Source organism: Loxodonta africana, chromosome 15 (assembly GCF_030014295.1).
Source record: "Loxodonta africana isolate mLoxAfr1 chromosome 15, mLoxAfr1.hap2, whole genome shotgun sequence".
NCBI lineage: Eukaryota > Metazoa > Chordata > Mammalia > Proboscidea > Elephantidae > Loxodonta > Loxodonta africana.
In genome coordinates this window covers 51,709,684-52,863,116 of record NC_087356.1, presented here as the reverse complement: position 1 = coordinate 52,863,116, position 1,153,433 = coordinate 51,709,684, and the positions used below count along the sequence as shown (strand labels likewise).

At 42.0% G+C, this 1,153,433-nt stretch overlaps 1 protein-coding gene across 4 annotated transcripts; it reads left to right on the top strand.

Moving 5' to 3' along the window:
• The first annotated feature begins 605,703 nt into the window (after positions 1-605,703).
• NTM (neurotrimin) lies at positions 605,704-1,152,026 on the top strand. Of its 4 annotated transcripts, XM_023557045.2 has the most exons (9): positions 605,704-606,064; positions 911,905-912,137; positions 995,198-995,323; positions 1,131,379-1,131,513; positions 1,134,013-1,134,133; positions 1,138,676-1,138,827; positions 1,141,952-1,141,987; positions 1,146,528-1,146,560; positions 1,151,926-1,152,026. In XM_023557045.2, exons 1-9 carry the CDS (start codon positions 605,898-605,900, stop codon positions 1,152,024-1,152,026), a joined length of 1,104 nt encoding a protein of 367 aa, XP_023412813.1. In that variant the 5' UTR covers positions 605,704-605,897. The 4 variants fall into 4 exon arrangements, with proteins under 4 accessions (XP_023412813.1, XP_064124919.1, XP_023412814.1 ...); XM_064268849.1 differs by lacking the exon at positions 1,141,952-1,141,987; XM_023557046.2 differs by lacking the exon at positions 1,146,528-1,146,560.
• Positions 1,152,027-1,153,433: the final 1,407 nt, after the last annotated feature.

Here is a 1,153,433-nt window from a genome sequence, read left to right as displayed (position 1 = left end):
TTGACTGCAGCCTAATGAGAAATCTTGATCCAGAGGCACTCAGCTAAGTCTCTTTCTGATTCCTGACCCACAAGATTCTACAGGAAAATACTAAATGACACAGGAAGCATCAAAAGGCAATGGAAGGAATGAATACACAGAGTCTCTGTACCAAAAAGAATTTATTGACATTCAGTCATTTCAGGAGGTAGCATATGGTCAAGTACCGATAGTACTGAAGAGGTCCAAGCTGGACAGAAGGCATTGGTGGAAGAAAAAACGTCTCCAGGAATTGACGGAATACTAATTGAGATGTTTCAAAAAAACGGATAGGGTGCTGGAAGTGCTCACTCATCTATGCCAAGAAATTTTGAAGACTCCTACCTAGCCAACCAACTGGAAGAGATCCATGTTTGTGCCCATTCCAAGGAAAGGTGACCCAACAGAATGTGGAATTATCAAACAATATCATTAACATTACACGCAAGCAAAACTTTGCTGAAGATCATTCAGAAGCAGTTGCAGCAGTACATCGACAGGGAACTGCCAGAAATTAAAGCTGGATTCAGAAGAAAACATGACACAAGGAATATCATTGCTGGTGTCAGATGGATCTTGGCTGAAAGCAGAGAATACCAGGAAAATGTCTACCTGTGTTTTCTTGAGTATACAAAGGCATTTGACTGTGTGGATCATAACAAATTATGGGCAACATTGCGAAGAATAGGAATTCCAGAATATTTAATTATGCTCATGAGAAACCTGTGCTTAGACCAAGAAGCTGTCATTTGTACAGAATGAGGGGATACTATATGGTTTAAAGTCAGGAAAATTGTGTGTCAGGGCTGTATCTTTTCACCATATTTATTCAATCTGTATGCTGAGCAAATAATTCAAGAACCTGGACTATATGAAGAACAGAGCATCAGAATTGGAGGAAGACTCATTAACAACCTGCTATGCATATGACACAACCTTGCTTGCTGAAATGGAGAGAGCTTGAAGCACTTACTGATGAAGATCCAAGCCCACAGCCTTCAGTATGAATTACGCCTTAACATAAAGAAAACAAAGATCCTCACAACTGGACCAACAGGCAACATCATGATAAATGGAGAAAAGATTGAATTGTCAAGGATTTCATTTTACTTGGATCCACAATCAATGCCCATGGAAGCAGCAGTCAAAAATCAAAAGATGTATTGCATTGGGCAAATCTGCTGTAAGAGACCTCTTTAAAGTGTTAAAAAGCATAAATGTCACTTTGAGGACTCAGGTGTGCCTGACCCAAGCCATGGTGTTTTCAGCCGCCTCCTACACACATGAAAGCTGGACAATGAATAAGGAAGAATGAAGAATAATTAATGAAACTGAATTATAGTGTTGACAAAGAATATTGAGTATGCCATGGACTTCTAGAAGAATGAACAAATCTGTCTTGGAAGAAGAACAGCTAGAATGCTCTTTATAAGCAAAGATGTTGAGACTTCATCTCACATACTTTAGACATGTTATTAGGAGGGACCAGTCCCTGGAGAAGGACATCATGCTTGGTAGAGTAGAGGGTCAGCAAAAAAGAGAAAGACTCTCAATGAGATGGATTGATACGGTGGCTGCAACAATGTGCTCAAGTATAACAATGGTTGTGAGGATGGCGCAGGACCAGGTAGTGTTCTGTTCCATTGTACGTAGGGTCACTATGAGTTGGAACCAACTCAATGGCACCTAACAACAACAAATATATATGTATCGAGAGAGAGAGAGAGGGAGATTTATCTCTAGGAAATGGCTAACATAGTTGTAGAGGCTGGCAAGTCCCAAGTCCTTGGGTCAGGTATAAGGCTGGAGGCATTTCCAGACTCATGTAGGTGCGGGGGCTGATGAATGCAAGATTATCAGGTCAGACAGCAGGCTTCTGGCTTACAGACTTGAGCCAAGACCAGCAGGCAATATGGGTGGCTGTTGACTCAAGTCCGAAGAACCAGAGATCAGATGATGATGACCCAGATGCAGGACCCATGGCAAGCAAAAGTCAGCAAACTTTCCCAGAATATCCATATATATTGGGTGCAGGCCACACCCCTGAGGGATCTCTCCTTATTACTGATTGGCCAATCACATTGGATCACATAGAGGTGATTACATTATATCCCCAAATAGCTGATAACTATGTTATTACATATCTGCCAAACCACTGACAATCATGGCCCTAGCTGACACACAACCATAACCATCACAATACACATAATGAGAAAGAAGAGTAAATACATGGCCCTAGAAAACTGGAGTCATAGCATAAAGTGGTCAGCTTCAAGCTCCAAAATAAAAATTAATTATTAATACATACTATTTATATTATGACTTATAGCCTAATTGCAGCTATAATATAAATAGGTCAGAATAAAAATAGTATATATATATTACGGAAGCATAGAAACAGCAGTCAAGAAATCAAACAATGTATTGCATCAGGCAAATTTGCTGCAAAAAACCTCTTTAACATGTTACAAAGCAACGATGTCACTTTGATGACTAAGGCACACCTGACCCAAGCCATGGTATTTTCAAGGGCCTCATATGCATGTGAAAGCTGGACAGTGATGAAGGAAGACTGAAGAAGAAATGTTGAAATTATGATGTTGACAAAGAATAAAGAATATATATGGACTGCCAGAAGAATTAACAAATCTGTCTTGGAAGAAATACAGCTAGAAGGCTCCTTAGAAATAAGAATGGTAAGACTTCGTCTCACTTACTTTGGACATGTTATTAGGAGGGACCAATCCCTAGAGACGGACATCATACTTAGTAAAGTAGAGGGCCAGCAAAAAAGAGGAAGGCTTTCAATGAGATGATTTGACACAGTGGCTGCAATAACGGGTAAAACAATGATTGTGAGGATGGCACAGGACAGGGCAATATTTTGTTCTGTTATGCGATAGTGTAGTAATGAGTCAGAACTGACTTGACAGCATCTAACAACAACATAGCCCTGTTTTCATACAGAATGTCTTGAATTAGTTATAATATTTAACTTTCCTCCAAAATTATTCAAATAAAATTTATGCATCTAGAAACTGCAATGTTTTTATTCTGTAGCATGTTTACCTTGGCATATTGCCTTGTGTCCCTAAGTGTATTTATACAGCAGTTTGAGAGTCCCAGCAATAAACTATTAGCACTCACTGAAACATTAGCACAACCAGGTTTTGAGATAAGCTCAACTCTCAGTGGTCACCTTGGGAAGCTGAAAGCACCATCTGAGTAAATCAATGAGAGAAATAAAATTTACATTTAGTTGAGGAGATGAGATGGGGAAGTAGAGAGAGAAAGATCTCAAGCCTAGGGCTTCATTGCCCAGATTGGGTTGTCCCCTGTCTTAGGTATCTAGTGTGGCTATATAGAAATACCACAAGCGGATAGCTTTAACAAACGGAAATTTATTCTTTCATAGTCTAGGAGCCTAGAAGTCTGAATTCAGAGCGCCACCTCCAGGGGAAGGCTTTCCTTCTCTGTCAGCTCTGGGGGAAGATCTTTGTCCTCAATCTTCCCCTGGTCTAGCAGCTTCACAGCGCAGGGACCCCCGGTCCAAAGGAAGCGCTCCAATCCCGGGACTCCTTTCTTGGTAGCATGAGGTCCCTCTTGTCTCTGCTGGCTTCTCTCTTTTAATATCTCAAAAGAGATTGACTCAAAATACAACCTAATCCTATAGATTTCATCCTGCCTCATTAACATAACTGCTTCTAGTCCTGCCTCATTAACATCATAGAGGTTAGCATTTACAACACAGAATAAATATATCAGATCACAAAATTGTGGACAACTGCATAATACTGGGAATCACGACCTAGCCAAGTCGACACATTTTTGGGGAGCACAGTTCAATCCGTAACAGCCTCTTTGATATACTGTAGGTAGGACTCTGGCCTTTCAGAGAATGATGGTGGAGCAAATCTTTGAGGTAACTTATGGCATATGGCAATCCAGCCCCCAGAGTGTGGGAGTAGAAAAGAGCCACGTAGAAGTGGGTTGAGAGGTACAATAGTGTAAGGGACAAGAACACACTTCACTTCTCCATTTTTCCAAATGATGGACCTCATGAACATTGACAGTTCCTGAAAGATGAGACTTATATATACCTCCAACCACCTTTGCCTTTTGGGAATACCATATAAACTATGAACTCAATTTTTCTTTTTTTTCCTTTTAAATCAGAGTCATCTTAGTTTCTTAGGACTGCTATAAAAGAAATACCACAAGCGGGTGGCTTCAATGACCATAAACTTTTTTTTCTCACAGTTTAAGAGGCTAGAAATCTGAAATTAGGGCACCAGCTCTAGGAGAAGTTTTCTTTGTCTGTCACCTATGGGGGAAAGTCTTTGTCTCTTTTCATCTTCTGTCCCTTGGTTCCTTGGCTGTCTTGATGTGATATGTAACTTACTCTCCATTTGTGCTTCCTTCTGTTTGCCTGCTCTACTCTTTGTATACCTCAAAGGTGATTGGCGTAAGACACACCCTACACTGGTAGGGTTCATTAACATAAAAAAGAGTCCTATTCCCACATGTGATTACATCCACAGTTATAGGAGTTTAGAATTTACAACACATATTTTGGGGGGACATAATTCATTCCTTAACAAGGATCAGCAAATAAGTCCCATATGCCAAATTCAGCCCACCACCTCTCTTAGTAAATAATTTTTTTTCTTAAATGCAGCCATACTTATTCACTGACTTATTGTCTATGGCAGCTTTCATCCTACAATGATAAAATTGAATAGTTGTGACAAAACTGTATGGTCCATAAAGCCTAAATGTTTACTTTCTGGTGATTTATAGAAAAACTTTGTTGACTCCTATTCTAGATTGTCCTATCTCTTGAGGTATAGCTTTCAAATAATTTCATCAGATCATCCCTGCTCATTTGTAACAATAATTCTGAGTTTATAAATGTCCAATTTAAGATTACACTTCTCAGCCTTCCCCTCAGGCCTAAGGGACAAAGGGCTATCTTACACATGAGAGATTTTCTAGCCCTCACCTGAATCCGCTCAATTTGGTAGTATAAGTCTATTAAAATTATTGTTGTTAAGTGCCAACTTATAGTGACCCTGTGCACAACAGCATGAAACACTGCCTGGTCCCACACCATCCTCACAATTGTTGTTATGCTTGAGCCCATTGTTACAGCCACTGTGTTAGCCCATCTCGATGAAGGTCTTCTTTTTCTCTGACCCTTTACTTTACCAAGCATGATGTCTTTCTCCAGGGACTGATTGCTCCTGAAAAGATGTCCAAAATATGTGAGATGTCTCCCCATAAATACCAGCTTGTCTTCTGACAGAAATTCCTTAGGTCCAGGTCAGCCTTACGTTAGCTTCCCCAATTCTCCAGCTTGCAGAGTTTCTACTAGAAAACAGTCTTTGCATTGTCTCTTTTTTTCTCTTCTAGAACTTCCAAGGATGTTCAAGGTCTGTTCTTTCCCTCTTCTTGGGTCCTCAGTAGAAATAGTGAACAGGACTAGTTAGCGCCTTTTAAAAAAGTGGTCATTCTTCATATAAAAGGATTTATTCCACCAACCACTCTAGGCCTGCACTCACAGTCCTCTCCTTTGCCTTTGAAATCCAGAGCCCTGGACTGGACACACTGCTCTTTACTGCAGCTTCTTGGCTGAAACGGGGGTGGAGCCACTGAGTGAGTGCTTACAGCTTCCCCCATTGCACTTGGATCCACAGGCCCACTCCAGAGACTTCCTGAGTCATTAATGCTTTTCTGATTCAGGGTGTGGAATCAAGTCAAACCTAAGTACGTGTGCACATGGCCGTTGCTGACAACATATGATTTGCATGTGGTCAATACAGTTTGTAAGATCCAGATGACTTCCAAGCACTGCTCAGCACACTCTGGGGCCTCCATCTCTATTGCTATTAGAATGTTCCCAGGAAAGGTGTCATAATTTGAATAGAGCCCAGTTGTTGCAGGAACCTAAGCTGAAAGCTGGCTGTGGGACTTCAGAGCCCACACTGTAATTATATTCAAAGGCACATGGCAAATTCAGACTGAAGTATGGCTGATATTAAAAATCACTAAGTCTCATCCACTGCATGGAATCAGCAATAGGGGTGCAGAAGATAGTGTTCTGGTTTTAGACAATTGATTTGTTTATAGCAGAGCCCCCAGGAAGGGGCACTGACCATCTTGACATGTCAATTATACTGGAGTCAAAGCAGATCATCAGTACCTGCAAGGATAGATACCAAGTCCACTCCTGCAACCTAGGCCATCGTGGTGAGGTTAGGAGGAGGTACAGATTGCTCGGTTTGTGGATTCACAAGGCTCTAATTAGGCACCTTCTAAAAAAAAAAAAAATTTTTTTTTTTTTTTTTTTAACAACTCCACAGCAGAGCAATTTTTTTAAGACCCCACCTACTCCTAAAGCAGTTTCTGACAGAGTCTCAATTAGGGTAGCAGGAAACAGAGGAAAGGAAGGCTGTAAGATTTACTGAGCACGTAGGCATGGGAGAAACTGTTCTAGACTTTTAATGGCTCGTATGTACAGCTAGTACCTATTGACCCCCTACTATGTGGCTGATGTATGCCGGGCTCTTTGCATCATTAGCTATGTAACAAGAGGGTGAGTATGGTTTACGTGAATTGCTTCTGTGCACCAGTAGTGGGGACCACGCTCCCCTTCCCACAGATTGCTGTGTACAGGGAAAGTGTCAAGTGGCAGGACCTTTAGCTTCCATAGGAGGCAGTGGCATGAATTTTGGCAGTAAAGAAACTATGTGAGGGAGAGTACTTGCCACAAGTGTGGAACTTCTGAGTGAAAATGATAGCTAATGAGGATTTTTAAGGAAGTTTTGCTATGTGATACATGGTATAAACCCCAGCTTTCCCTTTAGATATGCACACATTCTAAATTGTGTTTCATTTGAATGAAATATATCGAACCTGGCTGCAAAGGGACCCAACATCGTGCAGGTTACATGAACCTTCATTTATTGAACACCTACTATGTCCAAACACTGTCCTCTATACTTTATATGTGTTGTCTCATTTGGTCTTCAAAACACAACTCTGCAGCAGGTAATATTTTATTGATAAAGGCATAGATTTAGACACGTTAGGCAAATTGTCCTAAATCACACGGACAATAAGAAGCAGAGGGGAGTCCCCACACCAGGTCGGCCTCACCCCAACCAAAAGCAACAGGAACCACACCTAAATGGGGCTGGCAGAAAGAAAATGAATTTAACTGTTAAAAACAAACCAAATGGGTTGCCCTCGAGGTGATTCTGACTCATGACGACCCGATGTGTGTCAAGAGTAGAACTGCTTGCTCCATAGGGTTTTCAATGGCTGATTTTCAGAAGTAAATCACCAGGCCTTTCTTACGATGCACCTCTGGATGGACTCAAATGGCCAAGTGTTTGCTTAGCAGCTAGCATGTTAACTGTTTTGCACCACCTAGGGACTCCATTTAACAGTTAGCCTAAATAAAAATTATGTCAGGAAGGGAAAACAGTAATGAAATATATATACAAATGTATAATGTACATCAAAGCCAAAAATAATTATTTTTGCTTTAACTATTCTGACACTTTATATGCTCCATGCCAAGGCTTCCTTCCGTTGGCATGGCTGACTGAGCTGTTTGGGTTTGTAGGTGGCGGCATATTCTCATTCAGAGAGTGTTTCCGGGTTTTGATGAATTGTATTTGGGGATATTGCAGCTTGGCATTGGGATGGCCAAGAAGCCTGATTGGGCAGCCCCTAATGTCCTTCTTAGACCCTAAAGGCAAAGGTTAGGGGGCGATTAGCTTTTCTTTTGTCTTTTCCTAGAAGAATGCTTCAGTTTATCATTCAGTCTTCTCAGTGCTCAAATGCTTATGTTGAAATAAAGAGACATCCCTTCCCTGTGCTTCTTACTTGGGCACTGATGGATTTTGGTTGTCTCTCCTGAGGCTCCCAAATCCCCACTCTCATTCTCTCATTTCAATTAGAGCGCTCTCTGTGGTGGTGCAGGCTGGGGCTGGAGAATCAATTCCTGATCCCCACATTAAAAAAAAAATATATTGGCGCTGATTTATTTCTTTCCTGAGCTCTGACATCAGCAGCTCTGGGGGAGGGAGGAAGGGGACACTGAGCAATCTTTCAGAAGAATAAATATGGTTTGTTTGTATTTATATTTGCTTCCACATTACGTCCTGATTGCACCTTGTGCCTTGACACCATGGTTATTATTAGTTTCCCTGTCTGCTCTTCGATTCTTGCTGCCACAAAGATGAGATGATGGATAATGCTGGGTTTGGCAGTTGGATGAGTTGGGGGAAGGAAAAGAGAAAGAAAGAAAAGGAGAGACACAGGCTTCATTATGGAGTTTTGAATCTCAGTTTGGGCTTCCACGGCAGAGGAAACTGTACTTGGGCAATGCGGATGTGGAGAACTCCTGTCAGGCCCTCTGCAGGCTTGTCCTGGTTCCTTTCTTTGCCCCATGGGACTGGTTATTAACACGTTCGACTGTTAACTGAAAGGTTGGTGTTCAAATCCACCCAGAGGATCCTTAAAAGACGGGCCTGACAATCTACTTCAGAAAGGTCAACCATTGAGGCATAGGTCAGCCTATGGAGCTCAGTTCTATTCTGACACACATGGGGTCGCCATGAGTTGGAGTTGATGGCAATTGGTTTGGTTATTTATTTTTCTTGTATTTCTGTGTCTTGGGTAGGCTAACCCTAGGAAGCACCTAAGCAAGGACCTAGGAAGCTGTCCCATGGTGATTCCTCTGACCCACCTTTCCACCCTGCTCCACGATCCCCTCGCTAGCCGGATACCCACATCCAGACTCCATCCTGTCAGTTGGTAAAATCAGGTCACTCCTGCTTGCAGCATCTCAGTGATTTGTGGTTATGGATGGGGACTTGTTAATCCCTGCTGAGCTCCAAATCTTACAGCTGAAAGAGCTGGCTATTAATGGGGACTCAGCCTTGTGAGTGCTGATGGGATGGCCAGTAACTGCAGCATCAATTCTTCTTCAGACTGGTGACCTGGCTTTCCTCCCAGAAGTCCTTCTTCCCACCAGTAACTCTGCTACAGCCTGGTCCCCTCTTGGTTCACATCTCTACCTCACAGCACAGCTTGCAGCCTGAGGTGAGGAGGGATTGCAAGAAGAAAGTGTGTCTACAGTATATAATACACCTGTACTGTGGCCCTTCCTGGACCTCCAGGTATGACATGTCACCAATGAACTGGTGGAGCCTGAATGCACTGAGGGAAGCGAAAAAAAAAAAAAAAAAAAACCTGTTGCCATCCAGTCAATTCCAACTCATATCAAACCTACAGGACAGAGTAGAACTACCCCGTAGAGTTTCCAAGGCTGCAAATCTTTATGGAAGCAGACTGCCACATTTTTCTCCTGTGCAGTGGCTAGTAGCTTCGAACCACAAACGTTTTGGTTAGCAGCCAAGCACTTAACAACTGTCCCACCAGGGCTCCTTCAGAGGGAAGCAAGACTGTAATCTTGGGGCACCAGCGAGACCCACAGGTCCTGACAAAAGCCCTCATTCACAAGAAAGCTAGCAAAGGCTGCCACAGTTCCCATTTCTTCTTCCCAGCATAGATGTCTGTCAATACCAGCCATGCGGAAGCCGCTATCCTCACCTGAGGTCTCCCCCAGGGTGCAGCCATGAGACTGGTGGGAGCAGACTGCACAGTTCAGCTCTTCATTCGGGGCTGAGGCTTCCGGTGAAGAACACACATGGCAGGGCCACTGCATTCTAACGGCCTTCGATCTCAGCTGGATAGGGGCACCACAGTGCTGGAGGCATAGTGGCCCAGACCTTCTGCTTGGAGAAGGTGCTTGTCATCCTCCACAGGCCCTCGAGGGACGGCAGCAAGGGCCCACAGTATATGTGTACAAAGCGCAGAGTAACAAATGACGTCATGAGCAGAAGCTTTCGGAAAACAAAGACCCGTGAGCTCACGGGGAAGGGGAGGGAGGGAGAGCCTTTGAGGACTGGGAGCTATAAATCGGCACTATCAGATTAGGTGTTTACATTAATTTTTTTCTCATCAGCACAGAGGCTGTTGCTGGTAATGGAGCTGCGGTGCAGTAACTCATGCATGAGATTAGCAATGGAGGGAGGACGGCAAAGGGCTTCTGGCTGCCAGGGCAGAGGGGACCTGCTAGGGACCAGGTGTGGCTGCTCACTGTGTAGGCCTCAGCAGGTCCCAGAGAGGAGGCTGGGCTTACCTGGAGAATTTCTGGACAGGGAAAGGGCCCTAGAGGCAATTACAGCCCAGCTTCCTAACTTTACAAATGGGTTCAGAGGCCCACACTGATGAAGGAACTTGCGTAAGGGCTCACAGCAAGCTGGTGACAAGCCTGGGCCAGCATTTAGAACAGCCAGCACCCCTTTTCTTCTTCTTCCTCTGGGTGGTCTTGCCTACAGAGGGGTTACCAGTGCAGGGAAGGAGAGCATGCCACGTGTGTGCGGCCGGATGCAGTCCCAGCACCGACCGGGCTTTTGCCACTCATCTTTGCCAACCAAATCCCCTTCCTTTCCGACTTTGTGGGAATTTCTTCAAGCCAGCCCTTGAAGGCGCACACCTGTGTGGCCAGAGGTGGTGGGACTGCAGGTGTGCCACCTGGTCAGAGTCCCCCGTAGGTGGGGTGTCCTGGGCAGCACCACTTCTCTCATGCATGTGCACTGAGTGTGTAAAAGCCCCACTTGGCAATGGGGCCCCAATGCAGCTCTTTGTGGTGCCACATGGGACTGCGCAGGCCCAGGGAACACTTTAGCTGCCTGTTCCCTCCACTCATCTAGTTCAAGCCACTGTCCCTGGTTTCACTCTAACTAGCATTGGATTTGGAGACAGAGAATACAAGGTGCCCTGGCATGCGTGGGTTAAGATGCTGGCCACCTAATGGGGCACACGATGTCTGTTTCTGGGGCACACGATGTCTGTTTCCAGGCCACAGCTGAGGCTGACCTGGCTATCACAGCATCTCCCTGTCCTTTCCTGCAGGCCCCAGGACAGGCCGCTTTCCTTTGTCTTTTAAAGTCACCTCCGTTTCCTTTGTCCCTCATACACTTCTGACTCAGATACTACGGTCTCACATGCAGCAGTCTCCCCAAACTCCCATTCTTTGTTGACTCCCCTCAGTCCTCAGGTCCTCAGATTCCTTTTGCTTCTTCCAGACGTGGAGGCCACACCTGGCGATGGAACAATGGCTTCCATCCATACCCTTTTGGCCAGAACTACATCCCCAGGATGTAACCTGGTGTCTTACACCTCTTTCTGGTGTCTTCTGCCTGGAAACCTCCTCCTTTTTTCATTTGACAAATTTCTACTCTGTAAGCATCCAAGTCAGAGCAAAACTCTACGAAGCCCTCCTTGGGTCTTTATCCCAGGCTAGCTGGCCCACCCACAGGTTCTGTAACACCCTGTGCTGATCACAGCCGGGGCAGAAGCTGTGGCTGATGCTCCTTGGCCACCCTCCTCATTAGACCACCAGCTTCCCAAGGCCTGGGATCTGCCTGCTTTCTCAGTATCTTCAGTTCTGAACACCACACTTCATGGAGTAGGTTCATGGCTTTGAAGGAGATGAGAGCCTAGAATCACTTGGAGACCTGTGCCTGGCCCTGCCACCAAGCATTTAAATCAGAATCTCTGAGTGTGGGTTCCAGGTGTTTGGTTTTTGTTGTTGTTGTTGAAAGTATACACAGCAAAACATATGCCAACTCAACAATTTCTCCATGTACAATTCAGTGACATTGATTTCATTCTTCAAGCTGTACAACCATTCTCACTCTCCTTTTCTGAATTGTTCCTCCCCAATTCACATGAACTCACTACCCACTAAGCTTCCTATCTGACCTTTCAAGTTGGTATTGTCAGTTTGATTCCCATATAGATAGTTCTTCAAAAGACTACGATGCTCAGCACAAACATTCTTTACAGATAAGCTAACCTATGGTTTGGTTTAAAGAAGACTTCAGGGGAAATTTTTTGGCTTAAGATTAAAATTTATCTCAGGACAATAGTTTCAGGGTTCGTCCAGCCTCAATGGCTTCAGAAATTCTGGATTTTGAAATCGTATTCTGCATTTTTACCCCTTTTGATCAGGGTACTGCTATAGACTCTTTGACCAAAATGCTCAGTAATGGTAACCAGGAACCATTCAATTCTGCTTTGATGGCAAAGGAGGCAGTTGTTCATGGAGGGAATTAGACACACATTCCATTTCTTCCTCCTGTTTCTGACTCTCCTGCTTTCTCTGCTGCTCCAGGTAAACAGAGACCAGTAGTTGTGCCTTGGGTGGCCACTTGCAAGCTCTTAAGACCCATGGCACTATGCAATGATCTAGGAGGTAGAAAAGAAGCACTAAAAACTATATTAGGCCAATTACCTAGGATGTCCAATGAAACCAAGATCCTAAACCAAGAAACCAAACCCCACGAGGCATCTGGTTGAACATAGGCAGGCTCAGCAGCTGCTCTTTTTTTTTTTGTTTTGGTAAAAATATATCTCACACATTTGTCAATTCAACTTTTTACAGTGTACAATTTATTGACATCAGTTACATTAAACGGCTGTGCAGCCACTACCCTCAATCAATGTGAATTTTTCATCACTGTAAACAGAAACTCGGTGCTCCGTAAGCAAAAATTCCTCCTTCTCCCCTCCCTTTCACCCCCGGTAATCACTAATAAACTTTCGTCTCTATCCATTTTCCTGTTCTTGGCTTTTTATATAAGTAAGGTCATACTATATTTGTCCTTTTGTGATTGACTTATTTCATCCAGCATAATGTCTTCAAGGCTCATCCATGTTGTAACTTGTATCGGGACTTCATTTCTCTTTCTAGCTGAGTAGTATCCCATTGTATGTATGTACCATATCTTGTTTATCCATTGGTGCATGTATAGATTGTTTCTACCTTTTGGAAATTAGATTCTGTGCCCTCCTGAAACTCCCTAGGATGGGCTGTACCCATGTCACATGGCCTTTGTACTTAAAACTGGTTCTCTCTTGTCTTTTTTTTTTTTCCCTCTTAACCATTCAAACATGTTATGGGTATTATAAACTTAACAAAGTCCCTCCTTTCTCTTTCCAGAATTGGGAGGAGGAAGTAGTATCTATTCAGAATAAGGAAAATATCAAATTCATAAACATTGTATTAAAAACACTTACTGAGTGCCAGCTCTATGGCACCGTGGTTCTGTAGGAAACATAAAAAGTATAAGGCATGTAGTATACAGTCTAGGTGGGGAAACAGAGCAGACACACAGATAGGATTTTATAAATGAGTATTTTCTCTAGATATTTTTATGGAGCCTATTACTTGGTACAGGTAATTAGAGAAGAAAACTGCATATATCAGGGGCTAATTGTGCAGTGAAGAAAAAAATGTAAAAAGAGCAAGAGGGGAAGAAATCACTGTGTCTGGTGTTTTTAGAGAAGGCTTCACAGAGGAGAGAGAACCTGGGTTCAGGCTGGAAGCATGGGGTGCACCAGGTGTGGGCAGAGAGAAGCCAGGCCATAGTAGAGGGGGTACATGCCCAAAGATGCAGAAGTTGGCGTGTGCATCTGAACATCTTTGAAGAGATGGGTCTGGCTAGAACAGAAATCTTTTGCGGGGAAGAACAGGAAATATACTTGCCTAGGGAGAGTGGGCTCCAAAGAATGGGCAGAAAGATATGATTTGAAAGTGGGGGCTATGAGGAGCAATTGTTGGTGTGGGCTCTGTTGAGCACTAGGGTCAACATATGCCTTTGGAAAGTAATTCTGGCTACGCTGTGCATGAAAGATTGGTGTGGGGAGAAACGGCAGGCACGGAGGTCCGTAAGGGGCTGTCTGAGTGCTGAGAGCTTGAAGTCATTATCTCCAGATCGTGGGGGAATGGTGTGGAACGTGGGCTTGCTGCTCTGGTCACTGTGATCGCACGAGAGCCCTGGCACCTCCAGGTTTGCTACCTGCAAGGCCAAACCCCACCACACACACAGACCACTACCACTCCCCCATCTGGGCTTTGGGGTGCCTCCCCATGTCCTGGGCCCTTAATATCATGAGAGGTAATTTTGAGCCCTTGAATTTGGACCTGGAATAGAGCCTTATTTAGAAGGAGTGGGCGGGCATGGTGGGGCTGATGCTATTTTATCACTTTTAGAGTCCTCAGTCTATATGGAGTTTCCTGAGCTTAATGGGCTGAGAAATGGACACTCACTCAGTGGCCGGACTTCCAGTTTGTGCTTCACTGTGCAGACACTCTATAGCCTGGCCAGGTGCAGGCCCCATGTCTTCATAGGTGTGTCTATACACACACAGCCCTAGCACGGACATGCCTATTCCTCACCCTATGGTCCATTGGTGGTCTCAGGCAGGGGCGTCCATGGAAGTCTTCCTCCTCTGAAGACTGGGAGAAGGCCTGTCTCTTTTCTGGAGCCCAGAAGCCATGGCAGAGGCTACCTGTTATTTCTCGTGGTGTGTTAAATTAAAATGGGTTTGCTCAGAGCTTTCTGGACCAGCAGGGTATGTGCTTTTATCTATTTTTATTCTTCTTCACCTATAGAAAGTGCCTAATAATTTTGTTTTTGAAATCATGTAAAGAAAAGTAATGCAATGTAAAAGTATCTGCAACATGTTTTTGTTAGTTGTCATCAAGCTGGCTCCGACTTACACAACCTCACTCACAGCAGAAGGAAACGTTGTCTGGTCCTGTGCCATTTTCATGAGTCTTACTATGCTCCAGTCCACTGCTGCAGTCACTTTTATTTAGAGTGCCTGTCAACTTAGCACTATATCAGACAATAGTCTGTTGTGATCCATAGGGATTTCATTGGCTAATGTTCAGAAGTAGATTGCTTGGCCTTTCTTCCTTGTCTGACTTAGCCTGGAAGCTCCACTGAAACCTGTCCACCACGGGTGATCCTGCTAGTATTTGAAATACCAGTGGCAGAACATCCAGCATCACATCAACACACAAGCCACAATAGTACAACACTGACAGACACGTGGGGCATCTGCGCCATAGTAGGTTCTGTTCTTACCGTGGTCATTCATGTCAATCCATATGATGACATAACACCTGAAGGGCTTCTTAACTTCCCCAAGGCCCCACAGCCAGTTATGGTCCCTGGTAGAACCCAGCTTTCCTGAGCTTGTGGGGAGCTTTTCTGGAGAGTCCCCATACCCTTCTCCTTCAGTACCAAACAATGCTTAGAAACAGGCCAGCCAGTTCTCTATGATACCCTTGGGTGGTTTTTATCACTCCGATGACTTTATCCAGTAACGCTTCAGGGAAAAAAAAATAGTATTTCTACAAATAACCACCTGAATTAGTTATCTAGTGCTGCTATAACAGAAATACCACAAGTGAATGGCTGTAACAAAAAGGAATTTATTTTCTCACAGTTTAGAAGGCTAGAAGTCCAAATTTGGGGTGCCAGCTCTCAGGGAAGGCTTTCTCTCTCTGTCAGCTCTGGGAAAGGTCCTTGTCTTTTCTGAGTTTCTGTTTCCTGGTTCCCTGGAGGTCTCCATGTGGCTTGGTATCTGTCTTCCCCCATTTCTGCTTGCTTAATCTACTTCTTTAAATCTCATAAGAGATTAACTCAAGACACACCCCACACTAATCCTGCCTCATTGAAATAATAAAGACAATCCATTCCCAAACGGGATTATAGCCACAGTCATAGAGGTTAGGATTTACAACACATATTTTGGGGGATGCAATTCAGTATAACCTCACCTGTGTGGCCCACCTACCCTTTGGGACTGTGAATTGTCAATGTCCTTGGTGACGCAAGCTCCCAGCCTTCGGCTTCTTTTGGTTCTGGGACCTGCTCCTGGTAAGACCACCTTTCCACTGGCTCCAGCTCAGTGACACTGCTGGAAACAGTGTCTTGTCTCCAAAAGGAGACATATTTTGGGGACATAGAAGCTTCCTGAGCCTCTGAGTCTCTCTTCATCCCCATAGTCCCCTCTCAGATCAGGTACAGAAACCAGATCATCCACTCTTACCTGCTGTGTGCAGGGAAGGAACCGGGGTTCATGACAGGAGGCACTCCCACACAGGTGCCCAGGCAAAGCAGACTGATATGGGGAAGCTGGGAATTATGAAAGGGAAACAGTCCTTCCTGTAGAAAGCTCGGCCTCTGCATGTTGCTCCCAATATGGCTTTCAAAAAGAGGAGACCTCTTGTGATTATAATTAATAATCTGAAATACTTCTCATTTTTAGAAGCTTTAGGAACAGTAACTAATTGGTGCTAATAACCCCACTACAAATCAGGGTGCAGTATTATTTCTCACATGAAGAGCAGAGACTTCTATTCTCTAGTGGTAGAGAAAAAGGGGAAAGCAAAAAAAAAGGGGGAGGTGAGGACAGGGAGAAAGAAGGAAAATATTAGTTTTATTCAAAATATAAACAAAATCAAAAGAGCTTATCTAATAATTAGCAAGCCCAGAGCCTTATAGAATATCCACCTTCTTGGTGTGTTGGTATATTGTATATTGGTATAGAACGTGTACTGTAAAGTGAAATGGGTTGTCTAAAGTTTCATAATCCCGGCTTCCATGTTCATATGTAAAACACAAACCTTTTGTCATCTCTAAACTTTGCCCAGCATTGGCTTCAAAATCTCCCTGAAGAAGGGGCATGATGTCCACAGTCCCCAGGTACTGAATCAGGACAGTCCCTCCCACACGGGAGTGGGCAGGGTGTAGGAGGGCTGTCAGGGCCTCTGGTGAGAGGTGTGGGCTCCAGGTAGAGATGAGATCAGCAGACCTGAGTGGCAGTAGTGGGGCTGGAAGTGATAGTCAGGCTAAGCCTGCCTCCTTCCGTCATTTCCAATTCTGAGATGACTTTGGTGGGCTCCTTATAATTTCTATCTGCCAATCATCTCCCTATCATATACCACTCCCAATCTCCAACTAAACGTTTATTTTCTTCTACTTTTTGTGCCCAGACACTAAGCCCCTCAGCTCCCCTGTGAGAGGACTATTCCCTTTTTCTCTCTTACAAATACCTCTCCTTCCTCCTTGTAGCTTCTCTGCAAGGCAGTGTGTGGTTCTAGCAGTGTCCCTAAGGTATATCCCTTCTTTGGGTCTAGACCAAAGTCCCTGACAAGGTGCTGTTTCTACTTCTTGCCAGAGTCAGAGCCACGGCTGGGGCTTGTTGACAAGGCAGGGAAGGTAGAAATGTATAGAGCTCATATCCATTCCAGAGAGCACACAAGTTGCAGATACTATAAATTTTAGGACATTGTCTCAGTGGGCCATGTGTATGGGTGGAGTAGTGGGAGGAGGCCTGGGAGCAGGGCATAGTAGCTGAAGACTTGGAAATTAATGGTGTCCACAGTGAGCTTTCCGCATCCTGATTTGGTATTAAGCTGGGGCCACAGAAAGAAGAAAAATCACCTGTATATAGATCTTGTATTTGGCATAGTTTAAATAATTTTAAATGAAACTGTCAGCCTTAAGCTCTGAAATATCCCTCCAGCAAAAGATAAACACAGAGAAGACAGGGAGGGGGAAGACATCACCATCTTTAATATTTTTAATCAGCCTGTCTTAGAAAAACAGGAAACGTTATTGCAGATACTCTTGCAGACTATAAATTTTCTGATTTTGTGTGTGTGCTGTTTGATGCAATCATGATGGTTCCCTTTCAGAGGGCAGCAAGACGTCAGCCCTCTGTGTGGCAGTTGCTGGCCTGGGAGAAGATCAGGTGCTGGCAATGGGTGGCTCAGGCATCACTCTGAAAACTGCAAACATACTGCAGCAGCTGCCACCAGCCCCTGGCTGGATAGGGTTTGATCACAGAATGGGGGGCAGTGAGGTGCTGCAAATAGGCAGAGTTGGAGGTAGCTCACCTGAGAAAAGGTACAAATTCAAAAGGCCCTGTGGGCCCCTAAACATTCCTGATACCAGACTGCTATTGAAATGTCACTCTCAGGTCCCTGTCACTGAGCAAACCTCTGCCTGAACATGCTACAACCTCAGTGAGAGCCTTAACAAGTAGTAATAGAATATTACACCAGGTTAGGTTCTGTGATTATGTAGAAGGAATGGTTCCATGGGAAGAAACTGGTCCCTGAGGTTGGGAAAGAAGCTGAGAAGAAGGATGAGGCAAGGTCTCAAAAAGCTTGGAGGGGAAGGTGAAGCTCTAGTGCTCAGAGTCAAACACAGTTTTGAGCAAGTTCAGGCTCAAATGGAGGATTGATCCCATGCTGGATGGAGGAGCTATAGTAGACTCCAGACTTAGTTGGGAGTCCCTGGATGGTACAAATGGTTAAACAATTGGCTGCTGACCAAAAGATCAGAGATTTAAGTCCACCCAGGGTCACCTTGGAAAGAAGGCCTGGCAACCTACTTCCAAAAAATCAACCACTGAAAACCCTATGAAGCCCAGTTCTACTCTTACACACATGGGATCACCATGAGTTGGAGTTGAAGCCACAACAGCTAACAACTTACTAGGCCAGGTCCTTGAAGCAAAGCAGCTCCTTGCTGGTAGGCGTGCCTGGCTGGGTGGAGGCATTGGTGAGAGAGGCCCTCTGAGCAAGGCATCAGACATGCCTCCATTTGCCACATCTTCTCTGTGCTGGGAGCTGAGCTGGGACTTCCCTTCCTCCTCATTCCTCACACTAAAGTCAGGAGCCCCAGTATAGCTTCCAAGATGGACAGGCCCAACAGCAAGGCTTGGCTCCGTGCCTACAGGAGTGTGCTGCAGGGCAAGTAGCATGAAAAGTGGGAAGTTACACTTAACTCCAAGGGAAATGGGACTGCAATTCAGGAGATGAGAGAAGAAAAGGGGAACTCAAGAGCAAACCTTATATCCTGTATCACATTAACTTGGATCAAAGAACTCATCTCTGACTATAAAGGAAAATCCCATCTATTTACAGGGACTTATGAGTGACTGCATTGTGAGATGGGGCTACAGAAAATGAGCTTTGCATGTTTCTTTGAGGTCTTTGATTCTCCATTATGTTTGTTACATGGGCATCTGCTCTAGCTAAACTGGATTATTAGCTGTGCCTTGGATCCCTGTGCTCTCCTCTCTCTATGTTTAAGTTCAGGTTCTTCTAACACTTGAAATGCCTTCTTCTCAATTCATTCACTACAGCGTACCAAGCACTAGGTCAGAGGATGTAGAAAACACAGATGTCGTATAAAATACTTCAATCAGTTGTATAAACCACTTTGATGAGTACAGCATTCATTTTGAGGAAACAGACATGTACAGATATTACGAATCAATAATTCAGTGAAAATTTACTGAACATCCTATCTGTACTAGGAGCTGTTCTAAGTTTCATGAGTCAGCCCTTACCCACCTTCCTTCCCACTCATTCTCTCCCTACCCAGTTGGACTGATTCACCTCCACCTTTTTATGCACATTAGACTCATTATGATTATTAGCTTGTTCCCATCTACATTGTGAGCAACTTAAGGGTAGGAGCTGTGCTTTACTGGCATCCATATCTTACTTCTTGTACCTAGCAAAGACTCTACCCTCAAGGAACCATGTGAGAAAAGAAGACAAAACAAACATATAACTATGATGAAAGACAATACAGAAGGCTAAGTTGGATAGAGAATATGAGGTGTAATTTTTTAGATAGGGTGGTCGGATAGCTTCTCAGATAAGGAAGCAATTGAGCAGAGATCTAAGAAAAGGGAGGGAATGAGTTCTGCATAGTTTGGGAGGAAACATATTCCATGCAATAGGGCCTTGCTTGTGCAAAGGCCCTGTGGTGAGCTGAAGAGGAATGAGGAAAGGGAAGGTGGTGGTAGATCAAGGCAGATGAAGGAGGGGGTGTATCATGCAGGTCACTCAGGCTCAGGCCATAGGGACGTATTTGGCACTTACTCTGAGTGAGATGAGAAGCTGCTGGAGGTTAGTGAGCAGAGGAAATGGATAGGAAACAGGCAGAAAAGGTGAGAAGTGGAAAGATTTTGCAATTTCAAAGGAGGTCAAATGGAATTTTCTGACTTGGATATAGGGTTTGAAAGAATGGAGCCAAAGCTGACTTTATGTTTTTGACCAGAGTTTTGAGAAGAATTTAAGTTCCTTTTGCTGAAATGAAGATGATTGAGGGAGGTGGAATGAGAAACAAGAGTTGTCTTCAGGCATGTTAAGTTTGAGACGCCTGTTAGCAAAGTTGAGATAGTAAGTAGGTATTTGTATATGAGTCTGGAGTTCAGGGAGAGGTCTGGCCTGGAAATTTTGAAATCATCTGGGGTGGAGTTTATTTGTTTGAGATTATATCATCTAGGGGATGGGTGAGGATAGAAAAGAGAGGAGTTTTGAGTACTGAATCCTGAATTGCCCCAATATTAGGCTGAGGAGGATAGCCAGTGAGGTGGAGGATAAAGAAGAGAGAGTAGAATCTTGGCAGTCAGGTGTGTATGAAGGTGAGTGTGATCGATTCTATAAATGTTCCAGCAGGTTGAGTAAGACAAGCAGTGGGAAGAGACTACTGGATTTGGCTATGTCAAGGTCTCTGATGATCTGACAAGAGCTTTCTGATAGAGTTGTGGACACGTGCACGTGGGCATGCTTAGAAGCAAACACCACAATAGAAGTGTTTATAAGGCGAGGCATACTACACAAAAAGGGAGAGAGACCTCAACCATCCCAACCTCTACCTACCCAAATCCCACCTGTCTTTCAAGGCCCATCATAAAAACCACCTGTTCTATGAGCTAGCCCTCACTTACCTTCAGACCCATTCTCCTCCTGCCCGATTGGACTGATTTGCTTTCTCCTTTTGACACACTATAGACTCAGTATGATTCTTAGCCTGTTATGTGTGTCTACAGTTGTTTACTCCTATCTACGTTGCAAGGAACTTAAGGATAGGGACGGTGCTTTACTCACATCTGCATCTTACCTATAAGCACCTAGCACATTGCCTTTAACAGAGCAGTCACTCCAGAAAATGCTTGCTAAATTGAATTTTGAGGGTTGTTACCAACCTCAGGCCACCCATTCTCAGGTCTGTCTAAACTGGATTGTCAAATCCCTCTAGCAGTGCTTCTCAGACCTAAGCATGCATCAAAATCACCTGGAGGGCTTGTTAAAGCACAGTTCGCTGGGCCACATCTCTGGAGTTTCTGATTTATTTAGTATGTTTGGAGTGGCCCAGGAATTTACATTTCTAACAAGCTACCAATTGAGACTGGTGCTGTTATTTCAAGAATCACACTTTGAAAGCCACTGTGTCAGAGCTGAAATGTGATTTCTTTCAACCAGACCCATTACTTGGCTTCCCTGGAGGAGCTGACTCCTGTTTCTTTGTGCATAGAGGCATCTGGTCTGGCTGCATGGGAGGCATGAATGCCATCTCTCCCTGCTGTTCATATGCCAACATGGCGCCGTACATGCAACTCCTTTACGGAACAAGGCAGACATGTGCACTGCTGTCAGAGCAGACCCAACAGCAGCCACTCTGAACCCACTGGGACCCAGGTCTCTGGCATCTTGCACTCCCCAGCAAGGGTGTCCAAGCAACAGCTGCAAATTCCCTTGCTCATACTCTTTTCTACAGCTTCATTACCCAGCTCCTGGAAGGGCTTAACGGCTCTAGAAGGTGTGTTTAAACTGTCCTGTAGATTGTTCATATGCATGTCCTTGAAGGCCTGAGTTCTGTCTACAAGGTTGTTGAGAGTAAGAAATGAGCCATATTTTTTCTGCATTTTCAGAGTTTTAACAGTTACACAGTTCTCGCTTTTAAGAAGAAAGGCTATTTAAAAAATAGTAATAGGATGGTTTATGAGCACTTAGGAAGGAAAATGGCACTCACTAGAGCACGTGTTGGTTCACTAAAAAGTCCTGATTAGTCTAACCTCATTTCCTTTTCATACCTATTTAACAACCAAACCAAATCAAACCAGTTGCCATCAAGTCAATTCTGCCTTACTTGTGGGGAAATTTGAGTGATATCACCTTTTTAAATTTAAGCACGTTTAGCAGGAGTCTTCATGATATTCCTGTGGACAAGATAGAGATGTGGGGACTGGGTGGTGGGTGGACTTGTAACTAGTTGAATGGCTCTCTCCATAACTTCTGGGTAATGGATGGGTGTCAACCCAGAGGAAGGTCTTAGTCTTCGACCCTGTCCTGCTTAACATTTTTATCAGCATGAGCTAAAGATACAGATGGCACACTTATCACACATTCACCTGACTCAAAGGTAGGATGGATAGTTAATAGTCAGCATGACAGAAATGAGTTTCCAAAGACCCTAACAAGCTCAGAAAGTGGATGGACCAGGTTTAAAAAAATAAAAAAATGAAACAACTGTCTTAAAGTGGCAAAAGGAAACGAGACTCAGTAGAAGAACTTAACACACTGTTTGGGAATTTTTGTACAGTGTAACTTCCCCTAAAGTTGGCATGTAAAACCTGTTGCCATCGAGTCAATTCCGACTCATAGTAACCCTATGGAACAAAGCAGAACTGCCCCATATGGTTTCCAAAGAGTGCCTGGTGGATTCGAACCACCGACATTTTGGTTAGCAGCCATAGCTCTTAACCACTACGCCACCAGGGTTTCCAAGGTGATATATGGGTGAACAGTATCCAGAATAAAGTATGTTTAGCACATTATAAGCAGTTAGAGGTTCATAGGCAAACAGAATCACCTTCTGAGTGGTTGAGATAATACATGGACTGGATAACATGTCTTCTGATGAGTAACAGAAGGATCTGAGGGAATTTAGATTTCACCCTCCACAGCAGAGGACTGAGGGAAGACATGGTGCCCTCAAATATTTTGAAATCTTTCATATGAATTCTACTTATTTATTTTATAACATTCTATTTTTGTTCCTGGTGATGAGGATATACACAGCAGAACATACACCAATTCAACAATTTGTACACCTACAATTCAGTGACATTGATTACATTCTCGAAGTTGTGCAACCATTCTCACCACCTTTTGCCAAGTTGTTCCTCCCCCATTAACATAAACTCACTGCCACCTAAGCTTCATATCTAATATTTCTAGTTGCTGTTGTCACTTTGATCCTACATGGATAGTTCTTCTTATTGGGTCTCTAGGAGTCAGAATGGACTTGACAGCAGTGGGTTCGGTTTTTTGGTTTGAATAGTTCTTAAAAGGCCATAATGTTCAAAGCAGACATTTTTTACAAGTTAAGCTGAGCTATGTTTTGGTTTTAAGGAGGCTTCAGCGGATACTTTTGGTTTAAGGTTTAAAGATTATCTCAGGGCAACAGTTTCAGAGGTTCATCCAACTTCCATAGCTCCAGAAAGTCTAGATTCCATGAGAATTTTAAATTCTGTTCTGCATTTTCCACCTTTTGATCAGGAATCTTCTATTGAATCTTTGATAAAAAATCAATGTTCAGTAATGGTAGCCAGGTACCATCCAGTTCTGATTTCACGGCAAAGGGGGCAGTTGTTCATGAGGGCAATTAGTCACACATCCCATTCCCTCCTCTTATTCCTGACTCCCTTTCTTCTTCTGTTGCTCTAGTAGAATAGAGAACAATTGTGGTATCTCGAATGGCTGTTTGCAAGCTTTTAAGATCCCAGCACTAGGCAACAAACTAGGAGGTGGAACAGAAACACTAAACACGTTATCAGGCCCATTAACTGGGATATGCCATGAAACCATGACCCTAAACCTCCAAACCAAGAAAGCAAATCCCATGAGGTGTTTGCTTGTACATAAGCAACTTCAGCAGCTACTCTTTTTTGTTGTTGTTGTTGTTAATCATTGTAAATATATCTATCATACAACTTTTACCAATTCAACTTTTTACAGGTGTATAGCTTATTGACAAAAATTATATTATTCAGCTGTTGATCAGTGTGATTTTTCCATCACTATAAACCAAAACTCATAAGCAATAACCTCCCTTTTTCCCCTGTCTCGTGCCCCGGTAACCACTAAGAAACTTTGTTCTGTATACATTTTCCTGATCTTGATTTTTTTTAATCAGAAATTCCACTCAGGTATATACCCAAAACACTTGAAAGCAGAGACTCAGACACATGTACACCAACGTTCATTGTAGCCCTAAACAATCTAAAAGCCCATTAATAGATAATTGTATTTAAAAAATGTAGTACATACATATAATGGAATACTACTCAGCCAGTAAAAAAAAAAAAATCAGCCAGTAAGAGACATAAAATCTTGATACATGCTACAGTATGGATGGAGCTTTAAAGACATTATGCTGAGTGAAATCAGTCAAGTACTAAAGGACAAATATTGTATGAATTTCACTTATTTTTAATGGCCCAAGAGGCCAAAAGTAAGATCAATGGATGAAGTAGGTTACAGATTTCCACTTAATATAAAGATACAATGTCTAGTGTTTAGAATTTTCTATAGGTGAAATAATGATGATAATGGTGGTTAAGTTAACAAAACTGTTAAAACTCATGCAGTTGTTATTCTAAATATAGTGTTTGATTCACCATACCGTCAGGGTAGTGAATTTGATATCACTGGGAAAATTTCACCATTGGTGGTGTAATGATACTGCAGAGGAGATTCAGGTATTAGAAAGGAAGTGGAACAAGATGACTTTAGGTTCTGCAAATTCTTTGACTCTATACTTTTAAAACTTGTGCACAGAAAGAACCTTAGTAAAAAAGAAATATATATGTATACATATAAATATACACACACATACATATAAAAAATTTATATATATATACATAAATATATATTCTAAACTTTCTAGATCATTTCCTTTGGATGTTTTCAAATATTAGGAAAATTATGCAAATGATGGTATTTGCTGCAAAATCTCTCGTTGCCACATCTCTGAGTGTGGATTTCCTATGAGTCTATGAGTGTGTCTGAAGGTTTGTCTTATTCTTGTTTAGAGCCAAGCTTCTGCCAATATGACTTAGGTTGGCCATGCAGTACAGTTCCAACCGCCTTACTCTGATAAAGTAGTATGTCTACCACTCAGTCAGCACGTCGGGAGCTATTTAGATATATGAAGCTTGTTGTTGTGAAGTGCCATCAAGTTGATTTTGACTTCTAGCCACCCCAGTTTTCTAGGCTTACTGGAGCAGGTTGCCAAGTGTTTCTCCCATGGAGCCACTGGGTGGATTTGAACTGCCGATCTTTTGGTTAGCAGCTGAGCACTTAAATGTTGTGCCCTCAGGGCTCCTACATAAAGCTTAGAAGAGCATTTCCTTTGTCCTTGTATATTCAATCCCAGTAGTTCTTGGCACCTACCTGTTTTCAACAGTTTTTGGTTGATGGAAAGAAAACTAAAGAACAATTAAAGAAAAATCTCAAAAAAAGTCAGAGATCAAAAGACAGGATGAAGTTACAGCAATTCCACTCCTTGGTATCTACCCATGAGAAATTAAAACATACATTTACATAAAAACCTACACATGGATATTTATAGCAGCTTGACTTATAATTTCTAAAAACTGAAAACAACCCAAATGTCCTTCAACTAGTGAATGGATAAAAAAAAAAAAAAATACTGTTGTACATTCATACATGGAATAATATTCAGCAATTAAAAAAGAACAAATTAATGGAAGACACGACACCATGGATGGATCTCAAATGCTTTGTGTTAAGTCAACCCAAAAGGTTAAAAAATGTATGATTCCATTTATTAACATTCTAGAAAAGACAAAGCTATAATGACACCAAACAGATCAGGGGCTAAGAGTGGGAGAGAGATGTTGGCTACAAAGGGACATGAGGGAACTTGTTAGGTGAAGGAAATGTTCTCTATCTTGATTATGGAGGTGGGCACACGACCATATGTTTGTTAAGACTCAGAACTATACACTAAAAAAAAAAAATACTAGAAGAGGTGAATTTTACTACGTGTAAACTACTTTAAAACAAAAACAACATTCAAACTGCAGAGGCCAGAGCCAGCTGGGTCAGCCTCTGGAGAAGATAGGAAAAAAATGGGCTTTGAAGATTGGTGAATTAGGTTAAGCTGAGAAGAGGGATGAGAAATTCTCATCTAAATGCTGCTTCTCTTCACTCTGAGTTCCCTCTTCCATGGTACAGAGTTGTTCCTGTTTTGGTTTAGGGACCTTTTTCCATTTTAATGATTTCCTTTTGTCATTCATCAAGAGGCCAACACCAAGCAGATCCTGTCCCCTTTCCAGCTTTTGACAGCAACTTTCACAAAGGGCCTTCCAGCCAGACCAGTCAGTTCCCCAAATTAGGCAGGCCAGGAGATTTTAGCAAACACATGACGATGTACAAAGTTAACAAAGGGCTACTTATCTACTCATGAAAAAAGGCGTGTGTAAAAGGCTCTAGCTATTTTGAAAGGTCCGGTACTCTTCCTTCTCTTCTTCATCTAATGTGGTAGAGAGATCTCCAGCCCAGGACTTTAAAGAGCTGTGTTCTAGACTCAGGTTTGAGTCTTGAAGTCAGGGACTTGACCTCTCTGGACCTGAGCTTTCTCGTCTGGCAAAAGATGATACAAAGAGTACACTATGCTGAAGGCCCTTTCCCAGCACTGACATCCTATGCTGTTGTCCTCTCCATCCCCTGGAGATAAGCAGCTGGAGATGGTTTGATCTGAGTACAAGCCCTACTCTTGGTGCACAGAGCTTCTCTGTCTTTCTAACAGTGCCACCAGGAGCCCACACCAGGAGGAAACCCTTCTCCATAAGGTCGTAAGCCACAGCAGAGAGGGACTGATGAGGGGAGAACCCTGGCTCTGCCCCTCAAAGTGTGACCTTGGGCAAAACGCTTAACCTCAATTTTCACAGATTAAGCATGCATCTAGTAATCTAAATCTTGTGAGTGGTTGCTGAGGACTAAACAGAAGAGATTTGTTGTCTACTAGCCTGGCACGTAATAAGTACTCAGTAAATGGCAGCTGCAAATGTTTATTATTATTGTTGTTATGATTACGATTAAAGGTTATATATTCAGCATCTGAAAAGCCGACCAATGCACAGATGTGCAGATTATCTTCTGTTTTTACAAATCTGGTCCATGCACAGTCTCCTCTTTGATCCCTTCTTCGTTGCTAAAATTGCCCGCATGAACTCTGTGTTGGGGGCATCACCCAATTCCCAGCCTCAGTCCAAAACCAACGCGCTCTGGGAATCCTGGTGGCCATAGGCTGCATCCTAGTTGGGCAATGGCTTCTGAGTACCATGCAGGCCAGGAAAGAGGAAGGATCTGGGAAGGAGGTGGCCGTGGCAGCTTCTGGCTCCTAGGGATTGATTTATCACAGGGTTTCTGCTGAAGGCGTGAGAAACCTGGCTGGCAATAGAGCAGCAGGAGTGTAATTGAAGTAACTGCTCTTGTTTTCTAGATGCTGTTTACCTAGTGCTTGGCTTTCTAAGCCAAGGGTGCAATTTCCCCCTTACCCTCTTTAGGACCAAGTGTTTTCTCCCTCATGTGATTGTTGATGAAAACATGCTGAATGTGTGTGGACAGAGAAGAGGCAAGCGGGGTGCTGCTGCCAGGATCCGGCCTCTTGATCCTTAATTACACTATCAGGGCAAAGAAGTAAATCCTTGGAGGCCAGCACCATACAGAAGCCTTCTGAGAACAGGGAGTTACAAACACATCACAGAGCCCTGAAACTTGAGGATACCAAAGAACTATTTGTCAGAGAGGGCAGCCATCTCTTTCCAAAGTCTGCAGTCACCGGCAGGGAGGTGGAAGGGATGTAGGAAGATGAAAGGAGCCACATAACAAATTCATTATTGAATCCGATCTCTCTGGCAGCCATCTCTAATCTAAGTGGTGTATTTCACATGTTATAAATTAACAGGGCCCTACAACAGGCTTTGCCTTTCTGACAGAGTTCTCTCTCTCTGTTTCCTTCTCCCTTCTGGGCTACATCCTCCTCTTTTTCTCTCTCTTTTTACCTTACTCCATATTCCTCTATTCTTAATTTGGAAAAGTCCCATGGGCTCTGGTACTGTGACACCCCAAACAAGCACACAAATCAGAGATGTGCTTTGACCGAATCCTGGGAACCGGCTGTGTCTTCTGAGGCACTGAGATGTCCTTCTGCCAGGTAAGGACCACATTTTGTAGAAGACTTGGCAGAATTTCATCTGTCAATGTCTAGTCAGTGCAACAATGGGTCAAAGGCACAATAAGTAATGTTTAAAAATTGGTCAAATAATTTGCTTGTTTTTCCTAAAAATCTCAAGTCCCTGAACATATTAGAGTGGGTTGATACCTCTCTTGGATGATGCCTTATGTTTTCTTTTTTACCTGGTGTTTATAAAACTTTGATTTAGGGGTGAGGGCATTAAAATCTAGGGGAGAAGTAAACATACACACATACATAGCACTCTGGGTCTAGTTTCCCATTTTTCCCCAAGGGTGGATGAACACCCAGAATGGATGACGCCAGTGTGATTTATATTTGGCTTTGCTGTGTTAGGGAGTTGGTGAAGAGGAGCATCACTTTCATAACTTGCTTTGTATTGCTTGATGGACACCAGCTGAGGGTGAGGCAAAGCTGCCCAGGAACAACTACAAATAGGTGACCACACGATGGGTGACTGCTGGGTCATCACCTCCCTGGTTTGTTGTTCCCCTACGTAGTTGCTGCTACAACCATGGCCCTTTCTTTCCCTTCCTTCCAGATAGGAAGAGGGAATGTAAACTCTGAATCAGGCTATGTCTGAGACAAACCCAGCAGTCTATCCAGGAGGTGGTAGGAGGAGGGAGCTGGGACAGAAGTGACTGATCAGAAGAGATGTGGCCAGTTGCCAGCTTCCCACATCGTGTTTTCCGCACAATTGAAGTCCTCTTCATGTGTGGGACTTTTTGTCCCCAGTCCCTGAGGTCTGACCTCGTGGGATCTGTATTCTGATCTGAGGTTTCTTGGGTGCTTCGATCTCACAGAGCAGAGCACATACTCTGAAAGTCAATAGAGTATTGGATTCCACAGTGAACACCATCTTTTCTTTTTTCAGAATTCTGGGCTGAACTATCATTAGCACAGACAAACAGGACTAGCAACTCCCATCTGAATGCACCACAGCAGTTCATGAACATGTTTCTGCAGGTCTGTGTGAGAGAAATCGTACCTTGGCTGGTAGGAAAATTGTGTCATTGTCCCCTGTTTATTCCTGGGGACACAGAGCCCCTCTCTGCCCTCTAAAGCCATGAGGGGATCCTGATAGTTGCTAATAACCATCAAATAGCTGGTGACTACCAGGGAGCATGGCCCTCTGAGCTACCCTTCTGGGTAGGGTTGTCACCCAGCATGGGCTTTAAGCAGAGCAGGATGTGTGTCTATCAGAATCTAATGAGCTTTTGCACAAAGCCGTCAGCCTTTAGCACACTCAGCAGAGAGATGAGCAACATGGGAGCTGGTACATGATCTATTCCCTCAAATATTACTGCTATTCCAGACGTCCGCTCAGAGTGGTTCCCTTTCCCGATAGCAATGGATTCTGCCCATGGAAGCAGGACAGGGGAGAAACCAAGGGAAAAGGCAGAGAGGGCAAGAGCAGAAAAGGGGAGTGGAAAGACAGAGAAGGGAAAGCAAACAGAGAGGTGTGCAGAAAGATTCCACGCTAACGGTACCACTTGCAGGTTTTTTTTAGAGCTTTCTAAGGGCCAGGCCTTGTGCAAACCATATCTCGTTTAATCCTTACAGCAATCTTGTTGCCACAGGTACTATTATTATTTCTATTCTACAATTGAGGGGTTTCATGGTGGTGCAAGTCGTTAATGGGCTCGACTACTAACAGAGGTTGGAGATTTGAGTCTAACCAGAGGTGCCTCAGAAAAAAAAGCCTACTTCCAAAAACTCAGCCGTTGAAAACCCCACCAAGCACTGTTCCATTCTGACACCCGTGGGGTCACCATGAGTCAGAGTCAACTTGACGGCAACTGGTTGTAACTGAGGAAGCTCAGACTCTAAAAGTTTAAATAGCTTGCCCAAGGACACATAAAAAAATAAACACTCTGGCTTGCATAAGGCTTAAGAAATCGGTTGTGGGGGTTTTGGAAAAGTAACCACTGGGTACTAATCTCAGTTTTTAGGAAGTACCTCCCCCCTGGGGTCATGAGGGCCATGTTGGCCCTTCTTTAGTTTCTCTGCCTGATGAGAACCATCACGCTCGTCTCTCTCTTTAGAAAGTTGTCAGCACAATTAGGTAATGTTTGTAATGTGCTTTCAGCAGGAAAGTGCCACTTACATTCACAGCATTTCTAACCTCTCGGTGACTATTTCTACAAATTCCCTCTTTCAAGGTTGAGTATCTCATGGCTCCAAATCGCTGCAGCTGATGATGGAGCAATACAATCAAATGTATAACTAATATACTTAGGAAAGAGACAGATTATCTGAAAGCAAAATAACAAAGCTGTGATTTTTTTCTCTCCTTTTAATTTATTTTCTTGGTGTCAGGGATTTGCAGGCTTATTCCTCCCAATGCAATGCTCTTATAACTTCTTGTACAAGAGAAATGAAATCATCAGCCTGCTCTCCAACTCGTAGTGTGTGCACACAGGGTCTCAATCGAATCCTTAGGTTCCTGGTCTTAGAAGGACTTTGAGGAATTGCCTCAGCAGATTATGAATGATGGATCATATATTTATGTTACCTATTTTATTGCCATTGAGTCTATTTGGACATATAGCAACCCTGTGTGTCAAAGTACAACTGTACCATAGCGTATTCGAAGCTGTAATCTTTATGGAAGCAGAATGCCACAACTTTCTCCTACAGAGTGGCTGGTGGGTTCCAGCTGCTGACATTTTGGTGCCACCAGGGCTCTCTCTCTCTATATATATATGAGTATGGCTGCTAACCAAAAGGTTGGCAGTTTGAATCCACCAGGCACTCCTTGGAAACCCTATGGGGCAGTTCTACTCTGTCCCATAAGGTCACTATATATATATATATATATATATATGATACACACACACGTATATACACACACATATATACATGTACATATAAGACTGATATATATGTGTATATATATGGAACCCTGGTGGCCTAGTGGTTAAGTGCTACGGCTGCTAATCAAAGGGTTGGCAGTTCAAATCCTCCAGGCACTCCTTGAAAACTCTATGGGGCAGTTCTACTTTGTTCTGTAGGGTTGCTATGAGTCAGAATCGACTCGACGACACTGGGTTTGGTATATATATATATATATATATATATATATATATATATATATATACATATATGTTGGATTATTGGTAAAGAAAATTGGGGCAATGGTGGTTGAGTGGTAGAATTCTCACCTTCCATGCAAGAGACCCAGGTTCGAGTCTCCTCCAATGCACCTCACATGCAATCAACACCCATCTTTCAGTAAAGACTTGTATGTTTCCATGACGCTGAACAGGATTCAGCGGGGCTTCCAGACTAATATGGACTAGGAAGAAAGACCTGGTGATCTATTTCCAAAATCAGCTGATAACATCCCTATGGGTCACAACAGTACAATCTCATTGTGCGTGGGGTACTCCATGAGTTGGGGCTGACTTGAGGAGAGCTAACAACAGCAACAACAAAGAAAATTTAGAGAAGTGAGAGGGTAAAGGAGGGTACAAGAGAAGGTAAGAACAGGGACTGGGAACAAATAGATAGGACAGAGGAACAGAGAGAAGATGGAGAGAGGTCCCAGGAGGCTGTGGATTATAACTCGGGAGTGCCCACCATCATGAGACGCCTGCCCAACGTCACAGGGTCAGATGGAAGTTTTCCCTCGCCCTGTCAGAAGGCAGGAGCATCAGTACCCCAGCTCCCAACAGGAGTGGTCAAACCTCATCAGCCAAAGCACACTACCTCCAACAGCTGGTTTTGCACAAACAGAAAATTGGAATGTGCTTCTGAACTCTACCATAGGGTCAAATTTAGAACTGGCGTCATGAAGCTTCCACCCGGACATTTTGCAATGTCTTGGAATCGACTTGATGACAGTGGGTTTTGGTTTTCCTCAAAACAGAAGCCTGCTCCAGCTAAAAGTTACTAATTTGCATGAACCTGACATACCTGAGTGTTGGACTAAATTAGTGTTTTTCAAACTGCATGTTGCAACCCTTTAGGGGTCATTCTAAACCAAACAAAACCTGTTGCTGTTGAGTTGGTTCCATCACATAGCAACTCTATAGGACAGAGTAGAACTGCCTCATAGGGTTTCCAAGTAGTGACTGGTGGATTCAAACTGCCAACCTTTTTGTTAGCAGCCGTAACTCTCAACCACTACACCACCAGGGCTCCGAGAGGTCATTAAAACCACAAAAACCGTAACCATTGCTATCAAGTATGATTCCGACTCCCTATGGCACAGAGTAGAACTGCCTCATGGGCTTCCCAAGGAGCAGCTGGTGGATTCAAACTGCCAACCTTTTGGTTAGCAGCAGAACTCTTAACCACTATGCCACCAGGGTTTCCAAGGGGTCATTAGGAGTCAAATAATTTTGTGGGCTATACTTGTGTTTTGGTTTTTTTTTTAATGAAATAGAATGGAATTTTCAAAACTCATGACATGTAGTAGAGCTCCTGGGTAGTGCAAATGGTTAAGTGTTCAGCTACTAACCAAAAGATTAGAGGTTTAAGTCCAGCCAGAGGTACCTTGGAAGAAAGGCCTGGTGATCCATTTCTGAAAAATCAGCCATTGAAACCCTATGGAGCACAGCTCTGCCCTGACATACGTGGGGTTGCCACCAGTCAGAGTCAACTCAATAGCAACTATTTTTTTTTTTTTTGGTATGTTTTTTAATGACATATAAAAAGGATATTTTATGGACATTTTATTTCAATGGTGTGTGTGTGTGTGAATGCAATGCTGTGATGTAAAATGACTTTCTTACTGTGAGCCACAGTTATAAAAGCTGAAAACATGGGACCAAATGACCTCAAAGGCCCCCAGAGAATCTGTGACCGATGACTCTGAGCTGCTCCATGACTACTCAGAAGCTACAAAAGATGGTCCAATAAGTCTTCTGATGACAAACCCCCAGGTTCCTCTTATCTGTGGGATTAGATCTTAGAGAAAATCCTGGCATATTGTCAACATGCAAAGTTCACAAAGCCCTCTCCAGTGGCCCCTTTTCACAGTGCAGGGTGAGCTGTGGGAAAGGCTGAGGGAGGGCAGGTCTAGTCAGATCTGACCAGGAGGGGTGTTGGACAGCGGTTTCAAGGTGCAACAGTCACTACTGGCTGGCGTACCTCCTGGCCACCTGCTTCAGTCACATCTGATTGACTAGCTGGCTCAGGAACCTCTTGAGCAGTAACAGCACATATGACGAAGCCGGTGCCGTGTGATGAGGTGATTGACATTCCCCAGATCTGACTGGAGCGCAGCCCCACTTGCAGATAACGTTAATGGTTGAGGAATGAAAACGCTGCTAAGCGCCTAATGAATACAACACGTGCCCCATGTTCGCACATGCCAGCTGCAGCTCTGAGAACCAGGAAGCAGCAACGGATTTTAAATTATTTATCAGGTCCCTTACCTCCAACCCCAAAGAGAACTTGCTTATGCATTTATTTATTTCATGGACAGATACGTAGAGTAATTGCTTGGCTTTTTGTGATTTTTTCCCCCCTATGGATTTTCTTTTCCTGATTCAACAGCGGAGAGAAAAAAAAAGAGAGAAAATATCATGTCAATGTCATTTGAATCATAATAGCTACAAATTCACTCCCCTGAATAAATAGAGAAGCTTATTTATCAAACACAGACAAGATGTCTGTCGAGTTGTTAACAGAGGGAGAGACATTTTGAGTAGGCAGAAGCAATTGCAAAAGTTTGCGTATCTTCAGAGCTGCCTTGGGAGGATCAAGCCGCTCCTTCCCGGGCCTGGAACCTAGAAAATCCTGCATATATTTTGGCAGCTGACTGGCCAGCCGAGCATGCTTGTGGAGATTGAGGGGCAGGTATCTCAGGAGCCCATTCCTCAGCCTGAGGCGTGAGCAGCAGCGTTTCACCATTCAGCTCCTTTCCCACTTTAGACAGAAGGGATGGGTGACATGCCACAGTGAGAGCAGACAGGCTAGATTGTCCTTACTACCATTTGTTTGTGGCTCTAGCTTTGTGTTTGTTTGATTTTTAAAGACGGCCACTTGAATTTGTAATGTAACATCAAAAATAAGACCCATCTGTTTTTTGTTGTTTTCTTTTGTCTTGAGGTGTGTGTGTGTGGTAAATATATAGAGAGATAACAAAACATTTGCTGGATTCAACAATTCTTACATATAAAATTCAGTGACATTGATTACACTCGTCATGTTGTACAACTCTCACCACTATTATCTTCCCAATTCTTCCACCTCTGTTAACAGAAACTCAGTGTCTCTACAGCAGTGACATCTCCTTTCCACTCCCCTCCCACCCCGATAGACATTAATAAGCCTTGGCCTCTATACATTTGCCTGTTTCATAAGTGGGGTTATATAATATTTGACCTTTTGTGACTGAGTTATTTCACTCCGGATAATGTCTTCAAGTTTCATCCACATTTTAGCATGCATCAGGACTTCTTTTCTCTTTATAACTAACATTCCATTGTACACATATACCACATTTTTTTTACCAATTCATCTTTTTTTATTATAATATTTTATTGTGTTTTTGGAGAAAATTTACACAGAAAAGTAGGTTTCCCTTTAACAGTTTCTATATATATTGCTCAATAACATTGGTTACATTTTTCACAATGTGTCAACATTCTCCTGATTTCTATTCTGGTTATTTTGTTTTCATTAATCTAGCTTTCCTGCACTCCTTACCGTCTCATCTTTGCTTTATGATAAATGTTGAGCATTTGATCATATATACATACCTTTTTTTTTTTTTTTTGAGGGAGCACAGTGCCCCTGGGTGATATTTATTTTATGTGCCAATTTAAGTGAAAGGTGACCTCCAGGTGTGGTTTCAGTACATAGTTTACAGGGTATCTGATGGCGATAGTCTTGGGGGTTCTTCTAGTTTCTATCAGTCCAGTAAGTCTGGCCTTTTTTGAGAATTTGAGGTTCTACATTTTGCTCCCATTCTATCCAGGACCTTCTATTGTGTCCCTGTTCAGAAATATTGGTAGCGATAGCTGGGTACAATCTAGTTCTGGTCTCAGGATAGATGAGGCCATGGTGTGTCTTGGCAATTAGTCCTATAGGCTAGCTTCTTCTTTGAGTCTTTGGTTTCTCTATTCATCTCTTGATGGACATTTAACTTGTTCCCACCTTTTGGCTCTGCTATTAGTGCTTCAGTGAACATTGGTATACAGGTTTCTCTTTGCATTCCTGCTTCCCATTCTCTCTACATATACTTAGGATTGGGATTGATGGGCCATATGGCAGTTCTATGTTTAACTGAGGAACTGCCAAACTGTTTTTTATAGCGGCTGTACCATTTTATATTCCTATCAGCAATGGATGAGGTTTCCAGTTCACATTCTCACCAGCACCTGTTGTTTTCCATCTTTTTGATCTTAGCCATTCTAGTCGGGGTGAAGTGGTATCTCATTGTGGTTGTGATTAGCTCTAGCTTTATAATCCAAATTTATTCCTCACTTGTGTCCTGGAAGGGCTGATGGATGCACTCTTTGCAAACACGTCTCTGGCTCATCAGTTCCCTGTCTCCCTGGCTCCTCCTTACAGTGCTCACTTTGTACGATGCCGCTTCTGCTGCTGTATCCCCACCCTGCAGACCCTCTGGAAGAAGCAGTGTGATGGAACGGCTAATATCTATGAACAGTTATCTCCAGGGCCTGTGCTAAATGCTTTACATATATTGTCTCACACTATGAAGAAGGTATTTTTATGATAATTTTATAGGTGAGGAAACCAAAACCAAAATTGTCATAAAATAGGCTAATGACTTGCCCAAGTCCATTCCAACTGCCATGCATACAACCAGGACTTAGACCATGGTCTTAACCACCACCATACCCTGCTGTCTCATAGCTGGGTTTATCTCACAGACTGAGTTGTTGGGGTATGTTCCCCCACACAACTCAGTTTCTAAGCTTGGTTTCTAAGCAGCAGTTCAGTGTCATTGTGGAGGAGGTGGACCCAGAACTAGACTGCCTGAGTTTAAGACCTGGCAGTGCCACAATGCATGGAGTCCCTGTGTGGTACAAATGATTAAACACACTCGGCTGCTAACTGAAAAGTGGAGGTTCAGGTCCACCCAGAGGCACTTTGGAAGAAAGGCTTGGCAATTCTGAAAAATCAGCCATTGAAAACTCTGTGGAGCACTGGAGTATAGTACTCTGACACATGCTTAGAATTAACTTGACAACAATTGTTTTTTTTACTGCTACAATGTAACCTTGAAGACATGAAGTGGCCTCTTAGTTTCCTTACCTGTGAAAGGTAGGTGGTTATAGTAATTTTGATGATTAAAGGACTTAATGAATGTAGAATATTTAGAGCCATGTAAGCACTCAATATTAACTAACCTTATTTAGCTTTTGTCTAGGTGGCTGTATTTATAACGTGAGGAGACTAGACGCAATGATATTGAAGGTCTTCTTTGGTTTAAAAATTCTGTGAGTCTGGTCTATGTTTGTATTGCGTGAAGGCTCTGTAGCTATTTATGGTGTCAGGCCAATGAGAACAAAATTAGAGGGTGAAGCTGGAATGACAATAAGCAATATGAATAGCTAGCACATGTCTATCTCTTTTATATTCACAGAGCTTTTCATGCCTACATCTCACATGAACCTGTATTATCCCGTATGGGTACGGCAAGGATGAGTTTCTTCATTTTAAAGAGAAAAATTAAAGCTTTGAGTTGCTCGGTGGCTAGCCCAGGGTTAGAAAGTGGGGAAGGCAGAACTCCAGCCCACTGTCCTGCTTCCAAACAGTTCTCAGTTGTCTACCAGGCAAAGGGGTTTCAGACTCTGAGTGGGAATCCAAGCAAGGAGGCGCCTTAGAAAATGAGCTTTTGTCTGACTGTATTAGGCATTTTTTCCTCCAAAATAAAAGACTGGGCAAAGCTTCCTGGCTGTATTTCACCAGTGCATCTTTCACTAAACTTCAAAATTAACCACTTTTCCTTTTTCTGACTACAGAACAATTTAATCTCTTCTAGACCCTCACACTGCCACACACTGAAACTATTTTGAAGGCAGACAGTTTCCTGAGAAAGAAAGAAAGCAAAATAACCTAAAGCAACAAGAAGTCTTGAAAAGTTCAAGGCCTGGCCAGTGAGATCCAGTAAAAGTGGCCCGTCCTTTCTGCACTGCAGTTGGTAGGTCAGAACTTCACCTGGGCACACTCTCTTGGCTTTCAGTGGACAGGTCAGACCATGAAAGGAACACTGGTCTGCAATTCACATGCAGAAAGGTTATCAAAGGGCCTGAGGAAGGTTATTAAAGTTACCAAAGGACCTGTGAGCTTAAAAGGGAAAATGGCCAATGTTTTGGGAGCTTCTGTCAGATAAGAAGCAGTGAGGCAATGCCTGTTAACGTTTGCATTTCCGAACTCCCCCCATGCTTTGTTATCTAGACTGTTTAACCCCTCTGGGAGAAATACTGTGCTCTGTGAAGAGAAATCCTACCTCACTCAGGAAAGCATAAGCTCAGAGTGGACAGGAAAACCCATCATACAATCTTACCTCCTGTGCAGCCCAGCACCATACTAAGGACATTAGATGCTCAGAGAACTTCTCAAAAGTCAGACTGTATTTAAAAAATTGAATCCTACAAAGACATTCGTAAGAGGGTGTGGCCACTACTTTTATCAGCAGTGCTGGGAGGCCAGTCTTGGCCGAGATAACCCAACAAGAGTGGCGAGTACACAAGACAAATCTATTTATGGTTTTGAAACGTGTTGCATAGTTTTATTTGTACCTATTTGCTTTTCCAAAGAAGTTTCGCTCAGTTAATTCATTCACTTAGCAAGGCACTGTACCAGGCAATTCAGGGCTGATTAAGACAGCTGTAGTCTTTGCTCATGCAGAACGCATCATGTATGGGGCAAAGGTAGCTATTCAGCCATAATTACATGAATTGTTTAATTGCAGTAGGTGCATTTGCTGCCGAGAATTACTGGATATATTAAGAATATATAAGAGGGAGCCCTAATCAAATATGCTGGAGTGGGGACGATGTGGTTAGGGAAGGAATCTGAGGACAGGATATTTATATTAAAACTAAAGCAATGAACAGGTGAATTCATGGATAATGGGGGAGAGATGCCAAAGTTAAAACGAGTTTGCATTTCTTGAGGACTTACTAAGGGATCGTGGGCACAGATGACATAAAAGTGTGCTGTAAATTCACTCTGTCCTAGGGAACAAATATTCAGTGTTTTCATCCCTTCCTGTTCCAGTGTCTTCATCACAGCTGTCTTTGTTTATATATTAAGGGTGAGAGAAGTGCTCTTGAAGATTCTACCTTCAGAACTCAGATTGCCGGGATTTACACAGATTGCCTGGTGCCCGTCTTCCCACACTATATACTAGATGGGGTCAGCCTGAGAATAAATTCCTCTCACCAAAGATTCACAAAGGGGAGTATCAAATTTGCTCATTAGGCGACGCCAGTGGGAACATGGATGTACTGCCCAGTGTGGCTAAGGCCTGAACATCTCTCTTCTTGCTTCCCAGCCAAAACGCTGTACATTATAAATAACACTAAGCTGCCCTGTCAGAGACTATAATTGAGTCTCTCCTTTCTGCTGACATCAACAAATTCCCTTGAGTAAGTTACTGTGTGGGACTTAATTTGGTAACACACAGGGGAAGCCATTGTACTTTGTTTAGTGGTTTTGGGTATGTCTCCTTCTGGGGTCTGTGTGCACTCCCAGAAGGGCTCTTGGGTATCACCCTTGTTTCAGGACATAAAGTTGTTAGGGAAAGATGGGGACAAAGGGAAATGGCCAGATGTTTAAAACATAAAGGCAACATGGCTAGAAATGTTGTTGGGCAATTTTAAGGCTGTAAAAACTCATTTTTCGGACAAATACTATCATGGTGAGCACATGATATGTTGCATTTGTTAAAACCCATATGACTGTACAACACGAGGGATGAATTTTAATGTAAACTATGGACTTTAGTTCCACCACTCATCTGTCATTTTGTCATACTGCTGGTGGCTTGAGTGTTGCTGGGATGCTGGAAACTATACCACCAGTATTTCAAATGCCAGCAGGATCACCCATGGCGGACAGGTTTCAGTGGAGCTTCCAGACTAAGACAAAAAAAAAAAAAAGACAGACTAGGAAAAAGGACCTGACAGTCTACTTCTGAAAAACACTGACCAGTGAAAACATTATGAATAGCAGCAGGACATTGTCTGATATAATGCTGGGAGATGAGCCTCTCAGGTTGGAAGACACTCAAAAGACGACTGGGGAAGAGCTGCTTCCTCAAAGTAGAGTCGACCTTAATTATGTGGATGGTGTCAAGCTTTCAGGACCTTCATTTACTGATGTGACATGACTCAAAATGAGAAAAAATAGCTGCAAACATCCATTAATAATCACAATGTGGAGTGTATGAGGTATGAATCTAGGAAAACTGGAAGTCATCAAAAATGAAATATTGATGTCCTAGACTTGATGGCACTGGGTTCTGGGTAGGTAGTAGTGAGCTGAATTGGACTGATATTAGCCATTTTGAATTGGACAATCATGTGGTCTACTATGCTGGAACGACAAATTGAAGAGGAATGATGTCATGTTCATGATAAAAGATCATTTCAACATCCATTCTGAAGTACGACATTGTCAGTGATAGGATGATATCCATACACCTATAAGGAAGAGCAGTTAATATGACTGTTATTCAAATTTAGGCACCAACCACTAATGCCAAAGATGAAGAAATTGAAGACTTTTACCAACTTCTGCAGTCTGAAATTGATCAAGCATTCAATCAAGGTACATCAATAATTACTGATGATTGGAATGTGAAAGGTGGAAACAAAGAAGAAGGATGGGTAGTTGGAAAATGTGGCCTCAGGGATAGAAAAGTAAATGGAAGAAATAATGAAGTTAAAGAGCTGAATAGAAAATTTTGAAGGGCAGCTCAAGAAGACAAAGTATTAAAATGAAATGTGTAAATCCCTGCAGATAGAAAAGCAAAAGGAAAGAACACACTTGGCATTTCTCAAGCTGAAAAACTGAAGAAAAATTTCAAGCCTTGAGAGGTGGTATAGAAGGATTATATGGGCAAAATATTGAAAGACACAGGAAGCATCAAAAGAAGATGGAAGGAATACACAGAGTCACTGTTGCAAAAAGAATTGGTTGATGTTCAACCATTTCAGAAGGTAGCATATGATCAAGAACCGATGGTATTGAAGGAAGAAGTTCAAGCTGCACTGAAGGCATTGGCAAGAAACAAGCCTCCAGGAATTGACAGAAACCCAACTGAGAAGTTTCAACAAATGGAGGTGCTCACTCATCTATGCCAAGAAATTTGGAAGACAGCTACCTGGCCTGCTGACTGGAAGAAATCCATATTTATGCCCATTCAAAGAAAAACCATCCAACAGAACCCAGAAATTATCAAACAATATCATTAATATCACCTGCAAGTATAATTTTACTGAAGATAAGTCAAAAGCAGTTGCAGCAGTACATCAACAGGGAAATGCCAGAAATTGAAGTCAGATTCAGAAGAGGATGTGGAATGAAGGATATCAAAGCTGATGTCAGATGGATCTTGGATGAAAGCAAAGAATACCAGAAGGATGTTTACCTGTGTTTTATTGACTATGTGAGGGCAGTTGACTGTGTATCATAACAAATTATGGATAACATTGCAAAGAATGGGAATTCCAGAACACTTAATTGTGCTCATTCGGAACCTGTACATAGACCAAGAGGCAGTTGTTCCAACAGAACAAGGTGTACTGTGTGGTTTAAAATCAGGAAGGGTGTGTGTCAAGGTTGTATCCTTTCACCATAGTTATTCAATCTGTATGTTGAGCAAATAATCTGAGAAGCTGGACTATATGGACAGGGCACTCTTTCATGTGTTGTACACAGGGTCGCTATGAGTCAGAACCGATTCGATGGCACATAACGAGCAACATGAATGTTAGTCAATGATAATGTATCAATATTGGTGCATTAATTGCATCAAATCTACCACATGAAGGAAAGATGTTAACATTAGAAACAGTGTACAGGGCAAAAAAAGGGCATTTGGGTGGGAACTCTCCATACTTTCAAGACAATTTATTCATAAATCTAAATCTACTCTAAAAAATAAAGCCTAAAAAAAAAAAAAGGAAGAAATTTCTTGAATTGAAGCAGTTGTCCTACTTTACAGTTTAGTAACTTGTCCTGATATCTTATATCTATGGATTGTATGTGTGTTGGTGTAGAAGGAGGGAAAGAGCATTGACGAGTGCACATAAAGCACAAAATAAAAAAAAAGAGAGCAAATGCTAAATGCCATGAGAAAGGTGCAGTCATTTACGCAAACAACTTCAGCATCACTTTCTCCCTCCAGGAAGAAGGAAATGGGGGAGAGTTAACTTTTGTTTTGTTTTTAGTGATGTGTATCTGATATGCATAATTTCACTCCTTACAATAGTCCTCTGAGGTAATTTAACATACCTCTTTGATAGAGGAAGAAGTTGATGCTGAAAAAAACATAGTAAGTGGTAGATATGCAGTTCAGACCCATGTCTCTCTGACTTCAAATCCTGTATTAATTCCACTACATCTGAGGTATTCAGCCACTGTTAAATCCTTTCTTAAAGCTGCTTCTAGAACACAGTAATTAATCTGCAAAATATGAATTAATTTTCCACTATATGAATAGAATATATTTTGGTCCTGTAGGGAATATGAACAATTGTGACGATAACAACATCAACAACAATAGGTAACATTTACATGGCGTTTGCTATTTTCTAAGCTTCATTCAGAACATTTTTCAAATATTAACTTATTTAATGAGACACCTACATGTAGACAATCAGCTTTGAGACACTCAACCTTTGTGCCCATGGACAGTGAGACTTTCTCCCCTGAGTTTTTTTGGCCAGGGTGCCAAGTGGCAGGTGAGAGAGAGGAGCAGGCTGTTATCCATTGCAGCTGTCACTACTGAGGTAGAGATAGGCAGGGGCAACTTGGGCGGTGACACAGTAGCTCCACCTCATGAAACAAAAATTCCATGCAATTACTACTGCTTGGAGACTTGTTTCTAATGGAACCCGTGAGCAGAATGTATGGAGCCCTCCATGCGAAAGGGAGGGCTGTGCATCAGCGGGAAAAGACTCTTCACCAGACATTCAGATTTTTTTCTTTTCTCTACTAGGGGCTCAATTTTCCTCTGCAGCACGTGGGGATGGCACAGCTAAAGATGTCCTTTATCTTTTCAGCACAGAAGGTGCAATGGTAAAGGTTTAAATCATATCGAAGAAGAGAGTAGACATTACTTAGAATTTCCTAGCTGCAAGGTTTTTGAGAAACTTGGAAGGACAAGTAAGTTAGGCAAGGGAAAATAGAAGCTAACATTATTGAGTGGGCACTCTTATGTACCGTGGCAGTGTGATGAAGTGGGTTCAGTTCCCTCTCCTGTCCTCTTCCCTGGTTATTCTAAACCTCAACCTTTCTCCAGCCTAACCATCATAGATAGCTACAACAGGCTCCTTCCTTCTCTTCTCAGAAGATGCTAAAGACTGATTGCTCCCCTTGTATAGTTGATTCACACCTCCACCTCCATTTTCTCTGGAACTTTGGGATCATCCATTCCTTCCCTCTTTCTTCAACCACTTCTTTCCTTTTGACTACTATCTCTCAATCTATGAACATGAGCAAGTTTTTGTTAAAAAATAAGAATAAAAATAAACCTTAAAGATATGTTCCCCTCTAACAATAGTCATATCTGTCTCTTTCCATTAGCACCGAGACTTCTTAATAGAGTAATCCACATCAACTGTCCTCACCTTGTTACCTCATATTCACGCCTCAATCAACTGTTCTCTGGCCTCCTACATAAAATAAATAATGAAGCATTTTCTCTGAACATATTCAGGTCTCACATCTTTGTAAGGAGATGACAGACACAACTGACCACCTCCTTCATTCCTGAAACTTTTCTTCCTCATTTCTATGCCACCTTCCTTTGTTTTCCAATGGTCCTCTTAAATGGTTGGTTTCCTTGGGTTTCAACCTTTAGGTCAGATCTTACCCTATATGTTCTCCTTGTCAATTTCCCATAAGCTCATTGTAAATTCCACTTGTATGCTAGTAATCCCTAAATCTCTGTCTCTAGCCCATGAGTTTTATACCTGCATCTCTAGCTGTCTGCTAGGCAGTCACCTGATATCTTTCAGATACCATATACTTCACTGCTTCATGTCCAACTTTGAATTCTGTATCCTTATCTTCTTCCCTGCTCTTTCTTCTGAATTGTCTTTCTTAATTTGTAGCATATCCGTCTGCTGAGTTACCCAGGCAGGAACCTGGACTCTTCAATATTCATTTTTTTTCTCCAGAGATTTGTTTATAACCAGTAATCAATCCTGACATTTTTACTTCAAATATATTCCTCTTTTATTACCCCTCATACCACTATTAAATTTAACTTCTCTTTATATCCTTCTTTGACTATTGCAGGAGTCCCTGGGTGGTGTCAATGGTTAAACTCTGGGCTATTAACTGAAAGGTTGGCAGTTCAAATCCACTCTAATGCACCTCAGAAGAAATGCTTAGTGACCTGCTTTTGAAAGGTCACAGCCATGAAAACCCTGTGGAGGGCAGTTCTACTCTCACACATATGAGATTGCTATGATTTGGAATTGACCCAATGGCAATAGGTTTTGTTTTGGGTTGTACTGTTTCAATAACCTCCTCACTGTTCTCCTGATTTTCACCCTTCCAGTCCTTTACTCACCAAAAACATCCTTCATACTGCTTCCAGAGCAGTGTTCCAAAACGCCAGGCTGGCTGTGTGAGTAGCCATAGCCAACTGGAGAAAGTCTAAACTTTTTAATAAGATAAAAAGGTTTTCTTTGTGTGACCCCAGCTCATTTCTCTAGCTTCATAGCTCACCTCTACTCTTTATGCTATAGCAATATCATGCTACTTGCAATTATTATGGTTAAATGTCTTCTAACCCTTTGCTCATGATATCCTTTCTGCCTAGAACATCCATCTCTCCTCTCCTCTCCACCATCTCTTTGCCTAGTTACATTAGCCCAGGAGTCTTCTCTCTCAGTGGCTGAGCACAGTGTTTCACAGACATAAGGAAAGAACTTTGGCAAGCCAAACCTAAACTTACAAGTAAGACAGAGTGAGTGCCCATCCACGTGATTCAAATGGCGACAATTAGTGTTCATAACTAGTAATCTTTCCTTGATAAAATCAATTATTAAGTCATATCTTTGATTTTATACTCTTTTGGTTTTTGAAGAGTCCTCTATAAATATCTTAGAGATAAGGTAAATCCCTTAATGTGATCAGTTTCCACATATGACAAGGGGCCATGACAGTTAGCTGAGAGAGAAAAGAGTATTGCTATACAGGGAGGTGAGAAAATGCCAAATACAAAGTCTACATCACGGCTCTAACCTGGATGAATCTTGTGGATGACCCCTGGTAAGTTAGGATTCAAGTTAATGACCAGGTCCTAGAAAAGGAGGAAAGATAAAAAGATTTTCTGAATAATATAGAATTGTCACTCATGTAACACTATGTCTGTTTCCTTAAAGATAAAAATAAACTGTTAGAGATAGGTTATTTGTTTAATGGGAGCTTCTGAGCTTTAGAAATAAATGATAAAGATAATGGACTCAGTACCTATGGGTTGTTGGAGATAGACTGAGGAAGAAATGGTGTTCTCATCAAAAGACCAAAAAGCAATATATGAGAAGGAGGAGTATTAGATGTTCAAAAATATGTGTAGAACATCTAATAACAAAACATTGTGCTATATAACTCCAATTATAAAAATGATCAGTAAGAACATAATGATTGCCCTGTAAAGCTGGGACGTGCTCCTGACATGTGGCAGGTACTCAGTATTTGCTGGAGAAAGGAGGAAATATGGGAAGCAGAAAGGGAGGGAGGGAAGGAGAAAGAAAGTCAGAGAGGAAGAAAACATGCCGTCTTGTTAGTGCCCTGTTGTTAGGTGCCTACGAGTTGGTTCTGACTCATAGGTACCCTATGTACAGCAAAAGAAAATACTGCCTGACTCTGTGCCACAATCATTGCTGTGTTTGAGCTCATTGTTGCAGCTACTGTGTCAATCCATCTCCTTGAGGGTCTTTGTCTTTTTCACTGACCCTTTACTTTACCAAGCATGATGTCTTTCTCCAGGGACTGGTCCCTCCTGATAACATGTCCGAACTATATGAGACAAAGTCTTGCCATCCTTGCCTCTAAGGAGCATTCTGTCTCTACTTTTTCCAAGACAGATTTGTTCATTCATTTGGCAGTCCATGGTATATTCAATATTCTTCCCCAACACCATAATTCAAAGGTGTCAGTTCTTTTTCCATCTTCCTTTTTCATTGCCCAGCTTTGCATGCATATGGGGCAATTGAAAATGCTATTGTTTTGGTCAGGTGTACCTTAGTCCTCAAGGCGATATTTTTGCTTTTTAACACTTTAAAGAGGTCTTTTGCACCAAATTTTCCCAATGCAATATGTCATTTGATTTCTTGACTACTGCTTCCATGTGCATTGATTGCGAATCCAAGTAAAATGAAACCCTTTACAACTTCAATCTTTTCTCTGTTTATCATGATGTTGCTTATTGGTCTAGTTTTGAGGATTTTCATTTTCTTTATGTAGAGGTGCAATCTACACTGAAGGCTGTAGTCTTTGATCTTCTTCAGTAAGTGGTTCAAGTCCTCTTTGCTTTCAGCAAGCAAGGTTGTGTCATCTGCATATCACAGGTTTTTAATGAGTCTTCCTCGAATTCTTATGCCATGTTTTTCTTCACATAGTCCAGCTTCTTGGTTTATTTGCTCAGCATACAGACTGATTAAGTATGATGAAAGTCACAACCTTGACACACACCGTTCCTGATTTTAAACTAAAAAAAAAAAAAAAAATTTTTTTTTTAGTATCCCCTTGTTCTGTTTAAACAACTGCCTCTTCGTCTATGTACAGGTTCCAAGTAAATACAGTTAAGGATTCTGGAATTCCCATTCTTTGCAATGTTATCCATAATTTGTTATCATCCACACAGTCGAATGCCTTTGCATAGTCAATAAAACACAGGTAAATGTCTTTCTGGTATTCTCTACTTTCAGCCAAGATCCATCTGACATCAGCAATGATATCCTTCATTCCACGTCCTCTTCTGAATCTGACTTCAAGTTCTGGCATTTGCCTTTTGATGTACTGCTGCAATCACTTTTGAATTATCTTCAGCAAAATTTTACTTACATGTGGTATTAATGATATTATTCAATAACTTTCACATTCCATTGGATGACCTTTCTTTGGAATGGGCCTAAATATGGATCTCGTTTCTTGGCATAGATGAGTGAGCACCTCCGTTTGCTGAAAATTCTCAGTTGGTTTTCTGTCACTTCCTGGACACTTGTTTTTTGCCAGTGTCTTCAGTGCAGCTTGGAATTCCTTCTTCAATACCATCGGTTCTTGATCATGTGCTACCTCCTGAAGCAGTTGAACATCCACCGATTCTTTCTGGAACAGTGACTCTGTGTATTCCTTCTATCTTCTTTTGATGCTTCCTGTGTCATTCAATATTTTGCCCACAGAATCCTTTAGTATTGCAACTTGAGGCTTGACTTTTTTCTTTAGTTCTTTCAGCTAGAAGAATGCTAAATGTATTCTTCACTTTTGATTTTCTAACTGCAGGCCTTCACACATTTTATTATAATACTTTAATTTGTCTTCTCGAGTTTTCCTTTGAAATCTTCTGATCAGCTCTTTTATTTCCTCATTTCTTCTATTCATTTTAGTTACTCTGCATTCAAGAGCAAGTTTTAGAGTCTCTTCTGAAATTCATTTTTGTCTTTTCTTTCTTTCCTGTCCTTGATGTCGTCCTACAACTTGTCTGGCCTTCAGTCATTTTCAGTGTGTCAATCTATTCTTGACATGGTCTCCAAATTCAGGTGGTTTATAGTTAAGGCCATACTTTGGCTCTTGTGGACTTGTTTTAATTTTCTTCAGCTTCAACTTGAATTTGCATAAGGGCAATTAATCATCTGTTCCACATTCAGACCCTGGCCTTGTTCTGACTGATAATATAAAACTTCTCCGTAGTCTCTTTCCACAGATGTAGTTGATATGTAGTTGATTCCTGTGTATTCTATCTGGTGAAGTCCACGTATATGTTGATAAAGAAAGGTATTTGGAATAAATAGGTGGTTGGTTTTGCAAAATTCTATCATGTGATCTCTAGCTTCATTTCTATCACTGAGGCCATAATTTCCAACTACTGATCCTTTTCTTTGTTTCCAATTTTCACATTTCAATCACCAGTAATTATCAATGTACCTTGATTGAATGCTTGATCAATTTCAGACTGCAGAAATTGGTAAAAATCTTTAATTTCCTCATCTTTGGAATTAGTGGTTGGTGTGTAAATTTGAGTAATAGTCATATTAACTGCCCTTCCTTGCAGGTGTATGGATATTATTCTGTCACTGACAGCATTGTACTGCAGGATAGATTTTGAGCTGTTCTTTCTTATGAAGAATGTGGCTTCATTCCTCTTCAATTTGTCATTTCTGGCATAGCAGAGCATATGATTGTCTGATTCAGAATGACCAATACCACTCCATTTCAGCTCACTAATACCTGGGATATCGATTTTTACTCGTTCCATTTCATTTTTGATGACTTCCAGTTTTCCTAGATTGGTGCTTTGTACACTCCACATTCCAATTATTAATGGATGTTTGTGGTTGTTTCTTCTGGTTTTAAATCATGCCACATCAGCAATTGAAGGTCCTGAAAACTTGGCTCCATCTACCTCATTAAGATCATCTCTACTTTGAGGAGGCAGCTCTTCCCCAGTCCTATTTTGAGTGCTTTCCAGCCTGAGGAGTTCATCTTCCAGCACTATATTAGGAAAGTTCCACTGCTATTCCTACGGTTTTCACTGCCCTTTTTTTTTCAGAAGTAGACAGATCCTTCTTTCTAGTCTGTCTTCGTCTGGAAGCTCTCCTGAAACCTGTTCACCATAGGTGACCCTGCTTGTATTTGAAACACCAGTGTTATTGCTTCCAGCATCAGAACAATAAGCAAGCCACTACAGTAACACAAACTGGACCGATGAGTAGTGGCTCTAGGGTAGCTTACATTGACTGTATCTATATCAACAGTTTAATATTTAGCTTTTTACCCCATGGTATGTTCTTGCCCGTGGTATGTCCTTCTGGTAAAGTCATACTGACGCCATCTCACATTAAGGTTAGGGAGCGCTCTAGCTATATACCCATTCAGAATGAATTAGATAAGTTATTGAAACCACATAGAAAGCTAATGACAGAGTTAGGATTTCAAAACCAAGTACCAATTGAACCCCAGCTGACCATGAACCTGGGCCCTGTAGCCATCCTGACAATTAGAGAACAACTCACTGCTTGTCTAGACCTCTTGGTAGACCAGGTGTCTGGTACTTACCCAAAATGGAAAAGAAGGTGTTGTAGAGCCAAAGCTGTCACAGGTCCTGACTTTCTTTTCTAGTCAATTGCATTGTTTAAAGGCTTGAGAGCAGGGGAGGAGGGCAGGCTTATATTTTGTGGTCAAAAGGGTTTATGTGTGTTCTGGGGCAGTTTTGTAAGATGGCTGTCCCAATAAAGGATTTATCAGAACAATAAAAAAGAGAGGAAAGAGCCTAAAGACTCTCTCGTGAACATAGCTTGCTTATATTATGAGAGTCCAAGGCGTAACACTTTGGACAAAAGCTGCAGTTTGCCCATGCCTGCCCCACCCCACCCCTTCTCCTACACAGCCCAGTACATAGGCAGAATAACTCTCTAATCTTCATTTCAGGATCTCATTACTATATAAACTTGAAATTTCTCTTTGCTGGCTGACACCCCACCCTAATTCTCTTATTCCAGATGAGTTTTCCATTCATTAGAAATGATTTTCCTATTTGGGCTACTTTTTTTGTTTGTTTGTTTAGGTACTTGTTGTGACTGCCCTACATCCTGAGAAGGGCTTTCTTTAACACAGTGCTAATAAGTTTTGATCAATGCAGTGTTTTCGGTCTCAGTGAGGATGTGCTTGACCTAGACTGTGGGAAGGCCTTACAGCTGCTTAAATATGATGTGCATGGAGGCTAAGGCTGATCTCCAGATGACCTATTTGATAATAATGCCATGCACTTGTACTGATACAGTCACAATGGACAATCTCAAAGAATCCTAGTCATAGCGTATTTATGAATTGTGACGTGTGAATTATCTTCATCTTAGAGATGAGAAACTGAAGTTCATGAAGTAGGAATGGGATGGGAGCAGTGAGGTAACTAATCCAAATTCTACAGCTAACAAGGAACACAGCAGAGACCCCCATCCCAGATCTCCTGATTCCAAGCCTTGCCCATTCCTCTTCTACCTGACTTCTGTCTTTGCCTCGATCTTGCCATTTTTCATGGCCAGAGGATCTAATCTGAACCAGAACCTCTGCCAATGAATGCTGCTGACCACTAGGGTAGAAGGTAAGAAAGAGCAAACAGCTTCTTGTGAATCTGGATCAATTCTGTTTTTGGCCTTCTATGGAACTCTTCCTACTTCTCCTCCTACCTCACTGGCTGGAGCCCCTGTCTCTTTCATGGACTGTTCTTCTACCCACCTGAGGCTGCTGGCATCTGGTAAATCCATATTTGTCCTTCTGGTCTTCTTACCCTATGTACCCTCCCAGAATAACATCTTACAACCTCTCTAACTTCAGCAAAATGCTACTTGCTGATAAGTCCCAAATTGCTATTTCCAGGACAGACCTATTTCCTGATAGCCAAACTCATATCACCAATTGACTCCTAGATATCTCCTCTTGGACATATCAAAAGCCCCTCAAATGCAAAGTGATAAAAGTTACACATAACTTCTCTATTCCCTACTCTTCTTCCTATTTCTTCCTCCAAATGCAGACCAACTTTGTAACCCACGGGTCATCCTAGATTCCTCCTTCATCCATACCCATGACTTTCCACTCACTGGTGACCAAGTACTGATGTTTTGTTTCTTTAAGATCAATTGAATTCGTTCTCCATTCTCATTGCCATTCCCTTGGGTTAGAGACACCTAATTTCTGGCTTGCACTGCTGCAGAAGACTTTAAAATGTTCTGTCTGCTCCCAGCCTGTCCCCTTTTTAGCTATACTTTCACTGCCTTCAGAGTAATTCTTCATAAAAAACTGATCTGATCCCATCACTCCTTTTTTAAAATGTCTACAAATGCCTCCCCAAATATTTCAGGGTAAGTTATTAAAAAATTTGGCATGCTATAAAAAACAGAAACCAAACCCATTGTTGTCAAGTCAATTCTGACTCATAGAGATCCTGTAGGACAGAATAGAACTGTCCACAGTGTTTCCAAGGAGCACCTGGTAGATTCAAACTGCTGACAGTTTGGTTAGCAGCCATAGCTCTTAACCACTATACCACCAGGGCCTTTATGATCCAGGTTCATTATTTAAGTTTGATATGTTGCCACATCCTATTCTTCAACCTTATTTGCAATTTCCATGAAATGAGGAGTAATTTTACTTTTGCATTCAAAATTTTGCATATAATGCCCACTGCCTAGATTACTTTGTCCTTCACTTTGTTGCCTAGCTATTTCACAATTGGGAATTACCTCCTAAAGGGCACACATCAGTAATTAACTCCTATAGAGAGCATTTCCTGACTCTGAATATAAGGTTTAAGTACCACTCCTTAGTGATACCACAGGTATTCTGTATTTCTATCACAGTAATTAGCACATGGCAGTGTGAATCTATGTTTGCTGTGTTTATCTGTCTCCTCCACTAGACTTCAAGCCTCTTGTTTTCTATACCTTGTATCACCAGTGTCTAGCAAAGTGTCTGACCGTAGTGGGTTTTTAACAACATATCTCCTGAATGAATGAAGGTGTGCTGATAACTGGGCTGAGACCAGAGCATGCTGTCCTGGGTGCGCTTGTAATTATGCCATCCTGACCACAGCACCTATGATGATTAAAAACGATGTTTTTATTTTGCTTTCTTCATCACACAGCACTTCAGCTGGAAAGAGCCTCACAGCTCTGATGTTTCTACCCAGAAGTAGTTACATTTTAAAAATGGCTAGTTCTAGCCAACGAAAGTTTTTTTTTTTTTTAATTGGAATTAGGTATATCTATCTTTCAAAGGGTTTTTTTTTTTATCTTGTTAAAGCTGCAAAGTGCTTTTCCATGTAACCCACCACCCAAATTTCAACTTATTTAGGCAGTTATTGAGTGTCTACTGTGCTCCAAGCATATGATAGGCAGAAGGAATAAAAGATGCAGAACTGACAGCTCCAGGGCTGTGAGTTCACTGAAAGCATTCACTTAACTGAGAGCAGCCAACGGTGTACAAGTATCCTGTACACTATCTTGCAAAGCCAGGAGATTAATAAAGGTTTTATTTGTTTGTTTGTTTTACTAATCGTTCTGAAGATGATCAAATAATTCATTTATTTATAGTTCATTTAGCCATCATACTTGCTTTAAGCACTTGCTATATTTTTTCTTTTTTTTATATGCCTTGGACATAGAGATTAATTAGAGACAGTTTCTTTCCCATAGAGGAGCATTTTAGAACTTAGTGGAGAAGATAAATGCACCAACAGGCAATTATAGTGCAGTAGTAAAAAATGTTCTAATAGAAGTCTACGCAGGGGCAGGATTTCCAGACAGAAGGAAGAAAGGACTATTACAGGCAGAGAGAACAGCAGGTGCGAATGTGAGAAGGGGAAAGAGAGCATGAGAGGTTCCGGGAACTGTTAGATCTTCAGCGCAGAGCACCACAAGGAGAGAGTGGGCAGGTTATTTGGGGATCCTGGGGAAGAATGTTAGAAATGAGGCTGGAGAGGCAAACTAAGGTTTGACTAAGGCAAAACTAAGAGAAATGAGGCTGTGACCAACTGAAGGTTTGAACTCCTTACTGTACACCCTAGGGAGTACCATATGGCTCTTAAGAGGTAGAAAAAGTGGAACCAATTATATGAAAAGGGGTGGTTCTGGAAACTAGCAGAGCAAATAGAGAGCTACTGAATTAATGCAAGAAAAAGACGATGAGGAGATGACCGAGGCTGTGCCAGCAGGTATGAAGGGAACAGGAGTGTTTAAAAGGTAACTGGGAGGCAGTCGTGAAGATCTTGATAAATGATTGCTTATAGGAAAAGAGCAGGACGGGGACAAGGGTGGGGTGTGAGGAACTCCCCTCAGCACAAAATTCGAAGTGGTACCAAAGCTCAGTAATCAAGATAAATAATACTTTAATGCAATATCTAAAATGAAAATAAAAATCTATGAAAAAAAACTACACGTGATTAATAAAATATCAAAAATTTATTAAAGACAGGATCAGTATTACTGTTTTTTTTTCTTTTGACCCTGGCTCTGACACTGCTCAGCATGCAATGTACTGATCCTAGCTTTATTTAAAATTTTGATATTTTGTTCATTTTTTTTGCATTGATTTTGATTTTTTTTTTTTAAAATTGCAGTAAGGTATATATATATATACACACATTCTAATAACTGGTAATTTTTTGTACTCCCTTAAATTTTGCACCAAGTTGAATGCCTTGCTTGCCTCACCCAAGAGCTGGCCCTGGCAGGGGCAGGGGTAGGAGAGAAGGGAACTGGGCAGGACTGACTGCCAGTGTTATTTCAAGCAGGATGCATGCATTAATGTGCCCCCACAGTGGCTTCCTAAACCACCCCGTTGAAGGACAGGTGTGTCTGCTTCTAAGAGTGACTTGTACCGTGGACGGCTCTCCTTTACCCACCAAGGGCTGCCATCTTATGCTAGGAGATTTCATCAGATGCAGACATCGTGTAGCACCCAACTACTGACCTCCATCTGAACAAGTGAAGTTTGGTTCACCCATGGTTAAACTCACAAGCAGCTTGTGTCCATCTTGTCTAAATGCCACAAATGCTTTGGAATAAGCATGGAAATTGGTTTCTAAACTCCAGCAGTTCCTAAAATAGGGGTGGTTTAAAATAAGGCAATACAATAAAAAGAATTCCTATAGAGTAGATTATGGGAAATAGCAGTGAGCCTCCAAAATGGAAAACCTCAGGAAGAAGTCATAACGGGCATCCAGCCACTCCTGAGTATGATCGGCATGGGAGGGGAGTGGGGTTTGCTGGGAGAGTAGTCAGCTCTGACTCCATGTCCTCAGTGAGGTAAAGCTCATTTCTTTTCATCCCCTGAAGCTTCTTTTCACTTTATATATTGTCTTGATAAAGATGTAATGTGTTATGTCAGTGAAAGATTTGGACTAAAAAACACTGTGGCCTTTGGAAATCTAGGAAGGGAATTGGGTACAATTTTCCAAATTAATTGCCATGCACAGATAGAGGACTTTGGGGATACTGGAGCAGAAGGGCGAGGGTATTGGGAAGTGTACTTCTAATCATAAGGCTGCATGTAAGGCAAGACGTGGAAAAAATGATAGAATAGGTAAGAATGGGTATCCACAAAGATAATTTGATCATGAGAGAGGGTGGGTGAAATTTTGAGTTGAGCATGTCTGATAGCCTCAAATTCCTTAGAGAAGTTGGAGAAAAAGTTGTCTCCTGAGAATATGGGGTTGGAGTGACTATTTAGCAGAATAGTGTAGGTTTAAAGAACTGGAGATAGAGTTGGTCAAAGATAACTAATGGATTTGGAATCATACTCATAGGCCTTTTGAAACCATGGGTGTGTGTGACCCAAGCCTGCATGGTTGTGTGACATTTACCTCCAGCTGACCCAGAATTCTGGGTCAAGGCTTGGAAAAAGTGGGTCATCGAGCTGACCTCAGGTTAGGAATATGTAAGTCACAGGAAGGATTGAGGGAGCTGGGTGGTGTAGAAGAAGAGGAAAAACTTTAGAAGTGGTGAGTGTTGGGGGCACTGAATGATGAGAGACATGAACACGTCCATGAGTCTCCAGTTTCAAAGTCTTCATGATACTAGAAATGTCTGACAGAGCAACATGATTGCAGAAGAATTATCCCTGGGTCAGCATAGGAAGCCACACAAGCTGTACTTTCTAGCAATTGGGGTTCTGCAATCATTATGAACTCTACTTCTTTAACAGGACTTTCTCTTCTCCTGAAATGCATCCATGTCTTAGGTAATCTGCTCTAGAATGCCATTTAGGAAAAGGGGTGGTAAAAAATTATTATTTTGTCCCTAAGTAGGAAGGGCCAAGTCCTTCCTAATCCCCTGATTTATGGTGATATTACTAAAACATGGCAGTAGATGATGAAAGCAACATCCTCAGGTTGAGAATGAAGACTGCTGTCACTGACACTTCTTACAGCCATTCTGAATACAGCCATCAGGGCAGGAGGGCGTTTAAAAAGGCAATATGTGATTAACTTAGGTGGAATTGGGCCAAGGAACCCAAGGTTAATGGCCCTGGGAATAAGAGCATTAATGGCCACTAATGGTCAAGCCCCCTTTCATGTCCTACTCATTAGAGCTACCTTTCATAGTCTATGAGATCATAGCCTTTGGCCCTAGGACCAAGGGTAATGGAGACTCACCACTCCCCCAGACAACGTGCTATGCATTCTGACAGCTTCTGTCAAGCTCTTGATTTCCTCCTCATAATATTCAGGTATAATATGTAGCAGATCTCAACACATACCAGCCATCTGCTGAGTACGGCTGATGATGGCTAAGACATATACATGATGCATATTCATGGGGAAAAATTGTTTTAAGATTTTCATCCAACAGACTGACAAAAACGTGACATCCTCCTGCTCTCACCTGTTTGTTGCTGATATTCCTTTTTCTACTCCCTCCCTGGGTGAGCTGGAATACAACCTTTAACCATCCTAGTATGTACCCTTGTTCAGCTCTATCCGATCTCTTTTAACTTTCTTGTTAGCTGTTAGTTCCCACGGAGTCTGCTCCTACTCATAGTGACCCCCTGCACAACAGAAGGAAACACTGCCTGGTCCTGGCCCATCTTTAAAATCTTGAGTATTCTCAAGTCCGTTATTGCAGCCACTGTTTATTTTGATTCCCTTCCATGCTTGCGAGCTCATATTCTAGGATTATATCGGAAAATAGTCTGTTGTGATCCATAGTTTTCATTGGCTAATTTTCATAAGTAGATCACCAGCCCTTTCTTCCTAGTTTGTCTTAGTTTGGAAACTGCTGAAACCTGTCCACTATGGATGACCCTGATGGTATTTGAAATACCGATGGCATAGCTTCCAGCATCATGGCAACACGTAAAACACCGCAGTATGACAAACTGACAGATTAATGGTGGCTAATATTCTTAGAGATCTAAACACTGGTAATTAGTTTTAATTATGTCTGGTTGTTGGAACATTTTCCTTTGTATATAAGACCCCACTGGACTCAGTCATGTGGGGTCCTGGTGTTATTCAAGTTCAATGTTTTCCTGGAAGGTGAGAGATTAAGTGTTGAGAGGGGTTCAAACAGAGACTGTGATTTTGACTCATCCTTCTCCTGACCTTAGTGTCTGAAACAAATTCTGTGGTGCTACCTCTCCCAACGAATTTTTAAAACCAAGTGTGTTAAAAATTATTAGATACCAAGGAGATACTTGCTATCAGCAATAACGTATAGTTACAGAAGGCTTCGTGACTCACGCATAAGTTTCACACACACTCATATTTATCCTCACTTAGGCTCTCAAGAGTAGATATGACATTTCAGTTCCATCAGTGTGAAAAGTGAGGTCCAGGGCCACTGTTGTTCTTGTTAGTTGCCATTGAGTCATTTCTGACAAGGGCCAGTTTAAGACATGCAAGGGCCCTAGACACTGATAATCTGTCGTGCCCCTTTCATGTTGAAGGGAATGTGTGAGTTGTATATGATATGTATGTGCCTGTGTGTCTCACCTATCTGTGATGTAACTACTTTTTAAATGTGGCTATATTATTAGCAATTGAATGCAAAAATGGCGTATGCTATTTTAGAAGAATGAGATGGATTGGATTATAAATTTTTAACTACGTTTTTTATTATACATCACATTTTCTACAAAGAGAATATCCCACATATTCTGCAGCAAAGAAATTGAGCCAGCGGACTTAGTTGTTTCAACATCAATGTAAAATTCTGTTGATCTCCCACAACAAAAAATTGACTTTCTCTCGTTTTGCCTTGGACAACTCATATCCCTGCCCTGCTGATGCCCTACACATGAGCTTACCTTGCTTATTGCAGAGTAGAACTGCTCCACAGAATTTTCAAGGCTATGACCTTTCAGAAGCAGATCACCAGGCCTGTCTTCTGAGACAACTCTGGTGGGTTGGAACTACCAATTTTCTTGCTGGTAGTTGAGTGCTTAATCATCCCATGGCTACAAAGTTACTAAGAAGCAGCTCAACTCAAGGTAGAAGCTTGATTTTTTTATCAGAGGGAAGAGGAAGAAAGGAGGGGAAGATTGAAAGAGGATTCCCAATGTGCGCTGTTACTGTGAGCCCTTCCCCAAGGAGAGAGGGACGGACCAGCAGAGAGTCAGGGCTGCACCTCTCCAGCTGCACTTCACTCTGTATAATAGCTCAGACGGCTGGTGGTCTCCTCCACTTAGCCAGCCCTTTTCTTTGGACCCAACAAAAGGGTGCTGGAGGAAGCAGAGCCAGCCTTCTGCCCTTGGCAATTAAGGACTGGATGCAGGCAGGACAAGGATAAGCTGTCAGCATGGTGCTGCCAGCCTTGGCATTTCCTCCATGAACCTTCAAGATAATCCAAGCCATTCAATCATCCCAAATTATACGCAGTGACTGAGTTTTCTATGTGAACATCTCACTGTCTGAACACAAGCATCTCAATAACCACAGTGCCCTAATTTCCTTCATCAAGACAACAAAACTAAAGGTAATGAGCAGGAGGCGAGTCTGAGCCCCAGGGGGCACACTCTCTGGGGGGTTCTCCTAGGCTTAAACACATCTAAAGCAGATCCAAAAGAAAGCAGTGATTACAGGCTAATTTTCTGCCTGTATTATGGTAAATATCCCATCGTTTACACAAATGGCAGTTGCTTTCTGCCACAAATTCTTTTACTGAGTTTCTCTTATTGGTAAATTTTGTATTTAAAAAAATATATATACAATGAAGGCTACAGGGAAGTTTTTCAATTTAAAGTTGAGGCTTTTCAGAATACAGGTAAGAGATACAAGGCTGGCATATACCCAGGAGTTGATTTTTCCTTTACAAATGCAAATGTTAGAGAAGGAAGAACTGGGCTGTCCATGACCTTCGCTAGTTAAGGGTCTGAGGGGTCCAGCCCTTTAGCTAAAAGAGGTCATAGGTCTGCGCAGTGAAAACACACTTGGGTCTCTGCTCTACCAAACAGGTCACAGTGAGCAGAGGTTGTGTTGCAGGTGAGCATAGGTGAGGAAACCAAAAGGTCATTGCCATCCAGTTGATTTCGACTCATAGCGACCCTACAGGACAGACTAGAACTGTCCCATAGGATTTCCAAGGAGTGACTGGTGGATTCGAACTGCTGACCTCTTGGTAAGAAGCCGAGCTCTTAACCATTATGGGGGGCATCCCCCTAGTGAGGTGGACATGGAGGCCCTTCTCTTCCCCCGCCCCCGGTCCTGTTAGCAATGAGAGCTAACTGGACACTTCATTGATATTCTCTTACTTTTCTAGTCTGGGTTTCCTGTCCTAAAGAACGTTTATATGATTTTCATTCATTCAGCCATCATTTATTCTATTAACATTTACTAAGCATCTTTTAAATTGCTGACATTGAACCACTCACAGAGAATTCAAAGATAATCATGAAAGTGAAGCTGGAAGCATGAAAGTCAAACAGAAACGGAGCACAACCATCGCAATCAGAGAGATCTGAATGGAAAAATTCACGGCAACCACTTCTTACCTTGAATAAATAACTTATTTTACACTTGAAAAATGGAATGGAGGAGGACTAATGATACCTACCTCAGAGAGTTGTTGGAAGGATTAAAAATGTCTGTAAAGCAAATAGCTTAGAGCTTGTTGCCAAATCAGTGCTCAATAGGTGTGAGTTGATTTCACCCTTCTGAATTCTCGTTTGGAACTTGAAACTTTTTTTTTTTTTTTTAATTTTCAAGACCACATCTAGCTTACTATTGCTGGGGCATCAGGCCTCCCAGCCCAACAGCAACAGACAGCTACTTGTCTCTATTTAGGTCCAAACCTATGATCCTCTAGACACAAGAAGGCAAGGAGGAAGGATAAGGGCTGACATATCTGAGCAGGGCAGGGGAAATTTGAGGTCAGTTCTGAGGGAAGGAGGCAGGGACTATGCCAGATACCATACCATGTGTTTTATATGTTATTTTACAGGCATGAGTGTAGGATGGAAATTCCCACCCATCCAGTCTCAAAAATTCCAGGGAAATAGTCCCAGTGGGAGTTGGAAAGACAAATAAGAAATCCTGAGGCGTGTCCATTTCTGAGGATATGTGGCAGGATTATTAATTCCTAAAAGAAATGAAGATTTGTTTTGCAGGTGAGAGTATGCTGTAAATTAGCAATTAGACAAATTTTGTCTAACATCCCCTGCAGACCAGGTTTACCTACCAGGGGAGAGGAGCTTACCATCTAAACATTCCCAGTGGGAGCCAGGGACTTCATTTAAAGGTGTCTCCATGTGTCATTTGCCATTGCTGGGGTAGGTAGTCTACTTTTTGGGGCCATGCTAATCCTCAGCTCCTACAGTGTACATATTGTTATGGCTATGGAACTTTGTAAATGACAGGTAACATCCAATGTCGGTTGCAACCTCCAAAGGACATCAATGCCAGGGAGAGAAGGAAGGTGTTGACCTCTCTCTGTCCCTCAGAGTGCCTAGGCACGGATTGTAATCCAAACTTTGCTGTGATGAGCTATGTGACCTTGAGCAATTACTTTATTTCTTTGAGCATGTCGTATCATCTATTAAATGAGGATTGTGATATCTGACACAGTGGTTGTAAGGCTTAATTTGGATAAAACAATTGAAACCCCAAACAGAGCAACTGCTATTTACTAGCAACTCAGTTAATATTAGTTACCTGACACAGAAAACAGAATGAAAGACATTTGACAAAGATTTAGTGTTTGATAATGATAATAGAAGTATTAGTGTGGATATTAGAAAAGAACACAAGCATTGTCTCCAAACTTGGCAGTGAGTTGGGGGCTAGAAGCAGAAATGGAATGGACTTGGCTTTGCTGATTCATGCACTCAAGAGGACCTTACAGCCTCAATTCCAGGAAGAAGAGCCATCAGGTTGCACAGGGAAATCAAGTATGCTACTTGGTTACTCTGCTCAGCCTTCGTCTCAGGCTTCCAGGGCCAACCATCAATTCATCTCCTTTCTCAACAGAGGGATGCTGTTAAAGTTGGTGTCTCTCAGCTCCCTGACTTGCCATAAGCCAGAGGAGACTGCAGCTAACCAGCTCTACCTCAGCTTAATACTCTGGGTCTTGGTAGAAATGGTTTTCCCAGATCCAGTTTCTTTGACCTAGGACTGGCAGGTACTTAAAACAACTGAACGCTACACCACCTCTGCTTTCAGATCAAAATGGAATTTGGAGGCAGTTTCCTAAGCCATCGGATTCTCTCGTGGAGAAGCTGAGCAACCTAATCACCCATGGAAGACTGTACCCTCTCCTCTTCCTTTTTCTTTCTTTCTTCTTTTTTTTTTTGTATAACTTTTATTGTGCTTTAAGTGAAAGTTTACAAATCAAGTCAGTCTCTCACACAAAAACCCATATACACCTTACTGCTCACTCCCAATTACTCTCCCCCTAGTAAGACAGCCCACTCTATCCATCCACTCTCTCTTTTTATGTCCATTTCGCCAGCTTCTAACTCCCTCCACCCTCTCATCTCCCCTCCAGGCAGGAGACGCCAACATAGTCTCAAGTGTCCACCAGATCCAAGAAGCTCACTCCTCACCAGCATCCCTCTCCAACCCATTGTCCAGTCCAATCCACGTCTGAAGAGTTGGCTTCAGGAATGGTTCCTGTCCTGGGCCAACAGAAGGTCTGGGGACCATGACCACCGGGATCTTTCCAGTCTCAGTCAGACCATTAAGTCTGGTCTTATGAGGATTTGGGGTCTGCATCCCACTGCTCTCCTGCTCCCTCAGGGCTTCTTTGTTGTGTTCCCTGTCAGGGCAGTCATTGGTTGTAGCTGGGCACCATCTAGTTCTTCTGGCCTCAGGATGATGTAGTCTCTGGTTTATATGTCCCTGTCTGTCTCTTGGGCTCGTAATCGCCTTGTGTCCTTGGTGTTCTTCATTCTCCCTCGATCCAGGTAGGTAGAGAACAATTGATGCATCTTAGATGGCTGCTTGCTAGCGTTTAAGAGCCCAGATGCCACTCTCCAAAGTGGAATGCAGAATGTTTTCTTAATAGATTTTATTATGCCAATTGACTTAGATGTCCCCTGAAACCATGGTCCCCAGACCCCTGCCCCTGCTACGCTGGCCTTCAAAGCATTCAGTTTATCCCGGAAACTTCTTTGCTTTTGGTTTAGTCCAATTGTGCTGACCTCCCCATATTATGTGCTGTCTTTCCCTTCACCTAAAGTACTCCTTTTTCTTTTTATCCACATTCCTCTCCAACTTCTCTTTCTTCCTTGTTCTCTCAATTCCGTTTCATTTATCCTTGCACAAAATTGCTGAGTCAAAGTTTCCCTTTCCTACCGCCCCTCTCAGAAAGCAGACAAATAGCAAGATGCCTTTACTGGATGGGCCATAAATAATGCAAAATGCACAGAAGCAGCTGGAGAGGCCCTCTGGTTACAAAGAGAAGATCTTTCGATAACATATTATCCTATTCACTCTTTTTAATGCTACCCGTTCTTCATTCAGCCGAGGCGCACACCTACTTGCTCATCAGTGTGAAAGCCCAACAAAGGACATGGTGTTTGTCCTGCTGTCTGATGCCATCACCACCCACCAAGGGGCCTGTTTGACATCCTCCCCTGATTGCCTGTGCTGCCATTTCCTGGGTCACTGGGAACCTGTCATAAGGTAGCCATACTTAGCTCAGCTCAAGGCCCGTTCCATGTGATGACCTTGATTTCTTGATGTTTGCTGAACACTGGAAAGGATGAAAGACTCTAACTCAAGCCCCTGATATATTTAAATATAATGACAAATAAGTTCCTATACTGGACGCAGGGTTTGGTGAATACTGTACATCCCAAGCATAACCCTGTAATGTAGGTTATTATTTTCATTTTCAGTTGAGGAAATTGAGATTCAGGTAAACTAATTGATTACCCCAACACCACTGAGCTAATTAATTATAGACCCATTTCAAATTCAGTATCTGTCATGTTCCATATTGATTCTTTTTTTTTACTTCTGGAGATTTAACTTGTATTTTTAGGATTCAGGATTTGCAGACTGGCACAGGGAGTATGGAACCCAGATGGCATAGTGATTAACAGCTCGGCTGCTAACCATAAAGGTCAGCAGTTCAAATCCACCAGCAGCTCCTTGGAAAATTTATGGGACAGTTCTACTCTGTCCTATAGGGTCACTATGAGTTGGAATTGACTAGATGGCAACACTTTTTTTTTTTTTTTTTGGTTTATATAGGAATATAGAATTCAGGGTAACAGTAGAAAACAGAACTTCACGCAGTTCAAATGAAGATATGGTAACAGAGAGACAATTTGCAGAGGTGTGGGCAGGATAAAGGGAATTCAAAAGGCATGTTGAGGCAACCAGTGATTCACCACAAAGGGTAGCTGTTACCACCTCTAGGCCTAAACAGGAATGGGGATAAAATAGTGTCATTTGAACCAAGTGAGAGCTAGAGCCAGAGAGGAGGGCCTGCCTGACAAGGTCTGTTCTTAGAAGGACTTAGCCACTGTCTGGATGGCAGTCTTGAAGCATAGAGGGGTCAGTCGAAAAGACCACTTACTCTGCTAGACATTTGCCAAACCTCACTGGGACCAGCTAGCAAGGGGGAAGGAGGTGTAGTCTATAAGGGTCAGCATTCCTTGGCATAGAACAGAGCAAAGACAGGGAGAATGATCAGTTGGGGGGCCGGGGGGACATTGAAGAGTAATCAGCATATGGAACAAGCAGTTGACTCTTAGTCATACGGCCAGCATGGGAGAGAGTTGCTTCTTCTGCCCCAGGATCTATGGGAGTGAGTCACTTCTTCTGCCCTAGGATCTTTGCCCAGAGATGGTGTCTTAGGCTGGGTTTTCCAGTGGAGCAAAACCAGTGAAGCATATATAAATATATATATACAGAGAGAGAGATTTGTTTCAAAGAAATGGCTCACACAGCTGTGGAGGCTGGCAAGTCTCAAATCTGTGGGTCACATGTCAGGCTGGACGCTTCTCCTGACATGTGGTTACAGGGGCTGACGAACCCAAATTTGGCAAGTCAGATGGAAGGCTGCTGGCTCATGGGGATGCGAGAGCTGGTGAATCCCTAAATCTGCAGGTCGTACAGTAGGCTGCTGGCTCACGTCCCAAGAACCAGAGGTCAGAGGATGACGAGTCATATGCAGGATCCAGAGAGGGTGAGCTTTGCCAGAACATCTGTGTATGTTGGATGCAAGCCGCAACCTCAAGGAAGCTCCCTTTCAACTGATTGGCTGCTCACATCAGGTCACAAAACAGAGGATGATTATATAATATCTGCCAAACAACTGAGAATCATGGCCTAGTCAAGTTGACACATAACTTTAACCTTCACAGATAGATATTCCACTAAGCTAATAACATTTAAGCTTCAGAGTCTATTTTCATTATGTCTTGCTGACAACTGACCAACCAAAACCTTGGTGACTTAAAACAAAAATGATATATTTCATAATTCTGTGGGCTGTCTGGGTGCTGTTCTGCTTTTCACCATGTTGGCTGGAGTCACTCATGCAGCCATACTCAGCTGTGAGGTGAGCTAGGTGTGGCTCCCCTGACGTGTCTGAAGCCCTCCATTCTCCACCGTGTGGCCTCTCATCTCTCTATGGCCTCTCATCACTCAGAAGTTCAGCCTGCACTTCCTCACGTGGTAGCAGCTGACCTCCCAGAGGACAAAAGCAAAAGTTGTCAGGCAGGCCTTACAAGACCAATGTCAAGAATTGTCACAACATCACTTCTCCTCATTCTCCTGGGCAAGGAAAAGCATAGGCTAGTCCAGATCCAAAGGGGAGGATTATGGACTCCACTTGATGATGGGAAGAGCTGCATGCACATACAGGGATGCTCCCATGGTTGGGGGCCATCTCCCCAGGCAATCCACCACACCACAGTCTGCCTTCTCACTACAACAATTCACAACCCTATCATGTGGAAAACGTATTCCCTACAACCATGACACCTTAAGTTTTCATCCCATATGGCATCAGGATCAAGTCTAGTGTCATGATGTATATTGGGTAGAGATGTAGATGAGACTCCCTGGATTGGGCATCTCTTGAGCTAGAGCACTGCAAACTAAAAATACAATTTAAATCCCATCATATTAATCATATAATTGGGATATAGTGGTAAATATAGGAAAAGAATAATTTTAATAAGCACTCCTATAAAAACAGAGTGGAGAGGGAAACATATAGCAGTCACGGGTTTTGGTTTTTGATTGGTCCATACCAGTTCTGAAATCCAGTAGGGCACATGCTGTCCATTCATCCTTCCCTGGGGGCAAGGCATTTTCTTTGATTACAGCCAAGTTCTGCCTTTGACAGGGTTCTCAAGTCCGTTGTTAACCTCAATTTTCGGTTCCACGTTCTGGACTCATGGCTTTGTTCTCTGAGTCATTCTTCTTTATTCATAAAAAAATGGCCAATGTTTGCAGACAACTAACTTTCTTAGGCTGCTTTCCGCCCGTAGAAATGTGAGGTCCCTCCCACCCACTGCCGTCAGTCCCTAAGGCCTCTTTTTTATCTTGAACTTCCCCTAATCCTTTATCCAACATGACAGTTTTCTTATCGGGACAATTCTCTTAAAAATACTGTGTATTACCTGTCTGTCAGTCTTATGGGGTTTGCACCATACTCCATATTGCATCATAACTCTCTCTTCCTTGGGTTGGTGAAACTGCTGTGAGACAATACCCTGTAAACCTTAGGAGTTCTTTTGTTTAGCTGAGAAGGTCTATGAGACAGTTCCTTAAATTTCTTAGTAGTCTCAACAAAGGATCTTCCACCATCCAACATAATGTTGATTTGATCTTTTCTCTAAGGCCCATACTCTAGAATTTTTTCCCAACTGGAGGAACTGTCCTCGGATACTTACATTTACTCTAAATTCTGCTTGAAAACTCACCAGGTCTTCTTTGGCTATCCTTTTTTTGAAATACCTTAACATATACTTCTGAAGAAAGTCACTTGACATTTTCAGTATTTCAGCTGGAAATCTCCTTAGCCAAGTCCATAAGGTTCTCACTATCTCATTTTTATTCCAGCCCCTACTAACGCTCCCCACTTAGCCCTTCTATTCTGTTATGGATTCAATTGTGCCCTCCCAAAATGTGTGTCGACTTGGCTAGTCCATAATTCCCAGTATTGTGTGATTATTTTGTCAACTGATGTGGTTTTCCCGTGTTGTAAATCCTGCCTCTATGATGTTGATGAGCCATGATTAGAGGCAGCTATGATAATGAGGCAGGAATCAATCTACAAGATTAGGTTTTGTCTTAAGTCAATTTCTTTTGAGAAATAAAAGACAGAAGTGAGCAGGGAGACATAGGGACCACATACCACCAAGAAACCAGAGCCAGGTGAATAACCAGTCCTTTGGACTCAGGGTCCCTGCACTGAGAAGCTCCTCTCTCAGGGAAGATTGATGACAAGGACTTTCCCCAGAGCTAACACAGAGAGAAAGCCTTCCCCTAGAGCTGCACCCTGAATTCGGACTTCTAGCCTCCTAGACTGTGAGAGAATAACTTTCTCTTTGTTAAAGCCATCCGCTTGCAGTATTTCTTTTATAACAACACTAGATAGCTAAGACATAGCCCTTGTCTGCCACGTGATCACAAAGCCAGTATGGCCGTATCGTATTCCTGAATGCAGTTTAGCCGTCCATTGCTGTTTTGATAATCTATATATTTTTAATTTTTTTTTTATTGTACTTTTGTTGTTGTTGTTAGGTGCCATTGAGTCAGTTCCAACTCTTAGTGACCCTATGTACAACAGAACAAAATACTGCCTGGCCTTGTGCCATCCTCACAATCCTTGTTATGCTTGAGCCCATTGTTGCCGCCACTGTGTCTGTCTATTACATTGAGGGTTTTCCTCTTTTTCACTGACCCTCTACTTTACCAAGCATGATGCCCTTCTCCAGGGACTGATGCCTCCTAATAACATGTCCAAAGTATGTGAGACATAGTTTTGCTGTCCTTGTTTCTAATGGGCATCCTGGTCTTACTTCTCCCAAGGCAGATTTGTTCGTTCTTTTGACAGTCCGTGGTATATACAATATTCTTCGCCAACACCACAATTCAAAGACATCAATTCTTCTTCAGTCTTCCTTACTCATCATCCAGCTTTCCCATGCATATAAGGCAATTAAAAACACTGTAGCTTGGGTCAGGTACACCTTAGGCTTCAGGGTGACATCTTTGCTTTTCAACACTCAAAAGAAGTGTTTTGCAGCAGATTTGCCCAATGCAATGTGGCTTTTGATTTCTTGACTGTGCTTCCATGGGCATTTATTGTGGATCCAAGTAAAATGAAATCCTTACAACTTCAATCTTATCTCCATTTATCATGGTATTGCTTATTGGTCCAGTTGTGAGGATATTTGTTTTCTTTATGTTGAGATGTAATCCATACTGAAGTCTGTGGTCTTTGATTTTCACCACTAAGTGCTTCAAGTCCTCTTCACTTTCAGCAAGCAAGGTTGTGTCATCTTCATAACGCAGGTTGTTAATGAGACTTCCTCCAATCCTGATGCCCCGTTCTTCTTCATATAGTCCAGCTTCTTGGATTATTTGTTCAGCAAACAGATTGAAAAGTATGTTAAAAGTACGCAACCCTGACATACACCTTTCCTAATTTTAAACCATGCAGTATCCCCTTGTTCTGTTCTGTCTCTTGATCTATGAACAGGTTCCTCATGAACACAATTAGGTGTTCTGGAACATTCTTAGAAATGTAATCCATAATTTGTTATGATACACACAGTCAAATGCCTTTGCATAATCAATAAAACACAGATAAACATCTTTCTGGTATTCTCTGCTTTCAGCCAGGATCCATCTGGCTTCAGCAATAATTTCCCTTGTTCCACATCCTCTTCTGAATCTGGCTTGAATTTCTGGCAGTTCCCTGTCCATACACTGCTGCAGTCTCTTTGAATGATTTTCAGCAAAATTTTACTTGCATGTGATATTAATGATATTCTTCAATAATTTCCACATTTAGTTGGCTCACCTTTCTTGGAAATAGGCATAAATCTGGATTTCTTCCAGTCAATTGGCCAGGTAGCTGTCTTCTGAATTTCTTGGCATAGATGAGTGAGCATTTCCAGTGCTGCATCTTTTTGTTGAAACATCTCAATTGCTGTTCTGTCCCTTCCTGGAGCCTTGTTTTTCACTGATGTCTTCAGTGCAGCTTGGACCTTTTCCTTCAGTACCATTGGTTCCTGGTCATATGCTATCTCCTGAAATGGCTGAACTTTGGCCAATTTTTTTTATTATAGTGACTTTGTGTATTCCTTCCATCTTCTTTTGATGCACCCTGTGTAGTTTAATATTTTTCCCATAGAATCTTTCAATATTGCAACTCGAGGCTTGAATTTTTCTTCAGTTCTTCCAGTTTGAGAAATGCCAAACATGTTCTTCCCTTTTGGTTTTCTATCACCAGGTCTTTGCACATGTTATTATAATAATTTACTTTGTCTTCTAGAGCTGCTCTTTGAAATCTTCTGTCCAGTTCTTCTACTTCATCATTCAACTCAGCGTTCAACAGCAAGCTTCAAAGTCTCTTCTGACATTCAGTTTGGTCTTTCTTTCTTTCCTGTCTTTTAATAACCTCTTTCTTTCTTCATATATGACATCCTTGATGTCATTCCACAACTTGTCTGGTCTTCACTCAGTGTATAATGCATCAAATCTATTCTTGATATGGTCTCTAAATTCAGGTGGTATATGCTTGAGGTCATACTTAGGCTCTCAAGGACTTGTTCTAATTTTCTTCAGTTGCAACTTGAACTTGCATGTGATCAATTGATGATCTGTTCTCTATTAGCACCCCGGCCTTGTTCTGACTGATGATATTGAGCTTTTCCATCATCTCCTTCCACAGATGTAGTCAATTTTATTCCTGTGTATTCCATCTGGCAAGGTCCACTTGTGTAGTGGTCATTTATGTTGGTGAAAAAGGTATTTGCTGTGAAGAAGTCGTTGGTCTTGCAAAATTCTATCATGGTATCTCTGGCATTATTTCTATCACTTTAGAGGAAGGGTTATAGAACAAACTAGCTTCTCATTAAGCAATTAGTACACGTATTGTTTCGTGACCTTGGTTGCCAGCACCACAACAGATCAACATTGCCAGCTTTCCTGTCCCCTCCTGCCTTCTCGCCCTTGCCTCTGGGCTGGTGTGCCCCTTTAGTCTCATTTTTTTTATGGGCCTGTGTAATCTTTGGCTGAAGGGTGAACATCAGGAATGACTTCATTACTGAGCTAAAAGGGTGTCGGGGAGCCACACTCTCAGAGTTTCTCCAGTCTCTGTCAGACTAGTAAGCCTGGTCATTTTCTGTGAGTTAGAATTTTGTTCTATATTTTTCTCCATCTCTGTCCATGACCCTTTATTGTAATCCCTGTCAGAGCAGTTGGTGGTGGTAGCCAAGTACCATCTAGTAGTGTTGGGCTCAGTTTGGTGGAGGTTGTAGTACTTGTGATCCATTAGTCATTTGGACTAATCTTTCCCTTGGGTCTTTCGTTTTCTTCATTCTCCCTTGCTTCAAATGTGGTGACACCAGTGGAGTTTCTTAGATGGCCACTGACAAGCTTTTAAGACCCCAGGTGCTACACTCCAAGGTAGAACACAGAACATTTTCTTTATAAGCTATGTCATGGTAATTGAGCTAGATGTTCCCTGAGACCATGGTTCCTACAGCCCAGCAATTCTGTCCCTCAGGGAGTTTGGATGACCTTGCCTTGGACAAGTTGTGCTGGCTTCCCCAGTATTGTGTTTCAGTTATCTATTGCTTAGTTGCTCAAACAACAGCAACTATTTATCTGCCCATAATTTTGCATTTTGGGCAGGGCTTGGCAGTGATGACTCAACTCTGCTCCACATGGTAATGGTTAGAATCATTCATGGCTGAATTCAGCTGAGAGCACCTTTGGAATTGGAATATCTAAAAATGTCTCCCACTATTATGTTTTTGGATGGTTTGTTCCGCAGTTTTAGGAAATAGAAACAGAGCCCCTCATTGCACCTTCTCCTACCAAGGAGGAGGCACTGGAAGATGCACAAGAAAATACTCACTGGTGGGAATGTAAAATGGTACAACCACTGTGGAAATTGATTTGGCACTTGCTTAAAAAGCTAGAAATAGAAGTACCGTATGATCCAGCAATCCCACTCTTTGGAATATATCCTAGGGAAATAAGAGCTATAAGAGGAATAGATACATGCATACCCATGTTCATTGTATCACTGTTCACAATAGCAAAAAGAAGGAAACTACCCAGATGCCCATCAACGGACAAATGGATAAACAAATTATGGTATATTTACACAATGGAATACTATTCAAAGATAAAGAACAATAATGAATCCCTGAAACATCTCATAACATGGATGAATCTGGAAGGCATTAAAAAAAAAAAAAAAACTGTTGCCGTGAAGTTGATTCTGACTCATAAGACACTATGGTGAGTGAAATTCATCAGGCGCAAAAGGACAAATATTGCAGGAGACCACTATTATAAGACCTTGAGAAAAGGTTTAAACACAAAAGAAAACATTCTTTGATGGTCAGGAGGGTGGGGAGGGAGAGGAGAATTCACTTACTAGATAGTAACCAGAACCAAACCAAACCCAGTGCCATCGAGTCAATTCCTACTCATAGTGACCCTACACGACAGAGTAGAACTGCCACATAGAGTTTCCAAGGAGCGCCTGGTGGATTCGAGCTGCCGACACTTTGGTTAGCAGCCGTAGCACTTAACCACTACGCCACCAGGGTTTTCTACTAGATAGTAGATAAGAATTATCTTAGGTGAACGGAAGGACAACACACAATACAGGGGAAGTCAGCACAACTGGACTAAACCAGAAGCTAAGAAGTTTTCTGAACACAACCAAACAACTTCAAAGGACAGTGTAGTAGCAGTGGGGGTCTGAGGACCATGGTTTCGGGGGGCATCTAGGTCAATTGGCATAAAAATTTTTATTAAGAAAATGTTCTGCATCCCACTTTGGTGAGTGGCGTCTGGGGTCTTAAAAGCTAGCAAGTGACCATCTAAGATGCATCAATTCGTCCAACTCACCTGGAGCAAAGGAGAATGAAGAACACCAAAGACACAAGGAAAATATTAGCCCAAGAGACAAAAGGGGACACATAAACCAGAGACTCCATCAGCCTGTGACCAGAAGAACTAGATGGTGCCTGGCTACGCTACCAACAATGACTGCCCTGACAGGAAACACAACAGAGAGTCCCTGACAAAGCAGGAGAAAAGTGGTGTGCAGAACTCAAATTCTAGTAAAAAAAAAAAAAAAAAAGACCAGACTTAATGGTCTGAGACAGGAGGAACCCCAGAAGTCATGGCTCCCGGACTCTCTGTTAACCCAGAACTAAAACCATTCCTGAAGCCAACTATTCAGACAAAGAATAGACTGGACTATACGACATAAAATGATATTCGTGAAGCATGTGCTTCTTAGTTCAAGTATATACATGAGACTAAATCGTCAACTCCTGTCCAGAGGAGAGATGAGAAGGCAGAAACGGATAGCAGCCAACTGAATGGACACAGAAAATCTGGGGTGGAAAGGAAGAACGTGTCTTCACATTATAGGTATAGTAACAAGGGTCATACAACAATGTGTGTATAAATTTTTGTACGAGAAACTAACTTGGTCATATATCTTTTGTAAACTATAGAAGAGTAATATTAACTGCAGTCAGTCAATATTGTTATTACTTTTAACCTGATATAATGTTCATCAAACTGCTCCAGGTTAGGTGACACTTCAATGGTCACAGGCGTTTTGGGGGATCCAGGAAAGAGGAATTTGAGTTAGGGATGCATTTAGTCTGGGTTTAGTCAGATGTCGTTTATGTGCTTCACACTCATTCCCATGTACATTGAGTTGCTGCTAGCTGTTCCCCTGTAGAGATGGCGTCCAGGAAGGCTCCCTCTGCCTCCTGTGCAGACACCCACAGTGTTACCCAGAAGTCCTGCGGCAGTATGAATGTGTCCTATGGTTCCCAGGATTGGAAATATGTGGGTAGTAGAGGAAAAACAAGGTTTGAAGTGAAAGGAGCCAGAATCTAGTCTGCAGCATATTCTTTTAAATAGCACAACACAGAAATGAAAGAAACTCAATAGATATTTTTCCAGATTTGACCAAAGTCCTAAGTATTTTCATATGAGTATTTCTATATTCTACAATGATTTGGGAAGCTAAAAGAAACTATTCTGAGCTATTAATTTTAAAAAATTAATCAACCATGCTAAAGAACATACTGGGTTATCTTTGTATTCTTTCTTTAGAAAATGTTATTTAAAAATTATTATGTGGAGGAAAAAGTGCAGGAGAATTCCAAATTCTCATGAAATCCAGACTTTCTGAGCCATTGAGGCTGGATAAGCCCCTGAACCTGTTGTCCTGAGATAGTCTTTAAACCTTAAACCAAAAATATCTCCTAAAGTCTTCTTTAAACCAAACAATAAGTTAGCTGATTTAGTAAGGAATGTCTTGAATGTTGTGCTCTTTTGAAGAATTACCTACATGAGATCATATTGCCAACAGCAACTTGAAAGGTCAGAGAGGAAAAAGAAGGAGAGAGTGGTCGCACAACTTGAAGAGTGTAATAGAGTCACTGAATTGTACATGTTTTAATTGTTGAATCAGCACCTACTCTGTATATTTTCAAGAATAATAATTCTTTTAAGTGAACAAGTAATAAAAAAATATATAGCTAAAAATGTAAGAAAAAATATTACAAAGGTGTATTAGGGAGATATCTAATCACAGTATGTTATTATGCCAGAGTTTCTGATGTTGGTGAGTATTTTTCAGCTTTTAAAACAATGTAACTTGTAATTTATTTTCTCACTTTTAATAAATAGTTACATCCATACCAAATTTTGTATTTGTAACTGTACATTCTTTTTCTTAATAAGTACCTCAAAATTGTATGAGATTCAGGCCCCACAAAATCTGGACTCTGTTCTTACCTATTCCAGAAATTTTGCTCTCAAAGGCAAAGCAAGTCTCTTAACTAATAAAATCTGAAGTCGGTGCTCTTTCCCAGCATGAAGGATTTATACTCAGTGTAAAATGACCTATCTGGGTTATATTCTGGGGAGGTTAGAAAATCAGAGAACACCACAGCAAATAAAACAAGATGAGGGATGAAAAAAAAAAAAAGAAAGAAAGAAAGCACATAGCCTTACCAAGTGGCTGTGGAGTCAGATAGGACAGTATCTTTTGGCAATGGGACACTCAGATCTGGACAAGATCTGGTGGCACAAGGGTAGTAATAGTAATGCTAGTGGTAACACCAGCAACAATAGCTTATTTCACGTATAGAAGTACTATATCAGGCACTATTTTAAGCACTCTGTGTGTTAACTCCTTTGATCTTCCTAACAACCTTATGAGATAGTTTCCACTGTCATGTCCATTTTGCAGATAAGGTGGGCAAGCAGAGAGAAATATCGGAGCCTGCCCTAGGGCACACTGCCCATCACAGGTGAGGCTGGAGTTCCCAGTCCATCTGGCTCTACAGGCTCCTTTCTCAACAGCTCCCAACACTGCCTTGCATTTGTATAGTACCGTGCAGTTTATAAAGCAGTTTTACATACAGGATCTCACTTGCAATCCTAATAGCCAGAGAAGTCGGCAGGGAAGTTGCTGTTACTCTCATTTTATGGGTGATTAATTGAAATTTAAAATTGCAAAGCAACTTATTCATGATCACACAGCTAGTAAGTGGTGGTGTTGGAACTGAAAGCCAACTCATGTGCTTCACATTATATCACACTGCCTATTAATAAATTTTATCTACAGTACTTTTCAGTTTCTAAAATATCTTTATGTACGATGCTAATTCAATGCCTTCTACAGCTTTATAAGAAAGGTATTATTATTATCCCAGTGCTCCTGAAGAGAAATACAAGACTCAGAGGGATGATACAGAGACTGTTCTTGAGCTCTGATTTTTGTATCCCCGATTCAACTCCCCCTGCACCATGCTGCCTCCTTTACGTACAGTATTCCCCAGTCTGCTTGCAGAATCCTGAACACAATTTCTCCTTTCAAATGCTAGGGGAACAGAAGATGGAACCAAGAGCCCAGGACTTGGAAATGCAAGGTGCACTCAGGAAATATTCATTGGATTGATGTAGCTGGAGCATAGGGTGGATGGATATCAAATTGAAAAAATAAATTGCAGCCAGAGGATGGGGGCTTTGAGTCCCACAGCGTGATGCTACTGTGCAGGAAGTGGGTTATTCCATGCACACAGAGCCTCTGCTAGACATTTTCTGGGCGACCAAGATGATGGAGTAAATGCGGGCCTTTATCCTCAAACAGTTTGGCATCTGGTCTTGAAGTTATTGTCAGTTGTCGTCAAGTTGGCTGTGTCTCATGATGACATCATGCACAACAGAGGAAACATTGCACAGTCCTGTGCCAGCTTCATGATCACTGGTGTGCTCAAGTCTATTGTTGCAGTCACTGTGTAATTTGAGTGTCTTTCAACCTATGGGGCACGTCAGACAATATTCTATGGTGATCCATAGGGTTTTCATTGGCTAATTTTTAGAAATAGATAGCCAGGTCTTTCTTCCTTGTCTGTCTTAGTTTAGAATCTCTGCTGAAACCTACCTACCATGCGTCACTCTGCTGGTATTTGAAATACCAGTGGCGTAGCTTCCAGCATCACCCACCACAGCATGACAAACTGACAGATAGGTAGTAGGATCTGGGAGTGGCAAACATATATAAGAGAAGCAGAAAAAAAAAAGAATAACTTAGAATATTTATGAAAGAATGGGTAATTAACTTAAAAGAAATAAAATTAATATAGTGTCACTGTGTCTTAGGATCACAGAACTGTAAGTAAAGGCACTCTAGTAATCATAGACTGAAAACAGCCCAGGTATCCACGGAACAAAAAAGCCCATCTTATTAAATGTTTTCTCTTTAAAGGTGATCTCGATGGTGTCCCAAATTGTGGTTTCTTCGGTGGCCATTTAGAAGTCGGAGAATTTCCTTTCCTCTTGCAGTTTGTTAGATGAATATTCCTTAATCTCCTTAATGGCAGTGATGACAATAATAACAAAGATAATAATAGCTGCCTTCTTTTTCACTGCTTATTTTATCCGTCAATTCACATACGTTACATCTGAGTCCAAGCCATTGTGCAAGTTAGATATTAAAACCTGTTGCCGTCGAGTCAATTCCAACTCATAGCGACCCCATAGGACAGAGTAGAACTGTCCCATAGAGTTTTCCAGTGAATGCCTGGTGGATTCCAACTGCCAACCTTTTGGTTAACAGCCACAGCACTTAACAACTATGTCACCAGGGTTTCCAAGTTAGATGTTAGCACACCCATTTTACAGATAGGGAATGAGTCCCAGAAATATTAAGTGACTTTTCAAGAGGTGAAACCTTGGATGTTAGAGCTCACTAAGAGGTGCCTTTAATGGAAGGCCTGGGGATCTACTCCTGAAAAATCAGTCATTGAAAACCCTATGGAGCACAGTTCTACTCTGACACACAAGAGGTCACCATGAGTTGGAACTAACTACAAATGAGTTGGTTTGGCTTAATGAACACAGTGAAGCTAGCCAAACAAATACCAGTGCATGTTTGAGGGACCAATGTTATCCATTTGCCCAGCACAGAGGAATTAGCTGAGACACAGTACTTTCGGTGCTAAAATGGGACAGTTTCAGGCAAACTGGGATGCTCTTTGCATGTAGAAAGACTCAGGTAGCAGAGTCTGGCAAAATATTTTTGAATGAATGAATCATGCATAAAAACATGAGAATAGTCTACTACCAGTTAACCTCCCTCGTAATATTTGCAAACCCAAATCTGACCTGAGTCAGCCGAAGCCTGTAGGGTTCTGTCCACAGTAAATATTCATTCTGGAGTTTGTGTTGATGACAAGGATGTCATCAAAATTCAGGTAAAGATAGGCTGAGAAATCTCTTCCTCTCTCCCTCCCAAGCCTGTGTGTTTCATTAAAATATGTACAACAACATTTTTTCTCATATTATTGTATTACACCATCCTTAATTGCATAATTCAACATTTTCAAGGGTATTTGGAGGAAATTTGAATGGTTCATTGACTGGTATTTGAAGGAAGTCGAGAATTAAATTAAAAAACATGAGGGAAATTAGCAGTAAAAGAGACTGACTGAAGGGCTGACACAGGCCTACTGAGCCGCTCATCCCTGGCTGCCTTACCACAACCCCATCCAGGGGTGTCATGACCCTTTGGCCCAAGTGGCCCTTGGTCCCAGCCAAGTTAGCAGGGGGCAGCCAGAGCAGCCAGCCACTGAAAGCAGTTTGCTGTTGGTAGCTTTCCTCCCCACCCGGCCTCCCCTGTTATTGTTTGCGATTTTTGACATACATTTTGCAGATCACATATTTTCAAGGCTCTGTTGAATGCAGACCTGCTTGGGCTGATTGCAATCACACTGATTGGGAGGATCGGTCTTGGCCTGAGAAGGCTCTGCAGCTCCCCTGCACTGCCTGTAAGGCCCACTGCTCTCTGGCTCCCTGCCCTACAAACTTTCCTTTCCCCACATGTTTCCCTTGAACTACCTCCCACCTGACCACGTGCGGTGGCATGATAGATAAAAAAAAGGTGGTAATATATTTCCCTCCTCCCCTCTGCTCAGGTGCTGAGATCAGGAATTGTAGCCTAGGAGAGAAGCCAGAAGGAGCTGGCAGGGAAACGAGGGTGGGCAGGGGGCAGGGTGGTCCTGGATCAGCCTCCAGAATTGTGGCAAACGTCCAAGCCTCAAAGCTTCTGGCCCAGCAAGGCTCCAGATTAAAGCCAGCTTCAGATTCTTTCTTGCAGACCCCCTGCACATCAGCGGAACTCTCAGCAAGGGATGTGGAAAGTGATACATTAGACTTCTCTCGTGGGATGGTTGTGCTGGAAAACGGAATGCTTGAGGGAGGGAGGGGTGTCGATTTATCAAAAAGGATGCACGGCATTTGAAAAGTGGTTGCAAGGAATCTGAATTTCTTCCAAATGCAGGGAGAGACAACGTGAGATGTTTGGCTGAGTTCAAAGCTGAGCTCATTAGGATTGAGGGGAAGTTGACATCTGTGGAAGCAAGAGAACGGTCTTTGACCACATGTTCAGAGGAAGCAAGTTCCTCCCTCCCCTAGCTCGGCCCACGGTAGAGCTAGGAATAGAAGGCATCATGGGGCCCTTTCTTTTATGGGATTTAGGAATTCTTGACTGAGATGACCCATGCGGTGGTTTTTATATCACTCAACCCAAAATGAATCTTTCAAGGTCGTTCTGACAGCCAGCTTGGCTTCAGCTTAAAAGAAGAGACCCCTGGGGAATCTGCAGTGGCCTTCCTGTCATATCCTCATCATTTCTGTGTACCCCGTCTTGCTCACCGGCAGACACCATGTGCAGCTGGAAAAGGGCCCACATGAGGACAGCACCTGAGTCTCTGGCTGCAGACAGAACAGGTAGCAAAGCCTGGGCAGGCAGGGATCAGCCTGGCTGAGTTTGTCAGAGGTGATGGCACCCGGTCACAGATATCCCCAGCCTCTTCACTGTTTACCTGGAGGAGCTGCAGGAAGTTCCTGAGAGGCACATGCCCAGCAGTTACAGAAGAGCAAAGCCCCCTCCCTGAGGGGATCATTTAGATCCACCATCTTCATCAGATTATTTGGAAGCATTTCCCTTGTTCCAGTTCAATAAAACTGTTAATGCTTGACATGAATACCAAATTGGAGAGTTGCTGCTAGCATCTGGTCATCCAACCTGGCAGACAAGCACCCCCTCCCCCGACCCTGCAAGCTAAAGCCAGGGGATATTAACATCATTCTCATGGGCGAAGCTAATGACAGCAGCCTTGGAAAGGGCCCGAGGGCTTCTGTGAGCCCTTAACTAAAAGCACAGCACCCACAGAAGCCAGTCCAGCACTCCACACCTTCACCCCCTCCCCTTCTCTCCCAAATGGAGATGGAATTAGCTGTGACTGAATTCTCTCCCTCAGGTGATCAATAGCTCAGAGATGGGGCTTTGCTTCAGATGGAGGCTGCTTAGGTGGTGGAAGAGAAACCTGGCTCTACATATAATGCTCTGGTTGGGGGAGCCTCCTATGTCTACCTTCCCTCCACACTGGAACCACACTCCATGGGGCACCCAGAGATTGCTGCTGCCAACAGGGTTTTCCTGATAGCCCACCCCACTCTGACCTAGACAGGCTCCCTGTGTGGGTACATGCTGGACAATCACATTAAAAGGTGCAGGTAGAGTCAGACAGACCTACAGTCAAACCCTGGCTTGGGCCACGTGCTGGTCATGTGACCTCAGACAGAACTGAGTTTCAGTTTCCTCATTCCAGTAAATGGAGTTAATGATTGTCTGTCTGTGTTCAACACTGTTTTAGTTATCTAGTGCTGCTATAACAGAAATACCACAAACAGATGGCTTTAACAAAGAGAATTTATTTTCTCACAGTGAGGTAGGCTAGAAGTCCAAATTCAGGGTGTGAGCTCCAGGGGAAGGCTTTCTCTCTCTGTCAGCCTTCTCATCAATCTTCCCCTGATAGAGGAACTTCTCAGGCTCAGGGACCCTGGGTCCAAAGGACCCGCTCTGCTCCTAGCCCTGCTTTCTTGGTTGTATGAGGTCTGCAACTCTCTGGTTGGTTCCCTTTCCTTTTAACTCTTGAGAGATAAAAGGTGGTGCAGGCCACACTCCAGGGAAACTCTCTTTACATTGGATCAAGGATGTGGCCTGAGTAAGCGTGGTGTTATAATCCCACACTAGCCCTTTTAACATAAAATTACAATCACAAAATGGAGACAACTACTCAATACTGGGAAACATGGCCTAACCAAATTGATACACATGTCTTTGGGGGGACAAAATTCAATCCGTGGCACACACACACGCACAACTATGTGCCTCGAACTTCCAAGCAGCGATAAAGCTTCTGGGAAAGAGTACATCACCCAGTGGAATCAACCACTCCATAAGTGCTACATTCATTCAGCATGACTGAGCTGGACACACAAGACAGAAACACAGTGTTGGCAAAATGAAAGCTTTTATTATTATCTAGAAAAAGCACATGGTAAATGATAGGCACAGATGACTTATGGTGAAATGGTCCTGCCCTCCCTACACATAGCTCACTTTGTAGGAGAGGAAACTGCTTATGTCTCAAAGGGGGAACCCCAGCTTACCCTTCCCCCAAATTATCCATGTCTTTTTTTTTTTTTTTATATACTTATGTCACTTAGCAGGTGCCTCTGGTTCTGGTCAGATGCTGTGTTCATGTCCTCCAGTTCCCTGTGCTGCCCCGGGGGCCGTACAGCTCCTCCTCAGGCCTCTGCTGGTGGTATCTGTACAAGACCAGCCTCCTCTTAACTCTCAGGAACTGGCCCCCTGTCAGCCTTAAAGTGGCAGCTCTCGGCACAGCCAGAGTCTGCCATGGGAGAAGGTAGGCCAGCACCGTCCTGCACTACAGCTTGCTCAAGTTTTTGTCACCACCAAAGGCAGACCAGTGAGGCCCCACCACCACTTGTTCTGTGGGCCAGCCTTGTCCACCACTGCCACCACTCTGCCTGCTCTCTTGGCCACTGGGTCTCACTGGGCCTCTCTGGGCCTGGGGATTCTGGCTCTCTTCGCTTCTGTAGAGAGCTCCTTGCACAGAATCTTTGGAGCCTCGGCAAGCAATCCCTGCATGGGCGTGCCTAGCTGTTGACTACTTCCTGTCCATGGGTGCCCAGCTTTTCTCCATGGGCTGACCAACCCATCATCTAAGTCTTCAGTGTTACCAGTTCAGTGTTATAGTCATTGACCTATATTACAGCTCTTTAATTTGGGCCCAGGAGGTTTTCAGCACAGGGACCCCATATCCAAAGGATGAGCTCCACTCCAGGCTTTTGTTGGTCATGAGGCCTTCCCACAAAAAAACAAACAAACAAAACCTCTGTGAGGTTGGCCACTAATATAGGCAATCCCAAGGTATGGTCCTTCCAGCGGGACGACAAACCAAGCAATCGCCTAGATGGACTGCAACCCACTCAGTCCTATTGGGTGGATTACAAACCGCTTTTGCTGCTAGTGGAAACCCTGGTGGTAGTTAAGAGCTATAGTTGCTAACCAAAAGGTTGGCAGTTCGAATCTACCAGGTGCTCCTTGGAAACCCTATGGGACAGTTCTACTCTCTCCTATAGGGTTGCTATGAGTTGGAATCTACTCAATGGCAACAGGTGTTTTTTTTTTCTTTTTTCCTTTTTTTGCTGCTGGTAAATTGATCAGTCCCTGCAAGCTGTTTATGAGAATAGTAAATAGACCAATCACGTGCGAGATGACAGCCTGAACAATCATTTTGTAAGAATTACAAACCCCAGGGCTAGAAAGGCCATATATAAGAGAAACCCATTGCATTAGAAGGATACTATCCACCCCTAAATTTGTTGAGAAGATTGATATGGATGTTTGGAACGTAACTATTATTTATCAAATTCTTGCTAAGCTTCTAAAATAACATTACCTGTTTTGTACCTTTGTTTTATTAACTTTGTTGTTAATTTTATTATGATTATTATAAGGTCCTCCTGAGTCCTGGACAAAGCTCTGACTTCTGTCGTGGGGCCATGACCTTTTCCCTCCTTTTCCTTCAAAAAAACACAGCCATTTATTACCCATTACATCTGCTCTTTCCTTGTGGTCTTGTTTCATTGAAAATGCTAATTCTCTCAGCCTGCCTCTCCAACTTACATTTGCATATGCATGAGTGCTCATCCCTATTCTGGAGAGGTGGCTTCTGGGCTGAGTGGCCTGAAAGGGGGCTCTGTTGGAAAGATGAGCAGAGCTGGGAGCTGCCTGAGCTGCCTGGAGGGTGGTCAGGGGAAGAGTTAGCCACCTTCTTAGCTCCTCGGGGGACCTCCTTTATCCTTCTTGCTCTCCCCTGGAGGCACCTGCTGGTAAGCAGGAGGCAGCTGGCTCATGTCACTGGGACTTCTTCCAGCACTATCTTGCCAGTGTCGATCCAGGCAGATCTGACCTGTGAACTCTGGGGTGGCATAAGCTGTCGCTGGCCCTCCTGACCCTGGGCTCATGGCCACTTGGCCAAGTAACCCCAGGCCATTCCATTCCAGCACTTTTGATGCACACTCCAGAGTCCAGTCAAGCTTAAAAATAAAGCGCAGTGATCACTCCAAATCATGTAGCCCTGGAAGACAGTGTGGCCACTAAGCTGGTGTCCATGATTGGATGGGAAGATGTCTGGGAGCATGGACTGGAGGATTCTACATGCTCTTTTTGGAATGAGTGAGGACTAGACAAATAAAACAGACCTGTGGTCCCATAGACGTGGGTTCAGGTACAATCTTTGTTACCTAATAGCCGAGGAACCTAGGTACTTATCTACTCTGAGCCTCAGCTTCCTAATTTTTAAAATGAGTCAGATGACAACTACTTCATAGTAACCTTATAGGACAGAGTAGAACTGCCTCATAGGGTTTCCAAGGATTGCCTGGTGGATTAGAACTGCTGACCTCTTGGTTAGCAGCCATAGCTTTAACTACTATGTCACCAGAGTTTCCTCACAGAAAAAGAATGGTGTTGAAATAAAGTGCCTTGCTGTCTTTCACTGTTCTCCAAGCCACCAAAATCCAAGGATCCCTCAGCTACTAACTGAATGGTCAATAGTTGGAACCCACCAGCCACTCTGCAGAGAAAAGACCTGGCAGTCTGCTCCCATAAAGATTTATAGCCTAAGAAACCCTACAGGGTGGTTCTATTCTGTCCTATCAGATCTCTGTGAGTTGAAATCGACACTGTGGCACACAACAATAACACATCAGATCCATTAAGTTCCCATCATTTCTGTTGTCTCTACCCAGTCCAAGCCGCTCTAGTCCCTCATCTGAGCCACTTCCATAGCCTCCTGAACATCTTCTTGCATTTGACTTTTGCTCCGCTCCAGTCTGTTCTCCATATCACAGCTGGAGTGTCTTCTTACGACTTCCAGTTGGATCATATCATTCTCCTGCTTGAAACTCTAAAATGGCTCCTGCTTCTTGTGGAGAAAAAAAAAAAGTTACAAATCCCAAACTTGCCCTCTACACCCTCTCCAGTCTTCTCTTACACGCACCCCCTCCTCTGCTCACAAATCTCTAGCCACAGTGGTTGTCTCTAATTTTTTTTTTTTAATATGCTAAGTCCCTTCTGCATTAGGGGGAAAAAGTCCCTTGGGTCTTCAAACTAGGTGAGGTTCCCTGCACCTGTGTTGATACACTCTGAGAATACGTTGTGCTTTTGAGATACACTTGATGTCAGCGAGGCACACATTTGTGAATACACACATTTGTTTGTCTTTTATTATTTTGTGAATTATTTGCCACTCTTCCAGAAGACACCACTGATAAACCAGGTGAAAACACTGTGTGATGTGTGTTCTGGCACAAAACAAGGGGCAGAAGAAGGCTGAGGGCCACTGGAAATGCAGCAAGAACCTCCCTCCACTCCCAACCCTGCCTGGGGGTGCCAGCCTGGGTCTCGGGCAGAGTGTTCATCCTGGGATTTGGTCCCTCCCAGCACAGGGCTTACTGCTGGGAGTTCAGGACATCACAATTCTGGCAGCAGTTCTGCTCACTCGTTAGTGCAGTGCAGATGGGAAAGCGAAGAGACTCTCATGAAGCCACGAACTATGGAGAAGCATGTGGAAAGAGGGCGCCATATTTCCTCTGCCTCTCTTTGGCCAACTTGTACATTTTGCTGGCATAGGATAGCAGGAGCCTGCACAGAAAAGGGTGCTTGCCTCTTCTTTAGATCTTCACCCCCTAAGGAATCATTAGAATCTATGATTTATTCATTCCATGGATGTTTACAGAGCAAACATTCCCTATGAAGCTCTGTTCCACGTGCTTTGTATTTATTTATCATCTCCTTTAAGCCTCACAACAGAACTACATGGTAGGTTTTATTATTATTATTCCCATTTTACAGATGAGGAAACAAAGTTGCAGAGAGATAAAGTAATGTGCCTATCATCCTATAGTTAGTGAGTGGTGGAGCTAGAAGTCAAGCTCAGACAGTCTGACTTCCATGCCTACCTTCATAATCACATAACCACAGTCCGACTAGACAAGCAAAGTCCCTGCCTTCATGGAGTCTACATTCTGGTGAGCATGATAGACAGTAAACAAGTAACTAATGACAAGAAACAGATCTGTTTTTCCACATACAGTGAGTGCTGTGAAGGGTGAAAGGGAGAATGAGGGATACAGAGTAACTTGAGGGTGTGGGGGTTGTTGAGAGAGTGGTCAACAAGGGCCTCTCTGAGATGTGACTTGTAGAATGGGACCTGGATGGTGAAAGGGAGCTAGCTGTGTAAACATACAGAGGAAGGATGTCCCAGGCCAAGGAAGAGATGGGTGGACTTTTCACGTCTGAGGACAGCTATGATGGCTGAACTGCAGGAACGGAGGGGGAACATGGCAGTGGTGGTGTGCAGGCAGGACAGCAGGGTCACCACAGAGAAGACGTAGTAGAACATGGTGATGGTTTGGATTCTATCCCAAGTATACAGGGAGGACACAAGAATGTTTGCAAGAGAAGGATGTTATGATCCAATTTATATTTTAAAAAGGTCATTCTGGCTGCTTTTTTCAGATTGAAAGTAAGGGGACCAATGCCCAGGTTTTTACCAGTCTGGGTGAACGATGATAGAAACTACAGATGCTGCAGTGGAGGTGAAGCAAAAGAGATTGATGCAGAACAAGCTTTAGAGGTCAATTCTTGATCACATTTGCCATAGACTTGGATATGTGGCAGGATCAGAGAAAGCGAGATCACCAGAGTTTTTACCTGAGCAAAGGGTTGGATGGGGACAACTTTATTAAAACAGAGAAGACCAGAGGAGGAACAAATCTGCGTGTATGTGCATCATGGGTGAAGTCGAAATCAAGAGTTCTGTTTTAAACATGTTAAGTTTGAAACACCCATTAGATTTTCGGTGGGTGCTTTAAGGAGGTAATTGACAAAAAGAGAAAAAAAAATTTTTTAATGAGGGAAAAAAAGGAGGTAATTAGATATCTGAGTTTGGAGTTCAAGGGAGGGGTGGAAGCTAGAGTTATCAGCATATAGGTGACACCTAAAGCCATGAGTCATTAGATGAGAGCACACAGAGAGAGATGTGGACAGAGAAGAGGGAAGAGACTGAGGATGATTCCTGGGCACTGCAGGACATTGAGGTCAGGAAGAAGATAGAAACCAGCAAATGAAGCTGTGGAAGGGGGAAAAGGGAGGGAGCCAGGAAAGCATGCTGTCACAGAGGCAAGGGAAGAAAGGCATTGCAGGAGGAGTGAGTGGTCAGGGGCGCCAAACGTTCCCTCGAATCTTTGGACTCTGGTCACTGGCACTACTTCACTCCACTTGCCCTGCTTTATTTTTTCTCACTGTCTCTCATCACCTTACCACACACTTTATGTATTTGTTTGTTTATTTGTTTAAGTTATTGTCCATCTTCCCTACCAAAGTATAACTTCATAAGTCCAAGGATTTCTGTCTGTGTTATTTATTTAGAGATGGATCTCTGGCACCCAGGGCAGGGCCTGGCAGATCATAGATGCTTACTAAAATTCTTGTTGAATGGATTTGATGTATGACTGAGAGATTGGATAAGATGAGGACTGAGAATTGATCACTGGCATTGGCAAGATAAAAGTCATCAATATTCACGACCAAAGATGTTGCGATTCTGTTCAAGAGAAAATGGGAGAGGAGGAAGAATAGACAGAAAGCAGGGACCTTTCTTGGGAAAGCTGGATGTGCTGGAGAGAAGAGAGAGACGTGGAGTCATGGGAGAGTGTTGGTTAGTTGATATTTCTTTGATTTCAGATGGGAGCCAATAAAGAGCATTCACATGTGGAGCCTATGTTCTAATAGGAGTTATCTAGCAAAGGTGGAACATTTGAGGATGAAGAAAAAAAAAAAAAGATGAATAAAGACAAGAACAGAGTTCTGAGCAGAGGAAGCTAGGGAAATATATGTGAATTCCTGAGCATATACAAACGGTTGTCTCCAAGTAGAAGCAGGGATGGCTCATTCAGGGGAATAGCAGGGAAGGCAAATCCATGGGCAGAAAAGATACACGTGAGTTGATTTGGGGAAGAAGGGTTAAGTGTTATAGTTTTCTTCTCATGGTGTCAGATAATCATGATGTAAGGAGTGAAGTCATCACCAGGGGAGTAGGAGAGGAAGTTTTGGAGACTTAAGCACAAAACAGAAGATGTAAGATGGTCCTCTCCGGAAGGAAGGAGAGCATACTTACTTGGAAAATATGCTAGCATCATTAGCCAGCTTCAGACCCACTTGATATTTGAGGTCATAATTTTAAATCTAGGCTGGGGGCATGGTTCTGCATTTTTCTTTACCCCATTTAGCTGCCCTGTTAGAAGTGAAGTTAACTGGCTTAGGGATCAACTCAGGTGCTATCAACTATCCCTACACTGACCTCAGAAGTCATGTTAGGGGCTTGACACCAGGCAGGACTGAGTAGAAAGGCTGGAGCCACTTCTTTAATAGGGAATTGAACTTGAGCAAAGGTGCTAGCCTGGCTCACTTTGGGGCATTCTCCCCCAGGACTGCTCAAACCAAGACCACTGGGTCCTGCCAGCTCCCATCAGATTTTTGCTTCTGATCCCACTCACTTTAAACACCGTGCTTGTTTCTTCAGCACCACCACCAGACTCATGCCTAACTCCCTGAGTGCCCTGGTCCTTGCCTTTCCTTTGCTGTGTCTCCCATGGGCTGGTCTGGCTGCCTGGGTCCACTTCTGACTTCAGACTTGGGCTCCCCTTGGGCTCAGGTTCCCAAGGGCAAGCACAACTCACCTCTTTTTCAGACAAGGACAAAGCACCAAATCACTACATTTCTATACAGGGTATGCCCTCAGCTTTGGTGGCTCTCAGCTGCCCCCACCTCCTGTAGAAAAGATGGGGCTTTAGCCACCCAGCTCAGCTCTAGTTAGCCCTTGGAACATGGCAAGAATGGATTTCCCAAATCATATTTCTTGGCAGAGAACTGGGAGGGATTTAAAATAACTGAGTCCCACCACACTACCCATTTCAGCTCCAAATGGTGTTTGGAGGCTACTCCCACAGCACTGGACTCTCCGGCTCACAGGTGGGGCTGCCAAGATGCGTGGTGCTTCTCAGTCTGTCTCTGGACTTGCCTACCTCCACCTAGAATGAATGCTTTTCCAAACTCTCCCTGGTCTACATTCTCCATGGCCATCTGGGTGTTGGTACACCCCCACACCTCTGTCAGCTGTCAGCCTCCCTGTATATCTGTCTGTTTATTTATCTATAAATTTTCTGCCATTGTGCATGCTGTCAGTCACATACCCCTTGTTCCTTTCTTCCTGCACATATGCTGCCGCACTCTGCTCCAGCCTCGCTGCAGACCTTTCTGTTCTTTAGCAGTTATTGCTCATGTCTCAGAATCAACACATACTTTTTGGAAGAAATCTACCCTGTCCTCAGTAATTTCATGTCTGGTCAGACAACGAATGTGTTGACATGAATGAAGGATTCCACTCTACACCATGGAGGGGTGAAAGAGCTCTGGTCTTCCTACCACCTACCACCTCCTAGACCTTAGGGAAGTCACTTAATTTCTATGAGCCTCATTCCCCACATTCGAGAACTAGAGATAATATTACTTATCACAAAGAAGTAGTTTGAGGTATAGACGACAAAATTCACCTTATATTTAGCTTAGTTCATGACACATAGTAAGTCTTCAAAAATACTCTTGAATCTATGGTATATAGCCCAAATCTCAAATATGTAATATGAACAGCTACCACTCATTGAAGGCTTGTTCTCACCGTGTTGAGGACTTTATGTGCTTCATTGCCATTACTTTTGACCAAACCACAAAGACCTCAAAGTGTAGTACCCAAAACTAGCATTGGTAGCAACTGGAAATTGTTAAAAATGCAGATTCTTAGAATCCATCCCCGAACTTTTTGAATCTGAATTGGCAATTTAATAAGATCCCTACGATACTGAGAAATTACAAAGTACCATGATTTATCCCTACTTTACAGAGGTAAAACTGAGATCTAAACTGGGTAGATGAGTTGTCCTAGGTCTCTCAGCTAGCACATGGAAAATAGTGATTTCTAAACCCAGCCTTTCTGATCTCATTTCTTAGCCACCATGGTGTGGTGTGTCCATGAGAATGTACACAGGAACATACAACTCATGCTTGTGTGGATGGAAAGCAGATAGACAGCCACTTAGCAAATTCAGAGCCCCTGATGCCCAGAGTTCAGAAGACCAAACCAATGATCCTTCCTCACTGGAAGGAAGCACTGGATTGGAATAAGAAGGCTTTAACAAGCTGTGTGATCTTGAGCATGTTACTTCACCTCTCTGAGCCTCTGTTTTTTTTTCATTTATATGATTGGACTAGATACTATAACCATGTACCTCTGTTACTATTATTTTGCTTTGATGAGATTCTATTTTGATGATCTTTGTGTATGAGAAGTTTGTCAGTACTTCAGTCTGATGTCAGTTATCATGTGAGCAATGGAGGCAGGGCAAGGGAATGAGAAAAAGTAAGTAAGAGATTAAAGAGTATGGTCGAATTCTGATGTCCAACCTAGCTTTCCCGAAAATGACTCATTCTCAAACGCAGACCAATCAGATGGACCTGTCTCAACTATTGCTTGTGATTATTCTGGACCTTGTTTGTGGGGCTAGAGGCCCTTTCATACATCATTCCAAGGACTCTTCTCATGGGGTTTATGGACCAGGGACATCTGGTGTCTGAGGCTTTATGACTGTTGGTGTGATCAAACAAACGGGAAGGGCCTATAACACTCCACATGCTGGTGCCCAAATATCTTTAATTCCTACTGAAGGGTCGGGGTTATTTCTCCATCGGGAGTGCTAATGGGATTCTAATACCCTGGCAAATGGGATTTTTTACAACTGCCATTCTGCTGTTACTGAGATGGCGCGTCGCTGGGACAGCCCTATAAATCCTGCCAACTCACTGTGAAAAGGAGGAGGAGGAGAACGGACCACAGGAGACAGGGCTCACTCAGAGGCTGGCGGTGGTGGGCTCCATGTGTGGGGGTGCACTGCATCTGGTTCTTGGAATGAGTTACTAACTCAATTCTGCAGGGTCTGAAGATAGTTGGCCCTGGGAGCCAACTCAGCCAGGAAACTATGGCAGGGCCTAAAGAAACCGGGTGAAATTTGAAGGAAATGAGACAATGAACCTGCAGGAAATATGTCTTCCTCTTCTCCTCTTTCCCTTCGTATTTCGTTTCCGTGGGCATGTGGATAGAGAACCGGTGGATATTTGCAAAAGCTGATCACTCTGTCCTCTTGAGCCAGTGGAACAGGACCCAGAGAAAGGATACTATGGAGAAAAATGTTCAATTGAGTCCATCTTGAACTTGGGGTGAAAATGAGTACCCTAGAGTAAAATCATTGTTAAAAAAAAAAAAAAGATATTTAGATAGATAGGTACTTAACAATAAGATTAATTGAGCCTGAGTTCTTCATGAAGCTAGGTCCCTTATGTCAGAAAAGTGGTTTCATTTAATCACCAGAATAGATCAGAAATACAGGCGGAGCAGATTATATTCTCTACATTTTGAAGACGAAAAAATAATACTCAAAACCTAAAGTAACTTGTTTTAGGACATATCAGTTTTAAGTTGTAGAGTTAGGACTCAAACTCCAGCTTTGTGATATTAAAGCTAAAATCTCTCTCTTCTACTCCAGTGACACCTCTCACAGCTAGTGCCCCCAAATCCATGTGGAACCCTCTAGGTGGTTACTAGGCGGACTTTCTTTTCCTCTTCAAAGTCAGGCTGTCTCAGAAGGAGAGCTTCACTAAGGAACGATCTTAAACTGGGAATTTTAGGTTGCTTTTTTTTTAATGAGTTGGAGGTTTGCCTAAGACCACCTAATATCTGGCTACTGTGCGTGGCCAGACCCAAGTACTCCATCTTGATCTCTGCTTTACTCAGTCCCTACAGCACACCTGTGAATTCTCTCTTGTTTTACATTTCTTTTCCTGTCTTTGGTTGTGTGAGGTCTTCCTCCCCCGACACTGACAGATCATTGTACATTGTACAGTGAGCATGCCTACCAAAATGAATGCTTCTCTGAGGAAAGGCTTCAGCAAACATTGAGTAAATAATGTTTACATAGCTAGACTTCTATGGAAGATATTAAGAAATAGCAGACCCCGTTCTGGTTTTCGAGGAACTTAAACATATCCTGGGGAGACAGGATACATCCATAAGTTAAAATCAAAGTAATTTGCTCCAGTTTTTATAGCACTTTATAATATGCAACACTTTGAAAAGCAGTCATCATTCCATCCTCCCATTAGCCATGCGAAGAAATTGAGATTCTAATTCCTTCTTTAGAGATGAGGAAATGGAAGCTCACACAGGTAAAATCAGAAATTCTCAAATTTCTGAAGCTAAAAGCTATTTATGTAAAGCTCCAAATGAGGCCTATTGCTTCAAGTAAGAGTGTGCTGGTAGAATGAGATTCTACCAACTTGCCCTGCCCAGGTACACAGACCACAGGGCACCAAAGGAAGAAGACAATCATTGAGCAGGGATGATTGGGAAAGGGCTTGTGAAGGAGGTGTGAGTGGCGAGGCTGTGTCTTCTACTTCTAGAATTTCTTCTCAGTGGCTCTGTGGCTGAGTGTACAGCAGTGCCTGTGGAGTGAAGGACTCTGGGCCTGGAAGAAAATGGCCATTATGGGGATCTAAGTTCACAAGTTGCATGAAGGAATCCAGATTTTTCTACACAGTGGATATTCTGTGCAATTCCAGTTCTGTCCTTAGTGCTCTCCGCAGCCCAACCCCAATCCCACACTCCTCCTCTCTGGTGGCAGGCCAGCCCCAGCCAGCCGAGCTTCCTGTTCTCTACCTCGCCCACAGGCTCTGCATTTCTTTCAGCACCAGCTGCATCAGCAGGGCCAATTAGTGAGGCTTTTTTCAGGTCAAGGCCAAGCCTATTCCTGGCACAGCAAGTGTATCTGTCTCTGTTGTTCTCCAGGTACAGATGGTGACTAAATGGGTTTGCTTATCATAGGGAATGTTCCTGCTTCTATTGGTTAACTCTCCTTTCCCATCCCTGGTCATTCAAAGAACGGATTTGGTGCCAGACAGACCGTGGTTCAAACATCCTCCAACTCACTAGTTATAAGGTTGTGGACATGTTATCAACATCTTATGTAATAAAAAAAAAAAACAAAAACTTTTTTTTCTTATGTAATAACTTCACCCTTAATTAGAAAAAAAAAAAAACCTGAATGACAATTTCTACTAGTCATGTTGCTGTGATTATTGCTTGATTATTATTGCTTTTATTATCACTAGACCCTTTATAAAAGTCCTAGGGGCCTTTGTAACTGACAGCACTGTTGGTCCACAGCTGGAGCTTTGCCTTCACCCTGTGCTCTCTTCCTCTCAGGGCTATCCACCTTTGCAGTCAGCTCTGTGCCACACCTGGATTCCACCAGGTCCTCTGGGGTGGCCAGCACAGTGCTCTGCCTTCTGCCCAGCCTTGGCTGAGAAGGCTCCATAGCGACCTCCTGGCAGAATGTTGTTCTCTTCCTGGCAGTTCACTTCGTGGCTCTGGAAGGAGCCGGGCCATCTGTGTGGAAGATAATGGGCATATGTGTCCTAAGCTTATTCTGCCCCCAACTTACTCTGTGATTGGGGAAGTCACTTACCTCCTACAACCTCCATGTCATCAGGGTGAAAATGGTTTTGAAGATAATAAGACAACTTGAGAGATGTTGGTAGAATCAAGGGCAAGAATGCTGAGGAAAATGTGAGCTGCATAAGCTGCACCTGCCTGTGCTCCAGGCCACGTGGTCATCTGAGCACTGTTTCTCTGAGACCTACGGCACACACAGATGCACCGAGGGGACTGACTGGGCACTGAAGCCAGGTGGCTCATTCCTGAGACCTGTAGCACATGCAGATGCAACCAAGGGGACTGACTGGGCACTGAAGCCAGGTGGTTCATGGACATGATTCTCAGGAACAGCAGCAGCAGTTCAGGAGGAGCCAAGGCAGCCCCTCAGGGCCTGAGCCAGGCAGACAGTAGCAGCAGGTGAGGCCGGGAAGGTGGCCAGTCGGCAGAGCACAGAGCTCCCCTGCTGTAATTGAATAAAAGTGAGATGGGCAGCCTGCTGCCAGCAAACCCCAGCGCTGGCCTTTCTCAGGCCAGGGCTCCCGTGAGAGTCATGCTGTGATCTCTAACACACCCCTTCAGTTCTATTCCTGCTCAGGGATATCTGAATACAGTAATGCCAATGGCATCCACTTCCGTCTGAAACCTAAGGTCTGATGGAGGCTAGACTTCAGGCCTGCACTTAAAATAAAACAGAAAACAGCAGAAGAAAACTCCTGAGTTATACATATTACATGACCATGTCCAATCTCTGCTGAGGATTGATTTTTCTGTGTCCCGATTGCAGGAAGCCAGGAAGATGGGATGATTGTCCTGGGCAATCACTGGCTCTAGCACCTGGCAGCTGCTCCCCCACCTCCTCTCTCTTGTAAATAGGGAGCTTCCAGTTTCATTCTGTCCCTGAGAAACCTCAGCTCCTGCAACACAAATGGAGGCATTTATGAAATTCCATTGTAACTGGAAGCACTAGCAAAGCCAATCTCTGTATCAGAGGGTGACCTCCCAAACCAGGAAGGCAGAAGTGTCTGACACACACTTGGGATGTCAGTAATGGCTCCCACCATAGACAGCCCAGGTTTTCAGTCCAAGGGAAGCCAAAGCCACCTGCTGTCCAAACAGATTGCCACCAGTACAGAAAGGGAAGAGGAGCAGAGCAAAGAAGCTGAGTACGCACCGTGAATCCCAGACCTCACAGCCCACTCTCTAGCTAGGGAGGAGCTGAGCAGCCACAAGCCCAGGGATGCTAGTGGTCTAATTGTGCCACTTCTCATTCCTTCTGGTGCTGGGCGGTGCACACTGAGGCACGCACTGAACTGACTATGGAAATATTAAGCGTTTGGTCATTTATCGCCTTTGTTCCTTTTCTGAACACATTTAAAACCTCTATCCGTGCCCTGTTGTTGGCTAAGATTGTGAGGTCTCCTAGTCAGTCTCACTCACTGTGCATCACCCTCAGCACCACTCGTGCAGGCAGGGGCTTTGATAACAACAAAGCCCTGTGGAGAGGGCTCAGTGCTCCGGGGGCCCTGAGGATCATACCTGGATTGGGAGCTCCAGGCCAACTCATCTGGTTACGTTCCTCACAGATCCCCATTAGGCACTGAAGAAGCCTGTGTACAGTGGCCAGGCCTTCGCTTCCTCCCTCCCTGTCGGCCTTAGCTCCTCCCCACTAGACTTCTCCCATGCCCATGCAGGTGTGGCCTGTGCTCTGTGTTCCTGAGCTAACTACAGCAGAGGAGAGTGGCTATCCCACAGGCACAGCGTTCTGTGACCTCCCAGACACAGCATGTGCTGGATGAGCTATGAGGATGCTAGCTTTTTTTGTCTCTTTCTTATGGTCCTCTTAGCTGCCTACCAAGTCAGGTACCAGAACTCTGAGAAAGGAGAACCCTGATCACCTCCTGAGGGGTCAGCTCATCCTCTGCGTTTTCTTCCTATGTTGGCCCAGGTTTGCCACCTGAAAAGGTTTCCCTTTCCGAGTCTTGAGAAATTGCCCAGCTTGGCTGCATTTCTCACCATTGAGATCTGGAGCCTTGTTCTGACTCCAGGCTAGCAGTAGATCCTGATATCCTGTCCAGTTTTTTTCCAGCCCCTTTTATTACATGAGGTGCATTCAATTCCTGGTTCTTGTCTGTGGTGGGATGATTTCTACCTAGAATGCTGCATCGTCCTCACATCCTCAGGAAAGGCCCCATCACTCCTCACTCCTGGGACATCACAAAGTGCATGGTGTAAGCGTACAACTAGGGTCCCTTCCACCCCTGAAGGATGGAACCCAATGTTCGTCGTCACTGGGTCAGCACTTTACAGCAGTAGCCCCTCCTTTCTAGGGGAGAAAGCTTCATCTCTCATTGTTGTCACCTGGAAGCCATTTGTTCCAAATGTGGTGGAGGGGACACTGTGCTGAGCCCTACGGAGAAGCAGGTAGACACCCTGCTTCCACTCCCAGGCTTCCCACAGGAGATAGCAGAGAGGCAGACCGACGATGGGGAACACAAGCTAGCCACACCAGAAAAACCGATGGAGACCAGAAAAAACCTTCGAACGTTTCCTCTGCACACAGGGTCAGCTCTTCTGTAAGCTTGTGAAGAGAAGGGAAGTTTTAGCAATTTTAAGTTGGTGGGAGATGAGATTCAGGAATGATATCCCTAAGTCGTCCTTCCAGGGTCAGACGTGCTGAAGATAGAGTGAAAGGCCCGATATGAAAGTGTTTTGAGCTGTTTTAAGCTCAGAGGGGCTGTAGGGATCTAAGGCATTATGATTATCTTTTAGCAGTGTGATAATATTGATTACATGGGGGCTTGGGGAAGTGCCTCTGGCTGCCTCGGAAGAGTCCCTGGAAGCTGACGGTATTTGTAAGTATTGTTTGTGTAAAGGCCCTTGGCAAGCTGAGACTCGGGAGCAGATTTATAAAGGCCAGAGGTTAAGTTTTATCTTAATTATGTGTTGGGAAGTGGCTTTCAGCCAAGTCAGCTCAGGGGAAGAGAATCCAGCATGCTGTTCCCTGCAGGACCATCACTGCCTCCTAGGCACCGCCATGGCTTTATATCATCTCGCTGGGGTCCAGCCTCGGGTGTTGGTGCTCCCAGACCCAGCCTCTGGCTTCACCAGGAAAATTAGTAATAATATGTCAGCTGATAGTATCACTGATGTCTCAGAGAGGACAGCATAGCGCTTTTGATTTATTTTTCTAAGGCGGGCTTCTGCTGCAGGCAGTAAAGTAGACAGAGCACAGGTTTCAGTCAGGAGAAATAGGGTTCGAAGCCCTAACCTGGTGTTTACTGGCTGTGTTGTCTTTGGTTAAGTCCCTTGAGTGTTCTCAGCCTCGGGTGCCTTTAAATGCACACTGCGTTAATACCTACCTCACCATGTTGTTAGAATCAGATGGCAAGAAACAGATAAAGCATTCAGCTGACTGACCGGCACATAATAACTCTAAAGTAATGTGAGCTATTACCAATACCAGTATTATTGCCAATCTCTGAAAGCCTCAGAATCGCCTCCAGGGACTTTAAAATGCAGATACGAGGCCCATCCCCAAGCTTAATGACCCAAAATATCCAGGAACATAGGACTTAGACATCTATGTTTTTCTTATAGTGTCACTTCTGATTTTGATTTTTACGCTAAACCCAGGATTAGATCACTGGCCTAGCTCACGGTTTGGGTGAGGATAATTTAGACGATGTCAGTCAAGTCGCTAGTGCAGTTCCAGACCCACTGAAGGGTCTCACCATCTGCTCACACCCATCATCCGAAGTGGACAAAGTCCATGGCGTCAGAGCATACTGCAGGTAACAAGGCTTCTGCCCCTGTTGTCTGGCACTTTCTTCCTCCATTTGAGCTTCTGATCACCTGGTGGAGGAATCTGGTGCTCTACAGTCTCCTGTACAGTGATCATGGGCCCTTAAATGATGGGGCCAACTACAGGCAAAATTGCAGAGCTGGGTAATGTCACCTGCAGAGAACAGGTAACAAATGAGATAGGAGGTCCACCTGGGTTCGGGATGAGACTTGTGAGACCAGTTTCTGCTGGTGTAAGGGACATTATTGAGGAATGTTTAATTCTGGCTGTGGAAGCCAAGCCTCGTTCAAAACAATAATTCACAGACAATGAATTTACAGAGTCGTGGTCATGAAATCAGAGATTCCCTCTGGCTCATCTGCCAGTTTGGCTGGATCAGGCGTTTAAGCACAGAAATGAGAAACGTTTCAGGGTGGGTGATAGCACACACATTTAGCTCCTGGTGCCTGCCCAGGTCATTCCCAGTTGTTTTTGTCGAGTTACCATGCATCTCCATGGAAGGGCACTACAAATTAGTCCATCCTCTACCTGTTTTTAGGCAGAAAAATACTCACGAAGAGGAAACTTTTGTATGTGGACCTAAACAGAACTTGGTTTAAAAATATGGAAAACTTGCTACACTTTGTAACTTCTCCAATGAGCTAAATAGAACTTATCCATCCCATTGATAAACATGTGTATTTGTTTGTTTTTCCTCTAAAAATAAATACACTAGATATAGAGAAGGCACCGCTTGATTGAATAGATTTCCTTTAATCAATGTTTTATTTCTGGAGTGCACTTTTAATTTCTCAAAGTGCTTTTACATATATTATCTCATCTGACTCACACAACAGCCTGTGTAGCAGAGAAGTGGGTGTTATTTTTTCCATATAACAGATGAAGAAACTGAGACACGAGCTGCTGAGGTACATAGCAAAATTCCTAGGACTAGAACCTGAGTCTTCTGGATCTCAAACCTCTGCCCTTTCTACAGGAAGACCTCGTCCCTTTTGAAGTTATGCCCTGCATTATGAGAAAATGTGTATTGTATTAATTTGAGATTGGGGGATGGAGGACTTGAAAACTGGTTTAAAGGAACTTCTCGGGTGGCTGCTGAGGGAGAGGGTTTGTCTCTCCCTGCCTATCTTCTTTCATGTGAAGGTCTATCTTTTTGCCTCGTCTTGGGCCCTTTTAAGTGGTTTCTGCAGAAGTAGAGCCATTTTAGATCGCATTTCAGGGTTGGCTGCTGGAGCAGGAAAAGTGACTACAGCAGATCGGGTAGCTGTCATCCTGACACGGGGCTGCAGGCGCGAGAAAGGGTTGCCATGGGAAGTGGCTGCATGTTTGCATCAGGGGATAAGGAGGCTGGTTAGGAAGTCCTTTCTGCTATTGGCACAGATGGGGGTCTTTTGGGTGGTGATCAGAAATTCTGACTTCTCATGGCCTGTCCTATGACCAACGTCTGAGCTGCCGATTGGGTCTAAGTCAACAGGTACCTCAATCATGCATTCCAAGCGGATGTTTAGCACTGTCTGCAGCCAGGCCACATGTGAATGGTTGTGGTCATGTGTAGCACACCCAAGCTCTGGCTGTCTGCCTCCCAGGCCAAACACAGGTTGCAGGGTCTCTGTCCTGGGTACCACAGACACAGAAACACACTTCCCTTTTAATGTCATTTTTATGCTCCCTCTGACACACAACCTGAGTATCAACATTGAGCGCACACTAAAGGTTTACTCACAAGAGTGGTTATTATGAGGCAAAATAAGACGCAAGCTGGCAAGCATTCATAGAGAGCTTTGATTGAGTCCTGCTTCCTGTGCTTACCTGTTAAATCCTGTATCTTAGACATGTACTTTCTACACCCTTCCTAGTCAGCTGCCCAACATCAGTCTTTTTTTTTTTTATGTTTTACTTGACTAGAGTGAAGCCATAAATACACGTCATTATAATACTTTACTTTGTCTTCTCGAGCCATCCTTTGAAATCTTCTGTTCAGTTCTTTTACTTCATCATTTCTTCCTTTTGCTTTAGCTGCTTGACGTTTGTGAGCAAGTTTCAGAGTATCTTCTGACATCCATCTCGCTCTTTCTTTACTGTCTTTTCAACGACCTCTTGCTTTCTTCATGTATGATGTCCTTGACAGATAGAAAACCAAAAGGGAAGAACATGTTCAGTGTTTCTCAAGCTGAAAGAACTGAAGAAAAAATTCAAGCCTCAAGTTGTAATAGTGAAGGATTCTATAGGGAAAATATTAAATGATGCAGGAAGCATCAAAAGAAGATGGAAGGAATACACAGGGTCATTATACCAAAAAGATTTAGTCAGCTTTCAAACATTTGAAGAGGTAGCATATGATCAGGAATTGATGGTGCTGAAGGAAGAGGTCCAAGCTGCACTGAAGGCATCGGCAAGAAACAAGGATCCAGGGATTGGTGGAATATCAACTGAGATGTTTCAACAAATGGATGCAGCGCTGGAGGTGCTCACTCGTCTCTGACAAGAAATGTGGAAGACAGCTTCCTGGCCAACTGACTGGAAGAGATCCATATCTATGCCTATTCCTGAGAAAGGTGACCCAACTGAATGCAGAAATTATAGAACAATATCATTAATATCACATGTAAGCAAAAATTTTCTGAAAATCATTCAAAAATGGCTGCAGCAGTGTATCAACAGAGAAGTTCCAGAAATTCAGGCTGGATTCAGAAGAGAACATGGAACCAGGGATATCATTGCTGAAGTCAGATGGATCCTGGCTGAAAGCAGAGAATATAAGAAGGATGTTTACCTGTATTTGATTGATTATGCAAAGGCATTTGACTGTGTGGATCATAACAAATTATAGATAACATTGCAAGGAATGGGAATTACAGAACACTTAATTGTGCTCATCAGGAAACTGTATACAGATCAAGCAACAGTTATTCGGACAGAACAAGGGGATACTGAGTGGTTTAAATTCAGGAAAGGTGTACGTCCGGGTTGTATCCTTTCACCATACCTATTCAGTCTGTAAACTGAGCAAATAATCTGAGAAGCTGGACTATATGAAGAAGAACAGGGCATCAGGATTGGAGGAAGACTCATTAACAACCTGCGTTATACAGATGACACAACCTTGCTTGCTGAAAGTGCAAAGGACTTGAAGCACTTACTAATGAAGATCAAGGACCACAGCCTTCAGTATGGATTACACCTCAACATAAAGAAAACAAAAATCCTCACAACTGAACCAGTGACCAACATCATAATAAATGGAGAAAAGATTGAAGTTGTCAAGGATTTCATTTTACTTGGATCCACAATCAGCAGCCATGGAAGCAGCAGTCAAAAAATCAAAAGATGCATTGCACTGGGCAAATCTGCTGCAAAGGACCTCTTTAAAGTGTTGAAAAGCGAAGATGTTACCTTGAAGACTAAGGTGTGCTTGACCCAAGCCGTGGTATTTTTAATTGTATCGTATGCATGTGAAAGCTGGACAATGAATAAGGAAGACCGAAGAAGAATTGACACCTTTGAATTGTGTTGGTGAAGAATATTGAATATACCGTGGACTGCCAAAAGAACAAACAAATCTGTCTTGGAAGAAGTATAACCAGAATGCTCCTTAGAAGCAAGGATGGTGAGACTGCGTCTTACATACTTTGGACATGTCCGGTGGGATCAGTCCCTGGAGAAGGACATCACACTTGGCAAAGTACAGGGTCAGCAGAAAAGAGGAAGAACTTCAACGAGATGGATTGACACAGTGGCTGCAACAGTGAGCTCAAGCATAAGAAAGATTGTAAAAATAGCGCAACACCGGGGCAGTGTTTCGTTCTGTTGTGCATAGGGTCGCTATGAGTCAGAACCAACCCCACGGCACCCAACAACAACAACAACAGAGTGAAGCCCAGCATTAAGTTCTTCTTCATTTCTGCTCTGGCTGGGCACGGTAGTGGTCCTGCAGAGTCCTTGAAGTGACTTTATCACATTCCTTTATAGGGATTTGCTTACCTGAGACCTTGAATCTAACTAGCCTGTTGTCTGGCAAAGGTCACCCCCTCTTTTTAGCTTCTCTTACTTTCTCATTGCTCACTGCTTCCCACCCCAGCCTCTGCTTCCCTCCTAGGTCAGATTGCCATCCGTACCACTCAATATCCTGGATAATGGCTTAGCCATTTGAATTAGCAGTCACACAAACATGCTCATTTACATGGAGTACACAGAAGGTGACATTTTGTCTCTAACAATAGGTTATAATTATCATGCTTCTCATTTCCATTCCATTGTACAGCTTCTTAAATTGTTTTCACGTGCACTGTCCCATTTAAGTCTACTTACAGTTCTCTAAGGTAGGCATATAGTCAGTCATTTCTTCACTCACCAGAAATTTATTAAAGGTCTGGGGAAATGACAGTGACCCATAGAGGTGAGGTTCGCGCCCTTATGGAGCTTACAGTCTATCGCAGAGCTGAGTTGAGGTCCAGGCAAGCTGAAGGACTGGAATCATGGAGGAGTCAGTGCACGACCAAGAACTAGCCGCCAGACTTTGGGCATCTAGTCTTGCGCTGCTTCTTCTCCTCCTCCTCATGGTTTCTCTGAGGATACAAGAATTCCATATCTCACATATACGCTTGTTTCAGAAATCCATTTTTAATTTGAGTGCTTGGAATTCAGGACACACTTTCCCACAGAAATCATGTTATAAATGGTTACTATGTTACAAGACCATCCAATAAAAGCCCAGTTAACCCATTTAACCCATCATGTAGCTGAAGCATGCTATTAATACGACAATTCTTTCCATGGCTGTACAGCTTGGGAGGCATTTCATTGGGCTCATTCAAAATCGATGCCTTGTGAATAAAATGAACTTTTGGCCTCTAGATTTCCTTGGTTACTCATTGTAGGCATTATACCAGCTCGAACTAACAGGCCTGCTTTTCTCCGTTTGTTTTCCTCATATTTTATGCTCTCTCTGTGTTTGTATGACTTGCAAGAAGCTAATGTGCATAAGCACCAGGCTTAGTTTGTGTGGATTGCGGACTATTAAATGAGGAAGCGATTGTCTGGCTTAAGGACAAATATATGGCTGTTTCCATAGATACCTGATCATAATAACTAATTAGACCAACGTGTTTTCCACAGACGATTTCAGGGGCATCGCAGATGTAATATACTCTAAATGTCCAACATCGCAGGTACATTTTTCTTTTTAATTCTCTTTAGTAGCATCAGTAAATGACCTGTGATGTCTTTAATAGAGACTAAATGAATAGAAATCAGGAGTTTTGGTTTTTGATATGCTGAAGTAGCATTTAGTAAATATTATGCTTCACCTGCATTTCTGAATAATAATCAGACAGGCTCCTTCCAGGGTTGCTCCACAGGAAAAATTCCTGAGTTCAAAATTGAGGCATAAGGCACACATCTCTCCTTCCTTCCCTCTGTCTCCTTCTCCCATCTGAGACTCCACCAAGACCTGGAAGCTGCTTAGTTGGGAGACATGGAGTTAGCCATGACTCTCCTCCTCCTACAGGTCTTCATAGGAGATAGCATCTTTTGGTGCTAGTTGTTGAACTGCTTCTGCATTAGTAAATAAAATGTGACGAAGAGAGTCTTTAACCTCTTTCCCTATTCATGATTGCATTATCACAAAATAATAGCACATCATATTTCTAAACGATCCTAGAATTCCCCTAGAGCTGGTAAAGTGGGGTCTGCCAATAATAATCAAAGTTAATATTTATTGCCTTCACGTGTTTGTCAGTTTCTTGTACTGTGCGGGCTTGTGTGTTGCTGTGATGCTGGAAGCTATGCCACCGGTGTTCAGACACCAGCAGGGTCACCCATGGAGGACAGGTTTCAGCTGAGCTTCCAGACTAAGACAGACTAGGAAGAAGGACCCGGCAGTCTACTTCTGAAAAGCATTAGCCAGTGAAAACCTTATGAATAGCAGCAGAACATTGTCTGATATAGTGCTGGAAGATGAGCCCCCCAGGTTGGAAGGCACTCAAAAGATGACTGGGGAAGAGCTGCCTCTGCAAAGCAGAGTCGACCTTAATGACGTGGGTGGAGTAAAGCTTTCGGGACCTTATTTACTGATGTGGCAGGGCTCAAAATGAGAAGAAACAGCTGTAATCATCCATTAATAATCGGAACCTGGAATGCATGAAATATGAATCTAGGAAAATTGGAAGTCATCAAAAATGAAGTGGAATGCATAAACATTGATATCCTAGGCATTAATGAGCTGAAATGGACTGGTATTGGCCATTTTGAATCGGACAATCATGTAGTCTACTATGTAAGACCAATGACTTCTTCATTGCAAATACCTTCTTTCACCAACATAAACAGCAACTATACACATGGACCCCACCAGATGGAACACACAGAAGTCAAACTGACTACATCTGTGGAAAGAGACAATGGAAAAGCTCAATATCATCAGTCAGAACAAGGCCAGGGGCCGGCTGTGGAACAGACCGTCATCAATTGCTCATATGCAAGTTCAAGCTGAAACTGAAGAAAATGAGAGCAAGTCTACGAGAGCCAAAATATGACCTTGAGTATAGCCCACCTGAGTTTAGAGACCATTTCAAGAATAGATTTGATGCACTGAACACTAGTGACCGAAGACCACACTAGATGTGGAATGACATCAAGGACATCATCCATGAAGAAAGCAAGAGGTCACTGAAAAGACAGGAAAGAAAGAAAAGACCAAGATGGATGTCACAGGAGACTCTGAAACTTGCTCTTGAGCGTTGAGCAGCTAAAGCAAAAGGAAGAATTGATGAAGTAAAAGAACTGAACAGAAGATTTCAAAGGGCATCTCGAGAAGACAAAGTAAGGTATTATAATGACACATGCAAAGAGATGGAGATGGAAGGCCAAAAGGGAAGAATACACTCGGCGTTTCTCAAGCTGAAAGAACTGAAGAAAAAATTCAAGCCTCGAGTTGCAATAGTGAAGGATTCCATGGGGAAAATATTAAATGACACATCAAGCATCGAAAGAAGATGGAAGGAATACACAGTCATTATACCAAAAAGAATTACTTGATGTTCAACCATTTCAAGAGGCGGCATATGATCAGGAACCAATGGTACTGAAGGAAGCGGTCTAAGCTGCTCTGAAGGCATTGGTGAAAAACAAGGCTCCAGGAATTGATGGAATATCGATTGAGATGTTTCAACAAATAGATGCAGCACTGGAGGTGCTCACTCGTCTATGCCAAGAAATATGGAAGACAGCTTCCTGGCCAACTGACTGGAAGAGATCCATATTTATGCCTATTCCCAAGAAAGGTGATCCATCCGAATGTGGAAATTATAGAACAATATCATTAATATCACATGCAAGCAAAATTTTGCTGAAGATCATTCAAAAACGGCTGCAGCAGTATATCGACAGGGAGCTGCCAGAAGTTCAGGCCGGGTTCAGAAGAGGATGTGGAACCAGCAGAGAATACCAGAAGGATGTTTACCTGTGTTTTATTGACTATGCAAAGGCATTCGACTATGTGGATCATAACAAACTATGGATAACATTGCAAAGAATGGGAATTCCAGAACACTCAATTCTGCTCATGAGGAACCTTTACATAGATCAAGAGGTGGTTGTTCGGACAGAACAAGGGGATGCTGATTGGTTTAAAGTTAGGAAAGGTGTGCGTCAGGGTTGTTTTCTTTCATCATACCTATTTAATCTGTTTGCTGAGCAAATAATATGAGAAGCTGGAGTATAAGAAGAGGACCGGGGCATCAGGATTGGAGGAAGACTCATTAACAACCTGCATTATGCAGATGACGTAACCTTGATTGCTGCAAGTGAAGAGGACTTGAAGCACTTACTAATGAAGATCAAAGACCACAGCCTTCAGTATGATTGCACCTCAAGATAAAGAAAACAAAAACCCTCACAACTGGACCAATGAGCAACATCATGATAAACGGAGAAAAGATTGAAGTTGTCAAGGATTTCATTTTACTTGAATCCACAATCAACAACCACGGAAGCAGCAGTCAAGAAATCAAAAGACTCATCGCATTGGATAAATCTGCTGTAAAGGACCTCTTCAAAGTGTTGAAGAGTGAAAATATCACCCTGAAGACTACGGTGCGCCTGACCTAAGCCATGGTTTTTTCAATCACGTCATAAGCATGTGAAAGCTGGACAATGAATAAGGAAGACTGAAGAAGAGTTGACGCCTTTGAATTGTGGTGTTGGTGAAGAATATTGAATATACCATGGACTGCCAAAAGAACAAACAAATCTGTCTTGGAAGAAGTGCAGCCAGAATGCTCCTTAGAGGCAAGGATGGTGAGACCGCGTCTTACATACTTTGGACATGTTGTCCGGAGGGATCAGTCCCTGGAGAAGGACATCATGCTTGGCAGAGTACAGGGTCAGCGGAAAAGAGGAAGACCCTCAACGAGATGGATTGACACAGTGGCTGCAACAATGAGCTCAAGCATAACGATTGTAAGGATGGCGCAGGACCAGGCAGTGTTTCGTTCTGTTGTGCATAGGGACGCTATGAGTCGGAGCCGACTCAACGGCACCTAACAACAACAACAATATTTATTGGGAGTCCCTAGATGGTGCAAATAGTTAATCACTTGATTGCTAACCATAGTGCTGGCTGTTTGAACCACCCAGAGGCACCTCAGAAAACAGGTCTTTCTGTCTGCTTCTGAAAGATCACAGCCTTGAAAACCCTATGGAGCACAGCTCTACTCTGCACATATGGGGTCACCATGAGTCAGAATCGACTCGAGGGCAACTAACAACAAAACAACACTTACTGAGCATTTATCATGTGCAGTCATTGGGCCAGAGGCTTTGTAAAGATTATTTTGAGTCCTCTCTGCAATCGGATTTATCACAATTTTACGACAAACACTCTGAGCTTGAAAAGTTTAGGTGATTTCCCTATGACCATAAAGCTTATAAATCACAGAGCTGGGATTACAGACCAGGTCTCTTGGGCTCCACTAGACCAAGAAGGATAAAGGACTCTAGAAAACCAATGTGTGTTTTCTTTAACATTTGTCTACCATCCTTGGTGGCGTGTGAGGCAGCAATGCAGTTTGATTTATGAATGCCCTCAGATAGTGACTCTTAGAAACTCAGGGAGAAGGAAGAGCTTTCTAAAAATTCTTCCAAATATCATGGATCTACCGCAGCTAGGTTTCCTTCTGTGCCATTCCTTGTGTCTTATGACAGCTGCCAGTCATCGTGGCCTTGCCATGGTCCTTACTTTACCTTAATGACTTAATGCTGTCAAAGCCCTTCACAGGGAGAAACACTTCTCTGCCTACTGTAAGTCAGCACCCCCTCCTATCTTGCTTCTAATACAATAGTAGGTCAAACTTCCCTTGGAATCATAAGCAGATCAAAAATTTAAATTGATGTGATGTATATGAAAGGATGGAAGGAAACCCTGGTGGCGCAGTGGTTAAGAGCTTGGCCGCTAACCAGAAGATCGGCCGTTCAGATCTACCAGGCACTCCTTGGAAACCATATGGGGCAGTTCTGCTCTGTCCTAGAGGGTCATTATGAGTTGGAATTGACTCAGCAGCACTTTTTTTTTTTTTAATATGAAAGAATAGGCTAGAAGATATATAAAAGGTCAACAATGCAGAGTGACTCAGGGTACCTGGATTTAAGAAATGAGCAATTTCGCAGCTGATAATCAAACTCACATGTGTGTCATCCAGGATTCCCTCTACTCTCAGGCTCTGAGTCTGTAGGCAGATTTTTGCAGAAGTCTGGTTTTCCATGGGACCATTGGAGGAGAGAAGATTTAGGGGAAATAGAATCAAGCCCTGTGCAACTTTCATTGGCCTATGAGTCAGGTGACCGAAAACATTACTAACAGTATTTGCAGGAGAGAAGAGAAAAGCTTCCTTGTTGATATGCACAGGGTTTCATTTTCAGCTAATGTAAGTCTAGAAATGAAACAAATTGATCTGTTGAAATCTTTACTGATGTGCATTTCGTAACAACTACTGTGCAATTCGCAGTTGAATTGTTAAGCTACCAGGGCTGCACGTTTCGGTAAAACAGAGACATCTAACTTGGAAAGCTTTCTCCGGGGAAACAGACCTATTTGAGCTAAATCAAAACAAGATTAAAGAGTGATTAAAGTGCTGCGAATAAGACCTGTGCGGAAAGGTTGGAGAAACCAGGGTTATTTAACCTGGGATAAAAAAGCTGCACAGAGATTTCAGAAAAACTTCAAGTGTCCAAAACGTTCTCCAGCCAGTGCTTTCTATGTCTCCACAGAGCACAGGGCAGGAAGAAAGATCCTAAGCTATATTATCAGTCAGTGGTTCGCAAACCCCAGCTGCACTGTACAAACACTTAGAAACCACTTAATATATACTGATGCCTGAGTCCTACCCCAGACTAATCAAAATCAGAATATTTGGAGGTGAGGCCCAAGCTTCAGTATTTTTAAAAACTCTACTGGTGATTCAAATATTTAGCCAGGGTTGAGAACTACTTGGGTCGAATACAGGGATAGATTGCCTGATGACATGGGTCACAAAAATAGTCTCATGAAAGTATCCACAGATTAAAAAATTTGAGCTAGGTCAGCTATGGCTGTACTGGATGACTTAGCATCTTTATTTCTGGCTTGGCCATTCTTGGAGCCCCGGAGGCCCCAAGTTACAGAGGGTTTCTCAGTATTTGGTGAATGAATATGAACGAATGAATGCCAAGAGAGCTCAAAGGAGGGAAGCTGATAGTTTGTGATGCTGTATGGAGAAGTGAGATTTGGGAATGACTTCCCAAAGAAAGTGATGCCCAACTAAGAAAATGACACTAGATTTTCTGATTCAAAAATACCTGCTACCATTAATGTAATCCACCACATAAATAAAACAAAAGACAAAAACCACATGATCTTATCAATTGATGCAGAAAAGGCATTTGACAAAGTCCAACACCCATTTATGATAAAAACTCTCACCAAAATAGGAATTGAAGGAAAATTCCTCAACATAATAAAGGGCATCTATGCAAAGGCAACAGCCAACATCACTCTAAATGGAGAGAACCTGAAAGCATTTCCCTTGAGAACGGGAACCAGACAAGGATGCCCTTTATCACCACTCTTATTCAACATTGTGCTAGAAGTCCTAGCCAGGGCAATTAGGCTAGACAAAGAAATAAAGGGCATCTGGATTGGCAAGGAGGAAGTAAAATTATCTCTATTTGCAGATGACATGATCTTATACACAGAAAACCCTCAGGAATCCTCCAGAAAACTACTGAAACTAATAGAAGAGTTTGGCAGAGTCTCAGGTTATAAGATAAACATACAAAAATCACTTGGATTCCTCTACATCAACAAAAAGAACATCGAAGATGAAATAACCAAATCAATACCATTCACAGTAGCCCCTAAGAAGATAAAATACTTAGGAATAAATCTTACCAAGGATGTAAAAGACCTATACAAAGAAAACTGCAAAGCTCTACTACAAGAAATTCAAAAGGACATACTTAAGTGGAAAAACATACCTTGCTCATGGATAGGAAGACTTAACATAGTAAAAATGTCTATTCTACCAAAAGCTATCTATACATACAATGCACTTCCGATCCAAATTCCGATGTCATTTTTTAAGGTTATAGAGAAACAAATCACCAACTTCATATGGAAGGGAAAGAAGCCTCGGATAAGCAAAGCATTACTGAAAAAGAAGAAGAAAGTGGGAGGCCTCACTCTACCTGATTTCAGAACCTATTACACAGCTACAGTAGTCAAAACAGCCTGGTATTGGTACAACAACAGGCACATAGACCAGTGGAACAGAATTGAGAAGCCAGATATAAATCCATCCACATATGAGCAGCTGATATTTGACAAAGGCCCAGTGTCAGTTAATTGGGGAAAAGATAGTCTTTTTAACAAATGGTGCTGTCATAACTGGATATCCATTTGCAAAAAAATGAAACAGGACCCATACCTCACACCAAGCACAAAAACTAACTCCAAGTGGATCAAAGACCTAAACATAAAGACTAAAACGATAAAGATCATGGAAGAAAAAATAGGGACAACGTTAGGAGCCCTAATACAAGGCATAAACAGAATACAAAACATTACCAAAAATGATGAAGAGAAACCAGATAACTGGGAGCTCCTAAAAATCAAACACCTATGCTCATCTAAAGACTTCACCAAAAGAGTAAAAAGACCACCTACAGACTGGGAAAGAATTTTCAGCTATGACATCTCCGACCAGCACCTGATCTCTAAAATCTAAATAATTCTGTCAAAACTCAACCACAAAAAGACAAACAACCCAATCAAGAAGTGGGCAAAGGATATGAACACACATTTCACTAAAGAAGATATTCAGGCAGCTAACAGATACATGACTCTCTCGATCATTAGCCATTAGAGAAATGCAAATTAAAACTACGATGAGATTCCATCTCACTCCAACAAGTCTGGCATTAATCCAAAAAACACAAAATAATAAATGTTGGAGAGGCTGTGGAGAGATTGGAACTCTTAAACACTGCTGGTGGGAATGTCAAATGATACAACCACTTTGGAAATCTATCTGGCGTTATCTTAAACAGTTAGAAATAGAACTACCATACAACCCAGAAATCCCACTCCTCGGAATATACCCTAGAGAAACAAGAACCTTCACACAAACAGATATATGCACACCCATGTTTATTGCAGCTCTGTTTACAATAGCAAAAAGCTGGAAGCAACCAAGGTGTCCATCAATGGATGAATGGGCAAATAAATTGTGGTATATTCACACAATGGAATACTACGCATTGATAAAGAACAGTGACGAATCTGTGAAACATTTCATAACATGGAGGAACCTGGAAGGCATTATGCTGAGCGAAATCAGTCAGAGGCAAAAGGACAAATATTGTATAAGACCACTATTATAAGATCTTGAGAAATAGTATAAACTGAGAAGAACACATACTTTTGTGGTTACGAGGGGGGGAGGGAAGGAGGGAGGGAGAGGGTTTTTTACTGATTAATTAGTAGATAAGAACTGCTTTAGGTGAAGGGAAGGACAACACTCAATACATGGAAGGTCAGCTCAATTGGACTGGACCAAAAGCAAAGAAGTTTCGGGGATAAAATGAATGCTTCAAAGGTCAGCGGAGCAAGGGCAGGGGTTTGGGAACCATGGTTTAAGGGGACTTCTAAGTCAATTGGCAAAATAATTCTATCATGAAAACATTCTGCATCCCACTTTGAAATGTGGCATCTGGGGTCTTAAATGCTAACAAGCGGCCATCTAAGATGCATCAATTGGTCTCAACCCACCTGGAGCAAAGGAGAATGAAGAACACCAAGGTCACACAACAACTAAGAGCCCAAGAGACAGAAAGGGCCACATGAACCAGAGACCTACATCATCCTGAGACCAGAAGAACTAGTTGGTGCCCGGCCACAATCGATGACTGCCCTGACAGGGAGCACAATAGAGAACCCCTGAGGGAGCAGGAGATCAGTGGGATGCAGACCCCAAATTCTCATAAAAAGACCATACTTAATGGTCTGACTGAGACTAGAGGAATCCCAGCGGTCATGGTCCCCAAACCTTCTGTTGGCACAGGACAGGAACCATCCCCGAAGACAACTCATCAGACATGAAAGGGACTGGACAGTGGGTAGGAGAGAGATGCTGACAAAGAGTGAGCTAATTATATCAGGTGGACACTTGAGACTGTGTTGGCATCTCCTGTCTGGAGCGGGGATGGGAGGATAGAGAGAGTTGGAAGCTGGCAAAATTGTCACGAAAGGAGAGACTGGAAGGGCTGACTCATTAGGGGGAGAGCAAGTGGGAGTAAGGAGTAAGATGTATATAAACTTATATGTGACAGACTGACTTGATTTCTAAACGTTCACTTGAAGCTCAATAAAAGTTAATAAAAAAAAAAAAACCTGCTAAACGTCAAGACTGTAATATCAAAGTGTGGTAGAGACAGAAGTCAGAATTCAAAGTTCAGCAAGGAAGTGGGTAGTATAGACGTAGAGATGGTATATATTGATCCCTCATTTGTGAAGTGTTGAAGTAAAATAAGGAAGAGACCATATGCCGCACCTAGAGGTGAAAGGGTTCTCTGTGCAAGTTTGAGGATGGAAAAGAAGGATCTGGTGGGGAGGGGAAGGGTAGCAACGCTGAAGGAGAAGGCTCCAGAGGAGCTAAGACTGAGGACATGCAGAGGACTTCCCAGAGTAATCCAGGCAGTGTGCCTCTGTTCTAGTTAGCTATTGGTATGGAACAACTACTCTGAAAGCTTCCTAATTTATGGATTAGGGATTTGGGCAGAACTCACTCAGTGATTCTCCTGCTTCATCCAAAGCCAAATCTGTTGCCATCGAGTCAATTCCAACTCATAGCAACCGTACAGTACAGAGTAGAACTGCCCCATGTGGTCTCCAAGGAGCGGCTGGTGGATTTGAATTGCCGACCTTTGCGCTAGCAGAATTCCAGGTGGTAGCAACTAAGGTCACTCAGTGATACTCACTTGGTGATTGGGTTAGTCTGGAGGGTCCATGACAGTTTCACTCATGCGCCTATTGCTTTGGCGTAGACGATTGGAAACATGTGCTTTCTGCATTTAGGCTCAGGACCTTGCTACATGGCCATTCCAGTAGAGGTATTGGGCTCCCAGAGACTGAGGTGGAAGCTGTCACCCTCATAAAGGCTGGGCCTGGCACAGGTATGGTATTACTTTTGCTGTAATCTATTGGTCTAGCAGGTCACTGAGGCCAGCCGAGACTGAAAGGAAGGGCACGTGGATCTCACCTCTCATTGGCAGGAGTATAAATAATTTGTGGCCATATTTAATTCACCATAGTTGCTGTCTGGAAAGGATTGATAGACATAGAAAGAATATTTCTGAAGTAGAAAATTGTGAAAATTAAGTAGCATACACATGGACCGGCTTGTCCACTTCAGTAGAACAGGAATTAAGGCAAAAGTGCATCTATGCAGCTCTGGTCTTAGACTAACCTGGTTTCTAACCCTAGCCATTTATTAATCAATTAGTCTTGGTCAGCCTCCTCATCTGTAAAATTTGGTGAGCTTTTCACAGTGCATCTGAACTTGGGTTCTTCAGGAAGCAAGATCTGAGAGAGTTTAGCCTGAGAGTCATTTACTGGGGAGAGCAGTGGAGGTCAGCACCACTGGAGAGGAGGGAAGGGAGAGAGCTAGGCAGATGGATAACCTGAGCTGTGATGCAGGCCTGAGGACAGACTCAGCCAAGCCACTGGAGCTCTGATATGGGAAGAGATCTTCAGAGCAGCCCCAGGCAGGCTGAGATTCCAGGCATCTGTACTCAGTCACTGGATGTAGCCCCTCAGGTAGGGACACGGCCCTGGGTAAGGTGGCTGTCTAGCTGTGGACATCCTGGAAGGGCTGACAGCTGAAGACTGTCTGCCCACAGCATTCCTGGCAGCAGCACAGTGTCCAGCACAGACCTGAGTAAGACTTACAGGGCCCCACATGGCATCTAGTACTTGGAAAGCTCTATCTGAAAGCCTGCTCCCGTTTGTCAGTGGTGGGGTGACAAAAGGATTGCAGGCTAGATGAAGGAGAGGATTGCTGACTGGCAATGTGAAAAAGGACCAGAAGACAGCTAGTGAGGCTGTGTAGGAGGCTGGACTGGCATCCAGCAGAGACTGGGTGGGTGAGGAATCAGAGAGCCAGAAGGCACAGAGCTAATGGAGTGGGCACATCAGGAAAATTGCTGAGACTTCTGCAGAATATGTCAATAAGGGAGCCCTCCCTTCACTCTGTGCGTGAACAAAAGGCCATCAGAACACGCTTCTCTTCTTTCCCGTGATTATCCAAGGCCACTCAGACATGAGGTAATGGAGGGATAATGGGCTCTGGGTTCAGATCCCCGCTCTGCTATTTACCAGATTGTGAACTTTTGCAAGCTAATTAATCTCTCTGATCCCCAGAGTCCTCATTTTAAATGGAGATCATCATAACAAAGCTCCTGGGTTGTTTAGAGGATAAAAGGTAATGTACATATAAATTGCCTGGATTCCATGTCTGTGACCAACAAGTAGACTTCTTTACCATAGATGGGGTCTCTTCTGAGTGGCCTCCATTCTCTACCCAGAAATTATCTAGGATGAATCCCAGAGTGCTTCGGTTCTACCTAAACACTTACTCAGCTTCCATTTGCGTGGGCACCGTACTGTGCACTTGCTCATGAGTACCTTCACCTGCTGGCCACCACAGGGCCCTCAGGCAAGCACAGCTACTCCTTCACAGATTAGGCAACTGATGCTCAGAGAAGCAAAATTAATATAAGTTTCCTAGGGATGGATATCATGTTTCACCCATTGCTCCATAATAAAAATAAAATCTAGCATTTATTAAGCACTTACTATGTGTCTGAGATTGTGCAATGCCCTTTACATGTATTAATTTAGGAGCTGCTCCCAACTGTACTAGGAGGAAGGTATGTTATTACCCCATTTATAATTGAGGAAATGGAAGCTGAAAGGTGTTCAGGGGCTACCCAGCAGATTAAGTGACACAGTTAGAATTTGAAACTTAGTCTTTTGACTCCAAGTCCACAGTCTATTCTACCATATTGTAATTACCCTGCCCTAAGCTGAGGGACAGATGAAGTATGTCTCTGTACCGAGCCTTTGGCAGGCATCCAGGACAGTGGACTGGCAAGTGCAGGTCCAAGCAGTGCTCACTGCGACAGGTCAGGTTTGTGTTTCAGGAAGGCTATGCTTATGGGCTGAGCACACATCTCCACCATCAGCTGGAATTGTCAGCTTTCTTCAGAATAATTAACAGAAGGTAAAGGAGAAGGAAAAAAACTGAGGAAATAATCTTGGTACATTTTAATCCGAGCTGTTTTGAAAAGTGTGATAAGGTGGGCTGTAGAAATGTCAGCTTCTCCTTATCTCTAATTGACTGAAGTAGAGGCGCTCTAATCCTTGTGTGCACAGGAGCCTGGAATGGAAAGATGAGGCCAATTGATTCCTCCTTTTTTAATTAACAGACTAGCTGCTTAAAAACAATAGTACATCAGGGGCAGCTTGGGAGCAGGAGGGGCCATGAAGGGAGGGTTGTCTCCACAGCAGTGACATTTAGAGCAATATTGACAAGCATCAGTATTTGATCTGAATTAGGGGCTGGATCCAGGCTGAGTGGTGTGTGTCGTGCGTGGACATGGTCACAGAAGACTGCTGCCGTGGTGACAATAGAATTTACATTTCTCTGCATGCTTTAGTGGAGAAGACCCTTCAATTTACTAGGTACAAGGGGGAGGGGACACTCAAGGTGGGCCTTTGTGCAAATGTGTCCTCACGCTACTCTACTCTCCAAGCCAGTGTTTGTCGGGGGCTGTTACTCAAGTTGGTGGTTTCTGTCTTATCTAGACCCAAGTCATGACAATTCAGGTTGATTATAAGCTAGAAGTCCTATCCCTATGAATGAGTAGAATCTGGAGTAAATTTTCCACATGATGGCTGACGTGCCTGTGTGTAAGCCCCCTGGGCGCCTACAGCTTACCACCTGTTCTCATCCTGTGATCTTTGTTCTCATTCCTGCAAAGTCTCCTTATTCTGAGTTCCAGTCTGTTTGGCGTGTTCCCTAATTTTCTACAAAATAACTTCTATTCTTCCAACCCTGGGAGACAGGATTTGTATTCTTTACCCACCTTTCCTTATTTCATCTTTTTTTTTTTTTTTTTTATCATACCAGCTTGGAGAAATCTTTCTGTGGCTACAATTTTTCTTCTGCATTCGGTAAGCATCTCCACTGTCCAGACATTTCCATTGCCATGCCCATTAAATCCCCCAAATAAATTTTTTGGAATACCATTGCCAGTCTTGGTAAGAACTAAGATTTGCTTTATCTTCTGGGTATTTAAATTTGAACTTGGCTTCTGAAGGAAGCCAGTTGGGGAAAGAAGAGGAAGCTTCATTGTTAAATTACCTTCTTAAGACACATCCTTGAAAAAGCCATGTTATCTTATTTTTCCCCTGGCTATTTTCAAGATTCCAGCATCCTAGGGTTCTTTAAGTCCAAGTGACCATAGGTCATTGTGTGGTGTGTATCAGCATGAGGAATCTCAAAAATGTGGATATTGATCCAGTCCCCACCTTCCCACTTCTCCATTCTTGTTGTCAGCTACACCCCCAGCACTCTTTCTGACCCTAGCCACCTGGAGAACTCACAAGTTAAAAGGACATCATCCATCAGATTGCCAAGTGGACAGATGTTAGCAGTAAGTTTGGGGAGTCCACACATCTCTCTTCTGACCTAGTGTCTACCTGTTTAGGGCTGGTTTCCCACTAACCCTTCAGGATGCCAGTCACAATCTTGGGAGTCCACACTGTACTCTTACTTTCTGACATGTTGGATCCTACTGCCCCTTTAATATTTGATAATTTGCCGGGATAACTCACAGAATTCACAGAGTGTATAACATACTTATGACTACAGATTTATTACAGCCAAAAAGGATACAAATAAAGAGACACATAGTGTAAGTTCTGGGAAGTTTCCCATTGTGCCACTTCCATGTCCCAAGGGATATACTACCCTCCCAAGAGCAAATGCACTCATCAACCAGGAAGCTCTCTGAGCCTCCATGTTCAGGGCTTTTGTTGACCCATCCTGCAAAAAAAAAAAAAAAAAAAGCATGATAGGCTAAATCATGCCTCCTGAGGCTAGTTGCTATTAGCCTCCAGGTGAATCTTTTCTGATCTGGCTGGACACCACTTGCCAGCACAGATGCTTAGGTGTGGCCTGGAAGTTCCAGACAAAGGTACCCGAATTACTCCAAGTGTTATTTCTTTGGAGCTAATGACAAAGACTACCTTACACAGGGTAAAAGTAGGTCCTTTATCCCACAGTCAAGATACTTGTATCCTTATTGGAGCACATACTAGAGGATAGTAGACTTAAGTAGTGTTCCTACCACATTACTAGGTAGGAGACAGGTGGGTGAACTGGATATGCCCTCTGAATGCTTTCCTTTCCAGGATTTAAATATCTGAATCTTGCATAAATTTGGGAAGCAACAAATGGCTGTTGATAGCATTCTGCCCACTCTACCATATAAAATTTTCACTTCTCTCTCTTAATGTTCGTTCCCTTTTTTTTATTTTTATTTTGCTTTTTTAAAATTCCCCCCAAAGCTCTGCTATCATGGAGACACACTGATCTGGGAATATGTCTTTCTTTTCCATTAAAATTGGTATAAGTTTCTTAAGGATGGAAATCATGTTTAATTTATTGCAGCAGTGTCATATAATAATGAAAGCTGACATTTATGAAGTACTTACTATGAAGGCCTGGAAACCCTGGTGGCATAGTGGTTAAGAGCTACGGCTGCTAACCTAAAGGTCGGCAGTTCGAATCCACCAGGTGCTCCTTAGAAACCCTATGGGGCAGTTCTACTCTGTCTTATTGGGTCGCTGTGAGTCAGAATAGACTCAAAGGTAATGGGTTTGGTTTTTATGGACCCCTGGTGGTGTAGTGGTTAAGAACTCATATGCTATCAAAAGATCACCAGGTCAAATTCACCAGCCTCTCCTTGGAAACCCTACTGGGCAGTTCTACTCTGTCCTATAGGGTCACTATGAGTTAATATTGACTTGACAGCAGTAGGTATGTGTCTGAGATTGTGCTGTGCCCTTTACATGTATTACTTTAGTCACTGTTCACAGTGGCACCATGAGGAAGGCACTGTTATTAACCACATTTGTAACTGAGGAAACAGAAGCTGAGGGGTGTGAAGGACCGTGCACAGGCTTGCACGGTTAGCTATGTGCCAGAGACACTTAATCAATATGTAATACAGTCTTCCTGTATCTAGCCCAGTGCCCGGCCCATAGTAGGTTCTCATTTAGTATTTGTTGAATGAATGATGAGCTAAGATATGGATTCTGTTCCCAATTCTGCCACTAACTTGAACAATTTTCTCTGAATAACAGAGCTTTATTCTCCTTATCCACACCCTCCGCAGGTCCCAGTACATAGCAACTGTGAGTAAATATTTAATAAACAAATGCTAAATGAGTGGATGGTGAATGAATAGCTGATCCCAGAAGTCTTTTCTAGGTCTAACAGTCTGAGTGCAGCTTAAGTTGATTTCTCTCTTCCCTGACCTCCCGTAGCACACTCTGTATAGATATTTGATTATATTCTATCTTTTGTTGCATCTAACTGTTGAGTGTGTCAATTTTGTATTCCCCAATAGATTACATTTTATTTCCCTTGTATTCCCCATAGTGCCTAGCCCAGTGCCCAGAATATAATGAATGCTCATTAAATAAAGATTGCAATCGAATTGAGTATTGCTTTAGCACACTTCAAGCCAGAAGGAACACAGAAATAGCAGCAACCTCCTGGACTGTTGTTTTAGTCTTCAGAAAAACTGCCATGTGGTTTCTGTTAAAGGGATAATTTTTGACAGTTCAGGCTTCTATTTAGGCACAATCTGACATTCTGCAGTAGTATGCTCTGCCATCCACCTACAAGTGCTGGTCTCCAGATAGGAAGGGTGCTCAGGTAACAGTTAGTAAATAGAGAGGGCAATGGGCTGAGAGGAAAATCAAAAAAGAAAAACCAAAACACTGCCATTGAGTCTACCCAACCCATAGCAAAGTAGAACTGCCCCCATAGGGTTCCCAACGCTGTAAACCTTTATGGAATCAAACTGCCACATCTTTCTCCCGTGGAGCAGCTGGTGGGTTCGAACCGCCAACCTTTCAGTTAGCAGCCAAGCACTTTAAGACTGAGAGGAAGACCAAGATAATTGGTAAAAGCCTCTAAGAGAATTAACATGTCCTTAGATAGTTGCAAACACACACACACCCCTCAACGATTTCTCATTCTCAAGCTACTTTTAACCTTGGGGGCAAAATTAGACTCTCAATCTTGCTTCTTCCTTAGAATAGGAACTAGAAAAGATGCTCAGATGGTGAAAAGGATAAGGAAATACAGATAGGCACATGAATGCCCAAGGAATTAAAAAACAGCCTCCATAATCAGTTTCAAGTGTAGCCAGGAAAATTGTGCCCGTCTTTGGCACTTTAGGGCCTAGGACTTAATGAGCATCTAGTGAAATTAAGGCTGATAGATGCATGTGTTGGTGTCATGGCCCAGATGTTTACCCAAAGGGCGTAGGTTCCATGTTGTTTTTGTTGTTAGGTGCTGTCCAGTTGGTTCTGACTCATAGTGACCTTATGCACAACAGAATGAAGCACAGCCCAGTACTATGCCATACTAACAGTTGTTTCTATGTTTGAGCCAACTGTTGTAGCTGGTGCATCAATCCACCTCATCAAGTGTTTTCCTCTCTTTGGCTGAACTTGTACCTTACCAGGGACTGGTCCCTCCTGAGAACATGTCTTAAGTACATGAGAAAAAGTCTCACCATCCTAGCTTCCAAGCAGCACTCTGGCTGTACTTCTTCCTAGACAGATTTGTTTGTTCTTTTGGTAGGTAGTTCATGGTACATTCAATATTCTTCACCAACACCATAATTCAAAGGCATCAATTCTTCTTTGGTCTTCCATATTCATTGTCCAGCTTTTACATACATATGAGGCAATAGAAACTATCATGGCTTGGGTCACACACACCTTAGTCCTCAAAGTGACATCTTTGCTTTTCAACACTTTAAAGAGGTCTTGTGTGCAGTAGGCTTGTCCAACGCAATACATCAGTTGATTTCTTGACTGTTGCTTCTGTGAATGTTGATTGCGGTAAAAAGAAATCCTTGACAACGTCAATCTTTTCTCCATTTGTCATGATGTTGCTTATTGGTTCAGTTGTAAGGATTTTTGTTTTCTTTATGTTGAGGTGCAATCCATACTGAAAGCTGTAGTTTTTGATCTTCATCAGTAAGTGCTTCAAGTTCTCTTCACTTTCAGCAACCAAGGTTGTGTCATCTGCATATTGCAGGTTGTTAATGAGGCTTCCCCCAATCCTGATGCCTGGTTCTTCTTCATATAGTCCAGTTTTTCAGATTATTTGCCCAGCATACAGATGGAATAAGTATGGTGAGCAGGAAGAATGTTAAGCTAGGCCGCACATTGTTTCTGTGTGGCACAGGGTACAACTTGATACACATAAAGAAACAAAGAAATTGTATGCATTCACTAGGGCCTGCAAGAACTTTGCCTCCTGAGTATCTAAGACAGAGTGATCACAGCAGTAATTGTTCTTCTCAAACAGTGATCAGTTTAATAGTGTAGTTAATATACGTGCAGCTTAATCCTTTCAAATGTGCTGCCAAAAATACTAGTTCTCAGAAGAATGCCACTGTATTTGATAGGGTTATGTTGAAACAAAAAAACCTCCAAATTTCAGTTTTTTTTTTTTTCTCCACCAATGTAACTATTCCAATGCTGGTGTTCCTGATCAGCAGGTGGTTTTCCTCCACACAGTGATTCAGGGACTCGGGCTTTTTCCAGCTGTGGCTCTTCCACCCCTACAGCCTCCTGACAGTTGGAGAGAAAGAATGCAGAAAAGTCACCGTTGCCTTAGTCTGCAAATGATACACATCGTTTCCTATTTTGTACTTGGCCAGCAAGTGAGGTGCCATACTGTCCTAATCTGTTGGTGTCTGGTCACGGGACCCCACCTGAGTGTAAGAGGTGCTGGAAACATACTCCCTGGCTGAGTAGCTGCTTCCCAGAGACAACTCTACTCTATAGAAGGAGGAACACACATTTCTGTAGGACAGACCGCCCTCTCTGCCACAGCCACCCACACCCCAAAAAGTTGAGAATCACTGGGAAATGGAGTTTTGTTGTTATGGCACATAAAAAAAAAAAAAAAAAAAAAAAGATAAGTAAGTATGGTGAAAGGATACAACCCTGACAAACACCTTTTCTTATTTTAAGCCACACAGTATCCCCTTATTCTGTCCGAATGACTGCCCCTTGCTCTATGTACAGGTTCAGAGTAAGCACAATTAAAATACATTCTAGGTGGGTTTGAGATATACCTAGGCTACTGTGAAAGATGCTTTATATCCTGTTTTAATCTTTTTTTTTTTTTTTTGTCCCTTACAAGAGGTGTAAGGTATGAGAATTTAAGGGCAGAAAAAAAAGAGAAAAGAAAAAAATATATTTACTGTGGAAGTCATCCAGTAAGATTTAGTGCCTTTCACAAAGGAACTTACTAGTTATTTAAATGGTGGACTTGAAAGCTTACAAAAGAGAAAAGAGGGTGGGAAAATAGGAGGAAAGGAAAAAGCACTTTCCCCACCATAGGGAGAGTTGGGACTAGGAATGAAAGCCCTAGGATTCACCAAGAATGGAAGCTTAAAGGAGTACAACTGTGTGCCAAGGCACCAGAGGTCCTGCCAACCTCAGCTCACGTGGGGCATGTGCCCTTTGATGCAGCCAAGGAAAAGGATTTGAGCAGGCAAATGGTGACCTTAGAACAGCTGTGCTCAAAGACTATACTGGAGAGGAGTACCCTTATCCACACCTTTACCCTAACTCTCTCCTCTCCTAATTACTAAATGAAGCAAAAGAAATAGCAGTTATTAGACTAGAAAAAACCAAGATTGTGTTGTTAATGGAATAACTTATGCAGAAAAAACATGGAGTCAATTAACAAAGAAATCTGATTTATTCCTTGCCGGGGTGGGAGAAGAGGGAGAAAAGAATAGGAGACAGAGGGGACCAGTGAGCAAAGTTGCAGTGAGAGGCCTCTGCAATGGAGAGCACAGCCTGGACTGGAAACTCACTGTGAGCAAGGAGTGTCCACATATTATCTTATTTAATCCTCATAGTCACCATTTGATGTAAACCTGCTATTCCCATATCACAGCTGGGGAATCTGAGGTTTCAGCATGGCTAAGAATCAGACCAGGACTCCACAACCAGACCAGAACCAGGACTCAAACATGCATATGTCAGACGCCACAGTAATGCTTATTGAATTTGAACCTAGGAAGGGAAGGAAAGGCTGTATTTTATCTTCACTGATGTTTCTCTGAGCAGTTAAGAATGTGCTTGTTCCCCCATCTAGCAAAGACTAGTCATACAATTCTAAAGAAAACCAAACACCTCTAAGACCCGCCAGTATAATTAAATATTTATTGAATCTCTACTATGAGTTGGGAATGCGATTATGTGTTGGGAGTCCAAAACTACTGTCCCTAACATAGGAAACTCCCAGTCCGCCTGGAAGAATCATTGTAAAACAATATTGCCATCGAGTTGATTGGCTACCTCATGTATGTCAGAGTAGAATTGTGCTCCACAGGGTTTTCAATGTGATTTTTGGAAGTAGATCACTTCCTTGTGAGTCATCTCTGGGTACACTCGACCTCCAACCTTTCAGTTGGCAGCTGAACAGAACACATTAACCATTTGTAACAACAAGGGACTCCATGTTTTAATGAGGTGGGTATAAAACACTTTAAGAAAACACGTAGGGAAACATAAAGTGCTGATTGGAGGAGTATTGACGACAGCTTCTCCAATAAGTTAATATTTTTGAGGGAATGTGGGCAAATGCATTCCAGACTGAAGGAACAGTGTGAACAATGGCAGAGAGCACGAAGGAACCATTACATTTGAGGTGTAGGGGGGCCATCCAGGGTATCCAGTGGGAAACGTGCAGAGATTATATTCAGCCTTCAAGATCTGCTGTCCTAATACTTGAGTTTTGAGTACCTGGGCCTAAAAAAATTGGAACTAAATGTTAATAATAAAGTTGAAGGCTTATTTGTTTTTAAGCTTAGTAAAACGCGTCTCTGCCTTGCTAAGGCATGAGACTGGACAATATTTAAATAATCTTGCTGTTACATACTTTCTTATATTTCTTGAGTAAGTGATAAGTCCACAGTCCTCTCATAGCCAGGGGTTATGAAACTCATAGCAGACCTGGGAATGTCAATCTAAATAAAACCCAGGAAAACCCCACAAAATCATTCTGAGAACATAAAGCATACTTCATGGAAGCCATTGGATTAGAACACATCACCCTTACCTGACTCATTAATACCTGTATGTCCAGGTAAGCTTCAAGCTTGATTCACACCCTGCCTTTTGAGGAACTGTGAAGGGGTGGTCCAGCCAGGCTTTGGCAAACACCTTTCTCTGTGCCTGTAATACCAGCACGGGGAACAATGGAAGAATGGTGGGGATGGTGTCTCTTACCATGGAAAAGGGGACTTTGGCCAAGCAGGGCCTGGGCCCATCAGTTTACGGGTGCTCTTCTTGGCCCTGACCTGCTCCTGGGTAGTCAGGCAAATCAGAGTGGCTTCAGATCCTAGCTCTGCTGTGTCACATGTGTGAATATGGAGTTTCCTGGAAGCTTAGGCTGCCCGTCTGTAAAATGGGGGAAGGAGTTATGGCTACGGGATTGGGCTGTGATCCCTCCAGAACAGTGAGTATTCTGCACACAGAGTAAGTCTGATGGGAGACGCAGTTTGAAGGATACTACAAAAGGAAAACAAAACAAAACCCAGAACAAGAGACAGACTGCACCAGCAAAGCAGGTAGACATGGACATGCAAATTATAAATTATGTCCAGCACCAAAAGCAAATGTCGCCTGAAAGTCAGAAGTTTCATTTTCTGTGTTTTCCTACGGATCTGAAGGCCCTTCTCTATGGTACAGACCCCCTCCCTGCTCCCAGAAGCATTCCCCCACAGATTCTGCTTTTCCCCTGGGCCTTTGCATTACTGGGGAGTCCTGCTCCATAAACACTAATCCCTGTGGCTCCTCTCAGAGGGAGGTGTAGCTGCATTCATGAGTTCAAAATTAAATCCCTCATCTCCTCCAATCCAAGTGAACAGTCGGTGGCGGTTACTGATAGCACTGGAAGAAGTGGCCATTATATTAGGTAATAAGTGATCAGTTTATGACATTCCTGAGACCCTCTGAAACTGCCATTGCCAAGCTTCTACCACCAGCCTACAATCGGCGGAGTGAATGAGTCTGCTAGAGTTTGAAACATGGGTAAAGCAGAACCTAATATGCATGTGTAATTCATATGAACCATGAGACATCAAACCAGAGACAGTGCTCCAGGGACAGCGAGTGATACACACACATGCACACACATGCCCATATGCACATGTGAACAGACACATGCACGCACATATGCTTTAGGATCAAATTTTAATTACTAGCTTGTGGCCTTAGGTGAGCTGTAGGGCATCCCTGAATCTCGGTCCCCTCCTCTGTAAAATGAGATAAAATCTTGTCAAAGCTCCCCTGTCATATACGGTGACATATGAGAATGCCTCTGGTGCATCATAAGTGCTCAACAAATTTTAGTTCTCTAGTTCCTTATCTAACATAAAATAAAATTACATGCTTATCTCTTTGCCCAAATGAAAAGCTTTCAAGATGACACTTTTTGGGGTGAGGAAAAGAATAGGAAAAAGAAAAGAGAAACTTTTGCAAAGATGGCACTGGTGTCCTTCAGTGGCTGCTCTGTGGCCTTGGCAGAGGGATGTGCTGGCCTGAGCCAGGGGCCCGGGGCACCAGGAGCACAAGGTGCTCAGGAAGAGCTGAGCACCAGGTGGTGGTGTGCCCCTGCCCTTTCTGTGCAGCGGAGCAGCACAAATCCCTGTACTTTCCAAGAAAAAACTGCTTCAGTGGTGCTGAATAGAAAAGAAAAAAATAACACCTCTCCTACCAAGCAGTTTTGCTCTGGAGCCCCCACTAAATGTGTTTTAACATTCACATCGGGTCTGCCTCTCAGGGTCCTGATGCTGCTCACGGAGTAAAGGCAGACGAGGCTCATCTGTCTGCCTACCCTGTGGTGAAGGGTGGTCCAGGTGACAGCTGTTGGCTCTCTGGGACAGCAGAGGCATGATGGCCCAAGGCAGAAGGAGGATTTATGAATCAATGCATTGATTGAGTGTCCTACTGTGAGCCAGCACTCTGCTAGGCACGGGGGCAGTAGAAACCAAGGCACACTCTTATCTCTGTTATCTTCAATTCCAGTCAAGGGAGAAAACACTCAAGCATGTGAGAAGTTAAGTGGCAACATGAGAAATAAATAACTAACCAATTCAATAATATAGGAGATGCCACACAACACTCCAGCCCATGATTAATTGCCAAATGCATGGCACCAATGTTAAATGCTAGAGGAAGAACTCAGTCACTGGGTACTTATTGGCTGCCTCCTGCAGGCCCAGGACCATGAAACAAACATGGTATTTCTAAAGACCCCTAACCTCACCTCCTCTTCCTGTGCTACCTGTAAGTTCTTGGCAGACCACTGAGTGCTATGCAAACAGCATAAAGTTCTTACCGGAACCCCCGTATCCGCCTTCCCAGGGGCATAACCTTGATGGTCAAGCAGCCAAAGGGAAGAAGGGCAGAAATGCAATTACTCCACCAGGAGGTTAGTGGGCATATCCCCTGGTGTGCATGGTCCTAAAGCAGTTACCGTACAGCCTTGAAACTCTTTATGCATGTGTCTCCCTCACTAGATTACACTCAATTCAAAGACAGGGCCCTGTTTTGTATGCTTTTGTATCTTCTCCTTTGCCACTGCTTCGTTTGGTGACTGACACACAGAAGCCATTTTCAAAACATGGGTTGAATGAATGCTTATAGAATGCTGACGACTTAATTTATTGTCACTGCCTAGCATATCTCATGTCTCTGGAAGGACTCTTGAGAGTGGACAACATTTTACTGCAAAGAATGAGGCTTTGCTGTGGAGCATGCTGGTTCCTGTTAAGGGTGGAGTGAAGGAGATGGGCAGTGACCCAAGGGATGAAGGTGCAGCACAGTCTGGTACCCCTGAACTTCTCCACACTCACTATGAGAGTATGATGGTAAATCAGATGGACAGACCCAGAGCGAGCAGGTGAAGTGATGACACGTGAGTAGACAGGGCTGAACATTAGGAAGTATTTGTTGAGTACCTGCTAGGTTTCTCAGCCTCATCCTGGTTATCGCACTCCATGTACCCAGAGAGTACGGAGCCCAGAGAGCAATAACCACTTCATTCAAATTTGTTAAATAAACAGCTTAGTGAATGAAACAGAAGATAAGTCTATTTTAATTTTTTTGACATTTTATATGAGTTATTAAACATGCAGAAAGATGAATAATTCTACAGCTAACACCCTTAAGCCCACCACTAAACCCTGCAATTAATATTTTACTCCATTTCTTCATCAGAAATGTATCCATCTATCTATAGCTCTGACACTTTTGATTGTATAAAGGATATATTCTATTTAAGGGGACAAGATGTCTCACTATTCCACAGGATAGTGCTCAATAGCGAGGTGCAGACCCAGGTGTGGTTGGACTGAGAAGGTAGTTAGCCAGGAGGAATAGTCATAGACTGTTGCATGGAGGGAAGCAGGGCTTCAGCTGGCCCAGAGGAGTGTATGAGGTTTGGACAATAGTGGAAAGAAGGGTGGATTTAGGGGACAGAAATCTCTCTAAGGCTCTGAGGGTGGTGGTCCCAGGAAAGGTGAGTGGTGGTGTTCTGAGCAATGCCGCCCCACCTTCCCTCCCTGCCTAGTGGTGCTGTGGTGTACATGGTTCCAGCACTACTCCCATCACCCTGCCATTATCAGGGTTAATCTCTCAAGCTCAGGTGAAGACCTACAGTGTCCTCAGACCCTGAGGGAGTGATCATCTTCCTTGCTGAGTGAGATTGGCCAAGAGACATGAGCCTTTTTCATTCAAATTAAAAAAAAAAAAAAAAGAGTTGCATATATATGGGGTGCTGGGAGCAAAGAAACTGCTAGGAAGAAGATGGGGGAATTTGAGACTGAGCACTCCTTGGAAACTCTATGGGGCAGTTCTACTCTATCCTATAGGGTCGCCATGAGTCGGAATCAACTTGACGACAGTGGGTTTGGTTTTTTTTTTTCCTTTGGTTTGTCATCTAAGACTAGGGAGCTTGTCCACCAGAAGGGAAAGTGACAGACACCTGAGCCAGGGAACTCTGGCCACCATGTTCAAGGGGAGCAAGTGGGGCAGACAGCACACAGCTTGGAGGCAGCTGTCGGCTCAATGCCCGTGTTTCCACTCCAGCTACCATCCTGGGAAAAGGCTTCTGAAGATCCATTTTAAAAGACTCTTGTTACTTACGATTCTTCCTGGAACATTTGCTGGTATTGGGAGTCAGATGCACTCCTGGCTTGTGCTTAAAAGGCGAACAAGAGAAAGTGCTGAACAATTACCGAGTATGTCTGCACAATTTTGAAACCCAGTTACTTGTCCCTTGGCAGCAAAGCATTTGGCTGCCTGCAGCTGGAAACGTCTGCCTGGCCTTTGTTTTCTCTCTCTCCTCAGCTTTCTCCCAGAATGGCCTCCCCTTTCACCTGCACTGTCTCTCTCTCCTTCCAATCACTTTACTTGAAGCATGAATCCCATCTGTGTGGGCTCGCCAGCCAAGGAGCACCACGCTTGGCTCTGCAATGGTCTCCCAGTGTCGCAGTGGAAAGCCTGGTGTCCCCAGAACAAAGGCTGCCCATCCTGCGCACAGTTGGGCCATGCTCAGGCCAGGAGGGATTCATACGAGGGCAGAAGCTGGATAAGCCTGTTCATTTTGCGACGCAGCCTATGTACTTTGTCAGCAAGTTGAAGAACACTCACTATTTTCTCTGGCTTTTAGGATTTCCATATTTATTGCTTGTTTGTTCCCACAAGGGAGAAGGGAAGGGATAAAAACAACCTCATTTTCCATTTGAAATTTTAAACATGAACATGTGAGCTTCGGCCTCCCTCCCCATGTCCCTCTGCAGACCCAGCAATGCATAGAATCATAGGATGTTAGAACTGGAAGCACTTGATAAACCTAAGCAGTATTGGCTCATTTTACACACTGCACACAAGGAAACTACAGGCAGGGAATAAAGGCTCGCAATCAGTTCATTCTGGTTTGAACCCTTGCTGAGAATCTGCATTTCTAACAAGTTCTCAGGCCATGCCAAGGCTGCTGGTTGGGGACCAATTCTGAGAACCACAAGTAGAGCAGTGGTTCTCAAACTGTATGATACATAAGAATCACCTGGGGATATTGTTAAAAACATAGATTCTGATTCAGATATCCAAGGTAATATAAGTTCTCAGCAGCAGTTCGAATAAGAACAAACCAGTTTGAAGGCTGGGAGAGCGGGACTTGGTCAACTCGGGTAACTAGTTAGTGGCAGCCCTGAGAAAAGAATTTTTGACTGGAGGATCTTACCCCATATGGTAGATGTCACCTTGGAAAACAGGACATGGTATTTTCAATGTCCTCATATGTTCGTGAAAGCTGGACAATGAGTAAGAAAGACTGAAGAAGAATTGATGCCTTTGAATTATGGTGTTGGTGAAGAATATTAAATATATCATGGACTGCCAGAAGAATGAAAAATCTGTCTTGGAAGTACAGCCAGAATACTCCTAAGAAGCAAAGATGGCGAGACTTCATCTCACATACTTTGACATGTTATCAGGAGGGACCAGTCTCTGGAGAAGAACATCATGCTTGGTAAAGTAGAGGGTCAGTGAAAAAGATGAAGACTCTCAATGAGATGGATTGACACAGTGGCTGCAATAATGGGCTCAAAAGTAGCAATGATTGTGAGGATGGTGCAGGACCAGGCAGTATTTTGTTCTGTTGTACATAGGTTCGTTGAGTCGAATCAAGGGCACCTAACAACAACAACCCCATATGGCCTCTGTTCTGTCCAAGTCAAGCAATGCATATTGAGGTCCTACTGTGTGTAAGATACCGTGAAAGAGGCTATCTTGGGCATGACCTGCTTAAATTTTCACAATGACCCTCTGGGATAGGTATTTATCTCCATCTTTGAAGAAGAGGAAGTCAAGGTTCAGCTTAGTACCCAGATCGTAGAACCAGTGAAGCAGAGCCAGGGCTGCAACTAGGCTTAACTAGAGACTGTCACTGCCCTCGAGGAGCATACCATCTAGCAGAGGTGATGCTACAGAACAAGTAGGTGAGATGCAATAAAGAATGATGTATTTTGGAAGCTAAAGCTCTAAGTGCCTCCCACACAGTAAGAGAGAGGGAGGGGCTATCTGATCAGAGGGCTGGGGGAAGCTTTGTGGAGGAAGTGACAGTGGAGTTACCGTCTGAGAGAATTTCAGCTGTCAGTAAGGCTGGTAAGGTATTTCAAACAGAAGGAAGAGCATAAGCAAAGGTGGACAGGTGGCTCAGCGAAGCACATTTAGGCAGATGTGGATGGGCCCTGAGAATATGTGCTGGAGTAGTGAAAAGCAAGGCTTGACTGCAGGTTCTGTCATCCATGGACAGCTATCATTTGAGGGCCAGTGTGTCGCCCAGTGCTCTTCCAGGCCTGTGGTTTGGCAGTCAATAAGAGAGAACGGTAAGGACATGAGGCACACATACACACACACCTTATAAGGTGACGGAGAGTGCCTGGGTCCACTGGAGATGGACACCTGAATGGCAAGCAGACACTAGCCATGACAAAATTAGGATGTGGGGGGACATTTGAGCAAAGGACATACCAAGTGTAAAGGTTCTGAGGCAAGAACAAGTGTGGCACTTTTGAGAAAGAGGAGAAAGATCCGTGTGATGTGAATATCAGTGAAGGAACATTGGTGGGGGCTACTGGTGGAAGATGGTTTAGGCAGCTGAGCAGGGGCCAGGTCATGTAAAGTCTTGTAGCCTGCAGTAGGGAGGTTGCATTTTATTCTAAGTTCTGTGAAAATAAAGTCTAACCCCTTCCCTATGTCATCTAGCCTCTGCTTCTGACCTGGGCAGTATCTCAGTTTGCCCAAGGCTGTCCCAGTTCCATCCTGGAGAGCCCCTTGTGCAGGAATACCATCTGTCCCCAGGCCTCACAGTCTTGTTCTTGATTACTACAGTCTGGTCACAGTGGTTTGGGGTCATGTTGTGGAACCCCTGGAAAATCTCTGGCTGATTCTGTAGAAAATAGATGACAGTTCAAAATTCCTGAGAAGTGGACTAACAAAGTTATTTAAGCATGTTTAAGATACTGATAACCTCTAGGATCGTTTACATAAAGATGCCTTTCTGATAACTTTTGGGGCTTCATTCGGATGTGGAATGGGTAACAGGCCAATAACTATAGTTTCTTTGGGTTTTTAAAAAAGAAGGTCATCTCCATCCAGATGTTACTGTGAACACACTCTCTTGAACAATCGACTGGACTATTTATTCCTCATTCTTCAAGACTTGGAGGTATGAACTCAGAATATCTCTACAGTAAGCAGAGCGTAAGGGAGCAGACTTTCACATGAGGAGTCGGTTCAGAGTCTCACAGGATTATTGAAGGCTAGACATGAAGGAAACGCGGGAGCTCTGTGCTTCTGTCCTCTGGAGCTGCATTTTTTAGCTTTTGTCAGTGAGGTGTGACATGTAAATAGGGCCTTGCCCCTTTAAGAACCTTTACCAAGGTAGTGGAATCTGTGATCTCACAATCACATAAATCACTGCCAGCCTCCTTCAGTCAATTCATATTTCTGCAGTTCGTTAGTGGCTCGGGAGGAAATTGCATTTATTATAATTGCCTCTAATTGCACCAGATTAGTGATTACGATTATTGATGGCAGCTGATTATTCATTAGGCATCAAATCAATTCCCATGCTTCCTAATTATGTGAAACAGTAACTCTGATGAAGAGAGGTCTAAAGAAGCCCACGTCCACCTCTTCCTTGTGTGGCAGGCAGCCTCTCAGTGCTGCCTCTAAACAAGCACCTGGAAACAATTTAGGACTTAAAGTTACAAAGAAATGTCCTTTTCCTTCCTTATGCAATGCCTAACCCAAATCCGACACTGACTGATAAAACTATGGAATCTGTTAAACATCACCAAAGGCTATTTGGAGGTCCCTGAATGTTCCAGAATCGCTAGCTCTTTCAAGGTTCCCTTCTTGGTTGCATAATGGATACTTCAGAGTTTCCTGGACCAACTCTTCTTAAACATATATCACTGGAATGAGTTAGAATCAACCTGACGGCAGTAGGTTTGGTTTGGGGTGGGGGGTTGGAATGCGGAAAGAGACTAGATTTTAGAGCCATACAGACTAGACTTTAAATTCTGGCTGAACACTTGTGAGTTGTGTAAAGCCAGGCAAGGCAATGACCCTCTCTGAGCTGTAGAATCATCTTCAGATTGTGAGCTACCCAGGCAATGAGATATTTTCAATCTTATTCACCATACTACTTTATAGTTTAAAACAGTGCTTACAGAGAGTCAGGGCTCAATATACTTCTGACAAATGAATGGATGAGAATAACAATACCTAACTGAAAGGATTGTTGTGGGTATTGAATTAGGAACCATATTTAAAAGACCTGACACCTGGTAAGAAATAGGTGTGTAAATGTCATTTCTTTTCTCCTGTACTTCCTCCATACTTTAACGTCAAAATTATCTTCAAAAAGACTTCTTACCTTTTTGTACATTGGCTTCATATCATATTTCAATGTCTCGTTCATGTATGTTCTTGTTGGTGAATCCCAGTGTATATATAATAGAAAAGCAACTCTGGAGGACCCTTGCATAGGGATTTTTGTTCTCTGTCTCATTCATTGCTACCTACAGTGTGCCAGGCTCTGAGTCTATCTCCTTTCTTTGTTTGCATTCAAGGAATGTGCACGGTCTAATAGTCCTATCAAGGATGGAGAAACAAAGCTCAGCTTGGAGAGTCAAGAAGGCTCATAGAGGTGGCCTCAGAGATGGGCCTTGAAGCTAAGTGACTAGATTTCCAGAATAACAAATAACATCTCCAAAGAAAGGGTGGCAAAGAAAGAGCACATCCTTAGGGCTGCACTATGCCCTTCCAAGTGTTTGGTACATGACAGCAACAATAGGTGCTGTTTGCCAGATGTCCTGATTTTATAGATAAAAACCTCTCCGACTAAGGGGGCTTTCTTTCTCTTAGTGACCAACATCTCAGAAACGTGGAGTTGTCTTAGGAAAAGACCTTATGGTGCCTTGGTGATACACAATCCTAACCCATCCTTTTCCGAAATTTCCAGCTCACCAAAATCTACCCCATATGTCAGTGCCACCATTTCTCATTCTCCCTACTTTTCACAGTACTCCTTCCACTCATGGTTCAGGTCAGGAAACAGAAATGTCCACAGGCATCAAAGGCATTCAGAGAATCCCATGACCTGCACAGATGCACAACCCTCTGAAATCCAAATAGGCTGTGGTGAAGATGCGTGCAGCCTGGCTCCCTCAGGTCTCTGTCGTAGGAGCCAGTTCTATGCTTCCAGGTTGCTCAAGCTTGAGCCCTGCAGAGTGTCTGGCCTGTGCACTGATTCTGCGGGTGGGAGAGCCAACAATGATTCTAGAAACCATCCAACTATGGAGCCCAGAGTCTGCAATGGAGAACACATCCCTGGTGCCCTCTCTTTTGGTGGCTTACCCCAGCTGCCAGTTACACTGCCTCTTTCAGGGAAGCTGAAGGTGAACATGTAAGAGGAAATTAACCCTCCTCTCCAGCTAATATGTTCCTCTACTGCCACCGTCCTCTAAATTCCCTGCATAGTGGCGTCTCCCCTTTGAAGCCTGACATTTTTGGAGGAGGAAATATGTAAGCATAGCATTGCTTCCAGAGAAACAAGAGAATACTTTTACATGATGGGTCAGAACCCTGGACAGTGCTTCCCCTGTCGGGAAACTCACACTCCCACCCCTCTTTCCATGACACACTAGAGGGCACAGTCTCTCCGAAAGGACAACAGATACTTGCCACCTGGATTGTAAAAGAAGTTGTGCTCAGTGGTTCTCTGACTGGGAAGAAAGCTGCTGTAACTGGAGCCAGAAGGGAACCCTGTCTGGTGATCGAGCACCTGGGGATTTTCTTAAAGACTGCAGCAGCCCTCTGCTTCCCCTTGCTCTTGACAGAGCTGCCTTCAACTCAGAACAGCCAGAGAAGCACAGGTCCAGCCCCACTCCACCCGGTGTTCGGCAGCCAGTGCCTGCACCTCACATCAGCTGGGTAACAGTCGGTAAATGAGTCCCAGTCTAGCCGCTTAGCAGGGCAGTTGAGCAGCCGGAGCCTTCATCCTTATGGCAGGCACATTAATGCCAAGTTTGTTCATTCTAATTAATAACAGTCAGTAAACACCAAAGAGCGCTAATGATGATTGCAGGCCGTAGCTCCTGTGTGTTAGCAAACACGCTAGGCAGGTGGCCTCTCCTCCCTCTGAGGAGTGAGGCTGGGCCTGCCTCTCACAGAAACGCCTTCCCTCCTCAAGGCCACCGCCCACACTGGGTGACCTTGGTTACTTCTCTGCCCGGCTCCTGGCAATTAAGAAAAGGACAAGATTCATGCTAGCTAGTCACCTGGAAAGGATCTAGGGCCTAAGGGCTTGAATGCAGGGCCTGGGGCTCTTTTGGGTTCAAGACGTCCCTGCTTTGCACTTGGGGTTGAACAAATTTTATTTATTTATTTATTTTAATTTTCCTTTATGTAAAAATATTTTTCCCAATTAAAATAGTACAGAAGATGTAAGGAAAAAGAAAGATTCTCCTTTAATCCTACCCTAAAAGTAAGATGAAGTCACCAGTCTGTTGTCCACATGTCTAGGCTAATCCCATTGCCTCCCCTTTGCCCTGACTCTGCTTTGATTTGATTCTCTTCTAGCCTGGGTGCACACAATGGTTTTATTCTAGTACTAAGTCATCCCTGTTGTTAATGCTTTACTCTTTCTTGTTCGGCAAACCTTGGAATTTTTTCCTTTGTAATTATAAGGGTTGTGGCAATTAAATATAATTGCATCCATATACTGTCATTCAGCTATGAATCTAAATTTGGAGAATGCCTTACTTCTCCAAATAGTTTCTGACTCACTGGCCCTGTGATGGGGGTCACAAGATGTGTCTGATATATCCCCTTGGGGATGCCATTTACTCTGCCTGTGGGCTCTCCAAACGAGTCCTAGAGCTGAGTTTTAAACATGGATCTCTGGCCAACTGACACGATGACTATATGACAATGGGCAGAGGCAATTCGAGGAATGCAGGGGCCGCTGTGGTTGGTGTCTGAACCTTATCCATAGCTAGCTCCTCTGCTAGAGAACTCACAGACCCCTTTTTCTCTGCCTTTATTCTTGCCTATCTCATCCTCTTTCTGGTAGAAATTGGTTCATCTGGCTACAAGGATAGCATTTCTTCTGTCACCACCACTGGGATTCAGACCATGCATTCTTCGCTGATGGGCTGCTCAGCCTATCTCATCCAGAATGTGTCCTCTGAGAGTTTAAGAATGAAGGCTATTTAAATAACTATGAAAAGTGATTACATAGCCTTTCTGAGGATGCTTATAAATGGATCCAAGTAAATAACAGAGTGTCTCTAGAATGGTTCATCTTACTGTCTTTTTAAACTTACAGCTCCCCGCCCCGTTTCCCTTTTCTTTTTAAAAACTTTTTTGTTTGCCTCCCTTTCTGTGCCTGTCATTCCTCTACTTTTTCTCTACTTGACTACTTTTTTTCTCTTTCCTCTTTCTCATTCATTCACCTTTCCTTTTGATTACAGTAAGGAATTGAAGGGCATTTCTAAATGTGGTTTTATGCATTTAACGTTCATTCATCCATCTATTCATTCATTCATTTCACCAACATTCACTGAACTCATACTCTGCATCAATCTCTTGCTAGGGACTCAAATAGAGGGGTGAACAAGACAATCCTTGCTCTCAAGGAAGACTGAATCAGAAGTGGAGAAAAACATGACATCAAAAAGCTACAAAGTGCAGACAGGGTATGGTGGGAGTTTAAAGAAGGCGATGAGCAGCTCTGTGGAACATATCAGGGAAAGCATCATAAAGAAAGTGCTATTTGGGCTAAATATTAAACTGTGTTAAAGGTGTCTGTAAAACACAGAGTGAGAGACAGGGCATGGGGCAGAAGGGAAGGGGGATGGAGTTTTAGGCAGAAGAAGCTGCCTGGGCAAGAGCTCAGAGATATCTGAAAGTAATCTAACCGGCTGGGAGGGTGGCAGTCAGAAGGGATCTTGGGAATGGCTGTTGGATTTTATCATGGGGAACCTAGCAGACAGCTGGAGAATGCAAACAGTATTTAAACAGGGTGGTCTGCTTACAGAATGTGAAGGGGGTATTTACATTCTACCTAACACTCTTCTGTAGTATTTGAATTTTCATGCCACGATCATGTATATTTTTATAAAAAAGAAATACAATAATTCATAGCATCATGCACCATGTTAAGAAGTCAGGTCTTTTGAGAGCAGAGAGACAGTCAGGTTTACACACAGGACAATGGCATAGTTAGAGATGTGTGACTAAGACTCTACGCTTCCCATCCTTTCATTTTAAAATAGGTTGAGTATAAGCTCTTTAAGAGTTTTTTAGCAACCTAGAACAAGTTAGTTTTTACTTGTAGATAGCCCTTGGTCAATGTCAGTGTTCTATTGGTCAACGACCCTTGATAGATGCAGGGTACCCACCATTCAACAATTCCTCTCCATACCCCAATCATCACCCCATTTCCATTATCCCTTTCTAGATACCTGCCTTTCTCTTCACATATTGGCCCAGCAGGGCTTTCAGGCAAGGCTGAAAAACTATCAGTCCCGGACCAAACTATACTCCATCATGTGTTTAGGCTCTAGAGGGCAGCCAGTGGACACCTCCCTCTACTGGCCAATGCATACAGCACCCTCCCCCACTGGGGATAGAAATGGAGCCACCACATAAACCAGGGGTGATGCACACCAGATCTTTCTGTGAGGCTGCCCAGGAAGCTAAGAGGAATGTGGGCGTAAATTACCCTTGAGCTTACGAGAAAAGAGGGAGGTACACAAGAACCCCCCCCCTTTCTTTTCCCTGCTGCTCCAGACCTGACTTGCCTCTCCTTGTAAACTCATCTGTCCAGGACTCAAGAGCCTCCATGATATGTTCCTCCCCACCTGCCACCACGACTGCTAGTTGCCATGGAGTTGACACCAACTCATGGCGACCCTATGGGTGTCAGAGTAGAACTGCATTTCATAGGGTTTTCAATAGCTGATTTTTTGGAAGTAGGTTGCCAGGTCTTTCTTCTGAGGTACCTGTGGATGGACTTGACCCTTCAACTTTTCAGTTAGCAACCAGGTGTGTTAACCCCTTGTACCACCTAACTGGCTTTATTCCCCAGACAGGACAGCTTTTTTCCCCTCCCATAAACTTACCAGCCCTGTCTCTGGGCCTTGTGCCAAGCTACTGCCTTCCCTATAAACATCTTCGCTTTGTCTTCCAGTTCTATAAGGTCTACTCAAACCCTCCTCCTCCAAGAAACCTTCCCAAAGACTTCACTTCTTATTTATCTCCTTGTTCCATTGACTCCAATGCCCTACCACACCATTTCACACTTAGTGCAGATCAGTTCTGGACTGGTTGCTCTTGTATTCTGCCTATTAATTGTATTGCTCTTTTTGAATAGCCTTAAAGGTGAGAACTAGGAATTACAAATCTTTGGTTTCTTCCCAAGCTCATAGAACAGTGGTAGGCAATAGGTGGCTGATTAGCCAGATGCCCAGGAGGGGTCAGAATAAGATCACCTACTTGTTTTCAAGATCACACCAGGTAGAGCTTGAACTTTGGAGACAGGCAAAAAAAAAAAACATTGCAACCAAGTCAATTCCAACTCATAGCGACCCTATAGAACAGAGTGAAACTGTCCCATAGGGTTTCCAAGGCTGTAAATCTATGGAAACAGACTGCCACGTCCTTTTCCTGTGGAGCCACTGGTGGGCTCAGACTGATGATGACCTTTCAGTTAGTAGCCAAGCGCTTAACCATTGTGCTACCAGGGCTTCTTTGGAGAGATACACAGGGCTTCAAACTCAGCATCTACTACATCCTAGTTAAGTGACCTTGGGCAAGTTTCTGAATTTAAATGAGCTTCGCTTTCCCCCAACTGCAAAGCAGGGATAATAATACTTCTCTGGGAATTTTAGTGACTTCAATTAGGTGAGTAATGCAACTAACCCAGGGCTTGGATTTTAGGAAACAGGTAATACAGCTTAGCTCCAACATCTTCAGCCTTCGCAAGAATTCCTTCCTTTGGCCACAAGCATGTTTTGTCTCTGTCATCACCCCCTTCTGCATTTTCCTAAGTCATCCCACCTGGGGAAGACATCGACCCCAGGCAGTACATCTAGGTGACGCCTCAGGGAGTCAGTCAGGAGATGACAGAAAAGAAAGAAAAACGTATATATATACACACACACACATATATATATCATCTTCATTTATATTCATAGTGCTTTTTTTCCCCAAAGATTGCGTGCTATATAAATATAAAGTTATAATAATTATGAAAACATTCAGATTAAATGTGATACTGGCAAGGCTTCATGAGACACAAAAGTTTGCTGATTCCCACTGGGATGGATATAGCAAAGTCGCTTTCCCCATTCAACTACTTCATTCTGATCCAGTGGGAACGCCTGGGGAGGTGAGAAGATGAGAAGCCAACACCATGTTGTGTTATTTATTTATGTGATATCTATCAAATACACCCACTGCCTCCAGGCCTTAGTATATCTAAATCCAGCAGTTAACATCCACATCAAATGAAAAGAAACAAGCTGCCAGCAAGCTTCCATTATAGAGCAATAATTTAGGGAATTTGGGAGTCCAGAAAGGGTGGCAATAAGAGAGATGCGGTAGTGAAGACTTTCCATAGCCAGTGACCTGATTGCCCTCCGTATGGGGGATCCAAGAAGGCAGAATGCTTGGCTTATGCATCTTTGTTCCATCTGTGGTGCTTGTGCATACATGGTGGTTAAAATATTGAACGAATGAACGTATGAGTGAAGGGACCAGAGGCAGAAAAGTGGTCCTGAGATCTCGTCTCCATCACTGACTACTCTTTCTGGTGCCCAAGAAATGATACCAAGAAAACAGGTAATAGTTCAGAGGAAGGTTGGGGAAGGAAGTTATACCCATTTCCAGGATAGCCTCAAAGTTCAAGCAAATTTAATTAGGATAGAACCTATACTTATCTGTGATAATGTCTCTGAGAACCCCACCCAGCATATTGCAATCAGGGGAATCAGGGTACACATATTTGGTGTCATACCCTGAGTAAAAGAAACTCCAGGGAAAAGAGATTTTCTACCTTTTTTTGGACAGGAGAGAGAGCCAAAGTACTTTTGACTGCCTACAAGATGTCGAAAGTCACTAAACTAAATAATTTCGTGTATATTATCCCACAATGAGCCCTGGGAGTAGTAATTACATCCCTAATTCCTCAGGCGTGGGGGGAGGGGACAACCAAACAAACTTGAGCTGCAAGGAAGGTAGGTACTCCACCCCAGGTCAGAAAGGACTGTGTGTTCTAGTCCCCAAACTTTCTTCACCCCACATGCTTATGTGCCTTGTGCACCAAGAAAGGATTTTCAGTCAAAGAGACTGTGGGAAGCTATTCAAAGCTATTTCATGCAGCTTTTTTAAAATCTTCATTGTTGAAGACTCTGGAAAAAATAAAATATTAACACAAGAAAAGTAAATCTGCCCCAAAGACAATTAACATCTGCTGGCACTACCAATGACGTTGTTTACATATTTCAGATGAGAACACACAGTTTAAGGTCATCTTTCTTACATGCATCTACGCACTAGCATTGTGTTAACTGTGTGCTAGTGCACACTTCCTGCCATACGCTGCCGACTTAGGAGCACACACACAGTGCTTGTATCTGTCCTGGGGTATGTGGCCCTGGATCTGAGGAATCAGTGGATCCAGAATGGCAAATGGAGTAGGAACGAGAACGAAACAATAACAAGAACAATAGATAACTGCATTAAATATTTACTATGTGCCAAGCACTGTTCTGAGAACATTATAATAAATGTATTAATTAATACTCCAAAAAAAAAAAAAGTACACTGTTTGCCTCTTTTCAGATGAGGGAATGGAAGCTAAGAAATGTTAAGTAGCTTACTTAAAATTACACAGCCCACAGTGGCAGAGCCAGGTTCAGACCCAGGCCATGTGACTCTAGAATCCTTGCTTCTAACTCACACTCTTCTACGTAGAGAAGATGTGGGGGGTGCAGGGTGACCTTTAGAGAGCACAGTGACAGCTTTAGAAAGAAGATAATGGCTCACAGGGGGAATACTTCCCAGGTACCCAGAAAGTCAGTTAATCTTTTCTTAGAACTATGCAAACAACAGACAACAATCTTTGAGGTTGGAAGGAAGACATCTAGGCAGACTATGGTAGCACTTCTCAAAGCATGGAAAGCTTGTGCAGTGATCCTCCAACCAAAGCCAAAAAAACCTCCAATGCAATGATCAAAAAGTTTGGAAACCTGCCACCAACTATTATCCCTCTCTTGGAAATTCAATTCAGGGTGTGCAGAAAGGGTCTAAGAAGTCATGTTGTTGAGAAATCAGTTTAATTTTGTTAAGACTAATGGAAAAAAACATGAACCAATTTCTCCATCATTTTATCTTTGCTTGTTAATGTCCTTGGAGGTGCTCAAGAATCCTCTATACATGAGTGCTTTGTTGGTAAGTTGCTCACTTTCGTGGCCTCTTCACTGCCTGTTTTGCCCTTAAGAAAACTGGATGATTAGAGAGAGAGAGAGATGCCAAAATCTACGGCCACAGTCTTAGCAAACACCAAGTCCTCAGGTAAAGTTAGAAAGCCGGGGAGCTAAAGCCAGCCAACTGATGAGCCATAGCAAATATGCAATTAATTTGTTAAGATTAAATTCTCACCTCCTGCCCCTCCTCCCATAATAAGATTACCATGCATGGCTATAGGTGAGCGAGGGGCTGGGCCTCTTTGGCCAACCATAGCAGCTCCACAGCAGGCGAAAGTGAAACATCCTGTTGGCTGAAAATGCTGTGAACAGGAATTGCCCCTTGATTCACATGTTCTGATCAAAATCTAAACTTTTGGATAATCCAGTAGACTCCAGTGAGCAAAAGACTTGAGCAAACATTTTACAAAAGAGGACCTGAAAGTCCAACTCAACAGAGGCTAGTGAACACTCAGCAGAATGAGGAAGAAGAGCCAGAAGGAAGATGGGAAGGAGGGAGGGAGAGGGAGAAAGAGAAAAAGGGAAAAGGAAGTAGAGGAAGGAGAGAAGAAAGCAACCTGCCAGCACTGAGTGAGGATGTAGAGTAATGGTAGGTGTCACACGACAGGGAGTGTAAATTGGTGCAGTCACTTTGGAAAATGGTTCGCTATTACAGTACCTACCAAAGTTTAAAATACGCATAGTTTAAAATATGCATACCATATGACAAATTCCATCCTGATTATAGGGAATGAGTGCACTTGTGCCCCAACCCGGGAACATGTGCAGGAATGTTTGTGACAATATTGTTTAAAATAGCCTCAAAACGGAAACAATGCAAACATCCATCTCAATAGAATGAAAACATACATTATCATGTATTCATTCCATTGAATGTCAAACAGCTTTGAAAATTCGTAAGTCCCAACTATGCACAAGGATAACTCACATGAATCACACTGAGCTAAAGTAGCCAGCCAGCAGGGAACACATGCTGTGTGGCATTCCACAGCAGGTACAATTAAATACTTATGTTTAGGGATGCATCCATAGGGGGCAAAATTAAAACTAAAACAAACAAACAAAAATAAGGAAATGGTTATCATAAAAGTTAGTATACTCAATGCCATAGAGTCCATTCCAACCCATAGCAACTCTGTAGGACAGAGTAGAACTGCCCCATAGGGTTTCCAAGGCTTTATAGAACAGACTGCCACACCTTTCTCCTGTGGAACACCTGGTGAATTCTAACCACCAACCTTTTGGTTAACAGCCAAGCACTTAACCACTGCAACACCAGGACTCATTAAAAGTTATGACAGGCAGGAGAAAAAGTGAGTTTACAATAATTTGTCAAGCTGCACACCTATGATTTATGTACTTTTAAAACATATTTTATATTCTATAATTTTTTTAAAGGCTTAAAAATTCTGAAACTGAACCCAGAACAATTTCACTCTCCTGAGTTAGAGATGTGTGCTTACAGTTACCTACCAGTAGCTTCACCTCATGTCCCACAACTCTTTAAACTCCAAATACAGTCACTTAGCTCGTCATTCCCTGCCTTTAAGTCTGGTCCTTCTGTGTTTCCTAATTTTGTGAAGCATCAACCCATTCTAGGAATCTGGGACTCATCCTGCCTCCCCTTTCTCTCATGTCCAGTTGGCTCCTAAACCCAGTTATTTCTACCTCCTAATCTTTTTTTTTTTTAATTTCCTCCCTTCTTGCCCACTACCACAATCTTAGTTAGAATTGCATTGTCTCTAACCTATACCATGATAGCACTTTCAACTTGTTTTCTTTTTTCTATTCTTAACTTCATATACAACATTTTACCTCCCAGTTCCCAAAGGGCCTTCCTCAAATGCTGATGTTATCAGGTTACATTGTAATTTAAGATCTTCACCATTTCTCCATCACCTGGTAGAAGCTCTTCATCTGGTGCACAAGGTCATCTATAGCCTGGCGCCTGCATGTATCTTCACTCTCATTCCCAGCGAACTTGACCACTTGGCTATTTCAAGCCCCCTTAACTCATGTACCTATTATACCCTCCACTGCAAACACCTTCATTCCCATTCTTTGCCTGATCAATCCCCACTGATGCATCAGTTTGTTAACCCCCAAATCAAATGGTACTTCCTCTGGGAATGCTTTTCTTCCTGCCTTTATGTCCTGAAGAGGGTGATTCTTCCCTCCCTTTTACTCATTCAATAGGTTGGATTTACTTTAATTTGTTACTTAGCACGCTCTTTGGCCGTTGTGTGTTTACATATCTCTCTCCCTTTCAGGATGATGGAATTCCCTTCATGACTTGGTCATATTTACACCCATGGTTCCTAGATCAATGCTTGGCATAGTGTATGCTCTCAGTAAAAGTCACCGAGTGAATGAATGAACAAATAAATTACTGAAGTGATGACAGTGTGATGGTTTGAGGTTTGAGGCATACTGTGAAGAAGCTGTTACTCTAGTATTTAGTAGCATATCTGTTCTTGACCAAAAACACAAGATTTAGCCACATTTGATTTTTGGCTGGTAAATCAAGATCTTTAGGGATAAAACAACTTATAAACAAACATTGTTACACATGGAGTCGCCATGAGTCAAACTGACTCAACTGGTTAACTGGTTACTGCTACAATTTTCTTTATATATGAAAGTCACTCAAGTCACCTTCAAATGTGTGCACCTCCCCCCACACGCACACAAAGGTAGGAAGAACTCATGAGTACAAAGGGAGATAGGATACCACTTCTTAACACTCCAGTCTACTAATTTCTCCTGGATTTTCCACTGTTTTGGACAGCTGTCTCAGATCATTCATAAACAAGGTGCAAAATAATCCCTAGGGTTTAAGTTATACATGGGCACTACTTCATTATACACCAAGAGCAATTATGTTCCAACAAAGTTTTTTTTTACATTCCTCGGCCTTCCCTTCCACCCCTATTTCTAGAATACCAACTTTGTTTCCATTTGCTTTGCTTTGTCTTTGAATGGCACCACTGCCCAGCAGGCACCCTGATTGAGTAGCGGAGTCTGGGAAAGCGTGCTGGCCTCCTCAGCTACTTTTCCTAATTAAACTATTCAAGTTGTCTTGGGTGACCAGCTTAGCTAGACACAGAACCTGGGTCTTTTAAAGGAGCCATACATTTTCTAAATCATGATTATGTGTTAAATACTCTTAATCCCTTGCATTTTGTGAATATAAAATAAATATAAACATTGTTCCCAATCTGTGTCCACAGCCAGTTTATATCTCCCACCATTTTGTTTGGTTCTTTTTGGTTCAGTCCTTAGGGGGAAGAAGGGATAAATTGAGCATGATTCCATTAGAAAAAGAGGTCATTGTTCCTTATGATGACATCTACATTGGAGACAGCCTTCTAAAGATGAATGTCTTTGAAGCCCGTTAGTAGTTCCCCGAGTCTTTTCTTGGTGATGGAATGAATTGTAGAACAGAGTCTTCCAGCACAGGAGAATTAACTAATAGTCTGACTTACCCACCAAACTTCAGCCTGTCTCCAGCCTGTGGCACACTCAGTAACCAGGAGATTAGAAGTGAGTGGAGTGCAGAGCCGTCCAGGAGCATTTTTTTGGCTCTTTCCTCACTTTTATCAGTTGGTCCCAGCTCAATTGTCAGCTCTGGTTTTCAGATGGTGTCCAGGGAAAGGAATGTTTCTAGCTTTTGCCCAGGCAGGAAAGGTACATCTCTCTGCCTTGTCTTCCTGATATCAGTGTTGTCCTCTAGGAGGTTAACAACCCCATGGGGCACGGCGCACATTTCCACAGATAGCATTTCTTTCCCAGAGCAGCCAGTCACCTTAGGGAACTGACTGCATAGAAAAGTGTTTAAATGCTGAGAAGTGACAATGTAAATCTGCCGCCCCGCAGTGGCAAATAGGGAAATATTAAATTATAGCAGAGGTGCTGCCTTTGTTGATGATTGGTGCCTCCAGCCCAGTGGACAAGCCTCCAGAGGAAAGTAGTCATCTCTAAGGGAACAGAGATGGAGGACAGTATCTTCCTCTGCCAGAGAACAGTGGTTTAGCATCTCATGGATAGAAGTTTGTGTTCTGAGAGCTATCATGGTGAAGAGCATGTCCTCAGAGCTAAAGGCTATAGGGCAAACAGAGATGGAAGGTTGGAGACACAAGTGCTGAGAGTTCAACCCTGGATGCCTCTAATGTCAACCTTTTATCCAATCTCCAACACACCCTCCCATGTGAACAAGTTTAGTCATTAAAGCAAAAAAGTCACCCCCACCTCTACGTAGGATGAAGCAGGTAGACAGAATCTCCAGTCTCCATAAATCTTCAATCTTTGTAAATTTGGAAAAACAACCACTTATATTTAGATTACATTAAAAAACAGAATATTATAATTTAGTGCTTGAAATTACACTCTTACTACAAGTGGTTAAGTCAGGGTACCTGTATTTAAAAGCCCAGTTCTGCCACTTGCAAGTTGTGAATACTTGGGCAAAGCACTTAAACTCTCTGTAGCTCTGAAAAAAGGTGTAAAAATAGCACCCACCTTGTAGGGAATTTTGAAAATTAAATGCGGGAAAAATGTGTGTGTGTGTGGGTGTTAGAAGACCATGTTGTAAATGTTAACTACTATTATTTTATAAAAAATTGATCTGCCATTAAAGGCAGGGCAGCTCATTCCAGTATTTTGGAGCAAACATTTGAATGAATCTTATCTCTACAGCTAAACCACTTGTTTTGGGGAGGAAGGAAGAGTTTACGCTTAAAGAAGAGTAACTGAAGCTGTCTTTGTGCTTTTTTTTTCTTTGTGCTTTAGTCATGCGCTGCAACCAATGAATTGTTCTGTGAATCCGGTAACTTGGCTCAGAGGTATGAAAAAGGACAGTAAGATTCAGAGAGCAGTGGGCATTACCTTCACTTTGTGATTGACTCCCTGACTCTATAAAAGCCACTTTGTCATCCCTTTGTGCTTGATGCTCCTCCTGTGATGGGAGAGGTGAAGGCAAGGGTCCTTTTTAACAGACACAAATGAGATTTGGCTCCTTCCATCCTGACTGAATTAGTGTCAAGGTCTTCTAAACTTTAAATGCCTGTGGAGTCCTCTTCCTTCAGGAAGTCTTCCTGATATGTGCCCAGGGTCCTTGACATAAAACCAATAATAAAATTATCTTCTTATCTGGAAAACATATTTTTAAAATTAACTTGATCATGTTTTATAGGAGTCTTGGCTTTTGACTATAATAGTTCTCTGAGTATAGAGGACTGAACTGTTGATTGAATTAGATGCTTCTGGGAGCATTTTGATGTTGGGACTAGCCAGGGGAGGTCTTTCAAACCTGTGTCTCTGAGAAAATGTTAAATGTCAGCTTAAGACTGGAATATCAAAGAATTAAACTCCAGAGCCCAACACATAACTCACTTTGCAGCATTCAGCCTGGCTTTCTAGGGTGGTGCCACTGCCACTACCTAGAGATTCCACTTCAATGCCACCGGAAATAACAAAGTCACCCCCAAGTCAAACCCTGTCCTCTGTGCCCTCAACTAAGATGTGCTGTTTAGTCCTAATGTACACAAACAGGAAGCATCCTAAAGAACGTGCTGAGTCTTTTATACACTGAGATTTTACCCTCTAGGCCCAACCACTTGAAAAACAGAAACCATCCTATGAATTGGGAGGCTGAAGATTCACACAGGACTGGACTGAAATCACAGTTATCTTCTTTCTTCTGGTGGTCTCTGCACCTGCTGCCCAGGCGATAGCACAGAGATCCCTATGGCCCTCCTCATGCTGACCCTTCAAGCCCCTGACTCTTTCCACAGCCCTCTGCACATTTTGCATACCAATTTTGGAGGCTTAAGACCCTCAAGGAGATGGATTGACACAGTGGCTGCAACAATGGGCTCAAGTATAACAACTTTGTGAGGGTGGTACAGGACCAGACAGTGTCTCGTTCTGTTGTACCTGGGGTCACTATGAGTCGGAACAAATTTGACAGCACTTAACAACAATAACAAGACACAGGCACTTGGAAATATTCATAACAGCCCAACAACCCTGGATTAATCAGAGATTGTCACAATCAAAGGGCAGAGAGATCTGTTCCCTAATCCTGGGGGTTTTGTATATAAATGTTACTGATTTTATTATTCTAAAAGCTCAGCTGCCTCTTTTCCCTAGAGCCACACGTCTGAGTTTGTTCTCAAGTTGTCATTTTTTGTGTATGTGTCCATCCTATCATTAAATGGGTGACAAGGTGGTCATGTGCTTTTTTTAGAATATCATTTGCTAATGGGTTGGCAATATCCTAATAATCCAAAGAGCTCATTCCTTGGGCTGAAGATCAGGATGTTGGAAAATCAGCCAAGCACTATCAGGGTAGCTGGCCACAATTTTCATGTCTTTAGATGGACAGTGGTGCACATACTCTCTCAGTGTGAGGAGAGGGTGGTCCCTCCCCTCTGCAGAGCTCTGAGCTTGGCCCTGCATACACTGAATGGAACAAAACTGGCAGGAGTCAGAATTCAGGCTTCTGATGCACTATTCTGCTTGTATGTGACTCATGCTGATCTCAGCAAAGGAACAAAATAAAGAAGAACAAAATCGAAAGGATGGATCGGCAAATGTGGAAAAATCTTGATACTTGTTAAATCCAAATGGATATTCTTCTGTGTATGTTTGGACATTGTCATAATAAAAAGATAAAAAAATAACTGAAGGATTAATTATGAAATACCTATTAGGGCATGTAATAAAGGAGCAAGAATGATGGTTTTGTTTCCTTTTTTTTTAACTTAACCAGCACTTTTTTATGGCTGACTTGGACTTCTCTTGATAACCCAGCCTCCACTTGGGGGCATTTTCAGCCATATCCCCAGAGCTTAGTCTAAAACTTTTCTCCTTGTTCTCTTAAATGATACATGTGGCTATTAAAAACCATATTCCTCAAGTTACACCAAAATAGCCTATCAACTGCCTATCAACAATTCTGCTGATCTCTGAGTAGCTCCAGGGATGGGCTTTTTCTTTTCTTGGAGGACAACAGTTGTAGCTCCTTTGGCTTGTTTCCTGCCTGTAGAATTCCAAGAGGCAGACAGCGTCCTTTCCTTTCTTTCTTTCTCTGTTCCCTTCAGTCTAAGCTGATGGGTTTTCTGCTGTGGTAGTTGGTTAGATTCATCAGTCACAGGCTTAATCTTTTTAACAAAAGGCTCTGTAACCACATCCTTGGTGAACATTTTAGGACACATGTTCTTAGTTTTTACAACAGAATTTTTGCAAATCTTTAAGTTCTGTTTTCATTTTGCACAGCTCATTTTTAAGTCTATTTCTTTCCTCTCACATTTTACTATAAGCAGAAGGAGAAACCATATGGCCCCTTTCTTGTTTAGAAATCTCATCAGCCAGATATCCGAGTTCATCATTTACAAGATCTACCTTCCACCAAATATTTGAACTTAACTCAGACAAGCCCTTTGCTGCTGCATAAAAAGTATTGCTCTTTCTCCACTGTCCAATCGCGTGTTCATCATTTTCTTCTAAAGCCTCATCAGAAGCACATTCAACGTCCGTATTTCTAGCAATATTTTGTTGCTGACACCATATGTATTCTCTAAGATGATAGAGGCTTTCTTTGTAGCTCTTCTCACTTCCTTCTGTGCCCTCACCAGAGCTGCCTTTGACATCCATAATTCTACCAACACTCTCATCAGGCAATCCAGAATTTTACTATTAGGCACCATAAAACTCTTTCAGCCACTACCAATTACCCAATTCCAAAACCACTTCCACATGGTAGGTATTTTTTAGAGCAGCACCCCCACTTCTCTGAATAAAATTCTGTCTTAGTTATCTAGTGCTTCTATAACAGAAATTCCACATATGGGTGAATTTAACAAACAAATTTATTTTCTCACAGTTTAAGAAAGTCTTAATTCAAGGTGCCAGCTCTAGGGGAAGGCTCTCTTTCTCTGTGGGTTCTGGAAGAAGGCTCTTGTTTCTTTGGGCTTCTGCCTCTGAGTGATCTTCATATGACTTGGCATATGGTTTCCACCATCTCTGCTTCCCTAGCTTGCTTGTTTTATCTCTTTTATATCTCCAAAGACATTGATTTAAAACACCCTGCGCTAATCCTATCTCATCAACATAAAAAAGAACCCGTTCCCAAATGGGATTATAATCACAGGTATAGAGGTTAGATTTATAACATACATTTTGGGGGGACACAAATCAGTTCATAACAGGGAACAAGGGAATAATTCATTCATTCATTTGAAAGACATGACCTGAAAGTGGTACTCTCGCTTTCACGCTCATCCCATTGGTTAGAAGAAAGTCACATGGCCACACCTTTACTGCAAAGGTGGCTGGAGGATGCTTCTTTATCTATTACAAGAGAGAGGGAAGACTGGATATTGGCAAAGGCTAGCATTTTCTGCCACAGCCAGCTAGTGGCAGACCAGGACTTAAATTCAGATATTCTGACTCTGCATATTGAAGGCATGACTCTGCTGTCACAAAACAGCAAGGTAAAAATATATACTTATTTTTCCACAAAAATGAATTAGCCCAATTGTTATACCGTGTGTCTTTAACCTCAGACAAATCCTGTTATTCAGCTGGTCTTTGCAACTCATAGAAATGATTTTACCTATTCTCATCACACTCTTTGCTTGGCCTTTTCTTTCATGGGAGGCTAAGGAATTATTCAGTTTTCTACAATGAAAATCCCAGTTTTTCTCTACTTAGAAATTACAGAGATAGCTGGGACCAATCAACATATGTCCCCACAGTTGTAAGCACGGCCCAAAAAATTTTGATTCAAAAATCCATTATAGAGGGTCAGGACAAGAATATATGTTCCAACATGCCATAAATTTTCTAGTAATCATGTACTATTTTTTAAAAAATCAATACCGTAGAGTCAGATTGTGGTATAACACCCAAGGAAGAGAACCTTTCGTGGAATTTATTTTCCATTAAATCTTTGTCTAGTGCCCTATATTCCAGAAGAATTTGTCTCCCACATTCTTTATCCTTTTTACTGGCTCCTCCCCTCCCCCTTTCCTCAAGTCACATCTTTTGAATATGAAAAAGCAATACTCAATGCTTAATGTATTCTCTCTGAAAAACCTTTAAGGCCATCTTCATAAACAAAACAAATTCTTATTTAATAAACAATCACTGTCTCATTAAATGTAAATTAGGTCTTTATCCTTAGCTGTATTTGTTGAATCTATTACTTACTGTGTTTACCAATTTTGTTTCCTTTGGCTCAAAAGGCTTCTGTAAACCACTCAAAAATATGAAGTTGAAAGGAAGGCATTTTCTTTATGTTTAAGCACCTGCATTAGCAGCTTTGAGCAGCCCTCTCCTGAAAGCCGGCTCTGTCTTCCCTGTGCCCCGTATGCTGACACTTCCAATCACCTGAAAATAACTCAGCAAGATTCCTGGTTGCATGCAATCCAACCTGGGGTCTTTGTCACTCACTAAATTCAACATTCACCTTCCTAGCGCTGTGCTGAAGAAGTCAGAGGACTTGCTGCATGTAGGAAGTGTTAATCTTTGAAAAGAATAAGCACAGTCAGTCCTTTGCTCAGTGGAAAATGACTTCTTTGTAGTAGTGACAACATTTGGCACTTCGCTTCACTCAGTTTAAACATGTCCAAGTTTCCTGGCATACAGGGCACAGTGTATGGCCCATCTGTTCCAGCAGGCTTTCCCTGATTAGATAGGATGCTTGGCAAACAGAGTCCCAGATAATAGATATTTGAATATTTTTGTAATTTCTGTGCTTGTGCCTAACAGCTTAGCAGTTGGCCCTATGTTTAAAGAAAATGGATAATAATCATGACTAATGTGGCAATTTCCATTCAAAATTTCAAATGGTGCTTAATTAAATCTTTCAATAGCATTTGGAAGCAAAGGTTCACCTGCCCATGCTACACATGAAGAAGAAAGAGTGAGAGGATGCTGGATGAACTTTCCAGGGGCCTCGCTGTGGCCAGTCCAAACCAAGCACAAGAGCCACCACCAATCATTTAATTACAGACCCTAGGGTAGCCCCTACAACCCAACCCTTTACACTGAGATGATGTGTTGCAGTCTGGCTATGAAACCATACCACAATTGGCACAGACTTCTTACCATTCGTCTCTTATTTCAAATGTGTTTATGAGAATGAATGGGTCATTCTTTACTGACCTATCAGAGGACCTGAGGCTTAGAGTGAAACAGTTCCACAAAGGCCTTTCTCTGGACACTGTCTTGGTAAAGGGAAAGGCTTGTTGCTCTCTGGGTAATACTGATGGTCACTAGCTAACCAGCTGGGCTCACTCAGACTATGCCCTAGATCGTAGAATCCCTCATCAAAATCTTTCCCATATCTGATGCTTATTTTGACATAAAAAATCTTCAGTAAAGCTACTTTTTCTTAACTCTCCTTGGTAATATTTAATATCCTAAACCCTGCTAATAATAAAATCAAACGACCTTAGGAGAGACCTTACGAGTCATCCAGATAGATCCTCATTTAGTGATGAGAAACAAGCTTTCCCCCAAAGGTTAAAGATTTAGTTAAGTTACTCACATCTGTAGTTCTCGTCCTAGATTGGCGATTGGCCTGGGACCAAGGTCTCCTGACTTCCAGTGCAGTGACCTTCTGCTTCAGCATTGCAAATGGATTTTTCTTAGGTTGAAATCTGAATCTATTTTTATTCCTTCAGTTCCCATTGGGGGCCAGGCAGGAGGTTGAGGTGAAACAATAGAGCAGTTTGTCAGTATTCTACTTATCTTCATTATTCCTATCACGCAAAGGCTATGCTGCATTTTCCCTCACTTTCTTCTCCAGGTCAAATGCTGCCTAACTCCTTTGGCCTTCCATTACAGCCTTTCCTCTTTACCTCCGTTGGTCTCGTTTTCCCAACCTGTACAATCAGGCAAATAAGATTTACCTTTTACCCTCTAAAAAAAAAAAAAAAAACTAGGAATGCTTAAAGATTGATAACATGTCAGGAAAAAGGCTGGATTTATTAGGATTTTGCTAAATCCTCTTGGAACACAGGATGGTTCCCTAAGAAAAGAAATTCGGAAATGACATTCCCTTGTGTTATTTTTTAAATTGATTTTTCTCCCTCTTACTGTTTTTTTTTTTTTTGGTCTGGCTCTATTACACATTATATTCTTGTATGAAGGTCCCAGTTGTCCCAGGGAGCAGGCTACGCACTGGAGCAGGACAGAGCAGAGGGCCATGCAGTGAGGCAGGCCTGGGAGTAGCAGCTCTGTCACACTGCCTTATGATGGATGAGGGCAGAGTCTATTTCACAGCCGTGCTGGGGAGGTGAAGTGTAAAGAAAGATGCTCCCAGAGTCTCTGGGTGATTCATCTTGCAGCAGAGAAACCCTCAGAAGCTGCAGAGTTTTGAGGTAAAGAGAAAAAGAATTGGAGAATCAAATTCATTATGTGAAGTATAATCTCACTAAGAAATATCAAAATATGTAAGCATCATCCAAGATGCAGGAAGGGGGAGAGTGGGAGATTGGATGAAGGTGTTTGTCAGCTGCCAGACCAGGCATGGAGTCAGAACTGGGCTCCATGGCTCTCGCTGCGAACAGCCCTTCCCATCCAACTATAAAGGAGGCAGCAGAGCAGGGGGGCTTTCACAGGGAAGATGGTCAGGAGATGCAGCGGGCAACAGAGACCTCTTGGGCAACCTTCCCCCACATCACCCTCCCTTTCCTGTGAATTTTATATCTGTTAAATGCTTTTTAAAATTACATTTAATGATGTTTTTTAAATTGTTTAATGAGGTTGCTGTTATTATTTGTCATCGACTCCTGTTGACCCCATGTGTGCAGACTGGAACTGCTCCACAGGGTTTTCAAGACTGTGACCTTTTTGAAGCAGATCACCAGGCCTGTCTCCCGAGGAGCCTCTGGGTGGGTTTGAATCTCTAGCCTTTAGACTAGTAGTGGAGGGCTTAACAGACTGTACTACCCAGGAGGTATTTCTTAATTTTGGACTCCTCAGAAACCATCGTATAGTTTAAAAAAAAAAAATAGTAATTCCATGAAAAGTTTACATAGTGCTTTATCTCTGGAACAGTTTGTAATGATGGGTTCCCTAACCACTCCCTATTCATTTTTAAATTTCAGCCTAGCTCCATTTAGTCACAAGCAGCACAAATCTTTTCATGAAACCACTAGCTTGGGGAGCCTTCCCCTGTCACTTTTAGCATGCTTGACGGACTGAAATTCTCTGAGGCCTGGATATGCAACAAGCACCAGTCAAACAGTGCCCCAACCGTGTCACATCTTCCAACAGCCCCGCCAGCACCCAGAGGGGGAAGATGCAGAAAGCATCCTCAGTTTTGGGCTTGGGGCAGCTTCTGTAATCACATTCCCTTCCTTTCTTCTCATTCCCAGAGAGACCTGGGGCAAATCACTTTCACCGGCTTGAGACTCAGTTTCCACATCTGGAAAGCTGAGATAATAGCTACCTGGTGGTGGGACCCACAAGGCTTAATTAATTAATGTTTAGCAAAGTTTTCGAGACCTTTGCTTTTAAAGAATCTGCATGAGTGAAAATTATTATTATTATATCACTGGAGCCTTAACTTCAATTTCTGCTTCTGAAGCTAATGATTATTTCTTTTCTGGAGGGGGAAAAATATATATATGTATATATATATTAATCTTTAGATCCCAGTAACATATCAGCTAGTGGGGAAAAAATTGACAATTTATTGAGGACAGCACTGTCCAAATGGAAGTCCCAGAAGCCCTCTCAGGGGGAGATTGCAAGAAACCTTCCTAGTTTACTGACTTCACTGAAGTCTGTCTCTCTCCACATCCCGTTTTCCTCTCCTGTTCTTCACTCTCTCCATGGGGTGCTAGGTATTAACCTGAGTGGGCTATGTGAGAGCTGGCTGAATGGGCTTTTATTTTCCAGGGAATGGGAGCGGAGTCCACTCCCTCCCCTGGGGGGTCACTCTGCAGTACTGAGCTCACCCACTGCTGTTTTAAAGCAGCCACCCCTCCATCTCTGGACATTTCTTTTGGTTTAGCATCCAAGCCAAATGCTTAGTATTTTTAAGAAACAAGACTTAATACAATATCCACGGGTTGATTTCAAATGTTTGGGCACCTTCTCTATTAAAGGCATCAAACTAATTTATGGTATCAAATGAACCAGCTCCCCCAAGACAACAACCTGTGCTTGCCATGGGGATAAAAACACTGCAAGGCATTGGCTGTCGTTTTCTCCTTTTCCTTTTCCTGTCCGTGGGGCCTAATGAATTGCCGGGCTCCCCAGCCAGCTTCCCACTTGTCCCTAAAGCAAACTCTCAGTCCTGTTCCTTTAGTATTTTATTATTGTTATTATCTATTTACTTATTTTTTAGTAACCTGTGAGTGCTTATCAAAGTGCAGAACCGAGGAACAACTACGTTCCTGCTCTCAGGTCTTTGCCCTAGACCTTTCACCTTAGACTGCCAAGAAGTAAAATCAATTTTTGTTTCTCTAGGAACACTATAATTGGATATTAGCTTCTGAACCAGAAGAGGTTATTTTGTGCAGGGTTTATCTGTCAATAGTTTATGCTCTTTTTTCTGAATGTGCTTCTGGAATTGGCTAGTGACTGTGGATTCCATCTCACTGGAGAGGGAACTGGCTAATAAAGAGATAGCCTTTTCTCTCCCTCTTTCTTTCATCCCTGTTCAGCTAGTATCTCTGTATTCCTCACAGGTTTGGAGCTCATTTCCCTTTGAGCCTTTCCTTAGATATTCCTTCCTTCAAGAATGAGATCACCTCACAGAGTCACATCACACGCAAACACACATACACAAACATATGCACACATACACGCACATGTTTCTCTGTAACCTGAATCCTCAAATTTCAGTAGGGTCACTCCATGAATGTATCACTCCAGCCCACGATTGCTTTTGCTTTGCTGGAGTTCAAGTCCCTGTAACTTGTGCCATCACAGTAGGGGACACTCAAAGGCATATGCCAACTGCTGTGCTTCTTTGGTCTGACAAGTATGGGGGTTCTCTCCCTTACGAGAAGGCCAGCTTGTTGAGAGCTACAACAATTCTGAGTGACTAGACATTTAATAGGTGCATGGTGGCTGTTTTGATTATTTCCATCTCTGTCTCCTCTGAGCAAGAGCCCCACACCAACTTCACTAATACTGATTTCTCTTGTCTCATCTGTAATTGTTTCCTGCCTCAAAATGCACCTCAGCTTCAACGAGGTTCTAGTAGCTTCATAAGCATGTCGTCTGTCCTGCTTCTGTGCCGTTGTTCGTGCTTGACCTTCTGCCTGGTGTGGCACTGACTCTACATGTAAAAATCCAACAATATTGAAGGCCAGCATGAGCTTCTTCTTGGTAAGTTTCTAGCCCCATGCCCTACCTCCCAACTCCCTTCCCAGGTAGGTAGAATAGATCACACCCTCCTTCGTGCCTCCGCTCTACCTGTGCATAACACAGTTGCTAGCATTCTCCATGCTGGGTTGAACATTTTTGTCTAGGAGTATCTTCAGAACAGTGTCTGGCACTGAATTGGTACTCCATAAATATTTGATGAATAAACGAGTAAGCAAATATCTACCTCTATATTCCCCATTTTTAGAGCAAAACATAAACATACATTTGACTGGTTTTTCAGAGGTACTAGTAAAATGTCTCCCACACATATCTGTCAGTTTGTTGTACTGTGGGGACTCGCGTGTTGCTGTGATGCTGGAAGCTATGCCACTAGTATTCAGATACCAGCAGGGTCACCCATGGAGAACAGATTTCACCTGAGCTTCCAGGCTAAAACAGACTAGGAGGAAGGACCTGGAAGTCTACTTCTAAAAAGCATTAGCCAGTGAAAACCTTATGAATAGCAGTAGAACATTGTCTGATATAGTGCTGGAAGATGAGCCCCCCAGGTTGGAAGGCACTCAAAAGACGACTGGGTAAGAGCTGCCTCCACAAAGTAGAGTTGACCTTAATGATGTGGATGGCATAAAGCTTTTGGGACCTTCATTTACTGGTCTGGCATGACTCTAAATGAGAAGAAAGAGCTGCAAACAACTATTAATAATCGGAACCTGGAATGTAGGAAGTATGAATCTAGGAAAATTGAAAATCATCAAAAATGGAATGGAATGCATAAACATTGATATCTTAGGCATTAGTGAGCTGAAATGGACTGGTATCGGCCATTTTTAATTGGACAATCATATAGTCTACTATGCTGGGAATGACAACTTGAAGAGGAATGGTGTTGCATTCATTGTCAAAAAGAACACTTCAAGATCTATCCCGAAGTACAACACTGTCAGTGATAGGATAATATCCATAGGCCTACAAGGAAGACCGGTTAATATGACTATTATTCAAATTTACGCACCAACCACTAAGGTCAAAGATGAAGAAATTGAGGATTTTTATCAGCTGCTGAAGTCTGACATTGACTGAACATGCAATCAGGATGCATTGATAATTACCGGCGATTGGAATGCAAAAGTTGGAAACAAAGAAGAAGAATCAGTAGTTGGAAAATATGGCCTTGGTGATAGAAACAATGCTGGAGATCGAATGATAGAATTTTGCAAGACCAACGACTTCTTCATTGCAAATACCTTCTTTCACCAACATAAACGGGAACCATACACATGGACCTTACCAGATGGAACACACAGAAATCAAATTGATTATATCTGTGGAAGGAGATGATGGAAAAGCTCAATATTATCAGTCAGAACAAGGCCAGGGGCTGACTGTGGAACAGACCATCAATTGTTCATATGCAAGTTCAAGCTGAAACTGAAGAAAATCAGAGCAAGTCCACGAGAGCCAAAATATGACCTTGAGTATATCCCACCTGAATTTAGAGACCATCTCAAGAATAGATTTGATGGATTGAACACTAGTGACCGAAGACCAGGCAAGTTGTGGAATGACAACAAGGACATCATACATGAAGAAAGCAAGAGGTCATTGAAAAGGCAGGAAAGAAAAAAAAGACCAAGATGGATGTCAGAGGAGACTCTGAAACTTGCTTTTGAGCATCGAGCAGCTAAAGCAAAAGGAAGAATTGAAGTAAAAGAACTGAACGGAAGATTTCAAAGGGTGGCTCTAGAAGACAAAGTATTATAATGACATGTGCAAAGAGCTGGGGATAGAAAACCAAAATGGAAGAACATGCTCAGCATTTCTCAAGTGGAAAGAACTGAAGAAAAATTTCAAGCCTCGAGTTGCAATAGTGAAGAATCCTATGGGAAAAATATTAAATGACGCAGGAAGCATCAAAAGAAGATGGGAGGAATACACAGAATAATTATACCCAAAAGAATTTGTTGATGTTCAACCATTTCAAGAGGTAGCATATGATCAGGAACCGATGGTACTGAAGGAAGAAGCCCAAGCTGCACTGAAGACATTGGTGAAAAACAAGACTCCTGGAATTGACGGAATATCAACTGAGGTGTTTCAACAAACAGATGCAGCGTTGGAGGTGCTCACTCGTCTATACCAAGAAATATGGGAGACAGCTTTCTGGCCAACTGACTAGAAGGGATCCATACTTATGCCTATTCCCAAAAAAGGTGATCCAACCAAATGCAGAAATTACAGAACAATATCATTAGTATCACATGCAAGCAAAATTTTGCTGAAGATCATTCAAAAGTGGCTGCAGCAGTATATCGACAGTGAACTGCCAGAAATTCAGGCTGGTTTCAGAAGAGGACGTGGAACCAGGGATATCATTGCTGATGTCAGATGGATCCTGGCTGAAAGCAGAGAATACCAGAAGGATGTTTACCTGTGTTTTATTGACTATGCAAGGACATTCGACTGTGTGGATCATAACAAATTATGGATAACATTGCAAAGAATGGGAATTCCAAAACACTTAATTGTGCTCATGAGAAACCTGTACATAGATCAAGAGGCAGTTGTTCAGACAGAACAAGGGGATACTGATTGGTTTAAAGTTAGGAAAAGTGTACATCATGGTTGTATCCTTTCACCATACCTATTCAATCTGTATGTTGAGCAAATAATATGAGAAGCTGGACTATACAAAGAAGAACAGGGCATCAGGTTTGGAGGAAGAGTCATTAATAATCTGCATCACGCAGCTGATACAACCTTGCTTGCTGAAAGTGCAAAGGACTTGAAGCACTCGCTAATGAAGATCAAAGACCACAGCCTTCAGTATGGATTGCACCTCAACATAAAGAAAACAAAAATTCTCACAACTGAAACAATAAGCAATGTCATGATAAATGGAGAAAAGATTGAAGTTGTCAAGGATTTCATTTTACTTGGATCCATATTCAACGGCCATGGAAGCAGCAGTCAAGAAATCAAAGGATGCATTGCACTGGGTAAATCTGCTGCAAAGGACCTGTTTAAAGTGTTGAAAAGCAAAGATGTCACTTTGAAGTCTAAGGTGCACCTGACCCAAGCCGTGGTATTTTCAATCACATCATATGCATGTGAAAGCTGGACAATGAATAAGGAAGACCGAAGAAGAATTGACAGCTTTGAACTGTGGTGTTCGTGAAGAATATTGAATATACCACGGACTGCCAAAAGAACAAACAAACCTGTCTTGGAAGAAGTACAACCAGAATGCTCCTTAGAAGCAAGGATGGCAAGACTGCCTCTTACATACTTTGGACATGTTGTCAGGAGGGATCAGTCCCTGGAGAAGGACATCATGCTTGGCAAAGTACAGGGTCAACAGAAAAGAGGGAGTCCCTCAAAGAGGCGGATTGACACAGTAGCTGCAACAGTGAGCTCAAGCATAAGAAAGGTTGTAAGGATAGTGCAGCACTGGGGCAGTGTCTCGTTCTGTTGTGTATGGGGTCGCTATGAGCTGGAGCTGACTCAACAGCACCTAGCAACGACAACAACAGTAAAATGTCTGAGAACTCTTTGAAGGGTCCAGAGTCCCTGTGAGAAGTCTGCTACATGACTTCTGATAAACATGCATCCGATACATCTTACTGAAACCTAGAGTCACCCTGACCGCAGCCAAACTATTCATATGTTCTAGCGACTGCTCTATTGACCGACATTCTCAAGGAAGGAGCTTGATTCTTAGCCAACCAGTATATATACTCAGGATGTCTTAACTTTGTTCTCTTTTGTGTCCTACCAGCCCCAAGCTAGGGAACCCTGCATTTGTGAGGTGGATGAGTAATCTCTGTGGACACACAAAGACAGAAGTGGTTAGGAATGAAAATATGATGTTGATGTAAGATGATATTATTAGAGACCTGTTAAATCGGTTCCTGGCACGTGCTTTTAATGTCTCTCTCTTCACCAAAGCTGCTCCCCACCACACCTCATCTTGTGTAGTCAATATAGCCCTGATAAGACCTGTCACTGTGCTGATGGTGCTGAAAGGAATTGAACATTTAGGGGACTCCTTCAGTGCCACACTAATTGAGCTCACATGATGCTGCTAAATTTGCAGACACATTTGTCTGTTCTTGAAAGCTAGTAACAATTCCTTGCGGGATGGATTGCAAATTTCTTAACAGCAAGGAGATAAAATACACATCAGGGATTCCGTTATTGTACCTTTATGCTATTTTCTTACCGAGGGCTTCTTCTTGTGACTCTCTGTGGTGTGTCAGTGGTTTGTGTGTATGTGACTGTGTGTGTATATATGAGACATGTATGTGATGTGTACATGTGTGCCGCATGTATCTGTGTGTATGTGTATGTGTGGGTCTGTGTGTGTGTATGTATGGTGTGTGTGTGTGGTATGTGTGCACATATGAGTGTATGTGCCTGCATGTGTGTGGTCTGTGTATATACACATGGGTACATGGGTGCCTTGTGCACCTGCATGTACGTGCGTGTGTGTAGTGTGTGTGTAATCTGGCTGTGTGCGTGAGAGTATAGTGCATATATATGCATGTGTGTATGTGTGTGCATGCACATATATGTGGTGCACGCATGTGTGCACTTATGTGCGTGGTCTGTGTGTGTTGGATGATACAAGGAAGTGCAGTGGAAGAGCCAAACTGGTATTCAGCGCATCATGGATGCAGTGAGTCTTGAGCTTTCCAAGGCTGACCTCTTTTCCCAGCCATTCTGTTAATTGAGCCAACAGTGCCAACTCCTGAAATGCAAGAATGATCCTGTCAGCAAGGGAAGATTCCTTGTACCTCTTAGGCAAATGCACAACTTTGAACCGATTAATAAAACTCTTAAAAGGGTAATATTGTTGGGCAAAGTGTTAAGGTTTCCTGCTCTTGCTTGGGCTGTTATTTTTATTAAGCTGTAAGCTGTGTTCTGAAAAAGAGAGAGGGAAAAGAGGAAGCAAGAAAGAGAGAGGCTTTTATAGCTTGCAGCCTCCTGTTTGCAGATCATTTTTCAAAGACGCTCAGTAGAATATCAATTGCCCGTGATTAGAAGTCCTGCCAGGTACTACCTTGAACGGAAGAGGCTTTAGAAGTGAGAGGAGTTTCTCAGAGAAGCTGCACATTTTAGATTTGGAAAAATGACTCAGCTGAAATTCTAGTCTCACAATGTGCAGGGCTGGGTGTGAGGCTTGAGAGACGGTGCAGGCTGGGGGTACAGGCAAGGCTCAGAAGGAATGCCTTGGTGCTCCACTCCTGTTCTATCTTGGCGGAGCAGTGGAGAGGTGGCCTGAGGGGCCAGGTAAGGGCGAGCTGTGTGTAGGCGGCTTAGCAAACACCTGGACTCTGTCCAAAGAGGCTTGGAACACCTCTGGCCCCCAAAACCACTATTGAGAATGCTTCTGTTTAGGACCCTAAGCATTAATCCTTTCATTTCATGTGTAATAATATTTGCCCCAAACATTTTTAAATGCCTTTTTTTTTTTTTTTTACATAATAGCAATTCTAAGTGGCTATCCTGTATCAGTTCAGTTGTGTAACTGCTGAAGTGATGTATGTTTTGACTTCAAATAATTTCAGAAAGATGCTACTTGGATCCATCACATTTATCCATCAGAATGAGAAGGATGGCACCAGCCATGGCGGGGTAGATGGGAGGATGGAGCGTTAGCTGGTTCCCAGGGACCCACATTCTTGCACACATTTATAGTAACAGAAGCCCTCTTATAGCACATGGCATGTGTTTAGTAAGTACTTACTGAATGAACACATTAATAAACGTTAATAATGGTGTTGTTATTATCACTACTAATAATAAAAAAAATTTTTTTTTTATAGCACACATTTATTGAGCATTAACCATGTGTGACGAACACTGTTCTAACTGCTTTACCTGTAATAAGTCATTTAATCCTCTCAGCTGTCTTATTTCAGCTCTATTTCAACAGTGCGAAAACAGAGGCTCAACTTGCCCGAATTATTTGTAAATGCAGAAGCCTCTAGTCATGAAACAATAAGGAAGGGAAGTGAAAAAGATGCTGGTGTTTCTAGAGCACTGTGCTGGTCACGCCAGGCTCAGCCCTATGCTGTATCTCTTTACACTTTGACAATCATATTGCAAGGTGGCTGGTCGCTTCTACAGATAAACTAACTGGCTTGTGAGTGTTTCCATTTTATAGGTTAAACCACTTGCCCAAAGTCATAAGGCTAATAATATCAGAAAAGGGATGAGTCCAGATGTAGACTTAGCAGAAGGGAATGAGAAATTCTTCTCTTGTATTATGTCGTGATGATTGTCCAGCAGAGATCTTTGTGTAATTTTGATTGGTCAAATGTGACAAGAAAGTGTTGTCAAAAACTGAAATCTATCCTCAAGACAGGCTACAACCACACTTTTCTTGGGAAACTTTCAACACCACCATTTCAGACATTCAAGAGCAGTGGAAGGAGATTTCCCCTTCACGTATGGCCCTAGACTTCATAGCCCAGATCCACTCACGCCTTCTTTTCACCATACAGAGCACCCAGCGGCCATTCAAAGGCAGTTCTGTTTACTAGGATATTAGACAGTCCAGATGATGGTGGATGATAAGTATAAATACATAAGCCCACATTACTCAGGAAGGCTAAAGTGACGGATGTTTGTATATAAGGTGTGTACTCTCTCTCTTTTTAACAGCTTTATTGTGATATCATTTACATATCATTTCATTACATACACCCACTTAAAGTGTGCAATTCAGTGGTTTTATTATATTGACATAGTTTTGTAGTCATTGCTACAATAAATTTTAGAACATTTTTATTACCCCAAAATGAAACCCTGACCCCCTTACTTATCCCCAAAGGCCTCCTGGCCCTCAGGCCTAGGCAACAACTAATCAGCTTTCTATTCTAGTGATTTGCCTATTCTCGACATTGCATATAAATGCTAACATATAGTCTTTTGTCTCTGGCTTCTTTCACTTATTATGTTTTCAAGGCTCTTCCATGCTGTAGCCTGTATCAGGACTTCAGTCCTTTTTATCAGGTGCTCTCTTTTCATCACTGTCTTAATGGAAATTTCTTCTTTCTACTTAGAAATCTCTCTCACTTTTCTAGGTCCAAGAAAGATGGGCCTTCTTGACTTGGGGTTAACAATTCCTAGCCTCAGAAACAGTTTTCCTTAGAACTAGGCGAGGTTCTGACCTGGTCTGTGGTCTTGGGTGCTGGTTCAGGCCAGCTCCCTATTTTCTTTTCCTTTTCTTACTTCATTTAGTCTTCCCGGACATCACGTAGTCCGTCAGTCCATAAGACTCTTCCTTGTCCTTGCTCTCAAGACTTCTAGCGCAGTGCTCCTCTAACTGTAAAGTGCAAAGAAAAATGAGAAAGTTTGCTTAGCATGCAGATTCCTGGGCTTACGCCTCAGAGATTTTTCTTCTGAGTCAGCATTTGTGACAAGCTCCTCCAAGTAATTCTGCTGTGGGTGGTCCTATAACCTTGCTTCGAAACACTCTGACTCTCTTCTAGTCACCTTCCTCACCCAATTCTAGAAGCCATCTTTGTTTTTCAGTTCCATCTCTTATCACCAACCCCTTTTTAGGGCCAAGAGCTTCCATTTTTCACCTAGCTCACCACTGCCTCCCACCACCCAATCTTTAGCAATTCATTCCTGTGTTTGTTCACTCCTTTCTTTAGGACTTCTTGGACTTTAGGCACGCTCAGTGCAAAGGCTGCAGGGATGAATCACCCTGATTCCTGATCTCAAAGACCTTCCCTTTCAGAAAAGAGACAAGAGTGTAGCTAGCGACTACATCCATCCATTCACCAACCATTGTGTGCCTATTAAATCCCAAGTATCCTTTGAACCCTGGCGTTACAGCAGTGAAAAAAAAAATGAACACGTCAGAAAATACACAGACAAACACAAAGGTAAAGAGGACAGATTCAGTGTTAAATGCAATAGAGAAAATTAAGGATTTGGGTTAAAGAGGGACTGGGAAGAGGGTAGTCAGCGGAGGCCTCTTTGAAGAGGTGGCATGTAAACTGAGCCCAAAAGTAATAGACCCCATTTGTTGAAGGTCTGCAGGAGTAGCATTTGCACAAGAGGGACAGACCAGTGCAGGACCCTGAGGGGTGCGACAGTGCCATCAGAGAGGAGCCCTAGGTACTCAGGGTCGATGGAGGGGAAGCCACTAAACCTGCCTGGCACTTCTTCCTGAGCCCTTGCTTCCCTCTGATTATAAAAGAGGCCGTCCGTCTTTAATTACAGTGAAGTCTCTCCTCTGGTCCCGCTGACCCCCCAGCATTCCAGCCCTTGTGTACATACACCTAAAAAAAAAAAAAGACAACCTGAAGACTGCTGAGGGAAAGGCCGCCAAAATGATCAAGCAGAGGGAGGCACTGACTAAAGTTATTCAGACCCTTAAGGGTAAAAATTTGACACTGGCCAGGAAGATGATAGACATCTATTTAAGTCCGAAGAGTGAAACAAGCTAGACTTGTTCACAAATTCTCAAAAATCCTAAAACCAGGAAACAATATATGGACCTTGAAGAGATACATTTAAACCAAATTAAAGCAGTGTCTTAGTCATGAGTTTGTAGAGTCCTTTACCCACAGGAAACAGGGCCAGCTAAAATAATAATTCAAAAACGTAACCATTCATTTAGTAAACATGTTTGCTTATTATGTGCCAGGCACTACAGACTCAGAGATGAACGAGATCAACACAATCCCCAAAGGGGTGACTGAGGCAGAAGAGCAGTAGACAGCAGTCGTTATGAGCAATGGCTCTCAAACCAAACTGTGCTAAAATGCTAAATCCCAGGCCTGCTGTGGGACCTTGGGCAAGCCACTCACTGCCCTGTGCCTCAAATTATTGATGCTTGAAATGGGGATGACAATTGTCCTCATGGGGTTACTGTGATAAGTAAAGGTTTCCAACAATGCCTGGCACCCGTTAGGTGCTCCATAAATATTAACTACTAGACGACTGGGGCAGTGGTCGTTCAGTGGTAGAATTTTGGCTTTCCATGCAAGACACCAAGGTTGGATTCCTGGCCAATTCACCTCATGTGCAAGCATCACCTGTTTCTCTGTGGAGGCTTGTGTGTTGCTATGATGCAGAACCAGGTTTCCAGTACCAGGTTTCAGCAGAGCATCCAGGTTAAGCCAGGCTAGTAAGAAAGGACTGGTGATCTACTTCCAAAAATCAGCCAGCGAAGCATGGAGATGTACTTCTAAAAATCGATCGATGAAAACCCTATGAATCACAACGGTCCAGTCAATAACAGATCATGGGGATGACATAGGACCTGTCAGCATTTCATTTTGCTGTGCATGAGGTAGCCATGAGTCAAGGGTCAACTCAGTGGCAGCTAACAACGTTAGACAACTAACTAACCGTATTTGTGATAAATGCTAGGAAGAGGAAGTAGAGTGTAATAGCTTAAAAGGAGCTGTTTGCCTGGTCCAGAAGAGCTTCCCCAATAAAGTGGCAACACAGTGGCTCCAAGCTCTGTACTAGATGATTTATATATATTAATTTAAATTTTAAAAATGTCCTGCAGAGTAGGCATTATCCTTATTTTAGTTTGCCCAGGAGAAAACCAAGGGTTTTCAGAAACTGTGAGCATCTTGCTCAAGGTCATAGAGCTGAGAATGGAACCAGGACTCCCTCTAAAGCCCACGAAGCTCTAAGTACTGCACCTCACTACAGTGAAGAGCCAATTCTGGGGTGGGGGGGGGAAGGTCCATAATTCATTGCTGAGGGAAACTGAGATATTTTGGGACAGCCATGCCCTCCACACGATGTATCTTGGTATCCGAGTCAAAGGAGGATGCTGGGTTGGAGAAACCTTGATGTGTTCCAGGAAGGCAGCTCTTCCGTTCTCATTTTTATGCTCTTTATTAAAGGGCAGAGCACAGAAAAAGACAAAGGGGGTGCCTGATTCACAGCTCTGCAGCCAATCTCCCAGTGCAGGAGCCGGACTATTTAGCTGAAGCTGTGTAGGACTGTCCATTCAGAACTGGGCCACAGTATGCCTCAGTCCAGGCAGACTCCTTTTTGGTTATATGGGCTTTGGGGGGCGTAGAGTGAGAAAGAGTATATGTGAAGGGTGAAGTCTGTCTTCCTATAGAACATGCTAGTTCCAATACCAGCTGTCGTGGGTAGGACACAGCATGCTAGGCAGAAATCTCAAAAAGAAAAAATATCTGAGACCCTGATTGTTCTCATTTAAAGTAAACTTAAGCAATCCCAAAATACTTCACAAATACACATCAATATATGTGAAACACATACGTGTCACCAGCCCCATCTTGCAGGTAAATATGCAAATACCTGCCCTCAGGAGGAGTGCAGAGAGCAAGCTGGGCAGGCAGAGCTGACTCTCTCCCTTTGGGAAGGATGCTGCCAGCCAGGATGTGCGAAGGGGGCCACAGTGTAGAAAAGTCAGACCTGGCTCACAGGCGTACAGTAGGTGTGTCACAGGTGTGTCTCCTGCTTGGATCCCAGGATCTTCTAACACACAGAGCAACCGAAGATGTCTACCCCCAGTGAAAGCTCTCTTACTTTCTTCTCCAGAGTGATAAAAGCCAGACCTCAAATGTCACAAAACCCATTGCTGGTCAGCAGATTCCAACTCATATTGACCTATATGGCAGAGTAGAACTGCCCCATACGGTTTCCAAGGCTGTGATCTTTATGGAAGCAGAAGGCCACATCTTTCTCCCGGGAGCAGCTGATGAGTTTGAACTGCTGACCTTTCAGTTAGCAGCCAGCACTTGACCACTTGCACACCACCAGAGCTCCTTCAAATGTCACATCTTCCCCCTGAGCCCTTCCCCGGCCTGGGTGTTTCCCTTCCCCCGTTCCTGCCCCCTTCTCTTTGTTTCCCTTCACCCTCCTCTGTGTTTTGAGCCCGGTGTGACAGATATCAGCTGTCACTAATGCTCATGTAGAGCATGTTTCTCCTTCCCTTCGGATGAGTGTGTGCTCCATAAGAGATGGCTTGGAGACAGCTCCCTGAATAGAAATGCATAGGAGACAAAAAAGCAGAGAGCCCAGCCAGCCCCACCAAAGCCCAGGAAGTTGGGAAAGCCCACATCACCTCAGAAACGAGGCTATTAAGGTGTGACATGCCTCACTTTCAGGCAGAGGCTTTTTAAACTCCTGAGAGTCCAATCAAGAGGAGATTAAAACTTAGTGTTTCAAGATATCCAATCCTTCTGCTGATGAAGGAGAGCAGAACGACGCTTGGGGAATGAGAATCAGCCACCAGCACGGGAGCACCTGGCGGGAGGGGAGGCTCAGCCCAGGCAGTCCCAGCACCCGCTGGTTTCTTCTTTCCCCATAACCTGGAGAGCCAACGTGAGGTGAGCAGGAACCCCAGGTCCAGTACAGGTCTCAGGTGGAACTGTTTGGGGGTGCTCCCCTTCCTTGGCACCCACTCTTCCTGATTGGACCATGGAATCCTAACTGAGAATAGGCAGCAGCTGTCAGCCTGAAGATCTGCTGGAAAAGGGCTTGAGAACTACGGAGAAATTCCAAACTCCTGGCTGGAGCCTGTGCCCTATATTATCAGTCCTAGAAATAAAAATTAAATCCACAAAAGTAGCTTCAGAATAAAAAAAAAAAAAAGAAACTTAGGTTTAAATCCTGGCTTTGCTAATCTATCCCCAGTCTCAGTCTTCTCATTTGCAAAATAGCTGCCTTTCAGAATGAAAAAAAGGTTAGAAGACAATGGTGAAGGTTGAACATGATAATCGTAACTATTGTCACTGAAATGTGCATGTGAAAAATGTTGAAATAGCAAGTGTTTTGCTACACATATATTTACCAAAATGAAATAAAATGGAGAAATTGAAAAGAGGCAATTGCCCTCAATTAGGAATAAAGTGAAAATGATTTTTACCACAACAAATGGGGGTGGGGGGAGAAGCTCCCTTGGAATGTCATATAAAGTGCCTCACATTAGAAAGTCAGCATAAATTAACTTGTGTGACATTTTTAAATGGTAAGCAGATGAAGGCAAAGCCTCCTAACCAGTAAGTTAGCCCTCAATTCAATTCAATTTCAGCTGTCTCCAATTGAGTTGAAAGACCATTTCTACTCATTCCTTCTTAAAGCCTTACCTGGTAGGGGCAGATGATCCAACCAGATCAGCTATAGTGAACAATTTTCACATTCTTTCACCACATTAAAGATTCTGCTGCTAGGTATGGCTGACATCTCTCTCTCTCTCCCAGATTAATTCCTTTCCCAGGCAGGTCCCACTCTGCCAAGACCCCTTCCTCCAAAAGGAATGTATCTTAGTCAGCTAGCACTGCTATAGCAGAAATACCACAAGTGGATGGTTTAACAAAGAGAAATTAATTTCTATAGCGTCAGCTCCAGAGGAAGGCTTTCTCTCTCTGTCGATCTTCTCATCAATATCTTCCCCAGACTAGGAACTTCTTGGTGCAGGGACCCTGGGTCCAAATGGCGTACTCTGTTCCTGGGACTGCTTTCTTGGTGGTATGAGGTCCCCCTGTCTCTCTGCTTGCTTCCCTTCCCTTTTGTCTCTTGTAAGATAAAAGGTGGTGCAGGCCACACCCCAGGGAAATTATATTGGCTCAGGGATTTGACCTTAGTAAGGGTGTTTTTTTAAGGGTGTTAGGGAAACCCTGGTGACGTAGTGGTTAAGTGCTACAGCTGCTAACCAAAGAGTTGGCAGTCCAAATCTGCCAGACGCTCCTAGGAAACTCTATGGGGGCAGTTCTACCCTGTCCTATAGGGTCGCTATGAGTCGAACCGACTCAAAGGCACTGGGTTTGGTTTTTTGGTTTTTTAAGGGTGTTACAATCCCACTCTAATCCTCTTTAACATAAAATTACAATCACAAAATGAAGGACAACCACACGATACTGGGAATCATGGCCTAACTAAGTTGACTTGTACTTTGGGGGGACACAATTCAACCCATGACAGGTTCTCTTTCCGAGGACTGCCAAGGAGAAGCTAAGAGAAAAATAGAGATTATTTTAGCCAAAAGTACCTTTCCTGCTAGCATTTTCCTGCCTCCAAACCTCTCCTGAATCAGGGTAATGCCCAGTGGTATCTATTCCCAGAAAAGTTGGGAACTTTACTTAAAGGAAACAGCCTGAGGACAGGCTACTCCATCCTCTCTCCTGCCTTGGTGATGAGAACCAGCCTGCCTTCTTCCTGTGGGTTTCTTCCTAGAAGTATTTTCCACCTGGGGACTTTGGAGTCCCCACAGTTTTTTGCTCTTTACCCACTACACATGGTGTGGTTATAGGTGGGCATGGGAGACCCATGTTGGCTTATGGGATGAAGTTGTTTTTTTTGTTTTTAATTTTTTCTTCTTACTCTTTAATGTGAATTTCATTTTCCCCTCTCCTGAATCCAGTATTTTTGTGTTGTGGCTGGATTCAGATTTATAGGGGTGAGAAACCAGGAATTTACTGTATGCCTGGAAAGGGATTATGCAAAAAAGCTATGCAGTGTCAAGGGAGACAGGTCTGGCTCAGCCTTTATTTATTTATTTAGGCTTAGTCTTTTGAAATCCAAATAATCATTGAATACTAATTTTATTCTTTACAGTTGCAAGCAAATCACTCAGTAGTGACCATCAAGTTGGAAAATTCTGCCACGACACTCCCCACTCTGCTTAGTGAAATTCTGGCTAACTACAAGCCCGAGTATCAGCGCACTTTTTCTCAAAGCCACCCATGTCTACCCTCCCCTTGATTCTGTCAGCATCCCAGGGAAAAGGAGAGCTCCAGCCTCTCTATTTTGCAGAGGTGTGAACAGTGGTGATGTGACCAAGGTTACGGGATGTCCTGAGGGCTCTTCAGAAACCCAGGCAGGTAGCATCCTTACTGCAGCACACTAACATACCCAAAACCAAAAAATGAAACCCATTGCTGTTGAATTGATTTCAACTCAGGGAGCCCTCGTGGCACAGTGGTTAAGCGCTTGGCTGCTAACTTAAAAGTCAGCAGTTTGAACCCACCAGCTGCTCCATGGGAGAAAGAGGTGGCAATGTGCTTCCATAAAGGTTACAGCCTTGGAAACCCTATGGGGCAATTCTACTCCATCCTATAAGGTCACTGTGAGTCAAATGATATACCCAAGAAACGCAACATGAAATACGTGTGTGTGTGTGTCTTTATGCATATTTACATTCACTTAATGACTGTTGGGATCTACAGTCAACACAAATGCTAAAGGTTACCTGGGTGAAGAAGTGAAGGTAAAAGGAGGCCATCAAAGTAGAAGAAGACTTTGTAAAGGAAGCAGCATTATCCCTTCTAGAAAGTCTCTTTTCCCCCACCTGTGGATTAGGAGTAGCTTCCCAACCCCTCAGCAGTAGGCTCCAGTAGAGAGGAGGGAGGCTCTCTCAACTCCTTATGGCTGCCCCTGAGAGGGCCAAGGACTAGAGCTGGCCAGAGCCTCTGTGGGAACTGAGGAACAGCAGGGCTTTCATGATTGCCTGTCCCTCCACAGAGAGGTCCCTGCCAGGACAGTGGCTTGAGCGCTTTCAGGCTTGGAAGGAACCTCAGCACCTGTTTCGGTCTGTGCTTAGCGTAAGAATAAACCAGTTGCTGCGAAACCATCTCCATTTATGGTGACCCCATGTGTCCCCTCAGAGTAGAACTGTGCTCCATAGGGTTTTCGATGGCTGATTTTTCGGAAGTAGGTTGCCAGGCTTTTCTTTCAAGACATCCCTGGGTGGACTTGAACCTCCAACTTTTTGTTTGTCAGCCCACTGTGCTAACTTTTAGCACCACCCAGGGACTCCAGTGTAAGGAGTGTTTCCCAATATAGTCCCATAGAAAACTAGTCCCTTTAGATGGTCCTTTACATAAAAGTGGGGAGGGGGCTCTATAGTTTGCCAGTTTATGAATATGTCAAATACCCACCTTCTCCGAACGACTCGGAATGAACTTTAGCATGTAAAGGCCCTGAGAAGTCCTGCAGCAAGCAACCCAGTTTAACATTGTTGAATTATGGTGAGACTAACAGGGTTCATACATTAACATACACAGTTTAAACACCTTTGGTGATGAGAAGTCTACTATTGCATGAAAATTGTTTTTCCTGAAGTACTCTAACAGTATACTCCTTTAGGTTTATGTACATGTTTTATTTTCTCTTCCAATTGAAATTGGGGTTGACTGTAGATCACAGGAGCAAATCCCAGCAATTGTTAGATGTTTTATTTTCTCTTCTACTTGAAATATATCTGGGGTACAAGAACTATATACCGTGTTATATATATCATAGCACATACCATGTAGAGATGCTCAGTACTGCTCTTTCCAGTAGTACATACATGGAAATTGGAGTAATACAAAGTAGAACATTCTACCTGAACAACATATATAATGAAATATCCTTGTTCCATTGTTAGACTTGAGACAATTAATTTGGAGTCTAACTCTCAGTAACTCTCATCCTGAGCCTCCCACTTCTATTCCATTTCCTCCGATGGCTCAGCTGAATATCTTTAAGAAAATAATTTAATGGTGTCCAGAAGCAATCATGGGGGTGGGAGTGGGGCATGAGGAGGTGACAATAATAACAATGGCGGTTTAGGCTTCCCCAGTTCAGAAAGTGTTCGAGGTGTAGGCAATTTTGTGTAGAGCAAACCTTGGATCACATTCCCTCTGAGTAAGTGATATCCTCTCTGGTACCTTTACGCTCTTGCTCTCTCCTGGCTCACTGGGTTCTCTGTGGATTCTAGCTGAATTATCTCAAATGGCAGATATATTCTAAAAGGAGGAGAAGTGTAATGCATCTTACATTACTAGGGTTAAAATTTCATTTCATTCCTTGTCTGACGCTATTCAGGACTCTTATCTTCTTTTGTGCTCAATAGGCAATAGAAATTCATATACATATGCTGGCAGAAAGCCAGCCTCAGATGCGGGATCTAGAAGATGGTATGGAAGGAGGAAGTCACTGCTATTGTGCTCCTTTCTTTCCAATCAGCTCCTGCCAATTAAAGAGGGAGGGAGCCAGCCCCTGCACCATGAGTAACAGCTATACACTAAAATCACCCTGCTTCGAAGCATGCCTCTGTTCACATTGGCTGCATATTCTGCAGGTTGGCATCTCTTTCAACTCTTCTCCAGCACAGTTGGAAGAAGACTGGAGGGAACCACAGGGTGTGGTTATTAGAGGGGTCTTCTTTCATAATACCCAGGATTAGTCCATAGCTTAATGTGAAGAAGTGGAAAGTTTCTGAGGACCTTCTCGCTCCCTTTATAGTAACCTCTCCCAGACTTCTTAGGGCTGTGGCCCTGGCCTGCCTTCACCTGTCATCTGAGCTTCTTCCTCTTTTTCACCCCAAGTCCATCAAAGCTTAACTGTCTGTTTGCCCTTTCTTTCAAAGATGTATTCTCAACTAGACGCGTTAGAGAGGCTCTAATTCACACTGAATCTTCAATGCCTGGTACGGACTACTTCATTTCAACATAGCTCTAAGGAAAAACACCATCTCTAATGTAGATTTAGGTAGGACAGCTGATGGGAACAGATGTGGGTTCCGAGACCTCTCAAATGATGGTTGGTGAGCATCCACCTTCATCACGTTTAACAGTAAGATGAGCTTCGCTGTAAATAACAATGTGATCATCAAGGCAAGGTCTCTGGAGTCAGACTACCTGGATTGGAATCTTGTTGTTGGGTGCTGTCAAATCAGTTTTCGATTCATAGTGACTCTAAGCAGATTGCTTGGAAACAAGTGACACCGATTCTTTTGGGCATTTAGAAGTGTACCCTCCAATGATGGACTTCGTTAGTTTCTCTGTCCTAAAGTGATCTATCCTATCAACTCTTATAGCACTTCCATGAGGCACAGAGCAAATGTGGATAATGGTATCTCGATTTTATTAACAGAGTGTCTCAAGTACCAGTCAATATGGCACGATCAAGTACAACTCCAGACAGAAGGAGGGTCGTCTTCCTTTAAAGCAGTAGCTTTCAAATTATCCTTTGCATCTCACCTTTTCAAGACAGGCCTAAGCTAGAACATTATTATAATAGATGAAACAATGGAGCTTTTCCGAATGAAGGGGCAGGGGCTGGGGGCTGCTCCCCTTCTTCCTGGGGTCCTGTGGTAGCCTCTGAAGCACCTCTTAGGAAATCTAGGACTCCAAAGGGTACAGTTTAAAAATCAAGCCTCTAAAGGCATTCGCTTTTCTTTAGACCCTTACTGTGCACAGTACGGATTAATAGTGATTTCCTACTGTCTTAGATTTATTAAGATTAAGTCATGTCAGACCAACCTCATTTCCTACTCTGACAGTGCTTTGCAGGAAAATGCAGGAGGCATAGTGAATCAGTATTTCAGGAATGCATTGTACAAGGCCTTCTGTAATGGCTTTGTCGAAATGATGAAGAAATTTATCCTGAGTACTAGTAAGGTTAGGTTTATTAGTAAGTGGATGAACAACTATAGCCAACAGGTGCTCATTGACTAATTGATCAATGTCAGATAGCGAGCTGCCAGTTTGCACAGGGCTCTGGCTGTGTCCCGTACCATTAAACACGTACATCAGCAACTTGGATGGAGAGATAGACATGACACTTATCAAATTTGCGGATGACATGAAGTTGGGAGAAAAGCAAATTCATCAGGTGATTGAATCCAGAGAGATGTTGTCAGGCTAGAGGACTGGCCCAAATCTAAGATGATGACTTTTAACAGGAGGGGAGGGTAAGGAGAACAGTATCTTATAATTAGGCACAAAAAGGCAATTATTTAAATACAGGTTTATGTCAGTGTATGTCAGACTTCAGCAAAATCTAGCTAACTGCAGAAGGTAGGGCTCCTTGTCAGGGCCAACCAGGTAGATCAGACGGAACGTGGAGAAAGAGAAGAATGTAAATTCATTCTAGAGTGTATACAGCGGCAGGAAATGGTAACAGGTCAGAAAGGGCAACCATTCCAGTTTGGTAATGGCGACAGGGAACCAGGGGCATAAAACAACTCTCTGACTAATTGTTTCTGAATATATCCATCACAAGGCAATAGTGGATGGTCTTTAATTCTAGAACCAGACTGTGTGGGTTTCAATATTCGTTCTGCTACCTACCATCTTTGTAACCTTAGGAAAGTTACTTAACTTCTCTGTACCTGGATTTCTGCATCTGTAATATGGGGATGTAACGGTAATTACTTATCTCACAGGGTTAAGTGAGGAGTCAATTAGTTATGCCTATGAAATACTTATCATTTTACTGCCCTTTACAAGGCACTACTTGATTAAGGAAGGGAAGCTGGGGTGCATTTTTTTTTTTTGGAAGAAAGGTTGAAGAGGTCAGAGCATAGCACCCTGTGCTGGAGAGTCCAAGGCCTAGAAGCTCAGCAGGACAGTCATAGGAAGAAAGATGGGGAACCAGTAACCAGAACTTGCATAACAAGGAGTGAACTGGATTTGGAGGCAAAAATGGAATTTAAGGGATCAAAAAGATATGTAAGGTCCAAATCAAGTGAATGACTGATGAAGAACCTATCATGTTGCACTAAACCAAAAGCAAAAAACCAAACCTGTTGCTGTCGAGTCTATACCAACTCATAGTGACCCTGCAGGGCAGAGTAGAACTGCCCCATAGGGTTTCCAAGGAGTGCCTGGTGGATTTGAACCACCAACATTTTGGTTAGCAGCCATAGCACTTAATCACTATGCCACCAGGGTTTCTATCAAGTTGGGCTAGTGAACCTTAAATATCTTTTGTTTGAGGTCAGTTGATTGCATAGGAAAATGCAGAGCAGAAATTACTGTGGGGTCAACGGCCGTGCCAGGAGGAGCACTAGGATACAGAGACTGGAGGCTGGGGAAAGCCTAGCATCAGAGAAGCTGGGCTTAGTTATGGCAGGGTAGGAAAGAAAGAGAAAGAAAGATAAACTTGGTTTCACTGATGGTAAATTTCCTACAAGAGTGAAGTTCATTTTCCTCTTTTATAAAACAAAACATTCCTGAGTCTCACATTACTCTGAGCCAGTTGAACAAATACTATGTTAACGACTGTACCACATTCTAAAAAAGTTTGAAATATACGAGGCTGGCTAGGATGACAAGGGGAAAGGATCACATGATGTGTTAGCAGAGAGCTTGTAGTGGTCCTCTGAGGGAGCTAAGGCCATGTTCACATATGGACATGAGACCTCTTCACTTATCTGCAGGTCTACCTTATGAAGTATGAAGGAAGAGAGGTGAACCCTTGCTCAATGTGCTGCCAAGAAGCGGAGTATGGGAGTTCCAGGGAAAGAACGTTTAACTCTTACATTCAAATAGTCAAATGCCAAAGATGAAAGGTTCTATCTTGGGAAATGGCGCATTTCCCATTGGCTGGCAAAGGTGCCATGCAGGCTATCCCAGCATTGCTGGCAGAGTTGGGCTAGATGTTGTTGTTAGTTGCCATCAAGTCAGCTCCAACTCATGGCAACATTATGTATAACAGGACAAAATATTGCCTGGTCCTGTGCCATCCTCACAATCGTTGCTATGTTTGAGCTCATTGTTTCAGCCCTCATGTCAATTCGTCTCACTGATCTCATCCATCTCATTCATCTCCTGTCTTCGCTTACCTTCTATTTACCAAAGATGATGTCCTTTTATAGCGACTGGTCTTTCTGATGATGTGTCCAAGGTAAGTGGGCTGAAGTTTCACCGTCCTCACTTCTAAGGAGCATTCTGGCTGGACGTCCTTCAAAACCAATTTGCTTGTTCTGAAATTTCACGGTATATTTAATATTCTTTGCCAACACCACAGTTCAAATGTGCCAATTCTCCTTCAATCTTCCTTTTTCATTATCCAGCTTTCATATGCTAAATAGGGGGTCTTTAAAATCTTTTTCTAAACATGAAATTCTATATTTCTATGCAAACTGCTCCAAGACAGTAGAGTAAGCCCCAGATTTGGGCTGCAGTGCTAACACACCGATGCCATCTTTGGAATGGCTGTGTTGGGCTCCACATTGCCCAGGTGTCAGCTGCAGAAGCCTCGCTTGTAAAGTTAGCTGCAGTTCTATGCCGAGCCAGGAGGTGGAGCTGGGCTATAACTTACCTGGAGCGCCCCGTCGGGAGAGCTATGTGAACGGAGTTGAGCAGTGGAGCGATCTGTGCAGATTGGCAGCAATAAAGAAATGTGAGAGCTAATCTGTTGCCATCTGTCTTCATTTTGCTAACCCCTCGATTGGACGCCACAAGCAGCTCACTTCCTGTGTTTATAAACATCTCCAATCAGTCATTTCCCGCCCGCTGTCACATATTTGTGGCATTGATGCTGGCTGCTTTGTTACAGATTGGACTTCACGTCAGGCATAACTCTCATAGACCGTGGTTCTGAGGACTTTATAGCCACATTATGGTATATGGCTGAGTTGTGATTACACATCAGCACAGTGAGGCCACGGCTGGTGATTCGGCCACTCCCAGCCACCTGCCACCCCTGCCCTCAGAGGACAGCTATCGGTCAGGCCACAGGCACAGAAAAACAGGGATCTGAAAGAAATTAGAGGGTCAGGAGCCCTTTCATGAGGACTTGTGGTAGCCAGGACCATTCCATAGGGCTGAGAACTCACAGAACTGTGTCCTTTTGGTAGAGCATCCTGACAGATGGAGAGGGCTACTGGGAGAAAAAGAGACATGAAAAGAGAAGCCTGTAATTGAAGTGGCCTTTCTCGGTGGCCCCCAAAGCTCAAAGCTGACAATGGTGCATAGATTTTCCTTACCTTGTATTTGAAATGAGGAACGTCTAACTTAGCATTTATTCTTACTATCTGCATTATGCTTATTGTATCCGTAAGATTTCTCTTCCCATACGTTAAAAAAAAAAATCTTTCTGTCCCTCTGGGTTCTTGTAGCTGCTATGAATGGATGCCCGGTGCCAGAGCCACAGGGAAAGTAACAAATAATTCCCTCTTCTGCAAGTCACACTGGCCATCAAGTCAGAAGCAAGAGCTATCCTTGGTCAGTGCATGAACAAAATTTTGGGAAGTAGTGAAGCTTTAGAGAGTTTTGGGGCCCTGAGTTATTGCTAGAAAGGTGTCAGGTGTGGGGTAGGCTGAACTATGATCTCCTTCATATGTAAAGGAAATACGTTCTATTCTGAAAAAAGAAAAAAAAAATTTTTTTTATCTTCCCAACTGCATTTTCTTTTGACTACTCCGAGTACCATAGGAAAAGCTCTCCTCCCATTGGTGACAGGCGACACTCCTCTGTCCCATTTTCCTGAGGCTCTCCACAGATCTGCTCAGGGTCCCTTCTCCTGGCTGCTTTGAAGATCTTGTCACTCCCTTACTGTGTTTTCTGCCTCTCTTCCTTCTTATCCCCAGGTGTAGACACTGTTCTTTTCTTTGTTCCCCACAGAAGCACAACCACAAGGTGTTCATGAAGGTCAGGAGGTATCAGAGGAGAATTACTTCAGGGAACAAGAGACATTGTAGTTAGATACCAGGCATGGCTCTTCTACAGCCCACCACTTGTGCCCCTTCCCTAGTGTCCCCACCTGGCGCGTTGGTCTTTCTCAGGCCTTCACCTGGATTCAGGTCCTCTCTCTCAGGTTCTCTCCCTCTCTGAACTCCAGGACTCCACTCTGCCCCTCATCCTTACCAGCTCTTCTCAAGTGAAACAAGTGAATTAATTTAGTAATCTGTATACCCCCAGAGATGCTGCCTTGCCCACAAAGAATATAGGTTTTGACTTATTATGTAGAATGTTCCATGTTGATGATATGAACACTCCTTTCAGGCTGGGCTCTGCGAATCAAAAGCTATTAAAGTGCTTCTCACCCACCTGCCCCCATGCTCCACACCCCCAAAATCTTTACAAAGGAGGGATTCTGTGTTCCACCCCTAGGATGCAGAAAGGGCTGCTGTTGTAAAGTTATACACTTTTTGGTTCTCCTAGACTCATGAAATATGTATTAGGTGAATATCATGAATAGCCTTGAAGGGGAAAAACGTTGCTGTTATGTGCCATCAAGTTGATTCCAACCCCTAGGGACCCTATAGGACAGAGTAGAATGGCCCCATAGGGTTTCAAAGGCTGTAATTTTTAAGCAAGCAGTCAGCCATGTCTTTCCCCCATTGAGTGGCTGGTGGGTATGAACCACCAATCTTTCATTTAGATGCCGAGCGCTTAACCATTGTACCACCAGGGCTCTGGAGAGGAAAATATGGAGTAGAAATTGCACTGACTGACAATAAGCACCCGATGAGAAATGTGGGGGAAAAAAGTCCTACGCAGCCTGACTGTCAGCGGGCCCTTCCCCCTCCGGAATGCCAACTGTATGGAAATGAGGGTCTCTGGTCTTTTTTTAGAAGTAGAGCAGTAGCTGTACTTCTAAATTTAAGTAGCACGCTGCTAAAGTAACTTAGCAGTTAAACTATGCTTCGGGGTTAGACTGCCTGGGGTTTAAATCCAGGCTTCACCACTTACTGGTTTTTGTTCTTGGTACTTTGGAGAAGCCTCTCTATGCTTTCTTAGTTGAAAAAGGGAGTAATGATGTTTACCTCAGAGTTGTTGGGAGGAGTAATTAATTAATGCTTTCAAAGCACTGAGGTCAGATCCTGGCACTTATTAACACTCTCTAAATTATACATTGTTATTATTGACTCCCAACGTCACATGCTCCTTCTCAACTACTTTTCTGTTGAACAAATACCCTCAAACAAAACAACCCCCCCCCGCCAAAAAAAAACAAAACAATAAAACAAACCTACTCTGATTTACCTCCGCTTGGTGGTAATGCCTTTTTTTTTTTTTTCCACACCGAGTACCATTGAACCTCACGCTCTCAGCTCTCTTTTACCATCCAGCATATGACGTCATGACCCATATTCTTTTTAAGTGCAGTTTTAAGGAAGTCTAGTAGAAGGGATGGAAGCCCTGGTGGTGTGGTTAAGTGCTGTCTGCTAACCAAAAGGTCAGCAGTTCAAATCCACCAGGTGCTACTTGGAAACCCTATGGGGCAGTTCTGTTCTGTCTGAGATGGTCGCCCTGAGTCGGAATCGACTTGACAGCAACGGGTTTGGTCTGGCTTGGTTTTAATGGAAGGGATTTACTTTAGGAGTGCAGCTTCCAACCGCTGCTCTGCGGCTGTACCTCTTTCTGCCTTTGCTCACGGACACTCACCTCCTGCTCTCTTTAACCGCCAGGGCCTTGAACGAACCACTTTGTTCTGGTTCAAACTCCTGCTGAGAATTTGCAATTCCATCTCAGATATACTAAATCAGAATCTGCATTTTAACAAGATCCTCAGGTGATTTTTATGGATAATAAATTTTAAGAACCACTGCTCTACTAGTGGTTCTTAGAATTGGTGCTTAACCAGTAATATTAGCATTGCCTGGGAACTTGTTAGAAATGAATGGTTGGAAGCCCTGTTAATTACCCACAGTGCATGACTAACTTTTTCCACAGGGCATGGAAGCTGTGGTGAGAAGCTTTTCTGAGTCCTTGGTGCCAGTAGATCAGATTACTTTCTGTGGTTTTCCATTAGTGTTCAGATCCCCAAGATGAATACTATCCTCCATTAGTTTGAGCCCTTGAAAGCAGAGAAGACAGTCTATCTGTGCCTTGAATTTAACTCATTTCAAAGACATCTGAAACCTCTTAACTACCCTCCCCATACACAGACACACAATATACACATATTCCCCCTCATCTAATTCTTTAGCCCTTGTGAAAAATAGATATTAAAATATTAAATCTAAGATATCATCTTCATAAAATATTAAGGGAAAATGTCTGTGTTAGCAATGTACTAAGGTGAAATAATAAACAAACTGCAGTAATTGGGTATGGTTCCTCCGAAGGTCACGTGCCTCACAAAATTACCCCGGCAAATGTGCAACCCAGAAGAGTAATCAGCACCTTCCCTCAGACACAGCACCTCTGTGTTCAAAGAGCATTCTTTAAACATTGATTGGAGACTCCACCAGTAAAAAATCCTAAGAGTGGTGGATTAATATCTGCTTAACACAGATGCAGAATCAAGACAGATTGAGGCTGAGTCCTGCCTCCTGTTACGCAACAATTCTGAGACAGCGATTTTTAGCTCAAGTCTTGTGAATGGATCAGAAAAAAGTCACAAAGCAGGGCTAAGAGATCAGGGGTGATTTACCCAAAATTTCTTCAGGGTTCCTTCTACTCTTAGATTTACACAGGCCACATAGACAAAGCTCTGAGAAGTGCTTTCATCCTCCCGCCTTAAATCAGACACTCGCTTGTACCAGGACTCCCCAGCTAGAGGACGTTGTAATGGCAGTGGGGACTATTTGTTTTTTAGGACCTGTTTTAGTTACAGGTGCTTTTTTGCAAATGCTGAAACACGGAAGGGATAGGGCTTCTGTAACAGAACGCACTGAGGTGACAGCCTCTCACGGATAAGGCTGCACCGTGACTTGTATAGGCACATAGCTCAGATGTCACCTGGCTACCAACCCTCTCTGCTGAGCCCTGCCCCAGTCACTTGTGTCCACTGTCCCTGCCCCATGCTTCTCCTAAGGACCTGTGACGTGCCCATCACACAAAACCACTGGCAACCATTCCCAATAATTACTGCATAAAAAATGAGCCGACCAGCCTCTGACTTTTATGGCCGACTGCTAACCCAGCCAGCATTTTCTAATAATACTTTGCCTTTATATCCCAAGATCACATAGCAATTTATGAAGATTAATTAGAAGCGCCCCAGAACTATCATCCTTGGTGGAGGCCACAAGAGGGGAGTTAAATTAGCCTCCCCGGAGAGTGGGAGGTGACAAGTCTAAGTGAGGGCTTGTCTGGTTCAAGCCAGGGCTGTAACTGAGAGTTAACCCTGTGCCCCATTATCAGGGACATAGCACAGAAACAATCTGTCATCTGATATTCCAAAAGGATTCAGCTGGGAGGGCGTAACGAGGCTGTGTGTGTTTACTCTTTTATTTGAAAAATGATGCAAATACCCAAATTTATTACTACCCTCAGGGTCCTGGCAAGATGCCCAAAATATCTGTAATTTTGCAAGATTACCATGTGTGTCATCCCAGGCTGAGCCGTTTCCTTCTCTGCTCTTCCCCACTCCAGCCAGATCCCTGTTCCCTAGGAGGTCAAGGGGGCAACTTTAAGTATGGCTCTGTGGTGAGTGCTGGTGTGGAGTCGGCCTTCTCTCTGGGGTCTCCCACCCTCTAGTGTACCCTAGGGCCCTGTGCTGGGAGGATGGGCTTGGCAAAGAATAGGGGATAATAGCAGAGAAAGAACTCTAATAGGCCATTGAGGAAGTGCAGCTGTGAAGAGGCCAAAGGGGGGGCTGGGGGAAGCTGCAATGACGTTCGGTTTTGTACTTGCAACCAAGGCACAAATTAAGACAGAATTAGAGATTTTCTTAGGGCGACTGGACGGATGGGAGGAGGAGGAAGATGGGGAAGCGGAGTTTTTGAGGACAGCAATTTGAGAACATCTGAGACAAATCTGGAGCTGATTCTTCCTCTTTGTGGACTAGTTAGTGACTTTCTTTCTGGATTCCGGAGGGTTTCCCCTCCTCCTTTCCCTTTTTGCACCATGCACATGTAAATGTGATTGAGAATTCTTTCCTCAGATCTGCTGCCTTGGCAGACTTCCTGCCAGCTGGCCTGGCTGGGGAACCCACGCAGCAGCCGATCGCATGGCAAGTTCTCCTGAGCTTTTGTGCTGGGAAGTTGGCCTCGGGAGACACTCCTCAGACCCTTCTTCCAGTGGTAATGCCTGGAGGGCTGAGGAGACCCCTCAGGGTGGCGGGACCACTCTCTGCCCATGGGGTTGCCCACGCCACCACCGCAATTTTGTCTGACTCTGCACCCCAAGCACAATTGTTAGTTACTGTTGCCCATGGACCATTTGATGCACAACATTGATGCTAAAGTTTGAAAGGACCTGAAAGGCCACGTGATCCACACCCCCTTTCACCACCTCCAAGTAGGCCATGTCATAACAACATCAAGATTCTTTTTTTCCCATTGCCATCGGGTCATTTCCAGAGCCACAAGGGCTCCTATCAAGGTTAAAAAAAAAAAAAAGTTGCCATCAAGTCTATTCTGACTCATAGCCACCCCATAGGACAGAGTAGAACTACTCCATAGGGTTTCCAAGAAGCAGCTGGTAGATTTGAACTGCCAACCTTTTGGTTAGCAGCCAAACACTTAAACCACTTCATCACCAGGGCTCCTGTCAAGATATACCAAACCAAAACCAAACCCAGTGCTGTCGAGTGGATTCCAACTCATAGCGACGCTATAGGACAGAGTAGAACTGCCCCATAGAGTTTCCAAGGAGCGCCTGGTGGATTCGAACTGCCAACCTTTTGGTTAGCAGCCATAGCACTTAACCACTACGCCACCAGAGTTTCCTGTCAAGATATAAGAGGCGTAAAATTCTTATCCACCCTACATGATTGCAGTTTATGGCCAACCCTGTCTTTTACTTCTCAGTTTCAGCTCATTCTCCATTTTAGTTCCTTTCTTTTCCCCATCTTGGCTTAAGGCTATACTCATTTGCTAGTTGTTTTTTTTTTTTTTTTTTTTTACCATCTTTTCTTTCTCCTCACTGGCCAGGCAAATTCTCACCACTTTACCTGGACCTACCTCAAGGCTTATACCCTCCTCAAAGCTTTCTCAGGTAACTAAATAACAGGTGTTTGTAAGCTTTTGAGCTCAAGGCCTGGCACATAGTAACTCCTTTCTAAAAGGTCAATGAAATTACATACTGTCATTGTTAATGTCACATCACTGTGTGTATGTGGGTTTTAAGTTAGTCTTTTTAAACAACATTTTAGGTCTTTATCTCGGGTTCATACAGCTGCATGCCCGGAAAGTCTCTCCAAAGGTCACCTCTTATATAGGTAGTGGTGGTAGGCAGCCTCTAAGAAGGCCCCCAAGACCCTCACCTCCTTGTATTCATGCCCTGGTATAGTCCCCACCACTTGAGTATGATCTGTACTTACTGACTCAGTCAGACTATGGCAGAAGTGGTGGAATGTCACTTCCAAGATTAAGTAATAAAGAAGCTGTGACTTTCATCTTGGGCAAACTCTCTTTCTCTTAGATCGTTCAACCTGTTGTGAGGCAACCCTGTGGAAAGGCTCTCTTGGCAAGAGACCAAAACCTTCCAACAATCATGTGGGTGCCCTTGGAAGCAGATGGTACCTTTCTGGTTGAGCCTTCAAATTAGGCTACATCTCCGGCCAACAGCTTGGCTACAACCTCATGTGAGACCTTGAGCAGAAGTACCAGATTCCCGATCCACAGAATCTGCAAGATAATAAGTTTGTTGTTTTAGGCTGCTTAGTTTTGGGGTGATTTGTTACATAGCAATAGATCACTGATACAGTGGGTTCTCAGACCACTATAATACTTCATCTTCCTCTTAAGGTGCTTCAAAGAAAAAAACTGCATGTTCTCAGAAAGAAAACATACAACAAACTTCAGCGTTAAGAAACTCTTTTAATAATGTTTTTAACTCTTTGGAAGGGACAATCTAAATCTTTATCACTGACCCCATATTGGCTGTAGCTGACCTTAGAGCAACTTCAGTTATTGAAAGAAGTATCAAGCAATCTCAATATCAGATTAATACCCACTGACTTAAGGCAAAAAGTAAATGTAAATGTTCCATCAGGACACGATGGAGCAAGTGGAGTTGCTCATAAAAGAGAGGGACCCTGAAGAGTGCTAATTATCCCCAGGCATTTGTCCACGTGACATGTATTGTCTCATTTAATCCTCACAATCACAGGATTAATTACAGAGTCCATTATTATTTAAAATTTTATATTTTATTTTTATGTATCATATTACATTTATATTATAATTTAATAAGTAGTGTCTTATAATCATAAGCTCTGTTATTACTATCATTAGGATTATCATAGAATCTGTTATTATTTGCATTTGACAGATGGGGAAGCTAAGGCAAAAAGAATTTAAATACATTTCTCAATGTTATATAGCTAATAACTGTCTGACTTCAAACCCATACTCTTGAACATTCCAAGCAAATTCAAGTTATTAATGCAATCAGATCTTAGGACTCACAGATGTCTGTTGACTGAGAAAATGATGAATTATCCAAGTGTGGTGGAATGAATTTGATACTGTAGTGTATATTGTTATTTTATCCCGTATATGCAAGCATTATTTCAGAGGTCGTGATCCACAAGTGGAGTCATCTCTTAAATGCTCCCTAGCACCCAGGCCAGGCCTCTGTTCCTTCACAGCTGTGCACCAGCAAGAGTGGAAGAAGCAGGTCAGGTGGAGACCAGCTCACGGAGAAGCTGGGTAGTTTAGTTGTCAGCATTACAGAAAAGGTGGGTGAAGATCAAAAGAAGTTCAGCGTTGGTAGAATAAAAAGTGAGACAGAGAAAAAAACAGATTACCACCCTCAGGAGGACGTTGGTGAGTAAGTCACCCATAAAGGAGGATCAAGTAAGGCAAGGACTTAGAAGAACAGCTAATGATAATCCATGGAAAGCTTGCTATGTGCCCAGCACTATTCTAGATGATGTGTATGTATTATCTCCTGGGTTCCCTATACCAGCTTATGAGATGTTTACTATACCCAAATTAACCCCATTTCACAGATGAAGAAACTGAGGCTTAGAGACATTATTGCCAAACTCAAGCCACAATTAGCAAATAGAAGGACCAGGACACAAATCCAAGTCAACCTGAATCCAAAATCCTTCCTCTTAATCACTGTACTGAATATTCTTGGCAGTATGGTTTCAGGCAGTGGTAGGAGTGAGCCAAGCTTGTGAAACAAAATTGAACTGGGGAATAGGGATATTTATCTTTTGGTTTCTTTTCTAGATGTTGGGCCTGGGTAGCTCAGGAACACAAGAGTCAACTGTAGCCAGAGGGATCTGACACCTTGGCAACCTGATTCCACCTAGAACTAGAAGAGACAGTTAAAACAAATACAGAAGGTCAGGAATAAATATCCAGCCTTGGCAGGATGTTACCAAACATCCACTACTTAACACTAATGGGCAAAAGTACAGTGCTAGGTGCTGAGGGTATGTAATGAAATATGAGACAAGGCCTCTCACTTGTTTAGGAAGACAACACGTAGAAGCCCATAACTGAGGGCACTGTGCCTTCATTGCCAAATGAGGTAACGGTATTCACTGCTGGAAGGGTTCTGCGCTAGCTTATGGTGAGCTGCTGTTCTGTATTTGAGTTCTGAGCAATAGGTCTCCTGGGCTAGGGAGGGAGAAGGAGAGAGGCCTTTCTAGCAGGAGAAATGGCATCAACAAAGGTATGGGTCACCCTGCATTAAACTGCAGAGCTGGGACAGGAGGTAAAGCTGCAGAGCGTGCCAATTTTGAGCATACGAAGGGAGATGCTGCTTTTCTCCTGTAGGTTATGAGCAGCCACTGAAGGGACACGATGCAAGTGGCGTTTAAGCAAGATGACTATAGCTGAGTCACGCAGGGGACCTTGCCACAGCCGACCTGAACACACACCTGGGCTCTGTTTATAGTGGGGAGGCACGGGGCTCTAATTAGGAGGTCCCGTTTCTGATTAACATTCTGCCATGAATAATCTGTGTGAGTTTGAGTGTCTCTGGGACACGCTTTTATTATAAAGTGAGAGGACTGGAAAAATGACCTTTAAGTTTCTTCCGGCCCTAGCGTCTTGTTCCCCTTGGCTAGTGTAGTGATCAGAAGCCGCCTGCATGTCCACTCCACCCTGTGCCTGCAGACCAGCTCTTCAGGGCAGCTTCTGCAGAGGCACAGCGCCGTCATTCTCATTTTACCTGCATGTGCTGGTGGAACCGGAAGTCCTTCACTCCTCCCCAAGTCACTTTATCCCAAATCATTGCTGCTGTTTTGTGTTTAGGAAGCACCTGCCACGTAGCAGATTTTTAATACAGCAGACACATGCCAGGGAGGTGTAATCCCACTCCCTTTTTTCATCACCTTTGTGGAAAAATTCATAAACACACATCACACACATGCATGCCCACACATACACACACCACACACACACGAAAACATACATTCACACACATCCACATATATAGACACAGCACACACATATAAATATACATAAACACATATATACACATGCATATATCCACACACACATACACACATGCACAGACATACCACACACATATAAACACCCATGCACACATACACATACATGTATATATCCACACACATACACACATACACAGACACACCACACTCACATATAAACACACATGCACACATACACAAATATACATACACACACCATGCATATGCACCACACCCATGGTGCCAGGTAAATGCACTGGCATTACTGCCCTGGCCTCTCTGTTGAGGAGAGAAAAGAAAAGTGTCCAGGGGACTTATTGTCTATTATCTAGTTATCTTTAGCTCAGAGTGTAAGGCTTGATGTCAGGGGAGTCAGAGTGAGTGGTCTGATCCCTGTACAAAGCAGTGCATGTCTCACCTCTGAGAGGAGGAGAAATAGCACTCCCATATCAAAACACAACACATAAGTCAGGAGACAAACTCTTCCATACCTGTATGCCAGGGTCCTAATGCATGCAGGTATTCACGGAGGAAATAGAGCATGCTAAACTGATACTGGAAAAGATACTCCCAAGATAGTCCATCTGTGAATATAATTTCACAGCCTTTCAGACAAGAGACTGTTTGCTCCACACCCCCATACCCTGACCTTACTACCACAAAAAACCAAACAAGTTGCTGTCAAGTCGATTTTGGCACATTGCAACCCTCTAGTACAGAGTAGAACTGTCCATAGTGTTTCCGAGGAGTGGCTGGTGGATTTGAACTGCTGACCTTTTAGTTAGCAGCCGAGCTCTTAACCACTGCAACACCAGGGCTCCTTCTCACCACTGGTGGGTTAATTCTCATGAAGAGATATCAGTGCGGAGCCTTCTGTCCTTCCCTGGTTGACAACCCCCTGCATCCACTCGGCTTTCAGAGCCAGAACCGTAATGCTGGCCCTGAGGGCTGTGCCCAAAATGAATTACCAGGTCTGAATTGGAGGAGGGGGAGCAGAGGAACCTGGAGTGACCAGGAGTGGGGAGGCCCAAACCTGAGTGCTCATTAGACCTGAAAACGGCAAACAGGCTGATGTCTGAGGAGGAAGACCCAGTGTGAGGTCAGAGGATGCAGAAAGAGGACAGGAGACACAGAAACTAAAACGGGTAGAAATCAGAGTGCAAAGCAGGGCCCAAAGATCCAACACAGAAAGAACACTGTGGAACCTGGTCTCTGGCGTCAGCGGCATGCTGCATTTGATGGCCCCTTAATGCCCTGATAGCAGGTCACTAGGGGCATTTTGCAGTTATTTTAGCCATAACTCCTCTTGGAATTCTTACTCTGGGTCAGGGACTGTGCTAAGTGCTTTACGGCATTATCAAAAGAATCTACATGATCATTGCGTGGAAGTGAAGGCTATTATTCCCATTTTATAGATGGGGAAACACACCTCCTGAGAGAGGCCCAGTGATGACCTAAGGTATCTCAGTAAGTGGCAGGCCCAGGAGTTGAGCCCGGGTCTGACTCCAAAACCACTGCTTTCGACCACCAGTTTTTGCTGTCTCGCATCTGCAAAGAGATGGGAATGCAAGCTTGCAGTGGAGCTGGGCAGGTAGGGCTGTGCTCCACCTTGTGAGCAAACTCCAAGTAGGAGGGCCACAGGCAACAGGAGGTGACCAGAGCAGTAAGCAGGTGTAGCTTCAGGTCACCCTTTCCAGGTGAGTCAGCACCATTGATTCGGCCACAGCTTCCGCTTGTTTGACACATTTCTTGCCAACTCAGCTGTTAAGTCTTCACACCACCTCACCTCCTCCCACCCCAAACTCCCCTCAAGTTCCACCCAAGGGCCCCCTGTTCCTCTCTCCACGATATTGTTTGCTCATCTCAAAAGCAGAAGCCTCAGCAGAGCACTGAGGGGTCCTTAGGGGCATCAGGCACACCTCTGGGAGGCTAGATCTGCAAGAAATGCTTGTATTGGTGGCGTCAATGCTGATGAGAAGAAAGTTTTTTATCGAGCATCTACTATGCACATTTATCCTATTTAATTTAATACTTGGCAAAAAGGACCAGAGAAATAGCTTTAGCAGTGGAAGATAGACTTTCTGGGCCTTGTGTAAAATATGTGGTAAGGCATGCTCAGTATTGGCTTCCGATTCCTACGGGAGTCTTCATATGCTGTCACTAGCTGATAAACCTCTCACTCATTAGCCTCTCTGGGCCTCGATTTCCTCATCTGTAAAATGGGATTCTAACACCTATCTTCTTATATACTGTTAATCTGGGATTCACAGTGACTAGCCCACGGACTAGAAATCATAAAAGCTCAATAATTTTGTGTTTAATAAACAGGTCAATGCTTGAATGGTTTTGGTACACATCATTGAAACAATATATTTAAAATGCCTTACAGAGCCTGGCATATAGTAGGTCTCTCAGAAAAAAAAAAAAAAAAACTAGTTTCTTTTGTTCTGTAGCGGTGGGCCCAAAATTTTCTCTCTCGTATTTACCTCCATAACACATGCACACACACACACACATAAACACACACACTTACTCCTTTTTAAAAATGAACCTTTTGGTACTCTCTCCTCCTTCTTTCTCACCACCTTTTGCTCCCTCCTCTTCCAGCCCTTGATTGCCAGGTGTCCATAGCGCAGCCCCTAGGTCCTCTCTCCTCTGCCTGCCATCCCCCCACCATCCAGGGCTCAGAGCAGATGTGCAGCAGCCTGCCATCCCCCCAGATAGCTCATGTCCCTGTCCATCACCAGCCATGCCTGGCATCTGGAATTGCAATTCTCCTTGTTTACAATGCATTGTAATTGCACACACAGGCTATCCTGTCACTTGTAATTCTATCTTGTCCCGTTCTCCCTGCACACTGCCTTGCCTGGGTGTCAAGCAGTTGCCCTTGTGAGAGGTACTATTAGCAGGAAACGTGCTGCAACATCTAGCAAAGGACAAACTATAATTTATTTCTTTTTCCCCCTCTCCACTCAAGAGATGAGCTAACCAAAGAGCGGGCCTGCACTAGTGTAGCTACCTCCCACCACACCATTGCCCTTCCCCTGCTTGCTCCACTTCCTCATCTCACTGGGCATCCTGCTCCAGACTGGAGATTGCTTTAGCAAGTCTGAAGATTAGAGAGGGAGGGATTAAAAAAACTGTGCAAATATCTTCTCTCCCAACAAGTGAGGAAGCCATTTTTTTGGCTTGGCTCTGACTAGGGTTGCATGAGACAGGTTGCTGGTTAGCAAATCCTATGCACTCACTGCAGGATATTGAAATGTCATCTCGTCAGAATGTATGAACTCAAGGTAACTCAATCTGGGATCTGAAACAGGGCCTAGGAAGCATAGGGGCAGAGAGAGAAAGAACTCACGCCCCCACCCCAGGCACTGCTCCCGCAGTTTCCACACTTTACCTTACTTAACCTCTGTTATAGGGGCAGTGGTAGAATTCTGACCTTCCACCAGGGAGATCTGGATGGATTCCCAGCCATCCACCTCATGCGCAGCCACCAGCTGTTCGTCAGTGGAGGACTGTGTGTCACCACAATGCAAACAGGTTTCAGCAGAGCTTCCAGACTAATATAGTCTAGAAAGAAAGGTCTGGCAATCTGCTCCTGAAAATCAGCCAGAGAAAATTCTATGGATCATACTAGTCTCCTCTGCAACCGATCATGGGGATGGCACAAGACTGGACAGTGTTTCATTCAATTGTGTATGGGATCACCATGAGTCAGGGGTCAACTCGACAGCTGCTAACAACGAAAATAATCTCCATTATAACTCTGCAGAATTATCTTGTTTTGAAGATTAGAAAATTGAACCCAAATTCCTAGTCAAGTGTCACTTGCCTGTAGTTGTGGGAGAAGCTGGGGTCTAAAACAAACTCCTTCTAGTTCCAAAGTCCCATGTATTTTCTTGTGTTTCCTTTTGTTTTGCACTGCGCTTCATGGCCTCATGAGCAGCATGCTTATCTGTGTTTCTGGGCACACTCAATCACAGCACTTACCACACTGCTTTAGTATCATATGTTTTGCATGTCTGCTACTAGGCTGCAAGACCCATGAGGGCAGGGCCTGTATTATTTTATTTTCTTCCCTCAGCACCTAGCACAGTGCCTAATGCCTAGTGGATCTTCTATACATGTCTGTTAAGAATGAGTGCATTTAGAGGGTCAGTGTTTCTTTGGTCAGTTTCCTGGCTGGCAATTGCTAACTTTTATGCACCAGCCTTACACACTCTATTTCTGATGAACCTGTGAGAGCCATTGCCTCTAAACACTGTATAAGGTTGATCATTCTAGACAAAGGTGGAAAGCAGAAAATTCATGACAATTACATTACATAAAACCCATGCTAATAGTACAATTTACATGCTGTTTAGAATAATCTGGTACTAGGAAGGTGGAAAAAAAAAAAGGAAGGTGTGATGGTTAAGGCTGTGTGTCAGCTTGACTGGGCCATGATTATTAGTGTTTTGGCAGTTGTGTGATGTTGTGGTCACTTCCCTGTTGAGATTTCATATGGGATCACCTCCACGATGGGATCTTCTGTGAGTAGCCGATCAGTTGAAGCGGAGTTTCCTTGGACATGTAGCCTGTATCAAGTGTGGGTGGATGTTCTGGCAAGGCTCAGGAGCTTTTTCTCATTCCGGATCCTGCAGCTAGCTCCTGTTTCTCTGACATCTGATTCTTGGACTTGAACTAGCAGCTTACCTGCAGTCTTACCTGCCGATCTTGGTATTCATTAATCTTCACAGTCTGTGAGCAAGACCCCTACTCCCCAACCTGCTGATCTTGGGTTCGCCAGCCCCTTGTGGCTACATGAATCAGGAGAAGCCTCTATCCAGACGCGTGGCGTTGGGACGTTACAGCCTCTAAAACCATGTGAGCCATTTCCTTGATATAAATCTCTCTATATGCTCGACAGCACTGGGTATATATATGTACTTATACGTTTTATTGGTTTTGCTTCTCTAAAGAACCCAGCCTAAGATGTTTGGTACCAAGAGTGATTCTAGAGAAACAAAATTGCAAGGATGAATTTTCTAAATTGGTTCTCAAGTCTGGTTAGTCTTACACCTGTTGATGACTCTGCTTCCAGTAGTAAAGAGGGCACTGCTAATCCATGGCATGACGTGGAAGTTCAAATATGCAGAATAGCATCGCCAATAGATCAGGCATTGGTGAAAGGTGAGGCTCTGGGTGATTGCATGTTTGATACCTTTATACAATTTTGTCATAATGAGAACAATAGGAAGGCTAGTTGGTTGGTCCTACTGTTGCTAAACAAACTGGTGAAAGACAGAGACGAGCTCAGGGATTCAGAGTCAAAGCTCAAGCATTACATAAACAACCTCAAAGTTTCCACTTGTGCCTTGAAAGAAAGCCTTATGTCTTGTAGTAACAAAGCTGATATTGCCAAAAACCAAATCCAGAGTCTTATTGTAACAGTGGCTAAATTGCAATGCAAACTCAACTGCCAAACTCAAGAGGTGTCTGAAGTTAAAGTGAGGGCATCGATTGGGAAGAAATGGGATCCTGAAACCTGGGATGAGGTTACATGGGCAGATAATCAGGAAGCTGGAGAAACTGAGGCCCTAAATTCCGTTGAATCACTCCTTCCAACAGAACCATTAGCCCCTCAACTGCCATCTAATGAGACTAACCTAGGTGCATCTAAAGCACCTTTGCCTGAGTCATTACCTGGGATATCGCCTGAGGCAGATGTTTTAGAAGACAATGCTGAATGTTCTCAAAAGTTTTCCCCACTGATTTTGGCTTCTAGACCTATAACTAAACTTAACATCCGATGACCCCCAAAAGGTGAAGCACAAAGTATAACCCAAGAGGAGGTACACTACACTCCGAAAGAGCTGCTTAACTTTTCTAATATGTACAAACAGAAACCTGGGGAATACGTGTAGGAATGGCTATTAAGGATGTGGGATAATGATGCAAGGAACATGAAGATGGATCAATCTGAGTTTATTGATATGGGCTCAATAAGCACAGATTCTTTATTCAATGTTTCAGCTTGGGGAGTTAGGAAAGGATTTAATAGTTTATTTGGTTGGGTTGCTGAAGCATGGATTATGTTTTTATTAAACCCTTTGCACTTGAGCCAGTTCCGACTCATAGCCACCCTATATGACAGAGTAGAACCTCCCCATAGGGTTTCCAAGGAGTGCCTGGGAGATTCAAACTGACAACCTTTTGGTTAGCAGCTGAGCTCTTAACCACTATACCACCAGGGTTTCTGGATTATGTGGTGGCCTACAATAAATCAAGTGGAAGTACCAGACCTGCCTTGGTATACTGTAGAAGAAGGTATCCAAAGGCTTAGGGAAATTTGCATGCTAGACCGGATTTATCAGGTTAGACCCACAGACGCACACATGGAGTGTTCAGAGAACACACATCTTTTTTCTTTTTATTGTCTTTTAGATGAAGGTTAACAGAACAAAGTAGCTTCTTGTTAAACAGTACACATACTGTTTTATGACATTGATTAACAAACCCAAAAGATGTCAACATCTCCCTTCTCAACCTTGGGTTCCCTATTACCAGCTTTCCTGTCCCCTCCTACCTTCTAATCCTTGTGCCTGGGCTGGTATGTCCCTTTAGCCTCGTTTTGTTTTATGGGTCTGTCTAATCTTTGGATGAGGGGTGAACCTCAGTAGTGACTTCATTACTGAACTAAAAGAGTGTCCAGGGGCTATATTCTTGGGGTTTCTCCAGTCTCTGTCAGGCCAATAAGTCTGATCTTTTTTTGTGAGTTAGAATTTTGTTCTACATTTTTCTCCAGCTCTGTTGGGATCTTCTGTTGTGATCCCGGCAGAGGACACACCTTTTACCACAGCAGTGAGAAACAAACTTGTGAAAGGAGCCCCAGGATCCTTGAAGACTGCTGTGATTGCCATTTCATGTAAGTCAGATTTGACAGTGGGAATTGCCTAACTGAATTAAGACACCTAACTACAATGGGACTGATTAGAGACCTGTGGTGGTAGGGGTCAAGTGGTAGCACTAAACTGACAAAGACAAGGTAGGTGCGGTTATCATGATAGACAGAAGAGTTAAAGCAGTAATCAGAATAGTTTGACTCATATGGACTTATGGCATTGGCTACTTAGTCATGGTGTCCCTTGTAGTGAAATAGATAGGAAATCTACTGAATATTTACTTGATCTGTACAAGCAGAAGAATTCTAGGTCAAGTGAATGGCAGTCTAACTCAACTTGCCAGAATGGAGAGTAATGGCCTCTCGATCAATTCCTAGATGTGAGCAAGTTTACAGACCCACAATCCCTTGATCGAAAGGGAGGCTGGGTCCCCTTGAGGAATGACTGCAATACACTACCAAAAAATTATACTGTTAATCTTTCTCTCAGCTTTCCCCAAAGGGATCTACAGCCTTTTACGAGAGTGGCTGTTCACTGGGGAAAAGGAAATAATCAGACTTTTTTGGGATAACTGCACACTTGCCCTGAACTGACACTAATTCCGGGAGACCCAAAACATCACTGTGGCCCACCTGTCAGAGTGGGGGCATATGGAGGTCAGGTTATTAGTGGAGTCTTAACTCATGCCCACCTCACAGTAGGTCCAGTGGGTCCTTGAACCCATCCTGTAGTGATCACCCAACGTTGGATCCCTGAAAAATGGAGTAAAGGCTGTTATGGTAGGAAAACCCAAGTGGAAGCCATTAGAACTGCCCCTACCTAGGAATATAGTAAACCAAATGCAATACCACACTCCTAAAGGGATTGCAGAGATTACTGCCACCATCAAGGACTTGAAGGATGCAGGGGTGATGATTTCCATAACATCCCCATTCCACTCTCCTATTTGGGCTGTACAAAAAAAAAAGATGGATCTTGGAGAATTACAGTGGATTATTGAAAACTTAACCAGGTGGTGACTCCAATTGCAGCTGCTGTTTCAGGTGTAGTTTCATAGCTTTAGCAAATTAATACATCTCCTGGTACCTGGTATGCAGCTACTGATCTGGCTAATGCCTTTTTCTCCATACCTGTTCCAAGGGACCATCAGAAGAAGCTTGCCTTTAGCTGGCAAGGCCAGCAATACATGTTCAGTTGCTTACTTCAGAGCTACATCAACTCTCCAGCCCTATATCATAATTTAGTCTGCAGGGGTCTTGATCGCCTTTCCCTTCCACAAGATGTCACACTGGTCTACTACATCGATGATATTATGCTGATTGGACCTAATAAGGAAAAAGTGTCAATGACTCTGCGCTTACTGGTAAAATATTTATGTGCTAGAAGGTGGGAAATTAATCCCACAAAAATCCAGATACCTTCTGCCTCAGTGAAATTTCTTGGGGTCCAGTGGTATGGGGCATGCTGACATATTCCTTGTAATGTGAAGAAAAAGTTATTGCACCTGGCTTCTCCCACAAATAAAAGGAGGGACGATGCCTAGTGGACCTCTTTGGATTTTGGAGGCAGCGTATTCCTCATTTGGGCGTGTTATTCCAAGCTTTTTATCATGTGCCTCGAAAAGCTTCTAGTTTTAAATGGGGCCCATAAGAAGAGAAGGCTCTGCAACAGGTTCAGGCTGCTGTACAAGCCGCTCTGCCACTTGGGCCATATAACCTAGCTGATCCAGTGGTGCTTGACCTGTCCATGGCAGATAGACATGCTGTTTGGAGTCTTTGGCGGGGCCCTATTGGTGAATCATATCACAGGCCCTGAGGATTTTAGAGCATTGTCCTGTTATCGTCTGCAGAAAATTACACTGCTTTTGAGAAACAGCTTTTGGCTTGTTATGGGGCCTTAGTAGAGACTGAACGCTTAACTATGGGACACAAATTCACCATGTGGCCTGAGCTGCCCATCATGAACTGGGTGTTGTCTGACCCACAGAATCATAAATTTGGACGTGCACAGCAGCACTACATCATTAAATGGAAGTGGTATATATGAAATTGTGCCCGAGCAAAAGTAAGTTGCATGAGGAAGTAAGTTACATGAGGAAGCGGCCCAAATGCCCATGGTCTCCACTCTTGTCATATTACCTTCCATCTCCCAGTCTGCACCTATGGCCTCACGGGGAGTTCCTTGGGATCATTTGACTGAAGAAGAGAAAACTTGTGCTGGTTTCCAGATGGTTCTGTGTGATATGCAGGTGTCACTCCAAAGTGGACAGTGACAGCACTACAGTCCCTTTCTGGGAACTCCCTGAAGGACAGTGGTGAAGAGAAATTCTCTCAATGGGCAGAAGAACTTCAAGCAGCACATCTGGTTGTTCACTTTGCTTGGAAGGAGAAATGGCCAGATGTGCAGTTGTATGCTGATTGATGGACTGTAGCCAATGGGTTGCCTGGATGGTCAGGGACCTGGAAGGAACGTGATAGGAAAATTAAAGACAAGGATTTGTGGGGAGGTAGTATGTGGATGAAACCCTCATGGCGTAGTGGTTAAGTGCTATGGCTGCGAACCAAAGGGTCAGCAGTTCAAATCTGCCAGGTGCTCCTCAGAAACTCTATGGGGCAGTTCTACTCTGCCCTATAGGGTCACTATGAGTCAGAATCAACTCAACGGCACTGAGGTTTGGGAGTATGTGGGTAGACCTTTCTTAATGGGACAAAGAAGTGAAGATATTTGTGGCTCATGTGAATGCTCACCAAAGGGTGACCTCAGCAGAGGAGAATTTTAACAATCAAGTATATAGGATGATACATTCTGTGGAAACCAGTCATTCTCTTTCCCCAGCTACTCCCATCATTGCTCAATGAGCTCATGAACAAAGTGGCCATAGTGGCAAGGATGGAGGTTATGCATGGCCCAGCAACAGGGACTTCCACTTCTAATCTGCCAGCAACAGAGACCAACACAGAGCCCCTGATATGGTACCATCCCTCGAGGTGATCAGCCAGCAACCTGGTGGTGGGTTGATGACATTGGACTGCTTCCATCATGGAAAAGGCAGTATTTTGTCCTTAACAGAATAGACACATACTTATGGATGTGGATTTGCCTTCCATGCATTCAACGCTTCTGCCAAAACTACCATCTGTGGACTTACAGATTTCCTTTTCCACCATCATGTTATCTCACACAGCACTGCCTTGGATCAAGGGACTCACTTCACAGCAAATGAAGTGCAACAGTGGGCCCATGCTCCTGCAATTCACTGGGCTTACCATGCTCCCCATCATCCTGAAGCAGCTGGCTTGATAGAATGATGGAATGACCTTCTAAAGACACAATTACAGTGCCAGCTGGGTGACAATACCTTACAGGGTTGGGGCAGTGTTCTCCAGATGGCTGATTATAATCTCAACCAGCATCAAATATATGGTGCAGTATCTCCTATAGCCAGAATTCATGGGTCCAGGAATCAAGGGGTAGAAATGGGAGTGGCACGACTCACTATTACCCCTAGTGACCCACTCACAAGATCTTTGCTTCCTGTCCCCATGACCTTATGCTCTGCGAGTCTAGAGGTCTTAGTTCCAAAGGGAGGGATGCTCCCACCTGGAGACACATTGCTGATTCCATTGAACTGGAAGCTAAGAATGCCACCTGGCCACTTTGGGCTCCTTAGTCCTCTGGATCAACAGGCAAAAAGGGGGTTACTGTACTGGCTGGTGTAGTTGATCCTAATTACCAAGAGGAAATTGGATTGGTATTACATAATGGAGGTAAAGAATAGTATGTCTGGAATGCACAAGATCCCTTAAGATGTCTCTGTGATTAAAGTCAGTGGAGAGCTACAGCAACTCAATTCCAACAAGACTACTAAAGGCTCTGATCCTTCAGAAGTGAAGGTTTGGGTCACCCCACCAGAAAAAGAACCATGACCAGCTGAGGTGCTTGCTGAGGGCAAAGAGAATACAGAATGGGTCGGGGAAGAAGGTAATTCTAAATACCAGTTAAGGCCACATGATCAGTTGCAGAAATGAGTATTATAATTGTTATAACTATTTCTGCTTTGTGCATGTGCATCAAATATTTTTGTTTTCTTCACTTATAAAATATAAGCTATAAACAGGGCTAATGCGTTTTCAGTTGTATGTGTGTTAGTTGTATGATGTTAGGCGCAAGTATGGCTTTATGATTATCTTTATTCAGAGATTATGTGTGATCCAATTAAGAATTAGGAGATGTGTACAGGTGCCAAGCTGACAAGGGGTGGACTGTGATGGTTAAGATTGTGTGTCAGTTTGGTTGGGCCATGATTCTCTGTATTTTAGTGTGATGTCATGGTCATTTCCCATTGAGATTTGATATGTGATCACTCCCATGATGGAATCTTCAGTAAGTAACCAATCAGTTGAAGGGGAATTCTTCAGACATCTGCTTAGGGTGTGGGTGGATGTTCTGGCAGGTCTTGAGGGCTTTTGCTCTTTCTGGATCCTGAAGCTGGCTACTGTTCCTCTGACCTCTGGTTCTGGAACTTCAGCTAGCAGCTTACTTGAGGTCTTGCCTGCTGATCTTGAGTTAAGTCGACTTTCATAGCCTATGAGCAAGAGCCCTGTTCCCTGACCTGCTGATTTTGGGTTCACCAGCCCCTGTGGCTACATGAATCAGGAAGAGCCTCTATCCTGACCCATGGACTTGGGACGTTACAGCCTCTAGAACTGCATGAGCCATTTCCTTGATATAAATCTCTCTCTATATATATTTATATGTTTTGCTTGTTTTGCTCCTCTAGAGAACCCAGGCTAAAATAGAAGGATTTTAGAGAGAAATTATGGTATGTTTTGTAGGTTTTTGCAATCTACATAAAGATTGTCCTGTCCTAAGTATTAATAGTATTTATGTTAGCAAGGGGAAATTATAACAGGTTGTCCTTTTAGCTCTTTTCGTCCAAAATCTTATGGAATGCTCTTATTTTATATCTATAACAAAAAGAAATTTTATTAATTAAAAGTAAGTTTTTAGAATCTTCTTCCTGGGGAGGAAATTGCAGCATCATGCAGGAGAATAGAGGAAGGAGTGAAGGAGTCCCAGCTCACTGGTCTGCATTAAGGCCCAGAGAAGTCACTACAAAGGATGAGAGGAGCTAGATACATTCCGTGTCCCAGGCTGTCATGTCTCCCTTCTTCCTGTCCCGGTGCTCTCTTCCTGCTCTGCCGCTCACTAGCTGTGTGTCCTTGGGCCACTTACACACCTTCTCTGTGCCTGTTTACTTATTTATAAAACTGGGGTGATGGTGCCTTTGACTTACAGAGTTTCATCGATCTGAAATCATAAATTGCATACAGAATGCTTTCCAAACCCCCAGTGCCATTGAGTCGATTCCGACTCATAGTGACCCTATAGGACAGAGTAGAACCGCCTGGTGGATTCGAACTGCCGACCTTTTTGTTAGCAGCCATAGCACTTAACCACTACACCACCAAGGTTTCTGCAGAATGCTTAGCCAGTGCCTAATATACAGTAGTAAGCTTTCAATTAAAAAAAAAAAAAAATTTTTTTTTTTTTTATACTGTTGCTGTTTTTCCCACTTTTGGAGTAAGAGCGATGACTTGAAGGAGATGGGGTGACTGCAACTGAATCACAGCTTGAGGCTTGCCTGCCCTTTGTAGGGCTTTATGTGGGACAGAGAGGGGATCACACAGACCAGCGACAGCCCGGGTGTATCCCACTAGCTAATTACCTGGTTCTATCTGCTACTTCCCTGCGCATGTGATGTGGCTCCACCAGCTGAAGGCAAAGAGAAAGCTTTGATGAGATCCAATTAAGAATACAGATTCCACATTCAAAAAGGCCAAGCAGTTCATAAGGAAGGGGGAAAAAACCTGAAATAGGCTAAGTAGTTTGCTTATGTCTCCTCAGAAGCTAAATTGTTAAGAAAGATGTCTCATTTCGCAGGACTGACCCTGGGGGTGTTTGCCTCTCTTCAGCTGGGATGCTATTATTATTTTGCAAATGACATCTCCATCACACATGGCTGTGTCCCCCTCATTCTAAAACATACATAAATAAATGATATTTAGGGAGTTGCTGACTGCAGAGGATACAAACTGAGATGAAAGAAGGGAGGCGGGTGTTCCCATAACAACCCCTTCATGAGCCCTTGTGGATGAGGAACCATGGTGAGCTGTTCAAGGACAGAGATTTTTGGTGGACAGAGAAGCCTATCAAACCTCCTTACCACCTGTTGAAACTAGTAGGGGTTTGTCTGGACCAAGGGGTTCAGGGGAAGGCAAGGGCAGCTAAGAAAGACCTCGAAAGCAAATGCTAAATACCTCAGAACAAATTCAGAGGCAAAGCTAGGCAGTGGTTCATCAGTTCTGAACAAAAACAGCAGATAGAGGGAGGAGTTCTGTCTGTCCTACAGAAGCAGAACCAGTAGGACATAACTACTGAGACCTTGCCTAGATTGGTCTCTGTGCCACAATTGATGTGGCAGAGCAGGAGAAAGCACTGACTTTGGCCTTGGGCTCTTGTCTCTTCTCCAGCACTCTCACATTCTGTGATTTGGGAATTCGTTTCCCCGGAGCCTCAGTTTCCTTATTTGTAAGACAAGATAACTACCTTCTGATCGTAACTGCCTTATAAAGCGTAACAGGAAGACTCTCCTCCATACTCAAAGTGTCTGGACGCTGACTCCTCGTTTTCACTGATAACAAGAAATCTTGACTTACACACCTTGAAGTATACTCAGTTAAGCCGAAAGTCTGTCTTCCTTCTCCAGTCAAATTCAAGATTATTATTTGAGAGTCCAGAGGTCAGGAAACATGTTGTATAAAGAACCAGATATTAAATTTTTAGGCTTTCTGGGCCACAAAGTTTCTGCTGCAAACTGCCATGGTAGTGAAGAAGCAGCCATAGTCAAAGGGTATTTACCATTGTCTGCGTTCCACATGTAGTCCATTCATGTGTTCCTCCTCTGCCTACCTTCTTGTGTCCTTATCCTTCCCCTGCACCCTGCTGGCCAGGGAGTGAAGGAAGGCATCCACTTTGGGCTTTGGTGACTTCTATGTTAACAGGAAGGAGTCCTGGTGGCACAGTGGTTAAACACTTGGCTGCTAACAAAAAGGTTGGCAGTTCAAATCCACCAGTGCCTCCGCAGGAGAAAAGACCTGGCAATCTGCTTCAGTAAAGATTACAGCCTAAGAAGCCATTTAAGGCAGTTTTACTCTGTCCTACAGGATCACCATGAGTTGGAATAGACCCAATGGCACACAACAACATGGGAACAGGAAGGATAGAAGAAACCATGGAGGCCCTTTCCCACCACTCCTCATGGGTTTTCTACCTGCATCCCTGTGGTGCAGCCCTTGTCCTCCATCACAGTGCCTCTTAAGGATAAAAAATTGTTTCCTGCTGGCCCAGCTAATTTGAGACGCAGTTTGGGCACTCACGAAATTTAGGAGCCCCTTTAATGTTGTTTTTCGGTAAATGCCACGTGAGAGGTTCCAGTTGATTATTGCATGCTCTCTCTCTCTTTTCCTCTCTTTCTGCCTCCACATCCACTGCTTTTCCTTTATGGGATGGTGATAAAGGATTTCCACTCAGCAAACTCTAGCTGGAAAACAAAATCCCTGTTCCCAGCTCCTCTTTTCAGGGCTACTCCTCCATTCCCCAGGGATGTACTATTATTCCATCTGGACAGATCCAGCTCCAACCCTTTGCTTCCCTGGAGGCAAACCAGTTCTCTCCTTTGCTTCCGTGTGAATTTAACTTACCTGATGCTTGTCCCTGTTTAGGAATGGGTCTTTGGATTTAATCATCCAGCCTCCTTGTTTTTGCCCTTAGGGATCTCCATGATAATAATAATCCCATTTTTCATTTTGCCACCAGACTGAGGGGGATGGGGTAATGAAACAAGCAGAGCCAACATTTTCTTAAAATAGTTTATTTCCTAGGGTTGGCAATGGGATTGAATGACTATGCATAAATCTCCTGGCAAAAAGTAACACTTCAGCATTGGTAGACTTGTATTATTAGCTGTAGGGAAAATTTGTTCAAAAGAATTGAAAGGAGTCATTCATCCAGGGTGAAGAAAAATTTCCACCTCCCAGCAGGAAAGTCCAAAGAATGACAACCCATAGAACTCTAAATCTTGCCAACCTTCATGGCTCGGGGCTCAGTCATAAGAAGCGTGTGTTTCCATTTCTTTTGTTGTGATGGAGTTCTGCTCCCCCAGGCTCCACTGATGGGAACTTGTCAGGGTGGCTCAGGGTTTGAGCTCAGACTCTGCCCTCTGCAGGCTAAAGGACTCTTAGTGCAGAAAGCAAGAGAAAGAAAACCAAGCACATAAGGGACAAACCACTGACCAGCTTATTGGAGGCAAGATGATTACCTTAACAACAATTTTTGGCAGGGCATTTCCCAGGGGCATAGTATGGGTCAGATTTCCAGATTTCTTAGTTTTTCCTGGCTGTTGTGCCAGATAGTAACACTCTAGTAAATGCCGAGTCCCATAGTGGAGGGTTTGGAAAGGATAAACAACAGTAACAACAAAAACTAACAACAACACAGAAAATCCCTTCCATCACACGCTTCTCTTTCTACACGATTCCGTTTATGAGGATTGTGTTCATCAGGGTTATGCCACAATAATAAATAAAAGATCTCAGTGGCTCAATAGGGAAAAGTTTTGTTTCTTGTTCATGGTACACATACAATGTAGGTCATTCAGTGTGTGCGTGTATATGTGTGGGACCCAGGCTGACAGAGACTCCACCATTTTGAAGCTGTGTACCCTGTGACCCAGGGCCTCCTCTGTCATTGTAGCAGGACAGCTGGAGGGTCTCACATCTGATTTAAATGCTTCCACCCACTCATGTTCTGTGTCATGTCTACCCCAGTCCTCCGACCCAAATTAGTCACGTGGCCCCACCAAAATTCAACGGAGCTGGAAATGTGTGGGAGCGCTTGGGTATTCAGTGAGCAGAAAATGGCTTTGACACCTAGGTCTTTAATATGTTTCAGACATTGTCAAAAGCCTCGTTAGAGAGGAGCATTTGGTTGACCATACTATTTATTCATTCAAAATAAGTTTTGAATACCTGTTGTAGCTGTTGTTGAGTCAGCCCCATCTCACGGTGATCCCAACTGCAACAGAACAAAATGTCGCCCTGTCCTGTGTCACGCTCACAATCTCCAGCATGTTTGAGTCCCTCATTGAGGCTGTGGTGCCAATTCATCTCCCCAAGGGTCTCTCTCGCCCTTGTTGGTCCTCTAGTTGGCCAAACATGATGTCCTCCTTTAGTTTTCGATGCCTGTTGATGATGTGTCCAAAGAAAGCATGTCAAAAAATATTCTATCATGATCCATAAGGTTTTTATCATCTAACTTTCAGAAGCTCCACTGAAACCTGTCCACCCTGCTGGTATTTGAAATACTGGTGGCATAGCTTCCAGCATCACGGCAACACACAAGTCACGACAGTATGACAAACTGACAGACTAACTGTGCTAAATGGAGTTATAATGGGGATCAGGAGACATGCTGTGCCCCCCTAAATGGCTCCCAACAATTAAATAGTACAGTGTGATAAACACGGTGATGAGAAGGTATAAGGCACTGTGGATTTACCTGGTAGGAGGATTCATGTGCTCAGGGAGCGTCAGCAAAGGTTTCTCAAAGCAGGTAAGGCTAAAGTTTAGACATGAAGAATGAGTTGGTATTATTTAGGCCAAAAAAAAAAAAAAGAGAGAGAGATTTGAGGAAGAGTAAAAATAACTGAGGTTTCTAGGAATCAGATCACATATCTGTAACAGAGAATGCAACCCAGAAGTACCATCTCCCTGTTCAGAGTTAAACCCCAGGTGGTCTCTCTCCTGGAATAGGGACAGGTCAGGAGTAGAGAACATAGCCTGATTGCTATAAACAGGACTGTCTTAGGCTGATGGTCTTCCTCGCCTTCTCCCACACGGTGCACAAATACCTCCCTGAGCCAGTCCACTTGTGGGCCACACTTGAACTTACATGGAGGAGCCAGCTCGATCTGTATCACTTATAGATATGAAATTATTAATGACCCAGGATGTAACTAGACATGTCTGGCCCCCTCCTCCAAGCAGCCTTCTCTGGGGCTTGGGATAGAGGTTGTGGGGAGACACCTTGCTGTTTAGTAAATAATAGAAGAGATTCATAGAGAGCCTGGGAAGCACATTCCTCATACAGAAATGTTACGGAATAACACAGGATGAATAATAGAAAAGGTTATTGAAAAATTCATAATTTCCAAGTGCCAGTGAAGGGCAGCTCCTGTGCAGTGTATTTGCCTGTAGAAAAGTGATTAAAATATATATTATTGTCCTGTCTATAGGAAAATGTATTATTAAGTGGATACTAGCGTGACATTTGAAAAATCCATTTCATTCCATTTAGCAGCAAAGGGGTTTTGGCAGCTGCTTTGTGTAGCAGGTTTCACAAGCATTTGAATAGCCATTTAAAAAACAAAAAGGGATTTTAATTATGGCCCTCTGCCTCCCAGCCATACTATCGCTTTTGCATTTACAGTTCTTTTGCCAAAATAAATAAGAAAGAAATAAACTTATAACAGGAAATGTAGACATTTATTATTTCACTTGCCAAGAAAACACCCTGACCACTTATGGGTACTTATGGGGTGAAAGAGGAGAGGGTGGGAAATGGACTCACTGGTCCAGACACAACAAAAAACAAAGCTTCACTGTCCAGGCCCATGCTCCCTGCCAAACTTCAAGTGTAACTACTCTTCACAGCAACACATTCACAGAATTTGTCCATTGAAGGCAGGAGGGACTGTTGAGAGGTAATTATAAATGGTTTGTATTTATGAACAATGAATTGGGTCAAGATCTGGGATCAACTGATTTTTTTTCTTCTTATTATTGGCCTGATCTACCTCCTTATCTGGAAGACCATCATGCCCAGTTAAATTCATATCTGGGTTCTAAATCGATTCAGGTTTGGGGCTTGGGATGGAGCACCTTTCTGCTTTTCTCTCGGGAATTTCTGCTATAAGTCATAAAAGAGTCAGGGGATAGGATAGAAGAATGGATTGAATCCCACCAACCTGGAGTTCTGATTCAGTTTGGACAAATCCTGGGATCCAGCAGCTTTTCAGTGAGCAGATGGACGGCGGTGGCTCTGAGGTCATCCCACAGTTGGAGAAAGGTCATGTAGCTATGAGTAGTCTTGGTCCTGCTCTCTGACCAACTAACTTTAACACAGCCTTTCTGGGTCTCAGTTTTAATGACCAAAAAGGGAGTAATTTGCATCAGATCATGGTTTTTATTTAAAACCTTCATTATAGTTAAATCATTTGTTCTGAAATCTCACTTAGAAGCCCCCAGAGCCCCACTGCCATTGAGGTGATTCCGATTCATAGCGACCCTATAGGACAGAGTAGAACTGCCCCCACAGAGTTTCCAAGGAGCACCTGGTAGATTCGAACTGCCATCCCTTTGGTTAGCAGCTGTAGCGTTTAACCACTACGATGAAATTATTGCTCTCGTTGAAGAAGAATCAGGAAATCAAATTGCCTCCCACCTCAAACCAATGCCCCTCTCCATTTTTGAGGCAACTCCAGGAGTCTGGAATGGAGGGGTAGCCCTGATTTCACAGAGATTCCTGGAGCAGAGCCTGGAAACCAATACACTGAGTGACTTATAATGTCTCTTCCAGTCATAAGGTCATGATACTGAATTGTAGCCTGTATATTTTTTATAGGAGTAGTTGGTATGAGAGGGTGGCTTCTTCTCCTCTCATTTTCCACTTCTATTTAGTTATAGAATATTTACATATTCATCTATTTATTCAGCAAACATCCCTTGAGCATTGCCCATATGTTGCACGTATGACGGTGGGCTAAGAACATGAGTAAGACATGATCTTTGGTGTAATGGAGCAACAGACATCTAAACAACTTGCTATAGGAAATAAGAGCTATGTTGGAGGTGAAAGAATTTTCTGCTAGTAAAATCTGAGAATATGATTTAAAAGTAAATAAACTGAACATCTTGATTGCTCATTCTTTAAATGCTTTCATTAATTAAAGTGCCTCTCTTATCCTTTCAGCCCCCTGTATGTATTTCGGGCTGATTGATATTCAGTCAGGCTGCCCTGGGTATGGCTATCCCAGTTGTTGACATATTGAATCATTTCTATGTGGCTTAGTGAATACACACTTCCTGAGTTCCCTGGGTGACCTCCACTGCACTGGTACCCTGCACCCACCCATCTGAAGTTCTCCTTGATCCATCTACTCCTCTAAGCAGTGGAGAGTAGAGGAGCTTTTCCAGGACCCTGCAGTGCTATGGACAACACCTAGTCTGAGTGGTTAGTTGTCCTAGAGTCACCTCTGACTCACGGCAACCCCATGTACAACAGAATGAATCATTGTCTGGTCCTGTGCTATCTTCACAATTGTTAATATACTTGAGTCCATTGTAGCTACTGTGTATTTTGAGTGCCTTCCAACCTAGGGTCCTCATATTCCAACACCGTATTGAACAATATTCTTTGTGATATATAGGGTTTTCATTGGCTAAATTTCAAAAGTAAGTTGTCAGGCCTTTCTTCCTAGTGCCTTACCAGTTATTAAATATGTTGAATATTACCCCTTCCAATTTTGTCAGTCTATATCAAAGTTTCCTTAGCATCTAAATTCCACTTACTATTCACTCTCCATAGAGTCCATAATGTTTTTCTGGCTTGAAAATCAGGTAATGAATATAACATCCTTCTTTGGTGTTTTAATATTGCTTTGGATTCTCTATTGTCTCCCTAGGTTGTCTCACTTACATAGTGTCTATATGCTAATGACCACCAAATATTTTATCTCCAGACCAAACATCTCTGAGTTCCAGACTTACACATTCAACGGTCTACTTGACATCTCCATGTGGGCATCTTACCAAAAGCTCAAACTCAACACTCTCAAAGTCAAACTCAGTTTTTATAACATCCAGTTGTTCCTATCTCAGTAAATGGCACCACCAACCACTCAAGTGCTCATATCAATCACCCAGGAGTCAGCCTGGTTTCTTCCTTGTCTTTACCATAATATACAATCCAACCAGCAATTTTGCCCATTCTTCCTCAAAATATATCTTGTAACCATCTTTTCCTCTCCATCTCTGCTCTCTCAACCTTAGTTCAAGGCACAACCACTAACCAACAGCTGGGCTCCTAGTGTCTACTCTTGATCCTACGCAATTAATATTTCACACAGCAGCAAGTGAAGTAAAGTCACTCCCTTTCTTAAACTCTTCCTTCTTTCTGCATTGCCGTGAAATCCAAACTTCATTTCTAGACCGTAAGGCCCTGCAGAATATGTCCTGTGTCTACTTCTCCTGACTAATTTCATGCCATTTCTTTGTCCCTTGGATGCTAAATCACACTGGTTTCTCTCTGTTCCTCAAATACGCCAAGCTCTTTCTCACTTAAGTCTTGGTTCTCACTCCCTCTCTGTCTAGACCAGTGCTTCTCAAGACATAATATGTATATAAATAGTTGAAGAACTTGTGAATATGCATAATCTGATTCTGTAGAACTAGGGTGGGGCCCACATTTTTCATTTCCAGTGAAGTTCCAGGTGATGCTGACCTTTGTGTTCCATGGACTACAGTTTGAGTAGAATGGATTTGAACTACTCCTGTCCCAATTTATTGCTTGACTAGCTCACCCTCAATTTTTAACGTTTTTACTGATATATAAGTCACATGCTATACATTTCACCAATTTAATTCTTACAACCAATTTTTTTTAGTATATTGACAGAGTTAAGCAACTATCACCATGGTCAGTTATAAAACATTTCATTTTACCCTACAGAAACCGGGTACCCATTCGCAATCATTTCCCATTTCTTCTTGACGTGCCTCCCCCAGCTCTAGGCAACCACTAGTCTACTTTCTGTCCCTAGAAATTTGCCTATTCTAGGACATTGCGTATAAATGGAATCATACATTCTTTGGTCTTTTGTGACTGACTTCTTTCATTTAGCATAATGTTTTCAAAGTTCATCTATATTGTAGCTCTTATCAGCATTTTATTCCTTTGTATGGCCAAAAAATATTTAATCGTATAAATACCCTAACTTTTGTTTATCCATTCATCAGTTGATGGCAATTTGAGTAGTTTTTGCTTTTTGGCTATTATATGAATATTTATGTACAAGTTTTTGAGGGAGCAAATGTTTTCATTTCTCTTCGGTATGTAAGTAGAAGTAGAATTACTGGGTCATATGGTAACTACAAACACCATATAGTAACTAACTGCGTGGTTTAAAATCAGGAAGGGTGCGTGTCAAGGTTGTATCCTTTCACCATATTTATTCCATCTGTATGCTGAGCAAATAATCTGAGAAACTGGCCTACGTGAAGAAGAATGTGGCATCAGGATTGGAGGAAGACTCATTAACAACCTGCGATACTTAGATGACACAATCTTGCTTGCTGAAAGTGAAGAGGACTCGAAGCAGTTACTGATGAATGTCAAAAGCCTTCAGTATGGATTACGCCTCAAAGTAAAGGAAACAAAAATCTTCACAACTAGACTGATAAACAACATCATGATAAACAGAGAAAAGATTGAAATTGTCAAGGATTCCATTTTACTTGGATACACAATCAACACCCTTGGAAGCAACAGTCAAGAAATCAAAAGACTCATTGCATTGGGCAAATCTGTTTCAAAGGACCTCTTTAAAGTGTTGAAAAGCAGCGATGTCACCTTGAAGACTAAGGTGTACTCGACCCAAACTATTGTATTTTCAATCGCATCATATGCATGTGAAAGCTGGACAATGAATAAGGAAGACTAAAAAAGAATTGATACCTTTGAATTATGGTGTTGGCGAAGAATACTGAATATACCATGGACTGCCAAAAGAATGAATAAATCTGTCTTGGAAGAAGTACAACCAGAATGCTTCTTGGGAGCAAGGATGGCGAGACTGCATCTTACATGCTTTGGACATGTTGTCAGGAGGGGTCAGTCCCTGGAGAAGGACATCATGCTTGGTAAAGTACAGGGTCAGCAGAAAAGAGGAAGTTCCTGAATGAGAGGGATTGACACAGTGGCTGCAACAATGGGCTCAAGCATAATGACAATTGTAAGAATGGCGCAGGACTGGGCAGTTTCCTTCTGTGGTATGTAGGGTCGCTATGGGTTGGAACTGACTCTACAGAACCTAATAACAACAACAACAACAACAAGTGTTCTTAATATATTCTGGATATCAGTTCCTTATCATATATATTATTTGCAAATATTTAATCCCATTTTTTGGGTTGTCTTTTCACTTTATTGATGGTGTCCTGTGAAGAACAAAAGTTTTCAATTTTTATAAAGTTCAATTTAGCTATTATTTCTTATGCCATTTATGATTTTGAGACATACCTAAGAAGCCATTTCTTAACTCAAGGTCAAAAGATTTACCCTTATGTTTTTTCCTAAGAGGTTTGTAGTTTTAGTTCTTGCATTTAGGTCTATGATCAATTTTGAGTTAATATTTGTAGACGGTATGAGATAGAAACTCAGTGTTACCCATTTACATGAGAATATCCAGTTGTTCTAGCACTAATTTGTTAAAAAGTTATCCTTCCCCCCACTGAATTGCCTTGATATCCTTACTGAAAATCAATTGACCATCAAAGTGAAGGTTTATTTCTGGACTTTTAATTCTATTTTATTCTTCTCTGTGTTTATCCTTATGCCAGTATCATACTGTGTTGATTACTCTAGCTTTACACTAAATTTTGAAATTGGGAAGGTAAGCCTTCCGAATTTGTTCGTCTTTTTTCAAGATTGTCTTAGATATGCTGGATCTCTTGCATTTACATAGATTTTAGTATCAGTTTGTCAATTTCTGAAAAAAAAAAAACTTAGCAACTGGAATATTGTTAGGGTTTGTTTTGAGTCTGTAGATGAATTTTTTTTTTAGGGGGGTATTAATATTTTAACAATATTAGGTTTTCCAATCCATGAACATTGGGCATCACTCCTTTACGTAGACCTTCTTTAATTACTTTCAACAATGTTTTGTAGTTTCAAAGTACAAATGTTGCACTTTTGGTAAAATTATTCCTATTTTACTCTTTTTAATCTATTGTAATTGAAATTATTTTCTTAATTTCATTTTCAGAGTGTTCATTGCTGGTATATAGAGGTATAACTGATTTTTGTATATTTATCTTGTTCCCTGAAACTTTTCTGTAACTCATTTATCTCTGATGTTTTCTTAGTGGATTCCTTAGGATTTTTTTTATATATGCGATCATATCATCTGCAAAGATAGTTCTACTATTTTTTTATATATGCAATCTAAGTATTTTTTTAGTTTTCTTGTCTATCTGCTCTGACTAGAATTTTCAGTACAATGTTGAATACAAGTGGCAAGAGTGAACATCCTTCTCTTGTTCTTGATCTTAGGGAGAAAGCATTCATCCTTTCATCATTCAGTACGATGTTAGCTATGGGTGTTTTGTGAAGGACCTTTACGAGACTGAGAAAAAGTTCCCTTCTATTCCAAATGTGTTGAGTGTGTTTGTCATGAAAGAATATCTTCTTCAATTTTAAATCAGGTTAAATGCTCCTCCTTAGAGAGGACTTTTTGGGCTATCTCATAGAAGTCAGCTTCCCCCACCTCACTTTATTAGTCATTGTTCAGTCCCATATTCTGTATTGTGTATTACTTATTACAAATTATAAGTACTTTTCCACCTCCCATCTTATTTCCTTTTTCTCGCTCTAGCTCTACCACACCACATCAACATCGTCTCATTCCCTGCTATATTTTCTGTATCTACCGCAGTTGCTAGCAGATAGTTGCTGATCAGTCAACAAATATTCAACAATTAAATGATTAAATTTAACTTAAAATAATTAAAAGAGTGAACAACTTAATGTCCTTTATAGATAGATGGCTGAGTGCTCACCATTTATATAAAAGCAGAACAGACTGATGGACAGTGATTGGACTTTAGCCAGCAAAGACAGTAATGGTTTAGTAGAAAATTTTCTGTACTGTAAGATTTCAAACAGTGGCCAAGACAAAATAATAATAATAAAATGATATAAAATAAACAAAGCAAAAGAGAACATGGGTACTGAAGGTTAGAAGAGTTCCTATCGGAATGGGGCAACACTCTCCTACCTACCCTGAGAATAGATGGTAGTTTGAGTTGTCTTTTCCACAGGAACAAAGGGCAAATAGTAGCTATTAAACTCTTCCATGTGGTCTAGCCCCCTAGGGGCTCAGCTAGCCTGCCTGGGGGCATTTATCTAATCCCAGACTGCTGCCTGTCATGAGGAGACGCCTTAGTTTAGGAGACCTTTTGGTGGCTGGCTAAATAAAGCTCTAAATACACCTTTATCATCAGTTTCATCTCATTCCTTCTTACCACCCTGGAGTTAAATTTGTCCACTTTTTAGTCTCTTCCTCGTGAGCCCCCATCATGGTCATCTAAATTAAAATCTGTTATCCTTTTCTGGGTAATCCCCTTTGATGCCCGGAGTACAGCAGGATCTGTCTTGCTCAAACCTACATGTAAGCGCTGACAGCTTTTGAGCAGCTAAAATGGTTTTGCATCACTCGCAGCCAGCCCAGAGCTTGCAAAAAAAGACACACTCACGGGTAGGTGGGAGTTTTATGAAATTGCAGGTGGAATTGCCTCTGAGGATGGCTCAGGAGGCCCGAAGCTGCTAGCAATTCTTCAGAGAACAGAGAAATAGGATCCATACTTCCCAGTTAATGAGCCCTAGTGGAGCAGTGGTTAAGCACTAGCTGCTAACCGAAAGAACAGTTGGCAGTTCGAAACTTCCAGTGGCTGTCTGGGAGAAAAAACCTGGCAACCTGCTCCCATAAAGATTACAGCCTTGGAAACCCTACAGGGCAGTTTTACTCTGCCCTACAGGGCGGATATGAATTGGAATTGACTTGACAGCACACAACAACAACCTCCCAGTTGTCCTCACTGCAGTTTAGGTAGGTAGTTTTTCATAGAAATCTTGTCCTAGTAGGCTGTCCTGGTTACTTCAATGGCCTAATTACAAATTTGAAATTTTGGATGAGCAAGTGGCGACTTCTATTGGGGCAATTATTCCCTGACATGAAATGACCAATAATTATAACTTTGTTGTTTTCCGTTTCTTTCTTCCTTCACTAATGAGTATTCTTTCCAGGGGGAGGAGAGAAGGGCAGTAAGGTAAGGTGAAAACAGCATAGGTTTGGGGTTAGCAGACCTTTGTCTAAATTCTTCTTCTAATGATGACTGACTTCAAAATGCTGAGCTAGATGTATGAGCCTTCAAACTCAACCTCCTTGTCTCTAAGACGTAACTCTAACACTCATGCAGCATTTACTACAGAGAAAATGATCAACGATGTTTGTACTAATTTGTTTACTGCCTCTCTCCTGCTGGATTTTAAGCTCCATGAAGGCAAGGAATGAGTTTTATCTGTTTGATGTATTGCCAAAGCCTAGTACACATCACTAATAAGCTTATTTGGATGAGTGAACGAGAGGAATTAGTGGGTAAGTTATCAATGCTCAGGGTGACATAGAGTAGGTAAAGAATAATTATTCTTTTCTCTGGTCTGAATGCTTCTCAGATTCTTTCCACAGATGGGCAGATTAGAAAATCACAATTAAGGAAGAAAGTTCATTCTTTTTGAGATTTCCTCTATATGACAGTTTCACACCATTTTTCATAAGTGATCAGCTCTGGCAGCCTAACACTTCCTGACCTGGGAGCCTGTGCCTTGATCAGATACTCAGGAAGTTGTCGCTCTGGTCCCCAGGTCTTCCTCCTTGGAACATCTCCAGTAACTTTGGGTATACCACCCCTCTTCTCTTTTCATCTTGTCAGCTGTCTCTCCTCTCTGCCCCTCTCCTCTCCTCTCTCCTTCCCTCCTCTCCACTCCTTTTCTCTTCTCTGCTCTGCTCTTCTCTCTTTTCCTCTCCTCTCCACTTCTCTTTTTTCTTCTCCTTTCTCTCCTGTTTTTCTCTCTCCATTCCTCTCTCCCTCTTTTTTTCTTTCTCTCGCTCATCAAATACACCTTGTTTGTGAAGCCTTCTCTGATACCACCTGATATGGTCATTTCATTCGTTAGATGAGACAACATCTTCAAAGATGTTGTGATTCAGTTGGTGGTGAAATCATGCTTAGATATCAAATTCCTAATCCTGATCATTTTTTCATCTCTCATATATGCATTACCTATAGTAGCTGGAAATATTAAAGTAATAATTTAGAACTTTAAAAAAAATCAAAAGAAATGGTTTATCAAAATGAATCTAGGTACACATAGAATATTTAAAACTTCTGAGAAAAGTAGGGTGCTGCAGGCAGGGTGAGCATAGGAACCAGGACTCAACCTGTTCAGCTTGCCCCTGAACCTTAGGATTCTTAGTGTGTATTAGTTTTCTCTTACTGCTGTAACAAATTACCACATAGTGGCTTAAAACAACACAAACTTGTTGTCTTACATTTCTGTAGGTTAGAAATCCAACCTGAGTCTCACTGGTTAAAATCAAGGAGTCAGCAGAGCTATATTCATTTTTAGAGACTCTAGGGGAGAATTTGTTTCCTTGCCTTTTCCAGTTCTAGAGTCTGCCCACATTCCTTGCCTTCTTCTATCTTCAAAGTCCACAAGATTGTATCTTTCTGGCTGTTTTCCACAGTCACATCTCTGGCCATGTCTAGGAAAGGAGGAAAGGTTTCCCTTCTTAAGGACCCATTTGATTAGATTGAGTTTACCTGGAAAATCCAGGATCATCTCCCCATCTGAAGATTCTTAACTTAATCACATGTGCAAAGTTCTTTTTGCTATGAAAGTTAACATGTTCATAGGTTCTGGGGGTATCTTCAGGGGACCATTATTCTGCCTTCCACATAGAGTTTCTGGAAGACAATTTGAAACCCTTCATGTAGCCCAACTCCCTTTTCTTCTGAATGGACAACACTAGTATAAAATCCTACCAGAGAACCTATTCAATTATCCCAATTAATTCTTTAAACAGTAAATTTGTCTACATTTTCTAGTAAAACCAAAGTCCTTTCTTATATTTAATCTATCTCATACTTTAAGCTAAGGTCTTCCTTTTTGAAGAGAGGTTGCAAGCTAATCATCCATTCTCCAATCACTGACTCCTCCATCCCTGTGTTTGGCCCTACTATTCATTCTAAGGGCCGAATCACAGATGGTAAGGCTCAAAGACTCCTCCCTGGGAGACTGATATATGCAGAGATTTGGGGTCCTATTGGGCTCCGGCCTATAAGCCCTGGATTTGGTAAGAGGTGGCTTAGGCAACTGCCTGGGTTATATTGTCTATTTCATGTTGGGACTGCCTTTCTGACTTTGATTTTTGTCAGGTACAGGTAGAGCTTAGGCTTGGGTTGCTTGGAATGGCAAGTTATTTCATTATTATTATACCTCACTTAATAATGGGGCCCTGGTGGTGCAGTGGTTAAGAGCTTAGGCTGATAACCAAAAGGTTGGAAGTTTGAATCCACCAACTGCTCCTTGGAAACCCTGTGGGGCAGTTCTACTCTGTCCTATAAGGTCACTATGAGTCAGAATTGACTCAACAGCAACATGTTTGGTTTGGTTTGGTTTTGGCTTAATAATAGGACTTTAAGGTATAGTCAAAACCCGATTATCAAAGTTATTTAAGTCCAGATAAGATAATGTGTGAGTAAATATTCTGCAAGGAAGCACCTTATGCACACTGGGTAATGAAATATATGACTTAACAGGCCTTCTCTGTTTCACGTTAGTTTCTCTCACATCTGCTTTCATGCTGCTTGGTTTCCTGACTGTGACTCGTTAGGCATTGAATTAATCTTAAGACTGAAGATCTCTTGATAGGGACAAGACACTGGGAAAAGCAGACTGAGGTTTGCATTTGAGCTGGATGTGTTCCTTGGTGTTGGTTGTATGAATAACAATGCCAAGCTCTGAGTCTGGGACTTCATAGATCCTTATTTGTCGATTGAGTAAATAACTTCTTTTTATTCACTCCTTCCTAACAGCCAAGCATGTGTCTGTCTTCACCTCTTCTACCTTGTCCAAGTTTAATTCATATAAATGCTAATTATGATGATGGTTTAAGGTCAATATTCTTTCTCAGGAAGAAGACACTATAGATAGGCTTTCCTCTTCCAGAGGACAGAGATCTCAAACTGCTCATCCTTCTCTTGCTTCCATCTCTCCATCTAGTGATGGAGGTGGGAATTTTTTGTTTGTTTGTTTGCGTCATTTGTGCAGCTTTGGCATGATCGCCGTAGCAGCATCTGGTGGAAAACAAAAATGTACAAGCACAAATTACTCCAGCTTCCCGCAGTGGGTAGCGCTAAATAGGATACTTGCCAATGATACCAAAAATAATCGTTAAATTGTCAAACAATGAACTGGGTAAACTGAGAGAGAAAATAAAGCTAGTGCAAACAAACAAACCCAGGAATCAGCAACCATAGAGTGAATGTACAGTTTCTTCTGGTTCAGCCAGGTGACTGTCATGCCTACTCCCTGATGCAGAGTCGATACTCAGTGTTCAAACCATGATGGAACTCAGCTCTTTCCCAATACAGTTTTTGGATCAGGAGAAGAGGAAGAAAGGAACTCAGTAAAAATCTTTCTCCTATTTTTTTTTTTTAATTGGGATTTTGCTCCACAAAGTTCATTAGTAAACGAGTACTGAATTCTTCTCACAGGTAGAACAGTGTCCACCCAGCAGAAAAAGAAGACCTTTGAGAAGACAATTTAAGAAGATCTGCATCCAGGGCATGAAGAGCTTTGTTTCTATAGGGCAAATGAGTAGAGTGAGCAATAACTGGGATAGGAGTTTAAGAAAGGAAGAGTTCAGGGAGAGCTTGAGTTCTCAAAGAGAATGTAGGAGAGCTTGAATGGATGAAATTTGAGCTGGCAGGGACAAGGTCATACCAGGAAGGGAAAATGGCATGAATAGAGGCATGGAGTGAGGATGCTCAGGCTGAAGGATAGTTAAAAGTAGTAGAAATATACTTTGGATTGCTTTTGTTGAGTATCTTCAATGCCAAGGGGTTTGGATCAAATCCTGACTACAGTGGAGAAAGACTAGAAGACTTTTGGAGCAGAAGAATGAAATTTCAAAAGTTGCGTTAAAAAAAAAAGGATCTGGTCAAATACTTGGCACACTGATATAAATCATACTTTGAGAGGTGAGAGAGACCTAAATTAGGTGCTTAGAAGAATGGAAAAGAACAGCAGTCGCTAAATGTGTATAGGTACAAAGGGAATCAAGGTATGCAAAGGAGCTTTGGGTTTTTTGTTTTTTTTTTTTTTGCCTTGGCACCTGGAGGAGGAGGAGAGACATGGAGAGGAATATGTTACGTAGAAAATATTAAGTACAGGATATCCTAGTATTGCTAGGTGGAGAAACTCAAGTGGAACTTGAACTTCAAATAACACCTTGGATCTGTTTGAAACTAAATCCTGGTTCCTGCACATATGATAGCATTTTATAGTCATATGCTACGTTCTATGCATGTACATGAACTTGGTAATTGCAGGATAAATCCTCTGGCTTTTTGCCTCTCCAGCTCCTCTTTGATGAATCATATTGCTTTGTGACTGATGGAACAATAGGTCAAAGGAGAATCCACTTATGTGAGGAAAGAGGAGAAGAACAAGGAGAAAGACAAAGGTTTCTAATTCAAATGGAGCTGGAGACCTAAGGAAACTCTCTGGTTCCACTGGTAGCTGCAAGTAACTGGAGCTAGAAGCAGAATGGGAATGAGAGGGAAAGTAGAGGAGCAAGGAAAGGAGACCTTGTGCTGAAGCCCAACTGCAATTGGCCAATGGAACACCATTTGTCAGAACCAAGAAAACACACTAAAACATGTGAATTTAGGTGAGAAAAATAGGCCTCTCCCACATGAAGCTACAATTTTCCACGTGTGAATCTGTGTGTGTGAACACGTGTTTCCGAAGATAGTTCAAAAGTAGATTAAAAGGATGAATGGCCAGTTGTGGTAGCCAACATTTAAGATGTCCCCCATGATCCTCACCTCGTGGCAGCCACATTTTTATAGACACTTTCACAGTGAATCAGGGCTGGTTCTGTGTGACTAATAGAAAGTGGTGGAAGTGACACTATGTGACTTGAGAGGCTAGGCCACAGAAGACATTGTGATTGTCACCTTGATTTCTTGGATCACTTGCTTGAGGGGAAGCCAGCCACCACACTCTAAGGACACGTAAGCAGCTCTGTGGAAAGGCCCACGTGGAGAGGAACTAAGTTCCCCATCAACAGCCAGCACCTACTTGCCAACCACATGAGTGAGCTCCTTAGAAATGGATCCTCCAGCCCTGTGCAGCCGTCGATGAGGGAGCCCAAGCCACTCCTAACTGTACCCTCACAAGAGACCCTGAGCCAGAACTGCCCAGGCAAGCTGCTCCTGAATTCCTGACCCTCAGAAACTGTGAGAGATAATAAAACGTTTTAGTAATTGTAAGATTTGGGTTGGTTTATTACGCAGTAATAGGTAACTAATACACTTGTTTTTATTGGGTGCTGTTGAATCAATTCTGACTCGTAGTGACCCCATGTTGACAGAGCAGAACTGTCCCATAGGGTTTTCTTGGCTGCAATCTTTATGGGAGCACATTGCCAGGTCTTTTGTCCACAGAGCTCATGGATGGGTTCAAACTGCCAACTTTTTGGTTAGCAGCTAAGTGCTTAGGGTTACATGAAATGTTCTAGAACTGTTAAGAATGGCTGGTCTCAATTTCTAACATGAACAATATCTGGTTGCTGTAATGCGTCACCTACCTACTGATATCACTGCATAGAAGGCTTTCAGTTCAAAGTCTATTCCAAAGTGTGCAAAGTCTCGTGGAGGAAAATGGAGCTAAGGAAAAGAAATGGATACGGACTAGGTGTTGAATGTGTGTTTATTGAGTTAAATGGAACTACAGTTGCACACAGTTACAGGTAAAGCGCCTTGCATTTTCACCCCCTACGTTTAGCAGACACTTTTTTTTGCCTTACTGGGTTAGTAAGGTAAAAACACAACAGTGTCCTATGCACGATGCTTCTGTGGTTAGGATTAATGCAGCAGAATGCAGGTTAACCCAGAATCACCAGTAGGGAGGCGTGCAGTTGGGTGCCAGTAACAGGAACAAACAGCTTCTCTCTAGCTCAGGCCCCTGCATAGAACAGCAGGAGCTCAGCCCTGAAGCCTGCCCACCTGTGCTCATCATTACCCCTCCCTTGGCTTCTGCTGCAGGAGCCTGGTTTTGTGACACCCCAGTTCAGCCTGGTGTCACTGTTTCCTGCGCAGTCCTGCCAACTGTGCTCTCTGTGGGTGTCTGTTCTCAGATCCTATCTCCCTCACAGGACTTCTTCCCCCATCTGGCCCCCATCTTGAAGAGAGTCTGATTGGGAGCTTTCACCTGGGGACCAGCCATAGACCCCAGTCCTGGGCTTTCTTCTTGTTGACACTCAAGGTCACTTCTCTAAGCAGACCCCCAGTTGCCTCACCTCAACCACCCCTCTGACATGTAGGCACAAACCAGATTTCTTTGTTTGCCCAAAGCCTGGGTCCTCATGTTGAGGTCTCTGAAATAATATTTTCAATTATAACAGAGCTCCCCCAGTCCTTTGTGAAGACTACATTTTTCTTCCAACAGAAATGATTAGAATTTCTGTGTCCCCCCTCCCCTCCAGGCTGACCTGGACCTCTGGGGTAAGCTGTCCCCTGCTTTCCAATATTGCTCCTCAAATGCTAAACTGACAATGAAATCCACGATAGAATTAAACTACTGGACTACTTCATTCAAATCTAGTGCAAGTTAAAAACTTACCATAACTTAAGATAGTCTAATCTTAAACTGTTAATGAGTACAGCTACAACTGAGTATGTATCATGTTCTAGGCACTGGGTCAAGAAGTTGACAGACATGATCACATTTAGGCCTCACCTCACTCCTAGGCACAGAAGAAGATATTGAGACTAAAAGACGTTAAGTAATTGGCCAAATCCACACAGCCACATATCATCAGAAGATATGAGGCCCTCTTATTTCAGGAATCACCCCACTCTGAAGCCCTTGGGCAGTTTCGTATTGTAAAGCTGGAAGGAACTGGAGAGAGTGTCAAGTACCAGCCTTGAGGTCACAGCTGAGGAAGCAGGGGAGCCCTGGTCTCGGCCCCCTGCTGCTGCTCTCTCCTACCCTCACTGTCTCCCTTTGTCTGTGAAATCCCATTCTTCCATGCACAAGGCATTGTGCCTTTCTGTCCTGGCTTTGCAGACTGCAGAACATCTCGAATGTCAGTGCAGTAAAGGGACTTGGAGCAGCCTCTTAGCACCTGCATGACCAGCGAGGTGGAGACTCTCACTGTTTGCAATACGTCTGAGATTCTGGGGTGACGGTCTGCAGCCAGTCTGGAGCTGGAGAGCTGACTTGGAAGACCTGCTTTCCTACTTGCAAGTTCCCTTCTCCTTGTGATACAGCCAGAGAACGAGCATCTGAGGGGCCAAGAGTGCAGTGGGTAGGGTTCTAGCTGCAGAGCTGTCCCTGGTGTAATGGAACTAGAGGAAGCAGGTCCTGGGAAAGGCCGGATGTGGAGGCTGTGTGGAGTTCAGGGTCGTTGCTGTCAGCAGTCCGTGGAAGCCCACCCCAGTTCCAGTTCTGTTATTAACAATTATAGATAAACAAACACAAAGATCCAAACAATCCCATTGCCATCTAGTTGATTCCAATTCATAGAACAGAATAGAACTGCCCCATAGGGTTTCCAAGGCTGCAATTAATTATGGAAGCACCTGCCACATCTTTCTCCTGTGAGAGGCTGGTGGTTTTGAACTGCCAACCTTCTGGTTAGCAGCTGAGCACTTAACCACTGTACCACCAGTATGCCAGAAAATAAACAAGTTCCCCCAAATGGGTCAGTTGTTTTCCTTTCACTCACTTATTCTTCCCAAGGGGGTAAAAACTGCTGATGGTTCCATAAGAGGCAAGAGAGCTGCACATGGTGAGAGGAGGGCCGGGGGCAGAGCAAACTGCTCCCTTGTGCCTCAGGAAGAGACCCCCCCAGACAGCCCCTGGGGCAGTAGCCAGGAGGTGGCAGGAATGAGCCCTGGGGCCAGAGCTGGACTTCAGCCTTGTGTGTTGTTTGTCCCAGTTTTCTGGGGCTAGCTCCAGGACTTTTTCACTGAGATCATCACTACTTTGTTGGTTCTTGTTTAAAGGTTCCCTGGGTTACGCTATCTGCAATCACTTATCCCAGGTCACAGAGCACATAAAGCTGCTGCAGCCACATATTGTCCACCAAGATTATGAAACTAAAAACCATGCCTGGATTTAAAATGTGCCCAGCAGAGGGTGAGACACTGACTACGCCTCACCACCCCATGGCCAGACCACCGGCCTGTGCACCTTCCCCCGTCAGCTTCTTGTCTGGCTGTAACACCATGCCCTCTGTCCTGTCCTCACCTCACAGGACTTAGCCTCAGTATGTGGTGGAAGAAGGAGGTGTTGCAGCCAGATTGAGTTGTTTTGTTTTGTTTTGTTTTTGCCTTGAACCTGCTTCTGTATGCTAAAGTGGTTTGATAAGCAGATGCATTTCTAATCAAAGCAAAAATCTGACTTCCCTGAAGCAGTACACATAATGGTTAAACACTTAGACTGAGGATGTGGAATCTGAAAGACCTGGGTTCAAATCCTGACTCTTTTCCTAACTTGCTCTGGCAACTGGATCAAACTTCCAAGCCTCTTGCAGCCCCAGGTTCCTCCTCAGTTATACGAGTATAATAATAGATTCTGCTTCACGGAGTTAGGCCATGAAGGAAAGGGACGCTTAAAGTTTAGCTCCCTGCCTAACAGTACATTCTTAAAAAGCAGTAGCCTTATCTGCAGAGGCATTTCTGAAGAAAGGCTTGGCAATCTACTTTCAAATCTCAGCCATTGAGAAGCCTATGGAGCACAGTTCTAATCTGACACACATTGGGTCACCATGAGTTGAAATCCACAGCAAATTGTTGGTTCTATGTGCATTATGGAATGCTCAGACCATGCCTGGGATAGTGGTGGCTCAGTGCAGAATTCTAATCCTTTATGTGGGAGACTCGGGTAAGATTTCCATCCAATGCACCTCAATAGCAGCCACCGCCCCATCTATAAGTGAAGGTTTGTAGGTTGCTATGATTCTGAACAAGTTTTAGCAGAGCTTCCAGGCTAGGACCAACTAGGAGAAAAGGCCTGGTGATCTATTATGGAAAATCAACCAGTGAAAACCCTATGGACCCCAACAGTCTAGGTCTTAGGCTGGGTTCTCTAGAGAAGCAAAACCAGTAAATCATATAAATATATATACAGAGAGATTTATATCAAGGAAATGGCTCATGCAATTGTAAAGCCTGGAATGTCCCAAGTCTGTGGAGCAGGTTAGAGGCTCCTCCTAATTCATGTAGCTGCAGGAGCTGGCGAACCCAAGATTGGCAGGTTGTAGAGCAGGACTCTTGCTCACAGGCTATGAAGATGACAAACCCCAAGATCGGCAGATAAACTGATAGCTCAAGTCCCAAAAACCAGAGGTCAGATGAACAGGAGGCAGCCGCAGGATCCAGAGCGAGCAAAAGAGCCAGAACCTCTGCTTATATTCAGATGGAGGCCACACCCCCAAGGAAACGCCCTTTCAACTGATCGACTACTCACAGCAGATTCCATCATGGGAGTGATCGCATATAAACACTGAGAATCATGGCCCAGCCAAGCTGACAGTCTTAACCATCACAGTCCAGTTCACAACTGATTGTGGACATGACACAGGAACTATTATACATGGGGTCACATGAGTTGAGAGCCGACTTGAGGGCAGGTAACAACAGCCATGCCTACTGTTAGCTCACAACTCCTGGAGAGCTGGGGTTTTCCCTATGCTCTTTGTAAACCCTCTGGCACCTGGCCCTTTGCTGAGGATGTATATTACCACGGGCTCATTGAGTAACTGCTGAATCACAAATGGGCCAGGCTAATGTGGTAGAAGGTCAGCTTCCTTGTGGCAGTGCCCAGGGGGCAGCCCAGAGTACACCCAGTGCCTGGCCTGCAGGCACAAAGGCAGAGGGCATCACAGCACACCCCATTTAGGTCCACCGGGTGGAATAGAGAGTGTGGCACCTGGGTGAGTATAAGCAGCAAAGTGACTTTTTCATCATTCTGTTGCTTGGCCTTCAATAGAACCCTTGCCATAGCCAGCCAGCGCTCTTTGCTGATCTCTCACATATTCTCTGTCACCTGCACTTACAGAACCTGTGTCTTCCGGGGGTAGTGATTCATTGACAATAATGGTTACAGGCCCTGCTCAGGAGAAAGAGGCAACAAATGGGTGGCTGCAGTGGCTGTGAGTGTGGGGCAGCTCGGACACCCACCCAAATGCTTGGTCTTAGCCTGACTACTCCACCTGAGCCTTGCTCATGGCCCAGCTCCTACCTTGCCCAAAGCAACATCTGGGCCAACTGCTCTGTGCAGATTCCAATCTGCAAGGACAAAGCCAAGGAAAGACTGTTCCTCAAAACCACAGAACAGGACATGACTGTAGACAGAGGGCAGGGGAGAGCCAGGCAGCTACAATACAGAGAAGGAAGCTATTTGACAATGAGCTGAAAATTGCTGCTGTCAATTCTCCCCGACACCCTGAGGTCTACTCACCGGCTCAAGGAAATCTGTCACTAGCTTGGGAAAATGTCTGCAAGGAACTGGTAATAGTTTAGTAATGGCCTGGTGACTCGGAATGAGGCAGGAGGTTGCAGCCATGCCAGGAGAGATGGCTTCTGTTTTCAACCTGAGATGATAAGATATGGAAACAGTCTTGTACCCCAGTTCCACGACTCTGATGGCTGAGCACATCCGCTCAGAAGAGCCACGGGGACTGAGAGACTGTATAGGACTGAAACATCCAGAGCAAAACAGTTTTAAATTTGGGAATGGACAGTGGTGAATTTGCACAACATGATGAACATAATTAATGTCACTGAATTGTACATGTAGAAAAGTCAAAAAGGCAAATGTTTTGAGATATGTATAAATATATGTATATACGTGCATATATATAAGCCCATTGTCATGAAGTTGATTCCAACTCACTGTGACCCCATAGGATGGAGTAGAATTACCCCATAAGGTTTTCAAGGAGCAGCTGGTGGATTTGAACTGCTGACTTTTTGATTAGCAGCCAAGATCTTAGCAACTGTGCCGCCAGGGCTCCTGCGGTATATATATATAAATATATACCACAATAAAAAAGAAACATATTAAAAAAAAAATACTCAGGTTGTGAAGGGGTACATGTTGTGTGTGTGTGTGTGCGCACACTATTTGGTTTTGTTTTCCTACAGCTGTTTTAACGAACGTGTCTTCCCTTCTAGAGTCCCTTTTACTCTCCCCAGCATATCTCTGCTTTATGGCAAATGGGATTTGATTCTGAAGCAAATTGACCTTGAAATAAGTTTCAGGATCTGAGTTCTTACAAGCCAGATGCTGGATTTGGAATGCAGACTGCTCATTCAGCAGATACAGGCTCCATCTCAAGAATCCAGAGTGGGAGCACCAGGTTTTGTCAGCTTAACAGGCAAAGTCAGGGCAGTGCGCATGGGTGCTGCTGGGGGCCAGGGTGGGAATATCTTGGTATGTGGCAGACAGGGGTGTGTCCTTGGTTCTCCTTCGTGGCTGCAGGCGTGTGTATTTATATGTAATTGAGGTCCTGCTTGTATTTGGGTGTTGTACAATGAGTGGTGGGGTAGAGGCTGCAAAAACCTAGGGTTCCATGGCTGCAAGACTGTGAGGATTTGTAAAGCTCACAGATCTGGCATGGCACAGGGACATTGAACGTGTTTGTGGGAGAAATGAGTATGTGTGTACGTGCATGCGTGCACACACAGAAGCTGAAGTTTGTACACGCCTATGTTGTAAGGTTATCTTAGTTCCCATTTTGCTGAGCTCTTGACTCACCCAACATGTCCTAACATGGTTTTTGTATCATTAGGTTATCGAGATTGCATTTTTGAGATTGTGATTTAGGGAGTTTTGTAACAGAGACAACTGATATTTTTTGAACAACTACTGTGTGCCTGGCAATGGGGCAGCTATCTCCAAAGCAAAAGTATGAGCAGAACAAAGTTACACATCACTGCGTGTACTTGGCAGAGGGCGGTGTGTTCTCAGGGCCTGTGAGTGTGACACAGCACAGGTGCCAGGTTTAACTTAAAGGCGGTCTTAGTGGCTTTCATGTGTCCAAGTGCTGCCCAGTTCATGTCCTCACTCAACTGGCAATATAAGGGCCCATGTCAACAGGGCTAATATGTTCTCCACCCCTTTCAGCTTCAACAGCACAAAATATTGTTGAAAGGGAGCTCTTTCCCCTGGGGTTTTTGTTATTGTTGATGTGGAAATAATGAAACAGATCACTACAGAGACAACCAGATGCCTTTTATAGATCCCAGGGGTGAAGCTAGACCAGAAGGCAGCTAGGCAGAGAGGGAGGGACATGAGCCATCTACTGTGTCATTCCGACTTTGAGATGGGGAGTGACGGAGCCATCTCAGAAGAACAAGAGTCAGAGCCAGGGCTGCTCTGATGTGGCTGAGACCAGAGCCTTTGGGATGAGAGCTGAGCAGAAGCAGGTAGGGAGTTAGTGCCGTAATAGCAATCCCAGAAAGGCTTCAGGCTGCTCATTTGCATGCTGCTCATTCCTCTTCCTGTGAGAGAGACCTTTGGGAGTGATTTTTATAGAAGGAGCAGTTAGGTATAACTCTGGTTACAGCAGAAATTCAGCAGATCCAAGACCTCAAAAGGCCCCCAGAGGTTACTTAGCACAGCCCCTTCCCCCAAGCAGGTCTGTGCCTACCAACGATTTCAGAACAATGGTGTTTTATTTTAAATATTTCTCAAGAAGTATATTTCATAAACTCCCTAATGCACTGGTACCAAAACAAAGCCTAGTAGAAAAAGAACCAGTTTTTTTTTTTTTTTTCTGAAATATGGCCAAGATGTATACAGATGTTACAATAGTCAGTTAGTCAGCAATTGTGCCAATATACCTCCTCTCTGTGCCCTCTGGTGACAAGTTTTCCAAATTAAATTAGCTCAGTATTACTCAGAGATCCTGCTTCACTCTGATCCATTCTGATGGGAGAAATCTTTTTTTCTCAAAGAAGGGACTGGGCAGAAGTTGTGGCTCCTGATAACATTGGATAGTACACCCTGCTTTGGCCTCCCTTAACCACAGATAAGACAGGGAAGTTGAAATTTAATTGCTAACTGCCAACACTCCATAGTTAGCTAGCATTTTAGCAAGTTCAGGGATAAGTGAATATTAAAATAAAATATTCAGGAGTCAGGTACGGAAACGGAAGGCTTTAGAATATGTTCCATGTACTAGGGACACAAAGGGATTGATTCTACAGAGCTAGAACCAATGCGCTGTATATAAGTGTATATATACGCACTACCAATATAAGACCATATTCCTAAAGAGGTGAGAGTGAAGAAATAGAAGTAATAATTATCTGGACAAAAGAGTGATAAAAAACCTATAACTTTTGCCATCGACTCAATTCCAACTCCTAGTGACCCTATAGGACAGTGTAGAACTGCCCCATATGGTTTTCTAGGAGAGGCTGGTGGATTCGAACTGCTGACATTTTGGTTAGCAGCCAAGCTCTTAATACACTGTGCCACCAGTCTTCCAAGAATAAAAATATGCTGAGAATGTAGAGTCAATGCTTGGCTAAAGCAGTATGCACACAAAGAAAGGAATATGTTAAGAGTTTTGCCGATGGCAAGTATAGCTGGGCTTCTGAGATGCATTAGTGTCCGTGTTGAATGAGCTCAAAAGAGAATGCTCAGACATACCCCTCTGGTGACAGGGAAAGAAACATTTGTCAGTAGTTGGTAACATCCCCATGAGGACAGTGGAGGTAGCTCAATGGAGAACTGACATGGTTATTTAGGAAGTCGGCTTTCTTCCCAGACCATGGAGTAAGATGGGAGGCTGCCAAGACTCACCAACCCCACGCTGCTCCTCCTCTACTTTGATGTTACAACATTTAACACAGGCAGAAGAAACCTGAAACATCGTGTCTCTAGTAACATTAAATTCTGGGCCCCAGAACCTGAGACTGTGGGAGTAATGTTTTCACCGGTTCTAGCAGTACAAGGTCAGGAACAAAAAAGAGAAAGCAGAACATGAAAAGTGGACAGATGGTATGTATTTAGTGGTATAGCACAGGATTTTATCTGTGAAACCATGGCTATTAGCCTGAAATTGTGGGCACTTGGCTGGTACAAACGGTTAAGGGCTCAGCTACTAACTGCAAGGTTGACGGTTGGAACACACCCAGTTGTGCCTCAGAGGACAGGCCTGATGACCTGCTTCCAAAAGGTCACAACCATGAAATCTTTATGCATCGTTATTTATTCTGACACACATGAGGTTGCCATGAGCCAGAATCAATTTGATGCCAAGTGGTTGGCAATAGACAGAATATATCCATCAAGAAAGAAAGAAAGAAGGAACATGTTTGGCCAGACGGAGAGAGGGTCACAAAGCAAAATTTGAGGGAGAGGGAGAAAAAAATGTCCAGATAAAGCAATTACATTAGATTTATGGAAGAAAGCAGTTATGATGTAGAAAGGAATGTGGTAGATGAGGTATCTGGGAAAACAGCAGGTGAGAGAAAAGGAGAAATATGTTAACCTCTGATATCTGTGTATCAGAGCACTGTACACAGGTAGCACATAAAGGTGATACAAGGCTTAATCACAAGGAGGTAAATTCTATGCCTCTAAATTTGGCCCCATTGGGACTAGTTGAAATGAAGTTTTCTTTATATACTTTTTCTCTGATTGTTTAGCCTCTTCCACTGTACCAAGGATCACCTCACTACCACTGCTTTCCAAGAGCCACCTTAAAAAATCCCTAACTGGCTCCCTGTTTCTGCTTTTACTCCCCTCCACCCCGTTTCTATTCCCTACTCATCAGGGGGAAAAAAAAAAAAAAACCCACTGACCCTTTTTTATTTAAAAAATATATATATCTTGTGGTAAGTATATACATAAAATAAAATATTTACCATATCAACGCATTTACATATATAATTCAATGCTGTTAGTTACATTTACTATGGCGCAACCGTATCGATCTTTTTTAAAATGTAAATCAGCTGGTCATCCTCATGGTTTTGTGTCTCGAGCGGAATATAATCCCCGACCATGGCCACCCGACCATGGCCACAAATCTGGTCATGGCCTGGTCCTGCCTTTCCTCATGTCCTACCACCCACCTCCTTGCTCACTCAGCCCTAGCTACACTGGACTTCCGGCTGTTTCTCAAACCCACCAAACATGCTTCTAGGGCCTTAGGGCCTTAACACTTGCTGTTCTTCTGCCGGATATTCAGTGGGTTGCTCACTAACTTAGTTCAAGTCTGTGCTCATAGCCTGTCTCCTAAAGTAGGGCCTCCAGGCCACTCCAGGCCACTCTACCTGTCTTCATAACATATATATATCTGACTTTGGATTACATATTTGTTTATTGCATATTATCTAAGACAAAGATGTGACTTCCGTGACAGCAGAAATTGTGTCTGTTTGATCCAGTAACCTCTTCAGTGCCTGGAAGAGTGCTTGGCACATAGTAGACATTTGATAGCTATGTATGAAGTGAATGAATGATTGAATAAATGATCCGCAAATAGAAATTAAGTTAACCTGTGTGACACCAATCACTAATAGTAATTGAGTGCTGACAAAACACAAAGCTCCCTAATGTACATGGTGCAAGAACACAGCCAACATAAGTGCTGTAACTTAGGAGCATACAAGGGAGCTCAGAGATGACTGAGCCTACTCTCTATTAAGATGCTAACGCCCAAAATGCGGAATGGCATATCACTGTTTACATACCCAGTAGTGGTTGTCTAGACAACAGTATTTACTGGCCAGAGTTGTGTTTGTTTATCCCACACAGCAAGCTCTTCATCCTCTAAACAATATGATTCTAATGGGGAAGACCAGACACGTTCACTTGACAATAACTTAGGGACACCTGCAAAGCATAACATCTATTTGTGGTCACATATTAAATGAAATATAATTATTTATAATAGACATGGAGTGATGGTCAGGAGATGAAGAGTGGGACAGGGACATTCTTGTGGAAGGGAGGGAGCTCCGTGTGTGTGTCTAAGAGAGGATTATGGGGAACTAAAGAAATAAATACTCAGGACAGTGTGGTTTCTGTGCCTACACACAGACCCAAATATCAAGTGGCACCTCTATTAAAAAGGGATCTACAAGAAAGGGCTGGGAGAACTCTTTCTATGTGGGATTTTGTGAGACATGTGACATGTATTTGGAAGCCTAAATAGCAAAGAACAGTGCCCTTTCAATTCTTTCTGGAAGCTTGGGAAACAGCACCTTGGTCACGGAAGCTGCGTTCCTGGGAGGGCATCAGTCGCTGTGACAGAGTCACTGTGAAGGTACCACCTTCAAGTCATTTGCAGCAGTTGGCGTTGGCAAAGTCATATTACCAGAGGGTAGAGTCGGAATCCACTCAACAGCAACTAACAACATCAACAAAGGATAGGAGAAGGTGTTCCTGGGGGGTGTGGATGCTTAAACACTAAACTACTAACTGAAAGGTTGGCGACTCGAATCCACCCAGAGGCACCTTGGAACAAAGACCTGGCAATCTACCTCCAAAAGATTACACTCTTGAAAACTCTATGGGGCATAGTTCTACTTTGACACACAAGGGGTCACCATGAATCCAAACTGATTTAATAGCAACTTTTTTTTTTGTCCTTTAAGTGAAAGTTTACAGCTCGAGTTAGTTTCTTGTATAAAAATTTATACACATTGTTATGTGACCCTAGTTGCTATCCCTATAATATGTCTGCACACTCCTCCTTTCCACCCCGGATTTCCCATGTCCATTCAATCAGCTCCTATCCCTTTCTGCCTTCTCATCTTGCCTCTGGACAGGAGCTGCCCATTTAGCTTCATGTATCTACTTGAACTAAGAAGCACCCTCTTCATGAGTATCATTTTATGTCTTTTAGTCCTGTCTAATCTTCGTTTGAAGAGTTGGCTTCGGGAATGGTTTTAGTTCTGGGTTAACAGAGAGTCCAAAGCCATGTCTTCTGGAGTTTCCCCAGTCTCAATCAGACCATGAAGTCTGGTCTTTTTACTAGAATTTGAGTTCTGCACCCCACTTATCTCCTGCACGGTCGGGGGCTCTCTGTTGTGTTTCCTGTCAGGGTGTTCATCGGTGGTAGCCAGGCACCATCCAGTTCTTCTGGTCTCAGGCTGATGGAGTGTCTGGTTTATGTGGCCCTTTCTGTCTCTTGGGCCCATATTTCCTTTGTGTCTTTGCTTTTCCTCATTCTCCTTTGCTCCAGGTGGGTTGGGACCGATTGATGCATCTTAGATGGCTGCTTGCTAGCTTTTAAGACCCCAGATGCCACTCACCAAAGTGGGATGCAGAACATTATCTTAATAAAATTTGTTATGCCAATTGACCTAGATGGGCCCTGAAACCATGGTCCTCAGACCCCTGCCCCTACTACTCTGTCCTTCAAAGTGTTTGGTTGTATTCAGGAAAGTTATCAGCTTTTGGTTGCATCTAAGTTAGTTTAGGTAGGTAGTATGTTTCTAGAAATTTGCCAATTTCTCTAGGTTTTCAAAATTGTTAGAGTACAGTTTTTCATAGTATTCTGTTATGATTCTTTTAATTTCAGTTGGGTCTGCTGTAATACACCCATCTCATTTCTTATTTGGGTTATTTTCTTCCTCTTCTGTTTTTCTTTTGTCAGTTTGGCTACTGGTTTATCAATTTTGTTGATCTTTTCAAAGAACCAGCTCTTGGTCTGGTTAACTCTTTCAATTGTTTTTCTATTCACTATTTCATTTAATTCTGCTCTAATATTTATTACTTGCTTTCTTCTGGTGCCCAAGGGCTTCTTTTGCTGCTCTGTATTTGTTCAAGTTGTATGGTTAATGTTTTAATTTTGGCCTGCCCTTCTTTTTAGATGTGTGCATTTATTGCTATAAGTTGACCTCTGGGTGCTGCTTTTGCTGTGTCCCAAAGGTTCTGATAGGATGTGTTGTCATTATCATTTGATTCTCTGAATTTCTTTATTTCATCCTAAATTCTTCTATGACCCAGTAGTTTTTGAGCAAGGTGTTGTTCTTTTTTCCCTTGCTTTTTCTGTTTTTGATTTCTACTTTTAAGGCTTTGTGGTCAGAAAAGATGCTTTGTAATATTTTGAAACTTTGGATTCTGTTAAGGCTTGCTTTACGGCCTAATATATGGTCTATTCTGGAGAATGTTCCATGTGCATTGGAATAGAAAATACACTAGGCTGCTTTTGGGTGGAGTGTTCTGTGTATGTCTATGAGATCAAGTTGGTTGATTGTGGCAGTTAGATCTTCTGTGTCTTTATTGAGCTTCTTTCTGGATGATCTGTCCTTCACCAAAAATGGTGTGTTGAAGCCTCCTACTATTATCGTGGTGCTGTCTATCTCTCTTTTCAATGCTGTTAGAGCTTGTTTTATGTATTTGGGAGCCCTGTCATTGGGTGTATAAATATTTATTATGGTTATATCCTCCTGGTGTTATCGATCCTTTAATCATTATATAGTGTTCTTCCATATCCTTTGTGGTGGATTTTAAAGTCAATTTTTTCAGAGATTAATATTGCCACCCCTGTTCTTTTTTGATTGTTGTTTGCTTGATATATTTTTTCAGTCCTTTGTGTTTTAGTTTGTTTGTATATTTAAGTCTAAGTTGTGTCTCTTGTAGGCAGTATATAGATGGATTTTTTTTTTTTTAATCCATTCTGCCACTCTCTGTCTCTTTATTGGTGCATTTAGTCCATTTGCATTCAGCACAATCATTGATAGTTATGAGTTTAGTGCTGTCATTTTGATGTTTTTTTTCTGTGTGTGTTGTTGACAGTTTCTTTGTTCCACTTAATTTTCTGTGCTGAGTCATTTTTCTTTATGTATTTTTATCTTTTTTGTTGATTTTGTATTTGCTGAGTCTTTATGTTTTTCTTTTTTTTTAATATGTAGAATTGTTAGTTTCCTATGTGTTTACCTTAATATTTATCCCTGTTTTTCTACATTTAAACCAATCTTTTATTTCTTTATATTGCCTTGACTTCCTCTCCATATGAAAGATCTATGACTACATTTTTTAGTCCCTCTTTCTTTGTTTTAATGTTGTCATCTTTTACATATTGATGTCTCTGTTTCCCTATTTTCAACATTTTAGCTTTGATTTATTTTTGTGACTTCCCTAACTGGGTTGATATCTGGTTGCTCTGCCTGTGTTCTAGTCTTGAGTTGTTATGTGATGTTATTGATTTTCAACAAGAAGGCTCTCTTTAGTATTTCTTATAATTTTGGTATGATTTTTGCAAATTTGCTAAACTCCTGTTTATCTGGAAATACACTAATTTCACCTTCATATTTGAGAGACAGTTTTGCTAGATATATAATTCTTGGCTGCCAATTTTTTTTTTTTCCTTCAAGGCTTTTTGTATGTATCCCATTGCCTTCTTGCCTGCATGGTTTCTGCTGAGTAGTCCAAGCTTAGCCTTTTTTTTTTTTTTTTTAATTTTTGTTGTGCTTTAAGTGAAAGTTTACAAATCAAGTCAGTCTCTCACATAAAAACCTTCCTACATACTCCCAGTTGCTCTCCCCCTAATGAGACAGCCCACTCCCTTCCTCCACTCTCTCTTTTCATGTCCATTTCATCAGCTTCTAACCCCCTCTACCCTGTCATCTCCCCTCCAGGCAGGAGATGCCAACATAGTTTCAAGTGTCTGCCTGATCCAAGAAGCTTACTCCTCACCAGCATCCCTCTCCAACCAATTGTCCAGTCCAATCCCTGTCTGAAGAGTTGTCTTCAGGAATGGTTCCTGTCCTGGGCCAACAGAAGGTCTGGGGGCCATGACCACCGGGGTCCATCTAGTCTCAGTCAGACCATTAATTCTGGTCTTTTTATGAGAATCTGGGGTCTGCATCCTACTGCTCTCCTGCTCCCTCAGGGCTTCTCTATTGTGTTCCCTGTCAGGGCAGTCATCGGTTGTAGCCAGGCACCATCTAGCTCTTCTGGTCTCAGAATTATGTAGTCTCTGGTTTATGTGGCCCTTTCTGTCTCGGGCTCATAATTACCTTGTGTCCTTGGTGTTCTTCATTCTCCTTTGATCCAGGTAGACTGAGACCAATTGATGCATCTTAGATGGCTACTTGCTAGCCTTTAAGACCCTGGAGGCCACTCTCGAAAGTGGGATGCAGAATGTTTTCTTAAAAAATTTTATTATGCCTATTGACTTTTTTTTTTTTTAATTGACTTAGATGTCCCCTGAAACCATGATCTCCAAAACCCCACCCCTGCTACTCTGGTCTTCAAAGCATTGAGTTTATTCTGGAAACTCCTTTGCCTTTGGTTTAGTCCAGTTGTGCTGACCTCACCTATATTGTGTGTTGTCTTTTCTGTCACCTAAAATAGTTCTTATTTACTATCCAATTAGCGTATACCCCTCTCCTTCCCTCCCTGCTCTTGTGACCATCAAAGAATATTTTCTTCTCTGTTTAAACTATTTCTTGAGTTCTTATAATAGTGGTCTTATACAATATTTGTCCTTTCGCAACTGACTAATTTCACTCAGCATAATGCCTTGCAGAACCCTACATGTTATGAAACATTTCACAGATTCCTCACTGTTCTTTATCAATGCGTAGTATTCTATTGTATGAATATACCAGAATTTATGCATTCATCCATTGTTGGGCACCTTGCTTGCTTCCATCTTTTTGCTATTGTAAACAGTGCTGCAATGAACATGGGTGTGCATATATCTGTTCATGTAAAGCAAGCTTAGTCTTGTTGACTCTCCTTTGTAGGTGACTTTTCATTTATCCCTAGCCACTCTTAAAATTATCTCTTTATCTTTGGTTTTGGCAAGTTTGATTAGAACATGTCTTGGTCCAATGGAACAGAATTGAGAATCCAGACATAAATCCATCCACGTATAAGCAGCTGATATTTGACAAAGGCCCAAAGTCTGTTAAATGAGGAAAAGACAATCTCTTTAACAAATGGTGCTGGTATAACTGCATATCCATCTGCAAAAAAAAAAAAAAAAACAAGACCCATACCTCACATCGTGCACAAAAACCAACTCAAAATAGATCAAAGACCTAAATATAAAATCTAAAACATTAAAGATCATGGAAGAAAAAGTAGGGACAATACTAGGAGCCCTACTACATGGCATAAACAGTATATAAAACATTACTAACATTGTGCAAATACCAGAAGAGAAATTAGATAACTGGGAGCTCCTAAAAATCAAACACCTATGCTTATCTAAAGGCTTCACCAAAAGAATAAAAAGATTACCTACAGATTGGGAAAAAATTTTTAGCTATGACATTTCCAGTCAGTGTCTGATCTCTAAAATCTACATGATACTGCAAAAACTCAACGACAAAAAGAAAAATAGCCCAATTAAAAAATTGGCAAAGGATATAAACAGACACTTCACCAAAGAAGACATTCAAGGGCTAATAGATACATGCGGAAATGCTCATGATTATTAGTCATGACAGAAATGCAAATCAAAACTACAATGAGATACCATCTCACCCCAAGAAGTCTAGCATTGATCCACAAAATAATAAATGTTGGAGAGGTTGTGGAGAGACTGGAACACTTATACACTACTGGTGGGAATGTGAAATGGTACAGCCAGTTTGGAAATCAATTTGGCACTTCCTTAAAAAGCTAGAAATGGAGCTACCATATGATCCAGCAATTCCACTTCTTGGAATATACCCTAAAGAAATAAAAGCCTTAACATGAGCATATATATGCATACCCATGTTCATTGCAGCACTGTTTACAATAGTAAAAAGTTGGAAGCAACCAAGGTGCCCATCAATGGATGAATGGATAAATAAATTATGATATATTCACACAAAGGAATACTACACAATGATTAAGAACAATGATGAATCTGTGAAACATTTCATAACATGGAGGAATCTGGAAGTAATTACCCCAAGTGAAATTAGTCAATTGCAAAAGGACAAATATTGTATGAGACCACTATTTTAAGAACTCCAGATAAAGCTTAAACACAAAAGGAAATATTCTTTGTTGGTTACAAGGGTGGGGAGGGAGGGAGAGGGATATTCAACTAAATTTTTTTTAGGTGAAGGGAAGGGCAACACGTAACACAGGGATAGTCAGGACAACTGGCCTAAACCAAAAGCAATTTCCTCAATACATACAAAAGCTTCAAAGGCCAGTAGCAGTGACCGTCTGGGGACTGTAGTTTCAGGGAACACCTAGGTCAATTGGCATAACAAAATGTGTTAAGAAAACGGTCTGCGTTCCACCTTAGTAAGGGGCATCTGGGGTCTTAAACGCTAGCAAGTGGCCCTCTAAGATGCATCAATTGGTCTCAACCCACCAGGAGCAAAGGAGAATGAAGAACACCAAAGGCACAAGGTAAATATGAGCCCAAGGGACAGAAAGGACCACATAAACCAGAGACTCCATCAGCCTGAGATCTGAAGAACTAGATGGTGCCCAACTACCACTTGTCACTGCCCTGACAGGGAACACAACAGATAATCCCTGATGGAACAGGAGAACAGTGGATGATGATCCTACATTCTCATAAAAAGACCAGGCTTAATGGTCTGACTGAGACTGGAGGGACCCTGAGGGTCAAGGTCCCCGAGCCCTTTGATAGCCCAATATTGGAACCATTTCCAAAACCAACTATACAGATAGGAATTGGTCTAGACTATAAGGCAGAAAATAATGCTGGTGAGGAGTGAACTTCGTGGCTCAAGTAGACACATGAGACTATGTGGGCGACTCCTGCCTGGTGGGGAGATAAGAAGGAAAAGGGGGACAGGAGCGGGTTGAATGGACAAGAGGAATACAGGGTGGAGAGGAAGAATGTGCTGTGTCATTAAGGGGAGAGCAGCTGGGAGTGCACAGTGGGGTGTGTATGGCTTTTTGTATGAGAGATTGACTTGATATGTAAACTTTCACCTAAAGCACAATAAAAAAAAAAAAGAAGAAGAATATGCCTTGGTGACTTTCTTTTAGGATCCACTTTGTGTGGTGTTCTTTGAGACTCTTGGATAGATATCTTCTCATCTTTCATGGTATCAGGGAAGTTTTCTGCCAAGAAATCTTCAACAATTCTCTCTGTATTTTCTGTTATCCCTCCTCTCCCCACCCTCATCTGGAACTCCAGTCACTTGTAGGTTATTACTCTTGATAGAATCCCAAATAATTCTAAGCACTTCTTCATTTTTCTTTTAATTCTTTTATCTGATTTTTCCTCAAATAAGTTGGTGTCAAGTGCTTTACCTTCAATCTCATTAATTCTGATTTCCATTGCCTCAGTTGTTCCTATGGCTTTCTACTGAGTTTTCTAATTCTGAAATTTTATCATTGATTTTTTGAAATTCTGTTTGCTGTCTCTCTATGGATTCTTGCAACCTGTTAAATTTGGTCATTATGCTCTTGTATAACCTTCTTAAGTTCCTCTATTGCTTTGTGTGTTCCTTGGCTTGTTCTGTGTTTTGCCTTATCTCCTTCCTGATCTCTTAAAAGAACTCTGTGTATTAATCTTTTGAATTCTACCTCCAGTAATTCCAAGGAGTTGTCTTCCTCTGGAAGTTTCCTTGAGTCTTTGTTTTGGGAGCTTGCTGAAGCCATCCATCATCATCTGCCTCTTTATGTGTTTTGATACTGACTGTTGTCTCTGAGCCATCAATTAACTATTATATTTATTTTATGTTTGTTTACTGTGTCCTAGTTTCTTGTTTTGATATGCCCCAATATCCTGTGAGCTAGTTTGATTATTGGTGCTTTTGAAGATCTCATGTCCTGTCACCAGGTAGTTAGAGCTGTTACTCTATATGTGAGCCCAAGAGTACGTTTTCTTTTCTTGTATGGATTCCATTCAGGTGTCTAGGTAGTCGGTCACCAAGTGTGTGGTGAAGGCTCTTACCTACAGTCCTAGATGGGCAGGAATTATTGGGGTAGGCACAGGTATCTGGATGAAGTAGGGAGTCATGCACTTCTGAGCAAGGCAGGGGGCAGAGGGCTGCCCCTAGTTTCTGGCAGAAAAGTGTGTACCTGTTCCCTAGAGCGTGTAGGTGGGTGGGTTTTGCAGCTGGACTATGGGCACCCAATGCTGTTGACTGGAAGGACTGGGAGGCACCACTTATTCTTGGAACCCTGTTGTGAATGGCTAGGTGGCATGGGTGGAGCTATCAGTCCTCTGGCCCCTGATGTGGGTAGATGAGGGCTCTGCTTAATGGGCAGAGCAGTGTCAAATGTCATGAACCTCCTACTCCACCTTATAGCTGATACAGTTGAAAAAAGCTTCAGGTATATACTCTGTTATACTGTGGTAACAAGGGCATACACTGTTGAAATGGGTCCACACAGGTCTACTCAGGTGTTAAAGGCCTTCAGAGTCGATGGACACCTTACACCTGAGTTCCCATCTTAAGGGAGCTGGTATTTTCTCCTGTTTATTATTTTTTTCCCTCTCCAAAGCCAGGAGAATGGCTCAGGACACACAATGGGTCCTATTTCTGGCCCAGGGGATGTGGCAATCACTGAAGCTGGCCTGGGACCTGGTGCAGAGTGGGGAAGGGGCAGGTAAATGGGGAAAAAGTTCTTCCCAAATAGGGTGTTTTTTTGATCCACATGGTAGATTAGACACATGTAGTTAGTCATCTTTTGCCAATTGAGCACCACTTCTCCCTGGTTCTGGAAGCTTGAACAGACTCTCCACCCCTTGGTCTCTCCAGATGTGGAAAACTTGTCCCAAACACCACTGCTTGCCTCACTGTGCACACCAGCCAATCCAGCCTGAAGGGTGCCGGTTTCCACTGGGTCAGGTCTGGCAGCTTCTGGCTGCTTCTGAACTGTCCCTCCCTTCCCCTGACACTCAGTTTGATTCCTCAACTTTGGATTTGATGTTCAGGGCTCCTAGATTGTCATATATAATTGATTTACTTGTTTTTTCAGGTCTGTTGTAAGAGGGACCACAGGAAGCATCTGACTACTCTGCCATTTTGGCCCTGCCTTCTCAGTGGCAACTTTTTAAAAATATTTTTTAAGGATAGAGATGACCATTTGCAGAGATTGAAATGAGTAAATCCCTCACTCATTTGTCAGTTTGTTGTACTGTAGTGGCTTGTAAGTTGCTGTTATGCTGGAAGCTATACCACCAGTATTTCAAATACTAGCAGGGCAACCCATCATAGACAGGTTTCAGCATAGCTCCCAGAGCAAGACAAACTAGGAGGAAGAGCCTGGCAGTCTACTTCTGAAAAATTGGCTGGTGAAAACCTTATGAATAGCAGCAGAATGTTTTCTGATACAGCTTGGACCAAGCAGTGTCTCGTTCTGTTGTATGTAAGGTAGCTATGAGCCAGAGCCAGCTCGATGGCACCTAACAATAATAACAACAAACCAGTAAATGAGGAAGATGTGGACACAGATTAAGTCCCTGTAATTGTGTAAAGGGAGTTAAAAGTCAGCAAATTTTACCTATTAAAAATAATTTGACCATGTGTTCCCACAGGCTGGCAAGAGCAAAGGAAAGATGAATAGAGATAAAATAGGTGAAAGTGTGCATCATCACAAATAAATCAGCATCAAAACTGTGATTCAGACTGCAAAGCTTTTCCCTGCTCTAGCGTTGACTTTGTTGCACAGGGACATCATTCATTTGTATGCTTTATCTAGGCTCCTATTCAAAAACGGTTGTGGAAAGAATGAGCAAATAATTTATTTCTTGTTTGAAAAGTTAATTCATTTATATTAATATTTAGTTTCTTCCTGTAAGTTGACCAGGTTATTAAATTAACCATTATTTGGTAGCCAAAACAGTACTGTGCAGACAGAATACAAATTGATTGTGTCTATTCTGCGGCAATACAGTTAAGGAAAAACCCAAGTCCAAAGAGGAAAAAATAAGCATCGAGTCAGCTTCCATTCTTCCTCTGGGCCCCTATTCTCCATCATGCTCAGTAGCAGACAGGATGAGAAGGCAGGCAGGTGCCCTGACTTTCTCCTCCCCTGGACCCATGCCTCAATAACTCAACAGCACTTGTCTGTAGCAGGACCTTGAGCTAATCAGCCAAGAAGTCAAACAGGTGTTCTGTGGGCATCAGTCATTCAGTATTCATCTATGAAAATAATATTTTGTGTTTGTCACTAAGGCATGTTGTTGCTAGGTGCTGTTGTGTTGGTTTCGATTCATAGAGGCCCTGTGAACAATAGAACTAAACACTGCCTTGTTCTGTGCCATCCTTGCTTCTAAGGAGCATTCTGACTGTACTTCTTCCAAGACAGGTTTGTTCCTTCTTCTGGCAATCCATGGTGTATTAAATATTCTTCACCAACACCATAATTCAAAGGCATCAGTTTTTCTTCGACCTTCCTTATTCATTGTCTAGATTTTGCTTGCATATGAGGTGATTGAAAACACCATAGCTTGGTAGGCACACCTTAGTCCTCAAAGTGACATCTTTGCTTTTCAAAACTTTAAGAGGTCTTTTGCAGCAGATTCACCCAATGTAATTCATCATTTGATTTCTTGACTGCTGCTTCTGTGGGCATTTATTGTGGATCCAAGTAAAATGAAATCCTTTACAACTTCAATCTTATCTCCATTTACCATAATGTTGCTTATGGGTCCAATTGTGAAGATTTTTGTTTTCTTTATGTTGAGGTGCAGTCAATACTGAAGGGTGCAGTCTTTGATCTTCATCATTAAGACAGAGTTTGCCTTTTGTCCCTGTGCTCTTGTTGGTACATTGGCCTTCAACTGGGATTTTCCAGAATAAAGAAGAAAAAAATAAAAATGAAAGATAAAAAAAGGAAGGGATGGAATGGCTTAGAAGGAACAAGTTATATACCTCCAAGAAAACTCTCAGAATATGATTAGGTGGGGCACACATATGAGCAGGCATTACTCCACGCCAGCCTTTTGCTTTGAAGTTCCTTCAAGATGAGCTCACTTTCTAATAGAGAGACTCCGTTAAGTGGTGGTGTGGTCCTCGTGGATGGAGTCTGGATCACAATCACAAGATCCATATAACTCCCAACCTTACCATTTGATAGTTGGGTGACCTTGGGCTAGTCACTTTACCATCATCTGTCTATATGGATAACATTACTACCTCCCAGGACTGTTTTGAGGATCAAATGGAAGTACATGTGAAGAGACTTTGCACCCAGTAAAGCCGTTTGCAAATACTGGGTGTCATTAACCTAAGATTCTTTGGTTCTTTTCTAACTGAAAGCCCTTGGTGAGACTCCAGGACAGACTCCATGCTGTACACCAAATTTCATTTTATACCAAATCATGCTAGAGAGTCCAAAGTCTTCCATTTTAAAGCCTCATCTTCTGCTGCTTGCATATTTAAATGAAAATTCATTTGGAGAGTTGTATGTTTGGAACAAGACAGCAGTGACTAAATAAACAAATAATCAGCAAAGGATTAGGCCTGATACAAAGGAGGACACAGAGCACCTGCTGTCACAACAGCCTGGGAGGGACAGGGCTGGCAGTCTTCCTGCTCTGGAGTATCCCCCGGGGCCAGGACTCTCTGCTCCCTTGGAAGCATACTGCACAATTAGGCACCTAATGTGTATGGGGGAGTGGGGAGGAGTTAGTGGCGTGTGTTTGCTTTTTAACTTATCCTTTTCTTAATCCTGATTTTCCTCCGCTCTCAGCCAAGGAGAAGCCTCATGACAGCCTTATACTTGGGTAGGACAAAATGTAGGGCATACTTGGAAGCTCAGATTTTGAGTCCCTGCATCAGTTCTTAACGAGAAAAGGCAGCTACTTTGACGAAGGTAGCTAATGACACTTCTGATTCTTTCCATGAAAGGAGCTAGTGGGCCATGGCAGGGACATTTGCCCACCATCTTTTCTTGGGGCATCTTGTCCTCTGCAGAAAGGCCCTGTCCTCTCATTTGTGCTTGAAGAAGGAGGTGGATGGCCGGGCTCAGTTCAGTGTTCCTGGCCCTGCCCCACCTCATGGGGTAATGCTCTGGCGTGTATGATAGTGAGGTCTAGCCTAGAATGCTATGCATCTGTATCCCACCCATTTTTTAAGGACACATTCTCCAAGGCAGCATGGTGTTGTGGGTAGTAGATGAGTTCTGGACTTTGATGCCAGGGTTCTGATCCGACCTCTCCCCATGACCCACTGTGTGATCTGGGCCATGCTACTTCAGTATTCTTATCTACAAAATGGACATACCACCATTAACCTCACAGAGAAGTTGTGAGCATTATATGTGTTAATGCCAATAAAGAAGATAGTACCTGTCACCTAGAAAGCTATTACCACCACCCTCGATGGACTTTTCTCTGAAATGTCATGGTCCTGCTGCAGCATCTTACACAATTTACAAGCACCTTGTATTATTTGCTATTTCATTAGTGCACGCCTTTGAGGGCAGGACTCATGCCCATTCGTGCCTTTTATCACTTGTAGTACTTAGCATCTGCTGAGCACAGGATATTTAATAAATAACTGACTTGTTAGCACTCTATTTTGCTTCATGAGCAGTAGAATGGTGAAGTCAGAAGTAACCCATGTCCCACGTGATGTGCAAGCCACTCTGTTTTTGGCTACGCTTCAGTCTGCTGAGTACATTCACTCACTCCTTAGTGACTACGTATCAGGTGCCTGCCTGCTGCCTTGCAGACCTGGGGCACAGGTGGTGGAGAGCATGGCCAGCAGAGTTTCTCCTCCACAGAGTGGGATGGGCTTTCATCAAAAATCTACTTTAAGTATTATTGGTCCCTCAAAAAAGAAATCATAAGTGATTCAAAGTTCTTAGAAATCACCATAACCGGAAAATCTTGTTGGTATGTAAACAATAGCCTACAAATTACTATGTTTAACTTTTATTGAGCCATGTCATTGAACTGGAAACAGAGCTACAAAATTAGATGTTCCTCACTACCTATTGAGCTTATTTGTCTCTTATGAAGAAAGCAATGATGTGGAGAAACCACCTCATTAAAAAAAATAATAATAATGCTTGTGCTTTTTTAAAGTGTGTTAAATGATTCTATTTGTCGGCAACATGCATGTCGCTTTAGAGGTACATGACTACATCAGAGGCTCGGATGTAAATGCTTTCAGGAAGCTGCTGTTTATTATTTAATAAACTTAAGTTTTTTCCTTTAAATTCTAAATCAAAGGCGTGGTTCAAGTAAAGGAAGCGCTAGTGTAGCCAACTGTTCTGAACTATCTGGGAAGGAGGGAATTACCAGGACTTAGGACTTCCGGTGCTAAAACCGGAAAAGCCCTGGCAAAGCCAGAAGGTTGGCCACCCTAATAACTTTCTCTCCTGACTGACCACACGGAACTTCCTAGAACTTTCTTATTCCAGTCCTATAACAGGTAAGGGAAAGAATAAGAATTTTCAAGATTCAGAGGTGATTAAAATGCACCGCGTCCTTTCTTGGGATTAATAGGGAGTAGCCCTATGAAGACTTTTCCTAGAGAAATAAAAAAGAATGAATGAGAGAAAGGAAAGGATGATGGAAGAAAGGGAAGAAAGGAGTAGGAGAGGAAAGAAAGAAAAAATGCTTCAAATACCTTTTCTGTTTTTTGGAAACATTTATTTGGGTAAAACATAAATATAGCCAAGTACACAGAACACCAGCTCAATGAATTGTCATGAACAAACACACCCAGATAGTCAGCCCTCAGATTAAGAGACAGAACACAGCACACCAGAAACCTCGAAACTCTTACAGTCACAAACCCTTTTCCCACAAATAGACCTCCACCTTAGACTTCCACCACCTTGAACAAGGGTCCTGTTTTTCAACTTACATGAAGGGGATAATGCAGAGTGTTCTCCTCTGTGGCTGGCTGTTTCGGTGTGACATTTTGTCTGTGAGAGTCGGTCACATTATTGCCTGTTTTGGGTGGTATTCTCAACACCATATAGTATTGTACAAATACGCTACACATCATTTTTTTTTTTCTTTATCTACTGTACTTTTGAAGGGCGTTTGGGTAGTTCCTACTGCTTAGCTACTACACAGAGCGCTGCCATGAACATTCTCGTACAAGCCTTTTGGTGACTATATGCCCTTGTTTTAACTGGGATATACACGCCCACACACACCTTAAGAATCCAAGAGTTTTTACAAACATGAGGATTATTCCAACAAAGTTTCATGAAAGTTCAAACACATGTAGAGAATATACCTATTAAATAGGAGTGAGAAAAATACCTAATTATTATACTAAAGAATTTATATTTCTTCAAATATCTTTGTAGTAATCAGTAATTACTGCAGTACTAATAATAATAATACAAATGCATGTTAATTATCAATGATAGTCAATACAATGTTTTTTTTGTTTTTGGCAAATAGTTCTATTTTATCCCCAAAATGTGTGAAATACGTATTAGCAATCGAATCATACCTGTGGGAAATTGGCCGTTCCTCTGAATAAAGGCAGTTTACCTTTTTTTTTTTACCTTAGTTGCAAGTAAAGAACCCCTCCGCAGGAACAGAACAGCTCCTAAACCATTAGTCCTCAGCTTCACACCTAGAAAGCGACAACCAGCAGTACTAACGTAAAGCAGAGGGAGATGACAGGTGTGAAGAGGGAGACGATGTTATACTCACTCTAATAATTTGGATAGAATCAAAGAATTAGCAAAGGGGCCAGGACTTCAAGACAATCTATATTATTCTCAACCTATGACCTGGAAAGAGCCCTCTTACATGCCCCAGTCACCTTAAGGAAGCAATTTTCATTCTTTGCTTCTTAGTTTGCTTAGAAAGCAATAAATGATAGATAGATAAATGGCTCAGCCCTCTGTCCCCACACTGCTTCCTCCACCTACCTCAAACCATAGCAACATGTAAACCATGTGAATTGCAGCTGCTCTGGTAAACCCACCATCCTCTAGTCAATTCTGACTCAGGGAGACCCTACGGGACAGAAGAACTGCCCCCTCTGGTCTCCAAGGCTGTAAATCTTTAAGGAAGCAGACTGCCACATCTTTCCCCTGCGGAGCACCTGATGGGTTTGAACTGCTGACCTTTCAGTTAGCAGCCAAGTGCTTTAACCACTTTGCCACCAGGGTTCCTTGCTTCGGTAAAAGCACCCAGGAATCCCTACTTACTTTGCCCCCATTCACCCAGAGAAAAGATAATGAGATGCAAGGCTCTGGTGTGTGTCACAAGCTGGTTGGTTCCAGCAGGCCAGTGGAGAGGCTCAGAGGCTGGATGGGAGATTAATTAATGCTAAAAGACACAGTTTGATGTGGCAATGAAACTCGTATTATAATAATCTCTAATTATCATGTACCACGAGAACCATGACTCTCCCAGGTGTTTCCTCGTGATTGGAAGTTGCTATTTGTACATGAAATAAAGCAGGCAGTCTTTTTATGTGTGGGGGAGGGGGAGGCGGGGCATGGAAGAAAGATGTAAGTGGGAGTGGGAATAGAAATGTCCCTGCCCTACGGCACAGGAAGGGAACACCTGCAGTACCTCCCTGAGGAAAGGGTAAAACTGGAGCACAGTGAAGCTAGCATCACTTTGCAGCAAGTGCACCTGAGGCCAGATGGAGGAACATGTGATGGCGGAGCCAGACGGAACCAGAATCCTAGACCATGTCACCTTTATGACTAGTGGGGAAGAACGTGCCCTTGTGGAAGGCATATTTCAGCCTTATCTTTCCATGTGCCACCAGGAGTCCTTTTTCTAACAGGGATTTCCCTCTGAGAAACAAATATAGGTTCTAATGATTTAGTGCTTGGGCAAAAGGAGTATAGCTCCCACGGGAGAAAAAAAGCCTGTTATTCCCACACACACAGTCCACAGCCTAAGTTCCCAGAACCCCACACATCTATGACAATACCTGTTTGTAAAGGAAATGTCCACTATCCAAGGTTGAGAAACTTCACATTCTGCTCTAGATTACCTGGAATGCTTGGCAGACCCGTCAGCCAGGTGAGGGAACCCACTGAAAGAAAGTGCAGGAAGGAAGGGAGGAGACAAAAGTCTCCCACACTTGACACACTCTGGAATCAGCAGGGAATTATGAGAAAAGCACCAAAGTTATTCATAGATTCTCCTCAGTGACCCCCTCCATGTCCACTTCAGTACAAACTCTAGCGGCAATAGATAAGGCAATTAATCTATAAGGACAGAATGTTACGTGGAGGTCAGCCAAATATGAACTGTGTAAATTTGGGGAAGTTAACTAACATCTCAAAATCTGCTTTTTCATCTGCCAAATGCCAAATAGCTATCAATAGTTTACAAATACTATTTTAATGTGATACTGTATTTGGCAAAGTGTTTGTCATGTAATAAGTGCTTAATAAACATGATTGTTACCAAGAATATTCTAAACATTGTCAGATCCTTTGCTCAAGCACATGTTGTTGTTGTTAGGTGCCCTTGAGTTGGTTCTGACCAATAATGACCAACAGAAAAAAACCCTGCCAGGTCCTGCACCATCTTCATGATTGTTGTTTTGCTTGAGCCCATTGTTGCAGCCACTATGTCAATCCATCTCACTGAGGATATACCTCTTTTTCTGACCCACTGCTTTACCAAGCATGATGACCTTCTGTAGGGACTGGTTCCTCCTGATAATGTGTCCAAAGTATGTGAGACAAAGTCTCACCACCCTTGTTTCTAAAGAGCATTCTAGCTGTACTTCTTCCAAGACAGATTTGTTCATTCTTTTGGCAGTTCATGGAATATTCAATATTCTTCACCAATACTATAATTCAAAGGCATTAATTCTGCTTTGGTCTTCCTTATTCGTTGCCCAGTTTTCCCACGCATGTGAGGCAATCGAACACACCATGGCTTTAGTCAGGCATACCTTACTCCTCAAAGTGCAAAAGAGGTCTTTTGCAGCACATTTCCCCATAGGCAATGTCTCCTTTGATTTCTTGACTGTTGCTTTCTTGCGTGTTGATTGTGGATCCAAATAAAATGAAATCCTTGACAACTTCAATCTTTCTCCATTTATCATAACATTGCTTATGGGTCCAGTTGTGAGGATTTTTGTTTTCTTCGTTGAGGTGTAATCCATGCTGAATGAAGGTTGTGGTCTCTGATCTTCACCAGTAAGTGGTTCAAGTCCTCTTCACTTTCAGTAAGCAAGGTTGTGCTTATCACAGTTTGTTAATGAATCTTCCCCCAGTCCTGATGCTGTGTTCTTCTTCACATAGCCCAGATTCTCTGATTGTTTGCTCAGAGTACAGATTGAATAAGTAGGGTGAAAGGATACAACCTTGACACTCATCTTTCCTGACTTTAAACCACACAGTATCCCCTTGCTCTGTTTGAACTGCCTCTTGATCAATGTACAGTTTCCTCATGCAGAATTAAGTGTTCTGGAATTCCCATTCTTCGAAGTGTTATCCATAATTTGTTATGATCCACACAGATGCATATCTCTGTATAGTCAATGAAACACAGGTAAACATCTTCCTGGTATTCTCTGCTTTCGGCCAAGATTCATCTAACATGAATCTTCATTCTACATCCTGTTCTGAATCTGGCTTGAATTTCTGGAAGTGCCCTGTCGATGTACTGCTGCAACCACTTTTGAATGATCTTCAGCAAAATTTTTCTTGGGTGTGATATGATATTGTTCGATAATTTCTGCATTCTGTTAGATAACCTTTTTGGAATAGGCATAAATATGGATTCCTTCCAGTCAGTTGGCCAGGTAGCTGTCTTCCATATTTCTTGGCATAGAAGAGTAAGTACTTCCAGTGCTGCATCTCTTTAGAAATATCTCAGTTGGTATCCCATCAGTTCCTAAGAGCCTTGTTTTTCTCCAATGTCTTCAGTGCAGCTTGGACTTCTTCCTTCAGTACCATTGATTCTTGATCATATGCTGCCTCATGAAATGATTGAACATCGACCAAGTCTTTTTGAAACTGTGTATATTCCTTCCATCTTCTTTTGATGCTTCTGAGTATTTTGCCCATAGGATCCTTCACTATTGCAACTCGAGGCTTGAATTTTTTTCTTCAGCTCTTTCAGTTTGAGAAATGCAAAGTGTGTTCTTCCCTTTTGGTTTTCTAACTTGAGGTCTTTTCACATGTCATTATAATACTTGGCTTTGTCTTCTCCAGTTGCCCTTTGAAATCTTCTGTTCAACTCTTTTACTTCATTATTTCTTCCTTTCCCTTTAGAAACTCAATATTCAAGAGCAAGTTTCAGAGTCTCTTCTGACATCCATTTTGGTCTTTTCTTTCTATCCTATCGTTTTAATGACCTCTTACTTTCTTCATCTATGATGTCCTTAACGTCATTCCATAACTCATCTGGTCTTTGTTCATTAGCATTCAATGTGTCAAGTCTATTCTTTAGATAGTCTCTAAATTTAGGTGGAATATATTCAAGGTCGTACTTTATCTCTCGTGGGCTTATTCTAGTTTTCTTCATCTTCAACTCGAACTTGCATATGAGCAATAGATGGTCTGTTCCACATTCGGTCCCTGGCCTTGTTCTGACTGATGATACTGAGCTTTTCCATTGTCTCTTTTCATAGATGTAGTCAATTTCATTCCTGTGTATTCCATCTGGTGAGGTTCACATGTATAGTCACTGTATGCTGTTTAAAAAAGATATTTGCAATGAAGAAGTCATTAGTCTTGCAAAATTCTATCATGTGATCTCTGGCATCATTTCTATCACCAAGGCTGTGTTTTCCATTGCTGATCCTTTTTCTTTGTTTCTAACTTTCATGCTCCCATCACCAGTAATTATCAGTGCATCCTGATGACATGTTTGATCAATTTCAGACTGCAGAAGTTAGTAAAAATCTTCATTTTCTTCATCTTTGACCTTAGTGGTTGGTGTGTAAATTTGAATAATAGTCATATTAACTGGTCTTCCTTGTAGGCATATGGATATTTTCCTATCACTGATAGCATTGTACTTCAGGATAGATCTTGAAATGTTCCTTTCGACAATGAATGCAATGCCATCCCTCTTCAATTTGTCATTCCCATCATAGTCCAATTCAAAATGCCCCGTACCAGTCCATTTCAGCTCAATAATGCCTAAGATATTGGTATTTATACATGTTATTTCATTTTAGATGATTTCTAATTTTCCTAGATTCATCCTTCGTACATTCCACATTCTTTGTACATCCATTATTATTGAATGTTTGCAGCTGTTCCTTCTATTTTGAGTCATGCCACATCAGCGAATGAAGGTCTCAGAAGCTTGACTCCAACCATGTCATTAAGGTCAAGTCTACTTTGAGGAGGCAGCTGTCTCCCAGTTGTCTTTTGAGTGCCTTCTAACCTGAGGGGCTCATCTTCCGGCACTGTTTCAATGTTCCACTGCTATTCATAAGGTTTTCACTGGCTAATTCTTTTCAGAAGTAGACCCCCAGGTCCTTCATCCTAGTCTGTCTTAGTTTGGAAGCTCAGCTGAAAACCATCCGCAGTGGGTGACCCTGCTGGTATTTGAATACCAGTAGCATGGGTTCCAGCATCACAGCAACACAAAAGCCCCCACCATATGACAAACAGACAGATGTGAGGAGGGATCAAGCAAATGGAAATCTGAAAAGTTTTTTTAGGTAGAATCATGAATATGAGTGTGTTTGTGCTTGTGCGTGTGCTAATGTGTCAGGACATTGCTAGCTGCTCCTCAGTTTTATTTTTGTAGCCAAGATGCAGAAACTCAAATCATATGCATCCCCATACTAATGGTCTTCTTCTCTAAGAAAATGACTGTCTTTGTCTGAATCCTATTACATGGTAGGAGTGGTGGTGGTCCATCCAGACTGAGTGATGCCTAAGTTTAAGACTGGTGAAGGGTCTTTCTCATTTGAAATGGCTTTAAAACTCAAATAATGGACTGAAGTGCTGTCAAAACAAAAATTTAAAAAATCAGGTGGGGCGGAATCCCCAGGAATTGCTATACCCCTGAGGCAGAAGAGGGATCCAGCTGGGGTGAGAGCCAGCTTGGGTAGGGTGCCCAGGAGCCAAGGGTGTAAAACAAAGGCAAACAGATTTAGAAAAGATGGGCACAGGTCCCACTCAGTGGCAGCTGGCTTACTCATTTTGGGGATCACCTGGTGCATGGAGTTGGGGGGAAGGTGCGGTGTGCATACTAAGTTTAAAGGAGCCTCTGGAGGCAGATTCTGTATCCCTGTGCTGCTTAGTGCTCTGGCAGGCACCGAGGACTAGGTACAGAGAAATCTTGGACACTGCCCTTGTGAAACTTTCACTGAAGATTTGTGGAATTTTTCTATCAGTCCTTTAAATGAAAATGACAGAGGTCTTTCCAGGGACTTAATAACAGATTCAATGAAGAGTAAAGCCACATGGCTGAAAATACATTAAAGAATTTTTTTTTTTTTTTTTAATCTGTAGAACCAGTACAGAATGCTTAAGTCATTCCGTACAAGGCTGTCTTAGTCTGATAATGTCCAGTTGTGACTGAATGGAGCCAGGCTTCGGCTTAAGCCAAAAAACGGTATATCACTTCCTACCCATCACCATTCCAATTTGCATGGCTGTCCAACATCTGAAATGGTTTTATACTTGGAAAATTTTCTATCCTTACCTGAGGGACAGCTCATCTCTGAGGAGCTAGCTCTGTGAACAGGCGGCTGTATGGTGAGCAAAAGTGCCAACGTGGATATCCATACATTGAGTAATTGGCTGGCTGGGAGCATGGGATACTCTGTTGACTCATGCTCACACTTATCTGCTTAAAATTGCTTCTGCTGATGGAAGCCCCAGGAAGAAAGCAGCTTGCATATAAGAAACGCCCTGTAGGATACATGGATACATGCACACAATTTCAAAATGGGAATATTTACATTTGGATGTTTCTGCTGAACAGAGGACAAAACTTCATTTGTTTTTCATTACACCCACAATTTGTGTGCAAGAATAAAGGATACAAATTTGCATTTTGCTAAAGGAGGTGTATCAATTAAAAAAAAATCAATTAGGATTGGGTTAAATCTGAAATAAAATGGCTTAAATAATATAGACAGCCATTTTTTGGAAGTAGGTTTTTTTTATTGTACTTTAGATGAAGGTTTACAGAACAAACTAGCTTTCCATTAAAGAGCTAGTATACATTTTTGCTTATGACATTGGTTAACAACCCCACAGCATGTCAACACTCTCCTTCTCTACCTTGGCTTCCCTATTACCAGCTTTCCTCTCCCCTCTTGCCTTCTAGTACTTGCCCCGGGCTGTCGTGCCCCTTTAGCTTTGGTTTGTTTTATGGGCCTGTCTAATCTTTGGCTGAAGGGTGAACTTCAGGAGTGACTTCATTACTGAGCTAAAAGGTTGTCCAGGGGCCATACTTTAGGGGTTCCTCCAGTCTGTCAGATCAGTTAATCTGGTCCTTTTTTTTTTTTTTTGAGTTAGAATTTTGTTCTACATTTTTCTCCAGCTCTGCCTGGGACCTTCTATTGTGATCCCTGTCAAAGTAGTCAGTGGTGGTAGCCACACCTAGTTGTACTGGACTCAGTCAGGTGGAGACTGTGGTAATTGTGGTCCATTAGTCCTTTGGACTAATCTTTCCCTTGTGTCTTTAGTTTTCTTCATTCTCTCATGCTGCCAAAAGGGTGACACCAGTGGAATATCTTTTACCTCCCTTTCCTCCATTTTGATTGCATCATGTGTTCTTATACGTTTGAAGATACATCCAGTACCTTTAAGACAGAGGGCAGTGGCAGTTCACTGGTAGGATTCTCGTCTTCAAAGCAGAAGACTGGGTTCAATTCTCTCCCACTGCACCTCATGTGCAGTCAGTGTCTGTCAGTGGAGGCTTACGTGTTGCTATGATGCTGAACAGCTTTCAGTGCAACTTTCAGATGAAGACAAATTAGGAAGAAAGGCCTGCTGATCTACTTCCAAAAATCAACCAGTAAAAACCCTACAGATCACAATAGTCTGATCCACAACCAATCATGGGGATGGTGCAGGACTAGGCAGTATTTTGTTCCATTGCGTGTGGGGTTGCCATGTGCCAGAGGCTGACTCTACAGCAGCCAATGACAAGCCTCTAAGACAAATTAGCTACCATAATATTTTGGAGTTACATATTATTTCTCTGAAACCTTGGTAGACATTGCTTTATTGTCTTGTTATACTGAATTTTACCATATAAAAGCAGGAGATTAGTTTGTATTTATTTATTTTTTCTGGTGCCTTTTTTTTTTTTTTAATCCAAGATGCCAGAAGAAGTCTTCTTTTGTCCCAATGTTAATATGATTTAACAAGGTTATGTTTCATTATCAAAAATTCTGAAAGAATTTTTATGGAACATGGAGATTCAGTTGTTCCTTAATTTTGAGAGTGTTCTCCTGTATTATGCATTTGATTACTTTTTTAAAGGATTTATTAAGTACTTTGTTTCAAGGATACCAACTTTCTTATATTGGATTCTGTTTGTCCTCCATATTTAGTATGCTTTCCTTAGTTGCTTTAATCACTTTGTCCCTTTCCCTCGGCACTTATGGAGTTTATTTCAAGTCTTCATTTATGTCGGTAATTGAATTTTCCATCATGGCCCCTTTTTTATTTCTGGTTCCTAGTTTTTTGGGGTTAGTTTTGTTTTGTTTTGTTCCTTGGTAAAAATATACACAACAGATCATGCACTCATTCAATAATTTCTATATGTACATTCAATGACATTGGTTACATGCTTCATGTTGTGTTATCATTCTCGCTGTCTCTTCCTACATTGTTTCACCACCATTGACTTAGACTCACTAGCCCATAAGCTACTCATCTATGCTTTAGAGTTACTGTGTCAGTTTGACCTGATATAGATAATTCTTTAAAAAAATGCAATGTTCAAAGTGAACATTCTTCAGTAATTCAGCTAAACTGTTGTTTAGTTCGAAGATGACTTCAGGGGATAGTTTCTGCTCAAGGTTCAAAATTTTGTTCAGGGCAGTCTGACACAGACTAGAGAAACCCTGAGAGTATGCCCCCTGGACACCTTTACAGCTCAGTAATGAAGTCACTCCTGAGGTTTACCCTTCAGTCAAAGATTAGACAGGCTCATAAAACAAAATGAGACCAAATGGGCACACCAACCCAGCAGCAAGGACAAGAAGGCAGGAGGGGACAGGAAAGCTGGTAATGGGGAACACAAGGTTGAGAAAGGGAGAGTGTTTACATATCGAGTTGGGTTGGCAACCAATGTCACAAAACAGTATGTGTACTAATTTTTTTTAATGAGAAATTAGTTTGTTCTGTAAACCTTCACCTAAAGTACAATAAAAAATAAAAAAAAAAAAAGAAAAAAATTCAGGGTAACAGATTCAAGGGTTTCTCAAGCCTCAGTGAATCCAGAAAGTCTTGTTTCTGTAAGAAATTTTAAATGCTGTCCCACATTTCCCCCTTTTTGATAAGAATTCATCTATTGAGTCCTTGTTTGGTTCCCAGTTTATTAGTCCTGAAATGATCCTGAGTTTGTGTCTTAGATCTGTGTCTCACTTTTTTATCTCAGTCTGTCGATTTGCAAGCTTTCCTTTCAGCTCTTGTTTTATGTTGTATTCATGCATTTATCAAGTCGTTGTACAGCACAAAGCACTCATGGAAAATGTTTTTATACATTTCAAGGTAGGTTTTCTTCCAGTGTTCTTCATTTGACATTTACAAGCACAGTTCTTTAATTTATTTCTAATTTGTTCTTTTTCAATTTTTCTGGAATAAGTGTGCAGAGCTGCCGCAGCACTTCCTTTAATCTGGGTCATGCTTGGATATCTCAATTAAGAGCAACTACTTGTTTTGATGTATTTATTTCCTACCCGCTGCATCCAACACCTGTTTAGAGAGCCAGGTGTTTGTCATTTTATTCACTTTTCCATAGCCTGAGGAATCAGAAAGGGGGAGAATTCACCTGAGCCCATTTGAAGTATTTCTTAATAATTGGGCTCTGATTTATACTCTCAGGTCTTGTTAAATGCATATTCCCCAAAGGGATACCTTGAACTTCAGACCATTTCTCCATTTCATGTTGGAACACTGAAGGCTTCACTTCAGTCAGAAAAAAGCCGACCTTCATAGAGAAGTTGTTCATCTTCTTCTTCCTCCATTTTACCCATCTTTCCCATCACTTTAACCCCAAGTTAAACTTAGTATCTAATGAATTAAATGAAAAGTGAAACTTTACAATAGTGATTATTATGGTTTGACTTAATCTCTGAAACTTAGAATTTTCTGTAAATTTATCAAGATTGTTTTACCTCCTAAACTTTTCAAGAAAGAGTTTGAGTTTGCTGCATACCCTTCCCAGCATTTCACCTAGGTGTTTCTGTCTGTCATTCTCTTTCTGTCTCTCTCTCAAATGTGCTTGTGTGCATACACACACATAGTCTCTCTCTCTCTCTCTCAGTCACAGCCATGCTGTTTAGAAGAGCAAACAGCTGGACATAAAACCTGCTTTGGTCTTCCTAATGAATCAGAACTCCTGCCATGGAGAGCAATTTCAGACTTGTGTAGGGAGGGGTTTCATTCCTCATGTTATGGTGTGCTCAGCCAAAGCATATGAAGGGCAGAGGGAAGAAATGAGACAGCCCAAAGTCATGAATATCCAAAGCAGCTCGACTCTATCTCTTCCAGGCTGTGTTGAACCAAAACCTCCTTGCGAGCTATTTTGAGTTGCAGATTTCTTTGCAAATGAGCTTAGAGCACAATGAGTAAAGGGGATGGTTGGTAAATTCTATTTCACTTCACCAGTGAGCTGAAAAAGCATTGGATAATATGTTATGAGTTGTAGATCTGTTTGATTGCATTGTTGGAAAGTGGGAATTGTTTTGCAACATAGATTCTTAATCACTGAGGCATCTATGATTGAATGCGTCGAAAATTGGTTGAAATTGAAAGTTAACTATACTGCAGACAGCTTATTCTGGTGTATAATTGAAAATAAATTCTAATAAGTCTTCTCGAAAGAGCTGCTCAGAGGAAGTTTCAAAACCCCTGGGGAAAAAAAAAAAAGCTTTTTCAAAGAGACTTCTCCTCTGCATAATGTAATTACGAAAATAAAGCTCTCTTCTAAGCCTGAGCTAGTTTTTCTGTGATTTGAATGCATTGACCAAAAACGTGCAGTTTACTGAGCGTTTGTAAACTTATTTTGTAATGTGCTTCTGAAGCTTTTATGTTGGAGATCTCTTATCATTTCTCTGTGAAGTCTCTTTAGGATCATTTTATGTAAGGGCAACCAGCAGAGAAAAAAGGGTGTGATTATTTTAATCAAACAGCCTTAGGTTTGAATCATGGCAGTCTTTACTAACTTTGTGAACTTGGCAATTAATTTTATTCTAAGTTTGGCTTCCATATTTGAAAATGAGTTTAATAATATAGTCTGATTTTGCCTGCTTTGTACAGTTGTAAATATTTAAAATACTGCACGTGCTTGCACCATACCTTGTGTGTAGCTGGCATTCAACACCACGTAGAATCTACAAATGTGTATACGTACACATCCACTCAGATATCATTCACACGTTTACATTCTTGCTCAAATATCCATTTACTCAGTTCTGCATAACCATGGGCAACAATTGAGTAGGAAAATCAGGAGAAGACACCTAGCCCCACATAGAAAGTTCAGTTTAACACCTGGTCCTGGATTCAAAAGACTAAGGTTCCCATCCTGGCTCAGATGTTAACTAGACCAACATGAAACCGTTAAACCTTCTAAGCCTCAGTTTTTACTGCCTGAGGCTTTACATATTTTGTCAGGTTGTGGTGAGTGCTAAATAAAATAATGCACAGTGCCTGCCACACATTAAGGTCTTTTTGAAGGTGTAGTCATAGTAACAACTGCAGAAGCAGCAGCCGTATTTCCACACTGTTTTTTTCAGGTTACTGTGGAAAAAGAATGGGCTGCAGAATCAGACTGGCCTGGGCTCTTCCTCGGCACTTTCACTTTCTGGCTGTGTAACCTTGAACCAGTTACTACCCATCTTCTGTGAGGCCATGTTCCCACATGTGAAGCAGATTTTACCCCTCCCTCACTGTGGAAGGAAGGCGTTTCACTGAGATAGCACATGTGGTAGGCACTAGCTCATATTAGCGGTCTCCTAACCCCTCTTTAACTGTTCTTGGTTTAGTTTCAGTCAAAGTTGAAATTTGATTTATTTTTTCATAGTGACTTCTGCTGCAATGTGGCTAGACAGATTTTTATCTTTGGGATCAGGCAAAACCCAGATTGGCTGTCAAAGCTGGCTCCCTTCAGGTCCAAAGAAACTTCCATTTTTTTTGCTCTCAGCTTCTGAACGAAACGTCCTCTTCCTTGTTCAGGTCAGCCAAGGCCAATGTGAACTCACAGATGTCGGCTGTCTCCTGCTAAGCCTCCATAATGCAGTGCTCACTTTCCTTCCAACAGTCAGCGCTGTGCAGTTTGTACCGCATGACCGGGACATCAGTCCTACCAGCTCTGGATGTGGCTTCTAAGCTTGTTTGTGTGTTTCTCTATGAAGGCAAGTCACTTGCCAAAAAAAAAAAAAAAAAGCCAAATAACAGAAGGAGAGATATCCAGATGCTGGAAAAGTCATGTTAAGTTCTCACAGGACTATGTGTCTGAGTTCTGTACACTCTTGTGGCCCTCTACATACAATCACACCACTTCTTCTCCCCTGGCTCCCACACTGGATCCTTTGGCCCTTTCTAGTGGCCCATTAGGCAAGACTGAAATGCTGTCTAGGTCACCCTGCTTTGTTCAGGACGACTGCTTTTCCAACTAGGAAATGAGGACTACCCCAAACCAAAGACCCTCTTACTGCCATTGAGGGTAAGGCTACCTTGCTGCCAATCCTATCCTCTGCTATCTTTTCCACCACCTACTGTCCTTCCCAGTTCCTGTGCCCAGGAAAAAATAATTTAAAAAAATATATATTTTCCTTTAAGTAGATATTTTGAGAAATATTTTACCCACCAAAAGCTAAGCTAGCTCAGCAGCCTAGGGGTACACAAGAGAATGGTCCTTGCAGAGATGGTGTAAGGATTAGGCATAATTAGGTCAAGCGCTTGGGACAAATACATACTCAAAATGGTAGGATTTTATATTTTCTTCCCAAACTCTGATCCCAGGCTCTTCCTGGGTCTCAGCTTCCTTGTGGACTGATAACCACCTGGTAAAAACCACCCTCCATAGCCCCCTGTCCTCGATACCTGTGGCCAATGAGGCCACACAGCTGCACCAGGCACAGCAGCACAAGCCTCAGAGGTGTGACAGGAGCTCCTTGTAGTCTAACAACCCCTGGTTCTCATGGTGGGTCACCTCTTCTGATAGGAAGAGCATGGAGGTACCTGTTCATGCTGATTGTCAGTTCTGGAAAAGTATACCCTATTGATGTGGACATGAACGTTACCCTCATGTAAGAGTTAAACAGGACAGTCTGCAGACATTGTTCTTTAAATTTAAGTTTAAAAGGTGTATGAAAACTTTATTCAAAAGAAAGCCTTAAAATATGACTGATAAGTAAGTCAGATAAAGAAGGCATTATTCTGGAATTGTTCTGTCTAAAGTGGAGTAGTGAGGCTTCAAACATACCTGTTATAACATCTCATTCCTGTCCTTGGTTTGGAAGCCACTGATACGGATAACATTCTGGAGGCATAGATTTTAGACCCAGGATTTGGCACCTAATAAATGGGTCATGTTGAAAGATATTTTGGTCTCAGTTTTATTATCTCTGGAATGGAAACAGCATAATTCTCCCTGCAAGCCATATAAAATATTTAAAGTGAAAATTTATAATAATAACAATAATAACTTAAACTCATGAAGTGCTTGCAGGCACTCTCTAAAAACCTTTTCAGGAATTAACTCATTCAATCGTCACAGAAACCTTATTATCATGCCATTTCCACAGATGAGAATACGGAGGCACAGAGAGATTGACCGACTTGCCTGAGGTCACACAGCTAGTGAGGGTTAAGGCAGGCTGTCTGTCTCCTGAGCCACACTGGTACTACTATTCCCCATTCTGCCTCTAATAAGTGCAAGAAGGCAGTAGTCACAGCTGTAGGTGGAGAAACACTTGAGAATGCTGAGATGACTGTAGCATAGAAGTCCTACAGTCACATCATCGGGAATGAAAAGTGATATTGGTACTTTCTTTTTTTTAATTCCTTCCTGGTTTGGGACTTTCCTAAGAAGGTGCTGACTGGATCTTTTTCTCTTTGCTGATAGCATTTATTTTCCAAACAAAATTTCTATTTACCAGGTGAGGATTTGATAGATGAAGTGAAAATGCTGTAAAGAAGTCTTAGAAGTCTAAAGAACAAAAGTCATATGCTATCTGTCCTTTCGCCCCCTGCCCACCCCCCCTCCACGTCTGCTTCCTACCAGCAGAAAGAATACACAGCCCTAGTGGAGTTGGGAGCTACAAGACCTAACTATTTTCTGTTGTACTAAGAGGAGGAAGAGTTTCTTTATGAAGCACCAAAGTTGCCCTTGCCCCTCCTGCAAACACATCTTCTGATGGCTTCAACAAAGACAAGTTTATCCTCTTACAGTCCAGGAGACTAGAAGTCTGAATTCAGGGTGCTGGCTCCAGGGGAAGGTTTTCTCTCTGTCAGCTCTGAAGGGAGGTCCTTGTGATGCATCAGTCTTCCTTTGGTCTAGGAGCAACTCAGCACAGGAACCTCAGATCCAAAGGACGGACTCTGCTCCTGGCACTGCTTTCTTGGTGGTATGAGGTCCCCAGGTCTCTCTGCTCACTTCTCTCTTTTATATCTCAAAAGAGATTGGCTTAAGACACTACCTAATCCTGTAAACCTCATCAATATAACTGCTGCTAATCTATCTTATTACATCATAGTGGTAGGATTTGCAACACATACGGAAATCACATCAGAAGATAAAATGGTAGACAATCACACAAGGGAATCATGACCTAGCCAAGGTGACAGGTATCTTCTGGGGACACAATTCAATCCATGCCATGGACCAATAAAAAACACTGTGATAAATGGTAAAGAAATTGAAGTTGTCAAGGATTTTATTCTTTTTGGATCAACAATAAATGCCTATGGGAAGCAATAGTTAAGAAATCAAAGAATGAAAAGATAAGCCACAGACTGGGAGAAAATATTTGCAAAACACATATCTGATAAAGGGCTCTATCTGAAATACCAAAATACACAAGGAGCTCTTAAAACTCAACAATAAGAAAATCATCAACCCAATTACAGAAGGACAAAAGATCTGAAGAGATGCCTTACCAAAAAAAGATACACAGATGGCAAATAAGCTTAAGAAAAAAAAATGCTCAGTATCATATGTCAACAGGGAATTGTAAAGTAAAAGTAAAACAACAATGAGATACCACTATACACCTATTAGAATGGCTAAAATTAAAAACACTGACAACATCAAAGGCTGGTGAGGGTGCAGAGTTACAGGAATTCTCATTCAGTACTGGAGGGAATGAAAATTAGACAGCACTTTGGAAGACAATCTGGCCATTTCTTATAAGCCAGCCGTAGGCTTACTACACGATCCAGCAATCAGACGTCTAGGTATTTACCCAAATAAGTTTAAAATGTATTGCCGCAAAAAAAAAAAAAAAAAAATGCACACCAATATTTATAGCATTTTTATTTACAGCTGCCAAAACTGGAAGCAACCAAGATGCCTTTCCATAGGTGAATAAATAAACAAATTGGGGTACATGATTACAATGGAGGATTATTCAGCAATAAAAAGAAATGAGCTATCAAGTCACCAAAGAGACATAAAAGGAACATTAAATACATGTTGCTAAGTGAAAGAAATCAGTCTAAAAAAAAAAAAAACATACTATATGAGTCCAACTATTTGACAAGCTGCAAAGGACAAAAGTGTAAAAAGATCAGTGGTTGCCAGGGGTTCTGGGGAAGGTGGAGAGGGGCAAATAGGTGAAGCACAGGACATTTTTAGGGCAGTGAGACTGTCCTGTAAGGATGCTGTCACGGTGGACATGTGATGTTACACGTTAGCCAAAGCCCCTAAGACTGCATAACACAAAGGGTGAACTCTAACGTAAACTGTGGACTTCAGTTACAGTCATGTATCGATCTCCATATTGGTTTATCAAATATAACAAATGTACCACATGAATGCAAGATGTTCATAATAGGGGAGACTGTGCAGAGGAGAGGGATTATATGAGAACTCTGTACTTTCTGTACAGTCTCTGTAAATCTAAACTGCTCTTGAAAATAAAGTCTTTTTTTTTTAAGAAAAAGAAATCAAAGAATGTATTGCTTTGGGCAAATCTTCTGCAAAAGGCCTTTTCAAAGTTCTAAAAAGCAAAAATGTCACTTTGAGGACTAAGATGAGCCTGACCCAAGCCTTGGTGTTTTCATATGTATGTGAAAGCTGAACAACGAATAAGGAAAACCAAAAAAAGAATTGATGCCTTTGAATTATGGTACTGGCGAAGAATATTAGATATACCATGGACTGCCAGAAGAATGAACAAATCTGTCTTGGATGAAGTACAGCCAGAATGCTCCTTAGAGCAAGGATGGCAAGACTTTGTCTCATGTACTTTGGACATATTATCAGGAGGGACCAGTCCCTGGAGAAGGACATCATGCTTGGTAAAAAGTCAGCGAAAAAGAGGAAGACCCTCAACGGATGTGTTGACACAGTGGCTGCAACAATGAGCTCAAGCATAACAACGATTCTGAGGATGGTACAGGATTGAGCAATATTTTGTTCGTTCTGTCATTGTGAGTCACAGCCAATTTGATCGACCCCAACAACCACAACACTGCTCTAGAAAAGACCTCTCATTGCTAAATGTGGTGAAATGTGAGACCGCGAGTCTAGAAGCCAAGTTTCGTGATGCTGGGTGCTGTGACTCTTCAACCACAACCCATGCTCTCTGTGGACATTACCTGTGAAGGCTTTTAAAACCTGTAGGCATCCTTGCCCCACTCACCCCAAAATTACCAAATCAGTATCTCTAGGAAGGGCCTACACATCAGGCTTTCTAAAAACCCTAATAGGTGAATCTGATGTGAGGCCTAGTTTGAGAATGACTATATCTGACACGTGGTTTCACCTTATTGGTAACCAAAGGCCGCTCATGTCTACCTCCTCTTTACCTGCCAGGGAATGGCGTTAAATGTCAGACAGGCACTCCAGAGACGTGGGAGCACAACATAAAGAACTCTTCTGTTGACTGGTGATGGCAACTAGTTGCATTCTCCTGGCCCTATATAAGCACTACCTGTCCGTTGCTAGTACAAATGTGAGGAGGTCATGGGAGTGACGGTGATCAAGATACCTGAACTGGGTCTACACAGAAAGAGTGCAGTTAGGACCCTCTACTTCCCCTTGCTGCTTGCGTCCCAGTGGAGGACAATTGGTGAACCTCCACACTATGGCTACTTACTAATCTCTCAGGTCACACTTGCATCTCTACCCAGATCTACATTGTTGCTGTTATTATGTTTTCCTAATTCACCGGACAGAGGAGTTCTGTGAAATGATAGCATAACCTCGAGTAGGATTCAGGCATAGTATTTGATATTCCATCATTCTGGCCTTGGGTAAGTCCCTAACTTCACTGTAGCCTAGGTTCTTCCTTTTTTTTTCAATAAATATTGCACAGTTAAAATAGATTGATGGTTTTCAAAATATATTTCTCAGTGGAACACTTTAAATAAAACAGATCAAAGGAGAGCTTCTCTGGTTGCTCACCACCTGCCAGTTTTTCATACTGTGATGGCTTGTATGTTGCTGTAATGCTGGAAGCTATGCCACCAGTATTTCACATACCAGCAGGGTCACCCATGGTGGACAGGTTTCAACAGAGCTTCCAGACTAAGACAGACTAGGAAGAAAGGCCTAGTGATCTGCTTATGAAAATTAGCCAATGAAAACCATATGGATCACAACATAAAGGAAAGACCAATTGCCAGAGAAGGACATTATGTCTGGTGAAGTAGAAGGTCAGCTAAAATGAGGGAAAGTCCACAAGATGATTGGCACTACAGCTACAACAATGGACTCAAACATACCGACAGTCATGAAGATGGTGCAGACCAGACCAGAAGATTTTTTTGTTCCTGTTACGCATAAGGTCAACGTGAGTTAGAGCCAACTCAAGAAGAACTAACAACAAAACATCTCTGGTTGCAGCCAGGCATTTGTTGGTGGGAGCAGAGTTCAGCCTTTTTAAAAGCTTCCTGGAGATGCCCCAACCCTCTGGTCTGGTGAGCTCAGCAGAGGAGAGAAGATCTGGGTCTCAAGGGGCAAGGAGGTCTGAGGGCCTTGAGAAGTCACCAGCCTACCTTCTCCCGTGAGGAAGACATGGGTTGCAATCCCCTTCTTTTTTTGAGGGTTTGCAGGAGTGTGTAGAGATGAGAGCTGGTAGTGGCTCTGAGTTGTGAACCAAACTTGTAAATTATGGGACTAGATAATTCCTGAAATTGCTTAAAGCTACAATATTACAGAATTTAAGACTTTCAATCCTTAAAATATCTCTGAAATGGAGAGCAAAAAGAGATGCCCACCATAACTCTGGTAATTTTTAAATCAGGGTCATTTCCAGGCATGGACGGCAGCTGCATTGGAACAACTGATCAGGCTGAAAGGACAATGAGGAGCTGGCAAGCTGGAGCCTCAGAAACGTGAAGGTCTGGGAAGAGAACACCCGCCTGAAAACCCATAAAGAACCAGCCTGTAAGGAGCCCTCTACAGATTAGGAAGTCAGTGCAGTTTGGGGTTGAATTCATATTCCATTCTGAAAACTGGAAAAAGAGACAGATATTTGCTTGTCAAAAGAATAACATTTGGGGGAAGTGGGAGAACTGACTTTGAAACAGATGAAACAATATAAAACTCCAATAAACTCAGGTATCACTCTGGAATTAATGGAGGACAAATAGGATCTGCTGTTAACTTAAATACCCATCTGCTCACATCCCCAGGGCCCATAAATTTGTGGGCTAATTAGTTGTTCCCTTCCTGAGAGCTGCAGGGGGCTAACCATGCTCCCTGGAGTTTTGTTACCTGCACAACCAGCTACCCCTGCCCATCCTCACACCTGAGCCATGGTCGGGGGGGGGGGTGGTGTTGAGGGGACTCTTTCTGGTCCCCAGTGTGGTTAGGGAGACCATGACACCCATCCATGTCCTCATGTGGACCTTCCTGAAGGACGAGATTGAGAAATTGCCAAGCCATGTACAATTTTATCTACTATTTTTTCCATCACTACAACAAACATTGCTTTTTCTTATCTACCCAATTATCGTCCTGCTCCCTCCCTCGGTCCCGCTCTGCAGCCTGGCTTGACTTCTCTAAAAGCAATTCAGTCTCCACCAGAAACCGGCAGGCTCTTCAGCATAATCGCTGCTGAATTAAGTCAGGCGGCAGCTCTGTTTCCAAGAATTCGTTCCAGAGGGCTTAATTTTACTCCTGCTCCAAATTAATAGTTTACATTTTACACTAGAAAGAAACAAAAAGGACCAAAGGGGAACCCAGGAAGAGGGGAACGAGAAGATGGTTGAGGGAAAAAGAGAGATCATATTTCAGCTCCCATTACAGAAATAGTCAAGCCTCTGTCAGTATTTTCAGCAAGTAACACTCAATCTGCGACATTCACTTTAGCAAAACAAAGCATGGATCAAGGTAATTAAATGGCACGGCTGAGTGAATTAAAGAATGATTCTATCAGTGGGAGACACCTGCTGATATGACACTTTCCATAAGTCAGCTTGATCCTGGCCATGCTGGCCCTGGGCAAGGAGGCTGTGGGAAGCCTGTTTATTGCACACGCATGTGATCTACATGTGTGCGTGTGTGAGCAGGCACATGACGAAGCTCTGCACACTTTCCCTGCACACTCAAGACCCAGGAGACTAAAGATGGCTACTGCGGTTAGTTGCCGTCGAGTTGGCTCTGACTCATGGCAACCTCATGTACAACAGAACAATACTCTGTTGTGAACCACAGGGTTTTCGTTGGCTAATTGTCAGAAGCAGCTTGCCAGGCCTTTCTTCCTTGTCTGACTTAGTCTGGGAGATGATGATAATGACTATAAATCTCCTTCCTTAAGAGTTGGCCAACTACTGTCCTCTGCCCTGGACCACGCACTCCCTAAGGGCTCTCCGCTCAGCTCTCACTATTGCCCGTTGCACAGAAGCTTATGGAGATGGAGACTTACACATTCCCCCTACGATGGCTGGGAGCCCACTTTCCTACCCAGCAAGTGCTATCTATGGCCGTGCAAAAAATAGTTACTGAGTACTTACCATGTGCCAGGCACTGCCTATGTGCTATGGATATAACAACAACAGAACTCAGCAATGAGTGCTGCCTTCCTCAAGCCTACAGATCATAGGGCCCAGAACATGGGTCAGGTCTAGAGTTCACTAGTACAAACTCTGAGTGTGTCGGGGAGTGCCAGAAAAGGAAACTGAGGGCTCTTCAAACCTGAGACTGGAGTTGTGTCCTGAAGGTATATGCTGCCTAAATATAGATTCAGATTTGGGATCTTGCCACATGCACAGATATTCTGAACTTCCTTTATCATCTTCCATTATAAGATTATCACTGTGAATCTCCCATGCAAAGATGAATCTCCAGTGCAGAGTGGTAGCTGGAGACACCATGCAGTGGCCAAGGAGCTGGATATGCAGGAGTTGGGGACGTCTCCCTGAGAGAAACCTTCCTTTGCCCTTAGCCTTCTTTCATTTCTGACTCCCTGCTGATATCAGTGCTGTCATGGGGTGTGGTGAGCAGAGAGAGGTTAGGAACGCTCAGAGGGACCAGTTAGGCTGAGTACTTACCCACTCACCCAGCCACGTGGAACACGTGAATATGTGTGCTATATGTGATGGATCTGGTAACACCTGAACTTCTGGTTCCAGCATGTTAGGAAACGTCTTCTTAGGGCTTGTGACTCAGGCTGCACCAGAGGTGTTTCCTGTCCTCTTTCATTTGCATCCCTGATTATCAGTCAGAGATGTTCTTCTCAGTCCCAGTCCCATGTCCAACAAATAGACGCCAGCAGAAGGTGGCTACTGCTACGTAGCCGGCACTTGTCGAGGGACTGTCCAGATACATTAGTTGCCAAAGAGGTTAATTGTGCTAAATACTATACAAGACCATTGTGCTGAGTACAACAGGGATTGAGAAATACTTCCACACATGGGTTTTTTTTTTTTTCATTTTTTCCATATGCATCTTTTATGAACAGGCTTTACATGGAAAAAAACTCTAAAAGTCCAACTTTCTTCCCTATACCTTAACTGATTTCCTTTCTCTTCTACAAGTGTCAATTTGAAAAGAAGATGTCCAGAACTTCTGTTTCTCTGAATCAAATATTTCTTATAATGGCCAATTTGGGTGCAGATTTTAGATGAGGCTCCATATTTTATAATTGTGGTTTACCTGTTTGCAGCATGTTGTTGTCGTTGTTAGGTGCCACAGGGTCAGTTCTGACTCATGGTGACCCTAAGTACAACAGAGCAAAACACTGCCCAGTCCTGCGCCATCCTCACAATCCTTGCTATGTTTGAGCCCGTCGTTGTTGCATCCTCTGTGTCAATCCATCTCATTGAGGGTCTTCCTCTTTTTCGCTGACCCTCTACCAAGCATGATGTCCTTCTCCAGGGACTGATTCCTCCTGACAACATGTCCAAAGTAAGTGAGATAAAGTCTAGCCATCCTCACTTCTAAGGAGCATTCTGGCTGTACTTGTTCCAAGACACATTTGTTCGTTCTTCTGGCAGTTCACGGTATATTCAACATTCTTTGCCAACACCATAATTCAAAGGTGCCAATTCTTCTTTTGGTCTTCCTTATTCATCGTCCAGCTTTTGCATGCATATGAAGCAACCAAAAATACCATGACTTGGGTCAGGCCCACCTTAGTCTTTAAAGTAACATCTTTGCTTTTTAACACTTTAAAGAAGTCTTTTGCAGCAGATTTGCCCAATGCAATATGTCATTTTGGAGCGTACTTTAGCATAGATGATACTGAAATACTTTTTGTACTGTCTCACACTTAGAATTCCGTTGCCAAAGTCTGCAGTTTTGCCAGGAGCTTCTGGGGTAGATGTGATAACCATCAGACAGTTCTTGACACCTCCAAACAGAAATGTATGGAGGGAAATTGAGAAGAAATGAACTCTAGAGGGAGTTTCAATCTCAGCTTTTTCAACCTTTGGAGTTTTGTTTCAATTTCAGCCTACTATTCTCAGACATATTTCCTGTTTTTTGTATTGATTTTTAAATTATAGAAGAAATACAAAGATGTACTCACTGTTTCTGGGCCACGTTCACACAATATTTCGTGCAGTAAGAAATATGTACAGTCCTAAGTTCATAGTTATATGGGGACAGAAAGAAAGAAATGGGACATGAACCAGTGTGCTGCCTTGTAGGGCTCCCAGGTGGTAGGTTGTAAGTAGAGTCTGGCCTCAGGACACAAGTAGTACCACCTGATAGCTATGGGTTAACTTGTCTCAAATCCCACACATGTATCAGTGGGATTACATCTGCCACAAACCTTCCTTTACTAAAGGTCAAATGGATCATGGAAAGGCATCCAGAAATATCAGGACAAGTTCTTGAGACTCAAGCCGTTGATCCTGGGAAAATATGACCCTGAGCAAAGAAAAAAATCCAGAGCTTACTTCAGACTTGAGAGTCTCACCATTAAGGATTTTCTTCAGTGTGTGGATGGACCTTAACAGGCTATTAAAATAGGCTAGGGATGGCCCAGGGTGTCTGTAGCCTGTGAGAATGGCATCAAAGAGGGCAGCCACCACACTGTGAGCTACCGTGTAGAATAGTATATTCAAGAGACTTTTTTGGGAACACTTTAGCTTCCAGTACAAGGAAGAGTGAGCTCTGAAAGCAGCTTGAGTGAAGAGCAGTGCAACATGTAGCGTGTCACACAGCACGCCAGCTGTTGTTCATATGTTATCTCGTCTGATTCTTGCTAAATTGCTGAATGCTGTAAATCATGTCTACTTAATAAATGAGAAAATTAAGCCTTACTAGAGTTCAACAATTTGTTCAAAGTCATACAGTTTGTACATGGCGACCTGGGATACAAACTTTATCTCTGATTTTCACAATGCCATGTTGGATTGAAACACTATTATCCCAAGTTCTCGAAGGGACAAAAATTTAACTTATGTGTACCTTACAAAAAAAAAAAAAAAAATATATATATATATATACATATATATATATAGTAGAAACCTACTAGAAATGATACCTTAATACTTATGTTAAACAGTTTTTCATTAACCCCCAAAGGCATGTATTGTGTCCTAAGCTGAGCGCAGCTTAGAACTTAGTTTCCTTTGGTGACATAGACACCCACCAAACCCACCTCCTTGTAGCACTGATATACTTTAATTATCTAGTCTACAAAAAAGGAGGAGGCCAAAGTGTGTATGGTGGGGCATATACCATCATTACGCTGTTGTCCTCTTATTATACTTACTGAATGACATGAGCACATAGAACCTAAAATATGTTGCACATTTCTCTTGGAAGTCTTAATGAATATTCATGAACTACTTTTTATAGTGTATCCTGAAAGGGGAACACAAAGAGTGAAAATCACCCTAGCTCACATGACTTCAATTGTAAGGCAGAAGGATCTGACAAATATTAAAGCATGAGACAAAGACAAAAGAGGGCACCATGATGACAGCCTCTCTTGCACCCTGTCATTTGGTCATGTAAATGTGCCAGGACAGGACAGGGCAAGTAGTTCTTTTTCCTAAATCTCAAGTAATAATGATAATAATTACAGCACTGTGCATGGCACCAATTAACTGTAAACAGGAAAAATTTACTTATAGGAATTGAATCTAAAATCATCCTTTTGATAACCACATGGCAGTGTAGGATGGAAGAGGCACATGGGGCTACCAGAAACACAGAGCAGTGTCTGTTTACGTATATGGGGGAGGGAGGATGGGAGTAAGTACTGACTGGGATAAGAAGAGGTCTGAGCGTACCCAAGCTCCTTTCGGTACCTGGAGAGAGCTCATAATTCATAATCTTGAAATGCACGGGCCGATAATTGCCTTAATCACTAGAGAAACATGGCTGAAATGTACTGAAATAAGCCATAAAACTCATTACAAGATAACAAGATTCTATTTATTCTCTGAGGTCATATTAGAGCTCCATAAGGTCAGGGAGTTAATCACCTCATTCAGTAGAAGCTATGTAGATAAGAAACCACAGTTTGGGTGTGTTTGTGAGTGAGTGAGTATGTGTGTGGCTTCAATCTTCCTAGATTCCAGGTCAGTAGAGATAGCCAATCAAGTGGAAGGAAAGTGGATGATAGCCCATGAATAACCAATTGCTCTGTGCTTTCCTTTTTTTTTTTTTTTAACTTTTGGAGTAAAATTTCTGAGATATCGCTATTAACTGTGTTTGCTTCGCATTCCCAAGACCATTCCCCTTACACATACACCTTATCTTGTACACAATTTAGGTAAGCTGTCAGCAACGGTACAAGGGCTGTGGCTTTAAAATGTGAAACTTCTCCCCATGGGCCTGATGAAGTGAGTCATAGACAGAGCTGGAAGAACTCTGAGACTTCACCTACTCTTACCTCCTCAGTCTTTCAGATCAGGGAAACAAGGCACAGGGGGGTTCACTGACATCCAAAGTCTCACAGGTTGTTCATGACATAGTGGTAAAGGGTGTCTCTGGGCACATCGGCTCCAACATCAACTTTAAATATTGCCATTTTTCTTCTGATCTTAGCCACCCAGGCAAGTTCAGCTCTCACGAGTTAACAGGCTCAGTACTCCAGACTGCCAAGTCTGCCCGAGACTTCAGTCACCAGCCCTAAGCTTGGGGGCTCCCAGGGTCCCTTCACTTCTGATCTGCTGGCTACAAACTCAGGGACTCCCATTACCGTATGGATTATATAATTGATAGAATGATTCATAAAATTCAGAAAATCACTGTACTTACAGTTTACTAGTAGCCATGGTGGTAGAGTGGGTAAGAGCTCGGCTACTAACCAAAAAGATTAGCAGTTCAAATCTACCAGCTGCTCCCTGGAAATCCTATGGGGCAGTTCTGCTCTGTTCTATAGGGTTGCTATGAGTTGCTAAGGTTTTTTTTTTTTTTTTTTTGGTTTATAGTAAAAAAGATACAAATGAAGAGATACACAGGCAAGCTCTGAGAGAGTGCCTGACTCGGAGCTTCCATGTCTCAAGGGATGGGTCGTTCTGTTGAGCATCAATGTCTTTCATCAATTAGGCAGCTCCATGAGCTTCAGCATCCAACATTTTTATTGGAATTTCATTACGTAGGCATGATTGGTTGAATCATTGCACTTGGTTGAACTAAACCTCCAGTTCCCTCCCCACTCCCCTGATGTTGGACTGATATCACATGGTGTGAGTTCTTCTGACATGGCCAGCCCCCACCCAACATGAGTTGTCTCATTAGCATTAAGCACTCAGGTCTGGTCTGGAGTCCTCATAGATTGCAAAGACACTTCAGTCACTCGGGAGATCCCATGGATTTAGAGGTTACATTCTAGGAACCAAGGACAAGGCTAAATTCTTGTATAAAGTAATTCTTCAAACTGTAAGTAGAACTATGATGTAGTCCAGAGTGCTATTTCACTAAGAGATTAATGCCACCTTCAAATGTTTTCAGGCATTTAGATACTATTAGTTACCAACCAATTGCATGTAAATTTATACCTGCAGATCAAGAATCTTAGTTTCTCGTTTGTTGTTTGGTTAGTTGTTTTTTGGTACATATGGTTTACCAACCTTCAGATGAAAACAGTCAAGAATGCTGCCTTTTTTTAGTTAACAGAGCAAGAAATTTTAGTTTTTGACCTGTGTAACTACCAATCATCTCCAAAGTATTTTTTCCCAAGTTTCCCTTGTGAAAACAATTTAATCTTCCCAAATATGCATATGTTGAGGATAAACTTTGATAGATATTGTGGCGTGGCTATTGCAGAATTAATCCTCATAAATATGTTTTTAATAACCAGTCGATTTTCATTTAATGGACAGTAACCACTACATAATTCTAGTCATATACATCTAGTTATTGAGAATTAACTGTTAGTTGCTATGCGCACCAGACTCAATTGGACATACTGACAGTAAATTTTAAGTGAGATTCCCTGGCAGGTGTGATGGAATAAAGTGTATTCGCTAACACCAGTGTGGGGGGATGCTTGGATACATATTCAACTTGGGATCGGTAAGCCTAAATTTCTGCTTCCTAGGCTGGGGATAAAAGAAGAGAACATAAAATCCACCAGGAAGGGAGGGGCTGAGGTGAGCACATCAGCTCTGCTCTTCTGAGCAGGGCTGTGAGATTTTGGCTGGATGCAGGCCCATACCAGCTGAAGTGATCCCAGACACACTGACCTCTGTACAGGAAGCAAAATTTTTCCCTCAGTCATGATATTATGGGGACTAGCACTGGCATTTACCACCCAAGTTATAAACCTAGGAGTTAACAATTTGTGAACTTGGGCAAATGACAATCTTCATAACATTAGTTTCCTCTTTTGTAAATAATAATATGAAAGAATATTAACCTCCTAAGATTTCTGTGAGGAATAATAACAGATATGAAAGTGCACTGTAGACTGCACAGAGCTGCCCAGTTGAATAGACATGTTATTATCGTGATACTTTGTCAGGGCTAACAGGCTTGGGGTAATACCTCGCAATCCCTAACCAATTTTCCATTGAAATTAAACGCATTTATTAGGAAGGTAGGTGTCCAGATTATACTCAAGTTCCCAGTCGCCACAAACAAGGACAAAGCAAATGGTGCTCCAGCCTTGGTTTCCTTGGCATGGGCCCAACCCTCCTGGGCTGCCAGTCACAGAGCAAAGTCCACACAGCAGACAAAGGGAAAAGAGACCCAAGGGCCACAAGCACTCTGGAGGGCTCCTCACCCTCCTTTCCAAGTGCCCACCCCACCCTTGCTCTCTTATCTTTTTGGAAGATTTTTCATCAGCAGTGTTTTCGACATGGGGGGAGCAGGTGACTCACCTGGAAAACAGCTGGGGGGAGACAGGTCCTGAGTTGGGGAGGGGGTCTCTCCTTTACTTTCAGCCAACAGGGTCTCTGTGGAGTCCGGACTCTAGAACATCTGGAGTGGGAAGGCACAGTGCTCACTAGCAAGGGCAACTCAGCCCAGCATTCCCTCCTGGGGCTGCTCAGAGGCTGAAGGCTAGAGGAAGAAGCCATACTCACTTTCTCATTAATAATCGAACAAAAAGAAGCAAAAAGGAGAAGGCACACATCATGTGTCCCCTTGTGCCTGCAGTGGGAAGGAATCTCAGAGAGGAGCAGTGGGGGTCCCAGCATCCGTGCCAGGACTTCAGCTGTAGAACAGCTTTGGTAGCACTTGCTCTGACTTGGAAAGCCACTTGGAATGCAATCTTTGCAATGGTTTTGATCTTTTACTGCCCTGCCAGACTGTTTACTGGAGCAACCTTATTACCAATGTCCTAAAAACCCCTGTAAAACCCACATATCATAGGCTATCGCATCATTACAGCCAGCAGTGTGCATGACGAGCCTCTGCAATCACTCACTGGGGGCAGGAGGAAGCAGGCCTGGCTCACAGCTCCCCACTGGGGTACATGGGGCCACAGGACTGGACCCAGGAAGATGCAGACAAAGGGGGAAGAAAGGGACTTCAGCAGCCTCTCATATTCTTTCATTTCATGGATCATTTTCTGAAGGTGTCTTCTGCTGACTTTGTTCTCCTAGTCTCACATGTCTCCCTCCACCCACAGCCCCTCTCAGCTTCAAGAAGCAGATGTAGGACATTAGAGAGGTGACTTCACAGCCTCCTTCCTCCCCTGGGGGACCCGCAGCAGCCACAGGCCCTGGGGGAGGCCGAGGCTCAGGCCTGGCTGGGCTGCAGCTGACAGGAAAAATTGCAGATGAATTTCAATTCCCCTTTGCTTTGGATGTGATCAACAATCTCAGTGGGACCTCTGTGTCTTACTCCACGAATAAGCTCAGAGGCAGGAGGGCATACAGGAACCCCCTCCTCCCCCTCCCCTACAGAACCGAGGCTGAGCTGAGGCTCAGAGCAGCCTGCTTGCCTCCCATCGTGGGCACATGCCTGCCCTGAGCAGAGCAATCTTAAAAAGAGTAGAAAAAAGGGGTTTTCAATCAACACATGGCCCCATTTCAGCTGCTCCCACAGCCTCATCTGTGGAAAGTGTGAGGTGCTTAGCAAGGTGTAGTGGTGCAAACAGTTAATGGGCTCCACAGCTAACCAAAAGTTGTAGGTTTGAGTCCACTCAGAGGTGCCTTAGAACAAAGGTCTAACAATCTACTTCCAAAAAATTAGCTACTGAAAACTCTCTAGAGCACACACAGTTCTGCTCTGACACCCGTGGGGTCACCATGAGTCAGAAGCTGCCGCACGGCCACTGGTTTTAAGGGTAGAGCCAGAAGGTCCTTTGCAGAGAGCTTGGGCACCCACAGGTGTGGGGTCCTGCATGAGCTTTCAGACTGTGAGAAGAGGTGGGGGCGCCACGGAAGCATCTCTCTTAGGGCTCTGCCACTCTCAGCTTCTTCTTAGGTTCTTCTTGGAATGCCTCATGGGATGGCCAAGATGCACTGGTGATAAAATGTAGCTGAAGGGGACTGTAAATTTAAAAATTCCATGCAAATAAAAACCCCATTTGTGTTATTACACTTCAGCCTTATCAAAAAAGTCGATGCTATGATCATAGAAATGTTCATTAAGTACTTTTTGATTAACTATACACTTCCTATCAGAAAGTAATAGGATAACCTCCTGGTTTTCCAGCCTGCAAACTAGACCATTCATGTCCTGATGAGTTTGACAGACATGTGTCAGAGATAAAGACAAACGGTTTCCTGTCCTCTGCAGGCTTACCACTTGGTGGGACCACAGGACTCAATTTTAAAGACAAATGTTAGAACCCCTGGCAGCAGGAGAGGTGGGAAGAGGGAATGCTGCCCTCCTTCCTTTTGGCTATGGAAGCCCTCTGTACAGAAAGATTCCCTCTCAGCTGCAGCCCTAGGAAGACCAAGAAAAGCCAGGTGGACCCTTCTTTCAGGCACGTCTGGTAGGGGGTGAGGGAGCCTCACAGTTCCAACTGCTCTTTCAAGGAGTTTCAGGACCATCTAACGCAGTGCTTCTCAGTGTCTGGTCCCTGGGACCAGAAGCATCAATACCATCCAGAAACTTGTCAGAACTGCAGATGGTCAGCCACACCTTAAGCCTCCTCAATCAGAAACTCTGGGCCTGGAGCCCAGCAGTGTGTGTTTTAACAAGCCCTCTGGTGGGAGTCCCTGACTAGTGCAAATGGTGGAGCACTTGGCTACTTGCTATAAAGGCTGGTGGTTTGAATTTACCCATAAGCACCTTGGAAGAAGGGCCTGGTGATCTACTTTCAAAAAATGAACATTGAAAGCCCTGTGGAGCACAGTTCTACTCTTACACACATGGGGTCGCCATGAATCAGAATCGATCCAATGGCAACTGGTTTTTTTTTTTTTTTCATTCTGGTATTTTGCATGCAGTTCTAGAACACTTATTCTGGAATCAGTTATTGCTGGAATCACTTGGAGAGTTTTTAAAAAACACTGGTGCCTGGGTCTCACGGGCTCCCAGATGTTTTGATTTAATTGGTGTGGAATACAGCCTGGTATTGAGTTTTTTGAAAGGTTCTTGGGTGATTCTAACGTAAAGCCAAAGTTGAGGACTACCAGCCTAACAGAGTGGCCTCAGACCCTAACCCTACTCTGAACTTTGGTGACTATCCTTTTTGTTTCCTGGAATTCTTATTAAATTAGGAACACTTGTCCAGTCTTAAGGACAAATTAATGCTAATTATCAGCCATTTAAACTAGCACCTTCTATCTTCCTTTCTAGAGGCACCTCTCAGAAAACCAGAACACTTGAAGCAAGGTGAGGCCAGTAACACTTACTAGGGCTTTCTTGAAACCTAGGGAAGTAGCTGGCTCTGTTGCAACTCTCCACAAAGAGAGTGGCCATAGCTGATGCAAGGAGCGGGCTCAGGCTGTGCTTCTGCTTAGTTCAGGTCCCTATCCTGACATCCCTTTCCCTTCAATCCCCCCTGAAGAATGCTGGAGAAAAAAGGGTGGGGCTGTCAGGGAGGGAAATTGAGTGCTCCCACATATTTAGCACATTGCTGTATCTGATGGTGAAAATCAATAAATGCGCTCACAGAAAAGAAAAGGAAAATCCCCTACCTAGCCAAACTCTGTGACGCAGTGAGAGGAAGTAAAAGCCTGACTCAGGGGAATTCTGGTTTCAAATAGAAGCTTCAACCAGCATACAAGCAGCTCCCTACTGAAGGGCTATGGCCCAAGCCCACTGCCCACTTGCCATCTGCCTACCCACCACTTGACTTCCTGTCTAGACCTGGAATGACCTTGTCTCTCAGTCTAGAAAAGCATGCAAGGGTAAACGAGGGAGCCTGAAGACTTGTGGTCAACCACCCCAGGCAGGCATTAGCTCTTCTTCACTTGCCAGATTCCACCCTGTGGTTTCCCTGGGCCTCCGCGTTCCCACCCACAGAGTGCTCATGTTAGATTTCTCTTTCCAGGGCAGGCAGAAGATGTGGGTAGGAACTGGGCAAACCTTTTGCATCTCCAGCAGTGTTCTGTATAAAGTAAGAAGAGACCACAAGGAAGAGTGAGGGGAAATCCATCTCACCCCCTGTGCCATTTTGCTGGCAGGAGGGTGGTTTTAAATCCATTCTATTGCCTTTCAAAACTATAAATACCATGCCTCTAAAATTCCCTGCTTTATTTCTCTGTCTAAATAGACTCAGGAGCAACGCCAGCCCCTCTCTTCTCCTCCAAACAACATAGCCGGAGATGGGGTGCTGTTCCACTGAATTAAGGGACTGGGTGCAGGTCTTAGGGGACCTTCTCCCCATGGCATGGACAGAGTTGAGTGTTGACACAGACTCTAGCAGCTGTTGAGGGCAAGGCATTCAGGACATGCAGCCTGTGGCCTACGTTGCAGAGATGCTGTTTAAGGCCATAGTGGCGTGGATGCACGCGCACTGGCTCCCCTGATGGAGGCTCAGATTCCCAGTTTGGAAGGAAGAAGAGTATGAGGCTGAGACCAGGGAAGAAGGAGGAAGGAACCCTTGCCTTTTCACCCTGTGCTTCTTTTCTTGAAGGCCTAGAGGCTCTGAGAGAGAGTACTTGAACAGGAGCTAGTCTTGAAAAAGTCAGGCCCAAGTTTGCAGTATATGTGTATTTTCAGCACAAATGAAGACACTTGGCAGCATATCCAGAGCCTTCCCTGCATCTGCTGTGCTCTGTGAGCCTCCACGTAGACCAGGCTACTCTTTCATAACTCCAAAGTCTGAGCTGATTTCCTGGCTGTGCAGCCGAGAGGATTAATTGAGTTGCCTTCTGTATTCATTGCTAAAGTGAGGACTAGAATCTGGAAAAGGAGAACCCCTTAAGCTGAAACTGATTTTGAGCCTTTGAGCTGTCACCACCTGTGGTTTTACAATGCCTCACTAAAGAGCAGGTACAAACTCACTGAAATGGATCGGGCTTGCCATGCCTTGAGTGGGGACCGAGGGGCAGGGAGTGCTGGCCTTATCTGCAGAGTCAGCTCCTACCCAGGCTCCCCACACTGCAGAGAGGCAAGCCTCAGATTTTGGGGAAAGTCCGTGGTAAATTCTGTCACAGAACTGAGCGGTGCAAGAAGGGAGGAAAAGAAGGAACATTTGCCCTTGCGCTGGATGGATGGAGGACAGATGGTAGTCGACAGATTTTTAATACAGCATTTCATCAGGGAGTGGCTCAGAAATGGTCACCCTCTTCTTTGAAGTTGTCCCTGATGATTTCCACTGCATTCCCGATTTTATTTTCTTTTATACTGTTCTGGGGGCATTGGTGGTTCAGTGGGAGAATTCTCGCCTTTCATGAAGACTGGGCTCAATTCCTGGCTAATGCACCTCAATATGCAGCCACCACCTGTCTGTCAGTGGAGGTGCATGTTGCTGTGATGCTGAACAGGTTTCATCAGAGCTTCCAGACTAAGACAGACTAGGAATAAAGGCCTGGAGATCTACTTTCGAAAATCAGCCAATGAAAATCCATTGCAATGATCTGATCCACAGTCATGGATATTGGCCTTAGCACCCAAGTGGAAGACATCCCCCTCTGTCGTCTCAGTGTGCCCCATGCCTGCCTCTGTCATGTCAGCTGTGGTGCTGTGTGGTACCTCAGCCTCTCCTCACCTGTGTCCCCTCTGGGATATAAACAGGCAGGGATCACATCCTTCATCCTTGTAGCCCCAGTACTATTGCAGTATCTGTTGTCTGTAGATCCACACTCGCTTATCTGCAAGTCCAAACCCAGAAAGATCTGAAAACATAAAGGTTTCTAATAACTCATTTTTCAGCAAAACCAGGGCCAGGTGTTGTCAAAGCTAAAAGTCTAAATGTAGTCGGAGGGTAGGAACAGCAGACTGTAACCATGGCAAAATGGAAGAGGTACTGCAAGGTGAGGCAAGCAGCAAGCTCCTGGACACAGAGGAGGAAGTCTATGCTCTCACGTGGGATGTAAGAAGGTGCTAGGGACGAGGGGGCCCTTGGGCTGGGATTAAATTGTTGGTGGGATCCCAAAGTGAGACAATGAGAGATGGACACTGGGGAGCATGTATGGTTTTCTGAGCATTCGCCCAACTTTTGATAGACATACCTGCTCTGTTTCCATGAAGTTCTCAAGCTCTCCCAGGGCTGGTACCCCAGTTTCATTTCTTCCATTCTTGTCACATGGACCAGCAAAAGACATTATGAGAGACGCTTTTGCGACTGTACACAGAAAATTGCCAACTCCTTGAATCATCCTGCTGTTGTTAGCTGCCATCAAGACACACCTGACTCATGGCGACCCCATGTACGAGGGTACAGAATACTGTTCGGTCCTGCACCATCCCCATGATTGGTTGTGGTTCAGACCGTTGTAATCCATATGGTTTTCATTGGCCAATTTTTGGAAGTAAGTAACCAGGCCTTTCTTCCTGGTCCTTCTTAATCTGAAAGTTCTGCTGAAACCTGTCCAGGGTCATAGCGACCTGCCATCTGTCTCTGATAGATGGTTGGTGGCTTTGTATAAGGTGCATTGGCCAGGAATTTAACTAGGTCTTTTGAATGGAAGGCAAAACTTCTACCATGGAACCACCATTGTTTGAATACAGTCATCCTACCTATACCTATACCTGTTGTCATCGAGTCGATTCCGACCCATAGCGACCTTATAGGACAGAATAGAACTGCCCCATAGGGTTTCCAAGGAGCACGTGGTGGATTCAAACTCTCAACTTTTTGGTTAGTAGCTGTAGCTCTTAACCACTATACCACCAGGGGCTCCAGAGTCATCATCCTAGTCCACAGGAAATAATTTTGGGACTTGCACATTAGGATCACAAATAGTTTCTTGCAACATGATAAACATGACTGATGTCACTGAATCGTACACTTGGAGAATGTTGAGATGGCAAATGATTTGTTACATACATAATTACCACCGTAAAAAAAAAAAAATAAGGAATGTAGTTTCTTGGATGATAGGGTGATTGTCCTTGCACTGTCTCTCATTTAAATAATCATAGAGGCAGACAGAGTATTGCCTCACAGATCTAACCCAGGAGGCTCTCTTTCCTTTCCCCACTGAGAGATTTTCTGTCTACTGAGAAACTCCGCAGCTGCAAAGCTGCAGAGCAGAGGCAGAAGAGGACTACAAGCTTTTAAAAGGTGTAAACACTGGGAAGGCAGAGAAAGCACTCCTGCGTAACAGAGGGAGACTTGTAGACATGGATATGAAAGATGAAAAAAGACTTATTAGATCGATTCTCTCCCATGGTTCCAGGGCAGGGCACTAATCAAGGCACACTAACCCCACTGTCATTCACTGGGAAAAACAGCGCTCACCTTTCTTCACCAGCTCCCAGGGCAGCGGAGGCTAAGTGTTCCCTCTCTTTTCCACGAGTGGGGCCCCAGGATAGCACAGCTGATAGCACCACACCTTCAAAATCATTTGACTTTTATAGTATACAAAGCGCACTTAAAATAGCATTTCATCACAACATCACAAACCCTCATGGAGCATCAGGGTGACTAGAATTCTCCCCAGCTCACAGTGCGCAGGTTGCTGGGCTTTCATGTCGAGTGATTGAAGACCTCAACTAGAGTCCGGTTCCCTGAGCCCGGGTGCCATCTTTCTCTAGGGCAGCGGGAGGAGGTTTCATTTTTAGGAGTCTTCTGGTCATTTGTTGTTAGTTGCTATCCACTGGGTTCCGACTCATGGCGACTTCATGTATAACAAAACAAAACATTGCCCAGTCCTGCGCCATCTTCATGATCATTGCTGGGGTTGAGTCCACCGTGAGCGGCCATAGCCCACGATAAAACCAGAGCGATTGCTTGTAGTTTAACATCCAAACCAAAATTAACAAAAAAACAATTATCAGTCTAAAGTGGAGAGAAGTATTCACTGAAGTGTGTTAATTTGTTGTAGGAAGAAAAGTCTCTGAATCAAATATTTTCGGAAAAGCTTACGCAGACTTCTTCATTGCAGACCTTCTCCATGTGTTTAACATACTAATGTGGCTATGGGCCTCCAAGAGAGGGAGGAGGTGCAGTGATTCCCAAAATCACCTGACCAAGATTCCATTGCTGCAGAACGTCTTGAGGGGAAAACATTTTGGGGAACACTGTGTCAGAACCAGTCAAACAGGGGCAAGTGGCTACTTATCCATTAAATACTCAGCTTTGGGCCATCCTTCATAGAGGGGCACAGAGAAGTTTGGAGGAAAAGAGACAAGAAAATAAAACCTCTAAGAAGTGGCTAAGAAGAACCACGTTTTTCAGGCACAATAATAAAAAGATACTTGCAGGACATTTAAAATGTATATTAAAATATTTAAGCATCTTAGGGGAGTTTGTACACAGTGTGGGGTGCCTGGGTGGTACAGTTAACCCACTGCCATAGAGTCGATTCCGAATCATAGTGACCCTATAGGACAGAGTAGAACTGCCCCATAGAATTTCCAAGGAGCGCATGGTGGATTTGAACTACCAACCCTTGGTTAGTAGCCGTAGCTCTTAACCACTACACCACCAGGGTTTCCAGTGGTACAGTTAACGTACTCTAAATTGGAAGGTTGGAGGTTCAAGTCAATTCATAGATGCCTCAGAAGAAAAGCCTGGTGATGTACTTCTGAAAAATCAGCCACTGAAAACTCTATGGAGTCCAGCTCTACTCTGACACACATGGGGTTGCCATGAGTCAGATGTGATTCCATGGTGACTGGTTACTGGTGTGGTGTTGTGGGGACTGTCCTTGAGAATAGAAGGTGCAGGGCCAAGATTCCCGGAGTCAGCTCTGAGTGAGCCTTTGAGACCAGGAGCCAAGCACAGTGTGGACTCAGCGTCCCAGAGTTCTTAGACAATGAGTCCTTCAAGGCTAAGATGGACGAGGCTCAACCCTGCTTTGAGGCAGGGGCCAGACAAAAATCACCTATGCCGGTCGCTTCTGGCCTGGTGTTTAGCATTTTCTGCAGAAGCAGATCAGACCGTGAGCACCAAAGTGAACAGAAGTGAGTCTGTGCGAGAAAGAGGGGGACAGAGACCTTGGGGAGTGCACCCAGATGGGGAGGGGGCAAAGGAGAAGGGCAGGGAGAGAAAGAACCGGAACCAGAGCCATTTGAAAAGGTCCCAGTGCTGCCAGATGGACAGTCACTCTGTGGGGAGCTGACCGCCTCGCTGCCTTGCAACTGGCCATCTCTGACCCTGAGGTCCTCTGCCACGTGCAGCCTCAGTGCCCAGGTCTGAGGTCTCTCTCTTCATCTCCCTGGTCCTGACCTTTCCTCAGTGAAGAGCAGGGCAGGCAATGTGGGGCGGGGGTGGGGGAAGGGGAGGCGAGCAGGGACAAAACAAAGGAAATAATGAAGGGAGGCTGGCCCTACGGATGGGCTTCTTGCAAAATCCGGAGTTTCATTAAATATAGAAAGGCAGGATGAAAAAATAATATTCACTCATTGTTACACTTTCAAAGTCAGAGGCTGGCCTTGATTTCAAAGAACCTGTGTATAATGTGATGCATGGCTTTCTTTTCTGTCTCTCTTTTTATAGGTAAGTGACATTTCATTCTGCTCATCCCCAAGGCAAAGTTGGATGTTTTTAAAGTGGAAAAAAAAAAAGAAACGGGGAAGGTGGGAAGAGGTGGAACTGGAGGGGCGACACAGGTAGGTGCCTACACAATCCGTCATTCTCTGCCAAGGCAGCTGAGGAGGGGTCGTCGTCCCCTCAGAGCTGGTGGTCAAAGCCCTGCCCCAGGATGGAGGACGAGGGTGAGGTGGGGCCTTTGCCACAGAGATGCCTTTGCTCTTTGAAAGTAGGCTTACAAAATGGATGGCTTGCACTGGTGTCAACGGGTCTTTCTGTGGTGAAGTTTCAAGTTGAAAATGATTTGGGGTTTTGTAAACTAATGCCGTGCGTATTAGCCAGTTTACTGTGGGGAATTGGGAGAGGAAGCAGGAAATACCTGTTTCCACCTGGAGTGGGGAATTGGGAGAGGAAGCAGGAAATACCTGTTTCCACCTGGAGAGGCAGAATTAAAGCTTTCTGAGGAGGGTAATTAGCCATGCAGAAGATTAGCATTCCTGCAATGATAAGGCTGCAAATGACACGGAAATTTCTGGAAAGTGAGGATGTTTGTGGGGAAAGTGATATCCTCTGGTGCCCCACAAAATTAATCATTCACTTAGTTTTGAGGTCTGTCTAACTACTACCCACTTATATCTCTATTCTCCCCTGGTCACAGAGGCTGGGGGCCAGGTGTTTTCTCAGTAGCATGAAGCAGAATGGGATTTTCTAAAGCTGGAGGCTGGTTTGTCCTTATAATTGCTTACCTCTTCTTGGTTGGTCAAGAAAGGCATTTTGAAGTTCAGTACTAGTTAGGGTTTCTATTGCTTTGTAATTCAGTTGTTCTCCCCCAGGGTTAAAGCGGAAGTGCTTTGTTTCTTTTTCCATATAAATTGCCAGTGCTGTGCTGAAATAATTGACTGATGGCTGCCCCACATGTATTTGTCATTGTCTTGGAGAGACAAATGTAAAACGTTCTATTTAACAGTCTATAAATGTAGTCTGGGAACATGAAACTTAATTCAATAAAAAAAAATTTTATTTATAATGTGCGGCCCTGTATTATGTTCAATTAAGGGAGATAAAGAGAATTGATTGGAGGAAGGGCTGATAGAAAAGGGAAAGATAGAAACAACTTTGATTTCAATATATGCCAGAGCCCTTGAAGGGAAAGATCATATACACACTTACACAGAAGAAAACAAGTCTATAGACTTTAGACATTTTAGAAAGAAGTAAAAACTCCAGAATCTGTTACTGAAGGTGTTTAACTCCTTTACGGAAGTGTGGGACGCAGAAGTTCTTTATATCTTCTTTTCCTCACTTTCAACAAAGCAGGGTTGGAGGAAAGGGGAGAGGCGGAAGCACACTCAAAGCCCAACTTTCCCCCTGAAATGTGAGTGTCACTCTATGTGCAGAATTGCGAAGCATCTCTTCACATGATATCCCAACCTCGCCGTCTTTCATTACACTGCCACTGAAGACACCGTGACTCATGTCACACCCCCACGGCTGCAGATGCCCCGAAACGCTCCTTGGTATTTGCTCTGCATGATGGGGAAATTAAGTTGCCATCTACCTGGATTTCAGCCCGAGCTGGAGCTCCGCATCACCCCTACCATTCTTTAAGGACAAAGAAAGCCTGCTGCCGAGAAGCAATCCTAAAAACTTGTCCAATAAGGCATTATAAAGGCAGGGTTCTTAGCCATAGGACTTCCTATAGCTCTTTGGTAGCAAAACGTAGGTTTCACTTTGCTACCTTCGCATCAAGTCTGAGTCTTTGACTTAGTTGAAAATCATGCTTTTCTCGAATTTGCCAGCAGAGTAAGAGCTACAATATAACTTTTTCCTTGTGGTGATGTCCCTGCCTTTTCGGTATATGGCAGAAGGTGGATGGACTTTGAAGGGGTGACACCTTGTCCCATCAGCACAGGGACAGGGAGTGTTGGGGGTCCAGGTTACTGTGATGAACGACGTCAGTGTTTTCAACTTGTGTGGAGGCACTCTGGAGTATATAAGTACATGTGCTGTATTTGAATACCCTTAATATGCAATTTTTCTCAGATGCATGGGAATAAAATGCATGGGAATAAAATGCCATTTGCACTTGACTTAGAAACAACACATTCCCCAGCACTGCTGTGCCCTTGTGGGGCAGGACGACAAAGAGGTGGTACCTGCACACACACATACACACACAACACACACAGACACTTGCACGTCCTCACACAGATGCATATTTATAGATGCATATGCACCAAACTGTGATCTTGCCTTTGGAAGGCAACAAGGAGAGGGCATATTTCAGAGTCAGAGCAGTCCTCTCAGTTTTGTTTCCTGAGATCTACGTGTTCTGTCTCTTCTCCCCCATCGCTCACCAAGTCCTTACCCAGTCACTGTGTTTAACTTCACAGCTTGGCTGCCAAGAGCACCGGGTTGTTAATTTGCTTTGAAATCCATTGATCTGAATGCCTCCTCAGCTCCAGTGGCCCAGGTTAGCCCAGTTAATCATTTTGTGTCCAGCATTGATCTTTCTCCCTCTGCTTCTCCCTGCACCCGGTCCCTGTGGCCTTCCTTGACCTCCTCTGACCATCCATACCAAGCCCAGCCAGGAAGGAGGGCCAGGTCATGGAAGGGTTTCTATGCTTCTTGGCCACTGGGATCTGTGGGCTTCAGGAAACGCAAGTGAGTGGAAGCTGGTCTGTGTGAAATGGCTTCTAGTAGCAACTGAAACAAAGGAGTGGTCTTATTCAATAGCAATTCAGCCCTCCCAGTCCTTGCAGAGCCTGCTTTAGGACTGCTGGAATCCCCACTTTGGGGGCAAGGGTCATTTTATTAAATTTTTTGAAGCTAACCTTTACTGAGTTTCAGACACCATGCTAACTGATACATAGACACAAGCACACATATTCTTATTTTATTTTCAAAACAATCCTATGATGCCGATTTTATCATCCTTTTTCTTTTTATAAACAAGGGAATTGAGCTGAAAGAGATGAGATGATTTGCCCAAAGTCACTTGACCTTGAAGCCTAAGTATGAACTTGTAGCTATCTAACTACCATATCCACAGCCTTAACTGCTTATATACTATCTAGAATTCCACATGAGCAGAGGTTGGACAAGAAAGAAAAGTCTTTAAACCAAGCTACGCCTCTTGCCTTCTATCTGTTCAGATAAAACAAACACTGGGCCATGTGAGTGCTATCTGGACAGGGTCTGGAGGAGGCAGCACAAGCGGGTGACAAAGAGCTGGACCCAGGGTTAGAGGAACTGGGTGTAGGTCCTGCATCTACCATTACTTCTCTGCGCATTCCCAGGCAATGTTTTAATTCTCTGAGCCTCTTACATTATTTTTATTAAAAAAAAAAGTCTGTTATATGTAACACTTCATAAGCTTGATACAAGGCCAAATAAGGAAATAAAATCTATGAAAGATGCTCTGACAACATGTAGTTATTACCATTACCTGAAAAATCCCTTCACCCTTGATCACCATTCTCTAGGTCTAATTCTTGATTTTTCTCACAAGGTCTAGAACTTTTGCCAAAGCTAGGAACAGCTCTGGGCAGCTTTCTGAGCCTTTCTTTACTTCCTTTCCATACCAGGGCTAGTGAAGAACAAAAATAACCTGCCAATCACTCAGAAATATGTTGGCCTCAGGAAATTAAATTTCCCCGTTTCTCCAACTGTCTACTCCCAAAAGCCAGGCTCCAAGTTAATAAGCATGCACTGTGTTTCCATGCCGGGGTCTCTTCTACTCATGGGTTACCTTGATGATTTCAGTAAAACAAAAGAAGCCCAAGTAGATATGACATGTAGCTCGTTATCCCCAAAGGTCAAAAGGCTATAGAACATAGTTAACAAGAAGACGACTACAGTTCTCTTTCATCGTTATCTTGGATTTCAACTTTTTCTTTCTGAAGCAACATTTAAAACCCACACTTTTATATCTGTTACCACCTTCTAATGGCAGACTGAAAGGAAAGAAGTTGAGCAAAGGCACTAAGATGACTCCATAATCCTTGGAGCCCTGTGCTGCTGACTTCCAATTCTGTTTAGGACCGAGAGAGAACACTGTAGCTTCTTCCCGTGGACCATGCATGGGCACACTGTACCCTGCAAGGAAAACCACTCTCTAGATGTTCTCAGTGTTTGCCAGCAGCATTTATACATCCTCCCCCTGCCCCAGGGAAATTAAGGAGGGATCACCTCCTAAGACTGACACCTGGAAACAGCTACTTTGTCTTACCTGGCTTTTGCACACCTCATCCCTGGCGGGAGTTATCTTAATCCTGACATTTGCTCAACCATTTAGAGTGAAAACATCTTTGTACTGCAGGTCAGAAATATTTTGGGTGAGCAGTGATTGCACTTATGTGAAGAGCCAAGTATAGATCGCATGGGAAGTAAAGGGCAAAGAGCTTTATCCAAACGACTCGGTCACAAAGTGAGTTCATCAAAACAGCCTGAGTGTATGGCCACATTCAGAGGCTCCTAGAGGCTGTGAAAAAAGGCAGAGCAGTGAGTCGTATCTTAGTTATGGACCTTGTGCAAGTTATCATTTTGACCCTCAGTTTCCTTGTCTGTTCAATAGGCCTGATATAGACCTCACTGGTATTTTGAGAATTAATTGAGGTAATGAATAATAAAAAAAAGTCAAACCCTTAGTGATCAATGTTTAGTTCTCCAATTCTTGCTGTTTCTCTTAGGAGTGACAGGAATAAAAATTATTAGTAAATGCTATTAACAGTAAATGTTAATTGTTGTAATTTTTATTATGCACCAGACATTGTGCTAAATATTTGCCTTAGTTACTTTTTTTTCTCTGAGGCTGGGCAAAAAAAAAAAAAACCAAACCCAGTGCCGTCGAGTCAATTCCAACTCATGGCGACCCTACAGGACAGGGTAGAACTGCCCCATAGAGTTTCCAAGGACCGCCTGGCAGATTCAAACCGCTGACCCTTTGGTTAGCAGCTATAGCACTTAACCAATACGCCACCAGGGTTTCCCAAGTCTGGGCAGTTCTGGCAACTGAAGGCAAAAGTCTGTTCTCAGAACTCCACAGCCAGGATTATTGAATTCATCAGTCTGTGGACCACAGGGTCTGCATGAAGGCCCACGAGCCCTCTCTCCCTCACGCTGCCCACCCGACCCCCGGTCAGCCCCTACCCTCACCGCCAGGAGGAGGACTGCCTTGGATCCCTATTCGTAAGTGCATCCACGCCTCCTTCCCTGGCCATGACTTGTCTTAACCGACTCCAGGGGGCTTCTCTAGTTCAACGAAACTTACAGACAAAACAACTCAGACAAACTCTAAGGATTCACTTAAAATGATCTCTCATCAGTGAGGATGAGAAATTACTGATCGTAGACATACAATCTATCTCAGACACACACAATACAGGGGGTCGGTGATGCCTGCCCACTGGCCTGGTGCTCTGACATGGAGCCCTACCTGCCACTGGAATCACCCACCCCAAAATGCAGACAAATACTTGGCACATGATATCCTGACATGAAGAACAGGCCACGGCCACCCCACAGAGGCAGACTGAAAACCGGGCTTTTCTGTGGTGCCTTCACCAGGAACCATGGTCCTCAGCCTCTCGAGCACAGACTGGGCTGAATCCAGCAGAGGTGAACAGACTCCTGGTAACAGACGCAGAAATTAAGCCCACAAAGGGTGATGGGTAAACTAGGATTCCAATGGAGTAATTACCAGGAAGAAGGCCATCCCTTTCTAGGGCTGCCCGCATCAGCCTTACTAGGAAGCTGGGTTATTGATTAGGAAGTGTCTCGGTAGATGACGACTTAGAGCATAGATTCTCCAGTATTTTCTGCCCCAACTTAACTGATAACTGAGAGATACAACCCTCACTGGTAACCAGAACTCAGTCCACTGTGCTTTCCCATAAGGGGCTCACTACTGGGGATTATAGGATCTCAGCTGGGGTGGTGGGCTTTTACAGGTCCCCGCATCATGTCACCACTTTGTCCCTCATGGTCATGGTGCTAGGAAGTGAACAGGCTTGAGAGATGACTTATTTGATTGTGTCGCCCACCTTTTTGCCCCAACTTAAAATCCCTCAATAAAAGCTTCCTTTTGCACTTAAACAGGAGGACTGAAAGTCCCAAACCAAATCCACAAGGCCCTGCAGTCTGGTCTCTGCTTCCTCTCCAGCTGGCCTCTGCACCGGGCTCTCTGTGCTCCAGGCATGTAGACCTTCTCACTCTGCTATGGTCTTTGCTCCTTCTGCCTGGAAAGCATTTCTGCTCCCTCCTCACCTGGTGACTTCCACTTCCTTTATAACCCAATTCAAGATCCTTCCTCAGGGAGACTTCCTGGTCCCCAGGCTGGGTCTCAGCCTCTGATAGACCCCCTTGCTGTCAGTGCATTTATTTCAGTTTACACTAATAGTTTATTTGTGATTTGATTCCAGCTCCCCGATAGATTGCTTTTTACAATATGCCCAGGACCTTGAGCAAGGTGGGCACTGGTCTTGGCCACGGAAGGACCCAGAAAAACAGCCCTGCCCCACAGCAGCTGACCTGTTCAGCATTATTCACCTCTGAACAGGGCTAGACCCAGGAGTACATCTCTGAACCCATTTCCCTGTGCAGCCCTTTCAGGAAACACATAGTTGTTTTTCCTCTCAGTGATTAATCACCCCAAACCTTGAGGGGTTGAATGGTTTTCTCCCTGGCCTCACATGAGAACCACCTGGACAGCTATAAAATGAAACAGCACAGGTGCCTCACAGGCCCAGAGGTTTCCATTCAAACACCTGGGGTGGGGGGGGCTGGGCATCCTTGGGGCTTGCCACTGTGCAGCCACAGTGAAGGACACCGCCTTGGAGACACCCCTCCTCCCACTGCCCATGCTTTGGCTACTTAAAAAAAAAAATTAGGCACCCTATATTTATCCCAAGTCCTAAAGAGCAGTAGCTCACTGTTCCAACTGCTTCTCCAGCATCATATGGCTCACTCCTCACAATGACAAGAGATATCTATTTCCATTCCTATTTGGTGGATGAGAAACTGCAGCCCAAAGAGGTTATGAATCTTGAACGAGGTCACATAACACCCATGTGAAGAGGCAGGATTTGAACTCGTGTCAATCTAGCTCCAGAACCTAGCCTATTAGATATGATGTCATATATATATGTATAGGATACCTGGCTGTTCCTAAGGATTCCCAGGTAGTGCTATCAATTGAGAACTCAGGGTAAAAACTTGCTTATATGTGAAAAGTCCAGTGATTCCTGGACCGTGTCCCTCACCCACCCATTCTAGCTTTGAGTGGAGGAAGGTCAGTGCGGTGTGGCCACCACTAGGATCTCTCCTGGCCTCATTTCTTGTCAAAAAGAAGGGAGGTGGCAGGCGTAATGAGGCTGAAGTGAGCACTTAGGACAACTCGTTTTCCCCCTCCTGATCCCCAATTTAGGACAAACACGGGCCCAGAAGTGAGTGAGCGAATTAAATTAACGAAGACAATTTCTCCCTGTCGTTGAACTCTGACTAATGAGTCTATTTCTGGGTAATAAGAAGGAGCAGGAAGTGACAGGGCAGCGAAATGAATTAGTGGCCCAGAACCTCGTTAGTCAGAATAATCTTTCCACAAAAGATAAATGATGCAAACATTAATTATAAAGCCAGGGTGAAAATGCATCCCATTATTTGGCATCCTGAGAAATCTATCCTGGTTATAAGCGAGGCATTTTCAAACAACAACAATAATAATAAAGGAAAAGCTCAGCAAGGACTCTAACCCCTGGGGAAACTCGCGCCACTGGTGGTGGGAGCCAATGTGGCCTGCTCTGCCTTCTGAATGCCTTGTTCTCTTGAACACCGCTGTCGCTCTGGATCCTCTGCCTGGGATGATGGCCCAGAGTCCCTGGCCCTGATCTCTGAGACCTGCAGGGTGACTCTCTCCAGCTTGGCCATTCAGAGCCTGTCCAGTCTGGCCATTCAGACCCAAGCGAGGTGAGGGGTTCAACAGGAATATTCTCCTCCATCAAAAGAGGGGGAGACCACGGTTTTTCCCAGGAACATTCCTGAAAAGAGGGTCGGAGACCAAAACCATAGAGGAAACAGAGGCTAAGAGGTGAGGCTCTGGCATCAGCTGAGTTCACCTGATAGCTATGTGTTTGGAAAAGTTAGCTACCTGTTTCTCCTGCTGAGAACTGGTGACAACAGCAAAGGTGTCTGCTGTATTAGTCTCCTGGAGCGCTGTGACAAAGTACCACAAAGTGGGTGGCTTTAACAACAGGTGTTTATTGTCTCACAGTTCTAGAGGCTGGGAGTCCAAAGCAAGGTGTTGATGCTCCCTTCATCTCTAGGGGAAGATCCTTTCTTAGCTCTCTCAACAGTGGTAGCTCCAGTCATTCTTGGACTTCCAGATGCATCTTCACATGGCTGTCTTCTCTCTGTTTGTCTCCGTGGATCTTCCCCTCTTTTGTAAGGATACCACTCAGATGGGATTAGGTTGTACCCTACTCAAGTATGACCTCATGTTAACTGATAATATCTTCAAAGATCCTATTTCCAAACAAGGTCACGTTCACAGTTACCTGGGGTAAGGACTTCAACTTTTCTCCTTAGGGGGCAAGAGGCTTATTTAAAAGCATTAAATGAGGTTATGCCTGTAAAACACATCAGCGAATACTGTCTATTATTTCTGTTGCACAATGCTAAGATCATAGAGTTGGAAGGGGTCTTGGGGGAACTGGAGGTAACCCCCTCATTCTGTGGAGGAGGAAGTGAGACAAGGGCTAGGTAAAGTAGGTAGCCAGTGCCATGCAGGTATTCAGCAGCAGAGCTGGAGCTGGGACCGGGCCTCCTGGCTCCCAGGCTCAGGGTGAGGGTCTGCCCTCCCAGGCTGTCTTTGTTGCCTTGCATTCCTGAGGAGGACCCCACCTGGAGCAAAAGCAGAGAAGGCTGAATCAGTAACAAGAAATGTGGTTGCTGAGACCATTACCCCACAGAGCAAATAAACTGGGATTAAAAACCATAAAAAGTACTTGGCAGCGTGCTGGTAAAGAACTTGTCCATGACTTCACGGTTTAGAGATTCCTCAGCTTCCAAAGACTTTAGCTCTCTCTTGCTCACAGAGGGGTCAGGAAGGTCCTTTGCTGAAGGGAGGGGAGATTGAACCGAAATGCTGAAACCTCCCAAGCCTCCTTTCAGGTGGCATGTGACTGAAGTGGAGGCCACCGGCTACTTTTGTTTTAAGGCTTTGTTGTGATCTGACTGGTAACTCCTGTAATGAAAAAAAAAAAAAAACTACAACTAATTGGGAATGAATTGTAATTGTCTTTGACTTCTCATTTGTAGGCTATTAAAGGATCTCCCTCTTAAGCTCTTGCAGCGGGTGGCATTCTAACGTAATGGAAGCACTCTCAAAGTGCTCTGCTTCCCGCTTTGACCTTCTACTCCAACCTCTTCCATTTTGCCAAAAACTGGGCTCATGTGTTTTAAGCAAGATAAACTAAATAGGGAAAAAACATAGAAAAAATCTTGCTTTTTTTTATTTTCTTTTTTGAGCTAAAGAACAATGTCTGCATTCGCTTATTATTCAGTGGCCTTTTGTTGTTTTCATATTTCTTTAGGACTTGGGTGGCATAAACAGTTAAGCACTTGGCTACTAACTAAGAGTTTGGTGGTTTGAATCCAACCAGAGGCACCTCGGAAGAAAGGCCTGGCAACCTACTTCTGAAAAATCAAGGATTGAAAACCCTATGGAGCACAGTTCTCCTCTGAAACATGTAGGTCACCATGAGTTAGAATCCACTTGAAGGCAACTGTTTTTGTTTTGTTTTTTCGGAATGGGGGGATAGCTAGGTTGATGGGGACAGGGCTTAGTATTGTGCATTGAATTGTGTCCCCCCAAAATATGTGTTGTAAATCCTAACGTCTATACCTCTGGTTATAATCCATTTAAGAATGAGCTTTCTTTGTCATGTTAGTGAGGTAGTGTAAGGCATGTCTTAAATCAATCTCTTTTGAAATATAAAACAGCAGCCCAAGCAAGGAAGCAAGCAGGCAGAGATGGGGTAGCTAGATGCCAAGCCACGTGAAGATCTTGGAGGAGCAGAAGCTATAAAGAGACAAGAACCTTCCTCCAGAGCCCACAGAGAGTGAAAGCTGGCACCCTGAATTCAGACTTCTAGCCTCCTAGCTGTGGGAAAATAAATTTCTGTTTGTTAAAACCACCCACCTGTGACTTTTCTGCAATTGCAGCCCTAGGTAACTGAGACAGTTGGTTAGCTCTCTTCTCTGTGCTCAGTCCCTTTCCCACCTGAACTTGTGCTCTAACTGGACCAGGGCAGCGGGGGAGGACATGGAGGCCAGGCCCCTGGGGCAGGAGACAAGCGGAAGGGAAGGCTCAAGAAAGAAAGATACTTTGTCATCTTCCTCACCCCCCCCTTTGGTCTCTTGCTGCTCTGGATGGTCCGCCGGGGAGGTCTGGGGTCCTTGTCCAGATGTCTCTGCGTCCTCCCTGCTTGCCGCTCCCACTTTGCTCTGCTATTTGCTTCTTCAAGTGGAGCATGGGGATGCTGGGTACCTGAGCTGTGTGGAATCAGGTAGCTCATGGGCTGGTGCAGACTTGGTGAGGTGGAGGGGGAAGAGCCTTCCCATGGAAATCACAGGCCTGAGTTGAAGCTGACTGTGACACTGACTGGCTGGCTGTGTGATGGGGAGCCCACAACTGCAGCGCCCGCCCTCCAGTCCTCGGCTCCCTCTTAGAGTGGCTGCAAGTGCTGACTACATAGACACTAAATACCTGGTGAGGTCAGTACTCAGTGAATGCCAGGGCCCTACCCCGAACCTGTGCCCCCTCCCTTGTCAGGCTTTCTTCTCTCCCAGTTATCCTTTTTCTGATATTTCTCTTCTTCTTCAGCCTTGGTCCTTCTCTCACTCCCATCCTTCTCTCTCTTTGCCCCCAACACCCTCCTTGTGCCCCTTCGTCTTCCCTGTCTCACTCTACATGGCAATGCCAGGAACTCCCCTGAGAAGGCTCAGCTCAAGAATTTGCTAGGTGGCTTTTGGCTTCTTGCCTTTCTAGGCAAGCTCGACACTCAGCAACTTTATAGCTGTCAAGAAGGAGGCATTTCCATCCCTCTCGGGCAGAGCATAATCAGCCCGGAAGGCCTGGTCCACCCCCTCTGTCCCTGGGGCTCCATCCACTCTATCCTCACCCCACTCCATGCATGCATGGTTTATTTATGGAGGGCCAGCGGCACCTGTCTCCTCCATCTGCATATTCAGGACATTAATTCACAGTTCCTGCTTGCACACTCCTTATTAATGCTGGGCTTTGCAGAGAATGACGGCTGAATAAATGCCAGCTCTAGATCTGGCCATACAGTGGGACAGGACCCAGCCAGGGTTCCTACATTCTCCTCCTGAAATCCAGGCAGGAGGCTGGGCTGGGGATATCGGGGACTTGCGCAGAGCTGAAAAATGGCTTGGAATGGCCATGACTCAGGAGTGTACGAAAGGTAGGCCTTGTGAAAATCTGCCTGTCGCTGCAGGGTGACCATGTGCTCGTCAACAAGGGTTGATCGAAGAGGTGGCATCAGAAATGGCAAAGAGAAACATGTCCCTTTAGCTCACTCCAGAATGATGACCTGCGGGCCACAGTTGAGGCAGTAATATTCCTTGGTTTGGGGGCTGATGCCCCTTTGAAGTTCAAGTCAAGGTTTGGGGTCTCCAGAATATAGTTGCTCAGCTCAAGAGCAGAGTCACCCTGACCCAGTTCAGGGCCTGAGCTCTAGGCTTAGTGATCTCTGTTCTAGGGATAAAATAAATAAATAAATAAATAATTTATGATAAAAAAAAAAGGCTATCATAAATCATGTTCCCTGGGGCTGAGGAGAAGAGGTCAGGGCCTCTCCACAGATATTTCAACTTGATGAGTCTCTATTGAGGGCCCAGCAGGTACCAGGAGTACAAAGCAATTAAGCAAGATCATGTCCCTTTCCTATTAGTAATAAGAATCTACTGGAAACAAAAAAATAAACGACTACACTGCCAAAACCCAAACCCAAATCCACTGCCGTCAAGTTGATTCCGACTCATAGTGACCTCACAGGGTTTCCAAGGCTGTAAATCTCTGCGGAAGCAGACTGCAACATCTTTCTCCTGTGGAGTGCCTGGCGGGTTGGAATATCATAATAAATATCATAACAGACGTGCTATGGAAACAAACACAAAGGACTCTTTTAACTGGGTCTTGAGGGATGCATAGAAGACAGCCAGCCAGAGAAGGAAGGGGACCCCAGGACAACTGAGCAGCCTGAGGAAGGAAAGGAAGTTACCAGAGCCATGGAGCTTGGTAAGAGTGGATAGACAGCAAGTTGTCTATGGCTGACCTGTTCATGGGGTTTATTAAGGGTTTCAAAGGTGCGTGGCACACAGCCCAAATGTGACCCACAAACATGTTTTGCTAAGTAGGTTCCAGGTTTAAAATAATGTTCTAGTACCTTTAGATGTGTGTAGTTAGATGTTCTGGGGTGTTTCCACCTCCTTTGCCTCTCCGAGGCTCCCTTACATCCCCTGCTTGGGTCCTGTAGGCACTTGAGCCTATGTGCCCTGTCTTCGGGCCACTGAAGGCTGGCAAGGTCAGGGGTCTCCTTGGTGTTTTGCTCCTTGGTCACTGATGGGGAGCAAGCAGGCAAGATGCCTGTGCAGCCATGCTCAGATACGGTCCTCCCCAAGACCCAGGACCCATGGGGTTGGAAAATCCAGTCCACCCCCAAAACAGATGACTTGTTCAGGAAGAGAAAGAAAAGAGGGGCTGGGGGGACACTAAGACAATGCAGAAGTGTGCTCAGGTGTGCCCTGGTAGGAGGAGTAGAGAACCAGCCCAGAGCTGGGGGGCTGAGCCAGGTGAGGGGGATCCTGCTCTTGAGCTGAGCAACAGTTGCTGTTAAAGAGAACTATATTCTGGAGACCTCAAGCTGTGGCTAGACCTTCAAAGGGGCCTCAGTCCCCAAGGAATAGCATTTTCTAAATTTGGGCTCCCAGGTCCGCAGCTGCTACTTTCCTTGTCTGCCCCCTACACATAGATTTAGACAGGGGAGAGGGCTGGGAGGCAAGAGGCCCAGAAACACGCTGATATATCCAGTGATGAAATGGGAGGCAGCGGTAAGACCAGAGGCGACGCCACCACCGTTCTGCATTGCCCAAGAGCTGTAGTGCTGATAACCCACGGGGACTCGCTGGGCTGCCCACCGGCTCCTGGTGTGACTCCTGCCCTGGAGGTCACAGCAATCTCTGGCCTTCTCAGGACAACATGGCAACGCTGAGGGCGCACGCGAGCCTGTCAGCCAGTGCAGGGCCGGAGCCCCTCCCGGCTCCAGGGGCGCGCTGTGAGACCCGAGCTATTCCCCTGCGTGCGTGTACGAACACGTGCCTTCTTTCCTCCTGCCCCTGCCCCTCCTGGCCTCCCACGTTTGCACAAAGCCTCCGTTCAGACAGGGCACTCAGGCACGGATACGATTCCGTTTAAGGCTACACTCATTGGCCTAATTGCCTCCCCTCCCAGGTGCTCTCCAGAATGCTCCACCATCCTTCTCCGGGGCTTCACCACCACCAGCTGTTGTAAGGTCCATCCCGACTCAAGGTGATCCTGAGTGTGTCAGAGTAGAACTGGGCTCCACAGGGTTTTCAATGACTGACTTTTTGGAAGTAGTTCGCCAGGCCTTTCTTCTTAGGTGCCTCTGGATGGACCCATTTCGGTTAGCAACTGAGTGTGTTAACTGTAGCGCCTAGGGGCTTGGTACTTAAACAACCTGTGCGTGGGGCCTCTGTAGAAGCTGGACACCCCAAACATAGCAGATCCAACCCAACATCCTCTCTGCACTTTTCCCAAGGCGGGGAGGGGGGTTGGGACATACCTCTTAATCTTGCAGACTGCCTTTTACTCCAAGACGCCAGAACAGGGGTGTGACATCCCCAGTCAGGAAGAAAGTCTTTTGTGCTGTCATCCCCCCATTTCTCAGTCCCTTGGTGTCAGACTTGATGTGCTGAGAGGCAGCACAACCATGAAGGGGGTGGGAGAATGGCATCTCAGAGAGATAATTGACTTCAGAAATGCTTTGTCTGAAATGTGGGAAGAAAACAAGCGAAAATATGTTATTTTACAACCTTGATACTCTTGACCTTATTGAAAATAAATATACAGACACTGCACGGTGATCAGGTAAGGGCTGGAGGGGGCGGCTGACATGGGGTGCTAGTGCCCTCTGGTGGCCATTAGAAATAGTGCCGCATCCACATACTGTTGCCCAGAAAGCAGGTGAATTGTAAGCGGGTTTGGCATTCCTGAATTGAAACCCTAAGTGCCTTAGAACTAATTGAAAGGGAAAGCAGGTCCTAAAATTCTCCCTCCTCTACCCAAGGCATTCTACGCTGGCATTCTAGAAGAGAAGAGACAGGTGTAATAGGAAGAAAACTAAATCCAAACGTTGGTACAGTCTTTGTGACTTGTCAGCTCCATCCTCTCTGGCTTCCGTTTCATCGTCTGCAAAATGAGACTTGAATTTGACAGTGCTTTGGTCCTTTCAGCCGAAACAGTCTGCCAAGTGTCGGCTGCCCCAGACGAACCTGCAACATCAGAGACGACGATCACTGGTGTCAGTCTGGTGGGGGACTCTGCACGAGATGCCTTCATTCCATTTAAACTCATTCAGGACTGTCACAGTCTTTCTCTAACTCGGCCGAATCTGGTGGCAGCTCAGTGTAACAGAGCCGGGTCTGTTGTTCCCGTTCAGTAATACAAGAATATCGTCACTGTTATCATGAGCCTGAGTTCCCTGTCTGGTCCTGGTGCTGCTGCCTCTCTGAAACCCTCCCCTGGCAATAGGGCCATAGGCAGCTAGCCTCACCCAGCTCCAGGGTTTGCACCCCATAAGGCTCCTGAACCAATGACACTCTGACCTCTAAACCAGGGATTACAATGTGGGGCTCAGTTGGTGGTATTTGCATCGATATGTTTTCACTTTGGTTGAGATCTCAACACAGTCCATTCACTTCCTGCCAGAACAGAAAGCTCCTCTGTATGTCTGACGTCTCCCAAAGCACCATTTTCTGTAGCAACCCCTCCTTCCCAGAAGTCTCTGGTTCTTGCAAATGTTTAGCCAGTGTGAGTGGACCTCAGCCCTCACCTGCCAGCCCTGCTCCTGTCCTGTGGACTCCGGTATTGACTTCAGTTCTTGTCTGAGACTAACAGAGTCACCTGTCTTCTCCACATAACGGGTGGGGTATGTCTGTTTAGCAAGACAGCAGTTTCAGTAAGCTACGCTGTTTATTAAGTCCACCGGACAGCAGACGACCTTGTCTGCTAGCCGCAGCTGGTTGTCTTGGCTGTACCCCAATACATCATGGCTTGTTTCCCAACACATTTTTAAATTCATATTACTGACTATGATGTGATTTCACTGATTTATAATTATAATTAATTGGTCTCTGACAGCCTTTGCTAAATGTATCATTATAGCCTTTTAGGAATTAAACATTAATAAGTAATTGAATTTGTTGACTACCTACTATGTGCCAAAACCAAACCAATTGCCATTGAGTCAACCCCATCTCGTGGGGACCCACTACGTGTCCGAGTAGAATGGTGCCCAGTGGGGTTTTCAATGACTTTTCAGGAGTAGATCACCAGGCCTTTTTCTGAGGCAGCTCTGGGTGGATTGGAACCTTTAACCTTTCAGTTAGCAGCGAGTGCAATAAACGTTTGTACCACTCTGCTCTGTGCCAAGAGGCGTTATAGACATTTCTTTTGTTCCTCATTGAAGCCTAGAGGGCAGGGATATTCTCATTTCAACATATGAGGACATGGAGGCTCAGGGAGGCTAAGCAGGTCACTCAGATTCTGACCGCCACCAAACCCTGGAGGAGATGAAATGCAAGCCAGGCCTGGCTGCAGAGCCTTTCCCATCATAACCTCCCTCCCACCTCCCCTCCCACCTCCAATGGTCCTGTCTCTGTGGAAAGTACCATGTGGGCCTCAGTTCCGTTGAAAACCCACTGGCCAGCACCCTGGCTGTGGCTTTCAGTGTTCTTCATTGTGACGTTGCTCACATTTGGGTGGGTTGTGTCTGAGTCTGAGCCCCCAGAATAGAATAGGCTTCTTAAAGCAGAAGAGGAGCCTGGACACCTGCTTGCTCTGTTTCCAGGGAGAACCATCCCAAAAGACAGAGGCTGGCCAGCCCCACCATCTGTGAGGCCTTTCAGCTGCGATATTTAGTGCTGGCTGAGAAGGGGGTGGACAGATTTGCTCCAGGGAGTTGACCACCTAGAAAATTAAACAGCTGGTTTGGGGATTTGTTTCACCCAAAAGGATGACACTTAGCAAAATTTCAAAACGAGAACTCTGAGCTTGAACCCTTGGCTCTTTCTTCTGGAGATTTTGATTTTCAACGGCAGACTAGTGGACAACTCTGAAGTCTGTTTTGGCTCTAAAGTATGTGAACCTATAGAGAGGAACTGAAAAGGGTGAGGCTTGGCAAGCACAAAGCTGTTTTCAAACATCTCAGGGCTGCTTGGCGGAGAAGGAGTGAGGCATTCTCTACATGGTCACAGAAGGCACTTCAAGACCAGGGGAAAGAGGCTACTCGGGAACAACCAATTTATAGAAAGTAAATACCATTAAATACCAGTGGCTTGAGGTACTCAGAGAAGTAAAGGGCTGCACTGGAGTTTTTCTAGCACTGAAGGTGTGTGTGGGTGTGGGTGTGTGTGTGTGTGTGAAGGCTGCTAACTGAAAGGTTGGCAGTTGGAACCCACCAGCCACTCCTTGGGAGAAAGATGTGGCAGTTTGCTTCCTTAAAGATTTTCAGCCATAGAGACCCTATGGGGCCATTCTACTCTGCCCTATTGGGTTGCTATCAGTTGGAATCGACTTGACAGCAGTGTGTTTGGTTTTGATTTTTTCATGCCAGCAGGTGGCAAGGGGCGGGGGGCAAATAGAAGGTGGAAGATTTAATTAGATGACATTTATGATTCCGTATTTTTTAGATTTCTATAATAAATTTTTTAAGATGAGTCTTTAGGCACCACGACTAGTTATTAGATAGGTATATTTGCTCAGGAAGTCTGCATGTTTTTTTTTTTTTTCTTGTTAAATCTTCAAAAAAGTAGCGAGAATAGCACACTGAATAGCTGTATACCTCTCACCTAGATTTCCCAGACGCCGCCTCGGTCACCTTCTAGGAACAAGGGTGTTCTCTTACATAACCACAATACTAGTATCTAATTCAGAAATTTAACATTGAATCCCTGTGTGATGCAAATGATTAACACACTTGGCTGCTAACCGAAAGTTTGGAGGTTCAAGTCCCCACAGAAGTGTCTTAGAAGAAAGACCTGATAAAAAATCAACCACGGAAAACTCTACCGAGCACAGTTCTACTTCGGCACACGTGGGGTTGCCATGAGGCAGAGTGGACTCCAGAGCAGTTGTGTGTTTGTTTATTTTTACTAACGCTATTATATAATATGCAATCTGTATTAAAAAATCTCCTCAATGGTCCGAATAATGTCCTTTATAGCCTTGATCTGGCCCACTTAGTAGCATTTCACTTTCCATGTCTCTTTAGACCCTGTAACCTGGACAGTTCCCTTGCCTTGGTCTTTCCTGGCTCTGGTATCGTTGAAGGCTTCAGACAGATGTTCGGTAGTGCCTGATGATTTTCAAATGTTGCTCAATCTACCAGCAGGTAGTTCCCTGTCTGACACATAATAAATAACCTCGTAAATATCAGCTGAAGGAGAGGAAAGCTGTGAGCTTCTATCTGGTGGGCCACAAGGCCTTAACCTGCCTTGCTGGCAGAGCTTCCTTCAGAGGCAGCAGGCACCGGAAGTGAGATGCCCGAGGTCTGAATTCTGTCCTGCCACCTCCTGTCTCCCTGAGTTTGAGTAAGCCTCTCGCCCCGTCATCTGTGAGTGAATCTCAGCTTGCTCATCTGCACTAGCACTGCCCACCTGCATGGCAAAGATGAGAATTAAGTAGAATGTTGGACATAAAAGTGCTAGTAAACTGTAGCAAAGTGCTAGACCAATCAACATATTGCTATTTATTATTAATATGCTAGTTAGGCAGCATGAAGCTAGAACAGCAGGGTGAGATTGATAAGTCAGTAAAAAAACTATGAATGAAAAACAAGCGGGGCTGGCTGGGCGGAATTGCTGCATATGTACCAGACAGGTTTTCAGGGTCCTCCTAACAGCATCACAAGGTGACTTCAGCCTGCTTTTCCAAAGACTCCAGCACTAGTGCTGTTGTTGTGATTTGTCATGGAGTCAGCTCCAACTCCCAGGACCTGGTCCTGAGTCATCTTCCTGATTCTTGGTATATTGGAGTCCACTGTTGTTTGGCTATTGTGTTAATCCATCTCATTGAGGGCTTCACTCATTTTGTTGACCCTCCACTTCACTAAACCTGATGTCCTTTCCCAGCAACGACATGATCCAAAGTCTCACTTCTAAGGAACATTCTGGTTGCATTTCTTCTAAGACTAATTTGTTCATTCTTTTGGCAGTCTACAGTATATTCACTTTTCTTTACCAACATCACAGTGTGAACATGCTAGTAATAGCCATGGTTTATTGAGTATGCACTGTGGGTCAGCTGCTTTGCCAAGAGAAGCTCAAATTCTCATAATAACCCTGAAAGAAGGTCTCATGATCTCTGTGGTAAGATGAGGTTTGTGAGTTTTGGAGACATCCTGTTATTTACTCAATTCAGAACCAAGAAGCACATTTCCCAGCCCCACAGAAGCCTTGGATGTGGGCAGTCATGGCAGTGTTCCCTGCTAGTCCCAGTCCATCATCAGTGGCCAGCCCAGTGGTGAGACAGAGCTTGTCAGCAGGCTCTAGTTAAAAGCAACAGAGTTCATTTCAATGTGTAAATTACCAACTCTTTAAGCAGGACCTTATTCCTTCATTGAGATGCAGATTTATGCTAATAAGCGCCAGTTGTACACATCACTTGATGACCTCTTTGGTTTTATTTATTTATTGACTTTATGAAGTGGTGTGAGTCTGGAGAACTCTCCAAGGAATTAATGAATATTGCCACTTCTGAACCCCTAGTGACAAGCTCCCTCTCTCCCTTACCCTGCCTGGGGGCCAGAGTAGTATCAGGGGAAAGAGAAAGGAAGACTGGCAGAAAACTCAGGAGCCCTGGATCATGGCACAGACTGAGGATTGGGACGCTTGCCTGTAGACTATGCCCGAGGCATTTACCAGCCACCCTATGCTGGCTTCCATAAGGCTGATGCTCCATGGATGTTTAGCGAATTGACATCACACGTTGAATTGGAGGCCATCTGCTCCTGTAAAGGTTAGTATCTAGGAAACCTTGTGGGGCAGTTCTGTGCTGTCCTATAGGGTCACTGCGAGTTGGAACCAACTTGATAACACACGGCAACAACAACAGGCAGTACAGTTGACCAACCAATTGACTGAGTGACATTTGAAGGAGTGGATGGCTCAGCGCACCCCTTAGCGCTATCACCCAGATCTGGGGCAGCATTAACCTGTGCAGAATTCTGTCTCCACCCCCATCTCATGGTTCCTGCTCCCTCTCAACACGGAGGCCAGGAAAGCAGTTTGGGTCAATGGAGCAAGGTCTTCTGGGCCTTGTTTTACCATGGCATAAAAAGAGAAGCAATCTGACAGGAGGCCCTTTCTCTCTCTCTCTATGCAGTTCTGGAGCCATATATGTGCATAAAAGGCTGGGCTGTGGATTTAGATTTTTAGACATTTTACTCCCCAGATGCCTCTTCATATCACTTTTTCCTTCTCTCTTTTTCTTGCTCTTCGTCTCTTCCCATCTCTTTGTTTGGCAAGTGACCTTCAATTTCATGTCTCATTTCTGATTTGGAGGTGGGGTTGTTGTTGGCTCTGCCTGCAGCCCATTGCTGAGCCTTTCTTTCATCTCGGACTCCTGAAGCTGGGTCATGGCAGACAGCAGTTGTGAGGCCAAGGCTTGTCCAAGGGGGGATGGGAGTGAATGCATATGAAGGTCCACCTTTGACCACCCCCGGTAAATGTTTCCCTGTCTTCTTGCACACAGCTTCATCTATCACCCTATCAAGTTACAACTATCATGTTATGCAATTGCTTTTAAAAGGAAAACATTCCATTTATGAGAACATGCTCAAGGAAAACCACATTCTCCTTGTCCACCCTCTCCAATTTTGCTCCTGCCAGCAAGTCATGACCTGGATTTGTGAGCATGTTATGCTCACAAAGGAAGTTTCCCCAATCTATTCAAGTTTTGGTAACCGTATCTGAAATCTACTACCTCAAACATCAGGATGTGCTTCCTCCAGGCTCTTCACACATCTCCTCGCCTCCTTTGTTCTTGGGTTCAGGTGGCCCCCTCATGCTCGAAGTCAAAGTAAGAAGTTTAATGCATGAAAGCAGGCTTGAGCACTGGAAGAAAGGGAGGGAGCCTGTGACAGTATAATCCCCAACTCTAGATCAAATGTAGCAAGGACTTTCATCTTTCTTGGCAATTCCACTCAATTTTAGTAGTTTCCTGGAGTACTAGGTTGCGAAAGATTCTGAAGCCAAAGTTGTGTTCAGTGAGAAAGAAGACTAGGATTGATTAATACCTGCCAAGGGCATGGACAGAGGAGTGCGGTCCTGAGTCGGATGGTGCTTCCCCCAGGAGCAGATGTCTTTATCTATGATTATCTATCCTTTCTGCTATTTGCGCCCAGCTTCTCCAGTTTCCTTCTGGGGCAACTAGTTTTTCCCAATAAGGAAATAAGAAATGGAAAAATGTTACCGCAGTGGTGTTTCAAAGTGTAGGCTCCGGTCCAGGAGCAACAACATTACCTAGAGATTTTTAGGCTCTACCCCAGATATACCTAGTCTGAAACTCTGGGGTGGGTGAAACCCCCAACTCTGTGTTTTCACAGCCGTCCAGGTGATCTTGATGCATACTAGTATTTGTGGACTACTGTGTTACAGTGGACCTTACATGGTGCAAACAGTGGACCTTACCTGGGGAAACCACCCAACGCTGCCACAGAGGAAAGTCCGAGTGATATGCTTCCATAAAGACAGTTATTGTTTTTGTTGTTAGTTGCTGTCGAGTTGATTAAATCTAATGGTGACCTCATGTGTCAGAGTAGAACCACTCCACTGGGATTTCAGTGCTGTGACCTTTTGGAGGCAGATAGTCAGTTGTCTTCTGAGGTGCCTCTGGGTGGGTTCGAACTGCCAGTCTTTCAGGCAGCAGTTGAGCACTTAACCATTTGTACCATCTAAAGCCAAGCAAACCCTACAGGGAAATTCTACTCTGTAGCATATGGGGTCGCCATGAGTTGGTATTGACTCAGTGGCAATGGGTCTGGCTTTTTTGGCTTGGCGTTACCGAAATGCAGAAATAACAGCCATGGGAGTTGAAATGAACAGTTTTTTGGCTAACTCCTTTTTTTTTTTTTTTTTTTTAACAAAGTCATGGAAAGATGAATCTACTGGTTTAGGATTCTCTGAGTGAAGTAGCTTTGGAAGGACCTAGATTTTATAGCAATACTCAGAGGCAGATTTTATCAAGCTTCTGTAAATCCCTCCTGGGTGGAGAGGGTGCAGCTTTCTGGGTGACAGCTTAATGTGAACCCAGACAGACAGAGACGTTCTGCAGAAGTGCTGACCCGCCATTCCTCTCTGGTATTTATGCTCCTGTCTCAGCCATCATATCACCTTTCCTTCTCAGTCCTCGGGTCTTACCTGCTAATGAAACTGGAATTTCATATGTCATTGAAAGGGATCTGAGAAGACACCAGATTCGGGCTGTTAGAGGGAAAGGGGAGCATCTGATGACATGAAGTTTTGTGTGCGCGCATGCGTGCGTGTGTGTGTGTGTATTTTCCCTACTCAAGCACTGTAGCTAGAGAATCAAGGTCTATCATAAATGACAAGTAAGTAAATTGAGCTCACCCATTCTTACAGTATTATGTGATACTTCTGGAAGGAGCACATCTAAGACCCAGAACCCAAGGCTGGGGACAAATCCTGAGCACAAGTTGACACCTCTTACCCTGGCCCCAAGGGCAGTGGCTGGATCATTGCTGAGGTATCAGTCAGGCCAGGACGGATACTTGGACAAAATTCTGGATTACTTCACAGGTTTCCGATCTCAAATCCTTTCTCCGCTATGGTATATATCCATGAAACCTCAGTTTTCTCACTAGAAATATGTAGGCAATGTCTGTCTCAAAGATTGTTGTGAGGACAAATTTAAGAATCTTATTCATAAACTATCTACTGAAGTTTAAGGTACTTTGAGCCATGTCCTGCCGCTAAGGGCACTGTGCAAGTTCCAAGGATCAACTCAGAAGTTTCTTCCTCTGCATACCCTTGTTTTCTGAACTCCATTGGTGGCTTGGAGCCTTAGAAGACTGCGGGTAGCTGTGCTGCATTCTCCCGTGTCTACTTCCTGCCTCCATTTTGTATTAACTCAACATGATGACTCTCTGCCTGCCATGCTCAGAACCATGCCATCTGACGGGCTTGGGCTTTCGGCAGGTCCTTAAATACCACACTGCTGGGGGAGAGGACCCAGGCCAGCCACTCACTCCTTCTGATGCTGCTGACTGGGAGATGGGGTCTTCGTTTTCTCACTCTACTCTGAGAGCGGCTCTGCTCCAACTTGCTCTCAGTGTTTACAAATGAAGGTTACCCCAGTTTATCTCAGTTCTGGTAAAATATCTGAAATCAGCTACCTCTCATATTGGGACATGCTATGTTTGGGCTCTTCACCTGCCTCCCCTTTTGGCCTTGGATCTCTTGGGGGTCCTGGGAACAAGGGTGGGGGTGGGCCTACTGTGACAAGGTGGTAGCAGCCATGATGTTTTGGGCAGAAGGTGTCTGTGCTCACAGCTCACTGTGCATTGTACCTCTCAGCCAGGCCTGTGGTGTGAAATAATAAAATTACAAAGATACCTACATACCACAAGTACTCCTTTGATAGCTTCCCTCACTCTCAAACACAGACATACACAGGGAGAACCAACCAGGCCCACAGAATTTTCTAGACAATTCTGATGATGTAAATACCATCCTACATTCATATGCACAGACCTAATTCCTCAATATAAGTGAAGCTTCTCTCTCAACTTGCAGCTTCCCTTCCTTACTGCAAAACCAAACCAGAAAGTTGGCATGTTTGATTCCTAATCAAAAGAATAATGTGAACAATGCCCTCATTAGCAGAGCATCGCTCCCTGGGATCAAGTTCTTTACCAATTTGAGGCAAGGTAGGAAAGGGATGAATGTGTAGACTACATGACTCACTTCCAGAATAGCCACCACACGAGGCATGAAGGGAGGAAGTTAGATGGGCCTCAAGCCTTTATAACACTCACCAGTCCTTCAGCCTCCCTCCCAGGAAGTATGGGTGAAAAAGGGCTAGTGGAGCACAACTTCGTATGTATGGCGTGTTTAATAGTGCTCTTTGGTAGCTGCAGAAGTCTGCCCCAAAAGTGCGAGGGGTTCACCTTATCAAAATGTTCATGGCAAACCTACCCTGGGGCTAACTGGAATGTGAGTCAACATATAATACCATTATTGCTATAGAAACAGGACTGTCAAACTCTTAAAGCAGGCAGACTGATCCCCAGGCCAGCAGATGGTGTCCACATTTTTGGAGCGTGCAGAGCGACAGCCACAGAGCAGAGAGCTGAAGGTTTTAGAGGCAGGTTCCTGAGATGGAGAACCTCTGGATTTTTCATTTTCTTAGGAACTTATGGCTTCCCAGGCTGGCTGTTCCTCTAGTTCCTCCCAACCCTGGTGCCCCCTTGATTGTAAGTAAAGTATTAACTTGGAGGGTGGGGTGCAGATCTTGGAAGAGGCATAGAGGAGAGGGTGCGTGATGGTAAGGTTCTTGTGATTGAAACAAATTCCTTCTTGGTTTGGGGTTCAACAGAACTGGGTTCTAATTATAACTCAACTGCTTTCTGACAGTGTGATAGAGCGTACAAGTTACTTTAACCCGGTTCAATTTCTTTCTTTTTTTTCCCATCAGTAAAATTGGGATAGTAGTCATCTCATGATCTTCTTGTGAAAACTGAGTGAGATAATGCCCTGGGATCACGGGCCACAGTGCCTGGTACATAAAGGAGGAGGTGGTGGTGATGGTGGTGACAATGAGTCAGCCATGTCACTGGCAGCTCCTCCCGGCTCCAATGATCTCCCCAGAGTGATCCAGGAGGGATCCCTCTGGCTTTGTGGCAGGGGATGCTCCTGGGATCATAGGTCGGTATCCCCACCCCATACACCACCTTAAGACTGTGGAAAGGGTGGCTGTCCCTATATTTCCAGAGAAAAACAGCTTGTTCTCAGTGCCGCCAGCCTGCTGTCCTCCTCCCCTGGAAATCTATTTCCTCAACAGCCTCTGAGGAACTGGTAGCATTCTTCTTCCCATGCCCTCACAATCCCCAGGTGCAGCTTGCAGGATGCTGAGAGGAACAGGAAGGATGGTGAGAAGGGCCCTGTTCCACTCAGGAGGACACTGTCATGGCCAGCCCTTGTCATCTAAGTGATGCACAGGCATACTTTATGCTGGGTGTCCACACCTGGCTTTGTTAGCATGTGGCCACAGATGGACACATTGGAGCTTGCATAGACCAGGCTGGAGGCTCTGTGGCCTTCTTGTGTATGGTCACTTTGCCTGCTTCCCGCCATGGAACCTATGGAAGCAGCCCCACAGACTTAGAGACCATGGAGGAGCTGGAGGCAGCAGTGTGGATCCCAGCCCAGGCCACATCTTGTGAGAACAGCGCATGCGGCCATCTCCCTGAGAATAGGAGTCCCCCCTGTGCAGAGAGCAATGAGATACTTGTCCTGCTCTGACCACGGTGGTGGTGAACCGGAGCAGAGAGGAGGGGGAGCAGGGTGCTGTTGGTGGAGCTGCCACTAGCCCTTTACCAGGCGACGGCACATGTATGGTCCAACTACATTTTCCACTCCCGGAGGTTTACTGGCAGGCATTTGATCCACATCAGTACTTTCTGGGGTTGTAGCAACTGTCTAAAAAACAAGGAAGTTGGGCTGTGCCATATTTGAGTGTTGAGAGCCATTCGTATGAGGGGATGCTTCCCAGAGGAGCGACTAGGTGAAACTTAAGTCTTTTGGCTTCTGTACAGCAAGATAAGGCTTGCAAGTATGCTTACTATTTCCTTTGTGTTTTGGGTAAGGTACTGTTCCCGGCGTTCAGAAATATGAGTTATTTTTGGGGTGAAAAGAGTTTGTGATGCACTTCCTGGGCCATGGGACTGATATGTACCGTGTATGTGCTGTGCTTCACGGAACATGAAACTGATATGGCCTGCCTGCCTTAGTCACCTCCCTGCTGACGTTTTTTATAAAGTTCTCGCCTCCCTTGAAAACAGTTTGTGATGCACTTTCTGGGCCATGGGACCAATATATACCTCGTTTTCGATGTACTTCATGGAACATGGGACCGATACAGCCTGCTTATAGTTGGCACCCCATTTTTTTTCAAATAATAAAAACACTACCAACAAGCAATAATTCAGCATTCATTACATTAATTAAAAAAAAAAAAAATGACATCCCCCAAAAATTCCAAAGGAAATTTTATCCTTTCAGGGGTGAGGGACAAATGAAACGTTGTGAAACGTTGACTTAGACAGATGGGAAGATGTTCTTTGTGCTGCTCTGAGCCCAGAACTAGGACCCACTTAGGTGGGAAGCTCAGCCCAACAGGGAGCTTCCTAAATGGCATTAAGGGGTTAGCTTTCCTTTGGAACCTCCCTTAGGCGTCTCATTTAATCTTTGCAACATCCCTGTGAGGAGGTATTTATGATGGCTACTTTGCAGGTGAGGAGGCAGAAGCCCAGCAGGTGAGTAACTTGGCAAGACTACCCAGCCTGGTAAGCAGCGAGGACTGACCATCCCAACCCAGCCTTCATGGCACATGGCTCCATCTAATGGGTATTGAATGGAGAGTTGGACTTACTGGAGTAGTTAAACGTGAATTTTTGCTGGTTATATCTTTTTTCATCCTCCCCTGTTCATTCTACTGCCACCATCCTGATCTCCTTGTGCTTCCTCTCATACTTCAAGCACACTCCTGCCTCAGGACCTTTGCACTTGCTGTTTTTCTGCTTGCAGTGCTCCACACCCACATATTAAGCAGCTGTTTCCTCAGTCCTCTCAGGTCTCTCGTCAAATGTCGCCTTGTCAGAGGTGCCTTCCCTATCGCCCTGTGTATTAGAAACACTGCCATGGCCTTGGTCTCCTTACCCTGGTCCACTGTTCTTCTTAGCAGCCTCAACACTGACATACTATGTATTTATTTGTTTCATGTCAATCTCCCCCACTAGAATAAAAGTTCCGTAAGATCAGGGATGTTGTTTTGTCCACTTTTCCATCCACAGTGTCTGAGACATTGTTACAATGAAGGCACTCCATAAATAAATGCTTGGAACTTTTCCAACTCTAAGGTCCTGTGATGTTTCCTGTATGAGTAGTACTGTGTTTGACATGGGTGTCTACAAAGAAGTATAAAGGAGACCCCTGTTTACCAGGGCTTTATCAGGTCAAATGAGAGGGCAGGGGTGCATACAGGGTATTAGATAATCGGGGCCAAATGGGAGCATGGGAGGAAGAGAGCTCCAGGAGGAGGTAAGGTGAGCCTGCCAGGCCAGGGGACTCACCCACTGTCCTGCCAAAAAGGTTGCATTCCCAGACCCCTCTCTGCACCACTAATGGCTCGGCTTACTCAGACACCTGAGGCAGGGGAGATGCACAGATGAGAATGGGACAATCTCCTTTGATGTTTTCAAAGGCAGAAAATCATCTCTGGCCTCTTCTGAGAACCACTTAGCTGCAGAGTGAAGGGGGAGGCGCTCCATCTCCTGGAGATGCTAATTAGAATAATTACAGCCCAGGCTCACCTGCCCTGGTACACCGACTCAAAGGGCCTGAGCCACTGGGCAGCTCTCAGGGGGCTGAAGGGGCTGTGGAGCCTGCTCTCCCCGAGGTACAGACAGTGGGACCAGGATTTGGAGAGGCAACGAACTGGCTAACCTCATGGGACATAATTGGGAGCTGAGCCAAGTGGCGCTGGTGACTCCAGGGACCCAGGGGCTCCATCTCAGCACCCTCCCCCCAACTCTGTGAAATGCCCTCCCCGCCTGCTGCTGCAAAATAACAAAGGACTTAACTAACTCATTGTTCCAGGGCAGAATAGACACTAAGGGCGTGAAATGTGACAGAACCCAAACATTGCCAGTGTACGGCAGTGTCAGCCAGGTAAACCTATGAATCGCTCATTCGCTGCTGGAGGGGAGAGGCGTCTCTCTGGAGTCCCTCCGCCACCCTTGATGGTTTAAAGGGCATGTCGTAGTTCACAAAGCAAGTGCCTTTTAACTTGGGTCTGTGGGCGAGGGCGGAGACCTGCTTGATCCTGCTCCCCAGCTCCAAGGAGGGCTACACGGAGGGCCAAGGGTGTGTCCTGCCGCTACCTGGACACTTGCAGAGTGGACAGGGCCGGATGCCCCCACACCTCCACCACGCCTTGGCCAGCCTCCCGACTGGGTCCGTGCTTTCAGTGTGACTCCAGAACTGGCGACTGGCTCGGATCACAATTCACGTGAGCTCACGGTGCCCAAGCTCCTGTAAAGGCCTGGCTGGACACCGGGGCTGGGCTGGGCCGGTGGTGGGTGGCTCCATGGACGGTGGGCACGAGGGTGAGCGGCTGATGCTGTCTCCTGAAAGAGCCAAACATCGCCCACTGTGCCTGTCTTCACAGAGACACAAGGCCACAGGAGGAGAGCGGTCGCCCTGTCCCTCCTAGCCCCTGCTGTTCACCCCACGTGGTGCCAGCCCGGCAGTCCCTCCAGCCCCCACGCGTCCCCGTGGTGTGGAATGCACTTTAGCAACGCAATCAAGTGAACGCATTTTTAAAAGAAAGTTCATTTACCAAGAAGACCTCTGGAGAAGTTGATGGAATAGTCCTCCTCTGGATGGAAATCGCTGTGTAATGGCCTCCCCGGGGCTATTATGGCACTGACATTATAGCAGGCTAATAAAGCCCAGAGGTGCGGATGTGCGCTGCCAACCGGTGCCCACATCTGGACGAGGAAGCCTCCAAGGTGCGGGTGAGGCGGCGCCTGAAGCTCCGCCGGCGGCCACGGGAGGGCACTACTGCGCTCTTTCCGCAGGCCTGGAGCCGGCCGGGAAGCAGAGGACGCTCAACAGACCCCTCTAGGCGGGAGGGGCAGGGCTCTGCACCTCTAACTGGATTTCTGTAAAACGGCTGTAAAGCACTGGAGTGCAAGTAGGGTCGGAAGAAGGGGTGTAGTTCAAATCACTAAATCAGACGCTGGCATGTTAATGATTACTTTTAAAACCTATGAAAAATGCTTTCAAATCATACCAAACTGCTTGAGGCATCGTTGCCCTTTTGGGGAGGTCTGAGAGGTGAGTTCGGGACCCCTGAACGCAAGCCAGGTAGTTCCCCTGGCTCCTCCCTTTGTCCGCCCTCCGTGGCTCACTTGGCATGGTTTGGGACTTCTTGGCCTGCCTCCCTCGTTCTCCCATGGACTGTCACAACAGGGCGGCAACTAGCTGGTTTGTCTCTGTTGCCTGGTGATGGTGGGCGGCAATCCTGTCAGTAGAACTTGACTGCTATTCCCATCTTGATGTTGCTTCCTCTGGGGGCGGGGGTGACGTATGTGCAAAAGATACCAGCTACTCCCCACGGTATGGTCACCCAGTGGTCAGTCCTGCTGTCTGACCGTGAGACACCATTCTGAATTCAGAAACTATGGCCCTGGGTCTCACAGACCAATGGAGTAATGCTCAATCACATCTGAGATGGTCTCCCCCAATCTCAAAGCTTGTGAACCCCAGAACCTCTCAGAGATGTTTCCTTAAGATTTCCAGACTGCTCATAGGCACTGCGAAACACATTTTTATTTGGTTTTCTTTTTTTTGTCCAAGAGCAGAAGAGTTTTGTAGGTACATACCCTTCCGAGTAAAGACACATGACAGCAAAGGGCTTGGAAGTTTATTAGGAAAAAAACCCATAGTCCCTGGAGGAGGAGGAAGGAAAGCCTTCTGTGCCCCGAGCTGTGCTTTTCACTTGCCGGAAGGACCCTCCCTCTGTGCTAGTGGCTCCAGGTGGTGAAGCAGGAAGAGCCAGAGGCTAGCCACAAGGTGGCAGGAGAGAGCCGTCGGCCTTCCTTCTGTCTTCTGTCTTCTTAGCTCTCTCGGAATCCACAAAAACACAGCAACACGTAAGGGGCTGGCTCAGGAAGGGCTGGGGAATGGGAGAAGGAACAGGGTGTCCAGACAGATGGAGAGTGAACTGAGGCTCCTGCCAATCCCAGTGCAGGACACTAAGGCTTTTCTTTCCCTTTCAGGGCCCTTAAGTTAAAGGCCAGCTCAGTCCCTAGGCCAGACTTAGATATTTGTCTCGGGGCATTCAGTATTCCCACCCATGTTGTTTTTAGAGAAAAGGTAAAATCCAGGCGGAGGACTGGCCTTGCCTGTGGCCCCTGGGAGGGTATGAAGTTGGGCGGACTGTGCAGGAAGGACTAGCAGCCCCCTCAGAAGGAGGACCTCAGCTCTTTGTTTCCCCTCTTCCTTCAGATAGCAGGCAGGCTCACCTGCTGGAGGCTCATGGGCTCACCTGCTGGAGGCTCAGGCCTCCTGAGCCTGCTCACCTGAAGTCCTCTGGGTGTTGACACTGGGTTCTGGACTCCAGGGCTCAGAACCTCTGCAGGGTCACTACCAGGACTGCCCGAGGAGGTGAATGGAGGCACGGGGTTGGAGGCTGCCTCCTGCCCAATGACAGATGGCCAGGGCTTGCTGGGAAATGGGCTGCCTGCAGGGGTCTTCCACATCCTGGTAGCTGGGCCTCTTGCTCCAAACAACCGAGATACCCCTCCCCCACATCCCAATACATGTCATACAATTGTCTGGGTGTCAACTGGCCACCTCCTGCTTTGACCAGAGCCAAAACAGACTGGGCATGTTCCACCCCTCCTCTAATGGTCAGTCTGGGGCAGGGGAGGACCAGGGCTAAGAGAGGAGAAGAGGAGAGAAGGGAAGGGAGAAAGGAAAATACCCACCTCAGAGACAAAATGAGAATATGGAGAGAATCTGGAGACAGTGAGACAACTCTTTACTTTTTAATATGAAGGGCAATGAGAAAATGGAAACTGCCTTTGATTGAACTCAGTCAGGGGGAAGACTGTATATAGTGGAAAAAACACACAGATCAACCCCTTGGAGCGGGGAGGGAGAGTAACAGGAGACAATCAGTAAGCCCAATGCTTTTTGTTTTCTAGAAGGGTATGCAGGTTCGGGTAGAGCCGAATAGCTAAAATATGCCGAGGAGAGACGCCTGCTCTCCAGAGTCATCCCGCCCACAAAAACAAAACACAAAAGCCCACTACCATGGAGTCCATTCCAACTCATAGACACCCTACAGGACAGAGTAGAGCTGCCCCATAGGGTTTCCAAGGCTGTAAATCTTTAGGGAACCCGACTGCCATGTCACTCTCTCACTGAGCAGTTAGTAGGTTCCAACCACTGACCTTTTAGTCAGCAGCTGAGTGATTTAACCACTGCACCACCAGGGCTCCTCTTTCCTCCCCAGATCCCCACTAAATAAGTGTTTAACTATTTGAAGAGTGTTCACTTAAGGGGCACCATGTCACTTGCCTGTTGACGGACCCACAAGTCCTAACCCAGCCGTGACTCTTTCCTCCTCCCTTGAATGCTGAGACCAGTTTTTTTTTTTTATCATTTACCTTTTATGGAACTCAGCTGAGTTCCATATGTCCCCCTCCACCAACTGGCCCAGGGGCAAAAAGAGGCTGCAGTTTGCTCTGCCTGTGCCCTCCGGCCTGTCTTCCCACTCCCTCCTCTCTGGGCCTGTGGTGGACCACCATCCAGCATCTTTAGTGGCTGCTTCTCCTGCTGCCGGATCCACAAGGTGTTTATCTCATGCTGCACTTTGGGCCCGTCTTGGCAGACTCTGGGGGTTCAGTGTCACGGAGGCGTCTGCAGGCCATTCATCTGTCCCCTCCAACCTCCATAACGCAGTCGCCAAGACCTCTCTTGAAAGCTCAGTGTTGGCCCTGGTCTACACTAGGCCTCTGTCGGCCTCATTGTTTGTAAAAGCCTTCCTCCACCCTCCCTCCTATCTCTCCTCTCTTCCTACTTCCTCATGCAATGGCCGTGCCAGTTTCGTGCCAACTCCACTAGGGGGAGCTTGTGTGCAGTTACAAAGCTGTCCAAGGTTGAAGTGGGGGAACTAGTATAGATTGAGGTTTTAGCATGTACTAGGAGTTTTTCTTATGCTATCATACTAAATTTGTTGTTGTTGTTAGATGCCGTCTAGTTGATTCCGACTTATAGTGACCCCATGCACAACAAAATGAAATACCACCGGGTCCTGTGCCATCTTTACAATCATTGTTATGCTTAAGCCCATTGTTGTACCCACTGTGTCAGTCCACCTCATTGAGGGTCTTCCTCTTTTCTGCTAACCCTTTACTTTACCAAGCATGATGTCCTTCTCCAGGGACTGATCCCTCCTGACAACATGTCCAAAGTATGTGAGATGCAATCTCACCATTCTTGCTTCTAAGGAACATTCTGGTTGTACTTCTTCCAAGATAGATTTGTTCATTCTTTTGGTGGTCCATGGTATATTCAATATTCTTCACCAACACCACAATTCGAAGTCCCCAATTCTTCTTTGGTCTTCCTAACTCATTGTCCAGCTTTCACATACATAAGATGTGATTGAAAATACCATGGCTTGGGTCAGGCGTACCTTAGTCTTCAAGGTGACATCTTTGCTTTTCAACACTTTAAAGAGGTCCTTTGCAGCAGATTTGCCCAATGCAATGCATCATTTGATTTCTTAACTGCTGCTTCCATGGCTGTTGATCGTGGATCCAAGTAAAATTAGTCACTCATAAAAACCATTGTACAAGGTAGATATTATGAACTCTTATTAAATGAAGAAATTAAAGATCAAGATTATTTAGTAATTGGACCAATTCCAAATAGCTAATAAATGATGGGACTGGAGATACTGTCAGGACATGTGTTCAAAAAAAAAAATAGGGAGAGATGGAGCCTTATCCTAAGAGAGACTGTAGGTGGAGACATGAACTGTGGCTAAGGGAGGGTCACATGTAGGCCCCTAGTTAGACACGGAGTAAAAATTGTTGATGGAAAGAGAAGAGGAAAAAGAGAAAAAAAAAAAAAAAGGGAAGAGAATCTCAGGCCTATACTTCTGCAGTTCTTTGTTAGTTGTTGTCAAGTCAGCATGGCAATCCTGTGTAAAACAGAATAAAACACTGCCTGGTCCTGTGCCATCTTCACAATCGTTGGTCTGCTCAAGTCCATTGTTGTAGCCACTGTGTATTTTGAATGTCTTTCAACCTAGGGGGCTCATCTTACAGCACTATATGGGACAATGTTCTGTTGTGATCTGTAGGGTTTTTACTGGCTTATTTTCAGAAGTAGGTTGCCAAGCCTTTCTTCCTAGTCTGTCCTAGTTTGACAGCTCTGCTGAAACCTGTCCACTATGGACAGTTCTTTATAATCTCGAAGTTTTCCTTGTCCTTCTATGCTGGACCTCCAGAGTTTTCCCCAGAGTTTACCCTGACCTACCCTGAAGCTGGGCTGTGACAGGCACCCCTCTGCCGTGTAAACCTCTAGTTGATTACACAGCACTAGATAGAAAGACAGCTGTCATTGAGTCAACTCCAACTCATGGCGACCCCATGCAAAACAGAACAAAATGTTGCCTGGTCCTGCATCACCCTCACAATTTCCAGAATGTTTGACTCTATTGTTTTGGCTGTTGTGCCAATTCATCTCACCCAGGGTTTCCCTTGTTGGCCCTTCACCAAACATGATGCCCTCCTCCAGAGATTGATCCCTCCTAATTATGTATACAAAGCAAGTAAGGGAAACAATGCTTTGTTGTTTTCAACTTCCATAAAGTTTTCATTGGCTAATTTTCAAAAGCCGATCACCAAGCATTTCTTCCTAGTTTGTCTTATTCTGGAAGTTCTGCTGAAACCTGTCCACTAAGGGTGACACCGCTAGTATTTGAAATACGGGTAGCATAGCTTCCAGAATCACAGAAATAGGCAAGCCTCCTCAGTAAGACAAACTGACAGACAGGAGATACAGACGTTATTGTTGTTAGGCTCTGAGTGACAGCCACCCTACGTACAACAGAACAAGACACTGCCCGGTCCTGCACCATCCTCACAATTGTTGTTATGCTTGAGCCCATTGTTCCAGCCACTGTGTCAATCCATCTTCTTGAGGATCTTCCTCTTTTTTGTTGACCTTTTACCTTACCAAGCATGATGACTTTCTCCAGGGACTGGTCTTTCCAGATAACACGTCCAAAGTACACGAGACGAAGACTCGCCATTCTCACTTTCAAGGAGCACACCAGCTATATTTCTTCCAAGACAGATTTGTACATTCTTCTGGCTTTCCATGGTATATCCAATATTCTCCAACACCATAATTCAAAGGCATCAACTCTTCTTCGGTCTTCTTTATTCATTGTCCAACTTTCACATGCATATGAGAGACTGAAAATACCATGGCTTGGGTCTGGCGCACCTCAGTTCTCAAGATGACATCTTTGCTTTTCAACAGTTCCAAGAGGTTTTTTTGTAGCTAGTTTGTCCAGTGCAGGAAACCCTGATCGCATAGTGGTTAAGTGCTACGGCTACTAACCAAGAGGTCAGCAGTTCCAATCTGCCAGGCACTTCTTGGGAACTCTGTCGGGCAGTTCTACTCTGTCCTATAAGGCCACTATGAGTCTGAATCAACTAGACAGCAGTGGGTTGGGTTTGGTTTGTTTTTGCCCAGTGCAATATGTCATTTGATTTCTAGACTGATGCTTCCAGGGATGTTGATTGTGGAGCCAAGTAAAATGCAATCCTTGACAACTTCAATATTTTCTCCGTTTTTCATAATGTTGCCTATGGGTCCGTTTACGAGGATTTTTGTTTTCTTTGTGTCGAGGTGTAATCCACATTGAAGGCTGTAGTCTTTGATCTTCATCAGTAAGTCCTTCAAGTTTTCCTCACTATCGGCAAGGAAGGTTGTATCGTCTGCATATAGCAGGTTGCTAATGAGTCTTCTTCCAATCCTGATGCTGCATTCTTCTTCATATAGTTCAGTTTCTTGGATTATTTGCTCAGCATACAGATTGAATAAGTATGGTGAAAGGATACAACCTGATGCACACCTTTCCTGATCTTAAACCATGCAGTATCCCCTTGTTCTGTTCAAAAGATTGTCTCTTGGTCTATGTACAGGCTCCACATGAGCACAATCAAATGTTCTGGAATTCCCACTCTTTGCAATGTTATCCTTAATTTGTTACGATCCACACAGTCGAGTGCCTTTGCATAGTCAATAAAACACAGATAAATATCTTTCTGGTATTCTCTGTTTTCATCTATGATCTGTCTGACATCAGCAATGATATTCCTCATTCCACGTTCTCTTCTGAATCCAGCTTGAATTTTTGGCAGTTCCCTGTTGATGTACAGCTGCAACCGTTTTTGAAATATCTTCAACAAAATTTTACTTAAGTGTGATAATAATGATATTGTTAGATAATTTTCACATTTTGTTGGATCACCTTTCTTTGGAATGGATATAAATATGGATCTCTTCCAGTCTGTTGGCCAGGTAGCTGTCTTCCAAATTTCTTAGCACAGACAAGTGAGCACTTCCAGTGCTGCTTCTGTTTGTTCGAACATCTCAATTGGTATGCCAACTATTCCTGGAACCTTGTTTTCCACCAATGCCTTCAGTTCAGCTTGGACTTCTTCCTTTAGTATCATCAGTTCCTGAAATGGTTGAATGTTGACCAATTCTTTTTGGCACAGTGACTGTGTATAATGTTCAACTTCTTTTGATGCTTCCTGTGTCATTCAATATTTTGCCCAAGAATCCCTAAATACTGCAACTTGAGGCTTGAATTTTTTCATCAGTTCTTCTAGCTCAAGAAATGCTGAGTGTGTTCTTTCCTTTTGTTTTCTAAATCCAGGTCTTTGCACATTTCATTATATTACTTTAGTTTGTCTTCTCAAGTCATCCTTTGAAATCTTCTTTTCAGCTCTTTTACTTTATTATTTCTTCCTTTTGCTTTAGCTACTTAGGTTCAAGAACAAGTTTCCAAGTCTCTTCTGACATCCATCCATTTTGGTCTCTTCTTTTTTTTCCTGTCTTTTTAATGACCTTTTGCTTTCTTCATGAATAATGTCCCTCATGTTATCCCACAATTTGTATGGTCTTCAGTCATTGGTGTTCAATGCATCAAATCTATTCTTGAGATTGTCTCCGAATTCAAGTGGAATATATAGAGTACTAGCTTCTCTTAAAACAAACCAAACAGCAAAAAAAAAAAAAAAAAGAAAGAAAAGAAAACAGAGAGAGCCTGCTATGGCATCTGGGTTAAGAAATGGGGACACGTGAGACTCTTCCTAAGCTGAGCTTTGATGTGGTATTAGGGCTGAAGGTATCTTCCTGAGTGTCATAAAGGAAGTCAGAAAAATGCAGAGAACTAGGCAGGAAGCAAAGATGTCACTTTGAGGATCGAGGTACGCCTGACCCAAGTCACGGTATTTTCAATCACCTCATAAACATGCAAAAGCTGGACAATGAATAAGGAAGGCTGAAGAAGAATTGATGCCTTTGAATTATGGTGTTGGTGAAAAATATGGAATACACTATGGATTACCAGAAGAAAGAACAAATCTGTCTTGGAAGTACACCCAGAATGCTCCTTAGAAGGGAGGATAGTGAGACTTCATCTTCCATGCTTTGGACATGTTATCAGGAGGGACAAGTCTTTTACATCATGCTTGGAAAAGTAGAGGATCAGCGAAAAAGAGGAAGACCCCCCAAGGTGTTAGATTGACACAGTGGCTTCAACAATGGGCTCAAATGTGGCAACAAATGTGAGGATAGTGCAGGACCGGGCAGTGTTTCGTTCTATTGCACGTAGGGTCACTATGAGTTGGAATTGACTCCATGCCCTGTAAGAACAACAGGCAGGAAACCAAAAAACCAAATCACCCAGATCTTAATCTAACTCCATCAGGGCGAAAGACACTTGAGAACCTAGTCACAGGAAAGAAGAGGTTAATGGCGAAAGTTGATTAAGGTTTAGTAGTTCCAGGAAGGAATCAAAGAACAAATGTCACTGAGCATTCTGGGTTCATTTTAGATGCTTCAGCCAAGAAATAGCATGGCAGGTCATTAAGTGAATTTAGTTGGGATTCTGAGTTTTTATACTGTGGCTAATTAATCTGTGTAAGTATTTATAATGGTAATGGCAGAGCCAAGACAAATCATTATAAGGCAAAGTCAGGCCGGCCTGGGAATGGGATGGGGGGTGGGCGCAGGGAATGGGGACTGGGCACGGGGCCTCACAGCTAGCCCAGCATGTCTTGAGAGTTAAGGGTCAGGCCGAGGTGGCCAGAGGAATGGAGGAATGGTTTCAGAGCTCAGGGTTAACAGCCCCAGCAGGGTGACAGGGAATGGGACACTGCTGGTTCAAGGAATTACTTTCCTGTCCTGAGTCCTTCTGTTTCAGTGAGGAATGGGAGGAAAATCCCCAGCTGAAAAAATGTCACCTTCACCCTGACACTGAAGCCAGAGCATTTACAAATCTGCCTGTCACGGTGACAGCCTGACAGATAGCAACCTGAGCTGGGACTGAGTTAAATCGCCACTATACGTCTTGCAAAAACTTTTGACTCTTAAGATTTCTATCACGGAGACAGGTAAAGGAACGGGGGCATGGCTTCCAAACAGGAAGGGGACTCCAGGCAGCAGCAGGTTATCTATTACCTGGGGGAAGGTGACAGGAGAAAATTATCTGGCACCAGCCACATCTGCTGCTGAGCACCGTTTATTTCACCTTCCCTAATTCACTTGGTTGGTTTGTCATTTTTCCTTTGTCTGTGTGTCATCCACCCAAAGCCAACATATATATGTCCCAGTGCTCTAGCCCCTCCCTGGGCATCGTGGCTGCGGAAACAAAGGCTCCGGTACCTTTTTAGTGAGCTGCAGTCTCTCTCTCTCCTCTTCATGGTCAATTCCTCCATAATTGATTAGGAACTAGGGGCAAGAGAGGAGGAGCGTGATTGCTTCCACTAGCCGGGGTCTGCAGGCAGAGCACATTCAGTGTTGGGCTCAGTCTCCTGGGACTGCTTCTGTCAGAAAGAGGTGGCCGGGCATTAATAAGGGACAGTAGACTTGTGTCCTGGCAAGAGAGCTGAGATAGGGGACACAAAACCTGGGTGCATGCCCTGGCTCTCGAATTATGCTTGGGTCGTTGGCCATCAATCTCTCAACTTCAGTTCTCACCTGTAATACAGATCTCAGAGCTGCTCTTCTCCACCTCCAGGGCTGTTGCAAAGATTAAGTAAGATAGTACAGGTGGAAGCTCAGTGAAGAATGTAGATGCCTGTTAAGTGAGGAAGTGAATTTAAAGCACTTAATAAGGTCTTGCACATAATAAATGCTCAATGACTGCATTATTATTAGCACACAAATGTAAGTAACTGAGATGGCTCTTTGCCCTTGCAGCATTCACAATTTTTCAGTTCCCAAGCTGACACGGTTTTTCATTCGGCATTTACTGAGCAAGTCCTATGTGTCAGGCACTGTGTTCTGTCCTAGAGCTATGGAGATTTAACACATGCAAACAAAAAATGCAGACCCTGGGTCTGGGGGCAGAGTCTGGTGGGGAGTCCAGGGTTAAGAGCAGGGGGCTTAGACATGCTTCTGACTTGGTCTGTGGGAGGAGTTGCCAGAGAAGGTCCCAGATGAGTAAGTGGCATACTTCGAGGTGGGCTTTGAAGGGGTGACCCAGGGGAGTCTGGGCGGGATTGGGGCGGGGGAGGAGGGATTCAAGGTGGTAAATGTGCCCAGTGGGCTTGGCCTCTCAGGGGCAGTAAGCACCACTGAGGAAGGTGCCCCAGGGTGGACACGGCTGGATCCCAGAAGAAGCATGCTGTTTGCCACGCCAAGGATCCTAAGCTTCCCTGGAGGACAGGGGAAGTCATCAAAGGCTTTTAAACAAAAGCCTGAGAGGATCAGATTTCCCCGAAGAGCCCTCTGGTTTGGATGGGACATAAACGGAGACGAATTGGCTAGCCTGGTAGTACAGAAATCCAGAGTCAGTGAAGGCACGGCCTGACTTGGCAAAGGTAGAAAGCAAACACGACAGTGCATCCACTGGACTCTCTCACGTTTGTGGTCGTGTTCCTCCAGTACCGATCTAGGAGGGGCCTGGGGCCCTAAGATGGGGGGAACCCCAGCAGCGGGGCAGGGGGACCGGAAGAGTGGTGAAATTGCGGGCTGCCGCCTCCAGGGGGCAGTGCAGGAAGGCTAAGACGCTGGCGGCACTCGTTCTGCTGGTTGCACCTCTGGGAGTGGGGACTGGGAAAGCAGGCCGAGTCTGCTGGAGGCACTACCGCAGAACGCATTGTCCAGAACGTTCTCAAACTCTTCCGGGGCACTGTCAGGTCAAGGATTATTAGTTCGCCAAAAAAAGGATCTCTGTGACCCCAATGACAAAAAAAAAAAAATGTGCTGGGCGCTATGCAGCATCCAGGGTGTGCGGACCACGCTCCTGGCAGGAGACGTTGGTCCTTGAGCACACTTCAGGTTTAGAGCTTGTTGCAGTATGATCGCCCACCTATCAGTGCCCCCCGAGGTGAGGCTAAAAATTGAACTGGGTTAGCCCAGGAAGGCTTCCTGAGACATTTTAAACTGTGGCTATAATAGCAACTCTTCATGTCCAAAAGTAAATACATTACATCACCACCACCAGCTGCCTTGAGTCACTCCTGACTCTTGCTGACCCAATGTGTCTCAGAGTAGAACTGCGCTCCATAGGCTGATTTTCGGAGATCATCACCAGCCTTTCTTCCGAGGCACTCCGGATGCACTGAACCACCAGCCTTTAGGTTAGTAGGCAAGTGCATTAACTCTCTGCACCACCCAGCGATTCCGCATAGTAATAGTTTACAAAAGCCATTCTGAGAGGTGAAATGATTCACCAGGAAATGGGGGACTGAGGTTTTGACTCAAGAACCCAGGTTCTTTCTACCATGTCCTACCAAATCCTCTCAATGTCCTTTGTCCTTTGGAAGCAGCTATTTTCCATGCTACTCATGGCCAGTCTGTGGACAGCGAGTGTTGTCTGGAGCCTCATCTGTACCTCCATTGTGTGGACCCTGGGGGCTGTGCAACAGGTCAAGATAAACCAAACAAAAACCAAACCCATTTCTGTGAAGCCAATTCTGACTCATAGCAACCCTATAGGACAGAGTAGGAGTGCCCCATAGGGTTTCCAAGGAGCGCCTGGTGGATTCAAACTGCCGACCGTAGCACTTAACCACTATGCGACAGGTCAAGATGGAAGACCCGAAATGCTTATGCATTTACTGCTGTGGAGGTGGTTTGAACGGACCTTTTGCAGTTAATCCTCAGAGATCCCATGCTTAGGATTATGCTCCTCATTTTAAAATGAGGAAACAAAGAACCAAATTTCCCAAAGCAACACAGCTAGTGCCCCCAGAGCCAGGACACAAACCTTGGTCTGTGTAAGCCCACAGCTGCGCTCTCCACTCTATGCTTCCCCTGGGAGTCACAAGGGCTGAAGTCTGTACTCCTGCTTGGATGAGGGGCTGATGTTCATGGAAGGAGGTTGAATTTGTGGCCTAGAACTGTGTGAGTCTAATTAACATTCCAGTAAACCAGTTCCCCAACAGAAAGTGCTGTTGATGTGATCAACCTGCGATGATGCCCTGGAAGCCCAGCCTTTATTCCAGGCCTAGGAGTGAGCTGGCCCCTGTGGGAGGTGAGGGGAGCCCAATTCTGTTTGGGAAAAAAAAGTTGTTATCCTCAGAAGGAACAAAGTTCGTCAGATTTATGAGTGTCAGGATGGTGTAGGGAGCCCGTTGTCACTGTGAAGACTGGGAGAAAGATGATACAACACAGAACCTAGCCAGGAGAGGACCATGGGGCCACTAGGCTAGAGGACTGGAACACAAGCCAGAAAAATGACATTTGTGACACAGGAGATGAAGCTGGAAACACCCCAACTGGTTTTTTGTGGGAGTTTTGGTGTTGCCCGGGGTCAATGTTGCCTGTGAAGTATGGGTCACATAAAAGCACAGCTACCTGCTAGGCTCTAAGAAGGAAAGCACACAAGTTATATGGGCTTCCACTCTGCTCCACAAGCCGGGCTCAGACCCTGTAACGCTGGGCTTCTGTTTTATTTATGGGTGCTGGATTAGTTCTTGCTTACTGCTCTTTATCTTATTGCCCTCTTTTCTTTCCTATAGAGTTAGATCCACAGCTGAGGACCCTGGCCCTGTTACCTAACTTCCCTGAGCCTCGTTCTCACATGTGATAAATGAGCACGATAATACTCCCCTCGTCCAAGTCCAACGAGAATTGGTATATGTGATTGCAATTAACTCAGGGATAGCAGATATTAAAGCTAAATAAATATTTGTTTTCTCTCTCCCCCCACCTTCCTGTTTCAAACACATGCAGTTGTGCACACACACTCAGGGCAAACCACAAACCTCGTCAATAAATCTGTGCTAAGCCACAGTTAACTTAGGAAATCAACGCGGTGCACAGGCTTTTAGAGAACTGACATTCCTCAGGGTATGGAGAACAATAATAATAAATCTTAAGGAATGTCACCTTGCCCCTGGCGCTGAAGACAAGAACCTGAAAACATTAGTGGGATAGCCTTGAGTGTGCAGAGAAAGCTCAGGGAGGGGTTTGTTCCCAGCAGGAAGGTGCTGCTTCTGTTAGAGGGAGCAAGCTGGGGGCTAGGTGGACTTGCCATTTGTTAATTTGGGCTCTGTACTCATTAATTTCTCAACCTCATGTCAGGAGAAGGATACTGAGTCAGAGGACAGCATATGTTATATGCACAGAGATCACAGTCATTGAATTTTTAGAATGAACTAAAAAATGCAGATGCATCAGTGCAGAACCACTCAAACTGCACTTCTCAGAGGCTCCTAGAGGCTGCCAGCGGGCAGCGATTTACAGAGTTCTTCTGGTCCACCCCTGCAGCCTCATCTAGAGTGCTTCATTTTTGATTGTTTTGAATATTGGCTGATTATCCTCAATGCACATGTCCTCCAGTAATTTTTGAAAATGGTTAGTCATCCATTATCTCTTCAAATTTTATTTCTCAGCTTGCTGTCTCTGGAGCTCCTGTTAGGCATGTGTTGGGTCTTCTCGCTTTTAACAGCTATGTTCATTTTTTCCATTTCTATATTTCTGGATGATTTCCCCAGATTTATCTTCCATTTTGGTAATTTTATCTTCTGTTATAATGTTTAACCCTTCATTGAGATTTCTAAGTTTCCACTGTTAAAACAAAAATCATATTAAGCCAATAATAGAAACTGATTGAAATTTATTTAATATACACTTTGCAAATCAAGGTAACATTTTGACTAGGGAGTCAAAAATGTTCCAAAGATGAAAAGAACTTCCAAAAATTTGTATGGCTCATCTTATTGACATTACCATGGAAGAGGGCTGGGGAACAGTATTTACGCAATAACAATTTATCCTAAGACACAGCTTCCAGTCCTCTTTCTTAAAACTGACTGTACATAGATAATTCTTCAGAGGAACTCAGTACCTAAGACAAAACGGTCTTCATTAAGCTGCTTACTAGGCTATTGTTGACATAAAGGTGACTGAGGAAACCAGTTTTCTCAAGGCTCAAAGCTCAAAGGGCATCTAAGGACAATGGCCTGGGTAGGTTACTCCAACCTCCATGGACCTCAGGAATCTGGATTCCTGGGGAATTAAAATTGTTTCTCACCATGAGCAGATATTTTATTTCCCAAAGCTCTATATTTTAAGGTTCCATTTTTTTTATGTCTTATAATTTCAAATCTATTTAATTTCTTCTTTTTGAATTATTAAAGCTGAATTATTCCATACTCTCTATTTGGTTATATGAGTACGTGAAGTTCTTAGGGGCTAAAAGGTCATGGTTTCTGACTTTGGCTCATGCTTTGTTGTTTCCTCATGTGTTTGGTAATTTGGGATTATGAGAGCACTTTCAGCAGAAAGATGTGGAAATCTTGTGTGGCCTGGGATGTAAGCTTGTTCCTCACAGGGCAGTCCTCTGTTTCCCTCTGTCTGGGGCCCCAGGGTCAATCAGCACAGGAAGTACAAATCTGAACCCAAATCTGCTCACAGCACAAATTCCTCAGGAAGCCATGGCAGTTCCATCCACAACCCAGGCCAGGACAGGGCTATCTCTTGCTATCCCCCATGTTAATGAGTGGATATATATACTTTTTTTTTTTTTTTTTCCCTAATACCGCATTTAGAAGCTTCCTAGGATTCCAACTTTGTATGGAAGTCTCTTGCAGTTCCGGTCCTCAATCTCTGGGTTTAGTTAAAAGCTGGCCCCTAGGTTACAATACCAGAATTTATACTCACCATCCCTAGCCTCAGGCAGCCCAAGGCCTGGCTCACACACCCACCTCTGTTTTAGTCCCTTCCTTATTTTGGATGCTCAGAGAATTCCCTTATTTTCTTGTAATCACCATCATCATCATCGTCAGAACATCATCCTCACGGCTAGAACTGGGTACGTGCAATACGTGTAAGCTCTGCTGTAATTGCCGCACATGAATGAACTCATTTAACCGTCGCGGCAACACTTTGAGGCAGATGCTATACTTATCCCCATTTGACAGATGATGAAATTGTGATTTCCTTTAAAGAATAAGTACTGTCATTGGAGGAAAAAAAATAAGGCCAAAGATCTAGTTAATAATTTCACAGAAGAAGAATCAGTTTAATAAAGTACATGGTTTTCTAAAGTTCACATAGCTAGCTCATGTCAGAGTCAGAGCCAGCAAGCCGTTTTCTTACTCTCAGCCTGCTGCCAGCTTTCCCAGCTCTATAGTGTTCTACTTACTTCTTACACCACAGTCTAGATTTGATTTGCTGAGGGGGATATGAGAAGAAAGCCACGCCCTTTTCATAAAGGGTAAACAGTGGCTTGTTGCAGATCTCAGTTCTGCTGCTGATCCTTCTAACCTACCTTGGTATGTGGAAGATACCAAAAGGGATTGTATTAGCTGAACACAAAATTATTCTAAGAGGGTGGCAGTTGTATTTTGTCTTCCAAGGAGGGTGTTTCTTACACATAAAGGTTAAGTCCCTCAGCTAATGTATAAAAACCAGTTGCTGCCCAGTCAGCTCTAACTCACAGCGAACCCATGCGTGTCAGAGTAGAACTGTGTTCCATAGGGTTTTCAATGGCAGACTTTTTGGAAATAGATCACCAGGCCTTTCTTCTGAGTGTCTTTGGGTGGACTCTAACCTCAAACCTTTTGGTTAGTAGCCAAGTGCTTTAGTCATTTGCACCGCTCAGAGACTTCAGGTTGGTGTATACTCCCTCCCTTAATATGAGTTGTTTTTGGGGGGAGAAAAATCTGGCTGCAGAAGTATGGAAGTCAATAAATAATCTCTGCATTATGCTTTCAAATTATATTGCTGTTTCTTTAGAGAATTATGGTTAAGAATTTAAAGCAGCAGAGAAACACAGGATTTACCCTTCTGCTGCCTTTTAATCTGAAGGCATTCAGGAAGCTGACTGAATATAGGAGGCAACGTAGGGCTAGCCAGAAAGGGTAGCCCTCAGAGTCCAGCTGTCTTCCCAGTCTGCTGGGTCATATAAGTCAGGAAGAGGCCTGAAACAGAGCCTTCTGAGCTGAGAAGTCTTGATTTTATATCTCTAGCCAAGATCTCTTTTCTTAGCTCCATTTTACCCAGTTGCTTACTGGGGCATACTAATCTCCTTAGCTCCTGGAGGACCTAGTTGCTCACTGGGTCATAATAATAGCAGACATTTATGTAGCACTCAGTATGTGCCAGGTACCATTTAAGCACTTCACATGCATTAACTCATTTAATTCTCACAACAACCCTCTAAAGCACCTCAAATTCAGCATGCCCAAGAGTAGTGTGCCACCTATCCCCCTAAAATCTGCACCTCATCCATCTATAAGGGTGAACTTCATTGAATGACAAGACCCTCCATCAGGTGCTCAAACATGAAACCTAGAAATTACCCTGGATCTTTTCCCTTATCACTCAATCTTCAGTCATTAATTTTGTTTTGGTTTGCTTTGAATTTTTCCTGGGAGAGACAGCATTATATAATAAATAAGGGCTTGGTCTTTGGAGTCAGACCTGTTTAAGTCCTGGTTCTTCCACTTACTAGCTGTGAATCCTTAGAGAATTTATTTAACTATGAGCCTCAGTTTCATCATCTCTAAAATGGGATGTTAACAGCATCAATTTCATAGGGTTATTGTGAGAATTAAATGTGTTAAAACGTGTAATGCACTGAAAACGGTGATTGGAACATAATAAACTCTCATTGAAGTTTCACTATGATGAACTACTGTTAAATATCTTCTAAATCTGTCCACTTTTCTCCATCATCACCACCCCCACAAGCTGCATCACTGCCTTCCACTGCTTGAATGAGCACATTGGCCTCCTTGCCGGCTTCCCTGTTTTAAGTCTTATTCCTCCTTATCAATCTATTCTTCATACTGTAGCTGAAGTAAATTTTTTTTTTAAACACAAAATTATCCTGTCTCTTCCTGCTTAAAATCCTTTAACAACTTCTCACTGCTCTTTAATTAAGTTCAACGCCCTAACATGGCTTCTGGGCATGACCCGGCCAGTGCCTACCTCCCTAATATTAACTCAGCCTTGCTCCTGGTCACTGACAAAGCATGGACTATGCTGGCTTCTTTTCAGATTGTCAAAGGCCATGTGTCCCTCCCCTCACTGAGCCTTCGCACATATACTTCAATCAGCCTGGAAGTTCCTCTTCCCCTTCTTCCACCTATCCAGTGTCTTCTCAAAGAGCACTTCCTGGGATTATGGTTCTCTGACCTACCAAGTTGAGGTGGGTTCCTGTAATATTTCATCCACACATTCCTACTTCATAACATTCATCACATTTGCTTTGTTTTGTCCACGAACCATCTCCCCATTCAATTATAAGTCTCAAGATGGTGGAAACGATGTCTTGAGCACCGTATAGTAATGGTGCTATAGCCCATATGCCAAATCCAAACAACAGTGACTGAACAAGTTGGATGCTCAATAAAATCTGGATAATGTTTTTTTTTTTTTATTGTTTAGGAATACAGAGCTATCTATCTATCATGTATCTATTCTCTCAGTTTTAGCTGAAAAATGAAAGGGCTAAGGGAAATATTTTTTCATCTGTCCCAGTTTCCAGTTGATGGACAGTATATTATACTACAAAACAGGGCAATTGGTGACAGGCGGACCTGGGATTACATCCTTTTTCACACTGTATGTGTGATTAGCAAGTTGGCTAATTTACTGAGTTCAGAAGCCTTCTTTATCTGTCAAGTTGGCTCTGACTCATAGCGACCTTACATATAACAGATGGAAATGTTGCCTGGTCCTTTATCTATAAAGTGAAGACAATCCTACCTACCCACAGGGCCATGGGGAGAATAAATAGGAAATCATATATAAAGCCCCTAGTAGAATGCCTGGCATTTGATGAACAACAATAAATGTTGTTTACTTCCCCAATCCCTGCAGTTGTGCTCCCTCATCTACTTCTAAGAAGAAAAGAGTGAGTTATCAGAGACACAGCTGGCATGGTAGATGGGAAAGAAAGGGAGCAACTTGCATTGGCATGAACTGTAGCACCCAGAACCATGGGCAAGAATAGCACCTATGACAGCCCCATCTCTCTTGCTTTTTCTTTTTTTGTTTCTTTCTTTTTCTTTAAGGAGCTGAGTGTCTAGTCAGCTAGTAAATCATATGACTATAATTTAACTCTACACCAATGTCCAGTACTCAGATTTTGGAAAAAAATTTATTCTCCAGCTCTTCCTCTTTTTACAGCAAATAAACTTTGAGCTCTTCAAGGTTGAGACCTTTTTTATTTCCCAATTTAATGGTGTGTCCAAAGGGCCCCATACTAGAGGATCAGGGTCTAATTCAATGCAGGGAAATCAAGGAAGGGGTAAGGGCAAGACAAGCTACACAATCTATGGGGCCCTTGCTCAAAATGAAGCATTTCAAAAGCTACATGCAGGGCCCCATTAAGCACAGATCACAAGCCCATGAACTATCCCTGGGTGGAGAAAACTCAGCTCTCCTTCCCACAGTCTCCCTGCTGCCTCCTTTAGGGGCTCCTGAATAGCCCAAAGACTTCTTCCTCACCGTGACTCATTCTTCTCCCCTCCACCCAACTCAAACATTAAGATTTTCCTAAGAAGCTGTGCCCCTTCCGCCTGTCCCTTATCTGACCTTCACCAGGAGTCAGTCTACTCTTTGAGCTCCTGAGTCATCAGACTTGGCTTCTCCAATGGCCTTAGTCCTTCTCTTTAAAACGCAAAGACTTGATGGTGAAGATGTTGCTTAAAAGCCTACATTTAGTGAGAAAATCAGCATTTGTTCATACTAAGGGCTTTTAACATAATTTTCCTATTTAATCTTTAAAACCATCTAACCGGTAGTCACTGATGGCTCCACTTTACAGATTATTTTGCAGATTTAGAAAAATAAAGCACCTTGTCCAAGGTCATGTGGTGAGCAAGGGAGAGTGCTGGGAGGAGGAGACCCCAGTCTGATCTCAGAGCAAGGGAGAGGTATTTACAGAGACTGAGGTATGTGCCACAGGATGGAGTGGAAAAACAAAAGCTCAAGCAAAAACGGAGAAGCAAACTGTATTTCTGACAGGAACATTGGATACTATAAGAATTTGGTTTTTCCCAAGTGCCTTTATAGTTTTAAGGCAATTTCAATTAAAACATTAATGGGTTTGTTTTGTTTTGTTGGAGCATCTGACAGGGAAGAATAATTTTAATTTTTGATCATAGACAAGAAAACCTCAAAAAAGAGAATGAATGGATGGCAGGAAGAATAGCCTGGACATATTTTAAGACATTAACATAAAGCTACAGTAATATAAACTGTGTGTTTCTGGTATAAGAATTAATAGATGGATACATGTAACAGAATAAATTGTCCAGAAATACTTTTATGAACTATAAAAATTGTGTATATGAGTAGGACATTTTTAGAAATTAATTAGAAAATAAAGTATATGCAACAAGTGATGTGGAACAATTGATTAACTAACAGTGAAAAACTTATCTAGGGAGAGCTGAACTCCAAAATCCTCTGATTACTCAGGAGAAATTAAAATACAAAACCATTAAAAGTAGACATGAACAGAAGTAAAAATGCATGGGATCTAAGATGGTGAAGGGGTGTCTATGCACAAAAACAGTGATATAAATAACTGAGGAAAGACTGATGAACTGACATTAAAATAAATCCTTATGTGTGTGAAACATCATAAAATGGAAGAATAAACCACCAATGTGGATATTTTTAACAATGAACAAATTGTTAATATCTTTAACACATGAAGAACTCTCAAGCCAATTAAAAAAAAAATGGTTATTTCAGTAGTAAAATAGGAAAAAGATACGAAGAGCTAGTTAAAAATATGTTAATGATCAAGAAACATACCTGAAACTTCAAATAATGTTTCAGCAAAGAATTCAAACTAATGTAACAGTAAATCTGCCTCTTTTCACCTTGCAAGTTGGCAAAGATTAGCAAAATGTTAATACTGCACCTTGGCAGCACCGTTACAAACTAGGTATTCTCTCATACGACTGTTGGAGATATAAACTGAAAAGCAATTCAGCTGCATCCAACAAAGCTATTAAAATACTTACACAGTTTTGCCTGCTGTTCCCATTTATAGGATTATATCCTAGGGTGGTAAACAAACAAACAAAAATACCTAAATAAAATGTTTTTGTAAAAGCCTATTCATTACAGTGTTCTATGAAACAATATAATAGCATAAATAACCCAAAATTCCAGCCCTAGGAGGAGGATTTCACACAGTAAATGTGGTGCACATTATGAAGTTACTGAAAGTTACACTTTTCATTAATTGATCAAAAACATATTGAGGGCCTTTTATGTGTCAGAAATGGTTCTAAGGCCTAAAAATGCATTAAGGAACCAACCAAACAAAATTCCTGCCCGTAAGAGTTTACGTTTTTTGTGTGGGGAAAATAGACAAAAACCATAACATAAAGAAATTATAGCAAAGCTGGAAGGTATAAACGTTAAGAAGAGAAGTAGAGAGCTGGGTAGGTGATGAGGAGTGGCAAGGCAATGAGATGATGGGATTGCAGGTTTAACTGGATTGTCAGAGTCAGCCTCTCCTGGGAGAGCCTCACCTAGAAGGGGACATTTCAGTGAATCCACGATGGAGTGAGCATTTTGGGCACGTGTGAGAAGAGAAAAAGCACTCCACAGAGGGAAAGAAGCTACAAAGACCCTGAGACAGAAGCATGCCTAGTGAGTTTAATGAACAGCAAGGAGGCCAGTGTGTCTGGTACTGAGGTAGCAAGTAGATGGGTAGAAGGAGAGAGGGAAAGAGAGATAAGGTGGAAAAGAAGTGAGGAGAGGTGCAGGCGGAAGTGCAGGATCTTGTAGGCCATTGCTGAGGTTTTCACTTTTACTCCAGGTGAATCGAAAACCCATTGACAACTTTTGAACAGACGAGTGATGTGAAATGACTTGTGCTTTAAAATGATTACTCTGGCTGCACCAGGCTGCAAGATGGCAGCAGGGGACTTGTTGGGAGACAGTTTTACAACAACCCAAGAAACAGGTGATGGTGAGAGCAGCAGAGGTGGTAAGAAGCAGCTAGTCTGAAGGCAAAGGCAACAGGATTTCCAAATGGATTTGATGTCAGCTTTAAGCAAAATATGGGCATCAAGGATGGCCTAAAGATTTAGCCCTCACACTGGAAGGATGGAGTTGCCTTTCACAAAGCTGGGGATTACTTTGTTTAGAGAAGACAGCAGTCAGTCTTGGACATGTTAACTTTGAAATGTCTGCTAGCCATTCAGGTGGAGATGGTGGCCAAAAAATGGTTATATAAGTCTGCAGTTTAGGGCAGAAGTCTTGTGGGGCAGACACATTTTGGGAATCATCAGTATATAAATAGTATTTAAAACCATAAGCCTGAATGAGATGACCAAAAGCTGTGAATATAAGAAGACAAGAAGTCATTCACGGTATGAGCCTGGGCATGGTGATATTGAGAGAGTAGAGGAAAGAAGAGCAACCAGAAAAAGAAGTGGAGAGGGAGCAGTCCTTGTGAAAGAATGGAACCAAACGAAAGTGTAGTGTCCTGAAGACTAAGGAAAGAAAGTGCCATATAGAAAGGAAAGTGTCAACAGCGTGAAATGCTGCTGCTTAGGTCAAGTATGATGAGACCTACACACTGGACATTAGATTGTCAGTGTGGAGTCATTGGTGACCTTGACAAGAACAATGCTCGTGTGGTGGGGCAAATGCCTAATTACAGTCAGCTGAAGAGAGATTGAGTGGACAGCTATTGGAGTCAGAGAGTTTGAGCTCCTATCAAAGGCTAATCCATCTACTGGACCATAGAAGCCATCCCCCTTCATTAACTCAAAGACAATTCCCAGTTCTTTCTCCTGTGTCATCAGCTTACTCCATTCTCCTGGATCACTCCCATCAGCATACAATTTTGTTCATCTGTTTTTAAAGATTACCTAATTAAATAGGAAAATGCTCACAATATCTTGTTAGATGAAGGACTCAACACCAAGTAATGTACTCAGTGTGATACCACTATCCCCTCTAGCAAAAGCCACCACAACCCTTTTACAGTCCTCACGGCTGAGGAGAGCAGGGATGGAAGGAGAGGAGGACAACTTTCTCACAGTCTCCTTTGACTCCAGTTTCTATCCATCTCCCTACTGGATTCTTGTTCTTGGTTCTGATCCTGAACATCTATCCAAACACGGAATTCAGTCTCTTTTCCTTGATTTACCACTCCAGTGGTTCTCAAAGTGTTGTCCCAAGACCAGTAACATCCACAGCAACACTCAGTCCTTACCCCAGACTCACTGAGTAGAAACTCTGAGGGTGGAGCCAGCAATCTCTGGTGTAACAAGCCCTCTGAGGCTACTCCGATGCACTATTCTAAAGCCTCAAATAATTCAAGGCTGTGGTACAGAGAAAACCTTGTGATGGAGGCATTTGTAAATTACCTAGAAGGATCACATCTCATGCTGCACTGCAAAAAACTTAAAATGATCAATATACTTATACATATCCACTTATATATACACACACGTATATATACAACTGTATATACACATATATATTTGCATGTGCATATATAAATATATAAACGTGTGTATGTGTATACGCACACCATGTGGAGAACATATATATCTGTATATATATATAAGCAATTACTCCCCTCAGGCATCTGTCATTTTGTCATACTATGGGAGCTTGTGTGTTGCTGTGATGCTGGAAGCTGTGCCACCAGTATTCAAATACCAGCAGACTTACCTATGGTGGACAGGTTTCAGCTGAGCTTCCAGAATAAGACAGAATAGGAAGAAGGACCTGGCAGTCTATTTCTGAAAAGAACTAGCCAGTGAAAACCGTACGAATAGCAGCAGAACATTGTGTGATGTAGTGCCGGAAGATAAGTCCCTCAGGTTGGAAGGCACTCAAAGTACAACTGGGGAAGAGCTGCCTCCTCAAAGTAGAGTCGACCTTAATGACGTGGAGTCAAGGTTTTGTGAACTTCATTTGCTGATGTGGCACAACTCAAAATGAAAACAGCTGCACACATCCATTAATAATCGGAACCTGGAATGTATGAAGTATGAATCTAGGAAAATTAGAAATCATCAAAAATGAAACATCAATATCCTAGGCATTAGTGAGCTGAGATGGACTGGTATTGGTCATTTTTAATCAGACAATCATATGGCCTACTTTGCTGAGAATCACAACTTGAAGAGGAATGGCATTGCATTTATCATCAAAAAGAACATTTCAAGGTCTATCCTGAAGTACAACGTTGTCAGTGATAGGATAGTATACATACACCTACAAGGAAGACCAGTTAATATAACTATTATTCAAATTTATGCACCAATCACTAAGGCCAAAGATGAAGAAAGTGAAGATTTTTACCTACTTCTCCAGTCTGAAATTGATCAAACATGCAATCAGGATGCAATGATACTTACTGGTGATTGGAATGTGAAACTTAGAAACAAAGAGGAAGGATCTGTGGTTGGAAAATATGGCCTTGGTGATAGAAACGATGCCAGAGATTGCATGATTGAATTTTGCAAGACCAGTGACTTCCTCACTGCAAGTACCTTTTTTTGCCAACATAAATGGCAACTATACCCATGTACAGAAACCCTGGTGGCATAGCGGTTAACAACTACCTTTGCTAACCAAAAGGTCGGCAGTTCAAATCCACCAGGCACTCCTTGGCAACTCTATGGGGCAGTTCCACTCTGTCCTATAGGGTCAGACACTATGAGTCGGAATCTACTCAATGGCAATGGGTTATTCGTATGTACTTTACCAGACAGAATACACAGGAATCAAATCAACTATGTCTGTGAAAAGAAACGATGCAAAAGCTCAATATCATCAGTCAGAACAAGGCCAGGGGCCAACTGTGGATCAGACCATCAATTACTCCTATGCAAGTTCAAGTTGAAACTGAAGAAAATTAGAACAAGTTCATGAGAGCCAAAGTATGACCTTGAGTATATGCCACCTAAATTTAGAGACTGTCTCAAGAATAGGTTTCACAAGTTGAATATTAATGGCCAAAGACCATAAGTGTCGTGGAAAGACATTAAGGACATCATACATGAAGAAAGCAAGAGGTCATTAAAAAGACAGTAGAGAAAGAAAAGACCTAAATGGATGTCAGAAAAGACTCTGAAACTTGCTTTCTCATGTCGAGTAGCTAAAGCAAAAGGACAAAAAAAGGATGAAGTAAAAAAGCTGAACAAAAGATTTCAAAGGGCGGCTGAGAAGACAAAGTATTATAATGACATATGCAAAGAGCTGGAGATAGAAAACCAAAAGGGAAGAACATGCTCTGCATTTCTCAAGGTGAAAGAACTAAAGAAAAAATTCAAGCCTCGAGTTGAAATACTGGAGGATTCTATGGGGAAAATATTAAATGATGCAGGAAACTTCAAAAGAAGATGGAAGGAATACACAGAGTCACTATACCAAAAAGAATGTTTAACCATTTCAGGAGGTAACATATGATCAGGAACTGATGGTACTGAAGGAAGAAGTCCAAGCTGTGCAGAAGGTATTGGCGAAAAACAAGGTGCTGGAAATTGACGGAATACCAAATAAGATGTTTCAACAAATGGATGCAGCACTGGAAGTGCTCGATCACCTATGCCAAGACATTTGGAAGACAACTACCTGGCCAAGAAATCCATATGTATGCCTAGTCCCAAGAAAGGTGATCCAACTGAATGCGGAAATTATCAAACAATATCACTAATATCACATGCAAGAAAAATTTTGCTGAAGATCCTTCAAAAGCCGCTGCAGCAGTATATCAACAGGGAACTGCCAGAAATTCAGGCCAGACTCAGAAGACGATGTGGATCCAGGGATATCATTGCTGATGTCAGATGGATCCTGGCTGAAGGCAGGGAATACCAGAAAGATATTTACCTGTGTTTTATTGGCCATGCTAAGGCATTCAACTTTGTGGATCATAACAAATTATAGATAACATTGCAGACAATGGGAATTCTGGAACACTTAATTGTGTTCACGAGTAATCTATACATGGATCAATAGGTAGTCGCTTAAAAGAACAAGGGAATACTACATGGTTTAAAGTCAGGAATGGTGCGCGTCAGGGTTTACTCATTCACCATATCTATTCAATTCGTATGCTGAGAAAATAATCCGAGAAGCTGGGCTACATGAAGAAGAACGGGGCAATAGGATTGAAGGAAGGCTCTGTAACAACCTGTGTTATGCAGATGACACAACCTTGCTTGCTGAAAGTGAAGAGGACTTGAAGCACTTACTGATGAAGATCAAAGGCCACAGCCTTCAGTATAGATTACACCTTACATAAAAAAAAAAAAAAAATCCTCACAACTGGACCAATAAGCAACGTCATGATAAATGGAGAAAAGACTGAGGTTGTCAAGAATTTCATTTTACTTGGATCCACAGTCTACACTCAGGGAAGCAGCAGTGAAGAAATCAAAAGACACATCACATTGGGCAAATCAGCTGTAAGAGATCTCTTTAAAGGGTTAAAAAGCAAAGATGTTACCTTGAGGACTAAGGTGCGCCTGACACAAACCATGGTGTTTTCAATTGCTTTATATGTGTGGTACAGCTGGACAATGAATAAGGAGACCGAAGAAGAATTGATGCCTTTGAATTGTGGTGTTGGTGAAGAATATTGAATATACTTAGAACTGCCAGAAGAACCAAAAAATGTTATCATCCTTGGAAGCAAGGATGGTGAGACTGTGGCTCAGATACTTTGTACATGTCGTCAGGAGGGTTCGGTCTCTGGTGAAGGACATCATGCTTGGTAAAGTAGAGGGTCAGCAAAAAAAAAGTAAGACCTCAAGGAGATGGATTGACATAGCGGCTGTGACAATGAGCTCAAACATAGCAACAATTGTGAGGATGGTGCAGCACAAGGCAGTACTTCATTCTGTTGTACACAGGGTCACTATGAGTCAGAACTGACTTGACCGCACCGAACAACAACAACAGCAACAAGCAGTTACTCATAGTTGATAAGATTGCTTTTGTTTTCTTCTCCTCCTCCGTCTCCTGCATCTTTTCCATCTTCTCTGTCTTTTCCTTCCTCTTCTTTTACTTCTTGCATTTTCCAAATATTCTGCAGTGGAAAATTGAGAAGAATGAATGCATAAATAAATTATAGAAGGCAGGAAGAAAGAGAACATGAAAGGGAATTAAAGAAAAGAGCACCATCCACCTTCTTAGAGGAACGTGCAATGTGGTGTGCCTGTAGCGGGTTTCCATGGAGGGGTTCGGGGAGCCCTGCTGGCCAAGGGGTGGAGGTTTAAGGCATGGCCATTGTGGCTGTCTATGTCCCCAAGCATTTCATCACATCCCTTGTAGCTGCTGGCAAGTGAGTCATTAAAACAGCGTAAGGGTAGGAATTTGGTCTTCTTTTGTGTAGAAAGCAGGGATGGCATGCTATACACTCAGTGTATAATTATAAAGAGTGCAAATTTTTGGAGCAACGAAATAGAAAATAGTTAAATACATGTTCTAAATATAAACTACACAATGCCTTACAGAGCAAGTAAAAGAGAGAGAAAAGATAGCAATCCTGCTAAGCACTAAAGGGTATTGTTGCCATTTAACTGTGATAAAGTTCAGTTTCTAAACATTTACTTTATTGTCCTCCTCCTATCTGCATGGTTCGGCCTGGTCTGTCTCAGCTTATCCTCAGCTATTAAGTGAAGTCCAAACGTTAAATGCCTCATTAACACTTCCTGCCACCAGGAGCAATTGCTTCTCAACCGATTTTCTGAACTTCGCTAAGCCCAATTCTTTCTTTTGTTTTTTTTGGAGAACTAGTCTCAGAAAAACTTTCCTCTTATGTGTGTTTTCCTTTTCTCTTTCTTCCCACTAAATTGTGTTTTATATAAGAGAGGTTCAGTGGTCGAATTCTCACCTCCCATGCAAGAGACTCAGGTTCAATTCCCAGACAATGCACCTCAAGTCCAGCCACCACCCATCTGTCAGTGGAAGCTTGTGTGTTGCTACGACGCTAAACCGATTTCAGCAGAGCGTATAGACTAAAACGGACTAGGAAGAAAGATCTACTTCTGAAGTCAGCTAGTGAAAACACTGTAGGTCACAATGGTTCAATCTCATTGCTCATGTTTCCAAATATTACTCAGGCAGCTCTCCTCCTCTTTGAGTCAGTTTAATGTACCAAGTCACAGGTTAAACAAATGCCACAATAAGGAGTAGCACAGACGTCAAACACGTATCTTCATAAACAACCCTTCTTTGCTAGTCCACACTGTCTTTCACCTGTGACGTCTAGTGCTGTCTTCCAAAGCCTTTTCTAATTCCCATGGTCAAGGCTTGACTGAGTGCTGTTTCTCCTGATTTATGCTCATAGACATTTATTAAAAACATGCTCTTTAATTTTGCAAGCTGAAGCAGTCCTAAAATCCCACTTGCTTAAAAAGTGTTTTTTTTTTTAATTCCTCATTCAAAAATTTATACACAAATTGTTGAGTGCCATTGGTTTCAATCCTCACATTGTGTCAGCATTCTCCCACTTTCCCTTTCCACCCCAGATTCCCCATGTCCATGAGTCCAGTTTTCCTGTCCCTTCCTGCCTTCTTGTCTTTGTTTTCAGGCAAGTGTTGCCCAGTTGGTCTGGTATACTTGATTGAACTAAGAAGCATGTTCCTCACATGTGTATTGTTTGTTTTATAGGCATGTCTATTCTTTGGCTGAAAGGTGGACTCTGGGATTGACTTCAGTTCTGAGCTAGGAATGTGTCCGGGGGCCATAGTCTTGGAGGTTCCTTCAGTCTGTCAGACCAGTAAGCCTGATCTTTTTTCGTGAATTTGAATTTTGTCCTACATTTTTCTCCTCTTCTGTCCGGAACCCTCTATTGTGATCCCTGTCAGAGCAGTTGGTGGTGATAACCAGGTAATACCTAGTTCTTCTGGGCTCAGCCTGGGGGAGGCTGTGGTTCGTGTGGTCCATTAATCTTTTGGACTAATATTTTTCCTTATGTCTTTGGTTTTCTTCATTTTCCTCTGCTCCAGACAAGATGGGACCAACAGATGTATCTTAGATGGCTGCCTGAAAGCTTTTAAGACCCTACATGTTACTCACCAAAGTCAGACATAGAACATCTTCTCTATGAACTATGTTATGCCAATTGATCTAGATGTCCCCTGAGACCATGATCCCCAGCCCTCAGCCCCAGTATTTGGTTTCCTCCAGGTGTTCGTATGTGTCTAGGAAGTTTCTATGACTTTGCCTAGGTCAAGTTGTGCTGATTTCCACTCTATTGTGTGTTGTCTTTCCCTTCACCCAAGTTGCCACTTGCCTACTACCTAGTTAGTGATTTCTCCTCCCCACTCTGCCCTGTCATAACCATCAAATAATTTTTTTTCCATGTAAATCTTTTCTTTGTTTTTTATAATAGTGATCTCATACAATATTTGTCCTTTTGTGATTGATTTATTTCACTCACAATACTCTCCAGATACATCCAAGTTGTAAGATATTTCAAGGGCTCATCATTGTTCTTTACAGTTGCATAGTATTCCATCCAGTTTTGCCACCACCATTTGTTAAAAAAGACTGTCTTTTTTTCATTTAATGGACTTTTGGCCTTTGTCAAAGATCAGCTGACCATAGGTGGATGGATTTACAACTGGGTTCTGAGATCAGGTAGTATGAGGCCTCCTACTTTGTTTTCTTTCTTCAATAATGCTTTGCTTACCCAGGGCCTCTTTCCTTTCCATATAAAGTTTGTGATTAGTTTTTCCATCTCTTTAAACATTGCTATTGGTACTTAGATCAGGATTGCATTATATCCGTAGATCACTTTGGGTAGAATTGACATTTTCATAATGCTGAATCTTCTAATCCATGAGTAGGGTATTTTTTTTTTCCATTTATATAGGTCTCTTTTGGTTTCTTGCAATAGTATTTTGCAGTTTTCTTTGTATAGGTCTTTAAGGTCCCTGGTTAGATTTATTCCAAAGTATTTTATCTTTTTAGGGGCTATTATAAATGTTATTATTTTCCTGATTTCCTTTTGGTAGCTCTCTATGTTGGTGTATAGGAATCCTACTGATTTTTGTCTGTTGATCTTGTATTTTGCCACTCTGCTGAATCTTTCTATTAGATCCAGTAGTCTTCTTCTGCAATCTTTGGTGTTCTCTATGTATAGTATATCATCTGCCAATAGGAATAGTTTTACTTCTTCCTTTTCAATATGGATCCCTTTTATTTCTTTTTCTTGCCTTATTGCTCTAGCTAGGACTTCCAGCACAATGTTAAATAGAAGTGATGATAAACGGAATTCTTGTCTTGTTCCTGTTCTTACGGGAAATGTTTTCAGCCTCTCTCCATTGAGAATGATGTTGGCTGTTGGTTTTGTATAAGTGCCCTTCATTATGTTGAGGAATTTCCCTTTTATTCCTATTTTTTGATGTGACCTCATCTCTGAATGTTTGGTAGAATTCTCCAGTGAAGCCAACCAGGCCAGGGCTTTTTTGTTGTTGTTTGGGGGAGTTTTTTAAATTACCTCTTCGATCTCTTGTTATGCATCTGTTCAGGTTTTCTATCTCAGTTTATGTTAGTTTAGCTAGAAGTGTATTTCTAGAATTTGCCCATTTTCTCTAGGTTCTCACATTTGTTGGAGTACAATTTTTCATAGTATTCTGTTATGATCCTTTTTACATCAGTTGGCTCTATTGTAATGTCTCATTTCTTATTTTGGTTATTTGCTTCCTCTCCTGTTTTTCTTTTGTCAGTTTTGCCAATGGTTTCAATGGTTTGTCTGTTTTATTGATCTTTTTTTTTAAAAAATCAACTTTTGGTCTTGTTGATTCTATTGATTCCCTGTTCTCTATTTCATTTATTTCTGCTCTAATCTTTATTATTTCCTTTCTTCTAGTGCCTATGGACTTCTTTCGCTTTCTTTATTTGTTTGAGTTGTAGGGCTAACATTTTGATTCTGGTCATTTTTTTTTTTTTTTTAATGATGATATGAAGTAACATCTGCTTGTACATGAAATTATTCTGGGTGCTTCAGGAAAAGTCACAACAACCAACACTTGCTCCTGGGAGCTTATGACTGACCATTAACTCAAGTTTAATTGCATGATCATACTCTGCCACAAGAAGTCTTAGAATATAATCTGCAGGGGCAGCTAAAACTTGGAGTAGGAAGAAATGGCTTCCACTACTAAAAGTAAGAAAGAGAAAATGGTTTCTGTGAGGCTGTTAGAAACCTCGGGCATATTATGTCAGAAGTAAATGCAGTTTGAGTTGGAGAATGGGTTCAACAGGGAAAAGAGGCAGTGCAAAGAGAGAGGCAAGTACACCATTCCTATTCCTATGTGCAGCACTACCGAACCAGGGAAACCATAGTTTCTCATCTAGTGAATCCAACAATACTTCCCAAAGACAAGTCAGTTTTCAGAGGTTGGGGCAAACCTAGGTCAAAGATGAGTATGGGTCAAACGCTTGAAAAGATTGTTTTAGCATTTCAGATTATTTCTTTTACCAATTTACCAAACTTTATGATAAGTTTTGTTATTAGATAGTGTTAGAACTCCAACTTTTTAAAATTTGTTTCGGCTATTCTGTATCTTTTGCTTTTACATATGAATTTTAGAATTATCTTGTCAATTTCTACTAAAAAAAAGACTGCTGAGATTTTTATTGGGATTGTATTAATGTGGGGAAATATGACACCTTATGAATATTGAGTCCTTTCTATTTATTTATAAAATATTTATTTAGGCCCTCTTTAATTTATTTTAGCAATATTTCATAATCTTCTATGTAGAAGTGTTAGATATCCTTTGTTAGATTTACCCCTAAATATTTTAATATTTGATGATTTTTAAAATGATTTTGTTTTTTAAATTCAATTTCAGATTGTTCATAGCTAGTATACAGAAATAAAATTAATTTTTGCATGTATTCTTTTTATCCTGTAATGTTGCTATGCTCACTTATTGTGTTCTAGTAGCTTCTTTATAGATTTTATCAGATACTTTATAATCTGAAATACAGGATTTTTAATCTACAAATTGATTTTCTTTTGGACCTTGCTTTTAAGATTTGTTAGGTGGGATCAGAACAATGATTAGTGTAGGTTCCAACTAATGAAGCAAGGCACTTAGGAGTTTTTTACTTGATGCCTCATGAACTGTTAGGTTTTCCAGTCTGGCTGCTAGGAACAGACAGTATTCCCAGCCCTGTGTGAATGATGGGCACTGATTCCTCCATCCCCTGGGACTACTCATTTCCCAACCTTTGGTAGTTTTGTCCCACACTTACACTAATCAGTTCCCTGCTGAATACTCAAGGGGGCCCTCCACAGATCTCTGGAGTACTCTCTCTGTACAGGCCTCTCCTCTCTGATATTCTGTCCCATGATATCTAACTGTCTTGATTTCCCTGGACTCTCAGCTCTACCATTCAGGAAGTCCTCCAGGTTTGGCCTGATTACCTCTCCCTGCATCACGCCTGGAAACTCTCAAGGCAGTTAACTGGGACAGTCCAGGGATTCAACCCATTTCTCTCCCATCTCTCAAGGACCAATGCCTTTATTGCCAGTGTCTTGAAAACCATTGTTTCATATATTTTGTCTTTTTTATTGTTGTTTTTTTTTTTTTTTTTCGTGTGAAAGGGTAATGCAGTCCTTATAATTTCATCTTAGCCAGAAGCAGAAGCTAACAGTTTGCTTTTTGAATCTAAGAGAAATAGTGCATCAGTCCTCTTTGTGCACTGGGCAATGATAGGAAGCTATTTGACTGTGCCAGCTCCATAACGTCGAGAGACCATTCAGGGAGAGGGGTGAAGATAGAGCTCCTAATAATCCACAGCAGTGAAAGCTTCAATAAAGCACACAAAGGTCAAGGGAGGTGCTCATACAGAAGTAGGAGACCTCGTTGCCTGCAAGTGTAATGTGGTGGAGGGAACAATGCCTCAGGAGGACCACATCAGAGGAGTGATGAGTTCTGGGTAGTCCTGTGGGTGCTGTAGGGACTCAACAACAAGCCGTTTCATGCCTGTGATTCTAAGCTAAACATGCTACTTGTTTGCTAAGTGTGGAGCTATTTATGGAGGCCAAGGGGACCCTGTTTATTTTAAGCATCCTGTTGTGCTCCATCAATGCTAATGAAGGTTGAGCAGCCAAACAATCACACACTATATCCACTAGGAAATTCACTCTCCAGGATCTAAGTGGAAAAGTAACAATAGCTTCAACTTTAGAAGAAACTCACAAGGGTCCAAGTCGCAGATAATTGGAAACTGCTTTGGTCTTACTGTCCCCATATGGTAGACTTCCTTTGTTTCAAGGTGCTGTTCTCACAGTGATGCTCATGCTCACCTTGCATGCATTTTTGTTAGAAGTAGCCTTAAATACCTTTGTGGGAGGACATATAGGCACACTGCTCTGGTGTTTCAGTGTTTCCTTAGAGTGAAGAGGCACCATCAGAAAGATAATTGAGGAGATCACAGTTGTCATATGCCTATATTGTGCCAGGAAGTGTGCTAGGTGCTTGACATAAGTTATTGCTCTTCAGTCTCAGAATAAGCATGTATGACAGCATGATCCCAATCTGTGGAGAAGAAAGGAGGCTCAGAGAGACCATACACCTTGTTAGATGCAGTGTGTCTACTTTCAGATTTCAGGTTCTTTCCTTATGATGTCTGAAGAATCCATACCTTTGGACAGTCATACACTTAATTTGGAGTCCCAGGGTAGCTCCACTGCTAGCCAAAAGATTGGCTGTTGAAGTCTACCCAGAGACACCTTGGAAGAAAGACTTAGAGATCTACTTCTGAAAAGTCAGCCATTGAAATCCCTGTGGAGTACAATTCTACTCTGACACACATAGAGTCACCATGAGTTGGAACTGACTCAACAGCAACTTTTGTTGTTGTGGTTTCATATTTATTATGTGAGGTAGCTCTCAGAAATGGAAAACATTTGGGCTTGGGAATCAAACACATATAGTCTGGATATTGGTTCCACCTCAAAGATTCATTTATTCAATAGGTATGTACTGTAGGTGATGAGGGAAAGAATAACACTGAAGACTTACTGGAAACCCTGGTGGTGTAGTAGTTAAAGAGTTTGGCTGCTAACGCAAAGGTCAGCAATTCAAATCCACCAGGGGCTCTTTGGAAACCCTGTGAGACAGCTCTACTCTGTCCTATAGGGTGGCTATGAGTCAGAATTGACTCAAAGGCAACGAGTTTACGGGTTAGAGTTTTACTCTAATAAAAGTAGCAACCCAGTGATGGTAGCAATGTTGAGATTCAAACCCAACTCTGCCTGATATCTACACTTGAATTCTTTCCACAATGCCATTCTGCATTTGCAATACAATTTGGCATCATGCTGACTGCCATTTGGCTAATGAACTATTTTGACCCCAAAGCCAGCATATTATAGTGGTTAAAAGTGTGGCCTGTGAAATGCACTGCCTGAATTCACAGCCTGTCTCTGCCACTTGCTATCTATGAGGTCTTTGGTAATTTACTTAACCTCTCTGCCTCAAATGCCTTATCAATAAAATGCGGGTAATAGTAAGTACCTACCTTACAGAGTTTTTTTTTTTTTTTTTTTAATAATTTTTATTGTGCTTTAAGTGAAAGTTTACAAATCAAGTCAGTCTGTCACATATAAACTTATATAAAAAAAAAAAGAAGAAAAAAACTCTTTTTTTTACACCTTACTACATACTCCCACTTACTCTCCCCCTAATGAGTCTTTTTTTTTTTTTTAATGAGTCAGTCCGCTCCCTCCTTCCAGTCTCTCCTTTCATGACCATTTTGCCAGTTTCTAACCCTCTCTTCCCTCCCATCTCCCCTCCAGACAGGAGATGCCAACACAGTCTCAAGTGTCCACCTGATACAAGTAGCTCACTATTCATCAGCATCTCTCTCCAACCCATTGTCCAGTCCCTTCCATGTCTGATGAGTTGTCTTCGGGAATAGTTCCTGTCCTAGGCCAACAGAAGATTTTGAGACCATGGCCGCCGGGATTCTTCTAGTCTCAGTTAGACCATTAAGTCTGGTCTTTTTATGAGAATTTGGGGTCTGCATCGCACTGTTCTCCTGCTCCTTCAGGGGTTCTCTGTTGTGCTCCCTGTCAGGGCAGTCATTGGTTGTGGCCAGGCACCATCTAGTTCTTCTGGTCTCAGGATGATGTAAGTCCCTAGTTCAAGTGGCCCTTTCTGTCTCTTGGGCTCATAGTTATCGTGTGACCTTGGTGTTCTTCATTCTCCTTTGATCCGGATGGGTTCTTACAGAGTTTTTATGAGGGTTGAATGAGTAAACACATTTAGACCACTTAGATGAGTATCTGTCCCATGATAAGTACTCAAATTATTAGTAGTAATATCATCTTTTTATTTCTACCTACACATAGAAATACTTCCCTATTTGGAGTTTTTTTTTTTTAGTTAATGGGTATTTTTTTTCTTTCTTATGGATAAAATCTTGCACATTAAATCGATGATTTCAAAACCAGAAAGAACAACATAAAATATCTTCTAAAATGTCGTTACCTTTCAAGTAAAACCTCCTGCCCAATTAGGGTAAGTGACTTTCTAAAATTAACTCAGCCAACTGGCAATGGTATTGCTACTGGAACCCAAGAGACCACTGGCACTCCCTTTCTTTAATACTGTGATATTGCCCTTGTCACTCTCAAATTTGACCTCAGCACAGTGTCTTTGGAGTCATGAAAACAAGGGTTAGATTCTTGACTCCTCTGAGTTCTGGATGGATGACCTTGGGCAAGTTACCTAAACCTTCTGAGCCTCAGTTTTCTCATCTATATTAAGGAGGTAATAATGCTTCCCTCGTTAGGTTTTGTTATCACAAAATGAGATAGTGTTTATAACAGATTTAGCACAGTTGTTGGCATTGTAAATGCTTAATAAATATTAAATATGTCTGATGGTTAAGAGCACTGTCTTTTGAGTCAAATATGCCTGAATTTGAATTCCACCTCAACCTACCACAGAGTTGTATGGATTTGGTCAAGTTACTTAACTTCCCTAAGCCTCATCTCAGACTCTTAACCTATTTAGTAAAGATCACATTGCCTATCTCTTAGGGTTGTTGTGAGGAGTAAAGAAAGTAATGCTTGAGAGACATCAGCACAGTGCCTGACATCTAGTCAGTATCCCATAGATAATAACATATATATACTCATTGCCATGAAGACAGAGTAGAACTGCCCCACAAGGTTTCCAAAGAAAGCTTGTGGATTTGAACTGCTAACCTTTTGGTTAGCAGCTGAACTCTTAGCCACTGTGCCACCAGGGTTCCAACAGATACAAGTTTAATTAAAATAACTATCACCGTGCCAATACCACTATGTGCTTAAAAAATGTTCTCCAAGGTTCTAGACATGCAAATCATCTCGCCACACTTAGATAAGGGCATATACTTGGCCCCCAGATAGTAATTTTTCCCACCAACTGTAATCATTGTGTTAACTGTTTGGCAAGTAAAATATCAGCTTGCCTGTTACCTGACTGCCACAAGGAAACTTGGGTGAGATTCCTTTCACGTGAACTTAGAACTCTAGGGGGAAATTCCAAGATCACTTTGCAGAGGTACAAATAATTGAATCTGTGTTTTAATTTAGAAACATGAAGAGTTTAAAATCTTCTTAACCTCCACAGAGAGAGCAGGAGGAAGATGAGGGATAATCTACTGATGAGAACAAATATGCTGATGTTGGTGTTTTATTTTCAGCTTCTTAATAGACCCACATGGTGAGGAGAACCACGGTGAGAATCACAGGGGGATGTTTGGCTCACTGGGTTCAGCTTCAAAAAACATGCAGGAGCTTCAGAGACACTAGAAAAGTGACAGGGTCATGACCATGGTGAACAGGTTCCAAGCAAGCTCATCACTGCCTCATCTTCTTGATTATGATTTGTTGGTCTGCGATACCAGCTCTTAAGAAATAATTTTTTCTTGGCAACACACAATCACAATTTCTATATTATCTCTAATATCTCATTTTTCCAGTGAGGAAATGATGACCCAGAGAGGTTAAGTGAAACATCTAAAGATAGATTAATGATAGAGGTGGGGCCAGATTCCAGCTCTTTAACCACAGTTCATATTATTGCTATCTTATAATCTCAATATTTAGTGCATTCATTACTCTTCCCTAATTTTTCAGAACAGAAACTTATCTGCTCAGAAAGGTTAAGTAATATGCCATCAGGATCACACATCTATTTAATGGCAAAACTGAGAGTGGGATTCAGTTTTCCTGATGCTCAATTTTTTGTTCTTTACACGACACAAAATGGCAATATGACAATCCTCTTTTCAGAATCTGGCCTTTGAAAGTTTGAAGCTGCCACTAGCATCATCTAGTGGTGTTTTAAGCTTTCTTGCCATGGCAACCATCAAAATATTAAGCTCCTCAAAGCAGTGTTGGAAAGGCAACTGCTGCTTGGCTATTGTCCCCGGTGATAGATGGAATAGTGCAGAGCCATGGATCGGTTACCACTGATCTCTTCCACTCGAGTGATTTAGACCAAGCAGCAGCTGGATCAGAATTCAGTTTTCTCTGTGGTGGCTTTGCTGTATAGTATCTACCCCATGATACATTCATATTAAACATATAATCAATAAAAACAACTGTAAAAGTGGTAGTTATAGAGGACCTCCCGTAGCTTTGCTTGCTTACTTCCTTTTTTCCTTCTTTTCTCTCTCCATTCCTCCTTCCTTTTTTCCTCCTTCCTTCCTTCCTTCATCTGTTCTTCCTCTCTTTCTTTCTATGTGAGGGATAACAGAGTCCTTAAATCCATGTCAAATTTCAAATTGTTTTAGCGAAGCAGATAAACTCCTGTCATCATACCCCAAGTCTCTAAGAGATCAGACCCTGGACCTAATGATCAATGTAATATAACAGATCATTTGTTTCTTGTCTTTATCTCCTGTATCTGGTATTTTCTCTTTCCCCTCGTATCTTCAGCAAGGATGTTTGTTTGTTTTGTGTGTGTACTGGCGTGTATGTGTGTGTGAGGAAAAGAGAAAGATTTGGTGAGATGTTGAGTGTATCTGCTAAGGTCACATGATATCCAAAAGGCATGTGCTGTTCATCGGCCTTGATGTGACAAAGATCAGTAGGAGCAGGTGGAGATGCCATCCAGTCGATTCCAACCCATAGCAACCTTATAGTACAGAGTAGAACTGCCTCACAGGGTTTCCAAGGAGTGGCTGGTAGATTTGAACTGCCAACCTTTTGGTTTGCAGCCATATCACTAGTGGTGGTAGTGAGCAGCGTAGAGGCCTAAGGTCCAATGCAGTTTCTCTGAACCACGTAAAGAATTCATGGTCACAAAATTATTTCCCAGTTTGACATGATTTATCAGGCTATGCATCCTTTTAAAGAGGCCATTTAGAACAAGCCAGAGGAAGGAGGGATTGTATTTTTTTACAGCAGGGATTATAAAACCAACAATGTAATTAGCACTAAGTGGGCAAGTGTGCTGGGGGCAGGTATCTGGAACACGGGCTTTGTTCTCCTGTCCAGATGTCATACCAGCTGCAGGGTGGTGAGGGAGCCTTGAACCTCACCCTCTCCACTTGTTTGATACATAGCTGGAGCTCTCTCTCTGGCTGCCCATCTGGCTTCTGGCACCAAGAAGTAAAATTATTATTATTTTTTCCAAGTGAAAGGCACTGAATCACAGCTGTTAATTACCAGATGATTATTAAAAACACATATTGCCCACTGAGGTTTGAGAAGACAGTCGCACGTGCTATCTGGCCCCTCGCTAGAGTGTTCAGCTTCAACCCATGCACACATTTCTTTAAAGAACAAACTGTGATTTTACTCTACATGCAGGCAAATGCAAATAAGGAGAGCAGGGGAGAGATTCCAGGACACTGTTTAAAGTAATAAAGGCTTTTCCCTCTCACAGTATGCTACAGAATCTCAAATTGCTTATCTTAGGCCAATGCTTGACACGGATTGCCTCCATGTGATGCTTTTCAAACACCTGCAGCATCTCCGGTGGTGCTGACTAAGGCCTGTACACTGATGATGATGCAGACAAAGAAATAAATAAAAGGCCCAGCAGAAGGGCACTCATAAATTATAGATCTCAGCTGTCACATTGGGTTGCTGGGACATGGGTAAGGGACAGATGGGGGCTGCCCGAGCAGGCACAGCCAAGGTGGGGAGGGCAGCCAGTGAGACTCGGGTGCTCTGCATTCAGGAGAGATGAATGGAAATAGTGCTGGACCAGGAAGGGACAAAGATGTTAGCGCGGAACTGTGGACTGGCGTGGGGTGGGGCAGGGGCTTTGAATGGTTCTGGGACTGGTAGTGAGTTTTCTGTGTTGAATCCCAGTCCAAAGGATACCTGGTTAGACCTTGTACTGTCTAAGTTCCAGCATGGTGCTAGGCACAGTCGTGATGGGAGGAGTTTACAACCTCATTGGCAAGGTGCAGTTCCTGAACAAGGGAAGACAGAAAATAATTGCTAAATTCACACATTCAACACAAATATTTATTGAAAACTTAACATGGCAGATCAAATAGCATATCAGTGAAGAAAATTAGAAAAAAAAAATATCTCTGCCCTCATGGAGCTGACATTCTAGTGGAGGGAGACAGACAATATAAAATTTGAGAAAGTAAATATACGTAATGTTTATACAGATAAATGCTAGGGAGAAAAACAAGGCAGACAGCAGGGACAGGCAGTCTTGGTTGGGTGGGCGTGATTGTAAATAATCTGACCTGAGGAGGCTCTACAGGGAAGAAATGTCATGAAAGAGTTGAGGGAGTGAGCCATGCAGATACCTTGGGAGAGCATCTTAGGCAGGAAGCAGCCCGGACGAAGGTATTGAGGCAGAAGCAAGCCTGGTATGTTCTAGAAACATGAGTAGAGTGAGCAGTAGGGACAGTGGTGGGTATGAGGTCACCAGGTAAAGGGAACCAGCGTATAGAGAGGATCTCAAAGGCGAGATGGGAATCCACTGAACGGCGTCAAGCTGAAGAATCATAGGATCTGACTTGCACTTCAAGACAACTTGGCCCCACATCAGTTCTCAAACTTCAGCAGACATTAGAATAGCCTGGCTGGCTTATTAAGATGCACACTGCTGATCCCCACCCCAGAGTTTCCAGGTCAGTGGGTCAGGGTAGGGCCAGAGAATTTGCGTTTCTAACAAGTTCCCAGGTGTTCTTCCTGCTGGTCTTGGGGACAGGATTTGACAGCTGTTCTAAGGGAACCAATGGGGAGAAATGAGGGATAATGCATCAAGGATGCCTTCCTGGAGGAGGTGGGTTCGTTTTAGACCCTAAAAACAGATAGGATTTGAGGCAGTAGAAGCTGGAGCCGTTGAAGAAATGAGGAATTACAGGAGCAAAGCCAGGGTGGTAGAAATTCCTGTTCTCTCCCATCCTGTTTCCTGCTGGAAAGAATGCAGGGCAGTTTGAAAAGACAGAAACCAAAAAAAAAAACCAAACCTGCTGCAGTCAAGTTGATTCCAACTCATAGCGACCCAAGAACACAATTATCTACCTAGAGATCTCTCTAGAGACCTTTTCTTTGTGTGGCAAGTTCCAGCCTCCCTGATACCACTTTTCAAGGTTTGCCTTCTTTTGTTATGTTTAAAGAAAAAGGGATGTTCTCACAGATCCAGGTCTGACCTGGTTGACCATCTCCTGGATCCTCACACTCTTGGCACTGTGGCTGCCCTCCTTTCCTGGTGTCTTCTCCTGTGCAGGACACTAGCCCTCTGGCTCTTTTGCCCAAACTACCTCTCTGCCAAGGCTGCTGTGAGTGACAGGCTTTTACTGGAGGCTACTGGGGCCTAGAAAGTGATAGCACAGCACAGAATAAAACCTAGCTGACAAGGGTGTGCCAAATTCACTGACCTCCAACATCCCCCAGCCAGACCTGACTCTGGGAGTTTGTCATTGGTCATTCTTCCCAAGACTCAGCTTTTTGCCTTGTAACTAGGTCCACTTCTTCGCAGCCAAGAACCTGCCGTACTCTCTCCTCAAACTGTCAGAAGACAAGTCCAAATCCCTCTTACATTGTTACGCAGAGCAGCTGAGCTCCTAGTTGCCCCATTACTCTTCCCCAAGTCCGTACACACTGGGGGCTTGCCTTTCACTACCCCAAAGGGCCCATCAAGACGTTTTCCTAAAGGAAAGGAGAAATCTCTTAGGAAGACACCTTCTGTGGTCCCATGGGGGCATCTTGCTTCAAAAGCAGTCAATTTGCTAGGAATACCTCCACCTTCCCCACCAATTACTCATTTGATACAGCAAGATCAAATATATCTTAACTAAGTTTAAAAAAAAAAAAGTAAACTGAGAGTAGGAAATTAAAGTAAAACCAATACACAAAATGCATGTCTTTACATCCTGACAGTTGCTAGAGGCCAGCAACAAATATGGCTTTCCCTATTCTTACAAGACAAAGGGGCAACAAACCACAGGCCTGTGTGTGAGTTGGTGCAACCGCTTACTGAAGCCAAAGGAGCAATTGCTAATTATTGAGTTAGAAGGGCTGGCTTACAGACACACCAAGGAGAGGAATTTAGACTATGTATGAAAGAAAAGAAATAGGGCACCCATTTAAGGTTCTTGTTGAAGGAAAGACAGGTTTCAAATGATATCTAAGGAAAATCGATCTGGCACAAATATACAAGATGGATTGAAGAATGGAGAACCTGTAACCAGGAAAGCTAGCCAAGGTTTTCCCATTCCCCAGCCTACCCTGCTGGCACCAATCCTTTTCAAAGCCCAGTTTAGATGCAACCACTTCCATTGTCTTTCCAACTGCCCAAAGTGGAAGGGAGCCCTCTACCCTCTGCTCTTCTGCAGAGCATAACTTGTGTCACGTCACACCATGTAGTGCAGGATTTGTGTGCATGTCATTACACTCCCTGGAGGCAAGGGCCACCTCTTATTTCACTTCACCTAATGTAGAGTGGAGGGTAGGGTAAGAATAGTGAGAGCCGCAACAGTAATAACAGCAAAAAACACTTATCCTGCACTTAGTCCCTCAGCCAGACTCCTTCTTCAGGCACAAAATAATATTAAAAAAAAAAAAAAAAAAACCTTTGCCTCTTGGTTAGCAGCTGAGCTGTTAACCACTATGCCACCAGGGCTCCACAGAGTAGTACAGGGGAGTATAATGGACAATAGGGCAGGATAATGCAGTATAGGATTGGGTAATGGCGTGTATTGATAAAAAGAATTGATTTAAGAGCCTGAATATATGGATATGAATTCTGAACTATCCTAAATTTACTAGGAGTGTGGCCTTGAGTGGTTTACAGAACTTCTTTGCCTTGGGGTTTTCAGCCTGCTCAAAGGGGTTGTTGTGGAGATTCAATGACTTAATATTTGGAAAGCACTTCAAGGAGCACTTGGAATGGGCTGAGTCCTCAATAAGTGTCAGCTGTTAATGACTTTACACACAGTGGGCATTCAATAAACATTGGCTGAGTCAACTCTGTGAGTTCAAGTCTGGGTAACTGAGATGACAGCAGGCCAGTGAAGAGTAGGGGATGTTGATAAGAATTGTTTTATGAAAACAAGTTAGATTTCTTAGTATATTAGTTTATTTTTTTTGATTGAGATCATTCAGATACCATAAAATTTACCATTTTCAAGGGTATAGTTGAGTAGTTTTTAGTATATTCACAAGTTGTGCAACCATCACTACTATCTAATTCCAAAATATTTTATCACCTCAGAAAGAAACCTCATACCCATTAGTAATCACTTCCCATATCGCACATTCCCTCAGCACCTGACAAATAATAATCTGCTGTCTCTATTGCTTTACCTATTTGAAGAGCTGCCAAATTGTTCTTCAAACTGGTTTCACCATTGCCACCAGCAATGCGAGAAGGTTCCAATTTCTTTACATCCTCATCCACACTTGCTATTGTCTGTTATTTTGATTATAGCCATACTAGTAGGTATGAAGTGGTATCTCATTGTAGTTTTGATGCTCCTTTTCTTAATGACTAATAATGTTGGACATTTTTCTAATATGCGTATTGGCTACCTGTATGTCTTTAGCATATTAATTTTTAACATAATACAGTTGAGGTGGGAATGATAGACCTAAGTATAATTGTCCAGGGGGCAACATATGATTTATATATATGTCCCTAAAGACTTGAGCATGTATGTGAGAAGATAAGACTGCAGATAGGGTGTTTGTAATAATCAACATACAGGTGCTTGCTGAAGTCAAATGAAGAGGAATAAATTCTTTAAAAAGAATGTAGGAAGGAAAGAGTAGGGAATGCCTAAGCTTGAGAAACACTCATACTTACTAAGATAATAAAAGAGGAGACGAAGGAGTGGGGGGGAAGGAGCCACAAATATCAATAATTGATATAGGACTTCTGTTTGAGAGCAAAATTCAAATTTTAAGGGATTCTTTTAGGGTCAGTTCCCTTTCCAAGCACAGTGGTTTCCTTTTGAAATATAACAGTTCCCAGGAAGCTCATTGCCAGCACCAGAATCCAATCAGTAAGATCTCACCATGTTTTGCTATAAAAATAATTCTCCTTAGTGGACTGTTTACTGCTCAATGCTTCTTACATTAGACTAACAGGCTGCCTTTTTTCTTCCTTTTTTAAAAATTTGTGAAATGCTTTATAGGTTCATAATATAGGCTTCTTCCTCCTTAAAGTTCCCAATCCAGAAAAAAAAAGATTGGAAAAGCAAAGCTGAATGACACACATCTTCCTGTTGGTTCTAAAACTTTGCACGACTCCAGTGTGTGCTCTCCCTTTCCCCTTCACACCCAATCTCCTGATCCTGATTCTGCTCTACTTAGAGGACTCAAAGTGAAGTCACAAGCATCATGGGTCTTTCTCTATTTCTCTTTATGTTCACCAGGTTTCTTTGGATCTAGGATATGTAGATCAGCTCCCATTTCTAAGTTGCTTAAAATAACTCCTTTAGTCTAGTTGAGCAGATTAACTCTTAGGTTAGATGCTGATCTTCCATTTGTGTCTGAGACCAGAGAGTTTCCTCGTGTATGACGTTATTCAATCAAGTTCAAATTCCTCTGGAAAATGCCCTTAACTCTTCCTGTTTATCCCTTTTATTTCTGTTCATTTTATGCAGCTTCAAGCACAACTAACACTCACCCAGGTCCATTAGTGGAAAATAAAGATTATGGCCAGGGCTCCCATCATCACATTTCCAGACTTCCACCTGAGCTTATACATTGTGTATGTCAACCTTTTCAGTTTTGTTCTTGGTCTAGTGGAAACAATCAGAGCAGAGCTGGCCCTGAATGTTGGCTACAAAGCTTCCTGGAAGAAATTTGTGAACAGGTAGGCAGCAGACTGGACAGACCCCCTGGTTAGGTTCACCACAACATATTTACAGGGGAAAGGGGTTGCTCAGACAAGGAGAATCCCTTCTTCCCAGAATGCTTCCCAGTCTGTGTATGCTGGCTAAGACTGGTATCTCTTCCGTGCTTTGGTGTTTCTGGCGCAGGCCCCTCCCGCAGTGCCTCTAACTGTACTGTTAATTCTATCAAAGAAACTCTCTAGAATCCATTGCCTTCTTTCCATTCCCCCTGCCATTGTCTACTGCAGGCTGTCTTCATCTCTCAGCGATTCCGTCTCCAATCCCTCACCTCTCCATTCATCTTCCCCACTGTCACCAAAGGTGTTTTTCTAAAACAGAGTTGATCATGTCGAATTGAACAATTAACTTTCTAAATGACAGATTTCAGTAAGGGAAATTTGAAAGCAAAATCACCAAGTGTCATTTTAATAAAATGTCTCCATACATTTGATTTTCATGGGTCTTTTTGTTCACAGAAAGTCTCATTATCTCAAACCTGGTGCTGTATTATTCTATGATGATCATGTTTTTAGTTTTCTGTATTCTTTGAGTGGAATCTTTCTTGGTAATGTCTATTTGTGTTGACCTTTTTTCCTGCAAGATTTCATGGCCAAGACATTTATAGACATAGTTTTGTAGATGATAGATACACTTTACATATGTACATACTTTCTCAAGTGCTTTAGTCATTTGTTCCCAGTTATATGTGTCAGTTTCTTCCTGATTGATTCTGTTGTATTTTTTTTACATTAGGATTATTACAGTGATAATTATTTATTAATTTATTGCATTAACATAATGAATATAACTATTAAACAAATATCAAAGCCTTGCTCTAATGCAAAAAAAAAAAATACATTCGTGTCAGTTAACAACTATGTTACTCTCTTGCTTAAAAGTTTTGATGTTTACCCCATCTTTATGAATTAAATCCAAATCCTTCTAATATGGCATTCAAGGTATTTTATAATCTACTACTCCAGCTTCCTCTTCCATTGTTACACAAAACAAGACCTCCTGGCATTTTTCCTGTTTAACATCATGACATTTCCCCATGCCATTAAAATTATTTAAAAACTTTTTTTAACAGCTCTATAATAATCTATCTTAAGGATGTATCTAATTTATTTAACATCCCTGTATTGTTGGTCATCAAAATAATTTCCACTTACCTGCTCTTATGAATAATGTTTCAAAGAACATCTTTGTTCATAATTTTTTATCTGCATTTGTAGATAGTTTTTTGGAGTAACTTATTGGCAATCTGAAAATATTCTTAAAATAGCAACTGATGGCAGGCCCCTGCCAGGCATAGATGTATCCGAAAACAATGGAAGCCCACAATGGGGCAGTGCAGGTAGGGGAGACGGGGAAGACAGGGCAAAACCATTAGTCAATAACTTTCCATCCACAATTCAACCACCTGATCATCTACCTCAACAGCTGAGGTTCTGGGTAAATTTAGACTTGTCATCTTAATGATCACTCTGGAAATGATCCTGGTTTTGGAGTGGTTGACAGTCCATTACTATTATAATGCAGTTGGGGTTTGATGAGGACCAATTAAAGACTGAGTGAATTGCCCTTCTTCCTCTTTGCCTTTGAAGTTATGGTCTACTTCAGTGGACCCTTCTTCCATCCTTCTTTTCTCCCTTGCATCCTCCCATCCTTTCGTCCTTCTTTCCTCCCATCTTATGTCCTCATTGTTTTTTCCTTCCTTCCTCCCTCCATCCTTCCACTCTTTCTTTCACTCTTCTTTCCATTCTTCCTTCCTTCCATCCTCCCTTCCTTTTTACCTTTCTTCCTTTCAACAAGCATATATTGGGGCCAAATATATGTTTAGTAGCATGCTAGGTAGAAGGACTAAGAAGTAAATGGGGCACAACCCCATCCTGAAGGACAAAGTGTATCATTTGTAGGGTGAAGAGTCAAGGATTTTTACTTCTTTTCTCTAATTGTACTATTTGTTTCAGTGACTCCCAACTATTCCTTGTACTTCTGTTGCCCTATTTTTTCTTCCTTTAGGGTGAAGAAATTGTTAATACCAGGTCTCTTCCCCTTTGCTTTACACTAAGATACATAAGTATACACAAGTTAATATTTCTCTAAAATGCTCTGAGCTTCTAAGATGGAAATTCCTCTTTTTATCGCCACTATTAGTATCATTATTAATAATCCAAATAACAATAGCACTATTACCAGCAGCACGATACCCCCCTGTGCCACTGTTCAAATCATTATTATTATGCCTCTTTTTATTATTTCTCCACCATCACCCAGGGGCTCTTCAGACAATTAAAATCCAATAATAAGAACAAAGAATAATTAAAATAACACCAAGAACAATAGAAATGAGATAACAAATATTGAAAAACCCAAGAAAACATAACCAAGGTTCTAACTTCACTGTGACAGGTTCTAATAAGATCAACTAGGAATATGTGACAAAATCCTTCCTGGGAACTTGAAAATTCTCTCCTTACTCAATGGCCTTTTTGCTACTGAAGTCTCCTGAGGTGCTAGATTATATAACACTTATTTAGCTGATCCTGCCAAAAATGTGCTGTAAGGAAAAAAAAAAAAAAGTTGAAGAAAACTCTTTCTTTATGAGAGCCACACTGAAAGAAATTTCCCTTTTGGTTGGATGCTGGCATTGCTCCCGGCTCTTCACAGCGGTCCAGATCCTATACGAAGCTTGGCAGAGCTGACAAACTTTACACTTAATTTCCCTCTTGTTCTATGCTCTCTTACAGGTTTGGCTCTCAGTTTCTTCATCTGAAAAATGGATATAATGTTCAGAACCAAAAAAAAAGGAAAAACCCATAGTGACCCTATAGGACAGAGTAGAACTGCCCCATAGGATTTCCAAGGAGCACCTAGTGGATTCGAACTGCCGACCTTTTGGTTAGCAGCCATAGCTCTTAACCACTATACCGCCAGGGTTTCCAAATGTTCAGGTATACTATTAATGAGGGAAACCCAGTGCCGTCGAGTTGATTCCGACTCATAGCGACCCTACAGGACAGAGTAGAACTGCCCCATAGAGTTTCCAAGGAGTGCGTGGTGGATTCGAACTGCCAACCCTTTGGTTAGCAGCTGTAGCACTTAACCACTAAGCCACCAGAGTTTCCTTAATGAGAGAAGCCAAGTAAATTGACTGTTTATTGGCACAAACAGTGAAGTGCTTAACTGCTAACGGAACAGTTCATGGCTTGAGCTCAACCTAGCATCACCTTGGAAGACAGGCCTGGTGATCTGCTTCTAAAAGTTCACCGCCTTGAAATCCCTATGGAGTGCAGTTCTACTCTGTAACACATGGGGTTACCAGGAGTTGGAATCAACTTGAAGGTGATTAATAACAACATAGGTTTAAAAAATTGGGAGATGGGGTGTCAAGTGTTTTTGTCTAAAAGACAACCAAGTAGGACACAAAGATAGAGGTAGAATAGGGTCATTTCATTTCATGCCTTGACAAGTGGTTTGGCTCTAGAGTTTTAACTTTAATCAATGCTAAATCATGGTCTATATATGTTGTTGTCGTTGGATCCCCTCTAGTCTATTCCAACCCATAGCAACCCCATGTAAAACAGAATGAAACACTGCCCAGTCTGCATCATCTTCAAAATCTTTGCTATGTTTGAGTCATTGTTGCAGCTACTGCATCAATCCATCTCATCGAGGGTCTTCCTCTTTTTAGATGACCCTCTACCTTACCAAGCATGCTATCCTTCTCTAGCGACTGGCCCCTCCTGATGACATGTCCAAAGTATGTGAGACAAAGTCTTGCCATCCTCATTTCTAAGAAGCACTCCGGCTGTATTTCTTCTCCCAAGACGAATTTGTTCATTCTTCTGGCAGTCCGTGGTATATTCAATATTCGTCCCCAACACCATAATTAAAGGCATCAATTCTTCTTCCATATTCCTTATTCATTTTCCAGCTTTCTAATGCATATGCATATGAGGCAATTGAAAATACCATGACTTGGGTCAGGCTCACCTTAGTCTTCAAGGTAACATCTTTGCTTCACAGCATATTTGCCCAATTCTATGCATTATTTGATTTCTTGACTGCTGCTTCCATGGGTGTTGATTGTGGATCCAAATAAAATGAAATCCTTGACAACTTCAATCTTTTCTCCATTTATCATGATGTTGCTTACTGGTTCAGTTGTGAGGATTTTTGTTTTCTTTATGTTGAGGTGTAATCCATACTGAAGGCTATAGTCTTTGATCTTCCTCAGTAAGTGCTTCAAGTCCTTTTCACTTCAACAAACAAAGTTGTGTCATCTGCATATCACAGGTTATTGAGTCTTCCTCCAAATCCTGATGCCACATTCTTCTTCACATAGTTTACCTTCTCAGATTATTTGCTCAGCACACAGATTGAATAAGTATGGTGAAAAGACACACCCCAGACACATATCTTTCCTGATTTTAAACCACACAGTATCTCCTTGTTCTGTTCAAAGGACTGCCTCTTTGTCTATGTACAGGTTTTACAAGAGCACAAATAATTGTTCTGGAATACCCATTCTTGGCAATGTTATCCATAATTTGTTATGATCTACACAGTCAAATGCCTTTGCATAGTCTATGAAATACAGGTAAAACATCTTTCTAGTATTCTCTGGTTTCGGTCAAGATCCATCTGACTTCAGCAATAATATCCCTCATTGTACAACTTCTTCTGAATCTGGCTTGAATTTCTGTCAGTTCCCTGTTGATGCACTATCTGTATATAGAGCACTACTTTTTCTTTGGGTGTTTCGGTTACTTGAACTCAATCAATCTTTCCATTAATGTGACAAAGATCAATGTCATTAGCCCAAACACATGTTCAATGAAAATAGCACTGGAGTGGGAGTCAGAGACCACTGCCACTCCTTACGTTTTTGTTCACGAGATATTCCTCGGTATTCTTGAGTCACCACCGTGTAAATAGTCTAAGCACACTGACCTTCCACAGGTCACCCCTCACCATGTCTCAGTTTTCTCACAGAAAAAAAAATGAAAGCAGCGGGCAAGCTTCCTTTTCAAGTTCTGGCATATTTACACTAAACCAAAAACCAAATCCATTGCCGTTGAGTCAATTCTGACTCATAGTGATCCTATAGGACAGAGTAGAACTGCCCCGTAGAGTTTCCAAGGAGTGGCTGGTAGATTCAAACTGCTGACCTTTTGGTTAGCAGCCGAGCTCTTAACCACTATGCCACCAGGGCTCCATATTTACATTATTTCTCATTATTTACATTATTTCACAGATGAGAAACTCAGACCCTAAAAAGGTGACTTGTCAATGTGTTATGTCTAGATCCCTGTATGGCTCATCCTGGAATCCAGTGTTCATTTCACATTATCAAGCTATTTCTTGTGCAAAATGTCACCAAAATAGTGACATCTTTCCTTTACAGATGCACACACACTCCTCCCTGTCTTCCACCTACCTTCTAGACCTCTTCTACTATTCACAGGTTCAAAACACCTTAGCCCATGCAGTAGTAGGTACAGCATTAGGTGACTCTGAAAGCCACATTACCTGTCTGAGATAGAAAAGCCTCTCTACTTACAAGGCACAGTGGCGCCAGTCAGGAAAGGCCAGGGTAGCTCCACCCATCCCCTTCTCTCCTTTCTCCTCCTCATATCAATCCACCCAGCATCGGCTACTTCCTGAAATGGGTTTTACTTTCTGTTCCATCTCATTTGACACTCCATCAGCTGGAGATGGCTCTGAGACAGTGTTCTGCCAGCTCCTGAGATGCATCCTAAACCTGCCAAAAGCCTTTCACTGCATGGCAAGGCAGCCGGGGACACAAAAAGGGAGAGAAAAAGAGGCAAATGATGAGCTTAACTTGATTTTGTTAAAACAATACAGAATTTTCCCTGACTTCTGTCTGCTTGGCATGAGGCGAGAGAAGGTCAGAGGGAGGGGAGGGTCAAGGAGGAGAGCACAGTCTGCCCTACATCCACCCTGGAAGGAGACTTACCTATCTTAGTGGGAAGTCCAGTGTTTACTGTAAGATGGCTACCTTTTAAGTAAGCCATTATTAGTTCAGGATTCCTATGCAGGGGGCAGTGTCATTGCAAGGGCCCCACACATGGTGACTCTCCTTAGGGGGCTTATTATCATCTCTACTCTTTATATAAATGATAGTTCTATGCATCTGTTTTGAAAGCTGCCACTTCTGGATGTCAAGTGCCAGGACAATGGTGTCAGGGAGAGGAAGGGAGCCAACACTCACTGAGCTCTGGTGTATCCAGCCTGTGTAAGGCATTCTGCATCTGATAGCTCATTTGAGAGAGGAGTATGGGTTCTGTGCAATGAGCCTTGACTACTCAGTGGAATAAGGGCTAACAAAGTAACTGTGAGGAATTTAAGCAAATTGTCAGGGGACACAGCTGGAAGGGAGGGTCCTAGCTACAGGAGCAGGAACGGTGACTCTTACCACTCTGTCTAAGTGGACCACCCCAGTCTGGATCCCAAAGGCCAGAGAGTAAGGTAAGGCGCCTTCATTCTCAAGTTCAGTTAGCATATATGTTCTGCTTCACTTCTCAGTAGCAGAGAAGCCACTTATGTTATTTGTTTTACTGTACATCTATTTTTATCTGGTATAAACTGTGTTGATTTTTCACATTTTCTTATTCGCTATTTTATTTGCCCTCCAGAACTCAAAGAAGAACATCAGCTATCACTTTCTTTCTTCCTTCCTGATCCTGGGGGAAGATTAATAGACCTGGGTTTTATGATGCCTGTGCTCTCTGCTCCCATTTGCCTTTTTCTTTCTCCTTCTATATATGACCCCTCCCCCCACCTTCTCTTGCCTCTGCAAATATTTGCCATTCGGAATCTGATACTTGATTACGGCCCTGGAGTGAGCAGGGGGATAAAGCTCCCATTCTCCTCATACTCTGACAGAAATATTTATTCCTAGTCCACAGCTGACGTTCCAGCCCTAGGTTGCCACACTTCATTTTCTCTCCCTCATCCTATTCAGTTTCAGAAGTAAAATGGTTTCTTTTTTGATATGAAAATTAATTTCAGGACAAAAAGAAATATGCCTTCACAAGGGCCAAATTTGTGTTGTCTCCCAGCATGGCTGTAATTACACTGTAAATCAAATGGACTCTCTGGTTTCTGTGGCTGTTTCCCGCTCCTCTGTCCCCAAAATGGCAAAGACAGCCAGGAGCAATTGTTTCCATCAGCCGAGCACAGGGATGGCGAGGGAGGCTTCTGGGTTAGCCATCGCTTCTGGGTCTCTCTCCTCAAATTCTTTTTTCTGGATGAACACCTACAGTTGACACAAACACAAATAGACACATAAATCAGGGTCTCCAGTCTCTGGCTGAGTTCAACCTTTTAGTCGCCTTCCCAGTGTGGGGTGAATGATGGTGGCTTTGGGGATACCACTTGTCCTCATGGCTGCACATTCATGGAACAGGGACTTCCACTCTCCTGCTTTTAAGTATGAGTAAAAACAAGGATTTGACACATTTCCTGTTACCATCCTACCTAGCAAAGTCTGTGTTCACTTGCTAAAAATGGTTACTGTGAATTAGCAACAAGGTGAAAACTTGTGAAATAGGGCAGAACCAACAAGAAATTTTCCAGAGTAATGAAAGTGAAGTGGCTTTTATGCTGTGTTCAATATTGTGAATTCTAGAAGAATTTCAGTGAAAACCGTGGGCCTCTTTCATTTCCCACCAATTCTATATTTCTCACTCATAATGTCACTGTCGTTTGCTGGTGTGATTAGACACCAGGATTTACAGCCCTCAAGTGGACTTTCACTCTTTGTCAACAAACCATGCATTAGTCTCCCAAGGAGCTTATTTTCATCTGACATCTACAAGGTGAACGTAAACTTTTTTTTTTTTAAATGCGATTAGCGCTCCTTCAATTCCCTTACAATATGTTGAATCCACATGATTTGTGTGTGGGGCAAAGAGTGACTGAACATAATTTATACATTAGAAACTGAATCTGGGTGGTGTGGACAACTCCCATCAAAGGAGTTAAAGCCCAGGAATAAGATTATATGGTCTCTTAGACAGAGCTGTGGGCCGAGGGCTATGGGTTGCTGTCCCAGCAGCTTTGCCATGGGCCCAGTGTGGTTGTTCATCTAGTTCCCAAGTGCCAAGTCCACTACCAAGTGTATAGCAGCATTATAAAGAAAATTGAGATCCAGTGCCCTGGGGACCCCCAGGAAAAACCGTATTAGCATGTAAATTCTTTCTCACACCCTCAGCCCTGGCATTTTGTTCAAAAGTACCAAGATTAATAAAGTGTTTTGACTGATATCTATTAATCAAAACAACTCACTTTGGAAAAGTGGAAAACAACTGGGCTTTGGAATCAAGTATTTTAGGGTTCAAATTCTAACTTTATCACTTATCAATATCTTCAGTAAGTTACTTGCTCTCTTGCAACTTTATTTCCCCAATCTGTAAAATGGGAGTAATAATGCCTACCATTCAGGGCAGCAGGAATAATTAGCTATTATTATTTCATCATAAAATGTCAGCATTAAAGACAGATGTTCATTTCTTGGCTGCTTTATGGTCATATGGCAAACCTCTTCTCGTCACTGAGCAATGTCAGCAGTTCACACACCTATGTCTATTCTTCTACCCTCTCTCATAATGCCTGCAGAAGGCTCTGGAAATTAGCAGAGTTCAGTGCCACGTCTTGGGACTGGTAAGGCTAGAAGGTAGCCCTCTCTTTTGCTCCTCAGTTCACAGCTAGGAAGGGCATGGGTGTGTCTTGTCAGCACTTTTCTCCTGGTGAAGTTGCAGTGTTGACCAGTGTGAGAGGAGGGATGTTAAAACGTTACAAAAAGACCCAGGTGGGGAACTGCCATTGTTAAAGGCTTCCTGAGGCTTCTCCTCACTCCTGAAATACAGAAAGAACGGTAGCAGCTGTTGAAGGTGTTATTGTTGTTGTTGTTGTTGGATGCCTCAAGTCAATTTTGACTCATAGCGATTCCATGTGACAGATTATAACTACCCCATAGGGTTTCCTTGATTGTAATCTTTATGGAAGCGGATTGGCAGTTCTTTTGCCTGAAGAGCCACTGGATGGGTTTAACCGCCTATCTTCTGGTTAGCAGCCAAGCACTTAAGCACTGCGCCATGAGGACCCTTAGGGGGGTTCAAATGAAGGGACAAACACAAATTTTGAGAAGGGAGCTCAATTCACAATCCTTTAGAGCTGGGGTTACAATTTGACATTGTTGTTTAATGAAAAACATCGGTAGCTTTGGGGGCAATCATGGATTTGAAGTCTCACCCTGACACCTTACTTGACCAAGTGGTGGGTTAGTTACTTTCATCACTCAGTCTCTGTTTTCATATTTATAAAATGGGGGTGATTCCTACCTATCAGGGCTGATTATTGAGAGCATGGCAGTGTCATTAGAAGCACAGGCTATGGAGTAAGACTGTGTTCAAATCCCAGACTCACCATTTTCCAAACTTAGGTCTTCAGGAAAGTTGTTTATATCTCTATGCCTCAATTTCCCTATCTGTGAATGGTGGATAATAACAATTGCCTGTTTCAAAGGATGTTGTGAGGATCAAATGATGTGATGTATGGAAGAAGCTTAATACATACAGTACCTGATACTTAGAGTCAACATATAGGTTTTTTTTTTCTTTAATAAATGTCTATTTTTACCACAAAAATGGGTCCTACAGTCTAATGATCTGGGACACTATTTAAACTCTGTGTATGATTTTTAATGGCTTACACTAAAATCCACAGAAAATGTTCATCTTTTTTTTTTCTTGACTCTGTAGCTTCCTTCCTTTTAATCTTTGAATCTGTCTCTCTCTCTCTCCTCCCCCACCCAACTTTCCTTCTCTCCCCCCATCTTCCTTCCCCTCTCTCTTTCTCTATCTCCCTTTCTCTCCCCCGCCCCCTTCTCTCTCTCTCTCTCTTTCTGTGTCCTCCATGCAATAAAGCAGACCTGCAGGCAGTCAATTTCGAGTCAGTGGCCTGTAAAAAGTGGTTAGAATAATAGTTTATTGACCCTGAATATGGCAGCTGGAACTGAGGGCAGGCAGAGCCCTGGCAGATGACAATGGTCACAATGCAGCTTTGATCATCTTTTTATTTATTTTATTTATTGTGCTTTAAGTGAGAGTTTACAGTTCGAGTTAGTTTCTCATACAAAAATTTATGCACACATTGTTATGTGACCCTAGTTGCTCTCCCTACAATGTGACAGTGTACTCCTTCTTTCAACCCTGTATTTCCTGTGTCCATTCAACCAGTTCCTGTCCCTTTCTGCCTTCTCATCTCACCTCCAGACAGGAGCTGCCCATTTAGTCACATGTATCTACTTGAGCTAAGAAGCACACTCTTCACAAGTATCATTTCATGTCTTATAGTCCAGTCTAATCTTTCTCTAAAGAGTTGGCTTCAGGAATGATTTTAGTTTTGGGCTAACAAAAAGTCTAGGGGCCATGTCTTCTGTGGTCCTTCCAGTCCCAGTCAGACCATTAAGTCTGGTCTTTTTACTAGAGTTTGAGTTCTGCACACCGCTTTTCTCCTGCTCCGTCAGGGACTATCTGCTATGTTCCCTGTCAGGGTGGTCATTGGTGGTAGCTGGGCACCATCCAGTTCTTCTCACCTCAGGCTGATGGAATCTTTGTCTCTTGGGCTCATATTTTCCTTGTGTATTTGAAGTTCTTCATTCTTCTTTGCTCTGAGTGAGTTGAGACCAATTGATGCATCTTAGATGGCCGCTTGCTAGCTTTTAAGATCCCAAAAGCCACTCACCAAAGTGGGATGCAGAATATTTTCTTAATAAACTTTGTCTCACCAGTTGACCTAGATGCCCCCTGAAACCATGGTCCACCAACCCTTGCTCCAGCTACTCTGTCCCTTGAAGTGTTTGGTTGTGTTCAGGAAACTTCTTAGCTTTTGGTTATTCCAGTTGTGCTGACTTCCCTGTATTGCGTGTCGTCCTTCCCTTCACCTAAAACAATTCTTGTCTACTATCTAGTTAATGAATACCCCTTTCCCTCCCTCTCCACGCTTGTAACCATCAACAAATGTTTTCTTCTGTGTTTAAACCTTTTCTTGAGTTTTTATAATAGTGGTCTCATACAATATTTGTCCTTTTGTGACTGACTCATTTCACTCAGCATAATGTCTTCCAGATTCCTCCATGTTATGTTTCTCAGATTTATCATCATTCTTTATCATTTCATAGTATTCCATTTTGTGAATATACCATAATTTGTTTATCCTTTCATCCATTGATGGGCCCCTTGGTTGTTCCCATCTTTTTGCTGTTGTGAACAGTGCTACAATGGAATGGGTATGCATGTATCTATCCATGTAAGAGCTCTTATTTCTCTAGGATATATTCCAAGGAAAGGGATTGCTAGATCGTGTGGTACTTCTATTTCTAGCTTTTCAAGGGAGTGCCAAATCGATTTCCAAAATGGATGTACCATTTTATATTCCCACCAGTAGCATATAAGTGTTCCAGTCTCTCCACAATCTAACATTTATTATTTATTTATTTTTTGGATTAATGCTAGTCACTTCCATGATCTTTCAGATACAAGGTATTTGGAGGATACCTGGCTAGAACCACCAGGCAGCCCCGTCCAGAGGTGATGGGTGAGATTTTGCTCCTATATTTTGGTGGTGGGATTCTGACTTGACTTCTTCATTACTCAGGTGATCATGAACTTTCTAGTGGAAACATAATTATGGAGTAAAAGAATATATCTTAAACTAATTTAAAATTTCAAGATTGTAAACAAGTTGTATGTTTGTGGAATTCAAAATAAAAACATAACTGAAAGATCAAGGAAGAAATTCAAAAGCAGAGCATGAATGAATGAATGATTGCCGTATATTTTACATAACCTGTGAATTAAATATAGTTAAATAAAAATGTATTTATAGTCATAGAATTCTATAAGGTTGATCCACAAACTAAAAATATGTAAATTTTGGGCTAATTATTTTGTGGCAATTAAATAAATATTTCTAAATAACAACACGTTACTTTATTCTGCAAGTCACATCTTTGCTTCATTGGTTGTGCTTGGATTTATTGATTTTTTGATCCTTTGGCTCAACTATTTTTATTGAGAAATATAGTATCAAAATGGTTTTTTTTCTTTTTAAAGGAAAGTATCAACATAGCTAAGTATCTCTAATATGCTTTATGTACAATATAACTTCTGAGTATCTGTAATCTGAGTTATTGACGATGTTCCACTGCTATTCATAAGGTTTTCAATGGCTAATGCTTTTCAGAAGTAGACCGCCGGGTCCTTCTTCCTAGTCTGTCTTAGTCTGGAAGCTCAGCTGAAACCTGTCCTCCATGGATGGCCCTGCTGGTATCTGAATACCGGTGGCACAGCTTCCAGCATCACAGCAACACAAGCCCCCACAGTACGAGGTGGATTGACACGATGGCTGCAACAATGGGCTCAAGCATAGCAACGATTTTGAGGATGGTGCAGGACCGCGCACTGTTTCGTTCTGTTGTGCATAGGGTCGCTGTGAGTTGGAACTGACTTGACGGCACCTAACAACAACAAAATCTGAGTTACAGTTTTTCTTTTGGGATATAGAACCTATATTAATTACACAGAATCTGTGATTTTAGCCAAGTTGTTTCTAACATTAAATAAAAGGCCACTTAAGTCAATTTAAAGATGTTATAAACTCTGTGTGAAACATATGCGGGGGTATAAATGGTTTCTTTTTATTTAAAACACTGAAAGTTTAGGTAAACACGCTATTCAGCTCAAAAAATAAAAATCCTCTATTAAATAATCAGTGTAAATATAATTGGTTGCTATGAGAGAAATAGAAAAAAAGGTCACATATTCAGTAGAATGAAATCTGGGTGAAGGAAGAAAACATACAAATCAAACAATATGTTGGTTTTCAGAGCAGTAATTCAGTAAGTGCCCAAATTAAATTACTGTAAACTGAAGGCATGTGTGCTGACTGTCTACTGCGAAGAGTATGGGGAGGCCTCGCTGAAGACTGACACAGAAGCTGGTAGAGTCAACTGACTTTTTCAATGGTTTTTTTCACTTACATGAACCATCTGAGGTTTTTAGCTTTGCTTAATTTTTCAATTCAACTATCACAAGGTGGGAGTTCAGAAAATCATCTTTGTTTGTTTTCCTCTTTCATAATATATGCCACTGTTTCAACAAAAGCGAGACTTCTCGGAGACCTAGCAGGTCTGGGTCAATATTTAAAAAGATTTCACAAGTTGTTTTCTCATTATTACCCTTTCTTAACTGTGCATTTCACTGATTATAGTCAGCGTTATTTTTTTTCTTCAAATTTTACAAATAATAACTCCTGATTAGGCTGCATCTATTTCTGGGATCTGTTATTATTTAAAAAATAATTTTCATAGAGATAAAGCAATAGAGAAAATAAAATTTAGAAGCTGTATAGTGAGGTTTACACTTGCAAAATTTTCTTTTAAAAAAAAATGCTGTTTTATAGAAACCACATGTGGCTAGTTTCTGCAAAAACTGTGAACAAAATAAAACCAAATAAAATATAATGCCAGAACCTTCATGGATACCTTTCCTAAAGGGATAATTTACCATACAGGTTTTAAATGAGTTCAGGATGGTGGATTTAATTACATTTAATCACCGTATACAGGGGTCCTGCCAAGTGTGTGGCAAGAGTGAAGGCACTTTAGGCAGAATGGTGACTTATCTCACTTTCCAAATAGATTTGCCACTGCTGTGTCTCTGTGCGCTGCCTCCGCATCTCAGGGAGAAGAGGCAAGAAGCAATAAGATTGGAACCTCAAGTGAAATATTGGAGCAGTTTCTCTTATTTTTCTGAAAATGTGTATAGCCTTTGCATAATACAGATAAACTCTGGAGTTTTATGAAGTATCCAGTATGTTGGGACGGAGCTATTGTTCCCACTACAATTCCTCATTACACAGAATTCTCTACCAGCTAGTCTATTTGTGTGGCCCGACTCGAGGGCACTGGGTTTTTTTTTTTTTTTTCCCCAGACTAAATACACTCTTTGTTGGTCATTTCCATTTTCTTTCTGGAATATTCTAAAATCGGCCAGTACCTAATTGGCTCTCAGGATGAAGAGACGGTAGAAAAAAAATGACTGTTTACTCTAGAAAGTCTCGATGTTCCAAAGTTAGGGCGTATTTGAAAAGCAGGCCCTGTTGTTTTTCCTGTCTTTGGAGATGCAGACTCTCTCTCTAACTTTAAGCAAGTCACTTAACCTTTCCTGGTTTCCCCATCTGTGACTCAGACATAATTATTCCTAACTTTGAGAGTCCATGGAGAGGATTAATTTGTTAATGTTTGTAATGTACTTCAAATATGTAAAGTGCTAAGTATTATTAAATTCCATGCAAATAAACTGCAATTTAGAATCTAAAGGGACAGAATAATTGACTTTTTTCTTGTGAGTTTACAATATTTTTACCAAATCTACTGAGCAGTTATTATTATTATCTGTAACAGATAACAAGGAAATCAATTCCTCCTTCCTACTCAAGTTAATAAAAAACATAAAAGAAATGACTATCATTAGAAGCTGACTACGTATCCTGAAGGAACCATCTCCCCGCTTCAAACATCACTGGCAATTCCCTTTTCAAGCAATCTGCAGAAAACCTGTCAAAGAAGGTACAAGGAAGAGAGGAGTCTATTAAGAAGTTGGCTATGGGTTAGACAATTGATGCTAAACAGAGAGAGAGAGAAGAATCTCCTAATTGTGTTGTTTTCTCGACTCTGGAACGATTTTGGTATAGAAATCTATGTGTCCTTTGCAGTTATTTAAGGAGAAATTGCCTACTTGCAAGCAAGCCCAGGGACCCAGGACCCAGGAATTAAACATGTAACATAAGTTACACCTTTAGCCTCAAAGATGTCCAAATCCTGGCTAATGCTTCCTCTGACATAATCCCAGTGCCCTGGTATGTCAACTCAAGCATGCGTGGATATCTAGATTTTGGGTAAATATTAGACAGACATAAGCTATTAACTGCATATGTGTTTACCTCCTAAGTAAATACAAACACTTTGCATATTAAAACAGAAGAGTTAGACATGTCCATGAATGACGATTCAGCAGCAGTCTTGTCTGGTATTTGTAAAGGGGCGATGTCCTTTAAACAGTCCCTGGTGCACAAAGACACACTTCCACTGAGTTTGTGCTGACTTGCTCTCTGATTGAAGGTGCTCCCAAAACCACTTTGTGGAGTTGTGGCCTTAGGTGACAATGATTATTGCTTGTATTACTGGGGCTGTATTTCCCAGAGCTATCGTACTTCAGACATGTTGTCAGGAGGGACCAGTCCCTGGAGAAGGACATCATGCTTGGTAAAGTAGAGGGTCAGTGAAAAAGAGGAAGACCCTCAACAAGATGGACTAACACAGTGACTGCAACAATGGGCTCAAACTTTAGCTATGATCGTGAGGATGGTGCAGGACTGGGCAGTGTTTCATTCTGTTGTACATAGGGTTGCGGTGAGTTGGAACCTACTGGACAGCACCCAACAACAACAGCATGCCTATAGAACCTGAAAGAATCCCTAAAGAAAGTCAAGCACATGGGCCCCTGACTGGTAATTACGAAGTTCTGTTCACAGAGACTTGGTCAGATCAGGTTAAGGGCTCAGCACCTCAGTCCCCTCATCTTTCAAGTGGGGAAAAGTGTAAAAAGCCTCCTACCTGCCCTGCAGGGTGAGGCCAAAGTGATATGCTGTTGTTGTTGTCAGGTGCTGTCAAGTTGGTTCTGGCTCATAGCGACTGTACTTACAACAGAACAAAACACTGCCTGGTTCTGCGCCTTCCTCACAATCAAAAGTGATATAGTAATTCTGAAAATGTTTGAAAGTTTAAAAGCTTTATACAAATATACAGGGGCAGTGGTGGTTCAGTGCCAGAATTCTCACCTACCATGCAGGCAACCGGTTCAATTCCTCACCAGTGTACTTCATGTGCAGCCACCACCCTTTCCTCAGTGGAGGTTTGCGTGTTGCTATTACACTGAACAGGTTTCAGCGTGGACCACAACAGTCTGATCTATAACCAGTCATGGGTGAGGTGCAGGACCGGGCAGCGTTTAGTTCCGTTGTGCATGGGGTCACCATGAGTGTGGGGCCAACTTGACAGCACTTAGCAAAAATAACAAAGTACAAATATAATTTATGACACCAAAGTCACCGTTTTGCCGCGGTCAGCGGCTTCTCCTTGTTTAATGACATCTTGGGCTCCATCTCTGCCTGTTTCCGTTGTCAGCCCAGCTAGCTCTAGAGGGACCTAACACCCACGCGGAGAGATCTTAGCACTGAAAACCCCACGTAGTGGGCAAAACAATCACCTTTGGTTGTTTTTGTTTTAAATTCAATGAAGGCATCATTTTGAGGAAATATGCTCTTTTTAAAAAAAATTTTTATTGCGCTTTAAGTGAAAGTTTACAAGTCAGTTTCTCATACAAAAATTTATATACACCTTGCTATATACTCCTAATTGCTCTCCCCCTAACGAGACAGCACACCCCTCCCCTCCACTCTCTATTTTCACATCCATTTCACCAGCTTCTGATCCCGTCTGCCCTCTCATCTCTCCTCCAGACAGGAGATGCCAACATAGTCTCATGTGTCTACTTGACCCAAGAACCTCACTCTTCACCAGTATCATTTTCTACCCCATTGTCCAGTCCAATTCCCGTCTGAAGAGTTGACTTTGCGAATGTTTCCCGTCTTGGGCTGAAAGAAGGTCTGGGGACCATGACCATCAGGGTCCTTCTAGTCTCAGTCAGACCATTAAGTCTGGTCTTTGTACCAGAATTTGGAGTCTGCATCCCACTGCTCTCCTGCTACCTTAGAGGTTCTCTGTTGTGTTCCCTGTCAGGGCACTCGTTGGTTGTAGCCAGGCACCATCTAGTTCTTCTGGTCTCAGGCTGATGCAGTCTCTGGTTTACATGGTCCTTTCTGCCTCTTGGGCTCATAACTACCTTAGGTCTTTGGTGTTCTTCATTCTCCTTTGCTCCAGGTAGGTTGAGACCCATTGATGCATCTTAGACGGCTGCTTGCTAACATTTAAGACCCCAGAAGCCACTCTACAAAGTGGGATGCAGAATGTTTTCTTAATGGATTTTATTATACCAATTGACTTAGATGTCCCCTGAAACCATGGTCCCCAAGCCCCCAGCCCTGCTACGCTGGACTTTGAAGCATTCAGTTTATTCAGGAAACTTCTTTGCTTTTAGTTTAGTCCAGTTGTACTGACTTCACCTGTATTGTGTTGTCTTTCCCTTCACCTAAAATAATTCTCTCTCACTATCTAATTAGTGAAAACCACTTTCTCTCCCTCCGTCCCTCCCCCCCTCGTAACCATCAAAGAGTATTTTCTTCTCTGTTTCAACTGTTTCTCCAGTTATTATAATAGTGCTCTTATACAATATTTGTCCTTTGGCAACTGACTAATTTCACTCAGCATAATGTTTTCCAGATTCCTCCACGTAATGAAATGTTTCACTGATTCATCATTGTTCTTTATAGAAGAGTAGTATTCCACTGTGTAAGTATACCATAATTTATCCATTCACCCATAGATGGACACCTTGGTTGTTTCCATCTTTTTGCTATTGTAAACACTGCTGCAGTGAACTTGGGTGTGCATATATCTGTTCATGTAAAGGCTCTTCATTCTCTAAGATACATGCCAAGTAGTAGAATTGCTGGATCGTATAGTAATTCTATTTCTAGTTTTTTAAGGAAGCGCCAAATCGATTTCCAAAGTGATTGTACCATTTTACATTCCCACCAGCAGTGTATAAGTGTTCAGTCTCTCCACAATCTCTGCAACATTTATTATTTTGTGTTTTTTGGGTTAATGCCAGCCTTGTTGGAGTGAGATGGAATCTTGTTGTAGTTTTGATTTGCATGTCTCTTTTTTTTTAATGGCTAATGGTGGTTGGTTTTTTTAATGGCTAACGATCATGAGCATTTCCTCATGTATCCTGAAGGTCTTCTTCAGTGAAGTGTCTGTTCATAACTTTTGCTCATTTTTTAATTGGGTTATTTGTCTTTTTGTAGTTGAGTTTTTGCAGTATCATGTGGATTTTAGAGATCAGGCGCTGATCGGAAATGTCATAGTTAAAAACTTTTTCCCAGTCTGTAGTCTTTTTACTCTTTTGGCAAAGTCTTTGGATGAGCATAGGCGTTTGATTTGTAGGAGCTCCCAGTTATCTAGTTTCTCTTCTGCATTGCTAGTGATGTTTTGTATACTGTTTATGCCATGTATTAGGGCTCCCAGCATTGTCCCTATTTTTTCTTCCATGATCTTTATCGTTGTAGATTTTATATTTAGGTCTTTGATCCATTTTGGGTTAGTTTTGTGCATGGTGTCTGGTATGGGTCTTGTTTCATTTTTGTGCAGATAGATATCTAGTTATGCCAGCACCATTTGTTAAACAGACTGTATTTTCCCCAATTAACTGATTTTGGGCCTTTGTCAAATATCAGCTGCTCATATGTGGATGGATTTATGTCTGGATTCTCAATTCTGTACCATTAGTCTATGTATCTGTTGCTGTACCAGTACCAGGCTGTTCTGACTACTGTGGCAATGTCAAACCAAAAAGCAATATAATAGGTTCTAAAATCAGGTAGTGTGAGGCCTCCCACATTGTTCTTCTTTTTCAGTAATGTTTTACTTATTCAGGGCCTCTTTCCCTTCCATATGAAGTTGGTGATTTGTTTCTCCATCTCGTTAAAGAATGTCTTTGGAATTTGGATCAGAATTGCATTGTAGCTATAGATCCCTTTTGGTAGAATAGACACTTTTGTAGTGTTGAGTTTTCCCATCCATGAGCAAGGTATGTTTTTCCACTTATGTAGGTCTCTTTTGGTTTCTTGCAGTAGTGTCTTGTAGTTTTGTTTGTATAGGTCTTTTATGTCTCTGGTAAGATTCATTCCTAAGTATTTTATCTTCTTGGGGGCTACTGTAAATGGCGTTGATTTGGTGATTTCCTCTTCAATGTTCTTTTTGTTGGTGTAGAGGAATCCAACTGATTTTTGTATGTTTGTCTTGTATCCCGATGCTCTGCTGAACTCTTCTATTAGTTTCAGTAGTTTTCTGGAGGATTCCTTAGGGCTTTCTGTGTATAAGATCATGTCCTCTGCAAATAGAGATACTTTGACTTCTTCCTTGCCAATCTGGATGCCCTTTATTTCTTTATCTAGCCTATTTGCTCTGGCTAGGTCCTCCAGCACAATGTTGAATAAGAGTGGTGATAAACGGCAACCGTGTCTGGTTCCCGATCTCAAGGGGAATGCTTTCAGGCTCTCTCCATTTAGGATGATGTTGGCTGTTGGCTTTGCCCTTTATTTTGTTGATGAACTTTCCTTTTATTCCTATTTTGCTGAGAGTATTTATCATGAATGGGTGTTGAACTTTGTCAAATGCCTTTTCTGCATCAATTGATAAAATCGTGTGGTTCTTGTCTGTTGTTTTATTTATGTGATGGATTACATTAATTGTTTTTCTAATGTTGAATCATCCCTGCAAACCTGGTATGAATCCCATTGGTCATGGTGAACTATTTTTTTGATATGTTGTTGAATTCTATTGGCTAGAATTTTGCTGAGAATTTTTGCATCTCAGTTCATGAGGGATATAAGTCTGTAATTTTCTTTTTTTGTGGAGTCTTTACCTGGTTTGGTATCAGGGATATGGTAGCTTCATAGAATGAGTTAGGGAGTATTCCACCGTTTTCTATGCTCTGAAATACCTTTAGTAGTAATGATGTTAACTCTTCTCTGAAAGTTTGGTAGAACTCTGCAGTGAAGCAGTCTAGGCCAGTTCTTTGGCGGGTGGGGGGGGGGCAGTTTTTTGACTCTGTTTTCAATCTCTTCTTTTGTTATGGGTCTATTTAGTTGTTCTACCTCTGTTTGTGTTAGTTTACGTAGGTCGTGTGTTTCTAGAAATTCATCCATTTCCTCTAGGTTTTCAAATTTGTTAGAGAAACGATTTTTGTAGTAATTTGGTATGATTCTTTTAATTTCAGTTGGGTCTATTGTAATATCCCCCATCTCATTTCTAATTTGGGTTATTTGCTTCCTCACCTGTTTTTTTTTTTTTTTCTTTTTGTCAGTTTGGCCAAGGGTTTATCAATTTTGTTAATTTTTTTCAGAGAACCAGCTTTGGGTCTTTTTAACTCTTTCAATTGTTTTTCTGTTTTCTATTTCATTTAATTCTGCTCTAATTTTTATTATTTGCTTTCTTCTGGTGCCTGAGGGTTTCTTTTGTTGCTCTCTTTCTATTTGTTCAAGTTGTAGGGATAATTTTTTCATTTTGGCCTTTTCTTCTTTTTGTTTGTGTGCATTTATTGATATAAATTGACCTCTGAGCACTGCTTTTGCTGTGTCCTAAAGGTTCTGATAGGAAGTGTTTTCATTCTCATTGGATTCTATGAATTTCTTTATTCTGTTCTTCATGTCTTCTATGACTCAGTCATTTTTGAGTAGGGTATTGTTCAGTTTCCAAGTGTTTGATTTCTTTTCCCTGGTTTTTTGGTTATTGATTGCTACTTTTATGGCCTTATGGTCAAAGAAGATGCTTTGTAATATTTCAATGTTTTGGATTCTGCTAAGGCTTGCTTTATGACCTCATATGTGGTCTATTCTAGAGAATGTTCCATGTGCACTAGAAAAGAGAGTATACATGGCTGCTGTTGGGTGGAGTGTTCTGTATATGTCTATGAGGTCAAGTTGGTTCACTGTGGCATTTAGATCTTCCATGTCTTTATTGAGCTTCTTTCTGGATGTCCTGTCCTTCACCAAAAGTGGTGTGTTTAAGTCTCCTTCTATAATTGTGAAGCTGTCTATCTCACTTTTCAATGCTGTTAGAGTTTGTTTTATGTATCTTGCAGCCCTGTCATTGGGGGTATAAATATTTAATATGGTTATATCTTCTTGGTATATTGTCTAAAGGGACATTATATAGTGTACTTCCTTATCGTTTGTGGTGGATTTAACTCTAAAGTCTATTGTCAGAAATTAATACTGCCACTCCTGCTTTTTTTTTGATTGTTGCTTGCTTGATATATTTTTTTTCCATCCTTTGAATTTTAGATTGTTTGTGTCTCTAATTCTAAGGTGTGTCTCTTGTACGCAGCATATAGTCAGATCATGTATTTTTTTTTAATCTATTCTACCACTGTCTGTCTCTTTATCGGGGCATTTAGTCCATTTACATTCAGCGTAATTATAGATAGGTATGAGTTTAGTGCTGTCATCTTAATGTCTTTTTGTGTGTGTTGTTGACAGTTTCTTTTTCCCACTTAATTTTTTGTGCTAAGTGGTTTATCTTTATATATTGTCTTTTCTTCTTATTCATTGTTGGTTTTGTTTCTGCTGAGTCTCTATTTTTTTCTTGTATTTTATTTTGATGAGTATAATAGTCTCATTTGTGGTTACCTTTATATTTACCCCTGTTTTTCTTAGTTTTAACCTAACTTTTATTTCTTTATATCACCTTGTCTTCCTCTTCATATAAAAGATCTATGACTACATTTCTTAGTCCCTCTTTATTGTTTTGATGTTGTCTTCTTTTACATAATAACATTGCTGTTTCCCTGTTGTGTTTTTTAATCTTGATTTATTTTTATGATTTCTGTGTCTGCATTGACCTCTGACTGCTCTGTCCAGTGTTCTAGTCTTGGGTTGATACCTGATATTATTGATCTTCTAACCAAAGAACTCCCTTTAGTATTCCTTGTAGCTTTGGCTTGGTTTTTACAAATTCCTTAAACTTCTGTTTATCTGGAATATCCTAATTTCACCTTCATATTTGAGAGACAGTTTTGCTGGGTATTGATTCTTGGCTGGCAATTTTTTTTTCCTTCAATGCTTTATGTAAGTCATCCCATTGCCTTCTTGCCTGCATGTCTTCTGCCAAGTAGTCCGAGCTTATTTTTATTGACTCTCTTTTGTAGGTGACTTTTTGTTTATCCCTAGCTGCTCTTAAAATTCTCTCTTTATCTTTGGTTTTGGTAAGTTTGATTATGATATGTCTTGATGACTTTCTTTTAAGACCTACCTTATGTGGAGTTTGATAAGAATCTTGGATAAGTATCTTCGCATCTTTCTTGATATCAGGGAAGTTTTCTGCCAACAAATCTTCAACAATTCTCTCTGTGTTTTCTGTTATCCCTCCCTGTTCTGGTACTCTAATCACTCGCAGGTTATTTCTCTTGATAGAGTCCCACATGATTCTTAAGTTTTCTTCATTTTTTTTAAAAATTCTTTTATCTGATTTTTCTTCAAATATATTGATGCCAAGTGCTTTATCTTCAAGCTCACCAATCTTGCCTTCCACTTGTTCGATTCTTCTCCTCTGACTTTCTATTGAGTTATCTAATTCTGTAATTTTATTGTTAATCTTCTGAATTTCTGATTGCTGTCTCTCTATGGATTCTTGCAGATTATTAAATTTTTCATTATGTTCTTGAATAACCTTTTTAATTCTTCAACTATTTTATCTATGTGTTCCTTGGCTTGTTCTGCATATATGCCTGATCTGCTTCCTAATTTCGTTCCTGATGTCTTGAAGAGTCCTGTATATTAATCTTTTGAATTCTGCATCCAGTAATTCCAGGAAGGCACCTTGATCCAGAAGATCCATTGATTTTTTGTTTTGAAAGCTTGCTGAGGTGATCATGGTCTGTTTCTTTATGTGACTTGATGTTAACTTTTGTCTTCAAGTCATCTATAAGTTATTGTATTAATTTATTTTATGTTTGCTTACTGTATCCTAGCTTCTTGCTTTGTTTTGTTTTGATATGCCCAAATGGGTTGCTTGAATGAGCTAGCTTTATTATTTTTGCCTTTGAAGCTCTGACATCCTGTCCCCAGATGGCTAGAGCTAATTAACAGGTATATCAGTCAAGGAGTCCATTCACTTTTCTTGTATGAATTCAGCTCAGGTGTCCAGGTAGCTGATCATCAAGTGTGTGGTACAGGCTCTGTCTTACAGTCTTAGAGGGGCAGAGGTGGTGGGTGTAGGTACCAGTATCTGGTTGCAGCAGGGGGTCATGCTCTACAAGGCAGGGGGCTGAGAACAATCCCCTAAATGTCTGTGAGGAAATGCATCCCTGTTTCCTAAAGTGTACAGGTGGGTGGGTTCTGCAGATGGACCATGGGCACCCAATGCTTTTGTTTGTAAGGACTAGGAGGTACCAGTTATCCTTGGACCCCTGTCACAGGTGGCTGTGTGACCTGAGTGGAGCTACCAGTCCTTATGCCCCTGATGTGTGTATGTGAGGACCCTATTTAATAGGCAAAGAGGTGTCAAATATCAATCACCCACCTCTTCACCACACGGCTGAAACAGTTGCAGCCTGCCAACAAAGGCGTATTCTCCTGAAATAGGCCCATACAGGTCCATGCAGTGGGGAAATGTGTTCAAAGTCCACGGACTGTTTATGCCTGGACAGGAGCCGCTTCTGTCCTGAGCTCCCCTGGTTAGTGGAGCTAGCAAATTATCTTTTCCCCCAATTGTGAATTTATTCCTACTCCAAGGCTGGGAGGATCGCTCTGGGCATTCAACATGGCCTATCCAAGGCCCAGGGAAATCAACAGCCACCGAAGCCAGCTAGGGGGCTGGGGGTACACTAAAATATACGCAAGTACTTAGTTTTTGCCGAGAGCGCCATTGTTCTCTGGTTCCAGAGGTATAAATAGGCTGCGGGGCTGGTGCTTCTCCCCGAGGAAACTGCGGCCGAACGCTACTGCCAGACTGCCATAGCCACTCTCAGGAATGGTGCGTGAGGGATCCTGGTGTTTCAGGTCCAGTAACTCCTCTCTGCCTCTGAAACATCTGCCCCTCTGCCTGCCACCCAGTCCATTTTCTAACTTTGCCTTTGATGTTCAGGGCTCCTAGCTTATCATAAATATAATCGTTTCACAAAGAGGAATTGCAGGAAGTGTCTGGCTATTCCGCCATCTTGGCCCCGCCCAATATGCTCATTTTTTGTTTTTTACTCCTGCACCTCTGGGTGCTGGAGACACACTACACAGCAATGGAGTGCTGTGAGTGGGAGCTGTGGAGGTCCAGCTCTCAGCCTGTATCACCATCCATCAGGGGGCAACAAAAAGGTTGTTTGATTTTCTCTCTCTTTGAGAGTCTTTGTACACTCATGTAAAGGAGCCCTAGTGGTACAGTAGTTAAGCACTCGCCTGCTAACTGAAAGGTTGATGGTTCAAACCCATCAGACATTCCACAGGAGAAAGATGTGGCCATGCTTCCCTAAAGATTACAGCCTTGGGAACCCTATAGGGCAGTTCCACTCTGTCCTATAGGGTTGCTATGAATCAGAATTGACTGGACAGCGAAAGGTTTGTGTGTGTGTGTGTGTGTGTGTGTGTGTGTGTGTGTGTGTGGCGCCCTGGTGGCACAATGATTAAGAACTACAGCTGCTAACCAAAGGTAGGCAGTTTGGATTCACCAGCCACTCTTTGGAAACTCTAGGAGGCAGTTCTACTCTGTACTACAGGGTCACTATAAGTTGGAATCCACTCAATGGCAACAGGTTTGGTTTTGGCTTTTACAGCCTCCTACTGGGTTAAGAGCTCAGCACCTAACTGAAAGGTCTGAACCAGCAGCTGGTTCAGACCCACCAGCTGCTCCACAGGAGAAAGATGTGGCAGTCTGCTTCAGTAAAGATTTCAGCCTTGGAAATCCTAATGGAACACTTCTACTCTGTCCTGTAGAGTTGCTATGAGTCAGAATTGACTCAACGGCAACAGGTTTTTTTTTTTTTTTTACTCCTGTTAAAAAGGACAAGGTAGGTAAATATGGTGGAGAACAACAACAACAACAAAAAATATTCCCTCAGAAAGTGACTTTGTAGGCTGGCAAGGTGTGATTTATTTCCCAACTGGCTCTGTCAGGGACGGACATCTTTCACAGAGCAGGCTGAGTGCATTTTTGAATGCTGGTGGGTTGTGAACAAAGACTGTTCTTTTTCAGCCCTGAAAACATGAGGCATTGCCCAACAGGGAGCTCTCCACTGACTTTCATGCAGAGGACTGAGGTAACCAAATTGGTGTGACAGGGGTTTTGCAGACAGGGAAGGAGAAAGCTGCAAAGAGAAAGAAGAGGGATATCTCACAAACGCCTTTCTTCATTGTATACCCAGGCATTATGTTTGCTTTTCTTGATCTTTATGGTCTAATTTTTCACATGAAGATAAGCATTGTTCATGTTGTCTGTCTCCTCCTGTACAATTTGGGTTGTAGGTCGTGCTCAGATGGCTAGAACTGCAGAGAAATTAATAAGCCTATGCATTTAAATAACCTTTATCATCCACAGAGCTCAGAATATTATAAATGATGTGGTGTTGCTTTTTTTTTTTTCCTGTTTCAGACACCTGACATTCTTGTAAAACTTGGAATTTCAGTATCATCCTTTGTGAGTTTAGTGTAACATCAGAAAAACAACAGTAAGGATATCAACAAATTGTTATTAAAAAGAATCAATGATAAGTTCTGGAAAAAGAACAGAAGGCAATCAGAAGACTTGAGCTTGTCTTGACTCAGCCACTTACTGACTTGCTGTAATAGATAGACTTAGCCAGGCCACTTAATCTTAGAAACTAAGTTTTATTACCTGTAAAATTCAGATTAAACTATCTGACCTATATGGTTGTGGTGAGGAAAAAAATGAGATATAACTTTCCCTATAAAGTATTATACAAAAATGAGATATTTATTATACACATTTCTTAGTAAGCCACTATATGACTTAGGAAAAAGTTTTTACAATCATATGTTGTTGCTGTTGTCAGGTGCCCTTGAGTGGGTTCCAACTCACAGCAACCTGACTATGTACCAGAGAATGGAACACTGCTCAGTCTTCCACAATTCTTACAATCATTGATATGTTTGAGCACACTGTTGCAGCCACTGAGTCAATCCATCTCATTGAGGGTCTTCTTCACTGGCCCTCTACTTCACCAGGCATGATGTCCTTCTCCAGGGACTGGTCGCTCCTGATAACATGTCTAAAGTACGTGAGACAAAGTCTCACCCTCCTTGATTCTAAGAAGCGTTTTGACTGTATTTCTTCCAAGACAGATTTATTTGTTTTTCTGACAGTCTATTCAATATTATTCGCCAACACTGTATTCAAATGCATTGATACTTTCTTGGTCTGCCTTATTCATTTTCCAGATTTCATATGCATATGAAGCAATTGAAAATACCATGGCCTGGGTCAGGTGCACCTTAGTCTTCAAGGTGATATCTTTGCTTTTTAACACTTCAAAGTGGTCTTTTGCAGCAGATTTGCCCAATGTAATGCATCTTTTGATTTCTTGACTGTTACTTCCATGGGTGTTGATTGTGGATCCAAGTAAAATGAAATCCTTGACAACTTCAATCTTTTCTCTGTTTATCATGATGTTGCTTATTGGTCCAGTTAGGAGGATTTTTGTTTTCTTTATGTTGAGGCATAATCCATACTGAAGGCTGTAGTCTTTGATCTTCATCAGTAAGTGCTTCAAGTCCTCTTCACTTTCAGCAAGCAAGGTTTTGTCATCTGCATATCAAAGGATGTTAATGAGTCTTCCTCCAAGCCTGATGCCGTGTTTTTCTTCGTATAGTTCAGCTTCTTAGATTATTTGCTCAGCAAACAGATTAAATAAGTATGGTGAAAGGACACAACCCTAGCACACACCTTTCCTGATTTTAAACCATCCTTATTCTCTCCAAATGACTGCCTCTCGGTCTATGTATGAGTTCCCCACGAGCACAATTAAGTGTTCTGAAATTCTCATTCTTCGCAATGTTATCCATAATTTGTTATGATCCACACAGCCAAATGCCTTGGAATCGTCAATAAAACACAGGTAAACATCTTTCAGAGAGCCCTGGTGGTGCAGTGGCTAAAGTACTCAGCTGCTAACGGAAGGCTCTGCAGTTCGAACTCACCAGCCACTCTCCTGGAGAAAGATGTGGCAACCTGCTTCTGTAAAGGTTACAGCCTTGGAAACTTTAAGGGACAATTCTATTCTGTCCTTCAGGGTTGCCATGAGTCTGAATTGACTTGATGGCAGTAGGTTAACATCTTTCTGGTAGTCTCTGATTTCAGCCAATATCCATCTGACATCAGCAATGATATTCATTGTTCCACATCCTTTTCTGAATTCTGCTTGAATTTCTGACAATTCCCTGCTGATGTGCTGTTGTAACAGCTTTTGAATTATCTTCAACATAATTTTACTTGCGTGTGATACAAACGATATTGTTGGACAATTTCTGGCTTCTCTTGGATTACCTATCTTTGGAATAGGCATGTATATGGATCTCTTCCAGTAGGTTGGTCGAATAGCCGTATTCCAAATTTCTTGACATAGGCTAGTGAGTGCTTGCAGCCTTGCATTCATTTGTCGAAACATTTCAATTGGTATTCTTTCAATTCCTGGGGCCTTGTCTTTTGCTAAGGCTTTCAATGCAGCTTGGATGTCTTCCTTCAGTACTGTCAGTTCTTGATCATATGCCACGTCCTGAAATGGCTGAACATGGACCAATTCTTTTTGATACAGTGACTCTGTGTATTCCCTCTATCTTCTTTTGATGCTTCCTGCATTGTTCAATATTTTGCTGAAAGAATCCTTCAACATTGCAACTCGAGGCTTGATTTTTTCTTCAGCTCTTTCAGCTTGAGAAATGCTGAGTGTGTTCTTCCCTTTTGGTTTTCTAACTCCAGGTCTTTGCATATTTCATTATAATACTTTACTTTGTCCTCTTGAGCTGCCCTTTGAAATCTTCTGTTCAGCTCTTTTACTCCATCATTGCGTCCATTTGCTCACGAGCAAGTTTCACAGTCTCTTCTGACATCTATTTGATTCTTTTTTTCTGTCTTTTTTATGACCTTTTGCTTTCATCATGTATGATGACCTTGATGTCATCCCACAACTCGTCTGGTCATTAGTGTTCAATGTGTCAAATCTATTCTTGTGATGGTCTATAAATTCAGGCGGGATATACTCAAGGTCATATTTTGGCTCTTTTGGACTTGTTTTAATTTTCTTCAACTTCAGCTTGAACTTGCATAGGAGCAACTGATGGTCTGTTCCAAAGTTGGACCCTGGCCTTGTTCTGGCTGATAACATTGAGCAGATGTAGTCAATTTGATTCCTGTGTGTTGTACCTGGTGAGGTCTATGTGTATAGTCACCATTTATGTTGTTGAAAAAGATATTTGCAATGAATAAATTATTGGTCTAGCAAAATTCTATCATGTAATCTTCCACATTGTTTCTATCACCAAGGCTATATTTTCCAAGTACTGATTCTTCTTTGTTTACAGCTTTTGCATTCCAATCACCGGTAATTATCAATACATCCTGAATGCATGTTTGATCAATTTTCAGACTGCAAACGTTGGTAAAAATCTTCAATTTCTTCATCTTTGGCATTAGTGGTTGGTGTGTAAGTTTTAATAATAATCATATTAACTGGTCTTCCTTGTAGGTGTATGGATATGATCCTGTCACTGACAGCATTGTATTTCAGGATTGATCTTGAAAGGTTCTTTTTGACAATGAATATGATGCCACTCGTCTTCAATTTGTCATCCGTGGCATAGCAGACCACATGATTGTCTGATTCAAAATGGCCAGTACCAGTCCGTTTCAGCTCACTAATGCCTGGGATATTGATCTTCAAGTGTTCCACTTCCTTTTTGACAACTTCCAATTTTTCTTGATTCATACTTCCTACATTGCATGTTCTGATTATTAATAGATGTTTGCAGCTGTTTCTTCTCATTTTGAGTCATGCCACATCAGCAAATGAAGGTCCCAAAATTTTTACTCCTTTTATATCATTAAGATTGACTCTACTTTGAGGAGGCAGCTCTTCCCCAGTAGTATTTTGAGTGCCTTCCAACCTAAGGGGCTCTTCTTTGGGCATTATATTAGACAATGTTCTGCTGTTATCCATAAGGTTTTCACTGCCTAATTTTTTCAGTAGATCTCCAGGTCCTTCTTACCAGTCTGCCTTAGTCTGGAAGCTCCTCTGAAACCTATTCACTGTGGATGACACTGCTGGTGTTAGAAAAACTGGTGGTATAGCTTCTAGCATCACAGCAACTTGCAAGCCAACCACAGTATGACAAACTGACATATATTGATATGTAAGAGGGAAACTTAGGCACAGATGGAATTTTTTTTCCTACTATAATTTATAAGCTCACCGTTCCCAAAGCAATTCATACAATTAAACTCTCCTATGAACTTTAAACTCATATGTGGAAATGCCAGCCAGATAAGTAGCGAGCACCCAACTCAGCAACAAACAATTTCCCCCACCTGGGCTCCTTCCTCTAGTAGGTGACTCAGATATCTGTGCCAGAACGGGAGTAGCATCCTGGATTCCTCTTCTTGTATCAAGCTTACCAGCCTCATCTAGGCCTTTGGATTCTGCTTCCTACTTATTTATCCTATCTGTCTTTTCCTTGCTATACAGATGACTGCTGTCTTCATGAAGCCTCTACCTTTCTCTAGTAAATACATGAGCTTCATAGCTAGATATTCAGCCTTGAGTCTTCTCCTTCCTGCACTCCTGAAATAATTGTTCCTATTTTTACCAGAATGATCTTTAGAAAATCCAATACAAAGCATGTCACTTCTAAATGCAAAGCCCTTCAATGGATCCCCATGGAATATAGAATACCCTGAAGCTCTTTATTAGAATAAAGAAGACTTTATTTTGTTTTAATCATCTACCCTCTCAAACATGGACCTACCATCCCGTCCTGCCTTTCATTTAAATTTCCAGTGATACCAGATGAATTTCCTGAAAGCTCTGTGTATTTTTTCTTGTCTGCGCCATTCTCTTTGCTGAGAGTCCCCTTCTCCGTTTCTTCCAGTGGTAAGCCCCTCATTATGCCACATCAGGACACAGCCAGTGCATCACCACTGGGCCACCCCATGGCACCTGTAGCCTCCCTTGGAGCCTCTAGCGCCACCTACTGTTTTCCTCAGAAGAATCCATTGCCCATGTTCACGGGGTTTCAGTGTTGCAGCTAGAGGAGGTTACAGTGAGACAGCCAATTTGTCTTCTTCTATAGGGAAGGTGTGTTTGTGTGGTCAAACAGCCACTCACCAGCTTTGTGAGGGGCTCAGTATGTGCCAGGCACTGTAACAGGCCTTAGGTAATGCAATGGGCAAGGGGCTCTTTTAGGTGTCCAGGGCAGGCACCACTTAGTAAATGTGGACCCAGCCTTGCCCTGTGGTCACCAGTGGCACTGACAGACTTCTGAAACTAGAGGGCCAGAGAAGTAGACAATGATTTTTACCAGCAGGGGTCACTGCAGCTGACCAGACACCCACAAACAACCAGTGCCATCAAGTCGATTCCGACTCATAAAGCAAGGCTAAAGCCGAGAGCCATTAGAAGCTCTGTCTTGAATTAATAACATTCTAAACGTTTTCTATCTATATGTGAAAATTCACATTCTTTTGCCTTTTGGGACCTGACTGCATCTATTCACTCTCCTTTAATGGCTTTGTAAACACTGTGCCTTCCCTGACCCGCTCCCTCCTCCCCCTCCGCCCATCTATTGCCTCTTACTACTTGAAGTGATTTTTATTTTGATTGTATTCATTTCCTATAAGGAGAGAGGCTGTCAGCAAGTCGTAATCGGTTCAAATGGCTTTCTGTTTTCAGAGTGTTCCCAGGAGGGGGCAATTCTTTTAATTTATTTAATCTGATGTGCTGTTTCAAGTCACTCTCCTCTGCCAAACAGACGGGAGCGGACTGCGCAGCACTCCTGGTTCTTGCCGTCCAGAGACTGGGTGCTCCACGTGCGGTGTGCAGGGCCGCCCTGGGGACCGTGAGGCCCAGGGCCAGGGAGCCTCTCCCACAGCAGGGGTCCTCTCTAGCAGGTCTGGCAGTGGCCCACCTCCCTGTTTTGCTTGGATTGAGGAAAAGAATCTAGAGTGAGGAATGCCATCAGTGCTTGGATCCACGACCATCTTAACTCCTCTGCAGATACCTTGGGAAATCAGCGTCCGCAGGGCGAGTGGGAGTTGAAGAAGGCGTAACTGATGCAGCCGTGTTTATTTCCTGATGATGTTCTTTCTGAATAAACTCAGAATCTAAAATTATAAAGTTACAAAGAGCATGGGTTCAAAGTTCACACAGGGTTAGGAGTGAAAACCAGCTCAGCCACTGCAGAAGAATGTGACCTTGGGCAGACTGACATTTGTACGCACAGTGTCCTAGCATGTAATAAAGGTATCCTCCAGCTGTGCCTGTCTGTCGTACTGTGGTGGCTTATGTGTTGCTGTGATGCTGGAAGCTATGTCCCCAGTATTTCAAATAGCAGCAGGGTCACCTATGGTGAAAGGTTTCAGTGGAGCTTCCAGACTAAGGCAGACTAGGAAGACAGGCCTGGTGATCTATTTGGAAATTAGCCCATGAAAACCTTATGGATGACCACAGACCATTGTCCTACTTGCTGTCTTTGGACATGCCATCAAGAGGGATAATCACTACAGGAGGGCATCATACTTGAAGAAGTGGGGGCCAGTGAGGGCAAGGAGACCCTCAATGAGATGGCTTGCACAATAGCCACAAGGATGGTTTGGAACATGCAGGAAATCATAAGATGATGCAGGACCCGTCAGTGTTTCGTTCTGTTGTACGTAAGGTCATCCTGAGTCAGAGTCCACCTGATGGCAGCTCTCTACCTGTATATTAAAACTCAAATCAAACCCACTGCCATTGAGTCAATTCCAACTCATAGTGACCCTATAGGGCAGAGTAGAACTGCCCCACAGAGTTTCCAAGGAGTGCCTGGTGGATTCGAACTGCACGTGTATATTAAAGAAACGATAATAATGCCTACCCCACAGGGTTGTTGTGAGGATTAAATGACATACAGCTTGCAAAGTGCTCAGGGTTGGCTCTTGTACAGAGTAAGCATCCAAACGTGGGAATTAGACTGATTATTACTGAATTTACAGAATTAATACTATAGGGAAATAATTCTTTTTCTTTTATCGGTTGAAGGAATTTTGCTAGTTAGGTGGAGGTAACACCTTTGGTCCCTTAGCCCCTAGAACACACCTCTATCCCAGTACTCATACCCCTGTGTTGCCATCTTTTACATGTGAGATCACTAGACTTTTTCATGTAAGCTCTAGAGGGCAGAGGCTGAGTCTCACATGTCTCTTTGTCTCCAGTGTTGCAGGGTCCCTGGGATAAAGTAGTGGCTCCGTGTGAGATGACAGAAAGCAGAGTAACAATATTCAGTGGTCACTTGCACTTTGGTCTGTGTACTTAGGTCCCACTGACCTTAGGTGATACAGGCCATTAGACACCAGGTTACAAGTGACAGGGAGAAAGCACCAATTGCCTTAATGTTCCTAATTCTCTCTAAATTTGCCTTTCCAAATACCTATCTTGCATTTCTTTTTGGAGAGAGACATCTGTTTCTCTTTCTCATGAAACTGGGTGCTGCTAACTTTGTCCAGGGTTGTTCTGCATGGTTTTTTTAAGATGGACGGTGTGCAACTTTATGTGGTGGCCCTAAATCTTCCTCCGTGCTGAGTCAGAGAGGAGTTCCAAGATATTACATTAAATCACATGCCACATTGCCACATACTATGTATCTTTACTTTCTTTATTTTTACCATCAGGAGAAATGTTACTCTGGCAACGAGACTATCACCTTCTTTCCTGTAACTTGCCACTCTAGCCTGCTTTATTACAGGGTTCCTTGTTCTTCCCCCACTATCCCTGTCTGTCTAATTGACAATGCCATCAACCTAACTTCTCAAGCCAGAAACCCAGTAGCAGTTGACCCTCTCTCTTCTACAGTCCTGCCATCTAAGTCATCATCAAATTCTGCTTATTTCACTTCCAAAATTCATCTTGAATTGTTTCACTTCCACTCTCCCCAGTGAAGTCCAAACTTTAGGTATCTCTCCCTTAAACTGCATCAGTAACCTCTGACTAGTACCTGACTCTCACCCTCATTCAAGTCATTCTCATCACTGGCATCTGAGTGAGCATTATAAAGCGCAAATTAGCTTATATCACACTTATTCATCTACCGGTGAATTTCCATTCCACTTAGAATCAAATACAAATGCTCTCCACAATCTGAAAAGCTTTCTGGATCTAGCCCCTGCCTACTTCTGCATTGTCATCACAAGCTTCACCCCTTTCTCAGGTTTCTCAACCACATGGTCATATTTCAGACCTGAGACAAAAGCATCTTCCATCTCAGGATCTTCCCACAAGTTTTTCCTCCGTCTGGAAGAAACAAAAAACGAAACCCATTGCCATTGATTCAATTCTGACTCATAAAGACCCTATAGGACAGAGGAGAAGCAGATTGGTATATTTTTCTTCCGTGGAGAGCTGGTGGGTTCGAACCACTGACCTTTGGGTTAGAAGCTCAGTGCTTTAAGCACTGTGTCACCAGGGATCCTTTTGGAAGACTCTCCTCTTATTCCATCCTCATTGTGTCACAGACACCTAATCACTCTTCAGGTTCTGGTTTAAATGTGCTTCTCACAGTGAGCTCATCTCTGACCTCATCTGAATTGGATGTCCTCTCTTATTCTCTTAACTTGCTTTATGTCGTTTTATTTGCAATGATGCTTAGCACCATTGGGAAACCCTGGTGGCATAGTGGTTTAGTGCTATGGCTGCTAACCAAAAAGTCAGCAGTTCAAATTTACCAGGCACTCCTTGGAAACTCTATTGGGCAGTTCTGCTCTGTCCTATAGGGTCACTGTGAGTCGGAATTGACTCGACGGCAACGGATTTTTTTTTTTTTTTTTGATAGCACCATTTGTAGGTCTATATTTGTTAAGGATTGAAACGTGTTCCCCAAAAATGTGTGTCAATTTGACTAGACCATGATTCCTGGTATTGTGTGATTGTCCACCATTTTGTCACCTCATATGATTTTCCTATGTGTTGTAAATCCTACCTCTATGATGGTAATGAGGCAGGATTAGAGGCAGGTGTTAAATTAATAAGGCAGGACTCAATCTACAAGATTAGGTTGTGTCTTCAGTCAGTGTCTTTTGATATACAAAAGAGAGCAGCAAGCAGAGAGACAGGGGACCTCCTACCAATAAGAAAGCAAAGCTAGGAGCATAGCATGTCCTTTGGACCTGGGGTCCCTGTGCTTGGAACTTGCTAGACCAGGGGAAGACTAATGACAAGGACCTTCCTCCAGAACCCACAGAGAGAGAAAGCCTTCCATTGGAGTTAGCACTCTGAATTCAAACTCCTAGCCTCCTAGACTGTGAGAGAATAAATTTCTTTATTAAAGACATCCACTTGTGGTATTTCTGTTACAGCAGCACTAGGTTACTAAAAATATCGGCCTCACACACTAGGCTATAAGCTTTATATGTGGCAGGGATTGTGTCTGTTATTTGCATTTTTTATTCAGTGCCTATAGCGTGGTACCTGGCACAAAATAAATGCTCGAAAATATTGCTTAATGAATGGTGAAGCCAACATGTATTTACTTTTTCTGACTATTTTAAAATTCAATTGACCTCAGGGAAATGCAAATCAAAACCACTATGAGGTGTCACTACATACCTATCAAAATGACTAAAATTTAAAAAGACTGAACACACGGAATGCCTGTGAAGATATGAAGCAACAGGGACTATCATACACAAATGGTAGGAAGGTAAATGCTAGAAACTCTTTGAAAAATAGTTCAGCTATTCCCTATGAAGTTAAACATACGTCTACCAAATGAACCAGCCATTTCACTCTTTGGTATTCATCCTGTTGTTGGTTGTTGTTAGGGCTAACAAGTCAGCTTCAACTCATAACAACCCTACGTACAACAGAACAAAACACTCCCAGTCCTGCGCCATCCTCACAATTATTGCTATGTTTGAATCCATTGTTGTAGCCACTGTGTCAATTCATCTCGTTGAGGGTCTTCTTCTTTTTCGCTAACCATGTGCTTTACCAAGCATGATGTCCTTCTCTAGGAACTGGTCCCTCCTAATAACATGTCCAAAGTAAGTGAGACAAAGTCTTGACATTTTTGCTTCTCGGGAGCATTCTGGCTGTACTTCTTCCAAGACAGGTTTGTTCTAAATTGGATACATTTTATGGTATATAAATTCCATCTCAATAAAATTGGTTAAGAAGAATCTTAATTGAGCATAGCAAGGCATGCCATTTTTAAAAGATCATATATAACGTTTCCACTCTTAGTCTAAATGGAATCTCAGTGACCCCAGGGAGTGGATACAGGTCATAATGGCAGAGGAGAGAGAATTAAACTTCTATCGACAGCATTTTCAGTTCGTCACAGCCAAGTAAAGCCAGAGTTTCAAGGTGCTGTGATACAGATGGACTATATTTAGGGTTATCAGATAAAATATCAGGCAGTTAAAACTGATTTTCAAAAAAACTTGTTCCTAGTGTAAGTGTATCCCATGTAATTTTGGGACATATGTATATATACATGTATTTATATATATACATACATATATGTATTTATTTTTACATATATATATTTATTTTTAAAGCACATCCCTCATGTATGTTATCATTGGTCCTATAGGCCGGTCTAATCTTTGGCCGAAGAGTGAAACTCAGGAATGACCTCAGTACTAAGTTAAAAGAGTGTCTAGGGGCCATACTCTTGGGGTTTCTCCAGTCTCTGTCAGACCAGCAAGCCTGGTCTGGGACATACTTATATTAAGAAATTATTTAAATTCGCAATTAACTGGGTGATTCCTGTTTTTACTTGCTAATCCTGGCAGCTGTTTCAGTATGCCTATATTGCTGAAAAATGTTTGAACTCGTAGGAGGATTTTATTTTGAACATCACTTTAGGATGTTCACACATGGAACGTTGGAAACAACACTATATAGTGAAAATTACATGAATTTTGGAGTGCAACAGGCCTTGATTCTAATCCCAGCTTTACCACCTAACTCATTACGAGGGTTTGAACAAATTAATTAACCTCTCTGAAAAATGAAGATAATAACATCTAACCCAAAATTGTATTTGAGGAGTAGCAATAGAATTAAGTACTTGTCATCCTTATTCTAGAGGAGTGTGTTTCTGGTCCCACCTCTGTCTTATCTTACTTTGACCAGTCAACATCAGTGTGTCAATTCTCAGGCACTATTGAACATGGTAGCCCGTGGAGGGGAGGCAAGACCTGCTCATTGTTTCAATAGATCTAATTTGCACAAGGCGATGGCTAGTTACCCCTTGCTCTAATTGGTGTTCTGTGGGGAGGCCAGTGCTGTAGCAGCAGTGCTAGGAAAGGGACTGGGATGCCATTTTCACTGTCTGCCGTTGCTACTGCCTGCTCACAGTTTGATTTTCTTCTTCAGGGAAAGGAAGGAGGCGTAAAATCGAATAAGAACAGGGAGGGGTGACCTACTCTAGAGAAACTGGAGAGGCTCTCCTCACATTACAGGATTGCTATAATCTGGGATTACTTTGATTTGAGAAAGAGAAAGGGAATAGCGAAAACTTGCCTACTCCTCTAACTCACTTCACCTGCTAACAACACAGAGCCTAGAGGGCACTGGGTGAAATTTATGGCCAGTAAATTACAAGGAAATGTTGCTTTATCTGCTGTGCAGTTGACTCCTGTGGGAGGTCACTGAAGCAGAACCAGGGGCTATGTTTAGAAGGGGGACCCAGCAATTTTATGATCCAAAAAAAAATCATGCTGGTGATGCAACCTAGAGCAGGGCCATCATGTGCCACCTCAGACCCTGAGGGACCATTGAAGGGATGACTGAAGCCCTGTGCAGTGGCAGGCTGCCTGTGGGCCCACCACTTCTTGCTTAGTGCATCCCTGGGGAAGGAGCGTTATCTCTTTCAAGGGTAGCGGGAACCTGCCATTGTCTCTTAAACTTTTATCCTTATAACAAGTTGATCCTATCTGAATATCGTTACCAATTGCTCATCAAGCAAATATGAGTGCTTACAGGAAAAGAGTTTCATTCTAATTATGCTCTATTTTTTTTCTTCCAATTGTGCTTTAGGTGAAAGTTGCAGCTTTAATTAATCTCTCATACAAAAATTTATGCAGATTGCTTTGTGACATCAGTTGCAATCCCCACAATATGACAGCAGGCTCCCCTTTCCACTCTAGTGTCCTTGGGTCCATTCAACCAATTCCTGTCTCTTCCTGCCTTCTCATCCTGCCTTTGGACAAGAGGTGCCCATTTGGTCTCATGTATTTGGTTGAACAAAGAAGCACACTCCTCATGTGTATTACTTTTTTGTTTTATAGTCCTGTCTAATCTTTGTCTGAAGAGTGGGCCTCAGGAATGGTTTCAGTTCTCAGTTAAAAGAACATCCAGGGGCCATAGTTTCAGGGGTTCCTCCAGTCTCTGTCAGACCATTAAGTCTGATCTTTTTATGTGAATTTGAGTTCTATTCCACACTTTTCTCCCACTCCATTCAGTACTCTTATGTTCCCTATCAGGGTGGCAATTGATGGTAGCCAGGTATTATCTAGTTCTTCTGGTCTCAGGCTGGTGGAGTCTCTGGTTTATGTGGTCCTTTAATCTTTTTTTTTAATCTCTTGGGCTAATATTTCCCTTGTGTCTTTTGTTTTCTTCTTTCTCCTTTGCTCCAAGTGGGATGGGACCAATTGATACATCTTGGATGCCCACTTGGCAAGTTTTAAGACCCCAGACACCACTCACTAAAGTGGGCTGCTGAACACTTTTTTAGTAAACTTTGTTATGCCAGTCGACCTAGACGTCCCCTGAAATTATGGTCTCCAGATGCCATCCCCAGCTACTCTGTCCCTCAAAGTGTTTGGATGTCTCCAGGAAACTTCTTAGCTTTTGCTTTGGTCCAGTTGTGCTGACTTTCCGTGTACTGTGTGTTGTCCTTCCTTTCACCAAAGTTGATCCTTGTCTGCTATCTAGTTAGTGAATTCCCCTTCTTCACCCTCCCCACCCTCGTATCCACCAAAGAATGCTTTTTTTCTGTATTTAAACCTTTCTTTTAATAGTAGTCTCATACAATATTTGTCCTTTTGTGACTAACTAATTTCACTCAACATAATGCCCTCTCGATCAGCCTTGCCCATTTTTTATAGTTTCTCAGAAAACCCAAAACTAGATGGAAATTGTGATAAGGAAAGAAAAAGAAGAGAAAGGAAAGGAAAAGCAAAGAGAAGAAAATAAAAGAAGACATATAATGCAATTTGTATCTTTTCAAATTTGATTTGAAGTTGGGTAGGATAAAAGTGGTTTCTGTTGACTAAACGAGGGTTGAGGGTTATGTGGTATACCAGTCATTTGACTTCTCACCTCATATCCCTTGCAAACTGTATTTCTTAGGCTTCTTTCCAAACTGACTTTTCCTAGGCTTGGACAATGGGCAGAACTGGTTAGAAATTAGAGGGAGGAGTGAATAAACCAGGGTATCTCTCTCTGTTTTGAGTGGCATCTCTGAAAATAGCTGCATCTTCTTTGGAATTTCAATTTCCACCTAAAAGTCCCACCTCAGTGGTTCCAGCTGCTATCAGGAGGCCCCTGAATCCTGCTCTGGGAACAGCACTTCTTTCTTTAACCCTTTGGTCCTAGGCACGATAGGGACTTTCTGTGGTCACTAATCTCTAACACATTCCCTGTATTCAGTTCCTCTGTTGAAGTCCCAGCTTGCATGACTCTGCCTGACTGGCTTCTGACTGCTGCTCCTGGGCTTGAGATTTTCCCCAGGATTTTTCTACTGATTACACCTCATCTTAGTGGGACTGACAAAGTAGCTATGATCTGTGTAAGGTTGCAGCAAGCTTTTATTTCTTTTTTAATTTTATTGTGTGTATTTTATTTTTAACATATGTGTGTATCATAAAATTTGCAGTTTTAATAATTGTAAGTGTACAATTCAGCATCACTAATTACATCCACAATTTTTGTGCAATTGTCATCATTATCTATTTTCAAAACCTTTTCATCATTCCAAACAGAAACTCTATACTCATGAAGCAATAATTTCCCAACCAACTGAGCAAATAATCCTAGAAGCTGGACTATATGAGAAGAATGTGGCATTAGGATTGGAGGGAGACTTATTAACAATCTGCATTATGCAGATGATACAACCTTACTTGCTGAAAGTGAAGAGGACTTGAAGCACTTACTGATGAAGATCAGAGAAAGACCACAGCCTTTAGTATGGGTTACACCTCAACATAAAGAAAACAAAAATCCTCACAGTTGGATGAATAAGCAACATCACGATAAATGGAGAAAAGATTGAAGTCAAGGATTTCATTTTACTAGGATCCACAATCAATACGCATGGGAAGCAGCAGTCAAGAAATCAAATGATGTATTGCATAGGACAAATCTGCTGTAAAAGACTTCTTTAAAGTGTTAAAAAGGAAAGATACCACTTTGAGGACTAAGGGGTGCCTGACCCAAGTCATGGTATTTTCAGTTGCTTTATATATGTGTGGGAAAGCTGGCCAATGAATAAGGAAGGCCGAAGAAGAATTGATGCCTTTGAATTATGGTGTTGGATAAGAATATTGAATGGACTGCCAGAAGAATGAACAAATCTGTCTTAGAGAAAGTACATTCAGAATGCTCCTTAGAATTAGGATGGTGAGACTTTGTCTCACTTACTTTGGACATGGTGTAAGGAGGGACCAGTCCCTGGAGAAGGATAGGATGCTTGGCAAAGTGAAGGGTCAGCGAAAAAGAGGAAGACCCTCAGTGAGATGGGTTGACACAGTGGCTGCAACAAACACCTCAAACATAGTAATGATTGTGAGGATGGGGCAGGACTGGGCAATGTTTCATTCTGTTGTACATAAGGTTGCTGTAAGTCACAACCAACTGGATGGTACCTAACAATGCCAAAAACACAGTAATTCAGAGCTTAACTCTTTGAGGAACCGTCACACTGTTTTCCAAAGCAGCTTGTATCCTCATCAGTGATGGCTTAGAGTTGCAATTTCTCCATCTCCTCACCAAGTCTTGTTGTTTTCTGTTTTTTTGAACACATCCATCCTGTTGTTGTCGTTAACTGCCTTTAAGTTAGTTCTCAAACTCATGGCAACCCCACGTTACAGGGAAGAGCTGCTCCGTAGGGTTTTCTTGGTTGTAATCTTTACAGTGGGCTCAAGCATAACAATGATTGTGAGGATGGCCCACGACGGGCAGTGTTTCGTTCTGTTGTGCGCAGGGTCACTATGAGTCGGAACTGACTCGAGGGCGCCTAACGACAACAATCTTTACAGAAGTAGTTTATCAGGACTTTCTTCCATGGAGACACTAGGTGGATTTGAAGGGCCAAACTCTGAGTAAATTGCCAACTGTTTGTGCCACCTGGGCTCCTCACAGCCTTCCTCATTATGGTTTCGATATGTATTTCCCTAAGAACTAATGACAATGGGCATGTTTTCATGAGTTTATTGGCCATCTGTATATCTTCTTCCGGTAAATTTTTATTCAAGTTCTTTGCACGATTTTTTTTTCCCTTTTTTTAAATTGAACTTAAGGTGAATGTTTACAGAACAAACTAGTTTCTCATCAAACAATTAGTACATACATTGTTGTATGACATTGGTTAACAACCCTGTGACATGTAACACTCTCCCTTCTCAACCCTGGATTCCATATTACCAACTTTCCCGTTCCCTCCTGCCTTCCAGTCCCTGCCCCAGGGCTGGTGCACCCCTTTAGTCTTGCTTTGTTCCATGGTCCTGTTCAATCTTTGGCTGAAGGGTGAACCTCAGGAATGGCTTCATTACTGAGATGAAAGGGTGTCTGGGGGCCATACTCTCAGGGTTTCTCCAGTCTCTGTCAGGCCAGCAAGTCTGTTCTTTCTTTTTGAGTTAGAATCTTGTTCTACATTTTTTCTCCAGCTCTATCCAGGGCACTCGATTGTGATCCCTGTCAGAGCAGTCGGTGGTGGTAGCCAGGCACCATCTTGTACTGGACTCAATCTGGTGGAGGCCATGGTAGATGTGGTCCATTAGTCCTTTGGATTAATCTTTCCCTTGTGTCTTTAGTTTTCTTCATTATTCCTTGCTCCCAAAGGGATGAGACCAGTGAAGTGTCCTAGATGGCCACTCACAGGCTTTTAAGACCCACGATGCTACTCACCAAAGTAGAATGTAGAACATTTTCTTTATAAACTGTTATGCCAGTTGAGCTAGATGTTCCCCCAGACAATGGTCCCCACAGCCCTCAGCCCAGCAATTCGGTCCCTCAGGGGGTTTGGAAGTGTCTATGGAGTTCCTGTGGCCTTGTCTTGTACAGGTTGCACTGGCTTCCGCAGTATTGTGTACTGTCTTACCCTTCAGCAAAGTTACCACTTATCTTTTGTCTATCAAGTGTTTTTCCACCCCACCTCTCCCCTCCCTCATAACCATCAAATATTATTTCTTTTTGTCTGTAAACCTTTTCATGAGTTTTTACAGTAGTGGTCTCATTCAATATTTGCCCTTTTGTGATTGATTTATTTCACTCAGCATAATGTCCTGTGCTGAGTTCCTTTTGTTTGTGGATTTCCTTTTCTTTTGTTTTAGTAGATTTTGCTTTTATTGAGGTTTTATGTTTTTCTTCTTTATTTTGATGAGTAGGTTTCTTAATTTTCTTTGTGGTTACCTTGAAATTTACTCTTATCTTCCTAGGTTTGAACCAGTCTCTTATTACTTGGTATCGCCTTGCCTTTCTCTCCATTAGAAATTTCTATACCTACAACGTTTATTCCCTCTTTTATTGTTCCGACATTGTTTTCATTTACAGATTAACCTCTCTGGTTCCCTGTTGCAATTGTTTTGGTTTTGGATAGTCGTTGAGAGTTCGTTTCCTATGTTGGTATCTGGCTGGTACAATCTTGCATCCTAGATTCAGGCTGTGGACTGATATTGTTTGTTCTCAGACTGAAGGACTCCCTTTAATAATTCTTGTAAGTTTGGTGGTTTTTACATAGTCCCTTAATTTCTGTTTATCTGGAAGTGTCCTCATTTCACCATCATATTTGTACGAAAGTTTTACAGGATATATTTTTCTTGGTTGGCAATTTTTTTCTTTCAAGGTTTTATATACATCATCCCATTGTCTTCTTGCCTGGATGGTTCCTGCTGAAAAATCAGAGCTTAGTCGTATGGTTTCTTCTCTGTATGTGGCTTTTTGTTTTTCTCAAGTTGTTCACAGGATTTTGTCTTTGGTTTAGTGAGTGTGATTATGATATGCCTTGGTGTTTTTCTTTTGGGGTCTATCCAATATGGGGTTCGTTGAGCTCCTTGGATGGTCAGCTTTTCATTGCTCATGACATTAGCGAAGTTTTCTGTCAGCAATTCTTCAATGATCCTCTCTGTGTTTTCCATTTTCTCTCCCTATTCTGGAACTCCAATCACTCATAAATTTTTGTTTTTTGATTGTATGCCATGTAATTCTCAGAGTTTCTTCATTCTTTTTTCTGATTTTTCCTCAAACAGAGTTGTATACAAGTGTTTGTCTTCAATTTCACTGATTCTGTCTTCTATCATTTCAAACCCACTCCTCAGCCCTTCTATGACACTATCCATTTCTGAAATCTTCTTGTTTATCTTTTGGATTTCTAATTGTTGTTTTTGTATGATTTCTAGTTGTGAATTTATTTTGGCATTTTGTTCCTGTATTACTTTCCTAAATTGTTGCATTTTTTTTTGTCTGTATTTTCCATGAATTTGTCTGCCCTTTCCAAAAATTTGTCTATTTTTTCCTCGTTTTTGTCTGCTTTTTACTTCACCTCTTGGATTGCTCTGAATATTAGAGACTTGAACTCCTTTTCAGGTAGTTCTAGTGCCTTTTCTTCTATTGGAAAGTCATCTGCTGTTTTATTTTAGATGTCTACTGGACCTATCCTGTTCTGTTTTTTTATATGTTTTGATATTGTCTGCTGTCTTTGGGACATTCAGTAGTTATTTTCTGCATTTCTTGAATGTAGATTTGTTTGTTTTGTCCTGATTTTTTGCTTTATTTGGTTACGTCTGAACATGCAGGCTGTGCGTTCTTTGTTGTTTGCTCATCTGTAGTCACGATACTTCTTACCTCCTTGTCCAATGAGCAGGGCCAGTCATTCAGCTATGGTCATTCAGCAGGGCAGGTCCAGCTGAAGGGGAGAGGCTGGGATGGGTTGTTTGTGGCACGTACTATGGCTGACAAGAAGAGCCAGGAATCAGTGCTAGGCAAGTTCCAGTGGGCCATGCCTGTGATGCTCAGGGGTGTAATGTTCAGTGCACGGTGAAGGTAGGCAGGAAAGAGGGGGAGGTTGTGATGTGTGGAGCTAATAAGGGTGTGGGAAAGAGAAGAGAGAGGAGAGAAAAAGCGGAGCCAAAACAAACAAGCAAACAAAGAGGAAAAAAAAAAGTGCTAAGGAAGATTGCCGCTGGAGTGGAGAGATGAGAGATGGAGAAATAGAGAAAAGGAAAAAGAAAGAATAAAAGTAACTAGATAAAAATTTGGAAAAGAAAAAAAAAAGAAAAGCTCCCAAGACTCCCGGAGGCCCACTGGTGGGCTTCTAAGACCAGGGAAGTGAATCCCAGGCTGCAAAGTATAGCCTGGCTAGAGAGGGTATAGATGTCACACAGCACCAGGTATCCAGGAGACAGGAAAAGAAGATAAGTGTAGAGAGACAAGAACTGAGAAATGAAGACAGACAGAAAGGGAAAAAGAGAGAGAAAAGAAAGAAAGAAAGAAGGAAAAAAAAAGAAATGTCCCCAAGGATCCCACCTATGCAGCTGCGCAGACTGGGGGAGCCTGGCTAAAAAGAGCTCCCAAGCGGCAAAAAGAAAAAGAGAACAAACAAACAAAACAGAACAGAACAAAGCAAAACAAGGAAAAAAAAGCACCAGGGATCCCACCAGTGTGGTGTCTCAGGCTGGGAGTGTGGTTCCCCAGTCAAGCGTGGCTTCATAGCCTTTCAAGAAGAAGCAAAGATGGCACATGGAGCCAGGTGTTCAAGAGAAAGGAGGGGGAGGTGGTAGGAGGCACAGAAGAAACCAAGAGAAGGAAAGAATCAACACTAGCTCAGGGGCCCAGCCATCGTGAGCACGGTGAATTCAAGCAGCCTGAGGCCAAAGCAGTTGCCTCCTTACCGAGAGACTGCAGTAGGTAGAAAGCAGAGGAGGCCGAGGGGGAGGAAGAAGGGGGGCTAGGAAAGCGCATATCGCTCATTACCGGGTGCTCTGTCTCCCGCTGGGAACTTCGTCAAGCTGTTTTCCCGAACACTCACGTCACCGATCTCCAACAGGGGTGGGGCAAATCCAAACGGCAGAGACACTGCACTTCCCGGCCAGATGAGCCATCCCAGCCAGGCAGGAAGCTGGGAGGTAGAGCAGCGGGCAGAGAATGGCGGTGGGAAAGCGTGTATCACTGGTTACTGGGTGCTCTGTCTCCTGCTGGGAGTTCCCGGAAGCTACTTTCCCGTGCGCCCTGTCTGCCAATCCCCGACTGGAGTCCAAGATGGCAGATTCATGCTGTGTTAATTGATAGGGCCATCCTCAGGTATCTCTCCTCGCTCTCCGTCTTCTGTCAGTTTCTTATTCCATTCGGTGCATGGCTGAGTTCTTTATCTCTTCATTTGACACTTCAGGTTCCAGGAGTGACATTTGTCTTTGTTTACTTAGTTTTTCAGGTCTTTGCTGTAGAGGGATGGCTTGGTGTTTCTGTTTATGGCGCCATGTTGGCTGGAAACCAAAACCAAACCAAACCCACTGCCGTCAATGGATTCTGACTCATAGCGACCCTATAGAACAGAGTAGAACTGCCCCATAAAGTTTCCAAGGAGCACCGGGCAGATTCAAACTGCTGACTTCTTGGTTAGCAGCCGTGGTAGCACTTAACCACTACACCACCAGGGTTTCTGCGCATTTTTTTTTTTTTTCGGTTGGCTTGGTTGTCTTTCTGTTGTTCAGTTAAGAGTTCTTTATATATTCTGGATATTAAATCCTTATCAAATATATGGTTCCTAAATATCTCCAATTCTGTAGATTGCCTCTTCACTTTATTGATAAGGTGCTTTGATACACAAAAGTTTTTCATTCTGATGAGGTCTAATTTATCTTGTTTTTTTTTTTTTCTTCTTTTGTTGGTTGTGCTTTTGGTATCATATCTAAGAATTCATTGCCAAAAACTAGATTCCAAAGCTTTTCCTCTATGTTTTTTCCCAAGAGTATTATTATTTTTAGTTCTTATATTAAGGCCATTTATCCATTTTGAGTTAATTTTCATATATAACGTGAGGTATTTTAACCTTTTGCAGTGGAGATTCAGTTGTTCCAGCACCTTCTGCTTTGTTTTTCATTTTCAAGATTGTTTGGGCTACCTTAATTGGAAGAAGATTTGGGTACTCTCTTCCTGATTTTCTAGAATCCATTTCCAGAGGTGTGCTAGCTCTATAGTCGATGTCTTGTGAGATAGGGGATAATCTGAAAATATTCTCTTTAACTCATGAGAAAAGGAAGTAATGCCATTATTTAATAGTCTGGACTTCCACTTGTTCGGCATGAAGTGAGATCCTTTGGTAGTTACTGTTGCCATGTTTGCTGTTTTGTTTCTCAAGAGGTGGTTATGCCTAAGGTATACAGTCAGGAAACCCACCTGAATTATACTGCTGGGAACATTAAAAAACACTCAAACAGATTTATGAAAAGTTTAGGGATAAAATCAGGGTAAAGAAGTTAATGTTTCTCAACTGGACTAGACCAAAAGCAAAGACGTTTCTGGGATAAACTGAATGCTTCAAAGGGCAGCGGAGCAAGGGCGGGGGTTTGGGGACCATGGTTTAAGGGGACTGCTAAGTCAATTGGCAAAATAATTCTATTATGAAAACATTCTGCATCCCACTTTGAAATGTGGCGTCTGGGGTCTTAAATGCTAACAAGCGGCCATCTAAGATGCATCAATTGGTCTCAACCCACCAAGAAGAACACCAAGGTCACACGATAACTAAGAGCCCAAGAGACAGAAAGGGCCACATGAACCAGAGACCTACATCATCCTGAGACCAGAAGAATTGGTTGGTGCCTGGCCACAACCGATGACTGCCCTGACAGGGAGCACAACAGAGAACCCCTGAGGGAGCGGGAGATCAGTGGGATGCAGACCCCAAATTCTCACAAAAAGACCATACTTAATGGTCTGACAGAGACTAGAGGAATCCCAGTGGTCATGGTCCCCAAACCTTCTGTAGGCCCAGGACAGGAACCATTCCCGAAGACAACTCATCAGACATGAAAGGGACTGGACAGTGGATAGGAGAGAGATGCTGAAGAAGAGTGAGCTATTTGTATCAGGTGGGCACTTGAGACTGTGTTGGCATCTCCTGTCTGGAGGGGGGATGGGAGGATAGAGAAAGTTGGAAGCTGGCAAAATTGTCACGAAAGGAGAGACTGGAAGGGCTGATTCATTAGGGGGAGAGCAAGTGGGAGTACGGAGTAAGGTGTATATAAACTTATATGTGACAGTTTACTGACTTGATTTGTAAACGTTCACTTGAAGCTCAATAAAAGTTAATAAAAAAAAATTAGAAACTTAAAAAAAAATGTGTCAACTTGGCTAGGCCATAATTCCCAGTTTTGTGTGGTTGTCTTCCATTTTGTGATCTAATGTAATTAGCCTCCATTTTGTGTTGTGTTGTATATCCTAAACTGTGATGTTATGAAGCAGGTAATGAGGCAGGATTACGGTGGAATGTATCTTAAGTTATCACCTGTACTCAAGTCACTGTCCTTAGTCTCCAGCCTTGCTTGAGTTACACCTTTTATCTTGTAAGAGATAAAAGGAGAGAGAAGTAGAGTAGAGAAGAGGGACCTCATCACCATTAAGAAAGAAGACCTGGGAATAGAGCACATCCTTTGGAACTGGGGTCCCTGTACTGAGAACCTCCTAGATCCAGGGGAAGATGTGATACCAAGACACATGGAAATCTCCAAGCAGCACTGGACTCACAGATTTGAAAGGACACAAGGACCTTCCCCCAGAGCCAAGAGAGAGAGAGAAAGCCTTCTCCCAGAGCTAGCACGCTGAATTCATACTTCTTGTCTCCTAAACTGTAAAAAAATAAAAATGTGTTTATTAAAATAAAAAAAAAAAAGAAGTTAATGTTTAGCTACTATCCAACTTGGATCAATAATCAATGTCCATAGAAGCAGCAGTCAAGAAGTCAAAAAATGTACTGCATTGGGCAAATCTGCAGCAAAAGACCACAAAGTTTTTAAAAGCAAAGATGCAGCTTTAATGACTAAGGTGTGTCTGACCCAAGTGTTTGTGTTTAAATGAGTTATATTTCAAAGAGTCCCCAGTTGGTCAATGCCTCATGTAACGAGCAAGCAGAGAAATTCAAGATTTTGAGTACAATATTGTTAAAGTTGGTAGTCAAGAGAAGCTTCATCTAAATGCATAGCTATAAGTTGTACTATTATTTTCACTTTCATCTTTGGTTCCTTAATCCAACGTGTATTTTTTTTACTATGAGCTCATGTAACAAACTGAGGATGTAGGCTTGCCATGGAGGCTTTACTTCTGGACACTGTGAAAATTGAATACTATTTACATTTGAAAAAAAAAATTGAGTCATACTTCACCTTTACAACCAAAATACTGTTTTTGAAGAAACAGCCCCAGACTATTTTTAAGGTAAAAAAGACAGAGAGAGACATTCTTTTTTGAGTAGGAAATTATCCCCAAACTTATCAATTTGTAAGACATGGTGTTTTCTGAATCATATTTTCTTAAAGTGTATACCTGTTTGAGTAAATCTTAATTGAATCAGAGACTCTTAGAAAATAAGCGGATCACCCATCTTCATTGACATGTTTTAACCTTTGTAACTCCAGGTATTTCGTTTTTGAAGAGTTTGGTCTAAGCTAATTCAAAGAGAATAGGGGCTGCACCCTTTTAGCTATTGTTCGGAATACATTCCCTGATAACCTTCACATCTTTATGATTCCACTTGGAACATGATGGCCGTAACAAGAAGGCTCATAGCTGTGTCATCCCAACTGCAGAGGGAGGGTTAGGAGCATAGAATCTTGCTATATTCTCTGTACCTCGAGTACTATTCATCGACATAGTCACAAGTCCTTGAAAAAAAAATGGCTTCAGGCTTTTTAGGGAATAAGAAAATAACAGCAACTCCATGGTTCCAAGTGAAATAATCCTGGGGATGCAAAACCAATACTGTATAAGGCAAGATTGCCTGGTATACTGGAATATGAGAGCAAAAAGAAGATAGTATTCAATTTGCACAGCTTTGCAGCTCTTAAACATGCATTGGCTGTAGACATTTTCTTTAGATCACCAAATTTTCTTTTATCACCCCTCTTTTTCTAGCTCTTATCCATTCCTTTTTTTTTCCCGCAATTAATTTGTTGAAGAACACACCTCATGTTTGAAACAACAATTCAATTTGCCTGTAGTAACAAATTCACTAACACATGAAAACAATTCATAAGGGCTTGAAAAGAAGGCTGCCCTTCCACAGGAGGCCACTTGTCTTAGAGTGTTGAAGACCTTCCTCGGGATGTTAGTGCCTGGAAACCAAAAAACCCACTGCCGTCGAGTCGATTCCGACTCATAGCGACCCTATTGGACAGAGTAGAACTGTCTGATAGAGTTTCCAAGGAGCGCCTGGCGGATTCAAACTGCTGACCTCTTGGTTAGCAGTGGTAGTACTTAACCACTACGCCACCAGGGTTTCCTTAGTGCCTGGACTTAGGGCTGATTTTCATAGCTGGTTACCAAGCTTTGTGTGAAAGGTGCTTTCTCCAAGCCCTCATTTGCCTTCCAGAAACTAAGACACAAGGAAGCAAGAATCCTCTGAAGCCTTGATCCCAAACAGATTTATCTCTCCAGGAAGGGATCCAAGTTTTATTTTATTTTTAGTGCTTTTTTAGGTATTCTCTGTAGGATGGAGAGGGCGATGTCAGAGTGTTAATGAAAAAACTAAATAACTCTCGGAACACAAGCCCATCATCTGCAAAACAGAAGCTAATTTTGAATTATTAAAGGAGGCTGGATCACAACTCACTGCTGAGAAATAGAGGGAGGGAAAATGGTGTTTGAAAGTCCAATTATTTCTGAGCCAGAGACAGCCTTATTAAGTTGGGCAGAAAATTAATTAGGCTAATTAGAAAACCTCATTGGAATTCAGCAAGGAGTTATGAGAGGAAAATGACAAGGCTGGATGTGGTGGGCCCGGGACGAGGTTCTGGGGGAGGGTGAAATGAGTTATCAGGAAGCACTCTGGGGTGACGCAGGCACATTGGAGCTGCTCGCTGGGTCACTTCAGAGGGAAGCAGCCGCGTTTTTATAGACTTTCTCTTCCCTGTTGTGAGGCTTCACTACATATTAAAAATGATACCTGGTGTATGTTATAATGAAAAAAAGAAAGAAAACTATGATTTATTCTGAGGCTTCAGTGGGATTTTACATTTATTTTGGTATTTCCGATATGCTGGTTCATCAGCATGGTGCGTTGTTAAAAAGTGCTGGGTGGGTGGTTTTTTATCGTCACGGATTTATGGACTCCTTAAAACATCTGTTCCGTTCTGATTCCCCCGCTCAGTACAAAGACGTCAGTCAGGAGCAAGCGTGGAAGGCTGCGCTATTTCAATTCACTGACGTTGGCAGCCAGCTAATAGAGATAACCCTGAGGAGGAATTCAGTGGTGTCTGGGGGCTGGGGAATGGCCAGGGGATCCCATCTTTCTGAAAAAGCTCATGGACACTGGGTCCTTGTGGCAGAATTGGTGCTGCAGGCATGAGGGACTGAAAAGTAAGGCCATGAAGGGGGCCCAGTAAGGGGACACCCTGTGGTGGAGAATGGGATGAGGAAATTAGCCCCAAGGGTGTTCCGTGCTTATGAAGAGGAATCTGCCCAACAAAACCAAAAAACCTGTTGCCATCACCTGTAAAGTATGACTACCAATACCTGCTTCATTAGATTCTGTGAGGATTAGAATGAGTTAACATAGAGAAAGCCTCTGACACCCAAACCCAAACCCACTGCTGTCCAGTGGATTCAGACCCATAATGACCCTATAGAACAGAGTAGAACTGCCCCATAGGGTTTCCAAGGAGGGGATGGTGGATTCGAACTGCCGACCTTTTGGTTAGCAGCCAAGGGCTTAACCACTGCACCACCAAGGCTTTTAAACCTGTCCCCAGTGATGGACAGTGATCTCTCCATAGCTCCAGTGCCTTGCTTCGCTAAAGTCCTATTACAATGTTCTTCTTCCCTGGGACACCCAGAAGAGGAATCACCCTAGCTTCCAGGGCATGATTCTTAGTGCTGTTGTTTTTGAGAAAAATAGGGTGCAAACTCAGACAAATTCACCATGATGGGAAGAATTTTCAAAGAATTGCTTTCCAAGTGCAGTGGGGGAGGAGGACACAGCTGATGAAAAAGAACGCTACAGGAGACTCCTGAGAGGGGCAGGAGAGGAAGAACACTGACGTTTTAGTACCTAAGCGAGGGGCCTGGTGGCGCAGTGGTTAAAGTGCTCGGCCAGAAACCAAAAGGTCTGTAATCTGAACCCACCAGCTGCTCTGCAGCAGAAAGATGTGGCAGTCTGCTTCCATAAAAAATTCACAGCCTTGGAAACCCTATGGGGCAGTTCTATTCTGTCCTCTAGGGTCATTATGAGTCAGAATCCACTGGATGGCAGTGGGTTTGGGTTTGTGTGTCAGAGGCTTTCTCTATATTAACTCCTTCTAATCCTGACAGCAATCTAATGAAGCAGGTATTGCTAGTCACACTTTACAGGTGAGGAAACTAAGATTCACAGCATTTACGTTGTATGGAATCCACACCTAGTAAGAAGGGGAAGCTGAAACTGAAACTCGGATTGGTTTGATTTCAAAGCTCCAGGACTTTCTACACCATCATAGTACCTCCAGGAGCAATGCCAAATCACCCTCAATGGTGACGGAGGATGCTTGTCATTCTTCATATAGGTCCCCCTAGCCTCCACGTAACAGTGATAGGAGACCCCGCAAGAAAGCTCCTATTGTCACAGGGCCTTGAAGAGATGCCCTGCTTATCTAGAGAAGAAACATGACCTTGTATTTGCCCTCCTCTGGGGAAAGGTAAAGGGACCTTAATCATGGGATTTAAAGATGCAATATTGGGGGATGGGCACACACCAAGGCCAAAGAGCCTGAGTCCTCAGTGTCCTTCATTATCTGGCTCTGGGACACAGGCAGATAGTTGGCATGGTCTCTCTATAAGCCAGGGGCACAGCAGAGTTGCATGTTGGGAAATTACAACCAAAGCTGATGGGGGCTGGCACTCAGCAGTCTGCTCAGATTCCCCTCTGCCCAGTAGGTGCCGTGGCTTCTTGACCCTTCCTTAGCCTGGGCCCCTCTGAGACCATCCTTCTCCAATCACTAGGTCTGCCTGTCAAGCTGAGCCAGGTAACAAGGCAGAAGTCAATTAGTTCTCCCCAATAGACCATCCCCCTGTCTATTTTCAGCCTCCCAGGTGACCCCATTATGATAATGGACCAGCCTGGCTTCCTGAGAACAGGCCTGATAGAATAGTGGGAGCTTCCTTGAAATGTGAATTAGGGAGAGGCTGGCAGGAATAGCTTGCTCCCTGCTGGTTCTGGACAGGAGCCTTCTGTTCCTCCTTGTCACCACTGAGCACTACCATGTGCTTATTCATACCACATGCTGCCGGCATCCCCAGAACATCCCACCACGCCATTCCATTCCAACAATGAGTTTGAGTTTGCTGACACCCAGGGAGACAGGTGGATCCCGAGTGCAAAATACGTTGCTATTCCTCTAACCCCCCAAGCTGGATTCAGTCTTTAGAGCAAGTGCCTATTTTTATATCCTCAGGTAAATAATGGTGTCCCTCATGCCAGACCTCAATACACACAATTTTGTATAAAATATAGGCAGCCTGACTACAATGCTTTGAGTAAAACAATTAACGAGCAGTCATCTGGATATTTGATTTCACATCAAACATCCAGTGTTTCCAAATATTGGCAATATTAGTGTTGTGATAACACATCCAAAGAGAAGCCCTGACAGGGTGATGGAGCACTTCAATAATCTCAAACGACTTTCAAAACAGTATCATTCTCGACCCCTGGCAAGCATTTCATCACACATGCATGCCCTCGGCTTTGAACCCAACCAGGTAGTTAACAAGTACTGTTATGTACTATTTAGTCAAGACAAAAGCTAAATTTTGAGCTAATTTAAGACACGGAGATTAAATATGTGTCAAATGTGATATACTGTTTAGTTAAGGGAATTATATTATCCAAGTGATTTATAGCCTTAGACAAATGATTTTGTCTTCTCAGGGTGATAAAATCCTAGTATACATCTGAATCTAGAATAGGAAACCAAAGAGCCCTTCATACTACAAACCCCAGGGCTCCCTATTCCAAGGCCCATGCTGCTTTGCTTTGTATCCATTGGCAAATCTTTTATTTATTTGTTTATTTATTTTACATTGCTTAATGGTTTCCTTTTCGCCTCCGTTCTGTAAGCTGCTTTATTTAGTGCATGTCCCTGTAGTTCTGGGATAATTTATTATTTAATTATGTAACCATTACATAATTCTTCAGCTTTAGCCTTCAATGTTTCCATTGTTGTTAATGTTACTACTATAGAGGCAGGTAAGTTTTATTTATTGTTGCCATTGCGGGGCAATAATTATGTAACTCTGCAATTCTGCAACTATTATTTCTATTTGTTTAATTACATAACTATAACTGTATTAAACCTCTAAAACATTTGGTGATAGATTTATGGGAAAGATGCTAAGAGACAGCAGTACTAATGATATACCAGAGTAATAATAAAACTAAATAATAGTATTAATATTAATATTAATGGCAATAACATGAATAGCAGCAGCATTGCTGTTTGCTTTTTCTTCGTGTTGTATTTGGTCTTCGTAATGGGTTCCTTCCCCAGTCTCAGTGGTTAATTAGCTATATAACATTTGGTGCTCAGCAGTGGACGCAGCCTCATTTCCAGACTTTACCTGGCAAGGCTGTATTTTACAGAACACCAGATGGAATTAGTCAATTTTGCCTTTTTTTTTATAAGGTTTGGAGTGGACAGGTTTCTTTCTTCCCCGTGTCACCTGGGGGCCTTCCCTAGATAAGATACCCTGTGTTGAGAGACACAGATGCTGTAAAATCCTTAGAAGCTGAGATGTGTTTGAAAGGCAGGTGTTGTGCCCTTGATTAGCCTTTAATGGTACAAAAGGCCCAGGATTTGGATTCAGACGGGTCTGGATTTGAATGCTGGCTCTGCCGTTAAGTGGGTGACCTTGAACAAATTGTGTATCTTCTGTGGGCTACAATTTCTTCATATCTGTAAATGTGATAATGTTTATATTGCAAGATTATTGTGAGAAGTAAATACAATAATGTATGCAGATGACTAGGTTCATAGTTGATGCCTATTGATAGCTATTGTTTTAGAGTTACTAGTTAAGAGAGATAAGAATCCCTGGGAGGTACAAATAGTTAATGTACTTGGCTGCTAGCCAAAAGATTAGATGTTTGAGTCCACCCAGGGGTGCCTCAGAAGAAAGACCTGGAGATTTATTTCTGCAAAATCAGCTGTTGAAAACCCTCAGGAGGGCAGTTCTAAGCTGATATACCTGAGAGCACCACAAATTGGAATCAACCTGATAAGATTAAGAGTAAGAACTTGACTTCAACTTGCTCTTTGTTACAAATCACCTTGTCCTAGGGTTGTCATAACCAAGAGCTCCCTCGAAGACCCCCAGAGTTACTCTAGCAGTTAAAATGAGGTGTTAAAAGGAATATTCACTCTGTACCAGATATGCCACATGAATTATCTGATTTAATCCTCATAAAACCCCTAAGACCCCTAAAGATAAGTGCGATTATTATCACTTAGATGAGAAAATGGGACACAGAGAGGTTAAGACACATGGCAAAGTTCCCCAGCTCCTTGGCAGCGGTACCTGGTTTTGAGCCAGCCTCTCTCCAGAGCCAGCTCTTAAACTATATTATATGTTCCCTCAAGGTCTGTGTCCCAGTGGCCATATGAAGAAGCCCTCTCTAAGGAATCAACTCCCTGCTTCTCCTCATGCCCACTTCCCATCCATTCTCCACACAGCAGCCAGTTTGAGCTTCCCAAAATGTAAATCAGGCAAAACTGTAGACAATAAAAGCTCAGGGGCTGTCAGGAGCTTAGGGAGGGTGGGAGGGAGGGATGAATAGGTGAAGCACAGGGGATATTCAGGGCAGTGACATTAGTCTGTATGATACTGTCATGGTGGACCCAGGACATTGTGCATTTGTCCAAACCCATAGGACTGTACGACACAGAGTGAACCCTGATGGAAATCCTGGACTTAGTGATAAGGTGTGAGTACTGGTTCATCAGTTGGAAAAAATGTACTGCTTCAGTAAAAGATGTTAATAACAGGAGAAACAGTGTGCAGGGTGAGGAAAGAGCACGTGGGAACCCTTGGTACTTTCTGCACAATTTTTCTGTAAAACTAAACATAGGCCTTTTATTTTTTTAATGTAAATCGCTGTTCTTTTCAAACCCTCCGGTGGCTTTCCATCACTCTTAACACCCACTCCATTGCCAGGGCTTCAGTCTAAGTACTTCTGTGACCTGACTCCTGCTGGCCTCTCCAAATGTCCCTCCTGCCACTCTCTACCTGGCAGGCCGGGTCCGAAACCTTCTGTGGCAATGCCAAGCTCATCCCACTGAGGCCTCTGCACTCCCTGTTCCCTCTGCCTGGCGTGTTCCCCCTCCACCTTTTTTTTTTTTTTTAATTCCAGAGTTCTCAGCAATGTGTAACCATCTCTTCAGAGAAATTTCCCCTGAAAGCCTCTGTAAGTGAATGCTGGCCCTGTGTCCTGTTAATCGTTAATACAAGCCTAATTTGTTCCGTTTATATCCTGTATCAGAGTCCATGGGTGGCACAGACAGTTAAGCACTTGACTACTGGTGGTTCAGATCCCCCAGAGACACCTGGGAATACAGGCCTGGTGATCTGCTTCTGAAAGGTCATGGCCATGGAAGACGCTATGGGAGCAGCTCTGTTCTGCACACACGGAGTCTCCATGTTTCAGGATCGACTCGATGACAACTAACAACAATTGTCCCTGCAGTCATTGTGTTCATCGCTCTGCTCCTTTGGTTTCTGCAGTGTGTCTCACACTATCATGTGATCTTCACGAGGAAGGCTCTGACTTGTTCCAAGTTGTATCCCAGCATGTAGCTCAGAGCCAGGACTCAAACAGGCACTCAGTAAACATGTGCTTAGTGAAAGAATAACTACCCACCCTTGTGTGGTCATAAATGCCCCTGTGCTTTAAATAGTCCACATATAACCAGAAGAAAAGGAGGCTTGCATTTTCTCTTGCGGAGTTAATGATTGAAGCCCCAGAAGTGATTCAGCACCCATGTTTAAAAGCTCAAGTCCGATTAGAGTGTGCTGGGGGCTCAGGAGCTGGGAGCAGAGCAGGACTCTAACATGGCCAGCAGGGGGAAGAGAGCATCAGACGAGAAGGCAGCTCAATCAGAAGCCCTAGGCTGTGAGGCTGAGGCAGCTCTTCCTCACCCTATGAAAGTGAAGGAAAGCAGGGTGATTGTTCTACCCTGACATTTGTGCAGGAACTCTGGGCTCAAAACAGCTACACTGCCTAGTGGTCACACAGCAGGCCGCTATTCAGCCAAGGATATCTCTTGTGTGTACAGTTATCACTGGAGAACTCAGATAGGCCAGCCCCCATTATTGCAGCTGTCCTCTAGTTATTATTATTTTATTGTAACATTCTCCTTCCTTGGGTTATATATATATATATATATATATATACGGTATATGTGTGAACTTAAAATATAACTGACAGTATTTATAGCAATGCATTCTTCTTTCTTTCCACAGACTATTTTCCTACTCAATCAGTCTCTTTTCATTTTACGCATCACATGCAGTCACTGAATAACAGGCGGCACAAATACTCACAAATATTCAGCCCTTTTTATCCTCTTTTCCAGTTGCCATTTTTCTTCTCACTTCGCCTTCATGAGGGCATTCTTCTCCCTCTCTCCCAGTGGCTTCGTTACCATAATCCTATCTTCTTTAACAGCCAGTGCCTTTATTTGTTTTTTTTTTAGTTATTTAGTACCATGGCCAAGCCAGAATCACTTACTTAAATATTTCAAGGCCTTTCTCTGTATGTGTTCTCTTTTGTGCCTAAAACTATGAGCAAGGTAATACATACCCTATAAATGTATCAATTCAAGCTCTAGAATAGTGCACCTGGCTTTGAATCTCAGCTGTACTATCTACTTATTTACTAAGTGCCTGAGGGCAAATTAGGGGAGCTCTAGTTAGCAGTTCAAATCCGCCAGGCACTCCTTGGAAACTCTATGGGGCAGTTCTACTCTTGGAAACTCTATGTCCTATAGGGTCGCTATGAGTTGGAACCAACTCGACGGCAGTGGGTTTTTGGTTTGGTTTAGTGGCCCAGTGGTTAAGTGATTAGCTACTAACCGGAAGGTCAGGGGTTTGAACCCACCAGCCACTCCATGAGAGAAAGAAGTGGCAGTCTGCTTCCGTAAAGATTTACAGCCTTGGAAATCCTCTGGGGCGGTCTACTCTGTTCTATAAGGTTGCTATGAGTCAGAATTGACTCTATGGCGGTGGATATGCAGGGCAAATTACTTCACCTTTTCAGAACTTGGTTCTTGCATCTCCAAAAAGAGTTTCATAATCTTGGCCCATGGGATTGTTGTAAGAATGAAACAAGTTAACCCACGTACAGTGGATTACATCTTAACCATGTTATTACAGGCTACAGGGGTAGCGGAAGCATTTATGGTACTGATAGCACGTGGAGAGTAAGTCATGATTCCCAGCTGGTGGGACCCAGACCTGCGTGGTGTAGGCTGGATAACTAAAATGCCTTGAACATTTATGCATTATTGTTGGAAGTGTGTAGTTGCTGTTATACTTAATAATATAAACTCATTTAAGTGCTACTGATCTCATAAGTAAAAGTAAACCTTAATATAATAGATTGAGAGTCTTGGTAGGGTCTTGCTATCTAAAAAAGTTGGTAAACGTTGGCATGAATTACCAGGTAGAGAGACTGGGCATTTTCCGTGTGCTCCCGGAAGTTTCCTATCAAAGCGACACACAATTAAGCACTGAATGCCCCTGTTTATGAAGCTGATGTGATGATCTCCAGCAGGCTCTCGCCAAAGCCTTTCCTTCAATTTAACATTCCATCCTGAGCTCTGAGCCCCAAATCCCACATACTTTCTCCCATTCTGTCAGTTCTTATTTTATTCTTCATGATTTGGTATTTTTAGTTTTTTAAGGGTAAGACATCTCCCACTGAAACTACTCTTTCAATTATGTAGCAAAGCACTCAAACCCTTTTCAAGCTTTATGCCTCTATGAAAACCCTAGCAGAGAAACTACAGTGTAAAAACAAGGTGAGGAAGAGGCAAAAAGAAAGAGGAGATAAAAGAAGAAGAAAAATAAATGTCTGTCAGTAACCAATTCTTCTCGTATCCATAAAGCTTTTGCTGTTTCCATTTTTTCTGGGAGAGCAAAGTATGTTGAGTTCATTAATTACAAACGTTTGGATAGTGCTGCCTTCTTTGAGTTCCACACAACCCTGCCTGTGGAGCAGTTATTAGCTCTCTTAGAAATGAGGGAGCAGGGAGGTTCAGAGCATAGGTGAGAACTGCCCAAGATGTCACAGCCAGTGATTCATGAACCTAGAAAGGACTTGAAAGAAGGCCTTAGCTTCCAAATACTGTGCTCTTTTCCCTTGCCATGAAGGAAGACTTGGGGAGACCATCAATCACATCTCTCCCCCTGAGAATTCTGAACCAATTGGGAAATATATATAGAAGTCAGATGAAGGTTCACAGTTGGTACCATCTGGCCCCAGGTAGACGGGCAGGACAACCACAGGCCCCTGTCTCATTGGTATGCTGTTCACTGCAGGGATGTGGGGGGAACTGTATCCTAGGACATACTTCCTGCCTGAGCTGCATGCTCGGTCCCTTTCCTTCTCTGATCAATGGGGCTTCTCCTCCTCTCAGGGACACAGTGAGTGAGGGTGAGAGGAACCAAAAGTATGGTCCAATTCAAGTTCCCCCAAGCAAAGAAAAGGACAGGTAAAGGGTTTCCTCCAAATAGCCCATGATGCTAATTTGCTTATTTGTTTTAATTAAATCCTTTATCCAAAGAAGCAGGCAAGAAGCAATCTTACTCGTAGTCACTGGATGTGCCCACACCCTCTGACAAACCAGACCAGATGGACTGTGGCGAGCAGCCCGCTCAAGGCAGGTTCCAGACCCAAGCATTGGTTTCCCTTCTCTGTATACAGAAGGGGGAGTTCAGGGTATTAGGGGCAAAGGAGCTATGTAGCTCTGACACAGCCTAACTGCAGAGAGCTGATGCGGTGACTTCTTCCTTCGTTTCTTCCAGCAGAGGCAAAAGTTCTCGAGCTCCGAATGATCCAACACAGGGCTTGCAAGGACCTAGGTGTCTGAGGGCAGTCAGCGCAGCTGTCTGTGGAGAAGTCCTCAGGCAGCCTTAAAGGAGCTGGTTGTTTACTTTCCAGGCTCCACAGCTATGATCGCTTCCAAGCCTGGGCTCCATTTGGAGTCGTGAGGTTTTTCTAGAAAGGAAGAAACCTGCTAAATTGAATCAGTAGCCTGTGGGAGGAAATAACAGCTTCTACGGGCAGAAATCCCCAAATCCTGAACTGCATGAAACTGAATTAGAGCTTCCTTAAGACTCCTATTCATTTTGTTCTTCCAGTACTTTGCCATTGATCCCTGGAGCGATCAGAGGCACTGGCCCTTCACAGCTGTCCTCTGCAGCTCTGCAGTCAGCATCATCGGCGCCAGGCCCTACTCCCTTGTTCTCCTCACTCACCATTTCTCATGTCAGGATCATGCCAGAAAGGTCCCTGAAGAAGAGATGTCTGTGGCTGTCTCTGCAAAGCCCCACGGGCTGTTTGGGGATGGCTGGGTTGTTCTTTCTCCTGCTGGTTCTGTGCACTGGCCAGTGGTTTTTTCCAGATACTTATACGAAGGCTTCACCACCCATCTGTCAGTTTGTCATACTATAATGCTAGATGTTATGCTACCAGTATTGGAAATACCTACAGGGTTAGCCATGGTGGACACATTCCAGAGGAGCTTCCAGACTAAGACAGATGAGGAAGAAAGGCCTGGAGATCTACTTCTGAAAATCAGGCAATGAAAGCCCTATGGATCACAAAAGAACACTATCTTATATAGTGCTAGAAGATGAGTCCCTAGGTGGCCTCAAGAATGGACCGAAGCATACCAAGGATTGTGAAGATGGCACAGGACCAGGCAACTTTTTGTCTATTGTACATGTGCACACCATTCATCAGAGCTGATCTGATGACAACTAACAACAACAAATATTCAGGATGATTCGATCACATTTTTTGTAGCATTGGCAACTTGCATGAAGAGGTCCTCTAAGCAGGTGCCTAGCAGAACAGAGACCCAGCCTGTCTGAGTGAGCGCTAAAAATTGTCTAACACCAGCTGTAGAGCTTGTAGAACAAGTCTGGCAATAAAAAATGTAGCCTCTTGGTGAAATCTATCTTAGAAGTTCTCAAAATCCTGCATTCATTTCACTGTACTACTTTTTATCTGTGATGCTGCTCGCGTTCATCACCGCAGTGAAATGCAGTTTGGTTTTTATGGGACCCTGTAAGCACATCGCGGGACAATAAGGCTCTGAGATGTGCTCCTCATGCCAATGACACAGCTGGAATGAAGGCTCCAGGGCTTCAGTCAGGCTTGTCCCAGGGTCTGACTAGGTCAGGGCCACAGTTTGTCTAAATATACCCATGAGGGCGTACCGAGCATGTTCAGGGCCTTTTGTCATCTTCATCACCTGATGAAACCTGGTAGCAGTTTTAAGTGATGTTATGAGGCCTCCTTTGGTCCCAAGTCCCTATTTCTTCATAATTACCTTATCCTCCGGAGTCAGAAGCTCAGTGTTGTCAAGAAGGGGAATCCCGTGTGCTGCTGAAGGCACGCAACAGATAGCCTGGGCTGAGTGTTTCTTGAGAGGGGACCACCCAGATCAGCATCTCCGTCAGCTGCTGGCACGTACACTCAGCTAAGAGCTTTTTTGTTTTGCCTCAAGTCTGGGATGCTGATATGTTTTTTCTCGCTCCACCCTTTCTCCAGGAGAAGTGGCTTAAAGCTCTGGGACTGTGCATGTACGTGTGTGTCTGTCTGCACTGCGCATGCAGACAGGCTGTGCCTCAAACTCCCAGGCAGCCATAAGACTGCTAGGAATGAGACACAGAAACCCACTGGTATCAACCATTCCGTGGGCGCTGAGTTCATCTGTGATCCAAGCGGACACACAAGACGCTTAGACAGTGTTGACAAAATGAAAGCAAGCATTAAACAATAACAACAGATTCCCAAAGGAGAAATGCTCACCCTTTCCGAGTTACCTTCTCCATTCTTATGTTGCTGGCCAGCTGGTTGTGGTCAGGTCAGATGGCGTGTTCCCCTCACCATGATGCTTGGGGTCTGCATGTTTCCTGAGGCTTCTGCTCTGCTGGCTGGAAAACCCCTTCGTGGAATCTCTGAGCCTCTGCTGCTGGGCCCTTCCAAGCCTCTGCCGCTGGCTCCTCTACCCGGACCTTTGGGCCTGTCTTACTTCCATGCTACCCAGACCGCCACTGCCAGGGGTGGAGAGGCAAGCAACCCCTGCATGGGGCACATTCAGGCCTTTCTTGCCCTGCACAAGAAAGGGTTACAACTCTTTTAGCTCTGCTGGCCAGCCTCCTGCCCACAGGTGACTGGCTCCACCTTGCCGTAGGAAGAACCTACACAGGCTTTTCCCTTAAAACTCATGCATGTAGCACATTCAGGCTTTGTCTTGCATGGTCACACACTACAACTCTTTTAGCTCTGCTGGCCAGCCTCCTGCCTGAAGACACTCAGCTCTTGCTCCATGGGCCCTGCTGGGTCACCGCTGCTGCCTCTCACTGTCTTCAGTGGTTGCTCTTTCTTCTGGGTTTAGGAGGTTCCCAGCACAGGGCCCCCAGGTCCTAGTCCAAAGGACGCTCTCCACTCCAGAATCTTCTTAATGGTAGTGAGGTCCCCCTGAACCTCTGCAGGATTAGCCCTTTTAAGCCTAGCCGGGTGGCAAAACTGACCTTGATGTTTGCATAGTCATATTAAATGTCCAATCCCTACAAGGGTTTTGCACACTTTATTTGCATAGTCCCAGCCAATCATTTTGTGGGAGTTACAAGACCATGGCTGGACAGGCCGTATAAAAGTGGTCTTTACACCGCAGACTAGGTAAGGACATATAGCCCAAGTCCTACATTTCTGAAAGAGTTGCGTTACTCCTGTTGTGGTTTTAAAAAGAATCTAAAGAAATACAAGAATTCTGTCAGTGGTAACAAAATAGTGTCTGATTACTAAGAACTTTGGAGGAGGCATGGCAGGCTGAGCTGGATCCATTGCCTTTTAAGTCCTCCAGGACATTTCATTTTTCTTTCCATTCTCTACGTTCTTTTTCCATTACCCAATCCATGTCTCATTATTTTCCCCAAGACTACCCTCAAGTTTTGCTGTGATTTGTTATTTTTCTGTTGGCATCCAATTTAAGAGGAGTTTTTGAGAATCCTCCATATTTCTGGCATCCTACTTATGGCTGGTGATAGATTTGACAAAGGCATGATCTCTGCTCTGAGGCTTATAGTATGGCTGAAGAGTCATGACAGGTATGACTACCATGCCACATGTTGACTTTTACAGGATTTTGTCGATGGAATTCTAACATGACCTCTGAGATCCCTGCCCCAGCTTCCACTCCCTGTGTTCACACCTGTAGAACCCCCTATCCTTCAGTGAGAATGGAACCAGGGAATATGGTGGAATGTCATTCCCATGGTTAGGTTACTAATCAGTTGACTTTGAGTTCTCAAAAGGGAGATTGCCGTGTGTGGGTCTGACTTAAGCGAGCAAACACTATTAACAGAAGGTGATGTGTCAGAGAGAGACTCTTCTGCTGGCCAGGAAGAAGCAAAGAGCCATGCTGTGAACTCCCTGTGGAAAGGACCACATGTCTATAACCTCAGGGCAGCTTCTAGGAGCTGAGAGTTACCCCCGACCAACAACCATCAAGAAAACAGGGACCTCAGTCCTACCCACCCACTGCCGTCGAGTCAATTCCGACACATAGCGACCCTATAGGACGCAAGGAAATGATTCTACCAGCAATCTGGAGGATCTTGGAAGCAGATACACCTTCTCCTCACTAATGGGCTATCTTGTTATCTGGCATTTTGCATTTATGACAATAATAAAAAATCTACTATCTGATCATTTTGGACATTAACACCATATGTCTGGCAGTAACAAATACTGAGGCGTGAGATGAGTATAACGCTGGCTGTGATGGTTAAGGTTATATATCAACTTGGCTGGGCCATGATTTTCAGTGGTTCGGCAACTATGCAATGATGTAATTTGGCATTTATGTAATGATGTAGTCACCCTCCATTTTTTGATCTGATGTGGTCATCCTCCATTTTCACATATGGCCAATTCTACATATTAATTTGGTCTTTGAAACGTAACCATGTCAATAAGTGAGGAGAGGGTGTATATCCTGAATTGAGCCTCTAGATGAAGACACAGCCATCCTACACCGATATTTCAGTTTTGTGAGACCCCGACTAGACCACCCAGCTAAGACATAAAGGCTCTGACCCATGGGAACTGTGAGATAACACATTTGTGCTGTTTTAAGCTGCCACATTTTTTTTTACCCCCAGTTGTCATCCAGTCAATTCCAAGTCATGGTAACCCCATGTGTGTCAGAGTAGAACGGGCCTCCATACAATTTTCAGTGGTTGATTTTTTGGAACTAGATAGCCAGGCCTTTTCTTCCAGGGTGCCTCTGTGTAGACTCAACACCTAGTACTTTAACCGTTTGCACAACCCAAGGACTCCCTTAGCTACTACATTTGTGGTAATTTGTTATGCAACCATAGTAAACTAACACATACAGTATGTAAAAAATGCTGTGGGAACAGAGAGGTGGGAAGGTCAATTCTATTTGGGAAGGTGTGGGCTTGCTACAGAGGGCAGGTGATATTTGAGGTCAGACTCAAAGGAGGAATAGGGATTTGTCAGAAAGACATGGAGAAGAGACAATTATGGCCACAATTTCAGCCCAAGATCTATCTGTAGAACGAGAGGGCACTGACACATCCAAAGGTCAGGGTGCATGAGCTTACTTTTCTTCTTTCTTAATGCAGCCATCCCACAATTATATATATGAACATTTCCTTGGATGAAGAAGGGAAGCTTCCCTCATCGTAGTCTCCCATATCATTGATGTCCCTCATACAAGCTGCTGTCCATCATTTTCTGTGTCCTTTTTCTCAGGATTGGCCTCATATTGATGTATTTTTAAATCAGAAATCCACTATTAATCCATGCAGTAAAATGTTGGACATCCTCACCTTGTGTCATGGCATTTTCTCTTCTTCCTCACTACCCATATTATTATTATTATTGTTTTTTATTGTGCTTTAGGTGAAAGTTTACAGAGCAAATTACGTTTTCAGTCAACAGTTTATATACAAATTGTTTTGTGACATTTATTGCAATCCCCACAATGTGTCAAAAAAATTCTCCCCTTCCCCACTCTGGTTTCCGTTTCTATCCACCCATTTTTCCTGCCCCCTCCTGCCTTCTCGTCATTGCTTTTGGACAGGTATTGACCGTTTGATCTTGTATACACGATTGAACTAAAAAGCACGTTCCTTGAATGTGTATTGTTTGTTTTATAGACCTGCCTAGTCTTTGGCTGAATGGTGAGCTTCAGGAATGGCTTCAATTCTGGGTTAAAATGGTGTCCAAGGGCCATATTCTCAGGGGTTCCTCCAGCTTCTGTCAGGCCAGTAAGTCTGGTCTTTTTTTTTTTTTTTCTTGAATCTGAATTTTGTTCTCTGTTTTTCTCTAGATCTGAATAGGACCCTCTATTATGATCCCTGTCAGGGCAGTGGGTGGTTGTAGCCAGGTACTGTCTAGTTCTTCAGGGCTCAGGCTGGTAGACGGTGTGGTTCATCTGCTCCATTAGTTCTTTGGGCTAACTTTTCCCTTGTGTCTTTGGTTTTCTTCATTCTCCTTTGCTCCAAACGGGATGAAACCTGTAGATTTCTCTTAGATGGCCACTCACAAGCTTTTAAGACCCCAGGTGGTACTCACCCAAGTAGAATGTAGAACATTTTCTTTATGAACTGTGTTATGCCAGTTGAGTTAGATGTTCCCCAAGACCATGGTCACTACAGCCCTCAGCCCAGTAATTCGGTCCCTCAGGGAGTTTGGATGTGTCTATGAAGCTTCCATGACCGTGCCTTGGATAAGTTGTGCTGACTTCTCCAGTTTTGTGTACTGTCTTACCCTTCACCAGAGTTACCGCTTATCTATCGTCTATCTAGTGTTTTTCCATTCCCACCCCATAACCATCAAAGATTATTTCTTTTTGTGTGTAAATCTTTTGGTGAGTTTTTATAGTAGTGGTCCATACCATATTTGTCTTTTTGAGATTGACTTATTTCATTCAGCATAATGCCCTCCAGGTTCATCTGTGTTGTGAGATGCTTCACAGATTCATCATTGTTCTTTATCATTGCGTAGCACTCCATTGTGTGTATGTATAACAGTTTGTTTACCCATTCATCCTTGATGGGCATCTAGGTTGTTTCCACGTTTTCACTATTATGAACAATGCTGCAGTGAACATAGGTGTGCTTATGTCTATTCTTGTGATGGCTTTTATTTCTCTAAGATATGTTCCTAGGAAAGGGATTGCTGAATCATATGGTATTTCTATTTCTAGCTTTCTAAGGAAGCACCATATTGTTTTCCAAAATGGTTGTACCCTTTTCCATTCCCACCAGCAGTGCATAAGAGTTCCAGTCTCCCCGCAGCCTCTCCAACATTTGTTATTTCTTGTTTTATTTATCGATTCCTGCCAGTAATGCAGGAGTGAGATGGTATCTCATTGTAGTTTTATTTGCATTTCTCTAATGGGTAGTGATAGCAAACGTTTCCTCAAGTGTCTGTTAGCCACTTGAATGTCTTCTTTGGTGAAGTGTCTGTCTGTTCATTTCCTTTGCCCATTTTTTAATTGGATTATTTGTCTTTTTGTTTTAGAGGGGTTGGATTTTCCTGTAGATTTTAGAGATTACACTTTTGTAAGATTTGTCATAGCCAAAGTTTTTTCCCAGTCTGTAAGTTTTCTTTTTACTCTTTTGGTGAAGCTTTTTGATAAGCAAAAGTATTTAATTTTTAGAAGATCCCGGTTATCTAGCTTATCTTCTGGAGTTTGTGTGTTGTTAGTTATGTTTGTATCCTGTTAATGCCTCTAGCATTGATCCTATTTTTTCTTCTATGATCTTTATAGTTTTTGGTTTTATATTTAGGCCTTTGATCCATTTCGAATTAGTTTTTGTTATGGTGTGAGGTATGGCTCCTGTTTCATTTTTTTTGTAGATGAATATCCAGTTTTGCAAGCACCATTTGTTAAAAAGATTGTCTTTTCCTCATTTGATGGACTTTGGACCCTTGAGGAATATCAGGTGACCTTAGGTGGCTGGATTTTCATCTGGGTTCTCAATTCCGTTCCACCGTATGTTGTTGTACAAGTACGAGGCTGTTTTAACTACCATAGCTGTATAGTAGTTTCTGAGGTCACGTAGTGCAAGTCCTCCTACTTTATTCTTCTTCTTCAATAGTCCCTTACTTATCCGAGGCCTCTTCTCTTTTCGTGAACAGTTAATGATTGGTTTTTCCATCTCTTTAAAGAATGCTGTTGGTATTTGGATCAGGATTGCATTGTAATTGTAGATTGCTCTAGGTAGAATTGACATTTTCACAATGTTGAGTCTACCTATCCATGGGCATGGTATGTTTTTCCATTTATGTAGATCTGTTTTGGTGTCTTGCAGTAGTGTTTTGTAGTTTTCATTGTATAGGTCTTTCACATACCTGGTTAGATATATTCCTAAGTATTTTATGTTTATAAGGGGCTATTATAAATTGTGATTATTCCTGATTTTCTTTTTGTTGTTCTCTTTATTGGTGTACAGGTATCCAACCGATTTTTGTATGTTTGCTTTGTACCCTGCTGGTCAGCTGAATCTTTTTATTAGTTCCAGTAGTTTTCTCATGGAGTCTTTTGGGTTTTCTGTGTATAGTATCATAAAAAATCATATCAGCTGCAAATAGGGACAGTTTTACTTCTTCATTACCAATATAGAGGCCCTTTATATCTTTTTCTTGCCTTATTGCTTTAGCTAGGACTTCCAGCACAATGTTAAATAGGAGTGGTGATAAAGGGCATCCTTGTCTTTTCCTGTTCTCAGGGAGAATGTTTTCAGGCTCTCTCCATTAAGAATGATGTTGGCTCTTGGTTTTGTATAGATGCCCTTTATTATGTGGAGAGATTTCCCTTCTGTATCTATTTTATAGAGAGTTTTATCAGGAATGGATGTTGAACTTTGTTGAATGCCTTTTCTGCGTCAATTGAGATGGTCGTGTGATTCTTTTATTTATGTGGTAGATTATGTTGATTGATTTTCTAAGGTTGAATCACCCTTGCATACCTGGTATGAATCCTACTTGGTCTTTTTTTTTTTTTTCATATGATGCTGAATTCTATTGGCTACAATTTTGTTGAGAATTTTTGCATCCATATTCATGAGAGACATTGGTCTATAATTTTCTCTTTTTGTGGTGTCATTGTCTTGTTTTGGTATCAGGGTTATGCTGGCTTCATAGAATCAATTCTGAATATCCCTTCCTTCTTTATGTTCTAAAATAGTTTGAGTAATACTTGTGTAAGCTCTTCTCTGAATATTTGGTAGAATTCTCCAGTGAAGCCATCTGTGCCAGGGCTTTTTTTTTGTTGGGAGTATTTTTATTGCCTTTTTAATATCTTCTCTTGTTATGGATCTGTTCAGATTTTCTACCTCAGTTTGTGTTAGCTTAGGTAGGTAGTAGGTTTCTAGAAATTTGTCCATTTCCTCTAGGTTTTCAAATTTGTTGGGGTATACTTTTTCATAGTACTCTGTTATGATCCTTTTTATTTTAGTTGGGTCTGTTTGGAGTATACTTTTTCATAGTAATTGTTATGATCCTTTTTATTTCAGCTGGGTCTGTTGTAATGTCCCACATTTCATTTCTCATTTGGGTTATTTGTGTCCTCTCCTGTTTTTTCTTTTGTCAGTTTGGCCAATGGCTTGTTGATTTTGTTAATCCTTTCAAAAAAACAACTTTTGGTTTTGTTGATTCTATCGTTTTTCTATTCTCTATTTCATTTATTTCTGCTCTGAGCTTTATTATTTCCTTTCTTCTGTTGGCTGTGGCCTTCTTTTACTGTTCTCTTTCTATTTGTTTGAGTTGTGTAGCTAATGTTCTGATTTTGTCCCTTCTTTTTGATGTGTGCATCTATTACTATAAATTGACCTCTGAGCACTGCCTTTGTGGTGTCCCAATGTTTTGGTATGATGTGTTTTCCTTCTCATTTGATTCCAGGAATTTCCTGATTCTATCTTTGATTTCTTCTATCACCCAGTGGTTTTTAAGCAAGGTGTTATTCAGTTTCCATGGGATTGATTTCTTTTCCTTGTTCTTCCTCTTGTTACTTTCTACTTTGATGGTATTGTGATCAGAGAATATACTTCATATTATCTGTGTTTTGAATTTTGTTGAGGGTTACTTTTTGGCCTAAGATGTGGTTTATTCTGGAGAACGTTCCATGTGTGTTGGAGAAGAATATGTACTTTGCAGCTGTTGGATGGAGTATTCTATCTATGGCTATGAGTTCATGTTGGCTGATTGTGTACTTTATACCTTCTGTATCTTTGTTGAATTTCTTCCTAGATGTTCTGTCCTATACCAAGAGTGGTTTGTTAAGTCTCCTACTATTACTGTGAACTGTCAATTTCTCTTTTCAGTGCAGCTAGAGTTTCTTTCATGTATTTTGGAGCCCTGTCATTGGGCATGTAGAAATTTATTGCGGTTATGTCTTCATGATGGATCCTCCCTTTAATCATTGTATAGTGCCCTTCTTTGTCTTTTATGGTGGATTTTGTTTTAAAGTCTATTTTATCTGAGATTAGTATTGCCATTCCCGCTCTTTTTTTGGTAGCTGTTTGCTTGATATATTTTTTCCGTCCTTTGATTTTTAATAAATTTAAGTCTTTTTTTTCCTAAGGTGTGTCTGTTGTAGACAGCATGTTGATGGATTGTTTTTTGTTTGTTTTTTAATCCATTCTGTCACTCTCTGTCTCTTTATGGGTCCATATAGGCCATTTATGTTCAGTGTAATTATTGATAGGTGTGAGTTTATTGCTGTCATTTTGTGGTGCTGATGTTTTCTTTGCTCCTCTTGCTCTCCTGTGCTGAATTCCTTTGTGTGTGTGGGTTTTTTTTTTTTTTTTTCATTTATTTTGTTTTTGTAGGCCTTGTGTTTGCTGAGACTTTATGCTTTTCTTCTTTACTTCAATGAGCAGGTTTGTTAACTTTCTTTGTAGTTACCTTTAAATTTACCCTTAATTGGTATCATCTCGCATTCCTCTCCATTAGAAAGTTCTTTACCTACACCATTTATTTCCTTTTTTATTGTTCTGACATTGTTGTCATTTACAGATTTACTTCTCTGGTTCCATGTTGTAGATCTTTCGGTTTTGAATAGTTCTGGAGAGTTCATTTCCTAGTTTGGTATCTGGCTGGTGAGATCTTGCATCCTAGATTCAGGCTGTCTTCTGATGTTTTTTTTTATCAAACCAAAGCACTCCCTTTAATAATTCTTGTAAGTTTGCTTTGGTTTTTACATATTCCCTTAACTTCTGTTTATCTGGAAATGTCCTAATTTCACCACCTTATTTGAGCGAGAGTTTTGCAGGATATATTATTCTTGGTTGGCAATTTTTTTTCTTTCAAGGTTTTATGTATATGTCATCCCATTGCCTTCTTGCCTGCGTGGTTTCTGCCGAATAATCAGAGTTTAGTCTTATTGCTTCCCTTCTGTATATGACTTTTCATTTTTCCTGAGCTGCTTTCACGATTCTTCCTTTGTCTTTGGATTTAGGGAGTGTGATTATGATATACCTTGGTGATTTTCTTTTGGGGCTTATTCTATATGGGGTTCATTGAGATTCTTGGATGGTCAGCTTTTCAGTGATCCTGTCTGTGTTTTCCATTTTCTCCCCCTGTCCTGGAACTCTGATCACTGGAAGATTTTTGTTTTTGATGATATCCCACATCATTCTCAGAGTTTTTTCATTTTTCTTCATGCTTTTTTTCTGATTTTTCCTCAAAGTGAAATCCAAGTATTTGTCTTCAATTTCACTGATCCTGGTTTCCATTGTTTCAAACCTGCTCCTCAGACCTTCTTTGACACTGTCCATTTCTGAAATTTTGTTGTTTTTCTTTTGGATTTCTAATCGTTGTTTTTATATGATTTCTAGTTGTAAATTTATTTTGACATTTTGTTCCTGTATTATTTTACTGAGTTCTTTAATTGTTTTATCTGTATTTTCCCTGAATTTGTCTGCCTTTTCCATGAATTTGTATTTTTTTTTCCTCATTTTTGTCTGCTTTTTGCTTCTACTCTTGGATAGCTCAGAATATTAGAGATTTAAATTCCCTATCAGGTAGCTCCAGTGTCTTTTCTTCTACTGGAAAGTCATCTAGTGTTTTATTTTGGATGCCTACTGGAACCATCCTGTCCTGTATGTGTATATATACATATATATATATAATGTATCGTTTGTTGTCTTTGGGACATTCAGTAGTTATTTTCTTCATTTATTGATTATGGATTTGTTTGTTCCATTCTGCTTTTCTGTTTTATTTGGTTATGTCTGAGCAGACAGGCTGTGTGTTCTTTACCTGCTCATCTGTAGGCATGATATTTTCATCTCCTTGTCCAATGGACAGGGTCAGTTGTTCAGCTGTGGTGCAGCAGGGCAGGTACAGCTGAAGGGGAGGGGCTTGAATGGGTTGTTTGTGGCATGTACTGGGGCCAGCAACGAGGGCTGGGGGTCAGTGCAAGGCAGGTTCTGGTAGACTGTGCCTATGCTGCTCGGGGGTGTGATGTTCAGTGCATTTGGTGCAGATAGGCAGGAGGGAGGGGAGAGGTTGTAATATATGGAGCTAAATTGGGTATGGGGAAAAAGAGAGAGAGGAGAGAGAAACAGGAGCCAAAAAAAAAAAAAAAGAAAGCTGTGGGGGAGCCTGTCATTGTAGTGGAGAGGTGAGACACTGAGAAATGAAAAAGAAAAAGAGACAAAAATAAATAAAAATTTTTTTTAAAAGGAAAGAAATGCCTCCAGGGATCCCACCAGTGATAGAGGAAGTGGCTCTCAGACCTTGAGGCATAGCCTGTCTAGAAGGGTGGAGATGGCACACACCATGAGGTATTCAGGAGTCAGGAAAAAAGGATATTAGAAAGAGATTAGAAACTGAGAAATGAAGAAAAAGAAGAAAAATAAATAAAGGAAGAAACAAATAAATAAAAGTAAAAGAAAGGAAAGCCTCTAGGATTCCACCAGAGACTAGGGAAGTGGCTCCCAGGCCACAGTCTGTCTGGAAGGGGCGGAGATGGCACACAGCACCAGGTATTCAGGAGAAAGGAAAGAAGGAAAGTCGAGAGAGACAAGAAACTGAGAAACGAAGAAAGACAAAAAGGAAAAAAAGAAAAAATAAGTAAGAGAAAGAAACAAAATGCCCCGAGAGATCCCACTGGTACAGCTGCGTAGAAAGGGAAAGTGGCTCCCAAGCCTAAAAGTACAGCCTGGCTAGAAGGGGCAGAGATGGCACACAGCACCAGGCATTCAGGAAACAGGAAAATAAGGTAAGTAGAGAGAGATGAGAAACTGAGAAAAGATGAAAATCAAAAAGGAAAAAAAGAAAGAAAAGACAAACAAACAGAAAACAAAAAACAACAGCAACAAAAAAAGCCACAGGTATCCCATCAGCATGGTGGCACAGACCGAGGAAGCAGTTCTCCAGCCAAGCAGTGCTTTACAGCCTGTAAAGAAGACACAAAGATGGCACACCAACCAGGTGTTCAAGAGAAAGGAGGGGGAGGATGTGAGAGGAAGAGAAGAAACCAAAAGAAGCCAAAAAAAAAAAAAAAAAGGCAACATTATCAACAAAGAAATGGCACTGAAGGAGCTGGCTGGTATGGGCGAGGTGAAGCCAAGTGGCACCAAGCCAGCACTTCCAGCTGAGTGACCTTGGCCCGCTGGGAAGTAGTGGAGGCCGAGCAAGGGAAAGAAGAGTGGGGAGTGGGAAAACATGTATGGTTGGTTACCAGGCACTCTGTTTCCTGCTGGGAGCTCTGTGAAGCTGCTTTCCCATACTCCCTTTCCACTGACCTCCGAAAGGAGTCCAAGATGGCAAATCCATGTGCATTAGCTGATAGGGGACCTCCGCTCATATCTGTCCTTGCTCTCTGTTCTTTGTCAGTTTTTTATTCCATTCGGTGCTTGGAGGATGAGTTCTTTATCTCTTCATTTGATGCTTAGGGTTCCAGGGCTGATGTTTGTCTCTGTTGGTTTTTCAGGTCTTTGTTGTGGAGGGATGGCATGGTGCTTCTGTCTATAGTGCCATATTGGCTCTGCCTTCTTCGTTATTGTTTTTTATTGTTGTGTAGTATTCCATTGTGTGTATGTACCATAATTTGTTTATCCATTCATCTGTTGATGGGCACTTAGTGTGTTTCCATCTTTTTGCTACTGAGAATAATACTTCAGCAAATGTGTGTGCATATGTCTAGGATATAGTCCTAGGAATGAGATTACTGGATTGTATTGTATTTCTAGCTTTTTAGGTAAGCGCTGTATTGTACTCTGTAGTGGTTGTATCATTTTACATTCCCACCAGCAGTGCATAAAATTTCCTATCTCTCCACAACCTCTCCAACATTTGTTATTTTCTTTTTTTTTGATTACTGCCAGTAATGTCAGGGTGAGATTGTATCTCAATGTAGTTTTGATTTGCATTTCTCTAACAGCTGATGATCACTACCCATATTCTTATTTGGCTAATATATTTTGATATTATGCTTTAAACTTACAACCTTAGCAACCCAAAGTCACTCATTGTCTCGTCAAATACCATGTCTTTATCCAAAAGCAGTAAGTAACTTGATTGTTTTCCAACTTCAATCTGTCCTACTTTTTCATGTAAAGTGACTAAGCAGTAGGTGATCTTCCTCCTTTCATTACATGATTTGGGTCCTCATGTATCATTCTGTCAGCTACAGCTGCTGGACTTGCAATGCAATTCCCACAAGTGGTTTAAAGCCTGAATTCAATAGTGTTAAGGACTCCAATTTCTGACATCTTCTAGTCAATTGCCTTGATATCATAGACTTCTCCTTCTTCTGTCTTTCCAAAATTGCTCTGAAACCTTCCTCCAAGCTTATAGCCCTTAATCATCAGTGAACTCTTCATAAATGTCAGTGGGAAACCCATCTGTTCTAAGAGTGTCCCTTTATCTCCATAGCCTTTATTAAACTTCCTATCCCTCAGGCACTGATTTTGGCCTCCTACAACCTCAATTTCTTCTTCAGAAGCAACATCCCAGGGAGAACACTAATGTGCTTCTTCATTTCTTCCTAGCTCCCTGTCTTTGTCTTCCCCTTTGGGGGTGTCCATTCTTATCACTCACACTAACCTCTGACTTTTCATACAAATACACACACTTTTTTAAGGAGCTGGTGAAATAACTTTCAAAAGTCATCCAGCCATAATTGTTTTTGGTAGAATAATAATTAATTTCTCTACCTTCTGCTTTCTAGAATTGTCTTGTCCACTTTGTATCATTCTGCCTAGGTCAGTATAGCATCTACTTGCCATAGGTGTATTCATGGCCTGTGGAATATATGAGGAGTTCATACTTTTGGCTCCAAATATAATTTCCCTCCTCTGCGCTCAGAAATTGTTTGGTCCTGAAGAATTGCAGCAAGAGTTTTCTGTTTTTGTTTTTCTTCTGTAACTATTAATGGACACTCCTTGGCACTGTTCTCTCTGTGGTTTCCAGGAATGCATTAATATTAAGGTAAAAATAATTTAACAGCAGCATTCAATGCAAGCGTGTCATTAATGATCCGAGTGCTATTGTGGGCTGCTCCTCTCTGAGATGTCAGTGACTTCCGAGCAGACTCAGGTTTCTGAACTACTGAGAGAACCTTGGTCCTCTGAAGACATCCTAGGATGCATCTTGAACAAGGCGGTGCCTGTGTTACCCTCCCCTTTCTCATCTTCTTCCTTCCTTGAACATCTGCATACTCACCAGGCACAGCAAATGCACTCTCTCAGTGTTTTGTTTCTCCTGGAGTTGGAAATAATCTTTCCAAAGGTGAACACATGCCCAGTTTACAGCTGCCTCATCATTGCCTAAATTCTAATGTCTCTGGGTTGTACCTCAGCACGGTGTTCCTCTGTTGGGGATGCTGCTACTCTATGATTTACAAAACACAGACAGCCATATCTTGGAAAAAAATAGGTGCCGTGCTCTACATGGGCCCCGTGTCCTGGAGATGTTAGACTTGTAGTATTGTTACTCAACTGCACCTTTGTTTATTAATTTACTTTGTAGTTTAATATCAGGTCACTTTCTATTTTGTGCAGCACCTGTTTAACATGTAAAAAGATCATGTGTTTTCTCCCGGAGTGAGGAGGAGGGGAGATTCTCTACCAGGCAAAGATGAAATGACATTTTGGTGATTTTTAAGTAGCAAGAATTGACAGAACTGAAAGTTTTGTCGTTTTAGTCATTCTTATTAATACCTCCCCTGGAACCACCTGTAGGTATTCATTTAGGGAACATCTCATCTAGATACCAGTTATGACAATTGCTTTTATCCAAGAATAGTTATTTAGTAACTCTTGTAGAATTCGATACATATTGTAGCTCTGTCTAATTTGGGCATGGTACAAAAAGAATTGCATATACTTGGTCTATTTTCTCTAAAACAAAAAAAAAACCAAACCCATTGCCGTCTATTCAATTCTGACTCATAGCAACCCTATAGGACAGAGTAGAACTGGCCCATAGGATTTCCAAGGAGCAGCTGGTATATTTGAACTGCTGACCTTTTGATTAACAGCTGAGCTCTTAACCACTGCACCACCAGGGCTCCCTATTTCTCTAAAAAAAAAAAAAATTTAGGAGCCTTTAATTCAAGATACACAGGGATACAGAGAATCAGTCAGTGTGGTGCCAATGGCCAAAAGAAGGCCTCTGTGCCAAGTAAGCACTGGTAATGTGGGGTTTATGTGGTGTCAGGGCAAGCTGTGATGAGGGTTACACAGAAGCGACTAATTGGGACACTGTATCGAGGGCACTGGGTGGGTTTTGGGATCACTTGAGGTAGAATAAGTGCTTTAACAAAAAAGAACCCACACCGATCACTGTGCTTCCAATTAGTTCTGTATGCCAGTAATTACACCAAAAGTACTTTTCTAGAATTTTGCTGGTGCCTGCTGTATTTCTCTGCATGCACAGCTGCCCCCTACCTCTCTCTCACAATATAAAGGTAGGTGCCTTGAGGCTATAGGCAGCAACAGGCTTGGGTGGAAGCCCTGCTCTTGATCTAATCCCAACTACAGAGAAGTTCTGCATTGTTTAATTGAGAAGCCTTGTTTGGCCTTTGTGGCTCAAAGGCTTTTAAAGTCTTATTTCACGTTGTTTGTTGTCTAGAAGCAGTTTCACACTTGTGTGACTCCAGATTTCTGATACCTTGATTCCATTCCTTTTTTGCCTGAAAACCTGCTAATTCTTTCTTGGACTCATCTTTCTTGAAATACCTTGCCAAACTCAGCAAGAGAAAATCAACATATGCTAGCATTTTGGCTCTTTCCACCATCTCCTTCCATACAGGGATTGGTAGGCACTTGGTCTGCCTTTCACATTAACAAGGGTGACAGTTTTACCAAATGTTTTGCTACAGTAGAGCAGGGACTTCCAGCCTGCAAGATCAGTTTCCTTACTAACTACCACAAAGCTGCTAAGCTGGTGTCAGATATTACAGACGTTTTTATGGCAGCACCCACTTCCGGGCCCTGGTTTCTGTATCAGAGTAATGCTAGTTGCTGCAACAAACAAAGCCCAACATCTTAACAAAATATGAGTTTATTTTTCCTTCATACAAATCCCAATATAGGTGTTCCTGGGTCGTGGAAGGCTAGCTCTCCTCCACATGGGGATTCAGGAACCCAGGCTCCTCTGTCTTGTGACTTTACTATATCCTAGGGCCTAGAAGTTCTAAACATCCAGCCGGCAGAGGAGGGAAGAGTGGGAGGTTTTTGTGAGCTGGTGTTGGAAGCAGTGCGTATTATTTATCGATTTCACTAAACCAAGCCAAACCAAACCCGGTGCCATCGAGTCAATTCTGACTCACAGCAACCCCATGTGTTACAGAGTAGAACTGCTCCATAAGGTTTTCAATGACCGATTTGTTGGAAGTAGATCACTAGGCCTTTCTTCTGCAGTGCTGCACCATGGGTTGAACTGCCAACATTTTGGTTAGTAGTCTAGTGCAAACCATTAGAATTCAGTTTAATAGCTGCACCTAAGTGCAAGGGCAGGGATCCCTGGGTGGCACAAACTGTTAAATGCTTGACTAGTAGCCAAAAGGTTGTCTGTTAAAACCCACCCAGAGGTACCTCAGAAGGCAGGCCTGGTGATTTGCTTCTGAATGGTCACAGCCTTGAAAACCCTGTGCAGCAGGTCTACTTTGCACACATAGGGTCACCATGAGTCGGAATAGACTCGACAGTAGCTAACACCAACAAGTATAAGGGGACTGGTAAATACGGCCTCTGTCTGGACAACCACTCCCCAGCGACCACCCTAATGAGACAGGGGATCACCAAGCTTTGGTGGCAGGAAGCTGCTTCTGTTATACATGGGAAAAAAAGTTCTGGAAGAAATTATTGAGTTCTATTGTTGAGAAGAAAGAGGTATTCGGTATTCTTTATATATATTGGAATTTAACATTCTCACCACTACTCCTTACTCCCCTGGTAGGATACACTCTTTTTGCAAGTCTGAGTTAGACAACTTGGTTTGGGTAGAGTTAATATCAGACAGAAACACAAGACTCAGTGAGGAAACTCTGTGTGTGTGCCCCATCTTAAATGAAGATCTTTTTGTGAAAAATAGGAATACGAATATAGTCATCCTTATTTTACAAGGGTTCTTTTTTTAAGTTTTGATATATGTAAGCCATTCATTTGCATACCCAGTTTTTTATCCATAAACTAGCCTTCCCTCCTGCATCCTGGCATTGGCCAGCACTGGAGCACGCAGCACCACGTCTTCTCCTTGCTGGCCTTTCTTAGGGAGAGGTTGAAGTAGATGTCTGCCTGGCAGTGTGCTGTCATCTTCTAGGTTCTTGCTTCAAAGTGTGATATTAAATAGACAAAAACAAAAACTTCATGCTTGTTTCCACAAAAATAGCTTCCAGAAGTCTTGTTAGTAATACTGTGAGTTCACCCTAATTTTCTGGCTAATTGACATGCACAGATACTACAGCTCCTACCAAGATTCTGGTTGCTTGAGGAATTTTTACATTGTATTAGGGCTTTTTTTTTTTTATTAGGGCAATGACAGAGTTTATCTACAATGTATGATTGTGGATGCTTCAACATACATTTCCATGAATAAAAATGCCAAATTTTTTACACTAATCATAAAGGGAATTGATAATTGCCTATGGGAGTCTTCACCTATGAGCAAAAATATTTAAACCAATTATGCTTGTACTGTGAGGGATGAATATATTGAGTTATGATACACAGATCATTGGTGGATTCCAGGGAAGGAAAGAAGTTATCCCAAGGGTATAAGCCTTGAGTGAACAAGTGTTAAAAAATTTGAAAACTGATAATGCTGTCATTACATCACCTGTCACAGCTCAGAAGTTTAATCCCATTCAAGGCAGGAGATGAAAAGATAAACCTGGTATGTTGAGTAACATTAAGTACCTGTCATTCAAATCCATGATCCAGATGGATTTATAGCACAGCGACAGACATCTTCCACAAGGAGCCAAACCCCGTAAAGGTGGCTGGTGACTGGCTTTCCAGAAGGTTAAACTGTAGCTAATTCAACTGGCTCCATGTTACGCTTTGCAAAATAAGATGCCAGTATTATTTCAAAGGCTGTCAACTATATTACTTAAAACCCGAACTTTAAGATTATATTTAAAGTTAATGAAGTTGAACAAGAAATTTAAGAGTGGCTGATCAGGCTTAGGATCCCTGGGTAGTACAAACAGTTAAATGTGCAACTACTAACCTAAACGTTGGCAGTACTAATCTATCCAGAGACGCCTCAGAAGAAAAGCCTCGAGATCTGGTTCTGAAAGGTCACAGGCACTGAAAACCCTGTCTTAGTCATCTACTGCTGCTATAACAGAAATACCACAAGTGGATGGATTTAACAAAGGGAAATTTATTTTCTCATAGTCTAGTAGCTAGAAGTCCAAATTCAGGGCATCAGCTCCAGGTGACGGCTTTCTCTGTTGGCTCTGGAGGAAGGTCCTTGTCATCAATCTTCCCCTGGACTAGGAGCTTCTCAGAGCAGGAACCCCAGGTCCAAAGGACACGCTGTGCTCCCAGCACTGCTTTCTTGGTGGTATGAGGTCCCCCCTCTCTGCTAGCTTCCCTTTCTTTTTTCTCTTGAGGGATAAAAGGTGGTACAGGCCATACCCCAGGAAAACTCCCTTTACCTTGGATGAGGGATGGGACCTGATAAGGGTGTTACAATCCCACCCTAATCCTCTTTAACATAAAATTACAATCACATAATGGAGGACAATCACAGGATACTGGGAATCATGGCCTAACCAAGTTAATACACACATTTTGAAAATTAAAAAAATATGTGTGTATATATATACATATTTTAAAAAAATACAAAATTGCAAAAAATACAAAAATGCAAAATACACACATTTTGCAGGGACATAATTCAATCCATGACAAACCCTATGGATCACAGTTCTACCCTGTACATGGGGTCACCATGAATTGACTGGCAAGGCAACTATTTTTATTACACTGAATTCCACAATAAAGACTCTTTCACAAATTTATGTAAAGGCTGAGAGGATTTTGTTGATCTGTTTCCAATAGAAGGAAAATCTCTTTAGTAGTAGCCAGGGATTCTGCTTTTACCATAAAGTACGAGTTCCTCAAATTTTACATCCTTCAGTCCTCTCATCTATGAAAAGAAGGATTTGACCACTTTATTTACTTTTTTGGGGGGGTGGTGTACTTTAAGAACAGAAATTTATTGTTTCACTATCTGAAGTCCAGAAGTATGAATTCGGGGCTCTCTCTGCAGTAGAGGAAAATCATTCCTTTCTCATCTTTCTCACTTCTGGTGGCCTCAAGTGTACCTTGGCATTCCTCGGCCTTTAAAGGAAGCCCCACATGGTGTCTCCCCTATGTGCGAGGCCCTGATCTGTGTTTGTTCTCCCCTTTCATAAAACACCACTCGAGAGGGTTAAGACTCGAACTTCCCCACTCTGGCATGACTTAGCTGATAATACCCTCAAACAACTGACCGCATACATTTTAACCCTTCCAAATCTACCATATCATAATGGCAGAACTCAGATCCACAGTATATGCATTTGAGTCTCATTTTATCTTTGCTTCAGTATTGGCTCCCTTCCTCATTTTCCCATGAGCCCCTCACTTTTTTCAGTTAACTATGTGGAAGGCAAAACTTTAAGATGGCTCCCACAATATTCACCCCTGTGCACATACTTGTATAATCCTCTCACTTTGAGCGAAGGCGGAATCTGGGAAGAAGATGGGATACTCGATCATAAGCTATGTTATATGGTAAATGATGATGGGATATCACTCCTGTGATTACATAGTTGTTGTTGTTAGTTGCCATGAGTCAGCTACAACTCGTGGTGACTTCGTGTACAATAGAATCAAACATTGTCCAGTCCTATACCATCTTCATGGTCATCGGTGTGTTTGATTCCGTTGTTGTAGCCATTGTGTCAATTCATCATTTTGAAATTTTCCCTCACCTTTACCAAATACGATGTCAATCTTCCTCAGTTGGTTCCTCCTGATGACATGTCCAAAATAAGCAAGTTGAAGTCTTACACAGTATTTTGTGATCCATAGGGTTTTCACTGGCTAATTTTCAGCAGTAGATTTCCAGGGCTTTCTTCCTAGTCCATCTTAGTCTGGAAGCTGTACTGAAACCTACACCTGTGGCATAGCTTCCAGCATCATAACAACATGCAAGCCACCACAGTAGGACAAATGGACAGAGGAGTGGTAGGTGATTGTTACATTATATAAATTTCCGTCATAGCAGACTGGAGAGGGACAGGATGTGTTTCTGCTGGCCTGGAAGAAAGCGGACAGCATTGTTGCAGACAACCTGTTGGGGCATGTGGCAAAGAACTGCTGGCAGCCATTAGGAGCTGAGCATTGACCCAGCTGACAGCTAGCAAGAGAGTGGGACCTTAGTCCTACAAGCACAGAAAATGCTGCCCATAACGAGGGTTTGGAGTAGAATTTCAAGCCTGAGTTGAGCTCATAGCCCTGGCTGATATCTGGATTTCAGCCTGGTGAGATCTGAACAGAGGACTCTTGGAGTCCTGATCCATTGAAACAGTGAGATATTAAAGTTGTTTTGTTTTAAGCTGCTGTCTTTGCTGTAATTTGTTACACAGCAATAAAAAGAACCAACACAACTATATTCAAAATTTCAAATTAATGTTCAGTTCATTCATCTATTTGATTTTCTGTCCATTCATTCTTAGGAAAGATATTTATTAAGTACCCACAATATGACAGGTGATGTGTTAGGTGTCAATGATGTGACACAGTCTATGCTCTTAAAGGTGTATAGACTAGTAAGAAAAACAGGTATATAAACAGAGTCTGTTGAGAAAGTATCACACATGCTCTGTGAGTAGCTCATACTTGGTACAGCAAGGGCACAAAGGAGGAAGTAAAGAAGTCTACTTATGGGTTAGAGAGATACAAGGAAAGATTCTAGTATAAAATGCAACCTGAGCTAAGTCGTGAAAGAGGAGTAGAAGTTCTACAACTGGGAAGAGAATTCTGAACAAAGAAGCTCTGTCACTAAACACAGAGGTATTTTTCCAGGAACTCTAAGAAGGTGAGAATGGTGAAAACAATAGGGGTACAATGGAGGAGGCTGATAGAAAGAAGATGGGTCTAGAGATAAATTTGGAAAGGAAGACCATACCTTACAGACTCGCTACTCAAAGTGTGGTCCAAATATAGCAGCCTGGGCATCACTGGGGAAATTGTTAGAAATGTAGAGTCTCAAGCCCCACCCCACACCTACTAAATCAGAATGTAGATTTTAACCACATCCCCAGGTAACTCACTGCTCTGTCATATTCTGGAGTGTCTTGATGCCATGCTAGTGAGCCTGGATGCTACCCTTCGGGTAAAGGGAAGCCAGTGGAACGTTTAAGTCAGTAGTAACATATTCAGGTCTGTGTTTAAGAAAAAACATTAGGAAAAATGGAAACGATTGATTAGAGGGGTACGAGACAGGAAGCAGAAAAGCCAGCTAGAAAATTATTCTAATAGCACAGTCAAGAGAACAAAGCAGGAGCAGTGGGTACAGAAAGAAGTGGAAAAATGAGATTGATTTTAAAGAGGCAGAATCTCTAGAATTTGAAAAGCAGAACAGAGGAGCTAACTGAGGGATGTTAAGTTGTTTAAAAGGGATCCAGGCTTCTGGCTGATATGGCTCTGCGGAGGAAGTGGTCATTTCCAAGTGTAGGAAATATAGGAGAAGTGATAAGTTTCATTTGGGCCAGGCTGAGTTTGAGATGCCTGTGGGACTGGGGTAAAGATACTTGTGGAAGTGGATATAGAGGTCTAAGCTCATCAATAGAAGAGCTGAGGTCACTGGTTTAGGTGTCAGAGGCTTGCAGGACGTATCTGAGGTTGTGAGAGTGGGAAAGTGAATCCTAGCTGTTAATTCCTTTTAAGGGTTCTCGGCTAATAGTCTTAAAACCAACAGCCTCATGATTTCCACCTGCACTTTATTGTTCTCCTACCCTATTAAAAGAATACTTTTGAAAACACATATGTAACATACTAAAGGCTTGAGATGTATCAAGCACATCAGGAGTCCCTTTAGACTCGGAGGTGAGAGAATTCTGACTGCTCCCAGGTGGGAGGTGAAGCCGGGATAGAGGAAAATTCACTCACCCATCATTTTCAAACAACATCCCATTCGTGCATAAATACAAGGAAAGATATAATAACCATAAGAGACCTGTAAAAAGATTTGTAGAATCTTTGTTGTACTTAGAAGATAAATACCATTACACCCAAGATGTAAGGGAGGAAACACAATTTTGAAAAAGTTATACTACAGAAAACAGGACAATTTTAGGAAGCATCTTGTATACAATTACCATAAAGGAAAAAAAAATCACTAGCTCTGTGAAAAGAGATGAAATAGAAAATTATATAACAGCAGACTGAGTTAAAAAGAGAATTCCATTATATCAAGAAATATTTAAGGAAACTAAAAATGCAAGACAAGGACTGTAAAGGAAAGAAATAACAATTTAGAAAATGTAATCGTTGATGCAGAGAACAAACTTGAGAACATATTTCAAAATTAAGAGATGAAAGAATTAAAGCAGAAAGAATAACAGTTCTAACCTAAGGGCAATGTGTGTCCTGTAAGAACAAGCCATACCAACTGGGAGCAACACACATATATCTCATTTCCTGAGATGACACAGATTTTAATTTACAGAGAGAAAACATGTAGTAAGCCCCAAGTGAAATGAATGAAAACAAGAACATAGGCGTATATGAGCCCAACTTAAATATTTTATACTATATATTAATTACTATTGCTAAATGCTTGGCAACATATCAAATGCTGAATAAAATTCTGTTGAATAAATTAATACAATATTATAAAAACCAAACATCAAAAAGTTAATAGTGAGGCTTCCACAATTTTGCTGTTGGAAACGAGAGTAACTGCTACTGAACTTCCCTCCTACTATAAAACATAAACTAGAGAATCACACGAAATATGTGAATCAATGTTTTTCAAACATTGGGCAAGTCTTTGAGGACTGTCATCCCTGAGAAAATGGAAACAGGTGAGGTGAACCCTACAATCCACTTGACCTTCTCCCTGGAAGCACTTCTGGCCCCAGCATGGGGAGAAGAAACCATCTCACATCGTCAGCCTTGCTGAACAGATTATCATCAGGGTTTACTGAGGGTGAGGAGACCTGAGAAAAGGGAGGCACATGGAGAAAGAGCTGCAGAGATGGACACAGGGGCCCTGTCGAAGAGATTGGTGAATCCTAAGGCACAGGAAGAGAGCCGTCAGGGATCCGTCACTCAAATCATTCCTAGAAATTCAAAAGGCTAGGAGAGATCAGAATTCTTACAAGGCCTCATTGGACATGTTGGGTGGAGACCAACAGAAGAATGACAATACAGAAAATAAATGAAATCGAAAGTTTATTCTGTGAAAAGATCAATAAAATTGATAAGCCCCAGGAAGACTGATCAATAAAATGCAGAGACGGCAACGTGACCAAAAGGAGAATAAAAGAACGGATTTTACTACAAATTTCAGACATTAAAAGGATAATAAGGGTGAATAATAAAAACTCTCTGCCAATAATTTGACAACTTAGATGAAATGGAAAAATTCCTTGAAAAACCAAAATTTTACAAAAATATACAGAAAATTTGAATAGTCCTAAATATATTAAATAAATTAAACTCATAGTTTAAAATATTCCTACAAAGGCTACACTGGCTAACCATATTAAATAGTTAAGAAAGAAATGATACCAAACTGACAGTAACAATTTCAGAAAATAGAGAAGAAAGAAGCACTTCTCAGTTAATTTTCTGAGGCCAGCATTACTCTGAGATCAAAACCAGAGAAATTGTTAAGGAAAAAAATTATAAGCCAAAATCCTATGTGAATATAGACACAGAAATCCTTGACAACATATGAGCAAATTGAATCCAGGAATATATGAAACAATAATTGATCACAATAATCGCAAGTGAGTTTTATCCTAGGAGTGCAAGATTGGTATAATATTGCAAAATCAATCAATGTAACTTCACATAATAACAAAGTAGAAAAAACTCTGATACAGAAAAAGCATTTGAAAAAAATCAATATCTATTCATTAAAAAAAAAAAAAAACTAGCAAACTAAATATAGAAGACAATTTCCTTAACTTAATAATGGGCATCTACAGAAAACCTACAGCTATTATCCTGCTTAGTAGCAAAGGACTGAATGTTTTCTCCCTAAGATTGAAAACGAGGAAAAAATGTCTGCTCTTACTAGTTCTATGTATCATTGAGCTATAGGTTCTAGCTAGTAGAATAATGCAAGGAAAAGAAAAAGAAATAAGATATGCTGACAGGAGAAAAAAGATGTTAGATTATCTTTATTCACAGATGACATAACTACATATGCAGAAAATCTCAAGGAATCTACAAAAAAAACTAGATTTAATAAGTGAATTGAAAGTTTCATGATATATAATCAACATACAGAAGTCAAGTATATTTCTGTACATTCCCCGTCGAAAAAACCCATTGCTGACAAATCGATTCCTACCCATAAAAAAAAAAAAACCCATAGCGACCTTATAAGACAGAGTAGAACTGCCCTGTAGGGTTTCCAAGGAGCAGTTGGTAGATTCAAACTGTTGACCTTTTGGTTAACAGCTGAGCTTTTAACCACTGTGCCACCAGGGCTCCTTTTGTACATTAGCAATGAATAATTGAAAAATTCCGTTTTAAAAGATTCCATTTACAATAGCATAAAAAAAATGAAATGTTTAGAAATTAATTTTTTAAAAATATGTATAGGAGTTTTCTTTAATTTCCCTCAACAATGTATATGTATTACAAACACTGTTGAGGGAAATTAAAGAAAATCTAAATAAGAGACAATACTCTTAAGATGTCAATGCTTAACAAATTATGCATAGATTCAACAAAAAAGCCCAGTATAGTTTTTTTTGTTTGTTTTTTTTAGTAGAAATTTATGAGCTTAGGATAGCCAAAATTAATTTCAAGATTTACTATAAATTCATAGTAATTAAGATGGTGTGGTATTGGCATAAGGATAGACATACCTCACAACGCAACAAAACAGAGTCCACGGGTAGACCAGTACACATATGTTCATGGATTTTTCAACCAAGGTGCCATGGTAATTACTGTACTTCACGCAGATAATGCATACCTTTTGAGTTAGTTTGCCGGTCAAGCTCCCCTCTACAGGGGATTTTTGTAAACTTACTTTGCTAATTTTTTACAGCAACATGTGGAAAAAGATTAGCACGGTAGAGCTTGTGAGGGTACCTTGCAGGGGGAGAGCAAACAAATGAAGGAGATGTGTGTTACATGAGTATATACAGAAAATGGGGGAAAAAAAGATTGTCTTTTCAACATAAGGTACTGAAAAACCTGAATATCCACATGGGAATATACGAACACCCATCTTTACCTCATATCATCAAAAAACTCAACCCAAAATGGATCATAGACCTAAATGTAAGAATGAAAACTCTAAGCTTCTAGAAAAAATGGAGAAAACTTTTGTGACCTTGGTGTAGGCAAATATTCCTTAGATGCAACATAAAAAACAGAAACCAAAAGAGAAAAATTAATAAGTGGAACTGCATCAAAATCGAAATGTTTTATTCTTTGGAAGGCACTATAAAGAAAATGACTAGGCAGGCCACAAAATGGAAAAGAAAAAAATCTCAGTACCTGTATCTGACAAATGACTGGTATCCAACATATTAAAATAAAACTCTTATGACTCAATAAGAGGGTGAATTTCACAATGTTTTTACAAATGGGCAAAAAGTTTACATAAATACTTCACAAAAGATAAAGGAAAATTGCAACTAATGACACAAAATGATACGTGTAAAATTTTTACATGAGGAAATTAACTTGAGCTGTAAACTTTCACCTAAAGCACAATTTAAAAAAACAAAGATAAAGGGAAGGCCAATAGGAACATGAAAAGATGCTCAACATATAGCAAGTCATCAAACAAATGAAAATTAAAACAGCAATGAGTACCACTTCCCACCTTCTAGAATGGATAAAATTAAAAACACTGACAAAAGAAAGCATTAATAAGAAGGTAGGAACCAGTGGAACTCTCGTGCATTGCTGGTAGGAATATAAAATTGTAAATCATTGTGGAAAACAATTCGGCAGTTTCTTAAAAAACTAAACATATACTCACCATATGATCTATCAATTCCTAAATATTTACCTAAGAGAAACGAAAATGCATCCACACAAATACTTGCACTTAGATGTAAATAGAAACTTAACTGATAATAACCAAAAACTCATAGTAATCCAAATGTCTATCAAAAAGTGAACGGCTAAACAATTTGTATTGTATCCATACAGTCGCATACTACTGAGTAATGAAAAGAAAATACTGATACATGAAACAGGAAGAATTAATCCCAACCATATTATGCTGAGCCAAAGAAGTCAGGTACAGGAATATATATTACATGATTCATGATTCCATTTATACGAGATTCTACAACAGGCAAAGAAAAGCTATATACAAAGAAAGAAGAGTAGAGTTGCCTGGAGTTAGGTTGGGTAGGGGTGGAGGGAGGGTTGGTGAAATACACCGGGAAGTGGCATGAGGTGCCTTCTGAGCATGTTGAAAATGTTCTATAGATTGACTGCAGTTGCGGTTACATGGGTATGTACAATTGCCAAAATTCATCAAACTGTACATCTTAAATCATTGCACTTTAACATGTGCAAAATAAAAATGAGATTGCCAGTTTTTTTATTTATGATCTTTCTGTATTTTCCAAATTCTTTCTCCAATTGCATATAGTAATATTTTCATCAAAAATGAAGTATTTAAAAATTATCCGTTTTTATTGCCTAGACATTAGGCCCCGTGGAAGCACTTTTTGCAAGCAACCTAGTCAACTTTATTTAATATAATCAGGATCTGTAAAACTTATTGTTGTTTTTGGTTGTCGTCGAGTTGATTCTGACTCATGGCAACCCCATGTGTGCAGAGTAGAGCTGCTCTGTGGGGTTTTCAAGGCTGTGACCTTTAGGAAGAAGATCTCCAGGCCTCTTTTCCAAGGAGCCTCTGGGTGGGTTCAAACTGCCAAACTTTTAGCTTGTAGTCCAGCACTTAACTACTTATGCCAGCCAAAACCACAGTTCTTTAAATCTTCCTTACTGCATATATACATTTTAAGTTTTCTTTTACCAAAGACATGCTGGAGCCATCATTTAAAACAAAACAAAACACAGCAAGAGACAGCCTTTGCGTTAAATCAAGATTTACGATTCATTTCTCCAGTCTTACTTGAACTGCCCTGTCCTCTTCTCCCTAAGCCAGGTACGGGCAGTGGGATGTGGGGGCAGGCATGCAGAGCACCCACTTGTGAGAGCACCAGCACCTTGGTGAGGCCAAAGTCAGATAAGAAGCAAAAATTGTGATGATAGGAATCTTAAGAAGTTGAATAAAGCATAAAATCAGAAAGAGAGAAAAATAGATCGGAACCAGTCTAAAACATGAGAGATGATTCTTCGAGAAACCTGGGATAGCTAATTTTATTATTGGACCCTTGGCAGCTAAAGCTAACAAAGAAATTATGTAGTATTACTTAATTATCATTTTCTACTGAAAGAAAGCATGCTGATATTCTGACAGAAAATGTGTTCCTGGAGCAGAACCCAAGACAAGATTCACTATGTGGCCAAAGAAGCTTTGGTAATGAGGTAAATGGCATGTTCAAGAGAAGTTTTAAAAAGACGTAAACCATGCTCAAAGAGTTTGGTTGTGTGCCAAAGATGGCAGAGGATGGTACTAAAATGGAAACTCAATGAAGATTGTCTCTTTTGGAGACAAGATGAAGGTGCTTTGCTCTCTGATAATTTAAATATAGTGGTAGTAGCACTAGGAGAGAATAAATGAAAGAATAGTTGACATGCCTGTTTAACAGCCTTTCTCAAATATCAGGTACATTGGGTGAGCTTTTGGGGGAGGCTGACGCTCAGATGATTTATGATTGAATTCTCTAACGTACCTGTATTGTTGGACGTTCTCTGCTTCTGAGACGGCCATATGCTTTAGATAGCAGATGGGAGGGAAGGCTTCATTCTGTGTGAAGATTTAGGAGCCAGACAGAAGGCCATTTCACTTAGCACAGGTGGGTTCAGCAGGGTTTCTTTCAGGTAGAGCCAACATTTTCTTCAGGGAAGAGCTTTCTGTCTTCTTCAGTACTTAGGCACATGTTTGGATAAGACCTCAAAGTTTTATATAACCTGGAATAAATGGCTTTAGTTTGAACATTTTTAGGAAAAGCTTTATTAGCTGACAACCTTGTCCATCAAAGGAACTTCAGTGTTAACCCTGTGGAATATCTATCTTTAAGATAAATTATATCTTGATGTCCTTTCCAAGATGAATTAGCTACAAGGTGAGCTGAAAACCTTACCTGTATGTCGAGGTTGTATCTGTTTCACCCTATTTCTGCTCATGAATATCTCACAAATGTAGTGTTTGGGTAAAAATGATGCTGAGATGCCAAGAGCCAGGATCTTCTGGAGACTATCGCTAAAGTCAAGCAGATGCTAGAAGAAGGCAGCAGTTCAATTCAGCAATATGGAATGTCCCAGCTGATTACTGAGCACCTTCCCCCCAAGACCAAGAAACTTTAATAGGTGCTGTGAGGGAATAAAAACATAAAACTCTTAACTGTAAAAATGGCATAGCGGAGGCATCTGACCTCCTCTAACTTCATAAGGCAGAAGGAGAATCAAGATCAACAGCCCAAGGCTAATTCCTATGAGGCGGAGTTTAGACATACCTCCTCTTGCCAACCCTTTTAACGAATTAATTCTGACAATGTCTGTCCGTCCCACAGCACTCTCTACTTCTCTGCTGAGTTTGATAATCCATTGCAATGGCCACACAGAATTCATAAACAGTAATCACATTTATGAGGTTTATTAGGGAAGTAACAGGTTACAATTCCAGTTCAGGAACATTCAGGGTACAGTTCTTCAATCAGGACAGCCTCTTCTCAGCAGTGTCTGCTGGCAGACCTCTCCCTGGCCCTCAGCCCTTCAGCCCCTTGGGCCCCTCAGCCCCTCGGCCTGGCCTCTACCCTGCTCAGCAAGTGTTAACAAAACTCTTTTAGCTCTGCCAGTAAGTGCCTAGAGGCACCCCGCTCTGCCAGTAAGCCTTGGCCTGAAGGTGCTCAGCTCTAGATCTGTGGGTTGGCAAACCTAGCTCCACCAAGTGCCTGGAGGCACCCTACTCCTCCAGCAAGCCTCCTGCCCAAAGGCACTCAGCTTTCTCACTCCTGCCAGTCTCTGGGTTCTGCTGCCGCCATTTCTCTGCCTATACTTCTTATTGTCTCCAGTGTTACAGCTCTCCCTCTCTGTCTCCCGTGTTACAGCTTCTTGAAATGTACAAAGACATGATAGATCTTTTGGATTTATCGTATTATTTGAATATGAAAGAACTAAAAACAATTCTATTATCAACATTTTAATGAGATATACATGCCTATATGAAACAGTCAAGTTGGTTTATTGTATTTTTATTAGGTTTGGTAATGTAATGATGGATTTATAAAGCAAACAGAGAAGCTTCCTACCTTTTTTCTATGGACTGGACTAGTTTAAATATCACAGAATTTAAAGGTTAGCTAAAACTCAACTGTGAGCCATCCTGGTCCTGATGCCTATTAAAAATGGCAGGTATTTAACTTGATTGATTCAGGGTTTCCACTTTTGAGATGAATTTTGGGTGACAAGGTTAAGACATTAGTTCTATGTTCCTTTTCATTTTCATAATGCATTCTCTTAAAATATTTAATCTGTCTAGTGTCAGTGTTTTGTTTTTTCCCTTTCCTTTTCTCATCCCTAATCTTGTCCAGATTTGATCTCTCTTTTTCTTCTTAATCAGACTCACAAATGAGCTTTTCATTTAACTTGCTTTGGAATTTTTTTTCCTACTCCTTTTTATGTGTTTTAAATTTATTCTTGATTGTATCTACATATTAATTCCTTCTCCCTAGCTTTGTTTACTAATTTTGTTGTTCTTTGTCTAATTTCTTAAGATGAGTATTTAAATCATCTGTTGTTTAATCTCCATTAATAATAAAGACCAGGCTACAATTTTTTTTTTCCTGGTGTTCAACAGACTAGATGTGAAATGTTTTCACTTTATTTGTTTGTTTAATAAGTTGCAATTCCCTTTTTGATTTGAAGGTTATCTGGGATATATTTCTCACTTTCTAAGTAAAGATTTCCTAGCATGTTTTATTAATTATTTATAAATTATGGAACTTTGATTTGAGAATTATGCATGTAAAATCTCTAATTTTTTAAATTTCTTGAAGTTTTTCTTGTGGGCTAGAACAAGATCAATTTTTTAAAATGTCCTTTGTACATATATAAATTAACATTATCTCTTTGAAGGATATTAGAGTGTTAGATTATAAATGAGGTCAGTTTTGCTGAGTATATTTTTTAATTCGTCTACCTTCTCACTTTTGTTTTTGTCTATTTAACATACCCAACTCTAACAGAGTTGTATTATTCTTTCCCATTATAACTCTATTTTATCCAGTTCTTGCATTATATATGCACTTTTTGCTTTCTGTAATTGACTACATATGTATTTATACCTTTTTATACCTATTACATTTTCACTTATAATGACTATCACTGCATGTGGGTAAAAGAGCACGCAATCTTAAATTCCATTGTTCTGATATTAATACTGTCGTGTTTTCTTCCTTTTTGCTTTCCTTTTTCTTGATTTCTCTGTCTTCCTTTTAATTTCAACCTTTTTTTAAAAAATCATCTTTAAGGAGTGTATCTTGGAAATAGAGCATGCCTGAATTTCACTTTTTAAAGCAATCTGACCAAGGTTTCTTTTAATAGAAAAATTCAATCCATTCACCATATGTATGACTGATAAATTACATTAATTTCTTCCTTATCACTTTATGATTATAATTTATCTACTCTGTGTCTTCATTTTCTTTGTCCTTATTTTTACTTTAGCTGGTTTGACTTAATCACTCCTTCCTTTGTATTTTCAGAAACTCTATTATACTTTATTATTGTTTACAGTGCTCTTCTCTGCTGACACAGACATATATTTTCTCATTATTATTTGAAAGGAATGCAAAATATAATCTCTTCACAAAGATTTAATTTCACCCACGAAAAAGCTCTATTTTCCCCTAATCACCCCCTAATTACAATTACATAAAACCTTTAAAAAATTATTCTTCCCTGTTACAGATTAAATTGTATCAAAATATGTGGTGAACACCTGCCCATCTGGCAAGGGACTATGAATGCTCCTACACCACTGAACAAACACCAGGAGGCAGACAGAGCCTGCCCAGTCCACCCTGAGCCACCTCACTAAGCCAGTGAACAGTGAAGTAGGCTTGCCCTTCCTGCTGCTGGCTTGCCCACCTGGAAAAGGTGGTGAAAGCTATAGTGCCACAGACAAGCAAGCACCAAAGCATGTCCAGAACCCCACCCTGACATATTAAAACAAAACAAAGATCAACACACACACACAAAAATGCAATCATAAAAAAGAAAATAATACCTTAATGCCTCATAGACAGCAGAAACATTACAATATAAAAAAGCAGGACAAGGTGACTCCAGCAAGTGACCAAAGAATAAGATAACCTTCTGGGAGAAAAAAAGGCAGTGGAACTACTTGATATGGAATTCAAAAGACTAATATTTAGGAAAGAGATTAGGAAAGAGATCAAAGAAAACACAGATAAAATCAAGGAAAAAATAGACAAAATCATGGAAAACACAGACAAAACCAACAAACATATCTCCAAAATCAAGGAAAACACAGACAAAGCAATAGAATTCAGGAAAATAATACAAGAACAAAATGTCAAAATAAATAAATAATTAGAAAACATACAAAAACAGTGACTAGAAATTCAAACAATAAATAATAAAATTTCAGAAATGGACAACTCAATAGAAGGTCTTACAAGAAATTTGAAACAAAGGAAGATGATCACTGAGATTGAAGACAAATCCGTGGATGTCACTTTGAAGAAACACCAGAGAGAAGAATAAAGAAAAACGAAGAAAACCTAAGAATTATATAGGAAACAATCAAGAGCAAAAATGTGCACATGATCAGAGCTCCAGAATACGGGGAGAAAATGGAAGGCACAAAGAAGATTGCTGAAGTTTTGTTGGCAGAAAACTTGCTAAATATCATGAAAGACAAAAAGCTGATTATCTAAGAAGCTCAACAAACATCATATAGGATAGACCCCACACGAAAGTCACCAAGACATCATAATCACACTTTCCAAAACAAAAAATGAAGAAGGAGTCCTGAGAGCAGCTCAAGAAAAATGGGAGTCATATACACAGGGAAAGGAATAAGACTAAACTCTGATTATTTGGTAGAAACTATGCAGCGAAGAAGTCAATGGGATGATATATAATATACGTATATGTATATATATATATATGAAAAAACTCAAAAGAAAAAACCTACCAACCAAGAATAATATATTCTGCAAAACTCTTTCTCAAATATAATGGTGAAATTAGGACATTTCCAGGTAAACAGAAATTAAGGGAATTCATAAAAACCAAACTTACAAGAAGTATTAAAGGGAGTCCTTCAGTAAGAGAACTAACATCAGACAACAACCTGAGTCTAGGACACAGGACAACATCAACCAGGTACCAACTTAGGTAAAGAACCTCAATAATAAAACTAAAAGACTTAAAATCTGTAAATGACAACAATGTCACAACAATAAAAGAGGGAATAAACAATGTATGTATAGAACTTTCAAATGGAGAGGAAGTCAAAGCGATATCAAGTAAAAAAAAGACCATTTCAAACTTAGGATGACAAGGGTAAATTTCAAGGTAACCATAAAGAAAGTTAACAAACCTACTCATAAAAATGAAAAAAAAAAAAAGAAAAGTATGAAGACTCAGTAAGCACAAAATCCATAAAAAAGAAAGAAAAGAAACAGAACTCACCACAAGAGAGTAAGAGGAATAAAGAAAAGTCAACGCCAGAAAAAAAGCACAACAATAAACTCATACCTGGCATTAATCACACTGAATGTAAAAGGCTTAAATGCATCTATAAAGAGACAAAGAGTGACAGAATGGATTAAAAAAAAAAAATGACCCATCAATATTCTGTCTACAAGAGACACACCTTAGACACAAAGACATAATATTAAAAATCAAAGGATGAGAAAAATATATCAAACAAACAGTAATCAAAAAAGAGCAAGAGTGGCAATACTAATCTCTTAAGGTAAAATCAACCATAAAGTAAAAGGATGGACACTGTATAATGATTAAAGGGACAATTCACCAAGAAGGTATAAAATAAGAAAGTATAAAAAAAAAGAAGGCATAACTTCAATAAATAACTATATACCCATTGACAAGGCCCCAAAATACGTAAAACAAATTCTCAAAACGCTGAAAAGAGAAATAGATAGTTCCATAATAATAGTAGGAGACTTCAACACACCACTCTCAGTAAAGGACAGAACATCTAGGAAAAAACCCAACAAAGATACAGAATATCTAAAGGCCATAATCAACCGACTTGATCTCATAGACATATATACAACACTTCACCCAGCAGCAAAAAAAGTATCATTGTTTTCCAATGCACATGAAACATTCTCCAGAATAGATCACATTTTAGGCCACAAAGCAACCATCAATAAAATCCAAAATGTCAAACTAACGCAAAGGATGCTCTCTGATCACAATAACATAGAAAGTAGAAATCAATAACAGGAAGAGCAAGGGAAAATAGCAAATACAGGGAAACTGAACAACACCTTCCTTTAAAAAAAACGATTGGGTAATATAAGACATCAAAGAGAGAATCAAAAAATTTCTAGAAATAAATGAGAATGAAAACACATCATACCAAAACCTTTAGGACACAGTAAAAGCAGTGCTTAGAGGGTAATTTAAAGTAATAAATGCACACATCAAAAAAAGAATGGGCCAGCATCAAAATATCAGCCCTGCAACCTGAACAAATAGAAAGAGAACAGCAAAAGAAGCCAACACCCACTAGAAGAAAGGAAATAATAAAAATTAGAGTAGAAATAAATAAAATAGGGAACAGAAAAACAATAGAAAGAATCAACAAGGCCAAAAATTGGTTCTTTGAAAAGATCAACAAATCATTGACAAAAGTGACAAGAGAATAATGAGAAAGGAAGCAAATAACTCACATAAGAAATGAGATGAAGGACATTGTAATAGACCCAACTGAAATAAAAAGAATCATAAAAAAGTACTATGAAAACTTGTACTTCAACAAATTTGAGAGCCTAGAGAAAATGGACAAATTTCTAGGAACATATTACCTATCTAAACTAACTCAAACTGAGATAGAAAATCTGAACAGACCTATAACAAGAGGAGAGATCAAACAGGAAATAAAACTCTCCCAACAAACAAAAAAACGCCCTGGCCCAGATGGCTTCACTGGAGAATTCTACCAAACATTTAGAGAAGACCTCACATCAGTACTACTCAAACTATTTCAGAGCACAGAAAAGGAAGAAATACTCTAGAATTCATCCTATGAAGCCAGCATAACTCTGATACCAAACCCAGGCAGACACCACAAAAAAATAAAATTAGAGACCAATATCTCTGATGAATATAGATGCAAAAATTCCCAACAAAATTCAGCATCATGTTAAAATAATAATACACCAGAACCAAGTGGGATTCATACCAGGAATGCAAGGATTTTTCAACATTAGAAAATCAATCAACACAATCCACCACATAAATAGAACAAAAGAAGAAAAAAAAACTTCACACGATCATCTCAGTTGACTCAGGAAAGGCATCTGATAAAGGCCAACACTTATTCCTGATAACACTCTCGAAATAGGAATAGAAGGAAAATTTCTCAGCATAATAAAGTGCATCTGTACAAAAGCAACAATCAACACCACTCCCCCTGAGAATGGAATCAAGACGAGGATGCCCTTTATCACCACTCCTATTTAACATTTTGGTGGAAGTCCTAGCTAGACCAATAAGGCAAGAAAAATAAATAAAGGGCAACCAAATTAGAAAGTAAAATTATTCCTGTTCATGTATGACATGATACTATACACCGGAAAAAAAAAATTGCAATCAAGTCGATTCCAACTGTATGTAGACAATCCCAAAAATTCCAAAAGAAAACTACTGAACTAACAGAAAGATTCAGCAGACTAGCAAAATATAAGATCAGCCTACAAAATTCAGTTGAATTCCTATACACCAACAAAGGAAACTTTGAAAAGGAAAGCAGAAAAAAAAAAACTATAATAGCCCACAAAAGGATAAAATAATTAGAAATAAACCTAACCAAGGATGTAAAAGACATATACAAAGAAAATCACAAAACGCTACTGCAAGAAACCAAAAGAGACCTACAGAAATGGGAAAACCTGCAATGCTCATGGGTAGGAAGACTCAACATTGAGAAAATGTCAATTCTACCCAAAGCAATCTACAGATATAATGCAATCCCAATCTAAATACCAACAGCATTCTTTAACCAGATGGAAAAACTAATCACCAACTTCATATGGAAAGGAAAGAAGCCCTGGATAAGCGAAGCATTATTGAAGAAAAAGAAAAAAGTAGGAGGCCTCACACTACCTGATCTCAGAACCTACTATCCAGCTACAGCAGTCAAACCAGCCTGGTACTGCTACAAAAATAGACCAATGGAACAGAATCCAGAACCCAGGAATAAATCCATCCACCCTGGTGGTACAGTGGTTAAGAGCTCAGCTGTTAACCAAAAGGTCAGCAGTTCACATCTACCAGCAGCTCCTTGGATACCCTATGGGGCAGTTCTACTATGTCCTACAGGGTCGCTATGAGTTGGAAGTGACTCAACAACAATGAGTTTGGTTTTGGAGGGGATTATGATCAGCTGATCTTTGACGAAGAACCAAAGTCCATTAAATTGGGAAACACTGTCTAACAAATGGTGCTGGCAAAACTGGATATCCATCTGTAAAAAAATGAAACAGAACCCATACCTCACACCATACACTAAAACTAATTCAAAATGAATCAAAGACCTAAATATAAAACTATAAAGATAATGGAAGAAAAAATAGTAACAATGCTAGGCGGCCTCATACCTGCCATAAAAAGAATACAAACCATAACTAACAATGCACAGACACCAGAAGATAAACTAGATAACTGGGAGCTCCTAAAAATTAAACACTTATGCTCATCAAAAAACTTCACCAAAAGAGTAAAAGATCCTACCGATTGGGAAAAAAATTTTGGCTCCGACATATCCGACAAGGGTCTAATGTCTAAAATCTATAGACTATGCCAACAACTCAACATCAAAAAGACACATAGTCCAATTAAGACATGAGCAAAGGATATGAATAGGCATTTCACCAAAGAAGACATTCAGTTGGCTAAAAGACAAATGAGAAAATGCTCTCGATCATTAGCCTTTAAAAAAAAAAATTGCCATCGAGTGGATTCCAACTCATAGCCACCCTAAAGGACAGAGTGGAACTACCCTACAGGGTTTCCAACCACCGGCTGGTGGATTCAAACTGCCGACATTTCGGTGAGCAGCTGATCTCTTAACCACTGCGCCATCAGGGCTCCATTAGCCATTAGAGAAATACAAATCAAAACTGCAATGAGATATCATCTCACCCTGGCATTACTGACACTAATTAAAAAAGAAAAAAAACAGAAAATAACAAATGTTGGAGAGATTGCAGGGAGATTGGAACTCTTATGTACTGCTGGTAGGAGTGTAAAAGGGTACAACCACTATGGACAATGATATGAAGCCTCCTTAAAAAGCTAGAAATAGAAATACCATATGATCAGCATTCTGACTTCTAGGAATATATCCTAGAGAAATAAGAGCTGTCACACGGATAGACATATGCACACTCATGTTCATTGCAACATTATTCACAACAGCAAAAAGATAGAAACAACCAAAGTGTACATCAACAGATGAATGGATAAACACATTTTGGTATATACCCCCAATGGAGTACTATGCAAAGATAAAGAACAATGATAAATCTGCGAAGCATCTCACAATATGGATGAATCTGGAGGGCATTATTCTGAGTGAAATATGTCAATCGCAAAAGGGCAAATATTACTTGCGGCCACTATTATAAAAAAGCTTAGAAAAGGTTTACACACAAAAAAAAAAATCAATCTTTGATGGTTATAAGAGGGAGAGGGATGGGAAGAAGTTATCACTAACCAGGTAGTAGACAAGTGGTAACATGAGTGAAGGGGAAAACAACACACAACATGGAGGAAGTCAGCACAACTTGCCCAAGGCAAAGTCATAGAAGCTTCATAAAAAAAGAAGCTTCATAGACACGTCCAAACACCTTGGGGAAACCAGTTACTGGAGCTGAGAGCTGGGGACCATGGTCTAGGGGGGCATCTAGATCAACTGGCATAACATAACTAATAAAGAAAACGTTGTACATCCTACTTTGGTGAATAGCACCTGGAGTCTTAAAAGCTTGGGAACAGCCATCTAAAATACATCTATTGGTCCCATCTCATCTGGAGCAAAGGAGAATGAAGATAACCAAAGACTCAAAGAAAATATTCGTCCAAAGAACTAATGGACCACTTGAACCACAGCCTCAACCAGCATGAACCTAGGCGAACTAGGTGGTGCCCAGCTACCACCACAGACTATTCTGACAGGGATCACAATAGAGGGTCCCAGACAGAGCAGAAGAAAAATGTAGAACAGTATTCAAATTCACACACAGAAAAAGACCAGACTTACTGTCCTGACGGAGACTAGAGGAACCCCGAGACTCTGGCCCCCAGACACCCTGCTAACTTGGAACTGAAGCCACTCCCAAAGTCCACCTTTCAGCCAAAAATTAGACAAGCCTATAAAATAAACAATAACATATGCTAGGAACGTGCTTCTTAGTTCAATCAAGTATGCAAGACCAAATGGGCAACACATATTTGGCAGACTAGACTAGGATAGAAGGCAAGAAGGGACAGGAAAACTGGGCTTTGTGTCAGCACTCTCTCCCTTTTCCTTTCTACCCAAGGTTACCTGTGTCTATTTGTCCACTTTCCCTGTCCCTTTCTGCCTTCTTTTTGAATACATTCCTTTCTTTTAAAGGGTGTGTTTGAACACATTCTCAGGCAATCTTTCCTTATCCATTTAGCGAGAAAGATAGGTATTCATTTCTCATGCCTGTTTCCTCTCTTCTCCTGTCCTCCACCCTGAGCCTTCTGTTCTGGCTCATCCCTTGTTTATTCCCAGTTGATCTTGAAGATTTTCTTCTGTGGGGTATATGCATGGAATAGTCTCTGAATTATTGCCTAGTCTCAGTATCTTTCTCTTGCTCTGACAGGTCAATGATACCTTGACTGAGAGTAGGATTCTAAAACTATGGTTGTTTTCCCTGAGGCATCTGTGAAAGCTATGTCATTGTCTTTGAGCTTCCCATGTTGTCCATGAGTTCAGTGCAGTCTGATTCCTGTTCCTTTGTAAACAACTTGCTCTTTCTATGGGGAAGCTTGTAAATTTACACATTTATATAGAATTGAGGAATTTTATTGCTACATTCCTAGGCATGCGTCTCTCCTCACCAATTGAGCCTAAAATAGGGTAAACCTATTTATTCTTCAAACCAAGATCTACCTTCAGCTCCCCCAAACTTCCTTTTATCATTTGTTCAGATTTTGACTCTCTCTTCTCAGTATTCTTTTCTCCATATGCAATGATTTTTTTTGAATATTAAATCTTCTATCTATCCTCATGATTCTTTATCTTTTTATTCTTATAAACTGTACTTTCAGATATATTTTTTTTCTCCTGATATTCCAGGCAACTAAACTGAGCCTCAACGATGACATTTTCTCTTTCTATTTAACTACAGAATTTTTTTGGTTGAGAAATCATGTAATTTTTTATTTCACTTCAGAAATGCTTTTTGTTCTGCTCTTGAATCTTCTTAAATATTCTCTTTTGCTTTTAAATTCACTTTGTCATCACCAGTGACTCTCTTTTACTAAGCATGTGTCCTCTGTTCTGACAGATCCCTCTTCTCTGGCTGCTGGTCTCCTTGAAAGAGTCATTATTTTTCTTTGTCAATAGATTAGGATTCAGGTCATGTTGTGAAATTCCAGATAAGTGATGAGAGGCAGAGTGCTTGGTCCTCTGGGGACCAGTGGTATACAGATAGCAAAGTTACTCCCTCCACCCACCTCCTTTTACCTAAACTCCAGGCCTCAGGGGTAAGGAGAACTCAGTCCACCTGTTAAGCTCCTTCTTCACTTCCTGGGGACCAGAGGGAACCAGGACATTCAAACCAAGCGGATGGTAAGATGCTGCCCTCCCCTCTAGGATCCCACTGGCTGCTGTAGGATAAGCTTGTCCCAAGCTCCCATGTTCTCGTCCTGGGCAAAGACTCCCTGAGGCTGATTTCTAGTCCTTGTCCAGCTCACAGAAGAGCAGTCCCTGTAGAAATTCTCTTCATAACATTCCAGGAAGAGTTGCTTGCAACAGACTGCCTTTTGTCCCCAGGCACATGGCTCAAGAGAGCTAGATTAGAGTTGGAAATGAGAAGAGAAATGTTCAGGTCTCCATCTTACCAGGTTTATTTTAATCATTCAGAAATATCTTTGGATCAATCTCTATCAACCCCAGTATACTAGAAGCAAGAACAATAACTACCACGAATTGTATAGTGCGTTATGGTTTACAAAACACATTCACATACATGCCATTTGATCCTTCAGATCACCCTGTGTTGTGGCTGTTACTGTGAGAAAATAGTTTTAAAATGATTTAGTGCAATGCCTAAAGAAAAAACAGAAACAAAATCAAGGCCTTCTCCTCTAAGTCCAACGATTCTTGTACAACTATTTTGACAAATGAGAGGAAATCAAGGCTCATTTCATCCTATCTACTTTAAACCAAATATATACTAAAGTAGAAAAACAACTCCCAATCTCAATATGAATAGAGTATTTTCAGATATTCTAGCTAAGGAAGAAAACTTTTTTTTTTTTTTTTACTCAGTACAGTGTTGTCTTTCTTAACACAAGGACAGTATCTTTTATGTTTGTTTGTTTTTTGTGTTTAAACTTCTATTAAGTATAATTTTTGCACATGTGTTTGCATACACTTGCATACATACCCACATACAGAGAAGTACATATAGCAGAAGTTCACAGCTTCATGAATTTCACAAACTGAACACATTCATGCAACTAGCACCCAGATTGAGTGATAGAATGTTACCAACATTCAAGAAGCCCACTCATTCTGTCACAGTCATTACTCACCCCTCAAAGGGTAAATATTACCCTGACTTCTAGCAGCCTAGCTTTCTTTTACAAGGTGAACCTCATTTGCCATTCTATACTCAGCTCTTAACACAGAATGTTTGCTGCGCTTGTTACATAGTTGTTGGATAAGTGAATGAATGCATGCAGTAACTAAGCCTATTGTGTCGAGTCGATTCCAGCTCATAGCAACCTTATAGGAGAGAGTAGAACTGTTCCATAGGGTTTCTAAGGACCAGCTGGTGGATTCAAACTGCCACCTTTTGGTTAGCAGCCATAGCTCTTAACCACTACACCACCAGTAGGCTATTACCAGTGCCTAATAATCATTGTTTTGGGGTATAAAGAAACCAGCTGCTTCAATATGGGGTATGACTAATTCCTTTGCCTTGGTTTTCTCTTTTAAATAAAATTCAAAAAAAAATTTTTAAGGTAACAAAATTTTAATGCAGTGGAAAGGATTTAACCATACTCAACATCCTAGCAAAAAAAAAGAACAAACAGATGGGAGGAAGGAGAGAGGAAGAAAGAGAGAGAGAAAGGAAAGAAAGAAGGGAGGGAGGAACAAAGGAACGAAGGAAGGAGAAATAAATGGAGAATGTATGTTATGGGTAATGCAGCTAGTATTTGACCTGGAGTGGGTTTGCATCCTGATTTGGGTGTCTGCTCCCCTGCCTGCTGCGCTCTCTGATCATGCTATATTCTCATGGATTTCTGACCCCCCAGCCTTTGGCCTGTTCCTGGTGGCGGTGGCTCGCCAGTCCGGAGCTATTGGCTTTAAGCTGACATCATATCAAGCCCAAGTTCCAATTCCGTGCTTTGGTTGTTTTCATCCCATGATGACCTTGCTCCATGTGACCCCCACCCCTACCTCTCAACATGAAAATTTGCTCCCACTGCATGGTCTTCTAATTGCTTTTTCCAGCATCTCTGATCACTTCATCTGGAAGGGTTGTGTTCACCATCTCTGATTGTCCAAGTCCAGCCAATCTTCCAAGACCTAGGCTGACCCACCTCCCTGTTTAAGTAGCCTTCCTAGACTATGAGGGCCCTCTTTGAGCCTCTCTTCAGGCCTCAGATAATGTTGTGTCTCAATTCTAGAACAAAGGTTAATACAGTCCAGCCCTGTGAGTCATTGTCTGCTCTTGCCTAGCACTGAGTACATACTAAGTTTTGTGAGTTTTATTGTGTAATATATTTGATATATTTGTCCAACTAGACTAAAAGCACATGAGGGTAGAACTCAGCTTTGTGTGTTTTTTATTCTGTTTCTGTCTTCGGTTCAATGGAAATGTGTATTCCAAGAGTAGAGTCTGAATATATGCTTTTGGTGGCCATGAACTCTGTTTCACTTATAAAGGCCCTTTTACCATAAGCACGTTGTAATCTTTTGGAAGATGAGTGCATGTTCTATTGCAGCAAAGAGATTTAAGAGGTCTGTCCAGGGACCTGAAAATAGAAAGAATCTTTCTTTGGAGGTCAAGTTCATTCACAATGTGGCAATAATAAAAAATAATGATGATGTTGATAATCATTGTAATAGTTATTTAAAAACCCCTTATAATATGCTAGGCATGATACCTTCTGATCGTGGTATTTTCATATTTAATCCTCAAAAAAATCCTTGTGAGAAACTATTGTGACCTTTATACACATGAGAAAACTGAATTTTAGGGAATTTATGCAATTCATTAAAGTCACACAGCCAGTGCATCTGAACACAGGACTGTGGTCCAGGGACGACTGAGCCCAAACCCCGTGCTCTTAACTCCTATGGAATGCCGCCACCACCACCATCTACATGAAGACTCTCTGGCCACCACTCCAGCCTGCACTGTGTCCTCCTGCCATCTGTGCCAATAACAGGATTCAGTGAAGACATCCATGAAAAATGAACATGGCATTGCTGCACTGTCCTCCTGAAATGCCAGGTGTCAGCCTTGCTCTTTGATTTGTTGTGGTTTTCATTTATGTTTCAAGTTAAAAACAGTAGCAGAGGAGTCGTTGGTTTGATATCTAAGAAGAAAGATTGGGCTATAAAAATGGTTTGTTTTCTGCAGTTCTGGCCAATATCTGTTCAGTAGGTAAATGCCCTTGGAATAAATTGTATTTGCTTTAGTCGGCTTGCTTAATTCTTCTTACCATCTGGCACAGAGAGTCAATATATGTATTAGTTGAATGACTAAATAAAAGGATGCCAGGTGCCATGCCATACACTATACTATGTTACCTCCTTTTTATACAGATTAGAAAAGAAAGCTGAGGAGTAGAGATGTTAGACCATTTACCAAAGCCACTATCCCTAAGTGTTTCTATCCCAGGTCAGTCCCGTTTGGAAGTCCCTACAGCGCCTTCTGCTGCTCCAGTGTAGCACAGGTTTTTGGAACTTGTAAAAATGGTGTGGGGGCAGTGTCTGACCACCTCCAACACTGCAAGGAAGAAGGGGAGCCAAGATCATCAACGCAAGGCTGACTCCCATGAAATGAAGGCCAAAGAAGCCTCCTCTCTCTGCCATGTCTACTAATTCTGACACCAATCTTCCCTCACACAGCACTATCTAATTCTCCGCTGGGTTCAGTGATTCATTGCAGTGGCCACACTGAACTCACAGATCATACTTATGATTATGGGCTTTATTAGGGAAGCAACAGTTAAAATTCGGGCTCAGGAACACTCAAGATATAGTTCTTCCATCAGGATAGCCTTTTCCCAGCTGTGCTCGCAGGCACGCCTCTCCCTGACCCTAGGCCTCTCTCCAAAAGCACTCAGCTTTCTCCCTCTGTGGGCTGGGAAGCCCATCGAGCCATCTCCTGCTGCCTGGTTTCTGCTGCTGGGTCTTTCCTGCCACTGCCTCTCACTGTCTTCAGGCTTAGAGCTTGCACTTTCTCTCTCTCTCTCTCTCTGTCTCCTGCTTCCAGGGATCCTTGGACATGCTCTCTGCTCCTGGCTGTTCTTCCTGGGTGGTGGTAGGATCCTCCTCTCTGTTCTGGAATTGACTCTCTTTTAAGACGAAACTGAACAATCCCCGTGGTGGGCCACAATTACCCTATCGCCCAGTCTACTGGGTGAGAGTTACAAGACCATGGCTAGAAAGGTCGCACACAAAGTAATCAATCACAGCACAGAACCACAAGAAGGAGGACTATTTTAGACCAGCTGAAATTCCTATATGATGCAAACTTTACCCCATCATGCTTCTACCCTCCCACTTTACTTATTTATTTCCAAAAAATAAGAATTGATGTTCTGGAAAGAGATTTTGGTGGAAGATTCCAGAAACACAGGTGGAAGTTGTTGAAGTCCCTGAACAGGTCTGAGTCAGCATCAAAATATGGGGCTGAGGTCGAGCTCAACCTTCCAGCTGCTGTGCAGGCTCTTCTTCCTGTCATTCCTGTTTCAGAGAGAGGTAGACAAATTGGAAGGTTCTTTCCATACAGCAACAAGAATGATTAGAGGGCTGGAGGGATTGACTCATGAGATAAGAGTACAAGACCTCAATATTTATCATTTGTCTGAGCTGTAACTGTGGGACAGACAGGATAACCATCTACAAATATTTACTGGGTGTAATCACCTCAAACCACTGAACTCACATGACTCTGAGGGTCGGTGAATGCTGGTTGTCAAAAGCAAAGAGGGGCTGCAAGACTGTGGAGAGTCACAGCATGCACAACCCGCCTCCCTGGCACCACCTTGAGTGATTTGGGGTGCTCTGGCAGCCCTGGTCTTGGGGAAGGAACTCCATCTTCACACACCTCTCCCTGTGGGCAGTTAATGGTATCACTAGGGCTGGTGTCACTCCCCCGCCCATGGACCTCCTCCTATACCAGACCTTACAGAATCCCTAGTAATGTTTTTTGTACTAATGTTACTCGTAAACTGTAGTTCCCATATATCACTCCTTCTTTTCCTCTAATTACCACTTTATTCTCAAAAATGTTATTGATATAGGTTCACAAATATGAATTGCCACAATACTGTAGCTAAAAACGCCAGGAAATTTGACAAAATCAGCAACTATGAAAAGACCTGCAGCAATGAAAGCAACAGTGCGTGATCGTAGCCCGTGCAGAGGAAACCATGTGATTTGAAACGTCATTATAATTGGGTAATAATGACAGCTCTGACCACAGGGCATTAGAAGGTTCAAAAAGTAAATCTGCATAGAGTTTTAGCCTTGTAGGTATGTTGACGCATGTAAGCTGGGCTTAAGAAAAATGTTTTGGTTGTTGTAATTAACTACAGGGATATCTTCATTAAAAAAAAATAAGTTTCTGCTGAAACACTGCACAGAAATTGTTTAGACAGTCTTCTTGGTGTCACTCCTCTGACAGTGTCACCTGGAGTGGTCTGCACCCCCCGCACCTCCGTGGTGACGTCACTATGGGCCGTCACTCTGACATTTTGGCCACAAGCCAATCTTTAGTACCAGAGTAAATATTTTCTATGGCCTATTGTAGAATAAGGCAACAGAGTGAAGGGCATAACCTCTTAACTCAGTGCTGTTCAGAGTTACATAACTCAGGTAACACATTCAGAATTGCCATCAGCCAAAAAAGTCACCTGAGGTTTTCATATCCTTCTGTCCCCTATAAATTAATACTGTAACACAGGTGGTCTTCTTTATTCTTCACCTGTATTGTACTCATTTATTTCTTAGGAGTTATCCCAAGGAAGACAGGATTCCACTCCTTTGTGCTTTTAACCTATTCATTCATTGCATTCCACAAGTGCCTGCATAAATAATGGCAATAGACTGACACTAAATAGGTACTTGATGACTGGTAGTTGAATAAATGAATAAGTAGTACACAGATAGTCAAAACTGCACCTTTTAGCAGTCATTTTTAAGTCACAGGACCCTAGAATGCGTGATATCTAAAACCAGAGATAAATTGTATAGAATTTAGAGAAATAAAGACTATCATATTATAGACAAAAAAAATTGAGGTACTTTTTGAAATCCCCTACCTAGATCGCACTACATTAAATAAAAAGCCCAGTTCAACAAACTAGAGTAGATAACGCACTCTACAGAGAAGAAATTAGGATCAAATAGTGACCTTTTAGTGAGTGATGTATAATTAAGGCACTGAAATTAGAGGAACCTGAATTTGCATTTCAGCTTGACTTCTTACTGGATGTGTGATCTTGGGCAGATTACTGAAGCTTTCAACGTTGCCACCATATTGGACCCTGAGGCAAAAGAAAAAAAACTATTAATGCTAACCCTATTTTTATTTAAAATGTTAGTATTTTGTTCATGGATTTTTTGCACTATTTTTCTCTCATTTAAAAATTTTTCTTAAAATATGTATCTTGATTATTGAGTTTTTTTGGTGCTCCCTTAAATTTTGCTCCCAAGGCAAGTGCTTCACTCACCTCACCCCAGTTTCAGCCTTTTCAGCGTTTCTTTTTCTTTATTTATAAAATAATAATTTCTCCCTCATAGGGATGTCGTTAGAATTTAATGAGATTGATATAATGTCCAGATGTTCATAATATATATTCAATTAATGTTAAATATTATTGTTTTTGGCTGTTAGTTTATCATCACTTATACACAGAATAATGGCATTTTAAGACTGTCCTTAGATAGTATATTTGTATAAAAAATATTTGTATAAGATCAAATAATATATTATCGGAGGAAATGACACCTAGTCACCTGTAAGCTGTTCTTTCTCTCTCCCTTTGTATTATTCTGTAGCTGACAGCAAACCTGCTCTGCCAGGAAAGGGCAAGGGCATGCCCATCCCAGTATTCCTCATGGGAATCCTGGTCCCACCGTGGCACAGGCACAGGATGCTCTTAGGAGTATAGTTCGCATTTAGGCCAGTGCACATTAGCTCAGGGTAACACAGTAAATATTCATTATATGTCTTCTATGATCTGGGCATGGCCCAAGGTGCTAAACAGACAATGATCAATGGCATGACACCACTTTGGAGGAGCAGTGACAGGGCGGAGGGTGCAGCACCATGGAGAACCCAAAGTGATAGAGCAACAGCCATGAATGTCGAGGAAACAACAATGAACAGGTTGCTCTGGCAGTACAGAGAAGAGTGCCCAGGCTAGTGTGGAGGAGTGGGCGATGGCTGAGTGGCTGCATGAAAGGTGACCAGGCTGCCCACCTGTATGGAGCGGGAAAAGGTGCTTGAGACTGAATGGGCATCATGAACAAGGCACACAGCTGCAAAGAAGCACTCAGGTGTCAAGGTGTAACGGTCAGCGACCAGTCAGGGAAACAAACCACACTGTTCACTTTATCAGAGAGCATCTATTATAGGGAACTGGGCAACAAGGTGTTAGAGGACTGAAAGCAAAAAGAAACAGTGAAGACCCCCTGGGGCTGGGGAACAAAGGGAAAAAGTCGGGGTTGGCAGAGACAGAGGGTGCACAACTTGTAGTTAGAGGCCCAGCAGCCCTGAGCAGAGGGTACTGGCTGGGTGCCCCAGAGCTCTCAGCTCACAGGAAGGGCCTTGCGGGTCAGGACTAATACCCCTGGGGAGGGACACTGTCTGATGCTGCTGGGTGCTCTCAGTGTAAACAGAGAGCTCAGTGAGGGTTGTGGAAAGAAGCTCAAAACAGAAAACAACTGCACCTAGATCTAACTGGTGTTGCCAGGGTAAGGGGCAGTGCTGGGCACTGCTGATAGGACAGCCACCTGACAGGGAGGGTCAAGGCCCTTCTCCCCTTCCTTGACTGCCATTCTTTTTCAATGCCCCCTGCTGAATCAAGCTAACAGAAAGCCAGCTGGCAAAGAAGATAGTGAGTTTTCAGAGTCCCGACCTCAGCATCAGAAACCAGACTATAGAGGGCAGGCTTGGAGCGGAGACCCAGGAGATTATAAGGGATGCACAATGGCTCTGGCATAAATGGCAGAGGTGAGGACTGGACGTGGAGCTGGGTAGGGCTTGGTAATGCATGCCCCTCTGTAACTCGGCCCAAAGGCTCTGCCTTACAGGGAGAATGCATCCCCCGACCCCCTCCTTTCCAGAGGGGGCACCATGTAACATGTCAGTGTAGGAAGCGTTGAATTCATTACTCTTGCAAATAGCTGGAAGTGATCTTTTGCTATCCACTGAAAATATTTAGCAAGTGATTAAATCGAAATATCTTTCTTCCTTTTGTTTTCCCTTAAAGCATTTCATTATTTAGTGAATAACTAAAGAAAATACTTAGCAGGCTCTAATAATGTAATTCTAATTAAATACTTTTTAACATAAAAAAAGAAAAAGTTTCTGAATAATGTGTTTAGTAAGTAATGATGTTCCTTAGTAATCTCTCTACCAAGTAAGTGACTTAAGATCATTTATTAGAAACTAAAAAAAAAAAAAAATTCTTTTTTTTAGTTAGATACTTGTTTTCCTTATTTTCAACTTGTGGTTTCCAAAGGTGAGCAAAACAACATCAACAAAACAGTGAAAAGCGTTTTATACAGATGAACAACTTCTCTGTTTTGCATCTTCATCCACACATGTTTATAGAACATCTACTCTGTGTCTGATTCTATAAGGGATAATAGATGAAACCAGCCTTAAAAAAAACCTCGTTCCTGCCCTCAAGAAACTTATCGCTGAAGTGAAGAGATGAAGTGGACGCAGAGCGTTTGTGTATGACTATGGCAACATATTTGTTTATTCCACATATACAAGACAAAAGGGACCCGTTCAAATATATGCAAAGGAACCCCAGTGACACAGTGTTTAAGCACTCGGCTGCTAACTGAAAGCTCAGTGGTTCGAACCCACCAGTTGTTCCTCGGGAGAAATATGTGGCAATATTCTCCCTTGAAGAGTATAGCCTTGGAACCCCTATGAGGCAGTTCTCCTCTGACCTACAGGGTCACTATGAGTTGGGATTGACTCGACAACAACAGGTTTGATTTTGTTAATTTCAAAGAGATGCCTGTTCCTTTATCCCACTGTGAGAATTGCTGCTTACTTTTCTGTTCTTTTGCTGATGAAGGTAAGAAGTCCTCAAATAGTGAAAAGTAGTAACACACATATGGTAACGTGCATAAATCAATAACGCATTTTGGAACAATTACTAACGCAAGTCCCAGGTGTCTTTTCTCATAGATGGATTTTATATTCACTAGAAAATAACAATCACTTTAGTATGTATCAGTAATTAAAAACTGTCCCATAATTTCCAACAGATATTAAATGATTACTGGCAATGCCACGTCATGGTCTGAGGTGCAGCAACGTGCAAGTAAATCATTCTCTCACCTTGTACCACATAATTAAAATTACAATGCCCCCAACAAATATTAAACAGTCATAAATAATTCCAGTTGTGCACGAGTAACAGCCATACAGTCAACTCTCCTGTGTTTGCAATTTACAATGACATTTTCGATTTGACTACTGATTTATGAAATTAAAAAAAAAAATCAATTTGCCCTTCTTAATGGGTTAATGCCTTTTGGGTGTACATCAGCTGTCCTACTGCCCAAGGTTGGCAGCTGGGCAGAAAAAAAAAAAAAAAAAAATTAGCCAAGCATATTGACTCAAGATCTAACCAAGAAAAGGGTGGTAGTAATGGGTGGTAGGGTAAAGTAAATGGACTGAAGATCTTCTCTAAAATGGTCCTGTGATCCTTGCCTGGATGCTGTATGTGGGTGTGCAGGTTGCAGTCAGCGGGTTCCCTTTAGCAGCTTCCTGCCATCCTCCTAGCTGCCACAGTTACCATGGATATAGCAGAGGACTGGCACAGGGGTGCAGTTTTCTTTCATCCTTCTGCTAGGGAACAACATCTAGGTACAGGGAGGAGATGCATTTAAGTCTCCCAGACTCCTCCAGGTGCTTCGTGGCACCTGTCCCTCCTGTGCCTAGTTTCAGCCTGAAGGAGGGCAGGGGCGTAGGGGGCAAGACTGAGGCATCCCAAGACTGATTAATTGATTCATGTAACACATTTAATGAGTATTTACTATGTACCCAGCACTATAGTTGGTGCTGATTTAGGGTTTACTGCCTTTTAAGAAAAGAGGCAGTAAACTTTGTTTTTTCACCTTGAAAAAGTAAGGGCTATTGATCTATATCCATAAAGCAATATGTGCTCAATGTCCATTTCTACTAAGGTATGAATATCAGATATGGTGTAGATGGACCATCTCTGACTTCAGGGATTCTGAGCTACTGTAATAGATCATTTAGGGTATCTGCAGATTGAAAATAACCATCTGTACTTGCACCTGTCTTGGGTTATTCAGGGGCTATCCTAAAGCAGATGGTAGTACCCAGTGAACTTCTAACTGCTTATTCAATGCTGTCTCCCCCACTAGACTGTTACATAAGTTTCCTGAGAGCCAAGTCTATGTCTATATTAACCAACAATGCACTTCCAGAAATTAGTGCCTTATAACTGTTTGTTGAATTGATTGTTGGTTAAAGTTGCAAAACAGGAAAAAGAGCAGAAAGCAAATTTGCCAACTTTTTGTGCCTTTATAATCAATGAAGACTATTCTTGTTGAAAGACAATATGGCTGCATACCCTGTGTCCCCTCACCCCTATCAGACTCTCATCCTGAAATCCCGTATGACTCTTAATGGAGAGTGTGGTTTGAACTGTCTTGTGCAAATGTCCAGAGTCAGGCTGGGGTGCCACACTCTGCACAGAGCTCTCAGCTGGCTCCAGGGACCACATCAGCCATGGTCTTATCTGGGCTAATGTGCACCTTCACCCCTTGCATTGAGAAGGAATATTGCAGGAAGAGATTTCATTTATTTGTCCTATAGCCTCAGGCAATGTGTGGGACAGGGGGCAGGAGTCATGAAACAATCTAGGTTGGAGAAGAGAGGCGGTAATTAATGCCCCTGAAGACAGCAGGGAGACCAAGAGGTCTTTAGCTTTGGAGTTCAGCCTGGTGCATCCTGGCTCCGTGGAGATTTGGCATCTTTCCATGAGCCATAAGTGGGAAGCCCTGGTCTGGGTCTTTGAATGCAGTGATAGCTAAACTGACCAGTATTTCCAAATACGCTGTCACCCTTCAGATGCCTCCTTGCCTGGGGTGGGTACAAGAAAGTAGCTGAGAGGAGGAAAGAAAAAGAGAAATAGTTCATCAGTATGAGTTTGGTTCAGTTGCTGAGTTGGCAAACCATGTTCAGATACTCTTAATGTAGTTTTTGATCCACAGAGAAAGCTGCTTCTGAAAGCTTTGTCTGAACAGTTAGATGGATGAAAGTGCAGGGGACAGGGAATAACACAGAAAAGTTTGAAAATTATGGTTGGAGTATATTCTGTTAAACATCCAGGCTGGCCATGTGACTATATGGAGACAGTGCCATTGACTCCCAGGCAGTAATTTGTTGTGATTCATAAGGTTTTCATTGGCTCATTTTTGGAAGTAGATCACCAGGCCCTTCTTCCTAGTCTGTCTTAGTCTGGAAGCTCCACTGAAACCTATCCACCGTGGGTGACCCTGCTGATATCTGAAATACCAGTGGCATAGTGTCCAGCATCACAGGAACAGACAAGCCACCACCATAGAATAAACTGACAGAAATGATGAATTATTTTCATCCTCTCTCAACCGTTATACTAGTTCTGTACTTCAAGCTCGGACTCCTCTATGAAGGATTATAGCTGCACTTGTACTGCTGACTTGATGAGTTGTCTTCCCCATTAGAGTTCTTAATGCCCTATAGTCACCTCTGGCAGAAGTCAAGTATAATGGAATGAATTTGGACATTGAAGTCAGATGATTTTAGTTTGCATCCCAGTCCATCTAATTAATACCATTTATGAGACCTTGGCCATTTTCCTAACGTTTCTGAAACTCATTACCTTTGTTTGAAAATGGGGAAACAATAGTCATCATCAAGGTTACTGGAGGATTTAAAGAGATGATACTCATGAAGCACCTGGGGTGGTGTTGGGCACATGCTCTACCCTCAATAAATCTCAATTCCCTACATACCTGGCAGAAGGCCAGGCAGAAGGGGCAATGCTGAAGTGGTACAAGTGACCCTGGAAGTGCTCACACTTGAAGAGCAAACACGGTTGCCAGCACGGAGGGTGTATTAGTTTGGGGCTCTTAGAACACTACTTCAAGAAGTGATTTCAGTCCCCATTGCCTCATCTGGTGGAGCTGACCTAAAGAAGTTACGTTCCCTGTTTTACTGAAGACAATGAAAACCTCTCAGCAGGCTAAGGGGTCGCAACTGCCATTTCGTCCATCATTCTGTGTTTGTGACTACAGAATATACTTTAAATTTGTGAATTTCAGCTTATATCCCTCCCTGTTCCCCAGGTTCTCAGTGGGAGTACAGAAACGTAGAACCACAGGTGTCCCCAAAGGAGGCTATATATCTTCTCTTCTCCCCACAAAAGGTTCACATGGGCTAAAGAGGTCAGAAGGGTACATTTTGCTTTGTTTAAATAACATTTGGTTTTGCTGCTTTTAATCACTAGCTCCCCTGAGCATGGAATGTTTTCCCCGGCACATACTGGCTGCATACCTAACAGATATTTTGAATACAACAGCTTGACTCCCCTGCTGCTTCGATGATAGCAATTGGCTAGGTGTGCCATCCTTTTTCTTCTCCCCCCTCTATGGTTGCAAGGAGATTTCAAGTGCAATTTGGCCTTGCACATCAAACAGCAATTTTCCTGCAGAAATCACAACCTCCAAAAATCCTACCCTAATCAAATCTATCAAGCCCAATTTAGGGGCAAGCTTGTGTCTGTTTATCAAGGAAATGGAGTTGAAATTGCCCCTTTTAATGGAATCACAGCTGCCCACCATAATCTTTCACATGAATGTTTGAATTAATGGCAGGACACGGCCCATGCTCTCCAACCTTGGAATTTGATTCCAGTTGTAGGAAATTGCTATAATTTCTGTCCTGGGATTCTCAGGGATGTTAGGGCACTTTCATCTGGGGTTAGAATTAATGTGTCAGGGGAATTAAAGAATTCAGAAGTATTTGGGGAAGATTAGCTCTTTTACACAACGCCCAGTGAGTCACCTCTGCATAAAATCAAACCCCCTGTGACCCAGGTGGACTACCTTTGGCAAATAAAACAGAGGGATGATTTTTCTGGAGTTGAGATTTTAAGCCAGAACACAGTAGATGTGAGTAGAATATATTTGTCCTTCTGAAGTACAGGACGGCTCACTTAGGTCAATTGCGTATTTGGAGTTGTCACATTGAGTGGGCAAAGAGCCAGGCTAAGATGTGTGGGTCTTCCCTGAGCCAGGGACAGGACAGCTAATGGCAGTGTCTACCTCTTCCCTCTGCTGTTCACTCCTGCAGTCACCCCAAGACAGTTTGTTTCTCCGTTGCAGCTTTGTATCCTGGGTACTCCTCATAGAGGTTGGGTTCTTTTCAGCACATGGGAGCACCCTGGTGGTTTTGCTGTAGGACAGTCATTTTGTTTCATAAAATGCCCTTTCCAAGGGACATTCCGTTCCTCTTAGAAGCATATTTGCATCTTGTTTTTTTTTATTTATATGGAAATACTTTAACCGTTTTTTTTTTCTTTTGCACATCTTTATATTTTTATCCCATGTTTTTATTTTGTTCTCACAGTGCAGAAGGGATGTGAACTACTTATAAGGCAATATTGTAACTGAGGAAACCACGGTTAAATGACAGATCCAGCTGATGGTGGCACTAGAATGAGACCCCCTTACTACAGATCCCTGTTCTTTCCATGACACTCCCTGACAACTTTATACTTTCTTCTTCTGGCCACATCTTTGCTGATGTAGGTTCAACAAGCCCAGTTCCTGTACTGCCCACACAGACCTTCCCTCTCACCCAGGGACTTTTCTCCTTATCTGAACCTTGCCCTCAAGAAATCCATCCGAGCATTACAATAAATAGATCATAGAGAAATTCTCTTCATGAAAGTTTTTCATATTTCATGTTTCAATAGAAAATAAAAGTCTCCTAAATTAGGGGATCATGGAAATTTAATAAATGTGGTGAAAAGGCCTATTTATTTTCCTTGAGAGTGGCTCATGCCTCTCAGAAAAATCTCTTATTTAGAATTAATTCAGCTTTTCTCTTGCTCCTCTCCTTCCTTCCCATCCCTACCTCTTTTCATTTTACTGAGGGCCATTTGCATAAAAACAGCATTCCAGCTACTCAGGGTTTTATCTGCTGGTATTTATTCTCCCTCTGAATTCATAATCCCCTGATATCGCCTTCATCTCTGCACCTGCCAAACGTGGCAATGACTTCAGGTAGGAGGGTGCAGCTGCTGGTACAGTGACCACCCCTCTCCGAAGAACCATGGAGGCCTCACTTTCAAAGGAGTGCCCTGGCACTGACAAAAAATGATTGCTGGGAAGCTGATGAATGGAGGTGCAGGTGAGTGAGGAATGAGCTTCCAAGCTGACTTCCTTGAGTCTCACAGCTCTGCTCCTGTTCTGTTGACCAATTTTTGGTGTGTGTTGGGAGTGCAGAAAGCAGTGGTGAATTCCCTGTGCAGAAAGAGCGCTATGCTAGCCTTCTCCCTGCACTTTGCACTGCTAATAGCCTGAGAAACTGCAAAAAGAGAGGGAGAAGCAAAACAGTGTTATTTTCCCCCACTTGATAAAATTGCTTATTGGATTATTGATTGAGGCTTCTTCATTGTGTTGTGTAATATCCTCTGCAGCTGTTGAGAATTGAGAAAGAATGCTTGTTACTGAGGAGAGAGACTGATTTGCTGAGTACATGAATGTGAGCGCTTGGGAAGATGCAGACCCAACCCCGGGTCATTCAGGACCGGCATGCATCAGTGACATCTGCAAATCACCCTACCACTATTTACCTGGCAGCCTGAGTTTCCAAACATTTCACAGAGCGGTGATGTGGCAAGCAGGAACTTTTCCATCTTTCTTTTTTTTTCCCCTGTAACAGAATCGTGAGCTTCATTGTGTAGGATCTTTTCCTTCCTTTCATTTGACAAACTATGTGAGGGAACATTTTGCACTATGTGCTTTCCACCAACTACACACTCCTCCATACTTTGTCACTTGCTTTCTCCCCATAACACTCGTTTCTTTCCCTCCTGAAGTTTATCACTGATTTATTAATTACCAAATAAATTGGCTGAATCTCATTCTCAACCTACTCTCTTCTGCAACATTTCACTCCCGGCCACCTACTGCTCCACCTTCTCTCCCTCTTAGACATTGCCCTTGCCCGCCTTTCTCCTGCCTCTCTGAGCACTTGCTCTCTCACCCTGCTTGGCTCCTTTTCCTTGATACCTCGCAAGTGAAGGTATTCTCCAGGGTTTTGTCCTTGCCTGTTTCTCTTCTTTTTATATACTCCCTTCCTCAGTATTTTCAGCACCTCCCACTGTTCAATTATCACCTCTGTAGGAATGGTGCCTGAAGGCTGTTTCCAGCCTTGGCTCCTCTTCTGAAACCTAATCCCACACCTATAATTGCCAGCACAATATCACCTGTGCTCTCTCCCTTGCCCTTCATAAAATCGGTTTCTCAGGCCTGTTGGTCTGTTGATTTTAACTTTATAATTTCCCACTCCTCACCTCCTCTTCATCCCCACCACCTCCATCCTAGGTTAGTATTTCAGTGCTTCTCACGTGAACTCTCAGAACAACCAGTTAATTTAATCTTCCTCCCTACCGCCTCTTGCCCTTCACGTCTCTGCTATATTCATCTTCCCAAAGCAGAGCTCTGACCCTGACATTCCCCAATCAGAAACAATGGCTGGTACCTCCTTTGCCTGGAAAATTAAATCCAGATTCTTTTTTTAAGCAGGGGTGAGGAGGTGAGGCCAAACTCCTAAGCAGCATACTCAGTGTTTCCTATGGCTGCTCTAGCCTGCCTCAGACCTTCACCTTCTTCCTTTTGCATGCAAACTCTCATGCCAGGCCAGGAAAGCTGTAGTTTCCTGAAAATGTCACACTTGCTGGTACCTCTGAATTTGGTCTTGCTCTTCCCTCTGCCAGACTTATAATTCTCTTTCCCACCCCATCCAGCTCAACTCAATCCCCCTTGCTGATGTGACAAACTCTTTATCATCTTTCCAGCTCAGTTAAGGATTACACCTTCTATAAGCTCTTCTCTCCTTTCACCAGAGAGCTAGCCATTCCCTTCTGTTTGCTCTTACAGAAATTGATATATCTATGGTATAATATCTGCTGCTGTAAAGCAGGGACCACCTTGATCACCTTATTCGTCTCTGTAGCCCCAGAATCTACAAACATGAGGTCAATGACCAGACCTCACATTCTAGCCAGGCAGGAACATTTGTTATCCCGTGGGCATATAGCATGGTCTCCTCTCTGTCCACTTTTGCTCTGTTTCTTCCTTCCATCTGGAATCCCTCCTTTATTATCTACTCACCGAAATTGTACCGAGTAAATACCTTCTCCCACAAGAAAAGTTCTTCGGTCTCTTCTTATCAGAGGCAATCTTTTTTTTTTTTTTTCCTTACCTTGCGTGTATGTATGTGTGTGTGTGTGAACTCCAAACACAGAAAGAAAATAATTTGTAGTTATCAGACCCATATAGAAATTTGGTCCCAGAAATAGAGTTTTGTTCCTTCATTTTTTAAAGTGAGTGTATTCTGATACTATAACTCACAAAGTTGATAATACTTGTAAAAGTTTCTGTGATATCACCTAGAACATAGTAAATTATCAATAAATGGTAATTAATGTTATTCCTTCTTTAAAGCACTTACCATTTTATAACCTTTAGCACAAGCGTTCATGTCCTTTTCTTAATGTCAGCAATAGAACCAAGCTCCCAATGGGAGAATAATACCTGATTTGCATCTCTCTTCCCAAAAGTGACTATGAGAGCCCTGGTATACTTTAGTTGCCCAAAGAATGTTTGTTGAATTAAATAGAGTAAAGTGATTTAGAAAGCTTTATATTTTAAAGTGAATATAGTTGTATTATTTGCACAAAATTAAGTATTTACAGTCATGCCTATAAAATACTGGAGACTATATCTTTAGTGAGAGATGTAACCTACATGATAACAATGAATCTGTGAGAAAATCAGATTTGACATCCATCATTTCAGCTTCGTGTTTTTAATAGAAAAGTTGCTCATCCTCTCTGTAAGGATTGCTGGCTATATCATTATACACATAAGCCTGAGAAAATGAAATGATATTGCCTTGACAGTGTTCCTTTTAAGTGGTCAATGAGATAAATTAGATTACCTGGTAAATTCCATGCAGTAATTAAGCCGTGGGTGTGTGGGTGTGTGGGTGTGTGGGTGTGTGGGTGTGTGGGTGTGGGCAAATTCTCTGAAGAATGTGCTTCTCAACCATGGAATAAATTATACAGAATTTTTTGAATGGATTAAAAACTCATACCTCAGAATCTTAAAAATATCTAGTAATCAGCAAATTTTAAAGCTCTCTAAACTTAGTTTCTTTTCTGAAAAAGAATGGAAGGTTATAATGATCATTTTGCTTACACCACAAAGTTGGTGTGAGAACCACATATAAGGTTATTGATTCCAGAGCTTATTTCTACTTCCTTGAATCCTAGTATAGTGCCTGGCATAGTAAAAGGGCTCAATAAATATTTATGTAACACATGAAGAATGTGAGGAAGATTCTTGAGGATTGTAGAGTGTCACAATAAAACTTATATGATCTGCTACTAGCTGCTCATTTTAGATGGGGTAACTGAGACCCAGAGAGGGTAAGGAACTTGCCCAGTGTCACACAGCAACCTATGGACAGAGCAAGGACCAGGTCCCAGATTTCATGCTTCCTGGTTCAGTGCTCTTCACACACTTCACACTATGATCAGCCATTTCTCAGGTGTGATACACTCTGATATTAGAAAGAACCCATTCAACTCAACTAGCACAAATTGAGTTTATACTATGTGCCAAGCATGGTGCTAAGCAGTGCAGGGATTACAAGATGAATTTCACACATGCTTTTCTTTTAAGTCCACAAAACTATATGAAAAGAAAAGCTCATAACCACTACCAAGTATTTATTAGTAGATAAATCCTATAATAGCGATATAGATGAAGTTCTACAGGCTTACAATGAAGACAACTATTAAATCAGACTCTAGACAGGGCAAGGTTGGGGCAGTGATGTGGTATTGATTAGGAAAGTGATATTTAGGTTGATCTTTCAAAGAAACACAGGCAACCATAATCACAGAAGAGAAGGGAACAAACAGCCTGGGCAAAGGAAAATCCCAGAAGCATGAAGGAAGATGAGGTCCACCCGCAACCAAAGCTGTGCCTTACAGTAATCACAGTATAAGTTATAGAATGAAGACTGGAAATGTAAGTTTGACCAGGTTATTGAGGTCATGAATACCATGCTTGCCATTGGGACTTATTTGAGCCATTTGAAGTAGGGCACTATCCTTTTTGGAAAGTCATTCTGGCTGCAGTCTGATTAGAGTAGAGAGAGTAAAGACAAGGAAATCATTTACAAGACTACTTCAAAAGCTCAGAGTTTTCCCCAAATAGGAAAAAGGATGATAAGAAGAAGATGAAAAAAACAAAAAACAAGTGTTACAGAGAAGCAACCGATAGAAGAAACATTATGGAAAAGAATTAGCAGTTTGGGCTCTAGGTTCAGACTGTCCCATTTGCGTCTTTATGCAAGTTACTTAAATTCTCAGGACCTGGTTTTTTAATCTATAAAATGGAGCTATCGTACCCACTTATAGAGTTGCAATTGTAAAGCTAAAAAGAGTGCCTAAGTCATATAAACATCTCAGTAAATATTAGTTGTTGTTGGTATAAAGATATTGTTATGTAATGCAAGCTTTGTGACAGCAGGCACTTGATTCACTCACCACTGTATTCCCAGCAGTGAGGTGTCTAACACATGTTGTTGTTGTTGTTATTGCTGTTAGGTGCCATCAAGTCGGTTCCGACTCATAGCGACCCTATGTACAACAGAGTGAAACATTGCCCAGTCCTGTGCCGTCCTCACAATCGGTGCTATGCTTAAGCCCATCGTAGCAGCCACAGTGTCAATCCATCTCGTTGAGGGTCTTCCTCCTTTTTGCTGACCCTCTACTTTACCAAGCATTATGTCCTTCTTCAAGGACTGATCCCTCCTAACATGTCTAACACATACTAGGCATTTAATAAATATTTGGTATTGCTTTTGATGTCATCGTCAATGTTTTCTGCTTTGAATCTTCTACCTTCAGATCCTTGTGATACGGTTGTAAATGAAGTCATTTACATCAGGATTATAACCGGAGTCTTCAGATTTTATACGTTCATTTAAAGATTATTAATGATTTCACAATCATTTCTAAAATTGACAGTGACTTTCAATGTATTCCACAGAGGGCCCGGGAAACAGAAAACTTAAACTGAAGATAAACACGTTGGAGACATTATCCCTTGAATTTGATTTAGAAGATTACTGAGCTAAGGTTAAACTGGAATGATTCAGAAGCCTAGGGATCTGTTTTGGTTACTCAGCTGACTCACCAGGTCACCGGAGCTAAGCCATGCTCTATGACTCACTTTTCTCAACTTTGAAATGGGATTTATGAGCTGACCTCATAAAGATTCTGTGTTTATGAGAAGTTACATGCTGATGGCTTATGGGGGGTAAAGGTAGTAAGTGGACAGGGCTCAGAGAGTACAGCTGGATTTCTATGATAATCGGGAGTTGGAAGCCCAGCTACAAGTCTTCGTGGGTTGGGGTACTCATTGCACTTCTGTGGGTCAGTATACCCATTTTTTTGTTATCAGAATTCACTTTCCTTCATTAAAATATCATTAGCGAAAAAAGTCTTCCAATCACTTTCAGCAAACATTTATAAGTGTGTTACATAGTATGCTAACCGTGGTGTAAATAAATGCAAATAAGACATGATTCCTGTGAACCTAACGAAGTCATGCTTGTAAGCAAGTAAGTCCAATAGAGAGAAAAGAATCCTCTGATAGAGATATATACGAGGTTCAAAATCAAGAATAGTCAGCTCTGTTAGGTGGAGTTGGTGCTGGTCCGGGAAGGTATAAGAGAGCAGGATTCATGAGTTTGGTGTTGATGTGTGAGTAAGATTTCATATGGGAGTAGAGAGGGCATTCCCAGCTGTGGGAAGCAGCTCATACAAAGTCTGTACTAAGTCACCAGGCTGTGGAATAGTCCATGCAGTAGAGGGATAGTAAAGATTAGGTTGAAAATGGAGGAAGGAGTCAGGTATATATGAGGATGAATGTGTACGCACACAAACACACCAGGGGGCATCATGGGACAAGAGGAAACCCTGCAGAGTGAGGGCAGAGAGAACTGGACTTGAATTCTAGCTTCTTGATCCCTTATGGTCTCAATTTTTTCATCTCTAAAATGAGATTCATTATATCTACTGAGCAGTGCCGATGTGAACAGAGCTGTGTGTCTCAGTTCTTGTGTGTTTGAAAATTAAAGACTGAGTGCACACGTATATGGTGAGTGGATACATTAGCACTAGTGCACACACACATACAATTCGAATACATGAAACGTATGCAGAGAGGGAGATAAGAGTATTGATTGACTGACAGATCGATTGGGCGATACACTCAGAGGCTAACTTCTTTAGGCCCATCCCTGACTTCTGTAACAGCTCTCATTGAAAGAATGGTGCAGCCATCTAGACACTATGCAACAATGGCACAAACTGATTAGCAAATAAGCAGCTTTTCACTCCATCCTGCCAGCTTTCTTGGGACATCTTGGGGAGCTGCTACACCTCCCCACACCCTGCCCCAGTGCCCAGCATGTCCACAGACTGCAGGAGGCTGGTTGTCATTTGCTGGTGACCATGCTTTCCTTGGCAGCCAAGTGCTTCCATCCTGTGTGGGAGGCCATTCATGTAAGCAGGGACTCATGGAGTGGGCAGGAAACTTAAGGGATGGGGCACAGGAGACATGTTTCAGAGTTACACCCAGCACATCCAGTTGTGTTCAAACATAGTTTCAGAATTTTCTAGATAAGCACCCCCCCTCCTTCCCCCAGCCTGCTGCTATCTCAGTTTCGTCACTGTGAAATCTCTTTTCCCCTTTTTGGAGAACTCTCCCTGATTCTGATCTGAGGCAGCTGTCATCTGGTGACAACCAGCAATTCCTGTTAACGTTGCCAATATAAATCCTTGCTTCCCTTGGTTCTCGTCAAAGATGTGGGCCAGGGTGCCAAGTGAGGCAGTAGCTTTCCTGACTGTGTCCCACAGGCAGGCAAGCTATTGGGCTCTAGTGGCTGTCCTTCCAAATCACCTACAAGATTTGTTTCCAAACTCCTGCCTGACATCGATGTGTGTTTTGATAGAAAGTTAATGCATACGTGAATACACAACTTTTTGATTTATCGTCTTTGTGAGCTCATCACTCTTTTCTTCAAATTAAAACTCCCTCCAGATGGGGATCTGTGACACAGATTTATTGATCTGCAATAAAACCTCACTCATAATCTCTACAGCTGCCTATTCATCTTCTCTAGAAAGAGGGTTCATTACTCTGGATGTCCCAAGAATGAAAGCAAGAAGCTAACTTTCTCCCTTTGTTCCCTGCCTGCCCCTCCTCTGCTGTCTGCTTCTCTCCTCCCTCCCTTTTCTTCTCTCAAGATGTGCTGCTTCATGAGGTCAACCAAATTCCCCCAAACAGAATTTCTCCCTTCCTTTTTATCTGTCATGTTCCCTTATATTTTCTCTTCACTCCCTGCCACTACCCCCAAAGACGCCCTAACTTTTCATGGGCACTTGCAAATGTTGTGACGTTGAATCCAGTTCCTGGCTGCATATCAATAACTAAAGACTTCACTCAGCTCCTTCCAGATGGGTCTGCACACCCTGGTTTAAACAAGCCACTATGGACTTTGGTAGATGAATAAGATCATTTTAAAAATGAGACCTGAGCAACCAGAATGATACAAAGTGGCAGGTGGGCAGGTCCTAGGTCTGCGGCTGAACAGGGTAAGTGTGGATAAAGACTGCTTACCACTCTGGGTTTTGTTGGGTTCAAAGAGTTCTTTGATTTATTGCCTAGGAGATATTCTTGGGTACGCACGCAATCGAGGCTGCCTCCACTGGTTAGCAGATGGCTTGGTCAGTGTAGCAGGAAGCAAAAGTAGCTGTTATCACAGACTCAACAGAAGGGAGGCCAAAAGGACTTTTGGAGTGATCAGATGGATTGCCTCATCAGTTCAGTGGAGTATCTCTTCATATGGCTAAAATTATCTCGGATTTCCCTGCTTTGGGGGGGAAAAAAAAGTGGATGCCATCTAGTCAAGTGGATCTCAACTGGAGTGTCATGACACATTGGTGTGTTGCAATCAGCAGTCTGGTGTGATGCAACAGCCCAGCATGTCACAAGCAATTTGTTACTTCAAACAATAAAGTACTGAAGTTTCCAAGAGAACTGTTTTAAAAAATCAATTAGAACAGTTTCAAGATTATCCTTATAATAATGTCATTTTCACTCCTATGAATTCTGATATGCTTTCTTGAGTAGGAAAGAGATGTAGTTAGAGCTAACCTACATGCATTGCATCCAGGATCTGCAGGGCATGTGGCTAGTCCCCATCGCTGGGAGTGGAGAGTCACTGTCCTGGACTGTCCCTCTACTCTAGGCAGAAGGACTGTCCTTTGAAGAACTGAAAGTGCTCATCTCAGTGTCCTCATGGTGTGATGGAGGACGCAGCTCTCACCCTCATTTTAAAGTATCCAAATCATAACCCAGATCCAAAGCAGAAATTGCCATGGTCAGGACTTGACTCAAGTGTACACATTAGCATCCATGGTGCACTTTGCACTGACCACAGCCTCCTCCAAGAAGCAGGACAAGGAGCTTGGGACAGAGGTGAGGAACAGGTGGAGGTAGAAAGAGTCAGAAATGAATCACCATTTATCACCATAATCAGGAAGCTGCCCCAAGCAGGTTTAATCACCCCGTGCAGAGAGGATGCAGAGCAAGTTTATGGTTTACAGTGAGCAGGCTGACACAGCTGATTGATGTCAAATATGTCATGATGTATATTGTAAAGCAGGGAGATTTAATGGTGTAACTCCATGGCAGGCTTAGAAGTGAGTGCCGCAGAGTGAGGAGTGATGGATGAGCTCATTTACATGTAAAATTGCCAGTGGCATTGACAGCACTGGTATGTGAGGGGAAGATAAGAGGCACATAGCAAGACCCACTCTTGTCCTAGTATTGGAATATTAAAATACAGCTGTGGCAGCATCTGGAATTGGCAAGGCCTTTAGCTCACCTGTTAGCTCTGAGATAGTCAACCACATTTTAGAAGACTGCCCCCCAACCAGGGGCCAGAAACAACCATTTTATTATGATCACTGATACTGTGGGTCAGGAGTTCAGACAGGGCACAAGAATAGCTTGTCTCTACTTGGGTTTTTACTGTATGTTATCCAAGCCCTCAGCTGAGAAGGCTCAGCAGGGGGTGACTTGACTGCTGGTTGCTAGAATCATCTGGAGGCCTCTTGATTTATACAGTGATGGATGCTGTCTATTTGCTGGCACCTTGGCTGGCCTATTGGCTAGAACTCCTACATGTATCTTTGTGGTTTCTCTGTGTGTGCTAGTTCGGGCTTCCTCACAGTGTGGTGGCCAGATTTCAAACATGAGGATCCCAAAAGAGCAAGGTAGAAGTCCAGGGAGTTTGTATGGTCCAGCTTCAGAAGTAATGTGGCATCACTTCAGCCATAGCTACAGCCTGCTCAGATTTGCGGGGAGGGGCCTATACTTACGCTGCTTGGAAGGAGTATCAAAGAGCATGTGGGAAGGAAATGTCGTGTGGTCATCTCTGGAAAACACAACCTGTCATCATTCAAAAGAGGGATTGGAGTTGGGATGATGGGTGCGAGAGGGAACACTCTGGCCAGCTTCTTGTCAAGGCTCCTGCATGGAACCTCTCATAGAAAAAAAAAAGCTAGAATAATAAGGTCTCAAGGGAAGAGAGAAACGTATGTTACAGAGCAATGAAACCCTGTCTTAGATTCCCCTTTTCCTTTTGTTCCTTCTCATCACAAACATACAGTCAGCCTTTGGGTAGGACATGGAAGTGCAGAGCAGTGGAGAAACTAAGTCACAGAAGGCAGTGCCTGGCATTGGGCCCATAGACGTAAAGAGCTCAGGACTGAGAGGCCCTGGGCATCCTTGTGTGTGCTGGACATTGTTCAGACGTGGAAAAAGGGGGCACCTTCTTCCCGTGGGCGTTTCTCCTACCCATCCATTCTCCTCTTCCCAGAGCTGGCTGCAGATGAGGAGGCAGACTGGAGAGAAGCCCCTCCCCTTTCTGGGTCTGTCGTCCTCCCTGCAGGTTGATCTCTCCAAGGTCCCTCCTCTCCCACCACAGGCTTTCTCTATCCTCTAAAACAGAAACCACAAGCCCCTCCCAGGATCTAAGTCCTTGCTCAGCTAATGCTACCTCTCCTGCAAGAAGAAGAAAGGAGGGCTACCTGTACTTTATGAGAAAACTGGTGACAAAACCAGGGGCCCCCATCAAATACTGACTCGGGCTCATGGTTACCACTGACAAGACTGGATTGGGGAGAACAAGGCTACCATTCCCCTGAGACCCCCATTAAAATGCAGTGCAGGTCCTGGTGAACCCACATCCTGACTCCAGGTGTGTAGTTCATCTGAGCCCAGATGTTGGGCTGATGCAGAAGACTGAGCATGTCCTCCACCATCACAAGGTTCTGGGGCACAAGCCTCCACCCCTCCCATGACCCGGGGACTCCTGGAAGAGGAAGGGCCACAAGTGCTGCTGAGATGGCATGAAGGGCCCAGGGCACAGAGCCTGGGCACAAAAGGAGTTGGTCAGGGCCTCTCCAGAAAATATCTGTTCCTTGTAACCCTAATCTCAGTAACCTCTTAGATTGTGTCTGATTCCTATTCATAATCTTGAAGCAGGAACTGCCAGAATCCCACACCTCTCTCGTCCCATCACAGTCAGTTCCTCTGACATCATGGGAAAGAAGGCTGCATCTCTCTTGGCAGAGCCTGGAGTCCGGGGCCTCCCCGGGACAACAATGGAATAGAGCAAGTTCCAGGGACCACTACAATGCCTGTCCCTGCCTCCCAGCCCCACCTGTCTCTGGCTTCTTTGCTGCTTCCTCTGCTGCTGGAACTCACAGGTGAGTGTGGTCCCCTCAGGCACCACTGAGCAGGGATGTTCATCTGGGTATGACCATGGTACCTTGCACCTGCTGGCAGGGGGGCAGGTGGGTTCTGTTCCAAGCCACCTCACCTTCTGTCCCCCTCCTTCATCTTAAATTACATCACAGTCTTCAGGCCTCTTTCTCCTCTTCCTTTTTAAGACATTTTCCTAAATGGTTGTTTTTATAATAAGGAACTCCCAAAGAAATCCCTCCAGAAGTCTTATTGTTTGGAGGGGTACTTTCCTGTACCATGCAGTTTCAGGTAGGATTTACTTGACAGGAGTTCCAGTCTTTCATTCAGTCCTTCCTCACTTTCCACAGAGACCCTGGATGGTGCAAACAGTAAAGTGCTTGGCTATTAACTGAAAGGTTGGTGGTGCCAGTGCACCCAGGGCACATCAGAAGAAAGACCTGGCAGTGTAATTTTGAAAGAGCACGGTCATTGAAAACCCTATGGGATACAGTTCCATTCCAAAACACATGGGGTTGCCATGAGTCAGAATCGACACAACAGCAATTGTTTTTATTTTTGTTTGTTGTTTTCTTTTTTCACTTCCCACACTCCTGATGCCCTGTGAAGGCTTCACGACCCCCCGGAGCTTGACCTACAGGACCTGGTGCCATCCTGAGGGAGGGAGTAAGGGTGCAGCATTGGACTCCTGGTGGTCCTGCTGAAGACCATAGAACCTGGAAGGCAGGACTGCCTGTATATAAATATAAATAAGTGTATATATATATATATATATATATATATATATATATATATATATATATATATATATATATATATATATAATTTTTTTTTTCCAGTTGCCGTGGAGTTGACTCCATTCATGGCAACATTACGTGTATCAGAGAAGAACTGTGCGCCATAGGGTGTCTTATTATTATTATTCTTTTTTTAAAGATGACTTCAGGGGATATTTTCAGCTCATGGTTTGAAGATTTACTCAGAGTGATAGATTTAGGGGTTCCTGCAGTTTCAGTAGATCCAGTAAGTGTGGATTCTGTAAGAATTTGAAGTTCTGTTTCACAAGTTTTCTTTTTGATCAGGATTCATCTACTGAGTCCTTGATCAAAATGTTCAGTGTGGTAGTGGGGCACCATCCAGTTCTTCTAGTCTCATGGCTAAGTAGGCACTAGTTAATAAAGTCAGTTACACCTGCAGTCCAGTTTCTTCTCCAATTCCTGAGTCTCCTCCTTCCTCTGATGATCCAGGTGAAGAGAAACCCATTGTTGATGGCTACTTGCAAGCTATTAAGACCCCAGGCACCACTCACCAAACTAGGGACTGGAACCAAACACCAAAAAACCAAACTCATCGCCATCAAGTTGACTTCGACTCATAGAGATCTTATAGGACAGAGTAGAACTGCCCCATAGGGTTTCCAAGGATTGTCTGGTGGATTTGAACTGCTGACTTTTGGGTTGGCAGCTGACTTTTAACCACTGCACCACCAGGGCTCCAGGGAGTGGACCAGTAACTCTAAAAACAATATTAGGCAAATTGACTGAGCAGTCCCACAAAGCCATGACCCTGTACATTCAAACTGACATAACTAATCCCATGAGGTGTCTGGGTATATTTAAGTAGTAATGGCAACTTTATCTTTTTTTTTTTTCGTTGCTGTTGTTGTGGTAAAGTTATATATAACACAATACTTGCCATTTCACCCTTTTTCTGGTGTAGAACTTGGTGATTTCAGTTACACTCATCAAGTTGTGCAACAATTACCCTTAACCAATGTCCATTTTCCCATCACCATAAACATAAACCCAGTACCTCCCAGGGCGTAATTCCCTGTCTCCCTTTTACCTCCCACACCAGGCAACCGCTAATACCCACTGGTCTTTTTATATTACTATTGTCCTTTTATATAAGTGAGGTCAGACAGTATTTGGCCATTTGTGATTGACTTATTTCACTTAGCATCATGTCTTCAAGGTCTATCCGTGTAGTAATGTGTATCAAGACTTCATTTCTCTCTATGGCTGAGTAATTTTACTACATTTTGTTTATCCATTCGTCTGCTAACAGGCAACTTAGGTTGTTTCTGCCTTTTTGCTGTTGTGAATAGTCCTGCAATAAACACAGGTGTGCATTTGTCTGTTTGTGTCACTACTTTCAGGTCTCTTGGGTATATACCTAGAAGTGGAATTGCTGGGTCATATAGTAGTTCTATTTTTAGTTTTTTGAGGAAATGCCATACTGTTTTCCTTGCCAATATTTTTTTATTTTCTGTTCTTTTGATTAATGCCATTTTTGTAGGGGTGAGGTGGTATCTCATGGTAGTTATATTTTGTATCTCTCTAATATCTAATAACAGTGAGCATCTTTTCATGTGTTTGTTGGACACTTGAATATCCTCTTTGGTGAAGTGTCTGTTCATGTCTTTGCCCGTTTTTTGATTTGTCTTTTTGTTAAGTCGTAGAAATTTTATATGTGTTTCAGATATTAGACCCTTATTGGATATATCATTCCCAAAGATGTTTTCTCAGTTTGTAGGTTGTCTTGTTACTCTTTTGGTAAAGCCTTTGATGAACATGAGTAATTTTTACAAGGTCTCAATTCTCTATTTAGTCTTCTGCTGCTTGTTCATCTGTTATAATGCATCACCAAAAAAAATTAGGTGCCACAGCTTTGCCCATGTATTTTCTTCCAAGAACTTCATGGTGTTAGATTTAACATTTAGGTCTTTGATCTATTGATTTTTTTTTTTTTATGGATATGAGGTATGGATCTTGCTTCATTTTTTCTGCATGTGAAAACCCAGTTTTGTCCAGAAAATTTGTTGAAGAGACTGTTCTTTCCTCATTGAAAGGACTTAGCACCCTCATCGAAAATCAGTAGACCATAGATGTATGGATTTATTTCTGGGTTCTCAGTTCTATTCCATTGGTCTATGTGTCCATCATTAAACCAGTACCAGACTGGCTGTTTTGATTACTGTAGCTATGCAATATCTTTGGAAGCCTGTAAGTATGAGGCTTCCTATTTTGTTCTTCTTCTTTAAAGCTACTGTGATTATTTGGGGCTTCTTGCCTTTCCATATCAAGTTGAGAATTAGCTTTTCCATTTCTGTAAAAAAAAAAAAAAATGCAGTTGGAATTTTGATCAGGATTGCACTGAGTCTATAAATCGCTTTGCGTAGTATTGACATCTTGACTATGTTAAGTCTTCCAATCCATGAACATAAAATGGTTTTCCATCTATTTAGGTCTTCTTTAGTCTCTTTTAGCAGTGTTTTATAATTTTAATTATATCAGTCTTTCACATCACTGCATGAATTTATTCCTAGGTATTTTATTCTCTTAGATGCTATTGTAAATGAAGTTGTTTTCTTAATCTCCTTTTCAGATTTCTCATCGATGGTGTATAGAAACCCAACTAATTTTTGTGCATTGACCTTGCGTCCTGCAACTTTGCTAAATTCCTGTATCAGCTCTAGAAGATTTTCAGTGTTTTTTTTGTTTTTTTTTTTAGGGGTTATATATATATATAGAATCATTGTCTTCTGTGACTAGAGATAGTTTTACCTCTTCCTTTCCAATTTATTTAATTTAATTTATTTATTTTGCCTTATTGTTCTGGATAGGACTTTTAATACAATGTTGAATAGAAGTGGTGAGACCAGGCATCCTTGTCTTATTCCCATTTTTTAATGAGAAAGCTCTCAATTTTTCTCCATTGAGTGTAATGTTAGCTGTTGGGTTTTTAAAAACACCCTTAATAATATTGAGGAACATTCCTTTTATTCCTATCTTGTTGAGAGTTTTTATCAAGAAAGGGTGTTGGATTTTATCAAAGGCCTTTTCTGTGTCAATTGAAATGATCATGTGGTTCTTTTCCTTTGTTTTATTACTGTGGTGTATTACATCAATTGATTTTCTAATGTTGAAACATCCTTGCATTCCTGGAATAAATTCCACTTGATCATGGTGTATAATTCTGTTAATATCTTGTTGAATTCTTTTTGCTAGCATTTTGTTTAGGATTTTAGCATCTATATTCAGAATGAATGTAAACCAAAAACCCATCACCATGGAGCTAATTCCAACTCAGAGCGACCATCTAAGACAGAGCTGAACTGCCCCATAGGGTTTCCAAGGAGTGGCTGGTAGATTCGAACCGCCAACTTTTTGGTTAGCAGTGGAGCTTTTAACCACTGTGCTACCAGGGCTCCTCATAGGGAGTAGTGGTCTATAATTTTCTTTTCTTGTGGTGCCTTTTCTGGCTTTGGTATCAGGGTAATGCTGGCTTCATAGAAAGAGTTAGAGAGTGTTCCTTCCTCCTCTACTTTTTGGAAGAGTTTCAACAGGATTGGTGTCAATTCTATGAATGTTTGGTAGAATTCTCCAGTGAAGCCATCTCGTCAAGGATTTTCTTTGTTGGAAGTTTTTGTTTTTAACTGATTCAATATCTTCACTTGTTGAGGATCTGTTGAAATTTTTTTTATGTTTATGTAGGTTATGTACTTCTAGGAACTTGTCCATTTTATCTCAGCACGTTTGTTGGAGCACAGTTGTTCATAGTGTTCTCTTATGGTCCTTTTTACTTCATTTGGATCAGTCATAGTGTCTCCGCTTTTGTTTCTTATTCTGGTCATTTGCATCTCTTCTCTTTTTTTCTTTACCAGCCTGCTAAAGTTTTATCAATTTTATTGGTCTTTTCAAAGAACAAACAACTGGTTTTATTTATTCTCTCTATTGTTTTTATATTCCTTATTTCATTTATTTCTGCTTTGATCTTTGTTATTTTCCAACTTCTAGTAGCTTCAGGTTTAGTTTCATCTTTTTCTAGTTCCTCAAGTTACAAAGTTAGACTATTTGTTTGAAATCTTTCTTCTTTTTTGATACTGGCATTTATTACTATAAATTCCCCTATGAGGATTGCCTTCACTGCATCCTATATGTTTTGGTATGGTTTTTATTTTTATTTAACTGCAGGTTTTTATTATTATTTCTGTCTTGATTTCTTCTTGACTCATTGGTTGCTTATTTTAAAACATTATTTGATTTCCATGTATTTGTGTGTTTTCTAGTTTTCCTTTTGCTATTAATTTCTAATTTCATTCCTTTGTGGTCAGGAAGTATACTTTGTATAATTCCAAACTTTTTAAATTCGTTAAGACTTGTTTTGTGGCCTAGCGTATGGTCTATCCTGGAGAGTGACCCATGCGAACAGGAGAAAAGTGGATGTTGTTCTGATCTTGGGTGCAGTGTTCTATATATGTCCATTAGTTCTAATTGCTTTATGGTGTTGTTTAAGTCTTCTATGCCCTTACTTACCTTCTTTTTAGATGCTCTTTTCAGTATTGAAAGTGGTATATTTAAGTCCCCAACTATTATTGTGGAAATGTCTATAACTCCCTTCAGATGTGTCAGTATATGTTTTATATATTTTAGGGCAATGATGTTAGATACATATATACTTATAATTGTTATATCTTTTTAATGGATTGACACTTTTATTACTATATAATTTCCTTCTTTATCTCTTATAAATTTGATTTAAAATGTTTTTTATCTGATATTATTGTAGCCACCCCTGCTGTCTTTTGGTTACTAGATGCATGGTATGTTACTTTTCATCTTTTTACCTTCAGTTCTGTTTCATCCTTGGGCCTAAGATGTGTCTCTTATAGATAGCATAACGATGGATCATGTTTTTCTTTTCTTTTTCTTTTTTTTTAATCTATTCTTCCTCTCTCTGCCTTTTGAGCGGAGATTTTAAATCATTTACATTTAAGGTAATTGCTGTAAATGAAGGGCCTATTTCTTTCATTTTTGTAATTGTGTTTTGTGCTCTTCTTTTTCCCACAATTTCTATATTTTTGTTATTTTTGCATTTGTATTTAGTTGCATTTTTATGTTGAGGCTTTTTTATTTCTTTCCTCTCCCCTTGTATGTATATTTGTAAAATATTTTCTTAGTGGTTACCACAAAAAAGTACGTTACAAAAAAAACTACATTTACAACAACTTATTTTAGCTTGATACCAACATTTGACACATCAACAAGTAACATACAACATAGACATGCTAAAGTTCTGTTCCTATTTTGTTCCTCCATGTCCCATCTCTGGAGTTGTGGCACCAATATATCATTATACATGCTGCATCCATTAGGTGAAATTCGTACTTCTGTCTTATACATTTGAAGTTATAATGCTCGTAGAACTTAATTATTAAATTTATCCACTGGAGATACAATACAACTGGCCCTTTTATTTGCCCATTCCACTACCTCCTTGGAGATCTCTCTTTTATTTTTAAAAATTTTGTTCTCCATGTGTGGCTTTGATTATCTGTCTAGTGTCCTTTCCTTTCCAACTGAAGGACTCCCTTTAGTAGTTTTTACAGAGCAGGTCTGCTGGTAATGAATTCCCACAACTTTGGTTTATCTGGGAATGTCTTGATTTCACCTTCATTTTTGCAGGGCAGGATTGCTGGGTAAAGAATTCTTGATTTACAATTCTTTTCTTTCACTATTTTATATGTGGTATTCCATTGCCTCCTGCCCTCCAGAGTTTCTGAGGAGAAATTGGTATTTAGTCTTTTTAAGGACCACTTACATATTATACTGTGCTTTTCTTTTCCTGCTTTCAGAACTCTTTCCTTGTCTTTGGTTTTCAAGAATTTGATTACAGTGTGTCTTGGTATAAACCTCTTTGAATTCATTCTGCTTGGAATCCACCTAGCTTTCTGGATTTGCATGTTCAATTCCTTATTAGTGTCTGGAAAATTTTTCTGTCATTGTATCTTGTAATATTCTTTCTATCTCTTTCTTTCTCTCCTCTACTTCTAGGACCTCCATGATCCTTATGTTGAATTTCTTGTTGGTGTCCCACAATTCCATTTGGCTTTGTTTGCTTTTTTTTTCATTCTTTTCTCTTGTTTTTCTTGAGACTTAGTAAGTTCAGTTACTATGTCCTCTAGTTCACTTATTTTGTCCTCTGTTTGCTCAAATCTGTTGTTGAATTACTCCCTTGCCTTTTCCAATTAAGCTTTTTATTCCTCATTTCCAGTATTTCTATTTGGTTCTTTTTTATTTCTTCTATCTCCTTATTAAGCTTCTCATTTTGGTTTTCAATCTCCATTTGTTGCCAGGTGGAAACCCCAGATTCTGCTTAGTGTAACTTGTCATAGCCAACAGACAAGAGACCAAGGTCCTAGAGTCAAAAGGCAGTTTTATTTCATTGCTCAAGCAAAGGAGACAGTTGGGGCTGCTGTGGCCAAGACTGCTCAGAGAGGGTGAGAGGAAATGTTACTTTAAGGGGTTTACAGGTAGGAGGTTCAAACAAGTTACAACAGCAACATTCTTAATCATACTATGCAGGTACGATGGGGTTTACACATAACTTCATGCATGGCTAGGATTTAATATAAAGTTAAAGGGCATCCCAAGCAAAGGAACCAGGATTCTAATGTAAAGTTATGGGGCCTGCCAAGCAAAGGGACCAGAATTCTAATGCAAAGCTATTGGCAAGCCAAGCAAAAGCACCAGGATTCTAATGTAAGGCAACAGGGCATGCCAAGCAAGCTGCTTGAGGCACTGGAATTTTCTGCAGCTTGGGGACCTCCGTCTTACATGTGTGTTCTTTGCATTTTTTTAACATACTAAACATTGTCTTTTAAAAGTCGTCTATTTTCCCCATTATTACACCCTCCATAGGACTAATCCCACCTTCTTCTAAATGTGCTTGTACTTAGGCCATCTTCTCCTGTGTTCTTGTATGCCTTATAATTATTTGGTTGAACCTGAGGCATTCGAGTATTTTGCTGTAGTAATGCTGGATCTCAGAATCTTCTCCTTTGTCAGGAATTTTTTTTTTCTTTATATTCTTTCTCTTCCCTAAATTCCAGTAGAGGAAGCTCTGGTCTTTAGTTCTCCAGCACTGGCTAGGCAGCCCTGGGGTTGCATGCCCCCTGCCCACTTCTGTAGTGGGGCTTCAGGCACTTCCTTTGTGATATAAGGTTCTGATCCTGCTTCACAGATTTTAGTTGTTTTGGATGGTTTTAAGTCTCTGGGGGCAGACTCAGAGAATCACCCTATTGTTTACCTCCATTAAGTTCTAATATGTGTCTATTATTTATGGAGCCTGGAGGCAATGTAAATTATCTCCCCTCCCCTTTTTTCAGTCTTGTTAGATTGGGAGGGGCCTGATTTCTCCAGGTTCTTCCATTTTTCTTGCTGCCTCCAGAAAGATATTAAAACTTTGAAGAAGCAGACTGTCAGTAAAAGTAAAATTTTTCTTCCTTTACTGCTTGGCTAGTACTAGGGATCTCGGTACTCTTTGTATTTCGTGGCATGGCTCTCCCCACCACTCATTGTGTTTGTGGCTCCTGGTTTACATAGGGGCAGGGCAGGAGAGACTCTCGTAAGCGATGGAGAAAAAGATTTTCCTGCCTGTAGTCTTGTTTTTCCTTCTGCCTTCAGCCAGGTGCTTTATTTCTTGGACTGATCATTAGATCTCTGAGTCCATCAGAGATGAGCTGTTATTGCTATTTTATTTTTTCTTAAATTGTTGTAGGGGGATGGAGATGTTCAGCTACCTATATCATCATCTCAGGGAAGAAGCCAGAAGATTTTATAAAAAGCTGCCCTACTTTCCCTGAATCCAGTGTTTGCAGTGGATGATGACGCTGGTATGACATTTAGTTGTGCAGAGATTGCTAGCGAACCAAACATGGCTTTCATCTCTCCCCAGTCTTATACCCTCAAAGTTTATGTACAGCAACAATGCGAAGGACAAGAATGACTTTAATGGTCCATTCTGCCTCCCCAAACTCTTGCCTTCTCATAGTTTCATTTGCCCTTTGCCTAGAAGAGTAGAAGAGAATTACAGAATTAGCCTCTCTCTCTCTCCTCCCCCACTCCTTTTAATTTTCTTTAATTTCTGCCCTAATAATGCTGCCATTATCATGTGTGGACTAATGTCTACTACATGTGAGAGAATGGGGAACTATTTATCCTTTTCACAAATAATGATGTTTGGATCAGCTCCAGCTAAGCATTCATGCATGAGGATAGAATCCTGGACCTAAATTGGCTGGCTGAAGAGTACTTTATATCTGTCCCTCAACATTAGAAAAACAGCATGATAGCATTAGATTCTGCCTGCCAGCCTTTATCCCCTCTCTCCTTTCCTGTACCCCTCCATCTTCTTTTTCCTCCTCAATACAACCTACTATGCACCAGGCGTTATACTAGATATGGAGACACACCAGCAAGTGAGACACTAAGATAGACCATGGGGCACAGAGAAGGTGAGAAAGCAATGATAGTACCTGATGATGTCTGCTATAAATGCCAGGGAGGATTATATGGGAATGCTCAGGAGTGTTCCCACAGGGAAAAGAGAGGGTGGGGATGGCTGTCAGATAATAGGGAGGACTCTCAGGGAAATCAGCATCTGAACTGAGGCTGAAGGAGGAGTAGAAGGTAAGAATACAAAAATTGAAGGAAAAAAAAAGAGGAGGTGAGATTATGATAAGGGAAAAAAGGTATACATGTGTATCTGTCCAAAGCAAGTGACTGGCAAACTTGAGGACCTTAAGCTAGTATGATACAAGAGAAAAGAAGAATTTGAGGAGGGACATGCAGGAGATGAAGCTGAGTCATAATCAGCATCATGAAGAGCCTTGCTGCACCTAGTTAAAAAGTGTGGACTATTGTACAGTAAAGATCTTTTGGTACGTATGATAATGCTTTAGATTTGCCCTATCTTATTTCTGGATATGTTTGTCAATTGTGTGATAAGGAAGATTATGGTGACAATAGTTAAAATGGTCATCAAAGTCATGCCACTGGGGGTGCTCTCTGCTTGTAAATAAGCACATAGTATCAAGAACTGAGAATTTATTAAACACATTAATGAATTCAGTTAATGTGTTTTATGTACTTCTTCCAATAACCAAAAGACTAATATCATGACAGCAAATTATTTTATACCTTAGTTAATAGCATCCATGCTTTATGATCTAGTTATGCTTTCATTCCTCCAAAACAATTGATTGAGAACCTGCTAAGTTCAAGGCACTATGCTAGATGCTGAGAGCACAAAGATGAAGAATATTCCTTCTCATAAGCTAATGAGGAAAACACATACACATAATTATTACCAACACATCATGAAAAAGTTTTAATAAAGGTTGGACTTGGAGTTTGGGGAGTAGAGAGATTTAGGCTTTTCCCCAGGGGAGCCTGGGATACTGAACAAAAGAAGTAATATTTAAGCATCAGCTCATCACAATTATCCTTTTATTTCTTCTAGGAATTTGGTTGAAACATCACGTACGCTGTGTTAATGCCAGTATAAAATAGGGATTAGGAAGAGAATTTCTAGAATGACAGAGACCTGGGTTCTAATTTCATCTTTTCCTCTTAATAGTTGTAAGATCTTGGATGAGTCACTTAAACCCTCTAATCTTCTGTTTCCTCATTTGTAACAGTGCCTACTTCATGGAATTCATAGAATGTTAGAAGTAAAGTGCTTAGCTTAGTGTCAAGCACACAGTAAGAGTTAAATAAATGCTAGCCATGTACGATTAATACTATTATTATTATCATTTAACACCTAATGAAGCATTGAATGAACCAAAACCTAGTGACTTGACAGAGCTAATGTACCTCCTAGAGATCTTAATTGAGCACGCTTCTAATCTCTTCAGAAAGAAGTTGGTCCCATAATAAATTACCAGTACAAACATGGGTACATACGATCCCTATTCTCTGCTTGCCGCTTGGGTTTTACTCCAATTATTTTCCCTGATGTTTCCCTTTTTGATACTCAGCTGAAAACTTCATGAATGTGCAGTTTAATTCCTCTTCCAGATCATTAGCAAAGCTGCTCTGAAAGCCTGCACCTGGCTCTTACTCCTCCAGCATCCCTCTAGGTGGCTCCCCCAGCTGGTCCTCTGCTAAGCCAGACTGCCAGTCCACACAAATATGTTCTTATTACACATAAGCTTTGTCAGTGTGGAAACAAAGATTCCAGAACCCCTTTCATGTAGATCCCAATGACAATATGTTTACACACACACACACGCACACACACGCCTTTTGTTTTTTATTAATGGTGTTATTCTGAAAGGCACTGTTAAATCTATTCCCATTCTTAATAAATTCAAGGAAAAGAAAATTTATAGAACAGAATGGGGAAGTGAGAGGCACCTCCATTTTAAACCACTCCAATTTCTTCCCACTTGTTTCCCTGCACTGTTGGTACTGCTTTTCACACAACCTCTAAAGAACCTCTTCTACATGCATTGTTGGCCCACCCAGGTATCCAGTATAGCAACCTGGACTTTAATCTTGATTTCTTTCTCTTCCTCAGCCATCACATTCAATCACCAAATAAACACTGACAACCTATCCTCCCAAACATTTCTCAAAACCAACACCATTTCTCAGCTCCATTGTCAACTTCCCATACCAACAGGCTACAGGCAATGACTTTTGATCTTCCTCCTTCATTTTTGCTCTCTTCCAGTCTTTTTACCACTCAGCAATCAGTGATATTCTTAAATGCAAATCTGATCATGTTGCTCTCTAGTTAAAATACTTCCATGCTTTTCTGTTCCCCTTAAGATCAAGCTTGAATTACTTTACTAGGCTTGGCCTTTGTGACCCTTTCATCCCCAATGCTCCCTTTATTACCTGTATCTACCTCCATCTCCCACCAGCCCACACCCCCACCTTTCTGCTTGGACTGGCTAATGACAATTTATCTGCCAGATTAGAGCTTGAATATGACTTCCTTCTGGGAAGCATTCCAGACCCAAGTATGCTTGGCTTTGGACTGCACTTACATGCTTCCCCAGCTTCCCACGTGCCTCGATCACAGCCATTACCAGGCTACACTCTTTTGTAGCTGCTCATTAGGCCAGGTTTCTCCCTTGTCAGGCTGGGCTCTAGGATAATAGGGATGATATCTCTTGATCACAGTTATCTTCTAGCACAACTTCTGGAACACAGTAAGTGCTCTGCACATACTGGTAGAATTCACCAAGAATCCTTTCAAATGGTACAAGTTACCAGTTGCTGTCAAGTCGACACCAACTCATGGCAGCCCCATGTGTGCCAGAGGAGAACTGTGCTTCATAGGGTTTTCAATGCCTGATTTTTTAGAAGCCTTTCTTCCAAGGTGACTCTGGGTAGACTTGAACTGCGAACCCTTCAGTTAACAGCCAAGCACTTAACCATTTTTACCACCCAGGGGCTCCTTTGAGTGGTAGAGAGGGGGAACAATGAAACCAATGAAAAATGAAACCAAAATTACCCTGGGATTGGGAATGAGAACCCCCTTCTGCACAAGACCTGAGGTGAGGTTACTTTCTCCCCACATCTGCCCTTCGGTCACCTGCAGCCCTTCCCTGCCTTTCTCTCAACTGTGATCCAGTCTCTCATTTCTCTCAACTTGACAGTCAGCAGAAAGGCCTAAATTGGGATATTTTTCAGAGGCAGGTTGAGTAAGCACTGACTGAGCTGACCCTGATAGAAACACTTAAGAAGCTTTGCAGGAGGATTAAGCAGCTGCCTTTAATCTTGCTTTCTTCTGGGTGGCAGGAGCAGATTCCAGCATGTGAGCTGGGCTGCCTGGAAGTCTGAGCCTCACTGAGTAGCAGACTGGTGGGGCGGGGGGGGGGGGGGGGGGGGGCTGTGCACTGGGAAGCCAGGAGCTGGAAACAGGGAAAGAGATCAGGCAAAAGTGACAATAGTTTAGATTTCAGTGTTTTTAAGAACCTAACTGAATTATTTTATCTTGTCCTTCACCTCCTTTATTTTCAATTTAGAAAGCAGAAGGGAATCAGCTGCTTTCCTGTTTCTAGGTGTGAGGTACTCTCATTAGTGGCTGGAACATTTTGCATTTGTGGATTATGTAACAACCAAGGCTGAACCCAGAGATGCATAGCCACAAGAGGATTTATTCTGGATCACTCCAAGCAAATACATAGAGGGAAACATCAGAGGCTCAGTTGTGCATCAAGAATGCATCTTATATGATGATCCCAAATCAGTCTACAGTCTCCATTAAGTGTCATGTAGCCTAGGGGTGCAGCATCTGTCCTTCGGTCTTTGTATGTCTCAAGTAGTAGACAGCCACCCCAAGATTATCTGGTATGAGTTTCTTAAAAGCCATAAAAAAGGGAGAATTGACTTTTTTTTTTTTTTACAAAATTTGGGATATATCTTTTCTTGGATACACCTTACATTAGAGGTATTGTTAATGTGCATTAAAGACAAAAGCAGTTGACTTTTAGGTAGGGGAATAAGTTTCTTAGATATTAAAGCTTGAAAAGGAGTTTGAAGATTGTCTAGCCCAACACATCATTGACAGATGAAGCTGGATCTTAGAAACTTGCCCCCAAATCATTTATCTCTATAGAGACCGGTCTGAATTAAAATGAAGTCTGGTGTACTTTTCACCATACCCCTTTAGATCTTTTAGAGGTTACAAGTTTATAGGTCGGTATTCTTGGGTGGAGCTCTGAGTAGAGCCCAAATGGGTCATAATTCATGTCAGCCTCATTTAAGTTCCAGGGCTTAGATTTGAGTTTCTAGGTCGAGGGCCTGTACTTAGCAAAGAACCAAAAACATAGTAGATACTCCATGAGTGTTAATAAAATAAATACTGAATTAATTTGGCTAGTTCCCATGCACTCCATGAGTTTTTAAGTGTGTCACCTGGAACTTCTAGATATCATACCTGATCCTTTTAATGTGTCATAGCATCTATTTTCAAATATTTCTGACATAGCTACAGGCTACATGGGCACTTTGTAATGCAGGGGTACATGGGGACACATCTCCTAATTTTACTTCAACTGAGTCTATTGTTTCCAGTTTTAAGTTCAGTATTTTAAGATGAGTCTCTCTCTAAACTGCTCAGCCTTTCTTTGGATTCAAATTTACTTTGTCTGAGTGCTCGGTATACCTGCTTGATTTTCCATGACAGACTCCAGTGCCACCTCATACTTGTATATTAATAACACGTTTGACTCATTACCAACAGACCCAAAGAAATAAGACCTCAGGATATATATACGGCATTTAAGACTAAGAATTTTTTCACATGGAACAGATGTGTGTGAAAATAAGATCACTTTTAAGGATTTAAAGAGAGTGAGAATTTAATAATGAGTCTGATTTTTTTTAAAAAAAACAAACACTTGAATCTAAAACTGCTTTGCTCAGTCTCTTGCTTTATTAGAAGCAGGATGCAGGCTTAAGCCTGGCCTCCAGATAGCTTGTCTCTCGCCTGCCACTTCTAGCAGTTCTCTGCAGAGCACCACCTCTGATTTTCTGCTGTTTTGCCATTTGTAGCTCATGCTCCAGTTTATGGTGAGGGGTATTTATCAGCATTTTTGTACACCCTTCATCTGGGTCTTTACAAAGGTTGTCCTGTCAAAGGAGTGCCCAGCCTCAGAGCTGACTGCTCCACTCGTTCTGCCTCCTGCTGTCTGCCTCCCTCTGGCCCCACTTATCTGAGGTAACTCTATGTCCAGTATGAGGGCTTGGCTGCACCGTTCCAATTAACAACAATTACCAGCTCTTGTGTGTGTTGACTTGAGAATCATTGCTGCCTCTTTATGTAATTGATTTATAGTGAATGGCTTCTGAATGTTTTCCTAACCTCACAGGGGCTGAGAAGTCAATGGGGCTGGTGCCAGCTCCTATTGTGGGGTTTGACTTGTACCACTTACAATCTTTGTAAATAAAAGTGAACCCTCTTGGCCGTGCTTCCTTTCAAACACGTTTTTCACCACCAACACTGAAAATGATAGGCTTGGGAGCAGGAGGTTTACAACGCACACACAGCACTTTCTTACTGTCACACATTAGCGGATTTTTGCCCCCAGCACCAACGCGTTGGTCATCCACCAAAGGAGTCTGAGGGGGATAATGACCTGAAATCTCCCCTCTTTGTGTCAGAACCCACCTTCTTGGTGCAGTGCATCCTTTACAATGATTTCCATTGAGTTAATTTTACATGGGTTTATTCCATCCATTCAGTAACCCTGACAGAGAGGTTCCCCTGACCCCAGGCCTACCTGCTTCCAAACCAGAATCTGTTCTACTGACTTTTGTAAATGGGTAAAACACACTAAAACAAAACAGAAAACCACCTTCATGGAGGTATGAAGACCCCTACTGGGCAACATAGACTCAAATCTCACTTGGTGTTTACTTGCCCTTGCTGAAGGAGGAGCCACAGCCCTCTTGGCTCCAAAGTCACAAATGTGCATAGTGGCCAAATCCGTGGGCTTGTGTAGCTGCGTGGGGCATTGGAGAACATCACACACACTTCACAGCAGCAGTTTGTCTCTTGGAATGTTGGTAGGAGGATGGCTATTTAACATCTGGTGAGGTGGGAACACTCAGTTTCCAAAGACAAGCCACACTCTTATTAATACATTAGAGGCACCATTCATTCATTCGATTATGCCATTCATTCATATCAATTAATCAGTAGTTCTTGGATACCTCCTACATGAGTCATTGTGTCACAGCTGGAAATACTGGGTGGGAATAACAACAGTGTCAAAGTCTGTTTCTTTAGCACTTATCTATACAGCTGTGTACCCTTATCAATTGTCTGTCTTTCTATCTAGCATCCATCTCCAGTAAAACTGGAGTTCTATGTCCTCTCCCTGCCTCTTGATAAATGCACATCTTTGATTTCCCTGCAGTGTCTAGCTCACAGAGAAGGCACTTAATAAACATTTACACCCCTGTTCTGCATGAGTTCTGGGTCGTGAAGCTTCAAGGTCACAGAGCTGTCAAACTCAAAGGAACCAAAAGATGACCTAGTTACTCTTCTTCTTTTTTAACAGATGAAGACACTGAGACTTGGAGAGTTTAGATTACTTGCTCAAAGTCACAAAGATAATCATTGGCAGAGGCGAGATCAGACCCCAAACATCCAAGTTGACTTATGAGTGCTCTTTCTATACTCTGTCTGCAAGTTCATGACAAAAGCTTGTAACTCCAACAGAAGAGGGCTCTAAGACATAATCTAGCCCAAAGGTGGCAACTTTTGCTGCACATTAGAATCACCTAGGGAGAATGTGAGACTACAAAGCCTGTTTCCCACTGGCAGAAATTTAAATTTAGTTGGTTTGGGCCATGGTGTGGGCATCTGGCTTTTAAAAAGATGCCCTAGATAATTCTGATGTGTTGATTTTTAGGAAAAACTTGAATGGGCCATTTGCCCACACATTCAACTACCATGTTCATTCATTCATTCATTCAATTATTTGTTTCTTTATATGTCCTTAAATATTAATTCAGCAAGAGAGACACTGAAAATCTCCAAAGCAGCCCATTCCACATGCTATGTCAGGCCCTCAGCACGTCACAGGCACTGCCCATAGCCCTCGCTAGTTACTAAACACCATGAGCAAGCAGTATTCGCCAGCATACCCATCCATGGAAGCTGCATCTTTCGAGTTTGACTCATTCAAGAGCCACTGCAGGGCCCAGCCACTAACCAATGGAAACGCGTCTATGATCAGGACCATGACAGAAGGGCAACAGGAGCTTGTTTTCACTTATTGGCTTTTAATTATAATTTTCCTGCCTCACTCTGCCCCCACCCCCACCAGAGCTGCAACAACCTTGCTAATGGAATTGTGTGATTTGGGTGCTGCGGTGCACGTGTGTGCCTCTCCTCCCGTCTCCAAGTCTCACCCAGATAATTGATTTCGGTCTGTTCTCTGACACTTGCCTTTGCAGCACAGGGTGTTATTAGGAGCTTTGTTCCATTTCTGAGTGACAAAGCCTTTACAAGCCAGCCAAGCAAAAGCAACTGTTGCATCTCTCACTTTCCTTATTAACTAACAGAGAATTGCAGAAAGCTTGAAACCCGCTGAGAGAAATAATAACGTAAGTGACTGATTGGGAGCAAAGTGTGTCCTTTCAAGCACAACAGCCCAGTGAGATTAACAAGATCCCCTCCTCTTATTCATCAGCCAGAACATCGGCTCATGTCTTCATCCTCCCCCTCTCTCTGTATGTCCCCCATTACGTCTCTGTCTGCTTCACAGCACTGCCCACCCCCAAAGCAACCCAAGTGGTCCAGTGAGAAGCAGCACCATCTGAGGTTCTGAGCAGCAACAGGACCCTCTACTTGGACCGTGGGCCTGCCCCATGTTTTAAATCTCTCAAACTCTGAACACCAATTCCAACAATGATCGCTTGTTGGAGCTTATTGGTTTCTGTGCTTGTTTTTACTTATTTTGCACTCAGTAACTCACCTAAATGTTGGTGGTTCAAACCCATCCAGCACTGCTGCGGAAGAATGGCCTGGCCATCTACCTCCATAAATTTCACAGCCAAGAAAACCCTATGGAGTCATTCTACTCTGTAAATACATGGGGTAACTATGAGTCAGAATCGACTTGATAGCAATGGGTTTAGCTTTTGGGTTTTTATTACGAAAGATTTTTGGCATAGAGAAAAAGAAGAAAAAAATAAAATAAAATGAACCTTAGTGTTTCTACTACCCAGCTTCACAAAGTGTGTTTTACCTCCTGTGAGCCCTTTTCGGATCTACTCACCCCCATGCGCCAGAGGGCAACACTATGTATGCATGCCTAAACAATATAAAGTGTTGTTGGCATGCTTCTAAATGTATACGAATGTTATCATAGCATGTGCATTCTTCTAAAATCTGAAAGTTTTATTTGTGGGATTTTTTCATTTGATATGGGAACTAGCATTCCTTAATTTTACTATTGAATACGTATTCCTTCATATGATAAATCACAGTGTACTTACCCATCCCTCTGTGGAGAGTGTTTGTTTGCTTCCGTGCTTTGTGTTATTTCCAACATGGCTGCCGTGCCATTTGTGATGGCATCTCCTCGTGCACATATGAAGGCCTTTCCCTGGGCACAAGTCTAGAAGTGGAATTGCCGGGTTGAAAGGATTGTGCATCTTCAACTCTAATAGGTAATGCTATCCTGTTCTCCAGAGGGATATTCTCCTGACAAAGTAAAAAGATGAAATGGAGGCACAGTTAGTCCCACAGGTTAGTACAGAGGAATGCTCTTTCCCTTTGTTTGGTCAGGAATAAAACAGAAAAAGGGAAAGAAAACAACACTTCCCTCAAGTTTCCATCCTTGGTTTCCCACCATTCAGGGTATCTTAGCTGAATAGAAGTGTCATTCATGAAACTGGAACTCGTCCCTTGCTGTTTTCCTTAGTGGCTTTGTTTTCATCCTCACGCTGTTGACAGGAGGGATCCTTGTTCTCAGGCTTATGCTTTATTGTAGACCAGGGAGGGTGATTCCCACTCTGTGAAAGCCACTTTGACAAACTCCCCAGAGCTCCAAACCAATTTGTGCTCCCTGTGTTTTTTTTTCCATGCAAGTTTCAGGTAGGCACACTGGTAAAATCCGGCCCTTGCACTAAGAGTCAGCCATGAATTAGGCTCTAACCCTCACTAGTTTTGTGACCTTGATCAAATACTTAACTTCTCAGATTCTCTTACCTCATCTGTAAAATGGAAATAGTCATGCTTCACAGAGATGTGAGGATTAGAGAAATACATAAGCAAAACAAAAAACACAATGCCAGGTACTTAGTAGCCGCCCAATAATGGTAGACAGACACGGCTTGGAAACACATGCTGTCCTATGCACATTTGTCCTAATGAACCTGCATGTCCCCCTGGAGTAAGGGGTCTTTGGGTGAATGGTGTCTCCACTTTCTCCCTTTGTCCATGGACTCCCAGTAAAGGAGTTGGGACATCTCAGAATTCTTACATCATCGGTTGATCTATGGAAGCTTAGGGAAGAGGTGGGCTTCGGAGAGCTTTCCTATGCCTACCCCATACTACCCGCAAGGAGGCTGGCAGAAACAGTTTCTGTGTAGACAAAAGCCTCGAACGCGTATGTCATGCTTCTGGCCTGACCCTTCCTTCCACCTTTGTATATGTAATTTCACTTTGAACAGATGGAGAAGCAATATCCTCCCTCTCATTAAAAACTCAGAAATTTCAAGGCAACTTCACAGACCCTTCTAAGATTCGACAGGTGGTCAGGGACTCAGAATCCACTCTGTGTGAAGGAGCTTAAAGCTATGGTACAGTTATGCCGCTTTCTTCTTCACAGTTCTCTGTGTTTGCTTTTCCTGACATTGTTTTCTCACGAAGTTGTTACCGCATCTAATTATCCCTTCTGTCTTTGTTTCTGTCTCCTGCTCCCATCCCTCCAACACTTTCCCCTCTCATCCTCTCCTCAGGTTTCCTTCCTCTCTCTAAAGGCCTCCTGGCACCTCCACAACTCACTCCCCTGCGCCCACAAGACTAACACACAGCTCTCTTGAGTGAATGATTACTGGAAGGAATAGAATTGTTAAAAAATAAAAAACAACATTTTCTGTGCACCAGTTTGTAAAATGTACAATAATAAAGCAGAAAGGCGCTAAATGAATTATGGTTTTAAAAAAAAAATTACCAACCTGTCAAATACTATTAACACTAGAATCAGTAGGAAGAAAAGAACTTATGCACAGAGGGAGGTTTTCTTTTGTAAAGCAAATTCCAGCTCCTCCTAACAGCTGGTTTCAGTGTCTTGAATGAGTAGCTGGTAAGGGAAGGGGAGTAAAAACTCCAATGAATCGTGTTTCTTAGTATCAACGCAACACTTTTCTTTTGTGTGGAGTTCTTATGTGGTCCTATATGCCTGTGAGGGGCTCGTTGCATTTTTGCTGGATTAATGATATCTTATTCCACGGGACAGGGCATGTAGGAAAGGTCAAATTATGAAGACTAAAGTGGGGGTGGAGGTGGTCTTTCAACATCCTAGGATTGATATGCTTCTCAAAAAGGCAGGTTTGGAAGGAAAGCGGTGTACACAGGGAAATACCTTGTCTCTGTGAATAGACTAAAGGGCAGTAACCAACTGGGCAGAGGGCAGAAGCTTTTTCTTTAAATGCTGAAAGGGAGGAAACGAGTGAGCTGGCCCTTTAATCCATTAGGATTTTTGTTTGCATAGAGGCACCTCAGAGTTAGAGTTAAGAATGGGGAAGAAGATTATACTACTTGGGAGGCGACATACACTAACGGTGATAATCACACAGCATCCCAGTGACCCTGGAAATTTCTCATCCACTCGTAGAGAGCTATTTTTTCCTCCAGTGCTAGTGAAAGGAAAACTTGGCTACTGGAGACAGAACAGAGTTCCAATAGGTTCTCACCCTTCAGTTCCTCACAACTTCTCTAAATTCATTTAAATCTCTTGGTTTTGTCCTTCAGAGAAAGATTCAGTGATCAAGGCATTGGTTGAATCTGAAATTAGAAGTGGGACAAACTGCCTTCTGCACATATTTAGCTCACCTGACCCATAGGAGATGCATATTACATCTTGGTTTAATGGATGAATCTGCTATGAACCATCTGGATGACATGTGACAAGATTTCTAATGAATGAGTACCCAGTTTTTGTTCTCTATATTAACTATAAAGAGCCCTGGTGGCACAATGGCTAAGTGCAGGGCTGCTAACCAAAAGGTTGGTGGTTCGAACCCACCCAGCAATACCAGGAGAAAGACTTGGCAATCTGCTCCCATAAAGATTCTAGCCTAGAAGACTCTACAGGGCAGTTCAATTCTGTTACATGGAGCTACTACGAGTAGAAATTGATTCAACAGGACCTAACGACAAAAACAAACGTTAACTATAGTCTTTAAAAGTGCTTTGGGAACCTTCGATAAAAAGGAATATGAAAATAGAAATAAATATTTTTATTATTACTTAATTGAAAAGAGCATTTTCCTATCATATTTATATATTTATAAGTTCTCTGTATCTTCCTCTAATTGACTTAATGTGCATTTCTTAAAATGAAAAAAGAAAATACTGGGGTCAGAGAAGAAATTGTGGTTATATTATTTCAGCTAGAACTAAAAAGATTTCAGTGGCTTACCCCAAATGTAAAAGGTTGTTACTTTGGTAAATTTGCATTTAAAGTGTCCCAATACCAGGATCTAAGTCAGGAAGACATGAAAGAGAGTGGAAGAGCTCCTAGTTTCTGTTTCTTCTGTGTACAATCCGAGGCCTGTGTATGATTACGGTGTTAGTTGCATTTAAGCGCTTTGTTTTCCCTTGGGTTACAAACATCTGAGGGAGGAAGGGGGAGAAAAAGACAAAGAGAATTGAAAAGAATTCTCAAAAGCGTTGTGGAACACAACAGCTGAGAAGAGAGTTATAAATGAATCTGAGAAAGAGACGTTTAATTTCCTTCCATGTAAGCTTGAGGCTGAACAGAAAAAAAAAAAAAACATTGGGCGTAACTTTACTTACTGGGAGCAGCAAATTTTAAGAAGTCCTTAGTGTAGCGGGAAATGATTCAAGCCATTTGGTAATAATTATCCCTTACCTTTGTTCAGCATATTGCAGTTCCTCATCCCTTATGATTTGTGTATAATTCAGCTCCATAAATATTTGTTGAACACCTACTATGTTCCCAACCTGGCGCTAGGCTTGGGAACATGTTGTTGTTAGTTGCCATCGAGTCAATTCTGACTCACAGCAATCCCATGTATGCAGGCTAGAATTGCCCCATAGGGTTTTCAAGGCTGTGACCTTTCAGAAGCAGATTACTAGGTCTGTCTTCAGAGGTCCCTGAAGATGGGTCCCGACCTCCAAACTTTCAGCTAGTCTTGGAGTGCTTAACTGCTTGTGCCACCCAGGGGCTCCTAGGTCTGGAAAAATAGGGCTCAATTACGGCATAACCCTACTTTCAAGGAGGTCACAGTTTGCGGGTGGACACATATGATAAGTGAATTGAAGGTTTGAAGGTACTGTAGTAAATTCTGTAATAGCGGAAAACTCAAATCACTAGAGGAACAGAGAAAAGTGAACAATGAATTATATCTGAACTTGTATTTAAATCAACCCAGAATATGTACGTGTGTAAGTATTCAGCCATTCATTCAAACAGTAATTTTTTTTTCTGCATACCTACATTGTGCCAGATATTACACCAGTCATTGATGACGAAGGTCACTGTCAAAAAAATTATATTCACGATGCACAATTATAAACTGAAACAAGTTGAACAATAAAGGAACCTTACTTAGGCTGTGATCTTCCTTGGGTTGTTGTTCTTCACCTGGTCAAGGATATGAAGAATTAAAAGGAGTTAACAAGGTAACAGGTAGGAGAAAGCATTTCAGACAGAAAGAAGAACATGTGAAAAATCCTGTCATAAGAAGCAGAAACCAAATTACAGGTGGAAAGGAAGGTCGGTGTGACTGTATCTAACAGAACAAGGAGGAGCTTGGTGTGGGATGAAGCTAGAAACTAGGATGAAGTTGACTTCTCTGACTACTAGTAAGTCATGTTTGGGATTTTACTCTTTATCTTAAGATTTTGAGCAGAGGGATGACATGATCGAATTTGCATTTGGAAGTGGTGGTTCTGCTTCTGCACTGTAGGATTCATTATAGGAAGTTTGGATATGGATAGATCCCTTAGAAGACTACCACAGTCATCTAATAGAGAAACGAAGGACTAGGGTGGACCAGGATGGAGAAGACAGAAATAGAGGAAAATTAATAGATTAGGGGGATGTTTAAAAGATAAAATCAATAGAAGCAGGTGATGGGTTAAGGTAGTAAAGAAGCGCATAGAGACAAGGATGACAACTGAATGGACAGTGCATCATTTACTAAACAGGATCGGCTTTAGCAACTATGATCTTGAATTTAGCCTTGGTCATGTAGAGTGTAATGTACCTTTAAGATATTCTAGAGTGGCTACTGAGTAGTTGTTGAGGCATTCTGGAGCTCAGAAAAGATTCCTGGGCTAGAGATATACATATATTTGAGAATAACCGTTGTATATGTTGGCTCATAAATTAAGCTAGGTATATGAACAAAATGTTTTAGGGAGAGGGTAGTATAAAGCTGAGGGGTCCTAAAAATGTGCTTTGAGAAACTCCAGCTTTTGAAGGCTGAATGGAGAAGCATAAGCCTGCAGTAGAGCCAGAAGAGGGGCGGCCAGAAAGGTAGGAGAAAAAGCAGCCAAACAAGTCAAAGGAAGAAAGTATGTCAAGAAGGGGGATGGGGGCAGTGTTGAGCAATATAAAATGTTAATTATTGAGGTAAATGAGCTTGGAAAAGAGGCGGTGTCCATGGATTCAGTAACACTGGGTTCTTGATGCTTAGTGGAATAATGCAGTCAGTACTGTAGAAGGAGGAGGGGTAGATAGAGGGAGAGTAAATAGAAATAATATATGCAATTATTTTGTTGTGATATTTTACTGTGAAAGCAAGAAGAGAAGGGGGCTATGGACAGAGATGGATATAGAGTCAAGGGAAGAATTGTAAAGATGGGAGAAATTGAGCACATTTAAATGTTAGTGTAGGAGAATAGTTACTTGCAAGCAGAGCTAAGGGAAAATCAACGCAATCAGATTGTGGAGAAGGTTGGAATGGATTGGACCCAAGTAAAATATTGAGGGACAATCTTAGATAGGAGGGGACATACTTCCTACATTGCATCAGTAGGGAGGAAAAAGACGATGGGTTTAGATACAGGTATGATCATATGCACACAGGATTGTTTTACTTTTCTAATAACTGCTGTCAATTTTCTCTAAAAAAAAAAAAAAAAAAATTCCCCTTCTCCTCTAAGGAGCAGGACTTTTTATTAATATATCTTTGATTCTATAACTTTTCAACAAATTTAGTTTTTAAACTTGGCCTAGCCCACTTTAATATTAGAACTTACTATTTTATTCAAAGTCTCCTTCCCCAACAAGAGTTTAGATTTTGGTTTGAGTAGCTTTGGGTGCAGATGGTGCATAGACATGGTCTGCTTACTGAGTCATTAAGCCCTTTCCTCTTCTTTGCATCTGCTTGGATGATATCGGAGCAAGCAAAAGAGAAGATAGAAAAAGACAGTCCCTCCCCAAAGAGAGCTGACTCTGCTCTAAGTTGTTGATCTTAACTACTGTTCTAGTTTATTATCTTTAGATTCAGAGAGGGCAGGTAGAGACCTCAATAGGTCCAAATGGAGAAGTCCAAACCCAAGCAGCTCCCCTGGAAAAGGTTAGCCCCGTAAGAGCCAAGAATCAATTGCTGACCCTTAGCTGGTGGCAACTCACCACATTATTCAGATATTCTAGACCCTTTGCCTCAACTGCTGAAGTTCCCATTAATCCCCAGTCCCATAACCTCATTTACCCCCACCCACTCCCTACTCCCCTGTGGCTGCGGACACTGTGAGATCCTTCATACGTATGTCTCTGGGACTACTGGGAACTGAAGGATACAGTCCATGTTCTCCTGTGTCTGAGTATGCAACCATCCTATTTATTATTCGTGTTTATTTCCCTAATTCAGCAGTACAAGTCAGGTCTGCAGGTCTGCAGGTCTTGCATCTCAGCAACTATTAGCCAGGCGACAATCTTGAGACTCACCTTATTACAGATAGCGATCAACTTCATGAGAAATTCACTTGGCAGCAATTGTCCTCCACTTAGAGAAGGAAATGAACCAAATGACATTGCCTGTCCCTTCCCTTCTTTCATAAATACTACTTTCCCCAAAAAGTGGCCTCATACTCCTGTCCTCCCTTCTTTATTGAGATCACAGAAGTTTTGTAGAGCAAACACCTCCCAGTCAGCCCCTCAAGGAGATAATTAGTACCACAGCAGCCATTCTGAGAATGTGGAATAGACAGTGGTTGATAAGCCTGAAAGAGTGGGAAAAGGTCCACTCAACACTTTACCCCATCTTGTTATTACCTGGGTAGTGCAGAAGGAAATCGAGGGTGAGAGAGAGTTCTGAGCAGGAATGCAAGTTGTACAGGTATCACATGAAGTTTTCCAAGAATTACTGGGGGTCTACTAGAGGTCAGTGATGATGAAGCTGTACAGGGATCAATCTGCACTACTGTGTAACATTCTCCAGCCACACATGACTACTCAGATGTAGGTATGAATAAAGCACATGTTTGGATTCCCATAGGGTTTAAGAGGAAAGATGGGTGAAGGAAACTCAGAAAGGCAAGGTAGTTTGAAATATTGGCAAGACTGTAATTGACATGAAGGACCATGGAATCCAAATGATTTAGAAGAAAAATATGGAAAGCAAGATTTTGGATTGGGAAAAAATAGAGTGATCTTTGGACTGAGATGTCAATGGATTTTAAGAAAGTTGTCAGTTGAGGTTTTTGAAAAGACAAATCGGATGGTGAAAATGTTATGTTAAGTCAATAATTTTGAAGGTAGATAAGTTAAGACCACGATTTCTATGGGAGAAGGCTCAACTGGGGAAGTAGAGGAAAGGATCACTAACAGTAGAAGGTCAAGGACTGAGAACCCAGGGTTTGGGTAAGTTATACAAGTGCCAATGTCTTTGATTAACAAGGGAAGGGACAAGGGAGGTAGTAAAAGAGCAACTAGGCAATATGGGGATGGAATTGAAAAATGACATCAGCCTCAAAGAAGCATTTTTTAACAAGGAGGTGAATGAATAATTATGTGGGAAAGGCAAGGTGATCAGGCAGGGCAACTCCACATTTCGAGTCTGAAGCAGTTGTCAGTGTGAGAGAATGTTGTGTTGTTCAGCGTTGTCAAGTCCATTTCGACTCATAGCGACTCTGTAATACAGAACAAAACACTGCTCAGTCCTATGCCACCCTCACAATCGTTGCTATGTTTGAGCCCGTTGTTGCAGCCACTATGTCAATCCATCTCTTTGAAGTTGTTCCTCTTTTTCCCTGACCCTCTACTTCAGCAAGTGTGATGTCCTTCTCCAGGGACTGGTCCCTCCTGATAACATGTCCAAAGTACTTGAGATGAAGTCTCACCATCCTTGCTTTCAAGGAGCATTCCGGCTGTACTGCCTGCAGGACAGATTTGTTTGTTCTTCTGGCAGTCCATGGTATATTCAATATTCTTTGCCAACACTATAATTCAAAGGCATCAGTTCTTCTTAGGTCTTCCTTATTTCATTGTCCAGCTTTCAAATGCATATGAGGCTATTAAAAATACCATGGCTTGGGTCAGGCACACCTTAGTCCTCAAAGTGACATCTTTGCTTTTCAACACTTCAAAGAAGTCCTTTGCAGTAGATTTGCCTAACACAATACATCATGTGATTTCTTGACAGCAGCTTCCATGGGTGTTGATTGTGGATCCAAGTAAAATGAAATCCTTGACAACTTTCATACTTTTTCCTTTGATCTTCATCAGTAAGCGCTTCAAGTCCTCTTCACTTTCAGTAAGCAAAATTGTATATGATAGAATACAGTTAAAAATTGCGATTTCTTCTAGATCATGACTAGATGTGGTAGTCTTCACAGGGAGTTCATTCATTCATGCATGCAGGCATTCATTATTTCCTTTACTCAATCGACTAATGTTTTCGAGTGCCTACTTTGTACCAGGCTCTAAATATTCACTGATGAGTGAAAGATTATATTATTGCTGATCTCATAGGTCCTCACATACTCTTTGGAAAGACAGAAGATAAAGAGCAAACAAGACTAACAAACATAAATTTTAATTACATGTTGAAAAGGTGCTATAAAGGTAAAGAATAGGATGCCATGATGGAAAATAAAGAGAGATACTTACATTGAGACTTTGGATTTATACAGCCTGACATTTTTAAGAATGAGAAGGATTCTGGCACGCAGCAAGCTGGGAGACCAAGCATTCTAGTCAATGAGGTGGGAAAAGCAATGGGGAGCCAGGGTTTCAAGCAAGATGGCATAGTCCAATGACAGGTATTTTTTAAAGATACCTATGTATTATTATGTATTATGGAGAAGGATTGCTGCTACTATTACTACGGCTGCTACTGCTACTACTACTACTGCTGTTGCTGCTACCATTACTATTGCTGCTACTACTAGCACTACTACTACAGCTACTACTACTAAGAACACTACTACCACTGCTGCTGCTACTACTACTGCTATTGCTGCTACTATTACTGCTGCTGCTACTACCACTACTACTACTAATAACACTACTACCACTGCTGCTGCTACTACTACTGCTAGTACTACTGCTGCTGCTGCTACCATTGCTATTGCTGCTACTGCTACCACTGCTACTATTGCTGCTACTATTACTGCTGCTACTACTACCACTACTACTACTAATAACACTACTACCACTGCTGCTGCTACTACTATGGCTGCTGCTGCTACTACTACTGCTGTTGCTGCTACTACTACTATTATTGCTGGTGCTACTACTATTACTACTACTACTGCTGCTGCTGCTACTACTACTACCACTGCTGCTGCTACCATTACTATTGCTCCTGCTACTACTACTGCTGCTGCTACTACTACAGCTGCTTCTACTGCTGCTACTACTACCACTATTACAACTGCTGCTACTACTACCACTACTATTACCATTGCTGCTACTACTACTGCTGCCGCTGCTACCGCCACTATCTGGTTCTAATCATTGAATGTCTTCCTCTCCACATGTTTCACAGCAACTCTGCACCAAATCAATGCATATAAATTTTACTTCTCTTTCTTTTTCCCTCTGTCCCTCTTACTACTCTTTTCTCTATTAAACTTTCAGGGTATTAGTATATCCAAAGTCAACTTTTACATTTGCAGCTCTTTAACTAATGCAATTGATCATTTAAAAAAAAAAAATTAAGGTTGGCAAAAAAGTTCATTTTAGCCTCATGACTACTACCCTGTCACAAATTTCTGTCTCTCTCTCTCTCTCTCTCACACACACACACACATATCCAGAGCTTAAGGTTATCCAATCACCTTGATCATCCCTTTACCTAAATTTAGATACTTGGGATAAGAACTCCCATGGCACTGATTCTCTATATAATCTCAAAGAAAGCCTTATTTTCCTGTTCGGGGCTCATCTTTAGTTGAAAATTGTAGCTTCCAAGATGCCAGAAGACTTTTTTTTCACGTCTACAACTATAAAAAGAAATCAATAAACAGCTAAAATTGTTATGATCTGCTATTGTTTACAAAGCACATTAACAAATTCGATGTGCTTTGAAGACCCAACAAGGCCACCAGGAAGCACTGTTGCCCCATTTTACCGATAAGCAAACTCTGCCAAGGAGATCAGGTAACAAACAGCCCAAGCCCAGGCAGCTAGAAATCAGCAGAGCAGAGCCTGAATTCAGTCTGTCAATTCACCCAGACCAGGCCCAGGCTGGACTCCATGTGGTCTGTTATAAGATAGCAGGATATGTGTTACAATGGAATTTTTCCTTTGGTGATTGTGGACTTCCTCAAGTCTCTAAAAGGTCAGGACTCTGGCGGTTTGTTATAATAGTGTTGTTGTTGTTAGATGCTATCAAGTCAGCTCCGACTCATAACGACCCTGTATACAACAGAAGGAAACACTGCATGGTCCTGTGCCATCCTCACAATCATTGTTATGCTTGAGCCCATTGTTGAAGCCACTGTGTCAATTCATCTTGTTGAGGGTCTTTCTCTTTTTCGTTGACACTCTGCTTTACGAAGCATGATGTCCTTCTGCAGGGACCGACTGGTCCTTCCTGATAACAGGTCCAAAGTATGTGAGATGAAGCCTCACCATCCTAGCTTCTAAGGAACAATCTGGCTGTACCACCTCCAAGACAGATTTTTTTCATTCTTCTGGCAGTCCATAGTATATTCAATATTCTTTGCCAACACCGTCATTCAAAGGTGTCAATTCTTCTTCAGTCTTCCATATTCATTGCCTAGCTTTCGCATGCATATGAGGTGATTAAACACCACGGCTTGAGTCAGGCACACCCTAGTCTTCAAGGTGACATCTTTGCTTTTTAACACTTTAAAGAGGTCTTTTGCAGCAGATTTGCCCAATGCAATGTGTCATTGGATTTCTTATATAACATTACATAATATTGTATAATAATAAGCTATAATAATAGCCTTTCCACTGCAAAATTTGAAAATGTGTAAACTTTTCAGGGAACCTCACTGCTTCTGCAGCAAACGAATTTCCCTGGGGAAGCCCCTCCTTGTAACTCAGAGGACCACATTCTTAGTTGTATCCATGCTGTGGTTTTTCAGTGAAAATTAGGTGGCAGATACTCTGACTATAGGACTAAGTTAAAGAGAGTGGTTTTTGCTTGATAGTTTGCAATCGACTACTAACCTAAAGATTTGCAGCTCAAATCCATCCAATTTCACCTAAAAGGAAATGCCTAGCAACCTGCTTCCTCGAAGTCTGAAACCAAGAGAACTCTATGGAGCAGTTCTGCTCTGCAACACACAGGGTCACTATCAACTCAACAGCAACTGGTTTGTTTGTTTGTTTTTTACTCTTAGGCCAACCCAGTCTTCAGATTATTTCAGGCTTTATAAGAGTTCCATAAATATTCATGAAGGCATAAAGGATCCCCAAATTAATCTATGCATTGAAAGTACAGAGCAGGAGGTCTGAAAACCCTACGCATATACGTATACTTACATATACATATATGTGTGTGTGTCGGAATCTACTCGACGGCACTAGTTTTTTTTTTTTAATATGTGTGTGTGTTATGGATTGAATTGTGTCCTCCAGTAATGTGTGTCAACTTGGCTAAGTCATGATTCTCAGTATTGTGTGGTTGTCCACTATTTTGTGATCTGATATGATTATCCCATGTGTTGTAAATCCTAACCTAAACCCTGGTTGCATACTGGTTAAGAGCTATGGCTACTAACCAAAAGGTCATCAGTTTGAATCCACCAGGTGCTCCTTGGAAACTATATGGGGCAGTTCTACTCTGTCCTATAAGGATGCTATGAGTAGGAATCAACTCGACCAATGGGTTTGATTTTTTGGTTTTATGATGTAATGAGGCAGGATTAGAGGGAGTTATGCTAGTGAGGCAGGACTCAGTCTACAGGAGGAGAGGGACCTCACCTCATACCACCAAGAAAGAAGTGTGTCCTTTGGAACCAGGACCCCTGTACTGAGAAGCTCCTAGATAGGGGGAAGATTGATGACAAGGACCTTTCCCAGAACTGACAGATAAAGCCTTCCCCTGGAGCTGGCACCCTCAATTTGGACTTCTAGTTTCCTAGACTGTAAGAGCATAAAATTTGTTTGTTAAAACCATCCACTTGTGGTATTTCCATTACAGCAGCACTATATAACTAAGACAACATGTACATGTATATGATATGTGTATATGTATACATGGAAACCCTGGTGATATAGCGGTTAAGAGCTACAACTGCTAACCAAAAGGTTGGCAGTTCCAATCTACCAGGCGCTCCATGGAAACCCTATGGGGCAGTTCTACTCTGACCTTTAGGGTCACTGTGAGTTGGAATCAACTCAATGGCAATGGATTTGGTTTGGTTTTTGGTTTTTTAATATGTATATGTATATGTATGGTACAATGGATCACTTTTATATGGACTTTCTTGCTATGGTCTTATAACTCCCACCCAAGGGATTGGATGGGACTATACAAATGAGCTAATTGTGGTCCTCCAAGGGGAATTGGTCAGTTTTGCCATCCCGCTAGGCTTAAAATGAGCCATCCCAGAGGTGGGAAGAGAGGATCTCACCACCACCAAGGAAGAAGAGCCAGGATTGGAGCACGTCTTTTGTACCTGGGATCGCTGCACTAAGAACCTCCTGGAACCAGGGGACAGAGAGAGAGAGAGAAAGCTGTAACACCGAAGACAGTGAAAAGCAGTGGCAGAGAAGTGGCAGTAACAGAACCAAGAGACTGACAGGAGATGGCTCGGCTCATGGAGTGAGAAAGCTGGGCGCCTTTGGGCAGGAGGCTTGCTAGAGGAGTAGGGTGCCCCTGGGCACTTGGTGGAGATAGGTTTGCCAAACCACGGAGCCAGAGCTGAGTGCTTGTGCGTCAAGGCTTACTTGTGGAGTGGGATGCCTCAGGATATTTATCAGCAGAGCTAGAAGAGCCTTGTAACTCTTGCATGAGCTGGGCAGAGGCTGAGGAGCCAAAATGAGGCCTGTGTGCAAGCATAGCTGAGAAGAAACCATCCTGATGGAAGCCCTGTATCCTGAGCATTTCTGAACCTGAATTGTAACCTGTTACTTTTCTAATAAGCTTCATAACTGTGAGTATGGTCTGTGTGTTCTGTGTGGCCATTGTAAAGAATTATCCAACTCAGCAGAGAAGTAGAGAGTGCTGTGGGAGGGATGGTTGGTGTCAGAATTGGTAAAAAGGTTGGAGAAAGGAGGCATGTCTTACCTCCACCTCATAGGAATCATCCTTGGGCTGTTCTTGATTCTCCCTCCCCCTTGTGAAGTTAAAGGAGGTCTGACACCACTGCCACGATATACTCAGCCAGTATTAGTCAGTTCCTCTACACAGAAGTATTCTTCTGGATACAGACGGATGAACAAAGTGAAAGGACTTTATTTCAAAATCAACTCCAACTCCCAAACTATCCATCAAAACAAACTACACACACTCAAACACAAGCACACTCAGGTCAGATTCTCGATGTTAGAGGAGGGAAAAAAGCAGAGGTCACGTGTATGTGTGTGATGCTTCCTGTTTTCGCTCATGGGTTCAGAGTCATTTTTTCACCTGTTAATGCAATGTCAGAGTCTGAGAGGCCAGATTCAGACTAAACAGCCAGGAGACTGAGCACGTGATGTTTGGCGAAGTAATCATTACAAAGAAATTTGCTTTTAGGAGAAAAAATACTGATGCCCTTTTTTTTCCCTGAGGAGGATTTGACCTATGTGGTTTGTTCTTTGATGGTAAAAAGAAATCATGATTCCATAGACGCACTACCAGTAAAAAATTTACTGAGCTTTATTTTTAATCCCAATATCCCACCCCAATCCCAATATACGGCCCGTTTTGTTGTGACAAATCACAACTGTCTATAAAAATTAATCTTTACTTTGTTCTCAGCTTGCATATGGGACATCAGAGAATAGTGGAGCCAGAATAGGATCTGGCTGGCATCAGAGCACCTGTGACTAAGTTCTAGATTCATCGGTTTTTAATTCTGTGGCCTTAGATGAGTTACTTAGGCTTTTCAGGCCTCGCTTTCATCAGTTGCAAAATCAGGAAAATTATAGTAAGTTCTTCTCAGGATCTTTTGGGATCTTTGAGGGGTTTATATGTATATATGGAAACCCTGGTGGCGAAGTGGTTAAGTGCTTTTTCCTTTAGTAATTATAGGCTAATTTGCTATTGCTCATAAAAAAGCTCATAGGGTGAACTAAATGTTTATGTGATGGCAGGGTTAGAATTATAGTTACTACCCTTAAAAATAGAGTTTTTTTTTTTTTTTCTATGAATGTGACTAGCCCAATAAGTTCACAAAGTTTATCCTATTAGCTATATTTTGTATGGGAGTTATAATACAATTTTTACCAATAGATTATACCCATTCACATGTTTTCTTTAGATATTTTTTGGATTTTTGTATTTTAGCATTGTGGCACAGTGGAAAGAATGTGGATTTAGCAGTGAGATAAGCCTCAGATTGACCCTTTACATCCACCTTTTCTAGCTAAGCCAACTTAAGTAATTCACTTTCTATTTCTCTTGTTACCGTCAACACTAACAATGACTGACACTTAATATGTTCCAGATAATGTGATAAGTGCTTTGTACATATTATCTCATCTAATCATCAGAATACTCATAGGGTTACTATGAATCAGAATTGATTCAAAAGGAATGAGTTTTCTTTTCATTTTTTTGGTTTATACTCATTGAAGTAGATACATATTTCACTCTCATTTTACAAGGAAGGAAACTAAAGCTCAGAGAGGTTATATGACTTGCCAAAGGTCATGTGGCTAGTAAGTGGCAGGGGGATGTTTTGGACCCAGTCCGATCGTAGAATCATGCTCTTAACCATAATTAAAAAAAAAAAAAAAGTTGCCGTTGAGTTGACTCCGACTCATAGTGACTCTATAGGACAGGGTGGAACTGTCCCATAGGGTTTCCAAGGAGCGGCTGGTGGATTCAAACTGCCAACTTTTAGATTAACAGCACATTCTTAACCACTGTGCCAGCAGGCCTCCCCAATAAAAAATAGGCAGCCTAAAAGCACCATGTTACACCGAAACCAAAGTTCAACAACTGCCACTGCTACAACGAGCAGTCGTCACCACCCCTGAGTGGTGGCTATGTCTAGGTGCTTAATTTGTGGCTTTAAATATATCGTTTTAAATCTTTACATTAGCTTCACAAATATATGGAAACCCTGGTGGTGTAATAGTTAAGAGCTATGGCTGCTAACCAAAAGGCAGGCAGTTCGAATCCACTAGGGGCTCCTAGGAAACTCTATAGGGTAGTTCTACTCTGTCCCATAGGGTCACCATAAGTCGAAATTGACTCGATGGCAACAGGATTTTTTACAAATATATATTATCTTACTTATTTTATGCATGAAAAAAATTGAGACTTAATAGGGTTACTGTCAAAAAACAGGTCTCACAGACAATGCCCTGGGTAAAGGATGGGTGCAAAATGAAAGAGAGTCTGAATGAAGCAAAAATCCAAAAATCGCTGGAAGAAGATGCTCACATCGACCTGAGATGTGCATTCCAGCACAATAAGAGAGTAAGTGTTCTGTTAGGCAGTGGGGATGGGAGCCACGCCTTGAACACTCATGGGTAAAGTCAGCTTTTATGATTGAGGGCATCCCCAGGTGTACACATGAGTCAGAAGGTGCGTGTCAGGACTCACTGAGACATTGACTGTGATTGTGAAGGTTTTTAAAATAGCGTTAGGTAAATGAACACACACTTGGTTCTTAGTCAATGTTAGTTTTCTCCTCCATCCCACCATCGTTTCCATTAATCCCTGTGTCCTAAAGAAGGGGGCTTAGTCTCCTTTCTCCTGAGGTGATAGTATAGCCTGGTAGTTAAAAATAAGGTGATGCAACTTTCAAGGACACAGGCTATATTATGCAAAAATATGGAACTTCCTTTTTCTTCCTATAATGACTGAGTTTCTGTTTCAATACTCCACTTTGCCCAACGACGGACAACTTCATCTAATTATTCCGCAGACTTCTTCTCAGCAGCTTATGAATTCCACTAACTGTCTTGACCACCCTGCTGTCTTCTCCCTTTGTATTTGGGATTGACTTAAGTTCCAAAAGGTTTATGCCACATCATGGCAGGGCACGGAGTGGACGCAAGGAAAGCATTTCTCTTACAGATGTTCTCTTTCCTTTATACCATTTTTTATCTTTTCTTTGTCCACTGTCCTCTGATCTCCATCAGCATCTGTTCAATGTCATTTTCTTCCTCTGCTGTTGTGCTACCTAGAGTACGGAGTCTTGGAGCTGACCATACTAATGCTCCTTTGTTGTTAGCAGCTGTCCGGTGGGTCCAGCTCGTGGCACCACAGAGTAAAACACTGCCCTGTCTTGCACTATCCCTCAGATCAGCTGCAGATCGGACTGTTGTAATCCATAGGGTTTCATTGACTGATTTTTGCAAGTAGATTGACAGGCTTTTCTTCCTAGTCTGCTGTCTCAGCCTGGAAGCTCTGCTGAAACCGTTCAGCATCATAGCAGCATGCAAGCTTCCTCTTACAAACAGGCGGTGGCTGAGCATGAGGCTGGAAATCTAACCCTCGTCTCCTGCATAGAAGGCAAAATTTGTACCACTGAACCACTAATCATTAGGGAAATGAAAGCCACAGTAAGATATTACTGCATATCCACCAGAATGGCTAAAATTAAAAAGACTGACAATACCAAGAGTTGGTGAGGATTTGGAGCAAGCGAAACTCTCATACACTGCTGTGAAAGTGTAAACTGGTACACTTTGGAAAATTGATTAGAGATATTTACTACAGAATCTCACATTACTCCTCGCAGCACAGATTTCCCTAGTATAGATATATACGTGTACCAAAAGGCATTTTGCAAAACTTTTTATAGCTGCACTATTTGTTTTAGCACTAAACTGGGAACAACACAAATATGAACAGCCAAATGGATATCTAAATCAGTACATATTCATCTGACGGGATGCTATAAAATATGAATGAATATCACAAGCATAATGTTGAACGAAAGAAGCCAGACACAGAAAAATGTATGAGTGATTCTGTTCATATAGAGTATAAAAACAGCCTATAGGCAGAAGTCAGGAGAGTGGTTACCTTTGGAGGGTAAAGACTGGGAAGGGCCCTGAGAGGCTTCTAAGTGCCAGTAATCTTCTATTTATTCAAATGGTGGTAGTGTTTCAATTGTTTTCACTGTGTAATTATGTATTAAGCTATATACTTATGATGTGTTCATTTTTTCTATATGTGTGTTATATTTCATTTCACTCCCACTAGGATGGCTAAGATTTAAAAATAATAATTAAAAAAAAAAATAAGAAACATTGGCGAGGAGGTGGGGAAATTGGAACCCTTATCTGTTGCTGGTGGGAATGCAAAATGGTACAGCCTTGTAGAAAAGGGTGTGGTCGTTCCTCAAAAAACTAAAAATAGAACTACCATATGACCCAGCAATTCTACTCCTAGGTATATACCCAAAAGACCTGAAAGCAGAGACTCAAAAAGAGACTTATACACCAATGGTCACTGGAGTACTAGTCACAATAGCCAAAATCTAGAAACAACCTAAATGGTCATCAACAGATGAATGGATAAACAAAACGTAGTACATATATAAAATAGAATACTACTCAGCCAGTAGGAAAAATGAAGTCTTGATACATGTTCCAGTACGCATGGAGCTTGCAGACATTCTGCTGAGTGAAATAAGACAATCAAAAAAGAATAAATATTACATGATGTCATTTATATTAAAAAAAAAAGAAATGACAAATGTATAGAGACCAAAGTTTATTAGTAGCTACTAGGAGTGGGTGGAGGTAGAAAAGGGAGGAGTTAATGGTGATGGAAAAATTGCACTGATTAAGGGTAAGGTTGCACAGCCAATTATTGTAATTGCTGTCAATAAGTTGTACACCTGTAAAAAAAACAAATTGGCAAAAGTTGTGTGATATATATATTTACAATGGCAACTGGAAGAAAAAAAAAAAGCTGCTGAGGGTGATTAAACAAAAAACAAACTGGTTGCCATAGAGTTGATTCTGACTCATAGTGACCCTATAGGACAGGGTAGAACTGCTTCTAAGGTTTCCAAGCAGTGCCTGGTAGATTCAAACTGCTGACCTTTTAGTTAAAGGCTGTAGCTATTTACTGCCACACCACCAGGGTTTCTGAGGGTGCTTAGGTACAAACAAAACCCTCGTAGGATATGGTTCTTTGGTTTGGAGGTTTAGGGTCGTGGTTTGTCAGGACATTCCAGTTAACTGGCATAATAACATGTTTAGTGCTTCTGTTCTGCTTCTTCGTTTGTTGCATAGTGCCTGGAGTCTTAAAAGCTTGTAAGTGGCCATTCAAATCACAACAATTTGTCTCTATTCCACTGGAGCAACAGAGGAATAAAGACAGTTGGGAATAAGAAGAGGAAATGGAATGTGTGGCTTAATTGCCTCCATGAACAACTGCCTCCTTTGCCATGAAACCAGAAGAACTGGATGGTGCCTGGCTACCGTTACTGAACATTTTGATCAAAGATTCCATAGAAGAATCCTGATCAAAAGGGGGAAAACGTAGACAAGAATTTAAAATTCTCATGGACTCTAGACTTTCCGGAGCCATGGATGGTGGATAAACCCCTGAAACTATTGCCCTGAGTTAATCTTTAAACCTTAAACCAAAAATATCTCCTGAAGTCATCTTAAAACAGAGTAATAGTTTAGCTTAACTAGTGAAAGAAGGTCTGCCTTGAGTATTATGCTGTCTTAAGAACTATCTCATATGGGATCAAATTCACAACAGCAACTTGAAAGATCAGATAGGAACTGTAGGGGGCAGAGAGCTTATGCTAATGGCGGGGGGAACTACTCAGAAAAGGAGGATGGGAATGGTTGCACAACTCAAAGAATATAATCAATGTCACTAAATTGTACGTGTAGGAACTGTTGGATTGGTGTATGTTTTGCTGTGTATATTCTCAACAACAAATAAATAAATAAAATTTAGAAAAAAAAAAAATTAGGGTATTTTCCATTTCCTGGTTCTGACCCTGTCTTTCAAGTTTTCTCATGGAATCCTGATTTTGTTAAAGTAGTTTGAGAGCTTCTCCAGGGCAGAATTCTTGCTTTTTCATATTTGTAAATCTCTTTTAAATACTTCTGGATCTAAATAGGAAATTAATTAAAATATTTATTAAGGAAATGCTCATTATTGTATTTCATTGCCCAGTGCAATTTCTGGAACACAGTGAGTTGACAATAAATGTTTGATATGTGAATGAAGGGATAACTTAATGTTTTCTAAATCCCTTTGGTAAGTTTGTTCAGAATCTATACTAGTGTGCAATTTGTGTAAGCCTGGAAATTCAAACTCATTTAAGATGGATTTCAATGAGCATATTCTCCCCGGTGGTTCCCTCCATTTTATGAGTGGCTGGACCCTTATTGAGTTTCTGGGGAAGTCAGTTACCCAATAAGAAATGCTTTGTTTACTTTAAATATGTGAAAAATGGTTTCATTCCTCAGGGGATTATTAATTACTGGTTTAGTAATTACTCTGGAACTGTTTTTTAAAAAAAAAGGAGTCTAGGCAGCTGACTAAATAAATTCTTATTTAACTGAGTAATTAGTTGGATCAAAATAATTGACTAAATTAAGAAATTCTTTAATAGATAGTATTTAGGTGTCAGTTTGATTTTGCTACTGGTGATGTGTAACAGATTCATTGTGCAATTAGTAATAAATCTGTCACTCCTGAAAAGATCCTTCTTAAATAAAGGAAGTCTCTTGTGTGTCCTCAGGAGAACCCAAGTATTTCCTACTTGTGAGCTATGAAATATTTTGCATTTTGTTTTGAAACTTTAATGACAAAATTCAAAAGGATCAGGATATGGAAGAAAGCACTTGCATGTCTGCATGGAAAATAGAAGACTGGAAGGAAAGGAATAGATGTATTTTGAGCCAGAGAGGATCCTCTTTACATGTTGACATTGAGCCCAGTGTAAGTAGGGCTCATTCCAGAAATAAGCATTTCCACACAGCCTTCTACCTAGTCCACCCCTCCTTAAAAACCAAACCAAACCAAACCCACCACCATCAAATTGATTCTGACTCATAGCAACCCTATAGGACAGAGTAGAACCGCCCCCATAGAGTTTCTATGGAACGCCTGGTGGATTCGAACTGCTGACCTTTTGGTTAGAAGCCATAGCACTCAACCACTCTGCCACCAGGGTTTCCCACCCCTCCTCCCTCGTGCTTTCTCTGACCCTACCCCGTCAATTAAGTGGTAAGTGACTCCTTAATCTGTGTTTTTCTAACATATTACATAAACCCTAAAACACTCTTCTCATTTTTCAGTAGATGTTCACTGCAGGACTGTGACCTGCTGAAGGGATTGTCTTTGAGATCCAAGAAAGCAGCCTAATAGTTGCAGAGTGAATCACCAAACCATGAATTAGTTAACATTTGGAAAATTCACATCCAAGTGGATCCTCTTCGAATGCTTTTTTTCTGTTATGCCGTTAGTATGGTTTTTCTAATTATGAAATAAATCACCCCTAAGTAATGCTAATTCTTCTACCACATTTGTCCAAGATGGCCATCGCAGAACAAGCCCAGCTAGGATGTTTAAGCTGGCCCCAGCTCCTGGATAGAAAAGTCACCGTGCACCAGGGCTATACGTAATATTATACGAGATCCATCATCATTAACACCCGTGATATAAGACTCCGTAACGGGTGGAGTAACCGCCAGGCGTATGCAGGGAGAGATGACTCTTGGTGGTAGTGCTCCTTGACATTGGAACACGTGTTCTACCTGGAGATGACTTTAACTGCCTCAGCTAGAAGGAGGTCGTGTATAATACCAGATTTTATATTAAACAAAAATAAATTTTCTCTAACGCGAGTATTCAGACAGGTTGTCCTAATATATTAACTTCTGTCTGTGTTTTGAATAGTCAATTTCACGGTGAAATGAGTTCTTAATAATATATTTACCACCTGGGAGAAATCTCCCAGCCATCTGGAAAGGAGAGGGGATTTAGTGCCTCCAAATGGAGATTGGATTTTTTTTTCCCCCACAGTTATTTATTTATTTTTACATCAGGTAGTGGGAAGGACGACCTGGTTCCCCGCGTGGCTGCTGCGATGGGCAGGCAGTAAAGGCCCAGGTTTTGAGCATGCTCAGTGACCACCCAACGCCTGTGCAGACATCCAGCCATTCAGGGCGTCAGAGATGCTGAAGGAGTACCCAATGATATATTCAGTGCTCGTGGGAAATACAAAAATAAGAAAATTCAGTCCCTGGCCTCATTCGTATTCTGTATTCTTATCAGGGGGGAGAGGGGAGCGGTAAAAAGTAGAAGGTCAGAGCAATGGCTTTGAACCGGAAAAATGCTGGACTCATATCCTGACTCCGCAAATTACTAAATCCTCTGAGCTTCATTTTCTGCATCTTTAAAATGAAAATAATTATATAACCTTTCAATGTTGTTGTGAGGGCTGGGGATGGTAAAGTGCTTAGGTCAGTGCCAGAATCAATAATCAATATGAAAGTGGTGGACATAAAAGCATGGAATAGTTAAAAGAAAGTTAAAAATATGTGGCTGTGGTGCACACTCACACTGGCACAATAGAAGATATTGGAACTGAATGGATTTTCAGAAAGGGTTTATTACATTTTGAAAAGGGTTTTCAGGAATAAAAAACAATCCACTATTCATTCATTTATTCAGCAAATCCCTGCAGAGCACTTACTATGTCCCAGCCATCTTCTAGGTGCTTGGTATGCATCTACGAACAGAACAAATATTACTGCCCACTCTGAGCTTACATTCTCAAGGGGGAGAGTGGAGAGATGAGAAACAGCAAACATAAAAGTAAATCATGTATGTTATAAGGTGATAAGTGCTAAGGAAATTAAAAAAAAAAACAGGGAAGGGGTAAGGAATTGGAAGTTTCAGGGATGGAAGCAATTTTAATAGGCTACTCAGGGTAGGCATCACTTATAAGATGGTGTTGGAATGGATACTTGAAGGAGACAAGGAAGTGAGTTGTGTGGATGTCAGGAGAAAGAATAATGCAGGTGAGCAACTGGCCAGTGTAGAAGAATACGGGCATGCTGGGCGTGTTCAAGGAGCAGCAAGGTTGTCAGTGTGGTGAGAACCAACTCAGCCAGGGGAGGTTATTTAAGGTCAGAAAGATTAACAGGAAGCTAGATAACGACAGACATACAGGTTGTTGTGGAGCCCTCGTGGCACAGTGGTTAAGAGCTGGGCTATTAAACAAAAAGTTGGCAGTTTGAATCCACCAACAGCTCCTTGGAAACCCTATGGGGCAGTTCTACTCTGTCCTATAGGGTCACTATTTGTCAGAATCTACTGGATGGCAACTGGTTTGGTTTGATGGTTCGTTGTAAGGATTTTACTCTGAAGGAAATTGATAGCCCCTAGACTCAAGGGCACTGGGTTTCTGGGTGAGTGTTTTGCACAGAAGAGCAACAGAATTTAACTTATATTTGATAATAATCATTTTTTATTTGGCTGTTATGTTAAGACTAGATTTGAAAGGGGGTATTGTTTTTGTTAGCTGCCATCAAGTTGCCCCCAACTCGTGGAAACCCCAAGCAAAATGGAATGAAATGCTGCCTGGTCCTGAACCATCCCCATGATTAGTTGTGGGTCAGAAGGTTGTAATACATAGGGTTTTCATTGGTCGATTTTCAGGAATAGACCATCAGGCCTTTCTTCCTAGTCTGCCTTAGTCTGGAAGCTCCACTGAAACTTGTTCAGCTCATAGCAACACACGAGCCTCCACTGACAGATAGATGGTGGCTGTGTATGAGGTGCATGGCCAGGAATTGGACCAGGTCTCCCTAAGAGGAAGGGGAGAATTCTACTGCTAAACATGAGATGTAAATATAGGAAGAACAGTAAGGATACTATTGTGGTAGCTCATGCAAGAGATAATGATGACCCAGGGCAGGCTGATAGCAATTTAGCCACTGAGAAGTGATCACGTTCTGGATATATTTCCAAGGTAGAGGAACATGATTTCCTGATGGACTGACTTTGAAGGAGGCGAGTATGATTGTAAGGCAGTTGGCCTTAACAACTGGAAGGATGGACTTGCCATCAATTGAGATGATGAAGGTTGTTTGGGAGGACAGGTCAGGATTTCATTCTTTAAGACATTGACTTTAATGTGTCTATTAGACATGAAAGCCTGGCGGCATAGTGGTTAAGAACTCAGCCTGCCAACCAAAAGGTCAGCAGTTCGAATCTACCAGCTGCTCGTTGGAAGCCCTATGGGGCAGTTCTACTGTCCTGAATTGACTCAATGGGAATGGATTTTTGGTTTCTTATTAGACCTAAGTGAAGCTGAAGGACAGGCAATTCCATATACACGTCTGCAGTTCAGATCTGCATGGAGGACAGAAATTTGAAAGTTGTTGGCATATAGATGTTATTTAAAGCCATGAGGTCAAATGAGATGCCTAAGGAAGTGAATGAGAATAGAGAGAAAAAAAAAGATCCAGGGATTGAGCCCTTGAACATTCCAATATTAGAGGGTAGGTGAGATAATGAGGACATAGAGAAGGAGATTGTAAAGGAATAACCAGTGAGATAAGAGAAAAAACAGAAGTGTGGTGTCATGGAAACCATCTGAAGAAGGTGTACCAAGGGAAGTGGGGTGGTTGTGTCAGATGCTGCCAACAGGTCAAGTAAGAAGAGGCCAGAGGATCGACCACTAGATTTGGAAATAGGGAGTTCAATGTCAACCCTGAGAATATTTCCAGTAGAGCAGTGAGAGCAAAGGCCTGAATGAAGAGAGTTTAAGGGAGAATATGAAGAGATGAATAGAAGACAATGACATGGACGGCTTTTTTGAGGAGACTTTTTCTGCAGAGGGGAGCAAAGAAATGACAGGAGAAGTAAGGTCAAAGAAAGGCTTTTAAAAAAATGGGTGGACAGCAGCATTTGGGGAAAAATGGCAACTAGGAGTATGATAGATGGAACGATGACTGAGTGCACTGCATGGAGTAGGATCTGGCAGTCTTTGGGGGTGTATGTGGGTACTGGCTGCCTGCAGGAAGATAGAGGGGGATGGGGATGTAGGAAAGTGCTGTTCTGAACAGCTTTAATTTTCTTAGTGAAGAGGAAGTGAGGTCCTTAGGTGAACATGAGGATGATGGAGAGAGCATTGGAGGTAGAAGCAGGTGTGACAAGTGATGGTCTTGGGAAGTTGAAGGAGAATGAGCGAACTGGAGAACATCATTGTCCAGCAATATAAGGCCCACTTGAGGCTAGTGAAGAAGAGTTTAAGGTGAGATCATTTACTTTATGGTCAAGTAAATAAAATAAATACAAGTTTTTGAGAAATTGTACAGGTCATGCATTGTCATAGGCTCTGGAGATATAAAAATGAATAATACGTAGTCCTCCTCATAAAAAGAAAAACTCACAGTCCAGCATTGAGACTGAAATATAAAACAAATAACTATACTAGTTGTAATAATGCTACAGTTGAGCTATACTTGTTGTTGTGGAGGTTACTGCCAAGCACTGTTACCAAAAACCGTGCCACAGCAAGCTGATGGTGAATTTTGTGTCAGAATCAGAACTTGGGTTTCCCTGGTGATCTTTCATTTACTCAACAAAGATTTCTTAAGCGTCCAGCCCTGTGATAGGTGTTAGTGGTGCAATAGAAAATAACTTCTGCACTCAGAGATCTCACCTTCTAATGCAGTGATCCCCAAACTTAGCTGCACATTAGAACCCCCTGAGTGCTTTTCAAAATCCAGAAAACCGACCATACCATTTAACAATAAGTCTGTATTTTTTAAATTCCCCAGGAATTTCCAATGTACTGCTAAGAAAGAAAACTACTGATCTAGTGGGAGACAGGTAAGGAAACAGAAAATGGAAATATAGGCATGATAAAGACTATCATATAGGGAAGCACAAGGTGCTAGGGCAGCCCAGTTGAGGGATAACCACCTCAGGGAGAGGGACCAGTGAAGACACCCCAGATGAAGAGTCACCTGAGCTGAGTGACGAAGGAGTGTGTCATTGTGGGAAGTGGAGTAAGGAGGGGCATTCCAGCAGGCGTGGAAAAGACCCAGCAGGATGAAAAACATGGCCTATTCAGGTGTGTGTGGTTCAATCAGGACAGAGCAGGGGGTCTGAGGTGGGGAGAAGAACTAAGCGAAGCTGAGTGACCAGTAAGGCAGGGGCCACAGTGCAAAAGGTTCAGTTCCATATTTGGTTCCCTACTGTTCTCCTATTGCTGAACCGCCATTCAAAAATTACCAGGGAAACCAGTTGATTAGACAAAACTGAGTTCATTGAACTTGCTGAGCAAGGGAGAGGGACCCCTTCACAGAGTCTCAGCAGTGTCAGAAGTTAGGAAAGAGCTGGAGTTAGTCACAGGTGTTTTAAGGCAGATGCTAGTGAGCAGGCACTGAGCAAAGAGTAGTCAGATGTTGTAAATCAAGAGAACAAAGCCCAAGAGAAGTTGCTGTTAAATCGATTTGTCTATTATTTTGCTACACAAAGGTCTAAATGAGTTGCATTCAAACAAGGTGAGCTTTGATTGTGTTGCATGTCAAGTTTGTCATAGTGTATCTGTTTTGTGAGCCACAGTGTAGTTTTACAAGCTGTAGTTTCTACTTAGTTCCTACTGGTTTACCCAGTGAAGAAAATACTGCCTGGTAAGAGAAACGCCGAGAGCCAGGGCATCCTGCCATAGGATGCACCGTCCACAGACTGTGGGCTTTCAGAGGTGGCCCGGAGATGGGCAGCATCATCTACTGAGCACGTGGAGCATCTGGGGAATGGGGCAGAGCTCAAGGAGAACTCACCTTTTTAATAACAAGAAGTACATTAACTGATTATATCTGTCGTTGAATAAGAAAATTTGCATACATTTTCATACAAACACTATGGAATTTATTAGCAACATCATAATAAGAATATTCCAAGTATAACCATTAACCCATTGCTGTGGAGTCAATTCTGACTCATAGCAACCCTATAGGACAGCGTAGAACTGCCTCATAGGTTTTCCAAGGAGCAATTGATGGATTAGAACTGCCAATCTTTTGGTTAGTAGCCAAGCTCTTAACCACTGTACCACCAGGGCTCCATTCCAAGTATATAAATAATAAATCACAAAACCGTGCACTAACTACCAAATTTTCTCACGTTTTAAATTTTTGCCTAGCCCAAGAGACGAAAGGGCCACATAAACCAGAGACTCCATCAACCCAAGACCAGAAGAGCTAGATGGTGCCCGGCTACCACCAATGACCACCCTAACAGGGAACACAACAGAGAGTTCCTGACAGAGTAGGTGCAAAGTGTGGAGCAGAACTCAAGATCACATAAAAAGACCAGACTGAGACTAGAAGCCATGGTTCCTGGACGCTCTGTTAACCCAGAACTAAAACCGTTCCTGGAGCCCACTGTTCAGACAAAGTTTAGACTGGCCTGTAAAACATATAATAATCCTCACGAAGAGTGTGCTTCTTAGTTCGAGTAGATAAAAACCCAACACGAGACCAAATGGGCAGCTCCTGTGTGGAGGCAAGATGAGAAGGCAGGAAGGGACAGGAGCTGGTTGGATGGACACGGGAAACCTGGGGTGGAAAGCGGGAGTGTGCTGTCACATTATAGGGATTGCAACTAGTGTCACATAACATTATATGTATAAATTTTTGTATGAGAGATTAACTTGAACTGTAAACTTTCACCTAAATCACAATGAAAAAGATAATTGCCAAATTTACTTTAGACATTTTTGTTAGAGAAATAAAACATTACGGACAAAACTCACTCCTTCTGTTTATTCTTCTCCAAATTCATTCTCTTCTTTCCTTTTCTTCCTTCCCATACCAAAAACAAACAAACCAACCCTTTGCCATTGAGTACATTCTGATTCATAGCAAACCTACAGAACAAAGTAGAACTGCCCCACAGGGTTTCCAAGTAGCAGCTGGTGGATTCAAATTGCTGGCCTTTTTGGTTAGCAGCCAAGCTCTTAATCGCTGTACCACTAGGGCTCCTCTTCCCCCCATTTACCCACGCATCCATTGCCATTGGGTTGATTCCAACTTATAGCGACCCTACAGAACAGAGTAGAGCTGCTCCATAGGGTTTCCAAGGAGCACCTGGTGGATTTGAACTGCCGACCTTTTGGCTAGCAGCCATAGCTCTTAACCACTACGCCACCAGGGTTTCCCTTCCCCTCCTCCATAGGTACCCATCATTATGAATTTGACAGAATTTTTTCCAAATTGAAATAAATTTGTTTGTATGTGTAAATAAATACACTATTGTCCTCCATGCATTTGAACTTTTATAAATGATTTCAATCTAGTTATATCATTGAGCTAATTGCCTTGTTTGTGCAACTTTATGGTTCTGACTTTTGATTTATTCCCATTGATATACATAAACCAAAAAAAAAAAAAAAAAAAAACACTAGCCAAAAAATCAGGTGCCCTGGAGTTGTTTTCAACTCATGGCAGCCCCATATGCTGCAAAGAAGAACTGTGCTCCATAGAGGTTTCATGGCTGTGACCTTTCTGAAACACATCTTTCTTCTGAGGCACTTCTGGGTGGTTTCAAACTACCAACCTTTGGTTCGTTGCCATGAGCTTAACCGTTTGTGCTATCCGGACACCTTTGATATACAAAACCTTAGTTTATTCCTTTTGACTGTAGTATAGTATTTCATGTTATGAATATACCCGTTTTGGCTCTCTGCTGTTGCAAGACATTTAGGTTGTTTCCAAATTTTACGAACAACATTATTATGAACATTCTTGTACATGGCTCCTCAGGCACATATAAAGAACTACTGGGCGTAGGGTAAGAGAACCTTCATGATTTCTAGCTATTGCCAAATTGCTCTATAAATTGGTTTTGCCAGTTTATAATCCCACTAGGGTGCCTGAGGGTAGGCAATTTGCAGAGTGTCAGTTGTCTCTTATTGTTGTTTTAATTTGTATTTTCCCAATTACTAGTGCGATTGAGCATCTTTTTATATACTTATTGATCATTTTGTTTTTTTCTTTGTGAATTACTCATTTTTCCTATGAAGTTGTTCCCCCTCCCTACTGTCTGGGTAGCTTTGTTGTTTTCCCCACACTCTAAATACTAACTCTTCTCCCAGTCTGCCATTTGTCTTTTCACATCATGATACCTTTTTTTTTTTTAACAAGCTTTTGGTTTTATTTTATTTTAATGACATAAAAATTATCTTTTCCTTTCTGAGTATGTGCATGTTTTTGCATAAAAACTAATATTCTACTCGAATCTCATCAAAATACTCTAAAAATGATATATTCTAAAAATGGCAATACTTTGTTTTGTATACTTAGCTGTTTCATCTGCCTGTAGTTGATTTTTATAAGTGGTGTGAGAAAAGGATCCCAGTGCCATTCACTGATTCCCCACGAATCTACAATCATTAATCCAGTTTCCATATATGTGTGGTTCTCTTTTGGGGCTTTTATCTTGTTCCACTGATCTACATGTCTATTCTTAGCTCAATCACACTCTTTTAATTACTAAAGCTGTCTGGTAAAATAAGTCATCCCTCCTTGTTTTTTGAATTTATCTTGATCCTTTGTTATTCTTTCTCATTTTTTCATCCTCCCAAAATTTATGTCAGGTACCAGGCAACATTCTCTTGGGATTTTGACTGAGACTGTATTAAATTATAGCTGCAGAATAATTTGGTGTAAATTAACATATTTATGATGTTGAATTTTTCTATCCATGAGCATGCTATATGTTTTTATTTATTTAGGTCTCATTTTGTTTGTTTGTTTTCAATAAAGTTTTATAATATTTGCTGTAAATCTCTTATACATATTTTATGTAGTTACTCTCAGAAATCCTATTTTTGTTGCTATTATAAATATAGTCATGTGCCCCATTACGTCCATTCAATGTCTGACCACATGTACATCCATGGTCTATGAGGCTATAAGGCAGTCCCCAGATTATGAATGAATTCTGTTTCTAAGTCTATCTTTAAGTCAAATTTGTGAGTTGGAACAGTTAGGTATAGTTTGTATCTAATTCCAGTTAGTCAGATGTTTCTCTTTGCGTGTATTATGTAGTGTACCTTTCTATGCACAAAAAAATAAACACTTGTAGAGAAATTAAAAAGTCTTTAACATGATAATGCAGCAGTAATATTAAAATGTTTTTATGGGTGTTGCAAAGTAGCACCCATTTGTTATTATGAACCATTGTATGTACCTCGAATTTTTAATATAATAGGCTTTACAGGGGTTGGTAAACTAACAATCGTACGTAAGTCAGATGTTCATAACCCAGGGAATGCTGGTACATAACATGGTGTTTGTACAACATCCAAATCACATAACATCCTATTCACATAACGTATCATGGATGTTAAGCAACGCATGACTGTAGTGTCTTCTTTCATGATTTTTTTTTTAATTTTTGTGAAGCTTGTATTTAAGAATTTAATTGATATTTCTGTATTGATCTTATATTCTGCAAATTTCCTAAACTTACATATTAATTCTAATTTATCATTTGATTCACTTGGATTTTCTATGTAGATAATCATATCATTAATAAAATATTACAAGGAAGTTTTTTTTTTTTACTTTTTAATCTATATTATCTTTATTCTTTTGTTTCTTCTCATTTTGACCTCCAATATGATGTTGAACAGAGGTAGTGAGAGTGAGGATCCTTGTTTTATTTCTGACTTTAAAGTGATTACTTCTAATATTTTAACTATTAAAGGTGGTGTTTGTCATACTTTTTTTCTTTTTTATTGTTGTAGAAATATAGAAGCACAATATTTTCTAACTCAACATTTTTCATATTTACAATCAGTGAATACAGTTATGTTGATCATGTTCCATCACCAATATTTGTTGCCAGATCTCCATCACCATAAACAGAAGCTCAATGCTTACTAAACAATGATTCCCTCTTCCCTCCTCTCCTGACTGATAACCACTATTAAACTCTGACCTCTATAAAAAAAAAATTCTATTTTAGGCATTTCATATTAATGAAATCCTGCAATATTTGACCTTTTGCAATTGACGTATTTTACTCGGCATAATGTTTTCAAGGGTCATACATATTGCGGCATGTATCAAGACTTCATTGCTCTTTATGTCCGAGTGATATTCCATTGTCTGTAGGTACCACAGTTTGTTTATCCATTCTTCTGTGGGTGGGCATCTGGGTTGTTTCCACCTTTTTAGCTATTGTGAATAGTGCTGCAGTGTACATTGGTGTACGTATGTCAGTTCGCTTTGCTGCTTTCAAGTATCTTGGGTATGTACCTAAAAGGGTAATTACGGTCAGCAGTTCAAATCCACCAGGCACTCCTTGGAAACGCTATGGAGCAGTCGTACTCTGTCCTATAGGGTGGCTATGAGTTGGAATTGGCTCAGCAACAGTGGGTTTTGTTTTGGTTTTATGGTAGTTTTTTTTTTATGTTTATTTATTTATTTATTTTTTTATGTTTAAATTTGTAGGAATTCCAAACTCTTTCCCACAGTGGCTGTGCCACTTTGCATTCCCACCAGCAATGGATGGTGATTCTTATTTCCCCACATCCTTGCCAACATTTATTTTCTGGTTTTGTGTTTGTTTCTTTTTCATTTTGAATTAGCCATCTTCGTGGGGTGTGAAGTGGTACCTCACGATGGTTTTGATTTGAGTCTACTAACGCCTAATGATGTTGAGCATCTTTTTGTGTTGTCACACATTTTTGTAGGTGCCTTTTCTTTCAAGTTAAGGAGCTTCCTTTGTATTCATAGTTTCATAGAAGTTTTCATTCTGAAAGTATCACAATTTATTAAATAGTTGTTCTGCATCTATTGAGCTGAAAAATAGATGTTTTTATTTTTTCCTCAAAGTTGACCAACCATTCTAGGGGTCAAGTTAATAAAACTACTAGTTACAACCAGAGTCTGGTTCAAGGAACATACTTAGGAAACAAACAAAACAAATGGAAAAAAAAAAAGGCTTGGGCGAGATGGGGTTCATATTCTAGAATAGCGGGCTAACTTAACTACGAGGGAAATCTGCTCCTTCCGAATCGGCCTTCCACGTTCTTGTTTCTCAGAGTGTAGTTCTCAGACAGCAGCATTAGCATCAGCATCACCAGTGAGACTGTTAGAAATACAGAATCTTGGGCCCATCCCCAGAGCTACTAAATTGGAATTTGGCGTTAAGCATCGCTGGATGCACGTTAGAGTTTGAGAAACACTGGTTTATGTTATCCTTGGAACACCAGAGGCAGATTCATTCGTGCAATCAATTATTTAAATACATCTAAAAAAATTTACACCAACCTGAAATTCCTGGACTGGATCCTTTTTAAAAAGAGATACCTCAAGAACACCAAAGACACAAGGTAATTATGAGCCTAAGAGACAGAAAGGACCACACAAACCAGAGACTACATCAGCCTGAGACCAGAAGAACTAGATGGTGCCCGGCCACAGCCGATGACTGCCCTGACAGGGAACACAACAGAGAACCCCTGAGAGAGCAGGACAGCAGTGGGATACAGACCCCAAATTATCGTAAAAAGACCAGGCTTAATGGTCAGACTGGGACTAGAAGGACTCCGGAGGCCATGGTCCCCAGGCCTTCTGTTAGCCCATGGCAGGAACAGTTCCCAAAGCCAACTCTTCAGACAGGGATTGGGCTAGAATATGGGATGGAAAATGATACCAGTGAAGAATGAGTTTCTTGGTTCAAGTAGACATGAGACTATGTTGGCATCTCCTGTCTGGAGGGGAGAAGAGAGGGAAGAGGGGGTCAGAAGCTGCCCAAATGGACATGAGGAGAGAGAGTGGAGGGAAGGACTGTGCTATCTCATTAGGAGGAGGGCAATTAGGAGTGTATAGCAAGGTGTACGTAAATTTTTGCATGAGAGATTGACCTGATTTGTAAACTTTCACTTAAAGCACAATAAAAATTAATTTTGAAAAAAAAGAGATACCTCTAGATTTTGAAAAATTGTACCTTCAAATTTAGTGTGATAATATTTAACTGGAGTCCCTGGGTAGCACTCAACTACTAGCCAAAATGTTGGCAGTTCAAACCCACCCAAAAAAATTCGAGTCTTATTAGCCTGCACAGCTTTATTGAGCACTCAGTGTAGTGCTTTCCACATGGCATATTGGTTATCTATTGCTGCACAACAAATTATTCCCAAACTTAGTGATTTAACAGCTACCACCACTGACTGCTCTGACAGGATCACGATAGAGGGTCCCAGACAGAGAGGGAGAAAAATGTAGAACAATATTCAAACTAGCAAAAAAAAAAAAAAAAGACCAGATTTCTGGTCTGACAAAGACTGGAGAAACCCCGAGAGTATGCTCTCCAGACACCCTTTTAACTCAGTACTAAAGTCACTCCTGAAGTTCACCCTTCTGTCAAAGATTAGACAGGTCTATAAAACAAACAATAACACATGTAGTTCAACTATGTGTGGGAGACTAAGTGGGCACACCAGCCCAGGGACAAGGACAAGAAGGCAGGAGGGGACAGGAAAACTGGATGACTGGAAATGGGGAACCTGAGATATAGAAGGGGAGAGTGTTGACACATTGCTTGATTGGCAACCAATGTCACAAAACAATCTGTGCATTAATTATTTAATGAGAAACCAATTTGCTCTGTAAACTTACTCCTAAAGCACACACACACACACACACACACACACACACAAACTTGGTGGCTTAAAACAACAGACATTTGTTATCTCTCAGGTGCTGAGGGTCAGGAATCTGGGCACAACCTAGCAGGGTTCTCAGGCTCTGGATCTCTCTTGAGGCTGACGTCAAGGGAGTACCATAGTCCTTCTAAGGCTCAACTGGGGGTGGATTCATTGCCAAGCTCACATTCATGGTTGTTGGCAGCATTCAGTTCCTCCTGTGCTGTTGGCCTGATGGACCGGATTTGTTGCTGGCTGTTGGCCAGAGGCTGCCCTCAATATCTCGCTACGTGGGCTTCTCAAATGGCAGCCCCTAACATGGAGATTAGCTGCATCAGAGAAAGCAAGCAACAGAGCAAGAGAGGGGATTTGAGCAAGATGGAAGTCATATCCTCATGCTTCCTATATCCTATTTCTTAAAAGCAATTTACTAGATCCATCCAAAACAGAAGAGGAGGGAATTGCCTAGGTTGTGAATACCCAGAGGCAGGGGTCTTTGGGAACCATCTTAGAGGCTGGCTTCCACATATGGGAGTGTCCATTGCATAATAGTCGAATATCTAGTAAGTGAACGAAGAATTTTTTCCTCTTTTATTTATTTTCTCCTTTTGTGGTAGAATTTTCTGAGTATCACAAAGATATGTTCTGCCATTGAATGGTATTTTTTTGTTAATGGGTTCTAGACTTCAGGTATAAATTTCATATGAAAATAAAAGATATCTTGGCTTTTTTTTTTTTTTTCTTAATCAAACCCAGACTCCTTTTCCTCTATACAGGCATAAATTTATTTTCTTTCTTCTTTGGATTTCAGCTAAAAATTTCAATAGCTGTAGATGTAACATGGAACCTGCAAGAAATAATAACTCTGGAGTTGGAGTTTCCTTAATCTTATTAAATAGTTCTAGTTGTCATCAAGTCAGTTCTAACTCACAGTGATCCTATGTGTGTCAGAGTAAAACTCTGCTCCATAGGTTTTTTTTTTTTTTAATTGCGCTTTAAGTGAAAGTTACAAATCAAGTCAGTCTATCTTACAAGAATTTATATATAACTTGTTATGTACTCCTAGTTTTTCTCCCCCTAATGAGACAGCACATTCCTCCTCTCCACCCTGTATTCCCTGTGTCCATTCAGCCAGCTTCTGTCTCCCTTTGCCTTCTCATCTCCCCTCCAGACAGGAGCTGCCCACATAGTCTCATGTGTCTACTTGAGCCAAGAACCTCACTCCTCACCAGTATCATTTTCTATCTTATGGTCCAGTCCAATCCTTGTCTGAAGAGTTGGCTTTGGGAATGATTCTAGTCTAACAGAAGGCCTGGGGACCATGACCTCCAGGATCCATTTAGTCTCAGTCAGACCATTAAGTCTGGTCTTTTTATGAGAATTTGAGGTCTGCATCCCACTACTCTCCTACATCATCAGGGATTCTCTGTTGTGTTCCCTGTCAGGGCAGTCATTGGTTGTAGCCGGACACCATCTAGTTCTTCTAGTCTCACGCTGATGTAGTCTCTGATTTATGGGGCCCTTTCTGGCATAGTGGTTAAGTACTACGGCTGCTAACCAAAAGGTCGGCAGTTCAAATCCTCCAGGCGCTCCTTGTAAGTTCTATGGGGCAGTTCTACTCTGTCCTGTAGGGTCGCTATGAGTCATAATCAACTCGATGGCACTGGGTTCTGGGTTGGGCTCTGTCTCTTGGGCTCATAATTACCTAGTGTCTTTGATGTTCTTCATTCTCCTTTGCTCCAGGTGGGTTGAGACCAATTGATGCATATCAGATGGCCGCTTGCTAGCTTTTAAGTCCCCAGGTGCCACTTACCAAAATGAAATACAAAATGTTTTCTTAACAGATTTTATTATGCCAATTGACCTAGATATCCCCTGAAACCATGGTTCCTAGACCCTCACCCCTACTACTCTGGCCTTCTAAGCGTTTGGTTCACTCAGGAAACCTCTTTGCTTTTGGTTTAGTCCAGTTGTGCTGTATTGTGTGTTGTCTTTCCCTTCACCTAAAATAGTTCTCATCTACTATCTAATTAGTGAAAACCACTTTCACTCCCTCCCCACCCTCGTAACTGTCAAAGAATATTTTCTTCTGTGTTTGAAGTATTTCTTGAGTTCTTATAATAGTTGTCTCACACAATATTTGTCCTTTTGCCACTAATTTCACTTAGCATAATGCCTTCCAGATTCCTTCATGTTATGAAAGGTTTCACAAATTCATCATCATTTTTTATCAACACTTAGTATCCCATTGTGTGAGTATACCATAATTTATTTATCCATTCATCCAGTGATGGGCACCTTGGTTGCTTCCATCTTTTTGCTATTGTAAACAGTGCTGAAGTGAACATGGGTGTGCATACATCTGTTGGTGTAAAGGCTCTTATTTCTCTAGGATATATTCCAAGGAGTGGGATTGCTGGATCCTATGGTACTTTTTAAGGAAGTGCTAAATTAATTTCCAAAGTGGTTGTACCATTTCACATTCCCACCAGCAGTGTATAAGTGTTCCAGTCTCTCCACAACCTCTCCAACATTTATTATTTTGTGTTTTTTGGATTAATGCCAGCCTTATTAGAGTGAGATGGTATCTCATTGTAGTTTTGATTTGCATTTCTCTAATGGCTGATGATCCTGAGCATTTCCTAAGGTATCTGTTAGCTGTCAGAATGTCTTCTTTGGTGAAGTGCTTGTTCATATCCTTTGCCCATTGTTTAATTGAGTTATTTGTCTTTTTGTAGTTGAGTTTTTGCAGTATCATGTAGATTTTGGAGATCAGACACTGATCAGAAATGCCATAGCTAAAATTTTTTTCCCAGTCTGTAGGTAATCTTTTTACTCTTTTGGTGAAGTCTTTGGATGAGCATAGGTGTTTGATTTTTAGGAGCTCCCAGTTATCCAGTTCCTCTTCTGGTGTTTGTGCATTGTTAGTAATGTTTTCTATACTGTTTATGCCATGTATTAGGGCTCCTAGCATTGTCCCTATTTTTCCTTCCATGATCTTTATTGTTTCAGATTTTATATTTAGGTCTTTGATCCATTTTGAGTTAGTTTTTGTGGCTGGTGTGAGGTATGGGTGTTGTTTCATTTTTTTGCAGATGATATCCGGTTATGCCAGCACCATTTGTTAAAGAGACTGTCTTTACCACATTAACTGACATTGGGCCTTTGTCAAATATCGACTGCTCATATGTGGATGGATTTCTGTCTGGATTCTCAATTCTGTTCTGTTAGTCTATGTGTCTGTTGTACCAGTACTAGGCTGTTTTGACTACTGTGGCAGTATGAGTTTCTAAAATCAGGTAATGTGAGGCCTCCCACTTTGTTCTTATTTTTCAGTAATGCTTTATTTATCTAAAACCTCTCTCCTTTCATATGAAGTTGGTGATTTGTTTCTCCATCTCATTAAAAAATGTCTTTGGAATTTGGATCGGAATTGCTTTGTATCTATAGATCTCTTTGGGTAGAATAAACATTTTTACAATGTTGAGTCTTCTTATCCATGAGGAAGGTATGTTTTTCCACTTACGTAGGTCCTTTTTGTTTTCTTGCAGTAGTGTCTTGTCGTTTTCTTTGTATAGGTCTTTAAGTCTCTGGTTAGATTTATTCCTAAATATTTTATCTTCCTGGGGGCTACTGTAAAACAGTATTGATTTGGTGATTTCCTCTTCGATGTTCTCTTTGTTGGTGTAGAAGAATCCAACTGATTTTTGTATGTTTATCTTGTATCCTGATACTCTGCTGAAATCTTGTATTAGTTTCAGTAGTTTTCTTGAGGATTCTTTAGCGTTTTCTGTGTATAAAATCATATCATCTGCAAACAGAGGTACTTTTACTTCTTTGTTACCAATTTGGATGCTTTTTATTTCTTTGCCTAGCCTAATTGCTCTGGCTAGGATCTCCAGCACGATGTTGAATAAGAGTGGTGATAAAGGGCGTCCTTGTCTGGTTCCCCTTCTCACAGGAAATGCTTTCAGACTCTCCGTTTAGGATGACGTTGGCTGTTGGCTTTTGATAAATGCACTTGGTAATGTTGAGGAATTTTCCTTCTATTCCTATTTTGCTGAGAGTTTTTTTTTTATCTTGAATGAGTTTTGAACTTTATCAAATGACTTTTCTGCATCAATTGATAAGGTCATGTCTTTCTTGTCTTTTGTTTTATTTATCTAATGAATTACACTGATTGTTTTTCTAATGTTGAACCATCCCTGCACACCTGGTATGAATCCCACTTGGTCGTAGTGAATTATTTTTTGGTATGTTGTTGAATTCTATCGCCTAGAATTTTGTTGCAGATTTTTGCATCTAAGTTCGTGAGGGATATAGGTCTGTAATTTTCTTTTTTTGCGGGGTCTTTACATAGTTCTGGTATCAGGGAGATGCCGGGTTCATAGAATGAGTCTGGGATCCATAGGGGTTTCAATGGCTGATTTTTTGGAAGTAGATCATCAGGACTTTCTTCATATTCACTTCTGAATGGACTTGAGCTGCTCACATTGCCATTAACAGCTGAACATATTAACCATTTGCACAGCCCACGGACTCATTAAATAGTTGACCCCTTTTCTTCTTGTCTAATGAGGTCAGTCTATTGCCATTTGGAATCCTTTTTATGTACATGAAGGTCACCTTCCTGAGGATGCGATAATATCAGTAGTATGTAGGCTTTAGCTGCCTCCAAGACTATGGGTAAGGTCATGATGAGTGTTATTACAGAGAATGCACGCATCCCATGAAACAGCCATGCTTTATAGCAGCCTCCTCTTCCATGCTTCTTAAAGAGGGCCACTTCCTTTTGAACTTTGATAATATCATTCGCGTAAATGCTCATTTTGAAACACTGCTCATAACTAACATTTAGATAGTCCTCCCATTTTAGAAAGAACTCTCCAGTCTGTCATCACCCTTACTCTCATTCTAGCTCTGGAATGAAGGCATCAGATAGGCCCCAAGTCACACATCCGGGAAGTATCAGAGCCAGTACTAGAATCCAAATCTGTGTTGTCTCTCTGCTGTCTTCTTCACAGGGCATTGTGGTGTTCCAGTGCTTTGTTTTTGTTTGTTTCATTTTGTTTACAAATTAAGGAGTATTATTTGAGCTACGAGCTTATTATGTTTCAATGTTTTCAGAAATAATTTCTTCCAAGTGGCTGACTACTCTTACGTAAACTATTTTGCTGCTTATAAAATGTTTTTCCTTCTATACAATAGGTTTATAATTATTACCCCTAATAATAATAATACATGAGGCTAAATACACTCATTATAGTTAGATCTGTAAGCTCAGGTATTTTGTTTAAACAAAGGTATATCTTAAGAAAAGTCTGTTGTTGTTAGGCGCCACTGAGTCAGTTCCAACTCACAGCAACCTTATGCACAACAGAACGAAACACTGCTGGGTCCTGCGCTATCCTCATAATCATTGCTGTGTTGAAGCCCATTGTTGAAGCCACTGTGTCAGTCCATTTCATTGATAGTCTTCATCTTTTTCACTTACCCTCTATTTTACCAAGCATGATGTCCTACTCCAGGGACTGGTCCCTACTGCTAACATGTCCAAAGTAAGTGAAACAAAGTCTCACTACCCTTGCTTCTAAGGAGCATTCTAGCTGTACTTCTTTTAAACAGATTTGTTTGTTCCTCTGGCAGTCCATATTCGTTATTCTTTACCAACACCATAATTCAAAGGCACCAGTTGGAAGGGAAATGGAGAGACAAATCCTGTCACCTGAAAAGATTATAATTTGAGCAATTGTTCCAAATATGTTCTAAATCAAGTGACTTTTTAGAGCCTATTGATAACTATGACCCACCCCTAAAAAAACTCTATAAGCAAAACATATTGCATAGAACTTCAGAGGCATTTATCCATTAGCTAAAGTTCATCTTTGGGTGGCAGTTAAGACCCTCAATCTAGAGGCAGGCGATGTGCACTCAGGATGCTAAGTGTAGGTTACAATGACTGTTAACAGTAGGCTAACCCAGGATTAGCTTCAATGGCTTGCTAACATTAGTGCAGACTTGAACACTGGGAATGATTCCATTGACAGGTGAAATGCACTTTCCCATTCACAGTTGCAGCTTTGGGTATTTGGATTAGCAATCAAACTGTTGCAATGAAGGGTTGCCCTACAATTAATAACAGACAATAAATATTCACTTGGTCCATTCATTAGGTTAAATTTTGCATTACAATAGCTGTTACAGGACATTAGTCCATTGAGACCACAGGAGAAATAAAGCTAGCACTATTTCCTTGCCTTCTCCATATCAGGTGGCTCTAGGGTTATTAACTCAGACTGCATGTTAGGAAGTCACACTTTCTCCTTGTAGATGCAAACCCCTATAGAGTATGCATCACTACTAGGGAGACATAGGCATTGGGGTGTAGGTTTCTTTTCCTGGGCATGAAAGTTTGCCTTGTCTTTTCAACTAGGAGATCGTTACTACCTATTCCCTTAAATAAAACCAAGACACAAACAAGAAAGGGATTAACTAAAATTCCTTTGGGTAGGTAGTGGCTGCTGAGGAACATGGTCTAATGAGCTGAGCAGCAACAATCAATGTTCAAACTGAGGTGGCAGACAAGGTCAGTAGGTCAGGCTGTGGCATCTGATTTGGCTGGGATCATTTCATCAATACATGACCTGGCAGGAAATTACTATAAACAAACTGCGCCTTATTTAATTCAAAGTATAGGCCGAGGGAGGGCAGTGACCCATAGGATTTGTTGATTAGAAGAATAGAAAGTAGGTTATTTTTCAGACTTCTTTCAGCAGACATACCTTTCAGCCGTGTTGTCTATGCAGAGATGTCCCCTTTGCCCACCAGCTTTGTCTGCCAATCTTTGCAGGCTGTCATCAGCATCAGAGCTGTCTTTTTACCCATAATGGCTGAGCATGTGCCCTCCTGTATGTCCACATCAAAGCCGAGGTGTCACTTGCTTTAATCCGTGGGCAACAAAATTTTGTCATGGTCGGTTGATTGCTTTGTCACATCTAAAAGAGAGCATTTCGAGTTCAGGTTGGATATAATTATTGGTGTCAAATCGATCTAAATAAATTACAAAAGGAAAGTAGAAAATATAGCAGAGAGCCCAGTGTTCAAAATTTTTGATACTGTGGAGCAATAGAGCCCTTTCATTCATAGACATGCAGAATATGAGGCAAGTTATGAGGCTTGGGGAAACCCTGGTGGCGTAGTGGTTAAGAGCTATGGGGCTAACCAAAAGGTTGGCAGTTCAAATCTACCAGGCGCCCCTTGGGAACCCTATGGGACAGTTCTACTCTATCCTTTAGGGACACTGTGAGTCTGAGTTGACTTGATGGCAACTGGTGGTGGTGGTAGCGGTAGGACAGTACAGGACCCTCACTTCACAGGTGATAAAACTAAAACTCTGAAGGATTAAAGGGGTCCCTGGCTCACAGTTCATTTTTTTTTTTTTTTTAACTCCTAACATTTCCATTCAACGTGAATGGCAATGTTAGGTAAAATAAGTAAAATGTTAGGAATAATAAGTAAAAGGATGATATTCCTCTCCAAATTCAGGAGGAAGGCTGTTTTTTTTTTTTTTTTTTTTTCTGTGAGAACCCCTAGGACTCATGCCCCAGTGCTCTATTGCTGAGTTAATGCCACACATATGTAAAATTAAAACTCCATTCAAATTCCAATTAATGTATAAGACCTCTATGCTCTGCGGAGAACATACTTTATGTCTGGAGCCTGCTGAGGTGGTTCACATGAGGCTGTCTTCTTCTGTGATGTCCTCCTTTGTCTTGTAAAGACCATACCCTCTCTGTGCTCCTGTCTTTATATGGCTCTCTAGTACAGCTCCTTCAAGGACATATTGTCATTTTTTTCCCACTAGGCAATGAGCTGCATGAGGGCAGGACCCATGCCTTTTTTTCCCACCACCATCACAGAACAGCTGTAAGTTAAAAATTAAAATTTACTGTCAAATAATAGCCCTAAAGAAGGACCATAAAGTTAATTAAAAATTTAGCAAACTAAAAGAAAAAAATAATGAAGAGGGAAAAAGAAGGAAGAAAAAGTTATTGTTTTGGTAAAGCTCTGAGGAAGGTTAGGTCACTTTTCATTTCATCTCCTAAATCAATTTGTCTGTCTGGAGCCAGGGCCTGGGATGCTCACCATGTTGGGGATGAGCTGGCTTTATTACCAGATGCTGGACTTGCTGATAGAATTGTCCTTGATATTCTGGAACAGAGAGAACAGCAGCGGCTGACAGAGAGGCAATATGAGGAGGCTCCTGCAGGGACAGAGTGTTATAACCTGCTGAGGCGGCTCCCCATGGAGAAGGAGCTGTGTGCAAATGGCAGTCAGTGTGTGCTTTGAAGCCTCTCTCCCTGGGAACTTCAAACAAGGAGAGGACAGACAGATGATCTATGGGAAATTAATACCTAACAGGTCCAAAAATCGCTCTCCCTGTCACCTTAATCTCCTGTCTCCTCACCGACAGTATTTATTTTCTGAACATACTGAGCATTTAATATAAAAGAGGCTCGCACACTCTTAATTTTTCTAAAACAAAAAACCTTATATTTCAGTAACGACAATTTTAATGATTTGTTTTTTCCCTTTATTTGGAATTGCTCCTTTCTCTAGGTTTTGGAAGGTTCCCTAGGGAGGCAGAGAAGTGAATGAATTTTAAAAAAGAGTTGGGCTGGCAGATTTCACACCCTGCTACTGCCCAGGTGGCTCAGCAGTCATCCTGAAGACACTCCTGGAATCATGTTGAGAGACAGTGCCTGCTGGGCCAGAATCAAGTCCTCTGCCCCCTACTTAGGTATAAACCCCCAGGCCCTAGGAGCTTTTGATTTGATTTAATTGTTGGGGTAGACAAACTTACCTCAAGTATATCTGGGACAGGTATATGATTTGCCTTCATCCATCCATCGACCATCATCCATCATCCATCTCTCCATCCCTCCATCCCTCCACCCATTCACCCATCCACCAAACCACCCATCCACCCATCCCTCCCTCCCTCCCTCTCTGTCTCTCTATCCACCCACCCACCCATCCACCCATCCATCCATCCATCCATCCATCCATCCATCCATCCATCCATCCATCCATCCATCCATCCATCCATTCGTCCGTCCACTCATTCATTTATTTGTACATTCAGGCAGGCAGCTAATCTACAAATATTTATGCAGCACCCACTCTCTGCCCACAACTATGCTAGATGGTGGCAATAGGAGAAGAGTGTGTGGCTCTGCCCTCAAGGAACAGATGCTCTACTAAAAAGAGACCCTTAACCAAACAATTTTTTTATGAAACCCTCTTGCCTTTGACACGCATGGGCTAAACTTTCCCTGGAGTTTCTCCTTGAGGTCCCCACCACAGTGACTTGTTTTCACTATCACTAGAATGGCCAACTCATCCCAGTTTGTTCAGTTTTAGCATGGAAAATTCATTTCAGTCTCCAGCAAACCAAGATGCTTGGTCACCCTGCTGCCACCATCTCTCATTTTTTCTAACTCAGTAGATCTTAAAGTGTGCCAAATCCCTTTCATCACCCCTTTACCCACCCCATCCATCCAGGAAGCATCAGTATCACCAGGGTACTTGTCAGAAATTCAAATTATTGGGCTCTAACCCTGAGGCGGACACCCTGGTGGTGTAGTGGCTAAGTGCTATGGCTGCTAACCAAGGGGTCAGCAATTTGAATGTGCCAGGAGCCCCTTGGAAACTCTATGGGGCAGTTCCACTCTTTCCTATAGGGTCACTATGAGTCAGAATTGACTCGACGGCACTGGATTTGTTTTTTTTTTTTTTTTTTTTTTTCACCCCTGAGGCACTGAATCAGAAACTCTAGGGGTAGGCCCCAGCAATCAATGTTTTAACAAGCACTCCCGATGATTTTCATTCACATGAAAATTTGAGAACCTCTATTTTAACTGGTTCTGACTTCTGATCCATTAGCCATTTTCTATCTTAACAGGTCTACCTGTTAGGTGAATTGACTAGCTGATTTGATAACATAAATATAACTAGGGTGCTAATGGTGATAGTATATTCACAGAATTAGTAAGAAATAATATAGAAATGCATGCATAAATAAATACATTAGATGTTTTTGTTAGGTGCCATAGAGTCAGCTCCAACTCATAGTGACCCTATATAACAGAACAGAATACTGCCTGGTCCTGCACCATCTACACAGTCGTTGCTATGTTTGAGCTCATTGTTGAAGTCACTGTGTCAGTCCATCTCATTGAGAGCCTTCTTCTTTTTTACTGACCTGCTGCTTTACCAAGCATGATGTCCTTCTCTAGAGACTGATCCCTCCTGATAACATGTTCAAAGTACATGAGACAAAGTCTCGCCATCCTCACTTCTAAGGAATATCCTGGCTGTACTTCTTCCAAGACAGATTAGTTTGTTCTTCAGGCCAAACCCACCAACTCACTGCCGTCGAGTCGATTCTGACTCATAGCGACCCTATAGAACCCTATAGGACAGTCTATGGTATATTCAATATTCTTTGCCACACCGTAATTCAAAGACATCAATTCTTCTTCAGTCTTCCTTATTCATTGTCCAGCTTTCACATGCATATGAGGTGATTAAAAATACCATTGCTTGGGTCAGGAATGCCTTAGTCCTCAAAGTGACATCTTTGCTTTTGAACACTTTAAAGAGATCTTTTGCAGCAGATTTGACCAATGTAATATATCATTTGATTTCTTGATCGCCGCTTCCATGGGTGTTGATTGTGGATCCAAGTAAAATGAAATTCTTGACAACTTTTATATTTTCCCTCTTTATCATGGTGTTGCTTATTGGTCCAGTTGTGAGAATTTTTGTTTTCAGTATGTTAATGTGTAATCCATACTGAAGGCTGTGGTCTTTGATCTTCATCAGTAAGTGCTTCAAGTCCTCTTCCCTTTCAGCAAGCAAGGTTGTGTTATCTGCATAGCACAGGGTGTTAATGAGTCTTCCTCCAATCCTGATGCCCTGCTATTCTTCATATAGTCCAGCTTCTCAAATTATTTGCTAAGCATACAGACTGGTTAAGTATGGTGAAAATATTCAACCATGACACTCACCTTTTCTGATTTTAATCCATGCCGTATCCTCTTATCGTGTTTTAATGACTGCCTCTTGGACTATGTATAGGTTCTGCATGAGCACAATTAAGTGTTCTGGAATTCCCATTATTTGCAATGTTATCTATAATTTTCTATGATCCATACATATAACTATGCCTTTGCGTAATCAATAAAATGCTGGTAAACATCTTTCTGGTATTCTGCTTTCAGCCAAGATTTATCTGACATCAACAATGATATCCCTCATTCCATGTCCTCTTCTGCATTCAGCTTGAATTTCTGGCAGTTTTCTGTGGATGCACTGCTGCAACCATTTTTTAATTATCTTCAGCAAAATTTTACTTGCAATCATACTAATGAGAGTGTTCAATAATCAAACAGGGTGGGGAAGTATTTAGGCAACAGTAGAAGTCCAAGAAACCCTACCTGGGAGCCTAGGCCTGTCCCCCCTTGGAAGGACAATGGCAGACGAGACCCAAGTATTACCAAGCCCTGATGGGCTGCCTGAGAGAGTACTTCCCTCTCTAGATTGCAAGTTTACAGAACCCTAGAATTCTGTTATATAAAGTCTTCATGGTATAGCAGAGCAAATATTTGGAGGACTGTCTATATTGCCTATACATAAAACAGATTCCAAGGTAGGAGTCAGAGAATCTGGGCTGTCATCTCAACTTGTGATTGTAAATAAGGTATTTAACCATTCTGTTCTTTACTTTTTTTTTCCTCTGTTAATATGTATAATAACTTTTGTCCTTCTTCAAAGATATTCTGAGGCAGATTCTTCTGATAACTAGGTAATCACAAACTGCTCTTTCTTTCTGAATTATTTATACACTTCTATATTTAATAAATAGCATATTTACTTTTGCTGAAATTACCTAGAAATGCTAGCAGCAAAAATTACACAATAGGAGGCCCAGGGTAGAAACATAGCTGTTTTGTTGCAGGTTAGGAAACAGATCAGATACATTGTTGTTACTCTAATTCTTATGCATATAAAGAAAGCCTTGATAATGATTAAAAAAAAAAAAAAAAAAAACCTGCCAAGTGAAGGCCTCTCAGAGTAAGATATGTTGTTTTTTAGAGTGCTTCAATGGGTAAGACAGGGAGGGTCCTAGTCCTAGGTACCTCTGAAAGACTCTCTGAACAACTGAACAACTGCGTATCAGGTGTTACAGGTGCCAAGGGCACAGTGATAAATGATTCGTTCCTTAGGGAGTTACTATTTGAGAAAGAAAGTATCATAATAAACAGCTTAACGGATAAAATAAAATTTAAAATTCTGCATGCTACAACATGGGTGAACACTCAAGGCATTGTTGTTGTTGTTAGGTGTCATCAAGTCAGTTCCAACTCATAGCGACCCTATGTACAACAGAACGAAACACTGCCCAGTCCTGTGCCATCCTCACAATCATTGTTATCCTTGAGCCCATAGTTGCAGCCACTTGTATCAATCCATCTTAATGAGTGTCTTCCTCTTTTTCAATGGTCCTCTACTTTACTAAACATTATGTCCTTCTCCAGGGACTGATCCTTCCTAATAACTTGTCCAAAGTATGTGAGACTTAGTCTAGCTAGCCTTGCTTCTAAGGAGCATTTTGGCTGTACTTCTTCCAAGACAGATTTGTTTGTTCTTCCAGAAGTCCATGGTATATTCAACATTCTTCACCAACACCATAATTCAAAGGCATCAACTCTTATTTGGTCTTCTTTATTCATTCTCCAGCTTTTGCATGCATAAGAGGCAAATGAAAACATCATGGCTTGGGTCAGGCACGCCTTAGTCTTCAAGGTGACATCTTTGCTTTTTAACACTTGAAAAGGTCTTTTGCAGCAGATTTGCCCAGTGCAATGTGTCCTTTGACTTCTTGACTGCTCCTTCCATGGGTGTTGATTGTGGATCCAAGTAAAATGAAATCCTTGACAATTTCAGTCTTTTCTCCATTTATCATGATGTTGCTTATTGGTCCGCTTGTGAGGATTTTTGTTTTCTTTATATTGAGGTGTAATCTACACTGAAAGCTATGGTCTTTGATCTTCTTCAGTAAGTGCTTCAAGTCCTCTTCACTTTCAGCAAGCAAGATTGTGTTATTTGCATATTGCAGGTTGTTAAAGAGTCTTGCTCCAAACCCGATGCCCTGGTTCTTCTTCATACAGTCTAGCTTCTTGGATTATTTGCTTAGTTTACAGATTGAATAGGTATGGTGAAAGGATACAACCCTGATGCACAATTTTCTTGACTTTAAACCACACGGTAACCCTTTGTTCTGTTTGAAAGACTGCCTCTTGATTTATGTGCAGGTTCCTCATAAGCACAATCAAATGTTCTGGAATCTTCTTTTTTTTTGCGATGTTATCTATAATTTGTTATGATGCATACAGTTGAATGCATTTATATAATCAATAAAACACAGATAAACATCTTTCTGGTATTCTCTGCTTTCAGCCAGGATCCATCTAACATCAGCAAAGATATCCCTTCCATGTCTTCTTCTGAATCTAGCATCAGTTTCTGGCAGTTCCCTGTCTATGTACTGTAGCAACCACTTTTGAATGATCTTCAGCAAAATTTTGCTTGCCTGTGATATTAATAACATCGTTCAATAATTTCTCCATTTCGTTGTATTACCTTTCTTTAGAATATGCATAAATATGGATCTCTTCTGGTCAGTTGGACAGGTAGCTGCCTTGTGATTTTCTTGACATAGATATGTGAGCACTTCCAGTGCTGCATGAATTTGTTGAAACATCTCAACTGATATTCCATCAATTCCTGGTGCCTTGTTTTTTGCCAATGCCTTCAGTGCAACTTGGACCTCTTCCTTTCCTTCAGTACCATCAGTTTCTGATCATATGCTACCACCTGAAATGAGTGAACATTGGCCAATTCTTTTCGGTATCATGACTGTGTGTATTCCTTCCATCTTCTTTTGATGCTTCCTGCTTCGCTTAATATATTCCCTGTAGAATCCTTCAGTATTGCAACTCGAGTCTTGAATTTTTTCATCAGTTCTTTCAGCTTAAGAAATTCTGAGCTTGTTCTGCCTTTTTGGTTTTCTTACTCTAGGTCTTTGTACATGTCATCATAATACTTTACTTTGTCTTCTTGAGCTGCCCTTTGAAACGTCCGGTTCAGCTCTTTTATGTCATCATTTCTTCCATTTGCTATAGCTAGTGTATATTCAAAAGCAAGTTTCAGAGTCTCTTCTGACATCCATTTTGGTCTTTTCTTTCTTTCTTTCCTGTCTTTTTAAAGACCTCTTGCTTTCTTCTAGGTCAGCAGTTCAAATCCGCCAGGCGCTCCTTGGAAACTCTATGGGGCAGTTTTACTCTGTTTTATAGGGTCGCTATGAGTCGGAATTGATTCGACGGCAGTGGCCTTGGCTTTTGCTTTCTTCATGTATGATGTCCTTGATGTCATTCCACAATTCGTCTGGTCTTTGGTCATTCATGTTCAATGCGTCAAATCTATTCTTGAGATAGTCTCCAAATTCAGGTGCTATATACTCCAAGTCGTACTTTGGCTCTCGTAGACTTGTTTTAATTTTCTTCAACTTCAATCTGAATTTGCACATGAGCAACTGATGGTCTGTTCCACAGTAGGTCCCTGGCCTTGTTTTGTCTGATGATTTTGAGCTTTTCCATTGTCTCTTCCCATAGATGTAGTCGATTTGATTCCTGTGTATTTCATCCTGGGAGGTTTACATGTATAGTCACCATTTATGGTGTGATCTCCAGCATCGTTTCTATCACCAAGGCCTATTTCCCAACTACTGATCCTTCTTCTTTGTTTCCAATTTTTTTCATTCCAGTCATCAGTAATTACCGATGCATCCTGATTACATTCAAAGACATCACGCTGACTGAAATAAGCCAATCAAAAAAAGATAAACACTGGCCTCACTTATATGAAACAAAAGAATAGGTAAATAGAGAGAAACCAATGGTTATTAGTGGTTACCTGGGATGGGAGGGGAGAGAGGGATAGATAATCATTCTCTGGGTAGTACTGAGCTTATGTCTATGGTGATGGGGGAACTGGCATTAATTAAAGGTTATGGTTATACAACTTGAAAAGTGTAAGTACTGATATTACTAAGTTGTACACAAGAAAAATAGCAAGTGTTTTGTGATACGTAATTTTACAACAGCAACCAAAAAGAGAGAGAGAGAGAGAGAGAATGCAGTGACTAAAACTACTCAGCTACAACCAAATACCTCAAGGGATTAATTCTCTTGGTTCCAAGGCTTAGGCTCATTGCTTTGTGGGAGTATCCAACAAATTAGCCTGACACTGTTTTTAGAGTTTCTATTCTGCCTAGTAGTTCAGTGAGTAATGCCTGTGGCCTTAAAAGCTTGTCAACAGGCGTCCAAGATACAACCATTGGTCTTTATTCACCTGGAGCAGTAGAGGAAGAAGGAGACTTAGGAACCAGAGAAGGAACTGAACTGCAGGTCTGATTGCCTCCATGAACTATTGCTTCCTTTGCCATCAAACCAGAAGAAATGGATGGTGCCTGGCTACCATTACTGAATGTTTTTATCAAGAACTGAATAGATGAGTCCTGATCAAAAAGGGAAAAGATATGGAACAGGATCTAAACTTCTTTTGGAATCCAGACTTAATGGACCCATCAAGACTGGAAGAACTCCCAAATCTGTTGCCTTTAGAAAATTTTTGAATCTTGAACTGAAATTATACCCTACAGTCATCTTCAAATTAAACAGCAGTTTAGCTGATTTAGTAAAGAATGTTCACCTTAAGCATTGCACTCTTTTGAAGAATTTTCTATATCAGATCAAATTGACTACAGCAACTCAAAAGCATAGATGAGAAGTTTAGAGGGTAGTGAGACTAAGTCAATGGTGAAGAAAAAATATGAAGAGAGATAGCAGAAATGATAACAGAATATGAAGAATGTAGCCAATGTCATTGAACTGTATATGTAGAAATTATTGAATGGGTGTGTATATTTTCACAAAAAAATAAAATAAACATTAAGAAACAATATTTCTGTTGGCCATGAGCTCTGGGCATGATTGCTCTAGGAGCCCAGAAAAAAGTTCTGATGGGTAATTTTAGATGGTTTGGTAAGGGAAGGCCTTTCTGAAGAGGTGACATTAGAGCTGAGATCTGAAGGAAGAGAGAAAGCTAGGACTGAAGAAAAAAAAAAAAAAACAGAAGGCGCTCTATTCCAGGCAGAGGACACATCAAGTGCTCAAGTCTTGACATCTGTGTGGGCTTGGAATACAGGAGAATCAGAGAAGAGCCAGTGTGGCTGAAGTGTCAGAAAATGGGGAGAGGGGAGAGGCTAGGTCAGGGAGATAGATGAAGAAAGATCAGCCATGGTAGGGAGACTGAATTTTTTTTTTTTTTTAAGAGCAATGGGAAGCTCTTGGAGGTTTGTTAAGAGAGGTGAACATTCAATTTATTGTTCAAATGGGGACACTTTGGAAAGTGAAAGGAGCACTATGAACAATCACACCTGGAAAATGGGAATAAACTGGGTTGTCACACTGAATTGGAGCACACATTCTCCCTAATTTTAAGCAGTAGGACAGGATTTCTGTTTTTAAAAGATTGCTCCAGCCACTGTGTAGAGAAGGCACAGGAAGTGTAGATGTGGTGTGAGTATAAACAATTGGATGCACGAGGTAAGGGAGGGTGGTCCAAGAGTAAGGACACCTTTGATCCGTGCTGGTTAGGATTGGGTATGTGGTGTTCCTGCAAGGGACTAAGCCAGCGTCACATTGCTGGGCAGGAACACCAATTATTTGGCAATTTTATAACATCAGAACCGAAAGGCCCACTTGCTGCTTAGAAAAGGTAAATTTTGAACAATTAAAATAAAGTACTTCTTTACCCAGCAGGCAGTGAGCACAGGAAACTTGTTACTCCTAGACATAGTGCAGGCTAACAATCTAAAACCAAAAACCAAACCCATTGTCCTCGAATCGATTCCGACTCATAGCAACCCTACAGGACCGAGTAGAACTGCCCCATAGAGTTTCCAAGGAGCACCTGGCAGATCTAAAGAGGTCTAAAAGAAAGTGAGTGACTTTTTCCTTGAAGTTATCTTAAAATCAAACAGTAGTTTAGCTTAACTAGTAAAAAGGTCGGCCTTGAGCATTATGCTCTTTTAAGAACTATCTATGTGAGATCAAACTGACAACAGCAAGAAGAAAGATTAGAGGAAAGATAGGAGCCTCAGGGGACAGTGAGTCTATGTCAGTGAGGGAGGAACAACTCAGAAAAAGAGGGTGAGAATGGTTGCACAACTTGAAGAATATAATCAGTTTCACTAAATTGTCCATGAAGAAACTGTTGAATTGGTGTATGATTTAGAGAAAAAAAAAATTATTGAGGACCCTCCCCCAAAAAGAAAGTGAATGGAGTGAGTTTCTAAGGGAAACCAGGTTATTTTGGTTACATCCATAATGTTTTGATACGAATTCGAAGGAAAGTAACTATGGCCTTCTGTACAACTTCAGAGGCAACTGAGGTCTGAAAACCCTTTGTATGTCATTCTAGTAGGCACTTTTTCACGTGTTAAATTCCCCCTTTACCAACCAACAAGCTCAGATCATCCTAATCCTACCCAACAACACAAAATGAAAGAGACAAGACAAAAAAAACGAACTTTTTTTTGACCCTGGCTTACCACAAACTATCATACCTTTTTCTATTTCCTGCCATACCACATTTCCTTAAGTAGCAGTACACACCTGCTGACCTTCATTTTCTTGCCTCCCATTGCTCTTCAGATTAGTCCCTTTTAACTTTCATCCTAGCAACTCTTTAAACTTTTCCCCCCGAGAATCGTTAAAATAAAAAAACCCAAATGCCACATGCTTTGGAGTCACTTTTCTGATCCCTTTTGTCCTGTTGGCAGCATTGGGAGATCCTTGAGACCCCTCCCCCTCCCAGGATCATGGTCTCCCTGGGAACTGGGACTGCACCTTATTCCTCTCTGTATTCTGGGTAGCCAGCTTAGTGCCTGGCACACACATGATAGATGCTCGTGAAAGGTTTGCTGAGCTCGTCTATTTAAAATTGTCCATGGTGTCCACTGACAGATTCCCATGGCTGACAAACTGTTGGTGTCTATTACATGTTTGTGGAATGAATGAGAGAAGGAGCTGATTGGACAGTCTGGAGTATTGATTGATCCCCTCTAAAGCACAGCCCTGGGTGCACTGTTTCTTTGTAGTAGTGGATAAAATGAGGATCCTGCATCTTGGTCCCAGCTTCCTTGTCATTCCTTCACTCCTTAGCAACCTGCCATTCTGATTTTCTCCACATCTTGCTGCCGCTGTGAAATCTCTCTGAAAGCGTAACAATGTTCTTGGGAGCTTTAAGTGCGATGACTTTTTAAAACCAAACCCAGTGCCGTCGAGTCGATTCTGACTCACAGCGACCCTATGGGACAGAGTAGAACTGCCTCTAGAGAGTTTCCAAGGAGCACGTGGCGGATTCGAACTGTCAGCCCTTGGGTTAGCAGCCGTAGCATTTAACCACTAAGCCACCACGGTTTCCAATGACTTCTTACGCCTCAAAAAATCACGTATCATCTCATTTTAAAATTAAGAGATACATTAGAGGTCATCTATTCTAACAGTCTCCAATTTTTTCAATAAGTAATGTTCATTTTTTTGTCTCTGTGACATTATTTTCAAGACTATCTCCCCAAATCTGTATTCAGCATTAGTTCCGTTTCTGCTTTTAAATAAGGCAGTTTATCTGCCAGTCAAAGCTACTGATCTATATTCATTTATAACCTGAACAAATATTTATTGAACTCCTGTGTTCCTTGTGCTCTTCTAGAAGTCATAAACGAAATGACGAACAAAAAATGAATTCCTTGTTCTCACAGATCATAATATCTAGTGTAGGAAATACCCAGTATTGCCAAGCTGAGTTTAGTAATTCCAGTCAAAGCAAAGGAAACGTTTTGTTTAATCTCTACTGTTTCTTTTAGATAAGTGTAGTCATATATATATATGTATATTTTTGAAACTTTGAAAATATCCATGATTATCTTTAGAGACTTTACTACACTGTGGGAATCTCAAAGTTTTAGGCCTAAGTTGTAAACCTAGCCTAACAGCCCATTTTACAGACAAGAAAGTTAAGGCCCAGAAAGATGCTAAAAGTTGTGCATGTAATCAATGATAAACCTGAGGCTCGAATTCAGATCTGGATTTCTAATCCTGTTCTTTTCCCATTTCTTTATCTTTTCACTTATCCATAGTCATATCTTTTTTTTATATATATAGTATTTTATTGCATTTTAGGTGAAGGCTTACACAGCAAATTAGGTTCCCATTTAACAATTTTTATACAAATTGTTCCATGACGTTGGATATAATTTTCACAATGTATCAGCATTCTCATAATTTCCATTCTGTTTGTTTTCTTTTCATTGATCAAGCTTGCTTTCCCCTCCTTGCCTTCTCTTCTTTGTTTTTTGTTAAATATTGACCATTTGATTTCATAGACTTGATTGTTTAAGGGAGCACATTACTCATGGATGTACTAAGCCAGTTTATTATTTCAGTGAAAGGCGACCTCCAGGAGTGGCTTCAGTTTCAAGTTAAAAGAGTATCTTAGGGAGATAGTCTCGGGGGTTCCTCTGGGCTCTATTGGTCCAGGAAGTTCGGCCTTTTTTAGGAACTTGAGTGCATTTTTCCCTCATTGTATCCAGGATCTCTGTTGTGCTCCTGGTCAGAATGGTTGGTATTGGTAGCTGGGCACCATCTAATTCTTCTGGTCTCAAGCTAGAAGAGGCTGTGGTTCTTATGGGCTATTAGTCCTGTGGACTAGTTTCTTCTTTGAGTCTTTGGTTTCCTTCATTCTCTTTTGTTCCAGATGAGTAGAGACAAATAGTTGTATCTTAGATGGCCTCTCTCAAGCTTTTAAGACCCTAAACACTACTTAACCAAATTAGAGTGTAGAACATTAACTTTATGATCTATCTTATGCCAATTGACTAAGCTATTCCATGAGACTGTGCTCCTAAGCCTTTCAACCCAGTAAATCAATCCCTCAAGGTGTTTGAATATGTCTAGAAAGTCTTTTTAACTCTGCCCTTTATGTGCTATATTATATATATGGATAGATATGTAGCACACACAAACATGTATATACATATGCCTACAGATACAGCTTTACATGCACATGCATGTGCTCACATATACCTTCCTATACACACATATGCATACATATCTACCTATGTAACCACACACATACTTTTTGGTTTTTCTTACTGTTGCTGCAAAATAGTATTCACTGAAGTTGTTCCTTTTTCTCATGTACTTCTTGGTGTCTTCGTTTACCTTGGTTAAGTTTTACAGACTTCGCCCATATTTGGTATTGGTAGTGTTCCATAGTATGTATATATCACAGTTTGTTTATCTATTCATCTGTTAATGTGGCCATTTATCTTTTAATTCTTCTTCGTATATAATATTAAAGTATCTAAGAAGTCCATTAGTAATGAAACCTGTTGAATTTTGTTTAAGCCATCATTTCCCAGACTTAATTTAGCCACAATCCCCTTATTTCATAAAGAATTTATAAACATCTCATGGAGCACAGGCTTTCCTCAGAACGGACTTCAGGAAACACTGGTCCCATAAGCTCAAACTTCTTCACCTGCCATTTAAATCTCTGTAACTTTTATTCCATCTTTATCTTTCTTTCATAATACCTGTCTTTCCATCCTCTGCTAAAATCAAACTACTGAGTTATTTTAGCTCCCTGCCCAGAATACCCCTTCCCTCTCACTGCTGTGTCTTTCATCAGCCCAGTACATGCTGCCCACCATTCAAGGTCCACATCCAGCTTCCTCTGATGAGTCCAGCTGGCAGTGCCATTCCTCCTGTCCTCTACCATAGGATTCACAGCCCGCAGCTCTCATTTGGCAGCGAAAATGCTTTGCTCTCTGCTGTTAGTTGTCGTTGGCTGTTCGCATGTCCTCCCCTGTAGACGGGAGCCTCATCTTATTCTTTACAACTCCAATAGGGCAAGCAGCCAGTAAAAACTGAGAAATGTGAAAACCAGTCAGGGTTTCTCCCTCTCCCTCACCCTCACTAAATGACATCTTAAATGTGTTCTATTTTTTCCATTCCCATTGCTAAAACCTTAATCCCTCCCCTTTATCTCTTGTCTAGTCTCTGTTATTGTCTCCTAACTGGTCTCCTTATCTCTGGCTCACCCACTCCAATAATTCTACATCCTCCTGAAAGATGACCTTTCAAAAATACAAATCTGACCAAGTTTTTCCAATGACATCGCATCACCTGAAAGAAAGAGCCCCAGCTCCTTCATGTAGCATGAAGGACCCACCCCCCTCGTCTGCTCCTGACCACTCTTCGATCTTTCTCTCTCTCTTTTTCTCTTCCCTCTGTCCCTTCCCCACTTTCTACCCCTCACTTTCCTCCCAAACTGAGCCCCTCAGAGATTCTGGAATCTATAAGCTGTTCTGTGATTTTTGTACTTGTCATTACATTTGCCTGGAACGCTAACGCCCACCTTTCCCACACAGCTTTCTACTTGGTGCAAGTTTTCACCTTTCTTCTTCTATCAGGCTTCTTTCTGTCAGTTACTCTGTGGAAGTTTCTGTGAACCTTTCAGGATGCATAGATCTCTTTCTCAAGCACACGTCTAGCCACACTGTTATGCAATTAATGACTTGCTTATCTGTTTCTCCCATTGGGCAGCTGGAGCTACAAGAGGACGGGACCTCTGTTTTGGTCATTGTTGTATCTCTAGTACCTCTAAAAGAACCTGGCTATGTAAGGAACTCAGTATTTGTTGAGTAAATTTTAAAAAATGCATAAAGGGTCACAATCTTGGGACAAGGAAGCTACTTTGCACTGGTGGGTTAAACTCATGTAAAATAGAACACTGAGTTAAGTAAGTCGTGTCCCGTTGAGTGGGGACATCACAGGCTCGGGTACTTTTTCCTCATCTAAACTGAAATCTTGGCTTATTGGGATTGTTTAAGTAGTCTCTGCAGGAAGTTGAGCCACAGCAGCTGGGAACCTATATTTTTGAATCCTTCCTTCTGGAATAGGGACTGAAAGAGGGAAAGAGTAGCAAACAGTCTCTGGTGGAGATTAATCCCTCCCTACAAATCCCCAATTCAGGTGAAATTGGCCAGGATTCAGACACTTCGATTTCTCTGTTCACCATGTTCCCCCACCCCAGCCTCGGTATATGGCAGTACCTCAGGTACTTTAAAAGTCAAGAGTGTATGGGATGGCAGAAAGCACGTTCATTCCTCTAATCTAATTTACTCTCAGTACAGAAAACATACAGATCAAATACCACCCAGTCAGGAGTTTACCACACTTCAGCTTCCAGAAAATGATTTCAAGTCCTCAAAGTCTGTTTTCACCTTCAACATCCACATATCCATCCATCATCCGTCAGGCAGACAAGTTAGGTGCCTGCCTGACACCACATACATTTCAGAGGATACAAGCCTTGCTCATTCCCATTGCTGTCAGTTCAATTCCTACTCATAGTGACACTGTAGAACATAGTAGAACTGCCTCATAGGGTTTCCAAGGCTGTAGTATTTAGGGGAGCAAACTACCACATCTTTCTTGTCTAGTGCTTAACCACGGTGCCACCAGGGCTCCTACTTGCTCATAGAGTTTACAGTTGACTAAGGGTATTGTGTTGTCTTTGAGAGCTCTCTATTACTTTAAAATCTTGACCAGTAGAGAAGATAAAACACTCAAAAATTAAAGTTTCAAGAAACCTCTTATTTTTTTAAAGGCATTTCCATTCTAAAAGACTGAAGATCTGGGAGAACGAGAGAGCTTCTTTGGTGTCTGACATGGCTCTCCCCAAATGTGCAAATGGGGGCTCAGGTGAATTAAGGAACATTGAAGATCAGACTGTCCCTTTTTATCCCCACCCCCTTTAACCATATTTTGTAAGTCTAAAAATATTGAGTAAGAAGGAATCGTTTTGTCTAAGTCTTCCCTCGTTCACCTCTCCAAGCCTCAACCCTGTCCCTTCCTATGATGGGCATAGGAAGTCTGAAAAACACACCTGTATGGAATCATGGTTCCGTCACTTACCAATTCTGTGACTCGGGCACATTATATAAGCTGTCTGTTACTCACTCTCCTCACCTAAAACATACGTATAATGATATTACCTACCACATCCTACTGTGAATATTGGAATTAATGTATGTAAAGTGTTTGCATAGTGCATGGTACACTGTAAGTGCTCAAAAACAGTATTGAAAAGGGTGATGATTTGTTCATGAAAGTAAAAATAGACTCTAAAAACATTTTGTATTTGCATTTCCCTCTTCCCTCCTTTTTTTGATTTTTTTCTCTTTCTGAGGCTATTAAAGTTTGTTCTCATTGGTAAGGGAGGGTGTTTTGTTTTGCTTTTCCCTCTTTTTTCTCACTTTCTACCCACTCTCCCTTTCTCTGTAGGTTTCTGGGCTGGAGTAAGCAAATATTTCTGATATTTGAATAACTCTAGGCCTCTGAGCTCAGAGAGAGCTTAGTCACTGCGGGGGGAAGATGTGTCTATATTGAGCCATGGCTCATCTCTGTAGCCTCCATTAATAACAAAAGAAAACCTGGAAGTAGCCACGAGATTCAGGATTAAGGGTAGGACAAGAACCAACTGGTGCCAGGACCTGGGGGAGGGGGTATAGGTAGCAACTGCCTAATGAGTATGGGGTATCCTTTTGGGGTGATGGAAAAGTTTTGGAACTGGATGAAACTGGTGGCTGCGTAATATTGTGACTGTACTAAATGCCATAGAAATGTTTGCTTTCATTGACGGGAGTGTGCTGTGGGTCCCTGAGACAACCCTGATGTTGGAGATTCACTAAAAAGACTCACAAGACTCATCATATAGTTATACTCATGACTAAGAGATATTACAGCACTGTGGTAAGTAGGGATAACAACCAGGTCATAGGGAAAAAGACTCAGGCAGAGTCTGGAGGCTTTCTTTATGCTCTCTCCCTCTCCTAAGTGGCCATAATCGCACACTCTTCCCCTCTCACCCACCCCCACCAATGAAAATGCAGCAACACGTGTGTGGTGTTCTGCCAGAGAAGTTCATCAGAGACTCAGTGCCCAAGGTTTTAATGAAGGGTTGGTACCATAGCACCCTCTGCCTAGCACATAGCCAAATCTCAGTCTCCCAGAAGGAAAGCAGATATTCAGCATAAACCACATTGTTTGCACATATAATATAGGCGCAGTGAGTGAGTCACCCTTATCGGTTCTTGGGTCAGTGGGAACACTGCCAAAATCCAAGTTCCAAGATGTCAACTCAGGGCCTACCTTGCACACAGGCCTCTCTAAAGACAACAGCCCTGGGCCTACCGTGTGACCTCTTTTCTGCACAGTTCACAGTACTCTTTCTCACCAGTTGACTCAGCCCTGCCTGATTTCTGAGTGGTCTGACCCAGGGCAGGGAGTTTATTGGGAGCTCTGTGAGCCATGCAATTCATCCTGCTACTGTTGATACAGAAGGAACTTCAAGGAGGACACACTCATCCCCTGTCCACTGGCTCAGCCTCAGCTTTCCTCCTAGACCCTAAACCTGGATCTCTGCCCCAAATACCAGCTGTACACCTCAACCACCGCCTCAGTGCTAGTCTGCCTTTTCCTTGGGGGAGGTGCTGATGGGGCTGCATCTTCTCCCTTATTTCCACACCCTTCACATGCATGCATTTCTTCCCGGTATCTTTCTGACTACGTACCTTGCGGGTTCCTGGGTGGCACAAACAGTTAAACGCTCCACTGCTAACCAAAAGGTTGGCAGTTAGACAGCACCTAGAGGTGCCTCAGAAGAAAGGCCTGGCAATCCAATTCTTTTTAAAAAAAACCCTATGGGGCAGTTTTGCTCTGACACGCGTGAGGTCGCCATGATTTGAAGGTGATGCAATGGAAACTTTTTTTTTTTTTTTAATGTACCTTGGGAGAAATACCTGGGAACCAGATACCATGATAACGCAATGTTAGGTGTGTTGGTGCTGGTGCCCGCTGCTGGGCCTCACCCAATGTACTGGGTCATCTCTCTGTGGTATGACTCTACCTAGGATTGAGCCAATTTGCTGTGGGCTTTTGGACCCTGTCCATTGACTCTTAACTCCTTCCCTTAGAGTGTGATCTTAGAACCCTAGATTTCCTCAGTCTCACTCCTGTGTCTTGTTACTGAGCACCGACCATGCCTTTTGGTGAAAGGAACAATGGAACCAGAAAGAAGACCCATGTCAGCCAAAGGAAGGCATCGTCTCTGCCGTGTGAGTGCCCTGTGCAGAGCTGCTGGCCGCCTAAGTAGCAACACCAAAACATTAATAAAGAGAAGGTGGTAGTGTCCTATCCCCAAGTGCTATAGATAGTCCAGACTAATGTGACCTGTAGCTGAATTTTACATTTTTGAATAGCCCTTCTAAATTAAAACTTAATCCCCCTGGCAATAAGGAGCCTGGGTTGCCCCTCCTCCTCCGCTGGCATTTAATTTCTCATACTCTTCACATCTCAGTCGGCTTTAAATCTCGTTATTTCTGTCTGTCTGTTCACCCTTCTACGTCCTCTATCTATCTTTTCCTTTCCTGATGAAAATTAAGAAAAAACAACTTGATAGATTTTCCGATAACCTTCCAGAAAGTCTCACCGGGTTACATTTTGCTTTAATAGCATTTAAGCCAATCTGCCTGATGTTGCTGTAAAGGTCAATTAAATTCACCCTAAAAATTTCACTCCTGGCTCATTATACAATTGGAAAATGAATTAGAAGCACATGCTGCCCCTGAGGTTTCTGATATTTCACTAATGAATATGTCTTAGAATGCAAACAAAGGTGTTATAGGCCACAGAGCTGCTTGCAGTGCTGCTGGCCTGGAGCAGATCACCACCGTAGGAGCAAGTGGCCTGGAAGATCACCACCGTAGGAGCAAGTGGCCTAGAAGATCACCACCGTAGGAGCAAGTGGCCTGGAAGATCACCCCCACAGGAGCTGCTGGCCTGGCAGATCACCACGACAGGAGCTGCTGGCCAGGCAGATCACTACCACAGGAGCGACTGGCCTGGAAGATCACCACCACAGGAGCAACTGGCCTGGAGTAAATCACCACCATAGGAGCAAGTGGCCTGGCAGACAATCATCACAGGAGCGACTGGCCTGGAAGATCACCACCACAGAAGCAAGTGGCCTGGCAGATCACCACCACAGGAGCTGCTGGCCTGGAGCAGACCACCACCACAGGAGCAACTAGCTGGAAGATCACCACACAGGAGCAACTGGCCTGGCAGATCACCACCACAGGAGCAAGTGGACTGGCAGATCACCATCACAGGAGCAACTGGCCTGGAGTAGATCACTGCCACAGGAGTGGCTATCCTGGAGTAGATCACTGCCATAGGAGCAACTGACCTGGAAGATCACCACCACAGGAGCAAGTGGCCTGGAAAATCACCACCACAGGAGCTGCTAGCCTGAAAGATCACCACCACAGGAACAACTGGCCTGGCAGATCACCACCACAGGGCCAAGTGGCCTGGAGTAGGTCACTGACACAGGAGCAGCCTGACACAAGTGAATGTTCATTAATCCTGTCTAACTCCATGTTAGGAGGTGTTCACACCTCTTGAATGTGCAAAGGTAATTGTCAGTTCTTACTATCCCCCTCTGGAAACCAGAGACGGTTTTTAACTCCCAGGTGACGCACCTACCTCACCTGACTCGCCGTTGGCTACTCCTTCAGTGGGCTTAAGGGCTAACATTCAAGTTAATGTCAGCCTAAATAAATGTGACTACAAGGAACTTTAAGTCGGGGCACAAGTATTCCAAAGACAGTTCTCAACTGATCTGGCATTCTCTGGCTGTGATAGCATGGAGGGGACATTCTCTGGCTGCGTGGAGGTCACATTCTCTGGCTGGGACAGCGTGGAGAGGACATGAGGCTGTCCAGAAGAAAAACAGCCATGTAGGGGAGGGTTGGTGCATTTTGTGGTCACTCTATGAAGCATAACTAGGACCAAGTTTACAAGAAACTCATAGCCACATCTGGTCCCAACTTGGAGAAATTTTTAAGTGACCTTTCACTCTGCTCTAAAAAAAAAAAAATGTTCCACAAGATAGCAGCACCCTTGTCCCCAAAAAGTTCTTAAACAGAGCAGAGTAACCAGATGGCAGCCTCCTGTCCAGAGGATTTATGTTTCAGTAGAAGGTTCATTTATTCACTCATCTATGTGTTCACTCAGCACGTTTATCAATGTGTCATAGTGCTCATCTTGGAATTAATACAAGCCTACTGTCTGAGCCATACGGCCTCCTTATTATGTATTGAGATTTTTTTATGGGGGTGAAGTTATCTGAGAAGACCCCTGGTGGCGCAACACTTAAGCACTTGGCTGCTAAATGAAAGTTTGGTGATTTGAACCCACCCAGTGGTTCCATGGGAGAAAGCCTTGGCTACCTACTCCGGTAAAGATTAAAACAGCCAAGAAAATCCTGTGGGGAGGGAAGGAAGGAAGAGAAGTAAATGCAGGAGAGAGAGATCAGTCCATCACAGAATCACCCTGAAGATAAGAAATGGAAAAACTGTATAGTTCGGAATGTTAAATATCCTTCTTGAAGTATAAGGTTCTAGCAAAGAGGAGGAGCAAGGGAGAAAAGCAATCCAATGAAAGACAAACGAAAACTGATCTGACAGCATCTAACAACAACAAGGTTCTTTTTAAAGGAAGTTTTCATATTTATGTATCTACAGTCACGCATCACTTAATGTCCACCATACATTCTGTGAAATAGGATGTCATGTGATTTGGCCATTGTGTGAACACTGTATGTATTATAGGTTACAGGCCCCTGGGTTACAAATGTCCGACTTACATACAAGCCATAGTTACGAACCAACCCTCATAAAGGGTATTATATCAAAAATTCAAGGTGTATACAATGGTTTGTAATAGCAAACGGGTGCTACTTTGCATTGCACATCAAAACATTATTATTATTATTATTGCTATATTAGTTTAAAGATGTTTTAGTGTATCTGGAAGTGTTTCTTTAGTGTTTTTATGCATAGAAAGGTATACTATATACTAAGACAAACATTTGACTAACTGACGTTAGATATGAACCATACCTAACTGCTCTGGCTTATGTACAAATACAGCTAAAAGACAGACTTAGGAATGGAGCTCATTCATAGTCTGGAGACTACCTGTACGTATGTACTGTACCATTATACGTCTGGTGGTGCAATCGCTTTGTATCCCAGAGACATGAGATACACGTGTTGTGTGCAGGAAGCTGTTGCATTCGCTACATCTAGTTACTTCCATTCTCCGATAGGAATTTCTGAACACTTTTATAACCTTACGGAACCAGGGATGTATATGTGGTCAGATGTTGTCCAAATGGATGTTATGTGGTGCACCACTGTAGTTACAGAATCTGTTCTGACAGTCAGGTTTTCACCCACATTGGAGTTCTGGAGAAGTTTCATGTTCTCTGGTCAGCAATGGCTATGACTACTCTGCCTGCGTGAAACTTCTAACTGGCATTCCATTTCAGGGACAAGATGGTGCCGTACCTCACAATCGCAGTTATTGGTTATCTTCTTAAGGTTTAAATATAAACCTAGCAGAGTTAACTAAATATATACAGGCAATCTTTCCCTCAAGCCTATCAGAGAGGAAATCTGTGACATTCGTCCTATGATACGACTCACAAGTATTCACAGAAGATTTTAGGACTTCAGAGCTGGAAGGTACATCAAGGTCACACGTCTAAGTTTTTCACTTCTCAAATAAGGAAACTGAGGAGGCAACCTTCAAGTTACTCAAGTAGTTAGTATGAGACCAAGCCATCTTCCACCCAGGGGAAAGCATTTGTTCTTTTTTCTATATCATACTGCCTTCCTCTGTGTGAAATCATGTTTCTCACACGTTTCCTTTTGTGACATCTAGAATTGTGAAAGAAGGAAACAGAGTTTCTGAAGAGCACGAGATCAGAAACCACCATGATGCAGGTCGAGGGTGGCCAACCAGGCAGTGAAGGAAGGAGCAGTGGTGATGCCCGGGGTGTTTTACGTCAGCGCTGCTGGCGCTACACTTTCACTCCTCAAAGCATGCCTCTGAGAGGATTCCATTAATGTGCTATCGATGTTTTCCTTTTCATTTCCTGGCCCCTCAATGTTCTTGTTCTTTATCCCAAACCCAGGGCTACCTGGTAGTCTGGGAGTCCTTTTTACTTCATTGTGTAGCAAGCTGTGCTTATCCAGTGTCCCCAAGAAGCACAGTGTCTCAGATCAAGGACATGATGGTTGAAGTCTGTTTAGCATCACTCGTTAGCATCACTGACACTCAGGAATGTGAAATATAAACTAATGTGAGTGTGAGCTTGACGAATTTGGGTTCCCCTGCAGGAATGGGTTTGGCAGAAAGAGGAATGAAATGCAGGGGTACCTCAATCTGGTGGTGTACCTAGAAAGTCAGAGAGGCCAGAAAATAAAGACAGGAAGGGAGAGAAGGGGGAAGAAATGAATATAGGAGAGTTAGATCATTCAGTCACAGAATTGCCCTAAAGACAAGACACGGGAAAACTGTATCGTTGCGAACGCTAAATATCCTTGTTGAAATAAGCAGTACTAGCAAACAGGAGGAACAAGGGAGAAAAGCAATCCAATGAAAGACAAAAGAAATCAATGGGGGATATTTGGTCAGAATACATTATGAAGGAAAGAAAGTCGAATCTGACTAATGCAGGGCTTCTGGTCACTTAGTTTTATCATGTGAAAGCATCATTCTAATACAGCTGGAGTGTGTAATGGGTAGAATTGACCCCAGAGATCCTCTCTTGAACTAACCAGTTTCAATTAAGACTATCACAAAAGCTAATTATCATTTTAAACTTGCCTCTCAGACTCACTCTCCCTCTTCTTCTAAGTGGATTATTTAATGGTCCCAGTGCAAGGCTTGGAAACACTGGGGGTTTCCTATTATTTCTTTGCTTCCAGCAGGGACCAGTGACTTCCAGAGATTTTAGGTTTCAAGGGAAAATAGCAGTTGCAATAGCCTCTTTTTCTTTCACAGAAATAAAGACTTTCAGTATTGGGAGAACATTAGATTTTGATTTTGATATAGTCAGACATTCTGCTGCATGAAAGAGTCTCCCGACATGTCACCTCTGACCTGAGCTACCTGGCTTTGTTTGAACACAACTGGTGACAGGGAGCTCATTACCACCCAGCCTGTTTTGGGACAGCTCTCATAGTCAGAATGCCTTTCCTAATGCTGAGCTGATGTCTGCCTCCTGCTAATTTTCATTCTTTTGTCCCTGTTCTGACTTGTGCTCACAGTTTCTGGGCTTGGGAATCCCAAGGTGGACTTACCCCAGCAGTATGTGAGCTTGGGATATAGAGAAGTGAGTCCATCACCTCACTGCTCCCTCCTACACGTGGCCCACTGGATCCGCTACCTTGAGTGCCATTCTTGTTCTGAGTTGGTGCTAGGGCTGAGGCTTTTCCTAATATCACCCAGTTTGTGCTCGATGAGCAGGGATACACACAGTACACACTTCATTTACTTCATTGTACTGTGAGGCAATACAGAAGTACCCCAGAAAGTATGTGTTCGTGTCTCCATTCACAGATAAGAACACTGAGGCTGAGAAAGATTAAGTAGCTTGCCCCAGATCACACAGCTAGCAAATGGCAAAAGCCAACATTCAAGCTGGTATCTGTTAAGACTCGAAAGCATGTCTCATAATTTTACACCAAGCGAGAATTTGGAATACACTAAATGCTTCGAAGGTTAGCGAAGCAGGGGCAGGAGTCTGGGGACCATGGTTTCAGGGGACATCTAAGTCAATTGGCATAATAAAATCTACTAAGAAAACATTCTGCATCCCACTGTGAAGAGTGGCACCTGGGGTCTTAAACGCTAACAAGCGGCCATCTAAGACGCATCAATGAGTTACAACCCACCCGGATCAAAGGAGAATGAAGGACATCAAGGACACAAGCCCAAGAAACAGAAAGGGCTACATAAACCAGAGACTACATCATCCTGAGACCAGAAGAACTAGATGGTGCCCGGTCACAGCCAATGACTGCCCTGAGAGGGAACACAACAGAGAACCCGTGAGGGAGCAGAAGAACAGTGAGATGCAGACCCCAAATTCTCATAAGACCAGACTTAATGGTCTGACTGAGACTGCAAGAACCCTGGAGATCATGGCCCCCAGACCTTCTGTTGGCCCAGGACAGGAACCATTCCCTAAGCCAACTCTTCAGACATGGATTGGACTGGACAATGGGTTGGAGAGGGATGCACTTGAGGACTGAGCTTCTTGGATCAGGTGGACACTTGAGACTATGTTGGCATCTCCTGCCTGGAGGGGAGATGAGAGGGTAGAGGGGGTTAGAAGCTGGCTAAATGGTCACGAAGAGAGAGACTGGAAGGAGGGAGCAGGGAGTTTCATTGGGGGGAGAGTAATTGGGAGTATGTAGTAAGGTGTATATAAGTTTTTATGTGAGAGACTGACTTGATTTGTAAACTTTTACTTAAAGAACATTAAAAATTATTAAAAAAAAGAATTTGGAATACATAGTTCTTCAAGTAAGAATGTGCTTGTGAGTATAATACAAATGAATATTTGAAACTGGGTGTGTTCAGAAAAAATCCGGGATATGTTATATTTATATGAACTTAGGTCCATATAAATACAACATATTTGGAACCCAGGTGGTGTAGTGTTTAAGACTTTGGCTGCTAACCACCAGGTCAGCAGTTCAAATTCACCAACCGCTCCTTGGAAACCCAGTGGGGCAGTTCTACTCTGTCCTACAAGGTTGCTATGAGTTGTGTTCAACTCCGCTGCAATGAGTTTGATTTTTTGATTTATGTGGTTGGTTAGCACCAGAGCTATCCCAAAGGTATATACTGTACTTTGCTTGCCCAGCCTAGCACTTCCCTCCTGCTCTGCCTTTGATAGCTGGTTCCCAAAACCAAAAGACAAAGAAAACAGTGCTAGCAGAGCCTTGGTGTGCTCACGTGCATAGACTTAGCTTGACCTAGTAAGGCTAGCTCCCTGCCGGCACACACTCACCGCTTCCTCTGTACCTACATAGACACGTGCACTTACACACACCCACAGACTTCTGCCTTTGTACCCTTCTTTTTCTATTCAGTCTTGTCCCAAATTTACACGGACAAAAGAAAAAAAAAAAAAGATGCAAAACTCAAGTACCTATTAGGAGTGAGACAACATCCCTCCATATCACAGTAGGTTGTGGCTGGTGCTTTGGAATTGCTGAGCCAGTCCATTGTGATGAGCAAGGTCCCTGTCTCAGTAGGGCTGCCTGAGGGACCAGTAGCCTGGCATGACCCACAGAACAGGACAGAGGCACCAAAGACCTGGAACACCAGTGCCATTGCCAGGCCCAACGTGTGTGCAGGACAGGCAGGTCGGCTACTCCTTTCAGATTTTCAAATTCAAAAGAATGAATATTCAGACTAAGAGCCCCCCTCGCACTAATTTAGTGTGTGTGTGTGTGTGTCCCCTGCAAGTCTGCATGTACTAAAAATACCTGCGCACTCCAAGAAGCCAGAGACTGCTTACAAAGGAATTTGCATTTGCAGTCAGAAACACTCTCAGATTACTTCTGGAACAACCTCCTTCACATTTTAAACAGGTTGGGGGATTTGTTGTTCAGGCTGCCACCAGGAGGCAGCTATTAAGAGATGTGGCCAGGAATGGCATTCTTCCTAAAAGACTTTTTTTTTTTAAGTGGTTATTTTCATTAATATCATGATTTTTCTGGTTTAAAAATAAAATCCATTTGAACTTGGGATTCTTCAGACAAACTTATATCTTTAGGAAAAGTAGGTTAATGGGAAATGTTTTTGAAGAAACCAGGTTGTCTCCCTCAGTTCTCAGGAATGAGAGCAGGGGAAGGGGTGCTGCTGCCAAGATGGAGAGCGGGGCTCAGGTGCGGAAAGATGGCCAGTCTCTCTCCTTCTGAGTCTCTTGGAATAGGGCAGCACGGGGCAGGATGGAATTGCAGAAGCAGTTAGCAGCCTGCAAGTAAATTAACCAGCAAATTAGCTTTTCAGATGTCCAGCAGTGCGTCCTCCCAAACACTGAACCTTCCCAGCCTGCTATTTACACTTTCCAGCAGGGGGAGGGAGAAATTGTGCTTCGACGTAGACACCAGGGCCTGCCAGAGACCGGGCTCAGGGCTCCTGAGGGCAGAGGAAGCGCTGGGAGGCCATGCTGGCTGCAGTAGAGAGGCTGCCTGCATTCACAGCAGGGAGCACCGTGGAGGTGAGCAGCCAGTGTGTGTGTGTGTGTGTGTGTGTGCGATGTGCATGCTTGTGTTTGTATATGCACATGTGTGTGAAAGCGCATGTGTGCACATGTGTGTGTTTATGTGTGTGGATGAGCGCATGGTGTGTGCACGTGTGCTACATGTGTGCATGTGTGGGGGCATGTGTCTTCTGTCAAAGTGTGCAGACGTGTGTTTACTTGTGTGCCTGCAAGTGTGTGCATGTGGGTCTTTATGCGTGTGTGTACGTGTGGGTGCACATGTGTGTGAGTGCATGTGTGCACGTGTGTTTATATGGGGGTGTGCTCGCACGTGTGTGTGCATGTGTCTGTGTGTGCCCACATGTGTGCCCATGTATGTGTCTGTGTGTGTCGCTGTGTACAAACACGTGTGTGTCCCCTTGTGTATGTGCGCACACACGTGTGCATATGAGGTGCAGGGGATGGGGTGCGGTGAGAGGGTGCTGAGGGCACAAAATGAGGACTCTGGTTTGCACATGACCACAGGAGCCCACCACCAGCAGATGGAGCTGTAGGTACAAGTTGCAAGGTGGCCTCAGACAATCTGCCAGCTGAGTTGGGTTTGCTAGGGACCTCAGAAATGCTTACCACGTTGAGTGGAGGAGACAAAGGAAGATCACACCCTATCCTTGTGGAGAGTGAGGAAACCCTGAGTGCACTGAGGAGCTCTGCTTCGTGGCTAAGAAGCCAGTGTTGTTTTGACTTGTTGATTGAAGTGCAGGTTGCAGCTAAATACTGCTTCATTTTGGTTCCATCCATGATTGCGGGGATCATGGGTCCCCCCCATGCCCCATCTAGAATTAGAACTTTATAGTTTGGATGGATCTTAAGTGTGTAAGGCAGCCCCTTCGTTTTACAGAAGAGGAAATTGGACTTATTATCTGCCACCTCCCTCTCCCGCCATCACACCATCCCTTTTTCTTTCTGGTTAAGTTTTACCAAAATATCTCTTCCATCCCTTACTCCCTCCACTCCAGTCCAGGCCTTCATTACCTCACACCTGAATTCATTTAATCGTCTCCTGACTGGTCTCTCCGCCTCCAGCCTTTTCCCACTCCAATCCGTCTGTCTTACAGACTGCCAGGAGATTAATCTTTCCCAAGCCTGGCTCTGATTATATCAGGTCTGCCCAGACACTTCAGTACTGCTCTGTTGCCAGTGTGAAATCCTGCCCCAAGACTTTAGCCTGCCTCCAATCTGGAAATTACATATACTTCCAGTCCTACTTTGTGTTACCTCTTTTTGCTCTAGCCATTTGCCAGCCAACCCAAGCTCTCTGCTTGTTTGCACATACACCCTGAGTTTTGTCCTTCTCTCTACCTTTGTTATTGGATTTTTTTTTGTTTTTTATGCTCAAGGTATCCTCTCATTTCATTTCAAAATTCCCTGGTCTTCTCAAATCTCCCTCTTTACGTGCTGTCTTCTCCATGAAGGCAACCAGAAGGCCTCAGTGAGGAATACCTGCTTCCCCAGGTGTTTGATCTGGCCCTCTCTCTGTCCACATTGCATTGTGGTTATTTGTGTACCTGTCGCATCTCTCCTACCTTGAAGATGATGCACCTCTTTGTGTGCTCACATCTACTGTACACAGAAATTCAATAAATCTTTATGGGTAAATGACAAAAAGTTGAACCTTGCAGGCTGTTTCGTTTTTTTCCTAGAGACGTTCAACTTGATGCAGTTTATGGTGGTCTTTTCACCAGCTGGAAAATGGGAGGCTAGAGGCGTCTTAATTGGAGTACTATGACTGTCCGCAATCGCGTCCTCACTCTTGGCATCAATTTCCTTCCCTCTTAATTGAGGGCATCAGTGTCAATCAGTAAGCCCGACCTTTTTAATTTTTACCCTGACACCTACTTGACAGCCAAGTTTGCATTCTGGGCCATGTCCCAACAGTCTGGCTTAAGGAGGTCGGCTAGGCTTTGGCTCATGGCACAGCTGAGCTTCCATCTTTTCTCTCCTACAATTTGTTTGAAAACTATCGTTTGAGTGAAAGGGAGCCCTTTCCAAATCTCTCACTCATTGTGCAATTCTAGGATCTTTTTTCCAACCTTTCATAGTTTGAAGGTGTTTCTTTTCTCGTTTGTGGAAGATGTGGTAGCAAAATAGGAGCTGAGAAGTTCTGCTGTCTCTGACATCTGTTAACATTTCATTGCTTCCCCAAGAAATGGGAAATGTCCTTTTCTTGCTCGTCTTTCGTCCCAAATGAAATTTAAAATTATTTCAGAAGGCTTAGTCAATGCCAGCTTTTAGCCTTCCAGAAACAATTTCTAAAAAAACGCTCTCATTTTATTTTATTCTTAGTAAGATTAGAGACTTTTAGAATCAGAAGGGATTTTAGTGACAATATGGAAGTCTTAAATATGGATTTCCAGTTGGCTCCTGCTTCCATATCCCTTCTGTCTCGTGCCCCTTGTCGTCTTCATTTGAGAAGGCAGCTGGATGGGGCTGGGCTGGGGCTGGATCTTAAGACCCTCCGGTGGTTCATCGAGCTCTCCCTTACCCTAGTGTCAGCACTGCTGACTGAGGATCACTCGCCATCCCTACACCTGAACAACTTCACTACCGCTACAGCTTTAGATCAGCCAGAGTTGACAGACTACTTCCTATGTATTGGGCAAAAGTTCTCATTTAATTTACATCACAACTCTACAAAGCAGGTACCGATTTTAAAAGATGAAAAAACTCAGGCATAGAGAGTTTTAAGTCATTGAGGTGTGGAGCGAGGATAAAAAAGAAAAAAAAAAAATAGGAGCCTGGAAATTGTGACTCTGGAGCCTTTGTTCTTAACTAGTCCCCCTTCTTGAGCTCTTGTGGAGACCAAACACTAAAAAAAAAACTAGGAAAGAGTAATCCCAGAGTGAAGTCACAGTGCAAGGTGAGTGTACCGGCGTTGGTTTTAGACAGTTATTAACTGAATCCTGACTTTACCATTTACCAGGTGTATGACCCTGAGAAGGTTATTTTAACCATTTTTGAGCCTGTCTTTATTATCAAAATGGGATAATAATGATATTTCAAAACAGTAACACTTTAACTGAAGTTCTGTGTGTCACAATGCCTAGCAATGGCGTCTGGGGAATATCAGGTGTTCTCTGAATGCCAGTTCCCTTCCTCTAAGTATAAAGTCTGCAGCCCTTGCTTTGCTTGGATCCACGATTCCTGATGGTTCTCTGGAGCTTAGCCAGGGACCTGACAGCAGGTTGTGAGCCAGGCAGGACTCTCTTCTTTAAGCAAAGCCCCTTTGTAGCTTTCAGCAGGACCTTTTGCTTGCCTCCCCTTTGGGGCCTGGGGTACGTTACCATTTCCAAGGTACAAGGCATTCTAGTTCCTTTGAACGTTCAAGGTGAGAAAGTACCGATAGACACTAACTTGCAAAATTTAGAAGCCCATTCTCAGAGAGAAAACTATTGAAATAAGACCCCTTCAGCTGAGTGTAGCATTTTTAATCAGAAATGAGCATGAGAAATGTTTTGTGTGTACTGCCCTAGTTCTTAATTAAAAAAAAAAAAAAAATTCTGGGACCCCCTGCGCCCGCCCCCCTTATCCCCTTCAGCCCTACTGAATCAGAATATTAGAGATGGGGACTCTAGTATATGTTTTAAACCTTCCGCAGTTTCAGAACCACTGTGTGAGGTGTGATACAAGGTGCTGTGTGCGTGGCTGTCTGAGGAGCCGACCTAGGCTAGATGCAGCGTCTTCAAGCTGCCGCACATAGGGAGCCAAAGCCCACGTGAAAGCACTGCTGCACATTTTATAAAACGCAGTTGAGGATATTGTCAGTTTACTATCCACTGCAGCACATGCTAGAGATACCAAGGAAGAGCTCACGTGGTCACATGAGCTGGCATGCTCCTGATTTAACCAGTGAGAATACTGAAACCCACATGGTCTCTCTCCATTTTAGCAGCTCCGAGCTAAATTTAGCATCCAACTGCACTGGTTGCCCAGGCCAGGTGGTGCCTCATACATTTCTTTCCTTATTCGTTTTAACTGGATTATGTTCCTATTTTCATTTTTAGCTATTTAGCTTTATATATATTTTAATATACCAAGCTGCCTCCAACCTTTTTTTGTAAGTAGGAGGAATATATATCACGAGTAAATACATCAGGCTACTGTGGCAATGAGTGACTTCTGAGAAAGTGGAGGTGTCACAGACAGGTGGACACAGCAGGACTGAGGGCTGTCGTATGCTTATATTTTGATGATAAAACTACAACTATTCATTATGAGATATCGTTTGTACATTCCTGCCTCTCATATGTGTATTAATCGATTTGTATAATCTTACATAGATAGTTGATCAGCATGAATAATTTGCACGTTTGGGCTTGTTTGCTTCTTACTAAGCCAAGGAGAAACATTGTGACAGTATTGCACCTTCATTCCCCCCCACCAAGAGACTCCTCCAGCCTTTGCTGTTCCTGCGGGTTGTTCTTTCCCCATGCCGCTCTGTGCGGGAATCTTCCTCCCTTTTTACTTTGTGTTTGCTGCTATTGGTCCCCAGGTCCTTCCTTTTTCTTCATGTACCTCATCTTCTTCCTCTTATTTCCCTTCAGCTTTTGTAGTTTCTCCCAATTAAGAATGAAGAGTTTCAGCCAATTTCGGTCCTAAAACTTGGAAATACTGTCAGTTCCTTCAAGGGCTTTCCAGACCCCTCATGAAGACATGCTGTAGAAACAGGCAGGACTCCTTGGCACTTTGCCAAGCTCCATTCATTCTTCCAGGTGACAGCATTGTGCTTCAGAGCACCTAGACGTCTTATTACCAAGTCTTTCTCCACTGGGTGCAATTCCATCACCGCCCAGGTGCCCTCCTGCAGGAGTAGAGTAGACTCAGGCAAATTTGGTGCCAACTATTCATAAACAGGTGAAGAGGCAGTGCTCGGGAGCTTTGGCCAGCCCTTAATTACCCTCCAGGAACACCTTCCTTTCCTTTTCCTGTGGCTCAGCAACATCCGACTTTTGGGTGGGAAGTTTCAGAAAGATTATGCACAAGGAGGAAGAGATATCGACGTGCTCAGGAATGGCCAAATTCTTCAATTTCTTAGTGTTCTATTCTGTTCCATTTGTCTTGATTCCTTGGAAGGGCCAATAGCTGCCTCCCGTATTGACTAGTTCAGCCAAGATCTATGTTGATCGATTTTCTTTTTCACAACTGCCATCCTACGTGTATTACTTATCATCTTCAGGTTCTCTTTTTCAAATTTCGGTAAGCTTGGATAAAACCCAGGTTGTGTGAGCGTGTGTACAGGTGTAGTTGGAAGGGTGGGCAGAGTGTGTATAATAAGCATGAAATGCAATTGTAATATTTTAAGGACACCTTTTTTCGTTGGTAATTTCTGTTCTTCTGCGAGTTGATAGTGTCTATATTGAAAGCTGGGGCCAATGAGATTTTATTGATGAACTATGACTATCATATTGCTAGGCATTGGGACAGATTTGGAGGGGGTGATGTGGTTATTTAAATCAGCAACGGTGTGTTTAGTACCAAGCTTTGGTCGTTGCTTCAATGTGAAAGGGAAATAGGCATAAATTCCCCTTGGCCTACCCAAGTTCCCACAGTGCAAGCTCTAGAAACACGTAGGCTGGGGGGGACATGTTGCCCATCACCTCACCTCATGCACATCATGGTGTCAGTCTGTCAGTCTCTTTGGTGGATAGTCCAGTGAGAAACAGAGGGATAGCTGCAAAACTGTGTTGCATGGGGTGTTGACTATATTTGGGTCTTTCATTCTCATTTTGTGTTTTTTTCAAGATTAATTGTTTTTATCATTATGCTTAATTTTCCCCTTTTAATCATTAAATACAAAAACAAAAATAGCAGTAGCAGCAAAATAACGTAAAAGTCTCCCTGAAAGAAATGTCTCTAAGCATCATATGAAAAAAATTTAAATCTTTACCACAAACAACTTACTTTTTCTGCATTTTTCAGACCAAGTTTATCAATTAATTATACTCAACATTTGCCTATTAGATAAATCCCCTTTCATCCATCTATGACTGCCTAAATTGCACTGTAAACTGGTGATACTTAGCTTCCACACATGTAGGGAAAAGTTAGGGTCTTTTTGGTTTGGTCAAAGTCCATCGAATGAATAGTTGGGACTTTCATTATTGCTATGATCGCCTTCAGATCCAGAGAAAGGACAATAACACCATTTGTCTGTCTCAGTTTGGATTTCCTATACCAGGTACTGGGATGCAGAAATGAGGATTTAGTTGTGAATTGTGATCTGAGAGAATTTTGATATTAACAAACTTTGCGAAGAATAAACTCTTAAAACAATGGCTAGAATCCATTTCCTGGTTCCAACTTGCATTACAGGATCCAACAGGGGGCAACTGAATAGGTAGTAAGAGCAGGGACTTGAATTAAATTAGACCCAGTGCCAAAGGCTGGGTTCTCTGCTTGTTAGCTGTTGCTTGGAAACATTACTATTCCCCCGGGACTATTTCATTACATACAATGGGATGAATGTTGTTTTTGTTGTTCAGTGCCATTGAATTGGTTCTTACTCATAGTCACCCTATGTACAACAAAACGAAATACTGCCCAGTCCTGTGCCATCTTCATAATTGTTGCTATGCTTGAGCCCATTGTTGTAGCCTCAGTGTCAATTTATCACCTTGAGGGTCTTCCTCTTTTTCACTGACTCTCTACTTTACCAATCATGATGTCCTTCTCCAGGGACCAGTCCCTCCTGATAACATGTCCAAAGTAGGTGAGACAAAGTCTTGCCATCCTCACTTCTTAGGAGTCTTCTGGCTGTACTTCTTCCAAGATAGATTTGTTTGTTATTCTAGCACTCCACGGTATATTCAATATTCTTCGTCAACACCACAATTAAGAAGTATCAATTCTTTGGTCTTTCTTATTCATCGTTCTGCTTTCACACCATATGAAATGACTTGAAAACATCATGGCTTGGGTCAGGCGCACCTCAGTTCTTAAAGTGACATCTTTGCCTTATAACACTTTAAAGAGATAGATCTATTGCAGTCAGTTTGCCAAATCCAATGCTTCCTTTGATCTCTTAACAGCTGCTTCCATGGGTGTTGATTGTAGATCCAAGTAAAATGAAATCCTTGACAACTTCAATCTTTTCTCCACTTATCATGATGTTGCTTATTGGTCCAGTTGTGAGGATTTTTGTTTTCTTTATGTTGAGGTATAATCCATACTAAAGCCTGTGATCTTTGATCTTCATCAGTAAGTGCTTCAAGTCCTCTTCACTTTCAGCAAGCAAGATTTTGTCATCTGCAAATCGAAGGTTGTTAATGAGTCTTCCTCCAATCCTGATGCCAAGTTCTTCATATAGTCCAGCTTCTCGGATTGTTTGTTCGGCACACAGATTGAATGGGTATGGTGAAAGAATACAACTCTGGCCACACTTTTCTTGACTTTAAACTATGCAGTATCCTCTTGTTCTGCTCAAACGACTGCCTTTTGGTCTAAGTACAGGTTCCTCATGAGCACAATAAAGTGTTCTGAAATTCCCTTTCTTTGCTATGTTAATTGCACATAGTCCAAAGCCTTGGCATAGTCAATAAAACACAGGTAAATGTCCTTCTGGTATTCTCTGGTTTCAACTAGGGTCAGATATCAGCAATGATATCCCTTGTTGTACCTTCTCATCTGAATTCAGCTTGAATTTCTGGCAGTTCCCTGTCAATGGACTGCTGCAACCACTTTTGAATGTTCTTCAGCAAAATTTTCATATTCCTTTGGATCACCTTTCTTTGGAATGGGCCCAAATATGGATCTCTTCCAGTCAGTTGGTCAAGTAGCTGTCTTCCAAATTTCTTGGTATAGGCTAGTGAGCATTTCCAGGGCTGCATCCATTTGTTGGAACATCTCAATTGGTATTCCATCAACTCCTGGATCCTTGTTTTTCACCAATGCCTTCAGTGCAACTTGGGCCCCTTCCTTCAGTACTATTAGTTCTTGATCACATACTACCTCCTGAAATGTTTAAACATTGACCAATTCTTTCTGGTACAGTGACTCTGTGAATTCTGTCTTCTTTTGATGCTTCTTGTGTCATTTAATATTTTCAACATAGAATCCTTCAATATCGCATCTCAAGGCTTAATGGTTTCTTCAGTTCTTTCAGCTTGAGAAATGCCAAGCATTTTCTTCTCTTTTGGTTTTCTATCTCCAGGTCTTTGCACGTTTTGTTATAATACTTTGTCTTCTCAAGCTGCCCCTTGAAATCTTCTGTTTAGCTCTTTTACTTCATCATTTCTTCCATTTACTTTAGGTACTGCATGTTCAAGAACAACTTTCAGAGTCTCTTCTGACACCCATTTTGGTCTTTTCTTTCTTTCCTATCTTTTAAATGACCTCTTGCTTTCTTCATATATGATGTCCTTGATGTCATTTCACAACTCGTCTGGTCTTCAGTCATTAGTGTTCAACGCATCAAATATATTCTTGAGATAGTTTCTAAATTCAGCTGGGATATACTCAAGGTTGTACTTTGGCTCTTGTGGACTTGTTCTAATTTTCTTCAACTTCAGTTTGAACTTGTATATGAGGAATTGATGGTGTGTTCCACAGCCAGCTCATGGTCTTGTTCTGACAGGTGATATTGAACTTTTCCATTGTCTCTTTCCACAGATGTAGTCTATTTGATTCCTGTGTATTTCATCTGGGGAGGTCTGTGTGTATAGTCGATGTTCATGTTGTTGAGAAAAGGTATTTGCAATGAAGAAGTCATTGGTCTTGCAAAATTCTGTCGTGTTTCTTTCACCAAGGCTGTATTTTCCAACTATAGATACTTCTTAATTTCCAACTTTCACATTCCAATAGCCAATAATTAACAATGCATCTTGATCACATGTTTGATCAATTTCAGACTGCAGAAGTTGGTAAAAATCGTCAATTTATCTTTGGCATTAGTGGTTGGTGCATAAATTTGAATAATAGTCATATTAACTGGTCTTCCTTGTAGGTGTATGGATATTATCCTATCACTGACAGTGTTGTACTTCAGGATAGATCTTGAAATGTTCTTTTGGATGATGAATGTGATGCTATTCCTCTTCAATTTGTCATTCCAGGCATAGTAGATAATATGATTGTCTGATTCAAAACAGCTAATATCAGTCCATTTCAGCTCACTAATGCCTAGGATATCAATGTTTATACATTCTATTCATTTTTGACCACTTATGATTTTCCTAGGTTCATACTTTGTACACGCCACATGTACAGGATGTTTACAGCTGTTTCTTCTTGTTTTAAGTCGTGCCACATTAGTAAATGAAGGTCCAGAAAGCTTGACTCCACCCACATCATTAAGGTCAACTCTACTTTGAGGAGGTAGCTCTTCCCCAGTCATCTTTTGAGTTTCTTCCAATCTGGTGGGCTCATCTTCCAGCACTATATCAGACAATGTTCCACTGCTATTCATAAGGTTTTCACTGGCTAATTTTTTCAGAAGTAGACTGCCAGGTCCTTTTTCCTAGTCTGTCTTATTCTGGAAACTCAGCTGAAACCTGTCCGCCAAGGGTGACCCTGCTGATATTTGAAATATCGGTGGCAAAGCCTGCAGTATCATAGCAACATGCAAGGCACCACAGTACGTGGCAAACTGACAGACCTGTATGGGATGAATACTTTCTCCTTTAAAAAATTTCTCTCCACTGCCCAACTTCCCCTCAGAACAGAACAACCCCAGGTTAATGGTGTTATATATTGAGCTTTCTGGAAACATTTTACGTAAAGAAAGTTTTCCTACACTAACAAAACAGAAAGCAACAGATTGATATCTCTCCTTGAGGGTAGGTCCATGCGTTGTTCACTGCTCTGTAGAGTCCAACAAGGACCTGGTATATAGGAGGTTCTCCAATGAGTAAATGAATGAATCTATAATAATACTGAAAATCTGTTGCCCTGTGTCACTCAGCCAAGCACTGTTATGATAGGCATTATAATAAGAGGTAAACTAGAAAGTAAACAGGACAAAATTAGTATGAATACCTGAGTAAATCAGAGATGTCTTTTATAGGACTATGAGATATGTCATGGATTTTAAGTTACGAGAAGGCAGGCTCGTCCTTATGTAGTTCCCTATTTACAGTGACCTGTACATAGTCTTATGCAATTAATTATTTGATGAAGCCTTTTGAAAACAATGACATAGAAAATGGTGATAAACTGTCTCGTGTGGTTTCTCATGGATATTGTCCCAGAGCTAGACGTAGCCAGCTGGCAGAGAAAGGTCTTTTACCCACCAATATCTTTGTCCTTCTATTTATTCTCTATTATTCCCTTTAGCAAAAGCCTTTCCAGGGCTATCCTCCTTGAAGGACCAAGAAGTAGCAACCCAAGGGGTAAACGATGGCAGAGGCAGCAAGGCAGCTAATAGGCCGGGGAAGAGTAGCCCTTGTACGTGAAGCAGGGTCGGGCTGAGGGAGTGACACTTGACAATTTTGTTTTGAACTCTCTGTTATTTCCAGTAAAGCAATTTCCTTGACATTTTCTTGTGGCATTTGAAGCTGGGAAAAAGTAGATTTTTCTTTTTTCCTTTATCATCTTTTTCTCCCTCTCTGAAGTGATTTATTCGGTTTTTCTCCAAAATTCAACACTCGTTAGAGCCTAGTGAATGGTAGTGGTGTAGAGGAATGTACATGTGTACTTGTCTGCATGCACGCAGACTTGTGTGTGTGTGTGTGTGCATGTATGTGTATAAATGCATGTTGAGGCAACAGCTGTGGTTGCACAAGGCTAAATATAATCACATGAAGCTTATGATAAAGATCTCAGTAAATTAACAATCTGCTGGCTGCAAATTTAGAGGCCCACTAAGGTATGCTTTCTCACTTCCATCACATTCAGACTATCTGGTTTGTGGATTACCCACACCCAGCCTTTAATCTCTAGCTTGTCCTCAGGTGCTTGGCTCTATTACTCACCCAATGTGTGCTCATGAAAAGGGCAATTAATTTTAATCCTAGCCCAAGCAAAACACAATTAGACAAATCTGCTAGAAGAATATAATATGAGGCATTCCCAAGGCAGAAGCAGGTCAAATTCTGCCATTGTGAATGCCGGGAGATGGTGCATTTCCTCTACTTAAACTAGAACCACTTTAAAGAGGTGTAACCTCTAAGTGTACGATCAGCAGGAACCAAGGAAGACATGGTTCTGTGAGACACAATTTTCTCTATCTGTAGAATGAAAATAACATCTACGTCCAATGGGTAGGATAAATTTTAATGAAATAACACATACAAACTGTATAATGCTGTATGAATCCAAATTATTGTTTTTCTTGAACTGATGCTTGTCATGTGGGACTTGTGGCTTACCGTCTTTGCTGCTCTTTGTAGTCCATGGCGGCCTCCCTTCTGTGAAGGACAGGCCCTCTAGTCTCACCACTGGGTTTCCTCACATCACTTTCTTGTCTTGTTCAGGGCTTTGAGGGGGAAGCCTAGCTTAAATTGCACTTCCAGAAGAAATCTGGCCAGAATTCCTGGCTTTCAAGAGCCTCATAGGAATGCTGTCACTTACAAAGACTGCAGCCTCAGAGTACCAGAGAGACAGAAGCCCATGTGTCCTGACCCTGACGGCCATGCCACAGATACAAAGCAATAGTAAAACACATCCATCCTGGGCAGGTTTAAATCTCTGTTGGGTCTCCATTTTTCTACCATTAAACGCTTATGTAATAAATGGAATATTTAATCAGAAACCATAAAATGTCTCATTTATTACTCATCTTGATGACAATATTTAATAACTTATGTTTATTTTTTTTGCACCTTTTTAATGCTATATTGTAGGATTTTACTTAAAGGGATCCCATCCTTTACATCAAGTTGCCTGTGGCACCAAAGAGCTATGGTATCCTTTTAAGGAGCAAAGTGGTGCTGTGAGAATTCCCCTATCCCTCCCCCAACCCAGGGGTTTGGAACTCAGGCTCCCAGGGAGGGCCATCCTCCTCTCCAGCTTGGCAGCCTTCTCACTGCACCTGTGTGGGGTATGAGGGGCCAGTGCCAGAAATTCCATACTTAGAGGTTGATCCCTTTGGTTCTTGAAGGTATTTCCTTTTCAAGTGTTGCCTATTAAAATTCTGGTGCCCTCAGAAAGAAAAGTAGTTATCAGGGAGATTAGAGATAGTATGATAGCCAACTGAATGTAACATCCTACAGGAAGGAGATATGGGGTAATAGCTGGAGGAGAGGAGACAAAAAGAGCTCAGGAGGAAGTAAACCAGAAGTGGGGAAGAAAGAAGAGTTTGTCATACTTGTCCTTTTGCTGGGTAGAATAGATTCATTAAGTTCCAGATTTTTTTCTTCTGGGTCCAGGGTCTCCTAAAAGAAACGGGAGGGAAGAGGTATACCTGACGTGAGGCTGCATCACCATTTAGCATTTCAGTGTTTATCTCCCCAAAATGAGAATCGTACCTTCCTTAACACTACGTAACCCTCCTAGTCAGGAAACCAGTATTACTGCCACAAACCATTGAATCCACAGGACCCTTTCACATCTTGCTAACTGTCCTAACAATGTCTCTTTTTCCTTTCTGGCCCAGGATCTTTGCCAGGATCACACATTAAATTCAGTTGTCCTAAGTCATGGTCTCCTTCATCTGAGTGGCTCCTCATTCTTCTCCTGTCTCTCAAGTCCTTATCAGACTTAGTGGATAGTTTTTTATGTATGTACAGGTGATCTATAGTTGACCCTGAACCTGGCTTTGACCAGTCATTCCTTATCGCAGGCTATACACTCTAGGTAGAAATAACTCAGAGACAATTCTGCACTCTTCTCATCGCATCCCATCAGGAAGCACTCTATCCACCTGTCCCCATGCTCCAGATATTAAGCCTGATTCCTTGGTGGCATCTCACACATACACACACACACACACTCGGTATGGATAACCTTTTCTGGAGGCAACATGAAAAGTCTAAATTTGAAAACATCCTAATGCCACAACAGACCACTCCCTGGTCTGACTCCTAAAGTCTGCCCCCGCTCTTAAATCCTCATCTTCAACATGTGTGCTCTTAATGTTAGGTTAATGAAGTTAGAAGCCCCTGGGCGGTGTACATGGTTAACACACTCAGCTGATAACCAAAAGGTTGGTGATTCAAGTCCACCCAGATGTACCTTAGAAGAAAGCCCTGGCAATCTACTTCTGAAAAATCAATGAAAAGTCTATGGAGCACCGTTCTACTCTGACACACATGGGATCACCATGAGTCAGAGTCAATGGCAACTGGTTTTGTTTTGTTTCTCAATGAAGTTAGTTCAACAATAAGGACAAAATAGAATGTTTGAGCAAGGTGGGAAAGGAAAATATTCTTATGTACCAGAATAGTACCATTGTAATGTCTTAGTAAGAACGTGACTCACTTCAGTAATTTTTAACGTTATTTTTTGAATATTTTTCAAAAATATTTTTCATCTTCTGAATCACAAAGAGTGAAGAATCTAGTTATTTGAAGTCTTACAGACAAATTTCCAAGAAGATCCTTGGCTGAAGCTGAAGCTCTTCTCTGTAGCCTCTTCAGTAGTTGTTCTACATTCCTTTCGTAGTTGTCCAGATTCTATGTATAGTGTTCTTTACGTTTCAGTGGACTGTGGCCTTAGCATTTTGAAAAGCTGAAAGAATATCTGTGCCACTAGGGGTGTTATCAGACTTTTGTGTTTATGTGCATAGTGTTTGTGATTTATTTATTTTTAGTTTTTGCTTGCTATTTGGTTTTGTCACCGTTAAGAATTACAGTGGAAAAGTGAGTGGAGCCATAACAGAACAGAGAAATAGAGTCTGAGGACACAGAAAGATCAATTTCCCCTTTCCTATTCTGCTTCCTTGCCCTCCTCTACCACATACCCTCCCCCCACCCAATGCAAGCACACACACACAGCCAGCGGGGACAATCTCTACGTCTTGGTCTAACCCAACAGACAAATCATAAAACTGTCAGTAAAGAGGACCAAATCTGAGATGGCCTTTGTATGTGTGTGTTTGTGTGCTTCCCCTTCTTTTTGAACCACTGCTATAGCTTTAATGGGCTTGTGTTCTTCCTAGCAGTAGTGGAGGCAGAATTCCTGACCATGCATACTTTCATGGCTAACAGACCTGGGTCTAATGCTAAATTATAGTCCAGAGAAGAAAGGACTCAGGGGGCAGATGATCACAGGCTATAAATACCTTCAAGGTAGCAATGCAAATGAGGGAAGAGAATTATTCATTTGCTCAGCAGGTGCTAGGACAAGGAGAAATAGCCTGGAGCTAAGGAAGAGAAAGTTTGGACTGGGGATTAGAAGAAAAGCTCCTCACACAGAGCGTTTCCTGCCCAGGGCTCTGGACTTTGGAGTTCAGTGCCAGGTACCACGGAAAGGAGAGTGATAATAGGTATAAGGAAGAATTTCTGCCAGATCCAAGGGTCACCCAAAGCTTTCTGGTTATTATCTGTATTCCTAGGATGAGGTACACGTGAACTCTTTTGCCTTAGGCATTTAATTTCTAACCTGGCTGTTTGAGAAACAGATTCCTCACATTCAATTCTTTGTGGTAGCTGGACAGGCCAATTCAAATCACACTTTCTTTCTCCTTTGCCCCAAAACTGTGGGCATCTATAAAACCCACTGCCGTCGAATTGATTCAGACTCATAGGGACCCCATAGGGCTCTATGGAAGCAGATGGTCACATTTTCTCCCGGGAGCCGCTGGTGGTTTCAAACTGCCACTCATTCAGTTAGTGTTACCTGGTGGAAACTCCAGGTTCTTGCTCAGCATTACTCGTATTGGCCAATAAACAAGAAACCGAGGTGGGAGACCAGGAAGGCCACTTTTATTTTCTTGTACAAGAAAAAGGAGTCAATCGGAGCTGCTGCTGCCAAGACTGCTCTCCAAGGGCAGGCAGGCAAGTTACTTTTAAGGGATTTACAAGTAGTTCATTCAAGTTACATCAGCAACATTCTTAATCATACTACGCAGGTGCAATGGGGTTTACATATAACCTGCAAGCAAAAACCAAGCCAAACCAAACCCACTGCCATCAAGTCGATTCCGACCCATAGCGAACCTATAGGACAGAGTAGAACTGCCCCCATAGAGTTTTCAAGGGGCACCTGGTAGATTTGAACTGCCACCATTTTTGGTTAGCAGCCGTAGCACTTAACCACTATGCCACCAGGATTTCCCTCCAAGCAAAAGTAGCATTTAAATGCTAAGCTGCGGGGATGAGGCCCAGCAAAGGAAACATAATTTTTAATAGAGCACTTTAGGGGCTCTGTCTCACTAGCAGTCAAATGCTTTAATCACTGCACCACTAGGGCATCTACAGTCACTCACAATAACTTGTGCCAGCCCTGATAGGTGCTACCCGTATACAAAGATGCAGGGATCCTGAAACAGATTCAGTGGGTAGGGAAGTGATATCCTAGGATGCCAAAAAGATAGGAAGAACAGAAAGACCATTCCAGAATGTTATTGCCTTAAATTATTCTTCAGTTACTTTCTGAATGTGTAACTTATCTTCTCAATAAAAGAGCCAGGAGGGTCAGAAAAAAATAAGGACTTCAATGTGAGATACTCCTGTGTTTGAATCTTAGCTCTATCGCATACTAGATGAATGACATTGACCAAGGGCTAACTTAACCTCTCTGAGCTTCAGTGTCCTCAGCTGAAAACAAGGATAACAATGCCTACCTCGCAAAGCTGCTGTGAGACTGAGGTAGGAAAACCAGCACAGGCCAGTTACATGGCAAGAGAAATTTCACAATTCCTCTCTCCCTACCCTTTCACTTGACTTTTCCACCTTCTAAGAAGCGTGTAAATTACCAGATTTGGGGATTAAATTATGCACACTCACAATTTGTGTGTGAGAGTTTATCTATGTCTACATATAGATATTAATGTATACCTTTTGAATCCTTCCTACATCCATTCTACGTGTATTCACCTAGCACAAAACTGGGCACAAGGTAAGCTCTAAAAAAGTACTTATTGCATTAAATTACATTGCACATACATGTTGAAACCTCACCAGGTATCCTTAAACTAAAGATTCTTGTTTTATTTCTTGTCATTTCTCCCAGATTCAGCCTGGAAATGGATTGGTGGTGATGGTAATGTTGTATCCCTTGTTAGGTTATAAATATATGTATGTTTACAATCCCTACCACCAAGGGTTTGAGGTGATACTATAGTAATGAAAAGTACGTGGATTTTAAGGTCAGAAACCCAGGTTTGAATCTCAACTCCATCACTTAGTGACAATAACATCTTGGGTAATTTACTTTATCCTGCTGAATTTCAGTTTGAGGATAATAAGACCTAGCTTTTAGGGTCATTGTGAGGTTTCAATTACACAAAGACATGCATGTACACACACACACACACACACACACGCATACACACAGATTCTGACGCAGAGAAGAGGCCAATAAGTAGCAGACACTGGTCCTAAAGGCACGTTGAATCACATATATAAACAGCAAGAGTGTGAGGTAGTATATTGACTCACCGACTTTGAAAAGTTGAAAAATTCATGAAGGAAGTTCAGAGGAGAGAAATGTCACCCTTAACACTGTTTTAGGGAAGATCAAAAAGACTTTAGGATTGTCATATTTTCAACACGCAATCCATTTCTTTCCCATCACTGAATACTTTCTCTGCCTAATGTTCAGCATGATGATGGGCAGATGCAGCAGATGAAAGTGAGAAACCACCCCACCTTTAAAGACTAGAGATGGGAAACGTAAATTGCTACTGGAAGTAAAGCACATATGGTACAGGGACTGACAACTACAGAGCGTGACAACTTGGTGCACTATGCCCGTCTCCGACACTTCCAGAAAACTGCTTCATACAGCTGTCTTTTCTTTGCTAACATCAGTTAATTGGAATTTTGAAATGGACTGAAATCCAGGAAAGATTCACAGAGGAAGGATAAATTCCAACAAAGTGCATGACAGAATGTCTTGCCTATAGGGAATAGGGACAAAGTAGAATACACATAATACAGAAACTTCTTCATGACACACATGGTTACTAGGGCTCGTTTTTAGTCCTAGAGTGTCTCACAGAGAGACAGGGGATTAGTCTTGACCTCGTGTAATGGGTGGGAATGAGGGGAAACATAATTCACAGTTCAGATGAAGAAGAATATAGTTGCAGAATGAAAGAGAAGATGGGGTATGTGTAGTCTCCTAATTTGTGATGGATGCTGAAGCTGGCAACTCTGGTGACAATGACTGAGTACTTGATATGAGCCAGGTGCTATTCCAAGCCCTGCATGGAAATAAACTCATTTAATCTTTACAGCAATCCTATAAACTTGATACTAACAGTGTCCCTACTTTAGAGATAAGGAAATGGAGGTATTAGAAGTTAACAATACACTCAGAATCTCAGAGCTAGTAAGTGGCAGAGCTGAGAAGTGTGACTCTGGGGCCAGAGCTCTTACTCCCTACACCATGGTGCCCATCTAGGTTTGGATATCTACAGAAAATATTATCTGCCATGAATTGTATGACCTACCACAAATAAAAGATCTTTGGGGCTAGCACAGGCAAATGTGGGGTCCATAATGAAATACCAGGGGGACTCTGAGAAGAGAGCACAGTGACAGGAAATACTGGCAAGGGTGACGTGAAGGAAGTGTTAGCAAGTAGCAGAACTCTTGAGCTGATGTAAGGATTATGCCCTTGAGAGGTGAATTAAATCCTGGAGGAACTATAGCCCCGACAGATTCCTGAAACAAAGCTCTCAGATACAGAAGAAGAAGGCTAAGGTCCTTTCTTAGAATCTAATAGTGGCTAATACTTATTGCATGCTTACTGTGTGCCAGGTGCTGTCCTAAGGCCTTGTTATGCGTTATCTCATTTAACCTTTAAAGCAAAACTCTGAAGTACTGAAAGGTTAAGAATACAAGCTCCAATTTACAGCCAGGCAACAGCTAACTTGATGTGATGCTGAGACTCACAATGTTGGGTTCTAGCTGCGTAATCCCTTGTCCCAGATGAGGACTAGTTCTCAGAAGTGGAGCAAAATTCTGGGAGGTCTCAGCCTTGAGGAGCACGCAAGTGTGCAGCCTGGGATCCATGCACAGCCTGGGAACAAGAGTGAATATGGCTCAATCCTTCATTCAAGTTGATCCTTAGCTGTGTTTCAGGTGCTGGGTATGCAACAAAAAATGGGGCAGACAGGGCTCTTGCCTTCACGGAGCTTACAGCTGGGCAGAAAAAAGTTATAAGCAAAATAGAAAGGGTAGCATGCCTGTGACCATGAGTTTAGAGTGGCAGAGCTGTTTTTTCAAACCAGCAATTCTTACACCTGTCCAGGCAGGTGGGGGCCCCCTCAGAGAGCCAGCTGATGTGCCAATTGTATCTGATGGAGCAACAATTTCATTACGAAATTAGATGAAAATCCTGTTGCACAGACTAACAGATAACATCCCACACTTTTCCTTAGGGGCCAAGCAACAGAAACAGGAAAGACAAGGAACAGATCAAGAAGCTTGCCCCCACCCCGTCCAATCGCATTTTCATACCCACCTATCATCTTCCCACAAACATCGTTAGCTCACAGAAGGGAGAGTATCTCACTGCATTATCAGCCACTAAAACAAAAAAGCTTTTTTTTGTAACAAAAAAGCTTTCGTGCCGAGAAGTCCCCTGATGGAATAATGCTCCTTGTGGGCCCAGGACCCCTTATTTCCAGGGCAGGAGTAAGCAAGCTTAAAATTTAGAGAGCTAGCACATGATGACTACTGGAGATGGGGAAGATGGGACTGAATAACATGAAGGTATGATACCATGTCCTCCACTGGAAGACACTTGGATTTGTTCTTTCCTAACCAGGCTGGGGAAGTCAGTGGATTGAGCACCTGGCTGTCTGTCTTTCCTTCATTCTCTCTGGTTTGTCCAGGAACATTTATCTTCCACGCTAGCTCTGCCAGCCAGCACACTTCCATCCACTGTGGCATGAGGGCTGGTCAGGCACAAACAGGGATCAAAGGACTCAAGACACAAGAGGCATTTCCTGCTGTTCAGTTCACCCTGCCCATCCCTGTCGTATATCTGTTCATGTTGATGGCCTCTGTCATGAATACATCCAAGCCCCACGTTCCCACCTGGCAATGGAGAGAGAGTATCCACATGGGCCAAAAGGACTGCTAGAGGTCCTGGGCTGCCTCAAATTCCCAGGATTTAGATTCTCTTTGGCCAGCCCTTCCACCCAGCTGTGAAGTGGGAGGGAAATTCCTGCCTGGGGAGAGGGCTTCACCAAGGCAACCTCTAAGCTGCCAATTTGCTGGGGTTCTGAGGTTTCAGCTAGTGGAACAGACTACACTCCAGGGCTGAGTTGAGCTATTTTTGCTCATATTTGGGCTCTATGTAGGAAAGGATCTTTTTGTCTAGGTCTTCAGCATGCCTCTGAGTTTGAAGCTGTTCGTTTTGTTTCCGCCTCTCTTGCCAACTCAGCAGGAGTTTCTCTACAGCTGCCTTTTGCTCCTGTCCCCTCTCTTTCCCAGGCACAGGGCTGCTCTGGGCATTTGGCTGAGCTCCCTGCATCTCAAAGGTGAAAGGGGCAGAAAGAGATTGAGATGTTGAGGGCTCTTTCCTGCAAAATTCTGCCATGACTGTGGCCTGATGGCAGAGCCAACCTTTGCTAATGGTGATAATGGTGATTTTCGGCAAGGAGGAAAGGTTTTACACAGGCCAATGCGCTCTGTGTTTCTACACATAACTGAGGAAGGGCTCACTGGAGCCCCTCCTGACTGTGCAGTGTCCATTTGCCTTCCTAGGAATGATACAAAGAGTCACCAGTTGTGGAGTGCCTATGATGTGTGAGGCACCTTCACGTACATTACCTCATTTAATCTTCATGTTAAACCTGTAAGCATGGCAAACTAAGGCTTGGAGAGGTTAGATCACTGGCCCAAGGTCAACTAGCTAGAATAACCCACATAAATATAACTCCAAAGTCCCTGATTTTTCCACCATGTTGCATCTGCATCCTCATATGTACCTCATGCCTATTATTAATTAATCTGTTTAGTCCACAATCCAATGTTTTTCTTCCTACCTCCCCTCTAAAACCTTTACCTTGAGACCATGTCTATCTCCACTTAGCCTTTCCCTTTATCTCCCAGAAACCTTCCACTCCAGATCCAAGGGGGCTGTCTCTGCCTTTTGCCAGCTACTAATGTTTTGCTGTGGGGTGTCACCTTTCTTCTTCATGTGAAAGACACCTCTATTGACTTGAAAAATACGCAATAGTCACCATTTATCCTTTCACACTGAATTTTCACTCTTCTCTCTGCGGTTAGCCATATGGTGGCTAAGCCTTTGGGTTGTGGGCACATTTTTCTTCACAGACCAGTAGAAGAGTTGTAAGTAACATGCGGCAACAGACAAAAATGTGGGTTGTGTGTTACTCATATGCAAGGAGAATGGGGGAGACAAGGACCCTTTTCTCCAAGTGTCAAAGGGAAAGTCATGTTGCCTCTGATGAGTCAAACTGTTGTACCTCAGCAGCAATGTGCATTAAATGAGAAGACACCAAGTCATTTGTTTACATAGGAATTGTGGTGTATCAAGACTGCATGCCAAGAGGTGGGGCCAAGATGGCAGAGTAGTCAGATGCTTCCAGTGATCCCTCTTACAACAAAAACCTGAAAAACAAGTGAAAAGATTATATGCATATATGACAAGCTAGGTGCCATGAACATCAAAGGCAAAGTTAGGAAATCAGGCTGAGTGGCAGGGGGAGGGAGAGGCGGATCAGAAGGAGTGAGGAGCTACCGGACCTGACTCGGCAGGAACTGGTGCCCCTCAGACATGATACCCTGGCGTAACCACCACAGGGCTGGCTGTAGCACTCGGGACACGGTTTCCTCAGGGAGAGGCAATGAGCCGCACAGTCTACTAACACTTCCAGAATGAGAGAAGAACAGAGCTCTCAGCAAAAGCTAAGTACTTGTGTCGAATTTACCACACCCCCAGCCCCAAAGCTGGCTTCAGTACCTGTCCATTTCCCTGGGCCTGAGATAAGTCCTGTTGCATGCTCTGAGCCATTCCCCTGGCCTTGGAGAAGGGATAAATTAACAATTAGGGGAAAAGATAATCTACCAGCTCCCCTAAGATCGGAACTCAGGCAGATGCGGCACTTGTCCAAGCACAAATGGTCCATCGACTTTGAATGCCTTTCACCCCTACATAGCCTTCTGTGGGCCCATTGCAGGAGCTTAGGCCCTCGTCAGCAGACTGCAATGGTATATACGCCTGAGATCTGACGTTTGGCACTGCTGTGCCTACTAAACAGGGTCCTCACCTACCCAAATTATGGGCCTGAGGACTGGTGGCTCTACCCACGCCACCTAGCCACCCACGACAGGGGTCCAAGGATAAGTAGTACCTCTCAGTCCTTAAACAAAAAGTACTGGGTGCCCATGGTCTGGCTGCAGAACCCACCCACCTGTGCACTCTAGGGAACAGGGACATACTTTCCTCACAGATACTTGGGGGATGGCTGCCAGCCCCATACCTTGCTCAGAGCATGACCCCCTGCTGTAACCAGATACCTGTGCCTACACTAATCACCGCTGTCCCTCTAAGACTGTAGGACAGAGCCTACACCACACACTTGGTGACTGGCAATCTGGACACCTGAGCTGATTCATACAAGAAAAGTGAATGGGCTCCTGGGTTCATATACCTGGCAACAGCTCTAGCCATCTGATGACAGGACTCTAGCCATCTGATGACAGGACGTTAGAGCTACAAAGGCACAAATAATCAAGCTACCTCTCTCAAGCAGCCTATTTGGGCATATCAAAACAAAACAAAGCAAGAAGCTAGGATACAGTAAGAAAACATAAAATAAATTGATACAATAACTTATAGATGGATCGGACACAACTGTCAATATCAAATCACATAAAGAAGCAGACCATAATCCCTTCAACAAGCTCTCAAAACAAAGTCTCAAGGAATCTTCCAGACGAAGATGTATTTCTGGAATAATCAGAGGCAGAATACAAAAGATTAATTTACAGACCATTTTGAGAGATCAGGAAGGAGATCAGGAAATACACAGAATGAGCCAAGGAACACAGAGATAAAGCAGTGGAGGAAATGAAGGTTATTCAAGAGCATAAAGAAAAATGTAATAGGCTGTAAGAATCCATAGAGAGAAAGCAATCAGAAATTCATAAAATTAACAACAAAATTTCAAAACTAGACAATAGAAAGTCAGAAGAGCAGAACTGAAGAAATGGAAGTCAGAATTAGCGAGATTGAAGAAAAACAGCACCAATATATTTGAAGAAAAATCAGATAAAAGAATTTTTTAAAATGGAGAAAGCGTAAGAGTCCTGTGGGATTCTATCAAGAGAAATAGCCTATGAGTGATTAGAGTACCAGAACAGGGAGGGACAACAGAAAATACAGACAGAATAGTTGAAGATTTATTGGCACAAAACTTCCCTAATATCATGAAAGATGAGAAGCTATCTATTCAAGATGCTCATCAAACCCCACATAAGGTAGATCCCAAAAGAAAGTCAACAAGACATATTAAAATCAAACTTGCCAAAGCCAAAGATAAAGAGAGACTTTTAAGAGCAGCTAGGGATAAAGGAAAAGTCACCCACAAAGGAGAGTCAATAAGGATAAGATCAGACTACTGGGCAGAAACCACGCAGGCAAGAAGGCAGTGGGATGACATATATAAAGCACTGAATGAAAAAAAAAAAAAATCCCCGCCAAGAATCATATAGCCAGCAAAACTGTCTCTTAAATATGAAGGCAAAATTAGGACATTTCCAGATAAATACAAGTTTAGAGAATTTGCAAAAACCAAACCAAAACTACAAAAAATACTAAAGAGACTTCTCTGGTAAGAAAATTGATAACATCAGATATCAACCCAAGATGAGAACTAGATATCGACCCAGATAGGGAAATCACAAAAATAAATCAAGATAAAAAAATGATCAAAACAGGGAAATAGTGATGTCATTATGTAAAAGATGGCAACATTAAATCAATAAAGAGGGAGTAAAAAATGTAGTCATAGGTCTTTCATATGGAGAGGAAGTCAAGATGATATAGACAGATAGATCTTTGGTTTAAACTTAGAAGAAGACTAACAATCCTGCACATCAAAATAAAATACAAGAAAAACATAAAGACTCAGCAAAAACAAAATCAATAACAATGAAAAAGAGGAAAAGACAATATATAAAGAAAAACTATTCAGCATAAAAAATTAAGTGGAAAAAAGAAACTGTCAAAAAAACACAGAAAAAGACATCAAAATGACAGCACTAAACTCATACCTGTCCATAATTACTCTGAATGTAAATAGATTAAATGCACCAATAAAGAGACAGAGATTGGCAGAATGGATTAAAAAATATATATATGCTGCCTACAAAAGATACACCTTAGACTTAAAGATATAAACAAACTAAAACTCAGGAGATGGAAAAAAAAATCAAGCAAACAACAATCAAAAAAATACTGATTTCTGACAAAACAGACTTTAAAGTAAAATCCACCACAAAGGATAAGAAAGGACACTATGTAATGATTAAAGGGACAACATACCAGAAAGATATAAGCATATTAAATATTTACGCACCCAATGACAAGGCTTCAAGATACATAAAACAAGCTCTTATAGCATTGAAAAGTGAGATAGATAGCTCCACAGTAATAGCAGGAGACTTTAACACACCGCTTTCGGTGCAGGACAGAACATCCAGAAAACAGCTCAATAAAGACACAGATCTAAATGCCGCAGTCGACTAACTTGACCTCGTAGACATATACAGAACACTTCACCCAACAAAAGCCAAATATACTTTCTTTTCAAATACACATGGAACTTTCTCTAGAATAGACCACATATTAGGTCATAAAGCAAGCCTTAACAGAATCCAAAAAATTGAAATATAACAAAGCATCTTCTCTGATCATAAAGCCATCAAAGTAAAAATCAATAACAGAAAAAGTAGGGAAAAGAAATCAAATACTTGGAAACTGAAAACACCTTGCTAAAAAACAACTGGGTTATAGAAGAAATTAAGGACGAAATAAAGAAATTCATAGAATCCAATAAGAATGAAAATACTTCCTATCAGAATGGGACACAGCCAAATCAGTGCTCAGAGGTCAATTTATATCAATAAATGCATACATCCAAAATGAAAAAAGGGCCAAAATCAAAGAATTATCTCTACGACTTGAACAAATAGAACAAAAGAAATCCTCAGGCACCAGAAGAAAGCAAATAATAAAAATCTGAGTGGCATTAAATGAAATAGAGAACAGAAAAACAATTGAAAGCGTTAACAAGACCAAAAGCTTGTTCCCTGAAAAAATTAACAAATGCTATAAACCATTGGCCAAACTGACAAAAGAAAAACAGGAGAGGAAGCAAATAACCTGAATAAAAAAAAGAGATAGGCATTATCAAAACAGACCCAACTGAAATTAAAAGAATCATATCAGATTACTATGAAAAATTGTAATCAAATAGAAGAAATGGATGAATTTCTAGAAACACAATATCTACCCAAACTAACACAAACAGAGGTAGAACAATAAATAGACCCATAACAAAAGAAGAGACTGAAAAGGTAATTAAAAATCTCCCAACAGCAACAACAACAACAAAAAATCCTTGGCCCCGACAGCTTCATTGGAAAATTCTACCAAATCTTCAGAGAAGAGATAACACCACTACTACTAAAGGTATTTCAGAGCATAGAAAAGGATAGAATACTCCCAATCTCATTCTATGAAGCCAGCATATCCCTGATACCAAAACCAGTTAAAGACATTACAAAAAAAGAAAATTACAAACCTATATCCCTCATGAACTTAGATGAAAAAACCCTCGACAAAATTCTAGCCAATAAAATTCGATAACATATCAAACAAATTACTCACCATGACCAAGTGGGATTCATACCAGGTATGCCAGGGTGGTTTAACATCAGAAAAAGAATCAATGTAATATATCACATAAACAAAATAAAAGACAAGAACCACATGATGTTATCAATTGATGCAGAAAACACATTTGACAAAGTCCAACACCCGTAATGATAAAAACTCTCAGCAAAATAGGAATAGAAGGAAAATTCCTCAACATAATAAAGAGCGTTTATACAAAGGCAACAGCCAACATCATCCTAAACGGAGAGAGTCTGAAAGCATTCCCCTTGAGAATGGGAACCAGACAGGGATGCCGTTTATCCTCACTCTTATCCAACATTGTGCTGGAGGTCTTATCCCGAGCAACTAGGCTAGAAAAAGAAAAAAAGTGCATCCAAGTTGGTAAGGAAGGAGGAGAAGTATCTCTATTTGCAGACGATTTGATTTCAAATGCAGAAAACCCTAAAGAATCCCCAAGAAAACTACTAGAACTAATAGAAGATTTCAGCAAAGTATCAGGTTACAAGATTAACACACAAAAATCAGTTGGACTCCTCTACACCCACAAACAGAACATTGAAGAGGAAATCACTAAATCAATACTATTTACAGTAACCCCCAAGAAGAATAAAATATTTATTATTAAATCTAACCAGAGATATAAAAGACCTATACAAAGAAAACTACAAGAGACTACTGCAAGAAACCAAAGGTACCTGCATAAGTGGAAAAACATACCTTGCTCAGGAATAGGAAGACTCAACATTGTGAAAATATCTATTCTACCCAAAGTGATCTCTAGATACAATGCAATACCAATCCAAATTCCAATGGCCTTTTTTAATGAGGTGGAGAAACAAATCACCAAGTTCACATGGAAGGGAAAGAAGCCCTAGATAAGTAAAGCAGAATTGAAAAAGAAGAATAAAGTGGGAGGCCTCACATTACTTGATTTTAGAACCTATTATACTGTCACAGTAGTCAAAACAGCCTGGTACTAGTACAACAACAGATACATAGACCAATGGAACAGAATTGAGAACCTAGACATAAATTCATCCACGTATGAGTGGCTGATATTTGACAAAGGCCCTAAGTCTGTTAATGGGGAAAAGACAGTCTTTTTAACAAATGGTGCTGGCATAAGTGGATATCCATCTGCAAAAAAATGAAACAAGACCCATGCCTCACACCAGGCACAAAAACTAACTCAAAATGGATCAAAGACCTAAATATAAGATCTAAAGCAATAAAGATCATGGAAGAAAAAAATAGGGACAACTCTAGGAGTCCTAATACATGGCCTAAAGAATATACGAAACATTACTAACAATGCACAAACACCAAAAGAGAAACTAGATAACTGGGAGCTCCTAAAAATCAAACACTTATGCTCATCCAAAGATTTCACCAAAACAGTAAAAAGCTTACAGGCTGGGAAAAAAATTTTAGCTACGACATTTCTGATCAGCGTCTGATCTCTAAAATCTACATGATACTGCACAAACTCAACAACAAAAAGACAAACAACCCAATTTAAAAATGAGCAAAGGATATGAACAGGGACTTCACCAAAGAAGATATTCACGCAGCTTACAGATATGTAAGGAAATGTTCATGGTCATTAGCCATTAGAGAAATGCAAATCAAAACTACAATGAGACGCCATCTCACTCCAACAAGGCTGGCATTAATCCAAAAAAACACAAAATAATAGATGTTGGAGAGGTTGTGGAGAGACTGGAACATTTATACACTACTGGTGGGAATGTAAAATGGTACAACCACTTTGGAAGCCGATTTGGCGCTTCCTTAAAAAGCTATAAATAGAGCTACCATATGATCCAGCAATCCCACTCCTTGAAATATATCTTAGAGGAGTAAGAGCCTTCACACAAACAGATATATGCACACCCATGTTCATTACATCACTGTTTACAATAGTAAAAAGATGGAAGCAACCAAGGTGCCCATCAAAGGATGAATGGATAAATAAATTATGGTATAGTCATACAATGGAATACTATGCAACAATAAAGAACAATGAGTCCATAAAACATCTCATAACATGGAAGAATCTGGACTGCATTATGCTGAGTAAAATTAGTCAGTTGCAAAAGGACAAAAATTGTATAAGACCACTATTATAAGAACTCAAGAAATACTTTAAACACAGAAGAAAATATTCTTTGATGGCTATGAGGGTGGGGAGGTAGGGAGGGAGAGGGGCATTCACTCTAATTAGATAGAGTATTAGAACTATTTTAGGTGAAGGGAAAGACAACCCACCATACAGGAGAGGTTAGCACAACTGGACTAAACCAAAAGCAATGAAGTTTCCTGAATACGACTAGACACTTTGAAGGCCAGAGTAGCAGGGGTGGGGTCTGGGGACCATGGTTTCAGGGGACATCTAGGTCAATTGGCATAATGAAATCTATTAAGAAAACATTCTGCATCCCACTTTGGTGAGTGGCATCTGGGGTATTAAACACTAGTAATCAGCAATTTAAAATGTGTCAATTGGTCTCAACCCACCTGGAGCAAAGGAAAATGAAGAACATCAAAGACACAAGGTAATTATGAGCCCAAGAGACAGAAAGGGCCACATAAACCAGAGGCTACATCAGCCTGAGACAAGAAGAACTAGATGGTGCCCAGCTACAACTGATGACTGCCCTGACAGGGAACACAACAAAGAATCCCTCATGGAGCAGGAGAACAGGGACCTCAAGTTCTTGTAAAAAAAAGACCGGACTTAATGGTCTGACTGAGACTAGAAGGGCCCTGGAGGTTATGGTCCCAAGACCTTCTCTTAGCTCAAGACAGGAACTGTTCCCAAAGCCAACTCTTCAGACAGGGATTGGACTGGAGTATAAGAAAGAAAGTGATGCTGCCGAGGAATAAGTTTCTTGGCTCAAGTAGGCACATGAGCCTACGTGGGCAGCTCTTGTCTGGAGGTGAGATGAGAAGGCAGAGGGGACAGGAGGTGTCTGAATGGACATGGGGAATACAGGGTGGAGAGGAGGAGTGTACCGTCTTGTTAGGGGGAGAGCAGCTAGGAGTACATAGCAAAGTGTATATAGATTTTTGTATGAGAGACTGACTTGATTCGTAAGCTTTCACTTAAAGCACAGTAAAAATAAAAATAAAGACTGCGTTCCAAGGTTCTGAGTCTTAAAAGCATCTCATGAAGTACAGAGATAGGCAGGCTAAAATGAGGTGCAGCCCCATGATGTCATCAGATTCAGAATCTTTTCTTCCCTCTCCATGATCTTGAGTGTCAGATTCTTGTCCTCATGGTTGAAAGATGGTTGTTTCACCTCCAGCCTCGCTTTGATTTCCAGGCAGGAAGAAGAAAAAGAAGTTAGAAGTTAAAAGCTGCTAGAATCAGGGAAGCAAAACTTTCCTAGAAATTCTAAGCAGTTTTCCACACGCAAGTCATTGACCAGAGTCTCATCATTTGGTCTCCCCTCAGCTTCAAGGGAAGCTGGAAAATGTGGTTTTTCAGTAGGGTACATTGGTTCCCTGGACAAACCCAGACACATTTTAATAAGGAAGATGGGGGGGAATATATGTTTGTTAGATGACTAGCTGTGTCTACTATATTCTGATATTGCCTACTCTGTGTACTTTTCCAGGTTGGAAAAGGAGCTATTAGGACTAAACTCTTCCATTTTATAATGCTCTTAAAGATTGGAGCCCCCATTGCCTCTCAAATTCCACATCACAATGGCTCTTACAGCACCCCTCCTTCTTGTCTCCCCCTCCCCAGATGGTTCTCCACTGCTGCTCCAGAGATCTTTTTTCTACCGTTCCAATCTTATCTTTACCCTTGGTTAAAATCTCCAGTGTGTCATCGTTTCCAACAAAATAAAACCCAAACTCTCTAGCCAGCCATGCGAGGTCCTTCATTCTAGCTTCATCTCCCACAATCCTTCAGGCACAAACAGCATCTTGTTGTATCTTAAACAAGCCATGAACTCTTAAGCTTCTTTTTGTTCTTTGTTTCCCTTCCAGGAGTGGTCTGATCAATCTTCTCCAATTGGTATCATCTCACCCACCCTAAGTGTCCTCTTGTGCTAAGTGTCCTCCAACTTCTTTGTTCCTGTTAAATGGCCTCTTCTTCAAAATGTTAGACTTCCTAGATTTCACTATCTTAGCTGCCATCATGCTCTTGGTCATTTTTGTGATGGTCTGTCTCCTCCACTGAGTACTTCTATGAGGCACTGGAATGCAGGCATGCCATGAGATTTTATACACCATTGTAACTCTTGTGTCAAATCCAGTATTTAACATATTAAATACAGCATTACATAATTACAGTGTCTAGTACTATATCAAAAAAAAAAAAAAAAAACAGCTATTTTCCTGTCAATTCTGACTCATAGGGTTATTAAAAAAAAAAAAAAACCAAAAAATCCAAAGCTGGTGCCATCGAGCCAATTAAAAAATACAGATATTGTCCTCTTTTCAAAGACAGTATGGAGAAATGGCACCCTAGTATTTGAACATGGTCATATTTTTTTTTTTTAAAAAAAACAGGTACCATTGAGTCAATTCCAACTCATGGTGACCCCATGTATGTCAAAGTAGAACTGCACTCCACAGAATTTTCAATGGCTGGTTTTTTGGAAGTAGATTGCCAGGACTTTCTTCAGAGGTGACTCTATGTGGACTCAAACCTCTAAACTTTTGGTCAGCAGCAGAGCCTGTTAACCGTTTGCACCACCCAGGGACTCCAACACAGTTCTAGGTACTTTATATGAAAGAGGTACTACTATTATCATGCCCACTTACAGATGAGAAAACCAAAGGGGAACTTGCTACACTGATACCTTTAGCAAGTGCAGGAAGGAGGAGTAGAACCCTGGCTGGCTGGCGGCAGAGCCTCTACTTTTAGTCAGTGTTCAATACTGCTTCCCGTACAATATTTTGTCAAAGCATGAATGAGAGGGCGGATGCCACCTAGCTTGATTCGTGTAGGGCACCTCACACTGCAGAGGAATGCCTCACCTTGGAACCCTCTGCCAGCCCAGCTCTCCTGGCTCAGAGAATGGCCCTGCACAGTTGGGGACGCCCTCTTTTGATCTAGCCACAGGTTCAGTTCCTTCAGGTAAAAGGTCACATCATGGAACCCTGGCATGGCTCCCTTGAAGCGCCTGCTTGCTGCCGGCCCCTCCCCTCCCTGACAGTAAAATCCACAGCCATCTTCTAGTGCTGCTAACCACAGGGGCTCAGGAGCCGTCTTGCTCCAAATCCTGCCTCCTATTTTCATATTTCCTGTGGCATTTTATAGAATAGAAGAACAATTGCTCTTTCACAGGAAGTGGAGGGGGCATGATTTTATATAATGAAACTTTAAAGTGACAAAGTTCCCAGCCTGTGGAGCATGTAGAGGGAAGGGAAAAGGGGATGAAGTGCCGAGAAGTCTGGATCTGCATCAGAACACCAAATCCCGTTCCAGTCCCCTTTTCATCTGTAACAAGGACTGAGGACATTATGTGTGCCTTCAGCTCTTCAGCTGTGCCTCTCCTGCCACCAAAGCTCCGTGGCAATCACCGAGCAGTAAATGGGTCCCTGGTCAAAGGCTGCTGGTATTCACCTGCGTCCAAAGCGAGCCTCTGCTTTTTAGGGAGCATCGAGAATTTATTTTCACCTCTGCAGTCTCCCGCACTGGGGAAGAGAAAAATAAAAATGACAGTCCATCCCTTAAAAGGAACATTCTTAACATGATGAGGGGTAGGGATCAAACACATCTGTCTGGAGCAAGCATGCTGAGTTTCCCCATAAACACAGGTTTCCATGAAAACCAAACAAAGGAATGTAAGAGAAAGGCCAGGCGGATTCCACTTCAGCTCCAGACTGAAATGAGGCTCAGGGCCTCAGTCCTTTTAAGGGCAGGGAAGGAGAGGAGCCCGGGCCTCAGGGCCCCCTGCCCACACCCGGCAGCTCCGCACACACAACCCCCTCCTCACGCGCGGGTGCACACGCTCACGCTCTCTGGCCATTTGTTCCTTTGATGTATGCTAAGTGAAACATAATTACCCACTTTGTCACATTGCATGCGACTTTGATGGCCTCGTGTGTGGGTTTTCTTTTCATACTTTCTTTTAATTTTTTAACATATTAGAAGGTCCTCAAGAGGAAACAGTATTCCTTTTGGAATTGGTGTCAGGACGTCCCTCTGGTTCCAGCCAACAGAGACAGAATCGCCAGAGCTTGGTTCCCCAGTAAGGAGTAGCTGCTTCTTCCCCAGTGCCTATTGCTTACTTGTGGTTAGGAAGGATGAGAGAAAGAAAAATAGTGTGGGGGAGGGGCAAAAAGGTCTTAGTCCTCAGGTCTTAGTAGAAGAAGATAGGGAGGGTAGGTAGGAAAACAAAGGGAGGGAATGCATCGGGTAATGCACCCTTTTTGCATGATAAATTGTTCCCCAATCCAGGGGCGGATGTGTCTGCAGGGGCCTCCGCCTCCACCTTGGAAGGATCCCCCTTAAGGAGGCACCCAAGCCGTCCCCCAGATCCTAGTACTGAAGCCTCCTTTCTCTTACTCACAGGGGCACCTCCCCCCCAGCACTTGCAAACTTCATCGCTCCTCCAGCAGCAGCGTCTCTTCACCATTGAGCTCCTCCCTGACCTAGTTCTCCATTCTAAAGGAGGCGCCTGGCTCTAAGATGGTGCGCATCCAGGCGCGTGTGCACACACACATGCACACACGCACTCACACACACCACACCATGACCCTCAGAGCCCTCACCTCTTACTGGAGACACAGATCATACACCCGGGAACATTGCTTCCTAAATGCATTTTGAGTCTAGAAACGCTGCTCCAGATCCGGCTGTGATTTTCCTTAAATATGAAGCCTGCTCATTACTGCAATTAATTGGCATTGCTGTGCTAATCCTAAGGAGGCCTGCCTCTAATAACCACCAGCAGCCTGCTGAGTGCAGGGGGAGCGGTGGTGGGAGAGGAGTCCCGCGCAGTGTTTACAGTGTAGGGTACAAGAAAATCCACACACAGTCTCATTTTTTCGTAAAGCAAGTTTTCACTGTTGGGTTTATATCAGCAATTTTCAATCCTCTTTTATTACCGATGGATTGATTTTCTGTTTTGTTTTTTAAATGTATAAAAGCATACTAATCTGAAAATTTTTCATGCCTGATCAGCCATTTTAAGAAAAAAAAATTTAAAAAAACACAAAAGGAGAAATATTATAAGCTCTCATTTTTATTAAATGACGAGAATAGGTAAATACATAGAGACGGACGATTATTAATGATTACCAGGGGTGTGGAAGGGGAGGAGGGGACTTGTTCTCTAGGCAGTAGTAATGTTTTGTTTATGGCAATAGGAAAGGTGGCACCCAACATGGGTGAAAAGTACGCAACTTGAGGAACGTAAGTTATGACTTAGCTGTACATAGGATAAAGGGATGAATTGGCAAATGTTATGTTATTCGTAATTTTGGAACAATAACCAAATGGAGGGAAAAAGGGCTACAGCTGCTGATACTGCTTCTACATGACCAAACACCTCATGGGACTAGTTTTCTTGGTTTGAAGGATTACGGTCATGGTCATGTGGGACAATCCTGTCAATTGGCATAATACCGTTTTTAGAGGTTCTGTTCTACCTCCCAGTTTGGTGAGTAGTGTCTGAGGTCTTAAAAGTTTGAGAGTGGCTGTCCAGTATACAACAATTGGTCTGTATTCACATGGAGCAGCGGAGGAAGAATGAAACCCAAGAATCAGAGAACTAACTGGGCTACAAGACTAATATCCTCCATGAACCACCACTACCTCTAATGTGAGACCAGAAAAACAGGATGGTGCCAGCTACCATTACCTAACAATTTGACTGGGGATACAATAGTTGGATCCTAAGGGAAAAGAAAAACATGAGGAATAGAACTTAAAATTGCGAAAGAACCCAGACTTACTGGACCCATTGAGGCTGAAAGAACCCCTGAGATGATCGCCCTGGGATACTCTTCAAACCTTGAAATGAAACTTCCCCCTTAAGTCATCTCAAAACAAACAAAAAACAGTTCTGTTAAAAAAAAAAAAGTCATCCTCAAACGTTGTGTTTCTCAAAAATAAAAATTATCTATATGAGACCAAATGGACAACAGTAACAGTAACTCTAAAGCGTAAATGAGAAGTTTAGGGGGTAGTGAGTCTAAATCAATGGAGGGGAAACAACTAAAGCAGAAATAACGAAAATGTTGATACAATGTGAAGAATACAGCCAATGTCACTGAACGATATGTATAGAAATTGTTAAATGGAAGCATGTTTTGGTGTGTTTATTTTCACCCAGAATAAAAGGTATACATTTTTTAATTAGAAAAAAAAATTAAAAACAACAAACTCATTGTTCATCAAGAAGCTCAACCGGGCTCTTCAGCAAAACCACTTTGGGTGCGAAAAGATGCCGTGTGTTGCTAATGCTGCCTGCCCAGACAGATGCTGAAAAAAGGTTACCTCGCAGATGAAGTTGATTTGAGAATTCCACACCAATTGCCTGTCTCTTCAGCTGCACCTCGTTTGGCCATGGGTTGGCAGGTCTCAGGGGTTTATAAGAATCATTTATTCATTTATTCTTTCATTTTGGCCTCATTCTAGACAAGTACTTTACTGAGCTAAGTATGCGAGTGAATTCCAGCTCTACTATACTTTAGCTGTATGGGCTTGTCTAAATTGTGTAAGCTCTCTTGGCCTTGTTTCCTCATCTGTGAAATGAAGACATTGACCCAGATGATTTAAATGGTCCTTTTCAGCTTTGGCTCCTGGGTGACCCAATCGGTTTGCACTTGACTACTAACATGAAGGTTGGTGTTTGAACACATCCAGGAGCACCAGAAGCAAGGCCTGGCTATCGGTTTCCATAAAGATTACAGCCATGAAAACTCTATGGGACAGTTCTACTCTGTAACACATGGGGTCGCCATGAGTCAGAATTTACTTAATGGCACTGGATTTGCTTTTTTTTTTTTTTTTTGGTTTTATAGCTTTAAAGTAAGTTTATTAAAAAGACCTTAGTAACAATAAGTTTATCTTCTTATAGGAAAGATACCATGTATCTACACACAACTATAATATAACGCAGTAGATTTTACATGATAAAAAACCCTTTGCTATCGAGTCGATCCAAACTCATTGCCACCCTACAGGACAGAGTAGAGCTGCCCCATAGAGTTTCCAAGGAGCACCTGGTAGATTCATCTGTCAACCTTTTGGGTAGCAGCCACAGCCCTTAGCCACTGCGGCACCAGGGTTTTCTTACTTGCTATAGGAGATTTTTTTTTTTTTTTTTTTTTATAGGAGATAGAAAACACTGCAGGCGCTCAGAAGAGAGAGATCAGCCCTCATGGGGATCATCAGAGGGGACTTCCTGAATGAGAGGGTCATTTGAAGTATGTCTTGAGGGGTGACTAATGTTTCAATAGGCAGAGATTGGGTGAAGGAAAGGGTGTGCCATGTGATGGTGACATCATAAGTCAGGGAGAGCATTAGGGAAGACACTGTACAAAAAAAAGAGGAATCTGAAAAGTGCTGCCTTTAATTCCAAAGAAAGAGGCCATTTCAGGAAGGAGGGGCATATCTAACAGTGCCACATGCTGCCAAGAGATCGAGGAGGCTAAAGGTCCCATCCCAGACAAATACCACTCAAGATAACTGGTCTCCTGGTCCTCCTGATGGGCCATGTAGGCCTACCAAAGGCCACCCGGGAGATTACCAAGGGCTCTTTATGTTGGGAACCGTACCCGTGTTCCTTGAGCCTGGTAGTGTCTATGAATCCTGCTGATTTTTCTGTGGACAACAAATGCTGCTTTTTCAGGAGCTCGGAAGTGACACTCTGAGAGATGAACAGCATGCCGGCTGTGCTGCTCAGGTGCTTTGACTTCCAGACTTTCTTTTTCTCTATACCACATCCTTTCACTGGACCGACTTCCTGACAATGGCTCTGGTTCTCATTTTAACTTTTCCTGAATTGTTGTCTTCCCTTTGTCCTTCATAAATTATTCCTATTATCCTGTGTAAGTACCCCTCATCTTCTCAAATGGGCCACAGCACAGGGAGTACTCCTCAAGGAGGGAGGCTAGATTCTTGGATTCATTAAACTGAGTCATGAATTTGGAGCTAGGACACTAGATATGAGGTCTGAGATCTTCCACATTCTACCTGTTGAATTTTGTAGGCTTTTGTTACAAATATGAGTCTCAGTTTACTCATCTGTTGAATGGGGGTGAGTGTTTTGCAGCATAGCATGATTGGGAGATAATTAAATTGAAAAATTTAATTTATTATACTGATCCAACATTTTGATATGTATTATGATTATTATAGATATTTGTACTGAGGGAGATAATCTTTCTGCTTTCAAAGTTTCTTAACCATTCCATAGACAGAGTTGTATATATGAATTAAAATAATGTATACCAACAATCATGAAGATGGCACAGAACTGGGCAATGTTTTGTTCTATTTGCATAAGGTCACCATGAATTAAAGATGACTCAATGGCAACTAACAACAACAACAATACATATTCCATAGCTTTTCTCAAACAATGTTTAATTTCCCTTATTGTTAGAAAGTCCTGACTGATTTCTAACTGAAGTAGACTATACACGATTTTTCAGCTGTTTTCTTCTATGCCTTCTCCACCAAATATGGAATTCCCCTGGTGCCTCTGGTACTGAGCATTTGGCTGGGTCGCTGTCACAAAGGTTTACCGTGTTCTTCCCTCTGAGCAAGTGAACTAGGTGGTGAGGGGAGTTTATAGGCCTTGTAGGGTCCTAGCTTGAGTTGTCCCCCTCTCAAGGAGCTGACTGCATTTGTGAATAGGACCAGTGGAGGGAGCATGGTCCTTGCCCTTGGACTGTCAGTAGAGCTCAGGCAAATCCAGCACTCTCAAGGAGCAGGAGCTTATTTCTCCTGACAAAAGTTCATGGTGGGACTGAGACAGCTCTTTGCAGGAGGTCCATGTCCTTAGTCCACAGGGTCAGCCCTCCAGCTTCCAGACAGGATGCTTTCTCCTGCTCCCTGCTGCTCCTTCCCTGGGAACAATTTCAGCACATCCTCTCCTCCCCTAAGGCAGAGCTCTGAGCATCATTTTTGGAGCATAGAGGTCACTTTGGATCTTTGATTATATTTTGGAGAGTTCTTCCTTGTCTGAAAGGATATGGGGTGGCGGAGGGTGGCGAGTGAGTAGGAAAGGCCAAGAACATCAGAGAAGGATAGTGTATTTGTCCCGCATGGAGGATGTGAACAGTATGGCCTAGCCTATTTGCAGGGATTCATATTAGGACTCGGGACTTTAAAAATATGCACTTGTGTATTTGTTGCTTTGGGGGCTCAATTATTAACTGAAAGCCTTAGAAATGACATCACTGACGGACTGAAATCCATTTGAAAGTGAGAATATTGGAGGAGGAGAGGGAGAGCCAGAGCCCACTTCTGCAGACGCGAGATGGCAATGACTCAGTTTCCTTCTTCATAAAGAAGATCATGATGCTGAGTTGCTCACTGGCAGGTTAGCTAACGAGTGGGAGTTGTGTTAATTAACGAAGTAAAGAATTGTGAAAGCACAAAAACTTTGGAAATACCCCAACTTCAGTTAGTATTATTCTTGGTGCATGATCCATCTTGTGTGTGCCAGTATTTATAAGCGTGAAAGAATAAGAAAATGCTGGAGAGAGAAGGCAGAAGACATCTGGGCAAGACCACCTCAAGGCTCAATAAAGAAATCTAAAACAAAGACCATCTTCATAAAGTTAACACCATTTTGCAGTTGAAACCAAAGTGTAATATTTAGGATGCTTTTGGCTGTGCTAATAATCAAGGCCCGTACTAACATTATTGTTTAACCATAAAGACATCAAAGAAGCCTGAAGGTATGGTGTCCAAAAGCTCGACAATGTCCTCAAAAACCCAGGATCTCGCCAGAGTTTGTCTCCATTATCCTCAGGATGCAGATTTTCATTTCCACGAATGGATGGTGGATCCACTTTCTAGCCATCATATCATTACCCAACTATGATGAAGGCAAACGGAGGGGCCGGGAAGAATGTGCATGCTTCTTTGTGATTGGGGAGGACTTCATGGTCCTCACACTGTAATGTGGCCATCCACAGCTGCAAGAGAGACAGGAAGTAAGCATCTGGCATTTTTGGCCTCTGTTGTGGGAGGCAGGCTCTGCCAGTAGGGAAGAGGGAGAGAAGGAAAAAAGTATGTTATATAGGTGTCAGCACTTAGCACCTTTGTAAACAATAGACTTGTAGATAAGTATCTGTGATTTGTTGGGAAATAGCTATTCTGCACACCAGGCATCACTGTGTGGCTTCTCTGTAACTGCCATCAATATGACTGCCAGATTAACAGCACGAGCCAGGCTCTGTGCTGGCCCCAGCTCTGTGTGTTCAGTACCTTCTCCCAGCCGTGGGGCATCCCCATCAGCAGACCCCTGAATACTCACATGAGGCCTACTTCGCCAGCTGGAGTCCTCTGCTCTAGCCCTTCTACACAACAAAGAGCAAGGGAGGGGAGCTTGGAGATGCTCAGCAGTTTGAATGCCTGTGAGCTTTACTAGCCGTGCAAAGCCGAGTATGGTGTAATATGGCTGCCCTGAAAACCAGTACCAGTCCCCTGCAGGGAGCCTGGAAGAAATGGAGGCAGTTCTATTGAAAAACCAAGTGGAGAGTCCAACGGGAAATTAGTCAGATGCTCAATGACACTGTCTAACCCACAGGCTTCCATCTGCTTGCACCCTCTCCTCCAAACTAAATCACAGTTGGTTTGTTCAGAAAGCAACTGGCCATCCACCTCCATTCTCCTCAAATTACAAACCAGCAGCCACCACAGAAGTTCGCTCCCCATCAGACCAGAGCAGCACATGAAAGTTGCTCATTCCCTTCCGTTTTTCCTGATGCATTTTTCATCATTAAAGGGAAAATGTCATTTTGGTGACAGATATTGGTGTGATTGGTGTCAGGAATGAATCTTCCTTTCTCTGTCAGTCAGCCGTGCTTCACACAATCCTGAGACAATGTTCTGTTAAAAGGCCACTTCCATTTCCAACTCAAGCAGTGTGCGAGAAAGGCAGGCTTCGGCTGTGATGGATGGTTCCATCAAGGTTGGAGCCATGCCAGGGAGCGCAGCTGCAGCCTGACCCTCCACCATAAGGCAGGCCTGGGACGGTTCTGGGAAATCCAGGTCATATTCCAGCTGGATTCTGTGGGACCACAGGCCTCAAAGGAGGAAACCCGCAGCCCGATTTGGTGAAAAGGTTTTAAGGGCTGGAAGATTTGCCATCACAAATGGTGTATAGGGTCATATAAACCCAAATCCATAGAGTTGAGAGCTGATTCAGAAATAAAGATTTTTGTTTTCTTTCAGCAAAAATGTAGGCCAACCTCTCTAGATCTTTTCTAGGTACAGATCTGGACTTTGCCTGAGCTAGAAGTAAAGATAATGTCTTACATTCACGTCTACAGGAAGCCTCATCTGATGTTCTAAATTAAAAGACCTTTCAGAAGTCCTTTAGAGCTCAGTTTCCACATGTGTGAAATACAGATCATAGTACCTAGCTTATTTTCCTCAATTACTGAGAGGTCAATTCAATTCAGTTAATACTTACTGCACTCACTCTGTGGGCCACATACTTTGTTAAGCCTTAGGCAATGTCCAAAAATGAACAAGACATCATACCTGCCTTCAGAGAGCTAATAGCCTAATAAGTGAGGTCAGGCAAATATTTCGTCAACTATAACACAAAAGAAGCTATATTGACAGATAATGAAGTGTGTGTGTGTAATACATACAGAGAGAGAGAGAGACCTATGGGATAGGTGGCATCCATTAAAGTAATGTTTCATGGAGGAAATGGAATTGGAATTGGTCCTTGAAGTTGGAATTGGATTCAGAAAGCTGTGAATGGAAGAAAAGAAAAGCACAAGGCAATACAGAGAGTGTGATGGGGTCATGGGATGCTGGGGGGAGGGGTGCCCCACCACAGAGACTCCAACTAGAAAATTAACTTGGGGTAGTTCTAAGGGCCTTGACTGCCAATCTTGAGAGTTTGAACTTTATGTCATAGGCAGTGAGGAGCTACTGGAATTTCCTGAACAGGTCATTGACATTATTTAAGCTATGCCTTGGTTTTTTTTTTTAATGCCTTGAGAAGACAAACCAGGCTTCTGTGTGTGGACTTGTTTATATCTGGGGTTATCTGCCTTTTCTGAATTGAATCTCACTAGAAAATATCTTGTGTTAGCCTTATTACTGTGCAAAAACAAAGTTCGAAGATAGAATCAGTTACCTATACACATAATTTAAGAAAATGATCTGTGTAATGAGCTAAGTGGAATTTAGGTAATGTCCTAACTGGCGAGTAGAAAATGATTAACAACGAAACCAGTGTAATCGAGAGTTTGGCCCCCAGACACACTTTTAGCTCAGTACTGAAGTTTTACCCTTCAGCCAAAGATTAGACAGGCCTGTAAAATAATAACACAGGTAGTTCAACCATGTATATGAGAATGAATGGTCATACCAGCCCATGGGCAAGGACAAGAAGGCAGAAGGGGGCAGGAAAGCTGGATGAATGGAAATGGGGAACCCAAGGTCAAGAAAGCGAGAGTGCTAACATGTCGAGTGGGCAACCAATATCACAAAACAATTTGCGCGTTGATTGTTGTAAGGTAAAGCTATTCAGCTATATGCATCCCCTCTTAATGGAATCAACTTTGCTCTTCCCCAAAGCATGCTGGGGATGAATTTGGATGGACTCAGGCTAAGGTATAATGCTGGGAGTGGCATGACTAGGCCAGCGGCCAAGGCCAAAGAATGCCTTAGCAACAGGAAGGAAAACATCTGGGCCTAGACGTGAAGTCCCTGGGAACACTGACTGCCAGGACATGGGAGAAAAACAATGAGCCTTGGTCCCAGCTGGAATGATATATAAGCTTGTGTCCTTTGCTAGGTGGCTGCAGTGTAAAATGCATCTCTGAGCACAACTGTTCTGCAGGAAGTGATGATGTGTAGGTACTTGCACGAAAACATAATCACCTGATTGTGACAGCCACAGGACGGACTGGTCACTCAAACACGATGAGGGACATTACCACTGGCCATGTGATTTTTCCAAAACTGAGAACAATTCTTGGTAGAGATCTGAACAAATCAAAGCATAATCTTCCAGGGATTTACTAGGTAGTTGTATTCTGGGGAATTAGTGAACATTAAAACATCACAAACAAACATTGTGTTTATATGTCAAATGGAGTATATTGTAGGCTTAGATTAAAAAAAAAAAAAAGGGTCTTGTTCACCTGAAAGTCTGGCAGGCATCTGCATCCTTGACTGAATGCCCCATGAAGGGTTGAGTGTCTCTCATTCCTGCCCCAGGCACTGAAGGGCAGTAGCACCTCCTACTTAAGGTGAAAACCAACCTCCCTGAAACTTCCCAGCCACCTTCTCCCTCCCCCAGGAGTCAGCTCTGCCACTGTTCAGAAGCACTGATACAGGCAGAGGCAGCACTGGAAGCAGAGTGGTGAGTTAAGATTTAATTAAAATGGTAGAGAAAAGAAACCAGGAGAGCCTTGGCAGTAGCAATGGAGCCTGGGAAGGAGGAAAAAAATGCGAGAGCCATGCGTACACAAGGGCGGTAAGAGGTGTAGATGTACTTGGTAAAGTTTAAAAAAAAAAAAAAAAAAGTTTAAAGCACTGTTCAAATATTGCTGCATGTGGAGCTAAATGCCATCACGCTCATTTCACAGAAAGGAAATCTGAAGCCCTGAAAATCCGCCCAGTGACTTTTCCAAAGACACAGAACAGGTCAGGAATTGCATTAGACATCGGATGCCTTAGACCTACTTTTTCAATGCAATCACTAATGCAAAGGAGCTTCCGCTCACATGGAGAATTATATGCACAGAACCTTAGTACAGCAAAAAAAAAAAATGAAGAAGAAGAAAAAAAAAAAAACAGCGTCTGGAAATAGTCAAAATTTAAATGCTCTTTTTAGCATCCCATGGTTTTATGGAATGCCTAGAAAACTTAGGATTCCAACTGGAGCCCATGACTCTAGAATCCATCCACTTCTGTGTTTGCCTATGTCTCAAAATATTCATCGGTAACATTTAAGACAAAGGAAAGAGATAATTACAAGGGGAGAGTTTTTTTCAAGACATTAAAGGTTAACAGAATTCTTGGCATTTGTGTCATGTCAATTTCCATGTAATTATGCTCAATTCCCAGAATTCGGAGTCAGTTTTGCCTGTTAATGTTTAAAGATGATATCCTTGGAAAATAATTTATAAGACAATTTCTAAATTTCTTTTTTCAGATTTAAATCGAACACCCTGATTAATAGTCTGATTGTTAGTAATGTTATTCTTGGGTGGAGAGTGAGAGGAAGCCCTAAGCTGGATGTTCAGATTAAAGTGGCTTTGCTATGAGAGTGTGGTTAGCTATCTTTGCCAAGAGTAAAATGAGGGTAGTAGGAATATTTATATAACTTGACTTATTAACCATCCCTATTTTGGTTTGATAAATAACAAGAATATGCAAAGAATACTGTAGTTCCTTAAGACCCTACAACCTCTTAGAAGAAAGAAATTCAGTGTAGACGTCTGTGTAGAGGGAGATACAAGAGACTGGCCTCATGGAAAAAATATTGAAATTCTAGATTCCAGGCATTTTTGTGTACTTATTTGTTCATTGATTTGTTCATACAGTCAACCTTCTTACATATGTTGAATATATTTTACCTTTTTCTGTGCTGAGAGAGATATTTTATGAATAGGACATTGTCCCTGCTCCTGTACGATGCTTGCTATTTTGTAATCTTGCACTTTTCCTTTGTAATATTTATTGCACTTGTGACTAGCTGATTATTTGTGCAATTATTTCCACTGTTTGTCTCTTCCAGTAGACTCTAGCCATAGGGTCTGGACTGAGGCCATGATATCACCTGCCCTAGCACGTCCTTGTTGACTAAATGTGTGAAAGGTGCTGTCATCTCAGCTTCACAATCAGACAAAAACTTTTAAAATAATTACTTCAACCCTGAGTATTGGGAAAATTTTCTAAAGTACTGCCAGTCTGAAAAATGTAGAACAAAATTCCAACTCACAAAAAAGGACCAGACTTACTGGCCTGACAGAGACTGGAGAAACCCCTAAAGTATGGCCCGCAAACACCCTTGTAGCTCAGTATTGAAGTCATTCTTGAGGTTCACTCTTCAGCCAAAGATTAGACAGGCCCATAAAACAAAACAAGACTAAAAGGGGCACACCAGCCCAGAAGCAAGGACTAGGAGGCAGGAGGGGACAGGAAAGCTGGTAATAGGGAACCCAAGGCTGAGAATGGAGAGTGTTGACATGTCATGGGGTTGGTAACCAATGGCATAAAACAAAACGTGTGTAACTGTTTTGTGAGAAACTAGTTTGTTCTGTAAACCTTCATCTAAAGTACAATAAAATAAAAATAAAAGTACTTCTGGTCTTAGGTGCCCATTTCTTTGAATCTCTGGGGGCCCTTGCATGTCATTCGGCCATGACTCTGGGGAATGAAAGTGACCAACACAGCTTCCCAAACAAAGTTCTGCTTACACACCTTCTGGTGAAGCAAATCACGTGGAGCACAAATCCAGGTATAGGGCTGGCGCAGGATCTATTGTTTTGGAATATTGCTGTCGTGATTGTCCTCCACTAGAGTAGAAAGTAAAGAATTAAATGTAAAACCAATTGCTTCCCCTTTTGCCTTGGAAAGTAGGCTGACACGTGAAAGCACTGAGGTGGAGAAAAAAGAGCATAGGACCAAGAGTTCTAAGATGAATGTTGTACCCAGTTTTTGTTGTTATTTTTGTTAGAGGTAGAGTCTTTGGAAGGTGGGAGCCTGGGAAAGTGAGGGAAGTGCCTGAGGTAAATCAAGAGATAATGCCCAGGGAAACAGTCAGTGCTAAGTGGAGAAGGCATCCCAAGCCAGTGTTAAGAATGGAAGTTAGGGGTCACATGGAGAAAATAGCTGAGGGAGTGGAGGATAGCAAAACAGTAGAGTATATCTAATTCTGTCTAAAGGTGGCCTTACCACCCTCAGAGTTCATTTTCACACAAATGACATACGTATTTTCTTGTAGCATCTTAAAAATGCTATTATCAGTTGCATACAAATATTTCAGACTGGGTTGTGATACAGAGTTCTTGGGGTAGAAAGATAAGCATGATTCTATTATCCCTAACGATGTGGACAATAGAATTACTGGCTAGATGAGAGCGCGACATTAGAAAGGTCACACCAAGTCACATGGATGCGGATGTCCTCTTTACCTGCTTTGGACGATGGCAATTTTGCATGGGAGTCATACTTCAAAGATTAGAGAGATACATCAGACACCCCTAACCTAATAAACCAGAGGGAGTCTGTCACCCGTTAATTTATCCAAATCTTCCTTTATCCTATTTAGATATTATTTTTGCCTGTGTAACCTTTTATACAGACAAGTTTGTTTTTATCCTTGCACTAGTGTCTTTTGATTTCTTTCTTTTCTAGCTGGAGTTTGGTCATCAAGCGCACGTTCACCCCATCCTCAGCCTTCGTGAACACCAAATGTCTTTACCGTCTGACTTGCTGTCATTTGGAAGCCCCTGCCAGCCAATCATGTTAATTTCAATTTTTTTTTCACAGATGTACTGTTCACTTAAATTCAGAAAATATTTCTCAAGAACCTATTATGTGCCAGGCATTGTGTTCTGCTTCAGGAATACAGCAGAGAGAGAGAGGCAGGAATTCAGCAACTCTTACAAGCGTTCTGAGTGTTAGGAGAAGTACTTGATGTAGCGCATGTTTACCCTATTCAAATAGTTAAAGAAAGGTCATCATAAGGAAGTTAGACTTAAAAAAAAAAATGAGCAGAACTTAGGCAGAAATATCTGGGGAGGATATTCTAGGCAGGAAAGAAGTATATGCAAAAGTCCTGAGTTCAGAAAGAGGAACCTTTCAGGAATAAAAATACTAACTAAAGTAAAATAAAACCCAACCTGACTAGCTGAGGGAAGAAGTGACAGGAGATAAAGCTGGAAACATACAGAGGCCACATCACGAAGGCTTCGCAAAGCACGTGAAAGATTTGGTGCTTCATTCAAACGATAGTGGGGAGTGATTAAAGATTCCATCAAGAGAGTGACCTGGTCAAATTTTTAGGATAACTTAGCTTCAATAAGAAGATTGAAATAGATTCTGGCAAGAGCAGATGGAGAACATACAAGTAAGCTAGAATTTCAGTAAAAGCCATGTAAGAATACGGATAGGTCCTAGTTGAGGCTAGGGTAAGGTAGCATGAATCTAAAAGAGACTTTGGAGGTAGAACCTAGAAGAGAGGGTGATTGATGGTATTCTAAAGAGGAGGGTGGAGGTGAAGGACAAGGAGAGAATAAAGTGACTACTGATTTTGACTTCAGCAGTTGGATGGATGATATTGCTGAATCTTTTGTGAGCTACAGTAATAAATATTATAAGCAATATTTGAAAAAAAATTATATACAGAAAATTTGAGTCAAGGTAACATTTTTCTTTCTTTTTTTGTTTGTTTCTAATTTACCCAATTTTCTTCTAATATCCCCGACTTGTCTGTCAGTTTGTCATACTGTGGGGGCTTGCGTGTTGCTGTGAGGCTGAAGCTATGTCACCGGTATTCAGATATCAGCAAGGTCACCCACGGAGGACAGGTTTCAGCTGAGCTTCCAGACTAAGACAGACGAGGAAGAAGGATCCAGCAGTCTACTTCGAAAAGAATTAGCCAGTGAAAACCTTTTGAAAAGCAGCGGAACTGTGTCTGACACGGTGCCCAAAGATAAGCCCCCCAGGTTGGAAGGCACTCAAAAGACCACTGCGGAAGAGATGCCTCCTCGAAGTAGAGCCTTCTAATATCTTTCATAAAAAGTTCAGCCCAGCATTTTTTTTTTTCTGGCAAAATTTCTGAAATATCCAGAAAATAATCTATAGAATTATACTTCGAAATGTGTTTTAAGAAACACAGCCTGGGAAACAGTGACCAGGATTAATTTTGTGGTTGTTTCCATAGATTGTAAAGAAATAATTACTAGCTACCATTTTTACCATTTGTTGAGTTCTTGCTATATGCCAGGCACTTCATTAGATACGTTGTGTCTATTATATAATTTAGTTTTCACAGCAAACATGAGGTAGATGTTACTCCTTTTATAGGAGACAGTTGAGGCTCTGAGAGGCAAGTAAATGATCTAAAGTCCCAAGGCTGGTAATTTGTGCAGCTTGGATTTAAAATCAAAGCCATCATCGCTAAACCCATGCCTGATCCATTCCACAACACTTTCTCCTATGCCACTTCTCAGAGCCCACCTTTGTATAAACAGGCTTTAGATAAATGTTCTTAAAATATGTTACATTGTATTTGTCCACTTTTTTCTTACTTATACAACTTTGTGAATCATTTCTGCAGCTCATTCCTCCCAGCTGAAGATTTAATTACTTCAGGGAAATTGCTGTCTTCTGCAAACTTGGGAAAGTTCTCAACGAATTCCCTTTAACAGATCATTCATAAAAATATTAAATTTGATTTGTCCTAGCAACTATTCCTTGGAGAATCTAATATTAATTCTTCCTATATAGAAACATGTCAATCTATCTTTGATTTGTGTCTTATCTTTAAACTAATTCTCTACCTTTGGGGGGAAAGATACTCTTCTCAACACCCCACTTTTTTTTGTAAGGCCTCATTGATCCCCATACCTTGTCAAAATTTTTGTGAAATAGTAGGTAAATTATTCTCTCTAATTATCTCTATTTAAGTTCATAGTCACAACATTTTCCACATTCTCCCTTCCCCATACTCAGTACTATCTGAGTATCGCTTCAATCCACTTTCCCAAGCCACACACACATTGCTCTAGCTTTGCCACTACCTACAGCACCACCGGTAGTGAGCTAGAGGTAGAAGCATACAGAAGACTTAGGGTGGTGAAACCTTCCCAGGAGGAAAAGCCCACATCAACTCCTATGTTAGAGGGAAGCCTAGAGCTGTCATGTTCTGCCACCTCCGTTGCTTTAGTGTGAAGTGCCCTGAGCTCCTAACAGTGATGTATAAAGATGGACAGATAATTTAAATAGTCAGAATGATGCATGAGCATACAGAAATGTGTTTTATTTCCTGAATTTCTAAGTTTCAATAAAACAAAGAATAAAGGCATGCTGAATGCAGAGTTTTTTTTTTTAAACCGAAGACACAGTAAGGATTATGTGAGATCTTTAGACTAAGTTTACAGTGATTAAGTATGGGATAAAAAAGTAAGGGATGATTTTTGCATTAGTTCAGTTAGAAGTACAAAGAAGCATGGCTTCCGTAGCAATACAAATTCAAGCCTTCCACAAGCAATCGGTTGAGGATAATGGTCAGTCTTCTTAAAAATGCGTTGGATGCTTCCCCATCTGCCCATCTTCTCCTCCATCCCTGATCACATCACCACCATTTCCCTCTTTAATCTCATCGCCTCTTCATCACCACCCCCTGTCCAAGCCCAGCAAGTCAAGAACATTTATCAATCTAATTTGGTGAACTCAGCTTTAGAAACATTTGGGAGAATTATTTTCCTCTCGTCCAGCTCCTACTTCCTTGAGGAAAGTTCAGATTCTCTTCAGCCTTGATGTGTTGGTCTAAAGCTGACTCAGCTTGAACACTAATCTGTTCGATTAGGTGTTTATCTGAAGTCTGCCTGTCTCACTAGCCAACCCATCTGCTGAGACCAGTGAGTGAGTTTGTGTGTGTGTGAGTGTATGTGTAGTGTAGAAATGTTGTAAATGTGTTATAATCATACAAAAAAAAAAAAAAATCACAGATGTTCACCCAGGACCACATGTATAATAAAAAATATATATTGATTGATTGATTGATTTCAAGGATGGCAAAGATCGGTTCTACCCAATTACACTCTTGCTGCCCTTTCCAAAGCAGTGTGACTCAGGGCTTATTTCACAGCTCATGGCCTCTATATACAACTGCTATTATAAAGTGTTCTTTCTGACACATAGAGTAATATATATTGTGTGAGTGTGTGTGTGTGTGCATGCAGAATTTCCTATGTATCCCAAATGGTTTAGCCTAAGGAACAAGGCGAAATGGAGACAAAACATGGCAGAAAGAGCCTAAAATATGAATTACAAAAGAAAAATCACCGACAGAAAGGAGAAAGAGCGAGAGTGCTAATCTCAAAAGAAAGAAGAGGGAGGAGAGGGGTAGATACGGGGAACAAAACATAATCTCCTACTGAAAAAAAGGAGGTGAAAAAATAATCTCCTAGAAAATCAAATAACACAGAGTATTAAAAAAAATAAATAAATAACCCAGTGCCATCGAGTTGATTCCGACTCATAGAGACCCTGTAGGACAGAGTAGAACTGCTCCATAGAATTTCCAAGAAGCGCTTGGTGGATTTGAACTGCCGACCCTTTGGTTAGCAGCCATAGAACTTAACCACTACGCCACCAGAGTTTCCAACACAGGGTATAACACCTACTTATGCTTGTTGACCTCTAAGATCTTTCCAACGATGAGAGGCCCATACTGGTCTATTCTAAAAGGATGGTTTAAACATCCCCTTTATGGCTGGATGCCTAGCACAGATTATGATCTAGACAGCCCTGTCCCAGCTAGGCTTTAGGAAAGATTCCCAAATGTGCAATTAATTTAGATCTAATAGGACAGTTACTGTAAGTTTAAATAAATGCCAGTTAAATATTAGCAGCATATTTATTGAAGATTAACGTCACGGGTTGCATTGGGGGATTATCTTTTCCTTAAAGAAGCCCTTTGTTAGAAGACGTTTAATCATCTTGGCTCTTCCATTGGTTTGCCTTACATCCAATACAAGCTCATTAATTACTTTGTACAACAGTTTTCTGAACTCAGAAATGTGTGCCTTGGTGAATGGAAGGAGAGGAAGGACATTACGAAGAGGGATATTCTTGTATAGGAGGAGCTGATAAGTAAATCTGAAGGGAAAATGCTTCTAAGAAGAGTGTTGAGGAGCATTGTAATTATGGACTCTTGAAGTCATCTAATCCAAACTCCTCATTTTGAAAGCAAGAAGAAGAGACCTGACCAATTCATACAGGTAGTAAGTGGCAGGTTTGGGGCTTGAAGCCAAGACTCTTGACCCCAGTCTCTCTACTAAGTGCCATCTTACTCTTGAATAGTTATTTTAACTCTTCAAATGTGATTTAGTCCTCTTGGGTGAATTAGCCACTAGATCTTCTTAATGACCCAGAGATCAGAGAGTTTTGGTTCTTTTGACAAATGAAGACACTAAACCTTAGAAAAATCAGTGACTTATCTAAGGTGACATAATGACAGGCTGAGCTGAGACTAGAACTCAGGTTTTCTAGCTTAAAAAAAATGATATTTACACAAACGTTGCCTCCAATAATAAGCACAATCAAATTCATATGTTATTGAGTGGATTGTTTTATGATTAAATTTTAGCTATTCTGATATTGCTATTGGTTTGGCAATAAGAAATAAAATCTCTAAAGAAAATGGGGAGTAAAAGGTTAAAGAGATGTATGAGTAATAGGCAATTGTTTAGGGGGAAAGGGTACAAGGGAGAGGTAAGCCAACTTCCACTGACAGTAAATTTGAGGTTTTATACGGTCCAAGTTTGGGGCTGGTAAGATGGCCATTCAGAGTGCTCTTTATATTTGAGAAGCTACTTCCTGACTTTGGTTGGGCAACATCTTGTAAACATTAGAATTGATGTCTGTATATGTATGTACTCAGGTGTCTGTATGTAACCCTTGCTCCTTTCCACAGAGTTTACAAGGCTAATCCCCAAGCACTGTTCCTGGACTGCAATGGTAGAGATTAGGAGCAGTGGAGATGGCTTGCAGATGAGGCAATCATGGGATATTACTACCACATGACTAGTCCAAGATCTAGACCTGAGTGTTTCAGGTGTTGTATACCCAAAGAAGCTATGGATTCACCCATCAGACACACAGGAACAAAGAAGGTCTGGAAGCTTCATGAAAGGAGTGTGAAAGAGTTTCTCACTTTATGTCAGGATGCATGTTCCCTATCTTTTCTTCATGTTATTTCACTGACATTCAGGTGTACAAGGAAATGTGACAGGAAGAAAGTTCCCAGACTACCCCAGAAAGAGAAAGCCATCTCCTCTTTCTCACACACAGTCTGTTCTTCCACAAGCCTCTTTGGTGTGTGCTTTTGGAGAACACTGTTTAACATTTGGGGTGGGAGCCAGAAGGTCACTGCTCCACCAGTCATGGTTTAAAGGAAAAGCTGCTTCCTCCTTCTGACCAATCTCTGCATGAAGCTTCTGTTTTGTCTCTAGGATTAACACACACTCGCTGTGTGTGCAGGGCCTGCCTCAGGAGGCTGCTCCGGGGTCACCAAATGTGTACCCTCACAGAAACCTACTCTGAATGGCAGGAACACATTGATTGTGGTGGCTTTCAGCCCCAGTGCTAGAGGACAGAGCCTGGAGCTCAGCTCTCATTGTTAGTTGCCATCACGTCGACTCTGACTCATAGCCACCTCATGTACAACGGAATGAAATGTTACCTGGTCCTGCATCATCTTCATGATCGATGGTATGCTTGAGTCCATTGTTGTGGCCACTGTATATTTTGAGTACTTTTCAACCTAGGGGGCTCATCTTCCAGCATTGTATCAGACAATGTTCTGTTGTGTTCCACAGGATTTTTTTTTGGCTAATTTTTGGAAATAGATCCCCAAACTTTTCTTCCTAGTCTGTCTTAGTTTGGACACATGACTAAAACCTGTCCAGATTTGCGTGACTGCGCTAGTATTTGAAATAATGGTGTCATAGCTTCTAGTATCATGATAACCCATAAGCCACCACAGTAGGACAAACTGACTCGCAGGGGGTAGTAGTACTCAATTTGTTCTTGTTGGGTGCTGTCAAGTTGATGCCAACTCATAGCGACTCCATGCGACAGAGTAGAACCATAGGGTTTTCTTGGCTGTTATCTTTATGGAAGCAGATCACCAAGTCTTCCTCCTGTGGAGCCACTAGGTAGGTTTGAACTGCCAACAATTTCGTTAGCATCTAGATGTCACCAGGACTTGGTAGCTCCCATGTACTTAGCCCCTGCTGTTTAACAGACCCTATACTAATTTTTTTTACATCTATTATCTCATTTAATTCTCTTAAGAACCCTTTGTGGTAGGTAGTATTATTATCCCTATTTTACAAATGAGCCTATTTCCCCAAGACCATACAGCTTGTAATGGAGAGGGTGAATAGACTTCTGGTCTGTTTCCAAAGACCATGGTCTTTCTTAATGGATAGATCTGTATTGGACGAATCTGTGAATACACAAACAAAAAATGTTGAAGGAGTTAGAAGTTTTCATTTAGACATAGAGCCTTTCAGATGTGCCCATATGAAATGTGTCCAAATGAACATAACCAGAGAGGGCTGAAGGCCGACCCTGTCATGCTCCTTCCTGCCTCAGTTGTGCAGATTCTCTTCTGTCTGCCTGCAGCTCGAGTCCACCCACATTACCTGCCCATCATCTCCTCCTCACTATCCTCAGTTTAAAGTAATTTCCTCAGGGAAATGCTTCCTGATTTGAGTAGAGCCAAATGCTGTCATATGCTTTCTTCCATTTTTTCTTCACACTCTTTATCGAAATTATACATAATATTTTGTAAGATGCTCTGCTTCATATCAGTCTCCGCTGATAGTCAGGGTGCTTTATGAGGATAAATCCCATGTTGGTTCCGTTTCTGTCTCTTTCCTTCACTGTTTTAAATTTATCACCTAGCACAGTAGCTGGGACTTCATATGCACTAAATACATGTTGGCATTCAGTATTTCCCCATATTCATAAATCCTTGAAAGTACCCTCTTCCCTCTTAATGCCTCTTAAATGAAGCTAGAAAACTCTGTTCAGTGTCTGGATCAAGCCTATGGGGACAAATTGTTTCTAAAGGGTGAGCAGACCCCAGTTTATTTTTCTCAACAGTGAGAATGTTCTCAAGGGCTGAGTTCATTATAACTCCACATTTATGGAGCCAAATACAAATTAAAGCAATGACAAGCCCGATAACACTAGACCTTAAGCAACTTGAGGGCAGGGACCATATTGTTCATCTTTGTGTCTCTAGCCACCAACATAGTTCCTGGTATACAGGAGGAGCTCAATAACCACTTGTTGAACTGTCCTGTATACATCAAATGCCAGATATGTACTCATCAGTGATGCCACCACTTCTTCTGTGGGTCAGGTGCAGTGGAAATGACACTAGAGTAGGATCCAAGACTCCTGAGTTTTAATCCTGATCCTACCCATTATTACCCGTTGCCGTCGAGTCGATTCCGACTCATAGCAACCCTGTAGGACAGAATAGAACTGCCAAAGAGGAATTGGTGGATCTGAACTGCTGACTTTTTGGTTAGCAGCCAAGCTCTTAACCACTGTGCCACTAGGGCTCCTACCAGTTGTTAGCTTTATTTAAAAAACAACCAAACAACAAAAAAAAAAACCCATTGCTGTCAAGTCAATTCTGATTCACAGCAACCCTATAGGACAGAGTAGAACAGGCCCATAGGGTATCCAAGGAGTGGCTGGTGGATTTGAACTCCCGACCATTTGGTTAGCAGCCAAGCTCTTAACCACTGTGTCACCAGGGCTTATTAGCTTCATGACTCTGTAATATATATTTCTCCCTCCTGGGACTCGATTCCACCTTTATGAAATGAGTGGGTTATAGGAAATATCTCCCAAGGTCCCTTCTGAAGGTATCATTCTGTGATTTAGGGAGTCCAGGGTTCTATTGTGACCCAAAATTTAGATAAGGAGAGATTCTCCCCTAAAGGCCTCTGGCTCTTGGGATTTGTCCCCTTTGTGTACCTGCCTTCCGTTTCACTGGCTCTTTGATGTTGGCTCATTGCTTCCGCTGCGACCTCGTTTTCTGTCTGCCTACCTTTTGTTCCACCTAGCATTTCTCTACTTTATTCGTCTCTTATAAAGTTTTGAGGATTTCAAAGTCCACAGAGATCCTAACCTTTGCCCTTTCTTCATATCTTCCTTAGTGATTCTATCCTTGACCTTTCCTCTCCCTGGAGCCCTCTTCCCCCTTCTTCCGGTTACCCTCCTGCTCTTCTCCCTGAAATCTTAACATGCTGGACTACAGCCCAGATGAAGAAAATTATTTTTTAATTCTCTATTTATATAGGAGCAAAAAATAGCATTTTTTTTTCTAGAGCCCAGCCCTACCCTATACCTCTAGAAACCCCCCCTCAAAAAAAAAAAAACATTGCCCTCGAGTGGTTTCCGATTCAAAGCAACCCCATAGGACTGAGTAGAACTGCCCCTCATGGTTTCCAAGGAGCACCTGGTGGATTTGAACTGCTGACCTTTTGGTTAGCAGCCATAGCTCTTAACTGCTACACCATCAGAGCTTGCTCTACAGGCATCTCTTTATCCAGACCAACACCCAACCCTCCTTTTCTGGTTAATCTTCCCATACCAAGTTGGTGTCATGCTTCTTTCAATGTCCTGCATTTCTTATCTTCTTGCCTTCCCTCCTATGCGGAATCTCCACCAGGAGAGGGGGGCCTTTAGCCTTTTTAGATAAGGCGAAGCAGAGCTGGCATTTCTGAAGCTAGAGCTTTTCTTCAGGTCTCATGTGTGTGGAGTATTCAGGGCTCTTTAGCTATAGACCGCAGAGAGGAAAAACAAGAACAATAATTCATCCGCTTTCCCTGGGTATCTTCCCCGTTCCTGCCCCGCAGTAGTGCCAGATCCCAGCACAGCCAGAAGTCTCACTCCATGCTCCTTTCCTCACCTGCCTGCCCACACTTCCCGTCTTCATGGTGGGTTCCCATTCCCTCTCCTTTGCAGCCCCAGGATTGTTAAAAGGACTATGATTGTTTTCTTTTGTTCAGGGAGTGTGTGTATGTGTGTGTGTGTGTGTAAGCTTGAAAGGCATTGTCCTCTAGATATTTTTATAACCTGAAGCAATTACAGCTGTCAGCACAGAGACAAGCTGTGACAAGTTGATTTATGTGTACAGTGTGTGTGTATATGCAAGAGGGGAGGGAGGAAGGAGCAGGAGATACAGGGAGAAGGTGGAGGTGGGTGCTCATTAGGAATCTGCCTTCCAGGAGGCAGAAGGGGAGCTGTTTCTATAAAGAACACAAATAATGAAATTGCTCCGACTGTCATCCCTTTTCCATTAACTCAGCTATGCTGGGAAAAGTAAAATAAACCCAGAAGTTTTTATGAAGCAAAGACAGGATATAGGATAAGCCACTCAGTGTTGGTTATATTTAGGGATTAGGGAGTGGGAAGAGAGTTGACATGATTTTGATGTTCATCTAGCTCGACTACTTCAATAGCAAGTTTGAATGGAACGGAGTGTGTCTTACTAATTGCGCGGGCATCTCTGACTTCTGACAGCTTTCTAAACTTTCATTTTTGAATATAGTTTGGGTCCCTGGGCCCACAAAGCAAGTGCAAGGTTGCAAGTGGCTATTCTTTTCCACTCTCTGAGTTCTCTGAGCTCTGCTAGGTTTTCTGCCCGTAACAGCTGCGATACTACAGTTCAGCTTTCTCTCTTCAAGGCCAGAGACAAAGATGATTTGCCTGTCTTAAACAGCAAATGCAGGCAGACTGGTATAAACCAAACATCTTAAAGAGCCCGTAAGGAAAATTAGTTCCCTGTCCAGCTGTAATAACGAAGCGGTGGCAGACAGAATGTATTAATACAGCATCTTCCATCTTCCATGGGTATCTAAGTGTTTTACCGTGAGCTAATCAGGCATGCAGGCCCCTGGGGAAGGCCTGTTGTCATTATCCACATTCCGAATGCGAAAGCTAGTGTTCCTTTGGACCTACCTGGGAATTAAATGCAGGGGCGGGAATTAGGATTATCATGGACGGAGTCATCCCTGCCATTCTCAAGACTGCAGGGAAGCAATTCCAACGCCCAGAAAGAGTCCTTCCTCCCTTCCCCATGACTAGCATGTATTTCTCCCCGGCTTTTGGGAAAGAAGAACCCCAGGTTCTGCAGGCTGGAAGTCAGCAAACATCACAAGTCTTATGCCTGCTCTCACGTAGCATCTTCACTTTGGTGAGTCATTTTATTTCCTATTCTACAATTCCCCCTTTGCAAAGAAGAGAAAACGTAGGGTCTGGTAAGAATAGAATGTTAGTAAAATAAGTTATGTCTCCTCCTTTCCTTTCAAAAATATAAGTAAAACTCTCCTGCTCCACATAGATATCATATTTTTCTTATTAAAAAGTTTGTTTCAGCCATAAGGTGACAATTGATTTTTTTTTTTTTGATACTACATATCAAATGATCCCCAGTGGCCAAAAGTAGCAGATGGGTTTCACTGAGCATTTAATATCAGGAAAAGTTACCAGAGGAGATGAGGGAAAACTAGCATACTGATTAATTAATGCAAAGTATTTTGAGATCTTCAGCGTAATGTTGCTTAGCTTCTCAGCGTTGGCCACATTGTGGTCAGCCACTAAAATCGAAAAGGAGGCCTCATCAGCCTTTGTTACCCTAGAGCTGCCTTCCATATGCTGAAGCCTACCACCCTTCTACCTCAGTAAAGTGATGATGCCATACTGTTTGTTCTGTCTCTAACATGCTGGCTACATGTATGTGATCGTCACTGCCAGCAAGCCACAAGGACTTTCATAGCACCCACCCTTATGATTTGAGTCAATCTCTGGTGCTGGATGGCACTGGAAAGAATCCTTGTCTTTAACAGTTGGGCGTGGTGGGGGAGAAGTTCCCTGGTTGAATGGCATAGAAAGTCTTAAGGGGAAGAACAAGGTCAGTGGCCTTCTCTCTAGCCCCAGGGAGAACTGGGTCAGTGCTGGAAAATCAGAGGCAGAAGTCCCTGAGAAGAGAGCCTACCATACCACCACCACTGCGCTGGCTGGGCTGCTCTGAGCTCCCCCTGCACAGGTACCAGGCCCAGGGATGGGAAGGCACTGCCTTCCTCAGGGTTCAAGTTCATGGAGAGATAACAATGCAGATACAGAGATACCGGCAGCAGCAGAGAGGGCAAGTGGCAGGGACCAGGAACAGAGGTGAATCTGGTTTACCCTGAGTTTCAAGAATTCAAGCACCCGGCTTAAAGATGAGATGAACTGCGCAAGAGTGTGAAACCCAAGAAACTTGGGAGTCCGCTGCAGAGATAATACAAGTGCTGTTCTGTCTCACTGAGCACCCTTGCAGGGCTGGCAGCTTTTCACATCTCCAAACTCAAGAATAAAGAACGGTAAGTCAGCCTCAAAATTTAACCAAAACTTGGGTGCGATTTTGCCAGTTTGACACGCTAAGAGGTTTCTGTGATTTTGCATGTTTTATATATGGGATCTCTAGAATGGTGTCCGCTCAGTCTCTGGTGTTTTAAGGAGCGTTTGTGGGGCGCTGGCAGGGGGGGTGTTGCACTCCTGAATACAATGAGAGTTTTCTAAAGCATCCTTCCCACACCTGAGTTTACTCTAAATGCTAATAAATCTATCTAATCGTTTAAAAAGTGCACGCTGCAGGGGTTTTCTCTGCCAGTTATTTGTGACTCTTATTATGATGTCTCCGGTCTATTACGAATGTGGGGGTAACTTCGTTTTAATTTGGAAGTGACAGTTCTTCCAGGGAGGGAAATAGTTAAGGCCTGGCTGTGATACGGCGCGGCGGGGGTTAAGCGGGCGCTGGGTGCGCAGCGAGCGCAGAGGTTCCGGTGCTATGTCTGCGCGGGATGCGCGCGCCCCGGGGTCCGCGTCGGAAGAGAGTGGTGGTCAGTGATGGAGCTGCTGCCATGACAACCCTGGAAGTCGGTGCCAGTGTGAGGCGGGGACGTTTCTGCGACGAAGGCGGCGCTGAGCCCCGGGGCCGCCGCTGAGCTGGGCGTCCCCGGCGCGGCCGCCCGTCGCCTCTGCGTCTGGCCCTCGGAGCCGGGAAGGAGCAGCGCAGGGGCTCGCGCGTGGTCCGCTACTGCTCGCGGCTGCTGCTCGCGACCTCTCCTTTCCCGGGACCGCGCCAAACCTCACGAAGGTCCGGCAGTCCTAGGCGGTGAAGTGTGCACGGGTGCCGAGTGCGCCCTGGTGCCTAGTGCGTCCGGGTGTCGCGTGTGCACTGGAGTCCGGGAAGTGGCCGAGGCAGCGGCGGCAGAATCTGGGGCCGAATTGCAGGCAGCCTCTGCTCGGCGTCGCCCTTTGCTCCGCGCGCTCCCCCGCGGTTCCTGCGTGGTGTACTTTCTCTGCTATTGTGACCGATTTGTTCCTGGCGGCGAGCCTGCCTTCGAAACTTACAAAGAAAGTGTTGGTTTTTCGCCCTCGTTGGAACTGAAGAATCGCAGACCACTTCGGGGCAGCTGAGTTCAACCCACCCCTCTCCTCTTCTTGGTACCAAAGTGCTTACTCCTCTCCAAAGTGCCATGTCTCAACTATAAACGGGAAGAACCAGCTCCTAAAACGTGCCCACACCTTTGCACTTGCCTTCCGCTCCCCGTGATCTGCACCTTCCCCAGCCAGAGCGGCACCAAGCGGCCCCTTTGGATGTCCTCCGTGGAAACTGGCTCGCCGAGGCTGGGGAGCTAAGCCTGGATTTTGGGGAGGAATACTCGACTTGGAGGCGTTTACGCGCTTTTCTCCTTGCTCCTCGCGGTCGCCAATAGCTCTCGGCGCAGTCCCTCTCCTTCCCACCCCACCCCACTTCCTGTGCTCGTTGGGGCGTGTGCTCTGCCGCCGCTGAGTTCTGGGAAGTTGTATCTGTCGAGGATGGGGGTCTGTGGGTACCTGTTCCTGCCCTGGAAGTGCCTGGTGGTCGTGTCTCTCAGGCTACTGTTCCTTGTACCCACAGGAGTGCCCGTGCGCAGCGGAGATGCCACCTTTCCCAAAGCTATGGACAACGTGACGGTCCGGCAAGGGGAGAGCGCCACCCTCAGGTAGGGAGCTGACATTCGTCTGTGAATTGTGGATGGTTTATGGGGGGGAGGGGAACGTGGAGAGGGACAGGGGTGCCGGCGTGTGAACTGGAGCATGCCAGGCTGGCAGAGAGTGACTTCAAGGCTCATGAATGCGCTGGTGCTTTGCCCCGGGAATGTGGCAGTCATACGGGAACTGCTCATCCCCAAAACGGGCTTTTTGGCTCAGGGGACTTGGTAAGGACGAGGGACAGCAAGGCCAGAAAGTCTGAAAGTGGAGCAGTGGCCAGCACGGTCTGTGCCAGCGAGCCTGGTGGCTGTGGAAGCTGGGCGCCTGGCTGGGGCTCCACATGGAAAGTCTCCTCCGAAGTTAATGAGCCCCAAAGGACAGGTCTGGCTTGGTCCGAGTGCCCTCAGTCTGCCCGTGCCATGGTGTGTTGCCAACCTGGGCCTCTGTGGGCCTGGCAAGCCATTGTTTTGGCCTGGATTTGGCTGTGCCTGGGCTCTCCTGGGTGGCCTGGATGCCATTAGCTGGTGGGCAGAGAGGTGCTTTCTTCTGTCTGAAATTGGATTTCTGATGCTGAAGTTATGGAGATGACACTGACTTGTCCGTGGAAAATAGCGTTCGCTTTGGTTGACCGCCCGATTCTTGCTGTCCAGCAGTGCAAAGCTCATCAACTGAAAGGAAACTAGATTTTGGTTCTGTGTTGGGTCGTGATTGGCTTCTAGGGTTAAGGCTGACAGGAACTGGGGGCGACGAGGAGAAGAGTCTTGACTGTGCTTTGTGTAAGCTACTCCACCTCTCTGATCACCCTGCCTGCTGGAAAGCTAACTCCATTTCCAGTGTCTACAAACTGCACCACTCACATAGGGACAACAGAGAAGTAGTAATTGCCATGGAAAATTTTACTCTCTGGGATTCTATAAGAGAATAAGCACGAAGTCAAGTACAAACAGATTCATGGGAATAACTATTTCCCTGCCTCTCTTTGATCGAATATTTTCTCTTAAAGTTTTTCAAATTGGGCAGTTGAACTCACCACAAGACAACATTCCCTTCCTGTTGCAGGCGTTCGGTGTTTGGGCCCCTGATAGCTGTTGTTCTCAGAGCAGATTGCTTGTGGGTGGCACACTCAGGCAGTGCCCACAGGATGGACAATGTTGAAGTGAGGGGCATTAGCAATACACAGCTGGTTTGCCAAGGCATTGCCAAGGAGGAGTGTGACTAAAAGGAGCCCTGCAACCCATGGCACCTTTTCTTAGGGGAGTTAACCCTCAAGGCCCCAGGGAATTCCCAGTTACTGATTTGTTCAGAAAACCTTCCCCTACCCTGAGCTCTTTAGAAAGTATTTTGAACAAAGGTTAAAATATACTATGACTATATATTGGCTGTGTCTGGTATAACAGATAAAGGGATTTTAGGGGAGCTCCAAATATTCAGTTATTTCAAATTACTTAAGGTTAAAAGCACAAATGAACTGCTAAACCAATGTAGTCGATGAAATCTAGTGGCTCCCTGGATGTACCTGTGTCCCTAACCCTTGGCAAGGAGGAGCCCACAAGGGATAAAATGGAGACACCTTCACAAGGAGAACCTTTTAGAAACAAATGGGATTATTTTTTCAAGGAGGAGGTAAAAGGTAGTCAGCTCTGTGGAGATTTGGAGAACAAGAAATAGCAAGGGGGCCTGACTTGCAGTCTTTTCCACATTATAGGGAAAAATGAAAGGATTGGAGAGGCTAGGGTCTGGTTTCCAGAAGGCAACCCCTAGAGCTCACAGTAATCAGGATTCTCCAGAGAGCGACTGAATTCCACCAGCAGTGAGCAGGCGACAGGCCTGGGCTATGAGCAGCTTCCCTTTAAAACCATGGAGCATGTCCTGGCTGGCTTCTCTTTATCTTTCCTCCCATAGCTCCTTCTTTCTCTTTGTGGGTGCCTTTCCTTGTTTCTTGCAACCACTAATCTCGTTTGCATTGTCGCACATGCTGTAGCCACAGTGGACGTGTTTGGGTATGGAGGAAGGGAGAGGGTGGGAGGCCTCCTCTCTAGATCCTGAAATTGGCTTTAGCCCAGCCCTGGTGTAAGAAGACCCTCCTGGAGCCCAGCCCCATGGCTGAATGTTTTCCTGACTCTCAGGAGGAAGACCCTCACAGTGGGTGGGGCCGCAAAGGCAGTGGTTAAGTAGGCTAGGATATGACCAACACCAGCCATTGGCCATGGGCTTGGTTTAGGATGTGAATCAGCACCAGGTCTATCAGGCGGCCTGCACAGAAGCCATGCGTGACCCTAGCAGCTTACGCTTGTGCTTTCTTAGGCTCAACGCCCTGGGACTAGTAAGGGGTGCATTGTTGGCATACACTTTAATGGAGTGGAAGCCTGTGGACTCTTCACCCCAAGCATTGTGTTTTGTGATCCTGTGTGTGCAGGAAAGCAAGTAACAGCTACAGCATGTTTTTTGTTTTCATAAAATTTGCTAAATTTGCTCTTAACCTGATTCTAGAGAGGAACATAATTTTGCAACCAAGGTTCTGGGTCATTTTATTTTTGCTTTTTATTGTCAGGAGAGAGGGCGTGTCTCCTTCTTTTTCTTCTTCTTTTCCTTTGCTAAGCATATGACCAAACTAGACAGAACCACACTGGTGGGTTGCCCTGGCTGAAGGGCTACCCTGTCCACATCGATGTGGTGGTGGGCTGCTTGCAGGTTTCTTCATGACCAGCAGGGGACTTTTTGCTCTAATGTCATTTTATTCTGCTTTGTTCTCACCAGTTTTATTTTTTGAGAATTTTTTACTAGTTTCCAAAGAGAAAATGCTTTAGCAGCAGATTCTAATGTGAGGAAACTTTTAAGATGTTTTATTTCATCTAATTAGTTCTAATGATTCGCACAGAGGTATCAGAAACTTCTTCCTGACATGGCATTAACAGCCTAAAGAGAATTGTAAATAAGTTGAAATCTCCCACTCTTCTTGCCCTCCTGCTGGTATTCTACGTGAATATTTTTAAAGGGTGCAGTTACATAAAACAATGTGTGGTAACAATATTAACCAAGGTTTATAAAGTGCTCACTACAGGTTATAAAACATTCTAAATATTTTATATAGTATCTAACTCTCATTCAACCTTATAACATTAACATTTAATCCTGACTTAACCCAAATAATAACCCTACGATGTAGGTGCTCTTATTATTCCATTTTACAGATGAGAAAACTGAGGCATGGTAAGTTTAAATCATTTGACCAAGATTGTACAGCAAGGACATTTTGAAGCCAGATTATGAAGCACTGGTGATAATAATAGTAACAAAACAAATAATACTGCGAGCAGTACCTCAGGAGAGAACTATCAGAAATTCAAGCCAAATTTTGAAAATGGCATAGAACGAGAGATATCATTGCTGATGTCAGATGGATCTTGGCAGAAACCACAGAATGCAAGAAAGATGTTTACCTGTGTTTTATGGGCTATGCAAAGGCATTTGACTGTGTGGATCATAACAAATTATGGATAGCATTGCAAAGAGTGGGAATTCCAGAACACTTAATTGTGCTCATAAGGAACCTGTACCCAGACCACTAGGCAGTCATTTGAACAGAACAAGGAGATACTGCATGTTTTAAAATCAGGAAAGGTGTGCATCGGGGTTGTGTCCTTTCACCATACTTATTCAATCTGTATGCTGAGCAAATAGAGAAGCTAGACTCTATGAAGAAGAGCATGGCACTAGGATTGAAGAAAGACTCATTAACAACCTGTGATATGCAGATGACACAGCCTTCTCTGCTTAAAGCGAAGAGGACTCAAAGTACTTACTGATGAAGATGAAAGCCTACAGCCTTCAATATGGGTTATACCTCAACATAAAGAAAATACAAATCCTCACAACTGGATCAGTAAGCAACATCATGATAAACAGAGAAAATATTAAAGTTGTTAAGGATTTCATTTTACTTGGATCCAGAATCAACACAAATGGAAGGAGCAGTCAAGGAATCAAATGACATATTGCATCGGACAAATCAGCTGCAAAAGACCTCTTTTAAGTGTCAGAAAGCCAAGATGTCACTTTGAGGACTAAGGTGTGCCAGACCCAAGCCTTGGTATTTTCAAACGCCTCATACGCATGTGAAAGCTGGACAGTGAATAAGGAAGACTGAAGAAGGATTGACACCTTTGAATTATGGTGTTGGCTAAGAATATTGAATATACCATGGGCTGCCAGAAAAACGAATAAATCTGTTTTAGAAGAATTATGACCAGAATGCTCCTTAAAGGAGGATGGTGAGACTTTGTCTCACATACTTTGGACATGTTATCAGGAGGGTCCAGTTCCTAGAGAAGAATATCATGCTTGGTAAAGTAGAGGGTCAGCGATAAAGAGGAATACCCTCAACAACATGGATTTGCCCAGTGGCTGCAACAATAGGCTCCAGCATAGCAATGATTGTGAGGATGGCGCAGAACCAGGCAGTGTTTCATTTGTTGTACATAGGGTCGCTATGAATTGGAACCAACTGAATGGCACCTAGCAATCACTGTATTAAGCATTTCATATGCATAGTACCATTCAATCCTCACAACAGCTGTCTAAAATAGATGCAGTTATCCCATTTTATAGATGAGGAAACTCAGGCACAGAGAAGAGAACTTACCTAAAACTACATGTAGCTAGTAGCTGAACTGGGATCCTGACTCAGGACTTCACTCCTTGTCTTTGTGAACCAAGCTTTCCTGTGACTGGTCAGGACCCACTGAATTCTATGTTCTCCTAGTTCTTTGGTGATGCCTAATGCATCCTCTACTCATTTTGGCTCAGATTCTGTCTTGCAATATTGTTTAACTCTCGTTCTTCTTTCTCCACATGAATTGGAGAGCAGCTCTGGAAAAGCAGGGATCATGCTTTATAATGCTAGGAGCACTATGTGCTCACAAATGTTTACCGAACAGATGAAATGAATGAAAACAGAACAAAACTCTTCCTCAGCCTGTCATCAAATATCTCCTCACCGCATTTCTCTATCATTTTATTTTAAAATACAACCATGGTCTGCTAACAAAGATGTATGGAATGGTTCCTTTTTGAAGGGCTCTGAACTGGGTATTGGGGTGTGAAAAGGCAGGAGGGGTGGGCTTTAGTCTCAGGGGCTTGGCTCCAACTTTAAAGGCTAGGCTTATGGACGGAAGAAAATTGATGGCACGAGGTAGGGTGTACCATTAGTAAATGCGTGGTAGCGTCTCCCTGTGTTCGGAGGAGACCACTCTGTTTCGGAGCTGAGGTGTATGCGGGGCTGGACTGAGCTGGTCTGAGGGCAGGAGGGCAGTGGTGTGGATGCTATTCATGAAGCATGAAAGCTTCTCTTGGCAATCTTGATGAATGTACTTCATGCTTTCATAGATTCTCCAAATAAGCAGCCTACTAGTAGAGTGAGTTATTTCCTTGGATTCATCTGGTAAGTGAATGTCAGAGGCTGAGCTAAACCTTCTGTCATGTGTCTAGACGGTAGGCTTTGCAATGGAACGTTGCAGTTTTTCTGGGATGAGTTAAGAATAAAAAATCTGAGAGATGTACAAGATTTGAGTTGTGTTTTAATACAGCATTTCCATGGAAAACACAGAATAATGTAGTTTTGGTATTTCAGGAAACCCAGGAAGTCAGCTTCTAGATTTAGGATGCTATGGCACGTTGTCGTCTCATGTAAAGCATTTAGCATTTCATTTTTATAAGCAGATAGATCTTCTGTTGGTCTTTGCAGGCAGCTTATGAGAACTATGCCTTAAGGGAAAAGTGATACCTTATTCAGGTTTGCACCCCACGACCCAGCACATAACTTGGCCCCTGGCATTTTGCTAATAAAGTTTGAATGACTGTTCGTTCACCCAGTTTTCTGTTTACCCACTATGCTGTAGGCACCCTGGCCATCTTCCTGCTTCCTGAACATGGAAAACCCACTCCTGCTACAGCACCTGGATTCCCATGCTTCTGGCTGTTGGGAATACCGCCACCCCACATCTTGCCACAATAGCTGCTGCTTTTCATTTCTGCCTCAGCTCAGATAAAGCCCCCTCACTGAGGCCTTTCCTGACACCCAACTCAGAATGGTCTCTTACTGCTACCACCAGTTGTACACTGGCATATGATCCTGGCTTCTTTTCTTCAGGGCAGTTGTCTCTATCTGAAATGATCCCATTCGTTTATTTGGTTTATTACAGTCTATCTTCCTCAACTAGACTGTAAGTTCTTTGAGGTTAGGCAGCTTCTTTATCTTATTCAGCACTGTACCCTGTTACTGGCATAAGGAAGACATTCAGTAAATATCTGTGCCTGTTTGAAATCACTCTCAGCCCCTTCTTGCACTTGTTCATACTTTTCCTGGGTTTTCTTGTGTTGTCCTTGCTCTGGATTTGTTGTTGGCTCACTGTCATTTCTGTTCAGGTCATGCATTGGTGTGAGGTTGTGATGGAGGTGCTGGTGGGCAGCTACAGATGTACATAAAGCATGGAGCTGATGTCTCTCTGTCCAGGACACAGATGGGATGTGTTGGGTGTCCATCATTTCTTTGCCGTACCCCAGACACATGCCACTTCCAGCCAAATCACTTCCTTCCCCAGCCCTTAAGCCTTTGAAGACTTGCTCCTCTTTGATGATGCACTCAAAGGCGTGCGGGCTCAGGGAAATTAGTGCTGAGGTAGGAGGAGTACAGAAAAGCACCTCTCTGCCCATCCTTCTTTCTCTCTGTTTGGATTTGGTTGGCAGTGGTTGTCCCGTGGTTTAGCTACTGATCCGTTGCCTATGAGTTAACTTGTTCAGAATAGCAATGCCACTTGGGAATCACGTGCTGTTCCAAATGCTCTGCCTCCCCTATGCATGCTGACCACCAGGCACTCACCTGGGGCTGGCCAAGCATCTGCCCAGTGGACCGTGGTTCAAAGGAGTGTGGACAGATGGGATGGAGGAGGCAGGCTCCTAGACACACACAGAGCTGGTGGAGGAGCCAAAAACTACAGTGGTAAAACTGAAAATCCAACCAACCATGGGACAGAGGAGTGTGCCCAGATGTCCCTGGAATTCCAAGAAGGTACAGAGGGATAGGCCCGTGCTCTACCACTCCTTACCTGCCATCATAGGCACTTTGCAGAAAAGCTTCTTTCTTCCTCCTTTAATAGCACAATGGTTTTTGAGTTTGAAAGGAGTCCAAACTAGGGAGTTCAGCCACCATGTTTCACAAAATATAAAGATGATGATAACCAGGTCTGCACAAGGATGCCTTCCAGAAGGGTTAAGGGGGGCTGACGCCCAGTACACTCCCCTCTGCAAGCTGTGAACCTTGGCTTGGGACCACATAGGTCTGGAGGAAGGAGCATCTTGTGCTCCTAGGTGCAGAAGCATCACACGGACTCTGAGTGACTCTGATACAGCTAGCTGACGTTTACTGGGAGGTAGCCACGTTCTGTCTAACTGCTGATTCTTCACCGTCATGCGGTAACATTTATTCATTGTAGGATAACCGTGCTTACCATGTGCCAGGCCCTGTGCTCAGCACCTTACCAGCAGAGTCTTAATTAATCCTCATAACTGTTCCAGGAGGTAGAGACACTTATTATGCCAATTTTACAGATCAGGACTCTGAAGCCCTAAGAGGCAGAGTGATGCTCTTTCCCATTTACACTGTCAGATCCTGGCTGGGCCTGAGGTCTAGAACCACTTTGGTCTCCTTCTAGCCTAGGTCTCGCTTTGTTTGCACCATAGTGCTTTTCTCGTGTGGAGCTTCATCATTTTCTCATTGCCCGTTTCCTCTCCTCCAGGGAACCCTGTGAATTAGGCTGTTCCTCCTCCTGGGGCAGAAGAGTTTCTTTTCTTGAGATGTTTTGGGGATGAAGTCTGGGCGTGATTAAGGCCTTCTATGGATTACAGCCTAGAAAACCCTGTGGCAGTTCTGCTGTGACACGTGGGGTCACTATGAGTTGAAATCACCTCGACAGCACCTAACGACAGCAGCATGGTCTGCGAAGAGGAGACACAGGATGACCCTGATGGCCTCTAGCAGTCCCTTCTCATCAGAGAATCCTAGCATCTCTGTTCAGAGAGAGACTTTTATTCCAGGTTCTTCTGCCAACCTTTTGCTCCACATATCACATTTGCACGTATTTCTATGGGAGGAGGTATTGAACAAATCCAGGCTGAAAGACAATTCCATGCGGATTCCAGAGCCAGTGAATCCGGAAGCCCTGGTTTTGGAGGCAGGACTGGTGGGAGGAAGGAACAAAGTCATATTTATGATTTGCCCTACAAGCTTCCTTCTTTTTTTCTACTAGAAATAGGACTTTTGGCATCTTTTCTGGGGACTCTTGAAAAAATTCTTAATTAATATTAAAGGCATGTTTGTTCTCTTGGGTTGAAAGTCTCAAATTATGGGTAAAATATAGCACTATCCTTACATTAGTTGAGGTCATTTTGCTTCCTCGGGAGCAGGTTGATGGATTCCCATTCTGTGTAATAGATTACTGACAATAAATAAATAATACCATCAATATCATCTAAATGCTATAATAATACTAATTTTAGAAAGCCAGGAATTGATTAGCTTGTGGATGTAATTTCAAATTAAGATAAACACAGAGCTCCTGGTTTTCCAACTTATGTGAGCTGAAGGAGAGGAGGAAACAGTGGGGGAGTTTAATCAGAATGCAAGTGGTAGAGACAAAGATCTCAGAAAAAAGACACTGCACTCATTTTTTAGCAGGAGTGGTATGCTACAAATACGGGAGGCAGGAGTCTACTAACCCTGGTTCAGACGCTTTCCCTCTGCCTGGTCATAGGCAAAATTTTTAATCTGTATAAAGAATACAGTTATTACCTACTTTAAAAGGTTGTTTTGGGTTAAAAACAGAAAGTGCACACAAAGCTTAATGAGTAATTATAACTCTTGTCTTTCTCTCCATACATATACTGCATATGTACACACACAGGTGTATATGTATCTGTATGATATATGCATGTATGTAAATATGTTAAACGCACATAGAGCAGTTTCTACTATAAACTGTTGTACCTTAAACACCCATGTAGCTACACTTTGATAAATATGCCATTTCTGAAGGATGTACAAGACAGAAATCCCTCTTCATCCAGGTGTAAGTCTACTTTTTTTGCGTGTTTCTCCTACACATCTATTTAGATCCTAGAAATCGTCTTGATTTAAAATCAGGATTTCTTGAGATGTTTGATTTCTGAGAAGGGATGAGAAGAAAAGTATTTCTTCATTTCATAACAAAATGGTTGCACGGCAAGGGCATGATTCTGAGGATGAATTTCGCATCAGAAAAAGCTGCATGGAAGGTTTCGTGGAGCCAGGTTGTCTGAAACAAACAGAAGGGTTAGGAGTTAAGTAGCCATTGAGGACTGGTAGACGTTTTGTCCTTGGAGAACTGATTTTTCCATGATAATTTCCACAGGAATCAGCTGTCAGAACAGTAGTTGGAATGACATCTCTTGGGGTTTTTAAGGGTCCCTTCAGCTTTAATGTCCTCTAATTGCAATTTTTCCCTTCATTTACATCTGATCATTGGCAGGCCCGCTCAGGGCTTGCATGGCAATGGCGAAAACGGAAGCCTGTCTACATCTGATCATTATTCTTCTTGGAAAGTCTGGGGCAAGACTGGGACAAGGTCAGTGTGTCTGGCATTAGAAGCGGATCCGTAAATTCACCAGTGGAGCCAAATGAGCAGTCCTCTTCACTTAAACCCCATGCCATGGGCTAAATTACTTCGCTGTTGTTAGATGCCAAAGAGCCAGTTCTGACTCATAGCGACACTATGTACAACAGAAAGAAACATGCCAGGTCCTGCGCTATCCTCACAGTCACTGTAATGCTTGAGCCCATTGTTGCAGCCACTGTGTCAATCCATCTCTTTGAGGGTATTGCTCTTTTTCACTGACTCTCTACCAAGCATGATGTCCTTCTCTAGGGACTGGTCCCAACTGATAACATGTCCAAAGTGTGTGAGATGAAGCCTCACCATCCTTACCTGTGAGGAACATTCTGGCTGTACTTCCAAGACAGATTCGTTCATTCTTCTGGCAATCCATGGTATATTCAGTATTCTTTGCCATCACCATAATTCAAAGACGCCAATTCTTTTTTGGTCTTCCTTATTCATTGTCCAGCTTTCACGTGCATAGGAGGCAATTAAAATTGGGTCAGGCACACCTTAGTCTTTAAGGTGACTTCTTTGCTTTTTAACACCTTAAATAGGTCTTTTGCAGCAGATTTGTACAGTATAATATGTCATTCGATTTCTTGACTGCTGCTTCTGTGGGCATTGATTGTGGATCCAAGTAAAAGGAAATCCTTGACAGCTTCAGTAGTTTCTTCTTTTATCATGGTGTTGCTTATTGGTCCAGTTATGAGGATTTTTGTTTTCATTATGTTGAGGTGTAATCTATACGGAAGGCTGGAGTCTTTGAACTTCCTCAGCAAGTACTTCAAGTCCTCTTCACTTTCAGCAAGCAATCATATCATCTGCATATCACAGGTTGTTGATGAGTCTTCCTCCAATCCTGATGTGTTCTTCTTCATATAGTCCAGTTTCTCGAGTTATTTGCTCAGTATACAGACTGAATAGGCATAGTGAAAGAATACAACCCTGACGCACACCTTTCCTGACTTTAAACCACTCAGTATCCTCTTGTTCTGTTTGAACAACTGCCTCTGGATCTATGTACAGATTTCACATGAGCACGGTTAAGTATTCTGGAATTCCCGTTCTTCGAAATGTTATCCATAATCTGTTATGATGCACACAGTTAAATGCTTTTTCGTAGTCAATAAAACACAGGTAAACATCTTTTTGGTATTCTCTCTTTCAGCCAAGATCCATCTGACATCAGCAGCAATATTCCTCCTTCCATGTCCTCTTCTGAATCTGGCTTGAATTTCTGGCAGTTCTCTGTGGTACAGCTGAAACTGTTTTTGAATTATCTTGTTTAAAATTTTACTTGTGCGTGATATTAATGATATTGTTTGACGGTTTCTGCATTCTGTTGGATCACCTTTCTTTGGAATGGGCACGAATATGGGTCTCTTCTAGTTGATTGGTCAGGTAGCTGTCTTCCAAATTTCTTGACGTAGATGAGTGGGCACTTCCAGTGAGCATTGTATGCCTTTGTTGAAACGTCTCAACTGGTGTTCCATCAAGTTCTGGAGACATGTTTTTCACCAATGCCTTCAGTGCAGTTGGACTTCTTCCTTTATACCGTAAGTTCTTGATCATATTCTATGTCCTGAAATAGTTGAACATTGACCAATTCTTTTTGGTACAGTAACTCTGTGATGCTTCCTGTGTCATTCAGTATTTTGCCCATAGAATTCTTTAATATTGCAACACGAGGCTTGAATTTTTTCTTCAGTTTTTTTTCAGCTTGAGAAATGCTGAACGTGTTCTTACCTTTTGGTTTACTAACTCCGGATCTTCCACCTTTCGTTATAATACTTTACTTTGTCTTCTCAAGCTGCCTTTTGAAATTTTCTGTTTAGCTCTTTTACTTCATCATTTCTTCCATTTGCTTTAGCTACTGTATGTTCAAGAGCAAGTTTTAGTCTCTTCTGACTTCCATTTTGGTCTTTTCTTTTCTTTCTTTCTTAACTTTTTAATGACCTTTTTCTTTCTTCATGTATGCTGTCCTTGATGTCATCCCACAATTCGTCTGGTCTTTGGTCATTAGTGTTCGGTGTATCAAATCTCTTCTTGAAATGGTCCCTAAATTCAGGTGGGATGTATTCAAGGTCGTACTTTGGCTCTTATGGATGTTTTTTAATTTTCTTCAGCTTCAACTTGAACTTTCATAAGAGTAAATGATGGTCTTTCCTTCAGTCGGCCCCTAGCCTCGTTCTGAGTGATAATATTGAGCTTTTCCATTATCACTTTCCACAGATGTAGTCAATTTGACTTATGTGTATTCCGTCCACCAAATATGTGTACTGTTCCCATTTATGTTGTTGAGAAAAGGTATTTGCAATGAATAAGTCGTTGGTCTTACACAATTCTACCATGTGATCTTTAGAGTCATTTCTATCACAAAGACCATATTTTCCAACTATAGACCCTTCTTTTCCAACTTTTGCATTTCAGTCACCAGTAATTGTTAATGCACCTTGATTGCATGATTGATCAATTTCAGACTGCAGAAGTTATTTGAAACTCTTCAATTTCTCCGTCTTTGGCCTTAGTGGTTAGTGCGTAAATTTGAATAATAGTCGTATTAACTGGTCTTCCTTGTAGAAGTATGAATATTATACTATCACTGACAGAATTGTACTTCAGAATAGATCTTGAAATGTTCTTTTTGACGGTGAAAGCAATGCCACTCCAGTTCAGTCTTTCATTCCTGGCATAGTAGACTGTATGTTTGTCTGATTTTCAAAATGGCCAATACCAGTCCTTTTCAGTTCACTAATGCCTAGGATATCAATCTTTATATGATCCATTTCATTTTTGATGATTTCTGATTTTCCTAGATTCATACTTGGTACATTTCACATTCCAGTTATTAATGGATGTTTGCGGCTGTTTCTTCTCATTTTGAGTCATGCCACATCAGCAAATGAAGGTCCTGAAAGCTTTACTCCACCCACGTCATTAATGTCAACTCTACTTTGTAGAGGCAGCTCTTCTCCAGTCGTCTTTTGAGTGCTTTCCAACCAGACAATGTTCTGCTGCTATTCATGAGGCTTTTACTGGCCTGTCTTTTTCAGAAGTAGACTGTTAAGTCTGTATTAGTCTGGAAGTTCTGCTAAAACCTGTCCACCAGGGGTGAAATACCGGTAGCATAGCTTCCAGCATCACAGCAACATGCAAGCCACCATAGTATGACACTGACAGACAAGTGGTGGTAAATTGGAGGTACTGAAATACAGTGGAACCTGTGAGAGCAGGAATTTGATGGACCTACCTTGTTTTTCTAGGTCTTACAAGCGTTCCTGGTTTGACAGGATGCTGTCTTGCCAATATTTTATTACTTATTTTAGTGGACAATATTTGAGTTTTCCTTCCCTGACAAGTTTCTGCCTTACGCAGTTTACAGCTTTTGTAGGTTTTACTGTATTTTATGTAGTAGTCTCGTTCTGTCACTGATCTCTTTTTCCCAAATCTTATATATTCACAAGGTTCTTATTTGTGCTTATTTGGACTTATTTGGCTAACTTGTTATCTTGTCAATGTGAGATGTTTTGACTTAGAAACCTTTTGGGGGTTAGATTTGTCATATAAAATAAACACATGAATTAACCTTACAATCTTGCTGATTGATTTGTAAAAATAATAGAATTTTTAATGAAAACAGCATCAACCAACAGACTGATTGAAAATTACAAAACTGAAATCAACTGTCATACAAAGCCTTTTTTGGCCCCATGGAGGCAAAAGAAGATGTGTTTTTGTGAAAATAATTTCTTGATTTTCTGTGGCTTTCAAACAAGCTATAATGTCACAGATGAGTGGAAAAGTATTCTTGCACTCAGAATAATCATCTTTGGACAATTTTACTCATCAGGGAAGCTCAATCCAAAACAGTCCTAACCCTTTAGAACCTATGAGTAAGAAAGAGAAGATATGCAAATTATTTTTAATTTAATGTAGTTGTGATACATGAAAATTACAAAGAGCAACACCTTGGTAATTACAAAGACAGAGTGTTCTTAAACAACAGTCACCTATAAAGGACTACTGAAATGCCTGATGAGACCACCCTATCACTCTCCATGACACCAGCCACTGCAGTCCACAGAAGAGGCATAAGGTGGGTCTGCTCCTTTCCTACTCACGACCCCACCAGCCTCACCATTACAAATGCCCATGAGGCCTACCCAGAGTGGGGGGTTCTAACTGGAACTGATATACCCTCTTTTTGCTAAGAGACCATAAAGACAGACCCTATTATAGCTAACCTCTCAGCTTAGCTCAGCCACCTCAGAAGTCAGAGATCCCAGGCTGTACATATACCATCATCTAGGTTCTTACCACCACACGGTCCTGTATATCCAATAGCCTGACCCAATCTCCAAGTGCTTCCTGATGCTCAAACCTCTCTACTCTCTCGACTGACTTCATGATCTGTCCCAAACAAAACGTGCATGTTCCAGTGTCTTCTGAGAATGCCCCTATAATTTTCCTTTTTTTCCTTAAGCTGAAACCTGGCCGTCCTGGGTCACTTTTACTCCTAGAGTGATTTCTACTGGTGACTATCTTTGTCCCGTACTTTGCTTACCACGAGGCCTGAGGATTGGTTAGATAGCCCTCTTGCTGCCCACTGTGGGCTTTTGGATCTTTCCTCTTCCATCTTCTCAAAATCGCCAGCACACTGGAGCACATGCCATGAGGCTGTGTTACCCACTGCCACTTCCTTGCTGTACGTACTCACTACCTGTCCTGACCACGCTCTGCATTTGTGGAGCTACAGGCTGTAACCTGCTGCTCATCTACAGATCTGCTTTTATTTATAACTAATACGAATTTCAGCCTGTATACCTTCAGCATCATCCTGACCACACATCACCAGCCACCACTAATTAGGCTTGCCGATCTTAGAAGCTGGCACCTCCCAGTTGCTGCAGCCAAAAACCTAATAGGTGTATCTTTTTCTTTCTCTCTTACCTGACAGCTAATCCATCAGTAAATTCTTTTTATCTTTACTTTTAAGATATATCCCGAATCAGACCACTTTTCACTGCTTTGAATGCTACCTTCCTAGGCAAAGCCAAAACAGCACAAAAAACAGAGTCCCTGGGGGGTGCCCTGGTGGTGCAGTGGTTAAGAGCAACAGCTGCTGACCAAAAGGTCAGCGCTTCAAATCCACCAGCCACTCTTTGGAAACCCTATGGGGCAATTCTACTCTGTCGTTTAGGGTCGCTAGGAGTCGGAATGGAGTCTACAGCTATGGGTTTTGATTTCTGGATGGTGCAAATGCTTGAGACATTCAACTGCTAATCATAAGATTGGAGGTTCCTGTCCACCAGATGTGGCTCAGAAGCAACACCTTACCTGGTGTTCCTGCTTCCACTCTTGCTCTCCCAGAATCTGTTCTTTACTTGGTTATCAGGGTTATTTAAAAACACAATTCAAACTCTGTTACTCTCTGTTCAGAATCCTGTAGTGGCTTGTAGTTATACTTCGAGTGAAATACAAACACTTTGGTGACGTAAAAAGGCTTTTTGCTTTTGGCGCCTTCCCACCTCTCAGACGTCTTTCCCATGGCTCCTGCCCCGCTCACATGGGTGGAGAACACTGAACTTCTTTGCTTTTCCTTGAACTCCCCAATTCCATTCTTGCCTTAAGAAATGCTTTTCCTCGTGCCAGGGCCCAGTAACATGTTCTGTGACTGGGTCCCTCATGATATTCATGTGTCTACTCAAATACCCCGTTCTCAAAGAAAGCTTCCTAGACCACGCTACTTAAACTAGCCATACACCCAGTCCCCAGCTCACTTTACCCCTTACCTAGCGTTAATGTTCTCCACAGCCCTTAACAGGTAAAAAAGCATATTATTTATTTATCTGTTACTTATTTATTGCCTCTTCTACAAAGTGTAAGATCCAGGAGGCCATTGACTTCATTGCACATTTATAGTGTCTAAATTACTGCCTGGAACGTGGGATACATTAGGGAATATTTATTGAGTGAAAAGTTTATGAATAATAGTAAGCCATTAATAGGGAAAATTATTTGCCTTTTATTAGTAAAAGGAAACTCAGCTGTATCTCTGTATTGACGTGGGTTTTGGTGCTATTAACAATAATTCACATAGGACTGGTGTGATGTAGAGTTGACTTTTGCTTCTAGGTCAATGGGTGGAATGGGACATTGAGGAGGAAATAGTTCGGGGAGGTGTGGCACACTATATAAAATCCAAACATGGAGAATTTAAAGAGGCTTTAAATATCAACTTTCACAAGGGGTTTTATAGAAAATCTAATGAAAAAAAAGGGCCCAGTGCCGACACTTGAAAATCAGGGTTAGTTTCTACCTAAAGGCTGAAAAACATGGGAATGGGGTGGGAGAGGTGGGAATTAGAAATCAGGCAGAAATGTAATACATTATTAAATATACATCATTTTATTTTAAACTTTCTGTGTCTTATATCATGGTAATTTTATGGTGAAGGCTATAGAGCAGAATGGTTAAGCATGGGGCCTTGAGCCAGGCTCCTCCGTGGGTTAAATCCTGCCCATCACCCGTTCAGGTATGGGAGCTTTGGAACGTCACATTGGCTGATCTCTCTGTGTCTTCATTTCCTCATTATGTAAGGGCACTATTTGGTAGGCGTATGGAGCCACTGGTGCCATAGGAAGCATTTAATATGTGCTTTGTAAATGTTCGCCCCGCACTACCAGGGAAGGACTGAGCATGAAATGTGTCTTCCGTGGATACAAGGCTGTGCACCTCGTGATCCTGGCCTTATGTAGAGATGCATGGGAAAGGAAACAGAGCACTGTGGGGGTAGCTGGCCCCTGTGCACGTGCTGCAGCTTCATAACATCTCTTGAAAAGTCTTGACAAGTTCACTGTTTAGGGAGTGTGAATAGTGGGCTGGGATTCAGGTGACCTGGGTTTTAGTCCTGGCTCTGTCATAACTCACCATGTGCAGTGTGATGGATCACTTTTGTATGGCCTTTCTAGCGTAGTCTTGTAACTTCCACCCAAGTGACTGGGTGGGACTGTGTAATAGGGTAATTGTGGCCCACCAAAGGGCTTGGTCCGTTTTGCCATCTTACTGGGCTTGAGGTGAGCCATTGCAGTGGTGGGAAAGAGAGGATTCCACCACCAGCAAAGAAGAACAGTCAGGAGCAGAGAGCACATCCTTTGGACCTGGTAATCGTGCACTGAGAAGCTCCTCCAGGAGACAGAGAAAGAGAGAGTTTGAGAAATGGTGGCAGAGAAACAACAGCAGGGGAAGGCATGGTGGGCTTCCCGGTCCACAGAGTGAGAAAGCTGAGTGCCTGGGGTGCCTCTGGGGACTTATCGGCAGGGCCTAAAAGAGTTTGTAACACTTGCCTGGGCAGGGCAGAGGCCCAGGGCCAGAGAGAGGTATACTTAGCAGCACGGCTGGGAAGAGGCTATCCTGATGGAAAAACTCTTTATTGTGAGTGTTCCTGAGCCTGAATTGTATGTCACTTCCCTAATAAACCCCATAATCATGAGTATGGTCTGTGAGTTCTATGTGGCCATTGCAATGAATTATGGAACCCAGCAGAGAAGTAGAGAGTGCCATGGGAGAGACGGTTGGTGTTAGAATGGGTAAAGACGGCAGAGAAAGGAGGCATGTCTGACCTTGTAGGAATCAGCCTTGGGCTGTTGATCTTGATTCTCCTTCCCCCTTGTGAAGTTAGAGGAGGTCAGGTGCCACTGCCACGCCATTTTTACACCATGGATAAGGACATTATGTTGCTGAGGAAATTAGTGTGCCTAGCCTCAGGATCCCGTGTCTGAATTGAGAGGCTGGGGCATGACTTATACTGCCTCCTTACTTCTATACTTTTGCAGAAGAGATAGCAAGCTGCTAAAAAAAATATATGTCATTTGTTTGTTCTTCTGGCACAGTGCCTTTCCAGGGCTCCCTTGAATGTAGGCGTGGCATGTGATGGAGTTCTATTCAAGGGAATGGGAGTGAAAGTTGTGTGTAGATTGGCCCCTGAAACCTTCCATGCCAAATACTTCACAGCTCTTTTCCTTCCGCCATCTGGATGTCGATGTTCAAATTACCTTGAAAGCCCGTGTCCAGTTGTGCAGACCTTCCATTAGACGAGTCTCAGAGTGACTGCAGGGGGCAGAGCTCCCGCCCACCACCGCACCCCTCGCCCTCTGACCTGAAGCCTCATGTTCTGTGAAGGAAAAATAAACTGCTGTGGGACAAGCCTCTGAGATTTTGGAGTTTGTTATAGTAGCTAGCTACCTAATTCAACATTCAACTATTGGAATTCGTATTTTCTGACTGTAACTGCATGGAATATGCAAATACGTTTTTTAATTTAAACTTAAAAAAAAATTTTTTTTTTTTTTTTTTTTAAAAACTTAAGGACTTGCTAAATTTCTTGGCCAGGCTTTTGATGAGTTTAGTGTGTATATGAAAGTGGGAACCGTGGCCTTTTCAAACTGAAGCCCAAAGTGCTTGACTTTCAATGGCTTGATTCTTTACATCTCTGAGCTGAGTAAAAGGTCTGCATCACCAGGCAAGTGTGTGAAAACAATGACAAAGAGAAGTTTCACCTTGAAGTAAATTAGCACATACGCATAATGGATATAACTCGAGGCAGCTGTAATTAGTGAAAATACTTCTTAGATGACAATTTGCTCATTAATGGCTGGAGGTTTCTTCTTTGGGGGTAACCTTTTGTGCTAGAGGTATTGTAACATTCGGTCTTTTAATTGACATACAGCAGTGAGACAGAGGGAATGATTTCTAGGCTTGATCTCAAAAATGTCTAAGACAAACAAGAGAAAACCATTGTCAGGGGTCAGATTTTTGAAGAGCAACCAAATGGACAGGAATAGAGGAGAAAAGAAGGTGTGAAAGAGGGGAGGGGGGAGAGGGACAGGAGGCCGGAGTGGGTAGGAGAGCTACAAGAAATGGAGGCCATGTAGAGAGAGATCCAGGTGGCTCAGTTCCAAGACTGCGTAGCTGGGGGCCAAGGAATCTTGTTTTCTGTTCACCATCCCCTTCAGTCTGCTGCATAGTGCTTGGCACATGATAGAGGCATAATGTATACCTGGAGAATAAATGGGTGGGCTTGAGCAATTACCCGTGTTCTATGTGCCAGGCACTGTTCTAGACACTCAGTTCTTTTCTCCCAGAGCTGTGTTTAGTGAAGGGGATGAGGATCTCAGCCTGTGTGCATTTGAAAAAAGCCATCCTCCTCCAGAGTACAGATTGCACCCACCTGTTAGGAATGGGTGCCCCTTCCTTCAGGCTGATGGAGCACCCATCACCAGGCATATGATTTGATGACCAGAGTGCAGGTGCATCGCAGTCATGTCTTCAGCCTCTTGGCCAGGTGCCCCAGAGCAGAGCATGACTGGCACAGTGATACCTGGCAGAAACCAGCTGTCTGTCGGTGAACAAGTCAGCAAACAATGTGTCACACAGTGGAAAGCTCTATCGGTGACATGGGTAGGGGGACAGGGTCACCTGGGGTGTAGGCAGGCTGGGTGTATGGTTGTGGGCAGTCGGGGACATGGACAGTGGGAGAGAGCCCCACAGGAAGGATCAGGAAGAGCACTTCAGGCAGAGGGACCAGGGAGTTGAATGACCTGGTAGAAGAAGAGCAGGACAAGGAGGAAGCAGTTTCAAAAGCAAAGAAGGGATAAGAAGTGAAAAAGAGGGGTTTAGGGCTTCCCTTCAGTTTCTGTGAGAACCGTTATAACATCAAAATTCAGGAGCAACCGATGACGATGTTATTGTTGTTAGCTGCTATTGAGTCAGCCCTCGACTTGACTCGTGGCAACCCCGTGCACGATGGAATCAAACGCAGCCTGGTGCAGCACTGTCCCCGAGATCCATGGCAGATTGGTGATCCATAGGGTTTTCATTGGCTGGTTTCTGGAAGTAGATTGCCAGGCCTTTCTTCCTAATTCATCTTAGTCTGGAAGTTCTGCTGAAACCTGTTCAGCCTCCTAGCAACACCCGAGCCTCTACCGACAGACAGTGGTGTCTGCTTCAGCTGCATTGGCTGGAATCACACCTGGGTCTCCCACATGGAAGGCGAGGAGCATAGGCTTTAGGAGATAAGAATTAAATAAAAATCCCATATAAACAAATAGCCCCAAAACCTGTCAATTTTATCTACTCCGCATAGATGCCAGGTAGTTTCCACGTAGATAGGATTGGGCTGTTACAGCCTTGTAGTTACCTGTCCCATTGCCCCCAGCTGTCTCACATAGAGCCATGTGGGCATATGGTTTCTAACTGAAATGTCCTTTCTTGGGTCCACTAGTCTTTGTCATTTTCATTTATTACATCTGGAAATTATAAACATTTAAATTCTGCGTAATATCCAATTTGACATACCTGTTGCCATTTCCAGGATATTACGTTGTGAAATTAAGTCAGTGTTTTATGACCGTGTGTGGGGATGTGTGTGTCCATATAAGCAGATGCATATTTGGAATTAATGGACTCGTCGAAATCAGAGATGGATTAGGCCTAATGAGCTGTTCAGAAGAGTTATTTAGCACATATTTCATATCTCCATTCTTATTCAAACCTACACACTGTGTATGCTATGAGGGGGAGGTTTTTACCTTTTTTTTTTTTTACTTCTTGGATCATCTGTATTCATGTCTGAAAATTTAACATTGCACCCCTAGAGCGTTTTATACCAACTCTATCAAGCACGCATCTTGATATTTTCCTGCCCCTGGGTTTACCTTTAGTATTGAGCACATTTTTGTTTTACTAGTTACCGTTCAAAAAAACCAAACCAAACCCGTTGCTGTCAAGTTGATTCAGACTCATAGTGACCCTATAGGAAAGAGTAGAATTGCCCCGTAAGGTTTCTGAGGAGCGGCTGGTAGATCCCAACTCCCAACCTTTTGGTTAGCAGTGGTGCTCTTAACCACTGCACCACCAGGGCGGTATTAATATTTAATTAATAGTTGGTGCAGGGCTTCACGGTTCCCATGATCACTCTGGAATGTGCAGTGGAGGGGCCGCCAGAGATGTAAGTCTGCCTCTCCTCAGTTTTCTTCCAGTCTCTGGGAGACGTGGGTCTGGCCTTCAGAGTGTGGTAACGGGAAAATTTGAAGAGTTAAGTCTGTCTCTTTCTCTCCATCTCTTTGTATATGTATGTATATAGAGATGTAATTGTATATATATGGAAACCCTGGTGGTATAGTGGTTAAGTGCTACAGCTGCTAACCAAAAGGTCAGCACTTCAGATCCACCAGGCTCTCCTTGGAAACTCTATGGGGCAGTCCTACTCTGTCCTATAGGGTCGCTATGAGTTAGAATCAACTCAACAGCAATGGGTTTTTTAACACGCATATTATACACAGAGAGAAAGAGAGACACTGAGACCCAAGGAGGCACAAATGGTTAAGTGCTTGGCTACTGGCTTAAAGTTTGGCAGTTTGAACCCAGCCAAAGGTGATGTGTTTCTGAGAGGCCACAGCCTTGAAAACCTTATGGAGCAGTCCTACTCTGCACACATGGGGTCTCCATAAGTCAGAATCAACTCAATGGTGACTAACAACAAGAAGAATGTGTCGTTATGGTTGTTAGGTGCCATTGAGTCAGTTCCGACTCGTAGCAACCCCATGTACAACAGAATGAATCACTGCCTGGCCCTGCACTATTCTCACAATCGTTGTTCTGCTTGAACCCATTGTTGTAGCCACTGTGTCAGGCCACATCTCCTTGAGGATATTCCTCTTTTTTGCTGATTCTCGTCTTTACTAAGTGTGATGGCTATCATGGATTGAATTGTGTCTCCTCAAAATATGTGTCAACTTGATTAGGCCGTGATTCCCAGTATTCTGTGTTTGTCCCCCATTTTGTGAATGTAATTTTATGTTGAAGAGGATCAGGGTGCGATTGTAACACCCTTAACCAGGTCATACCCCTGATCCAATGTAAAGGGAGTTTCCCTGGGGTGTAGCCTGCGCCACCTTTTATCTCTCAAGAGATAAAAAGGAAAGGGAAGTGAGCAGACAGGGGGGCCTCATGCTGGGAGCAGAACATGTCCTTTGAACCTGGGGTCCCAGTATGGAGAAACTCCTAGCCTGGGGGAGGATTGATGAGAAGGCTGACAGAAAGAGAAAGCCTTCTCCTGGAGCTGATGCCCTGAATTTGGACTTTTAGCCTACTTTACTGCGAGGAGATAGATTTATCTTTGTTAAAGCCATCCACTTGTGGTATTTCTGTTATAGCAGCACTAGATGACCAAGTCAGTGGCCTTGCCCAGGGACTAATCCCTCCTGATAACATGTCCAAAGTCTGTGAGAGAAAGTCTCACCATCTTCGCTTCTAAGGAGCACTCTGGCTGTATTTCTTCCAGGACAGATTTGTTCATTCTCCTGGCAGTCCATGGGATAGTAAGTATTCTTTTGCCAGCAGCATAATTCAAAGGCACTAATTCTTCTTTATTTTTCCTTGTACGCTATGCCTTGGGTCAGGTGCACCTTAGTCGTTAAAGTGACATCTTTGCTTTTTAAAAAAGTATGTGTTTAATTTATTTTTATTTGTTTGAATTTTTAAGGCAGATCAGTTCTGTGCCGCCCTCTCTTTTCACCTGAGGTATGTTGGAGCTGATGAGCTCCCCGCTGGACCAGAAACACTTGGTTATTGTCACTCTAGTTCATACTGTTCCTTCAAGTGTAACTTTTCAACAGACTCAAATTCTTCTACACATCATGGGTTTCCCTACTAACTAAAAGGAAGACGGAAGTGAAGGTTGGGATAGTTGATAGTACAGACATTTACCCAGAGCAAAACTGACTTTGTGAAGCTGTAAAGGAGGCATGAAATCACAGGCTTAAAGGGAGTACCAGGAGTCAGTTAATGCACAGTCGGTCTGCAACAGCCCAGTGCCTACCCTGGGAATCTTGGCCAGCTATCTCTTAGTTAGATATAAGACATAAATATAGGTCCTGAACATGTATACTCAGTTCTTGTAAATGTACATAGCCATGTCGAAAAAAAAAAAAAAAATAGATTTGGGACAAATTTGAGTTCAGATTTCAGTTCCATGATTTACTTGATGTGATAAATTATCAACCTTTTAGCCTTTATTTTCTCATTCGAAAATGGCCTAAATGATACCTTAATACTTAACCTGACAGAGTTTTTGTAAGAATGAAATCATTATAACAACAATAACAACCTCTTTAGCCCCATTTAATAGGACCTTATTTTTTTTTTTATCATTACATGATAAATGTTTTCCGTGGATCATCTCATTTAAGGTCTGGTGGAAATCCCACTAGCCATATAAGTCTCATATTTGCCTTGATTTTTCCAATCAGAACAAACCTCTCGTTCTCCATTGTCCCTGTAGTACAATATTTATAACCACTATCTATTCACTGGATAATTCAAGAAATACTTATTTAACACTTACTAAGTGCTAAGCACTGTTTTAGAGCCTGGTACTTGAGAAAACAAGGAACATACACATAATGAAATGATATAATGTCAAGTAGTGATGAGGACTTTAAGGAAGAAAGCAAGCAGTTAAGGAAACAGAAAATGAGCAGGTTGAGGCCAATTTTAGACAAAATGGTTGAGGGAGGCCTTCAAGCTAAGATCTGAGAAGCGAGGGAGTGAGCCCGGCGTATATTTGGGGGAGGACTGTTCTAGGCAGAAGCAGAGGAAGTACAAAGATTCCAAGGCAGAAGCACCCTTGGTTTGGACAGACAGGGTAATGAGGATGGAGGTGTAGCCAAGGGCCAGGACACTTGGCTGTGGTGACCACTTTGGGAGGACATCATGCTTGGTAAAGCAGAGGATCAGCGAAAAAGAGAAGACCCTCAATGAGATGGATTGACACAGTGGCTGCAACAATGGGCTTAAGTATAACAACGATTGTGAGGATGGTGCAGGACTGGGCAGTGTTTCCTTCCGTTGTACATAGGGTCACTCTGAGTCAGAACCAAGTTGACAGCACCTAACAACAGCAACATATTAGCAATGTTTAAAGTTTTCTATAATTTGTCATTTACATATCCTGACCTTGCTAAGTTTTAAGTTTCCTAAAGGCAAAGATCATATCCGATTTACATCTTTGTATGGTACTGAACAGAGGCCTCGCGTTGGCTCCATGACGCCCTCTGTGCTACCCAGTAACTCTCACTGCCTCCTTCTCATTAGCACTTATGGGGATGCATTTGCACTTATCAGCACTTAGAGAGAAGGTCTTTATGTGCATCTCTCTCTTTCTGTTGTTCTCCCATTGATTCGCAAAATGCAAAGCCTTCTAACTTCTAACTATTCCATAGCGAAGGTTTCCTGGGTGGATTGTGAAATTCCTAGTAGTAAAAATCAGCTTGGATTCTTTGGGTGAAGAAGCAGTATGCCCTTCTCTAGACTTCCGTTTTCATTTATGATCAAAGCTTAGCCATATTGACAGGCTTATATTCTTCATGATTCTTACAATGATTGAAATGCCCAGAAAGAATGATTTGTAACCAGTGGTCAACAGTGATGCCACAAACTGCTATTTTTGGTTTATTATTATTTAAATTTAAGGAAAAATATCCTACTTTTAAAAAATAATCAGATACTATTTATTTAGTTTTGTTATTATTACCTTGGTTGAGGCTGGTTGTTTGCTAACCTGCAGTGCCCACACCAGTGATATTTTTGGTCTGTGTTTTCCAATAATTGCATTGAGTTGCAGATAAAATAATAGCCATGCCACCTCCCTTTTTTGGTATTTTCTTTCATGACCTGGGTTGCAGAGGGGGTATTACCAATGGACAGCCATAAGAAGGGTCATGTGGCCATGCCCTTTTCACTTCAAATCTTTACATATAATCCATATCATAAACATATTTCAGATTTCTGTATTCATTTGTCCTTTTTATGACAAGGCTCTTTTCTACTAGAAAGTGAGAATGGGTGGGACAGGTATCAAGGAGGTTTTGGTCCAAGTAGTTGGGCCAGAACGTCTGTTATTGGTTGTCTTGCGATTGGGTCCTCCCTCTTCAGTCTTCATCTTGAACCTGCCAGCACCTCACACTGGGCCTGACTCATGACAGGCCCTCAGGAAATGACTGATGAGATCTCTGCTTGAGCAGCGCAGTATTTTACATGTGTCATTAGTTACAGCCGAGTCGGCTGACTCCTGGTGATTTCATGTATAACAGATTGCTTGGTCCTGTGCCACCTTCATGATCGTTGATGTGTTTGAGTCTGTTGTTTTGCTATGTATTATTTTATTTGTATTAATGAAATATTTTGTATGCCAGCATGTATGTAACCGATCAATGTATAAAAACATAACAATCACCTGTGTACCCACCATCCGATCTAAGAATTAGACCATCTGTATTCCTCCCAATTTTCTACCGTTTCTCCTCTGAGGAGGTGACCATTATCCTGATCATTTTGGTTTACTATTTCCTTCTTTTCTTTGGACTTTTAGCAATTATATAAGTATTCTTCAACAATATATTATCTTTGTTTTTGCCCTTCATATGAAAAGAAATTGTATTCCACAATATTATTCTGCAATTTGTTTTCGTTTAACATTGCCCACTTTCTTAATAATTTAAAATTAATGTAGTACTGAATATAAATAAAGGCAGAACTCTAAGTCATTGTAGATAATTAACTGGTCTACAGCCCATTAGTCAAAATCGGTCTGTTGCTTTGTGAATGTGGGTGTGTGCATGCGTGAGTGCCTGCTTAAAATAAATAAATAAAAGCTGGAGGGATCATATATCAGCATGCTGACATCATGCCATTTTGGGGCAGTAGAGTTACAAGCGGTTTTGATTTTATGTTTTTAATTTTTTATAATCAGAGAAGATTAATGTCATAAACACTAATAAAAGTGAAAATAAGTTACTTTCTGAGCCCATGCTACATGCGTAGGTCATCGTGCTTTCTGAACAGACATACCACATGCTGGGCATTGTGCTAAGTCCTGTCAGGCCCAGAGCAAGCTAAATCAGGCACCCTTACTGACGTCAGCAAGCCTACCATCTGGCTAGGGAGGGGACGCTTCATAGGTAGGACCTCAGAAAGAGATTTTAAAGGGATGTCACTGCTGGCCTGGAAGGTGATCCGGGAGGTGGGAGAGTGGTTGGGGAGTACAGGGGAGTCTTGTGGGTGGGAGTCCCGAGGGGGCTGAGTCTGTGAGGGCTGAAGATGCTGGGCTGACAAGGCCAGGATATGCCCCTGGCTTGGAGCAGCAAAAAGCCACTAACTGAAGTAGGGCGACTCCTAAGTGGCAGGTGGGGGTCTAAGACGTCAGAGGGAAGATCTCAGAGCCCTGGGGCCTTGGCATTCCCCTGACAGTCCTACCTCTATCCATTTAAAAGTGAGCTCAGAGCAGCTGGGGTCTGCTGGAGCGGGCACACCTGGGAAGTGCATGCTTTGGGTGGCTACATAAAATAGGCTCAGTTTTATTCAGCAGGTAGCTGTGGCACTGGAGGCCCTGTCTTCATGGAGCTTACCTTCTAGTGGAATGAGACAAACAGTAACCAAAAGCATTAAAGGTGTGGACTGTGTGAAGAGGTGGTAGTGCTGTGGGGAGTGAATAGGGCGGGGGGTCAGGAGAGGAGGACGCAGGTGCAGTTTCTAAGCAGGTATCTAGAGAAGGCCTTAACTGCTCTTTGCTTATCTGTATCTTTTAAATTGTCAACAAAACAGGCATTATTTTAACATAAGAAACACTTCAGAAGAAAACCTAAGACAGCAGTTTCAGGCAAGCCTCCATGTCCGTCTTCATTTATCACCCAAATTCTTCTTCCTGCGTCTTAGTTGTCCTGTCTTAAAGCATACAGGATGCACTTTGTCCAGCTTTAGCACAGGAAAACCTGCCCCTGTCAACTGAAGTCAAGAAGGTGCAGATTACAGAGCCTGTGTTACCAGCAGTAGGTTCCGCAAAGGACAGGCACCGGCGTGCCCCCTGCCCTCAGGAAGCTTCCTGGAGGCGTCTGAGCTCCCAGGCTGAGTGGGTGGAGGTGCAGGAGGCTGGTTGGAACACCCAGTCCTAAGGGTAATTAGCCCATAGGACTTAGGAATCAAATTGAATGGAGCAGTTTAACTGCCTGAGACACCCAAGGCCTCTTTAGAGCAATGGCTAGTCATAAGCCAGAAGTCATAAATAGAGAAACAAGCAAATAATGGGATTAATACATAGATGGGGGAGAAGAACCAGTGCCGAGAGTACCCGCTAGATCAAGAAATGTCAGCTTTTTCTCTCAGCTTTTCCTCCGCAGAGCCAACTGTCAGTAATTTAACTAACATTTTGTAAATAAATGTGACACTCGGACAGCTGTCAGCCTGCCTGCCATAAACACTGCTTTTGTCACGGGAGCTGGCAGTGTGCTCGGCTTCTCCCACGGAGCAGCCGCACTGCCAGGTGGCTCCTGGACCTGGGACTGTCAGGGACACAGGAGACCCAAGGCTGGGCCTGCCCTGCGCTGCCTGTGGCTCCAGCGCCTGCAGACCGGGAGCTTGGCAGGCGGTTCTTTTGTTACACTTAGTTTGTGGAGCAGTTTCTTGCCATTCCTGTACTGTTGTCAGGTGAACACTGAGGCCTGTCCTTTTCCAGACCTCGTCCTGTCTTGGTTAGGAGCTCCACACCCTTATCCTTTCGTTTCCCCACTGGATTTGCTCTTCCAAAGTAAGGCTTTATTTAACTAGGTCGGAGATACTAAACTTACTCTTTTCTAGCTCGAGTTGCTAGATGATATCTTCATGCTTTGTAGCCAGATTCTCCCAGTGCTTTGGTTTCTTCTTGAGTATAAAACAAATGGCTCTGGCCTGTGTGTTAATTCCCCCTGGTTTATCACTGCGTTTTATTAAGTTAGTGCTGCACTGTGCCCTGGTTCTCTGAAAGACTGCCTCTCAAGGCTCTTAACCTATACCCACGCCGAAACACAGGCGAGGGAGATCTGTCTTAATATAACAGTCATGCGGGCAATAACTTTTGGTTGTTGTAATATATGTAATCTAGCTTGGTGAGGAAAAGGGTGTACTGGGTAATTAAACAGTCAGAAATGTATTTATTAATAATAATAATTTTCGCTAACATTTACTGAACTCTTCTGTGCCAAGTACATTTTCAAAGAGCTGCGCTTAATATCTCATTTAACTCCTGTAGCTCTGTTTTCATCCCTGTTTTGCAAATGAGACCCGGAGTACAGAGACTTTGAGGAACCTGAGAACATAAGACTAGGGCATGGACTTGACCTCAGACAATTCAGTGACAGGACCAGTGCTCCTAGCAGTCAGCCGCACTTACCCATTTATACTTACCGTGAGCACTGGGCCTGGATTACCAATGTTAAAGAAGTTATAAGGAAGTAGGTTTGACCTTTTTCTGATGAACGAGACAGCTTTTTATAATTTTGTGGCAGCCCACCAAGAGCATATTTCATGGAGCATATTGTACTGTAATGTGCAGAGACTGCAGTGCACTGAAGGAGAGAATGGGCTCAGGAGTCAGCATGGGACATTTCCTTACCCCATTAATAACATTGTAATAGTGATTAATAGGCTCTGCACTGTAGGGGTGTTTCGAGATATTCAGCAGTGAGATCACTATGCATTCATTCATTTATTGAAACGTTTATTAAGAGCACAGCGTGCACCGTGGATTTCCCAGTGAATAGCACTGATGTTATAAGTTCTTGGAGATTATATTCTCGGTGACCAGACAAACAAACAGAGTATATGAAAACATATCAGCCACCCCTGAGTGCTAGGGAGGGACTTCAAGCTGTGATAGAGCTACCCGGGCGGCTGCTTTCGTGGGTTAGGAGAGGCCTCTCTGAGAGGAAGTCCTCTCTGACGTTTGAGCCAAGGTCTGAGTGGGGAGAAGGAACTGGCCATGCAGGGCCAGAGGGGAGAGCATTCTAGACCTAGGAAGCGAGCTTCATGTTTGGGGGAAGAGAAAGGAAGCCACTGTGTCGAAAACATAATGGACAGTGGGGTGAACAAAGCCAGGAGGGGCTCCATAAGCCAGGTGAGGGAGCTGGGTTTCATGTCATTGTGTGAGAGGAAGTTGTCAGAGCATTTTAAAGAGAGCGAGCACATGCCTGAGTTACTGAACGACACCAGGTGATGCTGGCGGGCCATTTGGAGGGTTGTCTGTGGCACTAACAAGTGGAAACCCTAGTAGGTGCCACAGGGAAGGTGGGGGATTTGACAGTGGCAGTGGCAGTAAGGAATGAGAGGTATTTACATAAATGGCCACCCAGACTAGCTGATGGAGTTAATGCCGGGGGTAAGGAGTGATTATAAGACTTGCAATCGGTGCTGTGTTAAAAATAACAGCCTACTGGTGATTTTGCTGGTGTATCATCCTTATTTTGGTATTTACTTAATGCATTCCTTATGCCTTGGGATGCGCCAAGGGAATCACCTGCCACATTACTATTTTGAATCAAATATGACTGGTCTAGTTTAGAAAGCATCGTTATGCACCTCTTATTTATGACAACTGATGTTAGTGTTTATTCCCTTTTTCTAGTACACCTAAGATATTGAGATTGATTTATTTGTCGTAAATAGTTTCCAAATGATTAAAATGGTTGAAATTAAAATTATAATTTTGGTGCATATGAGCCCGTTTGAGTCTACATCCGAAGCTCCCTGGTGGAGTTACTTTGGAACTGGAGGGGTGTGTGTGCTTGTGTGTGTGCCTGTGTGTATATGCCTGTATGTGCATGTGTGTGTGCCTGGATGTGTCTGTGTGTGTGTCTTTTGTGTGTGTGCCCATGTGTGTGCCTGTGTGTGCCCCTGTGTGCCTGTGTGTGTGCCTCTGTGTGCCTGTGTGTGTGTGCCTCTGTGTGCCTGTGTGTGTGCCTCTGTGTGCCTCTGTGTGTGTGCCTCTGTGTGCCTGTGTGTACCTGTTTGTGCCTGCATGTGTGCCTATATGTGCCCGTGTGTGTGTGTGCGTGCCCATGTGTGCCTGTGTGTGTGTGCCTGTGTGTACCTGTGTGTGTGTGCCTGTATATGTCTTTGTATGTGCCTGTGTGTGCCTGTATGTGTGCCTATGTGCGTATGTCTCTGTGTGCCGGTGTGTGTATGCACTGACCAGACATCATTAAGGAGAACTGGAGAAGGGTATGACAGGGAACTGGGTTGCTCTCTCTTCCTCCCCAAGGGCCAGATTCTCTTCTCTGCCCTATATTTGAGTCCCAGGGCCTGATCATTTTCTTTGGACCTGATCCTCCTTCCATTGAATAAACTGTTTTAACTGGGACTTCTTTCTCTAGTCTTCTAGCCTGGAAAGTTTTAGACCAAAATGACTGAGAAGCCTCAGTCCTGGATTCAAGCCTTCTCTCATGTAGAACAAAGAAAAAGAAAGCACAGGAAAAGACAGTGACATATTGTCACTTTTTAATAAAATACTGGTATTTATTATCACTAACACTGATCTTGTGTTCTTACGTGAAATCAGCACTAAAATGCCAGTGTTGTCATCTTGCTCAGGAATTGCAATATGAAGAGTGATAAAAAGAGAGGAATCAAGAAAATCCTAGCTATATAAAGCAGATTCTTTAGTCTCTCATTAACTCCAGGGAGCGTCCATATAAAAACAGGTGTACTGAATGATGAACCTGAGACATCAACATTTTAAAATGAATTAATTCAGCATGCTCAGTTTCCCAAGACATGGAGGTGAACCGTGTATTTTAGGCAGCTTGTTATAAAAGTTGGTTAAAATTAAAATGATAAATTTAGTGCATATTGTATTAAACCTCAGTTTATCTCAAAATCCATTTAGATGCTACATTGCATTTCGCTATATAATATGACAAAACTGAGATTTCACTGCAAAACGCATGTTTCTTTTTATCTCTCTGAGCTTTTGAGGGCCTTGTAAGAAGGTGCTCTTTACTGGGTGCCTTTTTATCAAGACTTGGACAGAAGTAAATGGTGGGTTACCAGACCCCTGGCCAAAGGGAACTGGTTCTCAGGATCAGCCTCTGCCCAGGAAAAATTACCCCACATATTGTATGTCATGAGGACCGCATAGAACTCATACTTCGTTAGTGACAAGACTCACCAGACACTGCTCCGAGTGCTCTAAGTATATTTCAGAGCAACCTTGCGGGATAAATCCTGTTATTATTCTCACTTTACACGTGAGGATACAGACGTCCAAAAAGATTAAATAACATGTCCAACGAAACAAGACCAGTAAACGATGGAGTCAAGGTTCCTAATAAGTCCAAAGAAATCCCTATCTTAGGTCCAGAGCAGAAAGTCCAACCCACCTACTATTTTTACTCTTCAGTTTCAGCTTTGAAAATATGAAGAAAAGAAACAAGAAGAAGTATGACTCCGTGTCTATCAGTGTCTCCAGCACGTCTCTTCTGTAATTCCTGCCGGAACAGAGGCTCTGCATTTTCACTCAGGAGTAGAGTCAGCAGTTTATGTGTGTTTTTAATACTCTCGTAGCAATTAATTATTCCTTTTAATAAATGCAATGAAAAAGAATCATTATTAGAATCGTGCTGTAATTGAATTAATAATTTATTCTGGCTATTAATGTTTTTTTAATATTCTGTGTATTATTTCTTGTTCTATTAGACAGATATGACCAGGAGATAAAATATGAGGCTATCTGGGTACTGTGTGTGGATCGAGCCCTCTGTGCTGCGTGGGTCGCTGACAGCTGTCTATATTGAGTGAGTGCATGTTTTAGGGAGAGGCCCTGAGATGCAGTGACACCTGCTCATCACTGTGGAAGCAATTAAGATACTTTGGATAGTTTCTTGGGCAAGGGTGAAAGAAATAGCAAAGCCAGTCATCTGTGATGGAAAATTCTTCATTCGAAAGCAACATCTGGACTATCAATTCTCTTCCCCTTTCTAGAGCTATGCAATGATCTAGGCAGGAGTAACCCGTACAGGTGCCATCAAGTTAACTTTTTTTTTTTTTTTTTCAAAAAACTTTTACTCGTGGTGAACCCATGTGTGTCAGAGTAGAACTCTGCTCCGTAGGGTTATCAATGGCAGAAGTAGATTGCCAGGCCTTTCTTCTGAAGCAGCTCTGGGTAGACTCAAACCTCCTCCAACCATTCAATTAGCACCCAAGCATGTTGACCATTTGCAACACCCAGGAACTCCAAGTGTGCACCTGATACCATGATAATCTGGGTCTGGGCCTAACTATAAAAAAAAAAAAAAAAACTATAGATATACTATAAATTCTAATTTCTTTATGTCTAGTAAAAATTCCTTGTATTACATTTTGAAAGGTGGCTTCTATGTTGGAGTTACAATAAAGGGCATGCTATATGGATTAAAACTGATTTCTCCAGGGCGTTCAGTGAAATATCTCAAAAGGCAGAAAAAGGATGGGATTCTTTTAACTTGTACATTGCCAGTCCTCTGTACTTGTCTGTTTCTTGTATAAGATCACTGAGCCAAACCTCAAAATCATGTCGTTCGGTATCTCTGGATAATAATAGGCATGCTTGCCATCAGTTTAGCTAGCACAAGTTTTTTGTTTGTTCATTCATTAATGTATCCAAGATGTATTGAGGGCTTACTAAGCTTTAGGTATTATTCTAGATGGTGGAGATACACACGTGACCAAGGTAAAGTCCAAGTCCTTACGAAGCTCACATTTTAGAGAGGAAGGCAGATGAGAAACACATAATTAAACAAAGTCGTTTTGGTAATAAGGGCTATGAAGAAAACAAGCAGGGTGGTGTGATGGGAAGTCACTGCGGCAGAGTGGTCAGCAGTGGACTCTCAAGATGGGGATAGTTTAACAGAGCCTGGAGCAGGGGGAGGAGCTGGCCCAGCAAAAAAGCCTGAAGAAAGTACAGAATTCTAATGAGGGAGGAAACAAGCACTGAGCTTGTGTGGCTGCACCAGCCTTGGACGTTTAGGAAAGACAAGGGGAGCCATTGTGGCAGGGAACAGTGAGCGAGAGTGAGCATGGAACAAGCTGATATCAGGAAGGTAGGCAGGGACCAGATCTTGTGGGTCCGGCAGGCCAGGGTGAAGAGCTCATGGTTTTTCTGAGTGTAATGGAAAGGGGGGATTAGAGGTTTTAAGCACAAGAATGACTGGATCGTGTGGACGTTTTAAAACACCATGTCTGCTCTGTATGTAATGCATAGTCATGAGGGTGGCAAGAATCAAGGCCACTTTGGAGGTTCCAGTCTGAGTGCAGATGAGAGCAACGGTGGCTTGGACGAAGTGGTGACAGGGGATATACCGGAATCAAAGACGACTTCCAGTGATTTAGTATAAGCAACTGATCCTTTTTACCAAAATGAAAAAGACTGGAGAAGAAATGGGAGGAGCGAGGGTGAGGAAGTGTGAGGACCACTCTAAATATACTCAGTTTAGGATATTTATTTAGATTCAAGGAAAATTTCCAAATGGATTTGTGAATTACAGAGCTGAAGATGAAGTTCAGAGTTGGGGATATAAATTGGGATAACTGATCATATTTGTTGCTAAATCTTGAAACTGGATAAAATCACAGAGATAAGTAGAGGGCGTGGAAGAGGACAGGCTCAGCGATTGGAACCCTGAGGCTCTGAAACGCTTCAAAGTTAGAGAGGAAGGAGGAATGAGGAATACAGAGCATCAGCAGCCAGTGAGGTAGGTGAGGAGAACGTGGTTTCGAACACTAGAAAAGAAAATATTTTAAGGTCTGAGTGACCAACTTTGTGGAATGTTGCCACTGGAAAACGACCAGAGAGAAGTGTCCATGGGATGTGACAACATGAAGTTTTGGTGACTTTAGAAGTAGGGAGTTCAGGGGAGTAGGGAAGGGAAGCAAACAAAGGTGGTGGTAGCTGGAGAGGTCAATCAGCTCAAAAGAATGTGTGCCTGCGGTTCAGATGGGTGCTAGCGAGGGCATGGTTGCATATGGATGAGAAGATTCTGGTAGAGAAGGAGACATTATCATGCAAGAGAGCAGCAATGAAAGGCAAAGCCTAAGTAGAGGACGGGCCTTTGCAAGACGCAGGGCGCACCCTTGGAGTGAGGACACTTCTCTTTCTAGCATCCTCACGGTTCTGCTCTTAGAACCCCTGATATCTTGCAAATTATTCGGTTACAATGTTTTGATTACTTTTTTTTTTTTTGGCAAATTTGCCAACGGGACATTTGAGAGCAGGAGAGATTTTAGCATATGAAGAAGTGAATTAAAAAACAATTATTGTACCTTTGATGAAGGTTTATGGAGAAAAACAATTAATACACATATTATTTTGTGACATTGGTTGCCAACCACATGACATGTCAACACTCTTCTCCCCTTCTCGACCTTGGTTCCCTATTCCAGTTTTCCTGTCCCCTCTTGCCTTCTGGCCCTTGCCCATGGGCTGCTGTGCCCATTTAGTCTTGTTTTGTTTTATGGGCCTGTCTAATCTTTGGCCAAAGGGTGAATTTCAGGAGTGACTTAAGTACTGAGTTAAAAGGAAGCCTGGGGCCCATATTCTTGGGATTTCTCAAGTCTCTATCAGACCGTTAAGTCTGGTGTTTTTTTATTGGGGGGGGGGAGGAGTTAAAATTTTGTTCTGCATTTTTCTCCAGTTCTTTTTGGGACCCTCTATTGTGATCCCTGTCAGAGCAGTCAGTGGTGGTAGCCAGGCACCATCTACTTGTGCTGGACTCAGTCGGTGGGGGCCATGGTAGTTGTGGCTCATTAGTTTTCTGGACTAATCTTTCCCTTGTGTCTTCGGTTTTCTTCATTCTCACTTGCTCCGGATGGGTTGAGACCATTGGAGTATCTTAGGTGGCTGCTTGTAAGCTTTTAAGACCCTGGACACTATTCGCTAAAGTAGAATGTAGAACATCATTTTCTTTCTTTTTTTTTTTTTTAATTGTACTTTAGATGAAGGTTTACAGAACAAACTAGATTCTCATTAAACATTTAGTACACATATTGCACATATTGTTTTATGATGTTAACAACCCCCAGACCTGGCAACACTCTCCCTTCTCAAACTTGGGGTCCCTATTACCAGCTGTCCTATCCCCTCCTGCCTTCTAGTCCTTGCCCCTGGGCTGGTGTGCTCCTTTAGTCTCGTTTTGTTTTATAGATCTGTCTAATCTTTGGGTAATAATCTTTGGGTAAAGGGTGAACCTCAGGAGTGATTTCAGTAGTGAGCTAAAAGGGTGTTTGGGGGCCATACTCTTGGGGTTTCTCCAGTCTCTGTCAGGCCAATAATTCCAGTCTTTTTTTGTGAATTAAAATTCTGTTCTGGGCTTTTCTCAGGCTCTGTCCAGAACCCTGTACTGAGGGCCATTAGTCCTTTGGACTACTCTTGCCTTTGTGTCTTTAGTTTTCTTCATTCTCCCTTGCTCCCGAAGGGGTGAGACCAGTGGAGTATCTTAGATGGCCGCTCACAGGCTTTTAAGACCCCAGACGCTTCTCACCAAAGTAGAATGTAAAACATTTTCTTTATAAATTATGTTACGCCAGTTGAGCTAGATGTTCCCCGAGACCATGGTCCCCACAGCCCTCAGCCCAGTAATTCGGTCCCTCAGGAAGTTTGGATGTGTCTATGGAGCTTCCACGACCTTGCCTTGGACAAGTTGTGCTGGCTTCCCCAGTACTGTGTACTGTCGTAGCCTTCACCAAAGTTACCCCTTGTCTACTGTCTATTTAGTGTTTTTCCATAACCACACCTCCCCTCCTTCATAAGCATTAAATTGTTTATTTTTGTGTGTAAAACTTTTTATGAGTTTTTACAGTAATGGTCTTATACAATATTTGTCCTTTTGTGATTGACTTATTTCACTCAGCATAACACTCTCAAGATTCATCCATGTTGTGAGATGCTTTGAAGGTTCATCATTCTTTACCGTTTTGTAGTACTCCATTGTGTGTATGTACCATAGTTTGTTTATCCATTCATCTGTTGATGGGCATCTAGGTTGTTTTCATCTTTTTGCTATTGTGAACAGTGCTGCAGTGGTGTGCAAATGTCTCTCCGTGTGACAGCTTTTATTTCTCTAAGATATATTCTTAGGAGTGGGATTGCTGGATCATATGGTATTTGTATTTCTAGCTTTCTAAGGAAGTGCCATATCGTTTTCCAAAACGGGTGTAGCATTTTGCATTTTCACCCACAGTGCCTAAGAGTTTCAGTCTCCCTGCAGCCTCTCCAACATTTGTTATTATTATTATTATTGATTTGTGTCATAATGCCTGGGTGAGATGGTATCTCATTGTGGTCTGGCTTGCATTTCTCTAATGGCTAGTGATTGCAAATATTTCCTGTTGTGTCTGTTAGCTGTTTGAACGTCTTCTTTGGTGAAGTGTCTATTCATTTCTTTTGCCCATTTTTTAATTTGATTATTTGTCTTTTTGTTGTAGAGGTGTTGGATTTTCATGTAGATTTTAGAGATTAGACCTTTGCCTGATTTGTAATAGCCAAACATTTTTTCCCAGTCTGTAGGTTCTCTTTTCACTCTTTTGGTGAACTCTTTTGCTGAGTATAAGTTTTTAATTTTTAGAAGATCCCAGTTATCTAGCTTATCTTCTGGAGTTTGTGTGTTGTTAGTTGTGGTTTGTATTCTATTAATGTTGTGTATTAGCGTATCTAGCATTGATCCTGCTTTTTTTCTTCTATGATCTTTATGGTTTTTCATTTTATAATTAGGTCTTCGATCTATTTTGAATTAGTTTTTGTGTATGGTTTGACGTATGGGTCCTGTTTCATTTTTTTGCAGATAGACAACCAGTTTTGTTAGCACCATTTGTTAAAAAGACTGTCTTTTCCCCATTTGATGGACTTTGGGCCCTTGTTGAAGATCAAGTGATCATAGGTGGATGGATTTACCTCTGGGTTCTCAATTCTGTTCCATTGCTCAGTGTGTCTTTTGTTGTACTAGGCTGTTTTGACTACCATACCTGTATAGTAGGTTCTGAAGTTTTGTAGTGTGAGTTCTCCTCCTTTATTCTTCTTCAATAGTGCTTTACTTATCTGGGACCTCTTCCCTTTCCATATAAAGTTAATGATTAGTTTTTTCATCTCTTTAAAGAGTGTTGTTGGTATTTGGATCGGGATTGCATTGTATTTGTAGATTGCTTTGGGTAAAATTGTAATTTTCACAATGTTGAGTTTACTTATCTATGAGCATGGTATGTTTATCCATTTATGTTTGTCTCTGTTTCTTGCAGGAGTGTTTTGTAGTTTTGTTTGTACAGTTCTTTTAAATTCCTGGTTAGATTTATTCCTAAGTACTTAATTTTTTTAGGGGCTATTATAAATGGTATTGTTTTCCTGATTTCCTTTTCATCCTTTTTTTTGTTGGTGTATAGGAATCCAACTGATTTTTGTATGTTTCTCTTGTGTCCTGCTACTCTGCTGAATCTTTCTATTAGTTCCAGTAGTTCTCTCATGGAATCTTTTGGTTTTTCTATGTATAGTATCATATCATCGTCAGTTAGGGACAGTTTTACTTCTTTGTTACCAATTTGGATGCCCTTTATTTCTCCTTCTTTCCTTAATACACCGGCTAGGACTTCGAACACAATGTTAAATAAGAGTGGTGGTAAATGGCATCCTTGTTTTGTTCCTATTCTCAAAGGGAATGTTTTCAGTCCATCTCCATTAAGAATGATGTTGGCTGTTGGTTTTGTATAGATGCTTTTTATTATGTTGAGGGATTTCCCTCTATACCTATTTTATTGAGAGTTTTTATCAGGAATCGGTGTTAGACTTTGTCAAATGCCTTTTCTGTGTCAGTTGAGAAGATCACGTGAATATTTATGTGGTGAATTACATTGATTGATTTTCTAGTGTTGAACCATTCTTGCATACCTCGTGTATGAGTCCTGCTTGGTCATGGTGTAGTATTTTTTTGAAGTGATGGTGAATTCTATTGGCTAAATTTTATTGAGAATTTTTGCATCTGTATTCATGAGAGATATTGGTCTGTAATGTTCTTTTTTTGTGGTGTCTTTGCCTGGTTTTGGTATCAGGGCTATGCTGGTTTCATAGAATGTATTTGAAAGTACCCCTTACTTTCTATATCCTGAAATAGTTTGAGGATTACTGGTATAAGCTTTTCTCTGCATGTTTGGTAGGATTCTCCAATGATGCCATGTGGGCCAGGGCTTTTTTTTTTTTTTTTAATTACCTTTTCAATCCCTTCTGTTGTCCTGGATCTGTTCAGATTTTCAACATCATTTAGTGTTAGTTTGGGTAGGTAGTATGTATCTAAAAATTTGTCCATTTCCTCTAGGTTTTCACATTTGTTGGAGTACAGTTTTTCATAATACTCTGTTATGATCCTTTTTATTTAGTTGGGTCTGTTGTAATGTCCCCCATTTTATGTCTTATTTGGATTTTTTGCATCCTCTTCTGTTTCTCTTTTGTCTGTTTGGCCAGTGGATTGTCAATTTCGTTGATCCTTTCAAAGAACCAACTTTTGGTTTTTTGATTCTGTTGTTTTTCTGTTGTCTATGTCATTTATATCTTTTCTGATCTTTATTATTTCCTTTCTTCTGGTGACTCTGGGCTTCTTTTCCTATTCTCTCTTTGTTTGAGTTGTGTAGCTAATGTTTTGATTTTGTCCCTTTCTTCTTTTTTGATGTGTGCATCTATTGCTGTAAATTGTCCTCCGAGCACTGCCTTTGCTGTGTTCCAAAGGTTTTGGTAGGATGTATTTTCATTCTTGTTTGATTCTAGGAATTTTTTTTAAATTACATATCTGATTTCTTTTATTACTCAGAGGTTTTTGAGCAGGGTGTTATTCAGTTTCCATGTAACTGAATGTTTTTTCCTTGCTCTTCCTGTTGTTAATTTCTACTTTGACGGTGTTGTGATCAGAGAAGGTACTTTGTATTATTCAGTGTTTTGGATTTTGCTGAGGATTGCTTTGTGGCCTAAGATGTGGTCTGTTCTGGAGAATGTTCCATGTGAGTTGGAAAAGAATGTGTACTTTGCAGCTATTGGGCAGAGTGTTCTATATACGACTATGAGTTCAAGTGGACTGATTCAGTCCTTTAGATCTTCTGTATCTTTGTTGAGTTTCTTTCTAGATGTTCATTCTATTCTTTACCGAGTGGTGTGTTGAAGTTGCTGACTATTATTGTGAAACTGTCAATTTCTCTTTTCAGTGCTATTAGAGTTTGTTTTATATATTTTGGAGCCTTGTCATTGGGTGTGTGGATATTATGATTTATGTTTTCATGATGGATCAATCATCCCCTTAATCATTATATAATGCCCTTCTTTGTCTTTTATGGTGGATTTTGTTTTAAAGTCTTTTATCTGAGAGAAGTATTGCTACTCCAACTCTTTTTTGATAGTTGTTTGCTTAATGTTTTTTTTCCATCCTTTGATTTTTAATAAATTTATGTCTGTGCTTCTAAGGCATGTCTCTCGTAGACAGCATATTGATGGACCATGTTCTCTTATCCATCCTGTTACTCTCTGTCTCTTTACGGGTGCATTTAGGCCATTTACGTTTAGAGTAATTATGGTTAGGTATGAGTTTATTGCTGTCATTTTCTAGTGCTTTTTTCTGTTTTGTGGTGCTGATGTTTTCTTTGTTCCTCTTACCTCATGTGGTGAATTCCTTTTGTTGTGGATTTTTTTTTATTTCTTTTGTTTTTACTGAGATTTTATGTTTTTCTTCATTTTGATCAGTAAGTTTGTTAACTTCTTTGTGGTTACCTTGAAATTTACCCATATCTTCCTAGGTTTGAACCAGTCTGTTACTACTTAGTAATGCCTTGTCTTCCTCTCCATTACACAATTTATACTCTCTTTTGTTGTTCTGACATAGTCATTTACAGATCAGCCTCTCTGGTTCCTTGTTGTAAATCTTTTGGTTTTGAATAGTCCTTGAGAGTTCATTTCCTAGGTTAGTGGCTGGCTGGTGCGATCTTGTGTCCTAAATTCAGGCTGTCATCTGATGTTGTTTGTTCTTAAACCAAAGGACTTCCTTTAATAATTCCTGTACGTTTGGTTTAGTTTTTACATATTCCTTTAATTTCTGTTTTTTTGGAAATGTCCTAATTTCACCATCATATTTCAACGAGAGTTTTGCAGAATATACTATTCTTTGTTGGCAATTTTTTTCTTTCAAGGTTTTGTATATGTTGCCCCATTGCCTTCTTGCCTGCATGGTTTCTGCTGAATAGTAGAGCGTAGACTTATTTTTTCTCCTCAGTATATGGCTTTTCATTTTTCTTGAGCTGCTCTCAGGATTCTTTCTTTGTCTTTGGTTTTAGCGAGTGTGATTATGATATGCCTTGGTGATTTTCTTTTGGGGTCTATCCTATATGGGGTTTGTTGAGCTTCTTGGTTGGTCACCTTTTCATCTTTCTTGATCTTAGGGAAGTTTGCTGTCAGCAGTTCTTAAGTGATCCTTTCTATGTTTTCTGTTTTCTTCCTGTGTTCTGGAACTCTGATCACTCAAAAATTTTTTGCTTTTGACTGTATCCCACATCATTCTCAGAATTTCTTCATTTTTCTGATTTTTCCTCAAAGTGGTATCCAAGTATTTTCTTCAATTTTGCTGATCCTGTCTTCCATTGTTTCAAACTGGCTTCTCAGACCTTCTGTGATAGTGTCCATTTCTGAAATCTTTTTGTTTAACTTTTGGATTTCTAATTGTTGTTTTTGTATGATTTCTGGTTGTGAATTTATTTTGACATTTTGTTTGTGTATTATTTTCCTGAATTCTTCCATTGTTTTGTCTGTATTTTCCATGAATTTGTGTATTTTTTCCTCACTTCTCTGTTTTTTGCTTCAACTCTTGGAAAGCTCTGAATATTAGAGATTCGAATTCCTTATCAGGTAGTTCCAGTGCCTGTTCTTCTACTGGGAAATATCTGGCGTTTTATTTTGGATGCCTACTGGAACCATGTTGTCCTGTTTTTGTTTTGTTTTTTTTTAATATGTTTTGATATTGTGTTCCATCTTTGGGATATTTAGTAGTTATTTTCTTCATTTATTGATTGTAGATTTGTTTGTTTTACCCTGATTTTTTTTGTTTTATTTGGTTACATTTGAGCAGGTGAGCTGCACATTCTTTGTTTTTTGCTTGTCTGTGGACACGATACTTTTCACCTCCTTGTCCAATGGTCAGGGTCAGTCTCTCAGCTGTGGTGCAGCAGGGCAGGTCCAGTGGAAGGAGAAGGGCTGAGATGGATTGTTGTGGCACGTCCTGGGGCCAAAAGGGGTCAGTGCAGGGCCAGTTCCAATAGGCTGTTCCTTTTTTTTTTTATGCTGCTTGGGGATGCGATGTCCAGTACCTAGTCCAGATAGGCTGCAGGGAGGAGGGAGGTTGCGATGTGTGGAGATAGGTTGGGTATAGGAAAGAAGAGAGAGAGAAGAGAGAAACAAGAGGGAAAAAAAGTGCCGAAGGAGCCTACCATTGGAGTGGAGAGATGAGAAACTGACGAAATGAAGAAAAACAAAAAAGAAAGAAGAAAAAGAGAAAAAATAAGTAAAAGAAAAAAAAAGAAATACCCCCAGGGATCTCAGAGGCAAATGGGGAAGTGGCTACAAGGCCTCTGGGCACAGCTCATAGAGAAAGGGCAGAGATGGCTCACAGCACCATGCATTCAGGAGACAGGAAAAGAAGGAAAGTAGAGAGAGAAAAGAAACCAAAAAATGAAGGAAAATAAAAAGGAAAAAAATAAAAAAGAAATGTCCCTACAGATCCCACTGGTGACTGGGGAGGTGGCTCCCAGGCCTCAGGGCATAGCCTGTCTACAAGGGCAGAGGTGGCACACAGCACCAGGCATTCAGGAGACAGGAAAAGAAGGAAAGTAGAGAGAGATGAGAAACTGAGAAATGAAGAAAAAGGAAAAGAAAAAATCCCCCAGGGATCCCATTGGTGTGGCTGTACAGTCCAGGAAAGTGGCTCCCAAGCTGTGCAGTACAGCCTAGCTCGAAGGGGCAGAGATGGCACACAGCACCAGGTATTCATGAGACAGGAAAAGAAAGTAAGTAGAGAGAGACAAGAAACTGAAAAATGAAAAAAGACAAAAAGGAAAAAAAAAAATGCCCCCACAGATCTCACCAGTGTGGCTATGTGGAATGGGGAAGCAGTTCCCCAGCCAAGCAGTGCTTCACAGCCTGTCAAGAGGAAGCAAAGATGGCACATGGAGCCAGGTGTTTGAGAGAAGCAGGGGGAGGAGGTGAGAGACAGGGAAGAAACCAAAAGAAGCTGATAAAAGCAACACCATCAACAAAGAAATGGCAGTGAAGGAGCCAGTTGGTGCAGGCCGGGTGAACCCAAGCAGCATGGAGCCAATGTCTCCTGGCCGAGGAACCTCAGCTGCTGGGAAGTAGCAGAGTACAAGCAAGGGGAAGAAGGGTGAGGGGTGGGAAAGCGTGTATTGTTGGTTACCGGGTGCTCTGCCTCCTGCCAGGAGCTTTGTGAAACTCTTGTCCGCTTATCTCCAGCAGGAGTCTAGGATGGTGAATCTATGCTGTGTTAGCTGATAGGGGAACTCTGCTCATATCTCTGCTTGCTCTGTTTTCTGTCAGTTTCTTATTCCATTTGGCGCTTGGTTGAGTTATCTCTTTATTTGATGCTTAGGGTTCCAGGAATGACATTTGTTTCTGTTTTACTTAGTTTTTCAGGCGTTTGCTGTGGAGGGACAGTGTGGTGCTTCTGTCTGTAGCAGCTTGTTGGTTCTACCCCTGAACATCATTTTCTTTATAAACTATGTTATGCCATTTGAGCTGGATATTCCCTGAGACCATGGTCCCCGCAACCCTCAGCCCAGTAATTTATTCTCTCAGGGAGTTTGGATGTGTCTATGGAGCTTCCATAACCTTGCCTTGGACAAGTTGTGCTGGCTTCCCCAGTGTTGTGTACCGTCTTACCCTTCACCAAAGTTATCACTTATCTATTGTGAAGAAGTGAGTTTTTAAGATACGTTTTTTATTCTCTTAAATGATAAGATTTCATGTGAATGTCGGTGGAAAATTAGGAGAATAGTTGAGGTAGATGCCAGACCAAAGGGGGAGGGATCTGATTCAATGACAGTAGATGTGTGAGAATAATATAAGGCTTGATTTGGGGAGACCTCAACATGGACCAAAACATTACCCATAAGACTTTTATCTGTATATTCCCTCTTTTCCTAAGTAGTTTTGTTCTACAGATCTGAGCCAAATCAGAAGAAAAAGTATATAAAAGAAATATATCTTAATCTTTGCAGAGAATGTCTCCCTTTAGAGAACATTCCTCATTATTTTTTGTCTCACATTGTTGGTTTTTCTATCCTAATATGGATGGAAAATTCTGGAGGCCTGGCTTATCTCTACATATCCCCAACATGAGAGCCTTTTGAGACACTATCCCTGATTGCAGTTTCTTATATTCACTCTTGACCTCATACCAAGTGCCATGTACAACTCCTGTGCAATTCTGCTAATACATAGTACAATATAATAGCAACAAAATATTGTCAGCTGCTTCCATGTGTCTGATTGTCATGGACCGGGAGTAGGGAGTATTTGTTGGAGATCAAACAAGTAAAGACATTAATTGGCGTAAATTGGTGGACAGATATTTTAAAGGTTACCAGAGGGATCTGTATTTACTTGGTTATCCTGAGTGTTTTACAAATAATACCAAATATACAGACAAGCCAATTTATGTGCACAATATACGTATGAATGCCTGTCATTCTGTTAGAAGGTAACACCTTATAGATGTAGCCCAGTTAACTTGAGCTGTTACAAATGATTGTCCCAAAACTTTCAGGAATGTTCCCTTATTATTATTATTCTAAATAACTCTAGATGTTATTCAGAGTTAGAATGTTTTCTTTCTGATTCCAGGTAAATTTAGTGGAGTATTTGAGTATAGAACCCAGGTATGGGATGTGTTACCCTTTGTACCCAGCAGTGTTAACTGTAGAAGAGGAATTGATGGTTGAATTTTGCATGTTATTCTAATGTTGCTGCACCTCCGAAGCATGATAACTATTTAAATAAATTGACCAACCTTGCCTTGATGATATAATTGGCTTATGAATTGACACAATCAGAGCTTTGTTTCAAAATGCCATTTCTGAGTATGGGTAAGAGCTCCTAAAGTATTTTATCAAAGTGCATCCATTCCACAAAATACATGAAAGGTTTCTTAATTGATTCATTGACCAAAGAAGAAGTTCACATGACTTGGAGCATCCAGGGGAAGAAGGAGGACACTATGGAGAATAAAAAGCTGATAGGCATATCTTACAGTTTCTTACGTATCATGCCTGTATTTATAAAATTAAAAAAAGAAAGAAAACATGGGCAATGGCTTATAAATTGCCTCGATGCCACTCACTAGCTGGCATTTTTGTGTTTTGTAATGTGGGCCTTTGTTTATCTTCTAAAAGCAGCAGAGAAGAAATTCTGCTCACATTTGTCTCAGCTTTTGAAGAATAAGCAGGGTGGACCCCTGTGGAGACATTGGAAGCCATTTCAGGTTTGTCCTGAGAGGTTTCTCTCAGTGGAAATTAGAAGGCTGGCGTGGCAATTACCATTCTCGGTTCCCTGGGGACCCCCAGCTCTAGTCACGTTCCCCTTTTGGGGGAGTCAGAATAGCATGAGTAAAAGATCTGTGGACAGAAATTCAAATCCTGTATCCAGTGCTCCATAGCTGTGCATGACCTTGGGCAAGTTACTTTATTACTTTGCTTCTGTTTTCTTATCTCCAATTATTTTTATAAGAGAAGATTAGGAGATAATGTGTACAGTGGAGTTCCTGGGTGTCACAAACAGTTAAGTGCTGGACTACTATTTGAAAGGTTGGCGATTTGAACTCACCCGGAGGCACCTGGGAAGACAGGCCTGGTGATCTGCTTCTGAAAGGTCACAGCCTTGAAAACTCTATGGAGGAGTTTTACTCTGCACGCGTGGGGTCGCCGTGAATCAGAACGGACTTGACAACAGCTTACAACACTGTGTGTACAGTACAGGGCTCATCACATTGGTTCTGAGTGAATCGTATCTCCTCACCTAGCACTGCTGCTGTTCCGTTTCACAAAGGCCTGGGTTGTCCTCTCCCCCTACCTCAGTCTGTTTTACCTCAGGGAAAAGAGGTGGGAGATGATGGTTGAGGCTCTCTCGTGGGACAGGTACTGGGCTGCATACTGACATGTGTGACCTTACGACTGAAGATCACTGGTCCAAACAGCTGGGCCTGGATTTGACCCAAGTCTGTCTGACTTCTCAGTCCCTGCTCTTTTTCACTAAACCATTCCAGGTCCCAAACCATCGTAGGATCCTGTGGGCAGATTTGCTCAGATTTGTCTTAGCTCTTGAAGTATGAGAGGGCTTTAGCGCTATGGAGATGTTGGGAGGGTATTCCAGGTCAACAGTAGCATAAATTTGGCATTCACCTGTGGATATCTGTAACATTATTGGGGAGTGGAGTCATCAGGTGTAGAAGGCATGGTCTAATGCCTTTGACCATGAACATGGTCTAATGACCTTATTTTTATATAGTGCTTTCCAAGTTACACAGCATTTCCACATACTCTCTTTATCTCTCTCCCCCACTTAAGACTGTAAGCTTCAGGTCAGCAGAGACAATGCCTTTTTCCTATCTCCAGGGCATAGTATGGTCCCTGGCCCACAACATTATGCGGAAAATGTAGGTTCAATGAATGATTTAATTTAATGCTTAGAACAACCCTGTAGGGAGTCTGGAGGATTGGGACTAAGCTTGTAAAGCACCTAATACAGCTCAGTAAATCTAGCTATCATTGCAGCCCTTGAATATTGCAACTCTAGGCTTGAATCTTTTCTTGAGTTCTTTCAGCTTAAGAAATGCCCAACAGATTCTTCCCTTTCATTTTTCTAACTCCAGGTATTTGCACAGTTCATTTTAATACTCTGCTTTGTCTGCCCTTTGAAATCTTATTCAGCTCTTTTACTTTGTCATTTCCTCCTTTTCCTTTAGCTGCTGTATGTTCACGAGCAAGTTTCAGTGTCTCCTCTGGCATCCATTTTGGTCTTTTCTTTCTTTTCTGTTTTTTTTTAATGACCTTTTCCTTTCTTCTGTTATGATGTCCTACAACTTGTATGGTCTTCGGTCATTAATATTCAGTGCATCAAATCTATTTTTGAGATGGTCTCTAAATTCAAGTGGGATATACTCAAGGTCAGATTTTGGCTCTTATGGAATTGTTTAAATTTTCTTCAGCTTCATCTTGAACTTGCACATGAGCAATTGATGGTCTGTTCCACAGTCAGCCCCTAGCCTTGTTCTGACTGATGATATTGAGCTTCTCCATTGTCACTTTTCACAAATATAGTTGATTTGATTCCTGTGAATTCCATCTGGCAAGGTTCATGTGTATAGTTGCTGTTTATGTTGGTGAAGAAAGGTATTTGCAATGAAGAAGTCATTGGTCTTGAAAAATTCTAGCATGCGACCTCCATTGTTATTTCTGTCACCAAAGCCATATATTCCAACTATTGATCCTTCTTCTTTTTCCAGCTTTCACATTCCAATTACCAGTAGTTATCAATGCATCTTGATTCCATATTTGATCAATTTCAGACTGCAGAAGATGATAAAAATCTTCTATTTCTTCATCTTTGCATTAGTGGTTGGTACATGAATTTGAATAATAGCCGTATTAACTGGTCTTCATTGTATGCATATAGATATTATCCTATCACTGATAACGTTGTACTTCAGGATAGAACTTGAAAAGTGAATATGACACCATTTCTCTTAAATTTGTCATTCCCGGCATAGTAGACAATATGATTTTCTGATTCCAAATGGCCAGTATCAGTTCATTTCAGCTTACTCATGCCTAGGATATCGATGTTTATGCATCCCATTTCATTTTTGACCACTTCCAATTTTCCTAGATTCATACTTTGTACATTGCAGGTAGTAATTTTTAATGGATGCTTGCAGCTGTTTCTTCTCAGTTTGACGCATGCCACATCACCAAATGAAGGTCCCAAAAGCTTTACTCCATCCACATCAGACTCTACTTTGAGGGGAAACCCTGGTGGCATAGTGGTTAAGAGTTTGCTGCTAGCCAGAAGTTCGGCAGTTTGAATCCACCGGGCACGCCTTGGAAATCCTGTGGGGCAGTTCTACTCTGTCCTGTAGGGTTGCTATGAGTCGGAATCAACTCAATGGCAACCATTCGCATTTGTTTTTTTTTTTGTTTGTTTGTTTTTCTGCTTTGAGGAAGCAGCTCTTCTCCCATCGTCTTTTGAGTGCGTTCCAACATCAGGGGCTTATCTCCTGGCACTATACCACACAGCGTTCCATGCTATTCATAAGGTTTTCACTGGCCAATTTTTTCAGAAGTGGACTGTCAGGTCCTTCTTCCAAGTCTGTCTTAGTCTGGAAGCTCTGCTGAAACCTGTGCACTGTGGGTGACCCTGCTAAAGGATTCTATGGGCAAAATACTGCACAACACAGAGAGCATCAAAAGAAGATTGAAAGGAATACACAGAGTCACTGTACCAAAAGGAATTGGTCGACCTTTAGTCATTTCAGAACATAGCATATGATCAAGAACCGATGGTACTGAAGGAAGAAGTCCAAGCTGTACTGAAGGCACTGGGGAAAAGCAACCCTCCAGAAATTGATGGAATATCCAACTGAAATGTTCCAACAAATGAATCTCAGCACTGGAGGTGCTCACTCATCTATGCCAGGAAATTTGAAAGACAGCTACCTGGCCAGCTGACTGGAAGAGATCCATATTTGAGCCTATTCCAAAGAAAGGTGATCCAAAAGAATATGGAAATTGTCAAACAATATCATTATATCACACACAAGTAAAATTTTGTTGAAGATAATTAAAAAATGGTTGCAGCAGTACATCAACAGGGAACTGCCAGAAATTCAAGTTGGATTCAGAAGAGGATGTGGAGTGAGGGCTATCATTGCTGATGTCAAATGGAGCTTGGCTGAAAGCAGAGAATACCAGAATGATGTTTACCTGTGTTTTATTGACTTTACAAAGCCATTCAGATGTGTGTATCATAACGAATTATGGATAGCATTTCAAAGAATGGGAATTCCAGGACACTTAATTATGCTCATGCAGAAACTGTACACAGACCTCTTGGTAGTCATTTGAACAGAACAAGGGTATATTGTGTGGTTTAAAATCAGGAAAGGTGTGCATCAGGGCTGTATCCTTTCACCATACTTATTCAGTCTGTATGCTGAGCAAATAATCCCAGAAGCTGGACTGTATAAAGAAGAAGCTGGCATCAGGACTGGAGGAAGACTCTTTAACACCTGAAATATGCAGATGATACAACCTTGCTTGCTGAAAGGGAAGAGGACTTGAAGCACTTACTGATTAAGATCAAAGACTACAACCTTTAGTATGGATTACACCTCAACATAAGGAAAACAAAAATCCTCACAACTGGACGAATAAGCAACTTCATGATAAATGGAAAAAATATTGAAGCCATCAGGAATTTCATCTTACTTAGATCCACAACCAACACCCATAGAAGCAGCAGTCAAGAAATCAAAGGATGTACTGCATTGGGCAAATCTATTGCAAAAGACCTCTTTAAAATCCTAAAAAACAAAGATGTCACCTTGAGGACTAAGGTGCACCTCACCCAAGCTATGGTGTTTTCAGTTTCCTCATATGCATGTGAAAGCTGGACAATGAATAAGGGAGACCAAAGAAGAATTGATGCCTTTGAATTATGGTGTTGGCTAAGAATATTGGATATACCATGAACTGCTAGAAGAATGAACAAATCTGCTTGTAAGAAGTACAGTCAGAATGGTCCTTAGAAATGAGGATGGTGAAACTTTGTCTCACGTACTTTGGACAGACATGTTATCAGGAGGGACTAGTCCTTGGAGAAGGACATCGTGCTTGGTAAAGTGGAGGGTCAGTGAAAAAGAGGAAGACCCTCAATGAGATAGATTGACACAGTGACTGCATTAGTGGGCACAAACATAGTAATGATTATGAGGATGGTGGAGGATGGGGCTGTGTTTCATTCTGTTGTATATAGGGCTGCTATGAGTTGGAACTAACAACAACAACAACAACATTGCTATTATTCGGGAACAAATATCATTCACTTGGGGGATTAAAACCAGAACCACACTAAATGATGGATTGGAGCCATCAACCTGATTCTTCTGTTTCCAAATGTAATCCTCTTTCTACTTTTCTCTTCATTGCCTTTTAATCTAGGTGAAGTATAGATCTGTGGAGATGGGCGGGTGCAGGCTGCATAGTAATCGGCGTTAAAGAGTACATTTACAGTTAGTGTGCAGCGTGCCATTTCATATAGCTGACTTGTCCCTCCTCCACATGCTTCCTCTTTTTCCTTTCTTCCCCTCCCTTCCTCAGGCTTTTATTGATTATCTCTTTAATGTGAGGGTTTTATTAGGTATGGGGATTTTAAAAAAATGAATAAAGTAAAGAAAGCTGCAATCTCATGGGGAAGATAGACACTTAAACAACTAACAGTATTGCAAATGGAAATTGGAAGAGCAGAAGCGGGTGCAAATATTCTGCATAAACAGAGGAATGAGTAGGGTAATTATTGCTAGCTGCTGTAATCAACAACCCCCATAGTCTAGCAAGGGAACACAAATTAATTCCTTGCCTATCCAATGTCCACTGCAGGTAGCATGGCTCTCCTCTTTCAGGTGGTGATGTAGGGTTATGGGTTCTCCTAATTTTATGGCTTATTTATTTTGGAGTCCTTGCTTCCATTGTGGAGGACAGGACTGAGAGGGTAGAGGGTCTTGTGGTACCTTTTAGGGCCAGGCCTGGGAGTGAAGTATAGAACTGTCACATGGCCCACCTAGACGCAAGGCAGCTGGGAAAGGAACCCTTGCTCTGACCCAGGAGGCACATGATATTGGGCTTGGTGGATACATGGCATTGTTTCTGCTCAGGGAACAGTTTTCTCTATTAGAAGCACAAATGGGAGTCTGGGAATCCAGAGAGACTATGCAGAGGGGTCACATTTGTCTTATCTCTTACAGAATGAGTAGGGTGTAGCTCTGTGGAGATGTTGGAAGTCATTCCAGGCAGAGACCAACGTGAACTAGGTATCCAACTGCAGAAGTCGATAACATTGTTGCGGGGGTGGAGCCATCAGGTATAAAAGGCATTTTAAGGGCATTTGGCTGTCACTACATCCTCCTGTCGTCTTCTCTCCTTCTCTTCCAGGATCCCACCTGGAGAGGGATATTAATCATTTCGGTTACCCAGCACCCAAATTCCCTTCCTATTAGAGGAAATTCCGTGTTGTGTGAGCCTCGAGTGGGGGAGAAGGCCGTCTCCACTGTGGAGGAACTTTATGTCCTTGCTTTCTTCATTCCTTGGTGGCTGGGGTGTGGGCACATGCTCCAGGTGCAACAAACAGAAGCTACACCAAGACTAACTCTGGGTGGGCCACACAAAGACAGAGGGGTGGCTGGAGTTCAGTCCCTGAGTCAGCTCTAATGTCCTGCGGGACTGTGGGGGTGAGGGTGGTCATCTGTGCTTCAACAAACCCATGAGGTGATTCTGATGCTGCCAAGGTTTGAGAATCACTGCTGGGACCCGTTTCTCCTTCCTTATCACACCCTCAGCATTTCTGATTCTGTGGGTCTAGGGTGGGACCTGGGAATTTGCATTGCTAACAAGCTGCCAGGTGGTGCCGATGCTCCTGGTCCAGGAACCACTGTGGGAAGAAGCACCTCAAAAAGGTAAAGGAGAGATGAGAGGGAGGAAGGGCCCACATGGACAGGTGTGCACAGCCCACATGACAGAGAGCAGCCAAGGGAACGGCACCTGCAGGACTGACTGCCCTGGTTTGCGCCCTGTGCCCTTCAATGCACTGGAGTCTCACCTTCCCATCACTTCTCCTCAGATCAGCCCAATTTACATGGGTAAATAGTTTTAGAAATGCATCTTTCTTTTTAGGTGCCAGCTCTGTCATTAGAGATGCCTGTCAAATTAGACCACAATAAGCCAATGCAGGCAGTCCAAGCTGTAGCGTCACTATCTGATCTTTCCCCCACACATCCGTGGTGATGGCCGGGAGCTGCTCGCTCGGAGCCTAGTGACAGCCCAATTCTGACTCACGTTTTCCTGAAAGAAAACAAAAACAAAAACAAAAAATTACCCTTGAGACTGATACTCCTTAAAGAAGATTCTTTCTTAGAGAAAACTTTATAAAAGCCACATTTGGGCATTATTTATGTGTGAACATTGCATTCTTCCTGCTCATACACTTTTCTAAAGCACATATATATATTTTTTTCCTTTTCTGTGTGAGTTTAGCAAAGGGTTGGTAATTGTAAAATGTTGGTGACACTGATATGCCTTTGGTAACAGATGAATGCCACTGGTTGGTGTGAAGACAGTTTAGTTGGAAAATATGAAGTGCCATATATCCAGAATTACTAAGCACAGAGTAAAATCCTCCATTTGTTTAAAAAAAAAAAAAGGTTCACCAGAGGCTGACTTGCAGTAGTTGGGTTCTGCACTGTGTTCCTTAGTCCTCTGCTCATATTGCACTGGACCCAGGAGGCAGGGGCTGCTGGGTAAAAGTGAGTTCTCAGTGAATGGATTCAGAGGCCCGTTATTGCAGGAGAGGAGCCCAGTCAGGTCTCTCGTCCCTGCACAAGACATAGCCGACATACCAGGTAGTTTACCCATCTACAGCCTGGTCCTACTTTTGTTTCCATACGAGGAACAATGGTATCAGCCTGTCATCTCAGCGTTTTGCTCTTGAAGTAAACCTCTGCCCACCACTCCGGGATCCAATAGCTCACTCCTCACCAGCTCAGAAGGTCCCGGTGGAATGGCATCCCCCCACTCCGGAACTGCAGCGCACACTCCATCTCCTGCTTGAAACGAGAATGCCTGTGGAGTTTAGGAGTTGAAAAAGGCTTCAGGGATAGGTATTTGTCATCTCATGAATTATTTATTTAAGCAAATATATGTAGAGCATTGATGAGTTGGAGTGTATGCCTGATCACACTGGAAGGGGTGTTATGGCAGTGTCCTGTCACAGCCTCACTGTCTTGACGTTTGTAGTGTGCAGAGCCGTCGCACAGCTTCTGGGAGGGCGTGGGATTAGTTCACCGTGCGGTCACTGGCTCTCTTAACGCAAGCCTGCATCCATGTGTTTTATCATCTTCCCTGTCGTGAGAGAACGAAGCCCAGCCTGGATCTCTGTGGGCTTCTTGCTTGGTTTTAAACTAAACACAGTCCCATTGGTGTGTCGTCTGATTTCATTGCTTTTGCTTCATTTTCCCTTTTCACTAAGCACAGCTCCAGGGAACCAGCAGCATGTGCTTTGAAGGTTGATAGCATTTTTCTTATAGGGAGACTTACCGAACAGTATACATCAAGTCAAGTTTTTAAACTTTTGTGTGAAACAGCCTCTCTTTTCCCTCTCCCCTTAGCTTCTTGCAATACACACACACAGACACACACAGCCAGGTCTGTTGGAACCCTTCACGATGCATTCTGGTGTTTAATTTGAAGTAGCATAAGTGAGATGCCTGGAGGTCTCAGGCCTCCCCGCCATGGGCAAACCCAGTCCTGGGATACTTAGAGCCCTTCTGCACCACTAGGTGTGGCTGCAAAGCTCCTTGACACCCCGGGTGATTTCAGCTCCTCCACTGAAGTTAAAAACTGAAGTAAGGGAATCTAATAATGTGCCCCTAAAACATAGATAAGACCCTAGGTGGTGCAGATGGTTAATGTGCTCAGCTGCTAACTGAGAGATTGGAGGTTCGAGTCCATCCCAAGGTGCCTCAGAGGAAAAGCCTGGTGATCCACTTCTGAGAAATTAGCCTTTCAAATCCTATGGGGCACAGTTCTACTGTGACACACATGGGGCCGCCCGCAGTCGGAGTTGACTCCATGCAATGTTTTTTTTTTTTAAATTATGTACGAGGTTACCCTTCTCTGAAAACAGTAAAAGGTCAAATATGAAATCTAAAAGGTTAAGCAGGTGTTCAAGTTTTTACCTAAATATTCAGTATTTCAAAAACCGATTAAGAAATTAACCTGAAACCAGCCGGTATTTGTCAAAAATAAAGGACAACCTGCATACATTATTAGTTAACTTCCCCTGTGGGTTAGTCTGACTGACGTGCCTGTACCCGTGCTGGTACCCTCCCCACGAAGTCCCACAGGGAGGGTAACTGTAATTGCTCAGTATAGTGCGCCCGTCCTGAGGCCTCTGGGAGACAGAGTATTAAAATGAATAGACTGTGTCTGGCAGACCTCTTCCCGACAGTGATAAGCAATCTTGCCTATTAAGTGTCTCCCAGCGCAGGCAGACACTTCATTCTGCGCACGGTCACCAGCAGGGTGTGAGATGATGGATGGGGTATATATGTACTTTGTATACAGCTAACGAACTAGGGATGGTTACCTGAAAGGAAGACTGATAGAACCCAGATGTCTAGAGCCAGACTCAGAGCAGAAGGAGAATGAGAAAACGATTCTTGGACAGGGGCAGAGGGAGAGATAAATCAGGCCGAGAAACACTATAAGTAGGCTGGGGAGCCAGGGCCTGCGGCCTTGTGAGGAACTCGGGGAGACAGCAAGGAGGAAATGGACCGGTGATGGATGCCTTGGCTCCTCCCGTCCTTCCCCAGCCTGGGTTGGCCAACCATGTGTGCCCTTTTAGAAAAAAGATCTTCTTTCTAAATCCTAGAAACAGTCACCTGAAAAGACCTTAAAAATTGTACCAGTGCCCTTATTTTAGAGAGGAGAGGCAGCTAGGTAAAATAACTTGCCTCAAATGGCAAAGTGGCAGATTTCCTGATCTTTAATATAAAAAGAAAAGCTTTGTTATTGTTATTAAAAAGAAAGAAAACATGACCATTGTAAAAGCTAACTATGATAGTATTTTAAGAAGTAGAACGGGGAAGTTTCCCTGAAGAGGACTTTCTCTCCGATCTCCAGAGGCGTCTGTGTTTGAGCGTGAGATCTTACGTTAGTGTCTAACCACAGGCAACGCACAGACGTGGATCACACACAGATGAAAGGTGATGTACGTGCCAGTCTGTTGCTCCTTTTGGACACCTTACTGGTGCCACACTTCCATATCAGTATGTGTAGATTAACCTTGTTTCTTTTACCTAGATGAATGGTACTCTTTGCTACAAGATTTCCTAAAAAAAAAAAAAAGTATTTAAAAAAAAAAAACTAGCTCCTGGTAAATTTACATGTAAGTTACTGGAAGTTCTGCTCTGTTAATCAAAGTGACTGTGGACATCTTGGTAGGTACACCAGGTATCTCTGTCAGATAAATTCCCAGATGTACTATTGGTACAATACACAGTATATACCTTAAAAGTTTGGGGAAGATTGTAAGATTGCCTGACAAAAAGGATATTGGAATGTGAAATCTCCCTGACTATGTAGAGAAGCTCCCAGAAAATCTGGCTAATAGTGGGTGTTTTAAAATTTTTGATATTTGCTAAACTAGTACGTGAGAAAGAATTGAATTTATATTACCTTAATTCAGAAGTTGAGCATCTTTTCATGTATTTACTGGGTGTTTCTATTTCTTTTTCTTTATACTGCTTGTTTATATTCTTTGCCTTTTTTAAAGAAATTTCTTATTGATTTTTCAAGAGTACACTATATCTTAAGGCAATTTGACCATTGCCGTGCATGTTATAAATTCCTTTCTGATTTGTCCTTTGTAATCTTATTTTGTTTATGATATATATTTTCCTATATAAAATGCTTAACTTTTGTGTAGTCAGATAATTGCCTTCATAGCTTCTGAGCTCAGGCTTACAAAGATCTATCCCAACACAAAATTTTGAACAATGTGACTTCTTTTCCTAATGTTTTCTTATAATCTAATTTTTATGTTTAAATTGTAGATCCATCCAAAATGCATGTTCTCCGGCTTTTTTCCTCTGTATGGCTAGGCTCATAGTCCCACATTGTTTATTAAGTAGTCTACCTATTCCCGCTGATTGGAAATGCCGTCTTTAGTATATAAAAATGGTTCTCTGTATTTGGATCAAATTCTGGACTCTCTTTAACTCCACTGATTGATTTTCCAGACTGTTACTGGGCCAACTGTGTGCTTTTTAAGTACTGTGGTTTTGTAAGCTGTTTTAATACTTGTCGAGGATGTTGGCCCACAGGAATCATTTTTCTCAGTTTCCCTAATTGTCCCCTGAGGGGGTCTGTTGCTGGGGGTCAGGGCAGAAGGGAAGAGGTGAGGACCCGCATGGTACCTGCCTCTGTGTAGTCCTGCTGGCCAGCCAGGTCACTGTGGCTCCCTTGTACCAGCAGGAGCTGGTCTGACACAGGAAGCATTGGCCTGGTCTCTTCCTCGGTGCCTTCACTCAGCCTGGGAACCTGGCTCCCCAGTGGCTGACGGTGGACATTTGGTGGTGAACTCCAAGGGCTTGCCTGGACTTCCCTGACAACATGGCCCTCTTGTTATGGAAAGCTGGGGCTACCCAAAGGACAGAACTCTTGGTTGTGGCTTCTCTTCTGCCTCTGAACTCCATGCAGAGCTGGCCAGAAACCAGCTTCCTGCTTTCCATTATGGTGGTCTTGATTCTTTTTTTTTTTTTTTTTTTAATACAGTGCCCTCCCCCATCTGGCACTGACAAACTGGATTAACGTTTATATCTGCGTTTATTTCCCGCCCTCACTATAAGTACACAGCTTGGGGTAGCTTTGGGGGCCATGGAAGAAGCTCTCCTTGCCTGTCGAGTTGGTGCATACCGACCACTCCCAGGCTATAATCTTCCTCGACTATGTCTCCAGGGAATGTGCAGCGCCCAGAGAGGGCTGGCACTCAAAAACACCTGCTGGTAGAAGGAAGAAAGGAATAAAGGAAGGGAGAGAGAGAGGGAAGAGGCAGGATACAAGTATATCCCTCGTGTTTTGGAGTGACTATGAAACATAAGGGAGCCAGGATCTGTTCTTGGCATTGGTTGTATGATCCTATTTTAGTTTGTTAGCATTCCGGGGCCTTATAGGGGCCCACACATTGGTATCAGTCATTTTTACCTATATGGGGGATAGTTAATTTACTGGCTAATAACAATGACATCATTCAGGTGTGAATGTAAGTTATGGCTGTACCACCTCCTGGTTTTTCAATTGTTTTAGTTTACTCCTTTAAGCCTCAGTTTTTTCTCTTTAGGGTACTTACCGGTTACTGTTCAGTCAGTTCTGACTCATGGCAACCCCATGTCTTACAGAGCAGAACTGCTCCATAGGGTTTTCTTGGCTGTGATCTTTATGGAAACAAATTGCCAAGCCTTTCTTCCACAGTGTCTCTAGGTAGATTCAAATCTGCAAACCATCCTTAGGGTAGTAGTGAGATCAAATGAACTCATGCATTGGAAACACTTGATACAAAGCCTGCTACAAGTAAGCACTCCATACATGTTAACCTGTTAACCTGCTGCTGTGGAGTCAATTCTGACTCATAGCGACCCTCTAGGACAGAGTAGAATCGCCTGCATAGGGTTTCCAAGGAGTAGCTGGTGGATTCGAACTGCCAACCTTTTGGTTAGCAACCATAGCTCTTAACCACTATGCCACCAGGGTTTCCCCATACACGTTAGCTCCTAATGATATTATTTCTGTTGTTATTACTATTTTATTAATATTAAGTGGTAAGATGATAAATGTAATTATGTTTATTGCCATAATGCCATAGGTGCTACACAGACCAAGATATCATAAAACTTAGGCTAAATGGTTATTATATCCAAAGGGATGTCTTGGGGGAGCTTGCAAAACTTAGCTGTTTTCATTTATCAAAACATTACTGTTTCCCTGATGATAGAATTTTATAGACAAAGGAGGAAGTGTAACTCAGAAAATTAACTTACTTTGTGTCCACAGAGAATGATTGCTTGAGCTAAAATTAGTGCTTCCAGCTCAACGCTTTAGCCTCAGGGTTTTGTACTTGCTGTTCCCTCTGCCTGGAAGGATCTTCTAGATATCCCAATGGCTCTTTCTCTTACCTCTTTCAAGATAGCTGCATATCAGAGAGGCTTGTACTTACCACTAATATAAAATAGCAGTGACTGCTCCCTACCCCACTCTGGGCAGTCCCTTTACCTTGTTTTATTTATCTCCACAGCACTTGTGCCCGCCAGCCTGTTTGCCCACTTAGAACCTAAGCTACAGGATCTAGAGAAAGGTGCTCTCCTAGCCTCAGACTCCTGGACTTAGTCCCTTTGTCTTTAATTATTTACTAAGACAGAAGGCAGTCTCAGTCCAAGGTTTAGGTTCTGCATGGAAAGAAACTCCAGAGTGACTGGAGATCAGCTTTGTCACCCTTGGTAATTCAGGGTCTTCTGTCTGGTCTCCCTGAGTACTGGTCCTATACCCTGATCAGTGACCCTCATTCCCATGTCCTGAGGTCTGTCCTCTTGTGTCATGACGAATGTCCCGTATGGGGCCAAAGCCACTTGCAAACCCATTTTTACTTGAAGATGGCTGGACCCAGCAGGACTAGCCCAGTTACCCTTGAAGATTGCATTTGAACATCTTGGGAGAACATGACGCTCTGTTTTGATGGAGAATGGACACATTCTATTCCTTCTGATGCCCCATGACCCTATCCTTCATCCTCCTGAGACTCTTATAGCTACCCAGGCTTCTCTTTCCAGCACTTTGCATACATTTACTATTTGTCGTTGCTGTTTCTGTTTGCCTCACTAGAATGTAAACTTTGATAAAGTTCCCTGTTTGTTATGTTCGTAGTCAGAGAATATTTATTAGGCATTTACAGATTGACTTTGTTTCCCCTCCCCGTCCACACTGCAGTCCGTAGGAGGCTTAAGGAGGAGACACCCACTCCTTTCTAAACCTGCCTTCAGTACCTTTTCCCTAGGGTGCTCCCATTGGCTCTTTCTCCCTCTAGATTCTTAGCCGACAGCTGGGCTCCCAGAAGGCTGTTCCTAAAGCATAGCCTGAGCACCTTCCCCCATTGTCCACAACCTGAGACTACCTAATAGCACCCTGATCTGAGCACCTTCCCCACTGTGCACAACCTGTGCCTACCAGATAGCACCCAGATTTCCTTGTCTGGCGTTCTGTGCATCAACACACTGGCCTCAGCTTTTCTTCCACCTGTACTCTCATGTCTCTGCACTCTTCAGCCAAACCAGACAGCTCACCTTTGCCAGGTATACCCTGTATTTTCTCTCAGATGCTTTGTTCACACGGTTCCCTCAGTCTGGAAAGCTTTGTCACCCTTGGTAATTCAGGGTCTTGTGTCTGGTCGCCCTGAGTACTGGTCCTATACCCTGAACAGTGACCCCCATTCCCATGTCCTGAGGCCTATCCTCTTGTGTCATGAAGAATGTCCTGTATGGAGCCAAAGCCACTTGCAAACCCATTTTTACTTGAAGATGGCTGGACCCAGCGGGACTAGCCCAGTTACCCTTGAAGATTGCATTTGAACATCTTGGGAGAACAGGACGCTCTGTTTTGATGGAGAATGGACACATTCTATTCCTTCTGATGCCCCATGACCCTATCCTTCATCCTGCTGAGACCCTTACAGCTACTCAGGCTTCTCTTTCCAGCACTTTGCATACATTTACCTTCATCCCACCCAGTTCTTTGCTTGTCCAGCTCCTACCTAGTTTAAGAACTCAGAACATGGTCAAATCCTGATTCTACTAGGTTTACTAACAAGGCTTACTTGGCCAAGAAATAAAACTTCTCTGAGTCTCTGTTAAATAGTTTGTAAGGTGGGGGAAATAACGATACCTACTTCATGGGGATATTGTGAGAATGAAACTTGATACTGTATATAGGATGCTTGGTGGCATAGAGTAAGCACTTCATAAATATAATCTATTATTTATCTACAAAGTCCAACTCAAAAATTCGTCCTCGATGACCCTTCTCTAATCTTCCCAGACATGGTCTTTCTTCTTCCTTACGTTTCTCTTGGAACTCTGACAAAGTTGACCATGTGTGAAAACTCCTGCATACAGGTTCTATCTTGCCTACTGGACGGGAAGCACCTTGCTGTCAGGAATATGTCTTGGTGTTCTCCATACCGTCCTGAGCATTGCAGCTGTTCCCTAGTTATTTTTACCAATTTATTTTAATGGACTGAGTCACCTTGCTGCCGCCCTGACTGCGTTCTATCACACTGTCCTGCGAGGCAGGTAAGGATACTCTGATTTTCACTTTGGTGGCCCAGTAGCTAGGTCTAACTTGGAGCTTTTCATATGACACCAGGAAAATCACTAGTGCTGAGAGAAATAAGATCAGAGGGTGAATAAAAAAGCATTTAATGAGGTTTTGAGTGTAACAGTATGTCTCACTCATCTTTTTTCCTTAGCCTTTGAAATAGACAATGGCCTGTAGCCTTCTCGGCAGATGGACCATGTTTGTGCCTCAGCCACTTAACAGCCATTAACCTAATTCCATACACTGTAGCCAAATTAAATACTAAGTAAGGGCCTATGAAAAGCTGGTTTGGAGACAATGTTACTGCCTTTCACTTGATAGCCTTCACTGAAGCAGATGTTCCCTCTCCACCCTATTAACCTGGTCCTGTGAATAAGGAGCCTTCCCCTCAGAACAGTAATAGAACCTGAATAAGAATTATGGGGTTTCTCAAGATTGTGGGAGGCGGCGGGGGGTGGGGAGCTCCTCTCTTGCTAGGACAGTCCAGATTCCACCCACCACTCCTACCCTGTATGCCACCAAGCAGGAAGACAAGGGCTTCAACCCAAAGTCACAGCAATGCAATTTTGGCTTTGATTGGTCAAAAATTGCTACTTATGTTAGTAGATAGTATATGACCCACAAAAGTCCACAAAGAAGTAACACCCAGGTATTATTCTGAACCAGTCTGATAATAATCCTTTATAATTCCTTTCTTGTATCTTTGTCCTCTTACCTTTGTTACAAATTTCATCATGTTAAATATTGGTCCCCAAAGTATAGGCAAGAAAGGCAACTTAGAGTTTCATTGTTACTTGTTGCTGTTTGGTTTTCAGATTTAAGGTCCCTGACCCTTGTAACACACACCAACCTCTTTGGGATTAATTTTATCAATTTTGCAAAACCAGTGGGTGGCTACACATCTTGGCCCTTGGACAGAAAATATCCATCCGCTCAAGTTCCTCCAGCTGCTAGTAGGGAAGAAGTGTGGGGCAGAGAAGCAGGGTACTGGTTGTTTTTCAGGCATCAGGAAAAGGCTGGGTGGTCTGTTGTCATGGCAACATGCTTCTGATGTTGAAATAAGCATGGCAAATGAGGTGCTAAGTCTTCCAAAAATAGAGGCATACTACATCCCTTTAAAAAAAAAATGTTGTAAGATATTTTCACAATGTAAAAAACAAGATTAATGTTCCTGGTCACCAACTTGGTACCCAAGATGCGGTACCCAAGGCATTTAGAATGGCAGAAGCCAAGTTTGTGTGGGATTTTGTGGTGTGTATGTGTGTGGGAAACCCTGGTGGCGTTGTAGTTAAGTGCTATGGCTGCTAACCAGCGGGTCAGCAGTTTGAATCTGCCAGGCACTCCTTGGAAACTCTATGGGGCAGTTCTATTCTGTCCTATAGGGTCGCTATGAGTCGGAATCGACTCGACAGCACTGGGTTTGGTTTTTTGGTTACGTGTGTGTGTGCGCGTGCACACATGCACATACTTAGTTGAGAACGTATTTTGCAGATCACTTGGACCTTTGGAACACAGAAATAATGTGTAATGTAGTATTACAACTAGGTTAAATTCTTTGGGAAAATAGGTGGTGCAGTGATTAAGTGATATGGCTGCTGACCAAAAGGTCGGCAGTTAGACCTACCAGCCACTCCTTGGAAACCCTATGGGGCAGTTCTCCTCTGTCCTCTAGGATCGATATGGGTCGGAATGGACTTGACAGCAAAGGGTTAACTACCAAATCCAAAGAAAGGAGCTTTCACCTGGCAAGTGATTTCATTGAACTGGTGGCTTTATGAGGTTTTATTTCCATGGTCCACCTGCCCTGGGCAGCATTAAACCTGGTTGAGGCTTAGCAATGGACACAGTGCAAAGTGGCCACAGGCACCCAGCTTCTGCAGAGCACCAATTCGGTCTCTAATGAAAAAGGAGGAGGAAAGAGTAGGTAAGATTGAGAATTGTTAGTAAGCTAAAAAGGATTTATAAACCAAGACAAGAAAAAATAAGTGAAATATCACACTTGAGAAAAAAAGGGAAGAAATGAATTGTGTGCCATGAAGTGAATGTAGACTTGATATGAGTCTGATTAACCAAGTCACTCCTCAGAAATGGAGATGCTCCCCCATTCCTTACCTGCCCTAGTAGCTGCTGTTTCTGGTAATGTGAGTCTGTCCACAAGGTGGGGATGGTCAGTTCCTTTCATTTGGTGGTTGTCATTAAGTAAGGCAAAGCACCAGACCCAGGGCTAGATGCCAACAGAGCTGTGATTTGGGGGAAGGTTGCTTTTTCCCTAAAATAACCATCCTGATGGAACCAGATATCAGCTGTTTGGGACTAGACACACAGCCCTGCAAACAGCACAGGGGCTGCACTCACCGAGCAGGCAGGGGGCCTCCATAGATGTGCAGGAGGGCTGAGGTACTGGCCAGCCTGCAGTCCTCTGCCCATGCCCTGGGAAGCAGGAGGCCACTGCTGCCACGTAGGTTCCTGCATGTCAACAACACCAGGGTTGCAAGCTAGGACTCCCCTGGACATGTACACGGCCCCGACTCTCTGAGGGGAAGTGACGGACTGTCTTTCTCATGTGCCCCATTGTGTCCCCAGGAGGCCAGCCAGCAGGATTGCATAGATTCTTCATTTCTCATCAGCACCACCAGGGCAGCTACATGCCAGATTGAAGTCATTTCTCTCCTTAGGGCCAGACACAAAGCGTGCGCTCAATATATTTTTGTAGAATAACTTGAGTTATTGCATATATAAACATTGTACATGAAGTATATATGTTGTTTTTGGTAGCTGGTGTAGAGTCAGCTCAGACTTACGGCAACCTTACGTATAACAGAACAAAGTGTTGCCTGGTCCTGTGACATCTTCATGATCGTAGTATATTTGAGTCCATTGTTGTGGCCATCGTGTCAGTCCATTTTGTGGAGAGTATCCCTGACCTTCACTGGTCCTCTACTTTACCAAACATAAAGTCCTTATCCAGTGATTAGGCCCTCCTGATGCTGTTTCCAAAGTAAGTGAGTTGAAGTCTCAAACAATATTCTGTGACCCATAGGGTTTTCAGTGGCTACGTTTTGGAACCAGATGGCCAGGTCTTTCCTCCTAGTCTATTAGTGTTAGATATTTGTTGTAGGAAGTTTCAGGAGACACAAAAAAGCAAAAGTAATACAGTTAAAAAAAATCTGTAATTCATTATCCACAGTTCATCATTGTTAGCATAGTGATATATATGCTTTTGGTCTTTATGCAGTTACATATTTAATTGCATTTTTCATTTACAAAAATGAATCTAAATATCATAAACCTTTTCTTACCTACTTCTCTAACTTAACTGTATATCCAGAATATCTTTCTACATCATTAAATGTTTTCCATGTTATATTAAAGGGCTACAAATAATCTATTTTATAAATGGTTTATATATTTTAGTTAATAATCCTCTATGATGGGACAGCCCCTGGGTGGTACAGACGATTAAAGCATTCAGCTACTAACTGAAAGGTTGATAGTTTGAACCCATCCAGAAGTGCCTCAGAAGAAAGGCCTGGTGATCTACTTGTGAAAAATCAGCCACTGCAAATCCTTTGGAGCACAGTTCTCTGACCCACCGGTGGTTGCCATGAGATGGAGTTGACGCCAAGGCAGCTGGTTTGGTTTATGGCCGGACAGCTGGCTGTTTCCAGTGGTTTTGCTGTTGTAAATAACCTTTAAGTGAACATACTTGGTGCCAATTTTTTATTCATAATCACATTATTGCCTTAGGATACATTCTTGAAAGTGGATTGTATCAGAGAATATGCAAAAATCCAGTGCTCCTTGAAACCTGCTGTCAAGCTGCCCTCAGATCTGCACCTCTGTCCACTCCCAGTAGGCCCCCTCCTCAGTGTTGACAAGGATCACCTGGTTTAGCTTTGCTAATATAAGTGAAAATACCATGTCATTGTTTTAAATTGTGCTTCTTTGAATAGTAATGAGTTTGAATGTTTCCCCCACATGGTAACTGGCTATTTGATCTTTCTTCTCAGTTGCCTGCTGGCACAAAATTTAAGAGCTACGGCTTCTAAGCAAAAGTTTGGCAGTTCGAATCCAGCAGCTGCTCCTTGGAAACCCTATGAGGCAGCTCTACTCAGTCCTATTAGGTTGCTATGAGTCGGAATTGCCAGCAATGTTTTTTTTTTCCTCAATTGCCTACAACTGTGATGCCAGCTGGGCTCTTGGAAGGGGAAGTGTGCCATCTTTTGGACTTTCTCTTCCCTTGGGGAAGAATGAAAAGTCTTAGGAAATCCACTGATTTCCACACTGGGCAAGAAATCCATACCGGCTATGTCCCGTCAAGAAAAACTGTAGGAAATGCTGTCTCCCCCTACTTCCCACTAGCCCTTGTTCCACTGGCATCTCTGATGTCAAAACATCCCTCTCCAAAATATAACATCTATGCCTGGCTTTTTAAAATAGCAGTAGCAAATGATGAGAGGGGCCCTCTGTGACGGCGAAGAATCCTGGGACAAGGCAGCCCTTGAAGTCTATTCTTAAGATAGCCCTGTCTTTGTCTTGCTGAATTATTTACAAAACCTGTGAAGCCAGGTCTGAATGGATGTACTTCCTTTTCTGAATATGCTCAAGAACACCCAGGGCCAGGCGGGAAGCCAGTGTCTCTAGGACGTCCGATAACTGGTGTCAGGGAGTCTACCATTGATTTTCTTTAGAACAAACCTGTCTACAAATGCCGCAGACCTACATTAGCCAGTACTATAGAGACCTGGGCAGAGCCAGACAAAGAGAATGGGGGATTCCCTGCGCTGATTTCACCTCTGCTCTGGGTTGTTGCTTTTAACTTCCGTATCTAAATGGCAATAAGAGGAACTGGGGAAGACAGAGGGATGTCCCTACCACTAAGTCTGAATAATGATCTCTAGCATTTAAAAGTTCTAGTTATAAAAGATACAACTGGAGCCATCCACATTAAGACATTTGGGAGTGGGGGAATAAGGAAACAGATAAGAGACGTGATGTTTAGATTGACTTGTTCTCAGTAGAGATGATTTCTGCATGCTTTTTTAGACAATGTATGATACATTGGTCTTCCTGCCAGAATTTTAACTTGTGTAAAGCTGGGATGCCCTTGTTGTTATTAGGTGCCATTGAGTCAGTTCCAACTCGTAGTGACACAGAATGAAGCACTGCCCGGTCTTGCACCAGCGTCACAACTATTGCTATGTTTGAACTCATTGTTGCAGGCACTGTGGCAATCCATCTCCTTGAGGGTCTCTCTCTTTTTTGCTGACCCTCTATCTTACCAAGCATGATATCCTTCTGTAGGAACTGATCCCTCTAGATTACGTATCCAAAGTACATGAGATGAAGTCTCGCCATCCTTACTTCTAAGGAACATTCTGGCTGTACTTCTTCCAAGACAGATTTGTTTGTTCTTCTGGCAGTCCATGGTATATTCAGTGTTCTTCACCAACACCATGATTCAGAGGCTTCAATTCTTTATTCTACCTTATTCATTGTCCCCCTTTCGCATGCATATGAGGCAATTGAAATCAGGTGCGCCTTAGTCCTCAAAGGAATAGCTTTGCTTTTTAAGATTTTTGAAGAGGTCTTTTGCAGCAGATTTGCTCAATGGTGTTTGATGTTTTGACTGCTGCTTCCATTGGCGTTGATTGTGGATCCAAGTAAAATGAAATACTTGACAGCTTCAATACTTTCTCCATTTATCATGATGTTGCTGCTCAGTCCAGTTGTGAGGATTTTTACTTCCTTGATGTTGAGGTGTAATCCGTACTGAAGGCTGTAGTCTTTGATCTTCATCAGTAAGTGCTTAAAGTCCTCTTTACTTCCAGCAAGCAAGGTTGTGCCATCTGCATATTGTGGGTTATTAATGAGTTTTCCTCAAATCCTGATGCTACGGTCTTCTTCATATAGTCCAGCTTTTCAGAATATTTGCTCATCATACAGATGGAATAAGTACGATGAAAAGATACAACTCAGATACGCACCTTTTCTGATTTTAAGCCATGCTGTTAGGAATGAGGAAACCTTGGAGTAGTCTTCTTGCTTTCAGGCTGCTTCTGCTGACTGTAGATTGATCTTCTGGAAGGATTGGGCCACAATTCATAAGCACTCCTCACAAGTCCTTCCTTTTAGTTCAGGGATGGTGTTCTCTCCTTCAAAATCATTAGCTTCCTTTCTATTCCCTTAAAATTTATGTTCCTCTCCTAACTAAGGATCTCACCATTAATTGATGGACTGGGGTGAATGATTGGCCTTTCCTTCCTTCTGAAGGTCAGCTACCACCTCTGTAGGATGGCTTCAACCAAAAGCCATGCTAGACAGACCCGAATTGTCCAATTACTCAAGTGTACAGAGAACTGCAAGAGACATTGAATTCAAGGCTCTGCCACTGACCAGCCCTGAATAGTATATCAGATTCTTTATCTGTACAAAAGGATGACTGCACACTCATTTTTTTCCAAATGTCTATTTGTTGCCATCTATCTTGCGTCTATCTTGTGTCCGAAAACCCTGGTGGCATAGTGGTTAAATGCTATGGCTGCTAACCAAAAGGTAAGCATTCGAATCCACCAGGCGCTCTTTGGAAACTCAAAGGGGCAGTTCTACTCTGTCCTCTAGGGTCGCCATGAGTTGGAAATCGACTTGACAGCAATGGGTATCTTGTCTCGTGTATGTTATCTCACTTAATCCTATTACTCATCTGTTAAGCAGGGACCGAGGTCATAGAGCTGGGGAGTGGCCATGCCAGGGTTTAAAAAGCAGTTTTTATTTCATTGCAAATCTTGTTTCTTTCCAAAGTATTATAGTTGACTTATTTTGCAGGGTTGTTTCGAACATCAGGTGATTATAATATATATGAAACACAAAAGAAAAAAGTACAACCAATGTTTGGTCATGTTATTATTTATACTGTATTCTAGCCACCTGCCTTTTCATAGGATCCTCTGAAGGCAAGCTTTCAGAAGCCATGGCTTTGAAGGGGCTTAGCACAACTTGGAGAAATAAATAGGAGGGAACTTATATTCCCTACCTTCATCCCAGAACCCAGCTCCTCATGTAGCTGCACTCCAAAAGGGTCCATTTGTCAAATTGAAGATTAAGCTACAGCTCCGCTCTGGATTCTCCTACCCTGGGCTGCAGAGGGCAGGGCCTTGGTTGATCAGGCTCAGCTTCCACTTTCACTCATGTTCACTTGAATTAAAATCATTCTGAAATATCCCCTATAACACCACAAGTCTTATGTATTCTTAAAGCCTGTAGCCCAGTTCTTCCCATGGTTTATTATTTTTATTTGTTTCCACGAACAGTAAATTTACAAATCAAGGTAATAAACCTGAGTGTTTTAGTTGTCACCTCACTACTCTTAAATATCCACTATTTCTATTTACACCTCCTTTCCTCACCATGGAACATTTTGGAGTAAGGAAGTTTAATTTATCATCTTATCCTGATTTTTAATCCCAAATTGGAAGGTGTGGTATTTGAATCTTAATATAGACTTTCAAGAATTCTTCCATGGGGTGGAGAGATGGGTGGATGGAGATATATATGAGAAACTTCAGCTGTGGCTTCATGTAGAATGCTTATAGATCCTGGAAATTTTGCTCTAGGAATAGAAGCAGAAGAAGCCACAGGCTTCATGGTTGATTGCTTTTCTGATTGGTACCATAAAAAAAAAAATGCATTAGAGAAAGAATGTTTGATTTAAAGAGTGCCTGGATGCCGACACCACCTCTATTTGTTTTCCTTCCTTTAGCAGAAACCTTGTAAAATTTTTATGAAGCATTAATGGATCTGAGATTTTCCCAAGCAAATTTTATGAGGTGAGCTTAATGCCACACACCCAACCCAATTTAGTAGTCTTTAGAGACACAGAACATAAAAAGCATCCAGAAAGTGCCCTGGGTACCTCAATGCCTTAGAAAGAGTGGCATGGGAAAGGGAAATGGAGCTTTTATATGAAATTGTAGGCTCTAGTGGGTGGTGAAAGGAATAGCCATGGAGTGGATGGAGTGATAAGATACACTATCACAGAGAGACCACACTGGTAAGTCAGACCTGCAGGTATTAAACCTGAATTCATAATTTAGCACTGACTTCAGGAACTCCTCTAATATAGCACCGACTTAATGAGAAAATAACACTTATGAAAAACAAAAACGTATTTGTATCAACCACTCCTGTAACGTCAACCTGAAATAAGTGACTTTGATCTAAGAGAAGCATGCGTGCATACATACACACACACACACACACCCCACAAACTCCCCCTCACCCTGTTTATTCACATCACTAGCCAGATGACTTCATCCATCCTATAGAATGATGGAGCCACAACTATGGAAAGGGGTGAGGAGGAAACGAGGATGCTGACAGGTGTTTTGCAGGGGAGGTGCAGCATTTGGGGCCACCCCCTACTGTTTCTGTAAGCCTCTTGATAAGGTTAAGGGGGAGTCCCTGGGTGGTACAAATCTCTAAAGTGCTCAACTGCTAACTGAAAAGGTTGGTGGTTGAGTCCACTCAGAGGCATCTTGGAAGAAAAGCCTGGAGAGGTACTTTAAAAAAATTAGCCATTGAAAACTCTGTGGAGCAGTTCTACCCTGACACACATGGGATCTCCACGAGTCAGAGCTGACTTGACTGGAGCTGGTTTTACGGTTAAGGGGTATGCAATCAAATTGGTGTCAGAGCTGCCTGGAGGGGGATGGTAGACCTGGCCTTCAGTTAAATGTAAGGGGCTTGTAACAGTTTGGGAGAGCTTCACCAGGTCATTCCCTTCGAGAGGAAAGCACCTGAGGTTGTTCTGAAAGACAAAAGATCATTAATACCACTTCCTTCCTGTACCTTCCTGGGTGTGAGGTGTTCTGTTTCTCAAGTGATCGAGTTTTCTCTCTCTCCATCTCCACAAAATGGGGGTGTCATATTCAGGTAGCTATAACTTCACCTTTTCCTACCATCCTCTACTCAAAGCTAGACCCTTCATCCAAATGGTCAAGGGTTTTTTTTATAAAACTTACAGCAATATATTATGTCCCCACTTTGTCCTGGTATGGGCTACTGAAGGGAGGTTTGGAAAACAGTGTACTCAGCTAAGTGGCCATTATCCTTGAGACCTCGGACATTGTTAGCCCAACAGGAGGATCCAGGTAGCTAATCCAGAACTAAATTTGATCCTCTAGGCTCTGATTGGCTGGACTGCACCCTGGCTTTGCTGTTAGGGGAAAGGAAGAAGTATCATGCCTAGGAATGGTGAGGGTGAAATCCTTGATTTTCAAAATATGTTTTCATAATGCCCCATTACTTTTGTCCCAGGATGTAACTGAAAGGAGACAGTTTCTTTCTTGAGATAGCCACATTGAGGGGCCAAACTGCCATATGAGGTGTGTGGACTAGGATGAGGTGAAGGAGGTAGAGTCAGAAATACTTCCGATTCAATTTTTAAGCTGTTCCAACACTCAAGAATACCAGATGTCTTTTGGATGGCAGGAAGTATGAAGGTCCATCAAATGCTTTGCCTTCCAGCCATTTGTTAAGTAGCTTTTGTGATAGAAGATGTACAATTGCTGACCTGAAAATGGTCCAGAAAACTAAACACATGACCCAGATTAGTTTCAAGAGCCAGAGAAGGGTGGCTAGAATAGGCTGAACACATTGTCACAGCAGCAGTGTAACCCGAAGACATGTCCACAACAGTGAGGCTCCTCTGATAGCTCTGATGGGGGAGTCAAGAGCAGATATAGTCAATCTACCAGGATCAGGTGAGGACAGTGCCCCATGTAATGTGGTTTCCCCTACCGCGGGACAGAGAGGAGTCACCAGTCTGGAATGCCGTGGTAACTGCTGCGTTAGAAACATAGGATCCTTTACTTTGTGTCCATCTATGATGTTACCACACCCAGTATGATGATGGGCCCAGGCAGCAATGGTAGCAATAAGGCACCTTGGAATCAAAGCAGCTTGATTCCAGTTGGTCTCATGAGAGAACAGTTCCTTGATGGAGGCATTTATATGTGTGACTCTGGTCTCTTGATTAACAGCTGTGATTTGTTTCCGTTGTTCCTGGCCCCAAAGAGGTTGCTTTTAATCTTCCAGTCTGTAATTTTCCAAGTGGCAGAATAAAAGGATAAGTTGTTGGCAGTAGCCAAGAATAGTAAAAAAGATTCGTCAAGGGGAATGAGTATTCAACAGGCAACAGCCTTGAGAACGGCCTTAAGTTCTGCCCATGGAGCGGAATAACCACATCCATTTTCGGTTCTGTCCTGCTGGCGCTGAGGGTGAACAGTTGCCGATGGCCAGTGGACACCGCCAGCTTGGCTAGAACGTCAGTGAGCCAGGTCCAGGCATCCAGCAGAGCTCTGTGAGTCGAGGCCCCGTGATTCAGGTCCTAGAGCAGGGGATAAAGTGTCCTCCTGAGAGATAGTTGACACTCTTTCATGTAAAGCCACTGAGGCTGGGTGGCTGCATTCTTGAATATGCCATTTCCATTTGACAAGACTTGTTGGGCCCTTCCCACCTTGATTGCCACTGAGTCCTAACTGAAAATGGGAATATCAGGCTGGAGAGTCATAAGGGTCAGGTGTTCAGTTTTGACAAGCGCCCAGTAGCAAGCTAATAGCTGCTTTTCACAAAGAGGTATCTGGTAGCCATGTAGGGGAGGCAGTGAACCCCAAACCACCAGGGGCACACCTGGGTGAAGGTTGCCCCTCACCACCAGAGGCTCCAATCAGCAGAACCATCAGTCATAGAGACCTGTAGCTCATAGCAGTAGTTAACTGTGGGGCCTCAAAGGTAGACAGTGTGATGCCTGTTGCTGGACAGCTTCCAACACAGCCTCTTGGTTTGGGCCTCACCCAAAGGATGATGACTGGAGGGTTAGCAGATATAGAAGATCAAGTCGAATGCCCAAGGGAGGCCCATTCTCTCTCCATCACCAGAGTAGTCTAGTGAGGTACTGGACCTTCGTTTTTAGGTGGTGGGTGGCTGAAGAGATAGCAGTTTTTCCCTGATTGTCATAAAAGCGGAAACCCTGGTGGCATAGTGGTTAAATGCTACGGCTGCTAACCAAGAGGTCTGCAGTTTGAATCCGCCAGGCATTCCTTGGAGACTCTATCGGGCAGTTCTACTGTGTCTTATAGGGTTGCTATAAGTCAGAATCGACTCAATGGCAGTGGTTTTGGTTTGGTTGTGTCATAAAAGCAAAGCAAAACAAACAAAAACCAAACCCACTGTTGTTGAGTTGATTCTGACTCATAATGACCCTATAGGACAGAGTAGAACTTCCCCATAGGGTTTCCAAGGAGTGGCTGATAGGTTTGAACTACTGACCTTTTGGTTAGCTGCTGAACTCTTAACCACTGTGCCACCAGGGCTCCATTTGAGCATCATGGATATTGAATATTTTCAGTCTGTCTACATAGTCAAAAGAAACTACTCTGCAAGAAGGCCCTTGAATTTTATAGTCATTTATCAGCTAGCCATACCTGCTGTCTGAGATGTGATAGCGCTGTATTTGGGGTCATTGAGATTTCTGAGGCTTCTGACTTGCAAACTAAAAAGACACTGAAAACTTTGGACAACAGAGGCATTAGTGCCAAATGCTGGCCCACCCTTCATGAAATGGAGGGAATTTGTCCAACCAGCACTTCTCTGTCTATGGTTCTCTTTAATCAGGAGGATCCCCTCTGGCACTTTGGAGATGAGACGTACAAGCATAAGGATCAACTCCCACCATTGATATACAAACAACAACAATACACTGACTTGGCCCACAGGGTACAACCCACAAAGTCAAATTAACTTTCCTTCCCCACTGTGAACCCCACCTAAATTCTATTAGCTGAATCTGTGTGACCCTCTACCATGGGACCAGGTGGGATGGTGAATTAGGGCCCTGGATTCCACAGATCTGTAATATTCTGAGCCCTTGCCCCCCTCAAGTTTGCCTTGGATGAGTGTATACGGCCTTCAGTCCCCTTTGGGCACAGTGAGACCTCAGTCCCACAGCCCTAATCATCTTTCTCCTTAAAGCCCTGATTTCCGGTAGAGGGACAGGGGAGAATCAAGAGTGTGGAGGTGGAGAGCCTCTCTAAAGCAATAATAAAGCAGATTTGCTTCCTGTTTCAGGTGACCCTGGGGCTGCTAGTGACTCAGCCAAACAGATGCCTAATATTTTCAATTCTCTCAGAGTTCTGTGACCTCATTGCCAATTACTATTTATTTCAGCTCTAAGGATTTCTGGATTCAGCGGCTACAGCTATGTCATCTTTCGGCTAGGCTGTGAGGTTTGTTGCCCCATTGTTGTGATAACATCCCTTCTTCCTCTCACCTGGAGTGTGAGCAACACCCAATCCTTTGCGGGAGGGGACTTGTTTTGATCCTCACCACTTAGCCTCTAAACATTCATGAACAACTATCCCCACCACCACCACCACCGCCGCCACTGCCGCTGCCGCTTGGGTGATAGCATTAACAACAGGGTCCCAAGTTGTTTCATGTCCCCTAAAACAGCCTGTGAGGCCCACATGCTTTCATTTCCAGAAAGCTATCAGTATCCCATTCTCATCACCAACACCTGTCAAGAACTGTGTAGGGTCTGAGGTTTATCTTACGTTCAAGCTAACAAGTGAGCCTGCCACAGTTTCGTGGGTACTGGCAGAAGACATGAGACTCTTGGGTCAGAGACAAAGGAGTTTATGACTCAGGCACAGCAGGCAGCAAGAGCTTCTGTTCACCTTCACCCCACTCCCCCTGCTCCCCAGGTCACAGGTGTGAGGCTTAGCAGGCCAGGCCCTTGCTGCACTCTCAGTGGGTCTGCACCGCACTTGAGGAGCCCCAAGGCCAGGGAACCTGCAACTTTTATAACAGTGCAAGTTAACCCACCTGATACTTGCCTGTGAGGGGGATGTTATCTTTATTATACTGGGCAGTACAGAAAACCTGGCCTCTGCTCTGGAGGGAGATGCTACCTCTATCCCCCAAGGAGTTCGCTGTATAAACTTCTTTGAAAATCTAGCCATTTCCTCTGTTTGCAAGATGTGCAGAAATGTTAAGAGATCCATGGAGAATTGTCACTGATACCTGGAGGAAAGGATTCTAGCTAGAGGCACTGGACAGGTGACTGTTAGAGGTCTAGTCTCGTCTTGACAGCCTCCCTTGATTCCACCGTTATTTGCTGATTGTCTGGAGTGTGTCAGACACTGGGATAGACGAGGGAAATATAACAAATAACATAGTAATGGCCTCTTTCCTGACAGAGCTTGTATGAACAAAACAGTAATGACAGCTAGACCAGTGCAGTGCTTACTGACTACTAGGCCTTATCTAAGCGATTTACATGTGCCTACTTGTTTAATCAGCACAATAACACATTGAGGTAGGTGCTTGTTAGCATCCCTGTATTTGCAGATCAGAAAACTGAGGCACTGAGAGGGAGGCTGATGGAGTATATAGATTTGTGCTTCTAACCACTGTGTCTTATACCACTTCTGGTGAAATTGCCACACAGCATCATGAATTTTGTAATGTTATAATGCAAAAGGAACTGGAGTCATCTAGGGGTTGCTTCTAAGCCAGATTTAAGGGTTTCCCAGAGGAGGGCATCTAAGAACATTCCTGGAGGAAGAGTGGCGTTATCCAGTTGAACGTGAGGGAGGGATTTTCTGATGGGAACTGCATGTGCGAAGGCCTGGAGGAGAGAGTGCTGATGGCTCAAGAAAATAATGTCTACTCCGTGGGTCATTGACTCTAGGTCCCATGATTCTTTGGATTGAGGAAGTTGGTGAGATTTCCCCAGATGCCTAATTCACAGCTCTGTGCTTTCTGTGTATTTTTAACTAAAATACTCCATATTTTTATTGTTAAGATGGCTCAGGGGCCTCTAAAATGTCAGACCAGCAAAGTAACTCAGAGCTAGATAAGGGGCACAGCAGAGATGACAAGCAAACCTGAGCATTATGAGAGTTTATTTTGGTTTATATGGGACTTACAGACCCCATGTGCCTAATGTTTAACAAATAGGGAAATTAAGGCCAACCACATGTGGGCTTATAGGAAAGAAGAAAAAGGTTCAAAGCCTAGAAGACCGTTTGGGTGTTAATAGCTCCTTCGATGGCCTTTCTTCATTGTGGGGTTCCCTTAGGTATCACTTTCCCCATGCTTTATGGCTGGACCGTACCACTATCACCCTCCACCCCCAGCAGCACTGGTGGGGTTCCCTGGCTTGTGAGCACTAGTCTAGTTATCTGATCTTCCCCAACCCTGACCTTCCATGTGATCACCCCATTCTTTCCTACTCAGTGTCAGAGATTGAGTACAGCCTGGGATCTGACAGCTCTGAATAATGGATGGCCCCTCATACTGAAGCTGAGTTTAGGATTTGTGGTTCAGCAGGATGCTTTACTCTTGTTGACCTTAACCTTCAGAGGCGTTCAGGCATTACAGAGAGATCAATAAAACTTCCCCTGGCCAGTCTGTGAGTGTAGGAGCCTGACAGAGAGTGATGATCAAGGAGAGAAGAAAGGGACAATAGTGCTGTAACCTGGGGAACGAGCACAGGGAGAGTGTGTGAGGGAGGGTGCGTGGGAGAGGTGAGCTTGGGGGTGAATGTGCGGAGTATGTGGAGAGTAAGGGAACAAGAGGATTTAAATAGAATGAAATGAAAAACAAAGTGATGGGAAAGAAAGGAGTCTGAAAAAGAGGGAGGAGCATTGGAAGGATAAATAACCAGAGGCAAAGAGGACAGATGAGGGACATACAGGGAAGGAAGGAGGTTCATTTCTTAACTGTCGTCACTTGAACACCTACAGTATACAATACTAGATACTATGATGATGTGTCACGGATCTCAACTTCTCGTGGGAAACTTATAACTTACAGGGCCAGACAGAGTAAAATGAGGATTGTAATAAAGGAATGAGGTAATTGCTGGGTACAGGAAGAAAGGGGGAATGCTTGAGTATCAATTATATGCTAAAAGGACATTTTTACGTTAGTTAATTGAATTATCAAATAACATTTTAAGGTAAAAATGATTAGTCTCATTCTAACAATGATGAAATAGAAGCTGGAAGAGGTTGAGTATGCCCACTAATGTTGTTGTTAGGTGCCATCAAGTTGGTTCTGACTCATAGCAACCCAGTGTACAACAGAACGGAACATGGCTCCCTACTCACAGTAGTTGTTATGTATGAGCCCATTGTTGCAGCCACTGTGTCAGTCCATCTCACTGAGGGTCTTTCCCTTTTTCACTGACCCTCTACCAAGCATAATATCCTTCTCCAGGTACTGGCCCCTCCTGATAACATGTCCAAAGTACTTGAGATGAAGTTTCACCATCCTTGCTTCTAAAGAGCATTCAGTCTGTACTTTTTCCAAGACAGATTTGTTAGTTCTTCTGGCAGTCCAGATTCTTGGGAAACACCATAATTCAAAGGCATCGATTCTTCCGTCTTCCTTATTCATCATCCAGCTTTCACATGCATGTGAGGTGATCGAAGATATCATGTCTTGGGTCAGGGGCACCTCAGTCCTCAAAGTGACATTTTTGCTTTTTAATACTTTAAAGAGGTCTTTTGAAGCAGATTTGCCCAGTGCAATATGTCATTTGATTTCTTGACTGCAGCTCCCATGGGTGTTGATGGTGGATCCAAGTAAAATGAAATCCTTGACAACGTCAAACTTTTTTTCCATTTATCATGATGTTGCTTATATTGGTCCAGTTGTGAGGTTTTTTGTTTTCTTTATGTTGAGGTGTAATCCATACTGAAGGCTGTTGTCTTTGATCCTCATCAGTAAGTACTTCAAGTCCTCTTCCCTTTTGGCAAGCAAGGTTGTGTCATCTGCTTATTGCAGATCGTTGCTGAGTCTTCACCCAATCCTAATGCGACATTGTTCGTCATATAGACCAGCTTCTCAGATTATTTGCTCAGCATACAGATTGAGAAAGTGTGGTGAAAGGATACAACCCTGACTCACACCTTTCCTGACCTAAAACAACGCAGTATCCAGTCGTTCTGTTAGAACACTTGCCTCTTGGTCTATGCACAGGTTCCACACGAGCACAAAGAAGTGTTCTGAAATTCCCATTCTTCACAATGTTATCCATAATTTGTTATGATCCACATAGTCAAAATGTGTTTGCGCAGTGAATAAAACACAGGTAAACACCTTTCAGAGCCCTGGTGACATAGTGGTTAAGAGTTCAACTACTAACCAAAAGGTCGGTAGTTCCAACCCACCAGTCATACCTTGGAAACCCCATAGGGCAGTTTACTCTGTCCTATAAAGTTCTTATGAGTTGGAATTGACAGCAATGAGTTTTTGTTTTTTTAAACATCTTTCTAGTATTTCTTGTTTTCACCCAGGATCCATCTGACATCAGCAATGATAGCCTTCATTCCATGTCCTCTTCTGAATCTGGCTTAAACTTCTGGCAGTCCCCTATGGATTGCTGCAATTGCTTTTGAATGATCTTTAGCAGAATTTTGCTTGCATGTGATATTAATGAGATTGTTTGATAATTTCTGCATTTTGTTGGATCACTTTCTTTGGAATAGGCACAAATATGGATCTCTTCCAGTTGGTCAGCCAGGAAGCTGTCTCCCATATTTCTTGATGTAGATGAGTACCCCCAGCACTGCATCCATTTGTTGAAACATCTCAATTGGTATTCCATCGGTTTCTAAACCTTGTTTTTTTGCCTGTGCCTTTAGTGCAGCTTGGACATATTCCTTCAGTACCATTGGTTCTTGATCATATGCTGCCTCCTGAAATGGTTGAACATTGACCAATTCTTTTTTGTAATGACTCTGTGTATTCCTTCCATCTTCTTTTGATGCTTCCTGTGTCGTTCAATATTTTGCCCATAGAATCTTTCAGTATTGCAGCCTGAAGTTTGAATTTTTATTTCAGTTCTTTCAGCTTGAGAAATGCCAAGTGTTTTTCTAACTCCAGGTCTTTGCACATTTCATTATAATACTTTGTCTTCTCGAGCTGCCTTTTGAAGTCTTCCATTCAGCTCTTTTACTTCATCATTTCTTACATTTGCTTTAGCTACTGTACGTTCAAAAGCAAGTTTCAGAATCTCTTCTGACATCCATTTTGGTATTTTTTTTGTTTCCTATCTTTTTAATCTTTTACTTTCTTCATGTATGATATCCTTGATGTCATTCCACAACTTGTCTGGTCTCGGATCATTAGTATTCAATGTGTCAAATCTACTCTTGAGAAGGTCTCTAAATTCAGGTGGAATATACTCAGAGCTGCAGTTTGGCCCTTGTAGACTTGTTCTCATTTTTTTCAGCTTCAGCTTGAACTTGCATATGAGCAGTTGATGGTCTGTTCTGTAGCCAGCCCCTGGCCTTGTTCTGACTGATGATATTGAGCTTTTCCATCATCTCTTTCCACAGATATATTTGACTTGATTCCTGTGTATTCCATCTGGCGAGGTCTATGTATATAGTTGCTGTTTATGTTGTTGGAAAAAGCTAGTTGCAATGAAGAAGTCGTTGGTCTTGCAAAATTTTATCATGCAATTTCCAGCGTTGTTTTTGTCACCAAGGCCATATTTTCCAACTACTGATCCTTCTTTGTTTCCAACTTTGGCATTCCATTCACCAGTAATTTTCAGTGAATTTTGATTACATGCCAACTAGTAACTAGTAGAAATTGAATTTGCACTCAGTTTTTTATAACTCTTAAGCCTGTGCTTTCTTCCCCATTTGGAGCTGCCACCCAGAAAGCAAAGCAGTAGAATGATTTATATTGAATAAGGATTATATTACATAATGGACTATAAGCTAATTGGAGGTGTGGACTATGTATGGATCATGGCTAACATAGTAAATGCTTCATAAAAGATGATAAAATATTTGTGGAAAGAAGGGAAAGATGGAGGGAGAGAGGAATGAAGTGAGGGAGGAAGGGAGGGAGGGAGGGAGGGAGGGAGGGAGGGAGAAAAGGAAGGAAGGAAGGAAGGAAGGAAGGAAGGAAGGAAGGAAGGAAGGAAGGAAGGAAGGAAGGAAGGAAGGAAAAATGGTTAAGGAGGGAAGGAAATATTTGAGCTGAATCTAGAAGGATAAATTGCATTCCTTGGGGGATGGCGGTGGGAGGAAGGGTATTTGAAAATCAGTTAATGGCATAATCAAAAGTACATACAAGTTGTCCCTCATTATCCTCAGAGGACTGGCTCCAGGACCCCTGTGGACACCAAAATTTGTGGTGCTCAAGTTCCTTATATAAAATGGCATTTTATATATATATATATATATATAAAAAAAATTTTTTTTTTTTATATACACATATGCATATATATATATATATATATTCCTAGCACAAGAATGACCAGTGTTTCAGCTTTGAAGTGGAATAGTGCAGGTGGGACCAGGTTAGGGCTGGATCAAAGCAGGTCTTTGAAGGATAGCTGCATCTGGGCTTCTTGCCACAGGTTGCCCTTGAGCCAGGGGTCCTTCAGGCAGGATGTCCTGGGTGACGTTGGATGCCCGCACATACAGAGTGCTAGGTCCTGCCTGGCCTGGCAACTTTGTTCTCACCTTCCTACCTGAGACCTCTGCCAAAAACAAGTTCTGCCAGATCTTCAGTCAGGCCAGGAGGCACCCTAGTGTAAGTCATGACCCCATTCCTAGTGTCCTCACTTGTCCAAATCGTGTCGGGGTATGGCTGCCTCCATCCCCTGGGAGCTTCTTCCTCCACAGCCACATACTGGTCCTTGGGGCAAACGCTGTCTTGGCTTGTGCTACCCTCTGCGTTGTCCCCAGGCTCTTGAGCTCTTTCTTTCTTTTTTACCCATCATTTTCTATCCCTGGTTGATTGAATTTGACAGATGTGGGAGGGCTGACTGTAGTGCATGCTTGTGTGATAAAGAATGACAAATAATTCACAGTAGCAAATTCTAGACAGAAGACTATAGTGGGAGATAAGGCTGATAAAACAGAATTGGTCCTGATTCATTCATTCATTCAACAAATATTTACTGAGCACCTACTATGGCTTACCAGGTTTTTTTAAACCAGTTGCTGTTGAGTTGATCTGAGTCATGGTGACCTGATATATGTCAGAGTAGAAATCCACACCAAAGAGTTTTCAGTGTCCAACTTTTTGGAAGTAGATTCCCAGGCCTTTCTTCAAAGGCACCTCTGGGTGGACTCAAACCTCCAATCTTTAGATTAGCAGCAGAGTGCATTATCTGTTTGCACCACCATGGCTAGGCTTTGCTAAAAGTTCTTAGGATAGGTCAGTGAACAAAATAGATAAGAACCCCTGCCCTCATGACGCTTACATTCTAGTAAAGGGGGATAGACAGCAAATATGTAAATTATGGTAAGTGCTTTTGGATGAAGAAGAGCAGAATAATGGAACAGGAGATACAGGGGTGAGTCCAGATGGCATAGTTAGGGTAAGACTTTAGGAAGGTGGCATTTGAGCAATGCCATGGAAGAGGTGAGAGAGTAATTAGTGCATATGTCTTGGTGAAATAATTCAGGGCAGAGGGATTAGGCAGTGCCAAATCTGAAAGCAGAAGTGAGCTGGAGTATTCAAGGGGCAGTGAGCAGGCTGGTATGGCTGGGGTGCTGTGAGTGAGGTAAGGTTGGAGAAGTGACAGCAGTTAAGATCAGGGTTTTCACTGGCAAATGCTTTTCAGAAGTAGACTGCTGGGTCCTTCTTTCTAGTCTATCTTAGTCTGGAAACTCAGCTGAAACCTGTCCTTCATGGGTGATCCTGCTGGTATCTGAATACCAGTGGCCTAGCTTCCAGCATCACAGCAACATGCAAACCCCCACAGTACGACAAACTGACAGACACGTGGGACCAATGAGCAACATCATGATGAATGGAGAAAAGATTGAAGTTGTTAAGGATTTCATTTTACTTGGATCCACAATCAACAGCCGTGGAAACAGCAGTCAAGAAATCAAAAGACACATTACTTTGGGTAAATCTGCTGCAAAGGACCTCTTTAAAGTGTTGAAAAGCAAAGATCTCACCTTGAAGACTGGGTGTGCCTGACCTAAGCCATGGTATTTTTAATTGCATCATATGCATGTGAAAGCTGGACAATGAATAAGGAAGATCGAAGAAGAATTGACACCTTTGAATTGTGGTGTTGGTGAAGAATATTGAACATACCATGGACTGCCAAAAGAATGAACAAATCTGCCTTAGAAGAAGTACAACCAGAATGCTCCTTAGAAGCAAGGATGGCAAGACTGCATCTTACATACTTTGGACATGTTGTCAGGAGGGATCAGTCCCTGGAGAAGGACATCATACTTGGCAAAGTACAAGGTCAGCGGAAAAGAAGAAGACCCTCAGAGAGGTGGATTGACACGGTGGCTGCAAGAATGAGTTCAAGCATAACAATGATTGTAAGGATGGTGCAGGACCAGGCAATGTATCGTTCTGTTGTGCATAGGGTCGCTATGAGTTGGAACCGACTCAACGGCACCTAACAACAACAACAACAAGGGGCCTGGAGACCATTTTCCCATGAGAGGTAGGGAGTCATTGAAAGGTGTGAGTGGAAGCGGCTTACTCTGATGTGTTTTATTATTATTTTAATAATATTTTATTGTGTTTTTGGTGAAAGCTTACACAGCAAATTAGGCTCCCATTTAACAATTTTTATACATATCATTCAGTGACATTGGTTGTATTTTCTACACTGTGTCAACATTCTCATTATTTCCCTTCTGGTTGTTCTGTTTCCATTAATCTAGCTTCACTACCCCGCCTTGGACCTTCTCATCTTGCTTTAGAGTAAATGTTGACCATTTGGTCTCATACAGATGACTTTTTTTTTTTTTTTTATAAAGAAGCAGAGTACTCACGGGTGACATTGTTTATTCTATGAGCCAATCTGTTTTTTAACTGAAAAGTGACCTCTGGAAGTGGTTTTAGTTCAAAGTTTAAAGGTTATCTCAAGGCAGTAGTTTCAACGGTTCCCCTAGTCTCTACCAGTTCAGTAAGTTTGGTTTTTTTTCTTTTAAGAATTTGAATTTTGTTCTACATCTTTCTCTCATTCTATCTGGAACCACTGATTGCGACCCTGGTCACAATGGTTGGTAGTAGTAACCACGTACCATCTAGTTCTGGTCTCAGGATATGCGAGGCCATGGTTTGTGTAAGCCGTTAGTACTGTACACTAGTTTTTTCTTTGAATCATTGGTTTCTAGATGAGTAGAGACCAATAGTGGCTGCTTGCAAGCTTTTAAGACCCCAAATACCACTCACCAAACTAGGATGTAGAACAGAAACTTTATGAACTGTGTTACGCCAATTGACCAAGTTGTCCCATGAGACTATGATCCTGTGCCTTCAAACCTGTTAAACCAATCCCATGAGATGTTTGGTTCTGTCTAGGAAGTTTTGTAACTATGCCTTCTGTGTGTTTTATTATATACATGAATATATATGCAGCATGCACATACATACACACATACACGTACACCCACATATATATGCCTCCAGGTACACCTATACCTGGACATGTATATACACACATATACCTTCCTATGCAGTTATAGCATACGTATCTACCCTGTGTAACCACACACATATTTTTGTTGTTATTGCTGTCGTTGCAAAATTGTATATGTTACAGCATTTACCAAAAATGTCCCCTACTCTTGTGTAATTCTTAGTGCCATCATTTACCTTGGTCAAGTTGTGCCCACTTCACTCCCCTTCAGTATTGCCCTTCCTATCACCATGAATAACAAGTTCCTCTCACAACCGGGGTAACCCCCAATGAACGTTGATAATTGTATGTGTACCTATTCTTGTCTTTTGATAAAAGTGAGATCATACAGTATTTGTCCTTTTGTGATTGTCTTATTTCACTTAGCCTAATGTCTTCCAGAGTCATCCATTTTATATTTCGAGAACTCATCATTATTCTTTATAGCTGCTTAGCAGTCCATTTTATGTATGAACCACATTTTGTTTATCCACTAATCCAATGACAGACGCTTAAGTTGTTTCTGTCTTTTTCTATTGTGAATAATGCTGCAATGAACATAGGTGTGCATATGTCTGTTCTTGTCACTGCTATTAGATTTCTAGGTTACGTATCTAGGAGTAGGATTACTGGATCATAAAGTATTTCTAGTTCTAGCTTTTTGAGGGAGCACCATACCATTTTCCATAGTGGTTTACCATTTTCCAATCCATGAACAGTGGATAAGGGTTCCAATCTCCCCACAACCTCACCAGCATTTACTGTTTTCTGTTTTGTTTTTAAATCAGTGCCATTTTTGCAGAGGTGAGACGGTATCCCATGGTAGTTTTGATTTACGCCTCTGAAAAAAAAAAACTTTTTTTTTTTTTAATGATCGGGAACGTCTTTTCATGTCCTCTTTGGTGAAGTGTTTGTTCATGTCCTTTGCCCATATTTTAATTGGATTGTTTATCTTTTTGTTATTGAGTTGTTGAAGTTTTCTATATATTTTAGAGATTAGAACCTTATTGGATATGTTGCTCCCAAAGACTTTTTCCCGGTCTGTAGGTTCCCTTTTTACGCTTTTGATAAAGTGTTTTAATGAACGTAAGTATTTAATTTTTAGGAGGTCTCAGTGGTCTGATTTGTCTTCTGCTGTTTGTGCATTTGTAGTTCTGTCTGATGATTTGTATCTGAATAAAAGCAGGTCCCACAGTATTGGCCCTGTGTTATCTTCCAGGAACTTTATGGTTTTAGCTTTAACATTTAGTTCTTTGGTCCATTTTAAGTTGGTTTTTGTGTATGGTGTGAGTATGGATCAATATTTCATTTTTCTGACAATGGATATTCAGTTTTGCCAGAACCATTTGTTAAAGAGACTGTTTCATCCCTGTTGAATGGACTTTGATCCCTTGTCAAAAATCAGCTGCCCATAGATGGAAGGATTTATTTCTGGGTTCTCAATTCTATTCTGTTGTTTCATGTGTCTGTCATTGAACCAGTACTAGGCTGTTTTGATTAGAAATCAGGAAATGTGAGCTGTTCCACTTCGTTCTTCTTCCTCTATATTGCTTTAGCTTCTTTCCATATAAAGGTAGTGATTAGCTTTTCCGGTTCATTAAAGAATGTACTGGAGTTTGGATCAGGATTGCATTATATCTGTAGATCGCTTCGGGTAATATCGAGATTTTTACGATGTTACATCTTCCAATCCATGAGCATGGAGCATTTTTCCATTTATGTAGGTCTTTTTTACTTTCTTGCAACAGTGTTTGATAGTTTCCATTGTATAGGTTTTTTACATCCCTAGTTATGTTTATTTCTAGGTATTTTATCCTTCAGTGGGCTGTTGTAAATGGTATTGTTTCCTTGATTTCATTTTCAGAGTTCTCCTTGTTAGTGTAAAGGAACCCAACTGTTATTTGTATGTTGGCCTTGTACCTTGACACTTTGCTGAATCCTTCTATTAGATCTGGTAGCTTTCTTGAGGAATCTCTGGGGTTTTCTTTGTATAAGATCATGTCATCTGCAGGTAGAGATAGTTTTACTTCTTCCTTTCCAATTTGGATATCCTTTGTCTTTCCCTTTCTTGCTTTATTTCACTGGGTAAGAGCGGTGATAATGGGCATCCTTGTCTCATTCCTGTTTTCAAGGGCAAGTCTCTCAGTCTTTCTCCATTGAGAATAATGTTGGCTGTTGGTTTTGCTTATATGCCCTTTATTTTGAGGAATTTCCCTTCTATTACTATTTTGCTGAGAATTTTTAGCAGGAAAGGGAGTCAGATTTTATCAAATGCCCTTTCTGCATCGATTGAGATGATCATGCGATTCTTTTGTTTTATTTACGTGATGAATTACATTGACGGATGTTCTAATGGTGAAGCACCCTTGCATTCCTCGTATGAGTCCCACCTGATCATGGTGTATAATTTTCTTAATATGTTGTTGAATGTGTTTGGTAGAATTTTGTTGAGAATTTTTGTATTCGTATTCATGAGGGATATTGGTCTGTAATTTTCTTTCTTTCTTTTTTTTGATGGCTTTGGTATCAGGTTGATCCTGGTTTCATAGCATGAGTTAGGGAGTATTCCTTCCTTTCCTATGTTTTGGAAGAGTTTGAGTAGAATTGGTGCTGAGTCTTCTCTGAATGTTTGGTAAAATTCCCCAGTGAAGCCATCTGGGCTGGGGCTTTTTTTGTTGGGAGTTTTTTGATGACATCTTCAATCTCTTTGTTTGTTATAGGTCTGTTTAGATTCTCCACCTCTATTTGAGTTAGTTTAAGTAAGTAGTGTGTTTCTAGAAATTTGTCCATTTCTTCTAGGTTTTCATATTTGTTGCAGTACTATTTTTCATAGTATTTTGTTATAATACTCTTTATCTCGGTTGAATCTGTTGTAATGTCTCCAATTTCATTTCTTATTTTGGTTACTTCATGATCTCCTTTTTTTCCTTTGTCAAAATGGCCAGAGTTTTGTCAATTTTATTGATCCTATCAAAGAACCAACGTCTAGTTTTGTTGATTCTTCCTATTTTTTTTCTATTTATTGTTTCATTTATTCCTGGTTTATTAATCTTTATCATTTCCTTTGTTCTGGTAGCTTTGGTCTTCTTTTGCTCTTCCACTTCTATTTGTTCAAGTTGCTGGGTTAAGTTATTGATTATGTAGCATTCCTCTTTTTTTTAATGTTTACATCTATTGCTATAATTTTTCCTCTGAGCACTGCTTTTTCTGCTTTCCAGAGGTTTTGGCATGTTGTGTTTTCGTTCTCATTTGATTCTAAGTATTTTTTTTTTTTAATTTCACTTTTGATTTATTCTATGACCCAATAGTTTTTTTTTTTTTTAAAGTAATGCGTTAGTTTCTATGAATTTAAGTTATTTCCCTTGTTCTTTTTGTTATTGATTTCTAGTTTTATGGTGTTATGGTCAGAGAAGGTGTTGTGTATAATTTCAATCTTTTTAAATTTATTGATGCTTGCTTTGTAGCCTAAAATATAATCTCTTCTGGAGAATGTTCCACGTTCACTGGAGAAGAATGTGTATTGTGCTGCTGTCGGGTGGTGTATTCTGTATATGTATGTGAAGTCCAGTTGGTTAGTAGTGCTATTTAGATGTTCTGTATCTTTACTGATTTTCTTTCTAGTTGTTCTGTCCATTTTATCCTGTTTCTTCATATGATTTGTAAATGACCACTCTCTTCAAGAGAGTGTTTATTTTATTTGTTTATATATTTCTTTATTGTTTGTGTGTTTGTTTGTCTTTTTGGATTGTTTTGCTTTTGTTTTGATATTTCTGGAGCTTAGCTTTTTCCCCATCTCTTTATATTGTCTACCTTCCTTTGTATTGTTTTAATTGATATTGCTTGTAGTATTGGTCTATGTATGACCCTGATGTTGCTGGTTGGGTGGGAGTATTTTTCTCTCACTGGTGGGTATGATGGGTTGCATAAACATGGAAATTCTCTGTCACTGGACACACATGTCTTCTCTTGAAGGATTGTGTGGAGGGATGTAGGCAAGACCCTACCCCATTTGGGGCTCCAGGTGTTAGGCGGTATGATCCCTCCACAGCTCTTGTGGGGCCATGTGATCCTTCCACGTTGGCATGTGCTGTTAGTGTAGCCCTGGAGAACAGGACAGGTACTCTTCACACACCCAGGTAGGCAGTACAACTCTAATGGGTGAGGCAGCCCTTCTTCTTAGTTATGGGTTGGTGTCCTCATGATGGGGAAAGGGCTGATAGTATCTCCTATGCTCAGACAGCCTGAAGAAATAGGTAGAGTGTAGGAAGGGTGGGTGGTGGGCAGGTTGCCAGGGGCACCTTGCTTTGCGGGCCTGGCAGGGTGCATGGTAGGCTTGGGCAGGGCTGGGTGAGTGGTGAGTGGGGAGAGCCGGCTGGGTGTGTCACCATGCAGGCCAGGTGGGTGTGTGGTGGGCTTGAGCCAGGCAAGAGGAGTGGTGGGAATGTCTCTGGGGCTCCTTGCTGCACAGGCCAAGAGGAGGGGCAGTAGGCCTGTCTCTGGAGCTCCTTGCGGCATGGGCAGGGTGGGTGGGAGTGGTAGGTGTGTCTCCTCACTCCTCACTGCCTGGGCAGGCTCGGGGGGAGTGGTAGGCATGTCTGAGGGACTGCTTGCTCAGGCCAGCAGGAGGAGGGTGAGTGGATTGAGTGGCTGGCAGGTTGTTGAGGGCGCCTTGCCACATGGAAGATGCGGGGGATGGGCTGCTGAAATGACGGGGGGGAGGGGGATGAGTGCAAGGCTTAAGGGGGGAACTTCTGATTATTATTACTGTGCTGTTTCACTATTCGGTGGGTGTCTCCTGCTCAAATAGACATGCACCCCCACTGATAGGAAGTCTACTCACTAGTTGTAGGTTCCTCCAATCTCTGTATTCGCCAGGGACACTGCAGCTCTAGCCCACCTGCCTGCACTCACATTTGTCCCTCTGTAGAAGTTCACTCCCTGTCTTACCAGTCCTCTGTCTTGAGGCTCTAACAATTTGGCCTGCCTCACTTTGCTCCAGTGGCACTTCCCTGTGTTTCTCTAGTTTCAAAGCTGTGAGACTCCCTCTTATCTCCTTCTCAGGCAAGTTTGGACCCAATACATGACCTGCCTACCTCATTTCTTTGTAGGTTCATTTACTCAGTATCTCTGCCTCCAGCTGTGTTTTCTGTGAAGTTGCCTTCCTGGGCTTCTCGCCCAGGGATGTTGTTTGCTGCTGTCTTAAAATGGCCACACTGTGCTGGGCCAGCTGGCTGGGCATGAACTCTCTGAGAATCTCCACATTCCTGCTGATTGTATTCTAACTCTCTTTCCATTTGGTGCTCAGTGCAGTTCTTTGACCTTCCGTTTGATGTTCAGGGATCTGGGGTCATGTTTGTATCCATTTCATTCGGTTTCTCTAGTCTTTGTTGTCGGGGTGCATTAAGGTGCATCTGTCTAAGCAGCCATCTTACCAGACTGTTCCTCCAATGTGTTTAAAAGGATTACTGTGGCTGCTCCATTGAGAACAGACTGTAATGGGGGAATGTTTTCAAGCAGGAAGACCAGTTAGGAAGCTACAGTCATGCAAACGACAGATGATGGTGACACAGGTGGCTTCAGGAGATGTGTTCACAGGATCAGCATCAAAGGAAGTGCCAGTAGGATTTGTTGACTGATTAGATGTAGCATGTGAAGAAACAGAGTCGAGGGTAACTCCAGGGCTTTTGGTCTGAGTTGCCAATATCCACCATGGGAAATACTGTGGGCAAAGAGAGTTTTTGGAGAATATCAGGAGGTGTTTAGTGCATGTTAAAAAGAGATGACTATTAGATTTCCCAGCGGAGATGTCAAGTAAACAGAGGGCTGTAAGAACCTAGAACTTAAGGGGAATGTCCAGGCAGAAGATTTACACTGGGGAGTCATTGGCATACAGGTGGCATTTATAACCATGAAATTAGAAGAGATCACAAAATAGAAAAGAGACCCCAAAACCCAAACCCATTGCCATCAAGTCAATTCCAACTCATAATGACCCTATAGGACAGAGTAAAACTACCCCATAAGGTTTCCAAGGCTATAATCTTCACAGAAGCAGACTGCCACATATTTCTCCCATGGAGTGGCTGGTGAGTTTGAACCATTGACTTTTCAGTTATTAGCCAAGTGCTTTAACCACTGCACCACCAGGGGTCCTTTAGAAAAGAGAAGATTTCTAAAAATCATAGATAGTCTTGAAGGTCATCAGAGTTTGAAACTTTGTTTTTTGATCAATGAAGAGCTATTGATATCTTTTTGAGGATGGGAATAACATAATCTTGACTAGGCTTGTTTTGCTGGTGCTGTTTGCTTGCCTGGTTTGTAAAGATGCCACTCTGGTGGTCATGTGGAGGATGACCAGGCAAGACCAGTCAGGAGGCCACCACAATGAGCCATGTGAGAAGATAGTGAGGACCTAAACCAGAATGTGGCAGTGGGGATGGAGAACAGCTGGGAAGGGGGAAAGATAAAGGGAAAAGGCAGCAAAACTAATTTTCATTTCACTCAGGTTAAAACAGAAATCACCAGATCAATAGAAAAGAAAACATAATTTAGGCCTCAAAAAAAAAGAAGGGTTTTGTGTTTTTCTTTTTTCCTACAGCTTGAGGCTTGGCTGTGGTTTACAAATGCATTGCTTCCTGGGGCATTGCTGACAGCAGAAAGGAGGGAAAAAAGAGACAGAGTTTTCAGTGTTTCAGAAAACCAGTTTCTATGTGAGCTGTGTGGCACTCTTTTCATTAAGTGCTTAGCATGTTTAGAGTCCAGAGGAGAATTTGTGAGCCAGACAGATGTGGATATATTCTGATAGAAAGGTGGAAATGTTATCATCCCCATATGTCCCCTGTCTTTTAAAATAATTGCAATTTTACGGCCTTACGTTGAATAGATTAGAAATAGTGTATATAAAGTGCCTTGCCATGTGCCTAACGCGTGGTAACTAGTGTTTTACCAACAGAGCGCTGTATAGCTTAAAATCGTTTCTGTGTACTTTATCACAATGGATTCTCACAACAATCCTGTGAAATAAATAAGGATTTTTTTTTTCCATTTTACTGTAATAGGGAAACTAAGGCTTAAGCAGGCTAAGTGACCTGCTCATTTCACAGAGAAACAGAACCAAGAAGCAAAGCAATTTGCAAGCTGAGGTCTGGTTTTTTTGTGGAACTTGTGCTGTCCAGGAGCGTGGGAGCATGCCACTGAGTTGGGACCCTGGTGTCTGAAGCATCCCCAGCCCATCGCGTGCCAGTGGAGAGCCCATGGTCCTCCAGAGTCGGCATCACGGCAGACATGTTTCCTGAAAATATTCTAGTGCAAGTGTGGCAGGCTACTGCAAGCATCCATAGACAGGCCCAGCAAAACTGGGCTCAGGGACTCCTGGGGGTGTTAGAACTGCCCATTTCCTTGTCTCTTACACATAAACTACCCTGGGAGCTGCCACCCTGCCTGGCCAGGATTTCTGTCTTCCTCACTCAGTGACTTACCTCCTGTGTCTTCCTGGACTGCCCCCATGTGTTGCAGTAAGGATATACTAAAAACACACTAGGCTTTGTTTATTTATTTGCTGTGGGGTTATTGCTGGGATATTTTATCTGTAACAGGCCACAGGGTGGTAATTACTTTTTCATTTTTGTAAAGCACACATGTCCTCCCCAAAAGGCATTTTGAATGGGGCTTTTAAGGGACTGAACACAAATGGCCTTCCACCCCCTTAATTTTCCTGAGGATCATTTCAGCTATTTCCCCACGGACTGTTCTCTTGCTGCATTTTGTGCCTACCGAAGATCTGTGGTATTTAAGATCTACCCAATGGATTCGTTTGTTGGCAGGCGAGAAGACTCCACCTCTGGACCTGAAACATCCGTAATCAAACACAGTTAATTACAGGCCAAATACAGTACAGCAGCTGAGCTTTTAACAGACAATTAGCATGCAACGCGAGATGAAAAACACAAGAGGGCTAATTCTGTTTTCAGTGTGGGTAGTAGGCTGCTTAAGGAATAGTAGGACAAAGGCCACAGTCTTTGTCGGAATATGTAATTAGAAGTATACAAAGTTTACCCAGGTGTTTGTGTTGATCAAGGGTGGCCAGGGATTCTATGAGAGAGAGAGTGGTTGAAGGCAGGCCAAGTTCTATAGGAGACCTTTCATGGGCTTTTGTCTTCCTCACCACTTATCCACTCCATGCCTGTAGTCCTACTCTGTATGAGCTATAGGTTGTCTTTCAGGTTTCTCTTCAATGATTCAGAACCATATCTCCTTGACATATGTTGCTTATCCACCAACTCTAGAAAGAACCTCTTTTATTCTCTTGGCTTTGGAGGCTGAATGAAGGGAGATGGGGTGAGTCCACCACCCCATTACCATTAGAGCCACATCCTAGATGTCAGGGTTTCATGGTTTAGGTGGAATGGCAATGATATGAATAGAAGCACTTTATACACTGGGAAGATCTGTCTCTGTGGCGTTCCCCCGTTATGTCTAATTTTGAGTACTGCAGAGTGGATACTCTGTACATTTTGAAAATGATAAACTGCTCTCTAGGCTGGAATTTTTCTCTAAGCCCAGGCACCCCTCTCCCCTTTCCATGTTTTCATCTTAGTGTAAAGAAAGAAAGATGGTAATTCATACATAAAGGCAGTGAAAACAATGTAGGTAGAATCTTCACCTATCCTTATCACAGCCAGATCCTCATCATCCAGGCTAACAATGGTGATGTTAAAAGCTACTCATGACTACAGTATCCTTGTGCTGCCTAGGCTTGTGTCCATCATGGGATTTGGCTGTGTGTTTCCTGCCTGCGTCCATGCTTTACCTGCCGGCGAGCTTGGTGGCGGCGTCCATTCCCCTTCTGGCCTCTTAACCCTGGGCACAGGGTGAAACCAGAACTCCAGGTGGACCTCCCAGTTTAGTAGCCCCAATTCTCATTCACTTGGCAAGCCTAACCTAACCAGCCTCTCTTCTGTAGCCTTCATCATCCTACACCTGGGCTATTTGATTTCTACTGGAGGGTTCATTTCTGTCTCCCAATTCCCAGGGCCCACAAATGGAGGGGGCAGTTATGTAAACAGTTGTAGTCCTAGCTTCTGGGCCTTAGCAACACACGACATTGTAGCTTGTCTGACTGTAATTGGCATTTCTGTTCTTATACCTGGCCTCTTACCTAGCTCTCCACCCTAATCTCACTCATTAGTTTGCATTATTTTCATCACCGGTGCAGAAGGTGGCATTCGTCACATTCCTCAGGTCATAGCATATTATATCATCTGTGAGAAGGGCGTCATGGATCCCTGAAAATTCCTATCATGTATTTCCACTTCATTTCCGATCTGCACTTCTGTTCCCTGCCACCACAGTTCCCCACACAAATGTGTCCTGTAAAGCTCGTTTGTGCATGTATCTTTATCAAATATGTGATGGTGTTTTATATGTCTGTATCACTGACTTATCCATATGTCTAGTTAAAGAGGGATCTTCCAAATCCCCTCTGACTCAAACAAGACCATGGTAAACATCTCCTAATAAACTGATGTGAAATTTTTCTCAGAAATATAGCCGGGAATGGTATTGCTGGATTATAAGGGTCTATCTACATGCTTTATTCCATTAAGAACTGTCATATTGCTTTTCAAGAGGGCTTTACCATTCTTTACTCCACTGGTAGAGAGTAAGAACTCCCATCTCCTCACACATTCACCAATACTTAAAAAAAGTGTTCCCATCAAGTCAGTTCTGACTCATGGCGACTCTGTGTGTGTCAGAGTAGAACTGAGCTCCCTAGAGTTTTCAGTGGCTGATTTTTCAGACGTAGATCTCCAGGCCTTTCTTCTAAGGCACCCCTGGGTGGACTCACATCTCCAACCTCTCACGTAGCAGCTGAGTACATTAGCCATTTGCACTACTACCTCGGGACCCTGATAGGGCAGTCCTGCTTTGTCCCATAGGGCCACTATGAGTCAGAATCTATTTGATGACAATGGGTTTGGTTTTTTGATTAGGGACTCCTCAACGATTATTTTATAATTTTTAAAATCATGCTTATGGGTGTAAAGAGATAACTTATTTTTATTTGCATTTCTGTGGTGAGTGTGAGCATCTCTTCACACATTTGTTTATTTTGGGGGGCTTTTTCTTAGATATATTACCTGTTCTTTTGCCTTTTTTTTTTTTTTTTAGTTGAGCTGTCTATCTTTTTCTTATAGATATGCAGGAATTCCTTGTTATTCTAGATGTTAATTCCTTATTAATTTTGGATGTTAATAAAGGTAATAACTTTGTTATCTACTATTACCTTTGTCAGTGATGGTCTTCACTAAACAGCTCAGTGTTGTGATTAAAGCACATGGAGGCCTGGATTTGAATCCTAGCTCTGCCACTTGCTAGCTATGTGATTGATGGGACTTAACCATTCTTTAGTTTTTGGTCTATAAAATGGGTATATTAAAGCCACTTCTTTATAGGGCTTTCACTGGAATGACATAAGTTAAAATCTGTAAAGCACGTTTTATAGTGCCTGCCCAAATTAAATGAGTTTCATGTGTATTTGTTAAATACTAATAAAGAATAATTTTGTTTTTTAGCTTAATAATTTTTTTTTTACCTTTCCCATTTAAGTAATTCATCTGAAGTTCGCCTTTCTATATAGCAAAAGGCAGGGATCTAGCTTTGTTTTCTCCACGCTGTGAGCCAGTTTTCCAGTAACATCTACAAACCAGTCTGTCGTTTCTCCATGGCTTTGTGGGGTACTGTTTTCATATGTCGAGATCCTGTGTATACATGGTTCTTTTTCTGAGCTCTCTTTTTTATACCTTTGATCTACTGTTCCTGGGCCTGTGACACACTTTTAGTATTATGTTTTACTATGTAGTAGGATGAATTTTCCTTCTTCTTTGCTTTATTTCTTATTACTTTGTAACTTCCTTATAACTTATAACTAGGTCATTTTTCTGTCCACCTATACTGACAGTGTGCTTGTGATGGTGTGCCCCTGAATTACTGTGCCTCTTAGGGTTTTGACAAAGCTCTCAGAAACTACCAAGGACCAAAGGATCCTTACCACATTTTCTTCCTCCATTTTAGGTGATCAGCCTTTAGGCTCAAGAACATTAGTATGTCCTTTGCTCCTCTGTAAATTGCCAGGCATGGTGTCAGGTATAAAGATTTTTCAAGGATTAAGAAAACAAATAGCATCACTTACAATCTAATTATTTCTTTCTAAATGAAAAGAATTCAAATGATTCTCTGGGCACAGTTGTGTGAATTGTGATTCAGCTCTCATTTTGAATCCATGTTACTGAGAAAGATGTGAACCGTTCTGTGCCCTCTCAATATGCTTAAAACAATTCAAACCGACCAGCAGATAGTCAAACAGGTAAGTGAGTTAGCGAGTAGACTCACAGCAACAAGAAAAGATTCATTCTCAGAACCCAGGAAGAACTCTGCATTAATTAGCATGGACCCCAAGTTTCCTAAAGAGTATTCTGCAGACCAGGGTTATTCCTTTTCCTCTGTTCTCATTTCTAATTATGTCACCAGGAAGGATTACAAAAAAGGGAAAAGAAAAAACAAGGCTAGGCCCGTATCCCTTTTAATCTGTTTGGTTCATCCCTTCCTTCCAGTTGGATGCCAGAAGGGGGTTGACCGAAAGACCCGCTGCAGTCACTCCAGGGGTTTCAGAAACCCACTGCCGAGACCTCTGAACATGGAGCTTTCACTCAGCTCTTCCTCCGCAGTGTGTGGGTTCAGTCAGTTCTTCACTATGTAAGCACAGACTCTTGTACCTTCATTAGTACTTCTCCAGAGTAGTTCATATCATCCTGTGAACTATCATATATGGCCCACCCGCCCACAGTAACCTTTTTAGGACAGGAGTAATGTGTCTTGTTTTTCTGTATCCTGCACTGTTTAGAAGAGTAACCAGCCGACTGCTACCTAGTCGGCTCTGACTCATGGCAGCTTCACGTGTGTCAAAGCAGAGCTGCGCTCTGTAGGGTTTTCAGTGGGTACCTTTTTCAGAAGTAGATCATCAGGCCTTTCTTCTGAGGCTACTCGGGGTGGAGTTGAACCACCAGCCGTTTGTTTAGCGGCCAAGCATGTGAACCATTTATACCACTCAGGGACTCCATTTAGGAGAGTAATTAGCACAGAAAGTCATTCAGCCCTGCTTAAATGAATGAACAAATGGATGAATGAGTGAATTGTGGTGATACTCTGTGTGTGTGTGTGTGTGTGTGTGTGTATGAGAGAGAAAGATAACTTACTACTTATCCAAAATATATTTCTGCATAGCACTTTTTCAGACAGGAATCCTTTCACATCTTGCTTAATATCCCAGGATATTTGCTTTTTAGGTAGCTTGGAGAGTGATCAGCACTCACATGTTTAACAATTACATACGAATTCATGCTTCTTGGCTCTTATGTTAATTAAGTCCACATCTATGTATTTACCGTCTACCGTGAGTGTAGTATGACATCTGAGAGGTGTGTGAAAGACATGTGTAATGTGGAAATAGTCTAGATTAAAACAGTGAGCACAGGCTCTTGGACCATACTGGCTAGGTTCAAATTTTGACTCCATCATTTATAAAATGCTCTGTGCCTCAATTTCCTCCTCTGAAAAATTATGTTTTTCACATAGAGTTTTGTGAAAATAACCAGTATACAAGGACTGCCACATTCTTTTTTTTCAATGGCAGTAAAATATCTATAACAAAATATTTGCCATTTAAACCATTTTTACATGTACAATTCAGTGACTTTAACTACGTTCACCATGTTTGCAACCATCACCACTACTTTTTTCCAAACTTTTCCGTAACCTAAACAGAAACTAAGTGTCCTTTTAGCAATAACTTCCCCTTCCTCCTTCCTGCTCACCTTTGGTCTCTATGTATTAGCCTATCCTAGATATTTCATGGAAACCCTGGTGGTGTAGTGGTTAAGAGCTACGGCTGCTGGCAAAAAGGTCGGCAGTTTGAATCCACCAAGTGCTCCTTGGAAACTCCGTGGCGCAGTTCTATCCTATCCTATAGGGTCGCTGTGAGTTGAAATCGACTCGACGGCAATGGGTTGGGGTTTGGGTTAGATATTCCATATAAGTGGGATCATACAATACCTGTCCCTTTGTGTCTGACTTATTTCATTCAGGATAAAGCTTCATCTATGTCACAGCCTGTTTTAGAACTTCATTTCTTTTTATGGATGAATAATAACCTGTTGCATGTAGATGCCATATTTTGCTTATCTGTTCATCTGTCGGTGGACATTTGAGTTGCTTCTACCTTTTGACTATTGTAAATAATGCTGCAGTGAACACTGGTGTATAAGAATCTGTTTAAATCCTTTCTTTCAGTTCCTTTGCAGTGGAATTGCTGAGTCACATGGTAAATCTATGTTTAAGTTTTTGAGGAACCGCCAAACTGTTTCCCATAGTTGCTGCACCATTTTGAAATCCCGCCAGCAATGGACGAGGGTTCCACTTTCTCCATATCTTCACCAATGTTTGTTGTTTTCTGATAATAGCCATCCTAACGGGTGTGTGGAAACCCTGGTGGTGTAGTGGTTAAGTGCTACGGCTGCTAACTAAAGGGTCAGCAGTTCAAATCTGCCGGGTGCCCCTTGGGAACTCTAGGGGGCAGTTCTACTCTGTCCTATGGGGTTGCTATGAGTCGGAATCGACGCGACGGCACTGGGTTTTGGTTTTGAATGGGTATGCAGTAGTGTCTCTTTGTGGTTTTGATTTGCATTTTACTGATGGGATTGAGCATGTTTTCTTCTGTTTGTTGCCTATTTGTATGTCTTCTTTGGAGAAATGTTTATTCAAGCCTTTTGCCTATTTTTTGATTGTTGGAGCCCGACATATTCTTAGCACTCCGTAATTATTTATTTTTTTTAGTACTATTAGTTCTGTCAGTTCCTGGAGCCTTGTTTTTGGCTAGTGCCTTCAGTGCAGCTTCGAATTCTTCCTTTAGCACCACCGGTTCTTGATTATATACTATTTCCTGAAATGGTTGAACATTGACCAGTTCTTTTGAGTACAGTCACTCTGTGTATTCCGTCGATCTTCTTTTGATATTTCCTGCATCATTCAGTATTTGCCCATAGAATCCTTCACCATCGCAACTCGAAACTTGATTTTTTTCTTTAGTTCCTTCACCTTGAGAAATGCCAAGGGTGTTTCTTTACTTTTGGTTTTCTAACTTCTGGTCTTTGCACATTTTAGTATAATACTTTACTCTGTCTTCTCAAGTCATCCTTTTAAATCTTCTGTTCAGCTCTTTCACTTCATCATTTCTTCCGTTCACTTTAGCTACTGCACATTCAAGAGTGACATCCATTTTGGTCTTTTCTTTCTTTCCTGTCTTTTTAATGACCTATTACTTTCTTCATGTGTGATGTTCTTGATGTCATCCCATAGCTCAACTGGTCTTTGGTCATAAGTGTTCAGTTTGTCAAATCTATTCTTTATTGATAGTTTCAAGAATTTTTTTTTGACCTGAATCCACAGTCAATGCCTATGGAAGCAGCAGTCAGGAAATCAAATGACATATTGCATTGGGCAAATCTGCTGCAGAAGACCTCTTTAGAGTCTTAAAAAACAAAGATGTCACTCTGAGGACTGAGGTGTGCCTGACCCAAGCCATGGCATTTTCAATCATCTCATATGCATGGGTAAGCTGGACAATGCGTAAGGAAAACAGAAGAATTGATGCCTTTGGATTATGGTGGTGTGGAAGAATACTGAATATACTATGTACTGCCAAAAGAATGAACAAATCTGTCTTGGAGGAAGTATAGCCAGAATGCTCCTTAGAAATGAAGATGGTGAAACTTTGTTTTAGTACTTTGGACAGACATGTTATTAGGAGGGGCTAGTCCCTGGAGAGGGAAATCATGCTTGGTAAAGTGGAGGGTCAGTTAAACAGAGGAAGACCCTCAAAGAGATCAGTTGACACAGTGGCTGCAACAATGGGCTCAAACATAGCAGTGATTGTGATGATGGTGCAGGACCGGGCAGTGTTTTGTTCTATTCTACATAGACTCGGTATTAATCAGAGCCTGCTCGACAGCACCTAACAAAAACAGCACCAACAGTATCATTAGTGTCTAAACTGTAAGGTCTTTAAATTTAGGTGAGTAAATAATACATAGCCTGAAGCGGTTTAAGTTTTTGAAAAAAATTGAAGCTTATCACAATATTATGGTTTAGAGGCCAATGTTGTATCTTTCTACAAGTGCCCATCCCATTTATCTTGGAAACTTCTTAAAGGGATCTCCCTACATTGACAAGTTGAGTATTCTCTCAGTGGATGTTCCTCATACATTTTAATGTAATTTATTTCATACCTTGGAAAATATTCAAATATAATACGGATTCCTGCTCACTCTGTTCATTTTCTGCTCTTCCTACCGTCTGCATCTTCAGGTAATAGGTGAACTCAAAATAAGGGTCTTGTACTCTTACAGAAGGTCTAGTCTCCTATGTTTAAAAAGCCACACAAAAAGCAAATAAACAGTAGAAACCTAAATACTAAGACATGTCCATGAATAAACTTGCCACCATTTGGAGTCTCCCTTCTCTTGAGTTACCCTCCTGGGATTAGGGAAAGTGTGTGTATGTGTGTGTGTGTGTCTGGACCACATGCATGCATGAGAGTGCATTAGAGAATGGTATATAGCATGTCAGGATGTCTTGCCACTCTATTTAATACTGTGGTGGTTTTGTACTGATTCAGCCTGAGTTGGTATAAATGCCTTTTCTCAACAATTTCCTTCTTATGAGGGGGTGTACAGGTTGGATTTGAGAGTCATTAGCTTACCACTATTACACTTGAAAGAAAGAGGTTCATGATGGGAGTGGATTTCTGGAGTGGAATTTTAAATCTTTACAGTCATCAGGAAAGGAAGAAAAATCTTCTCAGAAATTTCTGTAGTTTATTTTGTAGAACTTTGTGGTATGCTCTGTGCAGGATTAGGGACACAATGAGCTAGAAATTGGAACCCTGTAGATCTCATTGAAGAATTAAGTACCTCTAGCATCTGAAAACCCTGGTGGCATAGTGGTTAAAGTGCTTAGCTGCTAACCGAAAGTTTGGTGGTTCAAACTCATCAGCTTGTCTGCAGGACAAAGATGTGACAGTCTGCTTCCATAAAGATTTACAGCCTTCAAAACCCTATAGGGCAGTTCTACTCTGTCCTGTACAGTCACTATGACTCAAAATCAACTGAACAGCAACAAGATATATATATATATATATACGCACACACATATGTGTATACATGTATAGATATAGGTATAGATATACAGGAGCCCTGGTGGCACAGTGGTTAAGAGCTACAGTTGCCAACCAAAAGGTCAGCAGTTCGAATCCACCAACTGCTCCTTGGAAACCCTGTGGGGCAGTTCTCTGTCCTGTAAGGTTGCTATGAGTTGGAATAGACTCAACAGCAGTGGGTAGCATCTGAGAAGCACTCTTAGTAAGGCCTAACCCGTGTTCTATGAGGTCTTGTTGCCCTTTTTAAAGGAATAAGTGGCCTTTGGATACATTTTAAACATATGATTGATGCAGTTTGATTGTTGTTTTTTGTGTTTTTTTTTAATTTGGAAATTTTTAAATGTGGTTGAACTCAATTTTCAGTATATTTAATTGGATAGAGTTGAAGTGGTGAGAGGACAGCCATGGGAGGGTAGAGAACTGAGAATGGTGTGAATATAGGAGATGAGTTGAGTCTAGTTATTCTTGTTTCTTTTCTGTCTTTGTGACCACTTGTAAGGTGTGGTCTGGTGTCCTGGAGAGCTGTCACTCAGCTTTGACTTCTAAGTAATCTTTTACATTTGACGGAGTGTCAATGTTCTCATCACCTTTTCTGTCCTAAGGTACCCTCTCATGTACCCATGATTCCTTTTATTCTTTCTTCTTTCCAGTTTTATATTTTTAAACTATAGAATACTGTTTAACACTGATTAACACACAGATGATTTAGAAGGATGTTTCAGAGTCAGTCCCCCCTCCTCCACCCCTGGCCTTATGGTTTAGTAGTAACCATGTTTACAAATTAATGGATCCAATTAATAGTATAAATAACAAAATCCAATATGCTCTCTGGAGGCCCAAGATCCATAGGTTGAGGAGGCACTCAGAATACAAAGTCAGGTACATTTAATTTCTCACAGCTCTTACCTAAATGAAGAGCAACATGAGGAATACACAGAGAATGAAAAATGTACACAGTATGTGAATGGTACATGGCCACTAATCTTCCCTGACATTTACTTTCACTCATGAGCACAGGAGGTGACCAGGCCTACCAGTCCTAGATGCTGAAGATAAATGTCAGGTGCCGTCCACTGGAAGCTTTCTGTGAATACATGCATATTAGAAATCAAATCTATTTGGCCGATCACACCCTGAGTGCCCATCTCTTCAGAAGTGTGTCCATTGTTCTCTGCCGCACCACCTACCATGTCTGTTTGGTAGAGTTGGGAATGGTGGAGTAATTTCCTGCATTTTTAGTGGGGAAAACAAAACAAAACAAAAAAAAACTAAGCTTAACAGCTTTCCCATCAATGGTTTGTTTCTCTCCACCAGTTGCCCTGCCAAATTTCCCAAGAGCGGCTGCTATTTCTACTGTGAAAACCATGAGCTGATTTATGCCATGCAAAGACTCCTCTGCCCATGCCAGATAGTTCTGTACATTTCAATGGTCCTCAGATATGGCTCCACCAATCACTCAGGTGTGCACTACTTCTTCAGCCCTAGGCACCAGAGGTCATACCATGTATGAGCTATCTCTTCCCTCATGTAAAGGAAGAAAGCGTTTTGGTTTAAAATCCTGCCAGCTCATTGACTCATTTACACTTGACCCTGAATATATAAAACTATTCAATATTGTGGTTGTTTAACATGGTTGAAGTCTTATGTAAATTTATCCGGTAAGGGCTGGTGTTACAAAATAAAGTGAGAAAGAAGAGATTTTGTTTCTGGTGTTACAAAATAAAGTGAGAAAGAAGAGATTTTGTTTCTTTTGACTAGATGCTATAGAAATCTGATGTCCAATTAAGAGCTGAACCAGTAACCTTTGTAACCCAGTGCGGTGTGAGTTGCTGTAAGAAAAAAAGGGGAAAAAAAGACCTCTGTTACCAGGAGCCATTAACTGCTCAGTACAATTGCTTGCTTTTTTATGTGGCGTCTGATATGCAAGAACAGCCCCAAATAATTCATGAAGAATATCAATCATGAGTTAAAGAGAAAAGAAAGTTGCTCATTTTAATTGCAAAGACTGTCGGTGGAAGCAGCTGGAGTCATGTCCAAGGAGAAGCCCCTTCCCGACAGTGATCAGAAGAAAGGGGGGCGGTCAGAAGGAAGGAAGGAGCCATGTGGGATCAGGTAAACTTAGATATAACTTCTGGAACTTTAAGAATGAGAACATGTATCATTTATTGGGCTGAGATAAAAAGACTGCTTCAAAAATAAAGTTGTATCTCATATCCTTGACTATCAAGCATAAATTGGCCATGAAAGGAACTATATTGTAAATTGGTGAGGTATCTAGAAAACTTGGTGCAAAACCATCACAAATTGAGTCTAGAGATTCAGGGAAGCCAATGATGTGAATATTTTATCTTACTGCATATTTTTCTTTAAAATAGTGATAGGCTTTCAGAATGTTTGAAATGGAGATGATTTTAGACCATTTAGTCTGGTGATTTTCAAATTACTTTTGTCAGAGGGGCTCTGATCCTGGACATGTTTTATCCAATACTTATAAATTAAAGCAAACAAATAAAAGCAGGGGAAAAACAGTAGACCTGGTCTGGCTAAGAGCTGTGATAGGTGCTGTTCCCTCACTGCTGGGCCTGCCTGGGGAAGCCCTGCAGCAGTCCCCAGGGCTCCAAGGAACAGGATTTGAAACCAGCTTTGCCTGGCGTGAGCTTCCAAACTAGTCCTGTGCATATTCTGCCAAAAAAAGTTTCCTTAGTTAGTAAGTTAAAGGCAGCTTATCTAACCCAGAATCACACTGCACATCATTAGTAGTGGCCTCACTAGGGCTAGTGTTAGCCCTCCCGTGGGCGACGCTGGCCAGGAAACAACTGTTGGTGGGCTGAGCAGACCACCCCAGACAGGGCCCAGGCAGCTGCACCCTGTGGCCCTGCCCCTCCTGACTACGCCCCCTGCGGCTTCCCGCGGCTCCTTCTCTCGCCCATTGGCCAAGGTGGAGACCCTCTTCTCTTCCCAAGGTCAGCTGCCTGCACCCTGACTGGCGGGTGACCTAGAGGGGCGTGGGAGATAGGAGTGATGTCAAGTCATGGCGCTGGGTGACCAGTGACACCAGCCCTAATGATGACGCTGCCGTGGGGGCCCACCCCTAGCTGCGACGGCCCACCCTCTACAGCCACTGCAGATACTGTTTGGGTGTCACCCCCTCTGACAGTGTCAGTGAGTGTGGTCCACACCCATCCCTTCCTAACCCCACTGGTGCCTCCACCGCACGTTAGCATACTGAGGGCGGAAGTAATCCTAGAGTTTTGAAATGTATTAAAGTGTATTTGAACTATTTTTTCATTTGCATATTTAAGTGCACCTGACTGCAGAACCCTTTCATCGGAAATACTATAACATCCTGTGGCAAAAAAAAAAAAAAAAGACCCCTAGAAAGTGTTTAGAAAACACTGTTCTAGTCAGGGTTCTGGTCTAATTCCCTCATTTTTGAACCGGGGATACCGAGGCTCAGAAAGCTTGTGACCAATGAATTGAGGGCTACACAGTCAGAAGCATAGTTAGGAGCCAGACTTAGGACTTTGGAAGCCCTGAAGCCACTTGGGGCTTTTCAGATCATTTCCTGTCCGATTTCTGGTCTTAGGGCATGCTAAGACTGAGAGTTAAACCAGAGAAAGTGTATGATGGCATTATTAGCAATTGGGATAGTAATTTCTTAAAATTAAAAGAAACTATCACACATCAGGAACTGTTTGTAATGGTTTAAGGAGTTTTGCTATGCCGCATTCAATAGTGGGTGGACTTCTGGCCAAGGTGAAGTACAGCCCGTTTGAGTATGGCGATGCAATCAGAGGGAGTCACAGAAACCCTCTCAACTTCCCGCCTTAGTTAAGATATGATCAGGCAGTCTCTCTGTGGCGGTTAATTCACGTCCGGTAATCCAATAAGGGGTTATTGTTTAAAGCTGTTTGAGAAGCACTTGCCTCACCATTAACTCAAAATTGCCCAGAAGGCAGCCCTAAGATGTCATTCTCCCTGCCCAGAAGAGGGTATGACATTGACAGACATTTGATACACACCTTTGACAATACTTGACACTCAGACATTATAGTTGAAGCCCTCACAAGTCTATGGATGTGATAATGGAAATTGTGACATCTAATTGCTAAATGGCAATTAATGATAATGGCCCTTTACTAATATGTGGGGCCATTCTGTACAAGGAGCTCGTTGCTCTTTGCACAGTTTAGTTAATATAGACAGGCTGGGAGATGATAGAACAGTAGCTTTATAACCTAGTTCTTCTAAGTAAACTGAGTCATGTTAATATTATCCCTTATAGATACCCATCTATTGTTTGCTGATTTGAAACCACATGAATTACATTTTTAAAAATAATTGAAGAGAAACAAGGACTGTAGGGAACTGGAAGGAATGGATGTCAAGAGAAAATTCATGGTGTTATTAAACTATTTGAATTCCTTAGTTACAGCTATTCATACATTTCTGAAACAGGAATTGGTAATCTCACTTGGACTGATAGCCAGACCTGAAAAACAGGTAAAGTGACGTCTGGTATAGGCAGTATCAGGCTGATTTACTCTCTCCTCATAGAGCCCCAAAGATTCTGAATTCTATTGTCAAGCAGAAAATTAACCTGGATGCTGTTATTCCATTAGTTCTAGTAGATATAACCAATATCTATTTGCCAAACACCCACTTGTAAACTAGAAAATTTAATTAAAGACAAGAAACTGAATTGTAACATCTCTCTTAATCCCTTCCCAAGCTCTCCAAACTGTTTTGTAATGATTTACTTATACCATTTCAAAAAAGAATTAAAAAAAGAAAAAAAGGATAATTACCTGAATTTTGCAGTGTTCTACATGGGAAAAGAGTGATTTTTTCTTTTTTTATTTAATCTCTTTTTTAAAATTATTATTATTGTACTTAAATTAAGGTTTACAGAAAAAAACAGCTTCTCATTAAACAGTGCCCGTATTGTTTTATGACATTGGTTAACAACCCTAGGACATGTCTACACTCTCCCTTCTTGACCTTGGGTTCCTATTACCAGCTTTCCTGTTCCCTCCTGCCTTTTTGTCCTTGTCCCTGGGCTGGCATGCCCCTGCAGTCTTGTTTTATTTTATGGGCCTGTCTAAACTTTGGCTGAACGGTAAACCTCAGGACTGACTTCATTACTAAGATAAAGGGTGCCTGGGGCCACACTCTTGGGGTGTCTCCAGTCTCTGTCAGACCAGTAAGTCTGGTCTTTTATTCAGTTAGAATTTTGTTCTACATTCATCTCCACCTGTATCCGGGATCCTCTTTTGTGATCCCTGTCAGAGCAGTCAGTAGTGGTAGCCAGGCACCACCTACTTGTACTGGACTCAGTCTGGTGGAGGCTGTAGTAGTTGTGGTCCATTAGTCCTTTGGGCTAATCTTTCCCTTGTATCTTTAGTCTTCTTCCTTCTCCGTTGCTCCCGAAGGGGTGATACCAGTTGAGTATCTTAGATGGCTACTCACAGGGTTTTAAGACCCCAGACACTGCTCACCAAAGTAGAATGTAGAACGTTTTCTTTATAAACTATGTTATGCCGGTTGATCTAGATATTCCTCAACAAGATCATGCTACCCACAGCCCTCAGCCCAGTAATCCCATCCCTCAGGGAGTTTGGATGTGTCTACGAAGCTTCCATGACCTTGCCTTGTACAAGTTGTGTTGGCTTCCCCAGTACTGTGTACCCTTACTCTTCACCAAAGTTACCACTAATCTATTGTCTATTTAGTGTTTTTCCATCCCCACCCCTCCCCACTCTTGTAACCTTCAAAGATTGTTTCTTTGTGTGTGTAAACTTTTTCGTGAGTTTTTATAGTAGAGGTCTCATGTGATATTTGTGATCGACTTATTTCATTTAGCATAATGCCCTTCAGATTCATCCATGTTGTGAGATGCTTCGTAGATTCATCATTGTTCTTCATCGTTGCACAGTACGCCATTGTGTATATATGTACCATAGTTTGTTTATTCACTCATCTGTTAATGGACATCTAGGTTGTTTCCATCTTTTTGCTTTTGTGAACTGTGGTGCAGTGAACATGGGTGTGCATATGTCTATTTGTGTGTCAGTTCTTATTTCTCTAGGATATATTCCTAGGAGTGGGATTGCTGGATCATATGGTATTTCTGGAAACCCTGTTGATTAAGAGCTACAGCTGCTAACGAAAAGGTTGGCAGCTCAATCTACCAAGCATTCCTTGGAAACCCTATGAGGCAGTTCTACTCTGTCCCATAGGGTCACTGTGAGTCAGAATGGACTCAACAGCAACAGGTTTGGTTTTTGGTTTTTATGATATTTCTATTTGTAGCTTTCTAAGGAAGTGCCGTATCATTTCCCAAAATGGTTGTACCATTTTGCATTCCCACCAGCAGTGCGTAAGAGTTCCAGTCTCCCTGCAGCCTCTCCAATGTTAATTATTTTCTATTTTTTTAATTCGTGCCAGTAATGCCAGGGTGAGATGGTATCTCACTGTGGTTTTGATTTGCATTTCTCTAATAGCTAGTGATCGTGAGCATTTCCTCATTTGTCTGTTAGCTGCTTGAATGTCTTCTTTGGTGAAGTGTCTGTTCATTTCCTTTGCTCATTTTTTAATTGGATTATTTGTCTTTTTATTATAAAGATGTTGGGTTTTCCTGTAGATTTTAGAGATGAGACCTTTGCCCGATTTTTAAGAGCCAAATTTTTTTTCCCAGTGTGTAGGTTCTCTTTTTACTCTTTTGGTGAACTCTTTTGTTGAGCATAAGTGTTTAATTTTTAGAAGATCCCAGTTATCTAGCGTATCTTCTGGAGTTTGTGTATCGTTAGTTATGGTTTGTATCCTGTTAATGCCATTATCAGGGCCTCTAGCTTTTTTCTTCTATGAACTTTAGAGTTTTGGGCTTTATATTTAGGTCTTTGATCCATTTTGAATTAGTTTTTGTGTATAGTGTAAGGTATGGGTCCTGTTTCATTGTTTTGCAGATGGACATCCAGTTTTGCCAGCACCAAGTGTTAAAAGAGTGTCTATTCTACATCTAATGGATTTTGAGCCCTTGTCAGAGGTCAGGTGACCATAGATGGATGGATTTACATCTGGGTTCTCAATTCTGTTCCTTTGGTCAACATATCTGTCCTTATACCAGTATCAGGCTGTTTTGACTACTGTAGCTGTATCGTATATTCTGAGGTCAGGTAGTGTGAGTCCTCCTGTTTCACTCTTTTTCAGTAGTGCTTTACTTATCCGAGGCCTCTTTCCTTTCCATATGAAGTTAATGATTAGTTTTCCATTTCTTTAAAGAATGTTATTGGTATTTGGATTGCGATTGCGCTGTATTTGTAAATTGCTTTGGGTAGAATTGCATTTTTCACAATGTTGAGCCTATCTACCCATGAGCATGGTATTTTTTTTCCATTTATGTAGATCTCTGTTGCTTTCTTGCAGTAGTGTTTTGTAGTTTTCTTTGTATAGGTCTTTTATATCCTTGGTTAAATTTGTTCCTAAGTATTTTTTTTTAGGGATGATTATCAATGGTATTGTTTTCCTGATTCCTTTTTTGGTGTCCTCTTTATTGGTGTATAGGAATCCAACTGATTTTTGTATGTTTATCTTGAATTCCATTACTCTGCTGTGTCTTTCTGCTAGTTCCAGTAGTTTTCTCACGGAGTCTTTTGGGTTTTCTATGTGTAGTATCATATCATCTGCAAGTAGGGACAGTTTTACTTCTTCATTACCAATTTGGATGCCCTTTATTTCTTTTTCTTGCCTTATTGTTCTAGCTAGGACTTCCAGCGCAATGTTAAATAGCAGTGGTGATAAAGGGCATCCTTGCCTTGTTCCTGTTCTCAAGGGGAATGTTTTCAGTCTCTCTGCATTAAGAATGATATTGGCTGTTGGTTTTGTATAGATGCCCTTTATTATGTTGAGGAATTTTCCTTCTATACCTATTTTATTAAGAATTTTTATCATAAATGGGTGTTGTACTTCATCAGTTGGGAAGATCATGTGATTCTTTTCTTTCTTTTTATTTATGTGGTGGATTACTTGATTGATTTTCTAATGTTGAACCATCCTTGCATATTTTGAATCCCGCTTTGTTTTGTTGTGTTCTTTTTTTGATATGATGCTGAATTCTATTGGCTGCAATTTTTTTGAGAATTTTTGCATCTATATTCATGAGAGGTATTGGTCTATAATTTTCCTTTTTTGTGGTGTCTTTGCCTAGTTTTGGTATCAGGGTTATGCTGGCTTCATAGAATGAGTTTGGAATATATCCCTTCCTTTTCTATGTTCTGTAATGGTTTGAATAGTACTGCTATAAGCCCTTCTTTGAATGTTTGGTAGAATTCTTCAGTGAAGCCACCTGGCCCAGGGCTTTCTTTTGTTGGGAGTTTTTGTTTGTTTTTTTACCTTTTCAATCTCTTCTCTTGTTATGTGGCTTTTCAGGTTTTTACACCATTTTGTGTTAGTTTGGGCAGGTAGTGTGTCTCTAGAAATTTGTACATTTCTTTTAGGTTTTCAAATTTGTCGAAGTATATTTTTTCATAATACTCTGTTATGATCCTTTTTGTTTCTGTTGGGTCTGTTGTAATGTCCCCCATTTTGTTTCTTTTTTGGATTATTTGCATCCTATCCTGTTTTTCTTTTTTCAGCTTGGCCAGTGATTTGTTGATTTTGTTGATCCTTTCGGAGAGCCAACTTTTGGATTTGTTGATTCTTTCTATTGTTTTTCTCTTCTTTATTTCATTTATTTCTGCTCTGATCTTTATTATTTCCTTTTTCTGGTGGCTGTGATCTTCTTTTGCTGTTCTCTATTTTTTTGAGTTGTGTAGCTAACGTTTCGATTTTGTCTCTTTCTTCTTTTTTGATGTGTACATCTATTGCTATAAATTGACCTCTGAACACTGCTGTGTCCCAAAGGTTTGGGTATGATGTGTTTTTATTTTCTCTTGATTCTAGGAATTTTTTTTATTTCATCTTTGATTCTATTACCTAGTGGTTTTTAAACAGGGTGTTATTCAGTTTCCATGTAATTGATTTTTTTTTTCCTTTTGTTAATTTCTACTTTGAAGGCATTGTGATCAGAGAAGATACTTTGTATTATCTCAGTGTTTTGGATTTTGTTGAGGGTTGCTCTGTGGCCTAAGACGTGGCCTATTCTGGAGAACACTCCATGTGCATTGGAAAAGAATGTGTAATTTGCAGCTGTTGAGTGAAGTGTTCTATATATATCTATGAGTTTAAGTTGGCTGGTTGTGTCCTTTAGATTTTCTTTATCTTTGTTGAATTTCTTCCTCGATGCTCTGTCCTGTACTAAGAGTGGTATGTTGAAGTCTCCTACTATTATTGTGGAACTGTCAGTTTCTCTTTTCAGCGCAGCTAGAGTTTGCTTTACGTATTTTGGAGCCCTGTGATTGGGTGCATAGATATTTATTATGGTTATGTCTTCATGATGGATGGTCCCTTTAATCATTATATAGTGCCCTTGTCTTTTATGGTGGATTTTGTTTTAAAGTCTATTTTATCTGAGATTAGTATTGCCACTCTGACTCTTTTTTGGTAGATGTTTGGTTGATATATGTTTTTCCATCCTTTGAATTTTAATAAATTTACGCCTTTGTTTCTAAGGTGTGTCTCTTGTAGACAGCATGTTGATGGATCCTGTTTTTTTTTTTTTTTTTTTTAACCATTCTGTCACTCTCTGTTTTTTCATGGGTGCATTTAGGCCATTTACATTCAGTGTAATTATTGATAGGTGTGAGTTTATTGCTGTCATTTTGTGATGCTGACATTTTCTTTGTTCCTCTTACTTTCCTGTGCAGAATTTCTTTGTTTGTGGGTGTTTTATTCATTTGTCTTGTTTTTGTAGATTTTGTGTTTACTGAGAATTTGTGTTTTTATTCTTTATTTTGATGAGTATGCTTGTTAACTTTCTTTGTGATTGCCTTGAAATTTACCCTCATCTTCCAGGGTTTGAACCAGCCTATTATTACTTGGTATTACCTTGTCTTCCTCTCCATTAGAAAATTCTATACCTACACCATTTGGGAATAAAGTGATTTTTCGTTAAACTTTCAAAAGCGGGTAGGACCAGACCTCATTAATTTATAAATTCTTTGATTCCCAGGCATTTATTGAGTATTTACCGTGTGTCAAACACTGTGCTGAACCCTGGATGTATAAAGACAAAAGTCTTTTTTATTGTCCTCAAGACATTCAGTCCGGTAGTGGGAAGGAAGGTGAATGAATAACTATAATCCAGAGTGATAAATTCTACAACAGACATATGAGCAAAGTGTTAAAAAAAAAAAAAAGTGTTACAGGGGCAAAAAAGAGCAAACATTAACTTGCCAAGTAGCCCATCTGCATCTCTGAGTTAGAGATTTGAATCAGAGTCTGCATCATTGGTGGGAAGGACTTTGTTCTTCAGACCTATCCACCCACCTGTCATTACTTCAGTTTGGTTTAACAGTTCTGTAATTTGGACCTGTGCGTGTGTGCATGTGTGTGCATGTGTGTGTGTGTGTGTGTGTGTGTGTGTGTATGAAAAGTTTAAATAACTTGATCTTGTTACAACTGCACTGATCCCTAGTGGGATTTATTTGTTTTGCCCTAAGGGAAGGAAGAGAGATTTGGCATGCAGTAGGTGTTCAGTAAAGATGACTTCAGCCTTGAGAGAAAGGTGGGCACAGACTCAACAATTTGGATGATTTAGTAATGCTCTGCAGCTCTTGGCTCTGCTTTGTATAAAGTTACCTAGTGAGGACTGGAGAAGAGAAAATCAAAGTGTCCTGACACCACGTTCCAGGTTGCCTAGGTTTTAAGTAGGCAGTGATTTTCCACCTTAGGAGCATCCCATGCGACTCTGGTTGGCCGTGCAGCTTTCTAGTTAGCAGGCGGCAGCTGGATGCCCCTGCAGTCATTTCCCTCACTCCCTCTCCAATCACAAGCAGTGTGGGCTTGATGGGTCTCTGCAGGCTCCTCTTCGTCACCAAGGTATGATTCATTGGCATAAAGCTGTTAAGTGATTAAAATAAAATACTTTCATGGAAATGTTCTGCTTACCCTGTGTTCCCTGGCATCTCTGCAATGCCTCCATGGCAAGAGATACGCACATTATTCTGGTCTTTTTCTTTCTTGTTAGAATATCCAGTATTCTTATGCTGGGGTGGAATTTGAAAATTGTTCTAGTTCAGTTCATCTGTATGAGCTCCAGGGCCCTACAAAGGAGAGAGAAAAAAAAAGCGCCTTAGAATTATGTCAGAGACTATCCATCTGCTGAAAGAGGCGACAAGTCTTTGAGAAGCACCCTGAGGGTGGCAGGCACTTTCAAACAACAGCACACTGTCACCTTGCTAATGGGAAGGTTGTTTTTTTTGTTTTTGTCTTTTCCCCTTTGTACACAGGAACAGATAACTTATCCTGATTGGGCAAGAGTTTGGGATCCTCACCAGTATGGGGTTCCTTGTTAAAGTGATCAAGAGAAGGCACAGAGCGTGAGATGATGCAAAGAGAAAGGACGGGCATGGATGAGGGGGAGGCGAGCTGGAGACTGGAAAGGAATGGCAATCGTACACATGGATGGAAAGGGGGATGTGTGAAGGGAGCAGGTGGGGAAATGGAATGGATACAGCTGCTTCTCAAATTGCAAGAGCAGCTGCGTGCAGGCAAGAGGATCTCCCCAGAGGAGAGAAAGGTTCCTTCCAGCCAGGGTGATCGCCTGTGAAAATCAGAGTTTCCGCTTCTCTAATATGTGCCCTTTAAAGCAAGCAGCATCGGGGACAAGTAAAATGAAAGGAAAGGAGGGTAGAATAAAGGGGAAATGACTCTAACTCTTAGAAAGGTGACTTTAAAAAACAGTAATTTGGATTCTTTTATTCATTACTCATCATAAAAGGCCCAGGCTCTGTTGCCTATGGCTTTAATATCTCGGACCCTATTAAAACTATTTCTTGTTAATAACTCAGTGCTTTGGAAACTCACTATGAAAAAAAAAAAAGCCAATTTAATCAAGGTAAGATTTAACACAAAGAAAGGACCTGATCTTCCCTTTTTGCAGAAAAAAAACTTTCAGGATCAAATGGCTTATGGTTTCCATTTGCTTAAAGGATCCCTGTGGAATCTTTGTTGGGGCAAGAGGGTCACTTCATCAGCTTGCAGGGCACACCTAGATTCTCCTTCTTCACACTGAGCCCTGACTGCTTTCTCAGACAGTCAAAGAAAAAAAAAAACAATTTTCATGGAAGAAAACCTATGACTTAAACTAGGGGCAAAAGCAAATCTCCCTAATGTCTGAAGGTAGAAAAAATTGGGTTGATTTATCTTGACACTGGTACATCCACATCTCAATGACTGTTGTTGTATCTTCGATTGCCAAAAAATAAGGTGGTGCAATGAAATAGATGCTGGAGGCGGAGTGAAATGGCTTTGAACCAAAACTCCTTCATGTTTAATTTCTCTAAATCATGTAAATTAATTTCCCCAAGCATCATTTTTCACACCTGTAAAATGGAAAGTATAATATCGTATCTAGTTTTACAGTATCATAATTTAACTGACAGTGCAATGTAAGTCGTGTTGACATAACAATCTGAAGTGAGCATTTCTGATTGGTGGAGAGGAGAAAGGTTCTGTTCCACAGTCACTCCAGGACCCGGGCTGACAAGGCCCTGCCGTCTTTAACACTGGGCATTCGGGGTCTCTCAGAGCCTTAACGTCCAGCCAGGGGAAGGGGAAAAACACAGAGCACACAATGGATGTTTTTAAGGGTCATAATGGTGCATATCACTTTTTCTCCTATTCCTTTGGTTAAAATGCTGTCACTTGGTCTTCCTGACTGCAAAGAACCTAGAAAATGGATTCTAACGCCAAGTAAAAATAGGAGCTAGAGTTTGGTATATAGTTGGCTATACAGTTCACTAAATATTCATTTTCACACTTCTTCATGTGTTTACAAAACACCCAAAATACCAAAAAACCAAACCTGTTGCCGTTGGGTTGAGTCCAACTCATAGTGACCCTATAGGACAGAATAGAACTGCTCCATAGGGTTTCCAATCAGCAGCTGGTGAATTTGAACTACCGACCTCAGCCATAGCACGCCATACTTATTAACCACTGCGCCAACAGGGCTCCATTACACACATGGCCCCAAATTAGACAATTCAGAATTCTGTCAAACTATTTGATCTTTTTCATTGTCCAGAATTAGTTAGTGATGTTTACTCCTTTTCTTCACGACGTGGCTTTTTATGAAAGAGTAACCTATAAAAACATTGCTCCCTTCTACTCCAACATCCTTTTTAAGGGAGTAGCGAGAGAGGATTATCACAATAAAACACCTAACCTGGGAAAGGGATGAGGTGGAGACGTAAAGCAGTCCCTGGTCCACAGCAGTAGTGACATCTTTGCCCTGGCAGTTGGAGAAGTTCTTTAAGCTCTGATTCCACTCTCCAGGAGGAAATCCCTTTTCCTTTGTTCTCTGTGGCCCCTTGTTTTCACCCATTGGGTGAGTCTTCTCTGTTCACAATCCTCCGTGGTTATGTCTGAAGTGGTCATTGTTGAGTGTGCCCTACTTGGGAGCTGAATGGCTTATGCTGACCATTTTCTGCTAGTTCATGTTGAGGATCTTGGCAGTTGTTTTATAGTAACGGGCTCTTTTAGAGTATACTCATAGTTTCACTGACTATTCAGTTCCTTCAAAAGAGCTCCATTTGGTTTCAGACGGATCTATGTGGCACATGAAGGATAACAGAGGCAAAATTCTTTCCTAAACATAACTCTCAAAAAAAAAAAAAAAAACTAAACCCAGTGCCGTTGAGTCGATTCCAACTCATAGTGACCCTATAGGACAGAGTAGAACTGCTCCATAGAGTTTCCAAGGAGCGCCTGGCAGATTCGAACTGCTGACCCTTCGGTTGGCAGCTGTGGCACTTAACCACTGCGCCACCAGGGTTTTCACATAACTCTCAAGCCTACATTATTCCCTTGTTTTTTGTGCATCTGTGTCTCTCTGTCAACTCAATGTGGCTACGCTGAGTTTATCTGGAAAAAAAAAGAAAAAAAGACTTGGTGAGGAAGATAATAACCTTGATCTGGAAATACCACAAGGATGAGACACTTTGTCCAACTGAGAATTCTTAATGGATCTTGCTGTTTAGAACCATTTCCAGTCTTCTTTCTGATGCTTGGGATCCAGAATCAGTGGGAGTTTCCAAACCTGGGAGGCTTCAAACTTCTGGAATTTCTATCTCCCTTTTTAATGTCTACTTGAAAACAGATCCATTGTTTCTGGAGCTCATCTCTTTCTCGTAATCATTGGTAGAAGCAGAGGGGAGTAAGCAATGCGTACAAACACTGGCTTTTTCTATCCATTTCTTCTAGAGTTATAGACTTAGTAGGTACTCATTTTGCCTTAGAAGTTATCACAATACCAAATGTTTTGCTATTTCATAACAAGGGATCTCCAGCCTTCTAGCCAACTCTGTTTCATTGAAACCCATTTGTCTAACTAGTAAGTCATTAACACATATCTTTGGTTTAATTCTGGCAGAAACCTACTCCTGTTACCAATTTCAGTATTAATTAAGTACACACTAGTTACCATGAAAAAATAAATCTCCAAATCTCTCATCCATGTAATAGTTCGATGTGGGTATTTCTGGCGGTTACAGTTGGGAGGCTCTGCCCCATGCAGCCATTCAGGGACGCTACCTGATGGGGACTTTTCCACCTTCAATGTATGGCTTCCAGGTTTGCCATGGGTGGTAACATGGTTAGCGAAAGGGAAGAGCATGGAACGGCAAGTGAAGGGGGATTTAAAGGGCTAGGACTGAGAAGCTTGGCATGTCGTTTCTATTATCGTCCCATTGGCTAAAACTCACTCACAGGGTCTTACTAAGACAGGCTAGGGAATGGCGTCTACCGAGATACCCAAAAAGAAGAGAAACAAGTTTTTGTGAATAGCTACCGGTCTCTCCCACAAATACCTACATATATGGTTGTTGTAAGCATTGAGATGGCCTATGCAAAGGACCCCTCCTGATGACACAATGCATAAGAAGTACTTGGTAAGTGTTAATTCCCTTTGCCTCCCACTTTACACTGGAGCCCTGATAGCACGGTAGCCCCAAAAGTACCCCCTAACCAATAAGCACGGAATAACTGAATCACTATTCATTGTTAATTCTCCTCTGAAATGGGGCTTTTGAAATCTGACCATTTTGGATTGAACTATTTTTTTTTTTATGCTTATACATGCTAAATCTCTTTTGGTCTGATTTTTTCTTTGAATTAGGAACATCTCTCAGGAAACCTAGACTTTCTTCCAGAGAACCCCATCTGGTCTATTGGAAACTGTTTCAAAGTTGAAACATCAACATTGACAGGTCCTTTGACCACCAGAGATGCTGACTAGTAACAGAAAATAACAGAAACTGGGGGCAGCCGTCTGCTGTGCTGGATTTTGCATCCTCTTTAAACATACCTGCCCTTAAATGTACTTTTCCTAAAGCTTGAGTCTTTTTTCCCCCAGGTTTTAAATCGCTTTGCAGATTAAAGAAAGGGATTATAAAGGACCTGTTTTTGCTCAGAGTTCCCGGGTGCAAATGATTAACGCACTCAGCTGCTAACTGAAAGTTCAGCTGTTCGAATTTGCTCAAAGACACCTTGGAAGAAAGGCCTGTTGAGCTACTTTCTAAAAATCATCCATTGGAAACCCTATAAAGCGCAGTTCTACTTTGACACACATGGGTCGCCATCAGTTGGAATTGACTTGGAATCGATTCAACGGGAACAGTTTTCTGTTTGTTTTTGCTCTATTCCATTTTTACACTTGTTTATAATATTTGCTTCCCTTAGCCACCATTTATTTTACATTTTTACTTATTTAAGTAAGCATTTACTGTGTCATTCAGTAAATGGGGCACATATGTACATGTCTTCACCAGAGTGAAGCCTTCCCTGACCACTCTGTCTAAAATTGCGCTTTCTTCATCTATCACTTCCTGTTTCCCACACCTACTTTAATGTTCTCTTTAACACATTGGTACTGGGCGTATAACCTATTTCTTTGTTTTTGTTTGTCTCCCTCATCTAAAATACAAGCCCCATGAGGGCAGGATTTTTTATTACTTTTGTTCCAGCTCTATCCCCATAGCTTATAACACTGATTCCACAAGGGACTCTGTAAGACTATTAGCTGAATGAATGGGTAATGTTTATTTCTTGCTCTTAAAGATTTAGATTCTAGCAAGGGAAATCTGACATATACCTACCTAGTTATAAGGCAATGGAGACTGTATTAATTACCTTAAGAAGTTACTGTGTTAACCAAGGGAAAAAAAAACAAAGAGAGAAGTAATGTTTGTTGAGGGCCTGTTATGCCACATGCATTTTACTTACGGTATTTCATTTATTTTAATCCAGATAGTAGTCTTGAAAAGCAGGTGGCAAATCTCTCATTTTATAGATGAGGAAACTGATGCTCTAAAAAAAAGAGTCAATTGTACGGTTACATAACTAGCAGGTGGTGGAAACAAGATATTAATCAAGGCGGCCTGACTTTTTTATCTACACTAGTGATTTAGAAACTTTATCATTCCACCCATAGGAATAACTATATTTTAGTTGTAACCCAGTACAGACAAGCACACACACACCAATACACACTGAAATAGTGTGCTATGTGCAAAGCATTCTACTATTTTCTATCCTGCTGTATCCTGTCCCATGCCACCCAACCAGATACATGGTACTCACGATGAGATTGAAAAAAGAAAAATGCTCAAATATGTTTATCCCCTTGAACAGTCAATGTCGTTGTCATTGATTTATGTAGCACTGAACACTTGTTATGTGCCAGGCAATGGGCTAAGCACAGGAAATCAAGATGACTCTAGTGTGCTGCCTACCTTGGAGGAGGGCGTGCCCCTATTTCTTTGAAAAGTCACTATCTAATAAGGTATCAGCCCTTCCATGAGCTGACTTGGCCACTGACCTTTTGCATTGGGATCATCCACCCCTATGTCACTATGCCAGAGGAATTGGTGTTCTTACTGGGATGTATGCCGTGCATCCTATATATAATTTAGAATGGAGCTATTCCTAGTGGCCTGCCTACGGACACTGCGTTGCTCTCCCCCCCCCTCCCATCCTAGATGAGATATATAAGTTAGCATGGAGCTATTCCTAGTGGCCTGATGACATATTGATTGGTGCGGTGGGTTATTTGTAAAAGTATTCCATGTGAATGACAGGTTCAGATGTGGTAAAGTAAGTTTATGGGTTTTGTTTTCAACTCTTTAGCCTGAGATCAGGTTTTTCCCCAAGTCAGTAAAATGAGAGTTGCCACATCCATTTTAGTAGGAGATTATCTAAAGAAATTGATGTGTGGCTCCATGGGCTGTTCCTTCCTTTTGAGAGTTTTCTGGGTCTCCTGAATTGACTGAGTGCTGGCGGAGGCTGTTAGGCAGCTGAGCTTCAGCAAAAAGGCCTCTAACGAGAGAGCTTCTAACAAGAGTCCCTTACTTAAATAGGCTTTAGATGACTAAAACATGCTACCCAAAATGATAATATGCATTACCTTATTTTAAGTCTATAATACTGAGCTCATTTTATTTTGGAATAGACTGATGGCACAGTGGTTAAAGAGCTTGGCTGCTAACCAAAAGTAAGCAATTCGAATTCACCAGCCACTTCTTAGAAACCCTGTGGGACAGTTCTACTCTGTCATACTGGGTTATGAGTTGGGAGCAACTCGATGGCAATGGCTTTTTTTCCTTTATACAACACCAAGTAAAATAGAAAGAGATGTCACTTTTCTGACCCTGTAATCAGCTGTAGTGGGCCTGAGACTTTCTGCTCCACTGTTTGTTTTTTGCATTGTTTAATTGATACAGTACAGCTTATTGGTACTATGATTAATCTACAAACTGTGTTGTTAAATGTGCTGCGATGATTCCACTGGATTGAAAGTCCTTTGAAGATAGCTCTATATTATATGCCTCATTGTCTTCCTCATCTAGTACTGCTATAACAGAATAAAGAGAAGTTTATTCTCTCACAGTCCAGTAGGCTAAAAACCTGAATTTAGGGCGCTGGCTCCAGGAAAAGGCTTTCTCTTTCTGTCAGCTCTGAAGGAAGGCCCTTGTGATGCATCAGCCTTCCCTTGGTCTAGAAGCATCTCAGTGTGGGAGCCTCAGGTCCAAAGGACACACTGTACTCCCGGCTGCTTTCTTGGTAGTCTGAGGTCCCCACATCTCTCTGCTCGCTTCTCTCTTTTATATCTCAAAGAGATTGGCTTAAGACACTATTTAATCTTGTATATCTTATCAATATAACTGCTGCTAATCCATCTTACTACATTGTAGTGGTAGGATTTACAACATATAGGGAAATCACATCATAAGATAAAATGGTGGACAATCATACAAGGAAATCATAACCTAGCCAAGTTGACAGATATTTTTGGGGGACTCAGTTCAATCCATGACACTCATATTATCCCCAGCATGGTATCTTACAAAAAGTAGATGTTCAAGAATATACTAACTGATAAAATATCAATGCAGGAACTTCCAATTTATAAAACACTTTCACACACATTTCTTCATTTTATTGAAAAAAAAAAAAAATCCAATGTCAGTTTACTTAGTGGTTTGTTTCTATCCAGTCTTTCAAAAGAATGTAACTTACTCTTCATAGAATCAGGAATCCCTTGGTGGTACAAATGATTAACGTGCTTGGCTGCTAACCAAAAGGTTGGAGGTTAAGTCCACCCAGAGACATCTTGAAAGAAAGGCTTGGTGATCTACTTCCAAAAAACCAGCCACTAAAAACCCTGTGGTGCCCAGTTCTATTCTGACACACAGGGTCTCTGTGAGGCAGAGTTGACTCGATTGCAACTAGTAGGTCATAGAATCAACAACTCCATTTTTGCAATCATAAACCATTGAGTTACATAAAAGTTATTGAATTATGAAATTACAATAGTAGTTATACATGGCATGAAAACACCACATTCTTGGAAATTATTCAGCTAACTTGTAGAATCAGAAGCATGCTAATGTACTAAGTGGTAATCAATAACTATGAACTTTCAATATGTTTTTCAGAGAGCATCAGTTGATCTGGTGGGGCATTTGAGAGAAAATTAGCTAAGTCACGTTCTAGTGTCTATCAGTCAGCTTAGGCTCAGTAACAAATGCCCCCGATATCTCAGTGGCTTACAAAAACAAAGGTGAGTTTCAGCTGTGTGTGAGCACTCTCACTCTCACATATGCTCTCTCAATACACACACGTGCACACACACACACGCATGCAAATGCACACACGTGTACACACATGTAATTATTTAATTCCAGAACCAAGGCTTGAAGGAATAGGTTTTATTTGTGACATGCCAGTCTTGTACCAGAGGAAGAAGAATGGCAGAGCCATGTGATGACTCCAAAAGGTTCTGTTTTATAGTGCCACATGAAATTGCTACCCCTATTTCATTGGCCAAAATGTGTCAAATGGCCAGTGCTGATTTAAATGAGTGAAAAGTATAATATTTTCAGGGGAAGAAGCTTCAAATATTTGAAAAAATAAAATAATCTACCCCAGACTCTGAGAGTCCCTGCGTGGCACTAATGTTAAGTGTTCAATTACCAGCCAAGAGGTTGGTAGTTCAGATCCATCCAGAGGAGCCTCAGAAGACAGGCCTGGGGATTTGCTTCGGAAAGGTCACAGTCTTGAAAACTCTATGAAGCAGCTCTACTCTGCACACATGGAGCTTCCCTGAGTTATAATTGACTTGATGGTAACTAACAATGACAATAACAATCCCATACTCTCAGTATTTATATCTGGAATGTTAAAATCTGGGGAGGGGAAACAATCTCACATTGATTCTCATTCTCAAAAATAGCAAGTAAGTTTGGAAGAGTAAGTTTTATTCACTCCATTTTACAGACAAAATCCTAAGGCTAAATTTTTTTTTTTTTTTAATTATCAAGTCTCATGGCTCATAAATGGCAAACCCTGGATTTGAACTGGAGTCTAAATCTGACATTCTTTCTAACCTCAATCTAAATCTGATACTGCTCATAATATGCCCATACTACATATGTGAGTGTCCGTATGATGCTAATAGCTAGAATGAAACATGAGATCATTCGAGCTGTAGGGTACTGGAGAATTTGTTTTTAAATTTTCATTTATGTATTTGATATTTGCCAAGGTCACCAGTGTTGAACACTCAAGGTAGTTCTTAATGTCCATGGACACCATCATTATTTTTAGCATCAAGATTCAAATTTTTAAGTATGTACAAGTGTATATATATATATAAAGGCTGGTACCTTCCACTCTCTGCAGGACCTTAAGAAAATATAGATCCTGCTGAAACTGCTGATTTTCAAATCAGAAATTAGTTCTGATTCTGTTGATGTAAACCTGAGTAGAGAGGAAAAACACAATCCGCTTTCCTCCATTATTAAGATTTCACATATACAGTTTTGATAAAAGCTTGCAAGTACAAAATTTCCTATCAAGTCTAATGTAGCATGGAGAATTTTGTCTGAGCTCGCAAAGGATCACATTTTCATCTCCTGTGAGGCAGAGACTGAGTCTATAAACTATTTTCCACATGCACGCTCTACTCAAAAGAAAAAAACAATAGACTATTTCATTTTGAGTCTTAGTCTGGTTTTGGAGTTGGCAGGCTCTGAACCCAGTTACCTGATAAGTCACATTTTAAATGTGTGATATACACATTCTCTAAGCTGAACAAGATCCCTGACTTCAGGTACAAGAAAGAACAATACCGCACAAGAAATGGGCTAGATGAGTCATAAAGTGTTTTTCAGTTCAATTCATGTTTAGTACACATTTAGCACTATATTGTCTACAATCGAGAAGAAATACACCACTAGCTACTGAGAAGTTTTTGTTGAAGAGATAAGTTGAGTGGATATTTGAGTAGAGCCGACGGCATTAAACATGCCCTGGAAGAAGGATTTAAAAAGGTTCTTTTCCATGTGACCTGCATTCTTCTTCTAGTGCTAGGTGGAAAACGGAGTTGCATAGTTGAGAATAGCACTTCCATAATCAGAGGGTCTGGTGTGGAAGTCAGAAATTGAGGCACTACAGGCCGCAGTTCAGTCATTTTTCTGTCCTTTTCCTCCCTTTGATACCCTCCTATTGTTTAATTAGTGATTAATAGGGGATTTATTAACTAAACTACTATTTAGTTAAGCTCTTCATTTAACATTAAGTGAGGGCATTCTTTGTGTACAACACTGTGCTAAGTGATGAAGAGCCAAGGTTATAAGCATAGCCCTTACCCTTCATCTTAAAATCCAGTGGGGGAAATGGATAAGTCAACAAATAATTCCAAATTCTAATGCCATGTGATTAAGCCTATATTAGTTATATGCATAGGCTGTTGTAAGACACAGGGGAAGACCACGTTTTCCAAACTTAATGGGCCTGATAAGTATTTCTAGAGGAAGTGGCACTTGGAATGAATCTATATGGATGAGAAGGCTAATTAGATAAAGATACTAGACAAGTTGGGCATGTTGGAGTACGCATAAAGGAAGATAGGTAAGAAATAGGTATTGACAAGTAGACATGGCAAGTACTGAAGAAAAGTGGATGTGTAGGAAACCTAGGAGAAGGAGACATGATGGGGATTATAGTAGACAGGTAGATAGAAATAAAATTCAAGAACAGCTTAGATAGGTAGGTAGGTAGAGAGAGAGAGAGAGAGCTGCCATGGAGTTGACTCCAACTGTGTCATTCTTATGATCACTGGCATGTTCTAGTCCATTGTTACAGATATTGTGCCAATCCATTTCACTGAGGGTCTCCCATGACCTCATTGGCCCTCTAGTTTACCAAATATGATGTTCTTTTCCAGTGATTGATCCATCATGATGACATGTCCAAAGCAATCGAGTCAAACAGTGTTCTGTTGTGATCTGTAAGGTGTTCACTGACTGATTTTTGGAAGTAGATCATAATGCCTTTCTTCCTAGTCTGCCCTAGTCTGGAAGCTTCACTGAAACCTGTGCAGGTATTTGAAATACTGGTGGCATAGCTTCCAGCATCATAACAACACACAAATCACCCCAGTACAGTAAACTGACAAATGGGTGGTGGGAAGAGCTTATAGTCTATGTTTATTAATATTTATAGTTTGGGATCTAGTTTAGACTTAATCTAGCTTGGACAAGATAGGAATGTTGTTTAAAAAATATTGAATGGTCTTCTAGAGTACAAAGGCAGCACTACAGCTTGACTTCAAAAATGGACTGGAACCAGAGACAGGAATACCATAAGGAATCTCAATTCTCTTTTTCTCTTCATGGGCTCTACATTCTCCTCATTACACAGAATTGCCTACTCAAGTTTGCTAACCCATGTGAATTAACAAAGCAGGTAAGAGTGCCTGTCTTAGTTATGTGGTGCTGCTATAACAGAAATACCACAGGCAGATGGCTTTAACAAACGGAAGTTTATTCTGTCATAGTTTAGGAGGCTAGACCTCTGAATTCTGGGCACCTGCTCCAGGTGAAGGCTTTGTCTCTCTGTCAGCTCTCGGGGGAGGCCCTGGTCATCGGCGCACCCCTGGTCTAGGAGCTTCGCAGCGCAGGGAACCTGGGTCCAAAGAATATGCCTTGATCCTGGCTTTTCTTTCTTGGTGGTAATGAGGTCCCGCTCCTCTCTGCTTGCTTCTCTCTTTTATAACTCTAAAGAGATTGATTCAAGATACAACCTAATCCTGTAGATTGTGTCCTGCCTCATTAACACAACAGAAAGCTCACTCCCAAACAAGATCATAGCCAGAGGCATAGAGGCTAGGATTTATAACATATGGGATAATTAGATCACAAAATGGATGGCAGCCACACAATACTGGGAATCATGGCGTAGCCAAGTTGCAACGTATTTTTGGGGGACACAATTCAATACGTGACAGTGCCCAAGGTTATATTTTACATACCCTGCTACCTGTGAAGATTGAATACCATTCTGTGTTTTATTTAAAATTTCTCTTTGAAAGGAAGTCTGTGTGGTCAGCTTGAGTCTGGTGCCTACTCTTAGATCACATTTACTGTGACCAGGGGCAAGTCATGTTGTATCAAGGTCTTCTCTGTGGCTGAAGGAGGAGGATTGCACTGGATATTCCCAGAGAAAGAGACTAGACATTATGCAAAAGATAATCATTATATCAATAGGTCCCATATGCCATTGCACATGTAAGCTACTTCGTAATAACTTCCAGAGTTTTGGAAACATAAGCTATTTTATTTCTGGGGCTTATCCACTAAATATTCTGATTGAGTCCATCTGGGGTGGTGCCGGGGGCCTGTATTTTAAAAATTCAGTAAGTGGTTCTAATGCCCAGCCAGATTGGGAACCACTTTAAGGAATTTAGATTCCATGTCAAAGGAGAGAGGAGACCTCAGGAGAAAGAAGGAAAATGGCATGGGATAGATTTGCATCACACTACAGGACAGGTTGAGAGTAAAGTGACTCCTAAGGAGCCTATGACATGTATCCAGGAGTGACTATAAGGTCTTATCTAAGGCAGGGATAATACAGATGGGGAGTACAGGTATTTAGAGGGTAGAATTGGCAGTTCGTGGTCCTTAGTTATACATATAGGGAAGAAAAAAACATCTAGAAAAACTTGCATATTTTTGGCTTGGGCAATGAGTTAATGAGATGAGCTGAGTTTTGACATCTTGAATTTGAAACCTGATGGGGCCTCCAAGTGTGCAAGTCCAGGAAGCAGCTGGGTATATGGGAGTCTGGAGAATGCTTTGGAAATCAGCATTTGCAAATGATGGATGAAGACATGTGTGCAGATTTCCTAGAGGGTGTATAATTAAAGGAGAAGAAGTCTATTGATTTTGGGGACATCAGAAATTAAGGGGGAGTGAGAGACTGGGAAACAGCATAAAAAGACATGTGAGTAGAAATAGAATATAAATCAAAGGAGCCTGATGTTTGTAAAAGGTAGGGAAATATTTTAAAGAAGACAGGATTAGCCAATAATATTAAACATCAGTGTCAAAAATGTCCCTTGCATTTGGTTACTAGAGAGATGGGTAATTTTACAAAAGACATGGTGACCTTGAGGAGAGCAGTTTTATTCTTTGGTGGCGTTTGCACACATCTGTCTTCCCGTCTAATGGTAAGTTTCATTCATGAATTCGCTGAGTAAACAAATATTCTGTGGGCAGGGCTGGGATTCCTGAATATGTAATTTCAGTACTCAAGACACTCATAATTCAATGGAAAAACAAGTAAAAAAAAAAGAAAAAAATCGAGTAGAAAATGCTTTACTTTTGGTAGAGATAAAATAGTATTATGGGAGCCTGAAGGAGGGATTCCTAACACCTTAACCAAGTAGGCACTCAATAAAGTTTACAAAATTAACAAGAAATTTATGCTGGTGCAAATATGAGTAATGTCATCAGTAAGTGCATGGGAAGAGGACCAGCTAATATGGGCTGGCATGCTTGGCAGAAGTTTGGTGATGAAAACAGCTCCTCTGTGGTTTTTTCTAAAATGCTTATGTTTTCAGGGTTTTATCATAAGCTTGCTAGTCTACTAGGACTGTTTCGTCCACGTCAGTGATTTTAGACTTTGGGGTGCTAACTCCCCTATTTATATTGCTGGCCTGTTTTGGATACCAGATCTGTTTTTCCAGCTGACTGCTGGATAAGTCTACCTGAGTTTCTCACATGCACCTCATATTTAACAAGGTCCAACCTGGGCTCTGTTTCCAACTATCTTATTCTAAATTCCTATTCCTAAGCCCACTATCCACCTGATGACCCAGGTCTGAAACCTGAAACTCCTCTTTTCCCTTATTCCCCACTTTCTGCTGAGTTTATATCCGTATAACTTTCATCTGTCATCTGCATTTACCCTGTCGTTGTGGTAGTTCTGATCTTGTCATTTCTCATCTTCATGATTGGAATAAACCAATCCCTGTCTCAGACCCCTCCACACTCTGATGCGTCCTCCGCAGCACTGCCACAGTGAGCTTTTGGCCTCCTTTAAGTCAATGGTGGTCCAGGTTAAGGACAGGATACCATCTAAGCCAACTTAGCATGTTATGCAGCACCTCTTTCACCTGTCTCCAATTGAGGCACGTTCAGCAATATTTACCAGAAATATCTCCCATGCCCTTGGTCAGGTGCTGGTGCTAACAGTGTCCTTGTTCTCATGGAGCTTACATCTGAGTGTGGATGACAGAAATTGAATGGGGGAACTGAGAATATGGTGAGCGTTTTCAAGAAGTGCCTGGCGTCATGGGATCACATAACCGTGTCATGGTTAGTCAGAGTGGCATGCTGGATTGGGAGGTTTTTGAAAGAAAGTGATGTTTTCACGGAGGCCTGGAGGATGAGGAGAAGTCAGCTACATGAAAGGTGGAGAGAGGGGATGCCACATGCAAAGCCCCCAAGTGGAGAAGAACATTTGTTGTTGTTAGGTCAGTTCCAACTCATAGCGACCCTATGTATAACAGATGCAAACACTGACCGGTCCTGCGCCATCCCCACAGTTGTTGCTATGCCTGAGCCCATTGTCGCAGCCACTGTGTCGGTCCATCTCATTGAATGTCTACCTATTTTTTGCTGACCCACTACCTTACCAAGCATGATGTGCTTCTCCAGGGACCGGTCCCTCCTGATAACATGTCCAAAGTATGTAAGATGAAGTCTCGCCATCCTTGCTTCTAAGGAGCATTCTGGCTGTACTTCTTCCAAGACAGATTCCTTCATTCTTCTGGCAGTCCATGTTATATTCAATGTTCTTCACCAGCACCATAATCCAAAGGCATTGATTCTTCTTTGCCCTTCCTTATTCATTGTTCAGCTTATACATGCATGTGAGGCAATTGAAAAAAACATGGCTTGAGTCAGGAGGATCTTAGTCTTTAAAGTGACATCTTTGCTTTTGAACACTTTGGGAGAAGAACATGGCACGTGGGCAAATGAAAGCATGGCTGGAGAGTAGCGAGCAGAAGAGTGAGGGGTCAGTGATAAGACTGGGTGGGAGCAGGTGCCAGGTCATGCAAGACAGCATAGAGCCTTGCTATAGAATTTAGGCTTTCTTTTCTGAGTTGTAGAAAATGCTCAGAGAGTTTTAAGGGATAGTGGCATGGTCAGTTTTTAAAAGGTGACTGTATCTTGAGGAGAGTGGGTTGGATGAGGCTGAGATTCACCTTACCTGTCTCATAGGGTGTGGCTCAGCTGTGCTGCCATTACAGTCTTTGGGCCCAGTCCATTGTGCCTTCCACACCAGCATGGTACCTGGCAGTGAGCTAAATGAACTAATATTTCAGCATACCCTAAGTTGGAACAGAAGCTCTAGGAATAACCAACTTCTGACTCTACATACAATGCAAAAAAGAAAGTTCTTTTACATGCACAGCTACTGAGCATGTAACCAAATGAGGGTTCTTGTCCTGTTCTATCAGCCAATCGAAATAAGATGGACACCATACCACCAGTTGCAAGGGAAACAGAAAGTGGAAATTTATTGTCTGTGCAGAAAAGGAGCAACGCAGGGTCTAGCGACCATAAAGCCACGTGCTTGCTGTCTGAGAGGGTTGGGAAGCTTTTTGCTTCCAGTGGCATCTGGGGGTTGGGTTTGGTGCCTGGAACTCTCCGCCCTTAGCCCTCCCATGTCCACATTTGGAGGTTCGGATGTTGAATCATGTCTGTGATGTTCAGGTCTAAAGACAGATGGAGGACACAGCTCTAAAATCTTGGTTTGTGCATGCTCAGTATTTTGGCACCAAATTCAAACTTTGGTTAGGGCCGCAGTATGGTCGGGCCAAACTGCAGTTAGAGGTTGTGGCTAGGTAGGCTGTGGGGGGTGCGAGGAAACATGGTGGAGTGGGGCGAAGTCTTGGCAGAGGCTTCAAGCTGGTCTCCTCTACCTGAAATACCCCTGTCCTTGTGCACATGGCTGACTCCTGTGTCAACCCGCTAAGATGCTTCTTGAACCCTGCCTTTAATCCTTAGAGCAACCACATAAAGCAAATGTTTTCTCTCCAATTCACAAATGAAGAAGAAGAGTCTCAGAAAGATGAAGTACTCTCTCAGAGTCACATAGTGGTGTTTTGGAATTTAAGGCTGTGTCTCTTTTTCTTCCTACCTGTCTCTCCCACCCTACAAGGCTCCTGGAATTATGATTGATCTAGGAGGAATGATTGTTGACCGTGTGAAAACCTTGCTCACTTGTGTGTTGTTTGCACCCTACCAGGAAGAGCTGAGCCTGCTCTCAGAAGCCCGATCCCTCTAGCTGGAGGCAATGCTTATGTAATGAGAATCAACACAATAATTCATCCACACTTACCGCTTGAGCTCCTGTCTTTCTCTCATCCTTGACCTGGACCATCTGGAACCTCCACGATCAGTCGCTGGGTATGAATCGCTGGACCTGCCTCGCCATGGTCGTCAGCTGATCTGTGTGCTCTGCTGGTGTAACTGTCACTGCAGACCGTACCCAGACCTCTGAACACACCACCACCTCTGCTTCTTTGATATTCACTGAGGTCCAAAGTCTCACCCATTACTCCCTCTGCCTTCCTTGGGCTGTATATGCATGCCCCCAGGGCTAGGTGCACTTGCTCCAGAAAGCCACCCCCAAGGCTCTTCCAGGCTCCTGGTTCTGCCCAGAGAGCAGTGTGCCCTGCTGTTATCTTGTGTGGGGTCTGTTAGGAGCATGCGCTGTGTCCTCCAGTCCCTGTTTATGTCCCTGCAGACAGGGCAGGCTTTCTGTGGGTGCATGTGGAACACCAAGCCTGGCGAGTAAGTTCTGATGCTTGAGATTCCAAATCAGAATGACTCAGAGTGGTGTGGCTGGGTCTGAGTTGGCAGCTTCTGCAGAGCAGTGGCAGACATCAGGGCCATAGGTTTGTAGGCAGAGGACATGCTCTAGCTGGGGGGAAGCTGTCCTCGCCCTAACTGACAAACTTTCTCTGAACCTTGTGGAACCATTAAAGTTTTCTCAGCTGTGTTTCTGGCTTCTATTCCTTTTTTTTTTTTTCTTCCTATAATGCAGGCGTCGTAACAGTGGAAAGATGTTCTTGAAAAAGTACTATGGAGCCTGGAGTCCCTTGTGGCTTCATTTTTTATCTTTCCAAAGAAGGAACCTCCTTGCCCAGACACTGTTAGTTATGGAGCTGTCTCCTGGACGTTCACCTCCCATTGTATTTGGTGAATCACAACGGGATTTGGGCATTTTGGTGCTCAGAAGTGCTGAAGGACTGTAATGCAACACTCCTGTGAGTCTCTGGGCCCTGCTGCCTTCCTTTCTTCCCTCTGATTTCCTTCCCCACCTCATCTTTCTACCTTACAACCTGCCTTGGTTCATGGCAGATGCCTCATAGTGGGGTTTCCTACCTCTTTCCTCCAGGCCTTGTAAATGTACCAGACCATTTAGACTTTAAGACAGTGGGGCCACTTTTCATCTCAGGCCAGGCTTCTGCCTGGTTTTACGGGGTCATAAAAGCCCTGACAGGAGTCATAAAAGCCTCCGATTGCACTGCAGAAACCCTTGGAGTATATTTTAAGGGCCCCTGAGTTTTCATTTTGCTGCTTTTATGGGGACTCATAAAAGCTGCGAGGAGCGGGTCCCCTGATTGGCTCCTCAGCACGGAGGTAGTTAAAATTACAGCTTTAGACAAATTGTTCCAGTCCCAATAAATCAGCCTGGGGCATGTGGCAGGAGGAAGGCTCTGCCGCATTCCCCGTGGCCTCTGTCATCCCACAGCACAGGCAGGGCTGTCCTCAGGCCACCCTGGTGGCTGGCCATCATCCTGAAGCCATTCCTTACAGAGAGAGCACTAGCTAATCAACCAATTATTTTTGTGCGTTTTACCAAACAGCTGGTTGACCTTTTTATTTCCATAAACCTGATATTTTTAACCACATCGGTTTATTTTTAGATCAGTTGGCGTTGTTAAGGAGACACAATCTGAAACTCTTCCAGTCAGCGTGGTGGCAGTGTGCTTGTTGGGTGTAACCTACTTGCTCCCTGTTCATCTACTTACATCCATCTCTTTGCCCCATCTCCTCCAGCATGCCATCCCCTTCTTTACCTTCTCCCTACGGTGGTCTTATATACTGCACTCCTAGCCAGAACAGGGGGCAAAATGACCAGCGAGATGGTCTTTCTCTGGACCCACCACAGTTTCCCACTGATTGTACCTAGTGAAGAAGTGGCAGTGGGCATTATGAGAGAATGCCCTGTTGTGTGCCATTATCAACTTTTTATTAAATTGTGACTCACACATATCATCAGTCCAAAGAATCCCCAAGAGGCTGATTGGAGAAACAGAAGTCATTTCTCCCCTTCTTGCTAGATCCTGAGTTAGTCGGTCTCAGCTGAGTTATCATGCTAGATCCTGAGTCAGTCAGTCTCAGCTGAGTTATCATGCTAGGAACCTGAGGCTCAGTCAGACTGTTAACTGTACTTTGGAAGTTAAGAGGAAAGGGACTACCCTTCCATCACTTTGGGTTCTCTCTACTCTGTAAGGAGAAGGAAGCTTTCAGGAGAGGCTCTGATAGTGGTAGAAGCAAGGAGCTTCTCCACTCATACCCCCTTGGGAGAACTGTGCTGTGCTTGTTTATATGTCCGCCTCTGTTCCCATGGCAACCACCTCTCTTCCCGGCTATTTCTAAATAGCACGTGCTTGTGGGAGTATCATTCCGAAAAGACGATGTTACTCCTCCCTCTCTGGAGGTTAGCCCATTCCATGCTTCCAGTGGCTCAAAGTGTCTTATTTCTTGGGAAATAGCCAAGAAGGTGCAAACTGATGGGGGAGCCAACCAGAGTGGTGAGAAGGGCTTGGGGTGGGGCAGAGATGAAAAGGGGTTCTGCCAGGCCGTGGTCTAGGGGTGAGGTTTGCTGAGAAATCAGACAAGGTACAGTGAGGGAGAACTCCCACACCATTAGTCCTCTGGCGGGGCCACAGGCAGACAAGTCAGCCCATCCAGGGCAGGGAGGGACGGTGGCAAGGGCTTTGTGCACAGATGCCCTGCCTGAGTCAGAGGAGAGGGCAGGTCTCTCCCGACTGTGCTTCTGTTGTCAGGGCCTTATTCTTTTCTTAAATAAATGAACCAATCACAAAGGTTACAGGCTGCATGAGAGAAAAAAAAAACATCTTATTTCTGTCTTGCTCTAGTTTTATATAATTATTATATCAACTGTGGCTGATCAAAGCATTCATTAAAGAGAAACTATCTCTCCTATGCTTTTGTTATAGTTTGGAGAGATTTGACAGGTGTTATATGTCTCTAGCTATATGTCTCTTCCTCTTTTTCATGGTTGATTTCTCTCTTCTTCTTTTCCTCCTCCCCTTTCTCCTTACTGGTGATTCTGAATATGACATTTTCTTTTTCTTTCCCCTCCACCTGTCTTAATCAAATCTCTCTGAAGACATCAAGGGAGCCATGAGTCAGAGTACTCTGGGAGTTGTATCTGTGTGTCTAGTGGGGGAATGAATAAATCTGTCTCGGAAGAAGTACGATCAGAATGCTCCTTAGAATAAATGATAGAGAGACCCTATCTCACATACTTTGGACATGTTATCAGGAGGGATCGGTTCCTGGAGAAGGACATTATGCTTGGTAGAGGGTCAGCAAAAAAGAGGAAGACCCTCAGTGAGATGGATTGACACAGTGGCTGCGACCATGGGCTCAAACGTCACAACTCTTGTGAGGATGGCGCAGGACTGGGCAGTGTTTCGTTTTGTTGCACATCGGGTTGCCATAAGTCAGAATCGACTCAGGGGTCACCCAGCAGCAAGCAGGGGATCACTGCAGTGTCAGGCTTCCAGTCTCAGAGGAGTGCTCATCCCACATGGGTGGGAAGTGGGGTCTCTGCTGAGCCAGGGCTTCCTGCCCCCATTGACTTCGTCCCTTGCTTTGCCTTTTTTCATGGACTCTGATTTCCATGCTGAGCTTATTACTCTGTCCCAGCAAACCAAACTAGTTGCTGTCAAGTCAACACTGACTCGTGGTGACTGCGGATATGACAGAGTAGAACTGTACTCTCTAGGTTTTCAACAGCTGCTTTTTCAAAGTAGATCTCCAGGCCTTTCTTCCGAGGCACATCTGGGTAGACTTGAACTGCCAACCTTTCAGTTAGCAGCTGAACGTGCTAACCACCCAGATACTCCTTGTTCTAACAGCCTCCTCTCAGAGCCAGGAGTGTACCTGGCATCTCCCCGTCAAGTCAAGCAAGGGATTCTGTGCCAGCAAAGGACATCCATGCCATCCATCATCCATCTCATTGCAAACTATCATTTTTCAACATGCTTTTTGCTGCTTTCCCTTTCTATATTCCAGTGCTGTCCTTCTGTGGAGGTTGCTTCAGTGTATTTACCCTAATGGGTTTTCCTCCAGGGATTTCAGCAGCCCACATGAGTTAAAGGAGGATATGGCTTAAACTTGAAGTGCATCCGGGTGAATATGTGAAGTGCATTTTTCATCTTTGCGGGCCTCTGTACCCTGTTGTGTAGCATGACTTTATCTCATTCTCCACTAGACTAACTGCAGACTCTCACAAATTCATAAAAGTGCGCTTTGGTCTATAGTCTGTATTTCATCATTTATTCATTTGTTCACTCATTCAGCCCACAAAGCACAGACTATGTGCTGAGTACTATGCTGGTGCCTGGGGACACAAAGATAAGTAAGAAACAGTCTCAGCTGTAAACAAATAGGGAAGGGAGAAATGTAATCAACTATTTACTAAATGTTGTGGAGAAGGCAGTGATACATAAGGAGGAAGTAGGCATAAGAAATGCCTTTCTGGAAGTATTTAATCTCATCTAGACTTTCCTCAAGAGGAGAGAATCAGGAAAGGGCATTCCAGGTAGAAGCAACAGGGGAAACGCCAACAAACATAAAACCGGATGGCATGTTCTTGGAATTTGTAGTTTTCTGCTGAAGACGAATAGGTGAGAGAGGCCTTGAGCAGGAAAGAGGCTAAAGTGGAATTCAAGGGTACAGTTTTGAGGGTGTATGGATTGCAGGACCCAAACGGCGGACTTCAGATTATTGAAGAGAAAGGAAGCAACATACGCTTCCATGTCAACATGGGGCATTGCTTGCTGCTTCAATTTAGTAAATACTTATTGTGTGCCTGCTGTGTACATAGCATATCAGGTATGGAAGAGATTCAAAATGAATGTGTATTAGTACTAGCCCTCTAAGTTTCAGGAATTTTGTCATAAAGACAGAGCACGACATATAAAAAGCTGATATATAGCAACACACACACAACAAATGCACCACATCAGACAAGAATGTTATAAAGTGAGATGACAAGACCATGTATGAGTAATTGCTCAATGATCTTAAGGACATACAGTTATGGAAGTAGAGGAGAGAGGATATAGACATGGATGGCCAAGGAAGGTAGAGGTGAATTTAACCTGGATAGAAGGATGGATAAGACCTGGAAAGGTGGAGTCTGGATGGAGAAAAAAGTAAAAAAAGATGGAGAGGAAGATTTAAATGAAAGTGCAATGACAGGTGGATCGGAAACTTAATTAGAAGACAGTGGAAGGAATCAGCCTTGCTGCGGGTGAAGAGTTTCAGGGGTCAGAGGGGAGCTGAGATGGAGGGATGCTGCCTGCATAAGAAGGAGGGCTTTCACTGTCAGGGGAAGTGTGTTGAACTCTTTCCCACTGGCAACAGGGACTCATTGAAGGTGTTAACATGCGTTTTGTATAAAAGATACCAAACTTGATAATTCTTCCATTATCTGGAGAATTAGTGTAATTATAGTTAGTATCTTGTAATGGGAATTCAGGAATCGGAATTTGTTGATAAGCAACTGAATGAGGAGGATAGCAGAAGGGAACTTTTTGGTTGAAGTGGATAAGAAAAGGCATTTTGAGTGGAAATGCTCCAAGACAAACACTACTGTATCCAGTTCTTCTAAGGGAATACAATTCATACTCTGCAAACAGCATTCAAAGAAATGAAGTAGTACCTTTGTGTTTGTCCCGGTCCTGGCCATTACTTATATGACTTTCTACCATTAGTGGCCCAGGTTATGTTGTATCTCCCCAAAATGTTTGTCCACCGAGGAGCTGTGGATGTGACTTTACTTGGAAGTAGAGCCTTTGCAGGTATAAGCCAGTTAAGATGAGGTCCTACTAGATTAGGGTGGACCCTAGATACATATGACTGGTGTGCATATAGGGAAATTTGGACACAGAGACACAAACACAGGGAGAATGCCACATGAAGACAGACAGAGGTTGGAGTGATGTTCTACAAGCCAAGGACCACAGACAATTGCCAGCAATCACCGGAAGCGAGGAAGAGGCGAGGAAGATTCTCTCCTAGAGCCTTCAGAGAGAACATGGCTCTGCAGACACCGTGATTTCAGACTGTAACCTCCAGAACTGTGCCCAAATACATTTCTGTTGTTCTAAGTCACTCAGTTTGTTACAGCAGCCCCATAAAACTAATACATTTAGTATCCAGACTTATGCTTTTTTTTCTTCCCTTTTCTTCTCACTTAATATCCCTGCATCTCTTGAATCATTCCTCTCCCCAGGAATCTCAGTCAGTCTAAATTTTAAGGAGCCATATTGCCTAGGTTGGAATCCCAGTTCCATCACATCCAAACTCTGTGATTTTGGACAAGTTATTTCAACTCTGTGTGCCTCACCTTACTCATCTGGAAAATGAGACACATAGGCCGTTGGCGGACGGAGTGAGTTCACACATCTAAAGTGCCCACAGTTGCAGCCTCTTAGCCAGTGGTAGCTGCCACCATTGTTCTCTTCCTTTTCATCACCCCAGCTATTTCTTCCTAAAAAGAAGGTGGGAAACACTTTTGTCTTCAAGGAGCTTTTATTTTCTATCCTGCCCAAGTTCTTAAGCAAGTGGAAATCATGTCACTAAATGATAAAATACCCTGCCACAATGTTGTGTATTTAATTGACCTTTAATAGTCAATCCTGCTTCTATTTCCTAGTTCACCCTCACTCTAACCCCATTCTGACTAGTTATCTCTCTGAGCCAGTAAGCCTCAGCTATTAGCATGGATCAGAGTTATGTGGAGGGCCTGTTGAATCCAAATTGCTGGGCCCCACTCCCAGGGGTTTTGATTCTGTGGATCTAGGGGTAGACCCCATCGTTCACATTTTAGTAAGTTTGCAAGCGAGACTGGTGCTTCTGGTTGGGGGACCACACTTTAAGAAGCACTACTTTAAGTTAGGTTGGTCACTCAGGAAGAAAAGACCTTTCTGGTGGGTCTGTCTCTAGATGTTCTCTGATGCATTGGGTTGAGTTCACTCTTCATCAGCTCTAAACCTTGGCTTCTTTGCACTGAAACCCCTAGGCTAATTTTAACTTCCCTGGCTCTACCACTGATAAAGTAGCTTCACCGAGATGTCCTTTGTTTAGAATTTATTTCTCACCCAGCCACACAGATTTTCAAAACCAACAGTTCTCTTGTAGCTCCCTTTTTCAGCATCCTTTAGCCCCTGGATGGCCAAAGCTTCTATCTTCATTGTTTTCAAGACTTAGGTTTCCTTAATCAAACATTAGCATAATGTATTAGCATATCTATACCACAATTATATTTTGATTACTCTGGTCCCAGCCAGACAAAGGATGCCTTCAATCTAGATATAAATAATTTAGAATGTTTACCACCAAGGGTAATTACAGAGTGGGAGGGGGTAGGGTGAGGAAAAGGAAGGAAAGAGAATAAGTGTGTGTATGGTGTTTGGGGGGGGTGGGTAGTAATGGTGACAAAAGATGATTTTGATTCCCACTTTAAGCTGCATATCATTTCAGGCTGTTCTCAATAATGGTGTGTATGTGTGTGTGTAAGATTTAAAATAGAACCATTTTAAATTGTTTCAAATCCTCTTCTTTTTCACCTAGTTAAATATGCCAAAGAGTACCTAGCTTAATAAATAAAAATTAGAGGGTAGTGATGAGCGTCTGTCTTTTCCTTTCAGGCCGTATCCCTGTAAAAATGCATCTTCCCACGATTCATCGTTGGGATACCTCTCTTCCTTTGTCTGGTTAACTTCTCCACCTCTGTCATGACCCTCACTTTGTTGTCAGCTTGGAAACCTGATTTCCTTTGATTGGTGTCCTCTGTCACAGAGTAGCAAAATCTTATATTTTGGTTCTAAAGATGTTTCACACATACACTCTCACATACACAAGTGTATCACATCAGCTGGGACATGGCTACATCTGTGGGAGGATCACAGTCATTCAGAGCCTGCAGAGCTCAGACTACCTTAGGGCTTGATTTAGCTTCAAGCAGCTGTAGATGGTAAGATAAAAGAACTCTTCTCCTTGGGGACTTTTAAGTAATGACATTCTTGGTCACCCTCTGACAATATGGAGAGAAGGTTAAGTTCTGGAATGTGGACAGTTTTAATAGTCACATCTAGGATGGGTGATAGTTGAACAAGACTAACTAGAGAATTGCTACCACTGCGTGATCCTACCCAAAATGACAATGGATGCTTGGGAGAAGCAGTCATGAGCATCTATGCTATTGATGATGGGTGGGGTAATGTGGAGGATAGTAAAACCAATACACAAAACCCATTGCCATCAAGTCGATTCCAATTTATAGTGACCCTACAGGACAGAGTATAACTGCCCTATAGGGTTTCCAAGAAGCAGCTGGTGGATTCGAACTGCTGGTTTTTTGGTTAGGAGCTGAGCTCGCGAGGGTAGTAAAGGGGTAGAGGAAGGACATGATGAGATAATAGCCTACATATGACTCACCATTAGTATCACCAGGGGAGCTTTCTAAAAGTACAGGTACCCAGGCCCAAGCTGGAGGTTCTGATCTCTACATCTGGGGATGGAATTCCATCAGCTGACTTTGCTAGCCAGCCAGATTCCAGTAATTTGGGTTTAGATGGTCTCAGAAAGACCTGGACTTGAATCTTCCCTTGCCAGTTAGTATCTGTAAAACTTTAGGTCAACTGCAAACCCTTTGAGTCTCCATTTCCTCATCCTGTGTTCATGTCTTCTAATCCATTTCCTCACTAAATGATAAACAACTTGAGGGCAGGGCCTTTATCTGTTTCTCTTTGCCATCGGCTCCTCGCTTTGTGCCAGGCACATAGCAGGAACCTAGTTAATTGTTTTGGAATGAATGAGTGAATGAATGTTGGTTGGAAGGAAGGAAGAAATATATGAATGCTGTCTCATAAACATGTCATGGTATTAAATGAGGTAATCACGTGTAATACTCCTGACAACAAAGGAGAGATTTAAAGAAACCCCCTTACCCCTTTTCCATTGTCATTTTCTGGGATCAGAGGGCTTATCCAGCATGCTCGTTGTCTTGTTACTGTTTTTGTTCTCCTTCACCTCCCTTTTCTTTTGAAAGAGGAAAGAGGAGCTCATTCCTTCTTCCTCCTGTTACCCATTTCACTTGCATCTATACACAGCAGATCATGTAACATATGTTATTAGCTCACCTAGATGTACAGACTACCTTTCTGACTCAAGCCCTTCTTCTCTCCCTAAAGAGAATGCTTCATGTTCTTAGAACATTTTTAAAACAACTTTAAACAAGGTTTTGAAGAAATAAAACATAAAACATTTTAGCCACATCTGCACCTTCAATTATGAGTGTTTTCCCCATGCCCCGTTAGTGTAGATGAGTAAGACATCTCGCATTGTTATCTTGTCAGAAGCACAGCCCCTTTCCCTTCCCCACATCTGATTAGGTATTCCCTTCTTTGAGAATCCTCACCCCCTTTGGCTAATGCATCTTGACAACACCTTTAACCAGAGTGCTTGGTGTTAGCATTCAAAGATGTGTAGGAGTCGACAGAAATCTACCTTGCAATCTTTTCATGGCTGGAAAACAAGCCACTTCACCCAGTAAGACCTAGCACCTGCATCTCTCAACCCAAAATGGTGAGAAAGCTTGAGGGGAGAGGAATGACCATTTGATTTAAAAGAGACAGCTTGATTTGTTTGTGTTCCTTTGCTTCTCTTCCTTGTGAAAAGGCCAGCAGCACGAGGAGAAATTTGGACAGTGGAAAGTGTTTCAATCTACTCCCCCCCGCCAAAAAAAGAAGAAACATCCAATAATAAGAAAAGTCAAGAGGCTGTGAGAAGGCAGCTTCTCTTTGAACTAGATTAAAGCCTCTATTGCAAGAGCATCATTGGCCACATTTTCTCAGTATGACTGGAAACCTCAGGGAGGCACATAAACCCTGATTCTCACGCTTAAAGATAGTCCTGGAGAAGGCATTTCACAGGGCAGGTGCAACCAGGCACCTGTTCTTAATTCAGGAGTGCCCTCTCATCATCTCCCTTGGGGACAAGGGACTAATATAATCAGGGATATGACTAGGAGTCTTTCTCCCATGGAACTAATGTGGAACAGGTCATCAAGAGCTCCCACAGTGCATTTGTTTACCAGGGTCCCAGCGTCTGAAGCCCCTGGTGTTCCAAGGTCTTTGAATAGCTGGCTGTGCACCTGTCATGGTCCCCTCTATTCCTCCCTGAATATGTTGGGTTCTTTGCCCCATCGCTTCATGTGGCAAGACTGCTCTCCTTCACCCCCTAGTGGCCAGAGTATGTGGCCGGTTGTGCCCAGTGAGAGGCAAGCTGACAGGACTTGTGCCTCTTGGTGGGTGGGTGAAGCATTACTTTTTAGTGAGAGGCCCTCCAGAACTCTCTTTTCCCTTTGTCATAACCACTGTCAACTTTCAAAACTGTGGTCACTCCATCACCTGGGTTCCTAAGTGAGTGGACAAAAAGAGTCCCCATACCCCCACTGACCTGTGATGGAATGGATAGGAATCCAGTGAGGGTGAAACAAAACTTGTGTTGCTTTCAGCTACTGAGCCTTTAGAGCAGCTTGTTATTTCAGCATCACCTAACTTATCCTGACTGTTACAGAGTCTGAATCTAACCCCTCCCCCCAAAAAAAAAACCCCGCAGAAATTGAAACCTGGTTTCCAATAGTACCTTTTTGTTTTTGAGGCTGAACTTTCTGCAGGGGAGTTTAGTGAAATGGAGATAAGGGAATGATGGTAATTCTTCCAAGGATCACTTGGTGATTACATGGACACAGATAAGACTGGCCACCTGATGCTAGGCTGCAGAGCAGAGCAGTGTCCCGGGGAGAGTCCAAAAAACAAAACAAAACAGTTGCTGTTGCCTCTAACTCTTTATGGTGACCCCAAATTTGTCAGAGTAGAACTGTGCTCCATAGGGTTTTCAGTGGCTGATCTTTCAGAAGTAGATCACTAGGCCTTTCTCTTGAGGCATCTCTGGATAAACTCGAACCTCCAGCCCTTCTGTTCGCAGCTGAGTGCATTAACCATTTCCACCTCCCAGGAATCCCACTAGGAGAGTCAGTGCGTGATCACTCCTGCACCCTGAGAAGGGAGGATGGGAAGACTTCGTCTCACATACTTTGAGATGTTACCAGTAGGGACCAGCCTCTGGAGAAGGATATCATACTTGGTAGAGGGTCATTGAAAAAGAGGAAGACCCTTAATGAGACGGATTGACACCGTGGCTGCAAATACGGGCTGAAACATAGCGGGGATTGTGAGGATGGCTCAGGACCAGGCAGTGTTTCGTTCTGTTGTACACAGAGTCGCTATGAGTCAGAACTGACTCGACAGCACCTAACAACACACACATATTGAAGCACAATACTAGCTGGTTTGGAGCTGGCAACAGCTAAGAGCTAAATGAGCAGGCCCAAGATGTGAGATCTCTGGAAAGATATTGCTGTTGTTCCCTTTTCACTGTGGTCCACCTGGCTTTATTTATTCAAAGAATATATCCCTGGCTAAAATCAAGTCATATCCCAAGTGCATCAGAGAAGCTCGATAGTTTAGGCGGTCTAAGGTGGATCCTTTTGTGAAGGAATAAACATCCACCTGGTTTCCATTTGCTTTGTAAATTTTAGTGTTTTGTGTATCAGGTTTTAGGAATTTGGGGCACATCCTGTTGCATAATGTAAAGCATAGAGTCAAGTTGAGCTAATTATGATTCCTAGGTCAGCTAAAGCTTATAACTTAATGTTGTGATGGGGGATAGAGTGAAGGACAATTGAGTATGAAATTTTACCTAAGAAGCTCTGCATCTTGAGAATGGAGGTACAAAGTAGATGTTGAGAATGGCCATGGGTGGGACTAGTTTCTGTATAAAGGAGATCAAAGAAGGGCGTAGTAGAAGTAAAGAAGGAATTGACTTGACCAAACTTAGATTTTAGAATAGACCTTAGTATTAGAATGCGGAAATGTGGGAAAAAAAAATCTATCCAGCCCTCTGTTAAGGCCCTCACTGAGGTGAGGCAAGAGGATGCATTTGAATATATTTTGTGTGAGTAAATCGGGGGTTGGGATTCCATTTGCCCAGTTTGCTCACTGTGTAGAGTCATGATACAGTGTAAAGAGTGTGGGCAGGGGTCTAAGAAAGGTGGGAAATTAAATTCCAGCTCTGTCACTGGTCGCTTACTGGCTACTTCCCTCTGGTCAAAGTGTTTATTTTTTAATTTTGTGTTTATTATAATCTTTCTGAGCCTTCGCCTTCCATCCCTATGCTGAGGATCTTTGTCTTTCCTTGCAGGCCTGCTGTGAGGATCAGAGCATGTGAATGTCAGATAACTAATACTATGCTTGACCCCGGATAAGACTCAGGAAATCACAACTATCGATCTTTTTAGCTATATGTTTATTTTCCCTAAGATCCTAAATGTTAACATATGGGTATAATGTTGAGCCCATGCTAGTGTTTTTGTAAATATCTGCTGAGTGAATAAGCCGTCATAGCCCAAGGAGTATAGGAAATGGAAACTCCATGGGAGTGCTGAGGGCTAATGAGCCTCTTTCTGTATAAACGTTTGCCTTTCCTCCCAGTGTTACAAATACCCCCCAGTTTTCCCTGAAAACATGTCTATTTCACAGAATCTGTATCGCTCAGGAAGATTAAAACCATTTTCAGTGAGCCCATATCTTTTTTTTTTAATCCTTTCAGTCTTGCTGCATCATTTAATTTCAGCAACTCAAAGAGCTCTCCTTTTTCTTCTTCTTTTTTTTTTTTTTTTTTTACCTTTTTCCTTTTCTTTACTTTCTTTCCTCATTTTTTTTTTCCTGTTGTCAGAGCCCTAGGAGTTTTTAATTAAGAGCGAATGAAGGTAACAAAGTGTTTTATAACTGGAGAGAATTCATCAGCAGGACACCAAGGCAGAAATCCACATCCTGAAAGGAAGGCTGGCCGACACCACATCAGCCCTGTGGGGAGTTTGTCCTCCACCAGCTCCACATCCTGCTGTCCTATTGCCTGGCCCACCCTTGGCCCGTCAGCCTGGAAGCTTTTCCATGTCCCCCTATCTTTTGTTAGCAGAAGCTACAATTGGAAGCTGATTTCATTTAAGGCGTTTTTAAACACACGGTGCGCTCTCCTGAAATATGCCTGGGCCTGCAAGCTTCCTGTGAGTTAATTCCTGCTGCCCAGGGACATGTCCCAATTTCCGTAGCTTTCTGCGACCTCCTCTTCATTGTGTACGTGGCTGCCTTTAAACACAAGTACAGTTTAGGATTGGAACAGCAAGTCCCAAGGAAGTGCCTGTCAGATGAGTATACATGTCCTTGTGTAAAACAAGACTGGGGGCTGGTAGAAAGGTGTGGACATGGAGAGGAAAACAAATCCTCTTGGAAAGAGAACTGGAAAGAAAGAGCCTTTCCAGGCACCTATACAATACCCAGGGAGCCCTGGTGGCATAGGGGTTAAGTGCTTGCCTGCTAACTGAAAGGTCAGCAGTTCAAACCTACCAACTGCTCCGCAGGAGAAAGATATGTTGTCAGTCTGCTTCCGTAAGGATTACAGCCTTGGAAACCTTATGGAGCAGTTCTACTTTGTCTTATAAGGTCGCTAGGAGTCAGAGGAAACCCTGGTGGCATAGTGGGTAAGAGCTATGGCTGCTAACCAAAAGGTCGGCAGTTCAAATCCACCAGGGTGCTCCTTGGAAACCCTATGGGGCAGTTCTGCTCTGTGCTGTAGGGTTGCTATGAGTCGGAATTGACTCAACAGCAACGGGTTTGGTTTTTTGTTGGTTTACGAATCGGAATCTACTCCACAGCAGCTGGTTGTGATGCTGTACCTAGTCTCTGTGGTTGCAGTGCCCTCCCTGGAGCTCAGGGAGCAGGCAGGCTATCCTGACAATGAGCACCAGCACTTGGTGATGCCTGCAGTCTCAGTCTGACTTCCGCCTTCCTGAGCTATGTTTTGCATACCACACTTGGAAGATGGCTTTATGAGATTCCTAACGAGGAGAACATGCTTTTATTAACTCCTGGACCAAATTGCTTCCCTGTTGCCCTCTTTCTTTTTCATGAGACATGGTGGGTTATTACATTCATGATTAAAAAAATACGTCATTGGTCTGTTTTGCCTTTTCACTTTTGTTGGAAGGTAATCGTGATGCCAGTTCTCGCAGAAACAGGAGCATGGAAAAGAGAGGGTATATTCTGATATTTAAAGAACTGTCCTTCAGAGAGAGTTGATCTTTTTTTTTCTGAGTTGTCTGCTGACTGTGTGGCTCAAGGGGTTGTGGAAGGTTGCTGAGCTGACCAGCATACACACTATACCAGCAGTGCCCAGCAAGGGTGAAGAAAATGGACGAGCCAGTGACTAGGTAGTAGATGTCAATACAGGTAATTCTGGAATTTTTAGATAATCCAATTGCTTATCCTTACTATAGCTGTTTGTATAATACCTAATCAGCTTTTTGCTTCATGTTAGCTTTGTTCTTACTACTTGTTTCTAAATATTTCAGAAATGACATTTTCCCCTATAAAACGTGTCCAATGCAATACTGAGCATTTAAAACTCAAGAAATGTGTGATATAACTGCAGTCCCAAACTTCTCACTCACTGCAGTTACTCATGTACCAAAGGAAGACAAGGATATGGTACTGTTTCTCTGTGGCTAGACCATCTGCTCCAGGGTATGGTATCAGGTTATAGGGATGCCTGATACACTATAAAGATCAGTTTTCTTCAGAAATCTACTACTCTTCCTAACACTACCCTTCACTCACACTTGGACTACTGGGATGGCCACTGAACTAATTTCTTCATTTCTAGTCTAAAGACTCCAATCAGTGCTGTGCTCCGTTACACATCAATTTTACCTAAAAAAAAAAAAAGTGCCTTGATTATGTTGATTCTCTCCTTGAACAAGCCTCAATGAATTTTCCTTTCAGTAGCCATTCCTCTCTTTCCTGCATTTGAGGCTTTTTTTTATGAAGCGATCCACATTTCTTTCTTTTGTGGTCTTATCTTTCGTCAGGCTCCCCCGTGAACTCTTCATGACAACTGGATGGTACTGCTGGCTATAGCTCAAGGGCCTCTCATGCTTTCTGTAGTTCTGGAACTTTGCCAATGTCTTTCTGTCTCTTGTAAAGCTTTTCCATCCTTCAATTTTGCCTATCAACATTGAACCATTTTTCAAGGCACAGTCACACGCTATCTCTCTTAAGAATCCCTGGTGGAATATCATTTAATTAATGCCAGGTGTCTCAGGGTGTACTCCCAGCTCTTGGACGAGACACTTAGACTTCTCTTGTGCTTGGTTTTACTACAGAAATAGAAATTTAAATAAATATATATAATCTAATATATAATCTCCAAGCTGCATTGATCTTAACCCTATAATAGACGTGATCTGATATCTGTATATCTCACGTGATCATTACCTCTCTGTATGCTCTTTGGCATTGAGTTGTTTGTTTACATGATTAATTACAAGTCCCAGCAAGCGGGGAGCCATTTCTTATATGGTTGGTATCCTTCATAGCATTTAGTTGTATGGTTTGTAAAATTCGTTCCGTAAATATACGATTAAAGAACTAAATGAAACCACCTCTAGTGCAGACTCTATAATGATGCTGTGGCTTACGGGAAAAAATAGAGAGAGAGACAGGAACTGTTTGAGAGCAGCAGTATGTCGTCGTACTGTTCCTAACACTTAAGTTGGGACATAAATAAGTAAATGTTAGTGGGTCAACCTCTTTTGGAAGTTATCTGAGTGTTAAAAAATGGTCTGGAGTGAAAGGAAGCATGCATGGCTGTTGAAAAAGGCACAGCAGGCAATGGCAGAGAAGACAAGCGAGTCAAAGCCTCACCTTGGACTGGGTGAGTGATTGCTAAACAGTTGCTATCTCCATGGTTTCTTCAGCAGGGGTGTTTGTATCTAACGTATTCTGTCCTGAAAGAAAAAGGAGATTTGCATTTGTGATTTACATTTTGAGTTCCAGCTATATGCCTGGCACTTTATAAGCATTATCCCAAGTAATGCTCACGACAATGTTCTGAGCTAGATATTATAAGTACACATTTTAAGGTTGAGAAAACTAAGATTCAGAGAGTGTGAGTAACTTGCCCAAGGTCACACAGCTAGTAAATGGTAGAGCTACAATTCTAACCTAGGCTCATCTTATTCCAGAGCTTATGTTCTTCCTAGTACATCATACAGTGTTTATATATGCCTTATATTTTCCTATTTTTATCTTTGTACGTGCTTATTCCCAGGTCTGTAATGCCTTTTCCCCATTCCACATATCTTAATATTTTGTGTCACCTCTTCTAAAGAACCTCTCCCCCAACCCCTGCTCTCCATCACTTTGGAAGTCATCTCTTTTCATGTGAATACTCACAGCACTTGAGATTTTTATCTAAAAGTCCTTAATGTAACCCCTACCATGTATGTACCTATTTCATCTTCTGTCCCACACAGGAAGCTGCTTGAGGGAAGAATTGGTGGCCTTTGATTTGTTTTGTGTTCTTCAGAAGTGACCAGAACAGTTAACACAGTGTAGTCCCTCCTTACACATGTGGCAGACAGGGTGGGGGGAGAAAGGAGCAAGGGAAGAAAGGCAGAAGGGAAAGAATTAGAGAACAATAGAAGACACTGTATAATTAAGTACTAAATTGTGTGGTTCAGACTAATTATAAAGCCTTTTAAAAGAAACGCAATTTTATTACTTTCAAGAACATAAAGTTAATTAATGACTAACAAAATGTTGTCAAGTAGCTGTCTTGTCATTCCCACTATAATTAATGAACTCTTTTTGCATAAATGCAAAGTGGACTTAAGCCCAGCCCATATCCAGATTCTTGAGAATTTTAAATTAGCACAGCCAAAAATAATGAGTTTTATGCACATTACCCATGAGTTTAAATATGAAAAAGTTTAAACTTATGACATTTTAAATATATTGGTAATGAAAGCATAGGGAATTTATAAACTTTTTTTTTCTTCCTTTAATATGTACTAACAAGGTCCTCCATAATCTTTGAAGTACATGTGGGATGTTATTTGCCAAAATGATGGCACATTTACTTAGAATTTTTAATTCTTTTTTTTTTTCATTTTCATTAACTGATTCTCTTCATTCAGTTTTTAAAAAGAAGATCTATGATGGCTATTTTAAAGGCTTTTTAAAAAATCCAAAAATGATCCAATAAAAAATATAGTGAAGTTACTAGTAGAGGTAACAGAGAGGAGGAGCTAGAATAAAGATCTGGAAATGATAGGCTAGGACCTGGTGCCTGTGTTCTTAGGTGCTGTCCAGTTGGTTCCAACTCATAGCAATCCTGTGTGTAACAGAACGAAACAGTGCCTGGTCCTGTCCCATCCTTAGAATCGTCTCTATGCTTGAGCCCATTGTTGCAGTCACTGTGTCAGTCCATCTTGTTGAGGGTCTTCCTCTTTTTTGCTGATACTCCACTTTACCAAGCATGATGTCCTTCTCTAGGGACTGGTCCCTCTTGATAACATGTCCAAAGTACTTGAAAAGAAGTCTTACTATCCTTGCTTCTAAGGGACACTCTACAACCCTGACACACACCTTTCTTGACTTTAAATCATACAGTACCACTTGTTCTGTTTGAACAACTGCCTCTTGGTCTATGTATAGATTCCTCATGAGCACAATTAAGTGTTCTGGAATTCCCATTCTTTGTAGTGTTATCCATAATTTGTTATGACCCCCACAGTCGAATGCCTTTGCGTAGTCAGTAAAACACAGGTAAATATCTTTCTGGTAGTCTCTGTTTTCAGTCAAGATCCGTCTGATATCAACAGTGATATTCCTTGTTCCATGTTCTCTTCAGAATCCAGCTTGAACTTCTGGCAGTTCCTTGTGAATGTACTGCTGCAGTTGCTTTTGAATGATGTTCAGCAAAATTTTACTTGTGTGTGATATTAATGACATTGTTTGATAATTTCTGAATTCTGTTAGATCACTTTTCTTTGGAATGGGCACAAATATGTACCTCTTCCAGTCGGCTGGCCAGGAAGCTGTCTTTCACATTTCTCAGCATACACAATTGAGCACTTTCAGCACTGCATCCATTTGTTGAAGCATCTTAATAGGTATTCTGTCAGTTCCTGGAGACTTGGTTTTCACCATTCCCTTCAGTGCAGCTTGGACTTCTTCCTTCAGTACCATCAGTTCTTGATCATATGTTACCTCGGAAGTGGTTGAAGGTCGACCAGTTCTTTTTGGTGCAGTGACTCTGTGTATTCCTTCCATCTTCTTTTTATGCTTCCTGCATTCCTCAGTATTTGCCCTGTGGAATCCTTCAATATTACAACTAGAGGCTTGATTTTTTTCTTCAGTTCTTTCAACTTGAGAAATGCCGAGCATTTTCTTCCCTTTTGGTTTTCTAACTCCAGGTCTTTGCATGCTTTATTATTGTACTTTGTCTTCTTGAGCTGCCCTTTGAAATTTTCTGTTCAGCTCTTTTACTTCATTTCTTCCCTTTGCTTTAGCTACTCAATGTTCAAGAGCAAGTTTCAGAGTCTCTTCTGACATCCTTTCCCCCTCCCCCTTTCTTTTCTGTCTTTTTAATGGCTTTTTGCTTTCTTCATGTGTGATGTCCTTGATGTCATTCCACAGCTTGTCTAGTCTTTGGTCATTAGTGTTCAAGGGGTCAAATCTGTTCTTCAGATGGTCTCTAAATTCAACTGGGACACATTCAAGATGGTATTTTGGCTCTTGTGGACTCGCCCTTATTTTCTTCAACTTCAACTTGCATATGAGCAGTTGGTCTGTTCTGCAGTTGGCCTCTGGCCTGATTCTTACTGGTTATATTGAGTTTCTCCATCATCTCTGTCCACAGATTGAGTCAGTTTGATTTCTATGTATTCCATTTGGCAAGGTCCACATGTATAAAAAAAAAAAATAGCTGCTGTTTATGTTGTTGAAAAAAGGTATTTGCAATGAAGAAGTTTTTGGTCTTACAAAATGCTATCTCTAGTGTCGTATCTGCCACCAAGGCCTTATTTTCCAACTATCAATCCTTCTTTGTTTTCAGCTTTTACATTCCAGTCGCCAAGAATTATCAATGCATCTTGGTTGCATGTTTGATCCACTTCAGACTGCAGAAGTTGGGAAAATTCTTCAATTTCTTTATCCTTGACATTACTGATTAGTGCATAAATTTGAATAATAGTCACATTACCTGGTCTCCCTTGTAGATGTGTGGATATTATTCTATCACTGACAGCATTGTACTTCAGAATAGATCTTGAAGCGTTAGTTTTGGTGATGAGCGTGACACCATTCTGCTTCAATTTGTCATTCCCAGAGTAGTAGACCATATGATTGTCTGATTCAAAATGGCCAATACCAGTATATGTTTCAGCTCACTAACGCCTAGGATATTGATCTTTATGTGGTCCATTTCATTTTTGACAACTTCCAATTTTCTTAGATTCATACTTCGTACCTGCCACGTTCTGAGTATTAATGGATGTTTGCAGCTGTTTCTTCTCACTTTTGAGTCATGCCACATCAGCAAATAAAGGTTCCCAAAGCTTTACTCCATCCACATCATTAAGGTCAACTCTACTTTGAGGAAGGAGCTCTTCCTCAGTTGTATTTTGAGTGCCTTCCAACCTGAGGGACTCATTTTCTGGCACTATACCAGGCAATGTTCTCCTGTTCATAAGGTTTTCACTCGCCAGTTTTTTCATAAGTAGACCACCAGGTCCTTCTTCCTAGTCTGTCTTCCTCTGGAAGGTCCACTGAAACCTGTCCACCATAGGTGACCCTGCTGGTATTTGAAATACTGGTGGCATAGCTTCTAGCATCACAGTAACACATAAGCTACCACGGTACGACAATCTGACAGGTGTGTGGGGGAATAGTCTGTAGTGTAAAAATAACGAGAAGAAAGGTCTACTGAATGGCTTCCAGGTTTCTTACTTAGATGATGATTTAGAAAGAGGAATAAAGGAGGAAAAAGAAATTTGTGAGGTAAAACACTGAACTGGGTTTTGGACCTGTTGAGTTTGGGCTGCTTGCAAGACCTCTAATTAGTTATTAAGGGAGCAGTTTTGAAGCTCAGAAGTGAAGGTGACTGGAAGATAGCCAAATTTTGGGGTCAGTGGCGGATGTGGAATGTGAATCTTTTCACCAAGGAGGAATATCTATAGTGAGCAGAAAATAGAGCAAGAAAAGACCCACAGTGTTAAGCTAGGATTCAGAGAAGTTTATGCAACAAAGAATTTTGAGGAGTATCCAGAAAAGTCAGAGAGGAAAACAACCAACCAAAAAAGCAGAGAGAATGGTATCAAGGGACCTAAAAGGAAACAAAGAATTTCTTTTTTCAGGAAGAATCTGTAAAATCTTTTAGATTTTGCGTTTTAGGAAGTCACTAATGACTACAGCAAGAGCAGGTTTACTGTCATGATGGGGAAGAAAGCCTGATTTAGAGCAGGTTGTGGAATGAGAAGTGAGGAAATGGAGACGTCTATCACATACCTATCTTTTAAGCAACTTATCCACAAAAGGGAGTACCTACTGGAGAATTTGGAAGAAACAAGGGGAGTTTGGAATAAATGGGAAACAGAAAAAGAGTGGTGGGATTAGTCTTGAACAGGGACAGCATCACATTCACTGATAGAGGAGTGGAATGATCGCAGATGTTTTTGACTTAAGGATAAATCTGTGTGAATAGCTAAGCTTACTGTTTTTGTTTTTTTAAAAGCTTTGTTAAGGTATAATTTATATACCATAAAATTTACCTGTTACAAGTGGGAAATTCAGTTGTTTTTTAGTAAATGTATAGAGTTGGTAACCATCACCACAACCCTGATTTAGAACATTTCCATCACCCAGAAAAGTTCCCTTGTGCCTGTTTGCAGTTAATTTCCACTCCTATCTGCCAGCCCCAGGCAGCCACTGATCTGTTTTTTGTAACTGTAGGTTTTCCTTTTATGGGCATTTCATATAAATGAAATTATACAATATGTAGTTTTGCATCTGGCTTCTTTCATGATGTTTTTGAGGTTCATCCATGTTGTATCATGTATCATCAGTAAGTAATTCCTTTATTATTGCTGAGTAGCATCGCATTGTAAAGATATAACACTTTTTTAAAAATCCAGTTACTAGTTGTCAGGCATTTGGATTGTTTCCAGATATTGGCTATTACGAATAATACTGCTCTGAGCATTCACCTACATGTCTTTATGTGAACACATGTTTTCATTTCTCTTGTGGAGATTCCTAGGAGTCAAATTGCTGGGTCATATGTAAGTTTATTTTTAACTTTGTAAGTGCCTGCCAACTGTTTTTCCAAAGTGGCTGTAACATTTTACATTTCTACCAGCAGTTTATGAGTTCTCTAGTTTCTCCACATCCTGGCCAATACTTGTTATTGTATGTCTTTTTTATTATAGCTAAACGGCTGCTAACCAAAGAGTCAGCAGTTCAAATCCTCCAGGAGCTCCTCGGAAACTCTATGGGGCAGTCCTACTCTGTCCTGTAGGGTCGCAATGAGTCGGAATTGATGGCACCCGGTTTAGATTTTGGTTTTTTTTATCCTAGTGAGTGGTATCTGCTTTTGGTTTTAATTTGCATTTCTTTAATGATTACTGTTGCTGGATATCTTTAATGTTTATTACCATACATATATATTTGTGAGTGAAATATCTATTCAAATATTTTGCCAATTTCTTAGTTGAGCTGTCTTCCTATTATTAAGTTGTAAAAATTCTTCATATTTTCTGGACATATGTCCTTTTTCAGATACATGAGTTGCAAATGTTTCCTCGCTGCCTATGGTTCATCATTTCATTTCCTTAATGGTGTTTTTGAAACACAATATTTTTTAAATTTTAATGATATCCTATTTATTATTTTTTAATGGATCATTCTTTTGCTATTTTATCTGTGAATTTTATGTCCACTCCAAAGTCACAGAGATTTTCTCCTATATATTCTTGTAGAAGTGTCGCAGTGTTGGCTCTTACATTTCGGTCTGTGATCCATCTTGAGTTATTTTTCTGTATGTTTTAAGTTAAGGGTCAAAGTTCATTTTTATCCACAGGGATTATACAACCGTTCCTGCCCAATATGTTCAAAATACTTCTTTTTTAGCCATTTAATTGTCTTATCACTCTTGTCAATATTCAACTGACCATAAATGTGACAATTTATTTTTGGAATCTCAGTGCTATTCTGTTGTTCCAAACGCCTATACTTGCACCAATGCCACACATTCTCTGATAACTGTGGCTTTAGTAAGTTTAAAGTCAGATTAGTTAAGTTCTCCAGCTTTGGTCTTTCTTTTCAAAATGGTTTTGGCTTTTCTCCATCCTTTGCATTGCCATACATGGTTTAGAATCAGGTTGTCAATTTTTACCAGGCTGCTGAGATTTTGGTAGAGATAACTTGGAATTTATAGATCAATCTGGGGAGAATTGTTGTCTTGATAATATCAAATTTTCAAATCCATGGACATAGAATGTCTCTCCATTGATTTAAAAAAAAAATGGAGAGACATTCTATTTAGATCTATTTTAATTTCTTTCTATACTGTTTTGTGGTTTTCAGTGCAGACATTTATTGCTAAGTACTTAATTTGTTTGGATACTATTGGCAATGGAGTTGTTCTCTTAATTTCAAGTTTGGTTTGTTCATTGTTCGTTTCTACAACTATTTTCGTGTATCAATGTTTTTTCTGAAGTTTTGCTCAGTTGTTTATGAGTTCTCGTCGTTTCTTTGTAGACTCCTTAGGATTTTCTACATACAGGATTATGTACCCTGAGAATAAAGACAATTTAATTTCTTTCTTTTCAATCTGGTCCTTCCTTCCTTCCTTTGTTCCTTCCTTCCTTGCTTATTGCCTTCCTCCCTCCCTTCCTTCTTCCCTCCTTCTCCCCTTCCTTTCTTCCTTATTCCTTCCCTCCCTCCCTCCCTGTTTTCCTCCCATATTGCACTGGCAAGAACCTGTAGTGCAACGTTGAATAAAAGTGGCAGAAGTGAATATCCTTGCCTCTATCCTGATTTCGATGGCAATAGTTTTTTTTTTTTTTTGGTATCCTGATTTTAGGGGGGAAACATTCATCATTTTTTATAATGTAAGCTGTGAGTTTTTTATTGATGCGTTTTATCAGGGGGAAGAAGTTTCCTTCTACTCCTGTCGTTTGAGGATTTTTATGATGAATGAATGTTGAATTTTATCAAAATTTTCTTTATTTATTGAGATGAGCATGTGGCTTTTGTCTTTTATTCTATTATATGGTGTAGCTCATTAACTGATTTTTCGATGCTAAATCAAGCTATTATTCCTGTGACAAATCCCACATGATCTTAGTATGTTGTTGTTGTTGTTAGGTATCACCGAGTCGGTTAGGACTGGAGCAACCCTCTAGGACAGAATTGTACTGCCCTAGGGTTTCCAATGAGTGGCTGGTGGATTGGCACTACTGACCTTTTGGTTAGCCACTGAGCTCTTAACCACTGCACCACCAGGGCTCCGGTCTTGGTATATAATCCTTTTTATGTGTTGCTGAATTTGATTTAATAATGTATTTTTAAGGAGTTTAGCATGTGTGTTTATGAGGAATGTTAACCTGTAGTTTCTTTTGTTGTTGTTGTTATCATTGCTTCTTTGTGATTTCTTAGGTAGGATTTGATATCAGGCAATAATGGCCTCATAAAATAAGTTTGGAAGTGTTCCGTCTTTCTCTGTATTTTGAAAGAAATTTGAGAAAGATTTATATTTATTTTTCTTTTTAAAATTCTTGACAGAATTCATCTATGAAGCCACATGGGCTTGGCTTTTTTGTACAAATATGTGTAATTACTGATTCATTTTTTTTATTTGATTTTGTTATATTAAGATTTTTTATTTCTTCTTTGAGTTGCTTTTGGTAATTTGTGTCTTTCTAGAAATTTCTCTATTTCATCTAAGTTATCTAATTCGTTGGCATACAGTTATTCATAATATTTGCTTGCAATGTCTTTATTTTCTGTAGAGTCATGTCCCCTCTTTTACTCAATCTTGGTAAAAAATTTTTTTTCTTTTCTACTTTTTCTTGGTTAGTTTAACTGGAGATAAGTCCATTGTGTTGATTTTTCAGATTTCACTGACTTTCTCTATTGCTTTTCTTGTTTCTATTCCATTGATATTTTTTCTCAAATCATTATTTCATTTTTCTGCTCAATTTCAGTTTAATTTGCTCTTCTTTTTCTAGCTTCTTAAGGTGGAAGTTTAGATTATCGATTTGAGACCTTTTCATCTTTTCTAACGTAAGTGCTTACAGCTATAAATTTTCCTGTAATCACTGCTTTAGATGCATCTTATAAATTTTGATATGTTGTGTTTTTGTTTTTATTCAGCTCAAGATATTTTCTGGTTTCCCTTGTGATTTCTTCTTTTTGAGCCATGGGAGTCCCTCCTCCAATCTCTCTCTTGCTGTCTGTTTCTACATATATATATTTGTGGGTGTGTACGTATGTTTTAATTTCCAAATATTTTGAGATTTTCCATCTTTCTTTCTGTTATTGGTTTATAATTTAATTCTATCATGGTTGGGAACATACTTTCCATAATTTCAATCCTTTAGAATGTCCTGAGACTGGTTTTTTGGCTTACCATGTGGTGATTCCTGGAGAATGTTCCATGCACCCTTGAAACAAATGTGTAGTCTACATTAGTTGAAGGGTTCTAGTTAGGTTGAGTTGGTTGGTAGTGTTGGTCAAGTCTTCTGGTTGTTCTATCAGCTATCGAGAGTGGGATATTGTGAGGTGCAGAAAGCAATTTGGCCTTTATTCTTGGTTCCTGAGAGCCAGACCACACCTAAGGCTAACAAGTGGGGGCTCACCAGACCAAGAGGTACCACCTGGGAACCCAATGTTGACTAGCCTCAGGAGGCATTATATAATTTTATCATGGCCATGTGGGGAGGCTGATAAGAGCCTGAAACCTTAAGGCTTAGAGGTGGGTTTCCTGGTTGGTGAGAACATCTGCTCTTGGGAGGGTAGTGTGTCCCTTTGGGACATGGGAACTCTGCACTAGCATCTCTCCCAGACCTCACCCTATGTGTCTCTTCATTTTTGACCTTTTTGTCTATAATAAATCTGTAGTTGTAAGTAAAATGTACTCCCTGTGATATTTTGTATGTCATTACAGTGAATTATCAAATGCAAAAAGGCAGTGAGAGCCAGTATGGGCTGACATTGGCAACCCTTATTTGGTTGTCTGAAAGACTCCTTTCATTAACTTGTAAGCTCTGATCTAGGCCCAGGTGGCTAGGATCAGAGAAGGGTTGCATGGGCTGCTGGTCTGAAGCACAGTGCCCATCTAACTTGTGACCTCTGACCCAGCTCTGGTTGCTAGGGTCAGAGAGAGAGTGCTGCTTGGGCAGCTGGTGAGAGGATAGAAAAATGGGAAGGTGAGGACTGGATCAATCTTCACATTTTGCAGATTGGATTCATGCTGATCCTTACCACACATTTGGCAATGAAGGTGAGATTTGCTCAATTTGTTCCTTAGCACAGGTATTGAAATCTCCAACAATAAATGTTTAGTAATCTATTTCTCCTTTCTATTCTGTTTGTTTTTTGCTTCCTGTATCTTGAGGTTCTGTTTTTAGGTGCATATACATTTATAAGTATTATGTGTCCCCCATACATAGACTATTTTATTGTGAAATACCCCTTTTTGTCTTCGATAGTATTGCTAACTGTAATGTCAATTTTGCCTAATATTAAAATTCTTCCTTTCTGGTCAAGATGCCTTCATCGTTATGGTTACTGTTTGCATGGTGTTGTGTAACATCCCAGCGGCACCTGGACCTGAGGTCGGCTGCATCTCCAAGAGGCCAAAGAAAGACTCTGAAACCAGTGATCATGACATATGGTTTATTAAGGGAGCTTACTTACAGGACGGTTGGTCCAGGGCAACAGCTAGACTGATTTAGCGCTCTGCAACTGCCTGGCAGGGGACACAAGCTTATATACCGTTTCAGTTGGGGCTAAGTCTTGTTTTTCTCCCAAGCTCTTGGGCAGCCAGTGTTCCCAGGGATTTCACGTCCAGACCCAGATATTTTACTTCTTGTTGCTAAGGTGTTCCTCAGCCTAGGCCAACAGCCCGGTCACGCCACTTCTGGCCTTGTACCTTAGCCCGAGTCCATCCCGAGTTCATTCCCAGCATGGTTCAGGGAAGAACAAAACTGAATCCATTAGGAGGGGATGTGTATAGCTGAATAGCATTACCCTACACATGGTATATCATTTCATTTTTTTACTTTCAATCTATTCGCATTCTTGAGTCTAAAGTGTTACCTGTTTTCAATGACTTATAATTGGATCTTGATTTTATATTCAATCTCACAATCTCTTCCTTTTGATTGGACTATTTATATAATTCGTGTTTAATGAAATTATTTACGTGGTTGGATTTACATTTGGCATTTTGCTAATTGCTTTCTGTCTTTTTTTTTGTTTTGTATTGTTTTTCTGTTTCTCCTAAATTGCCTTTTTATTCTCTTGAATTAATATCTTCAATGTATCATTTAAATTCTTCTGTTGATGTTTTATCTATATATTTGAGTCATGTTCTTAGTGGCTGCTCTGACGATTTTACTATTAACTTTAGTTTGTCACATTCCATTTCAGATTAATGTTAACTAAATCCTGAGAAATTATAGAAACTTTGCTATAATATGGCTCTACTTCCTTCCCCCATAGGGTTGCTATGAGTTAGAATCAACAGCAATGGGTTTTTTTTTTTTTTTTTACTTTGTGCTATTATTGTCAGATATATTATATTCATTATAACCCAATCTTATGTTATAATTATTCTTTATTTAATTTTATCTTCTATAGATGGTAAGACAAGAAATGAGGAAACAATGTTTATAGAGTTTTTTTTTATGAATCTACATATCATTTCTTGTGCTCTTCATTTCTTCCTCTGAATTCGAGTCATCATCTGAATTTTTTTTTTTTTTATCATGAAAGATTTCCTTTAGTATTACTTTTAAGGTACATCAGCTAACAACCAATTGGTTATCTGGAGATTTCTGTATTTCACATTCGTATTTGAAGGAAAATTCTGCTGGGTATGGCATTCTTAGTTAACAGTGTTCTTTTCCTTTCAATACTTTGAATATGTCATTCCTCTGCCTTAGTCTCCATTGTTTCAGATGAGAAGTCAGACATTAACTATATTACTGCTCCTCTCTTACTGCTGTCCAGATTGTACCTTTGACTTTGGGTCTAACAGTTTGAAGTGTCTAGGTGTGGATCACTTTGTAGGTATCCTACTTGGGATTCGCAGAACTTCTTGGCTATGTAGATTAACTTTAAATCAAATTTGGGAGGTTTTTGGCTATTATTTCTTTGCATATTTTTTCTGCCCCTTTCTCTTTTCTTCTTCTGGAGCTCCTATGTGTGGATGTGGTACTCTGAGGCTCTATTCAGTTTTCTCTCCTTTTTTTCCTTTTTCAGGTAATTTATATTGCTCTATATCCAAGCTCACATATTGTTTCTTCTGTCATCTAAAACCTTTTGTTGAATTTCTCTAGTAAATTTTTTTTTTTTTTTTTAATTTTCTTATTGTACTCTTCAACTCCAGAGTTTGCATTGGATTCTTCTTTATAATTTCTGTTCCCTTATTGAAAATCTGTATTTGTTGATTTATCTATTCTTGGGTTTGGGTTTGTCATACTTTAATTTTTAAAACATAGTTTCTGTTAGTTATTTAAACATATTTATAAGAGCTACTTTGAAGATTTGGCTGCTAAATACAACATCTGGGAACACCCAGAAAGAATTTCTTTCTTTTTTAATGGGTTGCTGTTTTCTGTTTCTCTGCAGGTATATCTCATAATTTTTTGTTGTAAAGTGGACATTTTAGATAATGTATTGTAGCAACTTCGAATTCTGATTCCTGTCCCTCTTGTTGTTTCTGCTGTTTTGTTTGTTTCTTTGTTTAGTAAATTGGCTAGGACAATCCATGAAGTCTGTCTCCTGCTATGTGCTGTTACTAAAGTCTCTTCTTAGTTTTTTTTTTTTTTTAATTTTTATATTCTTGTTTTTATTTTTAAGTCTAGCTCCCTGGGTGGTTGCCTCTGGTCTCTGGGTTTGTGTAGCTGAGTGGCCAGCCAATGACTGGACGGAAGTTATCCCCAACCACCTTGAGCCTGTGGCAATAGATGTATGTGTAGGTAGGAGAGCTCATTCAAAGTTCAGGTCATTTTCAAGTCTGCCCTGGTTTTTCCTTTCGACTGCAGCCTGTCATGTCTCTTCTCACGTTTACTGTGTCAGAATCAACTAAGACTGTATGCCTGGCTAATGCCCTCTCCAGGCCATGCTGCATGCACCCAACCCTGAATACAACCGCATGCTAATAGAGCCATTGTCCTCCCTGCTGACCTGTGAGAGTATCACCCACAGCACCACTGGGACCGGATGTAACCCACTGCACCAAACTGAGTAAGCTGCTTACACCAGGGCAGAGAAGCTGCTGGTTCTTATGAACTTAACTACTTTGGCAGTCCCCATGGACTGAACTGGAGGTGGGGTCAAAATGCCACAGATTCCCACAACTCTTAACTGACATTCAGTAGTTTTACCATATATGGCCCTCAGATTGTTTTATCTCTTTGCTGAATTTTCACAGCATTGAAATGGTTGTTTATTTCAATATTGTTTAGCTTTATAGTTTATTTTTGGGGGAGTATATTTGCCAGTCTCTTCATTTGGCCATAGGGGAAGTCACTGGTTTTATTTAGCTCTTTTCTCAGAGCTTTGTCTTTGTAGCATTCGGTGATGTTTCTTCAGAGTTGACGTGGCATTTTATTGTTACAGCACTCTAAATTTGTAAATAAACGTTTAATCCCATGTTGTCCTGCAAAAGACATTGCCCCACTTTCTGTCAGTTGCTATGAGCTCACCTAAGAGCCTTAAAACACTTAGCTTCCAAGATGCTGCCTCTGAATATGAAGCAGCATCATAGGCTTATATTGGTTGAGTAGAAAAAAAATAAAACAGCAGTCTCCAATCCAAGCTCCTCTTGAATTTGCTGGTTGGACCTGGTGTAAGCATTCCATAGGCAGCATTAGCTCTGAAGTTGTCATGTGGACTGGACAATTGCAACTGCATGGAATAAGGTACAGCAGGAGGAATCAAAGAAAATGTGCATCGTGGTCTTTTAGAATTTTGAAAGCTGCAATTCAAGGGCTGTTAAGACCTTCAGCTGGTGATAATTGGATTTGTAAGACAGTGCAACATGTGATAGAAGCACTCATGTTGGATGGGATCCAGGTTTTCTCCCGTCCTTCCTATTAATGTGATAAATGTTGCTGTCTTAGCTGATAGGGCCATGTTGGATAATCAGATTTGATCAAGTTTGAATTCCTCAGGCTGGCTCCATGTGAAATTTGTGGGAAAAACTGGAAAAAAAAATTATGAAGAATAAAAGGGGGTTCTGGACTTGCAGAGAAAAAATTTCTCTTTCATTAGGAGGCTCTATGGTACAGGCATGACTTATTAACCATAGACCCTACTCACTTGCTGCTGCCTCTACATGCCAAGTCCCATGGGAAACTGTGGGCAATGATCTCAAGTGTTACTGGGCACGTGCCATAGTAAAGGCTGGGGAAAACACAACAGCATCTCTTGATCTGGGTGTTGGGCCAGGGAGGAGCCAAAATCATGATGGAAAATTAAACTGCTCTTAATTAAAGCTGATGGCACACAAGCAGGAGTAATATGACACTACAGCTGGGAAACACAAGTACAATTTGAAGCTGAACAGCTATGAAGTTGTGCCCTTTGGACACAACTGGGTCTGGGAGAAGGACAGAAGCCCTGGCAAAGGTGTTGCCTCTGCCCGAATGGCTGACGGACTGGGAACAAGCGGCCGAGATGGCTTACTTTCTTGATTGTTTTTGAAACTGTTTGTCCCACTCAGATGTCTGACTTTCTCTGGGCTTACAGATTCCTGGTGTCTGTTCACCAGTAGCACTCCTCTGGCCCCATAGGTGGGAATCCCTGGGTGGTGCATACAGTTAACATGCTCAGTAGCTATCCAAAAGTCTGTAGGTTCAAGTCCACCTAAAGTTGTCTCAGAAGAAATCTCTGGCACCTGATTCCAAAAAATTAGCCATTAAAACCCTGTGGAACACCATTCTACTCTGACACACATGGGGTCACCATGGATTGGAGTTGGAACCCTGGTATCATAGTGGTTAAGTGCTATGGCTGCTAACCAAAAGGTCGGCAGTTCAAATCCATCAGGTGCTCCTTGGAAACTCTATGAGGCAGTTCTACTCCGTCCTATAGGGTCACTATGAGTCGGAATCGACTTGACAGCAATGGGTTTAGACGGCAGCCGGTTTCTGGCCGCATAAGTTATTTAGGGTTTCTCTTGAAATGAACACCACCATTGTTAGCACTCTACCATTGTGAACACTGGAATTGATAAGAAGGGGGCAGAGGGTGTGGGAGTGTATAGGTTTTGTTTGGGGTATGTATGTTCCCCCTTACTGTCAGGATGTTCCATTGGTCTGTTCCTGCCACTCAGCTCCTGAACATTCAGTCTTAAAAGGCCTGCTACCTCTCCTTGTTACATTTGTATCTGAAGGGTGTTCATGTATGGTCTGGCAGCACTTACACTGCGGGGTGTATATTCTGGGCTTTCCTGAAGTTGGCAATTTCTGACTCAGTCACACTCTTGACCTCTGAGGCACATGGCTATCATTTTCTTGTGAACATTTTCCTCAGGCTTCTTTCTCACTTATCTGTCAAATTTAGTTGACCTTTTCAGCAGATTGGGAATACATCCCCAACAATATATTGACCATCATCTGTGTGTCAACTTGGGCTAGATCATGCTGTGGAAATAAATAAGCCCTAAGATCTTAAAGTCTCAATAAACCAAACCAAACCCAGTGCCGTCGAGTCGATTCTGACTCATAGCGACCCTATAGGACAGAGCATATCAATGCTAATTCTTATACCTTCACTGTCTGGAGTGAGTTGCACAGCTCCACTGTCTCTCTAACTGGTGATCCTGGATCTGAGCTCCTCCGTGGTATGGCACTACCACCTGATTCCCATTGCATACAACCACACAGATGGGAGAGAGAGGAGGGATCCTGAGTGGTGGGAGAGGGAGAGCTGGAGTAAGTCTTAGCAGGGCGTTTATGGCTAAGCCTGGGAGTGGCATTTTTCTCCTGTGTTACATTGCCTTGTAGTTGTTCATGTGCTATGAGCATAATTGTAAGGGGAACTGGGAAATGGAATTTTCCTGTGTGCCCCCAGTTGCTGAGCATTGGACCCATCTCTACCACACCATAACTGCTAATGTTAGTATCTGTTCAATTGTTGAAGCCGTAGTGCCTGGGCTTGAAGTGATCTTCAGAGGCAATCTTGCCTGCATCTAAAATGCCTATGGCCAGTGCCTCTCAAAATGTGGTCCTGTAACCAGCAACCAGCATCACCTGGGCACTTGTTAGAAATGCAAAATCTTGGCCCCACTCCTGAACCGTGGGATCAGAAACTCGGGGTGAGTCCCAGAAATCTGCATTTTAATAAGGCCTTCAGGCAATTCTGAGGCTTGCTAAAGTTTGAGAATCTCCAGCCTAGACCAGTGGTTCTCATCAACCTTGGTACACATGAGGGCTTTAAAAATTACTGATAGCTGGGACCACAACCAGGAGATTGTGGATGAATTGGTGGGCGTGTGGCTTGAATAAAGGATGAGGACCATCGCCCAAGAATTAGCTTTGAAGAATACCTTTCCCCCTGAAATTCTCCATGAAAATAGATTGTGAGTCCATGTGACTCCAGCATGGCACGTAATACCCACTCAAAGACTATGGGAGTAATGAACTTTTAAATCCTAGGCACACCCCTTTTTCTTTCAATTGGAAGGCAGCAACCTCCCAGCTTTGCTTAGAAAGAGACAAAGAACCCATTGCCTTCAAGTCCATTCCAACTCTTAGCGACCCTATAGGACAGAGTAGAACTGCGCTATAGGGTTTCAAAGGAGTGGCTGGTAGATTCTAACTGCTGATCTTTGGGCTGGCAGCTGAGCTCTTAACCACTGTACCACCAGGGCTCCCACTTTGCATAAAGTGAAGATGAAATAGAGATTTGGGAACTTGGAAATGGAATCCTTATTCTGTCACTGACTCATCATGTGGCCTTGGGCAAGTCAATTAATTTCTCTGTGTCTTGTGTCTGTAAAATGGGAGTAGTAACACTTGCCCACAGATGTTGCCAGCATTATCTAATTAATGGGCAGAGAGTGTTTGGGAAATACAATGTACTGTACAAATGCTAATCATTATGATGAATGCAGTGCACTTTGCAGATACAAAAATGCTGTGTATATGCTCATAATTATTATAATTAGTGCAAATACTAATAATATTGCTATTACCAATACATTTCCCTTGCAGTGAGAGCTCAATATGTTATTTGGGTTAACGTCTTGACCCACATTGTCAGGAAGGCTTGCTTAGCAGCTGTTAAACACTCACTTCCCTCTACCTCCCTGGGAAGTGCCATTCATCAGGAGTGCAAATAGTCATGCATGGAAACCGTTCTAGGGTCCACTTACATGAGACATGTCCATGACTGCTAGGTCACTGCCAGATTATGTTAAAGAAGGTCTTCTTTAGGTTAAGGAAGTGGCCCAGAATATAGAGGTCATCATTCTTTCTCATGTTTTCATCAGAGCCTTTTTTTTTTTTCTCCTTCTACTGGCCTTTTATGTGCAATGGCTTTGTCATCTGCTTTCATATTGTACTAAATGTGCTGAAGAAAGTCCTAGTGTTGGTGAGCGTTACAAGGCTGCAGTGCTGACAATTGACAGATATAATCAGCAGCAATTGGTGTTTAGAGCAAGATGACTATTGTTCTGTTGTTTGGTTTGGTTTCAGCTTGGATTTTGACTGAGGGGAGGGGTTGTGGGGAAATGCAATTGGTGTCTCTCTTTTTGCCTGAATACCAAGGAAATGGAACTGAAGATGTGATTTTGGTTTGGGCAAAGTGGATTGGAAAACAGAATGAATTGTTGTTAGCTGCCATTGAGTTTGGCCCAAATTCATGGTGACCCCATATGTAAAGGAAAGAAACTGCCCAGTTCTATGCCATCCCCATGATTGGTTACAGATTGGACTGTTGTGATTCACAAGGTCTCCACTGATTGATTTTCAGAAGTAGGTTGCCAGGCTTTTCTTCCTATTGCTTCTTAGTCTGGAAGCTCCTCTGAAATCTGTTCAGCATCATAGTAACACACAAGTCTCCCCCGACAGACAGGTGGTGGTTGCATGTGAGGTGCATTGACCAGAAATCAAATCCCACGTGGAAGGTGAAGATTCTGTCACTGAACCACCCATGCTTTACCAATGGAATAAGTAGAATATTTCAAAACTCAGCAGTCAAAGTACCATTGTCCCTGTGTTCATGATCAGTCACATTCACATTTCCTGGTCATAAGATACGGACATTTTTAATTTCTTAGACTTCATTGTCCACACTCCTGTGTCCTGATTTATTCATAGTAAAATGAGAATAAAACTTGCAAAAGAAAACCATCCTGAAAAGTACCCCAAATTTACTCCAAGGCCTTGGAGAAAATGATGCAGTTGTCCCAGAATCCGTACCATAGACCCCTGCCGGCACTGGAGCAGCCATCAGGATTTCAGAAGCACTGTTGGCCACCTTTCTGTCCCCTGGGTGAGGAGACACATACGAACAGTAAGGTCAAGTTTCTTTGTTTTGGGTTGGAACTGCATCAGCTCTGTGGGTCGATGCTCATCATATTATGCTGATCAGAAGCTCTTATTGACAGTTACAGATGTCTCTCATAAATAAAAATGGGAAACAAAATAATTATCACTTAACAAATTCAGTTCCTGTAGTCTATTAGCCTTTCCATCAGGCAGAAAAATAAGAAAATGGACCCTTCAGTGATAAAAGGGTGCGGAACAGAGCAAGCATTACTTACAGCCACTACTACTCATTTTTTTAAACTGACTTTTTAAGACAAAAAAGGAGGAAACCATGTAAGGGTTGGAGGAAGTGGGTCAGAGGAGAGGATTGGGGATAAAATCAGTTCTTTTATTCATGAGGAAAGAGTAATCAGCAAATTCATTACATGTCCTTATGTTTATATAGGAGAGTCTTATTTATGAGGTACCAGCAGTGTTCCACATGAGCGAATTTGTCATATAACTGAGCTATCATCCTTTAAATTGAACTTAAAATGTTACAGTCTTTTTTCTGATTGAGTTCTTTTTCTGAAGATATATTATTGTTCTGTCTTATTGAGCAAAGCATAGAGGATATCATTTATCTTATTTTGTTACGTGGGTTATTATCATAAACATGAGTGAAGGAGCTACTCTGTTGTAATGCAGAGAGGCTTTCAAGGGCTCCAGAGGTGAGTGGGACTGTTTGCACCTTAGCACACTGGAGCCCTGGTGGCACAGTGGTTAAGAGCTCAGCTGCTAACCACGAGATCTGCAGCTTGAATCTACCAGCTGCTCCTCAGAAACCCCGTGGGGCAGTTCTACTCTGTCCTTTAGGGTCACTATGAGTCAGAATTGACTTGATGGCGATGGGCTTTTGTTGTTATTGTTGTTTTTGGTACACTGCCTACTTTGCTTACTAATGCCTGCCTTTACCCCACTTTCTCATCAAGTACTCTTAGGGTCTCCTCACTCCCCTTACTCAACCTAAAATAAAATTAAATGCTTTATAGTTTTACAAAAAGTTTGTCTACCTACCCCCTAAAATCATCTCACATATCACTTCATGCAGCACATGAAACAATTGGAAAAAAAACACTGCTGTATGGGATAGGAAGGGGAACCTAAGAGAAAAGTTTGTTAAATTACTAAGCAGACCGTATGCACAAAGAGTTTCCTAGGCTGTGGTCTAGGGGCTAAATAATAAATAAATGTATAATTTGCCAAATGGACAATGAAGTACTATTGAGAAAAGTAAACCAAGGTCAAGGATTTAAAGAGGGCTGAAGGTAGAAGTGGTCATGGAAGGTCTCCTGGTTCAGATGATATCTGAATGGATACCTGAAGGAAGTGAGAAAGAAACAATTTGAATATTGTAGTAGGTAGTAGGCAGAGGGAACTGCATGTGCCAAGGTCCTGTGGGAGGAGTATGCTTGGGACCAGGAAAATTAAGAGTTGGATGTAGCTCAGGCAAAATGAGAGAGAGGGAAAAAGAGATGAAGTCTAAGAATAGTAGGAGGCTAGACCATCAAATTAGTCTGCTATTTCCACAATAATGTTAAATAAAAAATCTCAGGGGCATACAACAATAAGCATTTTCTCCCTCAATTTTGAGATTGGTTCTGGTGGCTCTGGACTACAGAATGAGCTCAGACATCTTCCACATGTGTTCATCACAGGGTCCAGGCTGAAGAGCCAGCAGCTACGCTAAAAGCGCTTCTAGTAGAACACGTCAGTGCAAGGCAAGCCCAAATCCCCATGCACATTGCAAGCCTGGAGCCTGCTCACATCCCCTCTACTGACATCCTGCAGGCTAAACAAGTCACATATCAAACCCAAAATCAAAAAGAGGAAAGTACACTCTGCCCACAGTGACAGGGGAAAAGAGTAAAGAACTGGGACCAATAATTCCATTTACCACATAGAGGGACTTGTAGACATTGAAAGTCTGTAACTTGTACTGTTTATGTGATGGGAAGCCGTGAGAGAACATTGAGCCAAAGAATGACTTGATTTGACTTTCATTTTCAAGAGTAACTCGGAGGGCATGAGAAAAACAGTCTCTGAGGGTCAGGGTTAGAAGCGGAATGACCAGTGAGGAGACTATTGCCGTTTTCCTGGTGAGAGTTGATGGTGGCAATGACCAAGACACAAAAGTGGAGATGGTGTGAAAGGACTTTGGCTTCTGTGATACTCCTGTCCTGACCAGGGTTTCTTCATGCTATTCTAGCTATTCTGCCTTTGTCTTCTTTTTGTGCTGCATCTTCCTCTGCTGACCCCTGAAATGTTGCCTCTGTCCATGACCAAAGTTGTTGCATCCTCAGTGCTTTCCATGGGTAATCTCATCCATTTTCTGGGTTTTTAGTGCTGTCTTCGTACAGGGGCTGTCCAATTGTCAACTCTGGCCCAGATCGCTCCTTTAAATATAGTTCAGGTATTTCCAACTGTGTTGAATGTGTCCAAATTAAATAGGTACCTCAAATTCAACATGATCAAAATGAAATTCATTCCCTGGTGATTGGAGAGGTAGGGAGAGGCCACTATTATTTGTAATTATGACCTTCTTGTAAGTATCATACTTACCAGCCCCCACTCCAATACCCATTCACCCTTAAATTTACTTGTGGTGTTCTTATTGTGAATGTCCTCCAAGCCATTTTTTTTATTTCATTATTTATAATTACTCATATTTTAAGGTATCTGATACAAATAGAATCTCCTCTAAGAAGGCTTCTGTGGTACAGTGAATTGCTTTAACAAAGCCCTTCTAGCACAGGTCTTGTGACTCCCACAAAATGATTGGGTGGGATTATGTAAATAAGGTGCTTGTGGTCCACCAAGGGGATTGGACAGGCTTCCTAATGCAAATAAGGTGTATGGCACCCATATAGGGATGGGACTGTGCAGGTAAGGGGCATGGAACCCTTGTAGGGGATTGGTCATTTTTGCCATCTTGCTAGCTTAAAGGGAGCCAATCCCAGAGGTTGGAGGCAGTACCTCTCTATCATCAAGAAGAAGAGCTAGGAGCAGAGCATGTCCTTTGGACCCAGCATCCCTGCACAAGAACCTCCTAGAGAGTGAGAGACAGTGAAAAGCAGCAGCAAGCATAACAATCCAGCAGCATAGAAATGGCAGCAGCAGAACCAAGAGACCAGTGCAAGATGGAGTGGTGGGTTTCCTGGCCCAGAGAGTGAGGTGGCTGCCTTGGGCATGCTGACCCTCAGAGCGAAGAGCTGAGCTCCTTTGGGCACCAAGCTTCCCGGTCAGTGAGTTCTATGTGGTCATTGCAATGAGCTATTGAACCCATCAGAGAAGCAGAGAGTGCTGTGGAGGGATGGCTGATGTTAGAATTGGTGAAAAGATTAGAGAGTAGAGGTATGTCTGACCTCCACCTTATAGGAATCAGCTTTGGGCTGAAGCTGATGTTGATTCTCTTTCCTCCTCCTGAAATTAGATGAGGAAGCCTGACTCTACACCATTTTTACACTCCTCTGAATTCATAACTAGGATGTAATACTCTTCCTTTGTACTCCATCAACACACTATGCACGTGTCATCATATTATATTGACATTGTGTGTGCGTCTTTATGCCTAACTTTCTAAATCAAATTTCTGCAGGAGAAAACAGTATATTCATCTCTACATCCCAGTACCTAACACAGTACCTAACACTTAGTAGGATCTCAGACTTTTTTGAACTTAACAGAAATGAAGTTTGGAATAATGAATCCAACAAAAGGTAAGCAGGGCCCGGATAGTCATAGACACATAGTCTTCGACCTCATATCTTCACCTCTGAGATTCATAATAGCATTGATCCATTCAAATGCTTTCTCTTCATGCCCACTATACACAGATAATGAGCGTATCTTAGGGCTGCAGGCAAGAAACACTGGATGATGTACATGAGTGCTGACAACTCCTCTGAAAGAGAAAGTAGCCCATCAGCCCTGGCTGGAGAATGAATGTGTCTTATGTTATTTCCAGGCAACATAAGGCTTTATTTTTGTCATACACCAATTGGACTTGGTGTCAGTCAGTCAAATGTCTGGCAATTTGCCTAGATGAGGAGATAACATGAGTGGAAAATAGAACATTATTGTGTGATAATGATTTCCAGCAGATATTGAAGATAAATTCCGATGCAAAGTGGAGAGCTTTATTTCTAGGGGAGGATATATTGATCCTGTGACCACTGTATATAAAACAAGAGGTGCAGGTGCAGAGAGAAGTCCAATCGTGTCATCTCATTGTGATCTGGCCCGCAGGCAGAAGAAGCTGCCCCCTGAAGGCAAATGCAGACTAGTTTGATGATGAGCAGTTTCATGTTCCCACTGATGCTGGTTACTTTTTTCTTGTAGGAATGTGTCAAGGGAACCAGAATGACTACCAACACATTTCCTAAGTGAGAAATTAAATAAAGACCTCTGTGGATCAACAGTAATTGCCATGGTACAGTCGCAAGGGTCATGCTCGGTTTTTCGAAAGAAAATGTTTTATTAGTCAGTGTCATGGATTGAATTGTGTTGCCCAAAAAATATGTGTCAACTTGGTGAGACCATGATTCCCAGTATTGTGTGGTTGTCCTCTGTTTTGTGATTGTAATTTTATGTTGAGAGGATTAGGGTGGGATTGTAACACCACCCTTACTCAGGTCTCCTCCCTGATCCAAGGTAAAGGGAGTTTGCCTGGGGTGTGGCCTGGACTACCTTTTATCTCTCAAGAGATGAAAAGAAAGGGAAGCAAACAGAGAGTTGGGGACCTCATACCACCAAGAAAGCAGCACCAGGAGCAGAGTGTGTCCTTTGGACACGGGGTCCCTGCATGTGAGAAGCTCCTTGACCAGGGGAAGACTGAGGACAAGGACCTCCCTCCAGAGCCCACAGAGAGAGAAAGCCTTCCCCTGGAACCAAGATGCCCTGAGTTTGGACTTGTAACCTACTCCCCAAAACAAAAAACCTACTAGACTGTGAGAAAATAAATTTCTCTTTGTTAAAGCCTTCCACTTGTGGTATTTCTGTTATGCAGCACTAGATGACTAAGACAGAATTTGGTACTAAGAGAGTGGGGTGCTGCTCTAACAGTACCTAAAATGTGGAAGCGGTTTTGAAACTGTAAATGGATAGAGGAGCAAGAGCAGCAGAGTGCCAGAACAGCAGAGAACCTGCAGAAGCTGCAGCAGCAGAGAACGAACAGCAGCAGAACCAGGAGATCAGTGGGAGATGGCTCTGGAGCCGACCCAGGGAACGAGAGAGCTGAGTACCTGTGAGCAGAAGGCTTCCTGGCGAGTGGGGTACCTCCAGGCACTTATTGGTGGAGCTGGGCTTGCTGACCCGCGGAGCCAGAGAGCTGAGTGCTTGAGTGCAGGAGGCTAACTGGTGGAGTGGAGTGCCTCTGGGCACTTATTGATGGAGCTACTGAGCTTTGGAACAATTGCCCCAGCAGGGCAGATGCAGACATGGGGCCTGAGAAGCAGAGAGGCCAAGAAGCCAGGAAACAGAAGCTAAAGAGACAAGGAACACAAGAAGATGAGGTGCCTCAGTCTCAAAAGGTATGGTCATGACCTCTGGGGTTTCAAAGGGTGGAGCCATGGCCTCTGGTGTTTCTAAGGGAGTTGCCACTCAGATGGAGTAAGAGGTACACCTAAAGCTGAGGGAGCAGAGTTGGTGTCCCAGTGCACCTGGAAGGCGGAGGTGAGGCCCAGGGCAGAGGGGCCTCTACTCAGAATCCAGAGAGTGTGGCCAATACCTAGAGTCTGGAGGGCAGGGTTATTGTGTAAATTGTCTCAGAGAACAGGGGATTATTTTCAAAGCTTTGAGAGCTAATGCAGTGTTGCTTGTTGCCTGTTATGCCTTCATTTCCTCCAGTTTCCTCCGTTTGTAATGGAAATGTCTAGCTTGTGCCTGTTTTCCTATTGTACCCCTGGAAGCAGATAACTTGTATTCTAGATTTCACAGATGAAGAGGAATTTTTAGATTTTGGACTTGGAGTTAAGACTTTTGCTATGATATGACGGGGTGAATATGTTTTGCATATTACAAGGATGTGATTTTTTGGGGGGCCAAAGGGTGGAATGTCATGGATTGAATTGTGTCACCCAAAAACGGGGTGAATATGTTTTGCATATTACAAGGATGTGATTTTTTGGGGGGCCAAAGGGTGGAATGTCATGGATTGAATTGTGTCACCCAAAAACTATGTGTCAGCTTGGTTAGGGCATGATTCCCAGTATCGTGTGGTTGTCCTCTGTTTTGTGATTGTAATTTTATGTTGAGAGGATTAGGGTGGGATTGTAACACCACCCTTACTCAGGTCACCTCCCTGATCCAAGGTAAAGGGAGTTTGCCTGGGGTGTGGCCTGGACTACCTTTTATCTCTCAAGAGATGAAAAGAAAGGGAAGCAGGCAGAGAGTTGGGGACCTCATACCACCAAGAAAGCAGCACCAGGAGCAGAGTGTGTCCTTTGGACATGGGGTCCTTGCACGTGAGAAGCTTCTTGACCAGGGGAAGATTGAGGACAAGAACCTCCCTCCAGAGCCCACAGAGAGAGAAAGCCTTCCCCTGGAACCAAGATGCCCTGCATTTGGACTTGTAACCTACTAGACTGTGAGAATATAAATTTCTCCTTGTTAAAGCCTTCCACTTGTGGTCTTTCTGCTATGGCAGTACTAGATGACTAAGGCAGTCACAGACAGGTTAAGGGCCTGGGTTACTGGATTTGTTTTATAGACTTAAGTTTGGTTAAAACACTGCGCCTCTTTCTTTCTCTACAGATTGAGGTTGAGGATATGATTACTCTTCATTAGCTTTTGAAGAACTGGTCATTACAAGCTGTCTAGTTCATAGAATATTCAATGTAGAAAGGACCTATGAATGAATCATCACATCTAATCCTTGTCTTTTTCAGTAAGAAAAGGATGACCCAGAGAGATAATATATACAAGGTCACGTAGTTAACTTGGACTTCTCTTTGTTTGAGGCATTATCAAAATGCGTGACTCTTTTTAACCTTACTAGAATTCTGTGATTGTAGAAGATACTTTCTTTTGGAGTAGCACTAATTTATTGCAGAATGACAAAGTCTTTACTTAGACCTTCAAAATTGTTAAGAACTTGGAAGAGTGACAGCTTCGTCATGTTTCAAGGCCAGGGGACATCACATACTTCTGTAGTTCTTCCGTGGATAAATTTTCCACGGAAATTTTCTTTCTTCTAAACCAGAGGACTACTAGTAGGCAATAGGGGTGTAAGGTTTGACTCACTTAGGTCTCAGGAGAGCCCTGGACTTACAGTGTGACCAGCATATATACCAAGAGGGTCTGCGGACTTAGAGGGCCAGTGAAGAGAGATACAGGGTGTTGGACATCTGTGACTATGGTTAACAGTCAGAAGCTTGCTCAAGTGGATGACTGGATAATGGCAAATGATTTTACATTAAATCTAGATAAAATCCATGAGGCCATTTTGATTAACCTTTAGTAATAGCTGTACAGTCATTCCATCGTGTTGTTACTCCCTTGACCCCTATTTTTGAATAGCGATCAGAAGGTTGGGAGTTTAGGGGGAAATGACCCTGGCAAGAAAGTCAGGCTCTCTTTCTCTCAGTTCACAGTCTCAGAGAAATGCCCCATTTATCCCCAAGAATTGTGCTCCATGTTAACTGCACCACATCTGGAGTCTTTGATGAAGGCTTTTATAGTTTCTTGACTTGATAATTGTAATTCTTTGGGTCTTAGCCTGGCTGCTAACTCACTGTGTTGACCAGAAAATGCTCCCACTACAGTGAACAGATTATCTTCATATAGACCCAAGTTATAAGCCCTCAGCCTCTAAGCATATATTGATGTCAGCACATTTCTAGTCTCCTAGCACTTTGTTTATGCTCATATTTCTGATGTTTTTCTTTTAAGGGTTTCTGTTTTTCATTAATGCAAAAATCTGTTTCTGGGTTTTTTGTTGTTGTTGTGGCTTTTGGAGAACTGAGAAAAATTTGAAATGTCCCTTTCTAGCAGCCCTTATATGAATGTGATATTTGGGTTATCTTAGACATTCATTTTAATCTATAAGAACCCATATGTATGATTACAGTAGCCTAACATAAGTTCTCTCTTTACTTCTGTAGCTGTCATTATCTGTACTGGTCATTTGGCAGTTAATGATGTACTGCCTTGTGGCATTAGAATTTAACTTTTTGTATATTTATATTATCCATCTAAGTGTACTCAGATCCTTTAGGGAGAGAGCTGAGTATTATGTGTCTTTGTTTCCCCTCTAACACCTAGTGGAATGCTACATGCATAGTCGGCTGTCAAACGATATTTGCTGAATGATCTACCACACAGAATTTCTTAATGCCTCTGCATAATGGTCCCAGAGAGAATGTTGCATAAAAAGAGACAATATTCTTCCCAGTGTTAAAATATTTGGTGAAATGCCATGAAAGTGATATTTCAAAGGTCTGCAATTAAATGTTTCAGGGAGTGCAAATTGGCTGTTGGTGTGTGTGTACCCATGCATGTGTGTGGTGCTTTTGAGTATGTCTGGGTGGCTGCAGACTATGCCTTTCATCTAATCTGGGTGTCTTCATCAGTCCCTCTGATTAAGGATGGAGAACACTGGCTGGGTAATGGATGTCTTGCTATGGATGGCAAGGCAGTAATGCCTGAACTGGAAAATCATTAAATCCCAGATTTCAGCCTGTCTCTCTATCACCTATCATCAGCAGCCAATCTGCTGCAGCAGCTAAGAATTCCTTTATCGCCCAGTGACTGTGGGCCTCGTCCTGCTGCTCTCTGTAGATGGGAGATAGAGTGGCACCATTACCCAGAGATGACAAGGGTGTAATTTACAGTTCCAGTTACCATGTAATTACAGAGTTATTACATGGTCATTTGTTCCTGATGGACACCAGTGATCTCTTACCCTGTTCTGCTATGGCCTGTTTCTTGTCTTATTCAACTAAGGGTGTTTAGTCTCTTCTGCATGGAGGGCTAAATGGGGTATGAGGGAGGGAGACAGAAACAACCAAGGATAAGATGCTGATTATTCTGTGATGCTATTTGTTCTCCTCAATTGGCCTGGTGATAATAACAGCGCCCTGTGGCTTTCCTCCCCTTAGGCTCCAAGTTCACATTTTCTCCATAACAGAGGATGGGGACAATATTGTACTTGGCAGCATGGGGGAAATTGGGTGTAAGGAATATAGTGACCCATTCCACCCAGCCATGAGATGGCAATATTGTCCTCAAGACTACGTTACTGCTTTTTGTAATTTGAAGCTCCTGTTAACACAATACTTATTGGAAGAAAAATCCCCTTTTGTGATGAAAAGAAGAGGAAAGCATTTAAGTATCATAGAGACGTCATGAGAAGGTTCAGTGACTTGCCCAATGTCACCAACAAATGGCACAGCTGGAATTCCAGCTCCTTTCACTTTAACACATTTAAATGCGTTCCTGTCATTAGGAGGTCACATATTTTCGATAGAACCAGAGCTAGATAATGTGGGAAGACATATGAAGCTTACCTCATACTTGCTCAAATGACCTAGGACAAGCCCCTTAACCCTTTGTTTTTATTAATCATCGGTCGATGTACATGTCACCACTTCACTTGTTAAGGGTGTCCAGTATGAGCGAGTCCCTAACCTTTGGAAAAATTAACTACAAGGGATATTTCTGTTGCTGTGAAGAAGCATGGCTGTGTGTGATGGTGCGGGATGGCTTACTAGAGTCAATACTGTCAGCAAATCAGGAGGCCTGCATTTTGGTCCCAGTTTTTCGTCTAACTTGCGACATGACTTGGCATCTATTATTCTGCCTTTCTAAGCCTCAGTTGCCTTCTCTGGACAATGATCGGGTAGACTAGACAACTTCTGTAGTCTTTCCCAACTCTGACAGTCATGACTATGATTCAGGCGGGTCTGGAGATAAGAGTCAGTTTGGCATCTTTGAGGCAGAGAAACACAAGGGCCCAGGAAGATAATAATTCAATGTTGTTATCAGAAATGTTATCAGGGGACAGAAAGCTGCTAGCATGCACATCACATTTCACTTGATGGAAGACTGTGAGTCTTTTACACAATCCCCCATTTCTGTCTGCTCAGCACACCTTGCTGATTCAATTAAAATTCTTTTTTCCCCTTTGAATGTCTTAAAACTGGCACTAATTATAATGTGGCTGTGATGTAACTAATACATGCAGGTAATATTGTGATTATGTATAGACAGCCATATGGTGCTATGCAATCACTCTAGATGCTGTTAAACTGCTGAAGTGGATAGCTCCATGTCCGTGCACAAAGTAATTGCACCAAACTAATTTGTGTTTGCAAACAGATCCCAAATTAACTATGTAAATAGGCAGATCTGCAAACAAAATATTGTAATGTGCTTGTGTGCACACACATGGGCTGGTGGGGAAGTGATCCACCTATGTGAATGATGTTGTCACAGAAGAGCTGGGACTTGCCTGCAGTGTGTTTTGCCTTCTTGGCTTCTGGTTCCTTGGAATTCTTGTCTTGCTTGAGTGGTAAACTGAGTCACTGTGCTCAAAGGAAGGTAACTGAGGGCAATTTAAATTTGTTTTCACTAGGGGTGAAGGGTTATTTCAATCAGTCCACTGTTCTTAATCTCACTTGTGACCTCTCTGAATTTCTTGGACAGTAATGTTTTCAAGATGACTGTCCCTGGCTCAGCATTTAAATACGGAATGAATATTTTCTCATTGTCAAGAAACTGATTTGTGGTATTGAAGAGCATTTGGTTCTCTGACCTGGCCATTGTTAGTGCCCCGAGGACAGCATGGTCTTTTGAGTCGAACAGAACTCTTTGAAATCTGGCTCCACATTGGGCAACTCACATAACCACTCCAAGACTCAGTTTCCTCAGCTGTAAAATGGGGATGATACTAGGATTTGCCTCCTAGGGCTGTTCTGAGGATTGAGTGAATGTCTGTAGGAGGTGGTTAGTGCAGTGCCCAGCTCATGGTAAGTGGCGAATCTGTGCTTGCTGTTGCCGGTGCTGCTGATGTCTCTGTCGCTGTGTCACCCCTGGCAGCTCCAGACAGCTTCCTGTGTGCCCTGTCAGCAACATGAAAACTAGCTTCAGGTAGGGTGCTGACGTGAGTATCAGCCTCCAATAAGAAAGCCACTACAACCAGGCAAGGTGGGCCCCACAGGAAGTCAACAGTATTTGTATTTTCTATGTCCTCAGTATCCCACTTTCTCATTTCCTTTCCTGCGACAGGTGGTCTGGGTACTCCAGCCACTGCCGTGTCCCACTGGACAGAGCCTCACTGTGTTCACTTCCATGACGTGCCTCAGTATGGACAACTTCATGCTTCTGAGGCCCATGCTCTCAAGTGTTGTTGGGCGCCTGGGTCCTGATACTAAGCAAGGGCCTTGGCGTAAGAGTAGCCATGCTAGTCTCCTGGGCCTTTGCTCTAGGATCCTTCTGCCAGGGACTCTTTTCCCATGGAAATCCACTGAGTTAATGTTCTTACTTCCTTCACAGCTTTGCTCAATTCCCGCCTTCTCCAGCAGGCTTACTCCACTGCGGATTTGAAGTGTGGTCTACCTCCCACTACCAGCTGCACTCTCCCCACTTCTGGCCTTGCCTTATGTTCTTTCCATTTCCTGTAGGCACCTCCTAGTATTCCACGCAGTTCACCTCTTTACTATGTGTGTGGTCTGTTTCTCCCTGCTTACTTGTGAGCTCCTTGAAAGCAGGGTCTTTGTCTGTTTTGTTTATTAATGAATGTTAAAGACCTTGGTCAGTGCCTGGCATTTGGAGAGACCCTAATAAATTTTAATCACAGATTCCACTGCTGTAGTCTTAGAAGCCAGATGGACTAGAGAGGGAAGGTCCTTGGGAGCAGGGTATGGATCAGAGAAGCCTTACTAAAGACTATCAGATAAAATAAAACCTAGGGGCCAAGCAGAGTTAGGAGACTTGTGCAGGAGTTCCAGAGGAGGGCCTGGACCAAGGGAAAAAAAAAAAAAAGTGGAGCAGAGGCAAATATCCACAACAGGAGTGTGGGAACAAGACAGCAGCCACACGTATCAATGGATGCATAGGCTGCATATGTGACCAAGCAAATCCCTTGATCTGTCCACGGCTCCTCAGTTTCCTCATCCCTAAATGACAATAATACCTGCCAAATTCACCTCAGGAATTTTTTATTTTTTCCTTTGTTTTTGAGGATCAATTAGGGCAACCATGTGAAAGTAATTTTTAAACTATGGATTGCTGTACAAATATTAGTAGCTATTATTACTTCTGTGTCTCTGTTTACCAGTCTGAGAAATGGGCCATAGCAGGAATGACCATTAATTAGAATGGAGATGAAGGGGGAGTAGAATATCCCTGAAAGCTTATAAACAACCATTACTACTTATGTATTACCTGTCAATATAGAGAGCAGAGATGAGATGGGCTGGCTTAAAAGGCCAGAATCAGACTAGATACTTCCAAAGACTTACCCCCCCCCCCCAAAAAAGGCGTGATTAATATGAGAGTTGCATGAACAAAGAAAGGAGCCATTTTGGGAGATGCTTTTAGGTAGAAGAGGTGGAAGAGACTTCCTCAGCACACCTGGGGGCATTTGTTATTTTATAGTAAGCTAAATAAGGAGCTCTGGTGGCACAGTGTTTTAGAGATCGGCTGCTAACCAAAAGGTCAGCAGTTAAAATGTACCAGCTGCTCCTTGGAAACCCTATGGGGCAGTTCTCCTCTGTCCTATAGGATTGCTATGAGTCAGAATGGACTTGGCAGCAATGAAAGATTAGTAATGCACCATGACACTAAATGTTGGCAACAGTGATCAGGACAAAAAAATTGATCCTCAAATCCTCAATGGCACCCCCCTTTATCCCCAGCCTGTCTGTGTGGCTTCTTGTTTTATGGAGGTGCCTTGCCCCCCTCAGGCTATAGGACAGGCAGTAGTGAACTAGTCAGCCAATTATAAACTCTCTGACCATTAAAATTCAAGAACAAAGCTACCTATGCTCTCCAGCTTCTTTGGGAAAAATCTCTTCACCAATACCAAAAACCAAACTCTCAGCCATCAAATCGATTTCAACTCACAGCAACCCTGTAAGACAGGGTACAATTGCCTAATTAACCTGTTCAGGTCTCGACGGGAAGGGGACGTATTTTTATCTGTGTATGTGCTTTGGTTTCAGAATTTGGTTTAGATATCAACTCACCAATTGTTATAGGACTGTGATGGTATCACTTGAACATCCAGTCTCCTTCTTGGTGTAAAAACGGGGTCACAGCTAGCCCCAAGGTTGTTGCAAAGATTGAATTAGGTAATATGTGTGGAAATAGCTAACACAGTCTCTGGCGTATCGTAAAAACCAAAATAAAAAACCCAGTGCCGTCGAGTCGATTCCGACTCATAGCGACCCTATAGGACAGAGTAGAACTGCCCCATAGAGTTTCCAAGGAGCACCTGGCAGATTCGAACTGCTGACCCTTTGGTTAGCAGCCATAGGACTTAACCACTATGACACCAGGGTTTCCTGGCATATCATAGGCATCCAACCCAGTGCCGTCAAGTCATCCAGTAAATGTTAATTTTGTCCCTCTGTTCCTAAAATAAACAAGCTGAAGACTTTCATAGTCAGCGTTAAAAAATAAAAGGATTTCACTTGTATTTATCGATTGCAGCCTTTGTGTGAAACAAACATATCCTATATTTCTTTGTGTGTGTTTTAAAAATTTTTTAAAAAACATTTTGTGTGAATGTATGAGAGAGAAAGAGAGAGGGAGTGTTAGTTTTGGGGGGTGATGGGTAATCATTTTTGTTTTTCGAATTCATAAGCAAGGAGGTGGAAGAAAAATACAGGAGTCGCAGTGTGTAGTGGAGGTGAGAATGTGGAAATGGAGTGTATTCACGAGGCTCAGCCTAAAGTGCTGATAGCAAAGGACTTTTGTTCACCCAATCCTCTCAAATATATTCAGAATAACCTTAAGCATATTTAGACAGTCATACATTTTATTTTTGTCTCTGGGCATTAATGTGCTGACTTGTGGGATTATTAAACTATAATTCCCAAGATATATTTCTGTCACTCGGTGGATATGAATGTGCAATCATTAGCAAACTCAAGATTTAGGATTCCTGCTTCACCATCTTAAATGGGAGCAGAAATTGCAACATGACTGATGTCAGGATCTAGGGCAGACAGCTACCACCATTCCTGAATCCTGGGCAATTCTGAAGGTTAGTGAAAAGACTGTGGGGTTTGGAACCTAAAAATATAGGGACTAATTCTGTCTCTACCATTTATTAGTACTGGGACTTGGGGCAAGTCAATGAACCTCTCTGAGGCTTAGATTTCTCGTCTGTGGAATGGGGAGACTAACAGTTGTATTTTAAGCATCAAGTAGGTTACAATATTAGCAGATTAATAAACTGTATAAGATGTGTTGACACAGTGGGTTCAAGCATAACAACAAATGTGAGGATGGCATCGAACCAGGCAGAGTTTCGTTCTGTTGTACATAGGGTCACTATGAGTTAGAACCAACTCACTGGCACCTAACAACAAGAATAAACTATAAAAATCTGACTATAGCAATGTTATTTGGCCTGCTTATCACCAATCTGGAAAATGAACTCAGGATTATAACTTAATTATTATGAGGGCCTATCTTTGTGACGGAAACCCTGGTGGTGTAGTGGTTAAGAGCTACGGCTGCTGATCAGAAGGTCAGCAGTTCAAATGCAACAGGTGCTCCTTGGAAATTCTGTGGGGCAGTTCTATATCTACTCTTTCCTGTAGGGTCGCTATGAGTCAGAATCAACTTGACGACAATGGGTTCTTTTTACTTTTGTGACGACCGTGTTAAGTTCATACATTATGCAATTATTGAAATGCAGGTGAGAGGCAGATCTTTCCAAAGAGGATCCCCCACTTGCACTTTTAATGGCAGATGTGATGCTTAAGGTTGTGTGTCAACTTTGCTGGGCCGTGAGTCTCAGTGGTTTGGCAGTCGTATGATGTTGTGATCATTTCCATGATGAGATCTGATAGAATGTGATCATGATGTGATCTTCTGTGAGTAGCCAACCAGTTGAAAGGGAGGATCCTTGCATGTATGGCCTGCATCAATATAAGTGGACATTTTGGGAAGGCCCCTGGGGTTTTGTTTGCCCTGGATCCTGCAGCTGGCTCGTGTTCTTCTGACATCCGGTTCTTAGGACTTGAGCTAGCAGCTTACCTGCGGTGTTGCCTCCCAATCTTGGGATGTGTTGATCTTTACAGCATGTGAACAAGAACCCTGCTCTCTGACTTGCTGATCTTGAGTTCTTCAGCCCCTGCGGCTACTTGAATCAGGGGAAGCCTACAGCCTGACTCACTGACTTGGGATGTTCCAGCCTCTACAACCACATGAGCCATTTTCATGGTATAAATCTCTTTGTATATGTACTTATACACTTTATTGGTTTTGTTTCTCTAGAGAACCTACCCTAAGACAGCAGGGAAGCATCTATACATTTTTCACTAGGACCAAAACGAAGAATTCCACGGGGTCGCAACTTTGAGGGGGTGTTTTACTTTGATCTTAGATGTCAAGTCCCTCTTTCTTCCTGTAGGAATGAGCTGCGACCTCTGCACTGTCTGAGGGGCATGGCCACACTTCTAGAACAAATATGGCTGCTGCAGCTGGAGGTGTCCAAGGGAGGCGAACACTTCCCCTTCGTCCATCATCTCTGCTGGGACTCCGGATGCTGTACTCCCTGCTGAAAGATTACAATTTGGCAAACACACACACACACACACACACACACACACACACAGATGCTGATGTGAATACCAGCTCTAAGCTCTGAGTTTTCTGTTCTTCATCTTTGCCCTTCAATTTCCCAGATGCTGGGATTTCCCATACCATCAGTTTGTTCAAAGACTGCTTTTAAGGTTGTGCTGAAAATTCCTTGGGAACTCTCAGAGAAAAGGCTTCCAGCTGTCACTGTTGGGCACTTCCACTGCCCCCACCCAACAGAAGAAAAAAAATATGTATTTTTTCCCTTAGACAAAGAATATGTAAGCTCGAATCTTGGACCACAAAATTGAATAAAAGACGGGATTTGCTTTCAGAAGCTCACAGATGTTATGTCAGGAAATACCTGTTCACAACTGTTCACAGTATAAAACAGGCTAGAGTGAGCATCATAGCATATACATCAACATTCTACAGAGTACAGGCTAGACTGTGTAGACAAAGGGCCATGGGAACAAAAGGAGCATGGTTGTTTCTGCTACAAAGAAGTGTGTTTGAGCTGTTTGTCCAAGGAGGAGGAAGAGGATCCTCAAGACAATGTTAGGTTTCCTTGACACACTTTCCTAATATTCTGTAATTTTGTTGTTCAGTAATGATTCATATAGGTAATGAATGCCTATATGATATTATAGGTAAGGTCTGTCGTCTCAACTAGACAAGGTCTCTTTAGGACAGGATCCATGTCTATTTTATTCAACTTTTCTACCTAGTACCTAGGACTCTGCCTGGCATATAGTTGATGCTCGAAATAAATATTTTTGAACATATTTTATTCATTTATTCAACTTACTCTTAACATTGGGCTTATTTACTTGCCTTACACCTCTGTTACATAAATGGAAGTAAGAAGATGTCTAGATTAAAGTAGAAGAGCTCTAGAGGAAGGGAGAGCTTTGAGGATGTTATTTATAGCATAAAAGTAGAATTTGGTGTTCCTATTTTGTCACTCTATGGGCAAAGGGACAGTCGAGAGGAATTTATTTTTGGTAGCATGCTGAGGAGTCCTGTGCTTATGCTCATGATCTTGCTACTGCCTGGTTTTAGTTTATATATCTCCAAACCCCTACATGGGCACTAGGGATTCAGTCTCTGTTTTAGGATTGACCTAATTTTTCCTCCTGCAAATCATGTGAGTGCCAATGAACAGATTTACCAAAAGCAAAAGGGACAATTTTAACCACCTTTTTTCACTTAACAAAAGTCACTTTAAATAGTAAGAACCACATGCCTGTCAACAAAAACAGGGTGGTGGTGCTTTTGGCAATTATCAAGACCTCAACAAGCACCTTTGCCCCATTTTCTGTTGCTGAATTATTGAAGTCCACTGTGTAGTGAAGAAAGATACTCAAGAGCGTGTGTGGTCCTACAGAAACCAGTAGACCCTGATTGATGTAATTTTTACCATTTGTTGATTTGGATTCATTTATAATGCCTGCAGAATTGGACATTGGTCACTTACTATGGCTCTTGTGACTCTTCTGGGCTAGCTCATTTATGTGATTCAGTTATTCTCCCTGTCTTAGGCTGGGTTCTCTAGAGAAGTAAAACCAGTGACATGTATATATATAGAGAGAGAGAGAGAGAGAGAAAGAGATTGATTTATCTTGAGGAAATGGCTCACATGTTTGTAGAAGCTGGTAAGTCCCAAGTCCATGGATTGGGTGTCGGGCTGGAGACTTCTCCAGCTGTGGAGGCTGGCAGACCGAAGATTAGCAGGTCAGATGGCATGCTGCTGGCTCATGGGCCGTGGGGACTGATGAATCCAATATTGGAAGGTAAGATGGCAGTCTGCTTACTCACAGACTGTGGAGGCCGATGAATCCCAAGATTGGCAGGCAGTATGGCAGGCCACTGGCTTAAGTCCCAAGAACCAGAGGTCAGGTGATGATGAGTTGGATGTAGGATCCAGAACAAGCAATCAAGCTTTGCCAGAAGGTATATATATATATAGGATGTAGGCCAGACCCTGAGGAAACTCCCCTTACAACTGATTGGCTGATCAGATCACATCATGGAGGAGGACCACATCATTATATAACTGCCAAACCACTGAAAATCACGGTCCAGCCAAGTTGACACACAGCCATAACTATCACACTCCCCATTGCTAGATTTCAGAGGAAACCCCAGTCACAGCATCAGGCATCCAAGGAAAGTCTGAGATTACTGCTATCATTGTAGTATCAATTAGTGTCTGTAATAGAGAGGTGAGGGTTAAGATTTAAGAATCATACTGAGAATAAAAAGCTCTGGTCTAGTGAAAGACATACCACCTGTCCAATGTCACTTTGTCTGAGACTCGCTCCCCTGGTTAAAGAAGGCTGGTCTTATTGGGACAACTGCCCTGTATGTCATCCTAATAGTTTAAAAAGGCAGATGCAAAGTGTGCTTTGTTCATGTTGTTAATTAAGGTGAAATTCATGTAACATTAAATTTAACCATATTAAAATGAATGATTCATTGGTATTTAGTACCTTCACAATGTTGTGCAACCACTACTTCTGTCGAGTTCTAGATCATTTTCATCCCAAAAAGGAAACTCCGTAGCCATTAAGGAGTCGCTCCCCATCTTCCCTTTCCCATGGCCCCTGGCAATGGTCTATCTGCTTCCTGTCTCTATGGATTTATCTATTCTGGATATTTCATAGAGGTGGAATCACGCAATATGTGACCTTTCGTGACTGAATTATTTCACTTAACATAATGTTTTTGAGGCTTATCCACGTTTTAGCATGCATCGGTGTTTCATTCTTTTTAGGCTGAATAAGATTTCATTTTTTATATATATATATATATATATATATATATACTCACAGTTTTAGATGCAGAGATTTTGTGTGTAGGGGTGTGTGTGTGTGTGTATGTATGCACAGGTGTGTGTACTATATTAGCATTTGAGATGGTCCTGTGGACCACATACAATTAGACTGTACTTGTGATCCCTCAGTGTCATGCAGTGTCAGCCCACAACAATGGTCAAGTGATAATAACATTGTCTTTGTGTAACTCTTTCTTTCTAGAAGATACTGATCTTCACATGTTAAGGTTTTCGTTACTGCTGTAGTATATGGAGATCAGAACAGACACGATACTTTGTATTTCGGAAATGGGAAATCCGAGGCCAAAAGAAAGATGAATTGCAGAAACCAGTAGGCATGTCAGTTCAAGAGAGAGGGCACCTTTCCTGAATACTGGCTTTCAATGGTATCCCTGGACATCTCCTCATGAGGTATTTTCTTATTGCTGTGTCCCTTAGGTGGCCCTAACTATGGAAGAGAGGGACAATATAGGACACAGGGCTGTGGAACAGGTGAGAACAAGTGATCCCATTTCCTGTCACAGATATTTCCTTGGGCAAAAGGAAAATTAGTCTCTGTAATCAGATTTTAGACAGCGGGAGTCCTCTGATGAGGCTTTATTCCTGAGCAATCTGTGCTTCCCAGGCAGGCCTCTGTGGAGCATGGCCTAGAGAGAGGGGCTGCGCCAACATGAAGGGACAAGACTGTTTCCCTTTTGTAATAGTAGTTTTAGCATTTCTTATCAGGTTATTTGTTTTATTCCATTTATTGTGGGGATACAGTGTTCCTGTGATAAGCAGTTCCACCTCTCTTTGTACTCATTAAGGGGTTAAGAGCGGGCAGCAGTGTGGAGCAGTTGCTGTCTAAATGACATAGAGTAAAAGGTGATTTTAACAGTATTGCTGGGAAGAAGTAAAAGAAAGAAAATGGGTAAGAGAATGGAGCTTTCCTTACAAACCCACGCTCTTTAAAAATCAGTAACATCTCTTCGTTCGGTTTATAACTCCTCACCTAGAGAGAGCTGAAGTTAATATTTTGGTTTATTTCCTTTTATTCAGCTTCTTTTATGCATTTGGCTGCTAACTGAAAGGTTGACAGTTCGAACCCACCAGCTGTTCTGTGGAAGAAAGATGTGGCAGTCTACTTCCATAAAGATTACAGCCTTGGAAACCCTATGGGGCAGTTCTACTCTGTCCTCTAGGGTCGCTATGAGTTGGAATTGACTCGACAGCAACTTTTTATTTTTTTTAATGATTAATGACTTACGCAAAGACATTTTAACAGAATTAATGAAAAATTAAGCACAAGCTTCTCCCACTTTTTTGACAGCATCAGGCTCTCCCCAGTTCTCCTGGTGTTATGGATTGAATTGTGTCGCCCAGAAATGTGTATCAGCTTGGCTAGGCCATGATTCCCAGTACTGTGTGGTTGTCCTCCATTTTGTGATCTGATGTAATTTTCCTACATGTTGTAAATCCTAATCTCTATGATGTTAATGAGGTGGAATTAGAGGCAGCTATGTTAATGAGGCAGGACTAAATCTACAGGATTATATTGTATCTTGAGTCAATATCTTGAGAGATATAAAAGAGAGAAGCAAGTAGAGAGGTGAGGGACCTAATTACCACCTAGCAAGAAGAGCCATGATTGTGGGGTCCCTGTGCTGAGAAGGTCCTAGACCAGGAGAGGACCTTCCCCCAGAGCTGACAGAGAAAGAAAGTATTCCTCTAGAGTTGACACCCTGAATTCAGACTTCTAGCCTCTTAAACTGAAAGAATAAATTTCTGTTTGTTAAATTTATCTACTTGTGGTATTTCTGTGATAGCAGCACTAGATAACAAAGACACCCGAGGGCAATAGGTTTTCAGAAACATGCTGAGCACAGAAAATGGATCATTCCCAGATGACACTGCCCTGTGTTCTTAGTCAGTGTCTCTCTGGCCAGCATGTGTGATAGATAGAAGGCACTCTCTGGACGAAGGAGCAGAGAGAGCAGCTGAGCACTCGCTCTGTCTATCTGCCTGTCTGTCTATCTATCATCCATTTATTCCCTCATATTGAGTATTTACTCTGTGTCAGACGCTACACTAAAATCTGTCTCGTTTTATCCTTGTAATAACTCTGTGAGGTTCATATGATTATCCCGCTTTTACCTGTGAGGAATCATGGGCCCAAATATTGTTTTCTGTCCTTGTCATATAGCAAATAAGTGACTGATCTGGAATTGGAATGCAGTTCTGCCCTTTTTCCTGGTTTGTGCTTGACCTTTCTCTGCCTGGGTCTAGTCTTTTGTGCTTTTATGGGCTGGAATCTGAGGTGAACATCAGTCATTCTTGGAAGAATGAGCAAGATTCTGGCAATGAATGCTCTGGAAGGGAATCTTATCTCATTAAGTAAGTGATCTTCTGATGTTGAGGTTAAATATCAAGCAAAGAGCCTGTGGTAGCCTACTGTTGAATCCCGTGCAACCCCACGCACATCCTCCCTGCCAGCCTTGGGACAGCTGTGCTTGCACCTCAGATGCTGATTTCCTCTTCCTTTAAGACTTGGTCCCAACCCCCATTATTCATTTTGAAGCAAAAAGTCCAAATTTCCCAAACCAGAATTCTTCATCTTTAAAGCCAGGGAAGTCTGCCAGGGCCTAGTCCTCACTGACATTTCTGAGAAAGTATGAGCCACTTGATTCTTGGCCCTAGTGAACTGGGCTAGGCAATATGCAAGCTCTGCATACCCACTCCACCCTATCAGCTAATGACATGCTCCTTCCCCAGCTTCCTCTTGGAGCCCACTGTTTCCCCACAAAATTCTTCGGAGGCAGAGAGAAGGGAACTCTGTCTTTCCCAACGAAGCCCCTACTCCTCAGTGTGATCTTGAGGACTCCATTTCATCTTTGACCCATATGAGAGCTCCCCTTAAGGTCAGAGTTGAGTGGATGTGTGATCACCCTCATATTCCCAATGCCCTCTGCTCCTGTACTGGCCTAGCATTTCATGCATAATTAATGCATATTAACTAGTTCCTTCATATACTTTTCTAGCCACATTGTACAGCTGTGTGTGCCTGTGGATGCACTAGGTTTATCCTTGAACACCTACACTTCTCAGCCACATTATAAACTTAGAGGAGGAAAAGTCCATCTCTTCTTTGTCTTTTGGATGAGTTCAGATTCCAGAGGTATACATGAGAGTCTCAAAATATGCTGCTGCCTGAGGAATGCACAGGGCTCCTCTCTTCTGTGGAATCTGAAGGCATTTATTGTTGAACAGCACACAGCTCCCACCCCGCCCCACACACACAAGCATGCCTACCTCTTCCCCCCCTCCAGTTCCACTCATGGAGAGCAGATTCTCTTTTGTGCTCTGTAAAGCTCTCTGGATCCACGCAGCACACATAGCCCTGGCCCTTGTGTAGGGGATTGTTGAGCCATTCTTTGGTGCCAAGAACAGAGGGGCCAGTATCACATCCTGGTAGTGAATAGCAGGTCCAACAGGGCCCTGGAAGCTTTCCTCATGTTCACCTCTGGAGGTAGAAAAAGAACAGACTTCGCTTACCCCTCCGAGTGGAAAGAAGTCTTCATTTTTTGTCCTGATTCTAGGTCCCTCTGAAGCCTGTGTGAGACAGCCGTGTGAACACGATTGGCATTTGTGGACAGTTGGGTCCAGATGGAAGCGACAATGGCTCAAGGATCCAGGAATTGAGAAAACCCAGCAGAAGTCATTTTGGTCTGAGTGTTAGTATCCTGATCTCCTCAAAACAAACAAACAAGCAAATCAAAAACACACTAACAAAAACTATGGTCTCCAGAACTAAAGAGCTGTTCCATTTTGAGAAGCCATTGATTCTTTCCTTCAGCGTCTCTCTGTGCAGGGTGCCATGTTGGGGCTGTCTGAAGAGTCAGACCTTGCCTGGTAGTAGTTCTCAGTCTAACTTACCATGGGAGAAGGGCTTCTGTATTGCTGCTAAGGACTTTAATTTTTATTTAGTTGTTAATTATGACACCAAAGAAAGGAAATTAGGTTTTTCTGATAGAACTGGATCATGGGGAATGTAATGAAGGAAAACATAAATGGAGGCACAGTTAGCCTCCTGACTTGGAGGCTACACACCTCCAGTATCTACTGACCAGAAACAAAAAGAACTCAGGACACATCTGAAAAAAAGCAGTGGAATCAGAACATAGAGTATGTCTGGAAAACAAAACAAAACAACTGCCCATGTGATCCCTGGAGAAAGACATTTTCAGATGGCCTAGGGATAGAGGCCATGCACCTCATTCCTTGTGTGTATGGAGGGTGGGAGGGATGGGGGTAGTTCTGAGGAGAAAGAACGGTGAAAGCCATTCCCTTCACTGCTCTTGGGACTGGTTATACATTAGAAGGTTAAGTCTTCCTTGAAAGCAAGGCTGGATTGTGGCTGGAACAGAGATTCAGAGCAAAAGAAGAGACAGGAAATGGCATTTCCAATCAACGCCCCCTAAAAAATTGTTTTTGAAGTCAATAAAGTCTTTGTTGCAACGGCTGTCAGTGAGAAGAGCGTGCCCTTGGCTGTGGCTTCGGTAGTTATCAGCACTGCCAGAGATGTTTATTGCTTCTATCACACTCTCTGGGACCCAGTTTTACTTATGTCTGCAGCGTGACTGCGTGGTTGCGACTCATCTCAGAAGAGGGCTCAGTGCTGTGCTAAGCTGAGGTGCAGAGTGGGGGCGTTCTGAGGGAAGGAGCAGTCCAACCACGGGTGGATGTATATCTCCATGTAGCTCAGTTGGGATGGCAGCCATTAAGGCTCATGTCTCTTAGACATATCTTCTACCTGATGCCCAGGAGGAGGAGCTGCCAGCACCTTTCTGGGAAACGTGCTGACCCATTTCTGAAGTCTCTTTCTATGGGGACCCTCCGAGAGTTTTCAGTGCACTGATCGCCAATCTCCTCACCAGACTACTTTGAAAGATGCAGCACCTCCCCTCTGCCCCAGCTCTCCCGATGACCTTTCTGAAATCCTGGGTCCAGCTATCCCAAAAGGCAATCAGAAATTTGCTCAGTGGCATTTACCTAGCTGAGGCCACTGGCAGCATGACACAATTGGGCGGCTTTATGGTTTAGAGAGAGAATGCTGGCAGGAGGGTAGGGAAGTCTGAGGGGAGGGGAGGGCTGGGGAAGACATAGGCTTGCTCTTCTTTCCTAAGATGCTATGCGAGCTGGTGGCTAGTAATTATGTAGCCAGGGACAAGCTGCAGGAAACCCCCTGCCAAAGCCACGGCTGTTTGAGTGAAATGCAGAGCCTGGATGGGATGGGGTGACTGCCACCCAGTGGTATTTGAGCTTGGCAGGGCTCCAGAGCTGCTTGTTTTCACAGCTTGCCCTCATGGTGCTTAGGCCAGCAGGGACCAGCCACCCCTTTGAGAGTTGTTTTACTTGCTCCGCAATTTTCTGAAAGAGGAGAAGAGGTGGGTGCAGAGGTGTGGAAGAGACTCACTCAGTAGGGTTTACCATGCATGCCAGGCTCTATGCTCCCTGGTGGAGAAGACAGAAACTGCCCCGCCTTCAGGCTCTTTTCTTCAAGTGAGGAGACAGCAACAGACCTGTAGTTACACAGATACTTTCTTATAGTCGTGATGTGTGCTTCAGAGAAGTGTGTGCTATGAGAATGTTTATGGGGATAGCCCTAGATTAGGCAGTTGAGAAGCTTCCATGAGGAAGCACCATTTCCATGTACACTTAAAGGATGAAGTGGAGGTGGCTGGGTAAAAAGGGCAAGATAGAACTGCCCCAGAGCAAAGGATCCAAGGCCTGAAGGAGCTGCATGGCCTGAAGGAGCTGCATACCCTGAGGGCCAGTGTGGCAGGAGGATCCCAACTGGGAGGAGCCTTGCCAGGCTGTGGGCAACTCTCATCTGGTGCCTCTTCTCCTCTGGCTTCATTTGCTTGCTTTCTTGCTTTTCCTGGTTATAGGCATTGCTGCCTACTTCACCCATGGGCACTATAAGCAATCTGAGGTGTCTTACCTGCCCTTTTCTTGTCCAACTCTCTGCCTTGCTGTAGGAGCTTCCTCTGTGTGAGCCCACAGACTCAGAGCCTGGCTCTGGATTGAGGTGGAGCGATCAGAGCTGGGGAGGACATCCTGGGGCCAGCTGGTCGGTTGACCTTGACCAATAGAGGTTTCCTGCTTCCTGGTTAAAGTTTTGCTCCCTGGGTTCAGATATGGAGTCAATACCTTGCTTGCTGAAAGTGAAGAGGACTTGAAGCACTTACTGACGAAGGTCAAAGACTACAGCCTTCAGTATGGATTTCACCTCAACATAAAGAACATAAAAATCCTCCCAGCTAAACCAATAAGCAACATCATTATAAATGGAGACAATATTGAAGTTGTCAAGGATTTCATTTTACTTGGATCTACAGTCAACACCCATGAAAGGAGCAGTGAAGAAATCAAGTGACATACTGCATTGGCCAAATCTGCTGCAAAAGACTTCCTTAAAGTATTAAAAAGCAAAAATATCACTTTGAGAACTAAGGGAAGCATGACCCAAGCCGTGGTATTTTCAGTTGGCTCAGATGCATGTGAAAGCTGGACAATGAGTAAGGAAGACTGAAGAAGAATTGATGCCTTTGAATTATGGTGAAGAATGTTGAAAATTCCACGGACTGCCAGAAGAACAAACAAATCTGTCTTGGAAGAAGTATAGCCAGAATGCTGATTAGAAGCAAAGATGGTGAGACTTTGTCTCATGTACTCTGGACATGTTATCAGGAGGGACCAGTCCATGGAGAAGAACATCATGCTTGGTAAAGTAGAGGGTCAATGAAAAAGAGGAAGACCCTCACTGAGATGGATTGACACAGTGGCTGCAACAATGAGCTCAAGCATATCAGTGATTGTGAGAATGGAGACTGGGCAGTGTTTCGTTCTGTCATGTATAGGGTTGCTAGGAGTTGGAACCAACTGGATGACACCTAACAACAACTTAATCTCTTTGAGTATAGGTCAGATTGGTAAGGAAACACAAATAATATCTACTTTTATTCATTTGCAGATAATAATAACTTTTTCTGCAAGCACTGTTCTAACTGCTTCACATGTATTAATTTATTTAATCCTTAGAGAGACCCTGTGACTCGTGTACAATTATTAGCCCAATTTTATAGTAGAGGAGACTGAGGCACTGAGAGGTAAATTATTGCACAGCTAGTACATGTTAGAGGCAGGATTTGGTACCCTTGCCTTCTGGGTCCTGAATTTGTGCTCTCAACTTGTGTGTTGTATTGTAGAGTGGCAGCTTATGTTGTCAGTCCATGAAGGGCCTGGAGTTGCTGGCAATCTCAGGGTCCAGAGCGACCAAAGAGAAGAAAGTGAAGATCTGGCCACAGTGACCCAATGCTCCCTCTTAACTCTCTTTGTTCATCACTAGCTTTTCTAAGATCATAGCTTGCTCTGATGTTGTTGCTCTGTGTAAGCACCTTGGGTTAGGACAGAGGAGCCTGAAGGGAAGGCTTCAACTTTCTGGACAAGTGGTCCTGATGATGGACCAGCCAGAAAGCTGTCAGTAGGACAGGTGCAGGGATCTGGCAGCTGTCCTTCTTGCCCAGAGGACCCAACAGGAAGTAGGAGTCCAGAGAGTTCTGGCTAAGCCCTGGCCACTTATCACTCCCCTTGACCACTTCCATCCATAGCTTTGATCTGCAATGTGGAGGAGCAAAGCTGTGTGTGAGCTTTCTCGTGTGCTGAGTCTATTTCAGAAATGATTCAAGGGAACTCATCGGTGCTGATTTTGTATTGCACTGTGATCCCGGAAGATAGGCTTTGGGGCCGTGAAGCTGCAGGAGAACTGGCCAGGGAACTCGCCTGCTTACTGCATCAGTGAGCCCTGTGCTCACCCTCTGCGGGATATGGGCTGGAGCAGGAGGATGGAGTGAATGGTGGGAGAGATTTCACCTTTAAAATAAGAGAAAAAAAAAAAAAATCAGGCCTAGTATGTGGAAATTAACTCAATTTTTAAAGAAAAAGAAAGATATTGGCATGTTCAGAAAATATCCAGCTGGCTTAGAAAAATGTTCTTAAGTCCTCATCAGACATTTATCCACAGGAGGAGTATTCAGTAAGCCAAGTTTGCTCTTAATCGTTAATCTGCAAAGCCATGATCCCTTGGTTTCACCAAGTAACAACTGGCATGAATACACATTGAAGCCCTTTCTCCCTCCTCCCTCCCTTCTTCCTTTTCTCCCTTCCTTCTTTGTCCCGTCCTTCCTTGGACGCCACCATTCTTTCTAAGTTTGGGAATCCTGGTTTATTACCCATTAGAGAGTAATGTTTGAATACCATACTCTACTACTCTTTTTGGCATTTGTAGTATGAATGGCACTTTATCAGTTGAAAATTGTGAATCTTGTCACCAGCCCCCAGCTCTGCCACGCATATCAATGAAAGAGAGTGGGAGAGAGAGGTTCAGAGAGATATACCTAGTCCTGTTCATTCCAGAAGAGTGATAGATAATAACATTTCAAGGCAAGAAACGTCAGGAAATCTGATGGACAGGAATTAAGGCACCAAATGGAAAAGTCAGTCGCTTTTCATTCCAAGTTTCATATTTGAAGGAAATGGTATTTGATTTAGCCCTCTCCCCTCTCCTCCTCCTATGAGGCAGGCTGAATAGCAGAATTAAATCTGTCCCTTCACACTCATGTTTCCCAGGATCAGTGTGTGTGTGTGTGTGTGTGTGTGTGTGTGTGTGTGTGTAAGTTCTCGTCTAAACTTTTACTAATGTTTTGCAAATGCATATTTCTCAACTGTGTTAGGTATTCCAAGCTCCATGTAAGTAAAAGGAGAATTCTCTGTGATTCTTTTCTCTTATGGTGTCTCTTGTCACCTTTAAAGTAGACCAAATCAAGAGATAAATAAAAATAATACTCATTTGTGTAGCTATTGATAGCTTTCTGATGCATTGGCGTTGCATTTTATCAGAAATCACTAATTGCAATAATAAATCAGTCACAACAAACATACTTATCAGCTAAGCACTGGATTTAGTTGCATGATTGCATTTAATATTTACAATAGTCAGATAAGGCAGTGGCTGTCATTGTTCTCAGTTACCAATAAAGAGACACAGGCTTAGAGAAATACAGTAATTTGCCCGGGGTCACCAGCTAATAAATGGTGGATCTGGGATTTGATCCAAGGTATATCTGACTCCAGATCCTGACCTCTTAAAATGTTCACTATCTTGGTGATGAAAATGAGGCAAAGGTCTTGTCAGGTCAAAAATAAATAAGGAGAGATCTAGACACTGGATTCAGATCTTGTCAGCTTTTTTTTTTTTTTATAATTTTTGTTTTTTTTTAAGTTTACAAATCAAGTCAGTCTCTGACACAAAAACTTATATACACCTTGCTACATACTCCCAGTTACTCTCCCCCTAATGAGACAGGCCTCTCCCTCCCTCCACTCTCTCTTCCCTTGTCCATTTTGCCAGCTTCTTTTTAACCCCCTCTACTCTCTCATCTCCCCTCCAGGCAGGAGATGCCAACATAGTCTCAAGTTTCCACCTGATCCAAGAAGCTCACTCCTCACCAGCATCCCTCTCCAACCCATTGTCCAGTCCAATTCATGTCTGAAGAGTTGGCTTCAGGAATGGTTCCTGTCCTGGGCCAACAGAAGGCCTGGGGGCCATGACTACCAGGGTCCTTCTAGTCTCAGTCACACCATTAAGTCTGGTCTTTTTATAAGACTTTGTGGTCTTCATCCCACCACTCTCCTGCTCCCTCAGGGGTTCTCTGTTGTGTTCCCTGTCAGGGCAGTCATCTGTTGTGGCCGGGCACCATCTAGTTCTTCTGGTCTCAGGATGATGTAGTCTCTGGTTCATGTGGCCCTTTCTGTCTCTTGGGCTCATAATTACCTTATGTCCTTGGTGTTCTTCTTTCATCTTTGATCCAGGGGGGTTGAGACTCATTGATGCATCTCAGATGGCTGCTTGCTAGTGTTTAAGACCCCAGATGCCACTCTTCAAAGTGGGATGCAGAATGTATTCTTAATAGATTTTATTATGCCAATTGACTTAGATGTCCCCTGAAACCATGGTCCCCAAACCGCTGCCCCTGCTACGCTGGCCTTTGAAGCATTCAGTTTATTCAGGAAACTTCTTTGCTTTTGGCTTAGCCCAATTGTGCTGTCTTTCCCTTCACCCAAAGTAGTTCTTATCTACTATCTAATTAGTGAATCCCCCTCTCTGCCCTCCCTCCCTCCCTGCTGTCGTAACCACAAAAGAATGTTTTCTTCTCAGTTTAAACTATTTCTCAAGTTCTTATAATAGTGGTCTTATACAATATTTGTCCTTTTGCAACTGACTAATTTCACTCAGCATAATACCTTCCAGGTTCCTCCATGTTACGAGATTCCTCATTGTTCTTTATCGATGGGTAGTAGTCCATTGTGTGAATATACCATAATTTATCCATTCATCCATTGATGGGCACCTTGGTTGCTTCCATCTTTTTGCTACTGTGGACAGTGCTGCAATAAACATGGGTGTGCATATATCTGTTCCAGTAAAGGCTCTTATTTGTCTAGGATATATTCCAAGGAGTGGGATTGCTGGATCGTATGGTAGTTCTGTTTCTATCTTTTCAAGGAAGCACCAAATCGATTTCCAAATTGGTTGTACCATTTGACATTCCCACCAGTAGAGTAGAAGTGTTTTAATCTCTCCGCAGCCTCTCCAACATTTGTTATTTTGTGTTTTTTGGATTAATACCAGCCTTGTTGGAGTGAGATGAAATCTCATTGTAGTTTTGATCTGCATTTCTCTAATGGCTAGTGATCCTGAACATTTCCTCATGTATCTGTTACCTACCTGAATGTCTTCTTTAGTGAAGTGTCTATTCATATCTTTTGCCCATTTTTTAATTGGTTTGTTTGTCTTTTTGCAGTGGAGTTTTTGCAGTATCATGTAGATTTTAGAGATCAGACGCTGATCAGAAACGTCGTAGCTAAAAACTGTTCCCCAGTCTGTAGGTAGTCTTTTTACTCTTTTGGTGCAGTCTTTCGATGAGCATAGGTGTTTGATTTTTAGGAGCTCCCAGTTATCTAGTTTTTCTTCTGCATTCTTAGTAATGTTTTGTATAGTGTTTATGCCATATATTAGGGCTCCTAACGTCCCTATTTTTTCTTCAATGACCTTTAACATTTTAGATTTTATATTTAGGTCTTTGATCCATTCTGAGTTTTTGTGCAGGGAGTGAGGTATTGGTCTTGTTTCATTTTTTTGTAGATGGATATCCAGTTATGCCAGCACCATTTCTTAAAAAGACTGTCATTTCCCCCCCATTTAACAGTTTTAGGGCCTTTGTCAAATATCAACTGCTCATATGTGGATGGATTTATGTCTGGATTCTCAATTCTGTTCCATTGGTCCATGTATCTGTTGTTGTACCAGTACCAGGCTGTTTTGACTACTGTGGCGATATAATCGGTTCTAAAATCAGGTAAAGTAAGGCCTCCCACTTTGTTCTTCTTTTTCAGTAATGTCTTATTTATCCAGGGCCTCTTTCCCTTCCACATGAAGTTGGTGATTTGTTTCTCCATCTCATTATAGAATGTTGTTGGGATTTGGATCGGAATTGCATTAAATTTATAGATTGCTTTTGGTAGAACAGACATTTTTCTAATGTTAAGTGTGTTCTTCCACTCTTTTGGTTTCTTGCAGAAGCATACTGCAGTTTTCTTTGTATAAGTCTTTTACATCTCTGGTAAGATTTATTCCTAAGTATTTTATCTTCTTGGGAAGAAAAAAAAAAATTTTTTTTTTTTCTTCTTGGGGGCTACTGTAAATTTCCTCTTCGATGTTCTTCTTGTTGGTGTAGAGGAATCCAACCGATTTTTGTATGTTTATCTTGGTATCCCAATACTCTGCTGAACTCTTCTATTAGTTTGTGTAGTTTTCTGGAGGATTCCTTAGGGGTTTCTGTGTATAAGGCCATGTCATCTGCAAATAGAGATACTTTGACTTCTTCCTTGCCAATCTGGATGCCTTTATTTCTTTATCTAGCCTAATTGGCCCTGCTAGGACCTCCAAAACAGTGTTGAATAAGAGCGGTGATAAAGGGCATCCTTGGCTGGTTCCAGATCTCAGTGGGAATGCTTTCAGGCTCTCTCCATTCAGGGTCATGTTGTCTGTTGGCTTTGTGTAAATGCCCGTTATTATGTTGAGGAATTTTCCTTCTATTCCTATTTTGCTGAGAGTTTTTATCATGAATGAGTGCTGAACTTTGTCAAATGCCTTTTCTGTATCAATTGATAAAAATCATGTGATTCTTGTCTTTTGTTTATATGGTGGACTACCTTAATTGTTTTTCTAATGTTGAACCATCCCTGCATACCTGGTATAAATCCCACTTGGTCATGGTGAATTATTTTTTTGATATGTTGTTGAATTCTATTGACTAGGATTTTTGCATCTTATGTTCATGAAGTATATAGGTCTACAATTTTCTTTTCTTGAGGCGTCTTTACCTGGTTTTGGTATCAGGGATATGGTGGCTTCATATAATGAGTTTGGTAGTATTCCGTCATTTTCTATGCTCTGAAATCCGTTTAGTAGTAGTGGTGTTAACTCTTCTCTGAAAGTTTGGTAGAACTCTGCAGTGAAGCTGTCTGGACCAGGGTTTTTTTTTGGGAGGGGGGGGTTAGTTTTTGGATTACCTTTTCAATCTCTTCTTTTGTTATGGGTCTATTTAGTTGTTCTACCTCTGTTTATGTTACTTTAGGTAGGTAGTGTGTTTCTAGGAATTCATCCATTTCTTCTAGGTTTTCAAATTTGTTGGAGTATAATTTTTCATAGTAATCTGATATTATTCTTTTAATTGCAGTTGGGTCTGTTGTAATATCACCCATGTCATTTCTTACTCGGGTTATTTGCTTCTTCTCCTGTTTTTCTTTTGTCAGTTTGGCCAGTGGTTTATCAATTTTGTTGATTTTTTTCAAAGAGCCAGCTTTTGGTCTTGTTAATTTTTTCAATTGTTTTTCTGTTTCCTGTTTCATTTAGTTCAGCTCTAATTTTTATTATTTGTTTTCTTTTGGTGCCTGTGGGTTTCTTTTGTTGCTCTCTTTCTGTTTGATCAAGTTGTAGGGATTATTCTTTGATTTTTGGCCCTTTCTTCTTTTTGTAATTTATTGATATAAATTGGTCTCTGAGCACTGCTTTTGCTGTGTCCCAAAGGTTCTAATAGGAAGTGTTTTCATTCTCATTGGATTCTCTGAATTTCTTTATTCCATCCTTAATGTCTTCTCTAATCCAGTCTTTTTTGAGCAGGGTATTGTTCAGTTTCCAAGTGTTTGATTTCTTTTCCTTGCTTTTTCTGTTGTTGATTTCTACTTTTATGGCCTTATGGTCAGAAAAGATGCTTTGTAATATTTCAATGTTTTGGATTCTGCTAAGGCTTGCTTTATGACCTAATATGTGGTCTATTCTAGAGAATGTTCCATGTGCACTAGAAAAGAAAGTATAGTTGGTTGCTGTTGGGTGGAGTGTTCTGTATATGTCTACGAGGTCAAGTTGGTTGATTGTGGCATTTAGATCTTCCATGTCTTTATTGATCTTCTTTTTGGATGTCCTGTCCTTCACCGGAAGTGGTGTTTTGAAGTCTCCTACTATTATTGTGGAGTTGCCTATCTCACTTTTCAATGCTGATGGAGTTTGTTTTATGTACTGTGCAGCCCTCTCATTGGGTGCATCAATATTTAATATGGTCATATCTTCTTGGTGTATTGTCCCTTTAATCATTATATAGTGTCCTTCATTATCCTTTATGATGGATTTAACTTTAAAGTCTGTTTTGTCAGAAATTAATATTGCCACTCCTGCTCTTTTTTTGATTGTGGTTTGCTCGATATATTTTTTTCCATCCTTTGAGTTTTAGTTTGTGTCTCTAAGTCTAAGGTGTGTCTCTTGTAGGCAGCATATAAACAGATCTTGTTTTTTAATCCATTCTGCCAGTCTCTGTCACTTTATTGGTTCATTTAGGCCATTTACATTCAGGGTAATTATGGATAGGTATGAATTTAATGCTATCATTTTGATGTCTTTTTTGTGTGTGTTGTTGACTGTTTCTTTTTCCCACTTAATTTTATGTGCTGAGTAGTTTATCTTTATATATTGTCCTTTCCTATTTGTTGTTATTGAATATGTTTCTGCTAAGTCTGTTTTTTTTTTCTTGTATTTTATTTTGTTGAGTAGGATAGTTTGTCTCCTTTGTGGTTACCTTATTATTTACCCCTATTTTTCTAAATTTAAACCTAAGTTTTATTTCTTTAATTGCCGTATCTTCCTCTCCATATGGAAGGTCTGTGATTACATTTCTTAGTCCCTCTTTATTATTTTAATGTTGTCTTCTTTTATATAATAACATCGCTGTTAACCCTGTTTTGACTTTTTTTTTTTTTTAATAACTTTGCGTTGTTTTTTTGGATTTCCCTCTCTGGGTTGACTTCTGGTTGCTCTGCCCGGTATTCTAGTCTTGGGTTGGTACCTGGTATTATTGATTTTCTAACCAAAGAACTCCCTTTAGCATTTCTTGTAGTTTTGGTTTGGTTTTTATGAATTCCCTATAATTCCAGATAAACTTGTGTTTATCTTGAAATGTCTTAGTTTCGCCTTCATATTTAAGAGACAGTTTTGCTGGTCATATGGTTCTTAGCAGGCAAATTTTTTCCTTCAATTTTTTAAGTATGTCATCGCGTTGCCTTCTTGCCTGCATGGTTTCTGCTGAGTTGTCCAAACTTATTCTTATGGGCTGTCCTTTGTAGGTGACTTTTCATTTATCCCTCGCTGCTCTTATAATTATCTCTTTATCTTTGGTTTTGGGAAGTTTGATTATAATATGTCTTGGTGACTTTCTTTTAAGATCTACCTTATGTGGAGTTCAATAAGCATCTTGGATAAATATCTTCTCATTTTTCACAACATCAGGGAAGTTTTCTGCCAGCAAATCTTCAACAATTTTCTCTGTATTTTCTGTTTTCCCTTTCTATTCTGATACTCCAATCACTCATAGGTCATTTCTCTTGATAGAGACTCACATGATTCTTAAGTTTTCTTCATTTTTTAAAATTCTTTTGTCTGATTTTTTTTCAAATATGTTAGTGCCAAGTGATTTATCTTTGAGTTCAGAAATGCTAGCTTCTGCTTGCTCAGTTCTGCTCCTCTGACTTTCTATCGAGTTGTCTACTTTTGTAATTTGATTGTTAATCTTCTGAATTTCTGATTGCTGTCTGTCTATGGATTTTTCCAGCTTATTAAACTTTTCATTATGTTCCCGAATGTCTTTCTAATTTCTTCAGTTGTGTTCCTTGGCTTGTTCTGCGTATTGCCTCATTTCCTTCCTGATGTCTTGAAGTGTTCTGTATGTTAAACTTTTGTATTCTGGCTCTGATAATTCCAGGAATGCATTTTGATCTAGAAGATCCCTGGATTCTTTGTTTTTAGAGCCTGTTGAGGTGATCATGGTCTGTTTCTTTATGTGACTCAATATTAACTGTTGTCTCCGAGCCGTCTGTAAGTTATTGTATTAGTTTATGCTTGCTTACTGTGTCGTGGAAACCCTGGTGGCATAGTGGTTAAGTGTTATCGCTACTAACCCAAGGGCCGGCAGTTCAAATCCACCAGGTGCTCCTTGGAAACTCTATGGGGCGGTTCTGCTCTGTCGTATAGGGTTGCTATGAGTCGGAATCGACTCGATCACACTGGGTTTGGTTTTTTTTTTATTTTGGCTTACTGTGTTGTAGGTACTTGCTTTGTTTTGTTTTGGTATACTCAAATAGGTTGCTTGAGTGAGCTAGCTTGATTATTTTTGCCTTTGGAGCTCTGACGTCCTGTCTCCAGATGGCTAGAGCTGTTATCAGGTATATCAGTCTAGGAGTCCATTCAGTTTTCTTGTATGAATTCAGCTCAGGTTTCCAGGTAGCTGATCATCAAGTGTGTGGTACAGGTTCTGTCTTACAGTCTCAGAGGAGCAGGGGTGATTGGCGTATATACCAGTACCAGATTGCAGCAGGGGGTCACACTCTGAACAAGGCAGGGGGCTGAGAACCGACCCCCGAGTGTCTCTGAGGAAAGCGTGTCCCTGTTTCTTAGAGCATGTGGGTGGGTGGGTTCTGCAGATGGACCGTGAGCACCCAAAGTTTTTGGTTGTAAGGACTGGGAGGTACCAGTTATCCTTGGACCCCTGTCTCAGGTGGCTGGGTGACCTGAGTGGAGCTACCAGTCCTAAGGTCCCTGATGTGGGTAGGTGAGGACCTTGTTTAATAGGCAAAGCAATGTCAAACATCAAACACCTGCTTCTCCACCACACAGCTGAAACGGTTGGAGTCTGCCAACAGGGGCCTATTCTGAAATAGGGCCACACAGGTCCATTCAGAAGGGAAAGGTGCTCAAAGTCCCTGGACCATTTATGCCTGGACAGGGGACGCTTCTGTCCTGAGCTCCTCTGGTTAGTGGAGCTAGCAAATTATCTTTTACTCCAATTGCAAAGTTCTTCCTTCGCCATGGCCGGAAGGATGGCTCTAGATGCTCAATAGTGCCTATCTCAGGCCCAGGGAATTCAGCCTCTGAAGCCTGCTTGCGGGGGGGAGGTGCAGTAAAATATATGCAAGTACTTAGCTTTTGCGAGAGCGCTGTTCTTCTCAGGTTCTGGAGGTGTGGGTAGGCTGTGTGGCTGGCTGCTTCTCCCTGAGGAATCTGTGGCCAAATGCTGGAACCAGCCCACTGCCGCCGCCACAGCTCTCGGAATGGTGTCTGAGGGCTCTCCACCATTCCGGTCTGGTAATTCCTCTCCACTTCTGAATGGTCTCTTCCTCCCCCTGCCCCTCTGTTCATTTTCTAAGCTTGCCTTTGATTCTCAGGTCTCCTAGCTTGTCACAAATATACTTGTTTCACTTGTTTTTTTGGGTCTTTATTGTAAAGAGGGCTCACTGGAAGCGTCTGTCTATTCCGCTATTTTGGCTACACCTCCCAGATCTTGTCAGCTCTTTATTGTGCTCTTCTTACCTCACCAAGGCCAAGGAAAAGAGAATCTTGTCATCAAAGGAGACCCTGAGTTGTGCAAATGGCTGAGAACCAAAAGTTTGGTAGTTTGAGTCCACCCCAGACACCTCAGAAGAAAAGCCTAGCCATCTACTTCTGAAAATCAGCCATTGAAAATCCTATGTAGCACAATTTTACACTGACACACATGAGGTCACCATGAATTGGGATAGACATGATGGCAACTGGCTAGTGACAAAAACAACTAATTCCTATAGGGACACACCTCTGCAGCAAAGCAACAGAAAAAGGGTTGTGTGATTCTGGGTAAAGCCTTTAGGCATTTACTTAGGATGAGGTGAGGCAGGAGGTGGTTAGCGATGGTAGAAAGCAGACCTTGTAAGAGTGAAATAACATGAAATAAATGCAGAATAAATACTGTCTTCTCCCTTGCCACCCAACATTCCAAATACAATTATTTTAAGGAAACACTTTCTTCAAAAGCTCAAATTGGGGAATCATCTCTTCTAAAGCTGCCCAGGTGTTTCCTAAAACAGATGGGACTTAATACGTGTTCTTTCTTGTCCTTGTGCTGATTACCTAATTGGTGGGTTCCCTTCCAGTGCCAGCTGCCAGTTTCCTACCAGAGGACCTGTACTGATTTTTGGCGTGTATTTACAATAGCAAATGGTTAACAAGAACAAAAAAACATAAATAAATAAAATAAACAACACAAATACTGTGCCCACTGGGAATATCCTCCCAGCCTCAGCCCTCTGCTTTCTAAAGGACCTGGGATTTGGTCCGTGGCTCTGCGTGTTTCATTCCATTCCAGAGAGATACAGGATTAGCCCCTTACAGTCTGGATTTTTTCTTTTCTTTTTTTTAAGCAAAGCAGTTGATTTAGCTGCAAATCCATTTGTCCACATCTTCTACTGGATGATCCCAGTGATTTGGAGCTGGAGTCATGTTTACTGAAAAATAGCCAAATAATTTTGAATGTACTTTGATGTGAAGCCCTTTTTTTCAGTAGCTCAAAGCAACTTTGTATTTATTATGTGATTTCTGCTCAAAATATTCCTTTAAATGACATGGTGATTAATAAAACCCATTGCTGTCAAGTCGATTCCACCTAATAGTGACCCTATAGGACAGAGTAGAACTGCCTCATAGGTTTTCCAAGGAGCGGCTGGTGGATTCGAACTGTTGATCTGTCGGTTAGCAGCTGAGCACATAACCACTGTGCCATCGGGGCTCCCACTTTAAGAAGAGGGAAATGGATGAAGGCCTAGATAGACTGCATCTTCTTGACCATACTGGTGACTGGTAAAGAGACTAAGTGTAGAACCTTTTATCTAGAACCAGGAGTGCAGAGAGAGAAGGATGGGAAGGGGTAGGAGTGGGCATCCTGATTTATAAACTTTGGATTTACAAATATTATCAAATATTCTTTTTAAGTGAAAATAAATAAATAAATCTCTTTAGGTATAGGTTGTACTGGTAACCTTCCAAAATCTAGATTCTTTATAGCTAACCCAAGTATTTCTGTAGGTTATTAGAAAGCTAGCCAAATAGCTCCCTCAGATTATGGCATCGAGATGGAAGAAGTGGAAGGTGATCATGCATCCTCTGTGCAGGGCACGGAGCTCAGGATCACCAGTGGAAGGTGGAGTTGAGGCAGTTCTGATGAGGCATCATAGGGCGTGGCCCCAGGGTTGTGGTGAGGGCGTGGGATGTGGGTAGGAACCAGAGTCTGGAGAGAATTCAGAGGTGCTGGAATGTAGGCACAAGGATATTCTTTAAGGTGCTTTGTCCTCTGTGCGGAAGATACTTCTGGGAACATAATTGCTATGGACATTTAAGCATTCAGTTTTCTACTAGTATACAGGTTTGACAAGGGGTTTTAAGAGGTGAAATTCACACCAAATGAATATGTTTTGTTTGTTGGCTTTGGTTTTGGTTTGGTTTGGTTTCTCTTCAGTCCTTGGAATGATCTTCTCAAGGTCATTGCACACTTAGTGATGGACATTAATAACAGAGGGTAACATTTAGTGCACATTACAGAGTACTAGTCGCTGTGTAAAAGGCATTAATGGAATAATCTTATTCTGCCTTCACAGCAGCACTCTGAAAATTTTATCATCATCCCCCTTTTGCAGATAAGGAAGTCAAGGCTCTTAGAGATCAAATAATTTGTCCAAGGTCGTAGAGCAAAGCGTGACTAACTACAGAGCATGGGTGCTGAACCTCTACATCATGCCTTATGTTATTAATTTATTTTGAAAAGAATTTGAAATTCCCGTCAGCTGGCTTATGGATCTCAGCCCATATCTGAAAAGAAGTACCTTTTGTCAGTAACTGGCATGGCATTGTGGGTAAATTTCTAGATTCAAACCCTGGGTCCATCACTCATGAGCTGTGTAATCTTGATCAAGTTATTTAAGCTCTCTGTGCCTCAGTTTCCTCATCTGTAGAAGGGGGATAATAACAGCATCTACCTCATAGATGAGCTAGTATTTGTAAGCCACTAAGAACAAGCATCTGCCATGTAGTCAGCACTATGTAAGAGTTTGATAAACAAAATCTGGCAGGACCCGTGAATGAAATCAAGAGGCTCTGAGTTCCCTCTAAGCTTTAGAAGTGGGTGAATGTACTACAGAGGATGGCACTGCAATTGAGTTGGGATCAAATATAGCTGTATCTTTGACTGCCAATCTTCATTCTCGAATTTTCTCACTTGAACACCTTTTATTGGCACTAAATTTGTTTTAGGATAATGAAAGCAGATGTTAAGGGCAAGCCCTCACCCTGCTCACCTACATGCCTCATCTCTCAGCGACATCATCCTTACCTCCCAACTGACTCTAGGCATAGTGAAGCCCGTGTGTGTGGTGGGGAGACTAGGGCTGGTGCCTAGAGAACTCTTTTCTGGAGAGCCATATGTGAGGGGTTAACACATTTTCTGGGTATACTTGAATAGCATGAGACCATCAGATAAACAAATGCACTAACTCACAAATGAAGAGAAACGTGTTTATTAGAGTGGAAGAAAAACAGTTTTTTGGCACTGTTAACACTGTGGCATAAGGAGCAGCTGCAGCTTGGGACATCAGGCAGGGAGAATAAGGAAGTGAACAGGTATTTTTAAAGGGCTAGACACCAGAAGTGTGTATTATTAAGCAAAGAAAAGGTACTGGCATGTGCGTACGTTTATGTGTGTGTATGTGTGTGTGTGTGTGTATGAGAGAGAGAAACATAGAGACAGAGGCAGAAAGACGGGGAGGGTTACAAAGAGAAATAGAGTTGGAGGCAGGGATACAATGAGGCTGTGACAGCTTGGACTTGGGAGCCAGGTGGACCTGGGCTTGAATCCCCTTTTTTCCACTCATCGATCCTATTGAGTGGCCTTGGTCCTTTTACTTAGTCTCTCTGAGCCTTAGCTTTCTTTTCTGCAAAGTCCACACCATGAGTTCCTTCTTGAGACTAGTGTGTGAGGATTGCATGCAATGGCATATTTCAGACATCTAGCTCAGGATCCAGCACACAGAGGTGTTCAATAGATGTTAGTAATCACTGCAATGTTGGGGTTAGAATTTTCCAGGAAGGCCTCTGCAGGTTTCCATGGTTCCTGAGCAGGAAGGCAGCTGTGGTGAGGAGAGGAAGAGGGAAGATGGGAGGCATGAGGCAGCGAGAAATCGAGAGGAGCAGATTTTGATGTATGCGTTCATTTGTGCAGTGGGTAGAGCGACAGGAAGTGATAGACCCTATCTCTTTTAAAATTAAGAATGGGAAGTATTCACTGTTATTCAATAAATGCAGAAGTACAGTTAAAATGTACCTTGTTCCAAACCTTGACAATTTAAAGGGAGAGGGAAAATAATCAGAGAGAGAGATGCTCTCCCATCCCTGAAGTGTCCTGTCCTTGAGTTCCCAAGCAACACAATGATTTCTCAGGCTTGTTTTGCTGCTCTGAAAAGCCTGATTCTATAAATCCTGTCATTCGTTCACTTGAAGTGACCATAATCTCATTGATAACCAAGTCCTTACCATGAACAAGTGATCCTCAACCTTCCTATGTTTGGCTTCTGCACAGCCCACACACTCGCCAGTGCACTACACTGAAATCGCTTTGCAAATGCTGCCTGTGAACTTTTGTACCTGACTGATGCATGAGTTATCACCTAGCAGTGCTGCCGACCGGGCAACAACTTGGTTTCAGCGAAGCTGCCTGCTTTGTCGATGTTGTAGTGTTTGTACAATTGTTGGAATATTTTATTGCATTCTGTCCTCACAGAAAAATGAAAGTGCCGATACCAGTGATATGAAGCATAGGTTTCATAAACTTAACACAATTGAGGCAAAGATGGAAATCATTAGGCACACAGAAAAGAGCAAATGTTTAGCCTTTATCAGGTGCTTATCACATTCAAGCTGTCTGACTGTGTGCTCAGCTGTGAAGAAAAAGAAAAAACAGGCATGGTGCTGTAAATATTATCAGAGATTAAGTTGAAAAATGCGGTGTATTTTAGGTTTATAGGAATGCAGAATAGAAATCTTTTTCTTTGTTTTTTACTTTCATGTATATTTTTAGCAATATGCTGAGTTAGTGAAAGTATCTCTTAACCACTCTTCTGGTTCTCACTCTCTGTGGCACAAATCATGCTGTGTTTGTATTAATACCTGGCTCATCTTTTAGTGTATCAATCCATTACTATAAATTTTCACAAGGAATGTCATCAAATATACTCAACTATGTGTCTGTGTTTTTAAGAATTTTAATAATGTGTTCTTAATTATCCAGTTTTTAGGAAAACATCTCTGAAAAAGAATGCTTGCCATTTCTCCAACTTCTTCCAATATGAAGGTTCCATCTTAAGTCGTCCTTTCTCCAAAAACTGCACGTTCATCTGCAACATGGTGCCTCTTCCTCTCTTGCCCACTTTCAAAAACCTACTAGGACTTCATGTTTCCTCTTAAATTCCATCCTCTTTTGGCTTTAGGGGATCATCTCTGGAGGGGAAGCCCCTTACTCTTATTTTGTATAAGGCAGCTATGCAAACATAAAACCAAATCGGTTATTGTCAAGTCAGTTCTGATTCATGGCAACTTCGTGTGTGTCAGAGTATAACTGCATGCCATAGATAGTTGATGGCTATGATCTTTTGGGAGTAGATTGCCAGACCTTTCTTTCAAGGCACCTTTGGGTGGATTCAAACTGCCAACCTTTTGGTAAGTAGCCAAGTACTTAACCAGTTGCACCACACAGGGACTCATGCATACCTAAAATTTTTAATTGAATCTCAAGGGAGCTTAGGTTCCAATATTATTTCTGAGTTTCTTCTTTTCTATCCAGTACAAACAGAAGCAGGGACTACTCTCATTGTCACTGCTTTTGCTTTTTTTAAATTTGTTTTTGCATCGTCCTCATGTCATGGCCATTTCTAATGTGTTTGCTCTGATTTCCAAGATCTCTAATTGGTTCTTTTTTTATAACCCTCTGTGCTTATTTTGGAAACCCTGGTAGCAGAGTAGTTAAGAGCTACAGCTGCTAACCAAAAGGTCAGCAGTTTGAATCCACTGGGTTCTCCTTGGAAACCATATAGGGAAGTTCTATCTAACCTATAAGGGTCTCTGTGAGTCGGAATTGTCTCTATGGCAATGGGTTTGGTTTTGGTGCTTATTTCATAATTTCTTGTTTTTGTTTATGAACATAGTACTTTTCCATATCTTTCTGTAAATATGAAACCTACTTACAAAGTCCTGTGCTCATTGCTGGTTTAGCTCTGATTCCTCTGATCTCAGTATTTTTTTGTTTGTTTGTTGAGCATATTTATTTATTTATTTTCATAGTTTTGGTCTTTGTGAAGTGTTTGGTAATTCCTGACTGAGCACTCATCTTTGTTACCATAAATCCCCACGAAAGTGTCTGGTGCATGTTGCTGTTCATTCTGATGAAGGAGTTTTATAGCAGGTGCAGTTGGTGTAATGTACACTGATTTGGGTAATAATGAAGAAGGAGTAGAATATGTTGGGCAGTGAACCTGGCTCCACTCTAGTTGATCTCTGATTCTCCCCAAAGTCTCTAGTCTTAGGGAACTCAGCCTTGCATTTTTGACTTAATCCCTCATACTCAATTTTCTAACCCAAGTCAGACACACTAAGTCTTGCTGCTTTCTGTAGAGGTTCAGCCTGTGTGGCTGCTCCCACTACATTGGAATGATCACAGGAAGTTCAGACCTTCATCCTCCTCTTAGCATGGGCTCACTGTGGCTGAACTTGCCCACATGTACCCTGGTCTGTTGCTTCCCTCTGTGATTGCTGCTTCTTTCTGCTATTCTCCTCTGCTTTATATGATTCCAGGATTATTCAAGTTCTTGGTTTTAGTATGTTCGTTTTTTTCTTCATTTTCTGTTAATTTTCCTGTAGCAGGTAGTGTATGAAGGGAGGGAAGACTGCAACATGCCATCTGAAACCAGAAGTTACTTTCTGTGAGTCTGAGGTATACTCACTCACAGAACATCACTGTCATGGTTTGAATTGTGTCCCCCCAAAATATGTGTCAACTTGATTAGGCTATGATTCCCAGTATTATGTGGTTGTTCTCCATTTTGTGATTGATGTAATTTTCCTATATGTTGTAAATTCTAATCTCTGCCTGTGGTTAATGAGACAAGATTAGATTATGTTAAAGAGGATTACGGTGGGATGTAACACTCTTACTAAGGTCACACCCCTGATCCAATGTAAAGGGAGTTTCCCCAGGGTGTGGCCCGCATCAATTTTTACAAGAGATAAAAGGAAAGGGAGCCTAGGAGATAGTTGGGGATCTCATATGACCAAGAAAGGAGAGCAGGAATGTGAGTCCTTTGGATTCAGGGTCCCTGCACTGAGAAGCTCCTAGGCCAATGGAAGATTGATGACAAGGACCTTCCCCCAGAGTCTACAGAGAGAGAAGCCTTCCTCTAGAGCTGGCACATTGAATTTGGACTTCCAGCCTCCTAGACTGTGAGAGAATAAATTTCTGTTTGTTAAAGCCATCCACTTGTGGTATTTCTGTGACAGCAGCACTGGATGGCTAAGACAATCACCGAGACAAGGGCTTTGCAGTGCAGGACCTGAAACGCGTTGTTTGAACCCTGTCAGATATATACACAGTCCATATCTCAAGAGAAGGGAGCAGTAATTGATAGTAGATACTTGCTCTGTGTTGAATAAAATGAAGCCAATTAGTAGATACTTGTTCTATGTTGAATAAAATGAAGCCAGTATTCCCCATACTTTGTGTAATAGAAATCATGAAAATATGAAGCAGAAGAGTAAAGGAAAATTAGGTGCATAAAGGACTCCAAGGTTAAAAAAAAAAAAAAAATCATATAAATAAAAGAACCCCAGGCTGGTGCTTTTTACCTCCTTCCATTCCTGCCTTGACTGTCCCCATTCTTTCTCATAGTCACTGTGGCCTAGAATCGGCCCTTGACTTTCAACTTCCCTTTTGGTCATCCAATTGATGTCTGTCCAGTTCTTGTCTCCTTCTAGAAATGGCTGGTCTGACAGGTTTGGATAAGGACTATGTGGCTCACCAGACTGACCCCCTCTTCCTCATGGACAATGCTCATCATGGCTGTCTCTGAAACTCTGCATTTGACCACTTGTGAATCTGACCTCAACAAGGAAGGAGTAACAAACTAGAGACACTTTTGCTGCCTCTAAGTAACAGTCCTTCAGTGCTGACCTTCTATGAGACATAGAACAGTAGATCAGGGAAAGACCTTAGAGAGTATATGTTGATTGTTTGACACGCTGATTTTAGAAAGGAAAACATTGAGGTCAGGCATATCAAGTGACTTCTTGAGCAAGTTGGTGATACTGGCTGGAGTAGAATTCAGATCTCGTGATTTCTAGCCCAAGCTGATGTCTACAAAAACCACATGCACACGCAGGACCCAACTCAGTGACCAACAAGAATGCTCCCTGCACCCACACCCAGGTGACTGGCCAGACAAACACATCATCTCACCAGCAATGCTGATCACATCCTGACAGGCACCAGCTACACCTCTGCCAAACAACAAACAGGAGATCCTAGTGCCTTCATCTAACATCCACTTAGCTACAACAGTACACATCCTACACCCAAACAATTCCTGCAGGCCATCTTCACTTGTACTGAAATCCCTTGATACCTCACCACCTACTGAGGTGCCAATTTGTGCATGCACTGCAGCCCTACACTGTTCATTTGGGTAACACTCACTCACAATGAATATGGGAAGTCCTGCCCTGACCTCCAGAGAATGCACTAACTGCTAGCACCAACTTTGAAGGACCCAGTGTTCCACAAGAACTGTGGAGGGACCCTGGTAATCCAATACTTGTCACTCAATATCAGGAAAGAACCTGTTCTTTCACCAACACTCAATTTAGTAAGGGAAGACATACGAGCCTAATCACAAAGAGCTTGCATGTGGGCGTGATCCACCATACCCACTTGTGAGAGGAAATCATGCCCAGCCAACAGACACCACCAAAGTCACACATAGACCAGAACCACTAAACAAAAACAATTAAAATAACTCAAAGGAAGAAACACAGTCTAAGAAGAAAGAGAAGAAACAAAATTCTGAATATATCAAAACAAAAGAGCACAAAATAAACATACTTACAATTAATAAAGAAATATATAAATAAATAAGGCAACACCTTAATGCCTCAAAGACAGAAGACAATAACAAATCATATGAAGAAAAAGGATAAGACAGCACAAACAAGTGAGCAAAATAAAGGGACAGAAAACCTTCCTGAGGAAGAAAAGGTAAAAGAATACCTGAGAAGGAATTCAAAAGACTTTTATAAAGGATCCTCAAAGAGATCAAGAAAAACACAGACAAAACCCTAGAAGTATCCAGAGAAACAATACAAGAGCAAAATGACAAAATAAACAGTTAAAAACCATACAAAAACAACTAGAAATACAGAAAATTACCAATACAATGTCAAAAATAGATAATAGAAGGATGTAGCAGTAAAATTGAATAATTGGAAGAAAGAATCAGTGAAATAGAGGACAAATCCCTTGAAACTAATTTGTCGGAGGACAAATCAGAAAAAAGAATGAAGAAAAATGAAGCAAGCCTAAGAGTTATGTGGGACAGTACCAAGAGAAATAATTTACATGCAATAGGAATTCTAGAACAAGAGGAGAAAAAAAAAAAGGCAGAGAAAAAAGTGTTAAAGATTTATTGGCAGAAAACTTCCAAAATGTCATGAAAGGTGAGAAGGTTTCATTATAAGAAACTCAACAAACCCCATACAGGTTAGACCCCAAAAGAAAGTCACCAAGCCATATCATGATCAAATTTTCCAAAACCAAAGACAAAGAAAGAATTCTGAGAGCAGCTCATGAAAATCAAAATATCACTTACAAAAGGGCACCAATAAGACTAAGTTTTGATTTCTGGGCAGAAACCATGTAGGCGAGAAGCAATGCGATGACATATATAAAACCCTGAAAGAAAAGAATTGCCAACCAAGAATCATATATCCAATAAAATTGTCTTTCAAATACAACAGAGAAACTAGACATTCCCAGGTAAACAGAAATTAAGGGAATTTGTAAAAACCAGACCAACATCACAAGAAATATTAAAGGGAGTCCTTTGGACAAAGAACCAATGACATCAGAAAACAATGCAAGAATAAGACACATGACAGCATTACCCAGATACCAATTGAGATAAAAATTCTCAAAAGAAAAATAAAGCTGCAGAACTGTAAACAGGGAACCAAAGATGTCAATCTGTAAATAATGGAAGCTTCAAAACAAACGGGGAAAAATGGTATACTTATAGAACTTCCATATGGAGAGGAAGTCAAGGTGATACCAAAATATAACAGACTATTTTAGACTTAGGAAGACAAAGATAAATTTTAGAGTAACCATAAAGAAAATTAATAAATCTACTCACCAAAAATAAAGAAGAAACTCAAAAAGACTCAGCAAACAGAAAAATCAATAACAACAAAGGAAATGAAAACAAAAATCCATAAACTAAAAGAACTCAGCACAGAAAATTAAGCAGAACAAAAACAAAACAAACACTAATTCCACAACAACAAAAGCATAATGAAATGGCAGTAGTAAATTCATACCTATCGATAATCACATTGAATGTAAATAGTTTAAATGCCACTAGTCAAGAGACAGAGTGGCAGCAGAATGGATTAAAAAAAAATTTGTCAATATGTTTCCTTCAAGAGATACACCTTAGACACAAAGAGATAAATAGGTTAAAAATCAAAGGATGGAAAAAATACATCAAGCAAACAGTAGTCAAAAGAGTAAGTGTAGCAATAATAATCTCTGATAACATAGAGTTTAAGTCAAAATTCGTAATAAGGGACAAGAAGAGCATTATATAATGATTAAAGGGTCAATCCACCAAGAGGACATAACCATAATAAATATTTACACACCTAATGACAGTGCTCCAAAATACATAAAGCAAACTAACAGAATTGAAAAGAAAAATAGGCAGTTCTACAATAATAGTAGGAGAGTTTAACACACCACTTTTGATGATGGTTACAACAACTAGAAAGAAACTCAACAAGGTACAGAAGATCTAAATGACACATTCATCCAACTTGACCTCATAGACATATACAGAACATACCACCCAACAATAGCACAGTACACATTCTTCTCAAACATACATGCATCGTAGTCAGAATAGACCATATTTTAGGCCACAAAGCAAACCTCAATAAATTCCAAAAACATGGACATAATACAAAGTATCTTCTCTGATCATAATGCTATAAAACTAGAAATCAAAAACAGAAAGAACAAGAAAAAACATTAAATACATGGAAACTGAATAACACCTTACTTAATAACTACTGTGTAAATAGAAAAAATTAAAAATGAAATTAAAAAATTCCTGGAATCAAATGAGAATGAAAACACAACATACCAAAACCTTTGGGACACAGCAAAAGCAGTGCTCAGAGCAGAATTTATAGCAATAAATGAACACACCAAAAAAAAAGGGCCCAATTCAATAGCTTAACCTTACAACTCGAATAGAAAAGGAGGAGCAAAAGTAGTCTGCAGTCATCAGAAAAAGGGAATTATAAAGACTAGAACAGAAATAAATGAAGTAGAAAACAGAAAAACAGAAAGAATCAGTAAGACTAGACGTTGGTTCTTTGATAAAATCAGCAAAATTGACAAACCACTGGCCAAAATGACAAAGGAAAAAAATGAGAAAATGCAAACACCAAAATGAGAAGTGAAATTGGTGAGATTACAACAGAACCAACTGAGATAAAAAGGATTATAACAGAATATGAAAAAATGTATTCCAACAAATTTGAAAACGTAGAAGAAATGGACAAATTTCTAGAAACAGACTACCTACCTAATCTAACACAAATAGAAGTAGAAAATTTTAACAGACCCATAACAAAAGAAATTGGACAGATCATAAAAAAAAAAAAAAAAAAAAAAAACTCCCAGCCAAAAAAAAAAAAAGTTCCGGCCCAGATGGCTTCACTGGAGAATTCTACCAAACATGCAGAGAAGAGTTAATACCAGTTCTACTCAAACTATTCCAGAACACAGAAAAGGAAGGAATTCTCCTTAATTCATTCTATGAAGCCAGCATAACCTTGATACCAAAGTCAGGCACAGAAACCACTAAAAAAGAAAATTACAGACTAATATGCTTTGTAAATATAGACATAAAAATTCTCAAAAAAAATTCTAGCCTGGAGAATTCAACAGCATATCAAAAAAATAATACATCATGATCAAGTGGGATTCATACTAGGGATGCAAGGATGGTTCAGCATTAGAAAATCAATCAACATAATTCACCACATAAATAAAACAAAGGAAAAAAAATATCACATGATCATCTCAATCAGTGCAGAAGAGGCATTTGACAAAGTCTAACACCCTTTCCTGATAAAAACTTTCAGCAAAATGGGAATAAAAGGAAAATTCCTCAATATAATTAAGGCCATATTTGCAAAACCAACAGCCAACATTATTCTCAATGAAGGAAGATTCAGAGCATTCCCCTGAAGAACAGAAATGAGACAAGGATGCCCTTTATTACTACTGTTATTCACTGTTGTACTAGAAGTCCCAGCTAGAGCAATAAGGCAAGAAAGCAAAATAAAGAGTATCCAAATTGGAAAAGAAGAAGTAAAACTATCCTTTTTCACAGATGACATGGTCCTATATGTAGAAAATCCCAAAGACTCTACAAGAAAGTTATTGGAATTAACAGAAGGATTCAGCAAAGTGGTGAGGTACAAGATCAACACACAAAAATCAGTTGGGTGCCTCTATAATAACAAGGAGGACTCTGAAAAGGAAATTAAGAAAACAATCCATTTACAATAGTCTGCAAAAGGATAAAATACCTAGGAATAAACCTAACCAGGGGTGTAAAAGACTTATACAAGGGAGACTATAAAACACTACTGCAAGAAACTAAAAGATCCAAATAAATAAATAATTCTATGCTCATTGATTGGAAGACTCAACGTTGTGAAAATTTCAATACTACCAAAAGCAATTTGTATATATAATGTGATCCCAATCCAAATTTCAATATCATTCTTTAATGAAATGGAAAAACTAATCTCCATCTTTATTTGGAAAAGAAGGAGGCCCCAAATAGCTAAAGCAATATTGAAGAACAAAGTAGGAGGTCTTACACTTCCCTACCTCAAATATGGTAATCAGTGGTAATCAAAACAGCCTGGTATTGGTACAGTGACAGACACATAGACCAATTGTCTTGGTTAACTAGTGCTGCTATAACAGAAATACCTCAAGTGGATGGCTTTAACAAAGAGAAATTCTCTTATAGTCGAGGAGGCTAGAAGTCCAAATTCAGGGCGCCAGGTCCAGGGGAAGGCTTTCTGTTACTCTAGGCTCTTCCCCAGTTGAGCAGCTTCTCAGTGCAGGGACGCTGGGCCCAAAGGACACGCTATTCTCCTAGCTCTAATCTCTAAAATGTATAGAAAGTTTCAACAACTCAACAACAAAAAGATAAACAATCCAATCAAAAAATGGGCAAAGGACGTAAATAAATACTTTACCAAACAGGACATTCAGGCAGCCAACAAAGATGCTTGTGATCATTAGCTGTTTAGAGAAATGTGAATCTAACCTACAATGATATACCATCTCACCCCTGCAAAAATGGCAGTGATCAAAAAAACAGAAGATAACAAATGCTGGCAATGTTGTAGGGGATTGGAATTCTTATACGTTGTTGGTGGGATTGTAAAATGGGAAACCACTATGGAAAACAGTATGGTGATTCCTCAGAAAGCTAGAAATAGAAATACCTTATGATCCAGCAATTCCACTCCTCAGTATATATCCTAGAGATATAAGAGCAGTGACACAAATAGACATGTGCACACCCATGTTCACTGCAGCATTATTCACAATAGCAAAAAGATGGAAACAACCTAATTGTCCATCAGTGGATAAATGGATAAACAAGCTGTGGCACCTATATGAAATGGAATACTATGCAACTATAAAGAATGACGAGTCTGTGAAACATCTTATAACATGGATGGTCTGGAGGACATTATGTTGAGTGAAATAAGTTAATCACAGCAAGACAAATATTGCATCGTCCCACTATTATATGAAGTCAAGAATCGATATACACACAGAAAAAAAAGTTCTTTGATGGTTACCAGGAATAGGGTGAGAAGGAGGGGAAATCACTTTATAGATAGTAGACACTTTTTACTTTTCATGATGGGAAAGGCAAGACCAAATATGGGTGAAGTCAGCACAACCTGACCAAGGTAAATAAAACACTATGAAGTAAAAAAAAAAAAAGAAGTACATGAGATAAAGTGTCAGTTTCAGTAAATGCTATCACATATACAATTTTGCAACAACATTAAAAACCACCAGAAAACGTGTGTGGTTGTGTAGGTAGATATGGAGGCGTTCATGTGTACAGAAGGGCATATGGGAATAAATGCACCTGCATGTATAGGTGTACCTGGAGGCATATGTATATACATGTTTGTATGTGCTGCATATATATTCACATATATAACAAACCACATAGGGGGCACAGTTATGGAGCCTTCCTAGACATATCCAAACAACTTGTGGGATTAGTCTACTGAGCTTAAAGCTTGGAACCATAGTCTTGGGGGACAACTTAGTCAGTTGGCATAACATAGTTCAAAAAGATAATGCTCTACATCCTAGTTTGGTGAGTAGCGTCTGGGGTCTTAAAAGCTTGCGAGCAGCCATTGAAGATACAACTATTTGTCTCTACTTCTATGGAACAAAAGAGAATGAAGAAAATCAAAGCCTCTAAGAAGAAACTAATCTGTGAGACTAATAGCCCACATGAACCACAACCTCTTCTAACCTGAAACCAGAGGAACTAGATGGTGCCCGACTATCACTATTTACCGTTCTGACGAGGGACAAAATAGAAGGTCCTGGACAGAATGGAAGAAAAAAGTAGAACAAAAGTCAAATTCCTGAAAAAGGCCAGACCTATTGGACCTGTAGAGGCTAGAAGAAGACCTAAGACTAACTCCCTAAGATAACCTTTGAACATGGAATTGAAGCTATTTCTTCAGGTCACCTTTCTGCCAAATAGTATATGGGATTATAAAATAAACGGTATCACCTGTGAGTAATGTACTCCCTTAAACAATGAACTGTATAAAACCAAGTGGTCAACATTTACCCAAAAGCAAAGGTGAGAAGGCATGGAGGAGAAGGGAAGCTAGATTAATGGAGACAGAACAAACAGTAGGGAAATAATGAGAATGCAGACATATTGTAAATATTGTAACCAATAATGGCATGGAAAAATTTGTATAAAAATTGTTAAAAGGAAACCTAATTTGCTGTGTAAACTTTCACCTAAAACACAACTTTTTATGTGTACGTATATATACGAAATCCATCGCCATCGAGTCGATTCCGACTCATAGTGACCGTATAGAACAGAGTAGAACTGCCCCACAGGGTTTCTAAGGAGCGCCTGGTGAATTTGAACTGCCGACCTTTTGGTTAGCAGCCATAGCTCTTAAACCACTATGCCTCCAGGGTTTCCATATACATATATATATAGAGAGAGAGAGAGAGAGCATACAAACATGCCTTGGACAGATGCTTTGTGTTATCCTACCTAGGGAATCCATTTCTGAGCCCTTCAAGTTCCTAATGAATCTTACCTCAGACATGCAGCCTCGTAGTGTACTTCTTCAGGATCTTCATGTCAAGGGTTCCCACCTCTTTATCCCCTTCTTTCCCATGAATTCCCAGCCCCACCCCTAGTCAACCCTAAAACTCCAGCTTATGTCACAAGCTTTCTTCCTGCACTGACTTCTTCAGGAGCCCCTCCTGCAGCATTCTGAGCTGGACTAAAGTTTTCTCCAAGTCCACATCTCTTTTTTACCCCATATGCCTAGAACCACCCACAGTCCCCTGGCAGGATTCTCAGTCTCTTCCTCACCCATAGTTCTAGTGAGATGGATCAGGGCGGGAATTATTCCCTCCTCATGAGACATGGTACCCTGATTCAGTGGCAGAACTGCCTCTCCACAAGCCAGCAATCATTGTGCACCATACCATGAAGACCACAACCTTAACTTTAAACTCCTGCCCTAAGTTACAATGCATTCAGCAACTCAGGCTCTCGGTTCTGATATTCTTTCTACATCTGATGGCAGTGAACTGTGTGAGAGGACTCAGTTTACCTGGTGCACTTAGGGCTAATGACCCCAGAAAGCATGAGAAGGAGACACTGTCCTCAGAATTCTTGCTTTCTTAAGCAAGTCCACTCTAGAGTAATGATTTCTTAAATTTTAAATGCTAGTGTGCTATGGATGGAGGGCCTATCCATAGTTGCTGGAATGTTGGCAATGTGAGAAACCGAAATATTTGAATTACTGCCCTCCACTGATGTGAGGTGGTAAAGATGGCCTTTTGCTACTAATAAAAGGTGAGTAAATACAGAAACGTGGAGAATGCAGAAAACATTTTATCCCACCACACATTGTTGGTGGGAACTGTTCATAAGGAAACCAGAGGCAGACGTTGTCTTCGAGTTGCAGGAAAAATGTAGTACCTTGGATTTCTTTAGTGATATCCAGTCTCTCGTGCAATTCAGGCTGCTGGTATTTTCCTTCTGTGAGGGCCTAGACCTAAGGTTACAGTATAATTTGGAAATCAGTGTATTGCCTGCATCATATGGTGTGATTTTTGATTTCACATGTCTACAAATGGTGTTAGCGGTCATAACTGCCAACTATTGCTATTTTTATTGGTCTGGAATGTGAGTGTTTGTGTTGGAGCATCTGCAAAAGCAAACACTTTTGCTATGTTGAAAAAATAATGAAGATCTAAGTGCCTTTTAAGATGGCATTTTGTGAAGGCACACTGAAGTGTTGCTAGACTTTTGTTTTACTGTTAATGCTGCATTGAAGATATAGTCACCCTGCAGCACAATTTTTCCCTGCTTTTTTCCTTTGTCTTTTTAAAAACATCTAGTTGCAGTTTTTATTCAAAAATCAAGATAGCCATGCATTTAGATAAGCTCATATTCTAAAAGGGGGAAAAATGTAAAAGCAAACCATCTCATAATTTCATGTCGTGCATAAGCAATATTTTGCTTAGCTTTGGCAGATTTTCTGTGTATGTTTTAATGGAATGGCCAATATATCACAGTTACTTAAATGTCCTTATCATCACATCAGGTGTTACACTTACTGATTTTTAATATCCTTTGCATTACAATCATAAATGTCCCTCAAACCCTGGCCAACAAATTAGGTTTCTTGTGGGGAGACATTGTGTTTAACTAATTTTCCTACCAGCCTGTACCTAATAGACTCTGTAGTTAGTGAATATGTTGAATCAATCTGAATTAGGTTGAATCACATTGAATTGAACAGAAATAAATTGAATTATATTGAATTATAGACCAGAGAGTGAAAATACATGGTGATTTAATAGCATCTGATAACAACAGAATACTGAATTTGCATGCCCAACTTGGGAGACATTTGATAACTCAGAAGTGAGAAAAGTGCCCTCCTCCTACGTTATTGGGTATCCTTGCCAAGTAGAGATGAATGTCACATGAGACCAAAGGCAATTATACAGTTCGAGCATTTTCTCTATTTTTGTGGAGGTAGATTGTACCAGGAGGGTTACAAACTTGCTTTATTATTCTATATGTCACCAAGCTGGAGCTCTATTTTTTTTGAAGATTTTTATTTTCCTTTTGTTTGGCAGCAGCTGGCTTTGTGCAGGCGCTGAGGATGAAGCGATACAAGTGTGTGTACATCAGATAGGGGGTATCATTTGCTGGTTTTAATTGGTAGATTCAACATCTTCCCTAGCAGTGCAGAAACCACTGGCTGAGACGTTACCATGGTAAATCAAACTATGGTGTATGATTGGTAGAATGCTGAAGCAAGGTACAATCATTTTCATCAATTCTAGGGAAGTTGAAGCCATCTGGTTTTACCTCACCTGGAAGTAATTTACCACCCCAGGTGCAAAAAATAAAAGATTACCCTGAGGTCAGTGAAAGTAAACTTGCCTCAAGACCCTCCAGCAGAGGAAAAAGAGTAGCAGTGTCAAATAGTCATTTTTATCTGTTTGGTTTTACAGTTCAGGCTTGGGAAAGCAAGGGCTAATCATGCAAACCAGAGCCAAGAATAGACTTGGCAGGCACTAAATCAGCTAGTTCCAAACAGCAATGCGAAAATTCCTCAAACTCATTCTATAGCGAGTACCTTAAGGGTCCAGTTACAAATGTCTAACAAATTTAGATTTTTAAGAAGGAACATTTCCTAAGAATCAAGTTACTTGGGGATATGGCTGGAGAGGGTAGCATACATTGACGGAGAAGGGAATGAAGTGGGGAAAAAAAAAATGCAATGGGGAAATCTTCTTCAAAAGGTCTTCTTCCAAAAGTGTATTTTGGGCATGCAGTTTTTGCATGGCGACTTAGGGTTTTAGGTGCTCTTTTGTTCATGTTCAGTGTAACCAGCCCTAACCAAAATACAGATAGTGAGAAGACTTCAGAAGCATTCACCTTTTGAGTTTATTAGATGGGTTTATTTGGCTCATGTGACATTGATTTGTTTTGGCTGCACTTGAAATGTGTGGTCTTTGCAAGTCAATAGAAATGAAGTCCTTTATTGAATAGGAAAAACCCCATGGAGTGAATTATACAGAAAAATAGAAGGCAAAGGCTCTAAGTCTCTTGTGTATTTTTCTGGGCTAGATGGGAGGTAGAATGGTATGGGCTTTGGAAAAGAAAGCAAAAGGGACTTGGGGGGAAGGGGAAGGGTAGTTTAATGAACCCTGCTGGCATTTCAGAATGCAGGTAGAAGTTGTAAAAGGAGTTTAAGGAGAAGCCATGGAAAAGATTGGCTTGGAAACTGGCAAAATAAAGCCTGTGTTTGGGGAAGCCAGCTGGAAGAGCGGTCAGAATATACGGTAAATCACTGAAAGGCAATGATTCTTCCGAAGGTGTCATAATCCCAGAGGGCAAGAAATATAAAGATTTTCAAAATCATTTAGTAAGGTTCCTCATTTTATCAGTGAGAGAATGGAGAGCCAGAGAGTGGCCTAGGACAAAGCAGACAAGGAATCCTTGAAGCAGAGTTGAACCACCTCACTCAGGGAACTACCATAGCTCTAGTCTGCAAACATAGTAGAGCCTGATAAACTCAGGAAATAAAACCTCTCCACACTCTCTTTATCCCTAATTGTTCAGTTATTTCAGAGTGGGACTTCACAGTCATTCGATTTTAATATTACAAGGATGGAGGTGGAATTACTGTTTTTAGATTTTTTTGCTCAGTGACCTAGAAGCCAGAGCAGGAGAGGAATCAAAGTGCAGTTGCTTCTCCTGTCTCCCTGGGGTTTGTCTGGAGAGCAGATAGAATGAGAAGTCCTCTTAGGTGAGTTATCTCCCACTTCACCTCCTTTCCAAAAAGGAGACAGACCTAGCACTTCAATAACCTAGTGTCTCTCTCCATTTTCCTTGTCTCTAATACTCTAGTTCTTTCTCCAAAGAGTCAGGACCAGTTAGAACCTCACTTAATTTACCTAAACAGCAATACAAGTTTAGGGAGCAGAATGCCTCATCCTAGAGCACAGGAAGCGGAAACAGAGAGGACAACAAGGTGAGGAGAAAAAAAGGAGAAAGTTTTTTTTTTTTTGTCTCAACATGCAAAAGACAGAGGTTATAACCTTTTGTGATTTGCAAACAATTTTTAGGGGCCCTGGTGGCACAGAGGTTGCGAGTTTGGCTGCTAACCAAAAGATGAGCAGTTTGAATCTACCAGCCGCTCCTCAGAAATCCATGAGGCAGTTCTACTCTGTCCAGTAGGGTCACCATGAGTTGGAATCAACTTGATGGGTTTGGTTTGATTTTTGGGTTTAAGAGTCTAGTAAAACTGGCAGACAAAAAACAAACTAAATGCGCATGAACACATATGTGTTGCATATAATTTTAAGGGTTCAGAAGCCCATCTGTGAACCTGGGTTTAGCTAACTTTGTATCTGTAAGTTTGCTAAATTTCAGTTAGGGTAGGCACTAGTCATCCGAGTGGAACCAGGATGTAGATATCAAACCCCTTATTATCCAAAAAGACACATGAGTGAATCATGAGAGGGAACAAAGCAAAGAGAAATTCAAGGTGGCCATCAGGTATGAAGAGTTTAACAGTGAGGCCTCCTGCAGTGGAGTGCTTCTTTAATTGAAAGGATTTGAAGACAGAGTTTTTGACTGTGAGCCTAACAAGAGTCCTGGATAACACAGTGCAGGAAACAAACCCCCAAAACAGTTAAAGGTACAGGCAGAGAAGACTAAAAGATCTTTATTCTTTGAACCCTTCTATTTTCTTTTTCTGCAGGCCAACAACTTTACTTTGCATAGCAAAGGATGGGTTCAGTGACCGCCACCTTGGGTTATGGGTCAGAATATGATCTCTTACTATGTCAAATGAGTGAACATTTCATAAAAGCACTGCATTTCATTGGTTTTCCAGAACATGATTCATGGCATGTGTGCTTCTGTATTTCTGCTTAGTTGTGAAATCCACGGCAGTGTTATGGATTTCTTGTCACACCTTCAAGGATGTGCATATATGCTAAAATTCTGAGAACACATTTGTCTCTGCTCTCAAAGAAGAGGTTATGGGAACTGTACCTTCCCACTGGCATATCTGTTCACAAGCATGCAGGGTGTGCGGCTCCTGAAGAAACGCATGCAGCTGGCCCTCTGGGTCATTAGGAACCATGAAAGGCAGGCTTTGTAAACATCACATACATTCCCAACCATTGAGTATTGTGACATTCCATAACCAGCTCCCTCAGAAGAGATGCCAAGTCCTGATATCCATTCTGGAGTAAGGTTGCATACTTGGGCTGCCACAGCTCTTTACTAGCATACACACACACGCAACATGTTCCTGACATGAATGGTCATTCATGCCCAGCCACAGCTCTGCCGCCTCAAATCTCAAATCCAAAAGGCATAGTATTTGAAAATGTGCTTATTTGACTGTTACCACCCTTACTCAGGGCCTCATACTCTCTTTCATGGACCTTTGCAGTACGATTCTTACGGGCTCCCTCCTTATGACTCATATCTTTTCTCCCCCAGACAATTATCTGTCCAGAACACAGATAAGTTTGTGATATTTTATTTTTTAAATGATCTTTCTATGGATTCTAACTCATATCATAAAATCTAAAACCCAAGGTATGTCATTCAGGAGCTTAGCCATCTGATTTAAACATAAATTTTCTACTCTTATAGTGGAAGAATTCATGGTCAGGAGGCTTAGGCTGCAGTCCTGACTTTTAGTTTACTTGTTTACTTACTGTTGCTGAGTATTTAATGAAGTTCAAGGATCTGTGTAAATGTGTAACAACATTAGTCAATTGTTCTAACCTGGTGAGAAGGATGCTATCATCTCCCTTGGTCGCACTGAACTCAGAAAGGCTCAGTAACTTATCTGTGGGCATACTGAGGAGCTTCATATGAACCCAAGTCCATCTGACACCAACACCCACACTTTACCCTTCTGTTCTGCCTTTCTTTGCTTCTGCCTCTAGGCCCTTGGAGAATCTCATTTTTTTCCCCAATATAAAGGAGGAGTTGAGGTGAACTATACCAGTGGTTTTCAATATTTTTGTATTTCTCCATGTCTCACATGAACGGCTACGTAAAAATCACGAGAACGCTACTATTGTCACGATCATGAAAATGGCACAGGGCTGAGCATCATTTTGCTCTGCCGTACATGAGGTTGCCATGAGTCAGAACTGACCTGGCAGGAACTAACAACAGCAGAACACCTCTATGAGGATGGCTACTTCAATGTCTTAGTTTTATTTCTTGGCCACTATCAACTTCCCTCTGCCCCTTTTCAGCACCCGTCATGTTGAATAGCATTTTCTTCTCAGAACATAGTCATCATTTTCATGCCTCTACGTCTCCGACTAATATTCACTCCCTTCCCACAATGCCTCTATCCAGCTTCTGTCACCCTACACATTCTTCAAAGCTCTCAACACCTGCTCTGCTCTCTGTTAATCTTTTTCTAGTCCTCTTTGCCCAAAGAACAGTTCCCTCTTCTGAATCCTTTGCACTTTGCTTAAGTCTTTATTGTTGTCAGCCTTGTGTTAGAGTTGACAGAATACTTATCTTTGTCCTCCTATGGGTTTTGAGCAATTCGAAGGGGACTCATAACTTTTTCACTTTAGTTTTCTTTAGGATCTAGATTGGCTTCCTGTAGCTGCAAATTCAATGGCTTACAACAACAGAAAGTTATTCTCTTACAGTTCTGGAGGCCAGTAATGCAAAATTATTTTTACTGGACTGAAACCAAATGTTGCCAAGGCTGCATCACTCTAGAGGCTTTGGGGGAAAATCCATTCCTTGCCTCTTCCAGATTCTAGTGGCTGCTGGCATTCTGTGGTTTGTGGCCATATCACTCTGATCTTCAGGACCGACTCTTCAGATCCCACTATGCTTTGCTGTCTCATCTCCTTCTACTCTGTGCATATTCAAATTTTCCTCTGCCCACCCAGATAATCTGGATTGTGTCCCCATTAAAATACCCTTAACTTAATTACATCTGCAAAGACCTTTTATTTTATTTATTTAGCCACATAAGGTAACATTTACAGATTTCAGGGATTAGGATATGGATATCTTTTGTGGGCCTATTTTTCAACCTACCACAATCTGCCATTTAGCTCCCAAATACTTATGTCCTTCCAACATGCAAAATACATTAACCCCATCCCAACATCAGAAAATGTCTCAATCCATTACAGCATCAGCTCAAGTTCAAAATTTCATCTAAATATCATTAGTTCAAAAAATCCTAAACCTCATCATTAAATCATCTAAATCAGATATGAATGAGACTGTGGGTATGATCCATCCTCTCCATCTATGGACCTGTGAAATTAGAAAACAAGTTATCTGTTTTCAAAATACAATGTTAAACAGTTCACCAAAGAGGATATTCAAATGCCCAACAAGCACACAAAAAGATGCTCAATACCATTAGCCATTAGAGAGATGCAAATCAAAACCACAATGAGATATCATCTCACCCCTATTAGAATACCCAAAACCTAGTGCCGTTGAATCGATTCCGACTCATAGCTAAAAGAAAAAAAAAGAAAAGAAAAAGATGGAAAACAACAAGTGTTGATAAGGTTGTGGAGAAACTGGATCCCATGTCCATTATTGGTGGAAATGTAAAATAGTTTGGCAATTCTACAAAAAATTGAACGTAGAATACCATATGATCCAGCACCCCCAGTTCTAGGTGTATACCCAAAAGAAGTGAAGGCAGGAACTCAAACAGAAACCTGTGCACCAATGTTCATTGTAGCACTTTTAACAGCAGCCAAATGGTAGAAACAAATGAAATAAAGAGAAGTGAAGTCCTGATGCATGCCAAAACACTGATGAATCTTGAAAACATTATGTTGAGCAAAATAAGTCAGTCACAAAAGGACAAATTATGATCTCACTTCCATGAAATAAGCAAATTCATAGAAACCAAAGATTATTAATGGTTACCAGGGGTGGGAGAGAGGGGGAAAGATGGATTTTTTCTTTGGGGGGCATTGAGTTTATGTTAATGGTGGTGGGCTGTTTTAGAAAAGGATAGTAACAAAGGTTGTACAACATAAAGAATGTAATGAAAGTCGTTGATTTGTAAATGTGGAATTTGTGCTGGCAAATGTTTTGGTACATATATTTTCAAAACAAAAAATAATGGTGAGGCAAGCATAAGACAACAGTTATAGACATTGCTATTCAAAAAGGAAGAAGGTGGAAAAATGAAGGGAGTTACTGGTCCCAAGCAATTTCAAAATCCTACAGGGAAAATTCCATTAGCTTTCAAGGCCTGGCAATAATCCTCTGTGGCTAAAGCCTCTTCCTCTGGACCTGTAGCTCCAGCTTCTGGAATCAGGTCTCTGCCTTCAGAGTCATCCTTCCTTTTTCTTGAAGTGTAGCACATCTTTGAAGCTCAAATAGTTTTATCAGCTTGTTTTCTGGCTGTAGAATTTTGGGATTCTGACAGCATTTTTCATTTTGTCCTGTCTCTGTCCCTTTCAGTCCAAGATGGTGGTGTTTCTGGTAGTGTAACATTCTCAAATCCCTGTGGGTCACCTGTGTATTTCACAAAGATTCATGCCATTAGGCAAGAGTGCTCTCCATGGATCTTTCCTGGGTACTGCCATTTCTATTTCTGGCTTCTACTGCTATGTTTGAGTGGATTCATGAGCCACATGTCTAGTCTCTTCAGCACTAGCAAAAGGTTGTCTAGCCACACCTTTTACCCTCTTTCCAGAGCCCATTTTCCTAACAATGAATCTCCTAATTGTAGCATCCTTTGCAATCTACATGGGCTGAAAATATCCCAAATCATCAAGTCCCAGTTCCTTTTTGCTTAATATTTGTCTCTTCAATTTTTCTCTGTCCTCTTGCATTTTACTATAAGCAGCAAGAATAAACCAGGCCACATCTTCAACACTTTGCTTAGAAATCTCCTTAGCTAGACATCTAAGTTCATTGCTTACAAGTTTCACTTTCCACACCCTGTAGGACACAACTTGGCTAAATGTGCCACTATATAGTAAAGATTGCCTTTCCTACATGTTTCTAATTTTCTTCTGAATCCTCACCAGAAGTGCCTTTAAAGTTCGTACTGCAACCAGCACTGTGTTTAAGACAATGTATGTATTCTCTAGTATGATACAGTTTTTCTCTACTGTGATCCTCATTCCACCTTTTTAGGCAGATATTCCAACAGCTCCGCACTTCCCAGTGGCAAAATATTTATCATCCAAGATTCAGTGAGATAAACAAAACTGGTAATAGATGTATATAAAGGGATCTGTTGCAAAGAATTAGCTTATGCAGTTGTGGGGGCTGATTCGGCCAGTTCAAAATCAGTAAGGCAAGGCATCGGGCAAGACAGGCTGGAGCCCTCAGGCTTGAGCAGAAGCTGCAGTCGACAGGCCAAATTATTGTTATTATTTTTCTTTTTGGGAAACCTCAGTTCATCTCTTGAGGACTTTCAGCTGATTGGATCATGCCCACCCAGATTATCTAGGATAACTTTCTTTACTTAAAGTCAACTGATTTTTAATGTTAATCAGATTTACAAAATACCTTCACAACAACACTTAGATTAGTGTTTAATTGAATAATTGAGAACTGTAGCCTAGCTGAGCCCATTACTGTCCAGTCAATTCTAAATCACAGTAACCCTATAGGACAGAGTAGAGCTGCCCCATAATGTTTCCAAGGCTGTAATCTTTAAGGAAGCAGATTGCTACATCTTTCTCCTGAGAAGAAGTGGCAACCTTTCTGTTAGCAGCTGAGAACTTAATCACTGTGCCACCAGGGTCGCTATGAAGGGAGGAGCCCTGATGACACAGTGATTAAGTGCTCAGCTGCTAACCAAAATTGTTTGAACCCACCAGACTCTTTGCGGAAGAAAGATTTGGCAGTCTGCTTTCCTAAAGATTAAAAAAAAAAGAAAAAACCTGTTGCCATCGAGTCGATTCTGACTTGTAGCGACACTATAGGGCAGAGTAGAACTGCCCCATAGGGTTTCCAGGTAGCTGCTGGTGGATTCAAACTGCTGACCCTTTGGTTAGCAGCCATAGCTCTTAACCACTGCACCAGTTATAGCCTTGGAAATCTTATGGGCCAATTCTGCCCTGCCCTACCAAAAACCCATTGCAGTCGAGTTGATTCTGACTCATACTGACCCTACAAGAGAGAGTAGAACTGCCCCTTAGGGTTTCCAAGGAGCAGCTGGTGGATTTGAACTGCCCACCTTTTGGTTAGCAGCCAAACACTTAACCACTGCCCCACCTGGGCCCCATGCCTGCCCTGTAGAGTCGCTATGAGTCGGAATTGACTTGATGGGGTTTAGTTTTTTTTTTTTTTTTTGGTATAGCCTAGACAAACTGACACATAAAACTATTCTAGAACTCGCCTATAGTAAGTGCTTGAGACATGTGGATTAGAATTAAATACTGTTGTAGTAGATTGTTAACCTCCTACAAGTGAGGAAATAATTTGATTAACATACAAGAAAACCAGAGAGTCAGTCATTAAAATCCATTAGACATGGTTATAATGGGAATGTGGGAAAGAACGTGTGATGTGTTTAGAGGAAGTGAAACTCCTAATAAACTGAAATCTCCTCATCTGGGGCTGGTGACCTGGATGAGCTTCAAGGAGTCCATGAGTTTTTCAGAAAGTGTGTGTGTGTGTGTGTGTGTGTATCTGAGAGAGTGTGTACATTTTCCTAGAGTTAGAGTCCATCGCTTTCATCAGATTCTTAAAAAAGTTCACTATTTTCAGGTTTAATGTACAGTAAAATCCTCCCTAACTTACATTTGGCAACCAGGCCATCCTTCATTAGAAATAGGCCTGTGTTAGGAGTCCCCAGCTATGGATCTAATAAAATCTCCTGTGTGTATAACCCATGCCCACTTGGATATTCTAGTTGATTTTTGGAGAACTCAGAGGTAGTGCTAATAATGCGTCTTATAGGAATTGGTTAGGGCAGAATCAGTAGATGCTTATTATCCCAAAACTTACTAAGGTACCTCTCTGCTAATAACTGGTAGCTGCTAGCCCCAAATCAGTGACTGGGTTGAGAAGAGAGCATAGGAATTGGTTAGGGCAGAATCAGTAGATGCTTATTATCCCAAACCTTACTAAGGTAAAAAAAAAAAAAAAGTACCTCTCTGCTAATAACTGGTAGCTGCTAGCCCCAAATCAGTGACTGGGTTGAGAAGAGAGCAGGGAGACAGGCAGCATTACTCCATGAATGAGCAAACCCCAGCCCTTCCCCTGACTTAGAAAAAGGGTTAATGCGCACAGACGGTGGCAAGCCCCCCAAGCAGCCATCATACTGTAAAACAACATTAACATCGCTGCATTTTGAATACCATGTATTGTAAACCCCGGGATATGACAAGCCTTTTTAGAATCTTCTTTGATTGTGTTAGTAGGTCTCCCGTAGGGAACTGGGGAGGGGTGAAGGGTAGATAGCAGAAGGATAACAGGAAACATGTAATTAGGAGTTTCTTGGAACAATAAGGTTCTCAAACACGCACACATGACGCTGATTTGTTGCTTTTGGTATTTCTGCTAATGATGTAATTAACCAAGTTCGGAGGAGTGTGTGCTAGTTTGGGCAATCTGATTGTTGTGAACCATGGGAAAAGAGTAGTTCCCTTTAGCTAAATTTTCTGAGAATACTAAGTGGAGATATGAATGGAAAGGGAAGAACAGGCTTTCTGGAAAGATGTCATTATGGTAACGTCAGAACTTTCTTTCAGACACAGATAAATCTTCCTCGTTATCCTTATTTTTAGTTTTACAGAAGACAGGAGGCTTATTTCAATGAGTGAACGCTGTGTACATAGATCTCCTTGCCACTTCCCCAGCGGAGCTCCCTGGCTGCCTCTATGGGTCTCTGGTTCTTTCTTTTACTGCGGCAATTTGTCATCACTGAAGTGAACGTGTGCATATTGTGGACATGGGGGTGCGGGTGCTTTCATTTTACTGCTGAGAGGAATAGCGGGTTTTCTCCTGGGTACCCTTCTGAAAGAAGAACAATTTTCCAACAAACACTCTCTGAAAGTTACTCTATAGCCAGATCCAAAGATGGTGTGATTTCTGAAAAATGAGGCAGGTTTGGGAGCCCAGTCCTCTGCATGCTGCTTGCCGCCATCTCTCTCAGCCTGGAGAGGCCCCATTTCCACACATCCTGGGGCCCAACAGCTTGGGCTTTGTGTCATTTGCGTAAGAAAACAGAAGTTGACTGTTCCCCAGGCTGAGTTTCCAAATTAAGGGTCCTTCTGTAAAATAAATCTAGAGCCAAAATGAAGAGTTTTCTATTTGCGAAGGAAATTCAATGACAATAAAATATTCTGATGTATTCTGAAGACCTTTGGCCTTGGGGATTATCTTCCCAGGATCTCATTTTATCTTACCAGAGAAATGGGAGCAGAAGTCAAGACTTACCTGTAGGAAGCAATCCACATGTAATGCTTTGCTGATGTAAATGGCCCCAACCATGCAGTACATTAGTTTAATAATAGTTTGAAAAGTACTTTGGCTCCTCTGATTAAAAAATGTGCTTTGGAAATGGCAAGCTATGAATATTGTAAAAAGGAGAAATGGCTTCACTTTCTCTCCAGAAAGGTACTTTCGGCATATAAAAAAAAAAATTATAGGGCCACTTAAATAGCTTGGGGAGAGTTTCAGCAAGCCCTGACCAGGAGCAATCCTTATAAATGCAGGCCAGAGCCCCACTAGGAGATTCACCAAGCTGACCTGTTAAGGTCAATTCTGTTTTGGAATAAAGCACCATTAATTCATCTGTCCAGTAGTCTAGGCTTCTGTGTGGCCCAGGGTTGCATTCAGAGGCCAAAGCCAACGCTGTGGCTAAGGAGCCAGTCCTCCTGTAAAAAACTTCTTATCATCAGCAGTTTCTCTACTCCATTCCTTGTTTCTTCAGACAGCTCCAGCTCTGACTACAAAACTATTTTTGGTTTGAAAGTCCATAAAACCGTGTCCTCACCTGCCCTGCCATTGAGTCACAGATGGAGAGGACTCTGTGTACTGACTGAGAGACTTCTGCAGGCCGAGCACTCTGGGGGTCCGTGCGGTTTAAATGTGTGCTGTGAGGCCAGTATTGAAGCAACAGCTCTAATTGGCTGAGGATGAGGCTTGAAATGTCAGAGACAGATTTATCTCTCGGCACAGATTCTCCCTCAGCTAATTTTGCAATAGGCCACTGGATAGTGGTTTGTTCAGAAAACAATGCACAGCTTCCGGTGTCTTTGTGCCTTAGAATGAACTTGGTAGGCATTTTGAAGCAAAAGGGCATGTGGGAATGAAACCTATAGCTGACTTGGAAACTGTTTGGCAGCGAGAGTGACAGGACTTGTTTGTGAGGAACTTGGCCGTGTCTGTTTTTCAGGTGCTATCATTGATTCTTGTGGGAATGACTAGACAGGTAGATGGAGACATTGTTCTCAAAAGTTAAAAACAGTACGAGGCTTGACATTGTGGGCCTTTTATATCAGTGGCGAGGATTAATTTCAGAGACGATATTCCATGAAAAATGGATTCCCTCCATTCTCTTTTAGTTTCCCAGCAAACATATTTTCTTTATTTGAAGATTCCTGTCTACTCTAAGGGGTTTGTTGATTTATTAACAACTTTTTAGGGTTGAGAGAAGTAGCAGGTTGGGTACCTCATGAAATGCTCAAGAGATTATAAGATCAATTTCTAATTCAGAAGTATTAAAATGTGAAAACATACTTTGCAATAGTGAGGTAAAACAGCATTTTGGGGGGCCCCGATATCAAAATCTTTCTCCAGTGGTGTTCCCAGGTCGATATTGCATTTTCTAAGGTAGCTAAGGATTTTGTCTTTTTTTTTTTCTTCTAATTCATTTTATTTTTACTGTTGTCGAGAATATACAGAGCAAAACATGTACCAACTCAATATCTTTTACGTGCACAATTCAGTAACATTGATTACATTCTTCGAGTTGTAAAACCATTCTCACCCTCCTTTTCCATATTGTCCCTATCCCATTAACATGAACTCACTGCCGCCCCCTACGTTTCCTGCCTGATTTTTCGAGTTGCTCTTGGATCTCATCTAGATAGATCTTAAAAGAGCACAGTGCTCAAGGCAGACGTTGTTTACTAGTTAAGCTAAACTACAGTTCGGTTTTATTTTTTTTAAATAATTTTTATTGTGCTTTAAGTGAAAGTTTACAAAACAAGTCAGTCTCTCACACAAAAACCCATATACACCTTGCTACACAATCCCAATTACTCTCCCCCTAATGAGACAGCCTGCTCTCTCCCTCCACTCTCTCTTTTCGTGCCCTTTTCGCCAGCTTCTAACCCCCTCCACCCTCTCATCTCCCCTCCAGGCAGGAGATGCCAACCTAGTCTCAAGTGTCCACCTGATCCAAGAAGCTCACTCCTCACCAGCATCCCTCTCCAACCCATTGTCCAGTCCAATCCGTGTCTGGAGAGTTGGCTTAGGGAATGGTTCCTGTCCTGGGCCAACTGAAGGTCTGGGGACCATGACCACTAGGGTCCTTCTAGTCTCAGTCAGACCATTTAGTCTGGTCTTATGAGAACTTGGGGTCTGGATCCCATTGCTCTCCTGCTCCATCAGGGGTTCTCTGTTGTGTTCTCTGTCAGGGCAGTCATAGGTTGTGGCTGGGCACCATCTAGTTCTTCCGGTCTCGGGATGATGTAGTCACTGGTTAATGTGGCCCTTTCTGTCTCTTGGGCTTGTAATCACCTTGTGTCCTTGGTGTTCTTCATTGTCCTTTGATCCAGGTGGGTTGAGACCAATTGATGCATCTTAGATGGATGCTTGCTAGCGTTTAAGACCTCGGACGCCACTCTTCAAAGTGGAATGCAGAATGTTTTGTTAATAGATTTTATTATGCCAATTGACTTAGATGTCCCCTGAAACCATGGTCTGCAGCCCCCTGCCCCTGCTACGCTGGCCTTGGAAGCATTCAGTTTACTCAGGAAACTTCTTTGCTTTTGGTTTAGTCCAACTGTGTTGACCTCCCCTGTATTGTGTGCTGTCCTTCCCTTCACCTAAAGTAGTTCTTATCTACTATCTAATTAGCGAATACCGCCTCCCACCCCCCTCCCTCCCCTCTCTCGTAACCACAAAAGAAAGTTTTCTTCTCAGTTTAAACTATTTCTCAAGTTCTTATAATAGTTGCCTTATACTATATTTGTCCTTTTGCAACTGACTAATTTTACTCAGCATAATGCCTTCCAGGTTCCTCAATGTTATGAAATGTTTCACAGATTCCTCACAGTTCTTTATTGATGGGTAGTATTCCATTGTGTGAATATATCATAATTTATCAATTCATCCATTGATGGCCACCTTGGTTGCTTCCATGATTTTGCTATTGTAAACAGTGCTGCAATAAACATGGGTGCGCATATATCTGTTTGTGTAAAGGCTCTTATTTCTCTAGGATATATTCTAAGGAGTGGGATTGCTGGATCATATGGTAGTTCTATTTCTGTCTTTTTAAGGAAACGCCAAATTGATTTCCAAAGTGGTTGTACCATTTAACATTCCCACCAGCAGTGTAGAAGTGTTCCAATCTCTCCACAGCCTCTCCAACATTTATTATTTTGTGTTTTTTGGATTAATACCAGCCTTGTTGGAGTGAGATGAAATTTCATTGTAGTTTTGATCTGCATTTCTCTAATGGCTAATGATCGTGGACATTTCCTCATACATCTGTTAGCTACCTGAATGTCTTCTTTAGTGAAGTGTCTATTCATATCTTTTGCCCATTTTTTAATTGGTTTATTTGTCTTTTTGCAGTAGAGTTTATGGAGTATCATATAGATTTTACAGATCAGGCACTCATCAGAAATGTCATAGCTAAACACTTTTTCCCAGTCCGTAGGTAGTCTTTTTACTCTTTTGGTGAAGTCTTTGGATGAGCATTAAGTGTTTGATTTTTGGGGGCTCCCAGTTATCTAGTTTTTCTTCTACGTTCTTTATAATGTTTCCTATACTGTTTATGCCATGTATTAGGGCTCCTAACGTTGTCTGTCTTTTTTCTTCCATGATCTTTATTGTTTTAGATTTGATATTTAGGTCTTTGATCCATTTTGAGTTAGTTTTTGTGCATGGAGTGAGGTATGGGTCCTGTTTCATTTTTTTGCAGATGGATATCCAGTTATGCTAGCACCATTTGTTAAAAAGACTGTCTTTTCCCCATTTAACTGTTTTGGGGCCTTTGTCAAATATCAACTGCTCATATGTGGATGGATTTCTGCTTGGATTCTCAATTCTATTCTGTTGGTCCATGTATGTGTTGTTGTACCAGTACCAGGCTGTTTTGACTAATGTGGCAGTATAATACATTCTAAAATCAGGTAAAGTAAGGCCTCCCACTTTGTTCTTCTTTTTCAGTAATGCCTTATTTATCCGGGGCCTCTTTCCCTTCCATATGAAATTGATGATTTGTTTCTCCATCTCATTAAAGAATGTCCTTGGGATTTGGATCACAATTGCATTAAATGTATAGATCGCTTTTGATAGAATAGACATTTTTATAATGTTAAGTCTTCCTATCCATGAGCAAGGTATGTTCTTCCACTTATGTAAGTCTCTTTTGGTTTCTTGCAGAAGTGTACTGTAGTTTTCTTTGTATAAGTCTTTTACATCTCTGGTAAGATTTATTCCTAAGTATTTTATCTTCTTGGAGGCAACTGTAAATTTCCTCTTCAATGTTCTTTTTGTTGGTGTAGAGGAATCCAACTGATTTTTGTATGTTTATCTTGTATCCCGATACTCTGCTGAAGTCTTCTATTAGTTTCAGTAGTTTTCTGGAGGATTCCTTAGGGTTTTCTGTGTATAAGATCATGTCACCTGCAAAAAGAGATACTTTTACTTCTTCCTTGCCAATCTGGATGCATTTATTTCTTTATCTAGCTTAGGCTAGGACCTCCAACACGGTGTTGAATAAGAACCTCCAACACAGTGTTGAATAAGAGCGGTGATAAAAGGCATCCTTGTCTGGTTCTGGATCTCAATGGGAATGCTTTCAGGCTCTCTCCGTTTAGGGTGAAGTTGGCTGTTGGCTTTGTATGAATGCCCTTTATTATGTTGAGGAATTTTCCTTCTATTCCTATTTTGCTGAGAGTTTTTATCACGAATGAGTGTTGAACTTTGTCGAATGCATTTTCTGCATCAATTGATAAAATCATGTGATTCTTGTCTTTTGTTTTATTTATGTGGTGGATTACATTAATTGTTTTTCTAATGTTGAACCATCCCTGCATACCTGGTGTGAATCCCACTTGGTCATAGTGAATTATTTTTTTGATATGTTGTTGAATTCTATTGGCGAGAATTTTGTTGAGGATTTTTGCATCTACATTCATGAGGGATATAGGTCTATAATTTTCTTTTCTTGTGGAGTCTTTCCCTGGTTTTGGTATCAGGGATATGGTGGCTTCATAGAATGAGTTTGGTAGTATTCCATCCTTTTCTATGCTCTGAAATCCCTTTAGTAGTGGTGTTAACTCTTCTCTGAAAGTTTGATAGAACTCTGCAGTGAAGCCTTCCGGACCAGAGCTTTTTTTTTCTTGGGAGTTTTTTGATTACCTTTTCAATCTCTTCTTTTGTTATGGGCCTATTTAGTTGTTCTCCCTCTGTTTGTGTTAGTTTAGGTAGGTAGTGTGTTTCTAGGAACTCATCCATTTCTTCTAGGTTTTCAAATTTGAGTATAGTTTTTCATAGTAATCTGATATGATTCTTTTAATTTCAGTTGGGTCTGTTGTAATAGTGCCCATCTCATTTCTTATTCAGGTTATTTGCTTCCTCTCCTGTTTTTCTTTTGTCAGTTTGGCCAATGGTTTATCAATTTTGTTGAGTTTTTGAAAAAACCAGCTTTTGGTCTTGTTAATTCTTTCAATTGTTTTTCTGTTTTCTATTGCATTTAGTTCAGCTCTAATTTTTATCATTTTTTTTTTTTTTTCTGGTGCCTGTGGGTTTCTTTTGTTGCTCTCTTTCTATTTGTTCAAGTTGTAGGGATTATTCTTTGATTTTGGCCCTTTCTACTTTTTGGATGTGTGCATTTATTGATATAAATTGGCCTCTGAGCACTGCTTTAGCTGTGTGCCAAAGGTTCTGATAGGAAGTGTTTTCGTTCTTATTCGATTCTATGAATTTCTTTATTCCATATGTCTTCTCTAATCCAGTCTTTTTTGAGCAGGTATTTGTCAAAAAAAAAAAAAAAAATTTATTTATTTTATTTATTTTTTATTGGTCAGTTTCCAAGTGTTTGATTTCTTTTCCCCGCTTTTCCTGTTATTGAGTTCAGCTTTATGGCCTTATGGTCAGAGAAGATGCTTTGTAATATTTCAGTGTTTTAGATTCTGCTAAGGCTTGCTTTATGACCTAATATGTGGTCTGTTCTAGAGAATGTTCCATGTGCACTAGAAAGGAAAGTATAGTTGGTTGCTGTTGGGTGGAGTGTTCTGTGTATGTCTAGGAGTTCAAGTTGGTTGATTGTGGCATTTAGATCTTCTGTGTCTTTATTGAGCTTCTTTCTGAATGTCCTGTCCTTCACCAAAAGTGGTGTATTGAAGTCTACTATTTTTGTGGAGCTGTCTATTTCACTTTTCAATGCTGATAGAGTTTGTTTTATATATCTTGCAGCCCTGTCATTGGGTGCATAAATATTTAATATGGTTATATCTTCTTGGTGTGTTGTCCCTTTAATCATTATATAGTGTCCTTCCTTATCCTTTCTGATAGGTTTAACTTCAAAGTCTATTTTGTCAGAAATTAATATTGCCAGTCCTGCTCTTTTTTTGACTGTTGTTTGCTTGATATATTTTTTTCCCATCCTTTGAGTTTTAGTTTGTTTGTGTCTCTAAGGTGTGTCTCTTGTAGGCAGCATATATACAGATCTTGTTTTTTAATCCATTCTGCCACCCTCTGTCTCTTTATTGGTGCATTTAGTCCATTTATATTCAGGGTACTTATGGATACGTATGAATTTAGTGCTATGATTTTGAAGTCTTTTTTTGTGTGCTGACAGCTTCTTTTTCCCACTTGATTTTATGTGCTGAGTAGATTTTCTTTATATATTGTCCTTTTCTCATATTTGTTGTTGTTGGTTTTGTTTCTGCTGAGTCTGTATTTTTCCCTGGTATTTTATTTCAATGAGTAGGATAGTTTGTCTCTTTTGTGGTTACCTTTTATTTACCCCTATTTTTCTAAATTTATAACTAACTTTTATTTCTTTGTATCGCCGTATCTTCCTCTCCATATGGAAGGTGTATGATTACATTTCTTAGTCCCTCTTTATTATTTTAATGTTGTCTTCTTTTATATAATAACATAGCCGTTACCCTGTGTTGGGCTTTTTTTTTTTTTTTTTTTAAGTCTTTCTTTGTTTTTTTTTTTTTTGGATTTCCCTGTCTGGGTTGACTTCTGGTTGCTCTGCCCACTGTTCTAGTCTTGGATCGATACCTGACATTATTGATTTTCTAATCAAAGAGCTCCCTTTAGTATATCTTGTAGTTTGGGTTTGGTTTTTACAAATTCCCTCAACTTGTGTTTATCTGGAAATGTCTTAATTTCACCTTCATATTTACGAGACAGTTTTGATGGATATGATTCTTGGCAGCCAATTTTTTTCCTTCAGTTTTTTAAATATGTCATCCCATTGCCTTCTTGCCTGCATGGTTTCTGCCGAGTAGTCTGAGCTTATTCTTATTGGCTTTCCCCTGTAGGTGACTTTTCTTTTATCCCTCACTGCTCTTAAAATTGTTTATCTTTGGTTTTGGCAAGTTTGATTATAATGTGTCTTGGTGACTTTCTTTTAAGATCTACCTTATGTGGAGTTCGATGAGCATCTTGGATAGATATCTTCTCATCTTTCACGATATCAGGGAAGTTTTCTGCCAACAAATCCTCAACAATTTCCTCTGTATTTTCTGTTATCCCTCCCTGTTCTGGTACTCCAATCACTCGTAGGTTATTTCTCTTGATAGGGTCCCACATGATTCTTAAGGTTTCTTCATTTTTTTTTTAATTCTTTTATCTCATTTTTCTTCAAATATGTTAGTCCCAAGTGATTTATCTTTGAGTTCAGAAATTCTAGCTTCTACTTGCTCAATTCTGCTCCTCTGACTTTCTACTGAGTTATCTAATTCTGTAATTTTATTGTTAATCTTCTGAATTTCTGATTGCTGTCTATGGATTTTTCCAGCTTATTAAACTTTGCATTATGTTCCAGAAAAATCTTTCTGATTTTTCGAGTTGCTTTATCTCTGTGTTCCTTAGCTTGTTCTGAGTATTGCCTCATTTCCTTCCTGATGTCTTGAAGGGTTCTGTACATTAAACTTCTGTATTCTGCATCTGGTAATTCCAGGAATGCACTTTGATCTAGAAGATCCCTGGATTCTTTGTTTTGAGAGCTTGTTGAGGTGATCATGGCCTGTTTCTTTATGTGGCTTGATATTGACTGTTGTCTCCGAGCCATCTGTAAGTTATTGTATTAGTTTATGCTTACTTACTGTGTCACAGGTGCTTGCTTTGTTTTGTTATACCTCTATGGGTTGCTTGAGTGAGCTAGCTTGATTATTTTCACCTTTGGTGCTCTGGTGTCCTGTCCCAGCTGGCTAGAGCTGTTATCAGGTATATCAGTCTAGGAGTCCATTCAGTTTTCTTGTATGAATTCAGCTCAGGTTTCCAGGTAGCTGATGTCAAGTGTGTGGTAGAGACTCTGTCCTACTGTCTTAGAGGGGCAGGAGTGATTGGCATATATACTGGTTTCTGATTGCAGCAGGGGGTCATGCTCTGAATAAGGCAGGGGGCTGAGAAGCGACCCCCAAGTGTCTCTGAGTTAAACGCGTCTCTGTTCCCTAGAGCATGCTGGTGGGCGGGCTCTGCAGAGGGACCGTGGGCACCCAAAGATTTTGTCGTAAGGACTGGGAGGTACCAGTTATCCCTGGACCCCTGTCACGGGTGGCTGGGCGACCGAAATGGAGCCACCAGTCCTTAAGTCCCTGATGTGGGTAGGTGAGGACCTTGTTTAATAGGCAAAGCAATGTGAAAGGTCAAACACCCACCTCTCCACCGCACAGCTGAAATGGTTGAAGTTTGCCAACGAGGGTCTATTTTCCCAAAATAGGTCCACACAGGTCCATGCAGAAGGGAAAGGTGCTCAAGGTCCACGGACGGTTTATGGCTGGACAGGAGCTGCTTCTGTCCTGAGCTCCCCCAGTTAATGGAGCTAGCAAATTATCTTTTCCCCCCAGTTGCAAATTTTTTCTTTCCCCAAGGCCGGGAGGACGGCTCCAGGTGTTCACCAGGGTCTATCTCATGCTTAGGGATTCAGCCGCCGAAGTTGGCTTGGGGAGGGGGGTGGTAAAATATATGCAAGTACTTAGCTTTTCCCGAGAGCACCCTTCTCCTCAGGTTCCGGAGGTGTGAGTGGGCTGTGTGGCTGGCTGCTTCTCCCTGAGGAAACTGCAGCCAAACTCTAGGACCAGCCCGCCACCACCGCAGCTCTCAGAATGGTGCCTGAGGGCTCCGAACGATTCAGGTTCGGTAACTCCTCTCCTCTTCTGAAAGGTCTCTTCCTTCCCCTGCCCCTCAGTTCGTTGTCTAAGCTTGCCTTTGATGCTCAGGGCTCCCAGCTTGTCACAAATATACTCGTTTCACTTGTTTTTTCAGGTCTTTGTTGTAGGCTGAATGGAAGCGGCTGTCTGTTCCACCATCTTGGCTTCCTGTTTGGTTTTAAGAGGACTTCAGCGGATATGTTTGGTTTAAGGTTTAAAGAACATCTCAGGGCAATAGTTTCAGGGGTTCATCCAGCCTCCATGGCTCCAGAATGTCTGGATTGCATGAAAATTTGAAATTCTGTTCTCCATTTTCTCCCTTTTGATCAAGATTCTTCTATAGAACCTTGACCCAGCAATTTCACTCCCAGGTATATACCCAAAAGACTTGATACACAGGGACTCAGTTATGTGTACAACAATGTTGATTGCAGCACTATTCACAAAGCCAAAAGGTGGAAACAACGTAAATGCCCATCAAAGATAAACAGATAAACAAAATGTGATAGATACATACAATGGAATATTACTCAGCCAGTAAGAGAAATGAAGTGTTGATACATGCTACAATATGGATGGAGCTTGAAGACACTATGCTAAGTCAAATAAGTCAATCACAAAAGGACAAATTTGATCTCACTTACATAAAAAGACAAGAAAAGGCAAATATATAGAGACCAAAGTTTAATAGTGATTATGAGAGATGGAAAACAGGAGGGGATGGGGGGTTGTTATTGCTCATAGAGTACTGAGTTTCAGTTTACAGAGATGGAAAAATCATATTAGTTAGGGTTAGGGTTGTGCAGTCGATTATAATTGATTATAAGTTGTACACCTGTAAAAAGTTGAAATGGCAAAAATTGTGGGATAGAAATATTTAAACAATGACAAGAAAATATTAGTGATGAAAAAGAGTAGATGTTGAGGTTGCTTATGTACAGCCAAAAGCATCATGGGATTTGGTTTCCTGGTTTGGAAGTTTAGGGTCATGGCCATAGACATCCCGGTTAACTGGCCTAACAACATATGTGGTGCTTCTGTTCTATTTCCTAGTTTATTGCTTATTGCCTAGGGTCTTAAAAGCTTGCAAGTGGCCATCCAAAGCACAAGAATCAGCCTCTATTTGCCCGGAGCAACAGAGGAAGAAGGAGAATCAGGAATAGCAGGAGGATATGGGATGTGTGGCTAATTGCCTCCATGAACAACTGTCTCCTTTGCCATGAAACCAGAAGAGCTCGATGGTGCCCAGCTACCATTACTGAACATTTTTGAACAATATAAAATAGTCATACGTATGTACATCTAACTGAAAAGAGAATTTCTGATAATCTCAGGTTCAAACATAGCTTCTGCTATCTCCAGTCAGCTCTGGATTTCCCTACATATTATTAGCTTAGAGAGTATAGATAATTGCAGTCTTCCCAGAAATCTAAAAATAAAGTGTTTATTCATTATCTCTAAAGACTTTTTTTTTTTTTTTTTAGCACCCAGCCTTTTTTCAGAAAGGCTTACAAGTGCTTAAAGAATGGCTCTCCCCATCTCTCTTCTCCCTCTGGGAGTCTGAAGAAGTGAAATTGCCTAATGGCAGAAATCAGGAGAGAAGAGAAAGTGCAGCCAAGGTTTATTAATCTATCTCAGAATGACTGAGAATTGGTTGAAAATCTAATTGTTCTTATGCAATAGCTAACCTTTATCTTACTGGCATTTACCTGAACTAAAGGTAAATGCTGACAGCGTTGGTGGGTATGTAATCAATGACATACTTTCATCGTTTTTTTTTTTTTTAACGACAGACACAATAGTATTGATTACCCCATACATTTCATGCTAAATAGCTGAATTAATCTGACTTAATGAGTATCTGTTGATGAAACAGCTGTCCTCCAACTGTAACGTTTTTAGTAACAGTCTTGCTTGATAAATATTTCTTTTCTTCATCTATAACTTCTGCTTGATTCTTGTGGGCCAGAGGTCAGCATGCTTTTTCTTTAAAGGACCAAATAGTACATATTTTAGGCTTTGCAGGTCTCTGCTGCAGCTATTCAACTCTGCTGTTGTAGCACAAAAGTGGCCAAAGATAATATGCAATCAAATAGGCACGGCTGTGTTCCAGTAAAACTCTATTTACTAAAACAAGGGTGGGCTGGATTTGGACCACAGCCCGTATCACCGACCCCCATGTGGACAAAGGATAGGGAGAGAAGCCAGGACCACCATCAATATTTATTGAGTGCTAACTAGGTAGAAGACTTGGTTCAATACTCTGGTAAACAAGCTGGTCACAGTCCCTGTCATAGTGGAGCTAACATTCTCATGGAAAGGTGGTGGTGGGGGGGGGGGAAGGGGAAGACACAAAAGATAGTACTTAAATAAGTTAAAAAGAAAATTTCAGTTGGCAGTAAGTTCTATGGGAGAAAAGCTGATTTTATAAAGAATGATGCAGTGTTGGGGGATATAAGTTATAGTGGGGAATTAGGAGGTTTTGAGGATAAATCTATGTTTTTGAAGCACTGCCATTTCTCTACAGCATCTTGCATAGTCTCTGTTGGTCTCAGTTTGTTCATCTATAAAATAACAAGTAGCAATACCTATTTTATTGGATTACACTGAAGATCAAATAAGATAAGCTTTGTGGAAAATCTTTTTGTAAAACACCATAAAGTCCTTTGCTCATTCATTACACCTTATTATCAACATTGTTTTTATCACCCATCACTTTTACTTGGAAATATTTTTTCTTTGTTTTTCCCGCAAAACATAACAGAAATTCTCTGAAGTATCTGGGTCAACTACAGTTCTTTGCCTTTCATATCCACTTCAGAGAGGATTTCTCCAAGTCATTGGGAAGTTGAAGCTGCCTTCTTCATATTTGGCTCATGTGGGAAACTGATATTTAATGTCCACCCTTACACCCCTACTGGAATACTAGTAGTTGTCATCAGCCAATCCTATGGATTTGATGATAGCACATGAAAAGGCACAGGATAGCCTGCTATAGACCCTCAGAAAAAGAGTGTGAAAAAAATTAGGATTTGGTCTTGCTTATCAGAAGCTTTATAAACATCTGTTGATAAAGGTGATGAGTGACAGAGAGTTAAGCTTTCTCATCTCTCTGATTCAAAATGACAGCCTGAAATGTATTGTCTGTTTTCTCTTATTGAAGGAAGGTCTCAGTAAAAGTTCAGTTCTTAGAAAATTCATCCCTACAAAATAGAAACAGTAAAAATAAATCAAACAATGGCAGCTCTGGCTCGCTAATCCCTTATATGCCAGAAACCCATTGTCACTGAGTCCATTCCAACTCATCACAACCCTATAGACAGAGTAGAACTGCCTCATAGAGCTTCCAAGGAGTGGCTGGTTGATTAGAACTGCCTACCTTTTGATTAGCAGCTGAGCTCTTAGCCACTGTGCCACCAGGGCTCTATGTACCAGCTACCGAGTTTAGATTCAATTTTTTTTTTTCCCTCCTAAACCTCACTGCCACTTAGCATAGCCTTCAAAGGTAGTAGAATTCTCACTTTACAGACAAGAAACAGAGGCTCAGAGACACAAAGCATCTTACTTGAGGTCATCTGGCTTGTAAGTGGCAGAGATAGGATTTAAGCTCAGATCTGTGTAACCACAGACAGTGGACTCTATTTTTTTAACATTGCTCACAGTCACCAATAGAAAAACAAACAAACGAACAAACAAAAAAAACATACAAAACAAGCCAAAACAGAAAACCTTTTGAGTATCATGTGTGTCATAGTGTAATGACTTATACTCTGTTTAAAATAAAATCAAGAGATTTATTGAGAGAAAAGGCAGCTAAAGCCAGGGATACACTGATTTCCACAGAGTCAAAGTCAGAGCTCCAGAGAGCAACAGTTACGTGGGGTTAGGTTTAGGGCTACACCAGGAATTTAGTTTGACGTATAATCATTGGTGTTCAGTGAAATAAGGTAGTGGAAAACAGGACATCTCAAAGCGAGGCTCTTAACATGATTGGTGTAAAGAGTCTGTTGATTAGTTACTACAAGGAGAAGGGGTTTACAAGACAATTGCAAGATGTTCCTTTCTGGGAACATAGAGGTTAGATACACTGTTGTTTTGTTGCAAGGCCTTCTGGGAATAAGCCGACAACATTCTTTCTTAGCTTGGTTTCAAAGAAAATATTTCCTTAGTTACAAGATTAAGTTTGTGTAAAGGTTACGCATTAACAAAAGCAGTAAGTTATTGATACCAAGTCTGGGCTGGCAGTACTTACCATCAAGCACCCCCAAAATTTAGGTCTTTCATGCCCATAATATATGTATATTTATTAGCAAGTTAAACCACCGTACCAACATACAAATATATACTAAGCAAATTATTAAATATTTGCATACACATAGTCACTCACACACACACATGCACAAAGGAATGTAAAAAGGATAAGATAAATATGTGTGTGTGTATGTATATATATAAATTATAGAACTCATCCCCCACCCATGTCAGGGGTCACTCCCTGCTTCTTCTGGAGAGTTTACTGCCCACTTTGAACCATTACACTGAACCACCCCAGCAGGTCAAATAGACATGTCAGATCTAACAACATTCTACCCAACACAACATTCTACATCCCTGGTAAATACAGTTCAATCTTTGTGTGTAGCCCTTTCTGTTGTTGTGTGCCGTCCAATGGATTCCAACTCATACTGACCCCTGCGAGAGAGTAGAACTGCCCTACAGTGTTTTCTAGGCTATAATCTTTACAGGAGTAGATTGCCAAGTCTTTCTCCCATGAAGCTGCTGGGTATGTTAGAACTGCCACCCTTTCTGATAGCAGTCAAGCACTTAACTATTGTTCCACCAGGGCTCCAGGAATCCCAAATGAGGGCTGCATGGTACAGTGAGCTTGTATCAGGCCCCTGGGAGCTGCCACACTCATCACTCATCGATCCGGCATCTCATTCTTCAGCACGTCTGTGGCACAGGGTGAGTGTATCATGGAGGGCAGGATTTAGCTCCTGCCAAACGCTCTGGCTGCTGCTGCAAGCACCTCCCCATCGGGGTACATGGGTGAATACCACTGGTGACCTAATCAGTAGGCTCCAGCCATTTAAAAAAATGAACTTCTTTTTCCAACATACAAATATCTTGCTAATTAGCAGTTAGCCATTAAGGGAAAAGAAATGGAGGGGATCTGGGAATCTGAAATGGTCTGCTGAGAGACAAAAAGAGACATGGGGGGGGAATAGCACTTCAACTAAGCTATATAGAAACTGGGCACTGCCTCATTTGGGCAAAATTTCTCCAGCTGTTTTTCTAAATGTTTCAGATTCTGCAAAGGGCCCCAATGCATTCTGGCAAGTGCTTTTCCCTTTAATTTTTTAAAGCATTCAAATTTCAAGGGGAATTTAATCCGTATGTTTCTGGTTCTTTTACACTTAACTCATCAAAATGTTGTTCTTTAAGAGCTGTTTGATCTGTAAGGCTTATGAGCCTTTGTTATAAGCCTTTTCAAAAATCTCTTTCCCCCTTTTGAGTCAGCAAATGGAATTGTGCCAATTGTGAATGGGATTTGAGTAAAGAAGAGTCCAACTTTAGGATTAAATTCAGAACCTCAGGGGTTATCAGATGCAACTTTGTCAGAGACACACACTTGACTCCTTGTGTAGTGGCAGGACCAGAAGCATTATGGGGCTCCAGTGGTTGCAGGAAAAGATGCTTGGGGAGAGCCCAGAGAAGAGGAAGTGGCTCAAGAGGCCATGCACTTATATTAGAAAACCAGACAACCTTACAATCAGACATTTTTAGAAGTCGTATAGCCCATCATTCCAGCAGTGGAAGGCAACTCTCAACATTTGTGACACATAATAATGATAGTGATATTGACAATGATAATATCTAATATTCACGAGCCACCTACGTTGGCTTGCATGTTGCTGGAAGTTATGCCATCAGTATTTCAAATACCAAAATGGAGAAAATATTGAATTTTTCAAAGATTTCATTCCACTTGGATAAATAATCAATGCCCATGGAAGCAGCAGTCAGGAAATCAAGTGACATATTGCATTGAGCACATCTGCTGCAAAAGACTTCTTTAACATTCTAAAAAGCAAATATGTCACTTTGAAGTCAAAAGTGCACCTGTCTCAAGCCATGGTATTTTTAATTGCCTCATGAATGTAAAAGCTGGACAGTAAAAAAAGAAAGCAAAGGAAGAACTGATGCATTTTAATTGTAGTGTTGGTGGAGAATACTTAATATATCATAGATTGGTAGAAGAACAAAAAAGTCTTAGAAAAAATACAGCTAGAACGCTCCTTAGAAGCTCCATGGACACGTTATCAAGAAAGACCAATCACTAGAAAAGGATGTGATGTTTGGTAAAGTAGTTGTTGTTGTTAGGTGCCATCAAGTCGGTTTTCCAACTCATAGGCACCACAGAATGAAACACTGCCTGGTCATGTGCCATGCTCACAATCATTGTTATGCTTGAGCCCACTGTTGCAGCCACTGTGTCAATCCACTTCCTTGAGGGTCTTTCTCTTTTCCTCTGACCCTGTACTTTACCAAGCATGATGTCCTTCTCCAGGGACTGATCCCTCCTGACAACATGTCCAAAGTATGTAAGACTCAGCCTCACTATCCTTGCTCTAAGGAGCATACTGGTTGTACTTCTGCCAAGACAGATTTGTTCATTCTTTTGGCAGTTCATGGTATATTCAATACTCTTTGCCAAAACCACAATTCAAAGGTGGCAATTCTTCAGTTTTCCTTATTCATTGTCCAGTTTTCACATGCATATGAGGTGATTGAAAATACCATGGTTTGGGTCAGGCACACCTTAGTTTTCAAGGTGACGTCTTTGCTTCTCAACACTTTAAAGAGGCCCTTTGCAGAAGATTTGCCCAATGCAATGTGTCTCTTGATTTCTTGACTGCAGCTTCCATGGGTGCTGATTGTGGATCCAAGTAAAATGAAATCCTTGACAACTTCAGTCTTCTCTCTATTTGTCATGATGTTGCTCATTGGTCCAGTTGTGAGGATTTTTGTTTTCTTTCTTTCTTTTTTTTTATGTTGAGGTGTAATTTATACTGAAGGCTGTGGTCTTTGATCTTCATCAGTAAGTACTTCCAAGTCTTCACTTTCAGCAAGCAAGCATCTGTATAACACAGGTTGTTAATGAGTCTTCCTCCAATCCTGATGCCTCGTTCTTCTTCATATATTCAAGCTTCTCAGATTATTTGCTCAGCATACAGATTGAGTAGGTATGGTGAAAGTATACAACCCTGACACACACCTTTCCAGACTTTAACCATGCAGTATCCTTTGTTCTGTTTGAACAACTACCTCTTGATCTATGTACAGGTTCCTCATGAGCACAATTAAGTGTTCTGGAATTCCCATTCTTTGAAATGTTATCCATAATTTGTTATTATCCACACAGTTGAATGCCTTTGCATAGTCAATAAAACACAGGTAACACCCTTCTGGTATTCTCTGCTTTCAGCCAGGATCTGTCTGGCATCAGCAATGATATCCTTCCTTCCATGTCCTCTTCTGAATCTGGCCTGAATTTCTGGCAGTTCCCTGTTGATATACTGCTGCACCTGCTTTTGAATGATCTTTAGCAAAATTTTGCTTGCCTGTGATATTAACAAATTGTTCGATAATTTCTGCATTTAGTTGGATCACCTTTCTTGGGAATAGGCATAAGTATGGATCTATTCTAATCGTTGGCCAGCTAGCTGTCTTCCAAATTTCTTGGCATAGACAAGTGAGCACTTCCAGCACTGCCTCCGTTTTGTTGAAACATCTCAATTGATATTCCTTCGATTCCTGGAGCCTTGTTTTTCACCATTGTCTTCAGTGCAACTTGGACTTCTTCCTTCAGTACCATCGGTTCCTGATCATATGCTACTTCTTAAAATGTTTGAACGTTGATCAATTCTTTTTCATATAATGACTGTGTGTATTCCTTCCATCTTCTTTTGATACTTCCTGCATTGTTTAGTATTTTCCCCAAGAATTCTTCCCTATTGCAACTCAAGACTTGAATTTTTTCTTCAGTTCTTTCAGCTTGAGAAATGCCAAATGTGTTCTTCTCTTTTGGTTTTCCATCTCCAGCTCTTTGCACATGACATTATAATACTTTACTTTGCCTCCTTGAGCCACCATTTGAAATCTTCTGTACAGTTCTTTTTACACCATCATTTCTTCCTTTTTCTTTAGCTGCTCAACGTCCAAGAGCAAGTTTCAGAGTCTCTTCTGACATTCATTTTGGTGTTTTCTTTTTTTCCTGTCTTTTCAATGACCTCTTGCTTTCTTCATGTATGATGTGCTTGATGTCATTCCACAACTCTTCTGGTCTTCGGTCATTAGTGTTCAACGTGTCAAATCTTTTCTTGACATGGTCTCTAAATTCAGATGGGATATACTCAAGTTCATACTTTGGCTCTTGTGGACTTGTTCTAATTTTCTTTTGTTTCAATTTGAACTCTCATATGAGCAATTGATGGTCTGTTCCACAGCTGGCCCCTGTCCTTGTTTGGACTGATTATATTGAGCTTTTCCATCAACTCTTTCCACAGATTTAGCCGATTTGATTCCTGTGTATTCCATCTTACAACCTCCATGTGTATAGTCACTGTTTATGTTGGTGAAAAAAGGTATTTGCAACGAAGAAGTCATTGGTCTTGCAAAATTCTGTCATATGATCTCTGGCATTGTTTCTATCACCAAGGCCATATTTTCTAACTATTGATCCTTCTTCTTTGTTTCCAACTTTCACATTCTAATCACTAGTAATCATCAATGCATCCTGATTGCATGTTTGATCAATTTCAGATTGTAGAAGCTGGTAAAAATCTTCAATTTCTTCATCTTTGGCCTTAGTGGTTGGTGTGTAAATTTGAATAAAAGTCGTATTAACTGGGCTTCCTTGTAGGCATATAGATATCCTATCACTGACAGCTTTTACTTCAGGATAGATCTTGAAATGTTCTTTTTGATGATGAATGCAACACCATTCCTCTTTAAGTTGTCATTTCTATCATAGTAGACCATACAATTGTCCAGTTAAAAATGACTGATACCAGTCCATTTCAGCTCACTGATGCCTAGGATATTGATGTTTATGTGTTCCTTTTCATTTTCGATGATTTCCAATTTTCCTAGATTCATACTTTGTACATACCATGTTCTGATTATTAATGGATGTTTGCAGTTGTTTCTTCTCATTTCGAGTCATGACACATCAGCAAATGAAGGTCCTGGAGGCTTGACTCCATTGATGTCATTAAGGTCGATCCTACTTTGAAGAGGCACCTCTTTCCCAGTCATCTTTTGAGTGCCTTTCAATATGGGGGACTCATTTTCTGGTACTATATCAGACAGTGTTTTGCTGCTATTCATAAGGTTTTCACTGTCTGGTTCTTTTCAGAAGTACACTTCTAGGTCCTTCTTCCTAATCTGTCTCAGTCTGGAAGCTCAGCTGAAATCTGTCCCCCATGGGTGAATGTGCTTGTTTCTGAATACCAGTGGCATAGCTTCCAGCATCACAGCAACACTCAAGCCCCCACAGTATGATAAACTGACAGATGTGTGGGGGTGTTAAAGTAGATGGTCAGTGAAAATAAGGTAAACCCTCAATGAGATGGATTGACACAATAATCACAAAAATGGGCTCAGATATCAAAGATCATGAAGATGGTATAGGACCAAGCACATTTTGTTCTGTGAAACATAAGATCAGTGAGTCAGAGCTGACTCTATGAAAATTAACATCAGCAATTGCCTTCTTTTCCAAATACTGTTTCAAGTCCTTTGTATGCACCAAGTCCATGAGGTAGGTGTGGAGGTAGTAATGTTTAGTGGATTTGAGTTCAGGGTTTAGAATCAGCTGACCTGAGTTTGAATCCCAGCATCACACTTTATAAGTTCTAGTAATTAGGGAAGTTCTTTAATGCTCCCAAAGTTAAGCCTCCATTTGTGATTGTTCCTGTTATTATTGTTGATGATGGTGCTATCATTGTTGCAGTGATGGGAAAACACTATCTTGTGAGGGAAGAATTTTTACTGTTAACTGCTACAATAGTTAGAAAAGTCCTTGGATGACACAAAACAGTTCAGCGCTCGATTACTAGCTGAAAGGTTGGCGACTCAAACCCCCCCGGTGGTGCCTCAGAAGACAAGTCTGGCAATCTGCTTCCGGAAGGTCACAGCCTTGAAAACCCTCTGAAGCAGTTCTAGTCTGCGTACATGAGATCACCATGAATCAGAACTGACTAAATGGCAAGTAACAACAATAACATAATTGTTAGAAAGTTTTCCCTTTTTTTGTTTTTGTGTGAATATCTCCTATAAATTATTAGTTCTAAAAAGGAGTTAGGCTAACTCCTCTTCTACATGACACACTTTCTCATACTTGAAGACAATTCTGGTGTGCCCCCAAGCTTCTCTTTCCCAAGGTTAATAACCCATATTTGATAAGCAGTACCTGACATGGCCCTATTTCCTGACCTTTGTCCTACTCTGATTGTGCTTTCCTGACGCACTAGAACTGAGTGCAGTGCTCTAGATGAGGTTTGACTGGTATGAAGCACTGTGAAACTATCCTCTCCTTTGTTTTGTGTTTTATACTCCTATTAATATGTTCCCATAATCCATTAGGTTTAGGGCAACCATACTACGCCTTTTTTTGTTGTTGTTCATCTAGGGTTAATGTCAAACAATATAAATTTTTTTACACACAGAAGTTTTTAAAGCAGGGCTCTTTATACTTTCCTTCTGCAGTTGATTTATTGTTGCAGAATATGGTGCTTTCTCAGGCTGTGCTAAATCAATAAAAATTAATAGGGATATAGAAAGAAAAAAATGCGTACCACAGAGCATATTTAGATGTAAAGTGGGGATGTGGCTAAACTGGTAGAGTTTCATGAATTCCTGTTCATATATTAACTAAATCATAGCCCCCAAATTCCAAGCCTTTAGAGTCTCGCTCTGAAGATTCATTGTGAAGCTCAGGTAAGTTTTATCATGAAAGAATGCTGAAAACTCAATTGCCCTTGGCCCTCCCATTTGGAAAGCAGCTAAGAGTGAGCTTATAGCCTGTGTAGGACATCTTTTTAATTTGCCAAGTGATTAAATGTGCAGTAACTGCAGCCAGTGTCTACCAGCTGTGCCCACATGGCTGACTCAGCTGGACCGCCTTTCAAAGAGCAGACAGGGCTCATCCACCTTATCTTGATACCAAAACCCCATGCTAAAAAGATCGTCATTGGGTTTGAACATTTGCATGAAATGCCCAGCAGCCAGTGGTAGACAGCTCTGCTTGACAAGGGTAGCCCTCATCCTCCGGCCAGCAGGCAGCTTTGGGAGAACACTCTTCCCACTGCTGGCCAGTGTGCTAAAAGCTGGACCAGGGGCTGCATGTCAGTCCTACTGGTTAGTCTAGCTATCTGTCCACTTACCTTTTGCCTCCGTTTTATCTTGGTATTCCTGTGGGCTCAGGGAAGCTCTTTAAGCTTCAGTGACCTTTTCTGCCTGTGAGCAGGCAGTCCCTACAGGTCCTTACTCAACCTGAAAGCTTCTCAAATACATTTCTATGGCAATGTCTTCTCTTGCTAACAGTCCTTGGTTTGCATCTTGAATCTCAGAAAACCACAAAATGTAATTGTTTCATATGGCATTTTTCTGAGAGGTTGCCTGGAGGTCTAATAGCTTATGTATAAAAATAAATAATTTTAAATGACTTTACTGTAGTTTTGTGAGGTTCTAGACAACAAGTTGGGATGAAAAGAACTAATTAAACAAGAGAACCTGGATTCTTAATATGCAGCCAGCCCAGTGCTAAATGTAGGGAAAATACCAAATGTTAAGTTAAGCCCTCTGTCCCAGTCCTGAGAATTATTTCACATGATTAAAGGGACAAGACTGATGTATAGGACGTAATATAGGTATTTAAGAGAAAATGAAAGCTGGTGCTAAAGGATTTGGCACAGGCTGTAAATTCTGTGGTCACTCAGATGAAGAGGAGCCCAATGTAGACCAGTTACCCAGAAGGCAGAACAGGATCTTTTGAGGTGAATAGGATTTAGATTGGTGCAGACAATGATGGGATTTGGGACTGAGACTAGATCATTGGGAAATTGCTGTGTTCATGGAAATCAAACACTCACACACGTATATACACCACAGCACTGATGAGCCAACAACATTTTATCCCTATTTAATTTCCTAACAATAAAACTATATGTGCTGAGAGTGTGTACCTTGAAATCTTTCTGGTAAAACCTTCTTTCACTTCCCCAGTGGGATGTTGGTCACTTACTCCTTTGAAGCCAGAGTGACCCTTCAAGTTAAATATAGAAACACTTGTCTGAAATAGCATCTAAATAATATTAAAAATAGCATATGAAATAGCTTTATACATATTGTTTCATTTAATTTTCACAACCTAAGGGAGTAGGTATTGTAATTATCCCCATTGACAAACAAGAAAAACAAGGTTAAGAAAGGTTGAGTCACTTGTTGAAAGGAAGTAAGGCCATGGACCAGGCATTCTGACTCCAAAATAAGGTGAAAACTTAAGCAATGTACTCTAGGCAATGAAAGACCCCAATCTGCATAGCATCCACTGTTTCTGAATAACCTTCCGTGGGGTCCCTTTTGCCCAGCACAATTTCCCTGAAACAGAGATAGTATTATATCCATGAGGAAGCTGAGGCACAGAGAACCTTTCCACTGAGTGCCACTGTCACCCTCTCAGCTTCAACCTACCATCCTCCTGTGTGACGACGTATCAAAACTCTGCCCTTTCAGGATTTTTTTTTAACCTTTCCACCTCAGTGACCTTCACCTCCATTCCATTTCTGCTTGCCATACCCTACTTGAGCTTTGTTATCATGCCCACTTTTCCATTTCTGTAATCACTAAATCAGACATCTTGTGCTTTGACACAAGCTGCTATGCTCCCCAACTTACCCATTCAGTCACTTATATTCTTTGACCTCATTCATTGGAACCTAAGTCTCCTTGAACACTTTCTTCTTGTTGTTAGGTGCCGCTGAGTCATTTCCGACTCATAGCGACCCCATGTACAACAGAACGAAACACTGCTATGCTTGAGCCTGTTGTAGCCGCTGTGTCAGTCCATCTCGTTGAGGATCTTCCTCTTTTTTACTGACCCTATACTTCACCAAGCATGATGTCCTTCTCCAGGCAGCGACTTGTCCCTCCTGATAACATGTCCAAGGTACATGAGACAAAGTCTTACCATCTTTCCTTCTAAGGAGCATTCTGGCTGTACTTTTTCCAAGATAGATTTGTTTGTTCTTCTGGCAGTTCATGATATATTCAGTATTCTTCATCAACATCATAATTCAAAGGCATCAGTTCTTCTTCAGTCTTCCTTATTCATTGTCCAGCTTTTTCATGCATGTGAAGCAATTGAAAGTACCGTGGCTTGGGTCAGGTGCACCTTAGTCATTAGATGACATCTTTGCTTTTTAACACTTTACAGAGGTCTTTTGCAGAAGATTTGCCCAACGCAATGTATCCTTTGATTTCTTGGCTGCTGCTTCCATGGGTTTTGATTGTGGACCCATGTAAAATGAAATCCTTGACAACTGCAAACTTTTCTCCATTTATCATGATGTTGCTTGTTGGTCTAGTTGTGAGGATTTTTATTTTATGTTGAGGTGTAATCAGTACTGAAGGCTGTGGTCTTTGATCTTCATCAGTAGTTGCTTCAAGTCCTCCTCACTTTGAGCAAGCAAGATTGTGTCATCTGCATGTCGCAGGTTGTTAGTGAGTCTTCTTTCAATGCTGATGCTGCATTCTTCTTCATGTAGTCCAGCTTCTCGGATTATTTGCTCAGCATACAGATTGAATAGTTATGGTGAAAGGATACAACCCGGACACACATCTTTCCTAACTTTAAACTATGCAGTATCCCCTTGTTCTGTTTGAACATAGAGGTCTATGTACAGGTTCCACAGGAGCACAGTTAAGTACTCTGAAATTCTCATTCTTTGCAATGTTATACATAATTTGTTATGATCCACACAGTCAAGTGCCTTTGTATAGTCAATAAAACACAGGTAAACATCTTTCTGGTATTCTCTGCTTTCAGCCAAGATCCATCTGACATCAGCAATGATATGCCTCATTCCATGTCCTCTTCTGAATCCAACTTAAATTTCTGGCAGTTCCCTGTTGGTGTACTGCTGCAACCATTTTTTAATTATCTTCAACAAAATTTTGCTTGTGGGTGATATTAATAATATATTAATAATGTTTAATCATTTTCACATTTTGTTGGATCACCTTTCTTTGGCATGGGCACAAATATAGATCTCTACCAGTCAGTTGGACAGATAACTGTCTTCCAGATTTCTCGGCATAGATGAGTGGGTGCTTCCAGTGTTGCATCATTTGTTGAAATATTTCAGTTGGTATTCTGTCAATTCCTAGAGCATTCGTTTTTGTAAATGCCTTCACTGCAGCTTGGACTTCTTTCAGTACCATTGGTTCTTGATCATATGCTACCTCTTCAAATGGTTCAATGTCAACCAAGTCTTTTTGGTACAGTGACTCTGTGTATTCTTTCCATCTTCAGACCATCAATTGTTCATATGAAAGTTCAAGTTGAAGCTTTAGAAAATCAAAAGTCCATGAGAGCCAAAGTGCCGTCTTGAGTATATTCCACTTGAATTTAGAGACCATCTCAAAAATAGATTTGATGCATTGAACACTAATGACTGAGGACCAGAGTTGTGGGATGACATCAACGACATCATACATGAAAAGAGCACAATGTTATTAAAAAGACAGGAAAGGAAGAAAAGACCAAAATGGATGTCAAAAGAGACTCTGAAACTTGCTCTTAAATGTAGAATAGCTAAAGCAAAAGGAAGAAATGATCCTGTAAAAGAGCTGAACAGATTTCAAAGGGCAAGTTGAGAAGACAAAGCAGTGTATTAGAATTAAATGTGCAAAGACGTGGCATTAGAAAACCAAAAGAGAAGAACATGTTAGGGATTTCTCAAGCTGAAAGAACGGAAGAAAGAATTGAAGCCTCTAATTGCAATATTGAAGGATTCTATAGGCAAAATATTAAACCACCCAGGAAGTATCAAAAGAAGATGGAAGGAGTACACAGTCACCATACCAAAAAGAGTTTGTTGACATTCAGCCATTTCAGGACGTAACATATGATCAAGAACAAATGGCACTGAAGGGAAAAGTCCAAGCTTCACTCAAGGCATTGAACACTTTACTTCTCCCTAATTCCTCAACTTCATCCTGTCTTCACTTTCTTCCCCATTCAGCCTAGATGTAGTGATCCATGACTCCATTGGCCCTTGCCTGTAGTCTTAACTTCTTTACCCCCCTGTTATTATATCACACTCTGCTGGAAAAATTCAACTTTAGAAATAATTACATTATAAGTGTTCACAGCAAGTGCTGCTGGAGAAAATCATAAAGTGCTTTTCAGTGCTGCCTTCGTAAATTCACCATCTCTAACATCCGACCCCCCCCCCCAAAATCCTGGGAATTATGTTCTTTCTTGTTTAGATCTCTTTCCCATTCTCCACAATGGCTATTTCCAGTCTTCTCCACTCTACTTAGTCCTTTTAACTCTACTTTTCTGTCTTACTCCTAGAAGATTACTTTTCTCTAAATTGAAATTTCTCCCTTTGACAAATTCCTTTTTGGTCTCAGTTTAAACATCATTTTATCATGGAGGCTTTCCCTGATACCTATATCTTTTCATAGTTACCTGTACTTACCAACTGTAAAAACATGTTTTCATTACTTGTTTGACTTCCTCATTATCTGTAAGTTTCATGAGTGCAGATTTTGGTAGGTGCCCCATTTAAGAAAAAAAAAAAAAAGATGAATAGATGGAAAAATGAGGAGAAAATATGTACATGCCATCACACAGGAACTTCCATAGCCTTCTGCCACCAATGCTGGGAACCACCCTTCCTTTCCATCTTCTGTCCTCTTACAAAGGAAAAGCTGCTCCTCCTTCTGTCCAAATCTAAATCTTCCAGCAGAGCTATGGAACTCATGTACTCCTGTCTTAGTAATCTTGTTTTATAATTTCCTTACTCTTTCCTGTGCCTTTTACCTCTCTTTATATTGTTTCTTATCAGAAATTAAACAGACAAATGACTTAAGAATTATTTATACTTAGTCTACTTCCCAGGTATCTGGCCTCTGCCCCTTCTTCTCCACTGAAGAAATTCTCAACAAGATATCGCTAATTTCACCAAGATACCACAAACTCTGTTGTTGTTTGGAGTCCCTGGGTAATTCAAATATTTAATGTGCTTGTCTATTAACCAAAAAGTGAGGTTCAAGTCCACTCAGATGTGCCTCAGAAGAAGGGTCTGGGAGTCTACTTCTGAAAAATCAGCCACTGAAAACCGTATGGAGCACAGTTCTGCTCTGACACACATGGGGTCATCATGAGTCTGCCTCCAACCTCCAGTCTGTCCCAGATCCAATTCATTGTCCAGGCTGCAGCCAGAGAGAGGCTTCAAAGTGGAAATCTGAAGCTATCTTTTCATTGTTTAGAACTTCTCATTGATTCCCTTGTTATGTTTGATAGTCCTACCTCCTTAGCTTGGCCTTTCACCACCTGAGTCCTCCGTGTTTCCCATCTCCACTCCCATTCCCATATCTTTACTCATTCACAAGTTCACCACAACCCGCATTCTACTTTCTGGCAATACTGAACTAATTCCAGTTTCCTTCCACATTCTCTCGTGTTTTCAGACCTTTACATATGCTGATCCCTCTGCCTGGAAGATTCTTCTCCTTCTTTCTTCCTTCCTTTCTCCAAAATACACTTCACTATCTCCTTTTAGTCTTCATGCTGTAATGTAGGTATCAACTACTTCAAAAGTCTTTTTGCGCATCTTTTTATACACACACACACACAGACGCATCTCTTATTCTCGATGTTGCGTTGTACCCTGAACTTCCCGCATCACAGCATTTCCTTTCAGTTAACAAATATGTGTTGAGTGCCTCTCTTGTACAAGGCACTTGTCACACTATGAATTGCTTGTTTAATTCTCTGAATCTCCAATATGGTGACATGCTGCATGAGGGCTATGTCAGTGTCAGTTCACAATTTTATTGTACCAAGAACTAGCACTACTTTTGAGTCATGGTAGATTCTCAGTAAGTAGTTATTGAATAAATGGATGGATGAATGGGTAGACAGATAGAAGAACAACTTCACAAGCTAGGTGTCAGGTTTCAAGCCTTGTGCTTTTTCCAGTGCACCATGCTGTCTTTGGGCTCAGTAAGCATGCACTATTACGACAGACCTTCTGATAGGTGATGGGGCAAGAACTTCTTATCCCCACTATTCTCAATGTGGGTGGGACTTCTTATCCATGCTGTTCTTATGTGGGTGGGACGTCTTATCCATGCTATTCTTAGCGATGGAAGGACTTCTTATCTCTGGCTACTCTGGAGTTTTTCTCTATCTCATTTCTCCCTGTCTGACTTGGAGGGAAACCACTCTCCCAACTCTTAACCCCTTTTTAATATCCTAGTTCTTTTCTTAAGGGAAGCCCAAACACCTGCTTAGAGTGTCTAGGGATGATGCTGGGTTAGGAAGGGCTGGATTATGTAGTTAGAATATAGCAGTCTATTGAGGACACTGAGTACCAGGAGTTAGTAAATAGAAACCTCTTTTGGCAGAAGAGTAGCAGGCTTTTCCTCCTCTTTTATTATGACGATTATTATTATTTTTGTGGTTCCCATGGAAACAACCAAAATGAGAGAACAAAAAGGTCAGGAAGGTTAGAGTGATGAGACAGCCCCATATGCTTAAAAACACAGTGTGTGTGTGTGTGTGCGCGCGCGCGCGCGCACGCGCGCACATACCACTCTCACCTTATTCTCCAGCACACTGCTTGGTCAGGGAAAATTGTCATATTTAGTCACAGCATTTGTTACAATTGGGCTCGACAAGGAGACAACTATCAGCTTTAAGCAATTAGAGAGCCTTTGTATGACAGCTCCATCAGGTTAATAGCAGGGGGAGGAAAGGCAGAGATGGAGACATTCAGAATGTGAGTCAGATGAGTGTCAGAGAAGATACAACTCAAAAGTGGAACCACCAGCTCGGCGCTCTCTCATTATGATGGGAGAGGAGTCACTCTCTATGCTTCCTGGTTGGTTTTAATGGGGCATGTTAAATGCAGATGCCTGGCAGGGCTGGGAGTCCTTGAGCTCTTCATCTGCTGTTCTCACTTTTCTTCTTCCGCCTTTCTGATTCTTTATGTAATTTCGAGGTTGGAAGCAGAGCCAGCCCTGGGCCCCTTCTCAGAATGGAGTAGAGCACTAACATCTTGATCTACAAGGAGGCACAGGGACCTTTCCAAAGGAGTGCTTTCCAAAGGAATTCTTTCTAAAGGAGTGCTTCCACCTATTCTCTCCACTGCTGCTCTGGCTGGGCCGAACTCCTCAGTGTCATCTGTTGCTGTAAGTTCCAGAAGCAGTAGGCCCTACATGGTACCTCAACCATGAAAGGCACAGAAAGACACAGATCTAAAATTCCTAAATTGAGAATGGATCCCTTTTAATTGGTGTTTGAGCAGAGAACACTAAGACAAGAACCCAAGAGGACATCCATGGCAGAGATGGCTAAGGATCCACTTCACTTTGTACTCCCTCCTCAACACTGTGGACCTGTCTCTGAAAGACTAAGGACTTCATTTCCCATCTCTCCTTGCATCTAGGTAGGGCCTAGTGCCTAGTTCTCACCCATGAAGTTAGCTATGCCATTCCAGGCTGGAGTGGTTTCAAAGGAGTACATTCTCCACTCCCTTCGGCCGCTGCCTGGCAACTCTGTATCAACACTTAAGGCAGTCTCAGAAGATGCATGTTAACAAGGGCAGGGACCCATCAGAGTGCAGGGAGCAGAGCTCCCCAGCCCTGCCACCCCTGTCTAAGGACCAGCTACACCCGTACTAGAGTATGTCTGAGCCAAAAATAATCTTCTTTTGTGTTAGCTATTGAAACCCTTAAAATGTATTTAATTGTACCACCAGCTAACACTCTAACTAGTACAGCATCTCATTACGGAGTGGGAAGAAGTAGGATATTTTCCTAATGGATCCCCATTTCCTTGCCAGTCCCTTTAATTGGTCATACCTCCTTTCTGATAGACAAAATACAGTCAACCCTAAGTGGCAGATTCTATCTCTTGCTGCTTTCAATGCTACTGCTAGCGACTTGCCCCCCCATACTTTATACACTTTTCTTCCTGATCTCCCCCTCCCCAACCCTGTTCATGACCAGTGGCCTTTGATTGCAAAGAGCAACTCAGTTACACATTACCAGAGTAACAGAGTGTGTTGTAATTGGGCGGGAATCGGTCTTGAAATGTCGAGGAAAGATTTATTTCCCAGTGCAAACTCTCTAGGTGCTAATTTTTCTCTAGGCCTCTGGATAATGGTTCCTGCTCACAATGAGTGAGAGTTCCAAATCAGAATACAGTGCTGTAATTGGGTTGAAGGGATTTTAAATCATTAAAGCTACATTTAAAAAGGGAAATAGAAATAGAACCCCAAGATTGAATGACTCACTTAGTATTTAATGAGGGAGTCATGGAGTATTACTTATAATATTCTCTTAATGACCTTACAAGCAGTGTACCTCCCCCCACCCTCTAGGCCTGTTCACGAGGCGCAATTCTGAAGTCTGAGACCCACCACTCCAGAGCAATTAATTACTGGCCCATCAAGGAGCAATCGGCTCTGCCAGGCCAGCAGAAGCACTGATTTCTCCCTCTGCTGTCTCCTCACTCTTCATCTTCCTGCCTGCCTTACTCTTGTGCCTGCCAGGAGGGGAGTTGACATTTACCAAGCCGTAAATCATCATGCAAGTTTTGGAAAACTCAGCTTACCGTGAGAGCAACAGGGCCACAAAGAGTCACGTGTAGAGGCTCTGCGACGAGGGCGTGAGCAGGAGGGTGTGTGCCTCAGCTCTGGAACATGCTCAGTTCACATGATTGAGGGGGTATTTGGTGGGACTTCTGTCTGGGCTTGTATCTGCCAGTTTATGGGATGTTGATGATTTGTGTAACGGCTTAATGACTGCATGTTAATATTACTGGGGAAACACACGACTAACCACTGGAACTGGAGACCAAATGGCATGACGAGAGAGAATATATTTTGGAGTTGTATAGACAGGCCCTGTCTCCTATGCGTCATGAGGCCTCAGGCATTAAGATGGGTCTGGCACACAGGAGGCGCTACATAAATGGTAGCTTCTCTTAATGTTACTGTGACCAAGGGTGGCCAACTGCAGCTCAGTAGATTCGTTTTAGTGTGTGTGCAGCTCTAGCACTTATTTTGAAATTTATCTCTGGGTGCAAGGCTACAGCCTCAAGAAATACAATTCATTCGAATTTAGGTTTTAGAGGGGCTGTTTGAGGCATATGTGGCTGTTTCTTCTGCTAGTTCAGAAGCAGCCTACCCCTCTGGATATATCTGAGCTCTCTTTGTGTGCTGGTTGTATCATTGGCCTCTTGGGCTGGGCCTGTGCGGTTTGGAAAGGCAATCCCTTGTGAACTGACCTGGCTGAGCCACGCTGGAGTCAAAGGCAGTGACTGACCCAGAGTTGGCCTCTTGTGGCCGATGATCTGCTGTCACCAGGCAGCTATGAACAATGTGTCATGGTGCACTGGGAACCATAGCTGTCCTGGACAAAAAATGTTTGTAATTCTTAATTGTCGGGTAATGCCACTTGTTCATTTGAGCATCCTGAGTTAGTCCCAGAGAGAAATGATTTGTGTTTCTTCTAGTACCTAAAATAAATTCTGTGAGTTTCTGTTATGATACTTCCATTCCAATTCATATTGTCTTGACAGAATAATTGAAACACCACGATGAGTCCTCTCAGGGATCAGGCCAGCTTGGGAAGATTTCCGTTTGAGGGTGTCGCTATGAGTTGGAATTGACTTGACGGCAGTGTTTTTTTTTTAGTGGTATGATCATAGCATGTGGAGGGTAGTAGGAGCATCATAAACATTTGTTAGTTGAATGAATGAATGGGTAACAGCTTTTTTCTTTGAAAGATACAGTCTTATATATTTCACTTGGGTGAAGGAAGAGGACCATCCATAAAGGGGAAAGAGCGAAAGGGGGCGAACATGTGTTGAGCTCCTTCTACTGGTCAGGTAGTAGACTGGTCAGTGTACAAAACTGAGCTCATTCCTTATCTCTGTTTGAGGTTGAGGATGGCCTTGGATGTATAGATGTGGTGGTAACCTAAAATTTTCCTGCGATCAATTCTGCCTTTGTCCAATTAATTCAAAGAAATATGGGTGGCAAATATTATGTTACAATATTTGTTATTTTTAATGTCCATTGAACTTACTAAAAAAAAAAAGTGCCATTCGTCAAATTAAATGTAACCTTAAGAATAGCTTATCATTTTTAGTCATTTACATCATTTCTCTCTAGACTTCCCTTCCCAACGGTGTGAGATGACTCAGCATCTCTACCCAGTCAGCTTGAATTTTATATACCTGAGGAAGGAGACAAATGGTTACCCTTCTTTGGGGCCCCAGGGTGAGGGGCTAGGGCTGGTCACCTGTAACAGCCATGTGACCACCAAATGGCTTGTCTTAAATGAAATAAAGTATTGAGAACACACCTCACGTACTGTCAAGTTTCCCTAAGACTGTTAGGAATTCTCAACAGGATTGTTGGGTTACAAATGTCAGCAATCCAACTGAAGCTGATTTAAGCAACAGTGGCAATCTATTGTCTCACTTCACCTGGAGGTACAGGGGGCAGACTGGGCTCACACGCGGCTGGCTGAGAGATTCAAACAATGTCAGTCAAACCAAAAACCAGACCAGACCAATTGCTGTTGAGTCAATTCTGACTCATGGGGACCCTATGGGACGGAGAGTAACTGCCCCCACAGGGTTTCCAAGGAGTGGCTAGTGGGTTCGAACTGCCCACATCTTGGTTGGCAGCCGAGAACTTGATCCCTTTGCCACCAGGGTTCCAACAATGTCAGTAGTGTTGAATTATTTCTAAGAATTGTAGCAAAGTTAAAACAATCCTAGAGATTTATTTAAAAAAAAAAAAGCCATGATCATGAAAGTTAAAACATCTAGAATATTCTTTAATTATGTGGTGTTGGCTGATTTAAATTTAGTAACCGTGGTATATAGGACAGAGTAGAACTGCCCCATAGGATTTCCAAGGAGTGGCTGGTGGATTTGAACTGCCAACCTTTTGGTTAGCTGCTGAGCTCTTAACCACTGCACCACGAGGGCTCCAGTTCTGTCAGTAGTTACCCCAAAATTAAAAATGGTAATGCCCACTTCGAACAAATCAAAGCCAAAACAATGTAGCACCGAGTGTGAAATAACATGCTGTACTTTATGCAATTAGTCTGTTTTCCCCAAATTGTGCCTCCTTAATTTTTTTTTTTTTAATAATAAACCTAATAATGTCTTAAATGCAAAAGGTGGTTTGTTATTCTGAAGACTCTCACAGAGAATCTTTTGTGTAAAGATCCTTTGATGTTACAGCCATGTTCATTCATTTATCCATGGCTGTGCTTTTCTTTTAAAGTGGGCCACATCTGTACCGTATAAACTAGACTGTTATGAAATACTTCCATGGACTGCAGTTGTTACTCACCCAGATGCTCTAATCACTCAGCTTTGCACTCCAGACCACAAACCTCAGTTGCTCACAGATGGCGACCCTTTTCTGGCTCAGGGTTTGGCTTTGCCATTTCATTCTACCCAGGGCTGGCCTGGAGCCCGCAGGACACCTTTTAAGAAGTAGAAAAACATACCCCTGTAGGTAGACATAGCTCTGCTGGCACACAGCTTGGCAAATTACAGCATCTTTGTATGCATTTGATGAGGGGGATGCAGCCCACCCAGGCTCAGAGCTCAGGGCAAAGAGTAGCCTGGATTTCAGCCAGCCCACCACCCCTCGGCCAGGCCCCCTTGTGCAGTGGCTACCTGCACAGCTCGTACACGGAAACCCTGCTCTCCCACAACTGGACTACTTGATCACAGCCAGAGCAGTGTCTGAGGAATCTGCTAAATATTTTCACAGACACTATGTTCATGTGTAATTGGGAATGATAGTTTTGTCTTCTTTATAAAAGCAGCAAATCCCCAGAAGCCGGTCAGGACTACCAGCTGTTTACTGCCTGCAGAAGCTACTGCTTATCTCCTTGTAACAACCTGTCTCTTAGAGACCATGGCTTAATTAACTCAGTGTTATTGAAACTGAAATTGTAGCAATATTGTAAAATCAAATTGTAAATGAAAGATAAAGAGGAAAGAACTCTGCTGACCAGAGATGGATGCAGGAGAACTCTCTGCCAGGCCAGGGGTGGGCTGCAGGTTGGTCAGCAGCATCTACTGGGATTTAGAATAATAAAATCATACGTTGTTCTCTCCGGAAGTGATCTTAGAGATCTCCTTATCCGGTAGCTTTCAAATATTTTTTATTTCTTGACACAACTTATTCTTATTATGTTCAATATACTCTGCCATTTTCCATTCCACCATATTTACTTAGCTTTAAAAACTGGCATTTAAAAATTGTTTGATCAACTTCACAGCCTACTAGAGAATCACAACATGAAGACTGAAAAAGAGTGACCTAGTCTAATTCCTAAATTTTAAAGTCGAGGACTGAGGCCCAAAGAGGAGCCATGAACAGCCCCAGATGGTTTATCAGTGGCAGGGCTTCATCTTAAACTCAGCTCTGCTGGTTCCTTCCCAGTTGTTCTGTGTCCTGCTAACTAATAAACCCCATCACTGCAAAGCAACACCAAGAAGAGAGATGAGTCTGGATCTGAGAACCACAACTTCTTGGGACCTTGCTACTTTCAGTGTATCATGGGCTAAGCTTACTGTGTAGCTGGCGATGTGCCCTTTGGAGAGGAAGTCAAGTGCTTTTTCATAGCAAAAATGTCGGTAAGACCAACTGGTACTTTGTACTTTGCTTCATCCTCATGCTGAAGAGCAGGGTCACAGTTCTAGCTACCCAGTCTTGCCGTGGGTCCCACCACCGCCCCTTCTATCTCTTTTACCACCTTCACCCAAATTGCACCAACTCATCCATCCAGTTTGCACTGACCTCCACTTATGCCAATGCTTCTGAGCCCCTGGAGTATACTGGTAAATCAAATAGATAAAATAGGCATTTACATGGAGAATGTAATTCCAAATTAAAAAAAAAAAAAAAGGATACCATGACAGACACTTCCTAAGTTCTCTACCTATGCTGCAGTGTATTGAAAGAAGCTGATAAACACAGTCATTTACCTCATCTGTATCACTGTTCAAACTAATATATGGACCAAAACAGAGTTTGTTTAGTATGTCCCTACAATATTGATAGGCATCATTGATAAAATATGCATTTGGCTTTGTTTTCCCAGGGTGGGGTTGATTTGGAGGACGGTTAGCTAGCACCTTCAATGATCCAGCCATGCCAGGCAAATCATCAAATGGGGGGAATGTGTAGGCCCAGACGGTGTAGGAGTTTTTGTTTGTCTTATGCAAGTCCCTTTGCAGTTCAACAACTAGCACATGGCTTTTGTGACAATTTAATCTACAAGATACATAATTGGCAGGGGTTGGGGGAGATCTCTAATAAATTCTTATGAATCCAATGCCTCATTTCCTTTGGCCCCAGACATATAGGCACAAATTTACTTGAATGACTGCATTCACAGAAGTACAACCTTTACAGAAAGCTCTTATCAGCTGTTGCTGCCTTGAAATAGCCTCATTCTCTTCTTGCTGAGGGAATCCCCTCCTTTCTTTTCTCTGAATAGTCACTACCAACCTCCCACCCCCTCACATGCATATACAGACACTGAGCTGTGTTTAAATATAGGAGGTGGGGCTATCAGCTGTGATTTAATGAAGAATATTACTGTCAGGGCTTACAAAGTGAAATTTCATCAGATGGTGAAGGAAGAATTCTGTGTAGGAACTAGAGGAAAATTTGACAGCTTTTTCAATCCAGTTATCAAAGCATTTGCAGTTCAAAGCAGGTAAAACAACGCAATCTTAGCACTGAATGCTCATTTGTATCTGGTACTTCAAGGAATAAAATGGTGGGGGAAATGGAACAGACCTGTTGTCTCCAATCTACTAAATTTAATATCCAGGGTATTGACAGACAGCTTTTTATCACCATAATTAGTATGGATTGCTTCTGAGGACATTGATCTCTCCTCCCTGACTCCATGGACTAGAGATGCTGTTTTCTTCCTTTCTTGCTCTCTCCACCCTTGATTTTAATATTGATCTTGCCAGTCACATCCCACTACAGAGAACCTGGTCACTTAGACAAAGGAATGCCAGCATGATAATGCTCACTTAGACAAAAGAACTTCAACGTGATGAGTGAGGGCTTTGCAGTGGCCGTTCTGAAGTAGTTTCCCACCTTTGCCATCACTGTACCTCATCCATTGTGGCCCTTGTGACCTGACTCCTCAACCCCAGTTACCTTCACCTCCTCAATAATTTAACTGTCTGCATTGTCTCCCCAACTAGATAGAAACCAAATGACCCCAGGGCATGGAGTCAGTGGTCAGCAGGTATTTGTTGAATGAATGAATACCCCTTCTTTAACATGATCGAGCTAAAAAAAAAAGATTGCCATCCTGAGTTTGGATGGAGTGATGAAATCGGTCGTGTGTCTATGTATGTGTGTTCATACATTTAATCTATTACATGCAATGCAGCCCAGAAACCTGAGACGTTCTTATTTCTTATTTATCACCAAGTCTTTCCAATTTGATATCCCGATTCTTTTGTTTCATCCTTTTCTCTTTGTCTCTACTATCACCACTGATCTAGTTATGTCCATCACTATCTCTTGCCTTCACTCTTGCAGTAATTCACTGTCTAATCTCCCTGCCTCCAGGCCTGTCTTGTCTAACCCCAACTTTATATCCTTAACTTGATCCTCCACACAGATGACAGGTTTGTATAAAATACGAAATCTTACCCTGTCCCTTCACTGTTGCAAGTCCAAGCCCGGTGCCATACCTGATCCCTACCTATCTCTCCAGCCACATTTCTTACACTCCCATTTCTTCACCACACCCATGACTTTGCAAGCTAGTAAACCTGACTGCTATAGTTCCTCTTTCCCCTCACCTTGTCTCCTTGGAAACCCTAGGGGGCAGTTCTACTCTGTCCTGAAGGGGACAGTTCTACTCTGTCATAATTGACTCGATGGCAATGGGCTCTCTCACACCTCTGTGCCTTTGCTTGTGTCATTAATTTTGCCTGTAGCCTTCCCATCCTTTTTCTCCTTGACTACTCATTCTCTTTCCTCAGAAATTAGCTCAGATGCCACTTCTTTCAGGAAGCATTCTTTTATTCCCCCAAAGTACCCTAAATATGTCTTCCCTCTCTCCTTGGAGATTTTACCGGCATATACATAAAATTTGTTATTATGCATATCTATCTCATACTAGAGGTTAAAACCCTTAGAGACACGGGCTATGTGTTTTTCTTTGTTCTATCCCCAGTGCATAGCACTGTGCCTGGCACCCAGATGGTGTGTATTTATTGTACTGGAAAGAAGTATACCTGAGCAGAGATCAGTGGATGCCATGAGTCGGGCATTCTTTATGTCATACAGGAGGCACTCATGGTACATACAAGAGGCTGTGCAGTAGAGCTGCACCATGAATAAGAGTTAGACAGGTCTCATATATTCTCAGAGTGGGGATAAGAGATGAGACAATGAGCCTTCTGCATTGAAGGAGGCCGAAAGGTACCTTTGTTTGACCATAAAGAATCCCAGTAACATGAGCTGGTTAGCTTGCATAGTACAGAAAAACCTTTCAACCTACACATTACTACTTCCCTGACATAACCCTTAAACCTTAAACCAAAAATATCCCTGGAAGTCTTAAAACCAAAAAGTGGTTTAGCCGAACTGGTAAAAAATGTCTGCCTTGAGCATTATGCTCTTTTAAGATCGAACTATATAGGATCAGAGTGACAAGAGCAACTCAAAAGATTAGATAGGAACCTTAGAGGGCAGTGAGTTTATGTTAAGGGGGAGGAAGATCTCTGAAAAGGAAGGTGAGAATGGTTGCACAACTCGAAGAATGTAATCAATGTTACTGAACTATGCATGTAGAAAAGGTGGAATTGGTGTATGTTTTAATGTGTATATTCTCAATCAAGATATAAATTTGAGAACAACATAATAGTTAAAAAAAAAAGTTTTCTCATTGGTCATCCTAAATGGAATTTTACTTGGCTCACTCTACAGTAAAGATCACGCTATCAGTATAACTTCTCTGAAGGATATTTCCAAGGGAAAAGAAGTGCTCTGCACTTAGATAGGTGGCCCTAGGAGCCCATGCTGACTGCCGCAGCACCCATTCCATCTGGGGACAACCCACTACTCCCAAGTCCTCCAGGCTGAGTGAGCCTACCTTACTCATGTGCCTGGCATGACAGCTCTCTAACAGAGTCACAGGTGCTTGCACACATCACATGCCTCCTGTTGAGGCATGAAACCAAGTGCAGCTCTCATTCTTAACTGCACAACAGAGCCAAACTGGATGGTAAAGGCCACACATTCCTGAGGGCTCCAGGGAGCCTGCATCATGTATGATGTAAATCATACATATTCCTATTGGGGAACATCAGAGTCAGATGTTTCTGGAGGTGACCCCCAGAGGCACACAGGCTGTCACGTCACCTCTGCCTCCACCCTGTTCTGTCTACTGGCTAAAAAAGACAAATCTGTCAAAAAGAAGACAAATCTGATGGTCTAATGCTGATTGACGTACCTTCCCTGCCCGATTGGAACCAGGTTCCTCTAATATCTGTGGGGGCCATTGTGGTTTCAGGTAAAGCCTGCAGAAGGAATGTGGTTCTTAGCTACACAGCCACATCCCCTTTGCTACTGTGCTATCATTTCTCATCCCAAGCATTGTGTTGCTGCAGAACACATAACCTACAGATGCAACCTTGAGCTTATGAACTTTGGTATTTGCAGGCATGTAAAAATGCCTTTTCATGTTCCTAAGTTTGTCTGGTATGTATTTTAAAGCAAAACTATTAAGTGAACTTTAGATCATCTTGTTATATACTTCCTACGTCATGAATGGGGGATCTAAGATAGCATACCTACTATCTTTCTTTACCTGAGATGTTTGTGATTTCTGCACTACATACTTTAAAAAGAATGCCGGTCTTTATATTTTACTTCCTGGGTCTATGTCCTGACTATACCACTAACTGGCTTATTAATTTAGGCAAGACACTTCATCTTTCTGAAACTCTGTTTCCTTATCTGTAAAGCTCTCTCAAGGAGCTCTGGTGGTGCAGTGGCTAAAGGCTGAGCCACTAACCTAAAGGTCAGCAGTTTGAATCCACAAGTCACTCCACAGGAAAAGGATGTGGCAGTCTGCTTCTGTAAAGATTACAGTCTTGGAAACTCAATGGGGCAGTTCTGCTGTGCTACATGGAGTCACTATGAGTCCGACTTGATGGAAACATTTTTTTTTATTGTACTTTAGATAAAGGTTTACAGGACAAACTAGCTTCTCATTACATATTTCGTACATATGTTGTTTTATGACATTGGTTAACAACCCTATGACATGTCAGTACTCTCTCTGTGGGAAAATGTGCAACAAAATTTTATAGTTGACATTTCTGAGTGAGGAAATTATGGGGTAATATTTCATTTTTCCTTCCTTCCTTTTCCTTTCACTCCTTTTCCCTTCCCTCCTTACTTTCTTCCTTCCTCCTATCCTTCCTTCCTTCCTTCATTCTATCCTTCCTCCTTCACTCCCTCCCTCCTTCCCTCTTGCTCTTCTTTCTCTCTCTTTCTTCTTGTTCATCTGTATTTCATATAATGAATATATATATATATGTAAAATATATACAAATTCTCTCCCTCTTGAAAAGTTGATTTCATGGGAAGGAAAATAAAGAGAGCAACCTCCAAGTCAATAGGGGATGACTACCTGTGTTCTGTTTAGCTGAGTCCCTTTTCCTCTCACTGTAAGAAAACCTCCAGTTGGCTTTGTTCACCCAACTCCCAGTCTGAGCCAGATTCTAGTCACTTTTCTCCCAGTATACAGAAGGGTTTACCAAAGGCCATGACTGAGCAAAGCTGAGAAGCATGGTTTGGAACTGTGGGGTCTGGGCAGGGCTTAGCATGGAATGCAGTTTCATGAATCTGCCTACCGTTTATGGAAGATGAATGGCAACTGGGGACATTGGAAGTTCCCAAGGGGATTGCATGCTGGTAAGTTCAGAATAAACAAATGTGTCTGCTTATTAATTTAATACTTACTGTTAGACCAGAAGCTGATTTGTATTAGTGCAGAAAAGAGGGCTATTAAAAATCTATTAGGGAAAAAAAATCTATTGAGAGAGAAATATGAGAAGAGAAATCAAGAGGACGAGGAAAAGTAATGAAATAACAAGCGTGACATTAGAAAATACAGGTAGTCCACAGCTTACGATGGGGTTCTGTTCTGAGGACTCCATCTTAAGTTGGTTCTGAGGTAAGTTGAACACTGGTTTTTTTTTTTTTTTTTAGTTTTCATTATTGCCTTTTATTATCAGCATCTTTATAAATCTAGCAGTGTTTTAAACAGTAAATCATAAAATTGAACATCTGTGGATCATAACATCAGCAAATTATGCATTGCAACATATTACTAACAATAAGATGTACCAAGAAAACAAACAAAAAAAGCCAGATGGTTGTGAGTGTGGTTTGTCATAACTTGACTATGTCATGAACTGGGGACTACCTGTAGAAAAGCAAGAAGAGGAAGAAGAAAGGAAACAGGGGGAAGACCATATTAAGAAAGGAGAGTAGAAAGAAAAAAAAAAAATTGAAGAGGTAAAATCAGGAACTTAGCAGTGAAGCATTTATCCTAAGTCTCCAGAGTCAGTATAAAATTTGGGGTACTGCAGCAGCCTGACCACGTGGCTAAAAGTCCTTAATTAATTATCTGACTCCCTCAGACCAGGGATTACAGTTTTCTTTGGTTGACTGGGCTGATTCTGCAGGTTCCTGTCATCACACAGCCTTGATGTCCTGGCCCCTGAGTGCTGAGCTAACTGCTTCACGCTGAGGGACATTGGATTGGGACCCACCTCCTCCCTACCCATGTTTTCCTCCTTAACCTAAAGATGTCATCATGATCTGTGAAGAGGTGACGTTCTGGATAGCACATGTGCATGCTTTGAGTGGTGGTAGGAAGAGAGTTATCTTGAAAATTACTGCACCAGTCCTCCAAGTTCCTGCTGTACCCCAGCCCATGCTAGGCAAGGACATCTAGAGGCTAGAGCGCATTTCAGGGTGGTCTGGGAGCATGTGCTCCATGGCAAACAGAGTGGATGTTGATCTGTAATAAGTCAGTGATATAGTGAGTTTCAATTACTTACGTTCTCCGAAGCTGAAACAATTGCCATTATCCCACGTAATATTGCTTGACCTACATTTTCACTTGAAAGCCTTCAGCTAGTAATTAGTTTGAATGTTGAGTTATAAATAAACACATTCATATTCCAGAAATGAAAGGGGATAAGGGAGTGATACCAGGCACAACTCCCTGTCTTCCCGCCCTGTTTTTCCTTTGCCTTTTGTTTGATATTTCGACTTAGCTTTTCAAAGGTGGTAGTCACTGGGGAGTTCCTCTAAAGGTGGGGTGGGGGAGGTTGTTCAGAAGTAATGAGGCAATCGGGATTTATCCAGGGAAGTGGCAGGATCATTGGTGCCAGCGAGATTCAAGCCATCTGGATAAACAGGGTCAAACTATCCGCTGGCAGCAATTACGCAGCTCCATGTGGAGAAGCAATGTGACCACACGGAAGGAGCTGCCAAGAGCAGGAGATTAGTAAACAAAAGTGCCCATCAGAAGGTATCCAGGTTGGCCACTGCTCTTACCACATGGCATTTGTGCAGCTTCCCCTCTCCCTGGTGTCCCATCTGTCCGTGCTCACAGCCCACCTATATGTAGGCTTCAGAAAGTTTAAACAAACTCAAGCAGAGCTGACTTCATGTAAAATGTTAAAAGTCCAGAGCCTAGTAGACCATGATGGTAAATCTTAAACAGCCATAGCAGCCCTTCCCAAATGTGTCCTTGGTGCCTCTGATGTTTTTGGTTACTCTTCACTGCTTCACTGCGGTGAACTGAAAGGTGTGGTGTAGTTGAGTAAAAAAAAAAAAAATTTTATTTTTTATTTTTTTTTTTATGCTTAATTTCCTGATGGTGATCATGGCAGCTTATCCATAGATATTTACAACTACATTGGGGATCACATACCTGGGCTATTTTAGTTTAGGTCTTTGTGAAGGTTTAAGAATAAATGGAGTGACTTTCTAAGTTCTCCGTTCAACCTTAGAATCTTATATATGTTAAGAAAATTTATAAAAGGCAGATTAAGACTCCCAAATGTGTGCATTTATTAATTCAACAATTTTTTGTTTGCCATTTACTGAACTAGTTTCTGTGGCTAGAATAGAGACCTGCTGTCACACATCTCAAAGATGAACAGGCATTAGCAATGTAGACTACTCCCTACCTACAGTCCTCTGTCTGGTTTCCAGTTGGAGCCAATTTCATGTAACATAAAACTAGCTTTTCTCAAGGATTTGTAACACCTTGCACCAGATCTATACTTTTTCAGCATAAGTTAAAGGCAGCTTACCAGGCAGTCATCTATGATATGAAACATCTATTATATGTTCACGCTGCTCCTCATTTTATGTTTCATAAATGTCACCCCCCTAATTTCCTTGTCTTACTTCACTGGGTACTCATTGGTCTTCTTTGCTGACTCTTCCTCCCTTATACCATATTGATGTTGGATGTAAAGGGACTTAATGCTGTGACTTCTGCTGTCCCCTATCTGCACTCCAACTCTGGATCTCTTTCCTAAATTCATATCTTGCCCTACCTGTCGTCCACAGAGATCCCGACTAATTAAAAAAAAAAAAAAAAAAGTTGCTGTTAAGTTGATTCTAATGCATGGTGACTCCATTTGTGCAGAGTTAGAACTGCGCTCCATAGGGTTTTCAAAGCTGTGACTTTCAGAAGCAGATTTCTAGGCCTTTCTTCTGAGGTGTCTCTGGATTTGAACTGCCAATATTTTGGTTAACAGTCAAGCACTTAATCGTTTGTGCCACCTAGGGATACCTTCCATACTTATCGGAACAACTATTTGATAGGCAGTTCAATGTACACATATAATAATAATGATGCTCCAATAGAAAAACAATAGAAAGAATCAACAAAACTAGAAGTTAGTTCTTTGAAATAATCAATAAAATAGATAAGCCACTGACTAGACTGATCAAAGAAAAAAATGAGAAGAAGCAAACAATCAAATTAAGAAATGAAACTGAAGACCTTACAACAAATCCATCTGAGATAAAGAGGATCATAACAGATTACTATCAAAAATTGTACTCCAGCAAATTTGAAAACCTAAATGAAATGGACAAATTCCTGGAAACACACACCTTACCTAAACTAAAACAAACAGAGGTAGAAAATCTAAACAGACCTAGTACAAAGGAAGACATTGAAGATGTCATCAAAAAACTGCCAGCAACAACAACAAAGTCCATGACCACGTGGCAATACTGGGGAATTCTACCAAACAATCAAAGAAGATTTGACACCAGTTCTACTCAAACTCTCCCAAAACACAGAAGAAAAAGGAATACTCCCTCGTTTTGTGAAGCCATCATCAGCCTGATACCTAAACCAACCAAAGACATCACAAAAAAAGAAAGTTATAGACCAATATCTCTCATGAACATAGATGCAAAAATTCTCACAAAATTCTAGCCAATAGAATTCAGCAACATATCAAAAAAATTATACACCACGGTTAAGTGAGATTCATAGCAGTATTAAAAGGGTGGTTCAACATTAGAAAATCAATCAATGTAATCCATAAATAAAGCAAAGGAAAAGAACTGTATGATCATATCAATTGATACAGAAAAGTCATCTGATAAAACACCTTCAGCAAAGGAGGAATAGAAGGGAAATTTCTCAATGTAATCGAGGGCATGTTTGCAAAACCAATAAGCAATGTCATACTCAATGCAGAAAGACTGAGAGCCTTCCCTTTGAGAACAGGAATGAGACAAGGATATCCGTTATTACCACTTTTATTCAATATTGTACTAGAAATTCTAGCCAGAACAATAAGGCAAGAAATAAATACAAAATAAATAAAAATAAAAGATATCCAAATTGGAAAGGAAGAAATAAAACTATCTCTATTCACGGATGACATGATCTCATACACAGAAGACCCTAAAGATTCGACAAGAAAACTGCTGGAACTAGTAAAAGAATCAGCAATGTTGCAAGGTATAAAATCAACATACAAAAATCAATCGGGTTCCTTGGTTTTCTAGATTTGAAAGCTTAGGACTATAGTCTCATGAGACAACTCAGTCAATTGGCATAATATAGTTCACAATGGTCATGTTCTGCATGGTAGTGAAATGAGTAGCGTCTGGGGTCTTAAAAGTTTGTGAGCGGCCATGTAAGATACAACTATTGATCTCTACTAGCCAGGAGCAAAAGAGTAAGAAGGTAACCAAAATCTCAGGGAAGAACAAGTCTACAATGCTGATAGCCTACACAAGCCACCACCTCAACTACCCTGAGACCAGAAGAACAAGATGGTACCCAGCTACAACCACTGACCATTCTCACTGGGGTCACAATAAATGGTCCTGGCTAGAATGGGGGAAAAATGCAGACCAAAACTCGAAGTCTTATAAAAAGGCCAGACTAACTGAACCAGTTGAGATCTGAAGACTACCTGAGGCTATTGCTCTGAGACACTCTTTAAACCTTGAACTGAAACTATCACTTGAGATCATCTTTTAGTGAAATAGTGGAGTGGCACATAAAAAAAGGATGTTATCTATAAGTACAGTGCTCTGCTGAAAAATCATCTGTATGAGACTAAAATGCCAACATTTACTATAAAGCAAAGTTGAGAAGATAAGGGGGCAGGGAAACTAGAGTATTGGAAATCGAACAACAAGAACACAGTTAAAGAAAATATTGACACATTGTGAAAAATTTAACTAATGTCACTGAAGAATTTGTGTGGAAGTTGTCAGATGGGAACCTAACTTACTATGCAAACTTTCACCAAAAACACAATATTATTTAAAAAGTAATAATGATGATACTTACTATGCATTCAAGGGATTATTCCAATGGCTGTTGTATATACATGCTGATTTTTCTCTAAATCTTGCTAATCAAGACTACTCATCTCAGTCAGTGAAGGCTTGTGTGTTGTGTGTTGTTATGATGCTGAACAGGTTTTACCAGAGCTTCTGACTAAGATGGACTAGGAAGAAAGACCTGGTGATCTACAGTTGATCATGGGGTCAACACAGGGCTCAGCAGAATTTTGTTCTGTTGCCCATGGAGTTGCCATAAGTTGGGGGCTGACTCGATGGCAGTTAACAACAACAACAGTCTTTCACCAAGTTGCTCAGACCAGAAATGCAGAAATCAAACTTTATTCCTCTTTCATATATCCCCCCACCCTTGCTATCTCCTGTTTCTAAACTATCAACAAGTCCTGTAGGGTATACTTCAAAAATATATTCCCACTTTATACTTCAATCTTTATCTCATAGTGCTTGTTTGAAATCACTGTCATTAAAAACAATAGTTACAGGAGCTTCCTAACTGACCTCCCTGCTTCCTTGATCTCTCCTTTACACTCTGCCCTTCTCAACAAATTAAATATAGCTTTTTGAAAGTATACATCAGACCGTATCATTCTTCTAAAATCCTTCAGTCCAAACCTTTTGCACTAAAAATCCAATCTCTTTGCCAGGGCTTGAGGACCTATGAGATCTGGTCCTTCCCTTCCTCACTGACCTTATCTCCAACAGTTTTCCACTGGTCCCAGTCATGCTGTCCTCTGTTGCTGGACTATACCAAATCCTTGCCTCCTTCAGCAGGTTTGCAGTGCTCTTCCCTCTGCCTGGAGAACCTTCTACATCTGCACTTGGCCTGTTCCTACTCAACATTTAGATCTCAGCTCAAACATAGCACTCTCACCACTCCACTCAGTGCTTGCCATTCTCTAGCTCATTGCCCCATGTGCTGTCTTCAGAATGGTTATGCTCTCAGGAACAAACCTGCTCACTTCGCACCTTGCTTTAATGTCTCTCTCCTTCAACTAGCAGGTAAATTCCAGAAGAAGAGGGACCTTGTCTTTTGTGTGTGTGTGTGTGTGCTATACCTCAGTGCCTAGGAGACATGGTGCTAAAGGAGGACTTGCTGAATAAGTGAATGAATGATTAGATAAATGAATAAAGCACTCTTCTTCCCCTAATTTTCGATTTCCTAGTACTGACAGACTTAGGAGGTAAAATCCTCATCAAGGTGTCCACATGCCTTATCTCTGACAAGGATGACTAACTCTGGAGAAATGAATTGTTTACATAAGAATGAGGTGTGATAGAGTGGACTGGGTAGTTGTGTGCTGAGTAAATCCCTTATATCATGGGTGTCTTGTTGCATGGGTTCTCATGCTTTTTTCTATTTTTGGCTAAATAGTTTCACTGCAATTGTTTTTAGTCATATTCATGTTTGGTTGGAATTTTGTGGCAAGCAGCAATTTATGGAAATATGGATTTTTTTAAAATTCAATAATTACATTAAGATACATTGTTATTTCTAGAAATATTTTCAATATTTTAATGAATAAACATAGGGTTGTATAGAACCTCTATATTCACTCTTTTCCTGAAATACTGTACTTTAGAGGAAAGCTAAGATGCTGAATTCTTACTTTCTGTTACAAGAAAAGTGAAAGGATGGCTCAGACTAATCCTGGTTTGAAATGAATGAAGCTAATCTCCTTGAATCTATTCCTCAAGAATAGATTTGATGCACTGAACACTAATGACCCAAGACCAGACGAGTTGTGGAATGACATCAAGGACATTATATATGAAGAAAGCAAGAGATCATTAAAAAGACAGGAGAGAAAGAAAATGGGTGTCAGAAGAGACTCTGAAACTTGCTCTTGAACGTCCAGAAGCAAAAGGAAAAAATGATGAAGTAAAAGAGCTGAACAGAAGATTTCAAAGGGCAGCTCAAGAAGACAAAGTAAAATATTATTATGACATGTGCAAAGAGCTGGAGATAGAAAACCAAAAGGGAAGAACATGCTCAGCATTTCTCAAGCTGAAAGAACTGAAGAAAAAATTCAAGTCTCAAGTTGCAATACTGAAGGATTCTACGGGGAAAATATTAAATGACGCAGGAAGCATCAAAAGAAGATGGAAGGAATACACAGAGTCACTACACCAAAAAAAAAAAAAAAAAAAAAAGGTCAATATTCAACCACTTCAGGAGGTAACATATGATCAAGAACTGATGGTCACTTTGAGGACTAAGGTGTACTTGACCCAAGCCGTGGTGTTTTCAATCTCATATGCATGTGAAAGCTGAACAATGAATAACAAAGACAGAGAAGAATTGCCACCTTCGAATTGTGTTGTTGGTGAAGAATATTGAGTACACCATGGACTGCCAAAAGAATGAACAAATCTGTCTTGGAAGAAGTACAACCAGAATGCTCCTTAGAAGCAAGTATGGCGAGAGTACATCTCACATATTTTGGACATGTTGTCAGGAGGAATCAGTCCCTGGAGAACGACATCATGCTTAGTAAAGCAGAGGGTTGGCAAAGAAGAGGAAGACCCTCAATGAGATGGAATGACACAGTGGATGCCAACAGTGGGATCAAGCACAGCAACAATTGTGAAGATGGTGCAGGACCAGGCAGTGTTTCGTTCTGTTGTGCATAGGGTTGCTATGAGTCAGAACCAGCTCGATGGCACCTAACAACAACAGTCTCTTTGGTAGCAATGTATACGGCAATGACTCCCCAAAGGTTTGCGTCTATATACAGTGAAACCTGTGAAAGCCGGAACACCAAAGCCTGCCTGTTTTTTTCCTCTTGTTGGAAAGATTTTGGTAAAAAACAAACTGCAATGTAAAATTCTTTAGAGTAGGGGAAGTAAATGGAGAAAACACATGATTATGAAGTACTTTTAATTATTGTCAGTGTAAATACAACCTAGCAATATACACACCAGGGTAAACCTGTTGCCTTCGAGTTGAGTCCTACACAGAGTGACCCTACAGGACAGAATAGAACTAACTGCCCCATAGTGTTTCCAAGGAACAGCTGGTGAATTCCAACTGCCGAACTTTTGATTAGCAGCCAAACTCTTAACCGCTGTGCACCAGGGCTCTGCACCAGGGTAGATATCAGGAATTGGTGAGCTCATATTTCAATTTTTAATGCAACATTCCTTTACCATCCTAAGTAAGCCCCTCAGTGTCAGAGTCCCCAGTGTGTAAAATTGGAATTGTTTAGGAAGATTTATGAGAGGTTGGGAGTTCTGGGTGGTGCAAATGGCTAACACACTGGGCTGCTGACCAAAAGGCTAGAGATTCAAGTCGCCCAGAGGTGCCTTAGAAGAAAGGCCTGGCAATCTACTTCCAAAAGGCCAGCCATTGAAAACCGTATGGAACATACATAGTTCTTTTCTGACATACGTGGGGTTGCCATGAGTTAGAGCTGACTCCATAGTAACTGGATTTGTTTGGGGGATGAGTGCTTAACAAGCTGTTCTCCTGAAAAGAGCTGCAGTGCCTCAGACATCAAAGTCACGTAAAGACTAGCAAATGCCAGGTTGCGGATTTATTCCATCAAAGAACATCCTACCTAATGCTTCAATAGGAAAACTAGAACATATTTCTTCCTACCAGTCACCACCACCTGTGGGTGGGGTCTGCCTCTGTTATCGTGATAAGCCATGAAGACTCTTTAGTGCAAGTTTATATTTGCTGGTGAGGATGTCCCTGATTCGTCAGGCAGATTCTAACATAGGCATTTTGGCAAAGGAAGAGGAAAATTTTGCTTTTTCTCAACAGAAACTACGAATGATTCAGATTACAAGGAGCCGCTATATCCTAAACAGAAGGTCATTCCTTCCTTCTCATTCTTCCGTCACTGTGGTAAGGAATGAGGGCCAAGCTATTTCTTGCCCTCCCTTCTTCCTCATCACGCAATGCTAGCCTTCTTTATGTGGCACATTCTTGTTTGTGTGTGACCCCGGCAGTGTCATGCAGAGTGGTGCATCTTAAACAGACCACAGTTGAGGGGCCTTTGCATCATTTCTCCTACCCACTCTAAGGCTTTGAGCGGTAAATGAAAGGAACCAGTGTCCTTCAACATTTAGTCTAGTTATACAACTTGAATGACAAGTTGCCTAGAAGGGTGCAGCTAACCAATTAAGGGGTGAATACAAAAGAAGAATGGGGGAAAAAGAAGAAAGACATTTTCAGAAACCATTCACTTAGTAAATAATGGGACTTCTTAGAAAATCCCTTTGAGTTCCCCTGAACTGATAGAAAATAATGTTTCATTCTTGGTATGGGGCATGGCTGACCAAGTCAACAGCAAGAGCCCAACTCCCACTGACAGAGCTTAGAGCTCTGAGTACTATATGGGCAGAACTGAACCCCAGCACCTGGTGTGTCTTTCCATTAGAGAAGGCACCCTGCTCTTTAATCAGAATGTCCCCAGGGTCTTAGAGGGCAAGATTTGGATGAGAATGCCTGTATTGGCCTATAAACGTTTCCTAGGATCTAGAAATTGATTCCTTCCAGCAGCCCCTACTAAAGGGTGACAGTCTCCCTGTTTAGGGGAAGGGGTTGCTCATCAAATACGTCCCTGGGCTTTTGCCCAGGCTAGCTTCAGATGACAACAATAGTGACTCTTACTGTATTTTAAAGATACAGGGATAATCTTCCTAGGTCACATTTGGGGGGACAGCCAGAGGGCATTTTGTTACCTCCAGAATAAGCCCTGGAAGGCACTGGTGTTCCTGCTGGGCCTGTTGAAGCATTTTTTATCTTTTAGGCGAAGGAAAGGTTGCCCCAGTGGAGATCTGGAAAGCCACTTCTCCCTGTCTCACTCTCCTAGTTATTGTTTACGTTATTATGTCAGTGTGGCCATCTATCAAAGTATATTCTTTTTGTATACATTATGCAAATTGACTTCTGGCTGGGATGGAGTTCCTGGATAAGGGTTGGTGGCCCTGTTGTGCATGATGCGGATGTGTGGCTGTCTCTGCCCTGTGCTATGTAGACGTGGCCATGACCTGCCTCCATGAGCCACTTCACCTGGGTGGTTGGTAGGATACTCAACCAGTGACTTGATTGTTAAATAACTTTGGAATCATAACCACAATTGTCGTAAATGCCTCTGTGATTTGCATTTAAATACTTTCATCTACAGATCACAGCACGGAAAGCTATCTTAACTCAACATCATGACCAGAATACTCCTCATATGAAAGCCAGCCCATGTGAGCCAAGCACAGATTCTCCTTATGCCTCCTTCAGATCGGTTTACTCCACTGATCAAAACAAATGTTGACTGTGCCAGTCGGGTTGTGCCAGTCAGTTTGGAGCGTCCTACTGCTTCATGTGGGTCAGCCCCTCCACTCCCTGCACACATCCCCCACCCAACCAGTGCAATCCGAGGGCGGAGATGCCGTCACTGGTGGTGATGTAAGAGGCAGCAACACAGCGCGGCCTCCTCACCTCCCAGATGGTGCAAACAGCACCCAGCAGTTAAGGAAATCATCTCTCGGGTTGTCAATGAAGCCAATTTGATCTGGAAGTGATTGAGAGGCAGTAAATACAGATCCCCACAAAGTCACTTTAACAGTCACTTTCCTGAGTAAAATTGCACTTTAAAGGATTGTATGCGCTCCTTTGGGTTCATTGACTGTTGCCAGAGCAAAGCAAGGGCTGGAGAGACAAAGAGCTTGCGGAATTCAAAAGACAGGAGAGGTCTGTGGCTCCTGCCTGCCACTGCCTCATTGGAGGTAAACATCAAGCGCAAGATTTCAGCCTCATTTCTGACAGTTCCATCCTGATTACCCAATTTATCCACTGCTCTGACCTTTCCTACAGGCCTCCAGTCTTTTTGTCCCTTTTCATGTCATTCTTCCCCATCTTTGGCAGGCATTTTTTATTTCTTTCATATTGTACCAGTTGAACTTATTTCATCATGAACACATTTTTCTCTGTCTCACGGGTTCTTTAAAAGGCATCCTTTGAAGATGTATTTCTATTCAGACACAAGCTTTTGTTTAAAAAAAAATAAAAGGTGTAAATATGGAATATTATTAAAAAGACTGTTAGACGTAAAATCTAAAAATGTGTTTAAAATAAAGAGCAAGTGTTGTACCAAGTATGCATCAAGGCAGTTGGCTTCCTGTAGTGAGAACTCTTTCTTTGCCCCTGCAAAAATCTTTCATTTATTAGGTCCCTGAAACCCCATTTAGGCTTGCTAACAGTCTCTTCCCGCTCCACCGCCGGGGGCAGTGCAGGGTGTTCGGTTTGCTGCCTTGTCTTGATTACCATAATGAAACTATTTTTAATGAGGTAAGCCGAAAAAATATTTTTCCAAAAATAATTATACCATTCTCGTAAAAGTCTCCTCTCCCTATTTCTTCATTGTCCCTACTTTCTCACACCCCTGACCATTTGGACTGCATTTATATGTACCAGCTAGCCACCAGTTGCCAAGGCATTAACTCTGACATATGGCAACCCTATGTGTATCAGCGTAGAACTGTGCTCCGAAACGTTTTCAATGGCTAATTTTTGGAAGTAGGTCACCAGGCCTTTCTTCTGAGGCAGTTCTGGGTGGACCCTAACCTCCAACCTTGGGTGGCAGCTGAATGCTTTAACCATTTGTACCACCCAAGGATGCAGTATTTGCGTGTAACACGATCATTATCGTGTAGGGCAGAGAAGAGTATGAGGAGATTAATGTTTGCTCTTTAAACCCTAAGCTAGAACAGTAGATGGTTTCAGGGGGAAAGGGCCTTGGAGATGATCTAGTTTAGACTCTTTCAGAGACCCAAGTCCAGAAAAGTGGTCTGAGTTGCTCAAGATTGCACAGTAATTGGTAGCAGTTCCCTAATCGAAATTGCTCAGTGGGATGTTCTGAATGTTTTTTGATCCAAAGCTTTTCTCACCAGGGCAAGTGGTCTAATTGTCGTCAATTCCAGATTTTGAACCTTGAGTTATATCATCCCATAGTTAAAAGGGTTGGCGTAGGTGACCTTTTCCTGTCAGAAACATAAGTTTCCAGAAGGTGTTTCTGAAAGAGGAGGAATACTCTTGTATGAACAGGAATCTGGACTGAGTTGCATCCTACCAGTCAGTAACTTTGCCAGAGGATCTTCCCCTATCATGTGGGTGGCTTTGGAAATCAGTGCTGGATCCAAAGTCTGTTCAAGACGCCATGATTTAGTGTTTCTGTGACCACCTGCCCTTGTTCTAATGTTTACTTGATTTACAAAATGATGATGTGAACATTCCTCTTCCTTCATTGATTAGCGCTCAAACCTTCTAGGAGTCAGAGCTGAAATGCAGATCATTATGAATTCTACCCAGCAAAGGCAATGGAACTCAGCTCCTTCATCACGTGTAGTCTGTGAAGATCCTTTCTCTATTTGGGCAGTGTTCAAAAAACAAAACAACCCAAAAATGCCTTTACACATGTTAATACCTCATTCTTTTGTTTGACTCCTTCCTACAGCTTCTTCAAAACTCAGCTCAGGTGTGGTCTCTCTTGGGACTTTCTGAACATTTTTCATTTCTCTCCAATCTGGATTAGGTGTCTGTAACAGCCAGAAACCACTCTTGGTATAGCAATAGACAGAATTAATTATACTATGATGGAAGGGCTGAGAAGTCAACCAGGGGTGGTGAGTCAAACAAGAGATTAACAGCAGTGATTATACTACCCTTCCCCCATCCCTGTCCACACACACCCTAGGGGCTGGAGGGACAAAGGGTGAACCCCTGATTTGAGCTCAGGAGTCAGGGCCAGCCAGCAGGAGCTGGGGCCATGGAGAGAGGGGCTGGAGCCACTTGGGAGACACTACCACTGCCACGGACACCTCCCAAAGCAGGAAGGAACGGTGGGGCTTCTCCCCTCTTCCTACACTTTATTAACCAAGCCTACCCTAAAGCCAGAGGGCAAGGAAGCCTGGGAAATATAGGAAATGCAGTTCTCTGAGATACAGAGCCGGGCAGAGAAGGTTAGGAGGTAAGCATGAGAACAAATGCCTGGATGACAGTGCCTTCTCTCCTGGACTGTCACCTGTGGTTGCTTCCCTCCTAGTAGTTGCTCTAGAGTGTTGCTACTGTCACTAGGTTTTACCTCAAGGCAAGGATTGTTCCTTAAACCTCAGGTACATAGCACAATGCGTGGTACATGGAAGTGCTGAATGAATGAATGTGTTTGAGAAATTATGATATATTGTGGAAATGCAAATCATTACTATTATGATGAGGCAAAATCTTGAATTCTGCTGAGGGTGACTGAGTTGTAGAACTTTCTTCACTACCTGTAACAGACAAATGAACCGACTCTTTCCCCTGGTGCTATCCATGTTTGTAGAACTCAAGATGAAAAGTAGTGCGGTTAATTAAAATACTGAAGATGGATAAAGTAGAGCCTTAGGGAAGAAAGAAGTGTTCTCTGAGGAGCCCAGGTAAAAGGGAGTAAAAGTGCCCACGGAGGAAAATGCAGAGCTTATGATAACATTTTCTCAAGAGGAGAGACCCTGTCTCAGCATCAATTGATCAAGGCAATAAAAAATAAATTCCTCCACTCCTCACCCCCTCACCCACCTTCCCACCAAAGCCATAGAAGTCCAAAGTTCCTGCGTGACTCACCTTCAATTCTACTTCTCCACTAAAATTTTTCTATTAGAAATCAAGTGTTCTTTTTAAATTATTGTTTTTTAATATTGCAACAATACTCTACCAGGCTAGTAACACATCTAGCAATGCAAATGATACACAATCTTGCAACATGAAGCAAGAAATCTTATTTGCCAAGCTCTCAAAAAGGGACAGGAATATTTTTGTTCTTTCTTCTTCAGTGAGACTGAAGTTTAGAAAGATGCATGAGCCTTCAAACTGAGGAACTCTGAGTTTGGACTCTTCTCCCTGTCTGTCTGTGACTTCTTTGACTTCTCAAAGCTTCCACTGGTGGAGAGTAGTGATAAGTCATTCCTTTCAGAACAGGAGGGATGTGACTTGGCTAATGGCCTTGATGCATAAAGTATTTCCATCATTAGTGTAACTGATGCTGAAGAAAAAGCCCTACCAGGCCCGTTGAATTCTTTCAAGAAGAAAACCCCACAGGCAATGGGCTCTAACCTGCTTGACCAATGTAATGCAATAAAAATAAAACAGTAAGACAAGGCTGCCACTCACATGCCCTATCCTCCATTGCACTTATCATCTGATATATTTGTTTGTGTTTTGCTTGTGTCCCACTAGGGTGTAAATTCCAACAGAACAGGGACTTTGTCTTTTTTTAAATCCACAACTCTACTTTTGGCTCTAAGAACAGGCACGAGGTAGGGACTCTATATGTATGCATTGCATGGAATAATGAATGAATGAATGAGCACGCAGTCATTAGTATCCCAGACATCTTCCTACTTCAGGGCAAAACTTAGTTGACAGTTACAGGTATCTGCCTATTTCCTTTCCCACCCCTTCCCCTGAGTACCTAATTCAAAACAGAAGGAGAACTTGGGCTGCTTTGGAACCAACTCCGGACTGTTTTGAATTAAATCAATCTTGTCACTCCCATCTGCCTGCCTCTGTGTCGTTAAAGATTAATTACAATATAATATGAAACGCATTTATATAGCATCTTCACAATAGTCTCAGGGTCTTTTACAGTCTTACAATCTAATTAAATTGTAGCTTCAAACATGAATTTCTTTAGTTTAAGTGCATAAACCGAGGAGAGAAGCCCCTCCCCGCCTTTTTACCTCCATATTCTAAAAGACCAGCTGGTTCCAAAGTCACCGAGTATTATTAATTACTAGTGGCTCAAATCAATGCACAGGGCTTGTCTAGAAAGCTATTTCCTCTTTAGGTAAATGGTTCAGAATACAATATATAGGAATCAACAATTTGAGAGGGTTGAGCTTAGCGTGAGGTTGAGAAAAGGCTGCAGCTTGACATGGTACTTCCTCTGTGCAGATGACAGAGAGTGAATCTTGACTTTGGAAGAAACACAAAGTGTGGCGGAGCTGTTTTAATCATAGTCACAAACCACATGGATGGCAGAGAAAAGGTGGAAAACCCAGGACCCTCCTTCCTGTCTCCTTGCAGTTTTGGAGAAAGCTGATTGGCTCCTATGTCACCCTGGGAAAATTGTCCCATGAGGAACTGTAGGGAGTGGGCTGGGGAGAGAAGAAAGCCCACCAAGGGAGAGAATGATGAAGTGGCCCTTTAACGATAAACCTCTGGAGCCCCAAACCCAGAACGTTCCCTTAAGTATTCAAATGAGGTTGCAGCATCAGATTGGTATGCATTAGGCTGGTTTCAATGAAAATTAACATGTAATTGCTTCAAATGAAGTAAGTGAGGAGGTAATCTGTTCTTAAATTGGATTCCCAGGATTTCGTGGTACCATAATGCAGCTGTGAAATGAAATACATTTTCAGGATGATGTCCTCAAGGGGGTGCAGGGTGGGAAGGCAGAGAGGAATCAAGATGGCACATAATAAAAGCTCTTTTCCCCCAGCCTGCCTCACTCTTCCTCAGGCTCATTCTCAAACTGCCAATGGATGGAACTGGATCCTTCCACCCCTGGGCGGCTCTTGTTCTTAGCAATCTGAACAGAGCATTCCCCCATGGGCATCAGCTGGCCCACCTCACCGTCCCACAGTGTCTAGAGCTGGTTCTGGAAGCACTGAACACTCCTGGGGCTGTCTCCTCGTGGTCTTCCCTCAAAGCTGGATTTGCTGGGAGAAAAATGCTTATCCTGCATGTGGTTTCTACTGGGACCATCCATTAGCGAGGGTTGCGCTGACAAGGTTGGCCACGTGGTCCAAGGCATTCTGTGCAGTGGTAGGAATCAGTGTTGCTTTGACTCTTGGTACCTGAAAATGGGGTCATGCATGCTTGACCCTGTGACTGACCCTTCTGATATCAGTGACTTGAGCTGGATCAGAAGCACGCGTCACCACCACCAAATTCTTTCCCACTACCAGGCTGCAAAGCCCGACTTCAGTCAGACCAGGCCCCCCTGCCAGCAACTCTGATTTGACCTATGAAGTTGAAGGATGAGCTGGGAATAATTAACCTTCTTACCCTTCAGTCAGGATGGAAAGCAGCTGGGTGCGGTGTCAGTGCAGGTTAATGTATTAAATTGTTTGCCTTTGCTATCCTAGATGGAAATGGGATTTTAGGTCACAAGCGAAAAGAGCTGGCAGTCCCTTGGTCCTGTGGCATCCTTCCTCTCCATCAAAGAACAATTTCTGAAGGCTTAGGGGACCTTCTGCACCATGGACACAGCCTAGCAGAGTGGAGACCGGAAGTGGAAACATCTGGCAATGCCCAGGCAAAGCTGGAGTGAAGCCTCAAATGGCCACATGCTGCTACTCATCTGGATCAGGCACCTGGAATCAGAATGGCGTGGCTGACTGCCTCAGCTCATGTGGAGATGGGATTTATAACACGCTGTATGAGAATATATGTTTCAATAAAACAGTCCCCATCAGAGCCATAGCGCAGGGAAAGTAATAGGAAGTCGGTGAAGAATGAGATGGTGGGAGTTTCCTGTTGCCCAGCAGAACCAGGCCCTGGCCTGAGAGCCCTGCCTGCCTTTCCTCCCAGGCACAGCTTGGCTTTACGACTTGGACAGATGATGGTTTTTTTTTTTTTTTTAATTCCTTTTTTGTTTTCCTTCTGTTTATGTGGCTGTTTTCTTTCTGCACATCGTGAACAGTTCTGGCTTTATAACTGATGAGAGCTAGTGGCTTTTTCAAATGGAGACGGTGGATTTCTGTAGGTCTCTTGGTGTATGTAACCAAGAAGAATTTTGAAGGAACACCAGCATGTTTCCATTCTCCCCATAGACTGGTGGACTTACAAGTTTGAAGGAGTGTAAATGAAGAGAAAGGGAGTGAGGAGAGGCCACAGTCCTTGCCCAGCTTATGTCTCCCTGAAACAATGGGCTGATACCCTGAAGGCCCTGACCACTGCCTTTTTCTCCCATTGTAGGTAGAGCTGTGAGGCTGCAGAGAAACTCCCAAACAGATTCTTTGCTATGGACAAGAGAGGGACTACCTTGCATTGACAGAATTTTTAATCACTCCATGTTAATGAATGGATACTCTTTAAAATAGAATTTCTGTATCACATCGGATAAATCATTAGTATTGATTGGCTCATTTTTTTTCTTCGTCTAGTTATGGGAAATTTTTTTTTTTTTTTTAGTTATGGGAGGAGAATAATACTTGCCTTTTTTGAGCCTAGAATTCTGCAAGGATTAATAACTTCAATGTCTTCCCTCAGGGATCCCTGGAGAGAGGCGTGCCAATAGCAACAAAAGCGAGTTCAGCAGGCTTCTCTAGTTTATCTACAGCTGCAGTGTCTACTTTACAGATTATTCGTAGTCTAAAGCCTCCACCACCCCTTGACAGATTCTGACTGGGCTGTTACCAAACCAAAACCTGACTTAGGGTGACCCCAGGTAGAACTGCCCCTTAGGGGTTTGCTGTAACTACAACAAACGGAGCTAAACTGGAAGAGACTGGGTGGAAACAATTTTTTTGGTGTGTGTGTGTCTAGGAGTGTGTGTATGAGAGTGTGAGTATGAGTGTGTGTGTATGAGTGTGTGTGTGCATGCCCACTAGTCCTTACATCTTGATTATCTGGTATCTTGGATTAATCATTTTGGCACCCTTTTCCGCTATCAAAACCTGTCAAAGGATTATCCTGGTTTTCTCTTGTGCAATAACTCTCTTCAAAGTGTGCAGCCTTCACATAAGAAAACTGGAAGAAGTCAGTGGTGTTATTCCCATTTTAGAGATAGAGAGGGCGGGTTCCATCGCAGGCGCCTGAGGAGTGCAATTCATCTTTGTCACTAAACGTGTCTCAGCTGGTGACCTCCATCAGCCCTTCTTCCCAGGACCTCATCTGCTTTGAATACAAAATCAGGGTCATGGTGTTAATTTTCTGCTCTGAAAACACAAACCAGCATCAAGGTTCAAATATAAAAATAAAATATAAACCAAAATGGATAAAGCAGTAGCGACAGCGATACCAAGGTCTACCACAGAACACTGAAAACAGTAATCAGCCGTGTCTTAGACCCCTGGGATAGCAGAGGCGTGATGGAATGCAGGAGATGAAAGACGAGATAGAAAATGCCGACTCCATTTATTTACGGAAAAGGACTATAAAGTACAGAAGATGTGAGCGAGATGTGGTATATCCCAGCTCTTTGCTTGTCATCCTCCCTTTGACCCATGAAATCCCTTCTTGTTCCTCTCTAGTATTCTACTTGTGAAGCTTTAATTCTCATTTCATTTCCTTTTCCCACTGGTAATCTATGTCTTTATACACCCTCCCTCTGTCCTGTAGTCTAACTGGCAGACCCACCCCTTCCGTTCATCCTCTCTCTCTAACGAGCCTAGACTGACAATTTTGCCAATAGTTTTCATACATAATAACTTAAGTGCATCACTTTTCTACAAACAAGTTATCATTAGAGTTCAATTCTTCTGCCCCTTGCCTTTGTGCCTAGTAAATATATTCCTTTGACGTGTGTTTTGGAAGATGGCTCGGTTTTATGCATGTGCCATTAGTGCCAATTGTACAAAGCAGAAACACAAATTACCTGCATTCTGCAGACATATCTAATCACCTAGACACCACGGGCTGGCACTCATCACAGCCTTCTTGTCTGTACAGGACACTGAAAGAGGACCACCTCAGCTGCCACTAGATTGAAATGGGGGTGAAGTGCTCAGGCACTGAGGAGAGTGGTTAGGGAGGCAGAGATGTGGCATCTTGTCAGGGCGCTGCACTCTGGCCCTCACTCAGGACAGACAGACATGTGCCAGTCCCTGTGGGGAGATCTGGTGCTGAGGCTAGATCCTTGTTAGCGAGCATTCAAGGTAATTTGTCTTGGAGACAGGAGGAGGCATAGGATAAAGGACCCAGGAAGCCAAAGAGGGGTGTGTCCTAGGTGTATAGGGCACATAGGGAGGTCTATGCAGAATTTTCAACTGTTGTGTTGTATAAGATTCCCTTCCAACTGGTTTTATTTAGGCAACTCTGTAGTTTTTTTTTTTTTTTGTAGTCAGCAAATCTCCCCTGGAGCTGTTAAAATCAAATGAATGGAGCTTTGATGGCAACAAATATTTGTAACAAAGAATCTGCCCTCCCCCGCAAGGCCACCTATGGAGACCCTGGTGGTGTAGTGGTTAAGAGCTATGGCTGCTAACCAAGAGGTCAGCAGTTTGAATCCACAGGCGCTCCTTGAAACTCTATGGGGCAGTTCTACTCTGTCTTACAGGGTTACTATGTGTTGGAATCGATTTGAGGGCAATGGGTTTGGTTTTTTTTTTTTTTTTTTTTTAAGGCCACCTACTGCCTTGGTTTCTAGCATTTTTTAAGGGAGCCTGAAGTTGTGCCCCATTTGCCTGGATGGAAAGAAACAAAAGTCTTCTGGTAAACAGGCTGCTGCTCTTTGCTAACAGCAGCTCCCTGGCTCTTCTGGTCTCAGGCATCTGAGGACGCGTCTCAGGAGGGCAGCTCCAGAAAAGGAGAGGGCTGACTCCAGGCCCAGTGGTGTTGTGAGCAGAGGAAGATCCTTGCACACCAGTTTCCTCTGGGAGGCCTCGGAGCCTGACTCAGCCCATTGTTCCCACAGTGAATCCCTTGTGATTCAGTTTTGCAAGCACCTGAGTTGGTGTTTCCGTAAAGATACTTAATCTTATCCTGCTTAGAATTTCTTCAATTTTGGAGCTTGTCATGGTGCTGCTCAAGTTAGATTCCTCATGCCTTCTCTCTCTCTCAGACACACACACATACTCCCTCATTCAACAGGAGGCAAAAAAAGCAAGGGGAATGGAAAAACCTGTCTCCTTTTTCTACTTTCTGTCCATTTTTATATTGTTTTCCTTATGTTCTATCTTGCCTTCTTATATTACTTTCTTTCCTGTGCATTCGTCCTGTTTTTTAATCTTGACTCTCCCCTTTGCTTCTTTCTGTTTCTTCTCTCATTTGTAATGAGGCTCCTCAACTGCCGGAGGGTCAGTACCATATATCACCAAGGGATCAGCGTGAGGGCCAATTGACAAGGAAAGCTGTCATCAAATTTTACAGCTTCATATAAAAATGCACTGTTGTGGCAAGGACAGAGAAGGGGCTAGAAGGGCACAGGGGTGGTTTGGGGAGAAGGAGTAGAGAAAAAAGAGAACATATAATGGGGGGGAGGGGGGCAGATCTGTATGCTTTCCACAACCATGTATTCATGAGCCAAATCTGCTACCTTCTGAACGCAAAGCTAGCTCTAAGGGACCTGCTAATTAGTAAGGGGTTCAGGTGATGGGATACCTGTGTAATCCATTGTACAGAGCCACCAAGAAAGCTGATCAGAGCTGCTGGAGTGTAAGGGAACAAGGACAGTATTACAGACATAACCTACAGCCATTCTTCCTGGAGGACAGATAGGGAATTATCCTGCCTTGGATCCTTCCCTTAAACACTGCTGTGCTTACATTTAGTGAGCCAGTCAACAGGTGTCTGAGTATGTGCCATGAGACCAGCTGGTATGAAAGGTCACTGAGACACAGCAGAGTGGCCCCTGTCCTAAAGGAATAGACAACCTAGGTGGGCAAGCAAGACCAACTCACAAGAATCAACTAGAGAGCCATGTATGTATGGCAGTTCCTAACCAAGAGTTAAGTTCCTATATGCACAAATTCTCCCCTCAAGCTCTGTTCCTTCTCAGACCCCGAACTCAGCCACTTACCCAAGCCAGAAACCAGGTAGCAGGTTAGTACCTTGGTTTGTTTTTGTTGTTAGGTGCTGTCGAGTTGGCTCCGACTCAAAGCGACCCTATGCACAACAGAACGAAACACTGCCCGGTCCTGAGCCATCCTTATAATTGCTGTTATGCTTGAGCTTATTGTTGTAGCCACTGTGTCAGTCCACCTCGTTGAAGGTCTTACTCTTTTCTGCTGGCCCTGTATTCTGCAAGCATGATGTCCTTCTCCAGGGACTGATCCCTCCTGACAACATGTCCAAAGTATGTAAGATGCAGTCTCGCCATCCTTGCCTCTAAGGAGCATTCTGTCTGTACTTCTTCTAAGACAGATTTGTTCATTCTTTTGGCAGTCCATGGTGTATTCAACATTCTTCGCTAACACCACAATTCAAAGACGTCAATTCTTCGGTCTTCCTTATTCATTGTCCAGTTTTCACATGCATATGATGCGATTGAAAATCCTGTGGGTTGGTCAGGTGCACCTTAGTCTCCAAGGTGACATCTTTGCTCTTCAACACTTTGAAGAGGTCTTTTGCAGCAGATTTGCCCAATGCAATGCGTTTTTTGATTTCTTGACTGCTACTTCCATGGCTGTTGATTGTGGATCCAAGTAAAATGAAATCCTTGACAACTGGCCCAGTTGTGAGGACTTTTGTTTTCTTTATGTCGAGGTATAATCCATACTGAAGGCTGTGGTCTTTGATCTTCATTAGTTAGTGCTTCAAGTCCTCTTCACTTTCAGCAAGCAAGGTTGTGTCATCTGCATAACGCAGGTTGATAATGAGTCTTCCTCCAATCTTGATGCCCTGTTCCTCTTCATATAGTCCAGCTTCTCATATTATTTGCTCAGCATACAGATTAAATAGGTATGGTGAAAGAATACAACCCTGTTGCACAGCTTTCCTGACTTTAAACCAATCAGTATCCCCTTGTTCTGTCCGAACAACCGCCTCTTGGTCTATGTAAAGGTTCCTCATGAGCACAATTAAGTGTTCTGAAATTCCCATTCTTCGCAGTGTTATCCATAGTTCGTTATGATCCACACTGTCAGTTTGTTGTACTGTGGGGGCTTGTGTGTTGCTGTGATGCTGGAAGCTATGCCACTGGTATTCAGATACCAGCGGGGTCACCTACGGAGGACACCTTTTAGCTGAGCTTCCAGACTAAGACAGACTAGGAAAAAGGACCAGGCAGTCTACTTCTGAAAAGAATTAGCCAGTGAAAACCTTATGAATAGCAGCGGAACATTGCCCGATATAGTGCTGGAAGATGAGCTCCCCCAGGTTAGAAGGCACTCAAAAGATAACTGGGGAAGAGCTGGCTCCTCAAAGTGGAGTTGACCTTAATGACGTGGATGGAGTAAAGCTTTCGGGACCTTCATTTGCTGATGTGGTATGACTCAAAATGAGAAGAAACAGCTGCAAACATCCATTAATAATCGGAACCTGGAGTGTACGAAGTATGAATCTAGGAAAATTGGAAATAGTCAAAAATGAAATGGAACACATAAACATGGATATCCTGGGCATTAGTGAGCTGAAATGGACTGGTACTGGCCATTTTGAATTGGACAATCATATAGTCCACTATGCTGGGAATGACAGCTCGAAGAGGAATGGTGTTGCATTCATCGTCAAAAAGAACATTTCAAGATCTATCCTGAAATACAACACTAGCAGTGATAGGATAATATTCATATGCCTTCAAGGAAGGCCAGTTAATACGACTATTATTCAAATTTATGCACCAACTACTAGAGCCAAAGATGAAGAAATAGAAGATTTTTATCAGCTGCTGCAGTCTGAAATTGATCCAACATGCAATCAAGATGCATTGATAATTACTGGCAATTGGAATGTGAAAGTTGGAAACAAAGAAGAAGGATCAGTAGTTGGAAAATATGGCCTTGGTGATAGAAACAATGCCGGAGATCGAATGATAGAATTTTGCAAGACCAATAACTTCTTCACTGCAAGTACCTTCTTTCACCAACATAAACGGTGACTATACATATGGACCTTGGTATAGAGTATGGGTTTACTGGAGAGAAACCAACAGTCCTAGTCCCTGCTCTGTTACTTGTCAACCGTATGACTTTGGTGATTTAATAAAGCTCAATTTCCTTGCATGAAATATGGAGATCTTTTTGATAACTACTGCACAGAGTGGTTGTGTGGATTGAATAAAATAATGCATATAATCTGCTTACCACAGTGCGTGCTAATGATCGCTTAAGGTTGGCCTTATTATTATACTAGATTGTATCCTTTCCTTAACTCCACACCCCTCCACCACCACTCCCCTCCCGAAGGCCCTGTTTGGGCTGTAGGTTATACCTCCTTTCCATCTTTAGTTTCTGTCCCCTCCTCTCTAGCCCCACTGCCCTGCCCTACTCGGCCCCAAGAGCCCTGGCGTGGGTGGACTGTTGTATGGTCTTGTGAGTGATCTTTCTGTTTCTAATCTATCTACCCTGCTTCTGGTGGTGCTGATCTCTCCCAAACCCAGATGTGGATGTATTACTGCCCTGCTTAAAACTCTGTATACAACGTGCTGTATTCCAGAGTCCTTAGGGTAAAAAAAAAAAAAAAAATTTTTTTTTTTTTTTTTAGAGTAGCATCCCTGACTTCATGCAGATGATTTTAGTCCTCTGTCTTCTTGCACGTCTAGTCCCCATTCCTACTTACTGGCTATTTACCATAAAAGTTCACAATTTTATACATCAGGGAAAAAAAAAAACAACTGGGACTTATTAGAAAACAAATATTAGAGATGACTAGAACTTACTGCAAACCCACTACATCAGAATGGAGGGGGGATCAATATGTTTAAGGAAACCCTAGTAGCGTAGTGGTTAAGAGCTATGACTGCTAACCAAAACGTCAGCAGTTCAAATCCATCAGGCGCTCCTTGGAAACCCAATGGGGCAGTTCTACTCTGTCCTGTAGGGTTACTATGAGTCGGAATTGACTCAACGGCAATGGTGTTTTTTTTTGTTGTTGTTATTGTTGTTTAAAATGCAGACATTGTTTTTAAAAGCTCCCCAAATGCTTCTGATGTGAATTTCAAGGCAGAAAGCACTAGCACCTCACCAAGCGTGCCATGCCTTGGTCATGTAGTGGGCAGGCACCCTTCCTCGCTGACCTGAGAATGGTTAGTCAGCACACACTGATTGGCACCCAGTAGGAACACAGAGGGTATTTGGTGACTGACTGACTCCATAAATGCTGTCTTCTATGACACCTGAGGCTATGGCATTTGATCAGATCACACACCCCCACTGGGTATAGGGAAGTGGAAGAGAGAACAGACTACTGAGGTACATGTGTACTACGTGTGATTGTGTACTGTGTCAGTGTGTGTATGTGAGTGTGTGACTGAGGGTGTCAGTGTATGTATGCCAAGTATGTGTATGAGTGAGTGTGGGTGTGTATGAGTGTGTATGTTCAGTATGTGTATGGGTGTATGTGTATGTGAGTGAGTGTGTGGTATGTGTGTGGAGTGTGTGTGTGAATATGTGTGTATGTGAGTGATTGGGGGGGCTCTTTGGGATATGAGCAGTGACAAAGCACAGCGCAGATGAGGAGTAGCGCACTTCCTGTGGGCGCCTTGGGACCAGGAGCGGCCCTGTAGACTGTGAGGAAGTGTGAGACTGCATGTGAGCCAGGGTCTGGGCATCTGTGGGTGTGAGCAGGTGCCTGTGGAGGAACAGGAGTGCAAATAACCACAACAAAGAGGGTCCTAGATCCATCGATTCTTCAGGGAAGGAAAGTCTGAGCCACTGGCGTTGTTACACCGGAGCACTGTGAAGAATGGAAGGAAGACACTGTTTCTCTGGAGCCCAGCTGCGGGGAGGCAGGGGGTGCCCACCAGCGCCAGTGCTGAGGGTGACTGGGTGCCTGTACACGCCCTTTACTGTGCCAGAGAGGGTACTTTTCCCTTCCTGACCCCCTTTTCCCACTGGAAGATGGGGCTGAGCTGTTTGTAGTGTGCAGAGGCTGACAGAACTAGGCAATCAGATTGGAAACCGAAGCCCCCGCCAGCGCTGGCAGTGTGCCGTGCTTTGCGGCCATCTCCTGTGGCAGGCACAAGAGGGGAGGAAACAGCTGCTGTCATTTTTCCCTTGAAGTTGTCTTTGGTTTTACTTTTAGTCCTTCCAAGATGTGAGGAGCTAGAAAGGACAGCCAAGGCAGTGCAAGAAGGACAAGGGGACAGCAGGAGAGGACTGGTGCGACCAAGGAGAGCCAGCCGTGCATGGGGCCCAGGGAGAGGGGGCAGCAGGCATCTCCTGTCTGTGTCCAGTGGCCGAGAGCTCTCTCTCAGCCTGTCTTTTTGCCAGCCACTCGTCTTTGGTTGTCAGCGGTGCTACCCATGATTGTACAGGGCTTTGTTTACATGTTGAGAAACTGATGCACCCACAGCCAGAGTGCCCTAGTGTGGTCTTTCTTGGTCTTGCTGTCAGTTTTTTGTACTGAGAGTTCCAGAAAGTTTTGCTACATCCACCTTACAGGATGAAAAATTGGCTGTTTCTTTGATTGCCTTCACCCTTCCTCCAGGGGTTGTATTCCAAACTGCCCCCAAAGGCCCCTGAACCTGTGTCTTATGGGTTGACTCTGCCCTCTGGTGGGTCAAAAGGCAGAGAATGAGGCAGGAAAGGGGACTCATTCCAGAAAAAGTACCCTGGCATGCTTCCCAGGAAAGTCTTTGGTTAAAGCAACCTGAACCCGAAATGAATACAGCTCAGTATGCCTGTGACGTACTAATACCCTGATAAGCTGGTCAGAATGTGTTTCCAAATAAACCTGTTATATAAGTGGCAATAAATACTAACTGTCCCTCACTCTCTGAGGTTTCACCGTACTGAGGGATCCCAGGAACATGCAGGCAGAGTTTGGCGATTCTGACCTTTGACTGGTGGGGACTCCTGAGCTCCCTATAAGACAGATCCCCGTGACAGGCACGTCCCACAATTTTGCCCTTTGCCTACCTTTTAATGACTTTCTATTTTGTTTTACAACCTGTAATCTTCTGCATGTCTTGGTCAACGGTTTCAGCTCTTCTGCTATTGCTGCTGCAGCGGATGCTTTTATGAGCATTGATTGCCTCCACTGGTTCCCCAGAGAGGCGCTTTTCCTTAAGCCAGAGCATCACTGCAGCGGATTACAGTATGTGCCACTCTGCACGCTGATTCATAACCATCCTGGGTTTTATTCTCTCTTACGCTTGCTGCCAAGCCTTATTCATTTAGTTTTCTGGGGCGAGCAGACTGGAAGAGCTGCTATTAATAGGAGAAAGGATGCCTTACTGGTAGGCTTTGAGGTGTCTAAGTTTATAGTCTCTACGTTCTAGGATCTAGATCTGGCCTTCGATCACCCTTGTCCCGCTGAGTGACTAGCTGAGGGCCTCCTGGCACAGGGGCTGACTCTGTGAAGATTTGTACACTCTTCAGTCTTTTGTGAACAGAGGGGACACCCTTGTCTTTGGACAAGAGTACCCCTCTATCCTCCACGTTTCCTTGCATTTGGAAGAAGCCTGACCAGGGTTGTAGATGAGATGGGTGGGAGCAAAGCGCTGGGCAGAGGGAGAATGGAGAGGAGAAGCAGCTGTCAAAGGACAAAGTGCCCTGTTAGGATGCCAGACAGCCGATACTGAACAGCAGGAACTGAAGTGTGTAAATTCAGTTGAAGCCATTCTATGGGTTTTATTTACATTGATAAATACGTTTGCTAATCATTTATCACAAATCAGATACTAGAGTTACTTTCAAACAATGTCCTGCAGATAATAAATACCTTTTTCATATGCATACAAAATGTGACAGCTCAGCTGTTATCAGCCCTACTTAGCCTCTCAGCAATAAAAGCTAGGTGCCACTCAGCCACTGTAGAGAGAGGACATCAGATTCTTTGTCTACACAGGCCATTCCCAGCTCAGGGCGGACTGGCCCAGGCTAAAGTAGATTTACATTGCCTTCCTTCAAGGAACAGGAGCCCCAGAAAATCTCCGAACGGAGCTCACCCACCTGACCTCACTGGCCAGGATGTCAGGCAGATCCCTGGTGAGGGGAGAAATCTCCCTGGACCACACAGGGAACCTTTGCTTGGTAATGAGTTGGTGTTTGTGGGTATAGGCAGTTATTATGTGAGGACTTCTGTTTCCAAAATGCACCTGGCAAAGGGCAATTTGCAAAGGCAGCTTGCGTGTGTGCAAGGGTGTGTGTATGTTTGTAGGGAGGTGGTTCTCACATTGGTATTTGGCATTCAAAATGATTTGCAGTTCCAGAAAAGCCAATGTCACAAATGTGTATTGGTATGTAAGAATGGTTTCTAAGATCAGCTTCAGAGCCAGCGAAGAGTCAGATCCCAGATTTCTGCACAGGCATCCATTTGAAGTGCCTGGCTTTCTCTCCAGAGAGAGAGCAGAGGGGCTGCAAGTTGATCCCAGGATCCTGAATCCAAGTTTCAGCATTCCTAAGTGAACCTCTCTATCAGAGACCCTCTGAGTTCCCAGCCTCACTTTTCAGATGAGAAATATATATATTTTAAAAATGGAATTTGTAATACAGCCCTGAGATGGGTTTTCCATGCCTGTCTAGAAGTAAGCTCAGTGTTGGCTTAATCCACAGCATCCCGTCTGTTCTACTTCAGACTCACTAAAGGAAATGGAAATTGGATTTTTGTTGTTATTGTTATTATTTTCTTTATATTATTGTGGTGAAAATATACATAAGGGGACATACACTAACTCAACCATTTCTACGTGAACAGTTCAGTGATATTGATTACATTCTTCAAGTTGTGCAGCTATTCTCACTATCCTTTTCTGAATTATTCAACTGCCGTTAACATAAACTCAATACCATCTAAGCAAACCAACCAACCCAGTGCCGTCGAGTCGATTCCGACTCATAGCGACCCTATAGGACAGAGTAGAACTGCCCCATAGAGTTTCCAAGGAGCGCCTGGCGGATTCGAACTGCCGACCCTTTGGTTAGCAGCTGTAACACTTAACCAGTACACCACCAGAGTTTCTGAAGTGCCCTGCTTTTCCCCACCCCCGCTAACCACAAAAAATCCTTGGTTTCTGTGTATCTGCTTATTTCATGCAAGTGAGCTCAGACAGGATTTGTCCTTTTGTGTCTGGCTTACTTGCTGAACATGAAGTTTTCGGGCTCCCCCATGTAGTGACGTACACCAGGACTTCCTTTCTCTCTCTGACTGAGTAGTAGTCCATTGTGTGAATGCGCTGTATTTTGTTTATCCGTTCTTCTGTTGATGAACGTTTCAGTTGTGTCCATATCTTGGCTATTGTGAAAAGTGCTGCAATGAACATTGGTGCACAGGTTTCTGTTTGTGTTCCTGTCTTCACTTCTAGGTTTCCGATTACTGGGTCACATGTTAGTTTTACGTTCAGCTCTTTGAGGAACAGCCAAACTCTTTTCCACGGTGGCCGTACCATTTATTTATTTTTCATAAACACACACGCAAATGTGTGGCCTTCCTTCACCAATTAGTTCAAATTTTGGCTTAAGTGGCTACCTTAGAAATACAGTAAAGGAGAATGTAAAGAACAAGGCAGGCAGCAAAATATATGGCCTCAACCCTGGAGAATGCTAGGATGGTGGTATGCGGATGTCCCCTACCCTTTCATCTATTCCTTTTTCCCTAGTTTACCAACCTCCCTTTTCCTGAATTTTCTAGTGCAGTCTAGCTCAGGCTTTTTACTAAGAATTATCTCAGCCCCTGCAGATAACTATATCGTCATCCCTATTCTCTTTGAGTGTTCTTCTGATCAATGGGCATTTTTAACAGGTTTTGGTGAGCTAAAATGGCCAGATTGCATTCTATTCTTAACTAAAAGAATTCTGAATTCTAGAGTCTGTGAGGACCTTGGGAGTAGGAGATGGGCTCTGGCAATAAATATTCTCAGCAAGATAAAGGAGCCCAGTCTGAGCCTGATATCCCCAGAGGTGACCAGTTGCCAGAGGTCAGCCTGGCAGACAGGTCAACTTGCACCTGGAAGTCCATTGATTAGCTGGTTGTGGGCAAAGCAAGTAAAGCCTCGGGAGACCTGTTTAGCTTTGTTAGGGAGATGCAAGAGAATGTCATATTGGTAATATAAAGACACAAGGGGAGGAGAATGGAATGTTTGTCCCAAGGGGAAGGAAGGGAGAGGTCCTACACTTTAGTCCCTTTGACCTCTCTGCGATTACCTTGATAATTACAATGAAAGGAGCAATCTTGTTGCTAATGTTACGCCATGCATTTAAATTCTAATTAATCTTATTTGATTTCTTTGTGTCCTGTTGAGGTGAAACAAAGCGTGCTCTTTTGCACTTATGCCCCTCTTTCTCCCAATAATTTGCATAAGAAGTGAAGGCATGTTTGCCTTGATTGCACTTTAGTAATTTGCATCCCTGCCTTCACAGTTCTATTCCACTTTCTCTTCTCACCTCCTTGACTTTTCCTCTTTCCGGTCACCTTGGCAAAGAAAGGAACAGCTTATGGTTTTAGACATTCCTGCCCCACAAAGAATACGGGAGTTGTGGAGACGCAAGAAACATACCTAGAAATGAGCAGAGTTGGCAGGAATCACCTCAGGGCAGGTAAGAGCTCCAGCAGATATGACCAGCAAAGCTGTGGACCCCTTGTTGCTATTGTTAGTTGCTGTGGACTTTATTTGGACTCATGGTAACCTGAAGTGTACAGAGTAGAACTGCTCCATAGAGTTTTCAAGCCTGTTATCTTTTTGTAGCAAATTGCCAGGCCTTTCTTCCAAGGCATTTTTTTTTTTGAACCACCAAACTTGTGGCAAGTAGTCAAGTGGTTAACTCTTTGCACCACCAGGGACTCCAGGAGCACCTTAATGATCATCTGTGTCTTGTACAGATGAGGAAACTGAGGCTTTGGGTATTAAAGCCCCCGATCTGGGATTAGAGACCCTTTTCTGCCTTCGGTTTTGCTGTGATGATCCCAAGAGATACATATAATTATATGTAAGAGGGCTTTGCATGCTGTCATGCGCAATGAAGATGTGGGATATTATTTTTCTGGTTAATTAACAACTCCTCTGAAATGCCTGCTCATGCTCCTCACTTGCCAGCTTTTGCTGTGCACATAGCCAGCTGTGTGACCCCCAGTGGCGTGGCTTCCCTGCACTGCAGAGGTGGGCCTGCAGGCCTCTTGGCAGCCCCAGCAACATGGAGAGCTGCTGGAGAGGGGCCAGGGGTTAGGCTGTTTCTGAGGACCACCATTGTCTCAGGGACAACAGCAGTTTAGGGTAGATGCCTGCTACTGTGTGCTTTCACGTCAGGCAACAGACATCTCCCGGGTGACAGTGATGATGCACTGGGCACCCAGGTGGACACAGCAGATCTGAGAGGTTAAACAAAGGGGAAAAAAAAATTTAAGAAAAAAAAGCACTGCCCTGCCTTCACAGTTGTGGTGTGGCGTGATGTGTGGTGATGGGGTGGGGGAGTCATCCCTGTGGAGCGGCAGGTGTCAGTGCGAGGTGACAGGTCAGGGAGGCCTCCTGAAGGAAAGTACAGCTGCAGGGGCCAGCAGGGGTGGTCTGGACTTGAGGAGGCAGCGTGTGGAGTGGCTTCAGAGCATGAGAGAGCAGCCACATGGAGGAGGCGACAAGAAAGCTGCAAACCCGTGGTGTAATATGGCTCTTGTGCAAGGCAATGAGTCTAAAAGAGGCTGGGGGCATAAGCAGGGCCCACAACCTGGAGGCCTTGGCATGTGATTCTGAAATGTTTGAGCTTCTTACTGGAGGCAGTGGGAACCACTGAAGGGTTTTAAACAAATGGGACTCAAACATATTCGTTAGAAAGTACCTTCTGGCAGAAAGAGAGGACGGGTTAGAAAGGGCTATGTCTGGAGGCCAGGGACTAGTGAGGGGAGGCTAGGTCTGTCTAGGAGACAGCAGACAGTTGGTTCTACTCTCCCCTGTTGCCGGTGTGAAGAAGGTGGTCACTTTGAGTGAGATGGGGCATAATCTGTGCTGGTTGTTGAAGCTTCAAGGAACAGGGAGTAATGTATTCAGGGAAAGGACTAGCTCTCAGACAGTCCACCTGGATTCCTTTTCTGACAGAGATTAGTTAATAGAGAGCATCACCAAAGGCACCCACCGTCTTGGATTGTTATTTGCCCAGCATTGGCTGAAGGAAATTACCCCTGAAGGAATGCCGGGGCAGCTAAGGGTGCTGAAGGGCCTGCAAGTTGCAGCTGACACTTGCCCCACCTGCCCACTCAGTGCCTCACCCAGGAGATGTGGGGCAGGGGAGGAGGCAAACGGCCTCTCTTGTGGGCTTCCTGCATTTGGTTCAGCATTAAGCATTGCACGTCAAGGGATAAAACCGGGCACATGTTTGCATCCACCCCGTGTTTGCCATTCATTCAGTTGCCTGTATAGTTCCCTGCTTTCTTTCATGTAAGTCTCTGTTATCTTCTTTGTATCATAAGCTCCTGAAAAATAGAGAGTAAAGAATATGTTTTGTTCTGGAGAGTCACTACTGCATCTCCACAGGCATATAAACACAATAAATAAATGTTTAATGCTGAGCGCAGTGATGGAGGCATGTATTTGGTGACTTGGAAAATAATACTCGAGAGAGCACACTGCAGTTGACTTAGAAGATGTATAAACATTAGCACCGTCTTGCACTTACCGAGTCCTTTACAGGCCCTTTTCTTAATACTTACTTTGACAGCCTTAGGAAGGGGTGAGGCAGACCTTTTTTTTTTTTCCATTCAAAGGGACAAGTGAGTCACAGACAGTCTGTGGATCCAAGCTTGTCACACAGTAGATCCGGTCATGAAACGAGGACCCAGGTGCCTTGGCTCCATGGAAATCAAGCCCAAAGCACTGAGCGTGGATTATGCCTCTTCCAGATATGAGCTTGTGAGCTGAGGGTACATCAGATAAGATATATGGGTGCATGGCAGCTTCCAGATGACAGCAATCTTGTTAAAATCTGAATAACACCTAGTATATTGTCGAGAATTCAGAAAGTCTATTATAGACTCTCCCTTAGAATCCACTAATCCCGAAAAACAGTATTGTTTTATCTCAGGTTAAGGAATGAGGAGATGTAGACTCTAACCCCAAATCTTTAGTGAACTTATGAACAAAATTACTCCATAGACTTAACCTCTCTGGGCTCTTCATCTGCAGGCTGGTAGGTGGTCTCTCACATCCCTCCAAGCACCGCATTTATGCTTATTTGTAAAATTCTCAGCAAAAGACCACTTCCACAAGACCGTCCCTGGCCCCTTAGACTAGAATAGGCTCCCGACCACCTTTCTATCTTCTGTACCACCCCATAATACCACATTGTAACAGTCATCACACTCCTTTATTGTAATCCTATCTTGGTTTGCCCCTCTTCCCAATGAGCAGAATCTGTGTCAATGTCTGTCTTGCTCACCTCCGTACTGCATTGTTTAAGAGCAAACACAACACATGACACATAGACATTCGTCAAGTAAGTAAATTAATAAACTTATCCTCATACACCTCAGTGGATCACATATTTGGCGGCAACAGCTAAAAAACCAAGCCTGTTGTAGTAGAGTCGATTCTGAATAATGACCCAATAGGACAGAGTAGAACAGCTCCATAGGGTTTCCAAGGAGTGCCTGGTGGATTCCAACTGCTGACCTTTTGGTTAGCAGCCGTAGCTCTTAACCACTACAGCACAGTGCGATGCAAATAATAGAGGCTAGACCTTGGTGGGTCATGATGAGTGGAAAGGTTATTAAATGGTCTGAAGAATGGATGAGAATCCTGTGAGCCAGAAAAATCACTGGTTCTCAGACCCTACTGCCAGCCCTCTTTAAGTTGATCCTGCTATGTAGGAGAATATCTTCGTAGATATCTGTTGATCTGAACGTAACCAAGCATATCTTGAAGGGGAAATCTTTGGAGGAAGGGGAAGCCTTAGTATTTACAGTGTTTAGGCAGCGACTGGCTTCCTTATGCTACTTGTCTTCTCTCTCCTGCATGCTGCATCATTGTTCTAAAATACGATTTTCATCATTTCATTTGACCACTCCAAACGAAAACCAGACACATTGCTGTTGAGTCGATTCCAACTCATAGCAACCCTATAGGACAGAGTAGAACTGCCCATAGGGTTCCCAGAGAGCAGCTGGTGAGTTCAAACTGCTGACCTTTTGGTTAGCAGCTGTAACTCTAGCCACTCCATATCTCCTTAAATAACTTCTCACTACTACGCCCAAGACAAACATTATGGTTGATGAAGTAGAGGGGCAACACAATGAGGGAAACCCACAATGAGATGGGTTGACATAGTAGCCACAACAATGGCCTCAAACATACCAGTGATCATGAAGATGGCACATGACTGGGCAACGTTTCATTCTGTTATATGTAAGATCACCATGAATAGGAGCTGACTCAAGGACAGCTAACAACAACTCCAGACAAACTCCTCTGTGTGACTGTCCAGGTCCTCTATTATCTGACCCTGCACAGAGCCCCCTACTTCTGTCCCATACCCATGTCCTTCAGAAATATAGACCATGCTAATAGGACCCCCCCCCCTTTTTTCTTTTTTTAATAGGACCCTTTAGACATCATTATCTCCCTGTGTGGAATATCTTCTGGCCTTTTCTTTACCCAAATATACTATTTGTTCAAAATGAGCTCAGGACTCACCCCTTCCACGATATTACCAGTCCACAGTGCTCTCTCTCCACCACCAAACCCCTTAAACCTTCTCCAGGTGGCCTGGGTGGTAGTTAAGCCTAGCTAGATTGTATTCCTCCTGGTATCAGTACCCCAGATCACAAAAATGCTCTTGGTCTTTGGAGAAATCTTTTTAGAACTATACTGGCCCTCTACTCTCTCCTGGCCTTCAGGCTGTTGACTCTTCTCAGCCCATCTCTGCCTCTCAATAACTGACTACAAAGTTGTCTGCACCTTTCTAGCACCTGCCCCGGTTTTGCCTCCAAAGCATCTTACGCTCCCTTTCCTTAATGTTTTCTCCTATAGTCACAAAGCCTTTGTGATTGTCTTAGTTCCAGTTTTCCAGAAGCAGACCTGAGATGAGGATTTGTGTGACAGTGACTTATTAAGGCATGCTCCCAGGAGAAATCAGTGAAGGAGTGGGGGAGACAGGACATGGGATGGCAGATAGCCAGGCAAAGGCACCATTTCAGGCAGAGATCCTCAGAGAGTGGTTCAGCCTCCTGCAGGGAAGCTCTGGAGGTAAAGAGAGCTGGGCTTTCATACCCCACACCAATCAGCCAGCTACGAGCTGCCCTGGGGGGATACAAATCCCAGACACTTCCTGCTCTGTGTGAGTGGGTGCAAAGAGGCTCCCATAGCCTCCAGGCAGGCTCTAAAGAGAGTCACAGACATGGGCCTTTAGAAGCAAAGGTACACAGAAGCCTAGGAAGCAACAAAGAGATGATGAAAGGGACCCAAGGATTGGATCTGAACATCCACTCCTTCCCTATGGACTGCTGCCTACCAGTGGGGATGAATCAAAGGGCCTGGAAACCCAGGTGTGCACATTTTCCCTGCTGAGAGTGCTCTCTGGACCTGTGTGGACTCCCCACTGCAAAGCCTGCAAAAATCCTCTCTGTAGATCTGCTCTGACACAGCCTGGGCTCTCTTTCAGCCAGCTTTGCCCTTTTTGTCAGCAATGGACCTGAACAATAGGTGTGTCCTTCCCTCAGGTGAGCTCACCTGGAGCGTTTTTTCTAGGCCTTTCCTTTTTGGCCAAGGAAAGTAACTTTAAGGGCTTTCACAGTCCTTACTACATTAGATAAGCCAGCATTGGCCTACTGACCTGGATCTGTGTTCATCGCTTTCCTCTCTGCACCTCCATCTTATGATGGAAATGGCAAGAGAAGCAGAAGGTGGAAGCTGGTCTAAGCCACATTCAACAACAGACTGGTTTAAGAGATCCGTGTTCCTCTGGGGGGAAGTCCTTCAACCTATCAGCTGTCACAAGGGATGGAAGAAGAAATTTAACAGAAAATATGCAGATGATGGTCAACTTTCTGGAGAATACACACTGCCCCTCCAGGTATAACAGAATGGAGATGAACTATCTGGGGAGACACAATTATCTCTTCTGCACTTAATTACTCTTAATTCCCTTGTCTTAATGAGCACGGTTTTCTAGACTCTGGGGACTCCTTCCTCTTCCCCTCCCTCCTCACAGGGACCCCAGAGAGAGGAGAAGCTGCTGTAAGCTTTGCATGATGCACGAAGGGAGAGCCCTCAGCCACTGCAGCCTGTGTCTGTGTCTTGGCTCCGCTTTCCTATCCTGACTTGTTTCATCAACCTCTCAGATGGAAGAAATGACACTTGGTAACTGGGTGGCCTCTCCTGTGGGTGATTACCAGCCTGCCAGCAGCCACTGTCCCTTCCACCTAGGTCCCAGGCAATCATTGTGAACACAGTGGCACGACCAAAAGGTTAAATGATGTGTGGCCAGAGTTACTCAGTAGAGAACAGCGAAGGCGCCTATGACCCACGAGTCCTCTTGGTCACTTTGGAATTTTAGCTCTAATTGGTCTGCCTCCTTTCCTGTGTGCTTTGGGATGTGGATGAGCAGTGACTGTTTCTCCATAGGGAAAGAACAGCTTTGGGCCATGAACTGAATTTTATTCTTTCTGCCGCATTCCCCAGTGCACTTTACACATGCACAGTCGCTGGGTGGAAACACCCGTGAAGAAGAGGGTCTGTGTGCTGACTGGTCACAGCCACCTGGGTTCTGGGTGCCACACCCCTTGCTGGAAGGAAAATGGGGCCTGAGGCTGGTCTGAGCTCTGACTTTGATCCTGAGCCATGGTTCCCCCCATACAGGTGGCATTCAAGTAATAAATGCAGGAGACCCTTCAGAGGAAATGGGAGGGATAGATGTTGGAGTCTGGACCCAGGCCTGGGGAAGGGGTATAAAGAGTGTCCCAATAAGTGATTAGAGTTGGGACTTGCACCAAAAATGGGGCCAGGAGTGACATACATCACTGGCTTAAACAGGCACTGATGCTTGTACACCAGGACTAGCAGGCTGAGGCCTTCATTGTAGCCACATAGGCATTGGGCTTGAGGGTAGGAGAGTGTCTTAGGCTGGGCTCCCTTGAGAAGCAAAACCAGTAAGGTGTATAAATATCTATATAAAGAGATTTATATCAAGGAAATGTCTCACAGGGTTGTAGAGGCCAGAGCATCCCAAATCCGTAGGTCAGGCTGGAGGCTTCTCCTGATTCATGTAGCTTCAGGGGCTGGCGAACCCAAGATTAGCAGGTCAGACAGCAAGGTTATTGCTCACACTAAGTATCATGCCCTAACCAAGTTGACACATAACATTAACCACCACACAGGGCATACTGCACAACCTGCATGCAATAGCCAGGGTTGCTGTATCGAAATGCTCAAATTGGGTAATTTGAGGGGAGTTTAATAAAGTGCATATTTACAAAGGTACATCCAGGGTGTAGGAGAACTATAACGGGCAGTTCAGGACCCAGGGGTTGGTTAGACCAGGGCATCGTCAGTACTTCCAGGCCTGAAGAGATGAGAGGAGGGGACTTTGTAGGCTCTGTCAGAGAGAGGGAGATGTGTGGAGATGGCCACCTGCCAGGAACTGTGATCTTTGATGGAGGGGCATAGCCAGCCTCTGGCAAGCCTGTGGTGAAGGAGTCAGTGAAAGAAGTAACCTGACATGCCTTTCCTTCCTCACCCACCCCATCTCCTGCCACTTCTCACTGACTGAACCCAGTGGGAAACCAGAAAACAGGGTGTCATGCAGACTGGTCCACAGTGGGTCTGGAGGGGCAAACAGAAATGGTAGTACATTAACTCTCTGGCCTCTCCTGTTATTAGTCTTCTTTTCTGACACTAGCCTTATACTACATGCTGTTCAAATTTCCATCCTTCCCGAAACACAACAGAATGTTTTCACAGCCCCATCATGCTTTGTCCAGGCTCTTCCCTCCGCCTGAAATCTCATGCCCACCCCCTCCACTTAACAAACTTCTACTACCCTGCAGTAGCCTCCATAATGATCACCAAGATCCAAAATGGCCCTGAAAGTAACCAAGAGCTATTGTGTTTGAGTTCTTTGAATACAGGAACAAATATTGTATACTCCTTTTCCTCCAGAGCTCCACATATCACAGGAAGGTAAAGCAAGCACAGATTGCTATACACACATATAAGGATAAAATTAGTTCTGGAGAACACTTGTGGTGGAATGAAAAATCTGCAGAGTAGTTTGAATATGAGACCATATTTAAAATTGGTTTGATAGGGGGATGAAAATCTAAGAACAGTAAAGGGAAGGGCATAGGGCATTCTAAACAAAGTGTGGGACCACTGAATCTTCAAAGTGAACAGAGCGTTCAGATAACAGTGAGAAGTAGCCCAATGTGCCTAAAACATTATACGCCTAAACCAATGTGGGTGGGAGGATGGGGTGGAGCATTGAGAGGGATCTCAGACTTGAGTTCAAGGTCAGAGGTAGATGAAGTCCAAGGTGAATTCCATTGAACTCTCTCTCTCAGCACTTGTGAGGCTTTCTCCCCTAGAAACTGTTGGTCTCTATGAAGAGGTTCAAGATATCCTTTCCTGGTTTGGATTATTTTGAATATGCTAAGGAAACAACCAGAAGAAAAGCCACCAGCTGCCCAACTTAGCTCACCTGGGGAAAGAAGGCTCTGCTGCTTTTGCCGAGGTTCTCCAGGTTAACAGAAATGGCACTTCCCCCCAGATCATCTCGTCCTAGAGTTCAGAGTCCCTTCTTGCCACATGGACTTAGCAAACTGTTATTGAATAAATAAATGGCTTGTGAGAGCTATAACTTAAAAATGTGTTATGATAATAACATACATGTTAAACGAGAGAACTGAGGAAGAGCACAGTGATATTAGCAGGCAGTGTGAGATACATTGCAGATAAAGGATAGAAACAGTAATTGCCAGGGGTGTTTACTGAAGAAGGACATCACATCTAGCTTGCACGTTATAAGGAGCTGGTATTTAATCTGGACCTTACGCCATGTGTAGCATTTGGAAAGGAGAAAAAGAAGAGGATGGTGCTCAAGGTGGCATGGAAAGAATGAAGCTATGGTAGACAGCAACATATGCTTTGGGGGCATCTAGCAGATTGCTATGTTTGAAGCAGCTAGTCCATGTGAGGGAACGAGGGGAGATAAGGCACAGAAGATAGGTGAGAAAAGACTGGAGAAGGTCTTAATTCAAAGCTCTGGAGTTTATTCTGTGTAGTCTATGAAAACAAAGAATCCTGACAACTGGACCAATAAGCAACACCATGGTAAATAAAGAGAAGATTGAAGTTGTCAAGAATTTCATTGTTCTTGGATCCACAATCACTACCCACGGAAACAACAGTCAAGAAATCAAATGACATATTGCATTGGACAAATCTGCAAAAGACCTCTTTAAGGTGTTAAAAAGCAAAGATGTCACTTTGAGGAGTAAGGTATGTGTCTTAGGCTCTAGAGAAGCAAAATCAGTAAAGCTTATAAATATGCATATACATACATACACACAGAGAGAGATTGATATCAAGGAGACAGCTCGCACAATTGTAGAGGCTGGAACACCCCAAGTACATGGATCAGGATAGAGGCTTCTCTTGATTCACATAGCCACAGGGGCTGGCGAACCCAAGATCAGTAGGTTGGAGAGCAGAGCTCTTGCTCTCAGGCTGTGAAGGTTAATGAATGTCAAGATCAGCAAACAAGACCACAAGGCTTCTCCTGATTTACGTAGCTGCAGGGGCTGGCGAACCCAAGATCGGCAGGCTAGAGAGCAGGACTCTTTGCTTACAGGCTGTGAAGACTGACGAATCCCAAGATTGGCAAGTAAGCTGCTAGCTCAAGTCCCAAGAACCAGAGGCCAGATGAACAAGAGGCAGCTGCAGGATCCAGAGAGGGCAAAAGCCAGAATGTCCACTTACATTTGGATGCAGGCTACATGCCCAAGGAAATTCCCTTTCAGCTGATTGGCTACTCAGCAGATCCCATTATGGAGGTGACCACATATAAACACTGAGAATCATGACCCAGCCAAGTTGACACACAATCTTAACCATCACAGTGCACTTCACCGAAACCGTGGTGTTTTCAATCACCTCATACGCATGCAAAAGCTGGACAATGAATAAGGAAGACCGAAGAATTGCTGGCTTTGAATTATGGTGTTGACAAAGAATATTGAATATACCATGGACTGCCAGAAAAGCAAACAAATCTGATTTGGAAGAAATACAGCCAGAATGCGCCTTAGAAAGGAGAATGGTGAGACTTTGTCTCACTTAGTTTGGACATGTTATCAGGAAGGACCAATCCTGGAGAAGGATATCATGCTTGGTAAAGTAGAGGGTCAGCGAAAAAGGGGAAGACCTTCAAAGAGATGGATTGACACAGTGGCTGCAATAGTGGGCTCAAACATAATGATTGTAAGGGTGGTGCAGGATGGGCTGTGTTTCGTTCTCTTGTACATGGGGTTCCTATGAGTTGGAACCAACGTGACAGCAACTAACAACAGTCTATGAAAACCATTGAGTAAACCGTCTTAGTTTCTTCGTGCTGCTATAGCCGAAATACCACAAGTGGGTGACCTTAAGGAACAGAAATTTATTTTCTCACGGTTTAGTAGGCTCGAAGTCCGAATTCCTGGTGCCAGCTCTAGGAGGAGACTCTCTCTCTCCATTTTGGGGGAAGGGAAAATCCTTGTCTCAGTTTCTCTGACTTTCTTCTCAGTGTTCTTTGGAGATATCCGTGTGGTATCTACCTTTCCCCTGTTTATGCTTGCTTTCTTCTGTGCCTAGTCTATTCTTTTACATCTCAAAGGTAATTAGTTTAGGTTACATCCTACATTGGCATGGCCTCAGTAACATAACAAAAAAAGCCTTATTCCCAAATAGTATTACATCCACAGATATAGGGGGCAAGGTTTACAACACCTTTTTGGGGGACACAATTCAATCCATAACAGAAACCCAAGTTCCCTTTAGCATTTGAATTAGTACTGGATTTTTGTTTTTGTCACAGGTACAAATCAAAATGTTGTACCATTCATTTCCAAAAAGCTGTGGCTCATCTTGGAGATGATGCTATTTTATTTGCCTCTGACACAAAGGACAGATGGATAAGTGTGCTTTTTGGGAACTTGCCTTGGAGGTCCACAAGGCACTGCCTTCTTGATTTATCCCCAAGACATCAGAGAAGTGTCGTCCTCCACTGTTCTGACCACCGCAAATAGTGGAGGGAAGTTTGGCCATTTTCAGCTTGTACATGCAGGTTGGTGGTGGCATACAGAGTAATCCTCACAGCCTGGGCCTTTACGTGGCCACAAGCCCCATGGCCTTTTACTTCTCAGGAGTTGATGAAAGGTGGGAGATTTTAATCAAATAATTATCAGACAGCAGATATTTATTGAGTGCTTACTTTGTACCCGATACCGTAATCTGCAGGGCCACAAGAGAAAAATAAGACATGTCCTTTGCCTTTCAAGAATTACAACCTAGTCTGAGACCTAAGACTATCGCATACCTAAGAATGAGGGAGCATTATCCCCACTGTCCTCTGCAGGGTCTCTTCTATGTACAGAGCAATGTCCTTATAGGCTCTACATGTGTGGTTCCACTTCATCATTTCATTAACCCCGTGTAGTAGGAAATGCTTTTTCCATTGCTATTGTTGTTGTTTGCTGTTGAGTAGATTCTACTCTCAGAGACCTTATAAACAGAGTAGATCAGCCCCATTTGAATTAGTACTGGGTTTTTGTTTTTGTCACAGGTATAAATCAAAATGTTGTACCATTCATTTCCAAAAAGCTATGGCTCACTTTAGAGGTGATGCTATTTTATTTGCCTCTGACACAAAGGATAGATAGATAAGTGTGCTTTTTGGGAACTTGCCTTGGAGGTCCACAAGACACTGCCTTCTCGGTTTAACCCCAAGACATCTAGCTTGTAACCTTTATGAGAGCAGATCACCAGGTCTTTTCTCCTGCGGAACCACTTGTAGGTTCAAACTGTCAACCTTTCGGTTAGCAACTGAGTGCTTAACTATTGCACCAGCAGGGCTCTTTATTGCAGATAAGTTCTGTGAAACTCAGTGAGGTCAGATACATTGTTTGAGGCCTAAGTTTAAGCAGCCTGACTTCATTTACACTTGTGCTTCTTCCTCCTCAGACTCTACCTGTGACCTCAGCTATCTGTAAACTAGTGTATGCAGGTGTTCTGTTCTGTTCGCCGTGGCTGTAAGAGTTCCCACTGTCCTACCCAGGCATCTCAGCATTGATGTTATTTTCATAATTGGGAAGGGATTTGTAGTCCACACCCCTTTTTTTATACAAAGTAAAACACATGAGGAATCTAGAGGCCATTGTGGACTCAGAGTAAGTTCAGTTTTCTTGTCTCTGAATGACCCAAACCAATTTAGTAAATGTTAACATGTGATTAGATTTTTAAAAAATACCAGTGGGGTTAAAATTAGCAGGCCTACTCCTACCGTAAAGAGCTCACATGCTAGCTGATACCATTTAGTCATGGGCCATTTTGGTATTCCAGTTCCCATCAAAGCTTAACTAATTTCTACAACAGTGGAAGATGGGAGTCTGTCACAAAGCCATATTTCTTAAACCTCAGTCACTCAGTCTGCGTTTCCTGTCAATTTACTGAGGAAGCATCGTCATTTGTTTGCTCGTTTCTCCAAGCAACCACTTTCTTTCCAAAGCAGGACTGGTAGATGACGTACCAGCTCGATGTAACCATGCATCAGTAGTTCAGACCCAGTCATATGATGATTCCCTGTGAAGCTTGGGGAATGGGTGGGACACAGGCAAGCACTCAGAGGAAGTAATTCAGGAGCAGCTGGGGCATTTCTATGGGGCAAGAGGAGATGGTGACCGGGGCTGTGAAGGGCGGAAGCCCTCATTTCACTGTGGTCTCCAGGATTGCTTGAGACGTGCTGCTTTTCGAAAGCAGTTAAAGGCCCATTTGATCGAAGGAATGGTTGGATTACGCATTGTCTGGGTCCATGATTGTTCACAGATCTTCAGGGAGGTGTGTTTAAGAAAGGTTGAGCCCGGATTTTTCCCCCTTTCTTCAATAATCTTTATTTTAATACTGTTTTGGCCCATCTTCAGAAAGTTCTAAGCAGATGATTTTTGCTGTATTTTTTCTTCGAATTTCTGGCTGTCTCTCTTCTCACATCCCAAATCCAAAAGTAGTTTGAGTCCCTGAGTCCATACTTTTATAGTTTTGTTTCTGCAACAGGTACTAGGCTTGCTTAATCAATTTTAGCTATTTCTTTCTATATAAACCTAGCAAGTATAATAAAACCACTATTACTATCAGTAAGAGATAAGACATAGAAGGCTGCATCTATACAGTTTTGGCACAGTAGGTACAGCTGCCGAAAATGACAGGTACAGCGGCTTTCTTTACATACGTTGTGCTTATGTCCCAGTGCTGCAGGAGCAAATGTAGCTGGATCCTCTTTTGGCCAACCGCACGTGGGAGTTTTCATTGTCAAAGATAATGCATTGACCACCTATGCAGGCTGCATGCCATTAATAATCTGTACTCAAATAGACTAGCGCATTGTCTGTAAGGGAAACCCTGGTGGCTTAGTGGTTAAGAGCTACGGCTGCTGATAAAAGGTCAGCAATTCAAATCTACCAGCTGCACCTTGGAAACCCTATGGGGCAGTTCCACTCTGTCCTGTAGGGTTGCTGTGAGTTCAAATGGGAAATTTTTCCAAGGAAAGGAATCAGGTACAATGCACAGAGACCGAGAGTACTGTGGCCCAGCATGGAAATGGTAAATGAAATGTCCCTGTGGCTTTCTTTCTCTCTGCCTAGGTTCCACCCAGGATATTGGGTCAGCCAGACTATGGACTGTCTTTGGGGCCACACACAGGAGGGGAGGACCTCAGGACTAGCAGGGGTGGAAGAGACATTCACAGAGACACTGAAGGCTCATGCCCGCTGGCTGGAGGCCGGGCTGTGGGAAGAAACTGAAGGGCAGGCATTGAGGCTGGTGAAGAGAAGGCTGTCAGAGTTGTGAACTGTTTGGAATTTGGGGAGTTCGGAGTTCCAAGATTTAATCCAGAACCCTTGGGTGTACAAAGATTGTTTCTCTGTTCCTTATATACGTGGCAGGATGGGCAGAAGGGGTGTCGGAGCTGGGAGGTTTGTGTATCTCAAGCTTGTGTGTGTGTGTCGGAGGGGAGACTGTCCAGGTTTGGGCTGGATACTTCCACCTTTTCTATCTTCCCATCTCTTTTCTGGCTGCATCATGCTATCCTGTTACCATGTCTCCAGTCACTGACAATGGCCATCTCCAGCCATGCTTCCCTAGATTAGCCAGGTATGGCTGAGTTTAAAACCTCACTCACTACCAGTTTGTCATATAGCTGACCAATTTCCTGAGAAGGGGGATACCGTAGTGTGTTTCAGGAGTGATTTTTGTAGAAGAGCTACTTTAAGGGCTGTTTCTGAGAAGACGGAGACTTTGGACTGAATTTCCCACCCCTGACCATCTACCCGCTCCCTCCGACCAAAGCATTTGCTCTAGCTGAGAGAGCATCTATGCTCTTTTTTTTTTTTTTTTTTAATGTCCTCTGCATTGCTGTGGAGACTGGATAAATGAGACAGATAGATAGGGGCAGGTAGGAGGAGGTGACGGGATTTGGCTGCCAAGCTACCTCTGTGATCCATCTCCTCAGAAAAAAAAAATTTTTTTTGAAGCCAGCGTTAATTCTGTGGAGACTCAGCAAGACCGATATCCAGCAGTGACAGTTTGGACATATAAACATGACCTTGGATGTGCCCAAAACCACAGCTGAAGACGTGCCAACTTCCTGTGTAGTATATCACAGGGGCCACATGACTGTTGAAATTGGCTGCGTTCAGCATGTTAGTGTATCTGCAAATGGGCATCCTTGGCTCTCTAAGTGCGGTGCAGTGTGGTGAGACGGATTCAGGTTCAGCCAGCTTTCAATAATCAGACACTCACGAGGAAGCCCAGGACCGTCCTCTTGTCTTCATCTTTGGGTTGTAAATGCCCCCATTGAGGGTATCAAAAACAATTACTCAAGCAATTTAGAGTTTGTTGGTCAGTATTTACTGCACTGTGGCCATTTACCTGGTATCTGGCCAAATTTCCATTGTTAGAGGAAAAAAAAGAAGACCCTGCTTCTAGCCTCCCAGAACATACTGTTACAAGAAAGTTTTTTTCCTATAAAGTAATGGAAAACTGCTTTTCAAACAAGCGTCACTTCCAAGTGCCCACTCACTCTGCTGTTCTCATCCCACCAGAAGCTGAGATCCCAGACTAGTGGAATCGGCATCATTTGAGAATTTGTCAGAAATACTCATTTGTAGACCTCACCCCAAACCTACTTCATTCAGAGACACTGGGGGTTCGGACCCAGTGAATGTGTGTCTTAACAGGTCTTCTGGGTGATTCTGATGCGTGAATTTGAGAACCACAAATCTAAATGCTCTTTGAGGAGGCATGTAGAGACAGTTAAGAGCGCTGAATTAGGTATCTGACAAAACTGATTTTGAATCCTGGTTCTGGAGCTTGGTATCAGTGTGATGTAAGCCGACTTGTGCGATGTTTCTTAGCCTCAATTAATACCATCCGTAATCTGGCGATAAGTGAACCCTAGTAAGATTTTGTGATGATACGATAAACAGCACAAAACTTGCTGACTGCCAGGCCAGAGGTGTTTCTGGTTGATGGGTTTTCCCCCCAGGGACCCTGAGGGAGGCTTCCCACCTGCACCTGAGTGGCCTGCAGTGATTGTGTGACATTTACACGAGTGCAGGCGGAAAGATGTGCAGCATAGGATGCCGCATTTCCAGAGCGGCTCCTGGGAAGCCGTGTGCTGAGCAGCACTGCTTATACTTTTGACGGTCACAGACCATTCTGAGGATTCAGTGGGAACCATTGTCCCTACCCACTGAAAAATACATCTTTGCACACTCCAAGGAGTGCACAGGACCAGGAATGGAAGACCTGGATGGGAAGCCCAAATCCGTCACTTACTAGCTCTGTTAGTTTGGGAAAGTCACTAGATCACTCAGGACCCTAGAGTTCTGCTCTTTAAAAGCATGGAGGGGTAAATGCATCTAGCCCACATATCTGTTACAAGAATCAAATGAGACAGTGTGAATGTAAAAGTGCTGTGTACCCTGCAAAGGAATGGATGAATTTGGTGCATCGCTATGCATCCCGTGATGCATCACCTTTTCCAGCATTTGAGTCAGGATCAGGACTCCGTTTGTGAATTTAGCCTGAAGCCATAGAACAAACTTGGCATCACAGAAGAGGGAAATAAACCCAGGCAGAGAGATGGGGTGATGACTTGGCGAGACTGGCTGGGGAATTTGAAAGTGCAGGGAAACAGAAGGGAGCTTCTAGAATTTGGGGGACCCAGATGCAAGAGTAAAAGAAAAAAAAAAAAAACTCCCTTTATAGGTGCAAACATTTTCGAGATTTTGGAAAATGCGTCTAGTCTAGCAGTATTTGGCCATTTTTGCTGCTGAGCGTAATGAAGACAAAGAGAAATGAGGGTGGTTCATAGCTAGTTTTGACTTCAGTATCTCACTGCCAAATTCACTAGTCTGGGATGAGGACAATCACATTGACCAGATGAAAGCTGGGTTTCTGATCTAACACATGTTAGCTGTGTGATTTGGGAAAGTTAGAGTCAATCCTTGGTATTCTCAATTCTGTGTTTGCAAATTTACCTACTTGCTGAAATTTACTTGTAACCCTAAAGTCTATATTTTTGGTACTTTCACTGTCATTTGTGGACATACTGTAAGGGCAAATATCAACAAGAAGTAAGACAAACAACAACAAGAACTAAACTAACAAAACCCATTGCCGTCGAGTTGATTCCAACTCATTGCAACCTTATAGTACAGAGTAGAACTGCCCTGTAGGGTTTCCAAGGAGTGGCTGATGGGTTCAGACTGCTAACCTTTTGGTTAGCAGCCAAACTTTTAACCACTGCACCACTAGGGCTCCAACAAAAAACAAATGGACTTAAGTCTCCCTGGTAAGAAAAAAGAAAAAAGGAAGACACCCCCACACTTTTTTCTTATTTATTTTCTCTGTGCCTCAGTTCCTTTATCAATAGAACTTCCTTAGGGGTGTTTGTAAGTATTTCATGATTGAATTCACAGGATACACCTAGAACAGTAACACGGGGATTGTCATCGTCCGTGGAGGCCCTTGAGCAAAGGGAAGACGGGTGGTGCTAGGGCAGGGCGGGGGTGGGGGAACTCAGCCATTTTGGGAATGGAAGCTGCCACCAGGTTACAACTGGGAGGTTATTTGAAGTGGTCCTGTTTCAGGTGGTCTCAGAAGTAATGAACTATTTGTGACCCAAAGTCTGAGGCAGTCATTTTTCTGAGGCTGTAATCCTCTAAGACCTCTGCTACTGAGTTCCAGACGGTCCCCCCATGATAGACTTAAAAAAGGAAATGTATGTGTGGATACTGGAGGGTGGATTCCTTTGGGAGTGCTAACAGTTAACACGTTTGCCTGCTAACCTAAATGTTGGAGGTTCAAATCCACCCAGAGGTACCTCAGGAGAAAGGTCTGGCAATCTACTTCTGAAAAACCAGCCATTGAAAACGCTGTGGAGGCCAGTTCTATTCTGATACACATGGGGCCACCATGTCAGAATCGACTTGATGGCTACTGCTTTTTTTGTTATACTGGGGAAGGGGGTGCAAGAAGAAAGACAGAGCATGATGACAAGACAGCCTAGCTTTGCAAAGAAAGTCCTACTCTGATGGCTCCCATTTTATCTCCAAATCCTTGACCTACCTGTCTGGTCTTCCCTACAGGTGCACCATTGACAACCGAGTCACCCGGGTGGCCTGGCTAAACCGCAGCACAATCCTCTATGCTGGGAATGACAAGTGGTGTCTGGACCCCCGTGTGGTCCTGCTGAGCAACACCCAGACCCAGTACAGCATCGAGATCCAGAACGTGGATGTGTATGACGAGGGTCCTTACACCTGCTCTGTGCAGACAGACAACCACCCGAAGACCTCGAGGGTCCACCTTATCGTACAAGGTGGGTGGGCTCAGCCGTGTGGCCAGAGCAGGGAAGCTTGGAAAGCCCAGTTAGAGCCTTTGTCTCTGATCCTCAATGGGTACGAGAGCCGAGCAGCTTCCTGGTTGTCACATTGCTGTTAGAAAATGCATTTTCAATAATTTGCCTGTTGAGCAGGACTGGAATTTTTTATTTTTTTGTTTCAATAATATATTTTCTCCCCCATGCGTCTGTCAGTTTGTCATACTGTGGGGGCTTGCATGTTACTGGAATGCTGGAAGCTGTGCTTTTGGTATTCAAATACCAGCAGGGTCACCCGTGGTGGAAAGGTTTTAGCTGAGCTTCCAGACTAAGACAGACTAGGAAGAAGGACTGGGCGGTCTACTTCTGAAAGAATTAGCCAGTGAAAACCTTATGAATAGCAGCAGAACACTGTCTGATACAGTGCTGAAAGATGAGCCCCTAAAGTAGAGGGTCAGTGAAAAAGAGGAAGACCTTCAACAAGATAGATTGACACAGTGGCTACAACAACCAGCTCAAGCATAACAACGATTATGAGGATGGCGCAGGACTGGGCAGCATTTCGTTCTATTGTCTATGGGGTCGCTATGAGTTGGAACTGACTCGACAGCACCTAACAACAACAACAATATATTTTCTCAGAGAATTAGCTTCTAGTTATTGTGTTCCATCACTTTTTTTCTCCTCTAAGTTCCTTAGGTCTCAATGCACTACACACAAACAGACGTTGTGCCCTAGCCCAGCCTTCAAAGACAGCATCACCAGCCAGCAGATGCTCTGGGTGGTTACCTCAGACACGCCCTTCACATGCACTTCTGTTGTTTCAAACTTGCTTGCCCTTTCTCTCATCTCCCTAACCCGAGACTTCTGATACTGCATCTCCCTTTTAATGGCTGCATCTGGTCCCCTGTTCTTTCGTTGCTTCCCTGGACCCTCCCTGCCAACCTCTTTTCCTGTCCATCCCAGCTTTGAGGTCTTGATTTTTGCATCTCTCCTGGTTCACAATCTTCTGTATTTCTCAGGCCCTATAAATGGTGCTCATTTTTACCCCATGAAAAACAGACCCTGGGGCAGTCAGGCAACACTTCACTGTGTTGGGTTTTTACATTCCTAATTGTAAAAACAGCAAGGGGGCCTTGTCTGACTTCCTCTAACTTCACAAGTGGGAAGGAGAATTAAGATGAACTGCCCAAGGCTGATTCCTACAAGGCAGATGTCAGACTGCCTCCTCTCTCCGCCATCTTTATTAATTCCGACACCAACCGTCCCTCCCACAACACTCTCTACTTCTCTGCTGGGTTCAGTAATTCATTGCAATGGCCACAAAAAACTCACAGACAATGCTCACAATTATGGGGTTTATTAGGGAAGTAACAAGTTACAATTCAGGTTCAGGAACACTCACGATATAGTTCTTCCATCAGGACAGCCTCTTCCCAGCCGTGCTCAGAGGCACACCTCTCCCTGGCCCTCAGCCTCTGCCCAAAGGCATTCAGCTTTCTTGCTTCGTGGCCCGGGAAGCCCACTGTGTTGTCTCTCCTGCCAGTCTCTCCTGCTACCACTCCTCTGCCACTGCTATTTGCTGTCTTCAGGGTCATAGCTCACTCTCTGTTTCCTGGGCCCAGGAGCTTCTCAGCGCAGGGATCCTGGGTCCAAAGGATGCCCTCTCCACTCCTGGATGTTCTTCCTTGGTGGTGGTGGAATTCTCTCTTTCCCACCTCTGGGGTGGCTTATTTCAAGCCCAGCAGGATGGCAAAACTGACCAATCCGTTTGGTGGGCCACAATTACCCTATCACACAGTTACTTTGGTGGGAGCTTCAAGACCATAGCGAGAAAGGCCATAGAAAAGTCATCCATCTCACTGCATTAATTCAGTGAGGAACAGATCAAAATTGAACTTCATCATGGTCTGGCTGTGAGACCTTGATCAAGTTATTAACTGTGCCTCAGTGTTCTCCTTCCATAAAATGGGGTTAATGTTGTGAGGCATTGTGGTGAGGATTAAACTAGGTAAAAAACTAGGTAGTACATAGAAAACCTCTAGAAGGCCTGACGCATAGCACTGCCCTTTGGGTGTTATATTTTATCAGTTTTAAAACTATTTGCCATTTGTTCTTTAGCTTTTCTAACACACTTTACAACAGACCAAATAACCTTGCTCTATTATGTCAGAAGCTTAACCCCTAAGCAGTGGAGTCATGTCTGCTCTGTCGGGTTTCCCAACCTGATTCCAAACTTCCCTCAAGAAGTAAATGGCAGGTCCAGGGAGCTACAGTCCTCTTCTGGAGGCCTTTCATCTGGCCTCTTTATTGTCATGCTCAAACAAAGACTTTGTCTTTAAATGGAGGGCCAAGAATTGCCAGATGATTGGGGTAGAGAAATATGGGGAAGGAAGGTAAGTCAAAAGGAAAAACTCAAACTTAAAGAATTAAGGGAAAGCTTTTTTTTTTTAAGCTGTGAGAAGGCCAAAGACAGTAACAGGTAGATCACGGTTCCACGTACTGTGAAGAGTAAGATAGAAATAATGAGATGAGGAGACAATTAGAATAAGGACTATACAGAAACGAGCTCTGGCCTGAGACCATGCCAGTGGGATATTTGAACCCCTCATGCTGTGGCAAAGTTGTGATTATACCAAGTTTTTATTGTTTTATTATTATACTTTCTTCCCAAAAGAAAAGTGACTGTTCCAACACTTATTCTTTATATGAATATTTTCAAACTGCTCTTGCAACCAACATTTTTTTAAAATTTTATGAGACTATACACAGCAAAACATATACCACGTACAATTCAGTGACATTGATTACGTTTTTCGAGTTGTGTAACCATTCTCACCCTCCTTTTCTGAGTTATTCCTCCATCATCAACATAAACTCACTGCTCCCTGAGGTTCTCATATACTCTTTTGAGAGTTGCTGTTGTCACTTTGATCCCATGTAGATAGTTCTTATAAAACGTAATGCGCAAGGCAGCATTTTTTACTAGTTTGGTTAAATTATTGTTTGGTTTTTAAGAAGACTTCAGAGGGCATTTTTGGTTCAAGTTTTAAGGATTATCTCAGGGCAATAGTTGCAGGGCTCCATCAAGCCCTATGACTCCAGAAGTTCTAGAGTCCATGAGAGTTTAAAATTCTGTTCTGTATTTTCCCCCTTTTGATAAGGAGTCTTCTATAGAATGTTTGATCAAAATTTTTGGTAATGGTAGCCAGGCATCATCAATTTCTTCTGGTCTCATGGCAAAGAGGGCGTTAGCCACACATTCCGTATCTTCCTCCTAGTCCTGACCCTTCTTCTTCTGTTGCTTCAGGTGAATAGAACACAATTGTTGTGCCTTGAATGGCCACTTGAAAGCTTTTAAGACCCTAGGCACTATGCAACGAACTAGGAGGTAAAAGAGAATCACTAAACAATTACCTGGGATGTCCCATGAAACCATGACCCTAAACCTCCAAACCAAAGAACCAAATCCCATGAGGTTTTTGGCTGTACATAAGCAACCTCAGCAGCTACTCTTTTGTTGTAATATATCTTTCACATAATTTTTGCCAGTTCAACTTTTTACAGGTATACAACTTATTGACAGTAATGACAATAGTTGGTTGTACAGCCCTACCCTTAATTAATGCAACTTTACCATCATCATTAGCCTCCCCACTTTTCCGTCTCCCTCCTGCCCCTGGTAACCACTAATAAACTTTGGTCTGTATACATTTCCCTTTTCTCATCTTTTAACATAAGTGAGATCATACAATTATTTGTCCTTTTGTGATTGAGTTGTTTCATTGAGCATAATGTCTTCAAGCCCCATCCATATTGTAGCATGCATCAAGACTTTGTTTCTCTTCCTGGCTGAGTAATATACCATTGTATGTAAGTACCACATTTTGTTTATCCATTCATTTGTTGATGGGCATTTAAGTTGTTTTCACCTTTTGGGTATTGTGAATAGTGCTACAATGAACGTTGTTGTAAAAGCATCTGTTTGAGTGTCTGCTTTCAAGTCTTTTGGGTATACACCTAAGAGTGGAATTATTTTTTTATGGTAGTTTTATTTTTAGTTTCTTTAGGAACTGCCACACTGTTTACCACAATGGCTGTACCATTTTGCATTCCCACCAGCAATGAATAAAGGTTTCAATTTCCCCACATTCTCACCATTTTTTTCTTAGTCTTAGCCATTTTAGTGGAAGCGAATGGTATTTCATTGTGATTTTAATTTGCACTTCTCTGAAGGCTGAAGACGTTGAACATATTTTCACGTGTTTGGTGACTAGGCTATTTCAAAGTCCCCTTTGGTTAAATGTTTCTTCAAGTTCCTTGTCCGTTTTATTATTGGGTTATTTTCTTTTTGTTGTTGTCAAAGTTTTTATGTATTTTGGTTATTGGATATATGGTTTCTGAAGGTATTCTCCCAGTCAGTTGCTTGCCTTTTCAAGTTTTCAGCAAAGTCTTTTGATGAGCAAAAGTTTTTAATTTTTATGAAGTCTCATTTATTTATCTTTTGCTGTTTGTGGTTTCCCCTTGAAATTGGGAACAGACAAGGGTGACTGCTGTCATCATTTCTATTCATTATTGTATTAGAAGTCCTACCCAGAGCAATAAGACAAGGAAAAGAAATGAAAGGTATCCAGGTTGGAAAAGAGGATGCAAAGTTATCTCTATTTGTAGATAATATGATCCTATATAAAGAAAATCCCAGAGACCACAAGAAAACTTCTAGAGTTAATAGAGGAATTTAGCAAAGTTGCAGGGTACAAGGTCAACAAACAAAAGTCAGTTGGGTTTCTATACACCAGCAGTGAGAAATCTCAAAGGGAAATTAGGGAAGAAAAAAAAAATCCATTTACAATAGCATCTAAGAGAATAAAATGCCTAGAAATAAACTTAACCGGGGATGTGAAGGACTTATACATTGAAAACTATAAAACACTGCTGAAAGAGATCAAAGAAGACTTAAATAAATGGAAAGATGTTCTGTGTTCTTGGGTTGGAAGACTTAATATTGTTAAGATGTCAATACTACCCAAAGTGATCTGTAGATTTAACACAATCCCAACAGCCTTTTACAGAAGTGGAAAACCAATCTTCAACTTTACATGGAATGGCTGGAGTCCCCAAATAGCTAAAGCAATGTTGAAAGAGAAGAACAAAGTAGGAGGACTCACACTTCCTGATTTTAAACATATTATACAGCTACAGTAATCAAAACAATCTGAAACTGGTATAACAGTAGACATATAGACCAATGGTATAGAATTGGGAGTCGTGAAATAAACCCACGCATCTATGGTCATTGATTTTTTTTTAATTAAGCTTCAAGTGAACGTTTACAAATCCAATCAGTCTGTCACATATAAGTTTACATACATCTCACTCCCTACTCCCACTTGCTCTCCCCTTCTTGAGTCAGCCCCTTCAGTCTCTCCTTTCTTGACGCTTTTGCCGGCTTCCCTCTCTCTCTATCCTCCCATCCCCCCTCCAGACAAGAGTTGCCAACACAATCTCAAGTGTCCACCTGATATAATTAGCTCACTCTTCATCAGCATCTCTCTCCCTCCCGCTGACCAGTCCCTTTCATGTCTGATGAGTTGTCTTCGGGGATGGTTCCTGTCCTGTGCCAACAGAAGGTCTGGGGAGCATGGCCGCCGGGATTCCTCTAGTCTCAGTCAGACCATTAAGTTTGGTCTTTTCATGAGAATTTGGGGTCTGTATCCCACTGATCTCCTGCTCCCTCAGGGGTCCTCTGCTGTGCTCTCTGTCAGGGCAGTCATCTATTGTGGCCGGGTACCAACTAGTTCTTCTGGTCTCAGGATGATGTAGGTCTCTGGTTCATGTGGCCCTTTCTGTCTCTTGGGCTCTTAGTTGTCGTGTGGCCTTGGTGTTCTTCATTTTCCTTTGCTCCAGGTGGGTTGAGACCAATTGATGCATCTTAGATGGCCGCTTGTTAGCATTTAAGACCCCAGACGCCACATTTCAAAGTGGGATGCAGAATGATTTCATAATAGAATGATTTTGCCAATTGACTTAGAAGTCCCCGCAAACCATGTTCCCCAGACCCCCGCGCTTGCTCCGCTGACCTTTGAAGCATTCATTTTATCCTGGAAAGTTCTTTGCTTTTGGTCCAGTCCAATTGAGCTGACCTTCCATGTATTGAGTGTTGTCTTTCCCTTCACCTAAAGCAGTTCTTATCTACTGATTAATCAATAAAAAACCCTCTCCCACCCTCCCTCCCTCCCCCCCTCGTAACCACAAAAGTATGTGTTCTTCTCAGGTTTACTATTTCTCAAGATTTTATAATAGTGGTCTTATACAATATTTGTCCTTTTGCCTCTGACTAATTTCGCTCAGCATAATGCCTTCCAGGTTCCTCCATGTTATGAAATGTTTCAGAGATTCGTCACTGTTCTTTATCGATGCGTAGTATTCCATTGTGTGAATGTACCACAATTTATTTACCCATTCATCCGTTGATGGACACCTTGGTTGCTTCCAACTTTTTGCTATTGTAGACAGAGCTGCAATAAACATGGGTGTGCATGGTCATTGATTTTTGACAAGGGTGTTACGTCCATCCAATGGGGAAAGAAGAGTCTTTTCAATAAATGGTATTAGGAAAACTGGATTCCCACATGCAGAAAAATTAAACAGAATCCATGCCTCACACTGTACACAAAAATAAATTCAAAATGGATTCCGGACATAGAAAAAAAACAACTATAAAATTCTTAGAAGAAAATGTAAGGACAATACTGTTGGGCCTAGTAACCAGCATTTTTAAAGGAACTAGAAGGGTATAAAAGGCATCAGTGTGTATTGCAAGCAGTAGAGTAGATAGAATTACAAGAAATTTTTGTATTAGTATGTTTGTGCCCTCATGGTGCAGTGGTTAAGAGCTCGGCTGCTAACTAAAAGATCAGCAGTTCAAATCTACTGTCTGCTCCTTGGAAATCCTATGGGGCAATTCTATTCTGTCATATAGAGTCACTATGCATCAGAATCGACTCAGTGGCAACGGGTATGTGTGTGTAAGTTTCTAAAATCAATATGTATTTTTCTTATTGTGGGGAGTTATCAAAAAAGTTTGATAATCACTCCTGTTTGGGAAGATGCTAATTTGTTCATTCTTCTGGTAGTCCATGGTATATAGCACATAGCATAATACGTGGCAGAAGGTGGTTTTGAAGCCACTTCTTAACCTCTCCTCTTACCTACCACCCCCACTAATTACTGAGAGCAGAATGCCTACCAATGATAATGAGAGACCAGGAACTATGCATTAATACAGACATTTGCTTTAAGAAATAGAACCTTTATGAGACTGCAAAATGGAAGGAATAGTGAGAAATGCTGAAGGATCCTTGAAAACAAGGACAATGTTGTACAAAGTGAACATTTAATAAATGTTTATTGAACCAAAAGGGAAGAACACAGTCAGCATTTCTCAAGCTGAAAGAACTGAAGAAAAAAAATGAAGCCTCAAGCTGCAATTTTGAAAGATTCTATGGGCAAAATGTTGAATGGCACAGAAGGCATCAAAAGAAAATGGAAGGAATACACAGAGCCACTCTACCAAAAAGAATTGGTTGATATTCAGCCATTTCAGGAGATAGCATATGATCAAGAACCAGTGGTATTGAAGGAAGAAATCCAAGCTGCACTGAATGCATTGGCAAAAAAACAAGGCTCCAGGAATTGATAGAATACCAATTGAGATGTTTTAACAAATAGATGCACTGCTCGAGGTGCTCACTCATCTATGCCAAGAAATTTGGAAGACAGCTACCTGGCCAACTGACAGGAAGAGGTCCATATTTTTGTCTATTCCACAGAAAGACGATCCAACAGAATGCAGAAATTATCAAACAATATCATTAATATCACACACAAGTAAAATTTGGTGAGCATCATTCAAAAGCAATTGCAGCAGTAAATCAGCAAGAAACTGCCAGAAGTTCAAACCAGATTCAGAAGAGAACGTGGAATCAGGAATATCATTGCTGATGTCAGGTGGATCTTGTCTGAAAGCAGAGAATATCAGAAAGATGTTTCCCAGTGTTTTATGGACTATGCAAAGGCATTCGACTGTGGATCATAACAAATTATGAATAACATTGCAAAGAGTGGGAACTCCAGAACACTCATTTGTGCTTGTGTGGAACCTGTACATAGACCAAGAGGCAGTCATTCGAACAGAACATGGGGATACTGCATAGTTTTAAATCAGGAAAGGTGTGTGTCAGGGTTGTACCTTTTCACCATATTTATTCATTCTGTATGATGAACAAATAACCTCAGGACCTGGACTATATGAAGAGAAGAACATGGCATCAAGATTGATGGAAGACTCATTAACAACTTGCAGTATGCAGGTGACACAACCTTATTTGTTGAAAGCTAAGAGAAAGGACTTGAAGCACTTACCGATGAAGATCACAGACCACAGCCTTCAGTATGGGTTACATCTCTATATCATGAAAACAAAAACCCTCACAACTGGACCAATAAGAAACATCATGATAGAGAAAAGTTTGAATTTGTCAAGGATTTCATTTTATTTGGACCCGCAATCAATGCATATGGAAGGAGCAGTCAAGAAATTAAATGGTGTATATTGCATTGGGCAAATCTGCTGCAAAAGACCTCTTCAAAATGTTGAAAAGCAAAAATGTCAGTTTGAGGACTAAGGGACACCTGACCCAAGCCATGATATTTTCAGTCTCCTTGTGTACATGCAAAAGCTGGACAATGAATAAGGAAGACTGAAGAGAAGTGATGTCTTTGAATTACGGTGTTAGCAAAGAATATTTAATATACCATGGACTGCCAGAAGAATGAACAAGTTTGTCTCGAAAGAAGTACAAGAGTGCTCCTTGGAAGTGAGAATGGTGAGACTTTGTCTCACATACTTTTGAGATGTTATCAGGGGGAACCAGTCCTTGGAGAAGGACATCATGCTTGGTATGGCAGAGGGTCAATGAAAAAGAGGAAGACCCTCAATGAGATGGACTGACACAGCGACTGCAACGGTGGGCTCAAACATAGCAATGATTGTGAGGATGGCACAGGACTGGGCAATAGGGTCGTTATGAGTTGGAACCAACTTGAAGGCACCTAACAACAATAACAACAGCAATGAAGCACATACCTGGAATTACAGGCCAGAGATCTTGCATGGGCCCCCAGGAGAGAAGGCTGAATACATGTGGGGATGATTATAAGAGGGAGCAAGGAGATGGGGAGCTACATCAACCTTTGCTCATGTCTAAGCTAATGGAAAATTCTCATCTTCAGCTAGATGTTTACATTTGTACCTTGACTGGGTGCCCTCGTAACATGACACACCACCTCAAGTATCGGAATCTCATCTTGGGCTAATTTTCAAATGCTGATGGGTGTATTGATTTGGGAACAAGCTGGGTTAAAAAAGGCCTTGGTCTTGTACACAGACTCAGCCTCAGCTAATCCGTCGTCGATATGCCTGGACTGAGTATTATTGACACTTTAATGAATAGAAGACCATGGCTTTTCAGAGCCAATCTGCTCCCCCCCTCTACCTTAAAAGCAATCAGACAAACTAAATAGAACCTGACTATCCTGTCTCTTTATTGAAAAGAGAATGCATCACTATCCAGGATTAAAAAAAGAAATATATTTGTCTTGGGATCATTTATTTTACTGAACATAAACCCTAATTCCCCTAGCAGAAGCTAACTGTCTGGATTTTGTTGAAGTTGCCATTCAACCCTGAGCAAGAGCACTGCTGGAATGAAAGTTAGGCACATTAAATTTTCAAAATAGTATTGTGATCATAAAAAAAAAGAACAGCAAAAAAAAAAAAAAAGAACTAAATGTAGTCAGCTTCATATGTAAATAAACACACGCAGAAGGAAGTTAATGGTGTTTTCTCAGTATCATAGAAGCTACTTGTGGTCTGGGAGTATGCCTTTCCCCTTACTACCAAATACCCCATCTACCCCACTATTTCTTCATACAAGGTCTTCTTTATGGTGCAATTCAATGTTTAGTTCTTGCTGACAGTGTGTCGCCAGCTTTGGATCTGGACTAGAATCTGTCCCTTCAGCCTTTGGTGCCTGCACTCACTCATGCCTTCATTCATCCGTACAATTAATAATCACTGAGAAACAACTCTGGTTACTTACTGGTACCCTGGCCAGGCAGTTGGTACATAAAGAAGAATAAAAAGCTGCTCTTGAAGACTTAGCTCACGTTCATGTCAACAAAATGGATCTATATGAAAGTGGAATGTGCAGTTGGCCAAATCATTCCTGGGATTTTTTTTTTTTTTAGCTTTTGAGGACAGCTCTACTTCCTGAATCTTTCCTGGGCATTAACCCACTCCTGACACTCCTGGGAACATCTGAAATGTGGGTACTCTTACCTCCATGTTATCTGATTAGACATTTGAATAACATTCAGGAATGACCTATACAGATATCAGGCTGTTCCAATTATATGGCAGCCAAAGTTCCATGCTGCTGTTTATAAGGTCTTCACTGGCCAATTTTTTAGACATAGATCACCAGATCCTTCTTCCTAGTCTGTCTTAGCCTAGAAACTCTGCAGAAACCTGTCCACCATGGATGACACTGCTAGTATTTGAAATACTGGTGGCATAGCTTCTCACATCACAGCAAGATGCAGGTCACCACAGTATGACAAACTGACAGATGGAAAAAAAACAGATGAGTGGTAGAAAAATGAAGAAAATATTGAAGTTGTCAAGGATTTTGTTTAATTGGATACACAATCAACACCCATGGAAGCAGCACTCAAGAAATCAAATGATATATTGCATTGGGCAAATCTCTTGCAAAAGAACTCTTTAAAATGTTGAAAAGCAAAGATGTCACTTTGAGGACTAAGGTGTGCCTGACTCAAGCCATGGCATTTTCAATCACCTCGTATGCATGCGAAAGCTTGACAGTGAATTAGGAAGACTCAAGAAGAATTGATGTCTTTGAATTATGGTGTGGGCAAAGAATATTGAATATACCACGGACTGCTGGAAGAATGAACAAATCTGTGTTGAAAGAAGTATAGCCAGAATACTCCTTAGAACAAGAATGGCAAGACTTTGTCTCATTTACTTTGGAGATGTTATCAGGAGGGACCAGTCCTGAAGAAGGACATCATGCTTGCTAAAGTAGAGGGTCAGTGAAAAAAAGGAAGACCCTCAATGAGATGGACTGACACAGTAGCTGCAACAATGGGCACCAACATAGCAATGATTTGAGGATGGAGCGGGACCCGGCAGTGTTTTGTTCTCTTGTACATGGGGCCCCTCTGAGTTGGAACAGACTCCACAACAGCGTTCCCTGTGCTGCTGAACACTGGCCCATCCTCTGGCTAAAGCACCATAGGGACAGCCAAGGGTGTGTTCCCTGGCTCATAGTTTCCAGAGCTCTGGCTGTGTATATACTCTTCAGTCCTTCCAATGCTCAGCGCATCTTTCACTGGTGCCAAGTTCTAGGTATTGTGCTTTGGTCTTTGGTATATTTTTAAAATCTTTTGATCACACTTCATATTTTTATAGCAAGGACAAAGGAAAATACTTTTCTTTTTTTGTGAGTGAAACTTTCTCTTGTTTTCTGGTTACCTGTTGCTGTTGAGCCACCTTTTTTCTTTGTGTTTTAGGAATCCAGCTCTGGGCTGTCTCAATCCTCCTGAATTTTTCCTATGCTGATGGAGGGGGTAGATATCTGGCTATTTAGCAGGGTTGGTCAAGTGACTGGAGTCAGGATTGGGTTCAATGTAGCCTGGGCTGGAGGGGAGTCCTTGCAATGAACGTTGTAGGGGGTTGAAGGGACACCTCATAAGCAGGGCCGTGAAGAGTGTGGAAACATGTCAAACTACATTCATCCAAGAATGGGCATCCAAGTACAAGTCTGGCTTGGGGTGTAAGATCAACCTGCAGTAAGAAGTTGATGGTATTTCTAATCTGAACGGCCCAGGGCCAGTAAGGGAGGGAAGAGGTAGGCTCAGGACTGCAGACAGAGACCTGGTAGTCACATTGAACAAGTCTCCCAATATTCTTGGGAGAGAGACCTTGGAGTCCTGGGAGGTGAGTGGAGGACAAGGCAACAGGGATTGGCAGCAGGAAGAGAAAGGTGACAGAGGTCTGAGCTAAGTAGCTACTTGCCACAGTAGCCGTTTAAAATGAAATTAGCTAAAAGTAAGTACAATTTAAAATTCAGTTTTCCAGTCCCACTAGCCAAATTTCAAGTGCTTCAATAGCCATATGTGACCAGTGGCTACTGTATTGGATAGTACTAATACAGAACATGTCTATCGTTGTAAAAAGTTCTGTTGGACAGTGTCATAAGTGATTGCCATCATGAGCTAGCAGATGTTAAAACAAGAGCAGCTTGCAGGGCCAGGGGTGATGTGGAAAGGAGAATGGAATTCCAGACAGAATCTGGAAATAAAAGATGGTGGCCTAAAGATAAAAGAACCACTAACCCACTGCCGTCGAGTCGATTCCAACTCATAGCGACCCTATAGGACAGGGTAGAACTGCACCATATGGTTTCCAAGGAGCGCCTGGTGGATTTGAACCACTGACCTTTTGGTTAGCAGCTGTAGCTCTTAAGCACTACACCACCAGGGTTTCCAAAGATAAAAGAGGACTATTAAAAAAAGAGGAAGATGTAAGTTCCTTTATTAGCTAAAATGGAGAAGTAAGTCCAGAGTCCAAAGATATTTTTGAAGGATAATAGAATTTGGGGACTAGTTAAATGTGGGAGATGGGGAGGGGGAGGAAGAGTCCCCCAGGACCTTGAGCTTTCTACTTTGAAGCCCTGGAGAGGTTCACACCAAAACATCTAAAGCATCATATAGTAAAGCAGGTTCAGCATCAGAGGTGGAAGGGTTCAGATATGTGGACTTAGCGATTTCAAGGTGCCATCCAAAATAAGTTTGTGAATATCGTTCATGAACTTGCATGCCCATTTAAACTGCTAGACCATAGTCTTTTAGGCCAGAATGAGGGCGATCCATATAAGATTTATTAAAACTTGGGTCTAATAATTCTCATCCCTTTTGCCTTAGAGTTTTCTTATTTATGAGTGTAATTGACAAGTGGCAGCATCTGGAGCCTAGCTGCATATTTTAACGCTTTTACCCCTTTGATACTGCTGCCAATCCAAGCTTCTATATACATCTAAAATGGAGATACCTCTGTCTCCAGTGTTCCTTTGGAAAAGGCCACATCTTAGAAAGCATAGAATGAAAGAACAAAACAAAAACAAACAAACAAACAAAATGCTCAGTGGAACTGAACTCTTTGCCAAACTAAGGATGACTTGGGAAGACATCGGACACCCTGGTGGCATAGTGGTTAAAAGTTACAGCTGCTAACCAAGAGGTCGGCAGTTCATATCCACCAGGCACTCCTTGGAAGCCATGTGGGGCAGTTCTACTCTGTCCTACAGGGTTGCTATGAGTTGGAATTGACTGGACAGCAACGGATTTTGGGAAGACATCTCAGAAGACCTACTTGTACATACTGAAAACTGATGTGTGGTGGTACTTATGCAAAATTGTGCCTCTGGTGGTTGGTGGTCGGTGGTTGGCAGAGCTTTAGGAAACGTCCTCCTGATCCAAGCATTGACAATGGACTTCTCAGCCTGGAGAGCTATACCTGCAGGGCTTTAATCTCACTTGGAGACACACATTTACATGGTAGAGAATGGTAGAATATAGTGCTTACAAAAACAGGGATATTAGTGTAATAATAATAAAGCTTTTGGCCTCTTCACCAAAGCCAGCCCTATCTAGGTCCCTCTATTGTAACTGGAACATCTAATCGCCCCCTCCCTTTTGTTTGGTGTAAATGAGTTTCCCCATTTCTTCCTGTGCAGAATTAATCTGAAAATCCTCCTATTGTTTGGTAGTTAATTACCTGCTTTTTGGAGTCAAATAGCTCTGAAGCTCAGGTGGAAAGGAGAAAAGGCTAATGTCTACGGAAGTGACAGCAGTGAGGGAAAGAAGCCAGGACATTATCTCCATTCCCTGTGCTAGCAGAATTCCAGGGAGCAAGGGATTAGGCAGAGGTTTCCTGCCCAAGCAAGTGACTTGGCAAACAATAGAGCTTTGGTGGTGCCTTTCCTTCAGTTACCTGTATTGTTTCCCTTTTCCTGAACCTCACCTCTTACCCGCTTAATATATATAATTGTGTTGCTTTCCAATCCTGAATAATTAATTGACCTTGTCAAGCCAAACTCATTATTGTGATTAAGATAATAGGAACAATAAGTTTTAATTTCTAGACAATTACGCCCCATAGACCTCCCTGCCCACCCCCACCCTCCGCCAGAACTTGAAAAAAAGGAAAATTGAAACACAAACATCAAAGAGAATAATGTACGCTAATCCTTCTTACTCTGAAAGCAGTTTTCTGTCTCTCCAGCCTCATTCCCCAGAACACAGTATAACCTCCTGGTTGGCACTACATGGCCGCTGTAGTTTAGAGGATCTTTGCACTGACTGATTTCCATTCAAGCCCTGTCTTGTAGAGTCCATGGTGCTGGAAAACATCACAAGCTATTTCTGAGGAGACAGAAGCCACCTTCTCAGTACATCTGCGTTCTTCAGGTCTCAAAACCCCATGTGACAGTAGATCACATTTGCGTTCTACGCTGCTTTCCAAAGTACCTTTCTCCTCCTGGCTTCTTCAAAAAATAGATGAAAATGCACATTTGGTCTGTTCATAAGACTGTGTGTCTGAATTTGACAGAACTTTGAAAAAGTCAGGAAATTAAATCCCACTAAAAACTAGAGTGCCCCTGAAAGCATCCTAGAAAATGACAAGGAAGTAGGACATTTTACCGGAAATTGATTTACAAATTTAGATGGAATGCAAATGAGGCAACTCAGTTCTTCCTGGTGACTTTTAAAACTCCTTGAAAGAGCTACTGACAGTGGATGGACAAAATTTATCTCAAAGGCTATACCAGTGCTAACATTTTAGTAAATCCCTATTGAAACATCATCTAAGCCAAGTAGGACAGGGTGAATGAGACTAAAGCGATCTGGGCAAATGGCTATAATAAAAGTCATAGTGGTTTAATAATGACATGGCCTGTGCCTCCTGGTGTGGCTGTGGAAGGGTCTTCGTGTCTTCTGAGTAGTTTGAAAAGCGTGGCACCTGCTTGCTGGTCAGAACACAGACGAATAGTAGGGTCCCCCTGCCCAAGATCTCCATACCACTTATGCTTTAATGGGGCAGAAAACTCAGGTAACCCTATTGCTTCACAACACACTTGAAGAAGTAAGGCAGCAGCACCTTCCAAGGAAGCAGTTAGAGCCCCCAAGGGAAGGACTTTAAGCAACCACAGAGCTTTGATCCCTTAGTTAGTTGTCTCCAGGGAGTCTGAGCAGCTTCCCATTCCAGTACCATGGCATTGAGAAAAGTAGCTCTGATTCCTCCTGCATGTTAGGCATACCTGCAGCCTCCAAGTGAGAAATGGTGTCATTTTACTTTGAGGAAAAAGGTCAAATATCAGATCCCGAATAAGCAGTAGTTCCTAGACACACTTCTTCTTACTCCCATTCTCATATCAGAGACTCCCTATGGTTTATTTGAGATGAACTTGAAGGAAATAATCTTAATTAAGGATTGCATGAGGTCTGTTTATGGTCTTATGACCCACGTGGGTCTAGATCTAGCTAATCCTAGAATATATCCCAAAGTATTCTCATTACCAAATCCCTAAAAATTTAAGTAGTTTGTACCTATATGTTGTAGGCAAAGCAATGTCAAGGACAGCACCATTGACCCAATGTCATGACTGCTGTAAGAGGATTCTAAAGACTGAAAAACTCTAACAGTTTTTCTCTTCTTGATAGTATTAAAATATTTTCCTTCTTAGGGCAGGATGAAAGTTTGTGACTAAGGTTCTTAATCCATCTGTTGTTCAGTTGAGGAGGTCAATTGACACATTTTATTTATTTATTTTACAATTTTTATTGTGCTTTAAGTGAAAGTTTACAAATCAAGTCAGTCTCTCACACAGAAACCCATATACACCTTGCTTGCTAGACACTCCCAATTACTCTCCCCCTAATGAGACAGCCCGCTCCCTCCCTCCACTCTCTGTTTTCATGTCTATTTTGCCAGCTTCTAACCCCCTCCACCCTCTCATCTCCCCTCTAGGCAGGAGATGCCAACATAGTCTCAAGTGTCTACCTGATCCAAGAAGCCCACTCCTCACCAGTGTCCCTCTCCAAACCATTGTCCAGTCCAGTCCATGTCTGAAGAGTTGGCTTCGGGAATGGTTCCTGTCCTGGGCCAACAGAAGGTCTGGGGGCCATGACCACCGGGGTCCTTCTAGTCTCTGTCAGACCATTAAGTCTGGTCTTATGAGAATTTGGGGTCTGCATCCCACTGCTCTGCTGCTCCCTCAGGGGTTCTCTGTTGGGTTCCCTGTCAGGGCAGTCATCTGTTGTAGCCGGGCACCATCTAGCTCTTCTGGTCTCAGGATGATGTAGTCTCTGGTTCATGTGGCCCTTTCTGTCTCTTGGGCTCGTAATCGCCTTGTGTCCTTGGTGTGCTTCATTCTCCTTTGATCTAGGTGGGTTGAGACCAATTGATGCATCTTAGATGGCTGCTTGCTAGCGTTTAAGACCCCAGATGCCGCTCTTCAAAGTGGGATGCAGAATGTTTTCTTAATAGAGTTTATTATGCCATTGACTAAGATGTCCCCTGAAACCATGGTCCCCAGACTCCTGCCCCTGCTACGCTGGCCTTCGAAGCATTCAGTTTATCCAGGAAACTTCTTTGCTTTTGGCTTAGCCCAATTGTGCTGACTTCCCCTGTATTGTGTGCTGTCTTTCCCTTCACCCAAAGTAGTTCTTATCTACTGTCTAATTAATAAATACCCCTTCCTCACCCTTCCTCCCTCCCCCCTCTCATAACCACAAAAGAATGTTTTCCTCTTAGTTTAAACTATTTCTCAAGTTCTTATAATAATTGTCTTATATAATATTTGTCCTTTTGCAACTGACTAATTTCACTCAGCATAATGCTTTCCAGGTTCCTGGATGCTATGAAATGTTTCACAGATGCCTCATTGTTCTTTATTGATGTGTAGTATTCCATTGTGTGAATATACCATAATTTATTTATCAGTTCATCCGTTGATGGGCACCTTGGTTGCTTCCATCTTTTTGCTGTTGTAAGCAGTGCTGCAATAAACATGGGTGTGCATATATCTGTTCATGTAAAGACTTTTATTTCTCTAGGATATATCCCAAGGACTGGGATTGCTGGATCGTATGGTAGTTCTATTTCTAGCTTTTTTCAGAAGCACCAAATCGATTTCCAAAGTGATTGTACCATTTTACATTCCCACCAGCAGTATAGAAGTGTTCCAATCTCTCCACAGCCTCTCCAGCATTTATTATTTTGTGGTTTGTGGATTAATGCCAGCTTTGTTGGAGCGAAATGAGATCTCATTGTAGTTTTGATCTGCATTTCTCTAATGGCTAATGATTGTGAACATTTCCTGATATATCTGTTAGCTACCTGAATGTCTTCTTTAGTGAAGTGTCTATTCATATCTTTTGCCCATTTTTTAATTGGGTTATTTGACTTTTTACAGTTGAGTTTTTGCAGTATCATGTAGATTTTAGAGATCAAGTGCTGATCAGAAATGTCATAGCTAAAGACTTTTTCCCAGTCCGTAGGTAGTCTTTTTACTCTTTTGGTGAAGTCGTTGTATGAGCATAGGCGTTTGATTTTTAGGAGCTCCCAGTTATCTAGTTTTTCTTCTACATTCTTTATAATGTTTTGCATACTCTTTATGCCAGGTATTAGGGCTCCTAACATTGTCCCTATTTTTTCTTCCATGATCTTTATCGTTTTAGATTTTCTGTTTAGGTCTTTGATCCATTTTGAGTTAGTTTTTGTGCATGGAGTGAGGTATGGGTCTTGTTTCATTTTTTTGCAGATGGATATCCAGTTATGCCAGCACCATTTGTTAAAAAGACTGTCTTTTCCCCATTTAACTGTTTTGGGGCCTTTGTCAAATATCAACTGCTCATATGTGGATGGATTTCTGTCTGGATTCTCAATTCTATTCCATTGGTCCATGTATCTGTTGTTGTACCAGTACCAGGCTGTTTTGGCTACTGTGGTGGTTTAATAGGTTCTAAAATCAGGTAAAGTAAGGCCACTCACTTTGTTCTTTTTCAGTAATGCCTTATTTATCCGGGGCCTCTTTTCCTTCCATATGAAGTTGGTGATTTGTTTCTCCATCTCATTAAAGAATGTCTTTGGGATTTGGATCGGAATTGCATTAAATGTATAGATCACTTTTGGTAGAATAGACATTTTTATAATGTTAAGTCTTCCTATCCATGGGCAAGGTATGTTTTTCCACTTATGTAAGTCTCTTTTGGTTTCTTGCAGAAGTGTACTGTAGTTTTCTTTGTATAAGTCTTTTCCATATCTGGTAAGATTTATTCCTAAGTATTTGGGGGCTACTGTAAATTTCCTCTGCAATGTTCTTTTTGTTGGTATAGAGGAATCCAACTGATTTTTGTATGTTTATCTTGTATCCCGATACTCTGCTGAACTATTAGTTTCAGTAGTTTTCTTGAGGATACCTTAGGGTTTTCTGTGTATAAGATCATGTCCTCTGCAAATAGAGATACTTTGACTTCTTCCTTGCCAATCTGGATGCCCTTTATTTCTTTATCTAGCCTAATTGCTCTGGCTAGGACTTCCAGCACAATGTTGATTAAGAGTGTTGATAAAGGCATCCTTGTCTTTTTCCTGATCTCAGTGGGAATGTTTTTAGACTCTCTCCATTTAGGGTGATGTTGGCTGTTGGCTTTGTATAAATGGCCTTTATTATGTTGAGGAATTTTCCTTCTATTCCTATTTTCCTGAGAGTTTTTTTTTTTTTATCATGAATGAGTGTTGAACTTTGTCAAATGCCTTTTCTGCATCAATTGATAAAATCATGTGATTCTTTCTTGTCTTTTGTTTTATTTATGTGGTGGATTACATTAATTGTTTTTCTAATGTTGAACAGTTTGAATCCACCAGATGCTCCTTGGAAACTCTATGGGACAGATCTACTCTGTCCTATAGGGTTGCTATGAGTCGGAATCGACTCGACAGCACTGGGTTTTAATGTTGAACCATCCCTGCATACTTGGTATGAATCCCACTTGGTCATAGCAAAAATTTTTTTTTTTGATATGTTGTTGAATTCTATTGGCTAGAATTTTGTTGAGCATTTTTGCATCTACGTTCATGAGGTATATAGGTCTATTATTTTCTTTTCTTTTGTTATCTTTCCCTGGTTTTGGTATCAGGGATATGGTGGCTTCATAGAATGAGTTTGGTAGCATTCTATCCTTTTATATGCTCTGAAATACCTTTAGTAGTAGCAGTGTTAACTCTTCTCTGAAAGTTTGGTAGAACTCTGCAGTGAAGCCATCCAGATCAGGGCTTTTTTTTTTTTTGTTGGGAGTTTTTTTTTGATTACCTTTTCAATCTCTTCTTTTGTTATGGGTCTATTTAGTTGTTCTACCTCTGTTTGTGTTAGTTTAGGTAGGTAGTGTGTTTCTAGAAGTTCATCCATTTCTTCTAGGTTTTCTAATTTGAGTATAGTTTTTCACAGTAATCTGATATGGTTCTTTTAATTTCAGTTGGGTCTGTTGTAATATTGCCCATCTCATTTCTTATTTGGGTTATTTGCTTCCTCTCCTGTTTTTCTTTTGTCAGTTTGGCCAGTGGTTTATCAATTTTGTTGATTTTTTTTCAAAGAACCAGCTTTTGTTCTTGTTAATTCTTTCAATTGTTTTTCTGTTTTTATTTCATTTAGTTCAGCTCTAATTTTTATAATTTGTTTTCTTCTGGTGCCTGTGGGTTTCTTTTGTTGCTCTCTTTCTATTTGTTCAAGTAGTAGGGATAGTTCTTTGATTTTGGCCCTTTCTTCTTTTTGGATGTGTGCATTTATTCATATAAATTGTCCTCTGAGCACCTCTTTTGCTGTGTCCCAAAGGTTCTAATAGGAAGTGTTTTCATTCTCATTGGATTCTCTGAATTTCTTTATTCCATCCTTAATGTCTTCTCTAATCCAGTCTTTTCTCAGCAGGGTATTGTTCAGTTTCCAAGTGTTTGATTTATTTGCCCTGCTTTTTCTGTTATTGATTTCCACTTTTATGGCCTTATGGTCAGAGAAGATGCTTTATAATATTTCAATGTTTTGGATTCTGCTAAGGCTTGCTTTATGACCTAATATATGGTCTATTCTAGAGAATGTTCCATGTGCACTAGAAAAGAAAGTATACATGGTTGCTGTTGGGTGAAGTGTCCTGTATATGTCTACAGGGTCAAGTTGGTTGATTGTGGCGTTTAGATCTTCTGTGTCTTTATTGAGCTTCTTTCTGGATGTCCTGTACTTCACCGAAAGTGGTGTGTTGAAGTCTCCTACTATTATTGTGGAGCTGTCTATCTCAGTTTTCAATGCTAATAGAGTTTGTTTTATGTATCTTGCAGCCCTGTCATTGGGTGCGTAAATATGTAATATGGCTATATTTTCTTGGTGTATTATCCCTTTAACCATTATATAGTGTCCTTTCCGATGGATTTGTCTTTAAAGTCTATTTTGTCAGAAATTAATATTGCCACACCTGCTTTTTTTTGATTGTTGTTTGCTTGATATATTTTTTCCATCCTTTGGGTTTTAGTTTGTTTGTGTCTCTAAGTCTAAGGTGTGTCTCTTGTAGGCAGCATATAGACTGATGTTGTTTTTTAATCCATTCTGCCACTCTCTGTCTCTTTATTGGTGCATTTAGTCCATTTACATTCAGGGTAATTATGGATAGGCATGAATTTAGTGCTATCATTTTGATGTCTTTTTTTCTGTGTTGACAGCTTCTTTTTCCCACTTGATTTTATGTGCTGAGTAGATTTTCTTTATATATTGTCCTTTCCTCATATTTGTTGTTGATTTTGTTTCTGCGGAGTCTGTGTTTTTCCTTTGTGTTTTATCTTGATGAGTAGGATAGTGTTTCTCCTTTGCGGTTACCTTATTATTTACCCCTATGTTTCTAAATTTAAAGCTAACTTTTATTTTTTGTATCGCCATATCTTCCTCTCCATATGGAAAGTGTATGATTACATTTCTCAGTCCCTCTTTATTATTGTAATGTTGTCTTCTTTTATATAATAACATGGCCGTTACCCTGTGTTGGTTTTTTTTTTTTTAAAATCTTGCTTTGTTTTTTTGGATTTCCCTGTCTGGGTTGACTTCTGGTTGCTCTGCCCAGTGTTCTAGTCTTGGGTTGATAACTGATATTATTGATTTTCTAACCAAAGAACTCCCTTTAGTGTTTCTTGTAGTTTTGGTTTGGTTTTTATGAATTCTGGAAACTTGTGTTTATCTTGAAATGTCTTAATTTTACCTTCATATTTAAGAGACAGTTTTGCTGGATATATGATTCTTGGCAGGCAATTTTTTTCCTTCAATTTTTTAAATTTGTCATCCCATTGCCTTCTTGGCTGCATGGTTTCTGCCAAGTTGTCTGAGCTTATTCTTATTGGCTCTCCTTTGTAGGTGACTTTTCATTTATCCCTCGCTGCTCTTATAATTGTCTCTTTATCTTTGGTTTTGGCAAGCTTGATTATAATATGTCTCGGTGACTTTCTTTTAACATTTCTACCTTACGTGGAGTTTGATGAGCATCTTGGATAGATATCTTCTCATCTTTCACAATATCAGGGAAGTTTTCTGCCAACAAATCTTCAACAATTTTCTCTGTATTTTGTTATCCCTCCCTTTTGTGGTACTCCAATCACTTGTAGGTTATTTCTCTTGATAGAGTCCACATGATTGTTAAGTCTTCTTCATTTTTTTAAATTCTTTTTTCTCATTTTTCTTCAAATATGTTCGTGCCAAGTGATTTATCTTCGATTTCAGAAATTCTAGCTTCTACTTGTTCAATTATGTTCCTCTGACTTTCTATTGAGTTGTCTAATTCTGTAATTTTATTGTTAATCTTTTGAATTTCTGATTGCTGTCTATGGATTTTTCCAGCTCATTAAACTTTTCATTATGTTCCTGAATAATCTTTCTGATTTCTTCAGTTGCTTTATCTGTGTGTTCCTTGGCATGTTCTGCACATTGCCTCTTTTCCTTCCTGATGTCTTGAAGGGTTCTGTATATTAAACTTTTGTATTCTGCATGTGGTAATTCCAGGAAAGCACTTTCAGCTAGAAGATCCCTGGATTCTTTGTTTTGAGAGCCTGTTTAGGTGATCATGGCCTGTTTCTTTATGTGACTTGATATTGACTGTTGTCTCTGAGCCATATGTAAGTTATTGTATTAGTTTATGCTTGCTTGCTGTGTCATAGCTGCTTGCTTTGTTTTGTTTTGGTATACCCCTCTGGGTTGCTTGAGTGAGCTAGCTTGATTATTTTCACCTATGGAGCTCTGCTGTCCTGTCCCCCGCTGGCTAGTGCTGTTATCAGGTATATCAGTCTAGGTGTGCATTCAGTTTCTTGTATGAATTCAGCTCAGGTTTCCAGGTAGCTGATGTCAAGTGTGTGGTAGAGACTCTGTCCTACTGTCTTAGAGGGGCAGGGGTGATTGGCGTATATACTGGTTTCTGATTGCAGCAGGGGGTCATGCTCTGAACAAGGCAGGGGGCTGAGAACCGACCCCCAGAGGTCTCTGAGTAAAACACGTCTCTGTTCCCTAGAGCATGCTGGTGGGGGGGTTCTGCAGAGGGGCCATGGGCACCCAAAGTTTTTGGTTGTAAGGACTGGGAGGTACCAGTAATCTTTGGACCCCTGTTGCGGGTGGCTGGGTGACCTGAATGGAGCTACCAGTCCTTAAGTCCCTGATATGTGTAGGTGAGGACCTTGTTTAATAGGCAAAGCAATGTCAAAGGTCAAACACCCACCTCTCCACCACACAGCTGAAATGGTTGGAGTTTGCCAACAAGGGCCTATTCTCCTGAAATAGGCCCACACAGGTCCATGCAGAAGGGAAAGGTGCTCAAGGTCCACGGACGGTTTATGCCTGGACAGGAGCTGCTTCTGTCCTGAGCTCCCCTGGTTAATGGAACTAGCAAATTATCTTTTCCCTCCAGTTGCAAATTTTTTCCTTCCCCAAGGCCAGAAGAATGTCTGTAGGTGCTCATCAGGGTCTATCTCAGGCCCACAGATTCAGCCGCTGAAGCTGGCTTGGGAGTGGGGGGGGGCAAAATATATGCAAGTACTTAGCTTTTGCCGAGTGCGCCATTCTCCTCAGGTTCCGGAGGTGTGAGTAGGCTGTGTGTCTGGCTGCTTCTTCTTGAGAAAACTGCAGCCATATGCTAGGACCAGCCTGCCACCGCTGCTGCTATTGCCAATCCGGGATTGGTGCCTGAGGGCTCCCCGCGATTCAGGTCCGGTAACTCCTCTCCACTTCTGAACAGTCTCTTTCTCCCCCTGCCCCTCAGTTCATTGTCTAAGCTTGCCTTTGATGCTCAGGGCTCCCAGCTTGTCACAAATATACTTGTTTCACTTGTTTTTTTGGGTCTTTGTTGTGAATTTGGGACACAGATGTTTATACACCATTCTTCCCCTGCCTAACAGAAGAGACCCCTGTATTAACAAGTACCTATCTTATAAGGCCCTGGTGGCACAGTGTCTAAGTGCTCGGCTGTTAACTGAAAGGTTGGTGGTTTGAATCCACCAGGTGAGAAAGATATGGCAGTCTGTTTCCATAATGATTAAAAAAAAAAAAGCCTTGGAAATCATATGGGGCAGTTCTACTGTGTGCTATATGTTTGGTATGAGTAGGAATCGACTCGACGGCAGTGGTATCTTATAAGGTAACAGGCGTTAGGATGTAGGCGCATATAAGTGCTATGAACACTCTAACAGTAGTAGTAAAATTTATCTTCGGTGCTGAAAGGGATTTTTCCTGGAAAGGGGGTGACATCCTAGGCAGGAGAAATGGCAGGTGGTAGGAAACATGAGGACATTCAGGGCTTCTAGAGTGGAGTAACTAGAGACACAGCTGGAAGGGTGGGCAGTATCTAGATTGTGATAAGCTTGAATGCCCAGAGAAGGAGCACAATGAGAAGCAGCAGGCACTGGAGTCATGCAGGTTTTCAGGACAGGCTTGCTTTTCCTTAATGTCCTACAAGAATGCCACTTCTCTTCCTCAAGAGAATTTGTGTTAGGACAAATTTGCAAAGGACAAGTATTCCGAATATCCAGGATGCTATAAGCAGAATAGAAAATGACAAGCACCAGAGTCAATAAACCTTGTTGGGCAGTGGAGAGTGTTGAAAGGAGCGAACACATCCAAATCTAACGGATTCTGTGCCCCCTGCATGGTTAAGAAACAAAGGGGAAAGAGTGTCAAAAACTCTTCTGCCACCAAATCAATTTTCAAAGCATTAAAATACGTGTCTTATAGTTGCAGTCACAATAGTGAACAAGGCCACGATATAGTTAACACACATTTCTTTGTGTACTACTAGGAAATAGAGCATACGGCATGGGGCTCATCGGGGTGATGGTACAAAAGGATAAGAATGGCTGCTGTGGACAGGACAGCTGCAGAGAGGGGCCCAGGGTCCTTGGATGCCATAAGCCAGGCCCTTGTATCCCAGCAATAGTTCTCAACGGTGCCTGAAAGCCCATGTACGTATGAGGAGAACGCCAGTGTTGCAGGTGTCCAGTCTGTAAGGTGTCATCCCCTAGGGTATATCTTATGACTTACATTCCTGTAGGATGTCATCTGTGGTAAATTAGTGTCTATCATTTGTACAAAATCTAATTGGATTCTGCTGGAGTCTGCTCTGTTGTGAAATATTCTTGGGTTGTTGGAGCACAGCTTTTTTTTTTTTTTCTTTAAGAGATCTTCATTTCGTGTTATTTGAGAAAGAATTTATTAATTTAAAATTAAAAACTAAAATTTAAAATTAGGACAGTTTAATTTGGTGGCATGTTTTTCTTTATGTCTCAATTGTATATTCATGTCTTTGTGGTAAACTCAGCTGGTGGGGGATTAAGAATTCAAAATAGAGGATTTTCACTTGGCAAATAGTGCTTGCTGCGGTGATTAATTGGAAGTCTGCACAATGAACCCGGTGTTGGCTCTGTTGGGGATTGAATTGCTTAGTACAAAGAAGTCAATTTTAGGATTTAGGAGTCCTGGATTCCAGTCTGAATCTTGACAATGATTATGTGGAAAAATGATTTGCTTTTTAAATCTAATTTTTATTAGGCACACTTTATGGAAATGTTTTGATGCAGTCCATGATCCAGTTTGGGGAAAGGTGTCAAATAGATGCAAGGAAGTGGGACACCACTACATACGTATTAACACCCTTCGTGTCTGTCATCATTCACCAGCAGCAAAGACTTCCAGGTTCTGACCTCTGTCTGTCCTCTTTTGGCTGCTTTGAATGCTCCCAGTGCACTGTACTAGGACGTGTGCACGTTCTGTTGCAGATGCGGGCCCTCATTCCCAAGACATTGCCTGATTACATCCCATTTTCCTTTATTGTGATTCACTTCTCTGCACCCTCATGTTCCCTGGTTTTCTGACCTTCAGACTCAGTGCTTTTTCTCACTCTCTTGTCACATCCCCTTTGCTCTCATTTTCATCTTGGGCATGTTTCATGGTTGTCTTTCCATCTTATCAACATGGACTTCAGAGAGGAGACACTTGTGCCAACCCCATTGCTCACTCTGAGGACCCGTTCTTCCCACCTTGAGAAAGGGAGATCAGATATTTTGATTTCTGTTTCCCTTTCACACATGTATAGGTGACCATGTGTTGAGTACTGAAATGGAGGTTGGAATACGTACAAAGATGAATGAGACAGGGTCCCCATGCTCATGGATGAGGGGGCAGCCATTCAGGCTTAAAAGCGGAGCTGCAGTGACAGAGCCAAGCATGATAGTCCCAGAGCTACAGAGAGAGGTACCTCCACAGGCTTAGGAGCAGGGCTAGGGTGTCCCTGGAAGCAAACAGTCATATATTTTTGACATGGATGGCCTGGCATCTTAGTTCCCAAACTGTTAAAATCTTAGTTTCTTTTACTCTCCTTTCTTGTCACAGGACCTTCACACATTATTTTCCTCTGCCTGGAACTGCCTTCCTTTTTTTCACTTAGGTAATCCTATTTATCCTTCAAACATTTGCTCAAATATCACTTCCTTAGGGATGCCTTCCCAGACACCCACTCAGGATTTAGAGCCATGGACAGATTTGGAGTTCTTGCTGCAGTTATAGTTTGGCATTAGCTTGTGTTATTACCTGATTATGTCTGTTTTCCCCAGTAGAATATGAGTCCCCTGAGGGCAAGGACCATGTCTGCTATTGCATTCTGTCTCTAGTGCTTAGTATAGTGCCTAAAACTTAACAGGAACTCAATACTATCTGCTGGATAATGAGTGGACCTGTAACGGAGCTACTGCTGCTGCATATTTTTCTCCTTCTCCTTCTTCTTTTCCTCCTCTTCCCACTCCTTCTTCTTTTATTTTAATCCTTAAATAAAAATTTCACTATGTGTTGAGACTGTAGTAGACTGAAGAATGGTCACCCACAGATATCAGGTCATAATCCCTGGAAACTGTGAATGTTGCCTTATAGGGTAACATCTCTGAAGATATGATTAAGGATTTTGAAATGAAGAGATGATCCTGGATTATCTAGATGGGTCCTAAATGCAATCACATGCATCTTTACAAGAGAGAGGCAGAAGGAGATTTGCTCCAGGCACATACAGAGGAGAAGGCAATGTGAAGATGCAACAGAGAGATTTGAAGATGCTGACTTTGAAGATTGGATTGATACCGCCACAAGCCAAGGAACTGTGGATGCCACCAGAAGCTGGAAGATGCAGAGGGCAAATCCTCCCCTGGAGCCTGCTGGTGCCTGGTTTGGGCCTAGTTAAAGTGAGTTGGAACTTCTGGCACCCAGAACTATGAAAGAATAAACTTAGGTTGTTTTAAACCCCCAAATCTGTGGTAATTTGTTACATCGGCTACTGGAAACTATTATGCTGGCCTTCAATATTTTGAATTTCTGATGGCTAGAAGTAGGAAAAATTGGTATTCTAACTCTGCCAGAAATTAGGTTTTGTCACTGAGAGTTGAAATGAGGCTCATCTTTGGGACAGACTGTTTTTCTTTATTATTATTTTTGTTTTCTTTTCCTTAAGGAATCTCTTTGGAGGCTCACCCTTGCCATGTGTAAGTAATGAAGATATCAGCCTATTATCCTAAAGGAGGTGTTGAAATAATCCAAATGTCAGTACTAAGACTATACTCTTTGATTTTGAAAAAGACTTTTCTTGGGACCTTAGTGAATAGGAGCAGGAAAGAGTATCTCAAAATACTATTTTAATGCTGCCTGGCTTTAGACCAAGATGTTTGGTTTGGTGTGTGGGGCTAGAGTTGAAGATAAAATTGCTAAGCGTTCGCTTATTAACTGAAGAGGAGATTCAAGTCCTTGAGCTTCAAATCCATTATTTGTCTCATAGACCTCTCAAACTGAAATGTACAAAATATCTTTTGAATTCTAGCCATCTTTCTTGAGTGTCCTGTCATCCAAACTCCAAACCTCCTTCTTTTCCAGTTTCTCATCTAATAAATGCAACTTCTTTCTTCTAGTAAAAAAAAAAAAAAAGCTTCAGTCAGTGCTGACTCTTCCTTTCTTTCATATTCTCCCTTTAGTCTTCAGCCTATCCTGTCATAATTGCCAGGTTTTTAAATGTATATCCCTAATCCTACCGCTTTTCCTACATTCAGATCTACTACCCTGTCCCAAGGCACAATAGTCGTAATCCACAATGTTTTACGGCTACCACCCAACTAGTGTCCTTTATTTCACTCTTGCTTCCTAGCTTCTCTTTTCTGCACTCCCTAGAAGTATTCTTTACAGATTTTGTCATTCCTCTGACCTAAATCACCAGTCACTTCCCATCTCACTTACACAGAATCCAAAGTCCTTACCATGACCTGAAAGGCCCCACAGTGTCTAGCCCCTGGCCCCTCTCTGGCCTCACCTCCTAACACAGCCCCTTTTTCCTATTCAGCTACACCTAGATGCTCCAGGAGGCTCCCATCACAGGGCTTGCAGCTCCCTCTGCAGGGAACCATGCTGGGTTTCCCAAGAAGCGTTCCCTCCCTCGCTCTGCTCAAAGATTTCTGCTCAAAGTCACCTTATGGAAGAGTACCCCTTGACCACCTGTACAAAATAGAGCCCCCACCCCACTTCATAACTTCCTAGCCATCTTTCTTGCTTTGTTTTTCATCATAACATGTATCACTGGTTGGCACAGCATCTATCACATGTTTACGTGTTGTGTCTGCTTCACCCCCGCTAGGACACATGTTTCATGAGTGTAGGCACGTGGTCTGCTTTGTCACTGATGGCAGTACTAGGACATGCCTGACACACAGTAGGCCCTCAGGAAATATTGGCAAATAAATAAATGAATAAAAACAAGGGTTTGCCTTGTTTGACATTTTTTTTCAGAGGACTTGATCATTTTTTCAGTGTTTATTGCTTCTTTGCCAAATTGCTGCTTCCATGTGAAAGGATAAAATTTTCTCTGTTATTTTCTATGAAAATGATGTGACTACCCTATTCTCAGACCAAGTGACACTAAGCCGAGTTTTATAGGATGGATTTTCTTAGCAAGGTAAAGAAGGGGCTAGTGGTCCAGACTGAAGGAGAAATATACATAGTAGGACTTGAAGCCAGAGAGGATGGCTCACTCATCTGATGGGCTGGGGAGAAAGCACCAGCTATGGGAGCAGCACACATAAGCCTGGGAGGGAGGATGGGCCAGGTCTCTGCAGCTCCTAGAAGGTTGAGTTCCATCACAGAGAGGTGGTGAGCCCAGGAAGGTTGTAAACCGGGAGATGATACTATTTATGTTTTAGGGAGAACTTGGGCTTCAGAGCACAGGATGGATCTGAAGGTGAGGTTGAGGTAGAATGAGAACATGGTTTATGCCAGGCTACATTGTCCCTGACTAGAGAGACCCCTCTTTTTAAGGGGGCTGTTCAAATGCTGCAGCAAAGTGCTTGAGCCATGACCCTGAGTATAGTATAGTGGAGTGAGGTGAGAGTCGGTGGCCATGGGTCTCAGGTGGCCAGGATCCTCAGGATTCCAAGGGGACAGGCATCTTCCTTATCATCTTAGGAAGTTAAAATTGAGAGTAAGCAAAATTTATTGTTTGTACTTTTGTGAAAATTTCAGATGTGTACGTGTACAAAGAAGGGGAAAAACTGTGTCAGATTCTGTTTCAATTTTAGATTTTAAGAATATGGCATTTAGATTCTTGAAATGAAACCAAATCACTGAGAGGAGATGAGCTTTACCCTAGCACAAGAAGAAAGGGGAAAGCCTAAAATAAAATAGTTCAAGACAGGATAAACACCAGGAAGGTCCTTCCTTAAATAGGAGAAGCAGTTTGGAAGTAAGAATGAAAATAGCATGTTCAGAGAAAAGCCTGATAATAAAAAACGCTGTCAGACCATCCAGTCCTGCTACCTGCCTCAGAATCTCCAAGAAACCTTCTACTTAGTCTTTCAGGTGGAGGGGGGGGGCTGGGAATCCTTATGTGGGTGGGTTGAAGAGTCACGGGTCGGGGGTGAGTGGAAGGCGAAGAGGTCTAGAAGCTGATGTGGGTCAGATGGAGAACATCTCTTCTATCAAATCCTAAATTACGCTTATGCTCATTAGGTGTTTTTCTACTTAGGTAAGCAAGCTTGTTACATGCATCTAATTGCAGTGTAGTTTTCATGTCCCTGAGCTTGTTCCTTTATTTTTCAAATGAAAAATAGGAAAGAGACAAAAAGAAGAGCTGTTCACTTAAGTGGGCCGGTACAGCCGTACCCCATATTCTCCTACTTTGTCTTAACATCTTTCTAAAGAGTTATTGGACTTTTATCCCTCCTTGCTGCATACTAAGACCCCCAGGCTGCCATGACTATCTTACCTCTATGGACAGGGCAGCACTCAGCCCATTTGGGACCCAGTGAGGCCATATTCGGGAAGTTCCTTCTACTCACTTCTGGGCTCAGGTGACAGGTGAGTTTTCATGCTAAAAAAGTCTTTAGAATCAGAGTGACTCTTGGCCCTGTTACCCTGTTGGTGAGGGTTAGTGACCACGGAAAATGTAGGGAGAACATACCACTGTACTCCCAGTCCAGATAGCCAGCTGACCTGGCAACAGGAGAGCTGAAGCAGGGTCATCGCTGTCTATCCCACCAAACATAAAGAAACCCTTGCCTTGCCTCCGACTCAGAGCTGGTTCCTTCCTTCACTCATCAAATATTTATTGTATTCACTTCCTACTGTGTGCCAGGCAACATGCTGGACTCTGGGGTGGAGCACAGAGAGCGGATACCCACTCCAAAGAAATAATATTCTAGGCTGACAAACAGAAGTAGATAGGACCTGGTAAAGCAGCACAGGAGCAGAGGTGATGACAAAGAAGTAGACAGGACCTCGTAAGCAGCACAGGAGTAGAGGTGGTGATGAAGAAGTAGACAGGACCTGGTAAAGCAGCACAGGAGTAGAGGCAATGACAAAGAAGTAGACAGGACCTGGTAATGTAGCATAGGAGTAGAGGTGATGACAAAGAGAAGTAGACAAGACATGGTAAAGCAGCACAGGAGTAGAGGTGGTGACGAAGAACTAGACAGGACCTGGTAAAGCAGCACAGAAGTAGAGGCAGTGACAAAGAAGTAGACAGGACCTGGTAATGTAGCATAGGAGTAGAGGTGATGACAAAGAGAAGTAGACAGGACCTGGTAAAGCAGCACAGGAGTAGAAGTGATGACAGAGAAGTAGACAGGACCTGGTAAAGCAGCACAGGAGTAGAGGCAGTGTAAATTGTTGTGTGGTCCTGCACTGTGAGGCTTCTGCTCTTAGAGCCCCAGGCATTTCCAAAAGGAGCTTTACCTGAGCTCAGAGCTGAATAGGGATAGGGAAGTGCAGTAGAGAAGCAAAACTGTTCTAACTGGAGTAAAGAGCATGTGTAAAGACTGGGAGATGGAAGGGAATGCGATGCGGCCCTGGGAGCGTGAGGAGGGGCAAGTGGTGAGAGTGAAGCTGGGCAGTGAGGAGGAGCTGAAGCACAAGGGCATGGAAGGCATGCTGTGAAGCATGGAATTGTCCTTGAGGGCAATAGAGGCCCAGATTTGGGAGAGAAGCCCCTGCTCAGGAGGATTTCTGACATGATGTCAATTTTGACAAGAGTGCATCTGGGAGCTGTCTGATCTGTCTTCCTTATCTGCGCCCCTCTGCCCCCTTACCCTGCCGGCCAGGTCTCCCCTAGGCTAAGAGGAGGCCATGTCAAAGCTAAGTTCTCATGCTGTATGTTAACCTCAAGCAAGCTTTAAATCACTGACTGAATCTCCAGTGTGGCTTCAGAGAGTGCCACCTTAGAAGATAGCTGAGTCCACGCGGAGAAAGACATACAATCTCGCCTCTTCAGACGGGCAGTTCTCTTGCTCTTCGTAACTTTCCATCTGTCTGTTCCAGGCTGTTTTTCATTTGATCTTACGAGCTCCTCTTTTGTATTGCTGCATGTTCTCTTTACTGTCTTCTGCCTACCACAGTTGTTCATCTTTTTCCTTTTTCTGTTTGACCTCATTCTATTTTACTCTTTTAGCTGCCTTTCATCTGACCCACATTTTCTCTCACGTGCCACCAGCACTGTTCTTCATGCTCAACTTTTCTTCCCCTCACTGCACCCTCTCTTGCTCTTTGTTCTAATATTTTTTCTAGAATCTCCCTGTTCCCTCCATACGTTTTCTTTCTCTCCTCTTCTGCTTTCATTCCTTTCCTTGTTTTTTCCGTATCCTTTCACATCTTTCAATCTTATCTATTCTTTTCTTTCCTTTGAGTTAACAGCTCCATACTCCCCACCCCTGCTGTTCCTCTACTGTCACCTCAGACCTCCAATACTAAGTTCACATTGCCATCATGGAGACGAGATGATAAAATAATCAGAAGTGCCTTTTTATATTATTTGTCTTCTCATTTCACTTTAGAAGCACATCCTGAAATTGAGCTGCTGTTTTTCTCACAATATATCATTTCCCCTGGGGAGTCGGCATCCAATCCCAGTTGAAATCCTCTCCCTGCCTAATGCGGATATGATGTGGATATGAGGGTGTGTGTGTGTGTGTGTGTATGTGGGGAGGTGTCCATCAGTTTATGACCTAGAAGTAATTTGCAGCTGATCACGGATTTAATGACATGTTATGTTTATCCAGGAATAGAAGCGAAGACCATAGAGGGAAAAAGGGTCAACACTAGGCCTGGGACTGCTTTTGGGATTTTGGAGGAAGGGCCATTCCAGAAAGACTGAAGCTTTACTCCATTTAACTCTCCTCTGATCCACCCAAGAGAATGACCAGTGTCTTAGCTTCCTAGGGCTTCCATAACAAATTATATCATAATAAATTAAAGCCATGTAGGTGGCTTTAAAGAAGAGAAATTTATTTTCTCTCAGTTGTGGAGGCTGAAAGTCCAAATCAGGGTCTTGACCATGTCGACTTCTTCTGCAATCTTCTCTCCTAGTTTCTGGTGTTGACCTACAATACTTATTATTCCTTTGCTTATAGTCAGGCCCTCACCTGGTGTTTTTCCCCTGTGTGGGCGTCCGTGTCTATTCTGCTCTTCTGTATAAGACACCACTCAAAAGAGATTAGGTTTAGCAACCTACTCCTGTATGACCTCATTAACAAAGCAAAATAAAACCCCTGTTTCCAAACAGAGTCATATTTAAGGTATAGGGGTTAGGACTTCCACATATCTTTTGGGGAGGGAGCACAATTCAATCCATAGCAACCAGTTATGAAAGCACCAGTCACCAGAAATGCTACGGACCCTCCACCAGACGCCTGGAACCCCAGGACAGGCAGAGTGGCAGCAGATTCTTTGCAGAAGCTTCCTCTGGCCTTGTCCGGCCACAAGCAGGGAGTTTCAGGAAGAAAGAATTTTGTGGAGTGGTGTGGTAGCCACAGTAGAAAAAATTGACCCTGAGACCTGGGGTCTGCTCTAGGTCTGAGCCATGCCCAGAGGTCTGCTCAGGCTGGGGTACTCCACTGGGGCACAGTGGCTCTAGGGTCCCCCTAGCTGTTCTGGTCATAGGAGGTTGTGACTACAGCTTCTCATCTCACAGTATTATTAGAGACACTGTATGAAAACAGCATCAGCCAGCCATTCTCCATGTAATGACAATATTTGTAGTTATGCTATTTTTCCCCATGCATCTGTCAGTTTGCCATACTATGGTGGCTTGCATGTTGCTGTGATACTGGAAGCTATGCAACCAGTATGTCAAATACCAGCAGGGTCACCCATGGTGAACAGGTTTCAGCTGAGATTACAGACTAAGACAAACTAGGAAGAAGGACCTGCTGCTCTGCTTCTGAAAAAACTGGCCAGTGAACCTTACGAATAGCAGGGGAACATTGTCAGATATAGTGCTGGAAGATGAGCCCCGCAGGTTGGGAGACACTCAAAATAAGGCTTGGGAAGAGCTGCCTTCTCAAAGTAGAGCCGACCTTAATGACATGATTGGAGTCAGGACCTTCATTTGCTGATGTGGCATGACTCAAAATGAGAAGAAACATCCATTAATAACTGGAACGTGGAAAGTACTAAAGTATGAATCTAGGAAAATTAGAAGTCACCAAAAATCCAATGGAATGCATAAAAATCGATATCCTAGGCATTAGTGAGCTGAAATGGACTGGTATTGGCCATTTTGAATCAGACAGTCATATGGTCTACTATGCCCAGAATGATAGCTTGAAGAGGAACGGTGTCACATTCATAGTCAAAAAGAACTGTCATGAAGTATGCCACTGTCAGTGATAGGATAATAAACATATGCCTACAAGGAAGACCAGTAAATACAACTATTATTCAAATGTATGCACCAACCACTAATGCCAAAGATGGGGAAATTAAAGATTTTTACCAACTTCTTTAGACTGAAATTGATCAGACATGTGATCAAAATGCATTGCTAATTATTGGGGATTGGAATGCGAAATTTGGAACCAAAGAAGAAGGATCAGTAGTTGGAAAATGGCCTTGGTGATAGAAATGATTACGGAGATACCGCATGATAGAATTTGTAAGGCCAATGACTTATTCATTGCAAATACCTTTTTTCAACAACATAAACAGTGACTATACATGTGGACTTCACCAGATGAAATTCACAGGAATCAAATTGACTACATCTTTGGACAGAGGCTGTGGAGAAGCTCAACATCATCAATCAGAACAAGGCCAGAGGCCAACCGAAGAACAGACCATCAGTTGCTCATGTTCAAGTCCAAGTTAAGCTGAAGAAAGTTAAAATAAGTCTATGAGAACCAAAATATGACCATCAGTATATCCCACCTGAATTTGGAGACCATCTCAAGAATAGATTTGACACATTGAGCATTAATGACCAAAGACCAGAGGAGTTGTGAGATGACAGAAAGGACATCATGCATAAATAAAGCAAAAGGTTATTAAAAAAAAAGAAAGAAAAGACCAAAATGAATGTCAGAAGAGACTCTGAAACTTGCTCTTGAATGTGGAGTAGCTGAAGTGAATGCAAGACATGATGAAGTAAAACAGCTGAACAGAAAATTTCAAAGGGTGACTTGAGAAGACAATGTAAAGTATTATAATTAAATGTACAAAGACCTGGAGTTAGAGAACCAACAGGGAAGAACATGCTTGGCATTTCTCAAGCTGAAAGAACTGAAGAAAAAGTTGAAGCCTCAAGTTGTAATATTGAAGGATTCTATGAGCAAAATATTGAATGACACAGGAAGCATCAAAAGAAGATGGAAGGAATACGCAGAGTCACTCTACCAAAAAGAATTGGTCAATGTTCAACCATTTCAGGAGATAGCATATGGCCAAGAACCAATGGTACTGAAGGAAGAAGCCTAAGATGCATTGAAGACAAGGCTCCAGAAATTGACGTAGTACCAACTGAGATGTCTTAACAAACAGATGCAGTGTTGGAGGTGCTCACTCATCTGTGCCAAGAAATTTGGAAGACAGCTACCTGCCCAACTGATTGGAAGAGATCCATATTTATGCTTATTCCAAAGAAATGTGATGCAACACAATGCAAAAATTATCAAACAATATCATTAATATCACACACAAGTAAAATTTTGCTGAAGAGCATTCAAAACAGCAATACATTGACTAGGAACTGCCAGAAATGCACGTAGGATTCAGAAAAAGACATGGAATGAGGGATATCATTGCTGATGCCAGATGGATCCTGGCTGAAAGCAGAGAATACCAGAAATATGTTTCCCTGTGTTTTATTGACTATGCAAAGGCTTTTGACTGTGTGGATCATAACAAATTATGGATCACATTGCAAATAATAAGAGTTCCAGAACACTTAATTGTGCTTATGCAGAACATGTACATAGACCAAGAGGCAGTCACTCCAACAGAACAAGGGGATACGGCATGTTTTAAAATCAGGAAAGATGCATGCCAAGATTGTATCATTTCACTATACTTATTCTGTCTGTATGCTGGGCAAATAATCTGAGAAACTGGACTAAATGAAGAAAAACAGGGCATCAGAATTGGTGGAAGACTCACTATCAACCTGCAATATGCAGTTGACACAGCTTGGCTTGCTGAAAGTGAAGAGGACTTGAAGCACGTACAGATGAAGATCAAAGACTACAACCTACAGTATGGATTGCACCTCAACATAAAAGAAAACAAAAATTCTTACAACTGGACCAATAAAGGACATCATGATAAACAGAAAAAAAGTTTGAAGCTGTCAAGGATTTCATTTTACTTGGATCCACAATCAAGATCTGTGGAAGCTGCAGTCAAGAAATCAAAGGACATATTGCACTGGGCAAATCTGCTGCAAAAGACCCCTTTAAAGTACTGAAAAACAAAGATGTCACTTTGAGGACTAAGGTGTGCCTGACCCAAGCCATAATATTTTCGATTGCCTCATATGCATGCAAAAGCTAGACAATGAATAAGGATAACTGAAGAAGAATTGATACCTTTGAATTATGGTGTTGGCAAAGAATATTGGATACACCATGGACTGCCAGAAAAACGAACAAACCTGTATTGGAAGAAATACAGCCAGAGTGCTCCTCGGAAGTGAGAATGGTGAGACTTCGTCCCATGTACTTTGGACATGTTATCAGCAGGGACCAGTCCCTAAAGCAGGACATCATGCTTAGTAAGGTAGAGGGGTCAGCAAAAAAGAGGAAGACCCTTGATGAAAGGGATTGACACAGTTGCTGCAACAATGGGTTCAAACATAGTGACGATTATGAGGATGGCCCAGGACCAGGTAGTTTTCTTTCTTTCTGTTTCTTTATGTTGTATATGGGGATCACTGTGAGTCAGAACTAGCTCAAAGGCACCTGACAATAATAACATGCTATCATGAAACCTTAGCATGTAGCAGCCAGAAATTAGAATGCTTTTGTATATTTATCTCATTTAATACTCAAGAAATTATACCATAGATACTATTACTACTCTTATTTTAGAGATGAATAAACTAAGACTTAGGAACCTGTATAGGGCCACACGTTGGCAAGTGGCAGAACTAGAATCTGAACTCAGGATATCTTACTTTACTCAGCCTGTCCTTAGGCTCTTTTCCTCTTTATGAGCAAAGACTAATCCCAGTTAGGAATGGGTTTGCAAGCTTGGGTCATTTCACACCTTAGAGACCAACTAGCCAGTGATTCTCAACTCTTGTTAAACAATGCCAATGCTGAGGTCTTCCCTTGGAGATTTTGATTCTTTTTGTCTGGGAAAAGGCCTTAGCATCATTATTTAAAAAAAAAAAAAACCCGGGTGCTTCTATCGTCCACTCATGGTGACATGAAACTCAGAGGTTAAGTGACTTGTCCAAGGTCACACAATGGGTTAAAAAGAGTTCTGAGCACCAATTCCTGGCTCTCATCTTTCCTAATGTGTGTAAGAGGACACAGTAAAACATGGTGATCAAGGATGTGGATTTAGACACAACTGGGTTAGAATTAGGAGCCCTGGTGGCACAGTGTTTAAAGTACTCAGCTGCTGACAGATCAGCAGTTTGAACCCACCAGCCACTCTGTGGAGAAAGATGTGGCAGTCAGTTTCCACAAAGATTATAGACTTGGAAACTCTATGTGGCAGTTCTACTCTGTCCTGCAGGGCCCCTGTGAGTCAGAGTCAACTCGATGGCAGTGGGTTTGGTTTGGTTGGGGGCTACAATAGTAGCTGTATCATCTTGGGGCACAGTTCTCTGTGCTTCAGTTTTCTCATCTGTAAAATTAGAATAATAAATCTTGTGTTGTGGGGTTGTTGTGAGGGGATATTGTGAGATGAGACCATGTAATGGTGTCAGAATTCAGCCTAGCATGTGATTTTTTTTTTTTTTTTTAACGTACGGTATGGAAAGGACTGCTCAGTAAACATCAGTCTTGTTAGTCACTCAGAGAGCAATGATCAGTGATATCACCTTTGACTTAAGAGTATATGAGTAAAGACAGAAAGTTTCTTCATTAGACTGTAAATTCATTGAAGATCATATGTGTTGTTATAATGTACACTGAGCAAGTCGATATTACCTGTGGGGCCTCAGTGACTACTTACTGTTGGCCTGTCTGGCCTATTACTGGCTTGGCTGCTGGGGTGGAGGGGGGACAGGAGGGGCAGGATTCAAATCTAGTATTGCCATGCTTCCCCTCTAGCGTGTTATCATGGAGGGGGCACTCCATGTTCTGTCCGCACCCCCAGGTTCTTCTCAGTGTCATCACCAGTGTAAAAGTAAAGGCATTTATAATGCTGATGATGGGAAAGAACATTAGGCTTGTCTTATAAACTTACTAGGCCTTTCTCTATGGTATTTTTACTTTCAGAAGGCGTTGTTCTTATCTTCATCATTTGCCAAATTCCATTCAACAAGGGAGCCATGGTAGAATGGAGTTTACTCTATGGAGACCTTATCTCTTGGCTTGTGTAACACAGCTCTTCACACATTGACCCTTTCCTCCCTGGAAGTATCCTGTAAGGATTTTTTGTTGTTGTTGTTTTATTTTATTTTGTTTTTACTTTTTTCTTTTTTCAGCTTCCACTCATATATCGTTCTCCACACCTTAGCCTTCTGTTTCTCTCATTCCGGCCACACAATATCCAATGACACACCCAACTCCATAGCTTCAACTACCGTGGTCTCACTAATGACAATCAAATCTTCATATCCATCAGCCAAACCCATTGCCGTCAAGTTGATTCCAATTCATAGGCACCCGAAGGACAGAGTAGAACTGTGCCATAAGGCTTCCAAGGCTATAATCTTTATGGAAGCAGACTGCCCCATCTTTCTCCTGTGGATCAGCTGGTCAGTCTGAGCGACGGTCTTTCGGTTAGTAGTTAAGCACTTAACCACTGCGCCACCAGGGCTCCTTACATCTAACAGCAGCAAAGCTGTATCTGTAGAAAATAGAAGCCTAATGAAATTTCCTCTTCAGGGTGTCGCTATATGTTCAAAATTAAATAAACCTTCTGAGCCCACCTCTTTTGCCACTCTAGATTCCCCTTCTTTATGCATTAGCTATCTTGAAGAATGGCAAAACTAATATTCATTGTCCAGAATAGACAACTAGGTGTCATCCTGCTTTTTTTTTTTTTTTTTCCCCGTAGGTCTCCTTATCCAGATAGTCATCTGATGCCGTGCTTCAAGTCTTTATCCCATTTTCCCTGATTGCTTTATATATACTCTCGGTCCTCCTCTATGGATTCTCCTTCCAGTGGCTACAGTGATGATAGTAGCATACGTTTTTTGGAATCTTAACAGATGACATAGGGTTGCTATGAGTCAGCGTCAACTCGACAGCAGTGGGTTGCTGGTTGAACAGATGACAGATACTAGGCTTAATACTTGGCTTACAGATTCTCCCCACTATAGGCACAGATAATAGTATAGTGTCTGCATTCTGTAGATGAGGAAACTGAGTCACACATGGGTAGAGGAAGAGGGAGATTGAACCCTCACTTGCTGTTATAAGAACACCCATGAGTGAGTCTGTCCCTCCCTCAGGAGACTGAGCTTTCATTCCACCTTCTTTTAAGCCTCTTCCTGCTAAGTGCTGCTTCTTGCAGAGAAGAGTCTTTTTTTCCTTTTATTTCTTTTAGGTTTCCCTGTCTCCTCAGCAATGTTGATTTCGTTGTATTTTCATAATATGTCATGCTTTAATTTAATTTATTTAGTGCTATTGTACAGTGCCCTGAGCACCTTGAGAGAAGCAAGAATTTTATAAGTAAAATTATTATTACAGCTGCTCAGATAGCTAGCTGCCTCTGAGCTATTTAGTAGATATATCAATTACTCTCAGTGTTGAAAATTTTCATCTAAAGCCCTTTACAGCCCGAGTTTTCTCTGGCTTCTGCTAGTCTATCCTGCTTGTTACAGTTTTGACACAGTCTTGCAGCGTTTCTCCTTACCATCCCCGTCAGAGTTGTATAGACAGCACCTTAGCAAAAGCAAAATGCATGTAATGTATTCTGGAGCACATGGCCTAGTTTCTTTAAACTTTTTGAATCACTAACGTTCCAAATCCCATTTGCTAGACCTATAAAAGTCTTGAAAAAAAGTGAGTCCCAAACAAGGATATGAGAGTAAGAGTCACTGTGTCATTGACCATCATTTCTAATATAAAGGCTGCTTCGTGGAGCCCACCTGCTAGCTCATGATCTCGGAGCACTCCACCAGCAAGAGCCACGGGAGGACCACTGGTTTCTAGTTATAGAATGTCAGTGACTTTTTGAAGAACTGACAAGATAAACCAATGGCCAAGCTAGGATTCCTCCTTGAGCATGCCTCATGCTATTGGACTTGATGTTCCCTTTCCTACCTCTACCTATTTGTTGTTGTTGTTAGGTGCTGTCAAGATGGCTCTGACTCATGGTGACCTTATGTATAACAGACCAAAAAGTTACCCAATCCTGTGCCATTTGCATGATAGTTGGTATGTTTGAGTCCATTGTTGTTGCTATTGTGTCAATCCATCTCACTGAAGGTTTTCCTCATTTTCACTGACTCTTTACCAAATGTCATGTCCTTTTCTAGAGATTGGTCTTTCCAGATGACATATCCAAGTTAAATGAGCTGAAGTCTTGCCACCCTTGTTTCTAAGGAGTAATGTAATTGTATTTCTTCCAAGACTGATTTGGTCATTCTTCTGGCAGTCCACAGTATATTAAATATTCCTTACCAGCACTGCAATTCAAATGCATCAATTATTTTTCTGTCTTTCTTTTTAATTTTTCAGCTTTCACACACATATGAGGCAATGCAAAAGACAATGGCTTGGGTCAGATGCACCTTAGTCATCAAAGTGACATCATTGCTTCTTAACACTTTAAAACAGTCTTTTTGCAGCAGATGTGCCCAATGCAATATTTCATGTGATTTCCTGACTGTTGCTTCAATGGACATTGATTGTTGATCCAACCGGTAGCTTGGTCCTTTTCCAGTCAATTCTATCCCTCTTTTCAACACACTCATCCATTCATTCATTGAATAAAAATTAACTAACCACTTACTATGTACAAGTTATCTTGACGATATGTACAGTGATGAACACAACTGAGAAAGTATCTTACTCCTTTTGGAGTTGGGTTCTTCACTTCTCTTTTCACTTTGACTTACCTCCTTCTCAAGCGTCTACTCTCTTCATAATTTATAGTTGTATTAAAGATTTCTGAAGAAGTTTTCTAATTAACCAGGAGCAATACACTTTGCTATCTTCATTCTCTGTCTTTTACAAAACAGATGAGGGTAGCCAATGAGTTCCTTCCCATTCAAGCAGTGGCTGTCATGTACCTTGCCTGAGGCTTCTTCTGTTATGAGTAATATATTGGCTTTAGTTGTCCGTGCTTCTTCCCAGCCACACTGGTTGCATTAGATGAAGTCAAGACACAAGAACTGGAAAGAATTTATTGTGTTAGATATGGTGGCTATGCATTGTTCCCAGAAAAGGTAGTACATGAACTTGTGCAACCCTCTCGCCTAGCCAGGTAGAGGTTGTTGGATATCTTACAGCCATTCTTCATTCTAGCCATAGAATCTGAAACTTACTGCGACCCAGCTGTCTAGACCAGCAAGAAATAGACAGCATGAAACCTGTTTTTTCCCTAAAGGGAAGAATAATTTCAATGATAAATGACTAATTAGAAATATTCAGATTGCCAATAAAAATTATATTAAAAAAACATTCAGATTGCTATAAATGATACAGTGTAGAGGGATGCCTAATTTAATTTAATTATCCTACAGCTCAAAAATGCTTTGCAATCCGTATAGTAATCAGATAGAATCCAAGTCACTTTGCATTCCTGGACCCAGTGTTCTCAAGATACATTAATCAGTCAGTGGCAGTTTATATCCCTACTAAGCACAAGCCACTCTGCAAGATGCTGCTGTGTTAAATAGGAGCATTCCACTGCATTTCCTGATTTCATGATGAGTTAAGCTGGAAGGATTCATCAGACATCTACTCTCTGGAATACAGCTAAAGAGGCCCAATTCTAGACCCATCCTTGCCCTTCCGTCTCTCCAAATGTACCTGAACGTTGGTGACCCTCTTTCATGGACCAGGGCAATCCTGAGTTGCTGACTGAAGCGTGGTTTGGTCCACTTGCCCCTACTCTATTGGGCATCTAGAATCACTCTCATTGTGATTCTGTGTTAGTCCTTTAACAAAAACAGCCAGCAAGCCCACGAGATAACAGGATAGGAATCAATGGGACCTGCAATTGTCTGCATACCAGATTCCCTTGTCAGCCTAGTCTCCAATCCATCCTGCCAAGTCCACCTCCTCTGGGACCAAGATGTTTGAAAACAGTACAGTAGCCTCGTCTCCCAGGCAGTGTTTTTCTCCATCATTTGCTTTATTAAATATTGATTTTCTGTTGCATTATTAAACCTTAAGTCCAGAGCATAAATTCTGGGCTGATACTTTTATCTGGCTCTCCTCATTATTATTATTATTATTTTTTAGCTTTTAGAACTGATTTTCAGGCCAGCTCTCCTGGAGAATCTTTAAGTCAACTCAAGGCCTGAGAGAAACCTGCCTGCAGAAAGGGAGGAGCCTAGAGTTGAGAAGTAGCTTGCCTTACTGCGATTGGGTATAGCAGTTCTTCGCTTCACACTCATCTCAGACACAAAACCCTGTCCCCGGGGCATTCAGGTGATTGTGCAAGTAAGGTCTTACGAATTCACACCACCAAAACTATCAAGCAGGCAAGTGGTGGACTGATTATAGAATCTGGCATCTGAAGCTCTACAGACATTATCTACTCCCTTTCTTTTGGTCCCTATTATTGCTAAGATTTGAGATAGATGTTCTAATCACACAAACCTTTGGCTTTCTCTTACTTTGAGCCTCTGATTCTTTCTTTTTTGTTCTTCCCCTCTTTTTCTCTAAGACCTTAGTGGTTGTGTGGTCAACTATGATCATCCACTGTTGAATGGAGCCATCACACTCTTCATAAAACTCTTTCTGATTCAGATACCTCCACCAACCATATTAGCTACTGTGATCTCTAGGTTTAATTCCCCAGCCCTTAAATAACTTGTTTCCCAGACAGGCACAGTCACAGCCTGGGGGCTGGGGCTGGCGACCCTGAAGGTTAGAGGCAAAAGGAATCATCGTGCCTCTGTCTTCAACACTGGTAGACAAAGAGGAGAAAAATTGAAAGTTAATATTTACGGAGAGTTTGTTGTAGCAGGACTAGGACATGGTGCTGTCTACGTGGACATTTGTAGAAGGACAACAGTCTAAGTGTCCAGTGACTATTTCCTGGCTGGACTCCAGTTTACCCCATCCTTCTCTTTGCCCTATTAGGCCCTGCCTCTTCAGAAATTTATTGTTAGAAAATGAATCCAGGACAAGGAAGAGCCTCTGGTAAAGGTCAGGAGTTAGGAAAGGGTGAAGAGTGACTCTAGTTCACTCTAGGATGGAGAGGAAACATTATTAACTCAGGCTGGCCACAGTCACCTGCCAAATGCTGTGAGCTCAAGGGTGCTATGAGCGAAGGTCTCACTAAGCTTGTGTGGCCACATTAGTTCCAATAGAAAAGAAAAAAACCCTCTGAGGAATATTTCACAGAAAATATGTGAGAGTCAAGATGGAAGGGACTGTCTGTTCCATCTTTCCCAACCTCCCTCCTATCACCAACATAATAGGAGCTGTGCTCTTGAGAATCATAGAAATTCCAGGTCATCTATTTTTCCAGAAGTCACAATTCCCTTTCCAAACCCCTAATTCCTTCCATAATATTGCTGTCAAAGCCCTCTTAACCTCTCATTTGAATACTGTGAGTGATGGGTTACTGTCTATTCATGTAGGTTCAACTTCCTGCGGAAAAGTTCTAGTATTTTTACATTAAGCCAAAACCTCCCTCACGCTAATGTCTACTTCTTGATTATTTCTTCTAGAATCACATAGAATAAGTTGAATTCTTTATATAAAAAAAAAGTTTTTGGCATTTGATTAAGAGATAGAAATGTTTAGACTTGGCCACCCCCTTACTATCTATGTACATTTTAACAAGTTGTGGGTCAAAAATGCTGGGCTGTGTTGTTGTTGGTGTTGTTGGATGCCTTCAAGTCAGTTCTAACTCATAGCAACCCTATTTAGAACAGAACAAAACACTGCCTGATCTTGCACCATCCTTACAATCATTGTTATACTAGAGCTCATTGTTGTGGCCACTGTCAATCCACCTCCTTGAGAGTCTTCCTATTTTTTGATGACCCTCTACTTTACCAAGCATGATATCCTTGTCCAGGGACTGGTCCCTCCTGATAATGTGTTCAAAGTATGTGAGATGAAGTCTCTCCATCCTCACTTCTAATAGGCATTCTGGCTGTACTTCTTGCAAGACAGATTTGTTCGTTTTTCTGGCAGTCCATGGTGTATTCAATATTCTTGGCCAACACCATAACACAAAGACATCAATTCTTCATCAGTCTTCCTTTTTCACTGCCCAGCTGTAGCATGCATATGAGGTAATTGAAAACACCACGGCTTGGGTTAGGTGAACCTTAGTCATCAGGTGATATCTTTGCTTTTTAACACTTTAAAGATGTCTTTTGCAGCAGATTTGCCCAATGCAAATGTGTTGTTTGCTTTCTTGACTGCTGCTTCCACGAGTGTTGATTGTGGATCCAAGTAAAGTGAAATATTTGACAACTTCGATCTTTTCTTCGTTTGTCATGATGTTACTTATTGATTCAGTTGTGAGGATTTTTGTTTTCTTTATGTTGAGGCGTAATCCATACTGAAGACTGTGGTCTTTGATCTTCATCAGTAAGTGCTTCAAGTCCTCTTCATTTGCAGCATTCAAGGTTGTGTCATCTCCATAATGCAGGTTGTTAATAAATCTTCCTCCAATCCTGATGCCTTGTCCTTCTTCATATAGTCCAGCTTCTCATATTATTCGCTCAGCATACATATTGAATGAGTATGGTAAAAGAATAGAACCCTGACACACACCCTTCTTGACTTTAAACCGCACAGTATCCCCTTGTTCTGTTAGAATGACTGTCACTTGATCTATGTACAGGTTCCTCCTGAGTACAATTTAGTGTTCTGGGATTTCCATTCTTTTCAATGTTATCTGTAATTTGTTATGATCCACACTGTTGAATGCCTTTACATAGACAATAAAACACAGGGAAACAAATTTCTGATTTTCTCTGCTTTCAGCCAGGATCCACCTTACATCAGCAATGATATCCCTTATTCAATGTCCTCTTCAGAATTCAACTTGAATTTCTGGCAGTTCCCTGTCTATGTACTGCTGCAACCACTTTTGAATGATCTTTAGCAAAATTTTACTTGCTGGTGATATTAATGATACTGTTCAATAATTTCCACTTTTGGTTGGATCACCATTCTTTGGAATGGGCATAAATATTGATCTCTTCCAGTTAGCTGACCAGGTAGCTGTCTTTCAGATTTCTTGGCAGAGAAGTGAGCACTTCCAGCGTGTTTTTTGAAACGTCTCAATTGGTATTCCGTCAATTCCTGAAGCCTTGTTTTTCGCCAGTGCCTTACGTGCAGCTTGGGCTTCTTCCTTCAGTATCATTGGTTAGTGTTCATAGGCTACCTCCTGAAACAGTTGAACGTCGACCAATTCTTTTAGGTGTAGTAACACTGTGTATTCCTTCCATCTTCTTTTGATGCTTCCTGTGTCTTTTAGTATTTTCCCTGTAGAATCCTTCAGTATTGCAACTTGAGGCTTGAATATTTTCTTCAGTTCTTTCAGCTTGAAAAATGCTGACTGAGTTCTTCCTTTTTGGTTTTCTAACTCCAGGTCTTTGCACATGTCATTATAATACTTGACTTTGTCTTCTTGAGCTGCCCTTTGAAATCTTCCGTTCCGCTCTTTTACTTCTTCATTTCTTCCCTTTGCTTTAGTTACTCAACGTTCAAGAGCAAGTTTCAGAGTCTCTTCAGACATCCATTTTGGCCATTTCTTTGTTTCCTGTCTTTTTAATGATCTCTTGCTTTCTCCAGTATGATGTCCTTGACGTCATTCCACAACTCATCTGGTTTTTGGTCATTAGTGTTCAATGCATCAAATCTATTCTTGAGATGTTCTCTAAACTCAGGTGGAATATACTCAAGGTCATACCTTGGCTGTCATGGACTTGTTCTAATTATCTTCAGCTTCAGCTTGAACTTGCATAGCAACAATTGATGGTCTGTTCCTCAGTCAGCCCCTGGCCTGGTTCTGACTGATCTTACTGAGCTTTTCCACCATCAGTTTCCACAGATGTAGTTGATTGATTCCTGTGTATCCCATCTGGCAAGGTCTGTGTGTATAGTCACCATTTATGTTGTTGAAAAAGGGTATTTGCAATGAAGAAGTCATTAGTTTTGAAAAGTTCTGTCATGTAATCTCCAGCAATGTTTTTATCACCAACCTGTCTTTGCTTCCAACTTTCACATTCCAATCACCAGTAATTACCAGTTCGTTTGGATTGCATGTTTGTTCAATTTCAGATTGCAGAAGTTAGTAAAAACCTTCATTTTCCTCATCTTTGGCCTTAGTGGTTGATGCATAAATTTGAATAATAGTTGTATTAACTATTCTTCCTTGTAGGCGTATGGATATTATCCTATCTCTGACAGGGTTGTACTTCAGGATGTATCTTGAAATGTTCTTTTTGACGATGAATGCAATGCCATTCCTCTTCAAGTTGTCATTCCTGGCATAGGTAGACCATATGATTGTCCTATTCAAAATGGCCAATACCAGTCCATTTCAGCTCACTAATGCCTAGGATATAGATGTTTATGCATTCCATTTCATTTTTGGCGATTTCCAATTTTCCTAGATTCATATTCTGTACATTCCATGTTCTGATTATTAATGGATGTTTGCAGCTGTTTCTTCTCATTTTGAGTCATGCCACATCAGCAAATGAAGGTCCTGAAAGCTTGACTCCATCCATGTCATTATGGTTAACTCCATTTGAGGAGGCAGCTTTTCCCTAGTTGTCTCTTAAGTGCCTTCCAACCTGAGGGGCTAATCTTCTGGCACTATATCAGATAATGTACTGCTGCTATTCATAAGGTTTTCAATGGCTAATTCTTTTCAGAAGTAGACCTCCAGGTCTTTCTTCTTAGTCTGGAAGCTCAGCTGAAACCTGTCCACCATAGGTGACCCTGCTGGTATTTGAATACTGGTGGCATAGCTTTCAGCATCACAGCAACACTCAAGCCCCCACAGTGTGACAAACTGACAGATGCATGAGGAGGGGTTGGATATTGGCAGTAACATATGTTTCAGCCTAGTGTTTAATCTTCCTGAGTTCCAGCCTTCTCCTTTATAACAGTTTATTTATAACCACTCGTTAGTTTATTGTGAGAGGTATTGAAATTAGGTAAAATACCTAGCAATAGGAAACACTCAGTATTTTTTAAACTCAATTTAGCAAATATTCGCTGACTCTTACTGTGTATCAGGCGCTAATGGCAAATGTTGGGAATAGGAAAATGAGTTGTAAATGACCCCTGACCTCATGATGGAAATTACAATATTCGAAGATGCAGATGGGAGCTTTGGTGGCACAGTGATGAAGAGCTACCACTGCTAACCAAAAGGTTGGCAGTTCAAATTCACCAGCCACTCTTCAGAAACCCTGTGGGGCAGTTCTACTCTGTCTTATAACGTTGCTATGAGTCAGAATCAATTTGACAGCAATGGGTTTGGTTTTCTGGTTTATGTTCCTTAAGTCCTTTCTCCTTACCCTAGCTCAATAGATCAAACGTTGCATACTTATATCATTGTACTCACCTTGTTATATTTAATTACCTCCCCCTACCCCGACCAAACATGTAACTTTTCTGAGCACAAGAATCATTCACTGAATGGGATATAGATTTTTCTCAGTAAGTGCTGGTTGTTGAATAAATTTCTAATTATCCATCATTGCTTTTGTGATAGATTTTAGTGTCTTCATTTCTCTCTTCAGATGTTAGCTAACTTTCTCCCAGGGCAGCGCACGCTTGCAGAACTAAAAAATGAGTGGAGACAGAAGCCAAACAAGTCTCTGAATTTTATCTCATCACCCCACGCTTTTCCCGTTGCTGACACTTCTATTGCCATTTCCTGCACCTTGACTACCTCTGTTTTCCTTCCAATTCCTTCACTGTATTTGCCTTCCCAAACATTATCATTGTTTAAAAAACAGTTTGAATTACAGACATTCACTCAAATACTTAAAGGGGGCTTACTGGAAGAATGGGGGCACATTTCACAGAAATAAAGTGCAGGAAGAACAGCTGAGCCTGTGACAAGGGAGTGACCATCAGCAGGTGCTCTCTCCTTTCTTTGGAGCTGGGGGGTCTCATTATGTGTACTTCTTTCTACTCATCTCCTACAGTCTCTACCTCTCCTACTAGGGCTTCTCTGTTCCTCACTAACTTCACCTTGGCTTGTCTTGCCTTACACTTAGACCACTTGATAACTAGAAGCCAACTGACTTGGTTTTGGTGACTCAAGTCCAAATTAGCACGAAAGTGAATCAGACTGCCCTCATTTGAGTCAAGTGATTACCTTCAGTCCAATCCATTATGGTTAGGGTGAGGGAAGAGTTTAAATGATATTATCTATGCCTATTAAGGGCTTTGATAATTTAGAAAGTGGATGTGGGTAAACGGTTATCATGGTAGCTCTAGTACAAAAATATTCTGAAATGACCACTAGGTGAAAACTAAGGACGGTCTGCTCCAACCTTCTCTGCCTCCCCTCTGGTCTTCACATCTGTCTTAATTTCCTAGTTTTATTATAATACAAATATCATGAGTGGTTGGTTTTCAAGAACAGAAATGTATTTTCTCATGGTGCTGGAAGCTAAAAGCTCAAGTCAGAACCATGTTGATTCCTTCCTTGTCCGTAGCCCTGATTGTCCCTTGGTTCCTTTGCTTGTAGATAGTCCTCATATGGAGTCTGAATTCCCCCATGTGTGTGTCTCTGTGCCTACTCTGGTCTTTTTATAATACAGAAATGATTAGATTTAGGAGCCATCCTACACCGATATGAGGTAATTAAACATAACAAAAGAAAGCTTATTTCCAAACAGGATTACATCCACAGGTGTAAGGGCCAGGAATTCAATACATATTTTGGCGAAGGGTCACAGTTCAATCCATAACAATGTCTTCCTTCCTTTCTGAGCACTGCTAAGGATATGCCTCTGCCAGAGACATGATCACAAGTGCATGTAGGTCCAGACAAAGCTTTTCTTCAAAAGGAGGACTTGGGGGAAAATGCATTCATTGGCTAGAAATCATCCTAACTTGAAATGCTTTGGCCTTACAGAAGAAAGAGACTATTAAAATCTACTGAAACGTCAATAATTAAAAGCAGAAACAGCTATTGGAAAGGCCTGCCGTATCTTACACTAATGCCCAATTCTCCCAGCATGGAGCCTCACAAGATGTATAATTTCCCATTTATGCATAGAGGAGGACCCCAGGTCACAAAGGAATATTGCAAATGGGTTTAGGATCCAGGGTTTTAAGGCTATTCCTGTCTCAAGTTATTTTTATTTTTCCATTTGATGGTGTCAGAAACTCAGGAACTGATCATTTGTGCTGGAAATAGCACAACTTCTGCCCTTTGTTTCGATCACTTTGGCCATGTTTCATTGGTGAATTTGATTGCTGGCCACAGAAAATTGCATTTGCGCCAAGAGTATTCTGAACAGATCAATGTAGGAGGAAATCAGGCAAGATCAATTATAATACCAAAGGACTAGTACAAAAATTCATGCAACTCACATGTCATACTGTAACTCACAGTGTCTCCATAGCTCCCAGATTCTTCACAAAAATTCATTTGTTAAAGCTCAAAATATACCAAGAGGTCAGTTAGTGCCTGATGTTAGACAACCAGAAGAGAAGAAAATAGCACTATGTCAATCCAATTATTTTTACTGAAAATTTGTACAAAGTGAGACAATGCATAGTAAAAAATAAAAATAATTATAGTTGTTCCATTTATATTCCAGGTACTCTGTTATGCCCTTTATGTACATTTCTCATTTAAACTTTAAAACAAGCTGATGAATTAAGTCTTAATATTTCCATCTTATGACTAAAGAGTCTGACACAGAAAGAGTAAGTAATCTGTTCATAGTTGTCCTGGAGGGTATAGCAATGTGGGCACTTGAATCTTTGTTCTGACTGAGTTCAAATTCCATGCTTTTGATTATCTCCATTTTCTGCCTTTGTATTTTCAAATCGCAAAGTTGTATACCAACATAAATAACCACAGTGACAGCTTCTACTATTGTTGCTATTTTACTAATCTTCCAAATGCATGGTAAGCTAGGCATTTTCTCCTTTCCACCAAGGGGCAGTTATTCAAACTCTGTAATATTTGTATACGTATTTGTATCCTGCATTCAACCTTATAAAGTCGTTCCCCTGTCCATTTTTCTCAACCAGCTAGAGAAGTAAGTAGAGCAAATATTATCAATTCCATTTCCTAGGTGAAGAAAGTGAAGTTCACAAAATGTGACTTATGCCCAAGCTAGTGAAGACTGCCGCTAAAACGAGCTGTCAGCCCCCTGGCTACAGAGCAGTTGTTCTTTCCACTGCCTTATATTCCTGGAAGATAAGCCGTTTACTTTGAAGATGCCACAGTCTCAACTGAATTAATCTTTTTCTTAAACATCGAACCATTCTCACTTTCATACACTTAAACACACACATATAAAAAAAAATCAGAATGATTAAGTCAAGAAGTGTGTCCTGAACTCTTTAAAGAGTAGACCACGTCCTATAAACCTTGTAAGTCCTATCTAACACCTAGTAGAATGCCTTCAATAGAGTGGAAAGAATTCTTATCTGGCTGTTAGAAGGCCAAATTCATGCCCTAATGATACTTAATAATTCTGTCTCGACACCCTTTATTCCCCTGTAAATGTTTACTGATGGCCTCCTGCATTCTAGGCCTTCAGCTGGACACTTAATACCTGGTCAATCTTGGACAAGTCACTTAACTTCCCCAAGCGTCAGTTAGGTCATCTGTGAAATAGGTATAATGAGGCTTCTTACCATACTTCAAAAAGCTGTTGTAAGAATAAAATTAAATTATGGACATGAAGGTGGTTTTGTAAAATAATAAATCTCTATACTGATGTGATATAATATTTTGGCTCTCAAAAAATGTCTATAAATACATACGAGACTAAGTGGGCAGCTCTTGTCTGAGGGCAAGATGAGAAGGCAGAGGGAGACAGGAGCTGGTTGAATGGACATGGGAAATATAGGGTGGAGAGGAGGAGTGTGCTGTCATATTATAGGGAGAGCAACTAGGGTCACATAACAATATGTGTATAAATTTTTATATGAGAAACTGGCTTGATTTGTAAACCTTTACTTAAAGCACAATTTTTAAAAAGGGGGAAAAAAGTTTATAAACGGATTGGCAAATTAAGAACATACTTTCTATATGCTCCAGGAGCAACAGAAAAAAAAAAAAAATGTCAAAAAGCTGACTTCATGGAGAAGGGCAGATCAAGAAGGAAGTCCCTGCTTCTCCTTCCTTTGCCCCCTGAGTGGAGAGGGCTGCCTTTGGCAGGATTTAGCCACTCATCTTTGCTCAGTCATTCTCTTGGACTTGCTGGCTTTGAATGGTGTGATTTCTGTGTCATTTTCTTCTTGTTCTTTCTCTTTCTGGCAATGACTTTTTGAAATATTGTTTTTGCTTCCTCGACAGCAGGGCTATATAATTGATGGTCTCTCTGGGCTGCAGGAGCCGTGCATTTAAACCACACTTGCCTTGGCTCCAATGCCTCAGAGTTCATTACTTTAAAAAGCTTCACATCCGTTTATGTTCAGATTATTGTTGTTCTGGAGAGGGAGGTTATTGTCAGGCAGGAAGAGGAGTGTGGAGCAGAATTCACGAAAATCAAATCCTCTCCTCTCCTTAGATGAATATTTCTGGGTAACAAGACTTCACATTTATCTGATATGGCTGTTCTGAACTGTGGGACCAAGGACCTTCACTTTTCCCCTGAAGCATGCTGGAGGGAATTCAGCAGCATTCAATCCTTGGATGTGGGAGGCTGCTGCTCTGCAAATAAAGTGGATAATAAAAGTGCCCAGCTCCAGTAATAGAGAATAATTTAGTATGAATATATACATGTAAGATTTTTAATTAAAGTTTCGGGGTGTGCGTGGTTCTTAGTGACAGTGTGGGTGGAGGGCACATGTTCTCTCCACTTGTGTCTGTGATCTTCTCTCACTCTGCAATGATCATTACATCATTCCCAACCCTGCCTTTCTTTCAGCACACATGATACGCTGCACCGTTATCACTCACATATGTTCACGGCCTGCCTCCTGCCCCCTACCCTGCCCGTGCCCCATAAGCACTGGAACCTCAAATGTGCTAACCCCAACCAAGTCTGTGTAAATTTATAATACACCAGAACATGGTCTATATGAAAGGTGAAGAATAACACCTTTCCTTTTCCAGAGATGGAGATGCATAGACTGAGTGTCTGGAGAGGTTGATAGGGAATTTAACTGGGAGCTTTTAATGGGGATTCGTTGCATCTTCTTGCTCAACCTGGAAAAAAAAATAGTATCTCATTCTTTAAGACAGAAATTGACTGCCTTTTTTTTTAAGAAGCTGCAATAGACATTCCACAGCCCACCCCTCCATATCAGTAAAGTTGCTGGGTGCCCCTTTGAACTTAAAGGTCTTTATTTGTATCATGGCTGTAGTATTTACTATAAAGAAAAAAAAATTTTTTTTTCTTTATAGTACTCTGTAGTAATTATTTATTTCATGGGTGTTCCCTTTGGCCTCATGGCATCCCTTGAGGACAGGGGCCAGTTTTAATTTATTTCCATATCATCAGCATCTAGTGTGGTCCTGGCATATGCCTGACACTAAATAAAGGTTCATTGAATGAAGCCGTGAGAAGATTTTGCTTGATTAAAGCACGTTTGGACCTCTCCCTCCAGTTAAGTGTAACGGCATGCAGAAGAGAATCTGTGTGGTATGCAGAGGGATCACTTAGTCATCTGTCCTTTGGAAACTCACATAGCTCCTCGTTCCCAAGGGAGAGATAGTCAGGCTCAGTGCCTCAGGTGGGCTATTTGCACAAGGCTACGTGATAAGGGCACTTGTAAAAGGTGGGTTTCTGGCATTTTGGTCAGTTAGAAAGATAGAAGCAACTTTCAAGGAAAAAATATAGAAAAAATCTGTTTTAGAAAGAGTTTTCATCTCTATAGGAGATGAAACACTTATTAAGTTGAAGGCAATGTCTTTCCCTTTTGTAATGTAACGAGTAGAAGATATTGTCATACCTTGTCATTTGAGGGGTATAAAACTGGCTTTACAACTAACAATATAGTAGGCATATTCTGGCATTTAATAAAAAATAAATATTTGAAGGACTATTTTCTACACATTCTGAAAGAATTTCTAAATCTACCCCTAAATGGTAGATATCTTCCCAGATTATACTTAATATGTGGTGTTGTATCTATAGAAACCCTGGTGGCATAGTGGTTAAGAGATACAGCTGCTAACCAAAAGGTCAGCAGTTCAAATCCACTGGGTGCTCCTTGGAAATTCTATGGGGCAGTTCTGCTCTGTCCTGTGGGGTCGCTATGAGTCAGAATTGACTCAACGGCAGTGGGTTTGGTTTCTAGTTCTTTATTGTATCTATACATTCCTTAGTGTTTTGTGAACAGGGGAGGATTTTAGCTACTCAGAGCCCTAGCCATGCCAGGTGTATAAACCTGAAGTCTCTGCTTTACTGGTTCTTTGTTGCTCAATGTTCTTCTTGATGCCTCTCATGCTCGATTGTGAGCACTGTAACAGACTGAAACTCAGCAAAGTGAATGTGATTATCAGAATTTGAAGTGCTATGATGTTTGGCTGCCAAAAAGTAATTGATGTATTACAGACATTACAATACATGCATGATTCAACATAAGAGGTTGCCTTGAACTTGTTCAGTACTAAATCCTGTGGAAAACTGTTTGCTTTCAGCACCATGGACAGAGACTCACTTGCCTTCCAATTCAGTTGACTTTTTACAAGTAAATATTACAGCTCAGCAGCAGCTCTCCAATCCAGTGGCCACAGTATGATCCAATTTATATAGATTTAACAATTCCCAATGGTGGGTACCAGAATATTAATACATTGTTTTGCACTTATGCTGCCACAAAGTGGAACAAGGGACGGGATCGGATGCCTGTAAATGTATTATTGTCATTATTATCATCAGTGTTGCTAAAAATAAGGATGTTTCACAACAGATCAGATAAAATATAAAATGTTTCAGAAGATATTTTAATTTTTTCTAACAAGCAACTACTTAGTAATGACATACTTCAAAACACTGAACAAGAAGGCGTGATTGAGTTCAGTGGTTCCACACCTAAGCAGTGAGCCAAGGAGACTCACAGGATGCCTAAAGCTAATGAAAATCTTATTCCTGAAAGCAGCAATACCCCCATGAGTTCTGGGGGAAAATAATGAGAGGATTAAGATCTATATCTGCTATCTTAGTCATCTAGTGCTGCCATAACAGAAATACCACAAGTGGATGGCTTTAACAAAGAGAAATTTATTCTCTCACAGTCTAGTAGATTACAAGTCCAAATTCAGGGTATCAGCTCCAGAGGAAGACTTTCTCTTTCTTTTGGCTTTGGAGAAAGTTCCTTGTCATCACCTTTCCTTGGTCTGGGGGTATTTCAGCACAGGAACCTAGGTCCAAAGATGTGTTCTGCTCCCAGGCTGCTTTCTTGATGGTATGAGGTTCCTGACTCTCTGCCTGCTTCCCTTTCCTTTTTGTCTCTTGAGAGATAAAAGGTGGTACAGGCCACACCCCAGGGAAACTCCCTTTAAATTGCATCAGGGAGGTGACCTGAGTAAGAGTGGTGTTACAATCCCACCCTAATCTTCTTGACATAAAATTGCAATCATAAAATGGAGGACAACCACACAATAGTGGGAATCATGGCCTAAACAAGTTGATAAACACATTTTGGGGAGGACGTAATTCAATTCATGACATCTACCATAATGGCTGTGACTGATAAACATATCCTGACTAGTTAGACCTCTGGTTAATTCTCAACTGCTTCAAGCAACTGGCCAAAATTTTTAAATAGAGGCACAGTGTTAATCCAGGATACTGTTTACTTCCATATTCAATGTCTATTGATTGTAAATGTGCCCCCAAAAATTATCCCACATCAGACACATGACAAAAAAAAAAAAAAAAAAGGGAACTAATAATAAAGTAATTTGGGGGCTTTGCTGAAAAGCTCACATTAAACTGGATTATAGGGTAACATCTATATTGATGCCTGAATTAATAATATTTAGACTACATGCTAAATATGTATGATAGTCTTAAATAACAGCTTAATACACTTAAATAACAAAAGTCCATTCCTGACTCTTTATAGTTAGGGAGACGCTAGCTCACCAGGATCACTTCACTTGCCAGAGTTCACAGAGCTAAACATATAGCCTGTAGAATCTTACAATTTTTGCTTGGTTGAAAAAAAAGGTGGGAGGATTAATCCTTATTAATGTGTATGTTCTCTTTTTACCTTTGTTATCCAGAAAAGCTGCAAAGCTTCCTTCTTACTGAACAAAACTTTCATATAACTAACCGTGCTTCCCAGTTTACCCTTGTTGTTAAGAAACTCAAAAAACAAATTTAAAGCTTAATGGCAAAATTTATCTTGACCATTATAGTTGCCCGATGAGGTATTCTCCTTTTTCTTTTGACCTTATTTTCTCTGACCATTTATTTTGTCTTTTCATTGTGAAATCAGTTGCTGACAAGTTGATTCTGACTCATCGTGATCCCATGTATGTCAGAGTGGTACTGGGCTCCACGGTGTTTTCAATAGCTGATTTTTCAGAAGTAGATCACTGAGCCTTTCTTCCAAGTCATGCCTGGGTGGACTCGAAATGTCAGCCTGTTAGTTAGCTGCTGAGTATGTTAACCATCTACACCACCCTGGGACCATTTTCCTTGTAAGCTGCTTCCAATGTATTGTAGAAAAAGGTGGAATGTAAAAATTATGAATAATCTGATGTAGAGATCTTTTAAAATATAATTTAATCCTGTAATAAATGTGCCCTGGACAACTGACCAGTGTGCTTATTATGGATTCTGATCATTTGTCCATCTTAAAAAATTGAAGGGTGGGGGAGGGGTGTTCATCATTTGTTAATCACAAAATATTGACAAGGAATTAAAAAGTAAATTTAAAAAGGATAAGAATTTAATGTAGATATAGGCCATAAAGGAGATTAAATGGGTTTCTTTAGAGCAAAAATATTTTTAAAAGATTAAGGGAAAATGTATGCTATGAGAATTTCGCATTTAATTCGTCAATTGAATGTGTGGACTCAAAGAAAAAAATGAACACACAAACAAAAAACCAAACAGGTTTTTCATTTACCCAGCTTGAACAATTACATTGATTAAGTAAGCTAATCTCACTTTTTATTCTTTTTTTTTTTTTTTCGCCAGTCATTTATTGAGCACCTGGTATGTTTTAGGCACTCTGGAGTTTTGGGTATTTAGAGATAAAAGGGAATTTTTATTCTCAAAAGAATTTTCAGGAAGCCCCACTTCTACTAAAATATAACACACTGAACTATTTGTAAGATGTTAGAGAAACATAAAACAAGGATCAAACCTGAACTGATTCAAGATGAAGTGGAGCAGAGAAGGCTTCCTGAATGAGGGGACATCAGGGTCTAGATTTAAAGGGCTAAGAAGAGTGAGCTATATGAAGACTGTGAGTTTACTGATCAAAGGAAAGAAAGTGCATGCATAGGAGAGCATCTGCGTGTCTGTTTACAAGAAACAAGTATAGCACGGTTGAAAGATAGGAGTAGGAAGGCAAAGGCAGAGTGTGAGTGTGTGTGTGTGCCTGTGTGTGTGTGTTTAGGGTGCATTATAGTAAAAGATAAGATTAGAGAGGTATAAATGTATCAATCCTGAAGGGCCTTGCTTTACAAATTCTGCTGAGGATTTTGATCCCTAACTTGGCAGCAAGATAAAACTTTTTAAAAGTGTACAATGAGATGATTTTTGCATTTCTGAAAAGATCATTCAAAGTCATTTTGGAAGATGACAGAGAGGGGCAAAACTGACATACTCTGTATAGTAATTTCAGAGTGCAATGAAGTAGCCAAAACTAAGGTAGTTCACCATGGTGATGGAGAACATGTAGTTTGGATAGATCTTCACCAGTGAGGACTGGTATGGGTTGTAAAGAAAATGAAGAAGTGTGAGAAAATTCTTTGATTTGGGGGCAGAATAGCATAGTAATTTCACATGTGAACCATGAGACCAGACTGCCTATTTTAAAATCTGGCTGCTTGATCCTGACATGGTCCTTAGCCTCTCTGTGCCTCAGTTTCTCTAATGGAAAGTAGAGTAATCATGATAATATTTTGATTATTAGTTTGTGTACACTTTCAGGAAATTTTTGGAAAATATGATACCCTTTGATGAACCTCTTTAAAAGCCCGTGGACATCAGGTTAGGATCTCTTGCAATATACTGAGGAATTTATTGAGTTTGGAGAAAAAGGTGATTCATTCACTATGGGACTTCATGTTTGCTTTGTATCATTGTGTATTTATGTTCTAATTAATTATTATGTGATTTGTGGAAAGATGAAAGAGAATAAGCACATAATTAAAGAGAAACAATCCAATAGAGAGATGCTGGAGATGATTAGAGCGGGCATTAGGAAGGCAAGGAGAAACTGACAATCATGTTAAGTCAAGCATGGCTTTCAAAGAAGCTGCTAAAAGTGGTAGATTTTTTTATTAAAGACAGAGAGTAGCCAAGAAGTAAAGCAGACACGTTCAAAGGAACAAGGAAAATGAAAAAGCATTTAAGACCTTAAAAAAAGACAAATAATAGAAATTTAACACAACTGAACAGCTTTCCATAAACAAGTTTCAGTCATTCCTTGACTTCCAGAACTGCGAGATCATAGGTTTCCAAGCCTAGGGGAGTTAAAAACAAAAACCAACAAGCAAAAATACCATTCAAAGTTTGCTGTAATTGTTCCCGGGAAGCTGGGTTTAATCTCCACAAATGCAAAGACCTAAGCTACCAAACTTTTTTATGTTTGAGCCATTATAGTGACCATAGTGGGTAGTTCAGCTCACCACATTTGCTTCACTTACCCTTAGAGAAAGAAAAATAAAAACCCGGTGAGGTGCTCTCCTCAAGTTCTTTTCCATTGCTACCAAATGCCAGGCTAACATGGGGCCTCTCTGGAAAGAGTTCCAGAAAATAAAAAGAATTTTTTAAAAAATAGTAATAAGACAAGAAAGGGGAAGGACAAGGAGAAGAAAGGAAGAGAAGAGGGGGAAGGAAAGGCGGCAGAAGAGGGGAGGAGAGGAGAGAAGACAAAAGTGATAAATTTGGTTCATCACTGTGTGGATGAGGTAAACCATCCACACTCTATGTTAAAGTTGCCTATTTTACTTAAAGATCTCAGAATAAGACACAAAAGTAAGTAAACTTCTGCTGAGGACACCAGTAGTTGCTCACTGCCGAATCCCGTGATGCTTTCAGTATTCTTTCTGCTGAAATTAGTGCTCTTGCCACCACCCTCCTTCTTTCCTGACATTTCATGAAATCACTCTCTCTTGACTTTCTTCCAGCCCCGACCACTCCATCACAATTTCCTTTGTTTTCTCAGCTAAATACTTCCCACAGGTTATTAATGCTGGCATGTCTCTGAGTTCCATCTTTAGGTTTCTTCCCTTCATGTTTTCCCAGGTGATGCTACGCAGTCACAACATTAGCCTAGATTTGAGAAGTCATCAGATTGTGTTCTGCTCTCATCACTTTTCAAAATTCCCAAATTATGACAAGGTATCTACTGAGCATCTAAGATTGTATGTCTTGCAGATAACTCGAATTCAACATACCCAATTGTCCTTATAGCTTCTGTACCAAACTGGGTTCTTGTTTGCAATTAACAGAGATTTATTTGGGTTGACTTAACAAAAAAGGAATTGAATGGAAGTATATGGTAGATCTCACTGAATTGACAGAGAGGTTGATTCAACAAATGAGAAGGAGGTCAATACACAGAGGAAAAAATAAAAATCACAGCACAGGAAGAGCCTCTCCAGGGCACTGATGCAGCACCGGCCACTTGATGCTCCTTCTGGCCTTTCTGACACCTCTGGATACTAGAAATTCCAGCTGGAATGAATTAAAAACCATCCCTGCCTCTTTCCATCACTCACTCTAGAGCCCCGATGCCCTAGATGTTAGAGCTTAGGAGGGCAGCTCTTTGACCTTAGCAACTTTCAGAGTGGACTCATTATCTAGAGTTTCTTAAATATACGAAGGTGTTCAGATTCTTTGTAGTAGCTTAGAAAAATGGCAAATGCCCACTGCCTCCTCCATCAGGTGTGTCTCTCTACAATCAGTATTTCTCATCTCAGTAAATGGCCTCAGCACATACCCAGTCACCCAAGCTAAGAAACCTGAGTCATCAGCAGGTTTTTCTTCATGTTACACATCTATTTTGTTGATGTTGTTTATTTAAGTTACCAAGTCTTGTGCATTCTATCTATCAAATATTCTATAACTCTTTTCCACTCTTTCCCTTCTTAGGCCTGCCCTATGTCATTTCTAAGAAAAAACTTTTATAATGTGAAGCAATGATGTACTGCTTAAGGGTATGGGCTCCAGTGTCGGACCACCTGTGTTCAAATTGTATTTCAACCACTCATTAGCTGGGTGATCTTTAGCATGTTACCTAACTTCTCACTATGCCATAAGGAAAATAAGATTAATAATAACACCTACCTGTGAAGATTGATTGAGGCAGTGTGTTTAAAGCATTTTAAGCGTTCATAAAATGAAAGAACTCACTGGCTGAGGTGGTAGAGACGGTAATAATGGTGGTAATAACAGTAGGAGCTACCTCTAAGCATTACTCTCTCAAATGTGCACTCTACTGTGGCCAAAATTTTTCCATAGCCCAGACCTGATTGTGTTACTCTCTCGCTTAGAATCCTTTGATGACTCCCCATTTCCTGTGAGATAAAATCCAGTCTCTTTAGTAAGGCGTATAAAGTTTTACAAAGTTTGACTCCCAAGTTATCATTCCGCCATCATCTCACACCACTGGTCACTACCCACTTCACAGTAGAGGATCATGGACCAATTCATCATCCCCCAGGAGCTCAGAACTTTTGCTCATCCTATTTATACATAGCTTAAAAAAAATGTTGCCACAGAGTCAATTTAACTCATGATGACTCCGTGTGTTTCGTAGTAGAACTGCTCCATAGGGTTCTTAATGGCTGATTTTTCAGAAGTAGATCACCAGGCCTTTCTTCAAAAGCACCTCTTGGTGGATTCAAACTACCAACTTTTTGGTTTGTAGCTGAGCACTTAACCATTTTCACCACCCAGGGACTGCTTCCTATAACACTGTCCCTTACAGCCTTGGAGCTCTCACATGTCCTGTGAGACCCAAACACAAGGCAGCTTTCTCTGCATTTTCCCCTGACACCCCCAGCCCCGTGGTCCTATCACACTTTGTATATGCATCTCTTGTGGCCCTATACAGTAACCATTGTGTGTAGTTCTAACTTCTACTCCTGCTGGCTCACTCCTTGAACTGAGTGTTCTGTCTTATTCATTTCCATCTCTGTTACACAGGGCCTGGCACATAGTAGGTACTCAAAGAATGATTATTCAACTGGTACCTTTCTGAGCACGCTTGCAACTGTGCTGTAAGAACCAGAGGCCTGGAGAGGCATGTGACTTGTTCCGGATAAGTGCATCATGTACCACTGGCCACATCTGTCAGCAGTGTGAACAGATGTAGAATTGAGGGCCTTGATTTCAGGGCTCTGCTTGAACCACTTCCAGTCTGTGCTTGGCACCAGATACCTTGCTAGGAACTTTCACAGAATACCGGGAAGACACAGTTCTTCTTTCTAAAGGGATTTTCATTCCAGTAGAAACTCTAGATTAATGGACATCATAGTTATGGGACTCTTGAGCCAAATTTGCAATCGCCATTAAGGGAAAGAGCCAAAGGACTATGCAGGTCTTAGTATAATATTCTAAAGTAAAAATCACTACCTGTACAAACGCAGATGTCTCTGGAAAAAGCTACATGCTCGTGGAGAGCACCCAGGCAAATCTATTTTCCCAGATCTAGGAAGTCATAGGAACTTTATAGCCTCCCCTCCAGAAAGCAAAATAAAACCACAGGCCCTTAATCATGAACATGGTCTTTGATTATATTTGGAAACAAATGTATTGCTCTGGGATGAAACTAAAGATCTAATAGGGAGTGAGAAGAATAGAAAGCAACTGGATTGGGAAAATAGTTCTCGTAACATTTTAATTGTTGAAAAAGAATACTTTTATCAAAATGCAGAAATCCTTTTTCCATTTGTAGAATATGCTACACTCCCCCAGAAGATTCCCACGGAATATGAAGTTCTGAAGGCCGGCGTTGGGAAAATACTGATGTAAAACCTTTCCCTTCCCTCTAATCCCAGTCACTCACTGTGCTCTGATTCAGAACTCAAAGATGTAGGTGGGTACTTGGGAATTATAAATTATTACCTGATAAACAAATGAGTGTGCAACAGCAAAAGCCCAGTGCTTTCATTCCCACTGTTCTGAAGAATTGCACTCACTTTGCTGCAGTCAGAACAAACCGCAGCCAACTGCTTCATTACCAAATTGCAACCATTATTGCTTTAGAATCTGATACCAGCAATCCTTTCACCTCCTGCAATGCCAGCAGCCCTTGTTTATGAGTTTCTTGATGCATGTTACCTATGTTCTTACTGTGGAAAATCATTTGATCTCAGCACCTCCTGTACATGGAGTTGAAGTAAAATAGGTAATAGAGGGATCCTGCATTTCAAACATCTTACATTTGTTTTTTGAGAGCCTCTCTTGAAAGGACTGGATATAGAGATTATCCATGGCCCTTCCTGCCCCAGAAGAGGGAACTTCCACGAAAACTTGTGCCTCCCTGCTAGGGCCGGAGTCAAGGTTTCCTCCCTTCTCCCCGTCCCTTTGCTCTCTACTCCCAGTGTGAGGCTGGGCTAATCCGGTTGATCCAGAGGATCACTGGCTACCTCCAAAGCAGGCTTCTCTCCCAGCTCATTCTCTTTGCACCCTTCTTTGCCTAGGTAGGAATCCCTGGTGGCGTAGTGGTTAAGTGCTACGGCTGCTAACCAAAAGGTCAGCAGTTCGAATCCACCAGGTGCTCCTTGGAAACTCTACCGGGCAGTTCTCCTATGTCCTATAGGGTCACTATGAGTCGGAATCGGCTCGACGGCGGTGGGTTTGGTTTGGTTTGGTTTTTTGCCTAGATATGGATAGTGGGCTCTTTCACACACTGTTTTCCTGTAGTGTACAGACAGCTGGGCCCTGCTCCCTCTTAAGACTTTTCCCCTGTTACTGGAGAGGTCGATCTGATGCCTCCATGCAATAGCTGCCTCTTGACCCTTCAGGAAGGGAACAGAAACTTCCTTTTTCCACAGATCCTGCTTCATTCCAGTCTCCTATGCTGGCAGTAAAGCTGGTGGAACCCTCTGTCCAACCTGAAGCTTTGCTCTGTCCCTCACTTGTTAGTACCTGGAAAGAAGGTCCAATGGCTGTTTGGCTCTTTAAAACTTCCATTGAAATTATGTATTTTTAGAGTTACAGTTTAAATTTTTCTGCAAGTAAACTTAGGTTATATGTAAGTCCACCACATCCATTTGATGAAGAACTAACTACGTAGATCTTACTGAAAAAAGAACATTCTGTTACAGGCAGTGGACCTTCAGTCAGGTTAGCACAGCTTTGCTAGTCTGCTATCACTGTAAACCTATGCCACCGCATCGTCCGGTCCAGTGCTGCGATTAGGAGGCAACATTTTTATGGAACTGTATGGCTGCATTTTCTGTTTTCAGCTCACCTCTTTTCTTGCTTTAATTTATGTTGATCCAGGTTATTATTGTCTTCTGCTTCAGCACACCAGATTCTTTGGCTGTGACTGTTTATACATTGTGATAGCTTTATTATGGTATCTGATATGTTATTCTCCCACTTTCTCTAAAAAAAGTGTCATACCCATGTTCAGAGCTCTAGAAACAGAAGAGCATCTTAACAAAATACAAAGTGTGAAATGCTCCGGGTCCTTGATGCTGGAAGACTTCATTACATGCTGAAACATTGAATTTGCTCTCTGTCTTGCTTTCTGTAGTTCTTACTCTTGCCCCTCCTCTAGGGTGTGTGCAAACATATGTACGTGTGTGTCTGTATTCACACATATATACAAACTGACACATATATAGAGAGAGATATATACATACATGTTTGCAAAAGCTATAAAAACTTTTTTGTGCCCTAAAATGCTCTTCTCTCACCTTTCTCCATCCAAGAAGGTTTTTCCATTGGAGCATCACTCTGAAATAGAACCTGCATTTATAACATGTGCAGAAAGTTGTCTCAGTGCTTGTCTAATGAGAAGTGATACCAGAATTAGAGCTTGATGCCTTGCAGTCATCCTGTTGCGTATGATTTTGTTATATCACAAATAGATATTTTCTTTCCTCCCCAATAGCTTCTTAAATAGATCGTGACAACTCTCTCCAAAACAAATGGGCAGGCATTGCTAACTTTGCCATACATTTAAAAAAAAAATCCCCATTATTTAAAAAAAGCAAAGAGTATCTGCACAGTGTCTGCTGGTCATAATCACCAAAGTAGGCTCCAGATCTTTGGCATAGGATGAGGTTGGAAGTTAGTTCTCAAAGAACATAGTTTTTATCAGAGCTGGGAGGGAGCCCAGGATAGAGTGGGAAGGGAACTGGAGGACTTGGTAGCATAATTACTTTCACTTTATTTTGGGGTTTGGACTATCTAACATTGACCCTGTTTTGTGCTCAGGCAAATAATGGGTCAAGGCACCTAAAAGCAGACAGCTGCATTGGACTTAGTTCATCTTAATCAAAAATAAAGCAGCACTTGCCTGCTGCCTCTTTTCCACCCTAGAAATGGGAGCTCACAGGAAAAAAAGTCAAATTTAAAGGGTTCTTCCTTAGATTGTTAAGAGGATGATTGAAGTCAATAAATCTCAGGCTTCCAGGAAGTCCACTTGATTCCAAATTTACTAAAGATGGAAAGAGAGAAACGTCAGCAGGAGCCTCTGGTGGTCAGAAGTTGACCGCTGAGTTTATCGCAGCAGTTCTTTCATCGCCAGGGCCTCCTAGGATGAGCCTGAGTTCTACTTGATTCCACCTCATTATACTTGTCTGCTTATGAGGAACTAAATCAAAATGAGGGCATCATAAAGCAAATGGGGAAACAGAGCAGCCAAAGTTAAAGGAATCAGTCAATGGGCAGCACATTCATGAATTAGTTTGTCTATTTCTACTGGGCCAAATCTCCTCAGTGGAGTTTCCATCAAGTCTCAGGTCTCTGGTGTGGCCTCTCTTTTTTCCTTTGGCTGATGTTGCAGTGCCATGAGGAGCTTTCAGGCTACTTCATTGTCATGATGACAATAGCAATGGTAGAAGAAGACACTAGTCTCATTATCACATGGCATTACAGTATGTGGCCTGCCTTTTTCTTTTCTTTTTTTCCCTGGAACACTCCGGCCTAAAGGCCATGGTATTGTAGCCATATATATGTCTTTTTAATATGAAAGCATTTTCACATAAATTGCCTTATTTGATCCTCACAATAACTTGATAAGGCAAGGGAGTTATAATAATTTCCATTTTACAAAATGAAGCACAAAACATCAAATCTTAGGCCTAGGCAAGTGCTAGACTTAATGTGGCTTTGTTTTTGGCCCATTATCCATTCCACTACTCCTTCCAGCACCCACTGCTTGGGGTTCCCTGAGACCTTGCATGAGCTTGGCCCCCTGTGAAGATCTTGATGAGGAATGCATTGTGGTCACAGTTGTGGAGAGTGGAGGGTGGTGGTGATAGGTGTATGAACATGACAGCTCCCTTGACTCCCGGTCAGAGAGAGCATTTCCTGGTTCATTATCCACCTGTGTACACTCTAGTAGTCTCCACTGTATGCACTGTAGCCTTTCTCACCTCCTCCTTTCTCAACTCCTTAGGGAAATAAGCTACTGTGAGAATCTATGCAGAATCTTCCTTCTCTTTTCTTCATCCTCTTTGGGAAGGAAGTCATTCAGATGGTATGGTTTTCCTTTTAGGCTTGAGTCCCTGAAAAAACAAGATGAAAAGTCTAGATGTATGTTCAGCAATACCATATCTAGCTTCTCTGCTCCCCCCCCCTTCCTATTAGCTGTTCAGTTTTAGATAGCACCAATATAGTGCTCCCCTCCCACATATCCCTTTAGGGTGAATGACTGCTCAGTATGCTTCAGGAAGGCGGTATATTTTAGGCAGCCTGATAAAGGCTCTAATAGCCCCAGATTAATGCATTCATTCCTAGCCAATTGAAGGATTCATTGCAGTGCTTGGACTGAGGCTCCTCTCTGATGAGTTTGCCCTGGGTAATGAGCCATTCAGCAGCTAGTTACCCTGCATTGCTGATGACCTGCAGAAGGGGGCATCGAAAGGAGCTGAGCAGCAACGTGGGTAAAGGACAAAAGAGTGGGAGAACTTCTGGACACCTTTAGGCACTGGGGAGCCGTTATAAGAGCAAGAAAATAATAGTGAACAAGGTGTCTGCATTTGGAGCAGCAACTGGGAGACATCTGGTTCGGGGAATGTACCAAAAGCTATGACAATGTATGCAGCGCCGCAGGGAGCAAGCCTATTTGTGCCTTTTAAGGCTAAGAAGTGAGGTTCAGAGGAGACAAAGCACTCCTCTGCTTTGAAAGTGAACCCAGGTTGGGCCACCAGAGAGAGGGTTATGTGGAAGAAGCTTCAAAACAATTGCAATCTGTACCTCCAACTAACATTTCTACATGGAGATTTCCAAAGAGGGAAAAAAAGACCTGGAGTAACAGAAAGCTGGAAGACCTTTTAAGGATCAGCTAGCCCAGTGGTTCTCTCAGGAGTGATTTTACCCTTTGGGAACTTTGGCAATGCCTGGGTACTTTCTTGGTTGTCACAGCTGGAGGGGAGGTGCTACTGGAATGTAGTGAGTAGAGACCAGGGATGCTGCCAACCATCCTACAGTGCACAGGACAGCCCCCCCAACAAAGAATTATCCAGACTCAGATGTCAACAGTGCCAAGGTTGAGAAAACACAACTAGCTCAAGGCCCTCCTTTTACAGGTGAGAGAGCTGAAGTGCGGGAACAGTGATTGAATCGCCACGGTTACGCAGGTGGTGAATGGGAGAGCTGAGCTGAGCAGAAGCCTGTGTCTTTTCACTCAGTGCTATTCCCATGTGAGGCCTGCTTTAGAATTCTGCACTAGAAAGCACTTCAGAAACCAAGTTCCTCCTTCTTCATGACTCCAAAGCACCCTTCCCAGCACACTTCTCCAGTAAGGAAAATTCCATTGCCTGTCTTTATGAACACACACCAGCCCACACCCACTTTGGCCTAGGCAGATCTCTTCTGGGGTTTAGCTTATTATCTTTATTATGCATTTTAGAAGTTGATGGTTCGGCTCATAAAAATAGGAATTGCCAGAGGAGCCAACACCAGGCATTATGAGATGCTGTATGTGCAGTGTTGTTGCAAACAGTTCCCCATGAGGGGTGAAATGGAGACCCCTGCATATACACATAGCTGTATCTCGCAATTATTAAATATTGATTCATCTCAGCAGGGGCCTGTGCCTGATTTAAAATGAAGGCAAGTGCATTCACTTGTGCTAATCTAATCCAGACCCATTGCAGTGCCCCCTTGACTGTCTCTGCTGACCCTGTTCTCTGATTGACAGCATAGAGGGGAGCCAACCCCTGGCCCACCATTTTGACTCTAGAAATAACACACAGGAGCACCAAAGAACTTGTATCTGGAGTTGTAGGATACGTGGGTTGTGAGCACTAGAGCTTAATAAAGAAGTCAGGAAGCCGGCATGATGATGAATAGCAATTATAGGGAATTAGATTGGTATCAGTGTCTGGAGTAATCGTAAACATTTGCTCGTGCTGATGTTTGATGGTGTTGGGGAGGGGGGCTGTGGGGGAATGATAGAAAGGGAGAGAGGCCAAAGATAAGAACAAACATGCAAGCCCATAGTGTATGCTTAATGGAACTAAGATTTATTTTTTGTGTGTCTTTTTAAGCCTCCAGATAGATCACAAAAAATACAGCCGGCCAGAAAAGAAATAGCCCAAATGTAATTTAAAGGACAGCTTTTTAACCAATACTTCAGCTTGGAGACGCCTGTCCTATGTTCCTTGAAGATGCCCAGCTCAGGGGAGGTGTATTAAAGTTGCTGATTTATCTTCAGTAGCACAGACCTATTTTTAATTTATTGCCCACTGACAGGTTTTTTTGTTTAGCTTCTCTGTGTTACTCAGCATAACCTTCTCAGTAAAAGGAGAGCGGCCCCTAGGCCATTGTTTTCTTTGATGTCCCAGTGCCTTAGAAGGAGAAACAGAACTTGGACTGCTCACTAGCATGTTGGTTCCTTCTCTGGCTCGTGACAAGCGGCACATGCTGCAGTAGGAGACGCCTATTCTCCAGCCTCTGACTCTCCATAGACGTGTGTGTGTATACACACACGTAGCCCACCTGTGTGGCGCTGGGTGTGTGTGTAGCAGGAACAGTTCAGTCATTGCATTGTTGACAGTTATACTGTGAAAAGGTTTACCACAAATATGGCTTTGTATAATATGGAGCCGCAGGTAAGATAATGTAGCTAATTCCATTCGTACATACACATGGAGAGCACTTGCTTCGCCACTACTGTTTGCAAGGAACACTGCTCATAACTGGGGGAGGAGATAGGTGTGGAATGTAAAGGTGAAGCATAGAACTAAGATGAAAATATTAGAGATTCTACTTTTACAAGTCTCATAATCTAATGAGAGCAATATATAAATATACCAATTATTACCAATAGATTACCAGTAAATAAACACACCAGTAATAGGAGTCCCTGGGTGGTGCAAATGGTTAAGCACTCAATGACTAGCTGAAAGGTTGGTGGTTTGAACCCACCGGTAGGTGCCTTGGAAGACAGGCCTGGTGATCACCTTCTGAAAATCACAGCTTTGAAAACCCTATGGAGCATTTCTGCTCTGCACACATGGGGTTGCAATGAGTCGAAATCAACTTAAGGGCAACTAACAACAAATTACTAAGACAGAATATGAGATGCTGTGTGAAAGTGGTTTGAACAAAGCACTGCAGAAGGAGAGAGGAAGGAGAAATGAATTCAGACCAGGGGAATTCATGGGTTTAAGAAATATATATATATATATAATTTTTTTTTTAGTCCCTGCTGTGTGTTTGGCACTGTACTAGGTGACAGGAATGGAGTGGTGACAGTTTGGGTAAGATTCTGTTCTTGTGGAGCTTGCATTCTAAGAAAAGATAGACAACATTAATAGACAAGAATTTCAGGGAGTAATAAGTGCCATAAGTATAATGACTAAAGCAAGGTAGTGGGATAGGCAAGGGACGATTTTAGATAGGATAATTAGGAAGAAGATAGGGTAGGTGACTTTTGAAATGAGAACTAAATGACAAACAACTGACCTTATGAAGGCCTGGGGAAAGAACATTTCAAGTAAGGGGACAGAAGGTGCAAAAGTCTGAGGGAGGCACCAGGTTGGCACCCTTAAGGACTAGGAAGCATACCAGGGAGACTGGAATTCCGTGAACTCCAGGAAAAGTGATCAAAAGTAAAGTCACAAAGTTACTCAGGGGTCATATATGTAGACTCTTAAAGACATGGACATGCATTTCAAATTTCAGTCTAAAAAGTACAGTGAGAAACCATTGGGGGTGTTTAAGCAGGGGCTGATATGATCTGAGCCATTTATTTATTTATTTATTTTACTCCAGTTGTGGTGCAGAGAATGGAATATACACACAAATGATAGAAATGGGAAGACCAGAAAAGAGTCCATGAGAAAATGAGCCTGGGTAGTATGAGTGAAGGTAATGGTATATATCAAGGTGAGGTTGTTTTGGAGATGAAGCCTATAGGATTTAATAACTGGATGTAGAAAGTGGGGAAAAGGTAGCAATCAAGGATGACTCCGGTGTTTTGCCCTGAACATGAGTAGGTGACAGTGTCACTAATTAGGATGGGGTGTACTAGGAGAGAAGGTTTTCAGGTAATAGGTAAGGAATCATTAACTCTTTTTGGTATTTGCCTATTGGACAATTGAATAAAGATGACAAGTAGGTCACATCACTGTCCCTTTTTGAGCACTTGTGCACTCAGCGTTGTTCTAAACTCTGAATGTATGTGACTCATTCATTTAATCTCCAGAAGAGTTCTGTGGGAAAGGTCACTATTATATCCTCTTTTTACAAAGGAGAAAGCTGAACTCCAGAGAGATTATGAAATATGCCCATATACATTACTAAGTGTTGAATTCAGAATTTGATATATGTGTCTGAAGTTCAGAGGAGAGCTCAGGGCTGGAGGCATGAATTTTGAAACTGTGAGCTTCTGCTAATCATTAAAATTATGCATGTGATAAAAAAGAGCTTTAGTTAGAGAAGGAGGCCAATGATCAAGGAGTAGAACCCTCCAACATTGAGATTTTTAGATTGAAAAGGAGTGGCCGGTGAGGAAAACAAAGAAAGTGTAGTGTAGTGTAGTGTCAAAGTGAAAGTGTAGTGTCACCAAACCAAAGGATGTGCAGATCTGAGTTGCACACTGCTGAAAGACCAGATAAGAGCAAGGACAGGGGATTGGCCATTCAATGTAGTAAGATGTAGCACCTCGGACTTGGTCACAGAGATTGGGGAAAGCATTCTAGTTGGAGTAGTGAGGACGTGTGTGTGTGTTTCTATTTTTTGACCCCTTAACACTTGCTAAGTATTTTACATAAGTATCTCAATGACTTTTCACAACTACCCTGTTATTATATGCACTTTGCAGAAGGGACACTGAGCATTTAATAACTATTTGAAAAATGTTGTTATTGTTAGGTCCCATTGAGTCAGCTCTGACATATAGCCCAGTCCTGTGCCATCCTCACAATTGCTGCTATGTTTGAACTCTATGCTGCAGCTGCTGTGTCAGTCCTTCTCACTGAAGGTCTCCCTCTTTTTTGTTGACCCTCTACTTTACCTACTATGATGCCCTTCTCCAGCAATTGGTCCCTCCTGATTCCGTGTCCAAAGTGAGACAAAGTCTTGTCATTCTTGTTTCTAAAGAGCATTCTGACCGTACTTCATCCGGCACTGATTCGTCCATTCTCCTGGCAGTCCATGGTTTGTTCAGTATTCTTCACCAGCACCACAATGTGAATGTGTCAATTCTTCTTCAGTCTTCTTTCTTCATTGTCCACCTTTTGTATGCATATGAGGCCATTGAAAATACCATGGCTTGGGTCAGGAGCACCGTAATCATCACAATTGCATCTTTGCTTTTTAAGATTTTAAGGAGGCCTTTTGCAGCAGATTTTTCCAGTGCAATATGTTGTTTAATTTCTTGACTGATGCTTCCATGGGCATTGATTATTGATAGAAGTAGAATGAAATCCTTGACAACTTCAGTGTCTTCACTGTTTATCTTGATGTTGTTTATGGGCCTAGTTGTGAGAATTTTTGTTTTCTTCACATTCAATTTCAAAACTACACAGCTTATTTTACAAAAAAAATTCGTGGCTTCTACATAGTGGATCTAGGATTGAAGTCTGAGTATAGTTGGTTCCAAAACCTGAGCTCTTGTCTACCATGATATCCTGGAAATTTGCAGATGGCCTTTAATATATATTAACTAGTTCAGGTAGAAATGTACAATATTTGATCATGGATGATTAGAGAGAAGGGTGGAAAGCTACATGGGAGAGCAAGGGTGGTCTGATGCCTCAGCCCAGGACTTTATACTTTACTCCCTGAGTGGATTGAGTCAGCAGACTTTTAAGCATTCATTAATTCCCTTTCTCTGCTGGTTAGCCAGCCAGTATTGATTAAGTGACTGTTCCATGGAAGGAATGGGGATAGGTATTAGTGGAGACAAAAAGACAGCACATGATGACAGCCGTCAAAACCCTTGCAAACGAATGAGAAGGAAAAAAAAATATATAGATACATATAACCACAATTCATAATAAGATGTGAAACACATAGTAAGAGATGAACAAAGTAGACTGGGAACTACAGGAGGCAAGAGCTATTCCAACTGTGGAGGTGGCGGAGAATTATTGGTCATAAATGGCCCAGTGGAGGGCAAGATGCCTTTATCTATGACTGAAATAGTGAGCACTGTCTGACACAAGTAGAGCTGGAAGCAAGAGTCTTTAAGAGAAGAAGCATCATAAACAAGAGCATGGACTCAGGAAAGTGGCAGAGAGTGCTTTGCTCAAACGGTCATAGCCTAGGGTGGTTATAGGGTAAGTGCTAAATTTTAAAGGGTCTTGAATGACCAAGTGTGGACTTTTCTTTTTTTTTTTTTGGTGGACAAGACAAATATGAGTAATGCACCATAAAACACCACCAGGAGGAATCCAAGAAAGGAAATAACCCATATGTAGATATTTTCAGTGATTGCAAAGCATGTTAGAATAGAGTTGTTTGCCTAATTCATATGGAGGAGTTTTATTCCATGGTTAAATATACCAGTGGACTGACTTCCTGATCTTTTGTAAGGTGTGAGGCACAACATGTATTTCTGTATACTTTTCTGTAACTGAGCATGTTTTGGACTGTGCGGCCAGGCTCCTTGATCTCCACAGGTAAATGAATATTTAGATACGTTCATCTCTGGTGGCTCTTACTGGCAATGGGAGATACTGGCCTAGTAAGTAGTCAGGCGCCCTTCACCCTTCTGTACCAAAAAAGGGGAAGTCCTTTCCTAAGTGATGCCTAGGAGCAGATGGACTCATCGACATCCTGGTGGGCCCACTTCTACCTACTGTGAGCTAATGAGAGAGAAAGAGAGTTATTGTCAAATTCCCAACTTGCCCTTTTGATATAGTTCACTGGCAATATATATATATGTATACATATATATATATATATTTTTTTCTTTACTTCAATTACTAATGCGTTTTGTTCCCCAGAGTGTGAGAGACTCAGCTTCCTGTGTAGCCTTTAATTAGTTTCTGGATGATGACATCTCCACCGAGAAGCAACTGGTTGCGTCCCTCCAATCTTGGAGGGAGATAAAAGAATCTAATAAAGATATTCGGCATTTCTAGGTGATGTGTTTGACAAGATTTGTATTAAAAACAAGCCATGTTGAAACCTTCTTCTATCCCCAGCCACACTCCCCCGTCGCCCCAGCACTGTGACATTTCACTTGGGGATTAACAGTGCCATTGCTCTCTCTGAGAACTTGTTGCTTAAAACTGACAGGTCTGCATCTCTACCCCTCATGCTAATGTGGAACAGGCATCACCTTTATCTGTTTGCCAGCCATAACCGTTATGGGGGATTTAGTGGCAAGAGATCTCTGAACAAAAATCACTATAAAAGCAACTGACAAGTTACCCTGAATGGCAGTAAGGCTGCCTCTTGGGCTTCGGGATTCAAGACCCATTAACGAGCTGTTCCTTCCACTTGCCTAACTTATTCCCAAAGACAGTGGTCACAGAAAGGGTGGACATAACTCAAGTTTTCGTTCTGGCATAAGTAATATTAGTACTGCAGTGCTGGAAAGATACAAAACCCCCCAAGGGCTAATTGCCCTCTTGCTCAAACTTCCTCTTGCAGGTATTTGGGAGAGAAGAAAGAAGTTCTGCGAAATCATTTGCACCATACTGCAGTCAAGGGGTGGGGGGTCGTGAGAACTTCATGTGACCTCCTACGCAGCCTGCATAATTCCCTGCTGCATACGGTTTTATAGCTTGTGTTTGAATGCATAACTACCAGTGCTTTTAGGCAGTTAGAAATTAAAGCACCGATGACGCCATTGAGGCAGCTGAGGATGTGAGCTTAGCACTGTTGGCAGCCAGCAGATTGACAGCTGGGAAGAGAAGAGCTGCCACAGAGCTGAGAGCAGGTGACCGCCTGGCAGCCTGGCTCCTCGCTGCCTAGTTGGCCCCCATTTAACCTGATGGAATAGCTGGCACCTGCCCGCCTGGGCATTGTTTAATGGCAAGAGAATATTAGCAAAGAGAATCATTGCTCTGAGTCCAAGAGATTGCAGTGGCGTCTAAATGCACATTATTTTTCTGTGCATGCGTGTATGTAACATGTCAAGATGTAAAGTATGAAGTTCATCCTGGAATAGGGTGAATTTTGACCATAATAATCATTGTGGAAGCACAGACTGTTATAAAAAGGCTATTCTCTCCAAGGTGGGTTTTTGGACAGAGGTAGGAATATCCAAGGGATAGGGCTAGCTAACATCTAAATCTGGAGAAACGTGATGCCTATAAAAAATGAGTGAGTGGTACCCCAGGAGCCTCAGCGCCTGGTCTGAAATCTATAGAATAAGCCCTTCCAGTTAAGACTGGAGGAGCCAGGGGTGCCCTGCAGAGTACCCTGAGCCTAATGGGGGCTACATCCCACTCCTTTCAAGACCTGCTAGAGCTTATGCAAAGAGGCTGTCTAGAAGAGAGGACCAGCTGTCGGGGGCTGGGATATGATAATAGTGGCAGTCTGTCATATAGCTTACCTTCAGTTGTCACTTGGGCTTCCTGGACATTATCTGCATTCTTGCTTTGGAAGGAGGGAGCCATAGTAAGACTTCCAGATGCCAAGAGAGCAGGAAGAGCAACTTGACAAGGTCTTGCAGCTGAGCCTGGAAGGATGTGGCAAGGCCATGACTACTCTGGACTACAGCAGGGGACACCTCCTGGTGAAAAGAAATTAGAAACAGGAGGGGTCAGAAATACCTTGGCAGCCTGTCTCTGACAAGAACATGTGCGTCAGAAGGTGTTCTAGGCCCTATGAAGACATCCTGGCAGTCCGGGGTTAGTTTTTGCAGCAGACAGTTAGACTGCTTCCCATTCATTGACTGAACTCTGCATTATCTAAATCACAACAGATTTCATCCCCAGAGTGATTGGCAGTGTACTAAGTGCTTTCAATTATATCTACATATTTCACTTGATCTCAAAAACCTTGTAGGAAGAGCTTGGGTCTAAGATGTGCCACTTCCCAGTTTAGTGCCTCTGAGTACGTTATTAGATATCAAAAGCCTCAGTTTACTGGATTAAATGAGAAAATATTGAAAAAGTACTTGGCATTTATTAGATTTCAACAAATATGAATTTTCTTCCATGAATAATTATTATTACTCATGGAAGTTTGAGTTTCCCTTTTTTCTCTTTCTGATAAAACTATGTAAGTATATCAGGTTAATTGATTCCCTTTTCATTGGCATTATATACATTTTTGAGGATGTCTATTTGTGCAAATTTTAGCTGACCTTGTTGGTATATCTACAATCTGTCTGACTTCCTGTAGATGATCCAAGGGTAAATTGTTTCCCCTCTCTGATCTTCAGTTCCTTAATTTGGCAAAGGGGGCTATACTTCATGGTTACTGTGCCTATATATTCAGCAACTTGGCAAAGTGCTGGCAGAGAAGGCATTTAGTGTTCTTTTCCTCCTCATACCCTCTCTTCTCTCGTCGTGAATAACGGTCGTGTTCCAGGGCAAGAGCTGGTTCTACCTGAGAGCAAATGAAGCTACTCACATGCATTCAGTTATGAACCCTGTGCCATTATCCTGGGAGCCGGAATACCCTGCCTGGATTGCCATGCAGTCCATATTTATGACTAGCGATAATTCCCTCTTATTCTCACATCAGACAATTGATGAAGACACTTCTTAGCGTTTTATTGGATGTTGCAGAATCTAATGGAGTGCTTAGGGTAGCAGGTAGGTTGCTGCGAAATTCAATTTGCACTAACGTGCTCAGAGCAGGAAGCATGGTGTGAGGCACGCGTGGTGTGTGCTTTATCCTCCTATATCTCTATCAGGAGTGACTATGCTGGGTCGGGGAGCAGAGCTCATAAACACTTCCTTCCCACGTTTTAGTTGATCCTGAAAGGAACAAATTCCAAACTTCAGCACTAGTGGTTTATGACTAATCCAGAATAAATCACTAGCTTGTCTCTCAGGGCTTCATGATTTCTCAGCACACATGAAAGATTTTAATATGGAGAGAAAGAAAGAATAAGATGTAAGAAATGACAAAAGGGCTCTGGTAAAGGAAACAACAGGTGGCCTGAGGTTATGTAATTACGGAGCTCCCCAGTTTGTGATTTCTCATTTGGGATTTTGACCTTTCCCTTCTGGAAAGCTAAAGCAGCAAGTGTGTCGCTGGCATGGAGGAGATGCTGCTGGGTAACCCAGGTGAGGCCCTGTGTCCTCACCTATAGCTTCTGTTGGTCTCCAAACCATCAGCACACCTGAAGAGTTGGCTAGCATCTGCTATGTGGGGTTGGGGATGTCAGCCTCAAAATCTAAGCAAAACATACCTCACAGCACCCCAAATTCTGGCACTTTTTCTTCATATAGGCTTCTAGAGGTACACATTTTAGTAATAGTAATAAATCACATTTGAATGGTACTTTGTATTTAAAAATGTAATCTCCACATTTTTATTTGATTCACTGAACATCTCTTTTTGAGGCAGTAAGATAAATACTAATATAAAGAATGTAATCAGAGAGTTAAGTGATTTGCATCTGCTTAAAATTAGTGAGGAGTCCTGGTGACAAAATGGTTGAGCACTTGGATGCTAACTGAAGGGTCAGTTGTTCAAACCCACTAACTGTTCCTGGGAGAAAAGACCTGGCAACCTGCTACCATAACGATCACAGCCTAGGAAACCCTACAGCTCAGTTCAACTCTGTCCTATATGGTTGCTGAGAGTCAAAATCAACTAGATGTCACACAACAACAACAACATAAACTTAGCAATTATTAGGTCTGAGTTTAATACTTCGTCTTCTAATGTGAAGCCTAGGGTTCTTTTTATCAAAAGAGCCCCCACAGATCCCACAGTCATGGGATATGCATTCTATCATTCAAACATTTTTATTGAAAGGAAAAAAAAAAAGAAACTGACTAGTCCTTTCATTCAAAATAGGTCAAATAAATACCTCTCGCAGTGGACTCAGGGCAGATGTAATGATTGTTCCCCTATTGTCATTCAGAGACAGCTAGGGACACCTGGTTCAATGACCAGCTGGGCTGCAGGAAGCACTAGCCACCACTGCTTCTCAGAGTGAAGTTTCCCTGGAAGGCTACAGCTCTCTGGTTTAGAAAACTTTGAGAAGATGAACAGAAGAATGATGCCTAGGGAGTGCTGGAGATGAGAGAGGGAGGAGGATGAGATGTTTATGCAAATATGGAAAGACCCCTTCCCCCTAAAAAAAATCTATGAAACCTCCTGCCTGCTCTTATAATAGAGAATAACACAGTATACATATGAACAGGGGTGGTTTCCCTGGCGAAATGTACTAGAGGCATACAGATGTTCACATGCAGATGTGAAACAGGAGGGCTGGTTGGGGAACAGGATGTGGATGGTACAGCTGAATGAATTAATCAAGACCCAAGGAACACCAGGTTGTGATTCTGCATTCCACTGGGTTGGTGTTAAGACAATGTAATTTAGAGTCAAACATAAATTAGATTCAAGTCCTACCTTCAGCACTTATTAGTTGGGTGACCTTAAGCAAATTACTAAATCTTCGTTTCTTTTTCTGTAAATAGGAATAGTAATAGTACTACCTCATAGGATTCTTGTGAGATTAAGTAAAAGGATGCATTCAAGCTCTCAGTGAAATACTTGCAGAGTTTTGTAATGTGCTGGTGTCTATAAATATATACGTGCTGGTGTTTCTATCTTTTTTTGTGTGTGTATGTACCTATAATTTCAAGTGCATTCATTATTTTTCTAAGCCCTGGTTTAAAGAAATGACAACATCCTACATTTTTAAGCTGTTATTCTTGAACAAGTCCCTTGACATTTCTGGGTATCAGTGTACTTACCTGTAAAATGTGCGAAAATACTAGGGTGATCATATTTGCCTGGAATCTCACTGAAATTCCTGTGTCCCAGGAAACCTCTCAGTTCCAGGTAAACTGGAATGTTTGGTCATGCTAGAAGTAATATCTACTTGGGAGGTTAATGCAGGGATAAAATAAACCAAAGGTAATATATGCAAAGTACCTGCAATGTGGCAGGTGTTTAATAAATGGTAATTATCAACATTATTACAGATTCTGAGAGTCCTTGGGGGGATATTTAAAGATCTTGAGGAAATTTAGTCATTTCAAGTTATTTGCATTTCCATACAGCCATGTAAAAACATTGTAATTCATTCATTCAAAAAAACTTCCTGAACAAAAACTGTGACAGATATTGTGGTATGAGCTGAATACAGCAATGAACAAGATGACCAGTGGGGCTTACGTTTTATTTGGAAAGGCAGACAATGAAACAATAAACTGTCTGTTGGGGGGTTATACTTTAGAAAGAGAGATCAAGGAAAGCTTCCTGGAGGAGTCGACTTCTGAACAGGGAGACGGGCAAGTATAAATGCTCTGAGTCAGGGCAGGCTCAGCTGCTTCAGAGAGGAAGGCAGCCCACTGAGTGAGCCAAAGAGAATAGCATGGATGGGTGTGGAGAGGGTAGTAGACCCAGTTCACCAAGGGCCTGGGCAGCCAAGTAAGGCGGTCGTCTTCATGCTCCATGACCGAGCCACCTTGTTGATTCTGGATGAGAGAGGGAGGTCCTAGATTAATCCTATTTCCCCTTGGCCTCAATCTATTCCCAAACAACTCTATTTTGCACTGGATTTTGCCTAGTAAACAGTAGCTAACGGGAAAAGATGGGTTCATCTATACAGCAACAGCTACTTGGCTGTGTTTTTAAGTTTTCTGATATGAATTGAGTTTTTATGTACCAGCCATTGACTGTTTCCAGGAAAGCTGAGGGCACCCAGCTTTGACATTTTAATTCTAAAAAGTCAAAGGCCCGAAGACCTTAGCAGCAGAGCAGCCCTTGCTGGGAAAACTGTCTTCAGATTTTCACCTCAGATAGCAGGAGAAGCACCACTGGCAGCAAAGGCAGCCCATCTGGGATTCACGTATCTCCGTGTGTCTCACAGAGCAACCCTGTCCAAGCAGCTTCAGTGCGTTCTCACCCAAGAGAGCCATGCAGTACTAATAAAGCATTTTAATTTAGATTTAATGGGATCATCTACTGTTGTGCTAAAAACAGCAAATTGGTATTTATTAATGACATAAGTATTAAAACTTAACACCTGAGCAGTAGAAGCTAAACCAAGAGTGTGGAAGTTCCCTGGAATATGGTTTTAATAATTACCTTATTTAATTATTTATACATTGGAATTAAAATCTAGTAATAGGCAGATTAAATCTTAACATCATATATTAAATGTGGAGCTATGTCCAGAGTGTAGCTCATTCAGCCACTCTCCCACTCCCAAACATGTCTTAACAGTTTCTTGATCTTCCTGACCCCATGGATGGTGTGTTTTCTAGATTCAGACCTCAGAAGCCAATGGAGACATTGCATGCATGTCTGTAGGAACAGTCAGATGGCCCTTTAAAGGAACCACAAACTCATAGCAGATTTCATTTACTTTTAGGGTCTGAGTTCTCTGCCCTCTCTGCTTTACATTCCAATCTATATTCTCAGAATAGATCTAGTTCCAGAACTTCAATCATTTAATTCCAGTTACTAACCATATTTCTGTCTGGTAAAATGATACAGGTGAGGAGTGTGCTTCTTAGGTCAATAGACACGTGAGACTATGTGGGCAGCTCCTGTCTGGAGGTGAGATGAGAAAGCAGAGGGGGACAGGAGCTGGTTGAATGGACACGGGGAATACAGGGTTGAGAGGAGGAGTGTGCTGTCATGTTGTAGGGACAGCAACTAGGGTCACATAACAATAAGTGTATAAGATTTTGTATGAGAAACTGATTTAAATTGTAAACTTTCACTTAAAGCACACACACAAAAAAAATGGTATTTCTGTCTGGATGTCCCGACTATTATCTCCCAGTGAGCATGTCTAAAACAGAACTCATCAAACTAATGTTCTTCTCAAAAGAAGTGCCCCTTATTGCGTTCAGGGATCTACTAGCATAGATGTCCAGCTGCTGTTGAACAAAATGACATTCATATTTGACTCCATTCCCCTTTTTCCCGCATCTAGTCAACCGTCAAAAACACCTGCATTTTTCTTTGTGTGACCCTCAAAGCCATCTCTTTCTTTCCATCCTTACAGGGCCAACAGTTAATCCAGATCTTTAACATTGATCCTAACAATTGATCTCCCTGACTCCAATTTCTGTCTATTTCATCCCATCTGGCATATGGTTACTAGATTCTTTTTCTTAAAATACATTAAAAAAAAAAAAAAAATTGTGGCATATTTTTCTAAAAAAAAAAAAAAATTCAACTGCCTGCCATTATCTATAGAATAGAGCTAAAATCCAGGGCCTAGCCATTCAGGCTTCTTCATTCAGGCTTCTCCATAATCTGGCTCTAAACTACCATGTTGACCTTTTATCCCATTTTTCATTGAGTTGGTTAAAGTTTATTGTCTGTCCATCTGGTGTTGACGCTACATATGTGTGTTTGCCAATCCTGCACAATATCAAGTTCATTTATTGAGCACTTCATGTTGCCAGGAATGCACTAAGTACATTTTATAAACTTACATTTAAATCCTCAAAAGAACCCTGTGAGGTGCATATGATTATTAATCCCATTTAATAGATGAGAAAAATGAGGCTTACGTCAGTTAAGTAACTTGACCAAGGTTTAGTTCCCTAGCATTTTAGCATCATGGCTAGCCAGACTTTTGCTTAATATCTTGTTTTCAGATAAGTTACAGCATGGGAGAAAAGATAATACAAGGGCTACATAAGGAAGTTTATTTAAATGCTATAAAGGAGGTACTATGGTTGATGGAATTCCAGGAAAGAGAGGCTACATCTTGAGGATCACCTGGAAGGCCTTATGATGGGGTTCTGATACTTGGGATTGCACCTCTGTTCAAACTGCCTTAGCACTATGCCAGAAATTGTTATCCTTTCAAATCCACCCAGGGGCAGTGTGCCAACTTCGAGCTGTAGTCAAAGGTAGGATTAAAAGGAAAGCAAGCATTTTCCCAACTTCTGCTTCTTGAGTTGGACACTTTCAAATTGTTGTGGGGGCAGGGGAGAATTCTAGATGATTCTTCCAAGCAAGAGGTATGATTGTCTCATTTAATATACTTACTCAGTGACAGCTCTGGCCCAGATCACCTTCCATTCTACTTGGGACTGTCTGTTGTTCTCGAGTGTATGATTAGCAGGTTAGCTATCATGTAAGAAGCCAGGAAAATGAACTCCCAATAAGCCCTTCCAAAGGAAGAGTAATTCATTACCCAGCCTGATTTCCACTTAAAATGTACTTTAAGCACACTTCCAACTACAAACCCTAAATTATCCTGTGTTCACAAAGTCCATCATTTTTTATTTTATTGAATGGCGTCGGTGTGACATAATCCCTTGCAGAGCATCTTACAGTGCTTTACAGATCAATAAATTACTTACCTGTACAGCTGAAGCAATGTCTGCAAGATCAGCACAGACATTCTGCAGGCAGCCTGTTCTCCAAGATGCAAGCAAGTCTTGTGTGGTTGCCAAGGATGGGCAGGAGCAGAGGCCAGGTTAATGGAGGGGTTAGGGCCATGGTGGCAGGGAAGGGGATTGCTCCAGTTAAAACTGTGTAAATAAAGTAAATTGAATGTTTATTTTTACAAATATAATTTGAAATGATTCTAGAACTAAGAAATTCAGAAATTTAAATCCTTCAGACAGCATATCTAATGTTCACTCATTAACCAGATAGTGCCAACTATCTTTCTGTCCTGGGAGGTCCAATCTAACTTTTCAAATCAAACAGCCATAAGTTGTAATGCTACATCTTAAAAATCCCAGATCTTAGAATCAATGGTCTCTCCCCTACCCCCAGCGCATCCAGGCTCCATTTTTTTCTGTCTCACCAAATACCTGTGAGAGTATAGGTAAGTGTGTTTTCAGGGACACATACACACAGCCTCTCTATCCAAAGATGTATGTGGATTTAAACCTAAACATAATTAATTGGTACTGACTATGGCAGTTTGAATCCGCCAGGCGCTCCTTGGTAACTCTGTGGGGCAGTTCTACTCTGTCCTATAGGGTCGCTATGAGTCGGAATCGACTCGATGGCACTGGGTTTGGTTTTTGTTGGTTTATGCAAGACACCCTATCCAGCACAGCAGAAAATAAAAGGGCTAATCAGACTTTTGCTTAATATCTTGCTTTCAGATAATTTACAGTGTGGAAGATAATACAAAGGTAACATAAGGAAGTTTAAAATAAACTGTGTTTGATGGAATTCCAGGAATGAGAGGTTACGTCTTGAGAATCACCTGGAAGGCCTTATGATGGGGTAATAATTTAGCCAGACCTTGAAGAATTCCAATTATAAGTAATTGAAGAGAAGAATCTAAGAACCTAACACAGCAGCAAGGGCATAGGGTTGAGGAAAAAAAGGGGGGGGGGCAACATACATTTATTAATAACGAATGGTCCAGCTGGGCTGGAGTATAGGAAAGAAGGGGAAGAAAAATAGCAAAAAGAGGAGAAGAAATGAAGACTAAGAGAAGGTATCTGCATGATATACCCATTTCCAAGAAGGAGAAGGTCCAGTCCAGTTGGGATTGAATGAGTAATGGTTCACACAGAGGAAAGACCAGCATCGAAGTCTCCAGGCATCTGGTTTAGTGTGAGTGTCACTGTCTGGCCTGGAAAGAGGGAGTAAAGCCCAGGAGCAGCTTCCCTGGCTTCCCAGTGGGGCCCCCAGTGGGCCAGCTCATATGTGGGCTGGGTGGATACTATGCCCTGAAACTGTGTACGGTGGTGGCTCTGAGGACCACTTCTTCAAGAAGAGATGCTGACATGTACAAACACATCACACCCAGGTAGAAAGAAAAAGAAAAAAATTTTTTTTTTAGAAGGGCTACTTAATTTGCAAAGAGTGTGTCAAAAACAGTGTCACTGGGACTGAAATAATTTGTGTTTATGATACAACTCTGAGTTTGTTACAAGTGCTTAGCAGGTTGGGAAGGTGGCTTCCTTGAATAAGCATTATAATCCAATCCAATAAATACTTGTTGAGCCCTCACTACGGATATAAATGTGAATAGGACGTGGTTCAGGCAGTCAAAACCTCACAGTCTAATGTGTGAGAGATGCTAAGCAATAACCGTAACATAGTGGGTAAGTCTCCAGAATTGGAGTGGGGGCAACAATAAATTACAGATTCCTTTATCCACTTAAATTATAAAGCAACTGGCAGATAAAACAAATGAGAAGGCACATGGAAAACCAAACATCACATTTTTTGGTGGTAGACTTAGAATTAGGAGTGCAACAACAGGGAGCTTCTAATTCTGACCCCCAGGATCAGACAGACGCACACACACAGTCGCAAACTGGGCAGCAGGACGTTCATCACAGTCCGTGGGATGCTGTCCCAGGAAAACGGGTGTGTGGAGGAGCACAGCTGAATGTCAGCTTCATATAGGAAGGCTGGTTCTAACACAAAAGGCTCAAAGAAGCAGATGTGTGGAGTGCTCTTGCTCCCAAATTTACAAATTAGAATGAACCCCTCCCCACCTTTGGGGGAACAATTTAGAAGACAGAGAAAGAGAGACCAAGTGTGGAATGTCTAGCTGACATTTCTTTCCATGCCCCATCAGGCATCTATAACGGGAGCATGGGTGAAGAAGCAGCCATCAGTCCAGGTTGTGAAGGAAGGCACATAAGGAACAATATAGATCTGAAAGCATGATGACCCGGAAGGGCACAGCGTGTTGGGCATAGTATGGAGGGTGGGTAGACGTGGAATCCCTGGAACGTCAGTGGAAATGTAGGTTGATGCTTGGTTCCGAACGGCCTAGTATGCTAGGATAAGAAGCTTGGATATATCAGGTATCCAATAGGGAGCAACTAGAGGTGTTTAGGCGGAGATGTGATATGATGAGAACTGTGTTATATAAAGGAGACTTTGAATGCAGTGTGGAGGATAACTTGTGGTTGTGTGTCGGGGTGGGTGAGAGTGGAGACAGTGGGTGGAGGTAGTTATTGCAGTGTTGCAGTGAGATCGAGTCCCATTCGGACTCCTTGACATTGTGTTTAAGTGGGAGGACATAGAAGCTAAATTCCAGATAAGATATTGCCTTCATGTTTAAGACAATTCTTCTAATTTCTCACCATTTACTCCTATAATCCATACATTTTAGTCTCTGGGTTGTTCTGCCAACTGCCATTTTAAGACTACAAAGAAATGCTTTACTAGGATTTTTTTATCTTCCTGTTTTGTCTCCACAGTATCTCCCAAAATTGTAGAGATTTCTTCAGATATCTCCATTAATGAAGGGAACAATATCAGCCTCACCTGCATAGCAACGGGTAGACCGGAGCCTACGGTTACCTGGAGGCACATCTCCCCCAAAGGTAAGGGAAGGAGTTGGGTGTATGTATCATGAGAGGAAATGTGAAATGTGTTGGCCATGGCTCGGAGGTCAGGGCACTGGTGATTGTGTGCAAGGGATCATACATTTTTGGCAGCCTGCTAATACTGTACTCATGGCTCTTTGGAAAGATTTGGTGTTCTCAGCAACACAGGCATGTTCTCTCGGATTGCAGAACTCATTCTTGGGGGTCTCATCAATTTCTGGTAAGTTAATCTCAGTTATCCTTGGATGAAATGGTGGTGAGGTATTCAGGCTGTACTTTACATGTCAAGTTTGAGGGTAGAATGATTGGCTTTGGCGGCATTGTTCAGCTGGTTGTTTTAAGAGACAAAAAACACAAATAGGTGATGGTGGATGAAAGCTCTGAATTGCCATATTCCTGAAAGGGAAATTTCCAAGTCTGTGCTTCTTAAGCATTGCCAAAAACCTGGTTGACATTTCATTAGTTGTTTTGGTCATTTCGTTGTTGTTATTTTACTCTAATTGGTCCTAGATAACAAATAAAACTAAACATGTGACTAAATTACAAAATGTTATGTAGACCAAACTATGTGTTGTTTGATAAAAACTTTAGAATTTAAGGCAAGATGATATTTATCTTGAAGCCAGCTTTGATTTGGGAGTAAGGTACATTCGCTTATTTCGTTTATACTCAAATACTTCTTGAATGCTTACAGTAATAGCCCACATGCTTTTCTAGGCACTAGAGATATAACAATAAACAAAACAGACGTATGCCTGCTCTGAGGAGCTCACATCTCATGAGACAGGTGATGAAAGTGAATATACAACATATCAGGTGATGATAAGGGTGAGAAAATAGAGCAATGTATGTTGATAGAAGGACATTTGGTCAAGAAAGGCCTTTGAAAAGGTGAAATTTGAGCAGAGACATGAATTAAAGGCCCTTTATTTCATTGTTTATTGCTGGTTAGTGAGAAATGTATGCATTTATGTATGCATATAGGCAAATATGCATGTGTGTATGTGCGTAGGTAGATATATTTCTGAATAGTGCAGGTTTAAGGTTCTAAAGGAAACAGAGTGGTGGTTCTTTGCTTGGTGTTGTAGATTGGGTTCCTAAGAAGTGTCCCCTGAGAAAGTGGTTGGCATCGGAGAAGTCTATTAGGGAGTGCTCCTGGTATCAACCTGTATGAAAGGAATAGGAAGGAAGCAGGATGGGATGGAGGGAGAAGTTGAGTTACAATGAGTTCAATGAAACATCTCAACTGACCCTAGGGGGAGTTCAGAAATGTCCTCCATTGGGGTAAGGGAGCTGGGCCTTTAAACAACCACAGCAGTCACTGAATTTGGGCACTCCTAGAAAGAGCGTGGCCTTGGACCAGGGGGTCTTTTCAGAGGAGATGTCCTCCTGGAGGCTGGCAGCTGAGGGCTGTTCACCAGCTGCAGGGCATCTCCTGGGGCTTGTGTCTTCCATTTCTGGAGGTGGCAGAGGCTTATGGTGAACATGTTCAAAGTCAGTGTAGGACTATGGATGGCCACAAATACAAAATTTCCTGTCTCAGACAGTGACGGTTTGTTCTGGTAGAAGTTCTTGGAGAAGGCGTGTTGGCCTCAGTTCCTGGGAGCTGTCCTAAGCCATCACTCCTGACACTGCTACTATGAGCAAAGAGATCAAGGAGATTATCTGGGTATCTGCCAATCTGTCAATTTGAAATGATCTTACATGTGTACAGGTCCAAAATCTGGGAAGAACCTTCAGCTGTGCGTGAGGTAATTATTGATGGAGAATAGCTTGGGGACATCTGAAGAAGGGACCGTCCACATGGTAGGCTTTCTCAGTCCAGAGCTTATACCACTAAACGTGGCTCAATGCTGAGCCCCAGTGCTGCTGGATGCCAGGGCAGTCTGTGCAGTTAGAATCTGTGCAGCATTTATCATTCAGGGCAGACTTAACCCTCCTGTTTCCAGAGGCATGATGCCCCCTTCACTCTCACAGGTCTTCCTTTGTGTCCTGTTTGATGTCTTCCTCATTTCCTCCTTTGGCCACTCAACTTTGTCTTTTTCCTGGTGCTTTTTTTCCCTTCTCCTTTTGCCTTGCCCTTTTATGCTTTCTCTTTTTGTTCTATATTTCCCCTTTCTCTCACGGCCTCCTAATGTCTCTGTTTTAATTCCATTTATTTCTACTTTTTCTTCCTCTCCCTCCCTTCCTTGCTATTTCTTTTTGTCTCTTCCCTCATGTATTTGAACCCTCTTCCATTTATTTTCCTGATTTTCATGCTGTTGTATCTTTGAGTGTTCGCCGCCCCCCCCCCCATCCCTCCATTGTGGCAGCTGAACAGATTCATTCCCCAGGGGACTTTTACCTGAGCCTTGGCCAGATGTTTCCATTTTACTGAGGTCTTAGCTGCTATGGAAACAGAAGATGCTTCAAGGGGCGAGGAGCAGGATAATCAGAATTACCTGTGGATCAGAGTAATTTAGATGAACAGCTTTTTCCAGGTCCGTGGTCCAGATTAGCTATCCCAGATTCCAGCTGATGAGACATGCCAAGCAATAACTAATCACCTTGGAGCTCACCAGGACGCTGTTATCCTGGTGACTGATTATTTGGAGATAAGAGATGACGTTGGGCTGTTGCCAAACCTGAACTGAGGCTTGAGACCCTCAGCCATCAGGACTTCATTTTTTTCCACTAACGATTTCCGAAAAGCTAGTTATTTTAAATAAGCTGGGACAGGCTGGGGTTTCTTGGAGAAAAAGATATGCTGCACCTGAGCAAAGGCTTCAAAGGCAGAAGCTATTGCTATCTTTTGTCGCATCATATGCCCGTAGCAGGATATGAATCCCTCATTCTTCAATGAAGATCATTCTTAACATGTATCCATTAAACCCTGGAATGAATAGCTGATCGAGGTAAGTATGTTTGGCAACCCTGATCACTTCATTGCATTTCCTCCTCCAGACTGCTCTGTTCTGCACATTTCTGAAAAGTCCTAGTTTCTTCCATCACAACTCATTTAGTGCTGTTTTCAATAAGCTTATTTAAATCTTTTTAGAATGTGTATTCCCAGCCTTGACCAGCTTTCATGGGAAAAGAAGTACAGAAACGTTAACCACTGTTGTAGTGATGGCTCCCACATTTCAATATAATGGAAGCTCAGAGTGGCAGACTGGGAGGAAGGCAGTCTAGGGGACTTGTTGAGAAGATCATGTGCACTTCATTATAGATGGAGAAAATGTCGGTTGTCCATATCAAAGATGTGAGGCTGGAAAGTAGATTCCCATATACTATTACTGGTAGTAATAGGGTTGGAATTGACTCAATGGCAATGGGTTTTTTGTTTTTTTTATTTATTGGTAGTATATCTTTTTTGTTCTCCTCCTGAATTTATCATTCCAAGGGTTCAAAGAGAAAGCACACTAGCTTTGATGACAATAACTGGCCTCACTCTCCATGTCCATTTTGGGGTGTGCAGATGTGTCTTGTACCTCCAGAGGCCCTGATCTTCTCAGGAGGAAGTGCCTCTTCTCACTGTTCTTGCACAGAAGTGCCATCTCTAGCTGGGTGAATGTCTTTGGACCCCTAGCCAAATTCCTGTAGATGGTAGCATACCACTCTAGAGCAGAGCTTTAGACACGTGCCCCGTTCATGGCTCTGTGCCTGTCTGTTTTCCTCGTCTAGGCCTGCAAGGATCTATTTAGTGCAGCCCTTACGTCCAGCCCCCTCTGCCTCCAAAATAATACCTTTAAAAAAAAAAACAATTTTTTTTTTAATACCTTTAGGACTGTCTTATTCCTTAAAATCTTCCTATTTCCAAAATCCTTTGGAAATAGGATCTCTTTCAATTAATCCTAAAAGATGCTATTGAGGGCCTCACGCCTCTTAGAAAAAGTATTCTCAAAAGCCAATTTTTTATGTCTCCAGTTCCTGTGATTTGTAAGAGCTTTAAAAAAAGGGGAGGTTCCTTACTGCCATATTCCTAGAGCTCAACGATAAACTCAGGTAAAGGAGTGACTCCAACCACTTATCTGTGTGCTTCACACACATTCTGAACTAGAAATCTCAGAGTCTCCTTACAGAGCTGCCCTCTTGGGTGCACATGCCTCCATTGTTCTTCCATCAAACAAAACACTAGGGAAAAAACAAAACAATAGCAAAACAAAAATAAAGACCTCACCTGGACTACCTAGATGCAAACACTGCATACCCAGGTATCAGCTACAGGGTTCAGTAAGGCTAGGGAGCAGTTCACAATGGTGTCTTGATGTCAGATTCGTATGTATTATCCTTGTCCCATGAGTTCTTTAAGACTAGGATTTGGGTCTCACTTATCTTTGATTCTCCACCTCCCAGCACAATTCCTGGCACCAAGAAAGGGTTCAAGAAATACTGTTGATTCAATGAGTATGCACTTGTATTTACCAATGTGCCAAAGATACATGCATTTTCTCCCCATTCAAAGACTTCATCCTGATCCTCGAAGGATTCTGCTCCACTTTGATGCTAACAATCAAGATTGGGTACATCCCCTGCCGAAACACTCTGCTGCCAAGTCTCCTTGGCATTTCCTATGGTCTTCACAGAATCTTCAAGCCTTTCCTGAAGTTTCTCTAGTGGGAACCTGCTGTGGCACAGCTCAACTTCTCCTTGAAGGAGAGACTCGTTTTCAAGTTTCCTTTTGCAAAAAGTAGAGCAGGCTTACAGGCGACTTTGAAGGTGACTCTTCAGCATGCTGCCTCTGCTCTAATGACAGTCAGCTCTGCCTAATGCCAACCGCCCTACTGATGTGTGGCTTATATGACATACTCTTCCTTTGTCCCTCTGGGGCACCTGACCTTTTTTTGTGCCTTCCTGACCTCCTCAACCCTACCTGCCCCTAAACCCTCAATAGCCTCAACCTGAGTTCCCTAAAACAATCCTGGATATTGCTAGGGATGCATGCGGGGATGGAAGCAGGGATGGTGCCCTTCATGGGTGGAAAGAAAGAGAAAGAAAGAAGTTTTCCGCTTCCCCTCACTTCTCTCTGTTTCTGTTTATCTATCTATGTATCTATCTGTCTGTCATGGATTGAACTGTGACCCCTTAAAAATATGTGTCAACTTGATTAGGCCATGATTCCCAGTATTTTGTGCTCATCCTCCATTTTGTGATTATAATTTTATGTTGAGAGGATTAGGGTTGGACTGTAACACCACCCTCACTCAGGTCACCTCCCTGATCCAAGGTAAAGGGAGTTTCCCTAGGATGTGGCCTGCACCACCTTTTATCTCTCAAGAGATAAAAGGAAAGGGAAGCAAGCAGAGAGTTGGGTACCTCATACCACCAAGAAAGCAGCACCAGGAGCAGAGCACATCCTTTGGACACGGGGTCCCTGTGCCTGAGAAGCTCCTCGACCAGAGGAAGATTGAGGACAAGGACCTTGCTCCAGAGCCAAAAGAGAGAGAAAGCCTTCCACTGGAGCCAGAGCCATGAATTTGGACTTGTAACCTACTAGACTGTGAGAAAATAAATTTCTCTTTGTTAAAGCCATCCAATTGTGGTATTTCTGTTATGGCAGCACTAGATGACAAAGACACTGTCCATCATTGTGTGTGTGTGAATTGAGGTGGATGAAAGATTGAAAATTTTGCTCAGGGCCATATTTGGGGAGCAGAATTAGAGGAGAACAGTGCGTTCCTGGGTTTCAAACCATATCCTTGCTGTTGATTTTTTCTTTCCACACCATGTAGAGAGGTTGTTCCCTGTGCCATCCTTGAACCCACACCTGCAAATATCCATTCATCCATCCCTGTGTTCATCCCTGCATCCCCAGCTGCATCCATCCCTGCATCACACCTGCACCCATGCCTGCAGAAGGAGCAACCTTCGTCAGCTACAGAACTACTTCACTTGCCACCTCAGCTCTCCTGCTCTACTTGAAAAGGCCTAGTGGGCAGTTGGTTGTCCTGTCTGTTGTTTCTTAGAGTATTAAGGGCACCAGGTTGGTGAGAGCAAAAGTGACCCCCTGGATGGGAACTCTTCTCCTTGCCAATGCTATGAGCCCTACCCTCTTCCTGCTGCCCTCACTCAGCTCTCCACAGCCACCTTTCTCCTCAAGTGTCAGCACTGACAAGGTCTTCCCCTCTAGCCAAGCAGTACACTAAGCACTAATTGGCACTGGAGGTATCACAGCTTGAATTCAACCAGAGCTGGCAGGCGCCATGACTCTGTTGACAGCTCTGTGAAAAAGTGTCAGGCTCAGAGCTCTGGCATACCATCGACTGACTGCAGCACCCTGGCACTAATGAGCAGCCTGTCAGCACCAGCATCAGGGGCCCCATGTGGCACAGAGATCATTAGGATGGCAGACGAGAAAAAGTTACCCAGCAAAGAGGAGATGGGATGGGAGGGAGAAGGACAAAATGGAACTAAAGGCATTACCTTACCCACAGATGGCAGCCACCCAGCAGGAAAAGAAAAAAAATTTTTTTTTTTTTTAAAGATCTCTATCTATGTCACTCTGGACACCTCTCGGAATCTCTTTTTGGTTGAGTTGCCCAGTAATTAATCAATACAGGCTGTAAATCTTTTTTGCAATAAGCCAAGGAGGAATGCAATGACTAAATTAACTCTCCCTCAAGGCTAAGCTGTGAAACCAGACAGTAACATAAGTTCCCTAGAAACAGGGACCTGAGGGACAAGGGACGACTTGAGAGTTGCATCTCTTTGAGACTTGTCAGGCAGGCTCCCAGCCCAGAGGCTCTGCTGAGCTGTCAGTTGCCTGCCTGTTTTCGCTGGAGTATTGGATCCAGATGAGGTGATTAAGACAGGGAGCCATTCCCCTCTTTTTCATCCCAGACAGGGGTAAGGGAAATGGCCAGTGCTTCTGCTCTGCTCCTCTGCTTTCTGAGGGCCAGCATGAATAATCCACGTCTTTGCATTTTCTGCCGAAGCCTGTGGCTGAGCAGTTCTGAACTTCAGAAAACATCAGAGCAAGGTCTAAGTTGGCCTTTCTGTGGAGCTTCGGCTACCAGCACTAACTCCATTCCCAATCCGTTCTCACTGAATTGAGCAGAGGCTGCTGGCCAATAGAAGGGCTTTAAGTCAGGCCCAGCTGGATTTGAACTCCCCTCTACAACTCATCGGCCGTGTGACAGTGGGATGGGAATAAGCCTCTCTGGTCATGTGTCTCTTTGTTGATTTTTTTCTTGAGTCTTGGCATAGCACGTCAAGTATCCACAATTTGGTCCCTGACCCTGTTTGCACTGCACAGGACAGTCACACTATCAGTTCAATGTTCACCACGTACAAGGTGTGCTCACCTTCGCACATTTCATTTTCCGTCCCTAGATTATTCCCCTGTACCTTTTTGATAGATTCTCCTCTTGCTTTAAGACCATGCTCACATGTACCACATGACAGCCTCTGGTGCCTTTCTTCTGTCGCCCAAGATCTACCCCACACAAGATCCCCAAGACCTTGCATGTGTTTCTAAGCACGGTACTGCTTCCAGTGACCCACGGCCTCAGGAGGTTCCTCTTGGCTAAAGGGTCGTGGCGGACAGGAGTAGTTCTTCTGCTTTGTTTTATCTTTGGTATCTGAGACCGCACCAGATATTGGCAGGCCCTGTAAGTGATTGGTGAGCTAGGAAGTATCCAATAATGTAGATAAAGTCTTTTCATTCCATGTTTTAAAATTAAATCTTTCAGGTACATAATTTAAAACAAAATTGATTTTAGTGAGTAAAGAATAAGATGCAGGAGCTTCATCTCTTCTAATCATTCTCAACTGCCGATCATTTCATGTTTCCCAAACCATTCAAAGAATCCAGGAGGAAAGATGCTCACCCCACCAGTTCCTGCCTGGCCTGTACGCAGGGCTGAGCCTTAGACGCTTCATCTGAAAATGGAGATAACAGTCCTTTCGTAACATAGAGCCCTGGTGGCTCAATGTTTAAGCATTCGGCTGCTAACTGAAAGGTTGATGGTTCAAACCGACCAGCTACTTTGCAGGAGAAAGGTGTGGCAATCTGCTTTGGTAAAGATTTACAGCTTTAGGAAAATATTAGTCCAAGAGACTAAAGGTCTACCAGAGACACCACCAGCCTAAGATCAGAAGGACTAGATGGTGCCTGGCTACCACTAATGACCACCTTAACAGGGAACACAACAGAGAGTCCAAGAGGGAGCGGGAGAAAAATACGGTGCAGAACTCCAATTCACGTAAAATCACCAGACTTGTTGGTCTGACAGAGACTGGAGGAACTCCTGAGACTATGGCCCCTGGATGCTCTGTTAACCTAGAATTAAAACCATTCCTGAAGCTCACTTTTCAGACAAACATTAGACAGGACTATAAAACCAAAAATAATACATGTGAGGATTGTGCTTCTTAGTTCAATCAGATACACGAGACCAAATGGGCGGCTCCTGTCCAGAGGCAGGATGAGCAGGCAGGAAGGGATAGGAGCTGGTTGAATGGACGCAGGGAACCTGGGGCAGAAAGGGGGAGTGTGTTGTCACATTGTAGGGATTGCAACTAATGTCACAAAACAATATGCATATAAATTTTTATATAAGAAATTAACTTGAGCTGTAAACCTTCACATAAAGCACGCGTGCGCACACACACACACACACACACACACACACACACACACAAAGGTATATAGCCTTAGAAACCCTATGGTGCAGTTCTACCCTGACCCATAGGGTCACTATGAGTTGGAATTGACTTGAGAGCAATGGGTTTGGTTTTGGTAACATGGAGATGGTGAGGAATAAGTGTGTTGGCCAGTGTAAAGCACCTGGCCCTGTACTGACACGTAATTGTGGATGTTAGCTGTCGTTGAGTCAGCCTCTGATTCATGGCATCCCCAAGCACAGCAGGATCAGACCACTGTGATCCATGGATTTTCATTGCTGATTTCCAGAAGTGGATCACCAGGCCTTTTTTCCTAGTCTGTCCTCATCTGGAAGCTCTGCTGAAACCTGTTCAGTATCAAGACAACACACCAGCCTCCACTGACAGACGGATAGTAGCTGGGCACGAGGTACATTGGCCAGGAATTGAACTCAGGTCTCTTACATGGAAATTGAGAATTCTGCAAATGAACCACCACTGCCCCACTGACACATAGTAGGTGCCCAGGAATGCTGGCTTCCCTGCCCTCAGCCAGCCTCTGCTTCTTCACTCCCACCCATTAACCAAGAACAAAAGGGGAGGAATTAAAAATCCCTTTTCTGAAAAGGTTGAGTCCTTATAAAAGCCCAGACTCAGCCAGTTGCCAGAATGTAGAGGTATTCGAAGGTGCTTAATCAGCAACTCCCTCACCCCTACCAATTTCTAATTAACGTAGGTGCTTGATTAAAATTCCCAGAGTACCCAAAGTAGCCATCCCAGGAGGGACAAGTAATTGCTCTTGCGAAAGATATTACAGTGGCCGTTGACAGTGGAGGAAAAACAGTAATTGCATCATAATGGAAAGTGGCAGACCTCCTATCCATAACAGCACAGACCATATGTTATTAGGCCCAACCTATACCGAGAAAGCAATTTATTATGATAAAAATAAACCAGTGCTGTAACCTGAAGTGTGGAGAAAAGTGATCCGGAAACTCGTTTAAGTAAATGTTTTAAATACAGACATGTAGACCAAGGTGGGAATGAAGACAGCAGAAGACGTTTATAGATCACTCTCTAACTCTGCAGCTTGAACTGTAAAATTACATCTAGATAGATACACTTAGGAGAAAATTTGCCAGTGTCAATAAGGGTTTTTGTAAGTTTAATATTTATGATCTAGTTTAAAGCAATATGATAGCTGTAAAACTTCCTACTTCAAAGAAGAGAAAAATCATAAAAAGACCAGGGAGGAAATTAATGAGTTCAACGTGCCTGAATTAAGAACATATGAAATAAAGCTTCAGTCTAGAAATCAAGGGCAGAAGTGCACACCACAGACGCTGTTTGTGGTTTTACCCAATTATTTAAAAACCTTTGCAAAATGTTGTAGAATCAGATGTCTGCTGAATTCAGACATTGCTAACAACATCCTCCTCCACACTCTCCTGAGTCTTAGGCTATTTATACTGGTACTTGGTGACCGTTACCATGCAGAACTCTATTGATGGAACGAAAAAAGAAACTTAAAAGCAAGGAAATTGTATCATCTTCCCCACGGATGCTAATCAGCCATGGCTCATTAGGGTGCAGACTTCCATTGAGATGGCAGCTCCTGGAGGGCAGGAGAGCCATCTCCGACAGGAGCCCAGCACAGGGAAGGCTGCTGGGGATCGAAGTGCTCTGCAGGGCCTTAGGAGAGTGCTGTCTCTCAGCTTCTCATTACCCACCGCATTCAGAGGAACCTCCTTGCCATCACACAGCTGTAGACCAGCTGAAGGCTTTGGGAGATCCAAGCCTAGTATGTACCAAGGATGCCCATCAAGGGGCAGTGTCCTGGTTCACAATGTCCTTGTCATAAGGAAAGCAAGTCTGTGGTTCTGACTTTATGTCTACTTTTGGATTCTGAATCTTGTCTTGGACTAGGATAGCTACATTTCCCCTAGAGTCTAAATAATAACCAGAGTCACTATTATCTAATAATAATGATCGCTAGCAGTTTTTAGATGCTTAAAAATGTGATAAGCACAGTTTTTCATACTGTTTTGGCTTGCATGTTTCTCTGATGCTGAAAGCTGTGCCACCAGTCTTTTAAATACCAGTAGGGTCACCCATGGTGTATAGGTTTTAGTAGAGCTTCAAACTAAGACAGACTAGGAAGAAAGACTGGGCGGCCTACTTCCAGAAATTAGCCAATGAAAACCTTACAGATCACAACAAAACAGTGCCTGACTCGCTTGCTTTGGACACATCCTCCAGAGGCATCAATTGCTAGAGGAGGACATCATGTTTGGTGAAGGAGAGGGCCAACGCGGGCAAGGGAGACCCTCGGTGAGACGGAGTGACACAATAGCTGTGATGATAGACTCGAAGGTGAGGACCAGTCACCATTTCATTCTGCTATACATCACATCACCATGAGTCACAGTCGACTCCAGGGCAGCTAACCACAACAGGCACTCCTTTAAACATTGTATAATACGTACTATTATTTATTCTTCACAACAGCAATCTGAGACAGGTGTTAGCGTATTTTACCAATGAGAGGATGGTAGATTAGAGAGGTCAAACAGGCTGAGGTCACATAGCTATAAGTTGCATAGCTGCGATTCAAAACCTGGCAGTCTGTCTCCAGAGTGCACATGGTTAACCACTGTGCTATCGAACAGTGGTTCCCAAATGGCAGTCCCTGCACCAGCAGCATCAGTGTCACTTGGGAATTGGTTAGCAATGCGTATTATTTCATACCCCTGGCTTACTGATTCAGAAGTCTAAATGAGGGACCCAGAAATCTGGTTTCAACAAATCCTCCAGGTGATTATGATGCATGTTCAAGTTCAAGAACCTGTGCTTTACTGTATTTGCTGTATACTGGGCACTGTGCTTGGCATACATTAAATCATTTAACTCTCACAATTGCCCTACTAAGTAGGCATTATTTTCATTTGAGAGATAAAGACATGGAGATTTGAGAGGATACTTTGCCACAAATATCAAACGGTCAACCCAGATTTAAAATCTAAGTCTTTCTGATTCTAACATTCGTATACAAAATGTGGATTGACTTCCTGCTGGATAGCTGACCTGTTGCTTCTTCTACATCACTGGAACATTTCTGTTCTCTGGTTTGAGACCTCCTGCAAGCCCAAGGCCTACAGCCGTTGGGTTGGCCAGTTTACCATGGCATTCTTGAAAATTCACACATACTCTTGTCTGGACCTGGTTTCTGTTGGGCTGTGTGCCTAGTCTCGGTGTTCTATCTTCCCCAATATTTCTGACCTTACAAGTCACTGACTGCCCACATGTTGGGCTACTTCTCAAGCCCTTTCAGTGCATCTCTGGATATACACCCTGAGCAAAGGGCATTGCCCTGCAGCAGAGGTCTCACCTCTCCTCTGTCCAGTAAAGTTTGCCTTTATGAGTATTATGCCTGCTCCACCCTCTCCCTCCCCCTGGACTCATAGGATTGTTGCAACTCCTCTTGGACTTGATTTTTTCCTCATGTTAAATACTATCATTCGCTCATACAATGGTACGTCCTCTGTTTGATGTTATTATTACACTCTAACAGCCTTAAGTGTGAAAAATATTGCTGGATTCGAGGGTTTGATTTTCGTTATCTGACTCCATTCAGTTTCTTTATGTGCCCTTGTAGTATTTGGCCTCCTTCATCTTACTAGTGGTGAAAAATGCTTTCCCTACTGGAACTACAACAGTTGGAAGGTCATGAGCAGAATATCAGTTCAGTTGCTCTAAGATCAAAGTCCTCCTTCCTTCCTGGTTGGATTGTTCAGACTCTTCCCCAGACTACTGCCCAGTCAGAGCCTAATCATTGCTGGAGTTCAGAGTCCTGAAGATGTTACCCTTCCTTTCCTGAGAGGATCAGCTGTGCCACTCCTTCTTTCAAAGAGGCTGACTCCTCTCTGCTCATCTCATCTCCTTCCCTGAAATGCATACCGCTCTTCCCTCTGCTAACACAGTTAAAAGGAATGGCTTTAGACTTTGTTGTTCAATCATCATAGATTCAGGATTCCTTCTCTTTAACTGATCTGCAAGAGGCTTGCATTGCTCCCCTAATTCCTTGCATCACTGCATCGTCCTTTATGGAACAGTTCACCAGAGTCACTCCGACTGAGGAGATTTGACCAGATATCTCCACAATAGTGAAGAGAAATAGCTCCCATGCCCACTGATTTATATATTCCATCAAACACCATTCTAGTAAAGGATGTAAGTAGAGGTGGCATGGATTTTGCATTCCGGAAAATCCATTGGTAAAACAATCTTGATTTTCCATACATTTATTGATTTGTTTAGTCAATAATTGTTAGTGTGTATCAGTTGTGTGTTAGGCACTTGTTCTAGGCACTGGAGATATTCGAATAGACAAAAGAGACACCAATCCCTGGGCACACTGAGTTTATATTCTAGTGGGAGAGACAGCAAATAAGGCCATGAATAAGTAAACTTTCTAATATGCTTTATGGCAAATCACTATGAGTTGGAATCGACTCGACGGCACTGAGTTTTACTGCGTTTATATGGCAAGTTATATGAAAAAAATCAACAGTGGATTAACGACTAATATGCCTGGAAACAGCAGTCAAGAAAACAAACTATGCATTGGACAAATCTGTTGCAAAAGACCTGTATAAGGTTTTATAAAGAAAAAATGTCACTTTGATGACTAAGGTACACCTGACCCAATCCGTGATCTTTTCATTTGGCTCATATGCATGGAAAAGTTGGATAGGAAAAATGGAAGACAAGAAAAAAAAATTGATGTATTTGAATTATGGTGTTGGTAAAAAATATTAAATATACTGTGGACTTCCAAAAGAAAGAACAAATCAATCTTAGAAGAAATGCAACCAGAATGTTTTGTTAGAAGCAAGGATAGTGAGATTTCAACTTACTTACTGCGAATAAGTTATGAGGACTAATCACTAGAAATGGACATCATGTTTGGTAAAGTAGAGGGGCAATGAAAATGAGAGAAATCCTCAGTGAGGTAGATTGACACAAGAGCCACCACAATGGACTCAAACATGACAAAGGTAATGAAAATAATCGTGCAGGACTAGGCAACATTTTGTTCTGTTTTACTTAAGGTCACCATGAGTCAGAACAAACTCAATGGCAACTAACAACAACAGCATGGAAAAAAATAAATTAGAATAAGAGGCAAAGATGTTATCAAGTGTGTGGTTGAGAGATTGTGATCTTAAATAGAGTAGAAAAGGATGGACTTTAAGAAGATGTCATAAAGTAAATATCCATAAATTCGGGGGAGGAGACATTTGAGTAACTCCTGCAAGAACATTCCAGATAGGGCTAAGGGTGACTACAAAGGCACTGAATCGGGACATGTCTGACGTGGTCAAGGGTCTTCAAGGGCACTACTGTGGCCGTGGAGGGTTTATTTAATACCGTCCCCCACCATACACACACTAGATTATAAGCTTTATGAGGGCAGGGAATTTGCTTATCACTGTATACACCAATGCTTAGCATGGTGACTGGCAAATTATAGACATTGAATAAATATTTGTTTAATAAATGAGTGAATAAAGTAAACATAAGGTTATAGTGTGAGTAGTTGAGCAAGCATACTGGGAAGATGTGAGGTTTGAGTCAGAGATTGTGATCCCTTAATTAACAATTCCAGGTTCTAAAGAATGTCAGGTTCAGGACAATGATAGTGGTGGCATAAGGCTGAAACAGAGGGGTAGGCCCTTGGGAAGGAGGATCCTAGGTAGTTGACAGTGCAGGTGTCTGACACATTATCAACGGGAACATTGAAGTCTCTCCAGATAATGGTTGGGGTTAGTGACAAGGAGGATTGTGAGCCAAGTGTCAGAGATCTCAGAGAATCATGAGGATTTCAGCACATCCATCAATGGCAGCAAGGAAGGGGAGGGATAGAAGGCAATATTGCTAGATTGTAAGAGCTTATAAGAGCAGGGATTATCAATACGATTGAACAGAGGAATGGTCTACAAGTGATTGTGGGGAGTAAGGAGAACCATACTCCCAGCCTCCATATGCTGAAGTTGGTGGGTTGTGAGAAACAAAACAAAACAAATGAACAATCCAACATTTCCTTGAGAGAGCTTCAAGAAACAGCTGGGTTTCAATGACATAGAGGTAGTTCAGAGAACATTTAGGCTAGAGACTGAGGCTCTAGAGAGTATGCTTCTTAGGTTGTGGGTGCTCCAGAGGACACAAATAACATGCTTAAAAAGAGGGAAGGAGTGAACGCTTGGTCAGAGAGGACCAATCCTCTTGCATTAGGGATTGAAAGGGCTGCAGACCATTGATGACAGGAGAGCTTACATACCACGTGGTAACCCACGCAATGAGAGACTTAAAGCATGTTGGTTAGGTCCAATTGTCCCCAGTGGGGAGCCCTGGTGGCCCAGTGGTTAAGACCTCAGCTGCTAACCAAAAGGTCAGCAGGTGGAATCTACCAGCAACTCCTTGGAAACCCTATGGAACAGCTCTACTCTGTCTTATAGGGTCACTGTGAGTTGGAATTAACTTGATGGTAATGTGTTTGGTTTTTTGGTCTTCAGTGGATGATAGCACAACAGCACCTCTTGGATTTTAGCTACAGCCTGCTTTTGTGGTGAGCTGTGGAGATCCCTTTTCTTCCTGCACCTCAGGGCAGGGTAGTAACAGTAAGTAGTTGGCAAGGTCAGACCTTCTTACAGTCCAGAGTAAGGAGGTCTACCTTTAGGAACCCATTAAAAGGTCAAGGTCATGACACAACAGGAGTGGAGACTAGAGGATGGGGTTTAGAGATATGTAGTTGCTTTCAAGTCTATTCTGACTCATGATGACCCCACGTATTTCAGAGTAGAACTGTACTCTATAGAATTTTCAGTAGAGGTATTTTTCTGAAACAGGTGGTGCTATTTTAGTGTTGAGAGACAGCCTGAGTGAAGTGAAGCAGTGAGCTAGGCATATCTAGACAGGCTGTTCCAGGCAGAGGGACCTGTAAGTACCAAGATCATGAGGAAGGAACATAGTTGGTGTATTTGAGGAACAGCAAGAATGTTGATGGAGAGTGAAGTAATGTAGGACATTGTGCCAAAGAGATAGCCAGAGGTCAGATCATGCAGTGTCGTGAAAACCATATTTAAAAATATGGAATTTGTTCTAATAAAAAGCACTGGCAAGTTTTAAGCAGGAGAGCAAATAGGTATAATATAAAAAAGATTATTTTAACTGCTTATAGAGAAAGATGGGGTGGGGGGTATGTAAGGGTAGAAGCTGGGATACCAATTAGGACGTTGTTGCTTTAATCCATCAATAAATGATGGTGGCATGGACTATAGTGGTAGGACTTAAGATGTAAAAATGAGATCTAATCTGGGATGTATTTTGAAATTACAGCTGACAAGATATGAGTGTGGATTGTGGAAGAGAGTTAGGGATCAAGAGTGACTCTAAAAGTTGGCTTGGGCCACTGTCATCAATAAGTGTAAGAGAAGAACAGGCTTGTAATGGGAAATAAGGAGTTTGGTACTTCAGATATAAAAGTGGATATGTTGAATAGATAGTTGGTTATGAAAGTATATAGGGCACAAGGCGTAGAAAAATAAACTTAGGAGTCATCAGCATACAGTTGGTATTTAGAGCCTTGGGATTAATTGTTATCACATATGAAATGAAGACATGTCCTGGGGAATTCTAATCTGTAGATGTCAAGAAGACCAGGATGATCTTGAAAAGATGAATGTCAAGTATCCAGAGAGGTAGGAGGGACATCTACAAGCCAAGTAAAGAGAATACTTCATAAAGGGGACGTAATTAATAGTGTAAGTGTTGCTTCAAAGTTAAGGGAGATAAGACCTGCTATTGGATTTGGCAAAATGCAGTAATATGAGACATTGGCAAGAACAATTCTGCTGAATGACAACAGGTAAAAGATTCATTGGAAAGGAAGAGAATGCGCTGAGAGAGCGGAGAGAGTAAGAAGACAACTCTTGAGAAATTTGTTATAAAAGGGTAGGAAGCTATGGGGTCAGTGGCTGGAGGGGATGTGAAGTGAAAGAATAGTTCGTTTGTTTGTTTCCCCCTCCCCACCCCAAAGTCCCGTCTGCAAGCTGACTTTCTCTGGCCATTCTCTTGCTACTATTGCTATACATCACTTGACTTAGGGTTCTGGATTGTCCCTCTTCCTCAGATGAAATAAAAGAAGAAATTAGTTAAGACAGGCCTCTGCTTGTTGAGAAACCTGTAAATTTTTGTCTTTAGCCAAGTGACACTTCAATTTCTTTGTGTGGCTTTTGGGTGCTCTGGGAATTTGGAGCCAAAATTGCCATGTTGCTAAGGCAACTGACTGTCTCTGACACTGAAGTACATTGTCTGGAGCTGAGACTATCCACCACAAAATCTTCTGCAGATTCTACTGAGGATCGATAGTTGCAGTACTTACAGGAAACACTGCTGGTTGGAGTGTGAAACAGGCCATGAGAAGAGACATAGGGGTGCAGTCCAGTTTCTGCTTATCTCCCAATCCCTCCATAGACACCAGAGGAGAAGTTCTCAAAGTTTTCAATACTTAACCTTCTGTGACTACATACTTACTGTAGCAGGGACATGTGAATTAATCTTTCCTTCAAAACTGGAACAGGAACCAAGTTAGCCTTGGACAACCACCCCTTTGGGCCTCAGATGATTATCCAAGTGAAGCCATTTCCATGTCCAGAGGAAGTAACAAAGGTAGTTTGTGGGTAGAAGAGGGAGGCCTACTCAGCATCCCAGAAGTGTGGACAAACACAGGCCAAGTCTTATTCTGGGAAAGGTGGGGTCCTTGGGACAAGTACTTCAGCTCTGCCCAGGTATGTGCTCTGGGGATTCCGCAGGCATCCCTGTTGCCTCAGTGTTGCTGAGTTTAGGTCAAGAGGAGTGGAGTAAGCAGACAGTATTTGTGGTTACGTTAGAGTAATGTCAGAGAAGAGGCAGAGCTCACCAACCTGGATGAAAATACCTGGCTGTGACAGAGAGTGACAGCTTCTCCACCTAATCCTGCTTATAAATTTTGTGTCTCCAACCAATATGTTTCTCCACAATAGTCCTTACAAACTCATCCCCTTGTCCTCACTAACCTAGAGACACCCCTTTTCTTGGGGTGGAAAAAAACCTTGATTGATGGGGCCCAATGTGTAAGATGGGGGGATTGGGAGAGAAGTGGTTCCATCCTCCTCTGCATCTCTGTTTTCTATCAGGAGTCCATGGTTCTTGAGAGTTATGTGGGATTGTGAATGTGACCATGCTGCTTTCTTTAACATCAGCTTGCTTCCTTTAGCCTTGCTTGCAAGCTTCCACACTGCTTAAGTCACTGTTCTGCCTTGAATGGTCACATTCCTCACTTGTGTTGCTATATCTTCTCTCATCATAGCAGCACTTCCCTAGCCCTCTTGACTTTTGTCACTCAAGTGCTGTCATGGTAATGACAGCCTCAGTAGAGTGCTGATGCTTGTGTTGTCACGGTCATAAGGACCTCTTGTTGGGAGCCCTACTTCATTGTCATCATACAAACAGTAGTAGGTGACACTGGGAGCTCTTGGCAAGACTGAAATCTTAGGCTAGGGGCTAGTGGCTCTGTGTCTGAAAATTCAAGTGGTTGTAATGAAAGAAATAGCAGCAATCTTAAATGCTTAGGTTCTACCCATGTGGAGAAGAGAGGATCTAAAGAGGGATCACCATCATTATCATTACTGGGATCATCTCCTCCTCCTTGTCTTCATCATAATAGCACCGAATTTTGCGTTGTAAGCTTACTATGATCTAGGCACTCTTCTAAGTGGTTTACAAGCATTAACTCTTTAACTTTCTTGACAACCTTGTGATATAGATGCTGTTATTACTGTTGCCTCACAGGTAAGGACGCTGAGGCCAAGAGCTGACTTAGGTAACTTGCCTGAAGATGGATGCTAGTATGTGAGGTGGCCAAGACTTAATCGGGTGGCTTCATCCCAGAGGTTCCACTCTGAACCCATAACTCTACTGCATCTTTATTGTCATGTTTTATTATTAACAGTAAAAATCAAGAGGAGTCAGCCTAGCTACCAAATGAGTCACTAAATCAGGTCATCTTTTTTGCTAATAATTTATATTTTTGCAACACTTTTAAATTTAAAAAACTCTTTTATTTCATTCTCACAACAGTCCTATGAGGTTAGTACTGCTCTTAAGCCTATTTTAAAGGGGGGAAGACTAAAGTTCGGAGAGTCTGAGAATTCCCCCAAAGAAGCTGACTACTCAGTTGTCTGTTAGATTGTGCTCGAACTCATGACGATGTGTTGACTCAGAATCTAGTGTTGATTCAGAATCTAGTGTTTTGATAGGCTAATTATCTTGTATGGTCCAAAGTCTAACTCTGGGGAGGAGAGTGGCCAAACCATCTCTGATGAATGATATCCAACAGTGAACACTATTGGTGACAGATGGATAAGTGGCAGGTCTTGGTGTGTCATTGAAGTGGTTGCTTGCCCCCAAGCATACCCCAGTAGTTTGCTTTGGGCCTGCTTTCTTCTTATTCTTTGTCTAAAACTCCACTCTGAAATGGCTACTTTAGTATTTTGCAATATAGACGGAAGAACAGCAGACTTCATTCTGTTCCAACTACTATAAATTGACTCTGTGCTACTTTGAGAAAGGCATTTAAGTTGTATGGTAAAATGTGACTAAAAGGTTAATTACAGCTCTTGGTCTATGCTGTTTTTTAGAAAATGACGATTGAATAAAAATAAGTTACTTAGAGGAAGTTAGCCTATGAGGCACTATATGTTTAAAGCAGAGGAAGCACAGGCCTAAGAGTTAATGGACCTTTCCATTAGAGTAAAAGGGGATGCAAGGGAGATATACTGAGTGGAAGGAAAACAATAAAGATAATAAACCAAAACAAAAACCAAACCCAGTGCTGTCAAGTCGATTCCGACTCATAGCGACCCTATAGGACAGAGTAGAAGTGTCCCATAGAGTTTCCAAGGAGTGCCTGGTGGATTTGAACTACTGACCCTTTGGTTAGCAGCCATAGCACTTAACCACTACGCCACCAGGGTTTCCAATAAAGATAATAAAGATGACAAAAACAATAATAGCAAAGGCTGATAGTGTGCTTTTTATGTGTCAGCACTTCATCTATATCTACTTATTCAAACTTTAAACCAACTCTATGAGGTAGGCAGTGTTATTATCCCTATTGGACAGTTGAGGAACCTGAGGCACAGAACTGTTAAGTAACTTGCTCAAAGTCAAGCAGCTAGTAAGTGTTAGAGCTGGGAATTGAACCTCAGCATCCTGAATTTGACTGTAAACTTTGGCATGCTGTCTTTCATTGGCATGTCCTATGTTCTAGGAACTGAGTCTGGAGCTTAGCAGCGGCAGGGCCATGACATGGTGAACTCCAAGATTGGAGTCCCGATTATACTACTTTCTAAGCAGTGTGACGTTGAGAACATTGCCCATTTCATGAGAACCTTAGTTATCTCATCTGTAAAGTGTTGACCGTGATAGAACATATCTTCTGGGCCTATTGTGGGGACTACATGAGATAATACATGTAAGTGCATGGCCCTGTGCTTGATGTACAATAAGTGCTTGAGAAGTGTTTTTCATAGGAGAGATGGCACCATATGTTTTAGAAACAGTGAGCATTAGAATTTGTAATCATCGCCTCTTTTTAACAATAGCTGCTTAATGTTAAAGGTGGACAAGCTGTTAACAATTAAGTAAAGTGTCATAGGTCATATATTGAAAGCTGAGGTGTGAATGTCCTATTCCAGTGCCTTTCCACAATACCATATTTCATCCCATACAGAGTTTGCCCTATGTTATTTTTAAATAACCTCTTGGTACAAGGGTTACAATTCCTTTTTATGGCTTTCTCAGAGTCTCAGTTTCCCCTGAGTCAAACCCGCAGCCTCTTCTATGGTTCCCAGTAGACATACCAAACCAAACCCATTACCATCGAGTCTATTCTGACTCAAAGTGACCCTATAGGGACAGAGTAGAGCTGCCCCATAGAGCTTCCAAGGAGCAGTGGGTGAATTTGAACTGCCAACCTTTTGGTTAGCAGCCGAGCTCCTAACCACAGAGCCACCAGGGCTCCCCAGTGGACATAGGAGGCTCATAATACATGTCCATTGCTTGGACATAATGAATGCCTGCTCATTGTCATCTTCTCTGTTCTTGTGAAATCAATGACCAGCGTCTGGCTTGGATAGAAACAGGAGATTAATTAAGACAGCAGAAAGGGACTGAAATTTAATCAGAAGTAATACTTGTTCCAGTGTCTTAGTTTACCAGACAAAAACACAAATAGATAAATTCTTATTCCTACTCTAGGCAGATACCTTATCTAGTATGTAATGGCCCAATCTTGAACTGAGATACGTTATTGTCTTTTCTGTACATATATTTAGCTGTAAACTGGGTTACCAGTCTGCTTAGGTGTAGGGCCTAAGAGCTGATTTTGCTTGCCTCCCCATTCCTGTTCCCACTAAAAAAATAAAGTAAAATAAAACAAAGCTTGGAATTAGCTTGGTGCTGTCCATGGCCTTGAAATGTCAAGGTGCTTTGCTGTTGTCCTCATCTGATACTTAAACATAGGCTTTGAGGCTGTTTTCACCTGCCTTTTAAGGGAAAACTCTTCTCTGCCTAGCTAATTGATTGGGCAGCCTAGGGGGAGAAGGCCTGTCTTCAGTCCTCCCTATGCTATTTGGCTGCTGAGTGAGTTGAAGGCAAAGTGAGAGAGAGCCAGGAGGTTCACAGCAGTGCCTCTTTCAAGATACGAGTTAGATACAAAAGGGAATTAAAAACTTCACGTTGAGTTGTTGTCACTCTCCCCGTGTCTCGCCTCAGAGAGTTCTACAGCTGGAGAGTGCTGAGAATTCAGCCCTTTAGAGCCATTACAATTCATATTGCCTATAAACTTCCCACTGTGCGAATAAAGGAAGGGAGGTGCTTGCCAAGTGCTCAGAAGGGGGAATGTAAGTTATTTCACCATCTGATGATATACACCATGTTGGGAAACATTAGGGGGAGGAAAAAATAAAGCAAAGGGTATGTTAGGAAGCTGGCAACTCATCATCTCCAGTATTCATTAATGAAACCAGGACTGTGGGACATTTGTGACACAGAACAAGGCATTCAGGCCGTTCTATCCAAAAAGTGTCTTAAATAAGGAAACTTGGTTGTCTATGGTCTACAACTGGAAAAGGAGAACCTCCAGTGTACAGATAACCACAACATCCCAGGCTCACAAAAGATGAGAGGAGAAGGCAAGGGATACTGAAAAGTGGAGAAGGCAAGGGATACTGAAAAGTGAAGAAGACTTTTGTCAGAAAACTTAGTATGACTGCTCTGCCAACTACTAAGTTGGCAACGCTTAGCAAGCCAATTAACCTCTCTGAACCTCTGTTTCCTCATCTGTAAACTAGGATGGGAATATGAAGGTTATCGATAATGCACGGCAGGTGCTTTGTAAACACAAAAATATGCAAGTTGTCGTTTATCAAAAGTTCTATATTAATCATCTGTATTTTCCAGGAAAATGAAGAAGGCTGGGAGGAGAGATGTGAACCCAGGATAGAACAATCATCCAAGACAAAGATGCTTTTACATTTTTGCAACACAAACTCAAAAAGCAAATTATGTAACTATTGTTTGTAATCATTATTATAACAATAATGATTATCATTTGTTATCATTATCTGTCTTAAGGAGGGCTTATACTTATTTACACACCATAATTTGAAAGTTCACCTAAGCATTCATGAATGCTACATATTATGGTAGTACAAGTGAGTGAGGGCAAGTGAACCTGGAACTAGTTTAAAAGGAACAGAACAATAGGACAACTGTCCAGTATGCAAAGAAAAAGGGAAACCATATGGCAAATGGAAGATTTGGACTGACATTAATTTTGGAATTGGACCAACATCTTGAACTCCCAAAAAAGCTAGGGTTGGCTTTCAGTCATTGCCTTAAGGCCTGACGCCAGGGGTCTGTAGACGATGGCTCACAGGCCAAGTCTAACCTATTACTTCTTTCTGTACAGTCCAGGCACTCATTTTTTAATAGCTGGAAAAAAAAATCCAAAAAGAGTATTTCATGACACACGCAAATTATATGAAATTCAGATGTTCGTGCCTGTAAATAAAATATTATTAGAACAAGGCAATGTCCATTTATTTATGGCTGCTTTTTCCCTAAAACAGGAGAGTTGAGTAGTTGCAAATGAGACCATATGGCCTACAAAACCTAAATTATTTAATATATGGCCTTTTAGAGAAAAAGTTTGCCAACCCCTCTGTTACATCACGAGTAACTCACAACAGTTCTAATCGCTGTTACTAAAATTCTTATTTGTGTTAATACTCCCTTCACCAGTGCCATTTCTGATCACTCTATGAAATTGTAATTGTGGTAGTTTTCATATATGTTCAAAAGGATTTCTACTTCTCTGTCCTTCCCAGAGTGATATGATGCCCACCCCTCAGGGGCTCCTGTCTGGCTCCACCTGATAGCTATGCCCTTCCTTGTCTTTTGACCTTTGCTGCAACAAGGCACTGTTGAGCCTGTCCCCTGAAGAGTTCTCCCCTGATTTTTATACTATTCTGTACTCAACCCACTTTACTCTTCTGGGAGTCACTTTTGTCTAGGAGATCACAAAAATCTAGCCCTAGCCCTGGGTTTTTGACCTTATCAGCCTAAAATATGTTCATCAGTCTGTTGTGAATTCTGGTTCTACCCTTGTGGAAGTTTGTTTGGATGTTGTTATTTTTGTTTTTCTTTTTCATATAGCACTTTGTGGTAGGATCTGAGCCTGCCTTCATGGGTAGCTTTTTTAAAAAAAGTTGTTTTTTTTTTTAAATTCTGGTAAATAGTTAAGTAACATAACATTTGCCATCTCAACCTTCTTCACATGTATGGTTCAATTATATTAATTGGTTCATCACATTGTATAACAGTTACCATCGTCCACCTCCATTTTTTTTTCCATCACCTTTATCAGCAATGAATCTTCCTTCCCCCCTCCCTCCTGTCCACCATCTTCCTGGGAGAGTGCGTTTGCATTAAATCAGCACCTTCCAACCATAACCTGTAATTGCAAACTCCTTAGGCCTTCTCATTCCGACTCATGGGGACCCTAGAGGACAGAGTAGAGCTGCCCCATAGTTTCCAAGGAGTGCCTGGCAGATTCGAACTGCAGACCTCTTGGTTAGTAGCTGTAGCTCTTAACCACTGTGCCACCAAGGTTTCTATGAGTCAGAATCAACTCAACAGCAGTGGGTTTGGTTTTTGGTTTAGCTCTTCTGGTTTTAAATCCATATTTTACCATCACAGGCACTAACCTTCACTTCATCCACCCTCCACCCTGTTTCTGTGTGAAAGATGCCTGTAGCACTGAGTTTATTTGCAAAACAGAGCTAACAGGCCTTGTGTTTACTGGTAGGTCATGGCCATATTATGAGCTCTACCCCATTTATTACATTCCTTTTGAATTCCTCAGACATCTCCTAGGTGAGTAGTCATTCAGAATCCCATCATTATGATTGCATAGTGTCAAAAATACTTTACATATAATAATAATAATTTGCCCAAAGAAAGAAAAAGATCATTGCTTCATAGAGACCTCTTCTTTTCCAGTGATATGGGCTTTGAAATCATGTCAGTCACTTTTAAAAGTGAATCCCAATATTTCCATCAAAAAATTCGTTAGCAGTTATTGCTAACTGTTGGAAATGCAGGTGTTATTTACAAGCTCCTTCTTAACTTTTCTATTTCTCAAAATGTTTACAATGAGTTTGCAACAATTTTATAGTCATAAAAATAACCTTTAGAAACAGATTTTCAACTTTAAGTTCCAGACAGTTATGCTTGGAGGAGACAAGACATTGAATTGAGTTAGAAGTAGGCTTTGGTGAACCACCAGGAAATATGCCATATCATAGGCTAATTCTCACCCGAAGACAGAGCCTGGGTTTATTAATTTAATCTCCCCCTTCCTGTGATTCATAGAGCTCCATTATGGTCTTAAAACTCTATTCTGGCAATAGTCACAGTCATGGAATTCCCTAGTTGTTGTCAATGGGGTGAATTCTGGATCAAAGCCCGGATCCTTAAATCAATCCACATGGGCTTTCTAATTCAGAGGTAGTAATCTCTGCTTCCATCTCCATTAAATACCATTAGAATAATCATCTGACCCCTTGGGGAAATGAAAAAATGCTGGAATCCTTCTGTGATGCATCAATGGGAAGCAGAATGTGTTATCAAATGCCCATCAGGCTATAATTGTGTCAGTGTGTGTGTGCGTGTGTGTGAATTGTGAGTGTGTGTCCTTAGCACCCATGTGTCACTTGCCTCCAGATTACTCCTCCCATTGTGTTATAAACTGGATTGAAAGCGGTGACATTTTAGGTATTACCAGATGGCTAGATTGCAGTACTTTTGATAGCACTAGAATGGGAGAGAAACTTATCAAAATGAAACTATTTCTTTTCTCTTAAATTTCTCATCCATTTTCTCTATGTACTACTAAAAGAACTTTGTGTGCTCTGCAAGGGTCTCCTTGGACTTTTTAAGCAGTTAGTTGAGTTAACTTATGCTGAGCCACATGGGACTTAGAGGCTGCCTTCCACCAGAAGAATTAACAGTTAAACATCTGCCAGAGGAAAATGGTTGATGGATTTTTAAAGACAGTTCCATAAAATTCTATATGGGTCTGCTTATTATCCCATCATTAGAGTTTTTAAAAAGTGAATCTCCTGGGAAAGTTTGCAGCTAATTACTGTTCACCTTTGCATACAGAGTCTATTTAAACAATATGCCAGAATTTAGTGGTACCCTCACAAAGTAGTCAGTGATGCTCCCATTGCTAAGAGACTTTCGAAATGCCTCTTGTTGAAATGCCTTAGAGCATGTTTAAAATATCAACCGAGCTTCACCATTTATACTTATTTCAAGCCTATGACTAAATGTTATCTAATTTTATCACACGTCTAATTCATGCAACTTCGATCCAAATGGCTGGTTACAAAATAAAACTTCGGCCTGAAGAATGATTCTGTTTTTATTGAAGTTATACGAAAACATCCTTAGCTAACTTTTCTTGAGAATTTATTCTCTGCAAGCCCTATAAAAATGCTTTGTTTCTGTTATCACATTTAATCTTCAGAACAACCCAGTGAAGCAGGTACTGTATGGACGGAGCAATAAAAAGGTTTTAGTTTTAAATAAGAGACAGAGAAACCATGGTACCGGTATGCCAGAGCAAAGAGCAATTAAAACTGGATTAGTGGTCTGTGGTGGTGTTAAATCATGTCCACAAATTCTTTGAGACTCCTCCCATCAAGTGGAGTCTAATTCGTTCTCCTGGAATGTGGGCTGGGTATAGCTCCTTGGAAATCCTACAGGGCAGCACTACCCTGTCCTATTAAAAAAAAAAAAAAAAAATCGGTCACTATAAGTCAGAATTTACTCGAAGGCAATGGGTTTTTGAGTTTTGTAGTGACTCCCTTCCAGTTAATAGAATGAGCTGGAAGTGAGGCTTTGTGACTTCTAGGGTGAGGCTAATAAAGGCCATGCAACTTCTCCTGGCTTCTCATGGGACACTCACTGAGGGGCCTTCAGGTACCATGTAAGAAATCCAGTTACCTTGAGGATACCCTATGGAAAGACTAGGTAGAGAGACCCCAGAGAGAGAAAGAGACAAAGAAAGAGAGAGAGAGGCCTGAAAAACCCCAAATGTCCAGACCTCAGCTGTAGGAGTCTGTGAGTAAAGAGCCTTTGAGATGGACGATCCCAGCCATTGCCACTGTCTAACCTGCAACATCATGGAAAACCCCAAGTGAGCTCTGCCTCGCCGAGCCCAGCCAACCCCAGATTCTTGAGCAAGTTAAAATTGCTCTTACTTTTTTCAGTTTGAGACTGGTTCGTTGCTCAGCAATTAATAACTGGTACGTGGCACAACATAGAGGAAAGCATAAAAGAGCTCACCCAGGTGTCATACTTGGAAATCACACTTCCTTGAGTTTTTCACCTTGGTTTCCCTTCACTCTGTACTTTTTCTCTGGCCACAGACAGTATAGACATAATGGCCTTGGCCACATAAGGCCTTCCCAGGTCTGAATTACAGACTCCTAAGCCAGGCAAGCCTGGCCCTGAGAACTAGCTCATTCCTTTCTTTGCCTTGGGTCCTAGTACCAGTAAAAGGCAGGCAGGCTTGTAGGGGCCCATCATTTAAAGATCCCTCGTTTTCCAACAGGCTGTTGGTGTCCTCTTGGAGCACTCAAGGAGCCACACTTAGTCTCAAAGTCTAAGAGGATGGAGGGAAGGCCCTCTTTCTGGATCTGCACCTGGGCCTCAATCCAGGCAGTCCCTGCCATTCCCTATAAATCGGAAGCAGGGCAAGTATAAGCTTGGGAATCGCCGTCTCTCCACAGCCAGTGAAAATCAGAGAGCAGAGAGAGGTTTGGAACACCAAAGCAGTGGATACAAACTTCAGCCTGCTCTGCCAGTCCCAGGCCTCAGCTCCAAGTAAATTAACTGAACCATTTCAATGGGCTTGAATTCTGTTGGCAGCTCAACCATCCCCTTGTTTACTGTTGAAATAATTACAACTTTGCCATAATATTAGCTCTGAGCCGTGACTCCATTACCGTTATCACAGGAATATTACCCATTTATTATCTCCCCGCAACCCTGGAAGATGAATACTGGGCTTCAGAGACCAATTGTTTTACAGCAGACAGGATCTTGGTGTGCATTGTTTAATGAGGTAAACTACATTATGGCCAGCATTAATTTGGCTGCAGTGCACTCCACTAAATCACTCTTAACCTGTAAATCTGCCACTGTTTTTGATGTGCACTTAATCAGTGAGGATGGGAGACATCACTGGAGATGGGGCTAGAGCTACGGGGGAGGGAGCAGCGCAACAGGAGCAAGTGTGCAGGTCTATGACCATGAGTAGACAAGGAGGGAGGGCAGAGGAGGGCCAGTGGGCAGAGGAAGCAGGAGGAGGGAGCATGCGAGGGCCATTCCCCCACTTCCCTTTCCTCCAGGACTCTGAGAGGATGCAGAGGTGACGACCTAAACAGGATTCACAAGCAGCCATCTCCTAACTCAGGACCAGTCTTAGTGACAACTTCAGAGTGATCAGAGCAACTCATAGCAGGCAGATTAGAAGAAGCAAAAGACCAAGGTAGACAACAAGGCTGTCTTTTGACATAAGAGGGACAAAAGGGGCTCCAGGAAATTCACCCCCCTCCTTAGCCGAGTGAACGGGAGCCTGGTTGTGGGCACACATTTCACATTGCCCTGAGATGACACAGCCGGAAACACCCAAGGTAAACCAGAGCAGGTGAGAGGCTCTTCTGCAGAAAGCCTCCTTGTCTCCACTGTGATTCGCAAACTTTAAGATGCATATAAATCAGCTAGAGATCCTGGGAAAATGTAGATTCTGGGTGAGTAGGTCAGCAGAAGGCTTGAAAAGCCTGCATTTCTAACTAGCTACCAGGGAATGCTGACGCTTCTGGGCCAGAGCCACACTCTGAGTCCTGAGGAGCCTATTGTAGGAGCTTATTTTAGGAGAGGGGCCTTTGCCTCTCCAAGAAGTCCCAGTGTTGGACAACTGGACTAATCCAGAAGCTAAGAAGTTTCCTGAATACAACCAAACACCTCGAGGGACAGAGTAGCAGGGGCAGGGGTATGCAGACCATGGTTTCAGGGGACAGCTAGGTCAACTGGCATAACAAAATATATTAAGAAAACACTCTGTATCCCTCTTTGGTGAGTGGCATCCGGGGTCTTAAAACCTAGCAAGTGGCCATCTAAGATGCACCAGTTGGTTTCAACCCACCCAGAGCAAAGGAGAATGAAGAACACCAAAGACACAAGGAAAATGAGCCCAAGAGAAAGAAAGGGCCACATAAACCAGAGGCTCCATCAGCCTGAGACCAAAAGAACTAGATGGTGCCCAGCCACCACCAATGACTGCCCTGACAGGGAAAACAACAGAGAATCCCTAACTGAGCAGGAGAAAAGTGGGATGCAGACCTCGAATTCTAGTAAAAAGACCAGACTTAATGGTCTGACTGAGACTAGAGGTACCCCAGAGGCCATGGCTCCTAGACTCTCTGTTAGCCCAAAACTAAAACGATTCCCAGATCCAACTCTTGAAACAAAGGTTAGACTGGACTATAAGACATAAAATGATACTGATGAGCAGTGTGCTTAAGTAGACACATGAGACTATGTAGGCAGTTCCTGTTGGGAGGTGAGATGAAGGCAGAGGGGACAGGAGCCGGTTGAAAGGTCACGGGAAATACAGGGTGGAGAGAAGGAGTGTGCCGTCACATTGTAGGGAGAGCAACTAGGGTTCACATAGCAATGTGTGTGTAAGTTTTTGTATGAGAAACTGACTTGAATTGTACACTTTCACTTAAAATACAATAAATAATAATAATAAAATAAGAAAAAAGAAATCCCAGTGCTGGGGTGTTTGCGTGCATGCTCAGAGTGGTTTGATAAAACAGCAGGAGCAGCCCCATTTCAAAGGTGGACAAAGGGTAGTGTCATCCATTTGCTGCATCAAATGGTGGCTACTTCTGCCCAGGTTCTGGGGTGAGTGAGGCATGGAAATTTCTGAAAAATAAGGTTCCAACTATAATAAAAACCACAAACACTACCATTAACCTGTGCCTTCAGTCTTTAGGGTGGAGAGCTTTCAGGTGCAGATTACTCAGTAAACAAGGTAAGCACAGGCATAATTGTGCTTACTTCCTAATCTGTAGTGAACAATTTCACATGGGTTTTACTTGCTGGGTAATCGTCCCTGTCAGGGATTGTAAATTTGAAAAGAGGTTTGATTCTGTAGGAAGGTGTAGTGGGGTTGGGAGAGAGACAGATGCCAGCCATACCTAGAAGCAGAATCTTTGATGTGGTGAAAAAATGTGAAATTGTTCACTACAGATGATCTGGTAAGCAAGGCAAGCACTGTGCTTACCTTGCCTATTGGATAATCGACCTCTGAGAGCATTGTAATCATGAAGTGTCCTAAAAATTACTTTTATCTTACCAATTGAGAAAGAACTAGAAGGGCTTGAATATATCTTTGGACTCTTAGAACCCAAATGTAATCCTCTTCTCTAAAGAGAAATATATTCCTTGCATGCCGCTTGTGAGTTTCCCAAAACCACCTACCTACCTTTCTGATCTTGAAAACATTCTTCTACACAGGCTGATAAATTTGAAATGTAAGCAATTATCCCATATATGCAGCCCAGGTAATAGGGGTTGAAATGAACAAAATTGCTCCCTAGAAAATTCTGATGTTCCTTCTTTAAAAGCTGAGTTGAACTGACATGATTCTAAGATCCTGTTTCAGTTTTCCCTCCTCTTCACATTCCCAAGCAATACTGAATTGTACAGAGAGAGAGAGAGAATGAGAGTCCAAAGATCGTTTTGATGTAACAGGTAATCTCGAAAGCATGAGGAACTGCAGGCAGTTTAAATTGGGACTGTCGTGCTGCAATCCCTCTCCCATCAGAGCTTTCTGTTTGTATCCATCTAGAGAACTTACTATCATCATCCCAGGGTGTGCATCTAAGTATAATGGCAGTGTGTCTGTACGCATTTGGTTCATTCTTTATAACATTAGAATAACAATAATAATCTGCCTTTTAAAATTTAATGATAATTGAGAAAAAAAAAGAGAAAATCAATCGAGCTCAGAATTTAATTCCTGATTGTCTACTAGTGTTTGGAGAATATTTATGTGTTTTTGGAGATTTATTCATTCCCTAGTTCATTTGTTCATCCATCTATATCCATTTATCCATTTGCCTGTCCGTCTATCCATCCATCCATTCTTCCATCCATCCACTCATCCAAAGTATCCATCCATCTACAAACATTTATTTAGCATCTACTAGGTTTTCAATAAAGGTAAACAATAGATTGGAAGAATAAAGATGAATGAGACATGGTACGGTCCTTGGGGATTTCACAATTTAACAGAAGAGGCAAAAGCATAAATAATCTATTATAATACCATTTGGTACATTACAATCAATCTGTCCTTCTTCCAGCCCTGAAAGCAATTTGCTTCACGGGGATTATTTCTAATTATTTTTTTTAATTGAGCCAGAGACAAAAAGAGGTGTAGAGTCAAGCCAAGAGCTAAGAGTATAAACCTGGGCATAAGACTGAACCCAGAATTATAACAGTCTCATGGGTGAGTCTCCATATAACTGCAAACTAAACTGTTTGTCTTGGGTTCACCAGTTTTAAAATTGGGCTCTAGTAACTTGACTATTCTATCTCAAGACTGTTTTGATATACTCTAATGAAAGTGTTTCTCACAAATATGGATGAAGCCCTATTCTTGGCTTTATGTAGTGTCTGCCCACTAGGTTCTCTGCACGTTTAAGAGAAAATGCCACCCTGGTAGAAGTGCTATGACACTGGCCTTGTTCAAGCAGCCAACAGTGGGAGACAGGACTAAAGGAAATCTGTTCAAAAGAATTTATGAAAGAGGAGGATGAAATTAGAGGACAAAAAAATTAAACACCAAGGGATAAATCATCAATAAAAGACATTTTGATTTTAGCATACTGAATGGTGAATTAAAGCAATTCATCAGGAATATTGGAGATAAGGGAACCCCAAATATTTCTATTAGATGTTTTAAGATATTTGCATTATAGAAAATTTATGTCTGTCTGTCTGTCTGCCTATCTATCTACCTATCTTTTCCCTTTTTGTGACTCTGTACTTTCTAGCAATTGGTCTTTCCTCATGGCATATCCAAAGTAAGCAAGTCAAAGTCTTGCCGTCCTCACTTCTAAGGAACATTCTGCTTGTATTTATTTTAAGACTGATTTGTTCATTCTTTTGGAAGCCCATAATATATTCAGTATTCTTTGCCAATGCCACAGTTTGAACACATCAATTCTTCTGTCTTCCTTTTTCATTATCCACCTTTTATTCACATATGCAGGTGATTGAGGAGACCATTGCTTGGGACAGATGTGCTTTAGTCATTAAAGTGACATCTTGGTTTTTTTAGAACTTTAAAGATCTGCTGCAGATTTGCCCAGTGCAATATGTCATTTAATTCATTGACTGTTGCTGCCATGGACATGGATTGTTGATCCAAGTAGAATGAATTTGTTGACAAGCATTGTACATGAACCAAAACCAAACCAAACCCAGTGCCGTCGAGTGGATTCCGACTCATAGCGACCCCAAAGGACTGAGTAGAACTGCCCCATAGAGTTTCCAAGAAGCGCCTGGCGGATTCAAACTGCTGACCCTTTGATTAGCAGCCGTAGCACTTAACCACTACACCACCAGGGTTTCCAGTGTTGTATGTAGTGCTGTGTAGTTACATTTTAATAGCGTTTAGTCCTTATCCCTTCCTACCAATTTACTGATGTCTGGTTACATGAGCCAAACTAACTAATGGGATACTTTGACTGTTGTTGAACGGGGACGTATACTCAGAGTACTCTGAAGCTGTAACACAAACTGTCCACTTTTGTTTGAAATTTAGTGATTGGCTCTGTCCAAGAATCTTCACTTCATATTATAACCTATCATATTTGGCTCTATAAAAGGAAGCTGATAATAAGTGGCTCCCTATCCCAATATTAAAAATATCTGTGACATAAACACCTTTGAAGCGTTATTTGAAAGGCATCATGAAGATGGAAAATTATTTTGCACGTGTTTGTATATAAACTTTATATCTATCAGTGTGATTGGATGTAGCTTCCTGTCCTGCTTTCTCATTTCAAGCCCAATTGCCCATGAACAGTAGAGATCCTCTGTTAAGAAGCAACTTTGGGAAGGAAAATGTAAAGCAGCCTTTGTTGTGATGGTCTCCCTGCGTGTATGATGCGTTCTCTTTCCCTTAGAGGCAAATTGCTGTGGGCAAACGTGCATTGTGCTATCAAATGTGATCCATGCCTGGGTGTGCATGCACTTTGCAGTGGCACAATAGATTGTGGTTGTTTGATACCATCTCCTTGGTTTCTTTTATCATGTTTGTTTCTCTCTCAGTACCACCAGTCAAGCCCGGGTAACCCTCTGAAAAAGGTTATTTTTACTAACAAAAAGTCCTCTTATTTGTATTAATGTTTTTTATTTATCCACTCTCAAAGGAAGCAACACCTTAACAATTAAAGGTAAACAAAGAAAATAACTGAGGTTTCCTTTTGGCTTCCCTGGAAATGGGGACGGTGTTCAAGGTTATCAGTTTGTGAAAACCAATGTCGAGTTAAAACAAGTTCTTTTTTAAAGTGGGGGAGGAAGTGGAAGGGATAAAGAGTAGCAAAGAAAGAAGAGGAAGCTGTCTGGGCATCTCACGTGCCTCTCCTCTACCCTGGTTATCAGAGGATCACGGGGATGTGCACCTTGTATCCCCCTGGGGTGCAGTCAGGCCGCCCAGCCCATGCCAGGTTCACATGGCCCAGTGGCCACCCTGTTTGAAAGTTAAGAGGAGCAGCTCCAGCGGATCTGAGATTCCTGAGATCACTCCACAAATTAAAGCCTTTTATCAGCCTCTAATGGCTGTGCAAACTAATTATATTTTGGCCAAACTTTGCCAATGACTCCCCTGAGGTATTATTATAAAATTCTGAGCTTAGAAATGCGTCCCCATTCTGTCAACATCAGAATGTTTCAGCTACAGGAATTGGGCTCCAGCTCATTTCCGTTTCCATGAAGTGCTTTACATAAACAGTGGCACTGCAGCGCGCTGGAGCGCTAAGGGGGATAGCTGAGGGAGCAGGGCTGTGTTGGAAAACACATAGGGAATGTTTTCCCAGAAGTTAGATTCAGACCTAGGGCTGAGCTTCAAGAAGAATCCATTTTCACCCTGAGTTTTAAGAGGATGCTTAGCTCTGAATTTTAGAGGGTTCTTAGTTCTGGACATAAAGGCACTAACTTGACATCCAGGTTGTAAGAGCTTCTAACTTAAGGAGGGCATGCCACTTCCCTTCTCAGTGTTTCTATTTCTTCATATGCAGGGTAATAGTAACATGTCACTGCTGGAATATCTGGGTGAGATTTTAGAGCAAAGTCGACAGGAGGGGGGCTTTCTTGAAGGGCCGTAGAAGTCAGTAGATCAATTTGTCTCAGAGGATTCAAACCCATCGCAGTGCAATGGGTTTCTCTTATATGACCTTTCTGGTCTTGGATTTAGAATTCTGCCAAAAATAATTGGTTGGACTGCAATGTGCCCTGTGATTGGCCTATTTTAGGCACCTTGCAGGGTTTGGTCAATTGCTATGCAAATTGTGGTATCTAACACCACCTAGTAGGATTGAGTGACTTGTGGGGATTGGTCAGTTGTGGTCCTGCTGGGAGGGCCATGCCTTGAAATTTATAAGGAGCTTGCTTTTATATAAGCAGCCAACCCCACAGAGGTTTTTAAAGAAAGATAGAGAGGAGGGAGGAACCTCCAAAAAGAGCTGTAATAAGGGCCATGAGCTGTAACACTAAAAATGGCATGAGATGGCTAGAAGTGGCAGCAAGCACAGTAGAGCCCAGCAACAGAGAAACAGCGGCAGCAGTGCCAGTGGGAAGAACCATGAGACCAGTAAGTGGCTGCGTTGGGCTTGCTGGTCCATGGAGAGAGAGAGAGAGCTGAGTGCTTGCAGGCAAGAGGCTTGCTGATGGAGTGGGGTGCCTCCAGGTACTTGTGAGGAGGGGTCTGAGTACATTTCCTGCAGGGTGATTTTGTTCTTTGAGGTCATCCACATAGGACATGACTAAGGACAAAGATGAGAAGGGATCTATTGGTGACATGGGCACAATGGATGCCACCATGTACCCTTCACAGTGCTACATGGTGTGAGTGTTCTCGAAAAACACTTGGTGACTGAAAAATTCATTTTTTTTGAGCTACATGGGTAAACAAATAATTTCATTAATAAGAATCAGTACAAAGCTGGTTCCTATAAGGCAGAGGTTAAAGATAACCCAGATTTCCACCTTCTCCAACCTGCCGTACCATTTCATTATCTCTGACACCAACCACTCCTCCTCCGCTCAGCACTCTTCCTTTGCCTGTTGGGTTCAGAAATTTGCTGCAACCTCTCACAGAACTCACCAACTGTACTTACAGTTAAGTGGTTTATTGAGAAGTAACAGGCCACAACTCAGGATCAGGATCAACTTGGACGTAACAGGGTACATACAACTCAGCAGACAGGATACGGTTTGTCAATCAGAACAGCTTCTAACCAGGACAGCTCTCTCAGCTCCTCTTGGCCCCGCAAGTGTCTTTCTCACAGTGCACACCTCCCTCCTCAGCTGCGCTGCCTCTCTGCCTTTGACTACTACCACGCTCCCCGCTGCCTGGGGGGCCTTCATGGCTCCGAAGGCTTCTACTGTGCCACTGGGCCTTGCCTTGCTGGTAGGAAGACCCCTGCAGGGGATCCCTTGAGCTTCCGCCAGCAGGACCCTCTAGGCCTCTGGCCTGCTCAGGCAAGAGTTACAGCTCTTTTGGCTCTGCTGACAATTGCCTGGAGGCAACCCACTCCAGAGTCCCATGAAACAATCAAAATCAAAGAGGGAGTAGAGAAGCAGGGCCTTGCCACACCTTTGAGTCTGTTACTGAGGCCTGGGGCCAGGGATAGGGCTGGCACTTACTTCCTTGGCAGCCTTTGTTGGATCCCAGCTGAGGACAGAAACCTGAACGAGATGACCTTCCAAGGTACCCAAGCACCATAGGATAGTGTCGTTTGACCACTGCCCAGGACTGACCATCTGCCCACTTTTTTGACTAATCATGGGCCACCAGGGGAGCCAGGGGGCCTGGAGGGTCAGAGGAAGTGGGAGGCCCTGCCCAGTATTCTAGAGGAGAGTGTGCAGCTGGTCTCTCCGGGCTCTCCGGCCCAGCAGTGTGCCCTGAGCTCTCCCAGGCCCAGAGCAGAGTTGGAAGACAGGGAACAAGGAGGCTGCCGGGGTCCAGGCCCTCACTCACTCGAGCCTCCCCAGGTCCATTTCTGTCTCTGCCATCTGCCACCCCATCTGATAGGCTTCTACCATGGCCTCATCAGGTTCTTGACTTCTTTCCAGTTGTCACTAATTACACCGCAGATCAGTAAAAGATCCCGGGCTAGGCTGGCAGTGCAAGGGACGAGCCCTCTGCCACGTGGACCGCTGGGCTCCTGCCACACCTGCGGCAAGTGCAGCTGAGCAGCCACAGGTCATGCATGTCAAGCACCTGGCCAGGCCCAACCCAACACCAAACGGCTGTCACCGAGTACACGTGCTCACCCTAGTACTGTTCTCTGGGCAATGCCATCCTGAACAGGAGAAGCTAGGCCTGTGTTTCATCCCTGAGATTTTTTTATTACTCTTTCGATATTGGAAACACCTGGAGTTTGATGAAGTCAGTACAGCAGTTCTCAAATGTTGTTAAGCAGTGCAATAGATGGATGTGTGGGGCCTGGAAACCTGCACCTAAACACTGGATTTCACTGTAATTCTCTCTGGCTGTGGTCGCTAATTGACCTCCCCTGTGTCTGGATGTGGCGGGGACCTTCTTTTTTCAACCTGGCCATTCTAATGAGGACACAGATGCCCGGATTAAGATCGTGCCCAGCCAGCCTCTCTGTACACTGGGGATCCAGGACACAGCCCGGGGTGCACTGGCTAATGGATGTTGCTACAAGGAAGCTTGACCTCTTGTGGAGCTCTGCAGCCACAGTGTGGTCACTGGGGGGAGAGCCCCCTCACGCCCTGGCCCCATGTTTCCCAGCCCTTTCCCTGCACAGATTGCTGGCTAATGGGGCGGAGCTAGCTGAAGTGCCTTCTATTAATGGAGCAGAATATAAACAGAATAAAGCCTTCATTTCCCAGGCTGTGGTTTCATTATTAATATACTTTACAGTTCACAGGTTGTACGTCTGTTCCGTGTTTTCTCAGCTGGTGTAATCTGCGGCTCCAAGTGAGAACAGTCATAAAATTTTCATTTCCAGTTGAATGTGCGTCCAATTCGCCGTGAAATGTTCTATCTGTCGTGAATATTAAGTGCGCTGAAGCAATGGCTGCTGGATTAGGCAAACAAGTTCCGGGCCTCTGCTAGGCCTGGCAGAGGACAGAGGTTTCTGGGGCGTGGGTGTGACTTTTACTTGGAGTCTGTGTGGCGTGAAGTTGGCTATGGAGAGGATGCATGCCGGAGATGCGGCCCGTGCGTTGGGGATAATGGAGAATGTGCAACTCAAGGCAGATGAACACCAATCAGACAGGATCTGAAGGAGGATGGGAGGGTTAAGTGCAGAGGAGAGATGTAGAGGGCAAGGCGCTGCCAGTGCAGGGGTGAAGAGGAAGGGGATTGCGAGTAGAATCAAGGCTGAGCAGACAGTGTGCACGCTGAGCCTTGTCAGGCATAATATTGGAAAGAGCAAGAGGACCAGTTTTATATCCTGTGCCTTTTTTAGATACCTGAGGGCAATGGGGGAGGTGCAGGGGACAGGCTGTGAGCGGCAGCGATTAGAAAGGCATTTCTGGCTGATGGTCTGCAGACCTGGAGGGCGCAGGAGTGTCATTCTGGGTCTTAGTCCTAGAACAGATGTTACCTGCTGCCACCTGGACTGGAGAGGAAGACATTTGCCTCCCGGAGCTCATTCTTTATCCTTCTCTCCCAGGATACTGCCTGTCTCGGCCATTCCGGCTTGCCCTTCCCTCCCAACCCCGTATCTCCTCTTTCTTAGGAGTGGAGGATTTGTCCCACTCAGGGCTGGGACCCCTGCTTTTCCTGACTGCAGGGAGCCCCTCAGGGTGTGCAGTGGGCCTGGACAGAGACACAGTGAGGACTCTAGGTGTAGCGTTGACTTGGTCATCCAGCGGCTGAGCCAGGGTCTTTCCTCCCCTCGGGCTAGGTGCCCATCCTGGCAAGGTTTGATATGAGACCTGCCCTAGGCTGGAGAGGGAGGAGAGGCAAATGGAAGAAAGAGCTGTAGTAAGTGGGGTTTCATTACCTCAGGCCCACAGGCTCCTTAGCTATTGTAAGAGAAGCTGACTGTGCCCCACAGGTGAATCCCAGGAAGAGGTAACTCCCCTCTCCCAGAGCCCAAGTGCACTAATTCAGGCCCAGGGCCCATCACGCCCAGCCAGCTGGCCCAATGAGTGTGAGCGTATGTCCACACATGTACGCACACACATGCGCATGCGCACACACACACACACAGTCGCGAAGCGTGAAGACTTGACTGCAGTGGAAGCTCACACCTGCCCGTTGAAACAGCGGTGTCCTAGCTGAGGGAAGTGGAGCACAACAGGTCCAGTGGTTTCCCCGAAGTCACAGAGCTGGGCTTGTAGTGAACCCAGAGCTAAAGGCCCGTATCTGATATGGGCTCATGTGTGCTCCCTTGATTACTTAGGTTTGGCCCCCTCTCTATGGCAGTTTGATTTCCAGTTGTTTTGCTTCGGCTAATATTCACATTATTTTTCATTTCTAGACCTCTGCCTCCTGGTGGAGTGAGCTGGGAGGGAGAATCTGGACACAGGCTAGGCAGGATGGGAAAGTAGTCACAGGCGATGTTCCCCAGTGGAATTCTGAACATATGCAGTTTATCCAGGACAGAGTGTCTGTTTTCCTACAGAGCCAGTCCTTTGTCATACCAGTTGCACACCCGTTCCCCTTAGTTGCTAACCAGTACCTTGGAAACTGAATCTAGAATTGCTCACATGGCAAACAAGACCGTCCAGGGTCCATCTGTCTGTCCCCTAGCCCCAGGCTCCATCTCTGCCCTTGCTCCCTACTGTGCTGCATGCTCCCGGAAGTGCACTTGATGTATTTACACCTCTGCAGATACTGTTCCCTCTGCCTGGAATGCCACTCCCTCTCCCCCTCCTCAAACCTTGGGCTGCCCCCCAGCTTTTTAAAACCTTCTCCTCTGGGAAGCCTTCCTTGGCACCTATTTCCATGTCCCAAACCCCTTTCTTCCAGGGCACCCTATGAACTTGACATGCACACATCTCAGGGCCAATACCGATCACACTGTTTGGTATATATTAGTGTGTCCAGTTCCCTGGAAAGGCAGAGAGATCTGTCAGGGCAGAGACTCTAGAATACCCTTCTTCGAACAGATATGTAGAGAGCCTGGAAAGTAGTCAGATTGCAACCCCAGCTCTGCCACTATTTACTGTGAGACTGTGGCTAGATCACATAACCTGCTTGTGACTCATCTCTAAAAACAGGGTTAAGGATAACATCCTCAGAGGCTGGTTATTAGAAATCAGGGAAGCAATATATGTAGTAGAGCACTTAGCAAGATACTTAACATAAAATATGTGCTCAGAGAATGTTGGTTTTCTTCCCTTTAATAAATGTCTCTTCTTTCCAATAAATGTTTCAGTGAATAAATGAATAAATATATGTAAGTGCAAAATTGTTTGGTTCAGACTCAAATTATACTAGGATTCAGAGGAAAAAGACCATCAAGGGCACCTGTAGCCTAGGTCTTCCAGGAGGAGGGGGCCCTTGAAGCGATTCTTGATCTCAGGGTAATTGCCTTTTTCTTCACAATCTAAGAGGTTAAACCCTTGCAAATTTGTAGGTACCTCTTTCAAATTCCTGGATTTGGGATTTCTAAGTTCTTTCTCCCTCCCTCCCTCCCTTCCATTCTCTGATTCCTTTCTTTACTGGAGCCGAAAATTTAACTGACGTTTGCTACCACACTGAGTGGCACACACCCTATGTGTTTCTTTCACCTTGAATTTGGAACAGTTAACGACTAAGAAAGGTCTTTTCCAGCTTATAAACCCTAGCATTGTTCAAGAACCTCAACTTTTCTCCAAGATGCTAGAGAGAGGGAGATCTGAAATGGCTTTAAATGGCTGTAGCCCAAAGCATCTAAACCAATGGAAAAATAATGAGAAATTAAGAGAAAGGGCTTTTAAAATAATGCATGCCCGATGAATCTTTAAACTGCATTCAAAATGTATTCTACCAGTATCCCGTTCTCAGGGAGAGACGGGGAAAAAAGAAACAACAAAAACTGTACATCCTTCTCCTGGCTTGTCACTGTAGAGTTGCGATAATAATAGTCTTTTTCTGATCCCCTGAACTTTCCCATCTGCTTCATAAAACAATGGCAATTTTTTTCCCGTGCTCTGTCTTCCTCTCTCTCTCTTTTATTTTTATCCTCCTACACTATAATTTAAAGCTGTGGCAGTGCTATAGCCCTTGAGCTCTTTTCCCTTTTTTCTCCTCTTCCTTTAATACATGACTGTTATTTAAAGCGGCCTTTCATCTGATCTCCAGGAGGCTGCTGGAACATGAGAAACTGCAGTGTGCTGTTACCAAGGGAGGATGCAGCCAGGATGCAGCCAGTCCGGTCCCTGGTCTGGCCCAGGACCTAGCCCCCTGCAGCACTGTCATGAAAACCAGAAGTTTGTTTGTTTTTTCCCAAAGGCATTTTCGAAAGAAGAGATCAGAAGCTGAGGTCCTTGAAATGCACCTGCCTTGAAATGGCCGTCATACCACAAGCTGGTGAAGCTCAGAGGCCCACCAGGTATCAGGTCCAAATAAAGCAACTTCAGCTGAAAGCGGTAAATTCAGTGTGCGCATAGATGCCAGGAGGGGGATGTTTCTCAGCAGCCAAGAATGGAGACTTGCAGCTGTTGCTATGCGAGCTTTTCCTCAGTTTCTCTGCCAATCACACCCATCTTTATGCATCCCTCACTCGGCTTGATGGGCTGTGCATATGAAGGGAATATGGGCAGTGGCTTCTTTCCCAGGGGAAATGTCATCTATTTTAGGTATCAGAAAGGAGGGTGTCTGACACACCGGGTTTCCCATGCCAGTGTTGCAGCATCTGCTGCCACGTGTGTTCTGTTTCATATGTGGGTCTTTCACTCTGTTGGAAAACTCTCCCCACACCTCCTGTCCCTGTGTCATTTCGGTTCCATGGATGCACTTGTACCTCCAAGAGCAATTTTGGCTTTGTCATTTCCTCTTCAAGCTCTTTCCAAGCCCCCTTTGAACTGGCATCAGCAAAGTAATCAGACTCTAAATGACTTTCGTGAAGGAAGATGCCGGTGCCATAAAACACAGGGGACAGAGCAAGGCTGAAGGCTATGAAATATTGTGTGTGCCTCCGTATGTGTGCATCTGTGTGTGTTTGTTGGGGTGGTGGTGAGTGGGAAGGCTTGTCCCAGCTCTGATGGAGATGATTACTCAACTATTCTGATTACATATGCAGTCAGCCAGCTGGAAAAGGAATTCCCTGGGGAAGACAGGAACTGCCTTTCTCCAGCATGTCTACTGTGGGAGGCCACACACCTGCTAGAAATGGACACAGTTTTATCCTCACTAGAGTGGATTGTTTCTTTGACTGTGATACCCAAAAAAGGACTAGTGGCAGGAGGAAATGCCTAGAGATCCAGTCTCTTCATTCAAGTTGTTGGATTAGGTCCTAGGTGCCATTGCTTCAGTCCCTTCTCTTTTGGAAATCTCATTTCCTGTAAACATTAGACATAACCACTAAAACCACCTGTAAATAAAAAGAGAGAAACTAAGAAGTCAGAAACCCAGATTTACCCTTGAATACAATGTTTAGCTGTAAGGCTCATAGCCACAGGCCCTGTTCTTTTTTTGTTTGTTTGTTTGTTTGTTTGTTTGTTTTACATTTTCAAAGAGTAATTTTAATCAATATTTTTACCTTTCTCTCTGGCAATCCAACGATTTCATACTGTTTTCTCCTATCCCTATTCTAACTGCATTGTCACTGCTGTCATATATTTTAATTAACAATATATATTTAAGGTATTGTTTTATGTTCCTTTCATTTATCACATTGCTTGTACTTTTTTCCTTTCTGCATATTAGGCCTTCCATCCAGGGTTATTTTCCTTCCGCCTAATATACATTCTTTAGGATTTCTGCTAATGTAAGTCTGCTAATAGAATATTTCCTCAGTTTTTACCTAGAGTAAATGTCTTACCTTGCCTGATTCCTGAAAGTTTTTTTTTTTTTTTTTTTTGCTTCATTTTCTGGGTACAAAATTTTAAGGTGGAAGTTATTTTCTTTCAGCTTCATAAGGGTCTTTTTTCTAACTTCCATTTTTGCTGTCAATCTTATGTTTCCATGAAAATTATCTGTCTTTCCATCTTCCCATCCTCAAAAGCCCCTGTTGCTTTTAACACCTTTTGTTTTTTTGCAATTTCACCATGCTGCGACTAGGAATATATTTCTTTTATATTTTGTTTGGAATTTGGTGGTATTCTTGAATCTGTGGGTGATGTCTTTCATTAGTTTTGGAGAGCTTTCAGCCATCGTCTCAACAAATACTACTGCCTTTTATCCCATTCTCCTTCTGGAACTCCTGTCTAAATGTGTGCCAGACTTTCTCCCTCTATCTCCTATGCCACTTTCTTATTCTTTTGCATGCTCTATTTGTCTCACAATTCTACTTACTGGATTTTTTTTTTTCCCCTTATCTTACATTTGAATATCTCTTTAGCTACATCTCATCTGTTAAAACTTTCCATTGATGTTTTTAATTTTAGTCGTATTTTTCATTTCTAGAAGTTCTATTTGCATTTTTTATCAAACATGCTATATATTCTTTATGGTTTTATTTTCCCTGAAGATTTTTGAAGTTTTTAATTTATTTCTTTATATATAGTTTAAGCAGGTTTTTTTTTTTTTTTTTTTTTTATAGTCTGTGTTTTATAAATTTATTATCTGACATGTTTGTGAGTTTGTTGTCTCTTTCATCCTGCTCTGTTTTTTGGTATTTTTGCTTTCTTGTGTGGCTGGTTATTTTTTACTGTGTGCTTGTCATTACATTAAAAAAAAAAAAAAAAGAGTAGAAATTCCTTGAGCCCTAGAATGAAAGTGCCTTTCTCTAGAGGCTGTTTTTGTTTCTTAAAGGCGATTGGGGGAACTTTTGTCCAGAACCACTTTAAAGTAAATTAATTACTTTCAGTTCCTCAGATAGCCCAGGTAATTCAAACTTTAATACAATTTCTTGAAAGGGATGTTCAGCTTTCAGTTTGCTCTCACCTTAGGAATATAGCCTTCTGAGATCTTAACTTATTTTAAGAGTGTTTTTGTGTTAGACTCCTCTACTTCAAAAGGTTCTTTGGCTTTGATTTCCGTTCCCCTGTGTCATGGATTGAATTATATCCCCCTCAAAATATGTGCTGTAAAGTCTAAACTCTGTGTCTGTGGTTATAATCCCATTTGGGGATAGGATGTCTTTGTTATGTTAATGAGATAGGATTAGTGTAGGGTGTATCTTGAGTCAGTCTCTCTTGAGATGTAAAATAGATTGAACAAACAAGCAAGTAAGCAGAGATGGGGTAAGGTGGTAGATGCCAAGACACATGAAGATCTCCAAGGAATCAGGAAGCAGAAGCTGAAGAGACAAGAACCTTCCCCCAGAGCCAACAGAGACAGGAGGCCTTTCCCTGGATCCAGTGCCCTGAATTCAGACTCCTACCCTCCTAAACTGTGAGAAAATAAATTTCTGTTTGTTAAAGCCACCCACTTGTGGTATTTCTATCATAGCAGCACTAGATAACTAGGACCCCTGACATTTTGAGGTTGTCAAAACAAAGTTCAAATTTATTTGACTAAACAGATGCCTTCAGTTCAGGGCTCAGCTGTTGCTGTTCCTACATTCTCTTGGTAATTTGTTGTTGTTAGTTGCCATTGAGTTGGCTTTGACCCATGGCAACCTTACATATAACAAAAGAAAACATTGCCTGGTCCTGTGCCATCTTCATGATTGTTGGTATGTTTGGTCCATTATAGTAGACATTGTGTCAGTTAATCTCATTGAGGGTTTCCCTCGTTTACACTGCTCCTCTACCAACCATGATGTCTTTTTCTAGCAAGTGGTCTTTCCTGATGACATGTTCAAAATAAGCAAGCCAAAGTCTCGCCATCCTCACATCTAAGGAGTGTTATGGCTGTATTTCTTTTTAGACATTTGTTCACTCTTTTCTTCTGGCAGTCTGCTGTATATTCAGTATTCTTCATCAACATGACAATTCGAAAACATCAATTCTCCTTCTGTCAACTCCTTAATTGAGTCTGGTAATTTCATATCAGGTTAGAAGCTCTTTGTTTTTTTTAAGTAGATATAAAATATGTCTTAGCTAACTCTTTTAGTTGTTTTCAATGGGCAGGCTCACCTGAGTAACCTAATTTGTAATCTCTAGAAATAAGAATGGTGTTTTCTTAAACTAAAACCAACATCGCCAAAACCACCCACCTCGCTGCAAGCTTTTTCCTTTTTCTTATGTGATAATCAGTGTACTCAGAGGAGACCATTATGGAGTAGGAATAGGCACTTGCTGTTTGACCTTGTGAAAACTTTTTATCTTTCTGAATCTCGATTTCCTCAGATGTGAAGCCAAGAAACCAATAGTCTGTGATGCCTATCTTGTGCATCTTAAATAAGATCACAAATGTGTGGTTTTAATTGGTTGGATGATGTATAAGAAAGTGCTTTGTAAAATGCCAGCCCACCACATATGTCTTTCTGTTGTCAATTTTATGCTGCTCTCACATTTAGTATCTCATTTCCCTGTGTGCCTGAGCCTCCCTCCTCTCACTTTCCCTTCTTTCCCCTCTTATCCAGGACTGTTCGCTCAATGGCAGTTCTACTTGGCAGGACTTCTTTTCTTCATTTTTTTTTTTAATATTTGTTCCCTGTCTTATGAAAATTTCGACACTTGTCTACAATCAGCCCTTTGACTTGCCTTTCCTTTAGCTTCCCCTGCTCCTTGCTTCTTCTCATTTATTTCTGACAGGCATCATGTAACAAATCCTTAATTTGGTGATCTATATGTAGCCCACAGGCAAAATAGCAAGCTGAAGTCCGGGCTGGCTGCAGGAATTCAGCTAGTGCTTCTAAATATCCCAAACTGTCTACTTCTCACTTTCCCAGAGGGCCGAGTGTTCCCAGAAAGGGGGTGGTGGGATGGTTAGAGAGAAGTAAAAGTGTGAGAGGTTGGGGAGCAAGAAAAGAAAGCCCTAACAAACAACAATTTTCTGTGAGGAGAGTTGGAAGAAGTGTGTTGGATGGAAGTACATAAGACCTAGGATGTAGGTGGGCAGGTGGTTGTAAGTGAAAATAGTGTTTGCTGGTTGAAAAACAAGTTAAAGAAACAAGGCCTGCAGCTTGGGGATGCTCACTGAGAATGTTGGGTGGGGAACATGTACTTGGACATATGGCTATTTAGGTATTTTCATCACTGACCTATAGCTGAATAAGCAAAGGGAAGCTTCTATATACACTGATATTTCTGAAACTGTGTTCAAAGTAGCATCGATGGTGTCTAAGAGGTTAATAGATATTTCTATAGGGAGGAGCAGCCACCTGTCTGTCAGATTTTTGTACTGTGGTGGCTTGTATGTTGCTGGGAGGCTGGGAACTATGTAAACAGTATTTCAAATGCCAGAAGGGTCACTCATAGTGGACAGGTTTCAGCAGAGCTTCCAGACTAAGACAGGCTAATAAAAAAGGCCTGGAAATATACTTCTGAAAATTAGCCAGTGAAAACCATGTGGATCACAACAGAATATTGTCCAGTATGGTGCTGGAAGATGAGTCCACTAGCTTGAAAGGCACTCAAGATACATAGTAGCCACAAAAATGGACTCAAGCATACCAACAATCATGGAGATAACATAATACCAGGCTATGTTTTATTGTGTTGTACGTGGGGTCACCATGAGCCAGAGATGACTCAGTGGCAGCTAATAGCTGGTGGATTCCAACTCCTGACCTTTTGGTTAGCAGCCGAGCTCTTAGCCACTGCATCACCAGAGCTCCAACAACAACGTGGGGAGGAAAAATGTACCTTAGACAGATAATTTTAAGGAACAGTGTGTGATTTATCTCCCATTTGGAGCTCCATGGTCTATATGAACATAGTAAAGAATCTGAAAAGTTCTGCAGTTATTTAATGAATTTACTTAACCCAAACTTTCCCCAAATGTTTTTTTTTTTAATTAATATTGTGTTTAAGTTGAAAGTTTACACAGCAAATTAGGTTCCTGTTTAATAATTTCTATACAAATTCTACAGTGATATTGGTTACATTTTTCACAATGTGTCATTATTCTCATCCATTCAGTTCTGGTTGTACCATTTCCAGTACTCTAATTTCCCTGCCTCCTCAACTAATCATCTTTGCTTTAGAGTAATTTTTTGACAATTTGCTGTCCTATAAATGATTTTTCTTAAAAAAGCTCATTACTCATGGATAATATTCTTTATTTTATGAGCTAATCTGCTATTTAGCCAAAAGGTGACCTCAAGGGGTAATTTTAGGTTTAAGGTTTAAAGTGTATCTCAGGACAATAGTCTCAGGGAGTCCTCTAGTCTCAACCAGCCCCGTAAATCTGGATTTTTAAAAATTTGAATTCTGATACACATTTATCTTCCATTCTATAAGGATCTATTTATTGTGGCCCTGATCAGAACAGTCAGTAATGGTAGCCCAGCACCGTCTACTTCTTCCAGTCTCAGGATAGATGAGGCTGTGTTTGTTGTCGACTATTAGTCCTGTAGACGTCTTTCTCTTTTGTTCCAGATGAGTAGAAATCAGTAGTTGTGTTTTGGATGGCTACTTGCTACTGTGCATCAGGGTTGTATCATTTCACCATACCTATTCAATCTGTATGCTGAGCAAGTAATCCAAGAAGCTGGGCTACATGAAGAAAAACAGGGCATCAGGATTGGAGGAAGACTCATTAACAACCTGTGTTATGCAGATGACACAACTTTGCTTGCTGAAAGTGAAGAAGACTCGAAGCACTAACTGATGAAAATCAAGGACCACAGCCTTCAGTATGGATTAGACCTCAACATAAAGAAAACAAAAATCCTCACAAATGGACCAATAAGCAACATCATGATGAATGGAGAAAAGATTCAAGTTGTCAAGGATTTCGTTTTACTTGGATCCACAGTCAACACCCATGGAAGCAGCAGTCAAGAAATCAAAAGACGCATTGTATTGGGCAGATCTGCTGCAAAAGACCCCTTTAAAGTGTTGAAAAGCAAAGATGTCACCTTGAAGCCTAAGGTGTGCCTCACCCAAGCCATGGTATTTTCAATTGGATCATATGCATGTGAGAGCCGGACGATGAATAAGGAAGACTGAAGAAGAATTGACGCCTTTGAATTGTGGTGTTGGCAAAGAATATTAAATATACCATGGACTGTCAGAATAAACAAATCCGTCTTGGAAGAAGTACAACCAGAATGCTCCTTAGAAGCAAGGATGGTGAGACTGCATCTTACATACTTTGGACATGTTATCAAATGGGATCAGTTCCTGGAAAAGGACATCATCCTTGGTAAAGTACAGGGTCAGCAGAAGAGAGGAAGATCCTCAGTGAGGTGGATTGACACAGTGGTTGTGACAGTGGGCTCAAGCATAGCAACAATTGTAAGGATGCCGCAGGACCCGGCAGTGTTTTGTTCTGTGGTACATAGGATTGTGATAAGTCAGAACCAACTCGACGGCACCTAACAATAACAACAACAACTTGCAAGTTTATTATACCCCAGACACTATCACCACATTGGGATGTAAAACCTACACTTTATGAACTATATTATGTCAGTTACCTGAGTTGTCACATAAGACTACAGTCCTAAGTCTTCCAACCCAGAAAACCAATCTTGTGAGGTGTTTGGTTATGTCTGAGAAGTATCTGTACCTGTGTCAACTATGTAGTTTATTATATATACAGATATACATGCATGTACACACATACCTATATGTATATATACCTATATAGATGTTTCTATCTGTGAACACATATGTACCCGCGTATGCATACTCATATACTTATATGCGTATTTGTGTAACTACACATTTTTTGATTGTTGTTGATGCTGTTGCAAAATTATATTTGTTGTATCCTTTATGAAAGGCATCCTTTTTTCTTGTGCTCTTCTTAGTGACATCACTTACATTTGTCAAGCTGTGTGCATTTCACCCATATTAGATGCTGCTTTCCCATCACCAAAAATAACAAGAGTCTACTATCTCACTTCCCCCACCCATCCCTGGTAACCACCAATGGGTGTTGGTCTCAGCATATATGTCTTTTATTATCTTCTTGAAAAAGTATGATCATACAATGTTTGTCCTTTTGTGATTGACTTATTTCACTGAGCATAATGTCCTCTAGATTAATCCACATGATGTTTTGAGGACTCATCATTATTCTTTATGGTTGCATAGTATTCCATTTTATGTATGTACCACATTTTATCCATTCTTCCATTGATAGGCACTAAGGTTGTGTCCATCTTTTTGCTAGTGTGAATAATGGTTCAGTGAACACAGTTGTGCATGTGTCTATTCATGTCACTGCTGTGAAATCTCTAGGGAATATACCTAGGCGTGGGATTGCTGGATCATAAGATACTTCTATTTCTCGCTCTTTGAGGAAGTACTATACCATTTTTCATAGCAGTTGTACCATTTTACAATCCCATCAACAGTGGATGAGTGTTGCAATCTCCCCACAACCTCACCAGCATTTGTTGTTTTCTGTTTTCTTTTATGTATTTATTTTTATCAATGCCATTTTTGCAGGAGTGAGATGGTACTCATTGTAGTTTTGATTTGCATCTTCCTATTGGCTAATAATTGTGAGCTTGTTTTCATCTGTTGACCACTCGAATGTCCTCTTTGGTGAAGTATCTGTTCATGTCCTTTGTCCATTTTTTAAATTAGATTGTTTATCTTTTTGTTATCAAGTTGTTGACGTTTTCTATCTGTTGTAGAGATTAGACCCTCATCAGATATGTCATTCCCAAATATTTTTCCCAGTCTGTAGGTTTTCTTTTTACTCTTTTGATACAGTCTTTTGATGAGCATAAGTATTTAATTTTTAGGAGGTCCCAGTTATCTAACTTGTTTTCTGATATTTGTAGCATTTGTAGTTTAATTTGGTAATCTATTTCTGCATAAAAGCAAGTCCCATAGTTTTGTCCCTATGTTATCTTCCAGGAACTTGATAGTTTTAGCTTTAATGTTAAGGTCTTTGATTCATTTTGTTAGCTTTTGTGTATGGTGTGAAGTATGCATCCTGTTTCATTTTTCTGCACATGGATATCCAGTTTTGCCAGCACCATTTGTTAAAGAGACTGTTTCTCCCCACAGAATGGGTTTTAACCCTTTGTTGAAAATCAGCTTTCCATAGGTGGATGGATTTACTGCTGGATTCTCAATTTTATTCCGTTGGTCTATTGTCTGTCATTGAACCAATACCAGTCTGCTTTGATTACTGTGGCTGTACAGTATAATTTGAGATGGGTAAGTGTGAGGCCACCTACTTTATTTTTCTTCTTCAATATTGCTTTGACTATCGGGGCCTCTTTCCTTTCTATTAAAGTTGTTTTTATGGTTTTTCCCTTTCAGTATAATAAGGTGTTGAAATTTGGATCAGGATCACATTATATCGGTAGATCACTTTGGGTAGTATTGACATTTTCACAATGTTATATCTTCCAATCCGTTACCATGGAATGCCCTTCCATTTACATAGACCTCTTTTAGTTTCTTTTAGTAGTGGTTTATACTTTTCTTTTTACAGGGCTTTTCTATCCCTGGTTAATTCCTAGGTGTGTTTTGTCACTTGGAGGGGGTGTCATGGATAGAATGTGTCACCCAAAAAATGTGTGTCAACTTGGCTAGTCCATGATTCCCAGTATTGTGTGATTGTCTGATATTTGCTATCTGATGTGATTTTCCTATGTGTTGTAAATCCTACCTCTATGATGTTAATGAGGCAGAATTTGCAGCAGTTATGTTAATGAGGCAGGACTCAATCTACAAGATTAGGTTGTGTTTTTAGGTCAATCTCTTTTGAAACATGAGAGAGAGAGACATGGGGAACTCATACCACCAAGAAACAAGAGCTAGGAGAATAGTGTGCCCTTTGGACCCAGGGTCCCTGTGCTGAGAAGCTCCTAGACCAAGGAAAGACTGATGACAAGTACCTTCCCCCAGAGCCGACAGAGAGAGAAAGCCTTCCCCTGGAGCTGGTACCCTGAATTCAGACTTCTAGCCTCCTAGACTGTGAGAGAATAAATTTCTCTTTGTTATAGCCATCCGCTTGTGATATTTCTGTTGTAGCAGCAGTAGATGACTAAGACAGAATTTGGTACCAAGAGTGGGGTGCTGCTCCAACAGGTACTTAAAATGTGGAAGTGGTAAAGGAACCAACTGAGTTTTGTGTGTCTATTGTACCCTGGCACTTTTCTGAATTTTTCTATTAGACCAGTAGCTTTCTTGTGGAGTCTCTGCATTTTACTATGTATATCATGTCATCTGTAAATAGAGATAGTTTTACTTCTTCCTTTTTAATTCGGATACACTTCATTACCCTTTCTTGCCATATTTCTCTGGCTAGGACTTCCAGTACAAGACTGAATAAGAGTGATGATAATAGGCATCCTTGTCAAGTTCTTGTTCTCAAGGAGGAGGTGCTCAGTATTTCTCAACTGAGAATAATATTGACTGTTGTTTTCACATATGTGTCCCTAATTATGTTGAGGAATTTTCTTTTTATTCCTATTATTCCTATTTTGCTTAAGAGTTTTTTATTATTATTATTATTTTTATTCAGGAGAGTGTGCTGGATTTTATCAAATGCCTTTTCTTCATCAGTTGAGATGATCATGAGATTCTTTTGTTTTATTTATGTGATTAATTACATAAATTGACTTTCTAATGGTGAACCTTACTTGCATTCCTAATATGAATCCCATTTGATCATGATGTATGATTTTCTTAATGTGTTGTTGAATTCCATTCATAAGAATTTTGTTGAGAATTTTTGCATCTATATTCATGAGGGATATTAGTCCATAATTTTCTTTTTCTTTCTTTTTTTTTGTGATATTTTTACCTGTCTTTGGTATCGGGATGATGCTGGCTTCATAGAATGAGTTAGGAAGTATTCCTTCCTTTTGTATGTTTTGGAAGAGTTTAAGTAGAATTGGTGTCAACTTTTCTCTGAATGCTTGGTAAAATTCCCAAGTGAAGCCATCTGGGCCTGGGTTTTTTTTCTTGTTGTTGAGAGTTTTATGATGACATCTTCAATCTTTTCTTTTGTTATGGATAGGTTTAGACTTTCTATCTCTTTTTGTGTTAGTTTAGGTAGGTAGTGTGTTTCTAGGAATTTGTCCATTTCTTATAGGTTTTCAAATTTGTTATAGTACGATGTTTTCATAATATTGTTATGATCCTTTTTATCTCAGTTAGATCCATTGTAATGTCTCCATTTCCATTTCTTATTTTGGTTATTTGCATCTTCTCATTTTTTTTCCTTTGTTAACTTGACTAGTAGTTTGTCAATTTTACTGTATCCTTTTTCAAAGAAACAACTTCTAGTCTTGTTGTTTCTTTCTGTTGTTTTGCTGTTTTCTATTTCATTTATTTCTGTTCTAATCTTATTGCCTTTCTTCTGGTAACTTTGAACTTCTTTTGCTCTTTTCTGTTTGTTGAAGTTGCTGGGTTATGTTATTGATTTTGAACCTTTCTTCTTTCTTAATGTCTATATTTATTGCTGTAAATTTTCCTCTGACCACTGCTTTTAGTGTGTCCCAAATATTTTGGTATATTGTGTTCTTATTCTTGATTTTTTTTTTTAGCTTTGATTTCTTTTATCACCCAATTGTTTTTTAGTAATGTTAGTTTCCATTTATTTATTTTCCTTATTCTTTCTCTTATTAATTTCTAGTTTCATACCATTACAGTCAGAGAAGATGCTTTGTATAATTTCAGTCTTTTTAAATTTATTGAGGCTTTGTTTGTGGCCCAAAATATGGTCTGTTGTGAAGAATGTTTCATGTGCATTGGATAAGAATGTGTATTGTGCTGCCATTGGGTGGTGTATTCTATATATGTTTATGAGGTCCAGTTGGTTAATAGTGTTATTAAGATCTTCTATATCTTTATTGATTTCCTTTCTAGTTCTTCTGTCCATCGTCAAAAGTGGTGTGTTAACAGTAGTTTTGATAACCAAAGTCATTTTTTTCCATCTTCTAAACCTCTACACAAGAACAACCAGATCTAACATATCTCAAACTACTGTGTGTGTGAATGAACACTCTCTTTTGCTTCATAACTGAAAGCTGTACATTTGTCTTGGATTGTATATTGTGTTTGTGTATTTATGCTTTGATTCATAGTAACTTCTCATGTTATGGAATTGATTTGCATTGAACACAAACTGTAAATTAAAAAAATGACTGAAAGCGCAATCTATTGAATTGCAAGAGTTTTTACTTCTGTGAAGTCTTTACCTGGCTTGGTATTTGGGTGAAGCTGTCGTGTGCCTTTATCTCAGGTCCTTGCCTGATTTTGTTGGTTTTCTATCTGAAGAACTCCTTTAATATTTCTTGTAGGGCTGGTCTGGTGGTAACAAATTCCCTTAATTTCGGCTTATCTGGGAATGTCCTAATTTCACCCTCATTTTTTTAAAGACTCTTTTGCTGGATATAGGATTCTTGGTTGACATTTCTTTTCTTTCAGGGCTTTGTACATGTTATCCCATTGCCTTCTTGCCCGCACAGTTTCTGATGAAAAATCAGCCATTAGTCTTATTGAGTCTAAAAAAATGGTGAACATGTGAGTGGAAAATGGAGGAAGGGTGATGCTTTTTTATGCAGTGGCAAATAACTTGTCTGAATTATATTCAAATGTTTGGTGGAAGCTAGAACTTGTAAGTAATCAACTTGGATATCTAGCTCAGGAGATTTCTAAGCAAGATCTTAAAGGGGCCACATGGTTTCTCCCTGATGCTTATAGTAAAATGTGAGGGGAAAGAGATGGACTTAAAACTGAACTGTGCAAGATGAAAACAGAAGTTAAAGATTTGGAAGATTCTGTTGTACAACCTAAGGACGCAAGTCCCAGAATGTTCACCAAGAATGTGGCTATGCAACCTTTTGTTAAAGAGATTAAGCCTGTGACTGATGGATCTAACCAACTACCACAACGGAAAACCCATCAGCTTAGACTGAAGGAGACAGAGAAAGAATGAAAGGAAAGAATACTATCTGCCTCTTGGAATTCTACAGGCAGGAAACAGGCCAAAGGAGCTACATTTGTTGTCCTCTAAGAAAAAAAAAAAAAAAAAAAAGAACCATCTTGGAGCAGCTCAGAGATCAGCAGAACCATTGGAAGGACCATAGAAAGCAGGCCTTCTTGGATTGAAAGGATGGAGCCATGGTCTCTTGGATCTCAAAGGCTGGGTCCACAGCCTCCTAGGTTTCAAAGAGTTGGAATTTCGCCAACTTGGTTTTGGAGTGTGGGGCTACCATTAAGGTATGTCAGGGGGAAGGGGCTGCCACCCAAAGCTGAGGAGATGGGGCTGCCATGCCAAGGGGCAGAAGAATAGGGTCTCATGGTGCCGAGGAAGTGGTGTCACCACTCAGATGGCCTACATGAATGAAGCCTCCCAAAGCTGAGGGAGCAGAATTGTTGCCCCAGTGGGCCTGGAAGGTGGAGCTGAAGCCCAGAGCCAAGGGACCTCTACCCAAAGTCCAGAGGGCATGTTCTACACCCAAAGTCTGGAAGGCAGGGCTGTTGTCCAGGTAGTCTCAGAGAACAGAGGATTATTTTCAAGCCTTGAGAGCTAATGTAATATGTTTTACTGGGTTTTGGACTTGCTTGGTGCCTGGTATCCCTTCTTTCCCTCCAGTTTCTCCCATTTGTAATGAAAATATCTGCTTTGTTCTTGTTCTATCATTGTATTTTGGAAGCAGATAACTTGTAGTCTAGATTCCACAGGTGCACAAATGAAAAGGAATTTTGTCCCAGCAAGGAATTATGACTAAAGTCTCATCCATATTTGGTTTAGATGATTCAGAAGATGAGATTTTTCACTTGGAGCTGATTTAAGACTTTTGGGATGATGTAATGGTGTGAATGTATTTTGCATGTGGCAAGGGCATGAATTTTGGGGGCCAAAGAGTGAAATGTTACAAATTAGATTGTGTCCTCTAAAAATATGCATGGTAAACCCTAACCTCTGTGCCTGTGGTTATCCCACTCGGGAATGGGTTGTCCTTGTTATGTTAATGAGGCAGGATTAGTGTAGAATATGTCTTAAGTCCGTCTTTTTGAGATATGAAAAAAGATTAAACAAGCAAGTGAGCAAGCAGAGCTGGTATAAGACACTAAGATAGATGGAGAACTCCAGGGAACCAGGAAGCAGAAGCTGAAGAGACAAGGACCTTCTTCAAGAACCAACAGAAAGAGAAATTCTTCCCCTAGAGCCGGTGCTACGAATTCAGACTTCTGGCCTCCTAAATTGTGAAAAAAATAATTTCTATTTGTTTAAGCCACCCACTTGTGGCTATTTCTGTTATGGCAGCACTAGGTAACTAAAACAAATACTAACTATGGTAACATTATGCAGGACGCTTAGAATTTAGGAAAAGTGTTAATCCTAAAGTGATTGTCAGCTCTGGTTTACCTTTGTTACTCAGGGATTCTGTCAAACAACAAGTTTCCAGATAGGTAACTGTGGGCAAAATTCTGTTACTGGAGCACATACGTGTGTACTAGGAGCATACTGTTCAGTAAGGATAATAGTTACCATTGATTAGTGCCTGTTTGTGTCCAGTGTGCTTTAATTCATATGATGATCCTGCAGGTTAGATAGCATTATCCCCATTTTATCAACGAGAAAACTAAGACATGGACTTGTTAAGTAATTTTCCCAAGGCAAATAACTCAGCCAGAATTTGATATGAGGTCTGACTGACTCTAATGTAATGTTTTCCATTACTATTCAATTTGGGAAATGGGTCACATTTACTAAAACCAAACAAAACAAACAACAAAAAAGTAAACAAATTTAACATAATTTCTAAAGTTTCTAAAGTTACAAGGACCATTTAATTCAGTTATTGAATATTAACTCTGAGACATGAAAATTATCTGGCCCTATGTTATTTTTTTTATGTTATAGATTGAATTGTGTCCCCACAAAAAATGTGTGTCCACTTGGCTAGTCCATCATTCCTATGGCTAGCTGATTCAGCCTTGAATTATGGTATTGGCAAAGAATACTGAACATACCATGGACTGCCAGAAGAACAAACAAATCTGCCTTAGAAGTACAGCCAGAATGCTCCTTAGAAGCTAGGACAGTGAGACTTTGTCTCAGGTAATTTGGACATATTATCAGGAGGGACCAGTCCCTGGAGAAGGACATCATACTCCGTGTAGTGGAGGATCAGTGAAAAAGAGGAAGACACTCAATGAAATGGATTGACACAGTAGCTGTAACAATAGGTTCGAGCATAACAACGATTGCCACCAATTATCCTGAGTCTTAGTTCAGAGCTCTTTTACCCAGAACAACCTTCAACTCCGTCTTTGGCAGAGACTTTTTGTCAAGGTAAGGGGCTTCCGGGTGTTCAACTTGCAATGTGAAGATGAGAAACCATCTATCTCCAACACAGCATGTTCCTTATATGTGGGGATGTAAAAAACAAAGACTATCCCATTCATCTTTGTGTGCTGAATTGCAGTGTCCCTGGCACAGAGAAAGAAGGAGCTGAGGCAGTTATTGACCTGTATTCTCTTGAATCTCCCCAACGGGGAGTCTGGAGAAATGAGGCAGTCTTTTTAGGGTTAACTGCAAACTCAAGCCAAGGAGAGGTGGGAATGCTGTTCCCATGCCCTCTCCCCAAACCTCCTCCTTATTGCTTGTCCTTCACTTTCCAGATTTCCTGCCTCCAGTCCACAAACCACTTTTAAATTTAAGCTACTAAGTAAAGCTGACAGCAGAAGCTCTGAGAGATACACGTATTTTCAGCTCAGCTCTTCTTGGCTACAAACTGATGTTATCATCTGCCCTACCCCTTCCTATGTAAGCTTCTTCGCCACCTCTTTGCCCCCTGCTTTCTTAAGCCCCCTTAGCAGTCACTTGTCTCTCACTTGTCTGATGTATTAATTCTGTTTTGCTCTCTCCCTCTCATCTTTGTCTAGGACTGCTCTTTTATTTTCTCTTCCCTTTTCCCCCATATTTCTTAGAGCCCCACATCTTATTGTCCTTACCAGCTCTCTCATTCGTGAAGTGTTGTTGTTAAGTGCCCTCATATCAGCTCTGAATCATAGTGACCCAATGTATAAAAGAACGAAACCCTGCCCAGTCCTGCGCCATCCTCACAATTGTTATGCTTGAACCCATTGTTGCAGCTATTGTGTCAATCCATTTCATTGAGTGTCTTCCTCTTTTTCACTGACCCTTCACTTTACAGAGTATGATGTCCTTCTCAGGGACTGGTCCCTCCTGATAATATGTCCAAAGTACCTGAGACAAGTCTCACCATCCTGGCTTCTAGGGAGCATTCTGGCTGTACAACTAAGACAGGTTTGTTGGTTCTTTTGGCAGTCCATGGTGTATTCGGTATTCTTTGCCAATACCATAATTCAAGGCATCAGTTCTTTTTTAGTCTTCTTTATTCATGGTCTAGTTTTTGCATGCATATGAGAAGACTGAAAATACCATAGCTTGGGTTAGGTGCACCTTAGTCCTCAAAGTGACATCTTTGCTTTTCAACACTTTCAAGAGGCCTTTTGCAGCAATGCAATATGTCGTTTGATTTCTTGAGTGCTGCTTCCATGGGTGTTGATTGTGGATCCAAGTAAAATGAAATCCTTGACAACTTCAATATTTTTTCCATTAAACATGATAATTTCTTATTGGTCTAGTTGTGAGAATTTTCATTTTCTTTACATTGAGGTGAAATCCATACTGAAGGCTGTAGTCTTGATCAGTAAAAAAAAAAGTAGGTGCTTCAAATCTCTTTACTTTCAGCAAGCAAGGTTGTGTCATCTGCATATTGCAGGTGTTAGTCTTCCTCCAATCCTGATACCCATTCTTCCTATAGTCCAATTTCTTGGATTATTTGCTCAGCATACAGATTGAATAAGTACAGTGAAAAGATACAACCCTAACACATGCCTTTCCTGACTTTAAACCATGCAGTATCCCCTTGTTCTGTTCAAAGGACTGCCTCTTGGTCTAAGTACAGGTTCCTCATGAGCACAATTAAGTGTTCTAGAATTCCCATTCTTTGCAACATTATCCATGATTTGTTATGATCCCCAAAGTCAAATGCCTTTGCATAGTCCTAAAACACAGGGAAACGTCTTTCTAGTATTCTCTTCTTTCAGCCAGGATCTATCTGACATCAGCAGTGATATCCTCTTTTGAATCTAGCTTGAATTTCTGGCAGTTCTCTGTTGAATGGTCTTCAGCAAAATTTTGTGTGTGATGTTGATGATATTGTAGGATAATTTCCACATTGTGTTGAATCACCTTTCTTTGGAATGGGCACAAATATGGATCTCTTGTAGTCATTTGGCCAAGTAGCTGTCTTCCACATTTCTTGGCATAGATGAGTGAGTCTCTCCAGTGCTGCCCATTAACTATAAATGTGCTTTATTTTATCTCCCTCATAAGCTCAGCATGTATCCTAATACTGTTTCTTCACACCCCTGCTAATTTTGTTCTTTTCTGTTTATTTCTACCATTCCCTTCCCATCTGTAGTGATTCCCCATTTCCTTCCATTTTCTTTCTGTTACATATTTCCCCTCTTCCACCCTGACTTTTGTCTTAAAAAGTATTCATCTCTTTCTCCAGCATGCCCCCAACCCCATCCCTCTGCCATCTCTGTGCAAGGTTCTTCCTCCCACCTAACCTCTGTCCTTATTTTGCTCATTACTGGAAAACACAGAACCCCCATTTCATGGAGATGCTAACGATGTCTCAGTCAAAGGGAGCACATGTCTTCTTTCAGAGGATTTGGATGGTATCTGACTTATCTAGAACTGCTGTAAAAGAAATACCACAAGTGAATGGCCTTAACAAACAAGAGTTTGTTCTGTCATAGTTTGGGAGGCTAGAAGTCCAAATTCAGGGTGCCAACTCCAGGGGAAAGCTTTCTCTGTCAGCTCTGGGGGAAAGTCCTTGTCGTCAATCTTCCCCTTGTCTAGGAGCCTCTCCTCTCAGGGACTCTGGGCCCACAGGACATGTACTCATGCTCTTCTTGCTTGGTGATAAAGAGGTCCACCTATCTCTAGAGCTGCCTCAGTCTGAAAGGGTAGGGCCACAGTCTCCAAGGTCCCAATGGGTGAAGTCACCAGCCAGACTAAGAGAATGGGACAACCCAAATACAAGGGATCAGAGTTGCCATTCCAGTGGGCCTGGAAGGTGAACCTGAAGCTCAGGGCCGAAGGGCCTCTACTCAGAATCTAGATAGTTTGGCAGGGTCATTGTCTAAATTATCTCAGAGAATAGGGAATTGTTTTCAAGCCTTGAGAGCTAATGTAATGTGTTCTGCTGACTTGTTTCGTGTCTGCTTTCCCTTCTTTCTCTCCAATTTCTCCCATTTGTAATGGAAATATCTAGCTTGTGCCTATTCCACCATTGTACTTTGGAAGTCAATAATTTGTATTCTAGATTTCATAGATAAAGAGGAATTTTTGGATTTTGGACTTGGAGTTTTTTTTAAGACTTTTTGGATGATATGAAGGGGGGATGTACATGTGGCAAGGACATGTACTTGTGGCAAGGACTTGAATTTTGGGGGGCCAAAGGGTAGAATATTATCTTCGGTCAATCTCTTTTGAGATATAAAATAGAGAAATGCACAGAGAGACAGGGGAACTTCCTAGCACTCAAAAATCAGAGCCAGGAGTGAATTGTGTCCTTAGGACCTTGGGTTCCTGTGCTGAGATGCTCCTAGACCAGGGGAAGATTGATGACAAGGACCTTCCACCACAACCTATAGCAAGAGAAAGTCTTCACCTGGAGTTGGCACCCTGAGTTTGGACTTCTAGCCTCCTAATCTGTGAGAGAATAAATCTCTGTTAAAGCCATTCACTGGTGGTATTTCTGTTGTAGCAGCACTAAATAACTATGACGGATTGGTTTCCAGTTGAATCAGCATACTCTTGTTCCTGTTTGGATTTTCTAGGCTAGAGTTTCTCAGTTTTGGCACTACTGACATTTGGGACTGGATAATTCTTTGTGGTGGGGCCAGTCCTATGCACTGTTAGATGTTTAGTAGCACCCCAGGCCTCTAACCACTATGTGCTAGTTACACCCTCATACCAGTTGTAAAAAAAAAAAAAAAAGTCTCTAGACTTTACCAAATATCCCCTGGGGGAAAAATCACCCAGGTGGAGAACCTCTGCCCTAAACCACAGACTGCAACCTCACTTCTTGAATCTGAGACTGTGGTGATTTTTCTCACACCCATTAGAAAGCCAAGAGGAAGGTAAAATGATAATGATGGAAGTTGTCAGTGAGGACGCACAAGATACAGATGCTTGTCAGGGCGAACTTGAGTGTTTTTGTTGTGGAGTTTTGTTTGTGTCTGTATGGCTCTGCTCTGATCTTTTTTGCTTCCTTCTTTCATCTTTCTGTCCATACCCTCCTTTTAGCTCTGTTTAGCTATAACCCAAACTTCTTTCTCGCATGAAACGACAGTCTTGAGCCTCTGCTTGTTAAAATGATTCTCATCAAACCTTTAAGTGATTCCTACAGAAGTGGCTGTGACAGGATGTCTTAGTTATCTAGTGCTGCTATAACAGAAATACCGTAAGTGGATGGCTTTAACAAAGATAAATTTATTTTCTCACTGTCTAGTAGGCTAGAAGTACAAATTCAGGGCATCAGTTCCAGGGGAAGGATTTCTCTGTTGGCTCTAGAGGAAAGTCCCTCTCATCAATCTTCCCCTGGACTGGAGCTTCTCCACACAGGAACCCTGGGTCCAAAGGACATGCTCTGCTCCCAGCACTGCTTTCTTGGTGGTATGAAGTCACCCTGTCTCTCTGCTCGCTTCTCTCTTTTATATCTCAAAAAGAGATTGCCTTAAGACACTATCTAATTTTGTAAATCTTATCAATATAACTGTCAGTAATCCATCTCATTACATCATAGTGATAGGATTTACAACACGTAGGGAAATCACATGAGATGACAAAATGGTAGACAATCATCCAATACTGGGAATCATGACCTAGCCAAATTGATGCACATATTTTGGGGGGACACAGTTTAATCCATGATATTCCATTCTTTGGCCCCCCCAAATTCATGTCCTTGCCACATATAAAACACATTCACCCCATCATATCATAGCAAAAGTCTTAACTCAAAGTCTCAAATCCAAAAATTCTTCCTCATCTGTGAAATCTAGGATACAGGTTATCTGCTTGCAAAGGTACAATGGTGCAACAGGCAGGTACAAGCTAGACATCTTTCTATCCATGCCCTCCCTTTAGCTCTGTTTAACTATAACCCAAACTTCTTCCTCACCTGACATGCATTCTTGAGCCTCTGCCTGTTAAAATGATTCTGATCAAACCTTTAAGTGATTCCTGTAGAAGTGATTCCTACAGAGGCTGTGACAGGGTTTCATCTGTGCCCTCAGAAAAGTCAAGATGTCACTTGGTGCTCAAGGGATCTCAATTCCTTGGCTCCCAGGTGCTTAATGCCTGTTTGATTAACTATAAAACAAAATCCAGAAAATGCCAAGAGGCAAATCTCATTCCATCTGCTGGCTACAGCTCACTGCCCAGTCAGGGAAAGGGGGTTGGAGGTGGGGGTGACCTTCACAGCTGTTAAATTTGCAACAGGTAAGCAAGCAAATAGTTTCAGCTCTAGCTTGTCTACTCTCACCTGCTGTACCACCTGGGTCCCCTTCACTTTCCTCAGCCCACCTTGTTCCTCTCTCTTCTCAGCTCTGGCATCAAACTCTGTGCTCACTTCCACTCCAAGAAGCCCCCTTCCCTATTCCTGTTTTGTTTGTTACTTTCAGTCTAAGCTTTCCTTCTAGCTTATCACCATAAACAACACACGTGTCTCTGGTTACACTTCTTTACCAAGCATCTCTAGCAAATACATCTCATTCCAAATCTGCTCAGAAAATCCAAATCAGAGAATAAAAGGCATTAAACAGACATATCTACTGAACTTCCCTTTATATAAAATAAAACATTTTTATTTCCCTCTTTTTCTCCTCTTTTCTTGAGCCACACTTCTGCACACTCCCTATTCTCTCACACAGCTCCATCCTAGAATGTGAATGTGGACTGTTTGGTTGAGGCCATGTGTATGGTGAGCTCCCAATCATCCTTTCCTAGTACGATCTTCTCCTGGCCACATGCTACATGTCTCAGTTATCTAGTTATCTAGTACTATAACAGGAATATCAAAAGTGGATGGCTTTAACAAACAGAAGTTTATTCTCTCACAGTCTAGTAGGCTAGAAATCCAAATTCAGGGTGTCAACTCCAGGGAAGGGCTTTCTCTTTCTGTCAGCTCTGGAAGAAGGTCATTGTCATCAATCTTACTCAGGTCTAGGAGCTTCTGTGAGCAGGGATACCAGGTCCAAAGGATGCACTCTGCTCCCAGTACTGCTTTTCTTGGTGGTATGAGGTCCCCCCATCTCTCTGCTCACTTCTTTCTTTTATATCTCAAAAGAGGTTGAGGGAAGATACAACCTAATCTTGTAGATTGAGCCCTGCTGCATTAACATAACTTCCGCTAATCCTCCCTCATTAACATCATAGAGGTAGGATTTACAACACAGAGGAAAATCATATCAGATGACAAAATGGTAGACAGTCACACAATACTGGGAATCATGGCCTAGCGAAGTTGACACACGTTTTTGGTGGACACAATTAAAATCCATAACACTATGATCCAACACAATCATTTGCCTTGTTTGCCAAATATCCTTTCCATGTTCTTTCCTGAATCAGAGTAAGGCCCTATTAAGGAAGATATTCAAATGGCCACCAAACACATGAAAATATGTTCAGCGTCATTAGCCATCTGAGGGGTTCAAATCAAAACCATGAGATACAATTTCCTGGTGGCATAGTGGTTAAGAGTTATGACTGCTAATCAAAAGATTGGCAGTTCGAATCTACCAGGCTATTCTTGGAAACTCTATGAGGCAGTTCTACTCTGTTCTATAGGGTCGTTATGAGTCAGAATTGACTTGACGGCAACGAGTTTGTTGTTGTTGTTGTTGTTTTTGGCTTAGAATGACTAAAATAAAACAAAACAAAAACAAACAAACAATAACCCCAGAAAATAGCAAATGATGGCGAGGATGTGGAGCAATTACCATTGTCCATTTCTGCTGGGAATATAAAATGGTGCAGCCATTGTGGAAAACACCATGGCAGTTCCTCAAAAAATTAAAAAAGTAGAACTACCATATAACCCAGCAATTCCATAGCTGGTAATGTACCCAAGAGACTTGAAAGCAGTGATGCAAACAGGCATATGTACACCAATGTTCACTGCAGCATTATTCACAATAGCCAAAAGGTAGAAACAACCTAAATGGTCATCAACAGACGAATGGATAAGCAAAATGTCATACATACATACAGTGGAATATTGCTCAGACAGAAAGGGAAATGAGGTCTTGATACATGTTACAACACGGATGAAGCTCAAAGACACTGTGCTAACTAAAATAAGACAATCACAAAAGGACAAATGTTGTATGACCTCATTTATATAAAAAGACAAGAACAGGCAAATGGGTAGAGACCAAAGTTTATTAGGGGCTGGAGGTAGGGCAAAAATGGGGGAGTTATTACTTACAGAGCGTTGAGTTTCAGTTTATAGGTGATGAGAAAACCACATTGATTGAGGGTGAGAGTTGCTCAGCTGATTAATATATTTGATGTCAATAAGTTGTACACCTGTAAAAAGTCAAATTGGCAAATGCTGCGTGATAGATATATTTACAACAGCAGCAACAAAAGACCAGGTGCTGAGGCTGCTTTTGTACAACCAGACACCTCATGGAATTTGGTTTCTTTGTTTGCAGATTTAGGGTCATGGTTTCATGAGACATCCCAGTTAATTGGTCTAATATTGTGTTTAGTGCTTCTGTTCTACCTCCTAATTCATTGTGTGGTACCTAGGGTCTTAAAAGCCTGCAAGTGGCCATCCAAGTTACAATTTGCCTCGAGTGACAGTGGAAGAAGGAGAGTGAAGAATAGGAGGAGGAAATGAAATATGTGGCTCATTGCCTCAGTGTGTAACCGCCTCCTTTGCCGTGAGACCAAAAGAACTGGATGGTGCCTGGCTACCTGCACTGAACATTTTGATTAAAGATTTTGTAGAAGAATCTTTGATCAAAAGGGGGAAAATGCAGAATAGTATTTACAATTCTTAAGGACTCCGGACTTTCTGGAACCACTGAATCTGGATTAACTCCTGAAACTACTGCTGTGACATAATCTTTAAACCTTAAAACAAAAATATCCCCTGAAATCTTTTTTAAACCAAACAGTAGTTTACCTTAACTATTAAATAATGTCTGCTTTCAGGATTGTGCTCTTTTAAGAACTATCTGTATGGTAGCAAATTGACAACAGCCACTTGAAAGATTAGATAGGAAACTTAGGGGGCAGTGAGTTCATGTTAGTACGGGAGGAACAGTTTTGAAAAGAAGGGTGAGAATGATTGCACAATGTGAAGAATGTAATCAATGTCACTGAATGTTACTTGTAGAAATTGTTGAATTGGTATACATTTGTTTATTCACAACAGCAACAATAACAAAAAGCTACCAGCCCAAAGGCCACTGTTACTTGAGCATCAGGAATGTAGTTGTTGTTGTTAGGTGTCGTCAAGTTGCTTCTGACTCATAGCAGCCCTATGCGCAACAGAACGAAATTCTGCCTGGTCCTGTGCCATCTTCACAGTCATTGTTGTGTTTGAGCCCATTGTTGCAGCCCCTGTGCCAATCCAACTCATTGAGGGTCTTCCTATTTTTTGCTGACCCTCTACCTTACGAAACGTGATGTTCTCCTCCAAGGACTGGACCCTCCCAAAAACATGTACAAAGTACATGAGATGAAGTTTTACCATTCTTACTTCTAAGGAGCATTCTGGGTGTACTTTTTATAAGACAGATGGGTTCATTCTTCTGGCTGTCCATGCAGTGGCATCACTAGAGTTGGTGTCACCCAGTGTGGTAACTCATGGTGTCAGCCCCCTGTACTCCATATCACATGTTTGAATATCCCTGAACAATAATAAAAAAATATTATTACACAATAGTAAAAAAAGATAAATTAGCAATATTAAAAAAAGCAGTAAGAAAATGTAAATCTATTGGATATATTAGTTCTATCAAATATAAATTTTAATGCGTCACTATTTTTTTAAGCCATAATTCAAATTTAAACTCTGAAAATATCATTAAAATCAGATATGTATTTGCAAGACAGTGATGTATTTAAAGGAAAATTTAAAAAGACTGAAATAAAAAACTAAATTTAAGATTTAAGTTATTATTCTAAATATGTATCAAGAAAGATAGCATTTCTCCCACTTCATGTTTTAATCTGTCAGTTTCTCTAATTAGTTATCAAAGAATTATATAGTCAATAATTGTTATATATGTAAGTTTATAATCATTTTTAATCCTAGAATAATATGTGATATAGTTGTAATTGCCTAAATGTAATATTTCTTAGACTATATAAATACTAATAACAAAATTGTTTTGTAAAATCTTTCTACATTGATTTATAACATTGTTAGTTGAACATTATTAGTAACTGAACAGAAGCCTTTTTTGATTTTTCTCCTTTTCTTTTAATTCCTACTTCATTCTCAAAAAAGCTATTGATATAGGTTCACAAATACTAATTACCACAATATTGTAGCTGAAACAGCAGAAAATTTGACAAAATGAGCGATTATTAAAACACTGGCAACAACAAAAACAACAGCTTGTCCTTGTAGCGCATACACATGAAACCGAATGATTCCAAGCATCACTGCAATTAGGTGATAACAGCAGCTCCGATCGGAGCGCATTAGAAGGTTCAAAAAATAAATTAGCATACATTTTTAGCCTTGTAGGTATATTGATAACGTGTAAGCTGGGCTTATGAGAAATGTTTTATAACTACGGGGATTTTTTATTAAAAATAATAAATTTTTGCTGAAACACTGCACAAAAATTTTATAGAAAGTCGTTTTGGTGTCATCCCCTCTGACAATGTCACTTGGTGCAGTCCATACCCCCCACACCAGCCTACTGACCCCCCAGAGACCATGGTATATTCAATATTCTTTGCCAACACCATAATGCAAAGGCGTCAGTTCTTCTTTGGTTTTCCTTATTCATTGTTCAGCTTTCTCCTGCACCCAAGGCAATTGAAAATACCATGCCTTGGGTCAGGTGAACCTTAGTCCTAAAAGTGACATCTTTGCTTTTTAACCCTTTAAAGAAGTCTTTTGCAGCAGATTTGCCCAATGCAATACGTTGTTTGATTTCTTGAGTGCTGCTTCCATGGGTGTTGATTGTGGATAGAAGTAAAATGAAATCCTTGACAATTTCAATATTTTCTCCATTTATCATGATATTGCTTACTGGTCCAGTTGTGAGGACTTTTGTTTTCTTTATGTTGATGTGTAATCCATACTAAAGGCTACAGTCTTTGATCTACATCAGTAAGTGGTTCAAGCCTCCTTCACTTTCAGCAAGCATAGCCTTCCCTTTTGGTTTTCTAATTCCAGGTCTTTGCACACTTCATTATAATACTGGTTTTGTGTTCTTGAGCTACCATTTGAAATCATCTCTTCATCTCTTTGATACATCATTTCTTCCTTTTGCTTTAGCTACTCGATGTTCAAGAGCAAGTTTCAGAGTCTCTTCAGACATCTATTTTGGTCTTTTATTTCTTTCCTGTCTTTTTAATGACCTTTTGCTTTCTTTATGCACGATGTCCTTGATGTCATTCCACAACTTGTCTGGTCTTTGGTCAATATGTCAAATCTATTATTGAGATAGTCTCGAAATTCAGGTAGGATATTCAAGGTCATACTTTGGCTCTCGTGGACTTGTTTCATTTTCTTCAGCTTCAGCTTGAACTTGCATACAAGCAATGGATGGTCTGTTCTTCAGTTGGCCCCTGGCCCTGTCCTGACTGATGATACTGAGCTTCTCCATTGTCTCTTCCCACAGATGTGGAAGATTTGATTCCTGTGTATTCCATCCAGCAAGGCCCATGTGCATAGTTGCCATTTATGCTTGTGAAAAAGAGTATTTTCAATGAAGAAGGCATTGATCTTGCAAATTTCTATCATGAAATCTCTGGAGTCATTTCTATCACCAAACCCATATTTTTCAATTACTGATCCTTCTACTTTGTTTCCAACTTTTGCACTCCAATCACCAGCAATTATCAATGCATCTTAATGGCATGTTTGATCAATTTTAGACTGAAGTTGGTAAAAAATCTTCAGTTTCTTCATCTTTGGCATTAATGGTTGGTATGTAAATTTAAATAATAGTCATATTAACTGATCATCAGGAATACCAAACCAAAACCAAACCTGTTGTGCTTGAGTCCATTCCAACTCATAGCAACCTTTATAGGACAGAGTAGAACTGCCCCATGCGGTTTCCAAGGAGTGGTTGGTGTATTCAGATATGCTGACCTTTTGGTTAACAGCTGAGCTTTTAACCACTGTGCTACCAGGACTCCTCAGAAATAGTGCTAATTGTTCAGTATTTCCTCCTGGTCCTCTAGTGATCACAAAAGATGCTTACAAAGACTGCCGACCAGGACTTAGCAGACCGTCAATGACTATGGACAAGAGCAATGCTAATTTCCTGCAGTATTGGGACCCTCTAACAGTGTACACTTACCTGACTGAGCCAATTAGTTACTTCCTGTCTTCGAGGTATATAACTTTATCCTCATGGTTTTCCTCTTTTTGCCCTTCTTCACACTCCTTACTCTCAAGACCATTTTTACGCCAGGTCATTCTTAAATAGGGATGGTTTCTGAATGGAGCCAGAGTCCCATTTTTTGCTTTGTTTATTTTTCTGTCAAGCCTGGATTGGTAGGCTCAACCTGTCCTTGGGGTGGGGAGAACTGTGCAAGGAGCTTAAATGGTGTGTATATGTGTCTACACACGTTCCCTTACAACAGTTTATGGTGACTAGAGGTGAGGCCACAATAGGTCCATCAGCGGCAGTCTCTGAAGCTCAAAGCTGACCTGGGACCCCGCCCAACCCAATGAGGGAGCTGTGCTTCCACCCCGGCCCTGGCGCCCTCACACAAGATGTGTGTGTTTGTCTGGCTGATTTTCTGCAGGAGCATCTGTCATTCTCCAATGTTCCTTTTATCATTGCAGCAAATTATTTAAACACTACCCACTGAACCCCATCTGTCACTGTGCCCCATCGCTGTCAGGGCCCTGCCTCCCCAGGTCTGCGAAGAAACTCGCCGGCAAGGCTCCGTGCCAGACAACAGGGCAAATTAAATCAAAGCGCGGCTCTGGTACCCAGGGGGAAATACACATCAGCTTTGACTTATTGCACAGAGCACACTTACAAGAGAGAAAGCAGCGGCTTTTGTCACTGCAAGGGGCCGTGAAAAATGAATTAGGGCCTCTGCTGAGAGAGGGCATGGAGGAGAATCTTTCATTCGAAGACGGCGTCCTCTCTCACCTTGCAAGAAGGAAATAATGAAAGAAGAATTTGTGGTTGGTCTAAGTCTCTCCAAGGCTTGACTTTATCCTCAAGCACTCCTCAGTGTAGAGAGAGAGTGAGAAGCTGCAGAGAACAGGACTGGGAGAGATTCGGGAGCCACCTGAGTTACCCAGAGTGACAAGGGGGCAAGTGTTAGCGCAAGTACAGCTGTGAGTGAGTAGCATCCTAGAACAGGAAACTGGGGCCTGAGCGGGCATGGGTGAACTTGCTAAGACACTGGTGTCTTGTCCTCCTCCTCCCTATCAATTCAGATTCTGAGTCCCCTGGAAAAGCTGGCTATGAAGAGGAAGGAAATAGAGCATCACCAAACCCTCACTATGGATCAGTGACTGGGCCAAACCATCTTCACATTTGACCTATTTTAATCCTCACATTCCCATGATGTAGTAATTAAATTTGCCCGTTTTACAGATAAGGAAACGGCAAAGGTTTAAATCATTTGCTGGCAACCATCTAATTTGTAAAATTTGTATGTGCCAGGGCCAGGATTCAAACTTCCATCTGTCTGGTTTCAAAGCCCATTGCTTCCCTTCGTAGGAGAACATCTCCTCCATCTCCTGCTCCCAGTAAGACACAGCTCATTTATTCCTCTATAATGAGAGAGGGGCCTTCAGCTTCCTAATAGAACGCTCACCTTCCATACTAATGGAGCTGGCATTTACTGCGGAGCCTCACCCACCAGACGCATAAGTACTTCCTGACAGCGTGGAGCACATGGACAGCTGCTGAGCATTTCTGACACAGCCTTTCACAGGCAGAGACCTTGACTGGGGATGTTATGACTCCATCTTCCACAAGAGGAAAAGACCATGGCCCTTCTCTGATTAGAAGCCGAGGTCCACACTCAGCCTTTTGTGTTGGAAGTTGGAAATGCTTGACTGAGTATCATTTGGTTTTTCAGAAAGGACATAGACTGGGAGACAATTTTTCTGTGTTCTGCCCTCATTTCAGTTGTTAATCATCTTCTGTTCCTGGGTTATTACACACTGTTATCGTATATTATTCTCAGGTTCAAGTTGGGCATGAATAAAAGATATTGGGCGTTGATTTAAAATGCCTGGTAAATTCTAAGATTTTCTTCCAGGGACTGCTGAATGTCACCAAATGTTTGGGAAGTGCTTGGGTTGCTGACACAACTCAAACAGAAGGCGTGTCCCTAATTTGCATCTCTGCTTTGTGCACTTTTTCAAGTGGGGTAATGCTTAGGCCCAGCCTTAGGCTATGCCAGGGCACATTACTAACCTAGGGCTCTATCTACATGTTTCTTAAGTCTTTGAGCTCATATAACTTTGATCATCTATCAAAGACCAGTGGCCATTGCAGGAAAAGCAGACAGCTCTGGACCTATAGCCACATTGTAAAGGACTACTGATCTGAACTCCAGCATACCCGCATAGCACAACCAAACAAGGACAGCACACAGGAGAGAGGAAAATGCTTTGCCATCATCAGAAATTCAAAAGCACATTACTGTGGTGAACAAGTATCCACCTGTAAGACACTGTCAGATCCCTTTCATGCATGTGATGGTCAAACTGGATGTTTGGTTGAATTCAGTCAAAATAGCCCAACTCACTAAAAGTCCAATAGTTCTCTTTGGATATGTCTTTTGTTCCTAATTCCCTAAGTTTCCTATCTGTAGACTTCCTCCTGATTTAACTGCTAGGAATATTAACTACGTTTTTGTGAATTTGATGAAAGAATTTACCATCTCCATGCATCCAAACCCTGTGAGAATTACTGTGACGTAGTGTAGTGGGCTGGTGGCAAATAACAGGAAAGGATAGCGTATCTGTAACTTCTCTTCTTCCAAGTATCTGGTGTTCTACAATTCTGTCTTTAGAGCAATAAATGTAAGTTTATTGTAGGTTTTGATGGAGGTAACATTGTACAGAAAGTTAAGTCCCAGGGTAGAAACTTAAAGGGAAGGAGAAGACCCTAGGGCAGGGTAAAGAACCTCGAGAGAAGTTCAGGTAAAAAAAAAAATTACAGAAATTGGAGATTGGGAAGTGGACCCACTTCACGAGGTCCTCCGTAAATCAGTGCTTGGGCTGACGACTGGTGAATCACCGAGAGCAGTTTTGAAAGTTGTGACTAGAATCCATAGATGAAGGGATTTTCCAGGAAAAGAAGAGGATATGCACCCCAAGAAAGCATGTGGGAGATTTTGTAAGTGGGAAATCGTTGGACAGCGGCTACCATTGGCAGTATCCGGTGACTCTCTGGGTAGGTAAGTCAGCCTAACCCTGAACTCAAGTTTAAAACCTGAGCTAAACAAGTGATCTTTCTTTTCTCATTTACTCTGGACTACCAGAGGAGTCCATAGATGAATAAAATGTTAAATCTGAAGAAACTTTTAAAAACCATGGAGATTAACTTTTTTTAAGATAAGAAAACACAGGTTCATAGCAGCTAAGTGAATTTCTCAGAGTCACACAGTTAATTAGTAGCAGACCCATAGCTAGAGTCCATGGGTTTTGATTTTTAATGTAATGTACTTCCTACATCATGTTGTCTCTCTGTATTACCAAGGGCGTGTTCACCTTTTTTTATTTGCATCTTTTGTTTGTTTTTAAGAAAGTTCTACATTTTTACTTTGACCAAAGGGGCTGCAAAATTTGTATGATATAATTTGAAACTAGAAAACTAGGAAGTGAAGAAAAGATGATCATAAAAATCTTTAATGGAAAATTTTGGTACAAATCTGTGTCCTCAGATTTGAGTCATCTGTAGTCTGTATAACCAGATTATAAAATATTTCAAAAAATGGGTTTATTTACAATCTGGCCATGCTGTCTTGTTTTGGCTGAAGAGCTGCAGTGGAAGAGAGTCACCATCTGGGACGTGCTTCAACTCAAGAGCATGGCCTAAATAGCAGCTAAGCTCTTAGGTGTTGGCAGTGGGAGCACGAGGGAGCTGTATGTTCAAATGTGTCCTGAACACATTAAGCCATAATCCTTGGCCTGGTTTGGAGTCATTTTCTCCTGAGCACCATTTATGGCCCCTTATTCTTTAAAAGAGGAAGGCAAGAGCCATTTGCAGGTTGGTGTGAAAGGTGTTATGTTAAGATTTTGTGCTTAAACCAAAAACCAAACCCATTGCCATTAAGTCAATTCTGACTCATAGTGATCCTATAGCTTAGTTTTTTTTTTTTTTCTTTCCTTGTACTTTAGATGAAGGTTTATAGAGCAAACTAGCTTCTCATTAAACAAGTAGTACACATATTGTTTTGCGATGTTGGTTACCAGCCCTACCACATGTCAACACTCTTTCCTTACCAACCTTGGGTTCCCTATTACCAGCTTTCCTGCCACTCCTGCCTTCTTAGTCCTTGCCACTGGGTTGGTGTGCCCCTTTAGTCTCATTTTGTTTTACGGGCCTAATCTTTGGCTGAAGGGTGAACCTTAGGAGTGACTCTATTAATGAGCTGAAAGAGTGTCTGGAAGCCATACTCTCGTGGATTCTCCAGTCTCTTTCAAGCCAGTAAGTTTGGTCTTTTTGTGTGTTAGAAATTTGTTCTATATTTTCCTCCAGCTCTGTTCAGGACCCTCTATTCTGATCCCTGTCAGAGCAGTCGGTGGTGGTAGCCAGGCACCACCTAGTTGTACTGGACTCAGTCTGGTGGGGGCTGTGGTAGTTGTGATCCATTAGTCCCTTGGACTAATCTTTCCTTTGTGTCTTTGGCTTTCTTCATTCTCCCTTGCTCCAGACAGGGTGACACCAGTGTAGTATCTTAGATGGCCACTCACAGGCTTTTAAGTTGCCAGACACTACCAAAGTAGAATGTAGAACATTTTCTTTATAAACTATGTTATGCCAGTTGAGCTAGATGTTCCCCAAGACCATGGACCCCAGCCCTCAGCCCAGTAATTCAGTCCCTCAGAGAGTTTGGATGTGTCTATGGAGCTTTCATGACCTTGCCTTAGACAGGTTGTGCTGGCTTCCCCAATATTGCATACTGTCTTACCCTTCACCAAAGTTACCACTTATCTATTGTTTATTTAGTGTTTTTTCCCTTCCCACCGCTCCTCTCCCTTGTAACCATCAAAGATTGTTTCTTTTGTGTGTACAACTTTTCTGAGTTTTTATAGTAGTGGTCTCATGCAATATTTGTCCTTTTGTGATTAACTTATTTCACTCAGCATAATGCCTTCCAGATTCATCCATTTGTGAGATGCTTGCAGATTCGTCATTGTTCTTTATCATTGGGTAGTACTCCATTGTATGTATGTACTATAGTTTGTTTATCCATTCATCTGTTGATGGGCATCTAGGTTGTTTCCATCTTTTTGCTATTGTGAACAATGCTGCAATGGACAGAGGAGTGCATGTGTCTATTTGTGTGACGGCTTTTATTTCTCTAGGATATATTCCTAGGAGTAGGATTGCTAGATCATATGGTATTGCTATTTCTGGTTTTCTGAGGAAGTGCCATATTGTTTTCCAAAATTGTTGTACCATTTTACATTCCCACCAACAGTGCATAAGAGTTCCAATCTTCCTGCATTCTCTCCAACATTTGTTATTTTCTGTTTTTTTGATTTGTGCCAATAATGACAGGTGAGATGGTGTCTTGGTCATCTAGTGCTACTCTAACAGAAATACCACAAGTGGATGGCTTTAACAAAGAGGCTTCCTGGCAGAGTGGTGTGGCTCTGGGCACTTATCGGTAGAACCAGGCTTGCCAACTCATGAAGCAAGAGAGCTGAGTGCCTGTGCGCAGGTTTCCTGGTGAGTGGGGTGCCTTCAGGCACTTATCAGTGGAGCTACTGAGCTTTGGAATACTTGCCCCAGCAGGGCAGATGCAGGGGAGAGGCCTGAGGGCCAAGAGGCCAAGGAACACAGGAAGTTGAGCTGCCTTAGTCTCAAAAGGTATGGCCACAACCTCTGGGGTTTCAAAGGGTGGAACCATTACCTCTGGTGTTTCTAAGGGTGGAGTTGCCACTCTGATGGACTAGGAGAACGGTGCGCCTAAAGCCAAGGGAGCAGAGTTGCCATGCCAGTTGGCCTGGAAGGCAGAGCTGAAGCCCAGGGCCCAGGAGCCTCCACTCAGAATCCGGAGATGTGGCCAATACCTAGAGTCTGGAGGACAGGCCCGTTGTATAAATGGTCTCAGAGAACAGAGGATTATTTTCAAACCTTGAAGACTAATGTAATGTGTTCTGCTAACTTGCTTGGTTCCTGTCGTGCATTTTTTCCCTGCAATTTCTCCCATTTGTAATGGAAATGTCTGGTTTGTATCTGTTCTGCCATCATACTTTGAAAGCAGATAACTTGTATTCTGAATTTCACAGATGAAGAGGAATTTTGGATTTTGGACTTGGAGTTTATATGCTTTATTGGTCTTGCTTCTCTAGAGGACCCAGCCTAAGACAGATGGTATGTCATTGTGGTTTTGATTTTTGTTTCTCTAATGGCTAGTGATCGCAAGCATTTCCTCATGTGTCTATTAGCCCTTTAAATGTCTTCTTTGATGAAGCATCTGTTCATTTCTGTGGCCCACTTTTTAATTAGATTATTTGACTTTTTGTTGTAGAGGTGTTGGATTTTCCTGCAGATTTTAGAGATTAGAACTTTGTCAGATTTGTCCTAGCCAAATTTTTTTTTTCCCAGTCTGTAGGTTTTCTTTTTACTCTCTTGGTGAAGTCTTTTGATGAACATGTGTGTTTAATTTTTAGAAGATCCAGTTATTTAGCTTATCTTCTGGAGTTTGCGTGCTGTTAGTTATGGTTTGTATCCTGTTAATGCTGTGTATTAGGGCCTCTAGTGATCCTGTTTTTTCTTCTATGATCTTTTTAGCTTTTGGCTTTATATTTAGGTCTTTGATCCATTTTGAATTAATTTTTGTGTGTGGTGGCAGGTATAGGTCCTGTTTCACTTTTTTTGCAGATGGGCTTCCAATTTTGCCAGTATCATTTGTTAAAAAGACCGTCTTTTCCTCACTTGATGGACTTTTGGCCCTTGTTGAAGATCAGGTGACTGTAGGTGAATAGATTTACATCTGGGTTCTCAATTCTGTTTCATCAGTCGATGTATCTGTCGTTGTACCAGTTACCAGGCTGTTTTGACTACCATAGCTGTACAGTAGGTTGTAAGGTCAGGTAGTGCAAATACTCCTACTTTATCCTTCTTCTTCAGTAGTGCTTTACTTATCCAGGGCCTCTTCCCTTTCCATATAAAGTAATGATTAGCTTTCCCATCTCTTTTAAGAATGTTGTGGTGTTTGGATCAGGATTGCATTGTATTTGTAGATTGCTTTGGGTAGAATTGACATTTTTAAAATGTTGAGTTTACCTATCCATGAGCATGGTGTGTTTTTCCATTTATGTAGAGTTCTTACAGTAATGTTTTATAGTTTTCTTTGTATAGTCTTTTACATCCCTGGTTAGATTTATTTTTTAGGGTCTATTATAAATGGTATTATTTTCCTGATTTCCTTTTTGTCATTCTCTTTCTTGGTATATAGGAATCCAACTGATTTTTGTATATTTATCTTATAGCATGCAACTCTGCTGAATCTTTCTATTAGTTTCAGTAGTCTCGTAGAGTCATGTGGGTTTTCTATGTATACTATCATAACATCCACAAATAGGGACAGTTTTACTTCTTCCTTACCAATTTGGATGTCTTTTATTTCTCTTTCTTGCCTTATTGCTCTAGCTAGGACTTCTAGCACAAGTTAAATAGGAATGGTGATAAAGGACATCCTTGTCTTCTTCCTGTTCTCAAAGGGAATGTTTTCATCTGCTCTTCATTAAGAAAGTTGTTTCCTCTTATGCCCTTTATTATGTTGAGGAATTTCTCTTCTATACCTATTTTATTGAGAATTTCTATCAGGAATGGGTTTGGACTTTGTTGAATCCTTTTTTTGCCTCCACTGAGATGATTGTGTGATTCTTTTATTTTTGTGGTGGATTAAGTTGATTGATTTTGTCATGTCGAACCATCCTTGCATACCTGGTATGAATTCTACTTTAGTAGTGCTGTATTATTATTATTATTTTTTATATGATGCTGAATTCTATTGGCTAGAATTTTGTTGAGAATTTTTGAATCTGTATTCATGAGAGATATTGGTCTTTAATTTTCTTTTTTTGTGATGTCTTTGCCAGGTTTTGTTATCAGGGTTATGCTGCCTTCATAGAATGAGTTTGGAAGTATCCCTTCTTTTTCTATGTTATGAAATAGTTTGAGTAGTACTTTGTAAGTTCTTCTCTGAATGTTTGCTAGAATTCTCCAGTGAAGCCATCTGGGCCAGAGCTTTTTTGTGTTGGTAGGGTTTTTTTTTTACCTTTTAAATCTCTTCTCTTGTTATGGGTTTGTTCAGATTTTCTAACTCAGTTTGTGTTAGTTTGGATAGGTAGTGTGTTTCTGGAAATTTGTCCATTTCCCCTAGGTTTTCAAATTTTTTGGAGTATAGTTTTTCATAGTACTCTGTTATGATCCTTTTTATTTCAGTTGGGCCTTTTGCAATGCCCCTATATCACTTCTTATTGGGGTTATTTGCATTCTCTCCTGTTTTTCTTTTCTCAGTTGGCCGATGGTTTGCCAATTTTGTTGACCCTTTGAAAGAACTAACTTTTGGTTTGTTGATTCTTTCTGTTGTTTTCCTAGCCTCCGTTTCATTTATTTCTTCTCTGAGCTTTTTTCTTTCTCCTGATGGCTGTGGCCTTCTTTTGCTGCACTCTATTTATTCAAGTTGTGTAGCTAATGTTTTGATTTTGTCCCTTTATTGATGAGTTTATCTATTGCTATAATTTGACCTCTGAGCACTGCCTTTACTGTGTCCCAAAGGTTTTAGTATTATGTGTTTTCATTCTCATTTGATTCTAGGAGTTTGTTTATTTCATCTTTGAATTCTTCTTTTACCCAGTCGTTCTTAAGGAGAGTGTTATTCAGTTTCCATATATTTGATTTTTTTTTCATTGCTCTCCTGTTGTTAATTTCTACTTTGATGGCATTGTGGTCAGAGAAGATAGTTCATATTATCTTAATGTTTTGGATTTTGTTAAGGCTATGTGTTCTAAGATGTGGTCTATTATGGAGAACATTCCATGTGCATTGGAAAACAATGTGTACTTTGCAGCTGTTGGGTGTTCCATATATGTTTATGAGGTCAATTTGGTTATTGAAGCCTTTAGATCTTCTGTATCTTTGTGGAGTTTCTTTCTAGGTGTTCTGTTCTTTACCAAGAGTGGCGTGCTGAAGTCTCCTTCTATTATTGTGGCACTGTCAGTTTCCCTTTTCAGTACTATTAGAGTTTGTTTTATGTATTTTGGAGCCCCGTCATTGGGTGCAAAGATATCTATTATGGTTATGTCTTCATGATGGATTGTGTATAACGCCCTTCTTTGTCTTTATGGTGGATTTTGTTTTAAAGTCTGTTTTGTCTGAAATTAGTATTGCCACTCTTTCTCTTTTCTCATAGCTGTTTGCTTGATATATATTTTTTCTATCCTTTGATTTTTAATAAATTTATGTCTTTGTTCCTAAGGAGTGTATCTCGTAGACAGCATATTGATGAATCCTGTTTGTTTTTTTTAATTCATTCTGTCACTCTCCATCTCTTTATGAGTGCATTTGGGCTATTTATGTTCAGTGTAATTATGGTTAGGTGTGAGTTTATTGCTGCCATTTTGTAGTGGTGATGTTTTCTTTGTTCCTCTTATTCTTCTGTGCTGAATTCCATTGGTTTTTTTTTTTTATTTCTTTTGTTTTTGTAGATTTTGTGTTTACTGAGGCTTTTTTTTTTCTTCATTTTTATGTGTAGGTTTGTTAATTTTCTTTGTGGTTATCTTTAAATTTATCCTTATCTTCCTAAGTTTGAACCAGTCTTTTATTACTTGGTATTACCTTGACTTCCTCTCCATTAGAAAGTTCTATACCTACACCATTTATTACCTCTTTTATTGTTCTGATATTATTGTCATTTACAGATTAACCTTTCTGGTTCTCTGTTGTAAATCTTTTAGTTTTGATTTATCCTCCAGAGTTCATTACCTACGTTGTTATCTAGCCAAAGCTGTCTCGCTTCCTAGAATCGGGCTGTCATCTGATGTTGTTTGTTCTTTAACTAAAGGTCTCCCTCTAATAATTCAAGTTTGGTTTGAGTTTTACATATCCTTTTAATTTCTGTTAAGCTGGAAATGTTCTAATTTCACCATCACAGTCGAATGAAAGTTTTGTAGGACTCTATTCTTGATTGGCAATTTTTTTTTTCTTTCAAAGTTTTATGTATGTCATCCCATTGCCTTCTCGTCTACATAGTTTCTGCCAAGCAATCAGAGTTTATTCTTATTGCTTCCGCTCTGTATATTACTTCATTTTTCTCAAGCTCCTCTCAGGATTCTTTGTCTTTGGTTTTAGCAAGTGTGATTATGATTTATCTTTGTGATTTTCTTTTGGGGTCTGTACTATATGGGATTCGTTTAGCTTCTTGGATGGTCAGCTTTTCATCTTTCATGATATTAGGGAAGTTTTCTGTCAGCAGTTCGTCAGTTGTCCTCTGTTTTTTTTTCCGTTTTCTCCCCCTGTTCTGGAACTCTGACCACTCACAAATTTTTGCTTTTAGTTGTATCTCACATTGTTCTCAGGGTTCCTTCATTTTTCTTCATTCTTTTCTTTGATTTTTTCCTCAAACAATGTGGTATCCAAGTATTTGTCTTCAAGTTCACTGACTCTGTCTTCCATTGTCTCAAACCTGCTCCTCAAACTTTCTATGACGCTGTCCATTTCTGATATCTTGTTTATCTTTTGGATATCTAATTGCTGTTTTTGTATGCTTTCTAGTTGTGAATTTATTTTGACATTTGTTCCTGTATTATTTTCCTGAATTCTTCCATTGTTTTGTCTGTCTTTTCCATGATTTTGTCTGTCTTTTCCATGATTTTGTCTATTTTTTCCTTACTTTTGTCTGCTTTTTCCTTCAACTCTTGGATGGCTCCGAATATTAGAGATTTGAATTCCCTATAAAGGAGTTTCAGTGCCTTTTCTTCTACTGGAAAGTCATCTGATGTTTTATTTTGGTTGCCTACTGAGACCATCCTGTCCTTTTTTTTTTTTATATTTTGATATTGTCTGCTGTTTTGGAGACTTTCAGAAAGTATTTTCTTCATTTATTGATTGCAAATTTGTTTTGTCCTGCTTTTTTTGTTTTGTTTGGGTATGCCTGAGCAGATGGGCTGGGAGTTCTTTGTTGTTTGCTCATCTCTGGGCACAATACTTCTCACCACATAGTCCAGCAGATAGGGACAGTCACGCAGCTATGGTGCAGCAGAGCAGGTCCAGCAGAGGGGGTGGGGCTGTGATGGGTGGTTTGTAACACATACTGGAGTAGACAGGGCTGGGCTGGGGGGTCAGTTCAGGGAAGATTCTGGTAGACCATGACTGTGCTGTTCAGGGGTGTGATACTCAGCGCACTGTGCAGATAGGCAGAATGGAGGGGAGAGGTTGTGCTGTGTGGAACTAAGTGGGTGAGGGAAAGAGGAGAGAGAAACAGGAGTCAAAAAAAAAAGTGCTGAGGGAGACTACCATTGGAGTGGTACAGACCTGGGGAAGCTATTTGCCAGTGACTTTCTAGTTGAACAGGGGGAGGCACAGCCCATCAAGAAGGGACAGGTATGACACAGGCAGCTAGGTAGGTGGGAGAAAGGAAAGGAAGGAAGAGAGAGAGAGATAAGAAACTGGATCTAAAAAAAAGAGAGAGAGAGAAAGGTATACATGATCAGGTGGCTTGGAGAAAGGAACAGAAGGAATGTAGAGACAGACAAGATACCAAGAAAAAGAAAGAAAAAAGATGCTAGATAGTTGGGAGGAAGGAAAGGATGGAAGGTAGAGAGAGACAAGAAACTGAGGGAAAAAGAAAGAAAGAAAGAAAGAAAAAAATGCCCCAAGGGAGCCTATTGGAATTGGGTCCCCAGCTGAGCAGTGTTGTACAGCCCATCAAGAAGAAGCAGAGATGGCACACGGTGCCAGGTGTTCAGGAGAAGGGCAAAGAAGGATGGTAGAGAAAGACAGGAGTCTGAGAAAGAAAGAAAAAGAATGCCCCAAGGGAGCCTGCTAGATGTGGGTCCCCAGCTGAGAAGTACTGCACAGCCCATCAAGAAGGAGCAGATATGGCACACAGCACCAGGTGTTCAGGAAAAAAGATGAGAAGGATAGCAGAGAGACAAGAAACCCAGAAAAGAAAAATAAATAAAACCCCCCAAGGGAGCACATTGGCTTGGTGGTGAGGATCAGGCAAGTGGCTCCCACGTTGAGTGGCACTGCACAGCCTGTCTAGAAGTAGCAGAGATGGTGCACGGTGTGAGGTATTCAGGAAACAGGAAAAGAAGGAAGGGAGAGACAAGAAACTAAGAAATGAAGAAAAACAAAAAGAAAAAAATGTCCCCAGGGAGCCCCTTGGTGTGGCAGCACGGATCAGGGAAGTCGTTCCACAGCTGAGCGGCACTTCGCTGCCTGTCAGGAAGGAGTGGAATGGCACACCAAGCCAGGTGTTCAAGAGAAAGTGAATAGGTGAGAGAGAGAAAAGAAACCAAAAGAAGCTGAAAAAAGTAACAACAGCAACAACAAAAAAAAAGGCACTGAAGGAGCCAGCCATTGTGGGCAGGGTGAATTCAAGCAGCACTGAGCCAGCGCCCCTCAGCCGAGCAGCCACAGCAGGCCGGGAAGCTGTGGAGGCCGAGCAGGGGGAAGAAGGGTGGGGGATGGGAAAGCATGTATCTCTGGTTACCGGGTGCTCTGACTCCTGCTGGGAACCCTGTGAAGCTGCCTTCCTGTACTCCCTGTCTGCCATTCTTGGTGGCTGAGGAGTCCAAAATAGGGAATCTGTGCAGCATTACCTGATAGGGGACCTCCACTCCACATCTCTCCAAACTTTCTGTTCTCTGTCAGTTTCTCATTCCATCCAGTGATTAGTTCTTTATTCCTTCATTTGATACCTAGGGTTCCAAGATTGACGTTTGGCCCTGTTTTACTTAGTTTTTTTTTTTTTTTAGTTTTTGCTGTGGAGGGATGGCATGGTGCTTCTCTCTATAGTACCGTGTTGGCTCCCCAGGAGTTTGAATTTGGGTCCCATCCCTGGCTGTTCTTCTTTCACCTCCACAGTGTGGTCATGCCTGTTATCTAGTTGTGAATGCAAGATTTACTGCCTTTTCTAGTAGCTTGGCCATGTGGATACAGCCATATCCTTTTCCTTACCTGTTGAAGAAAGGTGGGCTCTCCATAGAGAGAAGAACATTCTTTGAGGGTCTACAGGTAGCTTCTCTTCCCTGCTAAAAAGAGACTTCTAAATTACCTCAAGTTCAGAGCCTCAGTTTCATCATCCTTAAAGTCAGGTGCTGATGATACCTGCCCAACAGTGTGGCTGGCCAGGATCAGAGTGAATTGAATGGGAAGTGTTCTGTGACATGCATTTAAATGCTTGATATTAGTATTCCTACTTCCATAAGACACCCCACTCACCTTACAGCTGCTGGGTGAAAGGTAGCCCCTTCCTCCCTTCTGGGGTGGTTCTGAAACTGAAGAATGGGGTGCAGATCATGAGGGCAAGCACCAGGGAAGAGGGAGGAACTGGGATCTTTTGCTGTTTGGTTAGACTGGCTAAATATATAATGGGTGGTTCAGCCTGCTGGTATGTGGGAAAGTAGTTTTAGATGAAGCTTCTCTGATATGCCTTTAAGATTGAAGATTTAAGCTTAGAAGGCCACGCAAATACAAAAGAAGATGGAATGCTTATACCTCATTGTCTGGAAAATGGATGGGTTGCAGGCTTTGGTAGAATAGGAGCTGCCAGTCAAACAGTTTTAATAGAACAGGAACAGATAGATTTCAATAAAAGAAATGAGGATAAATATTGTGAGTGGTGGAAGGGAGAAAGCAGATCATGCTTGACTAGTCACAGTGGGGGATTTTTCAAGAACTTTAAACTGAGCACTCTTAGAGCTGAGGCAGGTGACAGGATTGAATCCACTGACAACTACAGATTCAGGCTCCCTGGTACCTACTAATGAGCCTCTGACTGGATAAAGGAGACTCCAAATCAGTAGTCCTTGCCCCCAAGTCTAAGGTCATTCCAGTCATTGCGCATCAACATTCAATATCTGCTGCTGTGGCCCTCCCTCCGCTCCTACCCATCCAGAATCCAGGGAACCACTGGCAAAATGCTGTCCCTCCTGTCCAGAGGGATTTGGAAATAATTTTCTCAGACAAGCCTGACTCGATGGCAGTGGGTGGGTTATGCCTCCAGGGCAGCAACCCCACCACCAGAGTCCCATAGCATTCTTGATTTGCAGCTTCCTCACTGGCCCAGCATGTACAAACCTATACCTACCCCTCATCCCTTTATCCTCCTGAACGAGGCTCCCAATCTCCTCCTGAGCCAGGCTCCCATTCTTCTCCTGAGCCAGGCTCCTGGGATTTCTGGAGCCCCACCGGAGCCAGCATCTCCCCAGCACTGTGCTGAGGCCCTGCCTCTGCTTCCTGCTCTCCTGGCCTTGCCTCCGGCTGATATCCAGGGACCCTGATAACCAGGCTACACCTCACCCTCAGAACCACTGCTGCATCCACATCTATGCCCCTGCCCTAACCACTCCCTGCTTCCATCAAGCTATCTCACAGGTTGCTAGGCCTCCTTTGGGACTTGATCTGTGACTGTGGACTTTTCCTGGAGGGCCATTTCTGCCCTGGCATTGCCTTAGCTGCTATCAGCTCCCCCTCTTGGACACCACCTCCCCATTACTGGCAAGTTGCTATGCCAACTCGAGGATGCTGCTTATCCTACCAGGGCTTATTTTGCACTTTGTGGTAGAATCGCAAGCACAAGGACTGCTATGAATCCCTTAAACTACAGTTAAAAAGAACATAATATCTTCTTAAGGGACAGGGAACTGGCATTTATTGAGTCCCTACCATTTTTCCCTTGCCTGGATTTTGCAGTAGACTGCTAACTTCACCCTATCACCCCCTGCCCTGCTCAGCCCATTCTCAGCACAGCACTGAGTGGGATCTTGTGAAAGTTGCATCTTGTCACACTCCTCTGCTCACAATCTTGCAGTGGTGCCCGTTTCATTCAGACGTTGTCTGTCTGACCTCGTTCCCTCCGTCTTTCCCTCTTGGACTGTCTGCATCAGCCACACTGCTTTCCTTGCTGTTCCCCAAATGTGTCGTCCAGACGCCTGCCTGAGGACCTTTGCAGTTGCTATTACTTCTTGTGGAACAGTCTTCCCCCAGATATCTACATGGCTCACTTCCCATTGTCATTAGGTCTTCACTCAAATGTCACTCCAGTGAAGCTCCTATTTCAAGCCCCCATCCCACTCTCCTGCTTTCTTCCCCTCTAAGCACTTGTCACCATATGTATAGTAGATTATTTATTTATTTATTTGTGTATCTCCTCAAATTGTGATATAACCTCCCAAGAAAAATAATTGTTTGTTCACTATTCTATCTCTAATGCCTGGTACAGCTCTTGGCATGTAATAAATAATTAATATTCATTTTAATTAAGGAAAACCCTGATTCATCCCTGTTTCAAGTTTGGTCGCTATCTTTCTAGAAAATTTTCTGTGCATTTACACCCGAGCCATATGTCACATGAGTGGGATTACACTATGCTTATTGTTCTGAAACTGCGTTTTTTAAACTGAATACATCATATAATTCCTTTTATGTGCATACGCATAGATATATGGCATTCAGGTCCCTCGGTAGCATAAACAGCTTGTACTGGACAACTAAACTAAAGGTTGGCAGTTTGAATCTAATCAGATTTGATTCAATGACTTTTTTTTTAATGGCATTCAGTTTAATGCTGCATAGTCCATATAGCTACATTTTAAATTATTAAATTTTTGAGGTGATTCCTGTTGATGTAATCATTAAGCCCTCGGTTGTTACCCGAAAGGTTGGCAGTTTGAATCCACCCAGCAGCTTTGCAGGGAAGAGATCTGGCGATCTGCTTCTGTAAAGATTACAGCCAAGAAAACCATATGGGGAAGTTCTGCTCTGTCACATGGGGTTGTTATGAGTTGACCTCCCCTGGGGTCCTAACCGCAGCAGCAACAAACTTTGTGATAGGAAGTTTCATTTTTTCAAAGAGTAGCCTGAAGAGCTTTTAGCACACAAATGTTTCTGCGTGAAGTATTTTTGTAGGATGAATTGCTGCAGTGGAATTGCTTGGTCATAGGACATACTTTTAAATAAGTTTTGTATTTAAAAGTTCTATATTGTCAGAAAAATGCCCCCTCAAAAGGGCGACATCAGTTAGCAGTCTCACCACCGTGTAGACGTGCCCATTTCCCCACCCCTTGGCCTGTAACAGAGACTCATGATAGTGTACATTCTGGCCAGTAGGAGAGGCAGGAAATTGCACCTCACTCTAATTTGCATATCCCTGTTACTAGGGAAGTTATTGTGCCTAATTTTTTTTCCCTATTTCATATGTTTATTGGGTGTTTGTGTTTCTTCTGTGACTTGCTCATCCATGTACATCATCCATTTTTCTGTTGGGTTGGTCGTCTTTTTTAGAATAAATCTGTGGAAGCACTGCGTATAGCCTGGATGTTAACCCTTGGTTATAAATGTTGCAGACATTTCCTCTCAGCCTGTCTCTTGTCTCTTACTTTGTTTTATGGTGTCTTTTGTCGTGCTGTAATTTCAGATCTGGATGTAATAAAATCTGTTAATCTCTGCCTTTGTGGTGTCATCATTTCGTGTTTTGCTTAGGCAGCCTTTCACGTACACATACAGGGTAGTTTGTGTAAGTCACCTTAAATCCCTTACACACACACAAACACACACACACACACAAGAACTGAAGAAATAAATGAATTAAAAGAAGAAGAGTTCTCCTAAGCATGTGACATGTGAAAACAGTAGTGCCTTATATTCACATACCACTTTTACTTCTCAAGTGCTTTTTTATTTTATTATCTCATTTCTCAGGGCTGGCGACGTATCCACAGACAGAACGGCCAGAGTCACCCTGCGCAGCTGCCCCTTGTTGTTACTCCCTTCCTCCTGCTGCCACCCTTGGAGGAATGTGCACACCCCTTTAGGAATGCAACTTCAGGTCACAGCCGTGGCCCAGAGTCCGTGACTGCCCCTAGGACCCTCTGGTAGGATATTAGTAAGCAGGTGCAGGTAGTGGTGGGGGGTGTCCCCCCCCCATTTACCGATGAGTGGTCATGGATCCTTCTTGGCATCGTTTGCTCCAGTGTTTACAATTCCCGACTACTCACCCGTAGGATGGAAGGCCGACCCAGAGTGTACGAAGCCTTCTTTGTGTGGGCAGCTAAGAAGCAGAGAGTGGGCAGAGGGAGCAGCAAGGCGAGGAAGAAACTTCTCATCCCCACCTCAGTCCAAACAGCCTTCCCTTAACAGTTTACGTACCCACAGCCTGAGCTCGCTCACTAGACGAAAGGTTTGACAATGGGGAGGGAAGGATACCAGCCCGGGCTTGAAATCAGGCAGCAAGGCTGGAGGACTAGCTCTGCTCACACAGGCACAGGCAACAAGGCTGGAGGACTAGCTCTGCTCACACAGGCACAGGCAGCAAGGCTGGAGGACTAGCTCTGCTCACACAGGCACGGAGACTATGGACAAGACTAACTCACCTCATAGTATCTGTCTCTTCAATAGAACCATTACAGTCTACTATTAGCTCATAGGGTCATCCTAAGAATTAAATCAAACTATATCTGCAGCATTTTAAACAGAGTTGACACTCAAGAAAAGCCAGGTAATTTTATTTAAAACATAAAAACTTCAAAAACCTATGGAGTGGTTAAAAGGGTTTGGCTTTTGTGGGTTTTTAGCCCTGACTCTGGCACTGGTGGCTAAGTGATCCTGGGGGTAAATCACCTTGCGTCTCTGACAGGCTGAAGCCTCTCTGACTTGATTGCAGGAACCACACAAATTCTCCATTGCCTCCTATCATGCAATGAATTGTGTCCCCCCAAAATATTTGTCAACTTGGCTAGGTCATGATTCCCAGTATTGTATGACTCTCTACCATTTCGTCATCTGATGTGATTTCCTTATGTGTTGTAAATCCTGTCACTGTGATGTTAATGAGATCTACAAGATTAGATAGTGTCTTAATCAAATGTCTTTTGAGATATAAAAGAGAGAAGTGAGCAGAGAGACATGGGGACCTCATACTACCAAGAAAGCAGCACTGGGAGCAGAGTGTGTCCTGTGGACACGAAGTTCCTGGGCGGAGAAGCTCCTAGACCACAGGAAGATTTATGACAAGGACCTTCCTCCAGAGTCAAAAGAGAGAAGAAAGCCTTCCTCTGGAGCTGGTGCCCTAAATTTGGACTTCTAGCCCACGGGAATATGAGAGAATAAATCTCTGTCTGTTAAAGCCACCCACTTGTATTTCTGTTATAGCAGCACTAGGTCTTAGCACTAGACACCTCCTGAACCCCAAACTCATTGCTGAATTGTACCAATTAGAATTCTTTGCTTGCAAAAATATAGCAGTTAACTCTAACTTAAGCAAAAGAGATCATACTGTCAGGAACTTGAGGGTCACAGAATTTATGGAATGCTTTGGAAGAAGCAGGAACTGTGACAGCTGAGGGAGACAGAACATAAGAAGCACAGAAATGTGATTTTGGTGATGATGAAGATGACAATCCTTACCTCTTATACAGAGTTTGTGCGTCCAGCACTAGTCTAAGCATTTCAGATGCATTAACTCATGCAGTTCTTTCAACATCCCTAATGAGGTATATACTATTATTATCATCATTTAGCAGATGAGGACACTGAGGCAGAAGGCTTAAGTGAAAAGCCCAGAGGCACACAGCCAGAAGGTGGCAGAGCTGGGACTTGGACTCGTATGGTGTCCAACAGAATCAGAGCTCAGACCATGGCACAAAAGCCCTGCTATGATTCTCTACCAGTCCTGATCCAGTATTCTTAGAAAACAGAACCTGAGCCCAGAATCTTACCCATCCTTATGAGGGGTACAATCCCAGGGAAGCAAGAATGAAGAAAAAACTGACGTGAGACAGAAAGAAGAGAAAGCCAGTATGTGGGGTTGTGTTACTAGAGCTGAGTCCAGTTTCCCAATAACACACCTGGCTGCTTGTTTCCTAGGATGACCCAGAGAACCATATGACCTTAATGCTTCTCAGGGCAGTCTGTTGCGGGGGGATGGACAGGCCTCTTTGCATCTCTTGTCTCTCAGTGGTTGAAGCCCACCCCAAAGAGTGTTAGCTCCCTGCCTACAGACACACTTCTGGGGTATATCCTAGTTTCCTGGGAAGTAGGAGCCGCCATAGTGCCAGTCCAGCCAGTGCGCAGGCATGCAACAGCCTCTTGTCATCCAGCATGGAGACAGGGGCCCTGGGCCTGTGGTAGCATAAAAGGAAAACCGAACCAAATCCGTTGCCATTAAGTCGATTCCAACTCATAACCGCCCTCCCTATAAGACAGAGTAGAACTGCCCCATAGAGTTTCCAAGAAGCACCTGGCGGATTTGAACTGCCGATCATTTGGTTAGCAGCCATAGCACTTAACCATTATGCCACCAAGGTTTCCAAAAACCAACCCTGTTGCTGTCGGGTCGATTCTGACTCATAGTCGGACCTACAGGAAATAGGGACCCTATAGAACTGAGTAGGACTGCCCCATACAGTTTCCAAGGCACTCCTGGTAGATTCAAACTGCTGACCTCTTGTTTAGCAGCCATAGCTCTTAACCACTACACCACATCTGCAGAAACAGCATGAGCACTTGCTGAGGCCACTGCTGCTAGAAAGCACAATAAATGGCTAGAGCTATCTGTGTCCCATACTCCATCTAAATATTATTTCACATGAAGATCACTCTAGTCAGATCCAAACAGAAGCCGCACTTAATGAGGGAGAGTTCTTTAATCTCTTCCTCTGGTATAGGAGCATGATCTAAGTTTTAAAGATAGAGAGCTCAAAGACTAGAAAGATTATGTGATTTGAATTTGGTTTTATAGCTATTCAGACATGGTAGTGAAAAGAAAATCCAGGTGTCCTAAACCGTTCTAAATGAAGACTTGAATTTCTGATTTTTGTTGGTAATGTAGATCTAATAGACTATAACAGTTTGGGGCCTGTCTTAGTTATCTAGTGCTGCTATAACAGAAATACCACCAGTGGATGTCTTTAACAAAGAGAAGTTTATTCTCTCACAGTCTATTAGGCTAGAGGTCCGAATTCAGGACTCCAGCTCCAGGGGACGGCTTTCTCTGTCTGTCAGATCTGGAGGAAGGTCCTTGTCATCAATCTTCCCCTAGTCCACAAGCTTCCCAACACAGGGAACCTGGGTCCAAAGGACGCATGCTTCTGGTTCTTCTTGCTTGGTGGTAATGAGGTCCCCCCGTCTCTCTGCTCACTTCTGTTTTTTATATCTCAAAACAGATTTATTCAAGATACCTAATCTTGTAAATTGAGCCCGCATCATTAACATAACTGTCTCTAATCCTGCCTCGTTGATATCATAGAGGTAGGATTTACAACACATAGGAAAATCACATCAGATGACAAAATGGTGAACAGTTACATAATACTGAGACTAAAGGGCTAGCCAAGGTGACACACATTTTGGGGGACACAATTCAATCTATAACAGCATTGTATGGGAAAAGATACCAAGAGGTAAGTTGTGGGTATGTGTAGGTGCACTATGGCCACCTTTTTTGGAACAAGCACAAGTAATTATTAAATGACTCAGTTAATAGCTGAACCAGAGGACTCCATTAATAGATTCTGACTGTAAATGTTTCATTTGAACCCAGTGATCTTTTTAGAGAGGATAAACATCAGAGAAATTTGGCATATCAAATTGCGATGAAAACAACCACCACTGATGCTCAGGTAACATAAGAGGGAAGATGGGCACTCACCATTTGTTCTATTTTCTATGTGCTACCACCCGTAATAAGGACCAACAGCATTTTATATGTATATATACTATAGTAAAGTGGTTAAGAACTCAGCTGCTAACCAAAGGTCAGCAGTTCGAATCCACCAGCCTCTCTTTGGAAACCGTGTGGGGCCATTCTACTCTATCCTATAGGGTTGCTATAAGTAAGAATCGATTTGACAACCACGGGTTTTCTGCCTTGAAGAGCTACATCAGAGTAGCCTTCCTTGGAAACCAAGCACATTTAGTCTCATAACAAAGATTCAGTAGATGAAAGACCAAATGTACAGTCCAGGGACACAATATCAATTAATTTGAAAAACATAGTGTAATATGTTATAAAGGGCTACTTAGAGACGCTGCTACTAAAATATCATGAAGATCATTGGAAGACAGCTTATCATTTAGATATATATACTTTCCTCACCCTTTGGTTACATGACTATTTAAATCTAATGTAATTTATATAATCTCTCTTCCTCACGCTTCCTAACCCATATTCAATGGTTTTCAAATCCATATCCAAGCCTTCATCTTAGGCATTTTCTTGGAACAGTCTTTCATCCGACTTTTGCCAAATGCCTATTTTCCTTTACTTAAGAACTCATCAGAAATCATACCTCGTCCATGAAGCTTCCTTGTGGAGTCCAAGCAGGTGTTCTCTTCAACATTCAGGAAACTAATATGAAAAAACACATCGCCAAGAATATTCATCGTCCATGTTGTCTCTGCTAGGTGCAAGGTTCTTAAAGTCAGAAACTGGATCTTAGAGTCTGAGTGCAAATATTCACAATACAATATTACGAAATGATGAATTTATAAATATTTACTGAATAGTCACCATGAGCAAAATTCTATGCTAATGTGAAATAGAAGATACATAAATAGAAAAAACCTAGACCTTTTCTTTGAGGTTGTAATCTATATGGTATATTTGATCCTAGTTCCAACAAGATTCTTCTTAGGAGAGAAATTTTTGGAAGACTTTCTTTTTCTTAATGAACTCAAATCTAAATTAGCTCTGCTTTAATAAAAAGAAAAGGAAAACATGCATTGAGCATTCCTTTGTCCCGGGCATTGTGTTAGTTACATATTCATCACTATTGTATTGTAATCCATAACACAACCAGGTGAGATAGACAGTATCCCAGTTTTTCAAATGAGAAATCAGAGTTTTGAAAGGGTTGAATAGGATGACATGTCACATGTGTAAGTAATATAGTCAGGATTCAATTCTAGGACTTTCTGACTCTATTTAAAAAAAAAAAAATTCTAGGACTTTCTGACTCTAGAGCCCATATTATTTTTTGAGAACAATTCGGACCCCATGAATAGTTCAGTTGTAATTCAGCAGCAAACACATAAAAATCAAACACCTCCTGCATCTTATTTTTGTTGTAGAAGATTGGTATAGGCTCTTGTTTGATGAGAGAGAAAGGCTGTCCACATGTTTAGGGTTGGCTAATGGTTATGATTACTAATTCAAGTCTGTTTGTGTATGCTTGTATGGATGTATATATATTTGTGTTCACACACATGTGTGTTTGAAATGGGGAGATGAATTTAGAATAAGTGTCCACTATTTTTTTTAATTTTTATTTATTTATTTTATTGTGATTTAGGTGAAAGTTTACAGAGCAAATTATTTTCTTATTAAACAGTTAATGCACAAATTATTCTGTGACACTGGTTACCAACACTGCAATGTGTCAGCACTCTCCATTTCTCCACCCCAGGTTCCCTGCTTCCATTCGTCCAGTTTTCCTATCCCTTACTGCCTTCTCATCTTTGCTTTTGGGCTGGCACGCCCATTAGTCTCATATCCATGACTGAAATATGAAGCACATCCCTTATGTGTGTTACTGTTGCCCTATAGACCTGTCTAATCTTTGGCTAAAGGGTGAACATCAGGAGTGACTTCAGCACTGAGTTAAAACGGTGTCCGGGGGCCTTACTCTCAGGGTTTTTCCAGTCTGTCAGACCAGCATGCCTGGTCTTTTTTGTGTGTGTGAATTTTAATTTTGTTCTACATTTTTCTCCCCTCCGTCCAGGGCCCTCTGTTGTGATCCCTGCCAGAGCAGTTGGTGGTGTTAATTGATCACCATCTAGATTTCTGGGCTCAGTCTGGTGGAGGCTGTGGTAGCTATGATCCATTAGTCCTTTGGACTAATCTTTCTCTTGTGTCTGGTCTTCTTCATTCTCCTTTGCTTCAGCTGGGGTGGGACCAGTATTTGTATCTTAGATGACTGCTTGTATCTTAGATGACCACTTGCAGACTTTTAAGACCCCAGCCTCACCGCAGTGGGATGTAGAACATTTTCTTTATAGACTGTGCTATGCCATTTAGGCTAGATGTCCCCTGAGATCATCGTCTCTATCCTCAGCCCAGTAGCTCTCAGGGCGTTTGGATGTGCCTGTGAAGCTTCAGTGATTTTGCCCTGGTCAAGTTGTGCCGACTTCCTGGGTATCGTGTACTGTCTTACCCTTCACCAAAGCTACCACTTATTTACTATCTGGTTAGTGTTTTTCCCTCCCCACCCCTCTCCTCCCTCATAACCATCAAAGATTGTTTTTCCTATGTGTAAACTTTCCATGAGTTTTTGTAATAGTGATCGCATACAGTATTTGTCCTTTTGTGGTTGACTTATTTCATTCAGCATAATGCCCTCCAGATTCATCCATGTTGTGAGATGTTTCGAGGATTCATCATTGTTCTTTCTCTTTTTGTAGTGTTCCATTGTGTGTCTATATATAAATGGCTTGAAGGCAGTGTCTGATCTCCTCTTAACTTCTCAAGGGGAAAGGAGAATCAAGATCAACAGTCCAAGGCTGATTCCCAGGAGGCAGAGATCAGACATGCCTCCTCTCTCTGCCATCTTTACTAATTCTGAAACTAACCGTCGCTCACACAGCACTCTCTACTTCTCTGCTGGGTTCCGTAATTCATTGCAACGGCCACACAGAACTCATAGACCATACTCATGATTATGGGGTATATTAGGGAAGCAGTAGTTACAATTCAGGTTCTGGAACACTCAAGATACAGCTCTTCCTTTGGGATAGCCTCTTCCCAGCACGCCTCTCCCCAAAGGCACTCAGCTTGCTTTCTTCGTGGGCCAGGAAGCTCACTGAGCCATCTCCTGCTGCTGGGTCTCCTGCCACAGCTTCTTACCATCTTCAAGGTTGCAGCTTACTGTCTTTCTCATTCTCTCTCTCTCTCTGTCTCTCAGTCTCCTGCTTCCAGGAGCTTCTTAGTGCAGGGATCCCAGGTCCAAAGGATATGCTCTCCACTCCTGGTTCTTCCTTGGTGGTGCTGTGATTCTCCACTCTGCTGTGGCATTGGCTCTCTTTTAAGTCAAAACTGACCAACCACCCTATCACACAGTCATGCCCAATCACCTGTGTTGGACCCACAAAACCATGGATAGAAAGGCCACAGAAATGTAATCAATCATACCACAGTGTGTACTATATTTTGTTTATCCATGCATCTGTTGATGGGCACTTAGGTTGTTTTCACCTTTTTGCTATTTTGAACAATGCTGTAATGAACATGGATGTACATTTATCTGTTCGTGTGACAGCTCTTATTTTTCTATGATATATTCTTCAGAGTGGAGTTGTCAGATCATATGGTTTTTCTACTTCTAGCTTTTTAAGGAGGCACCATATTGTTTTCCAAAATGGTTGTACCATTTTGCATTCCCATCAGCAGTGCACAAGTGTTCCAGTCTCCCCACAAGTTCTCCAACATTTGATGTTGTCTGTTTTTTTGATTCGTGCCAGTAATGTTGGGGTGAGATGGTATCTCATCTCACATCATAGTTTTGATTTGCATTTCTCTAATGGCTAGTGATTGGGAGAATTTCCTTTTTTATCTGTTAGCTGTCTGAACATCTTTGTTGAAGTGTCTGTTCATATCCTTTGCCCATTTTTAAATTTGATTATTTGTCTGTTGTTGAGGTGTCAAGGTGCTCCGTAGATTTTAGAAATTAGACCTTTGTTGGGTAATGTCATATCAAAATTTTTTTCCCAGACTGTAGGCTCCATTTTTACTCTTTTGGTGGAGTCTTTTGATGAGCATAAGTGTTTAATTTTTAGGAGATCCCATTTATCTAGCTTATCTTCTGTTGTTTGTATATTATTAATTTTGGTTTGTATGCTGTTTATATGTATATTAGGGCCCATAGTGTTGAACCTATTTTTTTTTTTCCATGCTCCTTATAGTTTTTGGTTTTATATTTAGGTATTTGATCCATTTTGAATTAGTTTTTGTATATGGTGTGAGGTATGGGTCCTGTTTCATTTTTTACAGATGGACATACAGTTTTGCCAGCACCGTTTGTTAAAAAGACCGTCTTTTCCTCATTTAATGGACTTTGGACCTTTGTCAAATATCAGGTGGCTGTAGGTAGATGGATTAACATTAGGGTTCTCAATTCTGTTCCATCAGTTAATGTGTCTGTTGTATGAGTACCAGGCTATAGCTATATAGTAGGTTCTGAGGTTAAATAGCCACCATTTTTAAAGGTAGACTGGGCTAAGCTAATTTTGTAGTTAAAAAAAAAAAAGTTATATGTACACATATACTCATTGCCATGGAGTCAATTCCGACTCCGAGCGACCCTATACAACAGAGTAGATCCGTCCCGTAGGGTTTCCCAGGAGCTGCTGGTGGATTCGAGCTGTCGACCTTTTGGTTAGCAGCTGAGCTCTTAACCACTGCACCACCAGGGCTCCATATACACATATATCACAGTTTTCTGAGAGAACAGTGACAGTGGCAATGACATCTCAAGGAGAAGTGAAATGGTGATGAGTCTTGTTTGGCAGTCTACTGAAGGTCTGTGAAAGCTGAGTAACCTGGAGTGTTCACCAGACACAGACAGTCAGAGAGTTCAGCTTCAGACATAATCAAAGGATCATCTGAATCCCAGCCCTCCTAGTGCCTTTATCCTTGGTATTCTGGAGAAAAAGCAGCACTAAGGAGGAAGGAAAATTAAAACTGAACCTGAAGGCAGACTCCATGTGTCCAGTTCAATTAAATGTAAGAGTGGCTGCTTGTGTGAGGCAAAGGCAGAAACTCGAGAAAAAGGAAGTGGTAGTGTTTCGAAGCAGGGAAGCTGAGTATATACAATAGAACAAGAATTTTAAAAAAGGTAAAACAACCACCTACCTCATGTGTTTGAGCATTTGGCTTCCATTTAGACTTTTATTTCACTGCAGGCCCAGAGACCTAGAAGGAAGGAAAGGGAGAGCAATAGTAGTGATTTTAAAAAATAAATTCGTGACCAAAACTAATTAAATTTTCCCTTTGTGCTTTAGTGAGCACAGAATGAGATAATCTCTAATAGACAGGCTGGAAAATTTTCTACGATGCCATGCTACCTGGGCTAGGAGACCATTGCCCATGTATTCCCACTTTAAAAAAAAGAAGTGTAGGGACTTTTCTAGGTAGGCTTTTTTGTTAGTAAAGTACTCAGCAATTACAATTCCATCTAACTTGGTAGACAGATAGGTTATATATAGTTCATCTAGGCAGATTGGGAGCATCTCTTACCTTCTCAATAGAATCAAATTCAATTAGCATGTGTTGTCCACATACTATGGCCAGTATTCCCACATACTGTGGTGAGCACTGCCACGATACTGCTGCTGAAACAAATAAGGTGAGACAGCAGAGTCATTGTGTGATTTGGGAGTCCTGGGAAGCCTACAATTTAAAAATGCTCCTGAAATCCTGTCACTCAGGAACAAAGCCTACAAACACGTCTGAGAAGTGTGATTTACTTCATCAAGTGATTTTTTTTTTAAGTCAGATTTGCTGAGCTATAATTTAAATACAGTAAAAGTCAAACGTTTAGGACTGATGGTTTTTGCCAAATTGTATACTCTCATATAACCCCCCCCTTTTTTTTTTTTTTCATATAACCACCTTCTCAATCAATACAGACAATCTCCTTTATAGTCCTCTCTTTTCAGCATCCAGCCCCAGGCCACCACTGATGTGATTTCTAAAGTTGTAGATAAAATGTCATATGTGTGGAATAATACAGTATGTATTTTTTTGAGTAAACCTTCTTTGGCCTAACATGTCTTCGAGATTTATTCATGTTATCCCATGTAGTATTACACTGTATGATGTATAATTTGTTTGACCATTCATTTGTTGAAGGACATTTAGGTTATTTCTAAGTTCCAGGCTACGATGAATAAAACTGCTATGAAGATTTGTGTACATGTCTTTTTTTTTTTTTTTGATTTTTTTAAATTAATTTTTATTAAGCTTCAAGTGAACATTTACCATTCCAATCAGTCTGTCACATGTAGGTTTACAGACATCTTACTTCCTTCTCCCACTTGCTCTCCCCCTATTGAGTCAGCCCTTTCAGTCTCTCGTTTCGTGCCAATTTTGCCATCTTCCCTCTCTCTCTATCTTCCCATCCCCCCTCCAGTCAAGAGTTGCCAACACACTCTCCAGTGTCCACCTGATTTAATTAGCTCACTCTTCATCAGCATCTCTCTCCCCCCCACTGACCAGTCCTTTTCATGCCTGATGATTTGTCTTCGGGGATGGTTCCTGTCCTGTGCCATCAGAAGTTCTGGGGAGCATTGTCTCTGGGATTCCTCTAGTCGCAGTCATACCATTAGGTATGGTCTTTTCATGAGAATTTGGGGTCTGTATCCCATTGGTCTCCTGCTCCCTCAGGAGTTGTCTGTTGTGCTCCCTGACAGGGCAGACATCGATTGTGGCCGGGCACCAACTAGTTCTTCTGGTCTCAGGATAATGTAGGTCTCTGGTTCATGTGGCCCTTTCTGTCTCTTGGGTTCTTAGTTGTCGTGTGACCTTGGTGTTCTTCCTTTGCCTTTGCTCCAGGTGGGTTGAGACCAATTGCTGCATCTTAGATGGCCGCTTGTTGGCATTTAGGACCCCAGGCACCACGATTCAAAGTGGGATGCAGAATGTTTTCATAATAGAATTATTTTGCCCATTGACTTAGAAGTCCCCTCACACCAAGTTCCCCAGACCCCAGCCCCTGCTCCGCTGACCTTTGAAGCTTTCATTTTATCCCGGAAACCTCTTTGCTTTTAGTCCAGTCCAATTAGGCTGACCTTCCTTGTATTGAGTGTTGTCTTTCCCTTCACTGAAAGCAGTTCTTATCTACAGATTGATCAATAAAAAGCCCTCTCCCTCCCTCCCTCCCCCCTTTGTAACCACAAAAGTATGTGTTCTTCTCCGTTTTTTCTATTTCTCAAGATCTTATAATAGTGGTCTTATACAATATTTGTCTTTTTGCAACTGACTCATTTCGCTCAGCATAATGCCTTCCAGGTTCCTCCATGTTATGAAATGTTTCACAGATTCGTCACTGTTCTTTATCGATGCGTAGTATTCCATCGTGTGAATATACCACAATTTATTTACCCATTCATCCGTGACGGACATCTTGGTTGCTTCCAGCTTTTTGCTATTGTAAACAGAGCTGCAATAAACATGGGTGTGCATATATCTGTTTGTGTGAAGGCTCTTGTATCTCTAGGGTATATTCCGAGGAGTGGGATTTCTGGGTTGTATGGTAGTTCTATTTCTAACTGTTTAAGATAACGCCAGATGGATTTCCAAAGTGGTTGTACCATTTTACAATCCCACCAGCAGTGTATGAGAGTTCCAATCTCTCCGCAGCCTCTCCAACATTTATTATTTTGTGTTTTTTGGATTAATGCCAGTCTAGTTGGTGTGAGATGGAATCTCATCGTAGTTTTAATGTGCATTTCTCTAATGGCTAATGATCGGGAGCATTTTCTCATGTATCTGTTGGCTGCCTGATTATCTTCTTTAGTGAAATGTGTGTTCATATCCTTTGCCCACTTCTCGATTGGGTTGTTTGTCTTTTTGTGGTTGAGTTTTGACAGAATCATGTAGAGTTTAGAGATCAGGCGCTGGTCTGAGATGTCATAGCTGAATATTCTTTCCCAGTCTGTAGGTGGTCTTTTTACTCTTTTGGTGAAGTCTTTAGATGAGCATAGGTGTTTGATTTTTAGGAGCTCCCAGTTATCTGGTTTCTCTTCATCATTTTTGGCAATGTTTTGTATTCTGTTTATGCCCTGTATTAGGGCTCCTAGGGTTGATCCTATTTTTTCTTCCATGATCTTTATCGTTTTAGTCTTTATGTTTAGGTCTTTGATCCACTTGGAGTTAGTTTTTGTGCATGGTGTGAGGTATGGGTCCTGTTTCATTCTTTTGCAAATGGATATCCAGTTATGCCAGCACCATTTGTTAAAAAGACTATCATTTCCCCAATTGACTGACACTGGTCCTTTGTCAAATATCAGCTGCTCATAGGTGGATGGATTTATATCTGGGTTCTCAATTCTGTTCCATTGGTCTATGTGCCTGTTGTTGTACCAGTACCAGGCTGTTTTGACTACTGTAGCTGTATAATAGGTTCTGAAATCAGGTAGAGTGAGGCCTCCCACTTTCTTCTTCTTTTTCAGTAATGCTTTGCTTATCCGGGGGTTCTTTCCCCTCCATATGAAATTAGTGATTTGTTTCTCTATCCCCTTAAAATATGACATTGGTATTTGGATTGGAAGTGTGTTATATGTATAGATGGCTTTTGGTAGAATAGACATTTTTACTATGTTAAGTCTTCCTATCCATGAGCAGGGTATGTTCTTCCACTTAAGTATGGCCTTTTGAATTTCTTGTAGCAGAGTTTTATAGTTTTCTTTGTATAGGTCTTTTACATCCTTGATAAGATTTATTCCTAAGTATTTTATCTTCTTGGGGGCTACTGTGAATGGTATTGATTTGGTTATTTCCTCTTCGGTGTTCTTTTTGTTGATGTAGAGGAATCCAAGTGATTTTTATATGTTTATTTTATAACCTGAGACTCTTCCAAACTCTTCTATTAGTTTCAGTAGTTTTCTGGAGGATTCTTTAGGGTTTTCCATGTATACGATCATGTCATCTGCAAATAGTGATAGCTTTACTTCCTCCTTACCAATCTGGATACCCTTTATTTCTTTGTCTAGCCTAATTGCCCTGGCTAGGACTTCAAGTACGATGTTGAGTAAGAGCGGTGATAAAGGGCATCCTTGTCTGGTTTCCATTCTCAAGGGAAATGCTTTCAGGTTCTCTCCATTTAGAGTGATATTGGCCGTTGGCTTTGCATAGATGCCCTTTATTATGTTGAGGAATTTTCCTTCAATTCCTGTTTTGGTAAGAGTTTTTATCATAAATGGGTGTTGAACTTTGTCAAATGCCTTTTCTGCATCTATTGATAAGATCATGTGGTTTTTATCTTTTGTTTTATTTATGTGATGGATTACATTAATGGTTTTTCTGATATTAAACCAGCCTTGCATACCTGGTATAAATCCCACTTGATCAGGGTGAATTATTTTTTTGATGTGTTGTTGGATTCTATTGGCTAGAATTTTGTTGAGGATGTTTGCATCTATGTTCATGAGGGATATAGGTCTAAAATTTTCTTTTTTTGTAATGTCTTTACCTGGTTTTGGTATCAGGGAGATGGTAGCTTCATAGAATGAGTTGGGTAGTATTCCGTCTTTTTCTATGCTTTGAAATACCTTCAGTAGTAATGGTGTTAAGTCTTCTCTGAAGGTTTGGTAGAACTCTGCAGTGAAGCCGTCTGGGCCAGGACTTTTTTTTGTTGGGAGATTTTTGATTACCGTTTCAATCTCTTTTTTTGTTATGGGTCTATTTAGTTGTTCTACTTCTGAATGTGTTAGTTTAGGTAGGTAGTATTGTTCCAAGAATTTATCCATTTCTTCTAGGTTTTCAAATTTGTTAGAGTACAATTTTACGTAGTAATCTGAAATGATTCTTTTAATTTCATTTGGCTCTGTTGTGATGTGGTCCTTCTCGTTTCTTATTCAGGTTATTTGTTTCCTTTCCTGTTTTTCTTTAGTCAGTCTAGCCAATGGTTTATCAATTTTGTTAATTTTTTCAAAGAACCAGCTTTTGGCTTTGTTAATTCTTTCAATTGTTTTTCTGTTCTCTAATTCATTTAGTTCAGCTCTAATTTTTATTATTTGTTTTCTTCTGGTGCCTGATGGGTTCTTTTGTTGCTCACTTTCTATTTGTTCAAGTTGTAGGGACAGTTCTCTGATTTTGGCTCTTTCTTCTTTTTGTATGTGTGCATTTATCGATATAAATTGGCCTCTGAGCACTGCTTTTGCTGTGTCCCAGAGGTTTTGATAGGAAGTATTTTCATTCTCGTTGCTTTCTAAGAATTTCCTTATTCCCTCCTTGATGTCTTCTATAACCCAGTCTTTTTTCAGGAGGGTATTGTTCATTTTCCAAGTATTTGATTTCTTTTCCCTAATTTTTCTGTTATTGATTTCTAGCTTCGTTGCCTTGTGGTCTGAGAAGATGCTTTGTAATATTTCAATGTTTTGGATTCTGCAAAGATTTGTTTTATGACCTAATATGTGGTCTATTCTAGAGAATGTTCCATGTGCACTAGAAAAAAAAAAGTATATTTTGCAGCAGTTGGGTGGAGAGTTCTGTATAAGTCAATGAGGTCAAGTTGGTTGATTGTTGTAAGTAGGTCTTCCGTGTCTCTATTGAGCTTCTTACTGGATGTCCTGTCCTTCTCCGAAAGTGGTGTGTAGAAGTCTCCTACTATAAATGTGGAGGTGTCTATCTCACTTTTCAATTCTGTTAAAATTTGATTTATGTATCTTGCAGCCCTGTCATTGGGTGCGTAAATATTTAATATGGTTATGTCTTCCTGATCAATTGCCCCTTTTATCATTATATAGTGTCCTTCTTTATCCTTTGTGGTGGATTTAAGTCTAAAGTCTATTTTGTCAGAAATTAGTATTGCTACTCCTCTTCTTTTTTGCTTATTGTTTGCTTGATATATTTTTTTCCATCCTTTGAGTTTTAGTTTGTTTGTGTCTCTAAGTCTAAGGTGTGTCTCTTGTAGGCAGCATATAGATGGATCGTGTTTCTTTATCCAGTCCGTGACTCTCTGTCTCTTTATTGGTGCACTTAGTCCATTTACATTCAGCGTAATTATAGATAAATATGTTTTTAGTGCTGTCATTTTGATGCCTTTTCATGTGTGTTGTTGGCCATTTCATTTTTCCACATGCTTTTTTGTGCTGAGAGGTTTTTCTTAGCAGCTTGTGAGATCCTCATTTTCATAATGTTTAACTTTGTGTTTGTTGAGTTGTTACGTTTTTCTTGGCTTTTTTCTTGTGTTATGGAATTGATATTCCTTTTTGTGGTTACCTTATTATTTACCCCTGTTTTTCTAAGTAAAAACCTAACTTGTATCCTTCTATATCGCCTTGTATCACTCTCCATCTGGCAGTTCAATGCCTCCTATATTTAGTCCCTCTTTTTGATTATTGTGATCGTTTATCTATTGATTTCCATGATTTCCTGTTATGTGTATTATTTTGTTTATTTATTTATTTTTTAGAATTAATCTTAATTTGTTTGTTTTTGTGCTTTCCCTATTTGAGTTGCGTTGATATCAGGGCGTTCAGTTTTGTGACCTTGTATTGTGCTGGTACCTGATATTATTGGTCATCAGGCCAAACAATCTCCTTTAGCATTTCTTGCAGTTTTGGTTTAGTTTTTGCAAATTCTCTAAACTTGTGTTTATCTGTAAATATCTTAATTTCTCCTTCATATTTCAGAGAGAGTTTTGCTGGATATATGATCCTTGGTTGGCAGTTTTTCTCCCTCAGTGCTCTGTGTACGTCGTCCCATTCCCTTCTTGCCTGCATGGTTTCTGCTGAGTAGTCTGAACTTATTCTTATTGATTCTCCCTTGAAGGAAACCTTTCTTTTCTCCCTGGCTGCTTTTAAAATTTTCTGTTTGTATTTGGTTTTGGCAAGTTTGATGATATTATGTCTTGGTGTTTTTCTTTTTGGATCAATCTTAAATGGGGTTCGATGAGCATCTTGGATAGATATCCTTTCGTCTTTCATGATGTCAGGGAAGTTTTGTGTCAGGAGTTCTTCAACTATTTTCTCTGTGTTTTCTGTCCCCCCTCCCTGTTCTGGGACTCCAGTCACTCGCAAGTTATCCTTCTTGATAGAGTCCCACATGATTCTTAGGGATTCTTCTTTTTTTTAAATTCTTTTATCTGATTTTTTTTCAGCTATGTTGGTGTTGATTCCCTGGTCCTCCAGAAGTCCCAGTCTACATTCTAATTGCTCGAGTCTGCTCCTCTGACTTTCTATTGCATTGTCAAATTCTGTAATTTTATTGTTAATCTTTTGGATTTCTACATGCTGTCGCTCTATGGATTCTTGCAACTTATTAATTTTTCCACTATGTTCTTGAATAATCTTTTTGAGTTCTTCAACAGTTTTATCAGTGTGTTCCTTGGCTTTTTCTGCATTTATCCTAATTTCATTTGTGATATCTTTAAGCATTCTGTAAATTAGTTTTGTATATTCTGTATCTGATAATTCCAGGATTGTATCTTCATTTGGGAAAGATTTTGATTCTTTTGTTTGGGGGGTTGGAGAAGCTGTCATGGTCTGTTTCTTTATGTGGTTTGATATGGACTGCTATCTCCGAGCCATCACTGGGAAAGTAGATTTTCCAGGTAATCAGCTAAAAAAAATGCAGTCAAATTCCTATCTGAATTCTCCCTCTGGCTCCAGGTATTCAGATGTTAATGGAGCCGCCTGGGGAGGGTGGGGGAGGGATCAGAGAGCTAGGAGTGTAGCACCACAGAATATAAAGCTGATCACCGCGTTCACGCTCTGCCCCCGTCCGCCAAAATCCGGGCGGGACGGCTCCCCGGTTGGGACGCTACTCTCCCCACTCCGAGACCAGTCACTTCCTCCTGGGGACTTCTCCCTCCGGTGCGCGGCACTGCTCGCGCGAACTTGGTGGGCGTCTCCCTCACGAACGGGTGGGCCCGCCCCCAGAGTCTATTCAGGAGAATATAATTGGACCCCGCGCTCACGCCCTGCCCGCTTTCCCCAAAATCCCAGCGGGACGGCTCCCCGGCTGGGACACTGCTCTCCCCGCTCCAAGACCAGTCACTTCCTCCCGGGGACTTCTCCCTCCGGTGCACCATGCCACACGTGTGAACTCGGTGGGCGTCCCCCCGCACGAACGTGTGGGCCCCGCCCTGGGGTCACTTTAGGGAAATATAGCTGACCCCCCCCCCGCTCGCGCCCTTCCTGCTTCCCGCCAAACTCCCGGCGGGATGGCTCCACGGCTGGGACGCTGCTCTCCCCGCTCCAAGATCAGTCACTGCCTCCCGCGTGCTTCTCCCTTCGGCTGAGCTGCTACGCCGCCCACACCAACCAGCTAGACTCTCTCCCGGGATGGGTTTGGGGGGGTAGGGCTGGGCCCCTTGTCTGTGCCGTCTGCCCCCCTGGGCTCTGCCCCAGATCAGGCTTCGAAGGTCACCTGCCTGGTACGCTGGCTCCTAGTTCTGAAAACGGTCGCTGTCTGCCTATATTTGTTCGTTTTCCGTCTCTAAGTCTGTGCTTGTTGTTCAGAGTTCGTAGATTGTTATGTATATGATCGATTCACTTGTTTTTCCGAGTCTTTGTTGCAAGAAGGATCCGCGGTAGCGTCCACCTAGTCTGCCATCTTGGCCCCGCCTCCTGTACATGTCTTTTTATGGATATGTTTTTATTTCTCTTCAGTGAATAGATAGAATTAAAAAGGCTGAGTCACATGGTGAGTGTGTATATGCATTCTGTTGATCTATATGCCTGTCCTTATCCAATACCACACTGTCTTGATTACTATAGCTTCACAGTAAGTTTTCAAATCTGGCAATGTGAGCCTTTCACCTTGGCTTCTCTTTTTCAAGATTGTCTTGGTTAGTCTAGGGTCCTTGAACTACCATATGAATTTTATGATCAGTTTGACAATTTCTGCACAGAAAGCACTGACATTTTGATAGCAATGGAGTTTAATCTATATGTAGGTCAATTTGAAGAATATTGCCCTCTTAACAATTCATGACTCAATGGCACTGTTTTTTTTTTTTTAACAATTTGTGAACATGTCCTCTTAATTATATCTTTTTAAATAACTTTCAATAGTGCTTTATAATTTTCAGAGTATAAGTTTGCACTCTTTTGTTAAATTTAAGCGTAAATATTTTAGTATTTTAGATGCTGTTATACATGGAATTGTTTTTGTAATTTCATGCTCAGAGTGTTTATTGCAAGTATATAGAAATGCAATTGCTTTTTGTATACTGATTTTGTATTCTGTAGTCTTGCTGAACTCATTTATTAGTTAATAACATTTTAGTGGATTATTTAGGTTTTTCTATGTATAAGAACAAGCCTTCTGTAAATATAGTTTTATTTCTTCCTTTCTAATCTCATTGCCTTTTATTTCATTTTCTTGCCTAAAAGCCAGGCCAGAACCTCCAGTACGGTGTCGAATAGAGCTGATGAGAGCAGACATTCTTATCTTGTTCCTGATCTTAGAGGGAAACCATTCAGTTCTTCACCAAGAAGTATGATTTTAGCTGTTTTTTGCAAATCCCTTTTATCAGATTGAAGAAGTGTCTTTCTTTTTCTAGTTTATTGAGGGTTTTTTGTTTGTTTTTTCAAATCATGAAGGGGTGTTGGATTTTGTCAAATGCTTTTTCTGTACCTATTGAGATGGTTGTGCCGGTTTTGTCCTTTATTCTGTTGATATTGTGTATTACATTAATTGATTTTCAGATGCTGAATTAACCTTGCATTCCTGAAATAGATCTCATTTGGCCAAGGTGTATACACCGTAGTCCATGTTATATATTGCTGTATCCTGTTTGCTAGGTTTTGTTGAGGATTTTCATGTCTCTGTTCATAAGAGATGTTAGTCTATAGTTTTCATTGGATCTCTTTGGTTTTGGACTAAGGTCTCATGCAGTGATCTGGGAAGTGTTCTCTCCTGTTGTATTTTTTGGAAGAGTTCACAAAGAATTAGTATTGATTCTTCTTTAAATGCTTGGAGGTGAAGCCCACCTGAGCTTGGGCTCTTCTTTGTGGGTAGTTTTTAATTACTAATTTAATCTCTTTATTTGTTATAGGTCTCTTCAGGTTTTCTATTTTTCCTTAAGTTAGATTTGGCACCTTGTGTCTTTCTAGAAATTTGTCTGTTTCATCTAAGTTACCTAGGTAATTGGTATACAATTGTTCATAGCATTAATTTATAACCATTTTTGTTTCTGTAAGGCTGGCAATATTGCTCATTTTTTCACTCCCAATTTTAGTAATTTTTATCCTGTCTTTTTTTTTTTCTTGGCCAGTCCTGCTAAAGGTTTCTCAATTTATTGGTGTTTGCAAAGAATCGACTCTGGCTTTTATTTTATCTGTTGTATTTCTATTCTCTATTTCATTACTATCCACTCTAATCTTGTGTATTTTCTTCCTGTACTTGCTTTGCACATTGCTTGCTCTTCATTTTCTGTTGTCTTAAGATAGATGCTTAGGTTATTGCTTAGAGATTTCTCTCTTTTATTTTTATTTTTTTGATATATGGGGTTAGTGATACATTTCCCTCTAAGTGCTGCTTTAACCGTGTCCCATATATTCTGGTACATTGTGTCTTCATTTTCCATTTATCTCAAAGTAAATTTTAATTTCCCATTTGATTTCTTCTTTGACCCATTGGTTATTTAGGAGTAAGTTGTTTAATTTCCACATATTGGTGAATTTCCCAATTGTCTTTTTGTTATTGATTTCTAATTCCATTTCACTCTATGATTTTAATCCTCTTCAATTTATTGATGTTGGTTTTATGGTTTAGCATATAGTATAGCTGTTGTTGGGCAGTGTGTTCTATGCCAGTCTTTTCAAATTATGGCTCATTTAGCGAGTGTTAAGTCCTATTTAACTGTGGTTTTAATTTATGTTTTTCTGCAAATAATGATGTTCAGGGATCTGAACACACTCAGTGGGGACAACTTCTTTGCTCAATGATGTCTCAAGCTTCAGCTGGGAAAACTTGGAGAGTGGAGGCTGGAGTCACATGGAGGCATCACCACTCCCTCTTTGGTTGCATATGCTGGCTGTTGACTAAGAACTGTTGTGCTGTCAGAACATCTACACATGGTTTCTCTGCATGGCCCTTTACAGGCTTCCTCACAACAATGTGGCAAGGTGTAAATTGTGCTATAATCCCACCCAGACACAAGGGGGAGGGGTCATAGACTCCATCTCTCCATGGGAGGATTATAAAGGTCAGTGAGGAATGCGAAATATTGTTGAGGACATCTTTGGAATACTCAGCCTGCCTTCAACTTATAAAATTGCTTTATGGTTCTCCTCCCTCATTGAAATCACCTTTTAAATCTTAGTTTGAGGTCTTTTGCTACCGACTGCTTAAATGTCAATAATATCCAGGTCGGTTCTGAAGAGGTTCCTTTCCTTTTATCCTTCTGCGCTCTCTTCTTTTTATCTCATTCAAGTCCCAGCTGTAACTGCCACCGGTATGTAGGTGCAATCGATAAGTACAGCTAGCTCAGACATCACTCCTAAGTCCAAATCCAAATATCTAACTACTTGCAAGACATTCCCATTGAAATGCCTACCCAGACCCAGTGCTGTCGAGTCGATCCCACTTTGAACTTATACTATCCAGATAGGCGTCATCATTTGCCTCCTCTGACCACCATGTTATTCTTGTATTCCTTATTACAGGGAATGGTGCCACTATCCATATCCTGTTGCTCAAAACAGAAACTTATGAGTTATTTCAGATTCCTTCTTTTTACTCCACTTATCTTTTAAATGAATTTCCAAGTCCTATCAATTAATCCCCCCAAATATCTTTTTAATGTAGTAATTTCTTTCTATTGCCACTGCTACCTCCAGTGCCTACTTGAGATCCTTTTTTATCGATTACGAGGATTATTGTACAATTTCTTTTTGGTGGGGGAGGGGTCCTTAGACTTGTCCTCCATACCATCCTCAGTTTTGCTGCTAGAGGGCGCTGTCTATCACAGATATCTGATGATGTTACTCTCCTACTCAGATTTTGCAAGTGGCTCCTCATGATTCTCACAAATGTCCTACAGCCCTTTTGCTTGTCATATTTAGATACTTAACTACATATCCAGACTAACACTCACCGTTCTTTCTACTTATTGCACTTCACATCCCAGGATCAGCAGAGTACTTATTAGCTTCTCTTCAAACACCGTATTTTTTATGCCTGTGAGCTTTTGTACATGCTGCTCCATTTGCCTGATGTCCTCCCCCCGATTTATCTTTCAGGCCTTTTGTTTGTATTTGGCCTCTTAAGATCGCAGCTTAAGGGGTACCTCTTAAATGAATATTTTCCTGAAAGCCAACCTGATCTACACACACTCAAACACATACCCCCAAAATTAACAAATAGAGGAACTCTGTAGATTTGTGTACTTAATAACCTGACTGCACTGTCCCCTCTCCATACCTTCGATATAAAATATCACATTGTTTTATATGTACTAATTATATTACATAGCGCTCTGTAGGCTCTGTGCCTCTTAATGCTTAAGACGCTTCTTCAGTAATCTCTGTACCTCATTCCTTAATTCATTCAATAAATAATTATTAGTATGTCCTATCCTATGCCAGTCATTGTTGTTGGAACAGTGTGCAATGGTGAACAGGCTTCGTTCATAGCCTATCTCGAGCTCATAATAGGTATTCAGAAAATCTGTGTTGAATTGTTAAGTGGTTAATTCTTGATGAGAAGCAATCAGAGAAGTCCTTCTGCAGATGTAGGGAGCATTGGTGGTTCAGTGATATAATTATTTCCTTCTATGTAGGTGACCTAGGGTTTACTCCTGGCCAGTGCACCTCATGTACAGTCACCACCCATCTTTCAGTGAATACTTATGAATTGCTATAATACTGAACAGGTTGTAGCAAAGCTTCAAGACTCAGATTAGGAAGAAAGGCCTAGTGATATACTTCGGAAAATCAGGCAATGAAATCTCCATGTATCACAAAAATCCAACTGCAGCTTATCACGGGAATGGTGTAGGACCAGGAGTGTTGAGTTTCCTTGTGCATGGGATCACCATGAGTTAGGGGCCAACTCTATGACAGCTAACAACGATAATAACAACAAATCTGCCCAGGTAGGGCAGGGATTGTGATTTACCAGTTTGCGTAATGCAAGTAAGTAAATTTGAGGTTTGCTACTAAAGCTCCCTGCAAATAATCTTAAAGACTGTCGACATTCCAAATAGCAATGAAGCATCATGAAAGTCCGACTTCTCCATCAGACACATGTCATCAAGTTACCTACCCCGAGCCCAGCTCTTTGGCATTTCAAGCTGCACAGTACATACCTGAGTAGTCTCTCAAGCCTTATGCTATCCTAATAGTCTTCCTTTTGTGATTTCTTTTAGGATATACTTCCGCTTGCTTCTGGTTATGTACCCCTTACCCCTGGATTTCAAAGCAACAAATACGAGTTTTTCCTGTTTCCATAGAGACTGCTATCCCCATAGGGCAGTTATTGGGCTAGGAAAGCCCTGGAGGAGACTCATGCATGAGGCAAATAACATGTTTTCAGTATTAGCAGCTTTGGTCTTTTTTTAAACCTGATTTTTTTTTTTATTACCCCCATTGCATTGTAGACTATTATTATTATTATTATTTGTTTTAGGTGAAAGTTTACGGCACAAATTAGGTTTTCATTCAAAAATTTGTACACAGATTGTTTTGTGACATTATTTGCAATTCCCACTTGTCAGCACTCTCCCCTTTTCCCTTTTCACCCTAGGTTTTCTGTGTCCATTCATCCAGTTTTCTTGTCCTTTCTTGCCTTCTTCGCTTTGCTTTTGGGTAGGTGTTGCCCATTTGGTTTTGTGTATTTGATTGAACTAAGAAGCATGTTCCTCACATGTGTTATTGTTTTTTATAAGCCTGTCTAATCTTTGGCTGAAAGGTAGATTTGGGGAGTGGCTTCTGTTCTGAGTTAGCAGGGCTTTGGGGGGCCACAGTCTCACGGGTTCCTCCAGTCTGTCAGGTCAGTAAATCTGGTCTTTTTTTGTGAACTTGAATTTTTTCCGTATTTCTCCTGTTCTCTCCGGGACCCTCTATTGGGACCTCTGTCAGAGAGAGTCGGTGGTGGTAGCCGGGCCCGATCTAGTTGTTCTGGGCTCAGGCTGGTAGGGGCTATGATTCATGTGGTCCATTAGTCCTTAGGGCTAATATTTTCCTTGGGCCTTTATTCTCCTTTGCTCTGAACGTGATGGGCCAATAGATATATATCAAATGGCTGCTCTCAAGTTTATAAGACCCCAGACACTACTCACCAAAGTAGAATGTAGAATATTTTCTTTATGAACTATATTATGCCGATTGACCTAGATGTCCCCAGAGACCATGATCCTCAGCCCTTAGGTGCAGTAACTTGGTCCTTCAAGGTCTTTGGATGTGTCTAGGAAGCGTCTCTGACTTTTCCTTGTTCAAGCTGTGTTGACTTCCCCTATATTCTTGTGTTATTTTTCCCATCACCAAAGTTAACACTTTTCTACTTATCTACTTAGTGATTTCCTCTCCCCAACATTCCCATTCCTTATAACCATCAAAGATTTGTGTGTGTAAACGTTTTCTTAGTTTTTATAATAGTGTTTTCATACAATATTTGCCCATTTATGATTGACTTATTTCACTCAGCATAATGACCTCCAGATTCATCCATGTCGTGAGATGTTTCGAGGATTCACCTCGTTCTTTATAGCTGCACAGTATTCCACTGTGTGTGTGTACCATAGTTTGTTTATTCATTCATCTGTTGATGGGAACTTAAGCTGTTTCTATCTTTTTGCTATTGTGGATAATGCTGCGATGAACATGGGTGTGCATATGTCTATTCGTGTGATACCTCTTATTTCTCTAGGATATATTCCTTGGTGTGGGATTGCTGGATCATATGGTGTTTCTACTTATGGATTTTTAAGGAGGCGCCATATTGTTTTCCATAGCAGTTCTACCATTTTGCATTCCTACCAACAGTGCATAAGAGTTCCAATCTCCCTGCAATCTCTCCAACATTTATTATTTTTTATTTTGATTTGCATTTCTCTAAATTTCTAATGGCTAGTGATTGGGAGAATTTCCTTATGTGTCTGTTAGCTGCCTGAGCATCTTCTTTGTTGAAGTGTCTGTTCATATCCTTTGCCCATTTTTTAACTAGATTATTTGTCTTTTTGTTGTCGAGGTGTTGAAGTATTCTACAGATTTTAGAGATTAGACCCTTGCCAGAAATATGGTAGCCCCAAATTTTTTCCCAGTCTGTAGGTTCGTTTTCACTCTTTTGGTGAAGTCTTTTGATATGCCTAAGTGTTTAATTTTTAGGAGTTCCCAGCTTTCTAGTTTATCTTCTGGTGTTTGTCCATTGTTAGTTATGGTTTGTATTGTATTCATGCCATATATTAGGGCCCCTAGCATTGTCCGTATTTTTTCCTCCATGATCTTTATTGTTTTAGGTTTTATATTTAGGCCTTTGATCCATTTTGAGTTAGTTTTTGTCTATGGTGTGAGTTATGAGTCCTGTTTGATTTTTTTTTTGTTACAGATGGGCATCCAATTTTGCCAGCACCATTTGTTAAATAGACTGCTCTTCCCCATTTAATGGACTTGGATGCTTTGTCAAAGATCAGCTGACCATAGGTGGATGGTTTACATCTGGGTCCTCAATTCTGTACCATTGGTCTGTGTGTCTTTCATTATACCAGTACCAGGCTTTTTTGACTACCATAGCTCTATGTTAGGCTCTGAGATCAGGTAGCATGAGACCTCCTACTTTGTTCTTTTTCTTCAATAAGGCTTTTTTTATCTGGGGCGAAGACATATTTTAATGGGCATATGTATTTAATTTTATTTGACTTATGTTGCTAAAATGTATCACAATAATACTGAATATTACTCATTTAGTAGATGAAATCTGATAACTGTTATAAAGTGTGGCCAGTTGTTAGTCAGAACATGGACATATTTTGATTGGTTGAGTTTTCTTGTAGTTCAATCAATCAACACACCAACTAGGGAGGCAAAAATCAGGAGCCTAAAGTTGCAGCTCCCCCCATGTGTCTGTCAGTTTGCTGTACTGTGGGGGCTTGCATGTAGCTGTGATGCTGGAACCCGTCACCCAGGGTGGACGGGTTTCAGCTGAGCTTCCAGACTAAGACAGACAAGGAAGAAGTATTTAGCAGTCTAGTTCTGAAAAGAATTAGCCAGTAAAAACCTTATGAATAGCAGCAGAACATTGCCTGATATAGTGCTGGAAGATGAGCCCCCTAGGTTGGAAGACAGTCAAGATAATTGGAGACGAGCTGCCTCCTCAAAGTAGAATTCCGAAAAACGGTTCTTAATGACATGGATGGAGTCAAGCTTCCAGGACCTTAGTTGCTGATGTGTTATGGCTCAAAATGAGAAGAAACAGCTGCAAGCATCCATTAATAATTAGAACCTGGAATGTACGAAGTATGAATCTAGGAAAATTGGAAATCATCAAAAAATGAAATGGAACGCATAAAAATTGATATCCTAGGCATTAGTGAGCTGAAATGGACTGGTTTGGCCATTTTGAATCAGACAATCATATGGACTACTATGCCAGGAATGACAGCTTGAAGAGGAATGTCATTGCATTCATCGTCAAAAAGAACATGTCAAGATCTATCCTGAAGTACAATGCTGTCAGTGATAGGAGAATATCCACACACCTACAAGGAAGACCAGTTAATATGAGTATTATACAAATTTATGCACCAACCACTAAGGCCAAAGATGAAGACATTGAAGATTTTTACAAGATTCCGCAGTCTGAAATTGATGGGACATGCAGTCAGGTTACATTGATAATTACTGGTGATTTGAATTTGAAAGTTGGAGACAAAGAAGGATTGGTAGTTGGAAAATATGGCCTTGGTGATAGAAATGATGCCCGAGATCAGGTGATAGAATTTTGCAAGCCTAATGACTTCTTCATAGCAAATACATTTTTTTCACCAAAATGGATTTCAGAAGAGACTCTGAAACTTGCTCTTGAAAGTCCAGCAGCTAAAGCAAAAGGAAGAAATGATGAAGTAAAAGAACTGAACGGAAGATTTCAAACAGCACCTCAAGAAGACAAAGTAAAATATTATAATGACATGAGCAAACAGCTGGAGATAGAAAAGCAAAGGGGAAGAACATGCTTGGCATTTCTCAAACTGAAGGAACTGATGAAAAAATTTAAGCCTTGAGTTGCAATAGTGAAGGATTCTATGGGGGAAAATATTAAACTATGTAGGAAGCATCAAAAGGATATGGAAGGAATACATGGAGTCATTATACCAAAAAGAATTGCTCGATGTTCAACCATTTCAAGAGGTAGCATATGATCAGGAACTGATGGCACTAAAGGAAGAAGTCCAGGCTACACTGAAGGCATTGACAAAAACAAGTCTCCCTGAATTGACAGAATATCAATTGAGATGTTTCAACGCATGGATGCAGCACTGGAAGTGCTCAGTCGTCTATGCCAAGAAATTTGCAACACAGTTACTTGGCCAACTGACTGGAAGAGATCCACATTTATGCCTATGCCCAAGAAAGGTGATCCAACCGAATGTGGAAATTATCGAAAAATATCATTAATGTCATATGCAAGCAAAATTTGGCTGAAGATCATTCAAAAGCAGCTGGAGCGGTATATTGACAGGGAACTGCCAGAAATTCAAGCCAGATTAAGAAGAGGATGTGGAACCAGGGATATCATTGCTGATGTCAGATGGATCTGGCTAAAAGCAGAGAATACCAGAAGGATGTTTCCCTGTGTTTTATTGACTATGCAAAGGCGTTCAACTCTGTGGATCATAACAAATTATGGATAACATTTCAAAGAATGGGAATTCCAGAACACTTAATTGTGCTCATGAGGAATCTGTACATAGATCAAGAAGAAGTTGTTCAGACAGAACAAGGGGATGCTGCATGGTTTAAAGTCAGGAAAGGTGTTCATCAGGGTTGTATCCTTTTACCACACCTATTCAGTCTGTATGCTGAGCAAATAATCTGAGAAGCTGGACTATATGAAGAAGAATGGGGCATCAGGTTGGGTGGAAGACTCCTTAACAACCTGCAATATGTAGATGACACAACCTTGCTTGCTGACTGTGAAGAGGACTTGAAGCACTTACTGGTGAAGATCAAAGACCACAGCCTTCAGTATGTGTTAGACCTCAACATAAAGAAAACAAAAATCCTCACAACTGGACCAGTAAGTAACATAATGGTAAACGAAGAAAATATTGAAGTTGTCAAGGATTTCATTTCACTGGGATCCACAATCAACACCCATGGAAACAGCAGTCAATAAATCAAATGATGCGTTTTGTTTGGCAAATCTGCTGCAATGGACCTCTGTAAAGTGTTGAAAAGCAGAGATATCACCTTGAAGCCTAAGGTGCCCCTGACTCAAGCCATGGTATTTTTCAATTGCATCATATGCATGTGAAAGCTGGACAATGAATAAGGAAGACCGAAGAAGAATTGACACCTTTGAATTGTGGCGTTGGCAAAGAATATGGAATATGCCATGGACTGCCAAAATGTCTTGGATGAAGTTCAACCAGAATGCTTCTTAGAAAAAAGAATGGTGAGACTGCGTCTTACATACTTTGGACATGTAGTCAAGAGGGAAACGGACATCATGCTTGGTAAAGTGCAGAGTCAGAGGAAAAAAAGAAGACCCTCAACGAGATGGATTGACACAGTGGCTGCAACAATGGGCTCAAGCGTAACAATGTGAGCATGGCACAGGACCAGGCAGTGTTTGATTCTGTAATACGTAGGGTTGCTATGAGTTGGAACCAACTGAACAGAACCTAATAATAACAACAAAGTTGTGGGGTCTTTTCTTATAGGGAAATGGCATTGTTACTTTTCGTAGTGTATTATCCTTCATGAGTAAACATTCGACAATTTCCAGGTAAAAAAAATTCTGTGCCTTCAAAAGCACAGTGAATCCCATCAAAAGAGTTGAAAATATATATATCATATGTTTTTATCAATTTCACTTATGTGAATTGCACAGAAACATGTATTTACTTTTGACCAGGGCTATTTCTTGTGTCCTAATAGATGATCTGGTGCAAGGCTAGGCAACATTTCGTTCTGTTACACATGAGGTCACCACGAGTAGATCCAATGCCATGGCACCTAATAAAAATAGATGATTGAGGTCTTTGCCCACCTGTATGGGTTGACTGTGGGAGAACCATCTTATGTTAACAGATGTCTAGTCTACTCTTATTAGACATCTGAAATATAGAAGCCTGGTACCCAGAATCCTGGTCTTTATGCCTGATTCTGAAGCACTAAACGTGAAGCCCAAAGCATGACTGGACAGTCAGTATTCACATCATGTATGGGTCAAGCACGGACATGTTCTTCTCTTAGGTTTGGAGTAAGGGCTAATAACATAATCTAGGAAGTGTTCAGGGATACACCCTTGTGAATTATCACATTTACAGGTAATATAAAAAATTAGCTTCACATATGATAGAAAGAACAAGAAAGCTGAGAATAATTTCAGTCTTAAAAAATATTGGGACATTAATAGCATCGATGAAATTTATTTTTATTAACTCCTACTTCTAAAATTTAAACCAATGTGCCTTAAGCCCACCTATTGTAATACTGTTGTTTTTTATTGCCAAAAGTAACTGCATATTGATATTTTAGAAATCCGCAGGGCCTTGATGTAACTAGTCGCTATTTTATCTTAAAAAATATAAATAATGCTTCCTGTATTTACTTTTACTTATCTGGAATAAGTAGCTATTGACATCTGCTGAAGTCAGTATAAAAATTTATTTACCTTACCAGAAATATTGACCAATAGGGAGCCTGGCTCAATGTTTATATTGAAAGACAATAAATTGTGGTATTGACTGGGCTGAGACATCAATATTTGTGTTGTTGTAAAGATTTTTTAAAAAATCTCCAAGAAATATTCTTTAGAAATTCTCTTGTCATCAGAGTAGATGAGCTAGGGCTGTTTGGGGAATAGTTTGTGGCTGGAAGTGAGGGGGTAACTTGAAATACCTATAAATTTCTCTGATTTCCAAGTTTACACAAAGACACATTTTTCATGATGATGGAAAATGGTGATGATTAGGAGCCTTCAGATGACAACCCCACTGCTAAATGGAGAACTTTTGTCTAAAACGGCTCCCTGAGCAGAAATATTCTCCATGATCAGCTTATGTCTTGAAAATCTCACATTTTCCAAAGAATATTTGATACTCAACAGAATTAGATGTCATTAATTCCAACTAGACTAAAATAATTTGGGATATTTAGACTCATCTGGAATAATTTTTTTTTTCCCCTGTGTTTACAGTGCAGTAAAAATGGTGGTTTAAAACAAATTTTTGTTGTTAGATGTCGTTAAGTCATTTCGGACTCAAAGGGACCCTATGTACAACGGAAGAAACACTGCCCAGTCTTGGATCATCCTCACAATCATTTCTTATGCTCGAGCCCATTGCTGCAGCCATTGTGTCTGTCCATCTCATTGAAGGTCTTCCTCTTTTTTGTTGACTCCCTACGTCTAACCAATTAGGGCAGGTAAAATGATAAATTGAATATTTTGCCCATTTCAGAGATAAATCTACACAAATTCTTATAACTACCTTATGAACACCTGTGTGTATACTTTTAGCTTCTTCAGTACAACTGATGTGTGTGTGTGTATGTATATATATTATATGTAATATTTATCGGATTTTCTGGACAGCTGTGTGGTCACATATCTTTGACAAAAGAAGTTCCCATGATTTTATGCAATTGGAAAAAAAATAAAATGGGAAATTCTTATTATATACTATATAAATTGAGCTTCCTGCTAATTCTTATTCTATAATCATTTCCAAATTGATAAAGCTACTTTCGCCAAGGAGGTCATTAACACCACCTCTGGGAGAAGCACAGACTCACTGTCCTAGTGCCAGGCTTGGTGACTAATTGTCTTTGTAAGGACAGCCGTCCTAATCCATTGTCAGAGAACTTGGGAAGATGAGCAAAAGGTGATGCTTATTAATTCCTGACTGTGCATTTGGATTGAAAATTTGGCATTTTAAAAAATATTTGCCTCATGGTTGTGTTCCTAGAAGGAGAACAAAAATAAAACTAAATTAAAGCAACAGCCAACAAGCTCTGCAGTTGCTTAAATCTCTTCTCTGTGCTATTCTTCATAGCACCCTGCTCTGAGTAAGTCTCAGGGACTGACAGTAACATTAGCTCAGAGGCTGGAAGGGGATGCTGAGATGGGCAGAACTAAGATATGCCTTCCCTGTAAGAGGTGGGGTCTTAGAAGGAAAGTAGACCTTTTCCTGCTAGTGATGTACCTGCCAATGAGATACTCTGCTCCTGGCCCAGGCCCAATGGCAAGTCCCTGCTCTGTAATTACCACTAGAGGCTCCAATTCCATCTTCTCCCTTTCTGGTCCCTCTTTCTCCCTTCAGGCTCCTCAGTCTCCCTTTATCTTTCCCTTTGGGAATGCCAACCAGTGTAGTAAGAAGATCTCACTGTTTCCTAGCCAGAAGGCTGGCCCCACCACTTCCAGAGAACTGGGCTGACCTCCTGGGGCCTCTGCCCCTTTCTCTGTAATGGAGGGGCAACCCCCACCTTGCTGGATTGTTGTGAGGACAAAATTAAATAAGGTAGGTGAAGTATTTGGCATAGAGTAGGCCCTCAACAAATGTGGATTTCCTCCCTTATCTTGGCTTTCTCTTTACTCTGGGCAGGAGCAGATTGAAACAGAGTCCTTCCCAAGTCTCATTCAGCTTCTGGCTTTGTAGACCTGTCCTGACTATTCTCCTAGTGGCCCTGGGGGAGAAGGACAGGAACCTGGGTGGCCAGCAGGGTCGCAGTATGTGCCCCTGGGGCACTGTGCCTCAAATGCCCAGCACCGTGAGTGCCACAGAGCCATCAGGGTAAGAGGCAGGGTGCATAACTGACTTAGGCGTGTGTGTGCCTGCTTTTGCCACAACATAAAGCACAGCTTAAAGATAGATGAGGAGCTCGTTCCCCTGGGGGAGCTGTGTGGAGAAGGAGGAGGAGGAGAGCTAGGGGCTGCTCTCACAGAACAGTGATAAGGAACAGGGGAAGGAGCAGGGATGAGCAGAGGAGAAGCAGGTGCTCTTCTCTTCAGCCTCACCCAACCCCTCCAGCCCCCTGACTCTTTGCTTGCCTCCCATCTGGACCCCACTCACACAAGAGGCATCAGTCATCTTTTCTCTGGCCTACCTGCCCCTCGGAGGACTGGACTCCACCCATACCCTTTCCATGGCTTCACATTGGCACTAATGGGGTGCCATCACATCTTGTCTTCTTCCCCGCCCCCCCCCCCGCCATTATTATAGGAGTATAGAAAGCCACTGTTCTGGCATCTTTCTCTTCTAACCTTCCTGAGCCCTTGTTTTTACTGCTATATACATCTCGGAGAAAGAGGAACTAAAGGTCACCGTTGTCTGAAGAACTCTGTATGCCTAAGAGTCCTTATCCTTCCACAGCTTCAACACTGCTGCTGCCACTTTCTTACCTCCCTCCGCCCAGCTCTAAACCTGGCTCGCATTCACTTCTGTCCAGCAACACCTACTTGTGTTGTGCCTGGGCTTGCTGTGTGATGTGACACCATTCACCGGTGGTTCTCCTGAGATCACATTTGCAAAACAAGTTTAGCTCTGGGTCGAAAAGCCACACAGAAAATAATTTTTTCTTTACATCATTCTCCCTTGCTCAAAGAAGAATTGAATCTTCCCTGTTTCACCTTCTAGCCCTGTTTGCTCCCAGTCCCCTAGGGTGTCTGCCTCTGTTCCAGCCTTGACAGATGAGTCTCCTTCTACCAGAGTCTTTGCAATTCAAGGCACAGTCCACCCTCTTGTAGATGGTAATCTTGTTAATGTAACTACTCCAGCTTATCCTGGCAGCATCGTGAGACAAGTGGAGCTGAGCTCAGGGCTGGCTTTATAGTAGGCAGAGGAGCAGACACCTGCAAACCAAGAGTTCCAGGCTGCACAAAGACCCATTGCCCCAAATATGGACCCTAGAGGTTTAGCTGCTGGTGACATTCTACCACTGGTACCTTTAGTTTGAGTATCTTCAGTGTGAATCTCTGGTTCCTATGAAAAAATAGTTTCTAACATCTACACAGTATTTTTCAATTTACAGAATGCTTCCATATACTTAAGGTATTTAAGCTTATCTACAAAAAAAAAAAAAAGTTGTTTTTCACTCACAAAATGCATAGTAGATATTATGCCCTTCTACTCTGTCCTGTAGAGTTGATATGAGTTAGAATTGACTTGACGGCAATAGGTGTGATATTTTTGGGTGTTTGGTTTCCCGTTTTAAAGAAAACATGAGTAACTTTCTCAAAATAATTCAGTGACAAGTTAAAACTTAAACTATCCAGGTCTGTGACATCATAGGGCATTTCCATTACAGTAGGTTATCACTCTCTACTCCATCTCAAGAGAAGTGTTTTAAACTTCAAATGGGACTGTGTTTCTGGTTCTTTTTGGGAAGAAGGTCTTGTTTGAAGGATTGCAAGAAGATATGAAAGAAGGAGACTTGGGAGTAACACAAATATCACAAAGAAAGAGCTAGAGAGAAAATACCAAATATAGGCATACTTCACACACACACACTGCCACTACCACTGCTGCCACAGCCGTCGTCAAAATGAGCAGTTTTGTGTACTTATTTTTTGCCTCTCTGTTCTGACCCTTTTTGCTGCTATAACTTTTCATACCACATTACTTTTTCTGAAGAACCACTATATTCCATGGTTCTCAAATGGATACTATCTCTAGGGGATGTTTGAATATGTGTGAGGACATTTTTGGTTGTCATAATGACTGGAGGGTTCTTCCAGCATCTGGTGGAAGGGCACCAGAAATGCTAAATATCCTGCCTTGTGTAGGGCGGTTCCACACAGTGATAAAATCATCTGACCACAACACCTGTACACAGTCAGTCTTCACTGAGGAATGTATCAGATTTAGGAAACACTATCATTTGCTCATGGGACCCCTGAGAATCCAGACCAACCACCCTGCTCTACCCTTTTTATGCTTCTGCCTACTGACCCTTCTTTTGATATATATATATATATATATATATTTTTTTTTTCTTCTTTGGTACTATATCCTTTTTACTCTTGACATGACTCAACCATAGAAATATGGAAAGAGTACTTGTCTTAGTCTAGATTCTCTAGAGGAGCAAAACCAGTGAAGTGTATATAGACATACGTATGTACTTCCAGAAAATGGCTCATGTAATTGTGAGGAAATGGCTCATGCAGTTGTAGAGGCTGGCAGGTCCCATATCTGTGGGTCAGGTGACAGGCTGAAGACCTCTGCTGGCTCACGTTGTTGCAGGGGCCTGTGAACCCAAAATCTGCAGGTCAGGAAGCAGACTGGAGGCCTCTGCTGGCATATGGGGTTGTCCGGATTTGTGAACCCAAAATCTGCAAGTCAGATGGCAGACCAGAGACTCCTGCAGGCTTATGTCCCAAGAGCTGAAGGTTAGGCAACAAAAAGCCTTCATGGATGAGAAAGAGGGTGAGCTTGGCCAGAACATCCATTTATATACTGGAGACAGGCTTTACCCCCAAGGAAACTCCCCTTTCAACTGATTTGCTGCTCACATCAGATCAAAAACGGAAGAAATAGTGTCTGCCAAACCACTAAGAATCATAGCCTTGCCAAGTTGACATATAATGTTAACCCATCACAATACTCTTCATTCCTTTCCCTGATACATGAAGAAGATAATTCTTTCTTTAAATTCCTCTTTAATGCACACTTATTATTATTCTGCAAAATAGTCTCTAGCCCGGTTGGGAACCCTCAGCCTGTTGGTGACAGAGAACATGATGTCTGATGCTTGTTGATGACTCCTCCTTGTCAGATCTATCTGTCTGTCTAGCTAGTTTGCAAGTCCTTTAGGCAAGACCAGTTTCAATTCTGCTTTGTGCAGAGCTGATTGCTGTTCCCATGCACGGATAATGGTGAAATAATGGTGGTCATAATCAGAATCATGATTTTGATAAGTGGAGTATGCTATGCTCTCCAAATGCTTATTTTTCACAATGTATAGAATGAATAAAGGAGGAAACACTGAGCTCGGGATTTGGATGTTCTTTTTGGCCACATTTTCCCCTCATAGTTTGAGAAGAGCCTTCTTTTATCCAGCACTGGGCCTGCATGTCAGGCTGTGTGTGCATGTGACTGAGCAGAGGGGCCTGGAGCTGTGTGTGTGTCAAGTCATTTGAGGTTGAAGTTCTGTGAATTCCTGGGGGATAAATCTGGTTTATAAGAAAAACACTAAAAAGGCTTGGAAGAAGGATCTGGGAGACAGAAAACCCCTAGAGAATATGATTACAGGAGTCAAGTTCAAATGAATTAGGGAATTATGACTCCCAATATAGAACATCTGAAAAACGGATTTAAAGTTGAAGTAAATGGCAGATCTAAGTATTCCACCAAATAGAGAAAGGGAAAAGTATGCTAAACTATGTGCATGTGTGAGCATGTATGTGTGTGTATTTGTATACGGTATATTTATGAGCTTTTAGTGTTAAGACTGTGTCCATGTCCGGATGGAGCACGTGCATGTGTGTGTGTTTAAAGGAAAAACAGTGAGTTGGAGATGTGTTTGGTGTGTATGTGTCTATTTTGAAGAATAAATGAAGTTATTCATTCAATCAACATTTATGTGGTTAAAAGGGACAATGTGTATTATCCCCTGGAGGGGATAATTTCAGTTATTTGATGATATTTTTGATGAAATATAATCTCTCTCACCAAAAAATTTTAACAGTGCTATACACAGAGTCTTGAATCAGTGTTTCTCTGGGAATTAAAGCAATCCAGGGAGTCTATCAATGAGTGCAAAGGGAAACAATCTGTGCAGGACAATACAGCACAGAGTGGAGCATAGGATTCTCAGTGGAATCTAGGATCAAGGGCCATGGAGAGTAAAATTCCCAAGAATCCCCAAGATATTGGAAAGGATATTGAGTTTTTCACCATGCACAAGGTCCAGGATTACCTAAATTTAAAATACAAGTAAACCTTAAGAAGCTGTAAAACATGGAGACATCCAAATTTTTGACCTATTAAATAAAATTAATTTGTCACCTATGGTGTACTATGCACTGTTACCTACTAAATGTCCAAAGAGCTTACTTTTCTTCTCACCAGAGTGCAATCTTCTTGAAGTCAGAGATTTTTGTCTTTGTTATATTTACTACTGTATCTCAAACGCCTAAAAATAATGCCAGGAACATTGTAAGTGCTCAATAGGTACCTGTTGAATTAATAGAAGATGAGTAAGACATGATTCCTATACTTGAGGTGTTCATACATTAGCATCAAAAATACATTGGTAATTATGAATAGGGTGTTGAAGGAGCATAAAGAGTGATGGACCAACTCTGCCAGAGGAGAGAGTAAGGAAAGTGGAGAAGTAATATTTAATCTATGTCAGAGGTGTAGTAGTTTACTTGGAAAGGGGTGGTTGTTTGGGCCCATTACAGAAGAAAGAATACTAATATACAAAGGTATTTAAATATGAAAGGAACTGGCAAGAAGTTAATATGAATGGAGGGTAGGGCAGTGGCATACAGGGCTGTGTGGGGTGGGAGCAGTTCACCACAGGCATACACAGTAAAGATGTGAATTATCTGTATAATAGAGCTTTAATTTTTAAATTTACATACAGTAAAATTTAAAAACAGCTCTATGAGTTTTAACACATTAATAAATTGGTGTAACTACCATTACTGGAACTGAACAGAAAACAGAATAAGTCCATCACCCCACAAAATTTGTTTGTGCTGCTCCTAACCCCTGTTCTTCAGATTAGATTTCTATTGTTCTACATTCAAGTTCACTGATTCTTTACCCTGTCATCTTTATTCTGCTATTGAGCCCATCCAGTGAACTATATGAGACGGAAATTTAATTGTCTATAAATAAAGCTTTATTGGAACACAGCCATACTCATCCACTTAGCTATTTCTATGGCTGCATTTGTGCTACAACAGTGGAGTTCAGTAGTAGCTACAGAAGTTGTATGGTCTGCAAAGCCTAAAATTTTACTATGTGGCCTTTTACAGAAAAAAAAAAAAAATTGCTGGCCTTCTTTAGAAGATGGTTTATGATGGTCTCCTGGAGAAAAGTGGTTACACAAGGCAGCTCTGGGGTCCTGCAAGCATTATAGGATGCTACAGTGGTATTCAGGCAAGCTGTTCCCACAAGCTTCATAAAATAGAGTGGTTATGGCTAAGTATTCCCAGAGGTCTGACAATGGCTTTGAGCTTTGATGAGAACACAGTAGTCATGGGAGCAAGCTTCTGATTTACCTAAGCAAGTAGATAATTGCATTTAGCAATTACTTGCATTCTTCTTGTTTTCTCCCCTCCCCCTTCTCTCTCTCACCACCCTACTTTTACCAGCTGCTGACTCCACTGAATAATTAATGACTTCCTATCAACTTTTTTATCACTGCACAATGGAAGGTGCCAATCAAGTCTTAGCTGGGGCACTTAGTCTTCTAAAGTTGAGAACTTTGTTGTTTTTATATAATGTTCAGTCAGTTCCAACCCTTAGAGACCCTATGTACAACAGAATAAAACACTGCCTGGTCCTGTGCCTTCCTCACAATTGTTGCCATGCTTGAGCCCATTGTTGCAGTTGCTGTGTCAGTTCATGTCATTGAGGGTCTTCCTGTTTTTTGCTGACCCCCTACAAAGCATAATGTCCTTCCTCAGGGACTGGTCCCTCCTGATAACATGTCCAAAGTATATGAAATGAAGTCTCACTATCCTTGCCTCTAAGGAACACTCTGGCTGTACTTCTTCCAAGACAGATTTGTTCATTCTTCAGGCAGTCTATGGTATATTCAATATTCTTTGCCAACACCATCGTTTAAAGGCATCAATTCTTCTTCAGTCTTCCTTATTCATTGTCCAGCTTTTGCATGCATATAAGGCGATTGAAAACACCATGGCTTGGGTCAGGTGCACCTTAGTCCTCAGAGTGTTAACACTTTAAAGAGGTCTTTTGCAGCAGATTTGCCCATGCAAAACATCATTTGATTTCTTAACTGCGCTTCTATGGGCGTAGATTGTGGATCCAAGCAAATGAAATCCTTGACAACTTCAATAGAAGAGAAACAATAATTTTAGAACCATTGGTTAAGGCTATTAGTTTTTTCACTTGAAGAGCATTTTGACTAGTAGTCATGTAGAATGGTTAATGCACTTTAAATCGAGCAATAAAGGAAGGGTGGAAGCTGAGAGGACAGAGTGCTACCAATGGACAACCAAAATACCTGGAGCCTGAGAATGTAGGAGAGGCAGCAAGCGCTGTGATCACAGGGTGAGAGCTTGGACGTGTGTTTGTCTATTGGTTTCCAGGTTCTTGATGAAGGTGGATGTGGAGTGCTCTGGGTGGGACTACCCCAGCATGGTAGTGTCCTATTAGCTGACTTCACAATTTTCTCAGTGAAAACAGCTGTTGTTTGAAACCTCCTTCCCAATTGTCAGCTTCCATTTCCTGCATAGTATTTCTTATTATAGTGTTCATTGTTGTTAGTGTTTCTACTATAGAGGTTACCCCTTCTTCTGTTGAGGCCCATTTTGTGTTGATGGCAGCACTTTTTTTTCTCTGCCTTTCCCAGGAAGGTAAAGAGCCTAATCACATTCCCTGCAATCATTCCACTACTAATTGCATATAGACAGAGCTGAATCACCAAGCTGATTCTACACGGAAAAAATTCAACAGAATTGATGATGACATAAGAAAGCTCTTTGAGACACTTCTGATTAGGCACACTATGTCCTAACTCATCCAGAAGAAGCAGGGACATTAGCAACAAGAGCTTTTAACTAAGAGTATTTGTGGAGATAGCCAAACCTGGCTTTTTTCTTATTCACTCCAGGCCTTATTTGATGAGGCTTTCTTAGTCCTCCTCGGGAAATGTGGAGTGAAATTCTTTAACCCTAGGAGAACCTGAGAGGTTTCTTTGTGTCTAGTCCTTTATCACACATACACAAAATCATTTTGAAAAGATAGATATCTGCTTTTTTCTTAAAAGTTACCAAAGAAGGCTCCAAATAATTCATTATGACAGCTAGAATAGCCACTGAAATTACAGTCGGCCAGTTCATTCATTCACTCTTTGATCATGTAATAATTTGGTTCCTTTTATGTGATAGGCACTGCTATAGATATTGGAGATATGGAAATGAATAAAAGATTCCCTTCTCTCTGGAAATTAGAGTCCACTGGGATAAACATATGTAAGTAGGTGACAATGCAATATGATTATTGCAACCCTAGAAACAAACAAACAAATGTAGGTAGAAGGGAAGTTAGGAACTTTGAATGTGAAGAAAGGCTTCCCGGAGAAGTGATATCTAAGATGGATCTTGAACGATGCAGAGACATTTGCAAGTGTTCAAAGGGGATATTAGATCCCAGGAAAAAGGAGGAGAAGATACAAAGACACAGATAAATAGCCTGGTGTTTTAGGAGCTTTGCTGGTGGGCAGTGGGAATGGAGAGGAAAGGGGTGGGAATAATCTAGAGACAAAAGCCAGCTCATAAGGAGCCTACATACCATGTAAGGTGCAATGAGGAGCCATAAGAGGGTTTAAGCAGGGAGATTGATTTGGGGTAGATGACACAATTATCTTGCCAATAATAAAATGAATAAGCTGGAGACAGGGAGATCAGTAAAGATGATACTGTAATGCAATGATAAAGAACAACGATGAATCTGTAAAGCATCTCATAACATGGATGAATCTGGAGGGCATTATGCTGAGTTAAATAAGCCAATCACAAAAGGACAAATATTGTCTGAGATCACTACTGTAAAAACTCATGAAAAACTATGCACACAAAAAGAAACAATCTTTGATGTTTGTGAAGGAAGGAGGGCTGGGGATGAAACACACTAAATAGACAATAGGTAAGTGATGACTTTGGTGAAGCGTAAGACAGTACACAATACTGAAGAAGCCAGCAAGCTTGTACGAGGCAAGCTCATGGAAGCTCCATAAGACCCATCCAAACTCCCTGAGGGACTGAATTGCTGGGCTGAGGGCTGTGGGAACTATGGTCTCAGGGAACATCTAGCTCAAATGGCATAACATAGTTTATAAAGAAAATGTTCTACGTTCTACTTTGGTGAGTAGCGTCTGGAGTCTTAAAAGCCTATGAGTGGCCATCTAGAATACTCCTCTGGTCTCACTCCTTCGGGGGCAAGGAAGAATGAAGAAAACTAAAGATACAAGGGAAAGATTAGTCCAAAGGACTAATGGACCACACTTAACACGGCCTCCACCAGACTGAGTCCAGTACAACTAGATGGTACCTGGCTACTACCACTGACTGCTCTGACAGGGATCAGAATAGAGGGTCCCAGACAGAGCAGGAGAAAAATATAGAACAAAATTCTAACTCAAAAAGAAAGACCAGACTTGCTGGCCTGACAGAGACTGGAAAAACCCTAAGAGTATGGCCCCTGGACACCCTTTCAGCTCAGTAATGAAGTCACTCCTGAGGTTCGCCCTTCAGCCAAAGATTGGACAGGCTCATAAAACAAAATGAAATGAAAGGGGTACACCAGCCCAGGGACAAGGACCAGAAGGCAGGAGGGGACAGGAAAGCTGGTAATAGGGAACCCAAGGTTGAGAACGGAGTGTTGATATGTCATGCGGTTGTCAACCAATGTCATAAAACAATATGTGTAGTAACTGTTTAATGAGAAACTAGTTTGTTCGTAAACCTTCATCTAAAGTACAATTAAAAAAAAAAAAGATGATAATATAATAGTCCAGTATGGATAGTGAAGGCCTGAAATGGGATAGCAACAATGATGAGTAAAAGAAGAGAACAGACTCAAAAGCTGCAAAGGAGGTAGAAACAACAAGATTTCGTGATTGGAGGTGAGAGTAAGAGAAAGGGCAGAATCATCTGTAACTCTGTTCTTAGGAGAATGCGGAGGTGGCAGTGCTACCAACTGAGATTAGGGGATGCAGGGACAAGACTAAGTTTGAGGGGCAAGATGATGAATTCAGACTATGATGTCTGTGAAATGTAATAAATGAGCCTATTCACTTGGTAGTTATGGATCCAGAGTTCAGCAGACCCAGGATGATGGAGTAGATGTGGAAGCCGTGAGCATGGTTGGTCATTAAAATGTGGGAATGTAATATAGGTTGACCTGCGAGAGGGCATAGAAATAGTACAGGAATGGACCTGATGAGATATCATTATTTAATGGTTGTTCGTGTTGTTGTTAGTTGCTGTCAAGTTGATTCCAACTCATAGCGACCCTATGTGTGCCGAGTAGAACTTTTCCATAGGGTTTTTAAGGCTGTGACCTCTTGGAAGCAGATCACCAGGCCTATGTTCCAAGGCATCACCGGGTGGGTTCGAACGACCAACCTTTTGGCAAGCAGTTGAGTACTTAGCCATTTGTGCCACTCAGGGACTCCTATTTAATGGTTGAATATCCCAAATTCCTCCTCTGGTTTATTCTTTCTTGTATTTATTGAGCATCTGCCATGTGTCAATTACTCTTCTATATATTTATACAATTTCTCTCATATAAGTCTTAGATCTGCCTTGCAAGTAGTAAAAGAAAAAGCACCCATAATCTGTTAATGAGAGACTGAGGCTCAGTAACATACTCTCAAAATGATCCAACCCCTAAGAGAGAGAGCCATAATCCAATAAACCATGTTTGTTGTCTGGTTTTGATACACAGCATCCCATCCAGGACCCAGGACCACATGCCTACTTTCAGATTTTTTGTGAAATGGAGAGAGTTAGAATGGAAGAGGTAATAGTGGATCCAATGAAAAAGTAAATCAACTCTTCTTTTCCTTTCCGTACACTCTTGTTCTAAATTCCACGTGGTTGAATATTCTGCCTATGCATAGTGGAGCATTAAGGACAGAAGGTATCTGCAAACAGATGGGCAGAGCCCATGCAGGGTCTCAGGCTGTACAATTCAGTAGGTAGCACATAGCTTTGGTGGTAGATAGATTTTGAGAACCATTTTCAAAGAATTCATTTTTTTTCATTTTCAAAGTCTGTTATTAAATATGGTAAATAGAAAGGTTTTTGACCATGTCTCCCTTTCTCTTCAGGCCCAATTAATTCTACACTAACAAGCTTCCTGCTATTCTAGAGAGTTTCTGTGTGGATTTCTGGAGTCACTCTATTAAACATCAGGGCTGGTACCTGTCTTCCTTGTGCCAGCTGGAAATAGTGATGACATTTTCATCTCTGGTATTGATGGCATCTTGCAGTTTCTCCCAGACTCTGGTCTGAATTCATTTATTAGATTATCCTAACCACAGATTTGACTCCACCTCAGGTTTTCTACACCCTCCCTTCCCTCAGTGGTCAATCTGTCATTTAGTCTTTTCTTGGCAACTGTACTAGTTGCCGTCGAGACTATTCCAACTCATAGCAACCCTGTAGCACAGAGCAGAACTGCTCCCTGTAGGGTTTCCAAGGAGTGGCTGGTGGATTTGAACTGCTGACCTTTTGGTTAGCAGCCATAGCTCTTAACCACTGCGCCACCAGGGCCCCTTTCTTGGCACAGTAACCCATAAAGATGTTCTTTGGGAAAGCTCCCAGTTTTGTTGTGCAGGTAAGGAAGCCACTTGCAGGGAGAAATCCTCACCTCCTCCTGGTGCAGTGGCCTCTGCTGGCTCCCCCAGAGCCATAGGCAGAGCCCTACATCCCTGTGCCTTTTAGCTAAGCAGGGTGGGAAAGAACCCTCCAACCTCTGAGTGAAAGAACTCTCCCAATCTGCATATCTCTCCTTCAAAGGGATTATTTACAAGTTACTTCACTTCCATCCTCCACAAAATGTTTAATGAAAACACGCAGGCTGCACTTCACCCCCAGAGTTATTTTTTCTTCTTCCTATGAGTTGAAATCGACTCAATGGCAATAGGTTTGGTTTTAATTTTATCATCAGTTATATTTTGATGAGTTTTTGTTTTTTCTCTGGGGGGCAGGGGGTAATATCGATTTGGTTCTGTACCACCACAGGGGGATGAACCAAATGGCCACAGAACGGTGGGTATTAATCTTTTTGTGTCCTAGGCCCCTTTCAACCTCTTTTCAGGATATAAAAATCTCTAGAATCTCTTCTTAGGGAACACACATGCACACACACACACACACGCATGCACACCCATATGCATAACATTCCCTGAAGCTCAAAAACCCCTGGGACTAGACTTCCAGAATTCTCAGATCAAGGACCTCTGTTCCAGAACGTGTATTCCTGGCTAAATGATAGATGGGCTGGGTACAGACTGCCCTAGTTCACCGAACTGTTCTGAACCAGGCAGTTGAGATGAGGCACTGGAGTGGCCTTCTTACCTGAGGGCGTGTGTGATGGTGTCAGGAGAACCTCAACTCTTTCAGAGCCTCTTTTTAAGTAAATAGACTTTTTTAAAAATCAACCTGGGCAAGGAATTTCAAAGCAATTAAAGCCTTCACATTTCTCAGCACTCAGTACGGGCTTGTATCTCTAGAGATTTAGAAAAAGAGGAAGCAAACAGCCAAGATACTGAGATAATATGACACTGCAGAGTTCTATATTTATCCCTTATCAATGTCTTTCAGATCAAATTGGCTGAGTTTACAAATCAAAAGCTGATTTCTTTCTTTTTTTTTTTTTAATTTTTTTTAGCAGCCATCAGCTGCACTACTGCAAATACCCAGGTTCCAGGCATCAGGCTGTGAACTCCAAGTACCCAGCTGTGAGCTTTCTGACTTTGAAATCATCACCCATAACGGAGGGCTCAAAGACAAAGGCAAGCTGGCAGACTTCACAATGAAACATAAAGAAGGGCACCCAACTCCCAGAGCCACTGGCCTCTGAAGCCACGTCTGCAAGGAAAACTAGTTTATGTCACTGAGGGAAGAGGTTGCCCTCAGAGATGCACAGGGACTGGTTCTGGGAGACTCAGAGGGCTCACTTTACATTTACATTGTAGGTGGTAGCAAAAAAAAAAAAAAAAAAACAAAAAACAGACAACTTGCTGTGGAGTCAGCTCCTACTCATGAAAACCCCATTGTATCAGAGTAGAACTGTGTTTCATAGGGTTTTCAATGGCTAATCTTTCGGAAGTAGGTTGCTAGGCCTTTCTTCTGAGGTGCCTTTGGGTGAAATTGGACCTCCAACCATTCACTTAGCTACTGAGCATGTTAACTGTCTGTACCACCCAGAGGTGGTACTCCCTTTAATGCAAAGGTAATTATTATTCCCAGAAAGTTTTTCAAGCAAAAATTAAGGAAATCCCTCATTTTCCTTCTATATATCTATAGAGACATTTCATACATATCCAAACATATACATATTCCATTCTAACTATTGGATAATTCTTCATACATGCTCTCATTACCTTCAAGTCGATTCCGACTCATAGCAACTCTATAGGACAGAATAGAACGTCCCCATAGGGTTTCTAAGGCTGTAAATAGTTACAAAAGCAGACTGCCACATCTTCCTGCTGTGGAGTAGCTCATGGATTCAAATGGCTGACCTTTTGGTTAGTAGCTGAGTGTTTAACCACTGCACCACCAGGGCTCCTCTTCATACATGCCAGGACTGTGCTAAGCATTTGCTGTTATCTTTATACATGTACACACATGCAATTTATAGTTGGCACCAGTTTGTGTAATACTTATATTAAATCTATATTTATTCTTTTGTGATGCAATCAGGTTAATAGATTCATTTTTAAAGCTATCAGTTTGCTTTTCTATCTGAAGCAAAGTGGGTAGTGAGCATGGATGTTTTCTGGAAGATTATTTTCTGTGTGTGGGACATTGTCCAAGAGACACTCATGCCAAGATGCAGAAGATCAGGAAAAAACAAAAAACAAAAAATTCTTAGGTATCTAACAGGGTATTCTGAGGGAAATTTTGAGATAAATTTCTCAGACATAAGATAAGTCCATATGAAGTAGATACGAGTCTGAGACAGGCAGGGCAGTAATGGGATAGAGACACTGCTACACGTTGTACACTCTTGTAGTACCTGGCTCACTAGCAACCAACACCAACCTGTTTAATAAGGGTCTTATGTCTTTTTTTTTTTTTTATGTCTTAGTTATCTAGTGCTGCTATAACAGAAATAGCACAAGTAGATGGCTTTAACAAAGTGAAATATATTCTGTCACAGTCTGGGAGGCTAGAAGTCTGAATTTAGGGTGCCAGCTCCAGGGGAAAGCTTTCTTTCTCTGTTGGCTCTGGGAGAAGATCCTTGTCATCAATCTTCCCCTTGTGTTACAGCACAGGGACCCTGGGTCGAAAGGATGCACTCTGCTCCTGGCACTACTTTCTTGGTGGGATGAGATTCCCTTGTCTCTTTGCTGGCTTCTCTCTTTTATATCTCAAAAAAAAAAAAAAAAATTGATTTAAGACACAGCCTTGTGGATTAAGTCCTGCCTCATTAACATAACTGCCCCTAATCTTGCCTCATTAACATCATAGAGGTAGGATTTGCAACATATAGGAAAATCACATCAGATGTCAAAATGGTGGATAATGATACGATACTGGGAATTATGACCTAGCCAAGTTGACAAACATTTTTGGGGGACACAATTCTAGCCATAACATATTATAATGGGGAACAGCCATTTAGAATAGTCCAGCCTGTCCCATTCCCCAAAGATGGTCCCAATTATTGATGCCAAAATTCATTTTCTCATCAGAGCTTGAGGCCTGCACCTTAGTACAATAACAGGCAAAAGCAGGTTTTGCCCCCCCTTTTCCAAAAGATCTTTTAAAATTTGCCCATTCTTGGAGAGGTCATCAGACTCTTCTGCTATCTAGAACTCTTTCCAAAGGAAAGGTCAAGGAGGGGAGAAATATAAAATATATTTATATTCTTATGAAATCAGAGATATTTCTAAGCCTTCAGCAGGTATCATGTGGGCTGTGCAGCCATACGTTCTTTTTTTTTTGTTAGAAAAAGTGATTTCTTTTTAGAATAAATGTTTTTAACAAGGGATTCCCTTATTTTTTTTTAGAACAAATGAGGAATTATATTTCTTGTAAATCAAATTAACAGAAGGGAGACGAGCTTCCTAGTTAAAGAATCTGCGGTAAACCCTTTGTAAAGTTTATTATTGTTAAGTTCCTGTTAGTAAAGCAGAGGTCCGATTATTTTTTTTTTCATTTCACAGTTGGGCTTTTCTTGTGTCAAGTATTGTATATATTAAAATGTACTAGACTTAGTTGTGGTAAAATTTTGGTCATGATACCAAAACAAAAACCAAACCAGATTCTGACTCACAGCAACACTATAGGACAGAGTAGAACAGCCCCATATGGTTTCCAAGGAGTGCCCGGTGGATTCAAACTGCTGACCTTTTGGTTAGCAGCAGTAACTCTTAACCACTATGGCACCAGGGTTTCCAATAAATATGATAGTGGTGGCTATTATTATTTTCAGTTACAAAGATTTTTAAAACCCAATTATGAATTCAGATACTGGGATTTTTCCTTTCCAAAGGGATGTTATTTACACACAAAAAAACCAAACCCGTTGCTGTCGAGTCGATTCCGACTCATAGTGACCCTATAGGACACAGTAGAACTGCCCCATAGGGTTTCCAAGGAGCACCTGGTGGATTCGAACTGCCGGCCTTTTGTTTAGCAGCCATAGCTCTTAACCACTACGCCACCGGCGTTTCCAATTATTTACACAGGATAGTTGTTTGTTTGTTTTCTTTCCCCCCTTCAATTGGTTGAGAACTGCTGAACTCAACACTTTAACAGTATAAAGCTCCTCTGGGGATTTGGGGCTGGTGTGATCACTTACCCAATTTACTTCATTTCACCACTTCCATTGTCAGATCCCCTTAATGAAATAACTGTGTTCCTTAAAAGTTGGCTATAAAAATAATTTCTGTTAGATAAATCATACTCCCTCGTTGATCTACATTTTTAAATTAAGGATGCATTCCTGTGAGGAAATAATTGGCCCCAAGACTAAATATAAATTATACTAACCACTCAATAAACCTTTTAAAATCACATATTTAAAGAAAGTCTTTTCTATTAGAAATACTAATAGTGATGGTAGTTTTTAAATACAAATATTATGCTAGCCACAGTTATCAGAAATGGCATTGTCTTGGCAACAGATCCTCATGAACAGTAGGTGATCAGCATGGAGACCCTGACTTTTTACATTGAATTTAGCCTGTAGTTATGGGTCTATCACTCAATTATCTAATCATATAAGAAGTTGATAAATCTCTAATATATGTAAACTACTTTTCTAGGTGCCTCCAGAGCCAGAGATAGCCCAGACTTGGTCTCTGCTCTCAGAAAGCTTCAGTTGCATTGGAAAAACAAGACTAGTGCAAATAGCGCAAAACTACCATTAGAAAAGGCTAATACCACTGCAGGGACAGTGGATTGGACATCTACCTCCTCTAAGCTTCAGTTTCCTACATGAAAAATAAGCAGATTGAACTAAACCACTAATTCCCAACCTTGGCTATACATAAGAATTTTCTGATGAGATTATAAAGTATCCTCATTCCAAAAGATTCTGCTTTAGTAGGTTTGAGTGGGACCTAGAAATATATATTTTTAACAAGTGTTTTAGGTTAATTCTACTGCAGTCAGACCATGTCCTAACATTCAACAATTATTGAATTATATAATCATTAATGTCCCTTTAAGCTCTTTTGTTCTTTTATGATTTTAAAGACTAGGTGAACACTATGTGCCATGAGAATGCAGGACAACCAGAGGTCACTGAGGGTTAGGAGGTAAAGGGGAGTTTTCATGGAAGATTTAGAATTGAAAGCTAGGTCGCATTTTGCCTAGGTAGACAGAAAGAACATAGCTTTCTAGGTGATAGAAGCAGGTTGTGAAGAAGGAATCATCATGTTTGTACAAGATGAGAAATAGCGTGGCCTGGCTTAAGAGTTAGGGTAGTGGTGATGATAATAATTATGGTGGCTAACACCTACAAATAACTTATTTTGTGCTTCTCACTGTACCGACTACCTCCCATGTGTTCTTGTATATCACCCTTACAACAACCCTATGGAGTAGGTAATATTGTTCTAACTGAACTATAAAGATTAGGAAATGGTAGTGCTGAGGGGATAGCTAAATATCAAGTCATGAGACTAGAAGATAGAGAATTGGGTTGTCTGATCCAAACTTTTGTTCTTTATCATTATGATATCTTGTTGCCTTCCTCATGGCACTAATGGTTGATAAATTTGGATGAGTAGCTTGGGCTACTTTATGGAGGGCTTTTATAGCAAGGCAGTGGAGTTGGCATTTGATGTTATAGAGAATAGGGAGCTATTTTTAGTGTCTGAAGAGGTGAGACATGATGAAGGGGATATTATGGGAAGATGAGTGTCTCGGTTCCACCCAAGGATGTATTTTCTTTAGGAAAAGAAAATGAGAAGCTGTTGACCATGAAGTTTTTTCATAAGGTTTTATCAAGTAATTTGCTTTTTACCCAGTGCTCTCTCTTAACCAAGAATTTTCTTTAATGCTATAAAAATATGTTTTGTGGACCTGGTTTTCCCCCCTTCAGTATTCTTTGTAAGTTCTTCATACTAATGATAGAGCATTGATCATTCCATAACCAGAGCAGAAATGTTGTTAAAGGAAATAATTCCTTGATCCATTAACTATATAAATTAAGATTACAGGTTTTTTTGCTTTTTTTTTTTTTTTTAAGCAGGACCTATAGAACGGTCAGAAATCCTAGTGACATAGTGGTTAAGAGCTATGGCTGCTAACCAAAAGGTCAACAGTTTGAATCCACCAGATACTCCTTGGAAACTCTATGGAACAGTTCTAATCTGTCCTGTAGGGGCACTATGAGTCGGAATCGACTCACAGCAATGGGGTATATATAGAACTGTTATTTCTGATGGGCAGTTTAGTTTGTTATGTATGTACTGATTGTCTGTCTCTGATTTTATCATGTAGGCCTCTGTCGTTGTTGAGCTGGTTCTGACTTACAGCAACCCTGTATACAACAGAACAAAACACTGCCTGGTCCTGTGCCATCCTCACAACTGTTGCTACATTTGAACCCATTGTTGTAGCCACCGTGTCAGTCCATCTTGTTGAGAGTTGTCTTCTTTTTTGCTGACCCTCTTCTTTACCAAGCATGATGTCCCTCTCTAGGGACTGTTCTCTCCTGACAACACATCTGAAGTAGGTGAAACAAAGTCTAGATATCCTCACTTCTAAGGAGCATTCTGGCTGTACTTCTTCCAAGACAGATTTGTTTGTTCTTCTGGAAATCCATAGTATATTCAACATTCTTTGCCAACACCATAATTCAAAGTCATCAATTCTTTTTCAGTCTTCCTTATTCGTTGTCTAATTTTTGCATGCATATGTGGCAATCGAAAATACCATAGCTTGGGTCAGGTGCACCTTAGCCCTCAAAGTGACATCTTTGCTTTTTAACACTTTCAAGAAGTCTTTTGCAGCAGATTTGTCCAGTGCAATATGTCGTTAGATTTCTTGACTGCTGCTTCTATGGGCATTGGTTATGGATCCAAGCAAAATGAAATCCTTGACAACTTCAGTGTTTTCTCATGATGTTGCTCATTGGTCCAGTTGTGAGAATTTTTGTTTTCTTTATGTTGGGGTATAATCTGTATCAAAGGCTATAGTCTTTGATTTTCATCAGTAAGTACTTCAAGTCCTCTTCACTTTCAGCAAGTGAGGTTGTGTTATCTCTGTATTGTAGGTTGTTAGTGAGTCTTCCTCCAATCCTGATGCTGCATTCCTCAGGTAGTCGAGCTTCTCAGGTTATTTGCTCAGCATACATATTGAATAAGCATGGTGGAAGGATGCAATGCTGACACACACTGTACCTGTTTTTAAACCATGCAGTATCCATTTGTTCTGATCAGTCAACTGCCTCTTGGTCTGTGTACAGGTTCTGCATGAGCAAATTAAGTGTTCTGGAATTCTCATTCTTTGCAATGTTATACGTAATTTGTTATGATTCCCACAGTCAAATGCCTTTGCATAGTCAATAAAACACAGGTAAACATCTTTCTGGTATTCTCTGCTTTCAGCCAAGATCCATCTGATGTCAGCAATGATATCCCTCATTCCACATGGTCTTCTGAATCCAGCTTGAGGTTTTGGCAGTTCCCTATAGATGTACTGCTGCAATCATTTTTAAATTACGTTCAGCAAAATTTTACTTGTGTGTGATATTAATGATGTTAATATATACCTCTAGTAGAGAAAAAAGAGTGTGTGAGGAGAAAGGTGAAAATAAAGACAATGAAGCTAAAATTTATGTAGCATTTTACTATATATAATCACTGTTCACATGGTTTACTCAGTTTAATCAGAAAGTGCACATAAAATAATTGATGAGCAATGAGGTCATTGTGGTTTCTCTATAACTCTACATTTTGTGTGGAGAACGCCTGATAATATAATTAAGCCTCACTGGCTTTTTGCAGGAGGACTTAAGTGTAAATCCCCTCCCTCTAGTAATAGAACCCACCACCCATCTGTCAATTTGTTACACTACGGTGGCTTGCATGTTGCTATGTTGCTGGAACCCATACCACTGGTATTTCAAATACCAGCAGGGTCACCTGCAGTGGACAGGTTTCAGCAGAGCTTCTAGACTAAGAAGACAAGGAAGGAAGGCCTGGTGATATACCTCCAAAAATTAGCCAGTGAAAACCTTATGGATCACAGCAGAATAATGTCTGATATTGTACTGGAAATAAGCACCCTAAATAGGAAGTTGCTCAAAATACACTGTGGGTACAGCAATGGACTCGAGCATACCAACAGCAGTGAAGAAGGTGCAGGACCTGGCAGTGCTTTATTCTGTTGTACTTGGGGTTGTCACGAGTTGGAGCTGACTCGATGGCAGCTAATAACAACAACAGAATACATGCCTTCCCAAAATCTTAAGATATCTGAGCTCTTCCCTAGATAAGATATCTTGACATTACTCAGTGCCGTTGAAGCATATAAAATTGTTGCTGTTAGTTGCCATCTTACACAGACATTCAGGGCCAGATTAACCAGTAAGCAAGGTACCCATCAGTTTACAGTAAGCAAGGTACAAATGGGCTTAATTGTGTTTACTAATCCGTAGCGTACAATTTCACGTGGGTTTTACCACATCGTTGCTTATTGGGTAATCCATCCCTGCAAGATATTAATTCAGATGTTCCTCTAGAAAACTTGATGAGTTCTTGATTTTGATCACCCTAATATTTGTGAACTTGCATTTTAGTCTGACTGCAGTTCTACCAACGTATTTCTCCATTTGGATGTCCATGTAACAAAACCTCTAATCCAGGTCCCTGTAAATGTTACTGTGGTCATACAGTAGCATATTTGGATGGCAGAATGAAAACACACGTGTGGCCTTCTGTTCACTCAAAGAGCAAGAGACCCAGAGAGCCTCCTGTCTCTTCATTTCCCCACTTTGGTGGTATTGTACACAGCCTCCCAAGAGACCTGAGGTCCTACCAGTCACGGCTCTGACACCAGAGCTTGATCCAGAAACAGCTGTCCAGAGCTAATTTATTTCCTAATGCAGCACTGTTAATTTATAAATTACACTGGTAATTTGAGCTATTATTAATTTCAGATGGTGTAGGGCAAGCCTAATTAAAATATGACACCAATTGCCACACATATGTACCAAGGACTACCATTTAAAATTAATGAAAATATTAAGTGTAACACTGGTCTCTGAGATGCTCTGCACAGTAATTATAGCATTCTAGCAGGGAAAGAGCTGACAAATGTAGGCTTGAGTTTGGTAGCAAATAAACAACAACATAAAAGGAACCACAAATGCGTCAGTTTATTTAAACCTCTTCTCCTTTACTGTTTCCCCCACTCTTTTGATAATCAAGGCTTTTTTTTTTTTTTTTCCATAAAGAAGGTGCTTAGAAAACAATAATAATGAAGTCTACTGAGAGAATTAGAAGTTTCTTACTGATTGAAACTCTGAGTCTCTGTGGGTTAATACTGATTGTCCTCTCTATATCCTGGACTTTTTGGTTCTGTTTCCACTTATTAGTGTGTTCCTAGTTATTCTTGTGACTTAGTGACTCCTGCCTCCTTGCTTACAAGGATATGGGCTGTTGTTTTGCTCTTCTGTAAGTAATAGAGGCAAGAGAGTTTCTGAACATACGTATTATAGGTCCCAAATGGCACGGAGATTCATGAGGAAATGCCAGGTTTGGCTTGTTACTGAATGGTGGCACACATATCATGACCAAAGGATGGGGACAGAGGTGGACAAGATAGTGGCAGATCTTTTCATGTTTGGTGTTTCGTTGTTTGGTTTTTCATTGTTACTGATATTGTTACTATTGTTATCTTGACTGAAATGGTGAGCTTACCACCATCATGGAACCAATAAAATCATAGCTTATATTCCACAATTCCACATGTATGCTTATTGTTTTAAGTTATTTTCAAGCAGTTAACATTTTCATACTCTGGTGACATGGAGAGTTGCTATGACCTGGACGAAAATACTCTTTCCCTCCTTTGCCCATAAAGCTTTGATCCAGCAAAGATTCTGGGGCCGCTCATGTGAAGGTGGCTCCACTCTACCTGAAACTGCGTCCAGGCAGACTGCAAGATTAAAAACTAAAGCATGAGGGGGGCCCATGTAAGTTTTCAAAGTGATCTTTTGTCTGTATGTTTTCATTTGTTTCTCTTAAACTACCCTGTGACATATACTCCGCCTAGGGAAATATCCTCAATTACCCCAGACGGTCTCAACTTATGACTGCTGTCCAGAATAATTATTAATAGCACCCCCTTTTACTCTTAAAAGTATCCTAGTTTACATAATAAAATGTATGGCCATCCTAATTATCCTCCCTTCACTGATGAGTCAGAATATTCCTAGTAGTAAGCAGACAATTATTTTTGTCATTGTCTTTAGGAAGGAAGCTAAGGCTCAGGGTTCCTGTGTGAGAGAAGTTTTGAATGTTGTTATCTCAGCTTAAATGTCATGGTCTTCCCATAATTGCATGCTCGTGGCCAGACATCAAGTATGAAGTCCAGTAGGTACACGGTCGTTATTATTCATAAAATTTCATTAAAGAAATGGAGTCTCTGGATGATTAAGTGACACGGTAAGATTTGAAGCCATGTCTTCTTGCCTTAAATGTCTTGTCTGCATTCTGCCATGCTTGTGGTTAGGCATCAAGTGCGAAGTCTTCCTTGCTGGTTTGTCTTCAGGATCTTGTACCCAAGAGTTCTAGCATACTGACATTTAGCAAATCGATTTTTTAAATCTAATTGATTTAAATCTCGGCCTAATTGATTATTTAAATCTAAAAGCATAAATTTGCATTTTACTGTATTTGCAGTTGCACTGCCTCTTGTGGTCTGTGTGTATACGAGTGTGTGTGCATATGTGTGTATGGTACTTTAGGGATGCCGTCATCCAGTCTACTTCAAGGCTTAATCTAGATGATATCTTGAGACCAGAAAGAGTTAACATTCACCTCAGGTGCAGTACTCAGATCCCAGACCTGGACTGCTTGGCAAGATCCGACCAGTGTAAATGCCAACATTATTAATCACTTATCGAAGCCCGGTAATTCTCTAGACACTGTGCTTATCTTCCAGTAGCAACACAAACATCTCACCTGGGCCTTTGGGGGACAGAGGAAAAGCTGATGGTGGAAGGGGCAAGAAGAGGTGGAGGGGGAGAGCTGACATCATTCCCATCAGTCTGAACTTTGAAATGGCACCATTCTCTGCAGAAGAAAGCATTTTGTACCTTATTTTCTAAGTTTATACCTTTGCTGTTTTGCTCCCATCTCACCACACCTCTTTACTTCTCCTGCAGCGGTTGGCTTTGTGAGTGAGGATGAATATTTGGAAATCCAGGGCATCACTCGGGAGCAGTCGGGAGACTACGAGTGCAGCGCCTCCAATGACGTGTCTGCACCTGTGGTACGGAGAGTAAAGGTCACGGTGAACTGTAAGTGCCCCACTATCCTGCGTGTGCCTGAGGTTGCCATCATGCTGTGGTAGCAATGGGAGAGTGACTCTGCGGAGCCCACTGCTGGCTCAGGGTGGCAAATGTCCCATGCTCTGCTTCCAAGAGCAACAATTCCAAGGTTGGATTTTGATGCCTCAGGTGTCAAGGCATAACATTAAAATATATATATATATATACACACATAGCTGAAAGTAGTTTAATATAATCCCAAATTTGACTTACATTACTGGAAGTTCATGAAATGGTATCCAATGCATCATTTGTATAAACTTACCTTCGAATCCCAAATTCTCCCATAATGCGTTCACATTGTGCAGCTGTCCCCAAATCTCTCCCACTCTAGACCAGTCATCGCCATAAAGGGCACAGAAACCATGTGCTGGGAGGGAAAAAGGAAATAGTAGAACTTCTACTACAGCATATTAATTTTATCTTATCCTTTAACAATCATATATGGTGATGTACATGGCATATGTATAATTTAAATATGAATAGGTAAGCATTTGTATGTTGGGGGTATATCTCGAAATTTGTTCTTGCTAATTTTTTTTGTTGTGTGCCACTGAATCAATTCCAGCCCGTAAAGACCCTATATGACAGAGTAAAACTGCCTCATAGGGTCTCCTAGGCTGTAATATTTATAGGAGGAGGTCATTAGATCTCTTCTTCTGTGGAGCCTCTGGGTGGGTTTAAACCTCCAACCTTCAATTAGCAGCCGAGTGCTTAACCATTGTGCAACCAGGGCTCCTTTTCTTACTAATAGAGGTACAGAATCCAAAAACTTTGGAGGCCACTGTTCTTAACCTCTCATTCCCCTTCATCAGCCATCCCAATTCCCTCTTGATATCCAGCCTGCTCACCTTTCCTCTGTCTCAGCCTTTCTACTCTCAGTTCCTCGTTATATATATTGACTTTGTTCTCTATGACATTCTAGATTAGTTTTTCTCTGCTGTGCCCATTTCGTGGATTCTTACTACAAAATAGTGCCCAATTGCTAACCTTGCAAATAAGAAGCCTTTCCCCTTTTAAACGTGGGTGGGAGGAAGTAAGGAAAGTCCACTGTGTATATATCCATACTTGTTCTTTAATTATTTCCCGTTATACTTCAATATGTCAGTTTCTGAAAAAAACTAAAAAAAAAAAAAAAAAACTGGAGCCTAGTTAATATGAAGAACCTAAGCAAGGAAAAAGCACAATCACAGAAAATTTAAACAGGTGTTACAATGCTACCATTTTTTTTATACCCTATCCATTAAAAATAAGGAGCCCTGGTGCTGCAGTGGTTAAGCGTTTGGCTGCCTACCAAAAGTCAGCAGTTTGAACCCATCAGCTGCTCTGTGAAAGGAAGATGTGGCAGTTTGTTTCTGTAAAGATTACAGCCTTGGAAACCCTATGGGACAGCTCTACTCTGTCCTGTAGGTCAAAATGAGTTAGAATCGACTCAAGAGCAATGGGTTACCCATTAAAATAAAAACAAAGCAAAACAAACGCAAGACTTAAGATGACTTACAGTTCATAAAGATTAACCTAAAACATAAGGAAATGGAAGCAAAAGAAAGGTGTATATAGGAAAATAAAATAATAAAAAAAAAAAAAGCCAGTGATAAATCTGCACACAAAATGCATACCACAAGATTGCCAGCTGCAGGTCCAGAATTTGGCTTTGAGTTGTTAAAGTGAAGAAGAGAAGTATCATCTGCTTTAAGATTTATGTCCAAGAGATAAAACCAAGTTACTGTCTTGAGAGAAAAGAGAACTTTCTCTTCCGGATCTCCACAAATAGAGTACTTCGAAATACAGCCAACAATATCTTGTACAGTATTCCTGCAATAAATAGATTAGCAAGTTTATTACGCTTTTTTTTATTCCCCCCCTAAGGTCTCCCAGTGCAAACTGTTGGAATGTCACAGGTAGTTTGGTAAAGACTTCACATGAATGCAGACCAAGTACATAAGTCTAGTTTGGTCTGGCTTAATTAGGAGACCCATTTTAGACTACCTGGAAAAATGACTGATCTGTATATCCTTCAGGCAATTCTCCCTGATTTGTATTTCTTGCACCTGACTTTTTGATGGGCATTGAATAGTTTGAGGTTGTATGCTCTGGCAAGAACCTGGTGCGCAGACAGTAAAGGCTTCACCTGTCAACCCCGTGGTGTGTAGTTGATGGGTTGGCATCATCCTATGCAAGTTAAAAAGTTTAAACAGGAAATATGCCAGAACACCTGGTCATGCCACCTTTGCACGGAGAGGAACAGAAGCAATGCATGCTAGAAGGACCAAGCTTCTGCTTTGAAAGCAACGCAGGTACATTTAACAGTACTGAAGACAGTTTCATTCTCCAGTACATTTGTATCATGACTTCACAGTGCAAGTAAACAGAGGCCGGGCAGGGAGTGAAGAACAGAATCAGTGAGTGAGGCTGGCTCTTCATTCTTAAATGTGTTTGTAAATGATGTTGGATGCCTTCTCTCTGCAGATCCACCGTACATTTCAGAAGCTAAGGGTACAGGTGTCCCTGTGGGACAGAAAGGGACACTGCAGTGTGAAGCCTCAGCGGTCCCCTCAGCAGAATTCCAGTGGTACAAGGACGATAAAAGGTAAAGACTCCCTCTCTCCTCCAGCAGGAGCAGAAAGCTTTGCCAGCTCCCAATTCCAGAGGGTACACATGAGTTCCTGGAAAATCTTCTTCTGAATTCTTCCTATTTAAAAGAAGGGTGTGTGTTGAGGGGGTGCACATGAACAAACAAGTTCTTAATATTTCAGCTATGTTTAATATTGTCATGTGGAATCATCATTGACCAACCAACAAGCCTGAAATACATTTTGGTTGTTGTTGTTCTGTAAGGAATGAAAGATCTCAAAGGAACAGCCACTGGGAGTATTGCAAGGCCGGTGAATGCTTTGTAGGCCAAGAATATAACATGTTAGGCCTGGAGCTATTTCTAACATATTCTGAAACTTGCATTAAGCAGTGCTCTCCAGGCCTGGGAGTGGCTAAGAAGTTGGCTGAAGCTGTCAGGTCTCCAGCTCTGACCCAGCCAACTTCAGTAGCAGTGGATAAGAGTCCTGACCTGATTTAGCCCTCCTCTGTGCCCAGGGTGTTCTTTCACTCCTCCTTTCCTGCCCATTGTTGCAGCCATCACCAGGACAGATTATCATTGCGAGGAGTTATAGAATGGCATGTCAGACAGGGCCTCAGAGCTTCCTACAGCCAGACAACATGGCAATTACTGTTATCAAAGAGCTATTTTAAGGTGCATGGGTGCCAAATGAATGTGCAAGGGCTGTCTGTGTTCAGAACATTTTCATAAAAATATGGGTGTGATGGAAGGCTGCAAAAAAGTCCTGAGGTGTATGTGGGGTAGAAAAGGAAAAAGGAAATAGAGAGCCTGGAAAGCTGAGAAAGAAAAACAACAAAAACGGCAAATCCAAGAAGCACAGTGAGAGAGATTCTGGGCCAGAGTGGCCAAGCCGTTGTCTGTGCTGTTCGGAGTATCATCAGCGTGCCTTGGTTTTCTGTCCTCATACCACCTGCCAGACACCAAAAGCTCCTCTGCTTGGAATCAATCTTTGAAGTTTGTTTAGCAACAAGCTGCCTCGTCGCTTAGTCCTTCCAAATGAGAAGCAGTGCTTTTTAATTTTTGAAGATAAACTCTGGCACCTTCTCAGTGAGGTGTGCCATATTCATCTAGCCCGTTTTACAGATGAAGGAAGTGAACCAGAAGAAGGAAAAACAAACTCACAAAGAGGTAAGAAGAAATATAGGCAGCTTTCCCTCTTCTTCTAACCAGTCAGAATCAAGCCAAAAGGAGAGGTACATTTCCAATAAGTAAGCATGGTTATAGTACTGAGAAAGCCTGCTTCAGCTGCCCTCCCCCAGTGGCACAATAATTAAGCACTCAGCTGCTAACCAAAAGGTTGGTGGTTCAAACCCACGGGCCGATCAGAGGGAGAAAGACCAGCGCAATCTGTTCCCATAAAGATTACAGCTTAGGAAATCTTATGGGGCAATTCTACTCTGTCATATAGGGTCACTATGAGTCAGAATTGATGGCACATAACATTGTACCAAGAGGAAAACTAAGGTGTGAAGGAAGATAATTACGTATCGACAGAGAGAACTGCAGGGTCAGCTCCTAGACCTTTACGTGTCCATGTTAATCATCTACATCTTGTTTTGATTCTTTATGGGGGAAATATACCAGCAAAATGCAAGGAAAAGTAAGATCTTAAAATGTGCTGAGGCAAGTAGAACATGCCACAGGCCAAGATGGCCGGTGGTAAGGACAAGGAAGGACGGGCTCTCCTTTTTCATATAGCACTGTGGCTGTAGGGTAACCTCTGGGTAGCACAAAAGGTTAAGCTACTAACTGTAACTGAGAGACTGGAGGCTTGAGTCCAACCGGTGGTGCCTTGGAAGAAGGGCCTCGTGATCTACTTCTGAAAAATCAGCCACTGAAAACCCTATGGAGTGCAGCTCTATTCTGACACACGTGACGTCGCCCTGAGTTAGAATCAATGGGATAGAAATTGGCCTGGTGGCTGTACGAGGGGCAACACTACCTGTCAGGAGAAGGTGAGACAGCATCACCACTGAGGGTCTACAGAGGCCCCTGACAGAGGCACTTTATCCCTGCTCTTTCGGCTTCCCTTTGAGGGTGGCTCCTTCTCTCTCCCTCCAGCTGATTTTGGTCGGCTTTCCATTTCATTTGCCGCTCCTTTACTTATCTATTCCTAGTCTTCTCCCTGCGAATGGAGTTGTCTTTTCTCCTGGCACCCAGCTTAACAAGCACATCTCTGCCTCTGAGGTCCTTGTCACTGCCAGGCAGCCTCTGCCAGATGGGTGTCAAAGGGCAGCTGTGTCTGCCCCGGGGGAGATAGCTCTAGGCCAGCTCACATGACATGAACAGACTTCAGAGGCAAACCAAAGGAGCTTGTCTGGTGGGACTGGACAGTTATCTAAAAATTTAGGGTAGAAGTCTTTTAGCTACACTCTAGTTTATTTACTCAACCACATGCCACTGCGTGTGTTATCCATCAAGGGGAGAAGAAAATGAAATCCCGTACTTACAAGGGCCACTCAGCCGCAGGGCCATCAGCCATTGAAGAGTCTCCAGGGTCATTAGGAGCTGCAGCTGGTAGGAGTGTGGGGCCAGGGAAATGTGTGAGTGCACCGAGAAAGAGAGTGAGCCATCCCAGGAGCTGCAAAGTGCTGCGAAGTGCTGCTGGCCACCCTGTGCTGCTTTTTTAAAAATTTAGCTAGAGATATTTCAGAGCTGTCAAGCTGGAACCTGCTTCGGGTAAGTGCCTTTCCCTACCACAGAGCCTAAATCTAATTCACAGTTTGGTTCTGATGTGAAGACTTCCTCCCCAACCCATGGACAGTGTCAAGATGGCAAATGGGATCAGCGTGCTTGACTAGTTCACAAAGCTTCCTGGTGGGAGAGATATCGTGCCTTCTTCAGATAGCACTCCCTACAGGATTCATCTCTACATAACAAGCTGGGCATAGAAAAGTGGCGTCTGGCAGCACAACCAGGTGTCATTGCTTTCGGATAGTGCTCAGCATTGTATGACATCGGTGGACGTAGCCAGTTCACTGCCTCTGGCTTGTGAGAGAGGGAGGCTCTTACATAATAGAAAGTAAGTCAAGTCCCTCCAACCAATCCTGTGACATCCCTGGAGACATAGGTGTCCTGTGAGAAGCCAAGTTAATCCAGAACCTGGCTCTCTCTGCTGATCAAGGTTACCACAAGCTATCAGGGTAGGGAGAATCATTTGTAGTCCTACTGCCCTGCCACAGAGATGAAACCTTCAGATCCTGACAAAGCAACTGCCGTCTATGTCTAAAGCTTCCTGCGACCCCGTGGACAGACAGGAGTTCCCTATGTTTCACTCCTGTAGACATATATCCTATCAAATATATGTTCCAGTCTGCATCCAGCTTGACATCATTTACTGTCTGCGTTCCTGCTCCAGTCAAGTCCTATGCGTGCAACTCAGGTTTGTGACCACATGCCTGATATCCTTCATTTAGAAGGGTTTTCCCCCAAAAGTATTAATCTTTCCTATAGCATAGAATCAGCTCTGAGCAAGAACACATTGTTTTAGGGGAAGTAAAAGTTGTCTTTAAAGGCTGTTCTCTGAAATAGGATGCACCAGAGCTTTCAGGAAGAAAAAAGCTGGCCTCGTAATTTCCATGTAGACATACCTGTAGTGGGAATTGCTGCTAACAGCCTCCAAAGGTGGAGGCTGTTTCTCTACCAGCTCTTAAGGCAGATTTCCTCTTCCCCTGTCCATATGCCCGGAAGTGGAAGCCATGCTTCAAATAAGTATACGTAGCTTTTTCACCCCACTAATTATCTGTGGCATTTCTTCAGTGAATCCTATCACCAATATCGGGCCCTTGTAACATATTGGGCTTCCATACTGGGCTCAGGGAGACTGTCCTGACTCTATATATAGAGTCACACTTTTAGGAACCTATAACCCCTCCAGGCTATTCGGCTATGATCTTCCAAGAAGATCACCTTTCCCAAGCCCTTCAGGTCTCCCTGATGTCAAAATGATTGATCCCTGATTCTTTTTGCCTATTCATGGCCAAAAGTAAGGCTTTGTCTGTAGAATGCGCCTCAAGATCTTAGGGGAAATAGTGTTACCCAGGTGCTTGAAGAAAATTGTTCTTTCAATCCCCTCCGGTGGTTCTTCTCTTTGAAGTTTGAGCTTTTTTTGTCCTAGTTGCCATCACCATCTTCATCTTCATTATCATCATCCTCAACATCCAATAAGCCCACACTTTGGAGCACCTACTTTGTGAGTAATGTTAGTTATGGATGTCACAGCTGACAAAGCAAGGGAAAGGAGCTGTACCTGCCTTCAGAGAACTGAAATGTCTGTACGGGGAGGTAACACATCCTGACTGGATGAGTCTGTATGCACACACATAAAACAAAAGCACAATTACGTGTGTCATTGTGTGTGAACTTACTGTGTAGCTGAGGAGAATACCGTGGTCATAAGGATGTCAGAAAGCAGGCAATGTGAAGATCATTACTTCCAGAGTCTATCCTGTTCCTCTGAGGGGAATATAACCAAGTCCTTTTCTTTTCTTCTTTTTGTCTCCCTCTTGTTTGCCTCAGACTGGTTGAAGGAAAGAAGGGGGTCAAAGTGGAAAACAGACCATTCCTCTCAAAACTCATCTTCTACAATGTCTCTGAACATGACTACGGGAACTACACTTGTGTGGCCTCCAATAAGCTGGGCTACACTAATGCCAGCATCACACTATTTGGTGAGACTGAGCCCCGAGCTGGGCAGTGAGAGGGGAGGGGCGTAAAGAGGGAGGGGGCACATGGGGGTGCTGGAAGTATTGGAGAGTAAGAGTTAGTTAGGCAGGGGGGTGCGTGAGAAGAGTGAGAGGAGAGGGAGCAGACACTGGAAGTGGGAAGGACAAGGACACTGAATGCTCATGCATGTGTTTCATTTTATGGGGAAAACCTTGAAACAGGACAAAGAACTTTGGGATCACATTTCCTTTTTTTTTTTTTTTCTTCAGTGATAGCCCCTAAACTGACTATGGGGATTATAACTGGGAATAATGGTGAAGAGACCAGAGAGGAACATTTTCTATTTCAATACTTTGTTTACTGGATCAGTGTAAAATGTTCTCTTTTCCAGCCATTGAGACATAAGAAAAACTAAATTGTATTTATAAAAGTGAATCATGGGCTTTGGGATCTTGAATAATATTAACTTCAGAAGGAGAATAATAGAGCAGTGGGTTTTGCCGAGTTCTCTTTATGTCAAAGGGTGTGGTCTGGCTAGATTAAGATACATGTCCACCCAACCTGCCATCCTGGCAGATCCACCCATCTGTTCACACATCAGTTCATTAACCAAACATATACTGAGGGACTAATGTGAGCAAGGCAAATGCTGCGCCCTCATCACCCATCTTGCTGCTCTATTGGTAGCTGAAGCAGGGAACGAGAACCGCCTTCTAGACCCCAGGATGCCCGCACTCCTGTGAGTGGAGCAGCTCCATGGAAGTCACCCTGCAGAGCTGTGTCATCAGGCAAGGCCTCTGGGGATCTGGTGCTTGTCCTCATCCTGGGTAGAAGCAGATCCTCCCATAGGCCACACAATTCATTTATTATCACCTTTTGGGCAAGTGCCTCCATACTCCACCAAGATCAGTAATCTCAGGATTTTTCAAATCAACTCCCCTAGGGATCTATGTGAAGCAAGCATTCTTATATGTGATGGTGAAGGAGGGGGGCGGGGGGTGAGGAATTTAGTAGATGACTGGCAAGAATATAAATTCCTTTTATTCTAAGCAAGCCTCAATAATCCCATAGTTTCCCAGTGTCCCCACCCCCTGCCACATGCCTTCCGCAGACAGCACAGTGCCTTCAGCTTGCTCTGGGTAATCAGCCTGGGCCGCTCCATCCTTCAGTCCCTGCTTCCAGGCACACCTGCAGCCTGTGCCCAGCACATAATGTGAAACCCGGCTGTAGCTAGAGGCCGGGAAGGTGAAGGCGACCCCTGATCCCAGAGACGCTACTCAGAGCGGGCAGCGCTCTGATGAAAGAGATTGATCTGCCTGACATCTCCCACACAGCGAAAGTCATAATTGCCCCTTGCATTTGTCAGACTTTTTTCGCTTTTTTGCCAGGTGTCTGTCTGCATGTATAGAAGGCTCTGATTAGTCAGGAGGGCCCCTTCCTTCCTGGGCTCTCACAGCTATGGCTCTCTGTGGCTGACTTCCCACCCTTCCCAAGTCTGCCCTCCACCGGCAGCAGCCCTCGTTCCTGTAAATATCCGTCCTCCTCCTGTGACCTCGTCTTTCTTCTGATTTGGTTGCATGAAGGGCTTTTGCAATTGGCTTTATCACTGCTGTCTAATTGCCTGGCCTCTTTCCCTTAAGCCATCTCAAGATGAGAATAGGGAGAAGCAGCAAAGGTTTTTTTTGTTTTTCTTTTAGGAGCGAAATAGCTGGTATTTGTGACAAGGAAAGCAGTGAGGCATGTGTCATAAATCTGCTCTTTTCATCAGGCCCTGTCTGGCAGTTAAAACCTCCTTTCCCCCCACCCCACTGGCCTGCTGGCGTTCATGTGAGGCCCTCATGTGGGACATCCCTACCTGTCCTGTTTTCAGGAGTCCAGTGAGAGTATATCTTCTAATAAGTTTAGGAAAGATTGGGCCAAAGATAAAAAAGGTATGTGTGGGAATTGTGTTTAATACAGAAATTCTTGGAGCCTTCACCCTTTCACCCTGCCAAATCTCAAGAGGGAGGTAGAGTTTGCAATATTTCCCAAATGCATTCACCTCAGGAACTATGTTTTCACATGTCATTGAGAGACCATTCCTGAGGAGCATCTCACAGAAATGCTGCGTTGGTGTCAGAGGTCCTTGGGATTAGTGAAACCACTCCAGTGTGCAGAATGGGTGTTCCCAGCCCTTCTGCTGTAGCCCAGGCTAATCTAGACACTATTGAGGCCCCTCCACTCATCACTGAGGCTCACCATTGATGAGGTCTTTTTATAAGTGTGTATCAGTCAGGGAATTTTCCACATCATTTTCGATTATTAGAAAACTCCTCAGCTCAGAGCCATCGAGCCCACTTGATCAGGATGATAAGCACCGTTTATTGATGAGAACACATGAATTTAGTGATGAAGTTCATTCTCCTGTAGAGGCCAGCTAGATTATAATCATTTTGCCACCAGCTTGTCCACAAACTGCACCCTTTCTCCACTTGACCGTGGACGTAGCAGTGGAAGAACAGTTAGTGCTGGGAGACTGATGTCATGGCCAATACCATTGGGGGTACTCATGTAAAATGGGGGCAGGGAGTAGGGTCCTTCCTATCATGAACCAATAGGGATTTTGAGCACCTATCCCCTAAGATTGCAGAGATTACAGGGGACTTCAAGAGGTCTGCTCCCATAATCCTGGGAATCCTGGGTCACAGTGGTTCTGGGAACCTTGCCCTTTCCCTGGTGCCATGGGATCAGAAGGTTCTTGAACATGCTCTCCCAAGGTGAAACAGAAGCTGAGTGCATGGTAGAGAAATTTCAGCTGGAAAAAAGGTGTTGGTCATTTGTTCCCAAATGCATACCCCAGCCCAACGCAAACTAAGAGTAAATCCATCTGCACTAGAAAACTTGCAGAGTGGCCAGCTCTCTCACTGCCCAACCACTGTATCCAAGAATGGAAACAGAAGGTACTTCACTGTTTCTCATGCTTACCTTGTCTCTCACCTTCGGTTTTTGTATCTTCTTTTATTTATCCATTCCTCCTGAAATGTTTGTGAAGGCAGTATACAAACTATATATGACAAATATATAGGTGCTGTATATAATGTACATGTTTGTTTTCATTTTTCTCTCCCGTATGTCCCTCACCTGATTTAGAACTAAATGAGCCTACAAGCTCAGCTTTGTTCCAAGGTCAGTATCCCCTTGCTTTATGTTTTCTCTCCCCTCCCTCTGTCTCAGAATCCCTATCCCCTCTTCCCTAGCCCCTACCCCCTGCTGTGTATCACCTGAGGCTTTTAGCTGTAAAGCTGCTTGGGGGATGGCAGTGGAACTGGAACTGGTGAGACTCCAGGGGAGATGACTTCTCTCTGCTTATCCCTTGCCCACACTTCCCCCGGAGGGTTGGGGTGAGAAAGGGAAAGAAAGCGTCCCCAAAATCTCCAGGCTCGGTGTGAAGGTGAAAGGTTGAAAGAATGAGTATGAACCTATAGGAAAACAGCTCCATCACAATGAGAAGTTTTTATTACAAGAGTCCTATTGATGGTCCCTCAGCAAAACTCATGTACGTGACTGTTCCAATATTCCATAAAATGTATCAACTGGTTCACAGCCAGGTTCTCCCAGGGAGGGAAGGAGAGAGGGTACAGCCTGCATGGCCGTCCATAAGCAATGACGGAAAGTGGGATGCCACAGAGTTCTGGTTTAGATCCTGTCCCTTAGTAGTTCTGTGCCCATGCAAGTCCCTCAACCTTATTTAGACTCAGTTCCTTCCTCTGCAAAATGTAATGGATAATTCTTGCTTTATCTATATTACAGAGTTGTTAGACTTTCACTGAGAACACATATCTAAAAGACTTTGAAACTGTTAGGTGCATTTGAATCACTAGAGTCCAATGTCCAGATCAAGCTGAAAGATAGACTTCCCTCAGTATAACATTATAGGGTTCCTTATCTCATTCCTCAGCCCCCTTTCATCCTTTTCCACTTTAAGCCCTTCCCCATGTCTGACTCCTACAGATCTTGCCTCTCTTTGCACAGCCCTTCCAGATTTTCTCAAGGTCCACTAGCCTAGCAGGAGTGATTCCTGAAGACCATGACTAAGTATTCAGCCTAAACGAGCCGGGGCAGAGTGCTAGAAGAAAACGTGTGCTGCACGAGCAACGTTTGCTGTCATGAGGACAGTGCCCATGAGAGCAAGAGTGCAGCGGAAAGGCAGCAGTGAAGACAGTGAGGGGTGATGGCTTCACCACCTTCCCCCCACCCTTAACCCTCCCCATCCCACCGCACCTAGCACCCATCCTGCCCTCCCTAACGCTCTGACTGTGCGTACACTCATCGGAGGATGGCATGAGATGTGGAACGTGGGAGAGGAAATGGAAGGAAATGAATTGTACGGGAAGCTGTTTGACAGATGAGGAAATACTTTTATCATGAAAAGAGTCAGGGCTGCATTATTCACCTTGGAGATATATAGTACCATGGTGATGAGCAATGAATAGGAAAATGCAGCACAGCAATGGAAAGAAAAAAAAGTGAAGTCAATGGAAGCATTCAGATTCGACTTATGATTCAACTTATGTTTACTGAACCCCTGTGCTAGGCATATTCACGGAACTAAAATAGAGAGCATTAGGAAGTAACTAACACAAACGATAGAAGAGAGTGTAAGAGACAGAAGCTGGGGCAGATGATGCTATAGGGTGCACTTTCAGAAGTTACTTGGCTAATCCTGCCCTTATTTCTTCATTCTCAGAACAAACGGGAGCTTTTAAAACTCTGATGATGTGAGAAACATAATCCCACATCAAAGCAAACAAGAATAAAAACAGCCAAAAAGGAAGAAAAATCAATTTGCGTGGCCTCAGAGCATGGGACTAGGGCAGGAGACTATTAGCAGGCTCAACCCTGGTGAGAAAAAGCTGGGCTGGGCTGGCCAGTCCCTTCTCCTGCTTTCTCACTCCCCTCTGCTTGGAAGTCAGGACTTTGGGTGCATGGTTTCTATGTCAACTTTCTGCTCCGAGTTTCTGGACACGCCCAACCCTCACCCTGCAAACCTTCCCACTGGGAGCAGTGTGAGTGGGTCAGGCTGGGCAGTTGTAGGTTTTAGACACCTGGAACCTTCAGAGACTTGGATTAGTGTAGCCTTCAAAAAAAAAAAAAATTTTTTTTTTTTTTCACTGTAGCTGCTGGACTCCTTTGTACAACTTGGAATGTTTTAGGGAAAATAGACCTTACACTTGGAGGCATTTACCTCACTCAGCTGTGGTGTTTTATTTTATTTTTCCTCCTCCTTTGCTTTTTTTTTTTTTTTTTTTTTGCTAGTTTGAATGGGATACAATCAAAAAGAATGGAATAGAACCAAAAAATACAGTTGTCATTGAGTGAATTCCAACTCATGGCGACCCCATGTATGTCAAACTGTGTTCTGTAGGGTTTTCAATGGCTGATTTTTTCAAAGATAGGTCACCAGACCTTTCTTCCAAGCCCCCTCTGGATGGGTTCAAATCTCCAACTTTTTGGTTAGTAGCTCAGTGCTTAACTGTTTGTGCTACCAGGGAATGGAATAGAGAACTACCTATATCCTCAGGGAATACCCCCAAGTTATGCTCATATAAGTCAGATATATGAATGCAGAATTTTCACTGGTAGGGACCACTTGGTTTTAAGGGCAGTTCAAAGTTATTTTGCTACCAATATCTGTATGAACTAGAAGAATACTGATAAGAGAAATTTATTCCTCCCTGGCATTTTCTGCCACCCTTGAAGTATTTCTCTGTTCCCCTTTTGCAAGCACAACAGAGAGGGTGACAACCTCTCCCATGTGGCGGTGCAGGACTCCCACCATGATAAATAAGGACTCAGGCCTGCACCACTGCCCCTCCCGGAACTTCTGCAGTGGCAAGTGTGCCAGGGCCTGCACCGCAAACTCAGCAGCTCTGCGGCTGCTTGTTCTCACCAGCTCTGTCTTTTATCTCTGAGGCATTGAGTTGTATTTGATGCTATCAGTGGGCCGGGGAAGATCGAGAGATTATTGCCTATGAACCTCACAGTGACCATCAAACCAATTTATTAAAGAACAGGAGACTAAGCTCTGTATATCAGGAGGAAATAAGGGCGGCAGGTGATCCATCATCCTTCCATACAGAGTATTAGAGATGGTTAATTAGGCCTGGTAAACCCAGTTAACATTCCTGTGGCACATGGGTCTAAATAACAGAACACATAAAAACAAAAAAGTTGCTTCCTCCTCCCAGAAGGTTTGTATATCCTGACATGAAAGCACCCCTTAAACCTTTCCTCCTCTGCCCACCAGAATCAGACCCCAGTCCTGTGCTTGCCTAGGGAATTGGCTACAAGTATTGCCTTTGGTGTCCAGAAGATGGATTGATTTTAGCAGTGGTACCTGGATAAGGAGGTTTATGAAACAAACCACTCCTTAGCTTCTGGACTGGTTTCTAGGCCAAAGCATGCACTCCAAGTGACTGTCCTTGCTAAACGCTCAATGTGCAGACAACATGGTGCCATCACCACTAGCTTTCTCTACCACCCTGGCTTTGCATCAGATCTTCTCTGAATCAGAATAGGTTTCATCATGGATCACCCCTTAAAGCATTTTTTTTCCAGGATGACTTCTCAGGGCTGCTAATGTCCTCAAATCAAGAGGGACATCATATCTCAGGTGCTTTTAAAAATTCATTTGAGAATTGAATCCATTCATCTGATTTTAGGCAAATGTTTTGGCTGAGTTTAGGTTGAGTTACATGTAGGTTTTTTTTTTTTTTCGTCTTCTTCTCTGTATAAGGACCTTATATATAAAAGGACAGCGTGGACTCCCAATGTATCACCTGAATGCAAACAACTTTGCTGCCATTTTCTATCCTGTCTGTGCGACTCCTGGCTAAAGAAGGAAGTAAAGGGTTATATATAGATCACCACACTGCAGGTCAGACAGGACGCATGCTCTCAGCAGCAAAGGTGGATTTACTCTGCTGGCTTGAAGCTGGTGAAGGGAACAGGTCTTCCCTGGTCTAGTCAGTGGAGAAGGGCTCATGTTCCGGCCTTTCCACGGAGGGGAAGGACACAGCAAGAGCAACTCTGGTGGCACAGATGTGGGTCTTGTGGCCTGAGGTTGCTTCCGAGAGATAATGCCACACATGGCTAGCTTGGCACCGTCTGAATATCAAGAGAAGTTAGGTATCTAAGACCTGGACTCCTGAGCAGCATTTTTAAAACATGTAGCTAAATGTCAGCCATGTTTGTTTGAAACATAGCGTGAGCACCTAAATTCAAACTTCTGTAGCATACTCTGTTTTATCAGACAACCTAATGCTTAAAGCTCTCATGCTTTTAGGGAACAATCTGGTGACTAAAGGAAGAAAATTGTTCTACGAAAAAGTAAAGGCTGGAGGGCCTCAGGCTTCAAGGGTGTACCTCTGACTCCCTTACTCAGCAAGGTGAATGAGTTGCCTCTGCTCAGGCCCCAGTCCACCTGAAACATCATTCGTATTCCCTCCCCAGTCCCCAACATGTCTCTTGTGGCACTGGCTGCTCAGCAAACCAAAATGACTACACATTGAAGGGCAGGTGTGGTTGGGGAAGAACAGGGCAAGCACAGGAGGGATGAGAAAGGCCCTGGCCAGGAGCACTATCACCTCAGAAAACCATCTGAGGACAAAGTGCATCACTCCATTGCTGTCTACCTTAACAGTGGCTTGTTTTTCATTTCTTTTAGAAGTGAAAACTACAGCCCTGCCCCCTTGGAAAGGTTGGTATATTTCTGCTCAGGTCCTGCTGCCTTGGTGGGGACCGGGTATGCACGATCTTTTCTCCTTCCTGCAAATCCCCTTCTTCTCTAAGCTGCCCCCAGGAAGCACCTTCTTCTCTAAGCTACCCCAGGAAGCCCCTTCTTCTCTAAGCTACCCCCAGGAAGCCCCTTCTTCTCTAAGCTAATCCCAGGAAGCCTCTTCTTCTTCAGACTAACTCCAGGAAGCCCCTTCTTCTCCTCCAAGCTAATCCCAGGAAGCCTCTTCTTCTTCAGGCCAACTCCAGGAAGCCCCTTCTTCTTCTCCAAGCTAACCCCAGGAAGCCCCTTCTTCTCCAAGCTAACCCCAGGAAGCCCTTTCTTCCTTTCTAAACTAATCACAGGAAGCCCCTTCTTCTTCTCTAAGTTAACCCCAGGAAGCCCCTTCTTCTCTAAGCTAACCCCAGGAAGCCCCTCCTTCTCTAAGCTAACTCCAGGAAGCAGCCCAGTGGGAACTCTGACCTTGTGCCATCTCTGTGTCAATTTAGATTACCCCATCCCCAAGGACACACCCTTCTTCCCTGCGTAGTTTCCACCTGCAGAAGTCTAATTTACCTTGCTGGCTGTACTAATGAGCACCTGTCGGTACCCAGAATAGCTCCATCCCTGGTCTCCTCAGCGCAGACCTGCTCTGTTCTTGCACTCAGATGCTCTAATGCAGTGATCTCTGAGACCTTGGCCGTGCATGTTGCCCTTTGCTTACCCCAGTCCCTCTTTCTCTCTGTCCAGCTTGGCGCTGGATAGGACATGGTGGGAGGGAGGGGGAGGTTCTTGGTTGAGTCACTTTGCTACAAATAAAACATCTTATTTGAGGCTTTCATTTCTACCAGATGTTTCCAATGTGTAATTGACACTCATCACAGTTTTCTGGGACCCTGACTGTCCTGCTAATTAGTCTCTGTGGCCTCTGCAGTTGCCTAATGAGAGGTGATGAAGGCATTGGATGCGGGAGGGGGAGTGGCTGACAAAAGCACGGAGGCTTGTCCCTGGGGCCTGTGCCCAGGCAGATGTCTCAGCTGTCACTCTGGCCAGCACAGGGTGTTCCAGGGCCCTGCTTACAGGATAACTGGAATCGCACCTGCCAGAATAAAGGCGCTCACCTTACAGCCTCCTCCAGGTGCTGGCAAGGGCAAGACAGCAATGTTGGGCAGGCTAGCTGCATGTCCTTTTCCCTCCATCAGACAGTGTTCAGGTGGATCAAGCCCCCTGCCACCCTCTGTCTTCTGTCATTCTCTGGAAACTCAAAGAGGAGGCTCCAAGTCAGAAGTCAGGGGACCTTTGAAGAATCACTTAAGCTCTCTGAAGTTAAGTGTCCACATATTAAGGGGCTAATAAGCCACATCTGGCCGATGAGGATCATTAAGGGGCTGTGTTACCTTTTCAATTGCAAGCACTGTATTTGAAACCCCAGTTGCAGTAGTTGTATTTTCCTCAACCACAGAGATTTTCAGTGAATTTTATTGGAAAAAGAAAATGAGGAGAAAGGTGTTTGGAGAGAAAGAAAAAGCAGAAGGCAGGGTGGGAAAAGAGATTTTTGGTTTGATTTGGTTTAGTTTGACCTTTCCTTTTTCTCCCAGTATTATTATGAGAGCGAGAAAAAAAAAAAACAAACACAGAGAGACAGGAAATATGGACATGTCAGCCTGAGTCACAATGTTCTGACTCCTTCCTTCTTTCCTTCAACAATCGTTTATTGAACACCTGCCATGGACCCATTTAGACACAGACCTGCCCTTAAAAAGCTCACAGCAGAGAGGAGAAAATGCATACTTTAGCAGAAAGAAAATTGTAATACAGGGTGGGGCATATTATAATGGGTGGGTGTGGTGCTGTGAGAGCCAACCCGAGAGGGTAAAGGAAAGCTGCCGAGAGAGAAGGTGCAGATGCTGAGCACAGACTAGAACAAGGAGTGAAGTGACTTGGGTGAAGAGTGGTTCAAGGAGAGGGGCAGGGAAGGACCAAGAACATGGGTAGAGAGTGCATGCGTGAGTGTGTGTCTGTGTGTATGCATGTGTGAGTGTGCATGTGTACGCATGTGTGAACAAGTGCGTGCGTGTGTGTACACATGTGTATGTGTATACGTGTGTTCGTATTGTGAATATGCACCGTGTGCATATGCGTGTGCATATGTGGGTGTGTTGCATGAGATCGGGGGACAAGGAGAAACTGCAAGTGGCAAGAGGAGAAGCTAAAGGGTCAGGCAGCAAGCAGATTATGACATACATGGAGTGTTCCACCAGGAAGTTGAGTTTTTATATGAGCTGGAGGATTCGATTTAACTTTGAATTTTAGAAACATCACCCTGAAATTAGCATAAGAATAAATTGAAGGTTCAAGGACCAATTTGGAAACTTTTGTGGAAATAGAAAGGGGAGCTCCCCTGAACTCCCTTCCCTCAGAGAATGTGTGAAGACCTGTGTGGTCCTCCTTCTCATAGCTCCCTCTAGGCCAGACGCCCTGGGTGTGCTGAGGAGAAGGGTGCAGTCAGGGGGAGGTAGATGATGGAGGAGTGTGAGGAAGGCAGCTGGATATGGCCTTTCACAGTGAGCAGCATCCACTCCTGGAGCTGGACAAGTGGTGGCGGAGCTTTCCCAGGATAACAGCACAAGAAAGAGGAGGCTCTGGTGGGCAGGCACTCGGTGGGTGGCCTTTTCTTGCCTTCTGTAGGAAGTTTTCTGACAGGCCAGGTCAGGACCCTCCCTGCAGGCTCTCTGTGGTATTATACAGTGCGGGGCAGAGCCACAAAGGAGCTGGAGGGCCTGGCCTTGAGAGGGAACATGATGTCCAGAGGGAACCCCCAGCTGAGGCACGGGCCATTGAACACATGCAGCAGGGCACGCCCCGCTCATGGCCGTTGCTGTGCTGCGCAGCCCCTGGTGTGAAAAAAGATTTTTAAACCTCTACACGCTGGCCATTCCGGTCCCCTGCTGGGCAGTTCACCTGGCTTGTGGCATTGTCCTCCCTAGAGACCCCACTGGCTGGCCAGCCCTGAGAGGAGGGGGCATGGGGAGGAGGAGAGGACCTCTAAATACTAGGAAAGGCCATGTGTCCTCTTGTCTTTCACCACAGGGTCTTCTTTGTCATGGGGCAGGAGCAGAGGGGATGCTGGGATTGAATGGAGAAATGGGTTTCAAAGCTGTGTATGTGAGTGTTCAGAGAGAAAAACAGAAAAGAGAATGAGAGAGCCATGCGATGTGCTAATAGGTGCATGTCCTGCCAGGAGCACAGGGGACCAGATGTGCAGGCACATTGGAATCTCCTGTGTCTGATGGGAAGGTGGACCACAACCACTAGATTAAACAGGGACCCCACAGAGGCCTGCTGGTTCCCATGGACTCAGAAATAGCCCGTAAATCCTAGTGGCCCCAGCCACAGGCGTTGGGAAGCATCTTAGTGGGAAGGAATGGCCCAGAAGGTAAAGGATATGATCCTTGAGGCATCAGAGTGGCTTTTGTCCTGTGATTCCAAAGAATGCTGTGTAAATAGCAAAGTGACTGGACATAAGTAGAGAGCCCATGGTGGTGATTTACATAGAAACATAAAACCTGTTGCCATCGAGTTAGATTGGAGAAGACACAGCAATTAGTGATCCATCCTAAATGACAAGTATCTCTGAAACTGAATGTATGCCTTCCAGGAGCTTTTCAGGGATCCTCCTTGTCACCTGTGTCTCACTATGGACTGGGAGAAGGAGGGTGCTCTGTGGCAGCTGTCTGAAGCTTTGTGTTTCCCATTGACAGCTCTGGGTTTGGGTATCAGTTCAGCTCCCTACAGGGCAGAAACCAGACTAGGTGTCTCTAGTGCTTCTCATCATGGGGACTTGTACAACCAATCCTTAGGGATATTGCAAACCAGTCACCAGAGAAACATGAGGTTGGATGACCTGTTGCATTTCAAACTCTTGTCTATTTAGCAACTTTCCCAGAATCAGATCGCTATGAGTCAGAATCAACTCTATGGCAATGGATTTGATTTGGTTTGGTTTGGTTTTCCAGAATCAGAGATTTGTCCCCCAGGGCTAAGAAATAAAATCCTAGAGACAGGAGCTCCAGGACTTGATGGAATCAAGAAGCCTGATTGATTCTCACCTGCTTTAGCTAGACATGTCTTCAATGCTGAGCTCCAAAGCCAGGCAAGCCGGTTCTGGCTTTGTTTCTTCACCTGCCCCCTATAAGGACATGGACTTAATATGTGCCTAACTTTAAATAAAAAAAAATAGCTCCATTAAATTCAGTGCAACAGTGCATGCCAGGGCAGGTCCAATCTGAGAAGATGCCCTGGTTCATTAGGTACTTTATTTATCTGAGCATCCAAACTTGTGTGTAGTGCTCATGAATCATAGCTCCATTTGTTTTGGGGCCTCTTGGCCACAGGGAGTGAGGTGATCATAAAGCTTATGTTTCAGAACAATAGGAAAGCTTTCTACGGGATTTTATGGCCTTATAGTTCTCTTGCCTCCTGTATTTGGCTCCGTCTCAGAGTATCTGTCTGCAGGCCAAGTTGGTGTGTGCCTGCTAGAGAAATAGGTGATCAACTTCCACCCACTGACATACACCATGGCAGATTCTACATCCCAATACCCACATAAATCTTCAGTTTCTTACGCTTGCACAGCAGAGGGTCACCTGCTCATTTACCCGACCCGTCTCCACTCCATGTAGGCTGTTTTTGGCCTCTCAGTCCTGTGATGACTCCAGCTAGGTCTGCTATTACCTCGTCCAGATGAGGAAGAGGCCAGCTGTTCCAGGTGGAAGCCCAGCACCCTTCCCTAAGATATAGTGATTGACAGAGCGGACTCTGGGACTTATATGGCAGAAGCAGCAGCAGCAGGAAGACACAGATTGTTGTGTCTAACAGTTCCTTTCGCGAGCAACAGGCTGGGCAGTTGGAGGATGTGTCAATACTCAGGGCAGTCAGTGCTCCCAACTGGTTGGATGATGGTGCAAGCAATTCAGGGGTGTTATTTCATTGAAGCTTTATGCAAGATATTCATTGATATGCTGCCTTCTTAAACTTGACTCTGACCCGTGGCCTTAGTATGTTATGAAACAGCAAAGGAGTAGTGACCACCAGGACACTTTAACCTGAGCCACATATTCTCCTGTTGCCAGGGAAGGCTGCCCATTCTATAGAGCGTGTTCATGTGACCACAGCTAGGGGAGCTTATTTCCACTGCAGCACCAGATGTGTGCAGCTGGACCTCCAGATGCTGCTAGTTAGAGGGCTGCCTCAGCAGAGTCAAGGTCTGATGACAGCAGATCAGGAGATGGGATGGGGTTCTCTTCCATTCTCAGCCAGGCGACTCAAGACAGGTGTGTTCTCTCCGCAGGCCCAGGAGCAGTCAGCGAGGTAAACAATGGCACGTCGCGGAGGGCTGGCTGCGTCTGGCTGTTACCTCTTCTGGTCTTGCACTTACTCCTAAAATTTTGATGTGAGTGTCACTCCCCCCACTGGGGAAAAGCTGCCGCCACTGCAACCGCCAACACAACAACACCGGCAACACCGACAGCAACAACAGCATCTCCGGTTTTAAATAAGATGTGATCAAATGAGATTCAGAGAAACAAAGCCTAATGGGAAACAAATTTGAGGGAGGGGAACAAAGAATACTTTGGGAAACAAAGTCAAAAAGGAAATTGAAAATTACCTTGCAGATATTTAGGCACCAGTGAGTTTCCTTTCTTTCCCCACACGAGAAGAATGCACTCCCAGCTTTGGGCACACCCGCAAGCTGCATTCTGTGACCTCTTTGCTGCCAGGGTGGGCAAGGGCTCCGCCACTCTGCCGTCTCAAGTGCCCCCACCATGGAAAATTCTGGAGCCTACCATCCCAAATTCAGCCAATCAGAAGAGATTAACAGATTATATGTGCAGGCCCAAATGTGCCACAGGAGGCCCTTTCGTGGACTGTGCCACCATTGTATGTGTTATGAAATGCGAAATTAAAAACACAAAGAAAAGGAAATAAAACAAGACAGCCTGACAGCAACAACAAACTCATAAACAACCGTTATAAAAGATATTGTTAAACTTTTTTTTTTTTTCATTTTACTACATGGATATCATGGATATTAAGGGATTCTGATTCATTATTAATTTTATTAATTATATTTTCTGATATGAGTCTAGAACTTAGTGCAAAAACAAGACAAAACTAAAAAATACACAAAAGAAGGGTGAAGAGAAGTACGTGTGTTAAGCATTAAACATGATTAGTATACTTCTTACCTAGGTTTACAACTGGTGGACCACAACACCGGGCATTAAAGCCCCAGGGGAATTGGGCATATCCACCAAAAAATATATATGATTTAACCAACATCTCCACCAGCTCTAGAGATTTCTCCTTACTCTGGCATTTAATGCAGACAATACTATGCTATCTACATACTGTTTAGAAATGGAAAGAGTGATCCACACTGTATCCTGAGTTTGTTGGCTATGCTTCTTTTGATGACATATATTATACAGTATATATATGCATATATTTTTTTTGTTAGAATTCTAGCCATTTTATTTCTCAGCAGGGTCCTTTCTCAGACATTACTGCATGCTGTATATGGCATTAGCTGTGTGTTGGTCTTCTAAAAGATGATAGAGTTTACTGGTAATTGTGTAATCAGCTCCTATCTTTTTATTTCCTTGGGTTATTTACATGTCAGAGACGTTTATAAAAAGTGAAGAAAAAAAAAAAGGAAAAAAAAATTAATACAAGGCGCAGCATCTCTTTCCAGATGTGGCTTTTGGAGGAGAAGGCAACCATAGGTGGCCGCTCCTCCATCATGCCTTGAGGCATTAACAAGCAGTAAGCAACTGAACAAAATAAGCAATCAGTAAC

What these genes read in the sequence shown, in the direction of transcription:
- NTM (XM_023557045.2), top strand. Translation starts at nt 605,898, where the DNA reads ATGGGGGTCTGTGGGTACCTGTTCCTGCCCTGGAAGTGCCTGGTGGTC. An exon ending in GGTCCACCTTATCGTACAAG is followed by an intron (nt 912,138 to 995,197) that starts GTGGGTGGGCTC and finishes TTGTCTCCACAG; the next exon opens with TATCTCCCAAAATTGTAGAG. An exon ending in AAGCTCAGCTTTGTTCCAAG is followed by an intron (nt 1,141,988 to 1,146,527) that starts GTCAGTATCCCC and finishes CATTTCTTTTAG; the next exon opens with AAGTGAAAACTACAGCCCTG.